Raw genomic sequence first — 1,153,433 nt, 5'->3', positions numbered from 1 at the left:
TTCAGTTCATGCTCCTAGGACTTTGGCATTGCCTTGGTTCTCACTTGTTTTCAAAACAGATTCCCAGAAACCCAGATATCTCTTCTCTCACCTGTATTCTCTTTTAAGTTCTCCTTTGCATAAATTAGCCAAAATCAGTTTCTGTTGCTGGCAACCAAAATCCATAGATTATCAGAGGGCAATGACAAAGTTATTGTACTGAATTGAGGTACACAGTGAGCATTACTAACCCTGATATAAAATAATTTTAGAAAGATTTACACGGATGCCAGAGACATAGTTTCACAAGGGTTCTAGATACATAGTAGTTTGAAAAACATGCTATTTATGACAGTAGGAAAACCAATCAAATACTAGGATTAAATCTCATAAAAGACATGAGGTCTCTTCACAAAAAAATATGACATTTTACTGAGAGAAAACACAAAAGATCTAAAAAACTGGAGAGATACATCATGTTCATGGATTTGAAGCCTCAAAATTTTAAGATTTTAATTCTCCCCAAATTTCTCTAAGGATTGAATGAAATACAAAAAAAAAAAAATCACAACTTTGTGTGATATGTGTGTGTTTGTATCCTTGTAACTTGACAAGTTGCTACTAAATGTGGAAGTGCAAAGAGCCAAGAATAGCTAAGACACTACTGAGGAAGAACAAGGCAAAAAGACTTGCTCTATGGGATATCAGGAGTTATTATAAAAATACAATTATTAAAACAACGTTGTATGGGCACAATGACAGACAAGAGAAAAACAAATGGAACGAAATGGAGAGTTCATTACCACATGTATGCACATATGGACAATTGATTTTTAACAAAGTTAGCACTTTATACAGTGGGGAAAGGACAGTCTCTTTCAATAAACAATTCTAGGACAATTTAGTATCCACATGTAATAAAATGAAACTTGTCATCTATCTCACATAATACATAAATATCAATTCCAGGTAAACTATTTAGCAAAATGTGAGAGGTAAAACAATAAAGCTTCTAGAATACAATACAAGAAAGTATCTTCATGATAGGGCAGGGAAAGATTTCTTAAACAGGGCATAATAAGCAATAACTATGGAGAAAAAGACAGGCCAACTGGACCACATAAGAATTAATTATTTTTGTTTCCAGCAGACAGCATTAAGAAAACAAAAAGGTAAACTACACACTGGGAGAAGATATTTACAACAAATATAACCAACATAGGATTTTTATACTGTGTCTGAGTGTGTGTGTGTGTGTGTGTGTGTGTGTGTGTGTATTAATCATACAAATCCATAGAGAGGAAAAAAAGATAACACAATAGAAAAATATGGCAAGAGATTTAAGCAAAACCTTCACAAATGGCCAAATAGAACTCAACCTAATTGGTCAGCTATGCAAATTAAAAGTACCCTAAGATACTACAACACGTCCATCAGAGTAACTAGAATTTTAAAACCTAAGAAATAACAAAGGTTGGTAAGGATGTGAATTAATGGGGAAATATCAAATGGGAGTGCATAGTTATACCACGTGGGAAACAGTTTAGCAATACCCACTAGACCTGAAGTTACACATTCCTAGCAATTCCACACTTAAGTATACACCCAAGAGTCATGAAGATAAAAACTAGAAACAATTCAAATGTCCATGAACAGTAGAATGGATTTTAAAAGTGTAAAAGAGCCACACAAAAAAGACAATACAGCAATGTAAATGAACAAAGTACAGCTACACACAACATGGCTAAAAATCACAAATACCATGTTGGGAGAAAGAAGCTAGGCATGAAAGGATGCATAGTGCGTGATTCCATTTCTCCAACAAATGGTGAACTAAACATGGTTAGGGATGTGCATTTCATAGTCAAAACTATAAAGAAAAGCAAGGAAATTAATAACATTAAATTAGTAACAAAGTTAGCATAAAAATTAACTTGGGAGGCTAGGGCACAGACGGTGATTAAGAGGGCAAAGATCTATTTCCTGTCCTGCATGTGGTTGCACAGGTGTTGGCTTTGCAATAGAAATAAAGTGTATAATTTTGCTTTAGAGGTTTTTCAGAATATATGTCATAGCAATAGAAATTCAAAATTAAAAAAAGAAAAAGAAATAAAAACAAATGTTACTCTCCAAATGATAATTTTTATAAAGCAAAAGCCCCACATATACTAATAAAAGAGCACTGGGAATTTTGTTTTGTTTTATTAGTTTATTATTTTTTTCCTGCCTGGATTCATGTATTTAGCAAGATTTTAATACATTGTTCCCTCTTCTACTAACTGGCTTTCCCTAACATATCAAATTATAAGATGTTATTACTCTATTGATATTTTATTGAAATTAATGGCAGGATAAAGTTTGTAATAGGAATAAAATTAGATAAGTTTTGAATATATCATTTACAAAATGTATTGATCATCCAAGTCATCAATTATTCGTAGACTGGACGGGTAGCATACCTCAGAGACCGAGAAGGAAATAAAATATGTAGGAGATACTAGTGGAACTGTTTCTTACATACTTTCTCTTACACTGAGGTAATATAATATTCAAAACCCTCAACACAGTTAACTCATTTTACACAAATATCATTGGTTTCTTTAGTTATTGAACTCTGTTATTTGGCTCTTGCTGTTTGAGAGGTTTAATTAAAAGTTTAAACCCATGTAGAGCATTTATCTTTTCTCTAGTTTTAAACAAAATTTCTAGCAACAAAGACCATTTTGAATAAATTCAACATTGATCAGTTTGAGATCAAATAAGAACAGCCTGAGAACTGAGAAGAAATTTATTATTAAAAATCTGCATGGGGTTTCCCTGGTGGTACAGTGGTTGGGAATCCGCTTGCTAATGCAGGGGGCACGGGTTCGAGCCCTGGTTGGGGAGGATCCCACATGCCGCGGAGCAGCTGGGCCCGTGGCGACGACTACTGAGCCCGTGTGCTGCAACTACTGAAGCCCGTGCTCCACAGCAAGATAGGCCACCGCAGTGGGAGGCCCGCGTACCGCAATGAAGAGTGGCCCCCGCTCGCTGCAACTGGAGAAAGGCCTGCACAGAGCAACAAAGACCCAACACAGTCAAAAATAAATAAATTTATAAAAAAAAAAAAAAAAAAAAAAAATCTGCATGTAGCTCTCCCCTAAATATTTTTGAGATGGTACAGCTTAACAAAATCATACATTTTTATTCTAATTTTGTGTTGCACAATGAATAGATGTACATGTGACATTTTAAAAAATAAGGAATAATGCATTATTCCAGCAGGGTTAAAGCACAGTAAATTATTACATTAAAAGTATACATACAGGAGCAAAACTACCCTTAGCAAACCAACACCTAAATATGTTTTATTTTATAATAAAGTATTTTATTCACAAAAAGGAATGTTTGGAACATATAAATTGTAAATGTAATATAATGAAAAAGTGGATTATCCAGATTGCTTCATACACACCATCCAAATTCTCTAAGAAGCTACAAAATTTTTATTTGGTTTATCTATTCCTGGCCTTAAAGAAAAGATAAATCATTAAAAGCCCTGCTCCCTGTCATGCTTTTCGCACTTACTGCTTGTGACTCTCTTTCTACCAGTGCCATCCAGAACTATACAGTTATCTTTCATGGACAATTTCATAAAATTCTTAAAGAAAAGTTAGATGCCGTCAATAGAATCGAAGCTGCCATAAGGAATACAACAACGATACTCTGGATGGTTTTAATTATTCTTACAGCTGCTGGAAGTCTGAAGAGGTAGACCAACGAACAAGTGTTTTCTTTATTAAATGAATTGAGTATTCCTTTTCAAACAGCCAGGAGTATCAAGGGGACAGAATGGAAAGGGAATCCTTGCATTTAATTCATTTGTTAAAAACTAACCAAAGTGGAAACAGAGAAATCCTTGAGGGATCCTTTTAGGAAAGCAATAATAAAAATTTAGTATTTAAAGTCTTAAAATTTTTTTTAAAGATTAACAAGTCAGTATAAATGCAGAGCAAACAGTTTTTTTAAACTTCATATTGACAGACATTAAGTATGTCTTAAAGATGCAATCTAGAAAAGCCTCCTATTTGGGGCCCTTCTGCGCTTTTTATACTTCTTTGACTTATGGGTATATTTCTTTCCACATGGCTTTGTTCCGTTAAATTCCCAATATTTCTTCTTCAGTTTTCTCAAACGCCCTTTTCTTTTCCTCTCCCCTTCCATCAAAGTCCATTATCATCTCCTGACTCTCCATCTCAAAGCAGAATTTTCCTTAGAGACAACATTAAAAGCCTTCATATATGCTTTATGCTTACCTGATCTCACGCAAAGTGAGATTTTTCTTCCTTGATTTTACTCATTCCAAGTTTTTCACTGACATAATTCATCTATCACTGCAATAGCTCTAGGGTTCATTTATCACATTCTTTTGTGAAGATCCTTATTTTATAAGGGAGGCTATGAAATCATCTTCCCTTGGGATAATTAAGACTAGAAGAGTTGTCTTCCTGTCAGAAATGGTTTAGGTAAAACTTGCCTGAAAATACGGAAAATGTATTAGACAGGTTAAGAAGCTTTTTGTAGTCTTATGGTGTATAATGAGATATTATGTGATTATCTGGGGCATTTTTTAACATGCTTTTCTGAACAAAAGGACACTCATTTAGTTATACAATAGAATCTTATGTGTTCTGATGGTTTGGGGTCAGAAATAAACTAGATATTCTAAAAATACAAAGTATCAACTAAAAATGCCTTCGGTTCTCTCCTTAATGGGAATAGATTTGTCAAACTTTGATATATCAGGGGACATTTCTGCTGTTATAGCCAATTTGAGCTAATTTTCTAGATAATAATAATAAATATACTCAAAGTGATATGCACTCTGCATTGCTGAAATCGTCTAAGAAGTCCTCTTGAGCCAACACAGGAAAAAAAATTATCTCAAATTTTGTCCATTTTTAATGTTTTAATGAGAAAACAATATCTCTATGAGAGATAATCCTGAAATAATGGGATGATTATGGATATTAAAAAGGTAAATGATACCTTAATTCACCAAATGGTTATTGAAAACTTTGTGTCTGATACAGTTCTAAGTGCCATGAGCTTGCATGACTATAACACTGGCCTTTCTATTGTGTACCTTAAGGTCTCTTAGAAAAGACCTTGTTTATACAAGTAACTACTATTCAAAGCAGTAAGTGTTAGGTGTCATAAGAAAGTAAAAATCAGTGTCCTACAAATATCAGGGAAAAAAGGGTCATTCATCTTAGGCTGGTTACATTTGATCAGGAATTTGAAGATGCCTTGTCAGGTTGCATTAATGAATTGGTAGCATTTCAATAAGTGATGAAGATAGAGGAAAGAAATTCCAGGCAGCAGAAATATAAAAGAGGTGGAGGTACAGGAAGAGAGAAGCCAAGGATGGAACATAGGAGTTCTGAATGGGCTTTGGCTAAAATGTTGGCCATGTACGGATGAGTTAATGTGTTGACAGGTGGTCTGAGCTCAAACTCTGGTTGATTTTGTATGCCAAGTTAAGAATTTTGGACTTTCTTCAATAGACAGATGAGAAGTATTAATAAAATAAGCATTATTTTCATTTAATCATAACTCCAACTTTTACGAGTTTGTTGAAAAAGCCCCATTTTATAATTAAGGACACTAAAACTTAGAGAGATTAAAGACTGTGTCCAAAATTGCAGAAATAGTAAGTGGTCTTTATTGCAAAACCCATACTCTTTTCTACGTCACAATGCAGAAGTTACTATAATAATATGAGCAGTATAGTGTTTGTGGAAGATCCAAGAGTGGGTAGAGTATGGGGCAAAACAGTGAAGGGAAAGACTGAAGTCAGAGACATCATGAAGTTGTTATAAAAATAGCCCAGGTGATTTTCTCAGGGTATATCCCCAGTAGTGGGATTGCTGGGTCGTATGGTAGTTCTATTTTTAGTTTTTTAAGGAACCTCCATACTGTTCTCCATAGTGGTTGTATCAATTTACATTCCCACCAACAGTGCAAGAGGGTTCCCTTTTCTCCACACCCTCTCCAGTAATTATTGTTTGTAGATTTTTTGATGATGACCATTCTGACCGGTGTGAGATGATACCTCATTGCAGAGTGGCATTGTCATATATACACTACCAGATGTAAAATAGATAGCTAGTGGGAAGCAGCCGCATAGCACAGGGAGATCAGTTCAGTCCTTTGTGTCCACATGGAGGAGCGGGATATATATATATATACATACATATATATATATATATATATACACATATATATATATATATATATATATATAGATAGATAGCTGATTCACTTTGTTATAAAGCAGAAACTAACACACCATTGTAAAGCAATTATACTCCAATAAATATGTTTAAAAAAAAATACTCCAGGTGAGATGAAATGGAAACCTGCAGTAATTGTAGTAGGAAAGTAATGGAAAAGAAATATTTCAAATGATACTGCAAAGAATCTACATACTTTCTTCACTGAATTGTAAAGGAATACCACAATAACTTCAAGTGACTATTTCTTTCTATGTTAAAGGTGAATTTTTTAAAAAATTCTTTAAAACATTAACCCAGTTAAGACCCCCCCAAAATTAAGAAATAGCAGATATTTAAATACTAAGAAATAGCTCATCAATTCCAAACATAATTCTCTAAATACCAAAAGTGTTATAAGATGTATTTATAATATTTAAACCATCTGCTTACTTTTTTTGTTTCTGTAATTTGGGTTAAAATAATCTGGTAAAACTAGACAAAAATAAGCATGGTGTTATATGGAATAAAATAATTCTTGAAATCGATATTTTCAATTCATTTACACCAGAAATGAGCTTATATGCAAGATGGTAATCTAATCAAGAAGCTAGAGGAATTAAAAATACATTCTTTTTTCAAATCAACTGAAAGCATCATTAATTCTAAGTATTTCCTTGATGCCTGTCACCGTGGTATCAAATCACAGAACTATTAAAAGAGAAACATTAAAAGGAACTGAAACTTTGACATCTTTTTATTCCATTGTAAGTCATATCAAAGCTTAGGAACTAAAAGAAATATTTCCAAGTTATTTATTCCGAGGTTAAAGAGGGACATTTAAAAACATGTGTCTTTGATATATTCCTGCACATTTTAATATTGAGACTAGAGCTAGTCTCCAGGAGTATGGATCAGGAGCTTAGGCATCTACTCAAAACTCTCTGCCTCTGGCATCAGTGAATGAAGTTCACTGCCAACCAACAAAGACAAAGGTTACAGACTTAAGTAAGATGAGAAGCAGTAAGAAGGACCAGGGCAGAGAGGGGAGATGTTAGAAAACATAATTTCTCCTCTAGGCAACACCTATAATTTTGTACCAACTTTTGAATAGTCCTTTGTGTGTTATTAAACAACATACCAGTTCTATTAAAATGGGGCATTATGGAAGTGTTTCTGCCAGTGAATTCATCTTAAAGAGTCTTAGAATAAGTAGAAGTCACTTCAGTGGCTTTCAAGCAGACCATTCAGAAGTAGCAAATATTCAGATCTATAAATCTATAGCCACATTTATATCTTAGTATCAATAACACAGGGATGTTTCAGGGTTCCAAGCATGGACAAAAAAACAGCTGTGGTGCTTGAACAACTGGACATCTACACCAAAAAAAAGTGAATATAAACCCAGCCCTGACACCTTTCACAAAAATCAGCTCAAAATGCATCATAGACCTAAAAGTAAAACACAAAACTATGAAATTCCTAGAAAATAACATAGGAGAAAATTTAGATGACCTTGGTTTTGGAGATGACTTTTTAGATACAAAAACAAAAACACTAATGATGAAAGAAAAATTGATAAACTTGACTTTATTAAAATTAAAAACATCTGCTCAGTGAAAGACACTGATGAGAGAATGAAAAGACAAGCCATAGAAAATATTTGCATAACATATATTGGATAAAAGACTTGTATCCAAAATATACAAAGAACTCTGAAAATTCAACAATAAGAAACAAACAACCCAATTAAAAAATGGTAAAAATTTTGAACAGATACCACATTAAAAAAGATGTGCAGATGGCAAATAAGCAAATGAAAATTTGCTCAACATATATCATAGGAAATTACAAATTAAAACAATGTGATACTACTATACATCTATTAGAATGGCAAAATTAGAAAACACTGACAACTACAAATGCTAGTGAGGATGTAGAGCAACAGGAACTCTCATTTACTGGTTGTGAGAAAAAATGGTAGAGCCATTCTGGAAGACAGTCTAACAGCATCTTACAAAGCTAATCATAGTCTTACCATATGATCCAGCAATTATGCTTTACCCACATGTGTTGAAAACATGTCCACACAAAAGCATGCACATGAATGTTTACAGAAACTTTGTTCATAATTTCCAAAAATCATGGAAGTAGCTATAATAATAGGTAAACAAACTCTGATTTGGAATAGTATTCAGCAATAAGAAAAAGTAAGCTATCACGCCACTGAAAGACATGGAGTAACCTTAAATACACAGTGCTAAGTGAAAGAACCCAATCTGCAAAGGCTGCATACTATATGATTCCAGCTATATGACATTCTGGAAAAGACAAAACTATAAAGACAGTAAAAATGTCAATAGCTTCCAGGGGTTCAGGGAAAGAAGTGAGGGAAGGGAGGAGAGATGAACAAGTGGAGCACAGGGATGTTTAGGGCAGTAAAACTATTCCACATGCACATTTAATATAGATACAGGACATCATACATTTTCCCAAATCCATAGAAAGTATAACACAATATGATCTATGGACTGTAGTTAATAATAATGCATCAATATCGGCTCATCAACTGTGACAAATGTACCACACTCATGCAAGATATTAATAATAGGGGAAACTGCGGGAAGGGTTGTGGGCATATGGGAACTCTGTATTTTCTATACATTTTTTCTGTAAACCTGTAACTGTTCTAAAAAATACAGTCTATTAATTTTTAAAAGATTAGGAAAAATATCTGTGAACCATTTAGTCTTTAGAAAAATAGGGCTTTGCATAATGGCATCAAGGAAAATGTGTCTTTATAATGTTAATTTTACCTGGTTCCACCAGATACTATCCCTGAACTAAAAGAAATGACTCCAAAGTCTAAAAAGAAAAGGATATGTTATATTAAGCACTAAAATATTTTAAGGATGTTTAATGATATCAAATGAATTCCTAAAAATGAAATTAATACACCAAAACGTGATACAGAGCTGTTGAGAAAAATAACATTAATTTTAAAATAGTCAATGAAAACTGTAAAATGTATCATCTGTAACCTATCAGAAAGGCAAAAAATAATAATCTGAATAAAAATGCATCTATCCAGCCTTGACAAAGACATAGTAAAATGGACATTATTTCCAAAACTGATAAAGATTAAATTGTTTCAAACTTTTTGGAAGGCAGAGAATCCATAAACATATTGACATTTTAAATGTTTATACCAATTGATCCAGTAATTTCATCTGGAAATTTATCCTAAGAAGATAAACAAAGATAAAAAGATTTATTTCCTAGGATACTCATTCAGTCTTGCATAATTGGAAAAATTGGAAGTAGCACACATGTTCATCAAAAAGAAAATTTTTAAATTCTGGTCACTCCCTACAATAGGTTACTATCAAAGTGGAGCTGCTATATGTCTCATTGACAAGGAAATATCTTGCTTAAAAATTGAGTTTGAAAAGCAATTTGTAAAATTATACTTCTAATACAATTTATATAAAATTATATACAGGCTGCCTGCATGTATACATTTATATGTGTTTCACTGTGCATGTGTGTGTGTGTGTGTGTACAAAGAGGGAGAGCTAAGAAGGAATCTTTGTTTTTATTTTTATACCTTAACTTCTTAAAAATGTGGATGTAGAAAAAAAATAATTAAAGCAATTAGGCAAGCAAGCAAACAAACAAAAACAAAACCAGAGAGCTTATTTAGGAAGACTTCCATGAGGGGAGACTTGGCTGCATGGATTAGCTTACAACACTGACTAATAGTTATCAACATAATAAACTTGTATCCATAATTCATTGTAACGGGATTTGGAATTACAAACAATCATGATCAATTTCTGGAAACAAGATTAAGTAACCCAGTCTTCCTTTTACTGCCCTTTGGTCATTTGTAAAGTCCTAGAAAGCCCTAACCACATGGTGGGTATACACTCCCCATTCTCCATTTCTTTCCACACTCTCATTTCTTTCCACCTGAGTGGTCTTTTTAGAATAAGAATTTTTATCATATTATAATGTGTCCTACCCTGCTCTCTGAATCACCTATTTTAAAATCCTTTAATGAAGTCCCATTGCTCTTAAGATAAAGATAAAACACTTTAGGACCCTGCTTGATGGCTCTTCCCTACCCGCTCCAGCCTCACAATGAGCTACATTCTATTCTACACTCCAGCCATCCCTGTCTTCCTTCAGCCCCTCAGACTTGCACGGCTCCCTTCTACCACAGGCACTTTGTCCTCTTCCCCTACTTAACTCTTCCCCTACTTAACTTGTCCCCTTCCCCTCCTTAACTCCTGCTTCTCCACATGTCAGTTCAAGCATGGCCCTCACCAAAGGCCTCCTTGACCCCCCTGACTAGGTGAAATCTCCCATTATGCTATCACATAATATCATGTACTTCTTCTGTTGCTTTTACCACAGCTGTAATGTATGATAAGTCTGATTAATGCCTCTCTCCCCTACTTCACAGCAAGCTCCAAGAGTACAGGGAACATATCTATTTTTGCTTACTATTGCATTGCCAGCCCACAGCTTGATACCCAGATGGAACTCAATAAATCATTCCCTGAATGAATAAATAAATGAATCAATCAATCAATATCAAAGCTAACAGAATTCTTAGAGGTTCATCCCTTATTAGTGAATCCAGTTTAGCACATCAGGCTGCAATGTTTACACTGTACATTAAGTTTACAACAAGGAATCGTATGAACAGACTATCACTGACCTTATAAAGAAGTATTTTTAGAATACTCCTAAAAAGAAAAAAATTTAAGAAATATTTTTAAATACCAGTAAAATATATTTTCTCTCAATATTCAACTTTTTTTGCGGGGGCGTGGAAGGGGCTCAGCATACTTGAAATTAGAAATAATGCTACAATCTATTCAACTAACTAAATTAGCATTACTGAAAATCTCTGAGATGGCTACAGAAAAAAATGATGGTGGTGTTTCTTTTTTACTGGCTATAAGTTTGATGATCTAAGGCGGATAATCTTTTAAATACCTTTCCAGCTATTGGGTGTATAAAATACAGCAAATGAAATGACAGAAACCATCCAAAGATATACAAGATTTCATACAATCTTTAAAGCTAATACCATAGGTTGCTATCTTAAATTATGATAGCAACCCAAGGGGGGAAAATGAACTGACAAAGTAGGAAAAAAATCTTTTCTTCAGAAAATCTTTTGGTTGCTTTATCAAGACAGCTTTCAGCTGAAATCCTCTGATATGGGCATTCATGTCCAGTCTTTGAGATTAAAGATAAAATCAGGGTTTCACAGACATCACCTAGAGTTTCTTGAACAGTTTCATCAGTGTCTGGTTTGTATCTTTCCTAAAGGCAAATCGGATTCTGCATGAGCCATACTCTGTAATTTAGCCAATGACTACTAAAACTCAGTGACACTAAAGTAACAGCAGGATGTCCAATCATAAAATTAATTTTTGGTGAGATTAAGTGGAGGACTACCTTTAGTGTATGAAAAAAACCCTATAAATATGGATAGAACAAGCTATGCTTTAGATCCCTTGACTGTTGGAATTAGCAGCAGAAAGATAAATATGGATTTTGGCAGCCAGAAGGGGAACAGGTTTTCTGAGTAGAAGAGCTGTTATGTAAACTAAAAGGTAAAGAGGTAAAGCTTAGAGACAGCAAACAATAAACCCTGTTAGACGCCTATTTACCCCAACAGTATTTTCAAAATCACTGGCTCCAGAGAAAGCAACATAAATCCAGAGTCATAGTTAGCTATGAAGGGCAAATGATGATATTTTGAGAAGGGATTAAAGCTTCATAATCATTAAGAAAACACACTTTCTAGAAATCTTACCTTCTGGCACATTTCAGTATCTGGGCTGGGCTGCTTCTAACTTGATTTTACACTTGACTGGACTTCAGTGAGTCACCAGCATAGACACTGCTCAGCTCCTTCTGTCCTTTTTTTGCAAAGTTACATGCAAGCTGGTCGTCCAGGTTTTCTACTCAAGTAGGAGCTGAATGTACACCAGTGTAAGGAAGACATAAAATGAAAATATTCCTTTCTGGTTAAGAGGGGAAAAGTGGAGCATTTACTGGCATAAGAGAACTCTATACTAGACTAGAAATGCATTGAAGAGGGAGAAGTATTTATTCCCTTAGCATAGTCTTCTGTCATTGATTGTAGAGAGATTATTTTTAAGCTCTGTGAAGATTACCTATACTTCTAATTAGGTCATGTTTAGCGTTCAAGAAAACAATTCCAGAAGAAAAGGTTTTTTGCCTTCTATGTAGGAGAGCTGAGCATAATGACTAGTTCAATATATGCTCATAGTTCAAAAGAAGATAACAGTACATTTAAGAAAAAATAACCATACCGACCTGCTGGCAGGATTTACACATTTTATGTGAAGGAGTTTGCAAACTGCAGAGCACATCTACATGTGAAGATGTGAAGTTTTTTGAGTTTTGCTGAACTTAGTAGATAACCACTTTTTTTTTTAGTAAAAAGGATAGAGACGATAACAGATGAGCACAGTTACTTTTATGGGCATTTCTTTTCTGAGTACTTGCAGGTTTTTTGTTTGTTTATTTTAATAAACAATATCATACCTACTGACTAGAATTTCCTTGGAATTTACACAAATCCTCAACACATTTTCTGGGTTAAAAATTACTCAGATATTTCAGAATAATGAAGAAAACACGTTAGATGAGAACAAGCGTCTCCTGACACTGCAGTTCTTTCTGTTTCTGCATCTTAGAAATAAAGATTGGGTTCTCTTTTCACCTACAGTGTATACACAGGGAAACATTCTCTTTTTTAAAAAGGCTCCTGGGCATTAGTGTTCTACTATTTCTCTCTTAATCCTGCTTTCTCATAGAGAGCTGATGGGGTTATTTTATGCACTCAAATATACCTTTACTACCATTGAAAAGATACAATGAGTTGAAAATGTACAGTTAAGAAATACCAGTCATTTGAATTGGATGCTATCAGATATTTGGGATTATAAAATGTTTTAAACCTTCAAGATGTAAATATGGCCAAAATGCATCCAAAGTCATACCCTTTTACTCAAAAATTATACATCAAGAAATTAATCTTATCAGAATAATTAGAAATGGGCTCAATATTTTGCATATGATATTATTTATTATAGCATAATTTAAAAACTGGAAAAAGTGTAAAATAATCTAAAGACACCGAAACAGCAGGTTGGCTGAATAATAGGTAACAATAGGACTCTATGTAGCTGCAAATCACAGAAAATCTGACTTGATAATGCAGACTTGATAATATGAGTTAATTTTCCTCACTTAATAAGTCTATGGTAAGTAGTGGTTCACACTGCTTTTGGTGCTCAACAATGCCACCAGGATTTTTCTATATTTCTGATCTAACCATCCTTAGAATGTTGCCTGCATTCTCATAGTTGAAAGACATCAGACATAGCTCAGATATCACCTTTCAAGGTAGAAAGAAGGGGATAGTGGTCAAAAATCTCAACATATCAATGTCCTTTTTATCAAAAAAGCAAAACCTTCCCAGAAACCCAGGAAGAGACTTCTCTTTAAATCCCATAGGCCTTACATAGGTTACATGCCTTCCCTAACAGGAAGACAAGTGAGAAAGCCAAGTATTTCTTTTCCGGCCTCAATTTCTGGAAGCAGAGAGAAGGAAGTGGAAATGAAAGCTGAGTTAGCCAACCAACAGTAGTGGCCACACAAATTACATCTTTGAAATAGTTACATGAGAGCAGGAACTTTATCTCTTGCCTTGTGTATCCCTGGGGTACAGTCCACTGCTTGGCACACAGTAATATTCAATGAGTGGTTGATGAATGAATGGACTGATAATTGAATGGAATACAGGCATTCATAAAAGTATATTTTCAAGGGATATTAAGAGAACTGGGGATTGCTCCCAACAAAATATGATATGAAGAGAGCAGAATACAAACCTATATACTCTGTGTTCCCAATCCTGAACACACACATACAAACAAGTGTGACTACAAATTCCATACTCTTAAGGTGGTTCTCTCTTGTTAGTATTACTCTGAGTTACAACTCTGCTGTGCCTTAGTAGCTACATTGTAAAACTGGTAACATCCCAAGTTCGTTATGATAATGAAATGAAATGAGTATAATCTAAGTTGTTGTTTATCCAAAAGAATCTGCTTTCTTCCCTTTCCTATTCTTTGATTCATTTCTTGACCAATATTAAAATTTTGTTTTAGCTTTGTTTTCCTGCCTGATTTTCTCAATTTCTGCTCCAGATAACTTAGGTGGTGCTTATAGCGACATTCTGCTGCTCCTCTATTTGAGGTCAATCTTGACAATGAAATGGTTAAAAAAAAGGAACAATTGGTGAACACTGGGGATAATCTTTGTATTTCTAGGGAGCCACGCATTTTCTTTTTCTGATCGAAATAGCATTATTCCCCACTTGATAATATTTTAGTAGTGTTAGATGATTCAGACTTTTAATAAGTACAATATGTCATGCAGTCCATTAGAATGAATATAATAAAGTTCCTACTCTCAAGGGCCTCATAGTCCAGTGAAAGACAAACAGAGGTACTAAGAATTATAAGTACATGAGGCAGATGCACTGATGATACTAAAGCTACAGTGAGGGTACGGGTACAAGCATGGAGGAAGGTCACAGGATCAGCTAGGGCAGGAGGGATGAAGGCAGCTTTGTGGAGGAGGTGATACCAGAGCACAGTCATATTACACAGACAGGTGGACTTTGAAGGGGAGGGAAGGGAGGTAAAGCATTCAGGAACAATAAAAAGAGAACATCTTTTAAAGGATTATTCATTTCTATGAAAAGAAGCCTGGGGCATTTTTTCCATCAGTCACTTTACTCACTTCCAGATCCAGTGAGTTTCTGCTTAATAAACATCCTTCACTGTGTCAGAAAGGAAAGGTCTTAAAATCAATAACAGGATGCCTTTCCAGGCACAGATTTGTATCTTCATTTATGCTTCTCAAAATCAGGCTGCATTTCAGAGACACTGCTTCAATTATTTTAAAAATGGGACACTATGACAAGACTCATGCTTGGTGCAGAGAAATAACTCCATATTATCTTTCATTACAGCACAACTATAATTAAAATCCGAGCTTTATCAGTGGTTTTATAAGTCCATCCATATGATAGGTTTTAGCAGCTCATAAAACATGGAGGGACGCTTCTCTATGCAATAATATAGAATGATGTATCAGTTGCAAATACTATTTATTTTATATAAAGTAAATGCAAAATCTTTCCCTTTACCAATGGATCTCACCCTTCCTTGAGCTTTCTTCTTCCTCCCCGCATGTGGCTGACTTCCACTATCAGCAGGCATAAACCTCACCTTCTCTGGAATCCTTTGCTAACTCTGGAACCCTGGGAGAGAAGTCTTTCCTGCCGGCTTCCTTATCTTCTTATGCTCTTCATCCCAGCACGTGTCTATTCATTGTCCCTGCCCTTTCCTACACTTCCGGTGCCCATGGACTATAGACCCTCAAGAAGGCTCAGTACAAGGTTGTAGTTAAAAGCAAGGGCTCCAGAGCAGGACGATTTGGGATCAAATCCCAGCTCCGTCACTCAGTAGCTCTATGATTGTATGTACTTAACCTGTTTATTCCTCAGTTTCCTCATTTGTAAAATGGGAAACATAACAGTATTTATTTCATAGGGTTGTTATGAAAATAAAATAATATCATATTTTAAAGCATTTATTCTAGGGCTTGACCCATAGTAAGTACTATACAAGTTTAGCTATTTTTTTTTAATTTTTATTTATTTATTTATTTATTTTTGGCTGTGTTGGGTCTTCGTTTCTGTGCCAGGGCTTCCTCTAGTTGTGGCAAGCGGGGGCCACTCTTCATCGCGGTGCGCGGGCCTCTCACTATCGCGGCCTCTCTTGTTGCGGAGCGCAGGCTCAGTGGCTGTGGCGCACGGGCTTAGCTGCTCCGCGGCATGTGGGATCTTCCCACACCACAGCTCGAACCCGTGTCCCCTGCATTGGCAGGCAGATTCTCAACCACTGCGCCACCAGGGAAGCCCCTAGCTATTTTTTTATTATTTAAATCATTAGTGTTTGCCCAGGACTAACATCATTCCTGGCCCCAAACTGATAATAAATATGTGTTGAATAAAGGAATGGAAAAACATTATGGACCAGACTTTTTCCTCCCGTCTCATTCTTCCTGCTCTTCCTGCCTCCTTCATTCCTTCTTCCCAGGCCCCAGTCTCTCTTCCTTCTCTCTTATTCTTTCTCCCTCTCTCACTCACATTTCAGATATCCAGTCAATAGTCCAAGATATTATAAAACCCTTGGATTAGAAACTATGAAATTTCACACACTTCATTTGCCGCACTGAAAGGTCAGGCTTGATTAAAAATATCTAAATCTATTTCCCCCGAAGTACTATTCTTTAGAAATAACACAAAATAGTTCAGACAGCTATACAGCAAGGTAAGTGAAGATTACAGTCTTCTCAGAAGAACTGGGGCAATCCTCAAAACCAGTCTTTCATGTATATATAATGCTCAATATGTGTTAGCCTAGAGTATCTATAACTTTCTAGACGATTACACAGGTTTTTACTATACACGGATGGGGAGGCCCAAATTCTAAGTGAAGACTAATGCAAAAAAGTATACAAAGGTGCTCCTGGAGGAGAAAGAACAGTCAACATGAAAAGGAGTGCTGGCGTGCATAAGAAGAATTTTGGGCACTTCCCTGGTGGTCCAGTGGTTAAGACTCTGCGCTTCCACTGCAGGGGGCACGGGTTCAATCCCTGGTCGAGGTACTAAGATCCTGCATGCCGCATGGCATGACCAAAAAATAAATAAGTAAATAAAAATACAAATTGACGCAAAAAAAATCCATGATGAACAAAAACATCAAAATTAAAAAAAGAAGAAGAATTTTGCCTATATTTTAGCAGAACTAGAGGCTGTAGAGAAAGGTCCAAATGCCTTCACTCCTGAGGTAAGATTGAAGCTCTCCTCTCATATTCCCTGGCATTCTCTAGCTCATCCACTAAAAGGAACAAAAATGAACAAACACTAAAAGGAACAAAGGCAGCACCAATCGGTAAATGGTTCACTGTGACCAGGGGAAGTTGGAAATAACTTTCGTTCTGGGTCTTCAAGAATATGTGTCAGGTTCTTAGATGAAAAAGTTGAAAAGGGTATTCTTGGGAGAGGAGGTAATACATGCAAAAGCATCAAGTAGCATAGAAGGCTGAGAAATCTGTAAGGCACTAGATATGTCTGGAGCACGCGGAATGAGTGAAAAACAGGGGGAAATAATCTTGGAGAAAAGACTTGACACTAACATTTGCAGGACCCAGAGTAAAAATATAAATGAAGCCTGCATACCATATGTCTAAATATTTAAAATGTGTAAGTCAAGATAACCCAATGTTAAATAGAATATGCTAGCCTCCTACATTTACAAATAGATAGTTCTAACAACATGAAGGCCAGAATGAAATCTAGAGTTCTTGTATTTCTTGAGGTTTCACATCAGAGCCTGGTGGTGTGTGGGAGACAGCCGCCATACTTTGGTCAGTCCCACCCCTCTCCCCACCCTTAGCTCCTTCCCTTAATGTGAGGGGATTCTCACACACATGAATTGGGACACTCCAGCCTGTGTGGTCAAGTTCCATCCATGCTCACTGGAACAATGGTCATCCCTCATGCCAACAGGAAAGCACATTGACAAAGAGCCTACTCTTGGAAGGGCAGGCATATTGAGGAGGCCCGGGGATACCCTGGAAGCAGGCTTAAGGTCAATTTCAAGGGAAATTATGGGGCCCTGAGTACCTCACTCATGGTCTGAAAGAAGGAGGTGCAGCTCCAGAGTGGGCACCAATCCTTGGGCCCACAGACAACATATGCTGTGGAGAACTGTCTGGAGAAAGACCAAAGTGGGTCCAGCCAAACACAGGGCTGACAAGAGTTGCTGTTGCTTGAGTCTCAAGACAGTCCTGCTGTAGAAGGAAGGAAGGAGAAAGGCCATAAAGGGTTTTATACTTTTTATCCTCAGCTCATTACCCTATAGGTAATATGGTGACATGGAAGGAAGTCACATGATCAGACAGGCCTTGATGGAAGCAGTGTAGACTTGCTAACTCAAGGATCCATAACCTTGCTTGTGCTACGTTATGTCTTCTTTTTTCCCTTCCCCCTTCCTCCTATGAAGCTTTTATTGAGCCCCAGGATCAGAAAACTTAAATCACTTCTTACTCTACCTTCCCAGAGAACTCTTCATAATTCTATTTGGAATATAGAGGCAAGTTAGCTGCATAGATATCTGCTTTCCTCCATAGACTGTGAAATGCTTTATAACTGAGATCTCCTATGTATAAAGTCAACTATTTGTAAGATGGGATTCTCTTTGTGAGCTGAATCTATTACTTGCCATATTATTAAGAAATGATAATATTATTGAAATAAAGTTCATGCCACTGCTCTAGAGCAATAACTAAGAATAAACCTAGTCATATCTATTTCTCCTTGGAATTAAAAAAATACAATGAAACGTATGTGGGAACAGTCTATATTTCACATCTGAGTTATATTAGGGTGTGAGAAGTCCCAAGTCATGGAAGGCCACCTATTTATTATCTATTGCTGTTTGAAAAATTACCCCACAACACAGTAACTTAAAATAACAACATTTGTTATCTTTTAGTTCTATGGGTTAGTAATGCAGGCACAGCTTAGGTGGATGCTTTAGCTCAAGATCTCTCATAAGGTTGCAACCGAACTGTCCACTGGAGCTGTGACCTCATTTGGAGGCTTGACTAGGAGAAAATATGCTTCTGAGATCACTCACATGGCAGGTTTCTTGATACCTATTGGACCTATAACCTCAGTTCATCATAGCTATAGCTTTGGACAGAGATTTCCATTTCCATCAGTTCCCTACCATGTGAGCACCTCCATAGGGCAGCTTACAACATAGCAGTTGGCTTCTCTCAGAGAGAATGAGTAAGAGCTCAAGAGTGAACACCTAAGATGAAAGTCATTGCCCTTTTATAACCTAACCCTAGAAGTGACACCCCATCACTTTTACTGCATTCTATTAATTAGAAGGGAGTCACTAAGTCCAGCCCACACTCTAGGAAAGGGTATTACACAAGAGCATGAATACCAGGAAGCAGGATCAATGGGGTACCATCTTAGAGGCCTCTTACCACAGACCACATGCAGATAACAATTATAATCAAACACCCTTCTTTATATATATAACACAGAACACAAAGACACACACAGGTGTCTGTGTATACAACAATGAATGAACAAGTATTAGGATAATAACGTTCATGTATCCTTGATTTTAAATGGTTTTGAATTAACTATTAGTGACTGCAGTGAACAACGTAATGATTATTTTTTTACTAATAAAGCAATCACAAAGAAATTCACATAAATATTTTGGGGTTGAATTAGTTTCCTACAGCTGCTGTTAATTTCCTCAGACTACAAATCATCACAAATTTGACAGCTTAAAACAACACAAATTTATTATCTTATGGTTCTAGAAGCAAGAAGTTCAAAATCAGTTTTTGTGGACTAAAATCAAGGTGTCAGCAAGGCTGGTTCTTTCTAGAAGCTTTAGGGGAGAATCTGTTTCCTTGCCTTTTCTAACTTCTAGGGGCTGCCTGCATTACTTAGCTCATGGCCCCATCTTCCATCTTCACCACCAGCAGCACAGTATTGTCCAATATCTTTTTTTAACTCTGAAACTCTTGCCTCTTATAAGGACCCTTGTGATTACATTGGACCCACCTGGACAATCCAAGATAATCTTCCCATTTCAAAATCCTTAACTTGATCGCATATGCAAACTTCATCCAAAGTAACATACTTTCAGGTCCCTAGGATTAGGACATGGACCATCTTTGAAGGGTTAGGATGTGGACATCTTTGGGAAGGATTAGGGCACAGATATCTTGGTGGGGGAGCACTCAATGATTGGTATAAATGACCAAAATAATACTCTTTGTGAATGTAAAAGTCACCTACTCTTTGGCCATGCAATTTAAATGAAAATAAAAAGATCAAATTACATCAAATTGTTTAGAACTGTCCCTAATCTTCTGAAATGAGCACACCTTGGGATTATACTCGATAAACTGTTGAGACCTACTGTTAGGTTTCACATGAGGACTAAACATTAACACTTTTTATGTTAGGTCTTTGACAGATCCTACGTAAATCATGTGATTAGTCCATAAAAACTAAAATAGAAGCTTCAAAGTGGAATAAAAGCAGGTGTGTGTGTGTGTGTGGTCTGTCTGCCTTCTGTATATATCTGTGTGCATGCTTACACATGCATTCATGCTAGGGATAAAAGAGTGTTGACACCACGTAATGGATAAATTGGTTAAGAATCAAAACACCATGTTCTTCATATTTTATTGTAAAATGTCCTCTGTGAGATAGCACACTGCAAAGGATATCAGCTATCTAATTTGATTAAAACACCATGTTAAGCTAGGTAATGGAATTATGTATTGTTGCCATGTAAAATTACATTAATTTTTATATTGCTAAAATTTTTATTGCATGACCATCACATACACTACGGAAATCTAGCATTTACACAGAACTTGACTTAAATTTTAAATTCCAAGTCTAAAATTTGTACTAGTTCATTTTGTAATTCCCTGATGTAGCTAGGCATGTCCTTTCAATTAAATAAAACCTGTTATAATACATCACATTTATCTTGTATATCAATGATAAATTTAACATTATCTGATAAAGGAACAAATTTCCTAGCATATATTGTTTTGTTTCCTAAAGTGTCATACTTGAATGTACTTGAATGTATCAATTGCTGTGAGCCTAAGGACCAGTCCTAGACAAACTGTAAAGTAAATAAAATTTCCCTTTTCCCTTTTATTGTTCTATCATGGAACACATCACATACACCATCCTCAACCTTCCTCATAGCACCCCCTTTCTTTTAATGTTCAACAACATCAAATTTAGCTACTCTGGCTTCTAGTCTTGGAGCTCACTTCTGTAACACAGTTAAACACACCTATCCACATAAGATAGAAGTAAACCAACTGCAAAATTTGGCCAATGCTGAGTGAGGGCTGTTAAAAATCAATATTTGGTCAAGATTAACAAAGACCAAAATGAATATTTTAACTCCATAGTGAATGTATGTGATACAGTAATAAATCTGAGGTTTTATTAAGCAATTTAGTTATTAATATAATTTTATTACTAAAATTTTTAATGGTAAAGTTTAAAAGTTCAACATTATAATCCAGGAAGGATAATTTCTTAGCATAGAGAGTTACCACATTGCTCCTGTGATCACCCAACTTCACATCTGTAATCCTAAACAGATTCTCACTTTGCAGTGACAAAAAAAAAAAGAAAAAAAGATATTTAGAGCATACCTCAATTTTCTCTATAACTGTGTTCTTTTCTTCATACATTTTTATATTCCCTATAATGTCTGGATTGAAGAGAATTAATCACAAATCTTCTATGTGATTTGGAAGGCTTCCCACCTTGTGAAATGTTGAAGTGCAAAGTTGATATTCTTTGTCATATTTGCTTAAAAGATGTAAAGACTTTCAAAGTGAAATCTTCACATGTTTAATTTTTTAAAAATTAGAATTATGAAATCACATATATTGAAATCTCTATATTCTGCCTTTTACTATTTTTAAAATTATATAAACATTTGTGGGTTCAAAAAGAATATAATGTCTTCCTAAGCTAATTAATTAATGCAATTACTCCTAATAGACCTATTATATTTCAATGTACTTCCAAATTTATTTGGAAATTTTTAATAAATATTTTTGTTAATAAAATTAGAAACCTTCACAATTTGCCTTATTGTAGCATTTTATGGTTACACTAATATACACTTATACTTCAAAGTATAAATCACATGAGACTTTTCACTCTAAGTTAACTCTAAAATGTATACCTGTTTTGAAAAATGAACGTTCAGCTACAAAAAAACCTCTTAGAATAAATAATGAATTCAGCAATGTTGCATGATACAAAATCAACACTCAAAAAGCAATTGCATTTCTACACACTAGCAATGAATAATCTGAAAGGGAAATTAAGAAAACAATTCAATTTACAATAGACCAAAAGGAATAAAATACTTAGCAATAAGTTTAACCAACAAGGCAAAAGACTTGTACACTGGAAACTACAAAACACTAAAAGAAATTAAAGAAGACACATCATGTGTGTATGATTGGAAGACTTAATATTATTAAGATGTCAATACTACCCAAAGTGATCTACAGATTAATGCAATCTCTATCAAAATCCCAATGTCATTTTTTGTAGAAATAGAAAATTCCATCTTAAATTCATATGGAATCTTAAGAAATTCTGAATAGTCAAAACAATTTTGAAAAAGAAAAAAGTTGTAAGTCTCACACGTCCCAATTTTAAAACTTATTACAAAGCTACAGTAATCAAAACAGAGTGGTAACGGCATAAAGAAAGATATATAGAATGATGGAATATAATAGAGAGCTCAGAAATAAACCCATATGGTCAAGTGCTTTTTAACAAATGTGCCAAGATTATACAATGGAGAGAGGACAGTCTTTTCAACAAATAGTATTGAGAAAACTAGATATCCATATGCGAAAGAATAAAGAATGAAGAAAACTGGATATCTATATTCATATGCAAAACAATTAATAAAGAATGCAAGAATGAGAATTAAGTTGAACACTTGTATTACATCATATGCAAAGATTAACACATAATTGATCAAAGACCTAAATATAAGAGCGAAAACTATAAAACTCTTAGAGGAAAACATAGAGGAAAAGCTTCATGACATGGAATTTGGCAGTGATTTCATGGATATGACACTAAAATCACAGGCAACAACAAAAACAAAAAAATAAATAAGCTGGACTTCATCAAACTTTAAAACTTCTGTGCATCGAGACACAATCAACAAAATAAAAAGGCAACCCACAGAATGGGAAATAATACTTACAGATCATATATCTAATAAGGAGTTAATATCCAGAATATATAAAGAACTCTTATAACTCAACAACAGAAAAACAAACAACCTGATTAAAAATGGGCAAAGGACCTGAAAAGACATTTCTCCAAAGAAGATATATAAATGGCCAACAAGCAGAAGAAAAAAATGCTCAACATCAATAGTCATTAGAGAAATGCAAATCAAAACTATAATAAGATACTACATCACACACATTAGGATGGCTACTATATTAAAAGAAAAAGAAAACAGAAAATAACAACCATTGGCAAGGATGTGGAGAAATTGGAACCCTGTGTATTGTTAGATTACAATGTAAAATGATGCAGTGGCTACAGAAAACAATATGGCAATTCATCAAAAATTTAAAAATAGAATTACCATATGATTCAGCAATTCCACTTCTGGGTGTACACCCAAAAGAATTCAAAGCAGTGAGTTTTTCAAAGAGATATTTTTACACCCATGTTCATAGCAGCATTATTCACAATAGCTAAAATGTAAAGCAACCCAAGTGTCCAGCCACAGAAGAATGGATAAATAAAATGTGGTATACACATATAATGTAATATAATTAAACCTAAAAAAGGAAGGAAATTCTAACACATGCTACATTATGGATGAACCTTGAGGACATTATGCTAAATGAAATAAGCCATTCAAAAAAAAACCTGCAAATACTGTCATTCTATTTACATGAGGTACCCAGAGTAGTCAAATTCTTTGAGACAAAAGTAGAATGGTGGTTGCCAGAGACAAGGGGAAGAGAAGATAAGGAGTTGTTTAATGAGTATGGAGTTTCAGTTTTGCAAGATGAAAAGCGTTCTGGAGATTGGTTGCTGCTATGATCTGAAATTCCTATGTTGAAACCTGATGCTCAATGTGATAATATTAGGAGGTAGGACTTTGGGAAGCATAATTAGGTCATAAGGGTGGAGCCCACATGAATGGATTAGTGCCCTTCTAAAACAGGACCAGGAGAGCCATCTTGCTCCTTTCACCATGTGAGGACAGAGCACAAAGGCACAAAGGCAGTCTATGAACCAGGAAGTGGGTCCTCATAAGACATTGAATCTGCCTGTGGTTTGATCTTGTACTTCCCAGCCTCCAGAACTGTAAGAAATAAATTTCTGTTGTTTATTAGCCACTCAGCCTATGATATTTTGTTATAGCAGCCCAAATGGACTAAGGTAGTTGTACAACAATGAGAGTGTACTTAACATTACTGAACTGTACACTTAATGGTTAAGACAGTAAATTTTATGTTATGTATATTTTACTGCAATTAAAAACTTAAAATAATAAACATATGTTCAGATTTTCATAATCAAAACAAATGGCATACTTTGTATTACTGTTAAACTGATTAGGTGTACCGTCATATGATGGTAATCCAAGTAATTCCACACAAGTTCAAGGTTGCCAGAAATGACACAGAAATGGCATTCAGCAAATTAATCTTCCTGAGCCTGATGCTAAAACCAAACAGCAGGTGTAGCCTAAATTTCAAGGCCTATGCCAAATCTCAGTACAAGCTGAAATGAAGACTCTTAAAAGAGTCTTTCCAACTGTGAAAGTTTCAGAAACTTTGGCAGACAGGTTGAGAACAAATTTTTGGTCCAGCAACCCTATTTGCCTTTCTTCAACCCACATAGATCTTACTATTTAGATTAGTGCTCATTCCATTAATCACAGAATCAGATCCCTAAGTTTGTACTGTCCCTAAAACTTAAATAAACCTCTTCCTTATTTTAAGTTGGTCCTAAGAAAGGACATTAAGGTTTATGGAAGGAAAGAGAGTTGGTCCTCTGAGTGGGTATATCATGTGGCCCTTTCCTATCTCGGCAGTGTTATAGGAGTTTTCTACGGTGATGTACGTGGTCTTCTGCAAAACAAGGCTTTAAATATATATTAAATAACACATTAATTGACTGTATCTTTTGAATCCTAAAAAATCACAAGTTGAGCTTCTGGGCTGGGATTTTAATTGTCATCATATTGTTTCAACTATTACTGAGTCAGATTACTCACAACATCGTAGTCAAATCTTAGTTAAATGGTTTGGGTGTGCTTGGAAAGGACTTTGCATTGCTCCAAACCATCTTGGTTTCCCTGCCAATATTCATGAGCATCCAAAGGTTAGAGGCTGATTCACTCATATAAAGTACCATTAAAAAAAGATGCTTACTAAGTATTTTTCATCAAGCTGCTGATGAAAACTTCTGCAGCTAAGAATAGTCAGGTGAGATAATCCCAAATGGTGGATACAACTTCCCCTCCAAGGTTAAATGAGGAAAAGTATAACATGGTGAGATTTGGTTTTCAGGCAGAGAATGGTCTCAATTCATCATAATTTCTTCCTTGAACATTGCAATATAAAGTTTATTATAAACTATAGCTCTGTACAGCTGAAAAACATCTATTTTTACTAAACACCAAAAATATCACCAAATGATATTCATGAGATAAACCTAAATATATCAAATTGTCAGAACAGATAAGGACAAAGAAGCACTTTTCTCCCAGCCTACAAAGCAAGAATACTGATCACTGCTAAGTCATAGTTGGGAAAAGTGCTGACCCTAAACTCCAATTCCTGCTGGAAATATTTATGCCACACAATGTGGGAAAGATGCAATATTGTGACAATGGAAGAGTTATACTCCTTCCATATTTAAGCATTAATTGTAGTGAGCACAGTTCTGTGGCTTTAAATGAGTATGGTATTTTTAGGAGCATTATAATAGCAAACTATAGCTTTGCTGGCTTGTCAAAAGGAGGATCAGATTTCAGTAAGACATGGTTGGGACAAAAACAAAGGTTACACTATTTTCCTAAAGTTATAAAGAAAGTTCAAAGAAGGATACAGATTTGGTCTTGCAATAATATATTCCTTATAAATTAGTGTCAAAAAATTTCTAAAACTATACTACGGTTATTCACACACCAGTGTGGCTAAAAGTATGTAATTAAACAAAAGAATTAGGAGATTAAAATTATGCCAATAATGTTAGTAAATGTACTATCTCTTCAAAACAGAGTAGCTACTGATGGTCACTGAAAAAGATACATGAAAAAAAGCCTATTTTAAAACTCAGTTTTAAAAAATCAGTCATAAAATTCAAATGAGCATTCTTAGAAAACTACCCTTCATGAACAATGGAGTTTCTGGATGGTAACTGGCAGAACATTAAAGTATCTTAAAGAATTATTAATGTAATGGTATTTCATATGCCAGTGTTATGTTTATAGCTCTCCAATTACTTTGAATTTGATAATCTATGTAACATGGTTTTGGTCAATGAGAATATAGAGTTCAAGAGAACGTATTTCCCGACCATTCAGTGTGTTTAGTTTATTGTCACTGCTTTATTTTCTCTTAAGTCATTAGAAAGTACCAAAAGTAATCTTTATTTTAAAATATGGAACATTCACTCTAAAACATAATTATAAGTAGCAAACACAAATGAATCAGAGGAAAAAGTAACATCTACTGATTGTCCAATAGCATGCCAAGGACTAGGAGTTTTCACGTGCATCGTCTAATTTAGTTGAGGATAAGTGCTACTATGCCCTTTAATGAAGGCAAAGAAACAGAGGGTCAGAAAGATCAAATAACGAGCCCAAGTTCACAATTAATAGAAGTGGGATGTGAGTACTCGTCTTCTTTGAGTTGCCCAATTCCATGATCCCAATGCAAAACTAATGTGTCTCAAAGAAAACTTAAACTCAGAAAGGAAAAGATAAATCCTGTCTTTGTTGAAGTACTCCAAGAGAAAGCCAAGGTTTGTGTAATATGTACTCCCATATTATGGTATTTAATGTCACAAAATAACCATGATGTAGTCATTATTATTCCTATTTTAAATTTAATTCCTCAAGATTAAATCCTGGCTTCAAACTCAAGTCTCTCTGACAACATAAAACCACACAGAGTTCAAATCAGGTAACTTGAGTACACACTTTTATGTATCTCATGCAAGGTATAGACAGATGAAGCATTCCCCCTAGGGGCTTTTGATTACAACTCCAAACCAAGCCAAAGTCTCAAAAACAAAAGAACCGGGTTTCCCTGGTGGCGCAGTGGTTGAGAATCTGCCTGCCAATGCAGGAGACACGGGTTCGAGCCCTGGTCTGGGAAGATCCCACATGTCGTGGAGCAACTGGGACCATGAGCCACAATTACTGAGCCTGCGCATCTGGAGCCTGTGCTCCGCAACAAGAGAGGCCGCGGTAGTGAGAGGCCCGCGCACAGCGATGAAGAGTGGCCCCCGCTCGCCGCAACTAGAGAAAGCCCTCGCACAGAAACGAAGACCCAACACAGTCATAAATAAAGGAAGGAAGGAAGGAAGGAAGGAAGGAAGGAAGGAAGGAAGGAAGGAAGGAAGGAAGGAAGGAAGGAAGGAAGGAAGGAAGGAAGGAAGGAAGGAAGGAAGGAAGGAAGGAAGGAAGGAAGGAAGGAAGGAAGGAAGGAAAGAAAGAAAGAAAGAAAGAAAGAAAGAAAGAAAGAAAGAAAGAAAGAAAGAAAGAAAGAAAGAAAGAAAAGAAAAGAAAGAAAGGAAAAGAAAGAAAGAGAGAGAGAAAAAAGAACCTTAATTTGAGTCAGTGAGGAAATAGATACTGCATAAATTGAGTGTTTACCAGAAAATACAGAAAATCTTACAGTGACAAATATTTTCTCATATTAACAAGGCATTTAGGTTCTAACATAGGCCTTGGTCCAGTGACTCAACCATGTTAGAGCTCAACTCTGTGGTTACCTAGGCTTTTCCTTCATTCATGGTCCCTCATGTTCTCAAGATGGCTGCTCAGGTTTCCGACATCAGAGCTGTGCTTATGGCAAAATGAAGAGAAAGGAGTAATGTCGCCCCTGGTTTTCCCTTTTATAGTGAGAAAGCAAAGCTTTCTTGGGCACATTCCTAGCAAACTTCTTCCTATGTCTAGTGGCCAGAACTGTGCAAGCTTTCCAGCCCTACCAGCAAGAAAGATGGAGAAACAGTGTTCAGCTTTCCAAACTCTATAGAAAAGACAGGAAGAAGTGTAGGCAGAGGGAAAGAGGAATTGTGTCATCCAACTACAGTGTCTGCCTCAAGAACTACAAGGGAGGTTTTTTAAATGCTTCAGATTAAAAGATACTTGCAATTTTGTTTATCCTCAAAATCAGCTCACAAAAAGCTAAAACAACCTCATCAACTTTTTCTTATCGATCTGCTCATAACATGAAACTTCTGAAGAAATATATAAAACCAACGAAAAGAATAATTTGATCACCACCTAAGAAAAAAATCAAGGTGATCTTTGCCAGAAACTATTAGGGAAATATCTGTGACAGAGTCCACTACTAGCATACTCACTACCTTTTCTCCACTTCTTCTTTACTAAGAGAATCACCTTCCTTAGCATCCAGGAATGACCTCACGACACATTTCAAACCCATGCAATGTAAATTGGTGGAAGGAGTTTTAAGAAAGTTCCTCAAAAGAAAACAACCGATTCAGCTGATGTGTCCCATTTTGCCCTTCATCTTCCTTTTACTTACAGATTGAAATGCAAACCTGGTGGCTGAAATCCAGCAGCCAATCTGCAAACTTGAACAGTATCATACTCTAAGAAGAGAGTTTGAGAAAGCTCAGAGGGGTCTGAATTCTGGGGACACAATAGGGCCTCCATAACATTCTAGACTGCCTCCTTCGAGACTCTCTCTCACAAATGAAAAAGAACCCCTTAATTTGTTTAAGCCAGAGTTTTTTAAGTTCTATTAGTCAGATTATGAACTGCCATTAATTGGAAACAAAATAAAGATAGCATAACAAATCTAAATGAATCAGTTTACATAAAAATGGAAACCACAAAAATGTTAAAAATCAATAGTCCCTTTTATAGATCACATGCCAATTAGTGAAACTATTTTTATTAATTTGTAAGTATCTTGACCATAAGTAGCACATACGCACATATTGAGCCCATTTCTCTAATATTTATATATACATTTAAAATACATATACATATATTTATGCACATTGATATATATGTACATAGAAAGTTTGTGTGTGTGTGTGTGTGTGTATGCACTCACACATATGCCTATAAATATAATATATATACACAGAACACAACATTCAGTTGGTAAATAGGAGTTTATGTTATGGCTCAAAATAAGTTAATTCAAGTCTTATATAAAGAGATAACTAGAGTGTCATCTGCATAATATTGGTAATAGTATTTTCTGGGAGGTTACATTTGAATAACTATTTCATTATTATTCTTAAATGTTTCTGTATTGCTTATCTATTTTTTTAATAATGAGCTTGTATCTTTTTCTTATAAAAAGAATGAAATCATTCTTTAGAAAAAAGAAGTTAGGATTTATTGTTGCTAATTTATTAAAATTAAAATACACTGGCAAATGTTTTTACTATGTGAGGAAATATTATAAGAATTTTGAACTGTTTTTTCAAGCACAATTCTTTGCAGTCATGGTATCTAACACATAGAATTAATTTATTTGTGGTTACAAAGCAGTTGTAGCATAATGAATTACAGTTAAATCTATACTTAAAACAGAAACTAAGTTTCTTTTTGCTTAGATGTATTTTTTTAATGCAATGAACTCATTTTACAGCTTGTTCCTGTAGGAAACTCACTGACAGAAAATTGAAAAATCTATTCTTGGGTTCAAACAATGACACTCAGAAATGTATTTTACTTTATTTTATAAGACAGTCATAAGAAAATATTTAAAATAACATATGTCAGGTAAATAACTAGAATATACATAGCTATATGCCTTTAGAGGTCAAAGCCTTTTATCTGTTTTCCTTATTGCCTAAAAGTTATTCCTTGGAAGTAAGTTTAAAAAGTCAACTATTGCAGTCCCTTAAATCAGACATGCAAGAAAATCGTGCCCAGTTGTCTGAGTTAATGTGTCCTCTTTAACATTTGTTACTTCCGTTCCTGAAAGGATTAATTAGATTCTCTATGTCATTCTCACCAGAAATAAAAGAGCAAAACTGAAGAACAAACATGAAAGATGAAGTACAAAGAGAGGTGACTTATCCTAAGTCACACAATGATAACTGATTTATTCATTAAGTATCCACTATGCATCAACTATATTCTAGCTGTCCAGGACACAAAGTTGATGAAGGGAATATTTGAAGGTATTTTGTTCTATGGCCATTAGAGCAGCCTTTCAACTCTATCATCTTAGGTCATTTATGTCTATTACCAAATTAAAGATCCAAAACAACCTCTAGAGGACACCTAGTACAAGCTTATCTTTTTTTATAGCTGATTTCACTGGGCAGCAAGAAAGCAGACCTATTCTTTATAAGGTAGTCATTTAAAATTACACCTGAAAAAAGAGCCACGTGTGTGAAGAGCAAGGTATAGTAAATATTAAGCACAAATGGAGGAAACAGCATGTGTGGTTCTTGGAACCACAGAAAGGCCAGAGTGACTGGAGTATATTGATGCGAAAGAAGAGAAGTATGAGTTGAGGTTAGAAAGTAAGCCAGGACCAGAACAGGCAGATTCCTGGGGTCTATGGTTAGGAGATTGGATTTAATTTTAAATCAACAAACAAATTAGAGAAGAGATTTGATAATAAAACCTTCAAGAATGACTTCATACATTTGGTACAGAGGAGAAGGAAAAGGAAAGAGCAAATTTCAGTACTATGAAGATAACCAAGACAGGACTATGTCACAGAAGCCAAAGATGGAGAGAGTTCTGGGGAGGGTGGGGGGAACTGATCAATACTGCCAAACATTACAGGCACAACATGGAGGTTATTCCATTTGTCCATTAGATGAGAACAGTTTCAATAAAATATTGAAAAGGCAGAAGCCAGATTGTGGGGGAGTGAAAACTAATTGATTAGTGAGAGAATTCAGGAAACTCAATTTTGTAAGTGAAGGGAATAAGAGAAAAGTCAGTGAAGACAGACCACTCATATGGAAGTAATAATGGTGAAAAAAAAAATTGTTGGAATGTGGAAATTCTGGTTTCAATGCAGGTAAAGGCAAAGAGCCAGTGGAACAAGGGAGAAACTAAGGATGTGAGCAAGATCAGAGAGAAGACAGAAGGGGATGGGATCTAAATCAGAGGTGAAAGAGTTGCCCTGGGCAAAGGGTCAAGGAAAGAAGAGATCAATGGCCATTTTTATTGGATTAGAAAAAGCTAGTACAATCCGTAAGTGAAGGTCCCTCAGCAGGATAAAGAGTATCAAATAAAGCAACAGTGAGTGTATGGCTTGGGGACTTGAGGAAAAAGTAAAATTGGGAGAACATACTCTGTTAAATGTCAAAGGCATCCTCAAAAGATGAAAAAAAGCAATCAAGTCATAGTAAGGGTCTCATTAAGGTTGGATAGCATTAATCACACAACAGAAGAAAAAGGCCCAAACGTAACTAGGAGTATCTTTACCTCTATCCAACTGTAATGGAGATAAATCTGTTACTGAGCATCTACTCTAGATGGTATTGAAAATAAATAAATAAATATAGTCTTTTTAGATAAGCCAACTCATCACATTTTCAGCTGGCCTGAAACAACCTTGAATTTCCCACTATCATTCTTTAATTTTGCATTATTTTATGTGATAAAAGAATACCTCACACTAGTTACAGACTAGATAATTTACTATTGATACCAACTCTACTGTTCACAGAACATTTTAGAATTGTGTACCTGACATTTCAATTGCCTTTCTCTGTTCAAATAAATCTGCATTATTTTATTACTAGGAGAAAGCGGGCTCAGTCATATTTAATTTCTGATAATAAGTCTCTGTAAAAGTCCTTCAAAATTCCTCTGTAAAATAATGGCCTGTATTGCCTCCCCATAGCAAATGTTTAGTGTTTGAAGTATAGAATTTCACCTACTTTCCCACTGCTTCAGTGAGATAGTGATGTCAGGCAAAAACCATGATATTCCTGTCTCCTAGTTTCCATCTTCTCTAGAATGCTGTTACTATGCTCAGACTGGAGAGAAGAGGAGAAAAAAAACAGACATCAAAAAGCAGCTCTTTTAGCCTGCATGTACCCTTCTTGCTTCAGCACTGCTCCCCTCTGGGGCTAGGGTCATGGTGGAGGGGAGGGGAAAGCACACATTTAAAAGGAACAGAGCCAGCTCAGACCCAACCCTCAGGACCTCTGCCCCAGCAACTTGGGATCTGACCCCACCCCCAAAAGAGCAGTGATGACCAATGAGCAGAGGGGAAGCCCTGCCTCACACCTGGCTCCAGTCCTAGCCCCTCCATCTCCAGTCCACTTCCTACTAAGGTGATAACTGCTAGCATACCCTGAGGAAAGAAGTGACTTGCTTCCATGTCAAATTGGGCCCTCCAACCAAAAGCACTGAGCACACATGGTCCATTCAGGAATGCTTGCACATAAGGACATCACTTCAATACTGCAATAGGTAATTGTTTCACCGAAATTCATAGAGATAGAGACATTAAGCAAACTGGGAAAGCAGAAGAACTGGTCTCAACTGAAAGAGCAAGGGAAAACCCCTGAAAAAATAATGAAACAGAGATAAACAATTTACCAGATAAAAAATTCAAAACATTAGTAAATAAGAATGCTAATTGAATTGGGAAAAGAATGGATGAACACAGTGAGTGAGAATTTTAACAAGGGACAAGAAAATATAAAAGAAACCCAATCAGAAATGAAGATTCAATAACTGACATAAAAAACACACTAGAAGGAATGAATAGCAGACCAAGTGATACCAAAGAACACATAAGTGATCTGGAAGATAGAATAATGAAAAATCACTCAATCAGAAGAGCAAAAAGAAGACTTTTTTTTTAATGAAAACAACTTAAGATATTTGGGGGATAACATCAAGCATACCAACATCTGCATGATAGGAGTTCCAGAAGGAGAGGAGAGGGATAAGGGGCTTGAAATTGTATTTGATAAAATTATGGCTGAAAACTTCCAAAACCTAAAGAAGGAAACAGATATTCATGTACAGGAAGCACAGAGTGTCCCAAACAAGATGAACCCAAACAGACCCACACCAAGATATATCATAATTAAAATAGCAAAAGTTAAAGATAAAGAGAGAATTCTAAAGGCAGCAAAAGAAAAACAAAGAGTCATGTATGAGAGAACCTCCATAAAGCTATCAGCTGATTTTTGTGCAGAAATTTTGCAAGCCAGAAGGGATGGAAAGATATATTCAAAGGGCTGAAAGGGAAAAATATGCAACCTAAGGTATTCTACCCAACAGAAACTTTGCAGGCCAGAAGAGGTGGAAAGATATATTCAAAGGGCTGAAAGGGAAAAATATGCAACCTAAGGTATTCTACCCAACAAGATTATCACTTAGATTCAAAGGAGAGATAAAGAACTTCTCAAACAAGCAAAAACCAGAAGAGTTCATCAATACTAAACCACACCTAAAAGAAATGTTAAAAGGTATTCTCTAAGTGGAAAAGAAGTAAGCATCTATAAGAAAGGTAAAATCCCACTAGAAAATGCAAATATATTGTAAGGGCTAAGGATCAAACACTTAAATAAGCTAGAACAAAGATTAAAAGACAAAAATTGTAAAAGCAACTCTAATCACAATAAACAGTTAAGGGATAAACATGTATATGTAAAATAGGATGTCAAAAACACAAAAGGTGGGGGAGGAGAGCAATAAATATAGAGCTTTTAGACTGTATTTGAACTTAAATGACTACCAGTTTAAAACAAGAAGATATAGTTATAGGTCAACATATATGAACTCCATGGTAATGACATATAAAAAATCTAGAATAGATACACAAAAACTAAAAAGAAAGGAACACAAGCATACGACTAAAGAAAATCATCAAAACACAAAGAAAGAAATATAAAAATAAAAAGAAGAAATGAACAGAGAATAACTACAAAAACAACTGGAAAACAATTAATAAAATGGAAATAAGTACCTACCTATCAATAATTACTTTAAATGCTAATAAGCTAAATGCTCTGATCAAAAGACACAGAGTTAAAAAAATAAGACCCATCTATTTGCTGCCTACAAGAAACTCACTTCAGAGCTAAAGATACACATAGATTGAAAGTGAGAGGATGGAAAAAGATATTTCATGCAAATGGGAACAACAATAAAGCAGGGGTAGCAATACTCATATCAGACAAAAAAAACAGACTTTAAAACAAAGGTTATAACAAAGACAAAGAAGGGCATTACATAATGATAAAGGAAACAGTACAAGAAGAGGACATTATACTCATTAACATATATGCACCCAATACAGGAGCACCTAAATATAGAAAGCAAATATTAACAGACATAAAGGGAGAAACTGACAATAACACAACAATAGTATGGGGCTTTAATGCATCACTGACATCAACGGACAGATCATTCAGACACAAAATCAATAAGGCAACAGTATCTTAAATGACACAATAGACCAGTAGGACTTAAAAGAGATCTAGAGGACATTCCATCCAAAAACAGCCGAATCCACATTATTTTCAGGTGCACATGGAACATTCTCCAGGACAGATCACATGCTAGGGCACAAAACAAGCCTCAACGAATTTAAGAGGACAGAAATCATGACAAGCATTTCTTTCAACCACAAAGGTATGAAACTACAAATCAATTACAGAAAGAATGGTGGGAGAAGCACAAACACATAGAGACTAAACATGCTACTTAAAAACCAATGGGTCAATAAAGAAGTCAAAGAGGAAATCAGAAAATACCTTAAGACAAATGAAAATGGAAACACTACACACCAAAATCTATGGGATGCAGCAAAAGCAGTTCTAAGAAGGAAGTTTAAAGTGATATAGACCTTCCTCAAGAAACAATAAAAATCTCAAAAAAAAAAACAACCTAAGCTACCAACTAAAAGAACTAGAAACAGAACAAAGCCCAAAGTCAGCAGAAAAACAGGAACAATAGAGATCAAAGAGGAAATAATACAGACAAAAAAAAAAATTCAGTGAAACCTAGAGCTGGTTCTTTGAAAAGGTATACAAAACCTTTAGCTAGGTTTATAATGAAGAAAAGATAGAGGACCCACTAAACAAAATAAATGAAAATAGAGAAACCTGATGCAAGAGAGATACAACAATTAATAAGAAAGAATACTAGAGACAGTTATATGTGAACAAATTGGACAATCTAGAAGAAATGGACAAATTTATAGAAACATACAACATGCCAAGACTGAATCAGGAAGAAACAGACAATTTGAACAGACCAATCACTAGAAGTAAAATTGAATTTGTAATTAAAAAAACTTCCAGCAAACAAAAGTGCAGGACCAGCCAGTTTCACATAGAAATTCTACCAAAAATATAAAGAAGAAAAAATACCTATCCTTCTCAAAATATTTCCAAAAAATTGAAGTGGACAGAACACTCCCAAATTCATTTTACAAGGCCACCATTACCCTGATACCAAAACCAGACGAAGACACCACAAAAAAAGAAAATTTCAGGCCAATATCTTGATAAATATAGTTGTAAAAATTCTCAATAAAATATTAGCAAACTGAACTCAACAGTATATGAGAAGGATAATACACCATGATCAAGTGGGATTTATTCCAGGGACACAAGGATGGTTGAATATTTGCAAATCAATCAGTGTGATACACCACATAAACAACAACAACAAAAAAGATAAAAATCACATGATCATACCAACAGATGCAGGAAAAGCAATGGACAAAATTCAATATCAATTTATGATAAAAACTCTCATCACAGTTGGCATGAAAGGGGAACACACTGTAAAATAATAAAGTCATTTATGACATACCCACAGCTAACATCATACTCAATGGTGAAAGCTGAAAGCCTTTCCTCTAAAATCAGGAACAAGACAAGGATGTCTGCTCCTCTCTCCACTTCTTTTTAATATATAATAGTATTGGAAGTCCTAGCCACAGTAATCAGACAAGAAAAAGAAAATAATGTATCCAATTTGGAAGGTAAAAATTAAAACAGTCACTATTCGTAGATGACGTGATACTCTATATAGAGAACCCTAAAGTCTCCACACAAAACTAGTAGAACTATTAAATGATTTCAACAGGGCAGCAGGATACAACATTAATATATAGAAATCTCTTGCATATCTATACACTAATAATGAAATATAAGAAAGCAAAATTAAAAAAAAAAAATCTTATTTAAAATTGTATCCAAAAAATATTTGGGAATAAACTTAACCAAGGAGGTGAAAGACCTATTCTCTGAAAGCTGTAAAACACTGATGAAAGGTATTGAAGACGATGAAAAGAAAGGGAAGATATCTCATGTTCTTGGATTGGAATAATTAACGTTTAAATGTTCATACTACCCAAAGCAGTCTATATATTTAATGCAATCCCTATCAAAACACCCATGACATTTTCCACAGAATAAGAACAATCCTAAAATTTATATGGAACCATAAAAAACCCCAAATTGCCAAAGCAATCGTGAGGAAAAACAAAGCTGGAGGTACCAAGCTCCCTGACTGCAGACTCTACTACAAAGCTACAGTAATAAAACAGAATGGTACTGGCACAAAAACATACACATAGATGAAAGGAACAGGCTAGAAAGCCCAGAAATAAACCCACACACTGATGGTCAATTAATCTATGACAAAGGAGGCAAGAATATACAATGGATAAAAGACAGAGAATGCAAAAGAATGAGATTAGAACATTTCCTCACACCATGTACAAAAATTAACTCAAAATTGTTTAAAGACCTAAATGTAACACCTGAAACCATAAAACTCTTAGAAGAGAACATGCGCAGAACACTCTTTGATATAAATCATAGGAATTTTTTTTAGATCTGTCTCCTAGGACAAAAGAAATAAAAGTAAAAATAAACAAATGGGACCTAATTAAACTTAAAAGATTTTGCACAGCAAAGGAAACCATAGACAAAATGAAAGGACAACCTACGGAAAATATTTGCAAGTGATCTATTTACTATTCAAATGTATAATAGTATAATATTTACTATCCAAAATATATAAACAGCTCATACAACTCAACAATAAAAAACAAATAAACTGATTAAAAATTTGACAGAGACCTAAATAGACATTTTTCCAAAGAAGACAAACAGATGGCTAACAGGCACATGAGAAAATGTTCACATTGCTAATTATTAGAAAAATGCAAATCAAAACCACAATAAGATATCACCTCACACCTGTCAAAATGGCTATCAAAAAAAGTCCACAAATAACAAATGTTGGTGAATATGTAGAGAAAAGAGAACCCTAGTGCACTGTTGGTGGGATTGTAAATTAGTGCAGCCACTGTGGAAAACAGTATGGAGGTCCCTCAAAAAATTAAAAATAGAACTACCATATGATCCAGCAATTCCACTGCTGGGTATACATCCAGAAAGAACAAAAACACTAATTCAAAAATATACATGTACCCCAATGTCCATAGCAGCACTATGTACAATAGCCAAGACATGGAAGCAACCCATCAGACAAATGGATAAATAAGATGTGGTATATATATACAATGGAATATTAGCCATAAAAAAGAATGAAATTCTGCCATTTGCAGCAATGTGGATGGACCTTGAGAATACTATGCTTAGTGAAATAAGTCAGAGAAAGACAAATACCATATGATATCATTTATATGTGTAATCTGAAAAATAAAGCATATGAATGTACATAGCAAAACAGAAACCGACTCACACATATAGATAACAAACTAGTGCTTACCAGAGGGGAGAGGGAAGAAGAAGGGGCAAAATAGGAGTAGGGGATCAGGAGATAGAAACTACTATACATAAAATAGATAAAAAACAAGGATATATTTTTATCCTTGTACAGCACAGGGAATTATAGCCATTGTTCTGTAATGACTTTATATAGAGTATAATATACAAAAATACCGAATCTCTATGCTGTACACCTGAAACTAAAATAATATTGTATATCAACTATATTTCAAAAAAAAGATTTAAAAAGCAGCTCTTTTAGCACCTTCAATTCTGCAAGCTCAATCCATCTCATGGGAATTCACTATACGGCTATTTTGTTTCAGTTCAATATGGATAAATTTCATGATTTTGTTTTGATCATGAGTTTCTTAAGATGCAGTTTGGTATGATAAATAAATGCTGCAGACTTACGGTGCTGAGTGCTTTCAAACAAGACTTTACAATTCACACTTTCAGTACTTTTCCTCTAATCACCATATCAGAAGCAAGAATCCTTTAGAACTCTCTAGAATTACTGAAGTTTTCATCCTTGTTTTTTTCAGTGTGTTCCACTTGTGTGCATCTTCTTACAGCTGTCACTGACTCACTGCCAAAGAAAGTGGGGCAGTATAGGCCAAAGGTTAGATATTTGGGCTTTCAAGTCAGAATCCTGTGGGTATAAGTCACGTTTGTGCAAGTTACTTTCCCTCTCTGAGCCTTATCTCCTCATCTATCAAATGAGAAGGAAATATTGCTTATGTTGCAGTTATGTTAAGGAGTAAATGAGTTAATACATGTAAAACATTTAACACAGGACACAGTACACACTAAATCTTAACTAATGGCAGCAGTTACTACTCTATTTAGGCATCCCCTCTTATTGCCATTTCCTGAATATTCTCTGTAAGCCTCAAAATACCTACACTGCTCCCTCCAGAAGCTGCAACATTATTATGGTATTGAATAAATGAACCTGTTTTTTACACTGCCAGGAGCAGCATAGCTCTCCCAAAATAATTTCATACAAAGGACCATGAATTTCCACAAACTGAAATATATGATGAAGCATAAGGTAATCCAACAAAGATTCCCTTAGTTATATCAAGCTCTCAAATTACAAAAAAAATCCTAAAGTTCTGAATGAAAATCCATTTTCTAGGTCAAAAATTGAATTTACAAAGGTAAAGTACACCTGGCACTTGAATATACAGTGAGAAAGATTTAACCAGAGAACAACAACAAAATAAAGGCTAATTCAGGGAGTTACATTGTTAACTTCTTAGATTTTAGTCATGCTGCTATCTGATTTTTCATTTTAGTATCTCTGAATTTAAGCCTGTCAACCTCAAATGCTTATTTTCTCTTTTAAGCACAGACCTTAGCTCAACAGAGTAATGAATATAAACAATAATCTATTAATGCAAATATTCCAAGACTCTACTTCCTCTTGGCATTAGAATCCTTAACAGAATATCAGTATTTAATTACTATTTAATTGAAATTGTCATATGACATTTAAATATATTAGAAAGAATAAAAATGCATAAATCCATGCTTTAGAAAAGAAAAAGAAAACTACATAGAGAAAGAGACCGCAATAGTGCCACCATTAACCGCTGTGTGAATTTAAGCAAAACTCTTGAGTCACAGAAGCCAGCTTACCCAGAAGCTACTAAAGCTTAAGCTTCAAGGATCCCTCCCAGGCCCTAGGAGGAACCCTAGCAATGGATTTACACTTAGATCTTCATAAAATTTGCAAAAGATATTTTACCTGCAATTGATTCTAATTGCTGTCTTTTCCTATGTTGATTTCTGTCACACTGAAGTGTCTGTGAGCACTTCAGGAATCTGGCTAAGGGGAATTTGAATTAGGAATGCATGCTGTCTGATATACTGAAATTTTAAGTAGCTTCCATAATATTACCCATTCCAGAGTACAAATGGCTTCTAAGAACACTTCTACTGTCCACCAGCACAACTTACTCAGCTTTGAAACACAAAGGCATAGACTGAAGATTATATCATGATATAATCGTGTCCTTTGCCACCCACTATTAAAAGTATGTGGTCAGGGGCTTCCCTGGTGGCGCAGTGGTTGAGAATCCGCCTGCCAATGCAGGGGACATGGGTTCGAGCCCTGGTCTGGGAAGATCCCACATGCCGCGGAGCAACTAGGCCCGTGAGCCACAACTACTGAGCCTGCGCATCTGGAGCCTGTGCTCCGCAACAAGAGAGGCCGCGACAGTGAGAGGCCCGCGCACCGCGATGAAGGGTGGCCCCCGCTCACCGCAACTAGAGAAAGCCCTCGCACAGAAACGAAGACCCAACACACCCAAAAATAAATAAATAAATAAATAAATTTATAAAAAAAAAAAAAAAGTATGTGGTCAGTGAAGGAGAAACAAGATTGTCAATGAATGGAGCCAGAAGCTAATCTGTGAGAAATTCTTTCACTTATCAAACATTTTAATGTAAAAATGAAAATGGAAAATTTATCAACACACAGTTAAAACGGAAGATATCTCTTGTCAAGATACTCAACAATGAGCATATGTAAGCATAAAAGCATATTTTGGCAGGTTTCGAGTTGAGCAAAATAGAATTTATCAGAATTACTCTGTTTGCTGATCATAATGTGAGTACATCTGTGTGTAAAGTCACATGGTTTATGCATCTCAATGATAAAAAAATATATTTCAATTTCAGTCATACAAGAGGAAAAGCTGAATTTTCTCTCATTTTTCCTATAGAAAATATTACAAAACCCTTTCAGTAGGTAGAAGGTAGAGGCATTCTATTAGTTTGCTAGGGCTGCTACAGTAAATATCACAGACTGGGTGGATTAAACAAAAGAAATTTATCTTCTTGTGGTTCTAGAGGCTGGAAGTCCAAAATCAAGGTGTCAGCAGGTTTGGTGTTTCCTTGGGCCTCCCTCCTTGCCTTGCAGATGGCAACCTTGTGACTGAGTCTTCACATGGTCCTTCCTCTGTGAGCACACATTCCTGGTGTCCCTTTGTGTGTTCTAATCTCCTCTTCTTCAAAGGATACCAATCAGATTTGATTAGGGTCCACCCTACAGGCCTCATTTTAACTCGAAGGCCCTATCTTCATTCTGAGATACTAGGGGTGAGGGTCTCAACACACGAATTTTGGGGGAACAGAATTCAGCCCATAACAGACACTAAGAGTATGCAGCCATAAAATGTAATAAAAAAGTAACTTTTGTAAACAATTAACAATTTTTAACATCTTTATTGGAGTATAATTACTTTACAATGGTGTGTTAGTTTCTGCTTTATAACAAAGTGAATCAGCTATACATATACATACATCCCCATATCTCCTCCCTCTTGCATCTCCGTCTCACCTTCCCTATCCCACCTCTCTAGGTGGTCACAAAGCACCAAGCTGATCTCCCTGTGCTATGCAGCTGATCCCCACTAGCTATCTATTTTACATTTGGTAGTGTAACCACCAATGTCCATGCCACTCTCTCACTTCGGATTTTGGGATGTTTTCAGCATTTGTCATCTTTTTTAAATGTGCAATTTGTTGCAATTTATTTTCTCATGTGAAAGATACATTCACTTTTGTACTGAATTTTTTATTCATGATTTGCTTTGTATTCCTTCAAGAGAGCTGCTTGCCCTCCATATTGCACTGGATTCGGTCGTTACAAAAAGGAGGATCCATTCCCATCTCATAGATTCAATATCTTTATAGGTTCAATTGATTAATCTCTAAAATAGAAATCATTTTGTTGATGTTGAAAAATGTGTAGTTTCCATTTCAATACCAGATATCTGCATTTTGCAAAGAAATGGTCATCTCTGAAATGTCATATATTGAAATTGTTTCCTAGAAGGCCATAAATAAAGTGTGTTTTTCCTAATATACAACTGTCCTTAAATCCAGACATTAAATTCCTTGCCGTGTTATTATATTTCATGTCTTGTTCCTACCTCTATATATAAAAGTCATAAGTAGAAAAAAGTTTAAATACCAATGAAGGAAATGTTGCCTAGTGACACCAGCAGTATCTACATGAGCCTGCCCTTGCCAAGAGGACAAAGAAGTATGACATTTTACATTGCTATATTATAGTCTATACATCATTCTTTAATGAGGTACTAATTGTGTAAACCTGTATAGAGTTTCTCCTGGATCACCAGCATGCCCTTGAGTATGATCTAAGTTTTGCCTTAGGTCTAAGGAGATAGAATCCAGAAGAGGAAATAGACTGAATGACTTCAAGAGCTGGCCTGTTTGACAGACAAGCAGGACAGCAGTGAGAGAGAAATTGGGAAGCTGATTCATAAAATCCTCATATCTTGCATTTCAAGAAATCTCCTAACTCACACTCATTCAAGATTCTATCATTTTATGTTTAATTTCATGTTTGAAGTCACATAAAAGTAATGAAGCTTGTCAAGCAATCTCACTTTAAACAAGTAAGAAGAATTTAGGTCAGATTTCAGGTGCTATATGCCTCTCTTATTTCATAATAATCACGGTTCACCTTCATATGGCAAGGTTTGAAGTAAAATATTTTGGGTTCCTTAGGACGAAGCTGCTTTGAAAAGCCTAAAGAAAGTACAGTTCAAAGTAAATAACCGCAATTCTATTTTTCAAAATTTAAATTTCATGAGCTTCTTAACTTAGGTCTGGATTTCTACCTTCTAGGATCTAATATTAATGATCATATTTACCAGCTTTGTTCCAACCAAAACAATAGCAGAAAAAGGATTTAAAACACTCATGCCTGGTCTTAGGTCAAAAAATAATTTGCAAAATGTGCTCCTACTAAGGGTAAAAGATCTGATTAGCCAGGTCGTTAAAATCAAGCAAGAGTAGAATAGGACATGGTCATAATTAGTGTCACTCTTCTAATTTTCTTGTTTTGTCCTCTGGAACTCTACTCAAATAGCCCCACATAGCAAGAAAAAAGTATTATCCATTCTTCTCTTAACCCAAGCTAAAAACCAAAAAGTTTCTTAATGGTGGTCAATGTTAACTTGGGGATGAATTAACCAATCATCCTTCTAGTTATGAGTATTTTTTTTAGCTAAAGAACATTTATTTGTTTTTCACTAAGACTTTGTCTTGAGGACATAACTAAACCGCATCACCACCCCCCACCCCAATGTGAAGAAGGGTTAGTACAGTGAATGTTATAAAGCAGATAGGAACAGTTTGAAGGATTGGAACCAACATTAACTGACAAAAACCAACTTCCATCTAAATCATCATAAAAATGTTTAAGTAAAAAAAAAGGAGGGGGCAGGGGGGAAAGGTGGTTTCAGATTGAACAAGATCCTCACATTTCATCTAATACATTCAATCCTGGCTGGAGTGCACCAAAATGGAAACAGGATTACTATAATACAAAACTTCCACTACAGCACACTGTACACAGCTGTGTTCCAAGCCCACCCCTGTCCCCCTAATGCTTCCAGACTCAACTCTTTCCTGGCCTGTTGGGCCTGTTGACAAAGGAGCACCTGGATCTTCTCTTTAATCTAGTCTTTGTTATAAGGCTGGTATGTCTGGGTATCAGCTCAGTAAACAAGGCAGCTGAGGTCTGCCAGGTCATCAATAAAATCAAACAACTGACTGATATCATATGTGATAGAGGGGCTGTTGGGATTCATTCTCTTCAGATGTTCTTCATACATTTTACAAACACCTTCCATGCATTCATTCACAGATTCATAGTCAGCATAATTTCTGCCTTCTGGCCTCTTGGTAGGCTGTACCAGCAAAATGGTGTGAGACATCGCACCAAACTCTCTGCAGCCACTCCTGACTCAGCCACTGCACCTAGTTATGAGTATTTTGAAGAGCTTGCCCAGTTTCCTCCAGAGAACAACCAATAGTACAGTTCTTCTCATTCCAAAGAGTATCTTTATACTCTGAGCCATTCTTCTAACAAGTCTTAGAGGGAACTAAACAAGAGTAGAAGAAATGGGTGGTTACACTAGAAGATTTGCATGATATTTTGGCAGCCCTGCTTTCTTTGAGATCAACTTATATTTTGCACTTCTTTGTAAAGTTATAGTCAATAGAAAAATATCATACGTCTCCTCTAGATTGAGATATTTCTGCTTTCTTCATTATATTCTGGATACCCTCTTCCTCTCCCCACACTGGGATAGCATCCAAGGATGAGGAGGTGAAAATACAGTGGATATCAGTTCTGAGGTTAAGACAGAAAATGGACAAATATTTGGTAGTCAGCATAGCATGCAAAGGATATACTGGATACCTTTCAAGACCAAAATATAGTCTGGATAGTTAACTTCAAAGTATAATTTTATGCACTGAAAGATATGGCTCTTCTCTTTACTTAACTCAAACATGATCTATAAAATATCAAATGTAAGAAAAGGATTTAGGAGAATAAATATCTATGGGAATGACAGATTTGACCAAAAAGAAAAAAAGTTGAAGTAAAATTTTTGAAAAAAATTCAAGTGATTCAAGTGCATCCCATCTGTGCTTCTTGTCACATTATTTTTATCCTCAAATTTACATATTGTATTTACAAATGTTTCTGTTCTCAGGTTAATTTTAAGAGCTCAAGTTGGGTATTTAAATGTTTGAATTAAGCATAACAACTAAATAAATATGAGAACACAAATCTTGGATGTTAAATGCATATAGAAGACTATCAAATTTGTCTTCTTAATCCTCAGCCAACACTTGAGTTCAGTTCCATCTAATAGTCTGCTAGAGATTCCACTGTATTGTCCAACCATCAACCCACAATTCTCTAAATACATTACTTTTTCTTCCTCAGCAAAGTACTGCTTTACATTGTTTCCTTACTTGAATCAATATTATCAAAATTCTTTCAATTATTTAAAACACAGATTTCAGCATCTTCATTTTCTCTTTCATCTCTTTCACCCCCAAATAAGTTCTAAAGACACTGCCTTCCAAAATCTCCTCTTTTGTTAACTTAGGCAAGGTTTTCATCATTCTCGTCTCAATTACTACAATAAACTCCTAATTCATTTTAATGTTCAAACACTACCTCTTTCTAGTTACCCTGACATAGACATCACATTAATTTTTTTTTAATTCACTATTTTCACCATGACATTCTATCACCCCGGATCAAATCCTTCAATAATTATTTACCACCTACTCTAACAATTTTAAGCTTTCTAGTCTGTTACCTACTTTCTCACACTGCCTACCAAATTCTCATACTTCAAGAGTTAATCTGGTCTCACCTCTTCTCTGATTTTTCTTTACCCTGTGTCATTAGAAACAGTATGGTAGAGTAGGAAACATGTACTCTGAGGTTTCAGGTGACTGTGAGATGAAATCCCAGCCCTGCCATCTATCCACTGGGAAGAACAAGTTAAATCCTTGAACCTTGGCTTCATTATATGCAATACATGAGATAATAAAGCCAAATTCCTATGGCCAATGAAAGATTAAATGAAACAGTGTATGTAAAGTACTAGCAAGGACAAATGATTTTACTTGGCAGATTATTAAATACTAATCCATATTTCTAAATATAATAGTAAAGTGTTATTAAAATTATGACCTTGACTCACCAAATGATGCCTAAACATTTATTAAACAAAAAAGAAATATCTGTAGCAAACTTTTATTACTGCCATACATTCTTGTTCTATGAGCCCTTTGAAAATTGATAATATATACCTGGTGTATATCCTTCTTTTAACTAGAATTCTTTATTAACAAAAAAATAAATAAATAATAATTCCCTCAAATGACATATCCACAAACAGCCAGACAAAATTTAATATATTTAATGGTTAAGAAATGAGTGTGAAGATTTTTGAATTTAGAAAGACCTGAATGGAAAATTTCTAAATATATGACCTACATCCTTGCAACTTCTAGTAGGTAACTAAGAAGAACTTGAACGTCAATTAACATTAGCCTGTAAGAGTTGAGCCAGTAAATTTAACACATAAGGAATAAAATGAGCTATTATATTATGATACATTAATATTTAACTGAATTAGCATCCTTAGAAAAACAGCAATTCCATGGAAATAAATTTCCCAAGTAACTGAAACTTTTAACTTCATTTTTCTTTATTGAAGTATAGTTGATTTACAATATTACATTAGTTTCAGGTATACAGCAGAGTGATTCAGTATTTTTACAGATTTATACTCCATTGAAAGTTACTACAAGACAATGGCTATAATCCCCTGTGCCATACAATATATCCTCGTTGCTTATCTGTTTTGTACATAGTTGTTTGTACCTCTTAATCCCCTACCCCTGTATTTCCCCTCGCCTCTTCCTTCTCCTCAATAGCAACCACTAGTTTGTTTTCTATATCTGTGAGAATTTCATTCCTTTTTATAGCTGAGTAATACTCCACTTTATATATATACAACTTCATTACCCATTCATCTATTGATGGACACGGGGTTGCTTCCATATCTTGGCTATTGTAAATAGTGCTGCTATGAACACCTGGGTGTTTGTATCTTTTCAAATTAGTGGTGGTTTTTTTTTCTGGATATACACCCAGCAGTGTAATTGCTGGCTCATATGGTAGTTCTATTTTTAGTTTTTGGAGGGATGAAACTTGCAACTTTAAAAGGTAAACTTTGGAAAAGAAATCCTCACCCCTACAGGTAGAAATTTCTAAATATATGACCTACATCCTTGCGACTTCTAGTAGGTAACTAAGAACTTGAACGTCAATTAACATTAGCCTGTAAGAGTTGAGCCAGTAAATTTAACACATAAGGAATAAAATGAGCTATTATAGAAACCTGCCTAAAGGACCAGATTTCTCCTAAATCAGTGCTTAAAGAGCAGTCTGGAAATCTAACTGCACCATTGTTAAATGTGAAAAATGTAATTATCTGATCAACAGTGTTACAACACCCACAGAAAGACTATCTAGATGGCTGCGGTAGGCAGAATAATGCCCTGTAAACTGTGCAGCCCCCAATCCTCAGAACCTGTGAGTATGTCACTTTACTTGGCAAAAGAGATCTTGCACATGTGATTAAGTTAAGGATTTTGAGATGGGGAGATAAGTATTACCCAGGTGTACCCTGAGTCATTATAAGTGAAAGAGAGTGGCAGGAGAACCAGAGACATAGATTTGAAATATTACTCTGATGGCTTTGAAGATGGAAGGGGTCCAGGAACTAAGCAATACAGGCAGGCTTCTAGAAGCTGGAAGAAGCAAGGAAACAGATTGTCCACTAGAGCCTCCTGAAGAAACACAGCCCTGCTGACACTTAAATTTTAGCCTGATGGACCCTTTCCAGACTTCTGACCTCCAGAACTGTAAAACGTATGTTGTTTTAAGCCACTATGTTTGTGGTAATTTGTTACAGCAGCAATAAATAACTAATATGGTGGACTTCATAGAGTACTGAAAACATACTGAAAAAGAACAAAATATCAGAAAGATTTTTTTATTCAGCATGACCAAAGGAGAAAGACTCTGAAGTGCACTAGTTATTGGAAAGGTATACTCTTTTTGGTCAGGAGACTTTAATGGGTTTTTAAGCAACTTGGATAAAAAAATTCCCAAAACAGTGCAATTCTCTTTGATCTGCTTCAGTGCTCCTCATGAAAACGTCTAGTGACCAAATTGGCATCTAGGATATAAAATAAGAAGAAAGTGCTCAGAGTAGTGAATTGTACTATAAAAATGGCATTGTCTCCACTATAAATGAGCCAAAAGTAGAAGCATCTCCTGATCCTTTTGAGTCCATTTAAAAAGATGCATCTCAACAAATTACCTGCCCTCCTGCTCACTGCCCATAGCTGAGGATTAGATTGATGACCATTCTTTCAGAGGTCTGGGTGTCCTGCCATGATTCTTTCATTAACACCTTTATCTCACTTTTTAATTTTGACACTTACTTGAATAGATATACTGTAAATTATTTGAAATATTTAAAAATATTCAATATTTAATAATTAGATAATTAAACAAATATTTAAATAATTCTGGGGAATTATTGCAGTAACTACAAATATTATAGTAAATATATTTTGAGGGCTTACTATGTGCCAGGCACTATACCATGAACTGTTAAAACCATAATCTCTTTAATCCTCAAAATAATTTCCGAAGCATTGCACAGTAAAGAAACGATACTTAGAATAGCTAAGTAACTTGTCCAAGGTCACACAATAAGGATACAGAAGTTGAATCCCCGTGTGTCTGACTGCAAAGCCCCAAGCTCTGAACTATAATCACTGTAATATAACAATGCTATTGGGGGCTACTTATGGCTTTTTACTCACAGCAAATTGTCCCCAAGAGCTAGATTTTTGAAATTCTTGAATGATGTCTCTACTGGTTCTTCCTAGCTTGCTATCAGAATCTAATTCAGATCTCCCACAGAAATTAGAAAGCAAAGCTTATTAAAAAGTATGACCAAATTATAGCTCATCGGCTATTACTCTAGGAGAGCACTTTATCTACAAGTTGTCTTTGGTGAAACCTTAGCCTTGAAAATTATTTTAAAATAAAATAATACTATCTATTCTAGTAAATTACTAACTCAAAAGAACTTGCCACACTGTTTTATAATCACTGGCAATATGTTTTCCTAGTTACAGTATATCCTACCTGGGATAAAGAACCAGGCATTACTTGGATTTGTATCCCTGTCTATGGCAGATCCTTGAGAAAAATCTCCTCCATGAAGCCTGAAAAACACACCAACAACATCCACTCGAAACAAGTCTCCCTTCTTGTGGGAAGCTGGAGGCATTAGCAGACTGTACATATTGTAACTGCTGTCCTAAACAAGCTGCCTTAAGGTCTGTGTGCCATTTTCTAAAACTAGAGACTGCATACTGCAATAAGGAAGGAGAACACCAAATACCCTCTAGTTACCTAGAAATTTTTTGCTCCATATTTCTATTTAAAAATAGAGATAAATTTTCTCTGAAGCGTCAAAACTGAGGTAAGAAAATTATGCTTGAACGTCATCCAAAGACCCATAACTTCTCCCCTGAGATGAAGGAGCCAGAAATCACCCCTTTGCAATAGTTATTTAAGAGAATAATGATAACTTGGAACCTAGACCCACTAGGACAAGTGAATAATTTCACCTTTAGGCAGAGGACCAGAAATAGTTCAACTAATATCTGAATATCGTTTAAAATTGAATTTGATCAGAAAATAAATGAATAGTAAAACCATTTTGTCTAGTCTATGTCTCTTGATGTCCTGAAATTTCTGTCTCATTGTAATTTAAAAAATCAAAGCAGAGTGTTTTCCAGAAAGGTCCGTTACCCCTGACTTGGGCAAATACTAGACCTATCTAGAGATGACAGGTATTAGCTTTCAATATATCTGTGATTTATTAAATGAGTGAGTGAATAAATGAATGATGGAAATGTAGGTTGATAAAGCATGTGAGGCTGGAGAAAAAAATCAATCTGAATAAGGCTTTACAAAGGCAGTGTTTAATTTATCTTTAAAATTCAATTTGTTTAAATGAATATAAACCACTAGACCCAAGAATAGGAAAAGCTGATTATAAATGTTAATTAAAAATATTTAATTTTCTGGGCATGATGAGCCACATGAAGAAATACTATTCACACTCAGATAATTCTCAGAGAACTGCCAAGCAAGAAAAAAAGTTAATTTTGTGGCAAATATAAGTATAAACAACTGCTGTCTGCCTGTCTAGCCGTGCTGATTTAAGTACAGTTTTGAACATATGTTATTAGATAAGTAATAACAGAAAGGCAAAGTAAGTATGCAGTTGTTAAGTATTTGTTTTCTAATCAAGAAGTTAGACTTATAACTAGCAATATAAGCTCACTGATACTAATTGGGTTCATCTAATAAAACTGATTTAAGTAACTGCTGTGTTCCAGGCACTGTCGAGACCCTGGAGTTATGAAGATGAGTAAAGTATATCCCACTTTGGTCAACTCAGAGTCTAGGAGATCAGACAGGTTCACAAAAACTCACCTAAACATGCTCTGAGGAATGAATGTTATGATAAAGATCCTTTCCAATGACTGTGCGAGGACCATTAAGGAACCATAAATTCTGCCTCTGCATTGGCGGAAACTAGGGAACGCTTCATAGAACTGGCCACCTAAGCATCTGGCTTTAAAGGATGGCAATGGAAAAAGGACATCCATGAAGAGATGGCAGCAGTGTGAATGGATGAAACTAAATGGCAGCACTACAGAAAGTGACCAGATTGATGTGGCTAGTACACAGGATTTGTAATGGGCAGTCATTGGAAGCGGGAAAGAATAAGCATGAACCAATAATGGTGGAATAGTTGAAATTTCTTCTGGGGAATAAAATGTGGGCTGTAACATTATGCATTCATTCATATATCTTTCTGACCAATTAGAACTTATAACAGATGTTTTAACGTTTTTCATTTTGGATTCTTACAATTAAGCAAGGGATCAGATTGACGTCAGCAGGCAAGGAGGAAGCTGTGCAAGGATCAGGGGGGTATTTTTAGAAGCTTTTACAGAAGATTAAGGCAGGGGGTAAGGAAATGGAAAGAAGAGAAAGGAATAAAAATAGGCCTTGCTGAACAACTGCCAGTGTATTACAGTGGTCCAGGCATGGCCTTTGCACTCAGACTTGCTTTGTTAGAATTCCAGCTCCCTAATTACTAGTTGTGTTACCTTGTGCAAATCATGCTTAACCTCTTCAAGCCTCAGTCTCCTTATCTGTAAAATGGTAAAAACAAATACAAAAAACAAATATGTCCTAAGGTTAATTCAGACAATGCACACAGAAAATGATCAAAAATGAGCAGTTATCATTATTATAATTTTTAAATGCATGCATTACCAGTTTGTTCACCTGACAACCACCTTGCATATACCCAAATGTGACCGTGTTTAATAAAAACTCAAATTATTTTATTATTATTATTCTCAAATATTGTAACATACTACATTCAAATAAACTTAACTAATCAAAAAAATTGAGTCAGGAATTCTGCAAAAATGGTGGCAACCATGGAAACATAATTTTGAATCCTCTGCCTCTCCATATAAAAACATAGAAAGGCACTACACTGCAAAACTAAGAGCTCATGGACAACATTTACCAAAGATAAGTGACAAGATGCTCTGCAAAGCCTCAAAGTAAACATGAGTGGTTTCAAATCACTAACAGCCACAAGCCCTGCTAGGTATCATCACTTCGTGAAAAGAAACAGAGGGAATCAACAGCGCCACTGAAGACCTGAGAACAAAGGAATCCCAAGGTAGCCACTGGGTAGTCGCTGAAAAGTGCCACTGAAAAGTTTTAAGAACCGCAACTGAATAGAAGGGGTTTTCCCCACTCCAATAGTGTCCCATGGTGAGGGCTGACGGAGCTGGACTAGTTTAATGCATATGACTTCTAAACAAGGACCTTCCAAGCTGCCTTCCTGAACAGAGCTCCACAGCAAGGAAGAACTACGGGGAATGGCATCAAAATACAGTAAAATAGAGACAAGAGGGAGGAGGAAATGAGAAAACTCAGAAAAGAGAGTTTAGGAACCAAACCAGGAAATCTCAGAAAGCAAGGTGCCATATTATTTAATGCTACTCAAAAAAAAAGAAGACTGTGGGAAAATCTACCAAACTACCCAGACTCTTTAAGAGATAAATTAATTGTAAGTGGAAAAAAAAAAAGGAGGGGAGGGAGGATGACAACTTTTGGGTATCACTTGGAGATATAGAGAGCTGAAAAACCTTCACTCCCAGCTTTAAACAAAAATGATATTATGGATGTCTTAGTTCATTTCGGCTGCAATAATGGAATACCATAGACTGGGTGGCTTATAGCCAACAGAAATCTATTTCTCGCAGGTGTGGAGGCTGGGAAGTCCAAGATCAAGGTTCTGACAGATTCAGTATCTGATAAGGATCTGCTTCCTGGTTCACAGACACCACTGTGTCCTCGCATGCTAGAAGGGGCAAGGGAGCTCCCTTGGGTCTCTTTTATAAGGGCACTAATCCCATTCATGAGATCTCCACCTTTATAACCTAATCACCTCCCAAAGGTTCCCAGCTCCTAATACCATCACATTGTGCATTAGGATTTAATACAAAAATTTTAAGGGCACGCAAATATTCAGTCTATAGCAATAAACAAACAGCAAGTTGACAACTTGAACTTAATTGAATTGCTAAGGTCACAGGGCAACCAAGGGGCCCAAAATATATAAGAAGAGTCAGGTGCCTGCAAGAAGAGACCAGAGGTGAACAGTGATTTAATTGGCCGAGATACATCTGGACACTGATAAGAAGAGATCAAGGGTCAGCAAACTTTTTCTTCATGGGGCCAGATAGTAAATATTTTCAGCTTTGGAGGCCACACAGACTGGATCACAAATACTCAGCTATGTAAAAAACAGACATAGCTAACAGGTAAATGAATGAGCATGGATGCATCCCAGTAGAAGCTTATTTAGAAAAAAATTCACAGCGACCATGGTTTGGCACCCCTGAGCTGGATGTGTGGTCAGTTGCTTGAGACTGAGTGTGCCCTGGCAAGAGAGTAAAGCCCTCAGGAACTGCAAATACAGAGAGAGTTTGCATCCTCTTCCTGGGCTTCTCCCCAGGTATTCAGAGAAAAGATCAGGAAAATCCTGAGAAAGTCTTTCTCATGAAATAAAGTAATAATTCCTAACAATCCAGGTAATATTTTAAAGAGTTATAAGGAGAAATTATAAGACTGTCAGGAACCTAATTAAAAGAAGTCAGAAAATGAAGGCTCTAAAGAACTACAATTAAATCGTTTAAAATAGAGTAAGGTTAGTGGTCTTCAGTCTCTAGGATGACTCAGAGACAAATATAAGCTGCTTTTTAGGACAGGATGGGGGAAAAAATGATAGGCAGTGAATTTCCAACAGAAAGGCAAGGTACTTATAGAACCCCTTCCTGAAGACGTTTTTAAAATTGTTTTCTTTTTCTTTTTTTTCATTTTATTGTTTTGTTAATTCAGACAACAGATATAGCATAAGTGGGTTTTCCTGAGAGCAGATGTTTTTTCATACCCTCTGGTTTTATAATATTTACTAAGTATGACATTTAATATATATGTCTTTCCAAAGAATGGAACAAATTTCTCAAGATTAGACTTTGGAGAGCACCTATCCAAGCAGATTCACAAAAGTTTAATAAAACATATGCATGATAGGGGTATTAAATGACTTCCTATCCCTCCCTACCTACCATTTGAAATAAATAAAATCCTTGGAAATTATGGAAAAAACATGCAACATCTGTTTCAGATGTTTCGGTGTTTAATGTAGCTACTATTGGGAGAAAGCCCAGAATTCTTATAATATGGGAAAAAATGTCACAATGGCTTGTTCATAATGATGTTTATGGTTTCCAATTTTAACTATGGATCCCCTTTTTTTCTTTATATAAATTATTCTGTGCTTAACAGCAATTACATAATCTGAGCATGGGCATTAATTAACTGTTCCTAAAATATGTGCCATTCATTATTATTTTTGTTACTTAGCAATATCTTTCTAAATGTCTACACTTAGTGTAATACACTGTGTTTCTTAGCGATAAAATAGAAATCTCAAACTTGACATTTATATCTTTAACTTAGAATTTTACCCCTCGTTAGTTTTTCTATCTACTTGTTAGTCATCTGGTTGGGTTATTAGCCATAACCCCTCTCTCCAAGAAAACAATAAAAGTACTAAAGTTAAGTCTATCAAACTTTGTTATTAGAAAGAAGGTCTTATAATTTAGGAATTAATGTGCTTGTAATACGAAATTTTTTTCTCCATTATCAATTGTTGGAGTGAATACCTTTGAGATACATGAATCAGTGTGATTTTCAATCTGGGTACATAGGAGGGAGGTGAGAAGACAGGACCAACCTCATGGCCAAGAAAGAATATTCTAATACTTTGGAGAATAGGTACAGTTTAAAGGAGCTCCCTCCAAATTTTTGTTTGGAGATGGGTCTGACTAGGTTTCATCCTAACTGCATCACCTATCAGGTATTTGACCCTGGGCAGGTAGCTTAATCACCTTGAGCCTCAATTCACGGGGGAGTAGAATGAGAACAACGATGTTCTCTTCATAGGGCTCTGAGGAGGAATAAATGAAACAACATAAAGGGCCTAGGATACTCCCTGGTACTTGGTTTGTATCCGGCAAATGTTCCTTTCCATCTCCTTAGCCCAAGGGCCGTAGCTGTCGTTGATGTTATTGTCATTGTTGTTGCTGCTGTTTCTGACTAGGAAAGAGACCGACCCTTCCACAACTCTATTTTACCAACAGGAAAGTTGACTGCTTCAGTTTCTAGGGTAAATGTGAACATTGATCTAAGTCAGTGGTTCTCAGCGAGAGCAATTTTGCCCCCCGCCCGAGGATATTTGGCAGTGTCTGGGGACATTTTTAATGGTCACAACTGGGAGAGTGGAACAGGTAGGGTACGCTAGTGGCATCTATTAGATAGAGGCCAGGAATTCTACTAAACAGCCTACACAAGAAGTACTGGACCCAAAATGTCAAAAGTACTAAAGTTGAGAAACCCTGACCTGAATTAGTAAAGTTGGCACATTTACACTGTTTCTTCAGTGAATACCCATTACACAGATCAGGGTACATGCTTTTCCACTCTTTAGCAATTTTTGAAGTCTGCTATCACAATACTCTGAACAAAATATTCCATTAGTAAAACAGCTATGCTGTTAATTATTTTGTGAATTGTCAAGACGTCAGTGAAACAAGAGCTTCTCTGCAGTTCATTAACTGACACAGCTGTGATTCCAGAGAATGTCTACAAGTCTTATCTGCTTAATAAAAACTGACCCAATTCCTCTGTTAATTTAACCTGTAAAAAGTTCTTGAGAATGGTCCACAAGAGACAATGAACTTCATCTCCCTTTAAAGGCAAAACAAGAATTCTAAAGATAAGAGACGGTAGAAAGTTACCAGGGAAAACAAGTAAGTAATAAATGTACTATGAGATTATTACTTACATGAGTCAACAGTCATGGAGAAATTATAAGCTTTTTTAATCCCACTGAGTCATAAACAGAAGGTGAGCTGCTTACAACATAAAAAGAAAAGCACTTTAATCAGCAGATCCATACACCTTCTACACATTCTGAAGTTTTATCCTAAAGAAAAGTTTGATTTCTTCCATAAGTATTTAATGAGACTTCTGAATAATCCTTGTGGCTTAATTTAATAGTTAAATTCATTCAGAGAGAGCTTACACACTTTCAGGTGCTGATGATAAAAATAATACATAAATGATATCATAATGTCATACTGAACTATACCCAATAAAGTAGTACTGAGTAGATAGTATCTATAGGCTTTTTCTAACACAACCCATCTTTAAACCAGCCAAATGGGTTCTAGTTTGATTTTATGCAATAAACGTTGTCCACCTTTCAGATCCAGGAAGACTCTATTAACCAGTATGGGTTGACCAGTCTTTTTTAAAGACCTATCTATGGCCTTAAGGAGACTCTCCTGGGTTTCCCACCAACTCCCCCAACCCTTCCCCTGGTCATCCACCGGTCTGGCCATTTACCTATACTTGTCTCAACACGTAGTAGAAGCTCCTAGAGTCTTACTTAACTGTCCTCACTCCCAGCCCATCATTCTCAGGGTTCTTTCCACTACATGACCCTGCTTTTCTACATAATTCGATAGACTTCCACATATACACACAATGCAAGTAGCCATTCTCTCTTCTTTGTCAATCAATTTTGCCTGTATGCTTACAAGCAAAAATTAGTACAAAAGAATGGGAAATTTGGAAGAGAATAACACTTACAAAAAAAGTTAAAGACTCTTAAATACTGTTCAGGAAATATCAGTTGAAAGCAATCCTGTCTGACATAATTGTGTGAGGCTGTCCCTCTGTAATTCAGGTTTGTCCACCAAAAATAAGTTTAGTAATTGCTTCTAACGTTAGCCCTGAAAAGCTTAAACACATAGTCACATTATTTTAAATACTCCAAAAAATCAACTCCAAAGTTAGCTTATGGAAATATCTAGTTCTACTAATTTAATCATAGAGAATATCTACCAGTAACATTTGTTATAATAATATTAAGAAACACTTCATTGTTACATACTTCCCATAGTTATGGACTGAATTGTATCCCCCAAAAATTCATATGATGAAGTCCTAACCAATACCTCAGAATGTAACTATATTTGGAGATAAGGTTTTTGAAGAGATAATTAAAGTAAAAAAAAATAAATAGGGTGTTTATCATATCAGACTGGTGTCCTTATTAGAAGAGGAGATTAGGACACAGACATACCAGGGGGAAGACCATATGAAGAAACTAGAAGAAGCCAGCCATCAACAAGCCAAGGAGAGAGGCCTTGGAAGAAACCAACGCTGCCAACACCTTGATCTCAGACTTCTAGCTTCCAGAATTGAAAATAAATTGAAAATAAATTTCTGTTGTTTAAGCCACCCAGTCTGGTACTTTGCTATGGCAGCCCCAGCAAACAAATACATTCAGGGAGCCTAAACATTATGATTTTTGAAAAATGTTTAAAATGGAAGAAAAAGTTCCCATGTAACATCATGGATTATTTCCATAATTAAATGTGATTTACCAATTTTGGCCTATCTGCATCTGACAGAACAAAAGGAAATGGAGCAAATACTGCAGTCAGCCAGTCCTCTGCTTCTCTGGACACTGTGTATCACATATTTATGCTTACATTAAGTCTGACCAATCAGTTAGTTTTGCATTTATAAATATATAGCTATATTTCAGTTTGGCTTGGAAACAAAAAGGTTTTATCAATGAAAGTGTAAGGAGGTTAGCATGTCTTTTTCACCACTTAATGCTCAGCACCTAGAACTATTCTGGACATTGTCATTGCTTAATCAATAGTTATTGAATGCTGAAATAGTCAATGAATAGAAAATACTAGTAGCTTCTGGTTCCTGAGAAGATGGCAAACTAGCACAGGCTGCTGCTTCTTCCCCTAAAATTCACCCTTAGGACAAAAGACAGAGAGAACCATAGATCTGAGGAACCAATGTAAAAACTATGAGAATTCAAAAAAGATGTTAAATTTTAAAAAACTAAAATAAAAAAATTAAAAAAAAAAAAAAAACCTGTGAGAAAACTGTTGTGGCAGAGCATGGCTAGGCACAGAATCAGAGGATAATTTTGGGAGGGACCCTGCTCTTGCCTCTCTTAACCATTGTCTTAAAAGAATCACTGTCTGTCCCACACTATTTGCCAGACAGAACAATATATCTATATCAAAGTTATCTGACCCAAAGCAATATAAGCAACCAATACAAAAGAGGAAATGAAAATATGTGTCTAGAACCAAGTAAAACAATGCTAAATAACATATACTAAAAAAGAAAAGAGAAATGAAAGACTATAAACTGAATAATGCATATAAACATGTATATGACACTTTAAAGTATCATTTAAATGAAGATTTATTTTAAGTACATTCATCAAGAAAGAAAAAGGGCTGGAAAAAATGAGCCAATCCTTGAACTTGGAAAGTGGGAAAAAAGGGCAACATAACAAACCCAGAGAAACAAGGAAGAAGAAAATAATAAAGACACTAACAGAAATCAATACATAGGGAACAAATCCACCCAAAAAATGAGGAAAAACAAAAAAGTAAAAGCTTTTAGGACATTAATAGATAAATAGACTCTGGCAATTAGTTTTGGGAGTGAGAAGGAGGGAGAGAAAGAGAGGAAGAGAGAGAGAGAGGGAGAAGAATGGGGGAGAGAAAGACAGGGACAGGGAGAAGATATAAATAGAAAAACAGAAGTGAGGAAGGAATAACTGTAGACAAGAAAGGATATTAAATTGGTAAAAGAATATTATGAGCTCCCATATGGTACCAAATTTGCAAATGCAGACAAAACATTTATTTCTGGAAAAATACAAAATGTGAAATTAATATGAAAGGAAATAAAAAACTTGAATAGATTAATAAGTATTAAAGAAATTAAAAAGGCAACTTCTCTTCCTCCACAAAATCCCCTGGTCTTGCTGATTTTTAGGTGCACTCTACCAAACTATCAAAGAACAGATAATTCTTATCTTTCAAGGAAAAGCAGAAAGAAAGAAAGGTGCCCATTTTATGAGGCTGGTGTAATTTTTATTCCAAAATTAGATAAAGATTGTGCAAAAAGAAAATTATAGGCCTATTCAATTACAAATAGTGCAAATGCCAAAAACAAATATTAGCCAAATGAAAAGGTATATTAAAATAAAATTCAATATGACTAAGTATGATTTAACCCAGCATTGGGAGAAAATTTTAGTACAAAAAAAAATGCAGCAATATAATTCACCATGTCATTATATAAACATATAATAAAGAAAGCATATAATTATTTCAAGAGATGGAGGAAAATGGATTGGATAAAACCTAAAATGTATTTATGATTAAAAAAGAAATCTACTCCTAGAAAACTAGGAATAGAAGAAAATAGACTAAAATTGATTATGGTTATGAACTAAATACTAAAGCAAATATTATACTTAAAAACTTCATTTAACGGAAAATTTTAGACACTTTTTTTCCAATCAAGATAGGCATTTATAAAAAATTGTATATTGCATTTTGGGGGCCTTACAGAATTGCAAGAGGTCCAAGAAACTGCAAGATTATATATGCTTTGGATAGTACTATAAATCCTGGTAAGTGTTCTAAAAAAAGACAGAGATATAAAAGTACAAAGATTGGAAGGGGAGCAATAAAACTGTCCTTTAGGTAATATGATGGTCTACAACAGAAAAAATGATAGAATTAGACAAACTATTAAAATGAACAAAAAGAGTTTTATCAAATACAAGATCAATTTCTAAAAATCACGAACATTTCTCTACACTAGAAATAACCAAATAACCAGCTATATATGAGAAATAAAATACCCTTCATAATAGAAATCACAGAAAAAGAAAATCTAAGAAGTAGGAATCAATTTAAGGAAGAATACATAAAACCACCATAATAAAAATAGTATGCTATGAACAAAACTAAACAAATGGAACAAAACACAGAGACTCAGAGACTGTCTGAAGCATAAAAGATAATATACAAGTAAGGTCATATCACAAATCAAACTGATGAGTAATGTGGTAACATAAGTGAACAGGGAGAGGATAAATTTCTTTGCAGTAATAAGGAAAGTAATTTTCTGTGTGGTAGGTACCAGAAAATGAATAAAACTGTATCCCTACCTTTAAATACCACATACAAAAGAGTACTCCAGATGGTTAAAAAAAACCTTAATATAAAAAGTAAAACTATGAAGTTAATAAAAGAAATAATCTTGTTTAATGTTTCCCTTGTTATTTTTGACATCCTGTGATAGTAGTAGAGGCCTAATTGTTACTTTGAACAGTAAAATAGGCCTAGGGAATTGGGCTGGGTGATATTATAATCATAAGTCAGAGGCAGATCAGGGCACATGAAACACAATGGAAATTAATTTGTACAAACAAGTTAAAAAGAAGCTCATTTTATCATACCTTTTAAAAATACAAATATAAAATTTGATGAAAATACCAAATGTTTTTATTTTGCATATAAACATAACCTATTTGAGTTTGAAATAAATTATAAACAGGGAATTTTCCTATGCTGATGCACAGCAAAGAACAAGTACATTCAGGCTTACATTACTATCAGTGCAGTTTCATTTAGGATAAGAAGTGATGATCTCTACTGAAAATAATTTGACTTTGACCATTAAATGTGTTAATGGGAAAAGAGTAGTGGCTGGCCTGGAAGTCAGGGGCCTGGGTTCGAGTTCCTTCTTTGGCTCTAGCCAGAAGTATGATTCTGCCAAAGTCACTTAACCTCTCTGGGTTTCAGTTTCCTCATCCATGAGTGAGGAAGTTAATCAAAATATTGATTAGTCTTATCAATATTTTCTTGGATTCTGGACCCTTCTGAGAATCTCATGAGTACTAGGTATCTCTCTCCTAAAAATGCTCAGATGTTTATGCACAGAAAATTGTGAATCAAACGTTCGAGGATTCACAGATCCGCAAGGGGTCCCTGCACCTCAGATTAAATACTTGTAAACTAGCAAATACCTACAGTTCCTTTTAACTCTAAAAGAAAAACAAGCAGAGATATATGTCAAGGAAGAATACTAGATTCCTGGCTTCTGTAACAGAATGCATGAAATGGCCACTGACTGAAAAAGACAACACTGAAACTGAAATAGGTATTGGTAGGAGTGGGAGAGGAGAGAGATTATGAATTTTGGACTTGTTAACTCGGACATAGTAAGTCAGGCATGTCACTCACATATTTGCATGGAAACGTTGAATAGAAGCTGGGTTACCAGTAGGTACGGCACTCAAAGGAAAAGTTTATGCTGTGGACATAAATTTGGGAGCCATTAGCATATACATGAGCATACATCAGCATATACATCATGGTGATGAGAGCTCCCAGTGACAAGGGAATGGTAAGAAAGGACACAGAACAAAACTTAAGTAACTCTTGTATTTAAATGCTAGGTAGAGAATGATGACCCTACAAATGAAACAAAAGGAAGAGCCAAAGAGATAACATACTGTTGTGTGGTTAACTTCAGAACCCTAAAGGTAGACCTTATAAATTAGTGAATAGAAAAACATCTCCTCTTTCCTCTGGGTCTGACACTGGCCCATGCTTTTGCACAAGGTTTGGATAGAGGGTCAGACATTAGATTTTATTCCCTCAGTCCCTTAGGCATAAGCTGAACGGCCAGATGCACAGAAGCCAAGAGAAGGTGTTCCAAGACAGAACAGTCAACAATGGCAAATGCTGATAAGAGGTGGAAGAAAAGATAGATAGCTACTGAATTGAATGGCATGGATGGAAAACTGGAGACCTTTAAAGGGGCTGTTTTAAAGGCATGTTGAGGACAAAAAGTCTGATTTGAGTGTACTGAGATGTAAGCACAAATTGAAAAAATGGAAATATTGGCATCAAAATACAGACCGTTCTCTCAAAAAGTTCAGCTGTGTAACGTGGTAATTGGCTAGATACAAGGAATAACTTCCAAAAAATTCAGCTATGTAATGGGGTAGTTGGATAAAAATAAGAAATAACTTTGGGGACATTTCATTATTGTTTTCATGGAAAGAACTCTAGCAAGTTTGAAAGCCAATAGGAAGGATACAGTTGAGAGAGAGAGGTTGAATGCCAGAAACTAAAGGTAATAATAATTAATACAATATTCCTAGTAATGGAAGGATGGAATGGAATGGCAGTGATAGGACCCAGAGCATAGAGTGGAAGAACTGTCCCAGGACAGAAGCGATAGTTCCTCTATCAGCAGGTAAGGGAGATAAGATGGTTTCAGTTGTGGATGGTTTGCATGATTGGCAGCAGAAACATGAATGAGCAGGAAGATGAATGAATGTAACGGCTTCCATTTTTCTCTATAAAGAAACAGGTAAGGACATTTGCTAAGAGTGATGGTCAAGAATAGGTGAGGTAATTGGAGGTTTAAAGAAAAGTTATAATAAAAATGTACTGTGACGATTAGAAGGGTTTACCAGAGAAGCATGGGAGATTTGCCAGGCAGTGCTGATGGTTTATTTAAAACTGGTGTTCATGGATTTTTAGTAGAAATGATCTTCTCTGTTGTGCGGTTTTCTCTGGAAGTTCTATGTTACTTGGTTATAGCAGGGAAAAGATGTTAGTTGGGTCAACTCAATGCTGCCAAAGGGATTAGGAAAAAACAAAAAAAGACGGAAGAACAAGAGTATTTAGGATATTTCCAGGAGAGTCACTGCAATTACAAACCTGTAACCTAAATAGATAATGAGGGCAGTGAACTAAAGAAGGCTAATGAATGGAGAGGAAAAGGTTATAATAGAGAATGATGACACAAGGTGGCAGGAGAGGATGTTATAATCTATGAGATTCTGAATTAATAGTTTTGAAGATGGAGCAACTATGCTTATACAGCATATGGTTTACCTTTGTTGTCCTGAGTTAGCGACCAGAAAAATACAAAATTTGTCCCAAACTTTTTGTCTCCCCTGGTGATCTTTCTATCTAGGAAGTTTATTGGTAATCCTCTTTCCGTGAAGGCATGTTTTGAACAGGGCAGAAGTACAAACTCTTACAGATATGGTTATGACTATAATGACCATCTTGATTAAAATGAACTAGACTCATTATTTTCCTCCTGCCCCTAAATCTGTCCTTCCTCTCATCTTCCATAGTCCTGTGAGTTCTTCTAGGTACCAAGTACTGAAGCATGAGAGTCACCTTTGACTCTACCGCGTACCTCCCTTGGACTCAATAAGCAGTCCACAGCCCAAATGATTATTTCTTCACAATGTGTTTCATATCCATCCCCTCTTCTCCATTCAAGTTATCATCAGCTCAGTTCAAGCTAGGCCCATCTCATGCCTGGACTCTTGCAGTCACCTCCCAAAGGCCTGTGTTGCTATAATTTACACCCTTCCTGCTTTCTTTGGCCTCAATACCTTTAATATTTGCCATTATCTTCAGGATAAAGATCTCATTTGTTTTGTATAAAAATACCACCTATATTGTTAGTCCCTGAAGTTAAGGATGATATTTATGATTTATACATTTTGATATTCCTCATTAAACAGTCCAGCTTCTAATAATTACTCAATAAACTTTTATGAATTTGACACACTCACTTGGCTCTGACAATACTGTGTATAACACCAGCTTTGTCAAAAACCTAACACAAAAAAAATTCCTTGGTTTAAGTCTTCCAAGGAATATTCTGCCCTCATGTACTCATTTTCTATCAGGATAGCTGTAGACAGATATATGCCTAGGTGACTAGTAATCCATGGCAGATTTCAGCCACTTCTCTAAGATGACCTTCGAGATTTTCCGAACACAGCTGGATTCCTGACCTCAGGCTTCTTTCAGACGGATGTTCCCTCCACATCATTGTACTGAGTCTACAAAGTGATCTGTAAGTTTTTTTCCATGACACTTGGACAGTTTAGGTCTTGATCAAAAAAGTGGGTAGAAGCTGAGAGTCTGAATATCTGTAGTCTTAAGAGTGTTAGAGGATAGGCCACCCTCATCAAAATTATGATGTACATGGAATTTGTTTTTCGCACACAAAGCTCTGCTTTTACTCCACGTTCCTCTCGGTATCCATCCCTCTATACCTTATTCAGGTATGAAATGTCTTTAATGTTCTTTCTTCCTTCTATCTTTATTAAGACATTTTCTTTAAGACAGTATCCTACCTGTATCTATAATCTAGCACATAGAAATAAATCATTTATTAGCTACCAATTTTTAATAATTGTAATTTATTTTAATTATAAAAATATAAGCTGAAAATAAAAGGTTTACAAAAATAAAAGTTATTTAAAAATCCTACAATCTAGAAATAACTAAGTTATTTTAAAGCCTTCCAGGCTTTTTAAATGCCTGAACATTGACTTGCATCTTTTTAAATATAATTATCAGCATTCTATGCATACAGATCTCTGTCCTATTTTTTAACTTAATATTCTAGCAAGTCCTTAATTTTTCTCAGTACCCACTTGTTTATAATTAGGGAAATTCTTAAACATTAATCTGGAAAACTGCTTAAAGAAGAATATGCTCAGGCACCCAGAGATTCTAAGTCAGTATGAAACAAATATTGAAGTTTGAGCAACATCCGAGGTTCTACTACTACAAGTTCCTTAGACTATCACAACTTTACTGATTTCTTTACCCACCCTGGAGGAAGCAACTAGTTGTACCAACTACTCATTTATCAGTATTCTTTCTTTTTTTTTTTTTTTAATAGATTTATTTATTTATTTGTTTTTATTTTTGGCTGTATTGGGTTTTCATTGCGGCGCGCGGGCTTCTCGTTGTGGTGGCTTCTCTCGTGGAGCACGGGCTCTAGGCGCGAGGGCCTCAGTAGTTGTGGCGCACGGGCTCAGTTGCTCCACAGCATGTGGGATCTTCCCGGCCCAGGGCTTGAACCCGTGTCCCCTGCATTGGCAGGCGGATTCTTAACCACTGAGCCACTAGGGAAGCCCCCTATCAGTATTCTTAACTAGCTCTGCTCTGCTCTTCAGAGCACCCACACTAAAATCCACAAGCCTGGATGAATCCCATTATCTACCCTCTCTACGTCTGCATCCACATCAGAGACCATCCCCGTCATGCAATTCGTTACCACTACAAATTTATAATTTTCTTTAATTATCTCTAAAATCACTAATGAGCTCCTAATTGGTAAATCTAATTGATGTTTTCAGTCTTAATCGATGGTCAACCCTGCAGCATTTATACTGTTCTGCTTAAAACTCACTTCTTTGTGCTTAAAACTTGTTTTGCCCATAAATTCCACAACCACTTCTCTCTTCTGACACTTCCAATGTCCCACTGGCCTTTCTCAATGTCATTCACGGGCTCCTCTTTATTTACCTATTCCTTCAACAGCTTCAGCACAGTCTTTCTCTCCGTGATCTCTTTCTGATCATTCATGTGATGTCCAGTACCTGCATTTTGAGACATATCCACCTGAAAATTACACAGATATCTCAAATTTAACAGATCTAAAACTGACCTTATCATCCTCTCCTTAGGGACGGGGGCAGGGCCTCACTCACCCAGTATTGCCTTCTCTCAGTTACAGCCATCACCAACTGGAGTCATCCTCTATATCTCTTTCTCCCTATTCCCTACATCCAATAGGTCAAAATGTTTGAACTAACACACAAGATCAGATGGTCACACTGGATGCCCATGAAACAGATCAGAGTATCAAGTGTCACCAACAATTTAAAGAAGAGAGGCACAGAGGAAACCAGGAGTGGTCTGGGACATCCCACATGACTCCCTAGTTCCTTCCTTCCCACACAGGACATTCACTCTCTGGCCCAGAATGATCAATGAGGGATTCAAGGGAAGTTTTATGGGGTTCCCCACACAGACAAAGACATATAAGTTATAAAACTTCTACATGTTATATATCCAGAGAAATGAATAGCTCACATGGTATCCTCCAGGGATCCATGCCTTATAGATTCTGTACTTATTTACTGTAAGTCATCCTTTAACCAGGGTCATCTGGAAAAGACGTTCACTAAATAAGATCTCTTCTTCCTATAAACAGCATTCATCTATTTACTTGGAGAGCCAGTTGACAAGGAGAATAGACCAAGTCACCTGCCTTCTTTTCTTTCTCCCAAGGTATCCTCCTGTGAAGGGAATAAATGAATCATCGGTCAGCTGCCAGATGCTTTAGTTCCTTCTTCCCAAAGTTCAATTGACTATACCACCTACATAGCACCAGAATATATCCCTTACTTCCTATCTCTACTGGAGCACATCAGCTTATCTCTGGCCTGAACCTTTCCCATAACTACCAACAAACCAAGTAACTTCAGTTTCCCCAAGTACACGTCTCACTCTGCTGCCATAGATGCTTCTTGAAAATGCACATTTAACCATATCCTTTTCTGGTTCAAAATCCTTTGGCCAATATAAAATGTACTTCATCAGCTTTCCCCCGCTTACATTTCCAGATTTTTTCCCCCAACACGTTCCCTGATATCCAGCCAGACCAACCTATTCCCTAACACTCCATGCCTAGCAAAGCCCCCAAGCTCTCACATGGATACCCACGTTCAGCCAATACTTTGCAATGTCATCTTTTCTTCAATGCCTTCCCTGAACCCCCACATTCAGTTCAGGCAATAATCACATCCTCTGTATTGCCACTGTTCTTTGTAAATAATAAGTAAAATAGTTCACTTTAGAAAACCTTGACTTTGAATAAGATGCTGTGCCGAGTTTTTTATTTGCATTATACACTTTAATCCTCAGAGCACTCTCTGAAATATGTACTGTTATTCTGATCATTTACAAAAGAGGAAGCCATGGCTTGGATACAGTACATGACTTACCCAGAGTCACACAGTTATTAATGAAAAAGGTTAGGATATGAATGTAGCCCTGGTTTACTCCAGAGCCCTCCTCCTTAAACTCAGTCATAATATGTCTCTCCTCACCCATTACACAGCTTCCCTAATTAAATCAACAAACATTTGCTAAATGACAATTTGGTGCCAGGCACAGTGTGAGGCTTCACTGAGTAAGGCATGGAAAGTAAATCTAATTTAAAAAGTCACCCTCTCTAACTAAAGAAATCACCAGTTTTAATTTTACTTAAAAAAACCACACTAGTATATACCACCCCTTATTACTTCAATCAAGAATTAGAAGCAATATTGTAACAAATTCAATAAAGACTTTGAAAATGGTCCACATCAAAAAAAAAGTCTAAAAGAATTAGAGTGTCAGACACAGTGTGAGATTTCATTCCATAAGGAAGGGAGAGTAGATCTAATGTGAAATTATACCCTTAACTTGATTGGCAAAAAAATCTGCATCAGGTTTAGCAGTGAATTTCTCTGGGGATTTAAAGTTACCTAGTAATTGCTGTCATTCATGGGCTTTTGTGGGATCATTTATTACATTGCACGGGCATTACTGTTGCCTGTACTTTTTTTACATCTGCCCTATATCTTGCACTTCAGTGACTTAAACTCACATCCCCTTGCCAGACAAAAGATATTCATCTGGCACACAGCTGGGGTAGAACCCTCAGCTTGTATCTTACCTGTGACAGAGAACGAGATAGCATCTTAACCAGCTTCTTCCTCATAGTTTACCTCAAAGCAATTTATATGTTGCTACTATTGGTTCAACTTATATATGATAATTCAACTGAGGCGCTAAAAACACCTGGCATGTATCATCTCATCCATGCTCAAATCATTCTTAAGATGAGAGATGGGGAAATAATCTCAAAGTATTTAAGTGATTTTCGTGAAAAATGACAGAGGTGACAGAAAGTGACAGAAGCAAAAGGTTAGCCAAGATCCTCTGATTTTCTCCAATCTTTGCCAGAATCCATATACACTTTAGCATTACTACAACTATCGATGTCTAACAATTTAGCAGATTTTCATTTATCCTAGACTCTAACATGCATATTTTGAAACTACATACTTCTAGTATATATATACAGGTACATACTTCCACTATATACATATATATATGTATATATATATATTCCTCAGGTAATTTTTTTATTATCCAGGCTGAGATCCTACTTCCTATATTGTTCCTCATCGATACCTTGCACTGAAATGATGTCATTAAAATTACTAGTCTCATTTCTACTATACACACATTAGTACATAAAAGAATTCCCATATACATATGATTCATATACAATGAATTCCCATATACAATGATGTCTTTGTAGAAATGAGATGTGTATGACTATGAATATATTTGCAGGCATTTTAATAAAAATTATTGTCGTTTTGGGATGTTCTTCTTGAAGTTAAATGAGGCACAGTGTGTGCAGAATACAGTGCATGGGCCTGCTGTTTACTAGCAGGAAGAGGCTAGATAGCTGAAAACCAAATTTCCTGATTCCACTGAGATGGGCTTCTGGATGTAACCCGTGTTACATGAATCAGTTGTCCTCCTACTGACTTTCATTCAGAATTCAGAGGAGGCAGGGAGCATGACGGTTTTGCAGGGGAAGTCATCTGTGGCTATGCTGGGCGATTCTTATTCTGAGTCTCCTGTTTGTGACAAAGGCAGCAGCCCCATCAGGGGCCAGTTCTCCAGAGTGCTTTAACGTCCTCCTTCCTAGGGTCGATTTCTTCATTCCTTCCTATGATTCTATGAGATATGTACATCCTTAATAAATCCCTTTCAGCTTAAACTAACTAGAGTTCATTTGGTTTTACGCAGCTAATGAATATAACTTAGACTAGAGAATGTGGCTCTTGCTGTGATAACAAACCTAAAGTAGGGCACTGGTTTAATGTAGCAGGGAAGCAGTCCAGTGGTTGGCCACAGGATAAGGATGTTAGAGATGAAAACACAGACAACAATTATTATGTGACAGTGACCATATGGTCAAATTATGATCTGCTGTACCTTAGAAGGTAGACATATGCCAACTAAAGCTATAGCATGAGATAAAATGTTAGGAAATTTCAAAATATTAGTGTGTAGTGTTGGTTTCCTGCCTCTTTCAGTACCATCTTATAAGAAAGACCCACCTAGCAAACCTTCCAGAAGATATAGAAGAGAGCACAGCTCTTCTAAAGGAGGCACTCTTTTCTCCCTTTCCCTGAAAGAGGAGTTGAAGGAGAGTCCTACAATTTGGAAATGTATAAAGTTGACAAATCCAGCTATTTCTATACCACAAACCTAGGCAGTTAAAAGTTGTAGCTGCATAATACCAAGTAACCTACCAAGGACTTAATGGGCTGTGTCAAAAGAGCACATAGTCTCTCCCTGGTCAAAGACCAAACAGTTTGAGCATCCAAAATAATACGTGCAATTGACTGAAATGCTGAAACATATAAAATATCCATGATTTCACAACTACACTTGAGAGAGACAGAGACATTGAGAAAAGCAGCAGCAGCAGAGAGGAGGAAGAAGGGGAGAAGAACAAAGATGATGACTGCCATAACAGGGAAGTAGGAAGGAAAGCACCAAAATACCAAACAATAGCAGCAACTTACTGAGTACCATTGGAAGTTACAAGGGAACCAACTCCTTACTGTCAAAATGGCAAGAAATAAGATTTATGCATTTGCCCTGTCTTTCCTCAATGAACTATATTTTAAGTAACTCATGAGAGAAAGATCTTCATTACAAAACTCCACACAACAAATGTGAAAGAAATGATAAAACTGGAAAATCATGATTTTCCAACCTGTAATGTAATATCTGCATCAGGCAATGGTCATCAATGATAAAACTATTAGGTAAATATTTGATGGGAACTTATAATGAAGAAATAGGACTGAGACCACTCACCTCTACCATTTAATTATTATAAAAATAGTCTTGCCCTCCAAAAAAGCAGCAGTAGAATCTAATCAAGGTTGACTTAATGTTCACTTACAGAAAATATAAGAACAAAGGAACAATTTAAATAATATCAGAAGAAAGAAAGCAGGCACAATCAGAACAACAGACCCTATTTCTGTAAACAAACTGATGCCACTACATGTAAAGAGATATAGACAAGGATAGAAAATTAGAATGAGAAATAGACAGAGGAGGAACTATCCTACATTAAGAGAGAAGGCACATAAAAATAAAACAAACAATCTTGAGTTAAAAAAGAAACAACTATAAAAATTTTTTGAGACAGCTTGGAAACAGGATTATAGATTATGGATCAGATATTATACAAAATATTATTTGCCTTGTTAGAGTTGATAATGGAGGATGGTTATATAAGAAAATAGCCATTTTTGTTTTAGATACTAAAATATGTAGGGGTGAAATAATATTTGGGGTTGGCTTTAAGATGCTTTAACAAAAAATTCAGAGATGAAGTGATATTTTGATTATTGTTGAATCTAGGAGATGAATATAGGGGAGGATTTTTTTTTAACAATTCTTTTTTTTTTCATTATGTTGAAAATTCTCATAATATAAAAAGTTGTGTTTAAAAGGCAACATTAACAACAAAATCTAACTACAAAATTGCAGCCTTAGCAGGAGGTACTCTTTCACACAAGGTTGCCTGCCCCACTGACAAAGCTGGCACCATCCACGTAGACCATCAATTTAAGAGAGGGGGAAGCGAGTGATTCACAGAGACCACAAAATAAAGAGTCTTCAGGCCTAAAAATGACACTACACAAGATTTTTGTTGCTCTTAATTCACTCATGAAACTGACCAGAAGTGCAGTACAATTTTGAAGAAATTCTTTTGCCAAAGAAACTGTAAGACTAGCCATCCGTAGCCTAGGCTATTTAACCCTAAAGCAACCCGCAAGGAAGGGAATTTTACTCAATGACAGAACCAAGTGCTGCCAGGTAGGCTTAACAAGGAATTTTTTCTGTTGCCAGTAAAGGGAGTCTCTGCTGTCTGCAAGGTGGGATTTGCTACAGACCTGTGGTGCTCTGTGTTTCCTATTTTCCCATTTTTGGAACAAAATCTTTCACTGAAGTCATCCTACTCCTATTTGACACTGTTTATTGAATGCACTGAGGGCAAATAACTTACCTATTAATATATTAACTCATAGGTGACCATTCCACAAGGAATCACATTCGGACCTCATACAATGTACTGTACACCTCCCTTAGGAGCCCTATTCTATGGTGTCTAGGAGTCATTCCTGGAAGGTCAGACCTCCCAAGTAATCTGTGAGCTATCGACATTATACTTAATAAGTGTTTTCCAGTCTAAATTATCTAGAATGGAGTCTGTCATCTGCAACTAAGACCTCTGAAAAATTCAGGGAGTTTTAAAACCATTGTCTTTCAAGCTTTTCCCAGATTTGTTACAAGATAAAGAATTTGAAATGACTTTTGTACTTTGCTAGAGCTGCCATAACAAAGTACCAGAAACTGGGTGGCTTAAACAACAAAAATGTATTACCTCACAGTTCTCACAGCTAGATGTCCAAGGTCAAGGTGTTGGAAGGTTTGGTTCTCCCTGAGTGATATGAGAAAAATCTGTTCCATGCTTCTCTCCTCATTTCTGTTGGTTTGCTGATAATCTTTAGCATTCCTTTTCTTGTAGATGCATCAGTGTGATCTCCACCTTCATGCTCACGTGGTGTTCTCTTGGTGTGCATGTGCATCTACATCTCTACGACCAAAATTTCTCCTTTTTATAAGGACACCAGTCATATCGGATTAGGCCCACTCTCATGACCTCATTCTAAATTAATTACCTCTGTAAAGACCCTGTTTCCATATAAGGTCACATTCTGAAGTACTGGGGGTTAGGGCATCAAAATATCTTTGGGGGGGCACAATTTCAGTTCATAAAATATTGTGTACAGTTTAACAAAAATTATAGCCATTAGTCTTTAGACCCTGGTGTTTATACTAAAACTGCGAAGTAAATCTGTTATCCCTTTTTTTAGTTTTACCAAATACTGGGTAAAACTGAGCTTCACAGTATGAATGCTAAGTACCAAATTATAATAATGATAAATATGGCTTGATAGTGTGGGCTATAAAACAGACAGCTTGAAATAACTAAGTTTACTTTACAATCCAAACATGCTAACACAGAAAGCGAAAGCTGAAATATTTTAATGGTTCTTGCATGCCTTAGAAACACATCAGTCCAGCAGAAGAGATGTAAATGATTATACAACGCTACAGAAATTTCAATGCTGGACTTCCTAGCATATTTATTCATGGTTCCATTTCCCATCAACATTAAGAATTGTTAACAAGTTCCATATTTCTTGCTACAGAGCAAATATATATCTTTTTACCACTGTCTGTGAAACATGCTAAATCAACCCATCACATGTCTGCTTAACTGAAATGAAAAGGAATACCTCATAACCACTTCAAATTCAAATTTAATCTCAGTTATAGAATACCTATCAAAGGTAACCAGCAGAAGTCTTCATTTTAATTTGACTTTAGGATTTCTTCATGGAGAATAGGCAACATCTATATAAGTAGTATAGCAAAATCTAGACTCCTGAATAGACTTCAAGAGATAAAATTTCTCAAAAAGGGAGTGAGGTACGTTGTAGAAACCAGAAAAATTTTCATTTTCAATACTGAGTTTATATCTAAATAGGCAATTTCAACAAAAGGTCAAGATTAATAATAGTGTCACATTTTTCTAAAACAAACTGGTCATTATTCAACCACAATTCAGAGGGCAAAAGTTTTTTAATTGCCAGCAGTGGTCATGGAGTCATACTGATGCTCTCCCTAAACACACTCATGTGCATTCACACACACACACACACACACACACACACACACACACACACACACACTCATGCTTAGATTCCTGTGGTCAGAAGTTAGAGATATAACTAACTAACTTTGGCCATTGGTCTTTGGCCATGAGTAGGACCATTACTCAAAGGCTCACAAGTGGTGCATTGCACATCTACAATACACAACCTATTGTATTGCTATACAACTAGACCCAGTAAATGAAATCTAGAGTTAAGCAATGTGCAAACCGCACATCTGTATGTCATGGTCCTGATCATGAAAGGCAGGAAATGTGTTCGTCATTGTTTACCACCACATCTTCAGCACCTAACAGGCTGCTTTGTATATAATACTGATTATGAATGCATGAATGAATATAAATAAACTAAATAAGACATATGACTCAGTAGCTTAAAATTAATCTAATCTGGATTTCTCTTAGTTTGGTAGTCTTTATATTTCTGAATATTTCTTTAAACATCATTAAATTATTTTCTATTTTGGTTTATCACAGGATATTGAGTATAGTTCCCTGTGCTATACATTAGGACGTTGTTGTTTATCCATGCTAAATGTAATAGTTTGCATCTACCAATCCCACCCCTATTGCTTTTATTTAAAAAAAATTTTTTTAACATCTTTATTGGAATATAATTGCTTTACACTGTTGTGTTAGTTTCTGCTGTATAACAAAGTGAATCAGCTATACATTAAATAAGATAGTACATGAAAAGGTTTCACCCTAAATAAATGTTTTGTTAACATCAATATATTCAACACATTCTCTTTAAGAAATGACAATCTGGGCTTCCCTGGTGGCGCAGTGGTTGGGAGTCTGCCTGCTAATGTAGGGGACACGGGTTCGAGCCCTGGTCTGGGAAGATCCCACATGCCGCGGAGCAACTGAGCCTGTGAGCCACAACTACTGAGCCTGCGCGTCTGGAGCCTGTGCTCCGCAACAAGAGAGGCCGTGATAGTGACAGGCCCGCGCACCGCGATGAAGAGTGGTCCCCGCTTGCCGCAACCAGAGAAAGCCCTCGCACAGAAACGAAGACCAAACACAGCCAAATAAATAAATAAATAATAAATTTTTTTAAGAAAAGAAATGACAATCTGACACACTAGAACAAGAACAATATCCTATTTTTATTCAGCACAGATTACTTGGAACATATTACTTATGGAATTCCATGGAGGTAATATGAAAAAAAAAGATCAACTTCTACCATTTTCTACATGAAAAATGAAGCACAGAAAAGGAAAGTTAAGCACAAAATAAAACAAATATGCATACTAATGAAGGTTAAGATGATAGTCCGAAGACTTCTATTGCCAACTCTTTCTTTTTTCTTCTAAAAGTCAGAAGCAACATTAGAAGATTCATCCCAAAAATCACCATATAGATTACACCAATAATTTGTAATCCCCATGCTTGCTTCCTCCTGCCACTCACTATAAAGTTGCCACGGTAGCAACTTTTCCTTGACAAAAACAGAAGTCACTTTAGAATTATATGAATGAGTCCTTACCCTCTACCTGCAAAGAGATGCAGCCTTTGCCAACCAGAAGAAAGAGGTCAAAATATTGGAGAATTATCTCTGAATGGCTGCCAGCATCTCCCTTAGCTCTCTATGCTTTCTTCAAATATCTGCACTTTTAGCAACTAAAAAACATACTCAAAATGTGTAGGGTAGTTTCAATAGGAGCTGATTGAGTTGAAAGCTAACATAGTTTTCCTAAAATTGTGGAGATAAGTATTTAATCCAAAACCTAGCCTGAAATTTTTTGGCCAAATGCCCAAACTCTAAGCAATGTTTGAGTCCCTGGCCCCGTGACAATGTGTTCTCTTGCATAAAACTGCTGAAAATCAAAGCTAAAAGCCTTCAACAGAAATATAAATATAGAATGTGATTAAGAGGTGCTCTGCCTCAATACACCCCATCGTTTGAAACAATAACTGCTGAATACCAGTATTCCTGTTAATTGTGTCAAAACTGACCAGTGACCAGCGCTAGACCTGGAAGAATTCATTTTTTTCCTAGACAATGAAGAACAAACTAGAATAAACTTATTTTAATAATATGTTACAATTAATTTTATACTTAGTAGGTCAAGTTTTTTTAAATTTCACTAATGATAATGGGACCTTTTCAGAGCAATTCTGAATAGGTATTGCTATCAATTTCCTCAAAAAAAAAAAAAAAGAAGAAATTTGGTACTATGAATTGATAATGTAGAGAAGTGGGAATATATAGATAGATATATGTTTTGAGGATATTAAGTTAGTAAGTGACACTAACTAACATATATTGAGCAATTAATTTTTACCTGTCTGATAGTCTTCTAAGTGTTTTATATGGATTACTTCATTTAATCCTCATAATAAACCTACGAGATGAGTATTATTGTTTCCCTCACTTTTCCTTCAGGAGGGAGATTAAATTATTTTTCCAAGCTCTCAAAGCTAGAGCCAGAATTTTTCAAGGAATCTGACTAAAAAGTAGAAAATCATTCATAGTGTTCAAGCTTTTTGCTTGTTGGGAGTGGGGACCAAGAGATTCTGGTATTGTCTCTTTCTAAGCACAGTATTCCTCTCCCTAGTCTCCTTGTATCAGAAATTAGACATGTCTAATTATACAAGATGAAAGGAAATGGCAATATACTGTGGATTCCATCTATGCTCAAGGGTTTTGTTATTATAACTGGTGCAAGAAATGGAACTAGCATAACTGAATGGTGAAATCACTTACCATTCTGGTGAGCTGGAAATCAACACTACGTATATATTTTTATTCTTTTGTTGTATTTAACTCATTTTCCCCCATGTAAGTAGGATTTAATAAGACAATGATTAAAATATGGTAGAAATTACATTCCACGTTTACATTCCAACTGCTGAACAAGCACTGAACTAAGTTTAACTGGTGAATGAAGCTATGTGCTGTTATTGCGAGCAAAGTTGATTTGTTTTTATGAACTACCTTGACACAAGGTTAATAAGTAAAACTGATATTGTAATATGGATCATGAAACAGCAATACCTCTTAAGTGTATTTCAAGATACCCTTTAAAAACTAGGAGTAGAGATAACAAAATAGTTCACTGGATCCTCACATTTGCAAACTCCCACCAGTACAGCCAGATACTTCCTGAACCTATGTTACACCACAGTAGGCCCTGACCATGTCTGGAGGCAGCAGTCACTACACATTCTAAGATGTTCTGAAAGGCAAGTGTTTGCAGGTAGGCTGCAGCTCAGAGCATCTGCCTGACATCTTTCATACATTAAAAAAAAAAAAAAAGGTCAGCTAATTTTTGATGCCTTGTACCTTCTACTCTACCAATCATTTAAGTATAAATAAATAAATAATTGTGTGTGTGTGTCTCTGTGTGTATTTTTACCATCCTAACAACTTCATTTATAACATTATTTGAAGCTGCCCCATGTTTTAGTTAACATTTCAGTTATTTTCATTCTTTATAGGTGCCTGTGCAACAGCTTCTCATGCCATTACTCTGCCTCTTAATACACCAAATAACCCCTCTATAACATAATTCAGTATTACATAAAGCTTACTGTGATCACCTTAAACGCAAGGTCTCTGTCATTCACATTAGCATGTCTTGTCGCAAGCTATAGCCTGGTAATTGCTCAATAGGTGCAATTTAAATTGAAGTGAAACTAAATCTCAATTCAATAACTACGTTGGTAGAACCTGCAACATCGCTGGTTCATTTGTTAATTTATACTTTCATTCAAAAAAGAAATATTTAATGAGTTCTTAATGTGACAGTAGCCACTGAACTGGGGGATGAAAAGACAAAAGTGAGACTTGGTGCCAACTCTCAAGGAGAAAGTAGGCCAGTGTGGAAGGTCAATATGAAAAGAGATAATTATATGATCCAGCAATCCCACTTCTGGATATATATCCAAAGGAAATAAAAACAGGATGTCTAAAAGATATCTGTACTCCCATGTTTATTGCAGCATTATCCACAATAGCCAAGATATGGAAACAGCCCAAGTGTCTGTCAGAGAATGAATGACTAAAGATGTGGTGTATATATACAATGGACTAATAGTCAGCCATAATAAAGAAGGAAGAAGATGGATGGACCATGGGGCAGTATGTTGGTGAAAAAAAAGCCAGACAGAGAAAGACAAACGCTGTATGATATCACTTATAAGTGGAATCTTAAAAAAAGCCAAACTCATAGAAACAGAGTAAAATGGTAGTTACCAGGGGGCTGAGGGGGGTGGAGGAAATGAGGAGATGTTGGTCAAAGGGTACAAACTTCCAGTTATCAGATGAATCAGTTCTGGGGATCTAACTCACCGCATTGTGATTATAGCCAAAAATACTGTACTATATACTTGAAAGTTGCTAAGAGAGTACATCTTAAATGTTCCCACCACAAAAAAAGAACTAGTAACTATGTGAGGAGATGGAAGTGTTAGCTAACACTATAGTGGTAATCAAATTGCAATATACACGTGTATCAAATCAACATGTTAACTTACAAAATGTTATATGTCAATTATATCTCAATAAAGCTAGGAAAAAAATAGGATACAAGAAGAAAGAAAAAAGAGAGAGATAGTTACATGCTTAGGAAATGCAATGAAGGCCTTATACGTAGCATACTAGGAAGAGACAGGGAAGTGTGGGAGCTAAATGCAGAAGGATTCTACAGCAAGGGGTCACTCAGTTACGACATGACTATGGTACCGGGAGTGCACTAAAAAACCAATGAGTTAAGAAATAAACTTGTAAACAGTATAAACTCAGTATAAAATACTCATATATTTTGCTTTTGAAAGTGCAAAATACAACTAACCTTACAGGATAATTAGGTTTCATGACACGCTCCCTCGCAGAAACGAATGATGAGAAGTATACAGATGCTAGGCACAGGACACCTTACATTCAAGTCAGCAGCTGGAGGTTCACCATTACCCTTAGAACTTATAGTTAACTTACCTATGGGAGTGACTTTGAAAACCTGTGAATAAAGTTATTCTCATCTTTAGGTAAGTCCTCGCAAAACCTTTTAGAATCATCTCCATTAGAGAAGCTGCCAGCTTGTCTTGCAGGATTGTGGCTGCTAAGTGCTGACAATACCCTGAAGTTAATTCAAAAGAGGCTTTAAAAACAATAACTGTAATGAAACATAGATTGAAGGGTTACCTAAAGCACTACTTTCCAATTACTTCAAATGTATAGATATACTTCCACAATACTTTAAGCCTTCAAAAACACCAAAAGCCAATAATCCCAATACCCAGGAGATATTTGATACTTTTTTGGACCTAATTATAGCAAGTATATAATTTAAAGGCATTAACCAATATTTAGGGCCAATAAACTATATGTAATTAACAAAATTGATTTCAACCAAAATACCTTCTTCATTTTGTCACCTTCTAAGAACATACATAAAACGTGTTATACTACACAAGGTAAAATGAATTTTCTGCAGAAGACTACCTTAACACTGTTGAAATTTGGTCAGTCTATCAAACCTGTAGATACTACTTGTTCCCCCAAAAGAGTGGTAAACTGAGTCAAATGGTTTATTTTCTTGAATTTTAAAAATATCCATGAATGTGGTAGCCTTAATCATTAAAAGTTAACCCTTTCATCAAGTAAAGACATAAAATGTATACAATTGACTCTTGAACAATGTGGGGGCTAGGGGGTGCCCACCCCTGCTCAGTAGAAAATCTGCTTATAACTTTATAGTTGGTCCTTGTATTGGAGGTTCTGCATCCTCAGATTCAACCAACCTCAATACATATTATTCGAAAAAAAATCTGCTTATAGATAGACCCTCGCAGTTGTTCAAGGGTCAACTGCATTTACTGTATTCTTAAGGAAATTTAAAATAGATTAAGAAAAATTGGGTTCATTCATATACAGCTCACACTACCCATTTTTGCTTAGAGAGCTAAGTTCTAGGTACTCGTAGACATTGAAATATATTTGCAAAATTGATTGCATGAAACAGGCATTACTTTTAAATATTTAAGAGTAAGGGCTTCGCAGTAAGGCAGAACTATTCTAGTTCCAGCTCAGCCGCATACCAGCTCTATGACCTAAGGATGTTAACTTAACTTCTCCAAATCATAGTTTCCTAACTGAAGTATTAGGGAACTAATGCCAAGCTGATGGAATGTTAAAAAAGTAAAAGTAATGGCTATAAAACATTTATCACAAAACTAGGTACATAGTAAATGTTCTTTTTATTACACATACTGTACTTTGAAAAAATCAACTCTTTTCTAAGCTTACAGGGAAAATATTCAACACCAATATTTATTTATAATACTGTCTGTGGCAAAGGACATGTATTATACTTTTATCTAAGATGTCAATAAAAAATTCAATGTCTTGTGGGAAATGTCACTAAATGTATAACTGCATTAAATGTATAAAGCCAAAGTAAAGATGGCATATAAATCATCTACATAGTATCACCATAACTTTCAAAAAGTATGTCTGTCAGCTTCATAGGATTAGAACAAAGACTGGAAGGAAATGAGTCAAGATTTTATTAGCAGTTACTGGTGGCAATTTTTTTAAATTTTACTTCTCTTTTATAAAATTCCTAAAACTGCACATATTACTTCCATTATCAAAAAAGGGCTGCATTTGAATAAGCTGACAATCATTTTCACATTTTAAACTAATTGACCCAATAACTTATAACAATAGGTAATAATTGTTGCTAATTTCATACATATTATTTCTCTTTTTCCAAAGAGATTTTTTTTCTTTTTAACTAAGGCACACAAACACACTCATTGTGAGTTCTTCTACTCTAAGCTACAAAAGAGAAAGAACTTGCCAAATAAGGCTTGTAGTGCCATTGTCTTTTTGCTTTATTATATGCTTGAGGATTGACCCACACAAAGCTGTAGAAAGGGTGGCAGAGAAAACTAAAGCCATAACACTATTTTAAAAGATCAAATTTAGAAACAGTACTATGCCAGACATAAAAGTTTAATGCCCTTAAACAGTAACCAATGCCATGGCATGGCTTCCAAACATTTTGCACTCCAAGGTTTTTGTCATTTTCTGTCTGCTTTATTACTGCAAATATTGTATTTGCATGAAATAAGAATCTTGGTGTTTTACAAAGTTATCTGTTCCGCGTCGATTCAAAAGTCGTTCAGCCATGTGGCTGCAGAAGAAATTTTTCCATGATAATTATAAAAATAACTAGTAAGTCTCCAAGAAGAAAAGAACCAACTTTTAAAAAAAAATAAGAAGGAACAAAGTTATTTTCCATAAAACAGTGTTCGGTGATAAAAGTAGAAGTATTTTTGGACTAGAAAATAATATATAATTTTAAAGGTATGCATCTAAATAGAATGACTTTTTAAAGACGTTTCTTAGAAAGCTTTTAATGCAACAGGCCTGCTAACACAGGATTGAATAGCTGTTGGAATATTTTCAACTCAACTAGCTTTCTTCAACCCAACACAGTGAAATAAATCAGAATATATTTGAAAGAGTGTATATAAAAATCCATTAAGACAGATTAGAATTCACAGTCCAGTTCAGTAATAGCATTAGGTCCTATATCTGGCACTCTCATACATCACAACAAAAAAGGCTGTACCAAATTTAAGGAATATCAAATGCACCTAGACAAATGTATACTTTCACACCACAACCAACACAGAATGCAAAACTCAAAGCACTATAAGAGAAGAGCAGTGAATCAGTACTACCTTTCTGTAAACACACTGTTTATGAGAAATAAAGGGTATATATGATGCTCATTTTAATTATGGGTAGTCTACATATCACATTCCAAGCAGATAGCTATTGTCTATGTAATACAATGCCAACACAAAATGCCTTTTTTCGTCTCTGAGATATTGCTAAAAAGAGCCACAATTACACTTAACAGACACCCCCCAAAAACCAGAAAACACAATAAATCACTGTTTTCCTTCAAGAAAGGACAATCCATCTTCAGTACTAGTAGAGTAATATGGAATTTAATAGTACTAGTATATGTTGCAGAGTCTAAAGTCTTGATAAAATTATGAGTTATGACTGATAATCGATCAAAGTGTCCATGTAGCCAAATGAAGCTGATATTAAATCTTTAATAGCCTGTATATAACCTTGAGTATTAGAACCCAATGATGTGGATACAAGTACTTAAGAAGATATGAATCTAGCTCAGTGTCTGTGAGAAAATATTGCCAAAGTTTCAACTCCTAATGGAGAGTATTAAAACACTTCTTGGCCCTGAATCAGAAAAGGGTTCTGTTGGAGTTGATCCAGAAGAACTAACTGGAGTGTGATTGGCAAACCTAGGGGACTCGAACTTGGCCTGAAAAATCCAAGTTCCAGGGAAGAATTTGGTTATTAAATTGGCAGTTTCAAACTTCTGAAAGTTTATTATGCTACCATTTAATTGCAAAATAATTTTCTAATTAACTTTACAACTAAATCAACTATACTTACTAAAAACAAAATTTAAATTTAATACTGACAAGAAAAAGTCTTTACTATAATTGTAACAGCTAACATTTTTTAAGCTTTTATTATAGGTCAAGCACTGGTCTAAGCACTTTACATGTATTCTCAAATTCTATAAAATTTGTACTATAATAATCTCCATTGCACAGGTGAGGAAACTAAAATAATTTAGTCAAGATCACGCATTTGGCAAATAGCAGTGTCTGGGATTACTGAACCATTTGCCACTCTCCTCCCATCTCTACAGAAACTCAGGGGTGAAGCTGGGTGCAGAGGTGGGGGAGTGAAGAGCTGAAATTGATGCTCTAGTGTATAAACCAATTCTACAATTTTCAGAGCGGCTTCAAACTACTAAGTTCACCTTTAAAAGGTGTTAAAATGACTGATACATGTTATACATTAAAAAAAATGTTTTGAAAGAACTGTGTCAAAGGAGAAATAAAAGATAATAAGGCCCACTCTGCATCTGAAACGGTGGACAAACAAGTTCATCTAATGATTTTGTTTTTATGAATAACACTGGTAGTCTTTTAAAAATAGAGACTGCTAAACAAGATAACTACACTCTGAATAGTTAACATTATTACCTTCCCTAAATAGGATGGAAATACAATGAATTTTCATTCACCAATGTTAAATGGAATCCCATACAAAATAATTTGTGAAAATGTGCTGCAAACTATACAAAACATTAAGTAGATGTATATATAACAGTGTTCGAGATAAATCTTATATCACAAATAAAAAATGGCAACCATATTTGGTTGGTCAACTAGAATACCACTTCAAAAGAACCATATTTAATCTGGAATTGTGTATTTTCCCCCACAGGATAATCAATGAAAAAGGCTTTGAGTTGTTTCCTTAGATTTCTGGGACTTTTATCAATGAATCTCAGAACTCATTTGTTATGTGAATACTCTGCAAGTCATTATTCATAATATATATATTTTATTTTCTTTCACTTCTTCTAGCTCCAGAAGTGAAATATCCTGAATTCTAAGCATCTCTCAAATCATCTTATGACTTAAATTGGCTGAGTTTCCAACTTCAATACACTATTTTATGAGCATTTTTCATAATTTAAAGACAACCTGTATTATTTCTTCATAATCAAAGTAACGGACATTTTCAAGTCCGCAAGTTTCTAGGGGAAAAAGAAAGACCAGAACTGCGAAACATTCCAAAATTCAAGAACCTTAACTGCAGAACACTTATGCTTACATCTTCTCTAACAAAAATCACTAACCACTAAAAATCACTAAAAAAAGTCAAAAGTTCATTTCCTCTCATCTTCTGAAATGCTTGGAAACATATCTATGTTGAAATGACATAAATGTTTAAGATGTGAAGTGTCAATAAACGTCCCTTCCTTTGGGTGGCTTTTCTGACTATTGATCTTTTTACTGTGTAACAAATAATACTTTCATATAATTAAGAATAAAAAATCTTATTAGATTTTTTATTGAAATATAATTGATTTATATTATTGTGTTAGTTTCAGGTGCACAGAAAAGTGATTCAGTTATATATATATTTTTCAGATTATTTTCCATTACAGGTTATTACAAGATGTTGAATATAGTTGCCTGTGCTGTACAGTAAATCATTTTTGCTTATCTATTTTATATATAGTAGTTTGTATTTGTTAATCCCAAACTCCTAATTTATTCCTCCCCCCCTTTCCCCTTTGGTAACTGTAACCTTTTTTTCTATGTCTGTGAGTCTGTTTCTGTTTTGTATATAGATTAATTTGTATTATTTTTTAGATTCCACATATAAGTGATATAATATTTTTCTTTCTCTAAGAAAATTAGATTTTTATCTACCACTTCAATGGACACTTTCTTTGCTTCTCTGTTGAAATGGTTTTCTTAGGAAAACCAGCACTATTAAAAAAGACAATCTAACACTAAGTGTGCTGTGTTTTGTCACCCTTACCTCCAAGGTTACTAGAATACACAAACAATGAGCAACTTCCAATCAATCTCATGCCTGTGCAAAGAGAGGTCCTTTCCACTTCCCCAGTCAAAATAAAGTGCAAAAAATTGCCTGGATCCCAAACAGTTAGTGAATTACTTAATAAATAAATACAATTAAAGCTGGACTTATACACAGGCTGTCAATGCTACTCTCCCTAACACTACAGGCAAGGTTTCAATTTTCTTGTGTCTTGAGAAAGAAAAAACATTTGCCAAATGATGTTCCTGCCCCCATCCCAGATGGCTTTCCATTTGTCCACATAGCTCTCTAGTTGCGGCCCTCCTCATTTTATAAACGTCACTGAGAACTGTCCCTGCCCCGGTTCCCCATCCCCCAAGCCCCAGTGCTAGTCGGTGGAGTTCTTGAACATGACCCACAGAACCCCCCCCCCACCGCCCCCGCCGAAGTGCGCTACAAAAAGCATTGCGCCAGATGCTTTCCAATCCTCTCCCTCGTTCTCTCAGTTCAGAAAATCACTGCATTTATTCCCCCTGGGAAAGTGGATTCAATCCATCATTCGCACTGAAGGCGCCCAGAAAGGGAACACAATCACACACGCGCGCGCGCGCGCACCCACAGGCGCGTATACACCACTTCCCTTCCTCATGTCCAACTCTGACAGCACTCAGACCACCAAAGCCCGTTCCCTCCACCCTTCTCTGTCCAAAACCCCTAACAGTTACAGAAGACAACTGGCGCGAGAGAAATCTGAGGTTTCTATGGGTCAATGGAAACCTCTTTCCCCCCGGGCCCTTGAGGGGCTTTGGAGGCACAATCGCCACTTCTCTTGTTGCCCCTTTCCGAAACCACCCATAATTGAATGAATGCTCCAGCGCCGACCCGCACCAACCGGAGGTAAACCCGGAGTGAGCCGCGGTACCTTGATGCCAACCCGCCCCCTGGAGGGACACGACTGGGACCCACATAAGTTGACCCCCGGGAGTCCCACGGAGACAGAGGGAAGGAAGGGGACCTACGCGCCCAGCCTTGTGCCCCTGTCTTTTCCCGGCCCTCGGTAGTAGAAAGGAGTCCAGAGGCTCCAAGAGCTGGGCGGGGCGAGAGGGCAAGATGAATAAAGTTAAGAAAGAGGACTGCTTGGCAATTGCGTGCTCCTGAGTTGCTGAAAAGAGGGGCCAAAAGGGAGATCGCAAGGCACGAAACCATAAATCGTGTCTGCCGCGATAGGGGAGGCACACAACGACACCGGATGCGCTGGAACCCGCCGCGGGTCGGCAAGGGGGCGGGGAGAACTGGGAAATTCGGAGAGCGCGAACTTACGGAAGAAGATGTACTCCGTGTAGCTGCTCCAGATCTTGTCTTCGCGGTACTGGTTGACGAAGGCGGCGGTGCCCGAGGAGTTACACGCCACCATGTGGAAGCCGGCCTCAGACAGGCGATCGAACGCCTGCTCCAAGTAGGTGAACTTGAGGTAGAAGCGGGACGTGTACTTCTCGGGCGGCCGGTCGGGGTCCCGGCTCTCGTTGAGCGTGTCTCCGAAGACCTCCTTGGCCAGCGCGATGCGTCCGCACACCATGATGCGCGCCACGCGCCGGAACTTGGCGTCCGCCTGGTTGTCACGCACCGTGGTGTAGGAGCCTCGGTAGCCGAGCGTGAGGAAGCCGGAGCGCTTGTCCGGTGCGCCGCCAGCCCCGTGCGCTCCGGGACCCGAGGGCGCTGCGGCCGCCGCCCCGCGCAGCAGCGCCTCGCTGCTGCCCTGCGAGACGTTGTCCTCCAGGTCGCTCTGGCAGCCCTCGTCGTTGAGCGAGTTCTGCTTGGTGACCTTGGGCGACAGCAGCTTGACCAGGTCGGTGAGCTGGAAGTACTCGGCCTCGCGCAGGAGGCGCTCCTTCTCGGGGAAGTGCTCCGGCAGCGCGAGCTGCTTGTCCCGCAGATAATCCAGCACGTACCTGAAGAGGAAGCCGTCCCGGTCGATGAAGAAGCGCGCCCGGCTGTCCCTGGGCAGCTCGCCCCGGCGTCGGGCGCCGCCCCGGGGGCTAGAGGGCGAGAACATACTGGCCAGAGTGCTGTCCGGGACGCTGAGCAGCGTCGAGTGCTTGGTCACATAGACCTGGCCCCCTACGTTCAGCTCCACCACCTCGGGGAAGGGCGAGGGCACGCAGGGCCCCGGGGCGGCGGCTGCCGACGCGCCGGGCGAGCTGGACGAGGAGACCATCTCGCTAATGGGCAGGATGGTGCCGCCGCCGCTGCCCGTGTCCTTCAAAGCCATGGTCCGCCCCGCCGCTGGGCAAGTGACCCTGGAGAGCCGCACTTTCTCCTTCCCGAAACCCGCGCCCTGCACCCCCGGTGACGTGCCGCTGATGCGCCCTCGGGCCGGGCGGCACGTTTCTCCGGCCGAGGAGGCCCGGTTCAGGGCTCGGGGCAGCGGCGGCGGCGGCGGCGCCCGGGCTCCATCGAGGGAGCGATGTGCAGGAGAGGAGCTCTGCGGGAGCCGCGGCGGCGGCGGCGTGAGGAGGAGCGGCTGCTCCTTTGGGGGCGACGGCGGGCAAGTGTGAGAGACTTGCGGGAGGCTCTTAAGCTGCCGCTCGGCTCTCGGCGGGGAGGGCGGGAGGAGGGGCCGGAGCAAAGAAAACTCGCCGCCCCAGCAGCTTGCGAGCGCGCCGCGAGCCTCGAGCGCGGACTGAGGCGCAAACTACTCCTCGCAGCCGGGGAGGCGGCGCTGACGTCAAGCCCGGGACTGGGACCCGAGCTACAGCTGTCATTTAAAGAGATAGGTGCCAGCCTCCGGCTGCGGGGCTCCGACGCTAGGGGGAAGGACCGAGGGCCGAGCCTGGAGGTGATGCTACGTGACAGCGAGCGGGGAGATGGGAAGAAGAGGGCAGGGAACCGAAATCAAACGGGAAAAAGGACAGCATCTCTCCTTCATCCATTTCATTGCCCCCTTCCGTCCGTCCGTCCCTCCCTTCCTCCCTTGCCCTTGTTCGCCCAGTAAAACTTTTTTTTTTTTTTTATCTTGCATTAAGGTGGGAAGTGGGGTAGGGGGTTGGGTTATAACAAAAATGCTAGGGTGCCAATCTGAAATTACTACAAATGTTGGCGTGAGGACTTTAAGTGCCAAAAAAACTACGTGGGGGGTGAATCTCTTGTAGTGGTTTTAGCATAGTTTTTGAAGTGAAGGGCGAAATGCCGGAACCTCAGTTGCATTCAGATGTCGTGATTGCATATTTAACTGCATGTGCTACCAATAGTTGAAGGATTTTTAAAACTGAAACCTGTTTTTCAGTTCACAAAACTAATAAAGGATTGTGGTAACCTGACGGTTCTCTCCTTTCATCCCTTCAGTATTTGATTCATAGCAGATGCTTAATAAATATTGTTGGAGGGAGGGACAAAGCCAGGGAGGGAACTTACTCTATTTGCTCCTAGTTTCCGATCCTGCTCTATCCTCTGATTAATCTCTTCACTTCCCTTTCAGCTTTCAGGGCAAGAGAAATGGCTTATGTTTTATTAGTAATCTAACCGTAAGAGTCAGGTCACAAATGGAAATTATATGAATTTAAGCTCACTTTAATTTCCATTTGTACACAGCACAGGTACAGGCTGTAAGATCCGCATTATTTGTGATAGTGAGGATAGAGATGCAAATAAGGAATCTCCCTTCCTGGGGCTATTCATCCTGGGACATCCTTTTGTGTTCAGAAACATAAAGAATCATTGATTTATAACGTACAAAGGTGAAAAGACTACACTGCTATACAAGTAGTTTGCTTCAAAAATTATAGTATTATAGATGAACCTTATCCATTAACAAATAAAATAATGTACAGATTTTCACATCTTTTTAAAAATTCTAAATGCCTACTTAGGATTCCTTCTCTTTGAATCTACCACACATACACATACACACACACACGCACACACACACACACACACACACACACAAGTACTGGATTTGAGATAACAGTTGTAACCTCTAATTTTTATAAATAATTAATAAATTGTTATTTGGAGTATTAAAAACTATATTTAATTCATTGATCCTTATAAGGCACATCCCCAGAAAATGTTATATCAGTTTTGAAGTTAGATTACCTGAGACTGAAAATGCACTAATGAAAGAATACAATATATTTACCAAAGTTCTAAGACTTAAAACCTGGTGTGCATTATGCATCTTCATGCAATCCTCATATTCAAGCCTATTGCCTCCCCCCAAATTTATAAACTGATTAAGAAGTAGAATTGATTTTAGCCTTCTTCACTTAAAAGCTACCATCAGAAAGCATCTGAAATGTAAAATAATAGTTTCTGAAAAATGAATTAATAGAAGATTTATAATCTCTATAGATTAATAAATAATAAAGCCTTGAACCACTACTAATGAAGCCCGTTTATCATGAGGTAAGTGTCCCTAATGATAAGTATGTTATAGACCATAGAATCATAATGAAGTGGATGTATAATGCATATGCATAAGTGTATATGAATATAAGGTCTCCAGTGTTATCAGGTTGAAATCCATTCTTTTTAATTACATAAAGTATGCTCATGAGACAAAATGGTCTAAAGCGTGTACTCTAAACGAATCATCTTAGAAATTCTTAGTGAATTTCTCTGTGTGATGTATTGCTTTTTAAAATAATTCTTTCAACAGTGATTGAATATTTTTCCTTAATCCCTTCCATCCCCATACTCCTCTTACTCTCACTTCCTCCCCCCACTATACCCTCCAACCAAACTCCAAACTAAAATTGCAGGTCCAGAATGTCTTTACCTGTTGTTCTCTTGGCTAGGAATGCCTTTCCTTTTCCACCAGTCCTCTAATCCTTTCTCCTTGCTTACTGTTTCCCTGATGTTTCAGCTTAAATAGTACTTCCTCTGGAAATCTTTCAGATTTTTACCAGTCCAGGTGTTTCCACAGCACCCTATGCTTACACAAGGGCAGGGTTTGTTGCACTAGTATGTCATTATTTCCCATCAGATTGTAAGTATGGCGTACAACCATATGCACTATTCTATCCCCAGCATCGTGCCTAGCCCTTAAAAGATAGTCAATTTCTATTTCTTGAATTTTTACTGCATAGAAATGTGTTCACATCACAAATGGATGACAAAGCATCAACTAACTGCTAGACACTGGGCTAAGCAATGATATTGCAGAGATGAATAAGACTCAGTCCTTCACAATTAAAATCAGGAAAAGCGAGAACAGAATCTGATTAAAACAAAATCAGATCTAAAGGAGAAGGGAAAGCAAGAAAGAGATAGACACTATTGGAGCAATCATTTTGGTGAACTGAGGAATTAACACCAAATACTATAATTAGAACCATCTTGTTCTAAGCCACAGACACCATTGATGTTCCCTAGGCCAATGTGATCACAAAGGTGGGTCCTTAAGCTCTTCTGTTGCTGTGCAAAGACAAGACGTCAAACTTCCCTGCCTACAAACTACACTAGGTCACTTCACATTCCCAGAAGTTTTAAATAATACAGTCAAAACTGTGTCTCTAAGGGTACAGCAAACTAACCAAAAAGGATAAAGTCCAAGTTGTGATAAATAATTTGTAATTTTAAATAACAAATTAAATATTTCTTCACTAGTCTGAGAGTTACTTAAAGGCAGGAACTATATCCTCTTTGACAGGGGAGGAAGAGCACAGAAGGTAACAGTGAGATTTAAAGTCAGGTAGAACTGGCTTAAAAAAATCTACCTTTGTCTCTTCCTGGCTTTGTGATTTGAGCAAGTGACTTAACTGCCCTAAACCTTAGTGTCCTCATGGGTATAGTGGAAATAATAAAGACCAGAGACTTCTTACTGCGATCATGCGTCCAGTAACATGGCCATTCCAGTTTGATGGAGTTCACTGTATTTACTGTCTGTTTCACACCGTTGTTCTGAGGACTGAGAGCAGAGCCACACCCTAACTAGAAAGATCTGGGATTCCAAAGCAGATAACTGGTTACAGTAGCTCTACCTACCTTTCTTCCAATCGTCTCACCCCTAGGGTAACATGCAGTAGCACGGCCCCTCCATCATGAACATTCCCACACTACCCCCAGCATGTCCTTCCCTGTCTGTAGCCATGGTTGTTCCTCTCTTGTTGCACTTTATCATCCTAGACATTGATATAATTCCATTGATTTAATTTACCTAGGTCCTGTTCTTTTCTTTCGTTTTTTAACTTTATTCCATCTTTTTACTGTGGTCTAATTATCCCTTTTAGCTTGTTCGTGTACAAGGCCAGCTGCACTTCTAATTTTCAGGAACCCACCTGGAATCTGTTTATCTTGTTCAAGGCAATTGAAAGTTTTACACCCACCCCACCCCCAAAAAAAATGTTCAAGTATTTGTAATTCTAAGCAAAAAGCCTGAGATTCTTTCCTGTAGAGAAAGAGCCTGGCAGTTTTTAGAGCAGTGATGCCTATAAAAATATGTGAACCACATTTCTAATTTTAAATGTTCTAATAACCACATTAAAAAAGTGAAAAATGAAATAGGTGAACTTATTTTAATAATATCATTTAGTTAGCCCAATGTATCCAAAATATTATTTCCATATGTAATCAATACAAAAATGTATGAATGACATAATTTATATTTTTTTCCATCCTGGGTCTTCAAACTATGGCATGTATTTTACACTTATAGCACATCTCATTTTGAACTGTCCATATTTCATCTGCACAATACCCACACATGGCTAGTGGTTACTCAAGTGTTGCATTCCAGACTCGTCTCATTACAGGTCCTGTAATAAAATCTTTAAAAAGACATGGTATCTTACCTAATCCTCAAAACAAGTAGGTATATTAGTCGCAAATGCTCTAGAGCTGTGGTGAAAATCTCTAAAAAAGAAGAAAGAAAATAATATATACTCTATCAGTGGAAGAATTTTGGTTTCCCTTTCACACCCATCACACTCCCATAAAGGTAAAATATGGGCAAGTTTTGCTACACACATCAATATTGTGAAAAGCAGGCCAACCCAAGGGCTGCCGGCTTCTTGCAAGGTAAGAGGTATAAGCATTGCTGCCAGAACAGGGTCAACATGGGTAGGTATAAGACAATATAAGATGAGAAGGACCATCTTCAAATTCAACAATTGCTGGGGGAACTTAGAAAGCAGAGCATAAAAACTAGCTCACCCCAAAAATCTCACCTATCAGTTTTGAGAATTTCAATGATGCTGTGAAACAAAAAAACTTTGCAAATGAAGTATTTAGGAAACTCAGAATATCAGTGTTGGATGCATTTGTTATATAGCATATTCCAGCAATTTAGGTACCTTACTGTAAATTCATATGAGTTCTTGGTCTATATTATAAATTATAGGAGCACCACTAAAGGTTAAGGTGACAGTTGGTAAAACTCTATTAAATTAATACCCAAAGAAATTAATGAAATTTTGTATAGATCATGATTCAGTATACCTAAGCACTTAATATAATGCCTGTTAAATAAAAAGTGCTCAGTAGATATTTATGAATAAAATAATTTGTCAGCCATTTTCATATTAACTTACATCATGTAAAGGTCATGTTTTTGGCTGTGGCTATGCAATTTAATATATAGTATGTGTGTGGGAATGTATGTGTTGGGAGTAGTTTAGCAACAGATGGCCTTGTATTTCATCTTGCCCAGTTGGCTGCCTCCTTGAAACACTGATTAGCTCCTCAAACCTTGGAGGGAAAAGGCAACATAGCCTTAGGACATTCTGGATAAAAATTTTAGGCTGGGCATTGGGGATAATATCCTGATCCAGGATGGAATCTGAGCCTCTTCAGATAACATAAACCAGGAGGCTAAAACTGGTTACGCATATATATTATATGCATAATATAAGTTTTATCAATTCTGTGCTGCAATTAAAAAAAAAGTTTCACTGATTAGAAGAAGACTGTGAAACATATGACAGGGTAATGTTAACTTCTGTTGTCAGATTTTCCCTTGGAAATGCCCCCAAATTACAAACTTTCCTTAAATTATTATTTTAACCAATGACTCGCTATTAACTGATAAGTTTGACTCCATTACTAAAAAAACTAATCATAACAGGAACTAAGTATTTCCTACACTTTTAAAGTTTTTGTCCTACCTCCTAGGTTTGTCAAGAGGATTATTTAAATAATGACTGTAAGGCACTTGATGCTCCTCAAAGAAAGTTACTATTGAAGCAAAATAGTGTTATTGTAAACTCTTTACCTCTCCTGTGATGCTTTTCTGCAGTGGGGACACAGGCTGAGTTGCATTTGTGAACTTAATCCTTCATTCTAAGGTTCCCAGTTAGTAAAATGCTTGATAACTATCTTAAATCTAAAAAGAAGCAATTAAAATTTTAAAATAAATGCCCCCAGGTAATCTACTATTAAAAATTATGAATGCAGTGTGGATGGGAATGCTGGTAGTTTGATATACTACAATATAGTATATATTTTCTAGAAAATTGCTTCTCTTCTCATTGGGATTTTTTAAAAGGATGACTGGAAGATATGTCAAATGATTAAAGTCCTTCGCAGGGGCTAAGTGCCTGAGCCTGGGACAGTATCTTCACCAAACTGATAGATGAGGCTGAACCACATGAAATAGCCAATTTTGTAAAAACTGTCAAAACTCGGCAATTTAATATGGTTCAATTTAATAGTTTTCAGGAACAAGGACAATGAATCTAGCACCATGTCACTCAATGCTTAAATATTTAGAAATGTGTAATTCATAACTTGAGTTTTAAACATGCATATTTAAGTGTGCTAGATCTTTATAATTTTTCAGAAAAAAAGTTCTGTCTACCACTTTACTCTTGGTTCCCTCAGCACTTAAATGTAGCTAGTACAAAAGACAGTTTGTTTATATTTGGCTTGAATGTATTCTGTATTATCCTTCATGTGTGTCTGTTTAGCATCTCTACCTAGATAACAAACTCTTTGCAAACAGGGTCTATTCTCCAGTTGTTTCATTTCCAATTCAGTGTTCTGCATACAGGATGATTAAAATGATGATGGTGAGTTATTCGTCTACAGCATGACTAATTAACAGTGAGACTACCCACAGAAATTTGTGGTACTGTTTTATTTTTCTGTGTACTGCTAAACAGGAAAATATTGATATTTGTATATCTCCAGACTCTACTTTAAGAAGTACATCAGTCAAATTAGACTTTAAAAATACAATTAAAGCACAATGCTTCAATTTAGGAGAACATTCTAATATAAGGTGTAAATTGAACTAATGAACACCTATTATAGTACACTACGTTATTCAGTAAAGAGCTTTCTAAAAATCTAGCTTTAAAGTACATTAAGTGTTATAACTTTTCATGCCAGTGAATGTTAGGGTGTATTGTGTTTCCCCTCTCTCATAACTGAAGAGGACCAGACGTCTGAACAAGAGCCAGATAGAATTGAATTTTAATCCCAGTTAATTGAATTTTAATCCCAGCCCTACCAATGACAGAGATTTACTAAGTGACCCAGAGCAAGTATCTTTCCTGTTCACTTTCCTAGATGGTCAGATGTACACATCCTGATATATTTGGGGAAACTTTCTGATGATCTATTGCTGCACAAAACCACCCCAAAACTTAGTGGCATAAACAATAATCACTTTATCCCTATCTTTGTGATTCTGGACTCAGCTGGGTGGTTCTTGCTCAGGCCTCTACAGGTTGCAGTCAGACAAGTGGCTGGGACTGGAATCACCCAGTGCCTGAGCTCTGAAGGCTCAACCATCCGAGGGCTGGAATAGGTGGGGCTTTTTGTTCTCTCTCTTTCTCTCTCTCTCTGTTTCTTTCTATGTGTTCTGTGCATATCGTCTCTCCATCATGGTGGCTCAGGGTTCCAAAGTTGCACAATCCAAGAAGAGGGCGCCAAGCAGAAGCTGTATCATGTTTTATAACCTAACCTAAGAAGTCACAAAGTCTCACTTCTGTCATATTTTATTAAGCAAGGCAGCCACAAAGGCCTTTCCAGTTTTAAGGGGAGAAAATATGGACTCTACTGCTTGAAGGGAGAGTGAAAACATTCTGGAAGAGCATGTGGGACCAAAAATATCATGGCCATTTCTGCAAAGCAAAATCTGCCACAAAGCTCTAAAAACCACGTATCATTATACCCTTTATGTTACTTATATAGAGAAAGCTCTGTAAATAGAGCCCTAGCATTTCACTGTAGCACACATTTTATAGACTTTGCATAACTAATTGTGATGTATGGGGACCCACAAACACGAAGAGGCATACACACACGCCCAAGCAGCCAACTCAGTAGTATGATTGTCTGAAATCTGAAGCCAATATTTAAAAGCATGAAAGGTCAGCCAGGCGTTTCCTTCACTTTTAATAAGAATCTCCATTTTTTTCATTTTGGTCATTTATTCTGCTCTAATAAATTCCTTCAGGCAATTTGCCTTTGCTCTAATTAATCCAGAACCACCACCCACCCCCCCGCCTCTTTCTTTTAACATCCTTTACAACATCTGCAAGTCTTCATGCTCCCTCAGTGGATCATCTCTTTTCATCTTTTAGATGCTGACCTAGTAAACACGAATACATCTGTGAACACTTAAAAATTTACTTCTTACCCAGTTTTTCAACAATTTTCTCTACTCTGATCATTATACAATGGATACAGCTCCACAGTCTAAATTTCAATCTCTGTGCTCCAAAGTTTACTCTGCTCCCTACAAAAGTACTGGCTCTTTGTCTGGCTACGCTCACTTTTCTCATTTTTTCTATCACCCATGTTACTCTCACTTTATTCCATACTAATCATGTTATTTATTTACTCAAAGATTAGAAAGGCAGTAAATATAATATGACTTGGTACATGGCCATCTATGAAACCAGAATTTAAAATTTTTCTGCCTAGTCTTGGGGAAATTAATAAAAGGAAAACATTATTTTTTGGTCCAAATATCCAAAAATAGATGGTATTTATGTTTGGGTTATACACATAGTTTGAACAAATTTTGAGGTAGCTTTAAAGTCTAAGTTCACATCAAATTAATTTTAATAAAATTCAATGAGTATTTGTTGAATATCAATTACATGCTCGGCTAAGTGCACTGTGGGTTATAAGAATGACTAGAACATGTACCCTTGTCATTAAAAACTTACAACATGGGACAGGAGAATTAGAAAAGACCCAGAATAACCAGAGACTGAGTTACACGGAGGAGTGAGATTAATGTTGCCACGGAAGAACACACAAAGTGATGTGAGGGTCAGCAGAAAGAGAGCACTTCTAGTCCAAGGATTAGAAAATGTTAAAAAGAGTAGGTAGAGGGTAGACTAGATTGGCTGTGCAAGATAGACATAATTTTCATAGGTTTGGATGACAGAAGATAGTATTTCAAGTCTAAATGATAGTATGAACAAAACCAGGACTAGTTAGTAACAATACTTGTCTCACTGATCTACCTATCTACTCACCTACTTGTTCAATTTTTTGTCTACAAATCCTTACCCTGACATGTTTCACCAGGTGGCTTGTAGAAAAATATGAATAGAAGAAATCAGGGTAGGGAAAATACAGCATACAATATTGAGACCAATAAGAAAATTAGAACATAATTACCTATTTCATAGTATCCTAGGTTAGTAAAGTTGACCCAAATTTGGCTCATATGGAATAAGAGCTTCCTAGAGGGAGCAAAAGTGATCAGTTATATGACTGAAAAAAAAAAGAAAAAACCCTTGGGAAAACATATTGATTTGTTAAACTTTCTATTTGTAAGGCAGCTTGAGTATATAATAATGGTCAATATCACAAATAACATACCTGAGATAAATGTAATAGCAGATTAACGTTAGTAGCAAATTTACTTATCCTCACTAAGAGCTAAGGATGAAACATTAATGTATAACTTAGTAAAAGCAATTCTATAGGGAATGTTGGTAATATTATTCCTGTTTTACAAAATAAGAGATAGAGATTCATGCATAGTAAGTTAGTCACCCAAGAACACACAGCTAATAGCTATTAGAGTTTGGATTTGGATTTGAATCCAGGTTTTGTGTTACTTCGGTGTTAAGATTAAAATCTGATTAGAAAAGGATATAAAGTTGGTCAAGAAAAGACTATAGGCAGAAATCATTCACAAAATGTGGCTATGATGAAAATAACTGAGATTATAGTATCAGGATTAAAATAAAGCTCTTTGGGGACAAGGAAAATAAGGATGCCTGTTGGCTACAAGAAAGCAGCTTGTGGGAAAAAGTGAGAATGTTAAAAAGAGAGGCTGCTTAGTGGAACAGAGCCTAAAGAAAGATGGAATCAAGAGAAGTGATGAAGGGTTTAGCCTTGGCAGAGAGGTAGAACTAGTCTTCCTTGAACAGAATGTGAATAAAAGGAATGATAATCACCCAAAGAACCCAAGAAATGATCCAAGCAATCTTCCAGCAGGTTTGGAAGCAAACTAGAGTTTGTTTAGATTTCTAGACTAAATTCCAAGTAAAATCTTATGTTGCCCTTTGACCCCTAAAGGAACCAGCATTCAGGAGCAAAATAAAAGGATATACTGTAGCCATTTTTCTTATTTCACTCCATTTCCTGCTTATCTGAAATCAGTCATGTCTGGAAATGTGTATACTAGTCTGGGGATAAGAATGAAAAGATTTCCTTATTAGCCATGGACTTGCCACCAATTTAAGATTTGCATGGCATTTGGAAAAATAAGTCCAGCTTCTAGATTATTCACTTTGGGCTACTTACTCATTCTTTTGGATCCTCAATATCACCATATAAAAATTGAAATTTTAATATTTGCTACTTGAATTTTATTAAGGATTAAATGTACCCAGGATTATGTCTAGGATACACTAAACAATCAATAAATGTGGGTTTGTCCCTTCCTGTACCTTCAGTGGCACATAGTAAGATCTGACAGCTGGATAAAGATTCTTAATAGAAGAGTAGTAAATGCTTCCTCATCTGGCATTCTTTTATTATTTCATTTCCAATTCTTTCAATAAATATTTATACAATGCCTTCTGTGTGACAAGTACCCAGATATCCTTGAAAACAATGCATAATCTCAGGTTTGGTCAGCATTCTTCTTGAGTCTATTCTCTGGTTCTAACTGTTTTTTAGATGATTTGTCATTTTTCTTACATTGGTACTTAAAATCCTGCATCTTAATACAGACCTTGATCCCCGTTAAACTAAGATACTGGTTTCTGCTTCCTGCCTCACATCTCTTACTTAGGTTTTACATCCTGTCTCAAGCTAATACTCTGTTCTGATGCCTGATAGATCTTGGTCAGGATTAATGAGGTAACATATCAAATATGCTTTAAATGCCTTAAAGAAAAGGAAATGAGTAAGAACAAAATGTAAATTATTTCTTTTATCAGTAAAAGGAAAAGTAATAAAATTCATAATTTATATTCTGAATTATTTCCTACTCAATACTTTCAACCTAGAATTTCTCATTTAATCTCCTTTCTCAAAGAGCATTTTAAGCACTGTGTCACGTGGGGTCTAAGCATAAAACTGATGGTACACATTCTTGTGTAACTTATAAGAGTTGGTGTGCATAAAGTTTAAGAAATGTAACAAAGGAAGCACTTGAACCGTTAAGAACAGAAGATCATTGCCATGTCTAAGTCTGAAGGGCAAGGGGAAGGAGCAGTTACTGGAACCTCAGAGACAGAGCTATCTGGAGAGGGCTATTTGACAGGGGCTATGACCTTTGGTAGAGAGGCATCAACCCAGAGCAATTCAGCACGAAGGAAGCAAGGGAAAAATAAACACTCCAATCTTACACTTTTTATTATTTTACTTTATTTGTTTGTTTGTTGCCAGTGATTATCACCTAGTTAAACCCAACCAAAAGCAAAAGAGCAAGGGAACCCACTGTTTATTCCATGTGGGTCAACATTCTGGAGCCACACAGCAGACTATAGAAGGATGAAAAGTGGACCTGGAAGGACAAAAGGGATCTATCCAGAGCAGACAAATAATCCAATGTGAAAGTGCTAGAATAGCAATGTAAACAAAATGCTAAGGGAACAACAAGCCAAGAAAGAGAACTCTGGCCAGATTTTGATGACAGGGAAGGCCAAGGTGGAAGACAAATGGAGGATTTGGGGCAAAAAAAAAAGTAATATTCCCAGATGAGGGGTTAGTAAGAAAAGAAATACTTGCTGTTTTTAAAAGAATGTGAGTCAACCCATAGAAATGCGAGGAAGTGAATGGAAATAATGGGGCCAAAGATAGGCTGGAATGCCAAATTAAGTAGTTTTGTGTTTATTGTGCAAATTATGGGGCTGTATCAGAGTATTTTATGGAAAAGAGTTATGTAATCATCCTGCTGGTAAAAAGAAGACAGGGGAAGAAACAGGAGGACTTTTCAAGACCATTTAAGAAATTTGAAATGATCCAGGCAAGCAAAGAGAAAGGCATGAACTAGTTCTGTGCAGAGAGATCTGAGTGTAAGAGACAGATTTGGAAGACCTTCATCAACAAAATCAATAGTCCTTAATGATTCACTGGAGGTAAGGCCTGAGTTAAAGAAGAGAATTGGTGATGATCAGGTAGATTGTGACACCATCTGTGCAAGTCTTCCTGTACCTGACAGCAACAATTCCTGTACACTTATTCCTGCATACTATGGGCCAGCAATGTTGTAAGCCCTGTTTTATAGTAAACCATTTAGTCCTCACAAGAATCCCATGAGATAGGTACTGTATTACCTCTACCATTATTTAGAATTAAGGTGAGGCACAGGAAGATTAGATAACTTGCCTACTTTCTCATATCTGGCAAATGGTGGAGGTGAGGTTAGTAACCAGGCTGTTTAGCTGCAGTGACAAGTAATCACTTCTTTATACTAACCCTAATTTCTGGCTCATTTGAAAAGTTGGTTTGTTTATTTGTTTTGTGTAATTTTGTATTTTGTTTATAAACAGAAAGAAGGATTTATGTAAAGTTACAGCAGCCTCTTTGACTACTTTCCTTGCAACTCGCTGAAGTTTTTTTCTGAACATTTTCATGGATCAAACTCACTACATCTATAACACTCTGTTTCACCCAGATGATTAGAATCCAAACAAATGTGTGTCCTTAAATAACTAACAGCCATTTAAATAATTGTTCCCTACATTTAGCTGTGGTACCTCATGCTGTCTTATTCCACCTTTCCTGCTAGACACCAATTCTATCCCAGCCCTGTCCAAAAGAAATACAATGCAAGCCACAAATGTGAGACGTGTATACTGTTAAAAGTTGTAGTAGCCACGTTAAACAAAGTAAAGAGGTACAGGTACAAAGCTCAGGAGCAGTCCAGAAGTTCATCCTTCTAACACCAACAGCAAAGGGGGTCTTCAAGACCACCACACCTCTGACACCAATTGCAATTTCAGGATCTATAAGACCACTCTCAGGTTTGGTAATTTGCTTGAAGGACTCATAGACCTCACTGAAAGCCTTTATACTCATGGTTAGGGTTTATTACAGGGAAAGGATAAGAGTTAAAATCAGCCAAGGAAAGAGTTGCAAGGGCAGAGTCCAGGAAAGTTCCACCCATGGAGCTTCCGGTTGTCTTCTCCCAGGAGAGTCATGGACAGTGCTAACTTTCCTAGCATCGATGTGGGCAACATGCATGGAGTATTGCCAACCAGGGACGCTCACCTAAGACATGGTATCCAGAGTCTTTATTGGAGCTCCATCACATAGACATACATGGTTGACTGCCCACATGGTTAACCTCAGTCTCCAGCTCCTCCCAAGTTTGAGCTGATACCATTTGACTCAAAGCCCCTTCATACATACAGACCATTATATGGTCTGCTGGTGCCCAAGACTTCTAGGTAAACAGACACCTTATCAAGAGGACATTCCAAGGGCTTAAAGGTTACCTCCCAGGCAACTGGAGCTGCTGGCAAACACCAGACTTTTTTTTAAGTAAGGTTAAATTCTCTACTACACAGATGAAATTAATTTTAATAGTATATTTTATTTAGCTCGGTTTATCGAAAACATTATTGTTTTAACACGTAATCAATATAAAATATTACTGAGCTATTTTACATTTTTTTCCATATTAAGTCTTTGAAATCTCATGTGTATTTTACATTTACAGCACGTCTCAATTTGGACGAACCACATTTCAAGGGCCTTAAAGCCACATGTGGTTAGTGCAGCTGAATCTAACAAAAGTATTATATATTCTGTGGGCATAATTATCTGTGTGTTCTAATATTTTTAACCTGTTGTTATAAATGTATTCATTATTACAGAAGTTTTCCTATCACACAAAGGTGATGCTTAAGATACACATTTTTTTCAAGTACAAAAACAAAAGCAATATCAACAAGTAACCTCCTTACCTTCCCATCTGAAATCTCAATTGTTATTCCTTCTGTAGGTAGCCGCTCCTCCGGTGTACTTTGATTATTTTTAGATTGGTTTTCAACTTGGTCATAAAGTGACACTGTTCATGGTTAATGATCTACCTCTTGTCACTTATAATTCAAATTTCTATTTGCAGTGTGCCTGATTTTTGCAAGCATTTAATGTCCCTTCTCTTTCAATAGCATCTTTGATAATCAGTGCAGTAAGGGCAAGAGTTTAGAGAATTCCAAACTATTACTTTTTGCGTGCAAACCCTCCCCGTCCTAAAAGGGATGTTTGATATAATTTATTTTTATCTTAGACTGAAAATATTTCAAGAAGTCTGCAAAAGCCTTAAAAATATCTAGAGCCTACCTAAGTTATCATCAAAACTAATAGGAAGCACTGTTAGCTATTAGAGAAATTATTTTTCAGCATTCTCTATTCCAGTTGCAGTTCAACACTTTAAAACTTATATTTAAACTACAGGGACAAAAAAAAAAAAAAACACTTTATAGAGTAATACGTGTTATTTAGTTTGGCTTCTTTTCCTTATTTATAAACATACTAAAAAGAGGATGTTAAACGGTAGTGCTAATGGTGGCTATTGAAATGCTAAACTGTAAAGTCAAAGTCAGCCCACAAGTGCCTTCGCTTTCCTTCTTGGACTCCTTCCTTTCTTCCTGTGTTGCGTGACCCCCTGCGGTGGCAGGGCACGTTGTGGGCTGGTAGTTAGTCCAGGTGTACCTTGAGGATTTTAAATTCATTCCTTCTTCATTAAAACTGTACAATATTATTAGTCTCATGTAGTTCCTTTGTTTTTTCCCTTCAAGAATCTTAGAATCTTACTATCTTCCACCCTCCATACTGGGCTCCTTTCCATCATAACTACCATTTTATGTGCAATTGTCTCTGTACATTTTCTGTTGTTTGCTGCTTTTATGCCCTTTTGTCTGTAATCTTGGCCCTTGTTTGTATTGACTATCTGTGAGATAGAAAGGTCTGATGTATTCAAGTGTTCTACAATGAGAGCACGCTTCCTACCTAAATATGGGAGGTAATTTTCATTTTGGGACGGGGGTCATCTGGATATTAGCACTTTTTGCCTAGAAAATTAGCACTTTGGGGGGTGCCACATTTCCTCTTGCACACATACTCACGTATGTATGTGTGTGTTTATCAATCGATATCCCAAGACTATTGTGACCTTTAAAATCCCTTTCCCATTTTCTTAACTGTTGACACATCTATTGCCTCTTTAGTTAAAACTCTTAATCCCTTTCTCCTCTTATAAGCTGAAAATGCTGTGTCCTCTTCTCTTTGGTCCCTTGCCCTTGTAACATTTATGAACAGATAATTAGTGCTACTTGATATAGTTGGAACTCTTGTTCTTTCCTACTAAGATGGTTCTCTTTTCTAAATGTTACCTTAATATCTCCTCTCCTTTCTTCCTTTAAAGCATTATATCATTTATTGAACTGGAAATATTACTTCAAAATAAGCTGTGTTTTACTGTAAATTAGTGACCTATCAAAAGCCCTTACCACCAACTGAATCAATACCCTGACCCCACGTATATGAAGCAGAGCTAGATGAATTTATAACTGATGCATCTTGTCTTAGTCAATCTGGGCTGCTATAGCAGAAAACCACAGACTGGGTGGCTTAAAAAACATTTATTTCTCACAGTTCTCGGGGCTGGGAAGTCCAAAATCAAGGTGCTGGTAGATTCTGTGTCTGGTGAGAACCCATTTCCCGGTTCAAAGACAGTCTTCTCTCTGTGTCCTCTGTGGTGGATGGAGCAAGAGAGCTCTCTGGGGTCTCCTATAATCCCAATCATGAGGGCTCCAATCTCATGACTTAATCTCCTCTCAAAGGCCCCACCTCCTAAGATGATCACATTGGGGATTAGCATCTCAACGTATGAATTTTAGGGCCACAAACATCCAGTCCACAAAACATCTCTAGGTACAAATATCTGTGGAAAACACACCTAATGTTATTGCACAATGTATTAAAAATATATTCATTCAAAGAAATGAAAAGTGAATAAACAAAAGGGATCAATTAGTAACTAGAAGATGTAGCCAAAATAAGAACTTTAAAACAAACAAAATAGGAATTCTGTGTTGATGACTACTGTGGTGACGTTGCTTTTATATCTCCCTGAGTCTATCCACAGGGATTTAAAAAAAAAAACAAACACCTGAGCTAGGTTGCCAGATAAAATATAAGACATTTAGTTAAACTTGAGTAACTTTTTAGTACAAGTGTGTCCAAAATATTACATGAGACATAATTATACTAAAAACTATACATTGTTAATCTAAAGGTCAAATTTAACTGGGTGTCCTGAATTTTTATTGGCTAAACCTGCAACTCTTTCTTGTTGCTAAATCTGGTGACAAACTCTACAGCTGTACCATATGTGTAGTATCAACATTTGTGACGGAGGACAGTAGTGAGGCAGCTCACAGATGTAAGAACAGGAAAAACCCTGAATCCCAGCCAGTGCTCCCCAGAAAGAGCAGCAAACTTCAGGAGAACAACTGAAATCAGGCAGGTTTCCACATTCTCCAAGTTTCAGAGGAGTGCACGGGGCCTGCAGTGAGGTTTAGAGAGCTAGAGTAGGCTGGTGGACCAGGGTAGGCGCCCTTCAGGATGAAAGGAGAGCCCACTTGGAATAGAATCCAAAATTAGCAAAACAGGGACAATTGATATTGGGTTGGCCAAAAAGTTCATTCGGGTTTTTCATAAGATGTTACGGAAAAACCCGAATGAACTTTTTGGCCAATGCAATACAATGAAAAGGAAGGTCCAGAGTGTTAGGAAGGGCCACAGACTAGTATATCCCTAGGCCTTATGTTTGAACAATTCACAAAGACAGTGGAAGAGGGAGCTGTAATGCCTGGAAGTTAGAAAATGTATACTGACCACTTTTCCCTTCTAAATGTCCATTATTTGGGGACAGGTTGAATAAATAATAGTACATTCACATAATTAATTACAATGTGGTTGTACAAAGGAAAAGAGAATATCTCCATGTACAACTATGGAAATATTTCCAGGGTATATTATTACCTGAAAAAAGTATACATAAACAATAAACTAGATTAAGAACTACATTTTTGTATTTGAATAAAATTTAGACATTATACTAGAAGGAAGTTATATAAGTTAAAGAATAAAAATCAGTGTGAGGGAATTTTTTTGCTTATTTCTTTACTTTATCTCACTGTAGTAATAGAATAGGAGGGCCAGTACATTCAAGGAGAACTCTTCAGCTGTGTAAGCTTTTGCATATAAAAACGAAGCTGCATGGTAATGATAAATTAAATAATAGTTTGAATCTAAGAATAATGTTACATCTGACAAGTTTCACAGAGAAGGGAAATGAAAAAGGAGCACAAGTTCAAATTTCAGCAGTATCTACAAAAATTTTCAGTTATTCTTCACAGACAAGGATACTATAAATAATGCCAAATTGTACTTTAAAAGACAATCAAGCATTAGAAACCAGATGGAATATATAATAACAAACTCTCCCTAGCATTTTTAAACTGATGATTTTAGTCTAAGAGAAGTAAATTTTAAATTAAAAAGCTGGCAACAGTAAAAAATGGCATAAAATAATATGCTGGTAATGTGAGTTTCAGAAGTGCTATTATATGCGACACTAATTCTCATACTAATGTGATAAAATTATTTAAAAAGCTCCTACATCTTATTTAGATATGTATTTTATATTCTTTAATTGAACCCAGTCATCTACCAAAGGCCAATGATTTTGTCATCATCAAATCATTTAAATTATTGTTACCGACATCAGTAACCAACAGTGCTTGATGTGATGTTAAGGCCCGGTGTATTTTCTCTCATAATTGCCACAACATGGTACTAGTATCCCCCCAGTTATATATGGATGGGAGAATAAGCCCAGAGAGGTTAAGTAATCTGCCCAAACTCAAATAGCTAGTGAAAGGAGAAGCTGGGGTCTGAATTAAAAAAAAAAAATTACTACTATGATAATTACTTTCATATTACTTTGAAAGCTGAAAAATATTTGTTGAATTATTAAATGATTTTGATAATTATTAACATAAATGTTGCCATTTTAAAAGCTAACAACATAACAAATGGTTTTATTTATACCTTACAACTTTGCTGCTGGTGGTCATGATGGTGGTTGGTTGGTTGGTTGGTTGGTTGGTGTTGTGCTTTGATAGAGGTGTTGCTGAGATTGTCTTTGACCCTCTAGAACTAAATTAATCTTCTCAGCTTATAACAAAATATCAACATATTATGTTCTGCATATTTAAAATTTATTATTATTTACTTGTTTTTCCTCTTTACCCTTTGTCCGAGTTAACCCCACCCCTGAAGCATCAGAGTTTGTATTTAATGAATGGTGTTTAGATCAATTTCTATATGTTTATTTATTTCTATGTATATTTGTAAAATAATAGTATTGTTTTTCATATATACTTTTAATAGTATATAAATGGTATGGTGGTGTAAATTGTGTTCTGTTTCTTAATTTTTCCATTCAACATTGTTTCTGACACGCAGTATATGTTGCTATATGCAAATCTAGGTTTTTACTTCTGATTAATATTCTATGATATGCATAACTACATGTCATTTACCCATTCATATATGATAAACATGTCGGTTGCCTCCAACTTCTTACTCATACATTACTACCATAAATAGCCTCATGAATGTCTCTTTGTGTACCCAAAGGCAAGTCTCTTGGGTATATATGTCCCAGAGTGAGTAGGTACTTACTCAGTTTTACTAAAATACTGCCAGTTTGCTCTCTAAAATGGACTTCACTAAATTACACTCTCAAAAATAGAGTACAAGATTCCCAAATCCTGCCATCTTTAACAGCCATGAGCTACCCAATTTTCTCATTTTTGCCAATTAAATGAGTATAAAATGACATCCACAGGTTTTTAATTTATATTTTTATTATGAATTAATGTAAGAATAATTTTCAGTATTCTGGAACATAAAAATGATAATAGATTAAGGAAATGTGAATAAAGTAAATGAAAATTTACTATAAATTTTAATAAATGATTATATCAGTGTGGATTCATTAGTTTTGACAAAGGAATCATACAAATATAAGATGTTAACGATAAGGGGGATTGTCTAGAGAGTATGTATAAAATCTCTGTACTATCATTGCAACTTTCTGGTAAATACAAAACTTTTCTAAAATTAAAAGTTGACTTTTTAATGTTGCAAATATTTTCTCCCAGTCTATCAGCTGTTAATTTTGTCTCCAGTGACTTCACGGAACAGAAATCTAAACATGATGGTTGCCTGAACATAAGTGATAGTATAGAGGTGAAGAGAAGCGGAGAGATTTGGGAACTATTTCAGACAATGGTGAATTAGATGTAGGAAGCAAAAGGAAACAAGACATTGGGAATGAATTCTGAACTCTTTTACTTCAGGAATTGAGTGCTTAATTTCTAAAAGCTTCATAGTCTTTATTGTGATTGTAAACAGTATCTTATTTTCTATTTCAATTTCTGCATGTTTATTGCTGTTGCAAAGAAATGCCAATGATTTTTGCATATTGATCTTGTTATCTTAATAGGTCTAATAGTTTGCTAATTATATGGGATTTTCTTTGCAAATAGTCAATTAATTACAAATACTGAACATTTGTCTTCCTCCTTTTAATTCACAAACATGTTTTTTTCCTTTGTATTTAATTGGACAGCACTTCCAGTACTATGTTAAGCAGTAGTATATCAGCGTTTTTGTCTAATTCCTAATATTAAAAGGAAGCCTCTGAAATTCCATCATTAAATATAACATTTGGTATTGGTTTGTGTTTGTTATTTTGTTCATTTGGCTTTATATTGCAATTGGGGATGGGTATCAGGAGAGGTGAGGAAAGATAGATTTTATCTGATTAAGGAGATTTCCTTTTATTCCTACTTTTTAAAGAAAAATTTTTTAAAAATCTGAAATGAATTATGAGCATTATCAGAAGTTTTTTCTATGTATATTGAGATGATCATATAATGTTTCCCCTCCATCCATTAGTGTGATAAATTATGTTTTTACATGTTCTGACGTTGACTGTCCTTGCATTCCTGAGATAAATCCTCTTTGATTCACGGTGTGTTTTTAAAAATGTGCTGCTTATTTTGTTGGCTAATTAATACTTAGAAAAGTATAGTGTATGTTCAAAAAAGAAATCGAATTACACATTCATTTTCTCAGTGTCTTCATCTAGTTTTGACATTCTGCTACATGTTTTTTCATTTGTCCTTCTGAACTTATTCTCTATTTTCTCCCTGCTCTGTATCATGAAACATGACTGAATGGTTTCCATCAATGGGATCCTCTGCCCTCTGGCTTCTGGTATCGTTGTCAACGACCTCCTTCTGGCAGGAGATTCAAGGGCAGGATATGAGTGAAGTATGGGTATTTACTCCCCCAGTGTCCTTTCTGTTAGATTGCAGTTTGATGCATCCTTCTACCAAAGGTCCCAGCTCCACTCTGGATTTTGTAAATAATTCTCTCAAATTACCCCTTTAGGTCAAAGAGTGATATTGGCTTCTTTCATTGTAAGCCTGAATGCAAAACTATTCTCCGTTGGTTTTCCTCAAGTCAGCCCAAACCATTATAAAGAGTCCCTTCATTAAAATCTCTTCCATTCCCCAGTGTGAGTGTGCCAACCACTTCCTGCTGGGACCCTGACTGATGCAGATATCAAAGTTACACTCACATCAAAATATGAGTTGTATGTCTTTTCTGCTACAAGAAATAAATTGTGTAAAATAGACATATTTTTTGGAAGTGTGGTAGAATTCATTTATAAAACCATCTTTTTCAGGGCAAGGATTTAGTGTAGTTATTAATCTATACAAATTTTCTGTTTCAGTGTCAATTTTGGAGTATTATATTGTTAAAAATATCTATTAACTTAAGATTTCAAATTATTAGCATTTAGCAGTTCATAATATTCTTGAATAACTTTTAGATATCTTTCACACTGCAACTATTTTTCCTTTTGTTTAATTACAAATTAAATTGGAATCCTTGTGCATTGCTTTTGGGAATATAAAATGATGCATCCACTGTGGAAAGTGGTTTGGTGATTCCTCAATAAGTTAAACATACAATTACCACATAACCCAGCAATTCCACTCCTGGATAGAACTGAAATTAGGTTTTCGAGCAAAAATGTGTGCCAGAATATTCATAACAGCACTATTCAAAAGGGCTGAACGGTCCAAACAGCTCAAATGTCCAAATGAATGGATAAACAAAATATGGTGTATCTATACAATAGAATATTTTTCCCGCACAAAAAGGAATGAAATACTGATACATGCTACAATATGGATGAACCTTGAAACACTATGCTAAGTGAAAGAAACCAGTCACAAGAGGCCACATATGCTTCAATAATATGAAATATCAAGAACAGGCAACTCCATAGGGACAGAAAAGAGATTAATGATTGCCACAAGCTAGGAGGAGAGGGGGATGAAGAGTATTTAAAAGAAAGAGTCTTCCTTTTGAGGTGATGTAATGTTCTGGAATTAGAGAGTGGTGATGGTTGCATAACCTTGAGAATGTACAAAATGTTACTTATAGTGAATGTTATGTTAGAGGTATTTTACCAAAATATATGAAAATAAGAATTGAATAAATAAAAATAAAAATATATGCATTTATCTGACTCTATCCCACCTACTCTTTAAACCCCTGACCTTTTCCTAAATGCTTACCAAATTATTACTGAGGGTCCCTGGGGTGGAGAAATGAGGGAAGGGTAAACTCTTAAGTGAACCCTATGGACTAATCCTCCTCAACAATTTCCTAGTGTTACTATTTTCTTCTCTTTCAGCACTTACTAGCTGTGATGATATCTCCTATAGTGACTAATGGCAAAAACAAAAACTTAATCACAGATATGCACTGAAGGTGCTTGACTCAAATGCTGATGTCACTGATGTCCACTCCTAGGCTCAGAGGTTGCCTTTTTTGGCTGCCTTTTTTGTAGTTTTTTATTAATTCATTTATAATATACCTCATTCCAAAAAAACAGCTTGAGTTAATCAATGCCTAAGTCAAGAGCACCAATGTCTGTGCCCATCATTGCCAAAACTTCCTACATAAATGTAGCTGATGCTTCACAGAGCAATTTCAGATGGATTTTAATAAAATAACTACTCTAATTTTTATTTGTTCTGTTATTGGAGACTGTTGTCCTGGGACTCAGACCTGAAGCCTTTAAATGTCTGAGTGTTAGAAATGTCTATCTGTCCCTCCTGTTGGGACTGGGAGGACTTTCATTCAAGAGCTACTATCATATTGTCTGTTGGTCATGGCAGGAATGATGCCAGATTGTGCCCCAGGATTTTGCTCCAAGCCTGTCCTGCATAGAGAACCTCTCCACCCCCCTACTCTCCTTGCAATACCTCAGAATACTGGTAAGTTACAAAGGGAAGTGTTGGTGTTCAGAAGAAACCTTCTCTCATGTATATGCATGGACAATCTAATTGAGATTTCTCCTGAATCAATGCTGGGGCTAAATCCTTCTGTGATAGAGCATTTGAAACAAAAAGGATTCTAGGGTCTATTAATCTTTGAGTTTGAATCTGGAGAAATAAAACTTTAAAGGTTTTATATAGGAAGGCGAAATGTGGCTTTTCCCAGGGTAAATGAAAGTTCTATGAAGATAAAAATGTGGAAAGAAAACTGATTTTAAAAAATGATAATTTTAAAATGAAACTAAATACACTTGCTCAGAGAAATTCTCTGAATTAAGTAATATCCAGCATGACGTTACAAACATCAGTGATAACACTAAACTGAGTTACTTTTAAACCTCTAATACTTTAAGAGAGATCCATTTGAATAAGGATTTTTTAAAAGCTCTTCCATCTACCTAAAAGAAGTCTATATATTATACATGGCTAGGTGCCTAAAAAAAGGATTTTCAATGAATGAATAAAGAGCTAATATTGGAGATGATTAACTTTACAAAAAATTCCTTCAGAATTGCAAAACATTCATTTGTTACTAATTTTCTATAATGAAGTTTTATTTGTTAAATCTTCAAAACATGAGTATTATATTTCTTATACCACCATGGTGTTTTTGAACAATATAAGAATATCATTCTGTCATGATGAACTAGATGATACATGAGGATAAAATGGAATTTGTTCAAGGTGATTAAACTTTTTTTGATAGAAGGAAGATTTATTTGGTGCTTAGAAATAATTTTATTAGAGAATTGAAGATTCAGAAAAAGGTGATAAAAAACTAGCTATAAAGAAATCTCTAATAGAGTTCCAATAAAACAAGTTAAGTTAGAAATTATTGACATTAAATAAAGGAATGTAAGCTCAATAATGGGAGGATGTGAAAAAATATCTAGCCAGAATTAGAGAGTTCTTCATATGAAGCAAAACAGTATGCTGCAGTCATAACTATAAGCTAGAATGAAAAGTGGAATAACTAGCATATATGTAATAAAGGATATCAATAGCTGATAAGCTGGAAAGAAAAATGAAAGAGTCTGGTAATAACTGACTACAAAAAGTTACTAGTTATAAAGAAAATGACAAACTAAAAATTGTAATAATCATAATATTAATTCCTTCAGCAATCCTATTTTGAAAACCTGCCTTGTGCTGACCCTCTCTGTTAAATTCTGGGAATGCACAACTGAAGAGATGATTTTGCAGACCTCTAAGAGCTGACATTATAAAGATAGAGAAGGATATGTATGAGAAAATATAATGTAATGCAATCTTTAAGTGCTTTTCTAGAGGCATGAATAAACTTTTAACTGCATAAAGGCAGGCAACTGTTGCTTCTCTCTGATAGAGTCGCCAAATACCTCTCTGAGAGGTGGTGGGTAAGCAGGATAGTCATGAGCTATTGACAGGGGAAGTGCTGGTGGGTCACAGGTGACGAGAGATGACTGTAGGTAAGAACATTGCAAACACAGGAGAGAAAGGGACTGAAACAAATGCCAAGTATTTTAAAGCCAGATTCTCACCACTGTTAGTCATGGTTAAGGCAGCTGGCAAAGAAAGGAAGTGCGTACAAACAACACAACTTTGCTTCTCTGATATTATCCCTATCATCTCCTATATTATGACATTCAAAGTTATACAAAGAATTTTTGCATATCTTGGCATAGACTGTAATACTTCCTTTTCCTCCTCTGCTCTGGCTTAATTACAGAGTTGATTTGGCCATTTTCTCTAATGCTTTACTAATTACCTCTTTCCAACTTCCACCACAGGGGTATGTGTGTATGTGTGTGTGTGTGTGTGCGTGTGTGTGTGTGTGTGTGTGTGTGTGTGTGTGTTCTGATCACTGAATTAACAAAGAGACCAAGTTTGAAGTAGGCAAAATTTGTCTTTTTGTAGGTCACATTGAAGGCCCTTTCACCCCTTAAGGTACTCTTTCTTGGTCCTGGCATCCCCAGGTATGAAATATTAGTAATAGTTTAGGTACAAAGCATTCCCCCTCCCAAGAAGTATTTGCATTCTAAAGGAGGTTAGAATAAAAATTCTCTATAATGATACGATTTTAGCATCTGTAGCAGGTGAGAGAGAAAAATACTTGAGGAGAGTGTGACTCTTCAACATATATTCCATACTGTGCCATGTTTCTTCCTTGCATAATGCAAACTTCAAATATAAATTCTCTCTAATTTATTTTAAAAACTTTAGTTATTTTATCACCATCTTAGAAAGGAATAATATCACATTATTTTATTAATGAAGAGTTTTATTCTTACAAAGCATTTTTACATGCCTGATTTTATTTAGACCCTAATAGAGCCATTGGTGTTGTTTTTGCTACTACCCTCAATTTTAGAGATATAGCAACTGAGCCTCAGTGAGGAATTAAGTGGCTTGCTCCAGGTTATACAGCTAATAAGATGAATCCTGGACTCAATTCAAGCATTCCTTCTTTCAGTTTACTTCTTTTTGTCACTATACTACTTTTTCTCACTATGTTACTCTGTTCCCTGCTCCCCTGCAAATTTCTCACCTAAGAGTTCAGGGCTCATCCACAGAGATGATAATTTTGTAGGTGTGAGCTCACAAATATGCATTCTTCATATCTTAGGTATTTCAGATGCAGGTAGGTCAAGTATCATAACTTGAGAAACACAGCTCTAGAAACTATTTTGGGTGATTACGCAAGTGAGAGTAGGACAGAAGGGTCAACACTCCAATTAATCAGTCAACCCAAGGTAGAGGCAGGTCTTAGATAAAACAGATCTTTAGCCCTTCAACTAGCTCTTTCACCTCTAGCACCTTCACTTGCTACCCTCCAGTCCAAGGAACCTTACAGGAAAAGCCTCTCTTGCTCTGTAGCACCCAACCCAGCTTGGCCCTGAAATGTTCTATGCTGCCTGCATTCGTATTTCCCCAGATTAGAAGGAACATTGCTATTTGAACTACCTAGTGTTTTATCACCCCAGTGGTTTGTATTAGAAGAGAAACAGGAAGGTTTTTACCCTATGCAATGAATTTCATATCATAGAATTTCAAAGTAAAAAAGAAGACTGTGGAATGAAAGCAATCAGGACGGCAAAGGAATTTTTAAGTCTTTCCAAAATTATTGCACAGAAATAGCCACATATTCTGAAAATACATAGGACTACTCTAGCATTGCTGAAGAGCTATTATTTTAGAGTCTTACTGTTTTATTCTGGTGGGGTTGGTTTGTTTTATAGAATCACATGCTGCCCAGAACTTCTACAAACTGTTTAAGATATACAGATTAGTACCCTTATTCAGAAGTTTTAACAAAGTGGATTAATGACCAGCCTTTGCGCCACAATAGTAAAGAGAGCCAGCTCTGCAGACAACCTGATTCAAATATCATACAATCACCCAGTAGCAGAGTGCCAAGCATACCTCAATGTCTCATCTGTAGCTTGACTTGGAGGAAAATGAAACTAAACGATGAATGTAAACTACTAAGTCTTCAATAAAGAGTAATTATTGTTGAAGGGCAGTACAGTTGACTCTCACTATTCATGATAATTTTGTTCTATACAGTTGCTGTGAACAATAAATTAACCAATACTGAACAGTTGTTCCCAAAAGAAATACAGGGTTAAATTCCCATGAACCTCTTGTCACACTTTTGTCAACTGATCAATAATACATAATCATGTTTTATGTGTGTGCTGTTTAAAGACACTTTATTTCATATATATGGTTCATTCATTAACATTGAACTCACAGAAAACAGCACTATAACTCATGCCTAAACGATGCTTATCTAAACACACATACTTTCTCTATAATGCTTATGAAAGCCTTTTTGCCTTTTGGAAAGCAAGACAGTACTTCAGCTCTTCTGCTTGAGTGCCATTTTAAACGGAAAAGTCCCCAACAAAAATTACCAAAATGCAAAAAATGTGGCACCAAGTAGACCATGAGAAGAATACTTGCTTACAGTATGAAAGCCCCAACGATGACGGAGTATTGCCTTGTTGGACATCAGCTGGGAATGTGCATGTCTAGTGACTCAAATATTTGGCTGCTCTGCACATGTCTGCAAATGACCACCAAAGTGCAGCAGGTATTGGTTTGGGAGTTAGAAATAAATTTTAGCAAGTAGTTGAATTCAAGAACATAGAATCCAGGAATATTGCAGATCAACTGTATAATGTTGTAGTGAAGGGCCTGTAGTCTGTCACCATCAGTCTGCCCTAACTGCTCATCATCTGCGTAGTTTGGGGCAAGTGTCAATTTCTTCACCTGTGAAATAAAAATAACCACAACTCCAACCTCTTGTATATGTGATGAGAATTAAATGAGAAACTGCATGTAAGGTGGCACATGACCAGTTATCAAAAATATAAATTACTAATGCAAGGAACCCTAAATAAGGCAGCAAGAATTAACTTTAACATAGGTGGAATTGTCTTACTAACACTTCTCAAAATGCTGGGGAAAAAAGATTTAACTGAATAATTTACTTTTTCCTCTTATTTCCTATGTATGAGCAGAACCAATTTTTGTGACAGATATAATGGTGTTATATTCTAATACAAAAATCATTTTGATGAAGTATTATAAATCAATAGTGGCGTTTTAAGGATCTTAACTAAAGTATGCAGATGCTAAGTTTTAAATGGAGCCTTGTGCTAGAATTTCAATGAATGTAAATGGAAAGAAAGTTGAACTGTAAGTACTAATTTTATTTGCCTAGATTAAGCCAGGAAAAAATGAGCTCATGTCTCTAAGGATCTGATCTCAATGCTGAAAGATAAATGCACAGAAACATAGTCACATGACCTAAAATTTCATCTCTTTTGATATGTTTTAAATAGTTTCTATTTTAAATAAACACTAGCTTTTGCTGGAGATCCTAATATTTCCAAACTTTACCATCCTTCTGTACAACATCTGTGATAACAAAAATTTAAAAATGAAAAACTGCCTTATTAGTTATTAAGCCAAGAATTCCTGCTCAAAAACAGTGGCCACTTAATTCACTGAAAGGAATTGACTTGAATTATGTCAAGTCAATATGTCAAGTCAATATGTCAATTATGTCAATTCAAGTTATGACATAACTTGAATTATGTCTCATTTTATTTCTATTAGGTGTATGCAATACTCAAAATTTCATCAGATAGTGCAAAACAGAATAATGAATGATGAAAACTGATGAAGTCATAAGGAGAGCAAATGAGTGGGAAGTGGTTTTTTCGTGTGGTACATTGTGATTATAGACTGCCAGGTAGAGGTGAAATGACAAACTTTTCAGGTTGACCATACTTCATTCAATTTAAAACGTTACCAAAATGATTTAGAAAAAAATATACTAAATAAGTATGGTTCTCAATCATTTTTGGACTGCTTCAAAAATCTAAAAAAATAAATAAATAAACTAAAACTAAGGAACTTTCTCCCCAGAAAAGTTCACGATACATATACACATTTAAAAAATACACATATGCATTTTTTATAATGTTAGTGTGCTTAAGGATGTACCCCAAGTTAATAATCTTCTCCAAAGTGATGGGAAAAAGTCACATTTAATTGCACATAAATTGATTTTCACGGATGAAGCTTTTGAAAATAATAAAAGATAATAATTTAAACCACTTTTAGGGAAGTCAAAATATATGTTTCTATTTCTATAGAATTTTGTAATTTCATTTTCCCCAGCACTCTCCCGTAGATATTAACTGAAAATGCTGCTTAGAAAAAACAAAGCAACTTTACCTGTTTTTAGCCTTTTTGTACTGATAAAACTTTGTGGATTTTCATTAAATTGGTATACACCCTTCAGGGTCTTGTCCAGTGGAAAATCTGTACATACCGTTGATTTCAATAAGGAAGGCAAAATCAGCAAATTATGAAGGAAAACAAATCTAAAAACAAGAACTAAGAATACATCATTCCATTCTGTGATGTTTGATGGGTACTGTTTGAAGAAATTATTCACTTCCTCCATAAGCCCATGGCCAGAAGCAAAATAATATCATCATTTGGCTCAACAAGTGCCCCATATTGCCATTACCTATATTCTTGCATATTTCACATTTCACTATGCTCCATAGACATATCATAAGGATTCATCTCAGTCATATTACAAAAACATTCAAAGACTGGAAGCAACTCATTTTTCAAAGATCCATTGGTCACATCACTTGGCTTTAACAGAAATATACAATTGTGGCTGATAATGCTATTTTACACACTATGATCCAGCGGTTCAACCTGACACCCTTTGGTACTTATCTTTGGCATCATCCAGAAGCTGCATCAGATGCCAAGCTTGGTCATGCAGAGAATGTAAATTTAAAGAGCCATTTTCATTTATAACAAACAGACCCAGCTGGGAACACAGCTGTTAAATGGGAAGTCAAAGCAAAATTTCCTGCTACCTGGAAGGGTCTAATTATAAAACCACCTAGACAAGTTTTCAAAAGCCATAGATGAAATAGCCCACCCTCAATGTGGGTTTAACTTAAAAAGAGCAAAAAAAAAAGAGAAATTATCTGAATCACATATTACAGAAGTAATCAGGAGTATTTTATAAAGTCCCAAAATCTATATATGTCTAAATTGAACCTGCCTTTGATTCTTAACATAGTTTCCCAGCTTCTCTATATTCAGACTTAAAATCTAAAGTTTGGAATAACCCAGACAGAAAGAAATGTGAATTATAGCTTTTTTAAATTCTATCTCTCCCGTGCCCTTCACTAAACAAACAAGAAAAGATCAGCAAGTTCAGTACATGAAAACAAAATCTAGAAATTTGAATATAATAGCTAAGGTTCTTAATAGTCAAGGGAGTTAAATGCATTTATATATAAAGTATCTGTCATTCCCTAACATTTTAGCAAGTTTTAGCAATCAAAAAATGTCATTGTCACTGTGGTATGTTGTTCACGGTTGTCCTTTTTGTAAATTGACCTTGGAAAATAAAGTGAGTTTTTTTTTCTTTTAACATCTTTATTGGAATATAATTGCTTTACAATGGTGTGTTAGTTTCTGCTTTATAACAAAGTGAATCAGCTATACATATACATATATCCTCAGAGTTTTTAAGCATGATCCAACATCTTCACTGCTCATTATCTATTCCTTGGGCATCAGAGACCTCCCAATACAGCAATCTGGGACCCCCAGACGGCAGAGAGGTACTAAGGGGGGAAGAACTGCAGAGAGTGTTATTCCCTCCACCCATTGTCTCCTTTAGTCTCATTAACTTTCTGAAACACACCCAGTATTCCTGAGATATATGTATAATACATGTTAAGTATCTGTCCAGTAGTTACTAGTTAATAGATGATAAATTCTAAAGGGTTCCACATGTTGGTTTCTGTGTACAGTATCAGTACTTCACAGTAAATAAGCAGATGTTTCCCAGATGCTACTTTTAAATTAAACTTTGGATTCATTTCATTTATGATTTATCCCATACTAGGTTATCCATGAAGATTCATCTACCCTGTAATGAAACCCCAGCAGCAATTATGAATAGACTTGAGAAGCCATAGTTTTTAAGAGCATAAATTGAATTTGAGTTTCTAATTTATATCACTTCTTTTTTGCTTGTCTAACACTTTGCTCCTTTGCATGGAAAAAAAGATTTCATGTTAACAATAAACTCTCATAAGATTTTTTTTTAATGGAAATGTGCTTTACGTAACAATATTGGATCTGGATTTTACCTAACAGATATCTGAGAAAATGAGACACATTTAAAAAATTATAGAAATCAAACTTTTACAACCTTGCCTCCAGTTGTACAGCATTTTGTCACATTATTCTTAATTCTTTACTTTTTCACACTTCTGCATTTATGTTTAGACTTGGCACCTTTCCAACTGAGGCCATCCTATGGTTAAATAACCCTTCCTGCTTTATAGTGGTGATGAATGTTCAAATACTTCCTCCAACAAAATAATGTTAATATGTTAGTAAATTATATATTTCCAAAAGACCCTAAAAATTTGAGCACAAATGTGGTGCCCTTCAAAGAAACTTCCTCATGGAAGTAAGGAAGGAATAAGAGAAGGAAAAGAGGGAGAAGGGAATAATGTTAGTAATGGTTAGAATTTTTGAAGTGTTTATTGTGTCAGGTATTACTCTAAGCCATAATATATTAATTTTCTCATGCAATCTTCACAACAATCTTAGGAAGTATTATTTTCCAGATTAGGACATTGGCAGACACTAAAATTGAATTTATTTATTAAATTTACCTACTAAATTTGATATTTAGGTGATGTTTCTGGAATTATCTGTCCTGGGGTCCTCTGTAGTAGAGTTTGATGTCAGCTCAGGAAGAAGAGACTCTATAACAGGGGTTCTTAACCTCAAAATTTTCTGGTGAGGGATCCGTGGTAGGACTCAGTGTATTAATGAACCCAGTAGTATGCTGTTCAAGGCAGTATGAGTGCATACATGGATTTTTTTCACTATTGTATTCATAGCTTTTATGAGATCCACAAAAAAAACCTCCAGAATAACACCACCAACAACAAAGTTTAAGAAGCAATGTTCTAAGGGGTGACATCAGTGAAAATGGTGGAGTGAAGATGTCTGAAACTTTCCCCCTCCATAAAAGCAATAAAATAACTGGAAAAGAATATCAGAATCAATTTTTCACAACTCTAGAAATTAACCAAAAGCTTGCAAAAGTCCAGCTGAATCTCAATAAGAACAATGAGATTTGTGGCATTTTCTCCTACCCTAGTCCTATTCCCTCCCATCACTCCCCAGCATTACAGCAACCTTAAAAATAACATCCAGCATTCCCAGTACCAGGCTGAGAAGAAAAGTGTTGGAACTATTTCAAGGCCTCATTCCCAAATAGGATTCATTATTTACCCCAATTAGTGGTTCTCTAGAAGACCCCCCTTGAAAGGCTTGCCTTTATTGACCTCAGTTGAACTTGCTCTGTGCTGAAAGCTTTTTCCCAGAGGCCATTTGTTGAATATTTTAACATCGCTATTGCTTGAGGCAACAGATAAGAGTTGGAGCAACCGATACGCTAAGCAAAAAGTTTACAAGGAAAAGTTGAGAAATGAGATGGCCATAGGGGCTTTTAAAAAGCTCCAACATATTCCTGTGAGTTTAGAATGCCACATTCAAGTGTAGAGCCTTATGCATACTTAGGAAAGATCTGAGAAGTCCCTACACTCTCACCTCTGATTGATATTGAGGCTCTGAAAGTAGGAAATAAAGGCTAAGGCAGAGTTGTAATCTAACTGACTTGAGTGTAGAAGGCAGATCCCAATACACACATAGAACCCTCAGAAAAATGGGAGATTTATTGATTCCAGACGTGTAAAGAAATCTCTGTCTAATCATTAGCTGACCCTAAACTAAATGACTAGAGACTTCAGTGACAACATACAACAAAGATACAGAATTTAAAACATTAGGTCAGAAAAGTCAATAAACAAATGACAACCAAAGCAGAAAGCAGCAACAACAAACCCTGGGAAGGGGGAGAATCTGATTTTCAGAGTTTCAAAATTATATTATTTGAAATCAGTTTTCAACATAAAATTAGAAAACATGCAAAGAAATAACATAGTATGACCTATACACTCTATGGCAAATTTCAGATCTCAGAATTACTAGAAAAAAATTTTAAATCAGCTGTTTTAAATATGTTCAAAAACCTAAAGTAGCCATGTCTAAAGGGAACTATTATAACTAAGGGGAAATATTATAATTACATCTCATTCTAACATTTAATGAATAGACTATTAATAAAGAGATAGAAATTATAAAAAGAAACCAAATAGAAATTCTAAAGTTGAAAAGTACAACTTAAATAAAAAATTTACTATAGAGGATAAACAGCAAATTCAATTAGATTAAAAAAAAGAAGCAGCAAACTTAAAGACAGGTCAATTGATATTATCCAATCTGAGGAACAGAAGTATAAAAAAGTAAAGAAAAATGAACAGATCTTAAGAGATTTGTGGGACACTATCAAGTTTACCAGCATACAAATAATGGGAGTTTCAGAAGGAGAGGAGAGAGAGAGAGAAAGGATCAGAAAGAATATCTGAAGATATAACGGCTAAAAACTTCTCAAATTAAGTTTAAAAATTCATCTACTGAAAGAAAATGAAGTTGGAGGACTGATGCTACCCAACTTCAAGACAGTATTAAGCTACAGTAACCAAGACTGCATGGTATTGACAAAAGAATAGACAAATATCAATGGGACAGAATAGAGACCCCAGTAATAGACCCACATATAGTCAACTGATCTTTGACAAGAGAGCAAAAGTAATACAATGGAGCAAAGATTGTCTTTCCAGCAAATTCTGGAACCAAATATCCACAGGCAAAAAAATGAATCTAGGTGCAGAAAGTATACCTCACAAAAATTAACTCAAAATAGATTATAGACTTAAATGAAACTGCAAAACTGTAAAACTCTTAGAAGATAACATAGGGTAGATAACCTATATGACCTTGCTATTGTGGTAACTTCTTAGATACAACACTGAATGCACAATTCATGAAAGAAATAATTAGTAAGCTGGACTTCATTAAAATTAAAAACTTCTGCTCTCTGAAAGACAGTGTCAAGAGAATATGAGAACAAGTCACAAACAGGGAAAAAATATTTGCAAAACACACATATGATATAGGACTGTTATCCAAAATAACAAAGAACTCTTAAAACTCAATAATAAGAAAACAAACAACCTGATTTTAAAATGGGTCAAAGATTTTAACAGACAATTCACCAAAGAACATATGCAGATGGCAAACAAGCATATGAAAAGATGTCCTACATGACACATCATCAAGAAAATGCAAATTAAAACAGCATGAGATACCACTGTACACCTATTAGAATGGCCAAAGTCTGAAAGACTGACAAGGATGTGGAGCAACAGAAACTCTCATTCATTGCTGGTGAGAATACAAAATGGTACAGCTACTTAGAAGACAGATTGGCAATTTCTTAAAAAACTAAGCATACTCTTACCATATGATGCAGCAATTGTGTGCCTTGGTATTTACCCAAAGGAGTTGAAGACTTATGTCCATACAAAAACCTGCACATGGATATTTGTCACAGCTTTATTCATAATTGCCAAAACTTGGAGGCAACCAAATGCCTTTCAGTAGGTGAATGGATAAATAAACTGTGTAACATCCAAACGATGAAATACTATTCAACACTACAAGAAATGTGCAATCAAGCCATGAAAAGACATGGAGTAAACTTAAATGTGCATTACTAAGTGAAAGAAGACAACTTGAAAAGGCTACATCCTATATATTTCCAACTGTATGACATTCAGGAAAAGGCAAAACTACGGAGGTAGTAAAAAGATCAGAGGTCAGGTTGGAAGGTGGAATGGGATGAAGAGTGGGAAAACAGAGGATTTTTTTTTTTAACATCTTTATTGGAGTATTATTTCTTTAAAATGTTGTGTTAGTTTCTGCTATATAACAAAGTGAATCAGTTATATATATTCATATATCCCCATATCCCCTCCTTCTTGCATCTCCCTCTCACCCTCCCTATCCCACCCTTCTAAATGATCACAAAGCACCGAGCTGATCTCCCTGTGCTCTGTGGCTGCTTCCCACTAGCTATCTATTTTACATTTGGTAGTGTATCTATATCAATGCTACTATCTCACTTAGTCCCAACTTACACTTCCCCCTCCCCGTGTCCTCAAGTCCATTCTCTACGTCTGCATCTTTACTCCTGTCCTGCCCCTAGGTTCATCAGAACCTTTTTTTTTTTTTTTAGATTCCATGTATGTGTGTTAGAATATGGTATCTGTTTTTCTCTTTCTGACTTGCTTCACTCTGTCTGACAGACTCTAGGTCCATCCACCTCACTACAAATAACTCAATTTCGTCTCTTTTTATGGCTGAGTAATATTCTATTGTATATATCTACCACGTCTTCTTTATCCATTCATCTGTCAATGGACACAAGTTGATTCCATGTACTGGCTATTGTAAATAGAGCGTCAATGAACATTGTGGTAAATGACTCTTTCTGAATTATGGTTTTCTCAGGGTATATGCCCAGTAGTGGGAATGCTGGGTCATATAGTAGTTCTATTTTTAGTTTTTTAAGGAAACTTCCATACTGTTTTCCATAGTGGATGTAAATAGGTGTTGAATTTTGTCAAAAGCTTTTTCTGCATCTATTGAGATGATCATATGGTTTTTATCCTTCAATTTGTTAATATGGTGTATCACAATGATTTATTTGCATATATGAAGAATCTTTTCATTCCTGGGATAAACCCCACTTGATCGTGGTGTATGATCCTTTTAATGTGTTTTTGGATTCTGTTTGCTAATATTGTGTTGAGATTTTTTGCATGTATGTTCATCAGTGATATTGGCCTGTAGTTTTCTTTGTGACATCATTGTCTGGTTTTGGTATCAGGGAGATGGTGACCTCATAGAATGAGTTTGGGAGTGTTCCTCCCTCTGCTATATTTTGGAAGATTTGAGAAGGATAGCTGTTAGCTCCTCTCTAAATATTTGCTAGAATTCGCCTATGAAGCCATCTGGTCCTGGGCTTTTGTTTTTCAGAAGATTTTTAATCACAGTCTCAATTTCAGTGCTTGTGATTGGTCTGTTTATATTTTCTATTTCCTCCTGGTTCAGTCTTGGAAGGTTGTGCTTTTCTAAGAATTTGTCCATTTCTTCCAGGTTGTCCATTTTACTAGCATATAGTTGATTGTAGTAGTCTCTCATGACCCTTTGTATTTCTGCAGTGTCAGTTGTTACTTCTCCTTTTTCATTGCTAATTCTGTTGATTTGAGTCTTCTCTCTTTTTTTCTTGATGAGTCTGGCTAGGTGTTTATCAATTTTGTTTATCTTCTCAAAGAACCAGCTTTTAGTTTTATTGATCTTTGCTATTGTTTCCTTCATTTCTTTTTCATTTATTTCTGATCTGGTCTTTATGATTTCTTTCCTTCTGCTAACTTTGGGGTTTTTTTGTTCTTCATTTGCTAATTGCTTTAGGTGTAAGTTTAGGTTGTTTATTTGAGATTTTTCTTGCTTTTTGAGGTAGGATTGTATTGCTATAAACTTCCCTCTTAGAATTGCTTTTGCTGCACCCAATAGGTTTTGGGTCATCGTATTTTCATTTTCATTTCTTTCTAGGTATTTTTTGATTTCCTCTTCGATTTCTTCAGTGATCTCTTGGTTATTTAGTAGCATATTGTTTAGCCTCCATGTGTTTGTATTTTTTACAGTTTTTTCTTGTAATTGATATCTAGTCTCATAGCGTTGTGGTCGGAAAAGATACTTGATACGATTTCAATTTTCTTAAATTTACCAAGGCTTGATTTGGTAATATCAAAGTGATCCAAGATATGATCTATCCTGGAGAAGGTTTCATGAGCATTAGAGAAGAAAGTGCATTCTGTTGTTTTGGGATGAAATGTCCTATAAATATCAATTAAATCCATCTTGTTTAATGTGTCATTTAAAGCTTGTGTTTCCTTATTTATTTTCATTTTGGATGATCTGTCCATTGGTGAAAGTGGGGTGTTAAAGTCCCCTACTATTATTGTGTTACTGCCAATTTCCCCTTTTATGGCTGTTAGCATTTGCCTTATGTGTTGAGGTGTTTCTATGTGGGGTGCAAAAATATCTACAATTGTTATATCTTCTTCTTGGATTGATCCCTTGACCATTATGTAGTGTCCTTCCTTGTCTCTTGTAATAGTCTTTATTTTAAAGTCTTTTCTCTGATATGAGACTTGCTACTTCAGCTTTCTTTTGATTTCCATTTGCATGGAATATTTTTTCCATCCCCCCTCACTTTCAGTCTTTACGTGTCCCTAGGTCTGAAGTGCATCTCTTGTAGACAGCATATATACAGGTCTTGTTATTGTATCCATTCACCAGTCTATGTCTTTTGGTTGGAGGATTTAATCCCTTTACATTTAAGGTAATTATTGATATGTATGGTCCTATTACCGTTTTCTTAACTGTTTTGAGTTTGTTTTTGTAGGTCTTTTCCTTCTCTTGTGTTTCCTGCCTAGAGAAGTTCCTTTAGCATTTGTTGTAAAGCTGGTTTGGTGGTGCTGAATTCTCTTAACTTTTGCTTGTTTGTAAAGGTTTTAATTTCTCCATCGAATCTGAATGTGATCCTTGCTGAGTAGAGCAATCTTGGTTGTAGGTTCTTCCCTTTCATCACTTTAAATATGTCCTGCCACTCCCTTCTGGCTTGTAGAGTTTCTGCTGAAAGATCAGCTGTTAACCTTATGGGGATTCCCTTGTATGTTATTTGTTGCTTTTCCCTTGCTGCTTTTAATATTTTTTCTTTGTATTTAATTTTTGATAGTTTGATTAATATGTGACTTGGCATGTTTCTCCTTGGATTTATCCTGTATGGGACTCTCTGCACTTCCTGGACTTGGTTTACTATTTCCTTTCCCATGGTAGGGAAGTATTCAACTATAACTCTTCAAGTATTTTCTCAGACCCTTTCTTTTCCTCTTCTTCTGGGACCCCTATAATTTGAATGTCAGTGTGTTTAATGTTGTCCCAGAAGTCTCTGATACCGTCCTACATTCTTTTCATTCTTTTTTCTTTATTCTTCTCTGCCGTAGTTATTTCAACTATTTTATCTTCCAGGTCACTTATCCATTCTTCTACCTCAGTATTCTGCTTTTGATTCCTTCTAGAGAATTTTAAATTTCATTTATTGTGTTGTTCATCACTGTTTGTTTGCTCTTTAGTTCTTCTAGGTCCTTGTTAAACGTTTCTTGTATTTTCTCCATTCTATTTCCAAGATTTTGGATCATGTTTACTATCATTACTCTGAATTCTTTTTCATGTAGACTGCCTATTTCCTCTTTGTTTGTTTCGTCTGGTGGATTTTTACCTTGCTCCTTCATCTGCTGTGTGTTTCTCTGTCTTCTCATTTTTTTTAACTTACTGTCTTTGGGGTCTCCTTTTTGCCGGCTGCAGGTTCGTAGTTCCCATTGTTTTTGGTGTCTGACCCCAGTGGGTAAGATGGGTTCAGTGGCTTGTGTAGGCTTCCTGGTGGAGAGGACTGGTGCCTGTGTTCTGGTGGGTGGGGCTGGATCTTGTCTTTCTGGTAGGCAGGACCACGTCTGGTGGTGTGTTTGGGGGTGTCTGTGACCTTATTATGGTTTTAGCCAGCCTGTCTGCTAATGAGTGGGGTTGTGTTCCTGTCTTGCTAGTTGTTTGGCATGGGGCATCCAGCACTGGAGCTTGCTGGCCGTTGGGTGGAGCTGGGTCTTAGCTTGAGATGGAGATCTCTGGGAGAGCTCTTGCCAATTGATATTACATGGGGCTGGGAGGTCTCTGGTGGTCCAATGTCCTGAACTCGGCTTTCCCACCTCAGAGGCTCAGGCCTGCCATCAGGCTGGAGCACCAAGACACTGTCAGCCACACGGCTCAGAAGAAAAGGGAGAAAAAATTATAATAAATTAAAAAAAAATAAAATTATTAAAATAAAGAAATTTTAAAAATTATTAAAATAAAAAAAATGTTTTAAAGGTAATAAAAAAAAAAGAAGAGAGCAACCAAGACAATAAACAAATCCACTAATGATAAGAAGCACTAAAAACTATGCTAAGATAAACATAAAAATCAGAAACAAGTCAGTCGCAGACAGCAAATCCCAAGTCTACAGTTGCTCCCAACGTCCACCGCCTCAATTTTGGGATGATCCGTTGTCTATTCAGGTATTCCACAGATGCAGGGTACATCAAGTTCATTGTGGGCATTTAATCCACTGCTCCTGAGGCTGCAAGGAGAAATTTGCCTTTCTCTTCTTTGTTCCCACAGCTCCTGTGGTTCAGCTTTGGTTTTGGCCCCACCTCTGCATGTAGGTCACCCTCAGGCATCTGTTCCTGCCCAGACAGGACGGGGTTAAAGCAGCAGCTGATTAGAGGGCTCTATTCACTCATGCCAGCGGGGAGGGAGGGTTATGGTAGTTATAATTGGAATGCAGGGCGAGCCAGCAGTGGCAGAGGCCAGCCTGAATTTGCAACAGCCTGAGGCGCGCCATGTGTTCTTCCAGGGAGGTTGTCCCTGGATCATGGGACCCTGGCAGTGGTGTGCTGCACAGGCTCTGGGTGGGGGTGGGGGGAGGGCGGGGTGGGCGTGTGGATTGTGACCTGTGCTTGCACACAGGATTCTTGGTGGCTGCAGCAGCAGCATTAGTGTTTCATGCCCATCTCTGTGTTCTGAGTTGATAGCTGTGGCTCGCGCCCATCTCTTGAGCTCGTTTAGGCAGTGCTCTGCCTTCTGTGGGCAGACAGGGAAGACATCCCCTCTCCTTGCACACCCTGAAACAGTGGTCTCTTGCCTCTTAGGTAGGTCCAGACTTTTTCCCAGACTCCCTCCCGGCTAGCTGTGGTGCACTAGCCCCCTTGAGGCTGTGTTCACACAGCCAACCCCAGTCCTCTCCCTGGGATTTGACTTCTGAAGCCTGAGCCTCAGCTCTCAGGCCCCACCAGCCCCAGAAGGTGAGCAGACAAGCCTCTCAGGCTGGTGAGTGCTGGTCAGCACAGATCTTCTGTGCGGGAATCTCTCTGCTTTGCCCTCTGCAACCCTGTTGCTGCGCTCTCCTCTGTGGCTCTGAAGCTTCCCCACTGCCACCCCCCGTTTCCACCAGTGAAGGGGCTTCCTAGTGTGTGGAAACTTTTCCTCCTTCACAGCTCCCTCCCAGAGGTGCAGGTCCTGTTCCTATTCTTTTGTCTCTGTTTTTTCTTTTTTCTTTTGCCCTACCCAGGTATGTAGGGATTTTCTTGCCTTTTGGGAAGTCTGAATTCTTCTGCCAGCATTCAGTAGGTGTTCTGTCAAAGTTGTTCCACATGTAGTCGTATTCTTGATGTATTTGTGGGGAGGAAGGTGATCTCCACATCTTACTCCTCCACCATCTTGAAGAGCCCCCCAGACAGAGGATTTTTAAGGCAGAGAAAATATTCTGTATGACCCCACAATGAAGGATGCATGTCAGACATTTGTCCCAACTCATAGAATATACAATACCAAGAATGAACTGTAATGTAAACTCTGGACTTTGGATGATAGTGATGTGTCAATGTAGGTCATCAGTTGTAACAAACATACTTCTCTGTGGGGGATATTGATAATGGGGGATGCTATGCTTGTGTGGGGACAGGAAGTATATGGGAAATCTCTATACTTCTTCTTAATTTAGATGAACTTAAAACCCCTCTAACAAATAAAGTCAATAAAAACAAATAGCAGCAGCAAAAAATACACTGGATTCAACCTCAGCATTAAATCAATCCAGAGATTTTATTAATTAATCAGGTTAAAAAATTTATCTATACATCCAAGATGCTCAACAAACCAAGCATGGTAAACTAAAAGAGATTCACATCCAGACACATCATAAACCAGCTTTTGAAACCAGACAATGAGAGAATCTTGAAAGCAGCAAGCAAAGTGACTTATCATATACAAGATATCCTAAATAAGCTGATTTCTTGCCCAAAACTATGGAGGCCAGAAGACAATAGCATGATATATTCAAAATCCTTGAAGGAAAAAACTGTCAATCAAAGCAACCTTTAAAAAAAGAATGAGAATTTAAGATATTTCCAGATTTTTAAATATTGAGATAATTTATTGTTATTTGACTTGCCTTACAAGAAATAATAAAAGCGGTCCTTCAAGCTGAAATGAAAGGATTTTAAGCAATAACTCACATCCAAATGAAGAAATAGAGAGTACTACTAAAGGTAACTACATAGGTAAGACATAGGTAAATTTATAAAACAGAATTAATATATTTTTTGTTTTTTTATCCTACATTATTTAAAATACAATTGCATAATGCAATCATTGTAAATCTCAGTTGATGGACACACAACATATGAAAATATAATTTGTGAAAATAGCAGCATAAAGGAGGCAGGAAAACAAAGTTATATATAAGAGAAGAGTTTTATATATCATTCATACTAGGCTGCTATTAATCAGGACTAGATTGTTATAAATAAAGTGCTTAATGGTAATTCCAAGCCCAACCACTAAGAAAATAATTCAAAAAAATATAGTGAAAGACATGACAAAGCAATTAAAATCATATAGTAGAACACCATAAAAGGGCAGGAATGGAATAAATGAGAAACAAAAGGATATAGGACATATAGAAAACAAATAGCAAGCATAAATCCTACCTAATCAGTAATTACATTAGATGTAAATAGATGAAACTATTCAATTAAAAGGCATAGATTGATAGGATAGAAAAAGAACATAGCATGATTCAACTCTATGCCGTATAAAACAGAAACACTTTAGATTCGAAGACACAAAAGTATTGAAAATGTAAGATAGAAAAAGTTATTCCATGCAAATGAGAACCAAAAGAGAGCTGGAGTACCTATACTAATATCAGACAAAATAGACTTTAAGGCAAAAGTTATTAGCAGAGATGAAGAACATTTTATAGTGATAAAATGCTCAATTTATGAATAATTTATACCAGTTATAAACATATATGCATCTAACAGCAGATCCTCAAAATACATGAAGCAAAGCTGAAAAAGAATTGAAAGTAGGAATAGATGATTCAAAAATAATAGTTGGAGACTTCAATACCCCACTGTCAGTAATGGATAGAACAGCTAGACAGAAGATCAGCAAAGAAACAGAATACTTGAACAACACTATAAACCAACTAGACCTAACAGACACATATAGAACACATCATCCAACAACTTCTTCTCAGGCACACAATAAACATGTTCATAGCAGCATTATTCATAGTGATCAAAATATAGAAATAACCTGAATGTCCATCAACTGATGTGTGAATAAACAAAATATGCTATATATTGGGTTAGCCAAAAAATTTGTTCAGGTTTTTCCATAATATCTTAGGGAAAAACCCAAACGAACTTTTTGGCCAACCCAATATAAACAATGGAATATTACTCAACCATATAAAGGAATGAAGTACTAATATGTATGACAACATGGATAAACCATGAAAGCCTTACGTTTAGGGAAAAGAGCCAGACATATTGGGTAATCCTGGTTCCTACCATGGCTTCTGCTATAGGGAGAACTCAGCACTGCTCCACATGTTTTGGCTCTTGCCATGTGAGAACCCTAGGAGAGTCTAGAAGTAGAGCCAGGAAATGGACAGAGTGGTCAGGGACACTACTGTGGTGTTCACAGCAAAATGATTAAAGGTTGGGTTGGGAGTCCAACCAGGTACAAATCCCTATTTTGATGCTGTTTAATAGCTTGAGACCTTGGGCAAGTTACTTAATTTGTCTCAAATTTTTCACCTGCAAAACATGGATGGGATCTATCTCATAGGATTTTTGTAAGGATTCTATAATAAAATGTCCAAATTTCTTAGCAAAAATCTTTGCTAATAATAAATGCTCAAGCATTGTTAGCAACTTTCATTATCACTCCAATGGAAAAGGGCAGTAAAAGCAAAATAGAGAAAACAGATGACTGTATCCCTTTTACTAATTATGGCTGATCCACCAATTTTTTTAAAACTGCTTTCAGTTTAATCAAAGTAAAAATAAACAGACTTGTGAAAATATAGATTTACTATTTCCACTAGGTAAGTTGATGCTGTTGTTTAAAAGGTTTGCAAATTGTTTTTCAAGTTTTTAAAGCTCATCTTGATCTCTGAATAGGATATTCCTCCATTCGCAAGGTGTTAGTTTCTGCAGGGAGCTCTCAGGTGGACTTCTAGCCATGTCTTAATCTTACCATCCTGGGGATTTATCAGTTAAGTCAGGCCCATGATGGAATTCTCTGTGTAGTTTTCTAGAATGCAAATTACATAAAAACTGCTTGAGTTTGCCAGCATTAGTACATAGCCGAAGTCACCAGACACATACATATACCTTAAGCTGTCAGTAGTTAATCCTGCAATCTGGAGGAAAAGTGAGTAGGATATTTTGAAATGAATGTAAGAGGTCAGTTCGTGAGCTTGCTATTTTGTTTGCTGGAGGGAACAAGGCTGACTCCTAGCTGCATACAAAGTTAACTATGGTGTGGGATAGGGGGTGGTGCTCCAAATATATGGAAGAGCCGGAGAGGACTGAGACTTTTCCTCAGTGGGATATATTTGCCTCCTCTGTACTCCTTGAAGAAGAATCAGTGCCTGAGCTAAGGAAGAAATTTTTATGATGACCTACTAAATGTATCAGATTGTAGGAAAAACAAGAATGCAGTTATAGGAACTACCTACAATCCTCAAAGAAATTTGGATCTAGGGCAGCAAAGTATCCACTGAGTCAGCCAGCAGTCATTAAGAAGTGCTGCTGATTTTCCTGCACTTTGTAATACAGTCAGTGCCATCAATTGCCTGGTGTGCTACTGAGTTCTAGATTCCATAATTCAGTGACTCTCAAAGTGAAGTCTTTGACCAGTAACATAACATCACCTGGGAGCTTTTTAGAAATGTAAATTTTCAACCCATACCTACTGATTTAGAAACTCTTTCATAACAAACCCTCTAGGTGAGTCTGATGGACCCTCAAGTTTGAGAACCACAGATATAACAATATAGCTTATGGAGGGACTGTGGAGAATGACCATGAAGACCTCCAGGTCAGGTTAACCCAAGAACCCCAGAAGCAAAATGTGTGACAGAGGCAGGATTTGTAGTGGAATTTCATGGGAAAGTTAGAAAAAACTATAGTTCAAACTAAGACACCAAAAGTTCATGTGTGACCTTCCTGAGAGTAATGTGTTTGACTTCTTGCTTAAAGAAGTCACTAGTTCTGTTTCTTACTGATGCAAGTTGATGTCTGAATTACAAAAAAACATAAATGATGGAAGAATTCTTGCATAGGCTCTGCCTTTCTAGAAACAATAGACAAGATTCTAGACAGAAAAAAAGATCTGGGAAGGAAGCCAGAAAGTCAAAGAAATTTAAGGTGGTGAAGGGGAATTAAAGCTGGAGTCAAGAGGCTGAAAGTAGGACAATGTGATAAAAAGAGAAAAAGAAGAAAATACATTCAGGACCACGTTAGCTAAATAGAAGTTATGACCTGCTCTCAGACAGTATAAATCCCGTCCTTCTGATTCCACATCTAATACAACAATAAAGAAGATTCATATACACAATCAGCTGTAATGCATCTTTTTAATAATCCTGAGAGGAGGACATGGGATGCTAAGAGTCATGCAAGCCAGCAAAAGATGCCGCATTCTGAGTGTGACCAGAGACATATGGAAAGACTACCAAAACTCAAATCTCCTGACATTACTCTGTTCCTTTTAGTTCATGTAGGATTGGATAATTCAGCCAAAATAAACATGAACTCCATCTCCACTGATGCTGAAGCCTTCATAGGAAAGAGAATAATACAAAAGTTTTTTCTTTTCTTCTCAATTGAATACTGTCAGTTTGGAAGAGAATTTGGCAGAATGTATGAATATAAAATTAAGAACAACTTGTTGAAGGACACTAGTTTATCATGATTGATATAAGAAAATTAGGTCAATGATGATATCATGAAGACTGAATGTAACATTTTCACTTAAGACTTCATAATTTGGCCCAGTGAATTCCAAACAAATGGATAAGAGGGAGGAAAAGTTCCAAATAAACTTCCAAACATACAAACAAAAAACCTCTGTAATGAAAAATAGATGTGATTACAGGATAAAAAGAACAATAGTGGTAGTGACTAAAAATCCTTAAAAGAACACAGGAAAGAGAGAAATATAGAGCTTCAGATGTCTTTAGTTGTAATGAATTTTAATAAAAACAAGCAGTTTTGGTCCCCCAAAAATAACCATGTCCTGGTGGTAAGACACATGATTGCCAGGGAAATGGAAAGATAGACCTATTTTAAAAAAGCATAGTGGGATTTAGAACTATGTGCCGAGGAGATACTTGTATAAAATTCACAAGGCTGAGGGCAAAGGGAGGTTGAGAGCAAGTGGATGAGTGTGAAAGAAAAGAGACACATTCTGGACTGTCTGGTCAGGGTCAGACAGGGTATGTTGGTTACTTGCCTAATATAGAGGGCAAAACTGGAGCAGAAGTTATTAGTGGTTGGGGACTTCAATTATCTGGATATCTGCTAGATGTTTCATTCATCTAAGGCCAAAACAGCTGATAAAATATTGCTAAAAATGTCATTCAGAAGAGATAGAATTATATCATGTAAGTGCAGAAAAGATTTTCATGAGAGTCGAGTTCAATTCCCTCCCCTCAAATTTAAATCCAGGAAAGCCAAGACCTGGAGAAGTGGCAGGGTTAATTATACATGAAACAGAAATAAAACACTAGTCCCATTTCATTCATTCACTCTTCAAATACTCACAGAGTGCCTTCTACATGCCAGACACTGTCCTAGGTACTTGATATATGTTAGTGAAGAAACAGACAAAAGCCTATGTATTCAGGGCTCTTATATTCCTGTATAATGGGACAACAGACAATAAATAACATAACAAGTAGGTAGACTGTCTAATAAAGCATTGTGTAATTTGGTAGCCACTAGTCACATGTGGCTATTTAAATTTAAATTAATTAAAAGATTAGCCTGTTCACAATTTATTTACTACAAATATTAACTGAATGCCTACCATAGTATGGGGCAGGCAGTGTTTGAGGTGCAAGAGGCACCTGAATAAAACAAACAGTGGAAAGACAGTGGAAAAGACAGAAGGCAATCAAATAAGCAAATTAAGATGTAATATGTTGGCTGATAGCAGTAAGTGTTATGAAGTAAAGTAAGGTAGGGGTAGGGCAGGGATAAAATGAATGGTGTTAGGCTATTTTAGGTAGGGTGGTGCTGTTGGTTGGGAAGAAACCCAAAGGCAGTATCTCAGCAAGCCCTATGGTTATCAGAGGGAAAATTATCCCATGCAAATTGAACAGCAATTACAAAGGTTCTAAAGAAGGTGTACGTGCGCCATGTTCATAGAACATTAAGGAAGCCCAGGTGATTGGAGCATAGGAAAAAAAGAGCAGAGAAGTAGGAGAAAGACTGGAGAGGGAGTTTCGGGGCCAGATCACATAGAGCCTTGTAAGTCAAAGTCTGGATTTCGGAATTTACTCTATGTGTAAAGGAATGCCCTTGGGGGAGATTCAAGGAGGGCAGTAACAAGATCAGATGTACATTGTAAAAGAATACTAAAGCTGCTGTATGGAAAATAGAACCTAAAAGGGCAGGCACGAAGGAGGGAGACCAGTCGTTCTGTGGATAACCACATCTGCCAAGTTTATTTGGCATGTAAGGTAACATATTCACAGTTTCTGGAGGTTAGCCCACCACAGAGTTCTTGGTTAACTACACATTTAAACAAAGTAAATAATGCAATACAGCTATTGAAAGATTATATTCACAGAAATGACTAATTCTGTTTTAAGACCACAGGACTCTCATAAAATCACATTCTCTTAGGATGCAGCTCTCATATCAGATCAGCAAAAGTTCTTCCACTCAATTCATCTTTTTTATTACTCCCACCTTTCAGGAATTTGGCATTAGTTTCCAGATGGGCCTAGTCAAGACACAGATTGATAGTCTCAGGGCTGTACACACCTCTGTATTGACTCTGCCACCCCCATCCCCTTGCTCTTTAGGGCTGCTAATCTCTGTCGCCCTGTCACTGTCAGGGATACAACATGAGAGATTAAAGGACTGTCATTGTTCCAAACTGCTTGGAAGTCTTAGCTCTGTAGATTAGCCATCAAACCCAATGTGTTTGGTCAGTTTCTTTCTCCCATGAGTCTCCTTCCATTCTACCAAAAAAAGAATGTCTGCAGGGGCTTCCCTGGTGGCGCAGTGGTTGAGAATCTGCCTGCCAATGCAGGGGACACGGGTTCGAGCCCTGGTCTGGGAAGATCCCACATGCCACGGAGCAGCTAGGCCCGTGAGCCACAACTACTGAGCCTGCGCGTCTGGAGCCTGTGCTCTGCAACAAGAGAGGCCGCGATGGTGAGAGGCCCGCGCACCGCGATGAAGAGTGGCCCCCACTTGCCACAACTAGAGAAAGCCCTCGCACAGAAACGAAGACCCAACACAGCCATAAATAAATAAAATTAAAAAAAAGAAAAAAGAAAATGCTCCCTATTTCACTTACAAAATTAATTAAAAAAAAAAAAAAAAAAAAAAAAGAATGTCTGCAATCCGTATTTCTTACCTGCACCAACCTACCTAAGCGTACCTGAATTTACAGTGGATACATATAGAGATGAGACCTTCATTCACTAGGATCAACGAAGAGGAAAGCTGTTTTGAGCCTGGGCCTGGCAGAGATTTCTGACAGGCATCCTGGGCCAAGTTAAGAGGAAAGAAATCCAACACCAAACATGGAGTCACAAAAGTTAGGGGCATATTTAGGGAATAGCAAGAATCCACTTAGGTTAGAACCTTATTCATATTTTCAGTGCTCCTGACATGAAATTAGACAAGTTCATATTTGAATCTTAGCTAATAGGCTGTGATTTTTGTCACTGTGACTTTTGTATCTTTATAAGGTTAACTGAAATACAAAGGTACTAAAATTATGCTTTATGCAGAAAGAAGCATAATATCATTATTGTTGGAAAACTTACCTGCTGTGCTTATAATGCTCTTGTTGACTACCCCTGGCAAGTCCATTATGATAAATTGATTAAGTTTGTGGACCCTTTGGTTCATAAATGAGAACCACTGCTGAATAAAGATATTCCATACGTTTTTCATAATGAAGCTCTTTTTTTTTTGCCTATGTGCTGGTAACCCACTCATTCAAGAGAAGCTCATGACTTGTACAAGGAAAGCATATTTTTCTCACTTTCTCTTACATCAGGTTTGAAGACAGTTCTTTCTCTCGGGTGACTTCTCTAAATTACAAAACAAATTAAAAGATGTCTAACTATAGGGACTTCCCTGGCGGTTCAGTGGTTAAGACTACAAGCTTCCTTCCAGTGCAGGGGGCGTGGGTTCCATCCCTGGTTGGGGAAATAAGATTGGGGACCTAAAATCCCACATGCCATGTGGCATGGCCAAAAAATTTAAAAAAAATTTTTTTAAAGATGTCTAACTATAATTATACCTAGTAGATCATATTTCACAAATGAGACATTTAAAAGAGGTTTTAAAAATGTGTCTGGGGTGTCTGGCTTGCTAACGTCGGTAATTAACACTGCTATTTGGAAATCTGTGATCTTTGACACAGATTTAAAAGCATCTCTATCAGAACTGGCAAACTGGAGGCCCATGGGCCTAACCATTGCTAACTTAATTAAACAAGGAGGTCATTAGACTGAGGTGTCCCCATGCCTTCACTAAGGAAAACCAATCACAATCAACGAGCCTTTAAGCAATAGCTAATCAAATCATTTTCTTGCTTACCTTCCGCACTTTCTCTCTTTAAGTTTTTCTCCTGGCTCCTGTCGGAGGAACCCTCCTATCCACTTGGGTTTGGTGCTACCCAGTTTAAATTGACTTCTGCTCAAATGAAGTAAAAAATTTTAATATGCCTCAGTTTATCTTTTAGCACCATATTGGCTGATATGTTCGGTTTTGCCAATAAATGTTTTAAAATGTTTATATTTCACAAAATTTTAGGCTATCTTCTATTGGATAACAGGAGGATTTTGCAACACTGAGCTGGAATTCCTGTGTTCCATCAACTGGATTAAACCAATGAGTAACTCTCAGTTTGTACCAGGCTCCATGCTTCCCTCCGCTATCTTCTGCCTGACCCTCTTCACTCCTTTATGTCTTGCTCCAGGCTTCTGTAAGCATTTGAGTTTGTTATCTAATTTCTTTGTCTGATACTTATTTTGGAATCTTATTGTTTAACATTTCTGTAACAAATCAGTCAAAATAAATGCCATATCCTTCATATTTTGCAAGGGAAGAAGTATCGAGTCAAGATCAATCCTTTGTAGACTTCTCAAAACCTTATAAGGATTTTCCACACCCTAGTCCATACATGGTGCTTAGCCGAAACTTCAAACTTCTCTCAAACTCCTCTCAAACTTCTCACACAGTGGTAAGGAAATGTAGGAGGGCAAGATCTCGAGGAGTGCATATTTATTTGCTGATTGTATTCAGCTGAATAGAGAGAACACCTGTCATGTTTCACTCAATTTCATAACACCCCTGGGGGGGAAAGAAAACCCCGTCCAATGAAAACCAATATTTTTTTTGCTTTGAATCAAAAAGATAAAGAAAAAAGAAAAACAAACAAGCAAAAATCCCCAATCTTCTCATTTTTCCCTTTTAAAAAAATTCCTTTCATTATCATAATGGCATGACTGGTGGTGGGAGTTAAGAAGATCTTAATAAGTAGATCTTAATTTGACTCTTGGCATTATAATTTACTTAAGGTTAACTGAACCTTCTTTATATTCAGTTTCAGCAGTAAAGCAGGGCTGTTAATAGCTAAGCCATAGCATTGCTAATGAAGTTCCCAGGAAATGTATGCAAAACTGAGCACATTGGAAGTGAATAATCGGCACCATGTTATTCTAATTTGAGCTAAATATCTTCATCTAACCTCTAACTTCTGTAGACAGAAACAGTTGCCAAGAACTGGATTTAGACACGTTGCAGTGTTAAAGGATGACTTCTGATTATTAACCCCAACCTTACGTGAACCTAACCATCTGCTTTCCCTACACCTGTGCCCATAGTGTGAGCACAGCTAGGAAAAAAAAAAAATCATGTAATGGGGCAGATTCCACTGTATGTTTGGATTGCTAAATTTAAATAGGTACTGATCACTGTCTAGTTACCACTACCAGTAATCCCATCGTTGTTTTCTCTCTCAGCTTGTTCTTCTGCGGAGATTAGTTCATTAACTTCTCACTTTTCAAATCCCTACCCTTGTTTTCCCCTTGTTTACAGCTGATGTTCGTGCCTTATGCTTCATTGACAAAAGACAATTAGTGTGCCAGAATTTGCTCATATTCTCATCAATAAATCCACAGGGCACACATCCTTTCCACCCTCCCTTTTGCTCCAGTATGGGAAGTGTCACTTCTCCCATCACAGGCTAATTTTGCCATTTGCTTCCTTGCTTTGTCCTGCTTTCTCAAGGACCTTACCTTTAGAAAATCTCTCTATATTCTCGTCATCACTCTCCCTCTCATCTAGATGTAACCTTTATGCACACAAATGCACACCCTTCATCTTAAGCAACTTCTCTCTTGACCCTGTATTCCCTTTAGCTACTGCCTCTATCTTCTGTTCTCATCTCATTCCAAATCACACTTCCATAATGAATTATTTACATGCTGTGTTCACTCCTTAATCCTAACCATTCTTCAGCCCATTCCCATCTGGTTTCTACCCCACTGCACTGAAATAGCCTTTCTCAACTCAGCCAAAGACCTCCATTTGGCTTACTCAAAAGTTAATTTTATGTCTGTTTCTAAAATTAAATATGCATACGAATCACCTGGGCATCTTTTAAAAACGCAGATTCAGATTCAGTACATCTGAAGTGGTACCCAAGATTCTGCCTTGCTAACAAGGTCCCAGGTGATATTAATGCTACTCATCTCTGGACCATCCTTGTGCAGCAAGTGCCTTCAGACTGTGTTTCCGTTTTTATAGTCATTTTTGGTTTTGTCTTTTTGTCTTCTTTTTCCCGTTTCCTCCTCCTCAAAAATTCTTCTTTCTTATGCTTTGCGTGTGGTATTCTTCTTATCTTTCAAATCTCAGGTAAAAATTGGCCTCCTCAAAAAGCCCTTACTAGACCACCCATCTAGAGGGGATGCTTGATATGTTTTCCTAAATATATCAAGAAATATATAGATAGGTAGGTAGATAGATTTATTTAACAATAAAAGCACTCATTCTGTTATATATTTTCTGTTTCTTTTCCTGTTTTTGTTGTTTTTGTTGTTGCTGACGTCCCCACTAGACTGTAAACTCCATAGAATGGGGATTGTGTCATCATTATTCACCACTCTAATCTAATGTAAAGCTAGACATATAGTAGGATTTTAGTAAACATTGACTTAATAAATACCTGCAAGGTATAGGTAATCCTGCAAGATTATGCTCTCTGAGTTCAAATTGAAGTTTGCAAAGCTTCAAAAGTGCTTTTGCTGATTTTGGTGTTTTTTTCCTACCCAAGTCCATTGCCATGCCATTCCTGCTCCTGTCTTCAAATATTTACCTCCCATTACCCTAGTCTCAGCTTCCATCTCGTGATGGTGTAAAGTCAAACCATAGTTAGGTCCTGACTCTTCTTAGAAAATCTCCCAATTAGTACTTTCCAGTGTCCTTGCTGGAGAAGAAACAAGCATTTCTTCCACTCATGGGAATTCAGTATATAATATTTTGAATAAGCCATCTTATCTTGGATTTATCATCTCCTTTCCTAAATAAATAGTAGTTTCCTAGAATTCAAGGACCATATCATAATAATGGTAACAATTTACTAAATACCAATTATATGCCAGTGCTTTACATAAATAATTTGCAGTCTTCAGAACAATTCTTTTGTAATTTTTATTGTGCCAATTTTATAAATTAGAAAATTATGGTCCAAAATGTTACTTTCCCAAGGTCTCCTTGGAGAAAGATGGGCGAGTGTGAGCACAAAATCAATGTTCCTTCCACCACGACTCCTTTTGTTATCACCCCATATCTCCTTTCTCCTACGTATTGATCTCTAGCACCTAGAAAAACTCTCTCACATTATAACTGTTAGCAAAAATCCTGGCCCATATCCTCTCTGGATCCTGAACCAGAAAGAGACTAAAATAACTCGAAATTCCCACAGCCCATCCCTTCTCCCCAGAGGTACCTATGCTAAACAGTGTGTGACATAGGAACCTACTGATGTTCTTACCTTGTCTTTTTGTAATCCTGCTATTTAGACAGTGAAAGGAAACTCATATCTCTCTTTTGCAAAAACATATACTGAAAGTGCTCACAAGTTTTCTCATTTTTATGGCAGTTTTTATAGAATATTTATTGCTTGATAAGAGTAAAATCTAAGAGGAATTCAGGAATAAATATACAATAATCATTTTCTCCCTTAGAATTTCATAACTTTTGCCTTTGGGAATAAAAAGGAATGCTCTGAAATATGGGGCATAGTGAGAAAAAGAGCATTCCTCCTCAGATAAGCAGGGAATGGATTTAGTCCCCAGCAGGGGGGATGGAGGTAGAAACAGGGCTCACTCTGCTTTTTCATCCCTCGTGAGTGTTGTAAGGCTTTATTTAGTGGGGCAGGTAAACCCTCACACTTCTCAGCAAACTCTGAGATTAAGCACATATTTGAGAAGTATATTCCACCCAGTCATAGAAAGGAGAACAGCCCTGTCTTAAAAGTCTACGATTAAGCATACCTTAAAAGAGACGTGGGAATTACCTGCTAAAATCATACTGGATTGAGAGATCAAAAATAAAAAAGAATAAGCTTGTGAAAACAACAAAGTGATAAATCAGTACCCAGGCGGGTCCCCAAGCCGGGGAGTGGAGGGGGTGTCTTAACAACTAGGACTAAAGAGACATCAATTCCTGTTAAATGGGCCTTCCTTCTCAGGGCAGCTAAAGGCAGAACAGGGGGGGCTCTCAGAAGGGACCACCAAACGGCTCCCTGTTTCTTTCACATGTCATATTTGCTTCACAGGAGTAATTTACTCTGACATAAAAACTCCACAATTGATACTCAAGGGACGTCAATGCGTATCTCTGGTTTTATGTTGTGTTTATTTTTCCCTCTTCCTAAAATCCCCCTGCCAATTTCTTTTTCCAAAATGACTCATAAAATGAAGCTGGGTTATTTGGCAGTGTTGACCACCAATCCCTGGGCCCACATGGTAAGCAGGAGCGTGTCTCACTGGAGACACTTACAGGATAAGGAGACAGGAGGGTTGTCTTGAGATTCTTTCATTAAATAACAGCAGAATACACACAAAAAGATAACAAGGAAAACGGAATATGCTCCATTACTTTTGTGTCCTCTGGGGCAGTTTCAAAGAGTTTTCTGTAAATGATCTAAATGTCTCAATGCTTGTTTCCAGTTCTGGTCTGTACCCCCTCCCCGCCCCCAAGCCTCTGGCTAAGTTTAATTCTTTTTATTTCCTCTTCCTTCTTCTGTTCAGTCTTCTTCCAGAATCAGTAACTATGGGGAAAAAAGTTTGTCAAAAAGCCAATACCAGCGTGTAGGAAAGTTACAAACTGAGTAATCCAGGAATGGGATAGTTTGTCCTTTGCCAAATTTCCACTATGTTACTAAAAAAGGAGCGATATCGGGAACCAATTCTGAACAAGTTGATGATTGTTTTAATTGGGGACTCTCTCTCTCAATGTATTCAGGACACTAAAGGGCTCAAAGTTCTATTGTTGAAGATGTTGAAGATTATTGAAAGACTCTGGGTTGGGAAGAAGGAGATAAGGAGAAAGATAGAGGAGGTGAGAAAGAAGTGTGGGCAACTGGGCAGGTCATTGCTGACTGATCTTGCTACATCTGGGGTCAGAGGGGCATAATGGAAGTCTTTCATTTTTTTTCAATTTTTATTTTATTTATTTGTTTTTTATACAGCAGTTTCTTATCAGTCATCTATTTTATACATATTAGTGTATATATGTCAATCCCAATCTCCCAATTCATCCCACCATCACCTCCCCACACCCTGCTTTCCCCCCTTGGTGCCCATACATTTGTTCTCTACACATAATGGAAATCTTGATCTCTGCTCAACTTTTTTCTGACCCTGACACCCTGATACCTGATAATGTAGGTGTCCCCATGACCTTCTCACCATCCCTGCCTGATGTACGATAGAGAATATGTCAGGGTCAGCTTTTCCAATCCACACAGGCATGCTGTTTCTGATGAGGATGTGACCAACCTTCATCTCCACTTAGAGAAACAAAGCACTCATCTGTAACTTGCCAAGATGTTTGCCAGCCACTTGAGGGATGAGTCAAGAAATCACGTTTTCCACATGAAGAGTGTTCAGTGAACTGACTCTGAGTTCTTTTGTAAAGATTACACTAGTTATGACAACGGCCAATGAGAGCATTCCATTTCCAACTGTGACTCTAAGTGTTAAACTTACATAGAAGCTCTATATTCTTTTCATCTAAAAAGATACAGGAAGCGCTTACCTCTAAATAGAATTCTGGTTCTGTCGGAAGCAGGAAAAATCACTTGCTTGAGCAGACTCTAAGTTCTAAACCGAAAAAAGTATTCCATGGACATCTATGGTTTGAACTACAAGTAGTTGGTTGATGGTGATTTAATATCAAGTTTTGGAGATTTGACTTACTTCTGCTTTGACAAATATGGAGATTCCCAGGTCGTAAAGAATCAGTCTTCGGACTGTGCTCAAAGAACTATTGAGTAAAGGCCTATAGTAAACCTCCTCTTGAATATTTCAGTAGACTTATTGCCCTGTACTACTCCTGTTTTTCATACATGCTATTTCCTGTGATAGCTCAAGTTCCCATTTTTTACCACTTATTATTAAAGTTCCAACCATTTAGAATAACTCCCTGGATTTGTAAGATGTTTAATTTATCTATTTTAAATAGTTTGTCACAGTTCTTTGAATGTCAAGACTAAAGAGTTTTAAGGCTTGATGGGGATCTAGAGAGAAGTATAACATTTCATACCTAATGTTAGTCATTGTTTTGAGATCTTATTTCCATTAATGTGCAAAGTATCGAAGAGACTAGAAAACATTAGCTTAGAAAAAACTGTAAAAACAATTTCTTCTTCCAGAGAGAAACACATGAAGCCCAAGCAGTTTGATTTTATAATGTCTCAGGTGGCAAGGCAGTAACTGCTTGCAAATGATTGCCAGAAAATTTGGGGGGTAAGCTTAACTTCCCTTACGAGTGACTTAAGAGATTTCATCCCTGAAAACCTTAGGTCCAGGATATTACATGTGTCAGCGAAGCGAGGGAAAATGCTCATGTGCCACTAGCAGGGCTCAGCCCTTTGCAGAGTTCTGCACCTGTAAGAAGGTCACATCACAGCTGGAGAGGCAGAATAAGCATTTTTTCACAGGAATGACTGATGTTTAAGAAGGAGTACTACATCACTGAAATTAGCAGACAGTCATCTTTGATATTTGATACTTTCTTTCAAGTAGAATAAAACAAACCACTGTACAAGCCCAGCAATGAAGAAGCAGAACATATGGTAGTGAGACTTCTGTTCACTAGTTGATTCCCTCTTCCCCAGCACCACCCACCCCCAAATCCAAACCACAGAACATAAAGCAAATAATATGGAGCAACCAGCATCATTAATTATAATGTAAATGTCAACTGAGGTCACCTTACCTTTTAGAGTTTAAATAAAATGAGATTGAATTCCTAACCCTGTATCCTAGCCTTTCAAACGTTTCTATGAGTTTGGTGAGATGCTTACATATTTATAGTTATCTCTAGCTAAAAATTCCAATATCAATGGAAATCTTGAACCAGTTCATGTCTCATCCCCTTGGAGCTACTCATTTCACTCTGCTCTGTGCCAGTCTAAAGGAGGAAATCACCTCTTTTCCTTGATTTGTCCTCCAAAACACACAGACATGTATTTAACATGGTTAGCAGACTTCAGTGGAAATCTGGAATAACAAAGTGGAATGTATTACACAGTGAGGCAACACATTTAAAATTTATCCATGCAACAAATATGTAATGGGCACCTACTCTGTGCCAGCTATTGTTCTATGGTCTGGGACTATAGCATTCAATGAAATCAAAATCTCTGCTCTCGTGGAATTTAAATCCTTGTGGGGAGAGATAGATTATAAACAAATACATGCATATGTAACATATACCAAACTGTATATAGGAAATTAAAGAAAAGTAAAGTACAGCGAGGAGGATGAGAGTGAGGAGGGGTAGAAGGTTATTTAGATCAGGAGTAAAGTAGACCTCTCTGGTCATATTTGAGCTGAGTCCTTAAGGAAGTAAGAGCAGAAGGGCCAGTACAAAGCTTCTGGGGAAGGAATAAATTTGGCTTGTCCAAGGAAACAAAGGAGGCCAGTGAGGCTAGCGGAGAGTGTCCAAGAAGGTGAAAGACATCAGACAGAGATAACTCATGCTAGGTTAGAGTCTGGGATTGGATAAACTATAAAACATTGTCTGCAGGCAGAGCCTTCTGAGACTACTGTAGAATATAGGAATTTGACATTTCCTGTTACTCAAAGTGCTGATAAATAGAATGCTTCCTCACTGGCAGCCTATTTTCTCTCTTCAACATTCTGTGTATCCCTCCCTTCTCCCCAGAGTTTCTCAATGATGGGGCCCCTTCAGGCTTTGGAGCTGGTGCTTCCAGGGCAGAAGGCTGGCCTGGCTTCATTCGGCCCACCAATCTTAGCCTCGACTCATCTGTGCAAATTGGCATTGGTCTTAAGAAAACTGTAAATGTTTTGGGGCACTCAGCCCAAGGGCAAAACTAAAGGGCATCTTTTAGCATTGTTACAGCTACCTAACTCTGCATGTCGGCATCTTTTGCAAGCAGTGTTTTGGTCTTGCCAGAGATGGTTGCATATATTTGCTTTAGAGATAATGGGTCTGTGCATCAGTATTACCATGATCTTGGGATGAAGCAATAAAAATAAGTGGCTTTTTCTGAACAGAGATTTGGTGCCAACCTCTCCCTCTGAGTGGCAAATAGTAATCATCTCACAAGTACTTTTTCAATGTGAAGGGTAACTGTAAATTATTTTCACCTTGTATTTTCAACTTTTTAAAGCTTTTTTTGGGGGGAGATATTCTCAAAATGGCTGCTATGAAAACTTTATTTTAAACTTGGAAAAGCATTTATTCAATGCACTCACTTAGTGGGCACTTATATGAAAGTACTGTTCTGGGACTTCCCTGGTGGCACAGTGGTTAAGAATCCGTCTGCCAATGCAGGGGACACGGGTTCGAGCCCTGGTCCGGGAAGATCCCACATGCTGCGGAGCAACTAAGCCCGCGCACCACAACTACTGAGCACACATGCCACAACTACTGAAGCCTATTCCCCTAGAGCCTGCGCCCCACAACAAGAAAAGCCACCACAATGAGAAGCCCGCGCACAGAAACAAAGACCCAATGCAGCCAAAAATAAATAAATTTTAAAAAATAAAAAAATTAAAAATTTTTAATAAGTACTGTTCTATATGCTAAGATTTAAAGTCACATGAGTTTTGTTTGTCTGCCATAAAAGACCATGTTATAAGCTAATGGGTCTCAAAGAAGCAACTAGAGGAGAGGCAGACTGATCCTCATCAAAGATGGTGGGGACAGAGAAACCAGGTGGACCTGCTGGGGTGAACAAACCATCAGGGAAGTTCCAAAGATCAGACAGTAGGAGAAGGTGCAGGTTTATACTTATAGTTGGTACAGTGGTTGGGAAAGGGGTAGATGGGATGATGAAGAAGACCACTGACAGAAATCCTACTGGGAAATCTGGCTACAAGGAAAAGAATGTAATCAGAGCCTAGAGTTAAGAGGTAGGACTCCTCCTAAAAAGACTGGAAGAACAAGTCCCAACTTTAGTTCCAGAGGAATCTGAGCTAGAGAACAGAGAATCAAGGTATGAATTCTGGCACTGTAAGAAAAGTCTGTTACATAAACAGAGGTATGGAAACATTATACACCTTGCTTTGTGTTGTGTTATGAAAAGAACTATGAAGAGGATCTAGTTTCTTTTATTGAGCTCTTTGCTTGATTTGAAAGATGGATTTTTAAAAAATATTTCTTATATAAAGTGAAAACATTATGGTAAAAATAGGCCCCAGGGCATTATGGGAATATTGATAAGGAAAGGATTATCTTTGTTTAGGGAAACTGAGAAAAGCTTCCTGGCAAATATTGAAGTCTTCTATCTTAAGTCACATGGTATCAGGAAAACAGGTATTATATGACTAGTCCCTCTGTCAAAATAAACAACTATAAGTAGAATTGTTAAGGACTTTTAAGTATGGTTTGGAGACAAAATAACTTCTTTATAGTCGAAAAAAGACAGACTATAGCATCAGATAAACACTGAGCATGTTACAACCTCTCTGTGACTTAGAGGTTTGAGTGTTTGTAAATCACACAGTATAGAGTTCCACGGCATTCAGTAAATGTCATTGCCCATCTTCCAAATCTTTAGGAAGTGGAAGTATTGGATTTTCATCCTGTTATGGTATATTGAGAATCTATTTATATATGTGTAGATGTAGCCAAAGGGAAAAAATGATCACAAATTTGAAACAATATTTTCTGGAGAGCTTAGTAATGTAATTTCTATTTAATTATAATAGCTACAATTCCAGGAATGGCAAAGAAGTCTCTTAATTTATTACTTAAAAAATACAAAAATATTTTAAGTAAAGACTTTGGGCTTTGCAGAAGAAAGGCACTTTACAAATCAATATATATATTAGTTTTGTTACTGTAATAGCTGAACATTAATGTCCAGTCCAAAATTTTATAGGAAAGCCAAATGCAAAAAACTAGTCAATTGGTTTCCATAAAATTATATTGTTTAGCACAATAATGGTTTCTGTTTTATGCAACATTTTCCGAAGAAATGTGGTAATATCTTAATGAGGAATAAGTAAGAAATATTGGAAACTCTTGTCCTTGTAAGCATTTTACAGATTAAATGGTTCCAATGGAAGAAATAAAGGTTCTATCCAGGCGAAACATAGACTTAGTTACGTGGACCTACTCCCTATGCATAGTGTGTTCCTCAGAAGTAAAACAAAGCCAAAATACAATGAACATACTGAGCCATGCATAAAGAAGGGAAGTATCTTATAGTGGCTGGAAAAGGAAGCTATTAAGAAAGACATTTTAATTATTCCAAAGATATTTGTTGAGCCTCTAATATATGCCAGGTGATTTGCTGTGTCACAAAGACACAACAGTGAGGCTGGCAGATTAGATTGTACATTCAATAAATGGCTGCAGCAATGGCTCCCATTCTACATACTCTTCTTAAAATGTGACTTTGCCATTCTTCCCATAAAGAATTGGGTATCTATGTTTCCTCCTTTTGGATCTGGGCAAGCTTATATTTTGGTGAAAGTGAGACTGTATAACTTCTGATGTCAGGTTATGAAAGATATTACAGTTTCTGCCTGAATCTTTTGGACAGCTTGTTCTCAGAATCAATAACCTTCTGAAGAGACCCAAGTGGAGAGGAATGGACATCCAGCACCAGTTTACCTGAAACATTCATAAGTCATCTTAAAATAGATTCTTAACTCTAGCTTGAGACAACCCATCCCAGCTGACATCACATGGAACAGAAATAAACTTTCCCCACCAAGACTGCCTATACTGTAGATTTGTGAGCAAAATACGTGATTAGGGTTGTATTAAGGTTCTATGTTTTGAGATGCTTTGTTACATAGCAATAGCTAACTGGAACAGTGAGAAATAAGTCACATTTGTATCTTTCTGAAGCTTATAGTGAATGATGAATAAAATAAAGCAAGCAATAATGGTATAATGGAAACTGTTTAAATAATGGCAAAACATTCATATATATGGGTATATTTGGGAGATGGATTGTAGTTTTCTACAATAATAACTTCCCTGAAGAAGTAACACCTAAGGTGACACCTGAAAGATGAGTGGGAAATGGAAGTTGCATGTTTTAGAGACGGAAAGAAAGCATGCCTTGATAATAGCCTGTGTGGAGATGGGAGTGGAGACCAGAGAAGAAAAAAATAGGGAAAAAAATATTCAAAAGCTAAATGAGATCAGGTTAAGAAGCTTGGACTTTATCTTGAAATAGTGATCCAAGGTAATATTTTAATTAGCTAAGGTTGTGGCCAGGTTTATATTTTAGAAAGATTAAGAAAAAAGGGAGGTAACTAGAGATATACAGACTAGTTAGGTAGTAACAGTGATTTAATTTTTCTCTATCGGCAGAGTTTTTCATCTTAGTTAATGGAAGCTCCATCCTTTCAAATGCTCAGACCAACAACCCAGACGCATCCTTCACTCATTTTATATCCTCCATCCTTGACTCATTTTATTTGCAAATCCTGTTCTATCTATCTTTAAAATATATCTAGAATATGACCATTTTTACACCTGCATTGCTACCATCCTGACGACAACCATCATCTCTCAGATGAAATATTGCAAAAGTTTTTTAGAAGGTGCTTCTGCTTTTACATTTGCCGCACCTACCGTAAGGACTGTTCTTAACACAGCAGTCACAGTAAATTTTCAAAAGCCAAAATCAGCTCACTCCTCTGCTCAAAATCCTACAGTTGTCCCCATTCTAGTCAGAGTAAAAGCCAAAGTCTAGGAGGCTGCATGTAATCCGGTTCCCTGTTTTATCTCTGACTTTCTCTTCACCTCTTCTCTCTCTCTGTTCAAGCCACACCAGGACACATAAACACTCCAGGGACATTCCAGCCTTGGGATTTTGTTTCAGCTATTGTTTCAGCCTAGAAGGCTTTTCTATAGGCATCTGTAGGGCTGATTTCCTCAGCTCCTTCAAGTCTTTGATCAAATCTCACCTATTTAAAACTGCAATTAACAGTCTCCTCATTTATCATCCCTTAAACTCTCTAACCCTGCTCTACTTTTATTCTTTTCTCAAAGCCTCTATCACCCTGTAACATACCACATTATTTATTTATTTATTTTTCATGTCTATTGTTCATTTTCTGTCTTTACTTCTACCGGCCCCCACTCTTGATAGAATGTAAAGAGGGATAATGAGAGCAAAAATCATTTGTGCACTGATGTAGAAAATTCCCTTGAAAAGTGCCTGGCACATAATAGGCATTCAAATAGTTGTTGAGTGAATGAATTGTGATAGAGATGGGGGAACTCTCCCCATTTTTTCCACCACATACAATTCTCCTTTATAATTTAATGTAACTTTTGACATGTCTTTTTCTCTACTGAAATTCTACTACTGGGTTGTTTACATTCTCCTTTTCTTCTCTTCACTGTGACTATCATTGGAATTTAATCAACTATCAAAGTCATCTTGACATCTTGGCCAGACCAAATTCCAGCTAGAGCATTTCAAATATTAATGCCATCCTAATGAAGAAAATAAGAGTGGCCTGCATAGGCATCAAAACCTTTAAATGTCTTATTCAGCATCGCTGTTTCAATCAATATGGAGAATAACCAATACATTAAAGGGCAGGATTCCAATTTAATATAGTTCAAGGAATGGGTAGGATAAAGAACACTTTGAATGGCATTAAATAGGAACAAGTTTGGGGTAGGGCAAAAAATGATAGCTAGTTAGCTAGCCAGATAACTAGACACATACATACATATATACATAGATACATAGATAGATACATAGACACATAGATAGATTTCTTTCCCTTGTTATACCACAGCTATATTTGGGTCTACTCATTTTATATCTAAATCCCACTATTCTCTTCTGATACCAGGCGGTAAGGAACAGCTCCCTCAGATCCCCTTCAGAATCACAGGATGTTTCATAGTCACCTTATATCTTAAATAAAAGTTTCTCTTTCATTTCTGTTGAGTGTCTATTATATGTGTGTTGCACATGTGCTAGGTCCTGAGAATGTAGGAAGAAACAAAACACATATGATTTTTTTTTGCTCATGAAACTTATAATCTAGGTCTTCTAATAAAATAGAAGCAGCAGTAGTGGACTAGAGTCCTGTTACTACATCTACCAGTTCCTACTGCTGTGCTGTGCAGAAAAAAAGACCTTGCTCTTCAACATCTTACCCTAGTCTTGGCCTCTTAGGGAAGTAAAAGTAAGTAGAGAAGACACAGATACTTTGATTTCTTTAATCTCAGAAAATTGTATTGATATTATTATTTCTAGGATATTCAGCATATTTTTCTTGAGCATTTATTCTGGACCCTATTCTAAGTGTTGGAATCAGAGGTGAACAAGATACACATAGTGACTGCCCACATGAATATTCCAATCTATTGGAAGTAGAAGATATTCCGTAAACCACAGATCAATGAAAGAAACTTCCACAAGAAATTGTATAAGTCCTGACAATTAAATATTTTCTCTACCTGCCTCCCATTTTTCATTGTCATTACAATCTACCAAAGATGGGGAATCAGGAGTTGGAAAAATTAACGGTGAGTTCTCCACTGAGGCATCTCTACTTTCCTGCTGTTCATGGTTTACTATTTGCATAAGTTGTTCTGGTTCTGAGTATCATCAACCATCCCACAGTTTTCAATACCTAATATATTAAGTCTGGCTTTTAATGCTCAGCCTCTATAAGTAAAAATCTTAGCATATGTAGATAGTATATACCAGAGAGAGAAAAGTCTATGTCCATATCACATGGGCAAGAAGTAAAAGAGTATGGGAAGGCATTTTAAGGCAAATAGCAGGGCAACAAGTTAAAGAAAAGGAATCATTTTAAAAACATAAACATTTTGGGCTTCCCTGGTGGCGCAGTGGTTAAGAATCCGCCTGCCCATGCAGGGGACACGGGTTTGAGCCCTGGTCTGGGAAGATCCCACATGCCGCGGAGCAACTAAGCCCGTGTGCCACAGCTATTGAGCCTGCACTCTAGAGCCCGCGAGCCACAACTGCTGAAGCCCACAAGCCTAGAGTCCGTGCTCCTCAACAAGAGAAGCCACCACAATGAGAAGCCCACGCACCACAATGAAGAGAAGCCCCCGCTCACTGCAACTAGAGAAAGCCCGCGCGCAGCAACGAAGACCCAACACAGCCAAAAATAAATAAATTAAACAAATAAATTTAAAAAACAAAAATAAAGTAAACCCAAAGGAGGAAAAAGTACTACATATTACGTGATGCATTTTTAAAAAAATTTTTTAATAAATAAATAAAAATTAAAAAAAAAACAAAAAAAAAACACATAAACATTCAAAGCTAAAACACACTGAGACCATATTCTGCTTAGAACTGTAACAGTGTTTCAGAATTGAATAATATATGGACACCTTTTAAAGAGCAATGAAATTCTTCTCCCCCTCCTACTTCCATAGATAGCTTCAGTTATTATATTAGGTTTTCTCAAAAATATTAAAATTGTCTTATATTCTTTATGCACGTAGGTATTTATTTAACTGTAAAATTAAAATTATAAGCTAAAGACAAACTAAACCATAATATCAATACAATTAAAACATTAGTATCAGACTACTTATGCTTCTGGTTAAGATAAAGTAACTGGGAAAGGATTTAGCCTCTTGTCTGAAACATCTCAAGTCTTTAGAAATCAGACAGTGAAGGAGAGTGATCTCTGAGCAATAGGAAACAAAACGCAATGAACTTTGAAATTGCCCAAACTTGCCACACAGAGAAAGTTTCCAGGCTGTGATAAAAGGCGGAGAAAGCCAAGCAGAGCCTGGCTGTCTTCCTGAATTGAGGAAACAGAGCTGAGGGTCTGGGTAGACCAAAGTGGGCAGGAGTTTGCAGGAAAGCATGCCAGAGAGCAAAGAGCTGGTAAAGAAAGAACTCTTGAGATATAGACAGTCTACTTCAAGTCTTCAGATAAATTGTGATCAGCACAATGTGTAAGGAAATTATCCAAGGCTGAAGAAAAGAACCACCCAAAGGATTAGAGGAAATAACCTCTGGAATACACATAGGAACAGGGATAGTGTCTGTTTCTATCAACCAGCGTGGAAAATGATATAATTCATGGTGTAAAAGAGAGCATACTCAGAAGTCTTTTGCTAAACTTGCTGTGGTCCAACACAAAAAAAAAGTTTAAAAGCAAGATCCAAAAGGATCAGTTTCCCAATACCTAACTTGTCTTAGAACAAACTAAAAAATATTCCTAGAATACAAATATATCCAGCATCCAAGAGGTAAAATTTGCTGTGCCTGTCATCCAATCAAAAATTATCAGTCATGCAAAGAAGAAGGAAAATAAGACCATAAAGGACAAAATTTATAAAAACAACCCAGAAATTATACAAAAGATAGGATTAGTAGATAAGGATATTAAAACAGTCATATAACTATATTCCATATGTTCAAGAAGCAAGAAGAAAGATTGAATACTTTTAGAAGAGACATCAAAAATATAAAGAAAGACTCAAATTGAGCTTCTAGAGATGAAAACTACAATATTTGAAATTAAAAACACACTTGATGGGATGAACAGATTATAAACTGCAGAAGAGACATTAGTGAACTTGAAGACAATAGTAGAAACCATCCACAATGAAACACAGAGAGTAAAAGACAGTTTAAAAAGAATAATCAGTGAACTGTAGGATAATATCAAAGCTTAATATACGAATAAATGTAATTGCCAAAGGGAGAAAAAATTTTTGAATAATAACCAAACATTTTCCAAATTTGATAAAGATTATAAATTCACAGATCCAAGAAGCTCAATGAACCCCAAGCAAGAGAAACATAAAGAAAATTATGCCAAGTCACAGTATAATAAAATTGCTTTAAAAATAAAGTGGAAATCTTGAAAGCAGCCCAAGGAAAATGACACACAAAAGAAAAATAAGGACAATAGATTTCTTGATGGAAACAATGAAGTTAAAAAGTCATGGGGTGACATCTTTAAGGTACAGAAAGAAAAAAAAGTCAGCATAGAATTTTTACCTACAGAAAATATCTGTCAAAAACAAACATGAAAGGAAAATGTCTTCAGACATACAAATCTGGAAGAATTCTTCAGCAGCTGACCTATACTAAAAAAATGTTAAAGGAGGAGGAAAATGATATCAGATAAAAACCTATGTCTAGGAAAAGGAATAAGGAACATAGGAAATGGTAATTATGTGGGTAGAAACTTATTTCCTACTTCTATTTTCTTTTCCGTTTCAATTTATTTAAATGATTATGTAATGACAATTTACCATGGGCTTTATGCTATACATAGAATAAAATTTATGACAATAATAATACAAAGGCCAGATAGAAATGAAACTATACATTTACTATATATGAAGTTGCATAATATCACATAATATTGGTTGTTGTATACTGAAGGTGTATACTATAAATTCTGAGGCTACCAGTAAACAAAGTTTAATTTAAGAAAAAAAACAGCTATATCTAATAAGGCCAGAAAATAGATTAAAGTAAAACAGAATGATAAACAAGAAGGCAGAAAAAGAAAAGAAAGAAAAGAACAAAATGGACAAATAGAAAAAAGAGAAAGAAAAATGGTGCATTTAAATTTTACCATATCAATAATCACAATAAATGTACAGGTGATCCTCATTATTTGTGGATTCTGTATTTGCAGATTTGTCTACTTACTAGCATTTGCTTGTAACCCAAAATCAATATTTGCTGCACCTTCCTGGTCATCAACGTACAAGTTCTCAGATGAAGTTAAACAAGGCAACACTCTGCCTTCTTGTTTCAGCTGTCATACTGTAAACAAATGTCCTTTTCTTGGTCTATTTAGTGCCACATTTTTGCATTTTGGGGCTTTTTGTTGGTGAATTCACTATTTTAATTGGCCCCCAAGCATAGTGCTCAGGCTCTGTGTAGTATCCCTAAGCACAAGAAGGCTGTGCCTTACAATGACAACGAGTGTGTTGGATAAGCTTCATTCAGGCATGAGCAATATTACTGTTGCCAGGAGTTCAATGTGAATGAATCAATATATATTAAATAAGGTGTCTTTAAAAAGAAACACACATAAAACGAGGTTGTATATTGATTGGCTGACAAACCAATTATAGCCAGAGACTCTAGGAGTCTACTTTGTATTTGCCCAAGGAACATGCCTAGGACACTACTTCAGTGACCATGATGACTTTGTATAACGTAACTATTGTGTACATCAAGAATCAACTGTAAAAGCTCTTAATAACCCAATTAATTGACAGAGATTGTCAGATTGAATAAAAAAGCAAGCTCCAACTAACTTGCCTACAAGAAACTTACTTTCTTTTATTTTTTTTACATCACTAATTATCAGAAATACAAATCAAAACTACAGTGAGGTATCATCTCACACCAGTCAGAACGGCCATCATCAAAAAATCTACAAACAATAAATGCTGGAGATGGTGTGGAGAAAAGGGAACCTTCCTACACTGTTGGTGGGAATGTAAATTGGTATAGCCACTATGGAGAACAGTATGGAGGTTCCTAAAAAAACTAAAAATAGAGGTACAATATTTTCCAGCAATCCCATCCCTGGGCATATATCTGGAGAAAACCATAATTAGAAAAGATACATGTATCCCAATGTTCATTGCAGCACTATTTACAATAGCCAATACATGGAAGCAACCTAAATGTCCATCGATGGAGGAATGGATAAAGAAGATGTTATATATATATACAATGAAATATTACTCAGACATAAAAAAGAATGAAATAATGCCATTTGCAGCAATGTGGATGGACCTAGAGATTGTCATACTGAGTGAAGTAAGTCAGATAGAGAAAGACAAATATCATATGATATCACTTATATGTGGAATCTAAAAAAATGGTACAAATGAACCTACTTACAAAACAGAAACAGAGTCACAGAAGACAAACTAGGGTTACCAAGGGGGAAGGGACGAGGGATAAATTGGGAGATTGAGATTGACATATATGCACTACTGTGTATAAAATAGATAACTAATGAAAACCTACTATACAGCACAGGGAACTCTACTCAAAGATCTGCGGTGACCTAAATGGGAAGGAAATCTAAAAAAGAGTGAATATATGTATATATATAACTGATTCACTTTGCTGTACAGCAGAAACTAACACAACATTGTAAATCAACTATACTCCAATGAAAAATTTAAAAAAGAAAAAATTTTTATTTTTCATTATTATTTATTTATTTATGGCTTTGTTGGGTCTTAGTTGCAGCATGTAGGATCTTTTGTTGTGGTGCGTGGGCTCTCTAGTTGCAGCGCATGGGCTCAGTAGTTGTGGCACGTGGGCTTAGTTGCCCCGTGGCATGTGGGAACTTTAGTTCCCCAACCAGGGATCAAACCTGTGTCCCCTGCATTGGAAGGCAGATTCTCAACACTGGACCACCAGGGAAGTCCCCAAAGAAACTTATTTTAAATGTAATGACACAAATAGATTAAAAAAAGAGATGGGAAAGTTATACCACGCTAACACTAATCAGAAGAAAGTCGATTAATATCAAAGATTTCAGAGCAAGAATACTACAAGGGATAAAGAGATTAATTCTATAATGATGATAAATGGATCAATTCTTCAAGAAGACATAATAATTCTAAACATTTATGCAACTAACATCCAAGCTTATAAATACATGAAGCAAAAACTGATATAACTGCAAAGAGAAATACACAAATCCACAATTATAGGTCAATATAGGTCAAATCCCTATAATAAATCCCTTATAAAACCACATAGTGATTCTACTTCTCTGATTGAGCTCTGAGGGATACATTTACCATATTAAAGGATTAAAAAAGAAAAAAAACATATCATCATTTCAGTACTGAGAAAAAAAGAATTTGACAAAATTGATCACCTATTTCTCACCAAAATAGGAATAGAATATGAAATTCCAAATTCCAAAATTTGGTAATTTTATTCTAAAATAAGAATAGAATAGTTCTCAATATGATAAAGGGCATCTACAAAAAAATCTACAGCTAGTACCATACTTAATGACTAAAAACTGAATGCTTTCCACCTATGATCAGGAGCAAAGTACACATGTCAGCTCTTACCACTTCTATTCAACTTTGCTCTGAACGTTCCAGCTAGGGAAGTAAAAATTTTAAAAAGAAATAACAGGCAACCAGCTTGGAAAGAAAGAATCAAACTTTCTTTATTCACAGATGATATTATCATCGTCTATGTAGAAAATACAATATAATTTACACAAACGCTGCTAGGATTAATATGTGAATTTTGACAGGATGACAATATATAAGGTTGATATAAGAAAGATTAATATACAATAAATTGTGTCTCTATATTCTAGCAGTGAACAACCAAAAGCTGGAATTTGAAAAATAGACTATTTACAATAGTAACAAAAATGTAAAATACTTAAGGATGAATTGAGTTTGACAAAATATGTGAAAGACTTATATACTAAAACCTATATGGCATTACTGAAAAAAAACAGAAAGCCAAAATAAATTGAGGTGTCATATTCATGGATTGAAAAACTCATTACTGTTAAGATGATAATGCTCCCCAAAATGATCTATATATTTAATGCAATCCAAATAAAACCCTAGTAAGCTTATTGTATAAACAGATGAACTACTTCTAAAATTTATATGGAAAAGGAGAGGACCTAGGATAACCCAAACAGCTTTGAAAAAGGAAGGAAAGTTGGAGGACTTATGCTACCTGACTTCAAGACCTATTATAAAGCCACAGTAAACGAGACAGTGTGGTATTGGAATAAAGATAAATAAATAGATCGATGCAATACAATTGAAAGCTCAGAAATAGACCTACACGTTCATGATTAATTAGCTTGCTAATTGATGTGAAGGCAATTCAATGAGAAAAGAGTTTTATCAACAAACGGTGCCGGAACAATTGGATAGCCAGAAATAGGATGACATTTTATCATAACTCACACCATATAATGTGAAACCTAAAACCAGAAAACTTCTTGAAAAAGACTTAGGAGAAAACCTTTGTGTCTTTTCTTACATACAAAATCAACAGCATGATCCATACAAAAAATTGATAAATTGGACTTTATCAAAATTAAGAACTTCTGTAATTTGAAAAACTGTTAAGAGAATGGAAACACAAAACACAGACTAAAAGAAAATATTTGTCAATCACATTTCTGATAAAAGACTTATACTCAGAATGCATTTTTTTAAACTGAAAATAAGGATGCAAAAAATCAGTAAAAACTGACAAAGATTTTAACAGACACTCCAACAAAGAAGGTATATAGATGACAATTAAGTACATGAAAAGATGCTCAACATCATTCACCATTAGGGAGACACAAAATAAAACCACAATAAATTATTATTACACTTATTAGAATGGCTAAAATGAAAGAGACTGGCCATATCAAAGACTGGCAAGATGTAGAGGAACTGGAACTCTCATATACTGATGGTGGGAAAGTGAAATTATACAATTTTGGAAAACAGTTTGGTATTTTTGTAAAATGTTAAACATACATCTACTATATGATCCATTTATTGCACCCAAGAAAAATGAATTTATATATCCATGCAAAGACTTATATGCAAGTATTCATAGAAGCTTCATTTTTGATAACCAAAAACTATAAACAATCCATATATTCATTGATCAGTAAATGAATAATCAAATCGTGGTGTATTCATTCAATTAAAAAGTACTTAGCAATAAAAAGATAACAACATGGATAATCTAAAATAATTATTCTGAGTGAAAAGGAAGCCAGACTAAAAGAGTGCATACTCTATATTCCATTTATTAAAAATCCTAGAAAATGTAAACTAATCTATAGACTGAAAGCAGAGTAGTGATTGTCTGTGAATGGGATGGTAAAGAGGAGGGGGGTTGTATTACAGAAGATCATGAGGAAACTTTTGGGGGTTATAGGTACATTCAAAATCAAGATGATATCTTGATTTTGGTGATGGTTCCATAGATGCATTCATAAGTCAAAACTTCTAAAATTGTTTAAGTGGTGTGTACATTTTACTCTATGTTAATTATACCTCGAGAAAAATGGTTTTTAAAATTAGTGTAATTTAATTGTTTATAATAATTGCATTTAAACTTACAGTTTACTATATTGAAGAAATTGTTCTATGTGCTTCATATATTTTAATGTAAGCCTCATGAAGTGGGACAATTACAATTCCCATTTTCTGGGTGATAAAACTGAGACACAGAGAGACCAACTAAGTTTCCCAAAGTCACACTTCCAGTAAGTAAAACAGCTGAGTTTTGATGCGAGGATGTCCGGTTCCATAGTCTGTGGACTTGTCCACTATGCTACATTGATCCTTAGGAAGGGTTGAGTTGCTGTGCTGAAATAAGGTCACCAGCCTAAAATGAATAAGGTCCTGGTTACCACTGCATTTTGCATTTGTTTTTTGACTTCAACAAGCCTGTGCTACCATGTTTCTTGTGTTGGCTAAAATCTTCCACCATTTTCTCTGCTGAACAATTTGTTTATCTAATGCAGGATGACATTTTTTTTCTTTTAATAAACTAAGCAAGACTATTCCTAAGTCAAATTAAGTTAGCAGCTTACTCTTTTTTTTTTTTAAATAAATTTATTTATTTATTTTTGGCTGTGTTGGGTCTTCGTTTCTGTGCGAGGGCTTTCTCTAGTTGTGGCAAGCGGGGGCCACTCTTCATCGCGATGTGCGGGCCTCTCACTATCGCGGCCTCTCTTGCTGTGGAGCACAAGCTCCAGACACGCAGGCTCAGTAATTGTGGCTCACGGGCCTAGTTGCTCCGCGGCATGTGGGATCTTCCCAGACCAGGGCTCGAACCCGTGTCCTCTGCATTAGCAGGCAGATTCTCAACCACTGCGCCACCAGGGAAGCCCTTATTTTATTTTTTATGGAATCAACTCAGTATTAAATTCACAGTTGTTCTTTTCTAATTGGTATATAATATATACAATGGAATACTACTCAGTTGCAGAAAAGAACTAAATAATGCCATCTGCAGCAACATGGATGCAACTAGAGGTTATCATACTAAGTGAAGTAAAATACCATATGATATCACTTATACGTGGAATCTAAAATATGACACAAATGAACTTATCTACAAAGCAGAAACAGACTCACAGACATAGAGAACAGGTTTGTGGCTGTCAAGGGAGAGGGGTGTGGGGGAGGGATGGACTGGGAGTTTGGGGTTAGTAGATGCAAACTATTACATATAGAATGGATGGACAACAAGATCCTATTGTATAGCACAGGGAACTATATTCAGGTTCCTGGGATAAACCCTAATGGAAAAGAATCTAGAAAAGAATAGATAGTTAGACTGATAGACAGGTAGATAGAGATATATATAACGGAATCACTTTGCTGTACAGCAGAAATTAACACAACAATGTAAATCAGCTATACTTTAATTTTAAAAAGTTAAAGAAAATAATAATAATTAGATTAGTAGTATATGGCACTCATGGCAATTATGAAAATATTGGCCATTACAAACACTGAAATGGCCAGTATTATTTGATTATAATGTAGTCATCCAGATGACCTGGAGTATGTATAGGCTAATATTTTGTTATTACCATCAAACTGAAAACAAGATAACTTGAGAGCCTCCAGAAGTATGTCTACCAACAACCAGAAATCTATGAAACCCAACTGGAGAAACATTGTTCTAGAAGTGGGAAGAGCTAAGCAAATTTTTTAGTCTCTCACCCTATAACCTGACAGTCAAGAACAGTTCTCCACAGTTCTCGTTAAATAATCACATTTAAGCTTTCTACCTTGTAACCATGAACCATTTAGTTTCAGCTGAGGTTCAGTTTTTTTCATTTATTAAATAGATATCATAGTTTCTTGCTCCATAGATGTTTCTCTTCAAAATAGAATATACATATAAAATGTTCTTTATATATATTTTTAAGGTTGTAGTATGATTGAAGAGAATTTCCTTCGTAAACTGACTTCATATTTTATAACACTTGCATTTGTGCTCTATGTATTGCCACTTCCACAGTTTACTAGCAGTGCCACCCTGGCTAAGTCACTGAACAGAGGCTGCCTTGGACTCCTTATAAAATGGGTATAATAGCAGACCTACCCCACAGATTGTTAGGAGGATTCAATGAGTTAAATCTTAGCTGTTGGAACAGTGCCTGGCCATGTAATTACTCAATAAGTATTAGCTTCTAAGAGGGTAGGATATTTTATAAGGATTACTCTATAAAAATGGAATGTTTCCCCCTGCTCTTTGACAAGCCATGTCTTATCTTTCCTCTTTAAAATTTTGCATAGTCATCTTTCCCATAATCAAATGCAATAAAGTTTTCTACTTTTTTAGCAACAGAAATTGGTTAAAATTTACAAAATTGAAGAAAGATATAGAATTTCTTTTTTCAAATCTAAACTTTTAAAAATAACTGATGGAATATTTTAAAAAATGCTTTTAGGATATGTAAAAAGAAATACTCATATCGTGTCATGCTGAGCAAACTATAGACTTCAATCACCTAAGCAATAATATAGAATAGGAAAATTTTTAAATTTTTCGAAGTTTGAATAAATTTATCATGACATTACTGTAGCTAAGAGGTCAGATCAAAAGTTTGGAGATATTCCTCAAATTTTTCCTTATATTTTAATCTCCTCAGGTTAAATTTACAGGTTTGAATTAAAAATTTTTTCTTTTGCTTTTTTCAGAACTTGGTAATGGGGGTAGTAGAAGGAGAAAGGGCCTTTCCCTTCTCCTCACTAGTAGTGTGAATCTTCAGTACCTTCTCTTGGTTGATAAAATTTTTCCCTACAGCTGTCAAATTAGAGGATATGAACCATCACGTTTCTGTAACATCAGGGCTATATTAAAAACAAGAATACTAAAGGTATGTTAGCTTATTTTACAGTAAGCACAATACATGAACACCCATACTCATTTAATCTTCACAACAATCTTATAATGAAAATATATACTAAAAATCAAATATTTTTCAAATGAAACAACCAAGGTTTGCTTCTAGGTTTATAGCCTAGACCAATATCAAGTCTTCAGATTGCATTTCCAGAACACCTTCCCAGGTTTTTACTTTGTTCTTAATTCCTTTTTTATAATCTCTGGCACTGTATTGACTTTTCAGCCCTGAAAGCACATAGGACCACTGTCTTTAGGGTACCACCTATATCACTTCTTAAATGTTTCCTTGGTCTATACCAATTGCTCAGAATCCACTTTCATATAAATATGGTTTAAGATCGCTCTCATGCCCCATCAATTAACCAGTACCTTACAAACCAAAAGAACCTAAAGTCAGCCCCAATATTGGAAAACTCGCTGCCATTTCCCTACCTACAATTGTTTTATGGTCTATACTGTGTCTTATTTATCTTTATTTTATTTCATTTTACAAATGTTAATATAATGCTTACTATGTGCCGAGTCATTTTCTAAATGTTTTACAAATATTATTTTTTCAATCCTTATAAGTTAAGTACCATTATTACCCTCATTTTGGAGGTGGGGGATGGAGAGGCACTTGCCTAAGGGCACCAGGCTAGTATATGGCAGAGCTTTACACAGTAACAATTATAAAAAACAGAGTCACAACAGCACCATAAGTCCAATTGGTGAAATTCTACAGTTTAGACTAAAATTTGAGCAGTCTCAGATGAAGACCTGTACATTAACAGTCTATCAGCTCTAACATCGAAATCAATAAATGACTGTGACTAATTCAGGGTCTAAAGTCGGCCTGGTAGATTAGAAGGCAGTGTAGAAATTCAATGAAAGAGGAGGAGCTAGATTCATAACATTACCCGAGGCACTCCTGGCCAGGCTGTACATATATATGTGTATATACACACACAAACATATGTGTAGATAGGTAGGTAGATACACATGTTTATATGTATATATAACATTATATAATATACATATATATTACATTATATATATATATATATTCAGTTAACTAAACTAAACATGGAAATTTCATTGCCATCACATAAGTAGCCATGGAGCATTTCCTTGAGAGAATAAATTTCTTTGCTATTAATTCTTTTGTAATCTTTGCTTAGAGTTAAAATAAATACTTCAGTTACTGTTAGGGAAAACTTTGATCTATGAGGTAGATCTAAATCACATTTACAGTCATTCTATTCTTGTCTAAAAACATACTACACTTAAATGACACCAACAAAACGACTAAATTTATTTTTCACTGATAAATTGTCCCTACTGTTTCAAATGAACAATTGCTGTGAAATTATTTCAGAGTATTTTTTAAAAAGAAAAATAATATTTAATAATTTGAGCGCTTAATTTGTGCCAGGCCCTTTTCTAAGAGCTTTACATGCTTACCTCACTGAATCGCCGTAATAACCCTATGAAATAGATAACATTATGATTCCCATTTTACACTTAAAGGAACTGAAACAGAGCAAATCTACATAATTGGCCCAAGGTGATATAGCTAGTAGATGAAGCAGGTTTAAACTCCAAAGGTCTGACTTCAGAACTTTTGCTCCTAACCACAATGATAGAAATGGTGGTCAGAATAATACGATTATAAATGAAGGCTTTAGATTCAGAAGCCTTGTCCGTATTCTTATTTTAATTTTTCAAAAGTCCCTAGAAAATTAGTGAATATCATCTGCAGTTAGGAAACCAAAGTGAGATGGTTCCCAAATTCTCTGAGAAAAGAAATATGACTATCTTGTAAAAACTCCACTAATAAACATAACACATTGCTACCTGAGACTGAATGCCAATAGAAGTCATTTTAAAAGACTTGCCTTGTGACTTGTAATCACTGCCCAGGCAAAAGATGAGGTCTTCTGCTGGATTTGTAGACCCTAACAGTTGGCTAAGTTTATGACCAACAATTCCACATTACTAATTTTATGTATTTTTAAAACTCTTAATGGAGGTACTAAGCATCTGATGATGTATCTATTTCCAGTTTGCAATTAGTTCTGAAATATCCTTTTTGCTTACCATAAATTTGATCTTTTAACTCTCTCATCACTGGCACACATTATACTAGATCCATGAAAATAGCAAATATAGTCAAAAATATTTATATAGCCTTATTATATGACAGACACAGTCCTAAGCATGTCACATATTTTAACTCATTTAATCCACACAACAACTTTATTAAATAAACACAGTTATTATCACCATTTCACACATAAAGAAACTGTGGCACTGAGACATTAAGCATCTTCAAGGTCACTTACTAGTGCAAATGATAGAGACTGGATCCAAACCAGATAGGCTGGCCAAAGAGACCATGTTCATAACCTATATGTTGCACTATCATGAGATAATCCAACTATTCTAAAAATGTCATTAGAGCCACAGACCTATCTCTTGGGCAATTTATCCCCAAATACTAACTCATTCACTAAACATTTATTGAGTACCAGTTTTCCTGACCTTCCAAATCTGGGAACACAATGATAAATAAGGCAGAGGAACTTTTAAGGAGAAGAGGAAGGCATATAAATGATTAATTAAAATAGGAGGGTTAAATGCCAGCAAAGAGTATATAGAAAAGGCTGCAGAAGCATAAATGTGACTATACTTAGTCCAGAAGCCCTCATGGCAGGGAGGGGAAAAGGGAGAAGAGATATTTGTGGAGGAGAAAATGGAGTAAACCGCCCCCCCCCGTAAAAAAAAAAAAAAACTAACCGTGAATTTTTAAAAAATGGAACCTATTACTTTTAGATTTACCTCAAGGAAAAAAAGGTGATTTAATAATGCTACAAGAATATGAATCATTTTATAGTCAGGATCCTTGCAGGACACATAAAAGTGATAACTGACACAGTTTAACGAAGGGACTATTTACAGAATTGTGTGGAGGGTTAAAGCCATCAGCTAGAGAAGGAGAAGCATTAGAAACTCCAATAACCAGAAGCTGTTGCCATCTCCAGTCCATAAGAGCAAAGCGGTGTTGCCATCCCTGAAGCTGACAAGAGCTGCAATGGTGGGAAAGGGTCTCACCCAGTAGGAGCTGTGGCTCTGGGTAGAGGAACACAGCCACTACCAAGCCACAGTCCAACAAATGGGTGGGGTAAATGCATACTGTGACCTCATTATCTCCCATCCACCAATCTCCAGCTGGTGTCTCCATTGGCTGAACAGAGGGCAAGGGAGTTTATGTGATGCAGTCCACACAAGTCAGAATCCTGCCACCCAGAGCAGGATGAGGAGGGGAGAAGGGTCGGGTGCTGACCTGGTAGGACAAATAAATGGAGAATAACCAACACCCATTTATTGCTCAAAAGACAGTACTTGGTACTTACTTCATCACCTCCGAGGAAAACGGATAGAAAGAGACACCTATATTGGGTGAAATGAAGACTTTTCTAGAAGAGCTACATAATTACTAAAATCAGCTATATCAACATGGACTTTGCAGAAATCTCGTGAGAAGATTTTTAAATACAAAATTTGTGTCACTTTTTCTGGGCTCAGTTCTCTCTCATAGTACTAACTACTTTAAAAAAATTTTAAATTGAGACTTAGTCCATCTACAGAACCCACGTTTCATGACTCCTCTTTTAGAGAAGACTTTGTTTTTGTTCATTTGACCAGCAAAGGTTATTAATTGTACCTCTAAACATCCTTATATCTATTCCCTTTTCCCTTTTCCCACTGCTACTGTTTAGTTCAAGTTCTTATCAACCAAGGCTACTATTGGCCCTGACAGCAGTGAACTCCAAGTTCCTGAAATGACAGGCTGCTCTCTGCCCAGAGTCCTGACTATTCTCCCTAAATACAACATAAAATAAACTCAGACAAAGGCATCAGGAATTTCACAGAGAAATCTCCATTATTGATTATGTTTTCCAATTTGCATGTAATCTGCAGTAATTTTAACTGTGCAAAATTAGCACTTAATTACCATTTATTCGTTTTGGTTTCTTTTAGGGAGCCCCATTAATTAAGGTGCGAATTTAGATGAATCTGGTTCTGCTGAATAAGCAAAATTACTTTGATCTTTATGTAAAACTTAGGCATTCTAAAAATTCCATTAATCAGCATTAATGTTCTCTCTGGTCATGTTTAGTTCTTGAGTGTTTAGTACTATTGTCCTTTACTAAACTTTCCTTTACATTGCTCTCAACAAAGATTTAAATTGTGCAATATTTCTTATTTGTTAATTTTTTTTCTTTGGTGAGCATGGAAAAATGGAACCAATTGTCAAAGCTGTCATTAAGGGTAAAAAAGAAGGTAAGAGGGACTTCCCTGGTGGTGCAGTGGTTAAGAATGCACCTGCCAATGCAGGGGACACGGGTTCGATCCCTGGTCCAGGAAGATCCCACATGCCACAGAGCAACTAAGCCCATGCGCCACAACTATGAGCCTGTGCTCTAGAGACCGCGAGCCACAACTACTGAAGCCCGTGCGCCTAGAGCCCGTGCTCCGCAACAAAGAGAAGCCACTGCAATGAGAAGCCCGTGCACCACAATGAAGAGTAGCCCCCTCTTGCCACAACTAGAGAAAGCCCGCACGCAGAAACGAAGACCCAATGCAGCCAAAAATAAATAAATAAATTTATTTAAAAAAAAAGAGGGTAAGAAGTGACGGAAAAGTAGCAAGTATAATCTCTTTCTTTTTCTCTTCCCATGATGCTGCAGAAAACAAAAAAAGGATTTGGAATGTATTAATGGATCAGGAAAGTGAAAACTAAAGAATGGGAAAAAGGGAGTGGTAACTGTAAAACTCAATTCTCATTACTTTAATATATGTATATATTTATATATATTTATATGTATGCTTGTAATACATATTTTATATAAATATAATATATACTTTTTTCAGGTTTATATTAGGACAGCTGATGCCCCATGAAACACATTCATCTGCTCTCTACACCACCTACAGAACTAAATTTAAGACCCTCATACACGTTATACTTAATCAAATGTCCGTCAATAAATATTTGAATACTTAATCTCTGCCCAGTCCTCTTCTGAGCGTTCTTAGGAGAACACAGACATTTAATATATGACTCTACAGCAAAAAAAATTGTTAATAAAACTAAAACTTTTTAAAAAAAACAGTGAACACTGCCAACCCTCTGTGATTAAAGGCAATATCATCATTGTGAGAATTAAGAAATATAAAACTCAGACTAGTTAGAATAGCCTTATGGAAGGGATAGATTTGGAGGAGGTGGAGGGTTTAGTTAAGTAGTCAGAAGATGAAAGAGGTGAGAGGGAAGAAGGCAACAGCTAAGGCTGTCTACAGAGTTTCATATCTTTTAGGCTTAAGGCTAGACAAAAAAAAAAGGCTAACACATTTATTGAGTACCATTTATTTCCTAATTGACACTCATAACAAAGTAATGAGATAACATAATATTATGGTATAAGGGTAAGATATTGATCATAATATGGTGCAATGACCATAAGTATCTTATTTAAACTTGCCAAACTTAACAAAATTTAATTTCCTCATCTATGAACAGGGAAAACCATCAACATTACCAATTTCATTTGTGAAGTTTCAGTAAGATAATAGTTATAAATTACTTTGAACAGAGTTCAATCTCTCAGAGCTAATAAAGGGTAGAGCTCACAGCCTGACTCTTAGACAGAAACCTAACCCTGTGCTGTGGGTGTGAAAGGGGCACAGAAAGATAGAGAAGATCCAGATCCACTTAGGCAATATTTCTCAAAGTGGTCCAATCCTACCTCCATTGTAATCATTTTGACAACTTTAAAAAAAAAGTTTCATTCCACTGTTTAAGATGACAAACCCCACCCATGGGTTTATCTTCTACTTTTCTCCCTTCTCTCTCTAAAATGAAAAGAAAGGAAAAAAGAAGCTTCTCTTTCCATACACAGTGAAGATAGAAATGAGGAAAGCTGACGATCAGTAAGAGATCTAGGCAGACTGATGGGAAAGCAAAGCGGGTGGAGCGATGTTGCTGCTTGCTGATACTCATGAAGCTGGGCAAAGTGACACAGGAAGAGCCTGCAGCAGGGAAGGTGGACTCTCCAGTTCAATGGAGGCTTGCAGTGAGTTGTAGTTTATTAGAAACAGGCTGTCTTTGAAAGTCCTTTAATGCAACAGTAGGCTTCCTCCACCCCTCTTCCCTATCCCAAAGCCCCCAAAACTTGGCAGTCGGGTGCTTTCACTCAAGGCAATACAATTCCATTCTTATCTAAAAAAATTGAGCAAATCAGTGTGACATAACATAGTGAGTTCGTATTAGCATTGCGGGGGAGCCCCTGAGGATGGTGGAAGGGCGAAGGGGAACTGAGATTTTGCCTTTTCTTTGCTTGTCAAACATTGTCATCCACACATAAAGGGCACCCACAGGAAGAGGAAAAGCATTACCCATTTACCCAGACCTCCATATTCAAGAGAGATGACTGATAGGAAGCCATTCTACCTCTACATTGAATAAGCCAATAAAGAGTGGGTCAGTACTCTGTGTTCTTGGATTAAATCCCACTTGCTACTTATTTTTGTACAGCCTGTGAGCTAAAAATTTAATAATTTTTATGGTTGAATAAAGTCAAAAGAAGATTAATATTCTGTGACTGTGTACATTGTATGAAATTCAAATTTCTGTGTCCATAAATAAAATTTTTTTGGAACCTAGCCATGCTCATTAATTTATTATTGATGACTGCTTTGGTACAACAATGGCAGAGTTCAGTAGCTGTGATAGAGAGCATAGGGCTTAGAAATCCTAAGATATTTGCTCTCTGGTCCTTTACAGAAGAAGTTTTTCAATCCCTACTCTAAAGTATTTATTTAAAAAATGTTCCTTTTCTTGATAGTTGGAGGGAATGGGTTGGAGGGTTGACATATTGTTATAGACTCTACACTTTCCTTCACTGCTTTTTTTTTTTACTTGCTTTCTTTTGGGCTTGTCTTAGCATCTTATATTTCACATTACTTGGTGCTTTCACCCTTGTTAAAAAGCTGAAAGTGGAACCACATAAGCAAGATCTATGTCCACCCTCTTATTGTTGGAGGGAACCAATGCAAAGGGCACATTCTGAAAAAGTCAGGCTGAATTTGGGTATGTGTGAGGGAGTGGGGAAGTCAGGCTAAATCTTTCACCCCCATCTTTAGGACCTAGAATTTCAAAGAGTTCTGTATAAACAGCCCCAGAGGACCAATGCTTAAGAACCGGTTGTTGTCCTTTTTTAAAATATTTTATTTATTTTTATTTATTTATTTTGGCTGCACCGTGTGGCATGTGGGTTCTTAGTTCCCTGACCAGGGATCAAATCCGTGCCCCCTGCATTGGGAGAGTGGAGTTTTAACCACTGGACCACCAGAGAATTCCCTCGGTTGTTGTCCTTTTCTAAGAATCTTCTTTTGCCCTCTTGAACCTATGCAATAGTATTTTATTTGTATCTTTTCTCTGGAAACGGGTTTAAATCAAACTTTCACCACTGCCTGATTTCATGTTCCTACACAATGGCCTTGTAATAGCTCTTTTCCTTAATACATGTGACTAGATGTTCTTTTATATGTGCAGGAAATCAGCTGTCAGGTCCTGAAGAGGAGACAGGAGCTGAACCTGAATAAAGAAGAGAACTATTAGAGAACCCCTCAGAGGCGACATGGGGTTATGCAAAGGACAACAGGTACGCCTTCATTTTCAGTTCCTGACATGTTATTGAGTTGCGCTGAAAGAAACACCACAAATCATTGACATTCTGAGAGCTAGGCAGAATTTTTGCAGCGTTATAATGCTTTCCTTTTATGTCCTAGATATACCTGAAATAATGTGAATTTCCCTTTGGGAATTTGTGTTCTTTCAGTGTTTTGACAGAAGCGCATGAAGAAGACAGAGGCACCTACAACATTAAAAGTGAAATCCAAAGAAACAGAATGAAGAACAAACTGAAGAACAAACACAGGGTTTGTCTGTGGATTACTTACTCCAGAATCCCCCAACCTGATAGCTCCTAGACTACTTAGAAATGAGGTAACCTTAGAGGGCTTTGGGGTTGGAAACAGAAGATTTAAGTGCGCAAGTCTAATTGAGGACCTAGTTATGCTTATGGCATAATTCTAAAGCTAAAGGAAAATTAATATTTGATTATGCAAATGTGTGCCCAATACCAATCACTGACTGCAATGCTGTTCTTTAAAAGGGCAGTAATCTTATTTGTATTCATACAAAGCACATACTGAAGAAACATGAAGAAAATTTACTTAGAATGGTTGCCATTTGTCTTCTGGACATTACTAGGAAGGCTGCCAGTCTATTTACCTTCAAAAAGACAAAGACAAAACTCTCAAAAGCAAACTGGTCCTCGTAATGCTTTGGGATTTATTACCTAAACTCCAGTAAAGAAGATAATATACATACTCTGCAATGAATTTGTGAAAAGATAATGTGTCAAATTGAAATTATTATAATTACAATCATGTGCCATTAGGAAGACAGCCACTATGTTTTACTCATGTACTGACTCTAGACAGAATTTAACATCAACATAACATTGTGCTATACGGCAATTATGGTAATAGTCATCTAATTCATTATTAGATGGATTCACAATTGTAATGAAGTAATTCCATGAATGCTTAATAAAACACATTAACCTCCATAGCACTATCAAATTCTGTACACTTTCTTCCAGAAAAGAATATTTTTATATTTATAAAATATAAAATTCTGGGCTTCCCTGGTGGCGCAGTGGTTGAGAGTCTGCCTGCCAATGCAGGGGACACGGGTTCGAGCCCTGGTCTGGGAAGATCCCACATGCTGCGGAGCGACTAGGCCCGTGAGCCACAATTGCTGAGCCTGCGTGTCTGGAGCCTGTGCTCCGCAACGGGAGAGGCCGCGATAGTGAGTGGCCCGCGCACCGCGATGAAGAGTGGCCCCCACTTGCCGCAGCTAGAGAAAGCCCTCGCACAGAAACGAAGACCCAACACAGCCATAAATGAATAAATAAATAAATAAAAATAAAATAAAATAAAGAATAAAGGCAAAATGAAATCTTTAAAAAAAATATATATATATAAAATTCTAACTTTTAGCAAGACGGAGATATTTAGACTTTGTGGCATAAAAAAATGTCCATTATTTTATAATATACTGTTAGAGTAGACATTACAAGAACAGAATTTGATACTCATTATATATAACAACTAAATTATACTGAGAGATGCTTTAAAACATATATATATATATATTAGCCTGCTCAAACTGCCATAAAAAAATACCAGAGACTAGGTGGCTTAAACAATAGAAATTTTTTTTTTCTCATAGCTGGAGGCTAAAAGTCCAAGATCAAAGTGCCAGCAATGTTGATTTCTGGTGAGGCCTCTCTTCTTTTCCTTCGTGTGTACATAGAGAGAGAGAGATCTCTGGTGCCTCTTCCTCTTCTTATAAGTTCACCAGTCCTATCAGATAGGACTCCACCTTTATGATCTCATTTAACTTGAATCACCTCCTTAACGGCCCTATCTCCAAATATAGTCACACTGAGGCTTAGGGCTTCAACATGTGAATTTTGAGGGGACACAATTCAGTCCATAACTATATAGACACAGGAAGTGCATTCCCCTTTTCACTCATTGTTTTAATTACTACAGAAAAATATATTACATTTTGAGCTTAGATCTCCTATTCATACCCTGTTAATAAGCCAGCAAAGAGCTAAAGGAAGTATGTTGATTCTTACCACAGGTGGTCTTTTTGGGGCACTGTGAAAATAATGGTAACCTAAAATGACATCTTTTAGTTGTGAGAAAATTCACCAATTTTTTTAATGGAAAACAAGTTAATCTGCTCATTTGAACATTTATTGTATTTTATGTACACTATTTCTGTGATACTCTTGTTTTAAAATATAGTATAATGAATGGAATTAAACATCCTGATTCTGATTTATTGAGACACCCAAGAACCTTTTTTAATCTTTGATATTCTTATTATTTTAAACTTAGAAAATCCCTCCTCCAAAGTTCAAGAGCAGTAAGTAGCAACACTTGAATCCAGATCTCTTAGAATAACTTATTTTTCCCTAATTCCTTGCTACACAGGGTGAGAATGCTGTATGACTTATGATTCCAAATAATGTTTGCTACCACTGTTATTGTTATTGTTTTTTTTATGACCTAAAGCCTGAAAGAAAGAAATGGTTTGGGTAATTCATGGTAGATTAATGTTTACCTACTTTCATATTTTGGAATTGGAAAAAGTACCTTTAGTTCATATGAAGAAAGACCAAGCATCTTCACAGCCCAAGTGTGGGGAGAAGGATAACAAATATTAGGGAAAGTAGAGAGGTGAAACAGTGTGAATTAGCACTCCCCTCCTTAGGATATGTCAAACAGCAGAATGCAATATGCTACTGTTTATTAAACAATAGAATAGTAGTAGTGACTAGTCATCAAGGGGCAACTATGTGACAGCCAGTGTAACAGTGGACTTTTGATAATCTTTATTTCATTTAATCTTTATAACTCTATGCATAGCTATCATAATTTTTTCTTATTTAACAGATGAGGAAGCTGAAGCTCAGAGAGGTTACTCAGCTAAGCCAAGGTTACATAGTAAGTGTCCAGGTCAAAATTCCTACCTAGGACTGCCTTCTGTATCCATGTATGTTCTATTTATGCTACAATTCCCACCCATATGTCCAAAAAAGTATAATCTCAGTTTACAGAATGCTTTGTATTTCTAAATAGTATAAAAATAGTAAGTTAAAGGGTATTTTCCCCTCCAAATGGTATGAATAGAAGGAAATCACATAAATGGATATGGTAATAAATACCATAAGCTATGAGTGCACTTGGCAAAATCTGACTGCCTATGTGTGATGTACGTGATCCTTTATCTTGAAATAGCCCATCCACATGCACCACCCTCATTCCTGCTTTTCTGCTTTCTTCATGTTTTCCAACCATCTTGGAATTCTTTAACCTACCCAATTCCATGAATTCTTTAAGGAACAACTAAAGTCTAACTCCTTCTAGGGAACTTTTGTCAGGTGTTTTAACCAAGTGATCCCACTGCTTTTATGGTCTTTACCCAGCTCTTAGCCCTTGATTATAAACTATAAGGTATTTTTCTCCACTTATATGTCCAAATTACAAGTGTTTTCAGTCCCTCTACAGCAAACTTTCAGCACATAACAAATGCTTAAAATCAGTTATTTGATTAATGAACTTTCAGATCAACTATGTCTTTTAAATTATGTGTGTAGTAATTGGTCCATTTATTAGAGTATGGAGTCAAAGGTACACATATATCCTGTCAAACCAATATGTTATTTTCCTAAAACTAAACTCTGTTCCAACTCGGGACACTATTCCCAAACGCTAAACAGCCATTTCAGAGTAGAGAATATAGATGCCTCATATACTCAAACAGAAATTTATTAACTTCTCTGTCCTGAGTTCAACATAAGGGACTGAATGAGGTCCCCGTCCCTGCTTGTAACAAATGTAGCAGTCTAGTAGAGAGGACACAATTGTATAGACATATAAGTTAAAATATTCAGTGAATTTGCTGTTTCATAGGGACTTAGAAAGAAATAGCTATGTCACCAGAGAAAAGCCAGCCAGATGGACATTTGGAAGCCCCACAGATAGCACCAACTTGGTAAAATAGACACAATAAACTTCTTATTTAACTGGCCCAGAAATTTGGTCTTGATAACTCATAAAAAAGCTTATAGAGTCTTGAGGACAAATTTCCACCAAGGAAGTCCTCTGCAGAGTGATGTTAGTGTGTTCATTTATAATTAAAAATGAGGTATTTAATATAACCAACAAGGACCTACTGTATAGAACAGGGAACTCTGCTCAATATTCTGTAATAACCTAAGTGGGAAAAGAATTTGAAAGAGAATAGATACATGTATATGTATAACTAAATCACTTTGCTGTACAACCAAAACAAACACAACATTGTTAATCAACTATACTCCTATATGAAATAAAAATTAAAAAACAAAAAAGTGAATAGATATCCTGTCCTATGACCCACTCATTCTTTCTCTGTAAGATACGGCGGCCAAACTGTAGCCAGGTTTTTGGTGAGCATTGAATCATAATAATTAGTTCTGTAATTACTATCACGTGACCTTGGAAAATTAACCACTTTTTGTCTTAATTTACACATCTCAAAAATAGTGATCGTGACGATACCTACCTCTAAGATTATAGTAGGAGCTGAATGAGTTAATACATGTAAAATGTCTACAATAGTTTCTTGCACAAGTAGAAGCACAATAATAAAATAATATTATTGAAATATTTAATGATGTGGTTTATAAAGCCTGATGTACACAATACACAGCAGAGTTATAGAAGCCAAGAGAATGGATTTATTCATTCATTTAATCATCCCTTGATATCTATTGAGCACCTAACATAAGTCATTCACTGTATTTGGTGTTCGTAATAGAATAGTCAACCAATCAAACTGATGTCTTCCCTTAACCAAACTTACATTCTAATAGTAAACATCAAATAATTACAATAAAATGTGATGGCCATTATTGTTGGAGGTGGGGACTTAAATTCCTATTCCCAATATATCCTTCCATGTGGAGGAAGGTCCTGAGCATAACTTTCTGGATTTTCTCTGTGTCCTCACTCATTTGTCTCCCAGGTAGGAGGAGTAAATTCCCTAAAAGGTGGATTTTGGTTAAGAAAATTGGACATGCATGGCTCCCTGTCCCTTTATCTTCCTCACTTGCTCACCTACCTGAAAAGAGCATGTGCTCTCTTCTGCAACATAGCCCATTTTTGCTCTTCAAGATCTTTAGAAATGTCAAAATAGCCCACCTTCATCTTAGGTTATATTCTGACTTTTTGTTATTGGAATGCTTTCAATAATCCATTTAAATTATTGCTCTTTTAGAAGTTAACTCTCCATCATTTATTAATAATAATAGCTACAATTATTGAGTACTTGTCTGTCAGGGAGCATGCAAAGAACTTTATATACATGATCTCATTCGATCCTTGTAAAATCCTAATTGGGATGGTGTTACTATGCCCATATTCAGATAAGAAAATTAAGGCAGAAGAGGCTTGTCCCCAGATCACATAGTTAGTAAGTGGCAGAGTCAGGGTAGAGACTAATTACATAATTTTAACTCCAGTGTCTACCTCCAGTAATTTTTTTATCTAATTCTCATTTGATTTAGAACTTAAGAGGGTAAGAGAGTTATTTGTTGGATATCTTGAACGCCATCTCCTAACAATTATAGTTTACCTTCTTAAAAGCTAATGTTATTTCTAAATTTTGCATTACTTGTTTTATCCCCTGACTAATTATGACAAGACCATGTGAACAAACTTCTATAGAATGTCAGCAAGGAAAAAGGCACTGCATTGCATCCAATCCCTTCCACTGGCAGACCAATCAAACTACAAGACCTTTTGATGCAGAGTAAAATGTGTGGTTTTTGGGTGGCGAACATGGTAATTTTTTTCCTTTTTGATTCACTAAAACCCAAGCAGAATTAGCTTTAATGAGGTATCATGTGATTTTGGAGATATATTTGCATATATATCAATGTACACTGTGATGCCTAAATTAATATGTTCCTTCCTGAGACTTTCTCATGAACAATTTTTGAACTGCAGAAATATATGTTTTGAATTAACTAAGTTAAATTCAACACAAATTTACTAAGCATTAGCAATATGCAAAGAATTTTGCCAGGAACAACAAAGAATACAAATTCTATCTTCAAGGATATCACAATGTCTGACATTGTCATTTCTTATTCTCATTTCTATTCACAGAAATAATTTTATTATTTTCTAAGTGAACTTCCTGTTCTTCTTTTTTCCTATTTGTTTTGTTGCCCAATATAAATGAGAGATGGGTTCCTTCATAAACCATATTTTTATTGCTTTGCATCATAGCAAAGAAAAAAAACAGGTGAATAAGAATTGTCTGTTTTGAACTAAAATTTTAAATAGCACCTAGACACTGTCATCATAAAAAATAATTGATTGTGGTGTCAATGCCAGCATTTATTTCCTTGGCACTTTATTTGACTGAAAACATTATAGTGAATGAGAGGCTTTACCCATTCTAAGTATCACGAATGGCTGACAAATATTCCCCTATATTCTGAAACCATTCTGAGACATGTACAGTTATCTGCTCCAAATTCACCACAGCTAAAAAACAATCGGCACAACACCTGCTCCCCAGGGGCAGAGAGTTTAGAAGGAAGGAGAGCCAACAGGAGGAATGAGAACCTGCTTAGGAAAAATGCTTCCTAGCAAAAAGCAGGATTTATGAAAGGCTGTCTCCCCTCTAATAACCACCTACCTTTTTACAGAGGCAACTTATTGTAAGTTTCTGGAATGCAGGCTAGAAGTTTGCCCTATACTTCCTGGTATGTCATATTATAATCAAGGTATATACACTATAGATGTTAAATGAAAATCACTTTATACATTGAAGGATTCTGTATGCCCTCACCTGGCCTCAGTCTTCCATGTTTCAATCTACACTGATAAGATGTTAATTTAAAGTGAAAATACAAGTCTTTTAAGGATGGTATGCAGAGAATGAGGAGGAGAAGAAGAATTGAGTCTTTTCAGCAGCACAGAGAATCTAGATTGGATAGAGAAAAATAAAGAATTGCTCTCTGTATCAGCTTGTCTTTCTGTAATTACAGCAATCACTTTTAAGAACTGTCTGGATATAAAAATGGTAAAACTAAAATCAATCTAATTATCCACAGTGAACCTTCCTTCCATCAATTTCCATTACAGAGGAAACAAAATTGGCCATTACTTACCACTTCAATATTAATGCTGGCTGCAGCCCCACTGAGAGGTACTTAGATGCACACCATTTTTTAGAAATCTGAAAGCGATCCCTTTGACTATTAGCATATGCACAGCAAGAGAGAAGAGACAGGGAGAAATTACTAATTCTTTTTTTCTTTCAACAAATAGGCACTGGGCTTAGCCCCAGGACTCTAAGCATATATAAGATGTTATTTCTTTATTCAAGGAATTCAGAGTCTGTTTGGGGAGTCAAACACATAAACAGATAATAATGAAACAATGAGGTAAGAGCAATGTTAGATTCAGACAATACTGAGAACCACTAACTAGCCAAGTCAGGATGTTTGTAAAAAAATAAGAAGAGGGATGTTAATCAGGGATGTGACTGAGCCGTTTCTTGGGAGAAGTTGGAAAGAGGAAGAGAGCACTTCCTCTAGAAGGAAAGGCCTCGAAAAAAACATGGAGGTAAGAAATACTAAGAGCTTAATATGGAACCACAAGCAACTTGCATTTCTAACATGATAAGCAAGGCAGAGACTGCCAGACAAAGAGGCAATGGGGCAATAAAAATATTTTGTGTTTCATTTTTTTTAACATCTTTATTGGAGTATAATTGCTCCACAATGGTGTGTTAGCCTCTGCTTTATAAGAAAGTGAATCAGCTATACATATACACACATCCCCATACCTCCTCCCTCTTGCATCTCTCTCCCACCCTCCCTATCCCACCCCTCTAGGTGATCACAAAGTACCGAGCTGATCTCCCTGTGCTATGCAGCTGCTTCCCACTAGCTATCTATTTTACATTTGGTAGTGTATATATGTCCATGCCACTCTCTCACTTCGTCCCAGCTTACCCTTCCCCCTCCCTGTGTTTCATTTTAAAGAACAGAAATTTGGCTAATAGGAGATGGGGGAGTCCAAATATTTATAAGCATTGGAGCTATGTTGTAAGATTTCTGTGCTGGATTGTTCCACTACACTTTAAGAACCATTCTCCACTTGTTTCAACTCTGTGCTCTGCCTTGGAGACTAACTGGTACAGATTACATCAAGGGGTTCTCATGCCTTCTGATATCTAGTTGGGTTTCCCAACAGAGTCCCCAGTCAAAGATTAGAGGGAGGGTGGGATTGAGGACACGGTATTTATCTGGTGTGATATGAACAAACTTTGGTCTGGGATGTCCCTTGAGTAATCAAAGATCTCTGCTTTTTTCAAATCAGCCAGCTCTACCCACTTAATTTTTCTGTGTTCTAGTAGCCACTCCCTCACCTCATCCCATGGGATGTAGAAGTGGTAAAAGCTTGGCCAGACTATTACACCATCCGTTGTAGTTGTCCTACACCCAAACCTGTGGACATAATCTCTTTGTGAATAAAGCTTCCTTGAATTAATCTTATTTTGAAGATGACCATTGTTTCCTGCTGGGACTTGAGCCGATACACTTTGCATTTAGATAAGCCAAACTGAAGTCTGTAAGGGAGATGGTTTAAAAAGAAGAGAGAAGAGAGAGCCCAGCAGAGATATGGTGAAGAACTTAATTTTATCTATGATATTTGTATCAGGGAAGCAGGAAAAAGTTTGGGAAATACTTGAAAGTAAAATCTGTTGAATGCATTGATTGACTGGTTGAGGAGAGGGGGAAAGAGAACGGGAAATAAAGTTTGTTTCCAATTTTCTAACTTTCAAGTTTTCAACTTCAGTGACTAGATGACAGTTGATGGTGCTACCGATGGAGACTACAGATGAAGGAGCAGGTTTATGGAGTAAGATAATAAGTTCACTTTTACATGTATTGGCTTTGAGGTGTCTGGGTCTGCTGGATATATGAAAATAAATGGTCAGGACTGAAAATGATACCTTTGAAAGTTGTCAGCATATCAGTAGGTGGTACTTAAACCATGAGATTGAGAACAGTGAACTGGACAAGAAACCCTAGAAAGGGCTGACATGTAAGGAAATGTTCTCAAATTTTAATATTTGTGAAGTTCTACTCAGAAAGCTGGTTAAAATGCATCATCCAGGGACCCTAGTTTAGTGACTGATTCAATAGATAGAGTGGTGGATTCAGAGATGGTGTATCCCAAACACATATCCCAAGTGATTCTGATTACATAGTCTGCAGACCACACTTCGAGAGAAATACTCATTTAAAGAATGGAGGGAGGAAGAAATGCTCACAAAAGAGAAAAAATGGAATATCAAGGCTATATAGAGAACTCCTAAATCTCAACAACAACAAACAACTCAATTCAAAAATGAGCAAGGGACTTAAACAGACATTTCTCCAAAGAAGATATATAAATGGTTAAGGAACATATAAAAAGTTGCTCAATATGACTAATCATTAGGGAAATGCAAATAAAAAACACAGTAAGACACCACTTCACACATATTAGAAAATATCATAAAACAGAAAATAAGTTTTGTGGAGGATGTGGAGAAATTGGAACACTTACACACTGTTGGTGGGAAAGTAAAGTGGTACAGTCACATGGAAAACAATACGGCAGTTCTTCAAAAACTTAAAAATAAAATTACCATATGATCCAGCAATTCCATTTCTGGGTGTATATACAAAAGAACAGAAAGCAAAGTCCTGAAGAGACATTTGTCCACCCATGTTCTGCAGCATTATCCCTAATAGCTAAAATGTGGAAGCAACCTAAATGTCCACTGACAGGTGAATGGATTAGAATGTGGTATATGCATACAATGGAATATTTTTTTAACTTATTATTATTTTATATTGAGTATAGTTGATTAACAATGTTTTGATAGTTTCAGGTGTACAGCAAAGTGATTCAGTTATACCTATACATGTATCTATTCTTCTTCAAATTCTTTTCCCATTTAGGTTGTTAACATACTATTGAGCAGAATTCCTGTGCTATACAGTAGATCCTTGTTGGTTATCCATTTTAAATATAGTAGTGTGTACATGTCAATCCCAAACTCCCTAACTATCTGTTCCCCCAACCCATCTGTACAATGGAATATTATTTGGCCTTAAAAAGGAAGGAAATTCTGACATATGCTACAACATAGATAAACCTTGAGGACGTTATGTTAAGTGAAATAAGTCAGTCACATAGAGACAAATACTGTATGATTTCATCTACATGAGGTACCTAGAGTAGTCAAAATCATACATACAGGAAGTAAATGGTGGTTGCCAAGGGCTGGGAGGAGGGAGAAACGGGGAGTTACTGTTTAACAGGTATAGCATTTCAGTCTTAAAAGATGAAAAGAGTTCTGGAGAGGAAAGGTAGTGATGGTTACACAACATTATATATGTACTTAATACCACTGAATTGTATGTACACTTAAAATGGTTAAGATGGTAAATACTATGTTAAATGTATTTTATCAAAATACAATGTAAAATATAAAATAAAAATAAATTCATTATTTTATTCCAGAGAGGGAAAAGAGAGAGAAAAGTCATCAAAATATGAAAAAAAGGAGAACTTCAAGATGGAGAGAGCAATCAACAATGTCAAATGAAGCAGACGACTATATGCTGCAAACAGCTTATTTCACCATAAATAGCAAGGAAATGTTGTCCCTAAATTTCAATACATTTTCTGTATATCTCTCAGTAAAATCTGGTGCCCTCCTTTGAGTAAGAATATAATGTTAAATATTGCTTATGTTCTCTAGAATTAGATTTATCCACCAAGAAACTGAATCTCTCTTCTTTATGAATGAGGCATTCATTAATTTTAGAAATATGCATAGAAGAAACAATTTTTAATACAAAATAAAGCATTCAAATACAAGACAGCCTAAAGGTCACAGAATTCTGGCTGTTTGCTTACTCCACCAGGTCACATTTCCCCCAAGAAGAATATGAAAGTAACAAACAATAACCATAACACCAAAACCTTAGGCCTGCTTGCCAGAAACATACCAAGCTGGCATTAGGCAGATGTAGGTTTCCATTGTCTCTGAATATCTGAGAAGAACAAGGTTTCTTGAGAAACTTGCTGAGCTCTCACTTATTCCATATTAAGCACTCCCTAAATCCTCAGATTGGACCTGCCATTTCTCAGAATCAATAGGAAGCATAGAAACACAATGTATCATTGGGAACATTTAGTTCTTTCAAAGGCACTTATCTTTCTTCATGTTCACAGATCCACTTCCTTTTGACCCTTCAGGTGATAATTATCTGTGCTCTCTACAGCTTCATTTTTCCATCCCTCAAATATTTGAAAGTGACCACTGTTTGAAAATACATCTTGCCATTTTCAGTTTAAGATCCCATGTACACAAACAAATAGCAAATATTAATTTTTAAAGGAGAATAATGGTGAGGATTATTCAAACAATTGGTTATATCACATTAATTTTATTTGGTTTATGCTTTCAGGAAAGTACAAATTTATTTCCCTAACTGTGCTTATCCTGGACTTAAGCTAATGCTTATGCTGATTTCCCTTCCTGAAAACAAATGACACTTTCCTAAATCCACGACTTTTTCTACTTCTTTATTGATCCTGAAGTTGGATTTCTCTCATTGTGTACTTTGGTCCATTTCACATTGCATATTTTCACAATATTTATCTGTCCATTCTGACCTTACTCACTTATTCTCCCCAAGTCCTAAGGCTTGGACTGTCTCATTTTAAAGCTGTTTCCTAAGTAGCTTGACCACTTTGATATGTTATTCTGCTACCATGTCAGTTTTGCTTCTTGGGGTAATTGCTGTGAATAACATACGTTGGTTGGATGCACTGCAAATTAAACTATATTTGTAATTTCAGAAGCAGTATGGATAGTGGTTAAGAGGACATATGACATTTAAGCTGGGTTGTGGTAATCACCTGAACTCACCAAGTCTTGGTTGTCTCATCTATAAACCAGGGACAACAGAGGACCTCCAGGTAGCTTCACAATTGTCTAAATCCAAATCTCTCTAGCCATCCTCCAAAACTATACAGATACATGAGCCACACAACTCCCTTTCTTTCCATATAACAAACTCAAAATTACCTGTAAATTTAATAAAATAACATACCTATTTATCAAGCCCCTGATGCAAGTCTTTGCAGAGAGGTCCAGAGGTCCAGAAAAACTGTGCTAGAGAACAAAAGATTGAGATAAAATCTCCCAGAAAGGGAAAGTCTTCCTTACATGCAAAACTACTGAAGAAGAGTTCTGGTCCTTCAGAACACTGACTACAGAAAGGGAATTTAAAAACATACACGAGGAGGCAGTCTTGGGAAGGTGATACTTCTGGGGAAACAAAGGTAAAAAGGAAGAGAGAGACACTTTTGTGTGGTTAAGTGTAAAAGAAGCAAGAGGAGAAGTTTTACAATCCCTCAAAACAGAAGTAAAGCAGAAATTTCAAGGTAAACAAACTTCTCCTAATTGAACAAAAAAGAAAAAGTCATCCACTAAAGAGACTGAAATCATTTACTCTGACATGAAGTGTCCTTGAACTATAATCACATAAACATCCCAAACCACCACACCTGTCCAAGAAATATAGAGAGGCAAGCAGTATTTATTATACAAAGCTACTAAAAAGAATAAACTAAAAAATGGGAATTAAATATTTCTGCTACCATCCCCGCCAAAAAAGCAAAGAAGTACAATAAAACTGTAACAGAACATTCTACACTGAATCAAATAGCATTAAAAAAGCAAGTGAAGATATGAAACTAAAACACCTTGAATCATAAACTCAAAGTTTAAAAATAAATATATATATAAAAGCATGAATAAATGAAATGAGAAATGATTCAACTCAAGGAAGATGTGGAAGAAAATGACAAAATGATATATTAAATGATGACAAAATTACAAAATTCCCAAAAGGAGAATAAACTCAAAGAAAATTTAATAGAAGTTATTTTAAAAAAGGAGGAAAGCAATCAAAAGGATGAAAGTGAAATAGTAAAATAAGTAAATAAAAAAAAGAAGAAAGAGAAAGAGAAAAAAAGCAGGAAGATATCAAAGAAAGTTCAACAGATATATAATTATTGACTCTAGCAAACAAAATGAAACAATTGAGCAAAACTAATGTTTAGAATATAATCCAAGAAATCTTTCCAGAAATAAAAGAAGAGCTCACTCTACATATTGAAAGGGCCTACCAAGTTGCTGGGAAAATTTGCCTAAAGCAATCAACTCAGTGAAGTATACTATTAAAATATTTGACAATAAAAGATGAAAAAATCCTCAATGCCTCTGGGCAATGTCATCAAAGAATTTACAAGGGATAAGGAATTAGACTGGCATCAAACTTTCAAAGCAACATTCAAAACATGGCAACAATGGAACAGCATTTTCAAGAAACTCAAGGATAAAAAGTGTAGACCAAGGATTTTATACCCAGCTAATCTCTCCTTCAAGTATCAAGGCTATTGAAAAACAATTTTAAACATTCAAGAGCTGGGAGATTTCTGTACGTCTGAGCTGTACCCATTCCTCTTGAGAAATATAGTAGGGACTGACCTTCATCCGTCCAGGAGATAATCGGAGAAACTTTAACAAAAGGACTGGTGGTGAAGAAATTATATATTATTAAATCAGATCTAAGATGAAAACAAAAGTTGGAGACAATATTGAAAGAATAATATATAAATATTACATGTTTTTGAAAAAGAAATATTGCAACTAAAAATTGGAAGAAAAGAAGAGGGAAACAGAAAAGTTGAATAAATTTATTGATTGTTGGATAGGCAATATATAGGTGTCACTAAAAACTGACGCTAAATATCAATAACCCAGACACTTAATGGTCATATTAAGAAAACTTGATAAAGGACATTAAAAAGTATGAAGTGTAAAACTCCTGGAACAAAAATATAAAACTTCATTAAAGAGAAAATAATGTTTAAGAAAAGAAAAGGAAACACATCATGTAGAGAAAGAAAAAAGGTAAACATGATATAGCAATGTATAATATAAAATGATGTGACAGTCAAGTTCAAAAATATCAGTCATATCAATAAATGAGAATGGACTTAACTTACCTAGTAAAGGAAAAACATCTCGATTTGTCTCACAAGGCAATAATTACATGTTGTGTGCAAGAGACATACCTAAAACAAAGTGATTCAGAGAGGCTGAAAATAAAGGAAAAATTAATGTTATACCAGTCGAATGGAAACAATAAGAAAACTGGAGTTTCAATATCTATATCAGGTAAACCAAATCAGAATCCAAGCCAAAAAACATTAAACCTGACAAGGAAACTTTTTAATGCTGAAAACCACAGTTCACTATGAATACCTAATGTTATAGATATCTGTCTATCACACAATATAGCAACCACTTTGTAAAGCAGAAACACAAGAGATTCAAAGAGACATTGGGAGAAAAACTTACACTAGGAGAATTTACACACTACTTTCAGTCAAAACAGACCAAGTGGGCCAAAAATAATGAAAGATATGGACAATAACAACATAATCAGTAAAGTAGATTTTATATGAAATCTACTAGTAGATTTCATATTTCATGTGACTATATATTGAAATTTACATTCTAATAATTAAGAGCATATCCTCATCTCAAGTGCATAAGGAACATTTACTAAGATCAATCTCATGTTAGATCACAAAGAACACATTTGTAAATTCCATAAAGTAGAATTGCTACTAACAGCACTTTCTGAACACAATACAATAAAACTAGAAATTAATGAATGAATGAGTGAATGGACATACGGAAAATTTTGTACACAGGGATGATTAATACAAAATGATAGCAAGAAAGCTTATGGACTGTGTAAAAACATTAACAAGGGACTTCCCTGGTGGTGCAGTGGTTAAGAATCTGTCTGCCAATGCAGGGGACACGGGTTGGAACCCTGGTCCGGGAAGATCCCACATGCCTCAGAACAATTAAACCCATACACCACAACTACTGAGTCTGCGCTCTAGAGCCCGCGAGCCACAACTACTGAGCCCATGTGCTACAACTACTGAAGCCCACACGCTTAGAGCCCGTGCTCCGCAACAAGAGAAGCCACTGCAATGAGAAGCCTGCGCACTGCAACGAAGAGTAGTCCCCGCTCACTGCAACTAGAGAAAGCCCATGCACAGCAACAAAGACCTAACACAGCCAAAAATAAAATTAATTTAAAAAATTAACAAGGAAAGTGGCTATCAGATTTCAATTGTTTGGCAAATGAGAGAAGTGGGATAAGGGCTGAGCCAGGTGATTTCTTAAAGTCTCTCCTCTGATGCTTTAATAAATAGGTGATTTAAATAAAATAAAGTAGGCAGCTAGAAGACTAGACTATTTCTTTACACAGAATATATTCTAATTGTTAAACTTCTTTAAAGAAAAAAAGGGTGGGGGAGCAAAATATCCAGAGCTGAATTGAGGACAGAGCAAGGAGTAATGAGGTATTATAAGATCTGACAACTTCGAAGAAAGAGCTGAGCCTTCTCTTGATAACCCTGCCTAAAAGACAAAGTACCTTAAGATAAAACAGTTAAGGATGATTGGCAAGCATTCTATTTAAAGAGGGATCATATCTTATGTTCTGCAAACACCATCACATTCAGAATGATGGCAACAGCGTCTTTATCATGAAACAGGAGAGATGGAGTAAATACAACAATAGCTGAGAGGTATCATGTGTGCTTCCTTTTGGGATTGTTAAATTATTCTACACTGAGGGGAAAAAGGATCCTAAATCCAGCAGAAGGACAGTGAAGGACGGATGATAATAGCCTCAGTATTCTCCCTTTCAACAGTGTTGGCTACATCTTTCTAGTTGCACAAGAGAATATTATTTCGTGGAGATATACTTTTCATATGCTTCTATAATAATTATTATAACTCTTCACATGTGTTTAATAACCTACTCACCCACAGCTCTTTGTGCTGACTTAAGGTTTTGCTTATATATCCCCAGGAAGTAGATTTTCCTTCCCTTTTTGTCATTAGCTATCAAAAGTTTACAAGCTACCAGGAAAATTTCATTAAGACTACAAAATATTTCATACATCTGCTTCACAGTTTCTGTAAACCTGTAGTAATTGTTGAGCATGGTTACCTTTGATTCCAAAAGAAAGAAGGGCAGAGCAGATAGAACTTAACATATCTCTGTCAAAGAAGCTAAGATCAGTCACTAATCCCCTCCTTCTACTTTACCTCTGTCCTGTCCCTCGTGGCCCTTTATACAGCTGTGCAGGTTGTTCACTGCACACAGGTGTCTTGACAAACAGGTAAGTGGAGGCTGAAATGTAAGTCACACTCCATTCACCAAGGCGTGTGCTCCAACATAGGGCTGTATTTCCTCAGCACATCCACCTTTTTCAAATTCTCAAAGATACCCTGTGAGCTCACAACCACTTTGCCTGTCTGTAACTCTCGAGGCATGGATGGAAATATTGACATAATGCTAGGCAGTGATCTCTCCTGCACGAGCATAAAGGTCCCAATAGAAAACTACTAGTGAGTATCAAACATCCCTTTCTCCTTCCTCCTGAGAAAACCTACTTTTATTCATGATGGCAATATGCCCAGTTGAAAACGTTCAACTCCTTAGACTCCCTTACAGCTAAGCAGTGTTCAAGCTACACAGTTGTGGCCATAAGATAGAAGTTGAGGCTTTCCAGGTAAGCTTTGCTCTTTCTGATATAAGTGCCAGCCCTTCCTGTTTCCTTTCCTTTTTCTTTTTGCTTGCAACGCAGATGGTGTGCTGAGGACACCTCACCCGTTTTGTGATTAGATGACAACATGAAGAAAAATATTCTTCCACGAAGAAGGGTGCACCACCAGGAAAATAAAACAACCCAGGAGATTAACAGCATCATGAAGACACTTCCCCAATACAAACTTCCCACCTCCAGGCTGCTTGTTGTGTGCAAAAAATAAACTTTTTTGTTAAGCCACTCTATACTGTCCCAAACAACAGAAAGAACTCTTAACTGATATGTCAATCTTGCCTCTACCTTGGAAGAGACGTGTGAAAAAGTTGTTGCTAGTTTTGGTTTCCAGAATAGTTATTGTATATTAAATTCATCCAGTTCAAAAGTCTCCTCATTAATTACCAAGGAGAACCTAACTTACTGTTTCTACATCATAGACAAGTAATTTAAGTATGTTTTAGTTAAACAGCACAGATATATTGTTAAAGACGAATTATGAAAAACCCCAAAGTTAGCAGAAGAAAAGAAATCATAAAGATCAGATCAGAAATAAATGAAAAAGAAATGAAGGAAACGATAGCAAAGATCAATAAAACTAAAAGCTGGTTCTTTGAGAAGATAAACAAAATTGATAAACCATTAGCCAGACTCATCAAGAAAAAAAGGGAGAAGACTCAAATCACCAGAATTAGAAATGAAAAAGGAGAAGTAACCACTGACACTGCAGAAATACAAAGGATCATAAGAGATTACTACAAGCAACTATATGCCAATGAAATGGACAACCTGGAAGAAATGGACAAATTCTTAGAAAAGCACAACCTTCCAAGACTGAACCAGGAAGAAATAGAAAATATGAACAGACTAATCACAAGCACTGAAATTGAAACTGTGATTAAAAATCTTCCAACAAACAAAAGCCCAGGACCAGACGGCTTCACAGGAGAATTCCATCAAACATTTAGAGAAGAGCTAACACCTATCATTCTCAAACTCTTCCAAAATACAGCAAGGGAGGAAACTCACTCTATGAGGCCACCATCACCCTGATACCAAAACCAGACAAAGATGTCACAAAGAAAGAAAACTACAGGCCAATATCACTGATGAACATAGATGCAAAAATCCTCAACAAAATACTAGCAAACAGAATCCAACAGCACATTAAAAGGATCATACACCATGATCAAGTGGGGTTTACCCCAGGAATGCAAGGATGCTTCAGTATACACAAATCAATCAATGTGATACACCATAATAACAAATTGAAGGAGAAAAACCATATGATAATCTCAATAGATGCAGAGAAAGCTTTTAACAAAGTTCAACACTCATTTATAATAAAAACCCTCCAGAAAGTAGGCATACAGGGAACTTACCTCAACATAATAAAGGCCATATATGACAACCCCACAGCCAACATCGTCCTCAATGGTGAAAAACTGAAACCATTTCCACTAAGATCAGGAACAAGACAAGGTTGTCCACTCTCACCACTATTATTAAACATAGTTGTGGAAGTTTTAGCCACAGCAATCAGAGAAGAAAAAGCAATAAAAGGAATCCAAATCGGAAAAGAAGAAGTAAAGCTGTCACTGTTTGCAGATGACATAATACTATATACAGAGAATCCTAAAGATGCTACCAGAAAACTACTAGAGCTAATCAATAAATTTGGTAAAGTAGCAGGATACAAAATTAATGCACAGAAATCTCTTGCATTCCTATACACTAAAGATGAAAAATCTGAAAGTAAAATTAAGAAAACACTCCCTTTTACCATTGCAACAAAAAGAATAAACTACCTAGGAATAAACCTACCTAAGGACACAAAAGACCTGTATGTAGAAAATTATAAGACACTGATGAAAGAAATTAAACATGATACAAACAGATGGAGAGATATGCCATGTTCTTGGATTGGAAGAATCAACATTATGAAAATGACTATACTACCCAAAGCAATGACTACAGATTCAATGCAATCTCTATCAAACTACCACTGGCATTTTTCACAGAACTAGAACAAAAAATTTCACAATTTGTATGCAAACACAAAAGACCCCGAATAGCCAAAGCAATCTTGAGAAAGAAAAATGGAGCTGGAGGAATCAGGCTCCCTGACTTCAGACTATACTACAAATTTACAGTAATGAAGACAGTATGGTACTGGAACAAAAACAGAAATATAGATCAATGGAGCAGGATAGAAAGCCCAGAGATAAACCCACGTACATATGGTCACCTTATCTTTGATAAAGGAGGCAAGAATATACAGAGAAAAAAAGACAGCCTCTTCAGTAAGTGGTGCTGGGAAAACTGGACAGCTACATGTAAAAGAATGAAATTAGAACACTCCCTAACACCATACACAAAAATAAACTCAAAATAGATTAAAGACCTAAATGTAAGTCCAGGCACTATCAAACTCCTGGAGGAAAACATAGGCAGAACACTCTATGACATAAATCACAGCAAGATCCTTTTTGACCCACCTCCTAGAGAAATGGAAATAAAAACAAAAATAAACAAATGGAACCTAATGAAACTTAAAAGCTTTTGCACAGCAAAGGAAACCATAAACAAGACAAAAAGACAACCCTCAGAATGGGAGAAAATATTTGCAAATGAAGCAACTGACAAAGGATTAATCTCCAAGATTTACAAGCAGCTCTTGCAGCTCAATATCAAAAAAGCATACAACCCAATCCAAAAACGGGCAGAAGACCTAAATAGACATTTCTCCAAAGAAGATATACAGATTGCCAACAAACACATGAAAGAATGTTCAATATCGTTAATCATTAGAGAAAGGCAAATCAAAACTACAATGAGATATCATCTTATACCGGTCAGAATGGCCATCATCAAAAAATCCACAAACAATAAACGCTGGAGAGGGTGTGGAGAAAAGGGAACCCTCTTGCACTGTTGGTGGGAATGTAAATTGATACAGCCACTATGGAGAACAGCATGGTGGTTCCTTAAAAAACTACAAATAGAACTACCATACGACCCAGCAATCCCACTACTGGGCATATACCCTGAGAAAACCATAATTCAGAAATAGTCATGTACCACAATGTTCATTGCAGCTCTATTTACAATAGCCAGGACATGGAAGCAACCTAAGTGTCCATCAACAGATGAATAGATAAAGAAGATGTGGCACATATATACAATGGAATATTACTCAGCCATAAAAAGAAACGAAATTGAGTTACTTGTAGTGAGGTGAATGGACCTAGAGTCTGTCATACAGAGTGAAGTAAGTCAGAAAGAGAAAAACAAATACTGTATGCTAACACATATATATGGGATCTAAAAAACAAAACAAAAAATGGTCATGAAGAACCTAGGGGCAAGATGGGAATAAAGATGCAGAGCTACTAGAGAATGGACTTGAGGATATGGGGAGGGGGAAGGGTAAGCTGTGACAAAGAGAGAGTGGCATGGACATATATACACTACCAAATATAAAATAGATAGCTAGTGGAAAACAGCCACATAGCACAGGGAGATCAGCTCAATGCTTTGTGACCACCTAGAGGGGTGGGATAGGGAGGGTGGGAATGAGACACAAGAGGGAAGAGATATGGGGATATATGTATATGTATAACTGATTCACTTTGTTATAAAGCAGAAACTAACACACCATTGTAAAGCAATTATACTCCAATAAAGATGTTAAAAGAAAAAAAAAAAGATGAATTATGACTTTTCCTAAAGTCTTGATAAGATTCCAAGGAAAGGGGAATAGCAGTTAACATTTAGCTGAGCTCTGCTGTTTTCTCTGTTTAATATGCTCAGCATATAGAATTTTTTAACAGATCTTGGCACATGGTCAGTAAATATTGAATAATGATTACAATGATGGCGATATATCAACTGTTTTAATTTCTAAAAGAACGGTTTATGCTATAGATAAAAATAGACTGGATAAATTATATATCCTGATGTTACAGTTCCTAAAAAGAACATCCCTCCATCCTAGAGGCCAAAGTGTCTTGCTATTTAAGAACTGTAAGGTTTTACTAAAAATTTACTCATAGTAAACTTTGATGAAAGTCTACATAATTATTTTCATGAAATAAGAATTTTTGTGAGTATCATTTAAAAGGAGAGTTCCAGAGAGTTGGTATAGATGCACAGTGTTTGTGCCCTGATAACTGGTACTACGTGTAAGATGAGAATTAATCATTTAGCAAACATCCTTTGTGCCTTATGTCCTCCTCAGAGTGTCAACTCCAGAGGGCACTGTTTTTCATCCTCTGTAAGCTTGGACCTTAGAATATTACAATTCACCCCCCTACTGAAATTTCTCTCTGTTGTTTTCCAGGCACCATGTCACTAGAGGTGAAAAAGTAGGTTACTGTGTCTCTCCTGGAAGTGTTCATGGTCTTGTGGTGGAAATATATCTATATTTATACCAAAATAAGGAGAATCTAGTAATTGAGGTGGGTAATCACCTTGCAATTGTAATATATGAATAAAAACTGCTAGAAATAAAAAGGGAAACAGGAAAACATAGTACTAGTAGGATATTTTAAGACATGTCTTTCAGTCTTTGATACAACAAGTAAGCAAAAATAATCCTGGAAATAATAGAAATCTGAATAACAGATCTTTCAAACAGCTCTATAGAGAGGAAAACTTGTATCACATAAATAAATACTTTTTTAAATTGCTTATAGAAAATTTCAGACACTGACTCTTTATTTGGCCACAAAGAAAATATCAAGTAATTCCCCAAAGAATGCAAACAACATTCTTTGATGACAGTGAAATTAATCTACAAATAAAAAAGATATAAACAACCAATGTGCAATCACTTAAAAATGTTAAGAAAAAATATTTAAATAATATTGGGGCCAAGAAGAATTAAAAATCTTGCTTTCAAATTATTTAGAAAATAATCATTAAAAAAATATTAAACATCAAAACACATAGGCTGTAGTTAATGCTATTTACAGAAAAATTTATAACTTTAGAAAGTTTCATTAATAATTAAGAAAAAATAAAGATAAATTACTTAAACATTTATGAGTTAGCATAAAATTGTAGAATTAAATAATTCTCTCTTTAGCTAGGTTATGAAATATTTTTACCCAGCTTTGACTACTGGGAATCAGTTAAAGCAAAAATTCTTACCCTGGGCCCATAAATACTTTCTTCTGTGTTCCTATGATATAAAAGGCTTTCTTTTTTTTAACTTGATGAGGAAACATATAAAACAAAAAGCTTAGAATAATTATTTAATAAAGAAATTTCTCTGTAAGACTAGATTTAACTGTATCTTTACGTGATATAACAAGAGAAAAACTCCATGTGTGTATGTGTGTGTAATTTCCCTCCATTCAATATAAAAAGACAACTCTTGTGTTTTCCATATGTTACTAACTAAGCTTGTGAAATTTTGAAGATGGCTACCATGTATCATCATTTTCCTTTTGGAAAAGAGTTAATCAACAACATTTTTAGAAACAAAGTGCTTCCTGTGCTCAAAAAAACCTGTATGTAATATGGAACTTATTTATTTCTCATTAAAAAAAAAGGAGAATAAACCCAAGGAAGTGCAAGGGTAGAATTCAAATGATAACAGTGAATTAATAAATTAGAAAACCAAAAAGCAAGGAAAATTATTTGTTATAGTGGTTTTTGGGGAGAGGGATAGAGATAAAACCCTAGGTATACTAACTAGAAAATTAATGTATAAAATATGAAAGGGCCATGTGTAATAAGTACAGATTAAAAGAAACTTGAATTGCTTATATGAGAATTCTGCATAATAACACCATAATGATAAATTTCATGTTAATGATACCACACAATGATAAAGTAGACTATTGACTAAATGTATTAAAAAATTGATCTAAGAATAAGGCTGACAGAATTTGCAAATAAAAATACAAGATGCAGAGTTAATTTGAATCTCAAAAAACAAATAATTTTTAATTAAAATTTTCCCATTCACTATTTAGGCCATACTTGCACTAAAGCATTATTCACTGTTTATTCAAAATTCAAATTTAACTGGGCATTTTGTGTTTTATCAGACAACCCTACTTAAGAAGACAAATGGCTACCTTTGAAAATAGTACTGAAGGAAGTCTTTCAAACCTTTCAAAAGACATATTTACTTAGTACGTAAATGGTTCTTAATCATAGATATGTTTCCTTTTCCAAAAAAAATCAATAAAGGCGACGTAACAAAGATAATACAATTTCACAAAAATAATACAAACAAAATTAACTATAAACCATTTAATTCTGTAAATAAAGATGCAAAAGTTTTAAATAAAACATTCATAAATAAGTTACAGCAATGTATTAATTAATGGAACACCTTGAACTGTCCTTCATTCCAGTAACAGAAATATGGTTCAAATGGAAAAAGGTGCAATTATAACAACCACTTCTATCTATCCTCAGTGTCACCCTCTAGTTTTCCCCTTCGATATTCTAACAAACTGCAGTCTTTCTGCATCCATTCTTACCCTTTCAAACTCATTTTCCAACCTGCTAACAGAGTAATACTGTATTTTGAAAGCACATATATTATCATTTCACACTCATTCTCAGAACACTTAAATAATCTATATATTATCTGCAGAATAAATCCCCAAACTCTTAACAAGGACATACAAAGCTCTCTCAAATCTACATCTGCATTATTTATTTTCTCTTTGTATATGCAAATATGTAAGATATATGTACGTTATAATGTATAACAATGAAAGTTTAAGAACCCATTATTTAAATCAAGAACTAGAACATCGAGAGAAGATGGCGGAAGAGTAAGACGCGGAGATCACCTTCCTTCCCACAGATACATTAGAAATACATCTACACGTGGAACTACTCCTACAGAACACCCACTGAACGCTGGCAGAAAACGTCAGACCTCCCAAAAGGCAAGAAACTCCCCACGTACCTGGGTAGGGCAAAAGAAAAAAGAAATAACAGAGACAAAAGAATAGGGACGGGACCTGCACCAATGGGAGGGAGCCGTGAAGGAGGAAAGGTTTCCACACACTAGGAGCCCCTTCGCGGGCGGAGACTGCAGGTGGCGGAGGGGGGAAGCTTTGGAGCCGCGGAGGAGAGCGCAGCCACAGGGGTGCGGAGGGCAAAGCGGAGAGACTCCCGCACAGAGGCTCGGCGCCGAGCAGCACTCACCAGTCCGAGGCTTGTCTGCTCACCCGCCGGGGCGGGCGGGGGCTGGGAGCTGAGGCTCGGGCTTCGGTCGGATCGCAGGGAGAGGACTGGGGTTGGCAGCGTGAACACAGCCTGAAGGGGTTAGCGCACCACGGCTAGCCGGGAGGGAGTCCGGGAAAAAGTCGGCAGCTGCCGAAGAGGCAAGAGACTTTTTCTTGCCTCTTTGTTTCCCGGCGCACAAGGAGAGGGGATTCAGAGCGCCGCCTAAACGAGCTCCAGAGACGGGCGCGAGCCGCGGCTATTAGTACGGACCGCAGAGACGGGCATGAGACGCTAAGGCTGCTTCTGCCACCACCAAGAAGCCTGTGTGCGAGCACAGGTCACTTTCCACACCGCCCCTCCCGGGAGCCTGTGCAGCCCGCCACTGCCAGGTTCCCGTGATCCCGGGACAACTTTCCCGGGAGAACGCACGGCGCGCCTCAGGCTGCTGCAACGTCACGCCGGCCTCTGCCGCCGCAGGCTCGCTCCGCCTCCTCCGTACCCCTCCCTTCCCCTGGCCTGAGTGAGCCAGAGCCCCCGAAGCAGCTGCTCCTTTAACCCCGTTCTGTCTGGGCGGGGAACAGACGCCCTCAGGCGACCTACACGCAGAGGTGGGTCCAAATCCAAAGCTGAACCCTGAAGCTGTGCGAACAATGAAGAGAAAGGGAAATCTCTCCCAGCAGCCTCAGAAGCAGCGGATTAAAACTCCACAAACAACTTGATGTGCCTGCATCTGTTGAATACCTGAATAGACAACGAATCATCCCAAATTCAGGAGGTGGACTTTGGGAGCAGGATATATTAATTTTTCCCCTTTTCCTTTTTTGGTGAGTGTATATGTATATGCTTCTGGGTGAGATTTTGTCTGTATAGCTTTGCTTTATAATAGCTTTATTTTACTTCACTATATTATATCCTCTTTCTTTCTTTCTTTCTATTTTTTCTCCCGTTTACTCTGAGCTGTGTGGATGAAAGGCTCTTGGTGCTCCAGCCAGGCATCAGGGCTGTGCCTCTGAGGTGGGAGAGCCAACTTCAGGACACTGGTCCACAAGAGACCTCCCAGTTCCATGTAATACCAAACGGCAAAAGTCTCTCAGAGATCTCCATCTCAACATCAAGACCCAGCTTCACTCAACGACCAGCAAGCTACAGTGCAGGACACCCTATGCCAAACAACTAGCAAGACAGGAACACAGCCCCATCCATTAGCAGAGAGGCTGCCTAAAATCATAATAAGGCCACAGACACCCCAAAACACACCACCAGACGTGGACGTGCCCACCAGAAAGACAAGATCCAGCCTCATCCACCAGAACACAGGCACTAGTTCTCTCCAGCTGGAAGCCTACACAACCCACTGAACCAACCTTAGCCACTGGGGACAGATACCAAAAACAACGGGAACTACGAACCTGCAGCCTGTGAAAAGGAGACCCCAAACACAGTAAGATAAGCAAAATGAGATGACAGAAAAACACACAGCAGATGAAGGAGCAGGGTCAAAACACACCAGACTTAACAAATGAAGAGGAAATAGGTAGTCTACCTGAAAAAGAATTCAGAATAATGATAGTAAGGATGATCCAAAATCTTGGAAATAGAATAGACAAAATGCAAGAAACATTTAACAAGGACGTAGAAGAACTAAAGAGGAACCAAACAATGATGAAAAACACAATAAATGAAATTAAAAATACTCTAGAAGGGATCAATAGCAGAATAACTGAGGCAGAAGAACGGATAAGTGACCTGGAAGATAAAATGGTGGAAATAACTACTGCAGAGCAGGATAAAGAAAAAAGAATGAAAAGAACTGAGGACAGTCTCAGAGACCTCTGGGACAACATTAAATGCACCAACATTCGAATTATAGGGGTCCCAGAAGAAGAGGAGAAAAAGAAAGGGACTGAGAAAATATTTGAAGAGATTATAGTTGAAAACTTCCGTAATATGGGAAAGGAAATAGTTAATCAAGTCCTGGAAGCACAGAGAGTCCCATACAGGATAAACCCAAGGAGAAACACGCCAAGACACGTATTAATCAAACTGTCAAAAATTAAATATAAAGAAAACATATTAAAAGCAGCAAGGGAAAAACAATAAATAACACATAAGGGAATCCCCATAAGGTTAACAGCTGACCTTTCAGCAGAAACTCTGCAAGCCAGAAGGGAGTGGCAGGATATACTTAAAGTGATGAAGGAGAAAAACCTACAACCAAGATTAATCTACCCAGCAAGGATCTCATTCAGATTTCATGGAGAAATTAAAACCTTTACAGACAAGCAAAAGCTGAGAGAGTTCAGCACCACCAAACCAGCTTTACAACAAATGCTAAAGGAACTTCTCTAGGCAAGAAACACAAGAGAAGGAAAACACCTACAATAACAAACCCAAAACATTTAAGAAAATGGGAATAGGAACATACATATCGATAATTACCTTGAATGTAAATGGATTAAATGCTCCCACCAAAAGACACAGACTGGCTGAATGGATACAAAAACAAGACCCATATATATGCTGTCTACAAGAGACCCACTTCAGACCTAGAGACACATACAGACTGAAAGTGAGGGGATGGAAAAAGATATTCCATGCAAATGGAAATCAAAAGAAAGCTGAAGTAGCAAGTCTCATATCAGACAAAATAGACTTTAAAATAAAGACTATTACAAGAGACAAAGAAGGACACTATATAATGATCAAGGGATCGATCCAAGAGGAAGGTATAACAATTGTAAATATTTATGCACCCAACATAGGAGCACCTCAATACATAAGGCAAATACTAACAGCCATAAAAGGGGAAATCGACAGCAGCACAAACATAGTAGGGGACTTTAACACCCCACTTTCACCAATGGACAGATCATCCAAAATGAAAATAAATAAGGAAACACAAGCTTTAAATGATACATTAAACAAGATGGACTTAATTGATATTTATAGGACATTTCCACCCAAAAACAGCAGAATACACATTTTTCTCAAGTGCTCATGTAACCTTCTCCAGGATAGATCATATCTTGGGTCACAAATCAAGCCTTGGTAAATTTAAGAAAATTGAAATCGTATCAAGTATCTTTTCCGACCACAACGCTATGAGACTAGATATCAATTACAGGAAAAGATCTGTAAAAAATACAAACACATGGAGGCTACACAATACACTACTTAATAACGAAGTGATCACTGAAGAAATCAAAGGGGAAATCAAAAAATACCTAGAAACAAATGACAATGGAGACACGACAACCCAAAACCTATGGGACTCAGCAAAAGCAGTGCTAAGAGGGAAGTTTATAGCAATACAAGCCTACCTCAAGAAACAGGAAACATCTTGAATAAACAACGTAACCTTGCACCTGAAGCAATTAGAGAAAGAAGAACAAAAAAAGCCCAAAGCTAGCAGAAGGAAAGAAATCATAAAGATCAGATCAGAAATAAATGAAAAAGAAATGAAGGAAACAATAGCAAAGATCAATGAAACTAAAAGCTGGTTCTTTGAGAAGATAAACAAAATTGATAAACCATTAGCCAGACTCATCAAGAGAAAAAGGGAGAAGACTCAAATCAATAGAATTAGAAATGAAAAAGAAGTAACCACTGACACTGCAGAAATACAAAAGATCATGAGAGATTACTACAAGCAACTCTATGCCAATAAAATGGACAACCTGGAAGAAATGGACAAATTCCTAGAAAAGCACAACCTTCCGAGACTGAACCAGGAAGAAATAGAAAATATGAACAGACCAATCACAAGCACTGAAATTGAAACTCTGATTAAAAACCTTCCAACAAACAAAAGCCCAGGACAAGAAGGCTTCACAGGAGAATTCTATCAAACATTTAGAGAAGAGCTAACACCTATCATTCTCAAACTCTTCCAAAATATTGCAGAGGGAGGAACACTCCCAAACTCATTCTACGAGGTCACCATCACCCTGATACCAAAACCAGACAAAGATGTCACAAAGAAAGAAAACTACAGGCCAATATCACTGATGAACATAGATGCAAAAATCCTCAACAAAATACTAGCAAACAGAATCCAACAGCACATTAAAAGGATCATACACCATGATCAAGTGGGGTTTATCCCAGGAATGCAAGGATTCTTCAATATATGCAAATCAATCAACATTATACACCATATTAACAAACTGAAGGAGAAAAACCATATGATCATCTCAATAGATGCAGAGAAAGCTTTCGACAAAATTCAACACCCATTTATGATAAAAGCCCTGCAGAAAGTAGGCATAGAGGGAACTTTTCTCAACATAATAAAGGCCATATATGACAAACCCACAGCCAACATTGTCCTCAATGGTGAAAAACTGAAACCATTTCCACTAAGATCAGGAACAAGACAAGGTTGCCCACTCTCACCACTATTATTCAACATAGTTTTGGAAGTGTTAGCCACAGCAATCAGAGAAGAAAAAGAAATAAAAGGAATCCAAATCGGAAAAGAAGAAGTAAAGCTGTCACTGTTTGCAGATGACATGATACTATACATAGAGAATCCTAAAACTGGCACCAGAAAACTACTAGAGCTAATCAATGAATTTGGTAAAGTAGCAGGATACAAAATTAATGCACAGAAATCTCTTGCATTTCTATACACTAATGACGAAAAATCTGAAAGTGAAATTAAGAAAACACTCCCATTTACCATTGCAACAAAAAGAATAAAATATCTAGGAATAAACCTACCTAAGGAGACAAAAGACCTGTATGCAGAAAATTATAAGACACTGATGAAAGAAATTAAAGATGATACAAATAGATGGAGAGATATACCATGTTCTTGGATTGGAAGAATCAACATTGTGAAAATGACCCTACTACCCAAAGCAATCTACAGATTCAATGCAATCCCTATCAAACTACCACAGGCATTTTTCACAGAACTAGAACAAAAAATTTCACAATTTGTATGGAAACACAAAAGACCCCGAATAGCCAAAGCAATCTTGAGAACGAAAAATGGAGCTGGAGGAATCAGGCTCCCTGACTTCAGACTATACTACAAATTTACAGTAATCAAGACAGTTTGGTACTGGCACAAAAACAGAAATATAGATCAATGGAACAGGATAGAAAGCCCAGAGATAAACCCACGCACATATGGTCACCTTATCTTTGATAAAGGAGGCAAGCATATACAGTGGAGAAAAGACAGCCTCTTCAATAAGTGGTGCTGGGAAAATTGGACAGATACATGTAAAAGTATGAAATTAGAACACTCCCTGACACCATGCACAAAAATAAACTCAAAATGGATTAAAGACCTAAGTGTAAGGCCAGACACCATCAACCTCTTAGAGGGAAACATAGGCAGAACACTCTATGACATAAATCACAGCAAGATTCTTTTTGACACAGCTCCTAGAGAAATGGAAATAAAAACACAAATAAACAAATGGGACCTAATGAAACTTAAAAGCTTTTGCACAGCAAAGGAAACCATAAACAAGACCAAAAGACAACCCTCCGAATGGGAGAAAATATTTGCAAATGAAGCAACTGACAAAGGATTAATCTCCAAGATTTACAAGCAACTCATGCAGCTCAATAACAAAAAAACAAACAGCCCAATCCAAAAATGGGCAGAAGACCTAAATAGACATTTCTCCAAAGAAGATATACAGATTGCCAACAAACACATAAAAGAATGCTCAACATCATTAATCATTAGAGAAAGGCAAATCAAAACTACAATGAGATATCATCTCACACCGGTCAGAATGGCCATCATCAAAAAATCTACAAACAATAAATGCTGGAGAGGGTGTGGAGGAAAGGGAACACTCTTGCACTGTTGGTGGGAATGTAAATTGATACAGCCACTATGGAGAACAGTATGGAGGTTCCTTAAAAAACTACAAATAGAACTACCATACGACCCAGCAATCCCACTACTGGGCATATACCCTGAGAAAACCATAGTTCAAAAGAAGTCATGTACCAAAATGTTCATTGCAGCTCTATTTACAATAGCCAGGACATGGAAGCAACCTAAGTGTCCATCATCGGATGAATGGATAAAGAGGATGTGGCACATATATACAATGGAATATTACTCAGCCATAAAAAGAAATGAAATGAAGGTATTTGTAATGAGGTGGATGGAGTTAGAGTCTGTCATACAGAGTGGAGTAAGTCAGAAAGGGAAAAACAAATACAGTATGCTAACACATATATATGGAATCTAAGGAAAAAAAAAAAAGGCCATGAAGAACCTAGTGGCAAGATGGGAATAAAGACACAGACCTACTAGAGAATGGACTTGAGGATATGGGGAGGGGGAGGGGTGAGGTGTGACAGGGTGAGAGAGTGTCATGGACATATATACACTACCAAATGTAAAATAGATAGCTAGTGGGAAGCAGCCGCATAGCACAGGGAGATCAGCTCGGTGCTTTGTGACCACCTAGAGGGGTGGGATGGGGAGGGTGGGAGGGAGGGAGATGCAAGAGGGAAGAGATATGGGAACATATGTATATGTATAATTGATTCACTTTATTATAAAGCAGAAACTAACACACTGTTGTAAAGCAATTATACTTCAATAAAGATGTTTAAAAAAAAAAAAAAAGAACTAGAACATCACCAATAATGTGTTCTTTCCTCAGCATATCCTTCTACCTACTCACCCCCAACCAAATAACCACAATTCTGAGTTTTGTGCTTATAATTCTTTTGTTCTGTCTTTTTTTAAAAATATTTATTTATTTATTTATTTATTTTATTTTTTGGCTGCTTTGGGTCTTCATTGTTGCGCGCGGGCTTTTTCTAGTTGCAGCAAGCGGGGGTTACTCTTCATTGCAGTGCACAGGCTTCTCATTGCGGTGGCTTCTCTTGCTGTGGAGCACAGGCACACAGGCTTCAGTAGTTGTAGCACACGGGCTCAGTAGTTGTGGCCCGCAGGGTCGTAGCGCACAGGCCTAGTTGCTCCGCGGCATGTGGGATCTTCCTGGACCAGGGCTCGAACCTGTGTCCCCTGTATTGGCAGGCGGATTCTTAACCACTGCACCACCAGGGAAGTCCTCTGTTTTTTTTTAATGAATGAATTTTTAAGTAATAAAGTAATTGTTTGGTTTTGTTTGTTCTTGAGATTCACAAAAGTGGCCTCTTACTGCATAGTTTTCCAGGACTAACATTTTCTTTCAACCTTGTTTTATTAATATTATTATCATTGCATGTATATGTGGAGATCTACTTTAAGCTGGGTTGGGGTTTTACCAGACTGGTATGATGGATGGAGAGAGACCAAGGAAGCCGAACATGTAAGCAAGGGTGTGATTATAATGATTGCCTATGGAATTTCAAGAAGATATTGATCACACAAGAGGGATGAGGAGCACGGAAAACATGACTTCATCAATGCTTTATAGGTCCTGGTGGGGATCAAAAGATTGTAGAGTCAAACAACTAGTGAAAGTAAGTTAGAAAGATAGAAAGTGATATTGAGAGAATATATTTCAAATATTAATGAATATGAAAAGATCAAGAGAGAAAAAAAAAGATGTGAACTTTTAACTAGATGCCAAAAAAGCCTATTGTTTTAAAATTATAGATAATTTTATAAAAGATTATAAAAGGTATATTTCAAACCGAGCACTATATTTAAGGGTGATATCATGTCAATTAAAGGTAGGATTAAAACAGTCTTTTGCCTTATCATCAATGTTATTTAGCATTGTTCTGGAGGGATTACTCCAAAAAATTGAATTTTAGCTCCTGACTGAAAATATTCCTCTTCACTCCAAATTTCTGGCACCATTTTCAGTGATATCAACATTCTGCTCAGATACAATGACCTTTCTCTTTACTTCAGCAGACCTTTGCATCACCAGAAACCAAACACCTCCAAAATCTCAATTTCTTAACTGTACCCTCTGAACAATTCCTTTGAGTTTTCCCACTCTCTTGCTCAAGTATACTCCCTGTGACTATAAAGAGATTGAACAAATTTAAAAACAACAACAATAATACTCTGGGTTACTGGACTTAAAATTATTTCATTATTCTCAATTGTAATTTTGTTATTTTCATCACTTGTTTTACCATCAATGAACCACTTTTGACCCACTGATCTGTTGTAATACAACGGAAACCAATGAAGCATACAAAGTTAATAAATGTAAACATTAATATGCAAATGCTATGAATATAATTACTCTGGGAATTACACTCTCAATTTAATGTAAGTTGAGACAGTGGCCAACATAGTCCTTAAGTATATGCACAAAACTTGAGAACATTAATTTTTATTAAGAATATAATAAGGTTACTATGAAAATTATAATCAGTCTTAGAGTTCAAATTTATAATATGTTTGAAAACAAATTAATTACATTTATTTTTCTTCTGCAAATGCTAACCTGACCATGGAACCACAAGAGGTCCAAAGAACCCTCATTGTGTAACACTCCTATAGGTTTATTGATACGGAAATATATTCCACATTACATCATTTCCTTTAAAAAAAGGTTATAAAATAGGATGTTTATGTAAGTATACTGATGTGCAATTATATAAATGTATAGATAAATAAAGTGAACATATTTATATAAACAATAAGAAAAGAGAGAGATAGCTAATTCTAGAAGAATGTTTACCAATTGATATGAGAATATTTCTGAGTGATGGGATTTGGCTTTTCATTCTTTTTTCCCCTGTATTATAAACTTTTAGACGTTATATTCTATCATTTATATCTGCAATAAATACTGGTTAAAAGGATAAATTAATAAATAAATAGCAGCCTTTGAATTTTTTAAAATTTTATTTATCAGCAAATGGGTAGTAATTCTAACCACTGCCAAATTTAAGTGATAGTAACTTCCAGTGATGAATTGGTGAGAAATTCAGTTCCTTATTCATACCTGATGGCCCCTGTGGTAGGTTGTCTCTGAATACGGCCAATATCAGTTCTGTTCCTCCTCATATTTGCATGTCACACCTACGTCAGATAGTTGAATCTAATTCCCTTCTTCTTGAATCAGGCCGGATCCTATTGTCTGACTAATAAAATTATGTGGGAGTGATAATCAGGAACTTCTGAGGTTAAGTTTCTTCCTGAACCTCAGAATGCTCATTCTTGAGACTTTCCCTCTTGGAACTCAGCTATTATGCCGTGAGAAGGCCAAACTACAAGATGAGTCTATGTGTAGGAGCTCTGGTCTTGAGCTGCCAGACAGCATCACCTGCCGGCTTTGTGAATGAGCCATCTGGACTATCTAGCTTAGTCAAGCCTGTAATGACTCCAGTCTTACCTGTGAGAGACCTAACTTAGAACCGCCCCACTGGGGCCCAGTCAACCCCACAGAACTGTGAGAGATAACATTTTATTTTAAGGCATTATGTTTTGGGGTGATTTTTTACACAATAGATAACTGGAAAACACTCCATATTTTTGTAAATTAAAAAAATAGTATCTTTTAATGATTCTGGAATATACTTTTTGCTCAAGTATTTTTCTCAGATTTGTCTGTTGAAATTCATCTTTTTGACTAGAACTTGATCCCTCCAACACCTGAACAAAATAGCACAGTAAACTTATTTTATCTTAGTATAAGTTAGTTTATAGGATTTTCTATAATGCTATTTTTCAAGGTTTAATTAAAGAGACAGTAGGAAAGAGGAGTGCAGGCTCTAGGGTCATTCTAGAAAGGTCCAGGCACGAAGATGCAGAAGGACACTGTGTTAACCTGTACTGGCAAGAAGGGGATGAGAAGGGATGTGACGTGTATGTGTGTTGGGAAAAGGAAGTGCCCAAATTATAAATGGGATGACCTTTTACCTCTCCACACAACTTGGAAATTTCTAATGTTTTCCATTATGTCTCAGCGTATACATAGGAAATTTTCTGCCTTCTCCCACCAGTCAAGGTTTCCAAAGGGTCCCTCATTCATTCATTCATTCATTCAACAAGTATTTATTAAACATCTGCTCTTTTCAATGCCCTAAACTCGTCAGTGAGGATACAGTGACAAACAAGACGGACAACTAAAATGCCTGGGATGTACAGAGGAGGCATTCCAAAATTCAGTTTTAAAGAACTTAACAGTAGGATGCTGATGCTATTTATGCAATGACTGAAGAAGTTTGGGTGAGGTACTAAGGCCTAGCCTGGACAATATACTTCAATAATATGATCAACATTCCTCAAAAATATTAAAAATAGAAATATTATTCAGCCATAAAAACAAGGAAATCTTGCCATTTGTGACAATCATGGATGGACCTTGAGGGCATTATGCCAAGCAAAATAAGTCCGAGAGAAAGACAAACACTGTATGATCTCACTTATATGTGGAATCTAAAAAACAAAATAAACTCAGAAAAAGAGATCAGATTTGTGGTTACCAATTATAAGATAAATAAGTACTGGGGATGGAATGTACAACATGGTAACTATAATTAACACTGCTATAGGATATATATGGAAGTTATTGGGAATAAATCCTAACAGTTCTCATCATAAGGAAAACAAAATTTTTTTTTCTTTTGTACCTATCTGAGTTGATGAATGTTAACTAACTTATTGTGGTCATCGTTTCATGATAACTAAGTCAAATCATTACACTGTACATAATACAGTGCTTTATGTCAATACGGTGCTTAAACTTATACAGTGCTGTCTGTCAATTATATCGCAATAAAACTGGGGAAAAATTGTGATCAATAGCCTGAACAATCCAGGCAGGTTGCTCCAAGCCTTGGTGCTGGAATTGACCCTCTGGGCAACGCTGTTTCTGGGTACTTGGCTGAAGCAACTTATAGGGAAACATTATCCCTCATCAGTTCTTCTCTGGCTCTACAGGCTCCAGCATTTTTATGACCACTATTCATGACTATGGGACCACCATCCTTGTTCTGACTCAAGAACCATCTCAGTCTCCCAGTCCAGCATCCTTTTGCATTGTCCTTGCATTGTTCCTCAACCTTCTCCAAGTTTCCTTGCCTCTAACCTCTTCTTCCTTAAACACTTATAAACCCAAACTTTATTCAGCTCCTTTTATTTTAAAATAAAGACCATTAAAAAGTTGCTATCAGAAACAATCTCTAGACCCTAGCAGCATAAAATTGTCCTTTTCATTGAGTTCTAATCTGAATTTTATCTCACAGAGTAAGAAAATATGTAATAAAAGTTGAGTAATTTAGTTGTAATACCCTGGTTAAAAAAATTATGTGTCAGGGTCTTTAGTTTTTGCAAAACACTAAGTTAAATAATTCTAGAAGAGGAAAACAACTACATAAAACTCAGAAGGAACACTGCTATAATAAAATATTTAAAACATTCATTCTTTTTGAAGTAAATACAATTACTTTCTCCCTTTGTACACAACCATGGCTAGTCCACAGAAGAGGCAATGGGAGAATTATAATTTAGACAATACAGTCAATAAAGCTAACCTTATTGTCACTGAAAACCTCCCAATCCATTTAAAGTAAGGAAATAAAACACTCAGAGCTTTTGGCTATAGCTGCAAAGATAAATGAAGTAATGGAGTTACATTAAGTGGCTTAGGAAGAGAACAAATCTAACCATGGGTGGGAAACTATAAAAATACATGAACTAATTTTTGTCCGCATACTTGCAGATAGGAAAACAAAGAGAAGTAGATCCAGGCACTTTTATATGGAAAAATTATTTGCATAAATCTTCATCACTGAAGAAAGTCCCAGTGACCATGGGACATTTTACCAAAATTTTTTTAATATATTTATATTTAAGTTTAATGTTCTTCCAAAGAATTACAAGAATCACAGACCAGTGCTAATCAAAGGAGATCTACATAGTACCAAAATAATTAAATTACAGTATTTCAAGAAATAGAACTTGGGTCCTTAAAACTGATTGGAAATAAAAGCAGTAGCTAAAATTCTGTTAGATTCTAATTTTTAAGTACCATAGAGGATTTCTTCTTCCACAGTGTTACTCAGGGAAAATAATTTTATCTGTACAGAAACCCACAGAAAGCTGCAAAACTCTAAAACAGCTAAGGTTCTATCCCCCGTGTGCTGGCTACAAAAAGAGAGCAAAGAAAGGGGAAAAAAACAGAGTCCAGTAAAAGACAAACTTGGATTGAGAAATTTGTTGGGCAAACTCAGAAGTATGTTATATTATTTCTGGCTCACTAGCATTACAAAAATACCCAGGTTATAGAATTTTATTCAGATTCTCTTTTTTTTCTCTCTACCATGTCTGTTCTAAAGAGTGAGTTCAACTTGCTTTTGCAAATACATTATATGATACAAGAATATATTTCCACACTTTTGAAGGCACATAATTATATTAAGAGGAGGTAAACATTTATAATTATTGAGCAATTGGTTTATTTTTTAAGGTTCTAATATCTCTCTTTTGCAAATATGTCTATTTCCAAAGTCTAACCAACAGTTTTACTTTTAAAAAAAATAGGCAATAAGACTTAAAAACATATACACTTTGACAAAGATCTCTAGATATTACAATAAAATGGGCAAAGATATAGGAAGCACAACTTTTTTTTTTTTTAACATCTTTATTGGAGTATAATTGCTTTACAATGGTGTGTTAGTTTCTGCTTTATAACAAAGTGAATCAGTTATACATATACATATGTTCCCATATCTCTTCCCTCTTGCACCTCCCACCCTCCCTATCCCACCCCTCTAGGTGGTCACAGAGCACCGAGCTGATCTTCCTGTGCTATGCAGCTGCTTCCCACTAGCTATCTATTTTATGTTTGGTAGTGTATATATGTCCATGCCACTCTCTCACTTTGTCACAGCTTACCCTTCCCCCTGCATATCCTTAAGTCCATTCTCTAGTAGGTCTGTGTCTTTATACCCGTCTTACCCCTAGGTTCTTCATGACCTTTTTTTTTTTTTTCTTAAATTCCATATATATGTGTTAGCATACGGTATTTGTTTTTCTCTTTCTGACTTACTTCACTCTGTATGACAGACTCTATGTCCATCCACCTCACTACAAATAACTCAATTTCGTTTCTTTTTATGGCTGAGTAATATTCCATTGTATATATGTGCCACATCTTTATCCATTCATCTGTTGATGGACACTTATGTTGCTTCCATGTCCTGGCTATTGTAAATAGAGCTGCAATGAACATTTTGGTACATGACTCTTTTTGCATTATGGTTTTCTCAGGGTATATGCCCAGTAGTGGGATTGCTGGGTCGTATGGTAGTTCTATTTTTAGTTTTTTAAGGAACCTCCATACTGTTCTCCATAGTTGCTGTATCAATTTACATTCCCACCAACATGGAAGCAAAACTTTTTAAAAAAATAACAAAATAACAATATCACGTTTTATGACAATAAGAAAAACTCATTACACTGGAATCTCAAACTTCAGGTGATTATATGACCAAATTATTACAAACCATTAATATTACACTGAATCCAGGCTTCTAATGTATAAGAAATATCATGTTTTTAAAAAGCAAACACCTAATATTAGCAATTAATGACTTGAATCAAGATAAATAACTACTCCTCATCTTTAAACATTAAGAAGCAGTCGCAGAAACCACGTAGTTTATCTGGTCCCTTCATTGAGAGCAGCAGGATGTTGGCATGCCTTTACTAATTCCATTCTCTGATTCCAGAATATTCCTCCATCCTTCACCCTGCTCCAGTCCCAATCGTGTCTACCTCTCCCATTTGCAGAATACACTCTTACTCTTCTTCAATGTTCAGCTGTGGCATCACCTCCTGAGCAAGCCTCACGTGTCCCCCAGCCCTTGGTCCCTGCAGCACTGAGGACTGGATAAAGTAACTTTATGTCGATATTATCTCATTTCATGCTACTTAGTTAACTGCCTTATGCTGTCTGGGTGCCTTCAGGTGTGAAGCAGCATCTTATTTGCCTTTCTCACTGAGTCCTATGCCTGACGTTTATTAAGCCTTTAAGAAATATTTGCTCTACTAAACTGAATGGAATTTAATTTCTTCCTAGTCAGCTTAACCAATCTCTGAAGCTCTATTAATTTGGGCTAAAAAAAAGAAAGTTGAGAAGAATTGAATAAATATTATAGAATGAACTATGTAGCCTTAAGCATAGCAATAATAGCAAATCTTTTAAAAACGGTTAATACTAGTGTCTGATTCTTGTATGAATGATCAGCCCTTCCACTCTAAGACATAAAACTCTTAGTTAGGTGCCCCCAAGGGAATCTCTCTGTCCCAGATCTGGTCCAGATATGCTTCTACTATTTTTACCTTCTTTTTTTTTTTTAAACCACCCACTAACCCTGTTCTGTTCCCAAATTGGTTCATGTCAGGCTAATTACTTCCTTTTTATAAGAGCTTTTATACAAATCTCAGAGAATTCTCAGTCTCTTCTATAATTGATCCAAGCTGACTTTAATGTAGAAACTTTCTCAACTCTATTCCTATAACCCTAACACAGATTTGTAAGTTGGCAAATTTTCCATAGATGTGATTCTTTTCCAAATCCACTTCTGTCAAATATTTTTGAGCAGCTGCCTGAGAATTCCCAGAGATAGTTTTTCTTTTTACTTCTGAAGGCCACTCTGTTATTTAGGAGAAGAAAATAACTTCTAAGCTAAATAAAACTCTTCTCCCAACATTGGAAAGAAGAAAAATTCTATAGTTATATGGCATTTTAGCATCCAAAAATGCCTTATGTTTATTAATGTTCCAGGTACATTTATGCACATTGCAATTTGCAGTACCTACATAGTGTACACAACTCATTTACAATGAATCATAAGTCTCTATTTAGATATAAAATTTATTCAATATTGGAGTTTATTTTAATACGAGAATTTGGAATAAATTGTAGATATCAGCTAAAATAGGAACCAACTCACATCATACTTGAGTCTTCTGCAAACTTTTTCAAAACACAAAGCCTTAAAAAATCTCTTTTTTTTTTTTTACAGAGACAGTAGTAGCAGCACTTAAAATAGCAATTACTTTCCACTTCCATCTCAACTATTCATGTGGACATTCACAAGATATTGCTCTCAATGCACTTTAAGCAACAGTTAAAAGAAAGTATGTTCATGTCACATTCTAAAAGGCAAAGAGAAATGGGAAAGTATATGCACTAGAATATCTCAAAACAAGCATTAGAAAGATAATCTATAGGCAACTAAAGGAAGAAAAAAATTAGAATTTTAGAGGTGAGAATTATATGTTTAAAAAACACATGATTAAAATAGGAAAGAAAGATCTTTATGAAGCTTTATTTTTATTGGGATAAAGCTCTTAGCCAGATATATGTTCTTCTTTTAAAAATGAACTCAAAATCTTGCATCAAATAAAAATAAATCTGTTAGATTGAATTTGCAAGCAAAACTATATTCAAGCACAGAGAATATTTGTCAGTAATAATATTGAGGAAATAACAACATTCATAATAATGGAAAAGCTAGGTTTCACACAATTTGATTTAAAGCTTTTCTGACTATAAAAATAATAGAAGCTTATTGTAGAAAACCTGAAAATTTAATGTCTCTAAATAAAAACACGTGTAATTCTATCTCTCAGAATTACATTTTCACATTTTTCTTTGCATATGCTTTACAATCTGAAATAATATTAGAAATTAAAAATTATGTGGGTTTTTACCATTTAATATTACTATTTAAGTATTATCTGTGTCTTTGATTTATTTGCAGAGAATTGAGACACAATTGAAAATGGCTTAAGCAAATAAAGGTAAATTTTAGCTTGTATGAATAAAAAGGTTACTGAAAAGGCCAGGAGTAAGCTTGCTTGGGCTTTTGTGCTCATATGAATTAATCGAAAATTCATCTTTATCCACCTCTTAGCAGTGGTTTTTCCTGTGTTGATTTTATTCCCAGTCAGTCCTTCCTACAAGATGGCAAAAGAATCCTGGAAGCTTTTCATTTAGAAACTCCCATGGAAAGTTTCTGCCTCTTCAACAATACTCCCACGGAGGGTTCTCAATGGAGTCCTTCACTCTACCTAGGGGGATATAGCATTATTACTCAGCCCTTAATTGCCTGGGAATTTTGGGAGTCATTGGCATGAAGCTGAATCCAAAGTTCTGAGGCTGGATGATATGACTGCCTAGGGAACAAGTACAGATCCAGAAGAGAAGAGTCCGCAAAATAAAACCTAGGTCACACAACTAGACTTGTAAGTAGATAAACATTTGGTAAAGAGCAATGGTGGTGGATTCTTTTTTGTATAAATTCCATAGTCTCGGTGAATAGTCAGAAAGGCCATGGACTAAAAGGTTCATGTATTCTAACATATACCAAGGTTAGTCCCAAGGTGACAGATTTTCAGAAGAAAGTATTTCAGTGAACATCACCAGAAAATCAATATCACAAAATCCAATTAAAATAGTACAATTAAAATTTACTAAATGGGTTTCAATGAAAGCCTACATTCAACTTTAAAGAAAAAATTCATTGCTCTGTACCTAACGACTGTAAATTCCTTCATGGTCAAACAGTTGAATAAGACAGCCCAGCCTGCTCAACTTCAAAGTCAAGTTCAACAATACCTGGGAAGCCATGACAAAAGACAAACTGTCACCCAAGATTAACATATATTTTTTCACTTGATGTAAAACTGCCACTTCTGAGGACATTCAATGTCTTTGAAAATTTTATCATCAAGACCAAACTGCACAAGACTAGAATTTTTTAAAGTAATTTATACTCTATAACAATTTGCAAAGAATTTGGCATAACAGAAAATAAAATATGAATAGCTTTACTACTATGTTAAGCTCATGTTATAATGAATAATTTGTAATATTTCCTTTGGAATTTTTAAATAATATAAAGTAAACTACATTAAAATTTTTATATGATATAAGTATATATAAATATCCTTATTAGCCTTTGAACGTAGCATGGTGCATAATCTATATTATTGCTGGAGGAATCCTAAATTGTACAAAAGAAACCATATTTCAATGTTTTGTTAGATTTCTCTGTTAAAATAAGAACTTATGGAATAAAGATGCAGACGTAGAAAATGGGCTTGAGTACACAGGGAGGGGGAAGGGTAAGCTGGGGGGAAGAGAGAGGGTAACATTGACATATATACACTACCAAATGTAAAATAAATAGCTAGTGGGAAGCAGCCGCATAGCACAGGGAGATCAGCTTGGTGCTTTGTGACCACTTAGAGGGGTGGGATAGAGAGGGTGGGAGGGAGACACAAGAGGGAGGAGATATGGGGATATATGTATATGTATAGCTGATTCACTTTGTTGTAAAGCAGAAACTAACACACCATTATAAAGCAATTATACTCCAATAAAGATGTTAAATAAAATTTAAAACAAGAAATTATTACATAAGTTTACAAATTAATTCTTGGTCTACAAGGTCATATAGTCCCAATTTGTAAGACAATCGAAACTTCACTGTGATAGAAAGCATGTTCTGAATAACTCAAAGCAAACTTTTTAATAATATTCTTTATCTGCAAAGAAGAAATTAGAAGATAACTTTCACATTTATTCTATATACTTCTGTTTTATAGAACTTTTTCAGATAATAATCTTTTTTTATAATTATTTAAAAGCAATTTGTAGTCTTAATGAAGTACTAGAAAAATATATCAACTATGTCAAATTGTAATATGCAAAAGGATCAACCTTTTTCCTGATTTTAAAAAAATACAGATTATTTGGGCCTCACCCTGAAAAAAAATCTAATAAAATAAGTCTGGAGTGGGGCATCTGGTTTCTACATTTTAAATAAGCAAAAACCCAGGTGATTCCGCACAGGTGCTCTGTAGACTACGATTCAGAAAAACACGGATAACGAGGAATAATTTCATAATGCTATAGAGGAAGAGAACGTTCTGAGCCTGTTAGCAAAAGCAAAATCTAGGAAGAGGAGATAGATCTGACAAATAAAAATTTAAGACTAAACTATGTCAGAAAACACCGATCAAAATTTAAAAGCAAATAATAAATTGTTAAAACTATGTTAAAATAAAAAATCACAGTTAACTCTGATATACTAAAATGTTTAAAAATCAATTAAAACAATACACATCCTAATAGAAAAGCCCTATAAGATTCTATATCTCAAGAATTTTATGTGTTAAATACCAAAAAAAAAAAGAATTAAGCAATTAACCCTGAAGAGTATAGCTGTTAAGAAGAAGAAGCAGAAGAAGCCAGGAGGATTAGATGGGGCCAAGAAGAGTTTAGGTTTGGGGTCACAAAGGGTGATAGCAAGCTGAAGTTTTGAGGAAGTAGAGTTAGAAGGCAGAGTAGTGGAAAGACTACACAAGTCAATACAAAGAACACAGCACTGCTGTCAAGCTCCTGACAGTTCATGAACCTCTGCTGCTGACATGATTAGTGCTGCCTTGGATCAAGTTCCATATGTATGATGGCCAGCTGTACTATGGTTTCCATTCTTGGAACCCTATTCCATCTCTGTCTCTCTAATTGCCCTAAATGTTTCCTTACTATAAATCCCTCATTATTAAGACAACTTGAGTGAGTCTATGTTTCCTGCGACTAAAAGATTATAACTAGAACATCTGCTGAATTCTATCTAATGCATCAATCTTGGTGAATATACTAATACACATTTGGCCTTGAAAGTCAGAAGAGTGTCCCTGATTTTTCCGTAGTAACGGGTAGCAGCAATGTCATGATACACTGTTATATTTCATATAACCAGCTAAATAATTACATTCTATATTTACAGGCAAGAATACATTACATAGATTGTAAACCTTTTATGGGGAGGAGCTGTGTGTTTTTCCTTTTAAGCCCCCAGCACATACGTAGTATTGTATAGTCGATAGGCTGTCTTCCTGGATTTATTGTGATCTCTCCATATTCTCTCTTGTCCTGTCTTCACTAGACTCAGAAACACACAAATTCTGAAACTGAGATATAAGATTTGTATAGTTACCTTTTCTCTTAAATAAACTACCATTATTTCAAATTAATACTCTCATTTTAAAAATATGTTTTTTAATGACGTAATTAAAAGTAACTTGGTTCTATTACATCTATCTATTACATTGGTGACACTCTACTTCATAAATAACTTTCCAAAAAATTTCCAGCATGCCCATGTTTTCTTAAACAAGTTTAAAAAATATATATATATATTTAAACATACATTTATATTTTATATGTACAAATTGCTATTGGTCATTCATATCACTTTATGTGGCTTTCATATCATGATGCTTTATAACCCTTCAGGGACTTCACTCAGTTCTTCAGTATATGACCTGGTAAAAGGATGAAACATAGCAGACCGATAGATAGATGATAGATAGATAGATAGATGATAGATAGATAGATAGATGATAGATAGATAGATAGATAGATGATAGATAGATAGGTAGACACACAGACTTTGTTTACTTGGTGTTCTAAACAGTTGAACTCATATCCACGAATTAAATCAGAAGCCACTTGAAAGTGTTATTTGAAGGAAGTGTTCAACTGACAAAAACACAGAAACTGACAGTCAACTGTACACAAGCTAGGACCCTCTCCTCATGAAAGCTGCTTTTAAGAACTATTTAAGGAAGTTTATAAAGTATTTTTCCCAAGTATTCCAAGTTAAATTCTTGGTGTAGTTTTATCTGCCTTAAAATCACTTGGTTGTTAAGATTTACTGATGAGATTTACAGGGTAAGGTTGATCCAGATAATCTTTTTTCTGATAATAAACATGATTTGGTCAAGTTCCACTATTAATTCACACAAACACAACCTTCTAGAAAGGAGAATAAAATCACATAAAAATAAAACTAGATTATAGAAAAAGATCAAACTGAATATTCTCTCCATTCTGGAATTTGAGCAGAATCTGTGCTGAAAATAATAGTTTGGGGGCATATTGAAGAGTTTAATATCAATTGATCTATTTCCTAAAATTCTATGTTAAGAGTCTCTCAGTCCATCTTAAGACAGATAGAATAAAAAACACTGAACACAAACAAGCTGTTTTAATGTTTGTAGGTATAAGGTCCAAATGTACATTGAGATTAGGCCTCATTACCATCTCTGCTTCATCTAGAACTAAAACTTTGATGAATACATGAACTATTGAAAGTATACTTCTTACCAGCACTATCTGGTATCAACAGTGTATAGAAGATACGAGAATCCTTTGGCAGGGGAGCACCATGGACACCAAACTGCAAATTCTGGGGGAGATGGCACTCTGTATCATCTCAACAAAACAGCACACATGACCAAGCCAAATCCTACATTTGTAATAGCCCCACTGAAATGCAGCTCAAAAATTAGGAAGCAGTTTCTCATATAAGTACTCTTCATAATTCAAAAACAGGGATTCCTTGTAAACAGGGTCATCAGGACACAGGAAATGCACTCTCTAAAAGGTGTGCTAATGCATGCAGACACTTTAGCTCTCATTCAGGCTTCAGAAGTTTCCATCAACATTCAGTTTGCTAACTCAGGGATATAGGTAGACATTCTGCATGAAAGAGAAACACCTAGACAGAATGTGGTAGTCAGAAAGTATCAATATAGCTTAAAAGTCAGAAAATATTATTGTTCACATAGCAGGGAAGTCCAGGAATTGACTGTTTTCAGAGAAGGGAAGATGGCTTAGGATATAATGGTATTTAAAATAGTGTTTGCAGATAGTAATTACTGCAAAGTGGAGGTTAGTAGATGAATTTTTAAAATATTTCCTATAAATTTTAAGAATTTTTGTCAAAGTTATTGAAACAAACTTTCTTTAAAATCACAACAATCGCAGAATTGATATTACTGTGAAATGTAATGTGGATTCAGTTCCGCTCAAAATAGGTTTATTGAGTCCTATTAAAGAAAACCCAGAACTGGACAGCAGTTAAAACAGTAAAAACATATTTTACTCAGGAACTACTGCAATAGAAGAAAAGAGACCTCAGTATAGAACCAGACTCATTTCCGAATACAACAAGAACAAGTAGGGATTGATAGTCAAGGATTGGGGTGGTGGTCAATGGATGGAAAATTACTGAGCGGAAACATCAGGGGTAAGGAAGGATTCTGGCTAAACCAACTTAACAGGATTCTTGCTGAAGGCAGGCCAGGCTGATCAGATATTACCTGGGATATAGTGGGGGATGAGGAATTTGATCAGCTATTGAAGGTGATCAGATATGGAGGGTAAAGGTTCTGGCTAAACTGACAGCAGGATTTTTGCTAAAACTTGGCAATGCAAAGAAAAACAAGGAAGCCCAAACGTTGGGACTAGTTGAGAAGATGACTCAGAGGATCCTGTCTAAAATTTGGTCAAGGAGAGAATCTGTCAACACATACCAGATACAATGTAATACAACAACTGCAGTAAGAGGTAAGAAGAAAAATAAGTTATGATTGCTGCACAAAAGAATCCAACACTGAAACAGGGGAGATATGTCACTTACTTAAATATGGTCATTAGCTCTGGACCAAAACTATCATTAAAATCATGTTGCCATAATGGTATAAATCACGAAGGTCCTAAAACCCCACCAATTTGGATGGCAAACTTGAGCATGACCCTCCAAGGATTTCTTCACCATTGTCTCTAGTGAGTCTCTACTAGAGGTGGTCCCTGCAGTTCATGAATCTACAGAGCCTCAGCATCAAATCTTTTACTGATGGCCTCCAGTAGTTCTGAGAGCACGTGATCTTCTTCAAGCCTCTATTATGGTCACTACCTAGCTTGGGAGGGGTGTGAAGAGTCTACACTTATATTCCCATAGCAGAGCTCAGCTTAACATTTCATGAGACTTCAAAGAAGCTTTAATACCAAGTGTAGATATTCTCAAGCCCGCAAGCCCAGTATTCACACAGCACTTCCAGGCTTGGCTGAAAGCTGACTCCACGTGGCAGAGACCAGTGTAATTCTACCCCAGGTACACCTGCATGTACTAACATCTTTTGTGAAATGTCAGATCATACCTTCCACATTTATCCTTCCCACCTGAAGGTCTGCCTTCCAAGTTCTTATTTCTTCTCCTACCTTATGCTTTTCCCCAGGAAAACTTACAGAGGACTTATTTGCTCTATTCAGGCAAAATACCACCCCTCCCATCATCAGTAGTGTGTCCTGATTCTCTCTCTACAACTGGATAATCGCTTGAAAAAACAATTCAATTGTCCATTTTCCCAATGCAGACTCATTCACCTTATGTAGATTATCAGCAGTTAATCCAGTTTGAGGTACCACAAACTCAATCTTTTTTTGGTATAATCTCTTTTTCTTTTCTTCAACACATTCTTTTTTTATTGAAGTATATTAATTTACAATATTGTATCAGATGTACAGCATAGTGATTCAGTATTTTTGCAGATTATACTCCATTATAGGTTATTACAAGATAATGGGTATAATTCCCCATGCTATACATGCTATCCTTGTTCTTATCTAGTTTATATATTGTAGTTTATATCCATTAATCCCATACCCCTAATTTGTCATCCCTGCTTCCCTCTCCCCTTTGGTAACCACAAGTTTGTTTGTTTTCTGTATCTGTGGGTCTATTTCTGTTTTGCATATACATTCATTTGAATTATTTTTGAGATTCCATATATAAGTTATATCATATAGTACTTGTCTCTCTGTCTGACTTGTTTCACTAAGAATAATATTCTCTAGGTCCATCTATGTTCCTGCAAATGGCAAATGGTGGTATTTCATTCTTTTTTATGGCTGAGTAATATTCCTTTATAGATATATATCTATATATATCACATCTTCTAAATCCAATCATCTGCTGAAAAGTTGCTAGAAAATAATACGATGACACTAATATACCCTACATCTAGATTTACCTGTTAACATTTTGCCACATTTTTTCTATCTATACACAATTTTTTTTCTTTAACCATTTGAGAGTTGATTGCAGGCAGTATATAACTCTTCATTTCTAAACATTCTGGCATATACCTGGTGAGAACAAGGGCATTCTTCAACATAATCACAATGCAGTTATCAGCAGTTATCACACATGGACATTTGACAGTCTGTGTTAAATGTTGCCAATTGTATCAATAGTGTTCTTCATAAAGTTTTAAAATTTTGATTTATGATCCCACATTGCATTTAATAGTCATGTTTCTTCAGTCTCTATTAATCTAAAACATGTCCTCATCCTTTTTGTGTGTTTGGGTGACTTTCTTGAAAAGATTCCAGGCAGTTATCTTGTCAGAACATTTTTTTCACACTCCCTTCCATAGACTGGGGTGGAATTCAGGCCCATGTATCCTTCTTGGCATCTGGACTTCTTATCCCTTTGTGAGCACCTTGTTATCACACGCCCACACAGATAAACGTCACCATACGAACAAGCAACACTTTATACGTGGAGTGCACTCCATACCCACACAGGGGAAAAATAGAAAGAAAATTCTCTTAGTTCCAAATTAAGCCCCCCACCTCAAAAAAAAAAAAACCTACCAAGGCAAAAAGGCAGAGCTTCAGTTCATCCAAACAAACAATTTGCATCACAGAAAGATAATTTTCAGTTTAAAAGGGCTTCATACAAGTGACTTGTTTCTTTAGTTTTTTTACAAGAATTATAGGTGGATACTGCCTGCCTGCACAGTTATATAAATAAATACTTATACTGATTACTAATCTTTTTTTCTTTATTAAGGATAATTTGTTTTAAAAGATTGTTGATGCCTCTAGCTCTTGAAAGGCAGAAAATGTTTATGACTTCATTTTTTCCCAGATATTACTCAAACTTTCCCCAAATCTGTGGTCAAATTTCAGCCAAGGTATCCCATTACCAAAATTTAAATAAGACAGGATATAATGAAAAAGCCAGAAGAAAAAGAGACTGAGAAAAATTGGGATGGAAAGATAGTACAGGGCTAGATATAAGGATCCAAGAATCAGAAGTCACACTCAAATGACAAATAGGGGGATTTATTAGTTCATAGAACAAGAAGCTCCAAGGAAGTGAAATTCTAGGGTTATTAATCTAGCAGCTCAAAGTTATCAGTAACGCCCAGGTTTTTGCCATCTTCCCACTTTGCCATAATCAGTTAGTCAGCTTACCTCATAGTAATATGGCTATGGTTCCTGATATCAAGTATTCCCATGCCAGTGAAGGGGGCGGAAGAAGTGACTATCTTTCTTCGTCTTTTTGCTTAAAGAACTCAGAAACTTTTCGCAGAAGGTTTCAGACATCTCGTTGTATCTCCCTGGCCATATTTGGGTAACATGCCTAAACCAGAATCCATCATCGGCAAAATTTATGGGACCTGATAACTGGCTTAGACCCATAAGGATTTACCAAAGCACACGGGGAAGTGTGGACATAAAACCAGAACAAAATTTAGGTTCTACCCACAGAGAAAAAGTTGGGAATAAGTGTTAGGTGAGCTACATCTTACATCCTCTAAAATGTGGTATTCTAGACCTCATATGTTTCTAACAATACGATTATAGGAATTTATCAATCCATTCCCCATTCTCCTCTCTGAAGACATGGGAATTCACAAAGGAAGTCAATGTCTTTCCAAAACAATCCAATCTTTGACTACCAACCAGGTAGAAAGAAACTTACCTTTTTGCTGTGAAGTTGAAGAGATAGAACATCAAAAAAGCAGAATGGGGCTTCCCTGGTGGCGCAGTGGTTGAGAGTCTGCCTGCCAGTGTAGAGGGCATGGGTTCGAGCCCTGGTCTGGGAGGATCCCACATGCCGCGGAGCAACTAGGCCCGTGAGCCACAATTACTGAGCCTGCGCGTCTGGAGCCTGTGCTCTGCAACAAGAGAGGCCGCGATGGTGAGAGGCCCGCGCACCGCGATGAAGAGTGGCCCCCACTTGCCGCAACTAGAGAAAGCCCTAGCACAGAAGCGAAGACCCAACACAGCCATAAATAAATAAATAATTTAAAAAAAAAAAAAGCAGAATGTTCAGAAACCAATCTTTTACTTAACACCTGGCAAGTTATACCAATTGTGCCAGCTTTAAAGCCCAGTAGCAGAGAGAGAAAATATGGCATACTTTTTAGATATCCATACTCTGGAGTCAGACTTCTATTATACAGGAGTGTATAAGCACTGGCTCCCCTAGGCTTGTGAGAACTGATGGTTCTGGTGGTGCTCTACAATGATATAATGATGGGTTACAGGGCATCCGTGTTCAGCTCAGTGGCACCACATTTGTAGCTTGGAATCAACCGTCATGAGCGTATTAATGCCACAGAAATCCCCAAATGCTACAGCTCCAGGCTTCCCTCTCCCTCCGGAGAGCTGATCGTTAAACATTCACCAGAGAACAATTTCTTATTCAGCTCCTTCATTTTCTTTAGCTGGATAACTTTGAGCAACCTATCCACATATTCCCTTACTTTCCTTATCTGTTGGTACTAAAAATACCTACCTCATAGATGAAATATGTTTTATAAAACACCTAGCCATCTGTTAGAGATATCATAAATACTCAATAAATATACATTACTTTTTTATTACTACAATTATAAAAGTGAGGTTGTTTGTTTTTTTTTTGGTGGTCATAGTGCAATGTGAATAAGCAACATATACAACAGACCCAGTCCCTTCAAACCCTGAACCTTCCAACAGTGCTTGTTCGATCCTACTAAAAATATAGAGGCAAATACACTCAGCAAGAGCATTAACAGTTAGTGCTTTTAGCTTGCATTTTCTGCTTTCCTTAGAATTCAGGCACCATAGAGACTACTTTTCTAGAAATCCAGGTTTGGTGCCATAGCCCAATTATGAAGCATTGATTTGGGGTGGGGAATTTGGTTTAGTTAAATGGGATTGCTTGAAGGCACTTGAAAGGAATATAGGAGACCTAGGTTCTTTTTTTTTTTTTTTTTTAACATCTTTATTGGAGTATAATTGCTTTACAGTGGTGTGTTAGTTTCTGCTGTATAACAAAGTGAATCAGCTATACGTATACATATATCCCCATATCCCCTCCCTCTTGCGACTCCCTCCCACCTTCCCTATCCCACCCCCCTAGGTGGGATCTCCCTGTGCTATGGAGCAGCTTCCCACTAGCTGTCTATTTTACATTTAGTAGGGAATATATATGTCCATGCCACTCTCTCACTTCGTTGAGGACACGGGGAGGGGGAAGGGTAAACTGAGACTTAGGCTTATGCATATTAGCATAAGACCTGGTACATGCAGGGCAGGTAATACACTCTGTGTGGTTTTCTCACTCATTTATTTATTACCTGAGAACATTTTAAATCAAAATGCAAAAGAAGAATGATTCCTAACATTTACTGAACTCCTCTATATCCTGGCAGTGTTACATGCATTCTTTAAGCATTATCTCAAGTATTCTTCACAGCAATATAAGTTGTTGCCATTTTATCTTCCAGTTGGTAATGATAAACATTATCTGCATTTATGATCCACAAGAGTGGAATGACTGGGTCAAAACATATGAACATTTTAAGGCTCTTGACAAATGCTGCTAAACTGATTTTTAGAGAAGTTTGTAATAATTTACACCACTACCACCGCACACCCACACAACTGTTAACATTCATTTTTATCTTTGCTAATTTTAGGGGTAGATGTAGGACAGTATTGCTATTTTAATTTGTTAAATGTAATTTATTTGGTTACCAATGAGTCTGAAGGCAAGGTCCTTGGCTATCTGCCCTGCACATGTCTTGTCTCATATGCCTCCATATGCCCCTACTTCTTCGGAGGAAGTTGCCAAGAAGCCTCCAAGAATTCGTGAGTGTTTCAGCACCATCTTACAGAAAGATCTTAATTGTGATGGGTGCCTTAAAATTGTTCAGGAAACTCATTTTATTTTTAGTTAAAAATTTATTTGCACAAAATTCTTCAATAACTCCTGATGACCTTCAAGAGTAAGCCCAGACTCCCTCTTACAGTACAGAAGTCACTACCTTTGCTGGCCACCACCTCACGTCCAGGGTCATCTCTCCCCATCCCTGCTTCACACTTTATGGTCCAACAACACCCAGCTGCCTGCAGGTCTCTACACGACAGTGCTTCTCATTCATTTCTCTTGGCTGACGATCTCCCCTCTCCCTTGGCTATGTTAGCTTTCCTGCTTTTCCCTTTCTTATTTTCCTCAGCCTCGTTCTATCTGACAAGACCCCATTTCTATTCAGCATTATTCAACAAATTTTTATTGTACTATTTTTCTGGGCCAAGATATCACCCTCTCTGTAAGTACTTCACTAGTGACTAGATTGAGTGACCTTCCTTCCTCTGTTTCCCTATAGAAGCCTGTGGTTACTTCTGAATTAATTATCCATCTGCTTGTGTCTCAAGGTTAAGACAATGAACTCCTTAAGGGCATAGACCAAGTCTTCATCTGGTATGCTCAGGAACTAACACAGTACCAGTGATAATAACATGGTATGGATGTTTAATAAATATGTTTAAATAAATAGGTGAATTAATGCCTGAGTAAATGAACAATTAACCTTAAGCAGGAAATATAACATTTCTCCCTGGGAAATGGAAGGGAAAGAAGAAATACTAAAAAAAAAAAAACAAAACAAAGAAGAAGAAATACTAAGTATGATGACTATCAGTGAAGTTTCGGAAGGAGCAAAAGAAAAAACTCTCAGAATTTAATGTGGGAAAGGATTTAACACAGGGTATTAGATCCCAGAGAAGCAAAGACTTGGGGGGTCGGGGTAGAGTCAAGCAATCAGGAGATCAATTAGGACAACAGCCAAACTGAAAATAACAGTCAAGACTTTATTCACTTGCTGTGACAGTGTAAGCAAGGGACAAAACAAGACATTGGCTCCCCAATGTTTCCATTTTTCCCCATGGAGTGGCACCAGCAGGGGTCAGGCATGGATGGCAGGAATCACATCACCACTGAGGATTCCAGAACAAAAAGCTCATCCTTCTTTATGGGTCCATGAGCTGGCAGGAGGGACTCAGGGAAGAGGTCAAAGTCAAGTAGAGAAGTGCCTTAAGCAAAGTTCCTAATAAGGAGCAGGAAGTGCCTTGAAGTGTGAAGACCCCAAAGCCCCTGATAAGGTGACCGCTGATATGTATATGAGTGTGGCTGGACCAGAGGAGCCTGGGTCCTTGGACTGTCACTCCCTACAGAGAGCTTCAAGGCCCTGGCTGTGCAACAAGTCTGCTGTGTGGAGTGCTTCCCCTCAGGAGGCCCGCTGGGCAAGACCTTGTAGTTGCCTGGGGATCAGCCTGAAAGGTCAGCTAGGATTCTGACCTGGAGCTGAACTCCTCTGAGGGAAGTCATTAGCAATCAAGAGTTCAGTTTATCTGGAAATTGTAGGAAAATGCCAATGCTAATCATTTGCCTGTAGCATCAAATTGGAAGATGGGTGAGAGAATATCCAGAAGGTGAAAAACCTCCTATTTGCCTTCTGCCAAAGCCCTTGTTTGCCCACCACTTAGGAGGAATAATGGTTTCTGCTTCTCTTCCACCTGCTACCCCTTGCATGAAAGACTTATTGGAATCTTACTTGGAATTTTGGTAAATATAATTGCCAGGTTTCTATGCCATGTGATACAAAGTAGCACACAAAAGGAAAGAATGATTCTGAGTTGTCAATAAACAAACAAACACAGTGCATAAGACAAAATGTTGGGATGGAGGAATATTATTGCTAGATAGACGCAATTGTTGTCAATTAGACAAGTATAGAAATAAAAATTGGAATGGGTGACCGCTAGAGGACATTGAGAATTCAGAGTGACTGGGAGGAATGGGAGAGTGAGATGACCAGGAAAAGTCCAAGTGATCACTTCTAAAATGTGACTAGGAAATTCATAAAATAATAGATAACAGAAACTTATAAAGTGAAACATTTAATCTTATCAGTAATCAAAGAAATGAAATAGACACACACAATGTTTGGCCATTTAAACTTACAAAAGCTTGTAAATGCTATCAGTGCTACTTTTATATAAGCTATTCAAGGTACCAAGTAAGTTATTCTTACTTCCACTATTATTGGAATCTGTTCTCAATTTTCTCAAAGATTATTTGTCAAAGTACATGCAGAACCTCAAAACTTATTTTCTTTAGCTCCCAGGTTCTATCTTTAGAAATTCACTCTCGAGAAAAAAAGTTTGAGTTGCTGGTCAGTAACAACCTAAATATCCAGCAATAAAGGAAAGTTAAAAATAAATTGCAATGTGTCTAAAAGGGGGAACGTTATGAAGCTACTAAAAATTAGGCATTGAAAATAAATTCCATGACGTGGACTAATTTCGTAATAGTAAGGGGCATTTTGTAAAATAATATGCATATTTTGTCTGTTATTTATATAGAAATGAGATTAGAAGGAAAAGCACCAAAATCTTAATGACAGCTTTTTCTGTGATATTGTAAGTGTCTTTTCCCCTCACACTGTTATTTTTTGTTTGCTTTCATGAGTTCTATAATGAACATGTTTTACTCTTATAAAAATTGAGGTGCTTTGAGAACCCATTTGATATTTTACTTTATAAACTTGAAATCAAACAAATCAATATTGTTATACGATTCTCCAGTTTTCCAGCAGCTCCCACCGGACCACGTAGGAAATTAGGAAACCAGGAGTTTATATTAATCTGAGGTTATATGCAGTTTAGCAAAACAAGTTGGGAGAAAGACAAAGGGCTTAGAGAGTTGAGAATGTGAGACACCATGATATCTGACCTTGGTAGAAACAAAAGTTAAATGTCTTGGGGGTGGGAAAAGAATACTGGGGGAAAAGGAAAGAAAGAATTGAGGAACTGAGAATACTAATGAAAGTTTTCTCTTGAGATGGATCAATTCTTGAAACCAGCAAAGTCCAGAGTGTGGCTATGGTAGTAGGATGGGAATGGAGAAGAAATAAAAGCTGCTGCAGTCATCAAGGATCTCAGGATGGAGTGCAGGATACGCCATCCACACGTATAAGCAGGACCCTTGAGAAAACAGCAGGACACAGTAAGGACCCCAAGTCCTCAGTGGATCCAAAGGCGTTCCCTGGAGGAGGGGGTGACAAGAAAGAGGGTACAGACATGGCCTGAGAAGCATGAGGAAGTGACGGGGGGGAAAGTTGAGAATTACAGCATTGCCTCCAAGTTTGAAGTTCTCAGAATGTTTCTTTTTTTTAATTAAAAAAAAGAAACTTAGATTTTTACCAGTTTTAATTATCATCAATCCTTACAAAAATGTGTTCAGATGTAACCAATTTTCCTGTGGTACCTTTATGATTACTTAGCTTCTGAAGGGGAAAAGTTTATAGTATCAGTTAATTTACTTCCCAGCTATCATTGCAGTGATTAATGACTGGCCACACGAAGGAGTGTGCTTTTAATTTTTTTTCTCATTAAAATTGTGCAAGGAATGTTGACAGTACCAATTGTACCTTAACAGGCATTTCAGGTTCAAGAATAGTTGAGAATCATTCTGTGGATGGTTGCTCCAGTGAATAGATTTCAAATTATGTGAAATTGGTTTCATGTTAAAAGTTGCAAGAGTTTGGCCTAAAAATACATTAATCTTATTAAATTGTTTAGTGGCTTGGAGTAGCGGCTTGAAGTTCCCTTTGGACAGAGCTAGATAAGGGTAAGGACGAATGAGAAGACTGCTCTCATCACCTACCCTATGTCCTGGGATAATGCAAAGGAATTCTCTAAGGCAGTGATCCCCAACCTTTTTGGCACCAGGGACCAGTTTCATGGAAGACAGTTTTCCCACGGACCCACAGACCGTGGGGCGGGGCGGGAGGGGGGGTGTTCAGGCGGTAATGAGAGCGATGGGGAGCGATGGGGAACGGCAGATGAAGCTTCACCCGCTTGCCCGCCGCTCACCTCCTGCTGTGCGGCCCAGTTCCCAACAGGCCGTGGACCAGGGGTTGAAACCTCTGCTCCAAGGTTATGGTAAACTATCCAACCTCAAGGTGGTAAAATGGGAACAGGGCTTCACTGAAGCCAAAGGAGCATAAAGTTAGCTGATTCTACTTCTAGCTAGAGTTCCCATCAACATATTCTCAGGTAGGAGCTCTCTATCCAAGACGTCTTCCTCACTAACATTTCTAGCCCCTCCGTGTTCCTCCGTGGGCTGTCTTATTGCAACCCAGGAGCCTGGACTTCTTACACAGTGGCTCAAGGCCTCAAAACCCAGGGAGCAGAAGTAGCCAGTCCTCTTAGAGGCTGGGCTCAGAACTGGCACAGTGTCATGTGCTGGCCAGATCAGTCAAAGCAGCCCAGATTCAAGGCAGGATGTAGACACTGTACAGAGAGGGAAGGAACTGTTGGCAGCAGCCATGTTTCCTGGGGGTGGACGTGGGGAGGGTGGAGGCTATGGCATAAGGGGTATAGAAAATAGTGGTTCTTAGCAGATTGAGGAAGAAAGTACAAAATTACTTGGAAAAACAGGTGATATGATATAAACAAGCATTAACTCTGTGGTGAGGATATAAAACTGATTAGACATGAAGAGTGTTATGAACTGAATTGTGCTCTCCACCCCCCCTTCCAATTTATATGATGAAGTCCTAAACTCCAGTACTTCAGAATATGACTGTATTTGTGTATAGGATCTTTAAAGAGGTAATTAAAGTAACAATGAGGTCATTTGGGTGGGCCTAATCCATTATGACTGGTGTTCTTGTAAGAGGAGGAGATTAGAACATAGAAGACACAGACCAAGGAAAGAACACGAGAGGACACAGGGAGAAGGCAGCCACCTGCAAAACAAGGAGAGAGGTCTCAGAAGAACCTTAACTTACTGACACCTTGACCTTGGACTTGTAGCCTTCAGAACTGTGAGAAAATAAATCTCTGTGGTTGAAGACACCCATTCTGTGGTACTTTGTGATGGCAACCCTAGTAATCAGTATCAGTAATACAATCAGTATCCTCAAGATACTTAACTCCACTGAAGGTGTAGACAGATAAATATGGGTAGACACATGATGCTATGGGAGCATATGAAATAGGCATTGTATTTTCTTGGTTTGTATTTTGTACTTGCATAATGTCTCATTGCTTTTTCTGATAGTAAAATGAGACATTCTACATAAAACCCTGAAACATAATAGATGCCCACTATATATTAATATTAGTTCTTAGATACTTCCTTCATGCCTATTGTATAGACACATAATGTTTTTTCTCCTTCTACCCATGGAAGGAAAAAATGTAGAACGCAAGAGTGGAAGAGTCTAAAAAAAAAAATTCCATTGATCCACACCTCTTGGCTTTATACCCAGAGTATGGTGACCTGGCCTGGGCATGTCTGGCTCATGTAAGAGAGAAGCCTTTCACAACCAAATGGCTGCTAGTTCTGAAGTTCTATGAAGCTGTGTGCATGATCCAGAATGATTCTGATGATAATCTTAAAATATTCTGGATTAGTTCATTCTGCTCAAGTTAAAAAGCACCTTCTCAAGATTAAACTATGAAAACAAAGATTAGTAAATAGAATTTCTCATTATTTTTAAATAATATGAAAATATAATGTTTAAGCAAATTCTAAAGGCTATTTAAGGAATCTATTTCATCAAAGTTTATAAATGATGGAAGGTTTATTGAAAAGAGTTTATGCCGAAGGGAATTTATCCTGGGAAATCTTTCTAGAAGTGTTATATCTAATAAGATCAAGTAAGTATTAATGCATATCGTTCATCGGGGAGAAGTTATTTATATTTCTGATTTCTTGTTTTAATTTAGCATTGTTTCTTAATAGTACTTATGACTCAGGGCAGATAAATAGGGTACAGGTTATAGGTATGCAAAATATCATACCAGGCTCAATGACTCCTTACAGAAGCACAAGCCCAGGGTCATGTCCAAAAAGATATAAAATAAATGCTTCTGTAGTCAGTGTTTACAAAAATTATGCTGGGAATAAAAACGTCCTTGCATATTTTATATATTTTTGGACTTGCTCCAGCAATCTCTCTGGGCAAATGAAGAATATAAACACAGAAATGCTAAACAGCATTTTGAGGCCTCCACAAACAATCACACTCTGAGAAAATCCAAGGAATTTGAAAGAATTCTATAGAAGTTCCTCTAATACACTTTTGATCTAAGAAAAACATTGCTTGTACTTGTACTGGCTTCTCTCACCTCGCCTATTCAATAAATTACCCCTCCAAGGGAAGTTCAGAATCGCTGTTTATCTACAAGGCCCACACTTTTTATTAAGTAAGGATGATTCCCCTAGTTACCACATTTTAAAAGGCAAGACAGGCTGAGGCGATGTGCACTCTTCACTGGTCAGTGGGAGGACTTTGGGCTGGTGTTGTTTCTCTCTCCTTCTGCCCCTGCCTGCATCCCACCTCTAGGAAATATTTAACGTGGTCCTCTTCACGTTCTGCATCTATTCTAGCATGGCCCCTCCCTCTCTACTACATTACACACCATCAAATACAGTCTCAGAAGGTTTGCTGGTGGGACAGATAAAATCCATGTTCTTAATTTATCCCCAGAGTTTGGGAATTACACTTTAGTTACCAAAATCCTCCCCTCAGATTACATTCAGTTTCAAGTGCCATTTTTTTGGTATTGCTTTGTGTGATGATACCTCCACAATGACAGTTTAGGTGCTAAGTGTTCTACACGTGAGAGCTACATTCAGTACAGTCATCTTCTTGGACAATGTAGAGAGTACATTTATTTAAACCCTCCATACTATGATAACCTAATTTATACTCCAAAGGTTTGGTAATACTGAGAGGAAATACTCACTAGTTTACTAATTCCTTGGAGTTCTTGATTGCAAACAGCAGAAATCGACTCTGGTTAATACAAAAAGAGAATGGGATTTATAAGAAAGACATAGGATTGATCATAGAACCAATTTTAGGGCAAGAGAACCAAGCTCGTGAAAAGAGCATAATTCAAAAGAGGCCAGGCAGAGAACATAGCTCAGGTCCGGTCAGAGAGGAAGTCTAGTCTAGCAGGTATAACCCCAGCTATATATTCCCTGCTTCTGTTTCCATGAGTATTTCTAAGTTTCCCTCTGTCCTTGTATCACTTTATCAGCTTTCCAAGTACTGAACCAGAGGATCTAATTGGCTGACCTTTGCTCACATGCTACTAGCTTCCAAGAATCAACTGCCTACTTTGTTTTCTGCTTTGAGAGATGGAGAACACTATCAATATAATAAGGATGTTCAGACGCTTGGGAGCCAAATAATGAAACCTCAGCAAAGACCCTCTTTCAAATTCATAAAATTGTGTTAATATTTGTAGTAACACAAAAAATGTTCAGCTGGCTTTGACATGATCCCCTCACCAGTTGCACTACTATGCTGAAATAAATGTTTTCCACTAAGTATGTGTATCAGTTAAGGTCATCATTCTTTACTTATAATTTCATTCATGATATATGGAATAGCAAATAGTATTTCTTATAATCTCATCCCAGAGGATCTATTACACCTGTGGTAACTTTCCATTTATTGAGTAACTACTATATTCCAGGCACTAGGCTAGGTCATTTATCTGCAGCATCCTATTTAGTTACCAAATAGGACTAAATAGGAGACTTTGCAAACTCTGTATCACTCACTTCATTTTTTACATGAAGAAAATGAGATTCAGAAAGGTACATAATGGTCTCAAAGTCACCAAGCTCTTTACAAGTAGAGCCAGGACTAGAATCTGATGCTGAAAGCTTGGCCTCTGTGCACTGGTGCCAAATCAAATCTTGGAGACAGTTTTGGGTAAAACAGAAAAGAATAGCTTTATTGCTTTGCCAGGCAAAGGGGAACACAGCAGGTTCCTGCCCTGAAAAATTATGGGTCCCAACCTGGGAGGATTTGATGAGGAGTTTTAGAGAAATAGTTCAAGGGTGGGGTTGCTGATAAAATTAAGGTGTGTGCAGGGCCTCCACTCCTCTAATCTGGTCTCAGGTAATCTTATTGATGAGTTTCTCTGCTTCCTTTAATGTAGCCTCAGGTGGTCTTTCTCAAGTATGAAGAATGCTGACATCTTAAAGAGCTTAAAGACATTGTTTACGTGTATCCCTTGAGGTGGAACCAGGATCCTGCCCCAAGGCTGCACTATTGTTTCCTGTCTGCCCCTCCCTTGTCTCTGCATCTCTTCCCTTCTCAGATTAGTAACTGTTAGAATCTGCCCTTTGGAACTCAGGGAAGGTCATGGGGCCTGGAGTCAAGAAACAGAGGGGCAGAAAGGCTTCCACGCCCAGGACCCCCACAGGGTCCTGCTCGGTTTCAAACATAGGATTTCCTTCCTTCCTTCCTTCCTTCCACTTTTTCTTTCTCCTACATCAAAGTCCTTGTTCATGATATTTTCACTGCTTTACAGTGTAAAAGCCTGTGAATTCCACCTTCATGAAAGAAGTCTTTTTTTTTTTTCCTGAAAATATATATTTGGTTACCATAATCATGGTTACCATTACTGTTCTGGGGCCTGGTAGGAACTGGGCCGCACGGCAGGAGGTGAGCAGCGGGTGAGAGAGCGAAGCTTCACCTGCCTCCGCTCCCCATCGCTGGCATTACCACCTGAACCGTCCCCTCCCCCCCACCCCCGTCTCTGGAAAAATTGTCTTCCACGAAACTGGTCCCTGGTGCCAGAAAGTTTGGGGACCACTGGTGGACTGCACCCCACAGACCTACAAGCCCTGTGCTTGACCAGTTCCAAGACTGAAGAAAGAGCCTAGAGTCAGCAATAGAGACATTAATGGTTTAATGAATCGGGGGAGCATTCATGTCTGAAGCAAGGTCGTGGAGCAACACCCCACCGTGTGAGGTGGACGGCAGGCAGGCCATGGTGGCAGTTGTTGCTCCTGGGGGAAGGGGAGAGGGCCAGTTACAGTGGGAACTGACATCAAGTTGGCTCATTGGTTACCAGGGAAACTAGCAGAGGGGCCCACCCCTCACAGCCCCTTTAATAGGAACAATTACTAGCTGGGCCCTGGGGCAAGTATGTAGGAAGGTCAGTCATGTGATTGGGGTGTAAGTGAAGCAGGCACTGGTCAAGTAGGGGATGTACAGAAAGCAAGAGAACAGCCATCTTGAGTGTCCTAACTATACACGTATAGTCTGGTTGGCTTTTTAAACTTTAAAAAAAAATCTATATTGTGATTTATAAGATAGATAGAAGATAGATAGATAGATAGATTCGGTCTTCATCCCCATTTTTAACACAGAGCTCCTGAAACCTTTGGAATTTATGAGTGCAATAAAAAAAAAGAAACCTTTGGAAGTGATAAGTGCAATTTGTTATGCTAATTAGGTGACTTTTGGACCTCACCTAAGCTGGTTGCCAGGAGAACCAACCATGTAATTAGAAGGGTGTAGCTTTCAGTCCTGCCCTCCCACTTCTGGGGAGGGGAGAGAGGCTGGAAGTTGAATCAATCTACAATAGTCAATGATTTAACCAACCATGCCTATGTAATAAAGACTCTATAAACACCCAAAAGGATGGGATTCGGAGAGCTTCTGAGTTGGTAAACACGTGGAGATTTGGAGAGAGTGGCACACTTGGAGAGAGCATGGAAGCTCCTTTTCACCATACTTTGCCCTACACATCTCATCCATGTGGATATTTATCTTCATCCTTTATCATATTCTTTCATAATACACCAGTAATCCAGTAAGTAAGATGTTTCTCTGAGTTCTGTGAGCCACTCTAGTAATTTAATTAAACCCTAGGAGGGGGTCATGGAACCTCTGATTTATAGCCACTCGGTTAGAAGTACAGGTAAGAACCTGGGCTTGGGGCTGGCATCTGAAGTAGGGGAAGGGGCAGTCTTGTAAGACTAAACCTTTAGCCTGTGGAATCTGATGCTATCTCTGGGTAGATGGTGTCAGAATTGAGTTGAATTCTCCAACTTCCTGCAGATGTCCAAGAATTACTTGTTGGTGGGGTGGGAAACTACCCCTCCCTCCATACATAGAAATTTGGGTCCCAGATCACTCATTTAAAATCATTCCAGACTTTCACTCAGAAATAAAAACTGATTTGAAAAGCTATAGATCCTTCATTATGTCACTGAAAAACAGAGCAGACCCCACCGTGCTCTAAGAAAAAGTGGAGCATGAGATTGTCAGTATGGTTTTATAGTTGGCTTTCCTTACTGGGAACCAGATCAGAGTAGAAAGGCATCTGTCATCAGACGTCACAAAGGCCACTGCCCTAGTTAAACTGTTGTGAACTGGAGCACTTGAGTCTCAGTAATTCAGGACTTCTATTTTCAGCACACGTCCCCATTCATTCTTGTAGAAATGAAGGCCAGCTCTTGACTCCAAATGTGCCATTTACCTTTCACATATAATCTGTAACTTTCATCCAACCAGTAAAAACAGAAAAGTGAAAAAAATGTTGCATTCTCAGATAAAAGAAGTTGAAAGTGTTTGAGTGAAAGGGAAAGGGAGAAAGTTTGCTAGTGTCTATTCAACCAAAAAAAAATACATTTCTAGTTGTGTACCCTAAATGTGCTTCCTTTCGCTTTATCATTTTTTCTGTAACGCATCCTACTGACCATAAACAGATATCACAATTAACAAAGGAAAATACCTCCATTCCATACAAATGCATATAATGCAAACACTACTTGCAATGAGGGAAAAGGCCTATATTTTGCAAGATTTTTCTATTCAAATGCCAACTAGATCTGAATCTGCGTAGCTTATTTCAACTAGAGTTCAGAAATGGACCCAGGAGTCATTCAGGTATCTCTTTAGTCCTGTTAGATACTCTGGATTCTTCTTCTATCTTATTATTGTATTATTTTTCCCTGGCAGGTAAAACTCTTTGCCTCTGTCCAGTATTGGCTAAGGTCAAGGGAAAAGGATGATCTGAGTAGAAGAGGTAGTAGACATGTTGACGGCCATGGGAAGATGCAATTAGGTTTTTGCTCAGTAACAGGAGGGTTATGTTGTGGTTATGGACACTGGAATCCAGCTCTCCTGATTCAAATTCTGGTTTTTGGCTGAATAACCTTGGGCAAGTGATTTAGCTGCTCTGTAACTAGTAGCCTCATTTGTAAAACAGAGGTGATGATGAGAGCACTTCATAGAGGTATTGTGAGGATTAAGTGAGTCAATAAAGTAAAGCATCTAGGTCAACCCCTAGTAAGTCTTCAGTAAATATCAAAATTATGCAAATTTCATGCATACATATTCTCATGTTATCATTCTTCCAAAATATTTTCATGTAGTTACCTAGCATTCAACCATAGAGATAAACAATAATTGATTTAACTTACTGCCTATTGTAATATATTTTTGGATTGTTTCAATTTTTCACAGTTACACCTTTGCCTATTTTTTCAGATTAACATTAAAGTCACTTTGTATTAAAGTATTTAAAGAAAAATACTCCTGGAATTTTAATTGGAATTATATTAAGTCTATACATTTATTTGGGGCACAATATTTTACAATGTCCAATTTTCTCATCCTGCGATATAGGATATTTGTCTACATATCTAGTCTTCTTTAAAAGTGCCTCTAATATTTTATAATTATTTTTATAGAGATCATCTATATTTATTTTTACATTAATTCTTAGGTATTTCATAATTCTGCCATTATGAACTATTAAATGAATTTATTCCTATTTCTTACTCTTATGAAATATTTAGTATTTTGTTTATGGGGATTTTTATACAGATGTTATAATTTTTCATAGTAAAAAAATCAAAACTTTTTTGGGTATAACTGTTTTTATGCCCAGAAAAATAATGTCAACCTACATCCTGAATTTAGAGCAATATTTGCCTATAATTTTTTTTTAATTAAAGAACTTTCTAAAAGGTAAAAATTTAAATCCATAATGTAAATGTACCTCTAAGAAATAGGACTATATACCATAGAGAAATCACTATAATAAACAGCATTCTTGCTTCATCTCTCTTAAGCAAAGGGTAAGAAGACCATCTTAGTCCAAATAGAAAGAGCAAGAACTTAAGGAAACTCCATGTTTGTTAACAGGTTAATTAATGAATTATAAAGTACAGAAGTCTAACATTTACCACAGTGCTGCCTTCTTTTCTACACATTCCTCTTTAGCATTCTTCTCATACTTCTGCAATTATCTTGTTTATTTATTGTTTACTTGTTTATTGTCTATTTTTTTTCCCACTCCCAAAGTAATTTCTATTAAGGCTGCAGCCATGGTTGTCTTATTTACTACAATTATCAACATCCACTGCACAGGAGGAAAGATTTTTCTTTCTTCCCTTCTAGGTTCTTTGGCTGGCCAAATAATTAAATTGACGTAAGATAGATTAACAGGAGAAAACAAATTTAATTTCATACATACAGGAGCCCCAGAGATATGAGACCTAAAGACAAGTTGAGCAACTGAGGCCTATATGCCATCTTGAGCTAAGGAATGGGATAGGGGTCTGGAGCTTCAAAGGGGAGGAGGGTAATTCACAGGACAATCACAAGAGCAGATGTTTGGTAATTAGATACTTTCCTTGCCATATGGATAGGTCTTTCAAATAAAAAGTTATCTCTGTTAATAACTCCATCACACATTCCCCCTTGTCACCGTCTCCTTTCTTCTCCACATCCAGCCCCTGCACCTGCATAACCAGTGTTTTCCTCTTGACCTATTATTCATAGCAGCACATAAATATCTTTCCATGTTTCTTACCTTAAAATAAAAATCCTTTGATTCAATATCACTCTTCAGTTATGGCCCATTTCTCTGGCTTTTAAAGGGGGAATGTGTGTGTGTGTGTGTGTATGTATATATATATATATATATATATATATATATATATATATATATATATATATATATACATACGCACATATGCATACACACACGTCTTTATAGATATATACATGTATCTATAAAGATGCATGTAGGTTGATAGATCTGGTGATGGGAAAACACACTGTTTTTCTAGATGTTTCTTTCTTTCAATAAAGTAAGAAAGGTCATCCACTAACAGTAGGAAAGGAGTATTGGAGATTTGAGCAGTGAAGAAATGGTGTGAAACTATCGTCTCAGAAAGTGCGAAAGTGAATTTATCAATAGTAGGGTAATGTAATAGGACTCAAAAGGTTGTACTGAGCAGCCATTTAAGATGTAGTCATATAATAAAATAGAAACAAGTGGCATTTCCTCCAGTCACATTCATCTATTCAGGGAGCAAATGGCAAGGGTACTGAGGATATACATATTCAAGGGAGAAATTATAGTAATGGACCATGGCATCTAAACCAAGTAAGAAGGCAGTTAGGGCTTGAAAAAGTGGTGAGTGAATGCATTGTTCAAATGGGACCAAGCAGTAGTTGTGAAAGTAAATGAATGGAAAGGCAGGAGATTCTTTGACTCTCAGGTGAATAAAACCCTAAATAACACCTCCCCCTGAAATTCTCCAAAGGTCCTGGACAGTGTGACTTAAACAACTTGTACACAGCTTGAACTGTCATAAAGATTTCTCAAAAGGCTCACTGTAGATTTCCTCTACCCAGTCAGCATATGATTTTATTTACCTACAATTTCTCAGAAATACATCCATTGAGAAAAGCAGGGTCCATCAGTGCAACAACTATATCCCTTTTTATTTTAAAGTATTTTAAATTGTTTTAATGCACCAACCAAAAAGCAAATCATCATTCAAACCAAACAGCCTATTAGAGCCCCATCCTTAAGTGCTGTTTTGTCTCTGCTTATTATTCTCTCAACAGTGATAAAACAGAAATCATATGACCAAATGTGAATGCCAATACATTTCCAGGATAATCTGAGCGACAAACAAATAGAATCCTGTAATGCCATCTCAAATAATCTTCAGAAAACTGTTAGGAGGGCAAAAAGTTCATAAAGTAAGGCGCAAGGGTAGGCAATGAGAAGCTGCTGTCCTTCCATGGCCAAGGCTGAAGTGACAATTTTGGAGGCTGAGAGACTACACCAGCCAATGATGACCAGTGCCAACACAGTTCCAAAGGTGCCCCTGGAGCAAAGGCAAAAGAGATGGTTATCTTACACCAGGAGAAAAAGAGGTTATTGAATCACAGCTGCCTCTGAAATGTCCTTGGTACAATATTTATAACCACTTTCTCAATTTGTAAAATGAGGGTGAGGAACCATAGGAACTCAAAGGCCTCAGCTATTTAGAAAATTTTTGAGTCAAGTTCACCATTAGAAGCTAAATATTTTATGGGTTGGTAAAAACTCAGATTATTGGAAACGGAAGAATTGACCTGCTGTCACTCTCATGAGTCAACATTCAAATCCCAACTTCTGAAATTCTTTTACATAAACTATGTTTAGAGGCTTCTTTCACAGCTACAGATTTCTTTTCCCTACTTTCTTCTTAAATTTACCCCCGGTTTGAGCAGAAAAATGACTGGACCCGCATTCCAGTGGAGTTCCTACTCCCCAGCGCTCCCAGGTCCACGTCCTGGGTTTTTGCCTGGGACAGCAAAGCCTGACACAGCTCAGGGAGGGCACAGATGAAGCAGTAAGGCACAGATGTGTGTGGCCTCCCACCTCATTGCTGAAGATCACTTTGGCAAATAAAGGTGTGGATTTTTATAATATCGAAATGGATTTGTTCAAACTGGTGTCTTCAAAAAGTTAACTGTGGAGACAGTTGGTTCTTTAGGAAGAAATGGGAATGAAGCGACTTAAAAAAATTGCAAAGTGAAATGGTCATTAGGTCAAGAGCTGCTAACCACCAACATATTGTTCTAGTTACTGTCAAACTATACTGCCTCCCTTGATCCTGGTTGAATCTGAAATTGAGAATTGTGTTTATTATTTGTGAGAATGACAGAAATACCTGCTTTTAATAATTGAACCAAAGCAAAACAGGTGAAAAAGTGTACAATAGAGCTTATAATGCCTTAGATTATAAACAAACCAAAAATATTTTAAAACACTCTAGTAAATATTACATTTGTTGGTTTACTTAATATCTATTAGAAATAAAATTTAGAGTGATTCAATTTACAGGTTTTGGTGAACAAAAATGTGAGATTATATATAATTCATTTGAATGTTATAGTAATATGCCCAAAAAGGCAATTTCAGTTTAATGGTCTTAGGGGTCAGATAGCTTATTCCCCATTAATATAATTTAAAGGATTTCTAATTCATCCTTTACATTTCAGAATGAAAATCTAATGAAAAATGTCCAGACCTCTGATGATTCTCAAAATTCAAGAGTTGTAGTTTTTATTTTCTTTCCCTAATAATCTGGAGTCATTTAAGATACCCCAAAGCTAAACTTTGATGGAAATAATGTCTAAAACCTAGAAGTTTTAAATGGTTGATCATTATAGTATTCTTTGGCAAAAGCATCTGACAAAATGGAAGTTGTAAAACTGAACTCTGTAGTAACTTGTCAAACATCTGTACCAAACAACTTAGTAAACAGAACAGCTTGCTAAGGAACAGGATATACAAAAAGTGGAATTTTTCCATGGACAAGACTCAATAAATACACCTCTAACTCACATTGTACTTATACATTCAGTTTCCATTTTCTGTTGTATTCCTCTCTTTTAAGTGTTAAGCACTCACTGATAAAGTAAGAGTTTGCTCTGTTATTCTCAAGACTATTGCTTTCAAAATGAAACCATATTAAAACAAAAAAAGCATTTCCATCTATGTCATTCTCAATAACGTTATGAAGAAAATATCTGAGATTATATCTAAACAAAAACATTGAAGTCTTTCTAAAATGTTTATCTGGCATTGGCAAATTCTGTATGTAATATCCTATCCAGTGTAGTGTTGATAACCTAAAACTTGGATTATCCAAGAAAAAAAATGTGAATTGTGTCTCCTTTGGATGTGGAAGAATGAGCACTGATGGCAAATGTTTATTTCTAATTGGATTTGGAGCATGGCAGGTGACAAAGGACTATGTAATTACTTATACTCTTCCCAACCAAAGTGGTAGTGATATGCACTGCCCTGGGAAAGTGCCCGACAGAAGCATATCTACTGAATCCTCATTAATATTTTTGAATTGCAAATACTATCTGCCCAGGAAGGAAAAAAGAAAAAAAAATTGACTGAGCATATATGCTATAAAGTTCTCTAGCAGTAATATCCTCATTAGGGTTCCTGGGAATTCTGCAGTGCAAGGAGTCCAGCTGAGAAAGAACACTTGCTTCCCTCCTAGAAGGCAGAGTGCTTGGGAGCTGAAGCAATTTGTCAGTGTGCACCAGGCACTTACTCTTCGTAATTCAAACAAGTGAATTTTCTGTTGTTGGTTATATTACCCATGACGATAGTTCATACTGAACAATGTGACAACTTACAAAGTGCCAATTTTAAAGATAACTTGGTTTAATTTATTTTTTAAAATCATCGAAACGGGAACAGCACCTGAGCCAAAACCGACCTACTCTCCTGAATCTGTATGTAGCTTTTAATAGCCAGTTTCCCCAATCCCACTACTAAAATGATCAGAAAGGGGCTAACTGTTGTACTGGTGTGGCAAACCCTAGCGACGATCGTGCATGTGGGGTCAATTAGCACACACAGACACTTACTGCAGTGAAAAGAAGATGGCACAGCTGGACAGGATGACCATGGGAAGCAGGCAGTAACCCAGAATACTCGCCACGCAGCCATAGGACACCCCTGAAGAGCTCATCAAGTTTAGTAAGGCGTGAATCCCTAAGCAGCCAATGGCACTCGTGCCATACACGTAACCAAACTGGACTTTTCCTGCCTGAAACAACGGGAAGAAAACGGTTTGAACATAGAACAAACATCAAGAAGAAATCAGACTGTCAACAAAACAGAGAGCATTTTCGAATCAATCAGCTCAATGCTGTTCATGTCTTTGTAGTATAAGTCTCGAGACTGGGAGTTCTGGAAAAAACACTGCCTGTAATATGGATTCAGGTCATGAAAACAAACACCACCACCCGCCCTCCTTGAGCTATACGTGAGATGGCACAAGCGTGCTTATATTTCCAGATTTATATTTTTTATCATAGATTGCCTACTGGGCAATAGGTACTAGGCATAGGTAAGGATATATTTTTCTCCCCATATTTGTTGAACAATTAAATGAATGAATAAGTTAATGAAAAAATTCCAATTTAGTCTTGGAGATTTGCAAAACATATTAGTAATATTAGCAAACATCTGTCAGATTTACTATGTTCGGTCCTATTCTAAAGATTTCACATATATTAATTTATTTAATCCACACAACATAATTAGTTGGCACCATTGTTGTACCCATTATACACATGAGGAAACTGAGGTGCAGGGAGGTTAAGGAACTTGCCCAAGGTAAAACGAGGGTAAGCGGTGGAGCTCAGCTTTGAATCCAGGCAGTCCAGCTCTAAAATGTAGGTCTTTAACACCTGCAGGAGCTCTAACAAGTCCTAAACAAGGGGACTTATTTAACCTTATTAAACTTATTAACTTTTATTAACTTATTAACAACTTATTTAAGCCAGTATACTTATCCGACCCTAGAATCCTTTGTTTTCATAATGCCTGTTACCAGCTTAACTGAACAGACTTTATGAAAAACTGATTTATATAAACCAACTGATAGCAAATCACAAAAGAGGTATTGTTAAAGGAAGTCAGTGGTGTTCAGGACAGACCACTGACCTTCTGAGGAGTCATCAAAATAGCCACCACCCACAGAGCACTAGAGACTTGTTCCTGAACCAGCACCGTTAAACTCATCCAGGGAAAGTCACAATCTACTACCGATTCAACAGAGGCTATTTCAATGTTTGCTACCCGAGGATGCCAAAGCTCCAGTAAAGAATGCATGCCCTTTTTATATCTACATTAAGCTGGTTAGAAATTCTAGAGAAAGACTGAGGAGGCTGACTCCGGTTTTCATGGGAATTATTTGAAAACAACAAAGGATCTGGTAAGTTGATTCAGAGAGAGAGCTTTTTAGCTGTCCTTTTTTTCTGCTCCATAGCTGTCCTTATGTCTTACAGAATAAAGAGATATTTATTTTGTAATTAGTTAATGGAGAATATGACCACTTTAATGTTTAAAATTGTCCAGCTATTTTGAAATTTTCTTCCTCTGCAGTTGGGGAAGTTGATCACTACTAAGTTCTTTCACAAAATGTCCCTGGGCGATGTTGCAGAATTCTCTGCTGCATTAGCCATAATAAGTCCTCCTGGCTATTTTGTGAAATAATGCCAATAATGCTAATGGACATGCTAAAAGAAACACATCAGTTATGTACTGCTCTATTGGGTGAGTTTGCTCCACTTGGAAAATAGTGACAATTTCAGATCACTTTCATGTATTAGAGAAACATTCTACTTAATATTTTAATTGGGTGGGATAATTCTGGGGTAGGAATAGTTGTAATGGTGAAACGCAACTTCCCTGTACCCCAAAGGACACATAGCAGGACCATGACCCTAACCAGTTTTGTGCATGGGGTAAATAGAGGGTGGATAAAACTAATTTGGTAGTAAAATTGTCCTTTTCCATATCAGTTACTGACCTCTCTCCTTATCTCTTACTCTTGTTAGTTTATCTAATTTGAGGTGCAATTCCATCTGGCAGGGCCAGTCCCATTTTTTTAAGTTGTTTCAAATTCTAACAAGGACTTGTAATTGAAATGAAAAATAAATGTTCAATTTCTTTTTAAATTCAAAAATTTTTAGGTCAGCCTTGTACCACCCTTATTACTACATCTTTACTTGAAATACTTCTTTTTCTTTTTTTTCTTTTAAAGAAATTCACGTTCTTTTATTTATTTATTTATGACTGTGTTGAGTCTTCGTTTCTGTGTGAGGGCTTTCTCTAGTTGTGGCAAGTGGGGACCACTCTTCATCGCGGTGCGCGGGCCTCTCACTATCGCGGCCTCTCTTGTTGCGGAGCACAGGCTCCAGACGCGCAGGCTCAGTAATTGTGGCTCACAGGCCCAGTTGCTCCGCGGCATGTGGGATCTTCCCAGACCAGGGCTTGAACCCGTGTCCCCTGCATTGGCAGGCAGATTCTCAACCACTGCGCCACCAGGGAAGCCCTGAAATACTTCTTATTCTTCTGATTATGCTTTTATATTGGCCGTGCATGTTCCTTTTCCAGATCACACTCTTAGCTCTACTAGAAAAATTAAATGGAGCCATAGCTTTAAAACGCTTGTGTTCATGGTTTGGGGGGTGAAAATAATTTTAAGAGGAAGAATAAGTAAAATTAAATTTGTGTTGAGCTTTTGAAGCAGTTCTTTTTAGTTTGCTTCCTTCAACATGAAGAAAGTCCACTAAAAGGTGTTGTGCCTTATATCATTATAAATCATAAAAGTGATCAGTATGTGACTATGGGTCTTACACCTCCAGAGATAATGAACAGATTTGAATATTGTTTCTGGATTTAGTTTTGCTTTCTCTAGTACAATGCATATACCAGCCCATAAAATCATCTTTTACATTTTAATCTTAGATATCCAGGGCAGGGTTAACAGTCTCAAATGGACTCTAAGTTAAATTTGGCTTTATTAATATCCAGTGGAGTTTTTTGGTCCTTATTGTTCTCCATGTATCAGAATCAATTCTGAAGTAACCACATCTAATGGTAAAGTTGAAGTGAAATTATTTGCCTAAAAAGTTTGAGAAAATATGCACTTTTACACATTCCCTAAAATTTCACAACTGAAACGAACCTTAAGAACCACTTATATAAACCTCTTTTTTGATCTTCAAAATGAAAAAAAATGAAGGCCAAGAAATAGGAAAAAAAAACAGGTTCAGGATCACACCTGGAGGCAAAGTTAGGGGCAGATCCAATTTTTCCACTTTCAGTTGAGTTCTTTGCCTGTATTGCTTTGCACTTAAAACAAAAGAGAGGATATTTAAATAATTCCAACTAACATTATGCACCCAAAAAAGATCTTAATGGGATTAATGCTTTCCTTTAAGAGGTGGTAATAGTAATATTTTCTACAGAAAAACAAACAGCTGTTATATTACAAATTACCTGAAAAAGAAAGATGAGTTAATATATTAAATTGATTGTTTCTGACAATTTGATTAATTGACATGGTCTTACTTAGCAGCTTAATCTAAGATTATCAAATTACTATGACAAAGACAGAAGGGATGTTAGAGACTAAATTAAAACTCTGGTTGATATAGTGTTAGATTTGTAGAGTATTTGCATTTGCTGTAGTTCAAAGGAAGAAATAAGACGCTATAACTAAGTACTATTGTATTGGATAAATATGATGTGATTATTGACCACACTACAATGCAGAAATTAGATTTCTATCAGAATTTCGATTAGTATTATGTAATTAATAATGAAAAGTGAAGACTCATTTAGTTGCAAATACATTTTACAGCTACTTTTGAGAAGTATAGCTGCATTAGGGAAGTAGATAGCTGTAAGAAGGGAAAGTGAAATGAATAGTTATTTTAAGGACTTTTCTTAGAATCTTTAATTTCCTATATTACCTCTCTTGCCAAGTTTAGCTCTTTGTGCCCTAATGAAACTGTACTTGTCAGACTGGCTTGACTATCTTGTTCATCTTCTGTTTTTAATGTATTGTCATTACCTCCTTAATACAAAATCATAGACCTTTCTCATTTCTTCTTTTTCTTCCCTTTTTTGGGTGCAGAAATCATTTTTCTAAACTATAAGCTAGAATATCTTCTAAACTTAACCTAGGTGGAAATATGTTTTTCTTTTTTGATGACTCTGAATATCATTACTCCCAGAGTTAAAGAATGAAAGAGGCCCATACACAAGACAAATGGAGATGTCAGGGGAAAAATTGCCTTCATAAAAAACAGAAAACTAAAATGATAGGGGAAATATACAGGTTGAATAAACAAATCACTGCTTATCGTTGCAAGTCAATTTATTCATAATAGCCTAACCAGAAACAAGGAGACTCATCTCGTACCTAACAGAATATTTGAAATAGTCTAGAGATAGATACACCCCAGCAATGAAAATGATGAGTAAATAGAGGGGATTTGTCCAGTGTCACAACAGAAGTCTCACAGAAAACAAGAAATAAAATTTCAGCCCTCTGTTTCCCAAATCCATGTGTTCCTCCAAATTTTTCAGATTGACAGTCTTCTCTAAACAACAAAAAAGACTTAATTACAAGAAAATCATTTATATGATTTCCTGCTTTGTTGAAAATCTGTCTTGGTGACCTGATTTTTGAAATTCTATTTAAATTTACATTTTTTATCTGTTGTAATACATGATGGCAGTTTCTCTTTGTCATTATGGTTCCATGAAATATGTCTCTCTCACCAAAAAAAAAAATGTAGTTATGAATTAAACAAACAATTTTCACTTCATAAAGTGATATACTTTCTTCCGTATTTACAAAGACCTCTTCAAAAATGACATTTGAAAGGACATGCATTAAAATCTGGTACTTGGCTGTGGTGTATGCAGAAGTAGAAATATAATGCTGTAAACATGAAACTTAGATAAACCAACGTTAGCTAAAAAAAAGAAAAAAAAAGAAAGATGTAGTGCTTGCTTCTGTCCGTTACCAGAAGTAGGGAAGCTCCCAGCACCCCACAGAACAGGATGGGCCCAGTGAGGTCTGTTTCATTCATAATGCTGCCATCTGCTGGCTTCAGTGGGTTTAACACTGTCAAAGTTTTTTGCCATATGTGATCAAAGTTAATTCCAAGTTCTAAAAAGAAGAAGGGGGAGGAGATAATATAAATATAGAAAAATAAACATGAGTAATATTCTTTAATTAAAGTTAATAAATATTATTAATTTATTTAGCACTTTAATCTGATTGTTATACCTTCATAGTTTAAAGTTCTATGTAATATATAGCAACCTTAAAACAAAAGACTTTTTTTTTCCCACACAGTGAGCTGAAAGATATATGTTAGAGAAATGATTCCATCAAGGAAAAACTTCCCTACCTTCTGCAGCAAATATAAGCTTAAAATGCAGCCAAAAATGAGGAAATGGACGTTATACAGTAAAAACAAAATATAACGGTAGCTAACAAACCAAAAGTCCCATCTTAATGCCCATTGAGATAGTTCTTTTTCCTACATTTTCTATTGCTAACACTTTTGAAACTTGTCCAACCAAACATGCATAATTTTCAGTTAGCAGTGTTATCTAATCTAAAGACACTTAGCCTAGGTCTGGGATTTTACTTATACTCTGCTTGATGAGAAGAGCAATACCATGCTAGCTGCCTGAAACTCCACAGAGGAGAAAAGGCAATGGCTCATTCAGCAAGTAAAAGCAATCATGGTGTGGATACATATTTTAATAAGGTCAGTGCTCTGTGTTGTTGAGTCTGTGTATTCAGAGATTAAATTCTTGAGACAATTAACCTTTCCCTTTTATGAGTGGTGATGGTAGAATAAAATATCCAAAAGCAGTGGGGCTCCATGTCCATGAGTCTAAACTCAATTAGAAATTTCTAATTATTTCTCCAATGCCTTGTTTTTCAAAGAATTCTGACTGCCCTTTTACAGACCCCGCTGCTAGATTCTGCTCCTCTTATATCTTTTTCATTAAAAAGAAAAAAAACCCAAAAAAACCCAGCTGTTTGACATCCACTGAATATAGAAATAAATGCCAACATCACATCAGTTACTTTTCTCACCACTCCTATAAAGATAAACTTTAAGATGCATCTGGAGTAGAAAAAAAGGACATTCACAAAGGAGAATATAACGTCACTACTTAGGAACCAATAATCAAGCTGATTACCCTCCTTCTCTCATTTTAAGTTTGAATACGGGTGAGGTGGAGGTTAGGAAAAACTGGAGCTAAACTACTATAAAGTACATACATTTGAGCTAAAAAGAGTGGAATTCTTTTCAACTGAATATTTTTACAGAATTTTGCTGTGAGCCTTACAAGATTTACATGTGTTGGTCTTACTGACATGCGTTGAGGCTGGTACTGTTATTTTATTCCTACTTTGTGCATCAGATGGCTGAGGTTTGGAGTGATGAACTTTTCCAAAGTCACAGAGCCAGTAATAGAAAACTAAATAAATAAAATAGTCCAATTAAAAAATGGACAGAAGAACTGAATAGAAATTTTTCCGAAGAAGACATACAAATGGCCAACAGGTACATGAAAATGTGCTTAACACCATTAATCATCAGGGAAATGCAAATCAAAACCACAATATCATCTCCCACCTGTTAGAATGGCTAACATCAAAAAGACAAGACATAAGTGTTGGCAAGGATGTGGAGAAAAGGGAACCTCTGTGCACTCTTGGTGGGAATGTTTATTTGTGCAGCCACTATGGAGAACAGTACGGGGGTTCCTCAAAATTTTTTTTAAAATAGAACTACTGTATGATCCAGCCATGCCACTTCTGGGAATATATCTGAAGGAAACAAAAACGGGATATCAAAGAGATATCTGCACCCCCATGTTGAAGGCAGCAACTGCCAAGACATGGAAACCACTGAAGTGTCCACTGATGGATGAATGTGTAAAAAAGTTGTGGTATATATATATATATATATATATATATATATATATATATACATTGGAATACTGTTCAGTCATAAAAAACAAGTAAATCCTGCCATTTGTGACAACACGAATGGCCTTTGAGAGCATTTTTCTAAGTAAAATAAGCCAGACAGAGAAAGTCAAATACTGCATGGTATCACTTGTATGTGGAGTCTAAAAAAATTTTGTTAAGTCAAACTCATAGAGTCAGAGTAGAAAAGTGGTTTCCAGGGGCTAGGGATAGGGTACAAAACAAGAGGGTACAAAAGAAAAAAAAGAAACCATGCTTTTAATCATATAGCTGTGGTCGAGTCAATGTGCATCTAATCTCATAAGGTTTGTATGTTTTTGAAGTGAGCCCAGTTCTCCCATGTGAAGGATTGTCTCCCTAAATCATTGGTACCTGCCGTTCAACTTCCCTTCTCAGGATTTAGTAACCCTCTTTGGTCAGAGACAAGGTATAATTCAACTTCTTTTATAGTTGTGTATACCACCTAAACACCTTGCAAAGCTGACATTCTACACACAGAATACCAGATGAACTTTCAATGATTGCCATGACATAGAGGGACCTTGCTCTAACAGGGGCCTAGACATTTTTAGAAGGTCAGCCAGACATTGCCCGAACTAGGATAGAAAGTGGATCTTTCACTCTTTTCACATCCAGATTGACGATTGCTAGCCAACACAAGCTTGAAAAGAAAGAATTTGGATTTAATTTGAATTAAATTAATAGTGAGCAAATCATTTACGTTTCAACTTCCCTTTTTATTTTCACAGTGTATTTATATATTTCTTAATGAACATACACTTTGGAGGATATGAGTAGTTCACCAACTTAAAATAGGTTAGAATGTCCAATGTGATTTTTAAAATAGAAGATTTTAAAAATTGAGAAATGCTATAGTTAAATTAATTTCAACTGAGGCTTATGTTGTTTTCAAACTTTATATTCAATTTATATATTTACGTTAACAATATGTTTTCAGTATTTACCACAATAAAGTGGTCTTTAATTCAAAATACCTTTCTCCTCAAAAAGCATAATCATTATTCCTGAAGAAACCCAGATGAAAATGCTTTATGGGACATTATTACTGATATCAGCCATTTATTTGATGGCATAATTAACTTTTGCACGTTTCAACATGGAGTCATGAAACAACGAATGAACATAAGACCTACTAAATATTTTCATAAGAAAAAATATTTTATGTGTTTTTAACCAAAATACATCTCCATAATATTTTGTTTTCAAATTTATTATAAGGTATGCAAATGAGATATCTATTTATCAATTGTAGATGCCCTAATATAACAACTTATTTCACAAGATAAAAAAAGATGAAACTGCTGTGAAATTTGAATGCAAAATTTATTGTTTTGGTGTCATCTAGTGGTAGTAAAGTATACAATATATATGTTATAAAAATGAATTAATATCTTTGTTTTCTATGCAAATTGTGGCATTGGCCTTTCAAATATAAACATCAGGCTATGCTACAAATGTAAATACCAAATATCACAGTAATTTTTCTAGTCTGACAGATTTGAATTGACTATTATTCTTCAAGATGCATTTGTTAACATTGATTATACATGATCAAATAACAAAGGTTATCATTCTTAAACGAAACAAGTCTTTTAGACAACAAAGTATTTAAGGAATAAACGAGTACACTTTCAAATAGCATGTTTTTGTGCAAGGGATGTTAATTATTATAACTTCATAATTTTATAGGTTGTTTTTGTGTATGCTCAATAAAAACTAGCAAATGTCTTTTATCATCTTATCCTAGAAATCCTGCCTATGGTCTTTTTATATCTTTTAGACAGATGAGGCTTGAGGCTTTCACAAAGTCACACAGCCTGAAGAACATATTGGATCAGAGTCTAGAAATTTCATAGACTCAAAATGCAAAATTATATCAGGTACTCTCTCTTCTAATATACTATATATTTGGTGGGGATAATCACAAAGAGAAAGCAAAACAATCTAGGAATTTCTCTGAGATGTAGTAGGAGGGGAAATTTAGTATATTTCCTATTTGAAATTTAAGAAGACATCATGGGAGAATGTATTTGAGTTTAGAATATCAGAATGGAGGCATCTGAGACAAGTAGAAAAGATTATTTTCAGTAAATGTTACAGGAAAAATTGATTAATCATTAAAGAAAAACAACAAAGTTAAATTCTACTTCATGTACTAACCTAAAACAATTTTCAATGAATCAAAAATTAAAGTGAAAAACAAAAAGATAATTTAAAAATTTAAGAATCTACCAGAGGATATAAACAGTATCTAGAGCTGGAGAAATATATTCTAAACAAAAGAGCAATTGGAAAGAAAAGTTACCAAGAAAAATATTGTGGAGTTAAAAACATAAACATGATTAATAAAATGACTATATGCCCTAATATCCCATAAGCAAATTAGATGGCAAACACAACCTAGGAAAAAAAAGCTTGAAATACATATTCCAGACAATAATTAATATCTTTACCATATAAATATCTCTATAAATAAAAAAGGAAAGGAAAAATCTTAACATTCCAATAGGAAATCTGGCAAAGAACTTGAAAAACAGAAAGAAGTAAAAACATGTGAAACAATAAACACGAAAAAAACATATAAAACTGTCAATAAACATATGAAAAAAATGTCTAACTTTTCTAGTAACCAAGAAATAAAAAGTATTATTTTTTGCCTTTTTGCCTATCAAATTAACAAAGACATTTCATATTCTACTATGGAGGTCTGTTGGCTCATTATTTTTCTAGCTGAGCCTGACAGTGTAAATGACTTTTGACCCAGTAATCCCAATGTTATAGTTCCATCCTAAGGACAGATTCTGTACAGGTCAAAGTTTTTACTATGATATTCACCAAAGCATTATTGATTATAAAGAATGACCTCTATGGTAGATTTAAATTATGGTACTTGTATATAGTAAGATATTATGAAGCCATTACATGTTATGTTTTCAAATAACATTTAATGATTTTAAAGAATGCATGTATAGAAATGCTTATGATATAAAGTAACTTTAAAAAATACAAAACTTGGGCTTCCCTGGTGGCGCAGTGGTTGAGAATCTGCCTGCCAGTGCAGGGGACACGGGTTCGAGCCCTGGTCTGGGAAGATCCCACATGCCGCGGAGCCACTAGGCCCGTGAGCCACAATTACTGAGCCTGCGCGTCTGGAGTCTGTGCTCCGCAACAAGAGAGGCCGCGACAGTGAGAGGCCCACGCACCGCGATGAAGAGTGGCCCCCACTTGCCGCAACTAGAGAAAGCCCTCGCACAGAAACGAAGACCCAACACAGCCATAAATAAATAAATTTAAAAAAAAATTATTAATGATAGTCATGTCTCAAGAGACAAAATTTTTGGTGATTTTTTAATATTTTTATTCATATGTTTCTATATTTTCCAAATTTCTATTTTGAATATAGATTACTTTTATAATTAGTCAATTGATAGGTTTTTTTTACGTAGAGATGTTGGTGGAGTCAAGGAAAATTCTTGATGATAATAGCTTATAACTTTCAGGTGTTAGATATCAGATGCAGAGGCAAATTAGAATGAATTGGTTAAGCATAATTGATCCAAAAACTTAACTGGCTTCTAAGAGCCAACAAATCGATTATATAAATCTCTGTGCTTTTCTAAATGGTTTAAATCGTTCCTCTTTTCTTAATTTTGAAGACAAAGAGAGAAGAATGTTTTAATATCAGGTGGCTGTCTGTGTTCATAAGAAGCAAACAATGATCTTTTGATGTAAAATATTGGGAATTTTAGCCTATCCCTTTTCACTGGACTACATACAAATGAGTTAGAGCAGTTAGCCTGTGAATATTTCTCCTTGGATTCCAAATTTAAATCTCCTTGAACTTTAGTTTTCTAGCATCATGTTGACATTCCCTAAGAACAAAAGCGGCAGATATAAATTGGCTGGATTAAAAAAAAAAAATCAGTGGATGGAAGATGCCTGAAATCTTTGGAGGCCACCTTTAACTGCAAGGATCCCCAGGTTTCCTTGCCACCAACAGTGCTATTTACTGGAATCATATTCCTTCCCACTTAGTCGTATCTAGCTGAGATATGCGGGCTCACGTGAGCCAGGAAGGGAAAAAAACCTGTCTTTTCTCCATGACAACAAAAAAAGAATATTGAGAAACTACCCCCTTTGCTCGCAGGCAAACATAGCAGAAAATAGTAAGATATGCTGGTGGTTACTTTGATATAATCACTCTGCCAAAAGATGTCTTCACTGTTGTCTAGATATGGTCAGGGAGTCCACATTCAAGAAACAGTGAAGAAACATTTAAAAATTGCAAGACTAGCACAGCTCGTATCTACTTCCAATTGTCCCCACACATACAGGAGACAAACTCCCAAAGGCTTAAGTGTGTTGGTCTGGCAGACTCTTGTTTATATGTGGAATAATCACATAAAACACTGTGTGCGGCAGGCTGACAGCGCACATTAAGAGCTGATTATTGCTATTGTTCTTTGAGCTGTACACACATTAATAGCACTTCCTTAACTTATCTTCTAGTAAAGGAGGCTCTTCATCAAAACTGTCAACGTAAGAAGATGGTGAATAATAATCCTGGTTGGATGCTGGCTGAAAGAATTGTCCCGCATAACTTGATGACACGAGCATCTCTGGTGGGACGAAGGCAGGCTGAGGTTGCTCACTGGCCTGTTGTCTAGAAAAAGGAAGATACTGATATTCACACATCTAAGAAAGGGATATTACGACAAATCAAGGAAGGAAACTACGATTTTCCTTTTATGATTTCTCCTAGTTTTTATGACTATTTACCCGCGAAAGAATTAACTTGCTTGACGTTTAAATTTAATCAAAAAAAGAAACAGTAACTAGTTGTGAGAAAACTCTCTAGAAGGATGATCCACATTGACTAACATGTATTGTTAATTTACAATGTGCTGGACACTCTCCTTCACATTTTCTCACGTAATTAAAACTCTGCAAAGTAAAAACTGTAGTTTTAATCCCATCTTACCGAAAAAAGAAATACAGGTTCATGGAGACTGAATGACTTGCCTGGTAACACACAATAACATTCAGGTGTTGGACTGTGAACTGAAACTGTCTGTCTGAGCAGCGCCCTGATCCCTACACAATGCTGCTTTTTCACTGATTTTCAGGGACAGTCACCAAACAGGACATTCCCTATAAATCTGTGGAGGCAGCAAGTAAAAAATCATAGTCATACAAAGTGAAGTCAGCCAGACAGAGAAAGACAAATATCATATGCTATTGCTTATATGTAGAATCTAAAAAAAAAAAAAAGATGCAAATGAACTTATTTACAAAAACAGAAATAGACCCACAGACATAGAAAACAAACATGGTTACTAAAGGGGAAAGAGGGGGAGGGATAAATTAGGAGTTTGGAATTAACATATACACACTACTATGTTTAAAATAGATAATCAACAAGAACCTACTGTATAGCACAGGGAACTATACTCAATATCTTGTAATAACCTATAATGGAAGAGAATGCAAAAGAAGAATATATATATATATATATATATATAACTGAATCACTTTGCTGTACACCTGAAACTAACACAACATTGTAAATCAACTATATTTCAATAAAAATTTTTAAAAATCAAAATTTTAATAGTAGTCAATTCATAGGAAAAAAATAAACACATAAACTGACCATTGTCCATCAAGGAGTAGACTTTTTAGCTCTGGCTATTCCCAGACAGTAATGTGCAATCTAGTTTTGTTGAAACACCATATTACAATATTTCTTTGACTGTGCTTTTATTTGGTTTTTATTTCACCATTTGTGTGAGAAAGTTGGAAAACAATCTTAGTAAATAACTTCTTGCAGGAAGAGAAAGGAAGGAAGAAAAAAGGGCTCATCTGTGAGGTTATTTGGTCATTTTAAATTGTTTTTACCGAAAGGAAAGGGAAGGGAAGGAAAGGAAAGGAAAGGGAAGGGAAGGGAAGGAAAGGGAAGGGAAGGGAAGGGAAAGGGAAAGGGAAGGGAAAGGGAAGGGAAGGGAAGGGAAGGGAAGGGAAGGGAAGGGAAGGGAAAGGAAAGGAAAGGAACATGAAAAGTGGTCCTTGATTTCCTTGATTACAGAGCATCTTAATTAGCTCTTTGAGCAGGTAAATACTGAAATTTTGTTGATTTCTAACTCAACACATTATTCCAAATTTCAACTGAATTAGACCAAAATAAACACTGGACTCTGGCTGCTAGGATTTAAATATTACCTTTGTTAACAGGCATCTCCTATTCCTGTAAAAAATCATTTCAAACAACTGTGAAGTGAGTGCAAAAGCCTCCTTTAGAACGATTGGCAACATTCTTGGTAATATTTCCCTTCTTTTGCTTTCCAACTCTATGTATTATATTTCTGCCTGTAATGCTAGTCCCATCGTAGGATGTATCCTGAACCAAGTAGAGTGCTTAGCAAACAGGACTCCTGGAGTCCGACTGCCTGGGTTCAAATCCCAATTTTATAATCTTAGGCAAATCATTTCACATTCTGTGCCTCAGTTTCCTCATCTGTAATATGAAGACAATAATAGAACTCATAAGGTTATGATGAATTAAATTAGCTGAAATAAATAAAGCACTTAGGTTAGCGTGGGGCACACAAAAAGTGATCAATAAGCATTAGCTAAGTATATGTCTGCTCTTCTCTTCCCGAGACTGACACTGAAGCATTCCAGACACCTTCCTCACACCCTGGAACAGCATCTTCTATATTTGCAAATAGTTGTCTCCCAGTCTGCCACTTCCTCAGAGAAAACAACATTAATAGGAAGCCAAGAGTTTGTATCCCTTCTGTGCTGATCATCTCTAGCTTTGTCCCATTTTGGTTTCCCTGGAACACCCAGACTGACTTCGACAACATCCCACCCACCCTGTGTTTTCCTACCAGGAGAATCTCCACTACACTCATGCCTGGCTTTCCGTCTCTAAGCCATGAAGCGATGGCCACACCTGGTCCATATACAAACCCTCTGAATGCTCACTAATTCTTCAATATTCCCCTTTTCACCACCTATACATGGGATTATACAGTTCCAACCAGCCTGAAGAGGCTTGTCTTTGCTTAGATGATATTGTGTTAAGATATGGCATGGCCTCCAGCTTGCAAAAAATATTTAACTGTTTCTGAGGCAACAGGACTTAACATTCACCTTCCAATGTAAATACAGAAGATCGCTGTTAGAAGACTCAATTATAATTTCTGTGGTTTCAGAATTATGTTTGTTGCACAGAGTCAGTTTTCTATTGCATCACATAATCAATAAGTACATATTTTATTAGAGGCTTTGTTTTTCCAAAACTATATGGACTTCCATTATGAGGGTCAACTGATGCTCCTTTCCTTTGTCAGTCTGATCCCTGGGGGAATGGGCTTGTATGACATACCCAGATCCTGGCTCAGCCAGCGGGTACACATAATGATGTGGCATTGACAGTGCCATTAACCATGCTTGAAACGCTGAAGGAAGATCAGGTCTAGAGATTCAGAAAAGCTGATGATTCAGTATCTATCTGTTAAAGTCCTACTGAAACATTCAAAGGGAGTTTTCCAGTTGTTGTCACCTTTCTGCAGAAACAGCTATTTCTTACTCTAAATAATTGGAATAGATTTCCCATTTCAAAAGTTGGGAAACTGCAGTGGGAAAATACAGCCTAGAAAACTGGCTGGAGTCATTGGAAATAATGCCTATCTGAATGACTGGATAGTTAAGTTGTATTTTTAATGAGAAAACTCCATCTTGTTCATCCTAAAATAAGAAAACTTGTTTAAAAATATAAATATCTTCATTCATAATAAGCACATTCAACGAGCTTTCAGATCACTATGCCATTCATTGAGCATAACAAGTGTTTTAAAATGAGCTCTCATACTGAGGAGGAGGGAATGGGACAGGGGACAGGGAGAGAGAAAGAGACTAATTGATTACAACTAGCTACTGGATTCCTATGTCTTTTGCCAGTATGATGAGCATCTTATTCTGATTTGCGTACATTTTAATTGAACTATTCACTGTATGAATAAAAGATCAAGTTTCTGGAGTTATTTGATGCACACTTGTAAATCACTGACCTGACTCCATGTTTTATGTACCTCATAAAAGTACCACAGCTAATATGCCCTTTTCTAATTCCTGAGACTTGCAGTGTGGGTTGAAATTTAAATGTTACCACATCCAAATCAGGACTTGGATTTAAATGCTAAGCATCTGAAGTAGGCCAGGCCATCAACCTGATGCAATATAATCATAACTTGCCCTCACTTGGTTATATTAATTTCCATCTCCTTGTCATCTCGATTTCTGGTCAACATTGATATGTGCAATCAAATGGAGAAAGAAAATTGGGTGGGCTGGGGTGGGGGGAGAAGGCTGTGGTTTGAGTCCCTGCTTAAGGAGACAGCTTTGTCTCTTATTGGACTTTTCAGTTTCGTTTAGTCTGAAAATGTGGATTGCAGATGCTGCCCAGGTGCTTATTCCATCTGGAGAAGAGAAGGGAGAAAAGAAACAGCAGGCCACTGCATCCTTTCAATAAAACAGGAGCACAGAGCTGAAAAATCCTATTAGATAGCTTTCATGTGGATTATATATTTTGAGTTACCATCCTGTAATACCTTCATGCTCAAACTACTCCCTGGGCCATCATACACTTTTCTGTTTTTTCTCGACCTTCCAAACTGTAAATCATAAATGAAATAAAATTAAGTTCTTTTTCTGTTGTTGGATTCAGCAATGATTGAGCCAATTCTAGACAGCTTTATCCTTTTCCCCCATTTTTCTTATAAATATTTTAAACACATTTAATTTGCCTGGTGATAATATCCAGATAGATAGGTAGATAGAGGTATGGATTGCTTTTCATTTTAAGAAGTTCTTATGGCAATTTGACTAATGCTAGACAACAAAGACTAGGGGCATGAATGAGATAAAATTCCAGATATTTAATTTCTACAGTTTTAAAAACATTAGTTACCAATGCCTTTCCCTATCGCTTTAGAGCAGTGGTTCAGCACGAGTAGTTAGGATGCAGCTTGTGAAAACGGCGCCTATCTGCCTGTAGACACAGGAGTCATCAGCCCATAAAAACAACGTCCAAATTGTCTTCGGTGTAGTTGGAACAGAAGAGTCCCCACTGCCTGTTGTATTTATTCTGTTTTTTCCTCCTTATTCTGGAGTTTTCAAGGTACTTATCTGTGTTCGAAAAATAAACTTCAAGAATTAATAAATTTGAAGTATTTCTTATGTGGTTATTTGCCCTAAACTTGTTGGAATGGCACAGTAACCACACATCCCAGTTTGCCTAAGATGATCCAGTTTATTCTTATTGTACCAACATTGTTATTAATAGCACACATTTTACTCTCAAAAATGTCTTGATTTTACAATAAATTATATGCCCCTTAGTCTAATCCAACAACCTTGGACTAGTAGCCTAACCCCATTTTTTACTAGCTGTGTGACCTTGGAAAAATTCCTTAATTTCTCTGTCCCTTCTCACAGTGCACTAATCTAAAAGAACATCTAAAGAAGCAACTGTGTAACCAAATGCACATTTAAGTGACTTGTCAACAGTGTCCATTGCTTCTGCAAACTATAGTTCTATGAAAAGATAACATATATATTATAATGGTTTTACTTTAACACACACTTTCCTGCACATTATCACAATTGTTCTTCAAACAATTCTCACGAAGTAGGTATTATTAACATCTTTATTTCTCAGTTTAACACACTCAGTTGGGGAAGTTGTCTTTCCCAATGTGACAAAAAACAAATGCCAGAGCCAGAACTTGAACCAAATTCTTCTCATTCTAACTGCCCTATTTGGGGCACTAGTAGAGGGTAAATACTAAATTCTTAATCATTTTTAAAATTTATTTTCAACTCAAGTTGAATTGTCAACTCAAATAACTAACATATTCTGAATTATGTTTATCTCGATTTCAGTTAGGAATTGCCACACTGTATTATAATAGCATATTTAATTGTCCCCCTCTCCAACATAAATTTTTTAATTTTGTGAGGGAAAAGATTATGGATTTCTTCTTTATTTTTGGGTTTATAGTGCCTTTCTTAATTTCTGACACACAAGCAGGCACTCAATAAATATTTATTAAGTTGAATACAATCGGTTTCTTGAGCAGTGTCCTGGAAAATATCACGTAAAACGAAAATGTTTTCTGTCTGTCCAGGGCCTGTATTCATGCTCCCTGTTAAGTGATGTTTTGAAAAGAGGAGACAAGTCTTTCACCTATAAACAGGCCTGAGGCGATCAGGGGCATTCATGGAAAACTGAATTCATTTCTCTGCCCTTTCCTAACATTTCTTCTTGGGCATTTTACGGAGATACAGCGGGGAGAGGTTTTGCTTCCCCCAAGGGAACCTCCCTACCTGAAACCCCCTGTCAAAATATTATGACTTCTTAAAATGAGAACATATTTTCTCAATGTCAAGTACTTACTTTCTAGATCCATAAAGATTTCCATAGGCATTAGAATCATTATAACTCTGCTCCTGATTATCAATGTTATAATTAGATTGGTAAAAGTCGGAGTCAAATTGTCCCAAGTTTGACATCCTGAAAAATAAGAGTGAAAAATGCAGAAGTTTAGGAGTCAATAAAAGTTCCTTTGAGGTATTTACGAGGATTAATAGATGCTGTGATTATGGCAGGATTCCTATTAGAGAACAAGGTAGTCTTTGAATGGAGGAAGGTTGTGGAAATGTATACTAGAAAGTAATTTACAAAACCTATATCTTCAATTAACTTTTCTGAAGTTTTCACTCACTAGGGCTGTGACTTTGACTAAATTGACTTTAACTGATCTGAAAAAACACATTCTTCACCTAATACTTTATTCTCAGCAGTTTAAGAGAAAAAGTTTAAAAGTTGGTATACATCTAGAAAGTTTTCCCTTAAACAATGTTAGTTCCCCACTTTAAGAATATATATAGAGAGAGCTAGATATACATATATATACGTATATATGTGTGTGTGTATGTATTTATATATATATTTATATTTATATATATGTGTATATATATATATATATATATATATATATATATATATATATATATATATATATATATATATATATATCTTGTTGCAAGGTCAGAAAGCAAACAGCTAATAATAATAATATTTGTTTGATTTTCTCATAGAGCTTTAAAGTGTGCTAACAGCCTCTCTTCTCCCCAAAACATAGACAAAACTCTAAAAACTAATCTCTTAGTTCTACTTTATAATTCCTAAAAGGTGTTTGAAACATTTTCCTTTTCTCTTGCCCTGCCTGCTGCACCTGGGCTTATGCTAAGTCAGAGGGAGAAATGCTCAATTCTGCTACAGGAACAGAGTCTGTCTTTCCATACACCATCTACATAGTTTTTATTCACTTCTGGGAATGGAGAGGAGTGCATGATCTTGGTATAGACCTAATGGCTTAGAATAGCAGAGGGAAAAAGAAAGACTTGACAGGAGGAAAAGGTGAGGGAAGAAAACAATAGCAAAGTGGGTAATAGTGTCTCTTTGGATGAAAATTAGAGAATGGAGTAAAGAATCTTTTCAACCTGACAGATATGGTTTTCAACTCAACACTTTAACCTTTATTTTTTCTTTGAAAAGCTTTCTATTTCAAAAGAATGAATTTAAAAATCACTAGCAGTAATCCATATAATTATAATAAATCTATGGGATACTACTTATAATAAATTTCAAATGAAACTGCATAAACAGCCTTAGCTCTAAGGGCCTCATTAATCAGAAATATTCAAGTAACAGTTGTCAAATATATCAAATTTTTTTCAGCTCAGTAAAAATACAGAAAGCTTTTCTAAAATTAGATTCATACATCTGATATAATAAATCAAGATTTTTCATTAGTAATGTGTATAAAAGTAACTATGAATTATATAAACTAAAATCAGGACTAGGAGAGTGTTAAATCTTTTAACAACTTATAATTTAAAGAATTTAAAATTTAAGAGCAGAACTTTCTCAGTCCATGAAAATATGTTATTATAAAGCATAGAGAGTAATTTTACTGGAAAATACAGTAAGTTTTCAGAACATGCAAAGCTTTATGTAATATGACTATAGGTATTAAAGTCCTTACATAACCCAGCTTCATTTTTTGTTTAAATGCCGAATTTTTTAGAAGGATCAGACACATACCTTTATATTATTTTAGTCGGAAGATCCTCCAACAAATGTAGCTTTATTTGAGAAATTTTTAACAAATCAGCTCATGAAAAGATGACCTGCTGGCTATATATATAAGCTTCTAAATTTGTACTCTGACACTCTGAACAGATGCTACAGCCAAAAAAAAAAAAAAAAGCCTGCCAAAAGCCAAACACAGTATCTTGTAATACTTGTTAAAGTGTATAAACACAGTGAATGGTGTAGAGACAATTTGGTAAAGTAAATGGTGGATTCAGTTTCCTTCTGTGACTAATGTACCCTTAAACAATGATTTAAAGTCATTTATTTGAGGCAAACAATAAAGAGGACTTAACACTCCTTCTGCTTTTTAGCCTATAAGAGTATATTCACCCTAGACAAGATTTCCTAATAATATGTAGTAAAAATCAATATATGGTACATGATCTTAGCATGACAATCTTAGCAACAATCTGAAAATGAGTGTTATCAATTTTATCCAAATCTGAACCATTCAAATTATATGAACAACGTTTAGGAATGATCTACCTCTGATATTTTTCCCTACTTCTTAATTCTCCATCACAGCCCCAAATGGATACACTAATGTGATCTAGGAGCACTCCTCATTTATAGGGCATGTTCTCTCTCATTTTTGAGCCAATCTTGACCACTGAAAGGCACGTATGATATTGTGATTTATAAGAAAAATATATATCTGGTCATTCAGTTGACCAAAATACATTTCTCATATATATATTTGGTCTTTGCTCATGGTTCCTCACTCATAGCTCCCAAAACCCTTGGAATTTTCTAAGTGTTGAGAGTGACAAAGGTGTCTCGGTATGTTAATGAAGTGATTTTGGGACGTCACCTAAGGATGGGGGCTGGCTGCCAATGGAGCCAATAATGTGATTAGAGGGTTGGAACTGTCATTCCTATCCTAACCTCTGAGGAGGGAAGAGGGTCTAGATGTTGAATCAGTTGCCAATGGCCAATGATTTAATCAATCATGATTATATAATGAAGCTTTCATAAAACCCCAAAAGGATGGTGTTTGGAGAGCTTCTGGATTGGTAAACATGTGGAGGTGCTGGGAAAGTGGCACCCTTGTGGAGAGGGCATGGAAACTCTGCACCCTTTCACCATACCTTGCCCTATGAATCTCTTCCATCTGGCTGTTTCTGAGTTATATCCTTTCAAAGTAAACTAATAGTCTAGTAAGTAAATTGTTTTCTCTGAGCTCTGTGAGCCACTCTTGCAAATAAATTGAATCCAAGGAGAAGATTGTGGTAACCTCTGACTTATAGCCCATGGGTCAGAAGTACAGTTAACAACTAACAACCTGGTCTAGCTACTGGTATCTGATGGGAGTGGGGGGACATTCTGTTGGGACTGAGCTCTTAACCTATGGAATCTGATGCTATCTCTAGGTAGATACTGTCAGATTGAGTTGAATTGTAGGACACCCACCTGGTGTCCCAAGAATTGCTTGGTGCTGCATGGGAACCACCCCCCTGCAACATGTTGGAATTGGTACCACAAATAATTTAGTATCAGATTAATTTCCATCCCAGGAAACCGCCTGAATTGGTTCCCTTTACATCTGAGGTTTACTTCCAGGAGGTTTCTCTCTAGTTCTGACCCAGGTACCCTGGCTAATACTCCCAACACCTATCTGGATCTGGTGGTTTTGTCCTTGATATCAACATCATGGCTGGAGGTCAAGTTCCTCTGCGATCTCCTTCTTGCTGACTTTCCTTTATAGAACGTGAGACTTCCCATGTATCCGGATCTCAGTAACTGAAATCCACTGTTCAAGGATAGATTATGTGGCATTTTGGAACTTTCAACCGGAGCCAATGGCAGAATGGTAAAGTAAATTTTTCCACATTATTTTAAAACATTTGGAATTTGAATTTCTTTAATCAGAGGTATCTTTTGCCAGGTCACCAGTCAGGTAATAATGAGTCATGCATTTTTTGAGGATCTATTGAATACCAGACTGTATTCTAGATGTTGTAATTACAGAAGTGGATGAACTAAATAGACCTGTTTCTGCATGTAGCCCCCTCCCTCTGATTGTCGGGGGTTGGGGGGGAATCGGCCTTTGACCAGGAGTCCCCCCCTCCCCACCACCATGCCGGTTGCCGGCATCCAAAATAAAGCAAACTTTCCTTTCCATCAACCAGGTCTCTTTATTGGCTTTTGAGCAGTGAACAGCAGGACTCCACTTTCAGTCACAGAAGGATGAATTGAAGGGGTCAGGACCAGAGCAGGTGCCGAAGTAAGGAAGAGAGCTCATTCCAGGGAAATGATGTGAAGTTGTCTGAACTGGGGAGGGTCCAGTGCAGGTGGAGAGGACTAAACAGGTACAAAAGATACGTGGAAAGAAGATTTTATAGGGTTTAATTTCTATTGGATAAGAGGGAGAAGAGAGGGATAATTATTGAAGATGATTTCTAGAATCCTGACAACTTCCCCATCCTAGTGTATCAACATTATGGAAAAAGGCCAAGTTGCTATACGGTAGCCAAATTTAGATCATCATGCTTTCTATTCCTCCTTTCAAAGTTTTTTATGTGAGAACATAAGTCCCTCCCTGTAACAGCAAGGACTCAGAGTGCATTCTTTTTTCTGACGTACAAAGTCATTGAAGAGTTTGCCAAAGATAATATTTTCGATCTTAGTGCATTTAGTTAAATTTTAAACTTACTTTGTGGTTTTGTACTTTTCAACTTAGTTTTTCTTCATGAAAAAGCAGCTTGATTAAATGAATTGCAGAAAAATGAGAAGCAAAAATGGCATATAAAAATGAAATTAATCTAAGCCTCAAGTGAACTGTAAGGCATGAAACATTGAAGACCAAATGACTTCATTCTCCTGACAAGTGCTTTAATGGACCATTAATACATGCCAGGATACTTTGAAGCTACTCTTATACGTGTAATGCTGTATCTGTATAAAACATACATTTAAATATTTATTTCCATTAATGAATTACCCAATTGTTATAATGTATGTTGAAGGACAGAGTTGAAATTGATATTATAAATAGTCAGCCTGATCAATTGATTAATTTAGCTCATCTACTTAAATAATTATTTCTGGGTTCTGAATGATCAAAAAGACTAGATAATATGAATAAGGATTCTCACCCAATGTAAAGGGCACCATGTTCTACTCACAGCCACTTTCCTTTCCTTTCCCTTTCTCCTTCCCGCCATCCTTTTCTCCCTTTTCTCTGTCCTCTCTCTAAACTCTCTTCTGGGGTGATCTCATCCATTCCCCTGGCTTTATAGACCATCTCTATAGAGAGAGTTCCTGAAGTCACATATGTAGCCCTCACATTTTTTCTCAGCTCCAAACTATTCATATCATATAGACAATTCAAACTTGACATAATCCAAACTGATTTTTTTGTTTTTTTTTAATCTCTACCTTCCCCAACCCAACTCTCTCTTCCCCATTTCAGGAGATGGCATTACGAACCACTCATTCAAATCAGAAATCATCTAATCCTTCAGTGAATTGTATTGATGCTATCTGTAAAATATATCTCCCACTAACTAATTCTCTCCATCTCAACAGCTGTCACCCTGCTGTGTGCTCCTGCGTTCTCCCACTTAGACTTCTGTTTGTAACTATTCAATAAAGTGAAATACTCCTTTTAAAGTAGCAGATCCAGTAGGTGGTCATACAAGTGTATGTAATAAAGACTGTAAAAAATCATACCATTAATGGACAGTGATTTGCCAAATCAGGAAAAAGTTTCTTTTGTGGCGGCTGACTGCAATTTGCAGTGGGAATAAGGAGAAGAATCCCCATCTGTAATTTCTTAATCTCTCTCTGGTGATCTGTCAAGTGTCAAAAGATTGTAAGTTGATCAACAGCTGTATCTGAAATAATTTGCCCTGTACCTGACAATTACGCATACATATTTTTGTTAAATTAAAGGATTAGGGGTTAGATGGTTGGATGAATAATCACTACTATTAATTTCGCCTACTCAAAAACCAGTATTTCAATTGTGTCAGTCTCTCTAAGAATCACATATGATTATGACATCCATGACTGTAATCTTTCGATATAAAAATAGAGGCTCCAAGAGGCTGACTTCTGCACAGTCACACATCTAATATGTGACAGAGCCTAATCTGGGAAATCAGTCCTCTCACTCGGCCCCATTTCCTTTCATAACTCAGACTGTTTCCCCAAAAAGACTATCAATGGCTGTCTGAAACACTAGTTTTAGGATGTACCTGTTTGGAAATACTAAAGGATATTTATTCACAGTCTCCAACAAATTATTTTCAGCTGAACAGAGCTACCAATGAACTAAGAGAAAAATATGTCATCATTTTCTAACTCTGCCGAAAGACAAATGGGTTGTTTGTTATCAGTGTTTATCAAGTAATTATTTTGGCAGTCTGTATTGCAATTTAATGTGCGTTATACTATAAATTACTACTCTTATTAAGGCAGAAAAAAATACATGTTGTGTTCCATTACTTTTTAAAATGCATTTTGCTCAGTGTTCTCTACATGCTTCTTTTGTTAATACCACATAAGATTTGTTCCTGATCATCTGCCCTTTAAAGACCATGCTGCTTCCATTTTATAAGCCTGAAACTGCAGCCCTGAATGTTACACAGGCACATGAAAGTGGACATAAAATTCTGTTTCGTTGCACGAATTTTAAAGAGTTCAATGTGTCCTATGACAAGAAAAGAAAATGACAGGGTTTTCTTTCATTAATGCAACATAATTATCCCTGACTTTTAATTTGGCTATTTCTTGTTAGCTTCCACTTTTGTCTTAGAAGAAAAAATTGGAATCTGGCAGAATTATTACTGAACAGGTACAAGTTTTCAGTTTGATAGCAACTAACTGTTAGCAAAATATAATTTACACCTGAAATTATGAAAATTGATATGAGTAGTAGTTAATTTGTACATTCTTAGTAGCCATATTATTATAATAATCATTTTAAAGTGCAATAAATTAAATTTACATACAATATAAATTTAGCATACTGATATAACTAATTTTATAGGAAAATTTTCCTAGGAATTACATAAATTCCTCCACAAGTTATCTAACCACACGGATCCTCAGCTCCCTCATTCATAAAGCAAGAATAAAAGTTTTTCCTACCTCGTAGCTACTATGTATTTTATCTTTATCTCATGAACTTAATTTTATTTTTCCCTGTGTTTCATAATATACCTAAATTATTAATTAATATATACATATATATATAATTTATGTATGTGTATATATGTACATGTATAAATAAATTTGTGTATAAAATATGAGGATTAAACAGGATTTTGAACAGGAACAATTAACACAGGCAGGGGCAAGTTGCAAATGCTCAATAAATGTTATCTGTTATGATTATGATGATTACACTTGTCAACAACAACGACAAAAACACACAAAAAGCTGCAAATAAGAGAAAGTTTACTTGAGGTTTTAAGTATTGCAATTCAGGAGGCATAGATTGGAGTAGCAACTCAAATGTGCTCCGAGGTAAATGGAAAATGGCGGGGGTTTATAAAGGCAACTTACAAGACTTTCCACAGAAGGTTATTTTTACAGAACTGTGATTGGTGTCGCAGGCATTCAGTCACTTGTTGGCAGCAGGTTGGTTGCTAAGCTGCCGTCTCTAGAGAGTAAAGAAAACAAGTCCCAGGTGGTCTCAGGATGGCCTAATCAAAAGTTTATGTTGCATCCAGATGTGGACATGTGTCAGTTCCACTTCCCTAGTGGTCTCCCAGCTCCATTTTGACATAAATGACTCCATTTTTTTTTGTTCATGGCCCATAACTTCTAGGTGGAAAAGAAGTTGGATCAATAGAAGGTGCCTAGGGCTTCCCTGGTGGCGCAGTGGTTGAGAATCTGCCTGCCAATGCAGGGGACATGGGTTCGAGCCCTGGCCTGGGAAGATCCCACATGCCGCTGAGCAACTAGGCCCGTGAGCCACAACTACTGAGCCTGCGCGTCTGGAGCCTGTGCTCCGCAACAAGAGAGGCCGCGGTAGTGAGAGGCCTGCGCACTGCGATGAGGAGTGGCCCCCACTTGCCGCAACTAGAGAAAGCCCTGGCACAGAAACGAAGACCCAACACAGCCAAAAATAAATAAATAAATTAAAAAAAAAAAAAAAAATAGAAGGTGCCTGTTACTCTTGTGTTCATTATTCACAGTCACTCAACACATAAATATTTTTAGTAAACTCTACTTTGATAGTATACAAATTTCTATGAAAAATCCATTTTACCCAGAAGATGGTGGTGGATGGGAAGAGTACTTACATTGTCATGTAGACAGGTTGTGATTACGATAGACATAAAACATTTCTTCAGCATGCATCTCTTATTTTTTAATAAAGAAATAAGATTTCTAATAACAGAAAGGCTAAGAATGAACTTTATTGCCAAGATACCCCTTATTATTTTGACTAAACTCCCTTAGGCACCAATCAGTAAAGACACAAGCATATACTGGCTATATTGCTTTCATCAGTGAAGGGCAAACTCTTTCCCAATGCTCTGCCATAATTATACCTTTGCAATTGTACCATTACTGAGATTTTTTCCAAGATATTCCAAGTTTAAACTGAATATTTATTATATTCACTGGGTGAAGGTAGTTACAGAATTTTAAAAAATTATCAGACATGGCCTATATCTAAATGTAACTGTCAATGCACAAATTCTATTTCATAAAACGATATTGTGACCTTCGTTTGGCATGAGGACCTCACGAACTACTTACAACTTAGAGTTTTAACTTAATAGGACGTTTACTCAAACATTGCCTTGATACAGAGGAGCCCTCTCAAGGAAAACTCTCTTCTTTGCAGTATTTATATTTTCATTCACAAACATGAGCTGGGGAAAGTAGCGTACAGAGTAACAAAATAATATTTTGAATACAATTTTATTTTCTTTTAAAAAAATCTGGAGTCTCTTGTTTAAAATGGCACTAGGCTACAAAATTACTTCACAATTCCCAGCAGAATACCTATGCGGGTTTAGAAAAAAGATCAGTATTCCACTATCTGAAAATACTTGGAATCACCTGTTGCCGGAATCTGGGCAAAATTTCTATGATAAAGCTGAGGACTCTGTAGTGGGAAAAATGTTTTTTGCCCACGCCGTGCGGCATGTGGGATCTTAGTTCCCAGACCAGGGATCGAACCCTGGCCACCTGCAGGGGGGCACAGAGTCCTGACCACTGGACCACCAGGGAATTCCCAAGAAAAATGATTTTAACCATTGAGGAACAAGTGCACAAGGGCAGCCCACCCATAGGAATGACTTAGGAAGATTCCTGAGACCCTTGGAGATCTAGATTTTACACCAATGCTGTGGCTAGACTGGCCCTTGGCATTCTTATGTTGCCAGATGCCCTCAGCAATAATCACAGGAAACTCTGAAAGAAACAAGGTTTATTACTTACAAGTTCTGGAAATTACATAGCACAACTGGGGCCACACAGAGAGGTAGCAGGGAGAGGAGAGAGAGAGAGAGAGAGAGAGAGAGAGAGAGAGAGAGAGAGAGAGAGGGAGGGAGGGAGGGAGGGAGGGAGGGAGAGAGAGAGAGAGGGAGGGAGGGAGAGGGAGGGAGAGTGAGGGAGGGAGGGAGGGAGGGAGAGAGAGAGAGAGAACGTGGGCCTGGGGTTCTACCTTTATTGGGGTCAAGGGTGGGGGACCAAGGAGTCATGAGCCCACTTTTTATTGGTGAATTTAAAACATTAGAGCAGGACTTTAAAGTGTAGGAGGAGAATAAAACCAAGTGGCCCAAGTGGTCAGCTATCAAAACCAACTAAGGTCTCTGAAACAAAGGAGGGGATCAGGCATGGCGTGGCTCTTGAACTAATCCTGTGCCTGGCAATGTGTTTATTTGAGACAGCCGTCTTTGACGTGGAGGCCTCCGCATTCAAAGCTTAAGTCAGGCACTTGCATTACAAAAAAAGAAAAGACCCAAATGTCAGGGCTTACACTACAGTTATAGACCCTCTCAATTAAACTGTAGGGATTTTAGGAATGTTAATGTTCCACAGCAACCACATGAGTGGCCCAAGTGAGAAAAGGGACTGTAGTGGGAAGAAATATTGATTGTGAGGTTGGTTATAAATTGATCCATAAAAAACTCAAAAAGGGAGGCAGCATATTCACTGAGCAGATACTTCTCTGTTCTTTCAGTGGAAGTTGGTACAATTTCTGGACAGTAAGAATTCTTACACAAACTTTGCAACTAGTACATGTTCTTTTTGTTGCAATATGTATATTTGTAGTTGCTTATAAAAAGTGCATATGTGTCTTAGTGTCGTCTCCTTAATCCTAAATCTTTCACACCAGGGAGGAGACATCATTCATGAGAGGTGAGAATTACTGGGCTTCAAATCTTAAACTTCAAACCTAAAAAGGTACATTTGACCAAGAATGTTGCAGAGAAATCTATATGCAAGGCAGAAGATAATTGGAAGATTAGTTAGTGAGGTGGAATCAGAGCCTGGGGACTTTATTTCAGCTCTCTATGCTTCCACGTCTGGCCAGCAGATAAAGTTCTTGGTTCAAGGAACTCACAGCTGTGGACCCTGTAAAGGCACTGTCAACCTTTGCTTCTTGAACCCTTTCTTCGTTTTTTGTTTCTTGTTTATCTTCATTCTGATGGACGCATGTTTTTCTTCAGCTATACTGAAACCATTTATTAAGTTATACCAACCATTCTGACCTGTACACCATTCCTTTTTCTTGAAGTGGTTTTGGTTATTCACGATCTCATCTCTTACAGACAGATTTTAGGCTTTAAGAGAGCAATGTTTTGGCTCTGATTTCCAAAACTCGGAAGGAAACAACAAAACCACTATTGTGATCATCAAAGTGAGCACAGAATTTACTGACTGGCAAAGCAAGAGAACACACACCTGTGAAAAATTCAATGAATAGTTTTCTGAGGGGAAACTGCAGGAAGCATTATGAGCTAGGGAAGTGGTGGGAGTTCATGGTGGTTATGTTAGATGAGGATTGGTGTTTACTTTCTGGATAAAGCACAGGGGTACGTAAGTCTCTACACGGTTAGTTAAATATAAGCCCCATGGTACATTGGTCAGGAAAGGGTCTTTCAGTTGTGCCCAGTGTTAAAGAGAAAACCACAGGGCCAAAAGGATATCACTTGTACTATAGCTGGTGAAAGTTCAATGTACATTATGGCCTAATAGCTTCAGTTGGTTAGAAGCATTTGTGGTGAAACACAGAATTTAGGCTAAATATATCATAGACAATTACTGCTATAAGTTGAAAATCTTTCTTTTATGTATCTCATTACAGCCATAATTTACCACTTGCCATAATTGTATCCAGGGCGTATATTCCATCCTGGGATGATACTTTAGAGCTTATTTACATTTGTATTTCATCATAGTATATAGCACAGTACCTGGATGCTCAATGAAAATTGTTGAATTAATGAAAACCAAATAAGGTAACTGAACATTTTTGTATCATTTTTTAGAATTTTGCCAAGATTAATGGATATGCATTATGAATAAAAATTGTGTAACAGGATTTCTTAACATTTTATCAGAGTAACCTACTCTAAAATGTCAAATAACATAGTGAAATCCCCATCAATTTTAACTTTTCCCTTTTCTCAGTCATTTCCAATTTGCAGTTTATTAAAACTGTTTCACTTATATGTTTACTTCTCTGTGCTTCCAATTAACTGATAAATTGATTCAATGATAAATGGAATATCCACTATTCTTGTTCACAGCATTTAACAAAGAACACTACTAATGAATACACTCCCAAATTCATTTGACAGAATTGATTTTCAGGACTGACCATTTAAAATATATTTCTCACATCATGTAATGGCCTTTATAACTTACATGAGCTTGTTTTAGTATATATATATATATATATATATATATATATATATATATATAATCATGTGATATATAGATCATGGAGTTAGAAACAGTAATAACTCATAGTACTTAGCAAAACTGATAAATTAATTGATAACAGCAAATATTAAAGACAAACATTTCTATTAAAAAATAGATGCATCACACTCCTTGGTATTTACCCAAAGGAGTTGAAAACTTATGTCTACACCAAAACCTGCACATTGATGTTTACAGCAGCTTTATTTGTAACTGCCAAAACTTGGAAGCAACCAAGATGTTCTTCAGGCTGTGAGAGAATAAATAACTGTGGTGTATCCACACAATGGAATATTATTCAGTGCTAAAAAGAAATAAGTAATCAAACTATGCAAAGACATATAGAAATATTACATGCTTATTACTAAGTGAAAGAAGCCAGACTGAAAATGCTATATCCTGTATGTTTCCAACTATACGATATTTTGGAAAAGGCAAAACTAAGGAGACAGTAAAAAAAACAGTGATTGCCAGGGGTTGGGAGGAGGAAGAATTAATTAATATGCAGCACACAGAGGATATGGGAAATCTCTGTACCTCACTCTCAATTTTGTTGTGACCCTAAAACTACTCTTAAAAAAATAAAATCTCAAAAATAGATACAATTCAAATGTCATTAATAATTGTTTGATTAACTTTTTGGTTGGAGAAATAAGAAATTGTAGGTTATAAATGATTTCTGGCATTTCTTTATTGCCAAAATAAGTATGTGCTTTAAATACAATAAAATCATCTGCCAAATCTTCCTTTTACTTTCCATTGCATCAGTGCTTCTGTATGGAAATCTGCTAAGCAAGGTTTTAGGCTGTGAATGTTAGGCTGTGGATATCACACTATGGTTCTCATAGAATAACAGTTATACCAACAGGCCTTTTTGGAAATGCTGCTTTCTAATTGTTATAGGCAGCATCTTACATGGCTCCCATTGGTTCCAGCATCTTGGTGTTCATGCCTTGTACTATACCTTCCCTTGAGTGTAGTCTGGACAAGTAACCTGGTTCTAATTGGTAAAATATGGCAAAGGTGATGTGGTGTTATGGCTGTAATTAAGTTATTCTATCTTGCTAGGAGACTCTAATCTATTGCCTTCTTGATTTACACACTTTGATGATGCAAGTTGGCATGTGGGAGAAGCCCAGGTGGCTTGGAACCGGGAGATCTCCAGTAAACAGAGAGGTAGGAAGTGAGGTCCTCAGTCCAGCAGACAGGATCTGACTGCTGCCAACAATCACTGAGTGATCTTGGTAAAGGATCCTTTCCCAGTTGTGACTTTCCATGAGACTCTAGTTCAGATGAAATCTTAGTTCAACAGCTTAATTGCAGCCTGGTGATAGGCTGTGAAGCAGAGAATCCAGTTAAGGCATCTTCACAAATACCATGCACATATTCTGCATCTCTCATTTTCTAAGAAGGTCAGATAATTTATCTGGCAAGGCAAACCCATACCCATTATAATGTCTCCTCTTAATGTCAGATACACTATTTCTCCCTAAATCATTTATTTTGATAAAGAAGGGAAATAAGAGACATTACATTCATCCAACGAAATGATACCAGAGGACCTACAGCTCATCTTTTTCTGGAAGAACAGAATCAAGTTTCTCCACTAAGACAGCCACTGAGTTTCGTTTCCGAGATTTCCCTAGCAATCATTTCTGCAAACTTGTAGGCTTGCATCCAGTAACACAAGCTGCCTTCTCCCCACTGTTTGACCTCAGTCAATTTAATTAGCTTCTTTGGATCTCAGTTTTCTCATCAATAGAATGGTTTTTGGACTGTATGATGTATAAAAACATCTCCTATAACTACTGAGATATTGCAGGTAAGTGTACCTTAAAAAATAAATAAATAAAAGGCTACACTCTTAATGTAGCCACAGCAGAAGCTTCTGATGGCAGACTATTACCTGTGATGCAAAGCTGTTTGATATACAGCCTGAATGTGCCAACAATTTCTGCTCACATATTTTATTGCTAACTTAAATCTACTGCAATCTGCAGAGATGCTTTTCAGTAGAGCCCCTAGGCTTTTTTTTTTTTTTTTGACAGTTGTTTACTTTTTTCATCTTCTTAGTGCAACTTTAAAAAAGTTTATTCTTCTTATTCTTTACTCTAGATGTGACAATTTCTTTCCTTGGGAGCAAGAAAGAAAGAAGTTCTACAACTGCCAAAGAGAAATAAGCACAAAATTTTGGAAACGATACTGTCCCTAAGGTAACTAACTCCCTTTCAAATAAATGAATATTTATGTGAAGAGTTTAATAAATCTAAAACTAACATTAAGAATCAAAGCAATTAGAAGAGGACAAATTAATCAGCAAGTAATGATTCACAATGAAAGAATAAAAGATGTCAGGGAAGCAAAAAATAAAGCAGGTAAGAACTAGATGCTAATGTGGTTATCTAAGACAAAGTCACAGAAAAATTAATTCCCTTCAGGAATAAATATCTATTTTCCTTGGCATTTGTACACTTAGAAAGGCACTTTGCTGGGTTGTTTACGAATCCTTTCATCCCTGTAATGAACATTTATTGTTCCCCAGTATCCATCTTCATTTTTCTCTCCTATCAGCACCTAGTTTTTCCTTTGAAGAAGACCCTGCTGACTTTGTGTGAAAGCCATGTGATTCTGACCAGAATGACAGTACACCTTCTGGTAGAAACATTGTAAGAGCTAATGTGTCTTTTATTGCTGTCTCTTATTTTGCTACTGTTGTACTTGTTGGGTTGGATACTTTTTCAGTTTAAACACTTCTAATTCTAATGCCTCCCCCCATTTTATGAAGATAAAAATTATACATCAACATCCATATTAAATTACTTATAAGTAATTTAATTTTTTATAGCAAAATCCATCGAAACTCTTAATGAAGTCCTCTTAAATGAAATACAGTTGCTCACCGATATAGTTTTGGAAGAAGACATAACTTTCACCCTCTTCCTAGTGAAGCTGTATGCTCCCAAACATACGACAGTCCAAAGAACATTGGGCTTTCCCTTGGGGTTATAGAAGTTAGTTGACTGAGAACCAAAGCTCTGGGCCATTCATGTGTGACTTACTTTGATGCAGGAGTACCCCATCATCTCAGCAGGTCAAAGACTTTAAACTGGGACATCAAACAGGTTTCTATACACCCCAAACAGTAAGAGTAAGAATGCCAAAGACAAGTCATTTTAGTTATTTCTAAATCCCTGAATCAATTTCTCATTGAGAAATTTGTGGACAATAAGCTTTGCTTTTAAGGATCTTTTTAAATCATAAAGACCTATATTCCATGAAGTTAGAAAGTAATCGGGTTGGTTTTTATCTGACAAGACCACCACAAAAGTTTCAACAGCGCAAAACGGAACAAAATGCTGCTTTTTCCCTTGTAGTCCTAGTGAATTTTTTAAACCAGTAGATAATACCTGTGATGAATGGAAATCAGAGACCAGTTGATACATTTCAAGTGTGAAACACGGACAATTATGCTAATCATAGGATTGTTCTGAGGATTAATTGAGGTAATATTTATAACATGCTTAGAAGAGTATGTGACAGATACTTAGCTCTTTATAAATGTATATAAATAAATCATATCTATTTCATGTTTGCATCCTCATGGCTTAATACTGTAATCTTGGATACTTAAGGAAATTCCTGAAAAATGTCAACACACACCATACAAGCTATTCTGTGACTGTAAGGCTTGTTTTTCTTATTTCACAAAAGGATACCCTAAGATATGGCAAGTGCTTTTCTCAACTATTTTATTTTCTACTCTCTGACCTCAAAAACTCACTCAATACCACTGTTTTTGTTTTATTACCTTTTTATACATGGTTCCAAAACTCTGGCCCTGAACTTTTTCCCAAGCTCCATTTACAACTACCTGTGAGATATTTAATATCTATGCTTCACATTTTGGTAAACAGCAATTACATTCTCCAATCTAGCAGAGTTAGAAAATTTGGATGCCTCCCTCTCTCTCTACATCAAATTAACTCAGTTAATTCTATCTCAAAATGTCTACCAATCACTCCTTCATCCCTATTTGCTCCAGTGACTCCTTCAGGCCCTTACTGTGTCTCACCTAGATTATAACATAGAAGACTCTCCTCTCTCTGCCTCTGTTTCTCTCTCATTACTTCATCCACTTTCCTCTTCAATTCATTTACACACCATTGTCATAGTAGGCTTCCTAAGGAAAACCTGTGTTATTTCCTTACAATCACTTCTGCACGGAATGATAGTGAAATGGTAAGTAGCAAAGACTCTATCCAAGGTCCTTCAGGAACCTGGCTGAAATTGTTCTTTCCATATATAACACCAACCAATTTTTCTCCTCCTTTCCCCAGATACTTGCTATTTTCTGATATAAAAATATTTATAAAGCCTTAATTTATGTGCACAATTTGAAAAAAAATATGAAACTCAAAAAAATAAATCACGGAAGACTTAAAAAACTAACTGAAACGTGAATTCCAAGCTGTATTTTCCACTGTAGACGTGTTGGGGCACCATTTTATCTGGTTAATAGCCACTCTGGAGATCCAGATCCTTTGTTAACATCATGTGAAGTTGCTCTAAGTTTGTGTGTGTACCTGTGATAACTATTGAACTGATATTAAATATTTATTAATGGTATTACTAATGTTAAAAATGCTCCAACATGTCAGTAACTTTGAAACAGAATTTAGAGGTGATAAAAATTGTTTATATATATAATTTTTAAATTTATTAAAAAAATTTATTATTCCCTTTCTTATGGGCTGAATTGATATTTAAAGTTCACATGTTGAAGTCTTAACCCCTAGTATGCCTCAGAATGTGACCATATTTAAAGATAAAGTCTTTAAAGAGGTAATTAACTTAAAAACAGGTCATTAGAGTGGGCCCAAATCCAATATGACTGGTGTCCTTATCAGAAGAGGAGATTAGGACACAGACAGGTATTGAGAGAAGACCATATGGAGACACAGGGATAAGATGGTCATCTATAAGCCAAGGAGGAAGGCCTCAGAAAAAACCAACACAGCTGACACCTTGATCTTGGACTTCTGCTTTCCAGAACCGTGAGAAAATAAATTTCTTTGTTTATGCCACCCCCTCTACTGTACTTTGTTCTTGCAGCCCTAGCAAATCAATAGACCCTTCAAATATGTTTAAAAACATAAATACAATAGTTGAAGATGACTGTACTATGCAAGAATGTAACTTCCCTATTATACATTCCCTTCTACGGGGAAATGAGCCTCCATTTATATGTTTTTAATTATGTGTGCTCTTCAGAAACCCTTGCCTCAAGTAAAATGCCGAGGCTCTAATCTTGGCCATTTTCCTCTTCTGAGCATTAACTCAATGTCATACCTTTTTACTCATTTACCCTCGCTCAGCAGAGTTTAATGGAGTGGTTAAGGGACGTAGACTCTGGAGCCAGTCCACCTGGGCTCACAGCCCACTTCATCACTAACTCTGTGACTTATAGGCAGTTACTTAAAAAGCCTGGGCCACATTTTTCTCAGATACATGGACAATAGAAACAATCATAAGAGTACCTGCATTAGAAGGCTCTGTAAGGATTGAGTTGATATATACAAAGTGTGTAGAATAGTATTGGGAACATAGTAAGTACAATTATGCTGGCAATGATCCCTCTGTTTGATTAGGCTCCAGTTATCTCTTTCAGAAAAACTTTTTATCCTTCAAGGCCCAGAAAAACAATACCTCAACTTTGAAACTTATAGTGACTCCACTTCCCCTTTCTTCCCAGGTTGAATACTAAATGATCTTGTGTTGTCAAAGGTATTGTAGAGGTTTGAGCTTTGGTTTTTAATCTGAATTCAAATATAGATTTTTTTCCATTTACCTATTATACAATTTCAGACAATTTGCTTAATTTGTCTGAGTTTGCATATCTAGTACATTACATGACAGGCATGCTCAGTATTTTTCTAATAAATACATATTTCATCTTGGGTCTGGGAGTATAATGTCAACCACATAAGATATTGCAGTATTCCCAAAGTGTGGGACTAATGGAGGTACCAAGATAATTTTAGGTTGAACATAGACATGGCATTAAGGACACTGAATCATACAGAGAAAATTCTTCTCCTTTCAGTTTTACTTCAATACTGTTGATTAGGTCAAGAAGAATTATCTCAGTTTGGTGCTATGTTTTAAAATTCTTTAATGCTTATTCATCCCCATTTTTAATCAAGAGAGATTCTGAGCCTTTATCAGGTAACATTTATTTAGAATTGAATCACATTTATTATTAATTACACTTATTTTTACTTTGAAATTTAGGACAGGTCACAGTGCTTTTTCCATTTATAGAAAATGATACAAATTTTTCTTTTAAAATAAACTCATTCAAGTATAAAAGGTAAGTTGATTTAAAGAAAAATATCATGTATATAATAGCGGTATGAGGACATGGTGAAAATCATTGAGTATAATATGCAAATTATTGAAATTTGGGCAACACTAACTTATATGAACTATTAGAAACGATTGTGTTCAATACATTTCAAGGTAGCTATTAAGTTCATTCTGTAAGATGACAGTAGCAATTAGTGATGTATCAAGTATTGTTTTAATTTACAGTAGTCCCAAGAAATAACTAGAAACAGTACAATGGTGAACTCAATACAGCCGCTGCTTTTCTTCTGCACCAAACCCTGCATATTGCAGAAATGTCCACGGGAGATAGTGGGAGACAGACACTAGATGTGGTATACAGGTCTCATTATCTCTTATCGTTATCTTCCACCTTAGAGCTCTGCCCGCCCCACAAGGTAAACACTGTTGAAGTGGTAACCCGAAGGTGATAGAGATTAAGAGCTTTCAGGATGTAATTTTTTTCCACCTTCACTTCTGGCCCAAACTTTCCTAGGATACATTATTGCAATAAATTTTACTGCCCGTTTCCATTCGGATGCACTTCAATACTAGCGATACCGCAGACAACATGGAGAATACACCTCAGCTTCTTTAGCGATATCGCAGACAACATGGAGAATACACCTCAACTTCTAGATTTTAAAAGTTACTCTCGTACTTTTCCATTTGGTAGGTTAACCCCCAAGGTTTCGCTAAGAGCACAAGTAACACTGCCCGCGAGAGCTTCCCTCACGTGACTTCCTTACAGCTCCGCGCGGAGGCACGCTGACGTCAAGACGTCATGCGACGTCCGGACGTCAGCGAGTCGCCGAGCGTCTTGGGCGTCCTGTCGCGGTCGCTGGTTGGGTGGTGCTTCCCAGCTCAAGTCTTCCTCCCTGCTTCCGAAGGCGTGTTTGAATCCTACCCCTAGCGGGGGCGTCTTGGAGGAAACGGAGGCGGGGGTGATGGCGCCGTCGCTTCTCGGGACCCTCTCCTGACGATTCTGTCGCGCGGGGAGATGTGGACGCCTGCGGGTCAGGGCTGCTGGCGCAGATGCGCGCTCGCGGCCTGGACCACCCGGGCGGTGCGTCGGGGGCTGCCCGCGCCTCGCCCCGCGCCGACCCGGGGAGCTGCAGCCGAGTCCAAGCCTCCGGACAGGAGCTACAGCTCCGCGGACCGCAAGGTGACCGCCGCTGAGTTTCTCGTCAGCCAAGTTTTAAAACTTGGGAGGGGGCTCCTGGCGAATTTGGGAATGTGTCGGCCTTCCTAGGACTACCTGTGAACGGAGGCTGCGCTTCTGTGAAGGGCGCGGGCTCCGCTCGGGTTTCTGACTCCGTTGCTCACCAGTGTGACCTTGGGCAAGTCACGCCCTAACTTTCCTCACTGGTGATAATCAGAACTCTTTTATTGTTTATGCGAGGTGCTGGTCTCAGCATGTATTTAATTTTAAAAGCCTACTGGGGAAGCTGCTCGTTCCATTTTCGTGCAACTTTTTAGCGGTGGGACTTGGGCAGGTTACCTGACCTTTCTGTGACTGTTTCTTCCGTTGTTAAATGAGATGCTCATAAAACTCCGAATGGCTGTTTGTGAGGCTTGCACGGTGTAAGGCACAGACCTTTTAGCCCAGTACCTACACTGTAAGGAGTGCTGGGTATGCCGTAGCTTCTGTTTGTTTTATTATTTCGTTTTGTCTCAGCCGGAGCAGGCTTGTGCAGTTCTGACTGTATTCCTGTGGTTGGAGGAGGTGGGACTTAAGCGACTCTAAAAACTATACTGTCTGATAACTGTGAAGAGATACAGTTTAGGCAGTAAAGTAACTGAACGCAAGTTATGAGTAACTGCGGATAAAAAAGAATATAATTATTAGGTTTTACCCTTTTCTAAAATGCCTGTGGAATGTAAAATGGATTTATGTTGCAATTCCCAGATCTTAAAAATGGTGCAGGACTGTATATCTTTCGAATTGAATGGTGGGGGGGGGGGGGGGTGGAAATCCACGGGGCAAACAAATCAGGTTTAGTTTTTTTGCAGAATTTCTTTCAGGTGTAGTTGCACTCTTATTGTGCGCCTTGTATTGGAGCACTTATAAAAAAAGGAAACTTAAGCTCATGAGAGTTGTGTATTTCATTGTAATTTCACTTTTTTTTTTGCTGGTAGAAGATAAAAATTTGATTGGAAAAATGAAATGTTTTGAGTACAAAAAGCTGACATATCTACTTAAATACCAGTTTTTAGCAATTTGCAGTGAGTCTCAGTAAAACAGTAAAGCTGTATGCAACTAAAAATCAGAAGTTAACTTTTCAAAATATTTTAAGAATTAAAGTGATAAATAAGAGGGTTTTTTTCCTGATGTGATCTTTTTTTTTTTTTCCTTCTCTCTCTCCAAAGAAGTTGTCAAATAACAAAATCATCTAAATTAAACTTTTGAAGGCTCTACTAGGAGCACAGATTTTTAAGTAGACTGTTGATTAAATATGTGATGGGGGCGAAAACTTTTCCTTTTATTCTTTAAGCTTCTCTGTAGCTTTTTTGTTTCAAGAGATTTTGTTAGACCAGGTGCTCCAAGGCAGTGGTAGCATTGGTCTGAGGCCTGTTAGGAACCGGGCCGCACAGCGGGAGGTGAGGGCCAGCGGGGGGAAGCTTCATCTGCTGCCCCGTATCGCTCCCCATCACTCGCATGGCCGCCTGAACCTCCGCCTGCCCCCCATCCATGGAACAATTGTCTTCCATGAAACTGGTCCCTGGTGCGAAAAAGGTTGGGGACCGCTGCTCTAAGGCTGTAGAGGAGTTCTACGTATCTTGTGTTCTCCATTCATGAAAATACATTCAGTTCCTCATTGGCCCTCGAGTGATGGAAATATTATGAGACTTATTTAGCTATATGGTCACCTTTGACAGTGAAACCAATGTTTTTGATGGTCCTGTTGTAATCCATTGCTTGTAATACGACTTTAGCCATACGTCTCTTTACTGTCAGAGGAATAATATAAACAATATAAATGCTATAAATGAAATTGTTCTAAGAAGACTAAAAGAACATTCTTTAATTTAGTATACTTGTTTCATATTTTGCACAATTTATACTCATAAATGTAATATGTCTCTCCCCTTTCTAGGAAAAAATTGATATGTCTAGATTCCCTGTTGAAAACACTAGAAATTTCAGTATCATTGCACATGTGGATCATGGCAAAAGTACTTTAGCCGACAGGCTCCTGGAACTAACAGGTATTTTCATTTTATATTCTATACCTAATTAATGGCAATGAATAATTGATAATTACTTTTACCATGCTTTTTAAAAGTTTGGTTTTAATTGTATATGCAGTATTGTCTCTTTTTAAAAGCTCATAGAAATATCAATAACATTTCTATTTATAGGGGCAATTGATAAAACAAAAAATAATAAACAAGTCCTTGATAAATTGCAAGTGGAACGAGAAAGAGGAATCACTGTTAAAGCACAGACAGCGTCTCTCTTCTATGATTACGAAGGAAAGCAGTACCTTTTAAATCTCATCGATACACCGGTAAGTTTAATATCAATTTTTTCTCTATTATTAATTAAGATCAGCCTTGTATTAATACTGCAAACAAATCCTGTTTTCAGTTTTGAACTGAACATTAAACACCTCACTTTGCTTTTTGTTTTCTCAGTGTTCTTATGTTAGTGTAAGTTGTTTCACAAGCACAGGCTAAAAAAGAAACCTGTTAACTTTTTATCCAGTGGCGTCAATAGATTTACCATAATGCCCCTCCCTAAGAAACATTTAAACTCTAACATTTAGAAGCATTAATATTTTTTGTTTCTCAGGGCCATGTTGATTTTAGTTACGAAGTATCCAGGTCACTCTCAGCTTGCCAGGGTGTTTTACTTGTGGTGGATGCAAATGAGGTAGGTACTTTAATTTTATATGACGTGATATGCTATTTGGTTGTTCCAGGGTTTTCCTTAAAATGCTTTGGGAAATAGAATTTTTGTGTTTGAAGAAAATAAGATTTATTACTTAAAGTTATGTTTTGGTCCTGTTAATTTGAAGTTTTATTACACTAAACTTGTCTGTGAAGTTGACTAGTTCATCCTTTTAAAAATGTTAAGCTGCTCAGAGGAATTGTTCAAGAGATTTTTGAAGTGTGTCATGCTATATATACATCCTACCAAAAAAACCTCAATTTTAAGCAGTTCTTAATCTGAGGTTTCAATTTTTTAGCAGAACTTGAGAATAAATCTTTATTTTTGAGGTCATTTTGGGTGTTTTTAAGGTAATAATTTGTAAAGTGTTAGGCTTAAAGAAACATTGTCAGTAACATTACCAAGTTCTCTGGTATAAACATAACCATAAAAACATATTGAGATGAGAATATAAGACCTATGATAAACTATTTAAAGTAAGCTTTTGATATATTTCAGTTTCTCACAGACTCTTCATTCAAAACCCAAAGATTTTTTTGTTGTTGTGTTAAATCTTCCCTGAGCCTGTCAGGGAGAGTCAGTCTCTACCTTACATGCGTATACTGGGCTGTACAAAATGTGTCACAAGAGTCCTTTGGGAGGCTTAGAGGCCCTTAAGGATCTGTGTTTTACTGCTTTGTCTCCAAAGCGTAACACAGTGCCCTCTAAAAACATTTCCTGAACTGAAAGAAATTTTCACAGGGAATGGTCCAGATGCATGGAAGTATGGATACCATAGTTTGCCTTGTACCTTTGCTTTTGATGAGGATGTGTGGAATGGTCTTGAATTACAACTTTTGCCATAAATGGTAGAATGATCATCTTAGTGTCTTGTGTCTTGGTATTTCCAGGGTATTCAAGCCCAAACTGTAGCAAACTTCTTTCTTGCTTTTGAAGCACAGCTATCGGTAATTCCAGTCATAAACAAGGTAATTTGTTAGCACAACAATGCTATTTATTATTTTACTTTGTAAACTATATAAAGGAAAAGAAAAGTCAAAATTCTGCATGTAACTTTTGGCTCCCCACAAACTTAACTACTAATGGCCTACTGTTGACCGAAGCCTTACCAGTAGCTTAAACAGTCTCTTAATACATACTTTGTATGTTATATGTATTGTATACTATATTCTACAATAAAGTAAGCTAGAGAAAATAAAATGCTAAGAAAATCATAAGGAGGAGAAAATATATTTACAGTACTCTATTTATCAATACCCTAAGTTTATATCATCTGTTTATAAGGTGAATCATCTCTCAGTACTTACATCAATATTGTCTTAGGTGATACAAAATACCGTAGATGTTATATGTATTACCGACACTAGACATCAAAAAATTAAAACATAATGTGAAAAAGAACTTCATATTTATTTGCAGGTGTAATGATTCACGCATTGATAATGATGAAGCAGAAATATGATTGCTTTATAGTATGATACTGTATGTGATTCCTTAATGGAAACCTAGCATATACACTAATGAATGAATCCTTATAAAGTTTTTATGGCATACAGTATTACAGTCACATTCATAACGGTATTGGAAACATTGCTACATTTAAAAAAATATGCTTATATATAATTATAGGCTGATATGCAGTTTCTCCAGTTATGAGAGGCATACTGTATGGTAATGTAATTCTTTGAAAGCAAAGTTATGAAACAGTAAGAAAACCAACACATTATTAATTTTATGTTAAATATCACTCATCTTATGCCTTTGCTAGGGATAGGCTATCCATTCAATACAAGTCTTGCACATGATGTTCTACAAGTGTATTTTTACATATTTATTGAAAAAAAATCTGCATACAAGTGGACCTGTGCGGTTGAAACTTTTGTTATTCAAGGGTCAGTTGTATATTGGTGGGATTTATTCTTTGAATTGCATATGATAAAATTGCAACTCAAACTCCTATACCCTGGCATGTAGTTGAGAAGATAGTCTCCCTGAATTACATGGAGTGATGGGGGGCTGTTTCTGTAGTAAAGGGCAGGGCAGGCACAATAGTGTGTTGGACTAAACTATATAAAGGAAAAGAAAAGGACCTTATGAACTAGGATGAAACAATGTAACACAGGACACTTAACAGTTAAGTGCTAAACTGAGCACTGTTGATAAAGCTTAACTTTTATATTTTAAAATTAATAAATTAAGAGTCTTAATTAAAAATCTGCATGGCATTCAGTTTTATTTTTTGATATTGAAGTTAGGTTTAAAAGAAGCAAGGTTGCTTATAGGTAAGACAGTTTGTTGTTATAAGTTACATCTAACTTATAAAATCGGTTTACATGGTGTTATTGAACTCTTCTGCCTTGAATAGCTAAAGTTTCATGCTTGCTCTGCTGTCTGCCTATTTTCAGTGGCCATGCTTGTTAAAATTATATTGCCTTTTTCTAGATTATTCTTATTTTAATACTTTTGAAAATAAAATCATAAAGGGGTCAGTTAGTTTAAAAGCAGGTATGCTTTTATCTATCTCCAAATACCACTAATATATAATACATTTTAATTTAATTATATTAAGACATAATGAATTTTTTTTTTAAGATAGATCTGAAGAATGCTGATCCTGAAAGGGTTGAAAAACAAATTGAAAAGGTGTTTGATATTCCAAGTGATGAATGCATTAAGGTAAAATACTTTTTTTCTTTTTTTTTAGAAGACTTGGTTTTACTTTCAAAAATCTCAGGTAATTGGCCTAAGTATATTATTATCTTACAGTTCTACAAAGTTCTTTTTACTGATATTTCATTTGATCTTTGCCAAAAATCCCTATTACATGGTTAGGACAGATAGAAATTACTCTTATGATACAGTTGAAAGGACTAAGAGTCAAAGATTTTATCACTTTCTTAAGGTTATAGATCTAGTTAGCTAATGTGCCGGGACTAAAATGTAGGCCTCCTGCAACTCTTTATAGTATTATTTCTTGTATGCCATTTTGCCTCTATGGAAATATTCTCTTTGAAGAGCAGGGCCAGACTAATTTCAAGGCATATGTACATATCATTCTTGGAAATAGATTTTATTTATATCAAAGTTGATACTGTTTTAAATTTGAATTTTTAAATTTACCTTTTAAATGGTGCTTTGGGTGTTAAATAGCCATCGCTGAACTGTGCTGTGCTACGTGCTTGTGTAGTGAGTCTGTCAGTGCAGTAATATAATGTTTAGCTTCCACTTTCAATCTTGTTTGAGTTTTGAAAAAGGAAGTTTCAGCTGATGAAGTGTTTTTTTTTTGTTTTTTTTTAAAAATTTTAACACATTGGATGATTATATAAACTTGGTAATAACTAGAAAAAGCAATAATTTTTTTTCTTGGATATATATGTAGAATTTAATGGTTTTTATTATGAAGAGGGACCTCATTGTAAGGCAGTTCTGAAATTATAGTATCATGACTTGGATTATGTTATATTGAAGTATAATTAACTGTTTAGATTTTAGTAAATTTTTACAAAATTCATTCATATACTTAATTTGGTGTGTGCCGGCTAGGGACAACAGCAGTGAACAGTACAGGCAAGACCTCTGTCTTGTGTTTATATTCTGCTTGGGGAGGCACTCACTGAGTAAGTAAAAAGAGAAGTAAGTATAGTAATTATTGAATGAGACAGATGTTATCAAGGAAATACATTCAACAGAGTGTATTGTTCCAGGTGGAATTACCATACTTAACAATGAAAAAAGTCTTTTTCTCAGAGAGGAGCAGTGATGCAGAGTAACTTAGGGAATTCTTCTCTGATGAACTGAGACTTGAAGAAATGAAGAGTTGGGAGAAATGCATTTCTGGAAGAGGAAGGAGCAAGTGTAAAGGCTTGGCATGTTTGGCAAGGTTTGGCATGTTTAAGGGACAGAAAGAAGCCCAGTTAGATGAAACGGCTTTGTAGGGTTAGGCGGGAATCAAGTCATTCTGGGACTCTTGCTGTGCTAAAGCGTTTAAAATTTTTAAGATAATGAAAGAATTTTAAAGCAAGAGAGGAAAATAAGCTGATCATTCAGGTTGTCTTATAGAGAATGGATTAAAAAAGGGTAAGAAGAGATACGGGGAAACCAGCTTGTAGTCGTAGCCCAGGTGCAAAATGGTGGTGGCTAAGTATGTGCTGCTGATGTTGAGGAAGTGGGCAAATTTGATGTGTATTTTGTGGATACAGTAGATTTTGCTGGTGTGTTATGTGTAGGGAAGTGAAATAAAGAATCATGGAGGGTTTGGATTTGAGCAACTGGTTGAATACTGATATTTGTTAATATGGAGAGGACTCGGGGAGGAACAGACACAGTGGGAAAATGAAAAGCTGTGTTTTGGACATAGTGGGTTTGAAATGTCTGTTAGACATCCAAGTAGAGATATTGAATAAATCTACAATTCTGGCATTTGTGGAGAGGGCTGAGTCGAAGATATTTAAGAGTCTTTAGCATGTATGTAGTATTGAGGCCATGGAAATGGATGCCGTTTCCTAGGGAGGAAGTGTAGGTAGAAAAAGAGGTCCTAGAAGCCAGACTACATTATTATCAATTTGTAGGGGGTTTAGAATAAGAATTTGAGAAGGATTAGAGAGTAGGATTCAGAAGAGGAGGATGCGAGGATTTTTTCAGAGAGGTGAGAATACACATTGTAACAAGAGAGAAGGCAAAGAGTTTGTGTATACAGGTGCAGATGGATTTGTCTGTTTGGGTAAAGGAGTTTTTGATGTTTTCTGTTTCCTTAAATGAAGTAAGAGGCAAATGTATCTGAGAGTGAATTGGCCATAGGGAAGATGTGTAGATTGAAAAGGAAGGTGGTGTGAATTAATGAGCGACAATGTGAATTTAGTAAGGGATGTGTCCTGGGACTACCAGGAAATGTTAACTGCACATTGAGATCTGTGGTCATGAACTTACAGAAACCAACCAGACCAGTTACTTGACTTTTCTCCAGCAATGTTAAGCTGCTCTGATTATAGGCATAGAAAAGGCACATAGTTGGATGCAGTCACAGTTGAGGTTTTACCAACTGCTTATGATAGAGAATAAAAAGTAGTTAAACAGAGTGATTACAAACAGTGGACCCTTGGAGTCTCAGCTGGGAAAAGAGGCAGGGGGCTGAATGGATACTGAAAAAAAAAAGTAGCCTATTCAGTGGATTAGAGGTTGTGATCTTAAAGGATTGTTGCAAAGAATGTACTAGAGTCTAAAGCAGTGGTTCTCATTAAGTGGTAGTTTTGCCCCTCAGGAAACATTTGGCAATGTCTGAAGTCCTTTTTTGTTGTCGCACTGGGGGATGGATGCTACTGGCATCTTGTGGGTAGATGAGAATCCATGGATACTGTTAAGCATCTTACAGTTCAGAGAACAGCCCCCCAAACAAACAATTATCCAGCCCAAAATGTCCTTAGTGTCGAGTTGAGAAACTCTGATCTAGAGGGACTTTAAAGGGTAAGAGGAAGTATTCACGGAATTGAGTTTGAAATAAAGATTTCAGAGATAGTTCAATTACTGGTAATGACAAAGGTGAGTCAGATGCACGTGTGTTTTGAGTCTTTTGGCCTGTATTTTCAGTGTGAGAACAATAGTAATAATATGCCCTACAGTTAACCTGTATGATATCCACATATATTGTTTATTCACACAGCAACCTTGAGGTTTAGGTAAAATATGAATAATCAGTTCATTTATCAGATGAAGAATTTGAAGCTTAAAGAAATGTGTGTTGTTTGAAGTCATTTATTACATGTGGAGTGATGATTATAACCCAGATTTTTTTGAACTCTTAGTCCACTGTTCTTTCAATACCATAATCAGAATGCTTTTGTAATTTAATACCAGAGAATCACCTAACTGTAATGGAAGGGCAGTTGTTGATACATTATATGCTTTGTGCTTCCTTTTACCAAATTCTTCAAGCAAATTGATAACTTTTAGAGTTCTTTTTCCCTTCTAATTATAAAGCTCAGTCACAAGAATAGAAAAGTGAAGCCTTAACTTTTTCAATGTTTGTTTCACATACATATTTTTAGATTTCTGCTAAACTTGGAACGAATGTTGAAAGTGTTCTTCAGGCAGTCATCAAAAGAATACCCCCGTATGTATTTTGCTCTTTTTATACTATTTGTTTAACAGTACAAGGTCCATCAATTTGATCTGCTATTTTAGCTTAGTAGCTATGGCAAATGTACTCTTTGCAGTTAGTGAGAATAAATTTTTAATTTATTTTTAGTAACATATAGAAGGCAAATACAGTATAGAAAAATAAAAGAAAAAAGGATGATAGGGATCTCTTAACAATTATTGCAATAGACTTGAATACATTGGTAATTATTGCTTTTTTCTTAATCCTGAACAAATATATTTCATCAGTTTCATAAGTAATTTAAAAACAGTCATTTAAAATGTATTTAAAACTTGAGGTCGAATTAAAACTAACATAGGCATTATACCTTATAGAAAGGTCCTTTTATTTTGGCTGTCAGTTAATCAACCTTTCTCAAGTACTAGAATAAATTAAGCATAATATTTGAGTTAAAAAGGCATTATATTAAGATTTTAATTTATTTATTATTTAATTTTAATTTATTAGTGTTTGTTCTTTACTTATTTTTAATAGTCCTAAAGTGCATCGCAAAAATCCCTTGAGAGCTTTGGTATTTGACTCCACCTTTGACCAGTATAGGGGTGTGATTGCCAATGTAGCATTATTTGATGGAGTGGTTTCCAAAGGAGATAAAATTGTATCTGCGCATACTCAAAAGACATATGAAGTTAACGAAGTAGGAGTTCTGAATCCTAATGAGCAGCCAACTCACAAACTGTAAGTAATCTGCATTAGTAATTAAAAGACACTTGTATGTGTTTCTGTCACAGCCTTTCTTAACTTGGTGTGCTTAGAATGATCCCAATTTGGTAACTTAGAAAAAAAACAAAACCTGATTATTGAATGCAACTACATCGTGAATCCTCTTTCACAAAGTATCTCATGTGTGAGGGACAGTAGGAATTTGATGTATTTTTTTATTCCTTTTGACTAGCCACAAGTAATTTTATATTCTGGTTGCAGACTGGGTCCAACATTGATGTACTTGATGAGACAGTGAAAGAGATAGTTCTCTCATCCATATCCATATCCATACTGGGTATCAATTTTTGACATTTAACTTTTTTGTAATTAGATTTTTCAACATAAAATAGTGAAGAAAATTCGATAATTGTTTTCTTTAGTGTGGAACTCATGGTAAAACTTTGATTAACAAGAATTTATGGAGTGTGAGGTTAGCAAGGTAGTGTACATTATAAAACTGAGTTCTGAGTTCACTTACAAAACAAATATTTATTGAGTGCCTATTCCATCAGTACCCCAGATACTAAGATAGATTACCTTGGGCACATAGTTTTCTAAGGTCTTTGTTTCATCATTTGTCAAATTCAAGATATGAACCAGGTGACTATATAGGTCACACTTGATAGTTTAATGTTTTATGTCTAAAACTGCACTATTTTGTCATTGTTTATGTAATTGAAAGTCATAAAGTCTATTCTAATTTTACTCACATATTTCTAAAATGTGTCTATATTCTTAAGTATAGTTGATTTACAGTATTAGTTTCAGGCGTACAGCATTATGATTAAGTATTTTTATAGATTATACATTAAGAGTTATTGCAAGATGATGGCTATAATTCCCTGTGCTATGCAAAGTCTGTCTATATTGTGTCGCATATATATTGACAATTACTGCATCTTTAGTAAAGATTTTTGTACCTCATCCTAAATGGAAATTTTCATTTAGGAAGTTTGCTTTAAAAAAAAAAAAAAGCTACAACTCTGAAATCTTGGATTTGCTCTTTTCCTGCAAGAGGCACATCAAACAGATAATCAGATTTGTAGAGAGTTCACGTTTTTTTGCGTGGTTAAAATTGTTCTTTTCTTTTTTAAAGGACATTTGTAATATAATTCACTAATAAATATTACAAGGAGCGTTTTATGTTTCTGCATTTATCAGTTTCACTGTTGTTTAATATGCAGAGGTGGGCAGAGTCATTAAGAAGGTCCCTAGGCTTATTGTATTGCAGAGGTCCTTGGTAATGGATTCTAAGGCATGGGATGTTCTTTTGCTGACGATTCTTAGAGTTGAGAATTGATATGTAGCACTTAGTTTCAGTTTGATGAGGTTTTGTTTGGAAAGTGTGATCATTTCCTAGAAGAGTAGAGCTAATTGTGAGTATGCACATGAAACATTAAAACAGTAAATATTTCCATATAATAATTTTATTTAGATATGCAGGACAGGTGGGCTATCTGATTGCTGGGATGAAAGATGTCACTGAAGCACAAATAGGAGATACATTATATTTACATAAACAACCAGTGGAACCCTTGCCTGGGTTTAAATCAGCGAAGCCAATGGTATTTGCAGGTGAGGAGCGCACATATTCAAAGGATAAGGCCCAGTTTACTCTAAATTGAAATAAAAATTATTAGAAATACTCATTTTAAATAGCAGCTAATTCCTGTTAAAATAAGTTACTGTTTTTTCTTAATTTTTTTTTTTTGTGGTTGTGCTATTTACATACCAGTTAATTGCATATGTATGGTGAAACTTTATGTGGGAGATAATTTCCTAAATTTTTTTTAGGACTTCTTAAAAATTAACCTTTTAAACAAGCCCCCTGATATATTGGAAGAGCACAGTAATATGAACTTCCTTCTTGTTTCACTAGAGAGTAGGTCATTATATTTGAAATACTTTTCTAATTAGGATGTTTTTATTACTAATTATCAGTGGACATTTACTGAGTGCCTTCCCCTTAGCTGGCCTTTCTTTAATACTGTATTATACTAATGTATATATGGCAGAGAAGAGTGTCACCTCATGTATGCATAACTTCAGAACCTCTTATTTCTGTATTATATTACATACATTTGAAAAAGGAAGACCTGGTTGAAGGTCATCTGGTTACTCTGTACTGGGTATCCAGTCCTTGTTTTCTCCCTTTTGTATCTCTCATTGAGAATTATAAATGTTGTTTAACTCTCCCTGCCCCTGTTAAGACAAAGTCAGTCATTTGGATTTTGAAGAACTTAAGAGGTGAGGACTTGGGTTTGAGGTGAAAGAGAATCTGATGAATCAGTAGTTCTTGTTTTCATTTCTACCTCTGCTTTTTATCTGCTAATGGAATTTCATTTGTGGTTGTGGATGTCTTGCACTTTTGTTTCTTAAAATAAACACAATGTATTTTCCTAATAGGCTTAATTCCCATGGTTCTTTTTTGTTTTCTCTGTATTTTTTGCAAAAGCAAAAACATCACTTTGAGTGTGAATGTAGTAGTAAATTCAAAGTTTATGAAACTCGCAAAATACTTTGAAGCCAATTTAACTTAATATTTATAGTTTTCTTAGCAAACCAGTATTTTGGTCAGTTAAATACAGAAAGTAATTTAAAAGCTAAGCGATTAATTTTAAACTTGGCAGCAGCGCATATTAGCTTTTCTAGGCAGCGTTTCACATGTGATAATTAGAAATCATTGTGTCCCCAGGAATGTATCCTATAGACCAATCTGAATATAATAACCTGAAGAGTGCTATAGAAAAACTGACTCTAAATGATTCCAGTGTGACAGTTCATCGGGATAGTAGCCTTGCCCTAGGTGCTGGCTGGAGGTAAGATTCAGTTATGTTGTAGTGTTCCATTTTTATTGAAAAGTAAAGTTTAAATGGTTTATTGCTCTTTAACATTTCTGAAGATAAGTTCATATTAGTGTAAAATGAACTAAACAATGTCTGCCTATTTCTCACTGTGGATTCATATTCTGTGGGTAAGTTTTAAAACTATTTTACCAATGGAAGATTTTATCTTATTTAATGAATTTATGTTAGCACTTAATTATGATGTGATAGATTGAATGACTCTTTTGATTCACTCCTCCCCCACAAAGTAGCAGTATATTCATCAAAGAAAATACAGCCCGTGGGACATAAACATTTAGGAGTTTGTCTTTTTCTCCCCCAGGTTAGGATTTCTTGGACTTTTGCATATGGAAGTTTTCAACCAGCGACTTGAGCAAGAATATAATGCTTCTGTTATTTTGACAACCCCTACTGTTCCATATAAAGCTGTTCTTTCATCAGCAAAATTGATAAAGGTACTGTTGTGAGTCAGCATACAAAGGAAAACTCAATAAATGTATGTGTGTGTGTATGTGTGTGCAGAATACAAGAGAAATATTTTAGTATACCAGTAGCTGAATAGCTATTAAAACTAAATATTTCTTGATTAATAGTAATAAAAGTTGAATTACCTTATGATGGAGAAGTTACTTGAGAACTAATTTATGCAGTATTTTTCTTAACCTGATAAAACCTCCACATTATCAATACTAGTCTGTTACTAAGGGTAAAAAGTAAGAGTTAGTTCTGAAAATACTGTTCTAAATTCAGCACAAAGATTAAGAGTATAATTTCGGTCATAAGTAATTCATCTTATGAAAAGTAAAGCATTCTCTCCTACGTGGTTGTAGGAAATTTTAGATTTCAAGTTAACAGTAGAGACAATAAATATTGTATTCAGTCTAAGTGGCAATCTATTCATTTTAAACAAATATTAACTTTGGCATCTGTAAATATTTTCCAACAAAATTAACTTGGGAAACTACTTACAGTGCCTTATAAGGGGCAGATTAAAATATATTCTTCCATCATATTTTTCTAAGTGGTGTATACAATGTGTTTAGTAAATGTCAATAACCAGAATATATTAATGATGGTTATTAATGTTCAGGATTACAGTTGGAGAGTTTTTAATCTAAAGTGTGTTGAGATAATATTCTAACCTTTAAGAATTCTTTTGTTTTTATTCTAACACATTCAATAACAATAAATTCTAATATATATTATAAATAACAAATTTAAAAACATTGTAACTATTAAGATTTCTTTTTAACTATTGGTGATTTTTCTTATTTTTAGGAATACAGAGAAAAGGAAATTACAATCATCAATCCTGCACAATTCCCTGATAAGTCAAAAGTAACAGAATATTTGGAGCCAATTGTTTTGGGCACCATTATCACACCAGATGAATATACTGGAAAAATAATGATGCTTTGCCAGGTATAAATGTAATACTGTTTGATACAAAAGTGAACTAGTCTTCTCAAACAGTGGTACCCAGCTTAGGTTTTGAACTGTTTCTCTCGGCAGTGCACATTGAATTTAACAAAAGAAATTTTCATAAAGATCTATATCTTTATATATTTTACCTCTTTACACATGTAGATATACATATATATAATTACAGTATTTTGATTTTTAAATAAGAAAATAGAGCCAGAATTTTTGATCATCTGTGTTAGTTTATTTTAGCCTAAAGGAAAGGAATTTGATGCCCTTTTAACTTGAGTAGCTAAAAGTATAATTTCCTTTCGCCATTTTGAGTATTTGAAATTGAGTATCATTTGAAAGATAATTATAATACTTTAGAGACTTTTGTTTGGAAGGTACTCCTCAGTTTGCTTTAGTTCTTGCCACATTGTAATAAATGATTTAATCCACAAATTTGATATAATCATAGTCCTTAAAAAGTACATACTTGAAATATTCTGACATATATTGAAAAGAACTCTCAAATGATGACTAGTGGACTTGAATTTTAATTGTCTTGTCACAAAAAAATTTAACTTTAGTCACTTAATTTCTCGGGGCCTAAATTTCTTTTATTTGTAAAATAAGAAATTAGAACTTTGACTTTATCTGTAGCTAATTTGATTTATTGTTAAATGAAATACTGTATAATTAAAAAAGACGAAGTAGCTTGATAAAGACAAAGGATTAAAAGCTTTGGTAGCAAGTATATTGTAATTGAGATACAAAGTGGTTCTTCCTGTATTATAAATATTGGTCAGATGTTTTTACTAGACCATTAAAAAAATATTCCTTCATTTTGCCCACTCTTTAAAGTTGGTAATTGACATCTTTCTATATTCATTAAATAAACCATTATTTGAATAGGTTATCATTCAATACATTTTTTATTCCCTTTTCAGGCTCGAAGAGCAGTTCAGAAGAATATGATGTATATTGATCAAAATAGAATAATGCTTAAATATCTCTTCCCTTTGAATGAAATTGTGGTGGATTTTTATGATTCTTTGAAATCTCTGTCTTCTGGATATGCTAGGTAAAAATTTAATGGGAAACTCTGATACCTGGACAAATTTTTTTGAAATATTGACCAGCAAGTGTTTACTGATACTCCACTTATTTAATCTCAGTGATCTTGAAGATGGTTGAGAATCACACTGTAAGGTTAGAAAAGCTTGGAGCAACCTTATAGGTGTTACAGAGTACTTGTAATTTGCTTAATGGAAGAATGAATTTCTTTGATTCATCAAACTATTACTCCTTTCTTAATGGCAACAATTTTAGTGCCCTGTTCATGAGAGTTATACCCCTGTATGTTGATTAAAAATTATAATAATTTGAAAAACCTACTATGACCTCAGTGACACTTTTAAAATGTATTTGTATGTTATGTAATCCTAGGAGCATGTGTGTACATTTGGAAAATAGAAGTACATATTTAGTCTGTAAAAAATGCTGCGTGTGCCCCTGTATTTGTGAACACTTCAATAACTTGGTCTTCTCAGGAATAAGTGGTCTGCATCATGAAAACCATTATCTTATCCCATAAAAGTACATGGAGGAACAGCCTGGTAAAACTGAAGGAAGAGTATAGCATTGTGGGAGTATTTTTTGTTAAGGCAAATAACTCTAGGTGCCCTTAGTGTCCTAAAATCCTACATTACTGGATAGCATATACTAGGATATAAAGGAAATGTAAAATATAATGGGGAAGTTGATGGAAAAGTGAATGTTCACATCTGTAAAACATGCATGAATGTGCATTCATACTTAAAATTAGCATTCAAAGAAAAATCCCAGTGTTTTGAAGAACGTGCTACAGTGACCTGGAAGTTTACTTTGTGAAATGAGCTTTTCAGTGAAGAGAGTCAGCATAACTCATGATACAAAGGAATCTTCTTTGTTTATTTGTATTGAGAATTTATTTTTTCTAATACGTCACCGAATTTTTTTCCTATGTCTTCTTTCAGACAAGAGCTTGAGCAAATAAGTAACAATGTAATTTAAAATAAACTGAACTGAGGCAGCAAGTTGTTAAACAATTACTATAATTAAAGAATGATTACTAAGTGTTTATAACACTTTTAACAAAAGTCTGTGAATTCTAGTTTGCATTTGGGTACCACTTTCTGAGTTAAGTGGTCTTAAAAATCTTTTAGCTTGTAAAATTAAATATATTTCACATTAAGTGAGAGAACATGGTTTATTTTGAACTATGTAAAAATAATTCCAGCTTCCAAAATTAAGGTAATTCTTACGTGCAGAAATGCATGTGGATAATTTTTCATATTCTAAAAAATTGAAATTCTAAGATTTTGGAGCATAGAAAATTATAAAGCTGTAAACAAGGTAGAAAGTCTAGGGACTAAGTCTTATGTCTTATCTCCTCTTATTCTGCATAGTACTTAACATAGTACCTTTATATAGTATATGATTAATGATGTTTGTTGAATAAAGAAAGGATTTTGGCAACACTTTAGACAGTAATCAGGTTTTAGAGAGTATTAGTGTCACTTAATGACCTTCCTGCTGAAAACCTTTCGAAGCCAAACATTTGCAACTCTAGGCACCGGTTTGTTTTAAAATTAAGGCAGGAGGAATACACATGTTCTCGTCCATAATTGTAAAGACATGAAAGCATAATTGAAATTTTCTTTCTCATAAGACATCAGTTTTGTAAGTTAAACCTGTTCTGATTAGCACTTTAAGCTTTGACCATATCGTTAATAGAAATAGTTGACACTTACTAAATGCTTATTGTGCTCAGCTAGGCTCTGTTCTTAACACTTTTTATGTACTAGGCTGTTCAAGTGCTTTACATGTATTAACTCATTTCATTCTCAAAAAAGCCCTGTGAAGGTTCACACTGAAGAGCCATATATGAAGTCCAGAAGTCTCATTTATTAATGGCTGCTTAGCACTGTCATAGCATTTATTTAACTGGTAATAGAAAACTAAAAAGAAACCCAACTCATGAGTCTGAGAATGACTCACTAGAATATACTGTTGTCTACAGCCAGCCAGCTGCTAGGAGGGAACATTGGGTAGGTGACATTTTCTTTCAGTGATCCATTTTCCTAGCCTGGCTTCACAGTTTTTTCCCCTTCCTTCAGTAGAGCATGTTCCCCTTGATTTTTGTACCTAATTTCATAAATGCAAAAAGATGAGGAAGTTTGTTCCTTATCGTGGTCATGTAGATCCATTCATCTGAAATTTATATGTAACATTTTGTTTGAAAGTTAGATCTTTTAGGAAGGATATGGCGGGAGGTATAAAAAAGATATTTGAAAAGAAAAAATACGTAATCTCTTGGGAAATATAATGTTTATCTATCACTTGGACATTTTTCCTTGTTAGTTTTGACTACGAAGATGCAGGCTACCAGACTGCAGAACTTGTAAAAATGGATATTCTACTGAATGGAAATATTGTAGAAGAGCTAGTAACTGTTGTACACAAGTAAGTTGAATAGAAACTAATCACAGAATGTGAAAGTACCCACTTTTTGACATGTTTTCATTTAATTATTGGTTGCTCATTTTTATTTGACAGCTACATTTTGAAAACTTAAAGGTAATTAAATTTCCATGTACTGGTTTTTCCTTCCATTCTTTTTCCATGCTTCTCTTTCCAAACTGTTAAAAGGAGAACAGAATTACAATAGCCAAAAATAGTAGTGTCATGGAAAGAAGTGTTTCCCTTACCACATGAGACAAAGTAAAAGAAAATGTTTTTTAAACTATGATAAATTTAGAATTGAGAACAAAAAGTTTTTTATTTTCATTAAAACTTTTATAATAATGAAAAATGAAATCCCCTGTATGTTCAAGAAATAGTGGATTTGTTAAAATAAATTATGGGGCACCCATATAATAATCTATTAAGCCATTAAAATTATATTGTAGAGTAATATTTGGTGATGTAAAAAATGTCTATTAAGTAAAAAAGGTAAAATATATCATAAACACTGTGATCCAAACTGTAAAAAACAATTAAATATAAATATGTATGCAGAAAAATAACTACAAGGATGGATATATGTTTAACAAACATTCTAGAATGTTTTACAGTGGTATTCTATGGATGAGGGAAGCCCATCAAGGAATGGTTTTTATTCTCTAATGTATGTTTTGCTAGATTTTCTGTAATAGATTGTTAGTTTTGCAATCAGAAAGGTCATATATGATTCAGAGATTAAGTGATGCTTATGTTAAACAAGTTCCATTTGTATCTCCTTAATAGCCTTTACATTGACTATGCATATTAACTAGAAAGCTACTTTAAATATTCTTATTTAGGATATGTGAATAACTGCATTTTTTCTATCTCAGAGACAAAGCATACTCTGCTGGCAAAGCCATATGTGAACGTCTGAAGGATTCTCTTCCTAGGCAGCTGTTTGAGATAGCAATTCAAGCTGCTCTTGGAAGCAAAATCATTGCAAGAGAAACGTGAGTTGAAATTCATTTTTGTTCCCTGGTTGGTTTTAGCAGTGATATACATAGAAAATGAAAGAATATTAAAAAACTTAACATTGTCCTAAAATTTATTCCTACTTACATTAAGAAACATTAATCTCTTAATTCTACTGAAGTGATGACTGTTACTTTGAATTACTTATACGACACTTTTGGGTGAAAATTATTTAGTTATTAGTATATATGCTGTGAGGAGTTTTATTTCCACTTATTTTATTCAGTGACCCCACTGAATTTCATGGTTACCGGATTTCTGTAAAGTTTTTATGGTTTTATCCCTTTAAGTAGATTATAAACTAATAGGAACTGGAATTAAAAAGGTTTTGGAGGTAGTTCTTCCAAAAGAGAAAACTAAATTATGATTTTTACTTGAAGCATTTAATATCACTTCCTCAGAGCTAGTCCGGTTGTAAATTGTAAAGGTGAGAGAGGAATGATGGTATCATGTTAGGCTTCAGGGGTGTGCAGTAGTCTTGGGATAAATTGTAAGCCTGTATTTGCAGTGAATTTCATTTCCTAACACCATTTTGCTTTAGTTATTTTGTGTTTCATAACTGCCCAGAGATTAGGCAGAGTGAAGTTTATTTATAATAAGGGAACATCCAGGAAAATGCAATTTGAAACAGTTAGCAAATAATCATTCAAACATAAATGTGCTGAGGTAGAGAATACCTTAAAGAAAAAGAAGACTTTTATATCTTCTTAGGGAATACAAGAAAGTGGAGCTATTTTCAAATTTTGATCCTCCAAATTTCTCAGATACATAATAGAAGTAGTTTATTGCTGCTTAAATGACTATATTAAAATTATTTCATTTTCCCTGAAATGGGTTTTATAAAATATATTGTTCTTTATATTCCTAGTCACTCTTGACCCACATTCGGTAGAGTTAGTAATGAGATAATAACCATTTTAGTTTTTTTGGTAGTGGTAGTAGTAGTAGTATTTTTAGCTTGAGCTGGAAATGACCTTTTATAATTGTTGTAATCAAGCTCACACCATGCTTAAATTTGACCTCAAGACTGCCCACAAGCCTTGACCTTTTTTTATTCTTAACAAAGTTTGTGTTGATATTCATGTTGAATTAATTTTCTACTTTATTCCAAATACATGAAAATAAATACAAGAGCATTTAAGCTATCTAATTATTTGCTTACAGCAATTTTATATAGGTGTGATCTGATCTTAATATCTTTACTAAAGGGGAGATTGATTTTGAAAATAAGTACTTTTAAATAGTATAAGTTATGTACTTACACAAAACTTTCTCGTTTACAGTGTGAAAGCCTATAGGAAAAATGTTTTGGCAAAATGCGTACGTATCTACATGTGTTCTATTTTGTAATAATATATCTATTTTATAAGTTTAGAATCAGAGGGGGTATAAATACATTGGTTTCTATTGTTGGTTTTTATAATACCCTTTATCTCATCTCCACGTTTTCTTTTTAAATAGGTAAATTTCAGTTTGACTTTAATAATAGCGTACTCATTTTGATCACATTTTCCCATCTTTTTAAAATTTTCCTTATGTGCAACTATCTAAGAACATTTTTATAACAGTTATGATCAAGATGTTTTATTGTTTTAATTTATAAGGACAGATTTTGAAGACAATGACTGTGTCTTACAATGGGAGTTGAAACAAATTGAAATCCATCTCTCCTGCATTACTTTGCCAAGTTTGCTGTTTCGTCCATTAAAATAAAAGATTAAGTTTTTATGAGAATTAAATGATAAATGCTTTTTCTAAATCCTTAGCATAGGGACTGACACATTTAAGCCTATGTGAGTCTCTGTATTAGACTACAGCTATATAATCTAAAATTTCAAGCCCTTGAATCAGTAAGGAGATGGGTAACTTTTCCTTGACATGCATAATGTTGTACTGGGTTTCCCTGAGGATCTTCATCTCCTTCCAAAAACAAATAAATAAAGCCTTTATCATTCTTTTGAGAAGACAGTAAAATTAGGATCTGCTTGGAGGTAACTTTGGAAGTTACCCTTAGGAAGACACTTTGCAGGTGTCTACTTCATGGATAATAATTGTAAAGTTTTTGTAATTGTATTGATGTCTCTAGGTAATTGTAGGATTATTTTTCTGTGGAGTGATTTGGACTTGTAGTTTTTAAAAATGTTTTTCAGTATGGTGGTGATATTACCCGAAAAATGAAACTTTTGAAGAGACAAACAGAAGGAAAGAAAAAACTAAGGAAAGTTGGCAACGTTGAAGTTCCAAAAGATGCTTTTATAAAAGTTCTGAAAACACAATCTGATAAATAATTGGTGGGAAAATATAAGGAATTTTCATAAATTAAAAATTGTGTATCTTTTAATTTTTCTTCGTAATTTATAATATGTTGAACACAACAGAATGAAAATTATAAAATTTGCTTGTTATTTTCCAGGTTTTCAGTTTTAAATAACCTCTTGGCTTTTCTTTGAAAGAGAGTCATGGGTGGATAAGAGCATAGATTCTGAAGCCATATTGCCTGGTTTCAAATTTCTGTTCCACCACTCACTAGGCAAAGTGACGTTGGCCAAATTACCCTCTCTTTGTCTACTTACTCTTTAGTAAAATCACGATTATACTATTACTTACCTCCATAGGCTGTGAAGATTAAATGAAATATGTTTAAAATATTCAGAAGACTGCATGACACCTAGTCAGTGCTCAGTGAATCTTAATTTTTCAAGCATATTCCTTACTCACACTAAAAGGCCCCATACTTAAGATTCTATCTAGTTTCAAGCCCAAGATAAAATATTTTCATAATCACCTTAAGTATCAACTTGTTAGATGGATATATTTAGATGAAATATATGTTATTAAATATTCAAATAACATAGTATCTAGACATGTGCTCTAGTTTTTCATAAAATTTTTACAAATGTTACTTTGAAACTAGACAGTTTACATAAGCATATAAATTAAAATAAGGATGGGGCCGTCTTATGCTGAGAATTAAAATGTACTTGTGCAAAGTGATAGATGTTTGATATTAGCAGCAGCTGTTATTAATGAGTTTAATAATTACTGCCTAGATTTCATAATTGAGGAGACTGAGTAAATAACTTACTTAAGGTCACATAGCCAGTAAACGGTTGTCTTACTTTCAAAGCATGTCTACTCAGTCAATAAACAAACCAGAGGGCAGATTGTATTACAGTAAGATAAAATAATTCAGCCATTGATTTTTGTCTTTTACTTTGAATGAATTGAATGAGGTTAATGTCTTCTAGGAATAAGACTATCAGTGATAAATTTTATACAGGGTTGTTATGAGATAATTATAAATTCAGATAGTGGGGATTTACCTAAAATTGTGTATGGAGGTTAAATAACCTGTGGCTTAGTCCTAGTTACATAAATTAATCAACTGTCTTCCCTATTTCTTCTAGCTCTGGTAGAACAGATGAATTATGAGATCTCATGACAAAAGTATCAATATTTTAGAAAACGGCAGTATTTTTGAAACTAGAAAAGCATTTTAATGTAATTTCTAAGATAAGATGTTCTACCATTATTGCCAGGGGAAAGTTACAAGTTGGTACCTGGCGCATAATATGTACGTTGTGTCTACTATTTAGTATTTGTGTCTTATTAGTATGCTTACAGTTTGGATACTTTTTTTTCCCCTTTAACCTCTGACTTTTTAGGAAAGTTTTACTTGTAGTAATAGTAGTACAGAGTATTTTCCAGATTTTTTTAGCATACTCTTAAGTTCTCTCCCCTGGCCACTCTCCTAAACATGACTGAGAGTTGTGTATCCCCCAGAGGACCTTACATTACTAAGAGTTTTGTGTACGTTAAAATAACAAACTATTAGTATTAGAATAGCCACCATTTATTGAGTTTAATATGTGACAGCCACCGTGCTGAGCTCTATAGACAATTCCCTCATTCAAACTACATGGCAGTGGAGGTACAGGCACCATTACCATCCCATTTCACGGGGGAAGAAGCTCAGACTTATGTATCAGTATTGTCCAACAACATCACAGCTCTTGACAGCTGGGATTCCAACAGTGGTTTCTTTCTCCAAACCCCAATTCTTAGCTACCATGCTTTATTGCCTCTTGTGGAAATATCTTCAATAGACTTAGTTTTTTGCTTAACAGCAGCTTAGCTCCTGAGTTAGGGAGTTAAAGTGGCAGGAAAGCAGTTTGCTGTGGACCTTGACTTCAAACTTAAAGGGCAGTGATGGAAAGGAGATTTTAGACTCTGTTTCAGCTAGCACATTTAAAGCACAGAAATAACAGCTGAACTGTGCACCAATCTTTAGCTTTTTCACTAAACTATATGACCTTCTAAGGTAGTTTGCACTAACCAATACTTTATTACCAGGCGTGGGACTGGGAGATAATACTGATTTCACTTACTGTTCAAAAACCATTTATAATACTTAAGGCTATTAGAAGTTCATTATCTAGAATTAAAGCAGCATATTTTATCCTAACAGTCCTATTTTTTATTTATTTTTAGATTTGCTATTTAAATGTTTTAAGGAACTGTAAATACGTTTCAGTCACATAGGCAATTAAGCAGGTATGTAAGTGATGCTTCTACTAGGTGGACTTATAAAAGGCAAAATATGCAGAGAAAAGGAAGCATATTTCACTCCCCAAGGAGCAGAACTAAGAATGAATTATAGGCAGAGACCTTGTCCTTTAATTTAAATCTAATTGCATAATGACAACAAATAAAAAGTAAACGCAAGCTCATAGCTACTGTTAATTTGTTAGAATCTTTCAGATGTATGTGTTCAATTTCACTGTTGGAAATAAAATTAGGTAACTTACATTTGTTTATTATAAGCTTTATTTGAGTTAAAGATAGAAAACAATATACTTTTATAAGTATACTTTTATACTTTGCAATTTAATAATGCAAGTTGTTATGGCAATCTAAAACAGTTTACAGTAATTTCTTTTATATTATACTTCATCATATGATCCTTTTAGACATTATATATATGTAAGGAATAAAGCTAATCATTTATGAAGTTGAACGATAATCAGAAAATTTTCTTCAAAAAAAATTTCCTTAAGTGTGTTGCTAGGTATAAAGCTTCTGATTGCCAAAATACTTAAATTAAGTGCATGAACCCAAGTCATTAAATAAAAATAAGAGCACATTTGTTTAAAAAAGTGCTACAGAAGGTGGTGCACAAAAAACATGCACTTATACATATTTTCCAAAAGGACGTAAACTGTACTTTTAGGCACTGCCGTCTCTTCAAATTTTCTGTACCAACAATATATAGCAGGACTTTTGATGTCCAGATGCTACTGCAGGAAGATGACTAAGGCAACCACGTGCAGAAAGCTTGTGCAAAGAGAATATAAAGATAGCATTCCGGAAGTAAAGGCTTGCAATGATAGTGGTTTGATACCTGAAAGGCTTGGAGTGTCTTCCTGTGATTAAAAAATTAAAATCTAATAATGCCACTGGAGTCATATAAATGGTACTTTATGTACAGAATTGTCGCCTTTAAAATGACTTAAAATTTGTAAACAGGCAGACATTTCATTTCTGTGCTATGTTATAGAGTGACTGTGGCTTCTGTAACAACTAGCTGATCAACTGTGAGAGCCAATTACGTCTAAACCCTAGTATAAAATGGACACATTGTAAATATGGAATGTTTAACATATAGATATTAGACTTCAAAAATGACAATATTCAAAAATTCCCCAAGTTTTATCATATTGCATAGCTGAAAATTATCTATGTATAAAAGTGTTCTGTTCATTCAAGCAGAATTTTGATCCAGTCTCCTTCAATTTGCTTCTTTCATACTGTACAGTGGGTCCACAAGTTTATTGTGCACATGCATTAAACCTTAAAGAAAAAAAGCACAGTTCTAGTTGTATTTCTGATTTTGAACTATATATCTCATTTAGAAAACAAAAGATTTAATATTAAAATACAAGTATACTGGCTCCCATCTAATACAAAATAGTTAAATTTATTGGAAAAATGCAAATAGAAATGTTTCAGAATGTTTAGTTTTAACTACCTAGCAAATATCAATTTAGTTATTTATGAAACCATGGATCTGGAATGGGTACAGGTTCTTTTTGAGTAACCAGAAGTAGGGGCAGTTCTTGTCTTTAGAACTTCCTTCAGTATGACAAAATAACAAATTTGAATGCTAATTACATCTAAAAGTCTGTTGAGTTTGACCCTCTGCCAGTTAATCTAACAGACTCCAACAAGGGGCTCAGAACTGTTGTTACATTAGTTCTCTAATATATTACCCTATCTATTCATCTGGCAAATTATTTTCTACTGTTTTGACATGTGTATTTACAATAGGGGTTGATTACAAGCCACACAGAGAGGTTTACTAAAACAATAAGATAACCTTAATATCAATTTCCAAGTAAATTTAAATTTCATCTTATAATTGGTATGCTTGTAAACTGTCCTTAATTTTATTAAAGCTTCTTGGGAAATATATTCCAGTTACTCATGTCTTAACACACATGTATCGTATTTCTTTGGGGAAATAAATTGTCGCAATTAATGAACTAAAGATTTTATATTTTGGAGGTTAAAGAAATCAGTTAAATTTACCAAGTTGTTAAGAACATGGAGGTTGGGAAAAGGGACTCATAATGTGGTTTTCTTAGGAAATGGGATTACTGGATCGAGGAGACAGGGTACTTGTTAGTAAGAAGGTGTTCTTTGTCAGAAAGGCTGCAAAAGCACTCTAAAATCCAAACTGTGAAGGCCCACTTTTAATTAAGAGGTAAGCAAAGGGACATGCAAAGAACACTAAAGTATACATGTAGTAGGAGAAAAACCAGGAGTGGAACAGTCTTAAAAGGAGGAGAGAGAAATATTCACTCATGAAATTGAAAGAGAATGCTAATTAACTCAACAGCTCACTTCAGTGTCTAATCAGCACCTCAAACTTGTTAACAACATCCAGACCCATCTTCCCCTTCTAAACCATTTCTTTAAAAATATTGGTATATCGTGTTACCCTTTGATGAGCTGCTAAAGCCAGACAACTAAAGTTCACTGTTGATTTTTTTCTCTTTCCTTGTTAAATTCAGCAGCAGGACTGGTGGGCACTACTTTCTGATTACCAACTCAGCACCCTACTTTCATCACTTCCCATTGTCCAATTTTTCTAAAAACAGAAGCTAGATTATACCGTTTCCCTACTTAAAATTCTCCAATTGCTCTGGTCACTTAGAATATAATTTAGATTTTATTCTGTTGTCTTTGTTTATCCTTCTGATCTCATGTCCTCCCCACTCTCCCCCTTTTGTGTTACACTCAACCCTGGCTTTGTTCCTATTACCTCAGAAAGGCTAAGCTTGGTTATATAGTACAGGGTCCTTATATTTGCTGTCTCATTCAGCCTGGAATGCTCTTCTCCCTGAGCAAAGCATGATTATCTCCTTTTGGCTTTTTGGGTCTCAGCCCAAATGTCACCTTATAATGAATTACTATTTCACTTTCTTTAGAGCAATTTTCACTCTTAGAAAATGTTTTTCCTACCATGTCTCCAACTAGACACTGAGGTCCAGGACCTTAAATTTACTGCTCTAAGTCCTGGGTCTATAAAGGTCATGATACATGGTGGAAGCTCAAGAAACATGTACTTTAAAAAAATCTGTGAAGATTCAGTGAGATGGTCTCTGGAAGCTTTTTTTTAACTTAAAATGAATCTAGAACATACATTGTTAAAAAGGAGGCAGGAGAAAAGGAGGGAGCAAAGACCAAGATTCTGTAGTTCAAGGTCCTGAAGACAGAAAAGTATCAAGGGCACTGGCAGAATGGCTAGACATGAAAGGAAAGGATGCTTAACGATTAGGATAAATTTAAAATCTTGGAGGTAGGACTGTGGAGGGACTGAAGTTAAGCCTTCCATGCAGCTGGAGGGACAGAAGGGTCAAAAGGTTAAAATAAGTAATGGGAAGAGTTTGAAAAAAGCAAAACAAGGAGCACAGCTAACCCAGGAAATGAAAGAATTATGTATAAAAAGTACCAAACTAAGCATAAAGGCACTTGATCGGTTCTGCCTCCACCTCAGGTATATGGCAGCCATTTATCCATCTGGCCTTATTTATAAAATGGAGTGACCTTAGCTCAAAAATTCAAAAAAGAAAGCAACGTACTCAACATAGTGCATAAAAGTCTTATAATGATGTTTGGTTTATATGTCTGAGATAATGTAATCTCTGATACTTGAATGTTTCTATAGTGACAGTTCCATAAAGTTATATAACCCTCCCTTCCATGCTTACCAGTGTGGACAAAAAGCCTGTGATAAAAATCCGTGAGTATGTGGACAAACCAACAAATACTTCATTCATTAGACTGTTTTATGCAGAATATCTCCGAGGCTGGATTTGAAGCACACTGATTTATTGGCATTTGTTCTTTGCTCAAAAAATGTTAATACATAAGAATATTTTTCTCAGGGCTAATAACCCCTCCCCCCCAATACCCTTTTGAAAGGCCACTGATATGCAAGCCCTCGTTTGCCTTTTCACTCTTAATTTTGTTTTTAAAGTATAAGCTAGCCCCATTTTATCGGTATACTTTGTTCTCTATTAAGAGGAACTTTTTCTGCTACTGTGCTAGCTCATCCTTACACCTGTGCTGTTGATTATGGTATTTTCTTCAAATCTAAATGTTACCATCTTCTACAGCTCTCAGTCCCATCAGCTCAATTCAAGTTTTCATCAACTACTATCTATAAAAATCTCTCCCTTAACATCCCTTGGACTTCACAGTGATTTACATAATTTAGCACTTAAACTGAAATGGTATCAATGTCATGTGTCATCCATCTACCTGCCCAACTACCTAGAATTTACCAAGTGTCTCCAGTGTACTAGGTAGGTACCCTTTGAGATGCTGAACTATTGCAGTGAACCAAAACTAAAGTCCCTACCTTCATGGAACTACATTTTATTTTCTCGAATCACTTAATGAGCCAGTTTTATGAAGAATGCCAACTACTTTCAGGCAGGGATACTTGTACTTCTTTCGGGTATAACAACACATGAGACAATGTACTTGAAGGCACTGTAACCCATGTTTCTTGGCTGATGACACTAACTGGAAAATATAGTTTACATTTACCAAAAATAAACATTAAAGGGTAATTTTTTTATACTGTAAAAGGTATCTGCTAATGAAAAATATTTACCAGATAATTATCTCTAAATAGAACCAATCTTATTTAAAACAATATTTAACTGAAAAGTTTAACAACCAGTATGTAAAAAGCAGCAAAATGGAGATTGGAGAGACCCAAGAGAGGGGACAACAAAGACACTGGTAATCTCAGCCATGTGGTTTAGAAGATGTACCTCTTCCAGAGTATCAGCTCTTTGAGGATCATTCTACTTGATATAATTCATCTATCATTCACTTAAAGCTTTGATCATGGAAAGAATACATCAGAGCTTAAAAACACGCAACTTAAAACATCAGGATAAACATTAAAAATCCAACTCCTTTGTAAAGTTTTTTTAAAACTAAACACTGGCTGTAACTTGTACATAACATAAAGCTAGTTCCAAACTAAAAGTAATTTTGGAAATTTTAGTACTTGCTTTCTGAATAATAAGAGTTTACAATGACTAAAGGTAAAAACTGACAATGTTCTACACAAGAATGTGATAAAAATAAATAATTGCTACTTATATCATAAACAGAAGTAAATTCTAATGAGTATTGATAAAAATGCATAGACTTTCTGATGTTGCTTGAAGAAGAAAAGTTAAATATAATAGATTTTATAGTTGGGTTCAATCTGAATTCATTCAACCTCTATCAAGCTATTGGAGCTATTGGAGTAGGGCCTAAAAAGGATAAAACAAAACAAAAAAAATGTTCACCATGATGATGATGTCTTGAAAATATATTATCTCAGGACATAAAACATAGGTTTTATTTTTTAAAAAAACAAAAAACTAGAATAAAACAAATTATTAAAATGTTTTCCTGTGATTTACTTATATCTTTCAAAAGATATATACTGAAATAAACTTCCATATGCTAATGATTTTTATTGTTTTAGATGCAGTTAACCTAGACTTCAAGAGCTAAATAATTAGAACCCTTTAAGATTCCTGTTGACACTTTTAAAGGGATGGCAGAAGAAAGAGTAGTGATGTGAATGGTATTTGAAGAATTACAGATTATAACTAAGGGATTCATTTCCTCCAGTATATCTTGCAGTGATATAATAATAAGGATTTGGCAAATACATAAAACTACATTTATAACATGTATAAATTTATGAACAGTCATTCTACCTAATATCAAAATACCTTACTGTAAAATGAGGTCTATATATAGCCCAGAACAATATCGCCAATCCATTTTTCTCCATATTGAAGGAGGCATCCTGACAGAGGCTGATGTCCTGAATCTCTTCAGAAATATATACAGCTCCATTGGAAAATAATTTCTAAGTGACTTTAACATCCCTACTAAGCCTGTTAATTCACCTATAAATGGGATTATAAGAGTACACATGTCATAGAATTGTGAGATTTAAGTAAATCAGTAAGTATAATATGCTTAGAATAGCACCGGGTCAAATAACTATTGGCTATTTATTAAATGTTTACTTCACTAAAATGTAAAAATTTTCTGATAAAAACCAAACTGACAAAAATCAGACAGGTATAGGGGTTTATCTGGGGATTACTGGTGCTAGAAAATGGCAATGTTAAATGAATCTCCTCAAAACTGTTATTAAAATATGTGGATAATGAAGATTCCTTCTATTTTTCAAGGAATCTAATATTTGTGACGAAACCTGGACTACATGGAAATATATGGGTAAAAACGCCATCTAAGGGCTCTATCTTATTCACAACCCATAACTGAGCTATTCTCTGCTTTTATCTGTCAAATTACTAACAAGCTAACAATTTTCAGTTTAATTTGGTATATTTGTGACTTGGTAAAAAACTGGTAATTTAACTGATAAAAATATAAATGACTGGAAGTAATCTAAGTGCTTAACACTAAGGAAACCTTTAACACCTTTTATTAGAGTAAAAAGATTTAAAACGTATTTTTTATTCATATAGTATCAGTAGTACACTTATCACATACTTTGTGAATTACTGAACTATATATATGACTAATTACATAATATTTTCATATCAGCTATATAAATACAGGTGCTTTGTAAAGAGTACCTACTTATACAGCTTGTTTATGTGTGTGTATTTATATGTGGAGTTGACTCAAGCAGGGAATGGCTTCTAAACTGAGTGTATTCAAGTGTCCTTGAAAATCTCTTAAACACCTATCACAGCAAGTATATATGGTTTTATATATGTGTATATATATATATATATATATATATATATACACATACATGTGTGTGTGTGTATATATATATACACGGTATGGTAAAGTTTAAAAATTACTGAACTAGACTGTAGGAAGAAGCAAAAGGAAGATAAATATGCCGAAGTCTGGGCAAACTCCTGCTTGCTTGCAGTTTATTCCACACTGTTTGACATTTAGCAGAATTTATTGTGAAGATTAAATGAGATAGTGGGCAACCCATCTTATCCCCTGATTTCATTCTAAACATAGCTGAGAGGTTAGGGTGGGACCGGTAAACACGAAAAAATTAGAAAGGACATATATACATTTCCTTTTGGGCTATTTAATCTTGTATATTCAATATGAAAGTAAAATGTTTAATTTTGGATTTCAAGAAACATCTTGTTTACTGAAAATATAGATTGAAGAGGTTTTCTTCAAGAAAAAATATTAGGAAATTACTTTGAAAGCTAGTATTATCTGAAGTGAGACATTTCTAATCCTCAGCACAGTGCCAGTTTTCATTAGGCCACAATGCAGGATGTAACTCCCCAATCATACTAAGTTTTAATTGTCATCTACAATGGAACATTCTCCCAGTCTGCTTTTGAAATTTCAGTGCTCACCTTTAAAGTATTTCACAGTTTTAACTCTTAATTCTAAAGTAGCATCTTCATCACATACAAAAATAGTTCGGGGATGTTGCTGGAAAGCTGAAACAGTCCACATGTGATTGACTCCTTCTTCTATTGCTTTGTAGAGAGCAAATGCCTTGTGTGCACCTGTTATGAGGATCATTACCTGAAAAATCGTGAACATTACTTGTCAATTCTTAAAACATGTTCCAAATGACTAAGAAGCTCTATTTTTTTTAAACAAAGAATTTAGCACCAATATTTTTCTGAGGGTTAAAATAAAAATAAACAGCTCCATATTTCTTCATAGTTCAAGGTATTTATTTCTGCTCTTTAAGGTAACAGGAAAGCACAAAGTGTATCTCTACTTCTGGCTGAACAAAGTAAAATAGTATCTTGTAATGGAGTATTATTGAATATACCATAATGCCTATGATAATTAACATATTAAATACTGATGTGCAAGAAAAGACCTGGGAGAATGAAGAAAAAGAAACAAAAGGGCTGTTTTGCAAAAGCAGAGTTACAGATCAACAAAGAATTTATATAACCAGGAATGATATACCAAATTGCTCTAGTCCAGATAAGCAATAGATATTACTTTGGAAAAGCAAAAGACTCTGAAATAACATATATTTTAAAAGTAATCTAGAGAAATGAGCCTAAAGATTGTTTCATTCAACAGGTGCTATCTAAAGCTGTTTTGGAACAAAACTAGATTTAAAGAAGGGTTCAGAATCTACTTAAATGCAGGAACTGTCCTTTAAACACACATAACTTGAGACCATCCTTAGGTACAGAAAATCCAAGCTCTTTGTCCCAAATCCCTGATAGCCTATGAGATAAGTCAAAGAACGTGTGCAAATGTGACTGTATAGGTGTCTGAATGAATCTAATCTTTAACATTTTTAGCAGTAAATCAATCTTGTTTTTACAAGTTAAGCAGTTTATGTAATGTAATAAATCTTTAAACATGATTTTTTTCCTCATTATAATTTAAAAAAATGAATGTTAAAGTGGTTGTAATTCTAAAATACCTGTAACAACATAAAAATTCTGTATTTCACATTTTATAATCAGACCTTCTAAAACAGGGAGGAAATTAAAGATTAATGAACCAGATATTACTGTATTTCTTTTATCAAGATCATTACTTTTCATTTTGAAGCTATATTTGATTAATATCAAAGCCCAAGAATGAAATAAGATATGTATGAATTCCTACTGTTTTTATTGATACTTCTTGTTCTTAAGTATAGAGATCTAGGCTCAGTGAAGAATTAATATGCCGTCACCTAAAATTAAAAGCATTTTTTAAAAATTAGCAATGCTTGATATAATAAGGTAAGCAGAGCACTGATTAATGGGTTTATTAGTTTTCCTTACTGGAAATTAATATTTTTTTCTTAAGACTGATACCTGTTACAGAGGAGTTTGAAAAAAACCAACAAAATATTCAAGTTCTTTGCTCCATCCTGTCTTCTAATTCAGAATCTTTGGAATTAGGACCCAAGAATCAGGGTCCCTTAAGTGATCAGTATGCAATCTGGCAGAAGTCCTTATACTAGCACTTGAAAAGGCTTTTTAAAACTATTTTAACACACACTACATTAAATGAGAATATGTAGTGATTGCTGCATGATGGATATTTTCTGAAGTTTAATTTATTTCAGGAGTTTTAAAATGTGATTTGGTGGTTTCAAAGTTAAACACTGAACTTAAGCACTTTTCGTGAATTATCTCATTTAACTACCCATATCAACAGCGTGAGATAAATACTATTCTTACTCATATTTTACAGATAAGGAATGAGGCACAGATATTATGTAACTTGCCCAAGGTCTTGGTAAGGCTACTATATAAACAAGAGGTCTGATTCCAGCATCCATATCCTTAACAACTACAATAAGACATATATATAACCTTTAATTGAGAATTAAGAAGAAATATCTGGAAGATCAGAAATTGAAGAAAATTCCTCTTGGAATATAATTTGATGTTGATAATACGTGATTATTTCTACTCTATCTGCTCCACTATTCTCAAGGAGAGTATTTCTTGTATTGTGAAAAAGCTTAAGAGTAGCCCTATCTGAAACCAAATCTTAAGGATAAGCAGAAAAGAAAAGGGGGCATTTCAGACAGTTATGGGGTGGTCAGTAAAAAGCTAGAAATTTGGTAAGGCTGAGCATAGGGAAATGAAATGGCTGAAAACTGAATTTTGATAATACAGAGCATTTTATGCCAAAGATCACCTTGTGATGAAGCAGCCAGGAATCAGAGACTCTTCATTACATGCATGAGTAATAACTATGTTTTTGAAAAAAAAAATTCAGGCTGTAATAGAGAACAGGAAAGGTAAAGAATGGAGATAGCCATGATTTAGGATGGGTTTGCAATAATCCTTAAAAAACTGATATAGACCAGAAGTAAGGCAGTTCCGATGGAGGGCTGGATCCTTATTTATCTCTAAGTTAAATGGTGGAATGTGGTGACTGATTAGATGTGAAGAAGCTGAGAATGACACACGTTTCAAGTTCAGATAATTTTCATGGAGGGTGTTGCTATTCACCAAGGGAGGGAGACAATTTTGATAGAAAGATGAATTTAAATTTTGAACAGTTTAAGTATAAGGAGTCAATTGGAAATATGAAATCTGCAACTTCAGAAAAAGAACTGGCTAAAGATATGTACTGGTAGTTATCACTGTATTGAGCGTAGTTGACCTTTTTAGAATAGTACTAAATCTGCCAAGAACAGGGTTGCAAAGTGTGACTGCTATTGATGTGTTAATTAAAAAATAACAAAAAACACGCACACAAAAAAGGTCACTGCCTAGAAGTATGCATAGTGAATATACAGTGCTAGGAGATGACACCCTAGGGAACAACAACATTCAAAAGGCAGATGGAGGAAGAAGAGCCAGGGAAGCATACTGAGAAAGAATGGTCAGAAAGAAAGAAGAATAATGGTAAAGGTTTATGACGGAAGAAATAGTCCATAGGAATAAATGATGAAAAGAGGCCCAGTAGGATAAGACCTGTAGAAAAGATGATGATCTTAACAATTAAGAAATCACTGGTGACTTCTGTGACATTCAGTAAGTCAACAAAATCAAAAGATTTTTAAGTTTTACTGGTTTTTCCTTATGTCATCACAAGAATAAACATTCAAATTACTGTAATTATATATAATAAGCAATTCTAAAGATGTTACAGTAATTAAAAACAATTTGTGTCTTTTCTTTTGAAATTACCTTTAAAATATAAAGCATTATCTTTAAATATATCTTAGTAAAAACAAATTTTAATCCTTTGAGGGTAAATTTGGCTTTCGTCAAACAGCCAAAAGTCAATAAAAATCAGATCTGGTGGTTCAGGTAGATAGCCAAGCTGTGGATAGAACCAACTTTGTCCAAAATGAATTATGGGCAAAAGTAATTCATTCAAACTATTCTCAACACTTACTGAATACCTATTATGTGACAGGCAGTGTACTGTGCTAGATATACATGACTCATAAACACTTGGAGATTATAAACTAATGAGGAAAGGTATTAAACAACGAAACATATAAAAACAATTACAAACTGCAAGAAGCGCTATAAACAAAAACTGTGGTAAAAGAATAAAAATAATTTTGATTATAAGGATTATGGTCAGAAAATGGAACTCTGAAAGCTGAAAACTGGTGCCATTTTAGCTAAGCAAGGGCTAGAGAAGTAGAACATTTCACAATTAATTAACATCAATGTAAGGCCTCAAAGCAAGGAAGGAGTGAAAATTGAGGGCAGTGACTTGTGTGGTTCATTACCTAGTGGACAATTCCCAAGTCTTAAGAAACCTATAATAACTTCTGGGTTGTCACTTCCAGGGTGTGTACAGAAGGTCCTCATTATCTGAGTTGCCAAAATGTGAAGATAATTATTGATGCACTGACCACTTAAAGATTTGTCTCCCATTCAAACCTACTTTCCATTCAACAGTGGCATCTGTCCCACACATGGATTTAAATTTTAAATATATTTGCAGTTATTGAAAATGACATTGAAGAACAGCTCACATCACAGTTAAAACCACTGGCAGATGAAAATCTGTACACATGAAGCCCATTAAAATTGAAGATAAAGAAAGTCATTAAGTATAATCATGTGTTACTTGTTTCAAAAGAATGCTATGAAAAATCTAGCAGCACTATTTACAATAGCCAAGACAATGGAAACAACCCAAGTGTCCATCGACAGAGGATTGGTTTAAGAAGATTTGGTACGTACACACACACACACACACACACACACACACACACACACACACACACACACACTGGAATATTACTCAGCCATAAAAAACACTGACATACCGCCATTTGCAGCAACATGGACGGACCTAAAGAATATCGTACTAAGTGAAGTAAGTCATACGGAAAAAAACAAATACTATATGCTATCACTTATATGTGGAGTCTAAAAAACAATACAAGTTAATCTATATAAAACAGAAAAAAACTCACATAGAAAAGAAACTAATGGCTACCAACGGGAAAGGGGGTAAGTTAAGGAGTATGGGACTAAAAGATACAAACTTCTATATGTAAAACAGATAAGTAACAAGGATTTACTATATAGCACAGGGAACTATTCAATATCTTGTAATAACCTATAATGAAAAATAATCTGAAAAAATATATATATAACTGAATCACTCTGCTGCACACTGGAAACTAACACAGTATTGTAAATCAACTATAATAAAGCACTAAAGTCCTTGGGAAAACTACTAAATAATAAAAGTAGTTTTGCCATAATTTTCTTTACAGTCATGCTGGGAATGAATACTGTGAGGTGAATAGCATCATATAATTTTGTTGGAAAAATCAAAAGAAAAAAAATCAATGTTTGAATAATTCTGTTAATTCTAAGAATTAGCATAAGAGTTGCACTGTAACTTTAATTTTGTTATATGTAAGAAATCTTTTTGCGTAACTTTCAGTTTCATATTTTAGAACTAAGATTGCTCTAATTTTTTTTCAATTTATTTACTTGAAATTTCAGTCTTTAAAGGGTCTTTTTTCATAAACCAATTATCTTTAGATGAAAAACTCCATTTTGAATGACAGTTCTATTTGTGCATTCAAGTCTAGATATATTTACATTAAGATCAGTTACTTATTCACCATACCTTGTCTGTACTCTTTCCTCTGAACCTGTCCAGTCCTGCTGCCAGAAGGGAATGGAGTTTTGGGTTTCCATATAATTTAACCACTTATAATCATGAGCTGACTATAATTTGGTCTGTTATTCTCAGGGCAGGAAATGACAGCCCAATTAAAAACTAAAAAATTTGAGTCTACTGTTCAGAACTCTTGCCTTCTTAAACATACCAAATTTAGAACAGATCCAGCCCTAAAGGGGTTCTTTTTCCACTGGAAACCAACTGAGCTCTCCTCCTACAGTCAAGAATCACATTACACTAAATTATCCTAAGCCTCCAAAAGCAGTTTAATGTTAATTACGACTGCATCTTTGTTGCAACAGTCCTGTCACAAGACTATATGATCAGTGTGATTTTAGAACCTCAAACTGTGAAACAAGAAGAGGCAAGTAAAGCAGTACCCCAAAAGAGATAGTGCCTAATTTTTAGTTTCCAGCTCCAAAGACTTAATTTACTTGAATTCTAAACATGGCAATGAGCCTGACAGAAATTACTGAAAGCTAGACAACAATTTATACTGCAAATAGGATTAACCCAAAATAGCACTTATTTGACACCACAATTTCTCCAAAGTCTATAGACATCAAAGGAAAAACATCAAAGAACATTTAATTCTTACTTCTCTAGCATCCATCACTGTCCCCACACCAACTGTTAGAGCCATAGTTGGCACTTTTGATAAATCTCCATCAAAATATTTAGCATTTGCCAAAATGGTGTCCATTGCTAGAGTCTTTACTCTTGTCCTTGATACTAAACTGGATCCTGGCTCATTGAAAGCAATATGACCATCTGGACCAATTCCTTTCAAAAGAAATACATATACACACACATATATACATAAGTAAATAAGGTTTCTCAAAGTTCAACATGATTTAAAGACCAAAGAAATAGTCATAAACACGCTTACCTTGTTTTATTTGATAGCTGAATTTCTAATGCTGCAGTAAAAGATTTGTTCCTGTATTTGATTCAACAAGTATTTCAATGTTTTCCATATGCTTAGCATTGAGCTAGCATGATTCTAACAGCAAAATTAAGTTATCACTTTATAATATTTTATAAAGCAATTTCACATGCATCCTCTCAACAACACATATATTTAACCATCTTGTGATACAGTCAGATTAACCATATCTATTTACCTCGTCTCCCCCTTTTTTTAAGCTCAAAAGGAAACTTTGAGGCTAAAGGATAATATATGATTTGTTCAAGGTAATAATTTAGTAAGTACTAAGACAAAACTCAAATCTAAATCTTCTGATTCCTAACCCAGTGGTCTTTATATTCACACTTTAACTTGCTTGGTTCTAGTCTAGATGGGGCAGTTAACTACTGGACCTCCCTGTAGTATACTTTCCTCACTTTTAAAAATGTTTAGATTGGACAAGATATTATCTAAGGCAGTAGTTTTCTTCAAACTTTTTTGACTGCAACCTACTGCAATACATTTGACACTGCAATCTAGTACACATATAAATACAATTAAAACAAGAATTGCATGAAATAATACCCTTACGAGGAGCCATTCAAGCTACTTTTAATTACATTTGGTTTCATTAACAAAACATAAAAAGGGAAATGGTGGATGTGACTGACCATATTGAGTTCATGACCTAATAATGTGTGACAGCCACAATTTGAAAACTCTGCTTTAAGGAGATCTACTGCCAGCTGAAATATTCTAGGACTGCCTCTAAAATATAGATAAGAATATGACATTTCTTATTTGAAGGAAATTGGAGGTAAATCTTTTCATAAAATCAAGAATCTTTCTATGGCATAAGTAAATCAAGTTTTATATACATGGACCCTACTTGCTAGTCAGATTTCTGGCAACTTCAATCAAAAAAATAAACCCACAAGTTCTCTGGGTCAAAATACCTGTTATACTTATAGTCTGCATATTTAATGATATATAGGTGTATCTTATTGGCTCTTAACACACAATTCTAACAACTTTTTCCCGGGCTACAACAAAGTAAAATATGACAAAGAGTAACCTGGTTTTGAATGAAGAAAGAACTGAAAACCTTAGGAAGCAAATATGAACTACCAAAGCACAATAGTCTAGGAATTTTTAACAATATAGGATTAATTTTTAATCTAGTACATAAAGCCAGACCTATATGTGGTTAATATGTATGGTTTGTTTCCACTATTAAGTATATATATGCTTGTCTATTTTAAATCATAGATATGCATCTCTCTCTAGATTTGTAAAACTGTTCTGCTTTTCCTCTTAAGTATACATCTGCCTAAATATTTTTATTTATATTTCTCTATAGAGGAAAGGATGGAACCAGGAAAATAAAGAGTTCCAGAAAAAACAGGAGGTCCTGTTAGTGGTCTCACCAGTGATTTGGGTCACACAAAAGTGTACAGCAAAGCTGAAATTATCAGGAATGGTTCATGATGGAGAAGGGTCAATACATTCCCTTACTATCAGTAACTATAAAAAATTGAGATTTTCCTGATATAAAATTATATTTTAAAAATGTTCAGAATGTTTTACAAAGCCTTATAAAAATTTTCTTAAAAATAATCATGAACTCTAAACACCATGGTTAATTCTTATTCAGTCTTTTTTTTTTTAATTTATTTTATTTTTGGCTGGGTTGGGTCTTCGTTGCTGTGCATGGGCTTTCTCTAGTTGCGGCGAGCAGGGGCTCTCTTCGTTGTGGTGTGCAGGCTTCTCATTGCGGTGGCTTCTCTTGTTGCAGAGCACAGGCTGTAGGTGTGCAGGCTTCAGTAGTTGTGGTGTGTGGGGTCAGTAGTTGTGGCATGCAGGCTCCAGAGCACAGGATCAGTAGTTGTGGCACACGGGCTTAGCTGCTCCACAGCATGTGGGATCTTCCCGGACCAGGGCTCAAACCTGTGTCCCCTGCATTGGCAGGTGGATTCTTAACCACTGCGCCCCAGGGAAGCCCGATATCAACACCTTTATGAAACATCCCTAAAACCTCTGAGTCTGGATTGTGTGTCTTTCCTGTGTCTGTAGTTCTGTGGGCTAGAAGGTAAACTTCATGAGAGTAGACTTTCTCTTCTTCATAACTGTATCCTTACTATTTAGAACACATGACACACAGGAGGCCCTCAATAAATAATGGTTGAATAAATGAATGGATGGTTGGTATTCTTCAGAACGTTCAGTATAGTTTTTGCCCCCTTCTACCCTGCTCTGCTCCCCTCACAACAGGGGCTAGACCAATCATAACACCCTATATCTCATATCGTTTAGGCAGAACTGTTGTGATCTAAGGACAAGTACTTAGGCCAAGCTGAAACAATCAGAATTTCTCTCTATAAATCTGAAACTTGACCAGGAACACAGAAAGAAAGAAGGCATCTAGAGGTGAGGCATCTGATGACAGCACTGCAGGAGAGGATCAGGTGAGTCCCTGCTTCAGTGATCTGAGGCTCCTGGTTCTTGTTCTTCTAAAGACTTGTTTTTTCCAACTCTGATATCAATTCTGTAAGTTACCCCAGAATCATTCCAATAAATTCACTTTTGGTCTCATTAGTAGACTACATTTACTTGCAAATCAAAGAATCTAATCGTGTAACCAAAGTAGAGGGTCAAAAATTTCCCCAGTGCCTTATTTTTACCTCTTAAACACAAATTATCTTAAGATAATTTTAAAGTTAATAATGCTTTTAGAGTCTATTTATAGATTTCCATGTTTGTGTACTTTATTGCTGGGTATGGATCAGGAATTGCATGATACACCTTATTCTTTCTCCCAACAATTTTGTCATCAGATGAAGAACTTCTGAGTATGTATTTCCTCCTTTCTCCTTTCTACAGAGGGAAGGGAACTCTTGCTCCATTTCCCAGGAGTGAGCAATGGTGGATTAATACTCTGGAGCTCTTCTCTGGTCTTACTATTTCCAATTCAGAGAGGAGGAGTAGGAAACCCCATTCTGGCCTCAAGCCCAACCTGCAATCTCTAATCCAACTTTACCTTTAATAAAGCTGACATTTTGATCCCATTTGGCTCAGTTCTTAGTGTTTTTATTAACCAAACCCTGGAACAAAAGAAGGGTAAGTGGTAAGACCCAGATACCAAGCCTCATCTTGAATATCCAATGATAACAACCTAGATCAACGAAGGCGAAGAATCAAATGAGATTCTTTCATGAGACAGATCCAATATTAGGGTATCCCAAACAGGGAAAAGTTCAAAGAAAATGTAATAAGCCAACCCTCCGTACCCTATACACAATTATGTGTCCCTTGGATAATAAATATAAACTGTCAGACCCTGGATTAGCCCACGACTACAATGAAGGTGTTAATGGAAGAGGAAAGGAAATCCTGTTAAATTTTTTTGCAAGGGGAGAACTACAGGAATTTTAAGACAAAAATTGGTTAAAAAACAAAATAAAGTTCTTTTTAGTAGTAAGAGTCAGTGATAAACATAAATAATTATGATTATGCTCCATTAGTTTCAAAGGTAGAACTAAGGTGGGTTATTGTGAGGAAATGCACTGAAAAACTTTAGCTACAAAGAAACAAGAAGTGGCTTAAAGCTATGGGGAAAGAAGAAAGTTTATTATAAATCTCTGTAAAGGGAGATTAAACCTTAAACATTACGTTAAGCTAAAATATTTTCTGGAAAGTAGGCAAAAGGACAAAATGGAGTTAAAGAGTTCTTATCAGTTTTTTTTCCCCCAAGTAAATTCTACTTCCTGGCATTGAGACCCCAAGGGATTTGTCACAAGAATCCTTATGTAAGGTCAATAAATTAACAGGAAAAAATAAGTCCTCAAATAAAGAAGTAAAAAAATACTATTTATGTTATCCATTCAGCCATTTTTAATACTAAAGTTTTAATAATTGCCATATCTTTTTGTATAATGGTAAATGAGTGAAAATATTTCTTGATATAACTAAGATAAACAGTTTAGGTATATTATTTTACAGTAATTCTACTTGATTTTGGTAGAGTTTAGAAAATCTAAAGAATGCATGGGTAGCGCGCACTCCTTAAACATTTTCAAATATCTACTGCCTTGGCCTTGATATTGGTAGGCGCAAACGGTAATTATCTCAGAATTGAGCAATACGGACAAAACTGGAATGCAAATGTTTTCCAGGAATAGTGAAGTAATATTAGCAAGTTTTATTTAAAAAATAGATACTTTCTATTTTGAAAAGCAAACTAGTCTAACCATCCTGTCTATTTAAGAAAGTAATTGATATTAGTTCTGCTAGGTAGAGATAACAATTTCCTCAAAGAGAAAAACTTCAGTCTTGCTGGATACCCTTAGAGGTAAATCAGTAAAAGAGCAGGACATTCAATGAACTAAGGAAAAATTACTTCAGAAACTACACCTCAGAGACAGAGTGGAGTAACACTTAATGGATTACCAACTACATACCAAGCACTGCACAAGGCATTTTATACATGTTATAATGTGGTTAATTCTCATCAATTCTGAAATGGTTAATATAATCCTGTTTTACAAATAACTTAATTATATTGAATTAGTATACTGAACTAATTTACTGAAATCAATACATTTCCTAAGATCTTACAGATAGTAAGTGGCCAAAACAGGATGCTAATTTTTGTCTGACGATAAAACCCAATTTTCTCCAAAGGCAACCAAACACCTCAACAATACCTGGCCACCTCAACCATAAATTAACCTCAGTACAGGTCTATTGAAGATCTAATTCATATAATTTTGAGCAGTCTTCTAATAAATTAATTATAAGATATACCTAGATCTAATGGATATATCTATCTCTATATATCTAATGTTAATTTAGAGCTTTAGTATGTTTAGTTGAATACTAAAGAATCTGGCAAAAAACAATCTGGTTTCAGTTTAGATGATGTACTATTCATATGCTTCACACTGATGGCAGAAAACCATATTGTCATTACAAAGGAAGAGATTCTTTCACCTCTTTTCAATGGTAGATCATGAACACACAATATACATACACATATGTATGTTTGTGTGTGCACGTATATATATAAATTTCAAGTGGAATTTAAACATTTACTTTAGAGTTCATTAAGACAATTATACAGCTTAATTCATATTAAGTAAAGGCTGATAAAAATCTTACATTCTTAACTCATTTCTTAGTGAAATGAAGCAATATGAATGATCAGTAGAGAAATGTTAAAATCCACCTGTTCCACATGCAAACTTTCAGAGATTTTAACGCTGTAATTTGATAAGAAAGCTAGGTTGGGGTTTTAAAGAAACAGTAAAAGAATAAGAGTATCATTTAGGAAAAGAAACATATCACTCGTTTTCTAAGATGTGGTAAACTATCAGTTCTAAAGAGGTAATTAGGCAGGGATTAGGACCTATTTCTCAAGCCATAATTTAAACAATTCCCACTTGCAACATTAAGATTATTTTTTGATGAAAATAAAGTAAAACAGAAATCAATAGCTGAATAAATGGGTATTACAGACAGGCAACAGATGTTCTTTACATTACACGAAGGTAAGTTTTGGGGTTTTTTTATAGCACCTAATCCAAATATTAATAAATGATTAATGACAAAATGTTTTACGTACCTCCAACAAAAAGATCAATTCCTCCAGCTTCTTTTATTTTCTTTTCAAATGCATCACATTCTGCTTGTAAATCTGTAGCATTCCCATCAAGGATATGAGCATTATTAGGATCTATATCAATATGCTTAAAAAAGTTATTCCACATATAAGAATGGTAGCTTTCAGGATGATTTCTGGGAAGTCCTAAATACAAAGTTAATGAATAAAAATGTAACTATTTCCAGAAATAAATCTAAAGTTTACTTTTCTGATTAAGCCATAAATGCTATTTAAAATATGTAACATTTCTATACCATATTCAATTTAAAAGCATTTTTATATGGAATATATATGCTTATTATGTGCCAGGCATTATTTTAATCACTGTACATGTACGTATTAACTCAATTAATGTGTACAACGTCTATGGAAATAACTATTATCAGTCTCATTTTATAGATGAACAGAAACAGAGAAAAGTTAAATTAACTTTCCCAGGGTCACAGAGCTCACAGAGGGGCTGGAGCACAGAAGTCTAGTTCATGTGCATGTAATCACTATATTCCCCTTCTCAAATACAAAATTTTAACCAATAAAACTGATTTATGTGTTAAATTCAACATAAATTAAATGGCCACACAACTGAAATCTTGATCTACGTTCTTCCTCTGTTATTCCTATTTACATGCAAGGTATACTAAATTACAACAGTTCTTTGACAATGGCTCAGGCTACCGTTAAAAATGTGTACCTATAAAATGTAAATTTTAACACAGAGTTTATATGTATCACTGATCTTTCTAGTTAAGCAAGGTCACAATCAATAAATTATAAAAGCTTCAAGGCTACAAATATAAATAGCCTTATATTTAAAAAATATTTTACTAATTACATACATATTAATTAATTTATCCCCACAACAACACTGGTTTTAACTTTGCCTTAAGAAAAAAAGAAAAAGAGAGAATGAGAAATGTGAATGAATTGGCTCAAAGTTGATGGAGCCAGGACTGGTAAGTGCCATAGCTGAAGACGAATGCAAATCTTCTGATTTCTAGTCTCATGGTCCTTCTACTATGTCATGCTGTCATTACAAAAATAGTTTTTTTTATATAAACTCCCAACCCCACTACAAGGTAATACATTATACTCTAGAAATATATTCATATTACATTCAAAACAAATTTAAATAATGTTAATATTCTCAATATATTAATTTTATTTAAAATATAACATATCCAAATAATATATTCAAATAATATAGCTTACCTACATACTCATCCATGTTAAAGGTCTTCACATATTTAAAAGAAAGGTCTCCATTCTTGTGATATTCTATTAGTTTTTTATAACATCCTAAAGGTGTACTCCCTAAAACAGATAAAGATTCCATTTTCTAACATAACTTGAAAATTTAATTTAAAAAAACGTTTATATTAACCTTATTCTCTTCTTACTTAATGGTATTTTATATTTCTAATTTATTAGGCAAACAATTATTAATTTAAATACACATTCAATTAACAAATATATGTTGAATTAGTCTTTCTACAAGGTAACCTAAATTTTAGTAAACTAGAATTTGCTGAATAAAGCTGGGAATCTGTCAGCAGAAATTATAGCTTGAAAAATTATTCTTGTGTCATTGGATATTTGGAATTAATGGTGTATATTCCAGGATTAGAAACTTCTAGAGAGCACATGTGAATTAGAAGAAAAATAAACGTCCCACCTTTAGAGAAAAAACTTTATTTAGAGAGGGATTTGTAGCATAAATGATACATAAATAGGTCAAGTATTGACCATTAAGTGAAATCAAAAGGGAAACCAGAGCTGAATTTAAACACTGCCTCTACTTTCAAAATAGAAAGTGGCAAGGATTGAGTGAGGAGGCTTATCCTTTAAGTTTTTAACTGGAGCTCCTGTTTCTCATTTTGTGTTATTTTCAGCATATATCAGCTAAAATGTATAAAGTAAAATGATTTCTAGGAAATGGGATCTTGGCTTTGGATACTTCATTTGAGTTCTTAATGTTATTGTTTTATAAATGTGATTCTTTTATGTTTTATAAAATTAAGATCTGCTTGATAGTGCTCCATGAAACGACACAATAAAGATAAATGAATTTAGCCACTTGAGGATGGCCTCCCTTTGTTTTTTAAATTTGCTGTATTTTTTCACTTTAACTACAAATTCGAAGACTAGATTGACTACATTCTTACAACAAGCAACCTGGCCCACACAATCCTGGTCAGAGTACTGGTTTCTAGTCCACCCACCATCACAAAACAAAATAAAACACCCAAACACAAAATTTCTACTCAAGAGGCAGGGAGAAGTATGGCAGAACTAAGCAGTCTCTGGCAAAAAAAACACACCAGAAAAACAAAAAAAACAACAAATACAAAAAAAATCTAGAGTAGTAAAAAGACTGACTCTCATTTAAGATGACAGAATAATAGAAGTGGCTAAATATCACACAGACAGGTTCACAGAAGACTAATAGGTTTTCTTGAAGTTAAGCACACATATTGTTTTAAATTGTCATTAATAATTTAAAATTTATGTGGTCAAACTTTACAATTCCTTCTCAAAGAACTATAGCCCACTAACATGAAACCTGGATAAAAGATGGATAAGTATGCTCTTCTTTCTCCTTTTCTAGAAGCATAACAAATTTTCTGTGTGTATCTTTCACTGTCAAGAGAATAGTTATAGGACTCCCTCCGTAACTGAAGGACATATGAATAAAAAAAGAAGTTGTCACAATAGTAATAAAAAACACATTCATTTTCTACTTTTTAATCAAAGTGGCTGAATAGAAAAAAAAACAATGGAAGATATGGTACAGGGTGAACTGGTAAAAGAAACTTCATTTTAATATATTTGCTTTGCAATACTCATTTACTAACATAACTAATTTAGCAAGTGCTTACTATGATTCACATATGACAAAGATTACAACTGTTTCTACCCTAAAAGAACTCACAGAATACGGATAGACAAGTACAAAGTAACTATAACACAAGGAAAAATATAAATAACCTATAAGAATTCCGGAGCAGTATAGTGAATCAAAGAAGAACACACTATAGTCTTGCTTGTTGGAGGAAGGATGAAAGATGGTATTTCAACTGAGTCTTTGAAGAAGAAGTGAAATTCCCATAATCAAAGAATGGGTTAAGCTGTAATTGAAAATAGAAAAAAGATGGGGGAGGAGGTTCAGAGATGACACTTGTATGCCTACCATGTGCTAGATGCTATGCTGGTGCTGCACAGATTAGCTAATGGAAATCTCACAAGTTTGGGAAATTGGCATTATCTTTCCCATTTTGAAGTTGGAAGAGTTGGGGTAAAAAAATTAAGGAATGTGCCAAATATCACACACACGGAAGTGAAGCCAGATATTCAAGAGATTCTGCCTGGTTCCAGAGCTCATCAAGTTCTTATTATACAGTATGCTAGCAACATGAGTGAAAGTAAAGCCAGCAAGTTCAGGCCTGTTCTTTGAACTACAAGCAGTGTAACCTGCCTACCCTGATTCAGTGTAGAGGAATAGTGGGAATAAGTCTGGGAGGCAGGTTGGGTGCACAGCATGCAGGCCCTTAAATGTCAAGCTTGTCAACATCACTTCAATAAATATATTACTGAACAGGGCTTCCCTGGTGGTGCAGTGGTTAAGAATCTGCCTGCCAATGCAGGGGACACGGGTTCGAGCCCCGGTCCGGGAAGATCCCACATGCCGCCGAACAACTAAGCCCGTGTGCCACAACTACTGACCCTGCACTCTAAAGCCCGTGAGCCACAACTATTGAAGCCCGCGCGCCTAGAGCCCATGCTCCGCAACAAGAGAAGCCACCGCAATGAGAAGCCCGCGCACCACAACCAAGAGTAGCCCCCGCTCGCCACGACTAGAGAAAGCCCACACGCAGCAGGAACGAAGACCCAACGCAGCCAAAACATAAATAAATAAAATAAATTTTAAAAAAAAGATATATACTGAACAGATATTCCCCAGAATTGTGTTTGGTGGGGCGTAATTACAACATAGCATGTTGTTTACAACATGTATGTTTAAATTTCAAAAGCACGGGGTGCGGGGAGGTAAGGATGGGGCATGATTAACACTGTCATTGGTCAATGAAGGAGAAAAGTAGAAAATGTTAACAAAGGTTTTCCAGAGATATACCCTTGGCAGATGTATTATTAGGCAGTAATACTATCCAAAATAAAGCAGAAGAATTGTATATCAAAATACACAAAAACATGTTTAGCACTGCTGGCGTTTATGGCTCTGAAGCCTTTCTGCTCCCATACTCAAATTACTGTTTATTTCTTCATAATTAAGACAAAGTGATTAAGGCAGCTAGTCTGAGCATGGCCCAGGTTTACAGAAGGCAAACTGATACAGAGGCCATGTTCAACCACTGGGGCTCACATATCAGAACTGTGGGAGCTGGGGGGGCCCATTTCTGGTGTGCACAATTTAAAAAAATTCCTCTTTGCCATTCTTACCAAGACCTACTGCCATGGACCGAAAAACAAAAAGCAAAACAACAAACAAACAAAAAATCAACTTGGTGAGCTAACAGTATCTTTCATGGAAATTATGCAAGTGAAAAACAATCATGATTGTAGCTTTTCTATAGTTGACATGTATGGGGGGAGGAGCAAGAGGAAAAAATACTGTTTAAATAAAACACACTTATGAGAACCTTAAATTTACATAGTGTTTACAGTATACAAGGGACTTGCTCTTATTTGAGGTTCAAAACAGCATTGTAAGCTATTAATTTCCTTATCTTCCTTAAAAGTAAGGAAAACAAGAATTATGGTGTAGAATAAATGCCCTTCAGTCACCAAGAAAGTAGCAGCTCTGATTCCAGGTCCAATACTCTTTCCTATGTAAGTCAACAACATCAAAGTACCATGAATCAGTGACACCACTTGGTTATTTTTTAAGAAAAACCTTAACCAAGAACTAAATCCAATAAAGTGTATAATTAATGCTTATGTTCATTCTGTCATGAAGACATACCTGTCTTCAATTTTTCACCTGTAATACTTCTAAAATAGAAAATAATCACAGAAATAGCAAAGGGCTAATAAGATAATATGAGGCATATGAGGTAAAATTAAGAGGCAGTAGTACATATTTTAGGTACCTCTTAATGATCAATGAGAAGGCTAATCTCCCAAGAAACTGCATGAATAGTGAAAGCAACATCCTTAAATACAAACAAAAGACTACTAGAAAAAGTTACAAAAAATATCATGACCATGACCTGAGCTATATTTCCTTTTCCATTCTGGCGTGGTAGGTGAGACAGAATTTTAACAAATAGTAATGAAACTTAGATACCAGATATGTCTGTATCTATGTATTTGACTTTATATCCTAATATGTTAAATTAGTGATATGTCAAGAAATAAACAGGAAACATATTTTACTAAGAAAAAGCCTTCAATCCCACAGCCTTGAGTACCTAATATGGAAAAAAAATGGTGCATTACCTGTTGGCAAACCCAGTGTAAAATATCTGTCCTGTCCAGGTCTGAACTGAATGATGCGATTACAGATGTATTTGGCTGCCCATTCGCTAGCCAAGTCATAGTTATCAAGAATTACAAGCCTCATTATGGTGATGCAGAGCTTCCAGGACAAGAAGTTCAAACCTGAGAAAATTCCATTGTAGAGCACTTTAAGTAATTTACAGTCAAACAGAAGTACAATACATTGATGACTTTAAAAAGGACAGTACTTAAGAAAGACATGCATGTATACAAATACAATCTGTACTTTTAAAATAGTAATAATGGCTGTTCTCTTTTGAACGAACTTTGGGTTCTGGGCAGTGGGCTAGGTCATTTAAGTACAAATATTAATTCTTACAACAACCTTCTGAAGTACATACAACATCCAGTTTTAGATGAGTAGAGGGACTGACACAATTCGACTGAGTTCACACAGTTACTAAGTGACAAAGCTGAAATTTTTATCAAGGCAAATTTACCATAAAGACATCACACTGCACTATCTCTACAGGTACACTATATAAAGCAACATAAAACAAATCTAAAGGCAAACAAAGCAGCACTCATTTACTGATTGCAAATTAATGGTAGTAATGATTACTCAGCACCTTTTGGGTTACTTACTAAAATCCAGAACTCTCCCTATGAATGATGTAATAACCAAACCTCCCTTCTGTATAAAAGTGATACCTGCACTTTAAAAAATTTCAATCAATACAGAAAGATACAAAGAAGTTAAAAAAAAAAAAAATCGACCCAAATCCTACCACTCCGAAATAATGCTCATTACTATTTGGTATACATCATTCCAGGTATCTATCTAATGCACACATATAAATAGGATGTATAGAAATAATTTCTAACAATGGGATCATACTAGACATGCTATTTTTAACAAAAAGCATAACGAATTTAATTCTTTCTGCATTAAACAGAAGCAAAAGAAAATAAAGTGAACTAAAGAAACTGCTGATCTCTGGGGGACAAAATTCTTCACAAAAAGCAATTTCAGTTCCTAAAAGAATATTCTCAGGTTAAGAAAAAATATTATACAAATATTAGGAGATCAGCATCATTTAAAAACTATATGATTCCATTTTACACAATGTGGATTGACCTACTACCATGAAAGATGTGAAAATTGCATTCTTACACTTCCTCCCACCCCGATTTCTGTAACATGTATTATTTTATACTGCCAAGATTTATAACATTTACAATGTGTTCTACAACCATAATTCCCATTTTTTAATTCTTAGTTTTATATTTAAATGGATTCGTTACCCACACCAATCCTTTCACAAATGGCTTCAGCAGTCCTGAATTCTGTACCCACAAACCGTACATACAGAAGTAAGTCAAAATCTTTCCATTAGTGGGAGTAGGAGGTCTTATTACAATGAAAACACTGAATCTAAATATGTCCTTAAGAACATGATGATTTAGGTTCTGGCATAACAAATACTTACGATCACCATGATCTAGAGTTATGGCACAATAACAAGAGATAAATATCATTTACAGACAATAATTTACACAGTAAGTCATAAATTCAGTCCAACAGGTGGACTTGGCCTCCATTTAAATTCATTAGTAATTTAATGGCACAAACAATTTCAAAGTTACACCAAAGAATCAGAAACATTTCCTGGCTGTTTTAACCATCAAGAGATATACTTATCTCTAATAAGAGTATTCAGCAAAATGACTACTGATAAAAAGAGAAAAAAAAAAACCCTGTAAGGTGAGGAGGAGGAATGGCATTAGAGCTTTCCAAGTGTCTTCTGTGTTTTGGGGCATGCTATTTCTTTTCTCAGTTCAACACACTTGTGAGGGAGGGCCTATTAAATGTCAAGCACTAAGCTCTGTAGACACAAAAATGACAAAGATAAGGATCCTACTATCAAAGGGCTTAGACTCACTTAATAGTCTCTGGGGCAGAACTTATCCTCATTTTTCAGATAAAGAAAACTGCAACTCACAAGTTTATTACTGAAGTTATAAAGCTATTAAGTGGTGGAGGGTCTATCTGACTGAAAGATACATGCTTCCCAAAAGTGCCTTATAAGGAAGAATCACTTAAGATGCCTGTTAAAAAGATTCCCCGGACCTTTCCCTGGACATGGTGTTTCAAAAGATATGAAATGGGGTCCACGGAATCTGCACTTTTACAAATATCACAGGTGATTCTTACAATCAGGATAAATTTGGAAAATAACATCATACAAGATGACTTCATTGCATAGAGGTTCAAGTAAGTCTCTCAGACCAAGTACAGGCACGTTTTGCTTTCTTAAACTCTTCCGCGAGTCCAGAGTTCAGTTCCAAAGGTCCCAAACACCTCACCCAGAGAAAAGTAGAATGTCACATGTGTTCAGATTTTTAAATGTGTCTTCTTCCAGTTTTTGCCAATCCTCACACATCTGAACTGCTGCTGTGGTCGACCATTCTCTGACATCTTGACCCGACAACACTCAAAAAATGACACAGCACCACCCCTGCCCTCATCTTCCTCTGGTGCTGATTCATTTTGGGTGTGCGTCCCTTGGACAAAGAGCTGCCAAACACAAACCTCAGAACTTTAAAGCTGGATGGGAACTTCTAAACGACTTGGGTTACACAACTATTTTAGAATCTGTACTAGAATCTGGAACCTTGGCTTCCAGAATCCCTGCTCTGCGCTTTTTCACTACAACACACTACACCTGACCTCAAAAGATTCCTGAAGCCCGACCAAGAAGGGGGCTCTCAGAGCAGGGGTCCAGGTCAGGGTCCCGACGAGGGGCGAGAAGCAGCAGAGAAGGCTGTGGTCCCTGCCCGGAAGGCGAGGGCTGCAAACTCACCTCACCTGCCGGGCCGCTGGGCCCGTCTCTCCGCAAACCCTAACGAATGCAAATGAGGATGACTACTACGAATTTGTAACAAGTGTCAGGAGAAGACCGCCAAAGAGCAGGGGCCAGGGAAGCCCCGTCCCGAAGAGGACGACCAGTCAAGTTGGAGGGGAACAAAGCTGGGGACACCACGGCCCCCGCCTCGAGGCTCCCGGGACCCCCATCCGCCCCGCGTCCCCGTCTCCGCATAGAGCCCACCGGTGGGTGCAACGACCAGCCGGGTCCCCGCCCGGCTCCCCTTCCTGGTCCTTCCCGTGGACTCACCCGCGGACCCACCGGCTCTTCCGACGCTGGAACAGCGGGAACAGCCAACAGCCAGTCAGCCCGGAGAAACACCAGCCGGCGAGAGAAGCGTGAAGCCTAAGGACCCGGATGTAAATCTAGGCGCTGATGGGAAGGCGGAGCGGCTTGCGGGTGCTGCGCATGCGCGCGGGTGCTGCGCATGCGCGCGCCTCTGGCTCGCTGGGGTGAGCTGCATAGAGGTCCTTGTGAGTTGCGCGAGACCGGAAGCCTTTACTTAACGTGAGTCTCAAGTTCTTGGGCCATCACCTCGACTGTGTTCGTTTTTCATCTCTCAGAGGTTGAATGGCGGTAGATTCTTTGGGTTTATGAGATTTAGCATGTAGGACTACAGTGCTCATACATAAGCATTACTTAGTTGCTGCTTATGATAGCAATATGAATTCATGTCTCTCTACCCCAAGCTATTGAATGTCTACTTTGCAAGCACAATGACAACTAAGCGCTTTTTATCAATAAGCTCATCAAAGTTAAATTTAACATGCTGCAGAAAGGCAAATCTTGGAGCGGCTCAGTAAGCATAAACTCTAGAAGGAAATTCTGACGAGGTACGAACTTGTGCTGAGATTCTAGGAAAGGGGTAGAGGAAGCAGAATCTGCTTTGAACTGAGTATCATAGATCTTTGTTCATGAGGTGGATGGAAGGAAGCAGGGCTGGGGAAGTTATTGTTAAGAAAGCAGCAGTCACTCAAAGGAAGGGTCGTGTGGCCTCACCAGGTCCCGTTAGAAACACTGTTTAGAGTTCTGTTAGGAACTCAGTCTGACTACCAGCATGGGGTGAAAGGCAGACTCAAGTTTCCTTGGACACTACAAAGTTAAGATAAATGTGTAATGCTATGATCCCAAATTCCTTATCTGAAGTTCTGCACCTGGGTTGTAAATCCATCCTGCTTCTCTGGATCAAATGAACCCCCCGGGCTCACATTTTTTAGGCAAGAGTAGAATGTTCCATTCTCAGATAAAACTTCAAACAGCAAAATTTCTCACAAACTGGTACTAGGGGACAGAGTTTTTTAGCACTATAGCTTTGAGTTAGTTTACAAAGACAGTTTTAAATACCACCCCAGTACTATAATTTATCATCTAACAAAAATCTAGTGTGCATCTACTGTAGTCAAAAAGACCTGCAAATAATAAAAAGAGCCTTGCAGGGAATATTATTGGAGCATAGAGGGGTATTTGTGAAATGTATTCTTTCTCAATGGTTTTACTTCTTCATGTGTTTCTGACACTAGAAAAATAAGTTCTGTCCCTGCTGTAAGTGCTGACAATGGTTAATTCTGCTTTGATTGCACTGTTTCATGTCCTGTCTTCCTTTTCTCCCAAGTTGGTATTTCTCACCTCTTGCAGCCCATATGCCATGCTTTGTATAAGATTAAAGCAAGAAATTACTGCCATCAAAAGCAAAATATTTAATACTAAACAGAAAAAAATTGTTTTTGACAAGGACAGGGACAAGTATGCTGAGTCACTCATTTTTCCATTCAATAAATATTTACTGATTATGTGTCAGACACCAGCATGAGGAAAACAGACACACAGTCTTTGCTGTTAGTGAACTAAGAGTCTTGTGGGGATACAGACATTACCCAGCAAATCCTAATAAGGGAAAGTAGTCTCAGTCATGAGACTCTAATTGAGATATTCCTTTATGTTTGGGGATGACCTGAGCATAGAAAGAACCTGTGTCTTGTCCTCCAGATAAAGCCCCAAGGAATGATAAGATTAACAGAAAGATCCTCTGAACCAAGGTTTTAGATGAAGAGTTTGGTAGGAAAATTTTAACAGGCTATCACCCAGGGAAGGTGACAGATTTACAGTGGCATAAGAGCAGTACAGTAGAGGTAGCTAGGTAGGTGACAGGAAAATATGCCTGATGACAGCCCTGGTCTACTACAGGTCACAAAGAGAAGCATCAAACAGCAGTCATACCCTATTATCCTGATAGCTGGCACGGAGCTGAAGGTAGCTGATACAGAGCCTGAAATAGTGCTTCAGTCAACATGTTTCATGCAGATGGAGGCCAATGGATGCGACGGTCCAGCCACCGCAGGGGATCTTCCAGGTCCCAACGGAGAGGGGTAAGGGACTGAATAGCACCGTGAGTATGGGGTCAGAAGGACCAAGACAACTGATGGTTGCTAGGTACTTTATTTAGAATTTACTGAATCTTATATAGACAGAAGAGGAACTCATTATTAGACAATAATCCCATGGAATAGCTTATCATCTCAGTTCAGTCACTACCACAGACGTCAACAAGTTTACAACAACTATCCTTGAACATTATCTTCCCTTAACCAGGCTCACACACAGCCCCCAGCCATAGGGAACAACCAGGACTCTCAGTTCCCTGAGGTCTCCTGGCTTGAGATAGCTTTGCTAATCTCTTTTACATTCCTCAGGCCTGGGAAAAAGAGTGTATTCCAAGGTAAGGGCTTTGCTTTTTGTGAGAGACATACTGTCTCCTCCAGGAGTTACCCCCGGCTAAGACTGCATGCTTCCCACAGATGGACAAAAGATGTTTCAGCAGACACCAATGGGGATATATACTGAAGACCAGAACGCAGAGGAAGAGATACCTATCCATTAAGTGGACGTCAGAGAGGAGAAAATGCCCCCATAACAGATGCCTTCACTGATGTAGATGCCAATAGCCTCCCCACCTTAGATGCCATCCTAAGTCAAAGGTGGGGAAGAGGGATAGAAATGACAGAATTTACATTTGAAATGACTAAGGAAACACTAAAACAATTAAATGAACCTGAAAGATAACTGTTTTAAGTTTCCTGCTGTCGTGAGAATGGGGCTTGAGGGAGAGATTTAAGTAAAAGTTACATTAAAGCTGTATATTATATAGAGATATTACAGAAAAATAAGAAATGGCACATTGGAATTTATGACCTATGCAATTTCTATATGCTACAAAAGCTTTTAGCAGGGTATACCATGATCAGATTTGTTACGTAAAACAAAAATTACCCTGTATGCCTGTAAAGAATAGACTGAAGTTGGGTCAGGAGTAGATCAGGGAAAGCTAGATTTTGCCAGAATGAATACAGAGGGGGATACTGTAAGCCCAGGAAATAGTTTGCACAAAGGTATGCAGGCAGGAAAGTAAAAGGCATATATATGGAATTCTGAATGACTATCAAGTGGCTAAGATAGGATGTATTTCAAAAACTAGAGAAAATGAAATCTGGAAGGCTATGCATAAAAGTTGGACTTTGTATTGTAAGCAGTGGGGAACCACTTAAGCTTTGTGAGTGTAGTAAAAAACTAGCAGATTGTGTTTTAGGAAGAAGGAAGTAGAATGGGTGGGGATTGTATGATAGCAGCAAAAATCCAGACACAAAAAGACTCTAGGCTCATTTTGTATTTTCCCTGCCCCAGCCATAGTACTAGGCATTTCACTAATCGCTGAGAGTTTTTGGTTTTGCTTTGTTTTATTTTGTTTTTTATCAAGAATGTTAGGTTTTACCAAACACTTCCTGCATCTATTGAAATGATGGTGTGGTTTTCCATTTTAATCTGTTGGTGAATTATGGTGATTGATTTTTGAATATTAAATATAGCTTGCATTGCTGAGATAAAGCTGACTTGGGCATGGTTTTTCTTGTCATGGTCATGGACTTTCAGTCAGAAGCAACTAAACATTCGCCTGGATAGTTTTTGGCAAATGACTCTTTCCCCAAGAGTGGCTTTAGTACTAGTCAAGAGTTCTGAATTAGACAAAATAAAACAAGCCTTTCAGTGGCTTCTTCCAAAGTTCTTCTGTCTTAAAGAGAGAGGTAAAATAATAATGGCTGTTTTGGGGAATGAGGGTTTGAAAGTGCTCCAGCCCAGTTTTTCTCCCTATAGTACTTGGAATGTAAACTTTTTTTTGTTTTTCCCAAGGCTACCATAGTTCTGGGAGCAGGGGATGGGATACGGGTAAGTTAGAACAAACAAAACTGACTGTTCTTATTGATAGTCCTCCAACTTTCATGAAAAAGCCTCCCAGGTTGCTGAAAGACTTTCAGTAGTCTTCACAGTTTTCAGAAATGTAGATTTTTATAGTTTGTCAGTTTTCTTTTTGTTTTTATGGGGGGATAAATTTTTGGATATCCTTACCCTGCCACTTTTGCTGGAGTCCTCAATTGATTACTTTTTTCTTTTTTATAAACTTATTTATTTATTTATTTATTTTTGGCTGCGTTGTGTCTTCATTGCTGCGTGCTGTGCGCGGGCTTTCTCTAGTTGCGGGGAGCAGGGGCCACTCTTCGTTGTGGTGCATGGGCTTCTCATTGCAGTGGCTTCTCTTGTTGCAGAGCACAGGCTCTAAGCACACGAGCTTCAGTAGTTGTGGCAGGTGGGCTCAGTAATTGTGCCTTGTGGGCTCTAGAGCACAGGCTCAATAGTTGTGGTGCACAGGCTTTGTTGATCCGTGGCATGTGGGACCTTCCTGGACCAGGGCTCGAACCTGTGTCCCCTGCATTGGCAGGCAGATTCCCAACCACTGTGCCACCAGGGAAGCCCTTGATTACTTTTTGAGTGAGCGTTGACAGTTTGTCTTTCAAGGATTTTTAAAATTTATGTTGCCAAAATTATCGGCATAACACTGTAACATTCCGTTGTTATCGGTGCAATCCTTAGTGATTTCACCGCTCTCATTTCTGATATTGGTAAATTGTATCTTCATTTTTTTTCTCCCTAATCACCGTGGTAAGATGTTTATTAATTTAATTGATCTCTTCAAAGAACCAAATTTTGGATTGATTGAGTTTTGCATTGCTTTCTGTTTTCCATTTCATTGATCTCTACTCTGATCTTTACTATTTCCCAAGGTCTGCTTACTTTGGGTTGAATTTTCACTTCTTTTTCTAGTTTCTTAAGTGGAAACTAAGATTATTGTTTTGCAACCTTTGTTATTTTCTCATATATACTTGTAGTGCTGTATATTTCCCCTCTTAGAACTGCTTTAGTGGCATCCCACAAATTTTTATATCTTGTCTTTTCATTTTCATTCAGCAGAAAATTCTTTCTAATTTAGTTTTTGATTTCTTTTTGACCCACAGGTTATTTAGAAGTGTATTCTTAGTTTCCAAATATTTGGGTATTTTCCAGATAGCTTTCTGTTTTTTATTTTACTTCATTTTTCTTCAAAGAACATCCTTTGTATGACTTAATTCTTTTAAAATATATTAAGAATTTTGTGGCCCAGAATATGGTATATTTTCAAGTTCATTAGAAAAAAAGATGTGAATTCTATTTTGGGGTGGATTACCCTGTTAGGTAAATTAGGTGAAGTTGGTTGATAGTGTTCAAATTTCCTATATCTTTACTGATTTTATGTTACTAATTTTATGAATTAATGAGAGAGTAGTGTTGAAATTACAGACATTTGCGTATTTTTTGTTGCCATTTTATCAGTGTTTGGTTCATGTCTTCTGATGCTCTGTTATCAGGTATGTAAACATTTAGGTTTATTATGTACTCTTGATGAATTAAATACTTTATCATTATGAAAGGATCTTCTTTATCTGGAGTAATATTCTTTGTTCTGTAATCTTCTTTGTCTGATATTAGTATCATCATTCCAACTTTTTTTGATTAGTGTTTGAATGGAATATATTTTCCATTCTTTTAACTTATTCACATCTTTATGTTTAAAGTTTAAGAAAAAACAGATTTACTGAGGTATGATTGGTATACAAAAACTGCACATATTTAAAGTGTACGAATTGATGAATTTGGGCATATGCATACACCTGTGAAATCATCATCATAATCTAGGAAATAAACATACCCATCACCTCCAAAAATGTTCATATGTCTCCCTCTTGCCTTTAGTTAACATGAGATCTACCCTCTTAACAAAAATTTTAAGAGTGCAGTACAGTATTGTTAATGTAATAGGCACTATGTTACACAGCAGATCTCTAGAACTTGTTCATCTTACATAACCGAAGCTTTATATACATTGAACAACAAATTCTATTTTCCCTTGCCCCTAGCTTCTGGCAACCAACAATCTATTCTCTGCTTCTATGAGTCTGGCTATTTTAGATACCTCATATACATAGAATCATGCATTATTTGTCCTTCTATGACTGGCTTAATCACAGCGTAATGTACTTCTAGTTCATCCATGTTGTCTCATATGGCAGAATTTCCTTCATTTTAAGGCTCAATGATATTTCATTGTATGTGTATATCACATTTTATTTTTTATCCATTCATCTGTTGATGAACATTCAGATTGTTTCCATAGTTTGAATATTGTGAATAGTGCTGCAGTGAACATGGGAGTGAAGGTATCTCTTGGAGATCCTCATTTCAGTTCTTTTGGATATATACCCAGAAGTGAAATTGCTGGATCATATGGTAGTTCTGTTTAATTTTTTGAGGACTCTGTTTTCCATAGCAGCTACCAGCAATGTCCAAGGGTTCCAATTTCTCTATATCCTCACCAATATTTGTTGTCTTCTTTGTCGGGGTCGAGGGGATAATAGCCATCCTAATTGGTGTGGCAGGATAGCCACTGTGGTTTTGATATGCATGTCCCTCATGATTAGTGATATTGAGCACTTTTTCATTTTGGTCATTTTTATGTCTTCTTTGGAGAAATATCTATTCAACTACTTTGCCAATTATTTGAGTCATTTGTCATTTTGCTATTGAGTTGTAGGAGTTCCTTATATATTTTGGATATTAACCCCTTACCAGATATGTGGTCTGCAAATATTTTCCCCCATTCTGTAGGTTGTCTTTTCATTCTGTTGATTGTCTCCTTTGCTGTGCAGAAGGTTTTTGGTTTGATGTAGTGTTGCTTATTTATTTTTGCTTTGCTACCTGTGCTTTTGGTGTTATCTTCAAGAAATCATGGCCAAACCAATGTCAAGAGTCTTTTCCCCCATGTTTTCTTCTAGGAGTTTTACAATTCAGGTCTTATGTTTAAGTCTTCAATCTTTTTTGAATTGATTTTTGTATCTATTTCATGATTTTGCATGTGGATATCCAGCTTTCTAAGCACCATTTGTTGAAAAGACAGTTCTTTCTCCATTGTGTACTCTTGGCTCCTTTGTCAAAGATCAGTTGACCACTTATACTTGGGTTTATTTTTGGGTTCTCTATTCTGTTCCATTGGCCTATATGTCTATTTTTATGCCAGTTCCATACTGTTTTAATTACTATAGTTTCACATTATATTTTGAAATTAGGAGGTGTGATGCCTCCAGCTTTGTTGTTCTTCCTCAAGATTGCTTTTGTTCTTTGGGGTCTTTCTGGCTTAATATCACTTATAGGTTTTTTTTTTTCTATTTTTGTAAAAAATACCATTGGGATTTTGATGGGGATAACATTGAATTTGTAGATTGCTTTGGGTAGTATGGACATTTTAACAATATTAAGTCTTCCAATCCATTAACGTGGAATGTCTTTCCATTTATTTATGTATTATTTAATTTCTTTCATCTGTTTTTTGTAGTTTTCAGTGTTTTCTAGTTTTCAGTCTTTCATCTGCTTGATTAAGTTTATTCCTAATTACTTTATTCTTTTTGGTACTATTGTGAATGGTATTGTTTTCTTAATTTCCCTGTATGGATAGTTCTTTGTTAGTGTAGAGAAATGAAACTGATTTTTACCTGTTGATTGTATACCCTGCAACTTTACTGAATTCATTTATTAGTCCTAACAGTTTGTTTGTGGAGTCTTTAGAGTTTTCTGCATATAGGATTAGGTCATCTACAAACAGAGATAATTTACTTCTTTCTTTACATTCTGGGTGCCCTTTATTTCTTTTTTTTGCCTAATTGCTCTCACTAGGACTTCTAATATTACATTTAAAAGTGGCAAGAGTAGGCATCCTTGCCTTCTTTCTGATCTTAGAAGAAAAGCTTTCAGCTTTTCACCATTTACTGTGATGTTAGCTTTGGGCTTACTATATATGCTCTTTGTCATATTGAGGTAAATAACTTCTATACCTTGTTTGTTGATAATTTTTATCACAAAGGTGTGTTGAATTTTGTTAAATGCTTTTTCTGTATCTATGATGATAATCATGTGATTTTTGTCCTGTATTCTGTTAATGTGGTATATTATGTTAATTGATTGGAATATGTTGCACCATTCTTTTTTTTTTTAACATCTTTATTGGAGTATTATTGCTTTACAATGGTGTGTTAGTTTCTGCTTTATAACAAAGTGAATCAGCTATACATATACATATATCCCCATATCTCCTCCCTCTTGCATCTCCTTCCCACCCTCCCTATCCCACCCCTCTAGGTGGTCACAAAGCACTGAGCTGTGTTGCACCATTCTTGAATCTCAGGGGTAAATCCCACTTTGTCATAATGTACGATTTCTTAATATGCTGTTGGATTCAGCTTCCTAGTATTTTGTTGAGGATTTTTGCATTTAGTTCATCAGGGGTATTGGCCTGTAGTTTTCTATTTTTCTCTTTTGATTATTTGTCTCTAGTATTTATTATTTCCCTTCTTCTAATAACTTTGGGTTTGGTTTATTTTTCTTTTTCTAGCTCTTTGAGGTGTAAAGTTAGGTTGAGCCCTTTTCTTATTTTCTAATGTGGGCATTTATCACTATCAACTTCCTTCTTAGAACTGCTTTTGTTCCATCCTTGTTTGATTTATTTGTTATTCAAGAGAGTGTTGTTTAATTTCAACATATTTGTGAATTTTCCTTCTTCTGTGATTTCTAGTTTCATTCCATTGTGGTCAGAAAAGATATTTGATGTGATTTCAGTCTTCTTAAATTTGTTAAGACATGTTTTGTGACCTAATAAAATACAGGGTATTTTCCATCTCAAACACTGTAGTTTTCATCTCTAAAAATTTGATGGGCGTTTTTTTTTATTGTCCATGTTTCTACTTAACATCTTCAATCTTTTCTTTAGCTTCTTGAACATATAGAATATAGTTAAGGTAACTTTTTAAGGTCCTTGTCTACTAAGTTTATTATTTGTGTTATTTCTAGATCTCTTTCAATTGATTGATTGGTATGTTTTATTCTAATTGTGGGAACAGGAACTATGTCTGTCTCTATGAGTGCCTCTGACACTGTTTCCTCTAATCTTTTCAGGTGGTTCTCTCAGCCTCAGATAGTTTCCTTAGCTGTGTTTGCTGATCAATACTCAACTGAATACTCCAGGGGAACACTCTTCAGATCTTTAGAGTTCTCTCTGTGTGCATCTTGCTTCTCTGTGGTACTCTGCCTTGCAAACTCTAGCTACCATGGCTTCCCTGGATTCTCATCTCTCAACACAGAGACACCATGGGTCTCTGCCTGCATTTCCTTTCCCTATGCTACAGTGTGGAGACTTTCTCTAGACATTAACCTGGGACAATTGTAGGACTCACTTTTTTTGTTTCTCATCACTCAGGGATACCTGTCCTTCATTGCCTGATGTTTTGTGTCTTGAGAGATGTTGTTTCATTCATATTTTGTCCAGCTTTTTAGTTGTTTAAGTCAGAAGGGTGAATCAGATCCCTCTGACTCCATCTCAGCTGGATTTAAAGAATGGTTGGATCCTCGAAACACAATTTAATGAATTCTTATTACCCAAATTGTGTCTAATTCTGAAAAGTAAGTTGCTGTGGCTAGTGAAAAAGCAATAAATTTTCTTCTGCCGGTTGTTACAACCTATTTGCTTCCTATAAAAGTGACTATTAAACTTTCAGAGACTTCATTGAAAAATCATTATCAAGAATTACATATTGCCATGTCAAGCATAAAACCTGATAGAAAAAAAATGTTACGTTCATGGAATCAAGTTCAAATTTCTCAGAAAATAAAAATAAAAAGATTTAATTTAGAAGTTTTCTACCAATTAAAATTTAATATCTTTCTTAATACTTTATAGTTCATTTTTTTGTCTGACTTATGTAATATGAAGAAATTAATAAAATTTTCCACTAGCCTGACATAGATGCCCTCAAAGCTCCTTTAGTTTACTTCAGTGTGCTGTACATATTTGATCTTTCTCTGTGTGTCCCATTACATGAAAATGTTTGTAACCCCTCACATGAAAAGTGAGTCTAAATCTTGAAAGGCGCTTTGCTATAAGTAGCAACTGTAGAGGTGGGGATGGGTATGAGTGAGCTCATGACTGTTGGTAGGGGGCACCCAGAAAGTTTGTGTGTGTGCATAAATGTGTGTTTTAGTTTTCCTTGTTGAGAGGTATAATAAAAGCAAAAGGAAGGTCAGATTTGATTTAGAAAGGAGATCATTTTATAGTCATCATTGCATTACTAGACATCTTGTAGCATACTGGTTGCAAAAATGGCTTCAATCCTCTATCTATCTCTCCTTAGATCCACACTCTATCTATTGTGACTGTGCTTGGCAGTGGCTTATTTTACATGACTGTTATAGCAGTTGCTAACTGATACACATCTGTTGTAATGCATTGGAGAAAGAATTCAGTAATATGCGGATCCTTCCACACTCAAACATGTTGGCAAAGCTCTCACAGATGTTGGATATATCTGCTGAGGTGGGCTTCTTGACTCCCAAGCAAAGATGTTGCCTTACCTTTTGAATCATGCAGGAGTGAATGTTTGTCAGATCAGGTACCTTGGCTCATGACTCTGGTCTCCATGGGCAAGGCAGGCAGTGAAAGCTGCCCTAAAATTTCATAAGCTTTCATTCATAATTTTAGCCAGATATTTGAATATACGATAAAATGAGGCAAAGCATTCCCAGGGCAAAGTGGAAAATGCTCATATCATCCATTTTTAAAAAGAAATATGATACATAGTCTGAGAAGGCAAATGGGGGATTTAGATTTTTAATGTAAGTGGGGTTTTGAGTCAGTCATTTTGTTGTAAAGAGAGACTGGGAAACTTGACTTGAAGCTACCTTTGCAGAGCAGGCTCTTTGTTTTAAATTAGATTTTAGGTTTATATAGGGTTGTTTGGGGTTTGATATACTTGGAGGAGGGGTTAAAGTCACCATGCATAAGACTAACCTTAACTAGAGGTCCCCCAACCTCCAAACACTGAGGTAGAATAAGAGAATACTCTTACAGTAAGAATAAAAGGGGTTGGGCAATTGAGTAAATGAGAAGTACACAGTGGTCCTCACACTTAGGAATGAGGGGACAACCTCCTGATAATTGTTAAGGGTGAAACAATAGTCTATGTGTAAAAGGTAGAATGCTAGAATGGATGATTACTGATTTAAATGTTTCATTGAAATCAAATTCTCTTAAGATCTGCCTACTATGATTTATATCTTATCATATCTGCTTTTATTATAGAAAGTTTCATTCTGGGCCATATTGTCATCTATCTGTAAGCCATCACAATTAAGTTTCTGCTCCTTTAAATTAAAACAAGAACTTTTGTTTTCAAAACCCACAAAAACTAAGTAAAATTTAAGAAATTTATGTCAGCTCTGAGATTTTCAGAAGATTTCTTTAGATAAGATTCATAAAAATGCAGATGGTAAGAATATATAATTAGATTTAGGGAATTTCAATTTTAATAACAGAGTAAAGCACTGTCTCTTGTCTATAATTTAATAAGGAAAATTTTCCTGGGATCATAAACTATGAAATTATAGCCTCAGAGGCTTGTCAATGACAACTAACACTAAGATTAAATAAGAGCTTTAGAGTTAAACATCACAGCATCATTTTATTGAAGATTATATCTTTGTAAATAGTAGCTATAAAACTAAATCAATGGATTATAAAATTTTTACCACTAGAAGTTAAGGAGAAAAGTTTATGGGCAAGCTGAATCAATAATTTAAGACTGTAGACTAAAGAAATTAGTGGCAATATTTTTTAGCTGGTAAAACTATTTGTACTGTATAATGAAATGCTAAATCTTCATACAGAAGTTTTCAAATGGAATGTAAACTTCTGTAATAATTAAAGTAAGTCCTAAATAATCTCCATGAGGATAGGGACCTTGTAGGTATTGTCCACAACTGTGGACTCAGCACCCAGCCTAGCACCTGGCCCATAGCGAGTGTGTGATGTTCACCGTGTTGTACTGAATATTTCAATTTAAAGTTGGAGCTGCTATGCTACACTTAGCCACAAGAGGGCATGATGGAACCTGGTATAGGACAGGCTGTGCTGATTTTCTTATAAACTGTGGTTTTTGTTTTTTCCAGTTGTTCTTTATGAATAGCAGGTCACTCTGGCTGACCTTCTATAGCATAGCAGTAACATATAGTAAGGACTATTAAAAAGCTGAAATTTACAGAAATTTATATTTACTCCTATATAAAACTTAACTACTTTCATTTATAATATTTAAGAGATTTACCAGAGAACTGAAAAAGAAAAACACAAAATAGAGTGATGTAAAATTTTAGGATTTTTTAAAAATAGCAACTCTTCCATGCAAACTGGAACTCTATCTCAGATCACTGCCATAGAAATCAGGCTTTTATTTGGATAGCATATTCTTTACATTGAATTTTTGCCCATTTTTGTGAGTAGTGAACTGAAGCAAATTAGTAAAGAAAATTAACCTTGATAAAGAAAATGTATTCTTCAGCATATAGAATAGTGATGAGAAGCAAGGGGTGGAATTGGAACAGTAGCCCCCAATATTTTATATGTTGGGGAGATAGAGGGAGGTTTATTGACCATCCTGGACTCTTGGTAGGTGGCTGTGCTGGTTCTATAAAGATCCAAGGCATAGACACTTCCTGACAGTTGTATATTACAATTGTATAGCCATTATAGATCACTCTTACCCCCCTGTTTTCCAGCTCTCTCCCCATGGGCTTGCATTGCCCTCATAAAAAAATAAAGAGCCTAATAGATAGCCAAAAAAAAAAAAAATCACTTGTCTATAACGAATTCCCTATATATTTATCTTACTTGGCAATGGTCACCATGCCAACATGGCTAAAACTGATAGGCATTCTTCATCTTCTTATTTGATCTCTGGGAAGCATTTAGTACCATTGGCCTCTCTTCCATCTTAAAATATTGCTCTCTCCTCTTTTCTTTTTACTTTCATGGACTTTCCTTTTCAGTCTGTCAAATGGGCCTCTCTTTCCAAGATTCCCTCTTTGACCCTCTCTGTAATCACACTGTGTCTGGACACTTTTGCTCTGTGACTTCAGTTATATTGTCCCAAACTTATATAACTCTAGCTTAGCTCTCAGTCTTGAGCTCTAGACCCCTATGAAACTGAGCTCTGGGCTTTCCAACTAGAAATTCAAATGTGTTCAAAGATATCGCATCACTCCCTACCCCAAACCTGTTTCTCTCGCATCGCTTCGTCCATGAATGACAGTACCATCCAGACAATGGTCTAAGCCAGGTGTCTAAGCAATCATTTAGAGTTCTCCTTCTTTCTCAGCTTCCACATCTAATTAGATCCTCTGGGAGACACTATTGGTTGTCTCTCCAACAGCCAATTCCAACCTTCTCTGCACTATTGTTAGAACCTACCTCCCACTATAGAGGCTGAAAGAGCCAGATTTTGTTCTCTCAACTTTCCTTGCATTGAAGGCATGGGCATTTGGCCCAATCTGATTAATGGGATTCCAGGAAAGATTTTCCTCTCTGATTAAAAAACAAAGAGATGCCTGTACAATGGAGGTCTCCCCTTCTTTCCTGTTATGGGCATTCCTGTTTGAGGATCCAATGCTCAAGGCTGCTACTTGAGACCATGAAAAAGAGAAAAACTATGTGGAGAAGTCAACCTGGAGTTCTGACGGGCATGTGGCAACTGTGCCTGACTACGTTCTTCTTATGTAAGAAAGTGACTCCCAATTACTTTCATACTTACACTTGAAATTTTCTGACTTAATGTTGTAAAGATATAGCTTGAAGGCCAGTTGATTTTAGCTCCTAAATATCTCTTGAGTCTGCCTCCTTCTTTCAGTCCCTTGGTTAACCCCTCTGTTGGGCCTTTTTTATTCTTGCTGGGATTGCTGCAACAACAGCCTGACTGATGTAACTTCTTCCACTCTTGTTTTTTCTTCTCCAGGACCACTTTCCCTCTGATATCAGAGGGACTTTAATTTCAAACTTCAAGTCAAATCACACCTCTTCCCTTGTTACGAAATTTTCAGTGGTTCCTCTTCAATAGTAGTTAAGTGATCAGACAGTTCCTAAGCTTCAGCTACTACTTCAGCTGCTAGATCGACTTCCCACATTTCCATAAATGTGGTTGGTAAGGAAACAGTGAGCTTAAGTGGATTGAGATGTTTATCACTCATGAGACATCAGGCAGCATGAGCTTCCCCTTTGCTCTCCCCTCATGTCATGGGGGTGATGCAGAGTGGATCCTGGTGGACCTTGCAAACATACTGGATGTAGGTCACAGCTGAGCTTAGGAGACCAGTTTTTTTTTTTAAGATTTATTTATTTATTTATTTAATTTATTTTTGGCCTCATCGGGTCTTAGTTGCAGCGCGTGGGCTCTTCGTTGTGGTGCGTGGGCTTCTCTGTAGTTGTGGCGTGTGGGCTTCTCTCTCTAGTTGTGGCGCGCGGGCTCCAGGGCACGTGGGCTCTGTAGTTGTGGCACGTGGGTTCCAGAGTGCATAGGCTCTGTAGTTTGCAGCACACAGGCTCTCTAGTTGAGGCGTGCGAGCTCAGTAGTTGTGGCACGCCAGCTTAGTTGCCCCGCAGCATGTGGGATCTTGATTCCCTGACCAGGAATCGAACCCATGTTCCCTACATTGTAAGGCAGATTCTTTACCACTAGACCACCAGGGAAGTCCCAGGAAACCAGTTTTATAAGGGGGTTGCAAGCTGCAAGCCAATCTGTCTATTCTTTGCTTCCAAAGGAGACATTACCTTAAGTATCTTCATCAGGAAACAAATCTGTCCTTAAACCTGGAGAGAGACACTCTTTTAGTCTCTGAGGATGTTTATTGTATAAACATCCTTGAAAAGATAACCTGAGACATGCAGAAATGCAATGGAGAATTGCTCCCAACAAATAGGAGCTAGGTTTGAGAATCAAACAGATCTGGAATTAAGTTCATATGTTAATTTATATTAAATTAGATGGCTTCCAGATTTATTTCTCCAGCCCCAGAGTCTCTTCCCTAAACTCTAGTCCTATATATCCAACTTCCTACTTGACAATTTCTAGTTGATTTGAACGTCTGATAAGAATATCAGTCATACAATATCCAAGTCTAAGCTCCTGGTATTTACCATCAAACCTCTTCCTCCCAAATATTAATTGCTATTTACCTTTCTGGTTGCTCCAGCTTCAAATCTTGCTGTCATTTTTGTCTCCTCTCTTTCCCTTACACCCCCATATTCAATCCATCTGCAAATCCTGTTGGCTCTACTTTCAAATATATTGAGAATCTGACAACTTGCCACTCTTCTACTGTTATCACACTTGTACAAAGCACTACCTCCTGCTGTCTGAATTATTGAAAACATCTTCTAACCAGTCTCCCTGCTTCCTCTCTTCAGATTGTTCTCAGCATAGTAGCCAAAGAGATCCTGTTAAAACATATGCTTCTCCGATCAAAACCCCATTTTCCTATCTGGAACAAACACCAAAGACCTGACTGTGAACTACAAGGTCCTGTGTGATCTGCCCCCTCCACCATTACATCCAGATCTCATCTTCTGCTCTTCCCTTCTCTCCCTCAGCTTCAGCCACATCAGCCCCCATCTCAGGACCTTTCTACTTGCTATTTGTTCTTCCTTACATGCCTTCCCCTTAGATATCTGCTCGTCCAACTCCATCACTATTTTTAAGCAATTACTCAAACGTTGCCTTCTCTCATGTATTCTCTGCCTCCTTGACAAATACATCTCTATGCCTAACAGGCATGTCAAACTTACCATGTTCAACAAGAGGGCCTTCCTGAACATCTTACTTAAAATTTCAGTCTCTACCATCTTCTGTTTCACTTCCATGTTTCATTTATTTCTATCTGCTAAACTGTGTGTGTGTGTGTGTGTGTGTGTGTGTGTGTATATAAAATATACTTAATTTTTATTTTCTTTGTTTTCTGTTTCCCTCCCTAGAGTATAATTTTCTTGATGGTAGGTATTTTTATCTGCTGTCTTCACTACTGTAATCTCAGCATCTGGATCACGCCTCTCACACAGTAGGTGCTCAATAATCATTTGTTTGGAAAAGTTAATTAACCTAAGCCTTATCTTTCTCATCAGTAAAAAGGGAAAAACAATAGCACTACCTTGTCGGATTATTGTGAGGGTTAAATGGTATAATGTGTATAAAAAATTTAACATGCATAGTGCCTGGCACACAGTAGGCAGTCTGATTCCCTAGGGCTGGAGGTACCTCGCCATCCCCCTTCCAGTTTGTATTAGCCATGAATCCTCATAGCATTCTGTGTCTTACATTGTACATTAATTGTTGAAGTTATTGTCTAATTGTTGTTTGTTTGCCTAGCTTGGTGTTTGACTCATAGTAGGAACTGAGGGGAAAAAAGTAATTTGGTAGGTTACAATCTGCTTTAAATACATTATCTAATGTGATCCTTAGAACTAACCTGTGTGGGGAATAGACTGGTAAAATCATAAGAAAAAACTGAGGTTTAGCGGGAGTCACAGCATTGCCAAATCTTATCTGGTGATGATTTTGTTGTTGTTGTTTAGATAAAATGAGTCTCACATTTTCTAAATGGTACTGAAATGAAAGCATTTTTGAAACAGAAGCAATCCATATACCCATGAACATTATGTGAGTTCTTCAATTCCCAATTGTGTTGGACCTTCCCAGGCTTAATTTAAACACATTTTTACCATTTTGATGAAATTGTGTTAGAAGTGAGATATCACCTTTATTCTCCTCATTCTCTGTGCTTCACTTATATACCTATTATTGGTAGATCAAACAAAAAATGCCTAATTTTGTTAAGTAGTTTGTTCTTAAAGAAGAGATCAACTCACAACACAAACAACGTTTGTCTTCTCAAAAATAAAATATAGCTCATTATTATGTGCTATTTGAGGATTTAAAAATATATCTTGCTTCTAAATTATGTCTGAATGACATTAATTAAAATAGCTGTATAATCAGTATTTAAATATTCATTAAGTCTTCGCTAATATCTTTTCTAGTAATTGTTTTGACAAAGTAATTTATAGAAAACATCACTATCTTATCAATTGAAAATTATCATCTTACAAATAAAGATAGTTTGGGAGTACCGATAGGTGATTGAAATAGGAAAGATATTTGACAAGGAGGGAGCAGTTTCTTGGCATCTGGGGAAAGCTGGAACGATTTTTCTCTGTGTATTAGTTTCCTGTTGCTGCTGTAAAAATTACCACGAACTTAATAGCTTCAAGGAGCACACATTTATTATCTTATCGTTCTGGGAGTCAGAAGTTTTCAGTGGGCCTCATTGGGCTAAAATTAACGTGTCAGCAGGACTGCCTTATTTCCTGGCTGTTCCAAGGGAGAATCCACTTTCTTGCCTTTTCCAGCTTCTAGAGGTTTCCTGGATTCCTTGGCTCGTGGCCCCCTTTAATCTCCAAAGCCAGCAAAGTCTTTCTCATGATGCCATCTTTCTGGCTCTCACTCTTCTGCTTTGCTTTTCCACATTTAAGGGACTGTCATGATTAATTACATTGAGCCCAGCTGGATAATCCAGGATAATTTCCTTACTTTAACTTCAGCTGATTAACAACCTTAATTCCATCTGCAACTTTAACTCTCTCTTGCCATGTAATGTAATGTTCACAGGTCCTGGAGACTAGGATATGGACATCTTTAGGGGCACATTATTTTGTCTACCATAGTGGGTAACTCAAAGATAGAGGCCTAAAATGGTATAAGATTGTACCATATAATTATGGTTGTTTGTTTAGATAAGGAGTTAAGGGATGAATACACACTACAATTTAATACTTGCTCACATCTCAGTTTGCTATTTATTTTAAGAAGTTATCATTTTAGAAAGTTCTGATCATGCTTTGTGATCCAGATTGAACCCATAACTGGCAATTACCTTCTTTAACAGTACTTATTTTTCTGCTGGCTTGCCACTTTTATTTTTTTTAGCAAATGATTTTGCAGTTATCAATAATATATGCCAATTGGATATGACTGTCTCATACTTGATATCCCTTTCTTGTCACCTTCTGGCAGGTAGTGAACAATGTTATTCGTTATACTAATTTTAGCTCATATAGATTTCTACCCACCACCAGGGGAAAGGGGTTGCATTAGAAATAGCAAGAGATGCAAAAACAAATAAACAGTAGTTTTCAAACACTTAAAGCATTTACAGAACTTTTTCTTCAAATTATATATTCTGTGGAAGTCTGTAGACCATTATTTGAAGCACATAAAAACCGAACTGTGTTGTTGGCAGAGAGAAAGCTCTAACCTCACTCCTCACTTTCTTGGCAAATCCATCTTGAAAAAGAGTAAATTCATGTGCCCTCAGGAAAGGTACTAGGAAGTTAAAGATGAAATAAATAAAAACTTTTACTTTGTATTTATTTTTTATTAAAAATGTTTTCCCCAGCTTTATGGAGATGTAATTGACATATAGCATTGTGTAGGCTTAGAGTGTACAATGTAATGATTAGATATGTGTATATATTGCAAAATGATGCCACAATAAGGTTTGTTAACACATCTGTCCCCACACACAGGTAAAATTTGGGGGTATGTGGGGAGGACTTTTAAAATCTACTCTCAGTAATTTTCAAATATACAGTAGAGGATGGTTAACTATAGTCACCATGCTGTACATTGCATCCCCAGAACTTGTTCATGTTATAACTGGAAGTTTGTACCCTTTGACCACCTTCACCTTTTCCCCCCATCTCCCACCCCCTGTCCCTGGCAACAAATAAAAATTTTAGTAGAAGGCAGAGTGTCCAGGGTAGACAAAGAGTGAGGTACAATGTGGTCTGGAAGTCCAGGAAACAGAAAAATCATAATAAGCTGCTGGAATCTGTGGTGCTGAAGTCATGACTTAAAGTTCAAATAAGATTTTGGACGAGCCAAGACAAAAAGGAAGCAGCACAGCAGAGAGTAAAGAGGTGAGTGAGGGCAAAGAAACCAAAGAAGACAGGCCATGTTTGTGGATAGCACATAGTTCATCTGGACACCAGCATTGGCTGAATTTAAGAGAAGACTGAGAATCTGAGTCAAGACATGGCATGGGGCAGGCTGGGGAAAAGCCTTAAATAGCAGAGTGAAAAAACTGAGTTTATTTGCTCATGGGAAACTTGCACTAAACACTGGAGTCAGGAATTAGAAGCAGGTTGGATTAAAAAAGTGAAGCTCATTTATAAAAAGCCATTGAGAGTATGACAGTCTCCTTTGAACTAAGCAAAAAATGCATGTTGGTGAGCCATGACGACTACTTTGACTTTCTGTCATGCCGTGTAGTGTGTCCTAGCTTGTGACAATGAATGTGCTCAGTCATATCTACTGATCCCAAAGATTTTCTTTCTTACAACCCACTCTGCTATTTTTTGTAATAGCACACTTGAAATTTTCCTATCCCTAGAAGGGCATTTAACTTGGTTTAAACATAGAGTTCAGTGAATATAAAGCCTATTTTTTGATATGTTGAGTCCTTGACAATGGTTTCATTGTGGTGAATTCCCACAGGAAGATCGATTTGGCAGATGTGAGCAGGACTTTATATGACTTTAGACCTCAAAGGAAATCACAGCTTATTTTCATACATTCTGTCAGTGTTTGTTATAAAAGTTCAGTAGATTCCACTGTCGTATCGTACAATGTATAGTTTTTCAGTAACAACTTTTTCTTTTAATTGAGTCTTAAGCTGAGTATTTGTACCACATTCTTTCAGTTGCTATTGCTATGTTATTTGTGTAGATTTCTGGTTCACACCACTGGGAAAAACATGCTTGGAAACTTTTATTCACTTTCTGGGGAAAACCCACCAGTGAGGGGCCCTTTTGGCCCCATCTCTGTAAATGGCACCATCATCCCCTCAGATTCTTAGGCAAGAAACCAGGGAGTCATCACCGATGTTTTCTTTTGCTGTCTCCCATTAATTAGATTTTTTTAGATGGTGAAAATTATCTGCCCTCTAGGCTCCCCACCATTTACAATGTGACTTTAGCTCCTCCCATCAAGAGATAGATCTACTTCTCTCTTTGAATTTGAGTAGGCCTTGTAAATCTTTGGAGAAACGCTTTGTAACTTAATTGATTAATAGATGTGCTATTTCCAAGCCTAGGTGTCAAGCAACCTTGCACATTTCTGCTATTCTCACCTATACCGCCTATACCTCTGTTCTGCCACCATGAGAACAGACCTGGGCTAGCCTGCTGAAGGACAAAAGACCATGCACCATGAATCAATTGATTCATCCCAGCTGAGGCCCCAGACATGTAGGAGAATCCAGCCAAGATCAGCAGAGCTATCTTACAGCTGATCCGCCGTGTGCTATGTGCTGTGAGCTCTCTTACAGCTCAGTTCACTGAGACACATGAGCAAGGTCCTTCCAAACTTTCCTGGCCCTAGCTAATCCATCAGTTTATGATTTAAGTAAATGCTTGTTATTTTAAGCCACTAAATTTTGTGTGGTTAATTATGCAACGAAAGCTAACTGATATATCCTCCTTCACTTAATTGTTCTCTGAGTATTATAGCTTTTACCAGCTTAATATAATTTCTCTGCATTTCATTTTCTCCTCCTTTACTGCCTTCTGTCTCAATTTTAATCCCACCTCATTTCTACTACTAAAATAGTCATGTTATTCTTCTACTTAAACCCCTTTAATGGTCATCATTTTCAATGGAATAAAGCACACACTGCTGAAGGGAGTCACCCTGATGGCTATGAGCCCAATTTATTATGTCAGACTCCCTGGCTCCCTCACTTTCTGGCTGTGTGACCTTCGGCAAGTTACTAAAGCACTCTGTGCTTCAGTTTCCTCATGCTTAAAATGGAATAAAAATGACTTTGCAAGTAGAGTCTAGAATAGAACCTGGCACATCATAATTATGCAAATTATATGTACTACAATTTTTACTCCTTAGTATGAAATATAAGACCTTCTGTGAACTGGCTCTTTTATTCTCTCTCTAAAGTTGTATGTCACTATGACTTCTTCACGACCCAAGTCAAAGCCCTTGGTTCTTCCAATATGTACCATGTTGTTTAAAGCCTCCATATTTTTATTCATGTTGCTTCAATGTTTTGAGTGCCTGATTCCTGCCTCTCTTTTCTCTGGCCTCTAGTCTTCTTCTCTGACTATATGAACTTCTTCTCTTTCAGTGCTTGCCTTAAGCAGTGCCATCTTAATGAAGTCTTTTCTAGACTCCACTGGTATAATTAGTTATGCCCTGACTCATGCCCCCATAGTATCCTGCCCATACTCTTTGCATGGTTTGTATTGGCTTATACAGTCCAGACTGTCGGTTCCTTTTAGGAAAAAACAGTGTGCTATTTGTTCTTGTTTCTCCATCATCTAGAACAATGCCTGAAACATAGTCTGAACTTCGGGAATGATGATTACAAACTTAGGACACTATAAAGACACAGAGGAAGTAATTGAGAAGAAATGAATCAGGCTCTAATTTTCTGTTTCCAAAATGCTAAAGCCACAGGTGCTCTTGGAGTGATTGCAGATAACTATAGGCAAGGAGGCCATTGGGGTGGGGCTGAATGTAGGCAAGAGTGTGTGGGTAGGGCACTTGTGGGTAATGCTGTATATCCTTGTGTATCTTGAAAAACTTGGAAGATGATAATATAACTAAAACACTAGGGAAAAGCTGAAGTCCAGGAGCATGGCATTACTAAAGACACGTAGAAACTGCTTACTTTGGTTAGAATAGACAGGTTCCTACCATTTTAGCTACTATGAATGAACGCAAGGACAGTTTAAAAGTTGGGATCTTTGACAGTAAGATAATCTTCAAGTTATGTATGCTGTGTTCTAACTTCATGCTTTTTATGTATTTTTTATTAATATTTTCTCTTCTTATAAACTTAATGTTCTTAATGTTCTTAAAAGGAATGATGGGGCTTCCCTGGTGGAGCAGTGGTTGAGAATCTGCCTGCCAATGCAGGGGACACGGGTTCGAGCCCTGGTCTGGGAAGATCCCACATGCCGCGGAGCAACTGGGCCCGTGAGTCACAACTACTGAGCCTGCGCGTCTGGAGCCTGTGCTCCGCAACAAGAGAGGCCGCGATAGTGAGAGGCCCGTGCACCGCAATGAAGAGTGGCCCCCGCTTGCCACAACTAGAGAAAGCCCTCGCACAGAAACGAAGACCCAACACAGCCATAAATAAATAAATAAATAAATTTTTAAAAAAAAAAGGAATGATGGAATGCTTATGATCATATATGCTAATGGACATAGTATCAGGAATGTTGGGATGGGAAATATTTCATGAAGTTGATTTTTCATGCATTTAGTGAGCCAAGTTTGTGATTTCCAATGATTAAAAATGCACTCAGTAGAATCACTGTTTGCAAACCAAACTTCATGTAATACTTCAATGGAGAAAGTTGGAACTCTATATCAGTTATACAGTAACTCCCCGTAGCTTCTCCCCCAACAACTGGAAACCATCATTCTACTTTCAGTCTCTATTATAAGAACTTCATATAAGTGGAGTCATATAGTATTTGTCTTTTTGTGATTGGCTTATTTGACTTGGCTTAATGTCCTCAGGGTTCATCCCTGTTGTAGCATATATCAGAATTTCCTTCCTTTATAAGGCTGAATCATAAATCATTGTATGTATATAACACATTTTGCTTATCCATTCATCCATCAATAGACACTTGGGTTACTTCTAAGATCAGCTCTTGTAAATAATGTTGCTATGAACGTGGGTTCATAAACATCTCTTTGAGACTCTGCTTTTAATTCTTTTGGTTAGATATCTAGAAGTGGAATTGCTGGATCATATGGTAATTCTATTTCTAACTTTTTGTGAAACTGCCATACTGTTTTCCACAACAGCTGTACCATTTTACATTCCCACCAACAGTGCAAAAGGATTCCAATTTCTCTACATCCTCACCAACACTGTTGGTTATTTATTTATTTGTTTGTTTATTTATTTATTTGTCATCCTAATGGATGTGAAGTGATGTCTCATTGTGATATATATGGGGTGAAATTCCACTGTAATTTTGATTTGCATTTACCTAATGTTTAGTGATGTGGAACATATTTACATGTGCTTATTAGTCATTTATATATCTTTGGAGAAATATCTACAGAAGTCCCTTGCCCAGTTTTGAATCATGTTTTTTTTTTTATTATTGAGTTTTAGGAGTTCTCTATCTATTCTGGATTTTAATCCCTTATCAGATATATGATTTTCAAATATTTTCTCTCACTCTGTGGGTTGCCTTTTTACTCTGTTCATAGTGTCTTTTGATCCACAAAATTTTAAATTTTTCATCAAGTTCAGTTTGTCTCTTTTTTCTTTGGTTGCCTGTGCCTTTGGTGTCATATCCAAGAAATCATTGCCAAACCCAGTGCTATGAATCTTTTGCCCTATGTTTTCTTCTAAGAGTTTTATAATTTGAGGTCTTATGTATAGGTACATTTTGAATTATTTTTTGTATATGGTGTTAGATAAAGGTCTAACTTCATTCTTTTGCATGTGGATATCTAGTTACCTCAGCACCATTTGTTGAAGAGACAGACTGTCCTTTCCCCATTGAATGGTCTTGGCTCTCCAGTTGAAAATCATTTGATTGTATAGGCAAGGGTTTATTTCTGGGATTTCTATCTTTTCCATTGGTTTACATGTCTGTCTTTATGCTGGTACCACACTCTTTTGATTATGGTAGCTTTTTCATAAGTTTTGAAATCAGGAAGTGTGAGTCCTCCAGCTTTATGTTTTACACATTTTTGTGACACCCTGATCCATGGGCACACTTAATGGATCCTTCAAACACTTGTGGATTTAATGATGGAACTGCAACTATCATCTAATGTGGGACATGCTGGGAAACTTGCTCTTATCTTGCCAAACCTAGAATAATTTCCACAGAACTATTTTCAACAAGAAAATATCAAACATTTTTTCATACTATAAATTATTCCAAATACTGCTTACTGGTGAAGAATGAATTGATTTATTCTCACAGCGTTTTGCCCTCTTTTATATTCATTAAAATTCAGGTGATTGGTATAACAGAAAGAAAATCTTTTTCAGTTTAGTCATGGATTCTGAGCATAAAGTTTTTCCAATGCTAGAAAATTGATCTGGCACCATTTCTTATCCATAGCAAAATAGCATGATCTCTTTATTACAGTTTTGACTTAACATTATGGTATGGATTAAAAGTCTAAGGGACTATGATAGAGGATGTTAAGGTTATATTTAGCAATGCCATGATATAAAGATATGAAGACAAAGTGATTAGAATCTAGGGAAGTAAATATCAGAAGTGATATGCATTATAAATCATCTTAGTAAAAGAAGCCTAGGGCTAGGCATTCTAGTTTTATTGAACCATAATTTCTGTTTGTTTTCAAATTTATGAGCATAATATTTATCTTTTCATTTTTTTTCTGATTAAAACTTAAGAGTTTCAGAACTTTAAGGCATCTGAAAATTCATTGTATTAGTTAAAGTAAGACTTGTGTGCTGTAATAAATAGAACTAACAGTAGTTTAGTGGCTCAAAGAAAATAAGTTTCCTTTTTCCCTCATGCTGTAGTCTGAGATGAGCATTCTAGGTTAGCCTACAGCTGTGCTCTGGGCAATCTTTTGGAGTACCAGCTTCCTTCTACTTTGTTTTTAATGATTCCCTCGGGCATTGTCTTTACCAGCTTGAGTGAAGCTGGTTTCAGGCACTTCCTTATTCTAGTTTGTGGAAGAGAACTTGAATACAGGAGCTCAGTGCGAGATTTTATAGGCCAGGTTGGGAAGGGGTAAATGTCACTTCTGCTGACGTTCCACTGGTGAGAGCTCAGTCACTAAGCCACACCTGGCTACAAGAGGAACTGGGAAATAAGGTCCTGGGTAGGCACTCATGCCAGCTATAGCTCTCTTACTATGTAGAAAATGAAAAATGAATTTTGAATAACAAGCAGTGTCCTTCTCAATCACCCAGACCAAAGCCCTCAGTTTCCTAGTGAGGGTAGGGAGACTGGAGAGCAATTAATCACTTACCACCTATGTGACCTTGGACATACAGCCTTTACCACTTATCAGCCATCTGACCTGGACTACCTAATCTTTACTGCTTACCACGGATGTGACCTTGAATACATAATTTCTACCACTTACCACCCATCTGACCTTGAATAATTAACCTCTGTCATTTATTTATTATAGACATTGGACATATAATCTCTACCATTTATGTGACTTGGTCTCATGACCTTTACCACATAATACCTTTATGACCATCTTGTAATTTCTACCACTTAACACCTATGTGACCATGGCCTATAACCTCGATAAGCATATTTTTCTCATCTTTACCTCATAGGATTGTGTTAGACAAGGTAATTAATATAAAGACATTAGAAAAATGATGAGCACATAGTGCTCAATTAATATATGCTGCTGTTGCTGCCATTACCACCATTGCCACTCATGTTACTACTATTTGTATTACCTAGCTAACAGAAAACTAATAAACATGATAATTAATGAATGTTTCAGGACCTCCAGCTTATTAATATAGAGTTTAGTTATTGCTAAGCATAGAAATGCTCCTGAATTAAAAAGTTATAGTCAATATAATGTCACCTTTACAAGCATTTAATATACATACTTTAATAGTATGTAGTAGTTATAGTCTCAGATTAAATGGGAGAGTAACACATTTGTATATTCTGGTTCTATTTGCCAGTTTTAAGATTCAGTGACTCGTTTATTGGATATTGGTCCTATAGGAGAAATTAGAACATAAAAAGATAATTTATTCTGAATATAATATTAGAGTTAAATAAGCTATCAATGTATTTTATTCATCCTTTTGTTATGCTAACATCCTAGGGAAGCTAAGTGACCCTGATGATTATTAGCTCAAAGCATAAACCATTTAGTTGGAAACAGAAGTCAAAGAACTAAAAACTCCAAGTAGCTGTTTGCCAGATTTTCCAAAATGAAATTCAGTTAATTTGTAAATAGGTCCTTAAATGCAAATGATTTATTCCTTCCTGCATGGAGCAAAATAACTTGGACAGTTGAAAAGTCCTTATGAACTAAAGAGAGTAAACAAATCACTATCAAAGTCAGAATGCATTTTCCTATGTTTTACAGACATCACAGCAAAAATTTTAAGCATTCAACTTCAATTGATGCCATAGCTTGCTTTGTCTTTTCTCTAGATCAGTTTATGTATATATTACCTAGAGTTCCCTTACAAAGTGTGTTGATACCTCAGTTACCCTAAATGAGAGTTCATACTTGTTGATTGCATGTACGGTGTGATTTTCAGAGAGACTATCTGTAAATGTGCAGTTTTTGATGTGTATTTTAAAGCCTAGCAATAATTCAAAGAAATTTTCATAGAATGCAGAAGATCCTTGATATTTGTACATTATGCGTGCGCGCACACGCATACACACACACACACCCCACAAATTTAATGAATTTATATTCTGTTGAAAATGAACCTGAGAATGAAATGAAGTGTTATTGCTGGTGATGGAAATAATGAGAAGATGCAAAGTGACTTATTAGAAAATAGAAGCTTGGACTAAATTAAGAGCAAGCAGTCAAATCTGTGGTGGCTTGGCTGATGTCATGAACAAGTCCACCATGTGTTTTATGTAGAAATGTGAAAATGAGAACCCTGAAATTATTTCAGTGAGTGCTCCAGGAAGAATTAGGTTTTATAGGTTTATTAGTGGAAACATTGAGAGCTGTTTCGCAAAATCGATAAGGGTATGAAAAGACACCAAATTTTTACATTTAGTTATGATATATTATGAAGTAAATTATGTGCATTATAATATTTAAGGATTTGGGGAGTCTTTATAGCCTCAGCTTATGTTCTCTGCAGTGGCAATATTTATTTAGCAAAGAATAATCATTTCACTCACCACTGATCTCTTACTCACTAAACAGATACTGTCAACCTGTAAGCCTAGACATTGGATTGTGTTCTGTCTGGATTTTGCTGAAGTAGCACTAACATGAAAATGTAGTTTAAGGCCAACTATTTTAAAAAACCTCTAGTTTATGTTTATAGTTACAGCTTTTAAATCAATTTTCAAATTAATTGATTTTCAGAATATACTGAAAGTGAAAAATGTGTCACTACAATTAGAATTAAACAACAGTGTGTATTTAATTGTGCACAGTTAGACAATAACTTTCTAATTTTCATGAGAGATTTCATGGAAATGCAGGTGAGAATCATCCAGTTTCTTTCATTTTATTTTAGTAAAGGTATGTTTACTTGAAACTAATATTCTACTATCAGTCAAAACATTTTCCTGAGTAGTCTCATTTTATTTCAGTTCTTCAGTTTGCAGATACTAACAAGTTTTACCCCTGGGGGTCGCTATTTATCTATATTTTGAAAAACCAGTTTCTTGATGAAGTGATGTAACTGGATAACTGTAGTGTGTGGTTTACAGTTTAAAGAAACATTGCTGCAGGAAAAGTCTAAATTTAGACGAAAGTTCCTAGGGACTAAAATACCATCCTTTGTAAATTAAGTGATTCCACAGAGCCAATGATTTTTCTAGAGATTTCATTGAGAGATAACTAAATAGTAATTATGTTCAAAATAGCTATGTATGTATTTCAGGAGACTTAAAAATTCTTTACCAATTTGAGGCAGTTACGGGGCTGGATGCTTTCCCAGTCCCCAGGGAATGATGGAGGAGACACGGGGCTGGGAAAAGGACAAAGGACTCAGGCAGGAGAGCTAGGTTCTACTCCGGCTCTATTTTTCACTGGCCAGGGATCTGATCCAGTCTCTTTTTTTTTTTTTTTTAACATCTTTATTGAAGTAAAATTGCCTTACAATGGTGTGTTAGCTTCTGCTTTATAACAAAGTGAATCAGTTATACGCACACAATATGTTCCCATTTCTCTTCCCTCTTGCATCTCCCTCCCTCCCACCCTCCCCATCCCATCCCTCTAGGTGGTCACAAAGCACCGAGCTGATCTCCCTGTGCTATGCGGCTGCTTCCCACTAGTTATCTATTTTACATTTGGTAGTGTATATATGTCCATGACACTCTCTTACCCTGTCACATCTCACCCCACCCCCTCCCCATATCCTCAAGTCCATTCTCTAGTAGGTCTGTGTCTTTATTCCCGTCTTGCCACTAGGTTCTTCATGGCCTTTTTTTTTTTTTTTCCCCTTAGATTCCGTATATATGTGTTAGCATACTGTATTTGTTTTTCTCTTTCTGACTTACTTCACTCTGTATGACAGACTCTAACTCCATCCACCTCATTACAAATACCTCCATTTCATTTCTTTTTATGGCTGAGTAATATTCCATTGTATATATGTGCCACATCTTCTTTATCCATTCATCTGTCGATGGACATTTAGATTGCTTCCATGTCCTGGCTATTGTAAATAGAGCTGCAATGAACATTTTGGTACATGACTCTTTTTGACCTATGGTTTTCTCAGGGTATATGCCCAGTAGTGGGATTGCTGGGTCGTATGGTAGTTCTATTTGTAGTTTTTTAAGGAACCTCCATACTGTTCTCCATAGTGGCTGTATCAATTTACATTCCCACCAACAGTGCAAGAGGGTTCCCTTTCCTCCACACCCTCTCCAGCATTTATTGTTTCTAGATTTTTTGATGATGGCCATTCTGACCGGTGTGAGATGATATCTCTTTGTAGTTTTGATTTGCATTTCTCTAATGATTAATGATGTTGAGCATTCTTTCATGTGTCTGTAGGCCATCTGTATATCTTCTTTGGAGAAATGTCTATTTAGGTCTTTGGCCCATTTTTGGATTCGGTTGTTCGTTTTTTTGTTATTGAGCTGCATGAGCTGCTTGTAAATCTTGGAGATTACTCCTTTGTCAGTTGCTTCATTTGCAAATATTTTCTCCCATTCTGAGGGTTGTCTTTTGGTCTTGTTTATGGTTTCCTTTGCTGTGCAAAAGCTTTTAAGTTTCATTAGGTCCCATTTGTTTATTTGTGTTCTTATTTCCATTTCTCTGGGAGCTGGGTCAAAAAGAATCTTGCTGTGATGTATGTCATAGAGTGTTCTGCCTATGTTTTCCTCTAAGAGTTTGATAGTGTCTGCCCTTACACTTAGGTCTTTAATCCATTTTGAGTTTATTTTTGTGCATGGTGTCAGGGAGTGTTCTAATTTCATACTTTTACATGTACCTGTCCAATTTTCCCAGCACCACTTATTGAAGAGGCTGTCTTTTCTCCACTGTATATGCTTGCCTCCTTTATCAAAAATAAGGTGCCCATATGTGTGTGGGTTTATCTCTGGGCTTTCTATCCTGTTCCATTGATCTATATTTCTGTTTTTGTGCCAGTACCAAACTGTCTTGATTACTGAAGCTTTGTAATATAGTCTGAAGTCAGGGAGCCTGATTCCCCCAGCTCCATTTTTCGTTCTCAAGATTGCTTTGGCTATTCGGGGTCTTTTGTGTTTCCATACAAATTGTGAAATTTTTTGTTCTAGTTCTGTGAAAAATGCCAGTGGTAGTTTGATAGGGATTGCATTGAATCTGTAGATTGCTTTGGGTAGTAGAGTCATTTTCACAATGTTGATTCTTCCAATCCAGGAACATGGTATATCTCTCCATCTATTTGTTTCATCTTTAATTTCTTTCATCAGTGTCTTATAATTTTCTGCATACAGGTCTTTTGTCTCCTTAGGTAGGTTTATTCCTAGATATTTTATTCTTTTTGTTGCAATGGTAAATGGGAGTGTTTTCTTAATTTCACTTTCAGATTTTTCGTCATTAGTGTATAGAAATGCAAGAGATTTCTGTGCATTAATTTTGTATCCTGCTACTTTACCAAATTCATTGATTAGCTCTAGGAGTTTTCTGGTAGCATCTTTAGGATTCTCTATGTATAGTATCATGTCATCTGCAAATAGTGACAGCTTTACTTCTTCTTTTCCGATTTGGATTCCTTTTATTTCTTTGTCTTCTCTGATTGCTGTGGCTAACACTTCCAAAACTATGTTGAATAATAGTGGTGAGAGTGGGCAACCTTGTCTTGTTCCTGATCTTAGTGGAAATGGTTTCAGTTTTTCACCATTGAGGACAATGTTGGCTGTGGGTTTGTCATATATGGCCTTTATTATGTTGAGGAAAGTTCCCTCTATGCCTACTTTCTGCAGGGCTTTTATCATAAATGGGTGTTGAATTTTGTCGAAAGCTTTCTCTGCATCTATTGAGATGATCATATGGTTTTTCTCCTTCGATTTGTTAATATGATGTATCACATTGATTGATTTGCGTATATTGAAGAATCCTTGCATTCCTGGGATAAACCCCACTTGATCATGGTGTATGATCCTTTTAATGTGCTGTTGGATTCTGTTTGCTAGTATTTTGTTGAGGATTTTTGCATCTATGTTCATCAGTGATATTGGCCTGTAGTTTTCTTTCTTTGTGACATCTTTGTCTGGTTTTGGTATCAGGGTGATGGTGGCCTCGTAGAATGAGTTTGGGAGTGTTCCTCCCTCTGCAATATTTTGGAAGAGTTTGAGAAGGATAGGTGTTAGCTCTTCTCTAAATGTTTGATAGAATTCACCTGTGAAGCCATCTGGTCCTGGGCTTTTGTTTGTTGGAAGGTTTTTAATCACAGTTTCAATTTCAGTGCTTGTGATTGGTCTGTTCATATTTTCTATTTCTTCCTGGTTCAGTCTCGGCAGTTTGTGCATTTCTAAGAATCTGTCCATTTCTTGCAGGTTGTCCATTTTATTGGCATAGAGTTGCTTGTAGTAATCTCTCATGATCTTTTGTATTTCTGCAGTGTCAGTGGTTACTTCTCCTTTTTCATTTCTAATTCTATTGATCTGAGTCTTCTCCCTTTTTCTCTTGATGAGTCTGGCTAATGGTTTATCAATTTTGTTTATCTTCTCAAAGAACCAGCTTTTAGTTTCATTGATTTTTGCTATTGTTTCCTTCATTTCTTTTTCATTTATTTCTGACCTGATCTTTATAATTTCCTTCCTTCTGCTGGCTTTGGGGTTTTTTTGTTCTTCTTTCTCTAATTGCTTTAGGTGCAAGGTTAGGTTGTTTATTCGAGATGTTTCCTGTTTCTTGAGGTAGGCTTGTATTGCTATAAACTTCCCTCTTAGCACTGCTTTTGCTGCGTCCCATAGGTTTTGGGTTGTCGTATCTCCATTGTCATTTGTTTCTAGGTATTTTTTGATTTCCCCTTTGATTTCTTCAGTGATCACTTCGTTATTAAGTAATGTATTGTGTAGCCTCCATGTGTTTGTATTTTTTACAGATCTTTTCCTGTAATTGATATCTAGTCTCATAGCGTTGTGGTCGGAAAAGATACTTGATACGATTTCAATTTTCTTAAATTTACCAAGGCTTGATTTGTGACCCAAGATATGATCTATCCTGGAGAATGTTCCATGAGCACTTGAGAAAAATGTGTATTCTGTTGTTTTTGGGTGGAATGTCCTATAAATATCAATTAAGTCCATCTTGTTTAATGTATCATTTAAAGCTTGTGTTTCCTTATTTATTTTCATTTTGGATGATCTGTCCATTGGTGAGAGTGGGGTGTTAAAGTCCCCTACTATGATTGTGTTGCTGTCGCTTTCCCCTTTTATGGCTGTTAATATTTGCCTTATGTATTGAGGTGCTCCTATGTTGGGTGCATAAATATTTACAATTGTTATACCTTCCTCTTGGATCGATCCCTTGATCATTATATAGTGTCCTTCTTTGTCTCTTGTAATAGTCTTTATTTTAAAGTCTATTTTGTCTGATATGAGAATTGCTACTCCAGCTTTCTTTTGATTTCCATTTGCATGGAATATCTTTTTCCATCCCCTCACTTTCAGTCTATATGTGTCTCTAGGTCTGAAGTGGGTCTCTTGTAGACAGCATATATATGGGTCTTGTTTTTGTATCCATTCAGCCAGCCTGTGTCTTTTGGTGGGAGCATTTAATCCATTTACATTCAAGGTAATTATCGATATGTATGTTCCTATTCCCATTTTCTTAAATGTTTTGGGTTTGTTATTGTAGGTGTTTTCCTTCTCTTGTGTTTCTTGCCTAGAGAAGTTCCTTTAGCATTTGTTGTAAAGCTGGTTTGGTGGTGCTGAACTCTCTCAGCTTTTGCTTGTCTGTAAAGGTTTTAATTTCTCCATCGAATCTGAATGAGATCCTTGCTGGGTAGTGTAATCTTGGTTGTAGGTTTTTCTCCTTCATCACTTTAAGTATATCCTGCCACTCCCTTCTGGCTTGCAGAGTTTCTGCTGAAAGATCAGATGTTAACCTTATGGGGATTCCCTTGTGTGTTATTTGTTTTTTTTCCTTTGCTGCCTTTAATATCTTTTCCTTATATTTAATTTTTGACAGTTTGATTAATATGTGTCTTGGTGTGTTTCTCCTTGGGTTTATCCTGTATGGGACTCTCTGTGCTTCCAGGACTTGATTAACTATTTCCTTTCCCATATTAGGGAAGTTTTCAACTATAATCTCTTCAAATATCTTCTCAGTCCCTTTCTTTTTCTCTTCTTCTTCTGGGACCCCTATAATTCGAATGTTGGTGCGTTTAATGTTGTCCCAGAGGTCTCTGAGACTGTCCTCAGTTCTTTTCATTCTTTTTTCTTTATCCTGCTCTGCAGTAGTTATTTCCACCATTTTATCTTCCAGGTCACTTATCCTTTCTTCTGCCTCAGTTATTCTGCTATTGATCCCATCTAGAGTATTTTTAATTTCATTTATTGTGGTTTTCATCATTGCTTGGTTCCTCTTTAGTTCTTCTACGTCCTTGTTAAATGTTTCTTGCATTTTGTCTATTCTGTTTCCAAGATTTTGGATCATCCTTACTATCATTATTCTGAATTCTTTTTCAGGTAGACTACCTATTTCCTCTTCATTTGTTAAGTCTGGTATGTTCTGACCCTGCTCCTTCATCTGCTGTGTGTTTTTCTGTCGTCTCATTTTGCTTATCTTACTGTGTTTGGGGTCTCCTTTTCACAGGCTGCAGGTTCGTAGTTCCTGTTGTTTTTGGTATCTGTCCCCAGTGGCTAAGGTTGGTTCAGTGGGTTGTGTAGGCTTCCTGGTGGAGGGAACTAGTGCCTGAGCTCTGGTGGATGAGGTTGGATCTTGTCTTTCTGGTGGGCACGTCCACGTCTGGTGGTGTATTTTGGGTTGTCTGTGGCCTTATTATGATTTTAGGCAGCCTCTCTGCTAATGGATGGGGCTGTGTTCCTGTCTTGCTAGTTGTTTGGCATAGGGTGTCCAGCACTGTAGCTTGCTGGTCGTTGAGTGAAGCTGGGTCTTGATGTTGAGATGGAGATCTCTGAGAGATTTTTGCCGTTTGGTATTACGTGGAGCTGGGAGGTCTCTTGTGGACCAGTGTCCTGAAGTTGGCTCTCCCACCTCAGAGGCACGGCCCTGATGCCTGGCTGGAGCACCAAGAGCCTTTTGTCCACACGGCTCAGAGTAAAAGGGAGAAAAAATAGAAAGAAAGAAAGAAAGAAAGAAAGAGGCTATAATATAGTGAAGTAAAATAAAGGTATTGTAAAGCAAAGCTATACAGACAAAATCGCACCCAGAAGCATATACATATACACTCACAAATAAAAGGAAAAGGGGAAAAATTAATATATCCTGCTCCCAAAGTCCACCTCCTGAATTTGGGATGATTCGTTGTCTATTCAGGTATTCAACAGATGCAGGCACATCAAGTTGTTTGTGGAGTTTTAATCCGCTGCTTCTAAGGCTGCTGGGAGAGATTTCCCCTTATCTTCCCTGTTCGCACAGCTCCTGGGGTTCAGCTTTGGATTTGGTCCTGCCTCTGCGTGTAGGTCGCCTGAGGGCGTCTATTCCCCGCCCAGACAGGACTGGGTTAAAGGCGCAGCTGCTTCGGGGGCTCTGGCTCACTCAGGCCGCGGGGAGGGAGGGGTACAGAGGAGGCGGGGCGAGCCTGCGGCGGCCGAGGCCAGCGTGACGTTGCACCAGCCTGAGGCGGGCAGTGCGTTCTCCTGGGGAACTTGTCCCCGGATCACGGGACCCCGGCAGTGGCGGGCTGCACAGGCTCCCGGGAGGGGCGATGTGGAGAGTGACCTGTGCTCACACACAGGCTTTTTGGAGGCGGCAGCAGCAGCCCCAGCGTCTCACGCCCGTCTCTGGGGTCCGTGCTGATCGCCGCGGCTTGCGCCTTTCTCTGGAGTTCGTTTAGGCAGCGCTCTGAATCCCCTCTCCTTGCGCTCAGCGAAACAAAGAGGCAAGAAAAAGTCTCTTGCCTCTTCGGCAGCTGCAGACCTTTTCCCGGACTCCCTCCCAGCCAGCTGTGGTGCGCTAACCCCTTCAGGCTGTGTTCACGCCGCCAGCCCCAGTCCTCTCCCTGCGATCCGACCGAAGCCCGAGCCTCAGCTCCCAGCCCCGCCCGCCCCAGCGGGCGAGCAGACAAGCCTCTCGGGCTGGAGAGTGCTGGTCGGCACCGCTCCTCCGTGCGGGAACCTCTCCGCTTTGCCCTCCGCACCCCTGTGGCTGCGCTCTCCTCCGTGGCTCCGAAGCTTCCCCCCTCTGCCACCCGCAGTCTCTGCCCGCGAAGGGGCTTCCTAGTGCGTGGAAATCTTTCCTCCTTCACAGCTCCCTCCCACTGGTGCAGGTCCCGTCCCTATTCTTTTGTCTCTGTTATTTCTTTTTTCTTTTGCCCTACCCAAGTACGGGGGGAGTTTCTTGCCTTTTTGGAGGTCGGACGTTTTCTGCCAGCGTTCAGTGGGTGTTCTGTAGGAGCAGTTCCACGTGTAGATGTATTTCTACTGTATCTGTGGGAAGGAAGGTGATCTCCGCGTCTTACTCTTCCGCCATCTTCCCGAGGCCCCTGATCCAGTCTCTTATGCCCAGCTTTTCCCTTTGTAAAATTAAGGTAGAGGCTCTCCATTATTTCAATACTCCCTTCTGGTCCTATCTTTCTAAGAGCCCTTATCACTATCTGTCAGATTTTAAAGTTTTCAGATGAAAGGGAATGAAACTATTTTTACTCTTTCATCTCCATGGTAGACAAATTTCAAGATAGCAAAACAAAAGTACTATTTTTTTTTTTTTTGTGGTACAGCAGAATGAAATGACTATCACTAGAAGATTTTCTTTTTCAGTGATGTGAAGGGGGAACTGATACCCTGGAAAGTTTATAGCTTTTTTGGTCAGGTTGAGTGCTCTTCATCAGTTTTGCTTAAAGAATTATTATTTTATCAATGCCTATTTTTTTTTCAATTATTCACTTGGTGCTGATTGATCCAAAAGAGTAAAAAGTCCTGGCCCAAGAGCTGCTGGATTCTTTTTCTTTCCCAACTTGCAGCCAAGAAAGCTTCACTCTCAATGAACTGCGTACCCTTCATTTTCAGGCTTGGTGCTCTTTCAGTCTCCAGGACTAGTTCTGTGCCAGGTGTCCCTTGATCCTGTGCCTCTGATCAATGATAACAAAAATACCTAGTGTTTGTAGGACACTCTAAAAAGAATTTTACACGTTAAATTTTTTTTCATAGCAACCCTGCGAAATAAAGCAAGTAGTATTACCTACCTAATTTTGGACTTCTGGAAATCAAGATCCAGAAGGAGTAAGTGATTTATCCAAGTGATTTGTGTTTAGTTTATAAGCTAACCATGAATTGAATCCAGATCTTCAGTCTCCAAATGTTTACTTTCTGAAGATCCAGATTCTCTTTTACACTAAGTTCAGTTCACAGAATTCTGTTCTGACATGTTTTCTCGTGTTTGAGGCTCTGGACTAGTAGATTGTCTTACAATGCCATCTATTATGGGCTGAATTGTGTCCCCACAAGATTCTTATGTTGAAACCTTAACCCCCAGTAACTTAGAATGTAACTGTATTTAGATAGAGCCTTTAAAGTGATGATTAATTTAAATGAGGCCATTAGTGTAGGCTCTAACCCAACTTGACTGGTGTCTTTCTAGGAAGAGAAGTTTGGACACACATAGAGACACGAGGGATGTTCATTTACAGAGGACAGACCGTGTGTGGACAAAGCGAGAAAGTTGACCATTTTCAAACCAAGGAGAGAGGCCTGGGAAGAAAACAAACCTACTGACACCTTGATCTTGGATGTCCAGCCTCTAGAACCATGAGAAAATTAAGTTCTGTTGTTTAAGCCACTCAGTCTTCTGTGGTGTTTTGCTATGGGAGCCTTAGCTGACTAAGACACCATCCATCTGAAAATAATGACCTAGTATCTAACATGCCAAGCACTGTGTTGCTCTCTGGGATACAGAGATAAACGATATAGGCCATGTCCTCAAGGCCCTCATAATCTAGTGTAGTGTGTGCTTACAGTGGTGATCTGTGGGGAGGGGGAAACAAACAGCTAATATTATAAGGTGTGCTGAGTTACGAGAGGGAATCCATAGAGAATCATGGAAGTACAGAGAAGGAGGCTTTGTCTCAGCCTGAGTTAAAGTGGGGTAGAAGTAGAGGTGGGGAGCCCAGAGAAGGTAACTTGAAGAGCAGTGAAAGTTAAACATCCCCTCACCCCACAAACTATTTCATAGGATCTAGTCATGGTCCTGAACTCCAGCTGGTTGAAGGCCAGTTATCTGCTAAGATATTCTTGATTTCAAATATGTACGTAGATTTTCAGGATTGTTAGCCTCTGGATTTTGTTTTCCCTTACTCTGTCAACAAACCTAACACAGCTCTGATACCTACTGTTTGCCTGAAGTACCTACACCTTCCTTTCTGTCAAAATCCCTTTGGAAGCCATGTTTTAGCACATCCAACTGGTTCTTGCCATAGCTTGTGAAAACTTGCAATTCTGTGTTCTACACATGTGATAATTTCTCCTGTCCAGCAGAAGTTAACCAGGCCATTGTAGACCTTGTTCTCAGATCTAACAGTATCTGTATAGAATAATCAAGCCAGACTATAGGCTTCCTACCAAATAACCCTTATCTATGGGAGCATCATGAGTTTTTGCAGCTCATCTTTATCTAACTGTCCGTAGAAAATTAGAGATAAACATGATGTCATTAGTTTGGCTACACTGCTGAATACAGAGAAAATATTGTCTACTGTGAAATAGGTTTACAATGTCCATAAGTAATGTAGGACTTGAGAGAAGATGGCATCATGGAACTTGTGGTTATCCATATGGAAAATTTTTGTATATCCATATGGAAAAAATTGGATTTAACTCCTTCTTTACACCATACACAAAAATTAATTCTAGGCATCTTTTAGATTTAAGTTTGGTAAAATAGCAAAACTTTTAGTATAAATAAAGCACACCTGGAAGAATTCTGAGTATCTTTGAGACTAAACTTCACAACATCGTCCTTTTTGTCTGCTTGTGTGACCGTGCATTGAGTAATGGTAACAAGGCATCCTGCACAGATATCTGAGCACATTAAGAGGAGTGAAGGTTCTCTTCAGAAAGAGGGAGGAAGCTGGAGCTTCAGACTTCAGCATGAGCTCTGCTGAGTTGAAGCTTCATCTGCAAAGGCTTGTTCCATCTTGTTCTTGGTCTGCAGCCATAGGCTTGGCTTAATTAGAACGGTTAGGGGACAATATTTTGAATGTGGCCACTCAAAATGTGGTGCTTGTAGCCTTTCTTTTGAAAAATTATTTCTTATTTTGAAGATAAGCTAGAGATTCTTTACACTGTTGTAGAACACACCAAACAGTGACTTATGTTTCACAGTCTTTTATAGGTGAGTTGTGAACTTCTACTGTTAACACTGATGGCTCTCACCTAGCACATTTTCCTCGCATGGAGCTTAGCATCATTGTGGTGGAAATGGGATAGGGGAGGGCTCTCTTATGTATCCAGAACTAAGGCTTATGCCTTAACTTGTGCCTGGTAAATTGTATCCACTATGAATATTTAAATCAGAAATGTAGGGTACCATCTATTTCTGGAGAGGCCCTCCAGTTAGGAGTTCATAGTTATGCTCTAAGGGAGGCTTTGAAAAAAATCCTTCAATACTGCCACTGTCATGATGAGGTTGGGTGAAGGTAGCAGGACTCTTGAAAATACTTCCGGCCACCTGATGTGCCTCTCCTGTTGCTTTCTGTTGTTTTACTTCCCCCCATGCTGCTAATTTGTCTTCCATTGCATGGTCTTTCCTGCTCATTCAAATAATCTTTCAAACTCAGTTTTGCTGGAAAATATTAAATGATACTTTATAAACCTAAATAAATGACAGCAGTCTGGATTCAAATATCTAATCCTTCAGTAAAATCTGTTAGCACCACTAATTGCCAGATTTAAGGATACTATATGTTGCTTTCTCTGGATATCAATGAAATAGTTTTTATCCACCCTCCATCCCTACTTCCTTCTTTCTGTCCTTCTTCAAAAAACAAATATTTTTTGAGAGTCAGTTATTTCTAAGTAACGAGAATACATAAGTGAACAAAATTAAGTCTCTCATTCAAATGGAATGACATGAATAATAAACATTAAAACATTAAAATATATCAAATAATTATATGTATTGTTAACGAGGTCATCGAGAGGATGTGACTGATGGTTAACCTGTGAGCTGGATCCAGGCAATTGGAGGCTTAACCCCTCCCCTGTCCTTGGAATGTATGCTCAGCTCACCCATACTAGGAGCTGCTTTAGGGATGCAACCCTGAGAGAGTAATGTGTTGTTGAGACCATCTGGACTGAATACATGACTGAACCCCATCAAGGCCTCTATATAAACGCTTAAGATGCTTGTGGGCATGTGCTGAGCTCTACTCATCTTGAGGTTGCCCAGGACAAGCCTGGTATGTAAATTCTCTTGCTTATCAAAACTGCCACCTGCCAATCTGGAGCGATCTGCCTTTTTCTGGGGTCTTTCTTTACCTTCCCTGTACAGGGGCCAGTTTCAAATTTCAGCATGGGAACTCCTGAGGTTGCAAACCAACAATTGGTGAGCCAGCCAGGGGACTGAAGAAATGAGTCTTGGGAAAGAGGCATCCATAGTGGAAATCGGGGGGTGGCCATTGACCTCTAAGTGGGGGAGGGCTGGCCTGTATGCTAGATGCTTGTGGACTGCAGAGCGAGTACTAGGATGCCCCGAAAACCCAGGCTGGTTTGATGCACCTCTTTGAGGAACTGAAAAGAAGGAGACAAATGGCTGTGCAGTGGGCTGGCCTCCACTGTGGGCAGGTCAGCTAGACACTGATGCTCAACTAGAGGCCGAAGCATAAGTTAGAAAGTTAAAAAAAAAGAGCTGAGGTTAGAGAAGGTTGTATGGTTGTCCACTGCTCTGCTAGCTTCAGGGCTGGCAGACAAGGTGGGAAAGCAGGATAATAAGTTGGAGACCTTAGTGAGATGTTTTGCAAAGCTAAGGAGGGCACAAGGTGCCACAGATTAAGGTCCAAGCACTTGTAACAAAGCCTGATTGAGACACTAAGAGGTGGAATCCCTGGGAAAGTGATGAGAGTGAAGAGGAGGATGTTATGGAGATTGACAGTGAAATGGAAGAAGCACCCCATGTTGTCTGACCCCTAATATAGAGGAGGGCATAAACACTGCAATAGCAACTCAGCCAGCAGGGCAGCCCCCAGTTCAGGAAATGTTCACGATGAAAGAGTATGCATCCACTGAGCTTACTGATATGGCGGCCAAGTTCCAACAAAAGGCCAGGGACCGTATCTAGGCATAGCTAGTATGGCTATGGGAATTGGGGGCCATGGCATTTCTCTAACCAGGAAGGAGGCAGAGAAAATGAGCAACACCACCACACATGATGCCCACCAGCAGCACCTGTGTGGTAGTCAGGAGGTTAAAGGGACTCACTTCCTTATAGATTGGATTATTTTATCCTGCAGGGAGGCTTGGCCCAATGAGGGCCTGGCAATCTATGGAGGAGGAACAGATTTTTAGGGAGGTAGGAATGAGACAGGCCATCTACACCCCTGTCTTTGAAGACCCTGATTGGGCCACATTCCTGCAGGAATGAAAGCCAAGATACTCCAGTTCTCCTCAGCACCTGGTATGGGACCTGATATTCATGCTGGCCTAGCCATAGGACAAGACGTTTATGATGTCGGACAGTCCATTGCTGATCTGGGGGAAACTGACAAATCCTGGGAACAGGTATGGATTGTGGGAAAGACCCAAAACAGAGAGGGGGCTTGAGAAGCCAAAAGCCTATCCCAGTTGGCTGTAAAGTGTCTGGTAAAAGTAACTGGGAGCAAATGTGGTTTGACCTCATTGCCGCAGGGCCCCCACCTGAAAAGACAGACCAGCCACCCAACACTGTGTTTTTGGCCTGTGGAATGCCTTAAAACCTGAACAACAGTTCAGACCCGCCCCAACTACCCCTAGTGCTCCACAGACCCCAGCAGAGGCATCAAGGGATGAGTGCTTCCCGTGCCCTGGGTATAGGATGCAGGCCAAGGTCGCCTCCAGGTGAGGGCCATTGGGAATGATTGGGGCCCCATGTTGAGCTCACTATTCACTGTCCCCCAGCAATAAACAAAGGGCTCTGGTTGATACTGGAGCCAAATGTACTCTAATCCGTATAACCCTCAGAATTTTCCTGGCCCCCTCAGTGCCATCGATGGTTATGGAGGACAAACGGTTATGGTCAGTAAGGTTCCTTCGATGTTGCAAGTTGGGTGTTTTCCCCCATGGGAATACAAGGTTTTTATCTCTCCAATGCCAGAGAGCATAGTGGGCACTGACATCCTACAAGATCAAACTCTGCCAACCTCTACTGGAGAATTCCACCTCCAGTTTAAAGTAATCAAACCAGTGCTGAGGGGGAACGCCAACTGGGAACTGGTAAGTCTACCACCCCAAGGAAGAGTGGTAACTGTCAAACAATATAAATCGCCTGGGGTTAGGGGGAATAAGGTAATAGGAGAAATTATCCAAGAACTGCCCTGAACAGGTATTGTACACCCTGCCCGTAGTGCTTCCAGCGGCCGGGTATGGCTGTTGAACAACAGTTTCAAAGATGAATAAACAATTGTAATAGAAGAATAAAGGAAGGTAAAGATAGGGTGACTGGTGGAGATGGGGGGGTTAGGTGGTGCTGTTTTATAGGTGGTTGTCAAGAAGGTGACATTTGATCAATACCAGAAGGTAACTAAGGAATGAGCCGTGTAGATACCAGGAAAAAGAGGATTCTGAGCAGAAATTAGCAAGTGCAGGTGTCCTGAGGTGAAGTTTGCTTGGTGTGTTAAAGCAACAACGGAGTCCAGTAAAACTGGAAGAGAGTGAGTGAGCCAGTAGTGGTGGTCATAAGGCCCAAGAGATGTCATGGATTATAGGTAATGGATTTGGGAATTTACTCCAAGTAAAATGTGAAACCAAAGGAAGGTTTCATTATATGCAGAAAAATTTTTAAGATAGATTTTTGCTAAACTTTCCGAAATTCCTAAAATTGATTAACACTTCTAGTTCCAATTCTGCTGGCTTTTATAGTCATAAGTGGAAAGAATTAAACTTTCATGTAGTAAACAAATATAGATAAACAATATTCTGGGGAGATACATGATTTCCCAGAAGTAAATGATCATAACATTCTAAATTGATAAATAATAGCACTATAACTCTATTCCGGCTGTTCTGAACTATGTGTGGAAGCATTTGGGCACTGTCAATTACTGCCAGGAGTTAGGATGAGACTTGAAAATTATTTAATATTTCCTCTCATAATAAGCATTATGTATTGACGCATTACCAAACACTGTCAAAATAAATGTGGTATTTTCCATAGTGAACTTGTAAGACCAATCTTTGCTCTGCCACATACTTTCTCTTTTACCTTGAGCAAATTCCCACAGCATCTTTGAGACTCAGTTTCTTTATTCCTAGCATGGGCATCATAGGATCTAATTTACAGATAATGTCTGTTAAGCACTTACCCCAGTTTTTACCACATAGTAAACATTTAAAAATAGTTGTAGCTACAACAACTATATTGTTTTTGGTCTCTCCCAGTATTGTTGCATATTGTAACTAAAATAGGTTACAATGTTTGCATTCTGTTCACTAAAGCATACTTATTAATGTTTATTGATATACTCTTAATTTTTTATAAATTCTGAGGATCCAAAAATAATATGTACAAGAATAAAACAAAGAAACCCCATAAACGCAAATAATTTAGACAGATAAGCAATACATTCTTTTATACAAATCAATTAACATGAAATTTTAATTTCAGAATAGCCAGCCTTTGCTTAGTATTATTAGGACTTATTTTTTTGTTGTTGTTCAAAGAATGTTTGACAATGCCTATTTTTTCTTGACTCACCTGGCATTTTGCTGATAATATATGTTCAAAACATGCTTGGCAAAGAATGTGTGTGTGTGTGTGTGTGTGTGTGTGTGTGTGTGTGTGAGAGAGAGAGAGAAAGAGAGAGAGGGGGAGAGATTTAAAAAGTAAACCACAATTGGGACTCTTGTACATTGCTGATAAGAATGTAAAGTGGTGCAGCCACTATGGAAAACAAAATGGCTGTTCCTCAAAAAGAATTATTATGTGATCCAGCAACTCCACTTCTATGTACATACCCAAAAGAATTGCAAGCAGGAACCAAAGCAGATACATGTCCACCAATGTTCATAGCAAACATTATTCACAATAACCAAAAAGTGAAAACAACCCAAATATCCATCATCAAATGATTAGATAAACAAAATGTGATATATACATACAATGGAATATGATTCAGCCTAGAAGGGAATGGAATTCTGATAAAGGAATGGAATGGACAAACCTGGAAAACATCATACAATTTGAAATAAGCTAGATTTTAAAAAATATTGTATTATTCCACTTAATATGAGTTGCATAGAATAGGCAAATTCACAGAGGCAGAAAGTCTAACAGAGGTTACCAGAGGCTGGCGGAAGGGGAAAATGGGGAGTTTCTGTGAAATGGGTACAAAGTACAAAGTTCTGTAAATGGATAGTGTGATGGTTATACAACATTGTGAATGTACTTAATCCCATTGAATTTTATGCCTGAAATGGTTAAAATGGTAAATTTTATGTTTGTGTATTTTACCTCAATTAAAGAAAACAATTGTCTGTTTAGAATTTTCAAAACCAAAATATCTTCAAAAATAAATTGGCTAAATATTGCCCAGATAAATACAATTATTTATTTAGTGATACATGTTGTTTTATACATTCAATTATTGAAAATTTATTACATATTATGGTTGTTTTCCCAGCTCATTTCCTAGAACATTACGTACTAGCCATGCAGTTTGGGGAGAGGAGTATGGGGTATTCATATTTTTACGCCCTCCAGAATTGTTTTAACCTATCATGGTAATTTGGTGCCTCTTGTCACAGAGATTGCTTCAGAGATAGGTAGTTGCCCAGGCAGAAGACAACATATTAAGGGTTACAATATTAATGTCTATGAAAGGAGCATAGCTGTAGACTAACTACCTCAACTACTGAAGGCTTCCGTTATCCAAGAAATGGAGATTTGACTGTGTCATGGACATTTTTTTAAAAAATTGAAGTGTAGGGGCTTCCCTGGTGGCGCAGTGGTTGAGAGTCTGCCTGCCAATGCAGGGGACACGGGTTCGAGCCCTGGTTTGGGAAGATCCCACGTGCCGCGGAGCAACTGGGCCCGTGAGCCACAATTACTGAGCCTGCGCATCTGGAGCCTGTGGTCCGCAACAAGAGAGGCCACGATAATGAGAGGCCCGTGCACCGCGATGAAGAGTGGACCCCACTTGCCACAACTAGAGAAAGCCCTCACACAGAAACGAAGACCCAACACAGCCAAAAATAAATAAATAAATTAATTAAAAAAAAAAAAAAAGAGTAGAGGAGACATGCAGGAGGAGTGAGTTTTAAAAAAAAAAAAAAATTGAAGTGTAGTTGTCTTACAATATTTTAGGTATACAGCAAAGTGATTCAGTTATACATACATACATATGTGTATATGTATGTATACATATATGTGTATTCTTTTTCAGATTCTTTTATAGGTTATTGCAAGATATAGTTTATCCTTTTTTTTAACATCTTTATTGGGATATAACTGCTTTACAATGTTGTGTTAGTTTCTGCTGTATAACAAAATGAATCAGCTATACGTATACATATATCCCCATATACCCTCCCTCTTGCGTCTCCCTCCCACCCTCCCTATCCCACCCCTCTAGGTGTTCACAAAGCACTGAGGTGATCTCCCTGTGCTATTCAGCTGCTTCCCACTAGCTATCTATTTATGTCAATGCTAATCTCTCACCTCGTCCCAGCTTACCCTTAGGTTATTGCAAGATATCATAGCTGTTGAATATAGTTCCGTACTGTACAATAGGTCCCTGTTGTTTATCTATTTTGTATATCCATTAATCCCAAATTCCTAATTTATCCCTCCCTCTCTCCCCTCTTTGGTAACTATAAATTCGTTTTCTATGTCTGTGAGCCTATCTTTGTTTTGTAAATAAGTTCACTTGTATCATTCTTTCCGTTTCCACATGTAAGTAATATCATACGAAATTTGTCTTTCTCTGTGTAACTTACTTCACTTAGTATGATAATCTCTAGGCCCATCCATGTTGCTGTAAATGGCATTATTTCATTCTTTTTATGGTTGAGTAATATTCCATTTTATATATATATAATCTTTTTTTCTCAAAATATATCACAACTTTAAAATAACTGCAATTCCATAAATTTCTCTGGCTATTAAATGTTACCATGTCTTAAAAATTCTTACAATTCTTACAGGAGTACTGTTTCAAAATCAAGTTATAATTTTCCAGATATAAATAAACAAGTTACACAAAAACTGCCATTTAATTTTATTGGTACACTTACTAAGTTGTCCAAGTTTGTCCAATAAAGGTCTTTTTATTAATGATTCATAAATTCATTTGAACTTTACATTTTCTCTTTTAATAGATAGATATGTACTCATCTGTTAGCATTTCTTTTTCTTTAAATTTTAAGTACTGTATTTATAGTTACTTTTGTAGGTTTTTCTTTTTTGTGTATTTGGTTTTTTATTGAAATATAGTTGATTTACAATGTTGTGTTAGTTTCAGGTGTACAGGAAAGTGATTCAGAGATATATATATATATTCTTTTTGAGATTCTTTACCCTTATAGGTTATTACAAAATACTGAGTATAGTTCCCTGTGCTATACAGCCTTGTTGATTATCTATTTTATATATAGTAGTGTTCATATGTTAATCCCAAATTCTGAATTTATCCCTAAGCCCCCTTTCCTATTTGGTAACCATAAGTTTGTTTTCTATGTCTGTGGGTCTATTTCCTTTTTGTATATAAGTTCATTTGTATCATTTTTTTTTTAAGATTCCACAGATAAATGATATATATATTTGTCTTTCTCTGGCTTACTTCACTTAGTATGATAATCTCTAGGTCCATCCATGTTGCTGCAAATGGGATTATTTCATTATTTTTTATGGCTGAGTAATATTCCAGTGTGTGTGTGTGTGTATACACCATATCTTCTTTATCTGCTCATCTGTCGATGGACATTTAGGTTGCTTCCATGTCTTGGCTGTTGTAAATTGTGCTGCAATGAACACTGGGGTGCATGTATCTTTTCAAATTATGGTTTTCTCAGATATATGCCCAGGAGTGGGATTGCAGGATCATATAGTAGCTCTATGCTTAGTTTTTTAAGGAACCTCCGTACTGTTCTCCATAGTGGCTGTACCAATTTACATTCCCACCAACAGTGTAGGAGGGTTTCTTTTTCTCCACACCCTCTCCAGCATTTATTTTTATAGACTTCTTGATGATGGCCATTCTGACTGGTGTGAGGTGATGCCTTATTATAGTCTTGATTTGCATTTCTCTACCACATCTTCTTTATCCATTCGTTTGATAGACATTTAGGTTGCTTCCATGTCTTGGCTATTGTAAATAGTGCTGCAGTGAACATTGGGGTGAATGTATGTTTTCAAATCAGTTTTCCTACGGATACTTTTATGGCCTAGCATCACAAAACACAACCAGTCTATACTAAAAACTATGTTCCAGGGACTTCCCTGGTGGTCCAATTGCTAGGATTCTGTGCTTCCACTGCAGGGCGTGCGGGTTCGATCCCTGGTCGGGGAACTAAGATCCCGCAAGCTGCATGGCCAAAAAAACCAAAACCAAACAAACAAACAAAAAACAAAAAAAAAACACCCCAAAACAAAACAAACAAAAAACTATGTTCCAAGTAAATTCACTGGCATGTTATGAAACATTAGAGGCTCACCTGTCTTCAGGAAAGGTGTCAGTACTTTGGTATTTTTTTAGAGTTTAAAGATAACTTGAGAGCTACTAGAAAAACCACTGGCAAACAGAGGGAGAAGCATGTGAAGCTATAATAAAATTACCTGTGTTTCCTTTCTCTTTGTTTAATATGCTAAATGCAGAACAGTGCTGGGTGTATCCCTAGGTTCATTTAACCTAAACTCTGTAATTTTGCCCAAGAACATTCAGAACAGACAGTGTCCACCTTCCCCCACAGCCCCTCTTACTTAAAGCAAGAGAATCTTCTAAAGCAAACAGAGACAAATTGTTCTCAGTCTGAAACTAAATCACCTTTGGTGGAGGTGGAAAAGGCCTTTGACTACAAAGAACACAATAGCCAGTTATTTTGGTACTGTTTCTCTGTTCAGTAAGTACAGGCTTGTGTCCTTTCTCCTCCCTTACTCCCTTTTTCCATTATCTGTTGAAAGAGGAACAGCAAAAATCAAGGAAGATAAAATAAAATAAAGTAAAATAAAATCATGGGGACAAATGATTGAATCAGATATAATCTTAAGGAGACAGAGTTTAAATTCTGGTTTTGATGTTTTAGTTATACAAGTGTACACAAGGTTCATTTTGGTTTAGCTTTTGTAAAGGTATATGCTTTTGTATTCAAGGAGAAGTATTAAACTAGAGTTTAGGAGGTGAAATTACTTTCTATAAATGCATGGAAAGGAGGTTTTCATGGAAGCATTACCAAGCAGGAATCTTAATTCAAGGCATTTGACCACTATCATTCTGTGTCTAATTGGGGGGAATAAATTACTGAAAATTGTTATACATTTTTCCAAATAGTGCTTTGGTAAGTCACAAAAAGACATTCAAAGGGACACAAATTGTTGAAGGTTTTTAAAAGAATAAATAGAAGTAACTGGAAACTAAACCCAGCAAAACTGTTGAGCAGATGTGGGAACTACCATTTAATAGGGATTTTGGAGAAATGTGGTTTCTCACTACTCTTCACTTGAACTTTGAGCAATTGTTTGTGCTTTTTAGCTTACATAATGTACATGACTTCAAATTTCCTGTAGACAAGGGAACATTTCTAAATGTTTAGAAACCTAACAGCATGTCTAGAGGAATTATTTCTCTAGGATTAGAAAGAAAAGGGAGAATGTGCTGGCGGTGATTAGAAGAGTTTCTGTTCCTTCAGAAGATGATCAAAGTTTGTAATGAAAACCTCCCTTGCAGCTGTCCAGCAAATGGGCTGGGTGTGTGGTAGGAGGGGCCAGTGTCAGAGACCTGAGGCTCCACTGAAGATCTCCCAATCTAAGCGACCCAAGGTGGCTCAAGGCTCTGGGTAAATGACTTACTCTGCCTTGTTTGTAATTTCTTTTCCACCATTTTTTTCATTTAACTGTATTTATTATGCAAAGAAAATGATAAGAGCAACAATTCTGAAAGAAATGCATTCACTCAAAAATCCATCTCTTAAACCATTTTTAATTACTATTTTTTGTTTTTTTCCTTGTTCCTTTACAATATTTATTGTTCATGTGCACCTATGTCATTTATAAGTAGTTGTAATCACTTCAAAGATACGGTTTTGAATTCACCCCAGTATTTCACCCCAGCATCTGTTTATGAGAATTATTCATGTTCCCATTAGTTTTAAAATAATCTCATTAATGGCCATGACTGCCTGTTTCTGTAGTATTTGACAATTAAGTTTTATCAGTCTTTTGTAGCCACAAATAATATTAAGAAAGGTACTATAAATCCCTTTTTAGAGAGTAAATGTTTTTGTAAAAATATATGTCAGAAGTCTGAGGTACAGGGTGAGATGTTAAAGCTTCAGGTAAGACCAAGACTTCTGAGAAAGGGCAGAAGTATGTGAAAGAGACATACAGGAGAAATTATTGAGCTTCCTTGTGAGACAATGGAAAGTTAGTGGGGAAAAGAGCCAATAATACTGATATGTTCACCATTGTTTAGCTTTTTTCCCCATTTATTATTTTATTTCTTATTTTAAAATTTTTCTATTTTTTCTCATTTTTATTTTCTTATTCTTTTATTTTTCTTATTTTTTTCTTTATAAAGATTTAAAGAGGAAACATATATGATAACAATTGTTCTTGATAAGTATTGCCAAATTATTTCTAAAATAGTTTCTCATTGACTTTTCCATTAACATAAAATAAGAGCAATCAATTCCTCCAAATATCATCAGCAACCTCCATATATTACACAGCATTTAAATGAACTCAAGAGAGTTTATCATGGTGAGTATAGGGTGAGGAAAAGGATTGCCTGAATTGCTTTGGAGATAAAGACAACCGAGTGGGTATATCTGACTATAATTATATTTGCTGGTTGTACTGTATCCTTCATTACCTAGCTATTGTGTTATTGGTTAAAAATCTCTCCTCTAGGAACCTCTTCCCGTCCATTCAAATGGTTGCAGTGAGAGTTGCCATATTATTGTTACACAATTTTATTTTCCATTGTCACCATTGGTAGGACCGGAGATGAGACTTTGACCCATTTGGGCTATTGAGTTCCTTTGCTGGGAATGTAGGTGAACACTGGAATCAATTTATCCTTGTTTCCAAGACTGTAATATGGGAGACCCATGGGTTATTGGTTGTTTGTTTTATCACATGGATTGTGAAGGAGGTGAAGCTTGTCTGCAGGAATATCATATAAGAGGAATATCTAGAGAGAGACGCAGACACCAAGTGGTGAAAGAAGCTGATGGCATTGGAGCTCATGTTCCAATTCTTTCATGATGTTTAAATCTTGAATTCTCTCCTCTTTTCTTATTTACTCTTGATACCTCTTGGATAGATGCACAGTACCGCTATGCACTTTTCTGCCTGTATGGTGATCTGCTGGGGAATCTTACCTTGGAATCTCATGCTTCTCTGAGATGAAGTTTGCTCTTGGTTAAGCCTCCATTAACTATCAGTTAATTCTATTAGCCTCTTGTTATTGGAAAAATAATTATCCTCTAAACTAATTCACAATAATTTGCAAATACAGGTTAATAGTTTAATGTACATTCCCAAACCTGGTAAATCAGAATTTTCCAGAAAGATATTACAATTTTCTATTTCTTTGTTATACCAGTTATTACAGAGAACTTAAGGAGAATCACTCAGCAAAATGTGAGGCATTGAAATAGTCTGGACTGGCCTCTCTCTATTTTCTGCCTTTCCTTTCTGCCTGCCTCTCTCTCTCTCTGGACCGACTACCTCTCTTTTCTGTGCTGCATATTTCTGCTTTTCCTCAGCTGCCTGTATGTGGTCCAGGCAGGTGTGTGTGGGGGGACCTATATACAAAGCTGATAAGTAGCTTCCATATTTGGTCAGAACTGAACAATGCAACTCCACTTGGACTTCATGATCACTCGGTAAAAAGTAAAGTCCCAGGAGCCCCTGCTAACACCAGTCTTCACTCTTCATCTACTTACAGCTTGCTATATCCTGACACAGTCACATGATAAGTATGTTTCACTTTTAGATCCACTGCTAACCAAGGTAAGTCTCTCAATATTCCCTGTTCCACTGGCTGAGGGAGACAAATCTGATTAGCAAAATTTATCATTTCCCCTGACCATGAGTCATGTATGAACTGATGGATTGGCTACCTTGGTGTCAGGTGCTCAGTCCTGGTCCTTTTCCAATGACAGGAAGTGTGGATTTACAGAGAGTGAACTCTGGTCACCTAGGCATAACAGAGGTACTTTTAGCAGAGGGACTGGGCAAACATGATATTAAATGATTCAATTTTTTAAGTGAAATCTCGATTGATCTTAACCACAAAATGAGATAAAAAGAGATATAATTTTTTTTAATTTAAAAGATGACTTAATACATTTCTTTCTCCCTTCCTTCCTTCCTTTTGTACAAATGTTCACACACACACACACATACACACATGCGCAGTCTAGATAGTTGCAGTTAATGATCCTAATTTTTCAGAATTAACCATGTAATAACCCACAATTGTTTACTCAGCTCTTTGGAGGCATGCTTAGTCTTAACTTTCTGTCTTTTTTTTTTTGTCTTCCCCTTCTCCATCAGGAAATAATATAGGATAACACAGTAGAAAGAGCACTTAGAGACCAGCAACTTAGATCCCCTGACAATCACCAACTAGCTAATTGTCTTTGAGAAGTCATCTAGGTTTATCTAACACACTCTCTCTCTCTCTCTCTCTCTATATATATATAGATATATATATTTATATATATATATATACACACTATATAGTATATATATATATTACAGATATATATATACACATATATGTATGCATATATTTATATTTATAAATATGTCATAATATAATAATGTTTATAAATATATTTACCATAGACAAAAGGAAAATGTGATGACTCTAATACTCAACACATGTATTTATAAAATTGTCAATTTCTCAAATATAAATTACTATGGGTTCAAACTTTTAAGCAGCAATACAAAAATGAATAAATTATCATTTATAAAATGTACAATGTCTAGAAAATTAGGGAGACTGGCCCCAAAGGAGAATAACATTTCTGTTTCCTGAGATGAAGGCGCTATTCCTTCCATAGGCCCTCATAGAGAGGGCACCATATAAATGTAACAAAACGTATTTCTAACTATCTCCTGAAAGTAATTACAGAAGTAGTCATTTCTGTCATGATTAAGGGAATGGGCTCTGAAAATTGCACTCAAGTTTTCATATCACCATTTTCAAGCTGAGTGACCTTGAGCAAATTACTCACTCTCTTTGTGGCTCTGCTTCCTCATTGTTAAAATAGGGAAAACAATCGTTGTTCACCCAAATGTGTTGTGAGGATTAAATTAAATCTCGTGCTCATGATTCTTAGAATATTGACTGGCACATAATCAACACTTAGTAAGCTATCGTTATTTCTGAAGTACAGTTTATTATTTTTAAAAAAATTAGTTTAAAATAGAATAATAGCCTAACACCAAATTGCATTTCTGTCACAATAAGGTTTTGAGCAAGCCAAATGTTTCAGAGTTCTGTGACAATCAGACCCAATCCAGGGAGATACTTTAAAGTAGACAAATAAATGGGCCACCTGTTCTGCAGACAATCATCTGTAAATAGTTTTGTTCAACTCAGTTTGTGATAGCTATTGATCAGCAGTGATTTTGTGGTTATACTCTTTGACAAGTACTTGGAGTGCAGTTTTTCTGAGTTAAGTGCAAAACTCATGTTTTGAAAGGGCTAAAAGACAAAGTTGAGAAGCTCGATAAAAGCACGTGTCTTAATAGAAACCCTCTATCTCTGCATGGAGATGGCCAGAGGCTACCTGTGGGAAATAACAACATTCTAGTTAAAATATAATCTGGGGTTTGACCCAGCATCTAGATGGATGTGCGATTGAGGCTCACTCATTTTTAATCAGAAAGCAGAGGTACAATGATTTCACCTTGGAATGTTTTGAAAGCAGGTATAAACAAATGCTCACCTCAGCCGTAAATAAAAACTCTATGAGTGAAATCCTCATAGAATATTTCACCTTGAGCAATATCCCTTTCTTGTATGTGCACCAAATATATGCCAAAGTAACTGAATGGATTTAACATACTGTATAGGTTTATTGATTAAGAGCCATTTAAGAGTTATAGAACATGTACTCAAAATAATCATTTTGTTTATAGAATGTTTCATGGTACAGTTTATGTTTAAAATTGCATAAACTGTATAGTCTACTGGCTATAGACTAGATTGGTGGAAGGCAATGGTGAAATCAGGAAGATAAATTAGGATGCTGTAGCAGGAAACCAGGTGAGACGTTTATGGCTCACAGTGAAGCAGTTCAAGGATTTGTGAAAGCCCCTGATAGGGAACCCACAAGTTTCATTCCCAATCCTGATGTTCATATCCCCAGTTTCAGCTGACTCCTTCAAGGAATCTGAGAAACCGTAGTTAAAAATGTCACCAAATGATCTTTTAAACCTTAGCAGTGCATGTGTGCCTTGACTGGGACAATGTACTTTTTAAAACAAACCCTACACAGCTTGCCAGGGATCTGAACTGGGATCAGAAACCAGAGCTGCGGGCTTCCCTGGTGGCGCAGTGGTTGAGAGTCTGCCTGCCAATGCAGGGGACACGGGTTTGAGCCCCGGTCTGGGAAGATTCCATATGCCGCGGAGCAACTAGGCCCGTGAGCCACAATTGCTGAGCCTGCGCATCTGGAGCCTGTGCTCCGCAACGAGAGAGGCCGCGATAATGAGAGGCCCGCGCACCGCGATGAAGAGTGGCCCCCACTTGCCGCAACTGGAGAAAGCCCTCGCACAGAAACGAAGACCCAACACACCCATAAATAATAAATAAATAAATTAAAAAAAAAAAAGTAGAGGAATTTAAACAAAAAAAACTCCTAAAGAAACTCAACATTAAAAAAAAAAAAAAATACAGGCTTATCATTTAAAAAAAAAAAAAAAAAAAAAAGAAACCAGAGCTGCCAGTAGTAGGAGTAAGGTGACAGTCCCTTTGCAGTTGACACTGATACCGATGGCCAAACTACCCTTCTTTTTGCTAATTTTTTTCTGTGAATTCTGGAGATTTAAAAGTTCACAAAACTGTCAAAGTGAACATACAATTACTCGGAACTCCAAGTCTCTTACTGGAAAATGATAGAGAAAAATTCCATCAGGATTCTTATTTTTGGCGGTCCAACTAGCCATGTTTCAGAGAAGAAACCATAATCTTTGAAGCTTACTTTCCAGGGAAACTACTACACTAAAATTAGAAGGCTTGTGAATCAGTATATTTACATTGCCCATCTGGCAATATTAGGAAGTATTACCGATACAGAGCACTCTTTAAAGGCAGATGAGGTTATATTGCCAAAATATTAATTTTAAATTCAGAACTTTATTAAGAACTTGGAAGGGTCTGAAATTTTATCCTATTTGCACGCTAACATGTTAGCCTGCTACAGTTTCATGGATACTGGTAGGAGACATGAAACTCTTGGGTCAGAGACAAAGGATTTTATGACTCTAGGTGTGGCAAACGGCATGAGCCTTAATTTGCATTGACCCCTTGCCCGACCTCCCACCAAGCCCCACAGGAGCCATGCAGACGTGGGCCCAGGTGGGTGCTGTGCAGGCAGTGCATTTGCACCACAGCTGAGGGACCTCAAGCTTAGTAAACCTCAATCTTTTGTAAAACGGATGCAAGCAAACCTGTCCAATCTTTGCTCTAAAGGGAGATGTTATCTTTATTATACTGGACAGTAAGCAAATCTGCCCTCTGCTTCAGAGGCAGTATATCTATCTTCCATGGCTCTTTGCTATCCAAACATCCTTCCAAAGATAGCCCAGTAAAAGATCTATCAGTAACTCTTCTCATAAGACATACAGAAATGTGAGAGACATCTGGAGAATTTTGTCCGAACAATGTTTATGAAAAAAGCCACACAAATAGCACCAAAACACAATTTTAACTATGATAAATTTATCTTCATTGTAAAAATTTTTGTTATAAAAATTTTATACCCATCAATGTCTGGTGTTACACTTATATCTCATTTGAGCATCTGGGTTGAGAAGCTATTTGGTATATGATGTAGTTAGCTTAAATTGGGCTCTTCCACCTTGATCAATCAAGAACAGACAAGTGTTCTTTTTGGGGTCTTCAAAGCAGTAGAAGAAGTTCAGCCAGCCTTCTTTGTGACAATTCCATTCTGTCCCTTCCATCTGCTTCTGTCCTCCTCTTCTTGGCTTTTCACTACATTGATATACAGCTAGATTAAAGGTCCGGTAGCCTGTGGCGAACAGTAAGGGGGCTACAAAGAGAGGGCACATGGTGTTTTTTAAATTCCCACTATGTATGCTATTGAGAAAATTTATGACCATATTGGAAATTATATGCAGAAAACCAAAACAGCATGTTCTAAAAAGTAGCAATTTTCCTGAATTATATCCTATATTCTTTTCTCTGAACTTGGAAGAGATACTTCAACTCTTTATAAGTTAATGATAAATACTGTTAGCAAAGGATATCTGTATCTGTAGGTTTCTTACTGTGAATCTCGGTATTGTAGCTAATAATCCGTATATTTCAGAATTAATCATGTGTTAAGTTTCAGCTCCACAGTGGCTTTTGGTGTTTACTTGGCTATTTGGAGATATGTTTAGTTTTGCTTTTCTTTCTCCCAACTATTTAGCACTGTATTAAATGAATTGTAATTATTCCTTCCTCTTATTTCACCTTCCTATCCATCGACCTGACCACTAAGCTCACGCCACACATTTTAGATTTTTTGGTATACAGTGACTCAAATTAAAATGAAATTTCTGTAAAGTAAATGGAACATAAATAGATAAAAAGTGAGTTACTGTATTTTTTTTTTTTAGAGATAAATAATTTTTTTTTTACATTTTTTTGAGGTGGACCATTTTTAAAGTCTTTATTGAATTTGTTACAATATTGCTTCTGTTTTATGTTTTTTTGGCCACGAGGCATGTGGGATCTTAGTTCCCCAACCAGGGATCGAACCCGCACCCCCTGCATTGGAAGGTGAAGCCTTAACCACTGGACCACCAAGTAAGTCTCATTACTGTATTTTTTTAAGGCTAAAAATATATGATATATGATAATGGAAGTCACTAAAAAGAAATTGCTGTCAAATTAGGATTGGGTGAGTCAAATGTAAATTATTAGAAAACAAAGGGATGAGAAACACTTAAAAAGATGTTGTACTTATACAACTTACAACCGACTCTAAGTTGTATTCTAGTTTTAAAGAAACCTATAACTGGAAACCACGGAGCTTTTATTTAGTATGTGGTTTATTCATAAAGAAGGCACCGAATTACCGTTAGCAGGCCTCTATATAAGGACTAGGTTTTGGTAATATATCAAAAGATTGGTGCAAGAGTATCTGTCTGTCTGTCTGTCAGTCTGTCTATCTATCCATCTATTTTTGAATCCTCCATTTTAACCAACATATTCAACTAAACGACACATCTTTCTGATAGAAGGTAGGAGGGCTTCCTTCTTCCCGGGTGGCAGTTGGTGGCATGGGCGCACTTCTGCCCCTTCAGAGGCTTTTGCATATGTATATTCTGATCCAGTTTGTGCTACTTTAAAAATATAATCTTAAAAAAAATTTTTTTTGGCCGTGCCATGTGTCATGCGGGATCCTAGTTCCCCAACTGTGGATCAAACCCACACCCCCTGCATTGGAAGCGCAGAGTCTTAATTACTGGACCACCAGTGAAGTCCTAAAATATAATCTTTTGAGGACAATTTATTTCTACCCAAATTACTCGGGAAAGAGAGAGAATTCTTATACAAAGCTGGTCAAACTATGTATGTAGCTTTGTTTTTGTTTTGTTCTTTGCTTTTTTCACTTAAAATTGAAGTGTGAACATTTACTCATATCATTTAGTCTTGGAAAATGTGATTTTTGGATTGCATGGCATTTCATCAAATACAGTCCCCTTTAAATTTACTTTAGTACCCAAATTTTGGACATTTAGGTTACCACAAATTTTAAATTTTAACAATTTAAATTATCAGATATCTGGTATGATTATCCCTTGTGCTTATGGTCCAATTATTCCTTTGGATAAATTACTAGAGGTTGAATTGCTGTATCAAAGGGTATGAAAACTTTTAAGGCTCTTGATATATGTAGCCAAAGTACTCTGTAAAGCTTATTCCAATTTAAATTTCTTCCAGCCAGTTTATTGCATCCTATTGAACAATAAATATTAACATCTTTATAATCTTTGTCAAATTGTTAGGCCAAAGTGGTGTTATTCTACTTTACTGTACATTTGGTTCTAAGGGGAACATTTCCTCACATGTTTACATTTGTCATTCTTCTCTTGCCTGAACGCTACATTCTTCAGGAAGATATGATTGTCGTTTATCATGTTTACTGCAAATATCTTCCCAACTTATGCTTTGTAATTTTATGGTGTTTGAAAACACAAAACACTCCAAAAAAGCTAGAAGTACAGACATTTCAATGTTACTATTTAAATGCCAGATTTTTTTTAAAATCAGGAAACATTTAAATTATTAAAGGGCTTGCTTGTAATTAACAGTAAGTAAATCAAGCAATCCCCAAATTACTTGATTAGAGTTTATGAGTTTTAAAGACCATCATAAAAAGGTGAAGAAAATGATGACTGATTATGGCTTTGCTGTAGCAAGATACTGCTTTTATAGTGTGAAATATGATTACCCTCTTGAAAATGAGAGTAGTAAATTTATTTTTCTTTGTCATTTAGCCATCCAAGAAAACCTCAAACATCCACACTGCAGTTATATTATTGATATTGGGTTGTTATGTCTTTTAGCTGTCTGTGTGATTTTCTGAAAGATAAGGTCTCTCTAGGGCAGGGCATACTACAAACATTTTTCAAAAAAAAAAGTAAAAGAAAACAAACAAAAAAAACCTGCTGCATTTCTAAAACAAGCATGATATATATTTGCCAATTAGATTTAAAAGTAAATCTCAGAAGAAATGTAATCACTTTCATTATATGAAAAAGAAGTGAGACATAAATAGATATATAGCATGTGTTACACAGAGTAAATCATACATATTACATTAGGCAATCAAGTCCATAGAGTAAAATGACTGTCAGATAAGCTTATATAACCCTGCATTTGTCTGGTGTTTCCCTTAGTGGTATCATTATGGTAGCTAATATGTATTGAGTGTATTCTATGTCAAGTGCTTTACAGGCATTATTTTATTAATGACACATTCACAAACTCTCTGAGGTAGATTCAATTTGTGTCTCCATTTTATCTATGAGGGAATAGAGACAAATTTACTTAGGTATTCTTTTATTTCTTTCAACAATGTTTTGTATGTATCAATGCACAAGTTTTGCACTTCTTTAGTGAAATTTACTTCTAAGTGTTTAATGCTTTTTGGTGCTATTGTAAATAGCATTATTTTCTTAATTTCATTTCAGGTTGTTTATTGCTAGTATATATGAATATTGTACAATTGATTTTAGTGTATTGGTCTTGTGTCCTGCAATCTTGCTGAACTCCTTTATTAGTTTTAATAGTTTTTTGGTTGATTCCTTAGGATTTTCTATGTATAAGAGAGTGTTAACTATGAAACAAGATGATTTTGTTCCTTCTTTTCAAATCTGGATGAATTTTATTTCTTTTTCTTGCCTAATTTACCTGAAATGAACCTTGGGTACAATGTTCAATAGAGTGTTGAGAGTGGACATACTTATCTTGTTCCGGATCTTATGTGGACTGTTGTCAGACTTTTGCCACTAAATGTGATGTTAGCGGTGCATTTCTCATAGATACACTTTATCAGGTTGAAGAAAGTCCCTTCTCTTCCTAGTTTTTTTAAAATTTATTTTTATTGAAGTATAGTTGATTTACAATGTTGTGTTAGTTTCAGGTGTACAGCAGCACAGGGGTTCAGTATATATATATTCTTTTCCCTTATAGGTTATTACAAAATATTAACTATAGTTCCCTGTGCTCCTTAATTCATTATTGTGCTCTTAACATTAGGGACTCATTTACTCTCACATCTGAATTTTAATCTATTATTGTAGACAAGGAGGTCTATGCCACCCTAATCCCAGTTCAAGGCAGGACTTGTTGCCCAGCTGTGGGCAGTGCAGTCAGCCAAGCACTTTCATATCTCAGTTCCTTTAGGGTTGGGTTCAGTTGCAGAAAGGAAACTTCACCAAGGTCATGCACTACCTAGGTATCTGCATTTGATGGCTGAGAAGGGCAGGTATACACAGGTCCTTTCTGGCCCAATGTGAGAAACCACAGCAGACAAACTTTGCCCCAGAGCTCTTCATTGTGTTCACTCTTCATTGTGTTCATTGTGTTCGCCATGATATATCTTTATCAGATATATCATGTTTTACTCTGTTTTCTGTCTGGTCCCTTTTTTTCCCCATTCTCTTCACAAGTGTTGATCCCTAATTACTATCTTGAACCTCCAAACTACATTCCAAAGTCTACTTGGAAAGAATTAATCTACTAACAGTTGGGATCAGGAATATCTAAGAAAGCAGGGGATAAGATGGGGTTTTGGGGCTTGATCACTCACAGCCTGACTGGTAATGAGGTCCTCATCACTGGTTATACGTGGAAGTATAATTGTTTAACTGGTAATGAATTGAGAAGGTGTGCCAATGGAAGATAATGTATGAGAAGTTTGAAATGTATAGAGAAAATAGTAGATATAAAGATAATGGGATTGGATGGGTATTGCTGAATTCCACTGGTGTTCCTCAGAAAGACAATAAAGATATGAGAGAAAATAAAAGGCAATAGAAAACTAGATGTGAATCCAAAGGGCATCTTCTTTTGCATACAAAGAAGTCCTCAACTCTTCTTGTTAAAAGTAAAAAGTTAAAATTTAAAAAGTAAGTCAAGTCTGTTATGGCAAGATTAGGACCCTGATTAGGAAAACCTGGGGCCCTGACAAAAACGGATGGAAAGATCTGGGTGAATTCTCTGCAAGGTTTTGTTTCTCCAGACTCATCCAAGATGGTGTAAGCATCCTCCTTTAGGACTCTGCCTGCTATAAGACAGAGCACAAGGCAACATCTACCTCCTCCCCCCACCCTCCCCACCATGATCTTTTATTATCTCTCCTCCTGGCCATTCCTTTCAGGACTGTAACTAGGGTTAAGGGATAGCATACCTCTAGCACATATACTCTGGGTCTGATAATGGAAGAAGGGACTATACCAAAAAGGAGCAGTTAAATTTAGGGGCATATATTGGCAGGAGTGGGGAGAGTCTGCATGGGAGAAGATTCTGAGGTTGTTTGATCAACATGGTCCTTAACATAAAATTGGATAAAGAAGAATTTATGGATCTGAGTGGGGATGGTGAGAACTTGCTGTTAGCATGGCACCTAGAAGTATGAAAAAATTGACGGCCTGTGCTGAGTGAAGTTGAAATGCCAGAATTGCCATGCAAATGTTGGGGAAGAGATTAAGGCTCTGAAGAGTAGGAATAGTGGAATGGATGTATCAATACTACATGTGGCCAAAAACCCCTTCAGATGATTATATTCCACAGGAAGGCTCAAAAGACACACCATTTACTAAGGCCATAAGGAATGTGCTGGTGAGTGCATTAGCTTCTCTTAAAAAGTTCACTGGTGACTCTCCCCTGTAGCCAGGACTTAACGTAGGGTAAGACATTAACAACTAGGCTCTTTCATGACCATGGTGATGAGAGGATTCTGAAACAATGGAAGGTAGATGGTGGTGCTTAACCATTAGAAGTCAGAGTCTCAATTATTGTAGTCACTGGAGTGGCAGCCTGGAGAACTTGACACGAAGAGTTGGGATGACAGTTACTTGAACACAGCATCACAAAGGGAAAAACATATGGGCATCCAGTAAGAGTACTGTTAAAATATATAAAAAAAAGAAAATGAGAATGGACAAGCAGGAGGCTGAGACAGTCACTGAACGAAAATTCTCATTTTCAGACCAGGAATCCACTGACTGAAGAAGTTATCAGACCTTCAGGGGGAAGTATGCTGCAACACAATTCAAATACCTGCTGTAATTATTCCTCCAGTTCTTCAGTATTACCTATGGCCATGAACTCACACAGTGACATACAAGGTAAAGGGGCATACCCAGGCATTTGAGAACTCCTTGATATAGCGTCTGAGTTGACCTTGATACTCTGTCACTATGGCCCCCTGTTAGAGTGGAGAAATATGGGACCAGGTAAAAAATGGAATGCTAATCAAGGTCTGGCTTATGAGGGGTCCAAACTCACCTCATGGTCACTCATCCATTCCTTGACCATATAATTGGAATTGACATACTTGGCAGTTGACACTATCATATATTGGACCTGTGGTATATGGGTTAATGGCCAAATGAAATGCCCCCTCCCCAGCCAAGATAGTAAATCAAAAACAGTAGTACATCACAGGAGATGGAGCATGGATGGAGGAGGTTAGAGATTTAGGATCTAAAAGATGAAGGGGTGGTGGTACTCCTGTTAATCCATCAGTTTAGCCACTGCAGAAACGACATGGATACTGTAGGGTGACTGTGCATTAGTGCAAGCTCAAGTGAATAGTAGCTCTGATCACAGCCACCCTGCCAGCAGTAGTGACTTTCTAGAGCAGATTTACTCTAACCTTTACCTGCATAGTTAGGCTCCGCGTATATGTTAACTCTCTTGTCCTCTGTCATAATGTAGTTGTTCCCCTCTAGGTCACACACTTTGCAGGGAAGCTCACAACTAGTGACTGAATAAGTGAGCTCTCTAAGGCCTGGGCATTTTGGCCTGACATAGAACCCTGTGGGAGCCAATACTCCCTCTCGAGCTCCCCACCAAGTTGGACAAGACTTTCTCAGGCCTGCGTTGTAGTTAAAATTCTTCTTGTATCCAGTCCTGCTTCCTGTCTGTCAGAGATCCATGGATTTTTGTAATGTATTTTTGATCAAATTGTTTATATGGAAAGGGGGTGCTGCAAAAACCTGTTTGTTTGTTTGTTTGTTTGTTTGTTTGCTTGGGGCCCTGCACACTGTAGAGTCAGCCATTGGGTAACACTAGGTGACCCAAGATGACCCAATCCAGTCAATGTCTTGGCTAGTCTTCTTAGTCTACATTTACAATTCTGCCAGAGAATTCTGGCATCTTATTTCTTCTCCCATATTTATGACCCACTACTGCCCACTTGGTGTTGCAGTAACATTCATTCTTAATTTCTAGAAATGAGAAGTCTTATTTAATAAAAAAAAGTTTTACAAATAAAGGGATGGTCCTGAATGTAACTAGTTTTGACGGTTGACATATTCCTTTTGTGTGTTCAGAAAGATGCCATTCACCTCTTTTCTGCTTCCTAAAGCACCTTAATGCTACTTTCTTGGCAGGCATTTAGAACACATGCACATAAACCATAGGTGAAAAATGGAATAGAGCCCTCTGTATTAATTTTCTAGGCAGCAATTTGTTGAGGTTGTATTGTTCTTATAAAACTATTGAACTACTGCTCAGGGTTGGCTCAGTTTTGATCGAAGTGATTGATTCCTTGGCAAGGTTTTCCCTTCTTCTACCCCATGCTGATAGCAGCTGGGTCAGAAACACACTCAGCATTGCTTTCGTGCTTGACAGTTATAGTTTTGACCATGTTAATTACCATCCTGTCGAATTGCACAATGGGGACACTCTATAGCACTGAGAGTGATTATAGCCTTGCCTTCTTCAGGAAGACTTTATTGGAAACAATGTGCAATTTGTAATGAAAGTTCTAGTCATCCTTGGTAGATGTATCTTTTTTCTAGTATAAAATTCTATTTTACTTTCATCTTAACTAAATATTTTACAAGTTAGGTATATCTAGGGGTGAGATCCTAAGGGTCTTATGTTCTGTGGTCTGTGACAGTTAGGAATGAAAAAATAACAACATTGTAAGGATGACTTATTCTTTTTTTTTTTTTTTCATGGCTTCTCTTGTTGCGGAGCACAAGCTCTAGGCACGCAGCTTCAGTAGTTGTAGCACACGGGCTCAGTAGTTGTGGCTCACGGGCTCCAGAGCACAGGCTCAGTAGTTGTGGTGCACAGGCTTATTTGCTCCACAGCATGTGGGATCTTCCCGTACCAGGGCTCGACCCCATGTCCCCTGCATTGGCAGGCAGATTCTTAACCCCTGTGCTACCAGGGAAGTCCCAAGGATGACTTATTCTTATAAAACTTTTAAATACATGAAATAAAATATATTTAAATGAAAAAATAATTTGCATCTTTATATTTAAAATATATTTTGTTCAAGACTACAAAAAACAAAAATATACAGCTCAGTGAATTATTCTAAAATGCAAAATGAACAACCAGGAAATCATGTCCACCACCAGTTACCAAACTCTGGATCGCCAGAGTTTATCTATGATGTGAGGTAGAGGTACATTTTGTTTTTTTCCCATATTTTATCCAATTGTTTCAGGGTCATTTATTGAAAAGTCTACCTTTCCCACATTGTTCTACAATGCTACCATTATTTTGAATTAAATGTCCATATGTTCATGGACCCCTTACTGGGCTCTTTTTAAATCACTCCAGTTGTCTGTTGGTATATCCTGGCATTAATATCACACTGTTTTAATTAAATGTTGCTTTAAAAATAAATCTTAACATCATGTGTTAAAGCAAATCTTTCCCCTTCTATCTTGAATAGTATCTTGACTATTCTAAGACCATTGCATTAAATTTAAATTTTAGAGTAATTTATAAAGTTACACTCACAAATGCCCACTCCATTGTAATTGTGTTGATTCTTTGGCAGTTTGAGGAGAATTGAAATCCTCATAATATCAAGTCTTCCCATGAGTAAACATGTTAATCTCTACATTTACCTAGGTCTTCTTTAATTTCTCTCAATAATGTTTTATTGTTTTGTATGTATAGGTCTTACATATCTGCTATTAGATTTGCTATCAATATATTTCATAATTTTGATGTTCTGTAAATAGTATGTTCATTAGCATTTTTATTTTCTAATAAGTTAATGTGGGAATTTATGGAAATACAATAGATTATTCCATGTTGAATTTATAATAATTAACTTTTCTAAAATAATGTATCAATTCTAAAAACGTATGTATAGATTGTTTTATATTTTCTTTATATACTGTCATATTATAGAATAGTATGGAATAGCGGTTAAGATGGTAAGTTATAGAAGTTGGCTGTCTGATTTCCAATTCCAGCTCTGCCACTTTTTGGGCAGGTCTTTGGTAAGCTATTTAAACTTTTCCGGTTTTGTTATTTTATCTTTAAAAATGCTATAATAATAGCATCTATCTCGTAAGGATTTTGTGAGGTTTAATTAGGTGCTGAGCCAGAGCTTCCTGAGGAAGTTAGCTAGCAATAACTAGGAAACCAGGAATGGAAACCAAGAATATATCTATATATAGTTAAATAAAAAATTTTTAGAGTAGTTTTAGATTTACAAAAAAATTGCAAAGATAATACATAAAGTTCCCATATACCTCTCATCCGGTTTCCTTTGTTATTCATATCTTACATTAATATTTATTTCTGTGCCAGGATTCTGTCCAATACCACATGATAGCATTTAGTTGTCATGTCTCTTTAGGCTTCACTAGACTGTGACAGTTTCTTAGACTCTTCTGGCTTTCAGTGACCTTGAGAGTTTTGGAAGTACTGGTCAGGTATTTTGTAGGATATCCCTCAGTTTGAGTTAGGCTTATCTTTTTCTCATGCTTAGACTGAGTTTATGCATTTTGGGGAGGAAGACCACAGAGGTAAAATGCCATTCTCATCACATCATATCTAGGGTACATGCTATCAGAATGTTTGCTGTGGTCAATGTTAACCTTGGCTAGATACTGTTTGTCAGGTTTCTCTGCTGCTAAGTTACTTTTTTCCCTCCTTCCATACTGTCTTCATTGAAAAGAAGTCACTAGTGCAGCCTACACTTCGGGAGTGGGGAGTTAAACTCCACCTCTTGAGGACACAGTATCTACCTAAATCATTTGAAATTCTTCTGCATGGGAGATTTGTCTCTTCTTCCCCATTTATATCAGTATGAACTCAGAAGTATTTATTTTATATGTTGGGTTATAATCCAATACTACTTTATTTCATTCAAATTGTTCCAGCTTTGGCCATTGGGAGCTCCTTTAATCAACTCTTGTGTCTCTTTGATAGATATATCACTATCAGTGTAGGTTTCCTTTTTCTTTTTAAATAAATTTATTTATTTATTTAAATATTTTTGGCTGCGTTGGGTCTTCGTTGCTGCATGCGGGCTTTCTCTAGTTGCGGCGAGTGGGGGCCACCCCTCGTTGCGGTGTGCAGGCTTCTCATTGCGGTGGCTTCTCTTGTTGTGGAGCACGGGCTCTAGGTGTGCGGGCTTCAGTAGTTGTGACACACGGGCTTAACTGCGCCACGGCATGTGGGATCTTCCTAGACCAGGGCTCGAACCGTGTCCCCTGCATTGGCAGGCAGGTTCTTAACCACTGTGCCACCAGGGAAGTCCCCTCTTTTTTCCTTTTGAGCCCTCATATAAAATGTGAAAAATTTAAAGTGCTTCTAGTGGAGAATATGAAAAACAATAAGCCCTGAAGAAATTCTAAAGGGGCGAGGCTCTATTTTCTTCAGAAAGGTAAAGTGAGGGAACACCTAATTGCCTTAAAGTATATGATGTGCTATATCTTACTTGTTAGAATTAGTACCACTAATCACAGTTCAAAGGGAAATGGACAAGAACTTAGGAATTTTTTTTTTTTTAATATGTAGTGTGAGACTTTAGAATTGCCAAGGCAATCTTTCTCTGACTGTTACACTAGAAAAGAAAAAAGGGAATTCCCTGGCAGTCCATTGTTTAGGGCTCCGCGCTTTCACTGCTGAGTGCCCGGGTTCAATCCCTGGTTCCTGGTTGGTGAACTAAGATCCCATAAGCCACACAGCAGCAAAAGAAAAAGAAACTATAAAGAAGAAGAGGTTTTAGGGTAACTGTAGGAGGAACTAATTTTTAGCACGTACTTATACTATATTCCCAGCACTTTTCATCTATTATATCATTTGCATAACAGCCATCTTCCTCAGATTTTCTCTGCTTAAATTCTGGGGAATAAGTTCAAAAGTCTGTTGTTCTCATGCTACACCAACATTCTGTGAATCATCAAAAGCCAACTGAAGAATTTCAGGAAGCAAGAAACATTAGTTATTTTTATAAAAAAGAAGTCAAGTTATATCCAAATTCCATAGGAATGACTTTCTTGCTACTTCGCTACTCCTCTTTGTAAATTTCTAATAATAAGCAGTGAGGTACAAAGAATAAGATATAGGACACAGCTTGTTCCAAGTATATCAATTGTGAAGTGTCCTTTTCTCTTTAGTTAACAAAAGTACACCTCTAACTTCTGTAGTCTAACCGGCCGTTGCTGATAAACACGATTCACCAGTGAAAAGTGGTTCTGTGGACCTTTGACTCATGTGATGCATGATGCTCAGAGACTCCAGCTGGGGCCAATCTATTCTCTCTGCTGTGCTTCTGACCTTAGATTATCACCTGTATTTGGTTCAAGTAATGAGATTCTCAGGTGGAATCATACAGTTATTTTCCCCCAGAATTTAAGAAATCTCAGGGACTAGTTATTACCAGTCAAGGCAGGGATCCTTGGTTTCCAGGTCTCCTTGCTCTCCTGACAACTTAATAATTCCAATTTCTTGCTTCTGACTTGGAGCCGAGAATAAACTGAGGTTCTGCAGCTCCTGAAATATTTTCAAAGCCCCCAGACACACAAGCTTTCCCTAGGAAGGGTTTTTTAACCCACATTGAGAGATGTAAGTACCCGCCTGCATTTTAATGAGCCTTTTTAACACAATTTTTATAATGTTGGTATATTCGTTTCCTAGGACAACATTAATAAATTACCACTTAATTTGGTGACTTAAAATAACAGAAATTTATCCTCTCAGTCTGGAGACTAGAAGTCTGAAATCATGGTGTTGGCGGTGCCATGCTCCCTGTGAAGGTTCCAGTGAAAAATCCTTTCTTGTTTCTTCCTAGTGTCTAGCGGCTCCCAGCAATCTCTGGCATTCCTTGGTTTATAGCTGCACTGCTCCAATCTTTGCCTCTGTCTTTACATGTTCTTCCGTGTGCCTCTATATGTATCTCTGGTTTTCTCCTCTTCTTATAAGGTCACCAGTCATTGGATTTAGGGACTGCCCTAATCCAGTGTGACCTCATTTTACCTTAACTGCAAAGATCTTATTACCAAATAAGGTTACATTCTGAGGTTCTGGGAAGACAGGAATTTCTGAGTACACTCTTCAACCTGTTATGCTTGGTTATTTCTTTTCTCAATGGAAAGCAAATTACGAGAACAATCAGGGGCAGGTTAAGGAGACTTATGAGACTGTACAGGGAAAACAATGAGAAATGCTGCTAGCAACCTGACAGCGAGGGAAAGGTTGAAACTCCAAAACACACTTAGGATGCTTCGTGCACACTACATCAGAGTCCGCAGATGTATGTACATAATTATCCCATCAAGAACATGTTTATGTGGCGCATTGTCCCATTACTAGTTTTTGGAGGTCACTTTATAAATATTAACTTAATTCTCCTTTTTCTATTTGAATTTTTTTAAATAAAAAGTTTAATTAATCTTCTTTTTTAAAAATATATCTTTATTGGAGTATAATTGCTTCACAATACTGCGCTAGCCTCTGTCGCTCAACAAAGTGAATCAGCCGTATACATACATACATACATCCCCATATCCCCTCCCTCTTGAGCCTCCGTCCCACCCTCCCTATCCCACCCCTCTAGGTCGTCGCAAAGCACTGAGCTGATCTCCCTGTGCTATGCTGCTGCTTCCCACTAGCTATTTTACATTTGGTAGTGTATATATGTCGATGCTACTCTCATTCTCCTTAATGAAACATTACTTTTCCATAAAGCAAAATACTCCTAACAAATTTTTGACTTTCTGTTAATCTCATTTTCTCATCTAAAATGTAACCTTCTTAAGAAAAAAAAAAGATGGATGTATTATTTCCAATATCAACTAGCATGATTTATCAATATTATCAAGCATTTATGGAGCATGTCCTAATTAATTAGAGGATTTGATATCATAATAGTTAAGAGGGCAAACTCTGCTAATAAACTGTCTGGATTTGAAGCATGGCTTTACACTTTACTAGCTGTGCTTTAGTTTCCTCATCTGTAAAATGGCAAATATAATAGTACCTATTTCATAAGGTTGTTATCAGGATTAAATGAGTATACAGATGTGTGTCAATGCCTGTATAGATATATATGTATATATATGTGTGTGTGTGTGTGTGTGTGTATTTTTATGATATATACATATTATATATTACATATTACACAAGTATTATATGCTTGCTACCCAAAGTTCTAAGTGTTTTATTGAATCATGTCATATAATCTTCACATGTAACCTTTGAGTTAAGTATCATTTTTCTCAGCCCTATTCTGTAAATGAGAGAAAATGCTATTATCTCCCAGAGGTAAGTAATTTGCTGAAACTCCCACAGTAGAATAGTTAGGATACTAATCTAGGCAGTCTAGTTTCAAAGTCCGTACCATTAATTATTATAAAATATTGCCTCAACTTTTATAGGTAATTATTTTTTATTTTAGAGGTAATTAATAAGGACTTGTGATTAAGTAAGTCTGTGCTCTGTTTCCTGCTGGTTTGACTTATTCATAAACCTCTCAAATTTATGTTGTTCCTTAGTGGCTATAGGTCACTCTGTTAGTTGTCTATTGCTGCCTAACAAATTACCCCAATCCTAGTGGCTTAAAAGAACAATAATTGTTTATTATCTCTCACCGTTTCTGTGGGTCAGGGATTTGGAACTGTTTGGCTGGGCAGGCTCTGGTTCAGACCCTTTTATAAGGTTGCAGTCAGATGTTGGCTGGGGTAGAGGTCATCTGAAGCCTGGACAGGACCTGGAGGATCCGTTTCCACAGTGGTTCCTTCCCATGGCTCCCGAGACTGTTAAAGGGAGGAGGGTTCAGTCCCTCTTCACGTGGGGCTCTCCACAGGGCCACTTGAGTGTCCTCACGGCATGGAGCTGGATTTGTCTAGAGTAAAAAATCTAGGAGACTAGTGAAAAAGTTCCAATGACTTCTATGGCCTTGGCTTGAAAGTCAAAAATCTTCTTTACTTTCGTTGCAAAGACTTCTGGTCTCAGAGATCAGCCCTGATCAAAATGCAGTAAACTGTATAAGGTATGAGGTTTATTAGGGGACCTTTTGGAGGCTGGATACCACAGTCACATGGGCACAGCTTGTCTCCTTCTCCAGCCTGTTTTGGTAAGTCTCCTCCCTTTCTCTGGGGAGATGGCTCTTCTGGATTCCACAGTAACCTACCCCTTGAACTTACCTCTGCTTAGGTTCACAAAAGTGGGAAGGTGACATACCCAAGGACAACCAGGTATCACGTCCAACAATTTTATTCCTGCATGGAAATACACAGATTCAAAAGATCGTCTGTCTAAATCATCCAGTGAATACATGGGAAGATTGTCTAGAAATTTCTGTTGCTTCCCTGGTTCCTGCTCTTTTCCCATCCTGGGTGTTCAGTTCTTTCAGAACTTTCTTCTTAGGTAAATCAGAGTTGGTGTTTTTCTTCACCATCAGAAAGTTCTAATTGACATAGCTACTTTCAATAAGTACCCCACTCCCAAGGATAAAGTACCTAGAGTGTGTTATGCGGGTAGAACAATCAGGAAGCCTTTTTGTTGTTGTGGTTTCTTGGTTTCCCAGGCAAGGGGATCTTGTTGCTCTGGGAGATGTGTGGTCCCTGAGATGAGCTTTGGCGACCTGAACTAGAAGCACCTTCTACCTCTTCTTTTGTCGGGTCCTGCCATCACAGACTCAGTACTGAAAGACTTCATCCCGTCCAAATCTGGGCTCACTGTTTATAGGAGTCCTGTTCATAGAGAATTTGTTAATTTAGTTAACATTTTAAACTCGTGATTTAGTCTTGTGTGTATAAAAATCAAAATATGTCTCAATTTTATATACTATTAATATTTCATTAAATATCCTGAAAAAGTCAAAGTCTTTGGTAAATGTATGACTGCTTCATTTGCTGAAAGATTCCTACATACTAATGTGTACAAGAATTTTCCTTTGTTAAAAAGAATTTCTTTAAGGAAATCCATTTCAAATGATCCAGCCTTCTTGATTTCATTATTATGAACAATGAACACCAACTTCTAAAATATACTTTCTCAGCTGGAAGTACATCTTATAGCTTCGTCTTCAAAGCTAATAGAAATAGACATTATGTTCCAACCTTTTTACACCCTGAAAACCAAGCTTAGGGGAAGAAGGAATACAATTATGTGTGCGAAGGTAAAAACAAGGATAATAGTTTCTGGCACATTGTTAACTAAAAGTGTGTGTGTGGGTGTTCAAGACACCATCAGCTGAGAAGCAAGTATAAGAATATTCACGTAAGGTGCTTCCTAAATATTTTCCCACCAAATTAATGTGTTGCGGTCTTTTCCTGAAATGATTAAACGGTATCTAAATGTGATATTCCATGTAAATGAATCACATGTAACATGATGAATCAGGGACTAACAAGACAAAAGCTATTTCATTTGTATTTCATTTGAAGATGGGATTTCAGTACATTCTAAGTAGAAAAGACACCCCGGCTGCCTCCTGTCATTTGCACATGTTCTGAGTTTTGCTGTGGGTATTGATAGTCACCTGAAACACCCTTGCAAACAGATACACACAGGAACGTCTGTAGGGAATACCAGCTTACTTTTGCACCCAGCCAGGTGCCTGCTGTTTCATGTGTGTAATGGCTGTATTCTGACTGCTGGTAGGGCTACTGCATGTGCAGGTTTGTGCAAATATCTGTGGCCATGCATACAGGTGCATACTTGTTGGCACGCTTTACTGTCTGTATGAGCCTTGTATGTGCCTTTGTGTATCTTCTTACATGTCTTTGTTAACTTATATCTATTTCATTCCATGCTCACTAGTTATTACATCCTCACACCCCTAGTATTTTGTTTCTTTCTTTCACCTCATCACCCCAATGCAGCGATCATGGAACACTTTTCAATCACGTAAACCCTTAGATTAAATGACTATTTGAGAATTGAGTCCCTTTCTTCTCCCTCCCTTCTTTCTGAATCATTCCTCTGTACTTTACAGAAATCTATTCACTATTGTTGGCAACATCCAAGACACATCTTCCCTATTTGGGAGAGGAGAGGAGCAAAGAGAAATAACTGGTAGTCTACAGAAGGGAAATATAAGTCAAAGAGATATATGGGTGGCATCTTTTCGCATAGTGATTTGAAAAGTTACATAGAAGCAATATGTTCCTTTAGTCACCCAGCATTTATTCATTTTCTTCTATTTTCAAGGTAGCATTCTGGGTAATATTTAACAATGATAATGGTATTCAACTCTTCAAAATTTTCTGAAAGTTGTGCTAAAAGAAAAGTATTTCAATAAGTGATTTATTTGTTCAGTAGAAAGGTACCTCTTCAAAATTAGTTCTAGTAGAAAGAGCACTGGGTTTGGCAACAATATCTGCACAGAAACCCCAGCCCTCCAAATTCTGGCTTCTCCACACTGTAGCCAGAATCTTTATTTTAGGATGCGAATCTGGTGCTATTATATCTCCTTGTCCTTTAATAGCTTCTTATTGTCCTCAGGATAAAAATGGAAGTCTTTAACGTGGCCTACAGATCCTGCAGTCTGGCTCAGCCTACTTCTCTGATCATTTCTGCCAGTACTATCCCCCGGTGCTGTTTGCTCCAGCCACTGCAGCTGTAGTTTATTTACTAGACAATGCTTATCTCTCAGGACCATTGCCCAAGCTAATTTTCCTCTCTGAAACACCTCTCTTTCTTTGCCTTTTAAACTTCCTCTCATCCCATTTAAAGCAGATGAAGTGGATTCATGAAACAGATTCATGAAACCATGTTGCTTTCCTTTGGATCACTTATCTCCATTCTTAATTGTATATTTATTTGTGTGATTAATGTTGGCTGCCCCCACTTGTCTATCTGTGTCCATGACCATTGGCTCCCCTGTTCCTATCACTGTTTCTGACACACACATTTTTTGAAAAGTTGAATGATTGGAGGAAATTATTTAACTGATCTGAAACAACGTTTCACCAAATATAGAATGAGGATAATAGCTGAGAATAGAATGGTAGATTAATGGAGAGAATGTGCATAAAAGGTTTTCAGAATGCTATTAAATAAAGGATAGGATAATAATTATAATTATAATAACTAAGAGGAGTTGCTATTCTAATTAATTTGATCAATAGAGAAGAAGTGGTGTTGTGGGTGTGAAGATAACTTTAAGAGGAATCACTGTCTTCTTGCAGAAAGAAAACAGTAAGAGGAACTTCTATATCTGTATTTCTCCATCTCTCTATCTCTATCTCTAAAGATAATTGAGAAGGAAATTTTAAAAATGAAACTTCCTTCCTCTGTCCTCACTTCTAGCTGCAATCTGCAGTTGTAACCACTTTAAAGAATTTTTTTTTAAATTTATTTATTTTTGGCTATATTGGGTCTTCGTTGCTGTGCGTGGGCTTTCTCTAGTTGCAGCGAACGGGGGCTACTCTTCATTGCCGTGTGCAGGCTTCTCATTGTGGTGGCTTCTTCTGTTGCGGAGCATGGGCTCTAGGGTGCGCGGGCTTCAGTAGTTGTGGCACGTGGGCTCAGCAGTTGTCGCTCACGGGCTCTAGAGCACAGGTTCAGTAGTTGTGGCTCACGGGCTCAGTTGCTCCGCGGCATGTGGGATCTTCCCGGACCAGGGCTCGAAGCTGTGTCCCCTGCATTGGCAGGCGGATTCTTAACCACTTTGCCACCAGGGAAGTCCCTAAAGAATTTTTGTTTTCAGCTCATCCGTGGTTATCACTGACTCCATAATTATATGTTATTTCTATTTCTTCATTTATCAACTTTAGACAGTATATATTGAGTTTAGATCATCACATTAGCTCCCACTTTTCACCTTTCTAGTGCCCAACTGTTATTATTTATATTATTTATGATTATTCTGGTATTAGATTTATGACTTGAAATAATATTCTTCCACAAATGTTTCTTCATTCATGTAATTTCTGAGTACTTATTGACCTCACTTTACACAAGATAAAGAAAATGGTGTACTTAACATTTTTCTTTAATTCTCTTTGCCCTTTCCATTTCCCAAATTCTGTCAGCCATACCATTGTTTGATTTTTGCCAACTTATATTCTGTTTCATTTTTTCAAGTTTTATGTTATTGTCTGTGTTTTCACTAATGGTTCATTTAAAAACTGAACACAAATCAACCTCATAAAACAGTAACATTATGTAAATGAGATGAGTATTATGCATAAACAATATTAAAAACAAATAAATATTATTTCAATCAAAGTACTGTAAGGGGACCCATTGTAAAGCAGATGTAATCCTACGTAACTGAAACTGCCAAACAAAAGAGAACATTCCAAGTTCTTAATGCTCAAAATCATGTTATATTTTAGTGTTCAGTATGTAGTCTATGAGTTTCTTATTCAGCTTTTTGTTCTCCAAAGAGTTCCTAATTGTATTTCTTATTACTTGCAACAAAACATCCCCATAAGTTTAGTCATATTGGTAAAAACATTCAAGATCTTAATAATACAGATGTTGAATGGAATCCATCTTCTTAAGGAAATTTTTAATAGAATTCTCTGACTTCCTGTTTTCATTTGAACGGATTACACGGAGATTACATTGCATAATTTCAGTGAATCCAAATGTGCTTCACTTTCTTGATTTTTTTTTACTTTTCTGTAATACAAACTCAAGTTTTTTATAAGATGCCTGCAAGCAGGTAATCATTCTTAATCCTGAAGTTCTGAAAATGCTTTTAATTTCTCTTTAAATTTGATTATTATTTTGACTGGATATGGAATTCCAACTTCAAACTAATTTCCCTCAGAAATTCTAAAGGCATTGTTCTATTGTCTCCTCGCCTTCTATATGGTTAATGAGAAGCTTCATACCATATTCTTTTTCCTTTGTAGGTAACCTAAACTTATTTTCTAAATATTTTAAATATATTCTTTTCATTTTTATGTTGAAATTGTACTAGGATTTGCAACCATATGGGTTCACTTTTCATTCATGTTTTTGCATAAAGTATACGCTTTCATTCTGGAGATTATACTTTTCTTCAGCTCAGGAAATACATAGTTTAAAATTTTTTTCTCTTCCTCCCATTTTATGTCCTCTTTTCTAGAGTTCTTCTCAAATATTTTCCTTCCTGTATTGATTCTCCCTGTCTCCTTACCTTACTAATTTACATCATTTTTGCCTTTTTGCTTTATAATTATTCATTAATTGATTAATATATCAATAAATACTTATTGAAGACATCCTAAGTGAATATTGAGCTCTAGGCTCTGTGAATACAATAGGAAACAGGCAAAATTCAATGCCCTTACATTATAGGGTCTTACACACCCTAGTTTAGGTATTCTGAGAGATCTCCTCTGCTCTGTCTTAGAGAACAGTAATTTTGTCTTCACCTATGTTTATCTTATTTTTTCCTTCTGCTGAAATTTTAAATGTCAGTTATCATATTTTCAATATATAAATTTTTTTCTTCTATTTTTTTCTTTATTATGGTCACCTCTAGTTTTATGGTTTCAGTGTCTACTTGAATAGACCCCAAATTGCTTATTATCTATCTGTCTATCTATCTACCTACCCATTTCTACTAGAAGGGCACAATCTCAGTGCCAGGGTGGTATGCATAGTGAGGATGGAGCTCTAGGAACTCAGAATTTGGTTACAGCTATAGGGTCTAGGAAAATGGAGAATGTGAACTTGTACTTCTTGCCTCATTTAACAGACTTTCCCTAAGTAGGAGGTAAACCCAGAATCTGTTTCTCCAACAAAGATGTGGAAAACCAAGATTTTTTTTTAAAGAACTCTGAAGTTATTGGCCAACTTGTGAATTCTGTCCAAAATTAAGTCAATGATTTCCCTGTCAATGGTACAGTACCCTTGGGCATAGTTATTGGCAGAATTTTCTTTGCCAGTGATGTGCCACACAAGGTGGAAGAGCCATTGGTACAAACTTCATTAAAAATGTGGGTTTCATGTCACAAACACTATAGTAGGCCCTCCTCAACTGCGGTTTTGCTTTTTGTGGTTTCAGTTACCCGTGGTCAACTGTGTTCCGAAAATATTAAATCGAAAATTCCAGAAATGACAACTTATAAGTTTTAAATTGTATGCCATTCTGGGTAGTGTAATGAAATCTCATGCCATCCTGCACTGCCCAACCTGGGATGTGAATTATCTCTTTTTCCCATGTATCCTGCCTGTTAGTGACAGTCACTTAGTAGCCATCTTGGTTATCAGATCAACTGTCATGGTATTGCAGTGCTTGTGTACAAGTAACCCTTATTTTGCTTAATAATGGCCCCAAAGCAGGAGAGTACTGATGTTGGCAATTCAGATATGCCAAAGAGAAGCTGTCGTACTCATACTGGCAATTTCGATGTGCCAAAGAGCAGCTGTAAGGTGCTTCCTTTAAGTGAAGAGGTAAAACCTCTTGACTTAATAAAGAAAGAAAAAACTCCTATGCTGAGGTTGCTAAGATCTACAGTAAGAACAAATCTTCTACCTGTGAAATTGTGAAGAAAGAAAAAGAAATTTGTAATAGTTTTCCTTTTTGCACCTTAAACCCTCAAACTACAGAAGTTATAGCCACAGTGCGTGTTTGAGAGAGAGAGGGAGATTCACATAACTTTTATTAAAGTGGAGTTGGTCCTTGAACAACACCAGGGTTAGGGATGCCAACCTCATTGCAGTCAAAAATCTGCATATAATTTTACAGTCAGCCTTCCATATTTGTGGTTCTGCATCCAAGGATTCCGCCAACCTCGGATTATGTAGTACTGTAGTGCATATTTAGTGGAAAATCGCCACATATAAGTGGACCCGTGCAGTTCGAACTGTTGTTCAAGGTTCAACTGCATATTGTTATAATTATTCTATTTTATTACTAGTTATTGTTAATCTCTTACTGTGCCTAATTTATAAATTAAACTTTATCATAGGTATGTATGTACAGGGAAAAACATAGTATATATAGGGTTTGGTATTGTTTGCCATTTCAGGCATCCACTGGGGGTCTTGGAATGTATCACCTGCAGATAAGAAGGGGCTACTGTACTTTGGAGATGTGCTGTCTATCACCCATCTCACTGAAGGTGGTAAAGGAGTCACCTCCCCTAAACCACAAGAGTCTTGTTGCTTGGCTCGCTGACGTATTCCAGGCAGTAGAGTGCCCAGCAGTCAACTGCCTGTCTGGGCACATGCCAGCTAATGTTGTGGAGTTGAATGTATGCATGTAGCTATGAGTTAGGAGATGAAGCTAGCTGGAACAGACACAGTGTCCTGGTTACCATGCCAACCAGCTAAGGTTTAAGGTAAGTAATTTACTCAGAAATTTTTTGGAAGTTTTATTTTATCCTCCAAATGATTTATTTTAATTTAGAGTGTGTTACTGTGTTTGCTCACGTTGGGATTTCTTTTTCCACGTAAGGAGGTCCCCAGATCATCTCTGGTGATACTTAGTTCTTTGCTCATGTTTATTGAATGTGATTAGATTGGTCAGCATAGGTAGCTAGAATGCAGGTTTCTTTTAATTTAATTTAAATAGGTTCAGAAATAGAATGGGGGAGACAATAGACCAAATGATGTAGAATATTTTAAATATATAGCCTTAATTAGGAAAATAGCTAAATATAAATGAAGGTGCTGTACTGTTTCTGAATAATGACACTGTTGTCACCATCATTATGATTGACCAATATTTCCTTCTCTGTAAACATTTGAGTTCACTATATGTTGATAAACTCTAATAGAGAGAAGGATATATTGGTTTAAATATTGGTTTAGATTAGATAGAATCCCTGTCATAAGAAGATTTACAGCCTAGTGGAACTAATTATCATTCAGTAACTTTGGAAAATGCATCAGTTTGTCAAACCTGGCATCAGTTTAGCACCAAGAGCAAATATTAAATAATGAAGATGGTTTATTACAAAATTCCTATGAGTAACTATTTTAATTTCATTTACAAAAATTTTCAAACATACTTAGGACAGAAAAGGAGCAAAATAAATGCAAACAGTTTTATGGCAATTCTTCCCCTTTTGCCACAAGAGATGTGCTCCACTTATAGCCCTTTAAGTGCTGGCTTTAAAATAATGTGTTGCCATATTTTATTTGCTCCTTCATATGCTCAGATATAAAATACCAACATCAAAGCAGTAAATACTACACAGAAGATATTGATGGAAACAGTAGCATAATACAAAAATATAACTCACTTTTCCTCTTTATATGGGAATATTGGAAAACAAATCAAGTAAAAAGGGGAGTTCTGTGAGAAGGGATATATTTTAAAAATGTGCCAATTAAATCTTCTCTTTTAGTTCTTCTTTTTAAAGGCTGTATTTTTTTGTTTGTATTTCTTCACTTATCTCTGTGGCATGACACTTGCAGAAAGTAATATTAAAACTCTAACTCACAAGATGAGTCCTATGGACGCTGGAACTAGTCCTCAGAGGTCACAAAGGGTGATTCTCCCATCTCTGTTCCTCATTTCATTTAATATGCAAATAGCTCCCATGGTTTTGCTCTCTCATAACTTCTCTTCAGTGCTTTCCAGAATTATTTTGAGGCACACATCATTATCAAAGAACAGTAAAAAAAGGTTTCAGTTGTTCATGACAGAAGATTAAACTACATATCTATCTTATACTGTAGCCTCTTATGTCTTTTTTTTCAATTGTTATTATACATTGATATTTTTATATTTTTCTCTTCCAACCTGATTTAAAGTAAGAGAATATACTTTGTGTAGTTTATCTTAAACATTTTCTTTCTATTCAGTAGTGATAGGTAAATATAATTGAGTTTGATAGGTTATCTATTTTGTTATTGCAGAATTCTGGGCTTTCCTTAAATTGTCAGAAGTTCAAATCATCTTTGCCTAGATGCATAGTCATTGCTTAGATTGCCCCAAGTGACTGGATATGGAGAAATTTCTATGAATCTTGGTACGACTCCTGGTATATATGATTAAAAATGTTTATTTTTCTTTATGTTTGTTTAGGGTTCTAAACTATTCACTGACTCAGTAATAAGCCACCAACACTGGCATGTCTTCTTACATGTACACTTCATGATAGCAAATGACTGTCAGGATTCTTATGCCAAGGACCCCACCGTCCTGTTCCAGAGAACAACTTACTTACTTGTGATGAGGCCTCTGGTACTGAAGGGACAGGGCCTCATTCTAGGAAGCTAGAACTATTCCTTTTCCAGGGTCCAGTCCAATGAAGTCTCTGAGATACCTTGACTCATGAAAGAAATCCAGAATGGACAGTGTGGGTTTCTCTATAGACATGTGTGCCAGATACTCCAGGGTGGAATGAGAGTATTTCTATGCCCTAGGAAGTGAATGTTTTACTGAAACTAGTTATAATTCATTGAAAACAACATGGTTCCACTATGGGTGCATTAAATACCCAGTATAAAGAGTCTGTCCATTTGTCTATCTCTCTCTCTTTCTGTTTGTTCTTGAGAGGGTGAATTGATATCTTTATGAAAGCAGTAACTTCTTTGACACTCTCCTTAGTACTAAAACAGTACTTCTTTCCTGAAACCTTGGGATATTTAAATGTTCAGCTCTATAGCTTGTCTAGCTGTACTTTGTTGCTGTCACCAGAATCAATATAGTTGCTTCATGTTTGACTAATAACTCCAAAGTCTACTTAGTGTTGTCCTATTGTGTGAATCTGTGTAACTGTGTTCTAATAACCATTATTTTAGGTCAGCCAACTGGATTCTACTGGAATTTTTATTGCTCTCATGACTGGCTATGGTATATTGGTATATCTGCTCACTGCAGGCCACGCTTAGTTCTATCCTTGTCAGAGTTTGCTATATGTAGCAATAAATCAGAGATTGTGTATATAAAACTCCTTGTAAGAAATTCATTAATTAAAGCCTATTGAGGAAAAAATGATGCTCAGGGGCAACAAGTGTTTCATAATACTACATTCCATCAGTTTTTCATGTATTAATATCTCTGAAATTGGTTTTCATGTTACAGTCAATGGCATCTTAGATTTGATAAAAAATGGTTTCATCTACCAGTCTTCTTATGTCCTCAAGCATTCTATATCAAAGATGCAAAGACTAAATTGGGCCAGAAAGTTTAGAAATGTTGCGACAATCCCAAGAATCATCATACTCTAAATCAGTAGGATATAAGTCAGACCCTGGGTTATAACAATGTCTATTTTTTAAGATCCAGCCAAGCAGGGATGATTGGAATGGAATTGCCAAAATTAAAACACACACACACACACAAAATCACAACTGGTACGGTATTGCGGTGCACTGACAGATGTTCAGAAAAGTTGGAAATAACTCTCATTCAAATAGGAAAATTTCAAAGTAGAGTGTTCTGAACAAAAAATAAATAAGTAATAAATAAATAAAGGGAGGCAATGACCAAAACAATCTAATTTTTTGACCAATATAAAAACTTAATAAGGGAGGAAATCTAGCCATCTTGTTAAGCTCACACACAAACCCATCTTATGTTGAAACTGCTCAATCACAATAAATTCGAATAAAAAAGGCCATTAAAAGAATGCTATTCAAGCCCTCTAGCTCTTTTCAGTGGGTGACCTTCCCGTCCACTGTTGGTTGCACAATTACTGAGAGCCAGTGAGCACAGATTCTTTGTGTTCTGCCAGCTTTTGAAGTGGATAAGCTAAATCTGCGGAACCCTCAGTACTCAGCATTCTGCAGAGTTGGCATCAACAATGGCCACAGCTGATGACATTACCCCGTAAATCGTGCTCTGCACATCATTCAAGATAGAACCATTTTTAAAAAGAGAGGCATATCTTTGACTTGACAGGCCTGATAAATCAAATCTAAGTTTCAAAGCCAGGGTTAGATTCAGTGAAACCATATGAAGCCAAGAGCTGGTTCAGAGAAGCTATCTAGTAAAATTAAACTTATTTTCAAATGTCATAGATATGCTTAAAAGTCCCATTTGGTTGGACTGTAATAATGTTTTAATTAATTTATGTACCTAAATTATAACAGGAATAACACAGAAAATTTAAACAGTTCATAATCTCTGAGAGTAGATGTCCTTATTTATTACTTGGGATCAAACTAGAACAATGATTCTGAACTTGAAGGTAAAAAATAGCTAGAAGTGTCTCTCTGATTTCTGTTGAACAACATCTGTGATTAATACGTGCAGGGGACTGTGGTGAGATGGAAATGCAGTGGCTGGATGTCCCTCACGGGGGCACTTGTTCCAGCTATCAGCGGACGGTGTCCAGCTGTGCGCCCCTTCAGCATCTGCCTCAGCTAGGAGTGCTGCCTCACTCAAGGCACGGGCTTCCTGAAGCAGTCCACATCAGTGGCTACTCATGGTGGGGTCTAAAGGCCTGGCCATCTTGGTTCACCAAGGAGTGGGCCATCTGTGCTCCAGAGCTCTGCATGGGGTTAGCTGAGGCCTTGTGGGGACTGCATTGCTCTTCAACTGCCCTCTCTGCTCCACCCTGCATCCTTCCCCTCCACATACGTCCACAGTCATCCTGCATGCCACATTCTCCCTCTGTGCCTGCTTCTAGAAAACCAGCCTGCAACAGAGGAGCATACAGAAATGATCTGCAAGCAGAATGTCAAGCCCCAGCTCTTCTCTGAATATGTCACAACAAATAGTTCAACCTGCAGAGGGCTTTGTTGGGGTAAAAGATGGCAACCCATGGTGTCTACCCCTCTTTGCTCCAGGGACCAACTTTCTCACTACCCTGCCAGAAAGAATTGTGTGTTATTTCCTTCTTTACCAGACACTTACCTATGAAATGATAACTGTTGGGAATTTTCCTTATTTTGTGTACTAATTTAAAAATCTGGGTGAAAAATAATTTACCTTTAGGGGAGACAACTCCAGAGGCGGGAAATGTACATGTAAGCTGTTGCAGAATGACTCCTGGGCTGGTTTACTGTTAACAGCTATTTCAGTACTCTCTACTCCACCTGCTTATTTCCACTGAATTAAGCAATCTTAAAATTACGCACGAGAAAAGTAAAGAGGCCTATTTATTTAAACAAAAATGGAAAAGTAACGATACTATTAATCCAACCCTGAACCTCCTGCTCTTGGCTTTAAGGGAGGTGATTCTCCCTTTGGGAAGCTTCTGTGTCAGGGCACAAGCGGGTGGCAGTGAATGGGATGTGACTTGGTTGCACAGGACCCCAGTTTGCTGTGCTTTATTCTCATTCTTATGAGGAAAGTTAAGAGGCTGAAGGTGGGTCTCAAGGCATTATCCAAATGTACACCGTAGCAACCTATTCTTTGATGGGGATTCTTTCAGCTAAAAGCATTTTCTCTTTCCCTCATGTTTCTAGTCCCCCAACACCTGTCTATGAGATACAAAACTTCTTGTAAATAGCTCCTCTCCTCCAAGGCTAATTATCAGAAATGGGAATCGAGCTTCATCTCTGATATCTTCAATTACTTTTAAGTCCTGATCAGAGGACTGAAAATCTAATTTATTCAACGCCTTCATTTTTTTAGTTATATAAAATAGTAAATAACTAGGAATATGATACATTCCTCTTGCCAGATATATTTGAAAAGGAAAATATATTTATTACTGAACCCTGAATGTATCAATATAATTTCTCTATTTTCCTTGAAGAAAAAATCAAACAAACCACAGAGAAATTGCTATACTTGCTCTACCATTTTCTCCTAAACCCAAAGAATATCTATATAGTCACAAAAGGGAATTTAACTAAGTAGCCAGTGAGGTACCTCTTCCTACCCCACATCATACATGGCTTCTCAACTACTCACCTGTACTTTCCAAAGAATGTGAGAAAGACACCACTGAGATAAACAACCATGAAATTCTAAGGAGAAAGGTGACATTGATTTTGTTGGAAGCAAACGACCCATACTTGAACCTTAGAGCAAGACTCCTAGAGAACAAAGTTCTCTTGGCCAGTTATTGTTTTCCTTAGTCTTTTTGATCTCTCTGTGTTCCAGTTTTGCCTGGGAATTAATGATTTTTGCATTCTTCTGCTCATTCTTAATCTTTGATGGTCAATCCACTTTTAGGGAGAGGGTGGCAGTTAACTGCTCTGCCTTCTTTGCTCCACTTTTCCACTGAAACAGTCCCTTTTCACTCCTACCTTGCTATGAGACAGAGGTATACTGTTATAGTATTTTGTGTAGTATTAGTAATTCTGTTTTATAGAATAAGAAAGAGTTTGGTTAGCTGTGTGATCATGGGAAAGACACCTTATCCCATTCAAAATTTTGGTCAGGCAAACTAAGTATTTGCAGAAGGAAGATTTTAATACTGGGAAGAAACTGCTTTAAAAATTATTGGAAAAGCTGGAGGAGTAAAGGTCAGGGAAAGCCATCACTCTAATGTTCTCTGATAGTTTTCTGTGAATCAGCGTGTTACTCTTGTTATCTGGCTCAGGAAATTCAGAAAACACATCCATGATGGGCACAGCTGTATTGAACACCAAGGCGGGTGACTCATGGGAGGACACCTGGGGGCTTTAGCAAAACTTCCCATCTGCAAAGCCCACACATCTGACCATATAGAAGGAGAATAATGGCCTGTGTCTTTCTAATAAGTGCCTCTCATTGGTGAAATCTAAATAGGAACCGCGATAAAAAGGTTTCTAGTACACGTAGCTCGCAGGATTCTTGGTTCCCTAAGCTTTTGTTTTCCTCTTAATAAATGCAGTGACTTGTGTATTCCTGCCCGGTGTTAGCTAAGAAAAATAAAGTAAACTTACCTCATGTTACTAATATGATGGCCAGATCACAGCCAGTGGGAGTAGCCTCAACTAACTTCACTTTGAATAAAAACGACAGTCGCTCATAATGAAATCTCCAAATACTATGGGTACAAGTGCCTTTGTTCAAAGACATGCTTGGATCAACAGCGGGGATGATTTCCGTGAAACTGCTCATGGTTTGACTCTTGCAATTTGAGAGGGAATAGTTTTTCTCGAGTTCCTCAAAATAATAGTTTTTGCAAGGTTTTTATGCTCTCTTTAGAATAAGTTAAATTTAGTGTCATTCGGTGTCTTTAACTCTCTTTTTTCTTAAATCTTCTATGATTTATAAGCTATTTCAAGAATACAAATATGATCTGGAGTTAGACGTTTCCAGATTCTGTATAATTGCTCCAGGCTCTATCTGCTTCTTCTTTCCTCTTCCTACTACTTTTCTCTTTTTCACTCTTAAGTCCTATCTAAGTGATCAGCAAGGCCTCCTGCTCTAGGATGCTCCTGACCACAAGTGGGTGATGTTTAAGCAGCCAAACCTCGGTATTTAGTGGCTTAATATTAAGTTGTCTTTTCTGCTTGACCATCCATGACACTGCTCACAGTTTTAGTAAATGGGCTTCGGGACGGTTCCCTGTGCATGACTTTGTTTGTTGGTTTGAGTTTTATTCTAGGGAGAGGGAGGCAGGCCAAAGGCTATCTGCCTCTTCCTTTAATCTACTCAGGCCTCCAGCCCAGTGACTCCTGACATACTTGCCTCTTTACTTCAAGGGTTACTAATCTGCTTGAACGTGTGATTTTTACCAGATATGTTCAACCACCAGCGTAACAATAAAAAAGGAAGAATATTATTGGTATGATGAAGTTTAGAGAAATTGCTAGATGGGCACAGTCAGAAGGACTACAAGGTTAGATAGTTAAGGATGCTGGTGAGACAGAGACTGAATTATGAATTCTCAAATTGGATTTGGAAGAAAGTACAGCTAACAGGATTTATAAATTTGGAGAAAATGGATGTATCAGTCAGATTCTAATAGAAAATAGAATATAATATTCTTAAAAGAGGTAAGAGTTTATATACTAATATTTGGGCAATTAATAAAGCATGGTAAAGCTCTCAAGGTCTATCAACAGAAGGGAGTTGTTACGTTCCCTAGGCCTAAAAGATTACAGAAGAAGGGAGTGGAGAGAGAGAGAGAGAGAGAGAGAGAAAGGATGAAACACACAAAGACAAAGTGCGGGAGGGAGAGGTAGAGAGAAAGGATGAGAGAGTTTAACTATTGGAGAAGGTGGCTGAAAATAGAATATGACCTTTGGTATGAAAAGAGACAGAATAAATTCCTCATCTCATTCTCCTGCCGCCCTCTGATTTCATGCCTAAGGCTCATTGACTGAATCCATCCAAAATCAGGGTTGCAAGGGATGCTGACTGGTTGTGACAGTATATCAGTGAGGCTCCTGGTACAGAGTCCAGGTGGCAGAAAAGCAGAATACAAATTTGTGTGGAGTACAAAAAATACCTGGTACAAGGAAGGAGTCAATTGATATGAGATTTTTTTTTTTTTTTTTAGTGTAAATAAGTGTGAAAGGTATGGTATTTTTTAAAATGGTGGCAGAGACAGTAGGTTTTAAACATTCAGTGGTGAAGCAGTTTTGGAGAGTGACAAGTTCTAGTGTACATTCAAGTGAGTGGGCTGATAAAGCAGAGAAGGAATGAAGGTCATTAGGCTTGGTTCTGAAGGTAGAGCGAACTATCCTAGTTTGCTTGGGATGAAGAGTGTTCCAAGGATGTTGGACTTTCACTGCTAAAACCAGGAGAGTCCTGGACAAAGTGGGACAGTTGCAGGCAAGTTGTGACAGTTGGTCAAACTTCTTGAAGGTTAAGTGGATATTGACAGGAATTCCATGCAGAGGGAAAATGTTAGCCAAGGTACAGAAACAGTAGTAGGGAATATTTGCAGGAACAATGATACGCATTTCGGCTGGAATCTAGAGTAGACTTAATAGGAAGGGTAAACAAAGTGAAAAGTAGTATCACTAGTTTATGCAAGAACAAGGAACTTGAACTCTATGCTATATAATCCGAATTTGAGTTTTCTAGTATTGATGTTGAATCTAGCTGACCAGTTTACAGGTGACACAGATCATACACAGGGATAGATCCTGTGTATACCTTCATATAGCAGTATACATTTTTTTTTCTCTCCTTGTGATTGTCTGTGATTTTTGTCATTCTTATCAATCATTCAAAGTATCTGAAGTCTTTAGATAAAATCTGTTAGTGCATGTTTTTATGTTTCTATGGTTATAATTATCTGAGAACCTCAAAATTTCAAATCTAGCCTTTTTTCAATCATCAGAGGATCCGGTAATCGGTAGGATTGAAAGAATTAAAATTCAATTTCTCCCCTAATAGTCAAGTTTTAAAATCCCAGGTAGGAAATTAGTGCCAGATAATGCCAGATGTTGTCTTAAATTTGGGAAAACACAAAAATGGAAAAAAATCTGTCATTTGAAGCAATCAAATCAAATTAAAAATGGAAACAGCCGCTATAGTTAAAATAACAATTTCTTTTCCTATTTTAAATATGATTTAAAATTATGAACTGCTATTTCACATGATCTAAAATGCTTCATTATGAATCACTTTTTAAAAAGCCTATATCATATTAATATTGATATTGAATAATAGTTTTGTTCGTGGGATCAGTCAGTTGGCTAAAGTGTTCTTTAAATACTTCCCAGTCACACCAGAAATCACTACTTTTGTAAAAGCAGCGTAGCAAGAAGAGATAATTTGGGGAAGTAGATGAGGGTGTTCTGGGATTATGACGGGATTTCCATATGACTTTAAAGCCCTCACAGATAGGCAAGCATAGCTCTGTTAAAGTGGCTGCTTATGCCTAGGAATCTAACCAAAGTTACAGTGCTGGAAGCAAGTCTGAGGCTATTTCTCAGGCTTATTTGCCTTTGAAACACAAAGAGAGTGTGTCATGTCAGATTAAGTAAAATATCGTCATCGTTTCCACAAAGTAGAATAGGAACATTACTATATGAAATTGATATAGTTTGGTTTGTTGGAAAGGTGTATGTTAAATAAATTCTCTCTATCTAGAATTTTTTCTAAAATGTAGTCTGGAGAAAAATGCTTGTTAATCATATAATACCTTGTACATCTTGAGCTCTTGATCAATGCATTTTAAAAATGCTAATTTTGAATGTCTATTTGCTGTCTTTATGCTTCACACTTTAACCAATTCCTCACTGTGGCAGAATTGCCTGAGAAGCATAATGCAATATTAATCAGTCCTAGATTTAAATAACACAGGGTCATTCCTGTTTTCGGAGGTGAATTTTTAAAAACTTTTTTGTATAAAATAAAATAACAGGTCATTAAGAAACCATCTATGTTTTAAAATACTGAAAAGTCTAAGAGTTCGAAAAAAATGGTGCTGAAGTGCCGATTACCTAATTTATCAATTATTTCTTATGTTAATATTTTCTTCAGGTGTTAATAGGCACATTAAACTTTACAGAACAGAAGAACTGGAGAATGTTTCTATACTTATTGTTGTATTTTCCTAGGTTACTGTGTCCACTCTGCAATAAAGAACTCTGAGCACTAAGTAAGAACCAATGAGTAGGAGTTACATGGAGTTCGCATCGTCCTGGTGGAACACGCGTAAAACCATTATGCCATGTATATTCTTGTTGAAGTATTTAAACCACTTCTGAGTTTCTATTTATCGGTTTATTTACTTATGATTTTTTTTGGTTGAATGAAAGATTCTTTAAATTCTACAGTGCTTTATAATTTTCAAAAGTTTCACGCACATGATTTCATATGATCCCATAATAACTTTGTTTTCCCCTTCCCCTATATTGCTCAAGAATGCATTGACAAGAGCACAGCCAGGCCAACCTGGACTAAGAGAGATTGTGACTGAGATTCTAGGCTGCAGGAGACAGCTGGCGAAGCTGCTCAGCCAGCAAGGAGAGTATATTCTCCAATGCCCTCCTCAAATGTGGCTAAGATGACTGTATATAAAAAAAAGAATAACCCAGAGGGTATCTGAGCCCTTTTGGCAAATAGATTTCATCCCCCTGTTCCACCCCATCTCTGCACTTGAAGGGATTATTCAAGGTCAACATTTGCTAAGCCATAGGAGAAAAGTTGGCTTTTGGCTGCCTACTTGGATTATATTGACATTTTCATAACTAAAGGAGATTTAGTTGGGGCATTGGCTGCCTACTTTGATTATATTAACATTTTCATAACTAAAAGAGATTAAAATTTTTTTTCTCCCATAGTAACAAAAATTTGCCCAGAAAAGACTTGCCTTTTTACCGATGATGATAGAGGTACTTCAATTGGCAACTCTCGTATAAGTTGTAAAGTTCCGTGTGACAAGGTCAAGGTAGAAATCAACTTGCTTCTTTTTTGGTGTGTATTGGAAAGTAAAAATCTTTTCCCTTCTTTTTCGGTTATAATTTCTTCAACACTAGCAGTTTCACATCGCATCTAATATTACACAAGACATATCTGTGATTAAAAGGTGTGAACTAATGTTTACTCAGAATTTTCCAACTCCTTGATCCTTTTTCTCTCTCACAAGATGTAGCAAATTCTTAAAGTTACAGCATTGAATGAGTTGGAGAGTTGAATCTCAATCCCTAAAATCAAGTCTTTCTACATTGTTTTAAACATTATACTACAGTTATCAGAAATATTCTTTGTTGATTTCTTTCACTAGGAAATTTAAAGGATTTGTCAAGGCTGGCTTCAGAGAAAGGAGTTTTTGTTGTTTTGCTCTAAAATAAATATTCTGAAGCTTATATATCCAGATGTATAGGGGAGTTAACTGCAAAATCTTAGTGGTGGAAGGAAAATAAACTTTAGCTTGGTAAAAGGAAAATTATTGAATATGATTTCCTTGAGTCATTTGAAATGGTGATATGTGGAGGAGGAAATAGGTTTATTCTTTTAGCTTCAAATGTTGTCAGAACTAAGGAAAGTTAGTGGATGTCTTAGAGAAGGAAATCCAATAGAATCAACCATGGGCTTAAGTAGACCCTAAATGATCATAAATTGCAGATATTATAGATTTTTATATTGAATGAAAGGTTGGACAATATGCATATTAAAGTATTCTCCAACTTTAACACTCTAAGATTTCATAAATTTCATAATTTGGGGAAGATATAAACTTAATCCAGAAAGGTGAACATTACTCAGATCTTTTTTGAAACTCTTTTTATTGGAGTAGACTTCAGAACCCATGTCTTTCCACCATGAGAAAAATATTATTTATAGTTGCAAAAATTTCTTTCTTGATTTTCATCCTTTTCTTCCTCTATGCACATCTTCAGACTTCTTTTCATCTTACTTCTTCCCTTTCCACCTGTGATGCACATGGGTTCGTAGTCCTCAGCAGGTCTTTGAGCCAACAATCTGGACAATCAGACAGTCTCTGTGCTGGTATTGGCTTTTTAAAAAAAGTCTTTGGGGAACAGAGGCTGTGATATAGACCTAGGCCCAAGATGTACATTCAAATAAATATGGGTCTTGCTAATGTATGTTTTGTAACAATAAGACTTAGCCTCATAAAGCCAGTCATGGGAGTTTCATACTTTTTAAATCCTAAGATTCTTATGATCTCTATTATCGTGGATAAATAAACAAAAAAATGACATTCCTAATAATTCTAAAGTTCATCTAGCCATAGGAAGCACTGTTATAACCAAAAAGCTTACTACAATTTAAAAAGTCTCTATCGTTGAATTGCTTCTTTATGTTCTTTTTTTTTTTTTTTTTAAATAATTAATTTATTTATGGCTGCATTGGGTCTTCGTTTCTGTGCGAGGGCTTTCTCTTGTTGCGGCAAGTGGGGGCCACTCTTCATCGCGGTGCGCGGGCCTCTCACTATCGCGGCCTCTCTTGTTGCGGAGCACAGGCTCCAGACGCGCAGGCTCAGTAGTTGTGGCTCACGGGCCTAGTCACTCCGCGGCATGTGGGATCGTCCCGGACCAGGGCTCGAACCCGTGTCCCCTGCATTGGCAGGCAGATTCTCAACCACTGCGCCACCAGGGAAGCCCCTTTATGTTCCTTTTGTTCACAGAAAGCTCTTAAAATGCCAGTGTGAACTCCAGAATGAATAATGCATCAGGCCACATACCCTTATAACTCACGAATACTTTCTTATATCAACTTTCTTTTACATAGCAGAGAGCAGTGCCATCATGAGTTTGGGCATAAGAAAACAATGCTATATGGAGCAAGAGTAGAGGAGAGCCTGGAGGGCAGGACTGCATACACACAGAGGGCCAAAGAGGTCTTTGGCAGCTTAGGGAATAGCATAAAGTCACTGCATTGCAGGTGGGAAGAAGAGTCCAATGGGGATGGATATGAGTTTCTCCCTTACAGAAGACAAACTCAGTTGGTCAAAAGTACTTAAAATTAGTGCTAAAAGGTCTTTTAGATCTTGTGTTATCTCTAACAAGTTGCTTAGCCTATATAAGCCTATATAAGCTTCCTTATCCTCATCTGTAAATTTGAAATAATTCTACTTAACAGTGGTTAGTATTAGATGAAATGACGTTAATGAAAGCATGTTAAATTCTTCTGAGTTATGCATGAATTAATAAATAATGTTCTTAGAGGAAAACATAGGAAGAACACTCTTTGACATAAATCACAGCAAGATCTTTTTTGATCTACCTCCTAGAGTAATGGAAATAAAAACCAAAATAAACAAATGGCACCTAATGTAACTTAAAAGCTTTTGCAAAGCAAAAGGAAATGACAAACAAGACGAAAAGACAACCCTTAGAATGGGGGAAAATATTTGCAAACGAATCAACGGACAAAGGATTAATCTCCAAAATATATAAACAGCTCATGCAGCTCAATATTAAAAAAACAAACAACCCAATCCAAAAATGGGCAGAAGACCTAAATAGACATTTCTCCAAAGAAGACATACAGATGGCCAAAAAACACATGAAAAGCTGCGCAACATGACTAATTATTAGAGAAATGCAAATCAAAACTACAATGAGGTATCACCTCACACCAGTTAGAATGGGCATCATCAGAAAATCTGCAAACAAATCCTGGAGAGGGTGTGGAGAAAAGGGAACCCTCTTGCACTGTTGGTGGGAATGTAAATTGATACAGCCACTATGGAGAACACTATGGAGGTTCCTTAAAAAACTAAAACTAGAATTACCATATGGCCCAGCAATCCCACTACTGGGCATATACCCAGTGAAAACCATAACTCAAAAAGATACATGCACCTCAGTGTTCACTGCAGCACTGTTTACAATAGCCAGATCATGGAAGCAACCTAAATGCCCATCGACAGACGAATGGATAAAGAAGATGTGGTACATATATACATGGAATATTACTCAGCTGTAAAAAGGAACGAAATTAGATCATTTATAGAGATGTGGATGGATCTAGAGACTGTCATAGAGTGAAGTAAGTCAGAAAGAGAAAAACAAATATCGTATATTAACGCATATATGTGGAACCTAGAAAAATGGTACAGATGAACTGGTTTGCAGGGCAGAAATAGAGACACAGATGTAGAGCACAAATGTATGGACACAAGGGGGGAAAGTGGCGGGGGAGTAGTGGCGGTGTGATGAATTGGGCGATTGGGATTGACATATATACACTAATATGTATAAAATGGATAACTAGTAAGAACCTGCTGTATAAAAAAGTAAATAAAAAAAGTAAATTTAAAAAGTAAATAAAATTCAAAAAAACAAAAAAAAATAATGTTAATAGTGATTATTATTATCTTAAAATTGTATCTGAGGTCTGAATGATATGTGAAACAATTAACTAAGAATTATAGTTAAGAATTAAACCTAATTACACTACTGAATATTTGAGGGAAATAGCAGTTTCTCCTAAGAAAAAGCTATAATCCTATCAACTACCTTTGGAAATCTTGGTTCTATGTGAGCAATTTTATTTTTTGTGACCTGGAATTTGGACAGAAGTTCTGGCTGGGAGGTTGAGACAGGGGAAAACAAAGGGTAAGCAATTTGTTGTTTTTAGCACAGCTGAGTATCAGACTGTCTCCACATCGCAATGTTTTCCTGATTCTCCAGGCTTGCCATCCCTACTCCCTATTTCTGTTTTATTTTATTATGTATTTTAAAATTTTACTTTATTTTAATTTAATTTAATTTAATTTTATTTCTATTGTAGTAAGAACACTTAACATGAGATCTACCTTCTTAACAGATCTTTAAGTATACAATACAGTATTGATAACTATAGGCATAATTTTGTGTAGCAGATCTCTAGAACTTACTCATCTTGCATAACTGAAACTTTATGCTTATTGATTAGCAACTCTCTATTTCCCTCTCCCTCCCAGCCCCAGTAACCACTATTCTATTCTCTGCTTCTACAATTTGACTATTTTAGATACTGAATATAAGTGGAATCATGCAGCATTTGTCCTTTTGTGACTGGCTTTTTCACCTAGCATAATGTCCTCAATGTTCATCCATGTTGTTGCATATTGCAGGAATTCCTTCTTTTTTAAGTCTGAATAATATTCCACTGTTATATATACCACATTTTAAAATACATTCATCTACTGATGGACCTTTAGGTTGTTTCCACATCTTGGCTATTGTGAATAGTTGCTGCAATGATATGGAAGTGCTAGCATCTCTTCAAGATCCTGATTTCAGTTCTTTTGGATAAATACCCAGAAGTAGAATTGCTAGATCATATGGTAGCTCTAGTTTTAATTTTTTGAAGAACCTCCATACTATTTTCTATAGTGGTTGCACCACTTTGTATTCTCACCAGTGGTGTCCAAGTGTTCTAATTTCTACACATCTTTGCTAACATTTGTAATATTTTATTTATTTATTTTATTTATAATAGCCATCCCAGCTCATGTGAGGTAATCTCATTGTGGGTTTAATTTGCATTTCCCTGATAATTAGTAACATTGAACATCTTTTTTATATGCCTGTTGGCCATTTGTATGCTTTGGTTAAATAAATGTTGGCTGACACTGGGGAACTGGTGACCTCAAAGATGATGTGGTAACTGGCGGTTGACTAGTATCTGGGGCCTTGTGGGTTGCTCCCAAGATACAATAGTTTTTCACCAGTGCTATCAGCTCTTAATATCACTTTCTAACCTGCCCCTACCCAGTCTCAGAAGTTTAAGAAATAAGATCCTTACTTAGGCATATGTGTTAGTCTTATTTAACATCAGTTCAACTTGAGCATATATTCAATTGATATGTATATGGGTGCAGTACATATACATTAGGTATCCTGTTTTAAATGCCTTAATTTCTAGAAAAACCATAGCATATGTCCAAAATAATAGTTTCTAATCCTACACTTGACTCTTCTATAACTTCTAAATGCACTTCTGAGTGTTGTAGAGCTACAAATACTAGTAGCACAAAAAGTGGCAATAGTATTCTTTTACTCATATATTTTATCTGTGTATCCATTTCTACTGACTGAAAAAGCTAAAAAGCAAAAAGTCAGGAACTCCCTGTTTCAGAAAGCTCTTTTGTTGTCTTATGTGTTGATGCTAATAATTTTAAATTACAAGGTGCATTTTTTCATCTTCAATTAGAGAGTTTTCCTCTTGTATTTCTGTAAAAATTATAAGAAATTCTTAAAAAACAGATTTATGTGTGGGTTGCAAATTGCTTAGTTGCTTAGAAGTGCATGCTATTTTCAATACATGAATAGTAGTTTTCATAAAAATCGTTAAGAATTAATCTCCTCTCCTCACTATGTGGTGCTTTGAAATATCTACCTAATTAGAGAAATTCTTATCCCCAAGTGGCAAACTGACCTGCCCCATTATCTACAGGATAATGTTCCCTATCATTGATGTTTTCATTTACAGTAGCATGGTTAAGAGCTGGGACTCTGAATCTATAATTCATGAGTTTGAATCCAACTCTGCCATTTATTAAGTCAGGGCTCAGATTTGATTAATACACGTCAGGATGGTTCTCTCTCTGTTCTGATTGTTAATGCCCAAGTTGCCATTATATATATATATACATATATATATATATATATATATATACATGTATATATATATATATATATATATATATATAAAATGAATTTTTATTGAAATATAGTTGCTTTACAATGTTGTGTTAGTTTGTACTGTACAGCAAAGTGAATCAACTATATGTATACATATATCCCTTCTTTTTTGGATTTCCTTCCCATTTAGGTGACCACAGAGCACTGAGTAGAGTTCCCTGTGCTATACAGTAGGTTCTCATTAGTTATCTATTTTATACATAGTATCAATAGTGTATATATGTCAATCTCAATCTCCCAATTCGTCATACCCCCCTTTCTCCCTTTGTATCCATACGTTTGTTCTCTACATCTGTGTCTTTATTTTTGCTTTACAGATAAGATCATCTATACCCTTTTTCTAGATTCCACATATATGCATTGATATACAATATTTGTTTTTCTCTTTCTGACTTACTTCACTCTATATGACAGTCTCTAGGTGCATCCACATCTCTACAAATGACCTAATTTCGTTCCTTTCTATGGCGGAGTAATATTCCACTGTATATATGTACCACATATTCTTTATCTATTCCTCTGTTGATGGACAGTTAGGTTGCTTCCATGTCCTGGCTATTGTAAATGGTGCTGCAATGAACATTGGGGTGCATGTGTTGTTTTGAATTATGGTTTTCTCTGGAAATATGCCCAGTAGTGGGATTGCTGGGTCATATATTAGTTCTATTTTTAGTTTTTTAAGGAACCTCCATACTGTTCTCCATAGTGGCTGTATCAATTTACATTCCCACCAACAATGCATGAGGGTTCCCTTTTCTCCACGCCCTCTCCAGCATTTATTGTTTGTAGATTTTTTGATGATAGCCATTCTGATGGCTGTGAGGTGATACATCATTGTGGTTTTGATTTTCATTTCTCTAATAATTAGTGATGTTGAGCATCTCTTTTCGTGTACATCTTGGCCATCTGTGAGTCTTCTTTGGAGAAATATCTATTTAGGTCTTCTGCCCATTTTTTGATTGGCTTCTTTGTTGTTTTGATATTCAGCTGCATGAGCTGTTTGTATATTTTGGAGATTAATCCTTTGTCAGCTGCTTCGTTTGCATATTTTCTCCCATTCTGAGGATTGTCTTTGTCTTGTTTATGGTTCCTTTGCTGCACAAAAGCCTTTGTTTAATTAGGTCCTATTTGTTTATTTTTGTTTTTAATTTCATTACTCTAGGAGGCTAGGAGGTGGGTCCAAAAAGATCTTGCTGCAATTTATGTCAAAGAATGTTCTGCCTGTGTTTTCCTCTAAGAGTTTTATAGTGTCTGGCCTTACATTTAGGTCTTTAATCCATTTTGAGTTTATTTTTGTATATGGTGTTAGGGAGTGTTCTAATTTCATTCTTTTACATATAGTTGTCCAGTTTTCCTGCACCACTTATTGAAGTGACTGTCTTTTCTCCATTGTATATTTTTGCCTCCTTTGTCATAGATCAATTGACTCTAGGTGTGTGTGTTTATCTCTGGGATTTCTATCCTGTTCCATTGATCTATATTTCTGTTTTTGTGCCAGTACCATACTGTTTTGATGGCTGTAGCTTTGTAGTAGAGTCTGAAGTCAGGGAGCCTGATTCATCCAGCTCTGCTTTTCTTTCTCAAGATTACTTTGGGTCTTTTATGTCTCCATAAAGATTTTAAGATTTTTTTGTTCTAGTTCTGTGAAAAATGCCATTGGTAATTTGATAGGGATTGCATTGAATCTGTAGATTGCTTTGGGTAGTTTAGTCATTTTCACAATATTGATTCTTCCAATCCAAGAACATGGTATATCTATCCATCTGTTTGTGTCATCTTTGATTTCTTTCATCAATATCTTATAGTTTTCTGAGTACCGGTCTTTTGCCTCCTTAGGTAGGTTTATTCCTAGGTATTTTATTGTTTTTGTGCAATGGTACATGGGATTATTTCCTTATTTTCTCTTTCTGGTCTTTCTTTGTTAGTGTATAGGAATGCAAGAGATTTCTGTGCATTAATTTTGTATCCAGCAACATTACCAAATTCATTGATTAGCTCTAGTAGTTTTCTGGTGACATCTTTAGGATTCTCTATGTACAGTATCATGTCATCTGCAAACAGTGACAGTTTTACTTCTTCTTTTCCAATTTGGAGTCCTTTTATTTCTTTTTTATTTTTCTGATTGCCATGGCTAGGACTTCCAAAACTATTTTGAATACTAGTGGCGAGAGTAGACACCCTTGTCTTGTTCCTGATCTTAGAGGAAATGCATTCAGTTTTTCACCATTGAGAATAAAGTTTGTTGTGCGTTTGTCATATATGGCCTTAATTATGTTGAGGTAGGTTCCTTCAGTGCCCACTTTCTGGAGAGTTTTTATCTTAAATGGGTGTTGAATTTTGTCAAAAGCTTTTTTGCAATCTGTTGAAATGATCATATGTTTTTTATTCTTCAATTTGTTAATATGATGTAGCACATTGATTAATTTGCATATATTGAAGAATCCTTGAACCTCTGGGATAAATCCCATGAGATCATGGTGTATGATCCTTTTAATGTATTGTAGGATTTGGTTTGCTAGTATTTTGTTGAGGATTTTTGCATCTATGTTCATCAGGGATATTGCCCTGTAACTTTCTTTTTTTGTGATATCTTTGTCTGGTTTTGGTATCAGGGTGATGGTGATCTTGTAGAATGAGTTTGAGAGTGTTCCTCCCTCTGCAATTCTTCGGAAGAGTTTGAGAAGGATAGGTGTTACCTCTTCTCTAAATGTTTGATAGAATTCACCTGTGAAACCATCTGGTCCTGGACTTTTGTTTGTTGGAAGATTTTTAATCACAGTTTCACTTTCATTACTTATGATAGGTCTTTTCATATTTTCTGTTTCTTCCTGGTTCAGTCTTGGAAGGTTGTACTTTTCTAAGAATTTGTCCATTTCTTCCAGGTTGTCCATTTTATTGGCATATAGTTGCTTGTAGTAATCTCTTATGATCCTTTGTATTTCTGCACTGTCACTTGTTACTTCTCCTTTTTCATTTCTAATTTTATTGATTTGAGTCTTCTCCCTTTTTTTTCTTGATGAGTCTGGCTAAAGGTTTATCAATTTTGTTTATCTTCTCAAAGAACCAGATTTTAGTTTTATTGATTTTTGCTATTGTTTTCTTTGTTTCTATTTCATTTACTTCTGATCTGATCTTTTTGATTTCTTTCCTTCTGCTAACTTTGGGTTTTGTTGTTGTTGTTGTTTTTGTTCTTTTTCTTCTTTCTCTAGTTACTTTAGGTGTAAAGTTAGGTTGTTTATTTGAGATTTTTCTTGTTTCTTGAGGTAGGATTTTATTGCTATAAACGTCCCTCTTAGAACTGCTTTTGCTGCATCCAGTAGGTTTTGGGTCATCGTGTTTTCATTGTCATTTGTTTCTAGGTATTTTTTGATTTTGTCTTTGATTTCTTCAGTGATCTCTTGGTTATTTAATAGCATATTGTTTAGCTTCCATGTGTTTGTGTTTTTTACAGTTTTTTTTCCCTGTAATTGATTTCTAATCTCATAGCATTTTGATTGGATATGTTTGATATGATTTCAATTTTCTTAAATTTACCAAGGCTTGATTTGCAACCCAAGATGTGATCTATCTTAGAGAATGTTCCATGTGCACTTGAGAAGAAAGTGTATTCTGCTGCTTTCAGATGCAATGTCCTATAAATATGAATTAAGTCTACCTGGTCTAATGTGTCATTTAAGGCTTGTGTTTCCTTATTAATTTTCTGTCTGGATGATGTATCCATTGGCGTACATGAAATGTTAAAGTCCCCCACAATTACTGTTACTGTGTTACTGTCGATTTCCCCTTTTATGGCTGTTAGCATTTGCCTTATGTATTGAGGTGCACCTATGTTGGGTGCATAAATATTTACAATTGTCATATCTTCTTCTTGGATTGATCCCTTGATCATTATGTAGTGTCCTTCTTTGTCTCTTGTAATAGTCTTTATTTTAAAGTCTATTTTGTCTGATATGAGTATTGCTATTCCAGGTTTCTTTTGGTTACCATTTGCATGGAATATCTTTTTCCATCCCTTCACATTCAGTCTGTATGTGTCCCTATGTCTGAAGTGAGTCTCTTGTAGATAGCATATATATGGGTCTACTTTTTGTATCCATTCAGCTAGTCTCTGTCTTTTGATTGGAGCATTTAATCCTTTTACATTCAAGGTAATTATCAATATGTATATTCCTATTACCATTTTCTTAATTGTTTTGGGTTTGTTATTGTAGATCTTTTTCTTCTCTTGTGTTTCCCACCTAGATAACTTCCTTTAGCATTTGTTGTAAAGCTGGTTTGGTGGTGCTGAATTCTCTTATCTTTTGCTTGTCTGTAAAACTTTTGATTTCTCCATTGAATCTGAATGAGATCCTTGCTGGGTAGAGTAATCTTGGTTGTAGGTTTTTCCCTTTCGTCACTTTAAATATGTCCTCCCACTCCCTTCTGGCCTGCAGAGCTTCTGCTGAAAAATCAGCTGTTAACCTTATGGGGATTCCCTTTTAGTTGATTTGTTGCTTTTCCCTTACTGCTTTTAATATTTTTTTTGTATTTAATTTTTGTTAGTTTGATTAATATGTGTCTCATTGTGTTCCTCCTTGGGTTTATCCTGTATGGGACTCTCTGTGCTTCCTGGACTTGGGTGACTATTTCCTTTCCCATGTTGGGAAGATTTTCATTATAATCTCTTCAAATATCTTCTCAGGTCCTTTCCCTTTTTCTTCTTCTTTTGGGGCCCCTGTAATTCGAATGTTGGTGCATTTAATGTTGTCCCAGAGGTCTCTGAGACTGTCCTCATTTCTTTTCATTCTTTTATCTTTATTCTGCTCTGTGGCAGTTATTTCCACCATTCTATCTTCCAGCTCACTTATCCATTCTTCTGCCTCAGTTATTCTGCTATTGATTCCTTCTAGTGTGTTTTTCATTTCAGTTATTGTGTTGTTCATCACTGATTGTTTGTTCTTTAGTTCTTCTAGGTTCTTGTTAAACATTTCTTGTATCTTCTCGATCCATGCCTCCATTCTATTTTTGAGATCTTGGATCATCTTTACTATCATTACTCTGAATTGTTTTTCAGGTAGAATGCCTATTTCTTCTTCCTTTATTTGATCTTGTGAGTTTTTACCTTGCTCCTTCGTCTGCAACATATTTTTCTGCTGTCTCATTTTGTGTAACTTACTGCATTTATGGTCTCCTTTCCACAGGCTGCAGGGTCATAGCTCCTCTTGCTTCTGTTATCTGCCCCCTGGTGGGTGAGGTTGGTCCAAGGGCTTGTGTAGGCCTCCTGGTGGGAGGGACTTGTACCTGTGCTCTAGTGGGTGGAGCTGAGTCTTTTCCCTGTGATGGGCAGGGCTGCATCAGGTGATGTGTTTTGGGGTGGCTGTGAGCTTAGTACTCCTTTATGCATCCTGTTTCCTGATAGGTGGTGCTGTGTTCCTGTCTTGCTGGTTGTTTGATGTGAGGTGTCCAGCACTGGAGCCTGCAAGCAGTTGGTTGGAGCTGGGTCTTGGTGTTGAGATGGATACCTCCAGGACAGTGCATGCTGATTAATATTCCCTGGGCCTGGGGATTCTCTGGCAGTTCAGTGTCCTGGACTTAGCACTCCCACTGCAGAGGCCCAGGCCTGATGTCTGGCTGGGGAACCAAGAGCCCGCAAGCCACACCATGCAGCCAGAGAAGAAAGGAATCAAACAAACAAACAAAACCCAAGAGAAACAGAAAAAAACAAACACACAGCAACAACAACACAGCACACACCCACACACACACACACACACACACACACACACACGAAGAAAGAAAACAGACACACCAAATCCATGACAAATGATAACAACAGATCCAAAGTAACAGAAACAAAGAAGCAGACAGAAAAGAAAAAACAAAAACAAAAAACAAACAATAAAAAAACAAAAGAGCAAACAAACAAAAGAATTCAAAAGTGAGAACAATCAATAAGGACTAAACTAACAAAAAAAATGAAAAAATAAAACAAAAACAGAAAGCAAACAAAAAGCAAAGAAAACATAAATACATAAAAGCAATCAAAAAAAAGAAAAAAGTAAAATAAAATAAAAAACGAAGAACAAAAACTAGGAAAAAAACCAAAACAACAAAAATGTAAAGTAAAATAGAAAAAATTTTTAAATATATTAAAAAAATAAAAATAAAAAATAATAACAACAACCATAACTGAAGAAAACAAAACAAACAAAAAGTAATAGTAATAAGAATATTTTCCTGGGGCCTCCTCTGTCAGTGTCCTTGCTCCCACAGTGAGGTAGAGTCAATCCCCGCATCCCCAGGAGGTCTTCTGATACCTCTAGGCAGGTCTCTGGACCTTCTGTGGGCACGGTGGGACCAGCTCAGACTCTGACCTGGCCCAACTGCCATGTGTACTTGCCCCCAGATTCCACTGGTGCTAAGGCTAGACTGGTCTCAGTTGTGGTAACACTCATTGTCTATTTAGGTATTCCACAGATGCAGGATTTACCAAACCAGTCGTGGGGATTTAATCCACGGCTTGTGCAGCTACAGGGAAAGATTTCCCTTCCTCTTCCTTAGTCACACTGCCCCTGGAGCTCAGCTTTGGTTTTGGCCCCACCTCTGTGTGGGCACTACCCTCAGGCATCTGTTCCCTGCCCAGGTGAGAGGGAGGGAAAGCAGTGGCTGATGGGGGCATACTTATTCCCTCAGGCCCGGGAGGGGTATGGCAGCCACAGTTGGGGTGTGTGCAAATTGCCTGCAGCTGCGGGGACTGGCAGGCAGTTGCAACAGACTGGGCTGTGCTCGCTCTGGTGGGAGTGCCGTTATATATTATGAATATTACCTCTGACCAGCTGTATGACCTTGGATAATTTACTTAATTCATCTGTGTCTCAATTTCCTCAACTGCAGGATAAAATTTATATCTATCTCATTGAACTGTCATGAGAATTAAACATATAAATATCTGTAAAGTGTTTAAAAAGTTCCTGTCACAGAGTAAGTGCTTAATATATGCTTTTATCATCTTTTATTTCCCTCTGGCTCCTTCTGATCTATGTCTCTATCTCTCACTTTCTCCGTCTTCTTCCTGAACTTATGCTCTTACAGAATGTAAATGTGAAGAAAAAAAGGGAGGGAGGAGAAAAAGTTAAGGTAGGGATACTAGCTCTGGGGTTATTTCAATTGTCTGTTCATGAGGAAACAAACATGAGACAGAAGAGCCTTATCAAAGGGAGTAGCTGTGGGAACAGAAAGCAAGAACTAATGATAATAGCTGACATTTATTGAGCATTTACAGTGTGCTGGGCACTGTGATTTCTTAAATTTATTCTGCCACATATTTTGTTCTAGGTATACCAATCAACAATTTGAGGACACTAGAGTTTACTGAGGTTAAATAATTTGACATCCAATCAGTGACAGACTTGAAATTTTAATCCAACTGTTTGAGAGTCCCAAGCATATGCCCTTAACCACTATATATTACTTCACTCAAGGCATTGGACCTGAAGGACTCAAGGGAGTGTAGTTGATATGGTTTGAGTCATTTGAAAAAGCCGTCAGAAGATAGTGTTTTAGGTTTTTGGCTTATTGTTTCAATAGCCAAAATGAAGGCTTTCATCTGAAGCAGCTTCCTTTTTGATCTCAAAAAGCTGTAGGAGTCTTATCAACAACAAAACACCTGTCAGTGATAAAGGAGGACTCATTAGCCTTATCTCTGTAGACCGGCTCAACCACTAGCTACCTGGAGTTGTCCCATACTATTTTATCTGGGCACAAGATGGTAAATGGCAAAACTGCCCTTTAAAAATAACTCTTTTCCCGTAACTCTTTCTCATCCTTGCTATTTCCTGGTCACTAGTATCTGAGGAAGTTAAATAAAGCTTGCCTGCTTTTCCTCTGAAGGAGAAGCGATGACAGATCCCTTTTATAAATAATCCCCTTCTTTGCACAAAAGAATTGTCACTTCTTAATATAATTTGTAGCAACTCTTACTATTTATTTCCCTGAATTCACACATTAGTTAAGTCAATCATGGGATCCACACACGAGGGGCAGATGATAAACTTGAATTTCAGTTGATCTAATTTTTCTTGATTACAAATATTGGAAAGGGAATGAGTTTGGGAAATAAGTACCTCTAAATAGATCTCTATTTTATATGCACCATGTAACATACTATACTCAAAGGTTTAAGATGAAAACCAAAAACATAGGTATACCTGCATCACAGACCTTATATTGATACATATGTAAGAATACAGATGTTCATGTATACAGTTTTGTTAAATTGTATTTTGGAGTTTTGGATAAATTCAAGAAATTATATAAAATGTCAAGGTCTTATAAGAGAATTTTCTTTTTGATTATCAACTCCTGTCATTGCAATGAATGTTTCTCTTTTCCTTATAGATTTGGTAAATTTGCCCCCTAAGCTAAATATAAAAGACTCACTTTTAAGAGTATCCATAGTTCAGTCATATCTGATAAATAATATTTTTATAACTTTTATTTCATAAATATGTATCAAGAGCCAACTATGTGCACTCTCCTAGTCATTGTAAAGAAAGCAATGAGAAAAACAGTCTCTTTGCCTACGGATGTTACATTTGAGTGAAGAAAGACAACAAAGAAGCAAACAAGTCATATGTCACAGTGATAAGGGCTATGACAAACAGTGGGGCTGGGCAAGGGTGATAGCTATCAGGGTGCTATTATATATCAGGGGTCTGTGGTCAAGAAAGTCTTCCCTGAGAAAGTTCTTCACCTACCTGTGTATGAACAAACCTTTTTGTCTAAGACATCACTCTTCTCAAAAGAAGACATTTCAGAAAGGAGGCAACAGAAAGGAAACCAACACCTAAGCATTAGTGGAACTTGAACACAAACCTAGATCATGTAGAGGTATGTATATATTCCTCACGTAGCGGTGTATACATATATGGATATACACACACACATATATGTATATATATATATCCTATTAGTTCTGTTTCCCTGGAGAACTAATATATTCATAATGGACTTGCTACAGTTTAAAAGAAAATATATCTGAGGTGGGAATGTGGCTTGTAAAACAATGCAACAAAGTAAGTAAACATAATCATGACAAAATGTTTTCAGGAACATTCAAATATAAGTTTTTATTTTCTTATTAAAATACAGAAGTATTTATATTTTTCCTGCCAATGCACTATAGTATAAGAGACAAGAGGATCTCATATGACTACATCAGGCAATTTTGAGAAGTTCACAATGCAGTAGAATAAATGTCCTTAACGCACATGGATCTGGGTATTAGCAAACAGAAACAAATAGCCAAAGTAATAGGTGAGAAAGTATGTGTATTAGATATGAACTAAAATTGTCCTGTAATCATTTTGCCAACAGTAACACAATAAATAACTAGTCTAGCAGGGTGATCAGCATGGTCTCTAGAGCACTTTGGGGCACAGAAAGATATAAATGAATCATTAGTACAATGAGGCCAGAAGATCAATTAGGACAAAGTAATTATATTGATATATTTATGCTTCAGTTTATTCTAAATTAATACCCCTGGTTGCTTTTACAAGTCCAAATGAGTTTCCTGTTGATAAATGTTGTAAATATCTTTTTTTCAGTAATAGCTTTATTGACTTATAATTCACATACCATAAAATTCACTTCTTTATACTGTGCCATTTATTGTTTTTTAGTATATTCACAGGGTTGTGAAACATTGCCATTCTCTAATTTTAGGACGTTTAAATCACCAACTAAAATCACACACCCAAATGAAAACTCATGCCCATTAGCAGTCACTCCCTATCCTAACTCACCCTATCCCTACTCTCCCAGCCTTATACAACCACTAATTAATCTATTCTCTGTCTCTACAGATTTGCCTGTGCTGGACATTTTATACAATATGTTTTTTTGATTGCTTCTTTCACTTAGCATAATGTTTTCAAGGTTCATCCGGGTTGAGCATATATCAATATACCATTATATATATATAGAGAGAGAGAGAGAGAGATTGAGAGAGAGACGTTTGTTATAGGGATTTGGCTCACTTGGTCATGGAGGCTAAGGAGTCCCGTAGTCTGCCTTCTGCAAGCTGGAGAACCAGGAAACCCAGTGGTATTATTCAGTCTGGGTCTGAAGGGCCGCTAGTGTAAGTCCTAGAGTCCAAAGGCCAGAGAACCAGGAGCTCTGATATCTGAGGGCAGGAGAAGATGAACGTCCCAGCTCAAGAAGATAAGAAGAGAGAGAATTTGCCCTTCATCTGTCTTTTTGTTCAATTCAGGCCCTCGACAGATTGGATAATTACCCACTTTGGTGAGGCTGGATTTTTTTTACTCAGTCTACTGATTCAAATGCTAATCTCTTCCAGAAACACTTTCCTGGATGTACCCAGAAATAATGTTTTACCGTTATCTGGACATCCTTTAGCCTAGTCAAGTTGACATGTAATAGTAACCATCACAATAGGTGATTGTTCCACAAAATGGACAAAATATCCCTAATGTAGGACTGAAACAGAGATATTGCTCCTGGGAGTGCCCTAGAGCCATATTATATGTACAGGTGGCTAGGTAGGTAAGCACGTGTATGTTCTCTACTTTATATCTCATAGTATGTTATTTTTTATGTAGAATTTTTTAACCTTCTTTGTGTTAACTAGGGGGCACGGGCACAGACTACAACTGACACAAGGTTAGGCTCAATGAAACTTACAGGTGCAGGGCTGGTAATGCATGTTTCTCTCTTGGGCAAAGTGGGGCTATGTGCTCCATAGGTTTTGCTCTAAAAGAAAACCTGTTTTCCCTGCTGCTTCTCATACTGGAGATTTAAATGAGGGCAGGATCATCCTAACTGGAACACTTTGAGTTAATAATCTGGGTTTCAGTTTTGCTGGCATGAAAATTTAGTGTTCTCTGGTGCCTCTCTGCATATCAGCATTAGGTTTAACTCGAGGCCTTATTGCTCACAACCTCCCAGGTCAGAGACGTGATTCCTAGGCTACCTGAGGAATTGCTGTAGGGATTATCCAGGGAACCAACTGGTTTTTGGGGGTTTGTTTTTCACCATTTTCCATACTACCTTGAAAGTTATCTAAATTCCTCTCCCCAAATTTGTCAACATTTTGTATAAACTTAATCTCCAAATTGTTTCCCAAATGTTTTATCCCAATGTAAAGTTACTAATGAAATGAGTATTGGGAAACATGAGTTATATAAATCTGGCCCTGCCTGAATTTCAGAGCTCGAGAGTCAAGTAAGTTCTATTAGATTCATTTCATCAATGAATGAAGATGAGGGAGCAAGACAAGATGATCTCTCATCTCTTACAAATCTGTTATTCTCTAACGGCGTGCAGTATGGATAAATTTACTAAAGGAAACAACTCAATTTCTATGTGTCTAAACAGATCACTTTACAACTTTTTCATTGAGAATGTCTCTTTTTATTCCAGATTTCTCTTTACCTTATTATTCCCGTCTCTTAGGAACTGTAAGGTAACAAAGCAAGAGATTGGTATAGCTTGCTTTGGAAGATAATGCATTAAATTTATCTTGCTGTATTTTAAATCACTAAATCCAGATGACTTTACCATAATTGCATCTCAAAAGTTCACAACACTGCTGTCATATAGACTTTCTCTCTTAATGGGTATAAAATTGGCTACAAGAAAATGAACATTATAACACTTTATATATACAAAGGCCAAATCAGATGTCATTTGTGTAGCTATCTCTAGTGAAATAATCATGTAGTGTAATTAGCACTGTATTGTGTTAATTCTGCCTGCTCTTAGGGAACACAGACTTCTTAACATTGCTAATAAACATCTAGAAATGAACTCATTTTTGATAACAATGGTAAAATGGCCATGTCTACTTTTTTCCATTAGTGTCTGTTTATGGGCTTGAGTGAATCATTGAGTAGCATAATAAGATATTTATTATTTATCAATAAACTTATAAGGTGAACTAGGCAATAGGAGTGTCTCTTAAATACAAATTAGTTTACACCACAGAAACAACTCTTTTCAGAATGAGTATGAAGTGCTGATAGTATTTCAATAAGAAAATTCTCAAGATATTTTTTTAGTCATAATACACTTTTGCAAGTACCCAAAATGAACTGTACTTATTTCAAAGCCTTTACCATTATTTTAACTTAAGGAAAATGCAAATCAATGTAAAACAGATTTCTGAATCTGAGTTTAACTGTGTGTGAAATTCTACTTAGAAATAGGTGGTGTTTGGCAGCTCCTTTGTAAAGCGGCCTCACAGTGGGACCTTTAGCACTGAAGTTTTCCTTTTTCCCGACAAGTGACAGTGAAAATGTCCTTATATTGGGTCTCTACTGGGAAATATCTGCAAAATGTCACAAAGGCACTACGTGAAAAAAATTGAATGAGTAAACTGTAATTCTAAATGGACAACTATAGATTTTTCTGGGCCAGTTTTCTCAACTTTGACACTATTGACATTTGCACCCTATAATTCTTCGTTGTAGGGGGCTGTCACAGGCATTGTAGAATGTTCAGCAGCATCTTTGCCCTCTACCCATTAGATGGCTGCCCTCTTCTAGTTGTGACAATCAAAAATGTCTCCAGACAAGATCAAATGTGTCCTGAGGAGGCAAAATCTCCCCTCCCTCCCCGACGCCATTTAATACCACTGTTTTAGGCAAAGCACTGATGTAACATGTCTTCTCTGATTTGGATGCTGCCGTACTGTCCTGTTAGGGGATCCATTGTGGTAGGAACTACTTGAGATGAGTTGTATGAGTTCTTTATGTATTTCGATATTAAGTGCTTTTCAGATCTATGATTTGCAGATATTTCCTCCCAGGGATGACCAACAGTCTTATGTGTATAGAAGAATGGTTAGGTTCGTTTGTATTTCTGTACCAGGGAGCTGGGACAGGTCCTTGATTGCTGTTTGGCATTCTGCAGGCTCTTCATCCAGGTTGTCTGAAGAGTATAGTATCATCTGGAGAAAGTTGGATTATAGTCCCGCAGTTGGCAGTTTCTGAAAGGACTACTAGGGAAAAGACCATTAGGTTTCTACTATCTATCTCTTCAAAGCTCTGTAGACATCACTAACACTCTCCTCAAAGTCCTTCCAGTTTCTTCGCATTTCCTGGGCACTCCCCTCTTCCCAAAGCCGCTTCTCTAGTTTTTTCATTTTTATCATGGAGGGGCTCCACTACAAGAAACCAAAATCTGTTTGGTTATTCATTGCTATATAATAAGTTACTCCAAAACTTAGTGGCTTAAAACAATAATGAATTTTTAATATCACACACAGTAGTAGTGGTCAGGAATTCAGGAACTGCTTAGTTGAAGGGTTCTAACTTGATACCTGTTGCGAGTTTGCAGTCAAGATATCAGCCAGGTCTGAAGTCGCCTGAAGCTTTGACTGGAACTTCAGGATCCATTTCCAAGACGGCTCTCTCACATAGTGCTTAGTAGGACTCTTTAGCCTCTTTCTAGCTGTGGGCAAGACGCTTTACATGGCTTCCCATAGGGCTGCTTGGGAATCCTCATGACATAGCCGCCGGCTTCCCATAGAGCAAATGATCCAAGAGGCAGTAAGGCAGAATGTAGAAAGTCTTTTATGACTTAATCTTGGAAGTCACACGTTATTTCTGCCATATTCTTTTGATCACAAAGTCAACCCTATTCAGTGTGTGAGGGAACTACACAAGGGTGAAATACCAGGAGGCAGGCATCACAGGGTACCATCTTGGTGGCTGGCTGCCACAATCTCTTGAGTTTGTTTCTGTTGTTGGTTTTCTCTTGACTCTCAGTCACATTTTCTGCCTCTCTGCATGTCAAGATTCACTAGCATGGTGGGCTTTGTGTTGAAGCTCCAAATGACACTATCTTTTTTTTACCTGAAGTTTTGCCTTTCCTCTATTGAGCAGGTAGAGTAAGGGGCTCATTACCTCAATCTGGTTTGAGACTGGGTTGGATCAGGGCTGGACTGCAGGTTTGCTGAGATTCTGTCTGTCTTTGATTTTCTTTCCTCTGATGTGTCCTGTCTAGGCTTCTTACCAAGAGCCTGGTGAGTCACTCTCTCCTTTCTGAAAGATAATACATGTATCATGGGGAAAATCTAGTTGCATGTTTAGGATTCGTGGCATTTCCAATTTATTATGCCAGTGCTTCATGACTTTCAAAAGCTTTTCTGATTTCTGTCTACCTCAGAAGCATACCTCTTTGTGCTCCAAGCCATCCTCAGCTCACAGCCAGAATAGGCGAATATCCCCCCAGGAATAGGGTTGCTGGCAACCTTATTACAAAAGAAAATGTCCAGTAACAGATTGCTGCCTCACAGCAGCTCTCCCCTTTTTGATATTCTGAAGTTTCAGTTCATCATTCCTCCTTCCTACAGCTCTCTGTAATGCTTTGGCATATATATTGAACAGCTTTTCCAGTGTGGGGATCCTGTAAGCTATGCAACATCACAAACAAGACACTTTATTATTGTACTGTCTGCATATGCTTTTAGGACATATTTATACAAATTTGATTGTCTTCTTACTAAATTTAGTCTTGAAAACTAAAGTTACTTGCTATGGCTCAAATGATGAAATCAGACTTGGAAATTAATGGCACATACTTGGCATAATTTCCAACAATTCCTAGCAGTTATGCTAATTAGAAGTTTCCTGAGGCCCTTGGTTTGACAACTGAGGTTAAGTAACTGTGTTAATTATAGAAACCAGAAACTTACAAATCTGAATGGGTCACTAAGGCCACACCTTAAGAATAGAGTACTTCTCATTAATTACACACATTGAAACATAAGGTGTCCATTCTAAGATGTGCAATTGCTATTCTTCTTTTGAGGGAATCACAGAATCAAAGACCTGGAACAGATTTCAGGGATTACCTACGAGAATTCTATTCACTTGCAGACACCCACTGGTCTGCCATCGCAAGCCCAGTTAGAACCTAATTGTTTTTGTCCCCCTTTTCATTCCTGCCCTCACACCTTCCTCCCCACCACTTGTCATTATCTTTTACTCTACCCCATTCTGTTAAACTAAAATTAGTCCCTTTTCCCCTTCCCTTCCTTTTCTTTCCTTCTACCATGTTTTGTGGGAACTCATATTTAACATCACCAAATTTCTTGCTTTTCCTGATACACTTCTTTCACCTCGTGAGGTTAACTGAACCCCAGCATTCTTCTCATGACAATTTATACTCACAGCATGCTTTCAGACTTTGTGTTATCTTTTTGTTTACATTAATGCTAGACCCCTCAGGTGCCCCACATTTGTTACTCTCTCTATGGAGGACCCTCGTCTAGATGCTAAAATCTAGAACAGGGGTCAGATAGCTGTCTACCTCTGAGGAGGGCACCTCAGGTAGACATCTGCCACAGTGCTGGGAATATTGTGTATAGTAGGCCCTCACATTTGTTGAATTAACTAGTGAGTGAGTCAATAAATTAATTAATTAAAAATGGGGCCCCTATTTACTGTTCATTTTTCTCACCTTCTTTCTCTCTACAACTTTTTTTATAATTTGTCTGTCCTTTCCACGGGAATGAATTTCTCAAAAGGTTAAAAATGACCTTTAGACTATCAGATTGCTAAATCCAAGGATCCCTTTTCATAGCGCGTCCTACAAATTTCTTTGGCCTTTCTCTTCACCTTCTTCTTTGGCAATCATCACACGCTTCAAAGGAAAAGAATGCTTCCATTCATTCCTACTTTTTTTTTTTCTTTGCTGTTAGAAAGAAGTGATTCCTAAAACTCTTATGATAGACTTTTAAGCTTTACTTTGGTAACTTAACATTGTGTAGCTTGCGGTAATTATAGTTTTATATTATTTCTTATTTTCCCTCTTAGATTGTGGAGTCTTTGTGGTTAATAATAATGACTAATATTTAGAGACCAGTAACAGACATTATTCTAAGTGCTATGTACATAATAACTTAGTCTTCATAACTCTATAATTAAGGTATATTGTTGTCATTATTTTCACTTTATGGAGGAGGAAACTGAGGCCAAGAGAGATTAAATAAGTGTTCAAGGTCGTGTCGCTAGTAAATGACAGAGCCAGGAGTAGAACACACACAGTTTGGCTCAATAGTCCATGTGCTTACTTCCCACTATGCATCAGCCTCTCGCAGCATGACCTGCATTTTATTACTCTTTGTATCCTCAGCTGCTAACTTGGTGCCTGAGATGTAATGGGTACGTAATACATTTTTTGAGGGGGGGCATTAGATTGAATTATTCATGTCAATCCCTTTACTTCACTTCTTTGAGAATCACATAGGCCTACACAGAAAAGTCAGGACTAAAAGTAAGATCTCTAGAGAGCTTCTTCAGAACTCTTTCTACTGCTTGTAGAGCATCAGAGAAGTAAAAGATATTAGTTTTATTATCAATAAACTTTACTTGATGTGAATCTACTGACAAATCCTTGATATGTTAGAGTTCAATACACATTTTTTTCAGTTTCAACTTTAATTCTAATCACATATGTCTCTCAGTTAAATTGGGAATTAAGGTTTGATTTCTGGTTGCAGATCTGTCACTAATCAGTTGAGTGACCCTGAATAAGTCTCTTTACCTTTCTAAGTCTAATAAGTTAAGTGTACAAATTAGGTTAAAATGATCTTCAAATTTCTTCCTGCTGAAATTCTTTTCATTTTTTTATTCTGTATTCATAGCAACCAAGTACTGATTCCTTGATGGAATCATTCATTTAGCAAACATATAATGCCTACTATGTGCCAGAGATTGTAGACCATCTCCAACAATAGGAAGACAGAGGAGAAAATTAACATATTCTTTTGTATTATCAGGCTGCATGTTTTTCTTGGAATATTCCTTGATATTCATTTGAAAAAAAAATAAAGCCCTATTTACTTTTCTGCAGCCTCGTGGGCTTTAGATATTTATGACTTTAATTATTTTTCCAAATAGGTTCATCCCTTTGTACAATTCAACTTGTTTTCTCTGATAAGAATCATTTCAGTAAGTGTTCTGTACACAATTGTCTTAATAGTGTATCTCATTTGGTGGGTAATCTAGGTAATTGTATAGCTTTATACTTGAAAATGAGCTTCAGGTATTATAGGGAAAAAAGCCCAGTTGTAAGGAATGGGCCCAAAGGCCATGTCTGCAGAGCTGGGGCATCCAGAGCGCCATGAGCTCTAGTAATTGACCTTACAGTGATGGCTCTGCTATCTGTTCTGTTTCCATAAATGGGGATGCTAGGTGACTTTGCCACATTTCAGAGCAACAACTTTATAATTTGCCTGCTTTTGAAATCTTCTGATTTCAACACGTCACATTCTTAATTTAGCCATTAATATTACTACTGGGTAGTAATATTAACTGCTACTTATTAAATATATAACTATATGCCAGATGGTATTCTGAGTACTTTATATTACCGCATTTAATTCTGACAGATCTGTAAGGTGGATTTTATTATCATTCTGATTTTACATATGAAGAGTGTTAAGCAGCTTGCCTAAGGTCATATAGCTTGTAGCGAGAAATAGAGCAGGAATTTATATCCCAGTCTGACTAACTTCAATCTATTAGGCTTTATTCTAACTACCGAGTACCATTTTAACTCTTAATTACATATTATTCCCTAATTCTCTCCATATAAATCTTGTTTTCTATCACTGACTAAAGCAGAGCCTCTATTTAAACCAGCTTTGTGAATCTACATTCCACTTATTTTTTTAAGATATGTATAATTTTATACATGAAATCTAAAAGTTTTAAAAGAAAGATATTAAAATATAGATGTCAAAAATCGATGTTATTTCATTCCAAATTTTAACTTGGATGTCTAAGTTCTCATATATGGGAAATGCTGCCATTTCACGAAATGGTTTTAGAACTAATTTTCCTGTGGGAACACTTTCTTAGTATTCATTTTCCTGTTTAGGCATAGAAAGAGAAAATGCTCTCATTTATGCACAGATAATTACAGTATTCACATAACCTTTAGAAGTCTTTATTATTATTTTCTTTCCCTTCAAAGTTTCTGTATTCACTGAATTTATATCAGCCTAAGCACAGGGAATTCTTCCAGCTTGCACTTAACTAATTTCTGAGAGAAAGCAGCATAATTTATACCTTATATTGCATAGTATTTATGAAACTGCATTTATTAAAGCTTTACAGACAAATGTGTTTGGGCTTGTTGGCATTTTTTCCTGGTTTGGATTGACTATTCAGTGCTGATTTATGGCAGTCGTCCCTCTGCACTAGTAACACTAGTAACAGGGAAAATCCTGTAAATACAACATTTGCTATAGAAATATGATTTCTCAGCCTCTCTTTGATATAACAAGTTTAGGGGTCTCTTACTTTCTTTTAACATAGTATCTATTAGAATAATTTGTAGCTTCTTATTTATCTTCTGTCTGTATAGTGTCAATAAACATGCAAAACAGAACAATTTTTCCTCATTACCTAGTCCAGGGCATTCAAAGGGAAACAATATGGAACAGGGCAAAGATATGGGCTATGGAGTCAAAATACCTGGGTTCAAATCCTACTTCTACTATTTTCACACTGTATGACCTTGGAGTATGTTAATTAACTTCCTAAACCTCAGTTTTCTCATCTTTAAAATGGGATTAATACAAATCAGCTAACATTAATTGAACACTTAACATATGTGAAACATTATTTTTAAAGCTTTTTATTTAGGAACACATTAAATCCTCACAGTAGCCCTGTGTGGAGGTGCAATTATCACCTCCATTTTACAGGTAAATAAACTAAGGCACAGAACAGTTAAGCAGCTTGCTCAAGCTCTTATGGGATTGTTGAGAGGATCAGGTAACCAACAGAGTGCTCAGCAAGTAGAAAACACTGAAGAAAGGTGTTTTCCAAGCAGCCAGGAAGAGCTCTTGGTCACATACTTGTGTACCTTTAATAACAGATAAAAGGAGTAGAGGCTGTTCTTTACTCTCTACAGAAGTACTTGATTGACTAGGTTAAAGTTTCTGGAAACTTGACAGAGACCAGTCACCTCATTTTATATATGAAAAAGTGGATACCTTGCCAGGTTACATGACTTGGCTAAGATTTGGGTAGTTCAAAGACTAGAACCCAGATTTTCTACCTTAACCCTGGGCTTTTTCTCTCCCATAAGCCCAATGTCATAGCTCCTCTCATTGCTATCAACTTGGTTTGGACAATTCATTTTTTGGTTAGAAATATCCAAGGTCAAGGAGATATGGCTTGTCTTGTCTTTCTACTTAGTGAAGACAAATTACATTGGTACCAGAGTTATGAACTTTTGGCAGGAAAAAAATAAAGTGATGTATATTTTTACTTTGTCACACATAATCACAATTTATATTTGGTTATGATAATGTAGGTAACTCCTTTATAGTTGCCTTTCTCTATTGGGAGAGTGTGGAAGATCTATTTCATTAATCATTTACATTATCTAATCAAATTATATAAATTAACTTTCTTATTTAGTACTTTCTCTCTTTAGGACACCATGTAGGAAACCTAAATGTCAGATAACGACTCTCAAGTAAACGGTCAGACAAAGCAGAAAACAATGAACATATCCAGGGTAAGCAATTTTTTCTAAAGATATGAGAAATATCTGGGATTCATTTTCAATGGTTGTGATTTGCTTTGTGGTTTTGAAATGAAGATAGCAATAGTACTTCAGAACTAAAACCAAACACAGACGAAAAATAGCCTAGAAATTTAGGCTTGTGAGGAGCATTCCTATATACCCAAGTTCAAAGTTACCAGTTAACCTTTAAATGTCACCAAACTGTTTCAGAAATGGTGAATGTCATGGCTAATGTGACAACTGGTCTTTATGTGTGTCATGTACATTCAAGAATTCTCCAGGTCCCAAGGGCAATTGAATTGATAGATTTATCTTAACCTTTCACATAAACTCGAGCTTACATTGAATTGGAACATTTTTTTCCCTTGATATTCCTTTCTATTCTTTGATTGAGAGTGATCTTTTCTGTCTACTGTTACTTTCTCGGGATGACTGGATGTAGATATTCACAGTATAAATCAGATTGTTGGAGGTGCTATAATGATAGTGATACTAAGTGAGATTAAGTGAATTCAATCAAAATTGATCCCTATTCCACCACAAAATATAAAAATCAAGTTTCTTGGAGTTTGAGGATTTTTATATTAGTTTTATCTGACTCTTTCCCCTGGTTTGTTTAATGTCTAACAATTTTATCTAATATAAAAACATGAATTTAGTTTTTTCTGGTTATCATAACTGAATAGATACCAAATATGTGGCAAATGGCATAATCTGGGGGGTTAAATGTTTGGAATCTTGCTCTGGAGCAAGACTGCCTGGGTTTGCATGCCAGCTTTGTCCCTTACCACAAGACGTTGGGCAAATTACTTGTCTTTTCTGCGCCACAGTTCCCTTATCCATAAAAGGATAGTGTATGTACACTGCAAAAAGTCATTATGAGGATTAGATGACTCCATCTGTGTTAAGTGCTTAGTATTAGTACCTGGCACAGACTAAGGGGAGGTTTGCTATTATTATTGCTTTAACTGGCATGAATTACCATGGAGGCTGAAAATGTTTTTGTTTCTTAACCATTTATATTTCTTCTATAATTTCTTGCTCATATCCCTTGCCCATTTTCATTGCCATGTTCTTTTTTTGTCTTATTGATTTTCAAAATGTGTACCATTTATTGACATACTACTTTGAATATCATTGAACGTCATAGGTATAGAAAATAATAAAGAAAAATTAACCAAGCACGTACAATGTCTGAGACACTGTGCTAGGTGATGTGCAGAATAGAAAAGTGGATTACATGATCCCTTTCCTCTAAGTGATTTTTAACATAGTAGGGGGAAAAGGAAACCTCCAAAATAATGCAATGTGTTATAATAGAGCTTTCCACATCTGTGCTTTTGGTACATTGATAAGGATGACATTAATTCAGATCGGAATCATCCCAGAAGGTTTTTGGAAGAGGTGGCATTTAAGATTGGATTGAATAGTGGGCAAAATTTTGAGATGCATAGGTGGCTGGACCAGGGCATTCTAGTGGGTTAAAATAATGAGGGAGAAGACAAGAATCGGGGAATAAAATACTCATTTAAAGAACTTACTTTTAGATTTTTTAATCTTTATATGACACTTGTTTTCAACAAAGCAAAGTAAACATCGTGATCACTGACCCCTTAGAGCTTTGAATCATAAGGAAAGATATGAATTGTACTTAACCTAAGACTAATTCAGGAACTCAAACTAGTGGTGTAAAGCTGCAGTTTACTTTAAAAGGCTAAACTAGATGCATAGGACTGACAACATTGACAAAATGACCATTTCTTTTTGTCAGTATTGAATAGAAAAGATAGATTATGGCAGTTCCAAGGCTGTAAAAATCTAGAGGGATGACAGCCAAGGTTTTGTTGTCAATTCACAAGGGCAGATTTGGAAGAAACCAGTCAGCAATCCTTGATGTATTTTAATAAGCAGGGTGGGGCTGTCCTGTGCATTCTAGGATGTCTAGCAGCATCCTTGGCCTCTATCCCCTAAATGCCAGTGGCACCTCTCCCAACCCCAGGGTTATGACAAATAAAAACGTCTCTAGAAATTGTTGAATGTCCCTTTGGGGGCAAAATCTCCCCTGGTTGAGAACCACTGGAATACAATATACAATTATTCCTTTATTTCAAATCTCTTTTAACTGATTACCATATTCTTGGGCAATATGTTCAATTTTTTATAGCTATAATACCGAAGACCTACCATTTATTGAACATATGCATAAAAGAGTTTTTTAAAATACATGTGTGTTCCATACAAAACGCATTCCAAATGTTAAAGCTTGAACACATACTTTGGAGTGTCAATACCTTGGTACAAACCAAGCTGAGCTCATTTTCTGAATTTATCCACATATTAGCAAATGCTTTACTTGCAGCAACTTAATATTCCTGTTGTGAAAAATCAAGCAGATTACTCTAACTTGGGAAACTTATGGAATCACCTTTTCACAAGCCTTATATTTTGAAATAATTTCAGAATTAAAGAAAAGTTGCAAAGATATGTACAAAGTATTTCACATACCTTCACCCAGATTTCTCAAATGTTAACACTTCACTACTTTGAGCTCTCTCTCTGTAAGTAGACAGATAGATAGATAGATAGATATTTATAAAGATATAGATATAATTTTTTAAGACCCATTTGAGGATAAGTTATACATATGATGCCCCTTTACAACTAAATACTTCCATGTTTATTTCCAAAAACATTCTCTTTTGTAACTACAATGCAATTGTCAAAACCAGTACTAATATCTAATCTTTAAGCCTTATTTAAATAATGCCAATACCTCCAATAATATCCCATCTAAGATCACACATTACATTTAGTTGTCATGTCTCTTTAGACTCTTTTAATATGGAACGGTTCTTCGGGGTTTTTTTGTTTTGGACTGAATGTTTGTTTCCCCCCAAAATTCGTATGTTGAAACCCTAACTCCCAGTGTGGCTGTATTTGGAGACTGGTCCTCTAAGGAAGTACTGTAATTAAAGTTAAATGAAGTCATAGGGTGGGGCCCTGTTACAACAGAATTAGCATCCTTCCAAGAAGAGACATCAGAGAGCTTGACTCTCTCTCTCTCTGTCTCTTTCTCGTTCTGTGCACGTACAAGGAAAGGCCTTGTAAAGACATAGGGAGATGGTGGCCATCTATAAGACAGGAAACCAGCCTCACTAGAAACCAACCCTGCCAGACCTTCATCATAGATTTCAGCCTCCAGAACTGTGAGAAAATAAATTTCCATTGTTTAAGCTACCCATTCTATTTTGATTTGTTTTGGCAACCTGAAGCTGACATACAATGACTGACATTTTTGAAGTATACAGACCATTTACAGTGCTTAACACTTAGGTTTAATATCCATAAAATCTATATCAGCTAAAGGGCTATTACAATGGTACAGGCAATACATGATTGTGGATTGGTCTAAGATGACAGAAATGGCATGGTGAGATGGTTTATATTCAGAGTTTATTTGATATTAAAGCCAACAGGCTTCCTAATGCATTGGCTATGAGGCATGAGGGAAAAAGAAGAGACCCAGTTTCAGCAAACATAGCAGAAATCATACCTCCAAATGGGTGCAAAATCAATGACAGCTTAAATACATTACCAATTTCTATTTTGAAATAATTTTCAGTTCTAGTGATATAATGTTTTTATATATTGCCAATATAAGTTTATTGAATGAAAGATGGTTGGTAGGGTGAATAAATAGCTTCATTCATAGCAAATTTTTATTTCAGGGTAAATTTAACTCTAGGAGTAATCCAAAAGCCATAGGGTAAATAAGTTAGATAACCACTTTAAGCAATAACATTTTCAGCCAAAAATGTAAGTAATGACTCTGGTTTCTTTGCATTATTCTTAACCTGATTCTGAAAGCAATTCCAAGGGAGAGTTTTCAAAAAAGCTTTTAAGCAATAATAGCATCATTAGCAAAAGTGGCTATATCTTAAAGATTATTCTTCTTTGAAAGAAACAAAACTCAATAATATCTATAGATAATGTAATAGCTATTTATATCTGCAGATATAAATATCTATGTTACATCATTTTTCATTATTTTCATGTCTCCTCTCCCCTGGGAGAAGGCTAAACTCTTTTCCTTCATTTTTTCATTTTCTAGATGTGGCTATCTCTAGGGTACCCTGGTGTGGTACTCAGAGAAATGTCTATACCTATACCTATATCTATATCATCAATCTCTCTCTATATATATATTTGTATCTATATTTATATATAATCTATATTTATATACATATGCCTAGATATATATGACAATTATAAAGAGGCCTTTCTTTTTCATCTGATAATTGCTATTGCATTGCTTATTAATTTCTGTTTGATTCATGAATCTGGAAAGAACTTAGAAGTCATCTACTCAAACTCTCTAATTTAGTACATGAGGAAACTGATTTTCTTCCCCCAAATACCTTTAACCAGCATTACATTTAGGATAAGAACCCAGGTTTTCTGTCTCCTGGTGGAGTGCTCTTTCTAATCTATTAGAATGAAGGTTACAATAGTATTCAGAGGAGGAAAGTTATTATTAGCATTGTAAGTTAGTTTGGGAGTTCGAGGTACACTAATTTCTGCTGTAGATATTTTGGAAAAAACCAAAATACAGGTCAGTATCTTAACTTCAGAGGATCCACAGAAGGGTCAGAGTTACAAGCCAATCCATTGCTCTAAAGCCTGCAAACTCAGAATCAACAAGTCACACTAGATAGTGTTAAGACAGGTGAATTGCAGTAAATTATGAGCTAACAATAGGGCTTTTCTCACTGAAAATGATTACCTCTGTAATTAGGGGACACTAGTGTTCTGTAAAATACCCATTGGATATTCTTAATCTGTAGATGGGTAGAGAGAATGTGGAGAAAAAAGCATTTCTTGAACATCTGTTGTTTGGCAGTCACTTCTCATGCATTAGTATTGAACAAAATTTTAAATTTATTGAAATTCTGGTTCCAAGAGAAATTTTAAATAAAAGTTCTGAGTTGAATATTTATTATTTTAAAGTCATTAATTCATACTTCTACATCAAATAATGGAGTAATGCTAAATGACTGGTAAATTACTGGAAATATAAGCTAAACATTGTTATATTGAAATTTCCCTATTAGAAATAAATTATGGTGAGTTAAAGTATTATGTCTTTTGTTTTTTTCATGAAAAAATTGATCAACACAGTTGATTATTATTCAACAAATATTTATTAAGTATTTGCTCTGAGCCGATTGGTGGCCCATGAACTGTTTAGAACAGGATCCATTTGTCTTAGTCAGCTTGGGCTGCTATAGATTGAGTATTTTAAACAACACACTTTTTTTTTTTTCTCAGTTTTTCAGTTCTGGAGGCTAGGAAGTCCAAAGCCAAGGTGCTGGTCTATTTGGTTCCTGGTGAGAGCTCACTTTCTGGCTTGCAGATGGCCATCTTCTTGCCATGTCCTCACATGGCTGAGAGAGGAGCAAGCTCTAGTTGATTCCTTCTCTTTTTATAGAGACTAATCCCATCAAGGGCCTCACCGTCATGAACTCATCTAAACCTAATTACCTTCTGTAAGCCCCACCTCCAGTTACTATCACATTGGGGATTAGGGCTTCAACAGATGAACTTGGGGGGGATATAAACATTCAGTCCATAACACATATCAATGTGTTTTCTTCCTTGATGGAGCTTACAGTCTTACAGAGAAAAGCATAAATAAAAACTTCTTGTGACCACTGTTATAAAAGTGGTAGAAAAAGTCCATAAGAGAGAAGAATGGGGAATCAACTTTATGTACAATTTTCAGGAAAGCCCACCCTAAGGAAATGTTTGAGATCTGATGGGTCCTGGAGAGCCAGCTTTGCAGAGGGAGCTGGGCAGAGTTGTTCAGAGAGAGGGACTGGAACTTCACTTGCTAAGGCACTGAGGAGGGAGAGATTGCAGTGTGTTTGGGGAATGAAACGAAAGATTTCTGTCTAGGGCACAGAGAGATGGGCTTGCAAGAAACTGGAGCCACAGCCCAGATTGTGTAGGATGTCTCAGACGGTGCCAAATGCAAATAGATACTACCAAGTTTGAATTTTCAAACTTCACTCTGTTTGCTTTGATAGACACTAGAAAACTTAACAAACAAGATCAGAATGTTGGATGAAAGGAAAAGAAAGAAATACAGTTTGCTAATTTAGCTCTTGTTTTATATAAAAATAGGCTGTTCTTGTTTTATTGGAGAAACATAGAAAATATTTTAATGATAGGCAAATATTTTTGGAACAATTGTTTGTCAAGAAGCCACCTAAAAGATCATATAACTCATTAATAGTAGACCCTACATGGAGCTTAAGCCCCCAACTTCTAATCTGCTTTCCTTTTTACTACATTGTTATCTTCAGAGTCAAGAGGGGAAAACAAAGAAAAACCTCTACTGAAAACTGGGCCCCTAAAGACATGGACCCTCTGAGCACAGTTTCCTATTCTCCTTTGTGAAAGAATTTCCATTCTAAAATGGAAACTGGAGGATATAAAATGAAAAATCCCACATATGTGCCCTCAGGAAAACAAAACTTAAAGACTGAGAGACTGATTTCCCATAAAAGCCTGATTTACAGAAAACTGGTAACATGTGAATTTTCTTAAATAATAGGGAGTTGGTCAGGGGTTGCCTCATATCAGCCTTGGGAGATTTTCCTAATGGTCTCCAAAAGCATGAGCGAGAAATGATCCAAGTTGGGTTGATCTCACAAAATAAGCGGAATTGAACTTTTTGTTTGTATGACTGGACTGCTTTTGTCTGCTTGGGGGACTCTTCAGGGCTGGTCTCCAGTTGTTTTTGATTTTTAACAGATTCTCACTGAATCCCTCTTTACATTCTCTGCCCAAAAATACGGCCCCCCTGAAAGTTGAATGGACTTGCCTGCAGCTTGCTACAGTTTGTGTGTCCCAAATTGCAGTTCTTCTGGTATTCCCAGATAAAGTCATCTTTTTGAAAATTTTGAGCTTGCCTCATTTTACCATTTTATTTAGGTCAACACTCTCTTATAGACCCTGTTCATGGTGTTCTCTCTGAACCCTGGCAAGCTACTCCAGACCAGCAGGAAGAAGCACTGGTTTTCTCACATACCTAAGTGCTGGTTTAAATCTCTGGTAAATGGCAAGCTGGGCTCTGCTCTGAGGCACCGTCTATTCTTCTGATTTTGGAAATGATCTAAGGGATTTGAAATATTCCATTTCATCACATGTAAAAAACCAAGTTTGTTACCGAACGCAGGTTCTTGTGCCCAACGCACAGTGAGGCCAAACAAATCAAAACATTAGAGTTTGGAGCAGAGAAAGGTTTATTGCAGGACCATGTAAGGAGAACGGGTGGCTCATGCCCCCAGAAACCCCCAAACTCCCCAAAGGGATTCAGCAAAGCATTTTTTAAAAATAAATTTATTTATTTATTTTTATTTATTTATGGCTGTGTTGGGTCTTCGTTTCTGTGCGAGGGCTTTCTCTAGTTGTGGCAAGCGGGGGCCACTCTTCATCGCGGTGCGCGGGCCTCTCACTGTCGCGGCCTCTCTTGTTGCGGAGCACAGGCTCCAGACGCGCAGGCTCAGTAATTGTGGCTCACAGGCCCAGTTGCTCCACGGCATGTGGGATCTTCCCAGACCAGGGCTCGAACCCGTGTCCCCTGCATTGGCAGGCAGATTCTCAACCACTGCGCCACCAGGGAAGCCCAGCAAAGCATTTTTAAAGGCAAGACTAGAGAGGGGGTCACAGGGTTTGTGATCAGCTGGTGTAGGATTCTCTGATTGATGTTGAGGTAATAGGGTGGTTAACATGAGGCTATGTGCTCATGATCATCAAGTAGTTAATTTCTTCCATTTGGTGGTGACTTTCAGCATCTGAAACACTCAGGAAATATGCATGAGATACTATTCTCTGGGTACTTCAGAAAGGAGCTACAGCAGAGGATATGGGGGACGGGTCTGTCCTGGGAAGGCCCCATGGGGTCCTGCTCGGTTACAAGTTGATAATTCTTTTTTAACTAGTGACCAATATGTTCTTTGAAGACGCACAGTTTCAGCTTAAAGTCAAAACAGAGAAACAGCTCAATAAGGTTAATTCTGGCAGGAAAGAAAATTTTATTTCATAATGAAAACACACTTGCAAAAATGTTATATTTTTCTATCTTCTTTGTTAAATACATTTGCCTAATTGAAGGAAAGGACTTTTTTCTTTTTCCTGAAAGTTTAAATGTCCATCATATCTAAATAGAAGATAGGACTGCTTCAAATGCAGTATTCTGTTTGTACACAAAACATTTCTTCTGAAAGGTTAATAAAGGCATGTTTTGGATCCATAAGCATGATGGATGTATATGCTTTCTAAAATGAAAACATTCTATGAAGAATTATGTATATCTTAAGTCAGTTCTAGTATAAATTGGAGTATGGGAAATTTGCAATGAATTTGAAAAATGCGAGCCTAACTGTTTTATCTTTTCCCTAACTTATCTGGCAAATTGAAGCAATATAAAAGAAATATACTTACATTTAAAAATAACTATCTGAATTGAATTGATATAATTTGAGATTTAAAATGTTTAAAGGGCTTGGCTCCAATAAGTTAATTCTTAATAATTTTTAATCACTTTCTTTTTTCTGCAAAATGGGAAAATAATTTGCATTTTAATATACATCATATTCCTTAAACACAAAATTCTTTAAACCAATAATGCTCAGAGGGACAGATGTTGTTTATTTCTTCTAAGGGCCCAGAAATGAGACAGCTTGAAGGCAGTGTTTAGATAGGCACCAGCTAGTCAGTTTTAGATATGCTTCCTTCCACAGTGTTCTTTCTGCTGTAAATGAAATGGTAAATGTATTCAGTCTGTGAGTATTTATTAAGCAACTACTGCATACCACACATGGTGCTTGATACTACATATATGACTATGACATAGCACTTCATGGAGTTTTTAATAAGTTCCATTTGGAATAAAAATACTTAACATTTCAAGTGAGTACAGTAATTATCCCTAATTTTTTAAAAATCAGGTTTCTTATTATGAATTATCCTGTTGTATACTATATTTCTTCTTTTTATAGCTTTATTGATGTAAAATTGAAACATAATAAGCTATACATAAAGTATACAAATTCTATACATATAAAGTATACAAATAAGTTTTGATAAATGTATATACTTTGAAACTACCACCACAATCAAGGTAATGAGCATATCTTCTGTCCCCAGAAGTCTCCTCTTGTCCCTTTGTGATCACTTCCTCTTGCTAATTCCTTCCCACCCCCCTACTCCCACCCATCCCCAGGCAACTACTGATATTTCTGTCACTATATTCTAGTTTATACTTCCCAGAATATTATACAGTTCTAGTATGAGTTTTTCTTTGCTGTGGTTTCTTTTATTGAACACAATATTTTGAGACTCATTCATTTTGTTTCATATATCAATAGTTCATTTGATTTTATTGCTGTGTAGTATTCCAGTGTATGGATATACTACAATTTGTTCATCCATTCACCTGTGGATGAACATTTGTGCTGTTTCCAGCTTTTGATGATGATTAGCAAGAAAGCTGCTATGAACACCAGTGTACAATATTTATGTTTATGTGCACAGATCTTTTTGTGAACATATGATCTGATTTTCTTGGAAGTAGCTGTTTGATATGGCAGCCGTACATACAAGTTTTTTAAAAATTGCCACACTTTTCTAGATTTGTTGACTATTTCCTGTTTCCACGAGCAGTATAGGAGATCTCTAGTTACTCTACATTCTCACCAACACTTGGCATAGCCACTCTTTTTAAATAGTGAACCTCTGGGGTTTGAGGGGTATCTCATTGAGGTTTTTAATTTGTATATCCTTAATGCCTAATGATGGGCATTTTCCATGTGTTTATTTCCATGTTGCCATCCATATATCTTCTTAAGTGTCTAATTCAAACCTTTTGCTTAATTTAAAAAATTTTGTTGTTTTCTTATTATTGGGTTTTGAAAATTCTTTATGTATTATGGATATAAATCCTTTATCAAATATGTGACTTGCAAATAATTTCTTCTAATCTTTGGTCTTTGTATTTATTCTTTTACTGTCTTTCAAAAACCAGAAATTATTAATTCTGATTATGACCAATTTATCAATTTTTCACTGTATGGAAAATCTTTGCCTAATCCAATGTCAAAAATATTTTCTCCTATGTTTTCTTCTGGAAGATTTATAGTTCTAGTTTTTATTGTTAGGCCTATGACCTATTTGAGTTAATGTTTATATATGGTGTAAGCTATAGATTGAAATAATTCTAATTCTTCTTCTTTTTTTAATATAGATATGTGCCATTTGTTGAGAGGACTGTCTTTTCTCCACAAAATTGCCTTTGCATCTCTTTCAAAAATAAATCCATTCTGGACCCTATATTCTTTGTCTATATTGACACCAATGCTATACTGATTTGATTACTGTAGATTTCTTTTAATACTTGATATCACCTAGTATAATCCTTCAAAATTTTTTAAGGATTTCTTTACTAAAATGTTATTTTCTTAGACCAGTTTTAGGTTCACAAAAAAACTGCAGGGAAGGTACAGAGTTTCCATATACCCTCCCGCCCCCAAACATGCACAGCTTCCCCCATTATCAACAGCCCCACCAGAGTGGTGCATTTGTTACAACTGATGAAGCTACATTGATACATCATAATTACCCAAAGTTATAGTTTTACATTAGGGTTCACTTCTGGTGTTGTACATTCTATGGGTTTGAATTAATGTATAATGACATGTGTCCATCATTATGGTATCATACAGAGTATTTTCACTGCCCTAAAAATCCTCTTTGCTCAACCTATTCATCTCTCCTCCAACCTAACCCCTGGCAGCCATTGATCATTTTACTGTCTCCATAGTTTTGCCTTTTCCAGAATGTCATAGTGTTGGAATCATACACTATGTATCCTTTTCAGATTGGCTTCTTTCACTTAGCAATATGCACTTAAGTTTCCTCCATGTCTTTTTATGGTTTAATAGCTCATTTCTTTTTAGTGCTGAATGATATTCCATATTTCTTTATCCATTAAGCTACTGAAGGACATCCTGGTTGTCTTCAAGTTTGCCAATTGCAAATAAAGCTGCTATAAACATCTGTATGGACGTAAGTTTTCAACTCCTTTCAGTAAATACCAAGGAGTGCTATGGCTAGATTATGTGTTTAGTTTTGTAAGAAACCCCCAAACTGTCTTCCAAAGTGGCTGTAGCATTTTGCATTCCCATCAGTAATGAATGAGTGTTCCTGTTGTGCCACATCCCTGTCAGCATTTGGTATTGCCAGTGTTCCAGATTTTGGCCATTCTAATAGGTGTGTAGTGGCATCTCATTGTTGTTTTAATTTGCATTTCCCAGATGACATATGATGTGGGGCATCTTTTTTATGATTATTTGTCATCTGTCTGTCTTTTATGGTGAATTGTCTGTTAAGGTCTTTGGCCCATGTTTAAATTGAGTTGCTTGTTTTCTTGATGTTGAGTTTTAAGAATTCTTTGTATATTTTGAATAACAGTCATGTGTCTTTTGCAAATATTTTCTCCAAGTATGTGACTTGTCTTCCCATTTTCTTGACGTGATCTTTTGCAGAGCAGAAGTTTTTAATTTTAATAAAATTTACCTTGTTAATGATTTATTTTATGAATTATACCTTTGGTGTTGTATCTAAAAAGTCATCACTATACTCAAGGTCATCTAGGTTTTCTCTTATGTTATCTTCTAGGAGTTTTATAGCTTCGTATTTTACATGTAGGTCTGTGATCCATTTTGAGTTAAATTTTGTGGAGGATTTAAGGTCTGTATTTAGATGATGATGACTCTTCATTTTTTTTCTTTCTTTCTTTTTTTTTTTTGCATGTATATGTCTAGTTGTTCCAGAACCATTTGTTGAAAAGATTATCTTTGCTCCATCGAATTGCCTTTGCTCCTTTGTCAAAGATCAGTTGACCATACTGATGTGGGTCAATTTCTGGGCTCTCTATTCTGTTTCATTGATCTATTTGTCTATTCTTTCACTGATACTACACACTACCTTAATTACTGCAGCTTTATAGTAAGTCTTGAAGTCAGTGAATGTCAGTCCTCCAAATTTGTTTTTAGGTTTTTCGCAGATACTCTTTTTCAGGGTGAGAATCACTCTTTTTATTCATAGTCTTCTAAGAGATTTTGTTTGTTTATTTTTGTCTGTTTTTAGGAAGGAATAGATATTGCATTTTGTCAAATGTTTTTCATGCATCTATCTAGATGATCATATGGTTTTCCTTTTTTATTCTGTTAATATGGTGAATTACACTGATTGATTTTCATTACTAAACCAGTCTTACATTCCTAGAATAAACCCTATTTGGTCATGATATAGTATACTTTTTATATTTTTTGGATTTAATTTGAAAATTTTTTCTAATAATTTTTGCATCAATTTTTATGAGAGTTATCGGACTATAGTTTTCTTTTCCTGCAACATCTTTGTCTAGTTTTAGTATTACAGTAATTCTGGCTTCATAGAATTATTTAGTGTTTTCTATTTTCTGAAAGAGATTTTACAGAATTGGAATTACTTCTTCCTTAGATATTTGGTAAAATGGTGAAGCCATGTGGACCCTGAATTTTCTTTGTGGGAAGGTTTATAATTATAAATTTAATTTTAAAAATAAATATAGGGCTTTCAGTATTTACCCATGCAGTGTCAACTCCCAGTGTTTTCATTCCTCTGTGTTGATCCAGATTTTTACCTTATAACATTGTCCTTCAGAACTCCTTTAATATTTCTTGTAATACAGGCTTGCTGATGATGAAATTATGAGCTTTAATGTCTGAGAAAGCCTTTATTTTACCTTTGTTTTAAAATAATATAGAATTTTAGTTGATAAGCTTTTATTCATTACTTTAAAGGTGTTGGGCAAGCAAAGGGAAAAAGTACTTATAAAGAGATTGGGACTACGTAGAGTTTTAAAAGAAAATTTTTTTTTAAATAAAATATTTTGAGTAAAAAAAAAATAAATAAATAAATTCTTTTAAAAATAAAAGATCTTATAAGATTGGTTCAAGATGGTGTAGTAGAAGGACGTGCACTCACTCCCTCTGGCGAGAACACCAGAATCACAACTAACTGCTGAACAATCATCGACAGGAAGACACTGGAACTCACCAAAAAAGATACCCCACATCCAAAAACAAAGGAGAAGCCACAGTGGGACAGTAGGAGAGGCGCAGTCACAATAAAATCAAATCCCGTAACTGCTGGGTGGGTGACTCACAAACTGGAGAACACTTATACCACAGAAGTCCACCCACTGGAGTGAAGGTTCTGAGCCCCACGTCGGGCTTCCCAACCTGGGGGTCCAGCAATGGGAGGAGGAATTCCGAGAGAATCAGACTTTGAAGGCTAGTGGGATTTGATTACAGGACTTCGACAGGACTGGGGGAAACAGAGACTCCACTCTTGGAGGGCACACACAAAGTAGTGTGCACATCGGGACCCAGAGGAAGGAGCAGTTACCCCATAGGAGACTGAACCAGACCTACCTGCTAGTGTTGGTGGGTCTCCTGCAGAGGCAGGTGGTGGCTGTGGCTCACTGTGGGGACAAGGACACTGGCAGCAGAAGTTCTGGGAAGTACTCCTTGGCATGAGCCCTCCCAGAGTCTGCTATTAGCCCCACCAAAGAGCCAGGTAGGCTCCAGTGTTGGGTCACCTCAGGCCAAACAACCAACAGGGAGGGAACCCAGCCCCACCCATCAGCAGACAAGCGGATTAAAGTTTTACTGAGCTCTGCCCACCAGAGCAACACCCAGCTCTACTCACCACCAGTCCCTCCCATCAGGAAGGTTACACAACCTCTTAGATAGCCTCATCCACCAGAGGGCAGACAGCGGAAGCAAGAAGAACTACAATCCTGCAACCTGTGGAACAAAAACCACATTCACAGAAAGATAGACAAGATGAAAAGGCAGAGGGCTATGTACCAGATGAAGGAACAAGATAAAACTCCAGGAAAACAACTAAATGAAGTGGAGATAGGAAATCTTCCAGAAAAAGAATTCAGAATAATGATAGTGAAGTTGATCCAGGACCTTGGAAAGAGAATGGAGGCAAAGATCGAGAAGATGCAAGAAATGTTTAACAAGGACCTAGAAGAATTAAAGAACAAACACCTAGAAGATTTAAAGAACAAACAAATAGAGATGAACAATACAATAACTGAAATGAATAATACACTAGAAGGAATCAATAGCAAAATAACTGAGGCAGAAGAACGGATAAGTGACCAGGAAGACAGAAAGGTGGAATTCACTGCTGTGGAGCAGAATAAAGAAAAAACAATGAAAAGAAAGGAAGACAGCCTAAGAGACCTCTGGGACAACATTAAACGCAATAACATTCGCATTACAGGGGTCCCAGAAGGAGAAGAGAGAGAGAAAGGACCCTAGAAAATATTTGAAGAGATTATAGTCAAAAACTTCCCTAACATGGAAAAGGAAATAGCCACCCAAGTCCAGGAAGTGCAGAGAGTCCCAGGCAGGAGAAACCCAAGGAGAAACACGCCGAGACACATAATAATCAAATTGACAAAAATTAAAGACAAAGAAAAATTATTGAAAGCAACAAGGGAAAAACGACAAATAACATACAAGGGAACTCCCCTAAGGTTAACAGCTGATTTCTCAGCAGAAACTCTACAAGCCAGAAGGAAGTGGCATGATATATTTAAAGTGATGAAAAGGAAGAACCTAAAACCAAGATTACTCTACCCAGCAAGGATCTCATTCACATTCGATGGAGAAATCAAAAGCTTTACAGACAAACAAAAGCTAAGAGAATTCAGCACCACCAAACCAGCTCTACAACAAATACTAAAGGAACTTCTCTAAATGGGAAACACAAGAGAAGAAAAGAACCTAAAAAACAAACCCATAACAATTCAGAAAATGGTCATAGGAACATACATATCGATAATTACCTTAAACGTGAATGGATTAAATGCTCCAACCAAAAGACACAGGCTTGCTGAATGGATACAAAAACAAGACCCATATATATGCTATCTACAAGAGACCCACTTCAGACCTAGGGACACATACAGACTGAAAGTGAGGGGATGGAAAAAGATATTCCATGCAAATGGAAATCAAAAGAAAGCTGGAGTAGCAATACTCATATCAGATAAAATAGACTTTAAAATAAAGAATGTTACAAGAGACAAGGAAGGACACTACAAAATGATGAACAGATCAATCCAAGAAAAGATATTACAATTTTAAATATATATGCACCCAACATAGGAGCACCTCAATACAAAAGACAACTGCTAACAGCTATAAAAGAGGAAAGCGACAGTAACACAATAACAGTGGGGGACTTTAACACCTCACTTACACCAATGGACAGATATCCAAACAGAAAATTAAGAAGGAAACACAAGCTTTAAATGACACAATAGACCAGATAGATTTAATTGATATTTATAGGACATTCCATCCAAAAACAGCAGATTACACTTTCTTCTCAAGTGCACACGGAACATTCTCCAGGACAGATCACATATTGGGTCACAAATAAAGCCTCAGTACGTTTAAGAAAATTGAAATCATATCAAGCATCTTTTCTGACCACAAGGCTATGAGATTAGAAATCAGTTACAGGAAAAAAAAGCATAAAAAACACAAACATATGGAAGCTAAACAAAACGATACTAAATAACCAAGCGATCACTGAAGAAATCAAAGAGGAAATCAAAAAATACCTAGAGACAAATGACAATGAAAACATGATGATCCAAAACCTATGGGATGCAGCAAAAGCAGTTCTAAGAGGGTAGTTTATAGCAATACAAGCCTACCTCAAGAAACAAGAAAGACCTCAAATAAACAATCTAACCTTACACCTAAAGGAACTAGAGAAAGAAGAACAAACAAAACCCAAAGTTAGTAGAAGGAAAGAAATCATAAAGATCAGAGCAGAAATAAATGAAATAGAAACAAAGAAAACAATAGCAAAGATCAATAAAACTAAAAGCTGGTTCTTGGAGAAGATAAACAAAATTGATAAACCATTAGCCAGACTTATCAAGAAAAAAAGGGAGAAGACTCAAGTCAATAGAATTAGAAATGAAAAAGGAGAAGTAACAACTGACACTGCAGAAATACAAAGGATCATGAGAGATTACTACAAGCAACTACATGCCAAAAAAATGGACAGCCCGGAAGAAATGGACAAATTCTTAGAAAGGTATAACCTTCCAAGACTGAACCAGAAAGAAATACAAAATATGAACAGACAAATCACAGGTAATGAAATTGAAACTGTGATAAAAATCTTCCAACAAACAAAAGTCCAGGACCAGATGGCTTCACAGGTGAATTCTATCAAACATTTAGAGAAGGGCTAACAACCATCCTCCTCAAACTCTTCCAAAAAATTGCAGAGGAAGGAACACTCCCAAACTCATTCTATGAGGCCACCATCACCCTGACACAAAAAACAGATAAAGATACTACAAACAAAGAAAGTTACAGATCAATATCACTGATGAATATAGATACAAAAATCCTCAACAAAATACTCGCAACCCGAATCCAACAACACATTAAAAGGATCATACACCACGATCAAGTGGGATTTATCCCAGGGATGCAAGCAGTCTTCAATATATGCAAATCAATCAATGTGATACACCATATTAACAAATTGAAGGATAAAACCACATGATCATCTCAATAGATGCAGAAAAAGCTTTTGACAAATTCAATACCCATTTATGATAAAAACTCTCCAGAAAGTGGGCATACAGGGAACCTACCTCAACATAATAAAGGCCATATATGACAAACCCACAGCAAACATCATTCTCAATGGTGAAAAACTGAAAGCATTTCCTCTAAGATCAGGAACAAGACAAGGATGTCCACTCTCGCCACTATTATTCAACATAGTTATGGAAGTCTTAGCCACGGCAATCTGAGCAGAAAAAGAAATAAAAGGACTCCAAATTGGAAAAGAAGAAGTAAAACTGTCACTGTTTGCAGATGACATGATACTATACATAGAGAATCCTAAAGATGCCACCAGAAAACTACTAGAGCTAATCAATGAATATGGTAAAGTTACAGGATACAAAATTAATGCACAGAAATCTCTTGAATTCCTATACACTAATGATGAAAAATCTGAAAGAGAAATTATGGAAACACTCCCATTTACCATTTCAACAAAAAGAATAAAATACCTAGGAAGAGACCTACTTAGGGAGACAAAACACCTGTATGCAGAAAACTCTAAGACACTGATGAAAGAAATTAAAGATGATACAAGCAGATGGAGAGGTATACCATGTTCTTAGATTGGAAGAATCAATATTGTGAAAATGACTATACTACCCAAAGCAATCTACAGATTCAGTGCAATCCCTATCAAATTACCAATGGCATTTTTTATAGAACTAGAACAAATATCTTAAAATTTGTATGGAGACACATAAGACCCCGAATAGCCAAAGCAGTCTTGAGGGAAAAAAACGGAGCTGGAGGAATCAGACTCCCTGACTTCAGACTATACTACAGTGCTACAGTAATCAAGACAATATGGTACTGGCACAGAAACAGAAATATAGATCAATGGAATAGGATAGAAAGCCCAGAGATAAACCCACGCACCTAGGGTCAACTAATCTATGACAAAGGAGACAAGGATATACAATGGAGAAAAGACAGTCTCTTCAATAAGTGGTGCTGGGAAAACTGGACAGCTACATGTAAAAGGATGAAATTAGAACACCCCCTTACACCATACACAAAAATAAACTCAAAATGGATTAGAGACCTAAATGTAAGACCGGACACTATAAAACTCTTAGAGGAAAACACAGGAAGAACACTCTTTGACATTAATCACAGCAAGATCTTTTTCGATACACCTTCTAGAGTAATGGAGATAAAAACAGAAATAAACAAATGGCACCTAATGAAACTTAAAAGCTTTTGCAAAGTAAAGGAAACTACAAACAAGACAAAAAGACAACTGTCAGAATGGGAGAAAATATTTGCAAACGAATCAATGGACAAAGGATTAACCTCCCAAATATATAAACAGCTCATTCAGCTCAATATTAAAAAGCAAACAACCAATCAAAAAATGGGCTAAAGACGTAAATAGACATTTCTCCAAAGAAGACATACAGATGGCCAAGAAGCACATGAAAAGCTGCTCAACATCCCTAATTATTAGAGAAATGGAAATCAAAACTACAATGAGGTATCACCTCACTCCTGTTAGAATGGGCATCATCAGAAAATCTACAAACAACAAATGCTGGAGAGGGTGTGGAGAAAAGGGAACCCTCTTGCACTGTTGGTGGGAATGTAAATTGATACAGCCACTATGGAGAACAGTATGGACGTTCCTTAAAAAGCTGAAAATAGAATTGCCATATGACCCAGCAATCCCACTACTGGGTATATACCCAGAGAGACAACCATATTTCAAAAAGATACATGCACCCCAATGTTCATTGCCGCACTATTTATAACAGCCAGATCATGGAAGCAACCTAAATGCCCATCAACAGATGAATGGATAAAGAAGATGTGGTACATATGTACAGTGGAATATTACTCAGCCATAAAAAGGAACGAAGTTGGGTGATTTGTAGAGACGTGGATGGATCTAGAGACTGTCATACAGAGTGAAGTAAGTCAGAAAGAGAAAAACAAATATTGTATATTAACGCATATATGTGGAACCTAGAAAAATGGTACAGATGAACCGGTTTGCAGGGCAGAAATTGAGACACAGATGTAGAGAACAAACGTATGGACACCAAGGGGGGAAAGTGGGGGGGGTGTGGGGTTGGTGGGATGAATTGGGAGATTGGGATTGACATGTATACAATAATATGTATAAAATGGATGACTAATAAGAACCTGCTGTATAAAAAAATAAATAAAATTCTAAAATTCAAAAAAATGAATAAAGTAATCCATATGTATATGTGAATTTTGAGGCAAAACTTAGCCAAACAACTGAAATTACCTGGAGCCACATGTAAAAATGTTGTCAGGGTAATTAGTTAATATAGATTTCTTTAATAAAGTCTGGTCAGTCTTCAGCAATACTTATTAAGCTACCCTGTCTATATGACTTTGGGGTATCGCTATAGACACAAAGGAGATGTACACCTTACCCCAAAAGCTTAACTTATATATGAAGGGAAAAAATAAAATGGAAACTATTTATTGAAAAGAAGATGTGGCACATATATACAATGGAATATTACTCAGCCATAAAAAGAAATGAAATGGAGGTATTTGTAATGAGGTGGATGGAGTTAGAGTCTGTCATACAGAGTGAAGTAAGTCAGAAAGAGAAAAACAAATACAGTATGCTAACACATATATACGGAATCTAAGGGGAAAAAAAAAAAAAAAAAAAAGGCCATGAAGAACCTAGTGGCAAGACGGGAATAAAGACACAGACCTACTAGAGAATGGACTTGAGGATATGGGGAGGGGGTGGGGTGAGATGTGACAGGGTAAGAGAGTGTCATGGACATATATACACTACCAAATGTAAAATAGATAACTAGTGGGAAGCAGCCGCATAGCACAGGGAGATCAGCTCGGTGCTTTGTGACCATCTAGAGGGATGGGATGGGGAGGGTGGGAGGGAGGGAGATGCAAGAGGGAAGAGAAATGGGAACATATTGTATATGTATAACTGATTCACTTTGTTATAAAGCAGAAGCTAACACACCATTGTAAGGCAATTATACTTCAATAAAGATGTTAAAAAAAAAAAAAAAATCATGGAGTATAGGAAGAAAAGCCCTTGATTTAAAATATATGGACTACTCAGTTTTTGTTAATTATTGCTTTCCATTTTTACAGAAATAAAGTTACCATGAATGTAGCTTCTCATTTCAATTTGCATCAGAATTTCACTGTGATTTAAAACAAATTTTTTAGTAAGAGATTCAAAATGGTATGTAAGTAATGCTCTAGGGTCTAGATAAACAAAGGGATTAAAGCCTTACATCTGCTTTTATTCTATCTATAAATATATTTTCTTTCTGAAGAGTCATTAATAAAATCAAATGAACTGTATAAAAAAAAAAAAAAAATAAAGTACAAGTTATAACAAAAAAAAAAAAAAGAAAAAAATAAATAATCATAAAAAATAAAAAATAAAAATAAAAGATCTTGAGTAAAAATAAATAAATAAAAAAGTAAAGGTGTTGCTCCTCTGTTTTCTAGCTTCCTTGGATTTCAACAAGAAATCTGTTGCTTATCTTATTTTCTTCCTTTTTTTCCCCCCTCTGTCTTCTTTTAAGATGTTATCTTTATCACCAGGTTCAAACAATTTGATTATAAAATGCCTTGTAGTTTTTCTCACATCTCTTGGGGTTTGTGAAACATCTTGGAATTATGGTTCTATAGTTTTCTTCAAGCTTGGAGAAGTTTTGGCATTAGTTTCTTCAAATAATATTTGTCCACCCCACCTCCTTTCTTTCAAGGACTCCTATAACACAGGTATTTGGCCACGTGAAGTGGTCCCACAGCTCTTTTAATTTTTAGTGAACTTATGCCTCTGGACTGTGAATTACCCAAGTGTTTCTCAGTCTTTTCCTCCCACCTCGGGTAGGACAAATGGCTACAGCTGTGGGTATTTCTCTTCCCTCAGGTCAGTTAAGCTCTAATGATATCCACCTGGTTAGGCTCTGTTGACTAGCTTCTCGCGAGGCTGGGCCTTGTTAAAAAGAGTGCTGGGGTGTGTTTCAAGATGGTTCCTTTTCTTCTCGCCCTGCAGGAAGAGCAAGCGGGTTTTTCGTCAGATATTTACTGCGAGAACGTGGTTGAGCTCTTGGAAAACTCAACAAAAAGTGAGTGAATGTTTTGCATTATTAAAAGTACTGGATATTTTTGTATTGTATGTATATTCTTGAGCTTTGTTCTGGGATAGTTAATTTACTTGGAAATAATTTGATCCCTATTGATTCTTGCTTTAGAACGTAGTTAGGTAGGATGTGTATCATTACTCTAGGGCCAATTTTGCCAAACTAGTAAGAGAACTTTTCTGAGTAGTCTACATGATGTCACTTGAATTCTGAGATTTTTCCATTCAGCTGGTGACTGCTGTAGATTATTCCTTCTAATCCCTTTTCTGGGCCCCAGGTAATTTCTTCACATGCATGAGCTCATGATTACCTGGCTGAAGTCTCTAGGGGAAACCTCCATAAATCTCTGGCGTTCTGTATGTGGTTCTCTAACCATCTAGTGGCCTTTCTGGTCTTCCAGCTTTACCTGCTCAACTCAGGGAGTCTGCAGAGCCCTCCGTGGTTTCCCTTTTCTTTGCTACATCATGTAAACTTTGTCCTTAATTACCTGATGTATAATATCTTAGAGTTGTGAAGTTAAAAATGTCTAGTAACTTGAAACTGTTGTTTTATATATTCCCTGTCCCACCCAGTGTTTTTTTTTTTTTTTTTCTTTCTTAGTCGTTTAAGTAAGAGGGTACATCTGATCCCTGTTACTCAATCTTGGTAAGAAGAAAAATACCCCTCTTTTGAATTTTGTTTTTAAGAGTTATTTTGATAGGGTGGTTATGATTTATGTGTATGCAGATTTCTGTAACTCAGTGGCATTAAACATATGGATTATGCAAATTTAAGGTAGGATAATTTAAGAATTCTCATTAACTCTCTCCATGTTTAAATTTTACATAATGCAAATTAACTGTCCCAAAAAGAACCGAGAAACTTTGGGAACTGTGTATTTTCAAAACTTGACAGGCCAAATGGATTGTAAGTTATGTTCATGCTGTTGACACATTTTGGCACCATCTTTTGTTTGACTTAGTTGAAGTATGTTGGGTTTGAATTTTGCAAAATATTCAGTAATGAGTCCCTTATAAAATGTTATCTTCTTGTTTATATAAGTTTATCTCTTGAAAGGGAGGCATTATTATCTTTATCACATAAGTGTAAAAGCTGAGGTTCACAGAGCTTTTGATGTTTGCTTAACTCTGTGTAGCTGAATCAGAGCAAGTGATAAGACTGAAGTATTGCAGAGTTCAGAGTAAATACTTTGTGCTATTCCACATTGATTCAATGGTTGCTTTAAATTCTTAGGTAAATTAGTGAATTAACAATGCAAATATAATGAGCTTAATGTATTTGCAAAAGAGTTGAGGCCATATTATTTATGCTACCTCCATCTTTTGTTACGTGAGGCTCTAAATTATGTGTATTGCTGTGTATTAACCTCATCTAAAGGGAAGGGACCTCCCACTTGATCCAAAGGGATCAGTCTCTTTCTCTCTCTCTTTAATCTTATTTGTTGCTCTTCTCAAAAGTAGGAGTGACCAATCTGACTAATGGTATTTGGAAAAGAGAGTCTGAGCCTGGGCTACTTCACTCTTCCTTGTTTCCTCCTCTCCCTTTTCCTCTCCACCTCTCACTCTTGCTCTGGTTTGCTTCTTCTTCCTACTTGCTGTGGGAAATCTGGGTTAGAACACTACTCAGAACCCTTCAGGTCTATCCAACTCTCACTTGTCCTTTTTCTTCTGCCTCTTAGTTTCTTGAGTTCTTTGCATTTGGTGTGTTGAGGGAAAGGCTAGGATCTCTGGTGACTGACTGGTAAGGCTTCAGTTGGAATTATTTAGGGAATTATTTTTGGCTTCAGTTCCTAGTCACACAGTGCATCCAGCTTTACCAGCAATAAATCTCATATTTTAAAGTTTAAGTCTTAAAGGTGAAAGAGATATGATAGATCATCAACCTCACAAACCCCACAGGTGTCTTCAAATCAAATACTTATTTCCTAAGGGTAAGAAGGAAACTTTTTAAAGTAACCAGGGTCACCCCCAATATAACAACTAAAGGGTAAACAGCTGGCATAGCAGAATACTGCCAGTACTTAATTCAAACACCACAGCTGGCATCCACTGATTGTCAGACCCATGGCAAATTGGCTGTTGAAAAATACTATTGCCCTTGCCTAATGCATTAAAAAGAAGGCAAACTTTAAAAAGAAAACATACTGTAAAACATAATAGGGCAGATAAAAACCATTTTTGTTTAGTAAAATTGATATATTACAACTTTTAAAAGTTTTTATGTGAAAACTACATTAAGTGAATCATTTTTCTCCATTGGGTCCTATAAAAATAATATGAGATTTAATCTAAAAGAGGGGAAAAAAGTTATTTACTCATAACCTGCCTTTTTGACAAAAGATTTGAAGTAGCTTACAGGAAATACATATAATAGAAATATAAAATGAAATATAAATTTGAATGGCTGCCAAAGTGGGATGAAACGCTAAATGTAGATTTATAGGCTTACTGTACTATATACTTGCTTAAAGTGGGCAATACATTTGTTTCGAGACTCACAGGAGCCAAAGTTTAAATAAATCCAACAGCAGAAGAAATATAAAAAAGCTCAGTATTTTTATTTCTCTGGGTGAATGATGCCTTTTTTTTTAGCTTAAATAAAATCAATAAATGAAATCATGATGGAAAAATGGCAGTTTTACTACATATAATTTAAAATATTTATTTTATCAAAGATAATAAAAATATCTGCCATTAAAGAAATCTAATGTGCTCAGAGAAAATATTTCTAGAAAATATGACAATTTGTGGGATTTTTTTGGATTTGCAAAAGTTGCTTAAGAATTCAGAAGGATTGTCCTTAGTAGGTTTGCAAGTCTTTCAAGTATTTCAAATGTCTGACAGAACAGACTTACAAACCTACTAAGTGACCCAATTATTTTTTGTCAGTTCCCATCACCATTCTGGAGCTTTGTCCTAGGATGCATTCTTTTGGTAAAGTTCTACTTTGTACAGAAATGTAGAAATCACAGATGGTTTGTTTGACTTCTCATTGCTCAGATATCCCTGTTACCCCACTTGCAGCCACAAATAGTTGATCAGCTGATTTAAGCCAATGAGCCTTTTCCATGAGGACTTTGAAACTGAACCCAGGTGATTCCAATCAGTCAGGCTTCACTCTCTTGGAAGGAGAAAATGTGCTGGAGGCTATTCGTGATGATAACTTTCTATCATGAATGCTATAGAGCAGATAAAAGTCATTTTCAGAGTGAGAGGAGAGAGGGAGGTGATTTTGTGGTTTTCCTGTAGCTTTTCAACTATTGGTTCCATGCCCTTCTATGGCCTCAGCAGAAATGCTGTCCTTTGCTTCCCTGAGAAACATTTATATCTTTATACTGTCTACTTCTCTGGTTACCTTAGCTGCCAAACAGTTTCCATGAAAACTTGGGTCCATAGGAACTGTACATCCTCACCTAAATCATGCCTGAGAGATTGCAACAACTTCCCAGATTCTGTGCCTTGACTTCTGGTTGCTCATCAAGAGTTTGCCTCTGAGACTGTCATCTGCGTCGGCACCTCACTCAGGTGTGCAAATCTCGTTTAGCCCAAATGCCTCTCCTTCTTCTGACATCTCCATGTTAACTTTTAGGTCCCCTGACTTCCATAATTACCCATACTCCCATCTGGCCACTACACAATGAAGTGAATTAATTTTGAGGTTTCTGGTAGACAGCTCTAGAAACTTCTTACGAATATTTTTGCATGACAATATGACTTAAAATTCTAAAATTCTTAAAATCCATTTTATTGCATCTGTATGCCATTTTGCTATATTTGAATTCAGAAAACACTAGACTATTCTAGTTCACTAATTTAAAATTATGAAAATGTGCATTACTTGAAAGTCCCTTTATGTAGTAAGAATTACAATTTATTCTTGTAGGGTTCCAGCATTTGCTGGGCTTATTAGAACCTGAAGTGAAAAATCAGAACATTTTGAAGAATGATGACTAATTTGTAATTCCTTAAAAAGATCATGCATAGAAATAATGCATTGCTTTTATAATATAAATTCGTATTTATATATAGTACAGTAAGGATTATAAGGAAAAATACTTCCATTCTGCATAGTACAGTAATGTGTTACCTTGTAGGAAGAGTTCTATATACATTGTTTTAGAGATTTAATGGTCAGGAGGAATTTTCTTATTCAGGCTTCCATCACTGTTGGAATAAAAATGCAGTTTGTCTTTAATCTTGAGTCCTTCAAGAGTACCTTGTTCAACAATTTGATTTTGATTACTATAGTTAAGATGACTAAGAATCTTTCAAATGTTACATATAATTGAAAAAACTTTGGTGTCTTAATTTCTTAGGCAAACAAAACAATGCAACATCATTGCTACTTGTTATAATTGATGCAAAACCTTGTGTTCAAAAGGGACCAATGAAAAATAAGTACATTTGTCATTGGCATGCATTTAAATTCTTTGCACTCAAGATAAATCTGAGACTACCCCTTCCCACTTACTGCTCCTTAGAAACGCTAGTGCAGGAAGCTGATGAGACCACTCCCCTACTCTGCGGGCATCTGTACTGTAGGACATTTAGGCACTTAGAAAAACCAAGCAATATCCTGTCATTTAAACCAACACTTTAGCCTTATTAAAAGCCAAAGGTATCTAGGCAAAATGATCTCACATTAAGAAAAAAACTTCTTGTGGTGCTGGAATGACGTTTGATTGCTTTCAGCTGTTTGTTCTCTAATCCAAAGCCGGAGAGCTGCTTACTCCCTCAGGGAAAACAACTCCACAGCAGCTATTTTACACCAAAACGATTAACTGAACTTAATTGGGCATAACATTTAATTAAAAAGAGCTTCCTTTGGGAGAAACAATTTTTTATATGTCTGCAACTGCACAGCATAAAATTGCTATGATTTTGTATATGTGTGTGTTTTAGAAACAACTTTATAAAAGACTCTAGAAACCAACATAACTTCTACATGGTGTTTGTCAATTTGTTGACTATTAGAAAAGTGGTGTCAATTTCTCCTTCTAGACTTTTATGTGAGACTTCCTCTTCTCCTGACCAATGATTTATCAGATTCCACAGGAATGGAATAAAGGTGAATTTTGTTTGAAAAGTCTTCCTCTTTGAAGTATCTCATATTAACTTCTCTAAGGAGACATGTATTTCAAGATACATTTTCTGTGGCGTAAGGGCAATTCCTTTCTTAAATCTGAAAAATGATAAAAAAATAAATTGAAGTTAGGTACCATTATAGATTGTGATACAATTTACTGTTTCTCTTTCCAAGTATTACCTTGTCCATTAAAATTGAAAATATAACATTCTATACCAGGGTTATGTTATGTATCTTTTTTGACATAGATCAACATGTTTACCTCTATGTTATACAGAAATTTCAACTTATGCATCATTTGCACAGTATTATACATTAGTTTAATAATACAGTTGAAATGCCTTTGAATTTTAAAAATGCCCTAAAGAAGCCATAAGTTCCGATGAAAAAATGAAACTTAAAAAAGATAAAATTAGTCTTTTTTAGTGTCAGTGAAGGGATAATGTGCATACATGAGGAGATATGAAAAATGTGCTTAGTTGTCATTATTTATTCGTTTTAAAACTCAGTTTGAGTATACTGGAGAAGAGAAGGTCTTATTCTGATTCCCTTGTGATAAATTTAATAGCTCATAAAATTTTGGAGATGCTATTTCAGGACACGTTGGCATAAATATTTGTAAGAGTCTTGCCTTAAAGTAAGAACTAAAACGTTTCTCAGAGGAAATGTATTTCTGTCACAGATAAGAGCATTCAAAAATAACCTGTTTTAAAGTAAATATAAAATATAGAATGTTTGGTGCTCTACTGCTTTGTATTCAAATATAAATCTGAGTTCCCTGAAATTATTGAGACCTGCCAACTTTAGCAGTCAAAAATCTCCCACTTGGGCATGTATTCCTTCAACCACAGTAAAGACTAAAGCATGAGCTCTGAAAGAAAGCACATATATAATAAAAGATTCACCCTACTTTATCTTTAAATATGTCTAGGTCTAGTGAGGTCAAATGACATGCCCATGATCAAATTCATAAAAGCCAGGAAATATTTGTAAACAGTTAAAAAAATAATTACTTTTCAGTTGGTCCCTCTGCTTCTTCTGATTTTGTATTGAACTGTTACTATGGTAATTATCTGTGGGGTGACTGCCTGGGTTCAAATTCCAACCTGACTACTTACAAATTATGTGACCTTGAGGAAATTAACCACTCTCTGTCTCAATTTTTTCACCCATAAAATGGGCATCTAACAGTATTTACTTCCTAGGATTGTTGTGAAGGTTAAATGATTTAAAATGTTTTTGAACAGTGCCTAGAATGAAAGCAGTACATTCAGCTGGGTAAGCCCTGTACATACATATAATAGTCCTCTACCTTCCCTATGATGGCAAACCTCCATTAAAGGCTTTATCTGTGCTTCTGTTCTTTGGATATTTGTGTAAAAAATAACTTTTATTTTTAATAGCCAGAATGTGTAATCAACCCAGATGTTCTTCAGTGAAAGAATGGACATATTCCATGGCACATACATACCGTGGAATATTACTCAACAATAAAAAGGAGCAAAGTGTTGATACACACAGCAACTTTGACTCTCTAGAGAATATTCTGAGTGAAATACACCAACCCCAAAGGTTAAATACTGTATTGTTCCATTTATATAACATTTTGAAATGAAAATGTTGCTACGAATTAGGGATCAGGGCTGAGTGATTGGGGGCCGGTGCGGTTATAAAAAATCAATGCAAGGGATTCTTGTAGTGATGAACTGTTTTGGTTCTTGACTGTGGTGGTGGACACATGAACATATAATTGTGATAGCAGTATCATACAGAACCAAACACCACCCCCCCATCCCACGCACATACACATAAATATGCACAAATGAGTACAGGTAAAACTAGAGAAGTCAGTAAGTTGTGTGGATTGTATCCTTTCAATATCTTCATATTTTGCAGAATGTTATTATAGTTTGGGGAAGTACCTGGGGAAAGTGAACACAGGATTTGTATATTACTTCTTACAACTAAATGTGAACTATATTACAACTGCATTTGAATATACAACTATCTCCATAAGAATTTCAATTACAAAATAGCAGGGGAGAAGGGAGCCTGTTTGGTATTTGAAAATATCAATAATCCATGTGTAGGAGATAGACAATGGGAAATTTAAAATGGACTACTCTTTTAAATATAACATGCATAAAATCATAGAATCCAAAAGACACCTGAGAGATCATCTCATTTAGTAACCAGTCCAGGGTAAAGGTTTTGTTACTCAGTGGCAAAAGGAGAAATATAAGGACAATGGTGATGGTGTGTGTGTGATGTTGGCATAGGTTTCCTAACTGTCGTAACTTGAAGAAACTGTTCTTTATTCTATTATACCCTTCCCACCTTTTGATGTTACAATTGTCTTTCTTGTACAGAATAATAGCTAGTGGGGTTTTTTTGTAATGTCTTTCCTTGACAAAATAAAAAGTTGATAAATTTAAGGGGAAAAAAAGCAACTGAGTGGGTATGAAGACAGCCCTCACCCCCCAAAAAAAGGGACAGGAAACACAAATGAAAGAAACACCAGAAAAACAAGAAATCAATGTGTACCATTGCTCACATGCACAGAATTTCTCTCTAGAAGGACTCATGTTTTGAGGCTGACTTGTGGTCTGGGAGGTTGTACTGCATGTATATTGATTCTTTGCAACAGGACCTTTCTGAGGTTCATTAAGAGTTATTCCATGATTTAGAAGTGTCCTGTATTCTTTGTACTCAAGTGTTTTCTTCCTTTGTAAATTTCCACAGTCTATTTAGGATTGGGCTCTAACTAAAAGATTAAACTGTGTTCACAAGTTGATAGGATTATCTTAATGATCGAGCCCTTTTGAATAAGGAGAACCTTCCGGGAAGTTTTCCACATTCGTTATTTTTACATCGTTTCTCACCATTACTGCTTTTTCAGATGATTGTTTAAACCTAAATTATTATGGACAACTTTAATATACGAGGCATGCTTATGAAATCATCTTGGAAGAAAGCTGACTGAAATATTCAACGCTGTTTTCCATACACTCATTCTTCACCCGAACTCTCTGATGAGTAAGAACTTTCCCTTTGGGTGAATGCCATTCACTGTGAATGTCTCTCTCTTTGTTTCCTGGTGCTTCTCCGTCTGATCCTTAACCCCAAACCAATCCACAGTAGCATGACCAGGACTCTTCCCTTGTTTCCTTTATCTTTTCAAACCAAGTAATGGGTCATTATAAAAATTGCCCTTTTGAGGGCTTTCCCTGGCAGTCCAGTGGTTAAGACTCCGTGCTTCCAATGCAGGGGTGTGGATTCGATGCCTGGTCAGGGAACTAAAATCCCACATGCCTCTTGGGGTGACCAAAAAGTTAAAAAAAAAAAAAAAATACAGCTGCCCTATTTGAGGTTGATTCTTTCATTCTGAGTGCATCTACAAAATCAGTACACTGCCTATCAGGCTACAGTTCCTCATCCAGTGCCTTCATATTTCCCAGGGTAGAGCCTGAGGACTCAAGGCTGCTAGGTGATCTCAAACAAGAAAATGCTGCAGAGAACTTAGACCCACACGTGCACATGCACACTGGTTTGTTTCTAACCTCCATTCACCCATGACAGCCTACATGTTGTACAGAGATAGTTCAAGTATTATAAAAATTGATAGAGCTCAGCTTTTCCTCTTGGTAGAGTGTCATGGATTTAGTACCAAGTATGCATTCTGATCACAGTAGAAGTAAGCTATACACTCAAAATATAGAAATTATCAGTGATAATGGATAGCCAGGAAGAAATATTTAGATGGTTGCTTATAGTATCAAAATTCCCAAATTGGATATCTTCATTGAAGAAAAATATGATTTCCAAATGAGTATATTGAGAGACTTTATACTCAGAATATCTGCTCGTCATGAAATTACCAATTGGTCAACCTTTATGCCAAAGTGACACTTGGTTTGTCCCCCTGTATAGTATAAACGTTCTCATGAGTTAATCCCAAGATGAATTCTTTGCCATTTTGCAGTTAAAGAAGTGGCCAGTTTCACACTTAAGTATACTTTAAATATTTTTGTAAAGATTCTGTATATTGTGTATTATTGTAGTCATTCAGTTGACACCTGATTTGGTAAAATAATTATCATGGTTATTCTTTTTATCTACCAGAGACCATATTTTTGATCCATGTAATGCTTGGCCTCTTTCTTACTTGTTCACATTTGTCCATGTCCTCTGCTAAAGATCACCAGTGATCATGTGTAGTCAAACAATTAGGGTTTATTGCTCTTGTAAGGAGAGATACCATGCCATGGGGTACTAGGTAGCACCTCAGTATCAGGGTGTTAGAGACAATTTATTGTAGAATTTGGCCTCATAGTAGGTGGTTTGGGGAAGAGTTTAAAGAAGCTAGATTTTGCTCTGAATTGGACGCTATCAGGAAGTTTAGGTAGTTCCATGATTCAGTATTTTAAGAGATCCTGTCTAGAAGGAGGGAATAACAGAGCGAGACTAAAGCTGCAATTCATAAGGAAGCAGCAGTTACTCATGAGCCAGGGTAGGGGGAGGTTGGGCTATTTTTGTGGTTTAGACAATGTTCACGTTCAGACATGTATAGGGATTGGTCTTTTTGTCTTGATCCATCACAACCACGGGTGGCCTTGTCTGATGTTGATGTTCTGTAAAATTATTTATGTTCATAGGGGAACACAAAGACCTAGCTGTGAATACCTGGTAACCTCCTAGCGACACCAAGGTCCAGCTAATAATATTAGGCCAGCACCTAATGTTGAAGATGGCTTTTCTTTTTCTTGAATTTACTTCCTGTATCTTCCTTCCATTTCTGAAAGATAAGGATGCCTAGTCTTAGGACTATGTTCCTCTCCTTTGCTCTGTTATCATCTTGGCCATGGCATGAGGAAGATTTCAATAGAAATAATGAAGCTATTTTGGACTCCCTGCTTAAATGGCAGAGTCCTCTGCTCAATGGTTCTCTAGTTAATAATTCTTTCTCATAGTGACGCAAGATTCATCACTTGCCAGGCCTTCTTTTGTCATCCTGCAGGATGGGAGGATTTGTATATGATTAAAATTCATTGAAGAGCTACAATATCAAATGCTATATCTCTGAATAATTACTTTGAGTGTGTATTGTCTTGAACTGCCATGACAGTTACTTCTAAGTTATGGTCAACTTAGCTAGGCTATGGTGCCCAGTTGTTTGGTCTAGCTAAACACTAGTCTAGATGTTGCTGTGAGGCTATCTTGTAGATGTGATTAACATATAATTAGAAACTTTTAAGTAAAGTAGAATGCCCTTGATAATGTGGGTGGGCCTCATCCAATCACTCGGAGGTCTTAAGAGCAAAAATAGTTTTCCCAGAGAAAAATTAATTCTACCTCAAGACTGTAATATAGAAATCCTACCTGAGATTCCAGCCTGCTGGCCTCCCCTACAAATTTCAGACTTGCAGCCTTCCTACAATTAAAACAAATCTCTTAATATACGTTTACACATATCCTATTGGTTCTGTTTCTCTGGAGAACCCTGACTAAAACAACTGCTATTTAGCATTTTATAATTGTAATTTTTATATATTTAAGTACATGATAGGGACATTGAGTGCAGGGAATTTTATATTCTTCATGCCCTATGAATACTTACTGAATGAATAAATGAAAATTTGGTGACACTTTCCCCATAACTTATAATGCTCTTTATTTCATTAGCTTTCACTGATGGTTAAAGGACCTGAGGGTCAGCTTAGTTTTTCTAAATCAACACAAAGTCATTTATATGTTAATTTAAAATTCAGACTTTATCTGTATTTTGAGTAAGACGATACAGGAGCTAGGTTAAAAATGACTGGGTTTGCTCTGAAAACTGAAATTGAAATATTTGAAAATGCAAGCAGGCTTCTCATTTTATGCCCTAATCTACTCCATTTATTAACACATGCTATTGAGAAGTAGACTAGTCCTAATTTATATGTATGACCAAGGCCAGAAACTTAGAGTGGTATTTAGATGTTGCACAGTAGATATTTTGAACTGGCCACTACCTTGGTTATCACTATATTGACTAGATATTTATTTCCATCGTCCCAACTTCAATTTTTTTGGCTATTTCATGCCTTCAATCTTTTTAAAAAATATTTATTATTTATATTATTTATTTATTTATGGCTACGTTGGGTCTTCGTTGCTGTGCATGAGCTTTCTCTAGTTGCGGCGAGCAGGGGCTACTCTTCGTTGTGGTGCACGGGCTTCTCATTGCGGTGGCTTCTCTAAAGGTTGGGGAGCACGGGCTCTAGGCACGCGGGCTTCAGTAGTTGTGGCTTGCGGGCTCTAGAGCGCAGGCTCAGTAGTTGTGGCCTGTGGGCTTAGTTGCTCCGTGGCATGTGGGATCTTCCCGGACCAGGGCTCAAAACCGTGTCCCCTGCATTGGCAGGCGGATTCTTAGCCACTGTACCACCAGGGCAGTCCCGTGCCTTTAATCTTAATATGAATCTTAAAAGTGATAGTTGTTTGAGGACAAATAATCTAAAATTTTAAGAAGTTCAGAATATGAGATGGCAGAAATTTGATTCTATGTTTAATTTTATCAGCATACATATAATTGAGACAGGACAAATCATGACACACACTTTCTTTACACCTTTTTTTTGAACTCGTACTTCCAACATCTACGGTAGAGCATTCACTGTATCTTTTGCCCTTGTATCTTAATGTCTTAGTAGAATTCCCTGATGTCAGAAGAACAACTATTTTATTCAGAATTTTAAAACAGAGTTAAATATAATCATTGAAAGCTGAGTTTTTAGGATCCTAGCCATCAAGGATAAATGGAATTCTTACAGCTTCTATAATAGTGACTCCTGAGTTTTCCAGATTATATCACTTCTGAACCCCCCCCCCCCCTGCTTTACTTCCTTCACCTACTCCTTCAGTTTTAGCAAGGTAAGAGCTGCACCTGTGTGTGGTCAAAATGGATTCTCTCCCTAGGACTAGATAGTATTTTGTCCAATCTATGCTCTCTGCCTAAGTCACCTTTCCTCTGGCTTCTTTTCCCTTACTTAATTACTTCAGAATAAGACATTGATTTTAAACACACACACACACACACACACACACACACACACACACACACACTCCTAGGCTGGCCTCAATGTTCTCGCTCTGTGGCTCTGTGGCACTTTGGACTTCTATTATCTTAGCTATTAGCATACTGCACAGCTGCTGTCCACACTCGTCTCCTCCCATTCTGTAAGCTCCATGTCACTGTGTTCAGTAAGTCACCAATGACTAGCAAAGAGCCTGATGCATTGTAGACACTAATAGTAAATTAGCAATCAGATTTGACAAGCATTTTTCATTCAGGGTGGTGAAAAAGAAGGCCAGAGTGTTTAGCAACCAAAAGTCAGTGAAGTGATATCTGCAGTTTTGCAAAGCTTCATGAGATATTTGACCAATTCTAATTCCTCCTATGTTTTTTCAAGCCTCACTTCTAGTTGTAATCTTAATTCAATGTATTACTTTTCTATGTTGAAAAATATAACTTAAACAATGAATCTATATAGTATATGCTTATTAAGAAAACTGAAAAAATAAAATGAACGTATGTCATTTTTATACTATGAATTGTGGCTTGAAGTTTATGTATATGTTTTCATTTGCAAAATATCATCTGCTGTAGTATTTGAGTGATGAAAATAAAATATTTAAAGATATAAACCAAATATAAAATTACATATATCAACAACAGATGTATATTTTGCAATCATGTATGAATGTTTGTGTATATATGTATTTATATGTGTATACAAAATGGTACATATTTCACAGGATCATTATGAGGATTGAATATAAAGAGCTTTGAATAGTGATTGGAACATAAAAAACATTATATAAATTTTGTCAATATTATGATTATTGATGATTTATAAATATTTTTGGATTGAGGAAGATTTTTTCTTTTCATTCCTAGAGAAAATGAGAGATAAAATAGTATTTTTTGGTCATCAAAGCTATTAGGGTGTAGTAACAACTTGGGTTTTGGGCATCTGTAGACCAAAAGTGGCAACTATGTCAGGTCAAGCTGAAAAGATCATGCATCAGTGTTGGCAGTCAAAAACCTATCACGCTTCCATCCTTTCTTTGTCTGGACAGAGGCAAGTGCTCTCTCTGGGGTCACACTCGAACAGGGGCTTTACCTCTAGTGGCAATCTTTTGTCCTTTAAGTTTCAGAATTGCTGCTGTGCATCCTCTGGAATTTAAAAGCTTTTTGAGATTTTCATCTAAAATAAGTTTTCTAGAAAACTCACTCCAGTTTCATTTCTCTTGATGTATTTCTTTGCTTTCCCTCTCAAGCAATTGGGACAAACTTTTGGAATTGCAAAAATATTATTACTTCCACGGGTGTTTCTACCCACACTCTACACCTTCATTTCTACATACTCGTCAGCATGCTTTTTCTACTATATTTCACTTAATGGGGTGTTTGCTCAAAAAACTAAAGACAATAAATTGTCACTGTAATGAAAATATAGTTTAAGTAGAATAAATGTATTTGAATTCTTGACATTTTTCTTTTATGAACTTAAAAGTATATTTTGCAAACTCTGAGCTTCTTCCCTCTTACTCTTTCTTCTTTGGAAAAAACAATTGTATTCAGAGTCTCTCCTTTCTATTTTTTATTATTTTTTCCTCTCAATTTTATATTTCTAAAACACAGCTGGACTTAACCCACTATTAATTATAAGTTGTACAATGATTTACAATTTGTTAAGATCTTTTGTGCTTTTCATCCTTACAAAGACCATATGAAGTCATCATGTCAGGGAATAATGCCCCCCCCCCCGTTTTTCTAAAATAGAGTAAAAATAGTAAAGCAACTTGACAATGTTAAACTTCCTAGTAAATATTACGCAGTAATTTGGTCTTACATCATCACTCTCCCAAATATATTTATTGCACCATTGTAACCTCCGATGCTGAAAAGGGCTTAATTTAGAGACACGATTTTGATCTAAAAGTAAAAATGTACAAAAAGGAATTAAAATCCTAAATTTTAATAATTACCCTTGTCCTAGGTTACTACTTGGTGTTAAAAAGAGGAAGCAAGGCAAGAAGACCCAGCTTCTCCCAACTTACCCTCATGAATTCTTGAAATTCATCAATATTAATGATAGTCAAAATAGGAAAAGAGGCCCATTTGTCTAGTGTAGTGAGAGGATGAAGGAAAAGGAAAAAGAGGAAACTTGAGGTTGCCTATTCGCCCAGTTTTCTCATTATGGAATCTTGGCAGGAAACTGTCCAGAAAGTATACTCCTTCAGGGTGAGTGTGGTTAGAGGTGACTGTGGTCCTTTTGCCCACTGACTTATTTCAATTTGCTCTTTCCTCTGCCCCCACCCCCTCTTCTCCTGCACAGAAGAATCAGTTGATCCTCACTGGTCCCTCAGAATTAGCGCTCTACGTAATGCCTTTTCTTATTTTCTTCCTGGATCTGCTCAGAGAAACAGAATTCTGTTACTAGATCAGCTGCTTTAGATTGCTTCAGAAAACAAATTTTAGAAAAAAAATGGGGCTTCACTGGTGGTGCAGTGGTTAAGAATCCGCCTGCCAATGCAGGGGACACGGGTTCGAGCCCTGGCCTGGGAAGATCCCACATGGCTGCGGAGCAACTAAGCCCGTGGGCCACAACTACTGAGCCTGAGCTCTAGAGCCCGCGAGCCACAACTACTGAGCCCACGTGCCACAACTACTGAAGCCTGCGTGCCTAGAGCCCATGCTCTGCAACAAGAGAAACCACAATGAGACAATGAGAAGCCCACCCACTGCCATGAAGAGTAGCCCCCGCTCGCCACAACTAGGGAAAGCCCATGCACAGCAGCGAAGACCCAATACAGCCAAAAATAAAAACAAATAAATAAATTAATTTAAAAAAAATGAACTGGGTCATTTTTGTGATCAGTTATCGATGACCAGCTCAAAATTTTCTCTGAGGCATTTATTCAAAGTGATATATTCAAAGCCAAATTATATTAGAATAATTCTGTTCTATTAATTTTAATTATATAAACAACACATTAATTGCATTGCCTTTGTTAATCATTAAAACATGCCAGATAAATCTAAGTCCCCTTCATCATGACTGCAATCTTGGCCCCCTTCATCCTTCAGAACTAACTACAGAACTAACAAATAACTTCTCATGTGTATCCTCCAGTGTCTTCCTTATATTTGAATTTCATAAATATACAAAACTGTAGAAAATGTTTTGTTTTTTTTTTGTTTGTTTGTTTTTTAATTTTTATTTATTTATTTATTTATTTATGGCTGCGTTGGGTCTTCGTTTCTGTGCGAGGGCTTTCTCCAGTTGTGGCAAGTGGGGGCCGCTCTTCATCGCGGTGCGCGGGCCTCTCATTATCGCGGCCTCTCTTGTTGCGGAGCACAGGCTCCAGACGCGCAGGCTCAGTAATTGTGGCTCACGGGCCCAGCCGCTCCGCAGCATGTGGGATCTTCCCAGACCAGGGCTCGAACCCGTGTCCCCTGCATTGGCAGGCAGATTCTCAACCACTGTGCCACCAGGGAAGCCCCAAATGTTTTGTTTTTGACATCAAATACGCTGTTCTGTAATTTGCTTGCCTTCCTTACACTTAACAATATAGCTTAAAGATTTCTTTATGCTAGAACATAAAGATCTACCTCATTCTTTTTATCTATTATACTATATTCCATAATACAGTATCCTCTTCCCTACTAATTGACATTCAGGTTATTTCCAGTTTTTACTGTTACAAATAAAACCACAATAAGCATCCTTGAGTATGACTTCTTAAGTTAATGCCAGTATTTTTCAAGAATGTACATGGATAATTAAAAATGGAAGATTATAGGGTACACATAGTCTCACTTATAACAGATCTTGCTAAATTTCCCCATAAACTTACTATCACAAATAATATTCAATTAACAATGCCCATTTTCCACAGTCTCAATCACATATGGTATAAAACTTCAAATTTTTGCCAGTTTGATAAGGGAAAATGGTTTCAGATTAACTTTTACTGCTTTTTCCAGGGTGGGAAAGTCATCATAAAAATCCTCTTTAAAATAATTTTATGTGATGCATTAAGTAAAACTCAAGTTGATATATTAATTTTTTTCTGTATTTCTATTTTATTATACCATACTATCAGATGTCCTTATTCAGGGACTATTTAAGACTCTGTCTTTAGGGCAAAACTCCCTTCTCTCACTGAAGTAAGACTGTTAATTGGTTTTTGAATCTGATTACTGATACAAATGGGATCAACAGTAAAAGCAGTAAGCAATTTATTTTATTTTCACAGTCCATTGCCAAGTAAAACAGCTGATAACTTCCCATGAAACTAAGAGATTGTCCATCCTCCTAAAAGGCAAGACAAAAAAAAAAAAGAAAAATTCCTAAGCAGACATAACTGACACCTTGTTAAAGAAGCCTTTCCTTAGAGTCAGTTCTTCAGGCTTGGGATTATGGGAAGAGTCTGAGCATATTCAGGCCCTCCCTGCACTTTATATTGTATATACCATCTGCTTTTACTCAAGATAAAAGCTAGAGGTGAGCTTTAGGGTCTCTCAATGCATGGGCTTGAACAATCAAATCAAGTTATTTTTAGAACTAGGGATACATTGCACAGTTTCACTGGCTGTGCTGTGATACTGATAAGGAGGCCCAGTGGCCCAGAGAGTCTGGCTTTTGAGCAGGAATAAAAAGAGAAGCCCCTATCTCAATAAAGAGTGTCAGGGAAAAATGTGCTGAACTCTTCATTCTCCACAGCAGTGCTAATGCAGAGGAGAAGTAGTGGGCTCTGAAGTGCATTCAATGGACAGACATTCTCGATGTGTGTTGTATTTATCCCAGGTAAAAGAAAGACATTTTATAAAAAGTGCTTTTCATTCCATGAATGAATGATGTTTAAAGATTAAATCATACTGAAATTGACACCTAAGTAATATATAAGCATTTTTAGGTCATATACCCTATCTGTATGGCTTTAGGTGAGAATTTAATCTCTTTAATTTTTTAACTGACTCATTTATAAAATGGAGTTACTAATATGTCACTGACAACTTCATAGGGCTTTGAGAGTCAGAAGAGAGCATTGTCATGTTGGGAAACCTCTAAACTACAGTTATGGATTCATTCATTTTTTAATCTATTCAACAAATAGTTATCGAGTATATAGTATGTTCCAGGAATGCACACACACGCACATACACTTTAATATATATGATCAGTTTGGATAAATGCTGGGAAGGAATGTGGGCTCTTAGCTATTATGTCGACCTGAAGCAAGAATTCTTGCTCTAGGGGATAAATGCAGGCTAACGGAAGACAATAATATTTAAAACAAGCATAAGAGGGTGAGTTCAAGTTATTCGAGCCAAGGGTCTGGGAGTTTAAGAGGGCAGAGGCAGAGCAGCGCTTCCTGTAGGAAAAAGAGCATGTAAAATGCCTTAGGCAAAAAATGATTAACTAGGAAACGCCTTGAGCTTTTCTTTAGTTATTTTTACAGTAAATTCCAACTCTTGTAAAATGTATATATAATATAATTTAGGATATTTGCTCTAAAAACTTTCATTTTAGAAAAAAATATTATTAAAATGGGCTAATTACTTGAATTACTATGTTCGGTGGCAGAAGGAAGCCTTTTAATATCCCTAATTCACATCCTATTGTACTTAGCACTTTTATGCATATATGTGCATTTGTTCTCTTTCTTTAAAATTAGAAACAAAATACCCTTTAGCACTTCCAGCCTATCTTCAGTAATGGCTGAATCTATAGCAGCCTTAATTGGTCCCTTTCCCAAATGAAAACTTACATGAGGTATAATTTTATAGGCATATTGAGTTAGTAATTCTATTTGTATTCCTTTAACTACTATGTTACATGAGCCATTTTGTTTTTAGATATACTCACTTAAAATATTTTTTTCTGAGTATAAAAATAATATAGATATTATAGAACACTAATATCAGGCAAAAAAGTATAACATAATAAGTAACAATCACATGATACTACCAACTAGATTTAGATATTACTAACATTTTGGAGCATACATACATTTACAGTCTTTTTGTTCTAAACATATATGTGTACTTAAACAAAATGGATATTATCTGGAATATGCATGAATGTATTCAGCTATTTCTAATATCTATAATATTTCTCCTGTTAATAAATATTTCTTAGAATTATTTTAATATCTGCAAAATGTTGAACAAAGTTTATCTAAACACAAAGCTCACTTAAAAATTTACCTAGCCCTAAATATTTAAGTAGTTTCAACTTCTTACTAATCTAAATCATGCTGTCATAAATCTTCATGTACATGAATGTTTGTTTATATATTCAATTCGTTACTGGCAATAAATATTTAAATAGTTTCAACTTCTTACTAATCTAAATCATGCTGTCATAAATCTTCATGTACATGAATGTTTGTTTATATATTCAATTTGTTACTGGCAATTAATTCCTAGAAATTTAATTGCTAGATTAAAAATAACACGCATTCTTGATACATATTGCCAAATTGCCCTCCAGAAATAATGTACAAATTTATATTTCTACCAGTAATGTTTTTGTGTGTTTTCACATATTCAACAACACATATTCAGCCAGTAGGTAGTTGGCTATTTTAAAATTCTCTGTCATTATGGTAGTCTTCAAAATATACCCTTAAATTTCAGTTTCTTGAATTAAAAGACTGAATTTTAATTAATTTTTGACCTATAAAATTTGTGCAAAATTAATGTATAAAACTTTGAGTTTGGAACTAAGTCTACACTAGAGAAACCATCACCACAATCTATGCCGTAAACATATCCACACCTGTAGAAGTTTCTTCCGACCTTATTATATTTATGTTTAAAGATGAGAAGCATTAACATAAGATTTACACTCTTAGCCAAGTGTTAAGTATACAGTACATTAACTATAGGCACTATGCTGTACAGTAAATTTCTAGGACTTCTTCATCTTGTATAAACAGAACTTTGTACTCCTTGTCTAATATCTCCCCATATATCCCCACCCCGGCCCTTGGAAACACCCATTCTACTCTCTGCTTCTATGAGTTTCATTACTTTAGATTCCTCATAAAAGTGATATCTGTCCTCCTGTGTCTGGCTTATTTCACTTAGCATAGTGTCCTCCAGGTTCATCCATGTTGAAACAAATGGCAGAATTTCCTTCTTTTTATATAAGAATATTCCATTATCTTCATCCATTCATCCATTGGACATTTAGATTGTTTCAACATCATTACTATTGTGAATAGTGCTGCAATGAACATGGAGGTCTTAATATCTTTTTGAGACTCTGATTTCATTTCTTTTGGATAAACACTTAGAAGTAGGATTGTGGGATATGGTGGTTAAATTTTTAGTTTTTTGAGGAACCTCCATACTGTTTTCCATAGTGGTGGCACCAGTTTACAGTCCCACCAACAGTGACCAAGTGTTCCAATTCTCCACATTCTTTCCAAAATTTGTTATTGTTATTTTAATAGCCATCCTAACAGATGTAGGGTAATAAATAGCTCATTGTTGTTCTGATTTGAATTTCCTGATGATTTTGTGATGTTGAACACCTTTTCATATATTTGACATCTGTATGTCATCTTTGGGGAAATGTCTATTCAGTTCCTTTGCTCATTTTTGAATTGGGTTATTTAATATTTGCTATTGAGTTGTAGGTGTTCCTTATGTACTTTGGATATTACCCCTTTATCAGATACACAGTTTATAAATATTTTCTCACATTCTATAGGTTGTCTTTTCATTTTGTTGTTTCCTTTGCTGTGCAGAAGTTTTTTATTTTGACATAATCTCACTTTTGTATTTTTGCTTTTGTTGTCTGTGTTTTGATGTCATATCCCAGATATTCATTGCCTATGTCAATGGCAAGAAGCTTTTTCTTCTAGGAATTTTAGGGCTTACATTTAAGGCCTAATTTCCAGTCTTACATTTAAGTCTTTAAATCATTTGAGTTGATTTTTTGGGTATGGTGTGAGATATCCACTTTTCCCGACACCATTTATTAAAGAGACTCTCCTTTCCCCATTGTGTATTCTTAGCACCACTGTGAAAAATTAGTTTGCTGAATATGCCTAGGTTTATTTCTGGGCTCTCTGTTAAGTTCCATTGCTCTATATGTTTGTTTTTACACCAGCACTATACTATTTTGATTACTGTAACTTTATGATACATTATAAAGTTAGGAAGTGTGATGCCTCAAGCTTTGTTCTTCTTTCTCAAGGTTTTTACTTGGGCCATTCAGGGTCTTCTGTGATTCCATATGAATTTTAGGATTGTTTTTTCTATTTCTGTAAAGAATACCATTGGAATTTTGATGGGAATAGCGTTGAATCTGAAGATCACTTTGGTTAATAGGGACATTTAAAAAATATTAATTCTTCCAATTGATGAACATTTATTTGTGAAGAAAGACTGATTTTCCCCCATATTTATTTTTGCTTGTATATGTTCTTTTGTGATCTGTTACTTTTCCACTTTTCTGTCTGCTATTCATAATGTTATTATTGACTTATGAGTCCTGTACAGATGGAAGCTTTTAACATTTTTGTGTGCTGTATTTGAAAATAGTATTCCTATTTATTGATTTGTGGTATTACAAATTGGGAAAGAAAGGAATATTTGATAAATGGTGATGATAAATTATTTTGGTAAGAGTACAGGGAAAAGAGGCTTAGAATGGGTGTTAAACCTTTACTCTGTACATTCATAAAAGTTCACTTCAGGTAGGTTGCAGAGGCAAATGTAAAAAAATATTAAATTAAGAAGAAATCATAGGATAATATCTCTGATTTAGAACTGGTGAAATCCTTTTTAAGCATAAAGGCAATAAAAGAAATTTGTAAAGGAAAAAGTTAAGATTTAGCTATAGTAAAATAAATAAATAAATAAAACCTACAGTATAGGTTTAATATCCTTTTTTTAAAAATATAAATTTATTTATTTATTTTTGGGGGTGCTGCATTGGGTCTTCATTGCTGTGCGTGCGCGGGCTTTGTCTAGTTGCGGCGAGCAGGGGCTACTCTTTGTTGTGGTGTGCGGGCTTCTCATTGCGGTGCTTCTCTTGTTGCAGAGCACAGGCTCTAGGCACGCGGGCTGCAGTAGTTGTGGCACGTGGGCTGTAGAGCGCAGGCTCAGTAGTTGTGGCGCACGGGTTTAGTTGCTCCGCGGCATGTGGGATCTTCCCGGACCAGGGCTCGAACCCGTGTCCCCTGCATTGGCAGGCAGATTCTTAGCCACTGTGCCACCAGGGAAGTCCCTAATATCCTTTTAAAAGAAGATTTCCAAGGGGAAATGATTGACTTTAAATGTAAAATCATCCTAATAATGGGTGAAACCAAACAACATAAAAATACTGTTTAACTCTTTTCTGGAGTCAATATTTTAACTCATATTCTAAAATGCAGAACCACTTTTATAGTAAGATATGATTCAAGTAAACTGGAATTTCATATATAAGAATGACAATCATTTTGAAGTAAAAGTGTTTGTATTTTGGTGGTGTTTTATTAAAGAACAATGTTGCCTTTCTAATTGGCATGCATTTAATTCCAGAGAGTCCTCCTTCTGTTTGGCCTCTCTTGAGCTGAAGCCCAGGTGGCAGTACCTACTATGGAGACCACACTAATGTCACCCATGTTGTCTGATGACTCATGACCAGAGCCCCAATCTCTCTCTTAGGTTCAGAGCTGATGTTCCTAACTGCATATTAGAGCACCACACCTGGATGTCAGGCTGTAAATTAATCTGTCTCAAACAGAAGTGATCATTCTCTCTCTCCAATCTCCTCCTCCTTAGTTATCTCCTCTGTCAGTTAATGATATCATTGATCACCTAGATGCCTGTTCTTGGTGTCATTCTGTACTCCCCCTTGTTTGCCGTTGCACAGATCTAATTACTTCTCAATAATCATTTGTGATTCCACTTTAGAAACCCCCCTAATTTTCTTCTTTTCTTTGTTTCTTAATGGTATTTGTCTAGTTTAGGCTCTTCTCATTGATCACCTCACTCTTGCAAGAGCTTGCTAATTTGTCTTTTCATCTCTTTTCTTTTCTTCATTCCAAAACCTAGTTAGATGCTAAAAAAAATCTGTAAAGAAACCCTCCTTGTATATTCTGGAAATTGCACAACTATGAAGACAACTTTAAGAAAATGTGCTCTTTATACATCTCTTTCAAACCTCCATATGCCGTCACACATTTTTTTTTTTTTTTAATCTTAGAAGTTGCATGTGTTTCCTAAGCAGAAGTAGTTCTGCCAAGTAACATATAGAGCTCTGTTAAAGCAATGACTGTGTGCTTGCCAATGATTGTGGGTGAAGGACAAGAAGAGGAAAACATGAGAGGAGAGTGAATAGTATTCACTCCTTTCCTCTACCTCCTGCTCAGTTTGCTCTCATCTCCTCCCTCTTCTTCTCTCAACTCTTAACTTTTTAGATCAAGGAGTATGATGGCCTCTACTCAGTACACTGGCAAGGGATACAGAAATAAATAAGCTGAAATTTAACCAAATATGGGTTAAACACTGAAATGAACCACTAAAACGAAGAAAATCTTTCACTTATAAATTATCTATCTTTAGATTTGCCAGTCAAATACTACGCAGATATAACTTCCCTTAAATAAGGGTTTTTTTTTTCCTCCCCAAAGTGAGGAACCCTTGTATTATTCAAGAAACTGAGATTACAGTGATTTTTGATGTTAATTGTTGAGTAATTATGACTTCATCATTGTAGTAAAATGTTGGGACAGATGTCTAATTAAAGCTGATGAAATTATTGAAGTTATCCACCGAAGGGAACAAAATGCTTAGCAATTCTTCTTTGACGTCAGCGTACACACCGTGATTCTGCAGTGAAATTATCAGCAGAACAAAGATGGGAGTATATACTTAAATATCGTAATTCTATCAAATAATATATTTTCTTAATTGTAAAGGCCTTTGATGTATAAATATATCAAATGCTTCATAAACTAAATAACCAGCTTGATAGTTTGTCATATAGATGTAATTAAAACGAAATGATCTCTAATTCTCATTCATTACACTGGAGATTTTTCTCTGTAAAATGGAAGGTAAAGCTCAGTTTGATAAAAAATTTCTTTGGGTAATAATAGAATTATTAACTATCCTGTATGAGTTTCTGTGGAATTTTTTATGAGAGCTAAAGTCTACACTTTCATAAGCACATATTTATTTGATTGGAAAAAAAGGAAAGTGAACATTTCCTTCAGAATAAAGCTTAGAAATAATAGAAAGTGATATTATTGAAGTATTTTTGCTTAGCAGGTTTCAGAAGTGTATTTCTTTGGGACAGCCACCCTGTGAACATTGAAGAACTTACGGCACTCTCTCAATAAAGCATTTAAAGGAAGGAGGTTATTCTTGCCTCTCCCTAATAAGTGACCTTTGGTATGGTCTTAGAAGAATGGGGCTAAGCTGTCCTTTACTTTTGTTCTTTGAGTCCCATGTGCTTCTCACGATTGTGACACAGTTTAATTTCCTCTAAGTCCTATAATAAAACAAAAATGTAAATAGAAACCAAAAACCATACAAAAAGAAAAAACAATCTTTCATATCCTTCTTAATACACACAGAATTATGAGGATTCATTTAGAAGCCTGATGGGAAATTCAATATAAGAAGGTATTTAAATAGAAAAAATTACAATGCTAAGAATAACTGTTTATTGAGAACCTGCCCTGTGCCTAGCACCATGCTAAATGCTTTACAGACAATATCTCAATTAATCCTCACCACAACTCTTTTTTAATGCATTATGAAAGAAGAGTGATTATCTGGCACCTATTGAAACAAATGAACCAAACATTCAAATGATTTCTTTAACTACACTTAAGGCAGTTATTGAATACCTCTATGTGTTGGGTGCCAAGGCTAGTAAAATAGTCTGCTATGGTCCTCTAGTTCATGAGGAAAAAGTTATCACAAAGAAAAAGTTGTCAGTTGAATTTAGGCAAATCTGTTTCAGCATAGGCAAGGAACAAAAGAAGATCTGGAAAAAAACTGAAATGCTTCTTTTCAGCTGCCACCCCGATTTTATCCACTCTGCCACTCCACACTGGTTCCCGGTACCACACCTAACTCACCCCTTCTCTCCTCCCAGTAGAACTCCTCTCAGATAACTCCATCCTCTAACTCCCCTCTTCACGGTATCTTCATCAAGCATGTCTGGTCTCTGTCCTATTCTATTAGAGCACTTTTATCTACCATCAACTGTGACAGTGAACTAACTGGATAAACTAATCCTTACTTTTGTGTTAATAAGAAACAATAGCTTATAAGATATTCCTCCTGGGTAACAGGTAATTTTCTCACTGAACTCCTCTTGCAATAAAGTGTCAAAGTATTTCTAGGAACTGAGCAAGGGTGATAGGAGAGCAATTTGGGGGCAGAGTAGAAAGGGCATTTCGTTTCCTTCAGTGTACACTCACTCGTAAATTTTTCACTTGATAAATTGTCTTTCCTTAATGCGACAAGTGTAGCATCTTTCATATGCAAGGCTAGTTTTAGGTGCTGGGGGTACAATGGTGAATGAGACGGCATAGCCCTCATCAGGCCCCACCTAGGGTTGTTACATATTTCTAGGATCGGTAAAGTGCTCAGAGGAGAATAACATATAGACTCTATGCTCAAGAAGTTTATGAGCTCAGAAGCCATAACTTAAATATTTTGATGATGCTTTTTCTTTACTTATAGAATTGGTCATATATAGGTTAAACACTGACCTCTACTTGCTCTTTCACAAAGCGTGCTAAAGGCTGTTGAATGAGATCACCCAAGTGTGCTTTAGGAAACTGTCTTCTCTGATCACTCTGTTAGGAGTATAAATACAAAGCAGGGTTCACAAACTCAAATATGTACACGGGCCCAATATGTTAAAAAATAAAATAAAATCAGTGTTGTCAATTGAGTGTAAGACAAGATGGCTTGACGGGGACTGTGTTCATTTGAAAACTGTGTATATTACTTAATGACATTCAAATACAAAGCTTAGAAACATAGTGCCAGCCAACTAAAGCACAGCCAGAGACCCCAGAACTTGATCTCCATGTCACTACATTTTTATCTCTGATTGGTAGGATTGACTGAGATATTCAAAAGATGAAAAACCTTAACAAATCAGTGAATTAAAGTTATATTTATGCTTCCATGGGCTAACTAAAATTAGCTTAAGAAATGTTATATTAGTCTCTTCAAAAATAGTTATTTCATGCCTACAATTATCTTTTTGGACTCTGTTCTAGGTGCTTGGGATACATTTGTGGCAAGCTAGATGAAAATATCTGTCCTTGTGGGGTTTACATTCTAGCAAGGTAAAGAAGTAAATAACAAATGATTTTAAAAAGCACTCTGGCAAAATGGAAAATGGGGACAGGTTAATGGTAAATAGAAGATACTTGTAGTGGTTGCAATTTTTCATAGGCGATCAAGGAGGACATATTTAAAAGGGGGATTTGAGCCATTTCTTCAGAGTCATGGTTGAGTTGCCATGTGAACGGTCAGTCAATACATTTCAAGCTGAGGGAAGAGCCACCTGGGAAGATAATTTGTGATTTTTGTGAGGCCTGTTCAAGTGACATTTAAGGGGGCCAGTGGTTGGGGTGAAGTGAATGAGGGGTACAGTAGAATGCTAAGGGACTTAGAAACCATTTTAAAGACTTGCTTTTCTCTGAATAAAATGGGAATTGTTACATGGTTTTTTTTTCCCCCCCCAGAGGAAATTACCTAAATTATGTTTTGAGGATTATTCCAGCTATACTGTTGAGGATAAACTCTATGAGAACAAAGGTAGAAACATGGAGACAAGTTTGGAGGCTATTTAATAATCCAGGCAAAAGATAATAGCTTATAAAATATTCCTTCTTAGTAACATGTAACGTTCTCACTGACCTCCTTTGGTGATAAAGTGTCAAGGTATTTCTGGAAACTGAAATGACTCAGATGGTGGTGGTAGCTGGGATTTATAATTGTTGAGAAACTTGACAAATCTACTCAGGTGGTAATGACAGCAATGGTGAGTTATCCCCTGATGACGTGTGAGTAAAAGCTATATTGTATTGTTAGGGAAGAGGGAGCAGGAATGTTCTGAAAGCAGGAATGAGGACTAAGGAAAATAAGAATATTACCTTCAGACCCACTTGTACAAAGCCTGTGTGTAGGGTATGGCAATGGTCACTCCATAAGAGAGCCCATAGGGAAGCACAATCCTCAGGAAAGAGCCAGATGTCAGCTTCAGAAAGAAAATAAAGGGAATATTAAGAGAAGAGGCTGAGAATGAATATAGAGGATTTTGGCTGGTGGTGAACCATATATCTCAGAAGGTACAATGGAAGTTTTAAGAATTGATTCGGGATAGGCGAAAGATACAGAAGGGGCGGGGTAAATATATAATTTATCTTCCAAGTAGGGCATTTCTTAAAGTGTATGGGACACCACTGACACCTATTCCAGGATAACAGACATACATCAGAAACACTGCAGGCCCACCTCACAGTAGAGGTGGTAACCCTGATTGCCTTAGGAAGATTAGAATGTGAGAGATGAAGGGTACTCTGGCATCTGGGGCTTCCTTAAATGACAGTCATAAACGGGTTAAAGGGCCTAATGAGATTTGCTGAATTCAAGGCAGATAATAGCAGCAGAGTTGGAGTGTAGAGAGGAAAGTCACACATTTGAGCTGAGATCTGAATTGTTACTGAACACAAGTTCATGCTCCCAAGGCACAGTGAGGCTAAACAATACCAAAATATCCCAGTTTGGAGCAGAGAAAGGTTTATTGCAGAGCCATGCAATGAGAACGGGAGGCTCATGCCCCACCCCAAACCCTGAACTCCCCAGAGGGTTTCAACAAAGCATTTTTAAAGGCAAAGTGACAGAGGGGGTGGATCACAGGGTATGTGATCAATTTGTGCACAATCCTTTTTTTTTTTTTTTTTGAATTTTTGAATTTTATTTTATTTTTTTATACAGCAGGTTCTTATTAGTCATCAATTTTATACACATCAGTGTATACATGTCACTCCCAATCTCCCAATTCATCCCACCACCACTACCCCCCACCGCTTTCCCACCCTTGGTGTCCATACATTTGTTCTCTACATCTGTGTCTCTATTTCTGCCCTGCAAACTGGTTCATCCGTACCATTTTTCTAGGTTCCACATATATGCGTTAATATACTATATTTGTTTTTCTCTTTCTGACTTACTTTACTCTGTATGACAGTCTCTAGATTCATCCACGTCTCTACAAATGACCCAATTTCGTTCCTTTTTATGGCTGAGTAATATTCCATTGTATATATGTACCACAACTTCTTTATCCATTCATCTGTTGATGGGCATTTGCTTCCATGACCTGGCTATTGTAAATAGAGCTGCAATGAACATTGGGGTGCATGTGTCTTTTTGAATTATGGTCTTCTCAGGTTATATGCCCAGTAGTAGGATTGCTGGGTCATATGGTAATTCTATTTTCAGTTTTTTAAGGAACCTCCATACTGTTCTCCATAGTGGCTGTAACAATTTACATTCCCACCAACAGTGCAAGAGGGTTCCCTTTTCTCCACACCCTCTGCAGCATTTGTTGTTTGCAGATTTTCTGATGACGCCCATTCTAACTGGTGTGAGGTGATACCTCATTGTAGTTTTGATTTGCATTTCTCTAATAATTAGTGATGTTGAGCAGCTTTTCATGTGCTTCATGGCCATCTGTATGTCTTCTTTGGAGAAATGTCTATTTAGGTCTTCTGCCCATTTTTGGATTGGGTTTTTTGTTTTTTTAATATTGAGCTGCAAGAGCTGTTTATATATTTTGGAGATTAATCCTTTGTCCGTTGATTCGTTTGTAAATATTTTCTCCCATTTTGAGAGTTGTCTTTTCATCTTGTTTATCATTTCCTTTGCTGTGCAAAAGCTTTGATTTCATTAGGTCCCATTTGTTTATTTTTGTTTCTATTTTCATTACTCTAGGAGGTGGATAGAAAAAGATCTTGCTGTGATTTATGTCAAAGAGTGTTCTTCCTATGTTTTCCTCTAAGAGTTTTATAGTGTCCTGTCTTACATTTAGGTCTCTAATCCATTTTGAGTTTATTTATGTGTATGGTGTTAGGGAGTATTCTAATTTCATTCTTTTACATGTAGCTGTCCAGTTTTCCCAGCACCACTATTGAAGAGATTGTCTTTTCTCCATTGTATATCCTTGCCTCCTTTGTCACAGATTAGTTGATCATAGGTGCGAGGGTTTATCTCTGGGCTTTCTATCTTGTTCCATTGATCTATGTTTCTGTTTTTGTGCCAGTACCATATTGTCTTGATTACTGTAGCTTTGTAGTATAGTCTGAAGTCAGGGAGTCTGATTCCTCCAGCTCCGTTTTTTTCCCTCCAGACTGCTTTGGCTATTCGGGGTCTTTTGTGTCTCCATACAAATTTTAAGATTTTTTTGTTTTAGTTCCGTAAAAAATGCCATTGGTAATTTGATAGGGATTGCATTGACTCTGTAGATTGCTTTGGGTAGTATAGTCATTTTCACAATGTTGATTCTTCCAATCCAAGAACATGGTATATCTCTCCATCTGCTTGTATCATCTTTAATTTCTTTCATCAGTGTCTTATGGTTTTCTACATACAGGTCTTTTGTCTCCCTAGGTAGGTTTATTCCTAGGTATTTTATTCTTGTTGTTGCAATGGTAAATGGGAGTGTTTCCTTAATTTCTCTTTCAGATTTTTCATCATTACTGTATAGGAATCCAAGAGATTTCTGTGCGTTAATTTTGTATCCTGCAACTTTACCAAATTCATTGATTAGCTCTAATAGTTTTCTGGTAGCATCTTTAGGATTCTCTATGTATAGCATCATGTCACCTGCAAACAGTGACAGTTTTACTTCTTCTTTTCCTATTTGTATTCCTTTTATTTCTTTTTCTTCTCTGATTGCCGTGGCTAGGACGTCCAAAACTATGTTGAATAATAGTGGTGAGAGTAAACATCCTTTTCTTGTTCCTGATCTTAGAGGAAATGTTTTCAGTTTTTCACCATTGAGAATGATGTTTGCTGTGGGTTTGTCGTATATGGCCTTTATTATGTTGAGGTAGGTTCCCTCTCTGCCCACTTTCTGGAGAGTTTTTATCATAAATGGGTGTTGAATTTTGTCAAAAGCTTTTTCTGCATCTATTGAGATGATCATATGGTTTTTCTTCTTCAGTTTGTTAATATGGTGTATCACATTGATTGATTTGCATATAGTGAAGAATCTGTGCATTCCTGGGATAAACCCCACTTGATCATGGTGTATGATCCTTTTAATGTGTTGTTGGATTCTGTTTGCTAGTATTTTGTTGAGGATTTTTACATCTGTATTCATCAGTGATAATGGTCTATAATTTTCTTTTCTTGTAGTATCTTTGTCTGGTTTTGAAATCAGGGTGATGGTGCCCTCATAGAATGAGTTTGGGAGTGTTCCTTCCTCTGCAGTTTTTTGGAAGAGTTTGAGAAGGATGGATGTTAGCTCTTCTCTAAATGTTTGACAGAATTCACCTGTGAAGCTATCTCGTCCTGGACTTTTGTTTGTTGAAAAATTTTTAATCACAGTTTCAATTTCATTACTTGTGATCGGTCTGTTCATATTTTGTATTTCTTCCTGGTTCAGCCTTCGAAGGTTATACCTTTCTAAGAATTTGTCCATTTCTTCCACGTTGTCCATTTTATTGGCATAGAGTTGCTTGTAGTAGTCTCTTAGGATGCTTTGTATTTCTGCAGTGTCTCTTGTAACTTCTCCTTTTTCATTTCTAATTTTAGTGATTTGAATCCTCCCCCTCTTTTTCTTAATGAGTCTGGCTAATGGTTTATCAATTTTGTTTATCTTCTCAAAGAACCAGCTTTTAGTTTTATTGATCTTTGCTATTGTTTTCTTTGTTTCTATTTCATTTATTTCTGCTCTGATCTTTGATTTCTTTCCTTCTGCTAACTTTGGGTTTTGTTTGTTCTTCTTTCTCTAGTTCCTTAAGGTGTAAAGTTAGATTGTTTATTTGAGATTTTTCTTGTTTTTTGAGGTAGGCTTGTATAACTATAAACTTCCTTCTTAGAACTGCTTTTGCTGCATCACGTATGTTTTGGATCGTCATGTTTTCATTGTCCTTAGTCTCTAGGTATTTTTTGATTTCTTCTTTGATTTCTTCAGTGATCTCTTGCTTATTTAGTAACATATTGTTTAACCTCCATGTGTTTGTCTTTTTTACGTTTTTTCCCCTGTAATTGATTTCTAATCTCATAGCATTGTGGTCAGAAAAGATGCTTGATATGATTTCAATTTTCTTAAATTTACTGAGGCTTGATTTGTGACCCAAGATGTGATCTATCCTGGAGAATGTTCCATGTGCACTGGAGAAGAAAGTGTAATCTGCAGTTTTTGGATGGAATGTCCTATAAATATCAATTAAATCTATCTGGTCTATTGTGTCATTTAAAGCTTGTGTTTCCTTATTTATTTTCATTTTGGATGATCTGTCCATTGGTGTAACCGAAGTGTTAAAGTCCCCCACTATTATTGTGTTACTGTCGCTTTCCTTCTCTTATAGCTGTTAGCAGTTGCCTTATGTATTGAGGTGCTCCTATGTTGGGTGCATATATATTTATAATTGTTATATCTTCTTCTGGGATTGATCCCTTGATCATTATGTAGTGTACTTCCTTGTCTCTTGTAACATTCTTTATTTTAAGTCTATTTTATCTGATATGAGTATTGCTACTCCAGCTTTCTTTTGATTTCCATTTGCATGGAATATCTTTTTCCATCCCCTCACTTTCAGTCTGTATGTGTCCCTAGATGTGAAGTGGGTCTCTTGTAGACAGCATATATGGGTCTTGTTTTTGTATCCATTCAGCAAGCCTGTGTCATTTTGTTGGAGCATTTAATCCATTCATGTTTAAGGTAATTATCGATATGTCTTTTCCTATGACCATTTTCTTAATTGTTTTGGGTTTGTTTTTGTAGGTCCTTTCCTTCTCTTGTGTTTCCCACTTAGAGAAGTTCCTTTAGCATTTGTTGTAGAGCTGCTTCGGTGGTGCTGAATTCTCTTAGCTTTTGCTTGTCTGTAAAGCTTTTGATTTCTCCACGGAGCCTGAATGAGATCCTTGCCGGGCAGAGTAATCTTGGTTGTAGGTTCTTCCCTTTCATCACTTTAAGTATATCGTGCCACTCCCTTCTGGCCTGTAGAGTTTCTGCTGAGAAATCAGCTGTTAACCTTAGGGGAGTTCCCTTGTATGTTATTTGTCGTTTTTCCCTTGCTGCTTTCAATAATTTTTCTTTGTCTTTAATTTTTCCCAATTTGATTACTATGTGTCTAGGCGTGTTTCTCCTTGGGTTTATTCTGTATGGGACTCTGCTCTTTCTGGACTTGGGTGGCTATTTCCTTTCCCTTGTTAGGGAAGTTTTCGACTATAATCTCTTCATATATTTTCTCGGGTCCTTTCTCTCTCTTTTCTCCTTCTGGGACCCCTATAATGCAAATGTTGTTGCGTTTAATGTTGTCCCAGAGGTCTCTTAGGCTGTCTTCATTTCTTTGCATTCTTTTTTCTTTATTCTGTTGCGCAGCAGTGAATTCCACCACCATTCTGTCTTCCAGGTCACTTATCTGTTCTTCTGCCTCAGTTATTCTGCTATTGATTTCTTCTAGTGTAGTTTTCATTTCAGTTATTGGATTGTTCATCTCTGTTTCTTTGTTCTTTAATTCTTCTTGGTGTTTGTTCTATAATTCTTCTAGGTCTTTTTAAACATTTCTTGCATCTTCTCAATCTTTGCCTCCATTCTTTTTCCGAGGTCCTGGATCATCTCCACTATCATTATTCTGAATTCTTTTTCTGGAAGGTTGCCTATCTCCACTTCATTTAGTTGTTTTTCTGGGGTTTTATCTTGTTCCTTCATCTGGTACATAGCCCTCTGCCTTTTCATCTTGTCTATCTTTCTGTGAATGTGGTTTTTGTTCCACAGGCTGCAGGATTGTTTACTTGTGCACAATTCTGATCGGTTGATGTTTATGTAATAGGGTGGTTAACTTTATCAGTACTTAGGCACCAGGAGGTCCAGGGTCTGTGTGCTCATGATCATCAAGTAGTAAATTTCTTCCATTTGGTGGTGGTTTTTAGCATCTGAAAATCTCAGGAAATATGCATGGGTCCTTCAGAGAGGAGCTACAGCAGAGGATATGAGGGAGGGGTCTGTTCCAGGAAGGCCCCATGAGCTCCTGCTCAGTTAGAATGACAAGCAGAAGCAAGCTTATTTCACAACTTGGGAGGCGCAAGAGGGAGGGTATATGGGGATATATGTATACATATAGATGATTCACTTTGTTATACAAAGGAAACTAACACAACATTGTAACACAATTATACTCCAATAAAGAAGTTAAAAAAAAAAACAAGCATAAAAAAAAAACAACAAGCATGGCATCAAGGCCAGTGTGCCCTAGAGTGTAATAAGCAAGGGAGGCTAGGTGAGTAAAGTAGGCAATGGCTGGATGAAGTGTCTTTTAGGCTAAGCCTCTATTTATTAATGTTATGAATTGTCATCTAAGCTAGTAATATTTTGAGAATAAAAGGTGTTTCTAATATTGAATATGCTGACAAGAATGTAAACCTGTCCTGTCTTGGGCACACTGGGTCATCTAACTTTTGAAGCAGGTAAATGACTCTAAATTGCTGTAGTGAGACAGTCTTATTTATATTATCCACCTGATGGCAGTATAGGACAAGGTAGGATATTTTCCTGCCTCTCTAACCTGATATTGACATTTTTAGGAAGCCTGTGTGTGTGTGTGTGTGTGTGTGTGTGTGTGTGTGTGTGTGTGTGTGTGAGAGAGAGAGAGAGAGAGAGTGTGTGTTTCCAAAACTCTCTGCAATTTGTTAATTGTATTCATGGAATATATCCATGCATTTTTATTTTGTGGGAACATTTATAGAGACTAAAAAAATAGAACATCCACCCTAATGTATAACAGCCTTTTATTCAAAATAGATATAAACATTTCTTAAAATGCTAGTCATACTTCCTTAAAAGGAAAGCCTTGTTGCTTTAGAACGAGCTTATGAACAAGGTGTATACATTTAAAAGTCAATTATGAACTATGAGCTGACTCTTCTTTGGGTTGTTGCTGAGTCAGCCTGACATAGCAAATTTAGGCTTGTTCGAGAGTCAAGATTTCTAAATCAACATGCCTTTAAGCTCCATCTTAGAAATTTAATGCCAGACTTTCCTTAAATGGTAGTGTCTAGACTCTGCTGCTGGTTGTGAGATGAGCCAGCTTGGGAATCAGAGCCACCAAGAGCCTCTTGATAGGAAGTGCAGACAGGTCAATTGTCATCACCAAGGAAGTCCAGGGACAGCCAGGCAGGCGGGTGGCTTTCTTGGCAGGTTAGTGAAGCATGGCAGGAGAGGCCTTTGGCAGCAAGTTATAGATAAAGCTCCAGGAAATTTATTTATGTCTGGGAACCTTGGTGGTAGAGAAGGGTCTTAATCACATGAACAGGGATTTAGTCCTTAGATAAGGAAAAAGAACAGCTATTTTTAATCACATCTCTCCAACTACTGTGCTCAAGGGTGAGAGTTATTGAAATACTGACCGATTCCTTCTAGTTGTCTCTGGGAGAGGCTCAGGATGACCTCTATAGAGCTGGATGTGGATTCTGAACAGATGGATGGAGGCTAGGACCAGACAAATACTGATAGACCATTACACTACAGAACTAATAACTTCTGCTTAAATAGCTGTGGGCTTTGCTCTGGCATATTAACCTCCAAAACCACTAGGACTACCTTTTTAGTGCAACAGTAATCAGGACTCATTCTCTTGTCAGTACCATGCATTGTAAGGACCCAAACACAAGATGGAATCTTTAGGAGTTCAACTAAGACACTTAACTGACACCAGGGAATTGACTAAGGGGCTCGGAAAATAGGATTTCTAAAGCCCTAGAGCTGAGTTGACCTAGAGTCACCAAACCGACTTTTTACTTTTTTAAACTTATCTCCATATAATTCAGCTAAGAGAAAAATAAAATGTTTTTTCTGTAATATATTCGGTATTATCACATACACAGAAATCTGTGAAAACCTGGCAAAATGTTGAACAAACATAAAAGCAACTTTAATGAAATTTAGCCTTATTACTGGATTCACCTTCAGCTTGCCTTTTCTTCCTGGCATTGGGCAGGTAGGCATGAAAATGCTCATAGCTGTGTTAAACGTTGTTATTAATAGCAAATCTTTCCTTAATTCTTAGCTAGAAACAACCCATTCCCTTTGCAGAAGCTCAGTAGTTAATTTTATCTTTCATTTACTGCCTAAGACTTTTGTCATTATGATGATTGTGATTATTATTAGCTATAAAAACAATCAGTGTGCTTATAAGTGCAAAAGATATTTTGGGGAGGAAGACAGGGTAAAAATAGCATGTCTCAGGAATTGTAGGATACAAAGTTCATTTTTTCTCTTGCAGACTCATATGTATTTTTGAAGTTTCCTCCATTTTCAGTTTCAGGTAAAAGAGTAATGCTGGTTGTACAAATTCATCGTTCGTGTGATTTAAAACAAATAGAAAGATATCAAGAGTTTTCCAGTGTTGGCTTAGGCTTGACCTGTGATGGGAGCCTGTTATAAATTACAGAAGTTTTAGAAAATGTTCATTCCGGTTACATAATATGCCCATTTATTAAAGTCATACAGGGCTTTCTTCTAGGAAGATCAAAATAGTGTTCAGAGAACTATCATAAAATGAATGCTACCTCCTTTCATGCCATAAAGAGTCTGATGACTAAATAGGGGAGAAGACGCAAGACACAGTGAGTGCTGAAAGGGAAGAGGAATGTAGAAAAGCACAGAATAAGAGAAGGAAGGAAAGAAGTATCTTGTAAAAGGCACTATAGAACATCTTTTAGTTTTCTTTGTATATTTGAAAAGCTGTACTTTTGTGTGATAGGGAAAGAGGTAATTGCATATTAGGTTATTGAATCATGACATTACAGTTAAAAGCTGTTCACTTTTTAAGCAGCAATTCTGACAGGGACAAAAATCACAAGATAGGTGCACAGCAATGACTTTTAATACTGAGAAAAGTAACAACGAAAAAAGTCAAGAAGGAGTGGTCAGTTCACCTTATTGCTTTACCTCAAGGCTAATGCATCTTTATGATAACAATGCTAATGATTGATCTGTCCCTCCAGAGAAAACTGAAAGCTACATTCTTATAAAATAAGCTGAATTGAATGAAGCAAAATTGGGAATTCTATGGCCGTTTTCATATTGGCTTCTTTTTGGGTAGGCTTTGAAATTCATAAATTACTAGCTGTTTTCTATGAACTGCTTTCTCTGGAATTTAAAATGTAGGTAACGTGGGTGTTTGTGAAATTTTTATTTGCTTAACAGCTGGCACCAGAATTAACTTGGGAGGACACATTTTTTGTTTAGAACAGTGGTTTCCTCTGGTTACCTGCAGGCCTTAAGCAGCCTACAGACATAATGACCTGAATGATAGATATCAAAATAAGCTAATATTTTGAATTTAGGAAATTGTACATCAATTTTGGATTCTAGATTTCTTATAAAGCCAGATCGGTGTGCTCACATATCAAACACTTTTTGTAGCTAACTATTACAGCTGTCCCCCTAGACTGGGCATGCCCTTTTCAGTTTGTTACTGTTGCAATCTGTTCCTGTTGGTTCCCAGTACTGAAGTCACATGTCAGTTGCCCTATTTCATTGGATTTGCGTTCCTTTTTACTGACATCCAGTTTGCTTTAGTCATTCATATTATCCTCTCTCCTTGGTAAGCATATGTATTTTTACCCTCTTCTGTTTTAGAAAAATACCTTTATAGAGGATAATATCTTAAGGACAGGAGCCAAAGCAAATATAGTTCAGTTGAGAGAGGAAACGAAGAGAATTTGATTTCTGTTTCTAAGAAAGAAGAGGGGAGGAAAAGGAAGAGGAGAAGAGAGATAATTCTAAAAGATTTTATAGCACCAAGAGTACAGTGGGGGCGTGGGGCGGCCTAGGAAACTTCCCTGGTGTTAGAAAGGCCAGGGGCCATTTCAATAGGAAGGTTATCTAATTGTCAATTTCTCATTTATATTAGTTTATATGGGATGGCTGGATAGCCCATTAACTGAGAACCTTCTGTTGAACCATAAAGCTAGAAGCCAAGGAAAGGGGGAGGCCTTTTGTCTTGTACAGGGTTTAGAATGGCATTCCAGAGAGATGTAAATTTCAGGAAGGTAGCAGATACCTTTTGACATGTTTTTACATTATGATTTCGCTTTGGATTATAAAGACCTTTGCATAAATGTGCAGTTTGAGAGCCCTGAGAAGAGGAAGTAGTAAAGAACTAGATTCACTAAAAAGTATCCATTAAAAAAATGAGTCATTTTATATTAACCTTACTTCTGTCTTCGTGGGTGGATTAGGGAAATGTGGCAGATACAATGTATCGGCATCAACCTTTGCAAAGATTCATGATATCAAATAGTAGGCTGGAAGTTATGTTTACATAGTTACTAATTATTCAGAAAACTGTTAAGAGTTCTTCTCAGCTTATGTTTGTTGATTAAACATTGAGTCAATGGTATGCGAAGGTGGATAGTTATAAAATTGTGTAAAAAGATTTCCCAAGCAACAAGAATCTGTTGAGTTGAAAATATTTATTAATTTATTTGAGATAAAAATAATTCTTGTTGGGCTTCCCTGGTGGCGCAGTGGTTGAGAGTCTGCCTGCCAGTGCGGGGGACACGGGTTCGAGCCCTGGTCTGGGAAGATCCCACATGCCGCGGAGCAACTGGGCCCGTGAGCCACAACTACTGAGCATGCGCGTCTGGAGCCTGTGCTCTGCCACACAACAGAGAGGCCGCGATAGCGAGAGGCCCGCGCACCGCGATGAAGAGTGGCCCCCGCTTGCCACAACTAGAGAAAGCCCTCGCACAGAAACGAAGACCCAACACAGCCATAAATCAATCAATCAATCAATCAATCAATCAATCTTGTCAAATTTTTAGATGACTTCAGGCTGAAAATGAAATTTATTGTATGAGAGCCTGATTCAAATGTCTCTGTAGGTTTAAATACAACTAAACATACGAGCTTCTCTAGTAAGATAAAATTCCATAATGTCCTGAACTTGCTAGTATGGCTTTATAGCAACATAGATGAAAAAAATGCTTACATATGTTGTAGGAAGATAGGCTCACCATGAGTTAATAGTTTTATATGATTGCCAGAATGGCTGTGTTAGTCTTAGAATCTATCAGAAGAAACATAGCATCTATAACAGGTATAAAAAATTGATTTCATCTCGCATGTCAACTCTGATTAGTGACAGGTTCTGCCTAGAATGCAGTGTTGAGGGGGAATCTGAGGCTGTATCTGAATTTGGCAGGAGAGCATTGCCATCATCTTGTGACACCTGTCATGACCACATCGTGGGGAGGTGGTACTTTCATGCACCTGCTGTCCTAGGTCCTAGGGAGATGGTGGGATAAGCCTCATTTTGCTCTGTAATGGTTATACAGCATTTGAGACCTTTATTTTTTGTGACAGTTTCCACTCTTAAAGCTGGTTTGAGTTTTCACGATGTATTTGTATTAAATCATCACATTGTACAACCTAAATGTATACAGTTTTTATTTGTCAGTTATACCTCAGTAGGAGAAAAAAAAATAGTTTGAGTCCTTGTCTTTCTTAGTGGGGGTGAGTGGAAGAGGGAAATGAGACCTTGGAATTGGAGATAGTGCCTTTCCTTTTAAAACATCCTTTTGTTTGTTTCTGGGTGTGTATCAGTTACATTTGGTACTTTTAAACTTTTTTTTTATCAGATTCCTGGCTACATACTGCCTCTCCCTTTTTGTCATGTTTGTCTTCTGTAGTCTTTTTCTTAGACCTCAAAACTTCTACTCTGGTAATTTTTCTCTTGTATCAAGAGGGAAAATTCTCTATCCTTGTCCCCAAAGCAGTGGATCTCAACCCAGGGTGTTTCTGACCTGCAGAGGATGTTATTTTTGGTTATTACAACAGAGGAGTTGCCACTGGTATCTAGGGACCAGAGGCCAGGGATAATGCTAAATATCCTGAAATGCAGAGGGGCCTCAACAAAAGAGAATTGTCTTGTCCCAAATAATTGTGCCAATGTTGATAAACCTTGCCCTAAAGTACTGATCCTGCTTTCTCAGTCAAAAACAGGCTGGCCAGAGTAAATCACCGTTCCTCTTCCTTGGGTTCTATCTAGTTCAAAAGCTAAGAGGAGCTGGCATAAATTGTTCTTATTATAATCTACTATCCTTTTAACATAACAGACCTTCAACTATTTAAACAGCTGTATTATGAAAGACGGTACAATACAGAAGACTGTGAACCAGACTGTCTTAGTTCAAATCCAAATTCCCCTCTCATTAGTTGTATACCTTAGTTTCCATTTTTATAAGACAATAATAACAAAGTGATATATAATAGTAATAACAACACTTAACACATAGGGTTGTTTTAAGAATTAGTGGATATACACAGATGTGTATAATGTGTATACATAACCAAGATGTCTATGTTAATCTTAGACTGCATCAAGAGAAGTGTAGCATCTTTAACAAAGATGAAAAGTAGATTTGCTTTAGGGCAGTAGGTGGTATGCAAGTAGTATTATTCTTCATCCTGAGGTTCTTTTTTTTTTTTTTTTCCCTAGATTAAAAAATTCCACTTATTTCAACTCTTTAACAAAGAACATAAGTTGTGGCCACCATCATGGGGTCAGTAATTTCAGGTTACCCTCTAGGTTGTCAGCGTCTTTTCAAGATAGATAAATCAAGATTCTGCATTGGGTTCTAAAGTTAATCTGTTAGAACCACTTACTTGTTAAACTTATCAAATAGAATTTTTTTTTTTAACAAGGAGAAAGACCTTAAAACTTTTCTCTTAAGTGAATGTGCAAGATTTCCTGTAATTGATTAAATTAATATGCAGTTAGTAAGGTCAAAGTCAATGGGTTAATATTTGCAAGGTTGGTGAGTAAAATCAACCTCCTGTGATTGAGAAGATTTACAACTTGAAAATTTTCTACAACAAATTTTTTTTTTTTACTACAGATATTAATATTCTCAAGGATAGGTCAATACTTTTTAGATGACATCACAGATTTTGCCCTTTTTATTTTTTAATTTTTTTTAACATTTTTTTTTATTCAAACAGAAAGTCACAAAAATTATAATCATCCTCATCAGTTCACTCAGTCCCATGTAATTAATTTTTTTGTTCAGCTTGATCTTTTGTTAGCACTTTTATGAATTCATCAGTGTTCCATTAGAGTTCTGAAAATGCTTATTCATTCAGTTCAGCAGTATGGTCAGTTACCAGAAACCTGTACTTGTCAGAGTCTTTTCCATGAATTCCTTGAAGATGAAACCCTTTTATAGGAACATTTTTGCAAAAGCATCAGAGTACACCCAGAACTGTCTGTAAATGACAAAAGACTTAAAAATGACCACAGTTAAAGATTTGATAAAAGTTCATAATACTGCAATTGACAAGGAAATATAGTTATTTCTGAGATATACATTTTAAAGTAATAACTAGAATTATAACTTATAACATTATACCAGAACATATAAGATTTTTAGGAATTTCATGTAATGTCTGAAACATTTCTATTAACATATTTCCATACAAATAACCCAAAGAAAGTTTAGTATTAGGTTTTTTTAAAATTTTTAATTTTACTTTATTTTTTTATACAGCAGGTTCTTATTAGTCATCAATTTTATACACATCAGTGTATACATGTCAATCCCAATCGCCCAATTCAGCACCACCATCCCCACACCCCAGCGGATTTCCCCCCTTGGTGTACATACGTTTGTTCTCTACATCTGTGTCTCAACTTCTGCCCTGCAGACCGGTTCATCTGTACCATTTTTCTAGGTTCCACATACATGCGTTAATATATGATATTTGTTTTTCTCCTTCTGACTTACTTCACTCTGTATGACAGTCTCTAGATCCATCCACATCTCAAAAAATGACTCAATTTCGTTCCTTTTTATGGCTGACTAATATTCCATTGTATATAACTACCACAACTTCTTTATCCATTCGTCTGTCGATGGGCATTAAGGTTGCTTCCATGACCTGACTATTGTAAATAGTGTTGCAATGAACATTGGGGTGCGTGTGTCTTCTTGAATTATGGTTTTCTCTGGGTATATGCCCAGTAGTGGGATTGCTGGATCATATGGTAATTCTATTTTTAGCTTTTTAAGGAACCTCCTTACTGTTCTCCATAGTGGCTGTATCAATTTACATTCCGATCAACAGTGCAAGAGGGTTCCCTTTTCTCCACACCCTCTCCAACATTTGTTGTTTGTAGATTTTCTGATGATGCGCATTCTAACTGGTGTGAGGTGATACCTCATTGTAGTTTTGATTTGCATTTCTCAAATAATTAGTGATGTTGAGCAGCTTTTCATGTGTTTCTTGGCCATCTGTATGTCTTCTTTGGAGAAATGTCTATTTAGGTCTTCTGCCCATTTTTGGATTGGGCTGTTTCTTTAACATTGAGCTGCATGAGCTGTTTATATATTTTGGAGATCAATCCTTTGTCCATTGATTCATTTGCAAATATTTTCTCCCATTCTGAGGGTTGTCTTTTCGTCTTCTTTATGGTTTCCTTTGCTGTGCAAAAGCTTTGAAGTTTCATTAGGTCCCGTTTGTTTATTTCTGCTTTTAGTTCCATTACTCTTGGAGGTGGATCAAAAAGATCTTGCTGTGATTTATGTCAAAGAGTGTTCTTCCTATGTTTTCCGCTAAGAGTTTTATAGTGTCTGGTCTTACATTGAGGTCTCGAATCCATTTTGAGTTTATTTTTGTGTATGGTGTTAGGGAGTGTTCTAATTTCATTCTTTTACATGTAGCTGTCCAGTTTGCCCAGCACCAGTTATTGAAGAGACTGTCTTTTCTCCATTGTATATCCTTGCCTCCTTTGTCACAGATTAGTTGACCATAGGTGCGTGGGTTTATCTCTGGGCTTTCTATCTTGTTCCATTGAGCTATGTTTCTGTTTTTGTGCCTGTACCATATTGTCTTGATTACTGTAGCTTTGTAGTATAGTCTGAAGTCAGGGAGTCTGATTCCTCCAGCTCTGTTTTTTTCCATCAAGACTGCTTTGGCTATTTGGTGTCTTTTGTGTCTACATACAAATTTTAAGATTTTTTGTTCTAGTTCCGTAAAAAATGCCATTGGTAATTTGATAGGGATTGCATTGAATCTGTAGATTGCTTTGGGTAGTATAGTCATTTTCACAATATTGATTCTTCCAATCCAAGAACATGGTATATCTCTCCATCTGTTGGTATCATCTTTAATTTCTTTCATCAGTGTCTTATAATTTTCTGCCTACAGGTCTTTTGTCTCCCTAGGTAGTTTTATTCCTAGGTATTTCATTCTTTTTGTTGCAATGGTAAATGGGACTGTTTCCTTAATTTCTCTTTCAGATTTTTCATCATTAGTGTATAGGAATGCAGGAGATTTCTGTGCATTAATTTTGTATCCTGCAACTTTACCAAATTCACTGATTAGCTCTAGTAGTTTTCTGGTGGCATTTTTAGGATTCCCTATGTATAGTGTCATGTCATCTGCAAACAGTGACAGTTTTACTTCTTCTTTTCCTATTTGTATTCCTTTTATTTCTTTTTCTTCTCTGATTGCCGTGGCTAGGACTTCCAAAACTATGTTGAATAATAATGGTGAGGGTGGACATCCTTGTCTTGTTCCTGATCTTAGAGGAAATGCTTTCAGTTTTTCACCATTGAAAATGATGTTTGCTGTGGGTTTGTCATATATGGCCTTTATTATGTTGAGGTAGGGTCCCTCTCTGCCCACTTTCTGGAGAGTTTTTATCATAAATGGGTGTAGAATTTTGTCAAAAGCTTTTTCTGCATCTATTGAGATGATCATATGGTTTTTCTTCTTAAATTTGTTAATATGGTGTATCACATTGATTGATTTGCGTGTATTGAAGAATCCATGCATCCCTGGGATAAATCTCACTTGATCATGGTGTATGATACTTTTAATGTGTTGTTGGATTCTGTTTGCTAGTATTTTGTTGAGGATTTTTGCATCTATATTCATCAGTGATATTGGCCTGTAATTTTCTTTTTTTGTAGTATCTTTGTCTGGTTTTGGTATCAGGGTGAAGGTGGCCTCATAGAATGAGATTGGGAGTGTTCCCTCCTCTGCAATTTTTTGGAAGAGTTTGAGAAGGTTGGGTGTTAGCTCTTATCTAAATGTTTGATAGAATTCACTAGTGAAGCCATCTGGTCCTGGACTTTTGTTTGTTGGAAGATTTTTAATCACAGTTTCAGTTTCATTACTTGTGATTGGTCTGTTCATATTTTCTATTTCTTCCTGGTTCAGCCTTCAAAGGTTATAACTTTCTAAGAATTTGTCCATTCCTTCCAGGTTGTCCATTTTATTGACATAGGGTTGTTTGTAGTATTCTCTTAGGATGCTTTGTATTTCTGCAGTGTCTCTTGTAATTTCTCCTTTTTCATTTCTAGTTTTATTGATTTGAGTCGTCTCCCTCTTTTTCTTGATGAGTCTGGCTAATGGCTTATCAATTTTGTTTATGTTCTCCAAGAACCAGCTTTTAGTTTTATTGATCTTTGCTATTGTTTTCTTTGTTTCTATTTCATTTATTTCTGCTCTGATCTTCATGATTTCTTTCCTTCTGCTGACTTTGGGTTTTGTTTGTTCTTCTTTCTCTGGTTCCTTAAGGTGTAAAGTTAGATTGTTTATTTGACATTTTTCTTGTTTCTTGAGGTAGGCTTGTATAAGTATAAACTTCCCTCTTAGAGCTGCTTTTGCTGCATTGCGTATTTGAATCGTCGTTTGTTTCATTGTCGTTTGTCTCTAGGTATTTTTTGATTTCCGCTTTGATTTCTTCAGTGATCTCTTGGTTATTTAGTAACGTATTGTTTAACCTCCATTTGTTTGTGTTTTTTACGTTTTTTTCCCTGTAATTGATTTCTAATCTCATAGCATTGTGGTCAGAAAAGATGCTTGATATGATTTCAATTTTCTTAAATTTACTGAGGCTTGATTTGTGACCCAAGATGTGATCTAACCTGGAGAATGTTCCATGAGCCCTTGAGAAGAAAGTGTAATCTGCTGTTTTTGGATGGAATGTCCTATAAATATCAATTAAATCTATCTGGTCTATTGTGTCATTTAAAGCTTCTGTTTCCTTATTTATTTTCATTTTGGATGATCTGTCCATTGGTGTAAGTGAGGTGTTAAAGTCCCCCACTATTATTGTATTACTGTCGCTTTCCTCTTTTATAGCTGTTAGCAGTTGCCTTATGTATTGAGGTGCTCCTATGTTGGGTGCATATATATTTATAATTGTTACATTTTCTTCTTGGATTGATCCCTTGATCATTATGTAGTGTCATTTCTTGTCTCTTGTAACATTCTTTATTTTAAAGTCTATTTTATCTGATATGAGTATTGCTACTCCAGCTTTCTTTTGATTTCCATTTGCATGGAATATCTTTTTCCATCCCCTCACTTTCAGTCTGTATGTGTCCCTAGGTCTGAAGTGGGTCTCTTGTGGACAGCATATATATGGGTCTTGTTTTTGTATCCATTCAGCAAGCCTGTTTCTTTTGGTGGAGCATTTAATCCATCATGTTTATGGTAATTATCGATATGTATTTTCCTATGACCATTTTCTTAATTGTTTTGGGTTTGTTTTTGTAGGTCCTTTTCTTCTTTTGCATTTCCCATGTAGAGAAGTTCCTTTAGCATTTGTTGTAGAGCTGGTTTGGTGGTGCTGAACTCTCTTAGCTTTTGCTTGTCTGTAAACCTTTTGATTTCTCCACCGAATCTGAATGAGATTCTTGCTGGGTAGAGTAATCTTGGTTGTAGGTTCTTCCCTTTCATCACTTTAAGTATATCATGCCACTCCCTTCTGACTGGTAGAGTTTCTGCTGAGAAGTCAGCTCTTAACCTATTGGGAGTTCCCTTGTATGTTTTTTGTTGTTTTTCCTTTGCTGCTTTCAATATTTCTTTGTCTTTAATTTTTGCCATCTTGATTACTATGTATCTCGGTGTGTTTCTCCTTGAGTTTATCCTGTATGGGACTCTGCTCTTCCTGGACTTGGGTGGCTATTTCCTTTCCCACGTTAGGGAAGTTTTCAGCTATAATCTCTTCAAATATTTTCTCAGGTCGTTTCTCTCTCTTCACCTTCTGGGACTCCTGTAATGCAAATGTTGTTGCGTTTAATGTTGTCCCAGAGGTCTCTTAGGCTGTCTTCATTTCTTTGCATTCTTTTTTCTTTATTCTGTTGCGCAGCAGTGAATTCCACCACCATTCTGTCTTCCAGGTCACTTATCCGTTCTTCTGCCTCAGTTATTCTGCTATTGATTCCTTCTAGTGTAGTTTTCATTTCAGTTATTGTATTGTTCATCTCTGTTTGTTTGTTCTTTAATTCTTCTAGGTCCTTGTTAAACATTTCTTGCATCTTCTCGATCTTTGCCTCTGTTCTTTTTCCGAGGTCCTGGATCATCTTCACTATCATTATTCTGAATTCTTTTTCTGGAAGGTTGCCTATCTCCACTTCATTTAGTTTTTTTTCTGGAGTTTTATCTTATTCCTTCATCTGGTACATAGCCCTCTGCCTTTTCATCTTGTTTGTCTTTCTGTGAATGTGGTTTTTGTTCCACAGGCTGCAGGATTGTAGTTCTTCTTGCTTCTGCTGTCTGCCCTCTGGTGGATGAGGCTGTCTAAGAGGCTTGTATAAGTTTCCTGATGGGATGGACTGGTGGTGGGTAGAGCTGGGTGTTGCTCTGGTTCGCAGAGCTCAGTAAAACTTTAATCTGCTTGTCTGCTGATGGGTGGGGCTGGGTTCCCTCCCTGTTGGTTGTTTGGCCTATGGCAACCCAATACTGGAGCCTACCTGGGCTCTTTGGTGGGGCTAATGACAGACTCTTGGAGGACTCACAACAAGGAGTACTTCCCAGAACTTCTGCTGCCAGTTTCCTTGTCCCCACGGTGAACCACAGCCACCCCCCGCCTCTGCAGGAGACCCTCCAACACTAGCAGGTAGATCTGGTTCAGTCTCCCCTGGGGTCACTGCTCCTTTCCCTGGGTCCCGATGTGCACACTGCTTTGTGTGTGCCCTCCAAGAGTGGAGTCTCTCTTTCCCCCAGTCCTGTTGAAGTCCTGCAATCAAGTCCCACTGGGCTTCAAAGTCTGATTCTCTAGGAATTCCTCCTCCTGTTGCTGGACCCCCAGGTTGGGAATCCTGACATGGGGCTCAGAACCTTCACTCCATTGGGTGGACTTCTGTGGTATAAGTGTTCTCCAGTCTGTGATTCACCCACCCAGCAGTTATGGGATTTGATTTTACTGTGATTGCACCCCTCATACCATCTCATTGTGGCTTCTCCTTTGTCTTTGGATGTGGGGTATCTTTTTTGGTGAGTTCCAGTGTCTTCCTGTTGATGATTGTCCAGCAGCTAGTTGTGATTCTGGTGTTCTCGCGAGAGGGAGTGAGAGCACGTCCTTCTACTCAGCCATCTTGGTTCCTCTAGTTCTTTGCCCTTTTTAAACGTTAGTGAAATTAGAAACTTAACTTTGCATTGACAATATCTGTAAGATGAATAGATTTAATGTAAGTATTGTGGTAAGTGATAGGGAATAAAGGTAGTGAATATTTACCTTTTAATCTAAATTAAAGTTAATGGTTAAATATGTGCTTTCAATATCACTTGCATCAACAGCTTCGTAATATTTTTCAGGTATCACCTCACACTGGTCAGAATGTCCATCATCAAAAAATCTACAAACAATAAATGCTAGAGAGGGTGTGGAGAAAAGGGAACCCTTTTGCCCTGTTGGTGGAATGTTAATTGATACATCCACTGTGGAGAACAGTATGGAGGTTCCTTTAAAAACTAAAAATAGAACTACCATATGACCCAGCAATCCCACTACTGGGCATCTACCCTGAGCAAACCATAATTAAAAAAGAGTCATGTACCACAATGTTCAATGCAGCTCTATTTACAATAGCCAGGACATGGAAGCAACCTAAGTGTGCATTGACAGATGAATGGATAAAGAAGATGTGACACATATATACAATGGAATATTATTCAGCCATAAAAAAGAAATAAAATTGAGTTATTTGCAGTGAGGTGGATAGACCTAGAGACTGTCGTACAGAGTGAAGTAAGTCAGAAAGAGAAAAACAAATACCATATGCTAACACATATATATGGAATCTAAAAAATTTTTTTTAAAAATGATTTTGAAGAACCTAGGGGCAGGACAGGAATAAAGATGCAGACAAAGAGAAAGGACTTTAGGACACATGGAGGGGGAAGAGTAACCTGGGACAAAGTGAGAGAGTGTCATGGACATATATACACTACGAAATGTAAAATAGATAGCTAGTGGGAAGCAGCTGCATATCGCAGGGAGATCAGCTCAGTGCTTTGTGTCCACCTAGAGGGGTGGGATAGGGAGGGTGGGAGGGAGACGCAAGAGGGAGGAGTTAATGGGATGTATGTATATGTATAGCTGATTCACTTTGTTATACAGAAGAAGCTAACACACCATTGTAAAGCAATCATACTCCAATAAAGATGCTAAAAAAAAAAAAAAGAATTGAGACTTGTGGCCTCTTGTTTAAATTTATATTTAGTCAGGATTAATTTAAAAATGTTAAAGTTTGTAATAATTTATTTTTGCATCCCACAAATGTAGGGCCAGACCAACATATTACACTATTGAATTAAAGCCAACATTTCTAAGTTTTTGACATAAATATGACTTTCAAGCCACCCTTCTTATCTTGTAGTTTGACATTTAGTTATAGAAAATGCTACCTTTAGTGATACTATTTGCATATATTTTTCATCATAACTGAATTTTCCTTTGTAGTAATTGAAGCATTGTGCAGAGTAAATAGTAAAGGTGTCCATACTGGAGCCAGACAGCCTGAATTCTATCCATCTTACCTTCAGCAAGTTACTTGATACCTCTTCACCTCTGTTTTCTGATACATATATGGTGTATATATATGGTATATGATGATAATAATAGTAACTTTTTAATAGGATATTTGTGATGATTCAATGCATTCATATATTTAAAAGCACTTAGAACACTGGCTAAGTCACTGGTAAGTCTTAATTGTCCACAATTTCAGAAAATTATATTTCCTGTAAACCCAGAACAAAAACTATGTAACTGTTTCATGCAAGACCAAAACCCTCCTTTTTTTTTTTTTTAATTTATTTTTTATCTATTTATTTTTGGCTGTGTTGGGTCTTCGTTTCTGTGCGAGGGCTTTCTCCAGTTGCGGCGAGTGGGGGCCACTCTTCATCGCGGTGCGCGGGCCTCTCACTATCGTGGCCTCTCTTGTTGCGGAGCACAGGCTCCAGATGCGCAGGCTCAGTAGTTGTGGCTCACGGGCCTAGTTGCTCCACGGCATGTGGGATCTTCCCAGACCAAGGCTCGAACCCATGTCCCCTGCATTAGCAGGCAGATTCTCAACCACTGCGCCACCAGGAAAGCCCAAAACCCTCCTTTTTTAAAATCAAGGGTCACCAGCATTTTTCAAAGGAGAAGGAAAAAGAAATTATGAAAAACTCTTTGTCTTCTTGACTTGAAATCTCAAAACACTAGACAAGAATGCATTTATGAGTTAGTGATTGGAAACCATTGATTATCAACTGTTATCAAATATTCGGGATTAGGGAGAATAATAGTATTGATTTGGTAAAGAGAATAACTTTTAAATCTCACTACATCATTCTCCTGACATTGAGATGCCTGAAATCTTTGTAATAAAATGTTTAAATTTAATTTGAACTCAGAACTTTGGCTGCACGGCCAAAAATTACTACTAATCTTTTAAGATCACCTGCATTATGGTGAAATTGAGGTCTCTCAGGGGGGCATGATCAGTAAATTTGTACTTTTTTGGCTTAGTATTTCTATGTAAGCTGAACACTAAAATAACTGTTTTCTTTTTCACTGTATAGCAAAATGATAAGACATTTCTAGGATCAGTAATAATAATGGGCATTATTAATTTACTAATAGAGATTTTACTTCTAAGCGCTGGGTAGTTTATATAGTTGTTGTTCCATAAGTAATTATTGAATTGATTTTTGACAAAGTCTTATGACTTTCAAGAACTTTCAAATGAAATGTGTATGTATTCCCATATGCATTTCATATCTATTTTACATGTAAGGAGATAACCTTAGTTACCTTAGTTATCCTGTGAGTGAGAAGACTTGGGTTGAGTTCCCTCAAAGCAGAGCCTGAGGAGACGGGATTTGATGCATCAGCTTTACTGAGGCTGTGCTCTCTAGGGAAGGTCTATAAGGAAGGAAGTTAAGCAAGATAGGGGAGTGGAAAATAACATGTTGCCTCATGTAAAGTGGAATCTTGGCTTGATCCACAGAGATGTTTCTGAAGCATAAAAGGCCCATACAAAGTTGTCTCCCCTTGAGGCAAGATGGCCACCCATTTGTAAATTGTATCACTCAGACATTGGCTATAAGTCACCTTGGGAGGGGCAGTGAGGCATAATCCCCATGCTGAGGCTGGTCTGGGGGCAATCTCTAGAGAAGTGAGCAGTTTTATTCGATTAGCATGCAACAATCACAGCAGCTAGGGTATGAGTGCACCACCTAGTAAAGCATCTACTCTAAAAATCAAATTATTCTTGAAGTATTTTCAAAGCAGCTAGCCTTCTGAAATATTCAAGCAACACATACTAAAATTGACCTAATTTTTTAAAAAGATATATTAGGAAATGTTTTTAATATGCTCATATTTTCTAGAGCAATTTATTTTAGAATGCTGTTGACATAGAAGGAAAAGAAATTATGGAAGAGAAGGTACTCATTGTGGAGGTACCCTCCTCAAGAAAATGCCAAACAATGGGGAGAATGAAATGATGACATTAAAACTTGGTAAAAGACCTAATGGAGTGAATTAGTATTGTTCCTTTAATGTTTATTTATTTAAAGTTCTTAAAGTGGTTTTAAAGCCAGTCATATTTGTGGAGTTTAAAGATTCCCAGAAACAGAATAAATCTGATGTGTAACAGGGCATATTTTGGGTTTACCAAAGCTGAACTCTGAAGATTTATAAACTAAATTATTTGGCAATCATTGCAGCTGAATCACAACTCTTTTTGCAAAATATTTCTTTTTCACATTGCCAGTTTCAATCATCTGTCTTGAGAATCTAAATGTACTACTACAATGATGGAAGAGAGAGTGAAAAGTTTTGTTGAAGTGGGAAGATTTTTTTCAGTTAGTGCTTGTGCTGTATATCTTCTGGATCTAGGTTTTAAGTGTAGAAATTAAAATGATGGTTGGGCTGCTACTACTTTTGAATACATTACAGAACAAACACTATCCTTGGGAATTGATGTTATTGGAGAGTCAGTTTTAGATAATAAATCATATTAATAAATACCTTATATACTTTAGTGTCTTCAAAATGCACACACATATGAAACGTATATATATATATACATGTATATATATTCCAATTTGATCTTTATAGCAGTCCGGGGGGATGGACATATTACTTTCATAAAGCTCTTAGAAATGAGGAATATCTTTGAGACTCAGTCATTGGTAATCAACGGTTTACACAGAAGTAAAGTCACATCATTGCTGATTTCTCAATGCAGGCTATGTTGGTCAAACCACACATTAGGTTTATATCCTGTGTTCTTTCCTCTTATATCCATCTATCTCTGCGCTACTTACTTCTATCTCCACACTGTTTTCAAATTATCTTCTTAAAACACAGTCTTACCTAAAGCCTTTGATGCTTCCCCATTACCCATGGAATGAAATCTAAACTCTTAGTAGAATAGTCATCACCCTCAGGATTGGGCTTTAATTTGCCTACTCATCTTTACACAATTTCTAATACATCCTGTACTAGTATAAAGTCAAAATCATCTTCGATGCTTTTATCAGATTAAAATATGCCTATTTCTATTAAGCTATGTTACCTCCTCTGACGTACTCACTACTATTCAAGCTCTTTTTTTCCTAGGATATCATTCATTTCTTTCTTATCCATGGCTAGTAGGACCTGATACTTACATAGGACTCAACACAGACCAGTACGTTATTTTGACGGAGAGAAAGCAGTTCCGCACTTAAAGAGAAGTCAGGAGACTTTCATGTTGAGTTACAAACAAGTTCAGTTGGTGGAATACAGTAATGGGGGAGACAAAGCAAAATGGAGCCACCCAGAAAGAATTATCTTAGTAAATCCTTATGTAGCACTTACTGTATGGTTGGCACTATCTACGTACTTCGCATGAGTTGACATCATTTAATCCTCAACTCTATTTCCCTATTGTTAAATTGAGGAACCTGAAGCAGAAAGAAAGTAAATGACTTACCTCAGGTCTGTGGAGTAGGTAAGCTGGAATATGAATCCAGGAAGTCTGGTTATATTGGTACAGTCAATATCCAAGATATGATGAGAGAAGCTTCTGTTCCAATTTCTAGTTCCAGTTCCTGTCAGACCCAGATGTACTTTGTTGCTTATCTTTGGATTTTTGTGAGGGTTTATGGTATATGATACAGCCTTTTTTAGTTGAGCTAATTTAATTATATTTCTATTTATTTCATCCAAAATAGCCTTAGTGAGACTTGCCAATTTCCATTTTAATAAAGTTCTAATGTAATCTCTAATTGAAATGCCTTTTCCACCATTTTTGTCTGTTGAAATTGTACTAATGCTTCATGATCTAGCTCAAGTGCTTCTGCTTATTTGTGGCTTTTCTGAATTCCCACCCCCAATTAGGATTGTTTTTCTTCCTCTTTTTCTTAGTGCACGTCTTATTCTGTTTAAGGACTTGAGACATTCTAATTTTGATATTTTAAGTTCTATACCTATTTTCCATAATATTAGTTTGAACCATATGAAACTGTCAAACCCTAAAGTAGTTTTAACTTACTAAAATGGCAATTTCATGTGATTCAATTTAATATGTTGGAAAGAAACTGATTGGCCGGTAGATATCTTAATGATCTTTGTATCCTGGATATCTGATAGATGGTAAGGTCTCAGTAAATTTTGATGGCATTAAACACTTCTTGGATATAATAAAATTTTAGTAATTTGACAGAATTTTCCCCAAATAGTCTCTGTGGATAATAAAACGTTTAAAAGTATAAATACATCGTTTCCCCCTGTTTTCTACTTCTGATATTATATGTGTCCATTTCCAAGAAAATCCTAAGAGTAGTTAGTGTTCTTGTGTGTGGATAACCACAAATGGAGACTAATTTCACTGCATAAAATAAAACAAATTTGCATTTACTAAAAGTAGATTCATAAGGATTTTTGAGTTGTTATTTTCTAGTAATATCCAGGTACATGGGTCAGAATATTACAAATAAACAACCTCCCAATCCTCAAAGTTTATGGAATAGTAAGGGACCACATGTAGATGCAGTTCTTTGGAAGGTCAAAAGAATGGATCTATATCAGGCAGTTATGGGGAATTTCACAAAGACGTGGCTGAGTAGGAATTAATCAGAACAGGGAAGAATATGGGGTGTTGCAGAATATGATAGGCAGTGTGAATACAGAGTTTATGAAAGGTTGGGAGAACTGGGTATAGAACCATGTTGGTAGAGTATATAAGATATGAGATGAGTTGGGGGAAGTGACAGAAGGAGTCATTTGAACATTTTAAGTAGGGTATTAACATTGCCAGATTTGAACTTTCTGAAGGTTAAAAAAAATCAGGAATTACAAGAGAATGTAGAAACTGCTGATTTAAATGAAGTGACCACTCTGGCTGCAAAGGACTGCAAAGGATGATGGAAAGAGCGCTATGGAGACCAGGTAGGAGATGACTGATGTGATCTGAGCAAGGATGACAAGGACCTTGAATAAGGATGTTGATGTTGAAATCAATAGGAAAGTGGATTCAAATAATACAGGAAGATAGAATTGATAGGAACTGGAGATCAATCAGGGGCTGGGAGTAATCGCATTTGTGTCTCCTGTCAATTTTATCTAAGTAGTTTATTTATTTAGAGTAGGGCCGGATTACTTTGAGCTTAACTTACTTGTGAATGAAGCTTCCAACAAAGTCCTCTGTGAACTGAATATTCAAAATATAGACATAGCCCAGAACAAATTGTTGCTTCTCCAGAGGCACTCTTTTGAATGAAGTTTCATATAAATTAAACATTCCATGATGATGAGCGCAACACACTTCAAATTAAAACATGCAATAATATTAATTAAACAGAAAGTTGTAAATTGATGTTGGCATACATCTTCACCTTCATTCATTTTTATGAAACTGCATTATTAATGTCCCTTCTAAAAATAAAAGATTAAATAGCATTTTTGTCATTAAAACATGTGTACCTAGCCTCCTGTTGTCAGATAACAAGCTAAGAATGATGAGAGAGGTTTGTTTTGTCAGACTCATGTATTTTTTTTTGGTATCAGCATTATGTGATAATAAGAGAAAGGTGTTTCATAATATATTCATATTTTTTGGCCTTTTATTTATTTGAAGCTGAACAGATTTAAAGAGTTTAAAAAATTAATTTATAGGTGTTGGAAAATACTTTTTTTTAAAAAATCAAAATGTTTATTGCAGTGTTGTATGAAATGTCATAAAATGTGTATTATAAATCATTGGGGAAAAGGGGGTACTTTTTTAAAGAATAAAGTCATAAAATCATAAATCTCATGCAAATGTAAACATACATTTGACAGTTCATTGATTAATGAGAGAATTAGTAAGTTCAAAGGAAAATTTAAAGAACAAACACATAGGCAATCAAAAATGTTGAATGTGTTTGCAAATAGATGCAAAACAGGTCCATATATATAGGGAAATAATTGCAATCCACTGGGAAAATTCATTTGTATTACTATCAGCTTTCTATATCTTCAGAGTTTTAAAATAGCTCAAAGATGATAAAAGGCACATTTCACCCATTTCAAAGTCTTTTACAATTTTACTTGACATAGGAAAAATCACAATAGAAATGAAAATCTGAGAAACATACAGAGAGACTGCTTCCCCATGGCACTTCCCAGAGCTCTCAACAAATCTCCTTTTTCCTTGCTTAGAGGTCTGTAGTACATCTTAAAGCCAAGTCCAGTTTTGAGTAGGAGAATAAACATTTATCACATTGTTCATTTTGTCAAAAACTACATATTGAGAATTTAGTCTGCCAATTGCTGAGTGACTGCTTATTGGTACTGTAACAGTATAGAAATAATATTGTGTCCATCTTCATGGAACTTACATTCTAGAAGGGAATACAGACAAGTAGGGAGGCAGTCATATTGCCATGATAGGAGCAAGGTGATAGATCAGGGAGGTCTCTTAGAGGAAATAAACTTAGGCGAACACCTGAAACATGAGTGGGCATTATGCTGGTTACTAAGATAAAGAGGCAAGAAGCATCCCAGAAAGAGGAGATGTGTGATGGATGGGCTGGGGTATAATGAACACCAAGATTTAGGGGGACTCACAGAGCTTCAACATCTCACAGCTCATTTATTTATTTAATAAATTTATTTATTTTATTTTATTTATTTTATTTTTGGCTGCATTGGGTCTTCGTTGCTGCACGCAGGCTTTTCTCTGGTTGTGACGATGGGAGGCTACTCTTTGTTGCGGTGCAGAGGCTTCTCATTGCGGTGGCTTCTCATTGCAGAGCACGGGCTTTAGGCATGCAGGCTTCAGTAGTTGTGGTACATGGGCTCAGATGTTGTGGCACACGGGCTCAGTAGTTGTGGCTCACGGGCTCTAGAGCGCAGGCTCAGTAGCTGTGGCGCACGGGCTTAGTTGCTCCGTGGCATGTGGGATCTTCTCAGACCAGGGCTTGAACCCGTGTCCCCTGCACTGGCCCGTGGATTCTTAACCACTGCACCACCAGGGAAGCCCTCACAGCTTATTTAATGCCTCCAAATCATGTTGCCGTTTGGCACATATGTGTTACAAATGTTAGAAGGAAAATTTCAAATGGCACGTGACATTTTTCTTTGTCTGACTTTTTTAAACTTCTAAATTACCATGATCTCTATAATTTATCTTGAAATGATGAAACAATGTAGGGTAAATGATCCAAACATTTAGAATTTAGGACTAGTTAAATTCATTTTAGTTTTTCCATACTAGCCTATCCTTATCATCAAATAATCTATCCTCTTCAGTTCTTCCACAAATCCCTTAATCCCTCTACCCCATGACCAATGACTCCTTTTGTAAGTAGAGAGAGCTTCCTTTTTTTCTTTTCTTTTCCTGTGCAGAGGCTATTTTTGCATCCCTCTGTGTTTTTACAAAAGTAGCAGTGTAGGAGAGTTCATTTCTTAACATAGTTTACAGTGCAGTAAGAAAATAACCAGTTCAGGTTAATGTTGTTGCAAAAGAAGTAAGTGTAGAAGCTACAATTTTGACCATAGAAATAATATGAAATAATGAAACTCCACTTTTCACAGTAGAAAGCTAAATACAACCAAGTTGACATACTGTATTTGGATGAAATCTCTAAGGCCATTTATTTTGTTTATTGCTTTGGGGTTTTCAAACTATTTTGATATGCTTGGCTCTACATTTATTTAGATGATAGGTTAGGAATCAGAGATTATGAAAGTCAAGTAGGTAGTAAATAAGTGGATCAGCATATAGGTTAAACTGTGTGGGAAAGTGCAGAAAAAAAAAAAAGCCCACTCTATTACAACAGAATGCAATAATTAATGGCTGAAATTATGCCCTTAATCCAAGGGAAGGGTAATTATTTTCAGTATCTTCTATTTAAAGAAAATATATATGCATTTTATATTTTTTTAAATTAAACATTGTCAATTTAAAAAATAGGTACATAGAGAATTAACCTTTAGTTGCCTTGGTGATTACCTTGGTGATGCCTCCTAATTCCAGTCATATGTGATATAATGACTCTTGCTATTAATAGTATAAAAAGGCAGAGAGCAAAGTTGTAGAGTGCTTGGGTTAGAGGGTGTAGGATCCTTAGGAGAAACTAAGTACACAGGACAATATTCAAGTTAAGAGAGCAAATAAGGAAACAAATAGGGAGAAACATATTTAGCAACAGTAATTAGGGGGTTTCACCCATCCCTCACGTGGATTTGGAAAGGGTTTGTTGCTGGGGTTTGAAGAAGATCCAAATAAGCAGCCAGCAATGATTGCAGGGACTTAGCTCTTCTGGCAGGTGGCCGCTACAACAGATTGCTTCATAAGTGTTCAGGAGGTTGCTTTGTGCCGAAAAGGTGGTGATGTCTTGAAGAGGATAAAAGTGCGTTGGAGTTCCATGGTGGTCTGGTCACCATGGGGAGTCTGTAGGACAAAGCACAAGGCACGGGTTTTGACGAAAGGTGGGTGATGGCACTGTAGGCAGTGAGTGCCACCGGTCTACACTTCAGATGTTTGATAAATGTTATGTCATATTTTCTGTTTATTAAATTTAAAATCTGTGTGAAAAATACTAATCTGACATTTTAGATATTCCCAGGAGAGCTAAGTAAAGGGAATGTGGCCCCATATCTCTCTGGCTGCTTTCACCCTGCTTTATTTTTCTTCATAGCCTTCATGTTCTGATAAGGTGAGGTAGGCAGAATACTGGCCCCCAAAGATACCTGTGTCCTAATCCTCAGAACCTGTGAACATGTTATCATACATGGCAAAAGGGACTTTGCAGATGTGATTAAGTTAGGGACCTTGAGGTGGCGAGATTATTTTGGATTATATGCGTAAACCCAGTCTAATCCCATGGGTCCTTAAAAGCAGAGAGAATGTTTCCTAGCTGAAGTCAGAGGGAGATAGGACTATGTAAAGATAATCAGAGGGGTACAATGTTGTTGCCTATGAAGATGGAGGAAGGGACCCATGTGAGAAGTTTCTAGAAACAAGAAAAACAATGAAGCTGATTCCAAGAGCTTCCAGAAAGGAATGCGGCTCTGCCAACACCTTGATCTTAGACCAGTGAGACCTGTGTTGAAATTTTAACATAAAGAATTGTAGGATAATAAACTCATGTTGTTTTAAGTTTGTGATAATTTGTTACAGCAGCAGTTGAAAACTAATACATATGGTATATATTTTTCTCATTGTCCTCCCACTCTCTATATATACACACTGGAATGTAAACCTCAAAAGGACATGAAATACCTATTTATTTAGCGCTCTCTCCCTAGGATATTTTGAAATGTAGCAGATGTGCAATAAATACTTATTGAATGAACTGATGATTGAATGTGAGAAAACTATTTAAATAGGATTTATGAAATTTTGTTCCAATAAATGTGTTAAAATAACAACGTTGAAAGATACATTCTTATAATTTTGAAGCACTGTTGTCTATATTTTATTTGAGCTTCAAAAACACTTCTATCATGTTTTACAAATGTGGAAATAGATTTTCACAAGTAATAAAAATATGGGAATTTTTCTTAATATTTATTTATCAAGACTAACAGCAAACTAACATTTTAAAACCCATTTAAATGTGTTGGAACCATATAAGTACCATATAATTTGATAAAGCTAAGAAACTGAGAAATTTTATGTAAGGAAGACAGCTGACATCCCCAGAGGTGCTTCACAAATTGGTAGTATTTTGGGGTCATTTCTGTAGTCCAAGGCTTTGGCTTTGACCTTGCCTTTACAAATCTAGACATGAGATACAGTTGTTGCATTTGGAAGCAGTCAGGTTCTCAAGGGACAACCCTCATTCATTCATTAAATAGTATTGGTGAGTGCTTGCTATGTACTAGGTATGGGTCTAGGTGCTAAGGACACAGCAAAGTACAACGTAGACAAAAATTCCAGCCCTCATGAAAACCCATTCTAGTAGGGGAGGTAGACAGTAAAATAATGTAAATATAAAGTATAGGTCTCCCCCACTTTTTGAAAGTTTGCTTTATACCACTTCGCTTTTGCAAAAAACCTACATTAGTATCTGTTTTCACTAATGGAAAGAAATCCAAAGAGAATTTTCACTTTTCCAAAAAGTGAAAAGCAAAGATAGCATTCAGCATTTGTTTTGCATTGAGCCCTTACAGAGGCAGCACACACCTTATGCAGAGAGAGAGGCACTGCCAAGTGCCTTCCTGGGAACTAGACTCAGCATCAAGCTGCCATAGCTTTGAACTGTGTCTGCGAGCATCTGTGCTTTATCTTGATTGATTTTGTGCATCTGTTAGCAAGACATGTCCTAAGGTAATTGCTTCTTCACTTTATGCCAGTTCAGCTTAGGAAAAGTTTCGTAGGAATGTTACATGGCGATTAGATCTGTGGAGGAAAGTATGACAGGGCAAGTTAAACAGGGAGAGAGTGTGTATAGTGTTTCTTTTATAAAGAGGATGTCTAGGGAAATCTTCAATGAGCAGATGAAATTAAACAAAGCAAGAGGGTGAGCTATGAAACTCTGGAGGAAAATTATTCCAGGCAGTGGGAACAGTAAATGCAAAGCTTTGGGGCAGGGTCAACCTGGTGTAGTTGAGGACTTGCAAGAACATTTCTTATTTATAGTACTTCAATTAATTTTAATGTATAAATTTGAACTTTATTGAAGACCTCTAAACCAGACAGCATAGCATGACCTGAAGAAGTACTTTCCAATTTAGTATATCAAAATGATTCAGTTCTTTAGTTATATCTGGGACTATCGTTTAATTGCTGAGTTTCCAACTGGCAGGTCAGACTTTTCCACGTTTGTTGGTATTCTGGGATGCTTGGACCAAAAGTAGTATTTAAGTGACCTATCAACAGAAAGCCCGTTCGTTATCATCTGTCTTAGGATTCCTTTATCATCAATATTGAAGTGACCTCTAAGAGTATGGCCTGAGTAGTCTAGATATACCCATAATCCTTTGAAGTCTGTTATGTGAGATCTGAAGGCAGTGAAATCATCAGTGTTCCAAGTCTTTGTTTTGAGAAAAGACGATGCAAGTCAAATGAGCATCCTGTGAATCAAGAGAACATGCCATCATTTTCTTATTTATATATCTGACTCAATTCTATCACAAAAAAACAATAATTTCATTTGGACATAAAATGTGAAATCAAGTAAGTAAAAGAAAAAATTCCAGGGTTGTACACAATAATCAGTTCACATGAGCTCTTCTTTCTCAATAAGGTTCTGGCTTTGAGATCTTGGCTTTGCTGATGTGTATGGAGTGGCCAAATACCAATACCAGGGAGGCTTCCCTGAGGTTAGGGAGAACATATTTTGAATTATTGAGTAATTAAATGAAATGAAAACTACATAACTTGTAATGGAGGCTATAACTATCTAGTGGCCACACATACCACTTTTGCCTGGAAGAATGGCTCACTAATGGTAAGGTTCCTTGGACATGGCATGGGATCAAGGTCAGTTAGCATATCAAGAGAAATATTTCATCCTGGACATCTGTACTTCTGTGCCCCAAGTGTGAATCCTATTCATTCATTCATTTGATGAATATTTGCTGAGCATCTACTTAATAACAGGCACTGTTTTCTGGGCTAAAGATATGGCAATGAAGAAAGTAGTTTGAAGTCCCTAACCTTCACAAAGCTTATACTCCAGTAGGTTTCGGTTGTTAAATAAATTCTTTCTTTTCAGGTTATCAGTTGAATTCTATAGCATCTCTCTGACTTGGGCAGTGCTGAATAGATAAATGTTTTTCTGCTTGGTCCCTCTTTTAGAGTTGTTATGAAGGTAATTTATTGTGTTTTGGCTTGGCTAAGTTTTTTACATTCCATTTGTTTATGTTATGGCTTTAGCTATGTTGATACACATGTGTCCATGCTTATGTGTTCCTACACTTTCTCAATAAATTACCCATTTATTGACTGCTTTTTTAGGGTATATTCTAAAATAATGTCAGCTCTCAAATACTACACTGAAAATACTCTTTTAACGCTGAAAATGGAATTTATAGGCATCGTAAAAAATTTATAGCGTGTATAAGATATAAAATAAAATCTACTTCCCCATTTCCCTATCTTCTCTCACCAGATTCTCTGATTAATTTCTCTCCTTAGAAATAGGACCTTTCTTTCTATATCCCTCCTCTGAACACGCACCTCTTTTTTCCCCAAAACAAAAATCCTACATTACATTTTTTTCTTTTTCCCAGTTTAATCATTATTTGACTTTTTTTGGAGTATAGGAATTTCCTCCCTTATTAAATATATGTTCATGTCTATATTCACATGTTAACACCTCTTTCTCCTCCATTATAAAGATGAAAGAAGGAAGACATAATTCTCAATCCAAAAACTTTATGGTTCTCCAGTAATTTTATGGGAAGATGATTTTTAAATATATAAAGCTTCTCTAGATCAGATTATTTTACCTCATTTTCCTTACCTCGAGTTTTATTTTTATTATATGTAATTTGTTAAAGTAGAATTTTAAAATTTCTAGTTACTTGTTATAATTAACTTTACATGGACTGTATAGAGTTATCAAATTGCTTCAGTAGATTTCAGAATTGCAAATAACTGTCCAATATCATGAGCTAAATGACGCTTATGTAGATTCTCAAATAAAGGTCGTAGAAATGTAAGCAGTAAGAACTATTTAGCCATGGCACAGATGTGATCATTACAGGAGTTGTGTCTTTAATTAAATTTGTTCTCTAGTGCCAGTTCAAAAACTTTGTTTTTCACACAAAAACCCAATTACACAGGCAAAAGATGTCATGCTTCCATGAGTTGGAAGTCAAGAAGAAAAACGTTACAAAATTAATGCAATCTTTTTATTCAAACATTGTTACTGTACTATAATAAAGAAACTTTCTGTTATTGCCAATATTGAAATGTACAGATGACCACAATAAATGGGAGAGGGAGTTAAAGATTCTTTATTCTAAACTTAGGTAACTTTAAGGTATAGAACACTAATGTTTTTTACTAGATGATTAAAATATCTCGAGAAAGTCAGAGTTTATTCTGCAACAATAAAATATGATTCAAACCAAATGGAAATGAAAATTTAAAACCAAGTTTTGAATATATTGACATTTTGTATTTTTCCATCTATTTAGATCTGCTTATGATATAAGGCATGCTATTTTACCATTTGGATTTGTATTTTAGGTAACAGAAATTCTCCTCACTCACATTTGAATCACTTACACTTTCAATTCAGATAGCCTAAGTCTTTTAGAGAAGATCAAATAAATTGAAAAGCAAGTAACATTTCTATGCTTTGATCCAGAATTAATACTATGAAAGGTAAAGTAGCAGAAAAATTATAACATTTATTTAATGTAATGTGAACAAAAAGGCTGAAGATATTGTCCCTAATGCAGTTATCAATGATGTCCGTCAAACTTATACAACACAGCTCTGTATACAGTTATGTCCCAAAACATATGAATGAAAATTTAAATTTTTAAATATTAAGCTCAAGTTATTCCTTGCACTGTTTACTAAAGAATGTGGAAATTCCAATTGCTTTTGCAGCAGTGAAATTTATTTTAAAAATATTACAATTCTATAATGTCAAAGTCTTGAGCCTTTTCATTTGCATGGTTTTCATGTGAGTAGATTTTCCAGAAAAGTAAAAGTAAAAATTAAAGAAAAATGAAGAATATGTCAGTGTTTTAAAAAAATTTCTTGACACACAAATCATTCAGTTATATTTGTAAATCCAGTTTCATTAGATTGATACTTTGCCTTTTTTATTCTTTTGAGGATTTTAGGATGGAACGATCTAGGTTCACATAACTTCTTGAGCCAATTTACTAATGTTTCTTTGTGCTCCAATTCATATTCTTGTGTGTGTATGTATTTATTATATATATATATATACACATATATATATATGTGTATATATGTATATATTTGACCAATTCCTCTAAAGATGGCTAAAAAAGTCCATATAGAAATTAAAGTGAGACGAATCTGTGAAAAGTACAAGTTGGTAAATCTAACTCTTGAATCTCAAGTGGTTCAAAAAGAACACCTGAAGGTGTCTCTATTTCCCGGAATGATATAATCACCTCACTCCACCACCTCAATTATTATCTGCTGCCCTGCAATGGACATAAAACTTACCTTTCTTTTAAAATATATTCTTCATATTTGAGGATGGAGAAGGGGAAAATTAAAATGAAAACAACTTACTCTAATCCCCTAATGTTGGTAATCATAGCCTAATTCTATCCCTATCATAAAAGGAAATAAGTGTACGAATAAAAGACTTGGTATTGCTACTGACTCCATCTCTTCAGTACCTTTTTGTGTGTTGAAAGTGAGATTTCTAAATTTGCGGTTGGGTTGTTTCTCACTGTGACTGTTACACTCGCCTTCCTGACCAGAGATGCACAGTCCAGAGGCAAGTGATCAAATGATTCAAAACCCTGGGTGTAAGTGCAACGGGAAGCTGGCATCCTCAGCTGGCTGTAATTCGCTAACCCCTGACTTTCCGTTCTCTGCTTAAACCACATCCATTTTCCCCTTGAATTTTGGGAATTTTCTGTGTTACTGGCACTGTTTCTTGTCCCAGCTTTGAAGTCCTTGAGAAGAACAAGGTCCTCAATTGGCTTGCAGAATATTAGGAAATATTATTAACCTTCAAATACTTAACTGATGTCATGGGAATGTTAATTGCAATCTCAAACTTACTTCCAAGGGATTAAATCCCTACCCAGTTTACACAACAGCCTCTCATTTAGCTCCCTCCAAACATCACATCAATCTCAATAGGCACAGAATTATCATAGAAGACCAGAGGCACCGGCCTGCAAATGCAGCCTGCCTTCTCTACCCTACAACCTTGCCTGTCATCTGGAGATGCATGCCCTCAGTAGGTCTCATTTAAATCTTCCTTTTTTTTCTTTTTGACTTATGCCAAATTATGACATCAGGGTCAGTCTATTAATGCTGGAAAACTTCACAGCTAGTTCGAGTTATTTCTAGACATGTATATCTTCCCCAATTTGTCTTTATCCCCTATATCAAATTAGAGAAAGGCACCAAGTACATGACCAAAAGAAACAGTTTATCCATGAAGGTCCCTATCTGTAGATATTGAAATACAGCATATGAGAGAACAAGGGCAAGTATTTATATATTAGAATAAAGAAAGAGGTTCAGGCTGTAGCTGTGTTTTAGGCATTAGAAGTCTGCTTAGCTCTGTTGCTTTGGTTGGTACTTACTGTATTGCACTTCAAGCTTGTTTGGTTGTCCCTTGTTTTAAATGTGCTTCAGTCTTTTATTGTTGCTACTGCCACTTTTAGAACTCACCAGGCATCCATGTATGTAATGGAAGAAGATACTTCGGCAAAAACTTCTACAAAATTCAGTCAAATCCACGTTCTTCTCGTTGCTTCTCTTTGGGGACATAGGTAGATAATATTTCCCAATCGCATTTAGTGTCATGTGTGACGATGTGACTGGCTTCTAGCTAAAAGTCTGAGTAGTAGAGATGTGTGCATTTCCAGATCAAGCCTTTGTGAAGGTAATGTGCCTTCACTCTCTTTCCCCTTCACTGGCTAAATGCAAATGATGAGAGGCCCCTAGGGGATTTCAGAACAAACCAGAAGGAGCCTGGATCCCTGAACCACTTATTGAAAAGAATCCCATGTTTGCCAGGAACACCTCTTTGGATTGTTAATGTGAGCAAAAATTAAACTTCCATCATGACCGAGTCACTGTATATTTTGGAGACTATTCATCACAGCAGTTAGCTTCCTCTAATAGAGGTCAACTTGGACAATTTTATTAATTGGGCATTCTCATTAATACTGAAATAAAAGAGTAAAACCACTAAAGTTGTGAATGTAATATGTATATTGTTGCAACCACAAAAAAAAAGCCGTAGATAGACGATTTCTGAATTGATTTAAATGCTAAAGAAATAAACTCCTAGTGCCAAGTAGAGTTACTAAGCAAGTATTTTTTTAATTTGGTAAAAGTCTCAGCTCTCTCCAGGCCCTGCTTTCTAATCTAATCCTGAATATTGCACTTAAAGACTATAACCATCCCTGGAGGTCTATTCTTGACTTGGCCCATCTGTCCCTGAAAGTCTGTTTTTGATTTCTGGGGCTTCTGGGAGTGAGGAAGGCACTTTTCTACTGACTGCGTATAGGACTTTGTAGGTTTCAGCCCATCTTGTATGATGCTTCCTTTACTGCTCTTTAACGTGTCTTTGCCTTTGGTCTCATAAATATCCTGTGCACAGTTAACTTTCCTCTGCTCTGAGTAATTTATTTTTGCTAATTGTATTCAATAACCAATTCTAAGGATGATTCCCATTTTGGCTGAGCTAGCATTTTTACTTGGAGCTCTCATTGAGTGATCTAGAACATGGCTTCTGTAGGCATCATGTTGTCTCCATGAAGTTTGTTCACTTTATTTTCATAGACTCTTCCAGACTGTGTCAGATAGCTTCTTACTGCTTTAAAGCTAGGACTCTCATTTCCTATCTGAGTGGTGGTGCCATTCTTAGATCTTCCTCAAAGTAGACACAGTCAACATAACTGAGCTCAGTTAATGAGAGATTTTTCAGTTACTTGTTCATCCACTTCTCTAATTTCTATCCAATATTGAATCATATTGCAAGTGTCAGAGAGGAACGGCCAGAAATAGACGCCTAGACTGAAATTTAGGCAACTTGGGTTCGATTCAGACCCACTAACTACCAATTAATAGTATTCTAAAATATTCCTGATATTTTATCTCTGCTAAAAATTAGGAATAAAAATACTTCTTACTGCAAGTTAAGAACGAACTTGGGTTGCTTCAAGGACTAAATAAAATCATGAACGTGGAAGCACTTAACAAATGTTATACAAATAAATTATATAAGTGTAGGTATAATGTTTCTAAAGTTCCTCAAATATATCATTAGAGTATATACTGTTTTGAACACATGATGATATGTAAGAAATTCAGAAAATGTAAAGTTCAGTCTCTCATCTTGTATGTTGTGGAGTCTTTTTCTCTTTGCATAATCAAATAATTGCTCTGGCTCTTCTTTTTCACATATATTCTAAATAAAGACATAAAATAGAGGACATTGAGTGGATGAGGAGCACTGTGATGAATCCTGGGGGCCCAGTGAATTTCAGCAGCAGAAAAGCAATCCCTGAGGTCTGCTGGCCTCATACACATCTGTTTGCCTGTTTCATAGCCTCTTGGTATACAGAATATTGTTTTGGAGGGATAATTTTGTGGTTGAGCATTAAGGCCTCCTGTCTCGGGATATGAGCTGAGACATTTTAGGAGATGACTACTACAACCAAGAGAATAGGCCGATGCTATTAACTCAGTCCAGCAGGAGCCATGACTAAATTGCATACCATGAAAGCTCTTTGTGAACTGAATTTTCCAAAGACCCTTCTTCTCTTTATTCTCCATTTCTTTTAGCTGCCTCTTTTTCTTTTATTTTTTCCCTGCCTTAGAAATACTGAGGGTTTTTGCCTATGATGCATTTGATTAAAAAATATATATAACACATGGGCTCTTTAGATGAGGCAAAAATGAGATATTCTATTTTCCACAAATAGCAATTGAATTATTAGACTATTCTGTGTTGTAATATATCACATAGGTTTAACACTGTACACCAATTATCTAACCTGGGCCCATAGCATAGTTCCTAACACATAGAAAGCATTTACTATGTAATTTTGAATAAATGAATGATGTAATATACAGTATTAGTTCAGAATTATTGCTTGCATTTTTTCTACACACATCCAAAAATGATAAAGGAAATTTTCAGATCTTTAAAAATTTTTTCAGGCCAAAGACCTATGCTTCAGATCATCTAGATACTTTTATAAAGATATTCGTTGAAAAATATGTCCATTTCCTGGAGGACAGAATAGGTTTTCTTATAGCAGCTTTACTGCACCTCCAGTAATTAATTGAAAATTGACCTGCTTATTTGAGGCAGATAAATATTTGCCTAAAACCTTAATCTTAAATAAAATGAAGGAGATTCATTAAGAAAATTAAAGGGTAGCTATTTTGGTGGTCTAACAGCCTTCTGTCTGCAGAATAGACTTTTAAAGAAAGTATTTGTCATTCAGAAGATGGTTCTTCTATGTGATTTTTTGGAAACAATTTCTAAGATTGTTTCATTTTCTGAATTTCATCATAGAGATGGTACCTTGGATTTCCTTTGTGGAAGATTAATACCGTATCTTAGCTCTAGACTATTAGAATGAAATATTTGAGTGACTTAACAACAGAGATTTATTTCTCACAGTTCTGGAGGCTGGGAAGTCCCAGATCAAGGTGCCAGCTGATTCAGTTCCTGATGAGGCCCCTTTACCTGGTTTGCAGACAGCTACCCTCTTGCTGTATCTTTGCATGGAGCAGGGGAAAAAGAGGGAGAGGGGAAAATAAGGTGTCTCTTTTTATAAGGGCACTAATCCCATCATGGGGCTCCACCCTCATGACCTCATTTAAGCCTAAGTATCTCCCATAGACCCTACCTCCTAATATTATACCATATACCATCACATTGGGTATTAGGGCTTTAACATGTGATTTGGGAGGACAAAAACATTCAGTCCATAGCATATCACCAGGGAACCTGTGCTATCACTTTACTGAAGGGGAAATGGCCACATCATGGTTAATAGTAAGTGCTCAGATACAACAAAGCAAGTTTCAGAAGAGCTTCTAAGAGTTGTTCCTTGAGAAACCTGACCAAGATCATCTAGTGTTTTACAATAAAGAATCAGGCGCAGTGGAAACACGTCTCAAATTTTACATTGTAAAGTCAGCATACAATGATATTAGTGTAATTATCAGTGATGGTCCTTGAATTAAGTAAATAAAGTGGAAAAATTAATAACGTTGATTCTTTTACCATACTTACTTTTATTACCTTCCATTTATGCCTAATGCTGCTGGTTTTCCATTTAAGGTATTAATTTAACAGTTCCTTTTGAAAGCTGAACTTATTTTAAGTCATTTGATTTAAAACATATTAAATACATTCTTAGCTATGACAAAACTCTAAAGTTGGTATATTAGAAAATAAAGTAGAGGAATACTGAGTTATCATAATTTTAAAGTGTTCCTTCTATAAACACCCCTACCAATTTATTTTGTGACGTTTTGCAACACTCAGCAATTCTTATGACAATAGCTCTTATTTATTCAAACTTCGTTTGTTGTACTTTGAGCTAATTTCATCTTTGTTTTCCATCATGGTTACCACTACTCCCTATTACACGTACTCAACCACGGTACCTACTATTGGAATTATGGAAAATTATATAAAACCAACTCTACAACCTGGATGGGTTGGTAAGACACATCTGCAAGAGAGGGTAATTACCATGAATTGCCCTTTACCCAGTTACAGAATACTAGGAAGATGATAATCTTAGTGTCCACATGCAATATGTACATTTGATTGTCTTTAGCTGTTGCCTAAAATTTATGAAGGGATAATCACCAAATGCATATAGTCTTCTAAATATGTTTCTTTTGGCCTGAAATACTAACCTTTAAAATAATTTATAAAAAGCATATCATTTTATGTAAGTTAAAGTCTTAAAAGAAATAGTAATTAGTTATAACAGTGGTTCATATTGGTCTTTCTAAGAGGGAAAGATGGTGGTCCAGATACAGAAAGTAAAAGAAAAGAGAGTGAATGTTGAAACAGGAAGTGGCAAGCTTGAAGGAGAAAAGCACACTTGGCTTTTTTTTAAATTTTCTATGTCGGTAGCATCCTTTTCTTCCAAATTGTCTCTTTCCCTGGAGGTATTTTCAAGTTTCTTAAAAGATGGTTTGAAGAAACTTATCTTAATTTAACTTAAAAAAAGAATGTCATATATATTTTGAGAAAGAGAGAAGGCTTTACCAGATCAAATATAGGATGTCAAGTTGTTTCAATATACAAGTTGATAATGAAAGGTTTTTGACATTGTATACTAGCAGAAAATAATCTTTAGCCATAGAGTTCCATAATAATACATTTGTTTTTATTGATGAACTAGATATCAATTCTTGATGGTATCCTACTGGCTTAAAAAAAAAAGAGATTTTATATCCCCGGGTAAATATTGTTGAATATTTTTTCTTATGCCTCATTTTCAAACAGATATATTTGTAAAATGTATAGGTGTTAAGAAAAATACCTTAGCCTAATGATGGTCTACTGCTATATAACCACTACCCTCAATAACAAATAGTTCTGCCTCATTGTGACCAAAAGCCACATTTAACTTGATACAAGCAGAAGAGGATTATTCCCCAGTTCCTCCTCATACAGACACTCCTCTGCTTGACTAGGTTGTGTTATTTTCTTTAAAGGAGAAGTTCATGCCAGTTTGTTAGTTCAAGTTCACAATAATTAACTGGGCAACATTGGCGTGGATACTGTGCCTGAGTGGGAGATCACATCATCTGATTGCTCACTTATACTTCATGTGAGCTAAAGTGGCCAAGTGGGTCAAAAAAACCAGTAAGGGTTTTTGTCTTTTGCTTCCTTCCCCTTTGTGTGTGAATAAGCAATTAGGTGGGACTGGGGACTGTAGTGTAGTGTTGAGTATGTAGTGATGAAGGTGTCATGATGGTAATGATGATAATGATCATTATTATAACTAATATTTGAGTGCTTACTATTTATCATCCATTATTTGAAGCATTTAACATTAATACGTTCATTACAACTCTAGTATGAAGTGGATATGATTATTATTCCCATTTCACAGATGAGAAAAATGAGGCACAGAGAAGTTAAGTGACTTGTTCCAAAAGTTGGCATTGCTGAGATTGAACCTAGCCGTCTTGCTTCTTTATTTTTTACTTCATTCCTCTGTTCATCTACTAGGAATGAGCCAAGATCTCAAGATTTGAATTTGGGAGAGGAGGAGATGTGAAAATGATGGAGAGAGTAGATCCCAAGACTAAAACATGTGTTTGGACTCAGCTTTTAACAGAGTGCTAAAATAAGGGTATCAGGTGGTATTAGATTCTCATCTTGCTGCTGTTCCTTGCGTATAATTCTTTGAGAAAGCTTGTGGGTAGAATTTAGGGGTGCAATAGTTTAATTGACAAGAGCAATAATTGGTCATTTCTTCCTTTAATGTCAACTAACTTCACCCAATACACATCATTATTTCTAACTTAAATAATATTAATTGCAGCTTTATAGCATGCAACTAGTTTAAATTGACCTTTTTATTGCTTCCATTTATTAAAAGCAACACAAGGAAAATTCACCTTCTTTTCCACAATCTTCAAGTATTTGAAACGTCAGTGTGGTGGAGTGACCAAAGCAGAGTGACTGCTTGATCCATACTTTCCCAGTTCTTTGACACTACAAAACAGTAAAGGGGACAGAAAAGTCATCGTGTTAAGGTCCGTGTCCCTTTCAGCCTAAGCCTAAGATGTGCTCGTTTCAGGGCAGATAATGAAGATGCTGTAAGGAAACTATTTTCATAGAGGAACTTTTCAGAAGATAATTCTACCTTAAAAGAATTAGATACGCTTGGTCATATCCCACATTTTTAGAGTTCAGCATTGAGTCTGCTCACATGATGATGTTTATTTATCAGTTGTGTTCCTTGACCAGCCACTAGGATCTTATTTATATAATCTGGGGAGCAGGGAGAAGAGTTGGGAAGGTAAGCGAGAAAAGGGAGAAATCAACCAGGAGATGTAGAAACTGATGGAGATGTTTTGCCTCAAGAGTTCTTAACATTTAGAGACTCAAATCAGTATTTCCTAGATATTCTTAAAGGAAACATGCATTTTTTTTCTTTCCTGTTGAACATGCCACCTGGGTTTGGAACGCTGACATTAGATAGAGTTTAACATTAGTTTGTTATTGGCAGTGTTCTAGAGTGTGTAGCTACAGAGCTGCTCGGCAGAAGTAGCACTGAAAGTACTTGGAAAAAAGGAGGCTCTACTTAAGTAGGTATGAAGTGTCTTCATGTAGCTTTGGAGACAGTTGATGCCTCAGAAACAGTACAAAAAAGGGCCAGGGTAGAAGAAATAATTCTTGGATGCCCTGTAGTTGCTAATTGACATGGTCATGATATCCAGGAAATACCCTGCAGGATGACTGGAGTGATTTTGGAAGGGAATGTTGTGTTTGAAACTGGAAATCCTGAAATAACAGGTGGGCAGTGAAGGAGCAGAGCCAGAAAATATTTTTTTTTCTAAATTTGACACTTTTTCAAACGCTGGTCTTTCTTGGCTACATAACAAAGGGTTGCACGTGCCTGGAAATCATTTCTAAACTCTCATTGAATTATCTGAGCCTCCCTTTGCTAGTTAGTAAATAAGAGAAATATTAATAACAGGTATTGCATATTTAATTAAGGAATCATTTATGAGCACACTATGTATACAGTACTGTGCTAAGTCGGTACCTCGGGCAACTGAAGGATCCAGTGCTTTTAAGGGGAAAATGGCAGGCAAACATGAAAGTTTTACATAATGTGCAGCAATTTATTGTTTAGGAATATATATCCTAAATGTTTTTCTAGAGAAGGAAAAAGTAAAAGTGGTTTGGGATGTGTTATAGAAGGTGGCATTAGGGACAGAGTGCTTGATAAAGAATTTAAAAGATAAGTACGATTTGGATCAGAAGAGAAAAAAACAATAGCCCAGGTGAATTTAAGCTTCACACACTTTACAGGCTAAGCTCCACAAAGACAATTTTTTTTTCTTCAGCATTATATGCTCAGAACCCAGGACAGAGCCTGGCACATAACAGGCATATTCAATAAATGTTCACTAAATGAATGAATGCTGAATTGTTAAAACACTTTAAAACTATTGTATTCCTTTTGTGATGACATTTGAGATGATCTAATTAAAGAGAAGTTTTCCTCCTTGGACTTAAACTTGGCAGTGAATGTGGCTAAGGTTGACCAATTTCTGTCTCATATCAATTAAACCTTTCATGGGTTTTTTACTCGAAATGCCGTCACTAATGAGCAGCTGCCCAGGGCAGTGATAATGATGATGATAATACACTGCCCTTACACCGTCTCCCTTATCCATGGGAACCTAAGTGCTTTACCAACAATAATTAACATAGCTCTTGTGGGAGATAGGAAAGTATAATTAACACCATTTACAGATGAAAATGGAAATAGATATTAAGCAACCATCTCAGAGAGATGTAGTAAGTCAGCCATTTATTATTTTCAAAATGTCAGCCTTCACATCTTATTAAGGCTTGAGAACAGTGAATGACCAATATCTGTTAACTGTTCAAACCATAAGTTTGTTTGTCTCTCTTTTAGAGATGTTAATAAAATGACAGAAATGAAGGTAAATTTTGAAACTCATCAATCAATGCACTCCTTGAGACCTAATTTGAATTCTTGTTCAAACTGATGGCTGCTAATAGGTTAAGGAAAGTATGCATCTCTTGAAAGTCTTCTACATAAGTTCCCTTGGCTGATATAAATTTAGGAGTGTAATAATTATTCAATTCTCAAGTCAAAATGATTTTTTTATCACATGTTTTGTTCCCTGTTCTCAAAACTCTTTGCTTTTTTCTCCTCATTTATAAAAATGGCCCCACCTCAGACACTAAGATCAGTATGGATTCTGTCAAGTGATCTGAAGAATAATTGAGTTACAGTGATTCACCATCAAGATAAGCTTATTTTGTGTTTGATTTGATCTTGTTTTCTCCTCATAGTGATGAAAACTCTCCATTGATGTGTGTGTGTGTGTGTGTGTGTGTGTGTGTCTTGCAGGAACACCAAGTATTTGTTTCCCTCTTTTGTTAATAGTATCCTTGCATCAGGATATTTCTGACACAAGTGACAGAAAACTACCCCCAAATGGATATAAGCAAAAACGTTTATTGGCTCTGTTAATTAATTCAGTGGTAGAACTGGCTTCAAGTTTGGTCTCCTTGAGCTCAAAAAGCACCAAGATCTAGTTTTTTCTCTCCTCTTGTTCAAGTCTCATTGGTGTATTGGCTTTACATGTGGTGTCAAGATGACAGCTACTCCCATTACAAATTTTCAGGTTCAAGTTCAGTGGAGGAGAGTATTGCCAACATCCTCAAAGCCTCAGAAGGATTTCCATTGTACCATACTGGCTCTGATTGGGTGACCTGTTCATCCCGAACAACCCTTCTGGTCCAAGGCATGCTATCCGGTGCATTAGGTTGGAAAAATTAGAGCCCACCCTTGATGAGGGGTTGGAGTAAATCGTCACTCAAACCATACCTCTGGTTGTAACATTGCAATACTTACCTTTCTCCTAACCTTTAAGGACTTGATCCTTCACCCAGTGCAACTCTATGATTTGTCATATAGCTGTCAATCACAGTACTCCACAGTAGTCGTGGCTCCACCCCTCCACCCACAGAGGGTTGATCATAGTGCTTATCCTTCCATCTAAAGTGATAGGTCCAATGAGTGACCAATGCCAGTTAAACCAATGTCTGTCCCTGAGCGTTAATCTCTTATAAGAGGCAGATACTCAGAGATAAGCTAAGGTGAGGGTTTGAGAAATGTATTCATAGAAGGTTGGCTTAGTATTAGGCACTGAGATTACCAGAACTTCCCTGGTTTCTGCAGCCTCTCCACTGATTCTGTGATTTATCCTAGTATCCCTACAAAATCTTTTCATTGTTGTTGTTGTTTGTTTAAATGAATTCTAGTTATATTTCTGTTACTAACAATAAAAAGTCTTTGGTAACACTCTTTTGCTCTTGAGACTTCAGTTTCTTCCTAGTTCCAGTAAGTGGGCCCTCATCTTGCTTTCCTGTGTCTGAGTACCTGCTTTGAAAAATTGCCTAGTTAAAAAGCCCTCTTGTATTTTTACCGTGACATATTTTCAGACTTAGAGAAAAAAATTTGTATAATAGTCCAGAGAATTTCTTTATACCCAGATCACCCAAATGTTAACATTTTACCATGCTTGCTTCATCTTTGGCTTTCTCTATGTATACATGATTTGTATAAATTCAGACTAAGCTGCATACTTGATGCCCCTTCACCCCTAAATCCTTAGTGTGTTCTTCCTAAAGAAACAGTGTATCATCTTGCTTAGTTGACGTAAATAAATCAGGAAATTACTGTAGACCAATAACAGTATCTAACCTGTAGTTTTTATTCAGATTTTATTGTCTCAGTTATGGTCTTTATAGCAAAAGAAAAAAAATAACCCAAAAAACAAACAATCCTGGATCATACTTCCAGTAGTCTTATTTCTTTAGTCTCCTTTAATCTCATACAATTCTTTAGTTTTTCTTTTTTTCCTAGCATTGGCATTTTTGAAGATACAGGCCAGTTATTTTGTACTATGACGAATGATGCTGATTTGTATCAATGCTGATGCAAATCTTGATCACTTGGTTAAGGTGGCATCTGCTAGTTTCTTCACAGTGAAGTTTACCAACTTTTTCTTTGTAATTAATATATATGTTGTGAGAGGTGCTTTGACTAACATTTTTTTGCTCCTCATACTTTTACTCATTTTCGCCTCCCTAGGTCTTTATAAATGATGTCCCTTCTCTACTTCACCGGTTTCCTCTGAGTGATCATCTACTTCCTCTCACCTTGCTGTCCCTGCCACCACTCACTCGTATGCACAACAAATGTCCTGTTTCTGGTGCCCCTTCTGTAATCGGAGTCTTGCTATGCACTAGTGCTGACTGCCCTTTGCCTGGCATAATCTTAGGCTTTTGCCATCATCTTAGGCATCTTGTCACTCATCTGCTGGATTTGCCATTTCGCATTTTATTGACACTAGCCTCTATTAATGCCTACTTACTTCTGGCTTTATCCTCTAAACAATTGACTCTTCCTAACCAATTTGATGACCTTCTATCTGTAGCTATAACCTCCCCCAATTTTTTTGTTTTGCTTTTATTTTTAGACCTTCCAAGTCTCCTAGCTATCCTAATCTAGCTAACCCTATCTTCTTCTGATAATAGAGAAATGCATGTTAGCCTCTGGCTGCTCAATAGCTGGTAATTAATAAACATGCAACATATTGTAGAGCGATTCTACTGCCTGGCAGTAAAGATGATACTATTTCCAGTAGGCAACCTTTGTATCGTACTGTTTTTAAATTTGAATTTTACCATAAACTTGTGAAATCTAATCTATATGGTTATATAAGTTACATGCACAGAGGTATGCGCGATATTCAATCTTGGAATCTTCATGAAGAAAATTGACCAGCTGAAGCAATGGGGGAAATCAAAGTTTATTTTGGATACATTTTCAATTTCTGTCTTAAATTCAAGACAAGGTCAGAATATTGGGATGGTGGAGAAGAAGGGTTCTGCTAACCCAAGAAGACAAGTGGAATGTAGAAATCAGAACGCTTTCTATCACTATCATAGCAAGGAAATTTAAAACAAGAATTCACTTGGGATTATTTCTGTAACAGTTTAGTAACATTTCTTAGGATTTGTGAATTCTTGATGTTATTTTTATCATCTTTTATTTCTTTATGACAAATAGCAATAAAACTCTTAGTTACAACTGTGACCCTCTGTAGAGGAACAAAAAAGGGAAAACTAAAGAAAAGGGCTCCTGTTCTAAAGAGTGATACCAATGACAGGAGGAAAGAACAGGTTATGTCCCTGATGCCTGAGAAAAGGCAGAAAAAGACATTGCAGAGAGTTGTTCTGGTCAGGGAAGCAGTCCTACGTTTACCCATAAATGGTCCGCAAGGGCTTCCAGACATTGAACACTTAGATGATTTAAAACCCAAAGGATTCTGACTTCTTTATTCATGTTTGTGCTTTAGCTACAACATTATCATAGATTCTAGATTCTGTGTACTTGCCTTTTGGAGAGTTTTATAGGCATTTTTCATATTCTCTCAGCATCAGTGAAAAAAGGTAAATGGTGTTTTTATTTCTATAGGGTTATTAATGCAAAAGTGAAGAGTTCTGGAGACTACTTTTCAGTCTGTATACTCCATGAGCACAAGTGCCTGTATTGTTTACTACAGTGATCCAGACATAGTGCTAGTTACATGGCATATGTAGCCAATAAATATATGGTTACTCACTAAGAGGCTTGGTGGCTGCAGATTATAGCAATTTGCCTTTGTTTTATTTCCCCCTCTAGTAAGGAGCACAACAAATCATAGTTTTAACTTTGTGAAAAGACATGCAAGAACTTAAAGAACTTGACATACTCATTTTTACAAATTGTTGAAAGAACTAGCTTAGGAAGGTTATAGACCGAGTCAAACATCTGTTTATTCTAAACTCTGGAATCCAACTACATATTGAAAAAAAAAAAGGATCACTGGAGCATATTAGGGTGGGCTGTAAATTAGTAGAATTTGGAGGCTGCTTTCTTGCCCTTATCCCCAGTGCTCCCTTTCTACAAGGGCAAAGAGGAAAACCATGCCAAATACCAGACCGAATGGGTGATATTCATGTCTGTTCTCTTTCCTACTTGTAATGGAGTTGCTCCCAAACTTCGCAGAGAGCAACCTTATCTAGATTTATACTTTTAGTTAAGTGCAAATTCTAACCTTAACTGTTAAGAAAGTTACCATATTATCAATATTAATAACATCCAGCCTGGAGAAAAATATGAAGAGTCTTCATGATTGACTCTTCCTTGGCTGACCAGGGTTCAGAGACAGACCCTAAGGGTTACATTAGCGCTCTCTATACTCACCTCCAGGATTTGATCTCAGTGACCCCATTTGGGAGACAGCAATCACAGATTTGTAAACCTATTGTTGCATTTTAACCCTTCTCAAATTCTAATTAAATTATGGTTTTAATGCAAAGTAATTATGTTTACTGACAGACCTATGATTAATGCAAGCCACAAAGCAATTAGCTGAAGAGACACAAAAATATGGCTAATATCATTGACATACTGGTCCTAGGCAGAATTAACATTATCTGTGAAATGTGGACCCTTCTGCACAGATCATTGATGTGGTTGTCATAGAAACTGCTTGTCTTGTCATTACTACAGTCTCCAGACATCTGTTCTAAGTTCAAACACTCATTGACATGTGCATTCATTTGGTCAGATAAGATGTCTTATCTCAGGCACCTTTATCATCCATGAGTATGTTGACTCCCTTTAAATAATGAAACACCAATTGTAGATTTGTAACCACAGGTGTATCAGCATCTAGAGCTTTGGTTGATAATCGCTAATAGCATCACTGAGACTTAATTGTGTCTACTGTTATATGGATTTTATAGTCAACTATGAATTATTTGCAATAATGGATTAAAGCTCTGGGATTCAAGAAATTTGAATAGTTTGGTTTTTTACCTAAATGGAAGAATTCTTGAAATTGAGTTTTTACAGATATGCTTGAATATAGCCCCAAAGTGTTTGATGTTGGAAAAATTCACCACACTTCAAACAAAGAATGAAATTATACTAGGAAGATCTAGTCACAGAGAACTAGTAAAGATATTTAATTTCCCCCTTATTTATTTGCTTAAATTTCCTAACTGTTTCAGCCATTGCTAGGAAAAGATAACATTAGCCTTCACCTTAACATATGGAGCAGAATAATTCTTAATTTTGCATGACTGTATTTAGCATTTTAGGAAATTTAGCATCCCTATCCTCCAAATGCTAAATAGTAGTAGTAACTCTGTGCCCTGGTCATAGTAGCAACCAAATATGAATCCACACATTTCCAAATGTCCCCTATGTAGAGCATGGGGTATAGTGGGAGAGGTAGTACCACTCATGATTGGAAACCACTGTAAAGGTCTTAGCAAAGATGTCTTTTCTAGTTCTGTCATTTTCTCAACAGATGATTCTTATATTGTTACATTTAAATTTATCTGCTGTGAGTCTCATATTAATTGAAGTCTGGAAGGTAACAATTGCTTTAAGCTGTCAAGAATACTACAAGAATGTCAGGAAAAGAACAAAAAGCAGAATTAAAAAGATTTGGTACCCTAAAAGGACACTGATAAGGAAAAAAATCACTAGATTACTAAACACTAAATAAAATTGCATAGAATAGAATAGTTAAGGATTTGCATTTCTCTCTGCTAAAGGTTGCAATCATATTGGATTGGGTTATTTGTTAGACATAAATATAAGATAAACTGATGGCAGGACTGAGAGTCTGTGTTGTATGAGAGGGATTCACAGCAATTGTAGAAAAGATAAGCTGATGGACCAGAAGGAAATATCTTATGATTTTATACCAAAGAAATTTGGATGAGTAGGTCTTTTGGAAATGATACCCGGTGATGGGGTGTCTCATATTTTTCCTGAAGTTGAAAATTCATGCAATAAAAGAAATAAACTCTTTGAGTATAATGAATAACAGAAAAGTCTTTTTCTTTTATCCACCAAAAACTCTGGCATATTTCATTGATTCATGATTTTCTGCTGTTGAATGTACAATAAAGAATTGCCACTAAACATAATTACTATAAAATATTTGTTGCAATTATTGTCTCGGTACACAATAAATAATAATTGATTAAAATAAACCCAGAGGAGGCTAGAAATATAATAGACCTTAGAGACAGTCTAACATCACTTTCTCTACATAGGAGAGGAAATTAATGTGGAAAGATATTATTTAAAACAGTCTCTTAGCTACTTATCTGCAGAAACTGGCTGAAATTTTGAGGTATATTTTGAATTGAAGTGACTTGGGAGTCACCAGACTTCTGTGTGCTTGAAATGTAACTATTTCTTAAGGTGTGCTCAGAAATGATGCTCAAGTGGGAAGCTTTGGAATTCAGAGGCCAGGGCTTGGTAGGTGTCAGTTTGGGAGACTATATCAAGTTTGGGACACTATATCAGGAACTTCTTCTTAGCCACTGAGCATCAGTTAATAATGGCAAGAGAGAGGACGATATGGAAGAAAGCTGACTAGGGTAGAAGAAAAAGTGCTGTGTTACTGTTGAAGATTATGATATTTCAGTAGCATCAGTCTGGATAACCATTGTTTTTTCATTGCTGTGTTCATTACTTGGGAGTAGCCATAGAAAGGATGCATTTTTTTGATTTAGGGCTAAATTTTGATGGAAATAAGCTGGTGCTAGAAGCCTAAGCTAGAAGGGATAGGATGTTATGATCAGAGTGAGATCTTTTAATTTAAGATTTCAGAAGCAGAAGAGTTGTTGGGTGATAACATAGTCCAGAATGTGGACACCAGAGTGGACAGGGGAAAGGAATGGGCATGAAATAGCTGGAATTATGGAAACCTGCGACAGTCCAGCCACCACAGGGGGTCTTCCAGGTCCCAACGGAGAGGGGTAAGGGACTGAATAGCACCGTGAGTATGGGGTCAGAAGGACCAAGACAACTGATGGTTGCTATGCACTTTATTTAGAATTTACTGAATCTTATATAGACAGAAGAGGAACTCGTTATTAGACAATAATCCCATGGAATTGCTCTTGTCAACAAGTTTACAACAACTGTCCTTGAACATTATCTTCCCTTAACCAGGCTCACACACAGCCCCCAGCCATAGGGAACAACCAGGACTCTCAGTTCCCTGAGGTCTCCTGGCTTGAGATAGCTTTGGTAATCTCTTTTACATTCCTCAGGCCTGGGAAAAAGAGTGCATTCCAAGGTAAGGGCTTTGCTTTTTGTGAGAGACATACTGTCTCCTCCAGGAGTTACCTCCGGCTAAGACTGCACGGTTCCCACAGAAACCAGAAAATAAAGGCTCAACATTCAGATAACTTGGTCACTTGGTCATTAGTTTACTGAGGATGGGGGTAAGTGTTGGAATAAAAAGGAAGATGGCAAGCCAGGAGCCAAGGTCACTGATGAGTCAGAGAGATTGATAGGAAGCTACAAAGATGCAGAGGAGGAATAGTGAGGATGAAGCAGTGATGGTCCAAAATGAGCACTGTGAAGTGAACGACTGCCCTGCAGTTCCCTTGCTTCTGGACTCTGAAGAAAGTAGGATATGGGCGACTGAGAGTTCAGCACTTAAAAGGGTTTTGTAAGGAAAGTAGTATTTTGTCTGCCAGCAATCTGCAGGAGAACTGAAGCCTCTAAGTATTTCAAGGAAGGGACTTACTACAGAGAATCAGAGGCGTACAAAAATGCGGAAGCTGCTCTGTTCATTCAGGAAGTTACTACAGAAATAAACTTGAGGAAACCACTGCTAATAGTGACAGCTGCCCTCCGACCGGAAGTGGGAGATGAAGAGAAGGACGCACCAACTCCACCCGGTACGTCTCAGATGCACAGTCAGCTGAATGCCAGCCTACTGGTGCTCTTCCTCTAGCTTCCAAGTCTTATACCAATGACTCTTGTTAGTGGACTCTAAACCAGAACCCTGCTGGCCACTGAGTCTGGAAATCATTTTCCCAACCTCTGTCCCTTATGGTACTTGATGACGTGCTGCTTAGCAGGTGGGAATAGTAGTACTGAGTCTGGACAGATAATATCAAGGAGAAGTATGTTCAGGTAAGGTGAATTAAGACAAGGAGGTAGAAAAGACATTAAGAATAGATTAAATATAGAGACTTATTGGTTACTGTGAGACAAGGCCTAAAAAGGTCAGAGGAAAAGTTTTGCAAGAGAGAACAACAGTGGGAAATTGTATCCAGACCAAGGAAGCACAGAGCAGTATGACTGTGAAACTTTATGGGACCAGAAGAAGACTAGAGAGAATCCTTTTTGGGATGTTAATTAAATATCACTGCGAAGTGAGGCATGGTAGGACTGATGTCAAGTTTCCTTGAAAAAGAAAAGTTTTCACTTTTTTTTTTTTTTCTAATGAAAAGGAAAACTCAGGTCTTTTGGATGAAACTGGCAACTTGGATTGTTTGTATATCTATAGAAATTCTAACCTGACAGGCCAACAATGAAAAGAGTGACTTTCTAGGATCCTAATTATGTGTTAGAAATGGTGGCAACTTCTGATAAATGGCAACCTACTTCTAATATAAATGGAAGTCAATTTTAAAGGTCTTTATTTTTTTTTAATTCAAAATTCTGCAAAACATTAACACAACATGTGAATACAAAAGAGAATATGATGTGGTGCATGAATTCGATTATATTATTGTTCCAGTTGCTTATGAGTCCTTTGAGGGGATTATGATTCCTCCTCCATTGACCTGGTTTTGGTGGGGCGGGGCGGGGGGGAAGAGTGAACACGTGCTATTTATGAACAAAAGTTTAAGATGCATCACATGTTTCCACAAACCGTTTTTCCTCTGTCACCAGCCAGCATGTTCTAGATAGGGGCTGCTCTCTAAGCCTGAGTCCCTGGATGAAGACACGGTTGCAACTGACCAGTAATAAACTGACACGAGAAGAAAATCTGCTTCCATTTTTGTAACTACAGAGATTTTGAGGTGGTCTGCAACTGCGCTGATGCTTCTTTGAATGGTATACATTCTGTTTTCCAAATATACAGTATACATTCTGTATATTCAGTAATATTTCCAAATAACTATGAAAAAAAATTTTTTTTATCTCAGAATGTAGTGGGACAAGTTTCACTGAAAACGTGGGGAAAATACTGGTTTAAGTTATTAATTTTGTTTTCTCTTAAATACATACTTTTTTTTTTTTTTTTTTTTTTTAAAGAAGATCTCTTATTTATTTATTTATTTATGGCTGTGTTGGGTCTTCGTTTCTGTGCGAGGGCTTTCTCTAGTTGCGGCAAGCAGGGGCCTCTCTTCATCGCGGTGCGCGGGCCTCTTCACTATCGCGGCCTCTCGTTGCAGAGCACAGGCTCCAGACGCGCAGGCTCAGTAATTGTGGCTCACGGGCCTAGTTGCTCCGCGGCATGTGGGATCTTCCCGGACCAGGGCTCGAACCCGTGTCCCCTGCATTGGCAGGCAGATTCTCAACCACTGCGCCACCAGGGAAGCCCCATACATATATTTTTAAGAAAAAAAGAATTTGGTCCCTTGAATGGTTAATCTTTAAGATGCAGAAAATGAAGTTATCTTGATTGAGATTGCTAAACAACTCTAGGATTTTAAGAAGATTCATGCTATTGTTACAACACAGTAACTTAACAGGCTTTAAAATGTTTTTCTGATTGTTTTGTAACTTTGTATTTGTTACATATATGATACTCAAGTGGGTATTTTGTGGATTTCTTTGTTGACTTTTGTGTGACAAAATAGTAGTTAGGGAAAATAGAAGGTCAAATTTCTCATTCTAGCCCCTCTCAGTTTGAATCTTGGATGAAGATTTTCATTGCCAGGCTCAGGTCTTGAGCTAACTCTGACTGGAAGAGGTAAATAAGTAACTAGAATGTACTGGTAAATGTTTAACAACAGGCTCTTGGGGAAAAGAAAAAAAAACCCAAAGCCCTGACTTGTAGCGTTTTCCAATTTCCAGTGCATCAATACACCAGACATAATCAGTTTCAAGCTACTGTCATAAAGTTGCTGACCATGAAGTTGGGAAGAGATGCACACACTTGCTCACCTGATTGTTCAAACCAGCTTCTATATACAACTGATGAACAGCTTGAGCTATGTGAAGTCTGGATATCATTGTGATATTATTGAGCTGTTTTCATAGAGTAAGCCCTGGTCACCCTTAAGTATTAAAGGTTAGAACATCTACTCATTTTTTCTACTACGTTTGCCAAATCAAGGTGAGAAAATTTCTGTCCTGTTTGTCTTTTATACTATGAGGTTTGGCTTGGAGGCCAGAATCCTGGGGTGAGTCACAGCAGCCTGGTTTTCTAGAAACCTGAGAACGCTTGGCTTTGAGAGCCCTTTCCTCTTTGGAGCTGAATTCTGTGATTTCTACCTTGTCTCTCTCTAAGTAGATCAGCTGCCCAAGACATTGATTCTTCTTCTCACCTTGTCTTCAAGAATTTGTTCTATCAATCCACATTCTATTCTACTGCTCTCTCCCTCCCAGATTTTAGTTTTTCAGTCACTGACACCTGTCCAGATCATCTTGCATTTGCCCATTTGAACATTTCATCAGCCTGCCCAGTTTTCCTATTTTAATGACACTGCGACTTTATTATCTCTAGTGATTGAGATCTCTGTGCTTCACCCTAAGCCTCTGAGTTATAACAACTGTTGTGAGTAAATGGAATACAGATGCTTTAGACAGTTTGGTGAATGTTTTTTAATGAATGTATTCAAAAGACCCAAGGCAATTAAAATCTCAAATTTATCAAGTTTTTATGAATTTCTGAGATGTAGTATTATTATAATGTAAAAACTATGTTGGTTGAAAGGTATTTCACATTCATTCTTGGTTTGGTAAATAATGGGAAAGCAAAAACAATGATATATATTTAAAAGAGATATACATAAACTTGATAAGATTACTTCACTCAGGTAAAACAATATGAATAAGTTCAAGATTATGTGATATGTTATTTTTTAACTCTTGTCCAGTTGATATTAAAACGTTCCTCCACTAAAATAAGATAGCAAGCGGGAGACAGACTTGCAGCCCTGCCTTTTAGACCAAAGCAAATGTTAAGAATTCAGAGTAGCAATGCATTAAACAGTGATACTTTCAACAAAAAAATAGTTAGCAGAATAGTGTTACTAAAAACTCGCAGCGTCTGTAACACACCATTAGAGAGTGTGACTTGAGTAATGAAAATGGAAAATGTGTTATTTGAACAGATGTTGCAGCCTACTTAGAGAGGTATATCCGTTCACCTATGTGTATATTTATCTTCAAATGGCCAGGCTGACCTTGGTTGAACACGGAGCAAATCCTTTTTAATAGAGACACACCCAAGTTCAAAATGGTTTCTGCTGTGTCCTCACTAGTGCTTGCATTCCATTAAAGTGAGCCTACTGGAAGAAGCAAACCAAAAACTCCAAGATGCATAAAGTTCTTGAAAGATTTTGAAATTTCATTTGAATATAATACAGTATGGAATCCGCACATCCAGCTGTTAAAGTCTTTAATGAAGAAAGATATGTTACATAAAATAAAACAATACATTCTTTGAAAAGAGAAATGACTCATTAATTTATCTTTTTATTCATGTACATGACATTTTTTTCTAGTTATTTTTTTATCTGTAGCTTTTGTATGCCAGATATTTTTCGTTTTGTGTTTTGTGGGGAAACTGTTATTCAGCACTTGAATTTATAAAACGCACCACAAACATTTCATCACATAAAAAAAAAAAATGGTTCATTTTAACCATTAGTCAAACTTGCCTATCCATCAAGGAGGCTAGGATTTAGGACATAAGTGATTGTTCCGTACTTCTATTTATTCTTTTGTTGATGCCACAGAAATACTAAGAAATTTAAGAGTGTTATATCCACTTATATTTTCCAAATAAAAAGCAATCAAATGAATATATGTGAAAACTCATATCAAATAGTTTTTAAAAAGGCTAAAGGGGATTGGTAGAGGGATCCCAATGTCATTGGTAGAGGGATCTAATGGCAAGGCTGCTCCATGTTACTTTTTAGATTAATAGTGACAAGATTGTAGTTCAAGTTCTTGTTTTGTTAATCTTATGCTTTTCTATAGTTAAAAGCATTTCTACTTCTATAAAATATAGTATATTAGTTTATCATTTGCTGCCTAGCAATCAGAATTCTAATTTTAAATATCATGGTACTTTTTACAAGTCAAAACTAAAGCAGCTTTCTGGTGTTCACTGATATTTTTATTCTTATTTTTCCTAAACCTATTGAATATACAAAATTTTCACAGCCCATGTTTCCAGGTATCTGCTGCATCTCTTTTACATAGCAGTTATTGTAGATATTTATGCTACCTTAAGAGTCATGCTTTAGTTATTTCTGATTACCACAGACTGTATGAATGAATGATGTGTAAACTTTGTATTTTTGGAAGGTATGAAGCAATTCTGATATATTGCCAACATTTGGCAAAAACTAAAATCATTCACAAAGCCATATTCAAATGGGTAAATATGTTCCCTAGCCCAGATTACATTCATCTTGGGCTTGTCAAAGTAAAATTGCTCTGGACAAAGAAGACTTTGTTTAAGATTATTGCAATAGAAGAGAGATACTGAAATCACCCTGAGATAAAAGGCGGGGCATTTTTTAAGCATTGGAGTGAGCTAATAGAAAAGGACTGGAGGACTTGAGGGTAGAGGTTAATCAATGGGATGTGTTCAGCCCAATGAATTATTCCTGATTTTGCAAACTATTTTTCTTTGATTAGGCCATCTTTGTTTGCTAATTAACACCTGTAGGAGTTTGGCTCTTACCCTCCCACAGAGATGGGGAGATAGGGGTACTAGCTCCTTTAATATTTCATCAGGCTCAAAACATGTTGTTTAAACCAAGTCTTATACACATTTGCTACTGATACTGGAAACTCTTACTCCTTTTACTGCGACCATGGCTCGCTATGAATCATGGGAAATTTATGAGACAGAACTTTGGCCAGGGTTTTTGTGGAGATTTTATTGGCACAAGACATTGTCAGCCTAAGGAACCAGGTTTTGTTCCAGCAGAAAGCCTGATTTAGAGATACCCATATTCATAAAGATCATAAAGCTGCAGTATTTTAATAACTTTCTGAGTTTCTCCTTCCCAGTGTTAGGGCAGCACACAGAACAACAATGTGGAAGGAGGTGTTTCAGATGCTGTCTTGTCTGTGTACTTTGTTTTATGCTTTGATATTTCAAGGTACACTACACCGCCACTAATACATTTAACACTGAGCGCTGACAAGTAGCCTACATTTTAGAGCTCAGAAGGGCTGGTTTCTCACAGCGATTCTGGGAAAATCAGTGGAATGCTCAAGCAATTAGCTAAGGCAACTGTAAGGACAAAGCAAACAAAAGCCATTATGCAAATTTTGAGTCTTTCACAGTTAGTTGGCTTTAAAGCTTTTTGCCCTGGGATGGGAGAGAATATGTTTTCTTCCTGGAACAGCAACTTTTAATAAATCAACTCTGTAAGATTATTAATATTCTTTGTTATTAATACTACGTGTACTGATCTTAGTAATTATCTTTAACACTAATTCAGGTATTCTGACTTTCCCATTAACTTTTCTGCAATTTGTGTCAATTTCCAAATTTGCACGTTTATATCTATTGCCCGTATCCCCATTCCACACTACCACCACTGAGTGCCCCCAAATGGCTCATGCTGTCACCTTCCCCTACCTGACACCAGCCATGTGCTTCCTCTATCCTTTAGCAATAACTTTCTGCTCATCTCCTTAACCCTGACGTAAAGGAAGACTGGCCTCTACAGTGTGTATCTTTCTCACTTAACTCACCTTTCCCTTGGACTTTACTAATCAGAAAGCAATCTTACATAATGTAAAGGAAACATGGAAGCTTGGAGAAAAGGCAAATATTAAAGGCAAAACACAACAGAACACACAGGAGTAAAGAGCAAGGAGCGTGTTGTTTCCAGTGCTGTTATTTCTGTGAATGATAAACACAGCACTTTCTAGCACTTGAGAGCTGTTTTCTCACCTGAGATGTGTAAAGAACAAAAGGGAAGAAATGAAGAAATACGGAAGTTAAAATACCTATAGCATCTGCACAGTATTTCCTCTGAAATAGAACCAAGTGGGAATATGAAAAATTTTGGAGCGTTAAAAGTGATTCAATATAATATTACCTTACCAGTGACTTAGTGATACACTTCATTTCTTACTCACATTGTTCTTCTTCAATATTTATTCAAGAAATATTTGTTAAGCACTTAATTTTTCCCAGACATTATAAAAGATTCCTGGATATACAATTATTTAGAAATAATTCCTGCCCTTAAGTAAATTAAAAGTAGAAAGAAAGATGGTGAGAGAGTAGGTAAATGTGATACAGAGAGATGAGTGCCTTAATAAAGCTAAGTAAGGGAGACATGAGAACAATTAATAGGGAAGGTGAACCAAGTTTTGGAGCAATCAGACAAAGACTATCTCGGGTAGATATTTCTAGTAACACGCTTCCGCGAGCATACGTGGGTTTCTCTGTAAAATATGTTACTTTTGAAGTTTCATTTCTAGTATTTGTGTATTTAATTTTGATTACTTTCCCTCAGTTGCTCTTTGAAGGGCTTGTACTCATTTATGCTACTACTAAATGTTTTATACCCTCACTAAATGTTGGGGCTCTGCATGGACCACCCCAAATGCCAAGTGAATTGCTTTCCTCCCCTTTGAAGTCCCAAACGTTTACTCCGGACATCCTCATTTGTCTTTGGCTGAAGATGGTATTTGAGGTGAAGGTTTCAGCCATTTTGGCAAGTTACTCAGTTTTCCTGGGGCTCTGCTGTGTATACAGAAGGTATACATATTATTAAACTGTTTTTCTCTTATTAATCTGTCTCATGTCAATTTAATTTTTAGACCAGCCAGAAGAACTTAGAAGGGTGAAGGAAAATTTCCTCCTCCTGGACAATATTAAGGAATTATATTATGCACACTCTACTGTGACAAGCTCCCCTCCTCAACCCTATTAATAATAGGTAGTGCACAATTCGGAGTACCTATAACCTTAGCTTAATCTTTCTAAAAACTGCAGATATTTCTCTCATATGGCTCTACAATAATTTATGTGGTCGGTCCCTTATTATACATATAACCTTCTTGGCATCTACAGAGAAGAATGTAGTATTTTAACTTTTTGACAAATATCACTGATTATATTAAATTCCTGATAGTGAACTATTTGTCTCCCTATTTTAAGTACTACTGGTTTTAATTTGCTTATATTTTATTTCAGATTTTAATATATTTTCATTTGCTTGCTTATTTATGTTTTCTTCATGAGGTGAGTCTGATTATTTTTTAAAGGTTACAATGGTGTTTTGTGTTGAGCCATTTTTAGAGGTTTTTTTGTTTGTTTGTTTATTAATGGAATGTTTTGATATCTTGATATGACAGAAGAGTTTCTATTTATGCCTATAATTTATTTTTCTTATATCTTCTCTTTTTATTGTGCCTTTAAAAAAAATTGCTCACTCTATCTTTGTTGTATTCGAGTTGGTATGTGTGTGCCTGTTTGTTCATTTTTCGAATGTGAAGCTTTTATAATTTACTTTCTTCAAGTGATTACTTCATAGCTATTTATCAGTAATCTTTAAACTATTTTGATCATATACCACTATTAGTAAAAAAAGAAAGAAAAAAAAAAAAGTCCCGAAAAGAGTCCCAATATGTGTAAAAATTTTTATGTACTTTTTATATGTAAAATTCTCAGTATTTCTATTAAACACATGAAAATAAGTTTCTCATTCTGGATACAAACAAATACAGATAGAAATGGCAGTATTTAATTTTGATACTCTGGGGAATCTCCTTATGTACTTCCTGTGGTATAGCGAACACTGAATCTTAACGTAGTCATTTTAGGCCTGATCTGTTGACTTCACAGTCTAGAATAAGGTAATGTGTGTGCTTTCATGTCCTTCCAGCTTACCCAACCTTAACTATCTGACTGCATTATTATTCCTAAAGCTTCCACATCCAGTTACCTTATTTCTAGCTCGTCTGATGGTACCATACACCTTGAATGAAATACATATACCTCTTTTACTGAACTGATCAGTTCCAAATGGTTTCCATTGAATTCTCATTCCTTGTTCAGAAAAACTAGGGTTATAAGTTTATACCAAAAGCTTTTCTAACTGATCTCTACTTAATGCTTCTTTTAACCCTTGCTTTTCTGTTCTCTCTATAAAACATAACTGATGGATGTCCACCATGTGTGAAACACTTATTTCTAGGTGGCCCTGATGTATGTTGCTCTGGCAAATTATATTTTCCAAAGATGGATGAAACAATACGTTTCATCCCAGATGCTCTTCTACAATCTGACCTTGCCAACCTGCCATCTCTGACCTCTCTGCTTGAATCTGGGTAAATAGTATGTTGCTCTTGACCAATCAAATGCAGTGGAAATGATGTTGTGTAACTTACAAAACTAGGTTAGAAAAGGCCATGCAACTTCAGCTTGTTGTCTTGAGACATTCTCTTTAGTGACAATCAGGGACCGTGGAGGAAGTGAGACCATTATGCAGGAGAGGCTACATGTAAATCCAGAATATCCATAAATCTTTTTTTTTTAACCTTTATATTTGGAAGTTCCTTCACCCTCCCCTATCTTTTTTTTTTCTTGCTGAATAATTAGCTCTCTGTTGGTATCCCTCTGTTGTTACAGAATATCTTTGTTGATATCTTTCAGCTATGCTTGAAGTTCTTACTTTTATAGATGTCATATTTTCTTCCATGACATGTTTTAGTTCAAGGAATAGTAGTCGTAATTTTCACTAGTTACATACAGACTTTTTTATGTGCTCCTCAACTGCCTTTGATTTGTGATTTTCTCTTTCTAGTATGGTGATTTTACATAGATATTTCTAAACTACTTGTATTTAAATCAAGGTTTTTCTGGGATCAGATCATTATTCTGTAAATAATGCTGTATGTGTCTGGAGAGTTAGGAGTAATTACAGGCAGTTAGAGCTTCCTTCTGTGGTCTATGGAAACTTTCTCGTTGACACTTGCCTTTTTTGACTTGATTTAGCTTCCTGTAAGTTGAAAGAGTGAAGTCTTGTAGGTTTTTTTTGTTTGCTTGTTTTGTTTTTTTAACAGTCTCTCCCCTGATACATCCTTCTTTTCAGATGACAAAAATTGGCAGGTGCAGAGCTTCTTGTAACTTAGAATTTTCCCTCTTTTCTAACATGAAGGTAGCCTGCTGGCAAACACGGGTATAACTGCCAATTTCCAAATTCAGTGCAGTCTTTCTGCCATGCCAGGGTATTAAACCTATTTTAGGGAGTATGATATTGTGGCTTATAAGAAATCTGTATTTGGTTTTAGTCACTGTTTCTGGCACCAATCTCCTAAAACTCCTGGAATGTCCTACGTGATGAGAGCAACAAAGTTGTCTTTTGTTATGTTAATGATATTACTTTTGGACCTCACTAAGGATGGAGGTTTGTTGCCTGGGGAACCAACCACATGATTAGAGGATTGGAACTTTTTCTTCTACTCCCTGACCTCCAGGGAGGGGAGAGGAACTTGAGGTTGACTCAGTCACCAGTGGTCAATGACTTAGTCAATCATGCCTGTAAAATGAAACCTCCACAAATCCCAGAAGGATAGGGTTCAGAGGGTTTCCGGTTTGGTGAACACATCGTGGGGCATGGAGAGTGGTGTGTCTGCAGAGAGCATGGAAGCTCTTTGCCATTTCCCCTACCTTGCCCTATGCATCTTTTCTATCTGGCTATTACCGAGTTATATCTTTTTATAATAAACCAGTGATCTAGTTAGTAAAATGTTTCTCTGAATTCTGTGAACCACTCTAGCAAATTAATCAAACCAAAGGAGGGTTTGTGGGAAGGTCTGATTTATAGCTAGAACTACAGGTAACAACCTGGACTTCTGAATGGTGTCTGAAGTCTGAGGAAGTGGTTGTTGGAACCTCCAAATTGTAACAAGTTGGTCAGAAGCAAAGGTAACAACCTTGGCTTTCAACTAAGGTCTGTAGTGGGCATTGGATGGGAGACTTGTAGGGCTGAACCCTTAAACTGTGTAATATGATGCTACTTTTGGGTAGATAGTGGTAGGATTGAGTTGAGTTGTAGGACACCTAACTGGTGTCCAGAGCATCGTTTGTTATTGGTGTTGGGGACCTCCCCCTCAACACACACACATTGGAATTGAGTCTGGGAATCCAAAACAGGAATACTTCCAGAGACAGACCCTGCTTTTTATTCATGAGGTCCTTTTTGTAACCTTGTAGGAAGGGAGAAAATGACCATCCACTTGACGTAGAATGACAGTTTTTCTGGAACATTCTGAGATATAAAGCTAGGTAATTATAGAGATGTCTCAAGCTTTTCCCATGGCCTGCCTGTGAAGAGATTTTGTTTCTACATCTAATATTTTATGTCCCTTTTAAAAAATATAATTTTATCATTAACCTGTTAATCATCTCTCATTAACTCCAAGTTCTAAGTAAAATAAATTTAGGTAGTGCTTTACTGGGTAGCTTCACTTACTTTAGAAAAATCTTTCCCCTGAAAACTAGGTCTAGAGGAATGTAAGAGTACTAGACTTTGCAAGTTTAAATTTTATGAACCTTATTGTCTTTGGCAGTTATTCTTTTTAACATATGATTTGTGATTTTACTTATTCACTGTTTCATTAAATTTTTTTTTCTTTGGTTAGAGCTTAGGCAGAAAATAAAAATTGCTGGAGTCTCATGACATTTCTTGTGTAGCCATCCCAGATTTTCATTTTAAAGACGTTCTCTTTGATCATTGATTATTGGGGGTAGAGGAAGAGAAGAATGAGGGTTGCGAGACTAGTCTGAAAGCCTTTAATAAGAGGAGGTATGGACTATTATGTTGGCATTGGCAATAAAGAGAATAAAAATAATTTGAGACATGTTGAAGAAGTACAACAGGAAGAATTTCATGATTATCTTCATGCTGGGATTAAGGGAGAAAACAGAATCAAGCATAAAAATCAGTTTGGTGTCGAGACACTGGGTTAGTTTTCTGCCATCTCCTGGATTATGGAACTCAGAAGAAAAGTATAAGAGATAATGAGTTTGTATTCAAAAGAGTAGTTTCAATGTCTGAACATCTGGGTGGTCACTTATTTTACCCCCAGGCAACATTCATCAATGTCTGGAGACATTTTCATTTTTCACAATTGATGGCTTAGTGCTAGTGGCATCTAATGAGTAGGGGACAGGAATGCTGCTGAAAATCCTGTAATGTACAGGATATCCCCTCAACAAAGGATTATATAGACCAAAGGTCAATAATGTTGAGGTTGAGAAACTGTGCTGTAAGTAGAAATGTCCAACAGGCAGGCAATTTGATATTCAGGTCTGGAGTTCAATGGAAAGACCAATTTTAGAGCCACAGTTTTGGAAGAGACCTCTAATTGACCACTGAATCCCTTTTTCTTCTTACTAGATACACAGACTTCATTCCTTAGTATTCTTTCTTTAGGTGAGCCTTTGTGACTTAGTCCTAACCAATGGAATTTGAGAGAGAAGGGAAGGAGGGAGAGAGAGAATGAGGGAAAAAGGGAGGGAGAGAGAACTCAAGATGAAAGCATGGAAGCCACAGTCTTTTATAACCTAATCTGGGAACTGGCCTACCATCACTCCACATATGCTATGTGGAAGACCAGCCCTAGTGCACTGTGCATGGGGACTAGTTAAGAATAACAGAATGTAGAGATCATTGTGGGTCACTTAAGATTTTAAGGATTGTCTACCACAGAGGTTTATCCTTTATAGCAGTATATCCTTTTGTCTTTCATTAAGAATCAGTAGCATTCCTTGCATGGGAGAGTTTGGTTTGGAAAAGAATGAAAGGGTAGTGAAAAACTGACACAAATTGTCATGAATAGTAAACACTTTAAGTATTTGCTGTAAACTGAACTGTGTCCCTCCAAAATCCATATGTTGAAGTTCCAGCCCCCCAGTGTGACTATATTTAGAGATATGGCCTTTATGGAAATAATTAAGGTTAAATGAAGTCATAAAAGTGGGGTCCGGATCCAGTAGGATTTGTGTCCTTATAGAAAGAGACAACAGAGGGGTTGTTCTCTGCCTGCCATGTGTAGACACAGCAAGAAGTTGGCCAGGCCATCTACAAGTCAAGTAGATAGCTCTGACCAGAACCTAACCATGCTGGCGTGCTGATTTCAGACTTCCAGCCTCAAGGGCTGTGAGAAAATAAGTTTCTGTTGTTTAAGCCCCCTAATCTGATATTTTGTTATGACAGCCCTAGCTGACTAATACGGTATCCATTGGAAGGTTCATCCAGTGCTATACCAGAGTAACAAAGAGATACGTCCTGAAAGGAGTCACTGTCATGCAGAAGAAAAGCCATGTCATAGGTGTTAAAGTAACCAGAATAGGCCCAAGGTGGAGTTGCTCATGCTAAGCCCATGACAACAAGCCAAAACTAAGTTTCCGTGCTTAGCTCTCTCAGAAGAGGAAGGCCTAGGTCAACTTACCAGTGCTTTCCTGTTCAGCACAAGCTACCTAACCCAGCTCCAAGACTTCCCTTTGCTCCATATAAAGTTACCCAGATTTAACCAGTCAGCAAATGCCCAGAATAATTTACTTGTTCCTGCTCACTTTGGTCTATAAAGCTCTCTCACCTTGTACATTTCTTGGGAGCTCCTCTCTATGTGCTTGATTAATGAATCACTGAATAAAAGCCTACTAGATCAGTAAATTGTGGAAAGTTTCTTTTAACATAGGAAAATTCATACTAGGAATGGTTCATGGACAGACTGTTGAGAACATTTAGACTTGAATCTAGAGTGAAGGGTAGAACCTAGGAATGGAGCTTGAGTCAAATCCACATTGCCTGAATGGAAGGTGCTGGAATTCAAGAAACAAGAGCCTCAAATAGCAAGCCGCCAGGAAAACTAGAGGAAAGAGCCTCATGGTTAAACATGGGCTTTGACTTCTAAAAGATACTGATTTGAATCTCATCTTCATCAGTAACTATAACAATGAGTGAGTCAATTTACCTGGTTTTAGTTTTCTCACCCCTAAAGTTAGTATATTAAAATACACTTCATAAGGTTATTTTAAGACATAAACTACTACTAATACCTAGTAGTGCCACTACAGAGAAGCACTCGATATGTATTTGATGAAGTGTCCAATAATTTATTTGAGTGTATGGCTTGAAGAAGTAAACTGAATATTATAGATTCCTCTAGATTCTTTAGTAGTACCTATTCCAGTAATGAATTATGTTGGCTAATCACAGTATATAATTTTTTATACCTTACTATTATTTTTAATGGAGAAGGCAAAAAATATGATATAAATATTGATAAATTAAATTTTTGAAATTTTAAGTATTGAGGGTTTTATTGTAGTCAAGTTTAATAAAGAAATGATCTTTTTTCAAGTCCAAATGTGTATAGCATGATAGAAAATAATAATATCTGGATCTCATAAATAATTTTACACAAATAGTCTCAAATTTTCATCACTCTTTTGATAGGCATTGAGTGTTATGTTCCCCATTTTATTCATAAAGAAACAGAAGCTTAAAATGATTGTCAAAGATTACAGTCAGTTACTGGCAGAGTAAGAATTCAAATGCAAGACTTCTGACCATATGAAAAATAAGGGCAAAATATCTGCTTTACAAGAATATTGTTAGCATTCAAATAGAGAATAAACCTACAGATTGGAAAAGCACCAAGCAGAGTGCCTACCACATATTAAGTAGTAAAATGAATCATCCATCCCACCTGCCTTTAGCCCCACATATCAAGTGCTTTCTATCTAATTCTAGGCACATTAGGATTCAGAATCTGCATTATAAAAGAAGTTAGCAAAAACCTGAATTAAATCTGTTTAAACAAAAGAGATTATAGGTTTTAGATATCAAATAACCTATTGCACGTAACACGATCATCAAACTAGACATTGCATGATAGATTCCCTACTCCAGTTCTTCTAAAAGATTTTTATTATTCACCTGAACAGAGAGTATACTCATTAAGTTTGAAGCTGACAGATATTAAAAGTAGAGGTTAGAAGGAAAATGATGTGTAAAAGAGTTTTGAACTTCAAAGTGACACAAATAATTTGTAGAAGAAATCAGGGCAAAGTGCATTGTTTGATCAGATATCCATACAACATATATTTATTGAATGATTACTATGTTAACTGTGGATTCAGCAGTGAAAAAGCAATACAAAACAAAACACAGACAATGTCCTTGCTCTTGTGGAGTTTACATTCTAGTCCTAAGAGAAAGACCATCAATAAATATGTATGTTATATCAGATGACTATGAATGCTTTGGAAAAAAAAGAGTAAGGGAGATATGGAGACCAGGGGATTTGTTTTATATAGGATGGTCAAGGAAAGCCTCGTTGCCAAGTAATGTTACTCAATCATTTGTTAATTGATTTCATAATATTTATTTGGAGTGCTGTCTGTGATAGGCACTAGACAGTCTCTCATGATTCAGAAAATAACTATGGTCATGTTTTCAAGAAATAATTCAGTTTGGCAATGATTCTTAACATTTCTGGCAACAAATTTGCCTTTGAAAATCTTTCAAATGCTATGAACACTCTTCCAAGAAAATACCTACATGTACATATACAGAGTATTGTCCATTTTAGGGATTCCTTGAAACTAAAACTCAAGGTTAAGGAGCCCTTATTTGGGGTTGAAATCATAACCCAGCTAAAAGCCAGCAACATGTTGCCACTTCTTAATTTCAAGTGAAACTTAAGTCTTGTATTTAGGATGGTCAAAATTATTGTATATAGTATTCTGTATTTAAGAGAAGAAAAGAACCATGAGAACAGTTGAATGTTTGAAAATAGAAAACATCTAGGAGGACTCTTTATATTGGAAGAAAGGAAGTTGGAAAAACACCCACTATTTTTGAAATGAACAAATGATTATTTTGTATTAACTTTACTTCCTATGTAATGTGTCATAATTTTTATGTAGTTATAGTATGAAATGATAAATGTAGATATTAAAAAACCCTATTTATAAAGGTAACTTTTTTACTTCTCCTCTCTCCTTCCCCCCTGTCTTGTTTCAATCCTTCATTTATATTCACTTTGTTGGCTTCAAGTTATCAACAAACCAACTCTAATGGTAGCATCCAGTGTGTTGTGGTCCTCCTAGAACCATAGTCCTTCAGATCTAGATGCGACATCACATGATCACTTTGTCTAATTTTATAGCTGAAGAAGTTGAGACAAAAGATAGTGACTTACCTGAGTTCACACTATATTATAAAATAATGGCTAATATTTAATAAAGTTAATATGAGCCAGGCACTGAGAAAGCTAGTCACTAGTGCTGTGTTCACTTTAAAATGTGGAAACTGAGCCAGAGAAGGGACACATTATTTGCCCAGGATCACAGGATTAGTAATAGCTGAGTTGGGATTTAAGGCTGGCTTCCTGCTTCCCAGCCCACCCACTGTTGCATGTCACTCAAGTCTTCTGGCTCTAAGTCCTCTGCGATTTACACAGCCCTATACTGCCTCCATCCTAGACTCACCAACCTGCTATTCTTTTATACTTCTGAATCTTTGTTCCCTACACACTGCAGTCGGGGACAGGTGGAAGATTGCTGTGAAAAGAACAGGCAGCAACATTCTTGTTTAGCCTCTTTATATATCTATTTTTCCTACAGATTGAGGTATTTTTCTCCATTATGCATATTTATTCATTCTGCCAAAAAATTCTTTTAAGTCTGTTAAAGCTGTAGTCAATTTTCTCGGTTTGATGTTCCAAAGGAACCTGCTGTGTCTTTTTCATTCTGTGCAAAAACCGGCATGGCAGGATCCACCAGCTGCTAAAGTCGTTGCGTAGCTTAAAAACTTTCTATGATATATTTTAATAGTTTCAGAATTTGAGCAGCGTTTAATTTCTCTCTGCATTATATTTTCCTTTAGAGAAAGAATACACTGGTATTTGTATATGTTGGAGGAATACTTTCAAAGAGAGAAATTATTCTTCAAATGTTTATGTCCACTGAATACTAAGTAATACTGCAACCTACTTGAAAAACAAAACCAAACCCCAAAACAAACCAAAAAATGAAAAAATCCTGCAAACCAAAAAGTACAGGAAGCCTCAGAAGAATATGGCAGTTATACTGAAATGTAAAGATGCTTTACTATATCTTCTCTGGAGAGAGTTCTGACAGTATTTACCAAAGACCCTAAAGTTATTCACATCTTTTGTCCCAGCAACTACACATCTTAAAATACATACAAAAATGTATGATGTAGCCATTTTTTTGTAAAAGGAAACAATCAGAACCTAAATGTTCAGCAGTAGGCATTCATTGACTGAGTTGACACAATCACACAATAAAATATTATAGAGCATTATAATGTTATTTACATGTATTTATTAATATGGGAAATCATTCATAGTTTGTGGTTAAGCCATAAAACAAAAAATGTGTGGATTAGTATGCATAACATCATCTGATATTTTCATAAGGAAGTGACTAGGAAAAATTACCTCCGAATAGTTTCATTTTGTATAAATGACTTATCTGATTACTATTCTTGCCAACTTTTTATGTCTTTGAACCTAATCTATTGACTTCTTGCCCACAATGTTTCCTGTGTAATGGGGGAGTAAAAAGGGAATTAGAGTATGATCTGTCCCAGCTTTCAAGATTCTTACCAATGTTAAACAAACCAAAAAATAAAACATGAGGACCGCTAGGAAGGCAAAAGACAGGATTGGAAGCCTAAACCATAGGTTTCATTTTTACAAAGAACTTCAGGAGAGAAGACGTTTGCCTACCTGGAATGAAAAGAAAGTAAGATTGTCTACTTTTGTAAACTTGAATTTATTAGGAATTGCCTTATGTATTGATTGGATTTGTACAGATTCTTGGAAGTTAAACCTAATTCATTTTTACTCTTCCAAAGCCTGGAGTGATTTTCTTCTTTTGACCTTCTCTAGTACTATTTGTCAGCTAACTCATTTGGTATCCAGCAAATACCATATTTTTATGTGCCTATATCAACCTTTATTCTCAACATCATGAGACATTCTTTCAAAGCAAAAATAGCCATATCTTCTGACTCCTCACAGTATTTATTACGGAATCCACAATGTAAATATACATTATCTCTTTAAGAAAAAATAAATACCCCCCCTTCCTTTAGTTCTATGCTAAAAGACCTCCCAATTAAAATAATTTCTATACACATACTATTAAATACCTCTAAGAGGATAAAACTCAACCTCCAGAAAGCCTGCTAGAGAGGATAGAATGTGATCTTTGGAATCAGACACATCTACATTTGAATTCTAGCTTGTGAATTTCTAACCGTGTGACCTTATGCATGAATTACAGTCAACACAGGGAAAACAGTAGCAGACCTAAAATGTTGTTAGGGGGATTTCATGAGATAATCTTGGTAAGCACCCTAAGTCCTTTCTTTTTTTTTCATTTTCTGTGTAAATTTTTTTTAACTGAGGTATATTTGATTTACAATATCATATTAGTTTCAGGTGTACAACAAAGTGATTTGAAATTTTTATAGATTATACTTCATTAATAATTATTATAAAATATTGGCTACATTCACTATGCTGTCCAATATATACTTGTAGTTTAAGAGGTACAAACTACTGTGTATAAAAAAATCACTTACCCCTATCTTGCCCCTCCTGCCTTCCCTTTCACCATTACTAACCTCTAGTTTTTTCTCTATATCTGAGTCAGTTCTTTTTTTTTTTTTTTAAACTTTTATTTTTTTTTTTAATTTTTATTTATTTATTTATTTTTAATTTATGGCTATGTTGGGTCTTCGTTTCTGTGCGAGGGCTTTCACTAGTTGTGGCAAGTGGGGGCCGCTCTTCATCGCTGTGCGTGGGCCTCTCACTATCGCGGCCTCTCTTGTTGCGGAGCACAGGCTCCAGACACGCAGGCTCAGTAATTGTGGCTCACGGCCCCAGCCGCTCCGCGGCATGTGGGATCCTCCCAGACCAGGGCTCGAACCCGTGTTCCCTGCATTAGCAGGCAGATTCTCAACCACTGCGCCACCAGGGAAGCCCTGAGTCAGTTCTTTTTTGTTATATTCAGTAGTTTTATTTTTCAGATTCCATATATAAGCAATAACATACAGTATTTGTCTTTCTCTGTCTGCCTTATTTCACTAAGCATAGCACCCTCCAGGTTATCATATTGCAAATGGCAAAATGTCTTTTTTTTATGGCTGAGTAGTACTCCATTGCATATATATACCACATCTTCTTTATCCATTCATCTATTGATGAACACTTAGGTCGCTTCCATATCTTGGCTTTTGTAAATAATGCTGTTATGAATATTGGGGTGTATGTATCTTTTTGAATTAGTGTTTTCATTTCCTTTGGATATATACCCAGGAGTGGAATTGCTGGATCATATGGTAGTTCTATTTTTAGTTTTTGGGGAACCTCCATACTGTTTTCCACAGTGGCTACACCAATTTACATTCCCACCAATAGTGTACAAGGGGTTCCTTTTCTCCACAATCTTGCCAACATTTGTTATTTGTGATTTTTTAAAATTATAGCCATTCAGACAGGTGTGAGGTGATATTTCATTATGGTTTTGATTTTCATTCTCTGATTAACAATGTTGAGCATCCTTTCATGTGCCTGTTGGCCATCTGTATGTCTTCTTTGGAAAAATGTCTATGCAGGTTTTATGCCCATTTTGAATTGGGTGGTTTGTTTTTTCTGATACTGAGTTGTGTGAGCTGTTTACACATTTTGGATATTACTCCCTATTGATCATAGCATTTGAAAATATGTTCTCCTTTACAGTAGGTTATTTTTTGTTTTGTTGATTGTTTTATTTGCTGTGCAAAAGCTTTAAATTTAGTTGGGTCTCAATTTAAAAATTTTTGCTTTTCTTTCCTTTGCCATAGGAGACAGATCCAAAAAAATATTGCTACAATTTATGTCAGAGTCTTCTGCCTATGTTTTCTTCTAGGAGTTTTTGGTTTCTGGTCTTACATTTAGGTCTTCAATCTGTTTTGAGTTTCTTTTTGTATATTGTATGCAAACATATTCTGACTTCATTCTTTTAAATTTAGCTGTCCAGTTTTCCTAGCACCACTTATTGAAGAGACTGTCTTTTCTCCATTGTATATTCTTGCCTCCTTTGTTGCAGATTAATTGACCACAGGTGCTTGAGTTTATATCCAGACTCTCTGTTCTGTTCCATTGATCTATGTCAGTTTTTGTTTCAGTACCATACTATTTTGATTACTTTAGGTTTGTAGTATAGCCTGAAATCAGGGATTGTGAGTCCTCCAGCTCTGTTCTTTTTTTTTTTTTTTCAAAATTGTTTTGGCTTTTCAGGATCTTCTGTGTTTCCATACAAATTTTAAAATTATTCTAGTTCTGTGAAAAATGCCATTGGTATTTTGATAGCGATTGCTTTGAATATGTAGATTGACTTGGGTAGTATGGTCATTGTAACAATATTAATTATTTCAATCCATGAACTTGGTATATCTTTACATTTGTTGTTCTTTGTTCAGTTTCTCTCATCAGTGTCCTATTGTTTTCCAAGCACAGGAAAACCTCCTGTTTTTTTACTCCTTAGGTAGGTTTATTCCTAGGTATTTTATTATTTTTGATTGTTTCATTAATTTCTCTTTCTGATAGTTTCTTTTTACTATATAGGAGTTCAATAGATTTCTGTATATTAATTTTGTATCCTGAAATTTTACCAAATTAATTGTTGAGCTCTAGTATTTTTTTGGTGGCATCTTTAGGATATTCTATGTATAGTCATGTCATCTGCAGTGACCGTTTTGCTTCTCTGTCTCCAGTCTGAATTCCTTTTATTTCTTTTTCTTTTCCAATTGCTGTGGCTAGGACTTCCAATACTATGTTGAATAAAAGTAGTGAGAGTGGGCATCCTTGTCTTGATCTTAGAGAAAATGCTTTCCGCTTTTCACTGTTGAGTATGATGATAGCTTTGGGCTTATCGTATATGGCCTTTTATTATGTTGAGGTATGTTCCCTCTATAACCACTTTCTGGAGAATTTTTATCATAAATGGATGTTGAAATTTGTCAAAAGCTTTTTCTGCATCTATTGAGATGATCATATTGTTTTCTTCAATTTGTTAATGTGGTATATCACATTGATTGATTTGTAGATATTGAAAAATCCTTACACCCCCAGGATAAACCCCACTTGATCATGGAGTATGATCCTTTAAATTTATTGTTGGATTCAGTTTGCTAATATTTTGTTGAGGATTTTTGTGTTTGTGTTCATCAGTGGTATTGGCCTGTAATTTTCTTTTTGTTATATCTCTCTGGTTTTGGTTTTGGTTTTGGTTTTGGTTTTGGCCAGGGTGATGCTGGCCTCAGAGAATGCGTTCAGAGGCATTCCTTCCTCTGGAATTTTCGGAATAGTTTCAGAAGGATAGGTGTTACCTCTTCTCTAAATGTTTGGTAGAATTCACCTGTGAAGCCATCTGGTCCTGGAATTTTGTTTGTTGGGAGTTTTTAAATTACTGATTCAATTTCATTGCTGGTATTTGTTCTGTTCATATTTTCTATTTCTTCCTGATTCAGTCTTGGGAGCTTGTACATTTCTAGGACTTTTTCCATTTCTTCTAGGTTGTCCATTTTATTGGCACATTGTTGTTCATAGGAATCTCATGATCTCTTGCATTTTTGTGGTGTTGGTTTTAACTTCTTCTTTTTCATTTCTGCTTTAATGGATTTGGGCCCTCTCTTTTTCTTGATGAGTCTGGCTAACAGTTTATCATTTTTTTTTTCTTTTCAAAGAACTAATTCTTAGTTTCATTGATGTTTTCTATTTTTTATTTTAAAGTCTCTATTTCATTTGTTTCTGCTCTGGTCTTTATGATTTCTTCTACTAACTTTTGGTTTTGTTTGTTCTTTTTCTGGTTCTTTTAGGTGTGGGGTTAGGTTGTTTGAGTTTTTTCTTGTTTCCTGAGGTAAGCTTATATCACTATAAACTTCCCTTTTAGAACTGCTTTTACTGCATCCCATAGATTTTGTATCGTCATGTTTCCATATTTATTTGTCTCCAGGTATTTTTTTTATTTCTTATGATTTCTTCAGTGATCCATTGGTTGTTTAGTAGCATATTGTTTAACCTCCATGTGTTTGTATTTCTTGCAGTTTTTTTTCTTGTATTTGATTTCTAGTTTCATAACATTGTGATCAGAAAAGAAGCTTGATATGATTTCAAATTTCTTAAAGTTACCAAGGCTTATTTTCTGGCCCAGCATGTGATCTATCCTGGAGAATGTTCCATGTGCACTTGAAAGAATGTATATTCTGCTTTTGAATGAAATATTCTATACATATCTATTAAGTCTTATCTAATGTGCCATTTAAGGTCAGTGTTTCCTGACTGATTTTCTGTCTGGATGATGTGTCCATTGATGTAAGTGGGGTGTTAAAGTCCCCTACTACTATTGTGCTACTGTCAGTTTTTCCGTTTATGTCCAGTAATACTTGCTTTATATATTTAGGTGCTCCTATGTCAGGTACATATATATTTACAATTATTATATCTTCTTCTTAGATGGATCCCTTGGTTATTATGTAGTGTCCTTCTTTGTCTTTTGTAACAGTCTTTATTTCAAGGTCTATTTTGTTTGATATAAGTATTGCTACTTGGGCTTTCTTTTGATTTCCATTTGCATGGAATACCTTTTTCTACCCCCTCACTTTCAGTTTGTGTGTGTCTTTAGATCTGAAGTGAGTCTCTTCTAGGCAGCCTATATAAGGGTCTTGTTTTTATATTCATTCAGCCACTCTCTTTTGATTGGAGCAGTTAGCTCATTTATATTAAAATAATTATTGATATGTATGTACTTATTGCCCTTTTGTTAATTGTTTTGGGTTGTTTTTGTAGGGTTTTTTTGTTGTTGTTGTTGTTCCTTCTTCTTTTGTTCTCATCTATTGTGATTTGATGACTGTCTTTAGTGTTATTTTTCAATTCCTTTCTCTTTTTTGTGTGTCTATTATAAATTTTTGATTTGTAGTTACCCACATGATTGTTTTAAGTGGCCGATCTCTTAATTTCAAATGCATTTTAACAACTCTGCATCTGTACTTTCCTCCCCTCAAGATTTCTGTTTCTTACATATTTTACATCTAATTGTTATGTGTATCCCTTAACTGCTTTTTGTGGATATAGATGATTTTACTACTTTTGTCATTTAACCTTCCTACTAGCTTTGTACATGGATGATTTTCTACCTTTGGTGTATTTATTTGCCATTACCAATGAGCTTTTTCCTTTCCCAATTTTCATGTTTCTAGTTTTGGCCTTTTCTTTTTTGCTTAGAGAAGTTCCTTTAACATTTCTTGTAAAGCTGGTTTGGTGGTGCTGAACTCTCATTGCTTTTGCTTATCTGTAATACTTTTATCTTTCCATTAGATCTGAATGAGAGCCTTGCCAGGTAAATTATTCTTGGTTGTAGGTTTTTCCTTTTCATCACTTTTAATATATTGTACCACTCCCTTGTAGCCTACAGTTTCTGATGAAAAGTCAGCTGATAGCCTTATGGAAGTTCCCTTCTGTGAAACTTGTTGCTTTTCCTTTACTGCTTTTAATATTCTGTATTTATTTATCTTTAATTTTTGTCATTTTTATTACAGTGTGTCTTGGTGTGGTCCTCTTTGGCTTTGTCCCCTTTGGGACACTCTGTGCTTCCTGGACTTGATGTCTGTTTCCTTTCCCAGGTTAGGGATGTTTTCAGCTATTATGTCTTCAAATATTTTCTCTACCTCTTTCTCTCTTCTCCTTCTGGAACCCCTATAGTGTGAATATGAGTGCACTTGATGTTGTGCCAGATGTCTTAAACTGTCCTCACTTCTTTTTATTCTTTTTTTTTTTAATCCAGCTTCAGTGATTTCCACTACTGTCTTCCAGCTCACTGATCCATTCCTTTGTATCATTTAGTCTACTGTTTTATCCTCCTAGTATATTTTTTATTCATGTTATTGTATTCTTCATCTGTTTGGTTGTTCCTTATGTTTTCCAGAGTTTTGTTTAAAACTTCCAACTTCTCACTCTGTTGATCCATTCTTCCAAGTTCTTTGATCATCTTTGCAATCATTACCTTGAACTCTTTCTTAGGTAGATTGCCTGTCTCCACTTCACTTAATACTTCTTCTGGGGTTTTTAATCTTGTTCCTTCACTTGAAACATTTTCCTCTCTCACCTCATTTTACCTAACTTGCTGTTTTTATTTCTATGTACCTGGTAGATTGGTTACATTTCGTGACCTTGGAGAAGTGATCTTTTGTAGGAGATGTCCTATGTGTCCCAGCAGCACACTCCCCTCTTGTCACCAGAGCCATTGCTCTAGGAGTGCCCCCTATGTGAGCTCTGTGGGTCCTTCTCTTGTGGTGGGCTGACTACTGTGGGCTGTCTGGTAGATGTAGCTTGTCCCAAGGCTAGAGCCAGCTCATTGGTGGGTGGGGCCAGAGCTGAGGGGTTTCTGGGGCTGGTGCCTGCCAACTGATTGGTGGAGCTGGGTGTCAGGGTCTTTAACTTCAGGGCCCCAGGTATCCCAGGTCTAGTGTATGTGCACTGGTATGTGGTGACATGCACTGGGCCCTCTGGTGGGCAAGGCAATGTCCAGGGGTGACTGTGGGTTCAAGGGGTCTTAAGGCAGCCTGTCTGCTGGTGGGTGGGGCTTGGTCCATGCCCAGTTGGTTGCTTGGCCTGAAGCATCTCAGTACTGGTGCCTACAGGCTGGTGGGCAGGGCAGGTGTGGGTCCTGAGGCTGATTAGCTAGAGAGAGTATTCCTAAATGGTGCTAGCCAGCACCAGTGTCCATGTGGTAGAATGAGCTCCCAAAAATGGCCACGACCAGGGTCTCTGTCCCCAGGTTTAAGTCCAGTTGCTTCCTGGCTCTCTGGGAGACTCTCCAAGATTAGCAGGTAGGACTGACCCAAGCTCCTTTCATATTATTGCTTTAGCCCTGTGTCTGGAGCATGTGAGTTTTTGTGTGTGCCTTTTAAGGGTGGAATTTCTATTTCCCACATCCCTCTGGGTCTCCCAAAAGTAAGTCCCACTAGCCTTCAAAGCCAAACATTCTGGGGGCTTGTCTTCTTGAGGCAGAACCCCTGGGCTGGGGAGCCCATGTGGAGCTCAGACCCCTCACTCCTTGGGGAGAACCTCTGCAGTTGTAATTATTCTCCCATTTGTGGGTTGCCCACCTGGGTGTATGGGTCTTTACTGTACCACGACTCTGCCCCTCCCACCTGTCTCATTGTGTTTCCTTCTTTATATCTTAAGTTGTAGAAGATATTTTCTGGTAGGTTTCTGGTCTTTTTCATTGATAGTTCTGTAAATAGTTGTAATTTTGGTGTACGCATGAGAGAAGGTGAGCTCAGGGTCTTTCTACTCCACCATCTTGGGAACTCTGTCCTTAATTCCTTTCTTTATGTAGCTTATGTAATGACAGATTTACATGGCCTCTATTGTAGTCCAAGTAGCATCATTTTTGGCGTGGGGTGGGGGGGCGGGTGGATAATGCAACAGCCTTCTAAATGACCTTGTTTTTCACTCTGAAAAAAATGATCTTTTGTAGGAAATGTCCTATGTGTCCCAGCAGCACACTCCCTGCATTTCATTCCTGTTTAGGGCTGAATTGTGTTCTCCAAAATTTTACATGTTGAAGTCTTAACCTCCATTACCTCAGAACGTGACTGTATTTAGAGGTAGGATTTTTAAAGTTTTAATTATGTTAAAATGAGGTAATTTGGGTGGGTTCTAATCCAACCTGACTGGTGTCCTCATAAGAAGAGGAAATTTAGACACGACAGGTACAGAGATAAAACAATGTGAAGACACAAAGAGAAGATGGCCATTTATAAGACAAGGAGAGAGGCCTCAGAAGAAACGAACTCTGCAGACATCTTGATCTTGGACTTTAAGCCTCCAGAACTGTGAAACAATAAAGTACTGTTTTTTTAAGCTACCCAGTCTGTGGTTCTTTGTTTTGGCAGCCCTAGCAAACTGATACAGTTCTCTATTCAAATAACAGTGAGACCCTTTAAAACTTTAAAATGTCTCCATCATATCATAGCTTACCTGTCCATACTCCCAACCCCCTAACGCACGGATCTCAAAGTCTTCTAATGGATTCCCATCTCAGTTACAGTAAAATCCTAAGGCCCACAATACCACAAATGAGAACACCATGAGACTCTGGGCTATTTCTTTTACGCCATTTTCTGTCTCTCTTCTAGTCATACAGTCTGACCCTGCTTTTTTGGCCTTCTTTCTCTTCCTCAAACACACCAGATTAATTCCCACCTTAAAAATCATTTTATTTGCTTTTACAACAGTCTGAAAGATCTTCTTCCAGGTATTTACATGTTCACTCTCATATCATTCTGGTTTCTTCAAATGTCGTCACCTAAGAGAGGCTATTGGTAACCACCCAACCTAAAATGGGCAACCTCCTATCATTTTCTATCTTTTTACCTGGCTTTATTTCTTTTTGTAGTACTTACTGCTGATAGATGTTCTTTATAGATATTCTCTTAAATTATTTGTGTATTTACACATTACCTCCTTCCACTAAAATATAAAACCCATGAGAATATGGGCTCTGTTTTACTTCCTCTTGTAATCTCTGTGCCTAGAAATTGCTTTGCAAAAGGTACATACCCAAGTGATATTTTTATAGTAGTAAATATAACTATTAAATGGTGTTCCTTTAGTTAATAACATGGAAGGAGTTGCTCTATTTCATTTAATGAGCATATAAAGGAAAAATACATGAATTAATGTGTCTTCTAGTGTGATAAAACATAACTTAAAACAGCAAACAATAAAAAAAAAACTACCCAAATCTAATCAATAGATTATGTTGGTTTTGTCACATCGACCTTGTCTTATAGATGGTATTAAACAAATCATTAGATGGTCAATTATAGTTATTGGGGCTGTAACAAAATTTTATAATTTATTTGGTTCAGCTCTCTTGTCTACAGTCTAATATGAGTATAAAACTTAATTCTGATCTTAGCCTGTCATTTAATAAACCAATGACCTGAGATAAATCTTTTAATACTACTGAACCTAACTGTTTCATCTGTAAACTTTGAATAATAATATCGGTCCTGCCTGTCACACAGGGTGACAGCAAGTTTTCATTTTAATAATGCATTTATTTTGTTATCTGAAAAGCACTCTGCAATGAGTGGCAGTGTGGTCTTAGTGACAGTCCAGTCACAACTGGGAACAAATCCTATTTTCTGTCCCTAGCATTTCCACACTGTGATGTAGTCCTCAAACTGGCCCCAGAATTTAATCCAAAGGACTAACATAATTGGAAATTCTTGTACCATTAGATCTAAGGATATTTTATCTGATATGATAAAATATTAATTTAGTGATTCTCATCAGATAATTAGCACAAGATGTATTATGCATTACCCTTCAAGAACTTATGAGAATAGTCCCTAGGACTTGCACATTTAATAGGAAGGCAGGCACTGAGAAAGTCTAGCTAAGGCAAGATCTACTGACATCTCCAGGGAACAGCAGATAGAGGATGCCCTGACTCTGTGGACAGCTGGGATGTGTGTCACAAAGTGGATCTCAGAGTGCAAGTACCTGGAGTTGGGACAAGAAAAGAGGATGACAAAAATTACTTTGACTTATTAAAAGTTTTCTTAGAGTAGACCTGTTCTCTACTGTCTATTGCCTCTTGAGAAATCATGATTTTACATGGAATATACATGATTATTAAAGACTAACAGTGGTGTTATTCAAAATAGAAAAATAGCAGTTTCCAAGATTATATTTTATTTGAGATCACTTATTTGTACCTTTTCCATCAGTTAGATGTATTTAAATGTAAAAATGTCTTTTTAAATTTTATTTATTTATTTATTTATGGCTGTGTTGGGTCTTAGTTCCTGTGCGAGGGCTTTCTCCAGTTGTGGCAAGTGGGGGCCACTCTTCATCGCGGTGCGTGGGCCTCTCACTATTGCGGCCTCTCTTGTTGCGGAGCACAGGCTCCAGACGCGCAGGCTCAGCAGTTGTGGCTCATGGGCCTAGTTGCTCCGTGGCATGTGGGATCTTCCGGGACCAGGGCTCGAACCCGTGTCCCCTGCATTGGCAGACGGACTCTCAACCACTGCGCCACCAGGGAAGCCCCAAAAATGTCTTTTTAATACCATTTAAAGTTGTGAAGCAAAATGCAAAATTCAGGCATATGTATAAAGTTTTAAACAGTCTTATTTAGTAATGACTATAATTCAGATAGATATTATAAATAAAAGACAAAGCCAAAACTAGCTTTTAGAACAATTATCAATATGGATATAGAGATGAAAGCATATAATATTTTTCTCTTTTGTGCATTTAAATCCATGTTCAATCTTTAGCTCACCGATACATGTATATGCACATTTGAATATGTGCTGTGGTATACCATTTATGAAGAATGCAAATAATACTTAAGAAAAGAAATGACCATTCATTAAACAATCATGGGCTTTGGTTTTAAGAAGGCTTAAATTATATAACAGAATTCGAGTGATGGAGAACAGATCAGTTGTTGCCAAGTATTAGGGTAGACTATTAAGGCATAATATGAGAATGTGGTATTTTGTTTGTGGTGACAAAACAGTTCTGTATCCTGATTTTTATGATGGTTACGTAAATCTACCTTTCATATAACTATATGCACAACACACACACACAAGGTTGAATGTAAAAACCTTTGAAATCCGAATAGAATCTGGACTTGAATTAATGGTATTATACCAATGTCAGTTTCCTAGTTTTGACAATGCACTATGGTTATGTAAGTAAGATTCAATCATTGCGGGAAGCTAGGTGCAGATAAAATAGTAATTCTCTATACTATTTTTTAAATTCTTTATGAGTCAAATTATTTCAAAATAAAAAGTATTAAATGAAGAATTAAATTAAAAGGCTTGAAATTAATTGCTGTTTTTGCCATGATTAGTTGTATGAATTTGGGCATGTTGTTATTCAACTTCTTGTCTAGGCCTCAGTTTCCTCATCTGTAAAATTGTGATACTGTTATGATTCCTAGCTTATAGTATTGTTATCATGATTAAATCATATAATGTATATGCATCCAATACTGTGTATAGCATAAAGTTGATGCTTAAACACTGAGTTTCCTACTTCTTTCTTGGCTATTGGATTTTAAGGTCTCAAGTGGAATCCGCAAAGAGGGAGCCAAAATGGGTGGCCGTATCTCAAAGCATCATCTGAACAAGGAGGTTGTTCTCTATCCTTTGAAAAGATCTCTGTGCTCTTAAATTGTTTAGCCCCTGCTTGGGTCCTTACAAACCAATAACCTCATGAATTTCTACATCACCAATAGAGAATTAAGTCTCAATGAGTTTTTTGGTCATATCTAACCAGTGGTTTCTGGGACCTAAACTTTATTGGCTCGGTTGCTTTTTCTTATTTACGTATTTAATAATATTCAATGTAAACGTTTCTTCAGTAAGCATTTGTTAACTAATGTACATTTATTACTTTTGTTTTTCAATTATACTGCTTTCAGTCCATAGGTGTTCAGCCTTTTGGCCTTTCCAAATATCTGAAGGTAAGATGGTCAAAATTAAAACTAAGAAATCCCCTACTCTGAAGTCACATCTCCCCAGTTAGATTGTACATTTCTTTAGGGTAGAGACTATATTTTCTTTTCCAGAGAAAAAAACAAAAATGACAAAACCTAACATAGGCTGAGCCCACTTGGATTCAATGGAGAGGGGAGAGAGGAAGGTGCCTGCGTTCTTCCCTTTTGGCTGTGCTTTGATAACTTTATCTGTGAGATTCTAGTTAAAAGGTCACGATTGTAGAAAGAAGTATATTCCCAGGAGGCCCAATGTATTAGGACCAAATGAGGAGATTAGGACTCTTCATTTTGAGAAGAAGAAAATGGAAAGAAAATATAATGAAAAAGGACAAAATGTAAGAAAGGCAGGATATGGTGCACGTGTACTTGGTGACCATATTTCTATGTCATAGAACAAAGGAACATCCTGTGAAGCTTAAAAGGGATAAATTTAGAATGCATAAAAGCATTTATCTATTCTCACAGGATGTATTGTACTAGGGCTAAGGTGTGTTTTACCATGAGAGGTAGTGAAGCATAAGAATAAATTGATTCACAAATGTTTAGGTAAATTATAATTTTTTGCCTGCTAAATCATAGACCTATATGAGTCTTACATATCTTTTTTAAAAAGCATTACATGCAATGTGATACATCATATTAACAAATTGAAGGAGAAAAACCATATGATCATCTCAACAGACACAGAGAAAGCTTTCGACAAAATTCAACACCCATTTATGATAAAAGCCCTGCAGAAAGTAGGCATAGAGGGAACTTTCCTCAACATAATAAAGGCCATATATGACAAACCCACAGCCAACATTGTCCTCAATGGTGAAAAACTGAAACCATTTCCACTAAGATCAGGAACAAGACAAGGTTGCCCACTCTCACCACTATTATTCAACATAGTTTTGGAAGTGTTAGCCACAGCAATCAGAGAAGACAAAGAAATAAAAGGAATCCAAATCGGAAAAGAAGAAGTAAAGCTGTCACTATTTGCAGATGACATGATACTATACATAGAGAATCCTAAAGATGCTACCAGAAAACTCCTAAAGCTAATCAATGAATTTGGTAAAGTAGCAGGATACAAAATTAATGCACAGAAATCTCTTGCATTTCTATACACTAATGACGAAAAATCTGAAAGTGAAATTAAGAAAACACTCCCGTTTACCATTGCAACAAAAAGAATAAAATATCTAGGAATAAACCTACCTAAGGAGACAAAAGACCTGTATGCAGAAAATTATAAGACACTGATGAAAGAAATTAAAGATGATACAAATAGATGGAGAGATATACCATGTTCCTGGATTGGAAGAATCAACATTGTGAAAATGACTCTACTACCCAAAGCAATCTACAGATTCAATGCAATCCCTATCAAACTACCACTGGCATTTTTCACAGAACTAGAACAAAAAATTTCACAATTTGTATGCAAACACAAAAGACCCCGAATAGCCAAAGCAATCTTGAGAACGAAAAATGGAGCTGGGGGAATCAGGCTCCCTGACTTCAGACTATATTACAAAGCTTCAGTAATCAAGACAGTTAGATACTGGCACAAAAACAGAAATATAAATCAATGGAACAGGATAGAAAGCCCAGAGATAAACCCACACACATATGGGCACCTTATTTTTGATAAAGGAGGCAAGCATATACAGTGGAGAAAAGGGAGCCTCTTCAATAAGTGGTGCTGGGAAAATTGGACAGGTACATGTAAAAGTATGAAATTAGAACACTCCTTGACACCATGCACAAAAATAAACTCAAAATGGATTAAAGACCTAAGTGTAAGGGCAGACACTATCAAACTCTTAGAGGAAAACATAGGCAGAACACTCTATGACATACATCACAGCAAGATTCTTTTTGACCCAGCTCCCAGAGAAATGGAAATAAGAACACAAATAAACAAATGGGACCTAATGAAACTTAAAAGCTTTTGCACAGCAAAGGAAACCATAAACAAGACCAAAAGACAACCCTCAGAATGGGAGAAAATATTTGCAAATGAAGCAACTGACAAAGGATTAATCTCCAAGATTTACAAGCAGCTCATGCAGCTCAATAACAAAAAAACGAACAACCCAATCCAAAAATGGGCCGAAGACCTAAATAGACATTTCTCCAAAGAAGATATACAGATGGCCTACAGACACATGAAAGAATGCTCAACATCATTAATCATTAGAGAAATGCAAATCAAAACTACAATGAGATGTCATCTCACACCGGTCAGAATGGCCATCATCAAAAAATCTAGAAACAATAAATGCTGGAGAGGGTGTGGAGGAAAGGGAACACTCTTGCACTGTTGGTGGGAATGTAAATTGATACAGCCACTATGGAGAACAGTATGGAGGTTCCTTAAAAAACTACAAATAGAACTACCATACGACCCAGCAATCCCACTACTGGGCATATACCCTGAGAAAACCATAGGTCAAAAAGAGTCATGTACCAAAATGTTCATTGCAGCTCTATTTACAATAGCCAGGACATGGAAGCAATCTAAATGTCCATCGACAGATGAATGGATAAAGAAGATGTGGCACATATATACAATGGAATATTACTCAGCCATAAAAAGAAATGAAATGGAGGTATTTGTAATGAGGTGGATGGAGTTAGAGTCTGTCATACAGAGTGAAGTAAGTCAGAAAGAGAAAAACAAATACAGTATGCTAACACATATATACGGAATCTAAGGGAAAAAAAAAAAAAAAAAGGCCATGAAGAACCTAGTGGCAAGACGGGAATAAAGACACAGACCTACTAGAGAATGGACTTGAGGATATGGGGAGGGGGTGGGGTGAGATGTGACAGGGTAAGAGAGTGTCATGGACATATATACACTACCAAATGTAAAATAGATAACTAGTGGGAAGCAGCCGCATAGCACAGGGAGATCAGCTCGGTGCTTTGTGACCACCTAGAGGGGTGGGATGGGGAGGGTGGGAGGGAGGGAGATGCAAGAGGGAAGAGAAATGGGAACATATTGTATATGTATAACTGATTCACTTTGTTATAAAGCAGAAGCTAACACACCATTGTAAGGCAATTATACTTCAATAAAGATGTTAAAAAAAAAAAAAAAAAGCATTACATGAAGCATATAATACAGGTGATTTAAATAACAAGAGTTACTTAATGTATGTGGGCAAATAAATTAAATGAGCTTACAGGCTCACTTGATGCATGTTTATTGTGTGGCCTGTCTTGAATGTCCCATATCATTCCAGGAGCCTAAAATTCAGACTCAAATCCTTGTGCTGAAAGAGTTTATATTCTAGTTGATAGAGTAAACAGTAAACAAAGTTAATAAGTAAATATTTAGCATATTAGATGATGGGAAGTTCTGTAGTAAAAAAAAAAAAACAAAGCAAGAAAAATGTATGGGTTGATGAGGACTTTCATTTAGAGTATCCAGGAAAAGTTGCCCTGAGGTGATATTTGCATAAAGATCCAAAGCAGGTAAAGGAATACTCTATGTAAACATCTGTGAGAGTAATTTTCCAGGCCCTTCAGAAACACTAAAAAGGCCAGTATGACTGAAGCAGGGTAATGGAGAGATGTGGAGGTCAGTAGTTTATGAAGAGAACGGAAAAGTAGGTGGATCATTTTGAGGGACAGTACCTCTCAAATTTTAATTTGCGTATAAATCACCTACATGTCACATTTAAATGATTCTGGTTTAGGAAGTCTAGAGAGTTTACATTGTGTACAAGCTCCCAGGTGATGCTGATACTATTGGTCTGTAGATTACACTTAGAATAGCAAAAAATTTGGGGCTTGTGTGCCATTGTAAGGATTTTGGATTTACGTTGAATGTTGTGTTTTGAACTGTGCCCCTCCACCAAAAAGAAGAAAAAAAAAAAAAAGATCAAGTGCTACCTCCCAGTACCTGTGAATATGACTTTATTGGGAAATAGGATCTTTGCAAATATAATCAATTTAAGCTACGGTCATAGTAGATTGGCTGGGGGGAAATTTGGACAGAGAGACACACAGCAGAGAAGGCCATGTGAAGATGGAGGCAGAGAATGGAGTGTTGCTGCTACAAGTCAAGGAACAATAAGATTGCTGGCAACCACCAGAAACTAGGAAGAAACAAGGGATAATTCTCCCCTAGAGCCTTCAGAGAGAGGATCGCCCTGCTGATGCCTTGATTTCAGACTTTTAGCCTCTCTGACTGTGAGAGAATAAGTTTCTGCCACCCAGCTGTGGCAATTTGTTACAGAAGCCCTAGGAAACAAATACACTAGGTGAGATAGAGAATTAAGCCATTGGAGGGTTTTAGGAAGAGTGTCTCAATTTGACATGCTTTAATAGAATCCCTCAGGCTGCAGAAATGAGAATAGTCTGAAACAGGTGGGGCATCACAGAAGCAGGGAGACCAGTTTGGAGGCTATAGTAGTAAATCAAACTGAACAGTGGAGGGATGACGGTGATTCGAAGCAGGGCCGTAGTGATGGTGGTGAGACATGGACATAATCCAAATCTATTTTGAAGCTAGTGTCAACAAGATTTGTTAATAGAGTGTGAATTATAAAAGAATCAGGGGAGTTAAAGATGAAACCAAGGTTTGGGGGCTTAAAGAGAAGGCAGGAGTGTGCTAAATGAGATGGGGAAGATGGTGGGAGGAAAAGTGGGGAGAATAATAGGAGAGATTAAGAGCTCTGTTTGGGGTATGTTAAGTGTGAGATGTCTATTATGCTTCCAACTAGAAATGGAAAGTCAACAACTTGGCAGGTGTCTGGAGCCCAGAACAGAGGTTTCAGCTGGAGGTACAACTGATACGAGTTATTAAGAGAAATCATCATGTTTGGGAAAGATGCACCTATGTTTTGAGATCAATATCAGGAAGGAGCGTTATGTACTTCTAAAACATGATCTTTAGTGCCACTTGTCATAAATTATACTGGGCCATATATCCATCCTCTGACAGTTATGACACTGGTTGTAAAATGTACCAAGAAGTATGGGTTCAGAGATGGATTTTTTTCTTTTTAGGGCTTGCTGTAGCCTGAATTGTGTCTACCCCAGAATTTTCATGTTCAAGCCCTAACCCTTAATGTGATATGTGTGATGGTATTTGGAGATGGGGCCTTTGGGAGATAATTAGGTTGAGATGAGGTCATGAGGGTAAGGTTCTCATGATAAGATTAGTGCCTTTATAAGAAGAGCACTTGTTCTCTCCATCTCTCTCTCTCTCTCTGTCTCTCTGTCTCTCTGTCTCTCTCTCTCTCTCTCTCCCCTATGTTAGAGAGGAGGGTTGGAGAAAGGAGAGGGGAGGGAGGAGAGTTCTCTCACCAACCCAAACATGATGTCACCCTGATGTTGGGCTTTAGCTTCCAGAACTGTGAGAAATACATTTCTGTTATTTAAGCCACCCAGACTGGTATTCTGTCATGGCAGCCCTAGCTGACTAAAACAGGGCTCTTCTTCTAAAACTTCAACTTTCTATATCTTTAAAGCTTCTAAGATAAACAGTCGGTCTGACAGCCATATTCATTCTTTTTGGCTATCTTTGAATTTGATGCCTCAGTGTAAAAAGCATGACCTCACTTGGATTTGTGAAACATTTAGGAGCATTATATTGTCCCAAGAATGGGGAACTTTCAGTATTTAGTACTTCTGATAAAAGTCAGTCACTCAAATGTGGACCGTTTGTTCCCCAGGCTCCTGAAGAAGCAGGAGTCATGTTGCATGCATGAAATAGCACCTCCTATTTACTTTGATCACATATATTTTCTGTTTTTATCTTAGATACTTTCACCTCAGAAAGTGTGTTTTACTATCAGGAATGATTTACCGATGCAGTGATATAATAATTCTTTTCATTACCATTTTAAGGATTTAAAATCCTGTCCATTTATAGGGACATATAAACTCTGAGAGGAAAAAGAAGCATGTTTATCCACCCGTTAAGGCTCCATATGAGCACAAGAGGGAGAAAACTCACCTATATTGAAATGGTTGATCCATCCCAATGACAAAACTATAGCTACAGTCCTGACTTTCTTGTCCATTGCCAAGAAAAAAAAATGACATAATCTGACTCTGTTTAATTAAGCTATGTTGAACAACAGAAATCCTACTTGTGCATTTTTCTAGGCATGGGGAAACGTTCCGGGTAGTGGGTTTCTAATTTGCCCTTCTGAGGACTGAGCTTTAGGTGGAAGATTACTAGGTATTTGTCATCTTAAGATTTTTTTTTTAATCAATTTAAAATCATGCTATTTCTAATTGTTCCTGTTGGTACTTTGGGGTATTGCTAAGGTATTATCACCATTGGACCTACCTGTGATCATCAAGGGAATAGGTAGCATTCTTGCATTGTAATATATACACTTAATAAATTGACTAGCATATATAGCTTTTATGATCTCACAAAACCGATATGAAAACTGGAATATGCATTTAAATTCAACATTTGCAGAGTGTCATCCATAATGTGTTTACTGAGTCACAGTGTTTACTGAGTGTTTAATGAGTGAGATTTACTCATTTTACACCAAGTTGTGTGTCGTAAACCTTCAACTGTGATTGGTTTGACACAGTGCATGTATGCTGTACTTATTTTTTAATTTCACTTATTATCATACTCAGCTGATGCCAGGTTAACTTATTGATAACACATCAGTTCTATTTCCTAAACCCCCTACAATCAATTCAATCATAATATCTATTTATTCATTTTAAAAGATTTTGCTAACATTGGCTCCCTCTGGAGCTGCACTTTGTTCAAATAAGATTCTATGTCTCATCCTATGCCAATTACCAAGATTCTCTACATTTAATCATTTCTGTATAGAGATTTAAATCAACATAGTTCCTATCTTCTAATTCAGTGCATCTCAAAAGTGTGGTCTACGTAGTGATCAATAGCATCGGTATCATCTTGATTTTATTTGTGATGTAAATTATCAGGTCTTATCATAGACCTTCTTTATCTGAGGTGAGGCCCAGGAATCTGTGTTTTCACAAGCCTTCCATGTGATCCTGATGCCTGATACAGTTTGAGATTCACTGTTGTAGTTAGTTAAAGAAATAGCATAGGCCTGAATTATTCAGTCTATGAAACTTATTTCCTGATTTTCTAAAGAGAATGCATTGAGAAGAAGGTCTATCTTTGGTCCCATTAAATAGATTCTGTTATTGAAGATAACAAATAACTTTCTTGTATGAAGTTATTATCAGTCTATTCCAAGGGGAATGTGTCCTCTGAAGGTAAACTTGAAAAAGTCTCAAACATACTAAGAAATGCTCCAACACATAAGGAACTAAATATGATAGTAATTAGGGAACTTTTCTCTGTCTTTTACTTAAAATAATACATATATTTGAAAACATATATGAAAAAACAGAAGGAAAACAAATGATTTAAACATTCAATTAGTTTTGATATTAAATAAGAGCTATGGCCAAAATGATAAAAATGATAAACTAAATTCGAAGCCTAATGGGACTTTTTCCTTTTCTCTTCTGCATCTGCATAATGGACATGACCCTTTGCAGCTCCATCAATAATGGAATTAATGAGCCCTTTCATTGAACTTCACCCTTTAGTCGTTTCATCTGATCACCAAGTCTCTTATAAAGGTTCTACAAAATTGGTAGGTATCACTGACTTTGATTCTTCCTGGTGTCTGTTGCTCTCCGATTGTATATATGACACTTAAAGAATTACACTCACTCCTTCAGAGGGGTCATTTAGTACTTTGAAGCCCATCGTTTAAAAGATTTTTTTTCCCACTGAAGAAAGATTGAGGCAGGAGAAGGATTGCAAGTTCATTTCGATTTTAAATGCGTTTAAGACCCTTACAAGTGAAGAAGAGCAGGGTCCCCCTTACAGTGAGCTGCGAAGCGGGGACTGCTGACCAGCACCACCTGCTCCTGCCCTATGCCTCCAACATTCACTCATGCTTTTACTGCCTGGCAAAAATCTCCTCAGGGCATGTCTGGCTTCAACTGCTCCTGCTTAGTTATGGCCTCCTATGCCATATGATCTCTCCATGGCCCCCCGGAATAATCAAAACCTTTTACGCTCACCTCACACTGTGAATAGCTGAGTATCATATGGTGGCAGTAATTGGGAAAAATGACTCAAGACACTTCCAAAATTTGCAGTTTTCATTGTCATTTTAGGGACCCCTGCTCTTTGTTTTGGAATACTTTTTAAAGCAACTATTCTCTCTGGCTAATGAGCTGTGTCAAGTTTTCTATTTTTAAGCTCTTTTTTTCTTTGTTTAGTAAAACAGTTTTGGGTTTTTTTCGTTCTTTTGCGAATTGTTTGATTGAAATATAGTTGATTTACAACATTGTTCTAATTTCTGCTATACAGCAATGTGACTCAGTTATACACATATATGCATTCTTTTTTAATATTCTTTCTCACTATGGTTTATCCCATGAGATTGGATATAGTTCCCTGTGCTATACAGTAGGACCTTGGTGTTTATCCATTCTAAATGTAATAATTTGCATCTACTGAAGCCAAACTCCCAGTCCAGCCCTCTTCCTCCCCCCTCCCCCTTGGCAACCACAAGTCTGTTCTCTCTGTCCATGAGTCTGTTTCTGTTTTGTAGATACGTTCATTTGTGCCATATTTTAGCTTCCACATATAAGTTGTATCATATGGTATTTGTCTTTTCTCTTTCTGACTTCCTTCACTTAGTATGATAATCTCTAGTTGCATCCATGTTGCTGCAAATGACATTATTTCGTTCTTTTTTATGGCTGAGTAGTATTCCATTGTATATATATGCCACATCTTCTTTATCCATTCATCTGTTGATGGACATTTAGGTTGTTTCCATGTCTTGGCTATTGTGAATAGTGCTGCTATGAACATAGGGGTGCATGTATCTTTTTGAATTATAGTTTTGTCTGGGTATATGCCCAGGCGTGGGATTGCTGGATCAAACGGTAGTTCTATTTTCAGTTCTCTGAGGAACCTCCATACTGTTTTCCATAGTGGCTGCACTAACTTACATGCCTACCAACAGTGTAGGAGGGTTCCCTTTTCTCCACACCCTCTCCAGCATTTGTTATTTGTAGACTTTTTAGACTTTTTACTCTTTATTTGTAGACCTGCCATTCTGACAAGTGTGAGGTGGTACCTTAGTGTAGTTTTGATTTGCATTTCTCTAATAATTAGTGATGTTGAGCATCTTTTCATGTGCCTCTTGGCCATCTGTATGTCTTCTTTGGAGAAATGTAGTCAGACAATTTTGGGAGAGAAAGGAGAAGAGTGGAGAAAAGATCAAACTGACTGAGAAATCCCTATACTGAATATGATTAAGGTTTTATTAGTTAAAAACATTCAATGTTTTCTAACTACAAAAGTGGCAATTTTAGGTTCTATCTAATATATCCAAAGAATAGGAGCTCAATTTAGAAATTAAGATTATAGGAAAAAACGAATTTGACATGTTTCTGGTGTTCTTCAAATTGTCTGACATCCATACCCAAAATATTCATTTTTAAACTTATTGTTATTCTATTTGTAAAAAGGAATATCATCAATATGGTGGCAGCTTTTTTCTGTCTCCATAAGGAATGATGAGAAGTGGGCTTAATCACTATTAAAAGAAATTCATTAGGCTGTAATTAATAACCCCAAATATGCTGATTATGAAGATGATTTATTACCAGAACTGCCTACAGAGGTTATTTTCGACTTGAAAAGTTTCTTGAAATTTTGAGAATGTTGTTTTAAAATCATAACATTTTTTGAGAGTTTTCAAATTTTTATTTTTAGTCTCTGGATTGTTCTATGTTATTTTTATGTCTCTTTTAGTTGCTATTTTAGATGGTTTAGAATTTCTCCATTTTCAATTGAATGCAAAAAACACTTTCAGCTCTCAATAATTAGCAACATTGAAATATAAAGACTAATGAGATATAGTACTCACTCTTATGGAACTATGAAAGGTATTTGGAGACATATGTGAGACATTCTACCAGACCCTTCCATCATTAAAGATTCAGTTCAAGTATCGCTACCCACATAAATATTTTTCTGATTCTGAGAGGGTGTTTTTGCCTTTACCATTGTGGTAGCAATATTGCATCTGAGCATTGAAAATTATCTACTTTTCTTTGCATCATTTACCCTTCCGTGTGAGCCTTTCAAAGTGGGATCTATCTGTGTCTGATTCTTTTTGTTGTTATTGTTGTTTTACCACACGTAATAGTGGACATCGCATTTGACTTCCCAGAAAAATATGTTAAAACATGTTGGTAATCTTGATATTAATGTACCCATAAATAAAGCCAAAGTTAGAGACATTGCACAGGTAGGCATTGCCTGTGATATTGCAGGTAGCATAATAAAAAATTTTCATACACTGATAACCTTCTAGAAGTAAAAGTCTTTTGGAGATGACTTACTTCAGTTTTCCTGGATTCTCCAGAGAGAGATATGGAGGTTTGGAGAGGTTAAATGTCTTTCCCTAGGATGCAGAATTAGTTGGTAGCGAGTTTTGTGTCCTTTGTGAACTTTGAGTCAATGGTAAGGTAATTATATACCATGCAAATGATTATGTAATATTGTTAGGCAATAAAATGTTATTCATTAATTGAAACTATATTAATAATTTTACTTAAAACCAGTACATGGTTTTACTTAGCACAATTGTTCCTTTCTTGAACATGCCTCTTTGGTACAAGTAGAATTGTATTTTTGCTTTGGCTCTAAACTCACAGCTGGTTTAGAAAATGGCTTCTTACAATAAAATGGGAAGGAGGAAGTGAATATGTGTGTGTGACTGTGTACTCTGTATAATCTCTTAGAAAATGCCAAGACATAATTTGTAAAATTACAAAATACTCAATGCTGTAGACTACATAGGAAATAGTATTATGTGTATCAGAGCCATGTGTCCAAGAGGGTGGACAAAGAGGTTTCTCATTGCAAAGCTACTGCCCAGCAGGATGGCTTTTGCAGAGATATGGATGACACAGTTTTTTTCTTCCTCTGTGAACAAAGAGCTTGTCACCTCCTCAGCACATTCATTCTCCCCTGCATGGGGTTGTGTGGCCATGCCGACTTTCAAACTTCAATGAGCAAAAATCTCTTTAGAAATACCTTTCATTATGATCATTTTTGAAAGAAGCTTGCAAGCTGAATTTAATAGTGAGTCACAGTAATTTTAAAGCTTACTATTTCTTTTATATAAGAGATATGCTTTGTCTTGGAAAAAGACTATATGCTTAAATTATATTGACTATATCTTTGTCTTTCTCCTCTTAATCAGTTATCATGTGTTCAATGCTCTTTTTCTATTAATATTTCCTACTGAGAGTTTTGAGAGTTCATTTTCTAAATCCAAAGTGAGTATTTTAAATACATTTATTCACTTAGAGTCGTTCAATTTTCTTTGAGGTCCAAAAAGGTACCAGATGTCATTTCCCTGGTATATGTGTGAGGCCTGGTAAATGTTTAATAAAGTTTGAGCTACTTTGAGTATTGCCATTAAAAGTTTTCAAGTGGTTAAGGTTTTCTTTTCTTCCTTTATTATTCCCCCCACCTCCTTATTTTTTTGGCAAGACTATTTCATAGATAGCATTGTGCACTTCATCAGAGGGCACATATGCCAGATTGTTCTCTTTTAGTGATGTTAACAGCTACAGATGATCAATGCCCTGATTCATTAATTTGCCAGGCACTTCAAAATCATGGTATTCTAATTATATCATTCTTTCTTCATTTATTAGTTGGATGACTTTTATAAACAGAAGCTTGTCCTCATCAAATTTTGATTAACTTAGGTACACTTTCTAGGGGGAAAGGCAGGATAAATGCTTTGTTTTTTTCCCTTTATTTTCCAGTTTTCACAATAATGATTCGGTTCCCTGGCATCTTTTAAATTTGACCACTGAGTTTTGTTTTAAATATCATCATGAACTGATGGAATTAAATATATTTAATATGTTTTAATTCATTACATTTATTATCTTATTGGTACTCAAATGGTTCTATCTGGCCCAATGGGAGCCTATTACAAGATACTAGTAGTCTTTGATGGCTTCCTTAATTTCTGGTATAACAGGATATACCAGACTAATTTTGTGCATATCTCAATCCAGATCAGGAATCTGCCATTTCTCCAAAAAAATGTGGTTTCTTTTAGTGAGACATTGTACTTAGTGATGAAGATCTGGACAGTAGTGGTGCTCATTGCTACTGAGTGGTCACTGTCTCTAGGCATTTTTAGTACACACATATACACACACACACAACTTCTGTGTGTGTGTTTGTCCATGTATACATATGTATGTATCTATATAAAATCATAAATTTATACTCATATTTCTAACTCAGATTTAGGACAGTAGGATTTTTTAATTTAACTTTATTCATCTTAAAACTGTATCTTCTTTCTCTTAAGAAAAAGAAAAAAACCCCTCTGTTTTCAATGTCACCAACATAATTTCTCATTTGCTTTATCCCATCCTACACCAGCAACAGTCTCAGAACACAATACCAGTATTACTCACAGAGTGATGGGAAAAAAAATCCTTGAATAGATAGACTCACACTTAGCCTCTAGATCTGTCAAATTCCTGGAGAATCCTGTGAAAGAGAGACATATTAAACAGTATTTAATAATATAACCAGTAAAATCCACAATGTGGGAAACCCCTTGGGACAAATGACCTGAATTTTCAACCGCAAAAACAAAAATATAAGGTAAAACAAGAGGAAAATAAGAGAAAAAAAAATTTCAACCACAGAAACGAAAATATAAGGTAAAATAAGAGGAAAAATAAAATATCTCTTCCCTTTAAATAGATTAAAAGGGAAGAGATATTTTAGCAGTTCTAAATTTTGGATCCCAGTTAAAACAAACTATTACAGAAGACAATTGTGAACTGTATATTTGATGATACTAAGGAATTATTTTTAGGGATTTTAGGTGTAATTATTTTTATGATTTTAGGTGTAATAATGGTATTGTGTTTGTTGTACATTTAGGTTATTACAGAATACTGAGGGAACTCAGTTTTCAGAAACTAGTATATTTTAGCTTCTGGATATGATAATGTAAAATTATTATTTGGGTTGCTTATTAGTGTATAAAATGACAAGGAAAAAGTTAATCAGAATTATGGAAATAAGAATAAAGATAAATTCCAAAATAGAGTGTTCATAGTTTCCCTCCCCTGCTCCACCTTTGGTCATGATTTCTCCTCCCACAGGAGAGAAAAAGATGGCGTGTTGTGAAATTCTTATGTCTTGTCCAAATTCTAGAAGCCATAATGAGACTTTGCAGTTGCAACTGTGCAGACCCACTCAAAAAAGGATGACAGAGCTATATTCAAAAAAGGATGACAGAGAAATTGAATGAAAACATAACACTTGATGGAAGGGGGAGATCATAGCACACAACGATGTAATTTAGTCCCCCAGTGACTTCCAAAGGGCCTTATCTGGTAGGTCAGATGATGTAGCACAAATTCTTAAGCAGATGTCATACTAGTGTATGAGAAGCTAGGAATATCATAGTTTCAAAGGGCTTTGTCAGAACATCATGAATCAGAGGCTAGTAGTTGGAAGTGGGGAAATGCCTGTAATTTGGTAAGTGAAAAAAAATTTTTCCCTGTTCCTCCAGATCATACACAGTTTCTTTCAGTGGTGATTACAGATGACTATTAAAAATAAGGCTGTTCATATTTTGAAATTTTACCTATTGCCAGACAAAGGGGGGAGAGGCAGGAAGTCAGAAACTGTTCAGTGTGTGAACTGAACTCCAGGATCCATGGCTGTAGGGAACCTGTTTGATTTTACACAGCATTGTATCCTCAACATCTGGTCTAGAATCTGGGTTATGGCAGACCTGCAGTAAATTCTGTTGCCTCCGTGATTATGTGCATGCTGATGAGGGTGGAGACAAAGTGAAGGAAACAAATAAGAAAAACACAAATAGATATAAGCATTAACCACGTGGCCAGTCCCCCTTTTTTTTAAATTAATGAGAGTCCTACAGCATAAATGCTCATTATTATCCTCAGAATGGTTTACTACCTCATGACCTTGATTTCAAAATTCTGTTTTTTAAAACTTTCCCCTCCATTGCAGAACAGCCAAAGACTGAGAGACTTCTTGAATCATATTTGCTCAGTTTATCAACTTTCACAGAGGTTCCTACTTGCAAATTTAGCCTAATCATTTCCTCATCCATTCATCCTGTCAAAACATTTTTTTTTTCTAATTTAGGACCTGACTTTGAAAATTTTCTAACTATATAGTAATATAAAGATATACAATTGATCAAAGATAGTTTTTTTTTCTCTTCTTAGATGGAAGTCAGGTGAGAAAATGAATTCGAATATTTAATATTTAAAATATTTAGTACTTGGGGCAATACAAGTATGGAAAGACTTTCTATATAAAGTAAATCTAGATATGTTGCGGGGGTGGCTTAATTACAGTAGAACATTTGGAACCTTAAATGAGGTTTCACCACTGGAAGTGAAGCCTTACAAGGAAGACAGAGACTGTAAATATGTAATTAGAAAGTATCTTATTTTTTGAGAAATAGGTTGTAAAATAAAAACTAACAAGACATGGTTTAGTAAAAACTAAAAAAAAATTCAAGAGGCTGAAGTTATACCTATTGTAGTTATAGCTGTTGAAGAGAGTGATGTAGCAGCTTCGTATTTAATATCAATACTATATTCATATATTAATTATTCATTCAACAAATATTTACTGGGTATACACTATGTGGCAGGTAGTTTTCCAGGTGCTGGAGAAAAACAAGGTCCTTGCTGTGATTTTAAGGTGATTATAATTTTGGAATGTAGTATATGTCATCTAATCCTGTTAATATATCTATCTATGTGTGGGATTTCATTTGGCAAGCTAATGTTTTTGATGTCCTGTTTATAAAATGGAATATTCAACATTGTCAAGATCAAGATGGCAGTTTTTCCTAAGCTCATCTGTGTTGCGGTCTTGGTTAATGTTGCTATGAGAGTCAGCAAAAGTTTTTTAAAAATTTTGAAAATAACAAAGAAGGGTGGCAATTATATCATATAGCAATATATCATAAAGCTGTGGAAATTAGTAGTATAGAATATTGGTACATGAGTGAACAAGTAGCTTAATAGAATAGAAAGTCCAGAAATAGGTATATTTGTATGTGTATATGTATATATGTATGTTTCATATTTTACTCATATTTAAAAATATTCATTGACCTCAACTAGGTAATATATATATAAATAAAAACCAACAAGAAATACCAAAGCCATGGGAAAATACAGTTCAATAAATGTCAAAAAGGCTATCATTATAACCTAAAAATATCATTATAATATAAAATTAGATTCTTACCTCATACCATATAAAACTAAAATCTAAATAAATTTAAAGCTTAAACATAAGGAAAAAACAACAGAAGATAATTAGGGAAATGAAGATTAAAACAATTATACCCTTAATTTTAGAAAAATTTAAACAGTTAATAAAAGCCATTGCTTGTGAACTTGTGGGAAAAGGCTACTCAGACACTAAAGAGGGAATATAAATTGAATCAGGCATTCTAGAAGGCAATTTGGCAGTATTATTTAAAACAAAAATTGTATTGACCTCAAGTAGGTTATTTCCCTTCTAAATATGTATCTTTGACAGAGCAGAGGAAAAAAGAAGCTATGTAGACATGTTTTTATTGTAACATTAATTGCAATACTAGAATACTGGATAGGACCTTAAAGTCCTTTTGTAGGAAATGACTAAATGATACCTACATTGCTACATTAGAGTTCTACAAAGCACCTGAAAGAACAGGACCTATGGTCATTAATGTGGCTATTTCTTTAATATATATTTTGAGTGAAAAGAAAGCAAATTTGTAAATAGTCATTACAGGATAATATAATTTAAGTAAATAATGAGCATGCGAAGCACATGATGTGGTTATTATGGTTTAATAAGCCAAGATATGAAAAAGGTCCAATGATAAGATAAAAAAGAATAATGACCTATGTAATTGTGGTCAAGGGAAAGTTTCCTTGGCTGTTAGAACTGGCGGAAGATGCATACATGCTGGCATGGCTGCTTATACCCCACTCTGCTGAATGCAGCAAATATCCATTTCTGTGCTCCTCCGTCAGTGGATTATCACTTCCAAGACTCTTCACTGAAAACCAAATTTCAAACTTTGGGGACAATTCTACTTCTCCAGGAGTGTTTCCATCAGAACGATCTTAGAGTGCATCAGAAAACTTTACTTGCTCATTTGTATTCTTGATTTTGGTATGTGTCTTTGGATATTTTTTGTTCCGGTTTATAGCAAATTGAAGTAAAAGAAATCTAAACCTAGAGTCATCTTTTCCAATTTTTGTATTTGTCTTCTTTTGGGGCTGACATAACAAAACACCATAGACTGTGTAGCTTATAAACAAGAACTTATTTCTCACAGTTCTGCAAGCTGGGAAGTCCAAGATGAAGACACAGGCAATTACGGTGTCCGGTGAGAGCTGGCTTCATGGTTTATAGACTTCCCTAGTCTTGCTGTGTCTTCACATGATAGAAGGGGAAAGAAAGCTCTCTTAGGTCTCTTTTAGAAGGGAACTAATCCTATTCATGAGAACCCCATTCTCATGACCTAATCACCTCCCAAAAGCCCCACCTCCAAATATTTTCACTTTGAGGATTAGGTTTTAACATATGAATTTTGAGGGAATACAACTTTCAGTCTATGGCAATATCTAGATCACTTTCGTGATCTGGCTTACCTCATTTTTTTTTTTTTGAATTTAATTTTATTTAAATTTTAACACAGCAGGTTCCTATTAGTCATCCATTTTATACCCATCAGTGTATACATGTCAATCCCAATCTCCCAATTCATCCCACCACCACCCCCACCCCCCACCCCCCGCGGCTTCCCCACCCCTGGTGTCCATATATTTGTTCTCTACATCTGTGTCTCAATTTATGTCCTGCAAACCGGTTCATCTGTACCATTTTTCTAGGTTCCACATATATGCGTTAATATACGATATTTGTTTTTCTCTTTCTGACTTACTTCACTCTGTATGACAGTCTCTAGATCTATCCACGTCTCTACAAATGACCCAATTTCGTTCCTTTTTATGGCTGAGTAATATTCCATTCTATATATGTACCACATCTTCTTTATCCATTCGTCTGTCGATGGGCATTTAGTTTGCTTCCATGACCTGGCTACTGTAAATAGTGCTGCAATGAACATTGGGGTGCACGTGTCTTTTTGAATTATGGTTTTCTATGAGTATATGCCCAGTAGTGGGATTGCTGGGTCATATGGTAATTCTATTTTTAGTTTTTTAAGGACCCTCCATACTGTTCTCCATAGTGGCTGTATCAATTTACATTCCCACCAGCAGTGCAAGAGGGTTCCCTTTTCTCCACACCCTCTCCAGCATTTGCTGTTTGTAGATTTTTTTGATGATGCCCATTCTAACTGGTGTGAGGTGATACCTCATTGTAGTTTTGATTTGCATTTCTCTAATAATTAGTGATGTTGAGCAGTTTTTCATGTGCTTCTTGGCCATCTGTATGTCTTCTTTGGAGAAACGTCTATTTAAGTCTTCTGCCCATTTTTGGATTGGGTTGTTTGTTTTTTTAATGTTGAGCTGCATGAGCTGCTTATATATTTTGGAGATTAATCCTTTGTCCGTTGATTCGTTTGCAAATACTTTCTCCCATTCTGAGGGTTGTCATTTCGTCTTCTTTATGGTTTCCTTTGCTTTGCAAAAGCTTTTAAGTTTCATTAGGTAACATTTGTTTACTTTTGCTTTTATTTCCATTATTCTAGGAGGTGGATCAAAAAAGATCTTGCTGTGATTTATGTCAAAGAGTGTTCTTCCTATGTTTTCCTCTAAGAGTTTTATAGTGTCTGGTCTTATATTGAGGTCTCTAATCCATTTTAAGTTTATTTCTGTGTATGGTCTTAGGGGGTGTTCTAATTTCATTCTTTTACATGTAGCTGTCCAGTTTTCCCAGCACCACTTATTGAAGAGACTGTCTTTTCTCCATTGTATATCCTTGCCTCCTTTGTCATAGATTAGTTGACCATAGGTGTGTGGGTTTATCTCTGGGCTTTCTATCTTGTTCCATTGATCTATGTTTCTGTTTTTGTGCCAGTACCATATTGTCTTGATTACTGTAGCTTTGTAGTATAGTCTGAAGTCGGGGAGTCTGGTTCCTCCAGCTGCGTTTTTTTCCCTCAAGACTGCTTTGGCTATTCGGGGTCTTTTGTGTCTCCATACAAATTTTAAGATTTTTTGTTCTAGTTCTGTAAAAAATGCCATTGGTAATTTGATAGGGATTTCATTGAATCTGTAGATTGCTTTGGGTAGTATAGTCATTTTCACAATGTTGATTCTTCCAATCCAAGAACATGGTATATCTCTCCATCTGTTGGTATCATCTTTAATTTCTTTCACCAGTGTCTTATAGTTTTCTGCATACAGGTCTTTTGTCTCCCTAGGTAGGTTGATTCCTAGGTATTTTATTCTTTTTTTTGCAATGGTAAATGGGAGTGTTTCCTTAATTTCTATTTCAGATTTTTCATCATTAATGTATAGGAATGCAAGAGATTTCTGTGTATTAATTTTGTATCCTGTAACTTTACCAGATTCATTGATTAGCTCTAGTAGTTTTCTGGTGGCATCTTTAGGAATCTCTATGTATAGTATCATGTCATCTGCAAACAGTGACAATTTTACTTCTTCTTTTCCAATTTGTATTCCTTTTATTTCTTTTTCTTCTCTGATTGCCATGGCTAGGACTTCCAAAACTATGTTGAATCATAGTGGTGAGAGTGGACATCCTTGTCTTATTTCTGATCTTAGAGGAAATGCTTTCAGTTTTTCAACATTGAGAATGATGTTTGTTGTGGGTTTGTCATATATGGCCTTTATTATGTTGAGGTAGGTTCCCTCTGTGCCCATTTTTCTGGAGAGTTTTTATCATAAATGGGTGTTGAATTTTGTCAAAAGTTTTTTCTGCATCTATTGAGATGATCATATGGTTTTTCTTCTTCAGTTTGTTAATATGGTGTATCACATTGATTGATTTGTGTATATTGAAGAATCCTTGCATCCTTGGGATAAATCCCACTTCATCATGGTGTATGATCCTTATAATGTGTTGTTGGATTCTGTTTGCTAGTATTTTGTTGAGGATTTTTGCATCTATATTCATCAGTGATATTGGTCTGTAATTTTCTTTTTTTGTAGTATCTTTCTCTGGTTTTGGTATCAGGGTGATGGTGGCCTCATGGAATGAGTTTGGGAGTCTTCATTCTTCTGCAGTTTTTGGAAGAGTTTGAGAAGGATGGGTGTTAGCTCTTCTCTAAATGTTTGATAGAATTCTCCTGTGAAGCCATCTGGTCCTGGACTTTTGTTTGTTGGAAGATTTTTAATCACAGTTTCAATTTCATTACTTGTGATTGGTCTGTTCATATTTTCTGTTTCTTCCTGGTTCAGTCTTGGGAGATTATACGTTTCTAAGAATTTGTCCATTTCTTCCAGTTTGTCCATTTTATTGGCATAGAGTTGCTTGTAGTAGTCTCTTAGGATGCTTTGTATTTCTGCAGTGTGTGTTGTACCTTCTCCTTTTTCATTTCTAATTTTATTGATTTGAATCCTCTCCCTCTCTTTCTTGATGAGTCTGGCTAATGGTTTATCAATTTTGTTTATCTTCTCAAAGAACCAGCATTTAGTTTTATTGATATTTGCTATTGTTTTCTTGTTTCTATTTCATTTATTTCTGCTCTGATTTTTATAATTTCTTTCCTTCTGGTATCTTTGGGTGTTGTTTGTTCTTCTTTCTCTAGTTCCTTTAGGTGTAAGGTTAGATTGTTTATTTGAGAGTTTTGTTTCTTGAGGTAGGCTTATATGCTATAAACTTCCCTCTTAGAACTGCTTTTGCTGCATCCTGTAGGTTTTGGACCATTGTGTTTTCATTGTCATTTGTCTCTAGGTATTTTTTGATTTCCTCTTTGATTTCTTCAATGATCTCTTGGTTATTTAGTAACGTACTCTTTAGCCTCCATGTGTTTGTGTTTTTTACGTTTTTTTTCCTGTAATTGATTTCTAATCTCATAGTGTTGTGGTCAGAAAAGATGCTTGATATGATTTCAATTTTCTTAAATTTACTGAGGCTTGATTTGTGACCCAAGATGTGATCTATGCTGGCGAATGTTCCGTGCGCACTTGAGAACAAAGTGTAATCTGCTGTTTTTGGATGGAACGTCCTATAAATATCAGTTAAATCTATCTGGTCTATTGTGTCGTTAAAAGCTTGTGTTTCCTTATTAATTTTCTGTTTGGATGATCTGTCCATTGGTGTAAGTGAGGTGTCAAAGTCCCCCACTATTACTGTGTCACTGTTGATTTCCTCTTTTTAGCTGTTAGCAGTTGCCTTATGTATTGAGGTGCTCCTATGTTGGGTGCATATATATTTATAATTGTTATATCTTCTTCTTGGATTGATCCCTTGATCATTATGTAGTGTCCTTCCTTGTCTCTTGTAAGATTCTTATTTTAAAGTCTATTTTATCTGATATGAGTATTGCTACTCCAGCTTTCTTTTGATTTCCATTTGCATGGAATATCTTTTTCCATCCCCTCACTTTCAGTCTGTATGTGTCCCTAGGTCTGAAGTGGGTCTCTTGTAGACAGCATATATATGGGTCTTGTTTTGTATCCATTCAGCAAGCCTGTGTCTTTTTGTTGGAGCATTTAATCCATTCACACTGAAGGTAATTATCGATATGTATGTTCCTGTTACCACTTTGTTAATCGTTTCGGGTTTGTTTTTTAGGTCCTTTTCTTCTCCTTTGTTTCCCACTTAGAGAAGTTCCTTTAGCATTTGTTGTAGAGCTGGTTTGGTGGTGTTGAATCCCTTAGCTTTTGTTTGTCTGTAGAGCTTTTGATTTCTTCATCGAATCTGAGTGAGATCCTTGCTGGGTAGAATAATCTTGGTTGTAGTTGCTTCCCTTTCATAACTTTAAGTATATCATGCCACTCCCTTCTGGCTGGTAGAGTTTCTGCTGAGAAATCAGCTGTTAACCTTAGGGGAGTTCCCTTGTATGTTATTTGTCGTTTATCCCTTGCTACCTTCAGTAATTTTTCTTTGTCTTTAATTTTTCCCAATTTGATTACTATGTATCTCGGCATGTTTCTCCTTGGGCTTATCCTGTATGGGACTCTCTGTGCTTCCTGGACTTGGGTGGCTATTTCCTTTCCCATGTTAGGGAAGTTTTCAACTATAATCTCTTCAAATATTTTCTCTGGTCCTTTCTCTCTGTCTCCTCCTTCTGGGACCCCTGTAATGCGAATGTTGTTGCGTTTAATGTTGTCCCAGAGGTCTCTTATTCTGTCTTCGTTTCTTTTCATTCTTTTTTCTTTATTCTCTTCTGCAGCAGTGAATTCCACCATTCTGTCTTCCAGGTTACTTATCCATTCTTCTGCCTCAGGCATTCTGGTATTGATTCCTTCTAGTGTAGTTTTCTTTTCAGTTATTGTATTGTTCATCTCTGTTTGTTTATTCTTTAATTCTTCTTGGTCTTTTTTAAACATTTCTTGCATCTTCTCGATTTTTGCCTCCATTCTTTTTCCGAGGTCCTGGATCATCTTCACTATCATTATTCTGGATTCTTTTTCTGGAAGGTTGCCTGTCTCCACTTCACTTAGTTGTTTTTCTGGGGTTTTATTTTGTTCCTTCATCTGGTACATAGCCCTCTGTCTTTTCATCTTGTCTATCTTTCTATGAATGTGTTTTTTTCCCCACAGGTTGCAGGATTGTAGTTCTTCTTGCTTCTGCTGTCTGCCCTCTGGTGGATGAGGCTATCTGAGAGGCTTGTGCAAGTTTCCTGATGGGAGGAACTGGTGATGGGTATAGCTGGGTGTTGCTCTGGTGTGCAGAGCTCAGTAAAACTTTAATCTGCTTGCCTGCTGATGGGTGGGGCTTGGTCCCCTCCCTGTTGCTTTTTTGACCTGAGGCAACCCAATACTGGAGCCTACCTGGGCTCTTTGGTGGGGCTAATGGCGGACTCTGGGAGGGCTCATGCCAAGGAGTACTTCCCAGCACTTCTGCTGCCAGTGTCCTTGTCTTCATGGTGAGACAGAGCCACCCCCCACCTCTGCAGGAAACCCCCCACAACTAGCAGGTAGGTCTTGCTCAGTCTCTATGGGGTCACTGCTCCTTTCCCTGGGTCCTGATGCACACACTACTTTGTGTGTGCCCTCCAAGAGTGGAGTCTCTGTTTCCCCCAGTCCTGTTGAAGTCCTGAAATCAAATCCCGCTAGCCTTCAAAGTCTGATTCTCTAGGAATTCCTCCTCCCATTGTCGAACCCCCAGGTTCGGAAGCCTGACGTGGGGTCAGAACCCTCACTCCAGTGGTGGACTTCTGTGGTATAAGTGTTCTCCAGTTTGTGGGTCACCCACCCAGCAGTTACGGGATTTGATTTTATTGTGATTGCACCCCTCCTACCATCTCATTGTGGCTTCTCCTTTGTCTTTGGATGTGGGGTATCTTTTTTGGTGAGTTCCAGTGTCTTCCTGTCAGTGATTGTTCAGCAGTTAGTTGTGATTCCAGTGTTCTCACAAGAGGGAGTGAGAGCACGTCCTTCTACTCCACCATCTTGAACCCATGTCTGGCTTACCTCATATTTATTTTAAAGTATTTTAAGAGGTATGGAAATATGACCCCAAAATCATAACAGTGGTTACATCTGGGAAGTGGGATGAGTGTGAAAGGGGGCTATAAATCAAAGTGGTAGTGGAAAAAATGGTCTTTACTTATATTTTGCTATATTGTTTTAACTTTTTGTTTTGAAATAATTATAAATTAATAATAAGTTGTGAAGATATTACAGAGATGTCCCATGTTCCCTGTCCCAGTTTTCCCCAAGAGATCTGTGATTTTTTACACTAAATCTAGCATAGTATCAAACCTAGGAATTTAATATCGCTACAGTGTGTGTGTCTAGTTGTGTCATTTTAGTACATGTTAAATTCATGTAACTACCACCATTTTTTGCTTTATTTTTAAAAATTAGACAACATGTATTTATGTTACTTGAACAATTAATTTTAAAAAGACGATGAAAATCACTGTGATCTCAAGTCGTTCATTCATTTATTCAACAAACAGTGACTACATTGCTTCAATTGTTTGGCTCTATCATAATTAATTTAACCAATTCTCTATTCTTAATCATTACCAATTTATTATCCTCTTTGCTTTGGTCCAGTCAGGTTTCTTGCTGTGCCTCTAATAAACTCCTTCCCCTTTCAGGGACTTTGCATCTGCTCTTCCCCCTGACTTTTTCCTTGGTTCTCTCGGTATTCACAACATTCAGATCTTCTCAGAAGTCACTTCTTGAGGAAAGCCCTTACTAAACACCCTGTGTATTCAACTCCATTTGAGCTGTGCACTCACTTAGCAAAGCCTTGTGCATTCTGTCTAACATATCTTGTCCACTTTTCTTGTCATTATCTCCTTATTATTTAATTTTTTCTTCAGTGCACTTAATTTCTCCATGAGTTATAGTATGTATTTTTTGTTTTTCATCATGTTTTTCCTTTTAGATTATATGTTCTGTAAGGGCAGGGACCTTGGTCTGTCTTATTCATCAAGTGTCTGGCACAGAGTAAGCACACAGAAATATTCAAGTAAATAAGTAGCTTTGTTTTGAGCCTGGTGTTACCTAAGACTTTATATGAAAGAGGAAGAAGCTTGTGTACAAGTAGAGCTTCATCAAAAGCAATAAATGAATTTTACAGGAGAAAAACTCTGGGTGGCAAGGAAGAATGGGAAACAATTGAATCAAGGTCATAAAGGGAATTCGTTTTTGAAGGATGAAAGAAGCAAGACAACAATACTGGTTTAATCTAAGGAAAGTAGGAGTCAGATGATTTGGTGAAAGGAGGGCAGAATGTGTTTAGTTAGGAGTTTGAGAAAAAGGAAGAAATGCTGGCAACAGCCCATGTATCTATTAATATATCATCAACTGTGATCCAGCTAAGACAGATAATTTAATTGGAAGTTTAGCCAATGCTTGATTAACCAGCTCTCTTGGTCAATTTCTTTTAAAATCCACTTGATTATCTTTCTGGTTACTAGAAGTCAGGTAATGAATGTGAATTATTGGAGTACAGACTGGAAAAGTTTTGCTGGAAGGGGTAGTCAGAAGATACCTGGAACCAGACCTGCTGTAGTAGTCATGAAATTTCCTTCCCACTAGTCATGAATGCTTTCACCCCACTCGTATTGGATTAAAGGCACTTTAAGACAGGTAGTACTGTCGAGGGCAGAAATATAAACTGTATCAGTTGATGAGCACTCATAGTTTGGTTATACGGTACAAATTCATTAGAACGACATCAATCTAAATACCTGGTTGAGGTGGATTTGCCATGAGGCTAATGAAGCTTAAGTTACAGGACTCCTCGTTTATACCAAATGTTTTCCAAGGACCTAGGAAGGACTCTAGGAAGAATCCTAGCAATGTATTTACATGGTAATTTGATATTATAAGGTATGTTGAAATAATGTATTTTAACCATAATGGGTTAAGATCTTTGTCTCCACTTTAACTTTTCCTCTGTCATACTTTTGTTGGTTGGCGTTACTGTGTTCATGAGCATTCTTGGTGCTAACTAAGGGAAATTGAGTTGGGATACATTTTGTTGGACTTAGTAGGATTTTTTTAGGTAGTTTGCAGTCGTCCTGTGTATTAATTTACTGCTAGGCGTTCTGACATAGTAAGGGCTTCCAAGAATACTCCACATGCTCAGTTTTATATCTTACCTACTGAAGTGACTGAAGGTGAAGGAACAAAGGTCCTATTGTGATATAAACATGTTTTATGGCACCTGGCGCCAGAAGAATGTGTATAGTGGGGAGATACAAATTTGAAATTTATGAAGTCAGAAGCTATTGTGTCAAAAATTTTTCCAGTCATTGGATGTGCAAAGTTATAAGCATGGGATTTGGTTCTTAGTGCTACCTAAGCAAAACAGATGTTTCATCCTGTCTGGAGTATATAAATAAGGATAACATGCAGAGTACACAATTAGAGATGAATTACACCTTTTCCTTTTTTGATCAGAATGAAAAGAAATAAAATTGATCAGAATTCTTGGTTTCATAGGGCAAAAACACATGGCAGTACTATGAACAAATAGTATGTTTATGTGTGACATAACCTGTTTTATGAGTCACAGATCACAATATTGGCTCACCTTTTGGAATACCTGACACATCTTCTGGTAATTCCAGGTGAAACAACACCAAAATTTTATTGACACGGAGAAACAGCCAGAAAAAAACCAAATGTTTCAGTGACAAGATTTCATGTATTAATAAGTCAAGGTAGTGTACGAGCAAGTTGATTACACACTTATGTAGCTCAATACACAATGGCAGCAATTTAAAATTGTTTCAAGATTGTCCTTATGTGTGCCTTAAATTCAGAATAATTTTGTATATACTTTAAGAATGATTGATTATACCAAAAATATCCTCATACATGCCAAAAACGTATACCTCTTTGTTTCCCCCCAAAAAAGATAAATGAAGAAATTCAAAATGTAAAAAAAAACTTTAACATGAAAACTAAAAACCAATGATGGTCAAAAATTATGAAAATAAGGAAAAGAATCACTCTTGCTAAGAAAATGCAGATTTTAAAATGACAAGAGAACTGATAAAGAGAATTATGAGACAAGAAAATATTTGCAAATCATATATCTGACAAGGGTTAATATCCAAAATATGTAAAGAATGCATACAATTCAATAGCAAACAAAAAATCCAATTAAAATGGGCAGATTGGGAATTCCCTGGTGGTCCAGTGGTTAGGACTCTGCACTTTCACTGTTGAGGGCCCAGGTTCAATCCCTGGTTGGGGAACTAAAATCCCACAAGCTGCATGGTGTGGCAAAAAACACACAAACAAGGCAGAGGAACTGAATATTTCCAAAGAAATATTTTTGGAAACTTTTGGAATTTTTCCAAAGAGGACATACAAATGACAAATACATACATGAAAATGTGCTCAGCATCACTAATCATCAGGGAAACATGAATCAAAACCACTTTGAGACATCACCTCATACCTGTTAGAATGACTATCATCAAAAAGACAAAAGACCATAGGTGTTGGCAAGGATGTGTAGAAAAGAGGACCCTCATGCACTTTTGCTGGAGATGTGAATTGGTTCAGCCACTATGGAAAACAGTGTGGAAGTTCCTCAAAAAAGTAAAAATTGAACTACGATATGATCCAGCAGCTGTATTTCTGGATAATGTAAGAGAATAAAATTACTGTCTCAAAGAGATAGTTGCACTCCCATGTTCATTGCAACATAGCTACAGTAGCCAAGATACAGAAACAGCCTATGTGTCTGTCAACAGATGAATAGATAAAGAAGATGTGATGTATGTGTACACACACACACACAGTGGAAAGCCATGAGAAAGAAGAATATCAAAGACATACTGTTGTTTGAGGCAGTATGGATGTACCTACCTGGGGGTATTATGCTAACTGAAATAAGCCAAACAGAGAAAGATAAATACTGTATGGTCTCACTTATATGTGGAATCTAAAAAAGCCAGACTCATAGAAGCAGAGACTAGACTGGTGATTACTAGTGGGTGGGGGAAAGAGGAGATGTTGGTCAAAGAGTACAAACTTCCAGCTATATGATGAATAAGTTCTGAAAAAAACTGTAAAAAACACAAATACATGGAGGCTAAACAGTGCACTACTAAATAACCAAGAGATCACTGAAGAAATCAAAGAAGAAATGAAAAAATATATAGAAACAAATGACAATGAAAACACTTTGACCCAAAACTTATGGGAGGCAGAAAAAGCAGTTCTAAGAGGGAAGTTTGTAGCAATTCAGTCTCACCTCAGGAAACAAGAAAAATCTCAAATACACAATCTAACCATAAACTTAAAACAACTAGAGAAAGAAGAACAAAGAAAACCCAAAGTCACTAGAAGGAAAGAAATAACAAAGATCAGAGCAGAAATAAATGAAATAGAGATGAAGAAAACAATAGCAAAGATCAATAAAACTAAAAACTGGCTCTTTGAGAAGATAAACAAAATTGATAGACCTTTAGCCAGACTCATCAAGAAAAAAAGGGAGAGGACACAAATCAACAAAATTAGAAATGAAAAAGGAGAAATCACAACTGACACAGCAGAAATACAAAGGATTATAAGAGACTACTACAAAAAACGATATGCCAATAAAATGGACAACCACGAAGAAATGGACAAATTCTTGGAAGGGTACAATTCTCCAAAACTGAACCAGGAAGAATTAGAAACTATAAACAGACCTATCACAAGTAATGAAATTGAAACTGTAATTAAAAAATCTTCCAACAAACAAAAGCCCAGGACCAGATGGCTTCACAGGCAAATTCTATCAAACATTTAGAGAAGAGCTAACACCGATCCTCCTCAAACTCTTCCAAAAAATTGCAGAGGGAGGAACACTCTCGAATTCATTCTACAAAGCCACCATCACTCTGATACCAAAGCCAGAAAAAGATATAACAAAAAAGAAAATTATAGACCAATATCACTGATGAACATAGATGCAAAAATCCTCAACAAAATACTGGCAAACAGAATCCAATAGCACATTAAAAGGATCATACACCATGATCAAGTGGGATTTATCCGGGGTGCAAGGATTCTTCAATATACACAAATCAATCATTGTGATACACCACATTAACAAATTAAGGAATAAAAACCATACAACCATCTCAATAGATGCAGAAAAAGCTTCTGACAAAATTCAACATCCATTTATGATAAAAACTCTCCAGAAAATGGGCATAGAGGGAACCTACCTCAACATAATAAAGGCCATATATGACAAACCCATAACCAGCATCATACTCAATGGTGAAAAACTGAAAGCATTTCCACCAAGATCAGGAACAAGACAAGGATGTCCACTCTTGCCACTCTTGTTCAACATAGTTTTGAAAGTCCTAGACACAGCAATCAGAGAAGAAAAAGAAATAAAAGGAATACAAATTGGAAAAGAAGAAGTAAATTGTCACTGTTTGCCAATGACATGATACTATACATAGAAAATCCTAAAGATGCCACCAGAAAACTACTAGAGCTAATCAATGAATTTCGTAAGGTTGCAGGGTACAAAATTAATGCACAGAAATCTCTGGCATTCCTATATACCAACAATGAAAAATCTGAAAGAGAAATTAAGGAAACACTCCCATTTACTATTGCAAGAAAAAGAATAAAATACCTAGGAATAAACCTGCCTAAGGAGGGGAAAGACTTGTACTCAGAAAACTATAAAACAGTGATGAAAGGAATCAAAGATGGCATAAACAGGTGGAGAAATACACCATGTTCTTGGATTGGAAGAATCAATATTGTGAAAATGACTATACTACCGAAAGCAATCTACAGATTCAGTGCGATCTCTATCAAACTACCAATGGCATTCTTCACAGAATTAGAACCAAAAATCTTACAATTCATATGGAAACACAAAAGACCCCGAATAGCCAAAGCAATCTTGAGAAAGAAAAATGGAGTTGGAGGAATCAGGCTCCCTGACTTCAAACTATACCACAAAGCTACAGTAATCAAGACAGTATGGTACTGGTAGAAAAACAGAAATTTAGATCAATGGTACAGGATAGAATGCCCAGAGATAAACCCACACACATATGAACACCTAATTTACGACTAAGGAGGCAAGAACATACAATGGAGACAAGAACATACAGTGGAGAAGAAACAGCCTCTTCAATAAGTGGTGCTGGGAAAACTGGAGAGCTACATGTAAAAGAATGAAATTAGGACCCTACCTAATACCATACACAAAAATAAACTCAAAATGGATTAAAGACTTAAATGTAAGACCAGACACTGTAAAACTTTTAGAGGAAAACATAGGAAAAACACACTTTGACATAAACCACAGCAAGATCATTTTTGACCCACTTCCTAGAGTAACAGAAATAAAAACAAAAATAAACAAATGGGACTTAATTAAACTTAAAAGCTTTTGCACAGCAAAGGAAACCATAAACAAGACAAAAAGACAACCCTTAGAATGGGAGAAAATATTTGCCAATGAAACAACAGACAAAGGATTAATCTCCGAAATATACAAACAGCTCATGGAGCTCAATATCAAAAAAACAAACAATCCAGTTAAAAAATGGGCAGAAGATATAAATAGACATTTCACCAAGGAAAACATACAGATGGCCAAGAGGCATATGAAAAGATGCTCAACATCACTAATTATTAGAGAAATGCAAATCAAAACTACAATGAGGTATCACCTCATGCTGGTCAGAATGGCCATTATCAAAAAAACTAGAAACAATAAATGCTGGATAGGGTGTCATGAAAAGGGAACCCTCCTGCACTGTTGGGCATGTAAATTGATACAACCACTATGGAGAACAGTATGGAGGTTCCTTAAAAAGCTAAAAATAGAACTACTGTATGACCCAGCAATCCCACTACTAGGCATATACCGAGAAAACCATAATTCAAAAAGAGACATGCACCACAATGTTTATTGCAGCACTATTTACAATAGCCAGGACATGGAACTAATCTAAATGTCCATCAACAGATGAATGGATAAAGAAGATGTGGCACATATATACAATGCAATATTACTCAGCCATATAAAGAAATGAAATTGAACTATTTGTAGTGAGGTGGATGCACCTAGAGTCTGTCATACAGAGTGAAGTAAGTCAGAAAGAGAAAAACAAATACCATATGCTAACACATATATATGGAATCTAAAAAAAAAAAAAAAAAAATGGTACTGATGAACCTAGTTGCAGGGCAGGAATAAAGAGGTAGACATAGAGAATGGACTTGATGACATGGGGTGGGAGGGCGAAGCTGAGGTGAAGTTGAGAGTAGCATCAACTTATATACACTACCGAATGTAAAATAGTTGGCTGGTGGGAAGCAGCAGCATAGCACAGGGAGATCGGCTTGGTGCTTTGCGATGACCTAGAGGGGCTGGATAGGGAGGATGGGAGGGAGACTCAAGAGGGAGGGGATATGGGGACATGTGTATGCATATGGCTGATTCGCTTTGTTGTGCAACAGAAACTAACACAGTATTGTGAAGCAACTATACTCCAATAAAGATCTATTAAAAAATATAGTAAAAAAAAAAAAGATGAATAAGTTCTGGAAACCTAATGCACAGCAAAGTGATTATAGTTAATAATGCTGTATTATATACTTGAAAGTTGCTAAGTGAGTAGATATTAAATGTTCTTACCATAAAAAAGAAATGGCAATTATGTAACCATGTATGATAACTATGTAATGCAGGTATTAGCTAACTCTATGGTGGTAATCATTTTGCAGTATATAAATGTATCAAATCAACACATTGTACACCTTAAACTTACACAGTGTTACATGTCAATTATATCTCAGTAAAGCTAGTGGAAAAAAGAGAAAATTATGAGAATGAAGATACATCCAAATGACGGGGGGTACCCAGAAAGGAGACAGCAGTAATGATAAAGAAAAACGTAATATGTATGGTCAAAACAGAACATGAACTTTGTTGATGTTGATAAGTACTGTGATCTTCAATAAGTATCATAATGAGGATAAATTTACTCAACACTCTTTAATTAATAATGGCTTGTTTATTCACAATCATGGTCTTAAAAATATGTATAGAGAATCAAAGAATATATAATGGCAAAAAAGTTTATTCTCAAACATATTATTTGGAAAAATATGGAAATATGTCAAACTCTTACCAGATACTTGGTAGTCTATTCCAACTCTAAAACTTGCTTATATTTTTGTTTATCAGCTGTTTATAAACAAGACAGACAATGTAAACATTAGATTGATCTTCAGACTAGATGAATACTTTTATAGCCCTTAAAAGTCATGAAGACAGTGGTCAGAGAAAACTGTATTTACTTGGATTTTGAAAATCAAATGAAAATTCACTAGACTAGTATCTTGAACATACAAGACAGAACATTCAGTTCTATTTTTTAAAAAATATTTATTTATTTAGGTTGAGCCGGGTCTTAGTTGCAGCACACAGGCTCTTTAGTTGGCGCCATGCAGGCTTCTTAGTTGGCATGTGGACTACTTAGTTGTGGTACGCATGCAGGATATAGTTCCCCAACCAGGGATTGAACCCAGGCCCCCTGCATTGGGAGCACGGAGTCTTACCCACTGGATCACCAGGGAAGTCCCCATTTACTTCTCTTCTGAAGTGCTAAAAGGAGTAGTTGTGTCTATTATGTTTTCAAGTAAATGAGAGTTACTCTTCATAAGGAAAGATGCAGAGGGGCTCAAGTAATGGAAATGATATGATAATGGTTGAAATTGATCAATATTTTGCAGAAGCATTTTTTAAAAATTCCAGAGTGAAACAAAATGTGATTTATTTATCCCAAAGGGTTTATAAGAAATTAAACAAAATAATTGGAAAGCATGGACAAAATGAACCAATAAATCTAACAGATAAAGCAGACACTAAACAGTATTATTTTAGTTTCTATGTTGGATGTGACAAACACTAATTAGTTGATAATTACTGTGCACTACTATTATAATGTGAAACCCTCTGAGCAATTTTGAACTTTCTTGCCAACTGAAAATTATCTATCAGTGATATTTTTCACCAAATAAATCTCTTTGGGATGATTGTAAAATGTCCTTTAGCAACATTTGTGGTCTGTCATATGACTGAAAGGTGATGATAAAGGGCTGCATGCCCTCTTTATGAACATTAACAAGTAGGCAGCATATGTATAACGTGCTCGTATTTCCTCATTCTCATCAAAGAGAAAAGCTGCATTTACAGTCCCTGAGGCTACTGCCAATTTTGAATATTTTATAATAGTAATAGGTTTTCTTTTTGCATTTGAAGTATTGTGCATACATGCCAACTCCTTTTAATATAATTATAATGAGATGATCTGCCTATTGTAAAATAGTGCAAGTCCTGGAACATTGCTACAACAACATTTTAAAGAACCTAAAATATATTTTCAAATCCATGGGAAGGAAGCCTGCATAAATAAAATGCAAACAATTTGATAAAAAATCTACCAAAGTTCAGTAGTTCATTTTAAATTACAAGTTAGACAGACATTTTTAAAACATTTTAGAAAAAAAATGAGAAATTATAGGCTTCTGATTTGGGTGTGTATGAAAGATATCTTCTTTTGTGTATTTACATTTATTCAGTAAAAAATTTCAAGGAAATCAAGTAAAAATAAGTCAAACCTAAAAAAATTATAAAATCAAGGGATGTCATTGTTAGAAATTATTTTGAGATCAAAAATAAATTGTAAAAACTTCTCATGATATCAGAGGTAGCAATCTGATAACAGGAGAGAGAAGTTTTGAAAAACTGTAATGATAGGCTCTTTTATTATTTGTTTATGCATTTAAACATAGGGAATGAATCACATACATTAGAAAAAAACATTAGAAAATGTGAATGTCTTTCTATTTTGATTGCATTATTCACTACATAAGAAAATTTAAAATGCTGAGAAATAGTGTACTTCATATATTAAAATGTTTATGATTTTTTCTCAAATGTGACTACAATCTAAAAATTCTTAAAAGTATCAGTTATAAGTTGTAAAACTAAAGTATTTTAAACTATTCATAATAAAAAACAAAATTCATTCAACCATGGTGTTCTCTCTAAAGCAAATTATAACAAAATTATTGACTTACAAAGAGATAATCTTAAAAGTGTCCAACATTTTAGGATAAAAAATATTATTGGTAGATAATTAATTCAATCAATAGATTATTTTCTGTTTTTTTGTGTGTGTGATACTTATGTTACTTGCTGATTTTTAAAAATTGTGATTTGCAATAATTTCTTTAGATAAATATTCCTATCCATACCTAATCTTGTGTTCAAAATTTTATATTTATCTTAAAAAGATCAATCTCTAAACTTTATAAGCTTCAGGCACTGTAATACCATCACCTGGTTGTAATTTCAATGCTAACAAGTAAAAAATGAAAATTGCTGCTCACAACTTGTGCTTGCTTTAATCATGAAGTAACATTTTACAGACGAAGCATGCAAACTAACTGTTGGCTATGGAACAGAAGTCAGTGCAGGATATAATCCCTGAGAGAGCAAAGATATATATGATTCTCGCCCTAGAAGCACTTTCTGGACAATGGCACAAGGAAGTGGAGCCCAGTGTATGGCAGTCTTACTCAGGAGGGGATGATTAAAGTTTGAGGCTGCAGAGGGGGGCTGTAATTTTCAGGACAGGGATCAGATAGGAGGCCAAATGTTCAAGCTATACATTCATAGGATGAGAACAGCAGAGAACTGGAAAACTGCAAACCAAGTGGAAATTCCATTGGTCATAAATTTAGGGGAGATGTAGGAATTCCAAAATAATTAGAGTGGAGAGACCACTAAACTCTCAGAGCATTCAGTTGAGACAGCAGAAAAACCATGCCTGAGGAGAAGAGTACTCTAGTCTTAGAATATGGGCTTCTTTTTTTTTTTTTTTTTAATTATTAGCACCTTTAATTATTATTTATTTATTTATTTATTTATTTATTTTGGCTGTGTTGGGTCTTCGTTTCTGTGCGAGGGCTTCCTCTAGTTGCAGCAAGCGGGGGCCACTCTTCATTGCGGTGCGTGGGCCTCTCACTATCGTGACCTCTCTTGTTGTGGAGCACAGGCTCCAGACGCGCAGGCTCAGTAGTTGTGGCTCATGGGCCTAGTTGCTTCGCGGCATGTGGGATCTTCCCAGACCAGGGCTCGAACACGTGCCCCCTGCGTTAGCAGGCAGATTCCCAACCACTGCGCCACCAGGGAAGCCCTATGGGCTTCTTTTTAGATTCACACTTTAAAAATCTTTTTAAAAAGCCTCAAAAGGACAAGTTAACCTGTATTAAATTAGCTTCCTGCCAAAATAAGATGCAACACCATTCACAATCATCATGTAGTATCCATAATGTTCAACATCCAATCAAAAATGAAGAAGCAGAAAAACATGAGCTTTAACAGGAAAACAGTCAATAGTACAGATTCAAAGAATACAGAAATTACTGAATTAGCGGATTAAATCTTTAAAACAGTAATTATAAGTATGTTTAAGGATTTGTGAAAAAGATAAAACTATTAAGGAAAAAGAAAGATGGAGAATATTAATAGAGAAATAGAAACTATAGGAAAGATCCAAATGAAATTCTAGAAATGAGAATTAAGATATCTGAAAATAATCAGTGCCTAGGATTTAAAAACTGGTGGTGCAGAAGAAAAGATTATAAACTTGTGGACAAGTAAGAAGAGACCATGCAAACTAAATCACAGAGATAAAAGGCTGAAAAACAACAAACTGTCAGAGACCTGTCGAAAAATATCAAACAATCAAATACATATGTAATTAGAGACCCAGAAGGAGAGGTGATAGATATTGTGTTAAGAAAATTCATTGAAAATATGACAGAAAATTTTCAAATTTGATGAAAAATAACCCCCCAGATCCAAGAAGCTCAGTGAACCTATAGGAGAATAAAAACAACAAAAATAATTAATAGGCATATCACACACAAACACCTGAAAATCAAAGAGAAAGAAAAAATCTTACAAGTAGCAGAGGAAAACTAAACACATAACATTGACAGGAACACAGGTAAGAATAAAAGCTGATTTCTTGTTAAGAATACTGTAATCCAGATGGCAATGGAAGTGCATCATTAAAGTGCAGAAAGGAAAAAAAAGGAAACTGCCAGCCTAGAATTCTATATTCAGCTAAACTATTCTTCAGAAATCACGGTGAAATAATGACATTTTAGGAAAACAAAAACTGAAGGAATGTGTCCGCAGCAGACTAACCATGTAAGAAGTAGTAAAGGAGGTTCTTCAAGCCAAAGAAAGATGACACTATATGAATATCGAGGTCTACACAAGGGAAAATACAGCATCAGAAATTATAAATATGTGGTAAAGTAAGGTATTTTTCTTGTTTTTAAAAACTTTTACAGAATGTTTTAAAGTAAATTAATAATATTGTATTGTGAAGTCCATAACATATGCAGACATAAAATGAATGCTTAAATTAGCACAAAATATAAAAGAGTGGTAAATAGAATTATGCCATTGTAAGGTTATTAAACTGTATGTAAAGTGGTATGTATTTATTCATGATAGACATCCTTGACATCTTTGAGCCTCACAAGGCTCCAAAGGCCTAGCCTTGAGGTCCCCTACTCTCTCACCCAGTAGAAAAGTCTCCCCGCCTGGTTGGTTTCCCTATCAGCTGGACCACTTGCATCCTACCAAGTCTTAACCTAATAAGTTTCATTTCTCTGCCAGCCCACAAAATTATTCAACCAAGCCAGTCACATTCTCCTGCAGGAGCCAAGTGTCATCCACACTCCTGTCACCACAAAGCCATGGCCCGCGCTGGTTCACTCTGCTCCTGAGTGCAGTCCCTTGCAGCCCTGCATGGCTTGCAGTGTTCACCTCCCCTGAGGCTATGCGTATATGTAACTAAAAATTTCTTGCCAGTCTTATATGTCCAGTATTTAGGTTTAATGTGTTTGGCCATCTTGTACTATTTAGGGCAGGGGATCCCTCATATGCTATGGTAAAAAATATTTGAATATTTGATTGATGCAAAGAAGACAGGGAAAGAAGAAAAAAAAGAATATATTGGGCAGATTAAAAGAAAACAGCAAGATAGTAGAACTAGATGCACTCAAATCAATTACAGTAAAGATAAATTGATTAAATCTTTGGTTTAAAGATATACAATGTTGGATTTGATTAAAAGCAAGAAAGAATTACATACTTCTTACAAGGGATATATTTTAATAAAATGTCACTGATAGGTTAAGAGTTAAAAGGAATAAAAAAAAGTAGACAAACATTAATCATAAGAAAACTAGAGTGGCCATGTAAATAATATCAAAATATACTTCAAAATAAATTATATTATCAGAGGTAAAGAGGGATATTATATACATTACGATGAATGAATCAATGCATCAAGAGACTTAACAATCTTAAAGATGTATGCATTTAATAATATGCCTTTAAAATAATGAAGCAGAAAATGACAGAATTTAAATGAGTAAATGACAAACCCAGAGCCATTTATGGAGATTTTAATATTCTTCTGTTAGTATTTGAAAGAAAAAAATATAGCCAAAATAAGAAAAAAAAAATAGTAAGTGTATAGAAGATCTGAAATAAAACAATCCACTTTAGAACTGCAGAATTCACTTTTTTTCAAGTGTACATGGAACATTTTCACCTTGATGGACCCTATGCTGGGTCATAAAACTGCCTAAAATTTCAGAAGACTGTAATATTAAAGAGTATGTTCTATGACCACAGTTGAATTAAATTAAAAATCAGTAACAAAAAGCTGTGGGAAATCTCAAATGTTTGGAAATAAAAAAATATATACTTCTAAATAACCAATGGATCAAACATGATATCACAAGTGAAAGTGAAAATATTTTGGACTAAATGATAATGGAAACCTGTCAAAATTTTGTTGGGATATAGATTAAAAAGAGCATATGAGGAAATTTATATCTCTAAATGTTGTATTATAAACCAACAAAGTTTTTAAGTCAATGGTCTAAGTTTCTACCTTAAGTTAGAGAAAGAAGAACAAATTAAAAAGTAATTTAGTAAAATGAAGAAAATAATAAAAAGTAGAGATCAATGAACTAGAAAACAAACAATAGAGAAGATCAATGAAATCTGAAGTAATTTTTTGAAAACATCTATAAAATTGTCACTCCTGACTAAAATGATCAAGAAAAAAGAATACCCAAAAGATAAACATCAGAAATTAAAAAGGCAGCAAAACTGGGACCCTAAATTTATAAAATACTTAATATAGATTATTATGAAAAATTTATGCCAATAAATGTGACAATTCAGATGAAATGAACAAGTGCAAAATTGACACAAGAATAAATAAAAATTAGAATAGCTTCATATTTGTAAAAGTAATCATATACATGATTAAAAACTTCCCCAAAAGAAACCTTCAGGCCCAGATGGATTCCCTGGTGAATTCTATTAAACATGTAAGAAAGAAAAGAAAAAAAAAAACAAACCTTAAACCCTACATCACATCATATACAAAAATTAATTCAAAATAAATCATACAACTAAGCATAAAAGCTCTAATTACAAAGCTTCTAAGGAAAAAATGGGAAAAATGCCTTCCTGACCTTGAGGTAGGCAAATATTTTTTAGGAATCAAAATCACAAATAATAAAAAAAATTATAAATTACATTTCATCAAACCGTCTCAACAAAAGTATCACTAAAACTAAATAAGCAATTAACTGAAATAAAATATTTGTAATGCCTATAAATGACAAAGGATTTGTTTTGAGAAAAATATAAACCACTCCTACAAACAACCTCATATAAAAAAAGGCCAAAGACTTAAAAAGACATTTCAGGAAGGAAGATGTATGTGGAGCAAATAAGCATAAGTGCTCACCAATAATAGTGATTTAGGAAATGCAAACTAAAGCCACATGACATACTATATATATTGGTGGTTAAAATAAAAAAGATTGAAAGCATTCAGTACTGATAAGAATGAAAAAGAACCAGGAATCATGCACTGCTGGTGGAAGTGCAAAATGGTACAGCCATTTTGATAAAAAGTTTGGCATTTTCTTATAAGTTAAACATATCTTTCTGCTATTACCCAGAAATTCCATACTAGGCATTTACCCAAGAAAACTCCAAACATATATTCACCAAAGGACATAACAGTAATGTTCATAGCAGTCTTATTGAAAGTAGCCCAGACCTGGATGCAACCTAAATGCTTTTCAATCAGAAAAACATATAAACTAAATGTGGTATATTTATACAATGAAATAGTACTTAAACACACAGTGGCATCAATACAACTTAAAAACAATAAGCAAGGTACCAAAAAAGTACAAATTGTGATTCCATTTATATGAAATTTTGTAACAGGTAAGTCTGGTGTAAATTAGAATAGTAGTAGTTCATACAGGTGGAGTGGAGGTTGACTGGAGAGGGAATTTCATGGGTTGATGGAAATACTTTTTTTCTTGGTATCTGTGTGGGGTACATGGATGCATGCTTGTAAATTGCATCAAGATATTACACTTAAGATCTGTGCATTTCGCTGTTGTAAGTTACATCTCATTAAAAAGTGTTGCTCGTTTTATAGGTCAGTAATTTTCTGATTTTCAAAAAATTTTAATCAATAATTCTGAAATTAAAATCTCCACAGTCTCTGAAGATAAAATGGTTTTTAGTGCAGTTAAATTTCCTTGGCATTGTCTTAAGTGCTTCATAGGAAAAGTTTATGATCTTGAGAGTATATGCGGTTTTTGCTCTATAGTGTTGTCTGATTTGTTGAAACATTCACAACACGTTTATTTAGTTGTCCGTTAGGGTAATGCAGTGTTCCACTTTGAGGAATGATTTTATACTGCTCTGGACCCAGCAATTATCACAGTTCTAAACAAACATGCTCTGTTGGCTTAATCCCCAATTCTAATACAGTGCTACACTAGAAATGACTATATGGTGTGTAAGCTTAATATTCATTCCATCACTTTGTGGCACTTGAGCTTCATGCATTTGGAGGCGCCTTTCTGATGTCAAATGTATTTTTAGTTTTCCCAAGCAGCCGTTGCTTGGAGGACTGGCAAAAGGAAGCTATTCTGACAATTTGGCTGAACTCATGGAAATTTCAGCCTTGTCCAGATGGTGAGTCTCAGCTGTTGTGTGAAACAGGTAAAGGCACCATTTTAAATGCTGTTGGCAGTTTTCCTGAGCCTTGACAACAGGTGTTCCAGATTTCCTTTTTCTAAAATGTCCTCCAAAATTGCAAATTATAAGGCATTATGTTTGTTTTGAAAACAAAGGAAACTTTTCCCACCAGAGTGATAAGCGATTGTGATTACTTTAATCATATTGTCAGAACTCTACCTCTAAATTCTATATGATTGAGGTAAGGTGCAATTTGATTTATTTTTTCACTAAGATATAGCTATGCAAGGAATATGGAAAGTACAATTCATTATTATGATAGAACTGTCAAAAATGATAGACCCTTGGCATGCAATACAATGGCAAGAGAGGGACATTTATGGACTGTATCCACAAAGTACTTTGGTCAGGCTCAGAGGGACTTTTGTGTATGTGTGTTGACATCACAGCAAAGCACTGAGCTATGTCAATTTTGCACAATTGATTTGTATTTGTCATTTTAATCACCCAAATTACTAGCCCTATTCCAGTTATCTGGGTCATTAAAGTGACGGAATTAGATTGACTACTCTTGATCTGATTGCTCACTAGGAAATTGATCTTCAAAGAGACAATCCAGGCTACTGTGACAACAGACCATGATAATGGGATGCTAAACAGCTGTGAATTGGGGGTTGTTCCCAAGAGGCTAGAGTTTTTGCTCAGGAAAGAGTCATGGGACTTTTGAAACGCCTCATGGAAATTAACAAACTAAGAATTTGCCACTTTTATGGAATCATTGCTTAATACAACAAACTAGCTAAATACTTGAATAAAAATGTGAACAATCTACTCTCAGACCTTTTATTTTTAATTTTCTTCTTTATTAGACTCACTATTTTGTGGAGTTCAAATAAAGTTTCAAGAAAATATTTCTTAGGCTACTAGCTGATTTTTACTTTCAAGCTCAAGGAAGCCAGGGGAAAAAAAGACAATAAAATATAATCCAACAGATGGAGTGACTTAAAAGGAAGCTCTTGGGAGAAGTATTTTCCAGGTTTGGAGGATGTACTTACTAATAATAAATCTTTATTTCTTGTTGATTTCTCTCAAACTGCCTTTTTTCCCATATTCTCATATACCTCTTCACTGCTGGCTTGCTGTGTACATCCTCTAAATTACCCTGGTATTTGTGCTGTTTCTCTTTCTGAAACAATCCATCTGCCATAATTGTCTGGAAATTTCATCTGCTAGCACAGTTGTTATTTGTCTCTCACCCTCTTCACCTTGGCTGTTCTTGCGTGTGGACATGGATGCTTTACTGCTGTGCTTCTATCTTTAGGGACAAATAGGCAGTATCCCTCTGGCGTTGAATCATGTGCATCTCCTGCCACCTGTTCACTACTTCAACACATAATTACTGAGCCTTCCTACAGTCTATGAGTTAGAGTCATATATAAAACTCTCTTCATTAAGTGACCATTATTATTTTTTCTTCTAACCAGGAAGCAGAAGACCTTTTCGTGGAGAACTTAGTTCCAGCTCAGACCAAGGCTTCATTTCAGACTGCAGCTCGCAGCCAGCTGTAGTTCATTTTAGTTATCCATGCTGGAAGACTACATGCTTCTTTTGGAGTTAAAAACGTTCTGACAAATGCCATTCCTTGTCTCTACCTGAGCACTGAAGCAGATATATATATATATATACAGTGGCATAAGGCAAATATATACCAAAATAGAACTTTTTTTTTAAACAGATGAAGTAGATATTGTGATATGTCTTATATCTGCAGCTCAATGGAATATAGCCAGATTTACCTACTCAGTGCAAGGGCAGAGGCAACCTCTGTAAAATGTGTCGGGAGGAGGACCCAGCAGAGTAGTTCTTCTTGTGGGGAGAGGAAGGGGCGTATGCCCAGCGTATCAGATTGAGTTGCTCCTTGTCCCTTGGTGACAGTTTGTTGAAGGGACTGGGAATGAGGACAGGCAGGTCAGAGGAACTTCCACTGAAGTAAACTTGAAGAGTAGGGAAGAAACGCTTCTTCCTCCAACAGAAATTGGACAACCACTTTCCCTCTCAACCTCAGTAGGGGAGGAGGAGCTTCCACTGAATTTATGTACATTTTCCTTCCTAGACACTAGTCTTTTCTTCTTCAGCTTCCATTTAGAGTTAGACATTAATTCCATAAATCCACTCTCCAGAAGTGGTATATAAGCCAAGACATAATCATCAAAGGAGCCAGGATTGTGAGCCAGGATTAGAGCTATCTGGGCAGATGAAGGAGAAAGTGCAAGGGGTCCATAAAGGGAGATCAGTGTGGTTAAAGTTAAGAGAGCAGAGTTGGGCAGGGGCCATCTCATCAGTCTTATAAGTTGAAGTAAGAATTGGTTTTTGTTCTACTTAGAATATGAAGCCATAGGAAGCTCATAAACAAATGCCAAATCTAAGGATAAATTTGCTATATTGCAGATGGATTAAAGAGAGGACAGTGGGCATAGAGGCTATCGTAGGAGTCTTGGTGAGCAGTGGATAGCTTGGACTAGGGTTGTATCAGTACAGAAGTGATGGATTAGGGATAGATTTTAAAAGTAGAACAGATTAGAAAGTGGATTAGAAACAGGATATGAGAGAAAAAAGAGGATTCAAAAATATACCCCAGGTTTTTGGTTAAAAAAACCGAGTAGATGGTGGAGTTATTTACTGAGATGAGAAAGACTTATGGGAGGATATGTGTTTTAGTGTTGTTGTTTCCTTCCTTCCTTCCTTCCTTCCTTCCTTCCTTCCTTCCTTCCTTCCTTCCTTCCTTCCTTCCTTCCTTCCTTCCTTCCTTTCTTTCTTTCTTTCTTTCTTTTTCTTTCTTTCTTTCTTTCTCTTTCCTCTCTCTCTCTCCCTCCCTCTCTCCCTCCCTCCTCCCTCCCTTCTTCCTGTTTTTCTCTCTGTCTTTCTGTCTTTCTTCCCTCCCTTCCTTCCTTCCTTTCTTTCTTCTTTCTCTTTTTCAGAGAACCTAGAATGAACTCTCACTCTCTTTCAGGTTCACTTCAAAATATTCAAGTGGAGATTGGCTTGGCAGTTTGATGTATAAGTCTGGAACTCCGGGAAGAGTTAGGGCAGGAGACATCAACTGGAGAGTCATCAGTATGCTGATATTTAAAGCCAAGTGATTGAACTAGATTTCAAAGGCAGAGGGTTTAGATATCCAGGAAAAGAGAACACAGGTCAGAAGTCTGGGTATTTCAGTATCTAGCTACTTGCCCTAGAGTGGTCTAAGATATTTGAAATCCTTTGTCCTGCTCTATTTTATTAGTTTAATATCTGCATCTTTTATGGTATTTGCTCAATTATCATGCAGAAAGAAACTCTTAATGGTAGAAAAGGGAAGCTTCTATTGACACATTTGAATCAAGGTATGTTAGAAACCTCATTCCTCACAATTGTTGAATTGCATTTAACTGTGTAGGTAATGTCCAAATCCTCCGGTATTTTTTTACATTTATTATTTTAGAAAGTATTCTGTTCAAAAATTGAAAGAAATTCAAGCAAAGTAAATAATTGTTAGTACCATCTGGGGGATGATTTTTCCAACCAGTTCCCTGGAGAGCTTAGCAATCATTCTTCCTGTTTATTGAATCAGCCAAATAATATAATCATAACCATATCCTAAGGGGATTTCTGCAACTTGAATCCACTATAATATCCTGGATAGGGAAATGAATATTCACCAGCTTTAGTAAGGATTAGCTATACCTCCTTCTGTTTTGGGTAAAACTTAAGCTTGAATTTAAATGATAATTTACCAGTTTTCATTCTCAGAAGATTCTAAAATGAAAAAACAACAACAACAACAAAAAAACTCTTATAATACAAGTTAGTTTGATAGAAAATCTGCCTTTCAAAAAAAGGATGTAGTTAGGTAGCTTTCTTTCTGTCTATATTGTTTTCCTTAAAAGTTCATTTAAGTTGTTATACTGATCAGAAATGTGATTTTCAGTTTAAGAAGGGACCTTTGGTTATTGTGGAAATAGTAGGAAACATTATTCCTGGATGCTGTTCTGTAAAGGCACATGTCACTGGCTTGGATGTCTAGGTTTCTGGTTGTGGGCATGAAATCAGAACTAACAAAATCTATGTCTTATGGCACATTCAACTTCTTTAAAATTCGGTATCTCCATCTGTGAAATGTAGATGGTCATTTTTTAAATGCCTTTGTTTGTGGCATTAACATTTTAACAACTTTTAACTTGTGAGGGATACTATTCCTAAATCTAATACAATAAGCAAACTGATCTAGTATATTCCTGGCTACTAGTGCCGGGTATGTGCCTGATAATCTATCAGATGCTTTCCACCTAATATTTCAATGAATAACTCTAAGAACCCTGTGCTTTAAGTATTATTATTCTCATTTTAAATTCGAGAAAACTGAAGCTTAAAGAATTTAAGTACCTTACCCAATACTGTACAGTAAATATTGGGTTGGCCAAAAAGTTTGTTTGGTTAATGAATACATTGTTCAATAAAGTTCTTGGTGAAAATGAAACTTTTATTTTTACTTAAAACCAAATGAACTTTTTGTCCAACCCCACAATTTCTAGATTTACATAACTCCAGCTCTGTACACTGTCTCTTACCAGATTTCTACTTGAGTCCCAAAGAACAAAGATTATTTTTGGTGGTGGTTGTTTTTTAAGGCCTATTTAAGGTTTTATTTTATTTTACTTTATATTTTATTTTGTTAAGAACACTTAATGGGAGATCTACGCTCTTAACAAATTTTTAAGTGCACAGTATACAGTATGGTTAACTATAGACACAATGCTGTACAACAGATCTATAGAATTTATTCATTTTGCATAACTGAATCTTTTTTAGACTTTAAGACCTATAGAGCTACATTTTCAGACACTTGGTAATATATTTAAAATTAAAAACTAATTTCTTCTCTCAAATGTCTCATTGGCTTCAGTTTTTCATTAAATGAAATAAAAACGTGGTCCAAAAATATACAAATATGGTGCTTTAAGTGATTAATGTTAGACTATTACACTCCATTTCTCCAATTTCAGGAAAGCAGAACTGTATGTGCATGAAACTAAGTTTTCATGAGATAAGACAAATAAGGTTTCCAAGGAGATTTTGATAAATTCCTATTTCTCAAGTTGAACTCTGAAGACAATCAACATGACCATTTTCCAGCAAAATTCTATCAGATCAATTCAGTTAGAATTAGTGGTGGAAGCAGGCTGAAATCTGAATTTTAAAGAGGCTACATCCTCCTCATCTAATTCCTGTCTCTAGGAAATTGCATGAATGTTAAATTTTGAGCCACTGGCCTAAATCTGATGCGGAAAACTCAGGTAGGAAAAAACAGTTCAAAGTCAGTGAATTAGGAGAAAATTTCAGATAAAAGATGCTTTTGTGGAATCCTTTGAATTTCCCATGAAGTATAGTATACACAGTTTTGAATGTACTAACCTGTAATGTTAATAGGTATGGAAAACTATATCACAATATACAGTGTTTGGTTCTAAAGTGTTTCTTGTTTAGAACAACTCAGTGCATTATCCTTTCTATTGTGTTCATCTCCATCTTAGATTTTCTTTTCCTCTGATTCTTGCCTGAATAATTTCTTCATTTTTTTCCCCTCTAAGATGTTTAAGAAAACCTCACCACCCACTTCCAGGTGACTTGAAAGATGTGATTCACTTTTCTTTGAACGGTGGGAGAAAAATGTTAAAGTCTTCTATTCTTGTGTCCTTTAGTTTATACCAATCTGCACAGATTCTGTTTTTAAAATATAACTTACTTTTTAGATTAATTTTAGATATACAGCAAAGTTGGGAATATACTAAAGAGTTCCCATATGCCCAATACCCAGTTTAGTTTATTATTAACACCTAACATTAACATGGTACATTTGTCACAATTATTAAAGCAATACTGATACTTCATTAGGACTAAAGTACGTACTTTATTCAATTATGGAGCCCACACTTAAGGACAGGAGAATTATACTCCACTTTCTTGAGTCAGAGTATTCTCATAAATTATTTAGAATTCTGCATGGGAGGTTTGTCTCTTCTCTCTCATTTATACATTTATTCAGACATTTATATTAAGTGGCCTCATTGATATTTTTATACTTCGAGTTATAATCAAATATCATTTTATATATTTTGTTGCTCAAATGTTCCAGCTTTGGCCACTGGGAACTCTTTCAGGTTTTTCCTTTGTCCCTTTGTCATCTTTAACATACCCCCATCATTGTGGGTGTGGTGTGGTGTGGTATGGTGTGTGTGTGTGTGTTTGTTTCTTTGAGCACTTCCTTACTTTCTGGCACTACGAGATGCTCCAGGCTTATTTTGTATAATTTCTGCTCTAGTCCTGAATTACCAATTTTATTGAGTTCTGATTTATTATTGATCATAGGCTCCTTTCATTTGATTGTATCCATTCCCTGTTGGCATTAGATTCTCAGTGATTGTAATGACAAACTGAAGAATAATACAACTCATGTGGTCCCATGCCAAGTAAATGTATTTTTGTGTTTTGAAATTTAAATGCATGTATATTTTGACCTTGTTGTATCTCAGAGACAACCATAAAGATAGTATTAGTTAATAGATTTAGCAAATTAGATAATAGACCCTAACTTCTTATTAGTTACAACAAAATTCTGGTCATTTTAAAGAAAATTTATTGGAAAGAATAAATCATAGGTAGGTGATATATAACCACAGAGATTTTTAAAGTTCATATGAAAAAGAATATTTACAGATGCTCTGTGCTGATTATGATGATTTATATCAACTTAAGTATAAGTATTTAAGTGTATATGCATACCTTTAAATAATACCAATTTAAGCTCTATTTATTTGTCCATTATAACAAAAAAGGAAGTAAATTTAATCTTTAATTGTTTATCTTGTATTTCACATTTTGTTAGCGTTTTTGGTTAATATACCTGAATAGTATTAATAGAAAAGTAAGAGTATATCTTGTACTGCATTTGTATGGTCAGCCTACAGTATTTGGGGATACTTAGTAATATACAACATTTGTATTGTGTTTTATAAATTACGTTTCACAGTCCTTATTCATTTGAGCCTCAATTTTAAAAATAATGTGAAATTAAAGAAAAATGTTTAAAAATTCTGTTTGAGATTTTCTGAACTTGGAAATTGGTATAGAAAAGATAAGGAAGATTTTGGCTCAGAAAGAGGGATTTTTCCATTGCAGAATGTCTATTTTTCTTCTGTAGGAACAGAAAAGCAAAATCCATACTAAAAATATTAGAACTAGGCAATAAGTCTATTTTGGTTTAAAATGTGTCATGAATCAAAGAAAATTTTGTACTAGCCAGAACAACCTCGCTAAAGGAATGTTCTGATTACATGAGATAGAACAATTATGTCAATAGTAATTATATACCTACTCCTCCCACTGATTTTTTTTCCACTGAGAAGTAATTGACATATAATATTCATGTTTCTAAAATGTAAAATTCAGTGCTTTTCAGTATGTTCACAAAGTAGTCTAATCACCTTCACTATCTAATTCCAGAACCTTTCATAACCCCCAAAGACACCCTTACCCATTAGCTGTTACTAAACATTTTACCCTCCCCATACCCCTGGCAACCACTAACCTACCCTCTGTCTCCATGCATTTACCTATTCTGGGCATTTAATATAAACCAAATCATACAGTATGTGGCCTTTTGCATCTGTTTCTTTCACTCAACATAATGTTTTTAAAGTTAATCTATCCTTTTTATGACTGAATAGTATTTCATTGTGTGGATATGCCACTCTTTTCTGTTCATCAGTTGATGGACATTTGTTCTTTCTCACTTTTTGGCTGTTATGAATAATGTTGATAAGAATATTCATGAACAAATTTTCTGTGAATGTTTGCTTTCAATTCACTTGAACATATAGCTAGGAGTAGAATTGCTGGTTAGTGTGATAACTCTATGTATAATACCTTGAGGAACTATCAAACTGCTTTTTAAAGCAGCTACACAGTGTTACAATTTGATCAGCAATATTTGAGGATTCCAATTTCTCCACATCCTCATCAACACTTAAACTTTTGTATTTATTTCCCATATATATTATTTTTCCATGTAATCATACTAGTGAATGTAAGGTGGTATCACCTTGTGGTTTTGAGTTGCATTCTCTAATGGCTAATGATGTTGAGCATCTTTTCATGTGCTTATTGACTAATTTGTATGTATTCTTTGGAGAAATGTCTATTGAACACTTTTCACTTTTTATTTGTGTTATTTTGTCTTTTTATTGTTGAGTTGCAATAGTTCTTTATATATTCTGGTTATTAGACCCCTCTAAAATATATGATTTGCAAATACTTTCCCATTCTACAGATGTCTTTTTCATTTCTTTTCTTCTTAGTTTTGAGGTAACATTGCTTTATAACATTGTATAAGTTTCATGTGTACAGCATTATATTTCAACTTCAGTACACTATAGTGTGCTCACCACCAAAAGATTAGTTTCCATCCATCACCATAAGTTTGACCCCCTTTACCCGTTTCACCATCCCTCCAACCTTCTGGTGACTACTACTCTGTTCTCTGTATCTATGTGTTTGTTTTTGTTTGGTTTAATTTGTTTATTTTGTTTGTTTTTTATAATCCGTATATGAGTGAAATTATACAGTATTTGTCTTTCTTTAACTTATTTCACTTAGCATAATACCCTCAAGGTCCATCCACGTGGTCACAATGACAAGGTTTCATCTATTTTTATAGCTGACTAGTATTCCAATTATAAATATACACTACATATTTATTCATCCATCCTTCAATGGACACTTTAGTTGTTTCCACATCTTGGCTATTGTAAATGATGCTGCAATGAACTTAGAGGTACATATATCTTTTCCAATTAGTGTTTTTGTAATCTTCAGATAAATACACAGGAGCAGAATAGCTGGAACATATGGCAGTTCTATTCTTAATTTTTTGAGGAATCTTCATACTGTTTTCTATAGTGGCTGTACCATTTTACATTTCTAACAACAGTGTATGAGGGTTTCCTTTTCTCCACCTCTTCACCAACTCCTGTTATTTCTTGCCGTTTTGATAATAGCTATTCTAACAGGTGTAAGGTTAGAATGTGGTTTTAATTTTCATTTCCCTGTTGATTAGTGATGTTGAGCATCTTTTCATGTGCCTGTTGGCCATTTGTATATCTTCTTTGGATAAATGTTTATTCAGCTCCTCTGCTCATTTTTTAATCAGATTGTTTGTTTTTGCTGTTGAGTTGTATGAGTTCTTTATATATTTTGAATATTAACTCCTTATCAGATCCATGATTTGCAAATTATCTTTTCCTATTTGGTAGGTTGTCTTTTCATTCTGTTGATGGTTTCCTTTACTGTGCAGAGCTTTTTAGTTTGATGTAGTTCCATTTGTTTATTTTTGCTTCTGTTTCCTTGTCTGAGGAGACATATACAGAAAGATATTGCTAAGACCAATATCAAAGAATGTGCTATGTTTTCTATTTGGAGTTTTATGGTTTCAGGGCTTGCATTTAAGTGTTTAATCCATTTTGAGTTGATTTTTATGTATTGGTGTAAGATAGTGGTCTAGTTTCATTCTTTTGCATGTGGCTGTCCAGTTTTTCCAATACTGTTTATTGAAGAGAGCGATTTTAGGATTTTGGCTTCTATTTTTGTGAAAAATGTCATTGGGATTTTGATAGGAATTGCATTGAATCTTTAGGTTGCTTTAGATAATATGGCTATTTTAACAATGTTAAGTCTTCCAGTACATGTACATGGAGAATCTTATCATTTCCTTGTGTCGTTGTCAATTTATTTCAACAATGTCTTACAGTTTTCAGTGTATAGGTCTTTTACTTCTTTGGTGAATTTCACTCCTAAGTATTTTATTATTCTTGTTGTGATATAAATGGGATTGTTTTCATAAATTCTTTTTCTTCTAGTTTGTTGTTAGTGTATAGAAATGCAACAATTTTTGTACATTGATTTCATACCCTGTAATTTACTGAATTTTTCTATAATTTTTAAGAGTTGTTTTGTAGAGTCTTTAGGGTTTTCTATATATACAATCATGTCATCTGAAAATTGTCACAGTTTTACTTTTTCTTTTCCAATTTGGATACCGTTTATTGCCTTTTCTTGCCTAATAGCTTTGGCTAAAACTTGCAATACCATGTTGAATAAAATTGGTGAGAGTGGCCATCAGTGTCTTGTCCTGATCTCAGGAAAAGCTTTCAGCTTTTCACTATTGAGTGTAATGTTAGATGTAGATTTGTCATACATAACCTTTATTATGTTGAGGTATGTTCCTTCTATACCCATTTTATTGATAATTTTTATCATAACTAGGTGTCAGATCTTTTCAAATGCTTTTTATGCATCTATTGAGATATGACTTTTAATCCTTCATTTTGTTAATGTGCTGTATCACATTGATTGATTTGTGGATGTTGAACCATCCTTGAATTCCTGGAATAAATCCCAATTGATCATGGTGTATGATCCTTTTAATGAATTGTTGTATTTGGTTTGCTAGTATTTCGTTGAGAATTTTAGCATCTATATTCATCAGAGATATTGGCTTGTAATTAATCATTTTTGGGCTGTCCTTGTCTGGTTTTGTTATCAGGGTAATGTCGGCCTTGTAAAATGAGTTAGGAAGTATTCCCTCCTCTTCAATTTTTGGAAGAGTTTGAGAAGAATAGGTATTAAATCTATTTTAAATGTTTGGTAGAATTTACCTGTAGAGCTATCTGGTCCTGAACTTTTTTGGCTGTCTTTTTTAATTACTGTTTTATCTCCTTATTAGTGATCAGTCTATTCAGATTTTTTATTTATTCATGATTCAGTCTTGGAAGGTTGTATGATTCTAAGAATTTGCCCATTTCTTCTAGGTTTTACAATTTGTTGGTATATAGCTGTTCATAATATTCTCTTATAGTCCATTGTATTTCAGTGGTATTTGTTATTTCTCGTGTTTTTTCTTTTTTCTTTTTTTCTGATTCCATTTATCAGCACCTTCTTTTTTTTTTTTTCTTAGTGAGTTTAGCTAAAGGTTTGTCAGTTTGGTTTATCTTTTCAAAGAACCAACTCTTAGTTTTATTGATCTTTTCTATTGTGTGTTTAGTCTCTATTCTGTTTATATTTGCTCTGATCTCTATTATTTCCTTCCTTCTTCTCACTTTGGGATTCATTTATTCTTTTTCTAATTCCATTAGATTTAAGTTTAGATTGTTTATCTGAGTTTTTTTTTTTAATTTCTTGAAGTAGGCCTGTATTGCTATAAACTTTCCCCTTTGTACTGCTTTTGCTGCATCTCATAGATTTGTTATGTCAAATTTTTTATTCTCATTTGTCTTTAGGTATTTTTTGATTTCTTCTTTATTTGTTGATACAATATTTGTTCAGTCTCCACATATTTGTGATTTTTTCCAGCTTTCTTCTTGTAGTTGATTTCTAATTTCATGCCATTTTGATCAGAAAAGATGCTTGATATGATTTCAGTCATCTTAGTTTTTTTGGCGGGGGGGCTGCGTCAGGTCTTCGTTGTGGCATGTGGGGTCTTTGCTGAGGTGTGTGGGATCTTTTTTCATTGCAGCGCAGGCTATTCATTGTGGCACGCAGGCTTCTCTCTAGTTTTGGTGTGCAGGTTTTCTCTCTCTAGTTGTGGAGCATGGGCTCTAGGGCGTGTGGGCTCTGTAGTTGTGGGGTGCAGGGTCCAGAGCACATGGGCTCTGTAATTTGTGGCACATGGGCTTTCTCACTGAAGCACATGAGCTCAGTAGTTGTGGCACATGGGCTTAGTTGCCCCACAGCGTGTGGGATCTTAGTTCCCTGACCAGGGATTGAACCCACGTCCCCTGCATTGGAAGGTGGATTCTTTACCCCTGGACCACCAGGGAAGTCCCTCAGTCATCTTAGATTTATTGAGACTTGTTTTGTGTCTCAACATACATTCTATCCTGTTCTATCCTGAGAATGTTCAGTGTGTGCTAGAGAAGAATTGTTTATTTTGCTGCATGGATGGACTGTTCTGTATAAATCTATCAAGTCCATCTCGTCAAATGTTTCATTTAAATCTGCTGTTTCCTTATTGACTGTCTGTCTGGGTGATTTATCCATTGACGTAAGTGGGTTTTTAAGTCCCCTACTATTATTGTGTTGCTGTCCATTTCTCCCTTTAGGTCTGTTGATCATTGCTTTATATATTTCAGTGCTCCTATGTTGGGTGTATGTATATTAATAGCTGTTATGATTTTTTGATGAATTGTCCCTTTTATCATCATATAATGTCCATCTCTGCCTCTTGTTACCCTTTTTGGCTTGAAGTCTGTTTTGTATGATATGATTATGGCTACACCTGCTTACCTGTAGCTGCCATTTGCTTGGAGTATCATCTTCTTGCCCTTCACTTTGAGCCTGTGTTTGTCTTTAGAGCTGAGGTGAGTTTCCAGGAAACAGCATAATGTTCAGTCTTGTTTTTTAATCCATCCAGTCACTCTGTGTATTTTGATTGGTGAATTCAACACATTTCTATTTAGGGTGATTATTGATAGACGAGGACTTAGTACTGCCATTTTGTCTTCTGTTTTCTGGTTATTCTATATCTCCATTGTTTTCCCCTTGTGTTTCTGTCTGCCATTTTAGTTTGGTGGTTTTCTATGATGTTTTTCTCACTTTCCTCCTTTGGATGTTTCACGTCTCTGCTCTAGATTTATGTTTTGTGGTTACCATGAGGTTTATGTAAAATGTCTCATAAATATATCAGTTCTTTTTCTGCTGATAGCGTCCTATCTTCATATGCCTATATTGGTTCCATTCTTTTTCTCTTCCCCCTTTATTTTTTGTTGTCTCAAATTATCCTTTTGTAAGTTGTGAGCTTGTTACAAAATTGAAGTAGCTATAGTAATTTTTTACTGCATTTTCCCCTATAACCATTATGACATCATAAAGTGTTTAAAAACCTAATGATAAGAGAGTTGAAATTTTCTGATTCTTTCTATATAAGAGCTCCTTTCATCATTTGTTAAGCAGGTCTAGTGTTGATGAACTCCCTCAGCTTTTGCTTCTCTGATAAAGCTTTTATTTCTCGTTCATATCTGAAGGATAACTTTACTGGATAGAATATTCTTTGCTGACAGTTTTTATCTTTCAATATTTTGAGTATGTCATTCCACTCTCTCTTGGCCTGGAGAATTTCTGCTGAGAAATCTGCTGATAGCCTAATGGTGACCTTCCATTGTAGGTCACCATCCTTATTCTCTGGCGGCCTTTAAAATTCTTTCTTTGTCATCAACTTTTGACAGTTTTGATATAATGTGTCTTAGAGAAGGTCTTTTTGTGTTGCAGTAGCTAGGTGTTCTCTTAGCTTCATGAACTTGTATATCCAGTCCTTTACCCAGGGTTTGGAAGTTCTCAGCCATTATTTCTTCTTCTTTTTTTTTTTTTTTTTTAAACATCTTTATTGAAGTATAATTGCCTTACAATGGTGTGTTAGCTTCTGCTTTATAACAAAGTGAATCAGTTATACATATACAATATGTTCCCATTTCTCTTCCCTCTTGCATCTCCCTCCCTCCCACCCTCCCCATCCCACCCCTCTAGGTGGTCACAAAGCACCGAGCTGATCTCCCTGTGCTATGCGGCTGCTTCCCACTAGTTATCTCTTTTACATTTGGTAGTGTATATATGTCCATGACACTCTCTTACCCTGTCACATCTCACCCCACCCCCTCCCCATATCCTCAAGTCCATTCTCTAGTAGGTCTGTGTCTTTATTCCCGTCTTGCCACTAGGTTCTTCATGGCCTTTTTTTTTCCCTTAGATTCCGTATATATGTGTTAGCATACTGTATTTGTTTTTCTCTTTCTGACTTACTTCACTCTGTATGACAGACTCTAACTCCATCCACCTCATTACAAATACCTCCATTTCATTTCTTTTTATGGCTGAGTAATATTCCATTGTATATATGTGCCACATCTTCTTTATCCATTCATCCGTCGATGGACATTTAGGTTGCTTCCATGACCTGGCTATTGTAAATAGAGCTGCAATGAACATTTTGGTACATGACTCTTTTTGACCTATGGTTTTCTCAGGGTATATGCCCAGTATTGGGATTGCTGGGTCGTATGGTAGTTCTATTTGTAGTTTTTTAAGGAACCTCCATACTGTTCTCCATAGTGGCTGTATCAATTTACATTCCCACCAACAGTGCAAGAGTGTTCCCTTTCCTCCACACCCTCTCCAGCATTTATTGTTTCTAGATTTTTTGATGATGGCCATTCTGACCGGTGTGAGATGATATCTCATTGTAGTTTTGATTTGCATTTCTCTAATGATTAATGATGTTGAGCATTCTTTCATGTGTCTGTAGGCCATCTGTATATCTTCTTTGGAGAAATGTCTATTTAGGTCTTCTGCCCATTTTTGGATTGGGTTGTTCGTTTTTTTGTTATTGAGCTGCATGAGCTGCTTGTAAATCTTGGAGATTAATCCTTTGTCAGTTGCTTCATTTGCAAATATTTTCTCCCATTCTGAGGGTTGTCTTTTGGTCTTGTTTATGGTTTCCTTTGCTGTGCAAAAGCTTTTAAGTTTCATTAGGTCCCATTTGTTTATTTGTGTTCTTATTTCCATTTCTCTGGGAGCTGGGTCAAAAAGAATCTTGCTGTGATGTATGTCATAGAGTGTTCTGTCTATGTTTTCCTCTAAGAGTTTGATAGTGTCTGCCCTTACACTTAGGTCTTTAATCCATTTTGAGTTTATTTTTGTGCATGGTGTCAGGGAGTGTTCTAATTTCGTACTTTTACATGTACCTGTCCAATTTTCCCAGCACCACTTATTGAAGAGGCTGTCTTTTCTCCACTGTATATGCTTGCCTCCTTTATCAAAGATAAGGTGACCATATGTGTGTGGGTTTATCTCTGGGCTTTCTATCCTGTTCCATTGATCTATATTTCTGTTTTTGTGCCAGTACCAAACTGTCTTGATTACTGAAGCTTTGTAATATAGTCTGAAGTCAGGGAGCCTGATTCCCCCAGCTCCATTTTTCGTTCTCAAGATTGCTTTGGCTATTCGGGGTCTTTTGTGTTTCCATACAAATTGTGAAATTTTTTGTTCTAGTTCTGTGAAAAATGCCAGTGGTAGTTTGATAGGGATTGCATTGAATCTGTAGATTGCTTTGGGTAGTAGAGTCATTTTCACAATGTTGATTCTTCCAATCCAGGAACATGGTATATCTCTCCATCTATTTGTATCATCTTTAATTTCTTTCATCAGTGTCTTATAATTTTCTGCATACAGGTCTTTTGTCTCCTTAGGTAGGTTTATTCCTAGATATTTTATTCTTTTTGTTGCAATGGTAAATGGGAGTGTTTTCTTAATTTCACTTTCAGATTTTTCGTCATTAGTGTATAGAAATGCAAGAGATTTCTGTGCATTAATTTTGTATCCTGCTACTTTACCAAATTCATTGATTAGCTCTAGGAGTTTTCTGGTAGCATCTTTAGGATTCTCTATGTATAGTATCATGTCATCTGCAAACAGTGACAGCTTTACTTCTTCTTTTCCAATTTGGATTCCTTTTATTTCTTTGTCTTCTCTGATTGCTGTGGCTAACACTTCCAAAACTATGTTGAATGATAGTGGTGAGAGTGGGCAACCTTGTCTTGTTCCAGATCTTAGTGGAAATGGTTTCAGTTTTTCACCATTGAGGACAATGTTGGCTGTGGGTTTGTCATATATGGCCGTTATTATGTTGAGGTAGGTTCCCTATACGCCCACTTTCTGGAGAGTTTTTATCATAAATGGGTGTTGAATTTTGTCGAAAGCTTTCTCTGCATCTATTGAGATGATCATATGGTTTTTCTCCTTCAATTTGTTAATATGGTGTATCACATTGATTGATTTGCATATATTGAAGAATCCTTGCATTCCTGGGATAAACCCCACTTGATCATGGTGTATGATCCTTTTAATGTGCTGTTGGATTCTGTTTGCTAGTATTTTGTTGAGGATTTTTGCATCTATGTTCATCAGTGATATTGGCCTGTAGTTTTCTTTCTTTGTGACATCTTTGTCTGGTTTTGGTATCAGGGTGATGGTGGCCTTGTAGAATGAGTTTGGGAGTGTTCCTCCCTCTGCAATATTTTGGAAGAGTTTGAGAAGGATAGGTGTTAGCTCTTCTCTAAATGTTTGATAGAATTCACCTGTGAAGCCATCTGGTCCTGGGCTTTTGTTTGTTGGAAGGTTTTTAATCACAGTTTCAATTTCAGTGCTTGTGATTGGTCTGTTCATATTTTCTATTTCTTCCTGGTTTAGTCTCGGCAGTTTGTGCATTTCTAAGAATCTGTCCATTTCTTCCAGGTTGTCCATTTTATTGGCATAGAGTTGCCTGTAGTAATCTCTCATGATCTTTTGTATTTCTGCAGTGTCAGTGGTTACTTCTCCTTTTTCATTTCTAATTCTATTGATCTGAGTCTTCTCCCTTTTTCTCTTGATGAGTCTGGCTAATGGTTTATCAATTTTGTTTATCTTCTCAAAGAACCAGCTTTTAGTTTCATTGATTTTTGCTATTGTTTCCTTCATTTCTTTTTCATTTATTTCTGACCTGATCTTTATAATTTCTTTCCTTCTGCTGGCTTTGGGGTTTTTTGGTTCTTCTTTCTCTAATTGCTTTAGGTGAAAGGTTAGGTTGTTTATTCGAGGTGTTTCCTGTTTCTTGAGGTAGGCTTGTATTGCTATAAACTTCCCTCTTAGCACTGCTTTTGCTGCATCCCATAGGTTTTGGGTCGTCGTATCTCCATTGTCATTTGTTTCTAGGTATTTTTTGATTTCCCCTTTGATTTCTTCAGTAATCACTTCGTTATTAAGTAATGTATTGTGTAGCCTCCATGTGTTTGTATTTTTTACAGATGTTTTCCTGTAATTGATATCTAGTCTCATAGCGTTGTGGTCGGAAAAGATACTTGATACGATTTCAATTTTCTTAAATTTACCAAGGCTTGATTTGTGACCCAAGATATGATCTATCCTGGAGAATGTTCCATGAGCACTTGAGAAAAATGTGTATTCTCTTGTTTTTGGGTGGAATGTCCTATAAATATCAATTAAGTCCATCTTGTTTAATGTATCATTTAAAGCTTGTGTTTCCTTATTTATTTTCATTTTGGATGATCTGTCCATTGGTGAAAGTGGGGTGTTAAAGTCCCCTACTATGATTGTGTTGCTGTCGATTTCCCCTTTTATGGCTGTTAGTATTTGCCTTATGTATTGAGGTGCTCCTATGTTGGGTGCATAAATATTTACAATTGTTATACCTTCCTCTTGGATCGATCCCTTGATCATTATATAGTGTCCTTCTTTGTCTCTTGTAATAGTCTTTATTTTAAAGTCTATTTTGTCTGATATGAGAATTGCTACTCCAGCTTTCTTTTGATTTCCATTTGCATGGAATATCTTTTTCCATCCCCTCACTTTCAATCTGTATGTGTCTCTAGGTCTGAAGTGGGTCTCTTGTAGACAGCATATATATGGGTCTTGTTTTTGTATCCATTCAGCCAGCCTGTTTCTTTTGGTGGGAGCATTTAATCCATTTACATTCAAGGTAATTATCGATATGTATGTTCCTATTCCCATTTTCTTAAATGTTTTGGGTTTGTTATTGTAGGTGTTTTCCTTCTCTTGTGTTTCTTGCCTAGAGAAGTTCCTTTAGCATTTGTTGTAAAGCTGGTTTGGTGGTGCTGAACTCTCTCAGCTTTTGCTTGTCTGTAAAGGTTTTAATTTCTCCATCGAATCTGAATGAGATCCTTGCTGGGTAGAGTAATCTTGGTTGTAGGTTCTTCTCCTTCATCACTTTAAGTATATCCTGCCACTCCCTACTGGCTTGCAGAGTTTCTGCTGAAAGATCAGATGTTAACCTTATGGGGATTCCCTTGTGTGTTATTTGTTGTTTTTCCCTTGCTGCCTTTAATATGTTTTCCTTATATTTAATTTTTGACAGTTTGATTAATATGTGTCTTGGCGTGTTTCTCCTTGGGTTTATCCTGTATGGGACTCTCTGTGCTTCCAGGACTTGATTAACTATTTCCTTTCCCATATTAGGGAAGTTTTCAACTATAATCTCTTCAAATATTTTCTCAGTCCCTTTCTTTTTCTCTTCTTCTTCTGGGACCCCTATAATTCGAATGTTGGTGTGTTTAATGTTGTCCCAGAGGTCTCTGAGACTGTCCTCAGTTCTTTTCATTCTTTTTTCTTTATCCTGCTCAGCAGTAGTTATTTCCACCATTTTATCTTCCAGGTCACTTATCCTTTCTTCTGCCTCAGTTATTCTGCTATTGATCCCATCTAGAGTATTTTTAATTTCATTTATTGTGTTTTTCATCGTTGCTTGGTTCCTCTTTAGTTCTTCTACGTCCTTGTTAAATGTTTCTTGCATTTTGTCTATTCTATTTCCAAGATTTTGGATCATCCTTACTATCATTATTCTGAATTCTTTTTCAGGTAGACTACCTATTTCCTCTTTATTTGTTAAGTCTGGCATGTTTTGACCCTGCTCCTTCATCTGCTGTGTGTTTTTCTGTCGTCTCATTTTGCTTATCTTACTGTGTTTGGGGTCTCCTTTTCACAGGCTGCAGGTTTGTAGTTCCCGTTGTTTTTGGTATCTGTCCCCAGTGGCTAAGGTTGGTTCAGTGGGTTGTGTAGGCTTCCTGGTGGAGGGAAGTAGTGCCTGAGCTCTGGTGGATGAGGCTGGATCTTGTCTTTCTGGTGGGCACGTCCACGTCTGGTGGTGTATTTTGGGGTGTCTGTGGCCTTATTATGATTTTAGGCAGCCTCTCTGCTAATGGATGGGGCTGTGTTCCTGTCTTGCTAGTTGTTTGGCATAGGGTGTCCAGCACTGTAGCTTGCTGGTCGTTGAGTGAAGCTGGTTCTTGATGTTGAGATGGAGATCTCTGAGAGATTTTTGCCGTTTGGTATTACGTGGAGCTGGGAGGTCTCTTGTGGACCAGTGTCCTGAAGTTGGCTCTCCCACCTCAGAGGCACAGCCCTGATGCCTGGCTGGAGCACCAAGAGCCTTTTGTCCACACGGCTCAGAGTAAAAGGGAGAAAAAATAGAAAGAAAGAAAGAAAGAAAGAGGCTATAATATAGTGAAGTAAAATAAAGCTATTGTAAAGCAAAGCTATACAGACAAAATCTCACCCAGAAGCATATACATATACACTCACAAATAAAAGGAAAAGGGGAAAAATTAATATATCCTGCTCCCAAAGTCCACCTCCTGAATTTGGGATGATTCGTTGTCTATTCAGGTATTCAACAGAAGCAGGCACATCAAGTTGTTTGTGGAGTTTTAATCCGCTGCTTCTGAGGCTGCTGGGAGAGATTTCCCCTTCACTTCCCTGTTCGCACAGCTCCTGGGGTTCAGCTTTGGATTTGGACCCGCCTTTGCATGTAGGTCGCCTGAGGGCGTCTATTCCCCGCCCAGCCAGGACGGGGTTAAAGGAGCAGCTGCTTCGGGGGCTCTGGCTCACCCAGGCCGTGGGGAGGGAGGGGTACAGAGGAGGCGGGGCGAGCCTGCAGCGGCCGAGGCCGGCGTGACGTTGCACCAGCCTGAGGCGCGCCGTGCGTTCTCCCGGGGAAGTTGTCCCCAGATCACGGGACCCTGGCAGTGGCGGGCTGCACCGGCTCCCAGGAGGGGCGGTGTGGAGAGAGACCTGTTCTCACACACAGGCTTTTTGGAGGCAGCAGCAGCAGCCCCAGCGTCTCACGCCCGTCTCTGAGGCCCGCGCTGATAGCCGCGGCTCGCGCCAGTCTCTGGAGTTCGTTTAGGCGGCGCTCTGAATCCCCTCTCCTTGCGCGCCGCAAAACAAAGAGGCAAGAAAGAGTCTCTTGCCTCTTCGGCAGCTGCAGACTTTTTCCCGGTCTCCCTCCCAGCCAGCTGTGGTGCGCTAACCCCTTCAGGCTGTGTTCACGCCGCCAACCCCAGTCCTCTCCCTGCAATCCAACTGAAGCCCAAGCCTCAGCTCCCAGCCCCGCCCGTCCCGGCGGGGGAGCAGATAAGCCTCTCGGGCTGGTGAGTGCTGGTCGGCACTGATCCTCCGTGCGGGAGTCTCTCCGCTTTGCCCTCCGCACCCCTGTGGCTGTGCTCTCCTCCTTGGCTCCGAAGCTCCCCCCCTCCGCCACCCGCAGTCTCTGCCCGCGAAGGGGCTTCCTAGTGCGTGCAAATCTTTCCTCCTTCACAGCTCCCTCCCACTGGTGCGGGTGCCGTCCCTATTCTTTTGTCTCTGTTATTTCTTTTTTCTTTTGCCCTACCCAAGTACGGGGGGAGTTTCTTGCCTTTTTGGAGGTCGGACATTTTCTGCCAGCGTTCAGTGGGTGTTCTGTAGGAGCAGTTCCACGTATAGATGTATTTCTAGTGTATCTGTGGGAAGGAAGGTGATCTCCGCGTCTTACTCTTCCGCCATCTTCTCTCCTCCCCCCCATTATTTCTTTACATAAACTCTCTGTTCCCTTGTCTCTCTCTTCTCCTTCTGGGATGCTCATTATCCTAATATCCTAATGTTGCCCTTCTTAAAAGAGTCAGATAATTCTTATAGAACATCTTCATTTTTTTTAGATCTCAATTCTCTCTTCTCTTCTATTTCTGAAGCATTTGTGTATTTCTATCTTTGAGCTCACTAATTCTCTTTTTCAAATGGTCTGCTCTATTTCCAGTGCCTTTTAATGCATTCTGCATCTCATTTATTGAGTTCTTCATCTCCAGAATTTCTGTTTGATGCTTTTTTAGGGTTTCAATCTCTTTGGTAAAGTATTCCTTCTGTTCATTAATTTTCTGAGTTATCTTGTAGCTTGTTGAGTTTCTTCATGACAGCTATTTGGTGTTCTCTATCAATTAGATAGCAATAGTCTTTGACTTTAAGTTTTGTCTTTGAAAAATTGTCTTTTTTTTTTTTTTGGTAACCGGTGTCACCATGGTTCTTCATGGTGCTTGATGTGTTGTTCCTCTAATGTGGCATTTGAAGTAGGATCACCTTTGTGCTTGATTCTAATGATTCAACAGATTAGAAATTGGAGGTCTTCCTTTTGTTTTTCAGTAGGTGGTGGTACAGCAGAAGTTTTGGGTCTCTCTTACTTGAGCTGCCTCTGGTTCTATACGAAAATTAGCACTTTCCACCCTCCACCACCTTTGTCAGAGGTGTTGCCTGGTGCCCTTGAATTTGTTGCTTGTTTCTCTAGGGTTTTTGTTGCCTTGCTGCTGCTGATGTCCCTGGTGTTGTCTCCTGGGACACTGGGATGGCAGTGCTTCTGCCACATCCCAGGTCTCCTGAGTTGCAGGCTCCACTGCCACAGAGGGAAGATGAGGTTTGGGGGAAGCTGCGGTTGTGGGTGCCTCTGCTGTGTCCAAGACTGTCAGGTTTGTGGGCACCACCACTGAGGGTAGGGGGTGGGGGCTCAGAGTCATGGGTATTTCTGCAACTGGAAGGATGGGTTGCAGGTCCCACTACTATTGCTGCCCGTTTCCTGTGCATGGGGGCTTCTGTGGCCCAGAGGCAAGAATCATGTGTGCTGCCTCCTCTGATGCCACATGCAGGTTTAGCCACCTTGGCTGTGGCTCTAGGGTCACAGGTACCACCTTCACTGTTCCCCCCGTTTCACCTCCTCTCTGCATTCCAATCCACCCACCTTTAGATGTGTGGAATTATTTAACATCCTGGTATGCTGAGTAGAGGTACCTTTGTTGAGTTATGGGTGTTTTACTGATTGTATGATAGATTGAAGGGGAGACAAAGGGAACATCTAATTTCTCCATGATGCTGACATCTTTTTTTACTTACAGTATCTTTTGAAGCACAATTTAAAAATTTTTGGTAAAGTCCAACTTATATATACTTTCTTTGGTTGCTTATGCTTAATTGTCATATCTGAGAAACATTGCCCAGGGCTTAAACATATTATGTAGTTTTCTTCTAAGAGTTTTATAATTTTAGCTCTTTCATGTAGGTTTTTGGTATTTTCCCAGAACCATTTGTTGAAAAGACTATCCTTTCCCCATTGAGTTGTTTTTGCATCCTTGTAAAATTAATTACTGATAACTGTATGGGTTTATTTTTGGACTCTCAATTCTATTCCATTGATTTATAGATCTATCCTTATGTACAACACAGTTGTGATTATTGTAGTTTTGTAGTATTTTGAAATAGAAAAATGTGATTTCACTAAGTTTGTTCTTTTTGAGCTTGTTTTAACTATTATGGGTTTCTTGAATTTCCTATGAATTATAAGATCATTTGTCAATATTTGCAATATAAAAGGCAGCTAGGATTTTAATAGAGATTGTATTTCATCTGTACATCAGTTTGGGAATAATTGCTTTATTAATATTAAATCTTCCAATCCATGAACAGCGGATGTCTTTTCATTTACTTAGGTCTTTAATGTATTTTAATGATATTTTTAGTGTACCAGTTTTGCATTTTTTTGGTTATATTTATTCTGAAATATTTTATTTTTGATGCTGCTTTTAAATAAACTTGTGTTGTTGTTTTTTTTAATCTCAGAGTGATTTTGTGTGTGTGTGCATGCAAGTTTATTTTATTTTATTATTATTATTATTATTATTACTTTGGCCATGCTGTGCAGCATGTGGGATCTTAGTTCCCTGACTAGGGATCGAACCCTTGCCCCCTGCATTGGGGGCGGAGTCTTAACCACTGGACCACCAGGGAAGTCCCTAGACTTGTGTTTTAAATTTTATTTTCAAATTGTTCATTGCTGTTGTATAATCTTGTATTATCTAATTTTTCAGAACTTTTATTTTAACCGTATTCATTTTATTATGGATTCTTTAGGATTTTCTGCATATGGAAGATCATGTCATCAGCAAATAGAGATAGTTTCTTGTCTCCAATCTGGATGTCTTTTGTTTTTCTTGTATAATTGCCCTTGGTAGAACCTTCAATACAATATTGATACAGTATTGAATAGAAGTAGTGAAAAGAGGTATCTTTGTATTGTTCCTGATCTTAGGGGAAAGACTTTTTTTATTGTTAGTTAAGATGTAATCTGTGAGGTTTTACTAATTACCCTTTATCAAATTGAGGAAGTTCCTTTCTATTCCTAGATTTTTAGTGTTTTTGTCATGAAAAGGTGTTAGATTTTGTCAAATGCTGTTTTGTTTTTTACTGAGATAATTGTTTTTTGTTCTTTATTCTCTTAATATGGTATATTGCTTTGACTGAATTTTTTATGTTCTAACAACCTTGGATTCCTGGGATAAGTTCCACTAGGTCATGGTATATATTCTTTTTATATGGTGCTAAAGTTAGTTGCTGTAATAGTTTCCTACTGCTGCTCTAACAAATTACCACAAACATGTCTTAAAACAAAACAAATTTACTGTATTTCATTTTTGAAAGCTTGAAGTACAAAATGGGTCTTACTAGGCTAAAATGCTGCATTCCCTCCAGAAGCTTTGGTGGGAGGAGAGATTTGTATCCTTGCCTTCCAGCTTTTAGAGGCTGCCTGCATTCCTTAGCCCATGGAACCTTCCTTCATCTTCAAAGCTAGCAGTGTAGCATCTTCAGATATCTCTCTGACTTTTTCTTCCTCTTCCACTTTTAAGGACCTTTGTGATCACATTGGACCCCCTTGGGTAATTCAGGATTATGTCCCTATTTTAACTTCAACTGATTAAAAACCATAATTCACTGCTAACTTAATTCCTCTTTGTCATATTTACAGATCCCAGGGTTTAGAATCTCTTAAGGGAGCCAATATTCTACCAACAACAGTTTGCTAGTATTTTGTTGAGAATTTTTGCATTTTTATTTGTAGTGGATATTGGTCTGAAGTTTTCATTTATTGTCATGTGTTTGTCTAGTTTTGGTAATAGCAGTTTTATAGAATGAGTTGGGTAGTGTTCACACCTTTTCAAATTTTTTTGAGGGGGAGTTATGAAGGATTGGTATTAATTCCTTAAATATTTGGTAGAATTCAACAGAGAAGCTATTTGATCTTGGACTTTTGTTTGTGGGTAGTTTTTTTATTGTTCAGTTTATCTACTTTTATAAAATTATTAAATTTTCTATTCTTCTTGAGTGAAGTTACAGTAGTTTGTGTATTTCCAAGAACATATGCATTTCATCTATGTTATCTAATTTGTTGGCATGCAGTCTTTCATAGTACTGCTTCTAAGCCTTTTTATTTCTGCAAGATTTTAGTGACATCCTGTTTTTATTTTTGCCTTCAGTAATTTGGGTCTTTGTTTTTTCTTGGTCAGACTAGCTAAAGGTTAGTAAATTTTGTTGCTCTTTTTGATAAACCAACTTTTGGTTTCATTGTTTATCTCTGTTGTATTTTCTATTTCATTTGTGTTCACTATAATATTCATTATATCTTTATATTTGCTTTCTTTGGGTTGAATTTTCTCTTCTTTCTTAAGGGGATAGGGTAGGATATTGCTGTAATATTTTCATACATCTTTAAATATAGGCATTTTTGGCTATTAATTCCCCCCTGAGCACTGCTTTAGCTGCATCCCATACATTTTGGTATGTGTTTTATTGTTTGTTTTCATTCATCTCAAAATATTCTATAATTTCCCTTATGATTTCTTACTTGACCCATTAGTTATTAAGGAAAGTATTCAATTTCTACATATTTGTGTATTTACCAAATTTCCCTCTTATTATTTCTAATTTGGCTGGAGAATATACTTTACATGATTTACATCCTTTTAAATTTATGGAGACTTATGTCCTAAAATGTGGCTTATCCTGGAGACTGTTCCGTGTGTAATTGAGACTAATTTGTATTTTGTTATTGTTGAGTGGAATGTTCTATAGATGTCTATTAGGTTTAGTTGGATTTCCTGTTAAGTCTTCTATTTCCTTGCTGGTCTTCTGTCTAGTTAATTTATCCTTATTGAAAACAGTATATTGTAGTCTCCAACTATTATTGTTGAATGATTTACTTCTCTCTTCAATTCTGTTTTTGCTTTATATATTTTGGAGCTCTATTCATAGGTGTGTATGTATATACGTATATACATATATGTTTATAATTGTTATATCCTCTTGGCAGATTGAACTTTTATCATTATGAAATATTCTTCCTTTTCTCTGATAACAATTTTGGTCTTAAGTCTATTTGTCTGATATCATTGTAGGCTCATCAGCTCTCTTTGGTTACTGTTTGCATGGTATGTGATTTTCTGTCCTTTTACTCTCAAATTATTTGTGTTGTGAATCTAAAGTATGTATCATAGACAATATATAGTTGAGTAAATTTTAAAATACATTGAGCTATCCTTTGCTTTTTTTTTTTTTTTTTGGCTGTGTTGGGTCTTCGTTTCTGTGTGAGGGCTTTCTCTAGTTGTGGCAAGCGGGAACCACTCTTCATCGTGGTGCACAGGCCTCTCACTGTCGCAGCCTCTCTTGTTGCGGAGCACAAGCTCCAGACACGCAGGCTCAGTAATTGTGGCTTACGGGGCTAGTTGCTCCGCGGCATGTGGGATCTTCCCAGACCAGGGCTCGAACCCGTGTCCCCTGCATTGGCAGGCAGATTCTCAACTGCTGCGCCACCAGGGAAGCGCTATCCTTTGCTTTTTAATTCTAGTGTTTAATCCATTTACATAAAGTAGGTTTTACATATGCCATTTAACTATAGGGTTTTTGTAAGGCTTTATTTTGTAAGAGCAGTTTTAGGTTTACAACAAAATTTAGAGGCAGGTGCAAAGATTTTCCGTATAAACCCCACCCCCCATATGCGTAGCCTCCCCTGTTATTAAGAACATTCACCAGAATGGTACATGGTCTACCAAGGATGAACCTACATTGACACATCATAATCACCCAAAGATCATAGTTTACCTAAGGGTTTGTTCATGGTGTTGTACATTCTATGGATTTGGAAAAAGTATAATGACATATATTCACTATAATAACATATAGAGAATTTTCACTGCCCTAAATATCCTCTGTGCTCTGCCAATTCATTTCTCTGCCTTCTCTCACCCTTTGCTGTCACTAATTTTTTTATTGTCTCCATAGTTTTGCCATTTCCAGAATATCACTTCATTGGAATCATACAGTATGTAGACTTTAGAGACTGGCTTCTTTCATTTAGTAATAACCATTTAAGATTCCTCCATGTCTTTTTATGGCTTAATAACTCTTTTATGTTTAGCACTAAATAATATTCCATTGTCTGCATGTACCACAGTTTATCCACTCACCTACTCAAGAACACCTTGGTTACTTCCAAATTTGGCAATTGTGAATATAGTATCTATAAACATGTGTGTGTAGGTTTTTGTGTGGATATAAGCTTTCAGCTTCTTTGGGTAAATATCAAGGAACACAATTCCTGGATCAAATGACAAGAATATATTTAGTTTTGTAAATAAAAGCTACAGTGTCTTCCTAAGTAGCTGTAACATTTTGCATTCCCACAAGCAAAGTATGAGAGCTCCTGTCCTTCCACATATTTACCAACATTTAGTGTTGTCAGTGTTCCAGATTTTGGCCATCTTAATAGGTGTGTAGTTGTGTCTCATTTTAATTTACATTTCCCTGATGACATATGATGTAGAGCATATTATTTAATGTCCTATTTGCCACCTGTATATCTTCTTCGGTGTGGTGTCTGTTAAGCCCCATTGTTTAATCTGGTTTTCTTATTATTGAGTTTTGATAGTTCTTTGTATATTTTGGATAACAGTCCTTTATCAGACGTGTCTTTTGCAAATATTTTCTCCTAGTCTGTGGATTATCTTCTAATATCTTGATATTATCTTTCACAGAAAAGTTTTTAATTTTAATAGGATCTAGCATTTCATTTAATTCTTTAATGGATCATATTTTTGGTGTTGTATCTAAAAGGGCATCACCATACCAAAGGTTATCTAGGGTTTTCCCTATGTTATCTTCTAGGAGTTTTATAGTTTTTCATTTTCTATGTAGGTCTGTGATCCATTTTAAGTTAATATTTGTGAAGAGTATAATGTCTGTGTCTAGATTCATTTTTTTTGCGTGTGAAAGTCCAGTTGTTCCAGCACCATTGTTGGAGAGACTATCTTTGCTCCATTGTATTGCCTTTGCTCATTTGTTAAAGATCAGTTGATTATATTTATGGGTGTGTATTTCTGGGCTCTCTGTTCTGTTCCATTGTTCTGTTTGTCTATTTGTTCACCAATACCATACTATCTTGATAACTGTAGCTTGTTTTTTTAAAGTTTGCTGTTCTTCTTTCTTTCTTTCTTTCTTTCTTTATATTTATGGCTGTGTTGGGTCTTCGCCTCTGTGCGAGGGCTTTCCCTAATTGCGGCAAGTGGGGCCCACTCTTCATCGCGGTGCGCGGGCCTCTCACTATCGCGGCCTCTCTTGTTGCGGAGCACAGGCTCCACATGTGCAGGCTCAGCAATTGTGGCTCACGGACCCAGTTGCTCCGCGGCATGTGGGATCCTCCCATACCAGGGCTCGAACCCGTGTCCCCTGCATTGGCAGGCAGACTCTCAACCACTGCGCCACCAGGGAAGCCCCGATAACTGTAGCTTTACAGTAAGTCTTCAAGTTGGGTAGTGTCGTTTCCCCACTTTGATCTTTTCCTTCAATATTGTGTTACCTATTCTGGTTCTTTTGCTTCTCCATGTAAACTGTAGACAATTTTGTCAATATTCAAAAATAACTATGCCGGGATTTTGATTCAGATTGCATTGAATCTATAGATCAAGTTGGGAACAACTGACATCTTGACAGTATTGAGTCTTTCTATCTGTGAACATGGACTATTTCTCCATTTATTTAGTTCTTCATTGATTTTGTTCATTAGAGTTTTGTAGTTTTCCTCATATAGGTCTTGTGTATATCTTGTTAGATTTATACGTATTTCATTTTTGAGGGATGCTAATGTAAATGATACTGTGTTTTTAATTTCAAATTCCACTTCTTCATTGTTAGTATATATAAAAATGACTGATGTTTGTATATTAAGCTTTTATCCTGCTTGCTATAACTGTTTATTAGTTCCAGGGTTTTTTTGTGTGTGTGTCAATTCTTTTGGATATTCTATATAGACCTTCATGTTATCTGCAAACAAAGATAGTTTTATGACTTCCTTTCTAATCTAGAGAATTTTATTTTCTTGCCTATTGCATTAGTAAGTACTTAACAACAAGATGTTAAGAAGGAGGGGTAGGAGGGGACATCCTTGCCTGGTACCTGATCTTAATGGGAAAGCTTCTGATTTCCCACCGTTTAGGATGAGGTTAGCTGTAGGTTTCTTGTATCAAGTTGAGGAAGTTCTCCTCTATTTCTGTTTCCTGAGAGGTTTTATTATGTCAAATGCTGTTTCTGCATTTATTGATATGGTCATTTCATTTTTATTTTTTAAGTCTTTTTTTTTCTTTTAACATCTTTATTAGAGTATAATTGCTTTAAAATGGTGTGTTAATTTCTGCTTTATAACAAAGTGAATCAGTTATACATATACATATGTCCCCATATCTCTTCCCTCTTGGATCTCCCTCCCTCCCACCCTCCCTATCTCACCCCTCTAGGTGGTCACAGAGCACCGAGCTGATCTCCATGTGCTATGCGGCTGCTTCCCACTAGCTACCTATTTTACGTTTGGTAGTGTATATACGTCCATGCCACTCTCTCACTTTGTCCCAGCTTACCCTTCCCCATCCCCGTATCCTCAAGTCCATTCTCTAGTAGGTCTGCATCTTTATTTCCATCTTGCCCCTAGGTTCTTCTGACCTTTTTTTTTTTTCCTTTCTTTTTTTAGATTCCATATATATGTGTTAGCATATGTGGTAGATTATATTAATTAATTTTAAGGTATTGAACCAGCCTTTTAAACCTGGGATAAACCCTACCTGGTTGGAATTGTTTACTTTTTAAGGATCTGTTGTATTTGCAGCCTGGCTGATTACCATCTTACATCCATGACCACAGTGTCTTTTTTAAGACTATAAAATGGAAGCCAAACCCACTGTTCCTTCGATTTTAATTTTTTCTTTAATTTCATACTTCTGTAATTCATTCATTGTTCAATGTATTGTCCTGTCTTCTTATTTGGTTTCTTTTTCCTTATACATAGAAACACCTGTTGGTCAGGCCTAGCTCTATGGTCTTTCTTGCTCCTATAGGTCACAGTCTGCAAAGAGACAGATGCCTATCCTTAGGCTGAGCATCAATGAAACAGCTCCATTACAAACTATATGGAATGTGAAGGGTTTCAAAAAATTATATCTACACTCAAAATTGACAAAATTATTTCAGTGTAAGCTTTTCAGGTAATGTAAGAGAAACTTCTGAGTTAAGGCATTATTATTTGATCATAAGAATACTGAAAAAGAAAGAAATTCATTTAAAGTGGATACATGTAGAATTTCTTACTTAGCTTGGAGAATTCATAGGTACACTTAAGGAATAGAATCCAAACATGAACAGTACACAAATTACCATTTGTTATATATATATATATATATATATATCTACACACACATATACTTTTCCCCCCAGGAAAATAGGTATTGTGACCTATCAATTATTGGTTGATTTAATCTTGCTTCTTTTTCTAATTCTAGAAAGAGATTTCCACTCTGAGTGTAGTGTTCGGTGAATTCATAATTGCAGAGTTGACCTCTTGGGTTCGTTTTCTTGAGCATGTGTCAGTGTAGGCTGGAATATTAAGTGCCTGCATTAATGCTCTTTATCTCTTCCTTAATGTGATTTAAATGCATTCTGTTTATATTGGAATAAAAACGTGTCACTCGCTATTGTGTATGTCATTCTGAAAATGCGGCCTGGGTGATATTCATTTTCATGTGAAAACAATTCCAGCTCTTCTGGGCACAGAGAGGCAGCTTGTCCTCTTGTAACCATGGAGACCTATCATGGGTTTAGGACTTTAACTTGTGTGTTCCATATCAGAAGAAAATAGCTCTGGGAAGATCACAGAAGTCACAATTTGGCCTGTAGGGAGAGAAGTGTTAGACAATGCACACTCAAGGAATTACAGATTCACATACTTTAGATTTAGTTCTGATATTTGGTGCTTTAGGTCAACTCTATTCAAAATTAATACAAAACAAAAGCAAGCAAATGGAAGAGTTATAGCATTTTTTCAAGCAAGTGCAGTTTAAAAGAGAGTTGATTTCTTTCTTAAGAAAAAGTCACTCTCTGCAAACTGATAAACTCTTCAAACCATTTTGATTTAAAAAATATTTTAAAATAAGGTCCTTTCCATGTGTTACAAATCACTATATGATTTCAGTCCTGCTACCATTTCTCCTCCCCCATGTCTTTTTACCTTACACCTGCTTTTGCCTCTCCTCGCAGGGCTTTTTGCCCAGCTGTATACATGGCTCATCTCCCCTCTACCCCCATCAATCTTTGTCTCAAATATATATATATGCTGTTTGTCTGACCTCCCAGTATCTACCATACTCCTTCTATAATGTAAGCTTTTAAGGGAAAATACCTTGTCTGTTTTACTCACTGCCTTATCTTCAGCACTTAGAACAATGCCTGTCATATGATAGGTGCTCATAAATATTTGTTGAATAAATGGATGAAAGAATTTAATATCTCCATTGAACTTTGATTGTAATTGCAATATTGTGCAATCAGGTTAAAGTAAAATTCATCAGTTTTCCAACGGTTTTCAAACAGGGTATAGTTAGGAAAACAAAAATGATGGTAAAAATGCGTTTGTAGTAGCATAACAACTTTGACTTGTATAGTTGTGCTAGAAAAGCCAGCCCTCCAAAATAATTAACTAGACAGGTAACAACTTTCCAATAAACAAACAAATAAACAAACTTGACATTAATTATGCCAGATCTTTTAAAGTTATTATGAAAATATGATACATTCCAGTGTTTTAAAATATCTGCAACAGAGAACATGATTTTTATGCTTGTGGATATCTCAACCTCATCCAATTCCTTTTCTATCTTTTTCAACCTTAGCTTCCTAAGTATTTAATATTTCTCTTACAGTCACAGCCTTCTTCTCTATTAAAGTGGCCATCAAATCCTTTTTGTCTCAGTTTGTGGCATAAATGACTAATTAACATAACCTGATACACATTAAAAACCCCAATTTTAGTTTCTGCCTGCATTAACTGGACTATATTTCCCACCTTTCTCTGTAGCTAAGGGTAGTCACATAGCCAAGTTCACACCTGAGGAGATGTCACCGAAAATTTGGGGTGCCTTCCATGAAGGTTGCTTAAAGGGAGCTGACTCAGAGAAGAGGACATCCTTTTTTGTACTTCTGCTTTCTTATCCAGGCCTACAATGAGGATGTTATGATGGAGATCCAGTCACCATTTTGGGGAACATGAAGATAGGAGCCATACAAGAATGATAGTATGGATGTATGGATACCTACTGTATAGCACAGGGAACTCTACTCAGTGCTCTGCAGTGATCTAAATGGGAAGGAAATCCAGAAAAGAGGGGATATATGTATATGTATAGCTGATTCACTTTGCTGTACAGTAGAAACTAACACAACAGTGTAAAGCAACTATATTTCAGTAAAAATTAACTTTAAAAAATCCAAAAAAAAAGAACGATAGTATGGAAAGTTAGGGTCCTCTGAAGGCTCCTTGAAGTTACTGTATTAGTTCTTGGGTGTTACAAATGTTCTTTTAAATGAGCGACAGATGAACTTCTATCATGGGTAAGCCACCCATATTTTAGATTGCCTGTTCCACTCTTTAATTCTAATCCTAACTGGTACCTGCCTCACAAATAATCCTCTTCATTCTATTGCCATCTTTCCACTGGACAATCGTAATAGTTTTCTAGTTTGTCTCCCTGCATTCAGTCCTTTCTATACATACTGATTTTTCTTAATTTTGATTCTAGTAGTGCTGTCAAAAGTCTTCAGTAGTTTACTTCTGCCAACATAATAACACCATGTGCCTTCACCTGACCCTTGATATTTTCCATATTGTTGGATTAACCTATCTTAAACACCTTAACTTTCTCCATTCCTTCCATTTGCCGTACATTGTAACCACGGTGATCTACACCTTTGTTCCACCTGATAGTCTACCACCTGACAACCGCTGCCATATCTATAGCCTTTCTGACCAACTCTTGCAATGCCCATTCTTCCCTCTGTTATATTTCTCACATTCTAGCTAATATTTTGGTTATTGGTGTACATTTCTTTTGAGAATAGTGGTTCCATTTTATTTAGTTTTGAATATGCCATAGACTTTTATACATGAGTGCTCGAAGTTATTATGAAATGAATGGATGGATGGATAAATAGCTGAATACTGGCCATGTTTCTTTTCTAGTTCCTCACTTCATTTCACATACTGATTCCAACACTGGCAAGTCTATTCGTATTGGGGCTACAGTAGAATCCTTAATTCTTTTCTCATTAATCACCTTGACTCTATTTCACTGTGATTCCTAAATAATTTTCTGAGACAAAGAGCAACTGAGTGTTTATGAAGTTTACTTTTCCTCTTCCCATGGAAAACCTCATTATGCTGAAAAGAATGTGTGCTAATACGTGCTGTCTCCTTGCTTCTGTGGCAAGAAGAAAGATGAAGTGGCAAGAAGAAAGGTAAAATTGAGACATGTACATGATTTTCCAAAGACCATTACGGATTTTTGGTACTTTTGATTTGTTACCTAGAAGAAAAGGTTTTTTAGTTCCTTTTCCTTGAATAAGAAATAGGACATTTTTCAGCTTATTGAATACTTTGTTTCCCCACTTGCATAGTTTTATCCATATGATTTACTTGTAACCACAATATTTATAGCAACTAGTATTTACATGACACATTACAGACAATCAAAGGTATCCAGGCTCATCTGGCCTTCACAATAATCTGGTGAGGTAAAGAAGGAGGAAATTTATATCCACATTTCTGAAAGAGAAAACTAGCTCTCTGAGAGGTTGTGATATATCTTAAGTCAAATACATACAAGTGACAAATGACTCAGGTGTTTTGATTTCTAGAGTCCTTTCCACTTTCTTATTCAGATCTGCAGTGAAGACATTCTTTTTTCTTTTTCTTTTTCAATTTCAAAATAATTGGTCATATAACCAATTTGTTTAAATTGATCAGACATACATATCAACTATATATGTTTACATATATAACAATACATAACAATAAGCAAATAAAGTGTCTTGCTTTTTTCTTTTTCTTTTTCTTTTCTAACCCTACCTTTTCTCACCCTTTCTGTCTCCTGCTATCTATCATCCTGGTTCCAGGCACCATGATCTCTCACATGGACCACACAAAAGCTACCCCGCATGTCTCCCTGTTTCTGGCCTTTGCCCCACTTCAGTCCATTCTCTAGGCAGCAGTGATCATTTTAAATGTCATTATAAAAGTAGATTATTTAAAGTAATTGTCTAGGCAGAGTGATCATTTTAAATAAGTCAGGTCATGCCACTTCTTTGGTTAAAGCTGCCCATGGTTTAGGGTTGCCAGAGAAAATACAGAACATCCAGTTCATTTGGAGTTTCAGATAAACAACACATTTAGAAATGAGTATGTCCCAAATATTGTATGTAGCATACTTGTAATAAAATTATTCAGATAATTTTTTTAGTATAAGTGTGTCCCAAATATTGCATAGAACATGCTTATACTAAAATAAATATTCATTGTTTATCTGAAATTGATATAAATGGGTGTCTGTCTTTTTATTTGCTAAAGCTGGCAATTCTAGATGGATTTCCATTCTCTGAGAGTATCGGCAGACTCCTTACTGTGGTCTATAAGCCCCTACATGGAAGCCCTCCCTAACCTCCCTGACTTTGTCTCTTATTACTCTTTCCTTCACTCTGCTTAGTTTTTCCTAATAGCTCAGACACTTCTGCTTTAGAGCCTTTGTTTTGACTGCTCTTTCTGCCTAGAAGCACCCATCTCACCCTATTTAATACTGTAAACCATCCTCACCAAAGCATTCCTGATCCCCCTTACTCTGTTCTACTTGCTTTTCCATAGTGCTCATCTCCTTCTAGTATCCATGTTTATTGGATTTATTGTTTATTGTCTACCTTTCCTCACTTGAAAGAGAGCTTTACAAATGCAGGGATCTATGTTCACCATTGTGTTCCAACCACCTAAAAGATGCCTGGCACATAGAAGGCATTAATAATAATTAATATTTGTTGAATGAATTACTAATAAAATATAGGGATACAAGGAGTGCTAATCAAAAGTTGATAACAATCTTGTTTGCAATAGGGAGATGACAGAATGTGGGTAATTATGGATCAAACATAAAAGCTAAAACATTGTGTTCCATTTATAGCCTATTCACAAACTTATTTGTGAGAAGGTATGTTCTTATGTAAGATAAATACAGACCAAAATTCTTTTCCATTAAATCTGCTATTGCCTAAGTGAATCATTCTTTTGTTACATGTTATTTTCTGTTGGCTTTTTAGAACTGGAGTGTTTCTGTACGGCTCTATTGATGTCAGTAAAATAACAAAAATGTTCAAATGAAGAAAAGAGAACAATGGACTTGTTTGACATTTCCACTGTAATCTCCTGTTTACAAGGGCCAACACTTTTTTTCTGAGCAAGCATAGCAGAACAATCTGTACCAAATGTTGCAGCTTTCAGAAAGCCCACTGTGTGTTCAAATATGTTTGTACCCAGTAAAATATTATCTCATTCATGTCCTAGATTTTTAGGTCTCAGTCCTAAAGATTAGACAGTTTCTTTCAAAAGCTTGCAAAGGGAATTAAAGTTTTCATAGTGGTGATGAGGCAGAGAGGGAAAAAAAAGAATAATATGTAACTGGTCTGTTTCTTATAGAATGGACAGGTTGTTACACTCTTAGACATACAAATAGATGATACATTTACTAAAGGTCAGCCCATTATTAGGGAAAATTGAGGTGTTCATAAATAACTGCTGTGCATCCCATATCAGTTCCTTCTTGCAATTATCAGATACAAAAATATAGGTCATAACTAATATATGCTTTATTTTTATAAGTATGCAAAATAAGTGGATGAAACAAGGCTGGTTGAGAAAATGGAAGAAAAGTGTTTAAGTGGAAGCATGAGTGTTTTTCCTCTCTGTTTTCTAAACTTGTTGTGACGTTTATTACTTTTGTAGTTAAAATAGTAATTAATATAAAATGAGAGCTTTGGGAGAATGCAACAGGGGCCATGGTACATGGCCATTGGAGCTCAAGACTTGTCTGGCATGAGGCAATAATAAACTTCCATAGGAAGAATCCTATACTTGCTGCTCTTCCTGAACAAAACAATGGCAGGCCAGCTTTAGAGATGATGGGGAAGAAAAATGACTTTCAAACCTGACCAACCTAATAAAATCCTTTTCTTTTTCAAAAGGGACACAAATCACATTTTCTAATTCTATAAAGTTCAAGTTATAGTGATTTTCATTTAAAACTTTTATTAAAAGACTTAAAATTATCCACAATGGCCGAATTTGGATTAATATAAAGAGAATGAATAAGAATCTTAAATGATATAAAAGCTTGGTCATGGTATGTAACTAAATATCTCTCTCTGGATGTATATATTTTTTCTCTTCCAAGAAAATTACCTGTTTGTTCTTCTATCCAGAACAAAATAAACCTCATAGTTTGGTATTGTCACGAAATTGGGGTAGCAGCTACCACAATTACTTAATAGTAATATTTTTGTTATGGATAAAGCACTTTTACTTGGGAAAATCATAACCCTCAGTTACTTCACTCAAAAAATGAAGGCCTTGAACTAGACTTCTAAGTTAATTTTTTTTTTCTTACAAGACTGCTTCTTTATAATATGGCATTTCTTTTATTGTGTTTACAGTGCAAAATCCAACCAGTAGCAGAGATTAGATTTTAAATGATTCAGACTTGAAAAAACTTTTTAAATAATAAATATAGTGAAGTTTCCAGAAAATAAATTACAAAACACTTGAGAGAGATGTTGTAAATGCATCTCACTTAAGAAAAAATAAAATATAATTTGCAAGTTAAAGGAAGACTACATTGTTTTGGGTAAATGAGAAAAGATATAGAAAAATGGAAACATATCATGTTGTTTTTAATAAAAGGGGCAATTACGTACTTAGCAACAACGACAGGGATTTCCTACCCTTACCTCTACACACACACACACACACACACACACACACACACACACACACAAAGAGTTAGGCAGGCATAAGAGAAGAGAAACATAAATAGACACAGACAAACTGGAGAGTACAAGCTTGACGTGCTTAAATTAGCTATCCCATAATTCCAAAATATAACGCCTTCCTTCTGTTCTCAAAATAATTTTATTCACGTAAAGTATTTTGAGCTCTATCTATTTTAGTAATAAGCTTTATCTGGAATGGCATTTTGGAATTGTGAGACTATGCTATTATAATAAAATGAAATTTCTTTAGTTTCAGTGTCACCACCTGTTGCCTTCTTGACCTTGGAAAACCACTTTATGATTATAAACCTCTGTTTTTAGTTGTGTTTATGTCTGAGTATGCTAAGATTTTTTTAAATTGAAGTATAGTTGATTTACAATATTGTGTTAGTTTCAGGTATACAGCATAGTGATTCTGTATGTTTGCAGATTATAATCCATTAGAGATTATTACAAGATAGTAGGTATAACTTCCTCTGCTATACAGTATATCCTTGTTACTTATCTATTTTATATATAGTAGTTAAAATCTGTTCATCCCATACCCCTAATTTGTCCCTCCCCACTTCCCTCCCCCCTTGGTAACCATAAGTTTATTTTCTGTATCTGAGTCTGTTTCTGTTTTGCATATCCATTCATTTGCATTATTTTTTAGATTCCACATATAAGTGCTATCATACAGTATTTGTCTTTCTCTGACTTATTTCACTAAGCATAATATTCTCTAGGTCCACCCACATTGCTGCAAACGGCAGTGTTTCTTTTTGACGGCTGAGTAATATTCTGTTGTCTATATATACCACATCATCTTAATCTAATCGTCTGTTCATGGTTGCTTCCATGTCTTGGCTATTGTAAATAGTGCTGCTACAAACATTAGGGTATGTGTCTCTTTTCGACTAAGTGTTTTCATTTAGATTTTGAAATAGGCCTTGTAGCATACCACACTGGTTTAACATCTACTTAGTGTATTAGCACAAGAGCCTTTTGCTGGTGCCAAATCTGCTCCTTAAATTAATGACTGGTTTGAAGCCTTTGCTGAGAAATCAATTGGGAAGCATTTATCCTATATTTAGGATATGTTTATAGTGGTGCCCTTAAGAAACCTGCAACCAGTTGGGAGGCAAAATGAATATGCACAAAATAAGGAGAAAACAATTAAGGGCTAAACTAGTAGCATTGCCTCAAATTGTGAGAAAAATTCACAGAAATAAGTGAGAGAAGAGGATTAGCTACAGTCATCAAAGAAGCCTTTATAGGTCATGGAAGATTTTAGATGTCTTGAAGAAGTTGAGATCTTGAAGAATGAGGAAGTTTTAATAAATGGAAGAAAATTAAAAGGGGTATTCAGGTGAGAATTGCAGCATTTTCAAATATTAGGATAGAAATAAGGATTGAGTGATGAGATAATGATCTGGGAATAAAAAGAAACCGATTTTTGCAGAAAGTAGATAAATGAAGGAAACTTCTGTTTTCTCAAGTTGCCTTTAGAAATCTCAGATGACTTTCAGCAGAAATCCACAGGAAGAAAGGCTGATAAATGTGTGAATTAAAATGTGATATTATCGATATTTATAATTTTGTTTTGTTATCTGTTTTGAGACCCAAACCACAGATGAGGTAGTAAAAGAAAGAGAGGTTCTGTTCAGCTCATAACTTGGCTAATAGTATTAGTTAGGGTTGGTGGGATAGGTTGTGGTCTCACAATAAATGTGAACAAACACTCCTACTACATGGCCTGTAGAAAGATCAGTTCTTATCACACTTATGCAGAACTTTTGGATGTGATTCTAAAAGCTTTTATTGAGCACTGGCAAATGTGTAAGCTTTATATGGATATTTATGTGGCCATTCTTTATATGCCTTTATAAATGTGGCTTGTATTGATAATGCCCTTCTATATGTGTTACCATAGATGTGAAATTCTTGACCTTAACATCATCTTTGAAAATGTTAAATTGAGAATTCTGTTTATGAATTGGCATATATTTATTACTGCAAGAGATTTGATCTTCAGCAGAGTGCAAAGTTCCTTCCAGTGCATATGTCTTTTTTTTTTCTAATTCCATTTTTTTAACACCTTTATTAGAGTATAATTGCTTTACAATGGTGTGTTAGTTTCTGCTTTATAACAAAGTGAATCAGCTATACATATACATATATCCCCATATCCCCTCCCTCTTGCATCTCCCTCCCACTCTCCCTCTCCCACCCCTCTAGGTGGTCACAAAGCACCAAGCTGATCTCCCTGTGCTATGCGGCTGCTTCCCACTAGCTATCTATTTTACATTTGGTAGTATATATATGTCCATGCCACTCTCTCACTTCGTCCCAGCTTACCCTTCCTCCTCCCCATGTCCTCAAGTCCATTCTCTATGTCTGCGCCTTTATTCCTGTCCTACCCCTAGGTTCTTCAGAACCTTTTTTTTTTCTTTAGATTCCACATATGTGTGTTAGCATACGGTATTTGTTTTTCTCTTTCTGACTTACTTCACTAGGTATGATAGTCTCTAGGTCCACCCACCTCACTACAAATAATTCAATTTTGTTTCTTTTTATGGCTGAGTAATATTCCATTGTATATATGCGCTACATTTTTATCCATTCATCTGTTGATGGACACTTAGGTTGCTTCCATGTCTTGGCTATTGTAAATAGTGCTGCAGTGAACATTGTGGTACATGAATCTTTTTGAATTATGGTTTTCTCAGGGTATATGCCCAGTAGTGGGATTGCTGGGTCAAGAAGATATACAGATTGCCAACAGACACATGAAAGGATGCTCAACATCACTAATCATTAGAGAAATGCAAATCAAAACTACAATGAGGTATCACCTCACACCAGTCAGAATGGCCATCGTCAAAAAACCTACAAACTATAAATTCTGGAGAGGGTGTGGAGAAAAGGAAACCCTCTTGCACTGTTGGTGGGAATGTAAATTGATACAGCCACTATGGAGAACAGTATGGAGGTTCCTTAAAAAACTAAAAATAATTCCATTTTGTTTTAAAGCACATTTTAAATGTAGTTTTCTCATTTAGTAGAAGTTGTCTAATTGAAAAAAAAAAATCCACATTCTTGGAAGAATACCTCGTTCAAGTCTTTGTACTTTATCAAAGCATGGAGTTTTTCCTCAGGCATAGTTTCTAAAACAAAGATAAAGAAGGTCCACATTAGTGGTTATAAAAATTTCATCTTAGAATTCTTGAAAATCACATGAAATCTTATCAAAGACCCAAATCTATAAAACAGATAAACTGTAATAGTTATTTTAGACTGAGTGGTTAATCTTTGCTTGGTGCTGGGCTAAGTGCTTTACACACATTTACATTTCTTGTCTAAAATAACTTTCAGAAACCACTGTGAGGTAAATGTTATCATCTGTGTTTTTCCTGTGAGGAAATTGCCTTAGATCCTACATCCAGTAAGTGATAAAGCCCGGATAGAGACTCAAATTCATTTGAGTTAAGAGCCTGTACTTTCAACTGCTGTCTGAGTTCCTCTCCAGTAACAGAAGGGCTCCTCTGGATTAGGCTGAAACTGAAAGTAAGGAGATGCATGCCTGCTGTGACCTTCTCTCACAAAGGCAATTTTGCCATCCTTGGGAGAACCCAAAGGATTACACAGAGCACAATCTGAAAATCATGAGTTTGGTTATTTTGTTTTAGGCGATGATATGACATTATCTCAGAAAACTACTATTTAATTCCAAATATTTGTGCTCTTTTCCTAAATATAATTTTGATATTAATAAGAAAATCCAAATCTAACCTTAATTTAGTAATAAAAGTTTTTCAAAATTACTCCAAAGATTATTACTTATTGAAATATGATTGTTTTTATTAAAATTGCTAGAGTACCGTTACGAATTGTTTTCTTAAAACTCAGAATATATGGCCCCATTCAAATAATACTAAGGGTTTAGTCAGGTCCCTTAAATAATTGATAAAAAGTCTATGATGTATGTGAAACATGTGATTTGGTCTGGAAACAACTCAGTATCGTAACCTTATTTGATAAAGATGTTTTGTTGGGAAATGGCTTCAAATAAAATTTGGGATGTCCAGAAACCATTTTCTTTCTGCCTTTACCCCTCACCATCTGCACATACAAATGCATTGCTGTGGCAGGGCCAGAGCGGTGGATGGGGAGGGTCTATCTTCTCTGCAATCACTTCCCTTTTTTCTTTTTGCCAGTGAGATCAGGATCTCTTCCTGCTGTAACAGAGTTTGGGTTATTACTATTACTGAGAGCAGGTGTCTGAATAGTCAGGAAAATGTAGAGATGTGTAAGGATCAGGACTCTTGGATGAAGTGAGAGATAGGAGTTTAAATAAACATTACTGAGAGTAAAGGTAGACATCAAGGGAGAGGGAGCTTTGTTGACTTTGTCCTCTTGGCAACACTGTCCAATAACAATATAAGGCAAGTAACCTATGGACATTTAAATTTGATAGTAGCCACAATCAGGAAAAGTAAAGAAACAGGTGACATTAATTTTAATAATATATTTGGTTAACCCAGTATATCCAAAACATTATCATTTCAACACATAATCAATTTTAAATTATCACACCTTCCTTTTTTACATTATTTTACAATTTTTTTCATAGTAAGTCTTCAAAATATGACGTTTATTTTACACTAATAGCACATCTCAATTTGGATACTAATTTTTCAATGGTTAGAGTGCAATTAGAATTAGGTTTAATGGAAAAATATTATTGTACGCCATTTCAGATCCTAAATGCAAATTCAAACAAATTAAATAAAAAATTTAGATACTGAATTGCAGTAGCTGCCGGGAGCACTAAGTAACCACACCGGGCAAGGGGCTCCAGCCGGGCTGTAGGCTTAGGTCTCCCAGGTTTACCTATGTCTTACACAAAACATTTACTGGAAAATCCTTGTTTTGAGAGGATGTTTCAGGGATTTTCAAGCCATAAGTACATAGACTTGTATGTTATTTTTGTTTATGTTTTGTCAAAATGGAGGAAGAGAAAGTAATAGGATTCAATAAATCTCCATTTGAACATAATCCATTGGCAAAGGATGCATATTAATACGTCATAGCTGGCTTGGCAGACCACTCTTTAATTATAAAGCATCTTCTATTAAGTTATAAGAACTTATGGACGATCATTTAGGACCTATTACAAAGCAGATGATTTCAATTATTTCCCAATAAAAAATAATTGAAATTGTTATCGTATCCTAGGAGTGTTCATTAAAGGTTAGGCCAATATGGAGCACAGTGGGGACTTGGATGGTCCACGAGCATCACGACTACATAAGACATAGGGCAGTCAGATTAGCATGACACATGAAGCAGATACGTGCACTTAAGTACAGCAAAAGTGAACTGCAAATACAAACTTCAGCTTCCTAGAAATTTGAGCCCAGGGCTTATTTTGCACTCCGGCTATTTTTGTGGCTTATGAAGTCAATGCAATGGATTGTAATGAGATAGATAAAATTCTGTCTGCAGTGCGAGCACCTGTACAATAAATGTCTAGTCCAGACAGATGAGGTGCAAAGCCAAGATGTGCCACGTCACCAGCTTCCATGGGGTCTGATGTATGTTGCCATGTGAACAGCACTCTGTCAGAACTTGGCTGAGGACAGTGAGTGTTTCCCGTGAAAAAGACACAAAGCTTAGGGATACATTTTGGAGCTAACCCCAAATAAAACTACTGAAGAGAACTTGCACTGCTAAATGTTTCGTTAATGGATGTCAATGTGGATTTGATGAATTTGAGGGTGTTTTACACTGCTGCAGTGTACACCTGCAGCAGACGGCCTGTGCTTCTCAGCTGCTCTTATGATTTAGCTACAAGTATTTTAAATCCCAGCTGTCAGCCCATAAGCACTGACCGTGAATGTTAAGATTCACAAGCAGCATTGCCAGTGGCCAGAACACACGTGCTGGGGTCATCCTGATTTGGGAACTATGACTCAGCTGACCTTTTCCTCTGGGTTACTTAAAGATGCCGGAGGAAACTGTAGAAAGAAGGTGACTTTATCCATTTTGTGATAACTGCCAGAACCACGTATAGATTTCTTCCTCGCAGACAAGAGCTTTTGTGAAATAGATCAATAGAACACTTTGGCACAACCGTTAAAGTAATAACTAATTTTAATCCTTTATGTTGGCATAGGGCTTTGTCGGTCACAAAATATTTCTACAACCATCGTTTCATTTTATTACTAAAATATCCATAAGAAGTAATTATGGCAAAAGTGTTATTATTTCTATTTAATGATTGAACAAAATTAAGGCTCAGAGAGGCATAAGGTAATGTTTGTGCATGTGTAATTTGATGAGGTCCGAAATGGCATCTTGAATAAAATAATAGGGGAAATCAAACTAGAAAAAGGCTATTTGGGTCCAGAGCATAGCATTCAAGAAATTTCTCTCATATGGATGTCTGGTGTTTATTTTCTTTAGCTTGAGGCTTCTGCCCTCCTCATATAGTGCTATGAAAAATAGCCTAAAGGAGATCTCTAGAGTGAGGAAGACAGTGCCTCTCCCCACACACAGAAAAGTGGATCATCCTATCTGAGGCAGAGTTGCCATCAACATCCACTCTCTTCTTGTTTCTTAACAATAGAATCCTTGATTTTAAGCTGGCACATGGCCATCCTGAAAAGAACAGTAATTCTCATCTTTCATCGCACTAAGTTTTGGCAAAAGAGATGTGAGCAACTGCTTGAAAGTGTCCTTAATAGGAATATATTCGTCAGTAAACAGAAGCCATTCTATTTCTTCCAGACATTGAATATATAGATAATTAGGAGTTTACCTAATAATTGGAAGAGCAGGGAAAGCAGAAATCAGGGAAATTACTAGGGATTTTCTTAGCTTGAATTAACACACTGGCTGGTTCTTAAGTTTGTTGGAGATATGCCCAAATTATGAAGACTCTCTGGAAAGCTCCCTCAGTCAGTTATCTCCATCAGCAGTAGCAAAGTGAGTTGTTCACAGAGCTCACTGGGAAGCAGCTGTAAGTCACACACCTGACAACATATCTGGCTATAATTTCCTCCAGAGATTATGATCTTTCATTTCTTCAGCCTCTGAATCTGAAGTGAGTGCCTCTCGTAAGAAAATCCTAACCTTGATGCCTGACTTCTCTTTTGTCTTGCAGAAAAACCTTAGAATGAGCTTGTGATGATACTGATTTGTTAATGGACAGACCAATACAGCCCACCTCTGTGTTCAACACAACATCCATAAATGGCATTTAACTCACACTTAATTCCAAATAAAGGCAATAACAACGCCACACTTTGCTTACCACTCCTCTTACATAAATGGGCCCGTGTAAAGTCCTGTATGTCATTTATCCACCTCAAGATTACATTCATTGCTTTTTTGGCTCACTCACTTTCCCTTTGGTGATACTATAACAAGTATTGAATTACAAGTTTACCTATTATTAATATACTTAATATTCAGTAGACAGGGAATGTGAAAAGAAAAAAATCCAATCAGTATGTGTGTGTGCGTGTTTGTGTATACACATACACATGTCACGCTCAGAAGTAAAATATGCGTGGTTACTATCTTCCTATATGTAGTTACACAGCTGTAGTTTACATTTAGAACTTCTTTCTTTGTTTCTTTTGCCATCAGGTATTACATCAGCTGATGATGGTTCTTTACCAGGCAGGATCTAAACCTTACGTGTTAAAATGTTTGTGGCATTTGTTATTCTGTATACATTGCATTGCCATAGCTTTTCATTACTTTTTACTACTGAACACAGGAGGGCTAAGTGGTGCTCTTGATATTATCTTGAGCTCAAGATATACCCCTCCATTACCCAACATGTGGTAGCATTTCTATTTCCTCTTGATAACCAGAAACAATCACCCCAGCCAGAACTGTAACTTCCTGTAGATTTAGTGGCACGAGGAGTCCAAAGTGGCCTAGTAGAAATTCCAGGTTTCAGTTCAAAGGAACTTTTTATTTTATCCCCTGGCTGGGAGAAAAATTCCTCTTTGAAGAACTTAAATCTCTAAAACCAGCATAGTTGTAGTGAGATGAAGCATTATTTTTCTAGTTGATCATTAAGGATACTAGCAGAGGAGCTAATCCCACTCCTACCTTTTGATTCCCGGAACCAAGATTCCTTACTAAGGGGGAAAGAGCACCATATATTTTTACTGATTTCAGAGCATATAGGTGTTATCAGCTGTCATTGAGTCCTTGGTCTTCATGAAGCAATTCCAGTTGCTTAATACATTATTACTTTAGCTTTTTTTTTTTTTTTTGGTCATTTTCATTCAAAGCTAATGCTAACTTATACATCAATGAAGCTAACTTGTTGATATCTTTAAAATTTCAGTGCTCCTTTGTGTTGTCAAAAAACCACAGGACATCCACTTTTTAAATTTCTAAATTAAAACTTCTTGTCAGTTTTACGTATGTCTGGTTATAAGTATGGTGAAGGGTAAGAGAAGGACTTTATTATTATCAATTAGATTTTTTTTTTTAAATTGCACATTCCTAAGTAGTGCATTTCCCTCTCATCCTGACAAGCTTTGGAAAAGGACATGGAGTATTACGTATGTGGAGTAGTGTGAGATACATATATATATATATCTCAACCCCTTTGAGAGAGGAAAAAGAGAAAGAAGAGGGTGAAAGCAAATGGGAATAATAATAAAATTCTCCTGATGTTCATTTACACATCAGTCACCACCCTCATTTTAAACCCTCATGGGCATAAACATTTACTGCTGTCTCATGCGATGTTATTATACATACCTGTATACCCATGATTTCAAATCATATCTGTGTCCAAATCTACAATCCTGACCTTTTCAGATCCAATGTTTTCCTCTGCTTCCTAGACATATATAGCCTTTGAATATTCATTTATAACCTACTTATAAATGAGGTTATTGTGAAGGGTAGGACTTAATACCCTAGTATGACTTACGAGTGCTTTGCACAGTGCCCAGCACATAGTAAGTATTCAATAAATGTTGGTTAAAATATTGCTACTAGTGCTTTCATATACTATTGTCAAAACATCTGGACATTATACGAGCACTTATTTAATGCACATACAAAGTTTGCCACTTTATCCTCTTAGATAGAAGTCATTTACCTACCTATGTAGTATTTGCAATTATGCAAATTGAAGTTAGCAATTCTTGGGTGAACATTAATGTTTGGGTCATACTGCCTCTAAGGATGATAAAGATATTACATGTCCCGTGCAATCATGTTTTTCTCACTTTTTTTCTAGGTAGTATAATAGCAAAACATATTTGAAATATGGGAGGTCAGAACTGAGAATCTTTGAATAGCATGCTCCAAGCAAAGATGTGTTAAATTGACATGACAATAGTTAACATTATTAGTTCGTACTCTGTGTCAGGCACTGTTCAAATCATTTTAACATGTTTGCTCATTTTACACTCAGATTACCCATATGAGGTAGGTAGTATTGTTATTCCCTTTTACAGATGAGGAATTGACAGCACAAAAAAGGTTATATTTAGTTTCAATTATATAACAGGTTACCTCAAGACTTAGTGCCTTATTACAGTAGCCATTTATGTAGTTCATGATTCTCTGGGTCAGCAAGTTGGTCTGGGCTCAACTGGGCAGTACTTTTGCCATGGCTGGGCCCCCTTGTGCTTTTGTGGTTAGTTACACACCAGATAAAATATGTAGGTTGAGGTCGAGGAGGTTGAGTAGATGTTGGCTGGGGTGACAGTGGTGACTGAATCATGTGTCTCATCATCCAGCAGGCTACTCTAGGCTTGTCACATGCTAGCTGGGTAGACAGAGTAAAAGAGAGCAAGGCCTAAATTTGGAAGTGGCACAATTCTAATTCCACCACATTCTGTTAATTAAAGCAAATCATATTTCTGGCCAAGAATCAAGGGATGAGGCAATATACCCCATACTTGATGAGAGGAGATACAAAGTTACATTGTAGTGGGATATGGATACTGAGAGGAGTGTTATGGCCATGTTTGCTATGTAGCATTCAAACTACAGAGACTGGTTTGCCTGGCGGGAAGAGAGACAGAGAGAAAGAAAATCTGTTTACTGGGGATTATTTAATCTAGCAAACCCCATAATCTGAGTGGCCACCCACGATATTCTCTCAAAGTTATAGTGAAACGAATATTAGCATTAGCCTTCTAAAGGCTTCTTTAACCTGAAATTCTGTATCTATCTTCAGGTGCCAAGAGCATTGCTGCAAAATATCTAAGGTTAGTTTGAAAATTTTTGAAAGCTTTTACTTGGTGTGATGTCCAAAGTGAGGGACAGAGATCAAAGAACTTTACTCTGAAAATACATTATCTGTAATGGTTTTGAACTAACGCTCTTCTTAAATTTATTTATCATATAGAAGATGGAGAAAGATTGCTTTGTGATTGTTACTCTAATCTAAAACATGGTTTCATCTTACTCTAAAATTAAAGTTTTTAAGCAACCATTTATTGAGCTCCTTCTATAAGTCAGGCACTTTGCTACAGGACTTGAGATACAAAACAAAAAGACATGCTCTTTTGTCCTGATGCAAGACACAAACAGATACATATAATACTATTTAAGTATATATTATGATAGAGGCACAGACAGTGTAACTTGAGAGAGAAGGTTAACCTATCTTAGACTTAGAATTGGGATTTTGGGAATTTGGGGGAAGATTTCTTTGTAGTAGTGAAGTTTTAAAAGATGAGTTGTAATAACCAAGCATTGTTGGGGGTTGGAAAGGTGGAATGCAGAAATATTATAGGAAAAACAACTGAAATAGATGATTGGATTTTAGTTTCAGTTATCCAGATGAGAAATACTGAGAGACTGATACAAAAAGCAATGATAGGAAGGATGGAAAAAAAGTAGAGGCATTAGAAAGGTGTGAGATAGACTTACAGGAATTAGTGACTGATTCCATATGAGGGCCAAGAAAGAAGGAGGAGTTGAGGATGTCTTCCAGATATTTCCTTTGGGTATATATAAGTATATGGGCATATATCTAGATTTCCTATGTATCTACTATGTACGTGTTATAGAGAAAGGGGACAGTGGAGGAGAACTTCCCACAGAAATCAGTACAGAGAATATTTATGTACAAGTTTGCTCATTGCAGCGTCAGGGTTTTTAATAGCAATACTGCAAAAATACAGATATCAATATATGTAGAAATAGAGATCTAGACTAAATAAAGATAGATTTCTAAAACTGGTTTGTAACCTGTAGATTTTTACAGGTGTTTTAGAGGCATTTTCATAAGTATTTGTAGGCTGTAGATTTGTAACCTACTTGACTTATATTATGTTGAAAGCATTTACTATACCATAACATATTTAAAACCCACACATTTTGTCATGGCCATATATCATTCTATCACATAATGCTTTCATACTTTAATGATTCCCCTAGTGTTTATTATAATTTAAAAACTTGTATTTAAATCTTTCACCACACCAGCATCTAAGTAAAGAATGACCTATTAATGGCATTTTCCCTTACCGTGGTGCTCTCTGCAGAGGAGGATGGCCATCCTCTCATGTGCTCTGGAGCACTTAAAGTACGTTTGAACTCATGAACAATAAGGACACTGGCCCCATTTTCTCTGAAGCTGATGGGGATGTTTCTCCCTTCTCAGTGTAAAGATTTGGATTTAGAGGAGAGAGGTTATGTGACATTTAGTTTCTCCCTTTCAAGTCAACCTCTTTTAGGAAATGGATTCCCTCATGGGCTCTTAGATGTTACATTACAAGGGTAACTGGGGCATTTAATTGAGAGTCCCAGAGACCTGTACTGATTGTCCTCATCCATGACTACAGTGTAACCTTTATCACATCACATTTAACAACACATATCTACTGTATACTTATTTCATTTAGCTAATACCTATCACATTTCTACAAATGTACTAAAAGAATGAAAATGACCTTTCACATCTTTCTTGTAAAAAAAGGAGAGAGAAGTAAATATTGCATTACACTGAAGAGCAAGGCAACAAAGTCTAGGATGGATGTGGCCTGGAAGTAAATTATGTATACAATTATATGTATTCACTTTATAGTCTAATATACACATACATGTATATACATAATATATATATATTTGCACACATATGCAAACAGGTCTATATATATAGAGAGAGAGTCAATGTTGACCCCCATTTTTTAAATTATTTGAATTGTTTCCTAGCACTTACAAGTAATGAGATTTCACGTAAAAATCTGGATTTTCTTGAAAACTGGAATATCTAGAAATTCTGTTCCTAATTCCAAACATTACAGCATTTCTGTATTCCTGCATGGCAACAGTTAGGTAGACTTGAGTGGCTAATGTGTTTCTAGCACTTGTTCATTTTTCCTCTCTAGATGTCTCATGAACTCCCCAGTTGGTTACAATAGGATAATTCACTAATTTTTTAAACTTACTTGTCTAGTTTCTATAAACACTTGATTTTGAAAATTCTACTTTACACAGTATACTATAAAAAGAGCATTTCTGGTCAGAGGATCTATTTCTTTGGCCATCATCTTCAGAGGTGGAACTACAGGAAACCAAAACAGTTGGCTAGTTCAATTACTTCAGTCAAAAACTTGTCAATTTAGAGAAAAGTCAGCAAAACTGATAGTCTAAACCTGAGCAAATGTTTGAATGGATAAACTATTTCTGTCAAAGCATTAGGCCTCATAACTCTATATGGATGCAGCCTATATATTTTTTTTAACATCTTTATTGGAGTATAATTGCTTTACAATGGTGTGTTAGTTTCTGCTTTATAACAAAGTGAATCAGTTATACATATACATATGTTCCCATATCTCTTCCCTCTTGCATCTCCCTCCCTCCTGCCCTCCCTATCCCACACCTCTAGGTGGTCACAAAGCACAGAGTGCAGCCTATATTTTTATAGATACAGTGGAGGTTTCACTTTTGTCAATTCGTGCACGTCACTGAGTGATTTATGCTTGAAGCATGCTATACACAGGAGATTTATCTCAATTTTATGTTGGGTGACATTCTTGGCCATCTATTCCATTTTCAATTTCTTAGGGAAAGTAATGTCTGAGCTCTTGTTCAGTTGCACCACAGGTTTTAAAATCATCTATAGCCCTCAGGAAATGTTAAAAAAAAAAAAAAAAAAAAGGACAACAATATAATAGTAACTATAAAATGCTATGCTGATAATATCAACACTGATCTCAAACCTGTTTTCCTTATGTGATAAATTCTTATGCTCCCACACTAGAAATCTATGATTTAATCATCTATGGCTCTAGAAAATGCTCCTGAATACTTATTCTGGTAGCTACATGTTTTTTAGGTTGGTCCTTCTGTTTCTAACAAAAGACCATCCATTACACAGAAGATGAGTTTGCATGATCATGGCTAACTACACTGCAATGCAAAATAAGATATGCTTACGCTTTTATCATGGTTGAGGCAGTTTACATTCACAAGGAAGGCACTGATCTGGGAATCAAAGGTACACTTTGGCCTTCCTGTGTCATTAGGTCAACGTTGACAATTCCTCACAACCTCCAGAGTAAAAGTGAAAAATTCCAGTCAATATTTTACATTTTCACAACTCTGAACTTCTTACATTATCAAACTTTTACCCTTAAGGCTTACAGTTTATAAAAGTGTTATTTTGTCTTTTTGTCTAAATCATAGTTTAAATCATATCTTTAATAGATAATAGTATATGTTCTAATGATTCATGGTGTTAAGTTTATCTCAAAGTATTACATTCTCATTTTACAATATTTAGCATGGAGTGTTCTCACTAACTGACATGGAAAAATATTTACTTTAATTTATATAGCTATTTTTTTCCCCTGCAACCTCATTAGTTGCTATAGGGGGTTTAAAAAAATAAGATACAATAAGCTCTTTTGTATCTTCTAATATAATACCAGAGACTGAATTTCTTCCCAAGATTTCTTGTTTCTTTTTTTTTTTTTTTGTATTGAAGTACTGTTGGTTTACAATACTATGTTAGTTTCAGGTATATAGCATAGTGATTCAGTATTTTTGCAGATTATACTCCTTTATATGTTATTACAAGATAATGGGTATAATTTCCTTTGCTATACAGTACATCCTTGTTAATTATCTATTTTATATATAGTAGTTCGTATCTGTTAATCCCATACCCCTAATATGTCCCTTCTCCCTTCCCTCTTCCCTTTGATAAACACAAGTTTGTTTTCTATGTCTGTGAGTCTGTTTCTGTTTTGCATAGACATTCATTTGCATTTTTTCTGTAAAATATAGGTCAGCATTTGTTAGGAATAGAGGCAAGAATGGCATCTCAAGTAGAAGGAGCAGTATGTACAAAGGCCCACGGGTAGGAATGAACATAGTAGATTCAGGGAATGGCAGATAGGTGAGCCGAAAAGCAGTAAGGTGTAGAGGCAGTTGAGTAGCAGGATTAGGGCTGGAAATTGACACAGGGAACATATTGCCAGACATTGTTAAACCAAAGACAAATCCAGGAGTTTCTGTGGCACGTAAGAAAGTAATCAGTAACACAAAGCACCTTTTGAAATCATCCAGTCAAAAGAAGTCCCCAAGGCATTCAATTTCTGCAAGATTCAAGTCCTTATCTACTGAGTGAGAAGCAGATAATTCCTTTAAGGAAGATTCACCATTTAAGCCAAAAGTAAATGCTTTCTTTAGGTGCTCTGTGGTCCTGGCAGGAGTTTGGTGTTGGGTCTTCTCTGCTCCTCACTCTATGTCATGCTGATAATGAACAAAGAGCTAATTCTTCTGGGGTTTCTTGGCCTTCGCTTCATTATAAGCCACAAGTACACACATTGCTAGAGATTGAATTTTAAAAATAGTTGTTAAGTTATCAAAATTTAAAAGCATGGTACTTTTTAAAATGAAGCAAGCACCAAACACGTTACAATTTTGTTCCATCTACCCGTCCCTGTCAGGAGTTTTTAACGGTTACCTCAGGAAAGGATCTTTGAATACCTCCCCTCGGCAGATGTTATCTCTTGGTTCTTCTATGTGACTAACTGACTTTCTTTTACAGTGTTCTTATTAGTGTTCCATAACCATTTTGCCAAAATCCTTTATGTTCCTTCGAGGGAACTATATTTTTCTCTGTAAAAGATGTTTAGGGTTTTTCAAAAACAAGGCCTTATTTTCTGCTCCAGAAAGTCTGAGCTGGTTGGAAATTTTCTTTCAGTGAAGTTATTTTTCTTGAATTCCATAAAAAAATATAATTTTGAAAAAAATGGACTTCACCTTTTTCTGTCTACTATATATTTTGATCTGTATATTCCTGGATCAAAATATATTCCTTTGAGATGAGCTAGAGACCCACTGATCTCTGAAAGGATTCTCTTGATTGTATTCACTAAGAAAATGAAGTGTTTCAAATTACTATGGACTGGCTCTGTCATATTTGCTCTTCTCTTTTCTAGAAACCCTCTGGAGTGCAATGGTGTTAATGGGAAGGCCCTAGACTTTAATTTCTATACTGTAAGGTATAATTTTTAATTGTTCTCTAGGAGAAATATTAACAAAATACCTTGAGAGTATTTATTTCTGCTGGAGTAGAAGATCACTTACACTGGGAGAGATCTGACAATTTAGGGGAGAACAGACAATTTAGGAAGACTTGATAGATGTGGAGATATATTGCATTTGAGCTATTATGGACGAACAGGATTTGAAAAGGATTTGAGAGAGAAGATATGTCAAGAATAGGACACAATAAAATATACAGTCATTGGCCTTTCAATTGGAAAGAGCGTAAAAATTTTCTTGCTAGATAAATTTCTTGCTAATTATTTTGTGAACGTTCAATCTCAAAGATTGAAACAGTTCTCCTAACAGTTGTCAGTCTATTTGGGACATCAAATAGCTATTTTGTCAGGACCAGAGTGTCATTAGTTGTGTGTCTGTAAATGAAAGTTCTGCATGTTAATGCTAACTGTGACATGAATAGTAAGATTGGCATTAGAGACTTTCTGAAATAAGAACAACATTCATGATTAACCTGAGGAGTATAAAAATTGGGAATTCATATAGTTACTTCGTGAGTCTATGTTGCATTGTAATTTCATTTTCATTAGTGATGACATTGTTATGGAATAATGAGAGACCTTGAAGTATAACAAGTTAGGTAAAAACAAATTGCTGTACCAGGTTTATAACTTCCAGTCATTTAGTGACTTACAGTTTTCCTATAACTCTTGAACTAAAATTTGGAGATAGAATTTTGTTTATTTACATGTCTTTACTACTGTTGGCATACCATTTATAAACATGTCAAAGGTGATTAAACTGATCATTTAGTTTTAGATCCAATCACCATGTTCTATACTTTCAGTTGGGAAGAGAGGAATTAATATTCATCGGATCCCTCCCAAAAGCCAAGAGGCTTACGTGTTTGTTTGTTTGTTTGTTTTTTAAGATTTATTGATTGATTGATTGATTGCTATGTTGGGTCTTCGTTTCTGTGCTAGGGCTTTCTCTAGTTGCGGCAAGCGGGGGCCACTCTTCATCGCGGTGTGCGGGCCTCTCACTGTCACGGCCTCTCTTGCTGTGGAGCACAGGCTCCAGACACGCAGGCTCAGTAGTTGTGGCTCACGGGCCTCGTTGCTCCGCGGCATGTGGGATCTTCCCAGACCAGGGCTCAAACCCGTGTCCCCTGCGTTAGCAGGCAGATTCTCAACCACTGCGCCACCAGGGAAGCCCCTGTTTGTTTTTAATTTATATTTTATTGAGGTAACATTGGTTTATAACATTATACAAGTTTCCTGTATAAAAACATTATATTTCTACTTCTGTATACACTACAGTGTTCTCACCACCAAAAATTTAGTTTCCATCCATCGCCATACAGTTGATTCCCCTTTACCCATTTCTCCCTCCCCTATGCTAACCCCTACTTTGTTCTCAGTGTCTACGTGTTTGTTTTTATTTGGTTTGATTTGCTCATTTATTTTGTTGTTTGCTTGTTTTTTGTATTGCACATATGAGTGAAATCATATGGTATTTGTTTTTACCTGTGTTCTCTCATCCGACCTTCCCAGTGGATCAGTGAGATTATTGCTATTATCCACATTTTACAAATGAGGAGAATGAATTAAGGGGAATAAAGTAGAGTGGATATGTATAAATTTGTTTGTTTCCTTAGTATTTTTGGTTTTGAGTGCTGCACTTCACCCCCTCTTGTACCATATGGTATTTTTAAATACTAGGCCCCTCTTTCTTCACCTGAAGAGAAGCAATCTTAAGATCTGTGCAACTTGAAAACAATGATTAATCTTCTTGTGGGCTCATGATTGTAGCAAGGCCAATTCTTTATCAAGGATTGATGTAACCACCGTGGAAGAAGGGGTTCTTCTCTTTCTGTGATCTTGAACCCTACAAAACACATGATCCTGGCACCTTTGGGCCTCTATCTTTGCTCCCATGGGAAGAGATCTAACCTAAGAATAAAGCCAATAGAGAGTATGGCAGAGCTGAGAGATGGGAACAAAGAGCCTGATTCAGGAGCTTTAATTTGAAGTTTAAAAAAAAATTTGGCCATAAAACTTATAGAGGGGAGTCAGATATACATATAAGTAAGTGCAATAATTACCATGCTAACAATCTTTCTTAGAGCACTTGTATTCTTATCACTAAAATTTGCTTCATTTCTCAATCAGTACAAGGTCTAATTCCTTGAACAATTTAGGACAAATCTGTGATAGTTATTGCTCCCACAAAAATTATTTCAGTTATTAAAAAAAAAAGAATCCTTGGAACATGTTGAGCAGAGGAATAATCAAATTTAGTTTAAAATTTAGAAATTAAGGAGGGAATTCTGTTGTATAGTTATGGGTAGTTTTAAGGGATAGAAAGCACATTATTAATTTTTACTCTATTCAGTGAGTTTGCAGTGTGTAAGTTGTGAATGAATTTCTCTGAATTTGTAAAATGGCTTTTACTTCCTGGAAATAGTTCACTCAGAGGCCAGATGATGCTTGATGACACTGAATCTCCCTTGTCTAAAGAAATATACTAAAAACTTTGTCTTTTTTTTTCCTGTTGTGAAGGGGAGAAAGTGTTCCCAGAAGGCTCTTCTGGGGCATAGGTGTATAGATGATACAGTTCTGAACTGTATCATATCAGTTCAGATATGATATCAGTTCATACTGATAGTAGCAAATTACTGAGTAGCTCCTAAGCACCAGGCCCTTGGTTGGGAATACATGTTGTTAATCTTCACAGCCAGTTTTCAAGGTTTAAACAGTGAGGGGACTGAGGCTCCAAGAATTTCTAAGTGACGGAAACATATATGAAAACACAGTGAGATTATGCACGTGAAAATACCTAATGCAAACGTTGCACTAGGTAGGTAGATAGTTTCAGTTCTACTTTTCCTCTTCCTTTCTCCCACTCTACCATGGTCTGAATGTTTGTGTTTCTCCCCCTCGCCAAATTCATATGTTGAAACCTAATGCCCAGTGTGATGGTATTTGGAGATGGAGCCTTTAGGAGGTGATTTGGTCATGCGGGGTAGCCCTCATGAATGGGATTAGTGCTCTTGTACAAGAGGCCCTAGAGGCAGCTTCTTTGCCCTTCTGACATGTGAGATTACAGTGAGAAGACAGCCATCAATGAAGAAGCTGAACCTTACCAGACCCCAAATATGCCAGCACCTTGATCTTGGACTTCCCAGCCTCCAGAACTGTGAAAAGTAAATTTCTGTTGTTTGTTATAGCAGTCTGACCAGACTAAGACATCCTCCTTCTCCCCTTCTCTATCCTTTCCTCTTTTCCTTGCTTGCCTTGTTGAATACTTTCCATTTAGGCTTCTCTTAGTTAATTACAATGACCCGATTTGGCAATTTGTGAAATTTTCAAGCCCTTTTCAATCCTACATTAAAACCTATGTCAAATATTTGGCGAATTTTATAGCTCCAGATCCAGTGAATGCTATGTATTGACCTTGTTTACTAAGTACAGGAAATTCCCAGGTATTGTAGCCACAGTGGATCGTGCATTCACGTCAGAATGAGCTAAATTCTAAAAATAGATTATGTTCTGTACATGAAGTTCTTCCCTAGTGCTTTTCAACCTCTGTTTCTCAGAAATAGTTGATGCAGCTCAGAGGCAGAAAAGAACAATGAGAGTAACTCCACAATTCACAGTGGGAGGAAATGATATTAAATTCCTAATGAGTTCTGACACGTATATTGTCACAAAGTGCTACAAGTCCTAGTAACATTTTTAGGAGTAACCTTGCTGAAAAGTTATATATTTCAAGCTTCTTATATGTGACCATGGTTTATATATTTATAGCTTCATGATTCAGCATCTGTCTTGGTAATCTATTTTATGTTTGCATACATAACAGTTTCTAATACTTTTGGGAAATCATCTTTTTAAATACCCTAAATTTTTCATTATATAACCTAGTTCTTCTTTAGTTATTTTTTCTCTTTTAACTAGGATAACATCCTTGGATTTAAAATCAAAAATTAAAAAATACAACTCTGAATTTGTCTTTGTTTCCACAAGGCATGTCTAGATTTTGCTTACTGTGTCAGTAGATGTTAATGTAAAGCAATGGTAATATGCCACTGAACTTGAGGTCTCAGATTGATTTGATGATATGGACAGATTTTATCAACTGGCTGATGGGGAGGCACTAAAAACTCAACTAATGGTTCTCATTTCTATACTTTTAGACTTCTACCATGGCACAGAATGTGTTGTACTATAACTACCCATTTGTGTGTCTGCCTTATCTGTCTACCTAGAGGAGGGCAGCCATGCCATATTCAGTCTGTGTTGCCCTCAGTGACTCTTATGATGCTGGACACATACTCTTTCAAACATCATGGTAGAAAAGAGTGAATGTGTGACCTGTTGGTGTGGGGAGGGAGACTAAGGATGTAGCTTGTAGAGCTCTGTTACTACCACAGTGTTCCTGTGAAGTCTTTTAGAAATTCATTTGGGCTTGGATACCTTGGATGCATAAGCTGCTTACTTGAATGAGAAAAAGGGGTTGCTTTATATTATGTGATATTGATATTGAAAAAAATTTACATGCCAGAACACACGCTGTGTTTACCCTGAAATATGTGATGATAGATACCTAATTAGAGTGTGTTTGAATTTAATTGAATTTAGCAACCCAGTTTCAGAAAGCCAAGAATACGGACAATTAAGGTGGAAACAAGGTAGAGTTTTTAATCTGCTGCCTTCCTCCCAGTATTCTGTATCCCTTTTTTGCTCTTGTTCCCTCATCTCCATGTCTTCATTACTGGTTCTTTTCATAAGAGAATGGTATCAGAAACCAAGATCTGTGCTCTTTGCTACTGGGATGGCCCTCTCAGCTGGCAGAGCAAGGAAATGCATGTGTGTGTACTAACCCATGTATACGAATATATCTGTAAATATTTCTACTTGCAACGATATGTAATATATTAAGCTAAACGTGAGTTCTTACTGATGTCTCTTAACTCTAATCCATTACTACTTGAATCACTCTAGCTTTTCCTCCTTGCTTATTGTAATGTGTTTTTAATATAACATGGGTGTAAAATTGTTTCTAACTGCTGATGATAAAGATAACATTTATTGATGACTTACCGAGTTGCAGACATTGTCCTTCGAACTTTATTTGAATTATCCCATTTACTTCTTATACTTGTAAGAATTACAATTCTTATAGATTGTAGGTAATGAGGGTGCCTTTTTTTAAGTTTCATTTGGAACAAAATATATACAAAGAGAAAGAAACTTAAAGATACTTAGTAACTTGGCCAACATGTGCAGTAGTGAGCGTGATAGCTTGTGTTCTGACTCCAGAGCTTGTCCCTAACTTCTGCAGACTGACTCCTGGTTCCCAGTCCTCCTTTGCTTCCCATGCTGAGCCTCACTAGAGTGAATACGGTGCTGGCACCTTCAGGAAGACAGCCACAGCGGAGGTATTTATGGACAAGTTACATTAGAGATGCCCAATAGTTTTATTATTTGAAGGCAGTATCAGTGCACATCTATTTTTCTAATGAAAACAATGACCAAGAGATTACAGAGGAGTTTAATATAGTAACTGCAGAGAAACTTCTGTTTATTATTTATTTTTACACAAACCTTCCCTCTGACGGCTGCTGTATTCTTTAAAAATGTTGAAATTGTGACTTTGGGGAGTATATGGATTAGGGATATATGAAAGTAATGTTTTATAGGTTTGCAGAAGGCGTTAAGAGTGCTTTTTCATACATCATGAGTGTTAATAAATGGTTACACCAAAATGTTCAGGACACTTAATGCCTAGGACTTGTATGAATGTGGTGATTTTGGTTTCTAGGAGCTGTGAATAAGTAAAAATTCTGAGGGAATTACTCTTGGTTATAAAAGTATATGGATCCCAAGCAGGAAATATATGCTGATAGACTGAACTGGGGAAACAATTGTTACTCTATAATCATTAGCAATACTCAATTTATATGGTTATATCCTTGAGTAGATATGCACTCCTGTGGGGTTAGGTGTAAACATCCTGACTTTTCTCAACTCAATTCTGAATACGTGAGTGTAACCATCTTTTTAGAGCTATTGCTATGCAATGCCAAACAAATGGTCAGTTCAGTTGTGGTTATTCTCTGCTTTGGCCGTTACCAGCTCTCCCTAAGAACTTCCCTAGTTACTCATGAGTGTTTAGCTTTTATCATCAACATTTGCATAACTTCTGAGCCATAGAAGCTCAATGTAAAAATAACAGGCAGTTATTGATCCCCTATTAAATTCAAAGCACTTTTAAGAGCACTTTTCATGTAACCTTTCATCTAATCTTTATGACAGTCATATGAAAAGGGAACTATTAATTACTCCCATTTTATCAATTAAGAATGTGAAAAATGTTAAGAAACTTACCCAGGTTCACACATTTGATATGTATCAGAGTTTAAGCCAAGGTGATTTGACTCTTAACTTGCACCTCTAACCACCACTCACTAGGGTGTAAATCCAGGTAACCTGCAATAACAAGCAATCCCAAATGTGCAGTGGCCAAACTAGATATACATTTATATTTCAGTCACGTTATGTGTCCCATCCAGCTTGGCAAAGGAGCTGTGATCAGTGGTCTCTCTGATGGTGGTCTTACTATCATGTATTGTATGATCTGGAGCACAAGGCCTCCTCAGTCACTGTGGCAGAAGAAGAGCCTGCTAGAGAGTTCTGTTTTAGTTCTTTTATACTTAGATCCCAAAGTGTCAGTCTGGTTGGCTGGAACTAGTCATTGCGCCTGTCTAACTGCAGTGGGGCTAGGAAATACGTGGGTATAGGCACCATTATTGGATGGAGTTATAGACTGAATTATGCCCCGCCTACCCAAGTTCATATGTTGAAGCCCTAACCCGTAATGGGGCTATATTGAATATAGGGCCTTTAGGGAGGTAATTAAGGTTAAATGTGATCATAAGGGTGGGGCACTAGTCCTGTAGGACCTGGTGGCCATCTAAAAGCGAGGAAGAGAGCTCAATCAGAAACCAAATTTGCCAGCACCTTGAGCATGAACTTGTAGCCTCCAAAACAGTGAGAAAATAAATGTCTGTTGTCTAAGCCACCAGTCTGTGGTCTGTGTTATTTTGTGATGGCAGCCTGAACTGACTAATAGAGATAGCAACACTGTCATTGTCACTCTTCAACCTGCTGCACCTGAACCACATTGAGAGGTTCCGGATGATGAGACGCAGTGTTGACGAGAGACAAGAAGCACTGAAGCAGTGGGTATGTGAGTGAAGAAACCACCTTGGAAGAGGTTTCTCCAGCCCATGCTACTCCAGAGGCTGCCCCGGGGATCAGAGAGGGACCCCAAAGCCATCCGCACATTCCTGACCCACCAACATAAACCATGGAGTCTTTTTGCAGAAGACCCTTCCATTGCAAGATAGAAAGATTATGAACCCCTGTGTCACTAACTGGAAGAGAGTGATCAAGAAACCTGCCCATCCAGAAACATCCACATTGGGTTTTGTTATGAACAATAAATACATATTTTATTAGGCTCCTGAAAAAAAGCATGATACATATTTCAAGGAGTTTTAAGCTGAAAAGATGTAAAAGCAATTCTTTAATTAGCAAAAAAGAGTTGATGGTCAGTAAATTTCAATAATTTCAAGGCTTTCTATTTACCTTCCATAAGACTAAGCCCCTCCAAAACTGTTTCTATTCAGTGCTTCTACTGCTTAGTTGGTTTTGATCAGCATTCCCTTACAGCATACATTTTCCACTGAAGGCTGTTTTGGTCAGGGTTGTGGAGAAAAACAGAACCACCAGTCGAGTTAACATGTAAAATTAACCATCATAAAGGAAATGTTTAAGAAGAAAAGAGTTAATGAATTTTGTAATTGTGTAATTGTCAGACTCTAGAAGAACTTACTTGAAGGCAAGCATGAGAGTTGTTTAAATGAGGAAGTATAAATATTTTAATATTGACCTCCCAATTGCATTTACAAATACTCCTGAATATTTTAACATACCTTAATCTGATTATAGAATATGGAAAGAAATTTATCTGGGTGAACATTTACAAATATTTTCTATGGTAATAAAATGCTACATGACATGTGCAGTATTCAGTCAGTCATTTACCCTTTTACAAACTACTATTTTCAAATCGAGCAATATTGTTTTTGTTCCAATTCATAAATGTTAAGCAATAAATCACAACAGATTTTTGCATTATAAATATCAATTTATCAATATAAATATTCTCAAGTGGTATTGTTTTGATTCCCTGAAAGCACAGAAATTTGATTTTATATTTGACTTTTAAAACTGACATACATGGTTAAATTTGGAGGTGCCCTATTTATATGTATTTTGTATGGTAAATGTTGATATGTATATTTCCTTTTTTCACCCCCTTATTTTCTCCTTCTAGGTTTAAATTCAGCATGGTTGAATAATTATGTTTAAATACTGTAAAACTTTTGTCCAAGTGAAGTTATTTTTATTTAAGCTCCCAAAAGTTCAAAAAATTATTCAGAAAGTTTTTATGCCACATAAGAGTCTGTGATGGTATGTATATTTGGCTGGTAGTGTATGGGGGTGATTTGCAAGACTTTCTGTTCCTCCTTATGCATTTTTTCTTTTTTATTTCCTCTAACTCCTTTCTTCTTCATGTTATTTGTGGGCATGTCCTAGCAGTATCACTGAAGCAAGAACCAGGACAAAGCAAATAATGTAACTAAAAATCACAGTTAATAAAGTATTTCAAATATATTATCCCAACAGTGTATAAGAAATTCTATTGATTCTCAACCCCTAAAAGTTGATATTGTTTGACTTTTTAATTATTGCCAATCAAGTGGGTATAGTTCTCATCATGAATTTCATTTATCTTTAAGTGCTAAGTTTGAGCATATCATTGTATCCTCTTAGCTATTTGGATCCTCTCTTTGGAGAAGTGACTGTTCAAGCCTATCATTAATTTACTATTGAGATGTTTGTCCTTTTCTTTTGATTTACAGCGTGCACACATGCACACATAATACCAATCCTTTGTGCATTATATTTTCTATAAAATTTCCATTTTTTAGTTTAGCTTCCTTCTTTCACTAAGATATCTTTTGATAAGCAAGTATTCTTGTTTATTATAAAATTTTTAAACCATATATAAAAGTAGAGAGAATAGTGTATTGAACCTGAAGTACCTATCACCCAATTTCAAACAACAATACATAACCAAATTTATTCCATTTATAATCCTACTCTCACAATTTACTCACTATGATATATTTTGAAATAAATCCCAGATGTCATATGATTTCAACTGTAAATATTACAGTGTGCATCTCAAAACTTAAGCAATCTTTAAAATTATCATGACCACAATGCCATTACTATACTTACAGAATTAATAATCATTAATATACTTAAATAATTGATATTCATATTTTACAGTTATCTCATTTTTTGACAGTTTGTTTGAAATGTGTTGGTATAATACAGTTCATACATTTTAACTGGTTGAAATTTCTATAACTATCATTTTTTATTAATTTTTATTGGAGCATAGTTGTTTTACAATGTTGTGTTAGTTTCTCGCTGTACAGCAAAGTGAATCAGTCATACGTATACATATATCCACGCTTTTTTAGATTTTCTTTCCATTCAGGTCACCATAGAGTGTTGAGTAGAGTTCCTTGTGCTATATAGTAGGTTCTCATTAGATATCTATTTTATACATAGTAGTGTACATATGTCAGTCCCAATCTCCCAGTTCATCCCACCTCCCCTTCCCCACTTCATAATCATAAGTTTGTTCTCTATATCTGTGACTCTGTTTCTGCTTTGCAAATAAGTTCATCTCTACCATTTTTCTAGATTCCACATATAAGCAATATTATATGATATTTGTTTTTCTCTTTCTGACTTCACTCTGTATGACAGTCTCTAGGTAAATGTCTTTTAATCTATAAGTTTCCCACAATTTTTTCCCTGTACTTACTTTTGTTGAAGACATGATATTTATTCTATAGTTTCCATAGTCCTAAATTTAAGGTTTTTACCATTGGTGTATCATTTAAAAAGCTCCTCTTTCTTTTGCATTTCTCCATATTGGTTATTGGATCTAAGATTTTTTTTTAACATCTTTATTGAAGTATAATTGCCTTACAATGGTGTGTTAGCTTCTGCTTTATAACAAAGTGAATCAGTTATACACATACAATATGTTCCCATATTTCTCCCCTCTTGCATCTCCCTCCCTACCACCCTCCCCATCCCACCCCTCTAGGTGGTCACAAAGCACCGAGCTGATCTCCCTGTGCTATGTGGCTGCTTCCCACTAGCTATCTATTTTACATTTGGTAGTGTATATATGTCCATGACACTCTCTTACCCTGTCACATCTCACCCCACCCCCTCCCCATATCCTCAAGTCCATTCTCTAGTAGGTCTGTGTCTTTATTCCCGTCTTGCCACTAGGTTCTTCATGGCTTTTTTTTTTTTTCCCTTAGATTCCGTATATATGTGTTAGCATACTGTATTTGTTTTTCTCTTTCTGACTTACTTCACTCTGTATGACAGACTCTAACTCCATCCACCTCATTACAAATACCTCCATTTCATTTCTTTTTATGGCTGAATAATATTCCATTGTATATATGTGCCACATCTTCTTTATCCATTCATCTGTCGATAGACATTTAGGTTGCTTCCATGTCCTGGCTATTGTAAATAGAGCTGCAATGAACATTTTGGTACATGACTCTTTTTGACCTATGGTTTTCTCAGGGTATATGCCCAGTAGTGGGATTGCTGGGTCGTATGGTAGTTCTATTTGTAGTTTTTTAAGGAACCTCCATACTGTTCTCCATAGTGGCTGTATCAATTTACATTCCCACCAACAGTGCAAGAGTGTTCCCTTTCCTCCACACCCTCTCCAGCATTTATTGTTTCTAGATTTTTTGATGATGGCCATTCTGATCGGTGTGAGATGATATCCCATTGTAGTTTTGATTTGCATTTCTCTAATGATTAATGATGTTGAGCATTCTTTCACGTGTCTGTTGGCAATCTGTATATCTTCTTTGGAGAAATGTCTATTTAGGTCTTCTGCCCATTTTTGGATTGGGTTGTTCGTTTTTTTGTTATTGAGCTGCATGAGCTGCTTGTAAATCTTGGAGATTAATCCTTTGTCAGTTGCTTCATTTGCAAATATTTTCTCCCATTCTGAGGGTTGTCTTTTGGTCTTGTTTATGGTTTCCTTTGCTGTGCAAAAGCTTTTAAGTTTCATTAGGTCCCATTTGTTTATTTGTGTTCTTATTTCCATTTCTCTGGGAGCTGGGTCAAAAAGAATCTTGCTGTGATGTATGTCATAGAGTGTTCTGCCTATGTTTTCCTCTAAGAGTTTGATAGTGTCTGCCCTTACACTTAGGTCTTTAACCATTTTGAGTTTATTTTTGTGCCTGGTGTCAGGGAGTGTTCTAATTTCATACTTTTACATGTATCTGTCCAATTTTCCCAGCACCACTTATTGAAGAGGCTGTCTTTTCTCCACTGTATATTCTTGCCTCCTTTATCAAAGATAAGGTGACCATATGTGTGTGGGTTTATCTCTGGGCTTTCTATCCTGTTCCATTGATCTATATTTCTGTTTTTGTGCCAATACCAAACTGTCTTGATTACTGTAGCTTTGTAATATAGTCTGAAGTCAGGGAGCCTGATTCCCCCAGCTCCATTTTTCGTTCTCAAGATTGCTTTGGCTATTCGGGGTCTTTTGTGTTTGCATACAAATTGTGAAATTTTTTGTTCTAGTTCTGTGAAAAATGCCAGTGGTAGTTTGATAGGGATTGCATTGAATCTGTAGATTGCTTTGGGTAGTAGAGTCATTTTCACAATGTTGATTCTTCCAATCCAGGAACATGGTATATCTCTCCATCTATTTGTATCATCTTTAATTTCTTTCATCAGTGTCTTATAATTTTCTGCATACAGGTCTTTTGCCTCCTTAGGTAGGTTTATTCCTAGATATTTTATTCTTTTTGTTGCAATGGTAAACGGAAGTGTTTTCTTAATTTCACTTTCAGATTTTTCGTCATTAGTGTATAGAAATGCAAGAGATTTCTGTGCATTTATTTTGTATCCTGCTACTTTACCAAATTCATTGATTAGCTCTAGGAGTTTTCTGGTAGCATCTTTAGGATTCTCTATGTATAGTATCATGTCATCTGCAAACAGTGACAGCTTTACTTCTTCTTTTCCGATTTGGATTCCTTTTATTTCTTTGTCTTCTCTGATTGCTGTGGCTAACACTTCCAAAACTATGTTGAATAATAGTGGTGAGAGTGGGCAACCTTGTCTTGTTCCTGATCTTAGTGGAAATGGTTTCAGTTTCTCACCATTGAGGACAATGTTGGCTGTGGGTTTGTCATATATGGCCTTTATTATGTTGAGGAAATTTCCCTCTATGCCTACTTTCTGCAGGGCTTTTATCATAAATGGGTGTTGAATTTTGTTGAAAGCTTTCTCTGCATCTATTGAGATGATCATATGGTTTTTCTCCTTCAATTTGTTAATATGGTGTATCACATTGATTGATTTGCGTATATTGAAGAATCCTTGCATTCCTGGGATAAACCCCACTTGATCATGGTGTATGATCCTTTTAATGTGCTGTTGGATTCTGTTTGCTAGTATTTTGTTGAGGATTTTTGCATCTATGTTCATCAGTGATATTGGCCTGTAGTTTTCTTTCTTTGTGACATTTTTGTCTGGTTTTGGTATCAGGGTGATGGTGGCCTCGTAGAATGAGTTTGGGAGTGTTCCTCCCTCTGCAATATTTTGGAAGAGTTTGAGAAGGATAGGTGTTAGCTCTTCTCTAAATGTTTGATAGAATTCACCTGTGAAGCCATCTGGTCCTGGGCTTTTGTTTGTTGGAAGGTTTTTAATCACAGTTTCAATTTCAGTGCTTGTGATTGGTCTGTTCATATTTTCTATTTCTTCCTGGTTCAGTCTCGGCAGTTTATGCATTTCTAAGAATCCGTCCATTTCTTCCAGGTTGTCCATTTTATTGGCATAGAGTTGCTTGTAGTAATCTCTCATGATCTTTTGTATTTCTGCAGTGTCAGTGGTTACTTCTCCTTTTTCATTTCTAATTCTGTTGATCTGAGTCTTCTCCCTTTTTCTCTTGATGAGTCTGGCTAATGGTTTATCAATTTTGTTTATCTTCTCAAAGAACCAGCTTTTAGTTTCATTGATTTTTGCTATTGTTTCCTTCATTTCTTTTTCATTTATTTCTGACCTGATCTTTATAATTTCTTTCCTTCTGCTGGCTTTGGGGTTTTTTTGTTCTTCTTTCTCTAATTGCTTTAGGTGCAAGTTTAGGTTGTTTATTCGAGATGTTTCCTGTTTCTTGAGGTAGGCTTGTATGGCTATAAACTTCCCTCTTAGCACTGATTTTGCTGCGTCCCATAGGTTTTGGGTTGTCGTATCTCCATTGTCATTTGTTTCTAGGTATTTTTTGATTTCCCCTTTGATTTCTTCAGTGATCACTTCGTTATTAAGTAGTGTACTGTGTAGCCTCCATGTGTTTGTATTTTTTACAGATCTTTTCCTGTAATTGATATCTAGTCTCATAGCGTTGTGGTCGGAAAAGATACTTGATACGATTTCAATTTTCTTAAATTTACCAAGGCTTGATTTGTGACCCAAGATATGATCTATCCTGGAGAATGTTCCATGAGCACTTGAGAAAAATCTGTATTCTGTTGTTTTTGGGTGGAATGTCCTATAAATATCAATTAAGTCCATCTTGTTTAATGTATCATTTAAAGCTTGTGTTTCCTTATTTATTTTCATTTTGGATGATCTGTCCATTGGTGAAAGTGGGGTGTTAAAGTCCCCTACTATGTTTGTGTTGCTGTTGATTTCCCCTTTTATGGCTGTTAGTATTTGCCTTATGTATTAAGGTGCTCCTATGTTGGGTGCATAAATATTTACAATTGTTATACCTTCCTCTTGGATCGATCCCTTGATCATTATATAGTGTCCTTCTTTGTCTCTTGTAATAGTCTTTATTTTAAAGTCTATTTTGTCTAATATGAGAATTGCTACTCCAGCTTTCTTTTGATTTCCATTTGCATGGAATATCTTTTTCCATCCCCTCACTTTCAGTCTGTATGTGTCTCTAGGTCTGAAGTGGGTCTCTTGTAGACAGCATATATATGGGTCTTGTTTTTGTATCCATTCAGCCAGCCTGTTTCTTTTGGTGGGAGCATTTAGTCCATTTACATTCAAGGTAATTATCGATATGTATGTTCCTATTCCCATTTTCTTAAATGTTTTGGGTTTGTTATTGTAGGTGTTTTCCTTGTCTTGTGTTTCTTGCCTAGAGAAGTTCCTTTAGCATTTGTTGTAAAGCTGGTTTGGTGGTGCTGAACTCTCTCAGCTTTTGCTTGTCTGTAAAGGTTTTAATTTCTCCATCACATCTGAATGAGATCCTTGCTGGGTAGAGTCATCTTGGTTGTAGGTTTTTCTCCTTCATCACTTTAAGTATATCCTGCCACTCCCTTCTGGCTTGCAGAGTTTCTGCTGAAAGATCAGATGTTAACCTTATGGGGATTCCCTTGTGTGTTATTTGTTGTTTTTCCCTTGCTGCCTTTAATATGTTTTCCATATATTTATTTTTTGACAGTTTGATTAATATGTGTCTTGGTGTGTTTCTCCTTGGGTTTATCCTGTATGGGACTCTCTGTGCTTCCAGGACTTGATTAACTATTTCCTTTCCCATATTAGGGAAGTTTTCAACTATAATCTCTTCAAATATTTTCTCAGTTCCTTTCTTTTTCTCTTCTTCTTCTGGGACCCCTATAATTCGAATGTTGGTGCGTTTAATGTTGTCCCAGAGGCCTCTGAGACTGTCCTCAGTTTTTTTCATTCTTTTTTCTTTATCCTGCTCAGCAGTAGTTATTTCCACCATTTTATCTTCCAGGTCACTTATCCTTTCTTCTGCCTCAGTTATTCTGCTATTGATCTCATCTAGAGTATTTTTAATTTCACTTATTGTGTTTTTCATCATTGCTTGGTTCCTCTTTAGTTCTTCTACATCCTTGTTAAATGTTTCTTGCATTTTGTCTATTCTATTTCCAAGATTTTGGATCATCCTTACTATCATTATTCTGAATTCTTTTTCAGGTAGACTACCTATTTCCTCTTCATTTGTTAAGTCTGGTGTGTTTTGACCCTGCTCCTTCATCTGCTGTGTGTTTTTCTGTCATCTCATTTTGCTTATCTTACTGTGTTTGGGGTCTCCTTTTCACAGGCTGCAGGTTTGTAGTTCCTGTTGTTTTTGGTATCTGTCCCCAGTGTCTAAGGTTGGTTCAGTGGGTTGTGTAGGCTTCCTGCTGGAGGGAACTAGTGCCTGAGCTCTGGTGGATGAGGCTGGATCTTGTCTTTCTGGTGGGCACGTCCATGTCTGGTGGTGTATTTTGGGGTGTCTGTGGCCTTATTATGATTTTAGGCAGCCTCTCTGCTAATGGATGGGGCTGTGTTCCTGTCTTGCTAGTTGTTTGGCATAGGGTGTCCAGCACTGTAGCTTGCTGGTCGTTGAGTGAAGCTGGGTCTTGATGTTGAGATGGAGATCTCTGAGAGATTTTCGCCGTTTGGTATTACGTGGAGCTGGGAGGTCTCTTGTGGACCAGTGTCCTGAAGTTGGCTCTCCCACCTCAGAGGCACGGCCCTGATGCCTGGCTGAGCACCAAGAGCCTTTCGTCCACACGGCTCAGAGTAAAAGGGAGAAAAAATAGAAAGAAAGAAAGAGGCTATAATATAGTGAAGTAAAATAAAGCTATTATAAAGCAGAGCTATACAGACAAAATCTCACCCAGAAGCATATACATATACACTCACAAAAAAAAGGAAAAGGGGAAAGATTAATATATCCTGCTCCCAAAGTCCACCTCCTGAATTTGGGATGATTCGTTGTCTATTCAGGTATTCAACAGATGCAGGCACATCAAGTTGTTTGTGGAGTTTTAATCTGCTGCTTCTGAGGCTGCTGGGAGAGATTTCCCCTTCTCTTCTCTGTTCGCACAGCTCCTGGGGTTCAGCTTTGGATTTGGACCCGCCTCTGCGTGTAGGTCGCCTGAGGGCGTCTATTCCCCGCTCAGACAGGACGGGGTTAAAAGAGCAGCTGCTTCGGGGGCTCTGGCTCACTCAGGCCGCGAGGAGGGAGGGGTACAGAGGAGGCGGGGCGAGCCTGCGGCGGCCGAGGCCGGCGTGACGTTGCACCAGCCTGAGGCGCACCGTGCGTTCTCCCGGGGAAGTTGTCCCCAGATCACGGGACCCTGGCAGTGGCGGGCTGCACAGGCTCCCAGGAGGGGCGGTGTGGAGAGTGACCTGTGCTCACACACAGGCTTTTTGGAGGCGGCAGCAGCAGCCCCAGCGTCTCATGCCCGTCTCTGGGGTCCGCGCTGATCGCCGCGGCTCACGCCAGTCTCTGGAGCTCGTTTAGGTGGCGCTCTGAATCCCCTCTCCTTGCGCGCCGTGAAACAAAGAGGCAAGAAAAAGTCTCTTGCCTCTTCGGCAGCTGCAGACTTTTTCCCGGACTCCCTCCCAGCCAGCTGTGGTGCGCTAACCCCTTCAGGCTGTGTTCACGCTGCCAACCCCAGTCCTCTCCCTGCGATCCGACTGAAGCTGAGCCTCAGCTCCCAGCCCCGCCCGCCCCGGCGGGTGAGCAGACAAGCCTCTCGGGTTGCTGAATGCTGCTCGGCGCCGAGCCTCTGTGCGGGAATCTCTCCGCTTTGCCCTCCGCACCCCTGTGGCTGTGCTCTCCTCCGTGGCTGCGAAGCTTCCCCCTCCGCCACCCGCAGTCTCCGCCCGCGAAGGGGCTCCTAGTGTGTGGACATCTTTCCTCCTTCACAGCTCCCTCCCACTGGTGCAGGTGCCGTCCCTATTCTTTTGTCTCTGTTATTTCTTTTTTCTTTTGCCCTACCCAAGTACGGGGGGAGTTTCTTGCCTTTTTGGAGGTCGGACGTTTTCTGCCAGCGTTCAGTGGGTGTTCTGTAGGAGCAGTTCCACGTGTAGATGTATTTCTACTGTATCTTTGGGAAGGAAGGTGATCTCCGCGTCTTACTCTTCCACCATCGTCTCTCCCCCCGCTGGATCTAAGATTTTGATCAAAATTTTCTTTTTTTTTTTTGGTAAGACGGTTTTGTAGGTGGTATTGTGTATTTCCTTCAAAGATGGGCATAAAAACTGATTGTCTTTTTTGTGATGTTATCAGCCATTGTTTACTGTCTATTTTTTATTTCATTATTATACTTGCTTAAGTAGGGGACACAGGGTGGTAAAATGTGGTTCCTCTTATTGTAACTTGGCCCAGAGTGGAAACTTTCTTTGTATTTTGTTTGTTTGTTTTACTCATAATATTTAGATATTTGTTCTTGACTTGTATTTTTTAAGTGACTTAGATTCAATTTCAGTTATTTCCCATATGAATTACTGATACTGTCACTTCCAGTAATTGTATAGTCCTTCCTTTCCCCAGTGGTATGCCTTGACACAAAGAGTATAACTAGCTGAAATAATTATGGAAAGTAGACATTTCTATGCCCTAGGACTTTAGGATTCCACTGCTAAATATATATCCATGAAAAACTCATGCACATATGTGCCAAGAGACATATAAAAGGGTTTTTATCTAAGCTCTTCATAATCCCCAAAATCCCAAATGCCAGTCTATAGTAAATTGGATACATGCATTATGGTAAATTGCCACCATGGGCATTGATACAACAGTGAAAATGAATGAACTTCGGGTATGTGCAATAGCATTGTCAAATCTTGGTACCATAATGTTGAATGTTTTAAATTTAAATCTTAGAAAACTACATGCAGCTTGATGTTCTTTAAAAAAAATTCAAACATAAACTAAACCACATATATACACACCTACACATGCACACACCTGCACATATAACCATTATTAAAACACAGAATAACAATTACTTCTGGTTGTAGACAGAATAGAACACCTGTAAACAGGATAAAAAAAGCACATAAGTTATATGGGTACATGTTAATTATTTTTGAAGACCTGGTTATTGGATTTGGTACTAAATTCACCAGTATTCCTTAGATTCTTAAAAAAAAATACATAAATACATATAGAAATAAATTGTATAAAAGGGGCCAGATTTGTATCAATAATTACAGTGTATTGTGAACCAAGTATTGTGAGTAATCTCATTCTGTGTTCCTGTGTTCCATTAAAAATTATTCCCTGGTAATATTATTACTCAAATAATAATTTATGTTTAGGTATGATAATTATATGAAACAAACACTACTTACAACAACGGTACTTTTGATGGTTTATGAAGAGGGAGCAACTGTATTCTAGTAGAAATAGTCCTGGACTTGGATTAGAGGACAGAGTTCCATTACTTATTAGTTACAAATAAAATGATAGATAGCATGCTTTGTTTCCTTTAATCTTAGTGTATATAACACTGATTACTATTAGACTAGAAGTAATTAGTAATTGTGATAATAGCACAAATGTATAAGCTTGCATGTGGATTAAATAAATCAAGATTAACAATTGTACTGCCTGTATAAGCTATTCGACAACAGATAAATGTATTACATTGACATAATTAAAAACCAAGATGAAATTCCTAACTACTCTCTAGTTGTATTTTTAAAACCCAGGTTCCTTCTGCCATTAAAAGCAAAGGTAGGATGAGCATATTCACTCTAAATAAATAAATGGAGAGTGTGAGGAGAATTGGGAATGAGGTATGGGAAAGAACACTGGGATGAAATTTTGGCAAGCAAACTAATATTACTGATGGAGCCCTCAGTCAAAAGGACCTGCCGATCAGAACACCAGCCTTGGACTATTATAAACAATGTTTACATTGTGTGAGAATTATTGTATATTCTGGAGTTTTTTTGTTATAGCAATTTGTTTATCAGCTAATATATCATCCAGTGCTTCTCCTACCTGCTTTCTACTGTATAAAGAACTGAAGATTTAATAGCAAATATAACAGAGGTTAAGAAGCCAAATTGTGTTGAAGCCTGGTCTACTGACTAGTAGCTGGCGAATCTTGGATAGTTTTCAGTTTCTCTGTTTCTGAATTTACTCATGTGTAATATGGAATTACTAATACCATCTACCTCAAGAATTGATATTCGGTTGGTATGCCTTGATAGCTGTAACAACACCATGAATTTTAATACTATGTAAAAATATTAAAAATTTAATAATACAAAATGTTCAGCATATATGATACAACCAATATATAGTAGCAGTTTTAACATTAATTTTGATAAAATTAGAGATACCTCCCAAGAAAGCAAATAAAAACAAGTTTTTTGGAGGGATGAGGTGGAGGTTAGGATTTTCTTGAGTTTTTGTTTGTTTTCAACTCTATGACCAAGGGTAAATCTACCCTATAAGGAGGAATGCAAGGTACATGTCTTTGAAGAAACAAGAACTCACAGCTCCCTTTTCTCATGTAGCCTAAAGCAGGTTATTAATTTCACATTTTTATTTAAGTGCTAAAACTTTTTTCCTACATAGTTTGAGAGGCAGATTTGTTTACTTAATGCAGCAAAGTGTTGAGAGTAAGAATGTATGACAGTTCATTCTAATTTGCTCATTGGTTGATGGGCATCTTCAGTCCCTTTACTTGATCTTAGCTTCTGCAGGAATGCTCACATTAGGGGAACATCCAGCTTCATATGGCCCCGCATGGGGTTTTGGTATCACTTTACTAGATAGATAAAACAACAGAATAGAGTTGACTCGCTGCTTGGGTGGACACATCTTATTGCCTAAATGGTTCATTTACACCGACCACTGATGCATTACTTCTTGCCCCTGAGCTCTCTCAAGCTGTGTTATCTCTGAAACACGCCCTTTTCTCCACAATCTCTCAAGATGTCTTTTTTTTCTAGCATTGCTTATAAAATCTCACTTTCTCCATGAAACCTCTTTGGCAGCTTTAGAGAAACAAAAAGGGTATATTACATCCCTACACAAATATGCATAATTGCATGACTATGCATTCCATTATTTAAGTAAAAGTATTGCTGAATATCCTTCATCTCTCTGAATACACGTATGATGTTTCTCTGTGTCAGGCTGTATTGTTTTACTTTCAGCATTGAGATAAACGAGAAAGAGTTAGCTTCTTTCTTAGTTCGTCACATTTTAACATTTGTCGCACTTTATAATGCTCCTTACTGAGAAATATGTCCAAGATTATATCAGAAGATGCCGTTGTTGGACCTTATGCCCAGATTTTGAGAAGATTCTTGTCATAGCCTTAAGCAGTTCCGGAAATAGCAGCACTGCTTTTTACTAGGCTCAGGTCTTAGTTTTCCTTTTATACTACTTTCTGGACATTCACAAATTCCCAGGATATCATCCTCAAGTTACAGAATGCTTGCCTCCTTATTCTATCGGGAGTCACATTGGCCCCTGTTGTCAGGTGTCCTTTTGATACAAGAGAATACTGTGAATAGTGCCTGAGTTAGTGCTATAGTTGAATACCATGCACATGTGGAAGAATTCTCATGAATAAGTGTCTTTTTATACAGAGAAACAAGCAAAGAGTTATAAGTAATATGGAATATTTAAAATTAAAACTTTCTAGTAAAGCAATGTTTATGCTTTCAGTTGTCTGTCAGTGTTTCCTTATCAAGAAACAATGTGCTATAGTGGAAAATATTTTAGGGTTTGAAATAAAAACAAATAAAATTTTGGTGTGTTGGCTCAGTCTTCCATTTACCCAGCCTTGAGCAAATAATATAACCTCTGGGAGTTAGCTTTTTATTCTTAAAATTGGAAGAATAAGCTCTGTTTACCATTAAGTTTGCTATGGAAATCAGATAATATTTAACTGGCCTTGTGAAGCACTCTTTTTACCAAGAAGGAGATAATAAGAAAATAATCTGAAATAATGTAAATTTTATTCAAAGATAATATTATTGCTAATTCCCTTCTATGTAGTCTGCTCTTTTTAAGGGTGATCTGTGCATGTTAATAATTATCATTATACTGATAATTCTTTACCTACAGATGACATTTGTCAAGAAATCAAAGATTTTATGTACCACAGAGAATGTTTATTATAACTAAGTAAACCAGCTGTGGACTTTCGATCAGTACATCAATATTTAGATTTTTTAGCTTTTATTTTGGCTGCATTATGCCAGTCAAGTCTCTTCATATAAGGAAGGAAAATGAACAACTAGTAAGACATTTGATGTGTCATTCTGATGAACTTTAGAATGCTTAATATCATCTTGTTTAATTTCATGTTTCATAAAAGCTTCTCAATTGCAGGATCAATTACTTTCAGTTTCCACATCAATCAGTCCAGATGGTTCTCATTATTTGCTAAGGATAGCTGCAAATTGAAATTTTTGAACCCATGGTGCATATTGTGTTAATCCTTGATATGGAAGGGTCCCTCTGCAGAATAATAAGTGGAGCTGAAAAAGGTATGTTTTATATTCACAAACCAAATCTTATTTAAAGATTGAAAGAGACTCTTCAGTGTTATACCCAGATGAACATTAAAACATACAGTCTTCAGAAAACTCAAGTCATTTCACTTATGTATTCATTGCTGAAATAAGAACATCATTTCGTTTCTGACTCTACATTGAATTTTGATTGGAAGGAAACAAAAATCCCTCAGGATTGTTTTGTATTGCAGAATAAGCTATAACTTGTTCTGTAAACAATGTTTGTTGTTAGACGAAAAATGTGAGTTATATTTCTTTGTATATGAGACAATTCCTTTATTGTCAATTTTTTCCTGAATTTAACTCATAGCTAGAATGTATTCCAATTTGGGTAGTTTGAAATATAAGGTAGCTGATACAGAATAATGATTTTACTTACTGATTTAATTAAGAAGGTAGTTTTTAATGACATCCATTTCCATTTGGTTGCATTTTCATCGTCTTCAGTCATTTTCTATAATGAAAGTAATTATAAAGATTAATTTTTATTCAAACTTCTTATATTTTATGTAAACAATATAAATTTGGATGAGGAATCCATTTATTCTTAAAGTTATTAATACATTTATTGGGGAAAAGGTACAATTCTCCTGAATGTTCAAACAATAAGAGAATTCAAAAGAGACAAAAATAATAATAATAATTAAAGGGTCAGTTCATTAAGAGGATATTACAATTGTAAATATATGGGCATCCTAACATTGGAGGACATAAATATTTAAAGCAAATAGTAAAATAAATTAAGGGAGATATAGACAACAATACAATGGTGCTAAAGGACTTCAGTACCCCACTTTCAACCGTGGATAGATTATCCAGACAGAAAATTAACAAACAGTAGACCTGAATAACAACATAGACCAATGAATCTAATAGACATACTCAGAACATTCCATCCAACAGCGCTGGATTTCTATGAATGCCCTCCAAGTCCATCCATGTTGCTGCAAATGGCAAAATGTCATTCTTTTTCATGGATGAGTAGAATTTCATTGTGTGTGTATGTATATGTGTGTATGCATATATATATATATTAATATATATATCTCACACCTTCCTTATCCATTCATCTGTTGATGGACACTCAGGTTGCTTCCATATTGTGACTATTGTAAGTAATGCTGCTATGAACATTGGGGTGCATGTATCTTTTCAAATCAGTGTTTTCATTTTTGGGGGGATAGATACCCAGGAGTGGAATTGCTGGGTTTTATGGTAGTTCTAGTTTTAGTTTTTTGAGGAACCTCCATACTGTTTTCCATAGTAGCTGCACCAATTTACATTCCCAGCAACAGTGTAGGAATATTCCCTTTTCTCCACATCCTTGCTAACATTTGTTATTTGTGTTCTTTTTGATGATAGCCATTCTGACAGATGTGAAGTGATATCTCATTATGATTTTAATTTGTATTTCTCTGATGATTAATGATGTTGAGCATCTTTTCACGTGCCTGTTGGCAATTTGTCTTCTTTGGGAAAATGTCTGTTCAGATCTTCGGCCCATTTTTTAATCGGGTTGGTTTTTTGTTGTTGTTGTTTTTTGTTTTTTTTTGATGTTGAGTTGTTTGAGCTATTTATATATTTTCAATATTAACCTCTTAGCAGTCATATCATTTGCGAGTATTTTCTCTCATTCATTATGTTTTCTTTTGGTTTTGTTGATGGTTTCCTTTGCTGTGCAAAAGGTTTTAAGTTTAATTAGGTCTCATTTGTTTATTTTTGTTTTGTTTCCTTTGCTTTAGGAGACATATCCCCAAACAATATTGCTACGATTTATGTCAAAGAGTGTTCCACATATGTTTCCTCAGGAGTTTTGTGGGTTTTGGTCTTACATTTAGGTCTTTATTACATTTTGAGTTTATTTTTGTATATAGTATTAGAAAATGTTCTAATTATATTCTTTTATATGTAGCTGTCCAGTTTTCCTAGCACCACTTATTGAAGAGACTGTCCTTTCTCCATTCTTGCCTCCTTTGTCATAGATTAAATAACTGTACGTGCATGGGTTTATTTCTGGGCTCTCTATTCTGTTCCACTGATCTATGTGTCTGTTTTTGTTCCAGTCCCATACTGTTTTGATTACTGTAGCTTTGCAGTATAATCTGAAGTCAGGGAGAATGATTCCTCCTGCTCTGTTCTTTTTCAAAATTGTTTTGGCTATCAAGGCTCTATTGTGTTTCCATAGGAAATTTAAAATTATTTGTTCTAGTTCTGTGGAAAACGTCCTTGTTATTTTTGTAGGGATTACATTGAATCTGTAGATTGCCTTGCGTAGTATGGTCATTTTAACAATATTAATTTTTCCAGTCCAAGAACATGGTGTATCTTTCCATCTGTTTGTATCATCTTAAATTTCTTTCATCAGTGCACTTATAGTTTTAAAAAAATTTTTTTTTTTTTAGATTTATTTATCTATTGATTGATTGATTGGGTCTTCGTTTCTGTGCTAGGGCTTTCTCCAGTTGTGGCAAGTGGGGGCCACTCTTCATCGCGGTGCGCGGGCCTCCCACCATCGCGGCCTCTCTTGTTGCGGAGCACAGGCTCCAGACGCGCAGGCTCAGCAGCCGTGGCTCACGGGCCTAGTCGCTCCGCGGCATGTGGGATCCTCCCAGACCAGGGCTCGAACCCGTGTCCCCTGCATTGGCAGGCAGATTCTCAACCACTGCGCCACCAGGGAAGCCCTATAGTTTTTTGAGTACACATCTTTTACCTCCATAGGTAGGTTTATCCCTAGGTATTTTATTATTTTTTGATATGATTGTGAATGGGATTGTTTCCTTAATTTTTCTTTCTGGTAGTTCATTGTGAATGTATAGAAATGCAACATATTTCTGTGTATTAATTTTGTATCCTGCAACCTTACCTAATTCACTGATGAGTGCTAATAATTTTTTGGTGGTGCCTTTAGGATTTTCTGTGTATGGTATCATGTCATCTACAGTTTAACTTCTTCCTTTCCAATTTGGATTCTTTTTGTTTCTTTTTCTTGTTTAATTGCTGTGCACAGGACTTCTATCCTATAATACTATGTTGAATAAAAGTGGCAAGAGTGGGCATTTTGGTCTTGTTCCTTATCTTAGAGGAGATGCTTTCAGCTTTTCACTGTTTCACCATACTCATGGTGTTAGCTGTGGGCTTGTCATATATGGCCTTAATTATGTTGAGGTATGTTTCCTCTATGCTAACTTCCTGGAGGGTTTTTAATCATAAATAAGTGTTAAATTTTGTCAAAATCGTTTTCTCCATCTATTGAGATGATCATATGGTTCTTATTCAATATGTTAACGTGGTGTACCACATTGATTGATTTGCAGATATTGAAAAATTCTTGCATCTCTGGGATAAATCCCACTTGATCATGGTGTATGATTCTTTTAATGTGTTGTTGGAGTTGGTTTGCTAATATTTTGTTTAGGATTCTTGCATCTATGTTCATCAGTTTTATTGGCCTGTAATTTTCTTTTTTGTGGAATCTTTGTCTGGTTTTGGTATCAGGGTGATGCTGGCCCCAAAGAATATGTTTGGAAGCATTCCTTCCTCTGCAATTTTTTGGAATAGTTTGAGAAAAATAGGTATTAATTCTTCTCTAAATTTTTGGTAGAATTCACCTGTGAAGCCATCTGGTCATGGACTTTTGTTTGTTGGGAGTTTTTAAATTAATGATTCAATTTCATTACTGGGAACTGGTCTTTTCATAATGATGCTGTCACTGTAGTAATTTTAGCTGGTATAATAGACACGTAGTCAGGACTTTGATAAGAGCTGAAGATCCAAAACTGAATGTGACCTTGATCTGAGGGAGACACAGGAAACAGAGAACACCCAAATAGAAAATAGTAATAGAAGATTATGAGGGAAATAAAGTGAGGTGATAGCTAGTAATCAGGGAAGCAATCTTCATTAATTAATTAAGGTTGTTAGGAACCTTTTTAGCTGAAATTTTGAAGAAAAAACAACCTACTATACAAAGGACCGGAGAAAGATTATTCTAAAAAGAGAGAACAATAGTCATACAATCCTAGGGGTAGAAAAAAGGATTGGTATATCCAAAGATTTACAAAGTGATTAAGAAAGTCTGGGGTATGATAAATATTATGGACTAAATTTTTCCCTCCAAAATTTAGATGTTTGAAATTCTAATCACCTGTGTGATTCTATTAGGAGGTGAGGCCTTTGAGAAGTACAATAATTAGGTCATGAGGGTGGAGCCCTCATGAATGAGATTAGTACCCCCAAGAAGAGACAGAAGAGAGGTTGCTTCCTCTCTGCTCTTTCTGCCACGTGAGGACATGATGAGAAGACGACACAATGAGATGATCATCTGCAAAAGAAGAAGCAGGTTCTCACCAGAACTCAATTATGCTGGAACTCCGATCTTGGAATTCCTAACGTCTGGAACAATGAAGATTAATTTCTGTTGTTTAAGCTACTCAGTCTAGAGTAATTTGTTACTGTCTAAGACAGTAAGAAAGGGATTGTATGAAGTGTGGTTGGAAAGAAGTAGACAGGAAAATATCAAACCTGGATCTATGTCATCATAAAAGAGTTGGCTTTTTTTTCCTATCAGCAACAGAAAGACAATCAAGGAATCAAAGCAGTGTGTGGGGAATGAAGAGTTAAGATCCTGTGTGCTTTTTTCAAAATATCACTCTGTCTACTGTGAAAGTAAATCACTGAGGGAGGAGTTGAAACGTAAGGGAGCAGAGAGGCAGATTTGGATGTATTGTCATATTTTAGGGGAGTGATAGGGTGGCTTTGACTAGAGTTAACAGCAGAGAAAGAGAAAAATGGAAATTTTGGGATATGAATAGTGATGGAAAGAGAGGAATACAGATTGATCTCAGCTTTGGGGCAGGAGTTTCACAGGCACACTGTGGTGCCATTTATTGAAATGAAAAACTATTCAGTGAATTTTGTTTCAATCTCAGACATACTAAGGTTGAAATTTCTATTACATATCCAGGAGATTTCAAGTAGGAGATTGGATATATAGCTAAAGTATTATATTTGCAATTATCTTTCTTCAGTTGATCTTAGATGAATATCAGATAAATGAGTTGAGGTACAGTGAAAAGATTCCATTAAACTTAGAGCTATCTGGGTTCATATTATGGTCTTTCCTCTTTCTTATCTATGTGACTAGAGTGAGTGATAAAAAGCTCTCTGAGATTCAGTTTTCTCATCTATGCAATGGTGGTAATAATAATAATACCTGCTTGATATGCATAATGTGAAAATTAAGTAAAATTACTCATACGAAGTAGCTCCAACACTGAAGGCTATAAGATTAAAAAGTTTTGGAGTGTAAATAAATATGCATTGTTCTCATTTAGTTTTCCCATTTTTGAATAAAGAAGGAGACATAGGAAGATATCCTATATCCACTTGCCTATTCTATAATATTTGCACAGGTGTCTCAATGTATAGTTACAACTGTTTTTTAATTCATCTTGAATGATACTCTTTGGCCAATGTTACCAGTTTTAAAAAGTGAATAATTCTGGTAATTCAAGCAAAACTTGTTCTTAAGCCATCAACTTACATATGTGACACCATTTCTTTTGGTATTAGTGAAAAATCTTGCAAAGTATTGTCTCTTTCTGTGAAAGCACTTCACTTTCTTTTCCTATTTTTAAATATAAGGAACCTAAGAATCAATAACTTGTTCACAAGTCCTAGAGCCAGGTAAAAATCTCACCCACAAATCTGAATTATAACACTGACTTACAGATTTAGGCATTTATAAATACCTTTTAACCTATTCCCTTTCTGCATGGATATAAATATATTATGTACCCTAGGAGGCAGAATTTTCATAGTTGTTTGCTGTAGTGCTTTTGTAAAAAAGAACAGAATATATTTTCACTGTCACAGAAAATCAGAGTTTCGTAGTTCTCTTGATCCTTGATGATTTTGCTTCTTTTTTTTTTTTTAAGGTACTACTGGAAAACAAAACAAAACAAAACACCTTAAAGACAAAAGAAAAATAATGAATGGATATTTTCTTCTTTCTTCTGAATCGGAGAGATTTGCTGTCCTTGTAAAAACACTAGAGCTTCTTTGATTTTGACTCCTTTTGTAATTCACAGTATCAGCTTAGTAGGCCATGAGACCTCATGCATTTTTGTCCAGAAAGCAGAAGACATTTTCTATTATATAAAACTAATGTCTGTGAAGGGTTGCCAGAACTTCACTTATCAGTGGTATTTTCAGTAAGTAAGACCACCTCTCTGTGATCCGAGGGATTTTAAGTTTATTTGGATTAAATCATGCCACAGGCTAGAATTCTCTAAGGTTTATTAAAGATGCATTATCAAAGATGAATAATTCTTTTCCATAATATCAGACAGCGTATCTTCTATAAAATAGTATTAGACTTTCTACTAAGTACGGGACATTTCTGATCACCCATATTTGAAAACAAACTTCAAGGAGACTATTCATTTTCTTTGTATAAAGTAATCTTTCAGGACTGTATATTGAAATCATTCTTCAGAAGACAAAATATTACTTGCATTAGATATTCCTTTCCCTTTCCCAGAAGTCCAGGGGGTTAAGTAGAAGTTTGTACAAGCAGTCATGCACCTTTCTCCAGAAAATGAGAGGAAACAACTTATAGTATTTTGATATTACTTAAAATTAAATGTTTTGGTCCTATAATTAAGATTGGGTATGTTAATTACTTTCCCCTCACTACCATCAGTTCTGAACTCCTGAGTTTCTCAGTAATCTGTGAAGATCCTGAAACATTTTTGCATTTTCAGAACTAAGGTTCTGAGTGATTTGGGAATTAATACCCTATAACCTGTCATGAGGCAGTCATCTGTCCAGTAGCATCTCCTGTGACTTTTCTCCATTTTCATAAAGAGGAAGGATGAGAAAATCTCCAGATTTGCCTGAGGATGGACTCAAGGCAATGATCAGTCATGATCAAAGTTACTGTCCTACCTACCTAGGTTTATAAAACCTTTTTGTGCACCTTATTGTCTATTCAAAGAAAGAGAAGAGTGAAAGATAGTCTTTCAGACAAATTGGAGCATTTGAAATGCCACGTCATTGCCTTTTGACGTCCTAAAATGCCTCACAAAATTATAAAGTTTTATGAATAATGCTCTATGCAATTGGTTGGAATGAGAGGTAGGTTATTCATTTACCTTGATGTAATTCAGATATATCCCATGGGCATGATTATATAGATACACTTATTTGAGTTTTTCTCGATTAGCCATTGTCTGTATCAGGTGTAATTCTACCTCAGCCCATGCTGTGTGCAACTGCCTGCGCTCATCTTCTAACTCCCTTTTATTTCTGCCCAGTGTCGCTTTAATGGCTTCATTTAACTTGCTCATCTGCACCCTGCTTTGCCTTTTGGCTCACTGACTGTTTTCTTCTTCTTGCCTTAGAAAACTGGCTTAATGACCAGTATTTTAGCCTCATTTAGCCTTAAGATTCTCTCACAAATATCCCTTGGGATCCCATATAAATGATAGTATTTCTGAGCACTGACTTCCTTCACTTCTCTTTTCTTATTCCTCCCCATTGCTATGACAATGGAAGGTGAATAGTTTAGGCATTTTCTTTGTGTTAGAAGAAATGACCTTAATTTTGTAATAGATCTACAAGTGTTTTCATTAATAGTGGCTGCTGAATGATCTAGAAAATGATGGTAAACCGTGTGTGTGTGTGTGTGTGTGTGTGTGTGTACTTTTTATAGCTATCTCATCATCTGTATAGAGAGATTTGTTAAATATCTGAGTAAACATCGTTTTTATAAAATGAAGTATGGGAGTGTTAAAATCAAGCGAACAAAATAGAACTATATATTCATGGCTTGGAATCTCTCCTACACAATTCCTTGAAGGATTGCTTAATTGCTCATTGTTTCTGCTTTCTCCGCCAAAAAGACTAATATTTGGATTTAAAATGAAAAGGAAAACCTTGGTAAGGGAAAGTGGAATTTCTTTAGGAAGTAACTATAGAGCATCCTACAGGGAGAGTGAATCAGATTAAAACAGTCACTGTAGGAATTTCCTTGTTAGAGAATATCCAGCCTGGCCTTGAGGGAAAATGTATCTCTTGCTGCTTTGTTTCTTGGCTTCTTGACTATGTCAATGTCCACCTTAGTAAAACTATTACCCATTCCAGGAACATGCCTCTCAAAGGTGCAGCCAGTCTACTGCAGTTGATCCTCCTGGTTCAGTTATATTCCATTTGGGTTCTTCCTCTGCTTCTATAACAATTCTCTGAAACAGAATATATATATTTATGCCCAGGTTCAAAAGTGGTCTTCATTGGGGGCAATTATAATCTTTCCTCTGTGTCTGCTCTCTGGCCTTTGCAGGACATAGTCATTGCCTGGTTTTCTTTTGGATCAGAGCCCTATCTCTGGCATTTTTGGCTCTTCTCTTAAATTTAGATTTCCATCCCTGCAATGCCTCTTAAATCAATTTTGAAATTCAAGATGGGTAGAGATCATGAAATTTTTAGTTCTCAAGACTTGTGCTCAGTTTAATTATTTCCTAGGAATCTGATTAGTTTATAAATGGAATTGTAAAGTTGTTGTTGGTTATTTCTGAAGAAATGTGAAGAACAAGAAATGTAACTGGTTAGACTATCACATCAAAGATCCCCAATAAACTAAGCCTCCTCATATCTACACCCTTGTATGGTCCTCTCCCACACTGACTTTCTAGAAACTTGATAAGTGATAGTGAATTAGGGCTAGCATTTAGTAAATGCTCATGATATCATGGAAGATATGAGGCATTAATTGGTATTTCATCCATTGCTGGATGTTGTGCACAGCATAACACACTCCCATCAGGACTACCTGTCATTTAAAGTAGAAATTCTCAAGTATAGGCTGAGGGGAAGGAGGGCAACCTCAATCCCAGGGAGGCAGATACCCCAGGTGGGGAATCACTTCACTTAACCTGTATTGGTTGAATAGACTATGATTAACAGTTAGGGAGTAAATATTTTATTTTTTATGGACTTTCCCTGGCAAGGCAAGGTGAGTGAGAATTAAAAATGATTCTCACTAGTTTGGTAGCATGTTAGTTAATATAATGCTAGCAATTGTGACAAACAAATTCCAGTGGGTATAATGTCTCAAAAAAAGAACTCATTCAAAGTCCACAATGGGTGTTCCTTATGACAGGTGTTTTTCCCCCAAGTGATGTTCCAGGAGCCCAGTCTCTTTTATCTTGTGCTTCTACCATGATCTTGTGGATCATTGTGTTCATTTGCATTAATCCAGGAAAAGAAAAAAAAAAAAAGGAAAAGCACAGAAAATTTTACATGGGGCGGTATTTTTATGGAGAAGACCTGGGAGTAATGCTCATGATTGCTAGTCACATTCTATTGGCTAGAGCACGAGCTCCTATCCTCCAATCCCCAAGGGCAAAAAAAGGCTGGGAAATACTGACTAGCAGTTTGTCCAGGAAAATGATGCAATAGGGTTGGTGAGCTGCTATAGCAGTTGCTGACATAGCATCAACATTGTGCCTCAACATCCAATGAAGGGAGGTGTTAAGTGAGGAAAAGTAAATTAGGACTAAATAGATACCGTTCTCCAAATTTATTGCACAGAATTCCCGGATTTTCAAAAATTATGTATTTCAGTTTATACTCAAATATATCTTGCTGTTCTTGCTTACCACCAACTTAATATTTGAAATTTTGCTGGTTCCCTAATCTGTCAAGACTCTCAGCTCTCAACTTGGTAACTCTGGCTATCACACAACCTGGGAACATATTTAATATATAATAATGGCAGTTAGTTAGAGGGGTGACAAATGATGCTGAATAGTAGAGGAGAATGGAGAGAAGATAGTGTAAATTCCAGAGAAAAAAGGTTTTTTTTGCTAGTCTTTTTAAAGTAATTGGTTCTTGATGTGGGACAAGAAGGAATCAACCCTTAAGATATTTGACTCTTTTCTTTGAAGGCTTTCCCTAAATAACCATTTCCTTTGTGCCAAATCTTATTCTCTACCTTTTTGCATTAGTTCTAGTCCTAGAATTTTTTTTTAATTGACCATGCACGATTCAGCCTTTATGAAATTATGTCGGAAATCTTTTAGCTTGTGTTGGAAAATGCAGAAAGTACTGGTAGAATGAGCAAAACTTTTTTATGGTTTATTCATGCCAGTAAACTGAGTCAGCAAGGGCATCCCAAACAAGCTGTGGCACGGGGAGAGAATGACGCAGAAACAACATTCACATGCAGCACACTTCAAATTGCAAGTTTGAAATCACCTGCGCTCCCTCCTGGAGCAGTGGGTTTTTCTCCATAGAAAGTTCTTATCTACTGCATAGGGAAGATTGGATTATATAAGGGTAAACAAACATTGCAGATTGTAGAATTCTGATTCTCAATGAAATCAAATTTCAGACCTCAGCATTATGGACTCTTAACTAGAGAAGACTGGGAACTGGGGAATTTCATAAAAAAGAAGCATATGAATATCTCCCAAGCTTCATGCTCTATGTTATATTTTCTGCATTAAAAACGTAGGATTTTTATAATTGTGCATAATTTAAATGGAAGACTACTTTTTGACACAAAACTTCTAGGAAAGTTTTTTGAAATTGATGCATTAGAGAAAATTGTGTATAAAGAAGTTAGAAATATCAGACCCCTAAGGTGCTTTAAGTTATCCTATTACTTTCTTTTATTGATGGAGAATGAAAGACCTACATATGTTGAATGACTCTTGCCCAAGTTTACAAATGGAGTCACATATATTGAGTTTGACAGGTCTCCTTTCTCTCATTACAATGTTCTTTAATATTAAATAAATATATAGAAGCAGAAAATTATTTTAAAACCAATGTTAATTTTTGCAACCTGAAACAAGTGACATTTCTTTCAATAGTCACAAAAATATATTAACAGAAAAGAGGTAGGGTTTAGCTTTGTTTCTGCTAATCAAATGAGAAAAAGAAAGCAATATATTGAAATAACTGAATATTGAGCTAGAATTATTCATCGTAGTTTTGCACAGAAACTTACGAAATAGAGCTTAATGAACTGGGAAAGTTAACTAAAAATTATCTGGGTGAAATAAAATAGCATTAGTACGTCAGTTATTAAAAAAAAGGTAAAGCCAAAACACACAAAAAAAGACAACGGAGAATTTTACCATCTCATTATTCATGGGAATACGCTCACTATGACATTACAAACATGAGGATATGGAAAGATGAACAATATCTTCTGAAAGCACCTAAAGCATTATTCTCCTGTGAATGTATAATGGCATGCATATGTGAGAAAAAAATTCTTTGGATTTTGGCAGTATTCTTACAGTAATTAGCTGCAGTGGGAATGTTTGTGGGTACATATTTATATAAACTAAAATGAGAATAAGACAAACTAGGTGAATGGCTATTATTTCCAAATTAGGGGAAAATAAAATAGGATGATGGAAAGAGGGATAAACTTTCAGATTTGTACACTTAAAAGTCTTGGTCAAGGTGCTACATTGACTAAAATAACCAATTGTATAAGGTAAACTGTTTGATGTTCATCAGGATATTATTATAGAATATTAATCACATAGAAGAAAAAGTTACAAAGTTTACTTCTTACAGTGTGAGCTTTATTTCCATAGAACAGTGAGAAAGAATATATAAGGCATAAAATGATTACGATTATAATGTACCTATTAAACCAATATCAGTGTGTTGGGCTGCTTTGCTTTTTCTTTCCAATTAACATCAAACTTGGGTGTCTAGATATAGATAGTTTAATGAGAATAAAGTTCCATATCTTCAAGTTCTATAAAACTCATATATAAAATTACCTGAGAACAGGCCATAGGTGTGCTCTCAAAACTGTTGTTTCACTTTACAGTAGAAAGGCCTAGCTTGTTCCCATTCTGTATCTAACTATGGTGCATTATGGGAATGTAAAATCTATGTGGGCATCAAACAGGTAGACAAATCAATATATCAGTTTTAGGTACGCTCTTTTAATCAATGCTTCTTTGTTTCATACATATCTATTTTAACGGTAAAGAGCTACATTAGAAAATGTGTTTAAAACTATATGAGGAAGACATCATCATACAGGAAGACGTGTAGAGAGCTCCGCCTTATGAGCATGTTTGTTTTTGCACTGGCTGATTTTCAAGCTAGTGCCGCTATAATAGATTTCAATAATCTTACCCAACTGAGAGGAAAAGAGAAATACCATCTCAGACAACCTGAGGTCAACATTTTGGTGGCCCATATGGGGATCCAAAAAAGACTTCCAATTACTCCAAGACTGGTGAGCAAACAGCTGTGTGGCTGACAGGGTCTTGGTGCTCCAGGCGGCTGTCAGGCCTGTGCCTCTGAGGTGGGAGAGCCGAATTCAGGAAACTGGTCCACCAGAGACCTCCTGGCTCCACATAATATCAAACGGCAAAAGATCTCCCAGAGATCTCCATTTCAACGCTAAGACCCAGCTCCACTCAATGACCAGCAAGCTACAGTGCTGGACACCCTATGCCAAACAACTAGCAAGATAGGAACACAACCCCACCCATTAGCAGAGAGGCTGCCTAAAATCATAACAAGTTCACAGACACGCCAAAACACACCACCAGACGTGGTCCTGCCCACCAGAAAGACAAGATCCATGCTCATCCACCAGAACACAGGCACCAGTCCCCTCCATCAGGAAACCTACACAACCCACTGAACCAACCTCACCCACTGGGGGCAGACACCAAAAACAATGGGAACTACGAACCTGCAGCCTGCAAAAAGGAGACACCAAACACAGTAAGTAAAGCAAAATGAGAAGACAGAGAAACACACAGCAGATGAAGGAGCAAGGCAAAAACCCACCAGACCAAACAAATGAGAGGAAATAGGCAGTCTACCTGAAAAAGAATTCAGAGTAAGGATACTAAAGATGATCCAAAATCTTGGGAATAGACTGGGGAAAATACAAGAAAGGTTTAACAAGGACCTAGAAGAACTAAGGAGCAAACAAACAATGATGAACAACACAATAAATGAAATTTAAAATTCTCTAGAGGGAATCAATAGCAGAATAACTGAGGCAGAAGAACGGATAAGTGACCTGGAAGATAAAATAGTGGAAATAACTACCACAGAGCAGAATAAAGAAAAAAGAATGAAAAGAATTGAGGACAGTCTCAGAGACCTCTGGGACAACATGAAATGCACCAACATTCGAATTATAGGGGTCCCAGAATAAGAAGAGAAAAAGAAAGGGACTGAGAAAATATTTGAAGATATTACAGTTGAAAACTTCCCTAATATGAGAATGGAAACAGTTAATCAAGTCAAGGAAGTGCAGAGAGTCCCACACAGGATAAATCCAAGGAGAAACACACCAAGACACATATTAATCAAACTATCAAAAATTAAATACAAACAAAAAATATTAAAAGCAGCAAGGGAAAAACAACAAATAACACACAAGGGAATCCCCATAAGGTTAACAGCTGATCTTTCAGCCAAAACTTTGCAAGCAGAAGGGAGTGGCAGGACATATTTAAAGTGATGAAAGGGAAGAACCAACAACCAAGATTACCCAGCAAGGATCTCATTCAGATTTGATGAAGAAATTAAAACCTTTACCAACAAGCAAAAGGTAAGAGAATTCAGCACCACCAACCCAACTTTACAACAAATGCTAAAGGAACTTCTCTAGGCAGGAAACACAAGAGAAGGAAAATACCTACAATAACAAACCCAAAACAATTAAGAAAATGGTAATAGGAACATACATATTGATAACTACCTTAAATGTAAATGGATTAAATGCTCCAACCAAAAGACACAGACTGGCTGAATGGATACAAAAACAAGACCCATATATATGCTGTCTACAAGAGACCCACTTCAGACCTAGGGACACATACAGACTGAAAGAGAGGGGATGGAAAAAGATATTCCATGCAAATGGAAATCAAAAGAAAGCTGAAATAGCAATTCTCATATGAGACAAAATAGACTTTAATTACAAGAAACAAAGAAGGGCACTACATAATGATCAAGGGATCAATCCAAGAAGAAGATATAACAATTGTGAATCTTTATGCACCCAACACAGGAGCACCTCAACACATAAGGCAAATACTAACAGCCATAAAAGGGGAAATCGACAGTAACACAATCATAGTAGGGGACTTTAACACCCCACTTTCACCAATGGACAGATCATCCAAAATGAAAATAAATAAGGAAACACAAGCTTTAAATGACACATTAAACAAGATGGACTTAATTGATATATATAGGACATTCCATCCAAAAACAAGAGAATACACTTTCTTCTCAAGTACTCATGGAATATTCTTCAGGACAGATCATATCTTGGGTCACAAATCAAGCCTTGGTAAATTTAAGAAAATTGAAATGGTATCAAGTATCTTTTCTGACCACAACGCTATGAGACTAGATATCAATTACAGGAAAAAATCTGTAAAAAATACAAACACATGGAGGCTAAACAATACACTACTAAATAACCAAGAGATCACTAAAGAAATCAAAAAGGAAATAAAAAAATACCTAGAAACAAAGGACAATGAAAACCCGATGACCGAAAACCTATGGGATGCAGCAAAAGCAGTTCTAAAAGGGAAGGTTATAGCAATACAAGCCTACCTCAAGAAACAAGAAAAATCTCAAATAAACAACCTAACCTTACACCTAAAGCAATTAGAGAAAGCAGAACAAAAAACCCCCAAAGTTAGCAGAAGGAAAGAAATTGTAAAGATCAGATCAGAAATAAATGGAAAAGAAATGAAGGAAACAATAGCAAAGATCAATAAAACTAAAAGCTGGTCCTTTGAGAAGATAGATAAAATTGATAAACCATTAGCCAGACTAATCAAGAAAAAAAAGGGAGAAGACTCAAATCAATAGAATTAGAAATGAAAAAGGAGAAGTAACAACTGACACTGCAGAAATACAAAGGATCATGAGAGATTACTACAAGCAACTATATGCTAATAAAATGGACAACCTGGAAGAAATGGACAAATTCTTAGAAAAGCACAACCTTCCGAGACTGAACCAGGAAGAAATAGAAAATATAAACAGACCAATCACAAGCACTGAAGTTGAGACTCTGATTAAAAATCTTCCAACAAACAAAAGCCCAGGACCAGATGGCTTCACAGATGAATTCTATTAAACATTTAGAGAAGAGCTAACACCTATCCTTCTGAAACTCTTCCAAAACACTGCAGAGGGAGGAACACTCACAAACTCATTCTACAAGGCCACCGTTATCCTGATACCAACACCAGACAAAGATATCACAGAAAAAGAAAATTACAGGCCAATATCACTGATGAACACAGACATAAAATCCTCAACAAAATACTAGCAAACCAAATCCAACAACACATTAAAAGGATCATAGACCATGATCAAGTGGGATTTATCCCAGGGATGCAGGGATTCTTCAATATATGCAAATCAATCAATGTGATACACCATATTAACAAATTGAAGAATAAAAACCATATGATCATCTCAATAGATGCAGAAAAAGCTTTTGACAACCCTCAGAATGGGAGAAAATATTTGCAAATGAAGCAACTGACAAAGGATTAATCTCCAAAATTACAAGCAGTTCATGCAGCTCAATATCAATAAAACAACCCAATCCAAAAATGGGCAGAAGACCTAAATAGACATTTCTCCAAAGAAGATATACAGATTCCCAAGAAACACGTGAAAGGATGCTCAACATCACTAATCATTAGAGAAATGCAAATAAAAACTACAATGAGGTATCATCTCACACCAGTCAGAATGGCCATCATCAAAAATCTACAAACAATAAATGCTGGAGAGGGTGTGGAGAAAAGGGAACCCTCTTGCACTGTTGGTGGGAATGTAAATTGATACAGCCACTATGGAGAACAGTATGGAGGTTCCTTAAAAAACTAAAAATAGAACTACCATATGACCCAGCAATCCCACTACTGGGCATATACCCTGAGAAAACCATAATTAAAAAAGAGTCATGTACCACAATGTTCATTGCAGCTGTATTTACAATAGCCAGGACATGGAAGCAACCTAAGTGTCCATCAACAGATGAATGGATAAAGAAGATGTGGCACATATATACAATGGAATATTACTCAGCCAAAAAAAGAAACAAAACTGAGTTATTTGTAGTGAGGAGGGTGGACCTAGAGTCTGTTATACAGAGTGAAGTAAGTCAGAAAGAGAAAAACAAATACTGTATGCTAACACACATATATGGAATCTAAAAAAATAAATAAATAAATGGTTCTGAAGAACCTAGGGGCAGGACAGGAATAAAGACGCAGAGGTAGAGAATGGACTTCAGGACACGGGGAGGGGGAAGGGTAAGCTGTGACAAAGTGAGAGAGTGGCATAGACATATATACACTACCAAATGTGAAACAGCTAGTGGGAAGCAGCTGCATAGCACAGGGAGATCAGCTCGGTGCTTTGTGACAACCTAGAGGGGTGGGATAGGGAAGGTGGGAGGGAGGGAGACACAAGAGGGAGGAGATATGGGGATATATGTATATATATAGCTGATTCACTTTGTTATACAGCAGAAACTAACACACCATTGTAAAGCAGTTATACTCCATTAAAGATGTTAAAAAAACCCCAAAACTATGTGAGGATGTTCTTAGGTATGTTATAGAGTGGGGCAGTGCAAGTGATGATAATTTTCATTGAATGACATGTTCTCTTCCATCTTCTGACTACTGTCAAGTAATTTAATCCTTCTGAGGGAAAGGCCCATTAGAGGAGAGCAGAAGGAGCATCAGAAAGAAAGTGGTGATTCATTAGTTCTTCTATAAAACAAACTCATAACAAGACTCTGTGCTTTAGCTAGCTGTGTATTTATCTAAGAATTGGAATTAATAAATGAGATAAGTGCCAAGGTGTCACATTTTAAGATCTACTCTTTAAGTGAAAAATGATATTGGATTTTTTTTGTTTTTGACAGACAGTAAGTCTGATTAGGTTAATTTACTAGACAATGAGAGTTGAGCTTGCCAATTAAGTTATGTATTATACATTTTCTGCAAATTGAATGACCTAAATTTGTAACTGCAAGGCTTTGATATTAACATACTTCAAGTGCATAAAGAGATTAAAATGTTTCATTTCATTTTATATGACACTGGTAGAGGTGCATTAAAATTAATTAATATTTTGGTATTTTTCTAATTCCTTTTTATTGACTTTATAATAAAGTGTTTCCAAGTTAAAGAGTAACATATATAAATAATACATGTTTGAAAAGTCTTGGTAAAATATTTTTCATATATGTATTAGTTTCCTGTTGTACAAGAAACTACCACAAAGTTAGTGGCTTAAAAACACACTCACTTATTACTTCACAGTTTCTGTGGGTTGGAAATTTGGGCATAGTCTAGCTGGGTTCTCTGCTAAGGATCTCAGAAAGCTGCAAGCAGGGAGTTTACAGGGGTTACAAACTCATCTGAGGCTTATTTAAAGTCCTTTTCCAAACTCATTAGTTGTTGGAAACATGAATTTCCTTGTAGTTGTGTGACTGAGATACTGATTTTCTTGTTAGCTGTAGATCAGAACCACTCTCAGCTCCTAAATGCCACCCTCTGGTCCTTGACATGTGGGGCTTGTCTCTCAAAATGTGGCAGCTCACTTCTTGAAGGCCAGCAGGAGAATTTTTTTCCATGCAGGACTCAGTCCCTCTTTAAAAGCGTCTCCTGATGAAATCATACTCACCAGGGATAATCTTCATTTTTATTAATTCAAAGTCAACTAATTTGGAATCTTATTTTCATCTGCAGAATGCCTTCACCTTTGCCATTTAATGTAATCTAATAATGGGAATGAAATCCATCCTATCCACATCTTACCCATGCTCAAGAGGAAGGGAATAAACAGGGTGTATACCCCAGGAGATGGGAATCTGGCGGTTATCTTAAAATTCTGTCTACCACGGTGTATTTCCCAGAAATTAAGAAAGAAAAAATAATCTCTAATGGTATATAACAAGTTATATTGCCAGTCAGATGTCTGTAGGCATTTTTCCTTTATCTAAATCCTCACTAACTGTATTGAGAAAATGAATAGATTTGGATAAATTTTTTGTGGTAGGGCTAGTTCTCCTCTTTGTGGTTGCTCAAAAGCATGAATTGTAAATGAATCAGTTTGCCTAGAGGGTAGATCTTTTGGACTGATGCTATTTATTCTGGGCATCAAAGAATAAATATTAATTGTTAAAGATGTTTCATTTGCAATTCATAATGTAGAAATATATTGAATTGGTTTATGACATCCCTTCCAACTTCTTTCTCGTGAGATTTCCTGAACTGCAGAGGCTGGAAAACTGAAAACCACAGTCCTTAGGTTTCTTGGCAGGTAAAGATTCCAGAGTGGCTTGGAAATATTTGCACTTTGGGAAGTAGAAAGTGAGGCTGAAGCTGGACATTTCCTGTTTCTGAGGATTCTGCTGGTAAGCAGTTTTGTGGAGACATTTATTTTATTATTTAATAATGTATTTGTTTATTGGGTAGGACAATTAACGGAGGTACCAGTGTCCAGCCTGTAGCATCACAGGCATCAAGAGGTCTGAGTGGAACCTCCACTTTGATCATATCCTTATAGCATGGTTTTGAAACTGATGGCAGCAGTAGCAGCTTCTCAGTCATGGAAGGGACTTTCTTTTTTTTTTTTTTTTATAAATTTATTTATTTATTTATTTATTTATTTATTTATTTATTTATTTATTTATTTATGGCTGTGTTGGGTCTTCGTTTCTGTGCGAGGGCTTTCTCTAGTTGTGGCAAGCGGGGGCCACTCTTCACCGCGATGCGCGGGCCTCTCACTGTCGCGGCCTCTCTTGTTGCGGAGCACAGGCTCCAGACGCGCAGGCTCAGTAGTTGTGGCTCACGGGCCCAGCCACTCCGCGGCATGTGGGATCCTCCCAGACCAGGGCTCGAACCCGTGTCCCCTGCATTGGCAGGCAGATTCTCAACCACTGCGCCACCAGGGAAGCCCGAAGGGACTTTCTAATTACAGCGTTGGTGTGTGGATGGAGAAGAAACCGCTCTAGGACTACCCTCTCCATTCAGTGGGTGGCTTCCTGATTACAGAAGAGGTAGCCCCTTTGGTGCTCATTCTCTGTTGTGGCTCTGGGAGTCTTTCCTAAAAGGACAATCTTGATTCTGTTTTTTCAGCATTCTCAGTGATTCTGTAAACCATCTTTCTTGGCTTTAGCCAGCTAGAATGTATTTTCTCTATTACTAAACATTGCCCAGTACAGGTAGCGCTTCCTTACTTTTCCTAATCCTCTCCATTTCCAGAGAGAGAGTCACACTGCTGTACAGAACAATCATTTTAGTTGCTTTCTTACACCTATCAGACCCTTTGAATGTGAATGGGACGATTCTACTCCTTACTGATGCTCTTCTTTCAATGTGAGTTGAAAATGACGCCTTACAGTGTGGACCTAATTATATTTGTACCCAAGGGTATTTGTTCTCAAAGCCAATTGGTGGAAAGGAAGAGGATACCTTGTTCCTAAAGTTCAATAGCTCATAAAAAATAATCAAAAGAAATCTCACAGATAGTCCATAAAGCTTGCATTATTGCCAGTTATAGGTTCACCAGGAGTTTTCAAATTTAATGACCATTTTTATAGTTAAAATACATAGGTTAAATTGTCCTTTTGCCCATGGGAGTTTTCCCTGCAGGCAAATTAAATTTCTTCTCTTCTTTTCCTAGCTGCTACTTTTCAAGTTTAGTTCCATAGAACTCCCAAGATTCCTTTAAAAAGAATGGATTATCATAGTGTTTAAGAAATAAAGTTGAATCGTGGTTTCTTTTTATTTTGACAGTGGTAACATCCTTTTCTGCAGCCAAAGTCTATACTAGAGAAAATGTACTCAGTGTAGCAGAAGACACATTTGGGTTTAATACAGCAAGGACTTCTTGGCAGAAAGGCTGTTTTGGCATGGTGCCTATCTTAATGTCATGTCGCGCACACAGCATGATTTAGTCCTCAGAAATATCCAGTGTTTGAATTTTGATAAAGTTCTGGATGATTGGTTGAATTTTTTACCTCTTACCTTAAAATGTATTTTGTTCAACCATATCTTGTATCTGCCAGCAATGCCCTTTGTGTTTCCCCTTATCACAGAACTCATTACTCTTGTAATCCTTGATGTAATATCTGTATTTGCCACTAAGTTCTATGAGGTTCGGACTTTTTCACATCAGTTTTATGTGCCACTGTTTCTCTAGCTCATCACACTAAATGAATGACTGAAGAGATGTGTAAAAAAGTCTCCTAAGTTTATTTAAACCTAGAGTGGTAGAACATAAATGCTGTGGAAATTTTAATACCTTATATGAAATTAAAGTGATTTAAATTCATCTTCTATTTTATTTATCAAATAATTAGTTAGCACTTATCATGTGTTAGGCACAATTGTATGTAAAATTCAGTATTTGCTTATTTTATCCTCAAATATCCCTTTTAGGAAAGTGCTATTATTAACCTCCAACACACTAGGAAATTGAAGCAAGTAAAAGTTTGTCAAAGTCACTCAGGAAGAAAGGGGCTGAGTCAGGATTCAGATCCAGTCAGCCTGGGCCCAGTTTCCTAACCACTACAGGGGCCAACTTCCGAACTTTGACTATCTTTGATTGTAATGCTTGGGAGATAAGTGGTGGGAATAAAAAACCCAACTGCGCCATTAATCTACATTTTATTAATTTATGGTAAATAATTAATGGTTTATGGCACATTTTCTGAAACTATTATAAACAAATATGCCAATGAGAATCTGCCTGAGAATCCAGCAACAATAATAACCAGTTATCACTTTCTGAAAATTCATTTGAGTTTTCAAAAAGAGGCAAGAACAAAAGAAGTTAAAAAATATTCAGGTGGAGAACTTATCTGTTGGTAGTTTTATCTTCACAGTCTGTTTCCTCTCCCTATTTGATTCTACTACTCCCTTCTTATTCAGATTCTCCCACTGATGAAAACTGAGGTGGGAGGACTCTTGGTGGGGACTGTACTGACAGTAATGTGAAGCAGTAATTATAGACTCTGGAGTTTTTTGAAATGGCTTGTACTAGGAAAGAATCCTAAAGTATTAACACTGACTTAAATATTCCCTCTTATAAAGCACTGGACCAGAAGTACATGTTTAGGCACATAACAGGTGCTTCTCATTATGTAAGAGTGTCTATCACTGTCTTTTAAATAGTGTGGCAAATCATTCAGCACTTTTAAAAAGCTGAGGAAAAGTTGCCTGATTTGCTAGAGCATGAATGCGATAGAAGTGATAAAGCCTGTTACACATATAAGATATGATTACTCTCAGATCATTGAACTCAGTATCTGAAAGCTTAGCATGGATATAAAACTGACTTTTTCATCTGCTTCTGAGAGTAGAACTCAATCCTATTGCCCACCCTCACCTTCATAGCAACTCAGAAAATACCAGTAATGTATCCTTCTATGCACAGAGATATGACTTTTCTACAAACCTCCTGAACACTCATGTCTATACTTGTCCTATTACAACATTAATCACAATATATTGTAATGTTCTCTTTACTTGTCCCTATTCTTCATTAGTCTGGAAGGTCCTTGAGAGCACAGACTATGTCATTTTCTCCCAAAAGAGCTAGAATGCCTCTTGATACAGAGTAACCATTTGATAACACTGGTTGACTAAGCAGAGGGTCATCCTGTTTATTTCCTGTCGGTTTCCTATTGCAGCTATAACAAATTGCCACTACTTAGTGATACAGAAAAATGCAAATTAATTATTTACAATTCCGTAGGTCAGAAGTCAAACATGGATCTTACTGGGCTAAAATTAAGAGGTCAATGGGGCTGTATTTTTAAAAAATTTTTATTTGAGTATAGTTGTTTCACAATGTTGTGTTAGTTTCAGGTGTACAGCATAGTAAAACAGTTATACATATACATATATCCACTCATTTTTAGATTCTTTTCCCATATAAGTCATTACAGAGTACTGAGTAGAGTTCCCTGTGCTATACAGTAGGTCCTTATTAGTTATCTATTTTGTGTATAGTAGTGTGTATATGTCAATCCCAATCTCCCAATTTATCCCTCGCTCCCCCCTTCCCCCCGATAACCATAAGTTTGTTTTCTACATCTGTGACTCTATTTCTGTTTTGTAAGTTCCTTTATACCATTTTTTTAAAGATTCTACATATAAGCGATATCATGATATTCGTCTTTATCTGACTTACTTCACTCAGTATGACAATCTCTGGGTCCATTCATGTCTTTGCAAATGGCACTATTCCTTTTTATGGCTGAGTAATATTCCATTGTATATTTGTACCACATCTTCTTTATCCATTCCTCTGTTGATGGACATTTAGGTTGCTTCCATGTCTTGGCTATTGTAAATAGCATTGCAATGAACATTGGGTTGCATGTGTCTTTTCAGATTATGGTTTTCTCCAGATATATGCACAGGAATTCCTTCTGGAGGATCTAGGGGGGAGTTCATTTCTTTGCTTTTCCTAGCTTCTAGGGACCACCCACATTCCTTGGTTCATGGCCCCTTCCTCTATCTCCAAAGTCAAGTGTGTAGCATCTTTGGCCAGTATTTTATAGTCATCTCCCTCTGGTTTCTTCTTCTGCTTTCTTGTTCCACTTTTAAGGACTCCTGTAATTACTTCGGGCCCACCTGCATATCCAGGATAATATCCCTATTTTAAGGTCAGCTGATTAATAACTTTAATTTCATCTGCAACCTTAATTTAACTGTGCCATGTAATATAACATATTCGTATATTCCAGAATTAGGATGTAGGCATCTCTGGAGAGCAGGGGCATTATTCTACCTACCACACTTCCTATATTCTATTCCAAAGTCAGCTACATAGCTGACTTGATAGTAAGAGCAGAATGGAAGGTATGGAATATGGCTCATGCAATGTCCATTCTAACCTCCAACCTTCTATATGTTTCTTTCTGTATTGTAGAAGCTGGACTGCTAGAACTCTATATCCCAAGCTCCTTTGCAGCTAGTTTTCCAGGTGTGATTTAGGTCTGAGAATCAGATGCACTGCAGGGAAACTTGAATTTCATAATGAGGGAAATAGGAAAGAAGAAGGGACAAGCAAGGCATCCATTTTTCTGGTGCATGATGTGGCAGAGGAATTCATAGGTCTGCATCCACTGCTTCCGTGATTTGGTAGCTTTCTACAGTCATGATGGCATTTACTGAACTATGGCAGAGGCAGTGTGGTGCTAAGTTTACCAGTTTTCTGATTTGGTAAGTATAGTTTTCCTGGGCAGGGGCAGAATGCCTCTGAGGGCTTGATGGTTTCCTGGCAAGCTCCTTAAGCACTTGCTGCCCATTTTTAAGCAATGTGCTGTATGGGGAGACTGTATTCCATCAATTCTAAATATATTTTCCCTGTCAGTATGTTTATCATTCTTAGTAGTACATGAGATAATGACGTGTCTTATAGTCAATCCTGTCAGTTATGTGAAATATTGTACATTTCTTTCTGGAGGAACCATCGAGCATGGTTTCTGCGACTCAATCCTGTCTGATACAGGTAGTCATTGTTTTAGTCTAAGGTCAGTAGTTTATAACAATGAAAATGAGTATCTAACCTTTAAAATTCAACTCTAAGATGCAGAAAAACATACAATTTGCTGGTTTCTCTTGTAATCTCTGTGTTTTGACCAGCAAGGACAAAAATGGACTTCCGTTCAGACAAACAATACAGCTGCAAATTAGTTGCCACATAAGAGGATATATTTAACAAGGATACTTATCATAATTTACTTTTAGGCATTAAAACATATCAACCTGGATTCCCTGAGGAGTAAATAATTCTGATTATTAGACTTTCACAAATTGATATTTTTAAAAGTTGCAATTTATTACATGCCAGAGATTTTGTTAGGTTATCCAAATCTCATTGCCTATTCTCTACTCTGTACTATTATATAGGAAACATCAAGACAATTTTAGGGAAGCAGGCATAATGTTGGAAAAATAATTTATTTTTTGCCTCAACTTTCAATATTAATGTATATATTCAACTTTTAAACAAAAGTATTCAGATTCAGAATATGATGACATAACCCACTATAAAACATTCAAACTTGTGCTAACAATAAAGATGCAATTGTAATTTTACTTGTGTGCTCTTAAAAGTCAAACATTAAAAGCAACTTGACATACCAGTTAGTTGATGTTTAACCCTTTACAATTCAGGCCTTAATTCCATTTTGATAGAAATGTTTCTAAAATGTCTTCTATGCCTCCTTCTTATTTTAAACTGTATCAAACTTTTCTTGTGATACATGCTTATGCTATGATTGTCAAGAACTGCGACCGGGTGCAGATCTAGGTGGGATAGGATGGATTACTGTTGGGGCATATACAACCATGTTGGCTCTGAAGCTCTTCTTGGAAAAGAATTCCAGTGCTAGCTTACTGTTGTTCTCATATCTATCTTTTCTGATGAAGGTTGAGTTTAAAATTCGCAGCTTCATGACTTCCTAAGCAGAGCTCAAAAGCTGCATTTCTGTAAAAAGAAATGCGTGTGCATGAAAGGTTGAAGCAGAAAATGATCATTGAGTAGGAAATTATTTTATTATAACCTCTTCTTATCAGTGTCCTTTGACTCATCTGCACAAGTTTCAACACTATTATTTCTGTATCACTAACACCAATCAGAGTGCACTCTGGGTTTTCTGTCTTGTTGCCTTATTTGTTTAGGCTGAATATTCATTATTTCAAAAATTTCTGACAACAAATTTCTGAACACCTCAGTGAAAGTGTACATATTCTTCATCTTTATTGGATAACTTCTGCTTATCTGATACCAGACTACAATTTTTGCTAAGTTTTACTTTAACGAGCAACACAGACACAAGTAAATTTATAATTGTGTCATTATCCTAAAAACAATATTGAATGTTTCCTAATGGATCTTTTGTGTGATAACATTTCACATTTAGAAGCTAAATACCACAGCTCATAGGTTGAATATATAAAATAACACTGAAAATTCAGGAATATAATGAAAAGTGTTTTTCTAAGCTTACGCCTGCTTCCTTAAAGTGTCCCAGTGTCCCATATGCAACAGAGAACTTTTTGTCCATTTTTATTGGCTTGTTTGTGGGCTTGTTATTGAATTGTAAGAGCATATTATTTTAAAAAGCTTTCTTTGCAATTAAAATGTAATTTGCTCTGCAAATACAGAATCAAAACAATCAAGTGTTATTCTGAACACACTTTTAATTCAGAATAAATTTTACATAGACTTGAGATCAGAGGTGATCTGGTAGTCACTCTGTTCACCAGGTCCATTAGACATTTTCGACCCTGAATCAATTTCATAGATTCTACCATATTCTGAATCAAACAAAACGTCACTGAAAATTTTGTAAAATTTATGCACTGGCCTCTTAAAGTCAAAAAAAATTATTCATAGGTTATTACAGCTTTTAAGCAGTCCACTTACACTAGAGTAAATGCTTTGAAAATCAGCACACGTACAAGGACTTATATGGACCTTGTTAAAACATCACTGTTTATGGGGAGCAGCTTACAGAGTTTTCTTATCCTGGGTATTGTATACTTGATTACATTTTCATCAGGTAAGATTTTCCAAGTTCATAAATTTATGGGAGAAAATCATAAATTTATGATGGGAGAAAATGGGGGATAATTATATATTTTAAGTTGGGATTTTACATACCTACAAACAAAATTAGTTGAAAATGACTGAACCAACAGTATAGATGAAATAATTTTTTATACAATTGAGTATAAATATATTTAGCAACTATTAGGACTATATGAGGGTTATTATGTGAGTTATTCAATCTTAATATTTAAGTAACTTGCATGAACAGTATAGTTGACAGGGTAATCTATCTCAGGTTCTAGGAATCCGCTTCACTATCAAATATATTTATTTGTAATATGCTGGATTGATGTGGGATGCTGCTTTCTAGTTTCAGAGCTTATATTTTTAAGACTGGCCTAGAAATGCGTCTTAAATTCAGAAATAATTTTCTAATCATGAATTTCCTTATGGGAAATTCCATTATATGCAACTTGACTTCTGTATGTATTTTGAGAAATGTAATAATTTGTGTTCCAATATATTTGAAACATAAGTTGCTGCTATTGTAAATAATTTTCAAGTCTTGTTATTGGAATATAAAGAAGTCAATTAGAAAAGTTAAATATGAAATTAAGAAGTATTGGCATTAAAAATGGGAATTAAATAGGGTGGAGATATGTGCCATACTTGCTGAAAAGAGGTAGAGGCAACTGAGAGAAAGTAAACCTGAGCCTTAGGCTTGAATTGTTGCCTCATGTTGCCAAGGGGAAACCAACATCTGCTTAAAATGAACTACTTGTTCTGTGCTGGGATTAAAAATTTCTATGGGTGCAGTTAAAGTCTCTAACCTTGTGGAAATTGAGAATTAATTAGATTTGCTGAGTAGTTTAAACAAAGGATGCTCAGCATTTTCTTATATTTCTTGCATTTGAGTCTTCTGTGGGCCAGAAGTTGGATCAAGGAGATAGTTATCCACAATCCTAAGTAATAAGATTGGTAATGCTTTAAAATAATTCATTGTGACTGCCACATAACAGGCATGCTTATCACAATATATCTGAGATGTTCCCAAATATCCAGTTTTAGATTCATTCATTAGGTCTAATTCCATTTATAAATTTAACATTTGAAAGAATGCTAATATTTCTAAAAAGATTGCTCAGCCTTATTAAGATTAAATTGTCTTTTGCTGACAAAGTTTTTACCACAAGAATGTCAGAAACAGCAAAATTTTGCTTAAGACCTACATATTCATTGGTTTAAGGTGACATGATAGACATATCAACATACTTTCAGGTTCAGGGTAGAGGTAAAATATTCAATTTCTTACCACTAATATTGTTTTTGAGTGAATCTGTACTCCCTGATATTTACTCCATTTTTGGAATTCAGACCTATCATCACTGATATAAAAAACATTTGGAGCTTCAAGATGGCAGAAGAGTAAGACACGGAGATCACCTTCCTTCCCACAAATACATCAGAAATACATCTACATGTGGAACAACTCCTACAGAACACCTACTGAACGCTGGCAGAAGACCTCAGACCTCCCAAAAGGCAAGAAACTCCCCACGTACCTGGGTAGGGCAAAAGAAAAAAGAAAAACCAGAGACAAAGAATAGGGACGGGACCTGCACCAGTGGGAGGGAGCTGTGAAGGAGGAAAGGTTTACACACACTAGGAAGCCCTTTCGTGGGCGGAGACTGCGGGTGGTGGAGGGGGCGAGCTTCGGAGCCACGGAGGAGAGCGCAGCAACAGGGGTGCGGAGGGCAAAGCGGAGAGATTCCCGCACAGAGGATCGGAGCCGACCAGCACTCAGCAGCCCAAGAGGCTTGTCTGCTCACCTGCCGGGGCGGGCGGGGGCTGGGAGCTGAGGCTTGGGCTTCGGTCGGATCGCAGGGAGAGGACTGGGGTTGGCAGCGTGAACACAGCCTGAAGGGGGCTAGTGCACCACAGCTAGCCGGGAGGGAGTCCGGGAAAAGGTCTGCAGCTGCCTAAGAGGCAAGAGACCATTGTTTCAGGGTGTGCAAGGAGAGGGGATTCAGAGCACCACCTAAACAAGCTCCAGAGACGGGCGCGAGCCGCGGCTATCAGCGCGGACCCCAGAGACGGGCAGGAGACGCTAGGGCTGCTGCGGCCGCCACCAAGAAGCCTGTGTGCAAGCACAGGTCACTCTCCACACCGCCCCTCCCGGGAGCCTGTGCAGCCCGCCACGGCCAGGGTCCCGTGATCCAGGGACAACTTCCCTGGGAGAACGCACTGCGCGCCTCAGGCTGGTGCAACGTCACAGTGGCCTCTGCCGCCCGCAGGCTCGCCCCGCCTCCGTACCCCGCCCTCCCCCCCGCCTGAGTGAGCCAGAGCCCCCGATTCAGCTGCTTCTTTAACCCCGTCCTGTCTGAGCCAAGAACAGACGCCCTCAGGCGACCTACATGCAGAGGCGGGTCCAAATACAAAGCTGAACCCCGGGAGATGTGTGAACAAAGAACAGAAAGGGAAATCTCTCCCAGCAGCCTCAGGAGCAGTGGATTAAATCTCCACAGTCAACTTGATGTGCCTGCATCTGTGGAATACCTGAATAGACAACGAATCATCCCAAATTGAGGAGGTGGACTTTGGGAGCAATGATATATATATATGTTTTCCCTTTTTCTCTTTTTGTGAGTGTGTATGTGTATGCTTCTGTATGTGAGTTTGTCTGTATAGCTTTGCTTTTACCATTTGTCCTAGGATTCTGTCTGTCCTGTTTTTTTTTTTTGTTTTGTTTTTTTTAGTATAGTTTTTAGCCCTTGTTATCATTGGTGGCTTTGTTTTTTGGTTTGGTTCCTCTCTTCTTTCTTTTTCTTTTTATTGCTTAAAAAATTTTTTTTAATAATTATTTTTTATTTTAATAACTTTATTTTATTTTACTTTATTTTATTTTATTTTATCTTCTTCTTTCTTTCTTTCTTTTTTTTCTCCCTTTTATTCTGAGCCGTGTGGATGACAGGCTCTTGGTGCTCCAGCCAGGCATCAGGGCTGTGCCTCTGAGGTGGGAGAGCCAAGTTCAGGACACTGGTCCACAAGAAACCTCCCAGCTCCATGTAATATCAAACGGCAGAAATCTCCCAGAGATCTCCATCTCAATGCCAAGACCCAGCTATACTCAACAACCAGCAAGCTACAGGGCTGGATACCCTATGCCAAACAACTAGCAAGACAGGAACACAACCCCATCCATTAGCAGAGAGGCTGCCTAAAATCATAATAAGGCAACAGAAACCCCAAAACACACCACCAGACGTGGATCTACCCACCAGAAAGACAAGATCCAGGATCATCCACCAGAACACAGGCACTAGTCCCCTCCACCAGGAAGCCTACACAACCCACTGAACCAAACTTAGCCACTGGGGGCAGACACCAAAAACAATGGGAACTAGGAACCTGCAGCCTGTGAAAAGGAGACCCCAAACAGTAAGTTAAGCAAAATGAGAAGACAGAGAAACACACAGCAGATGAAGGAGCAAGGCAAAAACCCACCAGACCTAACAAATGAAGAGGAAATAGGCAGTCTACCTGAAAAAGAATTCAGAATGATAGTAAAGATGATCCAATATCTTGGAAATAGAATGGAGAAAATACAAGAAACATTTAACAAGGACCTAGAAGAACTAAAGAGCAAACAAACAGTGATGAACAACACAATAAATGAAATTAAAAATTCTCTAGAAGGGATCAATAGCAGAATAACTGAGGCAGAAGAATGGATAAGTGACCTGGAAGATAAAATAGTGGAAATAACTACTGCAGAGCAGAATAAAGAAAAAAGAATGAAAAGAATTGAGGACGGTCTCAGAGACCTCTGGGACAACATTAAACGCACCACCATTCGAATTATAGGGGTCCCAGAAGAAGAAGAGAAAACGAAAGGGACTGAGAAAATATTTAAAGATATTATAGGTGAAAACTTCCCTAATATGGGAAAGGAAATAGTTAATCAAGTGCAGGAAGCGCAGAGAGTCCCATACAGGATAAATCCAAGGAGAAACATGCCAAGACACATATTAATCAAACTATCAAAAGTTAAATACAAAGAAAAAATATTAAAAGCAGCAGGGGAAAAACAACAAATAACACACAAAGGAATACCCATAAGGTTACCCATATACCCATAAGGTTGCAGCCGAAACTCTGCAAGCCAGAAGGGAGTGGCAGGACATATTTAAAGTGATGAAGGAGAATAACCTACAACCAAGATTACTCTACCCAGCAAGGATCTCATTCAGATTTCACGGAGAAATTAAAACCTTTACAGACAGGCAAAAGCTAAGAGAATTCAGCAACACCAAATCAACTTTACAACAAATATTAAAGGTACTTCTCTAGGCAGGACACAAGAGAAGGAAAAGACCTACAATAACAAACCCAAAACAACTAACAAAATGGTCATAGGAACCTACATATCGATAATTACCTTAAATTTAAATGGATTAAATGCTCCAACCAAAAGACATAGACTGGCTGAATGGATACAAAAACAAGACCTGTATATATGCTGTCTACAAGAGACCCACTTCAGACCTAGGGACACATACAGACTGAAAGAGAGGGGATGGAAAAAGATATTCCATGTAAATGGAAATCAAAAGAAAGCTGGAGTAGCAATTCTCATATCAGACAAAATAGACTTTAAAATAAAGACTATTACAAGAGACAAAGAAGGACACTACATAATGATCAAGGGATCAATCCAAGAAGAAGATATAACAATTGTAAATATTTATGCACGCAACATAGGAGCACCTCAATACATAAGGCAAATACTAACAGCCATAAAAGGGGAAATCGACAGTAACACAATCATAGTAGGGGACTTAAACACCCCACTTTCACCAATGGACAGATCATCCAAACTGAAAATAAGTAAGGAAACACAAGCTTTAAATGATATATTAAACAAGATGAACTTAATTGATATTTATAGGACATTCCATCCAAAAACAACAGAATACACATACTTCTCAAGTGCTCATGGAACATTCTTCAGCATAGATCATATCTTGGGTCACAAATCAAGCCTTGGTAAATTTAAGAAAATTGAAATTGTATCAAGTGTCTTTTCTGACCACAACGCTATGAGACTAGATATCAATTACAGGAAAAAATCTGTAAGAAATACAAACACATGGAGGCTAAACAATACCCTACTAAATAACCAAGAGATCACTGAAGAAATCAAAGAGGAAATCAAAAAATACCTAGAAACAAGTGACAATGAAAACCCAACAACACAAAACCTATGGGATGCAGCAAAAGCAGTTCTAAGAGGGAAGTTTATAGCAATACAATCCTATCTTAGTAAACAAGAAACATCTCAAATAAACAACCTAACCTTACACCTAAAGCAATTAGAGACAGAAGAACAAAAAACCCCAAAGTTAGCAGACAGAAAGAAATCATAAAGATCAGATCAGAAATAAATGAAAAAGAAATGAAGGAAATGATAGCAAAGATCAATAAAACTAAAAGCTGGTTCTTTGAGAAGATAAAGAAAATTGATAAACCATTAGCCAGACTCATCAAGAAGAAAAGGGAGAAGACTCAAATTAATACAATTAGAAATGAAAAAGGAGAAGTAACAACTGACACTGCAGAAATACAAAGGATCATGAGAGATTACTATAAGCAACTCTATGCCAATAAAATGGACGACCTGGAAGAAATGGACAAATTCTCAGAAATGCACAACCTTCTGAGACTGAACCAGGGAGAAATAGAAAATATGAACAGACCAATCACAAGCACTGAAATTGAAACTGTGATTAAAAATCTTCCAACAAATAAACGCTCAGGACCAGATGGCTTCACAGGCGAATGCTATCAAACATTTAAAGAAGAGCTAACACCGATCCTTCTCAAACTCTTCCAAAACATAGCAGAGGGAGGAACACTCCCAAACTCATTCTACGAGGTAACCATCACCCTGATACCAAAACCAGACAAAGATGTCACAAAGAAAGAAAACTACAGGCCAATATCACTGATGAACATAGATGCAAAAATCCTCAACAAAATACTAGCAAACAGAATCCAACAGCACATTAAAAGGATCATACACTATGATCAAGTGGTGTTTATCCCAGGAATGAAAGGATTCTTCAATATACGCAAATCAATTAACATGATACACTATATTAACAAATTGAAGGAGAAGAACCATATGATCATCTCAATAGATGCAGAGAAAGCTTTTGACAAAATTCAACACCCATTTATGATAAAAACCTCTCCAGAAAGTAGGCATAGAGGGAACTTTTCTCAACATAATAAAGGCCACATATGACAAACCCACAGTCAACATCGTCCTCAATGGTGAAAAACTGAAACCATTTCCACTAAGATCAGGAACAAGACAAGGTTGCCCACTCTCACCACTATTACTCAACATAGTTTTGGAAGTTTTAGCCACAGCAATCAGAGAAGAAAAAGAAATAAAAGGAATCCAAATTGGAAAAGAAGAAGTAAAGCTGTCACTGTTTGCAGATGACATGATACTATACATAGAGAATCCTAAAGATGCTACCATAAAACTACTAGAGCTCATCAATGAATTTGGTAAAGTAGCAGGATACAAAATTAATGCACAGAAATCTCTTGCATTCCTATACACCAATGATGAAAAATCTGAAAGTGAAATTAAGAAAACACTCCCATTTAGCATTGCAACAAAAAGAATAAAATATCTAGGAATAAACCTACCTAAGGAGACAAAAGACCTGGATGCAGAAAATTATAAGACACTGATGAAAGAAATTAAAGATGATACAAATAGATGGAGAGATATACCATGTTCTTGGATTGGAAGAATCAACATTCTGAAAATGACCATACTACCCAAAGCAATCTACAGATTCAATGCAATCCCTATCAAACTACCACTGGCATTTCTCACAGAACTAGAACAAAAAATTTCACAATTTGTATGGAAACACAAAAGACCCCGAATAGCCAAAGAAATCTTGAGAAAGAAAAACAGAGCTGGAGGAATCAGACTCCCTGACTTCAGACTATACTACAAAGCTACAGTAATCAAGACAGTATGGTATGGGCACAAAAACAGAAATATGGATCAGTGGAACAGGATAGAAAGCCCAGAGATAAACCCACGCACATATGGTCACCTTATCTTTGATAAAGGAGGCAAGAATATACAATGGAGAAAAGACAGCCTCTTCAATAAGAGGCTGGGAAAACTGGACAGCTACATGTAAGAGAATGAAATTAGAACACTCCCTAACACCATACACAAAAATAAACTCAAAATGGATTAAAGACCTAAATGTAAGGCCAGACAAGATAACACTCTTAGAGGAAAACATAGGCAGAACACTCTATGACATAAATCACAGCAAGATCCTTTTTGACCCACATCCTAGAGAAATGGAAATAAAAACAAAAATAAACAAATGGGACCTAATGAAACTTCAAAGCTTTTGCACAGCAAAGGAAACCATAAACAAGATGAAAAGACAGCCCTCAGAATGGGAGAAAATATTTGCAAAAGAAGCAACTGACAAAGGATTAATCTCCAAAATTTACAAGCAGCTCATGCAGCTCAATATTAAGAAAACAAAGAACCCAATCCAAAAATGGGCAGAAGACTTAAACAGACATTTCTCCAAAGAAGATATACAGATTGCCAACAAACACATGAAAGAATGCTCAACATCATTAATCATTAGAGAAATTCAAATCGAAACTACAATGAGATATCATCTCACACCAGTTAGAATGGCCATCATCAAAAAATCTACAAGCAATAAATGCTGGAGAGGGTGTGGAGAAAAGGGAACCCTGTTGCACTGTTGGTGGGAATGTGAATTGATAGAGCCACTATGGAGAACAGTATGGAGGTTCCTTAAAAAACTAAAAATAGAACTACCATACGACCCAGCAATCCCACTACTGGGCATATACCCTGAGAAAACCATAATTCAAAAAGAGTCATGTACCAAAATGTTCATTGCAGCTCTATTTACAATAGCAGGACGTGGAAGCAACCTAAGTGTCCATCGACAGATGAATGGATAAAGAAGATGTGGCACATATATACAATGGCATATTACTCAGCCATACAAAGAAACGAAATTGAGTTATTTGTAGTTGAGGTGGATGGGCCTAGAGTCTGTGATACAGAGTCAAGTAAGTCAGAAAGAGAAAAAGAAATACCGTATGCTAACACATATATATAGAATCTAAAAAAAAAAAAAAAAAAAAGGTCATGAAGGACCTAGGGGCAAGACGGGAATAAAGACACAGACCTACTAGAGAATGGACTTGAGGATACAGGGAGGGGGAAGGGTAAGCTGGGACAAAGTGAGAGAGTGGCATGGACATATATACACTACCAAACGTAGAATAGATAGCTAGTGGGAAGCAGCTGCATAGTACAGGGAGATCAGCTCGGTGCTTTGTGACCACCTAGAGGGGTGGGATAGGGAGGGTGCGAGGGAGGGAGATGCAAGAGGGAAGAGATATGGGGACATATGTATATGTATAACTGATTCACTTTGTTATAAAGCAGAAACTAACACACCATTGTAAAGCAATTATACTCCAATAAAGATGTTAAAAAAAACACATTATATTAGATGGTGGTATAATTAATGGTATAGAATCAGCAAGTTCATAACAAAATGGTCCCTTATTACCACAAAAATATTTTCAAATTCATGGCAATTGCATACTGAAAATCTTAACTGTAACAACCCTGACTTATATGACACTGCCTTTAGCAAAATCAACATTATGTTATGTTTATTTCTTTATCTGAGTAAACATTAGGCTTGTTTGTGCTGTTATGAATTCTCCTGTGTTTTTGTTTATTTTTTTTTTATATTATGCTACTTATTCCTTTCCTGTGTCCCTCACTGATTCCACAAGTCATATATTCTCCCCTTAAGTGCTGTATATTACGCTGAATTTCAAATGAGTCATTACATCTTGGCAAGTTATGTGTCTTTGCTCTGCCAGCTTCTACCAAGAAAACTAAAATCAATGATAATTATTTGGACTTATGTATGCTCAACTGTTAAGCATTTAGAAGTGAGAGTGTGAAAATCTTTAATATAATAGATTAGATCTATTTCTATGTTATTTCTCTAATTACAGTATACATGCATGATGAGTAGAGGTATGTTTCACTATTTTCAAAGCTTTGGTGAAGACTTAAAGTAGTTTCATTAAGTCCCTATTCATAACACAAAGACCCCCCCCCCCACTTCAAGTATTCAAGCCCCAACTTCAGCATCAAGGAATATATGTTTGTCTGGATCAATTAAAAAGGGGAGGTCGAAATGGGAATTTTGAATGGGACTAAACAACATTTTGGGGCACAGATAGGTGTCACTGCTGCATATAAAATAAATTGTATAATCTTTATATGAATGAGATATTGACTGCCGTAGATGCCCGGGTATGTATATGGTATTCCTTTGAATGAGGACAGGATTAGCTGTAGAGGCTAATTCTGCTCCCATTCAACTATTGATACTGTTCTTTTGGATGAAGGCTGCTTGGTCTCTGATGCTGATGCTGGTCTCTCCGGAGTCAGCACCACAAGTCAGGGCCCTAACAATCTATCAATATTATCTGGTCTTGCTCCACTGATAGTTTCCTCCTCTTTTCAACTGGTTAAATTTTGTTTTATTATAGGTTAAAAAGAACTTAGCTTATCGTACATTCTCATTAACTTGGGCTTTATAATTGACTTCATGTTTTAAGTTCATTTAGTTCTTAGCCTATTTGGAACTATAAATCACTTTCCTGTTCAAATAATTTAGCCCTTATAAAGTCCCTTCAAGCTTATGTTTCTTCATATGAGTGTCAAGAATTTACTCTGAAAAATAAAATTAAAATAGGTGTTTTTTGCCTTATTTATGTATTTATTCACTCAGTATCAATATTAACTGAGGGCTTGCCATATTCTAAGCATTGTTTTTGGTGCTGGAGACAAATAAATTAGACAGTGGAAGCCTCTGATCTTTTAAAATGTACATTCGTGGGGTGAGATGGAGAGCAAACAAACACCTATGCAATAAAAATATGAGAAAGTAATAACTGCAATACAGAGAAGTAGAATAGGGTATTATGGTGGCATGCCTTGATAACCAGGCATGGATATCCTCAGGAAGCAAACTGTGTGCTGAAATTTGAAGGAGATTTGTATCACTCATCAACACAAGGGCATTGACCATACCGTATTCTGAATGGGTGTAAAGATGTGGAAAATGAAGGATAGAAGACAGATGAGATGTACCCTAAAGCAGTATTTCAGCAATATTTCTCTAACTTTATTTTGTATTAATATTATTGATGGCACTTTTTTTTTTTTATAGTCCAGAGTTGAGATTTCATTCATTGAATTTGGAGTGGGCCTCAATAATACAAATTTTTATCAAATCCCCAAATGGCATTTGGACTACACTTTGAGAAACCACGTATTGAAACTACCCATTGAAACAGAATGTAAATATCATAATAAGGCCCTCTGGGAGGAGGAGGGCAGGCTTACCAAGCTGATTCAAAAATGGCTTCAGAGAGCAGGAAAAGGGAACTTGCTTAGGATTTTTATGGTGGTTAAATAGAGGGACTGGGGTAAGGGTCTTGACTTTCTACTGGCATCAAAGGGTGAAGTACCTGGGCTTTCTTCTTTAAATTTTATTTTATTTTTTTACTGAATTATAGTTGATTTACAGTGTTGGGCCAATCTCTGCTGTACAGCAAACTGACTCAGTTATACACATATAGACATTCTTTTTTTTTTTTTTTACAGTAAGTCCCCTGCACATGAACCTTCAAGTTGTGAACTTTCAAAGATGCTAACGTGTGTTTGCCTGTCCAGTCATGTAAGTTAGTTCACGTGTCTGGCGTACATTGTCATGTGTGTGAATCCTCTACAGGTGGTGTGCTTTCATGTACACTTTACTATACAGTACTGTATACAGTACAGTAGTACAGTATCTTTATTTCAAGCCCAGGATGTCTGGAAGCAAGCGTAAAAGCAGAGGTGATGTAGCTGGTACTACTGTACTTTTCAAGGTACTGTACTATAAAATTTAAAATGTTTTCTTTTTTTTTGTTTTTTTATGTATTATTTGTGTGAAAATTATTATAAACCTATTACAGTACAGTACTATATAGCCAATTATGTTAGTTGGGTTACACTAGGCTAACTTTTTTGGACTTACGAACGAGCTCTTGGAATGGAACTCCATCATATGTGGGGGACTTACTGTATATTCTTTTCCATTATGATTTATACAGGATATTGAATATAGTTCTCTGTGCTATACAGTAGGATCCTGTTGTTTATCCATCCTACATATAATAGTTTACATCTGTTAATCCCAAACTCCCAGTCCTCCCCTCCCCCAGACACCAGTCTGTTCTCTATGTCTGTGAGTTTGTTTCTGTTTTGTAGATAGGTTCATTTGTACAATATTTTAGATTCCACATATAAGTTATATCATATGGTATTTGTCTTTCTCTGTCTGACTTACTTCACTTAGTATGATAATCTCTAGTTACAACCATTTTGCTGCAAATGGCATTATTTCATTCTTTTTTATGGCTAAGTAGTATTCCATCATATATATGTATTGCATCTTAATCCATTCATCTGTCAATGGACATTTAGGTTGTTTCCATGCTTTGGCTATTGTGAATAGTGCTGCTGTGAACATAGGGGTGCATGTGTCTTTCTGAATTATGGTTTTGTCTGGGTATATGCCCAGGAGTGGGACTGCTTGATCATAAGGTAATTCTATTTTTAGTTTTCTGAGGAACCTCCACACTGTTTTCCATAGTGGCTGCACCAACTTACTTTCTTAACATCATGCTTAGATGTGAGGTTGAAGGGGAAGAGAGATGGGTGTGGCTTAAAAACTTAGCTGTTAAATATCAAAAATGGAGTAAGACTCTATTGCACTTCCAAGAATGAATAATTGCAGCACTATATAATCTACCTTGAGTCTGAAATGAATTCTGTTCCAAGACTTCTTACTCCTATCCAACCAACTTTCTTTTACTTTTGAGTTTTGTCTGATGTGGTAGATTATATTACTGTTCAGCAAATATTCTTGCCTTCTACTGACTTACATGGGAGGAGGACACTAATCCATTGATGTTGGACTTGACCATGTGATTTTCTTTTGATAATCAATGGAATATGGGAAAAACTGACATGTATTCATTCTGTACCTCGGCCTTAAGAAGAGGCATTGTGTATTTCCATCTTCTCTGGAACCTCTGCCTGAAAAACAAAATCTTGCCTTGAGCATCCTCTAATCTAAAAGATTAACATTTGAAGCTGGTGTGGACCCAGAGTTTGGTGCCAAGCCTAGCTGGACATGGCCTTAACCAGTCAAACTCCAGCAGACTCTTAAAACTGCAATTTGAAACAGAGCCTCTCCTAGAAGCTCAAATATTTGTGAGTATAATACTTGTTGTATGCCACTGAGTTTTGAGGTAGTTTATTATGAAATATTATTGTAAAAATAGCTGACTGATACATGTGATATATCTGTGTGTAGAGATTTATATAGATATATGGAGATTTATATAATCACTACTTTTGTCCATTTCTACTTATATGGTTCCATTGCCTGCCCACTGATCTTATTTTTTTCCTTTCTCTTCATACAACCACATCCTGCTTCTCATTTATGTTTATGATGTGGAACAAAGTACAGTCGGCCCTCTGCAACTGTGGCTTCCAACAACCATGGATGGAAGTTCAACCATCTGCAGTTGGTTGAATCAGCCATGTGAAACCCGAGCTGTTGAGGGCTGGCTGTACTAAATCATTTTATATAAGGGACTTGAGTTGATCTATGGGTTTTGGTACCTGCGGTGGGTCCTGGAACCAATCCTTTGCAGATACCTAGGGATGACTATATTCTGTTTTAAGATTGACATGGATTTTAAATTCATTTTGACCAAGTATCTTATTTACATATCCAGAACCTGAAGAATATATAGGCAAATAAAACATATGTGGACTAAAACAAAAGCCCTTAAGTTATGTGTCATGCTTATTCACCCTTTTCTTGTCTTTACCATTTTATTTCTGCCTACTCTTTGGCAATAATACATTTTGGAATTCCTGTGCTTTCTTGGAATGTTAACATCTGGCTTAACCACTTCCTCCCAATTCTCCTTTTCTTACAATCATCTTGTTCTTATAATAGCAGATTTTTTTCTTTTCACTCTAATGCTCACTTATTATCACTATAACAGTATAAATTATCAAGAATTTCCCAGGAAATAGGTAGAAACTAAATTTTACCGCCCTGATTTTTCATTTGAAGAAACTAACACAGCATTTATTCAATAGCAAGAGTAAACTTTGTAATACTCCTGGACTTATTTGCACATAATTTGTGTTCAATTACATTTGTTTAGTTAATGGATAAAAGGCTCAATCAATATTTCCACCAGGTTAAACCAAGTTGTATTTATTAAAAATATTGGAAATGTCAGTAAGGCTGAAGGATATTTCATAAATTAAAAGCACAACACAGATATTACTTCTATGTGGTAGATCATTCAGGATTGAGCTCAAAAGATCAAGCTGTTTTTAATATTCAGAGATTATTACTAGGCATGATAACAAAGCCTCTATCTTGAAGCTGCGTATGTATCATGAGAATAAGGTATTATTATGTTGTAATAATGAGTAAGGTAGCTACCTTTGACCCTTCAATAAGGGAAATTATTTTTCTAGTTATTTTAAGTATAAATTTTCAAATTAATAGACTATTAAAATAGCCATGTGAAGGTTAAGTCTTATTATCAGCATTTTGTAGAAAAGCATTTTATAGAAAAGCATTTTATAGTAAAGTCAGATTAGACAAGGTTATATATGTATTTTTAATAGATCTTTATTGGAGTATAATTGCTTCACAATACTGTATTAGTTTCTGTTGTACACCAGAGTGAATCAGCCATATGCATACATACATCCCCATATCCCCTCCCTCTTGAGCCTCCCTCCCATCCTCCCTATCCCACCCCTCTAGGTCATCGCAAAGCACCGAGCTGTGTGATTACAAATAACTCTAAAATCCAAGTGTCTTAACAAAATAAAAGTTTATTTTCTAGCTTATAAAAAACGCTGCAGATCCTGCTGATTCTGCAGGGCTATTGTCCTTGCTTTAGCAATCTGATGATTCAGGGTAAGGAAATTCTAAATCCTGTAGCTTCTCAAATATGTGGTCTCCTGAAGAACTGAACACTGGCTCTTAAATGCTCCCCCTCGGGAGTAGTATACAGCATGTCTGCCCATATTTCATTAGCTGAAGATAGACTCAAGTTCATTCCTATCCTCAAGGGTTCAAGAAGCACAATCCTCTGTTTTCTAGAATAGAACCACTTGAACATAGCAACACCTGCCATGCTCACCTGAAGTTAGCTAGCTAGTAAATAGAAGAACAAGGTTTTCAACCCAGGCCTATCTCTAAATGCTGTGCTCTTAATCACTGGGCTATTTTTTGTTCCTTACCATAAATTAGTTAGTAAACTTATGGGAACTCAGAACAAGAAAAATTCAAAAAAAGGAAGAAACTAAGAAAGTTTCATGGAGACTGGTTACTAAATGATTTGTAGAATAACCTGAGATTCTGGAGGCTTAGATGTGTCGTACATGCTACTTAAATCTCTGCCTTAGCTTTTGGTGTCACCTGATGAAAAAAAGAAAACCTGGGGAAATTTTAGGGAAAAGCATAATCTGTGAAATAATTACTGCTCTGGGTTAACTTTGACAAGGCTTGACTACCTAGGCAACAAGAGTATTTAGAGTGTGTGACAACATACTCATACTATGATGTTAAAAATTTGTTCTGCATCTCAGATGAGAGCCTCTGAATACTGGATTCAGATAAACAATCTATTTGGATGCTTGGCATCCTGTCAAATTGAAAAGGGAATCTCCAGAGATGTCTATCAACAGAAGTGGACTTCTCTGTTAGGATTAAAAAGTTAATTAATGATTGACCTGCTGAAAGGCAAGTTGAGATATTCAGCTCACCCTTGCTGCATAGTCACTTGAGAATTCTCATTTCACTTTGCTATAAAATGGATTCATTAGTATTCCAACTGCTTATTTTATTGTTGCTATAGCTATGGCTAGATTTACAGGTTTATTCTTACTAAGCAATGATGTTTAATGATATTTTTATTTTGAAAGTTAAAAAAAAAGTCTTATATTCCCATATATATATATATATATATATATATAGCCTTATATAAAGCCTTATATGCCAGAGTATAGCTGCTACACTGATAAAGGTCAAATGAAGCAGTGAGTCCAGGTTCTAACTAAATTTATTTTACTTTATTTTTTAAAATGAATGATCACCTACAAGTCCAAAATGATCTCAGTTTTATTATTTCCCTGGAATTAGTTTAAAATTTTTTTCTCTTTTGAGAGCTGAGTTGTTCAAAATATCAAGAATTTAAAAACCTATTGGAAAGCTATCCATAATTATAACTATTTAAATTTTATAGTCATATGAATAAGATTGGAACAAAAATAGTTGTCAAATTGACTTGATCGATAACAGGGCTGTAAGTAATCTTTAAAAGTCTACTGTTCTTATGATTTTATATGACAATGAATAAAATAACCAAGAAATGTTTAGAAGTAAATCTGAGGAATATATATTCTTGCACATTTTATCAGTCACAAGGATGAAAATATAATTGAGAAGCACCTTTTCTTTTAGTGTGTGGCAAATGTTGACACTTTAAGAAACAAACTATTACTAGACTGAAGAAAATATAGCATAGGAAAGGGCCATTTGAGAAGAAACTCATCTTCAGTGTCAGCAGATATATTACCTAGTAATTTACCAAAACTCACAAGAGGAAACATTAAACAATGCTTGAAGTCTTTTAGAAAAAGTCATATGCCTGCCAGGCTATGGTTTCTGGGATTAGTCACACAGATTAACTTTTCAATTAACACCTCTCTTTTAATATTAGATTTATTTTTCCATAAGAAAATATAGACACATTGGTTTCTTAAAATTCATGAAACTCCCAAATCAAGGCAAATACTTTGGCTTAATACTACCACATGCAAACAAAGAAAATATAAGAATGCAGTAGAATTTTGAAAATCCTGATTAGACTTGAAAGTTACTAACTAAAAGCTTAGATTTGCACAGTGATTTCATAGACATATGTCTATTATGCTTATGATAGTAGTTTTGCATTGTATTTTCTGGTCAGAACCTCTGATTGTACTAAAAATGAAAGCTCCTTAATTGAAGTAAGAAAAAATAGACTGACGAAAGAAGGAAAAAACACATTAATAAAGAAGTATTTGTATATGTGTACACACATACATAATTGATATTTTAAGTTTAAAAATGTATGCTGATGAGTCATTAAAGCTCATTCTGCTTTCTCCTTCATCTTTCAGTAGAACCTTTATTATAGAGTCTAAAAAATAAGATGTATGATAATGGTTTGTGAAGAAGCGTTTGACTTCTTTTTGAAATCTACTTGATTATAGATTCAAGTCATTGAATCTGTATTTGGTTCCCTTTATGGAAACCAGAAAAATGTCGCAGTTGAAAAACACTCACTGATTCTCAGAAAAATAACAATAGAGCTTTTAATATTTAGCAAAGATTTCACCTTACATGTGTTTATGCATTTACCTCATATTTTCTTTTATGAGCTTAGGAAATGGTCTATTATAGAAAAGTTATAGGACAATATACATTAATCATCTGATTTCTATAACATGAGTGGCAGAGTGTAAAGCAACATAGAAAAATATTGCATATACATAAGAAAAATTGTAGCCTTGATTCTGATACATTCTGCTTCTCTGATGTTGGTTAAGTGACACTCTGTTTTAAGCCTCAATTTATTGACGAAAAATAGATATACAATCTTTTCCGAGACTTTCAATTGTGTTGTAAAGAGCAAAGGACAAAATATATGAGAAAGTACTTTTAAAACTGAAAATCATGATACAGATTGGTATTGAACAGAATAGCTCCACTGGAATCACACAAATTTAAGTCTTCTTGTTACCACTTTATTCAGCTGAATTCTATGTTGACCAGCAATACTTACTTACCTTTGTAATTAATTCTTTGTTTTGAGCAGGGCTTCTCTCATCTCCTCACCTCTATTTTTAAGAACTTTACTTCTGTTCCTGAAGGCATCCTAGGGAAACAGATTAATATTATCAGACAGTGAGAAATTTACAGTAAATTGTTTCATGTTCTCTGTCTCCTTTAAATAAGATCTCCCCCCCTTTTTTGTTCTTTCTTTTTTTTTTCTTTTGTTTCATGATCCTTTCTTGTCTTTTAATATTAGAATTAGAGAAAATATATAAAGAAGATCACTTACCTACAACTACCACGGTGTTGTCTATCATCACCACCATTTCGACATTGTTTCTTCTACTTCTGCTGATACCACTCCCGGCTAGACAGGCAGTGATCTTAGCACTCTACATTTATTGACTCATGGCATCAACATGACAAACTCATATGAAGTTTCTTTTAGTAGCCCCAATTTTCAGTCAAGAAAACTATGGCCCATATAAATTAACTAATTCAAAGTGGCTACACACTCACCCACTGGGTGAAATTGGCATTTGGAGAACAAGTCAGGAGTAAGAAATGAAGGAACTCAAGACAGTCAGAGTCTGACATGTACTATGTGCATAATGGGCAAGTGTTCCAATGAAATAAACCTTCCTCAGTTGTCCTCCAGCAGAAACTATCAAGTGAGTGTCATAAAGCATGTAACACATGGGGTCCCGGAAGAATAATCATCAGGTGATCCTAACTGCAATAAGAGTAGTGGGGTGGAAATTGCTGTGCAAGGCATGTGAATTTTTCAATAAGTAGAAAAGATCTTCAGGTAAATTAGAAAGGTAGCATGATACTACTCTCAATCAATCACTGCTCAGACATATTTTGAAGTTCTTTCTTTGGTGATACATGAATTGGGTTTACTTCTCAGCTCCATCACCCAGTTCTCTAAATTTAGACACTGATTGACTTCTCTGGTTCTTCATTTCCTCATCTATAAAATGGGGATAATAATAGTATCTACCTATTTAGGGCTATTATGAGAACTGAATTTGACAATCTATATAGCATAAGTCATCAAGCCTGGCCCATAATAACTTTTACACATAAATGTTATAATTACAATATTTAGTGGCAATGACCAAAACTCTGTATATCTTCAGTTCATTTCAGAAAAAATATATATTTTTTCTAATCCAAAAGATTCATGGGCTTAAAAGCCAAAATCACTGTCAGTTTAGTTTTTTAAGATACTCAAGTGAAGACAAACCCAATTCTCTCCCAAAATACCAGTCCTGTAAAGTAAGAGAAAACCAGTTGAGAACAGGGGTCTTGTGGCTCCCCGTAAGATCAGCAAACCAGGGCTGAGATGGATTTTTACCACCTGAAGTCTCTCTTTAGATGAAATTCCACATTTAATTCTTTTTATGTGTGCTCAAGTGAACAGCAACAATTTATAAATGTCCTGTGGTGGTAATATGCCACAAATTCTCCTCTCTGCAATAAGATTCAGCCAATTAACTAGCTTTAGGTAAGAAACTATAGGACAGTCTACTCAGCAGGAGCAGTACCTACTACCGTTATAGTTAATAATGCATTCCTCTGTTACCCACCACAGCTTTTGAACTATTACTTTTTTACTGATCATTTGGATTCAGAAGTCTAATTTTTAAAATAAAAACCCGTGATATACATATGTGTGTATATATATATTTTCTGAAACAATGATTTCCCCCTGCTTAGAACACTCCAAGAGATTTTCCCTTGCAAAGTTCGAAATCCACTGATGTGTGTCTCAATCCTAAAAATGAACCTGTAAGAATTATTATTGTCTTACTTAACCTCCTCAGGCTAAAAGATGCCATGCTGTGGTAAGTCAGAGGCAAGAAACAAATAATACTTCAATAGGAAAATGAGCAAGGAATTCCAAAGAATAATAAGATTCCTCTGACACTTATCTGGAAATAGCCACAATTTTCATTACTATATATTAGAAAAGTCCAAAAGTAAATGGTCTTAAAGATTAATAAAATTGAGTTATAATATTCTGTGCAAAAAAAGTATAAATTTGAAACTGAAATTATCTTCTTTACCTTAAAAAGGTTTTCATGCCTTTGATCCTTTTTCAAACATTATATTAATAACTGAAAAATACCATCACTCTTTTTTTTTTTTTTGCACAGTGACAAGTGGTTGACTGAAATTTCAAAATTTTTTTTTAACATCTTTATTGGAGTATAATTGCTTTACAATGGTGTGTTAGTTTCTGCTTTATAACAAAGTGAATCAGTTATACATATACATATATCCCCGTATCTCTTCCCTCTTGCATCTCCCTCCCTCCCACCCTCCCTATCCCACTCCTCTAGGTGGTCACAAAGCACCGAGCTGATCTCCCTGTGCTATGCAGCTGCTTCCCACTAGCTATCTATTCTACGTTTGGTAGTGTATATATGTCCATGCCACTCTCTCACTTTGTCCCAGCTTACCCTTCCCCCTCCCCATATCTTCAAGTCCATTCTCTAGTAGGTCTGCGTCTTTATTCCCGTCTTGCCCCTAGGTTCTTCATGACCTTTTTTTTTTTTTTTTTTTTTTAGATTCCATATATATGTGTTAACATACGGTATTTGTTTTTCTCTTTCTGACTTACTTCACTCTGTATCACAGACTCTAGGTCCATCCACCTCACTACAAATAACTCAATTTCATTTCTTTTTATGGCTGAGTAATATTCCATTGTATATATGTGCCACATCTTCTTTATCCATTCATCTGTCGATGGACACTTAGGTTTCTTCCATGTCCTGGCTATTGTAAATACAGCTGCAATGAACATTGTGGTACATGACTCTTTTTGAATTATGGTTTTCTCAGGGTATATGCCCAGTAGTGGGATTGCTGGGTCGTATGGTAGTTCTATTTTCAGTTTTTTAAGGAACCTCCATACTGTGCTCCATAGTGGCTGTATCAATTTACATTCCCACCAACAGTGCAAGAGGGTTCCCTTTTCTCCACAACCTTCCAGCATTTATTGTTCGCAGATTGTTTGATGATGGCCACTCTAACTGGTGTGAGATGATATCTCATTGTAGTTTTGATTTGAATTTCTCTAATGATTAATGATGTTGAGCATTCTTTCATGTGTTTGTTGGCAATCTGTATATCTTCTTTGGAGAAATGTCTATTTAGGTCTTCTGCCCATTTTTGGATTGGGTTGTTTGTTTTTTTGATATTGAGGTGCATGAGCTGCTTGTAAATTTTGGAGATTAATCCTTTGTCAGTTGCTTTGTTTGCAAATATTTTCTCCCATTCTGAGGGTTGCCTTTTCATCTTGTTATGGTTTCCTTTACTGTGCAAAAGCTTTTAAGTTTAATTAGGTCCCGTTTGTTTATTTTTGTTTTAATTCTCATTAGTCTAGGAGGTAGGTCAAAAAAGATCTTGCTGCAATTTATGTCAAAGAGTGTTCTGCCTATGTTTTCCTGTAAGAGTTTTATAGTGTCTGGTCTGACATTTAGGTCTCTAATCCATTTTGAGTTTATTTTTGTGTATGGTGTTAGGGAGTGTTCTAATTTCCTTCTTTTCCATGTAACTGTCCAGTTTCCCCAGAACCACTTATTGAAGAGGCTGTCTTTGCTCCACTGTATATTCTGGCCTCTTTTGTCATAGATCAATTGACCATAGGTGCGTAAGTTTATCTCTGGGTTTTCTATCCTGTTCCATTGATCTACAGTTCTCTTTTTCTGCCAGTACCATACTGTCTTGATTACTGTAGCCCTGTAGTATAGTCTGAAGTCAGGGAGCTTGATTCCTCCCACTCTGCTTTTTTTTCTCAGGATTGCTTTGGCTATTTGAGGGCTTTTGTGTTTCCATACAAATTGTAAAATTTTTTGTTCTAGTTCTGTGCAAAAATGCCATTGGTAATTTGATAGAGATTGCACTGAATCTGTAGATTGCTTTGGGTAGTACTGTCATTTTCACAATATTCATTCTTCCAATCCAAGAACACAGTGTTGCTCTCCATTTGTTTGTGTCATCTTTGATTTCTTTCATCAGTATCTTATAGTTTTCTGTGTACAGGTCTTTTGCCTCCTTAGGTAGGTTTATTCCTAAGTATTTTATTGTTTTTGTTGCAGTGATAAATGGGATTGTTTCCTTAATTTCTCTTTCTCATCTTTCACTGTTATTGTATAGGAATTCAAGAGATTTATGTGTGTTAACTTTGTATCCTGCGACTTTACTAAATTCATTGATTAGCGCTAGTGTTTTCTGGTGGCATGTTTAGGATTTTCTCTGTATAGTATCATGTCATCTGCAAACAGTGACAGTTTTACTTCTTCTTTTCCAATTTGGATTCCCTTTATTTCTTTTTCTTCTCTGATTGCCGTGGCTAGGACTTCCAAAACTATGTTGAATAATATTAGTGTGAGTGGGAACACTTGTCTTTTTCCTGATTTTAGAGGAAATGCTTTCAGTTTTTCACCATTGAGAATAACGTTTGCTGTGGGTTTGTCATATATGGCCTTAATTATGTTGAGGTAGGTTCCCTCTATGCCCACTTTCTGGAGAGTTTTTATCATAAATGAGTGTTGAATTTTGTCAAGAGCTTTTTCTGCATCTATTGAGATGATCATATCGTTTTTATTCTTCAATTTGTTAATATGGTGTATCACATTGATTGATTTGTGTATATTGAAGAATCCTTGCATTGCTGGGATAAATCCCACTTGATCATAGTCTATGATCCTTTTAATGTGTTGTTGGATTTGGTTTGCTAGTATTTTGTTGAGGATTTTTGCGTCTGTGTTCATCAGTGATATTGGCCTGTAATTTTCTTTTTGTGTGATATCTTTGTCTGGTTTTGGTATCTGGATAATGGTGGCCTTGTAGAAAGAGTTTGTGAGTGTTCCTCCCTCTGCAGTTTTTTGGAAGAGTTTGAGAAGGATGGGTGTTAGCTCTTCTCTAAATGTTTGATAGAATTCACCTGTGAAGCCATTTGGTCCTGGATTTGTTTGTTGGAAGATTTTTAATAACAGTTTCAATTTCATTCCTTTCGATTGGTCTGGTCATATTTTCTTTTTCTTCCTGGTTCAGTCTTGGAAGGTTATACCTTTCTAAGAATTTGTCCATTTCTTCCAGGTTGTCCATTTTATTGGCATACATTTGCATGTGGTAGTCTCTTATGATCCTTTGTATTTCTGCTGTGTCAGTTGTAAGTCTCCTTTTTAATTTCTGATTTTATTGATTTGAGTCCTCTCCCTTTTCTTCTTGGTGAGTCTGGCTAAAGGTTTATTAATTTTGTTTATCTTCTCAAAGAACCAGCTTTTAGTTTTATTGATCTTTACTAATGTTTTCTTGGTTTCTGTTTCATTTATTTCTGCTCTGATCTTTATGATTTCTTTCCTTCTACTAACTTTGGGTTTTGTTTGTTCTTCTTTCTCTAGTTGCTTTAGGTGTAAGGTTAAGTTGTTTATTCGAGGTTTTTCTCGTTTCTTAAGGTAGGATTGTATTGCTATAAACATCCCTTTTAGAATTGCTTTTGCTGCATCCCATAGGTTTTGGATCATTGTGTTTTAAAATTTCTTTTGAGATATCTTCTTTGACCCAAGTGTTATTTAGAAGTGTTTTATTTAATCTCCACATATTTTTGGATTTTCCAGTTATCTTTCTGTTATTGATTTCTAGCTTCAGTCCAGTGTGTTCTAGACACTGCATCCTTTCTATTTTTAAAAATTTTGTTAAGGTGTGTTTTATGGCCCAGACTGTGATGTCTTGGTGAATAGTCCATATGAGCTTGAGAAGAATGTATATTCTGCTGTTGTTGGATGAAGTAGTCTATACGTATCAATTATATTCAGTTGATTGATGGTGTTGAGTGCAGCTATGCCCTTACTTATTTTCTGCCTGCAAGATTTGCCTCTTTCTGAGAAAGGGTTGTTGAAGTCTCCAACTGTGATAATGGATTCATCTGTTCTTTTTGCAAGTCTTTTTGTCTCACGTAGTTTGACATGATGTTGTTAGGCATTGGTTTTTATGTTATTGTTATTTTCTTAAGAGAAGCAATTGTTACAGAACCAAACGATAAATACCATAGAAAATTTTTGCATTAAACAAAATTTTAGTGAAGTGGGGGTGCTGAGAATTATGCATGTGATACACTTACAGTCATTGTACCTATTTGCAGGTGGTAAGTATGACTTAAAGAAAAAAAAAACACAACACCTTGAAATTTATAGAACATTTATGTCAGCTTGGGCTCTCATCTACATGTGAAAGAACTAAACTTTTAAAACAAGTCTAATAAAAAAGAACCATCACATAAGTTCTACAGAGGTAGTACAAAATAAAAGTAGGAAAAGAGTACAAACACACACACACAAACCAAATAGATTAATAGCACCAACATTAAAAAAAAAATGTTCCCACAGATCAGATGAAAACTAACCAAGTACCTCACCAAGAATAAAAATATAAAGGAGAGATAAAGTAAAATTGTTTCTAAAATGATAAAATAGATGAAGAAAAGCTTTCCAAAGAGAGGAAAAAATAATAGATGCCTATGGAAACAAAACTGACGTCTATAAAATGAAATATGAATTAAAATGAGCATATATGAGAATAGATGTGGCTGAAATTATAGTAATGGACTTTGTCTTGGTCTAGGTGCTCTAGAAAATAGAACCTAAGAGTGGAAAAATGTGCTAATACCTTATTGAGGTGTGTATTCCAGAGTAGCAAGAAGCCATGGGGGCAGAGAAGGAGAGAAAGTACATGATAGTGAATTACTGAGTTTCACAGAAAATATAGCTGGTTGTTTGTGTAGGACATTTACATTAAGGCTGTATGGGACTACTATGACTCAGAGCATTCAGTTAAGGGGAATGAGGGAGAGAAATTTATGTGCTGATTCTTTTTAGTCTTCCTTTTCTTATTGCCCAAATTAGGCTCATGGGTTTTACTTCTGGTTTGTGCATCATGACTCCACCAAGAAGTCTCTGGGCACGCCAGATCCCATGTCTTATGATGCAGCACTTTTTTTGAGTCTGGAAGGGCTGAGAGAAACCAGAGCCTCCATCAGGCCAGTTGGTTGGCTTGAATACTGGAATTCCCTCAGCTCCCATTATGGTGGGAGAAATGGAGACTGGCCATCCTCTCAGGGGATGATGAAATAAACAGAAGCAGTAATAGATGAATAAAGAAGCCAAAGCCTAAAAGGCAGGTACAGCCAGATAAATCTGGGAGACTCATCAATTGTGTCCAAAGAGTTAATCCCTCTCACTACTCATATCCAGTATTCTCTGATTTTTGATCTTATACAAATATATGAAAATAAGATACTATCACTTCATCCCTCACAGGAACAGTAAAAATCCAATGCTCCTTGATGGTGGTCAGTTGTAATGTCCCAAGAAGGCTTAAAAATGGTTAAAAAAAAAAAAAGGTAAGGTCCTCACTGCTGCAGCTCTCCCAAGCCTATAAATTATCATCTCTGCCTATATGAACCATCTGGATTCTCCAGAAAGAACCAAGTCTGTAGGTTGCTTGCCTGGAGGGCTAGTATGGGTCTTCATCTCCAGGGTGTCTGCAGCTTTAATTGCATTGCCCTTGTAAGGCTGCGGTTGTTGAAGTCTCCCCATTCGCAGTTATCGCTGAAGTTGGAAACATCAAGAGATACCCTAATGAATGCCCTGAATCCCATCTCCTTGTCCTCTGTGTATTAGCAATCCTAGCTCCTCATGATAATTGGGTCAGTCGTCCCAGGGAAAGCAATGACTCCTTCCTTTACCCTCTGGTTCTCTGGTGTTAGTTATATATTAGGGTTCAGTCAAACTCTTAAGGTATCCCTTAGCTAAATGATCCACTCCTCATATCCCACCACTATCATCGGGAATTAGAATCTCAAATCTATCTGATTCTAAGGATGCATGGAAGAGATGTTCAAATAGGAAATGTTTAGGAAAGGGACACTCTTCCTTCTTCCACTTCTTTGTAGACTTGTATATTCTGGTGATACAGTGCCATATTTTGATCATTGTTATAGTGACTGGGTGCATCATGCAGAAGAGCACTCCAAAATGGTAAGATGTCCTTGAGGTTGTTCCTTAGTTGGGCATTCAGCATTCCATTCAGCCATTCTATGAGGTCAGCTGTCAGAGTGATGGCACTTTTGGTAATGAGCCCATTGTTGCATCTCTTGGTCTGAAGCGATCTGTGTGGGATACCATATCAAAGCATCAGGACTTCTGTAAGCCCTTAGGTGATATTGTTCTTAGAGGTACTATAGGCAGAGAAGATAGACTCATATTTGGAATATGAATCATTTTGGTTTGTGAAGATCACTGTCTGCTTTAGGGTGAAATGGGCCTGGTGTAATCAACAAGTCTCCAAATGCCTGGAAAGATCAGCATCAGTCGTATCCTATGGCAAACTGGGCACTTAGCAGTGAGAGTAGCTAGATTAGCCATCATGTGAAACAGCCATGTTGTTGATCCCACATATATGCTTTATCCCTGCCCCCATGGCCATTCTCTTAATAGGTTAACTCTGTGAGAATATGAGTGGTTGAAGAGAGAAGGTGACGGAGTCATTATCTTCATCTGGTCCCTGTGAGCATCCTCAGAAGTGGATGCTGAGGGACAAAGACATGAGACACAACAGACATTCTTTGTGGCCTCTTCAACCTCATAATGCCATGCTTCCGGTTTTTAAATCTTCATTCCAGGTCTCTGGTCAACGAGCCAGTCTGTTTAATCACCAGAATTTGGTGTATATAACTCATTCATCTCTTTCTTTAGACAGAACCCATAGCTTTCTCTTTTGGAAGAATTTCCCTCCAACACTGTTTGCAGAGGGGAAGGGGCTACTCGGTGGGGCTCTAATATGGCAGCAGTTCACTTTTCACTAGTGCAAACATATCCATTAATGAGCATTAGTCCCACAACATTTCCTTGTCTGCCAATTAGTCATCAGAAACAGCCCCTCAGCCCACGGGTGTGAATTGAGCGAAAGGCTTTGTGGCATCAGCAATAGGTGCCATTGAGTGTGAACCATCTATTAGAGCACAATCTAGAACATAGGGCTTCACTTATATTGTAGAATGTGTTGCTTCTCTGCCTAACTGACTTTCGTAATTCATTGGATCTAATGATGGCTAGACCAAGATGGGCAAGTCATGTTGCCATATCATGTTCCACGGTGGGTTCTCAGTATTTACTAGGGTGTAACACCAGGCCAAGGGTGTTTTTGCAAACAGTACATAGTTCTACCACGCTCCAAAAACCTGCAGATGTGTACTACAACTATCATGTTAAGGCTTACAAAAAATTTCAGTCATGATTCTTAACCAACTTAGATACATAAAGTAGCATTTTATTTGCTAGGCCTTGTGTCAAAAGTTACAGGACAGCTTTCACTAGAGCATGGACCTGCTACAGAGCTCTCTCTTGCTTTGGATCCTACTTGAAACTGGCAGCCTTCTGTAGCGTCCAATAAACAGGTTAGATGAATGTTTCCAAGTGCAGTCTGTGTTCCTAAATTCACTAAGATCTTTGACTCTTTCACAGTGGTAGGAGGTATGGGGCAGAGAATGGGGTTGGAGAGCAACAACTTGTCTTTTGACTTGTTGGGGATGCCCCAGCATGACTAAGACCTCTGGACTCCCCAAAACTTCACCAACATCTTATGCATCTGAATCATTACAGAGTTCATTTCCTATACTCTGGCACTTTCATGTCTTACAAAGACATCTAGCCCCATAGAAAAAGAGGAGAATGATATAAACAGAGTGCTAAAATTACAAATGGCTCTTAAACGTGAAAAGATTTTAAGCCTCATAAGAAGTGAAATGCAAATTAAAATCATACTTCGATACTATGTTTATCTTTCAGATTATCAAAGAACAAAAAGTCTGTGTTAGAATGAGAAACAGACTCACATACATATTGCTGGACTGTAAATGAGAAAAATATCTATGACAGTCAATTTATCAATCTCTCTCAAAGTATCAAATGTTTATGCCATTTGTCCTAGCAATTTCCTTCCTTAGAATTATCCTACAGATAATTTTGCATTTGAGAAAAGTGACATACATAAAAAATGATTAAGTACTGCTTTGTTTATAATTAACAGATTGACAAATGATTTAACAGTGGGCTTGTTAAATAATGCCATTCAAAGGATAAAGACTTTTAGAAAGAATGATATGGATCTGTAGCTACTGATATGAAATGATACACAAAATATATTTTAAGTGAAAAAAGCAAGGTACTGAACAATGTATATGGCACACTACCATTTTTGTTTACCTCTGTTTATGAAGAATCTCTGAAACAACGCTCAAGAAACTCATTAATTTTAAAAGTGGCTTCCTCATGGGTGGGAAGTTGATTGTCTCTATGATGAGGATGTAAAAACAACTTATTTATTACTGTATACTTATTTATTCCTTTTGAATTTTTTTTACTGTATTCATACATTATTCATTTTTAAAAATCAAATAAATCCTACCTAATTCAATTTAAATTTTCATTCATATCTAATTCAAAGCTTCACCCCTTCCTCTAGTTCAGATCTGAGCAGCGGCTTGAGGACTTATATTAGGCAAGAGAGTGAGAGGAAGATCTATTTATTCATTTTCCCTTTACCTCCTCCCGCTTGCCGCTAGTTCCTCTAAAATTGAGGCAGGGGAATAAAGGATTAAATATAAAGAATTAAAAGTCTTATGAGTTTTTCAAGGAAATTTATATACTATTCCTGGAGTTTACATTTGTTAAAATAATGGGAAAGAAATTTGGCCATATCTGATGTATTTTGATGAAATCTGATAGAGAGAGTTCTTACTGGAGTTTGCACATCATTGCCCTGCTGTCATAGCCATTAAAACTCTGGCTGTCTCATTACTCAACATGGGCAATTAACTCACCTCCTTCAGGTTGCCTTCTGTACTCCACAGAGTAACACTAGGTGCTGTAACAAATAAATGCTGGAATATAAGTGGAATGTCTGGAATGAATGATCCTTTATCCAACTACCATCTCATCTCCACACCTCCACACTAACTGCACGGGTAGAGAAGAGGATATACCATAGTACTTCCATCAGGGAATGATGCAAAGCCTCCCCCAATCTGAGCTCCCAGATGCCAACCAAAAGCCAGTCTTGTAAGTAAGACTTTCAGAGGATAGCAGTCTCAGGTGAACTAAGTTAACTCTATTCTGCAAACACCAAAACGTTTTCATGTCCTTCACCCTGTCACATTCTCATATTCTGTTTTCCTGAAATCATAATCAATGGTCTATCAGTATAAGCACTCTTGTATATACACTAGATCCCCTTCCTGTTATCTACTTATGTGACACTGGGGGAACAAATCATGATTAAATCCAAATCCAAGTCTTTAGTTCTTTCAATTGTGTATGATAAGAAAAAAAAAATACACAAACCTCACACTAAGTTCATGACCAATGCACCTGTATTTGCTGCCCAGAAATTCTACTAAAATTCCTTAGTTTATTGGTTTTCAAACTGTGGTCACTGAACCCGTAGGATCAGCACCATCTGGGAACTTATTAGAAATGTAAGCTTTCAGATCTAACTACAAATCGACTGATTCAGAAACTCTGGAGGAGGACCCGTCTATCCATGCTTTAACAAGCTCTTTGGGTGATTCTGATGCATGTCAAAGTGTGAGAGACTGTTCTTGACTATTCATCCTCACAATCTTTTAGACATCTACTTCACATGTTCCCTTCTTCGACTCAAATCATTAGTAACACTGCTCCCATCTTTCTTCTCAGTCAATAGCCTTGCTTTTTTATTTCACTGAGAATACAGGAGTAATTAGAAAGAACTTCCCTAAGCTCCCTTTTGCCCACACTTCTAACTTGTGCCCATATATTATCTGCCTTTGCTCCTTTTTGCTATGACCTATTTGTGCCCTGGATTTTATCCTCCCTAAGTATCTGTCTCACTTTCTCTTCAACGTCATCAATTCTCTTTCCACTGAATCATTTCCATTAGCATTCAAATATGTTGTAATGTCTCCAACAATTAATAGCACCTTGACCTTGATCTCTAGCAACCTCTCTATTTCAGTGATCCAATTTACAGCAAAACAGCTAAAAAGAGAATATATACTTAATGTCTCTAATTCCTTTCCTCTCACTCTCTCTAACCTACTTTAATTAGGCTTTCTCTGTACCATTCTACAAGACAGCTCTTGTTAAGGACACCAGTGTTCTCCACCTTGCTAAATACAGTGAATATATCAATTTTTAGTCCTCATGTTATCACCAACATTTTACAAGTTGCTTCAGGCCTCTTTATATTCTCTTTCTGTTATCTAGAATATCTGCCATATTTCCGTATGAGTCACTCCCTTTCATCTTCATATCTCTGCTTAAATATAACATTATTAATATAGCTTAATGTTAATAGCAAATACTATGATAGACTATTATCTATCAAACATGATTTTACATACTTCAGGTACTAATATTATCCCAATTTTTAAGATGGAGAAACTGAGGCACAGAGAGGTATATTAATTTTTCTAAAGTCACACTGTCAGTAAGAGTGGCACCACACAACAAATTAAACCCAAACAGTATTATATGACCTTAAGCCCTAAACCATACTGGCTGTATGGGTTTCCCAGACTCCCTATACTAATTAACTAACATCACCCCTTACCCTGTCTCTCCTCCGCAACTTTGTGTTCCTGCATAGCCTTTATTATCATCCATGGCAGAGAATGTCAAGTGTCTCCTAAAAACTTGTTTTTGTTTCTTCGTAAGTGCACAACTCAACTACATTTCCTAATCTTGTTTGCAGTTAGTTGGCCATGGAATTGACTTCTGTCCAATGGCACATGGTCATAAATGATGTGAATCACTTATAAGCCTGGCATATGATAGCCTCCAGATGCTCAGAGATGGATTTACTGTGAACCTAATGAAGCTTAATACTTAGGGATCTCACTTGATCCACCTTCTTTGAAGACTTATGGAGGGCCTTAGAAATGTACCTACATGTTCTTGTGAAAGACATTTTAGGTTATTTTCAACCCTTTAAGAAACTGGTCTCTTTCTACTCTGACTCCATCTGTCACATTTCATCTTTTGTTATGCGAAGTTGGAGTGATAGCAGGTATTTTGGGTTCTGTAAAGGGGAAAGTTGAATTAATGTTAAATGTGGATGGGCTTTGGGAAGATGTATGCATGTTTTCCTTTTCTTCCCAACTATATTTAATTCATAGCCATCCAGAAGTATAAATGGCTTTCATAAGTTCTTTAATCACCAGCTATGCTGATTCACCCAGAATCATAATACAGAGATAAGAGGACAGAGTTCTTATCATGATATGACTGTGTCCCATGGCACTCAGCATCAGACTTATGTGGATGGAGAAAAAATCAGGTTTGAAATGCATGGTTTCAGAGGTAGTCTACGGAAAATTATTCCAGTTATGAGAGAAGTAAAATTAGGTGAACAATATTCACTTCTCATTGAAACCTAGTGGAATGAAAGTATTATCAAGATTATGAAAGCAAGTGACTCCTATGAAAAGAAAGAGCAGGAAAGTGAAAAAATTATATTAAACACCCCACACAAAGTGTTGAGTTAAACCACTAAGATTTTGAGGTTTGTTAGAGCATTTACTATTACTTATTACAATAAAATGTAATACCCAACACCTTATATATTTTCATTTTGCTCATATGAGCTCCATGGTGGTAGAGTCTTTGCTATTTGTTCACTACTTGATCCCCAGCAATTAAAATGGAAAATGGCATATAATAATCTTCCAGCACATAGTTTCTGAATATATAGATACATCATAGTGTAATTACAGAACACCAAAAATAGAGTATTACAGAACTTTCCAGGGAGGAAAAAAAATTAACAGACTTTTATTAATGAACAAGACTCTGACTCACTTCTCATCAGACATGCAGAATACTACAAGACAAAGGAGTAACACTATTTTATATTGCTGGATAACAGATTACCATGGATTTAGTGGCTTAGAGCAGCACACTATTTTATCTCAAAATTTCTGAGGGCCTGGAGGGTAGTGTGTTGGGTGCTATGCTGAAGGTTCACAAGACTGCAATCAAAGAGTTGGCCAGGGCTGTGGTCTCATCTGAGACCTGGGGTTTTCTTCTCACTGTTGCTGCCAGAAATTAGTTTCTTATAGTTGTAGGACTGAGACCCTCAGCTGATAGAAACCATCTTCTGTTTGCTGCCAGGTGGACCTCTCTAGGACACGGCAGTTTGCTTCTTCAAGGTCAGCATGAGTGTATCTCACTGCTTCAAATCTCTACCTTCAAAGAATGACTCAGACTTCTTTTAAAGGCCTTACCTGATAAGGTCGGGGTCACCCAGGATACTCTCACATTTGATTAATTCAAAGTCTACTGATCAGGGGCCTTAATTCCATCTTGGGGACCATCTTAGAATTTCGCCTATAAAAATTCTTTCAAAGGAATTTTCTTTCTAACCTAGAATTATACACTCAGACACAACATCAGACATCTTAGACATGTAAATATTTAGGAAGTTTTCTCTGTGTGGCAAAGAATTAACATAGTAGGCCTGATGTTGCTGTTTACAAGGGCACGTTTGTGGAGCTGGCCTTGGCTGATATTTGGGAACTTGGCTTTGGAGTGTTCCCTATGTTACTAATTAATAAGGTTGTTTTGTATGCCTGGGCACTGAATCCTGCTGTACCAAGATGACTAGATTATTTGTGCAAAAATGTGATTTGTGGTAAACGCCTCTTTTCCTTCTGGGAGTCTGTAAATTTTGTAATTATAGCTCTGGCAGAGAATGGTCAGCCCCCATTAGAAGTTCTATATTGTGAGCCTCAAGTTGGCTTCCCTGGGCAAGAAGACTTTACAAATGCTGCTGCACGCCACTGCAGCAACATGTGCTTTACAGCGCCAACACGCCCTAACACGAGAGGGGAAGCCTGTACCTCTGTTCCTGATATCCCCAGACGCTGCCTGATGGGGCTTTTTCTGAGACGGATCCTTCTTTGTATCCTTTCAGTGTAATTTACCATAGCCTCTGGGTCCTGTGGGTCTTTCTAATGAATCACCAAACATGAAGTTGTTGTGGGATCCCCAAATCACCTGCAACTTCCTTATTATAAAAGAAAGCCACCAGAAAAATTAAGGTCCAAATCAAGAAAGATGAAAGTGTATTCAGGAAACAGCTGTGAATCAGCCTGGAGAACAGCCAGTCTTGATTGAAGCCAAAGAGTGTAGAAAAATAACAAGTAAATATATGCTATAATTAAGAATGTAAAAACTATGAGTATATAAGAAAATCCAATACTATAACAAAATGAGGCAATTGGCAAACTCATAGAAAACAAAAATTGTACAAAAATAGTTGCCCAATATGAAGGGAAAATGTATCATGAATTTTAAATAATTGTTAAATAATGAAAATTATTATGTATTTTACCTAAAATGTAGGAACATTTTAGTTCATGTGGTTCCAGGGCTAATTACTTTGAACACAAAGAGAAAAAAATGCTTATTCTAACATATTACCAAGTCTAGTATTAGAGTGATATTTTATGCCATTAATAATGTAAAAATTCTTTAATCCCTTTTATTTTAATATATTTTGACTTAATGGGCCAAACATACAAACTTTGGTAGTTATTACAAAATAAAAAAATAAATATTAAACGTCACTGTGTAAAAATCAAATGTCAGTAGTAGAATTTAGGAGATGCAACATGGAGAAAGAATAGGACTATTAGTGCCACCATCTTTCATTGTAGAGGGTCAAATGTTACTGCGTGCAAACATTTATGGAAGAAGAAATAAAACTTTATATTATATTTAAAGTTTAATAGTAAATAATAGAAGTAAAATAATAATAGTACACATAACAAGTATTAGAAGGGGGTAGACGACAGTAAAATAGATCCTGACCTTTCATGTCAGAGAATGAATACTAGTGTCTAAAGTTGAAAATTCATAAATGTAGACTCACTCTCTCACCCTCTTTCTCTCTCTCTCTCTATATATATACAATTAAATTTTTATTGAAAATATATTTTAATTAGAAAAGTATCAGAAAACCAAAATGTTTCAAAAATTCTTTTTTAGTATTTAATGTGTCAACATGTACATTCATTGATTTGTATTGAGCCTTTAAAGGAGAAGAATATTAATGGAAGTTAGTTATCATGATGCCAATATGAAAGTAACAGTTTTATTAAAGTAGTGGGATAATACAAATTTTTTATTTCTAATTTTAAGTTTTTTGATACTATAACATTGTTTTTAACTTTAAAACATAATTTTATATTAAACCTTTCCAAAATTTATCAGACTGTTAATATTAGAAGGGCAGGGATTTTAGTTTTTCTGCTCTATTCTTAGAACACAGAACAATGATTGGCATATAATAGATGTTCCACAAACATTTGTTGAGTGAATGCAATCTGAATTCAACAAATAGTTTTTAATCATCTCCTACATGAAAGGCAATATTTTAGGTTCAGCGACTCCAACCCTAATCAATCACTCTCTTTTCTTTTTACAAATCTCATTTTGATTCCACTTTAATAATTTAATTTCATCCTTATTTCTCCATGACCTTTTGCTTCATATGGTTTGCATCCATGGAAACCTAAAATACTTTAATATTATATTTGGCCTTCCGGGGCAACAGCCATTTAAGATAAACACTGGAGAAAGATTAGGAATTGCATAATGAGACCCTTACATATGGAGGCAACAGCATTTATGAGGACTTGGTGTGTCAGAAGGATAGGAAGATTTTTGATACAGTTAAGAGTGTTTGAGAGGTAAATGTAGTCAGAGTGTTTCTAATCGTGGGGGAAAAAAAAAAAAAGAACAATGTAAGCCATTCAAGAACATCTGTGTTTCAAAACCATCTATACACCTGCAGCCAAGAATTGATATGAGGTAACACTGAAGAACTATTGCTAGGATACTGGGGATAGAAAGATTATATATATAATATTTTGTATATAAATATATGTGTAGTCAAATTAGATAGATGGTAAAATTATTAGAACTTGGTGACTGAATATTTATAGGGAGGGAGGTTTGAGGATGATTTGGGCAAAAGTCTTATAGAGAATTTCAAGCAGGGGGACAGATTTTAATTTTTTGGTGGTGATAGTGATGATATTTTCTTGTGATGCATGTGAATTGGTAAATTCAGTTCAATGTATTTAAGGTGCCTGAGTGAAATTCAAGTACAGATGTCTAACTACTTAATTGTAGGTTAGAAAGTGGGTGTTCATCTCAAGAGAAGACAGTGGACTGATGATAAAGTTTTGCAATCAATAGCATATAGAATTAATAAACTTGAAAATTAATAAACCAGTGCATTTAGTGCTACATTTTTATTTCGAATTTTTTTATATTGTTATCATACGTTTATACCACCTATGCTTTATATATAATATAAAATAATAATCAGATTTATTATTTTTCGAACACATGCTATTCACTAGGCACAATACTGGATACTTTACATTTATTGCTCATTTAGTCTTTTTTTTTTTTTTTTTTTTTAACATCTTTATTGAAGTATAATTGCCTTACAATGGTGTGTTAGCTTCTGCTTTATAACAAAGTGAATCAGTAATACATATACAATATGTTCCCATTTCTCTTCCCTCTTGCATCTCCCTCCCTCCCACCCTCCCCATCCCATCCCTCTAGGTGGTCACAAAACACCGAGCTGATCTCCCTGTGCTATGCGGCTGCTTCCCACTAGTTATCTATTTTACATTTGGTAGTGTATATATGTCCATGACACTCTCTTACCCTGTCACATCTCACCCCACCCCCTCCCCATATCCTCAAGTCCATTCTCTAGGAGGTCTGTGTCTTTATTCCCGTCTTGCCACTAGGTTCTTCATGGCCTTTTTTTTTTTTTTTTTTTTTTTCCCTTAGATTCCGTATATATGTGTTAGCATACTGTATTTGTTTTTCTCTTTCTGACTTACTTCACTCTGTATGACAGACTCTAACTCCATCCACCTCATTACAAATACCTCCATTTCATTTCTTTTTATGGCTGAGTAATATTCCATTGTATATATGTGCCACATCTTCTTTATCCATTCATCTGTCGATGGACATTTAGATTGCTTCCATGTCCTGGCTATTGTAAATAGAGCTGCAATGAACATTTTGGTACGTGACTCTTTTTGACCTATGGTTTTCTCAGGGTATATGCCCAGTAGTGGGATTGCTGGGTCGTATGGTAGTTCTATTTGTAGTTTTTTAAGGAACCTCCATACTGTTCTCCATAGTGGCTGTATCAATTTACATTCCCACCAACAGTGCAAGAGTGTTCCCTTTCCTCCACACCCTCTCCAGCATTTATTGTTTCTAGATTTTTTGATGATGGCCATTCTGACCGGTGTGAGATGATATCTCATTGTAGTTTTGATTTGCATTTCTCTAATGATTAATGATGTTGAGCATTCTTTCATGTGTCTGTAGGCCATCTGTATATCTTCTTTGGAGAAATGTCTATTTAGGTCTTCGGCCCATTTTTGGATTGGGTTGTTCGTTTTTTTGTTATTGAGCTGCATGAGCTGCTTGTAAATCTTGGAGATTAATCCTTTGTCAGTTGCTTCATTTGCAAATATTTTCTCCCATTCTGATGGTTGTCTTTTGGTCTTGTTTATGGTTTCCTTTGCTGTGCAAAAGCTTTTAAGTTTCATTAGGTCCCATTTGTTTATTTGTGTTCTTATTTCCATTTCTCTGGGAGCTGGGTCAAAAAGAATCTTGCTGTGATGTATGTCATAGAGTGTTCTGCCTATGTTTTCCTCTAAGAGTTTGATAGTGTCTGCCCTTACACTTAGGTCTTTAATCCATTTTGAGTTTATTTTTGTGCATGGTGTCAGGGAGTGTTCTATTTTCATACTTTTACATGTACCTGTCCAATTTTCCCAGCACCACTTATTGAAGAGGCTGTCTTTTCTCCACTGTATATGCTTGCCTCCTTTATCAAAAATAAGGTGACCATATGTGTGTGGGTTTATCTCTGGGCTTTCTATCCTGTTCCATTGATCTATATTTCTGTTTTTGTGCCAGTACCACACTGTCTTGATTACTGAAGCTTTGTAATATAGTCTGAAGTCAGGGAGCCTGATTCCCCCAGCTCCATTTTTCGTTCTCAAGATTGCTTTGGCTATTCGAGGTCTTTTGTGTTTCCATACAAATTGTGAAATTTTTTGTTCTAGTTCTGTGAAAAATGCCAGTGGTAGTTTGATAGGGATTGCATTGAATCTGTAGATTGCTTTGGGTAGTAGAGTCATTTTCACAATGTTGATTCTTCCAATCCAGGAACATGGTATATCTCTCCATCTATTTGTATCATCTTTAATTTCTTTCATCAGTGTCTTATAATTTTCTGCATAAAGGTCTTTTGTCTCCTTAGGTAGGTTTATTCCTAGATATTTTATTCCTTTTGTTGCAATGGTAAATGGGAGTGTTTTCTTAATTTCACTTTCAGATTTTTCGTCATTAGTGTATAGAAATGCAAGAGATTTCTGTGCATTAATTTTGTATCCTGCTACTTTACCAAATTCATTGATTAGCTCTAGGAGTTTTCTGGTAGCATCTTTAGGATTCTCTATGTATAGTATCATGTCATCTGCAAATAGTGACAGCTTTACTTCTTCTTTTCCGATTTGGATTCCTTTTATTTCTTTGTCTTCTCTGATTGCTGTGGCTAACACTTCCAAAACTATGTTGAATAATAGTGGTGAGAGTGGGCAACCTTGTCTTGTTCCTGATCTTAGTGGAAATGGTTTCAGTTTTTCACCATTGAGGACAATGTTGGCTGTGGGTTTCTCATATATGGCCTTTATTATGTTGAGGAAAGTTCCCTCTATGCCTACTTTCTGCAGGGCTTTTATCATAAATGGGTGTTGAATTTTGTCGAAAGCTTTCTCTGCATCTATTGAGATGATCATATGGTTTTTCTCCTTCAGTTTGTTAATATGATGTATCACATTGATTGATTTGCGTATATTGAAGAATCCTTGCATTCCTGGGATAAACCCCACTTGATCATGGTGTATGATCCTTTTAATGTGCTGTTGGATTCTGTTTGCTAGTATTTTGTTGAGGATTTTTGCATCTATGTTCATCAGTGATATTGGCCTGTAGTTTTCTTTCTTTGTGACATCTTTGTCTGGTTTTGGTATCAGGGTGATGGTGGCCTCGTAGAATGAGTTTGGGAGTGTTCCTCCCTCTGCAATATTTTGGAAGAGTTTGAGAAGGATAGGTGTTAGCTCTTCTCTAAATGTTTGATAGAATTCACCTGTGAAGCCATCTGGTCCTGGGCTTTTGTTTGTTGGAAGGTTTTTAATCACAGTTTCAATTTCAGTGCTTGTGATTGGTCTGTTCATATTTTCTATTTCTTCCTGGTTCAGTCTCGGCAGTTTGTGCATTTCTAAGAATCTGTCCATTTCTTGCAGGTTGTCCATTTTATTGGCATAGAGTTGCTTGTAGTAATCTCTCATGATCTTTTGTATTTCTGCAGTGTCAGTGGTTACTTCTCCTTTTTCATTTCTAATTCTATTGATCTGAGTCTTCTCCCTTTTTCTCTTGATGAGTCTGGCTAATGGTTTATCAATTTTGTTTATATTCTCAAAGAACCAGCTTTTAGTTTCATTGATTTTTGCTATTGTTTCCTTCATTTCTTTTTCATTTATTTCTGACCTGATCTTTATAATTTCTTTCCTTCTGCTGGCTTTGGGGTTTTTTTGTTCTTCTTTCTCTAATTGCTTTAGGTGCAAGGTTAGGTTGTTTATTCGAAATGTTTCCTGTTTCTTGAGGTAGGCTTGTATTGCTATAAACTTCCCTCTTAGCACTGGTTTTGCTGCGTCCCATAGGTTTTGGGTCGTCGTATCTCCATTGTCATTTGTTTCTAGGTATTTTTTGATTTCCCCTTTGATTTCTTCAGTGATCACTTCGTTATTAAGTAATGTATTGTGTAGCCTCCATGTGTTTGTATTTTTTACAGATCTTTTCCTGTAATTGATATCTAGTCTCATAGCGTTGTGGTCGGAAAAGATACTTGATACGATTTCAATTTTCTTAAATTTACCAAGGCTTGATTTGTGACCCAAGATATGATCTATCCTGGAGAATGTTCCATGAGCACTTGAGAAAAATGTGTATTCTGTTGTTTTTGGGTGGAATGTCCTATAAATATCAATTAAGTCCATCTTGTTTAATGTATCATTTAAAGCTTGTGTTTCCTTATTTATTTTCATTTTGGATGATCTGTCCATTGGTGAGAGTGGGGTGTTAAAGTCCCCTACTATGATTGTGTTACTGTCGATTTCCCCTTTTATGGCTGTTAGTATTTGCCTTATGTATTGAGGTGCTCCTATGTTGGGTGCATAAATATTTACAATTGTTATACCTTCCTCTTGTATCGATCCCTTGATCATTATATAGTGTCCTTCTTTGTCTCTTGTAATAGTCTTTATTTTAAAGTCTATTTTGTCTGATATGAGAATTGCTACTCCAGCTTTCTTTTGATTTCCATTTGCATGGAATATCTTTTTCCATCCCCTCACTTTCAGTCTATATGTGTCTCTAGGTCTGAAGTGGGTCTCTTGTAGACAGCATATATATGGGTCTTGTTTTTGTATCCATTCAGCCAGCCTGTGTCTTTTGGCGGGAGCATTTAATCCATTTACATTCAAGGTAATTATCGATATGTATGTTCCTATTCCCATTTTCTTAAATGTTTTGGGTTTGTTATTGTAGGTGTTTTCCTTCTCTTGTGTTTCTTGCCTAGAAAAGTTCCTTTAGCATTTGTTGTAAAGCTGGTTTGGTGGTGCTGAACTCTCTCAGCTTTTGCTTGTCTGTAAAGGTTTTAATTTCTCCATCGAATCTGAATGAGATCCTTGCTGGGTAGTGTAATCTTGGTTGTAGGTTTTTCTCCTTCATCACTTTAAGTATATCCTGCCACTCCCTTCTGGCTTGCAGAGTTTCTGCTGAAAGATCAGATGTTAACCTTATGGGGATTCCCTTGTGTGTTATTTGTTTTTTTTCCTTTGCTGCCTTTAATATGTTTTCCTTATATTTAATTTTTGACAGTTTGATTAATATGTGTTTTGGTGTGTTTCTCCTTGGGTTTATCCTGTATGGGACTCTCTGTGCTTCCAGGACTTGATTAACTATTTCCTTTCCCATATTAGGAAAGTTTTCAACTATAATCTCTTCAAATATCTTCTCAGTCCCTTTCTTTTTCTCTTCTTCTTCTGGGACCCCTATAATTCGAATGTTGGCACGTTTAATGTTGTCCCAGAGGTCTCTGAGACTGTCCTCAGTTCTTTTCATTCTTTTTTCTTTATCCTGCTCTGCAGTAGTTATTTCCACCATTTTATCTTCCAGGTCACTTATCCTTTCTTCTGCCTCAGTTATTCTGCTATTGATCCCATCTAGAGTATTTTTAATTTCATTTATTGTGGTTTTCATCATTGCTTGGTTCCTCTTTAGTTCTTCTACATCCTTGTTAAATGTTTCTTGCATTTTGTCTATTCTGTTTACAAGATTTTGGATCATCCTTACTATCATTATTCTGAATTCTTTTTCAGGTAGACTACCTATTTCCTCTTCATTTGTTAAGTCTGGTATGTTCTGACCCTGCTCCTTCATCTGCTGTGTGTTTTTCTGTCGTCTCATTTTGCTTATCTTACTGTGTTTGGGGTCTCCTTTTCACAGGCTGCAGGTTCGTAGTTCCTGTTGTTTTTGGTATCTGTCCCCAGTGGCTAAGGTTGGTTCAGTGGGTTGTGTAGGCTTCCTGGTGGAGGGGACTAGTGCCTGAGCTCTGGTGGATGAGGTTGGATCTTGTCTTTCTGGTGGGCACGTCCACGTCTGGTGGTGTATTTTGGGGTGTCTGTGGCCGTATTATGATTTTAGGCAGCCTCTCTGCTAATGGATGGGGCTGTGTTCCTGTCTTGCTAGTTGTTTGGCATAGGGTGTCCAGCACTGTAGCTTGCTGGTCGTTGAGTGAAGCTGGGTCTTGATGTTGAGATGGAGATCTCTGAGAGATTTTTGCCGTTTGGTATTACGTGGAGCTGGGAGGTCTCTTGTGGAACAGTGTCCTGAAGTTGACTCTCCCACCTCAGAGGCACGGCCCTGATGCCTGGCTGGAGCACCAAGAGCCTTTCGTCCACACGGCTCAGAGTAAAAGGGAGAAAAAATAGAAAGAAAGAAAGAAAGAAAGAGGCTATAATATAGTGAAGTAAAATAAAGCTATTGTAAAGCAAAGCTATACAGACAAAATCGCACCCAGAAGCATATACATATACACTCACAAATAAAAGGAAAAGGGGAAAAATTAATATATCCTGCTCCCAAAGTCCACCTCCTGAATTTGGGATGATTCGTTGTCTATTCAGGTATTCAACAGATGCAGGCACATCAAGTTGTTTGTGGAGTTTTAATCCGCTGCTTCTAAGGCTGCTGGGGGAGATTTCCCCTTATTTTCCCTGTTCGCACAGCTCCTGGGGTTCAGCTTTGGATTTGGACCCGCCTCTGCGTGTAGGTCGCCTGAGGGCGTCTATTCCCCGCACAGACAGGACGGGGTTAAAGGAGCAGCTGCTTCGGGGGCTCTGGCTCACTCAGGCCGCGGGGAGGGAGGTGTACAGAGGAGGCGGGGTGAGCCTGCGGCGGCCGAGGCCGGCGTGACGTTGCACCAGCCTGAGGTGGGCAGTGCGTTCTCCCGGGGAACTTGTTCCCGGATCACGGGACCCTGGCAGTGGCGGGCTGCACAGGCTCCCGGGAGGGGCGATGTGGAGAGTGACCTGTGCTCACACACAGGCTTTTTGGAGGCGGCAGCAGCAGCCCCAGCGTCTCACGCCCGCCTGTGGGGTCCGTGCTGATCGCCGCGGCTCGCGCCTTTTTCTGGAACTCCTTTAAGCAGCGCTCTGAATCCCCTCTCCTTGCGCTCAGCGAAACAAAGAGGCAAGAAAAAGTCTCTTGCCTCTTCGGCAGCTGCAGACCTTTTCCCGGTCTCCCTCCCAGCCAGCTGTGGTGCGCTAACCCCTTCAGGCTGTGTTCACGCCGCCAGCCCCAGTCCTCTCCCTGCGATCCAACCGAAGCCCGAACCTCAGCTCCCAGCCCCGCCCGCCGAGCAGACAAGACTCTCGGGCTGGTGAGTGCTGCTCCGCGCCCAGCCTCTGTGCGGGAGTCTCTCCGTTTTTTTCCTCTGCGCCCCTGTTGCTGTGGGGTCTGCGGTGATCGCCGCGGCTCGCGCCCTTCTCTGGAGTTCGTTTAGGCGGCGCTCTGAATCCCCTCTCCTTGCGCGCCGCGAAACAAAGAGGCAAGAAAAAGTCTCTTGCCTCTTCGGCAGCTGCAGACTTTTTCCCGGTCTCCCTCCCAGCCAGCTGTTGTGCGCTAATCCCTTCAGGCTGTGTTCACGCTGCCAGCCTCAGTCCTCTCCCTGCGATCCGACCGAAGCCGAGCCTCAGCTCCCAGCCCCGCCCGCCCTGGCGGGGGAGCAGACAAGCCTCTCGGGCTGGAGAGTGCTGCTCGGCGGGCGCCGATCCTCTGTGCGGGAGTCTCTCCGTTTTTCCCTCTGCGCCCCTGTTGCTGTGGGGTCCGCGCTGTTCGCCGCGGCTCGCGCCTGTCTCTGGAGTTTGTTTAGGCGGCACTCTGAATCCCCTCTCCTCGCGCACCAGGAAACAAAGAGGGAAGAAAAAGTCTCTTGCCTCTTCGGCAGCTGCAGACTTTTTCCCGGACTCCCTCCCGGCTAGCTGTGGTGCACTAACGCCTTCAGGCTGTGTTCACGCCGCCAACCCCAGTCCTCTCCCTGCGATCCGACCGAAGCCCGAGCCTCAGCTCCCAGCCCCGCCCGCCCCGGCGGGTGAGCAGACAAGCCTCTCGGGCTGGAGAGTGCTGCTCGGCGCCGAGCCTCCGTGCGGGAACCTCTCCGCTTTGCCCTCCGCACCCCTGTGGCTGCGCTCTCCTCCGCGGCTCCGAAGCTTCCCCCCTCTGCCACCCGCAGTCTCTGCCCGCGAAGGGGTTCCTAGTGCGTGGAAATCTTTCCTCCTTCACGGCTCCCTCCCACTAGTGCAGGTGCCGTCCCTATTCTTTTGTCTCTGTTATTTCTTTTTTCTTTTGCCCTACCCAAGTACGGGGGGAGTTTCTTGCCTTTTTGGAGGTCGGACGTTTTCTGCCAGCGTTCAGTGGGTGTTCTGTAGGAGCAGTTCCACGTGTAGATGTATTTCTACTGTATCTGTGGGAAGGAAGGTGATCTCCGCGTCTTACTCTTCCGCCATCTTCCCCGAAGACGCTCATTTAGTCTTTACAAAAACCTTGTGAGGGCTTGAAATCCCTATCTTGATGATGGTAGAACTTAAGGTTATAAAATATCTTTCTTGTGTTCAGTACTGAAAGAGCTGAATCTGGGACCACGTTTGCCTTATATTCATGTCCATATTTGCCCATCAGCAGTGCTGCCTCCAGTCTATTTCAGTTCAGTTCTGTATGTTTATGGAAGAAATTGCTTCACTAAAACTATTATTTCACAGCTTGCTACCCACTCTAATGTCTGCTGTAGATGATTAGAGTCATTTATGCAACTAAGAATTAACAATGTGGGAAAAACACTGTGGAAACTCTTGGGGGTTTTTAGTTGCTTTTCAAAACCTTCTTAGCATTACAGGTTTGTCTAAAAGTTACCTCTCTGTGCAAGTTTTACTTTGACATATTACCTTATTATATATACCAAAAGAGGTGTCTGAAAAGATGGAGCATAGAGCCACCCTTGAGATCTTATTTTTGAGTTACTGTTCTGCAAATCATTCATGCTAATACATAGGTTTGCAGAAATATGGTTGAGGTTTCTACAGTCCATACTTCCCTATGTTATGGTCTGCAAATCCTGTTTAAAATAGATAATGTGCACATACAGGCACACACACATTTGATATAAGCCAATAAAAAACATCTGGGATAACACAACATTCAATTACACAATATCCAGCCTTTCAAATAGTGGACCTTTATAAACCAGGACATGGAACAAGTTCATAATTGAAAGGGATTTTGCTGTTTGGATGATATCCTTCATTTTGACTGTGAATGCAAGTCTGTAACATCATACTTGTGACAGTGGTAATTATCACTGACAAAGTTTCTCTGTTGCTCCAAATCCAGCCAATTGCTTATTTCCTCAGCACCTTCCTTTCTCACTAATGACTGTGAATCAATAGCATCCCTTTCTGGAACTAGTCGTGAATAAGTGGTGAGGGAACTTTTAGGTTAACAGGAAGTCAGAGATTGTGCAACATTCTGTGGAACATTCAGAAAAGGCTTTGTTATAATATCCTTGGTCAATTATTAGAGATATGTTTGTCTTCCCATCATTAAAGAATTAGCCTCTAATTTGATTTTCCTAGATGCAATTTTTCAGGAAGTTGCTAGACCTTGGATAACTGCAGCAAGGACAAAAAAGTGCAGTTAGTGAGATGCAAAGAGTCTAAAAAGCACATCATATTGGGAACCTATCTTTAGTGACTGTATGTCTTTTGTTACAAATCATTTTTCAGTGAAAATAATAAATCTTTTCTTGGATAAGTGACAGATGGTTTAGATTGGCAAATTTGCTTTCAGTAAATCCATAAGAGGAAATAATCTGTCATGTTTCAGAAGGGTAACAAGAGGTCAAATACTAAGATTTGGATCTAATCCCTCAGCAGCTGGGCTATGAGTGAATATCCTTGATCTAATACTGTCTTTTAGAAAATTCTCTTTGAGAAGATGTGTTGTGCATCTTATTTCAAAAGAAGTCTCATTAATTTCCCATATGCTGTGCAAAATTGCTTTGGAGTACCAACCTTCTCTGTGTATTAAATATGTAGGCATGTGTATTGTGCATTTCTCTGTGTAAGCTGATGATGGAAACACAACCACAAGCCCAGGAACTTAAATGTTCTTCTTATTTACATGGTAACATTATGGAGCATATTTTCATTCCTTTTACTTAATTTTATTTCGCAAAATGAGAAGATTCCAGAAAAATAAATGAGAACTTCAATCTTGATATATACAAATGAGGTTTGCTATTTATTTTCTCCTATCAAAATTAACAGAAACTAAATAGTTAATGGACAAACTAAAACAAGTTCCTCTCTAAGGGCTCTTTGGGAACAGTCTTCTGACAGTCACTCTATGTTTCCATTTGGCTCTAACTTATAGAAAATCCTACTATTGCAACTTATACTACTTATAGGCTTACATTTCTCATGTAAGGAAATTCAAAGGAGGTTATCCAGAGCCATTAGTGTGACTTGACAATGCATTGCCAACTTGGTATCCTTTATCTTCCTGATTCACTAATTTGAACCTGTGATTTTGGCTTCCATGATCACAGGATTATTGATATACATTGAAGAGCATGTCTCAATTAAATTAAGAAAAAAGGAAAGTACCAAAGGAAGGTAGGTCCTCTATGGAGTGCTTCATGTGGCTGATCATAGCTGCAAGGGAGTCTTGCACAATATGCATTTTAGTTTTACTGTTTTGTTAACAGAGGAAGACAAAGGAAATTAATTTGAACAAATTAATTTGAGCTTTTGAGAAGTCCACCCAATGTGTTCCATAGTTTATTAAGTAAAATGCTATCCTTTTAATTAGAAGAGAATGAGTCACTTTCAGAACATAATTGAGCACTAGAGTAAAATGAAACTTGCTCCCTAGTAGATGTGGAAAAATTGTTTTTATCTTATTCCTCATTATGGTAGCAAACCATATATTTGCTTAGATTTGCCTGTTCTTTATTTTGAAGCCTTATGTCTGTTATAGAATCATAATAACTAAATTTTTAGTTTCTCAGAAAAAAAAATCACCACTTATTCATTTTTGTCTTTCTTCCAGAATAGAGCATTGCTCAGAGTATTAGTAACACTGATCAGTTAAATTAATTAATATTTTAACCACTCTTAAAATATCCAGAAATAATTACTCAAGGTGGTTTGGAAGAGAAATTTTATTTACTATAGCCATCAAATGATTAACATAACTTGGCTAATAATATTAGGAACTTTAGAAATATATGAGTAATATTTTATATTTACACTAAAATAATACATTTGAAATTAGATTTTTGGAGATAATTACTCTTGTCATTTCACCCCATCTTTTCTTGCTACTCAAAATAGACCTAATAGGCATTAGCTATTTCTGGCCTTCACAGACAACTTGAGATTAATTTCTGCACTTTCCACGTGACTGTTGTATGAACCTGCCCAATTTAATTCCAGCTCCAGGACATGGAGGGATAGGCTGTACTGATTAAAATATTAGGGATAATTTTTTTGCACTAAAATCCTAAAGGGGAGTCACTACAAAGGTATAAGGAAAGGATGAATGAGGATTGGATACTTTTAGATGCTCATATATCCCCTATATTATTTAGTATGATAGGCCTAGATATGCTCTTAGAAAATGCACATCCCTACATTTAAACTCGTGAGAAAGATCTTCCAGTCTTAGCACTGTAGAAACAACAACTACCAAACTATTGCTCCTGCCTTCTCACTTTTACTGTTGAATGGAATGGTAAGATGCTAGAATATTAAGACACAGATAAGGGATTTAGATTTAGGATCTGGCATGGATATACTTAGAGTAGACTTTTTGATTTAGCTTTTGCCTTAGGCTACTCATATTAAATTTGACTAGGCAAAAATGATCCGAAAGGGAAGATAATGGAAGACATTACTAGAGCTCACTGAGGGATCTGATTTTATTCTGTTTGGGGGAACATGTCCCCTTGGAGATGACCATGGCCATATGATCTGTGTTGGCCAATGAAATGTGAACCTGAAATGACATATATATTTTCCGAGTGGAAGAATTTAAGAGTCATGAACGATTATCTGTGCACACTTCCTCTGCCACAGAAATAGTGAAATCGCATGTTAATATGTAATGCCATGAAGTCAAAGCAACCTGGGATGATAAGTCAAAACTTAGAAGACAGCTGCTCTAGGGAGTCATCTAGACACACAGTAGACTGCATGATTGAGAAAGAAACTTTACTTAAAAGTTTCTGTACATGTCAATCTGAAACTAACACAACACTGTTAATCAACTATGCTCCAATATAAAATAAAAATTAAGGGCTTCCCTGGTGGCGCAGTGGTTGAGAATCTGCCTGCCAGTGCAGGGGACACGGGTTTGAGCCCTGGTCTGGGAGGATCCCACATGCTGCGGAGCCACTGGCCCCGTGAGCCACAATTACTGAGCCTGCGTGTCTGGAGCCTGTGCTCTGCAACAAGAGAGCCCGTGATAGTGAGAGGCCCGCGCACCGCGATGAAGAGTGGCCCCCACTTGCCGCAACTGGAGAAAGCCCTCGCACAGAAACGAAGACCCAACACAGCCAAAAATAAATAAATAAATAAATAAAAAGCCAGACCCTTAGCTCTTTAAAAAAAAAAAAAAAATTAAATAAAAGGTTTCTGATCTCTCAGTGATGTTGTTATGGCAATATAATTAAGCCTACCTTGGTTGAACCTCTAGATCCTCAAAAATTTGAGAAATAAGACAAGTGATTTTAAAATATCAACTTACTTTATTAGTAAACTCTTAGATGAGGGATAAAATCTAAGCTTAAGTATGGGGAAGGAAATGGAACTAGTAAGTAACCTCAAAAATAGGCAAACTCCTTCCTCCTTCCAAGCCACAGGTAAAGCTGAAATCCCTACCTGGAATACCTTCTCAAGAAAGGATTAAGGAATGGGGGGATGGTGAGATATATTGGACCTTGCTGGCAGATTCACTACCAAAAAGGAGAGGAGAGGAAACCAGTTGAACATGACCAGTTTACTGGTACCAGATTTTCTAATTAGGTAAAGTTATTTCACCTCCCCTGACATTAAGAGGATAAAGGGCAGAGAGGCCAGGAATGTACCAGCACCCCTACTTGTAAATAAACAGGATGGGGAAGGAGACTTTTTTGCTTGTTGCCCTGCAAGACTCCGTCTGCTCCCTACCTTCTGCTCCAGTTACACATTGCATTCTTGTATTTAATCTTGAAGGCATATGAACATGTTATTTCCTGTGAATTAAACAGTCATCTATTCTCTCTTATTCATCATTCAAATCTCAACTCAATAGCTATTTCCCCAGTTAAACCTTCTCTGCTTCCTTAACTGGATCAGTTTTCTTTATTAAAAGCTTTTTTATTGTATCGTTTATCTCTTATGTATTAACCACGTTTGTGATTTTATATTTGTTGTGTAATTAATTTTATTAATGCCTGTATCCCTAATAAGATTATAAATGGAATAATATTATGCCTGTTTTATCCATCATCTATTCTTTGTGTCTTGCATAGTGGAGCTGTTTTTCTCTCTCTCCCTCTTTCCTTCTCTTTCCCTCTCTCCTCTTCCTGCTCCTCCTCCTCCCCCTTCTATTTTCTCTCTCTCTCTCTATATATATATACACACACAGAAACACACACATCCACATTTCTACATATATGCCAAAGTACATAAAATATACAAATATACACATATATTGTGTATTCATTATATTGATACATTATTTACACATACAGAAGTGTGTAGAATGTATACAGAATGTACATAAGCTAAGTATTTTAAATATTTTTAAATATTTTAAATATTTTAAAGAGGTATATTCATAATTGTACAGGTGAGAAATATTTGGAAGGTAGATGAAGTATCTAAAAGCAATCTGTATAAAATAACTGGTAAACGAAATTGGATTTAAGGAAAACAAGGAATGCCAAATTATGGAGTGGAATGTGAAATTAAACTGTTTGAAAGTAAATTATAAGGGAATACTCGTCTGCCACTGCACTGATTTTGCCTGTGAGAGCACTGTGATGAACCAGAAGCAAAGTCTCATGGTGGTGACTCAGATTGGTTTCATTGTATATTAAGTCATTATCAATATTTGCCATCTACAGTCCACATTAAGGTGTAAGTTAAGTGGCTGCAACAAAGAACCACAGAATATAATGAATAAAAACATACATTTCCTTCCTACCTACTTCCAGGTGTAGGTGGGGCAGGTGGTGGGTTGGCTCTACTCCACAGAATCATCCAGGAATAGTAATTTCTTATATTTTTTTCATTCAGCCTCCCTTTTGTTTTCATTATGTGGTTAAGGCTGAGTTATTGTCATGATGTTCAGGCCCTGTGTATGGAGGTAAGAGTTGAAGTCCAAGAAAACAGATTTCATTTTAATGGAGTGACTCAGAATTACCCACTGTATGTGTCTGTTAACCATCACTAGTTCCAGAGAGGTTGAGGAACATTCTGTCTGGGTAGATACAGTTAAAATTCTTTCACTAAGGGAGAAATCTATATTTTTGTGGAACAATAAATCATCTGCCACACAGCTTACATATGAAACGTAATTCTGACTGCAAGAACCACAGTGTTATTTTAAATATCGATTCTATTCTTTTTAATTTTTTCATAAAGTTATTTGGTTGAAAGATTTTTTTAAGTTTTGCTTCTTTCTTAAGTAATTCATTTTTGTTTCAGAAATGTAAATAAATTTGCAATTTCACAATGTAGTTTAATGGAGAAGACAGGAATTTAGGAACAGAATTATGTTTATATAAACTTGTGTTAATCCTATTTCACTAAAGAAGGATATTTAAAAAAGAAAACAAGCAAACAATAACATTTTTCAAAAAGCTTTGTTAAATTTGAAGTGAATGTTTATTTCCTTAAGATACCTAATATCACAAGTTTTCAAATTCTGTTGCACAGCTATATGATTTTGAAGAGAAGCCTGAGGAATCACTGTGTGTGTGTGTGTGTGTGTGTGTTCAGTGTGTGTGTTCATGTTTGGGGCAAGGGAGTGTTGCTGTTCTGAACTGAGTTCTGAACTCCTTCCTGGGGTTTTAATTATTGCAAATAGAACTGCTAGGAACATAGGTAGATATATATTTATATGTTCATATACATATATATTTCATATATATTTATGTTGAGAATATATGTGGAAATAGAATCGCTGGATCATAATCATATGTTCAACTTTCATAGAAACTACAAATAAACAGCCAGAAAGTTTTCCTAAGTTTTTTCTACAAATTATCCACTGAAACTATCTGGGCCTAGAGATTTCTCTTTTTAGAAGCTTTTACATTTCAGATTCAATTTCTTTAATATTTATAGAACTATTCAGTTAATCTATTACATGTTGAGGGAGGGTTGACAGTTTGTATTTTTAAGGAATTGAGCCATTTTCCCTAACTCTTCTAACTTATGTGTGTAGAATTGTTGGTAGTATTCCCTTATTTTCCTTTTAATAGATACAGGAGTTATAGTTACGTGATTATTATTTCTCTTTGTTCTTGATAATTTTCTTTGCTCTGAAGTCTAGTTTTTCTGATATTAATATAGTCACTTCCATGCTTTTTATAATTCACTTTTGCATGGTATACCTTTTTATCTTTTTACTTCCAACATATTTTATTATATTTGAAGTGAAGTTCTTGTAAATAGAGTTGGGCATGGGGTACCTTTTGTACACCACATTCATTTGAATATAGTTCTTTCCAGTAAATGTGGCAGGATATAAAACCAATTCCACCAGTTTAGCCCATGTCATCATAGAGAGGCATCAATATGAAAGTGTAGCATGTGCTTCCTACAAGAAGTGGGAGTCGTTCAGAGGCATTTTCTAATTTAGTGTAAAAATGAAGCAGCCCTTAAGTATTTGACTGATGACACATCTTTAATTAAAATTTTAAATGTAAACAGAGGCATATACTGAGCTTCAAAAATTGTGGAATTTAGTAATTAGTGAATATCACCACAGTAAATGAGGTATGGTAAATGGAATAATGTTTTTCCTGGTTTCTTTGCGTGAGCGGAAACCTCATCACAACCTGCAACTTTCCTTACAACTCTTTGATATTTGCTCCTGTACATCTTTCCCATTTTAGCAAGCACTGAATAAAAAGAACACTCTGTTGTCAGACTCCCCTTCTCTAGTCCCACTCAGAGTCAAACACTGAATACCTTCGACTAGACTAGCATAGTCCCTGACCAAGATTGGAAAAAAGCAGGAGGGTTTTTTTCTATATTCATATTAATCTTTGTATAGTGCACATTTGGAGTAAAACTGTACCTTTCTTCCCGCTGAGATAAACTGTCCTATTGTCTGTTGTGTTTTCTCATATCATTTGTCTGGAGTTCTGTTAGACATTCAAGATCAAATTCAGTTAAGAAAGCAAATTTCATGATGGTAGGATATTTTAACGTTTTTTTCCACTGCTATACTCCAGCAGATATAGCAATGCTTCATTCATAGTAAACAACAATAAATATTAGTTGAGTGAATCAACCAGTGAATACCAATATTACTCCTCTGTGCCTTTACAGTTTTGAACTGAGATCTGATATTCTGTTTATTAAACTCAGGTCAGTGCTGACTTTTAGGGATCTAGATCCCATTTGTCTCCCCTGAATTCTGTCTGAAGTTTTGTTGCAGACGGAATAAACAGCAAAAAAATTTCTATCTAATATAAAATGTTGCTATGAGTTTGCGAACTCCATTGTCACATTTTAACCTCCAGAGTAGATACCTAGGGGCATCAACTAGCTAGAATTAAATACAAATTTACCTTGTTCCTTTGCTGTATATAAATTGCTAGATAATAAAGTAGTAGAAAGAGCCTTGGTTTTGTAATAACTCACATCAGGATTCCAATACCATCTCTGACATTGTAACTGTGTTGTGTCTATAGGCAAGTTTCCTCATTCGATTCAATAAAAAATAATTGTGTGCTCCAATTCATCAGGCAGTGTACTATAACCCAGGGTTATGAAAATACAGTCTTTATCCTTAGAGAGTTCAATATGTAGTAGGAGAAACAGCCACATAAACAGATAATAAAAAGAGTTTTAAAATGCAATAATAGTGATTTAACCGAGGATTATAAGAAGTCAAAAGAGGAGAATATTACCTAGCCTTAGGAACTTCTTCATTGAACTTATACCCCATGTGAAATTACCAGCAAAATATAGCCCAAATCTAAATGTTTCTTGCTACCTCCGAAGCTAGCAATCTGGTGTACTCTAAACCATCATCACATCTTCTTTGCATAAAAAGAAGGTGGTTCAAATTTGCTGTTATAGTATCACCACAACAGCCATAATAATCTTGAAGATATAAATTATGTCATTTTCCTGTTTAAAATTCTCCAATAGCTTTCCACCATACTTCTTTTTTTTTTAACATCTTTATTGGAGTATAATTGCTTTATAATGGTGTGTTGGTTTCTGCTGCATAACAAAGTGAATCAGCTATACATATACATATATCCCCATATCTCCTCCCTCTTGCATCTCCCTCCCACCCTCCCTAGCCCACCCCTCTAGGTGGTCACAAAGCACCAAGCTGATCTCCCTGTGCTATGCAGCTGCTTCCCACTAGCTATCTATTTTACATTTGTTAGTGTATATATGTCCATGCCACGCTCTCATTTCGTCCCAGCTTACCCTTCCCCCTCCCCGTGTCCTCAAGTCCATTCTCTATGTCTGCGTCTTTATTCCTGTCCTGCCCCTAGGTTCTTCAGAACCATTTTTTTTTAAATTTTAGATTCCATATAATGTTAGCATACGGTATTTGTTTTTCTCTTTCTGACATACTGCACTCTCTATGACAGTCTCTAGGTCCATCTACCTCACTACAAATAACTCAATTTTGTTTCTTTTTATGGCTGAGTAATATTCCATTGTATATATGTGCCACATCTTCTTTATCCATTCATCTGTTGATGGACACTTAGGTTGCTTCCATGTCCTGGCTATTGTAAATACAGATGCAGTGAACATTGTGGTACATGACTCTTTTTGAATTATGGTTTTCTCAGGGTATATGCCCAGTAGTGGGAATGCTGGGTCGTATGGTAGTTCTATTTTTAGTTTTTTAAGGAACCTCCATACTGTTCTCCATAGTGGCTCTATCAATTTACATTCCCACCAACAGTGCAAGAGGGTTCCCTTTTCTCCACACCCTCTCCAGCATTTATTGTTTGTAGATTTTTTGATGCTGGCCATTCTGACTGGTGTGAGGTGATACCTCATTGTAGTTTTGATTTGCATTTCTCTAATGATTAGTGATGTTGACCATCCTTTCATGTATTTGTTGGCAATCTGTATATCTTCTTTGAAGATATGTCTATTTAGGTCTTCTGCCCATTTTTGGATTGGGTTGTTTTTTTTTTTTTGATATTGAGCTGCACGAGCTGCTTGTATATTTTGGAGATTAATCCTTTGTCAGTTGCTTCATTTGCAAATATTTTCTCCCATTCTGAGGGTTGTCATCTTGTTTATGGTTTCCTTTGCTGTGCAAAAGCTTTTAAGTTTCATTAGGTCCCATTTGTTTAGTTTTGTTTTTATTTCCATTTCTCTAGGACGTGGGTCAAAAAGTATCTTGCTGTGATTTATGTGATGGAGTGTTCTGCCTGTGTTTTCCTCTAAGAGTTTTATAGTGTCTGGCCTTACATTTAGGTCTCTAATCCATTTTGAGTTTATTTTTGTGTATGGCGTTAGGGACTGTTCTAATTTCCTTCTTTTACATGTAGCTGTCCAGTTTTCCCAGCAACACCACACTTACAATAAAAGTACTATTCCTTATTTTGGCCTGCATGAACTTGGCAGAGCGTGCCTCCCTGCTCACCTAACCTGCTTCTTTGTCATGGGAATACCACTAGACACCACGTTCCATATTCCATTTCAGTGACTTGAGGGCTTACGAATATATTCTAGGTGATGGACTTTTAGCACAATATGAACTTGGAAGCCATGTGTTAAAGATGATACTATTTCTAGATACCTTAAAGACTTTATGTAGCAGTGATACTCCCACCATGGGCCTATTGATAAAACCGGTGTTAATTTATAGATATTTCAGATTTACCTGTGAAATCTGCTAACATTAGCTTAACTAACATCAGGACTCTACTTTGTATCTTCCCTGCCAATCTCTCTGCCTCACCTCCTACCACCATTACACCTGACCACTCCATTCTAGTCACATTGGCCTTCCTCCTGTACCTTAAGCATCCCCAATTTGTTACTATTTAAGGACTTTGCACTTACTTTCTTCTCTACTTGGAATTCTGTTTCTCAAGACATGTAAATGGCTTACTGATCACTACTTTAAATCTCTGGCCAGACTCACCTGTACAGGGTTCCCTGACCACTTCCACTTTTAAAATAGCCACTACTTCCATCATGCTTTATCCCTTTTCCTCGCTTTATTTTTCCCCACAGTGTAATATTAATATAATCTCTTCATATTATTTTATATATTTGGTATTTCTTCATTGTGTAATTCCAATTAGTGAAAGTATACTATATTTATTTGCTTTCTGTTTCTGTTTCTTACCAGAATGTGTGTAGTTCCATGAGGCCGGGGCACTTTCTTGTTTACTCTTTTATACCTAGAATAGTACTTACACATGGTAGGCAATTATTAAGTATCAGTTGAATGGGTATTGAATGAATATTGGTGCTTAGATATCTAAGATACAGTGATTCTTATGATTGGAAGATCCAGGGCATGGTTTTGGGAATAGATGCCTAAGTTGAGTTGGAGTTCATGGCCAAGAAATGAAGATAGTATAATAGGATGAGACTTTCTATATTCATTTATGCAAAAATGGTTTATTGAGCACCAGACTAATACAAGATAAATTATGGGCACAGTAGTATGTTAGGAGCTTACATTTTAGTGGAAAAGACAAAGGGTAAAATCAAATTTAAGATGTAACAGGTGGCTTTCTCATGTTGACAGTAAATTATCCTATGGAAAGGAGAGCTTTGCGCCCTGTGCCAATGTTTTCATTTTAAGTAGGGGCAGACTCCTGAGGAACAACCCAATATTGAAGATAGACAGAGGCTGGTAGAGGTGGCATTTATTAACCTGAAAGGTGGAAGAATTTTAGAAATCAGGTCTTGAATTCTGGGCCAGAATTCTTTCCAACTAGTCCACTCTGATGCTCAGAGCTGTTTTTTACTGTAGGAAGAGTCAGTAACCAGAGCTTTCTTTACATGGTGAAAAAACACTGTACCTCCACACCTCTCTAGGGAAAGAGCCATCATGTCTGTTCATTGAATGTCCTAAGGATCACAATCCCAAGATATCAAACATAGCCTACAGTGAAAATTTGTATTTCAGAAGGCACCTCTAGGCAGGAAAGAAACCTATTTGGGGCAACAAGTGAAATCAGAGTAAAAAACTCTGAAACAATTCTGAATGTGAGTTTATATTCTCCAAACCAGATGTGACTGCTGCCTGGTCTGCATGTGCCTGATCTCTCATTCTGCCTCTCTGCCATTATTTTATAGGCTTGCCTTTTAAACCCTGCTTACAGACTGCTATTTAAGTGCATGGACTATAACATAAACGTTTAAAAAATCTACATTTCCAAGCAAAGTAAATTGCACATAACAAATCAAAATTATTTATTGAAATGAATATTTATTAGAGTATTCACCCATATTCTTCAAAATTCCTTAATTCAGAATTTTCACCCCCTACCATATTTAATTAAAGAAAAAAAGTAAATCTCTCTTACTACTTTAGACATTTTTCTTCATAGATAATATATATATAAATATATATGTTTGTGTAAGATTCATATTTTTGTGATTCTGACTGCCAATCTCCATGCTAAATTAAGCAAAAAGTTGTCCTGCTGTGCATATCTGAGTTGCAGGTGCAGGAATTCAGCGCTTAAGTAAATGTAAGGAGATTGGTGAGACCAATGGATTATCGGAAATATATTCACTTTCCTGTTGGATTTCGAATATGATGTAATGGCACTCGATTAAGAATGCAGATTTAGAAAGTCCGAGTTCAGAAGGAATTTAAACTCTTTCAGGCAAAATAATGTTACAGGAGTCTAGTCCCATGAATAACAAATACCCATTTTTATTTCTATTTTTAAGTTGTTTACTCTGATAGCACCAGCTCTGAAATTACGGACGATGCTAGCTCTATTCCCCATCCCTAATTCCCATTATTTATGAATGTATTAAAGAGAATAGTGGAGCCACCTGGATTTGATGAGGATATAGTAAGAAACTTCAAAATGCTTATCACATTGTCAAATTTGGATCTCAGCCAGAGTTGACTGATATTTGGTTTGGAATATATTTTAAGTGAAGTAAACTCTTTCATGTGTAAAAAATCCAGAAATAGCAAAATTAAAACCACAAGCTCAGTAAAACAGTATTTAGGGTTTCTTGTGCATATAAGAATAGTTTGTGAACTGGGAGCTCTCAAACTAACAGTGGAATGACACACAGAGGTATATTGTTGTAAGACAGCTTACAGAGTGAACGTGCAGAGGCTGTTTATTCTTAAAAATGATTGGTTATAGCATTAGAGTTTTTCTAGTGATAGGGAATTGGTTAAAGGTAATAGTTACCTTATGCCAATTTTGAGGAACAGCTTAAGTTTCATTTATGATTTTCAGAGGCATTTACAAGAAGTGGCCCAAGTTAAGTCTCACTTATTTTGCAGAGTAAGCTAAACTGAGTTTTGCTTACGTGGCTTAAATGGTTTTGTCTGCTCAGGGAATTCTCAGGTTTAATCTCCGTTTTGTAATTTAACACAGGTAATCTTTTAAAAACATAGCAGCACCATTTCATAAACAACTTGAAATCAAGACCTTGAATCAACTTTTAGGTTTTCATTTTCCATTGTCTAGATTAAGAAGGTCATGTGGAGAGAGATTTGGACTTAATCTGTAAGAAATTTGGACAAATAAAGAATTTTAATTTTATTATAATATTTGAGAGATGGTAGTATACTATTTTACTTTTAGGTTGATACCAGTCTTATTGTAGAGAATACATTAGAAGAGGGATAAGACTAGAGGCATAGAAATTTGAAAGGAGAAGTTTATGGTAATATCTGTGAGAAATGTTAAGGACTTCAACTAGGGTAGTGGCATTAAAAAGGATATAAAGAAAAATGGCATGTTTAATAGAGTAAGTATGGTAGGTAGATAATAATTGTGATTGGATGTGGGGTGTAACCATGAGAACTACCTCATGGTAACTACCTCATGTGGTAAGGATTGAATGTTATACATTGTTAGTTAACTATTAATGGAGTACCTAGGGTATAGGAAGTTCTCAGAATGTTTAGAAATATTATTCAAACTGGTAATTTATATTAGTACCTATAATAGTGATGATGATGGTGATGATGATGATTAGAGGTCCGTTTTCATGAAGTGCATATTAAAGATAACATCAAGAATGTATGTATTAAAATATTTTTAATCAATATATCAACAAAGCCAAAGTGGGGGAGAACTTCAAGAAGGATGTTGCAGAAAATGTCAATAGCTATAAAGGATTTAAGTAAGAATATATGTTGAAAATTATCCATTGCAACTAATAGCAAGGTAATTATTAGGGACCATGGCAAGAAGAGTTGCTATGGAGAACTGGGAATAGAAGCCAGGAACAGTTACCTGAGACATATCTTAGGACCTAAAGTGTTACTCTTGTTTCACTGTTGACAATGGAGTCACTTGTGGCTACCAACTCACCATATCCTTCTTGGACAGCTGCCTAGCTGCCTAAGCACAGTCTTAGAATTTGTGATAATTTTCACAGGAGCCTAATATCTTGGGCTAATAATTTAGCTCACTTAATTGATTCCATGGTTGCTATTCCCTATTGGAACATAGAGATGGCACCAGAAGTCTGCACCTCTCAACCCTTTAATCAACGATCTGTATCTGACATACTCTTTGAGATCTCCTGGAGTGTGTGACTGGTTACTGCTTGGCACTTCCAGGCATGGGAGAGACCCACCAGGGACTCCCTCTGTATATTTTAGCACAAACAGAAATTTGCACAGCTTAGTTTGCACGATCAGCTTTACAAGCTTAAGAACTTTAGACATTTCCACCTAGAGTTAAAGGCTGCCCCTTGTGACTCTTTTAAATGGTGGGTAAGGATGTTGAACAACAGGTGTAAAACATTTCCAAAAAGCTTGGGCTGTACAAAGAAGGGCAGAGATAGTGTGGTAACTAGAAGTATATGTAAGAATAAGTCTCTTTTCAACACAAGTAAGACTTGAGCATGCTATTCATGTTTTTGACATATTAATTAGAAACTTGACAACATTTTCAGTATCAGGGAATTACAAGTTACACATTAACTTGAAATGACCTTGTCTTTTAGCTTTTCTCTTTGCTTTATTTGTAAAACAAAAGAAGTCTTACAAAATGGACTTTTGTGCTCCTTTTACTTCTTTATTTCTAAAATTCTGATTTGGTAGGACAGCTTTTATGCAGAACAGAGAATCCACATAATTTTGCCAATTTAAGAGATTAACAACAATAACATTTGTATGTTTGACAATGTAGATGAGATAAGACTGTTCCCTTAACACACAGAGACTGCATTAAATTAAGCTGTTTTTGGGTTTTTTTTTTCCCTTCTGATTTCTCTTGAGATAAAAATTAGGGCAAGAGTTATGGCTCTTTTTGCTTCTTAATTCATTTCATTTTTTTTTTTTTCCAATTTCATGGGAGATTATTGCTGACTAAATAATCACAGTGTTCTTAGGTTGATGGTACTTGGGGCAATGATTAGGAAATTTTTAAATATGATTTTTTAACATGTTATTAATTGGCTTCAAGTTTTTTGAAGGTTTCACATAGACACATTTGGAGACTAGTTTGGAGGTGCCTAGGAGAGAAATGTCAAAGTTAATAAGCTGAAAGTATTTCAAAATGCTGTCAGAGTATTAATAGAATTGTGAAAAGGCAACAATGTGTGTTTTTCTTGATAGGTTTTTTGCCCTATAAATTTATTTTACTTTGCTAAAACTAGTAAGGATAATGTCGACTGGAAAAAATGCACAACCTAAAAGTTGAGAATTATATTTGATTTGGTGGACAAAACTGAGGACTTAAGCCCGGGACACAGCCTCTCAGCTCTGAGGGAGTGCTCTGAAGAGGCGAGGGGGGAGCCAGGATATATAGGAGTTTTTGCAACAAGACCAGGTAGTCGGAACATCAAAAGATTACTGTTAATTAAAGAAAACCAGATATCTCAAGTTAAGGAATTTAGCGCTTTTCTAAGTTTGGCAAGATGCAAGAGTCTGGGCTCATTGAAATCATTCCTTCGATATGCACCTCAGCTATCTGGGGCCACTGTCCTCTGCTTTTTTATCCTGAGTCTCCGCAGGGTACATGGTTCGGGGTGGCTGCCTTGGCTGAGGGCTTGGCAGTGGGCAGCCCATTTGTCTTTATCCTGAGTTCCCTTAGGGCTCAGGGTCCAGGGCAGTTGTAGTGGCAAGATGTCTGCAACATCCTTTGTTTACTGATATGGCAGGCAACATTTTTTCACTGACACTAAGATTTTGTTGTTGTTGTTATACTTCCTAAATTGGCATTGCAATTTTGTTTTGCGTGTTATATTGATTTGAGTATACTGATTTCGATCTGCATTGTTATGAGGCAGTTCAGTTTACACACACACACACATGCACACATTTGCTATATGTTTCTGATTTATTTAGTGAAGGATATAGAACTTAACAAGAGTAGTTGTAGCCTTTTACTTGATGTATGCTCCACATAGGACATAATTGCAGATGGTTCCTGTTCACATATAAGCCATTTCTAAATAGATAAAGCCAAATTCTTGCTACATTGCAGGCCTTCTATAATCATGCTTACATTATATTCCAGCAGCAGCTAAGACTACCTCTAAATATACTTCCACTTAAAAAATATTTTGTAATTAGTTTGTGCTGATTCTTACATACTCTGCATCAGCTGAGATACATCCTTATTCAGGGAAAGTTAGATGATTAAGTGTCCAAAGTGTCCTTGAATGATATTTCAGTCTTCTTATGCCAGTTTCTCAGCAAGCCTATTTCCCCACGTGATCATGTGTAATACATGCACATCTACTTACTTACATGTGCACACACTATTTAACTTAATGATCTGTCTGTTTCTCCTGGCCAAGAAAAGATGAAAAGAGCAGAGATTTATTATTACATTAAAATACAGAGATAAAACACTACTAGTATACATAATACACTGCAGAGGCCAACCTTAGAATAAATTGATTTTCATTATTTATATTAATGTCTGAGACATTTTATTTTCCTCTTTGTAGAAAAGATTCAGATCTTTGACACTAATATTACATTTCATAAGGTTACATTTTGCTAGTGATGAATTGGAGTCAGCATTAAAATCTTTTTATTCATTTAAAGTACTCTGTGTTTTATATTTCAATTGAGTTAATATATAGTGTTCCTTTTTCAACTTCCATAAGGATTTTCCAGACATTTAGCATACAGTGCCTATGCAGACTAAAGAACTGATTAACACTGCAGATTTCTCAAGAAGTGTACAAAATACAGTTTCTCTTTTAAAATAAAAGTGCTTAATTAAAGTTTCAAGTTGGAATGAAGTGTCACTTTTTTTATATATCCAATTTTATGTCACTAGCTCTTCTAAACCATAATTGGAAATTAACACTGCTTTCCATTATTGCTGTGTTCTTAAAATGAACACTAATGTGAATTGATTTTTTTCTGTAGTAAAGTTCTGTTTTAACCAATAGGTTGCAAACTCAATGTTAGGCATCAGTAACACTAAAAAAAAAAATAACGTATTAAATTAATTATAGTACTTTAATCACTTCTGTTACAAACTTAGGAATTGTACATTACGATGTTCATTGTAAGATAATTAAAATCATTTTAGTTACCTGCAAACTGACAAATTAAAATGTAAAGAATGGAGGCAAATAAAAAAGTGCCATCCCTTTTCTCCTAAAGCTAACTCAAGCCTGTAGATGCTTCCAGGAATGTGTGGTGTCACCTTGGGGTGACTCTGAAGTTGCATATTCAAGGGCTTAGTTACATAACAAAGAATGAAGAAGACTGCCCAAAACAAAGCGAGGTATGACTAGAACAAAAACAACACTGTGGCTCTAAAAGGTCTTAAAAATCCATAAACCGATGAAGCTAAATGAGCCTATTTGCTGTAAACTTAGGTACAGGATATCCTTAAGAAAATTTTTGTGGAACAATATAAAGAAACGTATCTGGATTTTCTATATAGTTTTGTTCTGCTTGGCTCACCAGTTTAAATTCTTGCCTAATAAACAATTAAAAAACAAGCATTATATCTCTGATATTTACTTTCTAAAATGCCTCAAGGGAGGATATATATATATGAAAGATATCTAATAAACATTGTATAGTGTCCTAATGCAAAATGAACTAAATTAAAAGGGGGTACAACAATGTGAAAAACAAATCAATATACTTTATTAGCCTTTTCATTAAGCATTTCAGTATTCCTTGTATTATGCCTCTGCATTTTAATTCAACCAACATTCTTCTATATCTGTTATACTTCAGATACTTCATGATTCACAATCAAGTAAGACCTGTCCTCACCCCAGGTCAGTGATTGGTAGGAAAGGAAATTTAATCATATATCATAATGAATTGTTATAAATTCTGTCACATTATTATATTGTCAGTGTTAGATGGAAATAAAAATAAATAGGTATACTCACAGGTGGTAAAAATATTAGTTTAAAAGTTATGAGGAAAACTGACATTGCACTTATATTCAGAGGCAACATGGAATATAATAATAGGTAAAGACTGGCTCCGATTCTGTAAAGCTGTAAAATTGGACAAAATTTTCAAGCTCACAGACTAGTGAGGAGAACATAAAACAGTCATAATACAATGCAATAATGCTATATCCAATCCCATACAAGTAAACAAAGGTCTCAAGAGGTGAAGGGAGAAGTAAGGTCAACATTTTGCTAGTTATCTCTTCATGGCAGGTCTGTCAGAGCCTTAAATGCAGGATGTAAAAATAAGTTAAGTGCATTACATTTAGTTTCATATATTTTCTGCCATCAATATTTCCAAAAGGAGGCCATCATCTTCCCAGGAATGAAAGTTCAAAATTTGGAGCCTTCTTTGAGTCTGCCTACTCCTTTACTATCTATATAAATGGTGTTGCAAACCTTAATTCTATTCATTCAGTTTCTTAAATCTACTATTTTTTAATGTATACAACCACAACTATAGTTCATGTTCTCTTGAATGATTATTTATAGAGTATACACCTCAATTTACTCACAAACCTTATTCCAGTCCTTTTTTCAATAAGTTGTGTATTTCCCTCCAGTTCTTTTACTATTCACTTACATTAATAGAGAAAATAAAACAATATTTTTATGTTTTATTTAGTTTGCTTTCCATTTCAGAACCCGTGGGCCTGCCTTTTTGTCTTTTTAACTGTTGCATAATAACTCTTAGCGTTCATTTATTGACTATTAATTGTTTTTTTAACTTGTTCCATAATACAATGAGACAGCTAACATCTTTGTATATGCCTTCTTGTGCAAATTATCACACTTCCCTGGGGTCAGTATTGAAGCCTGGTATTGCTTTAAAAAAAAAAAAAATTAGTAAGTACTGTGAAGCTGCCCTTCAGACTAACCATTCCAGTTTTAAAGTGTTAGACACTCACCAATACTTGATAATACCAAATTTTTGATTTTTCCAATTTGATGTATAAATATCAGTCCCAGTTAGGGTGAACACAAAATGTGTTATCCTAACTAGGAATCTTTAAAAGGAGAAAGGAGGTGCTATTAACAATTTTCCTGGGATAATAGGCATAAACAAGGATGGTTAGGACCAAACTAGTACATATTGTCACCATAGTTAGAACTAAATTTCTAAAACCCAAATCTTATAATTTTAATGACTACTTAATTCTTTATATAATTGTATGTATAAAGTCCAAATCTTTCATCCAAAATATATAACCTTTCATGATCTGAATCTACCTACCTTTTTCTCCGAATCTCTTACTTCATCCTTCTATTCGTTACAAATGACCTAGTCACTGTCATTCCCAGGTTCTTCTGGCTCACTTAGGCTCCTGCTATGTGTCTTGTCTTCCCTGTCTGCTTTCCTGTCATGTCCACGTGTCAACGCCCTACATTTCCTTAAAGGTCCAGCTTAATTCTACATCCTTCAAGGAGCTTTCCAAGAAATTCCTCTTCAGAATTACTTTATTTCTTATTCTATTGTTCTTTATCTCCTACTACTCTTCCATTTTATATCCTCCTCTTCTGCTCTGGGGATAATGTACATAGTGATTAAGATAATAGACTCTGGACTGGAATCCTAGGTCTGTAATTTGCATCTTGGGCAAGTTACTTAATGACTCTGCCACAGATTCCTCATGGGTAAAACAGGGATAATGATTCCTGTCTCCTAGGACTTTCAAAAGGGTTAAATAAGTAATACCTGTAAAGTGCTTAGAAGTAGTGCCTGTGAATAAGTACTGTACACTTGTAAATAATAAGATTTCTCTTAATTATTGGTTTTCCCCAGAAGTAGGCTTTGGACTTTCTAAATTTCTCTCTTGATTGGAGAAACTAAGGTGAATCTATAACTACTATTGTTACTTCTGAATTATCTCATGGGGCTGCAGAATGTGGAATTAAAGTTTAATTGGGGAGTAGGCTTGGCCCAGGTTGATATCTGCTACCAGATAGCTGTGATCTTAATCTTTTTGTTTCTTTTCCTCCTCTCTAAAATGCAAATAATAAAAACGCCTACTTACAAAGTAGGTTTCAGTTATAATTAAAATATGACGAGTGTCTAGCATAGTACCTGGCAATACTGGGTAAATAAATATTAACTATAGATAATGTACTTTGAACACAATGACTCTAGGGCCCTAGGTGAAAGATCTCTTTCCTCGCTCTAGTCAACCAAGCAACAAACCGATAAAATGTTATAATTATCGGTGTAACTAGACTGTAAACGTATCTAAAGTATTCACTGAAATCATTTGTAATATTGTGAAGCAAAATGTAGTGATTTAATAGAAGTTCTTCACATGTGTTTTCTCCAAAATTCAGTAATGAGGGGTTTCCCTCTCATTCGTTTGAATATTACCAAATAACACATTCAAAGGAAAACCTAATTCTGAGCAATACCCCAGCCTTCTGGGGTATTGCTCTTGAAATAATTTTCAGATTTCCACAATATCACAAGAGATTTAAATAAATTATGCCCATTTTGATGTCATGTATTTGTGCTGTGTTTATCATTTCTTGGACTTCATATACATAAAAAAGAATGGAACTATGCTTTGACCCAGAATAGTATTTCATCATAATTAAAACAACATCAAGTTGCATATTACATTATCATTAAGTGATCATAAACACTTGTTTCTTCATAATAAGGAATAACTTTTATTTGACAATTATTTTAATATCGTTCAAATTCAAGTATTTTTTATGTTTTAAAATGCAACAACATGTCTTTACAATTACCTTCCACTATGGAGAGTAAAGTTGGGTTTTGGTGAATGGCAATTTTTTTTTTTAATCTTTATTTTATATTGGAGTATAGTTGAGTAACAATGTTGTGTTAGTTTCAGGTGTACAGCAAAGTGATTCACTTATACATATATGTATCTATTTTTTTCAAATTCTTTTCCCATTTAGTTTAGTACAGAGTATTGAGCAGAGTTCCCTGTGCTATACAGTAGGTCTTTGTTGGTTATCTATTTTAAATATAGCAGTGTGTACATGTCAATCCCAAACCCCTAATCCTATTAATATTTCAAAATTTAAAAGGAATTATTTAAAGGAAAATATGTTACAAAATATTTTAATATAGGATTAGTGACTAAATTTAGGAACATCCATGTCTATGGAAAATTTCTATCTGTTTTTAAACTTACTATATATTTTATTTATATATGTGTATATATATCTATATATATAGATATAGATATATCTTGGTTCTTTTTCACATAACATTGTGGTTGTGAGATTTATTTCAGTTACCAGAGTAGCAGAATATTTTTCACTGTAATTGCTAAGATATTGATAGACACCTGAATTGTTTTCAGTGTGAGGCTGAGACATATGGATGCTATAAACATTCTCGTCCATATTTTATGCACATGTGTATTCATTCTCTGGAAAGGGGATTTACATAGATTATGGATATGGTGAGCTATCACCATACCAAATAGTTTTCTAAAATGACTGTAACCATTTACTCACCTATGAGAAGTTTATGAGGATTCAAGGTACTCTACAACATCAAAAATTTAGTATAAATATTTTCAGTTCAGACATTTTGGGGGAATATGTGGAATGACATTGAGATTTCAATTTAGTTTTCCTCACAGGTAATGACCTGAAAGCTTCATGTGGCTTTTTGAAATTTGAATATCCTTTTCCTATAACTTGTCTGTCTTTTTCTTCTTGATTTGCTTAAATTATTTATATATCCTGGATATTAATCTTCTGTTGGTTATATGTATTTCAAATGTCTTCTTTCAATATGCAGCTTTCCTTCTCACTCTCTCTTTTTTTAAAAAATTTATTTATTATTTATTTATTATTTATTTTTGGCTGTGTTGGGTCTTCGTTTCTGTGCGAGGGCTTTCTCTAGTCGCGGCAAGCTGGGGCCACTCTTCATCGCGATGCACGGGCCTCTCACTATCGCGGCCTCTCTTGTTGCGGAGCACAGGCTCCAGACGCGCAGGCTCAGTAGTTGTGGCTCACGGGCCCAGTTGCTCCGCGGCATGTGGGATCTTCCCAGACCAGGGCTCGAACCCGTGTCCCCTGCATTGGCAGGCAGATTCTCAACCACTGCGCCACCAGGGAAGCCCCCTTCTCACTCTCTTGATGGTATCTTTTGATGAACAGTTCCAAAATTTAATGTAGTCCATTTTAGCTATCTTTTCCTGTAAGATTAGTGATTCTTGTGTTCAGTTTTAGAAACTGTTGTGTACACCAGTTTATGAAAGTATTCTCTTGTGCTATCTTATAGATATCTTATGGTTTTATCTTGCATATTAAGATCCACATTTCATTGTGCATGGTGTGAGGTAAGAATTAAGATTAATTATTTTAAAATACGGATATTCAGTAGGTGCAAGATCATTTCCTACTTCTCTGCAGTGTCACCTCAGTCATAAATCAAGTGTTCATCTTTGTGTGCATCAAATTCTGGAGTATTCTGTTCTATCAATCATTTTGTCTATCCTTGAGCCACTATAACATATTCTTTAATAGTGTACCTTTAAAAAAGAATTTACATTTTACCTGTAGGAAACTAAACTTTGTTCTTCGTCTTCAAGACTGTCTTCATTATTGTTTACCACTTGTATTTCCTTAAGACTTTAAATAAGTTTGTCAAAGGAAAGCTACTGAGATATTGATTGGTACTAGATTGAATCTATAGATTAATTGGGTAGGAACTGATGTCTTTACAATATGGAATGTTTAAATCTATGACCATTGTGCTGTCCTGCCCTGCAGATTACACACTCAAGATTACAACATATATCAGTATGATTCAATTTACATAAAATTCAAAAACAGGCAAAACTAACATATAGTGTTAGATATCAGAATAGTGGTTACTTCTTTGAAAGGGGATTGACTGGAAAGAGATACAAGAAAACTTTCTGGGTGGTAAGAAAATTGATGAAATGAGAGGGAAATATATCTTAAGGTTTATATCAGTATGTATGTTTGTATACCTTTCTGAACGATGTTCTTAGGACTTATCAGTTTTACTATACATAAATTTACCTCAGTAAAATTTAAAAGTTTAACAAAAATGGCATGGCAATTAAAAAAAATAATTCAGGTTCAGGAGAAATTTGAATACTAAAAAATGTATGCACATTTATTATTTTAGCTTATTTATCAAAGGTCATGGTTTTATGCATTTCATGGATCTTTTCAAAGAAAGCAATAAACAACTTCTGTTTTCATGGATTTTCCCTGTTGTTTTCCTGTTTTAATTTCATTGAGTTCTGCTTTAATTTTTATGTTTCTTCTTCTGCTTCGTCAGACCTACATTGTGTCGTCTTTCTTCAGTTTCCTAAATTAGAGGCTTAGATTATTGATTTTAGATCTTTCTTCTTTTGTAGCACATGCATACCTCATTTTATTAAGCTTCACTTTATTACACTTCACAGATATTTCATTTTTTTACAGATTGAAGATTTGTGTCAACTCTGCATTGTCAGATGATATTTAGCATTTTTTAGCAATAAAGTATTAAGGTATGTACAATTGTTTTTTAGACATAATGCATTGTGCCCTTAATAGACAACAGTATAGTGTAAACATAACATTTATATGCACTGGGAAACCAAAAAATTCGTGTGACTTGCTTTACTGCAATATTCACTTTTTAACAGTGGCCTGGAACTGAACCTACAGTATCTCAGAGGTATGTCTGTAATGTCTTCCTGGAGAATTCATCTGTATGTCATTATGTAATGATTCTCTTTATCCTTGAAAATTTTCATTATCTTGAAATTAGCATGGTCTAAAATTAATGTAGCTGTCCCATCTCTCTTTTGATTAGTGTTAGACTGGTATATCTTTCTCTTTCCTTCTATTTGTAATCTATCCGAATTTTTATATTTAATGTGAGTTTCTTGTAGGCAACATATATTTGGGTCCTTTTTAAAATCCACTCTGACAATCTGTCTTAGATCAATCACATTTAATGTGATTACTGATACAGTTGGATTAATTTCTACCAAGTTTGTAATGATTTTCTATTTATTGTGGTTGTTCTTTGTTTTCTTCCCCTCCTCCTCACTTCCCACCAATCTTTTTCTTCATCTGGTTTTAACTGAACATCACATATGATTCTATTTTAACTCTTCTCTTAGAATATCAATTATACCTTTGTAAGAAAATGTAATGGTTTCTCTAGTTTTTAAATATACATTTTTAACACTATATCACTTCACATACCATTAGGAATTTTATCACAAAGTATTCCCAATTCCTCTCTCCTATCCTTTATTCCCTTTTTTGTCATTCATTTCACTAATACAAATTTTACAGTAAGTCAATACAATGTTGATTTTATTTAACCTTTATTCCGTTTCTAGTGCTCTTCCTTTCTTTATATAGATCTGAGTTTCTGACCTGTACCATTTTCCTTCTTCTCTAAGACCTTCTTTTAATGTTTCTTTTAGGACAGGCTTACTGATGATAAATTCCCTCAGTTTTTATTTGCCTGAGAAAGTCTTCATTTCTCCTTTACATTTGAAAAATTACATTTAAAAAATTTATTTATTTCAATTTAATTTTTATTTTATATTGGAGTATAGTTGATTTACAATGTTGTGTTAGTTTCAGGTGTATAGCAAAGTGATTCAGTTACACATATACATATATCCATTCTTTTTCAGATTCTTTTCCATACAGGTTATTACAGAATATTGAGTAGAGTTCCCTGTGTTATATAGTAAGTCCTTATTGATTTTCTATTTTATATATAGTAGTGTGTATATGTTAATCCCAAATGCTTAATTTAATCCCTCACCCTACCTCCCCACTTTGGTAACCATAAGTTTATTTTCAAAATCTGTGAATCTATTTCTGTTTGGTACCTAAGTTCATTTGTATCATTTTTTTTAGATTCCACATGTAAGTAATATCGTATGATACTTGTCTTTCTCTGACTTACTTCATTTAATATGATAATCTCTAGATCCATCCATGTTGCTGCTTTTTATAAAAACAAAAATAAACAAATGGGACCTAATTAAACTTACAAGCTTTTGCACAGCAAAGGCAACCATAAACAAAATAAAAAGACAATACACAGAATGGGAGAAAATATTTACAAACGAAGCAACCGACAAGGGTAAAGCTCAGGGAAGGGTAAGTATTCTATAATTTTCTAATTAAATCTCAGTCTTTTAATGAGACTGTGCTCTGGGTTGTGACTTTCACAAGTGTTTCTTAGTTTTCCCCACCCCACATTTTAGGTGAGACAGGAAGTCTAGAGGAGTCTAGAGTAGGATAAATGTCCTTCTCCTAGGTGGGATGAGGCTCTGCTAGGTTATTTGTTTGTGTAGGCTCTGGGTGTACTTCACAATAGTTAATTTGGCCTCTCTCTTCAGATCCATGAGGAATGTTTGTTGGCACTTAACTGTGAGAACTTGGTAGGATTCCTGAAGTTAATGTCCATGAAAATTTTGGTGATCCTGTACCCTCAAGACTGTGGAAATCAGGAGTTTTTAACTCTCAGGCTAGCCCATGCTCAGCTTCAATCGATTTGTCAAAATTATCATTTTGTGTTATTAACAGTTTATGGCTCCAAAATCTTCTGCTCCAGGTAAGCAGTTCTTGAAGTTAACTCTCTGGATTTATCTAAATCTCCAGATTTTGGAGTGTGTGTGTCCTGCAGACTTGTTTTTCTGATGAGTTCAAGACAAGTCATTGCTTTTCAATTTATTAAGCTGTTTTCTTGTTTCAAGAATGTGAATGACAACTTCCAATCTCTTTATATGTTAGAATTAAAATAAGAAGTTGATTGGTAGAGTTTAATATTAAAACATTTATATTGTTAAGAATTTTAGTCCCTTAAAATCCTTTATGTGCTCCTAATTTGCTTGTTTACATGTAGGAATTTTGCACATAATAAACACACTAAATTTTGATTAAATAGAATATATCTATTAATTCAATATGTAATTGAGCTAGCTTTCTACTTTAAATTTTATTTTAAAAGTATTTTTGAAGTGTAGAAATTTATTTGTGAATTATTCATTATTAATTACATTATTTCATCTCTGGAAATTTTAATACTATATGTCAGGTTTTTTTATACATAATTAAAAAAATCTGGGATAGGTAATCACAGAAGCATTAATTTAGCATATTTAACACATATTCATAATACAGAACATATTCATTTCTCATACACTGGTGAGGAGAGAGAAATAAAATTTTGTTAATTAATAACCAGGATGTGATAGAGTTAGTTCAAAAATTAAAAAGCTTATATATTTTCTCTAAGATATGCATTATTTGAATTCCAAATAATTGTGTAGAATAGCTTAAAACATTATTGTCTCATAAATATTGTCAAGTGCTAACTATCATTAAAGAACTTTGCAAAATAGTTGCACACTATCTCATATAAACAGTAAGAAATTGGTCCCATTATTATTCTCTCCATTTAAAATGCATTAAAGGAGGGACAAGATCAAGATGGCAGAGCAGTAGGATGTAGAGCTCACCTCCTCCCACAAATACATCAAAAGTACATCTACATGTAGAACAATTCTCACAGAATACCTACTGAACACTGGCAGAAGACCTCAGACTTCTGAGAGGGCAAGAAGAACAAAAAGAGACAGAAAGGAATTGGGATGGGACCTGCACCCCTGGGAGGAAGCTGTGAAAGAGGAAAGGTTTCCACACCTTGGGAAGTCCCCTCACTGGCAGGGAGATCAGCTGGGATGGAGGGGGAATTTCGGAACCTCTGAGGAGAGCACAGCAACCGGTTTGCAGGAGGCAAAACAGAGAGACCTGCACAGATGGACAGAACCGCTGCCCTGCACTCCCCAGCCTGAGACACTTGCCTGCTGATGTGGACAAGGGCTGCATGCTGAAGCTCAGGCTTCAGAGGTCAAACCCGGAGAGGGATCTGGGGTTGGCTGTGCGGAGACAGCCTGAAGTGGCTGGAGTGTGGTGCATTTGCAACGGAGGGTGTATGTGGAATAAGCCTGGGCCCGCCAGAGAGGCAAGGTGCTACTGTTGTGGTGGGGGGGCATGTGAGGGGAGGTGTGCAACAGCCATAGATGCTTCTTTCCCCATGTGCATACTCTCAGGCAATAGGACACGACCTACGTGAGCTTTAGGGGTGGGCGCAAGCTGCTGCCGCCATCACAGGCTCCAAAGGCAGATGCAGGACACCTCCACCACCGCTGAGAGACCCACGAGCAGGAGCCAATCACTGACCATGTGGTCACAGGACCTGGGAGCATGCATGGGCTGCCACATCTGCACACCCACTATCAAGAGGATAACAGCCAGCACATTTGAGGAAAGAGGTGGAAGGCATCCAAGCTAAAAGCAGCCCTTGTGCCAAAAATATTAAACCCACGCAAGCTACTCAGGGACACACCTGCATATAAACACCCTTCCAAGACTGCAGTAGATAGTTGTTTCTCCTAAACTCACAGAGTAAGAGAAATATAAGTAAAATGAAGCAGCAGAGGAACCACTCCCAGTTCAAAGATCAAGAGAATTCCCCTGAAGGAACAAACAATGAAACAGACCTCTTCAGTCTAATAGACATTGAGTTCAGAGGTGGTAAAGAAAATACTGAAGGAATTAAGAAGGACTATTGATAGAAGTACAGATTACTGTAAAAATAACTAGAAACTATAAGGAGAAACCAAGAAAAGTTAGAAAATTCTTTTGCCAAGATGGAAGCTAAACAATGAATAGCAGAATGAATAATGTAGAAGAATAAATAAGTGATCTGGAAGATAGAATAATGGAAATCACCCAATCAGAACAGCAGACAGAAAGCCAAATGGAAAAAAAAAGAAGCAATACATGAGACCTTTGAGATAATACAGAGCATGACAATCTATGCATTAAAAGGGATGCCAGAAGGAAAAGAAGGAGAAAAGGGGATTGGAAATGTATTTGAAGAAATTATGACTGAAAAATTCCCAAGCCTAAAGGAGACAGATATCCAGATACAGGAGGAACAGAGGGTCCCAAACAAGATGAACCCAAACAGCCCTACACCAAGACATATAATCAAAATGGCAAAAGTTAAAGAGAGGATTCTAAAGGCAGCAAGAGAAAAACAAAGAATTAATTACAAGGGAACCCCCATAAGGCTATCAGTTAGTTTCTGTACAGAAACATTGCAGGCCAGAAGGGAATGGCAAGATATATCCAAAGTCTTGAAAGGGAAAAATCTGCAACCTAGAATACTCAACCCAGCAAGATCATCATTTAGAATAGAAGAAGAGATAAAGAATTTCTCAGATAAGCAAAACTGAGAAGAATACAGCAATACTAAACCTATCCTAAAAGAAATGTTGAAAGGACTTCTCTAAATAGAAAAGAAGCATGAAGATATAGGAAAGAGGAAATCACAATTGGAAAGTAAATCACTTAAATAAGCCAGTATATAGGTCAAAGAGAAAAAAAATCTATTTGTGAAAGTGATGATAAACACAAGGAACAGCAAAAGAATAAACATGAAGATATAAAAGAGGACATCAAAATCATAAAACGTGGGGGAGGAGAGTAAGAAAAGGTAGATTCTTTTTTGTGTGTGTGTGTTTGAGCCTATATGACTATCAGCCTAAAGCAAGCAGATACATTTAACATAGGGTTAACATACTTGAAAAACCAGGTAACCACAAATGAAAAACATACAATAGATTCATAAAAACCAAAAAAGAAGAGAACACCAGCATAAAATAAAAGGAAATAATCAAACCACAAAAATAAAAACAAAAAGAAACAAAGAAGAAACATAGAATAAACTGGAAAACAAGGTTTAAAATGGCAAAAAAATACATATTTATCAGTAATTACCTTGGGAATTTCCTGGTAGTCCAGTGGTTAAGATTCCACTCTTTCACTGCCATGGCCCAGGTTCAATCCCTGGTCAGGGAACTAAGATCCTGCAAGCCATGAGGCATGGCCAAAAAAAAAAAAAAACTACCTTAAATGTCAATGGACTAAATGCTCCAATCAAAAGACACAGAGTGACAGACTGGATTAAAAAAAATAGCCTACAATATGCTGCCTACAAGAGACCCACTTTAGTGCAAAGGACACACGTATCTTGAAAGTGAGGGGATAGAAAGATATTTCATGTAAGTGGAAATGACAAGAAAGCAGGGGTCACAATACTCCTATCAGACAAAATAGACTTTAAAACAAAGGCCATAAAAAAAGATAAAGAAGGACACTATATAATGATAAAAGGATCAATATAAGAAGAGGATTTTACATTTGTCAACATATATGTACCTAATACAGGCACACCCAAATACATAAAATACTAACAGACATAAAGGTAGAAATTGACAGGAATATAATAATAGTAGGGAACTTTAACACTCCATTGACATCAATGGACAGATCTTCTAAACAGAAAATCAACAAGACAACAGAGATTCTAAATGATACAATAGAACAGTTAGAACTAATTGATATTTTTAGGATATTACATCCAAAAAAACCAGAATAAATATCCTTTTCAAGTGCACATGGAATATTCTCTAGGATTAGCTACATACTAGGGCACAAAACAAATATCAACAAATTTAAGAGTATGGAAATTACTTCAAGCACCTTCTCTGACCACAGCAGCATGAAAGTAGAAATCAACCACTGAAAAAGAAATGAGAAAAATCTGATTACATGGAGACTAAACAACATGCTACTAAGAAACCAATGGATCAACAAGGAAATCAAAAAGGAAATTAAAAAATACCTTAAGACAAATGACAATGAAAACACAACCATACAAAATCTATAGGATGCAGCAATAGCAGTTTGTGGAGGGAAGTTCATCATGATACAGTACTTCCTCAAAAAACAACAAAAATCATAAATAAACAACCTCAACTACCACCTAAAAGAATTAGAAAAAAAGTAACAAAACCTAAAGTCAGAAGAAGGAAATAAAAAAGATCAGAGAGGAAATAAATGAAATAGAGATTAGAAAAAAAATCAATAAAACCAAGAGACGGTTCTTTTAAAGGGTAAAGGAAATTGACAACCTCTGGCTACGCTCACCAAGAAGAAAAGAGAGAGAACCCGAATAAACAAAATAAGAAATGAAAAAGAAGGTATATCAACTAAAACAGCAGAAATACAAAAAACCATAAGAGAATACTATGAACAATTATATGCCAACAAATTGGACAACCTAGAAGAAATGAACAACTTTCCAGAAACATATAGACCACCAAAACTGAATCAAGAAGAAATAGATAATTTGAGCAGGCAATCACTAGAAGTGAAATTGAATCTGAAACAAAGAAAACAAACAATCAAAAAAAAAACCTCCCTACAAACAAAAGTCCAGAACCAGATGGCTTCACAGGCAAATTCTACCAAAGAAAAAAGAAATTATACCAATCCTTCTCAAACTCTTCCAAAAGACTGAAGAGGAGGCAACACTCCCAAAGACATTCTATGAAGCCACCACCATCCTGATATAAAAACCAGAAAAAGATACCACCAAAAAAGAAAATTACAGGCCAATATCTTTGATGAATATAGATGCAAAAATTCTCAACAAAATATTAGCAAACCGAATCCAACAACACATAAAAATGATCATACACCATGACCAAGTGGGATTCATCCCAAGCTCACAAGAATGGTTCAACATATGCAAATCAATCAATGTGATACAGCACATCAACAAAAGAAAAGGCAAAAACCACATGATCATCTCAGTAGATGCAGAAAAAGCATCTGACAAAATTCAACATCCATTTGTGATAAAAACTCTTACCAAAGTGGGTATAGAGGGAACATATCTCAACATAATAAAAGCTGTTTTTGACAAACCCACAGCCAATATAATACTCAATAGTGAAAAGCTGAAAGCCTTCCTGTAAAATCTGGAACAAGACAAAGATGCCCACTCTCATCACTTCTATACAACATAGTATTGGAAGTCCTAGCCACAGCATTCAGATGAAAAGAAATAAAAGCTATCCAATTGGAAGGGAAGAGGTAAAATTGTCTTATATGCAGATGACATGATACTGTATAGAAAACCCTAAAGATCCCACACAAAGACTAGTAGAACTAATAAATGAATTCAGCAAGATAACAGGATACAAGATTAACATACAGAAATCAGTTGCATTTCTTTACACTAACAATGATATATCAGCAATAAAATGTAAAAAGCAATACCTCTTAAAATTGCACCAAAAAAATAAAATACTTAGGAATAAACTTGACCAACAAGGTAAAAGACTTACATGATGAGAACCATAAAACATTAATAAAGGAAACTGAAGATGATTCAAAGAAATGGAACAATATCCCATGCTCTTGGATTGGAAGAATTAATATTGTTAAAATTGGCCATACTACCCAAATCAATCTACATATTTAATGCAATCCCTATCAAATTACCCCATGACATTTTTCACAGAACTAGGACAAATAATCCAAAAATTTATACGGAACCATAAAAGACCCAGAATTGCCAAAGCAATCCTGAGGAAAAAGAACGAAGCAGGAGGCGCAAGCCTCCCAGACTTCAGACAATACTACAAAGCTACAGTAATCAAAACAGGGTGGTATAGGCACAAAACAGACATATGGATCAATGGAATAGAATAGAGAGTCCAGGAGTAAACTCTCACACCTACAGTCAATTAATCTTTGACAAAGGAAGCAAGAATAAAAAATAGGAAAAGGACAGTCTCTTCAGCAAGTGGTGCTGGGAAAGTTGGACAGCTGCATGTAAATCAACGAAGGTAGAAGACATCCTCAAACCATGCACAAAAATAAACTCAGAATGGCTTAAAGACTTAAACATAAGACATGACACCATAAAACTCCTAAAAGAGATCATAAGCAAAACATTCTCTGACATAAATCATACCAATGTTTTCTTCGGTCACTCTCCCAAGGCAACAGAAATAAAAACAAAAATAAACAAATGGGACCTAATCAAACTTTACAAGTTTTTGCACAGCAAAGGAAACCATAAATAAAATGAAAAGGCAACCTATGTAATGGAAAAAAACACACTTGCAAATGATGCAACTGACAAGGGCTTAATTTCTAAAATATACAGACAGCTCATACAACTCAACAACAAAAAAACAAACGACCCAATCAAAAAATGGGCAGAAGACCTAAATAGACATTTCTCCAAAGAAGACATACAGGTGGCCAATAGGCACATGAAAAGATACTCAAATTGCTAATTATTAGAGAAATGCAAATCAAAACTACAGTGAGGTACCACCTCACACCTGTCAGAATAGCCATCATTAAAATGTCTATGAATAACAAATGCTGGAGAGGGTGTGGAGAAGAGGGGACCCTCCTACACTGTTCATGGGAATGTAAGTTGCTGCAGCCACTATGGAAAACAGTATAGAGGTTCTTCAGAAAATGAAAAATAGAACTACCATATATCCCAGCAATCCCACTCCTGGACATATACCCAGACAAAACTGTAACTCAAAAAGAGATAATACATGCACCCCTATGTTCATAGTGGCACTATTCACAATAGCCAAGACATGGAAACAACCTAAATGTCCATTAACAGATAAATGGATAAAGAAGATTTCATACATATATTGAATGGAAAACTACTGAGCCATAAAATAGAAGGAAATAATGCCATTTGCAGGAACATGGATATTAATAGTATTTTCCATTTTTAAAAATCAGTCATAAACCTGTTTTTTTCCCCCCGAGTTCTTTAAATTAAATACCTGCAAAGTACTTATCAGGACAGAAATAAATTTTACTTTTAGGATCAACAATGCTTTTGAGACAAAGTGTTTTGGTTTTTTTTCCCAAAGGAATTTAATAATATTTGGAGTTTTTGAATGAGTGTTGTTTTAGGACGTAGGAATTATTTTTGCAAAAGTTTTTAGGTTTGTAAAAAATATTAAAGAAACAAAATCTCTTAAAATTCTTATACAATGAACAGTTCAAAAATTGTTTAGATCCATAAACCAATGTTATATTCAGATGAATTTATTCCATCTGTGTTCTAGCATGCTGATTTTTTATCTGATTAGTAGCATATTAATCAGATGAATATATCTACAGATCTGAAAATGGTATAACACTGAATATATCTATAAGAAAGAAAGCCTTAAAAAAAAAGTGCTTTGCTGAAACTGTTCAGAGTTTGGGGCTTTTGGAGGCATGAGCCACCCTGTCTCCTTATATGGCCCTGCAATAAGCCTTCCTCTGCAGAAAAAAAAAAAAAAAAAAAAAAGAAATCTTTTAGGATTGAATATTCTATGTGGCTACTTTTTTACATTCAAAAGGTGAGGAAAAATAAACCTCTGGGGTAAAATTTTCCTTTAGAGTCTTAGCTATAATTCAGGGTGAAATTGCCACCTGTCCAGAGTTCAAAACCTAGGGGGAGAATTTCTACCTGGAGAATATTTCCATTCCTTTCAAGTTGCTAGTAGTACTGTTGACATTCACATGCATTAGTAAGAGGAAGTATGCACCAGAGGGAGATGGGTGGAGTGGAAAATAAATGACTCTATTTCTCCTCTAACGTTAATACTTTTAAATCTGTTTTCTCCTTGCAATCACCTCTCCTGAGTTCTGTCCCATTTTATTTCCAAATACTTTTTCACGGAAATTAATATGTGCATAAAAATATAAGAAGAAAATAAAGTATGTTGAATGCAATATAAAAAGACAGTTAAGCAGCGGGCCATCAGTTAAGCAATTATGTTCAATAAAGGTATATTAGAGCTTAGACAATCCAATTTTAAAACAATACAGAATAGTGCTTCCATTATATAGAATACATTCAATATTATGTTTCTTTCCAAATAAATTTAAAATGAAAAGGGAACTAGTTACAAATAATACATTTTTACAGGCTACATTTAACTAACATTAAGACAAAGCTAAATTAAGCAAAAATATAAATTATGATGGTTAATTTCATGTATCAACTTGGTTAGGCCATGGTGGCTAGTTATTTGGTCAAATACTCATCTTGATGTTGCTGTGAAGGTACTGTGTAGATGTGATTTACGTTTAAATTTAGTTGACTTTAAGTAAAGGAGATTACCCTCCAAAATGTAGGTGGGGCTTATCCAATCAGTTGAAAGGTCTTAAGAGCAAGACCTAAGGTTTCCTGAAGAAAAAGGAATTCTCCCTCAAGTCTGTAATAAAAGTCCTGCCTGAGTTTACAGCCTGCTGGCCTGCCCTACAGATTTAGGACTTGCCAGCCCCTATAATTGTGTGAGGCAATTAATTAAAATCTCTCTCTCTCTTTCTTGAAAAAACCCTGAGTTAATATATTAATCCCAACAACACAGAGATAGAATCAGAAACTATGGGGATAAGGCCTATGAAGGATGTTTTCAGTATACTGTTTGGTTGATTTTTTAGCCAGCAAACCCAGCATTTATTGGTGGACTAGGGTTTGGGAAACACTGATCTAGTTAATTCCACCTAAAGTTCACTTTTAAAACCAAAATTGGTAATAAATATTAGTATTTTATTGTAATTTTATCACATATTTATAAATTATGACTAACATACTTAGTTTGAAAATTATAAATCTGTATTTTATCCATGGAAAGCAGTTTAGCTTGTTCATTTTTAATTCCTGTGTTAAAATCAACTCCATGACATTATTCATAATAGCAAAAAAGTAGAAACAACCTGAATGACCATTAACTGATGAATGGATGAACAAATTATGGTTTAGCCATACAGTGGAATACTATTTAGCAATAAAAAGGAATGAGCTACTGATATATGCTACAATATAGATGTACCTGAAAACATTAAGCTAAATGAAAGAAGCCAGTCATAAAGGATCACATATTGAATAAATGTCACTTATATGAAATGTCCAGTATAGTAAATCCATAGAGACAGAAAATTGATGAATAGTTGTCAGGGGATGGGGTGAAGAGGAAATGGGGAATGATTGTTAATGATTATGGGGTTTCTTTCTGGGGGAGATTACAGTCTTAATTAGATACTGATAACATTGGCACGATTTTGTAAATGTACTAAAAATGACTGAATTGTACATTTTAAAAGGCTAGATTTTATATTATATGAATTATATATTAGTGAAGCTGTTATTCAAAAAGTAATAGAAAAATTAGAAGTATGGAAATTCCTGATTTCAAATTATATTACAAAGGTACAGGGATAAAAAGTATGGTACTGGCACAAAGATAAACAGACCAATGGAGAAAGATATAGAGTCGGAAAATAAACCCTATCATATATGGTCAGATGATCTTTGACAAGGATGACGAGACCACACGATGGGGAAAGGACAGTCTCTTTAACAGTGTTTTGAAAACTGGATGCCCACAGCAAAAGAATAAAGTTGGAACCTTTACAGTATATACAGAAATTAACTCAGGATGATTAAAGACCTAAATGTAAGACTTAAAACTGTAAAACTACTAAAAGTAAATATAGGGAGAAAGCTTGATGACATTGGATTTGACAATTATATCTTAGATATGTCACCAAAAACACAAGCAGCAAATAAAGAAAACAAATTGGACTATATTAAAATTACAAATTTCTGTATTTCAAAGGAAACAATCAACAAAGTGCAAAAATGCAACATACAGCATGGGAGGAAATATTTGAAAATCATATATCTGATACGGGGTTAATATCCAGAATTCATAATGAACTCCTACAACTAAACAACAACAAAAACAACAACAACAAAACAACCTGATTAATAAATGGACACAGGGCTTGAACAGACATTTCTCCAAAGAAGGTGTGTAGAAATCAAAACTCTTGTGCATTCTTGGTGGGAATACACAATGATGCAGCCTCTATTTAAACAATATGGAGGTTTTTCAGAAACATTAAAAACAGAATTACCAGATGATCCAGAAATCCCACTTCTGGATATATATCCAAAAGAATTGAAAGTAGGAGCTCAAAGAGATATTTGCACACCCATGTTTGTCCCAGCATTATTCACAATAGCCAAAAGGAGGAAGCAATCTAAATGTCCATTGTTGGATGAAAGGACAAAAAACTGTTGTGTATACAAACGATGAAATATTATCAGGCCTTTAAAAAGAAGGAAATTCTGTCATATGCTACAACATGGATGAACGTTGAGGACATTTTGCTAAGTGTAAAAAGCCAGTTACAAAAAAATATTGTATGATTCCACTTATATGAGGTATCTGAAGTAGTCAAGCTCATAGAAACAGAAACTAGAATGGTGGTTTCCAGGGGCTGAAAGGAAAAGAAAATGGGGAGTTGCTGTTCAGTTGGTATAGAGTTTGTTTTTGCATGATGAAAATGTTCTAGGGATCTGTTGTATCACAATGTGAATATAGTTAACACTGCCGAACTATAAAAAAATAAGATAGGCTAAAACAAAACCATTACAAAACATGAAAAATAGAGAAAAGAAAATCAAAAAGTAAAGTCATCTGCAATTGTACCACCCCAATGTTAACATTGATTCAACTCTGACATAAAACATAGGGTTTCAGAACAAGAGGGATTACCCTAACTTTACATCTAGGGAAACTGAGGTTCAGAGAAGGGAAGTAATTTACCTAACATCACACAGAGAGTTGGTGGCAGAGTCAGGACTAGAGTACATATACTTTGAGTTTCAGATAGACCCAATAATAGTTTACAATATGTTATCTTTTGTAATTATGTAAAAAACATAAGAAGTTTGAAAATTCAGAAAAGTATAAGGAGCAATAAGAAATCAAAAACATGAGAGAGTGTCATGGACATATATACACTACCAAATGTAAAATAGATAGCTAGTGGGAAGCAGCCACATAGCACAGGGAGATCAGCACGGTGCTTTGTGACCGCCTGGGGGGGTGGGATGGGGAGGGTGGGAGGGAGGGAGATATGGGAACATGTGTATATCTGTAGCTGATTCACTTTGTTATAAAGCAGAAAGTAACACACCATTGTGAAGCAATTATACTTCAATAAAGATGTTTAAAAAAAAAAAAAAGAAATCAAAAACAAAACTGAGATTTGACAAATGTGCCTGAACTAAGTGGGTCCAACCGAGTTTTAAATGTTGACTTATGGCAATGGATTCCAGGGCTTGTGAAACCACACGTTTATACAATCTTGGTGGCCCACTAAGAGGAATGAAATGACCATGTGAACACAATGAAAAGGCCAATCCCATGTCATTGGAAGGGATCTGTGCTTAATCTTCATTATCTCAACTAGAAATCTGCCTCTGCACATTTTAGTAGCCCAGGTCTATATTATTACTTTAGAGAATGGTACCCAAATTACTTGGATATCCAGTCTTTATAAAAATTTATATATTGAAGGTAAACTATTAATGAAATAAGAATTATTTTTATATGAATATATATAAAACATTAAAATAAGTCATTTATATGAATTAAGAAGGTCCAATCAAAGAAGACAGCATACACTAGGCAAAATGCAAAGGCAAAATCAAGCTGTATCTGCATAATGGAGAACACACTACAGACATACACACACACACACACACACAGTTTCTTAATATCCAAATGAAATCAGTAAAGCATGTTATGTATTTAGGTTGATATTTTTAGGTACTATATTTTGTTCAGTAATTTTATTACTGAACAATGGGTAAATAACCTATCCCCTATACGCTTTGGTTTCTTCATTTGTAAAGTTAACATAATGCCAACTTCATGGGTAGTCACCACAGATATGTGCCTTATAAGTTTTTAAAAGGAGATACTTATATATACATATAAAGCTGTTGGCACAGACTCTGGCACACAGTAACTACTTAAAAATATTTAGCCATGTGTGTTGAATAACTGTTAATGATATGCTATATTTTTAACAAGGATTTAAATGTGATAATTTTGATATCCACATCCAAGTTATTACTAAAATGAAACCAGACCCATTCTAATCATTCAAGAATATGATCAAATTTATTTTAGCTGGTATAATCTTGATATCCTTATTTTCTTTTATTAAACTCAAATCTAAAAGATGTTCAAAAGCTTAATTCAATATGGCCTCCTTTAGAGGACGGAAAAAAAGCACCTCATTTAGTTAAGGAAAATATTGGCTTTTTAAAATCTGTAATTTGTATATGGAGCTACTTATGATAGTTTTAGTGCTCACTGAAAGTTTACTATTTACTGCTAATCTACTGCTCATATAACAATGAATGATATAATGAAATCATTCAGGATTGAATCCTTGAGTCAGCCCAGAAGGAGACTGTTGACAAAAATGCTAAGTGAAATCATCTCTTACTTCTTATTTAAAATAGCATAACTTGTTTAGAGGAAAATGTCTAAAACCTATACCATTATTATTTTTTTGAAATAACTTCCTGGTCCATAATAGATAGTTGCTAAGAGTCTAGCTATTTGAATTTCACCTCCGTCTCCCTGAGTATATTAATGACAAATTATTAGCATAATTTGACAAGTTAACTGATGACTTTTATTGTCTGCACCTTATTGGGCATTCTTTCAGCATTTTGGTGAATATTTAGTGCCATTTCTTGGACTTTAGAAAAATACACTTTCTCTGATTTGACTTCTCTATTCAGTCTCTTTTATGATCATATGATTATCTCTTAAAACAGGTACTCTCCTGGGAAGAATGCTCAGTTCTTAGAATAGTTCTAAGATGTAGTTAGTTATAATGATAGTACTATCATATATTCTACACTCTATAGATCCATAGTGAGACAGAGACAGAAAGGGAGAGAGTGATTTTACTATGTACCTAGCATTTTGCAGGTCTTTAAAAGCATTAATATGTTTAACCCTTACAAGAACTCTGTAAGAATCATAACAGTATGACTATTCATCAGTGAAGAAAGTGAAGTTTATTCAAGTTGCCCGTGGTCATACACATGCATGGTAGTAAGTCATGTAGCAAGAGTTTGAGTACAATTCTTTTTGACTCTAGGTCATGAGAATTTAACCAAGATACCCTATCACCTCAGAATACATCACCTAGTTTTCTCCTATATTCAAAATCTTTGTTTACCACATAATCTAGAAATCTATAAACATATTTCAAATGACTGTTGGTTACTATTGATATCTAATTAGTTATCAAGACTTAAAAATAAAAATATAAACATTAATCCAGACACTGTTAAAAGAACTCTATTTATATTAACTTATTTAATTCTCAAAAAAATCCAATGTAGTAGGTAATATTTTCATTGACATCATATCATAAATCATCTTATCCAGACCCATGGTTATAAATACTATCTATATACTCATGACTTTCATATTTCTAGATCTCAACTTTCCCCATATTTCCAGACACAACTGTATTGCTACCTACATGATATCTCTAATTGTGGCTTAATTTTCACTTCTAGGTCCCTATTTCAGTAAATTTTGCTATAATTCACCCACATTCTGAAGCCACACACTTAGGTCTATCCTAAATTTCTGTCTTTATATCACTTTCCCAATTCAATCCCCCTTCTAGTCCATTCCACTTGTTTTCCTCCCTACCACTATCAACATTTTCCTAGATGCATCTCACATCTTTCTTCCTCTCTATTGTTCTGCTCTTGCCTTTTTCAATTCACTCTCTACCCAACAGGCAGGATAAATTGTTTAAAACATAAAGAGAGAATTTTACTTTGCTGCTCATGTGTCAATTGTTTTAAATTACACTTAGAGGAAAACCCAAACTCAATCTGACTTCCAACTCTGAAGTTACTTGACCTTTGCTTAGAACTACAACCTGTACTATTCTCTTTCTAGATCACACTTCATTCACTATGACTTTATTTTCTGTTCCTGAAACATGCTAAACTTCATTCAAATACAGCAGTCTCTGAGTATCTGTGAGAGACTGGTTCCAGGACCCCTGAGAATACCAAAAGCCTTGGATGCTCATGTCCTTTTATAAAATGATGTTGTATTTGCATATAACCTACACACATCCTTCCGTATACTCTAAATAATCTCTTGCTTACTTAAAGTACCTAATACAATATAAATGCTACCTACGTAGTTTTAAATATACAGTAAGTCCTCTACATACGAATGAGTTCTGTTCCAAGAGCACGTTTCTAAGTCCAATTTGTTCGTAAGTCCAACTAAGTTAGCCTAGGTACCCAACTAACACAATTGGCTATATAGTACTCTACTGTAATAGGTTTATAATACTTTTTCACACAAATAATACATAAAAACAAACAAACACAAAAATAAAGAAAACACTTTTAATCTTACAGTATAGTACCTTGAAAAGTACAGCAGCACAGTACAACAGCTGGCATACAGGGGCACGTTAGCATCTTTGAAAGTTCGCAACTTGAAGTTCATACGTAGGGGACTTACTGTAATGTAAATCTATGTAAATAGTTGCCAGCATATAGCGAATTCAAGTTTTGCTTTTTGAAACCTTCTGAAATCTTTTTTCTGAGCATTTTGATCCTCTTGTTGGATGAATCCACGAATGTGGAGCCCACAAATAGGGAGGACCAACAGAATTGAGCTTATTTTTTCCTATGACTATAATATTTTCCCTGGTGTTTCTTGCTTGGTTGGCTCCTTCCTCGTCTTTTAGATTTCAACTAAAATGTCATTCTGTGGAGAAACCGTCCCTGACAATATAATTGAAATGATCTTTCTACATTACTAACATTATTTTTCGAGCACCTGCTTAAAATTCTGCACTATCTCTCCATTGATTTCAGAATAATTCCTACATTAGCACGGCAGACACTTTATGAAGTAATCAGTGCTGAAATTTTCTTTTCTCATCTCCTGTAATTCTCTCCAACACTCTCATTTATTCCAGCCATTCTCAAATATTTCCTGAAATTTTTTTGGTGTTTCAACCCTCAGTGCTTGCATATAGACAACTAAGAGAGAGCTTTTTTTTTTTGGTATTTTTTGTTTGTTTTGTTTTATAGACTTGCTTGCCTACAGTACATTGCTATAAACTCCTTAAAGAAAGAAGCCTGCTATGAAATGGATATGCATATAAAGTTTCAGTTATTTAAGATGATTACGTTCTAGAAGTCTTCTGTACAACATTGTGCCTATAGTTAATAATACTTTATTTTACACTTAAAATTTTATTCAGAGGATAGAGCTCATGATGTGTTCTTATTGCAGTAAAAAGAAAGGAGTTTATGTTTATTCTGTTTGGTAAAATGCGTGGTACAATATATGAGATCAGCAATATTTTAAAACAAATTAATAAGATTCCATAATCTCAATATAGCTAAACACCAACCCCAATTGTAGGGTCACTTGAGAGGTAGCTTGGCTATATTCCTCCTACCCTATCTTCTATATTTATTACCAAGCTTTACTCACTTATTTCTTGTTGCCCATGAATTACAACTACATGAAAATATACAAAAGGGCAGGTTGCCAAAATTTGTCATTACTCAAAGAATAGAATGATGATGTTAGGATGGGGAGAAATTATTTTAGATGCTTTCAAACACTGCTGAAGAATAATCTGGACCAATGTTGAGCCTTTTTTGAGACAGCTGTCATGCAGATATCTCCGTCCACTCTGTAAGTTGTATTTTTGCTCATTTGATCATTTCTTTTGATAAAATTTTCTTAAGTTCTTAGAAACACAGAGCCTACCATGACTGAATCATAAAGAAATAGAAAGTCTGAACAAACCAATAACAAGTAAGGAGATTGAAGCAGTAATCAAAAACCTCCCAATAAAAAAAGCCCAGAACCAAGGTTGGATCCATAATGCTTTCTGATTTCAAACTATATCACAAAGCTACAGTAATTAAAACAGTATGGTACTGGCATAAAAACAAACATAAAGACCAATGGAACCGAATAGAGAGCCCAGAAATATATATGTATGTATTTGTATATATATATACCTTATACCTGATAGGAAAATTTAGAAGATAAAAATTCCTTAAACAATAACTCAATTTTTTGCCCTACTTAAATTTAAATAACCTTGGGAGATCATCTAACTTTTTTCTTAGACCAAGAATAAAACTTGTAGTCTTGCCTAATATACTTACTGTTATTAAAAACAACAACAACAAAAAGCCCTCTTATCAGTCAATAATAAAAAAAGCAAAGAAGAAAAAACAATAAAAATGGGTTATCTACCTCAACAGAAATTTCACAATCAGAAACATATAAATTGCAAATAAGCACATGAAAATGTGTTCAAAAGTATTACTCCTAAGGGAATGTAAATTAAATCTATAGTAAGATACCACTTGGTACCCTTTAGAATCACTAAGTTTTAAAGGAGTTACAGCTTTGGATAGAGTATTCAGAATTGTCTTGCCTTTGTAGTGGGAAATAATTAGCCATAAACTAAATGCTGCCCTAGTTTTACCTAACAAATCTTAAAATCAAGACCTAAAAGGTCAAACTGTATTCAAGTTTCTTAAATGTGTCTCAGAACAAAGTTCATAAATGGGAGTACAAAATATCCAGGACCTCAAAATTTTGAATGTATAATGGCTGGCATTCAATTAAATTACCAAGCATGCAAAGAAACAATAAAATAAGACCTATAAAGAAGAAAAATCAATCAATCCAAACTGACCCATTACTGACACATATGAAATATACAGGTATGCATTCCACAAATTCAGATGTTAAAGGAACAATTGACATTGTATTATTTTGCTAGGGCCACCATACCAAAATGCCACAAACTGTGTGGCTTAGTGAACAGAAACTTATTTTTTCATGGTTCTGGAGACCAAAAGTCCAAGATCAAGGTGTCAGCAGGGTTGGTTTCTGGGGAGACCTCTCTTCCTGACTTATAGAAGGCTGCCTTCTCACAGTGTCTTCACATGGCCTTTCCTCTATTCACATGCATTTCTGGTGTCTCTTCCTTTTCTTAAAAGGACACAAGTCAGATTGTGTCCTAAGGGCTCATTTTAACTTAATTAACTCTTTAAAGTCCCTGTCTCCAAATATAGTCACTTTCTAAGTACTAGGGTTTTTTTTCTTTTAATTTAATTTTAGTTATTTTTTTATACAGCAGGTTCTTATTAGTTATCTATTTAATACATATTATAATACATATTAGTGTATATATATCAATCCCAATCTTTAAGGCTTAAACATATGATTTGGAAGCACAGTAAACAATATAGTTTAGTCCATAACAAATGGTGTTATATAAAAACATGTTCCATTAAAAAAATGTTACATAAAGACATGTAACGAACATGTTGCACACACATATTTTTCTGCAGGTATGTATGCATGTGTGTATATATATTATATATATAAATATATATACATATGCAGACTGAACTTCTCAAATTGAAAATTACTATGTCTGAGATGAAAAATTCAATGGGCACATGGACAGATTAAAGGCAGATTTTACATTCACCAAGCTGAATAAATTTTATGGAAAAAGTAGTATGTTGAAAGATATAAGCAGAAATAAGTTACAAGCACAAGTCAATTCTTCTTGTTTCTCTTTGTTGATTTTGAAGGAAAAAAAACAAATATTAAATAAAAAGTTCATTACATACAAGGCATTAAAGGCCAGCCTTTGGTTTTCTGGAATACAGTATTCTATGACAGCCTTGTGAATTCATCTCTCAAAGGCTAGGAAGAACTTTTTGGAGGACACTTGCTGATCTGACTAACTCAGCTTTATGCAGAAAATCCCAAGTACTGTTTTGGACAAGCAACATCCTGGACTGGGCCCAACTAAGGCTGAATTCCAGTTCTAGCACTAACTTGTGAAAATGTAATCAAGATACTTAGTATCTTTGAGACCTAAATTTTTATTGCTAATAAGGGTAATCATACCTAGCTTATAAACTTGTGATGTGGATTAATAAAGTGACATATTTTATAAGTCCAGTCCAGTGCCTGGTTTAATTAAATTACTTTCTCTTAAAAACTGGGGTAAAATGCCCAGGGGAAAAAAAAGTTCTTAACCAGGTAACATAAAGATTAAGAGACACACACGGCAATTTCCAAGTAATGAAAATGGAGAATGCAATTTGGAATAATACTTATACTGCTATAAAATATCAAACACACAAAATAAGCTTGAAATTTGATGAAAAAATATAATTTGTGTTACAAGTATAGTCAAATTTGGGTAGTTTTTTGGTATCTTCAAAGATCTTTATGAGTAAAACATACTTATGATAAGAAGAAACAAGAAATAAAGTGTAATTTAAGAATTAAGATAATATAAGAATTAAGATCATGGACAATTACTGTAATGGAAAATATCTCCAAAAATAGAGAAACAACCAGACACACATATACATACAATTATAAACACAAGTGAGCTGCTAAAGTTGATAAAGGAGAGCAGATCTCCATCTGATGGAAGAGTTATTAGGTTATCTTAAGCTCTAAAAGAAAGAGGGGATCTCCACTTAATTTGTAGAGTTAAATAAACAACTAATTTGAATATCCACATATTAAAGTCAAAAGCTTGACCCCAGAAACTGAGGGGTTGAGAGAGTTCAACGTCTCGGCAGGTCTTAACTTGGGCTGGACAGAGAGGCAGTGTTAAGTTGAAAGGGTCAGGAATCGAAGCCAAAAATAAGATGTTGGCAGGCCTAGAAGTGTGGGAACTTAATTGTTTGTGGAAGGCTAGACTTGGGTTGCATTAGCAGAGATAACCTAACTCCTCTGAGCGAAATTTAGAAATAAAGGATCTAACAAATATGATCTGTAGGCCTGGGAAGAGTGTGGTGTTTCCATTAGTGTTAGAACAAATGAAAATGATGAAAAAGGCAAAACCAATTGCTCGACCAGGATTTTTGCCCAGGGTGAATATACTACTGAAGGTTTCACTTCTGTGTTCTATCTTTGATCACGGTAAATCATAATAATAAACTTTACCTATAGTGGAAAATTTAAGGTATCTGTAAAACATGATGCTATTTAAAACCTTTCATTTGGTTACAATCCAATAGTCAGCGTCAGCCTTCAAACTGAATAAAAATACTCCTGTTTGGGGAACAGAAGGGAGAACAATGACTCTTAAGCATATGAAGCAAGAGACAGAGTTGCAGAGAAAATGGAGAGATAAACTGAGACACACTCACGTAGAGCATTATGGGCTGTGGTGCCCTGAGGGTGAGGTGGAAGGAAGGGAGGATTGAGGTGAAGATGCAAAGGATCTGAGAGGACATTAGATGTGTCATGTCTAACAACAAAGACAACATGTGTAAATATGTAGATAGATGTGACTCTGATAAAGGAAAGACAACTGTGATGCCATGCTCAGCCTTCTGTTCATGAGAAAGAATAACTAAAGAGGCGCTCACAGAAGCGTGACTGTAATTGCGATATACATTGATGTCATGATTTCCAGCAGAACTGGTGTTTTTTAAGACAGAAAATGGATGGGATGGCAATGTTTGGGTGGTAAAAGATGAAGGTCTATATACAGTTCATCTCCTGGCACAGTTCTGTGTATGGTGTGAGGGGAATAGTTTCATTTTGAGATGTTTCTAGTCAGTCTAGCCAGTTGAAGCGAAGTATCCAGGGAGATTAAGGCTGATCACAAATTCAGAGTTCCAAGGATACAAGAGGCAGGGCTTAGTAGGGAGAGGAGTAATGGAAGTGGGTACGGATGAGGTGCTTAGAACTGATGGAAATTGTCTTAGGGATTGGGTATTCTCACAAGAAATACAAGAAGATATGGAAGCCTCTGGAAAACTGTTCCTTGTTGCTCCATCTTCTTGGAATACTTCCTTCAACACTGCATTATTTTCTTATATTTGGGAGTTTTGATTTGCTTCTTAGTTCCTTCCATCTGAATGTAAAATTAGCAAAACTTCCCTCTATTTTGAGGAATGTACTTTAGCAAGTAAACCTACTTGGATTTCTGTAGTCATCTCCAAATAACTCTCTCTTATTCATTCTTTGTGAGTGGCTGTGCTGGAAGAATGTGGTTAAAAGAATAATGTTCTCCGATCTGAAGTAAAGAATACATTTTCCTTCATGTACTGAAAAAATAAGTGCCATCAACCAGAGTTTACAGTTATGGCTTTATGAGCTAACTATTTACTGCCACTACATTCTCTTGCTTATGGGAGGTTACTTGGTAAATTTAAGTGTTGTGGTATTTACTGCAATTTACTGTATTTTAAAAATGTCTTTTTAAAAAATCCCTAGTTATCTTCTAGTACAGTGTAAATGTACAAAGGAAATTCAGTAAGTACTGTTGAATCTGTCCATGTGATATAGGAATTTCCCAACTACCCCTGGTCTCTCTTCTTTCTTTCCTGTCCTTATATATGCACAGACATTCATTTTACTAAGGGTAATAATCCTTAATATCACCAAAGACATGGCAGATTGCTCGTTCTATGTGGACACATCCTATATGCATTTAACCCTGGAAGTATGCTTTGTGTAAAAACATGGCTCCCAGACTTCAAGCTGAATGCTTCTTTGAAACTAGAAACTGACATATGAAATGATGGGCTTGGGAATTCTCTTTAGTTTTTATTTCTGCTGTTGCCACTTTCAACTTGGATAGGAGAAAAGTTGAAAATAGATCTCATCTAAGTCAATGCCCATCTTTCTCATTATTTTACTCCACTGTCAGCTCTTTCTTCCCTTCAGGAGATTATTCTCCCAAATTATTCTTCCGTGCTATAGTTAAAAGACCAGTGTTTCTATAGTAAGGAGTTACACAGGAATTTCATAAATGCCCAAAAAGTCTTAAAAATTTTATCTTTTGCTCTTTTGAATGAATTAACTATTCTAAAAATATGTGTATAACCATTTACTGAGAACTTTATATGTGATAAGCATTGTGTTAAGTGCTTACATAATTTTTTTCTAAGCTGTGATTGACAGAAATGCAACTAAGATTAGTTTTAAAAAACTGGAAATTTATGGGCTCAAAAAATTAAATTGGGCCTGAAGATCCAGGCTTTCTTAAAGGCAAAGGTAAAGGGGAACCTCATCAATGACTGGGATCTGGGATTTAGCAGTTATCAGAAGTCTGTTTCGGTCTCTCACCTCTATTCCTTTATTCATGTCAAATTCTCTTTCCATGGAATGTGTTTTCTCATATGTCAGGAAACATAGTCAATGACAACTTCTGGCTTTTACTGCTTACATCTTCAGCTCCTAGGGCAGAATTCTTTCTTCTTTTTCGTTCAAAAATGCCCAAGAAAAAACTGTGATTAACCTAGTCTGGTTTATATGCACAACTGTAAGACAAATCAGTGGTGTATAGAGTCTGTGTGATGTATTACAAAGTTGAAGATTCTTGTTTAATCATGAATTTGAATGGAGAGTAGGGAGATATTTAACAGAAAAATGTTGGGTTCACTACACATAGCTATCCAAAAAGTAGTTTATATACATTTTTACTTATTTACTACCTTCTCTCTCTGTAAGTTTTATCACTCTTTACAGATTAGAAAACTGAGGATCACAAAACATTAGATGAGATGTCCAGGGACATACTGCTGATAGGTAACTGAGATTTAATTCAAGTGGCTGCCTTTAAAGTTCATGCTCAGAATTGCTGTAATATATATAATATATGTATGTATGTATAAAAATTAATATTTGATGTTTCAATAAAAATCCAGCAATAGACTATTAGTCTTGGTCCCCTAAAAAACTGAGACAAGGATTAAAGTGTTCATACTTCATTTGGAAGGTGCAAAACAGAACAGCAAGTAAAAAGAGAGTGGAGGAAAGGAAAGTTAAGAGGCAATGTAAAAAATTGTGTTACTTCCTAGGCTAATGCTTCCCAATAAGCTGCAATGACAACAGCAGATCACAGAAAGGAGCATTTGCTTGGCATACAGAACTTTTCGGAAAAGACAACCAGGAGCAACTGTCTTTTGGAGTAGTCCATGGAAAAGAGGAAAGAAGGAGGATTCTCTGCCAAACTCCTCCTTTTCTTCTATTTCCCTTTGGTTAAACTTTACTCCATAGAAAATTAAATTCTCCTCACATCCAATTTGCATCATATGGCCACTTAAGTGACTGTCTAGGATTTCATATACCACAACCTTTGTTATGGCATGTCATCCAAGTTTGAAAATCACAAGAAGACATAGAAACAAAACACAGAGTATAGCTGGTTGGCTATACTCTGCTGTCCTAGAACAAGTGATTATGCCATGGATGTGGCTGCATAGTCTAGGAATGATGTATTCAGAAGGAATGAGGCAGTTAAGAAAACTAAAAAGGTGCATAAGATTTATTGAATATAGTCTATTTCTTGTACCACTCAAATCACTCATGCCCTCCCATTAAATACAGATTCCATTTAAAAATATTGAGCCTCCATGTTTTTTAATAAGAATAAAGATGTTCTCACTCCTCTCTCACAGGGGAAGTATACCATTCTTCAAGTTAGAGACCAGTTATAATCTCTGGGAAGATTCTACTAAGAGAGTTAGTGAAACAAGATAGACTCTCTGCTGCTCTATCTGGTCTTGAAACCGTAATTAATATTCATCCTCTTCCTTCTTCTCTACCCATTCTAAATTCTCCTCATCTTCTGCTAATATTTTTGATGATCTGGCTTGCATAACCCAGATCTTCATTCCTAAGTTTTAGAAGTCTTGCTTGTGCTGACCTCCTTGTATTGTGGTTGTTGTTGCTGCTTCTTGGTGGTCCTTAGTAAACATAGAAATACAAAGAGAAGCACCAATGAGTCAGCTCAGTTCTAGACATATTTATCCTTGGCTTCATTGAGTAGGAAAAATTCTACTTCCTTTTGTAATCAGGATCTAATATTCAAACTAGTGGTATATGTCCTTTCTTCATATGTTGTTCTATAACATGGGTTGCTAAAAAGTGACCAGATAGTAGTCACAACTTCAAGCTTGGTAAAACTTTTATTATGTCTTCTGGAGGAAGTCTTATCTTCCTAGGAACCAGGAACCTTTATCAAGAGCTCAGAGTTGCAGCAAAGGGAAGCACAATTTTCCTAAGAGGGTAAATAGTGCACTGGTGTGTGGCATGGTATAACCATGAGAGAGGTCATTCCTAATCATAATTATTGGTTCCCAGTCAATGTATGCTAGCAATAGAAAACACAGTATTGTGAATCCATAATTGGTTCAATGATTATACTGCAATCTGAAGGCCAGTGCCCTGACTCAACATTTTTTCCCACTTTTGGTACCTTGACTGTGTCTTCAACAGATCATTCCATTATTCAAACAGGTCAACTGTTTCTGGGTCATGAGACCACTGTCACATATTTTTGCTGTAATATGAATCCTTTGGATTGAGGGAATGTATGTGGCATCTTATGGATGGATAAGGCCTTTTTAGTAAGGCCTAGGATGGTGATAACTATAAAGACACTGGAAATAAGAAAGGAAAACTTTTATCTGGAGATTTTATAAAGTTCTATAAGGATAAATTGTATCAATAGTCCTCTTTTGTTCTCTCCTTACCACCCCGCTCCTTTGGGATTTAGAGATTATCATCCTGCAGTCAGGTGGTAGTTTGTTCATCCAAGGAATGTAGCCTTATTAAATGTTCAGTACTGATGTCACTGTTGGCAGATTGGGGTGAGGGAAATGGAGTAATGTAGTAAGTAGTAGGCCAGCAGTCTAGACCACCCTTAAGATATGATTTGCTTGTATATTCCAAACTTACACAAGCCCACTCCTCAGTAGATAATTTCCACCACATAATGGTTTGGTGTTGTAACTTCCATAATGGTTTGCTGTTGCAACTATCTTTTCACTCAGAGTATTGATATGCCTCAGGTCACACAGTCTCTTGGTGTCCCATGGCCAGAAGCTGAGGCTCAGTCAGAAAACAATAGCAAAACAGGAGTTCTTTTATGAACAGGAGAATATTTTTTCTGGCCAGAGACTGCATAGCCCTCTCTGGAACTCTAGGACTCTTATTAGCATTTCCCAATATTCTTATCATTGGTACCTCCGGCACCCTTGCAAGTGCTAGATCATATGACACATAAGTCAGGGAACTTTACACTGACAGTTTGACATAGTTTACTTTCTCTGAGCCTTAGTCAGATTTTCCAGCCTTCTTGGTTGTCTAATACATGTTTGGAGCCATAGTCCAAGTTATAATATATAGTGCTTTCAAAGTCTGAAGTGGTTCCAAAGATACTTTGCCTCCCTCTTAGTGGTAGACAGTACAAATGAAACATTTTGTCTATATCAAAGTGGATATGCCAGCATACCCCAGATACTTGGATCCCTAAAAACTTTGCTAAGAATACCATGATCTATTAGCCATTGTCATAGATTCCTAAGGATCTAGCTTTTCTGATTGTCATTTTGACTTTGTGATCCTTTTGGTGATTATGTCTACCCTTCTACTGCGGGTTAACTACTGTCACCCAGGATTCCATGATTCTCATTGATACAAGAAAGAAGAAGTAAAGCTGTCACTGTTTGCAGATGACATGATACTATACATAGTGAATCCTAAAGATGCTACCAGAAAACTACTAGAGCTAATCAATGAATTTGGTAAAGTAGCAGGATACAAAATTAATGCACAGAAATCTCTTGCATTCCTATACACTAATGATGAACTATCTGAAAGTGAAATTAAGAAAACACTCCCATTTACCATTGGAACAAAAAGAATAAAATACCTAGGAATAAACCTACCTAAGGAGACAAAAGACCTGTATGCAGAAAACTATAAGACACTGATGAAAGAAATTAAAGATCATACAAATAGATGGGGAGATATACCACGTTCTTGGATTGGAAGAATCAACATTGTGAAAATGACTATACTACCCGAAGCAATCTACTATCAAACTACCAATGGAATTTTTCAAAGAACTAGAACAAAACATTTCACAATTTGTATGGAAACACAAAAGACCCCGAATAGCCAAAGCAACCTTGAGAAAGAAAAATGGAGCTGGAGGAATCAGGCTACCTGACTTCAGACAATACTACAAAGCTACAGTAATCAAGACAGTATGGTACTGGCACAAAAACAGAAATATAGATCAATGGAACAGGATAGAAAGCCCAGAGATAAACCCACGCACATATGGTCACCTTATTTTTGATAAAGGAGGCAAGAATATACAATGGAGAAATGACAGCCTCTTCAATAAGTGGTGCTGGGAAAACTGGACAGCTACATGTAAAAGAATGAAATTAGAACACTCCCTAACACCATACAGAAAAATAAACTCAAAATGGATTAAAGACCTAAATGTAAGTCCAGACACTAGAAAACTCTTAGAGGTAAACATAGGCAGAACACTCTATGACAGAAATCACAGCAAGATCCTTTTTGACCCACCTCCTAGAGAAATGGAAATAAAAACAAAAATAAACAAATGGGACCTAATGAAACTTAAAAGCTTTTGCACAGCAAAGGAAACCATAAACAAGATGAAAAGACAACCCTCAGAATGGGAGAAAATATTTGCAAATGCAGCAACTGACAAAGGATTAGTCTCCAAAATTTACAAGCAGCTCATGCAGCTCAATATCAAAAAAACAAACAACTCAATCCAAAAACGGGCAGAAGACCTAAATAGACATTTCTCCAAAGAAGATATACAGATTGCCCACTCTCTGGCTTTTAAAGGGTGCTTTGAGTGGGCAACTGACTTTTCTGAGTTTATTATTTTTCTTTTCCTAAATCTCTAGTTTTGTCAGAAGCAGATAGATTATTCCATAATCCTAAATCTCCATGTCAATTTAAATATCACTCTCGCTTGCTAATTTATTTATGAATGCCTTGCCTTCCTCCTTCTATTCATCCCACTTTTCCACAGGCAAAAAATTAAGTGCAGTATTACTACACAACAGGAGTTATCAGAATCCTTCCTACTGACCTCTTTCTTTCAGACAAATGGACAATCTAAATACAAAATTCCATCTCGAGGGTATGCTTTATAGAACTAAACCAATCCCAATTACTGTAACTCACATCTTCTAGAAGACATAGCTGAAGACAAGAGTTAATGTGCTGAAACTTTATATGAAGCTACTGGAAATTTTATGTCCATGATGGCTACTGCTTCATTATGACCCAGGTAAAGGCCCAACAGAACATTTAGCTGGTCTGTTTATTCAGTGTGTAAGACTTTTTAGCAGAGGCTACATGGAGCAGCCATTCTTTGCAGAAGTCCATGTGGTGAGGAAGGAAGAAAATGAAATCCTCCACCCCCATCTCTTGTTTTCTATTAGATAGAGTTCATCGCATGGAAAACTTAACTTCCTATTCTTGCAGGTTGTATCATCTGGCACCTTTTATTGCTACTCACGGTGCTAGATCCCAAGCCATAAGATATGTTGTTTCCTCCACCACCTAGAAGTAGTGGAAGGCTGGAAACTCCCAGCAACATGCTAGTTATACATTTTCAGGATGAGTGACTGAATTAGCTCCCTCTGGTGTTTGCTGGGCAGGTTTGTAGGTGAACAGAACTTTAGGACAGAGGAAAACTACTGGGAAAAATTGAGGATTCGTATAAGCTTTCTATCTGAAATAACCATCCTCTCCCTAAAATCCTATTATTCAACTACAATTATTTTTGGAAAGCATTTAACATTACATATTTCTGTGTCCTTCATTGGACAGTGAGTTCCTGAGGGGAAGAACTCAATTGTTTATTTATCTTTATATTTCTAGGGATTAGCACAATGCCTGGTACAAAATTCATTCTCAATAATAGTTTTTATAAGCAGTACAGGACATATCATAAAGATACCAACATTTAGTATGGTTTCTAAAACAACTCATTTTTAATCTTGCTTACTCAAGAAGAGAATTTTCTTCAAGAACATTAAAATTATATCTTCTTAAATTAAACGGTAGGTTATTAATTCCATGGCTCCCTGATTCACCCTTGATTCATACTGAGACCCAGGGAGGTCTCATAACACTTGCCCTAGCAACCCAGATCCAAGTTCAGATAAAGCCAGAATTCTTAACAGGACATTTGTGTAGTAACAAGAAAAGAGAACGTGATTTGGATAGAGAATAAATTGAAATTAGCTTAATCTCATAATTATGCCCTGCAGTATCTAGAAAGACAGGGAGGAATGGTTCACTGATATAAAAATTACTATTGGATTAATCATGAACATTCATGGAGACCAGAATACAATTTTTAAAAGTTATTTTTTAAAACTTTACCCACTGAATCTCTAATCAGACCATCAAAGTCTGAATCTTTTGAACATCTGATTTTCCCTTCCATTCACTTTCTCCTAGGATATCACTCTCCTCCTCCATTGACTACACCTGTCTGCATGGGGTCAGAAATTCCAGTTAATTGTTGCATGGGATATCTTTGACAGGGCAGGAAGGGAAATAAAAGATTTTTCCAGTGTGGATGTCAAGGAGGGGAACTGGAAGGGGATTCTGCATTCCTCAAATACAAAATTCTGGAGTTCCTTTAACTGCTTCTACCAAGCACACACAAATGCATCAGGGCAGTGAGATTTCCTCAGACATCTGGGACATCACCTATGGAGACAATCCCTTAAGCTTCTGAAGTACCCACCAGGCGGCTCCCCTTCATAAGAGACATAAATTTTAGATTCTGATAAGCCTAATCTAACTTCTTCTCTTTCTTTGTACAGCCCTGAAGTGGTAGCTGCTTCTTGAAATCACTATCTCTGTATTACTTCATTGTTCCTGTTAAACTTTTCAGTTCATCAGTAACTGTATAACAATTTGTCATATTAAAATCTTTTTTTTTTGTTGTTGGCCAAGCTGCACGGCTTGTGGGATCTTAGTTTCCTGACCAGGGATTGAACCTGGGCCACAGCAGTGAAAGCGCCAAGTCCTAACCACTGGACGGCCAGGGAATTCCCATATTAAATTCTGTTTAAATAACCTGTATGGTTTCTTTACCCTTGGGCAAATGACACAAGAACATTTAAAAAGGGTACCTGGAAAATGTGGAAATATGGTAAGGAAAGATTTCCCTGAAGTGATCTTTTAGTGAGATTAAAAGAAGTACCTCCAACCCAAACCAATCATCTGATCTTTAGATCCACTATAACACTGCCTATTGAAATCTCCATTTTAAAGTTCTATTGGTGTCTCAAACTGATCAGATTAGAATAAAATTAATTTTCCTTATGCTTTTTCCATTAAACTCACTCCTGCAGCTTTCTCTATGCCAATAAATAGCATCATCATCAACTTAGTCATTCCAATGAAATATCTGGAGATTATTATCGACTCCTTCTTTGAGCTATGAATCATGAAGTATGTGATTTCTATCCTTAAGTAGCCCCAAAATTTGTTCACTTTTTTCCATCACCAATTACTACTTCCATCACATTCCTTGCCTGGATTGCTAGGGGAGCTTTCTAATTGTAATTCCTGGCTATAGGTGTTATCGCATTAAATCATTCTCCACTTTGCATTTGCCACACATTTAAAAGTAGAAATTTAATCACATCATGCATCCTTGCTTAAATCCTTTAAGTACCAAATCCATGCTTGTCCCTTTGAGTGTCAGGGTCAGAAACACCCATATATGAAGTTTTAAAAAGACAACAAAACTGGAATAGAACTGTCCTTGTGAAAGTTTGTACAGGCTGCCTGGTTTGAATCTTAGCTGTACCACTTACCATATGTGTGACCCTGGGCAACTTACAACTTACTTATTGTGTGTGTGCGTGTGTGTGTGAGAGTTTATTCATCTATAAAATGAGAATAAGATGAATATTTACCTCACACGATTGCTAGAAAATTAAATTAGTTAATATATGTATAGCATTTAGAACACCGCCTGACAAGTGGCAATGGCTTGATGTTACCATTAAACAATGTGTAGCTGTATGTAGCCTTATATAAATGTTTACACATATAAACATATGGAAATATACAATAAATACAACGAATTCTCAATATTCATCTTAGTCAATCTGTCAGGGGAATTTGATACAGTTGGTTATTCTCTGCTTCTTAAAACAGTTTCTTCACTTGGCTTCCAAGCCACCATCTTCACTTGCTTTTCATTCTATTTTTCAGGCTTCTGCTTTTGAGTTATTGTTGCTGGCTTCTCCTCATCTCTTTGACTTCAAAATTTGGAAATGCTCTAGAGCTCAATCCTTGGTTAGCTTCTGTTTTCTATGCCTATTAATCTATGTGATCTAATCTAGTCTTTAATGCTTACAAATATGTTTGACTCAAATTTATACCAATATTTTGAACAAGTCTCTGAATTTCTTATATGCTTGAATAGACTTTTATAGATAACTACTCACTTCTTCACTTGTAGTAGAAAACAAATCTTACTGTGTCCAAAAGTGAGTTCCCCATACTTTACCATTCCAAACCTGCTACCTCTGCAGTCTGGTTTGGCGACAGGTTGTAAAACTCATGAGAACTGAAGATTACTGATGAAATTTTATTATGTGCATTTTTAAATAGGTAAGATATACTTTAATATGTTTCAGAATTTTATTGAGATATTGCCTTAGTCTGTTCAGAGTGCTATAACAAAAATACCATAGATTGGGTGGCTTATAAACAACATATGTTTATTTCTCACAATTCTGGGGGCTGGGGAGTCTAAGATCAAGGCACCAGCAGATTTGGGGTCTGCCGGTTGAGAACCTGATTCCGGGTTCATAACTGACCATCTTCTCGATATACCCTCATAAGACTAAAGAGGAGAGAGAGCGCTCTGGAGTCTCATTTATAAGAGCACTAATCCCATTCATGAGTGCTCTGCCCTTATGACCTAATCACCTCCCAAAGGCCCCACCTCCAAATACCATTAGACTGGGGATTAGGTTTCAGCATAGTAGTTTTTTGGGGGGCATAATCATTCAGTTTGTAGCAAATATTATGTCTAATTTATTCTGCAAAATATTTTATATAGATATAAAAAAACAGTTCCTAATTTGTGTTTGTATTGCTGTATATGCTAACAGTTATAGAAAATACTGAAAAACAAATGCCAAAACACACTTGGCATTATTTTGTAACTGGAATTTTTATTAAAAATAAATTATGCTTAGTCAAGAAGTTTTAGCTACATCATGGACACAGGAGACAGCAAGCAGAAATGTTTTTTAATTTAATTAAAAAAAATTAGGGCTTCCCTGGTGGCGCAGTGGTTGAGAGTCTGCCTGCCGATGCACGGGACATGGGTTCGAGCCCTGGTCTGGGAGGATCCCGCATGCTGCGGAGCGGCTGGGCCCGTGGGCCACAACTGCTAAGCCTGTGCGTCTGGAGCTTGTGCTCCGCAACGGGAGAGGCCACGAGGGTGAGAGGCCCGCGCACCGTGATGAAGAGCGTCCCCCGCTCGCCGCAACTAGAGAGAGCCCTCGCATAGAAACGAAGACCCAACACAGCCAAAAATAAATAAATAAATTAAAAAAAAAATTACCATGTTTTCTAATACTAAATTTAACTCAAATAATTTTTAAATGTTATTATTTTGCTATAAATTAATCTTTCCTTGGGTGTTGCCAAGAGGAGAATACCTGGTAAGCACTGAAATATACAACTGATGTTCAGTTTGCAAAGATACAGTTGAGAATTTAGACCTAAACCCATGGAGGGAAGGAACGTGCATGGACTGGGTTCTAAAGAGACCAGAAAAAGTAAACTTTGCAAATGGTCAAAAATCCCCTTAAAATTTCCTTTTGAAGAAAACATTTGAAGATAGACATAGTGGTCCTCGTTAAAGCTAACACAGTCAATTTTACCTTTACTATTGGTATGGATAGCTGTTTTTCTTTTTTAATAATTTTATTTTATTTTTGGCTGCATTGGGTCTTTGTTACTGCGTGTGGGCTTTCTCTTCGTTACTGCGTGGGGGCTATTCTTTGTTGCAGTGTGCGGGCTTCTCATTGCAGTGGCTTCTCTTGTTGCGAAGCATGGGGCTCTAGGCGTGTGGGCTTCAGTAGTTGTAGCACGCGGGCTCAGTAGGTGTGGCACACGGGATTAGTTGCTTTGTGGCATGTGGGATCTTCCTGGACCAGAGCTCGAACCCGTGTCCCCTGCACTGGCAGGCAGATTCTTAACCACTGCACCACCAGGGAAGCTTGGATAGCTGTTTCTTTGGTTAAGCACCAGATGAAATAGTCCAAGGTTTTGGTTTAACAGTAAGCAATCAACATAATGAGATGCTCACATTATAATAGATATGAATTGAAGTCATGCCTCCTTTATCACACTTACTCTTAGGCATATGTTCCTTCCTGTCTCTCTCTCTCTCTCTCCCTACTCCCCCCACCACTGATTAATTTTTTGCACAGCACACATAACTGAATTTCCTAAGTGAAACATGATTATAAGTATACCGTAATGCAAATTAGACCATCCTAAATGTCACACATGAAAACACTTTACCAAAGAAATTTATACAGAATTATCATTACTCTCTTACAGAATGCATTTCCCTCTGTTAAAATTATTTCCACATTCTAGGTTTTATTTTACTTCCATCATCACTGTATTTACTGCCAAAATCAATACTTTGACTAATATAAGGCATAAGAGTATTAAAAAATTTAGAGCTAAACAACAAGATGCTCTCCTATAATACTCTAACTTAAAAATAAATATCCATAGTTGTTTATATTTCACTGGGCCTAAAGACATGTATTTATTTTCTACTAACTATAAAAAGGAATGTGTTTCCAAAAAAATGTCAAGGCAGTAGATGTAGGATTAGGAAAGGTGGCTTAAAATAATTAGACCAACCATTAGAGAACCCAGTTGTTTCCTCTTCTAACAGGGCCAATTTCCAATTTAACAAAATATTATTTTCAGACTCCTTCAGAAAACTCTTCTCTCAACATTGATGAGAAAACCTATGGTCCCAAATTGTCAGCAATCTTTTGAATCAAGGGGCCTTTTAGATTGAAACTAAATAGGCCTACAATATACCAGTCTGTAGTCCTGTGGAACATTTCCCAAAAGCATGAATCAAAGCACATATACTAAAGATGTTCTCCAATTTGCATGCATGCATCCGCACTGAGATACTGATTAGGCTGATGGGAACTAGATATTATATACATGAATGCATTTCCTTTTAAGTTGAATTTTGAAGGTATAAAACACAAGATAATTATCTAAAAGTTTCATGGTATTAAAATTATTTCCAACTCCTGTTCTTCCCTCTTCTTTTCTATTGACTTTAAGACATAAAATGTCATTGCAATCAGTCTTTACTCATTCATTTTCAGTTTAGGCTAACCTGAGCTTCTAGATGAGTAAGTTTTACAGTAATCTATGGAGATAGAAATCAATATTTATGAAATTATTTTTACATGCAGGAGAGTTAAGGAGTCAGTGTGAGGGAGAAAAAAAAAGATTGAGTTGCTCTGAAATATCATCTTTTGGTGAAGTCATTTAGACTAAGGAGTTTGAAGAAAGGGGTTCCAGTACAGATTCTGCCATTAAATGTACATGTAAAGGAAGCTGCCTAATTCTCTGCATGTGTTTCTTCAAGTAAAGAATGTGGATAAATATTTTCTCCTGAAAGACTTTTTAGGACTGTTATAGAAATGAATGTTTATAAAATTGTGAGCAATTATTGTTTATAACATACTAGGTTCTGAAATGTTAAAAGTAATTGCAGAAGGGAATTCTTATTGAGTCAAGTTGTAAGAATTGTGGCTGTAGTTAAGGGTTACTTAGGCAAAATTGTCTTCCCTAGACAACAGGAGTTGCTAATGTCAGGTGAAGTAAAGAAAGAAGGAAATATTTTGGATGTCCTTTAAACACAGAATGGCAAGTGCAACATTTTATTTGGAAAAAATAGACTGATAACTTGTCATGGGTATCCCATGCTTTGTGAGCTGATAAATATATAATTTTATTTTTTCATGTGAGAGAAATCCAGGGATATTTGAAGCATATTATAAAAAATAACAGGCAACATCTTTTTAAGCCCTTTTGTTAACAACTGCCATTTTTCTCCACTACTAACAAATGGGATCCCCTGTCTTCCTTTCTTAGACTCTCGCTTTTCTAGTTTTTAGGAGCAATCTTGACCTTAAACAAGAATTTTTTAAACAGTTGTATAGGGTTGTGTTTAACAGCATGCGTTTGGGAACAACAATGTGTATATGTTATATTGCCATTTTACTAATGTCTGTTTTAGTTAATTTTGCTGTACTAACATATGGTCCCCAAATCTCAGTGACTTATATTTACAAATTTTAATTTCTTAGCTGAAGGTAGACTATGGCTCAGCTAAAGGCTGTATTTCTGCTGCAGGATCCTGCAAGAAGGAGTGGCCCATATGTAGTCCATGCTCTTTTCATGGCTGCGTGTTAAAGTTCATGCTGCATCTTAAGCTTCCACTGGACATGTTGTACATCTATCTGCTCACAATCCACTACTCAAGACGTCACGTGGGCAAGTCAAAACTCAGTGAGGCAGGCATGGGTTCTTTTCCCCCAGGAGGCAAGGCAAGTCACATGGCAATGGGAAGGGTTAGATAATCTTACAGGGAAGGGAGGGAGAGAAAAATTGTAGACAAAAATATAGGAATTTTCCTGCCATCTATCACATGTTAAACTGACATATTTTTCTGGAACCTCCAGGTGTTATTTTATAACACCCTCTGCCAAACATTTGAAACTTTCTGAATGGAAATTCTGAGTTCAAGTAACTGAATGTATTTTTCACCTTTATCCTGGTAGATATCTTTCTGTCTTTTCCAATCTGCCCCAGAAAACATAATTCCCATGTTGTACATAATATAAGTGCATTGTCATGCATATTACGGATGATGTTTCCTCTCTCTATTCCTATTTCCTCCAGTCATGTCTACATATCTGACTACTCAATGCTATTAAAATACTTATTTTCTGAGGAGGATGATAGGAAACTAATTCTTTATCTGAATATTGATAACTTAAGGTAAATACAGTTATATTTTTGAAATTCATATGTCTAATCTAGATTTCAGATGCATATAACTTTGCTTGAGGCCTTACTCAGGAACGAGGTATATGCATGTGTAGGTAGTGTAGTGGGTTGAATTATAGCCCCCCTCAAAGAGATGTCTATGTCCTAACTTCCAGAACCTATGAATATGACCCTATTGGCAAAAAGGGACCTGAAGATATAATTAAATTAAGGATCTTGAGGTGAGATCATTCTGGTTTATCTGGTGGGCCCTAAATCCAATGACAAATGTCCTTATAAGAGACAGAAAAAGAAGATAAATAACACAGAGGAAGAGGACATGTGAAGACAAAAGCAGAGATTGAAGTCACATAGCCACAAGCTAAGGAATGCCTGTAGCCACTAGAAGCTGGTAGAATTGAAGAATTCCCCACTAGAGCCATCCTAGAGAGTTCAGCCCTACTGACACTCTGATTTCATCTGTCTGCCCCAAGAACTGCAGGAGAATACATTTCTGTTGTTGTAAGTCACCTGGTTTGTGACAATTTATTACAGGAGCCACAGGAAACTATTTAGTTTCTATATTTTAGTAACTATATTTATAGGCACCATATACTGATTTTTAAGGTGGAGACTAATTTCTAAATCCTCTGAATGCAGGGTGTAGTAACACATGCCAGCAAGTTTAAAAAATATAAATGTAGTTAAGTAGACCTGCTGCTTTTTATACTTTGAATAGTACTGTAAGTTTCATCTTTCCTATGGATTAAATTATACCTCATATTTCATATTATAATGCCAGAAATATTATCAATAATTTACAATATGGGCATTAATCCTGTCTTCAGCACCACTGAGGAATGTGTTCTGCTAATTTAGAAATTGGTTTGCCATTGCTAATAAAATTAAACTGATTCAACATCTACTTTTCTACTTTTTCTATTATTCAGCTAAGAAAGAGAATACTTTCTCAATATGCAATGGGTTTCTTAGTCTAGCTGGGAAAATTTACTGGTAAAAAGGTCATAAAATTTCTTTATGGGCCACATGTTACCAATAAAATGAAATCATCTAGCATATGGCTTTTGGAGAAGAAACACACAAGCAAACAAAAATCCTAAATGTCACAGTAACCTAATTTTAGCACAACATCTTTCCAAAATGTACAGATAAAGATAATCAAAATAAAGTTCACATGATAAATGTAATTAAAAAATACATATATCTAATTATAGACAATACAAGATCAAATAGTTTTGCAAGATTTCTTTGCATTAGATTTTAAAATTACAAATATAAATAAAATACATATAAAATCTCTTCACTATACTCACAAGAAATTTCAAAGTATTTATTAATGGTACACTGGGAAACTGTGTTGGGGGATGGGGAAGAATGTAAACTGTAGTGCTATTTTTGGCATGGATAAATGTGTTTTTTTCCAGAATACCATGCTATATTTCTGATTTGATACATATTTGAATCAAGTTAATATTTTGTTTTTCATTTTGCCAATTCAATCTATATGATATTCTTTCTGTGCATATAGTTTTTCTTTCCAATTTTGTATACATGTGTTTATAAAACAGATGTAAGCAGATATGACACAAATGGAAAAGCCCAAGAAGATAATTTTATACCTGTAATTACTCTTACTAGAAAGGAACTCTGAAAATGTGGTAAAGGAAATAACCCTGGAGTGAATATATATATTTCTTTGGAAGAGTTAATTCTTCTCCTAAGAGAACCAAGATAAAAAAGACTATGTTCCTATTCCAAAATAACAGAAAATTTCCAACATGTCAGTATCATTGTAGGCTTGAAGACATTGGCCCACAATAAAGATATACAGTAGCATTACTCCAGAAAAGTAATTTTAACTGAAAGAAATAATGACCAGAGTGTGGATGAACTAGCAGTTTACAGCCTTCAGGTCAGAAGAATTTTGCATATATTATTTTATTAGTGCCTATATTTTGTTTAGAAGAACTATCAATTGGATGAGGTGTTTCTGATTATTTTAAGTATTTTTCTTTCTTCTGCATGGATCATTTATGTATGTTCTCTATTAACTTTTACAATCTATAAGTAACTAAGGGTTTTGATTACTCTGTTTCATGTGACTGATAATCTCTGGAGGAATGGTTATAAATCAGTCAAAACTGTAACCCTAACATAGAAACACTGTAGAAGGATAGTCTTCCTGAAAATGAATAAAATGGGAAGTATTCCACAGAGAAGTATGTTTGTTGGCTTGTTCAGTCAAGATTGACAAGTTGGTTAGTTTTAATTTATCCTATGAAATAGTTTCTTTCCTCTGATTTGCTTGCATTTCTTTTTCATTTCCAACATTCATAGCTTCCTTGGAGAATTAACAAGGAATTAAAAGTTTCTCAGTACCCAACAAGAAAAGGCTGTGTTAATAGGAAAGCAGTTGATCAAAAAGGCAGATGTGAGGCTCGACACAGTAATGGAGTCATTACTAGTGAAGGTATCATCAAAACTAATATAAGTAGCATACTAAGGGAGAAACAAGATTAGCATCATAAGAGAGTCAGGGATAGAAATTCAGGAAGAGCTGATCTGGATTATTTACCAGATTTAACAGTACAATTAAGAATTCAATCCTACTTCTTTGGCATAGTCCACTTTTTCCTATTGTTTAATAGAATATTTAGAATTTTTAAAAGACTTTATTTTTTAGAGAAGTTTTAAGTTTACAACAAAATTAAGAGGAAGGTACAAAGGTTTCCTGTATACCCCCTGATCCCATACATACATAACCTCCCCCATTATTAACATCAGTCACGAGAGTGGCACATTTTTTATGAAGGATGAACCTACATTGGCACATCGTTATCAGCAAAAGTCTGTAGTTTACATTACGATTCACTTTTTGTGTTGTACATTCTATCGGTCTGGACAAATGTAAAATGACATATCAATATAATATCATATGGAGTATTTTCACTGCCTTAAAAATCCTTGGCGCTCTGTCTATTCATCTCTCCTCCATCTCTCCTCTCTTCCTGTCCCTGACAACCACTGAACTTGTCTCCATAGCTCTGCCTTTTCAGAATGTTACTTACTTGGAGTCATGTAGTATGTAACCTTTTCAGATTGGCTTCTTTCATTAGTAATATGCATTTAAAGTTCCCTTATTTCTTTTCATCATTTGATAGCTCATTTCTTTTCACCACTGAATAATATTTTATTTTCTGGATTACAGTAGTTTTCTTATCCTTTAACCTAATGGATATCTTGGTCTCTTCCAAGTTTTGGCAATTATGGATAAAGATGTGTATGGATACATATCTGGGTACAGGTTTATGTGTAGACATAAATTTTCAAATCCTATGGGTATTCACCAAGGAGCACAATTGTTAGGCTGTATGGGAGGAGTATATAAGAAACCACCAAACTGTCTTCCAAAGTGACTGGACCATTTTGCATTCTACCAATGATACCTAAGAGTTCCTATTGCTCCACATCCTTTGCCAGCATTCGGTGTTCTCAGTGTTCTGAATTTTGGCTGTTCTAATAGTTGTATAGTGGTATCTCATTATTGTTTTAATTTGCATTTCACTGATGATTTATGATGCAAATAATCATTTTACATGTTTGTCATCTGTATATCTATCTCTTTTGGTGAGATGTCTGTTAAGCTTTTGGTCCATTTTTTAATCAGGGTGTTTGTTTTCTTACTGTTGCATTTAATAATTCACTGTATATTTTGGATAACAGTCCTTTATGATGTATTTAACAAGTATTTTCTCCCAGTATGTGCCTTATCTTGTCACTCTCTTGACACTGTCTTCCACAGAGCAGAAATTTTAAATTTTAATGTAGTCCAGCTAATCGATTACCTCTTTAATAGATTGTGTCTTTGGTGTGTATCTAGATAGGCATCACCATACCCAGGTTCATCTAGACTTTCTCCTTTACTATTGTCTAGGAGTTTTATAGTTTTGTGTTTTATATTTAGGTCTGTGGTCAATTTTGAGTTAAATTTTTGTGAAGCGTGTAAATTCTATGTCTAGATTCATTTTTTTTTTGAATGCAGATGTCCAGTTGTTTCAGCACCATTTATTGAAGAGAATATCTTTGCTCCATTGTGTTGCCTTTACTCCTTTGTCAAAGATCAGTTGACTACATTTATGAGGTCTATTTCTGGGCTCTCTATTCTGGTTCATTGATCTCTTTGTCTACTTTTTGCCAATACCACACTATCTTGATTACTATATATTTATAGACAGTCTTGAAGTAAGGTAGCTTCAGTCCTCCAACTTTTATCCTCTCCTTCAATATTGTGTTGTGTATTCTGGGTTTTTTTCCTCTCCATATGAACTTTAGAATATGTTTGCCAATATCCATAAAATAGCTTTTTGGCATTTTGATTGGGATTGCACTGAATCTATAGATCAACTGGGAAAGAACTGACATCTTGACAATATTGTCTTCCTATCCACGAGTATAAAATATCTTTCAGTTTATTTAGTTCTTTGACTTTGTTCATCATTGTTTTGTAATTTTTCTTATATAGATCTTCTACATATTTTGTTAGACTCATATCTGAGTATTTCATTTTTGGGGTGCTAATATAAATGATACTGTGATTTAAAGTTCAAATCCCACTTGTTCAATGTTGGTTATAGGAAAGCAAACAAATTTGGCATATTAACATTTTATCTTATAAACTTACTATAATAGCTAATTAGATCCAGGAGCTTATATTTTGATTCTTTCAAATTTTCTGCACAGATGATCATGTCATCTGTTAACAAAAACAGCTTGTCTTCCTTCCCAATCTGTATGCTTTATTTCCTTTTCTAGCAATGTGTGTCCTCTCTTTTTTTCATAGTTAGCTTAACAGTTCTATCAGTTTTGCCTCATATAGTTTGATGCTCTGTTGTTAGGCACATACATGTTAAGGATTGTTATGTCTTCTTGAAATGGACAAGTTTCTAGAAACACAGAGCTGCCAAGACTAAGTCTAGAAGAAACAGATAATTTAAACAGACCAACCACTAGAAGTTAAATAGAACCTATAATAATAATAAAAAAACTCCCTGCAAACAAAAGTCCAGGACTAGACAGCTTCACTGGGGAATTCTACCACACAGAAGAACTTTATACAAAGTACAAAGAACTTTATATCTATCCCTCTCAAACTATTCCAAAAGATTGAAGAAGAGGAATCACTCCCAAAATCCTTCTATTAGGATACCATCTCCCTGATATCAAAACCAGACAAAGACACTATAAAAAAAATTACAGGCCAATATCTTTGATTAATAGAGATGCAAAAATCCTCAACAAAATGGTAGCAAACTAAATCCAACAACACATAAAAAGGATAAAACACCATGATCAAGTTGGATTCACTCCAGGGTCACAAGTATGGTTCCATATACGCAAATCAATCTATGTGATATACCACATTAACAAAAGGAAAAACAAAAACCACATAATCATCTCAATAGACAGAAAAAGCATTTGACAAAATTCAACATCCATTTATGATGAAAAGTTTCACCAAAGTGGGTATAGAGGAAACATATCTCAACATAATGAAGGCCATTTATGATAAACCCACAGCCAACATAATACTCAATGATGAAAAGCTGAGAAGCTTCTCCCTAAATTCAGGAACAAGACAAGGATGCTCACTCTCACCACTGCTATTCAACATAGTACTGGAAGTTCTAGCCACAACAATCAGTCAAGAAAGAAAAGTTATCCAAATTGGAAGGGAAGAGACAAAACTGTCACTATCTGCAGATGACATGATATTCTATATAGAGAACACTAAAGTCTCCACACAAAAAACTATTAGAACTAATAAATGAATTCAGCAAGGTAGCAGGATACAAGATTAATATACAGAAATCTGCATTTCTTTACACTAATAATGAAATACCAAAAAGAGAAGGTTAAAAAAAAAACCCATTTAAAATTGCATCAAAAAATAAAATACATAAGAAAAATTTTGACTAAGGAGATGAAAGACCTACACGCTTAAAACCATAAAACACTGGTAAGGGAAACTGAAAATGATTCAAAGAGATGGAAAGATATCCTGTGCTCTTAGATTGGAAGAATTAAAATTGTTAAAATGGCCATACTACCCAAAGCAATCTACAGATTTAATGCAATCCCTATCAAAATACCTGTGACGTTTTTCACAGAACTAGAGCAAATAATCCTAAAATTTATATGGGACCACAAAAGACCCAGAATTGCTAAAGCAATCCTGAGAAAAAAGAACAAAGCTGGAGGTATAAATCCTCCCAGATTTCAGACTATACTACAAAGCTTCAGTAATCAAAACAGTATGGTACTGGCACAAAACAGGCATATAGATCAACTGAACAGAATACCGGGCCAGGAAATAAACCCATGCACCTACAGTCAACCATGACAAAGGAGGCAAAAATATACAATGAAGAAAAGACAGTCTCTTCAACAAGTGGTGTTGGGAAAGTTGGACAGCTACATGTAAACTGAAGAAATTAGAACATTCTCTCATGCCATATACAAAAATAAACTTGAAATGATTGATTGATTTAAATATCTTTATTGGAGTATAATTGCTTTACATTGCTGTGTTAGTTTCTGCTGTAAAACAAAGTGAATCAGCTATATGTATACATATATCCCCATATCCCCTCCCTCTTGAGCCTCCCTCCCACCCTCCCTATCCCACTCCTCTAGGTTGTCACAAAGCATCGAGCTGATCTCCCTAAACTAGAAATGACTTAATTCCTAAATGTAAGACATGATACCAGAAAACTCTTAGAAGAAAACATAGGCAGAACACACTTTGACATCAATATGCTGTACACCTGAAACTAACCCAATATTGTAAATCAACTATACTTAAAAAAAAAATTATGTCTTCTTGCAGAACTGACCACTTACCATTATGTAATGTCCTTCTTTATCCCTCATAACCTTCCTTGCTTTGAAGTCTACTATGTCTAAAATTAATACAGCTCCTGCTTTCTTTTTTTAGTGCTAGTATGATATATTTTTATACATTTACTTTTAACTTATATATTTCTTTATATTTTAAGTGGGCTTCTTTTTTTATAAACATCTTTATTGGAGTATAATTGCTTTACAATGGTGTGTTAGTTTCTGCTTTATAACAAAGTGAATCAGCTATACATATACATATATTCCCACATCTCCTCCCTCTTACGTCTCCCTCCCACCCTCCCTATTCCACCCCTCTAGGTGGTCACAAAGCACTGAGCTGATCTCCCTGTGCTATGTGGCTGCTTCCCAGTAGCTATCTATTTGACATTTGGCAGTGTATATATGTCAATGCCACTCTCTCACTTCGTCCCAGCTTACCCTTCCCCCTCCCTGTGTCCTCGATAGATAATATATAGTTAGGTGATGTTTTCTGGCCCACTCTGATAATGGTCTGCCTTTTAATTGGTGCTTTAGACCACTGGCATTCAAAGTAATTATTTATATAGTTGGGTTAATATCCACCATATTTGTTGCTGTTTTCTATTTTTTGCCCTTGTACTTTCGGTCCTGTGGGGTTTGTTTTTTTGTTTTTTTTTTGTCTTCCACTCTTTTTCAGCCTTTTGTGGTTTTAATTGAACATTTTATATGATTTCATTTTCTCTCCTTTCTTATATCAGTTATACTTTTTATTCCTTTTTAAGTGAATTCACTAGAGTTTGCAATATACATTAACAACTAACTGAAGTCCACTTTCAAATAACATTATACTACTTCCCAGGTAATGGTACCTTATAATAACCAAATTATCCTAATTCCTTTCCCCCATCCCTTGTCTTATTGATGTAATCCATTTTACTTATATATAAGCATATATAAGCCATAAGCATGCATATATATATATACACACACACATATATATAGCATATATGTATATATATGCAATGTATCTGTATACATTCTTGCTATTTTTATTTTGAACAAACTGTTATCTTTTAGGTTAATTATAAGAAAAATAAAAGTTTTAATTTTACCTTCACTTATTTATTCTTTGATGTTCTAGCTTTCTTTATATAGATCTGAGTTTCTGACCTATATTTTATTTCTTTTATCTAAAGAACTTCTTTTAACACTTTTTGCAGGGCAGGTCTGCTGACAACAAATTCCCTCAATTTTTGTTTGTTGGAGGAAGCTCAGATTTCTCTTTTACTTTTGAAGGATAATTTTGCAGGGTGCAGAATTCTAGGTTGGTGTTTTGTTTTGTTTTTTTCTCTCAACACTAAATATTTCACTCCACTTTCTTCTTGTTTTTATGGTTTCTGAGGATAAGTTGGATATAATTTGTATCTTTGTCTATAGGTAAGTCATTTTTATGCTCTAGCTTCTTTCAGGATTTTTCTTTATTTTTGATTTTTCCCTTTTTTATGCCAAGATATTGTTTCTTTGACATTTAGCCTGTTTGGTGTTCTCTGAGCCTCCGAGATCTGTGGTTTGGTGTCTGACATTAATTTGGGGAAATTCTCATTCATTATTATTTCAAATACACCTTTTGTTCCTTTTTCTCTTGTCCTCTGGTATTCCTACTATGTGCATGCCACATGTTTTGTAGTTGTCCCACATTCTTTGCATATTTTGTTCCTTTTTTTTTTTTTCAGTTTTTTATTCTCTTTGCTTTTTGGTTTTTGAGGATTGTATTGATATTTCCTCTAGCTCAGAGATTCTTTCCCCAGCTATATCCAACTATTAATAAGCTTTCAAAGGCATTATCATTTATTTTATAGTGTTTTTCATCTCTAGTATTTCTTTTTGGTTCTTAGGATTTCCATCTCTTTGCCTCCACTGACCATCTGTTCTTGCATGCTGTTTTATCCATTAGAGTCCTCAGCATATTAATCATAGCTGTTTTAAATTCCCGGTGTGATCATTCTAACATCCCTGTCATGTCTGATTCCGATGCTTGCCCTGTCTCTTCACACTGTATTTTCTGACCTTTGGTATGCCTTGTAATTTTTTCTTGATAGCTGGACATAATGTACTGGGTAAAAGGAATTGCTGTAAAAAGTCCTTTAGTAATGTGATGGTGAGAAGTGAGGGGGTGGGTAGTGTTCTATAGTCCTATGATTTGGTCTCATTCTTTTAGTAAGTCTGTGCCTGTGGGCTGTGAACTTCACAAGTATTTCTGGTTTCCCCCCCCCCTTCCCTTAGGTGGGACAGGATGGTTAGAGTGGGTTAGAATTGGATATTTCCCTTTTCCCATTTGAAAAGCTAGAATTGGCTGGAATTGGGTATTTTCCTTCCTCAAATCAGTGAGGTCTCATCATACTCTAGCTGATGAGGCTCTAACTAGTTTCTTTGGAGGGCAGGCTTTGTTAAGAAGAACACAGAGCTCAGATGTATTTTAAAGTGGTTCCTTTTCTCTTCCCCATGCCAGAAGCCCAAGGGGATTTTTCTCTGGTTTGGCTTCTGAAGTTAATCTCACAGTATTGTGGAGGCTCCCCTATTATTGGGTCCTCTGGCGTTTTTAACTCTCAGAGTTGTCTGTACTTATAGCATTTTCCACTCAATCTTTTTGAGACTTTTGGAAGGAACATCTGAGCAGTGGGGATTCAAACCCATACCTCTACTCTGTAGACATGTAAACATATAGTAGCCCAACTACTCCTCTGTATCAAGAGTATAAGCCTATAACCAAAATCTGCCCCACTTTCCCTTTTATCCTTTAAATTGTGGTAAAATAAATATAACATTTGCCATCTTAATATTTAAGTATCCAGCTCCATGGCATTAGGTACATTCATATTGTTGTGTTGCCCTTATAACCAACCATCAACAAAACTTTTTTCATCTTGCAAAACTGAAATTCTGTACCTAATAAACAATTTCCATTCTCCTCTTCTCCACCCCTTAGCAATCACCATTGTACTTTCTGTCTCTATGGATTTGATCACCTCATGTAAGTTGAGTCATACAGTATTTGTCTTTTGTGACTGACTTATTTCACTGCATAATGTCCTTAAGTTTCTCTATGTTATAGTATATGTAAGAATTTTCTTCCTTTGTAAGGTTGAATAATATTTTATTGTATGTATATACACATTTTATTTATCCATCCATCCACCAATTGAATACTTGGGTTGCTTCCACAGTTTGGCTATTGTGAATATGCTGCTATGAACATGTGTGTACAAATACCTGTTCAGGCTTCTGCTTTTAATTTGGGGGGACATATATCCCAAAACAGAATTCTTGGATCATATGTTAATTCCATTTTTATCTTTTTTGAGAAACTGCTATACTGTTTTCCATACATTTGTGAAAGTATCCCTTGGTGATGAATTACTATACTTCAAACTCTAAAGTAATCATTAAAATAACAAAACAGAGTTATAGCTAATAAACCAGCAAAAGGGAGATAGTAAAAGTATCAAAAGTACAAAAATGACGGGAAAAAAAAGAAACAAAGAAAGATGGGAAAGATAGGAAACAAATACAAAAAATGATAACTAATTGAACCAATAATTACATTAAATATGGGTAGTCTAAATGCAACAAGTAAAAGGTAGAGATATTCAGATTGCATAAAAAAGTATGACTCAACTATAAAGTGCCTATAAGAAACAAACTTCAAATACAGAGAACAAAAATAGTTTAAAGTAAAAGGATGGACAACTATACATAATGCTACTACTATTCAAAAGAATATGGCAGTGGCTATGTTAACACTCAAAAAAGTAGATTTCAAAGCAAAAGACAATACCAGGGATAAAGAAAGCCATTTAATAATGAAAAAAGGTCAACTTTCAATAGGACAAAATAATCCTAAATGTTTATGAAACTAAAAAGCAAAACACTTGAAGCAAAAACTGATAGAACTTCACAGAGAAATACATTAATTCACAATATGATCAGTGATTTCAATTCCTGTTCCCTTATAAATGATAGAGTGATAGGCAGAAAATGAGTAAGGATACAGAAGATCTAAAAATTTACCTTTGATAATAGTGTCAAAATATGTATGCTCAGGAAAAAATTTGACAAAGAATGTGCAAGGCATACACACTGAAAACTAGAAATCAAACAAGAGAGAAATTAAAGATGTTTAATAAATTGAGAGATGTACCATATTCATGGCTTGAAAGACTCAAATTTCTAAAATATGACTTTTCCCCAATAGATCTATAGGTTCAACACAATTTCAATTAAAATTCCAGCAACCGTCTGTTGCAGAAATTTACAAGACGATTCTAAAATTCATATGGGAAAGAATGCAGAATAGCTAAGCAATTTTTAAAAGAAGAGCAAACTTGGACTCATACCCAGAATATAATGAATTCTCATTACTCAAGTAAACATGCTACCCAATTAAAGATGGGCAAAATATTTGAAGTGGCAGCTAACCTAAGAAAATATAAGGGTGACAAATAAGCATATTAAAAATGTTCAATATCATAAGTAATTAGGGAAATGCAATTAAAACCACAATGAGATACCACTACACACATATTAGAATGACTAACCATACTAAGTGCTAGTATAGATGTGAAGGAACTGGAACTTTCATACATTTATGGTGCGAATGTAAAATAGTACAATGAAATTATGAAATAGTTTGGTAGTTTCTTAAAAAGTTGAATATACACCTTCTATATGATCTTGCCATTCTACTCCTAGTTATTTACCCAAAGTAAGTGAAAGCATCTGGGCATACAAAGACATGCATTACATGAACATCCATGCAACTTTCTTTGAAATACCTAAAAATTAGAAACAACTCAAAGGATCAACTGGTGAAAGAATTCATAAATTAAGGTATATTGATACAACTGCATACTACTCAGTGATAAAACATGGACTAGTGATATGCAGAAACATGAATGAAACTCAAGATGGTTATGTCAAGTATAAGCCAGATTTAAATATAGCACATACTATAAGATTGTATTTATATAAAAATCTAGGAAATTCAAACTAATCCATAGTGATAGAAAGTACATCAGTGTATGTCAGGGGACCCAGACAGGTGAAAGCACAGCAGGAAGGGGAAAGTAGTTGATTATAAAGGTACCTGAAAAAACTATTAGGGGTGATAGATATGTTCTCTATGTTGACTGCAGGGATGATTTCACTGATATGTACATAAAACACCCTTATCAAAGTAGACATTTTTAATACATGCTGTTCATTGTATGTAAATTATACTCCAAGAAAGAAAAAGAAAAAAGGAAAAAGAGAAAAGAACAATGGAATGATTGATTAGTAACTCTTGAGTCCCGGGAAATATATTTACTGCTATATTATAAATGTGCAGCCATTACATTAAAGGAAGTTTATAATGTTAAATTTAGCTAGTCTTGTATGATCATATGTTCCATTCTATGAGAAAATATCTCTCTTTTCTATTTTGATTGTTTCTAATTTACCTAATGTTTACTTCATGTGTAGGGAATCTTCTGACCCCTTTTTCTCATCAAGTCCCAAGCACTATCTTATTTATTTAGATTTCAAAGGTTTAACTGCATTTTAATCCTACACATTGAGCTAGAAGTACAAAAAGCTTGCAAGAAAATATTTTGTTAAACCATTGTCTTTAGTAGATGTTAAAGTGATTAAAAAACATGTTTGGTAAAAGATTTTAAGAGAGGTCATCATGACCAGAGCATTACTGTATTCTCAATGATTATTCAGCATTTACCAGTACAATTAGCCATCAACTAGGAGAAAGCAGATTATTTCAGCTTGCTTCCTGACATTGGAATCATCTGACATTTGACATCTTGCCATTTAATTGTTAAGAAAATTTTCAGCTGGAAAGTTCCTTTAGCATTTTACTGAACATCTGGGACCTAAAGTTAAATCTAATAACTTATTTTCTGAGTGTGCTGCTTTCTGTTCAAACTGATCCTATCTCTCCCAGAGAAGTGTTTCAATTTATTCTACTTTTTTCTTTCAAATATATACCAAGTAAACATAATTTTATTTTTCAACATGTGTGGGAGTAATGTCAGGAAAATTCTTGGGAATAATGGACTTGTAATTGACTCTGAAGGCGAGAGCGTTAGTCTATGAAAAATAAGAACATTAAAATTGACATTCTTTAGACTCAAAATTTTATTATAATAACTTTTATTTATGTATTTATATTTTATTTTTTTAACATTTTTATTGGAGTATAATTGCTTTAAATTGTTGTTAGTTGCTGCTGTATAACAAGGTAAATCAGCTATACGTATACATATATCCCCATATCCCCTCCTTCTTGTGTCTCCCTCCCACCCTCCCTTCTCCCACCCCCCTAGGTGGTCACAAAGCACTGAGCTGATCTCCCGGTGCTATGCGGCTGCTTCCCACTAGCTATCTATTTGACATTTGGTAGATATGTATTTGGTATTTGACATTTGTATATATGTCAATGCCAAACTCCCACTTCGACCCAGCTTACACTTCCCCCTCCCTGTGTCCTCAACTCCATTCTCTATGTCTGTCTTTATTCCTGTCCTGTCCCTAGGTTCTTCAGAACCATTTTTTTTTCTTCTTTAGATTCCATATATATATGTTAGCATATGGTATATCTTTTTCTCTTTCTGACTTACTTCACTTTGTATGACAGACTCTCGGTCCATCCACCTCACTACAAATAACTCAATTTCGTTTCTTTTAGTGGCTGAGTAATATTCCATTGTATATATGTGCCACATCTTCTTTATCCATTCATCTGTCAGTGGACACATAGGTTGCTTCCATGTCCAGGCTACTGTAAATAGTGCTGCAATGAACATTCTGGTACATGACTCTTTTTGAATTATGGTTTTCTCAGGGTATATGCCCAGTAGTGGGATTGCTGGGTCATATGGTAGTTCTATTTTTAGCTTTTTAAGGAACCTCCATACTGTCCTCCATAGTGGCTGTATCAATTTACATTCCCATCAACAGTGCAAGAGTGTTCCCTTTTCTCCACACCCTCTCCAGCATTTACTGTTTGTAGATTTTTTGATGATGGCCATTCTGACTGGTGTGAGGAGATACCTCATTGTAGTTTTGATTTGCATTTCTCTAGTGCTTAGAGATGTTGAGCATCCTTTCATGTATTTGTTGGCAATCTGTATATCTTCTTTGGAGAAATGTCTGTTTAGGTCTTCTGCACATTTTTGGATTGGGTTGTTTGTGTTTTTGATAGTGAGCTGCATGAACTGCTTGTTATTTTGGAGAAGAATCCTTTGTCAGTTGATTCGTTTGCAAATATTTTCTCCTATTCTGAGGGTTGTCTTTCCGTCTTCTTTATGGTTTCCTTTGCTGTGCGAAAGCTATTTAACCTTCATTAGGTCCCATTTGTTTATTTTTGTTTTTATTTCCATTTCTCTAGGAGGTGGGTCAAAAAGGATCTTGCTGTGATTTCTGTCACAGAGTGTCCTGCCTATATTTCCCTCTAAGTGCTTTATAGTATCTGGCCTTACATTTAGTTCTTTAATCCATTTGAGCTTATTTTTGTGTGTGGTGTTAAGGAATGTTCTAATTTCATTCTTTTACATGTAGCTGTCCAGTTTTCCCAGCACCACTTATTGAAGAGGCTGTCTTTTCTCCATTGCATATTCTTGCCTCCTTTATCAAAGATAAGGTGACCATATGTGCGTGGGTTTATCTCTGGGCTTTCTATCCTGTTCCATTGATCTATATTTCTGTTTTTGTGCCAGTACCATACTGTCTTGATCACTGTAGCTTTGTAGTATAGTCTGAAGTCAGAAAGGCTGATTCCTCTAGCTCCGTGTTTGTTTCTCAAGATTGCTTTGGCTATTCAGGGTCTTTTGTGTTTCCATACAAATTGTGAAATTTTTTGTTCTAGTTCTGTGAAAAATGCCATTGGTAGTTTGATAGGGATTGCATTGAACCTGTAGAGTGCTTTGGCTGTACTGTCATTTTCACAATGACTTTTCCAATCCAAGAACATGGTATATCTCTCCATCTGTTTGTATCCTCTTAATTTCTTTCAGCAGTGTCTTACAGTTTTCTGCATAAGTCTTTTGTCTACTCAGGTAGGTTTATCCTAGATATTTTATTCTTTTTGTTGCAGTGGTAAATGAGGGTGTTTCCTTAATTTCTCTTTCAGATTGTTCATCATTAGTGTATAGGAATGCAAGATATTTCTGTGCATTAACTTTGTATCCTGCTACTTTATCAAAATCATTGATTATCTCCAGTAGTTTTCTGGTAGCATCTTTAGGATTCGCTATGCAGAGTATCGTGTCATCTGCAAACAGTGACAGTTTTATTTCTTCTTTTCTTATTTGGATTCCTTTTATTCCTTTTTCTTCTCTGATTGCTGTGGTTAAAACTTCCAAAACTATGTATGTACCATTTTCTTAATTGTTTTGGGTTTGTTATTGTAGGTCTTTTCCTTCTCTTGTGTTTCCTGCCTAGAGAAGTTCCTTTAGCATTTGTTGTAAAGCTGGTTTGATGTTGCTGAGTCTCTTAACTTTTGCTTGTCTGTAAAGGTTTTACTTTCTCCGTCAAATCTGAATGAGATCCTTGCTGGGTAGAGTAATCTTGGTTGTAGGTTTTTCCTTTTCATCACTTTAAATATGTCCTGCCACTCCCTTCTGGCTTGCAGAATTTCTGCTGAAAGATCAGCTGTTAACCTTATGGGGATTCCCTTGAATGTTATTTGTTGTTTTTCCCTTGCTGCTTGTAATATTTTTTATTTGTATTTAATATTTGATTGTTTAATATGTGTCTTGGCATGTTTCTCCTTGGATTTATCCTGTATGGGACTCTCTGCGCTTCCTGGACTTGACTATTTCCTTTCTCATATTAGGGAAGTTTTCAACTATAATCTCTTCAAGTATTTTCTCAGTCCCTTTCTTTTTCTCTTCTTTTTCTGGGACCCCTATAATTTGAATGTTGGTGCATTTCATGTTGTCCCAGAGGTCTCTGAGACTGTCCTCGATTCTTTTCATTCTTTTTCCTTTATTCTGCTCTGTGGTAGTTATTTCCACTATTTCATCTTCCAGGTCAATTACCTGTTCTCTTGCCTCAGTTATTCTGCTATTGATTCCTTCTAGAGAATTTTTAATTTCATTTATTGTGTTGTTCATCATTGTTTGTTTGCTCTTTAGTTCTTCTAGTTCCTTGTTAAACGTTTCTTGTATTTTCTCCTTTCTATTTCCAAGATTTTGGATCATCTTTACTATCGTTACTCTGAATTCTTTTTCAAGTATACTGACTATTTCCTCTTCATTTGTTTGGTCTGGTGGGCTTTTACCTTACTCATTCATCTGTTGTGTATTTCTCTGTCATCCATCTCATTTTGCTTAACTTACTGCATTTAGGGTCTCCTTTTCACAGGCTGCATGTTCATAATTCCCGTTGTTTTTGGTGTCTGCCCCCAGTGGGTACGGTTGGTTCAGTGGGTTGTGTGGGCTTTCTGGTGGCAGGTCTGGTGCCTGTTTTCCGGTGAATGAGGCTGGATCTTGCCTTTCTGGTGGGCAGGACCGCATCTGGTGGTGTGTTTTGGGGTGTCTGTGAACTTAGTATGATTTTAGGTAGCCTCTCTGCTAATGGGTGAGTTGTGTTCCTCTCTTGCTAGTTGTTTGGCATGGGGTGTCCATCATGAAGCTTGCTGGTCATTGAGTGGAGCTAGGTCTTAACACGGAGATGGAGATTTCTGGGAGAGCTCTCACCAATTGATATTACATGGGGCTGGGAGGTCTCTGGTGGTCCAATGTCCTGAACTCGGCTCTCCCATCTCAGAGGCTCAGGCCTGACACCCGGCCAGAGCACCAAGACCCTTTCAGTCACATGGCAGTGAATGTGGCAGTCTCCATTATGAAGTCAGATTATGAGGGTCTGCAATAGTTGTTCAGCTAGAACAGGCTGACTTGGGAGCAATTTGTCTACGAGGCTGTCTTCAGCATCTGGTGGCTAAAAGAGTAGGTCTCGCATGTGCTGCCAGAATCTTAAACGTTTATATAGAGGTCTTCACTGGGTTCAGTCACAGATTTGGTACAGATGGTCTCAAAAACACCTTACTGTCTCAAGGTTCTGTGATTGAAACAGCTCCTAAGCCTGAGGGTCTACCAGCTGCAGAAGATGAGGCTGCCCTGGGCGGCCTGCAAGCTGATTCTTGCCATGAACCCTGCTGTTGCCGTTGTGGAATCTGGCTTCCCCTGCTGCTCTGCAGTGAGTTTTCAGTGAAGCTTTCTCTCTGTGCTGATGAGATTCATGCTACCTGAGTTGCCCAAAGCCAGAGTGCTTAAATGTTGGGGCTGCATTACAAACCCAGCAAATCTGGCCCCAAGGTCTGTGTTACGTCACCAAACGAGGGTGGGGAGGCCACGCACCGAAATGCCTCACCCTCACGAGCCACCTCCTCAAACTTGCACCGCCACAGGAAGAGTCGCCCGTGCCGGCGCTCCTGCGCAACCACACAAACCCCTCTCAGCCTTAGAGGCTCATGTTTTCAGTCTAAAATAACTTTTATTGTCACTAAATGGAGTGGGTGTTTGAGGAGTTTAAATATTATTGTGGACATGCAATTCTTTAACAGGAAAAGATCCTAAGGTTAAGTCTACACATCTGATGAAAATCATCCATTTTTTAATATTAATGATAGCTACCATTAAAAGCCTACTATGTTCAAGTCAACTAGCCTAAACTCTTTATGGATCTCATATTACTTAATCCTTGCAAAAATCTTGCTTAGAAACTCATTTTATAATAAGAATAGGGTGGAAACTAACAGAACTTCTTCCTCAAGATTTTTCATAGGCTCACAAAGTATTAAGTAGTTGTGAAATTAGTGATTTTCATATAAAATATTTCAATAATAATTTTAAGTTATAGGTGAGGTGAACAATTGAGGTAAGTTTTCCAAAGAAAATATGTGTAGATATTTAATTATTACTGTGGTTAAGAATTCAAACAGGGCATAGTAAAGACAGCTTTTCTTTGTTGCTGTCTGGAACCTCAGTTGGAGGACATGAATGCTGGGGGCACGAATCATATGAAAGCTCATTAAGTCACAGGTATGGCAGTTGATACTGGCAGTTAGCTGAGACCTTAGTTGGAGCTCTTAGCCAGAACATCTACGTATAGTCCCTCCAGGTGGGCTGGCTCTTTCCTCTTAGCATGGAATCTAGGTTCCAGAGAGAGACAGAGCTAGAGATGAGAGAGACAGAGACAGAGACAGAGAGAGAAAGAAGGGGACAGAGAGAGACAGAGAAACCAAGATACTAAACTGTATCCTTTATGACTTAGCCTCAAGTTCCCATAGCATCACTTCTGTAAGTCTCTTCCTTGGCCTCTATGGCAGAGACTGCTAGTTCCTCTCTAAGTTCATGTTCTCCTATTTTTTCCTGGGCATTCTAACCTCCCTCCAGTAAGATGTGTACCCTGTGACTGAAGTATAGCTAATGGACTATGAGTAAAAGATATGTACACCTTTTGAAGACTTAGCCATTAAAAGACTTATGACCACTATAACTTGTACAACCTGGAATATATTAAACCTTCAGGGTGACTTTGAAATTACATGAGAATGATGGCTGACTCTCCAACAGCCTTGGACCCTCAATAACTGCATTGAGGAGGACAACCCCACTATGAAGCTCAACCAGTATTGTTATGAGAAGAAGAAACGAACTTCTGTTCTGTCTGATCCACTGTACATTTTTTGATCTATTTTCTACGGAAGTTACTCTATCAAACATAGCCTGAAGAGTAACTGGTAATGAGTTGGGGCTAACTGAATTTTAGTGTGAATAAATACCTTTCATGCAACTGTCAACATTATACATAACAATTACAGTCCATGGACCTTCCTACTATAGTTACACATATAACAAAAGTGACACCTTTTGACAGTATTGCTTAAAATTGTTCTGAAAGTTCTAACAAATGCTATTAAAAAAATAAAATATATAGTTATTGAAGAGAAAAAAGGACAAAACATAAGTGTATAATAGGATTACTTAGAAAAATCAGTGGAAGGAACAAATAAAACTAAGAGTACAGTGAGACTGCTTTTAAAAATAATTATCAAAATTTGATAGTTATTCTACAAATATCGAAACATAGAACATATAAATTAAACATATTTTATTCACACTAAAAATAAAAAAAATATTTAAGAATAAACTTTAATAATACTAGATCTTTAAAATTTTGGAAAAATAGTATCCAGAGCATATTTTAGTATATATCAAAACAGTATAAAGCACATGTTAAAAGATAATTTTCAAAATCTTAAACTCCTCCTGAAACTTGTTTATTGTCTTGGTCACTTTGGTGTTCTCATTTTGACTGTTTCATCCCAAAGCCTGAGGGATTTGAAAGTATCATGCATGTTTTGTGCAGTAAAACAGTGATATGCCCCACAGGGAAACTTTTTCTCAGGCTTGGCTGTCATGTTGTTTTTCTTGGAGTATCCAGGAGTAAAAGGTCAAAGAACCACACCAGGATAAGAACTCCAGTTCCTCTTTGAAGACTCACTGGGCCCTTCACAGCAGATGTAGCCTACAAGCCAGCCATGTGGCTGACAGGGTCTTGGTGCTCCGGCCTGGTGTACCAGAGGAGGGATAGCCGAGTTCAACACATTGGACCACCAGAGACCTCCCAGCCCCAAGTAATATCAGTCGGCGAGAGCTCTCCCACAGATCTCCATCTCAATGCTAAGACCCAGCTCCACCCAATGGCAAGCAAGCTGCAGTGCTGGACAGCCAATGCCAACAAACTAGCAAGACAGGAACACAACCACACCCATTAGCAGAGAGGCTGCCTATAATCATACTAAGTTCACAGACACCCTGAAACACACCACCAGATGCGGTTCTGCCCACCAGAGAGAGACAGAGAGAGAGACAAGATCCAGCCACACCCACCAGAGCATAGGCACCAGAGCCCTCCACTAGGAAGCCTACAAAACCCACTGAACCAACCTCACCCACTGGGGGCAGACACCAAAATCAACAGGAACCCACAGCCTGCGAAAAGGAGACCACAAACACAGTAAGTTAAACAAAATGAGAAGACAGAGAAATATGAAGCAGATGAAGGAGCAAGGTAAAAACCCACCAAACCAAAAAATGAAGAAGAAATAGGCGGTCTACCTGAAAAAGAATTCAGAGTAATGATAGTAAAGGGGATCCTAAATCTTGGAAATAGAATGGAGAAAATACAAGAAACGTTTAACAAGGACCTACAAGAACTAAAGAGCAAACAATAAATAATGAACAACACAATAAATGAAATTAAAAATTCTCTAGAAGGAATCAATAGCAGAATAACTGAGGCAGAAAAATGGATAATTGACCTGGAAGATAAAACAGTGGAAATAACTACTGTAGAGCAGAATAAAGAAAAAAGAATGAAAAGAATTGAGGACAGTTTCAGAGACCTCTGGGACAACATTTAATGCAACAACATTCGAATTATAGGGGTCCCAAAAGAAGAAGACTAAAAGAAAGGGACTGAGAAAATATTTGAGGAGATTATAGTTGAAAACTTCCCTAACATGGGGAAGGAAATAGTCAATCAAGTCCAGGAAGTGCAGAGAGTCCCATGCAGGATAAATCCAAGGAGAAACACACCAAGACACATATTAATCAAACTATCAAAAATTAAATACAAATAAAAAATATTAAAAGCAGGAAGGGGGGCTTCCCTGGTGGCACAGTGGTTGAGAATCTGCCTGCCAATGCAGGGGACACAGGTTCGAGCCCTGGTCTGGGAAGATCCCACATGCCACGGAGCAACTGGGCCCGTGAGCCACAATTACTGAGCCTGCGCGTCTGGAGCCTGTGCTCCGCAACAAGAGAAGCCGCGATAGTGAGAGGCCCGCGCACTGCGATGAAGAGTGGCCCCCACTTGCCGCAACTAGAGAAAGCTCTCGCACAGAAACCAAGTCCCAACACAGCCATAAATAATAAATAAATTAAAAAAAAAAAAAGCTGCAAGGGAAAAGCAACAAAAACATTCAAGGGAATCCCCATAAAGTTAACAGCTGATCTTTCAGCAGAAACTCTGCAAGCCAAAAGGGAGTGACAGGACATATTTAAAGTGATGAAAGGGAAAAACCTACAACCAAGATTACTCTACCCAGCAAGGATCTCATTCAGATTTGATGGAGAAATTACAACTTTTACAGACAAGCAAAAGTTAAGAGAATTCAGCACCACCAAACCAGCTTTACAACAAATGTTAAAGGAACTTCTCTAGGCAGGAAACACAAGAGAAGGAAATGACCTACAATTGCAAACCCAAACAATTAAGAAAATGGTAATAAGAATATACATATCGAAAATTACCTTAAATGTAAATGGATTGAATGTTCCAACCAAAACACAGACTGGCTGAATGGATACAAAAAAAATAGCTGTATATACGCTGTCTACAAGAAACCCTCTTCAGACATAGGGACACATACAGACTGAAAGTGAGGGGATGGAAAAAGTTCTTCCATGCAAATGGAAATCAAAAGAAAGCTGGAGTAGCAATTCTCATATCAGACAAAATAGACGTTAAAATAAAGACTATTAGAAGAGACATAGAAGGACACAACAGAATGATCAAGGGATCAATCCAAGAAAAAGATATAACAATTGTAAATACTTATGCACCCAACACAGGAGCACCTCAATACATAAGGCAAATGCTAACAGCCATAAAACGGAAATCAACAGTAACACAATCATAGTAGGGGACTTTAACACTTTCACCAAAGGACAGATCATCCAAAATGAAAATAAATAAGGAAACACAAGCTTCAAATGATACATTAAACAAGACGGACTTAATTGATATTTATAGGACATTCCATCCAAAAACAGCAGAATACACTTTCTTCTTAAGTGCTTATGGAACATTCTCTAGGATAGGTCGTATCTTGGGTAACAAATCAAGCCTTGGTAAATTTAAGAAAATTGAAATTGTGTCAAGTATCTTTTCCAACCACAATGCTATGAGACTAGATATCAATTACAGGAAAAAAACTGTAAAAAATACAAACACATGGAGGCTAAACAATACGCTACTAAATAACGAAGAGATCACTGAAGAAATCAAAGAGGAAATAAAAAAAAACCTAGAAACAAATGACAAAGAAAACACGATGACCCAAAACCTATGGGATGCATCAAAAGCAGTTCTAAGAAGGAAGATTATAGCAATACAATCTTACCTTAAGAAACAAAAAACATCTCAAATAAACAACTTAACCTTACATCTAAAGCAATTAGAGAAAGAAGAATGAAAAAAAAAAAAAGTTAGAGGAAGGAAAGAAATCATAATGATCAGATCAGAATAAATGAAAAAGAAATGACGTAAACAACAGCAAAGATCAATAAAAGTAAAAGCTGGTTCTTTGAGAAGATAAACAAAATTGATAAACCATTAGCCAGACTCATCATGAAAAAAGGGGAGAGGACTCAAATCAACAGAATTAGAAATGAAAAAGAAGTAACAAATGACACTGCATAAATACAATGGATCATGAGAGATTACTACAAACAACTTTATGCCAATAAAATGGACAACCTGGAAGAAATGGACAAATTCTTAGAAAAGCACAACCTTCCAAGACTGAACCAGGAAGAAATAGAAAATATAAACAGACCAATCACAAGCACCGAAATTGAAACTGTAATTAAAAATCTTCCAACAAACAAAAGCCCAGGACCAGATGGATTCACAGGTGAATACTATCAAACATTTGGAGAATATCTAACACCTATCCTTCTCAAACTCTTCCAAAATATAGCACAGGGAGGAACACTCCCAAACTCATTCTACAGGGCCACCATCACCCTGATACCAAAACGAGACAAAGATATTACAGAAAAGGAAAACTACAGGCCAATATTACTGGTGAACATCTATGCAAAAATCTTCACCAAAATACTAGCAAACAGAATACAGTAGCACATTAAAAGGATCATCCATCCGGATCAAGTGGGCTTTATCCCAGGAATGCAAGGATTCTTCAATATATGCAAAACAATCAACGTGATACACCATATTAACAAACTGAAGGATAAAAACCATATGATAATCTCAATAGATGCAGAAAAAGCTTTTCACAAAATTCAACACGGATTTATGATAAAAACTCTCCAGAAAGTAGGCACAGAGGGAACCTACCTCAACATAATAAAGTCCATATAGACAAAGCCACAGCCAACATCAGTCTCGGTGAAAAACTGAAACCACTTCCTCTAAAATCTGAAAAAAGACAAGGTCGCCCACTCTCAGCACTATTATTCAACATAGTTGTGGAAATTTTAGCCACAGCAATCAGAGAAGGAAAAGAAATAAAAGGAATCCAAACTGGAAAAGAAGAAGTAAAACTGTCACTGTTTTCAGGTGACATGATGCTATACATAGAGAATCCTAAAGAGGCTACAGAAAACTACTGGAGCTAATCAAAGAATATGGTAGAGTAGCAGGATACAAAATTAATGCACAGAAATCTCTTGCATTCCTATACACTAATGATGAAAAATCTGAAAGAGAAATCAAGGAAACACTCCAATTTACCATTGCAACAAAACGAATAAAAAACTTGGAATAAACTTACCTAAGGAGACAAAAGACCTGTATGCAGAAAACTATAAGACACTGGTGAAAGAAATTAAAGATGATACAAACAGATGGAGAGATATACCATGCTCTTGGACTGGAGAAATCAACATTGTGAAAATGATTATACCACTCAAAGCAATCTACAGATTCAATGCAATCCCCATCAAACTACCAATGGAATTTTTCACAGAACTAGAACAAAAAATTTCACAATTTGTATGGAAACATTAAAGACCCCGAATACCCAAAGTAGGCTTGAGAAAGAAACACAGAGCTGAAAGAATCAGGCTCCCTGACTTCAGACTATACTACAAAGCTACGGTAAATGAAGGTAGTGTGGTAGTGGCACAAAAACAGAAATATAGATCAATGGAACAAGATAGAAAGCGCAGAGATAAACCCATGCACATATGGTCACCTTATTTTTTATAAAGGAGGCAAGAATATGCAATGGAGAAAAGACAGCCTCTTCAATAAGTGGTGCTGGGAAAACTGGACAGCTATATGTAAAAAGAATGAAATCAGAACACTCCCTATCACCATACACAAAAATAAACTCAAATGGATTAAAGACCTAAATGTAAGTCCAGACACTAGAAAACTCTTAGAGGTAAACATAGGCAGAACACTCTATGACAGAAATCACAGCAAGATCCTTTTTGACCCACCTCCTAGAGAAATGGAAATAAAAACAAAAATAAACAAATGGGACCTAATGAAACTTAAAACCTTCTGCACAGCAAAGGAAACCATAAACAAGATGAAAAGACAACCCTCAGAAGGGGAGAAAATATTTTCAAACAAAGCAACTGACAAAGGATTAATCTCCAAAATATACAAGCAGCTCATGCAGCTGAATATCAAAAAAACAAACAACCCAATCCAAAAATGGGCAGAAGACCGAAATAGACATTTCTCCAAAGAAGATATACAGATTGCCAACAAACACATGAAAGGATGCTCAACATCACTAACCATTAGAGAAATGCAAATCAAAACTACAATGAGGTATCACGTCACACCAGTCAGAATGGCCATCATCAAAAATCTACAAACAATAAATGCTGGAGAGGGTGTGGAGAAAAGGGAACCCTCTTGCACTGTTGGTGGGAATGTAAATTGATACAGCCACTATGGAGAACAGTATGGAGGTTCCTTAAAAAACTAAAAATAGAACTACCATATGACCCAGCAATCCCACTACTGGGCATATACCTTGGGAAAACTATAGTTCAAAATGAGTCATGTACCACAATGTTCACTGCAGCTCTATTTACAATAGCCAGGACATGAAAGCAACCTAAGTGTCCATCGACAGAAGAATGGATAATGAAGATGTGGCACATATATACAATGGAATATTACTCAGCCATAAAAAGGAAAGAAATTGAGTTATTTGTGGTGAGGTGGATGGACCTAGAGTCTGTCATACAGAGTAAAGTAAGTCAGAAAGAGAAAAACAAATACCGTATGCTAACACATATATATGGAATCTAAAAAAAAAAAAAAGGTCATGAAGAACCTAGTGGCAAGACGGGAAAAAAGACTCAGACATAGAGAATGGACTTGAGGACACGGGGAGGGGGAAGGGTAAGCTGGAACGAAGTGAGAGAGTGGCACTGACATATATACACTACCATATGTCAAATAGCTAGCCAGTAGGAAGCAGCCGCATAGTATAGGGAGATCAGCTCGGTGCTTTGTGACCACCTAGAGGGGTGGGAGAGGGAGGGTGGGAGGGAGACGCAAGAGGGAGGGGATATGGGGATATATGTATACCTATAGCTGACTCACCTTGTTATACAGCAGCAACTAACACAACAATTTAAAGCAATTATACTCCAATAAAGATGTTAAAAAAAAAAACTTAAGAGCAGAAGAAATTGTAATAAAGTCAGAGATGCATTGTATTCCTATATGAGAGGACTAATGAGTATAATAATGCTTGTTTTCCATTAATTAATTTATAAAATAAATGCAACTGGTGTCACGTCAGTCTATAATTTTGGGTATCAAGCAGATTTAAAAAACAAAATGGAATAAAATAGAAGTAAGATATGGAACATATGATCTTACAATTTAGTACAGGAAAATATGAATGCAAAGTATTTATTTCTATAAGTTATGGAAAGAAAGCAATGAAGAAATTTATAAAGATAAAACTAGTTATTATTCTGCAATAAAACTCCTTAAAACCCAAGCAGCAGCAATTATATAGAGATATACGCAATAACAGAAGTTCTGGCATATGACATGGAAAGAATGATGTGTAAAGGGAGGTGTTGCTAAAAATAAAGCTGAGAGTTACTTTCTACAGAGACGTTAGGGAAAATATATCCATTTTATACTCAAAAGCAGTCAAGGTTTAGCTTTGTAAAGATGTTTAGGAATCTGTAGGTCTGTCCTGTGAGAGTTTTGTAGCAATAAGGAATGTCATGGCTGTTAAGAAAACAGGAAGAAGTGCAATGTCAATTCATTTAATTTAACTGATATTAAAATCTTAATTTATCAAAAAATCTCTGTTAAAGTAGATTTAATTTTTCCAAAATGTTAAACATGACTAAATTTGTAAACCTATATTCAAAAGCCTAAACTTTACATTTAAAGAATCCTCACTTTCCTCAGGATGGTAAACTGCAGCCCTGTTAGGTGAAGGAGTAAGTCAAGGTCCTATTACCAGGTGGAACAAGGGGAGAGGGAAAAAAATTCTGCTAAACGAGCTGTAGCTCTATCCATGCTAAGAGGTAAAAGAAAAACTGCTCTTTGATTCCTGGAAAGATATGTTATTAACCCAATTAAGTTTATTTCTTTAAGCTGTATCTTAGCTGGACCAAAATTGTGTCATTTTTCTTTCCAGTGGTTAGTTGGTATAGTTCAGGGAACTAATGAAAACTTTGATCCTAAAAGCAAGGCAAATCAGAAATACAGAATACTTTAGGGACCATGTCTTTATTTTGGTGAAGGTTTAGGGGTAGGTACATAGCCCCACGTGCAATCCAAAGAGCTTGCAAACAGAGCAGCTATAAATGATGTCTCAGGCAAGAGAAAAAAATATTCCTCGTATTACACATAGAGGCTTAAAAAAAGGTTCCTTCTATAGTAACTAACGGATATAAAAACTGCACAGGTAAACTCTACTGAACCGTTCTAATTACCATTTAATGACAACTCTTAAAATTGAATTTGTCAAAGGTAAGTAATACTGTCAGTGTGATAGCTGGAGAGAAACTTTGAGTCTGGATCAATTTCCTTTATTTGCTAGAATAAAAATACTTTCATTAACTGAGAATACATCTAAAGATTCAGTCTGAAGTACTGTCAATAATCATACTTTCCCTGGCACCTTGATTTCTTCTATACTATATAGTGTTTACTTTTATTAATTTTCCTTATCTGTGTCATTTCTTACTGATGCATTCATAGTTGTTTCTCAAATGAAATAAAAGTTGGTGTAATAAAAATAATTTCTAAGAATTTAAAAAACCTGGCTTTAGATATAGTTCGGCGGCTTAGTAGCTCTTGGATTCTGCACCTAACTTGAACTCTCTTAGCTTCACTTTCTCAGTTTACAAAATAAGAACTGTCAATCTAGCTCTCAGTATTATTGTAAGGTTATTATAAGTGTTAGGAAATTGCTTTGTTAATTATAACTTGCCACGTGATTGCAAGTAAGTAGTAATATCACGTTTAATAGTGATTCTGTCCATATGAACTTGTGCCTGGCAGCATCTCTCAGTGGTCTCCACACTGGTTGTGTTCCTCCATCCACTGGTCCCTGGAGAGTCATGACTGATACAACCTATTATTGTTGTAGGCTCTGTTTCTTCTTCCATCAGCTTTGAGACACTTGGCTCCAAATGGCAACTGCCTACTGCAATGGGCTGCCAAAAGACACAGTTTCCTAGCAGTCGATGTCTACATCTGTCTGAAATTCTTCCACAGCGAATCTTAAGAATGTTTCATCAATCTTCCCTGCCAACTGATTCTACTTTAGTCCAGCATACAGGAAGTGAATGGATATCTTGCTGGTATTGAACGTGCACACATGTCCTGCCCGGAGGATCTGTGCTACAGCCTGTGGAGTTGCAATATGGTTGAGCTGAGTTCATTCTAAGAAGCCATTCTAGCCGATCCTGCAAGTTCATAATGCCAAGCTTGGAATGTGGCATGTGCTAATTTATGAACTTCTTATGGTCTCATGATGCCTAATAAAGTGCTGATCTCACTGTGAATATTTAATTAAAAATTTGGTTTCACTGATAATTTATATAACAAAATGGTAAAATTCAGGTTACAAAAGATTTTATCTTGAACTTGGAAATCATAAAAGTAACTGTCGTTTATTGAGCACTTACTATGTCAGATATTTTAAAGCATACTGTATGTCACAACTTCTTTTTATTCCCTTAGTTTATTATTACATAGGTTTTCTGATAAGGAAACTTAGGCACATGGGGTTCAAGGAAATGTGCCCCAAATAGCCAGCAAAGAATATACCACGGATTTGAACTGAAAGGACCCATCTCTGAACCTGGGCTATTAATCATTCCATCATTATGCCTTCTAACCATTTTGGTATGCTTGTCAACGGAGAGATGTCTAAACATTGGGATGAATACTTGAGAAGTAAAATAGTCATATGAACCTCAGATAAGGGAGAATTAATGTCCCAGAGCTGTTTCTTGGACTATGAGTCTTATATTTGTGTGTAGGTATTTGGGTGTATAATTTGGGGCATTAAAATGTGTAATGCCACTCATTTCCTGAGGAAAGCTATCTTGTTTAAGGAAGGGGATTAAATGAAAGTACATAAAAATAGCATAATAATATAATCACTTTAATACAATAAAGAGTATCATTTGGGGGAGTGTGACCACATGTTTAAGTCAATTGGGAGAAGGCACTCCCTTAATTCAGTAAGAGCAGCAAGGGCAGCTATGAGATTAAACAGTTTAACATTAGCTGACCTAAGAGACTGGGTATGAGGAGTGAACGTGACCTAGGTTAGTAACAACCTGAATCTCTATATAACATCAGGAAGAATTACTGGAGTCTGGGTCGCTGGTGACCATGCGAGCCTCAGAGTAACAATAACAACAGTAATGTAGCACTTCCCAGAGGCAGAAATCATGGTGACATCAGCAGTCATGTTATAAGGTTTTCTGTGATGCAACAGAGCAGTCATCAGCACCAATAAAGAAGAAATGTAAAACTTATTTAGGATAATGTATGAACAACTTAGGACTGTATAAAAGAGGAGGACGGATAAATTGTGCTGGGTTTCTGATACCCCACAGTTGGAGTTCTGGACAGTAAAATGTATTTTCTACTTCCTTTTTCTTAATCTTATATTAACTATATACATCTATCAAAATCCTCTTCCAGGTTGAGAAACCAACTTTTATATAAATGGAAAAGGGCAAATCTACATGCTACTTTTTTGTTTTTGTATTGAACTGGATTAATTTATCTAGCACCATGAAGCTACATTATAATCACACTTAGTTGCCCTGATATTTAAGAATAATCCACTTGAAAAGACTTAAGAGTGCAATCTTTCATACAAGAAATAATTTGAGGGCAAAATTCCTGTTAAATAAATATTACTGACAACTAAACATGAGCTTTAAAATATTTCTATTTCTTAATAATCTCAAAAATAATTCAAGACAAAAAGTATTCTCTTTTGGATAGTAAACTATTGCTGATTTTGTTGAAACTTAAAATTTAAGTGTTACATTATAAATATCTTTTTTCTAGGTTGCTTGCAAGATGATAAGTTAAAATGTGGTATCCCAATTCCCCTATTTTTCTCAAATAATCACCAAAGACATAAGTAATACAAAAGACATAAGCATGTGACAGGCAACACAATTGCCTACATTATTCTTTGAAAAGGCCTATTTCTTTTTTTTTTTTTCTTCTGTAAATGTTTGTATGCTTGGTCTTTTTCAAGTAGAAGGCGCAGAGTATGATAACCTCTTTGTTCAGAGGAAAAAAATGGGTGAGGATAACAAGAATTAGTAAGTCTGTCTTGACTTCCTGAATTCATATGGTAAGTAAAAATAATTTTTCTCAATTTTACTGACTTTCAAAGTTGAGCAGGACTATGCCATTTAAATAAGAAAGGTAAAAGTTTTGGAGCTATTATCAAAACTTATAAACACTGTACTGAATCAGTTGCTGTGACTGCATAGCACTGTAGGTGGTTCAAGGAGTTTTACGTTAAACCTTGGAAACAGTATGATCAACATTAATCAGATGTACCCTTATATAAATACAAAAACTATGGGGTTTTAGAGAAAGGAAACACTAGTTTTGGATGGGTAGGATCTAAGAAGTTTATCTAGAGGAGATAACCTTTGAGCAAAAATTTGAAGGTAACTTTGGGTTTCCTTAGTAGCTATGGATTTATCCTAGCTACCATATAAAGATTAATGAAAGTCAGTCTATGAAAATATATAGAACATCTGAAGCTAGATTGGAATACAAAGGCTTTAAAAACAGAAAACTATGGTAAAACTCTTCTGTGCCATAGTTAGTTTCTCCTTCTTAAAATAGAGACAAAAATAATACCATCCTGACTTGCATTGCTGGTGCTATAGGGAGGTTACTTAGTACTATAATGTTGTTGGCAACACACAATTTGTAAGACATACAAATGATAATTTATAGATTGCCAATAAAATTAAGATTAACTTCATTTGTATAATACATTATGTTTGATACAACAAAAACAATTATGAGGCTATTAAGTAAAACAAAGCCACTAGAGTCAGAAAGATGAATATAAAATCGGGGTGCCTTTGGACTTTACGGATTATACTGTAATAGGCAGAATTATGGTTCCCCAAAACGTTTTAATCCCCAGAATCTAGGAATATGTTATTTTACATGACAATGGGGAGTTGGAGTTGCAGATGAAATTAAAGTTGCTAATCGGCTGACCTTCATGACCTTTTCCTGGATTATATGGGCATGTTCAGTGTGATCACAAGGGCCCTTAAATGCAGATGAGGGAGACAGAAGAGTCTGTGTTAGAGGGATGTGATGTGAAAGACTCAACTAGCCATTGCTGGCTTTGAAGATGGAAGAGTGGTGTGAGCCAAGAAAAGCAGGTGGCTTGAAGCTGGAAAAGAAACAAACAAAAACAAGCCAGAGTCTTGCCTAGAACATCCAGAAAGGAACATAGCCTTGCTGACTCATTGACTTCAGCCCAGTAGGACCTATTTCAGACTTCTGACATTCAGAACTGTAACATAATAAAGTTGTGTTGTTTTAAGCCACTAATTTGTGGTAAAATGTCACAGTAGACATGAAAACTAAGAGAAATACCATGTCTGCTTTTGCACCATTGCATTCCCAGCATCTAGCACACTATCAGTCCTCAACAATTATTAAATGAAAGAAGAGGTGAGTACATTTATTTGTTTAACTCTAAAAGTATAACCTTTTCTCTTTAAGACTCAGTTAACTGATTCATCTATCAAATGGAATTGACCCACATGAATTTGAAATGTCTCCCTTCAGTATAGTTTTACAATCCCTTCTATTTGATTAGATATCACATTGAGTATTAAAGACAAGAATTTGGGGAAAAAAAGAGAGAGAGAAAAAAAAAAGGTAATGTGGCCTGGTTTGGTCTTTGGAAGTCATACCACAATATTTGTTGTTATTTTGATGAATCATTATATGGGTACACTTAGGTATGCATATGCACTCAAGAATATTGCGACCTACATGAAAATATCATTTGGTTTTATTCTATAGTTCACACTGTGTGTGCCAAAGAGCTGCCCCATCACTGTCCCTCTGAAGCTCCAAAGAGATTCATAAATGATACATGGCTACCATACCATCTCTAAGACCATTTCCCACAAAATTCCACAGGTTCTAATACTGCTATTAAAGAAATTCCATCCACACTCACAGAACACACCAAGCTCTAGCAGATATGGCAGGTCCCAGCAATCTGCTTCTTATAATAACCAAGCAGCTGTCTTGATGAATCAACTTGATTCATGACCACATAATGTGCTTTGATGTTCAAGAAACTTTACTCTGGACAGTTCAGGAGTAAACTGCCCAGAGTAAAAAAAAAGTATTTTTTTTTTTTTAACACTGAAAGTATTTTTATGAGGTGTGATTTCTGCATGCCTGTCATCTGGGTTCACAGACACATGCTCACCACAAAGACACACACAGCCCTGGAATTCCCAGAAGACCAGCTGATCACAGGTCAGGGTTTATCACTTAGGGGTCCCTGGTAAGGTACTGAGGGGCAGTCACCAGGTAGAGTCTCTGGCATTGGGAGATGATGGGGAATCCTTCTGTGAAAAGCGATTACGCTTTTCCTTAACAAAGAGAAGCAAAGGTCAGACTCCTTCTGGGAAGCTGTGTAAAGGAGAAGTATTTTTGTTGCATGATGAACAAAATGGTAAAACAGTCTACAACTTATAAGCTATATGGTAGTTTTGGCCACATATGGGTCAGTTAAGATATCAGTGGGTACTGTTACTTTTCTCCAGCTATCCAGATGGATTCTTTAAGGCAAAATCCATAAATCAGCATGAGTAAAATTCCCCTTAACTGAAGCAAAAATATCTGATGGCTTTTCCCAATACCAACAATTAGCTCCAGATCTAAGGGAGATAGCTAAGAGTCTTAATCTTAATCTCTTAATTGGGTATTTTCTTTTGGGAATGATTTTACTGCATCCTTTCTTGGAACAATAACCCACTCCCTTCTTGTTTGCATGGAGCTCCTGTTTTCATTTATTACCCATTTTCATCCATACCCTTCCTCCTCTGGTGGGATTCTCTGGGTTGGCTATATTGCTTATTAATAGGGTATACAGTAACATCAGTATGGCCAGACCTTTCTGTTGACTCCATTCTAGTGAAGATCCCATGGGATTGGACAAGTACTTGCAATAAAGTTAAGCAGCCTCTATTTGTCACATGCCCACATGGGTGTCTAGAGTCCTCAACTTCTTTTATCCTACTTCCCAAGGAGGTAATCATCAATGTATTACACTAAGTTACTCTTTTTCTTTTAATTAATTAATTGTTTTGCTACATTGGGTCTTTGTTGCTGCGCGCGGGCTCTCCTCTAGTTGCAGCGAGTGGGGGCTACTCTTCATTGCGGTGCACGGGCTTCACATTGCCTCATTGCAGTGGTTTCTCTGTTGCGGAACACAGGCTCTAGGCATGCGGGCTTCAGTAGTTGTGGCATGCAGGCTCAGTAGTTGTGGCTCGCGGGCTCTAGAGCGCAGGCTCAGTAGTTGTGATGCAGGGGCTTAGTTGCTCCGCGGCATGTGGGATCTTCCAGGACCGGGGATTGAACCCGTGTCCCCTGCATTGGCAGGCAGATTCTTAACCACTGTGCCACCCGGGGAGTCCCCTGCACTAAGTTACTCTTAAAGGTTATTCAGTTGGAACCCTGCAGTACCAGATTATGATAGTATGGTGGTAAGGTCAAACATACTCATGAAAAAACCATAAATGTGTGTTGAATATTTTTCCATGAAAATGCAAATTGTGCCTTAGTGGACTATGAGATAGAAAAGAAAAAGGACACAGCTGCCAAATGTATTATAGTATACTAAACACCCTTAGTGTGTTGTAATTCTTGAAGAGTTTTACTATACAAGGTATGATGAAGCAACCAAGGGAACTACCTTATTTAATCCTTGATATCTACTGTTATGGACTGAACTGTGTTCCTTACAACTGGGAGTTGAAGCCCTAACTCCCATTATGATTATATTTGGTGGTAGGGCCTATACGGAAGTAATAAAGGTTAAGTGAGGTCAAAGCAGTGGGGCTTTAATCCAACAGGGCTGGTGTCCTTATAAGAAAAGGAAGAGACACCGTGATTCCCTCTCGTTCCATGTGCAGACAGAAGATTATGCTCTATAATGCAGGTGGGCCTCAACCAACCAGTTGAAGGACCTGATAGAACAAAGACTAAACTCCTCTGACCAAGAAGGAATTTGCCAGAATTCTGAAACTCTTCCTACTAGCAGGGTCTCTAGCCTGCTGGTCTACCCAGCAGATTTTTAAGCTTACCAAGCTTCCACAATTCCATGAACCAACTTCCTTAAAATATATCTTTTCTCTCTCTCTCTCTCTCTCTCTCTCTCGCTATAACATCCTGTTGGTTTTGTTTCTCTGCAGGACCCTGACTGCTACACTCTACACAAATACCACCCTATTTGGCAGTGTTTAAAATTAGTGCTATGCCCTTCCGATCATTTATTCTTAGACTCCATGCTAGCAAGGATTTATCAGACATCTGCTAGTTTCTCTGCAGAATGGCTCAGCTCTTTAACAGAATACACTTTGGTTTTCAGGGTCTCCTAGTCATGGTCCCAGGCACTTATATTTGGGGTGATTAAAGGTTGTAGGTAAGTTACTTTGCAAGTGATTATATTCTCTCTCCATGTAGCTACTGCATGGTCCTAGTCCCCTCCTATAGAAATCTAGTTTTCAGCATGGATACTATAAGAACCATGAAATAATAGCAGTGTTTGCTAACTTTTTTTTTTGCTTGGCATTATCTGACTATCTTCTTGGCCAATTCCTCTGTGTCTAACATCATTTACTCCTGATTCCATTGGTAAGACTTGTCCACTGTAATATTTTTGAGACTTTTACCACTTTATACCAAAGATGCATAGAGAGCCACTTATAACATCAAATCTACATCATGTTTCCAAACTCATCATTTTTCTTGTCAAGTAGTACCTTAGCCATTATAATTCATGGGCCTATAGCTACTACCAATGTTTTTTACCACAAAGGTTTAAATGTCAAATCAGATTATGGTGACAGATCTCTTCCAACTTCAAACTTTAATAATGGTTCAAAGGGTAGAGGTAAGCACCAGGCACAGATTAAACAATCCTTTCCGGGAAGAGCCCAAAACCATCAGAGGCAGTTTCCACGATTCTCTTTTCTCCTGCCTAAGACATGATTTGGTTTCAGATTAAAGGAAATTTTTGAGCAGCACATGTGAAAATACTGTTCACAAACAAAGCCATTTCTGTTTTGTAACTGCTCTATTTTATACTCCATTAATTACATAGATAGGAAAATGCTATGTGACGCCTCCCATTCTCCAGCCAGTCATGCCCCATAAATGTATACATTCCTATTTTAAAGGCGATAAGCAATCTAGAAAGACTAAGTACATCCTGCTAAAATAATATTTCAGAGTTAGGGATTCCTTGGTATCTTTCTTTTAGCAAACATCATTAACTTGTTTACAGGAAGGTCTGGTCATCAGCACCTTTACCAGGTAGTCTGCTGGAGCAATTCATTCTTCTGGGTATCTTTGTGTGGAAGAAGTAATAGCCCTGCTATTAACCTTTTCCTTCCCAACAGGGCACATTCTTATTGACCTACATAGCAGAAGAAGGAGATAGACAAGAATGTTCACCAACAAAAACAATTACCTTATTTTCTTCAAGACTCGCCCATAGTGATTTAGAAAACAGTATTATGAAGCTTCCATAAAAATAAAACAGTGTAACTTAATTTTGGAATTCAAATTTCTAGAAATAGTTCAGTTCCTCCCTACGGAGGATGTTTTAAGGAAAACTATTGATAGGTATGATTTAGAAAACTAATAGAAAGTTACATTATTTAATCAAGTTAATAACTATTCTTTTGTATATGGAAATCAGAATTATATGTGAAATTTTTTGCAAATTTGGAAAAAAATAAAAATGTAAGATGTTTAAAAATGTTTTTTAGTAATTTGGAATGTGTTAATTTGTGAAGATAGTTATTCTGAAAAATTTAAAAAGCATGTATAATGATGAAAAATTAATTTCATCATTATGAAATAATGAATTTCATTCATCACTCAATTCCTTTGCATGGTGATATAACTCCCTGAGAGCCAGATGCCACAAATTGATCTCATACTTTTTTAGAAGCGTAGGAAAACTGAGTGTGTCAAGTTAACACCTAAAAACTACATTGTTTTATGATGCTTTTAAAAATAATAAAGAACTGATGACTCAATATATTATATTCTTATATTTTCTTATTAAATAATATTTAAGATGCTTAAGAGGTATTAAAATAATTTCTCATACTAATATCCAAAATGAAATTAAGAGTTTATTTCAAATACTTTCTATTTATTTAGCCTTTTTTGCTTCTTGATAAAACTGTAGACTTTTCTTTATATGTAAATGTATAATGTTTTAACATTTTATGTGTTTTATATATGTGTATTTTCATTGTGAACAAGCCTTCTTATTTGTTTTCATTTTATTTTAAATCATGTAACTTGTATGTAGAAAATCTATTGATACTTTGAAATACTTTTTAATTTACATATCCTAAAAACACTAATAACAAAAAAGTTGAATTCTAATAAATTTCTAGTTGATTTTCTTTATTATGTGTATGTGTTTGTGAGGCAATATCTTGTGTAAAATGATTATTTTGTCTTGTTTTCTATAATGGTTTGACCGCTGCTTTACATCTTATTTCAAGGACTTGACACTTTAATATGCGATTTAAGATTTTGTAACTGGCATTTTATATCATTTAATTCTGGTTTTTATTATACTGTAAATCCTAATCTATTATTTTACCTCCCTAAAATATGTAAAAAATATTATCTTCATTTATTAGTCTTATATTTTAATTTTTAAGTAAAATAAAATACATTTAAATAAAATACATTTTATTATAAATGCTTCTTGTTTTCTTGCTTAATACTGTTTCCAAAGAATGCAAATCATTCACATATATTGAATATTTTAACATTACTTTATTCTCTTATTGTTTTGTTATTTCAGTATAATATTAAATCAAGACATATAAATATTCATAGAAATAATGGAAAGTTCCAACAAAAGTAGCAATGTTTTAATACTTTAAGTGCCTTGTTAAATAGCTGATGCCAGATCTATTGAAATTCATTTTATTTAATTCTCAAATATAGTCCTTTAATACATTCATTGCCCTAGACGACTTATTCTAGAGACTCCATTCCAACTCATAACAAACATTATAATATTTCTGTTGTAAATTTTGAAAATGTTTTTTATAATATTGTCTTTGAAATTATTTGACCATGATGATCTAATTTAATTTAACCTTATATGACTTTTCAGCTATGGGAATGCTTACAAAGGGAAAAATTTAATCCACATATTTCCTTACACATAATGAAATTTTATTGTATAAAAATCTAATGATGTTATTTGATAAGAAAATTATCACCTATCAGTTTTCATTTTGCTGTTTTCTTTAACATATAAATATATTATTAAGAAACAAGTTCTGGAGACTGAATTCAAATCCCAGGTATGTCATATCCTTGCTCTCTGACTTTGGGAAACATTACTCCAACTGTGTGTGTCTCAGTTTCCTCATTACTAAAGTAAGAATAGTAACAATGACTATATCATAGGCTTCTTATGAATATTAAGATTTATAAATTTTCTAGAACAGGCACATAAAATGTGCTTAGGCACATAAAAATATTATTTAATTATTATACTAAATATAAGTAAATAAATTTAAAACAATAATCAATTTGAGACTATCTCAACAGTTTTAAGGGGACTCTGAAAAAATCAATGCCTTGCTCACTATATCTATGATGCCTAAAATAACACACTCTTGCTATCACATACATGAGCTTTTATCATGAAGGATGTTTCATTTTCTCTTAGTACTTAAGAATCTGAACTAAAATATTTTGAAAATTAATCAGTATGTAAAGTTATTGAACTATTTTTCTATATACTGTTCTATTATAATACTGTTAATACTAATGAGTATTCTGTAGATATATTGTTTTATAATAATGCTATTAATACTAATATTAATACTATTATAATACAAATAAAATAGTTAAAAATCAAATAGTTTTTGAACCATTTTTCTGTAGATATATTGCTTTACTATAATACTATAATTTATCATAATAAATATTATAATACTATAATATTAATATAACACTATAATACTATTTTTCTGAGATATGTTATTTTATTATAATACTATTAATATAATACTAGATATATTGTTTCATTATAATAATATCACTCCTACTATATTTTCTAATAAGATATAATTGACATATATTAGTTTCAGGTACACAATGTAATAATTCAATATATGCATGTGTTGCAAAATAATCACCACAATACATCTAGTTAATATCTATCGTCACACACAGTTACAATTTTTTCTCTCCTAATGAGAACTCTTAAGATCTACCCTCTTAGCAACTTTCAAATATATAACACAGTATTATTAACTATAGCCACCATGCTGAACATTACATCCCCATGACTTATTTATATTATACTGGAAGTTTATACCATTTGACCCTCTTCACTCATTTTGCCCATTCCCCATCTCCAGCCTCTAGCAACCACCAAACTGCTGTCTGTATCTATGAGATTTTTTTTTTAAGATTCCACATATAAGTGAGATCATATGGTATTTGTCTTTCTCTCACTTATTTCATTTAGAATAATGCCCTCAAGATCCACCCATGGTGTCAAAAATGGCAGGATTTCTTTCTTTTTTATGTCTGAATAATATTCCTATGTGTGTGTGTGTGTATACCACACATCCTTATCAATTTAACCGCTGGTGGACATGTAGATGGTCTTGATGTCTTGGCTACTGTAAATAATGCTGCAATGAACATGGGAGTACAGATATCTTTTCAGGTTAGTGATTTCATTTCTTTTAGATAAATACCCAGAAAGAGAACTGATGGATCACATGATAGTTCTATTTTTAATTTTTTGAGGAACTTCTATATTGTTTTCCATAGTGGCTGTAACAATTTACATTCCCACTAATAGTGCACGAGGGTTCCCTTTCCTTCACATTCTCACTAACACTTATTATTTCATGTCTTTTGATAACAGCCATTCTAACAGGTATGAGGTGATATCTCATTGTGGTTTTGATTTACATTTCCCTGATGATTAGTAATGTTGAGCATCTTTTCATGTGCCTGTTGGTCATCCGTATGGTTTCTTTGGAAACATGTCTAGTCAGATCCTCTGCTCATTTTAAAATCAGGTTGTTTGATTTTTGATGTTGTTATTGTTGAGTTGCATGAGTTGTTTATAGATTTTGGATATTAACTACCTTATCTATGATTTGCAAATATTTTCTCCCATTCAGTAAGTTGTCTTTTCATTTTGATGATGGTGTTCTTTGCTGTGCAGAAGCTTATTAGGTTGATGTTGTCTCACTTGTTTATTTTTGCTTCTCTTGGCTTTGCTTTTGGTGTCAAATCCAAAAAATCATCACCAAGACTGATGTCAAGGAGCTTGTAAACACCTATGTTTTCTTCTAGGACTTTTGTGGTTTCAGATCTTACATTCAGTTTGATTCTTTTGCATGTAGCTCTCTAGTTTTCACAACACCATTTATTGAAGAGGCTGTCTTTCCCCATTGTATATTCTTGTCTCCATTATCATAGCATAGATTTATTGCTCATATAAATGTGGGTTTATTTCTGGGCTCTCTACTCTGTTCCATTGATCTATATGTCTGTTTTTGTGCCAGTTATGTTGCTTTGATTACTGTAGCTATGTAGTATAGTTTGAAATCAGGGAGCACAATACCTCCAGCTTTCTTCTTCTTTCTGAAGATTGTTTTGGCTGTTCAGGGTGTTTTGTGTTTCCGTAACAACTTTAGAATTATTTGTTCTATTTCTGTGAAAAATGCCATTGGTATTTTGATAAGGTTACACTGAATCTGTAGACTGCCTTTGGTAGTACGGCATTTTAACAATATTAATTCTTCCCATCCATCAGCACAGTGTATCTTTCCATTTGTTTGTTTCATCTTTACTTTCTTTCATCAATGTCTTATAGTTTTCAGAGTACAGGTCTTTCACCTTCTTGGTTAGATTTATTCCTAGATATTTTATTATTTTTGATGAACTGTAAATGTTTTTTTCCCCTTAATTCCTCTTTCTGATACTTTGTTGTTAGTGTATAGATAGGCAACAGATTTTTCTATTTTGATTTTGTATCCTGCAATTTTATTGAATTCACTTCTTAGTTCCAATAGTTTTTTTGGTGGAGCCTGCAGGTGTTCTATATACTATATCATAGCATCTGCAAATAGAGATTGTTTTACTTCTTTCCAATTTGGATGGCTTTTATTTTTTATTCTTGCCTAACTGATTTGACTAGGACTTCCAGTACTATGTTGAATAAAAGTGGTAAGATTGGGCATCCTTGTCTTGTTCTTGATCTTAGTGTAAAATCTTTCAGATTTTCACTGTTGAGTAAGATGTTAGCTGCAGACTTGTCATTTATGGCCTTTATCATGTTGAGGAATGTTTCATCTATAGCCATATTTTTGAGAGATTTTATCACAAATGGATGTTGAATTTTTTCAAAAGATTTTTCTGCATCTATTGAGATGATCATATGATTTTTATTCTTCCTTTTGTTAATGTGGAGTATCACACTGATTGATTTGCAGATTGAGTTGCAGATGTACTTTTCCTTAACCTTTGAAGTATAATTTTACTAAATTCTAGGTTGGTGGGGTTTTTTCTTTAAATAATTTAATATTTCACTCCACTCTTTTTGTTTGCATGGTTTCTGTGAGAAGTCTGCTTTGCTTTTGTTTATATCTTTGTTCCTTTGTAGGTAAGTTCTTTTTTTTCTTTTAAGAGTTTCTTTTTGTTCTAGTTTCCTGCAGTTTGAATATGATGCAGTTTTTTTGTTTTGTTTTGTTTCCTGGTATTTATACTGCTTGGTGTTCTCTAAGCCTCCTGAATCTGTGGTTTGGTGTCTATCATTAATTTCTGAAAATTCTTGGCCATTTTACTTCAAATGTTTCTTCTACTCTGTTCTCTTTATTTACCTTCTGGCAATCAAATTACACGTATGTTACAATTTTTAAAATTGCCCCGCAGTTGTTGGATTTTCTGTGTGTGCTTTATTCTTTTTCTCTTTGTATTTTAGTATTGTAGTATTGTAGTTTAGAAATTTCTATTCACCTGTCTTTAAGCCTACTGATTCTTTCCTCAGTCATTACTAGTCTGCTGATAAACTCATCAAAGCCATTTTTTATTTGTCTTACAGTGTTTCATATTTCTAGAATTTTCTTTCTTAGAGTTTCCATCACTTTTTATATTACCCTTCTGTTCTTACATGTTGCTCTCTTTTCCTTTCATCTCTTAACCTATTAATCATTATTTTAAATTCCCTCTCTAAAAATTCCAAAATGTGTTTCATATGTAAGTTTGGTTCAGATGTTTGAATTGTCCCTTCAGACTGTGTTTTTTCTTGCCTTTTAGCATGTCTTGTAGTTTTTCATTGAAAGCCAGACATGATGGGTAACTGGAACTGAATTACCTAGACATTTAGTGTGAGGTTTTATGTTACTCTGGCTAAGAGTTGGGCTGTGTTTAATGTTTGCTATAACTGTAAGTGCTAGAGGCTTCACATTTCTTTAATGTCTTTATTTTTGTCTCTCTTGTTGTTCCGAGTTCATTAACAACTGTTCCTCAGAGAGGTTGTTTTGCAGTCCTATCAGTTCTAATCCACTGGCATGATTCTGGACATGCAGGTGTCAGTGAAGAGTAGTGTTCTATAATTTTAAAATTAAATATACTTTTTAGTGGGGCTGTGTCCTTTGGCTATAACCATCACAAGGAGTTACACATCCCTGCCATGTTCTGCCTTCCCCATAACGTTCCACCCTATAATAAGACAGAAATGCTAGAGAAGAGTATTTCACAATGTTTAATTGCTCTGTCCACAGCCAGAGCCACGAGAGGATCTTTCTTGGCTCTTTACCATAAGAACTTGGTGGCATAAAACGCATGAAGGATTCAGGGGAGTGAGCAGGGGATTAATACTGTAGCACTCAGGAGTTTCCCATTCTCCACTGGTCAATACTACACTTATAACAACTGGTCGAAGCTATTATTTTAAATGTTCCCACCAGTTTATAGTTCCAGTGGCTTCTGTTCCAGATAACCAGACTCTTGGCAGTGACTCTCTGGTCTGTTTTTCCATTTTGGGAGACAGTGGTCTGTCCTATGACTTCAATTTTGTGAAAGGTTCAAGAAAAGTCATTGATATTTGGTTTGGTTTGCCTTTTCTTGTCATAAGTAAGAAATTTATGACATTCAGATTTTCTCAATACTGAAATCTTTGTATTATTTTTTGATTTTGAAGAATTTTAAACAAATATATATGCATATAACATGTAAATTTTATAGCATGAAAATAAAAGTAATGTCCTTATAGCTACTGGGAAATTTAAGAAAGATGGTGATACCAATATTGTTGAAGCTTTGGGTATGCTCCTCCATCAACTTCATATCTGCTCCCTTCAGGGGTAACCACTATCCTAAACTTGAATACTGTATCATTCCCTTGCTTGTATTTATAGTTTTACTATGTATGTATATATCCCTAGCAATATGTTATCAGTGGTACTTGTCAGGATAATATATACTTAAATCTGTAGATAAACTACTTTTCTAAAAAATTTTTATATTTTATGATCTTGAGTGCTACTATTGAACTTTTATATATAAAACCAGTGTTAAAAACACACTGTAGTGAATATGAAAGTTACATTTATTAAGCTTTGAAAATGTCAAAAATTGTGTTTAATAGGTGCTATGGGTATATTAGATTTCACAGCATGGACTGTAGAAAAACAAATTATGCTTTAGTTTAACAAAATAAAAAACTAATTGTAATGATTATTTCTGTCTTCTATTATACTATTAAATTATTCCCAACTTAATAATTATTTGTTTATATCCTGATATATTACTAATTAGAGGATTACATGTTGCTTCCTTTTCTACTAATTCATTTCATTTCATAACTAAAAGTTTTCTTTTTACTATTTTGATAGTTTTGATCTTCAATTTTGAACAAACTCCCTATGACAAGTTACTTTTATTTTACTCTCATACTCCTTCTAAACCTGTTCTAATCTTTAGTAGTATCACCAAGGCTTATTCCTTTCCATTTTACACAATTAATTGTATCTCCTCTTTTGGATCATTACATTTAATTCTCTGGCCTTCACTTATTCCACTGTCCATTTATCTTAACCACTGCATGCTTAATTCAAGCTCCCCAAATCTCTCTCCTCATTCTTTATAATAGGCTGCTATCTGGTCTCCCTGTTTACACTCTTAACCCCGAAAATCCATTGCTTCTGCAGAGCCAAAGTGATTTGTTTCAAAACAAATTTTTTAAAAAGACTCATCTATTATTTAAACTTTCTGACACTTTCCCAGCACATTTAAAACACATAACATTACATTACCCGGCTGTTACTTACTCCTCTGACTGCATCTCTTTCTGATACTCCTTTACCACTATAATCTAGTCCCATTAGCAGTACATTTCTGGTCCTTGATGAAGCCAATATAATTCGTACTTTAAAGCCTTTAACCTAGCTTCTTAATTTTCCGGGAAGAGTCTTCCTTTTAAATCTTACAATGCTAACACCCTCATGTTGTTTGATCTTACCTTAAATGCCACCTCCCGGAGAGCTCTTCTCTAACCACCCCATCTAGAAGGGCCACCTAACCATTATTTGCATTGCAATCACACTCACTTAAATTTTCTAGAAAGCACATGTGACTATTTGATTTTTTCTTGATTATTTCCTGAAGTTATATATCTGTTTATTACTTATGCCTCACTAGAGTATAAACTACAAAAATATAGGGACTTTTATATCTTGTTTGTGTTCTATCCCCAGAAGTTTTAACAGTTGCTCAATAAATATGTATTGACTCAATATTGAATGACTTAATTTTTCAGTGACATTTGTCTGGTTAGTTTCTGCAAAGCAGATGCTAAGACTAAAATTTGAGCGAAAGAGATTTTGGGGAGATGATCTCAGGCAGAACTATTAGGAAAGTAGAGAATTCAGAGAGAAAAAAGAAGTCAATTTAAAATGTGGTATTGGGCAAAATAATAGTTCCCTAAAGAGGTCTGAGTTCTAATCCCTGAATCTGTGAATACGTCAGCTCATATTCACAGGAAAAAGGAACTCTGCAGGTGTGATTAAGTTAAGGATCTTGAAATGGGAAGATTATCCTGGTTCATCTGGGTAGGTATAATATACCACAAGGTGGCAGGAGTATTAGAGTCAAAGAGATATTTGAAGATACTACTTTACTGACTTTGAAGACTGAAGAAGGAAACACCTGTCAAAGAATGCAAGTGGCCTCTAGAAGCTGGCAAAAGTGAGGAAATGGACTCTCTGCTACAGCCTCAAGAAGGAATGCAGCCCTGCTGACACCTTGAATTTAGCCCATGAGAACTACTTTGGACTTTAGACCACCAGCCTGTGCCATAATAAATCTGTGTTGTTTTAAGCCACTAAGCTTGGGAATAATTTGTTTAAGCATCAGTAAGAAACTAAAACAGGTGCATTAAAGAACGTATTACGATTATTAGCAAATGGAGCTCAATCACGCTGGGGACCGGAAATTGTGTAAAGCTTCTTCCAGAATTGCCTCACTCAAGAAGGATGGTGCACTCATTCAACAATTCTTGCTAGTCTTTGGTCGTTCTCCTGGCAATGGCTGTCTGTAGCACCATCAACCTACTCTGAACACGGAGAGAGACTGTCATACTGAGTGAAGTAAGTCAGACAGAGAAAGACAAATATCATATGATATCACTTATATGTGATCTAAAAAACTGGTACAAATGAACTTATTTACAAAACAGAAATAGAGTCACAAAACTTCTGGTTACCAAGGGGGGAGGGGTGGGGAGGGATAAATTGGGGGACTGGGATTCACATATACACATTACTATATATAAAATAGATAACTAATAAGAACGTACTACATAGCACAGGGAACTCAATTAAATACTCTCTCTAATGACCTATATGGGAAAAGAATCTAAAAAAGAGTGGATATATGTATAACTGATACATCTTGCTGTACAGCAGAGACTAACATAATACTGTAAATCAAACCAAACTCCAATAAAAATTTTTCCTTAACATCTTTATTGGAATATAGTTGCTTTACATTGTTGTGTTAGTTTCTGCTGTATAACAAAGTGAATCAGCTAAGCGTATACATATATCCCCATATCCCCTCACTCTTGCATCTCCCTCCCACCCTCCCTGTCCCACCCCTCTAGGTGGCCACAAAGCACCGAGATGATCTCCCTGTGCTAAGTGGCTGCTTCTCACTAGCTATCTATTTGACATTTGGTAGTGTATATATGTCAATACCACTCTCTCACTTCGTCCCAGCTTACCCTTCCCCCTCCCTGCGTCCTTAAGTCCATTCTCTATGTCTGGGTCTTTATTCCTGTCCTGCCCCTAGGTTCTTCGAACCATTTTTTTTTTTAGATTCCATATATATGTGTTAGCATACGGTATTTGTTTTTCTCTTTCTGACTAACTTCATTCTGTATGACAGACTCTAGTTCCATCCACCTCACTACAAATAACTCAATTTCGTTTCCTTTTATGGCTGAGTAATATTCCATTGTATATATGTGCCACATCTACTTTATCCATTCATCTGTCAATGGACACTTAGGTTGCTTCCATGTCCTGGCTATTGTAAATAGAGCTGCAATGAACATTGTGGTACATGACTCTTTTTGAATTATGGTTTTCGCAGGGTATATGCCCAGTAGTGGGATTGCTGGGTCATATGATAGTTCTACTTTTAGTTTTTTAAGGAACCTCCACACTGTTCTCCATAGTGGCTGTATCAATTTACATTCCCATCAACAGTGCAAGAGGGTTCCCTTTTCTTCACAACCTCTCCAGCATTTACTGTTTGTAGATTTTTTGATGATGGCCATTCTGACTGGTGTGAGGTGACACTGTAGCTTTGATGTGCATTTCTCTAATGACTAGAGATGTTGAACATCTTTTCATGTGTTTGTTGGCAATGTGTATAACTTCTCTGGAGAAATGTCTATTTAGGTCTTCTGCCCATTTTTGGAATGGGTTGTTTGTTTTTTTGATATTGAGCTGCATGAGCTGCTTGTATATTTTGGAGATTAATCCTTTGTCAGCTGCTTTGTTTGCAAATATTTTCTCCCATTTTGAGGGCTGTCTTTTCGTCTTGTTTATGGTTTCCTTTGTTGTGCAAAAGCATTTAAGTTTCATTAGGTTCCAACTGTTTATTTTTGTTTTTATTTCCATTTCTCTAGGAGGTGTGTCAAAAAGGATCTTGCTGTGATTTATGTCATAGAGTGTTCTGCCTATGTTTTCCTCTAAGAGTTTTACAGTGTCTGGCCTTACATTTAGGTCTTTAATCCATTTGGAGTTTATGTTTGTGTATGGTGTTAGGGAGTGTTCTAATTTCATTCTTTTACATGTAGCTGTCCAGTTTTCCCAGCACCACTTATTGTAGAGGCTGTCTTTTCTCCATTGCATATTCTCGCCTCTTTTATCAAAGGTAAGTGACCATATGTGCATGAGTTTATCTCTGGGCTTTCTATACTCTTCCATTGATCTATATTTCTGTTTTTGTACCAGTACCATACTGTCTTGATTACTGTAACTTTCTGGTATAGTCTGAAGTCAGGGAGCCTGATTCCTCCAGCTCCGTTTTTGTTTCTCAAGATTGCTTTGGCTGTTCAGGGTCTTTTGTGTTTCCATAAAAATTGTGAAATTTTTTGTTCTAGTTCTGTGAAAAATGCCAGTGGTAGTTTGATAGGGATTGCATTGAATCTGTAGATTGCTTTGGGTAGTATAGTCATTTTCACAATATTGATTCTTCCAATCCAAGAACATGGTATATCTCTCATCTGTTTGTATCATCTTTAATTTCTTTCATCAGTATCTTATAGTTTTCTGCATACAGGTCTTTTGTCTCCTTAGGCAGGTTTATTCCTAGGTATTTTATTCTTTTTGTTGTAATGGTAAATGGCAGTGTTTCCTTAATTTCTCTTTCAGATTTTTCACCATTTGTGTATAGGAATGCAAGGGGTTTCTGTGCCTTAATTTTGTAATCTGCTACTTTACCAAATTAATTGATTAGCTTTAGTAGTTTTCTGGTAGCATCTTTAGGATTCTGTATGTATAGTATCATGGCATCTGCAAACAGTGAGTTTTACTTCTTCTTTTCCAATTTAGATTCCTTTTATTTCTTTTTCTTCTCTGATTGCTGTGGCTAACACTTCCAAAACTATGTTGAATAATAGTGGTGAGAGTGGGCAACTTTGTCTTGTTCCTGATCGTAGTGGAAATGCTTTCAGTTTTTCACCATTGAGAACAATGTTGGCTGTGGGTTTGTCATATATGGCCTTTATTATGCTGAGGTAAGTTCCCTCTATGCCTACTTTCTGGAGAGTTTTTATCATAAATGGGTGTTGAACTTTGTCAAAAGCTTCTTCTGCATCTATTGAGATTATATGGCTTTTATCCTTCAATTTGTTAATATGGTGTATCACATTGTTTGATTTGCATATATTGAAGAATCCTTCCATTCCTGGGATAAACCCCACTTCATCATGGTATATGCTCCTTTTAATGTGCTGTTGGATTCTGTTTGCTAGTATTTTGTTGAGGATTTTTGCATCCATGTTCATCAGTGATATTGGCCTGTAGTTTTCTTTCTTTGTGACATCTTTGTATGGTTTTGGTATCAGGGTGATGGTGGCCTCGTAGAATGAGTTTGAGAGTGTTCCTGCCTCTGCTATATTTTGGAAGAGTTTGAGAAGGACAGGTGTTAGCTCTTCTCTAAATGTTTGATAGAACTCAACTGTGAATCCATCTGGTCCTGGGCTTTTGTTTGTTGGAAGATTTTTAATCACAGTTTCAATTTCAGTTCTTGTGATTGGTCTGTTTATATTTTCTACTTCTTCCTGGTTCATTCTCAGAAGGTTGTCCTTTTCTAAGAATTTGTCCATTTCTTCCAGGTTGTCCATTTTATTGGTATATAGTTGCTTGTAGTAATCTCTCATGGTCCGTTGTATTTCTGCAGTGTCAGTTGTTACTTCTCCTTTTTCATTTCTAATTCTGTTGATTTGAGTCTTCTCCCTTTTTTTCTTGATGAGTCTGGTTAATGGTTTATCAATTTTGTTTATCTTCTCAAAGAACCAGCTTTTAGTTTTAGTGATCTTTGCTATACTTTCCTTCATTTCTTTTTCATTTATTTCTGACCTGATCTTTATAATTTCCTTCCTTCTGCTGGCTTTGGGGTTTTTTTGTTCTTCTTTCTCTAATTGCTTTAGGTATAAGGTTAAGTTGTTTGAGATTTTTCTTGTTTCTTGAGGTAGGACTGTATTGCTATAAACTTCCCTCTAGAACTGCTTTTGCTGCATCCCATAGGTTTTGGGTTGCCATGTTTTCATTGTCATTGTGTCTAGGTGTTTTTTGATTTCCTCTTTGATTTCTTCAGTGATCTCTTGGTTATTTAGTAACATATTGTTTAGTCTCCACACCCCACTTTCACCAATGGACTGATCAACCAAAATAAAAATAAATAAGGAAACACAGGCTTTAAATGACACATTAACCAAGATGGACTTAATTTATAGGACATTCCATCCAAAAACAACAGAATACACTTTCTTCTCAAGTGTCATGGAACATACTCCAGGATAGATCATATCTTAGGTCACAAATCAAGACTTGGTAAATTTAAGAAAATTGAAATCATATCAAGTATCTTTTCTGATCACAACACTATGAGACTAGATATCAATTACCAATAAAATTTTTAAAAATGAAAATAAAATTATTTGAGTACACCACACATAGTAAAAAAAAAAAAAAAAAAAGAAAAGAAAGAAAGAAAGCAAGCAAGCAAGCAAGCAAGCACATTCCTGAGAATAGAGAAAACCCTTGGGCCCAATCTAAGGTAGGAAAGAAGCCCCACTGTCATGCATAGAAAGGGTGACTGGAAAGAGACAGTGGAGAACCAAAAGCATTTGCTGAAATAATCTTGACCCCTTCATACACCTCTCTGCCGTATTTAGTGTTAATATTTATTACAATAACTTAAATGTAATTCATAGTTTTTGCCAAGAACTATGCTAGGTTAAGGCTGCACAATGTCTTAATCTTACTCCTCACGAAATTTCCTATTAGTAGGTAACAGAAACAATTTCTCGAGTCTATAAAGAAGGTTAAAATGGAAATATATATAAGGTGACTTTGTAGCACACCAGAGGATAATTGGATCCAGATAGTGTGAGAAAAAGGTTATGACTAGAGGGTATCAAGGTGCTTAAAGTTAATATAGGAGCAAAGTATATAAGGAAATGTACTGTAAGCATATGTACAAACATATGCCTCAAGAAAGATTTGAATGTTGTTTTACCTACAGAAAACAATTTTTTTGGTGAGGTGAGGGTTAGGACATAAGTGGATTCAGGTGCCAAATGACTTTCAAAATATCCATTAGAATTTTGGTTTTGGATGTTGCTACGTAATTCCCTGTTCTCCATACATATTTGATGTGAACATTTGGCAACGGGGTAATTGACAAGAAACATATATTTCAACTCCTTCACTTGGTGTTTCATCATTTCCAAAGCTACCACCCTGATGCAGGCAGCCATTGTACTTTCCCAGTGTATTTTATTGCCTTTTAGCTGACTCTTACTTTCTTGATTATGTCACGTGACTGTCTATTCTCAAATGAGTAGGCAAAGTGATCTTTTAAAAATTTAAGTCGGGTCATACCCATCCCCTGTTCAGAATGATTTGAGTGATTCCCATTTCATTCTGAGCAAAAGTCAAACTCTGCAATAACCTACAAGGTCATTTAGACTTCCTTTACTTCTCTTACCTTATCTCCTCCAATTCCCACTCATTTTCATTATACTACAGCTACACTTTTTCCCTTTCAGGACTTTTGTATTTTCTGTTCCTCTTACCTGGAATGCTCTACCCCAAAACATACATGGGACCTCCTCATTTAAATTTTCATTTTAAAATTATCTACTTAATAAGCACTTCCCTGACCATCTTATATAAAATTTCATAACTTCTCAACACTTTCTTTCACTCTTGTTTTATTTTTTCTCCTTAAAAACTTATCATTGTCTAAGGTATCCTAAATTTTATCTATTAATTATATTTATTTTCATCTCTTCCACTCCATAAAGTCAGAGATTTTTTTCTATTTGTTTTTTTCCTGACTCTGTGGTATCTCAAAAGATGTCTAGGATGTAATAAATCTCCAATAAATATTTTTAAATTAATAAAGTGTCTTTAATATGGAAGATATATAGTAAGAGGTACTCTTTTTAAAACAAAGATCAATATGAAGTAATTAAGGACAATGGAAATTTAATGATTCTGCAAGTAGGTAACGGTGATTAAAATAGTGGTTTTTAACTTAGTCTGTGTTGGAATTCCTCTTCCCCTCATATATAACAATAAATAATTGAAAATACTACTACTAATATGGCTAACCTATCACTTGTAATGTTCCAATCACTATTCTAATAACTTTACATGCAGTAACTTATTTTAACCTCAAATCAATACAATGAGGTAACTATTATTATTATCCCCATTTTACGAATAGGGAACTCAGGTACAGAGATGTTTAGTAATTTGCAAAGCTAGTAAATGACAGTCAGAATTCAAATGCAGGTAATCTGGCTCCAGAGTTTACATTTAAACCACATCACTACTCCGTCCTTATATGTAAATTTGGCTAATACTCCTAGTTCCATAATCTTTAAATGTTCAAAGCTTTCCAATGATATCCTCAAACACTTACAGGTTTCTATTCTAGATTCTGCTTTTCCTGGCATCTCAACTTAATGCAGGTTGCCTTTCTGCCTCTCTCTCTTTCTCTTCTTTTTCTCTCTCTCTCTCTTGTTTCTTTGTTGTAACTTGATTTTCTGAAACAGTTATCTTCAATGGGTTTACACACACACACACACACACAGTCTCGTTCAAAATGAAATTCAACAATATTGAAAAGCCATAAAGCATGCATGTGGAACATATATGTATATGTGAATCAATCATTAACATACATGGGGCGCACTTAGTCTATGCCAAACATTGTACTAAATGCTTTACAAGTATCACTTGTTGTATACTATCAATAACCCTATGAAGATAGCTCCACTAGTATCATTCTCTTTTACTTAGGAGAAAACAGACACAGAGAGTTAAGCAACTTGGTCGGGATAAAATAACTAGTAATTCAGAGGTGAGTTCACACCCTGGTGGTTTAGCTCCAGTCACTCTCTCTTAATGATTATAATATCCTGGGCAGGTAAAACTTGTCAGAAATAAAATTAATTAAAAATATAAGGAGAAATAAATATATGTATTACCTATTTTCATATATATGAATATATATTATACATGTACATATTATATACATTTATATATACACATAATATATGAGATATATTACAGATGTTATATCTCTGGAGAACCATACTAAAACAGATTTTTATCTCAAGTGTGGTTCCAGAGGAACAGGATTTTATGGCTGAGTGTTCTGGTTTTTGTGTTTCTGGAACTGACTCTGTAATCTGATTAGATTTGAAAATACTAATGACTCTATTTCCAGTAGCAGAGAGAGCACTGACAGTCCATTGTGTAATCTGTCAATAGAGATTTGCAAAGTATCTCAATTGGATACGTCCAATCAACCACTTATAAGGAGCAAGGAACTGGGTAACTATGTATGTGATACTTTTGACCATTTTTGGAAAACTAACAAATATAATAAGATTGGCTGTTTGTTCCCACTGTCACTGGACAAAATGGAGAAATAAAAAGATGAGCTCAGAGGTATGAATTCCCAGCTCAAGCACCAAAAAAATAACCTGAGGTTTCTGTGAGTGCATTGAAAGAGACCCAGATCTCCTTGAATTCAGGGGAGGCCAGGTCCCCTTGAGGACTGCAAAAAATATATACTATTAATCTTTCTCTCCGTCTTCTCCAAAGGGACCTACAGTCTTTTGCTAGGTTAACTTTGTATGCCAGGACTGGAAATACACATTTCAGGGACTACCTGACACTGGATCTGAACTGACACTAATTCTAGCAGACCTAAAATATCACTACGGTCCAACAGTCAGAGTAGGGGCTTATGGAGGTCAACTGATCAATGGAGTTTTAGCTCAGGTCCATCTCACAGTGGGCCCGGTGGTTCCCTGAACCTATCCTGTGGTTATTTCCCCTTTTCCAGAATACATAATTGGAATAAATATACTTAGCAGCTTGCAAAATTCCTTAATTAGTTCCTTGACCTTTGGAGTGAGGGCTATCATGGTGGAAGAGGCCAATTTGAATCCAATTAAACTGCCTCTACCTAGGAAAACAATAAATCGAAAGCAATACTGCATTTCTGGAAGGATTTCAGAGATTAGCGACACCATCAAAGACTTGAAAGTTTAAGAGATAGTTAGTCTCACCACCCTTCCACAGATAAGAAGGAATTCCTATCTCTGCCTGATGTTTTTCCATACTCTCCCATTTCACCTGCCTAATGGACATTGATCCTCTCCTGCCTTCAGATCCAGACGGTATCTATACCATTGGCTTTCCTGGGTCTCCAGTTTTCAGGCTGTAGGTACTTGGGACTTCTCAGTCTCCATATCCACATGGACCAATTCCTTATAATCTCTCTGTTTCTGTCTCTGTCTCTGTCTTTCTCTCGCCTCTATCTTGAACCCAGGCTAATACACCGGCAATTTTAATAAAAGAGAGGAAAATACAAACACAGAAAATTAAGAAAGAAGTGTAAGTAGCTATTAATACAGAGTAAATTAGCAGATTAGAAAAGGTTAGTTTATTAAAATGGTTCTTCTCTCATCTCTACCTCCTCCCTCACTCTCATTTTACCTAGATTTGTTCCAGGAAGGAATTATGATTGCTTAAGTTAGATAAAAGTTTCCAACCTGGAAATGTGAGCCCAGCATTGCCAGCTTTTCCGTAATTTAATAGGAAACAAAAATCTAGACATTTATGTAAACTTTCCCAATTTTTAAATGTCAGCTCGGCAATTTTAAAACACTGTAATACGCGTACACAAATGTCTGTTGATCAGTCTCAACTCACACTTCAGGCTCTTGTTCTCTGATGAAAGGTAAGGATAACCACATATTTTTAGATAGCATTTCCTAAACACTGAGGTTTATATCTGAAATTCTGTAATCCCTGAGCATTAGTGAAATCACATTTCCTGGCAAGATGTGGCATGCAAACAGTCAATGCTTTGTTTAAGGGAACAAAAATGTTCTTTAAAAACAAACTGACAAACAAATATATATATGTTAATATAAATGTTTCAGACATTACATGAAAAAAAAAAACAAAAACAAACTGAATTAGAGGTAGGCATGATAAGGACTTTTGAAATTTGAAAAACCTGATAAGCACATATTTCTAAATGCAAGTATATTAATTTCCCATGTAGGGAGGAGCTGAGAAAATATTGGTAAGCGATTCAAAGCTCTTTTACTTTTAGAAATACCCACAAAGAAGTATGTCCTTCACTCATGCAGCAAATATTTATTCATTACCTATGCTTTATGCTAAGAATTGAATGTATAGTGCCATGTTATATAAACATGATTCCATAACTTCATGGAATATTTGGTCATTTCTAAAGTCTAATAGTGAATGGTGGGGGGAGTGGAGAGAGTGAGAAAGGGTGATGGGGGGGTGAAGAGAAGGATGGGAGGAGGAAGAGCAGGAGAAAATGAACTAAAAATGCCCATAAACTATGAACACTTATTAAATATAATCCTTGGTCCATTAATTAATAGGTTTACTGCCATATTGTTAAATGCAAATTATTTAAATATTAGATGAAATTTACCCAAAATGAAATTTGGGGTGGGAGGGGAAATGTTAGTGGTAAGCCATTCTATCTGACCATAATTAAATATCTGTGCCAGTTGTATATCAAAGCCACTTTAGTTTGTGGAAATAAAGCCAAATAAACTGTATCACCTACGTATTTGTAGTTTCTTTGTCAGATTTCTATACAATTTTATGTAATTCATGGTTTATGATAAAGGGCTTGCATAGTTACAATTTTTTCCTGCTACACTTTGTTTAGTTCAAGGTTGGATTTAATCCTCACTTAATAACTGTTTGGCACAATAAAATGATACAGAATTAAAGAATGTTAACACTAGAGGGAATTTAAGAGATTATCTTTTCATTTGTCAACAATTCATAGGTACAGATGTTGAGACCTAAAGAAGCAGCGCTTTGTCAAGAGTTTATAGGAACACGTAGAGGTGGCCTACATAGAAAGTGTTTGATGATACAGAAATGTCTGTTTATGAGACAAGTTTAAAATTCATACGTATTTTTTAAATGATACATATGCTGTGCAATAAACTTAGTTCATAGGTAAAGAGCATTCTTTCTAATCTTGATTGGAGCAATTTCCTGCAATTTTTGATTGGCAATATTTGTGACTTTTGGTGCCATGAGCTTTTCTGTGCCTGGCTGACTGTTATAGTTTCCTCAGTAGTCAGTCTCACTAATCAAAGAAAAATGAGTCTAAAAGCCATGTGTGATCGTAGCTACAGGCAAAGCTATAAAGTTCAACCATCAGTTGCAGGGGTCAGTATATAGGAATGAGTAGAGTTTTGAAGTCAACTTCTGGATTACAGTTATTGCTGGTGAACATGACAGTACTAGAACTAAATGGCTCAACACAAAACAAAGACTAGCAATTAAAATATTTCAGTAAACAGCTCTCATCATCATTCTTCTGGTCTTTTTCCTAATGGACTTCATAAACACTGCTTCTAATATATGCAAGTCATGATACTAAAAAAGTCTTCAGCCATATATTTTGGAATTTAGTCTTTGTGCATTGTATGCTTTCTACAATCTCTAAACTGAATGATTTGATCTTTAATTTAAAGCCATTTTTGACCTATATGATTTATTAGAGATGCCATTTGATTACTTTATGTTGATGGAGGATTCCTATTTTCTTAGTAATACACCATGGGTCACAGTACATAAACAACAGTAAATAAAAACATTATCAGGATCTCTTACTCAAGAAATTGATTTTCCATAGGATCCTATTTAAAGTCTTATTCTGGGAATAAGCCAGCAGTGTTTTATAAAGCAAACACTGTCATGCTTAAGAAATCAATCTTACAGAGAAAGAGAAAGACACAAAAGAAACATTATTTGATGCAAAGCTGAGTTTTACTATTGTGTTTCAGGTCAGTGGTTTTATACAGTACATGAGCAAATTCATCACCCCTTGTTGTTCAGTTCAAACATGGAGAGACATGGCATTGATATATACAAAGGAAAAGGACTTGAAAATGTTCTGTAATGCTAGTTTGTTCAAAGCTTATGGAGAAATCACTCTAAATGTTTTATTTGTATGTGAGATTTATCAATATGACCAAATTTTCTAAAAAAAGAAAAGTTTTCATAAATTCTTTTGATCTTTTCCAATTGTCACTTTAAAAGAGCATACAATTCTATGATCTGCTTGTTCCCCTGTCTCTTTAATCTTTCAATTTCTACTTACAAGAAAATCCTTTATAAGAACTCAAGGCTATAGGATAGCAAAGAGGAAAGAAAATTGATTTTTTTGAGATTACAGATATTAAATACTGGTATTCTGAAGCCAAAGATAACTAACTGATAAACACCAGTAGGAAATGAATATACATTACCAAAAAGAGAATGTTTATTAGGATACAAATTGAAAGAATATTTCTCTAAGGAAATCAAAGAAACTTTCTTTAGGCAGGCTTGGAAGTAAAAATCTTCAAAAATATCTGTTTTTAAAGAATCTAATTTTCTCTGCTTATAAAGACAGAACAAATACATTTACTATTCTGAAATGTGAAGAAGTCATATAGGTAAAACTACTTAGAACTCTTCAAGCACTAGGCAAATTTTAAGATTATAATGACTATAATTATAATCATATAATAAAATATTAATGATTAACTTCCATAATTGAATAGCATTTAAAAATTCTAATTATTTTCACCTTTATTATCTCAAAATTTCACCCAAAGTAATTCTGTATTGTAGGAAGTAGAGTAATACTTATTTTAACTTAATAAAGGAGGAGATTTCGAGGCCAGTTTGAGATTATTCCTACCCCAGACCAACAATCATTGCTATTGTGGAACATGACCAAACATTTAGTTCTCATTACAAAGCACCAATTCAGCTTACAAAAAGTACTATCATGCATTTGCAATTTGACAAATGGCCAGACATCTCTGCATTACCTTTCCAAAGAGAAAAACAAGGGAAAAGAAACATATTTTTTTGAATAGTAGAGTACAATATATTTGCTCTGAGTATTTCTATTATTTAGTAACAGTGGTAGTCATTAAGACTGTTCTCAATAATCCAGCTGTCTCTTTCTAGTGACAAGGCTGTATTAAACTGCCTAACAACTTGTAATTATATATGGCCATGTGACTTATTTCTTAAGACATATAAGCAGAAATGGCAAGTTTAACATTCAGGATGAAGCATTAAGCAACAGTGCATGCTTCTTTTCTTTTCTTTTTTCTTTTTTTTTTTCTTTTAATTTCTTCTCCTTGGCATGGTGACTGGCAATGTTAGAGATGGTGGCTGTTCTTTCAATACAGACTGACAGAGTGATATGATAAGCAAAGCACCTTTCTACCCTACATACATGCGGAACATGCAGTAAAATTAACTTTTTGTTGTTGTTTGTTTGCAATTATAGTGAGTTTATATAGATTTGTATAAACACCAAAACAGTCAGTATTCAGTACACTTCCATCACCTCCAAAATTTTCCTCTTGCTATTGATTTTGTAGTCAAACACTCTCCCCCACCCTAATCCCTGGAAACCATCAATATTTTCTCTGGTCCTATAGTTTTATCTTTTCTAGGAAGTCATATAAAATGTAACCATATAGTGCATAACATTTTGAGACTGGCTTATTCATTCAGCATAATGTCTTTCAGAGTAACCCTTGTGTTACATGTAATTGACAGCTCATTTCTTTTCATTGTGGAGTAAAGATTCCATTGTATGAATGTACCAGTTTCTTTAATCATTCACTTAATGAAGGACATTTTGATGGTCGCCAGTTTTTTGGTAGTTACGAATGAAAAAGGTATAAACCTTGTTTATAGGCCTTGATTTGAATATGAATTCTCATTTCACTCCTCTATGTACGAGTGGGATTTCTGAGTCATATGGTAAATGCATATGTAATTTTATAAGAAATTCTCAAACTTTTCTAGAGCAGATGTATAATTTTGTGCAAAGTATACGGGTCACAGTGGCTCTGTATCTACAACACTTGATACTGTCAGATTTTATGAATTTAGCTATTCTAATAGATGTATACTGGTATCTCATTATAGTTTTAATTTGTATTTCTCTAATGATTAATGAGATTGAACATCTTTCCATGTACTTATTTTCCACCTGCACATCTTTTTTGGTCAAGTATCTCCTCATGCCCTCTGCTCATTTTTAAATTGAGTTGTTTACTTACTTATCACTGAGTTTTGAAAAATTTTTATATATTCTGGGTATAAGTTCTTTATTAGATATGTGGCTGCAAATATTTCCTCCCTGCCTGTTACTTATCTTTTCATTCTCTTTATAGTGTTTTTCATTGAGCAAAGGTTTTTAATTCTGAAATCTAATTTATCAATCTTTTTCTTTTAAAGACTTATCTTTTGTTGCCACATTAAGAATTCTTTGCCTAACCCAAAGTTATAAAACTTTATCCTACGTTTTCCTCTAAAATTTCATTGTTTTATGTTTTAAATTTATGTCTCTTGTTATTATTTTTTAATGAAGTATAATTTACCAAAAACCTATGTTAGTTCCAGGTGCACAACAAAATAATTCAATATTTCTATACAAAATTGATCACCATCATAAGTCTAGTTACCATATGTCATACAAAGCTATTGCAATATTAGCGAGCATATACCCCATTCTGTACATTTTATCCCTATGACTCATTTATTTTGTAACTTGAAGTTTGTACTGCTTAAACTCCCTCACCAATTTCATTCATTCCCTCACATCCCTCCCCTCTAGCAACCAACTGTCTTTTCTCTATATCTATGAGTCTGTTTCTGATTTATGTTTGTTCAAGAGTTATTTTTTAATTAATTTTGCGTATAAGTGAAGTCATATCATATTTGTGTTTCTCTGACTTATTTCACTTCTTATAATATACTCCAGGTTCATACTTGTTGTCAAGAATGGCAAGGTTCAATTCTCTTTTATGGTTGAGTAACTATATATTCATATATAATATCACATCTTCTTTATCCATTCATCTATTGATGGGCACTTAGGTTGTTTCCATGTTTTGGCTATTGTAAATAATGCTGCAATGAACATGGGGTGCACTTATCTTTTCAAATTAGTGCTTCTGTTTTCTTCAGAAAAATAGACAAGGAGTGAAATTTCTGAATAGTATGACAATTATATTTCTATTTTAATTTTGAGGACATTCCATACTGTTTTCCATAGTGACTGGACCAATTTTCATTCTCACTAATTCTGTATAACGGTTCTCTTTTCTCTACATTTACAACAACATTTGCTATTTGTCTTTTTGATGACAGCCATTATGACAGGTATGAGGTGGTATCTCATGGTTTTGATTTGCATTTTCCTGATGATTAGTGACAGTGAGCATCTTTTCATGTGTCTGTCGGCCATCTGTATGTCTTCTTTGGAAAAAAGTCTGTTCAGGCCCTCTGCCCATTTTTTAATCAGGTTGTTTGTTTTTCTTGATGTTCAGTTACACATGTTCCTTGTATACTTTGGATAGTAACTCCTTATCGGATATGTAGTTTGCAAATATCTTCTCCCATTCACTAGGCTACCTTTTTGTTCTGTTGATGGTTTCCTTTCCTGTGCAAAAGCTTTTTCGTTTGATGTAGTCTCATTGTTTATTTTTGTTTTTGTCCGTTGAATGAGGAAACATATCCAAAAATATTGCTAAGACCAATGTCAAATAATGTAGTATCTATGTTTTCTTCTAGCAGTGTTATGGTTTCACGTCTTACATTTAAGTCTTTAATCCATTTTGAGGTTAGTTTTGTATATGGTGTGAGAAAGTCATATAGTTTCATTATTTTGCATGTAGCTGTCCAGTTTTTCCAACACCACTTATTGAAAAGGCTATCTTTTCCCTATTGTATATTCCTGCCACCTGTGTCTAGGTTAATTAAACATATACACATGGGCATTATACTGGGATCTCTATTCCACTGACCTATGTGTACATTTTTTTGCCAGTACCATACTGTTTCAATTACTGTAGCTTTTCAGTATAGTTTTTTTAACTTTAGCAGATTTCATTTTTATTTTTTTGATTTTTTGGAGTATAGTTCATTTAATGTTATTAGTTTCAGGTGTACAGCAAAGTAAATCAGTTGTACATATACATATATCCCTCTTTTATAGATTCTTTACCCATATAGGCAATTACAGAGTATTGAGTAGAGTTCCCTGAGCTATAGAGTAGTTCCTTATTAGTTATCTATTTTATACTATATAGTAGTGTGTATATGTCAATCACAATCATCCAATTTATACCTCCCCCCTTTACCCCGTGGTAACCATAAATTTGCTTTCTACATGTTAACTATTTCTGTTTTGTAGATAAGTTCATTTGTTCCCCTTTTTTAGATTCTACACAAAAGTGATATCATATGGTATTTGTTTTTCTCTGACAAACTTCACTCAGTATGACAATCTCTAGGCCCATCCATGTTCCTGCAAATGGCATTATTTTTTCTTACTGCAGAGTAGTATTCCACTGTATATAAATGTACCACATCTTCTTTAACCATTCCTCTGTTGATGGACAGTTAGGTTGCTTCCATGTCCTGGCTATTGTAAATAGTGCTGAAATGAACATTGGGGTGCATGTATCTTTTCGAATTATGCTTTTCTCTGGAAATATGCTCAGGAGTGGAATTGCTAGATCATATGGTAGCTCTATTTTTAGTTTTCTAAGGAACCTCCATAATGTTCTTCATAGTGGCTGTACCAATTTACATTATCACCAACAGTGTAGGAGCGTTCCCTTTTCTCCACACCCTCTCCAGCATTTATTGTTTGTAGATTTTTTGATGATGGCCATTCTGACTGGTGTGAAGTGATACCTCATTGTAGTTTTGATTTGCATTTCTCTAATAATTAGTGATGTGGAGCATCTTTCATGTGTTTTTTAGCCATCTATATGTCTTCTTGCAGAAATGTCTACTTAGATATCTGCCCATTTTTTGCTTGGGTTGTTTGTTTTTTTTTTAATATTGAGCTGCATGAGCTGTTTGTATATTTTGGAGATTAATCCCTTGTCAGTTGCTTCATTTGCCAATATTTTCTCCTATTCTGAGGGTTGCCTTTTCATTTTGCTTAGGGTTTCCTTTGCTGTGCAAAAGCTTTTAAGTTTCATTAGGCCCCATTTGGTTATTTCTGTTTTTATTTTCATTACTCTAAGAGGAGGACTGAAAAAGATATTGCTGTGATTTATGTCATGGAGTGTTCTGCCTATGTTTTCCTCTAAGAGTTTTATAGTATTCAGCCTTACATTTAGGTCTTTAATCCATTTTGAGTTTATTTTTGTATATGGTGTTAGGGAGTGTTCTAATTTCATTCATTTGCATGTAGCTGTTCAGTTTCTCCAGAACCACTTATTGAAGAGACTGACTTTTCTCCACTGTATAGCCTTGTCTCCTTTGTCATACATTAGGCGACCATAGGTGCCCGGGTTTATCTCTGGGCTTTCTATCCTGTTCCACTGATTGATATTTCTGTTTTAGTGCCAGTACCATACTGTTTTGATTACTGTAGCTTTGTAGTATAGTCTGAAGTCAGGGAGCCTGATTTCTCCAGTTCAGTTTTTCTTTCTCAAGATTGTGTTGGCTATTTGTGGTCTTTTGTATTTCCATACAAATTATAAATTATTTTGTTCTCATTCTAAGAAAAATGCCATTGGTAATTTGATAGGGATTGCATTTAATCTGTAGATTGCTTTGGGTAGTATAGTCATTTTCACAATACTGATTATTCCAACCCAAGAACATGGTATATTTCTCCATCTGTTTGTGTCATCTTTTATTTCTTTCATCAGTATCTTATAGTTTTCTGAGTACAGGTCTCTTGCCTCCTTAGGTTGGTTTATTCCCAGGTTTGTTTTATTTTTTTTTGATGCAATGATAAAAGGGATTGTTTCCTTGATTTCTCTTTCTGATCTTTTGTTGTTAGTGTATAAGAATACAAGAGATTTCTGTGCAGTAATTTTGTATCCTGCAACTTTACCAAATTCATTGATGAGCTCTAGTAGTTTTCTGGTGGCATCTTTAGGATTTTCTATGTATAGGATCATGTCATCTGCAAACAGTGACAGTTTTGCTTCTTCTTTTCCAATTTGGATTCCTTTTATTTCGTTTTCTTCTCTGATTGCCATGGCTAGGACTTCCAAATTATGTTGAATAATAGTAGCAATACTGGACATCTTTGTCTTGTTCCTGATATTAGAGGAAATGCTTTCAGTTTTTCACCACTGAGAAAGATGTTTGCTGCGGGTCTGTCATATATGGCCTTTATTATGTTCAGGTAGGTTCCCTCTATGCTCAGTTTCTGGAGAGTTTTTATCATTAATGGGTGTTGAATTTTGTCAAAAGCTTTTTCTGCATTTATTGAGGTGATGATATGGTTTTTATTCTTCAAATTGTTGATGTGGTGTATCACACTGATTTGCGGATATTGAAAAATCCTTGCATCCATGGAATAAATCCCACTTGATCATGGTGTATGATCCTTTTAATGTGTTGCTGGATTCTGTTTGCTAGTATTTTGTTGAGGATTTCTGCATGTAGGTTCATCAGTGATAGTGGCCTGTAATTTCCTTTTTTTTTTTTTTTTTTTTTTGGTAATATTTTGTCTGGTTTTGGTGTCAGGGTGTTGGGGGTCTTGCAGAATGAGCTTGGGAGTGTTCCTTCCTCTGCAATTTTTTGAAAGAGTTTCAGAAGGGTAGGTGTTAACTCTTCTCTAAATGTTTGATCGAATTCACCTGTGAAACCACCTGGTGATGGACTTTTGTTGGAAGATTTTTAAATCAGTTTCAGAATTGAATCAGTTTCAATTTCAGTACTTGTTATTGGTCTGTTTGTATTTTCTATTTCTTCCTGGTTCAGTCTTGAAAGGTTGTACCTTTCTAAGAATTTTTCCATTTCTTCCACATTGTCCATTTTATTGGTGTACAGTTGCTTGTAGTATAGTCTATGATCCTTTGTATTTCTGTGGTGTCTGCTATAACTTTTCATTTCCAATTTTATTGATTTGAGTCCTCTCCCTTTTTTTCCTGATGAGTCTGGCTAAAGTTTATCAATTGTGTTTATCTTTTCAAAGAATCAGCTTTTAGTTTCACTGATCTTTGCTATGGTTTTCTTTGTCTCTGTTTCACTTATTTCTGCTCTGATCTTTATGATTTCTTTCCTTCTACTAACTTTGGGTTTTGTTTGTTCTTTTTTCTCTAGTTGCTTTAGGTGTAAGGTTAGGATGTTTGAGTTTTTTCTTGTTTCTTGAGGTAAGATTGTATTGCTATAAACTTCCCTCTTAGAACTGCTTTTGTTGCATCCCATAGGTTTTGGATCATTGTGTTTTCACTGTCATTTATCTCTAGGTATTTTTTAATTTCCTCAGTGATCCACTGGTTATTTAGTAAATATTGTTTAGCCTCCATGTGTTTGTGCTTTTCACAGTTTTTCCCTGTAATTGATTTCTAATCTCACAATGTTCTGGTTGGAAAAGGTGCTCGATGTGATTTCAGTTTTCTTATATTTACCAAGGCTTGATTTGTGATCCAAAGTGCAAGGTATCCTGGAGAATGTTCTGTGTGCACTTGAGAAGAAAGTGTATTCTGCTGCTTTTGGATGGAATGTCCTATAAATATCAATTAAGTCTATCTGGTCTAATGTGTCATTTAAGGCTTGTGTTTCCTTATTAATTTTCTGTCTGGATGATCTGTCCATTGGTGTCAGTGGAGTGTTAAAGTATCCCACTAGTATTGTGTTACTGTCAATTTCCCCTTTTATGGCTATTAACATTTGCCTTATATATTGATAGACAGGCTTCTCTGTGATGTCTTTTTGACTAGACCTCATCCTTGGGCCTTATCTTCAGCCGCATAGGCCAGTTTTGACAAGAATCCTACTAAGTCAGTTTAGCAAGAATCTCCATACTCTTGATGTCTCCTCATAGTAATATTCCAGCCACTGGCCCTTCCTCATTCTGCTCACTGACTATAAATCACCTGCTGTCTTTGCTGTATTTGGAGTTGAGCCCCATCTCTCTCCCTTACTGTGAAAGTCTTGACACCTAATACAATAGTCCTGAATAAAGTCTTCTTTATGATTTTTAAAGTGTCAGAATGATTTTTTCTTTAACATTTGTGGCTTCTGTCTAATAAAATCATAAAACTCTACAGAAAATTTTATGACTTTTGCATTAAGTGTACTCCAAAAATGGTCTAATGAAGAAAAAAATATAATGTAACTCTTTTCATGCTCTAATCTCTAGCATTTTGCAAAATGATAGGGTAAGACCTCCATAGAAGGATAATTAGATTTGATAGAATTATACATTTTAACCTGAGTTATGAAAACAAGCATAGTATGTACGAACTTGCAGTTACTCACATAAACTGTTCTAATATCCTTAATGATCACTTACAAGCATAACAGTCCACTGTCTACATAATATATGTAGGAAAAAAACTCTCTTTTACTGATCATAAAGTCTTAAGCTTGGCTTTAATATTTTATCATGATTCTTTCTCCTAGAATAAGCACTTCTCACTTTTTCTTTGTTATTGGGCTCTGCATGCAGAATATTCATTATAGGCACTATGTACTGTTGAACCAAATAGTCATGGTCCCTGCACTCTTGAAGCAATTTAAAAGAGGCTTTAAACTTAATTTCTATAACACTGGGAAAGAGCTACTGGTATGGTAGAAATAAAATCATGGTACTCTGGAATCCAGATTAAGAAAGTGTATTAAACAGGAAGGAGTGGTCAACAGTTTCAAATACTGCTGATTAGTCATTGATGAGATCAGTTTTGGTAGCATGGTAGGTAAGAAAGCCTAATTGGATAGGCTTATGAGAAATGAAAAAGAAAAACTGGAAAAGTGAAAACAGACAATTTGAGGAATTTTGCTTGGGAGATGACCACGGAAATGCGGCAGTAGTTGGTGGGCAAAAATGGAAAATGGAGTCAGAGAAAATTTATTCATCTGTGGTGTGTTCATTTTAGGAGGGGGAAAATACCAGCATGTTTTAAAATGATGAAACGAATAAAGTGTGAAAGATAATCGTGTAGGATAAATAAGGGAGAATTTTTGGAGCAATGATCTTGAGTAGATAAGACAATACAGGGTATACTGCATAAATGAAGGGCTGATAACATATAAGTGCATGTATATGTCATCTAACTTAACTGGAGGAAAAGCAGAGGAACTAGATTAACATTTTGAGAAATGCATGAATAGAGGGGAATCTGAGGATGTTCTCAGCCAGTGACCAAGAACTAAATTAGAAATGCATTTGGAGATTGTGAGATTAGGTATAAAAGCTAGATTAGAGGACAAAGGCACTCCAAGGGCTAAAATAGGCTTGCTTTCTCTCCTTCCATCACTCCTCCCAAATTCTCCAAGTAAGACAATGTAAAACAACAGCAAATAGAAAGTTTGAGTTAGTTTCTCTACCATTCCCTCTCTTAACTGCCCCTAGTCACAATGAAGAAGTAATAAAATAAAGACGTAGAGAATGGACTTGAGGACATGGGGAGGGGGAAGGGTAAGCTGGGATGAAGTGAGAGAATGGCATGGACATATATACACTACCAAATGTAAAATAGCTAGCTAGTGGGAAGCAGCTGCATAGCACAGGGAGATCAGCTCGGTGCTCTGTGACCACCTAGAGGGGTGGGATAGGGAGGGTGGGAGAGAGACGCAAGAGGAAGGGGATATGGGGATATATGTATACGTATAGCTGATTCACTTTGTTATACAGCAACAACTAACACAACAATGTAAAGCAATTATACTCCAATAAAGATGTTAAAAAAAAAAAAAAAGAAAGCAAATTTGCCACATTTAGGATTTTTGCTAGATTAATACCATCTGAATACAGAGAAGTAGGTTACTCCTCCTCAGGGGAGTGGAAAAAAGGAGGTGCGGCAAAGAGGCCAGGGTGACAATCCCTACAAATAGAAAAGAGAGAAGTGCAGAAGAAGAACTGTGAGGAAAGGCCAGACAAGCAGATCTATGGTAAATGGCTAGTGAAATCTCCTGCCCCCAAAAAACAAATTTGGTTTCAGAAGAGTTATCTAAGTCATTTATGTTTACTGTCATGTTTTAGATACAAGCCTATCTTGTTTATTAACACTACTCCTAGATTATGAAGTCATAGCATCAGCTAAAAGGAGTAGATATCTTTTAAAATGTGAAAGATGAGCATCTGTGACACTTTAGTGTCTTCATTTTTTGAGTTTTTTCTGACTCAACTTTGACTTTCCAGTGAAATAACCAGGGACACAGTGTTAGAAGTAGTGTATGACTTGATTTTAGCGACTTGAGTCCTGGTGCTACTGTGTGACTGGTCTAAATAATTTCTAAATGCTCTATGGGTTCTAAATTAGTACAACACAATGGTGATTTTTTCATAATTTGAGTCTTGATACACATTTTCTCCACAATATTTATTTAGTTTCCTACTATAAATTATTAACATGCATCTTTACATTCTCTGAAAGATTTCAAGTACCTTGATGAATAGACAATGTCTTCTTTAAAGTTTTTTCACATTTCTTGTGCCTAGTACATTTAATAATTTCTAGTAGAACCAAAACAAAAGCATTTTAAAATACAAGGATGGTGGTTTAGGACAAGAATTCTAGTTGATATTGTGTTTTGAATATAGACAGTCTCCCCTTTCTTTCTGAGAAAATATTTGTAGTGTAAGTAGTGTCATCCAAAATACATTACAGTCATTTGCTGGGATATTGTAACAACCAAACATATGAATTTACAAAGCCCACATAAATGGAGTCCTCTTTATGGGGTAGTGCACAATTTGCACATCCAAACATGGAACATCAGGTTTCTGACATGTATTCCCTATGCCATAGAGAAGAGGGAATACTGGTATACATGACATACAACCTGCACTTCCAAAAGGAGTATAGAGGGAAAAAACAGTATCTTTTCTAATACATATGAAATAGTCAGTGCAGTTTAATTTTTTACGTTTTTTTCAACATCAGTTACCCTATTTTTAGTCATTTCATATTAAAAAATTAAAATATCCTCTACTGTAATCATGTAAAAAAAATTCTAAAGATGCCTCAAATATTTTTAAAAGGCTGCTACTGTGGTTATTTGATTCATATCATAAATAGCTATGCATCTCTAAGTACAAAAAAAAAAAATCTTGGGACTTAAATGAAGCACATACTTAAAAAAAGATCTTTCCAGCCGCTGTGCCTAAATAGAGTAGTGAGTGAGCCCCAACTGAGATACCCAGCAATAATCACTGCATATACACCAGTCCCTAGTGAGCTGTATATTAATGTTTGGCAATTGATGGCAGAATTCATAATTTCATGGCAGCTCTGGGAAAAAAAAAAGGTTTATTAAGAAAGTAAGTAACCCTGAGAAAACCATAATTCAAAAAGAGTCATGTACCAAAATGTTCATTGCAGCTCTATTTACAATAGCCAGGACATGGAAGCAACCTAAGTGTCCATCATTGGATGCATGGATAAAGAAGATGTGGCACATATATACAATGGAATATTACTCAGCCATAAAAAGAAATGAAATTGAGTTATTTGTAGTGAGGTGGATGGAGCTAGAGTCTGTCATACAGAGTGAAGTAAATCAGAAAGAGAAAAACAAATACCGTATGCTAACACATATATATGGAATCTAAGAAAAAAAAAAAAAAAGGTCATGAAGAACCTAGTGGCAAGACAGGAATAAAGACACAGACCTATTAGAGAATGGACCTGAGGATATGGGGAGGGGGAAGGGTAAGCTGTGACAAAGTGAGAGAGTGGCATGGACATATATACACTGCTAAACGTAAAATAGATAGCTAGTGGGAAGCAACCGCGTAGCACAGGGAGATCAGCTCGGGCCTTTGTGACCACCTAGATGGGTGGGATAGGGAGGGTGGGAGGGAGGGAGATGCAAGAGGGAAGAGATATGGGAACATATGTATATGTATAACTGATTCACTTTGTTATAAAGCAGAAACTAACACACCACTGTAAAGCAATTATACTCCAATAAAGATGTTAAAAAAAATTTAAAAAAAAGAAAGTAAGTAAAATATTTCTGAATACTGGATTGCTTTTTAAAAATTTTCCTGTTCTGCTTTTGGAAAGTAAGAAAGCATATATCATGATACTAAAAGAAACTGCATCAACATTTGGCATCATTTTATTTAAGTTCTATTTAACATAGCCTAAAGTAAATAATCTACCTATATTTATACTCAAAATTTATTATTTCTGGGAGAAGAACTATATTGGTAGGAGTAAGAGTCCCTTTCTTCAGGTCCTTTTCTTCTATCTACCTCCTAGTTTTACCTCCACTCTCTCCCTGCACAACTCCCCACTGCCTTCATGATGGCAAAATTCCTGGAGGCTTTTTTCTTTTTTTTCATGAAAAACAATCAAATAAAGAAAGCAAATTAATTTTAAATTAAGGGATTTTTTAAAAAATGTATTAATGTGAGCTTCAGTATATAGAAATGCCTTCTCTTTTACCAGAGTTGGAGGGAAATATTTTTTTCCCTCAGACAGACATCAGTTTGGCAGAATGTTAACTTTTATAGATAAAGTTGATTTACATTCATAAACACACTATTGAGATAGCAGATGATTTTGAAAATGAACACAAAAAAATTGATGGTACTGTATCTGAAAGCTTGTATCTTCATTATCCATTCTCCATGCAAAGTAGTCTTCTATGCCTACTCTAGCTCCTTCTCTGGTAGTCAGTCAGGTACATTTTCAGATCAAGATGAACATGCCTAGTTCTCCATAGACTGAGCCATCATTCCCATTCTTTTCTATTGCCCCCCATGGGAAGCAGAATAATGCCCTTCCCTCAAAGATGTTCACACCCTAACACTTGCAACCTATAAATACGTTACCTTACATGGCAAAAGGGACTTTGAAGAAGTAATTAAATTTACTGACCTTGAGATGGGGAGAATATCCTGAATTATTCATGTGGACCCAATTTAATCACAGTTGTTAAAAATTTTCCAGGCTATGGTCAGAAAGAGATGTGAGATTAAAGAAAGATCAGAGAAATACAACACTGTTGACTTTCAAGATGGAGGAAGGGCCCATGAGCCAAAGAATGTGAAACTCTAGAAAACACAAGGAAATGGAGTATTACCTAGCGTCTTCAGAAAGGAATACAGCCCTCATACTCTTTGATTTTAGCCTAGTAAGACCCCTCTCAGACTTCTGACCTACAGAACTGTAAGTAATAAACTGTGTTGTTTAAGTTTATTTAAGTCATAAGTTTCTGATAACATATCTCCTAAAGGGAAAGAATTTCTAAGAGTAAGTGTTGCCTCTTTTTCCTGGCATAAAAAAAAATCCTGTCTTTTAAAAACACCACATTTGAATATTCTATACTCTGCTGACAAATTAAGAAGTTCTTATTTACATTTCAAAATATGTTTTTCCTCAGGATACCTTTAAATAAAGATTTCCTCTGAATAATTTCAAATATGTTATCTAGAATACAATGTACTTATGTGGACTTTTTTTGTATCTCACTGGTTATATAGATGAAAATACACCAGTAATTTTGTTTATATGAAATTCTGTTTACACTTGGATATAACTCTCAATACATCCTCAGTTATGTATTGCAATCGTAACTAAAAAATATCTCACTACCTTCTGATTCATCTTAGAAAGACCCAAAAGATTATGTCTCACCAATGAATCTCTTTTACAAAATACAGTATCAAATACAGGAATAGTCAATAAATAAGTTTTGCACTAGTCATATTTTGTTTCCTTTGATCAAATTTATACTATATTATTACTCAAGTATGCTTATTCTCTCTATGTATATACATAGGTTTATATAGGATAGTTTTAAAGCTGTGCAACATAAAAGTTTGTATATATAAGGACAGATCTATTAGTCCATTAATATCTGGATTAATGTCTATTATTATTGATATTTATACTATAATCATTATTCTGAGCATGAAAAGAACCACTACTTAATAAAGTCATATTTCAGAATATAAAACCCTGATTAATTATATCTGTATATCTCTTTCCAGTCTCTGTTTCAATTATTTCCGCTCATTTATTATTTCCTTCCTCCTAAAATTTTGAGCTTCATTTGTTCTTTTTCTAGTTCCATTAGGTGTAAATTTGACTGTTTTGGGGGAGATATTTCTTGTTTCTTGAGGTTGGCCTGTGCTGCTATGAACCTCTCTCTTTGAACCACTTTTGCTGCAACCCATAATTTTGTTATGTTATATTTCTGTTTTCATTTATTTCTAGATATTTTTTGATTTCTCCTCTGATTTCTTTGATGACCCACTGGTTTTCAGATGTTTTTTAATCTCTGTGTTTCCGTGGTTTTTCCTATTTATTCTTGTGATTGATGTCTTGTGATTGATGACCATACAATAGTGGTCTCAGATGATGCTTGATATAATTTCAGTCTTCTTGATTTACTGAGACTTGTTTTATGACCTAACAAGTGATCTATCCTAAAATATGTTCCATGTGAACTGAAGAATGTGTATTCTGTTGCTTTTGGATGGCATGTTCTCTATATATCTACTAAGTTCATCTGATCTAATGTGTCACTTAAGTCTGATGTTTCCTTATTGATTCTCTGTAGAGATGATCTACCCATTGATGTAAGTGGGTGTTAAAGCCCCCTACTATTATTACATTACTGACAATTTCTCCCTTTCGGTCCTTTAATATTTGCTTCACATATCTTGGTGCTCCTTTGCTGAGTGCATACACATTTACAAATGTTATCTCTTCTTGCTGGATTAACTATTTTATCATTATATAATGACTTTTTTAGTCTTTGTTTTAAAATATACTTTGTCTGATATCAATATAGCCCCTCCAGCTTTCGTTTCATTTCCATTTGCATGGATTATTATATTTTTCATCCCTTCATTTTCAGTCTCTGTGTGTCCTTTCTTCCGAAGTGAGTCTGTTATAGGCAGCAATATAGATAGGTCTTGTTTTTTACCCATTCAGCCACTCTATGTCTTTTGATTGGCAAACTTAGTCCATTCACACTTAAAGTAGTTATTGATAGGTATGAACTTATTGCCAGTTTGCTAATTGCTTCCTGGCTGTTTTCGTAGTTGCTCTCTGCTCCTTTGTTCTCTTTCATTCTTCCCTTGTGTTTTGGTGGTTTTCTTTAGGATTATTTTAGATTCCTTCATCATCTTCTTTTGTATATTTAACACAAGTTTTTTTCTTTCCTTGTGGTTACCATGAGGTGCACATATAACATTTTATGTATGTAGTAATCTGTTTTAGTTTCATAGAATTTTAAAATTTGAACACATTCCAAACCTTTATCTTTTTACTCCCCCCAACCACCACAATTTTACTTTTGATGACACATTTTCTTTTTATTTTATCCATTTCTTTATTGTAATTTTAGTTATTTTTTCTATATTTTTTCTTTTAACCTTCATGCTTGCTTTGTAAGTGACTGATCCACTAATTTTATTATATCTTTACCATTTCCAGTGATATTTACACTTTTGTATGTTTTCTTATCATTAATTAGTGCCATTTCTTTTCAGCTTAATAAAGTCCCCTTAATATTTCTTGTAGGGTAGGTTTAGGGGTGATGAACTCTATTAGCTTTTGCTCATCTGGGAAACTCTTAATCTCTTCCTCAATTCTAAATTTTAATCTTCCTGGGCTGAGAATTCCTGGTTGGAATTTTTTTTTTCCCCCTTTGGCACTATAAATATGTCATACCACTCCCTTCTGGCTGTAAAGATTCTGCTGAAAAATCTAATAGCCTTATGGCGTTTCCCTTGAATGTAATACATTATTTTTCTGATGTTGCTTTTAGGATTCTCTTTATCCTTAATTTTTACCATTTTAATTAGAATGTGTCTTGGTGTATGTCTCTTTGGTTTCATCTTATTTGGAACTCTCTGGATTTCCTACAGCTGGATATCTGTTTCCTTCCCCAGATTAGGGAAGTTTTCAGCCACCATTTATTCTTTGTTTGTTTGCTTGCCACTGGTAATTTTATTTATTTATTTATTTTATATAGCAGGTTCTTATTAGTTAGCCACCATTTCTTTAAATAATTTTTCTGGACTGTTCTCTCTTCTCTTTCTGGGACGCCTATAATGTGAATGTTATTCCACTTGATGTTGTCCCAAAGATACCTTAAAGTATCTTCACTTTTTACAATTCTTTTTTTTCACTTTGCTACTCTGTTTGGGTGAGTTCCATTGTTTTGTCTTCTAGCTTGCTGATTTGCTTTTATACCTTATCCACTCTGCTGTTGAAATCATCCAGTGTATTTTTTAGTTCAGTATAATTTCTGTTTGGCACTTTAAAAATATTTTCTTTCTCTTTTTTGAAGCTTTCACTGTGTTTATCCATTCTTCTCCTGAGTCTGATGAGCCTTTTTATGACCATTACTAAGAACTCTTTATCAGGTAAACTGCTTATCTCCTTTATTTACTTCTTCTTGTGAGTATTGTCTTGGTCTTTCAATTGGAACATATCTCTGTCTCCTCATTTTGCCTAATTCTCTGTTTGTATCAAAGTATTAGGTAAATCAGTTATCTCTCTCAGTCTTGAAGGAGTGGCCTGTGGAGATCAGAAGCACAATTCTGCCTGGCTAACCAGAGCCAGGTACTCAAAGGATGTCCCCTATGTGGGCTGTGTGCATCTTGCTGTTGTGGCAGGGCTGCAGCTGCTGTGGAGTGTTGGTGGACAGGGTTATTGCTTGGCTTACTGGGAGGTTTGACCAAGGTGTAGAGGTAGGCAGGGCTCTCAGTGGGGTGCACTCATTGGTGCTAATAAGTTAAATGGAAAATTCCAAAATGGTGCCCACCAGCACTGGCATTAGCAAATAGCCTGAAATCACGAAAATAGCTCCTGCCAGTGTCTCACTTCCCAGGGAGTGTCCCAACTAGTTTCTGCCTCTCTGGAAGATGCTTCAATATTAATAAGTGGGTCTTCTCCACCTATGGTCCATGAGCTTTTCAAAATGGTGTTTTCGCCCTGGTTTTGGGGTAGAGTGAATCTGTGAGTGAGCCCTTTAAGAGAGGATTTTCTGTTCCCTGCAGTCCTATAGTTTTCCTGGGTATATTCCCTCTTGTTTTTCAAAGGTAGGTGTTTGTGGAGCTTGTCTTTCCTGTTAAGAATCTAGGGGGTGGAGGTGCCTGATATAGAGACTGAATCCCTCACTCCTTAGGGAAAAGATCTATACCTGTGTGATCTCTCTTGACTCTAGATCACTGTGGCTGAGGTGTGGATTTTTCCTTGAAGAGACCATATCTCTGTCTCTCCTACCCACCTCAACGATGCCTTTTTACCTTCTGGTGTGGAGGCTGTTCTTCCAACTTTCAGGTCCCTTTTGAGGGAATTATTTCATATGTAGTTGTAGGTCTGTTGTGTCCCTGGGAAGAGGTGAGTCCAGAATCTTCCTATACCATCATCTTTAACTTGATCAAAGTTATACAATGTTTTCTGCCTTAAAAATCAATACGTAGAGTACCCTAAAATATCAATTACTGTTTCCCCACTGCTTCTCAGGAGGCTTAATGGCTATCGTTGGTGATTTATGTGTTTTCAGTGAATGCCAAATAATTTGAATATTGTCTAAGCTAAACATAATTAAGAATTTTTCAGCTAGGGCTTGAACAAAATTACACACACTAAAGCAAAATATGAATATGTGTGTCTGTGTATATATATACATATATATATTTTTTAACTTTGGTGTGTCTATATCAAACCTCCCCTCCCTTGGTCTGGATAATAAAAAAAAAAATTGACTATAGCTAAAAATCAAAATACAAATAAATTAATAATAAACATATGTTAATGTGGCACTGCATTTGGAACTAAAGTTAACCAAAACCAAGTTAACACGTGTCTATCTAGCTACCTCACTATTTTACCGATAAGCCACTGAATCAGCATAAAACTTAAAGCAATCTTGAGCTAACAAACTTCAATGTTCCCTCCATTTTTTCTTGGCCTTTCTCAAGAACAGCAATTCCCACTAATTCCCATTAAGCAGCACTTATTCTAATCATGCCAGTCTCCTCCTGGTCATCTACTTACCTACTGACACTTCCCTGCTGTTGAAGCTTTTGCTGGTTTTACTACATGACAAAAAACTGCAGGAAGATGAAAAGCAGTGATGAAGTGTACTTTCTCTCCAACTTACTGAGCTTCTTCAGAAATGCTCAAGCATAATAGTGATATCTATAGGTTCTTTTATTCATAAAATAGGGAAGGAATGGTTTTAATCTTTATAACATATGTATGCATACACATATTTCCAAGTTAGATATAGTTACATGAAAATGTATTGACTTAACTATTTTTCTTCTATGAAAACAAGAATCATATTTTATTCATTTTGAGTTCTGTTGTTTAGAAGAGTGCTTTGCACAGTATGAAAAGCTATAATTCTGGCAGATAAATGTGAAGTATATGTACCCACTTAGCAAAAGACTATTGTTTCAATAATCTTACTCACATTTATACAGAAGTTTTTTGAGATAAGAGCTAAATGTTCTGTGTCTCAATTTCTTTTACTTTATAAATGCATGCAACTATAATATTTTTACAGATTTTTTTTCTAGTGAAAATCTTTGGATCTTTACATTTATCATACTGCTACTACTCAGTGTCTGGTCTCTTCTTTAATGTGTTCCAGATGAAACTCTTCACTTATGAAGCCAAAAATTATTATGTACACTGAGTAAATCTGTATGAATATCACAATGAGGCTAGAACATTTTGATTTTGTAGCAAAGTAGTATTTTGTTTATTAATAAAAACTATATAGAGATTCAAATGATAGTTTTCTTCACTAATTGTCCCGAAATATCTTTGCACAGTATTTTATTTGATAGTCCAACTGCCTGATGAAATTCTGCTAGATTGTGGTTGATGGAAACCTTATCCTGCATCCTAAATAATCCCAAAGTAATAATTTGTAAGTAAAAGAGAACTTCAAGATGCTCTGACAATGAATCTAGTCAAGTCTATATGACTTTGGTTTTAAATCTCTCAACATTCCATATGCTGAAGAATTGTTCACAGAGATTTGTGAGCAAAATTCTTATTTGACTATTCAGCAGATATACTGCCATAGCTGGGAAAACAGCCACTCTTCAGAATGCTGACCCTGATTTTTACGTCTTTGAATGTTCATAAATTGTTTGATTGTAATGGTTCATAAAATTCTAAAAATGACTGAATATTAAACCCACAGTGTAAAGGGATCACTTAATATTTTTATGGCTCATTTTATCTGTGTAATAGTTTCCAGAATACATCAATAAAATTGATCAGAATGTCCCAAAATATTAGTGACAAAGAAGTATTTTGTGCTGATCTTTTCCCTTCTGTTTTAAGTTGCTTCATATTTTGTCTGCCCTTCAATAAGTCCTGTAAGTAATTCTCCAGCTGATTACTCTTATTCCTTGAGTACTTACTTTATTATATAATTCCCTATTATAAATGACACATATCTCCATTTGGGAATAATTTTCTTTGGCAACTAATGGACCATTACGTCTGGCACATGTTACTAGCAAAGCAGAATATTAGGCACTGGTATTCCTTTGTTTTCATTCTATTTCTTAGCATTTCACAGCCCTTGGTCCATGGAGACCGACTCCATGCTCCCTTTTCTCTTCTTTCATCCAGCAAGAGCCAGGAAAAGGAGAGTGTGATTTGGCAGATTAACAGCACCTACTTTGACTTCCTCACGGTTGGTCATTGAGCAGATTACACACAGCAAGTGTTTTTCAAGGGTAGGATTCTTCATGGTACATTCATTTTAAGCATCAAATGTGCAATACTATTTCTCTCCTTGCTGCCTTCTCAGATCTCTGTGACCCCTGTTGATGAATTATCGAAAACCTTGAAAGCAATCACTGGAATACTTCCTCTTCAATCATCAAAATTTATTTTTCATTAGAGTTAAGTGTTCAGAAAGCAACTCAATTAAGCTAGATCCACTAAAAATAGGGGTTTTTTTTAAAGCAAGAAAATATTCTTTGTTCTTATTCCATGGTTCTTTTATTATTGTGTTTTTCAGTGACTTGCTCCAAGACATTTTATGCATTATATTCCTTCGTAGTGGCATGAACTTCTTGCAACATGATTTACTAGGAAGGCACACTTTTATGGATACCTTTAATATATGAAAGAACCATATTCCTAGGTAAAATATCATTTTAGGTTTTCTTCTAGTGGAATAGACATAAGAAGTTATGCTGTCTGAATGACTGTCACTGATATTTTACTAGGTAACTCTTTTTCCTTTAAATGATTATTTAATGACTGAATGTGATCTAGGTCTTGTGTATATGACAACAAAACAGGCATTTGCTACAAAAAGGTCATTCTATATCATGTGGAGATAAATGTATAAATAAGTCATTTTCAGATTATATGAGACTATATTAAAATATGTTCAAAGCATCATAGGATCACAGGAGAAAGAAAGACTAAGAATATAAGACATGGAATTTAGGGGCCAGACTGCTCAGAGCAAAGAATTTTGAGCTGGGTATTGAAAACTAGTAGTTGGAAATATGTAGCTGACTCTGACTGGAAATTCTAGAGCAAAGAAATAAAGTCAATAATTATTGGTGCAAAGGTGGTTACAAAGTTAACAGAAGTAGAACAGTGGCAAAGTTTGGGTGTTTTAGGTGTAAATAGGAGAGTTTATTTTGACATCTTGTGGAATATCAATTGTTAAAATTCTGGATGAAAAAACAGGGACAAAGAAGACTAAGGTGTGATAAAAGAGATGAGGGAATATTTAGTAGAAAAGTGTCAAAGCCTGCTGAATGTTAGAAGGGTGGGAAGCATATTAAGATATAGGATGTGCTCAGCTGTGTCAATGAATGTGGGAAATTAAAATAAAGTCTGAAAAAATACTAGTAAGTATAGCCTTAATAATAAACATTTTCAGTAAAGTAGAAATTAGATTTCTGTGAAATATCTAGGCTTTCAAGTCTTGAGTTGTATAGATGACTTCTTTTGATTTTCCTTCAGTATCACTAAAACAATAACTATTGTCCATGGTTCTTCATGGTAGATATGTAAATGGACACATTTGTATGCAGTCTATGGCTTCATGCCATAGACGCCATTGGCCTCCACATACACATACACACATGACGTGGATTAAGCAGAGATACCTTACAGAATAAAAATCTCTATCCCTGTATTGGTTTACATTATTATTTTCTTCATTTCAGAGAATATCTACTATTCATGTCTGCTCCTATAACAGCAGCCCAGCTTTTTAAAATTTCGTATTATTCCTTTACATAATCATATATTAGATTTGACTATTGATCCTTTACATTTATGATTATACATTAATGTTAAAATAAAATTGAGTTAAACTTATTTTACCTCTATATTTGAACTGTATTTCTAATAGGACACATTTCTAGAACTGTAACGATTAGATAAAAGTGTATATGTATTTTAAATGTATTGACAGTTATAAGAGTTCCACAATTCATACTTCCACCAGTAATTATAAGGAATTCAATTTCCCCAGCTCACCAACCTGCTTATTTTCATTACGGTTAAAATTTTACTAATGGGGTGCATGTTCCATCGTCATTTTAACTGCACATCTATTTGATTCATACTGGGATTTATTCTTATTGAACATTTTATTTTTCTTCTTTTATTAAGTGCCTGTTTCTATTTTGTATTGATTTATAAGAGTTACTTAAGTATTATGGATATGATTTATTTAGATCATAATTTATACAATTTTCCAAATTATTGTTTGTAATTTAAATTTTACTTATCTTGTTTAGTTATTTTAATAGCATTTACATTTTTCTGTAAGACACATACCAGTTTTTTGTTTTCTATTTGTTGTGTCCTTTTCACTAATACCATACATATTCCAACCACATATTTAATCTTTTAGTACTTTTTTAAAGCTTATTTTTTATATTTATATTTTAAATCCATCACACATTTTAAAATCCATCAGGCATTTAGTACTATATAAAATGGGGCAGGAATATATATTTTAATATTAATTTATGATATAGCTACATTATAAGAAGATGCCTCATTTATCATATTTCTACATGGACTTTGTGTTGTTTTTAGACTTTTTGTTGATTTATTAATCTGCTTGTATATCCTTAGGGTAGAATAATTGTATTTTGGTTATCGCTGATATGGAATACATTTTAATATTTGAAAAAACACCTCATAATTTTCAGTAACCACATAATTTGAGGTTTTTCTCACATAGGTATTCCACCATGTTAATTCTGGAAAAGTAAATAAGAATATCTTTGTTACTGAGATCACAGTAAATTACAGATTTATACTTTTAATGTGTTTACTCCGTGACTTACAGTGGCATTGTTCTGCCATTTTTAAAATTTTTCTGTTCCTTAATGACTTTTATAGTTTTTATCTTAGGCAACTTATTATTTTCTTACTAGATATTTCATATACTGTTAATGTTACACAATAGATTTTATTTTTATTGCATTTTAGACAAGTTGCTGTTGACAGGAAAGCTATCTCAGCTACAGTACTATGGCATATATAATAGAAAGGAAAGTTTTTCTATTGCTTTTTGCCCTTGTTATGCATCTGTCTCTGTTAGCTCCAATCTCTCAGCTGTGCCCAAGATTAGGACACATCCTCATTGAAGAGGTAAATCTGTGACTTGAAATTCTCACTCTTCTTTTTTTTTAAAAAAAAAAGTCTTTATTGGAGTACAATTGCTTTACAATGTTGTGTTAGTTTCTGCTACATAACAAAGTGAGACCAGACTGTAAAGTCAGATTTATGTACGATTTATGACTCAGTAAATGGGGATTGTTATTTTTTTAGTTCAAGTGATACAAAAAAGTAGCGAGTATCGATATTTATGTGTGTATATGGAAGGATGTATCTATGTGTGTTTCTATGCGTGTATATAAGTGCAATATAGGATATATAAAAATAAAGAAATCCTCCCATAGTTCACATATTCTCATAGATAATTTTCAGGGATTCTATAAGTATTTCTTCATAAGGATTCAGAATAAGCACTCAAAAATATTTATCGGATGAAAATATCGATACTAATGAGAAAAAATGTTTAATCTTTGTAAGTTCCACATCACATATAATCAACAAATACTTATTGGTTGACTGAAGAAGACTTTCTGTGATTTACATGAAGTGAGTGTGAAGAGCTGGCTAAATATATGCACTAAAGAATGATGCTTATAAAGATTACTGAACTTTTGTTTATTAATATTCTTTGTCTCTCTCCATATATATAGAGATTTCTCTATATATCTATATAGATATTTAGACATATTATCATGTGATATCTAATGTGGTTTTTCTTTAAGGCAGTGTCAAAAAGATGATAGAAGACGATTGTGGAATTTAAGTACTTATTACTCCAAGCATTTGACTATTGTGAGAAACTCCAAAGTTTCTAACCATACAGTTCTGCTGAGGCACCAGTTCAGCTTTTAAATGCCAAGAGTTGGTGTGGCAGCAGTTGCCACTTAACTAGTAAGTGAACATACAGTAACAAAGTTTTCTTAATCAAGACTTATTTTGTATAAAGGATTTGTCCTTGGTGACTTCAGAAATTAACATAATCAGGTAACTACTCGCATTACTGTCCTCTATGAAAATCAGGACACAGGTACACACACACAGAGCAAAATTTGTTCAGTTGTTACTGAGGTCCTCAGTGAAGATGATAATTTGTCTTGAATAGTGAAATGAACTTTTCACTTATTCTCAGTGCTATCTTCATTGATGTTGTCAGTAAGAGTGTAGATATATTTACTCATACTGTGATAATGACTATATGCCTAATTTTAATTGCTAATTCTACTTGTCGTGTATTTGGCATTATTTCCTGTAGCATATCATGCTGTGAAATACATTTGCACTTAGTTAATTCCTTCTATTCACATTAACACTGAAGAAAAAAACAACAGCACATAACTTTTTATAAGAACAGTAAGAGCCAGATGCTAAAGAAACTTGCTTTCACTTACATAGCTCTTTTAAGTTAAGTGATTTTCTACTAGTAAGTCAAATACCCGATACACTGCCTCAGAGAAACAGAATTCAATTATGTTTTACTTGATATAATTGTTTCCCTCTCATGGACTTTTGCCCATGCCTAATTTCTTGCTATAAATGTAAAATACTCTAATATATTTATCAAATAATTAAAAATGCTAGAGATGTACCAATGTTCATAGGAATTACAAAATATCAAGCAATGTATGAAATATCAAAATTAAATCACATAATCTTTAGATTCATAAAATCCAACAGGGACATTATGGTCTTTCAGTAATTACTTATTTCTAACTACAAATATAAAGCTTCAAGTCTTAGAGAAAGAAATATTTACAGGAAATTTTTTTTCTCTCCCTGTGTCACTCCAGCAGAATAGACAAATCCAACACATAATTCACCATATGTTAAACTCCCCTTACCTTATTTTTATTGCCTCACTTATGGCAAGGCTAGTCAAATATGCAACTAAATGTGGAAGTCTCCTTTTTAAAATGAGGAAGAGACCACTTGAAATGTTATAAGCTTAATTAGAGTAAATCATTTTTAAAGCCGTATTTCTTCTGTAAGTATCTGTGGCATAACAACATAAGACTGACTTGATATCTAGACTTTCATTCATTTTGAAAAGCCCATCCTAGATAAAAATACATCTTTTATATAAGTAAATGGGTTTTCTCTTTAGAAAAATGCATCAGATAGAAATAATTTCAATTTTTATAATTAGAATGCTCATGTAAGACAATTATTTTCTTATCTGCTATGATTTCACACTTTCCTAGGAAGTCATCCAAAAAAAAGCCAAAATGATGTTATTATGAACAATTTGTTATTGTTGACTAGGGAATGAAAATGTTCTTTAAAAATAACATATTTTCATGGAATAATAAATTTTTAGCATTTTTAGTAACAAATCTTTAAATATTATGAATGAATATGTCAAATCTCTCAAGGGATATTGATAATAACAGGACTGTGGTTAGGGCAAGATAAGTCAGGTGCTCACTTCAGGTGTAGAATTTAGGGTGTAGCAAAAACTCAGTTTTCAAGATGAATGTTTTCATGCAGCAATTTTGAAAATCCAACTTAATGCAAAAAATCAATGAGGAGCAAAATATAAAACTTTTAAATAAAGAAAAGATCTGACCCTGCGTTTGCATAACTCAATTGCACTCTATTCCCTGCCCTGCTAATAAAAATACACATTTGCTGAATTTTAAAAAAATGCCTGCTCGGGCTTCCCTGGTGGTGCAGTGGTTGAGAATCCGCCTGCCAATGCAGGGGACACGGGTTCGAGCCCTGGTCTGGGAAGATCCCACATGCTGTGGAGCAACTGGGCCCGTGAGCCACAACTACTGAGCCTGCGCGTCTGGAGACTGTGCTCCGCAACAAGAGAGGCCGCGACAGTGAGAGGCTCGCGCACCGCGATGAAGAGTGGCCCCCGCTCGCCGCAACTAGAGAAAAGCCCTCGCACAGAAACGAAGACCCAACACAGCCAGAAATAAATAAATTAAAAAAAAAAAAAAAAAAAGTCTGCTCAATCAGAATTGGAAAATTTGATTCCCAACATTAAATTACAAAGCCATGTGATTAAAAATCATGATACTTTGTGGTAACAAATAGAAAAAGAGAGAAGGATGGCTGATAATTTCATACGTATCAACTCTGAGATTAGAGAAAATGGTTGTTCCAAAGAGAAATTAATCTTAAAAAGATTAAGTGTAATAAAATCCATTGATTACTATCTTTTGCTTTCTTTTCATTGATTATTCAAATAAAATAACAGTTTACAGGCATAATTTATTTATATTTTAAAATATATAGCTTATTCATACCATCTAATTTTTATATTGGACATAATTCATTATTCACTAATTTTTATGCGGCTAACTACTGTTTTGTGCTTCCCACGAAGAATCATAAATTTTCACTGTGAGAACCACCTGGAAATTTCAGCCATGTACTAGTTAATAAGTAACCAAGAAATCTAGTCAGATCATCTAGAGTAGCAGCCAATGTTAACTCTAAAACTGGGGCAGGAATTGGTGGAATTACTTACTAATACCAAATAAAGAATATTTTGAAGATCTTCATTTCCAATAAAACACTGACTCTGTCTTGATCTTTAAATCCAATTATCAACTACTTTTGTGCCATTGCACAAAATTTTGTCCTTTTGACAAAATTCTACTGTTTGTTTAAATCTTGAGTTACTTAAGTAAAATTGTATTCAGAATTGTTTAAAAGCAGAAAATTGCTGATTTAGGAAATAAGAGCACTCAGGTTAGGAATATGCTAAATATGGCAATCTTATTTTCTAAAGAATTACTAAAATAGAATCTGTAATGAAAATCAGAGATAGTAGAAATAACTTACTGAAAGCAGATGGTTGCTATAGTGACAAGATACATCCACACTGGTGTTGATTGAAAGGAACATATCTCAGAACTAACAGAGGCCACAGAGGATGGATATCTTTGGGAATCTTTCTTTTCTCCAACTTTTCTGTCCTAGTAAAAGATGGAGAGATTGAAGGTCAGGGAGGGCATGAAGATATTACAAATGAGAAAATTCTTCTCTAGTCCAGCAAATATTAGCAGAAGGCGACTCCAAAATTGTGTAGTCCAAGTGATGGGGCAAATACTTAATAAAAATTTAAAAGTTGAGCTGAGATTTTATCTCGAGTACATCCTTAACTGATTCATCATGGATGCCTGAATTGGTAGTGCAGTGAGCTACACTTTTATGCTCCACTCAGCATAAAAGAATGCAGTAGTTAACAGACAAGTCACTGGTTGTGGAGACAGGAGTTGCAAGTATTCCTGTTTGCTTCTGGAATGTGAGCCAGGGAGGGCACACAAGAATCATGTTTTTCAGCAAAACAGAAGTAATGGTGTATACGAGAGCCTAAACCCCCAACCAACTTAGTAATACCTATAATCAGTGCCCCTAGCCCAGAGCTATTCATACCCAAAATACCAGCACACAAAACCACAAACAAAAAAAGAAAGAAATTTCTGAGTTTATAAAAAGTGAGATAGAACTTTTTAAAAAATTAGCTCACTTGCACTACTTCTTGGGTTTTAGCTATAAAATCAATTGCTGTTATTTTGAGTGTATGATTGTGGAAATATTTTTGAAAATTTTCTCTTTGCATTCTCTATTAAGAACACATTTAGTAAGTTAAATTAGTTTTTAATCATTTAATTTGATTGGGAAGTTTGTGTCTGGGTCCGCTAAATCTGCTCATCAAAAGAGAGAAAGAACAGACCTAACATAAGAAAATTGAGTAAACTACATTCTACTGAAAACAAAAGTAATTTCCAGAGAAATTCTGGGACTCTGAGGGGATGGAACATGATATACGGCTTTGTTTATTGGGATATTCTGTAGTAAGCATATTTGTATTGAATTTGCAATAGAGAACAATTTTACTTGGAAAAATGATATAATAATGGTTTCCAACCATTGTCACATCTTTTCTTCAATAAAAATAATGCAGACTTATAATATACAAAGAAGATAAATGCAGAGCTATCTTGGGTGAATCAGGAATGGAGGAATGGGTACCTCAAATGCTCAGATTATTTTGCCACCACTGCCCCCACCACCACCACCTCACAACAGCCTCTGAACTGGCTTTGTAGTTTCCCTCATGATAAGAATTATTGGAAACCAATTTAAACATGAGTTTTGTCCAACTCTTTCTCCATATGAATGTCAGAGTAGTTTTTAATAACTGGAGATATTAATATCCAACAATAGCTTCCTTTTAACTCAAAACAAATGAATGATAATTAGAAATAAAACAGAAATAGGCTACTGTGTGGAGAACACGTGGACGTGGAAATAACTCAGAGCAGAGAGACTTATTAGAAGACTAAACATTAATCCAGGAAAGAAGTGGTTGTGTTCTAAATCATGGTAGTGGAAATTTTGGATGAGATGCGAAAGAAGAGTGGATAGGTTCAAAAAAATATTTGGATGGTAGGATTCAAAGGATTAGAGGGTTGGAGTGCTTTACTTGCTGTGGGAAAGATAAGAAGGAGGGACAAGACAAGGAAGAAGACTGGAATTTTGGCTGGACAGTGGAGTGAGAGTGATACTATTTACAATACAATAAATTCAGGTAGAGTGATTTCAGTTTGACACATGCTGAGTTTTTGAGGTTCCTGAGAACCTTTAAGTGGAGATGCTGATTTCATAGATTTATAGGTCCATATATCAAGGAAAGAGCCAGAAGGATACAGATATACAGATACACAGAATGTGTGTGCGTATATATATATATATATATATACACACACACATACACATATATATGCACACATACTTACACACACACACACTGACAGTTCAGGCAATGAAAATTGATGAGACCAAGCACCGTGAAGAATGAAACTGGAAGGCAAAGAAAGGCAGAGGAAAGAATATGAAAATAATAGAAGGGGATCTACAAAAGAGCATTGAGCACAGAGCATGGGAAGAGAGTTGCCTACCCAGAAGAATAAAACAGTGATCACAAAATACGTTCCTCCAGAACTATTCTTACTCAGGTGAATATCCTTTTGAAACTTCTGTTTCACTGCTTAGCATCAAAAATCCAGATGCATAGCAATATTATTTACTTTATGAACATCAAAATCAAATATTAATAATTGGATAATGAAGTTTAATTACTGGAAAGCTAGAGTTATAACTCCATTTCTAGATATTCTAGATTCAGAAATGATTTAGCTCTATTTTGACTGGTGAGTGGGACTGGAAATTCTATTACATATTGGTTTTTGTTTATAAGTTTTAAGTCAAAATCCAATAATATGACTGCTATAACAGAATAGAATCATATAATTGTGTTTAATCTATAAATATAATTTAAAATGAGAAAAAAAACTAATCTCAAAAAATATTCTGCCTTTCAAAACACAATTTTTCTTGGACGAAAATCTGGGAGTAAATGAATCAAAATTTGAATTGCATACATCAAAGCAATTCTAAATAGTCAAAGTTATACTTAGAGGAAAAGTGATGACTGTTCACATAGCTTTAAAGGACAACAAGAAAGTAAAACATATCAAACACAAGATTATAGAAACATAATTTTTGCAAGGGGAAGGAATAAAAAGAGAAATGTGAAAAACTAATAAATTTTAAGTAATTTCGTTAAAAATTATTTTTAGTAAAATGGATCCTACGTGTCTCAGGCATAGGGGCTTCCTACTGTACACCAAAATAGTGCTTTCCAACCATCTGTCTTATATTCTTAAATCCTATTCAAATGATCTCTTTACAATTATTATGAAAATTTAGTATTATCAAAATTATCTTACAGGTTAGAAAACTGAGGTTAATGGACATGAAAATTACACAGGAAGTAAATACTGCAGCAACAATTTACACTCTGGTGTGTTAAATATAAAACTTGTGATCTTTCCATTCTATAATGGAAAATATGTTGTTTTCAATTTCTTTTATCAGCATTTTATAGTTTTTGGAGTACAGGTCTTTTGCCTCCTTAGGTAGGTTTATTCCTAAGTATTTTATTCTTTTTGATGCAAAGTTAAATGGAATTGTTTCCTTAATTTCTCTGATACTTTGTTGTTATATTATTTACTTTTTAAAGTTGTTATGGCATTGTTTCTAGGTTTACATATACTGAACTAGTCTAGCATAGTTGGGATAATACAATAATTACATTAATACAAATAGTTTCTCCCAATTTGCATGTAAGTGCTCAGAATACATAGCTCAACAGAAGCTGAGGGCTGAGGTCTAGGGGAGGAACCCACAACATGGCAGGGAAGGAGCTGGGCAGATAACATGTTCTGACTTTGCTGTATTCCTATCCTCTGTACCATGCCAAACAAACCCTGTTGCTAAACACAACTAGATGTGGGTAAGGGAGTTCTAATTATTTATTACATGGAAGTTGGCATTACCAGGGCACAAAGTAGATTGAAGAAAGGTGGAAAATGGATTGGAAAGGGTAAATGAAAAATATTCAACATAACTGCTAATTGCAGGGATGTGATACTCTGAATATTTTATGCACTAATGACGTCATTTCACATAAGCCACCAAAGATTACCTCTTATATTATTTGAAAATAAGGTAGCTTTAGAAGCTTCTTTTATTCATTACGCTTTAATTTACATAATATAATTAGTTTACTGATCATACTCTTATTGGTACTCTGGTTTGCCATAACAATCCTTCATTTTCAAACACTTCTTGCATGTTTCTTTTAAATTTTGGCTGCATAATTTCCACTTAACCTCTGCACCTGTGTTGCTCTTTCAATTTCCATAACCAACTAACTATTTTCTCTTTTGAGTAATGTTCTATAATCCTGACTGGTTTTACTGACTTTTATTTATAAATTGTAATCTGTCCTGTATGTTTTCCTTTTGTCACAGAAAAATTGTGAATCCAGAACAAAACAAATATTTCAAGAGATAATTCTTCCACAAGTCACTTTTTTTAGATAATTAGAATGAGATATGTTGATAGAAAGTGTTCTCCAAAAGACAAACCACTTAAATGAGATATTCCTCACCTAGTAGTCAGTTGTACTTCTTTAGTGTCCTCAGGGATACAGCTAATGTCAGATTAATACACCTATTTTCTGTATGTAGAAATTTTAATATATATCTGCATATTATATTTTCTCAACATATATGTTAACTTGTCTCAATATTTTGCAGATGAGTAAATTGAAACTCAGAAATCCTATGTATACTGCCCAAATAATCAGCAAAACATGACAAAATAGCAATTCCAGCCAGATTTACTGTCTCAATAGTTTGCACATACTTCACTGTATACATACATATTTAAGATTTGTGTACAGAGACTCTTAGCATCTCACTTTTAGAGATTAAAATATTAGTAAGTCTTCCATTTTGTTATGATACGCAAGTCCTGAGTTTCTAAATATTTGTAAAAAGGAGCAACTGCTCTTGGAGAGAAAAACAGCAGGCACATATTTAACTTATCAGTCCTTTACAAGAAAATAATTGGACATCAGAGAGAAATATAACAGGTCACCACCTCAAAAAAGGACAGCATTTACAGGAGACCATGGCATGATAAGAACAATCATATTATCAGTTTGCAACTGTTGTCATCCATCATATTGGGAATACCAATAAGGATGAGATTTGGAAAAAGAATATGTGTGGGTTGCTAAAGCTTTTCTCAGGAAGTATTTTTTCTCATTAAAAGCAGTTTAACAAATAACATCACAGGTAGGGCAAATGCAAAATGACAGGCCTAGCAACAGAGGGCAGACATCATTTCTGTAATCAAATGGAAATCTCATGAGCATTATGAAACTAACCAGAGCAGCTGCCTTTGAATTTTGCCAAAAAGACATATGCTCTTAGAACAGCCCCTTCCACTGCTGGTGGCTGAAACACAGTAGGGTACTACTGCAATGCTATTCCACTTATATTTTATTATTTTACTCATAGCCACATTTTACTCAGAATATTGAAACTTTCATGGAAATTAAATGCCATGTGTTCACATTAGACTTTCACTGGCAGCTCCATTCTATGTGAAACATTCTAGTCTAAGAAGAATTCGACCCCAGTCTTGCTGAAAACATTCCCTCCTTAGTTATCTAAATGTCAACTCCTTCAAATTTAGCACTAATATTTTAAAATACGAAGGTCTGAGTTTTACATACATAAAAGAAAATTATTCAAACTGAAACCAAGCATGACCCTGCGGGGCCCTTTTGGGGACAGACAACCTCCCCCCACCTTAGATCCCCCAGCTCTTGTTTGTAGAAAGTTTTAGCCTCCTCTGCCTTCCATGAATTACAAAGAGCAAATTTAATCAGAGAAGTGAGAAAATGCAAAAATAAAGGAAAGCAGTCAAGCAAGACAAAATAATAATAGTTTAGCCATAAAACAAAGTCAAGGACCTTTAGTTCCTTCTCAAGGGCCATAGGTAATATCTTGAGCCATATCCTTGAGTTGTTTTGCTGATACTAAAACCCCTACCAGGTGGAGGAAGTTAACTGCATGCTGACCACCAGCACAAAGACCCCAGGCCAGGTGGAACCAGAAGGTTGGTGTCTGAGATCCCTGAAACATCACCTTGTTAGTTACCTCACCATCAACCAATCAGAGAATTGTGCATGAGCTGATCACACCGTCTTTAAAAATCCCTTCCCTGAAAGCCATAAGGGAGTTCAGGTCTTTGGAGCACAAACTGCCGATTCTCCTTGCTTGGTGCCCTCAATCAACACTGTACTTTCCTTTACAACCCGGTGTCAGTAGACTGGCTTTTTTGCATGTCTGGTGAGTGGGCCAAAGTTTGGTTTGGTAACAAAGCCTGTAGTCACTAGCTCTAAGAAGTTTTTTTTACAAGGAACATTGTAAAACTATGTCAGAAACACTGAGTAGGAAGTTGTATTTATGAAGGACAAATATTAAATCCTATGTTTCGCATGTGCAATGTGCATTGGCTGTCATTCCTTCACGTTAGGACTAATTGCTTCCTAATCCTTAGGGGAAAAACCCTAAATCATATTGTTCTAATCAGCAGCCCAGAAAGATTTAAACAGAGGAAAATAGTAGCCCAACTTCCTAAACTGTGTTTGTAAAATGCATTCACAGGTTCTGTGGGGTTTTTAAAATTGTTGTTATTTTTAGATGCTGTGAATTTGAAAGAATGAACATAATCATAAAATGTACAGGATTCTAAACCCATAATTCGGGATATTTAGAGTAAGTCTCAGTTTCTTGGTTATAACAAGAGCATGTAAGCCAAAATAATTTTAAAAATTAAACAAAAATATTGGCTTATTTGACCCTGAAGTTTATTCAGACTATCAAACATGTTGCCCTGAAATTAGTAGCCTTAAGAATGAGAAATACAGTATAATGATTAAGATCATGGGTTTGGAACCAGAGTGCTAGGCTCAAAGTGTCTGCAATATAATAACTCAGTGACCTTTGGCAAGTTATTTAAATTCTCGGTATCCCTATTCATCTGTAAATCATACAAAATATTTGTATGCATATCATGGGGTTATTGTGAAGATTAAATGAGTTAATGATTTTAAGTACTTGGAAATTATCTAGTATATATTAAATGCCCCATTTTTAAAAAAACTTAATTTCCAGCTACATGAGTATGTATCTTTTTATGTGTGGAGATTCCTCAAAAAAATAAAACTAGGACTATCATATGATCCAGCAATCCCACTTCTGGGTATATATCCAAAGGAAATGAGACAGGTTATAAAGAGATATCTGCACACCCATGTTCACTGCATCAACATTCACAATAGTTAAGATGTGGAAACAATCTAAGTGCCCATCAATGGATGAATGAATAAAGAAGATATGGTGTGTATATATATACAATGGAATACTATTTAGCTGTAAAAAGAACATCCTGAAATTTGCACAACAGGGATGCACCTTGAGGGCATTATGTTAAGTGAAATAAATCAGACAGAGAAAGAAAATACTGTATGGTATCACTTATACATGAAATCAAAAAAAGCTGGACCTGTAGAAACAGAGAGTAGACTGATGGTTGCCAGGCACTGGAGAATGGGTAAAATAGAAAGATGTTATTCAAAGGGTACAAACTTCAATTATAAGTCCTGGGTATCTAACGTACAGCATGGTGATTATACAAAATAACAGTGTATTATATATTTGAAAGTTGCTAAAAGAGTAGATCCAAAATGTTCTCACCACAAAAAGAAATGGTAATTATGAGAAATAACTGAGATGTTAACTAATGCTATGATGGTAATCATTTTGTAATATATATGTGTATCAAATCAACATGATGTACACCTTAAACTTATACAATGTTTTATACATGTATAATGCATGTCAATTATATTTCAATAAAGTTCGAAATACAAATTCTTGGCAAGTGTTATTTTCTCCATCCCTTATATGCTTTTCTACTAAAAATATGATTAGGTTCTCAACTACTGAGACTTACTGGGACAGATAATAAAACATACAATATGAGCCATGCATAAGATGCACTGAATTGAGAGCAGGTGAAGTGGGTTCAATTCCTACCTCTACCACTCATAAGCCCTTGTCCTTTGGGCTCACATTATCATTTGTAGAACTAAAAAAGTAGATGTTGGTAAGAAGGTGGTATGTTTAGTATAGATGTGAAAGTATAAATGTGACTAGTACTGATGAAATTCATAATAAAGTACCTCTTCTAAAATATAAAGATATTTTAAAAACATAACGAAGATATATACATGAGAATTCATTATCTTATATTTGTGTTATGGTGACATTTGTACAGTTTATTCCTATTTTTTCCACATAATATTATGAACTGGTTTAATTATTTAACCATTTAAAACTAAGAAAAAAGAAAATCACTAAAAACATTAAAATAGATGACAGCCATTTGAACTCATTACATAAACCAAAGCTATAAGTTAGGAAGATCTGTTCTTGACACATAGCAGGTACTTACAAGTAAAATGTGGAAATTTAAATGTGGATAGACTCCTAGAGGGAAGAATTATAGGTCATGAAATATATCTTCACTGATTGAGGGCTTAAGGCATGCATTAAAAAAAGAAACCAATTCTCCAAGTAGTTTGTATTTATATCTCATTACAGCCACTATGATTGGCTGACTTTCAATAAAATAAGTCACAAAGGAAAAAAATATGCTGGGAATCAGATTGGCAGAGGAGTAGAACATGGAGCTTACCTTCTCCCACAAATACATCAAAAATACATCTACGTGTAAAACAATTCTCACAGAACATCTAACGAATGCTGGCAGAAGACATTAGATTTCTAAAAGGACAAGAAAATCTCCACATAACTGGGTAGGACAAAAGAAAAAAGAAAAAAAGAGAAAGGAATCAGGACAGGACCTGCACCCTTGGGAGGGAACTGTGAAAGAGGAAAAATTTCCACACACTGGGCAGTCCCCTCACCGCTGGAGAGATCAGCCAGGAGAGGGTGGCAGGGGGGAGCTTTGAAGCCTCAGAGAAGAGCACTGCAACCAATTTGCAGAGGGGAAAGCAGAGAGATACCTGCACAGATGGTTGGTGCCACAGCCCTGCGCTCCCCAGCCTGAGACGCTCCTGTGTTTGTGCAGGCGGGCGCTGGGTGCTGAGGCTCGGGCTTTGGAGGTCAGACCTGGGGAAAGGACTAGGGTTGGCTATGTGGAGACAGCCTGAAGGAGCTGAGGTGTGGTGCACCCCAACCAAGGGAGTATGGGAAGAAGCCTAGGCCTGCCAGAGAAGCAAGGTGCCATTGTTGGGGTGCACAGGAGGAGAGGGGCAGAACCACCATAGGAGCTTCTTTCTCTGCACGTATGTACTCTCAAGTGGCAGGGTACTGCCTACAAGAGCTCCAGGGGCAGGTGCGAGCCACTGCTGCCATCTCAGACTCCAGAGGCAAGTGAAGACCTCTGCCACTGCCAAGGGTCCCACGAGACAGTGCCAGTCTCTGCCCCCGCCTTCCTGGGAGCCTGCAAGAGCAACGCACCTGCACACCCCCTACTCAAGGGGATAATGGTCAGCACATGCTAAGGGAAGAGATAGCAAGCATCCAAAAGCAGCCCTTGCACCAAAAAAATATTAAACCCACATAAGCTACGCTGGGACACTCCGGCACATAAATAGCCCTCCAAGACTACAGTAGATAACTGTTTCTCCTAAACTCATAAAGTAAAAGAAATATAAGTAAAATGAAGAAGCAGAGGAACCACTCCCAGTTAAAAGTCCAAGAGAATTCCCCTGAAGGAACAAACAATGTAACAGATCTCTTTAGTCTAATAGAAACCAAGTTCAAAAAAGGAGGTAAAGAAAATACCGAAGGAATTAAGGCTATAGACAGAAATGCAGATTACTGTAAAAAGGAACTAGAAACTATAAGCAGGAGCCAAAAAAAATTAGAAAATTCATTTGCCTAGAAGAAAGCTGAGATAAAGGCAATGAATAGCAGAATTAATCATGCAGAAGAAATAATAGGTGATCTGGAAGATGGAATACTGGAAATTACACAATCAGAACAGCAGACAAAAAGACAAATGAAAAAAAAATGAAAGCAATACAAGAGACCTATGGGATAATATAAAGCATGCCAATCTATGCATAATACGGATTCCAGAAGGAGAAGAAAGAGGAAAGGGGATTGAAAATGTATTTGAAGAAATTACGGCTGAAAACTTCCCAAACCTAAAGAAGGAAACATATATCCAGATACAAGAAGAGCAGAGGGTCCCAAACAAGATGAACTCAGACCTACACCAAGACATATAATAAAAATGGCAAAAGTTGATGATAAAGAGAAGATTCTAAAGGCAGCAAGTGAAAAACAAAAAATTAATTACAAAGGAACCCTCATAAGGCTACCAGCTGATTTCTCTACCAAAATATTGCAGGCCAGAAGGGAATGGCAAAATATATTTAAAGTCTCGTAAGGGGAAAATCTGCAAACCTACAATATACTACTCAGCAAGATTGTCATTTAGAATAGGAGGAGAGATAAAGAATTTCTCAGACTAGCAAAAACTAAAAGAATATAGCAATACAAAGCCTATTCTAAAAGAAATATTGCGAGGTCTTCCTAAATAGAAAAGAAGCAAGAAGATATAGGAAAGAAGTCACAATTGGAAAATAAATCACTTAAATAAGCCAATATACACATTAAAAAAAAGAAAAAAAAACTTACTTGTGAAAGCGATGAAAAACCCAAGGAACAGCAAAAGGATAAACATGAAGATGTAAAAAAGGACATCAAAATCAAAATCAGGAAAGGAAAGTATGAAAAAAAAATATATATATATATATATTTTTTCAGAATCTGTTTGAGCCTATATGACTGTCAGTCTAAAGCAAGCAGATATTGGAAGGGGTTAACATACTTGTAAAACAGGGTAACCACAAATCAAAAACAGACAACAGATTCACAAAAACAAAAAAAAAGAGAGAACACAAGCATAAAATAAAAGGAAATCATCAAACCACACACACAAAAAAGGAACAAAGAAGAAACATAGAATCAACTGGAACACAAGGTTTAAAAAGGCAATCAATACAGATGTATCAATAATTACCTTAAATGTCAACAGACTGAATTGTCCAATAGAAAGACATAGACTGGTGGACTGGATTAAAAAAAAAAAAGAGCCTACAATATGCTGCCTACAAGAGACCCACCTAGGGTAAAGGACATATATAGATTAAAACTGATGGGATGGAAAAAGATATTTCATGAAAATGGAAATGATAAGAAAGTGGGAATCGCAATACTCATATCAGACAAAATAGACTTTAAAACAAAAGCCATAAAGAAAGATAAAGGAAACTAAAATGATAAAAGGATCAATACAAGAGGAGGATTTTACACCTGTACATATATGCATCTAATACAGGAGCACCCAGATACATTTAAAAAAAATACTAATGGACCTAAAGGGAGAAATTGATGGGACTACAATAAGAGTAGGAGACTTTAACACCCTACTCACATCAATGGACAGATCTTCTAGATAGAAAATCAGTCAGGCAACAGAGATCCTAAATGATACAATAGAACAGTTAGACTTAATTGATATTTTCAGGACATTACATCCAAAAAAACACCAGAATACACATTCTTTTTAAATGCACATAGAACATTCTCTAGGGCACAAAACTAACCTCAACAAATATAATAGTATAGAAATGATTTCAAGTGTCTTCTCTGACCTCAACAGCATGAAACTAGAAATCAACCACAGGAAAAAAAATGATTACATGGAAACTAACAACATGCTACTAAAAAGCCAATAGGTCAATGAGGAAATCAAAAAGGAAATTAAAAAATACCTTGAGACAAAGGACAAAAAAAACACAACCATACAAAATCTATGGGATGCAGCAAAAGCAGTTCTTAGAGGGAAGTTCATAGTGGTACAGGCCTTCCTCAAAAAACAAGAAAAATCTCAAACAACCTAACCTGTCACCTAAAATAATTAGAAAAAGAAGAACAAACAAAGCCTACAGTCAGCAGAAGGAAGGAAATAATAAAGATCAGAGAGGAAATCAATAAGAGATTTAAAAATAATAGAAAAAAATAATAAAACCAGGAGCTGGTTCTTTGAAAGGCTAAACAAAATTGAAAAGCCTCTAGCCAGGCTCACCAAGAAGAGAGAGGAACCACATAAACAAAATAACCAATGCAAAAGGAGAGTTAATAAACAATAATGCAGAAATTTAAAAAAAGAGAATATTATGAACAATTATATGACAACAAATTGGACAACCTAGAAGAAAGGGAAAAGTTTCTAAAAACATACAGCCCACCAAAACTGAATCAAGAACATATAGATAATTTGAATAGACTGATCACTAGAAGTAAATTAGACTCTGTAATAAAAACAACAACAACAACAATTCCCTACAAACAAAAGTCCAGGACCAGATGGCTTAAGGGTGAATTCTACCAGACATAAAAAGAACTTGTACCGATCCTTCTAAAAGTCTTCTAAAAGACTGAAGAGGAAGAACACTCCCAAAGACATTCTATGAAGCCACCATCACCCTGATACCAAAACCAGACAAAAACACTACCAAAAAGGAAAATTACAGACCAATATCTTTGATGCATATAGATGCAAAAATTCCCAATAAAATACTAGCAAACCAAATCCAACAACACATAAAAAAGATCATATACCATGACCAAGTGGGATTCATCCCAAGTTAACAAGGATGGTTCAACATATGCATATCAATCAATGTAACATCTATGATCATCTCAATAGATGCAGAAAAAGTATTTGACAAAATTCAACATCCATTCATGATAAAAACTCTTACCAAGGTGGGTACAGAGGGAACATATCTCAACATAATAAAAGCCATTCATAACAAACCCACAGCCATATAATACTCAATGGTGAAAAGCTGAAAGCCTTCCCACTAAAATCTGGAACAAGACAAGGATGCCCACTCTCACCACTTCTATTCAATACAGTATTGGAAGTCCTAGCCACAGCAATTAGACAAGAAAAAGAAATAAAAGGTATCCAAATTGGAAGGGAAGAGGTATAATTGATACTATATGCAGATAACATGATACTATATAAAGAAAACCCTAAGGACTTCACACAAAAACTACTAGAACTGATAATAAATTAAACAAAGTAGCAGGATACAAGATTAATATTCAGAAATTGGTTGCATTTCTTTATACTAACAATGAAATATCAGAAAGTAAAAGTCAAAAAAGCAATACCTTTTAAAATCACACCAAAAAAAAAAAACAACTTAGGAATAAGGCTAACCAAAGACGTGACAAATTTATATGCTGAGAACTATAAAACATTAATAAAGAAAATTAAAGAGGAGTCAAAGAAATGGAAAGATATTCCATGCTCTTGGATTGGAAGAATTAATATTGTTAAAATGGCCATACTGCCCAAAGCACTATATAGTTTTAATGTGATCCCTATCAAATTATGCATAACATTTTTCACAGAACTAGAAAAAATAACCCAAAAATATATATGGAACCATAAAAGACCCAGAATTGCCAAAGCAATCCTGAGGAAAAAGAACAAAGCAGGAGGCAAAACTCTCTCGGACTTCAGACAATACTACAAAGCTACAGTAATGAAAACAGCAGTGTGATATTGGTACAAAAACAGCCATATGGATCAATGGAACAGAGTAGAGAGCCCAGAAATAAACCCACACACCTACCATCAATTAATCTTCGACAAAGGAGGCAAGAATATAAAATGGGAAAAAGACAGTCTCTTCAGGGAGTGGTGCAGGGAAAGTTGGACGGCTGCATGTAAATCGATGAAGTTAGAACATACCCTCATACCATACACAAAAATAAACTCAAAATGGCTTCAAGACAAACATAAGACATGACACCATAAAACTCCTAGAAGAGATCACAGGCAAAATATTCTCTGACATAGATTGTACCAATGTTTTCTTAGGTCACTCTCCCAAGGCAATAGAAATAAAAACAAAAATAAACAAACGGCACCTAATCAAACTTATGAGCTTTTGCACAGCAAAGGAAACCATAAACAAAACAAAAAGACAACCCAAAGAAGGGGAGAAAATATTTGCAATCAATGTGACCAACACGAACTTAATCTCCAAAATATACAAACAGCTCACCCAACTCAACAACAAAAAAATAAACAACCCAACCAAAAAATGGGCAGAAGACCTAAATAGACATTTGTCCAAAGAAGACATACAGATGGCCAGTAGGCACATGAAAAGACGATCAACATCACTAATTATTAGAGAAATCCTCAAATGAAAACTACAATGAGGTACCACCTCCCACTGGTCAGAATGGCCATCATTAAAAAGTCTACAAATAACAAATGCTGGAGAGGGTGTGGAGAAAAGGGAACCCTCCTACACTGTTGGTGGAGCCACTATGGAAAAACTATATGAGCCAGCAGTCCAACTCCTGGGCATATATCCAGACAAAACTGTAATTCAGAAAGATGCATACATGCACCCCAATGTTCACTGCAGTGCTGTTTACAATAGCCAAGACATGGAAGAAACCTAAATGTCCATCAACAGATGAATGGATAAAGAAGATATGGTGCATATATAGAATGGAATACTATTCAGCCATAAAAAAGAATGAAATAATGCCATTTGAAGCAACATGGATGAGACTAGAAATTACATACTAAGTGAAGTCAGAAAGAGAAAGACAAATACCATATGATATCACTTATATGTGGAATGTAAAATATGGCACAAATGAACTTATCTATGAAACAGAAACAGACTCGCAGACATAGAGAACAGACTTGCGGTTGCTAAGTAGGAGTGGGGGAGGGAAAGGGATGGAGTGGTAGTTTGGAGTTAGTAGATGCACACTTACATTTAGAATGGATAAACAAGGTCCTACTGTATAACACAGGGAACTATATCCAATCCCCAGGATAAACCATAATGGAAAAGAATATATATATGTGTAAAACTGAGTCACTTTGTTATACAGTAGAAATTAGCACGTTGTAGATTAACCATACTTCAATTAAAAAAAAAAGAAAAAGAATATGGTACTGCACACCTTTGTTAATGTTATCCTGCAATGATTAACTTATTTTGAAAGTCACATCTCATCCTATTTTGTTTTTACTCTCTCTCTTAATATCTCTCCACCCTTTGTGTGTATACAATAAATAAACCACACAATCTCAAAATGTATCAATACTAGGGAAAAAACTCTAAATTTCTAATTAGAAAGGCGTTTATTATGTTCATCCTAAATGTAATACAATTTCACCCCTATCCAATTTTTGCTTAATTGTATCACTAAGTGTTTATTTTAAAACTTTCTACTAGTCTACTCTCTAATTTTAACCAGTTCTGAAACATATACTGACCCAGCCCTTTAAATGTCATACATAAACATTACATTTCAGAAGAATTGTTGCCTAATACAAGGTAAAACTTTGTCCTTCCTTGTTTTAAATCTAAATAACATATGCTTTTTGCTTTAGTGAATTTTAATGATACTTACTGATTATGAACTATGTGCCACAGAACAAACACTAGTGAATAAGTTGTAGATAATATTACCTGAAACATCACAAAGTTATTTATCCTGAATTTATGGATTAAAAGCAGATATGGAAATACTACCTCTGTTGGGATTTATCCTAGTTATTTATTGCTACATAATAAATTACTCCAAAAAATTAGTGGCTTAAAATAACAAATAATTATTATCTCATAGTTGTTCTGGGTTAGTAATCTGGGCACAGGTTTTGTCTCAGGGTCTCTCACGAGGCTGCTTATCTGAAGTTTCACCTACAAGCAGAATTGTTGGCAGAACTTAGGTCCTCACGGGTACTGGCCAGCAACATCAGTTCCTTGCCATGTGCACCTCTCCATAGAGCATCTCACATGTCAACTGATTTCTATCAGAGTAAGAAAGTGAGAGAAGGGAGAGCAAGACAGAAGTCAAAGTACTTTGAAATCTAATTCCAGAAATAACATCCCATCACTTGTTGTGTTCATTAGAAATGAATAAATAAATAAAGTGCATCACTAAAATCAGCCGACACACAAGGGGGAGAGGATTTATAAGAACTTGAAAAACATGGGATGGGGATTATTTGGGACCATCTTAGAGGTTGTCTACTACAGAATTGTGGCAGAAAAAAGACTAGTACTGAGTAAAGTTTTGAGTTTCATTTCATGACCAGTTTTAGATTAAAAGGCTGTAAAATTTTGTCAATATATTAGATTAACGTTAAACATTTTGGAAAATTAGGATTCTAGCCAGTTTTATATTTTGCCACAATTTCAAATACATGAAATGATGCCTTCTTAATGCTTTTCCTCTTGATTAGAAACATAATCACTTGGGCTCCAGTGATTTCCCACAACTGCATGTTTCATGTAATTATTTTATAATTACATAAAAGTAGTGAAATCTAATAGAAATAGAGCCAGAACTACAGATTATGAGTAATACAGAAATTAGTATTTTATAGCTACTTTATAGATTCCCATCTGTTTGGTCTCTTCAGTATCGTTAATTTGTTGACTTTGCTTATTATTTAAATTTAAAGTAAAAATTTATGCTATAATAAGTAAGTTCTACTAAATTGTCAAGTTATAGCTGTCTTCCTGAGCTCAGGCAGTATTCTAGATAGCTTTTACTGATATTAGGATATTTAATATCTGTTTATACATAGAAGACAAAATTGAATTTATTACTATATAAACATAGCCAAAATCTTGCTGCATTTGGGAAAAACATAAATTCTTATGGCCCTGCCAAAGGAAAAGCCCCTCATGTCATCCTGGTCCAAATTATTACTCTTTTTATGAAACTATACTTGGTCCCAGAACTTTAAAATACGTAATACCTGAGTATTTCTAAAACATAATATTCTTTTAATTTTTAGGTCAAAAGTTTTGCCTTGTTTGTGTTATAAAAAAGTTAATGAATTTTCCCCAAACTACAAGCAACCTGCATTTTCAAGGGTTTCTACTTTTCTGAAGCTTTCTAAAACATAATAGACCTAATTTGTTAAACTATATTTTTCTATATTCGAGTCTTTGGATTTGGATAATGTTTTTTGTCCTGAGCACCTGGATGAGGAGTAGAGAAATTTACTGAGATGACGAAGTCTATACACAGAACAGGCTGGGGCTACGGGTTGGAAAAGATCAGAGAATGACTTAGAATGTGTTGAGTATGAGAAGTTTATTGGAGAGTAAACTGGAGATACTGAATAGGATATTGAATATGAGCCTGAATTTAAGGAAAATAAATACAGGCAATTATTACCACACGAATAAATGTACAGCCATTAGACCTGACAGAGTAATTTTTAGTATCACTACATGTGTACGTGTCAGCAAAGGGCTCACTGCCCAACACACATAGAAATCAATACTATGGCACTGGCTTTTAAGAAAAGAAAAAGCCTTATTGCAAAGTTGATTGGTGAGACAGGAGGTAGGGCTCAAATCCGTCTCCATGGTGGCAAGTGAGGTGGATATTTAAGGGTTAGGGTTTTGGCGTGGTAAAGAAAGGAGGAGAGCAGTTGGATACAAAGTTCAAGGAAGTGTTAAGTTCTTATACGCAGGTACAAGCAGGTTTCATGCCTCTTCATGGGTCACATGTGCAAATTTTGGGAGTTGGTATTAAACATGTGGGGGAACTTGGGGCCGTGACATCAAAAGGTCATCTATAGACAAGCAAGTCTACTGTGCAGACTTGGTTCAGACACACTGGTTCCATCCCCAGTTTCAGTCAGTTTTGCTGTATTACAAACAGAGGGGTTTTTAACCAGCTGTTCCCTTATTTGCTGTTCTGTAAGACAAGCTCAAGGATTTCTGTAAGTCACCAGTTTCTGTTAACACTATGGGGCGTGATTTCAGAATGGGATTTTTAACTCTGTGGGCATGGTTTCACATAGATTAAGAAACAAGTAAACCAACTAAGAGATAAGGTTAGTATTGTTAGAGGACTGACAGTGGCATCTTTGAAGCCAAGCTAAGGATGTGCTTCAAGAATGGGCAATTGTATCAATAGCTACAACCAGGTAAGTAAGATGAAAACTGAAACTTGACCTTGAATATAGTGATATGTCACTGTTGACACTGACAAAGTATATTTCATCATTCTAATGGGGTCAAAATTCTTACTGGAATGGGATCAAGGCAAAATGAGAGAAGACAAAATAGGGACGATAGTATAGATAAATGTATTTAGGATTTTAGTGTAAAGGGATCAGAAAAAAGAAAAGAGTGTAAGTTATAGCGAGATATTTGGTTAAGAGGATTTATAGAAAATGTCCCCTTATGTTCAGCAAGATGAAGGACACTTGTTACTGTGACAGATTTTTTTAGTTCTGTGGTAGTGATTAATGTGTAAATATAACAGATTCTTCTGAAATAATAAGAGTGGAATAAAGATAGCAAGCTTAGAAACTGTTGAGGTATATTTGTGTGAGTAAATCCATGAACTATATAGGGAAGTAGACAATAGCAAAAATATAAAAAACCAAGACTGGTTCTTTAAAATGTTTAGTATGATTTATAAATTTTTGGCAGCATTAATAAAGGTAAAAAGAAAGAAAATAAGAGTGAGCAAAATTCACAATAAATAATGTAAAATAGCTTCTGACATATCAGAGATTTATAAAATGATAAAAGAATATTATAAGAAATTTAATCATTGTAAATTTGCAAATATATTTGAAAGGAAAGCATTTATGTAAAAATATAAAATACAAAAATTTACAGGAAAATAGAAATCATGAATAAGCTACTGACTTTTTAGTAACTAATAAAATAATTAAAATGTCACCACACCACCCTAAAATTCCTTAGTCCTACATGTTCCCTTTTTTTTCCCTGGTGAATTTCACCTAATACTCAAGGATTATATAAACCCATTGTAATACACACTGTATTTTTTAAGCTTGTGTAGCATTCATTTCAGAACCATAAGAAAAGTATGAGAATAGAAATCAAAGTTCTTTTCACTTATGAACATATATTCAAACATTTTAGATAAAATTTTCAATTAAGTGAATCCCATGGGTATATTAAAAATGCTTTGTAAATTTAAGCAGAAGACATGGGCTAAGAGAACAAGCCAGCATGGGAAGAAGAACAGGAAGAATTCCGAGAAGCAAGAAGAGCAAACGAAAACTCTGAGCTTGCGAACATCTTGGAACATTCAAGAAATCTAAAGAAGGGAAACACAGTGACATCTGTCAGACACTTTGAACTAACAAGCTTCAGGTAGTTGGCAGTTTTAACGTCTGATTGTGCTCCATGTCTTCGATATGTCTATATTTTTGCAAAGCTGAGTTTTGTGTGATGCTATGATAAAAAAGAAGTATCCAGAGAAAAATCAGTGTGGAAAAGGAAGTGAGAGTGGTGGTGTCCAACGCAAATACAAGATTTAAAAAGATGCACAAAATCCAACAGCCACGCACATTCCATTGGAGAAAATGTAAAAATGGACATGTAGTTCTGGGTGGTGAAGACACAGAGATGAATGGAAAATCAGAAGACTGGAAAGATCATGCCTTCTCTCAACATCTCAGGTTGAGCACTTTTAAATTCTTGCCATAGAATGAAAAGATAACATTTAATAGATGCACAAAGGTCCAAACACAGATAGCCAAAGCTAATTGAGTATTTGTACTCCTTCCATGTCACTGAGTATCTACAAAAAAAGTTTATGAATTGGGAGAGGGAACTATTTTGTCTAGTTTCCTAAGAAACAGATAAAAAAAATTGGAACTAGTAACAGAATGTATAATAAGATTCAGATATTAATTCCTGCTGACTTTAAAATCACCAGAATACTTCATGATCATAAAAAATAATAAAACAATATTGAGCATTAGGTGGGGAGAACACTGATCAAAAGGCTTATCACTACTATCACTGTATTTTTAAATTCAGCAGATAAGTTAAAAACAATGTTTTAGAACACATTTAAAATAATTATCCTTTTTTTTTTACTTTTTATTATACTACATGCTCAAAAATATGCACACAAACAATAAATGGAAAGGAAAACAAAGGTTGTGTCATCTTGGAAGATACTTCTTTTGATAAAGGAATCAGATCTGACATCAAACTAGACAGAGTAAAAACTGAGTGTTTTAAACCAAATGTAACAGCACTTTTCCTAAATTTCTCTATTCTCTTCAGAATACTCTTCCATTCTTCTGCACAAGATGCCACATACTTTCCAGCACGAGCAGAAAGAAAGATATGGGATACAATGCACAACACTCAAAGAGAGAATTTTCTAGTTCAAAATCCTAGTTCAAAAATGATACCTATGAAGTCAAGTACAAAACATTAAAATGTTTCTATCTCTCACTGGTACTTATCTTACAGAATTTCTTTGTCCAATATGGTAGCCACTAACAACACTGGACTTCTACGAATTACAGTAAATTAATTAAGTACAAATATGATTAAAAACTTAGTTTTTTAGCCATACTAAACCACATCTCAACCGTTCAATAGCCATATGAGATTAATGAATCTTGTATTGAAGAGTGAAGATATAGAATATTACCAATGTTGCAGAAAGTTCTACTGGACAGGTCTACTATAGAATGAATGGAATATGGGAGAGCATCAATCCCATACTAAATGTAAACTATAAGATCATAGCAATCCTTTTTCTAGATAATTTAATGTTCTGCAGTGTGCTTTGAAAATAGACAAATAGACAAGTAGATAATTTTAAAAATCCATGTATTAGAAATTGATATATTATTGATGAAGCTCCATAATTAAGTGGTGAAATGATGGACATTTTAGTAGATGTTATTAAGAAAAGGTGCACAATATATGGAGAAGAATAAAACTAAAATTAGAACTACCATATGATTCAGCAATCCAACTTTTGAGTATATATTCAAAGGAAATGAAAATAAGATCTTGAAGAGATCTTAAAAATTGAGGGACAAAGGTTCAAACAACTGATACTGAAATGGAAAAAAGACATTAACAAATAATTTACAAAAATACATATGAAATTTGTCCTCAAATATACGGAAAAATACTCAAGCTCACTCAATGGTAAGTCATACATATCTGGGATGACGCTGCTGAACCAAATTTGGGAAAAGCTTGTATTTGAAAGCAGAATGCTCCCATCTGTCAGTTTAATGTCTCCATGGCTTATAACGGAATGTGTGAAATATAATGTGTTGTAAACTGGTAGTTTGAACTGGGAGGGGATTTTAAAAGTATGCTGAAGAGAGATGCTCTCTCTCACATACACACATTTTTTTTTTTCTTTAGGAAAACTTACTCCTGGCAACTGGTTTGACTAATTCCCTGATACCTGCTTCCACACAATAATATCCACAGTTCATTAAAAGTAAAAAGCATGAAAACACATTCTGTTTGTGAGGTCTGGGGAAACAGGTACTTTCATATGTCATAAATATTAAAGCTGATGCCTATTGTGTTAGGTTGGGCTCTCAGGAAACAGATACCATGATGGAATGTGACATGCAGGGATCAAGACCTGTGAAAAAAGGAGGGAGACAGCAAATTTGGATGGAGGAAGAAGTGTAACTATGATGCAAGACCAATAAAATCTAGTCAGTCTACAGGAAGACTTGGAACATATATAACACCTAAGAATTGTCTTTTGGAAGCTGAAAAGGACAGGTCTTTATACTCCTGTTCTGACTGGTTATTCAGTGTCGGTGGCCCCTGGTTCTCTGCAGCTGAGTCAGATCCTAATGGTATTAACAGTTAGAGTCTATGTGCTGACAGCTGGGGTCACAAGTACTTCTTGAGCAGGTAATCTGAGAGATTCTGTTTCCATCACAGTACTTATAATGAGGATAGGAATGAAATGGGAATCATGAACAGAAAAGGAAAATAATATAAGAGGTATCTAATGATGGTAATGTGCCCTGTCCTGAGGAGTATTCTTAAGTCAATCTTACACATCTGGCATTATTTATTGATACATGCCACAGGGTTAAGTCTCAAGTCAGCCTAATTTGCTCTTTGGGAATTCACATCATTTCCCTAAGTCACTGTGGTCTTAACTGATATGTAAAACAGCAAGGATAATAATTTTATCATAAAGAATTTCTGAGGCACATGGTACTTCTGTTCCCTTTGAGGCTTGAAACTTTGTTTTAAACATCTTTATGCAATAAAATATTATATACTGTACATAAACAGTCAATGGATATACTTTTTTTTTTTGGTTAAATATAGTAAACATGTTAGAAGTCTGATTATTCTAGTAAAAGCTGACAATACCAAAGCTCAGTCAAAAAAACGTTCAGATATCAAAGCTTAGTCAAAAAGAATTTACATAGTGAACGAGAACTGAAAGCTCAATAGAAAGTGTTATCAGGCAGATTAGATGCCAAGTTCTGAGAAGTCAAGAAAAGTAGAAAGACTGATGATCTAAGAAAGAAGGCTCAGAAAGACAGAGGAAATAAGTATCATTAGATACCTTCTATATGCTAGGCACTGAACTGGGTATTTAAAATATTTTTTCCCACTTATATGCACTTATAACTTTGTGAATTAAGAATGATTACTCCATTGACAGGAATACAATAATAGTAGGAGACTGTAACACCCCACTCACATAGATGGACAGATTTTCTAGACAGAAAATCAATAAGGCAACAGAGATCCTAAATGATACAGTAGAACAGTTATACTTAATTGATACTACATCCAAAAAAAAAACAAAAAAGAAACCCAGAACACACATTTTTTTCAAGCACACATGGAACATTCTCTAGGACTGACCACATACTAGGGCACAAAACAAGCCACAACAAATTTAAGAGTACAGAAATTATTTCAGGTATCTTTTATGACCACAACAGCATGAAAGTAGAAATCAACCACAGAAAAAGAAATGAGAAAAAAATGATTATGTGGAGACTAAACAACATGCTACTGTTGTTTAGCAATGGGTCAACAGTGAAATCAAAGAGGAAATTAAATAATACCTTGAGAAAAAAGACAATGAAAACACAACCATATAAAATATATGGGACGCAGCAAAAGCAGTTCTTAGAGGGAAGTTCATGGTGATACAGGCATGGCTCATGGTGATACAGGCCTTCCTCAAAAAACAAGAAAAATCTCAAAGAAACAACCCAACCTACCAACTAAAAGAATCAGAAAAAGAAGAACAACAAAACCTATAGTCAGCATAAGGAAGGAAATAATAAAGATCTTAGAGGAGATAAATTTTAAAAGATTAAAAAACAGTAGAAAAACTTAATAAAACCAATAGCTGGTTCTTGAAAGGGTAAACAAAATTAACAAACCTCTGGCTGGGTTCACCAAGGAGAGGAACCAAATAAACAAAATAAGACATGCAAAAGAAGAAATAATAACCAATATCTCAGAAATTTTTAAAAAGTAGAGAATACTATGAACAAATATATGACAACAAATTGGACAACCTAGAAGGGACAAGTTTCTAGAAACATACAGCCCACCAAAACTGAATTAAGAACATATAGATAATTTCAACAGACTGGTCACTAGAAGCAAATTAGACTCAGAAATAAAAACAACAACAACAACAAACTCCTTACAAACAAAAGTCCAGGGCCAGATGGCTTCACAGGTGAATTCTACCAAACATAAGAAGAACTTATACTGATCCTTCTCAAACTCTTCCAAAAGACTGAAGAAGAAGAAGAAGAACACTCTCAAAGACATTCTATGAAACCACCATCACCCTGATACCAAAACCAGACAAAGACACTACCAAAAAGGAAAATTACAGGCCAAAAGCTTTGATGCATATAAATGCAAAAGAAGAGTCAGAAACCACATGATCATCTCAATAGATCCAGAAAAAAATTTTTGATAAAATTCAACATCCATTCATGATAAAAACTCTTACCAAAGTGGGTATAGAGGGAACACATCTCAACATAATGAAAGCTACTTATGACAAACCCAAAGTCAATATAATACTCAATACTGAAAGCCTTCCTGCTAAAATCTGGAAATAAGACAAGGATGCCCACTCTCACCACTTCTATTCAACACAGTATTGGAAGTCCTAACCACAGCAATCAGACAAGAAAAAGAAATAAAAGGTATCAAATTGGATGGAAAGAGGTAAATTTTTCATTACATGCAGATGACACATATATATATGTGTATTATATATAGAATACCCTAAAGATTCCACACAAAAACTACTAGAATAGACAAATTCAGAAAGGTAGCAGGAAACAAGATTAACATACAGAAATCAGTTGCATTTCTTTACACTAACTATGAAATATAAAAAAGAGAATGTAAAAATTAAAAAATCCCTTTTAAAATTGCACCCAAAAAAGTAAAATACTTAGAAATAAACCTAACCAAGTAGGTGAAAGATTTACATGAGAACTATAAAACTATAATAAAGAAAATTAAAGAGGATTCAAAGAAATGGAAAGATATCCCATGCTCTCAGATCGGAAGAATTAGTATTGTTAAAAAGGCCATACTACCCAGAGCAATCTACATATTTAATGTGATCCCTATCAAATTACCCATGACATTTTTCACAGAACTAGAAAAAATAATCCAAAAATTTATATGGAACGATAAAAGACCCAGAATTGCCAAAGCAATCCTGAGGAAAAAGAACAAAGCAGGAGGCATAACCTTCCCAGACTTCAGACAATACTACAAAGCTACAGTAATCAAAACAGCATGGTATTGGCACAAAAAACAGACAAATGGATCAATGGAACAGAACAGAGAGCCCGGAAATAAACCCACATACCTATGGTCAGTTAATCTCTGACAAAGGAGGCAAGAATGCACAATGGAGAAAAGACAGTCTCTTCAGGGAGTAGTGCTGGGAAAGTTTGACAGCTGCATGTAAATCGATGAAGTTAGAACATATCCTCACACCATACACAAAAATAAACTCAAAATGGCTTAAAGACTTAAATATAAGACATGACACCATAAAACTTAGAACATAGGCAAAACATTCTCTGACATAAATTGCACCAATGTTTTCTTAGGTCAGTCTCCCAAGAAAATAAAAATAAAAGCAAAAATAAACAAATGGGACGTAATCAAACTTACAAGCTTTTGTACAGCAAAGGAAACCACAAACCAAACAAAAAGTCAACCTACAGACTGAGATATTATATTTGCAAATGATGATACTTGATAAGGGCTTAATTTCCAAAATACTCAAACTGCTCATACAACCAATAACAAAAAAATAAACAACCCAATCGAAAAATGGGCAGAAGACCTAAATAGACATTTCTCCAAAGAAGACATACAGATGACAAACAGGCAGATGAAAAGATGCTCAACATCTCTAATTATTAGAGAAATGCAAATGAAAACTACCATGGGGTACCGCCTCCCACTGGTCAGAATAGCCATCATTAAAAAGTGTACAAACAACAAATACTGGAGAGGGTGTGGAGAAAAGGGAACCCTCCTACACTGTTGGTGGGAATGTAAGTTGGTGCAGCCACTATGGAAAACAGTATGGAGGTTCCTCAAAAAATTAAGAATAGACTTGCCATCTGATGCAGCAATCCCTTTCCTGGGTATATATCTGGACAAAACTATAATTCAAAAAGATACATCCACTCCTATGTTCATAGCAGCACTATTCATAATAGCCAAGACATGGAAATAACCTAAATGTCCATCAACAGATGAATGGATAAAGGAGATGTGGTACATGTATACAGTGAAATACTACTCAGCCATAAAAAAGAATGAAATCATGCCATTTGCAGCAACATGGATGGTCAGAGATTATCAAACTAAGTGAAGTAAGTCAGAAAATGAAAGACAATTACCATATGCTATCACTTATACATGGAATCAAAAATATGACACAGATGAACTTATCTATGAAACAGAAACAAACCCACAGACATAAAGAAGAGACAGGTGGTTGCCAAGGGTAAGGGGGTGGGGGAGGGAGGGATTGGGAGTTTGGGGTTGGCAGATGCACACTATTATATACAGAATGGATGAACAAGGTCCTACTACTGTACAGCACAGAAAACTATATTCAATCTCCTGTGATAAACCGCAACGGGAAAGAATATAAAAAAAGACATATATATATATATATAAAACTGAATCATTTTGCTGTACAGCAGAAATTAACACATAGTAAATCAGTGATACTTCAATTAAAAAAATTAGTACTGCAAACTTATAGAAAAGGTAACTGAGGTAGAGAGGAGTAAATTAAGTTGTCCAAGACCAAAGAGCTAGTAAGTGGTAAATTCTATATTCAACACCAGTCACTCTGAGCCCTAAGCCATTATTCTTTTCAGTTAATAATTTCACAGTTGAACACTACTGTTAAGCCAAAATCTGTCTGTATTTTGTGTTCAGTGTACCAAACAACCGATAAATAAAACCCTTTATTCCTGGTTGTGGAGCCTAGTTATTTTCCTCAAAAACTGGCAGGGCACCTAATTGATATTCTATTGGCTGGATCATTTTCAGGTAGGCAGTGGTTATTTATTTTACCCTCCTAGGTATGTATGACTTGGGATATGAGGTAAAAGATAAGGGTTATAGGAAACTGTGCTGGGTGTTAAAGTGGTTCAGAAATGATGTTAAAACAGCCCCATGTAGAGTCAAGGAAAATGGGAATGACTACATTGGAGGGCAAAACAGAAAGTAAAGGCAGAGGGTAAAGCCAGAACATCAAACCAAATGCTCTGGATTTAAAGGCAGAAACTAAATGTTAGCTTTTAGGATGGAAACCAGACAAAAACTTAAGTAAACAACTATGAGCTACCACTACACTCTTATTGGAATGGCCAAAATACAGAACACTGACAACTACAAATTCTGACACTGATATGGAACAACAGGAACTCTCACTCATTGCTTATGGGAATGCAAAATGGTACAGAAACTTTCAAAGTTTGGTGATTTCTTACAAAACTAAACATGTTCTGATTCAGTAATCATGCTCCTTGGTATTTACCCAAAAGAGTTGAAAACTTGTATCTATACAAAAACCCGCATACGGAGGTTTATAGCAGTCTTATTCATAATTGCCAAAACTTGAAAGCAATCAAGTTGTATTTCAGTAGGTGAATGGATAAATAATTGTTTTGCATCCAGATAATGGAATCTTATTCAGTGCTAAAAAGAAATGAGCTCTCAAGCCCTTAAAATACATGAAGGAAACTTAAATGCATATTACTAAATGGAAGATCAACTGAAGAGGTTACCTACTTTATGATTCCAACTCTATGACATTCTGGAAAAGACAAACCTTGGAAACAGTAAAAAGGTCAGTTGTTGCCAGGAATTAGGGGTGAGGGAAAGATAAATAAGCAGAGCACAGAGCATTTTTAGGCCAGTAAAAATACTCTGTACGGTACCATGATGTTGGATACATGTCATTATACATTTATCCAAACCCATAGAATGCACAAAACCAAGAGTGAGTCATAATGTAAACTATGCGTTTTGCAGGGTAATGATGTGTCAATGTAAGGCCATATATTGAAACATATACCACTCTGGTGGGTGATATTGATAATGGGGGAGGCTATCCATTTATGGAGGCAGGGGGTATATCAGGAAATCACAGTACCTTCCACTTGATTTTGCTGTGAACCTAGTAATGATTTTAAAAAGCCTATTTGAAAAAAAAAATAAACAAAAACAACTATTACGTGAATTTGGATAGGTGATTTTTTGTGGTGTCTGTGTAGCTACAGGGACATTTTCTGGGATACTCCAGGATTTGCCTTGTGGGATGAGAGCTAGTAAGGGCTCCAAACCAACTTGTTCAATTCTCTGCTATGAAGTCCCTTATAAGTTATCTAGAGCAACATTCTTAATGTGGGAGTAAGGAAACAGGCTCAGAGAGGTTAAGTAACTTATAGCAAGTGACATAACTATTGTATGTCAGTCTTCATCTATAAAACGTCAATGTCTTATTTGAGAAGTGTCAATGTCAGTAATGACTGCTTTTTTGATAGAAAATTAGTTGCGTATTATAAATGTATGCTAAATAAGCAAATTTCACCCTACACAGCTTGGTGAAGGAATTTCACTAAGAAAATTAATCAAAGGCCACTGTAATAATGTGTTATAAGTCCAAAATCAAGATGTGTTACCTATAAATTCAGTATTCTTTCAATTTTTGTGTATTTGCTTGCCATAATAGAATAATATTTCTTCAATAAAAGATCTGAGGTCAAATGTATTTGTAAAATGAAATGTTTTATATAGCATTCTTGGAGATTCACAATATACATCAGTGCAGTAAAGGAAATATTTGGTCGTTGCAAAATAATATTACATATCTACAGTTAGCTCTCAATCACTTAGCTAATGAAAAGAAATATTTTGTAAAACTTTGTCACTAAATAATACTTTGTTATATAAACAATTTCCCAACTCCAGAGCAGTTAAGAAGCAGAAGATCATGAGTTATTAACTATGCTCAGGCTCTGGGACCAAACTTTGGGGTCAAATCCTGGCCCTGGCACTCACTAGTCACGTGACTCTGGAAAAATTTCTTAGTCCTTCTAGGCTTTAGTATCTATTAGATAGAAATAATAATTTGATATACCTCATAGACTTTTCAGAATTAAATCAGCTAATATTTATAAAAGACTTTGAATAGTGCCTGGCACAGAGCTATCACACAATGCATGTTAGCTGCTGGAGTTATCACCCACTAGCAAGCAGGGAAAACATCTAGAAAATGGGAGGGCTTCCTTTGCAACCTGGATCTTTATCCACCTCCTTTTTTTAATATATTTTCCCCAATATTATATTCTTTTTTCCTGTTCCTTTCTTTCACCTAGTCTATCGTGAGAAGCAGTGTGTGGGCAAAGATAAGTTTAGGACATGTGATATTAGAATCAGAGATTGAGGGAAGAAGAAAATAAAGAATGAGAAGAAAGAGAAAAGTAAACATGAATGCTCAGACAAAAAAAGAAAGACATGGATTTGAATGAATAATTTCATGGAGTTACAGCCTTACAGGTTCAGAATTCCTAGTTCTGAAATATCCAACATCTACTGTACAAGATGGGCTACTTGTAGGATTCATAAAACGGTAATGAAATAGATTTAAAAAAATATATTGAACTGATTTTCACTTGCTTATGAGTGATACTTGAATTGTCAATTTCAGCATCCTAACATAGTCAGTACCAAGCAACGTTACAGTTCCTACTTCACTTGCTTTTTGTTCGTTGCTATGAAATAAATTTGAGCTTTATAAAATACCATTTGCTATAAAAATGATTCTTGTTTCGCATAAGTAAAACTGTACTATGGGAGGTACTTATTTATTGAGTTTCTTCTTAATTGATTTTCTATTATTTTGCAAAAACTGTATTCCAGAATGTTGAAAAATATGGTCCTTCTCTGAGTATAGAAGTTCAACTATTTTTTCTAGTGAAATTCAGAACCAGTAAGGGGATGTGACAAAAATATGTTCAAGCAATATTATGACATAATGACATGTGATTAATTGAAAGTATTGATTCATTTGAAGGCAAAACATATTAGGAACAACTGAAAAGTAGATCTCAGAAGATAATTAACAATGGGCTTCCTGGAAGAATTATCACCTTTGGAAAAAATCATTATTAGAGTAAACAGTACTACAGAAAATTTTTCACAGTATGGAAATAAATGTGATTACAGTCTAAAAATTAGGTTGAGACGCAATGTTAAATAAGTCAAAGATGGTAATGAAGACAGTATTCACAGACACAGAAAATGACTCGGACACCAGGTAATGGAAGTAACAATTATACTTAATAGCAGACAGCAGTGTAGGTGTTAGCTGCTACTCGAACAGAGAAGTGATGCATTGTTCAAAGCTATTTTTCTTAATTGTAAAACATATGAGAAAAAAGAAAAGATGCAATTTATTCTAGAAACGCTGTCATAAAAAATCTAATATTCAGATCAAAAGACAATTCAAGCATGGTTTACTGGCAAACCTATAAACAACTATATATGTTTGACATTTTCTTCCAAATGTCTGCATTTTAAAGACACTACTGTTACTGTGATGATGTTTTTAATATAAATGCAACATACATTAGTGGACATTATATATTAGGAAAAAGTTACTTGGAAAGTAACTAAAATATGATGAGATAACTGTAAAATAATACAGTGGATTTCAAAGACTTAGTATGGAAAATGTAAAACATCTTATTCGTAGTACTTTTTTTTTTTTTTTTAATGAGCCAAGCTTTGTTTGGGGGCTTTTGTTTGTTTTAATGTTTATTATTTATTTATTTTTGGCTGCATCGGGTCTTAGTTGCGGCACGCGGGATCTTCATTGTGGCATGTGGGATCTTTCATTGCAGCACGTGGGCTCTTCATTGCAGCACACAGGCTTCTCTCTAATTGTGGCATGTGGGCTTCTCTAGTTGTGGCATGTGGGTTTTTCTCTCTCTAGTTGTGGCACATGGGCTCCAGAGTGCGTGGGCTCTGTAGTTGTGGCACGCAGGCTCTCTAGTTGAGACGCGTGGGCTCAGTAGTTGTCACACGCGGGCTTAGTTGCCCCGTGGCAGGTGGGATCTTAGTTCCCCGACCAGGAATCAAACCTGCGTACGCTGCATTGGAAGGCTGATTCTTTACCACTGGACCACCAGGAAAGTCCCTGTGGTATTTTTTTGATTACAAGTTGAATTGAAAAACATCTTTAACATATTGGGTTAAATAAAATATATTACAAAATTTAATATTACCTGTTCCTTTTTATTTTTAACATGTGATTAACAAAAAAAATGTGAAATTAAAGAGCTAGGTCTAATTATCTTTTAACTGGTCAGAGCTGATAGAGATGGTAGTTTGAAAACCATCATACAGTTTCTTGGGAGACGATTTCGTGTACTCTTAAAAAGAATGAAAAGTTGATTTCTTTTCATGACACGGAATTCAGGCCTTGACCATGACAATCAAGAAACTAACAAAGGCATCCAGATGATACTTTAGAGATCCTTACGTTAATTACGTTTTTACATTCTATGCCTGTATTATTTATGTATATTATAGTAACTTTGAACTGAATCAATTAGATACCACTTTCCAGCTCTCTGAGACCTTTAAACTCTCTAAGCCTATGTATTTATCAGTTAATCACCAAAAAAAAGACTGCTGGTCTTTTATGATTGCTGGTTGAAGGTTTTAAGAATTTAAGTAATAATCAATTTGTATTACATTCAGTTCATGTTAAGAATTATTATTATTATTAGATACTATTATTGTTATTGGTAGAAACTTTAGATTTTTTTCTGAGCTTATGAATACCTGGAATAGCTGGCAGACTCTATTCATGCCTTTCCTTTTTTTTTTTTTTTCCCCTACCTATGTTATAAAGGGCACAGCAGGGAAATCACCAGCTAGAGCATGAAGGTAAAGCTATTTTGCATTCATCTTCCCTTCAGGAGGAAATACTGAAATGCCAGTTGCTGTGCTGCCTGATACACTGTGAAATCATTTACTGCCCAATGGGATTCAGAGACCTGGTGATGCGTTGCTTTTTCTGAATATAACTTCCCCGAGACAGTTGCTGCAACATAGCCATCTGTTTGGGTATCATTGCTGAGACATATTTTAGAAGCCTATCTTCCTTTTTCCCTATTTCTCAACATGGGCATTTTTATATCCATAAACCAATGACTTAAAGTGTTTTGCTCAGAGCAACTAGTCAAGAGAGCAATGCATTTAGAGTCAGGAGACCTAGTTTCTATTCCAGACTCAGCCACTAACGAAATCTATGACTTTGAGTTATTTAATTTCTCCTGTCCTTAATTTCTTCATGTATACAACAAAGAGTCTGAACTGACTTTTTTAAATACCTCTTTCAAATACAGTTGCCTAAACTTTTCTTGTCAGGTTTGAAATGAAAATACTGTGTTATTTTATGATTTTTCTGCTATCTCCCTGACGTTGCCTATTTTGCGTCATTGGCATTTATTGATCCATTCAACAAGTATTTGAGGGCCTGCTTTTGATAGTGTTCTAAGTGTTAGGAAAACAATAGTAAACAAAAATATATCCTTGTGAACTCTGTAGTCTGGTGAAAGAAAAACACATTAATCCAATATTTATACCTACATCTCCACACAAACACACATGATATAATTGTAACAAGTGCCATGGAGGCATAAAATTCAGAGATATGAGAGTAAAACAGAAGTATGTAGCTTTGGGGGGAAGAGAGGATATGTGTGTGTATAAACAAATGTTATTTATTTTCCTTTTAGAACATTATATATTCTCATTAATGTACTATTTATTCATTCATAAAAATTTTGAGTCTAATTCTTGTTATAGCCGAAGTGTTACATACTTCAATTTATAGTAATAAATAAAACCTTTATGGTGCTTACAGTGTAGTTAAAAAGACATAGCAAATAATCAAGAGAGTTTTGCTTCCACTTAAGACGTGGAAAGCAAGAGAATGTGACTTCTATCCTAACAACCAAAAAAGGCATACCATTTACAAAAGCATAACTTTCCTGGAAAGTACAGAATACTTGTCTGTAGACCACCAAGGGACTTAATTTCAAGTGACAAACCTCTCCCGGTAGAAAAGGGACAAATGAACTGTTTCATTTTTCTCAAAGCAGAGAAGATATAGGTGCTTCAATAGAAGGATGAGACGTTGGCTGAAATGATGAATCACTGTGACCGAGCGGGGCTATCCTATCAGTTTAGCATAACTGGGAGCCACAGACATGTGGAGAGCTCTTCCCACAGGCTTCCTCCAGATGCTTAGGAGAAAGATTAGGCAGGGCTGAAGACAAGAGTGAATTCCCTCAGTGGCACAGGCAAGCATGAGATGATTTTCAGCCACAATGCCTGCCCTGGAACTTCTTCCCATAGGAAGCAAGTCTTTAGCCACTGAAGTGGAGGTGACGGCGAAAAACACCCTCTCAACCCTATGGTCTTTTTGGGAGTGGTAGAAGCGAAATCTGTCTAAGGATAGGAAATTCTCTTCACTGATGCCATAAAGCAGGCAAGTATATACAACTTCTAGAGGAAGGATAAAAGTCCTTTGTGCCTAGGAAAGGTCCATGAAAAACCCCTGGACTTAGCACTGATATAAACAGAAGTTTGCTACTATTTAGGGAGGGACAGGGAATTCTCTTTTTCGCCTTCTCTTCTTTCTAAAACCTACCACAGATAGAAATCAATTTCTAGTCATATAGAGTAGTGCCAGAAACCCTGAGAAGGTGCTATCTATTCCCCCAGCCTAGACACATAGACCCTTACTAAGACTGAGGTTGCACCAGGAGAAATGCAGTGTACTGCTGCAGGACAGAGCATGGAAAGAGAAACTACCTCTGTGCACAGCTGTGCAGAGGCAACTGAAAGCAGAAAGTGGAACAGGAACACAGAGAAACCTTCCAGCCACCTCAGGGCTAATGCTAAGCACAAGGTAACAATAATGTGTTGCTGGAAGAATCTGAACAAACAGAATGTGAACAGAAGGGATGGGGCCACTTCTAACCTTGGGTGATAAAAACTGACCCTGAATAGTTTTCCGTTCTCCTTCTCCTTGTACTGTCTTGAGATTAATATGTACAGTGACTCTGAAAGACACATGGTAAAGATAGCATAGGCATCTTCCCTCATGACAGAAAAAGCCTGGTGTTTTGTCATGTCTCGGAAGAGAAGAACTAACAGATTGGGGACACCAAATGAACTTTATATGAGCTTAAAATAAAATCCTGTTATGATTGTGCCACTACACATTTTTGTCTGTTATCTAGCAATAGTGCTTTCTTAATTATAAAAATGGTACTTTGAAGTAAAACAATTTCACAGTATAAACATAAACTATACGGCATTGGCTTAGCAATCAGATACAGTATCTGAGAAATTGATATCAGAGCTCAGAAACATGTCAACACCTTGGACAGTGGCAGTACAACATTTAAAGCTGTTGCCCTTGATGTAGTAGACTGACCACATGCCTACTAAGTTGTAGTTCTAGGAAATGTGAAAATTAAAATGATAGTATGCACTGGCTTTTATTTTATGCTTCCAGAATATATTTTATGAAAGAGATAAGTTCAAGAAATAATTATACAGTTTACAAAATGAAATGAAAGCAAACAAAGAGTCCTAACATTTGGAGACTCTCAAAAGTTGGGAAAATTCTGGCTGCTTCTGGACTTCTAATAATCAGATTTGAGCAACAGATTTGAGCAACAGACTATCAGGAAAACAAAATCACACAGGCTTGTGCAAAGATAAGATTAACAGTTTTTCTAAATAGATAAGCCTATTATTTCAGATAACCTCGAGGTGTTCAAAAGTGTTCAGCATTTAAGAGAGAGAGAGAGAGAGGAAAGAATTTAGGATTAGAATTAGGAAATTATTTTGGATGTGGTTAGGTAGTTCCTGGTACATAAAATGGGCAGGAAGCAGATAGATCTGAAGCTCAATGTCTTTGAGGAATTCTCTTGTCAATAGATCAAAGCCAATTTTTAAAATGCATTGCTTATTTTAATTTTAAATCAACCCTCCACCTCTAAACTTGAGCCAGTAAGAAATGGCCTCTAAAAACTGGGCAGCCTCCAAAGAAGGATATACCCTAGCAGCCACTTCATATATGTCTATGGATAATAATGGAAAAGGAACAGGAACAATCCCACAGGGTGGCATTAGAAAGCCTTGGAGAATAGTGTACTGGTGAGTTACTCACAAAACAGAATTAGGATCCTGTTATGCCAGGGTGGAGAGATTTTCCACATTGGGCCCAGCAGTAATTTATTATTGCTATAATCCAGACTGCTGTGTATTTCTAAATATTTCCTTTTTTTTTTCTTTTTTTTTTTGCAGTGGAAGTTTTCACTGCAATTATCCTGTTTTCACTACACCATTGTATTTTGGGTGTGTGTTGAGGAGGGTGGGCACAGATAAGTTCTCTTTATTATGCATATATTATTCTATCATAAAGCACAACCTTCAGTTGTAAAGAAAATGACTGTAAATCACCCAGAAACCCTGTACTTCCATTTGGATAATGTATGCTAGGGTTGCATCAAATGAGAAGGTGGTGTGGGAAGGAAGATAAAACAGATATTCCATGACCAGAAAACCCAACTATAACAACCACTGACTAGTTGCTATGGTTGTATTGTATTTTTTAACGTACTTCTTTTTCTTTTTTCTTAACATCTTTATTGAAGTATAATTGCTTTACAATGGTTAGTTTCTGCTGTATAACAAAGTGAATCAGCTATCCATATACATATATCCCCATATCTCCTCCCTCTTGCATATCCCTCCCACCCTCCCTATCCCACCCCTCAAGGTGGTCACAGAGCACTGAGCTGATCTCCCTGTGCTATGCAGCTGCTTCCCACTAGCTATCTGTTTTACATTTGGTAGTGTATATATGTCCATGCCACTCTCTCACTTCGTCCCAGCTTACCCTTCCCCCTCCCCGTGTCCTCAAGTCCATTCTCTACGTCTGCATCTTTATTCCTGTCCTGCCCCTAGGTTCTTCAGAACCATTTTTTTCCCTTAGATTCCACATATATGTGTTAGCATACGGTATTTGTTTTTCTCTTTCTGACTTACTTCACTCTGTATGACAGACTCTAGGTGCATCCACCTCACTACAAATAACTCAATTTTGTTTCTTCTTTTGGCTGAGTAATATTCCATTGTATATATATGCCACATCTTCTTTATCTATTCATCTGTCGATGGACACTTAGGTGGCTTCCATGTCCTGGCTATTGTAAATAGAGCTGCAATGAACAGCTTTTTTGGGGGGAGGCAGGCTATAAGATGTATTTCTCATTATAGATCATACTCAAAAAGGCTTGAAAGCCACGGATCCAGACAATTCTCAGTCAGATACCAGGATACTTGTTCTTCTGATTCCCATTTGACAGATAGGGAAAACTAGGCTTTCAAGGAGTGGGTGAGATGGGGCTCCTGGGTCCCCTGGGTGGGGAGCCCTTGCTCTGAGCCCCTCCGAGGGGTCTGCAGGACTGGCTGTAAAGGCAGGAACCCCGGCTTGCAGCTCTGGTGCTTGGTCCTCCTGCTCAGCAAAGCAGGGCTGGCCTGTGTCCCACATCTCAGCCATCTGCGGACCAGAGGGCGTGGATGTCTGGAGCTTGGAGGAGGCGCTGGGTTCGAATTCCAGCTCTACTGTCTCCTGCCTGGGAGACCGTGGCCCTCAGGGACAGAGGATAGTGCCTTGAAAGGAGACGGCCCTCCTGCCCGCCCACAGCCCCCACGGAAAGCCAGGGCGTGGGCCAAGGCCATGCTCTCCCCCACCTGGACACAGGTCTCCTGCCTATCCAGCGGAGGGCGGATGCCCGGGACTTGGCCTCAATGGCCCGTATCACTCTGGGCAAGCCCTGGTTCCGACCAGCCATCCAGACCCCTGAGCCTGGGGCCGCCGCTCACCTGGCCGACCCTGGCGCTGAGCAGGTGGGGACCACAGGAGCGCCTGATGGGCGGGAAGAGGCAGGGCCACCACCTCTCAGGCCTCAGCTTTCTCCCCCGGCCATCCTGTTATTTCTTCCTTTGGCTACGTCCAGACTACAGCCCCTTCTCCGCCCCCAACACCTCTGCCTCCTCGTCCAGCCCCATCCTGGACTCCTGAATCACAGCCTCTATGCTGGTCTCCCCACGTCTGCCACTGTCCTGGCCATTGTGGTACATGACTCTTTTTGAATTATGGTTTTCTCAGGGTATGTGCCCAGTAGTGGGACTGCTGGGTTGTATGGTAGTTAGTTTTGATTTGCATTTCTCTAATGATTAGTGATGTTGAGCATCCTTTCATGTGTTTGTTGGCAATCTGAATATCTTCTTTGGAGAAATGTCTATTTAGGTCTTCTGCCCATTTTTGCCCTGGGTTTTTTTTTTTTTTTTTGATATTGAGCTGCATGAGCTGCTTATAAATTTTGGCGATTAATCCTTTGTCAGCTGCTTCATTTGCAAATATTTTCTCCTATTCTGAGGGTTGTCTTTTCATCTTGTTTATGTTTCCTTTGCTGTGCAAAAGCTTTTAAGTTTCATTAGGTCCCATTTATTTTTGTTTTTATTTCCATTTCTCTAGAAGGTAGGTCAAAAAGGATCTTGCTGTGATTTATGTCATACAGTGTTCTGCCTATGTTTTCCTCAAAGAGTTTTCTAGTGTCTGGCCTTACATTTAGGTCTTTAATCCATTTTGAGTTTATTTTTGTGTATGGTTCTAATTTTATTCTTTTACGTGTAGCTGTCCAGTTTTCCCAGCACCACTTATTGAAGAGGCTGTCTCTTCTCCATTGTATATTCTTGCCTCCTTTATCAAAGATAAGGTGACCATATGTGCGTGGGTTTATCTCTGGGCTTTCTATACTGTTCCATTGATTTTTAAAATGTAAAGTCTGCTTGCTTTTTTCCTATTAAGGGACTTTGCATTGATATTCACAAATGGAATTAATGTGTATTTTTCTGTCTTCTGCAATCTTTATTAGGATTAGGCATCAAATATACTTGTTTAAGAAATAGAATCTGGATGATTTTAGTCTTCTAGGCTATAGAAAGAAGTCAGGTAACCAGGAATCATCTATTCTTTGAGGTTTAATAAATTCCCCTGAAAAACATCTAGCCTAGTGCTTTTTAATGTGGTTCTTTGTGATAACATTCTATAATTCTCCTGTGGAAATTTTTTTTTTATTATCTCTGTATCTCTACTAGTGTCCACTTAATAAATACTAATTAAATTTCTTAGAAAATATTTATTATAATCTAACTTTACATAGCATTTATAAGCTTTTATGCAAATTTATCACATTGTTTTTCAAATTTTTCCTTATCTCTCAATCATTTTCTCATTTATTTCTCCCTCTCATTTCCCTCTTATTTTGTATATTTGTATTTTCTGTCTCTTCTTAATTGTCAATGTTTGATTTTTTTATTTTGTCAAAGAACTAATTTTTGATTTATTCAATAGTTCTACTACTTTTCTCTTTTAGTTAATTTCTACTTTTGTTTGTATGTATCCCACCTTTTTTTTGTTTGTTCTCTATGTTTACACTGGGATGTGTATGTGTTCCAACAGCTTTGTTATGAGATTCTGTTCATTTATAAAATATTTAAGACTACGGGCATCACTTGGAGATATTGTGTATTTGGTTCTAAAACACCACAATGAAGCGAATATTGCAATAAAGCAGGTCAAATGAATTTTTTGGTTTCCCAGTGCAAATAAAAGTTATGTATATACTATAGTCTGTTAAGTGTGTAATAAACAGCATTATGTCTAAAAAACAATGTACAAACCTTTAAAAAAATACTTTAGGCTAAAAAATGCTAACCATCCTCTGAGCCTGCAGTAGGTCATAATCTTTTTGGCGGTGGAGGATACTGCCTCAGCGTTGATGGCTACTGACTGGTCAGGGTGGCAGTTGCTGAAGTCTGGGGAGGCTGTGGCAGTGTCTTAAAATCAGACAACAATGAAGTCTGCCACATCAGTTGACTCCCTTTCACAAACGAGTTCCCTGTGGCATGCAATGCTGTTTGAGAGCATCTTACAGGACTTCTTTCAAAATCGGAGTCAATCCTCTCAAACCATGCTGCTTTATCAACTATCTTTATGTAATATTCTGAACACTCTGTTATCATTTCACCAATCTTCACAGCAACTTCACCAGGAGCAGATTCCGTCTCAAGAAATCACTTTCTTTGCTCATCCAGAAGAAGAAATTCAACTCCTCATCCATTAAAGTTTTCTCATGAGGCTGCAACAATTCAGTCACATCTTCAGGCTCCACTTCTAATTCTAGTTCTCCTGATATTCCCACCAGATACTTCCTCTGCTAAAGTCTTAAGCCCTTCAAAGTCACCCATGATGGTAGGAATAAACCTCTTCCAAACCCCTGTTAATGTTGACATTTTGACCACTTCCCATGAATTGTGAATATTTTTAATGGCACCTAAACTGGTAAATCCTTTACAGAAGGTTTTGAATTGACTTTGCCCAGATCCATCAGATGAATCACTATCTATGGAAGCTATAGCTTTAAAAAATGTGTCTCTTAAGTAATAAAACTTGACCCCTTGATCCATGGGCTGCAGAATAAATGTGGTGTTAGCAGGCATGAAAACATTAATCTCACTGTACATCTCCATCAGAGCTCTTGAGTGATCAGGTGCATTGTTAATGAGCAGTAATATTTTGAAAGAAATCTTTTTCTGAGAAGTAGATCTCAACAGTAGGCTTAAAATATTCAACAAGCCATGTTGTAAGCAGGTATGCTGCCATCTAGGGCTTTGTTCTTCCATTTACAGTGCACAGGCAGAGTAGATTGAGCATAATTTTTAAGGCCCTGAGGATTTTCCAAATGGTAAATGAGCACTGGATTCAACTTAAAGGCATCAGTTGCCTTAGCCCCTAACAAGAGATTCAACCTGTCCTTTGAAGCTTTGAAGTCAGGCATTGACTTCTCCTCTCTAACTCTGAAAGTCCTAGATTGCATCTTCTTTTAATATAAGGCTGTTTTGCCTACATTGAAAATCTACTGTTTAGTGGGGCCCTCTCCATTAATTATCTCAGCTAGATCTTCTGGATAACTTGCTGCAGCTTCTACATCAGCACTTGCTGCTTCACCTTGCACTTTTATGTTATGGAGACGGCTTCTTACCTAAACCTCATGAACCAGCATCTGCCAGCTTCAAACCTTCCTTCTGCAGCTTCCTTACCTTTCTCAGCCTTCACAGAATTGAAGTGAGTTAGGGCCTTACTCTGGATTAGGCTTTGACTTAAGGGAATATTGTACTTTGTTTGATCTTCTATCCAGACCACTAAACTTTCTCCATTATCAGCAATAGAGCTGTTTCCCTTTCTTATCTGTACGTCCATTGGCGTATCACTAAATTTCCTTTAAGCACTTTTCCTTTGCATTCACAACTTGACTTTCTGGCACAAGAGGCCTCACTTTCAGCCTCTCTTGGCTTTAGACATACCTTCCTCACTAAATTTAATCATTTCTAGCTTTTGATTTAAAGTGAGAGACATGTGACTCTTTCTTTCACTTGAACACTTGGAGGCCTTTGTAGGGTTATTAATTAGCCTAAGTCAATACTGTTGTATTTTAGGGAATAGAGAGGCCTTAGGAAAAGGAGAGAGACAGGGCACTGGCCAGCTGGTGAAGCAGTCACACATTTATTAAGTTCCCTGTTTTATATGGGTGCAGTTTGTGGCACCCCAAAACAATTACAATAGTAACATCAAAGATCAACAAATATAATACTATGAAAAGTTTGAAATACTGTGAGAATTACTAAAATGTGACACAGAGACGTGAAGTGAGCAAATGCTGCTGGAAAAACAGCACCGACAGACTTGATTGAGGTACAGTTACCACAAACCTTCAATTTGTAAAAATGAAATATCTGTGAAGTGCAATAAAACGAAGCACAATAAAACAAGGTATGTCTGTACATACTAGAATTTTCCTGTGCTTCTAATATTTGGATTATTAGCAAATTTTTTACATGATTTCTTTGACTACTTACTATTAGAAAGAATATGCTATTTTTCTTGTCTCTTTCAGTTCACCCAAATTTTCCATTGTATTTTTGTCAAATATATAATATTTACATGCTATTCTGAAATGTTGTCCCTACTTTTATAAGTATTTAGTTAATAATTCAGTGCTGAAACTCAGCTGCACTGCCAGAATTTAATAGGATGACTCTTGTCCTTACTCAATTCTTTAGAAAAGATTTTTAGAAATAGTATTCCATGAGTTTTGTCTATTTACTTACTTGTTTACTACAGCTCAACTATATATGTATTAGATTCTTTTAATTTTTAAAATTTTAGTAAAATATACAAAACATAAAATTTGCTATTTTAACTATTTTTAAGTGTACATTTCAGTGGCCTTAAATACATTCACATTGTTTTTAAAAAATCACTACACTCCAACTCCAGACTTTTTTCATCTTCCTAAACTAAATTCCATACCCATTAAACAATAACTCCCCCAGCCCTGGAATCTACCATTCTAATTTCCGACTCTATGAATCTGAGTTCTCTAGGTAACTCATGTAAGTGGAATCATACAGAATTTGTTGTTTCGTGACTGGCTTATTTTTCATAATGTCTAAAAAGACCATATGTGTCTAGCATAAAACGGAATTTCCTTCATTTTTGATGGTAGACAATATTCTACAATGTGTATATGCTTCATCTTAGTTATTAATTTGTCAATGTGCACTTGGATTGCTTCCTTATTTAGGCTATTGTGAATAATGCTGTTGTGAACATGGGTATACAAATATCTGTTAGAGTCCCTATTTTTAGTTACTTTCGTTATATACCCAGAAGGGGAATTGCTGTATTATGCAGTAATTCTATGTGTTTTTGAAGAACCACCATACTGATTTCCAGAGCAGCTGCTCCAGTTTACATTCCCACCAGCAATGTAGAAGGGTTCCAATTCCTCCATGGCACCACCAACGCTTGTTATTTTCTGTTTGTTTCTTTGTTTTCATAATAGCCATCTTAATGGTCGTGAGATGGTGTGTCATTCTGGTTTCAGTTTGCATTTCCCTAATAATTAGACATGTTGAACATCTTTCATGTGCTTAGTAATCATTTACATAACTTAACTTGGAGGAATGTCTGTTGAAGACCTTTGCCAATTTTGTAAATGGGTTCTTGGGATTTTGTTTTGATGTTGTATAGTTTTAGGAGTCCCTTTTATATTCTGGATATTAATTCCTTTTCAGATACATGGCTTGCAAACATTTTCTCCCAATTCATGGGTTATTCACTCTGTTGATAGCACCCTCTGATGCACAAAAGTTTTTAATTTTGATGAAGTCAAATTTATCTATTTTTTTAAATTATTGTTGTCTATGCTTTTGGTGTCATATCCAAGAAATTACTGCCAAACCCAATGTCATGAAGCTTCCCCCTTATGTTTTCTCCTAATAGTTTTATAGTTTAGCTTTTACATTTAGGTTTTGATCCATTTTGAGTTATTTTTTGTATATGGTTTAAGGTAAAAATCCACCTTCATTCTTTTGCAGGTGGATATCCAGTTTTCTCAACACAATTTGTTTAAAAGAGTGTCCTTTCCCTGTTGAATAGTATGGGCACCCTTGCCAAAAATCATTTGGTCCTATATGCAAAGGTTTACTTCTGGGTTCTTCATTCTACTCCATCGGTCCATATGTCTGCATTTATGCCATATTACACTGTTTTAATTATTGTAGTTTAGTATTAAATTTTGAAATCAGGAAGCATGGGACTTCCTAATTTGTTTTTCTTTTGCAAGATTATTATGCTCTTTGGAGTCCACTGAGATTCCATGTAAATTTTAAGATGAAGTTTTCTACATCTGCAAAAAACATCATTAGGATTTTGATAGGGATTTCATTAAATCTCTAAATCACTTTGGGTAGTACTGACATAATATTAAGCCTTCCAAGCCATGAACCTGTGATATCTTTCCATTTATTCATTTCTTCTTTAATTTCTTTCACCAAAATTTTGTTTGTTACAGTATACAAAGGCTTTCACCTCCTTGGTTAATTTTATTCTGAAATATTTTATTTTTTTATGCTCTTACAAGTAAAATTGCTTTTTTATTTTCCTTTTGTGATTGTCCTTTGACAGTGTATAAAATTGCAAATGATTCTTGCAACTTTGCTGAATTAATTTATTAGACCTAGCAGGGTTTTTTTGTGTGTATGGAATCTTTAGCATTTTCTAAATATAAAATGTCTGTGAACAGAGATAATTTTACTTCTTTGTTTCCAATTTGGATGCATATATATATATATATATATATATATATATATATATATATATATATTTTTTTTTTTAACTTCACTGCTCTGGTTAGGACTTCCAGTTATATGTTTACTACAAGTGGTCATAGCAGGAATCCTTGTCTTACCCCTGATCTTTGAAGAAAAGCTCCCAATCTTTCACCATAAAGTATGATATTAATTTGGGTTTTTCACACATGACTTTTATTATGTTGAGGTAGTTTTCTTCTTTTCCTAGTTTGCTGAACATTTTTATCCCGAAAAGGTGCTGAATCTCAGCAAATGCTTTTTCCACATAAGTCGAGCTGATTTTATGGGGTTTTTTTCTTTGTTCTGTTAATGTGGTATATGACGTGACTGATTTTCATATGTTGAACCATTCTTACATTCCAGGAATAAATACTACTTGGTTATGCTAAATTCTCTTTGCTGGTATTTTGTCGAGAATTTGTATTTCAACATTCATCAGAGGTATTGGCCTATAATTTTCCTTTCTTGTAATATCTTTGTCTGGCTTTGGTATCAGAGTAATGCTGGCCTCATAGAATGGCTTTCGAAGTGTTACATCTTCTTCAGTTTTTTGGAAGACTTTGAAAAGGGCTGGTGTTAAGTCTTAAAGTGTATGGTAGCATTCACCAGTGAAGGCAACAAGTACTGGGCATTTCTTTGTTAGGAAATTTTTGATGACTGATTCAATCTTCTTATTTGTTACAGGTCTATTCAAATTTTCAATTTCTTTATGGGTCAGTCTTACTAGGTCATTTCTTGGAATTTGTCTTTTTCATCCAGGTTATACCATCCGTTGGCATACAACTGTTCACAGCACTCTCTTATAGTCCTTTTTATTTCTACAAAATCAGTAGTAGTTTCCCCTCTTTCATTTTGGAATTTTGTTATTTGCATCTTCTTATAGTTTGTCAATTTTGTTGATCTTTTTGTAGAATCAAATCTTGGTTTCATTGATTTTCTTTGCTGTTTTTCTATCCTCTTTTTTTTATTGATCTCTGTTTTATATTTTATTATTTCTTTCCCTTTGCTAAGTTTTAGTTTGTTCTTTTCGTAGTTATTTTAGATATAAATTTATGTTGTTGATCTGATAGTTTTTTAATGGAAGCATTTATAGCTATAAGTATCCCTCCCTGTTTTCATTGCATCCCATAAGGTTTTGTATGTTTTATTTTTCTTTTCATATATCTCAGGATATTTTCTTAATTTCTCTTGTTATTTCTTCTTTGATCCATTGGTTGTTTAAATCTATGTATTTTTTTTTTTAATTTTATTTATTTATTTATGTTTTGGCTGTGTTGGGTCTCCGTTTCTGTGCGAGGGCTTTCTCCAGTTGCGGCGAGCGGGGGCCACTCTTCATCGCGGTGCGCGGGCCTCTCACTGTCGCGGCCTCTCCTGTTGCGGAGCACAGGCTCCAGACACGCAGGCTCAGTAGTTGTGGCTCATGGGGCTTAGTTGCTCCGTGGCATGTGGGATCTTCCCAGACCAGGGCTCGAACCCGTGTCCCCTGCATTGGCAGGCAGACTCTCAACCACTGCGCCACCAGGGAAGCCCAATCTATGTATTTTTAATTTCCACTTATTTGTGCTTTTTCCAGTTTTCCACACATTTCAGTTTATTTCTAGTTGCATTCCACTGATGTCAGAAAAGATACTTTGATTTCAATCTTTTGTAAGTTATTAAGATTTATTTAGTGACACAACATTTGGTCTATCCTGGACACTGTGTATTGTTCTGTTGTTGCATGGAGTGTTCTATAAAGGTCTGTTATGTCCAATTATTCCATAATGTTGTTCAAGTCTTCTATTTCCTTACTGATCTTTTGTCCAGTTGTTCTATCTACTATTAAAACTAGGGTACTGAAGTCTACTGCTATTACTGTAGAACTGTACACTTCTCCCTTCAATTCTCACAATGTTTTCTTCACATATTTAGGAGTTCTGATATTTGCTGCATATATATTTTTAATTTTTGTATCTCCTTGATGGACTGACCCTTTTATATAACTGATCCTTTTATATACAAGGTCCCTTTATCGCTCTTGAAACAATTTTTTATTTAAAGTTTATTTTTTTCTGATAATAATATAGTCACCCCTAATCTCATTTGGTTACTATTTGCATGAAATATCTTTCTCCATCCTTTCACCTTCAACCTATGCATGGCTTAGAAATAAAGTGAGTCTCTTCATTTCACAGAGGGGGATCAAGATGTAAGAGGACATGGAACTCACCTCCTTCCACAAATACACAAAATACATCTACACGTGGAACAAATCTCGTGGAAAATGAATTGGAAACTGGCAGAATAATTCCTATAAACCCAAAGCTGTAGGAAAGATCTCCATGTAGCTGGGTAAGATGGGGAAAAAGAGGCATTTGATCAGCACCTGAACCCCTGGGAGAAATCTGAAAGGAAGAGAAGGTCCACATGAGTGGACCTTCACCTGGCGAGCAAGCAGGATAAGCAACGTTCTGCCATCCTGGTCCTAGGGTCCTGCATGGAACAGACCAGCCCACTTACCTGCAGGGATAACTGCTAGGACAAACAGAAGGGCTGGAGAAGCCTAGACGCTACTTGTGAGAAGTGTGCACACGCTGACTTGCCAACAATCAGGGCAGAGAGAGCCTTGCAATGGTGACTGCCTCCTCACCACACTTCTCAATCCAAATGGAGCTAACACCATGGCCCTGCTCACTACACAACATAGCCTGGTGCAAAGTCTGGGCCAACCAAGCACTGAGAAAAAACTCAGTCTAGCTGTGCAGGGACAGGCTGTGGGGACCTGGAGTGTGATCCTGGTGTAGTCGTGGTGAACACTGTCAGAGTGTGCACGGGGGGGCGCCACAGGAGTGCAATGCTGTGAAGTGCTGAATATTGTGCAGACAGACCCTAGGAGAGGACTCTGGGAGAGGACTCGATCTAGCTCATAGAGACAGCCCAGGAGGCCTGGGGTGTGATCTACGCAGGGCAACAGCAGCCATTGTCAGTACACTCAGGAGTACACGGCGACTCCTCTCCCAGTGAGTGTACCCCAGATCCACCACTACACATTCCACATTAGCACTAGATCTGGGGCAGACAGGTCCTGGGAGAAGACTGCCAGAGAAGCAGCCCAAATTTCTGGTGGCAGTGCAGCTACTTCAATTCCTGTAGCCACAATGCTCCTACCCCCAGGCCCAGCCTCCTCCACAATGCAGCCTTGCACTAGATCTGGGACTAACAAAACAGAGAAAGAGATGTGACCTTGGGCTTCTTCTGGGTGGAACCGCAGATGCCTACACAGGCAGTGCATAGGTCATCTGTGACTGCACAGGCCTCACTTGCGTCTGCAATCACCTCCTTGGGGCCACGGTATGCACTCGAGGGCAAGGGAGCCTGATTGAACCTGACCCTCAGGGGTTTTATTCCAACAACTGGGGAGCAGACTGCACCCCTAACAGGGTAGCAGCAGTCATGGAGCAGAGAAGAAAGCTCACCTCACACCTGGCACAAGATTCAGATAGTCCAATAACAACAACCACACGTCCTATCAAGGAGATAATGGCCAGAACACCCTGAGGAAAGACCTGGCTTGTATCCTACAAAAACCACCCCTCATGCCAAAACCACTGGACACACACAGTCTACGCAGGGATGCTCCCACATAAAACATCCCTTCAAGACCACAATAGATAACTGTTTCTCCTATATATATAATAACAGAAAAGGGTAAGTAAAATGAAAAAGCAGAGGAAGTATTCCCAATTAAAAGAACAAAAGAAATCCCCTGAAAGAACAAACAATGAAAGAGCTCACCAGTCTACTAGACCCTGAGTTAGGAAAGGTGGTAGTAAACATGTTAATTGAATTAAGAAAACTCATCAATAAAACCACAAATCATTGTAACAAGGACTTTGAAGCTATAAAGATGAACCAATCAAAAATAGACAATTCAATTGCCAAGACAAAAACCAATCTAGAAGCAATGAATCGCTGACTAAATGACACAGAAGAATAAATAAGTGATCTGGAAGACAGAATAGTGGAAATCACTCAATCATAACAGCAGACAGAGAGATACATTTTTAAAAAATAAAGTAACATATGAGATCTATGCAATAATACAAAACATGCCAACCTATGCATAATAGGGGTTCCAGAAGGAGAAGAGAAAGAGAAGGGGATCAAAAATGTATTTGAAGAAATTATGGCTGAAAACTTCCCAAACCTAAAGAAGGAAACAGATATCCAGGTACAAGAAGCACAAATCAAACAAGATGAACCCAAGACATACCACCAAGGCATATCATAATCAAAATGGCAAAAGTTAAAGAGAATTTTAAAGGCAGCAAAAGAAACAGTCAGCTACAAGGAAACCCCCATAAGGCTATCAGCTGATTTATCTGCAGAAACTTTGAAGGCCAGAAGGGAGTAGTATGATGTATTCAAAGTCCTGAAAGGGAAAAACCTGCAACCTAGTATACTCTACCCATCAAGATTATCATTTAGAATAGGAAAGATAAAGCATTTCTCAGGGAAGCAAAAAGTAAAAGAATTCAGCAATACTAAACCTGCCCCCAAAACAATATTGAAGAGTCTTCTCTAAGTAGAAAAGACATAAAAATCTATGAGAAAGGGAAAATCGTAATAGGAAAGGCAAATATGTAAAAAATTGAAGATCACATAAATAAGACCATATAAAGATTTTTTAAAAATCAAAAAATTATAAAAATGATTATAACTACAATAAACAGTAAGAGGGTAACCATGAAGATGTAAAACAGGACATCAAGATCACAAAATGCAGAGGAGGGGAGTATAAAAATGTAGATGTTTTAGAATGTGTTGAATTTGAATGACTACCAGTTTAAAGCAAGTAGATATAGTTACGGGTTAACATACTTTAAAACCAGGGTAATGACAAGTCAAAAACCTAAAACAGATTCACAAAAACCAAAAAGAAACTCAAGCATACTACAAAAGAAAATCATCAAATTACAAGAGGAAAAACAAAAAGAAGAAATGAACAAAGAAGAACTAAAATAACAACTGCAAAACAAGGAATAAAATAGCAGTAAATATATACCTATACTTACTTACTTTAAATGTCAATGGACTAAATGCTCTGATCAAAAGACATAGAGCAGTAGACTGGATTAAAAAAAAGATTAAAAAAAGAGAAAACAAGACCTTTCAATATGCCACTTACAACAGACACTAGTCAGGGTGAAAGACACACACAAACCAAAAGTGAGGAGATGGAAAAAGATATTTCATGCAAACGAAAATGAAAGCAGGGGTAGCAATACTCATATCAGACAAAATTGACTTTAAAACAAAGACCATAAGGAAACACAAAGAAGGGTGTTATATAATGATAAAGGAATCAATATAAGAAAAGGATATTACACTCGGTAACATAATATACGCCCAGTATAGGAGCACATAAGTATATAAAACAAATACTAACAGACATAGATGGAAAAATTGACAATAATACAATAATAGTAGGAGACTTTAACACCCCACTGACATAAATGGACAATACTGCTTCATTATCACTTGGTTTGCATGTTGCTACATACATCATCCTTCTTTTCTTTCCTTTGTAAGTGATTAGTCATTTTATCTGGAAGATTAGAGATTTCTGTTATCTTTATTTTTAATCTATTTGTTACATACCTTTATCTCAAGATTCATCATTCTGAGTCAATTTAACAAGATTTAAGTGAACCCTTTCAAAATGTAGATTCAGGCCATCTTTGAATTCCAGAGACTTTTCTTTGATTATAATGCTGAACATTAGTTTAGTTTTATTCTTGTATTTTTTTGTTCAGACATTCCCATGATACTTATGATGTGTCTTTGTTCCCTATATTCCAGAACTATGGCTGTCTCTCATGTTTTTCTCTCTTATTTTATTTCATTATAGTTCTCTTCTTTGTTTTTACTCCTTTCTTCAAGTTCCCTTACTATACTTTCAAATTATTCTCCCTTGAGAATTTTTAAATTCAGTCTTTGTTTCTGTCTTTTCCTTTGATTTCTTTCCTCAGTTCAGTCAATCTAATTTCAAGTTTTGTGTATGTGTGTGTATTTTATAGCTTTATTAAGAAATAATCCACATACCACAAAATTCACAAATGTAAAGTGTGTAATTCAGTGGTTTTTAAGATATTCACAGAATTCTGCAACTGTCACCATAATATAAATTCAGACCATTTTTACCATTTCACCCCCCCAAAAAATGCCCATTAGCAGTTACTTCCCATCCATCTCTCCAGCCCTAGAAAACCATTAGTCTACTTCATGTTTCTAAAAATTTGCCTATTCTGGACATTTCATATAAATGGAAACAAAAGATATGTTGTCTTTTGCAATTGGCTTCTTTCGCTTAGTGCATTGTTTTCAAGGTTAATACATGTTTCCTGTTTTTTAACTTATTTATAAACCATTTATACTCTGAATTGTTGACTATGATTCAGTGTTCTTTCATTTTTGTCATTGCTTATTTAATGTTATTTAATTTATATTAGAGTTGTTTTATAATTTTCTTCTGCTTCATAACTATTTTTGGTGTGTATCTTCATCTGCTCAAAGGTTTTGAGTCACCTTCCTTCTCCTTATAGTAGATCTGAAGTGGATGCTATGTGACTTTTTCTGTATACTTTTAAAGTACCTTTTATTGTTCTTAAACATTAATTATAGTTAATTATATGTAGATGAGGCTGAGTGGTTTGGTTTGCTAAGACTCTTAGTTCAAGCTTACCATATTTGGATAGCACAGTGAAGCTTCTTTACTAATTGCTGTCTTTTTCCTGTATTTTTGTTGGGGGTAGGGGAAATGGAAAATCTCTTCTGATGCTGTGATATTCTTTTGTTTCTGAAGGTTCCATATTTTTCACTGCTTTCCCTGTCCCCCCTTTATCTCTTTACTACCAAGCTTCCAATAATCCCTCCTCTTCATGTAGCCTCTATCATCCCCCAAAGTGATGCTTTTCTACTTTTTTTATCTCTGACCGCACATATGTTCCAGTCTTTCCTTTTGGTTCCCTAATAGTCATTGTTCTGATCCACAGGCACTGACCACGTTCCAATATTTCTGTCACTCAGTGTCAGACTTTCTCCTTCAAGGATAATGCTATCTGTGTCTCCTACTATAAAGATTCTGTTGCTCAATCTATTTCACAGATAATCTTCCTGTTTCTCTACTTAGAAAAAGGTTACAGAGTAGGCTACATTGATTTTGGATGTTCCCCCCATATGTAGATAGGAGTTTTTAGCAGACTGTGTCTCCTAATTATGTTCTAGGCATGGGTTATAGTTGGCTTTATTTATGTGGAGGTTATGTGGAAAAACTTTATATTTAGGAGCCAATCATTAGGCTAGCCAATATTTTATTTAAAATAGGATATTTCCCCTCATTTGTTTTGCAAATCTATTAGATTCATTGTGGAAAATATACTAAATGATCTTACAAACCACAGTTTTATCTAGTTCGTGTCATTGCCCTAGTATTTGATTGATTTTACTTTCTTAAGCAAAAGACACTGTAAATTTGGGTTAAGTTTTTGAGGTAGAGATTACTAGTGCTCATCATTGTATCTATTCTTCCTTTCCTTGTACAAAAGAGACAGCAGTTCAATATTTCTTTTAATTAGGAAGTACTCACTCATCATTAACATGTGAGAGGGAGAAATGTGTCATTTCTAGGCTAAGACAGAAAATAAGTCATTAGAGAGTTCTATTCTCTCGCTCCTCCCCTGCCAAGACAATAATGGATAAGGCTTTACCTCGAAAGAGTGGAGCCATAAGATGGAAATTATTTGAACTTCCGTTGAGCTTCCATGTGGAAGACATATTTTGCTAGGAAACACCCAAAACTGCACAGAAATTATTATAGAATGAGCAAAGAATACACTTCTGTCTAGCCACTGAGATTTAGCAGAAAAATCGGTACTACAGCATAGGTCTAGCCTATTCTGATATATATAGTTTAGAGGGTGAAACAATCTCCTCAGAGCAAGAATACGTATATAGGCTTCTATGTTTCACAGAAAAACAAAAACAAACTTTAACAGCATAACTCAAAAAATCATTAAACTGGTAAAGTTCTTTAGTGAAAAAATTAAAGGAAAGTCCACATACATAATGCAATTAGCAAACTGAAAGCTTCTTTTATCCTTCTGGAAGTCACATTTTTTATACAGAAAGTTTCAAATAAAATAATATACTATTTAAATTAGAAATCTACTGTTTAATTAGTATCTTAAAAGAATGAACAGCCGGCAACATTTGTGAGCAATATTTTACAAGGCCTTTGCAAATCTCCAAATTTGTGAAAATCACTAATATATTTAAACGCCCTCATAAAATATTATATTTTAACAAACATTTAAATTAAGCTTCAAACTGCAAGGTAGGAAATATTAATTTGATTTTAATTGAATTGATTTGATATTGAATTAATTTGTTTTTTCTTGTAAAATAAACAATATTCTATAATTTAATGTATGATTATTATAGTAAGTATGAGCTGAATTGGCAAACCTATAACTTGGTAAATAATTGTGATTGTTGCTGTATCCTATGTGTTTATGTGTTCACTAAAAACAGCATGAATGTATATTTAGAAAGATTTTCTTCCATTTTTGAATGGTTTAATTCAAAGTGAAATTTGTTCTGCCTATGGCTCATCTCTCTGTGTTAGAATTCTGCCTTAGTAGGGAATACTTTCTCAGTTATGTATTCAACTGATGCCTCCTTTCCTACTAACTTCACATTATGCAATTTAAAATGGTTCTCAAAATTCTTGAATCAGTCTTTGCTCATAAATTTGGTTTCTTCAAATGCTGTGCTGGTACCTTCAGCACCTGTGGTTACATGGAAACTTTTTTTTTTTTTTTTACAGGCTTCTGGCTTCTTCCTCAGTTATATATCCATCCAGAATCACATGTTTCCTGTGCACGTCTTCATACCACACAATAATTATCTTTTTAACTCTCATAAATTATTCTCTTTTAAGCTATGAACAACCATGCACAGGCTAGAACATTTTGTGAAAGACATTCTTTGTATTTCTGTATAGAGCATGTAGAGCTTTCTGAGTCACAAACAGGATTTATAAAAACCATCTATGTTCTAGTTAAGAAGCTTTGCTTTCAGTTCCATTTTCATATCTTGCGAGGAGAGCTATCTTGCTTTTCTAGGTAATCCTCAGAAATACGTATTATTATTTATTAGTTTTTACTTTTATCTAGCCAGGGTACTAGATATGGAATGAATAACTGAATAAGCAACGCTGTGATGAAACATAGACGTGTGCAGATTTACTCATTAGTTAAGTGAAACAAGCCTATAATAGAGTCTCAGGTGTTCTACGAAAATTTACAAATATATAAATATCACATTACAAATATACATGGGCACTTAAACACACATACATCCTAGAATTCCTTAGTCTCTGCTCAATACTAAAACAGTTGTTTATAATGTCCTTGAATACCAAGAATGTAGTGTATTTGGATTTAACATATTCTTTTAATACAAGTTGGGTAGATTTCAAACTATTCTCATCCCTCTAGCAGAGAGGGGTAAGCAAGTAGGCACTTGTTTCTGTTCCCTAACTCTGAGTCACACCAACAAAAGCTGGACTATTTTACCTATTTTACATATTTGTTTTATATAAAGAAGAGGATACACAATAATTACTTAAATATGGAACCCATTTGATTGAAACAGCAAAGGTACTATTAGTTTTTAATTCATTTTGGTTCTATATTATTAAATATTAATTTAAAAAGTAGACCTTCCTACCCCAAAATTTGATCACCAATGAGACAGTCATAGAACCCACAATTAGTTGAAGAATAGCCTTTTAGAATATTTTTCAAGATTGTTTTATGCCCCAAATCAGGACTACCAATATCTTTAAGTTTCTTAAAATGGAAATTAAATATGTCAAAGCTTCTAACCATGTATTTTATTCTAAGCTCTCTTTATTTTGAAGACTAATATAGAGTAGGTTTGAAACTGTTCTTTCGCTAAACATTTTCAAACAGATTTAATTAGGCTATTTTTTTTGTCTGGTATCAGCAAATACGCTCCAAGGAATCAACTCAAACCTTCCTGGTGAGGCTTCTAAATTTTTCCTCTTGTGCAGGGTAGTCAATGAGCTGAGCAACCAAGCATCTATTGTACAATATCTCTTCAAAATTTAATATGCTAACAATCCCATTACCCATGTACTATAATAAGAACATCTGTCAAAGTGCGTGAGTATATGAACTAATGGATTCCTGAGTATTTCTGTCATTCAGTTGAAGACTTGTCCTGAGATTTGGGGGTCAATTATTGGCAATATATTATTCAGTCAGATATAAGTTACAAATTTGTTTCTTGGCAAAGTCATTCTCTAGTCTAGACAATGGTCCTCAAATATAAACTTGTATTAGAATTATGTCAGAACCTTTATAAATATTTAGATGTTTCCCTGATTTACTGTGGTTTTTATTCAGCAGTTTGGGAGCTGTTTCACAATATTTGACAAGCTCTCTCAAATGATTAGTCTGAATATAAACATTTGAGAACCTTTGCTCTGAACAAAATGTTAACTATATGAGCTCCATATCAGGAGTCAGAAGAAGGAGAATCAGCATAACTAGTCACTTCAAGTTTTGTTACCATGCGTGTATCTTAGATCCTCTTTTATCTTTTTTTCCCCATGGGCCAGAGTCTGGCAGTTTGATCAATAAGCAGTTTCTGGTCACTAGCTTCCTCCTACCCTCAGTTAAGAAGTTTGAGTGGGGTCCAAAATATTCACATATTACAAATTCCTCAGGTGACTCCTTATGATTCAAGTCTTCCAATGTTGAGGACAGGGTAATTTTTATTTATTCATTAAGTGAGTATTTTGACTTATCATTCTTAATATTTCCCTTGATTTCTCAAGGCATATAATTTTAAAAATCGTGTTAAGGGTAACATAAATTAAAAGGGTACATCCTTTCTCAGATTTACAAGGGCTCCTTATCCCAGTGAAGAAAGTAAGAGGGAAGGGAAATAGACACACTTTCATGCACCATCTGCTTCACATATTTAATCCTCCACATAATCTAGTCTTTATTAACCATGGTTTGCATTTGAGGAGACAGATCTCCCAAGAGTATGAGTAACTTGATCACGTTCATAAAGTCAATAAATGGCAGAAGTGGGATACTAATTGAGATCTTACTGATGCCAAGTCCCAAGAACTATTTATTACACTATGCTGCCCTCCCCAAATATGGTGATAATAGTGAAAAAATGAAAACTTCTTATGTAATGCTAGACTGGATTCATCATTTGACTATTCTCTTGGTAAAACTCATGCTGTAAATATCTGGAACTTTTTAAAATACCAACATTAAAATCGGCAGCTATTTTATTTTTAAACTATATCCTCATTTTTGGATTCCATGTCCTAAAAAATTTATTATTTTATTATTATATTATGTTCCTAATTTCTTAGTATATTGAAATAAGAATTTTAATATTTTAGCAAAATGCAGGGTTAGCAGTAATTCAGGAAATTCTTGAGAGATGAATTTCAAGGGAAAGAATGAAATAAATCTGTAAAGGATTTTTCTAGAACATTCAGAAGAAAACCTACTAGCTTTTATCATAAGTATATAAGCTCACTCTCATGCTCATCCTTCCTCTATCAGATAGGCATATTCAATGTAACATAATACAAATATATCAAATTATAAAATACTTACGCTATAGTTTGATATAAAACTTGGATTGCCTTGATAAAGCACATCTTGACATTGTGTTTAATACTAAAGTTCATCTAGAACCTAGTGCTACACTTGGGTACATCATTTAAGGTATCTCTAAAGGCACATTTTAGAGGGTTCTTCTTTAAGGAAATGTTTCTGTATCAGAAATGTTCACACTGTGTGTAAGTCTGCTCAACCCAATACTTTCCATTTGTTTGCAATCCACATTAGACTAATGTAACCTACGCAGTCTTATGGCAGCAATTAGACCTTGAAGTCCATAAATCATTTGCTTCATTTTTCCTAAGAGGAAGAGCTTTCATTCTCATTTCTTTTCCTTTCTCACTTTCTATTCTATTCTCCTTATCTCATTTGCTTTTCATATTTCTGTCCTTTTTCCCAGAGAACTATGCTTAAGCAGAACAGTATGCTACATTGGCAACATATAGGAATCTCTATCAGCAAACACAAAATGTACACTAGCTCTTGTCAGCTCTAATCACAATGACACTGTCAAGTGCAGTGCAGTTACAATAATTTAGCTTAGAGCACTTCAATTATAAATCCTGACAGTGGTATGAATATTGGTTTATAGAAGAAGTCTCTAAGTAGATACTCTTTGTCATATAAGGGAGAAATCTTTAAAAATTAAAGCTAACGATAACTTTAATGAAAGAAACTCCCTGGATACACTCTTTAACCATATAAATTCAATTTAGATTAAATGTGAAAGTTTAGAATTTTTTTATTTTAGGTTAAAGTACTCTAGACTTTTTGTGATTATTGCTACATTTATGCCTGGTTTGGTTTCCAAACTAACTGCATCATGACTAATTATTGTAATAATTTTTATAATGCATTTTATCACTATAATCAAATACTAGGCTCAATAAACAGGCAAAAAATAGAATCACATAGTATGCTGAAAAATTAATGGCTATTATTTTGCAATTAATAGATTGTTTTAAATATATTTTGTATTAATGTTTAGCTTTTTTAATATACAATTTAAAGTAACATTCTTTTAGATTAACTATTGAATATAAATAAGATTCATTCTAACAAAATATAATGTATAAAAATATAATTTAAATTTTTGTTAAAATTGGGGACAGATATTTACTTTTAGAAAAATAAGAGGTCCTAGGTTCTATTACAGATTACGGTACTCTCCTCTCTAGTAGAGATTTTGGGAAAGCCATCATATATTATTTTCTTCTAAATTCTACAGCAATAAAATGAGGTATATTAAACCTTCTTAAGCAAAGTTCTATAATTTAAATTATAAGCAGTCTGGAAAAAAAAAACAGTTTTACAATGCAAATAAATCAGCCTGAATAGCTAATTTTGTTCAGCTATCTTTTACTATTTCATTTTAACCTTTCGTTTACATAGGCAAGCACTGTTTCTGTTTCTTTTTCATCTAAAGAATGTCCATTATTGGCGTAGATTTGGAACAAATCAATTGTGTAAGAAAAAGTGGAACAGAAGGAAAGACACATAAGAGCCAAAATTTGCTATGCCTATTTTTTTCCCTCTAGCACCCGGAATATAAGCATTGGCTTTTCCATGGGATAAAAGGGGCAAAATACTTAAGACCATAATAAATACATTGTAACTTCTGGCTATTGCCTCTTATATTACAGATGTCTAATATACCATGTTCTCTCTGCTTTTGCTTAGAATACCCAGTAGGGCTGTGCTCCTTTCTGGAGGCTCTAGGGAGGAATCTGACCCCAGGCTCATTCAACTGGCAGGATTCATTTTCTTTCACTTGTAGTAGGAACCCATTTCCTTGCTGGCTGTCAGCAAAGGGCTGGTCTTTGCTCCTAGAGGCCACCCACCTTCCTTCTCAAGTTTCCATAGATCCCCACTTCCTCCAACAATGGCAGGTGGACTCTCTCTCATGCTTCATATATCTCCCCTTCAGGTGTACCCTTCTGATGGATTCCCCAAATAAAAGGGAAAGTATTGCCTTATTTTTTTCTTACCAATATTTAGTATTTTCAGTGTACAGTACTTCCATCTATTTTGCTACATTTATTTTTTTTTATTTTATATTTAAGATAACCATTTTCCCACAACAACTATAAATTTGACATGCTCTGCTGTTTTAAGCCACTATGTTTGTGGTGATTTTTTACAGATGCCACAGGAGATTAATACATCATATATACAAAATTCTAGAGGAAGCAAAACTAATCTATAGTCACAGCAGATATCATCTGAATCAGGGATAAGGGAAGGGTTGCCTGCAAAGTGACATACAGGGACTTTTTGGGGAGATGGAAAATGTTATGTATCTTGACTGTGGTTATGGTTACATCAGTATGTATATTTGTCATAACTCATGAAACTACACAATTAAAATACTGTTAATTATACTTTAATAAATTAGAAATATGATTCATCAATTCATTGATCATTTAATCTTATAGGCAAATCATCACACTGCCTCTAGGCAATGTGGGCAGGACAAAATGCACAGAGGTGAAAGTAAGGTTTATCCTTTCACTATGGTCAAGTCCTATAAAGATATCATGGTCTCACTCTACTTATGCCTGAATGTACGATACATCTCAAAGAGGTGCATAATCTGGGAAGCAGTGAGATAGCAACCCTTGGTCTCAGAGGTGTCCTTTGTTGGCTCCATAGTGGTTTGCTACCTTTATTTTGCCTTACCATTGCTGAAATTTGATTATAAATCACCCCAGCTTCTGAACAAATGAAAAGTCACAAACAATAATGAAACAATTTTCTTTGTTTTGAGTAACAGAAGATGGTCAGTCAGAGCAAGTCAGTGGAGCAATAATCACTGCCAGCCTGTATTATTTTGTTTTAATAATGTTTCTGAGCATAGCTGAGGAATCAACTTACTACTCTAAAAATTTTGCAAGGGAGAGTGAACAACTGATTCTATCAATAATTTGAGGAACATTTATTAACTCCTGAGTGGGTGAAATGTCAGGATATTTGCTTATCTCTAAATCAGGAGGACACTGAGTTACTGTGATTAACTTTAACATGTGGGAGGGAATTCTTACACTGGATTGTGGAGGACATAAAAATAGCACAAAGACATAGATAAAATTGTTCATGAAGCACTGTCAGAATGAAGAGGAGATCAGAGCAGGCAATGAGGAAATACTAATTAGCAAACAAGCCTCTTGCTTTACTTTAAGCATCTCTCCCCACTACCTCTCCCTTCACCTATCTTGATTCTGTTACTTTTGTGACTCTAAACATTACATTTCGGCATGACTGGAAAAAATATCCACCCATTTATATAATTTTATAAGTTAAAGCAACTATGTCATTGACCAGAATTATGAGAGATAGGAAAGTCCCATAGTTTACCTTACAGAATTTGAAAACTGCTTCATGGTGTAACTTCTGCTAATGATAACATGAAGACCTTTGTCCTAAACTTTTAGTATCTAGAGTTCAGACTTGGGCATGTGGACATATTCATAGGCATTTTAATCTCTTGACCCTAATATGTGTTTTCGTTTTATTTTATAACGTACATATGCAATGTTGGGAGAAAAAAGGCAAAGGATCAGATTTAGAGTGTAACCAGAAAATCTGACCAATTGGCTGCCAGCTTTATTTTGGAGGAATGCACTTTCCAGAGTAAATGATATATAATAAAAGAATATAAATGACTATATGTTAGCTTAGTGAAGACACTGAGGCAGGTGGATTCCAGCAGAGAGAAGAGCATATTCAGATGTCATGTGAAATAACATAGAATAAAGATGCAGACCTACTAGAGAATGGACTTGAGGATATGGGGAGGGGGAAGGGTAAGCTGGGACAAAGTGAGAGAGTGGCATGGACATATATACACTACCAAACGTAAAATAGATAGCTAGTGGGAAGCAGCCGCATAGCACAGGGAGATCAGCTCGGTGCTTTGTGACCACCTAGAGGGGTGGGATAGGGAGGGTGGGAGGGAGGGAGATGTAAGAGGGAAGAGATATGGGGACATATGTGTATGTATCACTAATTCACTTTGTTATACAGCAGAAACTAACACACCATTGTAAAGCAATTATATTCCAATAAAGATGTTTAAAATCAATAAATAAATAAATAAATAATGAATAAGTAAAAAGAAAAATATAGTACTTTTAAAGAACAAAAAAAAATTCAATATTACTGAAGAATAGAGCTTTGGATGAAGAGTTTTTGAAAGATGTAGCTGGAGAGATATAAGAACAAGAAAATAAACCAGAGAAAAGGATTGTGATTTGACTTATACTAAGAGCAATGAAGGACTCATGGGTTTTCATCAAGGCATTGGAATGTTCAGATCTTCCTGTACTGGAGAAACTGAGGAACTTTCAATCTTGGGACCTAGGGTAGACTTCTTCACATCTACTATTACTGAGTACAGGAAGTAGCAGAAGTAGATTGAGAGAGATCAAAGCTCCCATGACTGTCAGAGGTTATATGTGAAGTTTGAGGCTAAATCCCTGAAGGGGTAGGCTGAAGTCTATAAGGCTAGAGAGTTAGACTGTGGAAACTTAATATTATGAACTCTGAAAATTCAATATCCTTTTTCCTTATAATGAAAGCTTCTTTTTTTTCTTTCAGAAAAACTTACCTCTCATGCCTACAGAGATGAACCTAAAACCCAGACTGGCCAATCAGAGTATTCATAATGATTAGCTCAGAGGTAGACATATAAATTAAGCAAAAGCAGTTATTTGGGGCAATTAAGATGCATACTGAGGGAGGAGATTAGCTCTCATTATTTTTTAATTGTCAGCTAAAAGAGCATTGTAAGTCTAGAAGTTTTATTAGCAACTTCTGCCATAATATGGAGAGAAATTAATTGATTTTGTTTAAGTTACTTTGAGATTTAGTGCTGTCACCACTGCAAATATCCTAACTGATATGTGTATTAATAAAACCTAGCTGATATGTGTATTAATAGAAAAACAAGTTTACTTGGCATCAGAATGTAATAACATTTTAATGAATTATAAAACTATCTATAATTTCATTAAATATATGTATATATGGTATAACTCAGGATAACATAATTTGCAATAGAAAAAATAATAATCAGAGCATATTAACTATAAGCAAAGTAATTAAAATCATATACTGAGTATGCATTATGTGCTGAAATGTAGAAATGAGATGAACTAATACATTTTAACAATTTAATGTCACATCCTAATGGTATATACAAATATTTAAAGCACATGCAAAATCCATGAAATTTATTGTTGTGTGTTTATTTAAGAACCTTCACTCGCATCTTTGTATTGAAGTCCTGTTTTAGCATTAGGTCAAAAATATTTTGTCCTGAAGCAGAACAACCTTTCAAAAGTGTTATTTGCATTCCATACAAGATTACTGCAGGGGCCTCAGGATGTTTTTGAGTCTTCTGTGAAGACTGCTTTGAAGGCCAAAGTGCATATCACTGTATTCTAGGCGACATATCTTGTTCTCACTCACAAATTAAACATTATATGCCAACTCCGTAATGATGCATTCTGTGAATACACCTGAATAGTTCACTAATTGTTTGGTCAGAAGAAGCACATTGGGAAATGTATGTTATGGTATCAACATTATCTATTTTTTTCTATTTCCCAAGAGAGTAAAATAAGAATATTATCTTCAGAGTCGCCGCCACTGCCATCATGGGCTCCAGAGGAGGACATGGGCTGCCGCTACAAGACCGGTGAGCAGGCGCCAAGTGCTGCCCCTGCTGTCCCAGGAGTGTGCGGACAGCAAGCAGCTGCCCATATGAGATCGGTGAGCAGGATCCAAGCCCTGCCCCCACCATACTGGAAGCACACAAGGGCCACTGCACCTGCACACCCCCATATCAAGGGAATAACAGCCAGCACACGCTGAGGAGACAGCAAGCATCCAAACTAAAAGCAGCCCCTCAATTCCAGAAAAGATGGTGAAGTAGAAGGATTTGAGTTCACCTCCCCTCACGAAAACATGAAAATCACAACTAACTGCTGAACAACCATCAACAAAAAAGACTGGAACCTACCAAAAAAGATATTTTACATTTAAAAGACAAAGAAGAAGCCACAAGACTGTAGGAGGGGCGCTTTCACGACATAATCAAATTCCATCCCCACCATGTGGGCAACCCACAAACTGGAAAATAATTATATCACAGAGGTTCTCCCACAGGAGTGAGAGTCCTGAGCCCCATGTCAGGTTCCCCAGCCTGAGGATCTGGCATCGGGAGGAGGAACCAACAGAGTATTTGGCTTTGAAGGCCAGCGGGGCTTGAGTGCAGGAGCTCCATAGAACTAGGGGAAACAGAAACTCCACTCTTGAAGGGCACACACGAGGTTACACATACAGTGGGACCTAGCACACTAACTCTATATTGTGAAAATGACTATACTACCCAAGGCAATCTACAGATTCAATGCAATCCCAATCAAATTGCCAATGGCATTTTTCACAGAACTAGAACAAAAAATTTTTTAATTTGTATGGAAACACAAATAGCCAAAGCAAACCTCAGAAAGAAAAACAGAGCTGCAGGTATCAGGCTTCCTGACTTCGGACTATACTACAAAGCTACAGTAATAAAAACATTATGGTACTGGCACAATAACAGAAATATCGATACGTGGAACAGGATAGAAAGCCCAGAAATAAACACAAGCACCTATGTTCAATTGATCTATGATAAAGAAGGCAAGAATATACAATGGAGAAGACAAATTCTTCAATAAGTGGTGTTGGGAAAACTGGACAGCTACATGTAAAAGAATGAAATTAGAACATTCTCTAGCACCATACACAAAAATAAACTCAAAATGGATTAAAGATCTAAATGTAAGGCTGGACACTATAAAACTCTTTGAGGAAAACATAGGAAGAACATTCTTTGACATCAATCACAGCAAGATCTTTTTTGATCCACCTCCTAGAGTAATGAAAATAAAAACAAAAATAAACAAATGGGACCTAACTAAACTTAAAAGCTTTTGCACAGCAAAGGGAACCATAAATAAAACAAAAAGACAACCCACAGAATGGGAGAAAATATTTTCAAATGAAGCAACTGACAAGGGATTAATCTCCAAAATATACAAGCTGCTCATGTAGCTCAATATCAAAAAACAAATAACCCAATCAAAAACTGGGCAGAAGATCTATATAGACATTTCTCCAAAGAAGATATACAGATGGCCAAAAAGCACATAAAAAGATGCTCAATATCATTAATTATCAGAGAAATGCAAATTAAAGCTACAATGAGGTATCATCTCACACAGGTCAGAATGGCCATCATCAAAAAGTCTACAAACAATACATGCTGGAGAGGGTGTGGAGAAAAGGGAACCCTCCTACACTGTTGTGGGAATGTAAATTCGTACAACCACTATGGAGAACGGTATGGAGGTTCCTTAAAAAACTAAAAGTAGAGCTACCATATGATTCAGCAATCCCACTCCTGGGCATATATCCAGAGAAAACCATAATTCAAAAAGACACATGCACCCCAATGTTCACTGCAGCACTATTTACAATAGCCAAGAAAAGCAAGCAACCTAAATGCCAATCGACAGAGGAATGGATAAAAGAAGATGTGGTACATATATACAATGGAATATTCCTCAGCCATAAAAAAGAACTAATGCCATTTGCAGCTATATGACTGTACCTAGAGATTATCATACTAAGTGAAGTGAGTCAGACAGAGAAAGACAAATATCATATGATATCACTTATATGTGAAATCTAATTTTTAAAAATGATACAAATTAACTTATTTACAAAACAGAAACAGATATTGAAAACAAACTTATGGTTACCAAAGGGGAAATGTGGGGCGGGGGGGCGGGAATAAATCAGGAGCTTGGGATTAACATACACACACTACTATATATAGATAACCAACAAGGACCTACTGTATAGCACAGGGACCTCTACTCAATATTCTGTGATAACCTATATGAGAAAAGAATCTGAAAAAGAATGAATATATGTATATGTATAACTGAATCACTTTGATGTACACCTGAAACTAACAGAACATTGTAAATCAACTACAATCCAATAAAATTTTTAAAAATAATAAAAAATAAAATCTATTTCTTTTTGAAAGTCATAAAAAGAGAATATCATCTTCAGTTCAATGAATTACACCTAACATGATATTCTAACAGCAAAATTCATTAAAAGTAATAAACACTGTCTGAATGTTCATGGATCTATTGAATCAATGACAGTGGGAGTCTATAAAAATATTTACTAATTTTACTCAAGTCTGTATGGCACCAATGATGGTTATACACGTAGAAAACACAAAAGCAATATTAAGTATATTTTTTAATTTTAAATAATCTAGTTATATTTATAAGAAATTACTAATAGAACTATTGCAAAAAAAATAACATTGAACTTCATTTGTTTTGTTTTGATTTTAATGATCCATGAAATATTAATTTCAGTGGTTATGAGTGTTACCACCCTCCTATGATTCAAAGTTCAATCAATCACAAATCAAATCGGGACATCCAAAATGTGCTCGGTGTTTTGTTTGTTTAGAACTTCGGTGTTGTTGGGACCCAGACCACATCAACCATCATAAACTGCTGACCACCATGCTTCAGGTCATATTCATACATACCTTGGTCCTGGCTGTGGACCCTGCAGTGCCCTGTAAACTGGCTCTCATCCTTCAGCGTGGTCTGGGAGCCCCTGGAGAACACAGAGTTAGACCCAAGGATGAGAGTGCCTTTGTAGAAGTCCAGGAACCCTGTAGCGTACTTCCAGCATACTGTTGGAGGGAAAAAAAAAAAAAAAAATGAGTTTGGATGCACTAAAGAGGGTAAAAGGGACAGTCTGACTTTACCTGCATAACCCCTCCCTCAAGGCAGCACAGCTTAGTGCCAAAAGAGACCATCTTGGCCCATGATTTCTCACATGGAGAAAGTGAAAGCATATGAGTGAGTACTCAGATTCCCCAGCCAAGTGAGATGCTGCCCAAGAGGCCCATTTCTTCTTCACCCCATCCAGAGAACTGAGTCATGGGCAGCACTACTTGGGGTAGGGAAGACGCTGCGAGAGTGGCAGAGAGGAGTCTCAGAGGGCCTTAGAGGGATGTGGATCCGGATCCTGTTTACTGCATCTTGGACTCCATCAAGAAGCCTGCCCAACAGTCACTGGGGAAGCCTCACCCGTGGATCTTCCCAACTGGCCCATGGGCACCCCCAGTGCTCTGTGCAACTCACCACACACACCCTAAACTGTGTGGCCAGCTCCCTGTGCACACTCCTGATGGAGGCAAACAAGCTTTGGCTGATGGCTAGTGAAACAAGCTTTGGCTGATGGCACTGCAGAAAATCAGCCTCAATCTGCAGGCCAGGAAACAACCACTAATTTGAGCTCTAGCGTCACCACTGGGAAAGCAAAAGGGAGGCTGTCAGCAACCTGCCTGGTGTGTTGCAGGATGGAGAGAAGGCACATAAGCTTAAGAATTCTGCCACAAGGGGAAGCAAGAAGTGTGAGGCAGGTGTATCCTCAGAAGGACTGAGAAAGCCTCAGAATCCCTAGCAGGCAGTGGGATTTCTTTCCTAAAATCGGTCAGTAAAGACTAGAAGTGACTATTACTTCTAATGGAAGGACAGCCACTGCAAGATGTACAAGAAACATAAAAAATCATGGAAACATGACACCAACAAGGGATTGCAATAATCTGCTAGTAACGGATCCCAAAAACATCCCTGATAAAGAATTCAAAACAGCTGGGTTTTTCCCTTGTAACGAGAGCTTCCAAGATCCACTCTCTTAGCAACTTTAAATATACAATACAATATTAACTGAAGTCACCATGCTGTACTGTTATATCCCCATTAGTTATTTATTTTACAACTAGAAGTTTGTTCTGGTTCTTTCCTGTCCTTGCCCAGCCACTCGGCTGCACAAGGTCAGAAGGGCCGAGCCAGCTGCTGACCCACCACGCTGTCCCGCTTCCAGGGAGGCCAGGAAGGCAAGGACAGGGCTTTCCACTTCCCAGTGGCAGGGGTCCCGGCGTACTTCAACCGGCGAGCGCAGGTGCGCGCCCTTGCAGAGCGCAGCGTGGGGGCCAGTAGTGGGACCCCTGCCCTCCCTCTGCGTACCCCTCCACCAGCGCCCCGCAACCCGCCCCAAGGAGGCGGCGCAGGCGCACAGGCGCCCCCCGCCCCGCGAGCAACAAGCCCGAACGCCAGCCCAGGTGAAGCCGAAGCCTGAGCCAGACGCCAGGCAGCAGCGAGCCCAGCCTCCTACAAGGGGACGGAAGGGGCCGGAGCCCGAAGAGAAAGCACAAGTGCCACTACGCAGGCTGCGAGAAAGTTTTGGGGCTGAGAACTCACACAGGCACACGGCCCTTCGCTGGTGGCTGGCAGCGCGGCTTGCCGACGTTCGAAGTCCGCGCCTCCGGCGAGCTGGCGCAGCACCGCCTCACTGCGCACGCGCGAGAAGTTGCGAGGCCCACCTGTGGGAAGCTCATCGGGCGCAGCCGAGGACCACCTGAGGAATCCTGCGCGCCGCTGCGCCGCTTTCAGCTCCGGCAGGACGCGCACCCTCTCTCTCCCTTTGCGACTACAGCCGCTCCGACTCCAGCAGCACCACCGTCAGCGCCCCCAGCTCGCCCAGAGCAACCCCCGCCTGGGCTGCCAGGCCGCTGGGGCCGATTTTCTGTGGCAGCACAGCCCCCGTCAGCGAGCCCCGCGCTCCCCGCCCCTCATCCCGTGGGCCCGAGGCCTGAGGACCCTCCCCGCCTTGTTATCGCCGTGGGGAGGGGCTCTCCCTTCCTCTCAGGATTCCGTGTCTTTTCCTTCTGTAATGAGAAAGAAGAAGGAGAACTTTATGAAGTCAACAACAATGAAAACAAGTTTCTTCACTTCAGGGGTCAAAGTAAACTTGTAAAACAACAGCGACAACCGCAAAAAGCACCATGCGCAAAGAGCACAGTACACATACCCACGAAGGTGAGAGTCGGCGGTGTTGAACCCCGCTTTCTCAGGGGTGGACGTGTTCCAGGGGTCAGTAAGGAGACTCTCCGCCCGCCCCCGCTTCCTGCTGCCTTACTGGGAACATAGAATGGCGCTCCGGAGTTTCCTTTTGTTTCGAGAACACACTGGGGACACAGCCCCAGGCCACTGCTGGTGGAGTTGAACGTCTACCCCAAGGGTCAGTGGATGGTCAGTTCGAAGCAGATATTTGTGCTCTCAGGGCAGATCCCTAAGCTGGGGGTCCCCGCGTCTCCCTCTTGCCCACCTGCCCAGCCTCTAGCCACCACTCTAATGCCTGGCCTGGCTCAGAATGCAGACTGTTCTGAGGGACAGGCCGCCTCCGAGGAATGCCTTAAACCACGGTAGGCAAAAGGAACACTCCCTCTGCCCTCCGTGGCACGCTGCCTGTCTTCCTCTCCTGGACCGTCTCTCGGGGGCCCCTCGGAGCACTGGAAACAGAGATGCAAACTCGGGTTGGGTAGACGATTGTAGGAGCCCATGTCCAACGTGTTAAGTCCAGGCCACCCACCTGACCCTCAGCCTACTTGAGGTTAAGTGTCAGCACAGGGACACCTGCTAGTCTGAGTCCCTGTAGAAGGCAGATAGGGACCTTACACTATTATAACACATGGATGTTGCCCTCATGGTCACCACCCACCCCTACATCAACATCAAGTTGGAACTTGTGTCCCTAAGCCATGAGCACAGCCCTGCTTCTGCCCCTCCAGCTGTGTTCTGGGTTACCCTCCTACCCCCCCCCCCTTTTTGGTAGAAATTTGCTTATCACCTGAGATACGTGGAGGCATCTTGGGATGTCACAAAAGAAGGTGAGGAGTACTTACCTAGGGATCAATTTGCACAATGCTGAAGAAAGCGTCAGTTTTCAACAAAATGATGCCCAACAAATGTGATTCAGAAACAGGGGTGATAAGCAAAGTTGTAGATTGTGCCTGGGTCTCAGTCTCCTGTACTAAATGAGGGGGGAAAGCAACAGGTTTCAATACTTATGTTTAGCCAGGGGGAAAATGATGTTGATGCATTCCCACTGTGAAGTGGGATCCAGGAAGCTGCAGGGAAAATGATCAAAGCAGAAAGGGGCAACATCTCAAACATGGGGAGTTGGCTTGATCATTTGTTGACCAAAGTTACTTCCTGGAGAGGATAGAAACAAAGGGACCTGGAGGAGGGACTTCCCTTTATGATTGTCCACATTGTCTTCATTACTATTCCGTTTCCTTCAGGTCCCAAGGAGGCAGCAACTGGATGGTGCACAATTCCCACCCATGGGTTGGAAAGGTGAGCAGAACGCAGAGTTTGGGAAGCTGTGAGTTCTTGCCAAGCATGGGCTGTGTGGTAAGGTCATTTAAATCCTTGAAAAGGTGCCTAAGAAGCTGAAAGAGGTTGTCTGAAGCCAGGAAAGTTGAGAGTGAAGTTCTATCTGTTGGGAGCACAGGCCCAACCTGTCAAGATGTCTCTTGTCCTCAGTAGACACCTAGATTTTTTTCTAGTCCCAGAAAGTGCTTAGGAGATGCTCACTGTCAATCTGAAGGTCCCAGAAAGTGCTTAGGAGATGCTCACTGTCAATCTGAAGGAGATGGAGATTATGGAGTAAACCAGTTTGAAAAACTACTTTCTTCATAGGCACTAGCCACCTTTCCTTCTGGGGGCAGATGGTGGGGAGAAGCTTAAGGTCTCACCAGGGGTGTCTAATGTCAGAAGAAAAGGAGGCTATGCAGTGACCATGGAAGGCCCAGAAAGCTCAGGCAAGGACATCTCTTCCCACACTGAGCTCCACAAATAAAACATTAATGAAATAAAGGGGGCTAAGAAGAACAGGCAGAGGCATGGTCTGCCAGATTTTCACCCTCTCACCCATATGCACACATACATGCACATATACACCAAGCAGGTGATGAGGTGATCTAGGGTTGGCTGCCCCACCCCAGGAGTCTGTCGGATGGGCAGCCTGACTGCAGATTGTCATTTTGGTCTAGCACTGTCGCAGGGTGCAGAGTAGCAGAGGCCAGTGAGGTATGTGTGGTGGAGGGTGGAGGCCACTGAGGACGCTGGCACCAGGATCTGGACTTTCAGACTTTAGACCTGGATGTTATTTCCAGAAAGCTGTTTTAACTGCATGAGCCTCTTCATATATAGTGCATGGGTTCTTGTTCTTCGTCATGAGAGGATTCCATCACAAACGCATCTGAAGGGGATATATCCAACTCCAAAAACATTATACTTTCAGCCCTGTGGCTGGGGTGGGACCCCATTGCCATGGTAACTGAGTGTGCCAGCTGATAGGCATCTTGTAGTCCACTGAAGACATGGGCTGCTGCTTCTTTTGACTGTAATTAAATCCAGCTGGCACAAGTGGCTGCACCTTCTACCGCTCCTCCTCACAGTCCAGAAAAATCTGTTTTATGATCTCGTCCTTCTCAGGGGAGATGAAGTTCTTGATGATTAGGTACTTGAACTTGAGTTCCCAGGTCTCCTCATTCTGTGCCTTCTCCAGGTCCTGCTGCATGCAGATATACCCATCATACTGGTCCTGGATCTCTGCCTTCACTGCCTGCTGCTTGGCCTGGAGCTTCTTGAGTTTCTTGGGTTTGACTTCTGCCCCAGAACTACATGGTCTCTTCATCTCAGATCATCACCTCCTGCTGTATTTCCTGCTCCTGGCATTTCTGCTTGGCAGTCTCCTCACTCTTCAGTTTCAATATCTTCTGCTGCTGTTTGGTGTGATCCATGATGTTCCTGCCCCAATGGAGAAGCTTGCTCTCCATGGCCTTGTACTTGGCTGCAAGCAGCTCTGTGGCCTGCTGCTCCTGCTGTAAGTCTTCCAGCGTCTTCTCCTTCATCTCCAGCAGCTTCTGCTTCTCCTCACTCACCAGACTGCAGTCATCCTCTACTACTTCTGCACCTACAGGTAATTATCCATGTTTTTATCCAAGGCTAGCTCCAGGAGGCTGGGTAGGTGCTGGTTGTTGTTATTGGTATCCTCCTCTTTGGCCTCCCAGACCTTGATTACTGGTCCTTCATGGTACCCCACCAGGGCTGACGTGCTGCTTTTTATGCTGCTGCTTTTTATGCTATAGCTCTTTATGCTGCTGCTCTTCCTCCAGAGCCACTTTTCCAGAATCTTCTCCAGATGAGATTTCAGGTGGGTGATCTCCTGGAATTCTTACGGCAGTGTGTCCTTGGGGTCCTCGTGCACTCAGAGCTTGTTCTTGATCTTCTTGGCTCGGTGGGCAATGCATGGTTTGGAAAGGCTCTCGTCATAGCCAGTAAGAAGCTGGCCCCCGTGTGGCTGCCATGACCATCTGGTCATTGACCCCTAGCTTAACTTAGATTGCCTAGAAAATAGAACCTGAGACAAAAATATAATGTGCTAATACTTTATTAAGGGAAAGGTTATAGCTTCAGGGAAGTATCAATAGAAGCAAAGGACAAAAGGGAGTGAGGAAAGAAAGGAGAACAAAGAGAAGTACAATGCTAAACAGACTGCAGTTTATTAAGAATTACATTGTATTTATAGGTCTCATGTGGTATGTTCAGAGAGGTCATATGAACTACTGTTTCAGATGATTTCTTGCTTTAAAAAAAACTATTTTAATGATTTGAGATATTGCCTTAATTATATCCTTAATTTTTATGTATATTTTCATTAGCCTCTATTTTTTATTGTGTTCTATGGATCTGTCTGCCTATTTGTGTGGTACTTGCCCACTTTTAATTCCTAGTTTAATTGGATATATTTGGGCTAGTCCATCTAAATATTTTGCTCTTCTTTTGAAGAACTCCCTAAGGTAGTCCCTTGCTCATTTTTTCCCAGATGAATGTTAGCATGGATTGTCTAATTCCATTTTCTTAAAGTTTGTATTTTTTTAGGATCACGTTCATTTTGGAAAATAAATAAGAAGGACCTGAATCTTTATGACATTCTATTTGTCTGAAAGACTGTCATGAAAGTGCTATATGACAATTCTCCTCTATTCTCGTTTGTTTAAATGAAAATCATGTAGTCTCAGGATTCTTGTTTAATGATTTCAGACTGGGCTTGCCTTGTGTGGCACTACATTTCTCATGGAAATCAACTATGGGTTGTTTGGGGCAACTCTCCTCATTCTCCTTAGATAACAGTATTACCAGGTGCTATGGTCTAAATGTTTCTGTCCCTCCGAAATTGAGATGTTGTAATCCTAACCCCCAGGTGATGGTATTAGGAGGTGATTAGGCCATGAGTGTGGATCCCTCATGAATGAGATTAGTGCCCTTACAAAAGAGGCCCAGAAAGCCCCCTTACCCCTTCCACCATGTGAGGGTGTAGCAAGTAGATGGCTATCTAAGAATTAAGATGGGAACTTTCACCGGACATTCAATCTGCTAGTGGCTTGATCTTGAATTTCCCACCCTGCAGAACAGTGAGATACAAGTTTCTGTTATTTATAAGCCACTTAGCCTATGGTATTCCGTTGTAGGAACCCAAACAGACCAATACACCATGATATTCTGTTCATGGGCAGTGGCATGAAGTAAAGTAAAGCAAGTGGAAACATGTTAGATCACTTAATTTCTAGGATTGGAACTAGCATACTGTCACTTCCAGATATACGACATTAGCCAAAGCAAGTCATAGTCAAGCTGGAAGTCAGAGGATAAGGAAGTACACTATGACCACTTTGAGGCCATTGTGTGAATGCAGGAATAATTGAATATTGGATCAAAGCATTCAATACACCACAGTCTGCCTCCTTGGTTTCAATTATTCATGTCATTCCTGCATGTAAAACACACTCATCTCCATTCCATAACTACCATATGTCTCATCTAATCATGGCATCAAGTTAGAAATCTAAGATATTGTGAGTCTCATTGGGTGGAATGCAATTTCTCTTGGTCCATAGACCTATGAACTAAAAAAAATTATCGTATTACACATACCCTGTATAAAGTGGTGTACAGGGAAAGAATACACACACAATACACACTCTCATTTTACAAAGGAACAGTCAGAGACTTATAACAGTCATTACTCTATGTTAATTTTGAAACACTAGGCAAGTGTTACCAGGTACCCAGACTCTTGGGTAGTGGATATTATTTGCTTAGGCATTCAATTCTAAATCCTGGGATGATTTCCCAGATCCATATTTTTAAGGCTCTTGTCTTGACATCATGGAAAATTTCCTTTTCTATCATCTTACATGGCCACTTCTAAAGAATGCATCAGGGGGTGTGTGTGTGTGTGTGTGTGTGTGTGTGTGTGTGTGTGTCTTGGTGGCTCCCATCATCCCCTAATTCCTGACAGTTGAAATTTTGGGGCCCAGGCCAAGCATTTTTTGTTTTGGGGTCTAGATTGAAAGTGCTTTGCTTATAAAATTCTCTCTGAAACTTTGTAGGGTTTTATGTTTCTGAGCATACCCAGTTCTGTGCCAAAAGCCACATACACAATTTTTTTAAATGAGTCTTTTTGTTGGACTTAGTTATTAGTACTCCGATAATATTCTTCTTCTTTGGGACTTAATGTTTTTTAGGAGGCCTTTTGCCCCTCTAAAAGAAGAGAAAGCTCATTCTTCTTAAACTGGTGTCTAACCAGAATATGTTCCTATCACAGTGTTCCTAGAGGGGAAGAGAAAGATGTGGTCAAAGTAAGTCACTAGGCCAATCACAATGTGGAATGGAACATTCATGATGAGGCCATGGCATGGATAGGAATTCAATGAAAGCTAAAGAATTGGTGCCAGTAATTGCATAAATCATAAAATCCCCCCCAGAGGCAGTAACTTTCCCATTTGTTCAATTATTCAGAGTCCTTTTTGAGTTCATTAAAATTTTACTTTTAAAAACATTATACATTTCTTTTTGGTTTTATCCCTAGACATTTTAACTTCTCGTTGCTATTTTAACTGGAGTTTCCTTTTGCTCTCTTCTACCCATTGTTTGTATAAATAAAAGTTGTTGGGTTTTAATATTAATATAACTTATCCTGCCTTTTATACTGCCTTAAGGAGTTTCTCCTAGTAATTTTCAGTTTGTTGTCTTGGGGTTTCCAATCACATCTTTTCTACAGCGGATGTTCTCTGGCAGTCGTTAATACATGAGACAAAGATCCTAACCTTTATGTCAACTCCTACTGGTTCAATTACATGTTTCTTCCCCAGATGTCCTTGAACTCAATATTCCAGTGTTACCTCTTCCATGCTCTTGGCCACGTAGTCAGATAATTTTCCAATATTTATGAATCCAAGTGTGATGGTTAATTTTATGTGTCAACCTGACTGGGCCATGGCATGCCCAGATATTTAGTTAAACATTATTTTTGGTGTGTCTGGATGAAATTAACATTCGAATCATTTGACCGAGTAAAGCAAATTGCCATCCTCAGTGTGGGTAGGCCTCATCCAATCCACTGAAGGCCTGACTAGAACCAAAAGGTGGAGTAAAGAATAATTCTCTCTTTCTGCCTGTCTTTGAGCTGGGACATTGGTCTTTGAACTCAGATGAGAATGTACAGCTTTGGTTCTCATGGTACTCAGGCCTTTGAACTCTAACTGGAGCTATACTATGGGCTCTCCTGGATCTTCAGCTTGCATCTGCAGATCTTTAGACTTTTCAGTCTCTATAACCATGTGAGTTAAATCCTTATAACAAATACCTTCATATGTATGTCTGTATCACTAATATATATGTATATGTCATCTATATATGTATATATAATATATATAAGATTGTACAATGATAGGTTAATTGTGCAATCTGAAAAAGACAGGGGAGGAAAGTTATGAGTTATGCACTAAACTTAAAACCACATCTTCTCTAATATTAGTTCAGGTCCAATTTTTTTTTTTTTTTTCCAATTTTTTAAGTGTCCAACAATGGAAAGATATAGTAACATACAATAGTTATAGACATTTAAAATTAGAAAATCCTGTGAAACACTTCAAATTATATAAATATTCAGAAAAAGTAATCATAGATTAACACCCATAAACACTTTGAGCATAACTTTTAAGGAAATAAAAGGTATCGGAAAGATAATATCCTTTATTATGTATCCTAAGATAATGTTTAAAGATAGGAATCACAATTGTAGAAAGCATAAAAAGGAGGTTATTAAAAGCTACCATTCTGATGTGTACTCAGTGTTTGCTGGTCATTGGTGTTTCTGGTGCAACAATATCAGGCACTGTGTCCTAGATAATTATGCATTAAAATCTTTCACAGATGCCAAATATTAATAAGTATTCAAAATGTATTTTTGTCTCAACTATATATAATGCTATGGAGATGTCTGCCAAGGATTTGTCTAGATTGTATGTTCCTTACTAATATTAAGAGGCAAGAGTTTAAAAAATGAATTTAAAAACTTCCTCCCTGGAATCCAATAGAAAAGGATCGGGGCTCAAACCTTAAACTTTAGTGACAGGGTTGAAGGATGGTCAAATGAACAAAGAAAGCATTGTCACTGTTTATAGAAACCATGAAACATACCAGAAAATAATGATTTCAACACAGTTATTACTGCTTGTTGAGTGTTTTTGAGATTGAAGCCCTTCCATTGTGTTCACAAAAATTCTAATTTTCGGAATTTTGTCCTGAACAAAATCCATTGAGAATGGCTGTTCTAGAAATTTGAGCCAGTTAAGTTTTAAATGGTGAACATTTTATGATTAGGGGTAATAACATTTAATTTTCAATTAGAATGTTACCTTTTAGATGGAGATATAGCAGGCCCATTCACTGTCACTCAAACCCTCTGGCAAACCCTCAAATTATGCAGCAAAGATGCCAGCTGTAAAAATTCTCACTGACTACTTTGGAGAGATTTCCTTCACATTATTTAAGAAGTATGAAAGTAAAAATTGTACATCAGGGCAGATGCTTAGTTAGTTCTTATGTAGCATTGTTTTCCTAGGATTAGTCATAAAACTAATTTTTGTTTTGTTTCAGTTTTCAAATTAAATCAGAACAAAAATAAGAATTAAGTTAAAAAATTTAAAAATCTGTGTATTATAGAATATATTTAAATTATTTATAGAAATTAAATCCTTTTAAAATTTATTAAAGTAAGACCACTGTAGATTATTTTTTTAATTTAAGAGAGAAAAAATAGCTTAGATAAAGCTTTACATTTTCGTGTTTCGTTAATTTTCTGGGTAAAGATTTATACCAGTCAAGAACATAAGCCTGTAAGTGCAGGAATAAAAGTAATAAGATGAGTTTAATAAGAGTGTTGTCTCAAGTCAAATTTAAAAAAGCAATAGTTTTTCTTAATTTTCTTTTAACATTTACCTATTTGAAATTTTGCATTCATTTATTAATGGCATATATTTATTAAAAACTTTAATTAATGTAATGTTTCCCTCCTAATACAAGATCCTTAAGTAGGAAATGGGAATGGCTAATCTTAGCCAAAAGTACCATTTGTGTATATTGGTGGCATCCATTGATACTTTTTGAATTATATAAAAATGTTATGTTTTTTAATATAATTTTCAAGGCTGATGTAAGAAATTTAGTTTTTCCCATAACTAACTCAAATCATTTGGTCTTACTTTGACTATATTTCGTAAAATAGTATGTGAGACTTACAGATAAGTCTGTTGTAAGTTATTTTTATTTAGAATTCTCTTCCAGATAATGTATATTTAATTTGATGCTGACTTTATTTTATTTTGCTATATAGCTTAATTCAAGAAATGTTAACTTAAGTATTAAAAGTAACATTGGGAATTATGGAACTTTTGTAGATATTTTACCTTAATTACATAGGCGTAATCAGCAGAAGTCTGAAAAAGATTTTGCCAATCTGTAAATATCAATGAATTAGAGCTGGCATTGATTTATAAATGATAGTTGGCATTATATTTGCTTGTTGTTAGATTTTATTTGTGTTCCAAGCCACAAGCTACGTGTCAACCCATCATATATGATGTGTAATAAACAGAGCAAATGAACAAGCCCATCTGGCATAATGTCATAGAATCTTAAAATATATGTGAAAGGTTGGTATGTAGACCATAAATATTATTGTAGGAATGGTCAAGCTATACTTCTTTTTTTTTTTAACACCGTGTTTTTTTAAAGAAAGGTGTAGTATCTCATACTATGGGAATTTTCTACTTAACTTGAGCTATCTACCTGATATAATTATGCTGACTGGGAGTTTACATATTTTTAGCTATGATGTGATACTTTGAACATCTTCTGACATGGCACACATGCAGGACATCATTACTCCCTTTATTGTAGGGTAATCTCAGAAGGGTGAAAATTCTGGATAAGTATTTTAGAGTAACAATGTGGGCTTCCAGATAGGTTTAAAAGTACCCAATGCTAATGATTAGAACCAGGAAAAAATTGTATTACAAAACCTATCCTTAAAGGAAGATTGTGTGCTTTCTCCAAATGGCTGGAGTTCAGGGCTATTTGGATTAATATGCATTATACATACTCTGTAGATTAAGCTAAACCCCCTGGGAAATGGATGGCCAATGAACCACTTTATCTGTATGCTGCAGGTACCTTGAGTAGTTTGCTACCTGCAGCATAATTATAATTCTATTTTGATGTAGGCAGTGGTACAGTAGTTAAAATCATTTTTGTTTCTTCCCAGAATTTCCCGCAGAGAAATGCAAGGTAATGCAGTCTATTTTAAAACAATATTGTTTCCCTGGATTTAAGCCATAAGATGTAACCATAATTCAGAACCAGCAAATATATTCTTCAATAGAAAAGGGAAGAATTATTGTCCATGTTGAGGAACAGGTACAGAATTAAATGTAGATATTGTGAGAGTCCCTCGATATTTCATTAATGAGATTGCTTTGGTGACTTTTTAAATCAAAATCATTCATTCAAAGATGTTTGAATTCTTTTTTTTTTTTTTTTAATTTAGCAGTGTGGTTTTTTTTTTTTTTCTAATATCTATTTATTTATTTATTTATGGCTGTGTTGGGTCTTCGCCTCTGTGCGAGGGCTTTCTCCAGTTGCGGCAGGCGGGGGCCACTCCTCATCGCGGTGCGCGGGCCTCTCACTATTGCAGCCTCTCTTGTTGCGGAGCACAGGCTCCAGACACGCAGGCTCAGTAGTTGTGGCTCACGGGCCTAGTTGCTCCGCGGCATGTGGGATCTTCCCAGACCAGGGCTCGAACCCGTGTCCCCTGCATTGGCAGGCAGATTCTCAACCACTGCGCCACCAGGGAAGCCCCTGAATTCTTAAAATATGTTTTGATTTTTTCCATACACAAATGAAATGTAGGGTTGAAGCAATTAGGAAGTAGATGGAAAAATATATCTTGGCATCAATGATTTAGACATTTGGGGGAAATACATGTGCACATGAATTTATATGAATATATGTATATATACATATGTAAATATTTTACATGCACTTAAATTTGATTTGAGTAATTTGGGTAATTTCATTTTGTTTTTAAAAGTATACTTAGGAAATTTGCTATATGTATATATCAGAATAGACTTACAAAGGTGTCTATACCAAAATCCCTAGAATTTATGGATATGTTACATTTATATGGCAGAAGGAATTTTACAATTGTCATTAAGGTTATGGACCTTAATATAGGGAGATTATTTTGGATTATCTCACTAAGTCCAGTCTAATCACGTGAGTCCCTAAAGGCAGATAACGTTCTAAACTGGAGTCAGATGTAGCAAGATGAATATGAGAGATATTGAAAGCATAAGAGCAGATTGATCCAGTCTTATTGGAGGCCACATGGAAAGCGTGAGAAAGACCACAGATAGCATTTAGGAGCAATGACAAATCTCTGACTGACAGCCAGGGAGGAAACGGGGACCTCAGTCCTACAATCACAGGGAAATGGAATCTGTCAACAACTTGAATGACTTTGGAAGCAGACTATTCTCCAGAAGGCAGCCCTGTCAACACCTTGATTCAGCCTTATGAAACCCCACCCCCCCCAACTTCTGACCTATAAAATCTGTGAGATAATAAATTTGTGTTGTTTTAGTCCACTAAATTTGTGGTAATTTGTTACTGCAACAATAGAACACTAATACACATGTTTTAACCTGACAGACAGAGATGTAATTTAGTCTGTTTTATTTAGCTAATTTTCATGTTAGTTCCTCAGCACTGTGGAAGTATAGTTCATGTGATAATTACCTTTAGGAGCATGGCCCAAATGGAAGACCATCCATAGTCATTACTGTTTCTACCCCTCTGTTAGTTCCCCCATCACAACTCCTATACTGGACCAATATAGGTGGCTGTATCTCTATACCTCTTTGCCTAATCATCTTGATCTCATTCTGGAAAATCTGTATATTTTTTTCAGGATGAGTTGAAGACTAACCCTCCCACCCTCTCCCCCCACCCCCAACAACAACAACAACAAAGAAACAAAAATAAAGAAATGCATGCATTATTGGGGGAAAAAAGTCTTTAAAATTTTACCTGAAGGAGAGTCCAATTACAGACTGTTTGGATGACCCTGTTAATAGTTTCCAGGCTTAGTTCTTTTAATCTTTTTAACTTTGCGAGTGTGTGTGTGTTAGTTAAAGCCCAACCTTGATTTGGGACATATGATTTCCACATATGATAGGCTTTCTAGGCCTCAGAATTGGTTTCTCATTACTCTCTTCAAATACAGTCATTTGATATACATCTGTTAGGATGGTACTGTTGCCATGCAAGGCTTATTGTGTCATCTTGCCCTAGAAGAAGAAAATTATTCCCCATATTCCACCCAAAGATGTAACCCCTCAACTAAAATTTGTAATATATGACAGCCACAGAGGTGTGCCTTGCGATTGCTGGTAAAGAGAAAACCAGCAGGGATTGAAACCAAGGTCCCCAGCTGTGATTGCCTTAAGGGTCTACCTCAACTTGCCAGCTTAGGCCTTGTGCATCCCAGAAAGTCGTTGTCAATGAGTGAGTACCACAGTAGTACAAGGACTCACCATTTCTCGTCAGTTAATAAATCCACTGTGGAGTTGCAATGTGTTTTGAGGCTCTTGTACTCAATTCTCCTTTCCTCCCCCTCTCCTTTCAGGGATATTGGAAATTATTTGCTTTCCTTGTAATCATTTTTCTCTTTAATTTGGCTTAATCTATATGATACTACTGATACTACTGATCATTTGTAAGATGCTATAGTGTGAATGTTTCTGTACCCCCAAAATTCATATACTGAAATTGAATCCATAAATTGATGGCATTAGGAGGTGGGAGATGATTAGGGCGTGAGGGTAGAGCCCTCAGGAATGTGATTAGTGCCCTTATAAAAGAGGCTCAGGAGCTCCCTGGCCTCTTCCACCCTGTGAGGGCACAGCGAGAAGGCTTTGTCTGTGAACCAGGAAGTGAGCTCTCACCATACACAGAATGGGCTGATGCTTTGATCTTGGACTTCCTAGCTTCCAGAACTGTGAGAAATAAATTTCTGTTGTTTATAAGCCACCCAGTCTGTGGTATAAACTGACTATGACAGAGGCATATTTCAGGTTTTCTTTTTTGGGGGAAAAACACTAAGTTGAAAATATATGTTTGATGATTAGGATTAATCTGTGCAAATATATTTTTTCTTCAGGATTCATATATTCATTTAACCCATGTTTATTGAGCACCTGTTATAGGTTATATACTATTCTAGGTGGTGGGATATAGCAGTGGACAATACAGACAGAAACTTTGCCTTCACTGAGTTTATATTCTACTGAGTGAAAACAAAAAATAAATTTTCAAAAAAGTAAAATATATTCTATTTTAGATGCTTTTAGGTAATATGGAGAAAAATAAAGATAGAGATTTGGTGCAGAGAGTTTCCTTATTCTCCATAGAATTATAGGGAGTTAGAATTTAGAGGCTTAGGAATGCCGTGGGAGCCACGCAGTTATATTTTGGGATGGATATAAACAGAGATAAAAGGCATACTGAGATTAATAATGATGATTACAAATTAAATGGTGACCATGATATTACTAGTGTTATGAGGGAGAAAGGAGTGAAAGTCTAGACAGGAGCACACAGATTTAGTAATCCAGTACGAGTCTAAGCTTTCTGTGTATTCTAACCTGAAAGACTCCGAAAATCACTTTTGTTTGTGCATGATATTACAATGATGCAAAACTTTTTAAAACCAATATTTAAATTTGATGTATACTGAAAAACATGAGTTTTCTTGTATTTCTTATTTAGCTATTATCCCTAGGTCTCTTCAATTGAATTACGTTGTTCCAAACTCCCACATTCAGAAAACTCTAATTCTGAGATATTTTGGCAATATCAAAAAAACAAACAACCCAATCAAAAAATGGGTGGAAGACTTAAATAGACATTTCTCCAAAGAAGACATACAGATGGCCAAGAGGCACATGAAAAGATGCTCAACATCACTAATTATTAGAGAAATGCAAGTCAAAATTACAATGAGGTACCACCTCACACAGGTCAGAATGGCCATCATCAAAAAAATCTACAAACGATAAATGCTGGAGAGGGTGTGGAGGAAAGGGAACCCTCTTACACTGTTGATGGGAATGTAAATTGATACAGCCATTATGGAGAACAGTATGGAGGCTCCTTAAAAAACTAAAAATAGAACTACCATATGACCCAGCAATCCCACTCCTGGGCATATACCCGGAGAAAATAATAATTCCAAAAAATACATGCACCCTGATGTTCATTGCAACACTAATTTTTGCTGTTTTTGATTGTATCACCATGTGCTCAACTGGTAACATCCAAATGCTTGGCAGTTTTATTTCAAAGGTGCTTCAGAGTTTAAAATTTTTGAAGATATTATAAGTCTCATTAAACATTCATATTTAATTAAAAGGAAAATATCCTGTGGTACTATCAATACAAATAAATGAATTCAGATGACAGATTAGCATATAAATTCTATGAATTAATAAGTTAACAAACACATAGGAAATTCACATCTTACACCTCTGTCTGGAACATTTATTTTGGCACCAAATGTAAGATATGTTTGGCTTTCATCAATATTAAAATATTAAAAACTGCATCTTTATATTGCCTCTATATAAAATTATTGCTTCAATTTGCATGTGGACCTAATCATGCTAATGGATCACGTGACCTAAAAAAATGCCATTTTCCCTTTTAAGGCATAACTTTTTCACTTTCCAGTGATTAATTACAGAGTCCATGTGCATGTATTTGCAATGGGTTTGATTCATCTTAGACTGCATTCCTCTTTCTGTCTAAGAAATACCCTAATTCTCATTTCATTTCTAAAGAGAGATAGACTGATGAGTCCTAGTCAAATTAACAGTCAAGGTAATCACTTATTGTCTGCTCAGTCTGTTTTTATGTCATATGATTCATCTGTTGGATGGAACCTCTTACCTAAAGGAAGCAAACGTCTATCATTAAATTATTATTTGTTTTAGAAGTTAATATTGCTATATATTCAATATCAGCAACAGACTGAATTTCTAGTAAAAATAATGAGTCATTTTTCCCCAGCACCAAATATAATGTATAGATTGTTTATAAATATTCTATTAGTTTACTATAAAACGATATAGCTTGTGTCAGCTCAAGTAGTATGCATTAAAATCTGAATGAATATTTGAAAAATGTGGCTTAATGGGTATCTAAACAGTATAATTCTTATATCCAAAACGATTGTGAATATTACTAGTAATTTCCTCAATACAGAGTGATCTTTAGTTTTATTTTACCTGTAACTAGATCTAATATTTAGAATTTGAAATAATTAAATCATACAAGTAAAATCTAATGGGAAGTTGCATGTTGAAATTACAGATACTTAAATTATGAGATATCATTTGAGTATCACTAGTACTCTTACATATTTTTGATGAGCATACGTATGTACTGTGAAGAAAAAACAAATACATAAAAGGAAATCTCTCAAGCTAGCATAATTAAAAATACATTGGAAGTGTTACAATTAATAAAATTAGAAATAAGTTAGTTATTGTTTAAATTCGATAGAAAAATTAGGACTATAAAAAAGAACCTTTACAAATTATTATTTTTGATTATTGAAATATATCTGACATATAACATTATGCAAATTTAAGGTGTACAACATGTTGATTTGATATATTTATATGTTGCAGTATGATTTCTATTGTAGTGTTAGCTAGCATCTCTGTCACATTACATAACTTTCATTTCATTTTTGTTGTGGGAATAATTAAGATCTAGTTTCTTAGTAAGTTTGAAGTTTATAATACAGTACAGTTGACCCTTGAACAACACAGGTTTAAATTGCAGGGGTCCACTTATATGTGAATATTTTTCTATAGTAAATGCTGCAGTACTGCCTGGTAGTGATTGGTTGAATCTGAGGATGTGGAGGAACCGTGGATAAAGAGGACTAACTATAAGTTATATGCAGATTAAACCCCACATTGTTCAAGGGTCAACTATATTTTTACCTATAGTTGCTGTACTGTGCATTAGATCTCAAGGAGTATTTATCTACTAATTGCAAGTTTTTCCCCTAAACACCATTTCTTCTATTCTCCCACTCTTCATCCCCTGGCAACTACAATTTTACTGTTTTTAGGAGATTTTTTTTTAGATTACACATGCCAGTAATACCATATAGTATTTGTCTTTCTCTGTCTGACTTCTCTCACTTAGCATAATGTCCTCAAGGTCCATCACTATTGTGGCAAATGGCAGGATTTCCTTCTTTCTCTTGGCTGAATAATATTCCATTGTATATAAATGCCATATTTTCTTCCTCTACTTCTTTTTTTTTTTTTGGCTGCACTGTGCAGCTTGTGGGATCTTAGTTCCCCGACCAGAGATTGAACCTGGGCCCACCACAGTGAAAGCACTGAGTCCTAACCACTGGACCACCAGTGAATTCCCAATGCCATGTCTTGTTTATCCATCCATTCATTAATGGGTACTTAGGTTGTTTCTATAGCTTTGTTATTGTGAATAATTCTGCAATAACTATGGAAATGCATATATCTCTTCGATAACCTGTTTTCATTTCCTTTGGATATATATCCAGAAGTGGGGTTGCTGGATTGTTTGGTAGTTGTATTTTTAATTTTTTTGAGGAAACTCCATATTGTTTTCCATAGTGGCTGAACCAATTTACATTTCCACCAACAGTGCACAAGGGTTTTCTTTTCTCTACATGCTCACCAATACTTGTTGTTTTGTGTCATTTTTTAATACCCATTCTAACATTCCTTTTCTTTTCTTTTTTTTTGTGAAGCTTTGGGTCATGTTTCACCTGATTGAAATGAGACAATGTAATGTCCTTTAGTTCTTATAAGAACACGCTTAACATTCATTAAGAAAAAAAAAAAATGGTAATTCATTCTCTCCAGTGCTGATAATTAGAAACAAATGTTTCAGAGGCAAATTAGCCCTTTATATCTAGCAATCAGGCCAACAATATTATAATAATTATTACAACAAAATTGAAAACTTTATTATGTAGGGTTTAAGACACATACCATCTTTGAAATGGAAAATACCTTTCGTATATTCCCCAAATCACTCTCTATGATTACTGAATCTCTTGAGATTTTTCTTATATTTGATTTCAGCAGATCACTAAGGACTTTCTGTTTATATCTTTCATTTAATGAATTCTAATTTCACCATTTCTTCCTACATTAAAATGAATCATCCAATTAACATATATTGCAATGCCAGTTAGAATTAAATAGTCTGTAAAATCATCCTTGCATATATCAGGCAAGTTTGCCACAGTTTGTGTCTTTTGTGATTATGCTTATATACCTGCATTAGCATAGTGTATGTGTAGCCCACTAGAGAATGTTTTAATTTATTGAACCATGTTACCATTAACAGAAAGTGTCAGGATAATAAAGTAGCTGCTTCTACATTTTTGTAGGGACCTTAAAAACAAGGTCCTTCATCTCACAATATAATTCATCTTACTCATCTTTTCGATAACATACACATTACCAATAAAGTTGATTTCTCTGAATATAGTATTATAGTATCGGTGTTCTTGCTTATTATGCTCAAGACACATATTAGTGGTTGGATCAGAGACACACGACACATGAAATAGTTCAGAAACTGCACTGCTACACATAACTGTCTTTAAATTTGATGTGTTGGCCTATAGAGGTATTAATAACAAAAAGTAATATATTTAAAGTCCCTGATTATTGTGGTATCTACACAATACCAAAAATTCAATTTAAAAATTCATTTTGTAGGGACAAAGAAAAGATTTGTTCTCTTCCTTTGTATTTAGAAATCAGGTAACATAGCTTTCAGAAAACTTGCAATAAAAATAGAAATAACAGTAAAAAAGAAATAATGGTGTTATCATAATATTGACTGTTCACGAAGTACATATTTTATTTCTTTTAATCCCATTAAGTGAAGGATTACTAATTCCATTTTAGAGAGGAGAACATTGTGGTTCATAAAGGACTAAAACTTGGAAAGGGACACAAAGCTAGTAATAACACCTGAGATTCAAGCCTTGGTTTGTGTGTATTAAATTATGCCATGCTACTTTGAAAATATTATTTACCTTGTCTTTAAGTAAATTTTATATAAATTATTTTATTATTTATCACTTTATAGTTAGAAAAGTTTTAAACCTTTAACAAATTGAGTTTGGACTCTCTGTTCCATGAGGAGTGTATAAGAGGATTAATGAATAAAGAACCTACCAGCCTTGTAAGGAATGATAGGAAGCAAAGGACAGATAGTCACAAATTTTGAGTATCTAAGTACTTTAAAGCCAGTTATTTGAGGTATATTAAATAGGAGTCAACTAGATATCTGATTTGCACAAATAAAACAAATCAAAAAACAAAAACTGTTTAATACAAAAAAACAAATTTTTTTTTAAATGTATGGTTTAATTTATTTATTTTTTTTGGCTGTGTTGGGTCTTCGTTTCTGTGCGAGGGCTTTCTCTAGGTGTGGCAAGCGGGGGACACTCTTCTTCGCGGTGCATGGGCCTCACACTATCGCGGCCTCTCTTGTTGCGGAGAACAGGCTCCAGACATGCAGACTTGGTAGTTGTGGCTCTAGGGCTTAGTTGCTCCACGGCATGTGGGATCTTCCCAGACCAGGGCTCAAACCCGTGTCCCCTGCATTAGCAGGCAGATTCTCAACCACTGCACCACCAGGGAAGCCCCATAAAAACAATTTTAAACAATTTTTAAAATCTATTAATAAGTGTGAGGCCTTCTGCTAATGAACATGATGGCTTAACTACGACCAGATTTGACCTCCTGCAATACAACTGGCAAACAAACAAACAAAAAAATGTGTAATATAACTCTTTTCAGACATTGGACAACAGGCAATGCAGGACTGTGATCCCTGAGAGAAGAGAGACAATGGGATAAGACCTGTAATCATCCTGGCTTTCATCTTTACAGCATTTTCCAGGGCACAGTGCAAACAGGGGAATCTCAAGCTGAACAAGAAAGCTTTACTGAGGGGACCTTCAAGATGGCAGGGGAGTAAGACGTGGAGATCACCTCCCTCCCCACAAATACGTCAAAAATACATATACATGTGGAACAACTCCTATGGAACAACTCCTACAGAACCCCTAATGAACGCGTGCAGAAGACCTCAGGCTTCCCATAAGGCAAGAAAATCCCCATGTACCTGGGTAGAGCAAAAGAACAAAGAAAAAACAGAGAAAAAAGAATAGGGACAGGACCTGCACCTCTGGGAGGGAGCTGTGAAGGAGGAAGAGTTTCCACACACTAGGAAGCCCCTTCACTGGTGGAAATGGGGGGTGGGCGGGGGGGGAAGCTTTGGAGCCACAAAGGAGAGCACAGCAACAGGTGTGCACAGAGCAAAGTGGAGAGATTCCCGCATAGAGGATCAGTACCAACCAGCACTCACCAGCCTGAGAGGCTTGTCTGCTCACCCACCGGGGTAGGTGGGTACTGGGAGCTAAGGCTCGGGCTTCGGAGGTCAGATCCCAGGTAGAAGACTAGGGTTGGCTGTGTGAACACAGCCTGAAGGGGGCTAGTGCGCCACAGCTAGCTGGGAGGGAGTCCAGGAAGAACTCTGGACCTGCCTAAGAGGCAACAGACAATTGTTTTGGGGTGCATGAGGAGAGGGGATTCCTTCTCTGTCTGCCCACAGAAGGCAGAGCACCGCCTAAACGAGCTCCAGAGACGGGCACGAGAGCAGCTATCAGCTCGGACACCAGAGACGGGCATGAAATGCTAATGCTGCTGCTGCAGCCACCAAGAATCCTGTGTGCAGAATAGTGACCTGTCACTATCCACATGATTCACATCTGCCCCAGGGAACTTGTGCAGCCCACCACTGCCAGGGTCCTGTGATCTGGGGACAACTTCCCTGGGAGAACACACAGCGCACCTCAGGCTGTTGCAACATCACGCTGGCCTCTACCGACGCAAGCTCACCCCACATTCTGTACCCCTCACTCCACCCAACCAGAGTGAGTCAGAGCCCCCTAATCAGCCTCTGCTTTAACCCCATCCTGTCTGGGCAGGAACAGAAGCCTGAGGGCAACCTACATGCAGAGGTGGGGCCAAAACCAAAGCTGAACCCCAGGAGCTGTGCGAACAAAGAAGAGAAAGGGAAATTTCTCCTTGCAGCCTCAGGAGGAGCAGATTAAATCCCCACAGTCAACTTGAGGTACCCTACATCTGTGGAATACCTGAATAAACAATGAATCAACCCAAAATTGAGGTGGTGGACTTTGGTAGCAACTGTAGACTTGGGGTTTGCTGTCTGCAACTGACTTGTTTCTGATTTTTATGTTTATTTTCGTATAGTTTTTAGCACTTTATCATTGGTGGATTTGTTTATTGGTGTGGTTGCTCTCTCTTTTTTTAATTACTTTTTTATTCTAATAATTAAAAAAAATTTTTTATTTTAATTCTTTTATTATTTAAAAACAAATTTTTTTTTCTTTTTTCCTTTCTCCCTTTTCTTCTGAGCCATGTGGCTGACAGGGACTTAATGCTCCACCCTGGTGTCAGGCCTGAGCCTCTGAGGTGGGAGAGCTGAGTTCAGGATATTGGACCACCAGAGACCTCCCAGCTCCACGTAATACCAAGTGGCAAGAGCTCTCGCACATATCTCCATCTCAGTGCTAAGACCCAGCTCCACCCAATGGCCAGCAAGCTCCAGTGCTGGACGCCCCATGCCAAACAACTAGCAAGACAGGAACACAACACCACCAATTAGCAAACGCCTGCCTAAAATCATACTAAGTTCACAAACACCCTAAAACCCACCACCAGGCACAGCCCTGCCCACCAGAATGACAAGATCCAGCCACACCCACCAGAACACAGGCACCAGTCCCCTACACCAGGAAGCCCTCACAAGCCACTGAACCAACCTTACCCACTGGGGGCAGACACCAAAAACAACGGGAACTATGAACCTGCAGCCGACAAAAAGTAGACACCAAACACAGTACGTTAAGCAAAATGGGAAGACAGAAATATGGAGCAGATGAAGGAGCAAGGTAAAAACCCACCAGACCAAACAAATGAAGAGGAAATAGGCAGTCTACCTGAAAAAGAATGCAGAATGATAGTAAAGATGATCCAAAATCTTGGAAATAGAATGGAGAAAATACAAGAAACGTTTAACAGGGACCTAGAAGAACTAAAGAGCAAACAAACAATGATGAACAACACAATAAATGAAATTAAAAATACTCTAGATGGAATCCATAACAGAATAACTGAGACAGAAGGACAGGTAAGTGACCTGGAAGATAAAATAGTGGAAATAACTACCACAGAGCAGAATAAAGAAAAAAGAATGAAAAGAATTGAGGACAGTCTCAGAGACCTCTAGGACAACATTAAATGCACCAACATTTGAACTATAGTGATCCCAGAAGAAGAAGAGAAAGAGAAAGGATCTGAGAAAAAACTTGAAGAGATTATAGTTAAATACTTCCCTATATAGGAAAGGAAATAGTCAATCAAGTGCAGGAAGCGCAGAGAGTCCCATACAGGATAAATCCAAGGAGAAACATGCCAAAACACATATCAATCAAACTATCAAAAATTAAACACAAAGAAAAAATATCAAAACCAGCAACAGAAAAGCAACAAGTAACATACAAGGGAATCCCCATAAGTTAACAGCTGATCTTTCAGCAGAAACTCTGCAAGCCAGAAGGGAGTGGCAGGACATATTTAAAGTGATGAAAGGGAAAAACATACAACCAACATTACTCTACCCAGCAAGGATCTCATTCAAATTTGACGGAGAAATTAAAAACCTGAACAGACAAGCAAAAATTGAGAGAATTCAGTACCACCAAACCAGCTTTACAACAAATGCTAAAGGAACTTCTCTAGGCAGGAAACACAAGAGAAGGAAAAGACCTACACAAACAAACCCAAAACAATTAAGAAAATGGTAATAGGAATATACATATTGATAATTACCTTAAATGTAAATGGATTAAACACTCCAACCAAAAGACATAAACTGGCTGAATGGATATAAAACAAGACCTGTATATATGCTGTCTACAAGAGACCCACTTCAGACCTAAGGACACATACAGACTGAAAGTGAGGGGATGGAAAAAAATATTCCATGCAAATGGAAATCAAAAGAAAGCTGGAGAAGCAATTCTCATATCAGACAAAATAGACTTTTAAAAAAAGACTATTAAAAGAGACAAAGAAGGATGCTACATAAGGATCAAGGGATCAATCCAAGAAGAAGATATAACAGTGGTAACTATTTATGCACCCAACATAGGAGCTCCTCAATACATAAGGCAAATACTAACAGCCATAAAAAGGGAAAATTGACAATAACACAAACATAGTAGGGGAGTTTAACACTCCACTTTCACCAATGGACAGATCATCCAAAATGAAAATAAATAAGGAGACACAAGCTTTAAATGATACATTAAACAAGATGGACTTAATTGATATTTATAGGACATTCCATCCAAAAACAGCAGATTACACTTTCTTCTCAAGTGCTCATGGAACATTCTCCAGGATAGATCATATCTTGGGTCATAAATCAAGCCTTGGTAAATTTAAGAAAATTGAAAACTTATCAAGTATCTTTTCCGAGCTCAGCGCTATGAGACTAGATATAAATTACAGGAAAAAATCTGTAAAAAATACAAACATATGTAGGCTAAACAATACACTACTAAATAATCAAGAGATCATGGGATAAATCAAAGAGGAAATCAAAAAATACATAGAAACAAATGACAATGAAAACAGGACGACTCAAAACCTATGGGATGCAGCATAAGCAGTTCTAACAGGGATGTTTATAGCAATAAAATCCTACCTCAAGAAACAAGAAACATCTCAATTAAACAACCTAACCTTACACCTAAAGCAATTAGAGAAAGAAGAACAAAAAAAACCAAAAGTTAACAGAAGGAAAGAAATCATAAAGATCAGATCAGAAATAAATGAAAAAGAAATGAAGGAAACGATAGCAAAGATCTATAAAACTAAAAGCTGGTTCTTTGAGAAGATAAACAAAATTGATAAACCATTAGCCAGACTCATCAGGAAAAAAAGGGAGAAGGCTCAAATCAATAGAATTAGAAATGAAAAAGGAGAAGTAACAACTGACACTGCAGAAATAAAAAGGATCATGAGAGGTTACTACAAGCAACTATATGCCAATGAAATGGACAACCTGGAAGAAATGCACAAATTCTTAGAAAAGCACAACCTTCCAAGACTGAACCAGGAAGAAATAGAAAATGTAAACAGACCAATCACAAGCACTGAAGTTGAGACTGTGATTAAAAATCTTCTGACAAACAAAAGCCCAGGACCAGATGGCTTCACAGACTAATCCTATCAAATATTTACAGAAGAGCTAACACCTGTCCTTCTCAAACTCTTCCAAAATATAGCAGAGGGAGGAACACTCCCAAACTCACTCTGCAAGGCCACCATCACCCTGATACCAAAACCAGACATGTCACAAAGAAAGCAAACTACAGGCCAATATCACTGATGAACATAGATGCAAAAATCCTCAACAAAATACTAGCAAACAGAATCCAACAGCACATTAAAAGGATCATACACTGTGATCAAGTGTAGTTTATCCCAGGAATGCAAGGATTCTTCAGTACATGCAAATCAATCAATGTGATACACCATATTAACAAATTGAAGGAGAAAAACCATATGATCATCTCAATAGATGCAGAAAAAGCTTTTAACAAAATTCAACACCCATTTATGATAAAAATTCTCCAGAAAGTAGGCATAGAGGGAACTTACCTCAACATACTGAAGGCCATATATGACAAACCCACAGCCAACATCGTTCTCAATGGTGAAAAACTGAAACCATTTCTTCTAAGATCAGGAACAAGACAAGGTTGCCCACTCTCACCACTGTTATTCAACATAGTTTTGGAAGTTTTAACCTGCAGCAATCAGAGAAGAAAAAGAAATAAAAGTAATCCAAATCGGAAAAGAAGAAGTAAAGCTGTCACTGTTTGCAGATGACATAATACTATACATAGAGAATCCTAAAAATGCTACCAGAAAACTACTAGAGCTAATCAATGAATTTGGTAAAGTAGCAGGATACAAAATTAATGCACAGAAATCTTTTGCATTCCTATACACTAATGATGAAAAATCTGAAAGTGAAATTAAGGAAACACTCCCATTTACCACTGCAACAAAAAGAATAAAATACCTAGGAATAAACCTACCTAAGGAGACAAAAGATGTGTATGCAGAAAACTGTAAGACACTGATGAAAGAAATTAAAGATGATACAAACAGATGGAGAGATATACCATGTTGTTCTTGGATTGGAAGAATCAACATTGTGAAAATGACTATACTACCCAAGGCAATCTACAGATTCAGTGCATTCCCTATCAAACTACCAATAGCATTTTCACAGAACTAGAACAAAAAATTTCACAGTTTGTATGGAAACACAAAAGACCCCGAATAGCCAAAGCAATCTTGAGAAAGAAAAACGGAGCTGGAGGAATCAGGCTTCCTGACTTCAGACTATACTACAAAACTACAGTAATCAGGACAGTATGGTACTGACACAAAAATAGAAATATAGATCAATGGAGCAGGATAGAAAGCCCAGAGATAAACCTATGCACATATGGTCACCTTATCTGTGATAAAGGAGGCAATAATATACAATTTAGAAAAGACAGCCTCTTCAATAAGTGTTGCTGGGAAAACTGGACAGCTCTACATGTAAAAGAATGAAATTAGAACACTTCCTAACACCATACACAAAAATAAACTCAAAATGGATTGAAGACCTATATGTAAGGCCAGAGACTATAAAACTCTTAGAGGAAAACGTAGGCAGAACACTCTTTGACATAAATCACAGTAAGATCCTTTTTGACCCACCTCCTAGAGAAATGGAAATAAAAACAAAAATAAATGGGACCTAATGAAACTTAAAAGCTTTTGCACAGCAAAGGAAACCATAAACAAGGTGAAAAGACAACCCTCAGAATGAGAGAAAATATTTGCAAATGAAGCAACTGATAAAGAATTAATTTGCAAAATACACAAGCAGCTCATGCAGCTCAATATGAAAAAAACAAACAACCCAGTCGAAAAATGGGCAGAAGAGCTAAATCGACATTTCTCCAAAGATGATATACATGCTAACACACATATGAAAGGATGCTCAACATCATTAATCATTAGAGAAATGCAAATCAATACCACAACAAGGTATCAAAAGAGTGAGCTAGTGGCATGGACAAATATACACTACCGAATGTAAAATAGATAGCTAGTGGGAAACAGCTGCATAGCACAGGGATATCAGCTCGGTGTTATGTGACATCCTAGAGGGGTGGGATAGGGAGGTTGAGAGGGAGACGCAAGTGGGAGGGGATATGGGAATATATGTACACATATATCTGATTCACTTTGTTATACAGCAGAAACTAACACAACATTGTAAAGCAGTTATACTCCAATAAAAATGTTTAAAAGAAAAGAAAGAAAGAAAGCTTTACTGAGTTGAGGAATTAGCAGTAATAGTGAGGGAAGCTGAAGTGCTTGGAAATTTGAGCATAGTGTTCTGGACATAAGGGATCTGTGTAGAAAAAGAACTTCAGAGATTTACACTTGTGTACCGTTGAGTGTTTGCTAACTACCAGATGACACATGAGAAGTATGACACTCCTACATAGAGACAAAGAAAAATCAGAGAATTATATCTGAAAATTCTCAGAGCTCCTCACAAGGTGAGAGGATGTTCCATCCCTGACCAGACAGAATGGAACATCCTCAGAGATCACTCAGATCATTCCTAGAGAGCCCAGAAGAGTCATGAGTTAGTAGTGGGAGTGAACTATGTCTGAAGTAAAGGTTCTTTTAAAACCACCCCAGCAAATTTTAAAAACGAAGCTCTAAATGATTAAAGTACTCAGTATATAACTCAATTCTCTGTCAAAACAAATCATTGTGTTCTTTAAAGGAAGACATAAATATAGGCAGTAAAAATATAGCATTTGCAATGTTAATATCCAATCAAAAATTCCTTTACAGGTCAAGAAGAAGAAAATGTGACTCAAAACCAGGAAAGCAATAAGTAGAGAAATAGATCTATAAATGACAGATATAGTAGAACTAGCAGGAAAAGGTAGTTAGAGAAAAGAACTATTATAACTATGTGCAAATATTTAAGGAATTCCATACTTCTTTGCCATGTACCCTCCTCAAAGAATCGATCTTTCTGACTTCTCCCACATTAGTTTATTTAAAGCAATTTTTGAAACCTATATAAATGCAGTAAAATTGCATATACTTACTTGCAATTGATTATTTTACCTATTTTTTTAACTTAAAAAATTAATTTTTTTGGCTGTGCGGCATGTAGTATCATTTCTTTAATTTTTACAAAATTAAAAAAATTTTTGCTTGCGTGGTATGTAGGATCTTAGTTCCCCGACCAGGGATCGAACCCGTGCCCCCTGAATTGGAAGTGTGGAATCTTAACCACTGGACTGCCAGGGAAGTCCCTATTTTACCTAATGTTACCTCAGTGCCATTCATTATTTTTATTGCTTGTAGCAGTAAGTTGTTTCTCACCCATTGACATGTTGTATTACTGAACATTCTACTCTATATATTTTGTAATACTAATATATTAATACATATATGTAATAATTGTTTATAATAATTATTAATTGCCAAGTGAAATGTTTTCAGTTTTTGGCTACTGTAAATTATGTTGATATGAAGAGTCTTTTGGTACACAACTTGCACATTACTTTTGGTTAGTAGTAGAATGACTAGAGGTGGAATGGATGGGATACTGGATATTCATATATTTACATTTGGTAAACCCTGCCAAATAGTTTTCCAAAAGGATTCTAACAATTAGAAATCACAACTACAATGCTTGGAATTTGCAGTTGTGTACATCCCACTGTCATTTCATATTACCAGTGTTATTTCCCTTTGTATCCATTCCTAATGAGTAAGATTCTTGTAGTTGTAGCTGGAGGATTATCTCATTGTCCCTTTAATTTTTATTTTCCTCTGACTAAAGAGACTGAGCATCTTTTGGTATTCTTATAGAACATTTGTATTTTCTCTTTTGTAAAGTAGCTGCTGAAATATTTTGCTCAATTTTTCTTGGAAAGTCAGGAGAGTTTATCCTTTCTTTCATTGATTTATAGGAAAACACTATGTGTTTTGGATATGAGTTATTTTTAAGGTATATGTATTGCTATATCTTCTCACATTCTGTGAATATTTTCACTATTTAAAGGGATCTTTTAATGCACAAAAGTTTTTGGTTTTAATGGTGTTCAATTAATCAGCTTTTACATTATATGATTATTGATTTTTATATCTGGTTTAAGAAATCTTTGCCTACTCAAGTTCATGAAGACATTTTCCTTGTGTTATCTCTTAAGAGTTTAATGATTTTACTTGTATATTTAGGTCTATAACATACCTGGGATTCATATTTGTGTATGACATGAGGCGGTGTCAAGGTATACTTTTTATCTGTAATTTGGCACTTCACTAAATCCAGAACTTTTTGTTGAAAAGAACATTTTCTCACTGCATTTCAGTGGTACCTTTGTTATAAATCTATCGCACATATATGTGTAGGTCTCTTTCTGCACTCTACAGTCTGTTGCATTTGTCTATCTATCTATCTATACTCTATTTGTCCCCTCTCTATTTGTTCCCATTGCCCTAATTATTGATGTTTTGTAATAAATTCTCCAACTTTCCTGTTCATATTGCCTCATTTCTTGGCTTTTTGCATTTCTGTGTGAACTTTATAATCAATTTCTTTATCAACTTTATAGTCAATTTCGATAGTACTTTTATCTGGAATTGCACTGAATCTAAAGAGTAGATTATAGAAAATGAACAGTTTAACCTTGAGTTCATCAGTGTGGTTTATGTCTGATTTAAATAGGTTGCATAAATTTCTCTCAGTAATGTTAAATAGTTTAGGGTATATGTCATCACAAATTTTGATGCATTTAGTAGTTATTTAATGCTTATTGATCTTATTGTGATGTTTTTACCTGAGTTTTCTAATTTTTTGTTGCTATTATATAGAAATAAAACTGAGACTGGACAGTTTTATTTTTGAAAATAAACTGTAATTTGAGACAAAATCTAAGAGTAACCAATAAATACAAGGATTCTGCCATAGTTCCCTTTCAATCAGTAGAAAAACTGACATTACTGAATGCACTTAGTGGGAGAATAAGAGAAAACATTGCATGATTATCTGATTCCATGAGTTGTGTTTGTTCTGCATACAACTTCTGGATCCATGGTAAATCATCCCACACAAATTAGATCATTTGTCAAATGCTCACACTGGTAAAGCTGTATATTTGGAGATGAGTTCTTATTACTATCACGCTAGTGATGTACATGTCTCAGTGAGGTGATATGAGATAAATAGTTGACGTTTTTAAGTGTTACTTAAAAAACAGATGTTCAGTATTTATAGACATTTCAATAAGAGGTTAGTTATAGAATTATTCATTTTATATTATATTCATTATTATATTTTTTAACTTTAAGTCACTTTCTATTATTAAGATCTTAACAGCATGTGTATCCATGACTACTACTTTCATGATTTTCATGATGGTTAAAAGAAAATACTAAAATAAAGCTGAGTCATTCTCAACTGCTGAGATAGATAATGTAATACTTCATTTCACTGGAGTATTAAATAAAAGGCAAGTTCCCACACCTTATTATACTACCCGACAATGGGCACTTGTAATTATTTAGCACTATTATTTGAGTTTCTTCTTTGACTTCTGATTTGATTTCAAGAATAGCATATTTTCCCCAGACATAAGAAATCTTTCTAGTCTAATTTTATCTTCCGATTCTATAGAGAAAAATAATATGCTCCCCACCAGAATTGCAAAGAGAAATTACTCTTTTCATGCACCATCTTTCTCCCTTTCTTCTCTTTTGCTTACTTTTTTGTTTCTTTTTTGTTAATTGAATAAATTTGACACAATTATATGTTGTGTAAGATTAAGTTATATAGCATATTACTTTGATACATATATGTGTTGTAATATGATTGCCAATGCAGCGATATTTATTGCATTTCATATTTTTCTATAGATGTATTAGACCTGATAATTCAGAGTTGAGGGAGCTCTTTAAAAGTTTATATCAAGCAGTCCTTGGGGAAATATTTTCAATCCAAGGTAAAACCTCAATTTTACCTGCAAATCCTAATCTTAAGGAAATAGTTATAGAAAATAAGTACATGTATTTATTAAAGCAGAAAGATTTTATTAAAGCTTAGCATATCCCCACTTAGCAACCCTAATATAGCAAATAAACTCTGAGGACCTAAAATTTTTCTCAAGCCTGAAGCTAAAATCAACTAATTGTAAAGAGCTCTCTCCATGGCTTTTATAATATTTTCATCTATTGAATATTCTATCAAAACATCTTTTTAACTTAGTAGAAACTTCTGTTGAAGATCTGTGGCTGTACAGATAAAGTGTTATATCTTGGAAAATATTATAGTTGACAAATTGGATGACATAGCTTGAAAGCTCCTTTAAAGATAGGCATTAAAGAAATATGATCTGTTTATACATTTCTATGTTTTAACTGATATTGTTTGAATATTTGCAAATTTGATTGGCAAGGATGGATGACATATGCCTAGTTTATACCTTCTCCCCCTCTGGCTTGGATCCAAGAGCCACCTGGTTGGAATGGCTTGTCAAAGAATTTGTTTTCTGTACAAATTCTTCATGTAATGAAATTAGATTATTATTTTTAAAATTCTAATTTTCCACGTGACATATCATCTTTAGAGAAAGCAGTTTGTATTCCAAGTTGTTGCTACTAGCAACAGATATTTAAGTCAGTAATCTAAACATATTAGATTGTGGAAAATAATCAGTGCTCTTTGGGGAAAATAAAGCAAAGGAAATTGATCTTCCTATAAAAATGAAAAATTTTGAGCTTCTACATTTTAGGGAGCTACACATGGCCTTGAGTAAATTATTTAACCTACCTGGATTTCAGTGTCTGCATTTATAAAATAAAAATAAAATTAATACCAGTCCCATAGCTTATTTTGAGGAATAAATTAGAAAATATTTGTAAAATGTTTACCACTCTTCCCAGCATCTATTATATGCTATATAAATTTTAGCTATTATTGCTACTAACATAGAATTCTACTCAGTTTAATTATTCAAAAAATTAAACTTGCTCTTCTCTAATGAGCCTACATTACTTAAATCTTTTGTTACTTTGATTTGAAGATAAGAGCAATTATGTTAAACTGTTAGTTGAATTGACATCTTGAGTAATTAAGACACTAAATTTTAAGATAGAGATTAATAGAAATTTATATTTCTATAATACTCAATATGTATTATGATTAATAAATAATATTAGTTAAATTAATAAACTGGCAAGTAAAGCATGAGGCTTGAAAGTGAAAATAATAGCTGTTATATGTGTTCAAAATGAATTGTTCTGAAAATAAGCTTGGATGGAAATAAAGTAGTAAAAAGACAGACTTACACCTACAATCTATCAACATTTATTTTAGAAAATAGTGCAAACGTTTATCTCAGTAGCTGCTAGCAAGCAATAAAATATAGAAAAACAACACCAGATTAGAGTCAGGAACTCAGATTTTATTCTTCATCCTTTCCCCTACCCCAAACTTTTCCATTAACTATCCAGCTTTGTCATATTCTGAAAGTGCTTTGTTTTTCTAGGATTAGTCTCCTCACCTGAAGAAACAAAATGAAAATATTAGTTCTAAAGGTTTCTAGGGTAACTTTCAGTCTAAAATATCTATGGTAAACTTTCTGATGAGTAATACTTAGGTCTAGGCATAGATACCAGGAGTTTGGTAAAAATTAAAGATAGATACCAGAACCAGAGAAAGACTTGCAGGAGAATTGTAATTAAGTAAGAATTGGGGATAGGTACCTTAATTGACAGTTTTAATGTAAATTATTGAGAAAAAGAAATAATTCTTATGATTTCCAAAATATTTGGAAATTACAGGAAACAGCATCTCCGAAGCTGACTACAATTTTATATTTAACTATCTTCAGCCTATGGGAAATATATAAACTGAAAAAATTAGAATAGCTAATTGACTTGGGCAATGCAATTAAATAATCTGTACCTCAATTTCTTTTGTTTTTTAAAACACTTTTTGTACCTCATTTATTCATTAGTAAAATGAGAGTAAAAATATATATCATTGAGTGAACATGAAATATGGTGATATAGACGATGCCAATTGGTAACATATAAGAATTCAACAGATGCTAGTTATTATTCTCTCTCTCTAGACTGTGAACTTTTTGGTTTTTTTCAGGGGGAAGGAGTGGGGGTTGGTTTCATTCACCATTGTCATAGGGTTTTAACCTGTCCCATAATAGGCACTCAATAAATGTTGCAAACTCACAGACTTTGCTCTCTGCATTGGTAGATTTTAACTCTGGTTGTGCAGCCTTGATTTTCCATGATTCTATTTTTGTCTGTATGGAATTGTGATTGATACTGTCAGCCAAGACTATTGAGAATAAGGTGAAGAAGTTTTATTAACTTTTAAACAGGCTCTCAGCCTTTCTGGAGAGCCACTGGTGGTGAGTCATCATGCTATTTCTGTATGGTTATCAACTCTGAGTTCAGAATAGAATCTCTGGTTGTGACATGCCTCATTTTTATAACTTTTTATATAATGCTAAAATGATAATTAAATTTATATTGTATCCCATAAAAGAATACTCCTGAAGAAAAGAGCAAAAGAAGCTTAGAAAAAATGTTACTTCTGGAAAAGAACTACATAGCTTCATAAGATAAATGCAGTCTTCAACAACATGTTGTCACAGAAAGCTATAAATTAGGAGTTAGCAGACTCAGATTCTGGTCCTGATTAATTTAGTAACTATTTTTCTTGGACAAATTGTTATCCTGTTAGAAGCTCAGCTTCATTAAGAGGAAGATTTTTGAAGCCGACAGTTTCCAAAATCCCTCACAGCACTGTGAGTATAAACACTGAAAAGAATTTTCATTGCATTCTCTTCTTGATATTCATGACAACCTGTTTGGTTCAGAAAAAATTTCAGGCTTACAGTACAAACATACATTCTAAGGTCATACCTTCTAATTTTTTAATTTTTATTTATCACCAGAGAAAAAAATTCAATTTGTGTATTGAGAGATTCTGTTTCAGGGCTTTTAAACTTTCAACCATCATAATAAATAGACTCTTTTAGAAATATATTAGGTAAACATAATTTATTCATTTGTTTTGTGGGTAGTGCTGGTGGTATCATGTAACAGTCATATAAACACAGACTAAATTCCCTTTTTGTAGGAATTTAGGAGTTATTCCTGTATCTTTTTGTGTGACAAACTTAACCTCTGGATTAAGAGCCTCTAAAAAAATGCGACTTTTATTTCAGGATTTAAACCAGTGTCAACATTTGTTTTGATCACCAAAACATAAGCTTACATAATATAAAAATATTAAAAAGCCAAATTTAAAGTGTCTGGTGCCATCCAGCTGTACTCGATGATGGTAAGAAAATCATAATTAGAACCATTTCAGAGTAATGCTAGATGAAGCATCTCTGAATGCTAGCTGGTTCACCTGGCTCATACCCAAACTGTATACATCAAAATAATTTCATTTCCCAATTTACCTGAGGCACTGTGTTTTACTGTGTAAGACATTTTCACAAGTATAAATTGAACTTATGATAGTAACATTTAAATTAGTACACATGTAAACTTCCTATTGTAACAAGTTGTCTTCTCTTTAAAAATGACTTCTTCACACAATGGATGGTTTTACAGTGAGCATTGCACATGCTTAGCACATGTTACCTGTACTTTGAAAGCAAATTTTACAGGCTGAGTGTAATGAAGGATTCATGGAAAGACCATTATTGACAAGGGAAAACAAATTATTAATCTGAAACATCTCCTAAGGGATCCATGAGTGTATTCACTAGGTCTACAAAACAACAAAATTAAATCAGAAATGGTATTCCCTCACATTCTTATCTGAACCCAGCTGATCACATGTCACATATAGCTATTGACATATACCTAGTTCCTGGCTGAATATTTTTTCCTCTGCTATTCAAGGAAGCATTTTGGTTGCAAGTTTCTATGTTACTGTAGAAAAAAACCCTCACATTTACTCTAATTAAATTTATCTATATAATTATTTCTGTTAGTGTATTTTTAATTGGGAGATATATGCATAGAATAGTGTGTAAAATCTAAATGAGCAGACTAATGTCTAATATAAGAACATAATCATATACTACCATCCAGTCCACAAATTAGAAACTTCCCAATAACCCTGATGTTGTTTTTTATTGTTTGTTTTGTTTTTTTTTGTTTTTGTTTTTGTGATCACATCTGCCTACCACTCCTAAAAGTAATCATTGTGTTGACACTTGGGTTACATTTTTTTTTTACTTTGTTTTAGATTTACTGTCTCTGTGTATATCCCCTAACAATATCTAGTTTTCTGTCTCTGAAGTTTATACAAATGGAATTACACTGTACACATTTATGTTTGTCTTTTTCTTAGCTTTGTGTTACATTTACTAGAGCCATCTATGCTGTTATGTGACTGCTGTTCATTCAGTTTCATTGTTTTAACAATGATGATGATGATACTACTCTCATATTAACTGTAGATATTATTATTAAATATAATAATATCGAGTTGAGTTTATTTGAGATGGAGCTCAGATATGAATCTCTGTAATCTGGCTCCAAGTACAGTACTCTTGTTTTGTTATACATTATCTCACTAGACTATTTCATAGTATAAAGTAGCATGTTTTCCATTCTGTTATTGGTGGAGGCAAGTTGTTTCCTGCTTTTCCTGTAACAAATAATGCTGTTTTGTATACCCTTTTTTTTTTATTAATTAATTTATTTTTATATTTATTTTTGGCTGTGTTGGGTCTTCGTTTCTGCGCCAGGGCTTTCTCTAGTTGCGGCAAGCGGGGGCCACTCTTCATCACGGTGCGCGGACCTCTCACTATCGCGGCCTCTCTTGTTGCAGAGCACAGGCTCCAGACGCGCAGGCTCAGTACTTGTGGCTCGCGGGCCTAGTTGCTCCGTGACATGTGGGATCTTCCCAGACCAGAGCTCGAACCCGTATCCCCTGCATTGGCAGGCAGATTCTCAACCATTGCACCACCAGGGAAGCCCCTGTTTTGTATACTCTTGTACAAATATCCTAGTGCAGATGTATGAGAACTTACCTAAGGTGTAAATTTATGACTGAAATTGATGGGTTGTAGTGTATGTGACAATGCAAATTTATGAGATGACTTCAAACATTTTCCAAAGTGACAATAACAGTTTTTATACTCACAACAGCATATAAGTGTTTCCCTTGATCTACACTCTATTCAGATTAGAATTTTAAATCTGTTCCCGTTTGATGTTTGTGAATAGATTTACGTTGTGATTTTAATTTGAATTTTTACTAACTCGTCGACATCTTTTCATTTGTTGGTTGTCTAATTGGATTTCCTCTTTTGTTAAGTGGCGATTTAAGGCTTCTGCCTATTTTTAAACAGATTCTCTCCTTTTTCCAATTAAATGTAGGAGTTTTCAATATATTTTAATTGTCAGTTAATTTGTTGGTTAAAGATGTTGCAAATCTTTATTCATACAGTGTTTTTACACTCTTTGTAAAAGAATGACTTATAATGCTATTGAATGCATTAGTCCTTTCTTTTATAATTAGTAACTAATTGTGTTTAGTTTTAAGAAATTATTTCTTACCCTTAAGTTATGAAAATATTTTTTATTATCTTCTAAAATATTCATAATTATTCTCTTCACTTGTAGAGCTCTGATGCACAAGAAATTGATTTTTATGTATGGTGTACAGTAGGGACACTGTGCACTGTTTAATTATTTTCATATATGAATACCCAGTATTTGAAGGAGCTTTTTATTGAAAAGTCCCCTTTTTGTCAATGATTTCTAGTACCACCTCTGTCATATATCAAGTGACCATCTGTGCATGGAACTGTTTCTATTTATATGTTATTGTCTTTATCAGCACCTTATTCTTCTCCAAGGGTTCCTTGGTTATTCTCAGCCATTTTAACCTCCAAATGAATTTCTAACTCAGCTTTTCTAGTTTTTCCAATTTATATTTTAAAATAAATATTTCACAGCATAGGTGCCATAACTATTATTAGTAGCTAAACCATGATACATAATTATGGAAAAGGCAAGCCTCAATATATATCTTAGGCCATTCAGACTGTTAGAACAGCATAGAGTGGGTGACTTATGAACAACAGAAATTTATTTTTCAAAGGTCTGGAGGCTAGGAAGTCCAAGATCAGTGTTTCAGCAGATTTGGTGTCTGATTAGAGCTTGCTTCCTTGTTCATAGATGACTATCTTTTCACTGTATTTACATGGCAGAAGGGACAGAGTAGCTGGCCTCTGTTTTATAAGGGCACTAATCCCATTCATGAGAGCTCCACCCTCATTACCTAGTAACTTCCCAAAGGCTCCACCAGCAAATGTTATTGTGCTAGACATTGGGATTTCAACATACAAATTTTGGGGGGGGTACAAACATCCAATCTATAGTATTCTACACCTGGTCTCCCAAATTCATGTCCTTCTTGCATGCAATATACATTTATTCCATCTCAGTAGAAAAGTCTTAACTCATTCCATAATCAACTTTAAAGTCTTAGTCCAAAGTCTCTTCTAAATATCATCTAAATCAGATATGGGTAAGATTTAAGGTGCAATTTATCCTGAAGCAAATTGCTTTCCAGCTGTGGACTGGTGAACCCATATAAATTATGTGCTTCCAAAATACAATGGTGTGACAGGCCTAAGATAGACATTCCCATTCCAAATGAGAGAAATGAGAAAGAAAAAAGGAGTGACATTTCCCTTTAAGTTCAAAACCTAATGGGGCCAACAATGCTCATTAAACCTTAGGGCTCAAGAATAATCCTCTTTGTCTTGATGCTCTAACCTCCAGGCTCACTGGGGTGGAAGAATCATCTTCTAGACACACTAAAGTGGCAGTCCTGATCATGTAGCTTGCTGGACAGCCCTGAGCCCCCGCTTTGGGTGGCCCTGCCTTCAAAGTGCCTCTGTTTCTAGGCCTTGCCCCCATGATGTTTCTCTGAAGTGATCCCATCTGGAAGCAGTTCTGTGCCTGGGTTGCACACCTGTGACTCCAGGCAGCTCTATTCTTGAAACGAAGGTCGAGCTCCACAGGGCTCATGGATCTCCTTGATGGAGAAATGATGCCACACTGAAGCTACCAAAGTTTGCTGCTTACACCCTCCAGAGGGGTGGCCACTGTGACCCATCTCACAAGAACCTCACCTGGAGTGGCCAAGGAACATGGAACCAGAGTGCAGGGAGCCTGTGATGGGAGGCAGTGCCAGGCCATGCTCACTGAGGTCCCACAGGCACTGGCAGCCCCTCCTTTGAAATTGCTCTGTTTCCTGGGTGCTTGCTTGCACTCTGAGCCTATGATGGGAGTGGCAACTTAGGTGATCTTTGAATTGTCTTCAGGGCCATTCTTCCACATTTTAGAGAATAACTCCTGGCTGTTGAAATAGCTGATCCATACTAATCTCATTATCAAAGGATCCTTGGCCACGCCGTGTTCTCATTTTTTTGCAATATTGATAAGCTGAGAATTTTCCAGCTCTTTAAATTCTGCTTCTCTTTTGGTTAACAATTCCATCTTTAAGTCATTGCTCTTTTCTTGAGTGTTACTGGAAGGAGTCAGGAGAAGCCAAGCCATACTGTCAACACTGCTTAGAAACAGCTACAGATAAATATTCAGTTTCATTGCTCACAAGTTCTATCATCCAGAAAGGGCAAACACAATTCAGCCAAGTTCTTTGCCTTTTTATAACTAGTATCACCTTTCCTCTAGTTTCCAATAACATTTTCCTCATTTTCATCTGAGACCTCATCAGAATGGTCTTTGCCATCCATATTCCTACCAACACTGTTGAAAATGTCTTAGATATTCTCTAGGAAAGTTGAGGCTTTTTCTTTAGCTATGTCTTTTCTTTCTGAGCTCTCATTAGAATCATTCTTAAAGGTCCGTTCATCAGCCATAAAAAGGAATGAAATTGGGTCATTTGTAGAGACGTGGGTGGACCTAGAGACTGTCATACAGCGAGAAGTAAGTCAGAAAGAGAAAAACAAATACTGTATATTAGTGCATATATCTGGAATACAGAGAAATGGTACAGCTGAACTGGTTTGCAAGGCAGAAATAGAGACACAGATGTAGAGAACAAATGTATGGACACCAAGGGGGGAAAGTGGGGGGGTGGTGGTGGTGGTGGGATGAATTGGGAGATTGGGATTGACATATATACACTAATATGTATAAAATGGATAACTAATAAGAACCTGCTGTATAATAAATAAATTAATTAAATAAAATTCAAAAAAAAAAAAAGGTCGATTCATGGCTATGACAATTTCTGTCTTAGTTGATTCAGGCTACTATAATAGAATACCACAAACTGGGTGGCTTTTAAACAACAGAAATTTATTTCTCACAGTTCTGGAGGCTGGGAAGACTAAAATTAAGTTGCTAGCAGATTCAGTGTCTGGTTCCTAGGTCATAAACAGCCATCTTTTTGCTGTGTCCTTACATGGCAGAAAAGTCAGGGATCTCTCTGGACTCTCTTTTATAAAGGCATGATCCCATTCATTAAGACTCCACCCTCATTACTTAATCACTTCTTTTTTTTTCTTTTTAAATTTATTTTTTGGCTGCATTGGTTCTTTGTTGCTGCACGCAGGCTTTCTCTAGTTGTGGTGGGAGGGGTCTACTCTTCGTTGCCGTCCGCGGGCTTCTCATTGTGGTGGCTTCTCTTGCTGCAGAAAATGGACTCTAGGTGCACGGGCTTCAGTAGTTGCAGCATGCAGGCTCAGTAGTTGCAGCGCACAGGCCCTATAAAGACCCGACTTCCAAGCAGAGTCACGTTTGGTATTGGGATTTCAACATACGAATTTTGAGGGGGCAGAAATATTCAGTCCATAGAAACATCAAAATCAAGGAGTGCCTTATTAGTTAGAGCTGTAATTCTTTAGACAGTTATTTAGTTCCAGTGTATTCCAGGGCTGCAGTCTTTGCTTTCCTTCTTACTGAACCAACTTGTAAATACAGTCTTATACATGAGAATGACAAATGAAAATGGAAAAGTGATGGAGTAGTAGTTTATGCAAAAAATAATTAAATACAATTTTATGTGACCATTGACTAACACCAAACTCACTGGACACACTGTATTATTTTAAAGTATTAGAAGTGACCACAAAGGCCTTAAAGGCCTCAACTTGACTAAACAGGAAGAAGCCTCTCTTCCTTTTCTTAGAGCACTTACTTTAGAAAACCTTTAAGTACAAATTTTTGTCTGCCTTTTTGAGATGTAAATGTTCTCTCAGTCTCTTGCCAGTTTTATAACCCAGGAATATCTTTCTGAAGCACCTGGATTATCTTTTCCAATATAATCATCAGGGAAGATAGTGCCCCTCTCTTTCTGTCTCTGAAGGAGAGTAGGAACCAAACTAAGTGCCAGTTGGCAAGTATAGATGGCCTAATCACATTGACCAATCTCCCTCCCTCAACCCAGCACCCTCTAGTACTTTTCCACTAACTCAGGCAAGCACTTAAGAGCCCATGAGCCTTTTGTTTCTGTGGGATAGAGTTCAATCTCTCTTCCCTATTATGATAGTCTCGAATTCAGTCTTCCTTGCCTGTTTAACTTGTCTGGTTCAATTTTTCTTTGACCAGAGGGTATTTAATTAATAAGCGTCTAATTTTGTAAGAACCAAGACATTATAAACAATTTTGGAAATATATATTTATTTGCTTTAATTTATAGAAGCAAATTTCTAGGGAAAATAACTTTGAAGTAGTTGAATATATATAGTTAAAATTTAAAGAAATTTAATAATGAATTTCTCTTGCTGTGACTTACCATGTTGTAATGAAATTTGTAAGACGCTACAGATAATATTAGCTCAGCTCTGAAAATAAGTTCTCTCCAGCACTGGAAGTCTTCTGCTAGCATATATAGATCTAGTCTACAATATCATGGAGTTGAAAATGTTCAATTTCATCAAGGTCTCAATATGTTGTTTTTGTTTGTAAGGAAGCTGAAACTGGCTGTTATTAACTAAGGAGAAAATCAGGGACATCTGCTAATCTAAGGATCTTAGCTCAGAAAAGAACTTAGGCAGAACTAATGCATTTTTCAATTAAATTATTTTCTTATTCATAAGCACCTTCTACAAATGTAGGGAACACGGTACAGATATCTTTGAAACTGTCAAGTTATGAGCATGAAATAATTGCTCTCTTTTTGCTAGTCTTACTTTTTAGCATATTTTGTTTGTCTTCATAAAGTTACACTCACTGGTGTGCTATAAATGTTTAACAATTGGCTCTCGGGGGAGGAAAAAGCCCTAATTTGTAGTGTTTGCCAATATTCATGGTGTAAACATCCAAGCTTCCAAAGATATATCACTAAATAAGGGGTTGGGAAGAGATTCGCAAAACCAACTCTTCCAAACTGCTATGAGCAAATTTCAGCATACCTCTGGTTACAGATATAATTTAACGTTAATGAATTATCTACTTGCCAATCAATTCATTCTGGTTATTTCTCCTTGGAGACACTAGACTGAATTGAGCTTTCTTGCCCCCTTGTGGTAGAATGAGCCCCTGTGATTATTTCTGGTCAATGAGTGATAGCAGAAGTCTTACATATCACATTTGGTCCAGATTATGTAATTGCTTTTGCAAGACCCTCCAGAACTCTCTTTTCCCTCTACCAAGGTCATGAGCATCTTCCAGATAGTGATTTGTCATCACCTTCAGTCCTAGAGTAAAGATGAAAATCACAAAAGCAAAACTGATCTATGATAGACATTTGATATGAATGAGAATTAAATCTTCTGTTATATTGAACCACAGAGTTGCGAGGATTGTTTTGTTATTGCAGCATAATCTAACCTATCCTGCCTGATAAATCCTATTACCAGTGTTTATAAAATGTCTTTCCATTCATAGACTTTAAAGTACTAAATGAGCTTATGTCAGACATTGCAGTTTGTTAAAAAATACATTTCCAGATACCCATTGGACACAGTCAACCTGCTCTGTTTACCTCAGCCATTCTGTTTCCAGTAGGTATTTTCATCTTGGCTTTTTGCCAAAAATATCAATTTGAACTAAAATTTACTGTTTCAAATATTCAGAGTCAGTTAATGTTTTTATTTACTTAAACATCATTTATGCAAATAACTCATTTATAATTAATGGATACCACTGAATAGGAAAGAATTATGAAAGATGTATCATTTTCCTAGAAGCACATTTATTTGTGTATAAAGAGAGCGAGAATGAAAGAAACTGGTCTGCATACAATCCTGTGAAAGTCAAAGCCAATACTAAAGACCAGTTTTAGATGCGGTGGCCTCAGAACAGTTTTCACATGCTGTTTAATGATAGTAAATACATCTTAGAATAATTGTATACATTTTAGGTATAGGTAGATATCAATATTAAACACACAATTGGATGAATGTCTTATTTTTATAAAACTCTCAGTAATATCAAAGTTAAAATTCTCTTGATCTTAAGAAAACCTCACATTCATTATTGTCTTTACTTCTTGTGAGACGTATGCCCTTATGCTTCTATAGCTATATGGTTAAGGAAAAAGGTTCAAATATATGGCTAAATTAAAAAACATAACTAGATTACAGATAAGAAGATACAGTAAGATACTGTTTTTTACATATACACCAATAATGAGTGTAAAAAGTTTTAATTTAATAGTTGATACAGAAATTTCTATTAGTCAGGAACATTGAGAAGGATGTCTAGATGAAACTAACACTGGCAGAAGAGAGAAACCTAAAGGATCTGGAATTAGCAAAGAGGATAAAAGAGCCAACCTTTTCACAAAGTAAACTCTACATTGGATAGGAGAGGAAGCGTATAAAGTCAGACAGCTATTTGGGAACTTATGGGCCTGGGACAGTCAGACTATGGGAGAGGAGGTCACCTGGGGAGGGGCAAGTGAGAGAACCACAGGTGTGACATAACCAAAATAAAAATTAAAACACATAAATAGTTTTTATTACATGTCCGACACTGTTCTTTATCTTTAATAAAAACAAGTGCATAGTATTGAAATTAAATCAATTTGCATTGCTAAGATATAAAATGACTTTAGCTACATATTCTACAAGTCCTCTGTCCGCAACATGCATAAATTCTTTGAGAGAGTCTACTGAATTCAAAATATTTTAGTGAATGACTTTTTGTATGGAAAGGCCTGACTTTCAAATCTGGATTGATAGATTGCAGAACAGAAATTAAATTTCAGAATAAATACACTATGTGGTATTTGGAAACAGGACCCAGAGGCAAAGGTGACCATGTGAATTATAACAACACTTCAGACATATTCACAGACATCAATGGGTCAAAGGCTGGCTTACCTAGATCTCAAGGCTCTCATAAAAAACCCATCTCAATTTAACATTTAATTATAATAGTAATAGTTCTAGGTGGTAAGAATGAGAATGGTTTGTGTTTTTTTATTTTTATTTTTTGATTATCAGATTACAAATATGGATAGCTTGTGTAATTTTTAAATTATTTATAATCTTTGCAAATTAATGAAAATGATTATAGAATCACAGTAGCAATAATAGGAAATAAAGCATAGCTTTGTGCTACTAAAATTTTTACATAAACCATTCCCTAGTTTGGAGATATTTTTTCCCCTTGTAGTTTAAAATGACACACATACTGATAAGTCTTCCATGACTATAGAAATATATTTTGTTCTAAAATAAGTTTGCCTTATTTTGACAAGCAGTTTTTAAAATTGTTCAGGTTTAGGGGAGATACTTGTGTGCTCAAATTATAGCCCACTGGAAACCCGTAGGTGATAATCATCCATTAGTGGAGAAGCAAGGTAAATACAGAGTTTGTTTAGAAAAGCATTCTAATTTTATGGGAAAGTGTGGCAAAGTGGAGTCAACAAATTTGTGTGGAGTTTCTGACTGTGTCTTTGTTAATCTTTAAGTCTGATGCATTACACCTTCTCATTATAAAAATATTATTGCATATATTTTCTTATAACATATGTTATAAAAATGGGATTTTAATTCTCTAGAGAAAATATATATGGCAAAAAACTTATTATACCTTAGTTAATTTCATTTTTATTTTAATAATTTCATATGAATTGTATAAGATTTAGGAGAGTACGTTTTAATACATTTAAAAAAAAAATGTACCCAGCTTCTGATGGATTGATGGTGCCAAAAATTCACTTTTCCTCTCATCTGACCTAATGAGAATTCACGAATGGACTGAGATAAAGTGTGTGTGTGTGTGTGTGTGTGTGTGTGTGTGTATGAGTGTGTGTTATTGGTAATTTTAGCTTGGAAAATGCAAGTAAGCATCTATCTTTTGCCTTGATTTGAACTTACCTGGTTATAGCCAAAACATTTTGCGAATGGTTATCCTTCTTCACAGTGAGGGGAAAGGGCTTTATTAGGAGATCTTACCACAAAAACAAATAAAATAAGAGGGGATAAACACTGTGCTTTGGGAATGTGTCTAAGAAAAAAAAGAAAAAATCAGAATTAGACTACCATTGCCCAATTTCAGTGCAATAACCAGATGCATGGCTCAGTGAATACAGACTTGCACTGATATCACATACTTATGTGGGTTATGCCTCACTTAATATGTTTGAGGAGAAATAGACATTTTTAATCAAATACTATTTAATTCAGAACTCCCTCCAGAGCAGTGGACAAGGAAATGAATGCCTGCTAAGGAAATGAACAGTAAGGTGAATGAGAATTCCCTCTGAATACTCCCCATCATATTTTCAGAACACTGGGGTTAATAACCAAACCTAAGGTCAACCTGGACCTGTGCCCACTTGTGGGAAATAAATAACTACTTACCAAAAGTCATAGCCCAACTCTGGGACTCCTCTCCCTATATCTACCACAACTTCTTATTTATCTTTCAGAACCCCTGTAGGACTATTCAACTGTTGTCTCCAAAAAGCTGAAGTGAATCATATACCACAATTTTACCATGCATTTTTTTTCTCATCTCACGTAAAAGCAGCCATGTTATTCAATAACTCACTTGTGTTGATTATATAACTCAAATAATAGCATAATATCCTAAATAATATGACACAAGTAATAAAATGATTCTCAAACTTGAGGACTGTGAATTTCCCCATCATTAAACTTATAGAAATAAAGTATAAAATATCTCCTCTCCTCCTTGAAAATTGAAGTTCAAAAAAAAAAATCAATGTTTATAATTTTTTTTCAATTTCTTTATCTGATCGGGTCCAATGATATCATCTTATTCAGAAGACATTTATTTATTTGTTTTCTTATGTACATATGCATGTATGTATGTATTATAGAAGCAGTTGCACCTTCAGCCCACTCCTGTGAATTACCTCCAACATTAAATGATCTCTCACCAAGGCTTCTTTTGTTCCCTCCTTTACCCTAGAGTCAAATGGCTATATAGCTTCAGAACCAAAAAAACTTCACTGGACCCATCAACAAGTGCAGTAAAGAATATTTTCTTTTCCCTTCCACATTTGTCTAAGCTGGTCTTTGAGATTTTTACCATTCCCCTAAGGATTTTTTTTTCTTCTGCCAACATAATTAGCTTGTTTGCTTAATTCCATTTCCCCTTTTCACTGTTGTTCCCTTTTTGAGTTCAACAAAACTTTTTCTTTAAAAATATTTACCCTTTAATCTTAAAACAAATTTGATTCTTAGAAACACATTCAGACTCTATACTTTCTTTTTTTGAAATATGGTTGATTTATAATGTGTTAATTTCTGCTCTACAGCAAAGTGATTCAGTTATCTACATTCTTTTTCATATTCTTTTCCATTGTGGTTTATCATAGAATATTGAATGTAGTTACCTGGGCTACACAGTAGGACCTTGCTGTTTATCCATCCTATATATAATAGTTAGCATCTGCTAACCTCAGATTCCCACTCCATCCCTCCCCACCTTCACCCTCCCCTTTGGCAACCACAAGTCTGTTCTCTATGTCTGTGACAGACATATATTTTCAATAACCTCCTGTGCCTTTGCATTTCTAATAAAACTCTAGAGATTTACTTCTTTAACTCATGAAATGGTATATATCTTTTACAGGCAGTTTCTTCTCCCACTGTCTCTATGTATTCATTGATAAAAATTTTCACACCCTATGACTGAAACCCCAGAGACACTGGGAAATATGTCTTATAAATCTGTGGACTCAAGGCAAGTTTTACTACCACTGCTCCATCCTTAGTCTTAGATGCAGTTGCTGACAGGGAAAAGAAACACAGTTTGGAACAGGTGTTCAGGCATTGACTATCAATGACTAATACAGTCATTAGGCTCAATTTTCCTTTCTCACTTTTTTTCCAATTTTGAATTCAAGAAAAAATATTCTTAAAAAGATTTCCACTCGGTAGCATCTTCCTTATCTCATACAAATTAAGAGAAATTAATTATTCCTCAAAATACTTTGTAGCTATCTGCTGAAAAAAATTATACAATAAATATCCAAGATTGTCACAATCACCATGGCATAAAGAGCACTCCCTAACATTGCACTGTGTACATCCAACACTAAGGTTCTTAAGCACATGGACTTCATCTGATTTCATGGTTCAAATACCAGGCTTTAGTCCTGAATGAGATTAATTCTAAGGAGAAAAAAACACCAAATTTATTATACTTCTAAGAAAATGCCCAATAATCCCCAAATCACTCACTGTAAGCATCAGCTAATACTCACAGAGTCACAGTGACTTTCCATATGGGATTTGAAAATCCCTGGAAAAAGTAAATTGCTCACCTGCTAAAGGATCATGAGAGAACATTTCCTTCACTTCACCATACTCCTACTCATTCATTTGAAGTAATATATTAGCTTATCTTGACACTCAAGAGATATCCCTTTTCTAACCAAGCAAACTCTGCAGCCATATTCCAGAGGACACCAGCCAATGTTGCTCTTAATGTTTATACTGCCAATATGGGACACAAAGCCACATAGCTGGTACATGATAGATCTATCACCATTGCCTTATTCAAAGCCTTGGGCTTCCTGATTGGTATTTTGTCTCTAAGATGCTAGAGATCCTGAAGATATCTTGGGTAATGGTCCTGAAGATATCTCAGGTAATGGTTCATATTTTGGAAGTTAAGGACTACCTGCTCAAAAGCCCTTCATTCCAGATTCTAATCAATTGAGAGCATTTTGAAAAGGTGCCAAATGATACCACAGAAAATGACACAGTAGAAAGCTCTAATGGTTTGTCCTCTCACTGACGCAACCATTTATCTGGAAAGATCAATTGGAATCAACTACTTTGGAACCATGGAACCTGGCTGGACAGTTGTAACAATCCGAGTAGTGCTTTATGAAGGGAGAGACTGCTGTTCTTTGATAAGAGAGTGGTGTGCATGAACCAGCAGCTACCATAACCCACTCCTCAGCCTGCTGTGCCAATAGGAGCCCACATTCCTGGAGCAGGTGGCCAGTACCAGGGTGGACATTAAGGACCTTGTCCTCCAAGAATTTGGGATTATACATTTTGGTTGGTCTGGAAAATAACAAGCGTTGTGGATGCAGAGGAAAGGAACCCTCATGCATTGCTGATGAAAGTGGTGCAGCCTCTGTGGAAACAGTTTGGCCATTTCTCAGAAACCTAAACATAGATTTACATTATGCAACAGTCCCCTTCCTAGTTAATTATATACCCCTAATAATTAAAAACAAGGACTCAAACAGCTACTAGTACACCAATGTTCATAAGGGCATTTTTCAAAATAACCAAAAGGTGGAGACAACCCAAATGTCCAACAATACATGATAGATTGAAAAAAAGTGGTATATTTATACAGTGGGATAAATTTCAGCCATATAAAGGAATGAAGTTCTGGTACATGTTATAACATGGATGAACCCTGAAAATATGCAAAGTGAAATAAGCCAGACACAAAAGAACAAATATGATTCTACTTACATTGGGTGTCTATTAGAATGGGCAAATTCATAGAGATAGAAAATAGAAGAGAGGTTACCAGAGGCTAGAGGTGTGGGTAAATCGTGAGTTATTGCTTAGTGGATATAGAATTTCTTTCTGGGATGATGAAAAAATTCTGAAAACAAATAGTGTTGGTTACACAACATTGTAAATGTACTTAATGCTGTAGAATTGTATACCTAAAAATGGTTAACATAGAAAAAAAATATGTATATTTTACTGCAAAAAAAGGTATATAGTGGAAAGTGTCTCTCCACCCCTGAACACTCCATACCACAATCAGGTAACCACTCATCATTTTCTTCTACATCCTTACAAAGTTTATTCCCACTTTTATTTAAACAATAATTTAATTATTCTCATATTATAATATTAGAAAAGTAATAAATGGTGCCAATTTCAGCAGCAAAAAAAAGGAGAAAAGAAAAAAATACCATTATACATCCAGCTATACCAATTAAGCTATGTTAAACCCAGCTGTGTCTGTGTTGAATCAAGACAGAAACCACACAGTGAGTAAAACAGGGAACACTTGATATAAGGAAACTCTATTTGTTACCTTACAGCTGAGGGAGAGAAAAAGGAGAAATTTAAAAGAGAACCTCCCTACTCCTGAAGGCTGGGATCCTGATTTTATTAGAGAAAGTGTAGTTCCACCTACTGGGAATCGAAATATTCACTGATTTGCCTAGGCCAGAACTAGTCTGAAGTCACTGGGCAAGAAGTAAGCAACCCTCCAAAGAGCAGGAGAGGTACCGTTCATCAATAACTAATTGTGCAGTTAGCAAGAAGGGGTAGTGGTTTGGAGGGAACCCTCTGGACTGCAGGCAAGCAGTTCAGGGACATGCAGAAGGAATCAAGAGTGCCAGTGTGGGTAGAAGGTCTTTGGGACACTGATTTCTGTGTCAAAAGGACCACATGAAGGTAATCACTAGACACATTGGGCTGCAATGTCACTAAGTGAGCATGCTCACTGGCCACAGGCTTGGGCAGAACTCCACCTGATGTCTTCATCCCCCACACCACTGACTTAATAAGCAACAACTGGAAACCTAAGGTGAGGTATTTCTTTTGCAGTGTCCCTCTAGTGCCCTCTATTGAGAAAACTTGATATATATTGTGCTCATTATAAAGGAGAGATGGTTAAAAGGAACTCTACATGATGGGAAAGCATATATATATATATATATATATATATATATATATACACACACACACATATAAATAATATATATTACATATTATATACATAGGCACACATATCTTACACATACATACATGCATGCATGTATAATGTATGTGTGTGTATTTTGAGCTGAGAGGCAATAAATTGATAACTGACACAGATAACATGACAAAGCTTCCTACACCCACCCAAATTCAACTTAAACACTGGGATTGAGTAGTGTGGTTTCAAAAATAGGGAATTGAGTAGTGTGGTTTCAAAAATAGGGAAATAAGATGGGATTGAGTAGTGTGGTTTCAAAAATAGGGAAATAAGATGATGATTTCTTTTTGGCAGCAGATTCAAATGAGTGTTGAGTTAACTGGGTTAACTGGGATTGAGTAGTGTGGTTTCAAAAATAGGGAAATAAGATGATGATTTCTTTTTGGCAGCAGATTCAAATGAGTGTTGAGTTAACTGGGTTAACTATGTCATTGCAATGATGCTAAGCAAGGAAAACAAGTCCTAATAGGTGTTAGGCTCTCACCAAAATTCTGCTTCGTTAGTCTCTCCTCCTTTCAAGGGAAAGAGTAGGGAACACCCTTGAAAAACAGACCAGGATTGATCTATTTCCTTCTGCTCCATGAAAATGTTGAAACAGAGGAATGTTTTCCCCCACTGACTTCAACAATCTTTGAAGATCACATGAATAATGAGATTCACGTGACAAACTTTTTCCATCCTCAACTTGAGTATAATTTGACAAACTCAGGGCTGTTTCATAAGGCTTAGAATAATTCACATTACAAGGAATAGCATTTATCATATGAAAAATAATCTTGAGTAGTATACCATACAAAAGCACCAGTTAACCCTTTTTTACGCTGTTATAGGAAATCAGATTCTTAATTATGATTCTATGCGAAATAGAGGCTACACTTTGTGATTTTTAATTGTTCCATAGGTTATAATGAGGATCTCATTCATCAGGAGCCTTCTCTGTGTACATGACATGGAGCTAGAAACAGCAATTTATGAAGTAGGCAAAGAAATTACGAGATTGGAAGATAGTGTGTACTAGTTGCCTAAATTTTTAGAGATAAAAATGATATGAACAATTTGCTCTTTTTAAAGCTTTCTTGAAGTATAATTTATATACAATAAGCATAAAATTCAATATCTTTAGTAAATTTATAAAGCTGTGTAACCAGACATCATCTAGTTTTAGAATATTTCCATCACCTTGAAATGTTCCTTTGTGTCTATTTTCAGTCAGTCTCCACTCCCATCCGTAGCTCCAGGCAACTACTGATCTCCTTCTGTCTCTGTAGGTTTGCCTGTCTAGGAAATTCCATGTAAATGTAATGTCTTTTGTGTCTGGTTTCTTTCATTCAGCATAAGGTTTTTGAGATTTATCCATGTTAGACCACATATCTATAGTTTGTTCCTTTTTTGCTAAATCATATGCCTTTGCATAGACATGTAACATTTTATTTATCCATTCACAGTTGATAGCCACTTGAATTATTTTCTGATTTTTTGCTATTCTGAGTTATCCTGCTATGAACATTCACATGTTCAGGCTTTGTGTGGACAGTACACATACATTCATTGCTACTGGATAGAAATCTAGGAGTGGAATTGCAGACTCATATAGTGAGTTTCCATATAATCTTATTTTTTTCTTTTTTCTTTTTTTGAATTTTATTTTATTTATATTTTATACAGCAGGTCCTTATTAGTCATCAGTTTTATACACATCAGTGTATACATTTCAGTCCCAATCTCCCAATTCATCACAACACCACCACCACCACCACCACCCGCCACTTTCCCCCACCGTTGGTGTCCATATGTTTGTTCTCTACATCTGTCTCTCAATTTCTGCCCTGCAACCCGGTTCATCTGTACCATTTTTCTAGGTTCCACATACATGCGTTAATATACGATATTTGTTTTTCTCTTTCTGACTTACTTCACTCTGTATGACAGACTCTAGGTCCATCCACGTCTCTACAAATGACCCAATTTCGTTCCTTTTTATGGCTGAGTAATATTCCATTGTATATATGCACCACTTCTTCTTTGTCCATTCGTCTGTCGATGGGCATTTAGGTTGCTTCCATGACCTGGCTATTGTAAATAGTGCTGCAATGAACATTGGGGTGCATGTGTCTTTTTGAATTATGGTTTTCTCTGGGTATATGCCCAGTAGTGGGATTGCTGGATCACACGGTAATTCGATTTTTAGTTTTTTAAGGAACCTCCACACTGTTCTCCATAGTGGCTGTGTCAATTTACATTCCCACCAACAGTGCAAGAGGGTTCCCTTTTCTCCACACCCTCTCCAGCATTTGTTGTTTGTAGATTTTCTGATGATGCCCATTCTAACTGGTGTGAGGTGATACCTCATTGTAGTTTTGATTTGCATTTCTCTAATACTTAGTGATGTTGAGCAGCTTTTCATGTGCTTCTTGGCCATCTGTATGTCTTCTTTGGAGAAATGTCTATTTAGGTCCTCTGCCCATTTTTTGACTGGGTTGTTTGTTTTTTTAATTTTGAGCTGCATGAGCTGCTTGTATATTTTGGAGATTAATCCTTTGTCAGTTGCTTCGTTTGCAAATATTTTCTCCCATTCTGAGGGTTGTCTTTTCGTCTTGTTTCTAGTCTCCTTTGCTTTGTAAAAGTTTTTAAGTTTCATTAGGTAACATTTGTTTATTTTTGTTTTTATTTCCATTACTCTAGGAGGTGAATCAAAAAAGATTTGCTGTGATTTATGTCAAAGAGTGTTCTTCCTATGTTTTCCTCTAAGAGTTTTATAGTGTCCAGTCTTACATTTAGGTCTCTAAACCTTTTTGAGTTTATTTTTGTGTATGGTGTTAGGGAGTGTTCTAATTTCATTGTTTTACATGTAGCTGTCCAGTTTTCCCAGCACCACTTAATTGAAGAGATTGTCTTTTCTCCATTGTATATCCTTGCCTCCTTTCTCATAGATTAGTTGACCATAGGTGTGTGGGTTTATCTCTGGGATTTCTATCCTGTTCCATTTATCTATATTTCTGTTTTTGTGCCAGTACCATACTGTCTTGATTACTATAGCTTTGTAGTATAGTCTGAAGTCAGGGAGTCTGATTCCTCCAGCTCCATTTTTCTTTCTCAAGATTGCTTTAGCTATTTGGGGTCTTTTGTGTCTCCATAGAAATTTTAAGATTTTTTGTTCTAGTTCTGTAAAAAATGCCATTGGTAATTTGATAGGGATTGCATTGAATCTGTAGATTGCTTTGGGTAGTATGGTCATTTTCACAATATTGATTCTTCCAATCCAAGAACCTGGTATATCTCTCCATCTGTTTATATCATCTTTAATTTCTTTCATCAGTGTCTTATAGTTTTCTGCATACAGGTCTTTTGTCTCCCTAGGTAGGTTTATTCCTAGGTATTTTATTCTTTTTGTTGCCGTGGTAAACGGGAATGTTTCCTTAATTTCACTTTCAGATATTTCATCATTAGTGTATAGGAATGCAAAAGATTTCTGTGCATTAATTTTGTATCCTGCAACTTTACCAGATTCATTGATTAGCTCTAGTAGTTTTCTGGTGGCATCTTTAAGATTCTTTATGTATAGGATCATGTCATTTGCAAACAGTGACAGTTTTACTTCTTCTTTCCAATTTGTATTCATTTTATTTCTTTTTCTTCTCTGATTGCCGTGGCGAGGACTTCCAAAACTATGTTGAATAATAGTGGTGAGAGTGGACATCCTTGTCTTCTTCCTGATCTTAGAGGAAATACTTTCAGTTTTTCACCATTGAGAATGATGTTTGCTTTGGGTTTGTCCTATATGGCCTTTATTATGTTGAGGTAGGTTCCCTCTGTGCCCACTTTCTGGAGAGTTTTAGCATAAATGGGTGTTGAATTTTGTCAAAAGCTTTTTCTGTATCTATTGAGATGATCATATGGTTTTTATTCTTCAATTTGTTAATATGGTTTATCACATTGATTGATTTACGTATATTGAAGAATACTTGCATCCCTGGGATAAATGCCACTTGATCATGTTGTTTGATCCTTTTAATGTGTTCTTGGATTCTGTTTGCTACTATTGAGGATTTTGCATCTATGTTCATCAGTGTTATTGGCCTGTAGTTTTCTTTCTTTGTGACATCTTTGTCTGGTTTTGGTATCAGGGTGATGGTGGCCTTTTAGAATGAGTTGTTGTTTAAGGTAATTATCAGTATGTATGTTCTTATTACCATTTTCCTAATTGTAATGGGTTTGTTTTTGTAGGTCCTTTTCTTCTCTTATGTTTTCCACTTAGAGAAGTTCCTTTAGCATTTGTTGTAATGCTGGTTTGGTGGTGCTGAATTCTCTTAGCTTTTGCTTGTCTGTAAAGCTTTTGAGTTCTCCTTTGAATCTGAATGAGATCCTTGCCATGTAGAGTAATCTTGGTTGTAGGTTCTTCCCTTTCATCACTTTAAATATGTCATGCCACTCCCTTCTAGCTTGTAGAGTTTCTGTTGAAAAATCAGCTGTTAACCTTATGGGAGTTCCCTTGTATATTATTTGTCGTTTTTCCCTTGTTGCTTTCAATAATTTTTCTTTGTCTTTAATTTTTGTCAATTTGATAAATATGTGTTTTGGCGTTTTTCTCCTTGGGTTTATCCTGCATGGGAGTCTCTGTGCTTCCTGGGCTTGGGTGGCTATTTCCTTTCCCATGTTAGGGAAGTTTTCAACTATAAGCTCTTCAAATATTTTCTCGGGTCCTTTCTCTCTCTCTTCTCCTTCTGGGACCCCTGTAATGCAAATGTTGCTGCGTTTAATGTTGTCCCATAGATCTCTTAGCCTGTCTTCATTTCTTTTCATTCATTTTTCTTTATTCTGTTCCACGGCAGTGAATTCCACCATTCTGTCTTCCAGGTCACTTATCCGTTCTTCTGCCTCAGTTATTCTGCTTTTGATTCCTTCTAGTGTATTTTTTCATTTCAGTTATTGTATTGTTCATCTCTGTTTGAGTTTTCTTTAATTCTTCTAGGTGTTTGTTCTTTAATTCTTCTAGGTCTTTGTTTCTTGCATCTTCTTGATCTTTGCCTCCATTCTTTTTCTGAGGTCCTGGATCATCTTCACTATCATTGTTCTGAATTCTTTTTTTGGAAGGGTGCCTATCTCCACTTCATTTAGTTGTTTTTCTGGGGTTTTATCTTGTTCCTTCATCTGGTACATAGCCCTCTGCCTGTTCATCTTGTCTATCTTTCTGTGAATGTGGCTTTTGTTCCACAGGCTGCAGGACTGTAGTTCTTCTTGCTTCTGCTGTCTGCCCTCTGGTGGATGAGGCTGTCTAAGAGGCTTGTGCAAGTTTCCTGATGGGAGGGACTGGTGGTGGGTAGAGCTGGCTGTTACGCTGGTGGGCAGAGCTCAGTACAACTTTAATCTGCTTGTCTGCTGATGGGTGGGGCTGAGTTCCCTCCCTGTTGGTTTTTTACCCTGAGGCGACCCAACACTGGAGGCTACCCGTCTCTTTGGTGGGGCTAATGGCAGACTCTGGGGGGGGGGGCTCGTGCCAAGGAGTACTTCCCAGAAGCTCTGCTGCCAATGTCCTTGTCCTCACGGTGAGCCACAGCCACCCCCTGCCTCTGCAGGAGACCCTCCAACACTAGCAGGCAGGTCTGGTTCAGTCTCCTATGGGGTCACTCCTCCTTCGCCTGGGTCCTGATGCGCACACTACTTTGTGTGTGCCCTCCAAGAGTGGAGTCTCTGTTTCCCCCAGTCCTGTTGAAGTCCAATCAAATCCCGCTGGCCTTCATAGTCTGATTCTCTAGGAATTCCTCCTCCTGTTGCCGGACCCCCAGGTTGGGATGCCTGACATGGGGCTCAGAACCCTCACTCCAGTGGGTGGACTTCTGTGGTATAAGTGTTCTCCAGTTTGTGAGTCACCCACCCAACCATTATGGCACTTGATTTTATTGTGATTGCGCCCCTCCTACCATCTTATTTTGGCTTCTCCTTTGTCTTTGGATGTGGGGTATCTTTTTTGGTGAGTTCCAGTGTCTTCCTTTCGATGATTGTTCAGCAGTTAGTTGTGATGTTGGTGCTCTCGCAAGAGGGAGTGAGAGCACGTCCTTCTACTCTGCCATCTTGAACCGGCCATCTAATCTTTTAAAGAACTGCCAAACAGTTTTTAAATTGGCTAAAACGTTTATTGGGTTGGCCAAAAATTTAGTTCAGGTTTTTCCGTACTATCTTATGGAAAAACCGAAACAAACTTTTTGGCCAACCCAAAACATTCCCACCAATAGTTGTTAAGGATTCTAATTTTTATATAAACTCCCAAACCCACTATTGCTAGTGTTTTTAAATATAGACATTCTAGTTGTTATGTTGCAGTATCTCAGTTCGTGTATGTGTTGGGGGAAGGTTGAAATTAGCTTTATCGAGATATAATTCACATACAATAAAATTTATACTTATAATATATTTTAATATGCTAACAGAGTTGTGAAACCATCACCACTACCAAATTTTGGAAAGTTTTTATCACCCTCCAAAAAACCCTGTACCCATTAGAAGTCACTCTCTTCTCCCTTTCCACCCAGACACACCAGGAAACTACCAATCTACTTCCTGTGTCTATGGAGTGCCTATTCTGAACTTTAAGTGTAAATGGAATCATATAACATATGTCTCTGTGATAGGCTTCTACCACTTAGCAAAATGTTTCCAAGAGTTATCCATATCATAACATTTATTCATTTTTATTGCTGAATAACATTCGATCGTATATCAAATTTTGTTTATTTGTTCATAGATGATGGGCATCTTGGGTGTTTCTAACTTTGGCTAGTATGAAAAATGCTGCCATGAAAATTAATATGTTAAGTTTTCACGTGGACATATGCCTTCATTTCTCTTGCGTATATACCTAGGAGTGAAATTGCTGAGTTATGTGGTACTCAGTGTTTAACATTCTTGGAACTGCCAAACTGTTTCCCAGAGTGGATGCACCATTATACAATCCCACCAACAATTTAGGAGTTTCTAAATTATCTGTATTTTCACCAGCACTTGTTGTTGTCTGTCTTTTTGATTTTAGCAATTCTAGAGTGTGTAAAAGTGGTGTTTCATTTTGGTTTTCATTTGCATTTCCCTGATAGTTAATAATGTTGAGCATTTTTACAAGTAATTTTTGGACACTTCTTTTTTGGGAAACTATCCTTTCAAATCATTTTTCCATTTTTAATTGGCTGTCTTTTTATTATAGAGTTGTAAAGAGTTCTCTATATTTTCTGCATACAATTGCTTTTCAGATAAATGATTTATAAAAGTTTTCTCTTATTATGTGTGTTGTTTTTCACTTTATTGACAGTGTCCTTTGAAGCATGAAAACTTTTAATGTTAATGATGTCCAATTTATCTATTTCTGTTGGTTGCTTGTGCTTTTGGTGTTATATCTAGGAATGCTTTGCCTAACTCAATGCCATAAAGATTTACTCCTATGATTTCTTCTAATAGTTTTATTGTTTTAGTTCTTACATGTATGTCTCTGATCCATTTTGAGTTAATTTGTGTTTATTGTGTGAGGGAGGGGTCCAAATTGATATTTTGTATGTGTTTTTTTGTTGCAGTTATCAGTTATCCCATTATTGCAGCACCATTTGTTCAAAATACTATATTATTACCACACTGAATTGTCTTAACAATCTTTGTTAAAACTCAATTGACCATAAATATGAGAATTTATTACTGGACTTTCAGTTCTGCTCCATTGATGAATAGCCAGCAAAACACAGTTTTAATTGCTATAGCTTTATAGTATAGTTTGAAATCAGGAAGTACTTTTGTACCAGTCTTTTTCCATTATAGCATTTTTTTTTTGGTGTGTGATAAACAGATATTTTGTATCATTATAATGATAATTCCCTTGTTGTTTAGCTATTTTGTTATTTTTTTAATGGTTGCCCTGGGAATTAATATATTAACTTAAAACAGTATAGTTTGATGAGAGCAACTTAATTTTGATAGTATAAAAAGAAGGTGCTCTAGCATAGTTTTGTTATCCCTCCTCCTTTTTGCTATCATTGTCATGTAAATTATATCTTTATAAATTATAAACCCATCAATACATTTTAAAAATTATTGCATTATGCTGTTGACTTTGAAATCAAATAGGAGACGAAATTAATTATAAACAAACATACATTTATACTTTCTTTGTATTTGTCTATGTAGTTACCTTTATGGGTACTGTTACTTTCTTCATGTGGATTCACATTTCTGACTGGGGTCTTTCATTTCAGCCTGGACAATTTCTGTAGAATTTCTTGTAGAGCAGCCAAAGGCAAGAACACCACTGTTCTTCCTGGAAATTTGAGAGTTTTTCATGAATAAATTCTTCTAAATTTGTTGTTTGTCTCTGGTTGATTTCCAGAGCTCTGAAATGTCTGTTCTTGGCAATTTTGTCCAGTATTTTAGTTGTTTTGGGGAAGGTAAGACACATAAATCTATTCACTCCACTGTAGCCACCATATGTTAATCTTAACTGGAGTTATAATTATAATATAAATTAAAGAAAATGAATAGAAGTTATGCATTATGTCTCTGGCTTGTAACATTATTCCTAAACTGCTTTATTGTTGTTAGGTTTCTAGATGACAAATGATACAATGAATAGGAATTTTGTAAAGGTTTTTTTTGTATTTTATTCATAATGTAGTTTAACTAAAGATAGTATAAAGAGTATTTCATACCCGAATGTAAAATATTGGCCCATGTCACCATGAGGAATAAATGATTTTCTTCTGAAAAAAAAAAAAAATATATATATATATATATGTGTGTATGTGTGTGTGTGTGTGTGTGTGTGTATTTATATGAAATTCACACTTTAATTTATACAAAATAAAAGAACAGAAATACAAGTTCAAATTCAGACATTTCTCAGTATAATATTCATTAACATATTATGCAAAATCCAAGTAATAATATTCATAAATTAGTTATGCCAATTATGTGGTATATAAAAAGGCTCATTTTGATCATTCTTTAAGGTTATCTTAAATATCACCTTCTAGCATAAATTTCTTCCTGAACCCAGGCTGTGTTAGGTGCTAATCTTCTGTGGTACCACAATTCCCTGAACTTATTTCTACCTTTATTACAGTGCAGAGTTTTTAGTCTTCAGTTCTAGGCTGTAAATTCTTTGCAGGACTGTGCCTTATGAAACTGATTTTCCTAGTGCCTGGCAAAGTACTTGGCACATATTAAACAATAAAATTTAGATAAATCACTGAATTGCCTAGGCTCAGCTTTTTTCTAGATTGCGTTTTATTGAATATCAGAGTGACAAAATATTCCAAGGAGAGACACAAAAGGGCTACATGGTATAATATGTTTGGGATAATCTTAATACACATGAATAGAAAAAGTGCTTAGAAAACTTGAAGTAACAAACTTTATCTAAATCTTAACACAATGTCTCACAAAGATTCCAGAGCCCATTTTATTCTTAAATATGCAGTAAATTTTGAGTAACTATGTATGGTTAGATGGGAAATGATTCCCTAGAAAATCACTGGTATCAGAGTCTGTCGGTATTTGCTAAGGTTTTATTTACTCGTTCTTTAAATATGAAAAAGTCTGCATTCTTTCTGAGATGCTGTGTTCTCTCATCTGTAAAATGAAGTTACTAATAACTCATTAAGTTCTTGTGTGAATTAAATGAAGGAATGCTGAAAATATGTTGAAAAACCAGTTCTTTTAAAAACATCTATTTCCCATAATGCAGGTACTGTTTTGCACCCTTTCTACATTAGCACAATAAAAGAACATTTTCAGTACATTGCTGCATTCTAACAAATATAAATTTCTTAAAATCCAAATGATTCAGAAATACTTTGAGGGAAGGGCTGTACAGAGTAAGAAATTTTAATTATTAAAAATAGCTTGTCTATAATCTCATATTTTAAAACTTAATGTGTCTAAAGCATGCCAGTCAGTGTTGTCTGAAGAAATTCACAAGTAGACACAGCTAATCCTTATTTTTATATTTAAAATCGATTTTTAGAGACAGTCTTATGATAGGTGACTTACCTAATTGCTAGACTCCTGGTTTTTAGTGTTACAACTAAAGGCACCCATTTTCATAAATTTTGAATCTAATTATTAACCTTCTCTCTGCTATTAATTTTAAAATAATCAAACAATATGTACCCTTAGAGTCAGTATGTGGACAACTATTTAAAATTATACAGCAGTGATTTTGTTAAGATTGATAGATTTCCTGACACGTTTCCTAATACATCCCTTTTCCTGGGTGGTCTATTAAGCATGGTAGATATGACATAATAAAATGATTTGAAGTTAGGATTCAATCAGCATCTTGCAATGTTTTGTAAGATAAGATTGTGTATTATCCTTCCTTGAGAAGAGCACATCTTATAACATCACCCCATGACAGAGGTAAAATTGCCTTCCATCATGTGTGAAATCTTCCGGCTTGCTGGAGGGGCAAACTGCCAACCTTATAACACAAGGTTTGAAATTACACTGGAAATCACAGTGTCTCTTTTCTTGACAGAAACAGCAGGGAACAATTGTCAGTTCAGACAGAGATAGAGACCCCCTACCTGTAATGCTTTAGATTGATTTTCAGAAAAAAAATTCTTCCGTTTTTTAAAAACAATAATTGACTCTTGCACTCATTGTCCAGTGTCTTTGCTTCAGCCTTATTTTTTCTTCTTTATATCTATCTCCCTTCTCTTTAACTGGGAATTCGTTCATTTCAGTTATGTTGGGATATTAATTATGAAGTGCTATTAGTTAGCAGGCCCTCCTAAAACATGATGATGACTTCCTGCTATTAGCATTAACACAGAACTGTTTCTAACAGCTAGCTCTGTGTTCTCCAAGAGTATGTGTTCTCCAAACTGACAGCTCTTTTCTTGTCCTCTAAGGGAAAACACATTTTATTCTGTGATATCTAAAAACTAAAATTATTCCATTATCCAAAAACAGCTATGTCAAGTTCAACTAATTACATTTTTCCTTCAAGAAGAAATGTATTGAAACCTGGATGGATTTTAAAGTAATTAACAGTTGGCTAAAAAAAAAGAAAAAAGAGTAAAGTATTTATGAAAAAACAAAGCAGGCTTTCTCTACTAGATTTGTCACACAGAGGTTAGTAACATTTTAATAAGGATTGAAATGAAGAATATTAATATTGAGTTACTCTTAAAAGAATGGAAAGGCATACAATAGTATGACAAAGTGTATGGCACTTTGCTTTCAAATGTGAGTGCAGTGCTATAACTTCTGCCTCTTAAACACAGACAGAATTCTGAAAAGTTCTGGCTAAAACCTCAGAAATGGACTATTTTGAAACTACTCTTTGGTTTTCTTGCATCCTAAGCCATGTTGACCCACAATGGAAAAACTGGCAAAATATATGGTCTATCAAGGTAAAGCATACAAGATACAAAGCAAATCATAGGAAATTTAGGAGTTTTGTACCCATCTTTTTCAGTTGGATACAAACACAAAAAAAATGTACATCAAGCTATGACTTGATTTTTCTTTTAGTTAATATATTATATTATATTAATTATAATTAGTATAATTATAGAATAATTATAATTATAGAATTATTTACATTAATCTCTGAGAATTGCACTTCAAAAACAATACATACATTTTATTCCTGTTCTGCACCAATATTCTGTGTCAACTTTGTATAAAGAATAAATATCACAGTTTCAATTATTCTGATAATGGTGAAATTATAAAAGTTGATTTTTCAGGAAGAATATACTGAAATAATGGCAGGTAAAAACTATCTGGTTTCTGTTTCAAAGAATTGTTTGTTAGGAGGGCAGAACAGCCTGTACCACATCTCTCTTCAATGCCAGATGCCCATGTGATTTTCCACTAACATTTCTAATATAAATATAGCTAAAGTGACTTATCTTCTAATATGCATAAATATAGGTCATAACATCAGATTGAATGCCATATGTTATTTTTTAAATAAAGTAAATATGTAAATTCTGTAAACTCGGTGCTTGACATTATAAAAATGTAATTTTTCTACTCTTGTAGAACCTTGGAATTAATGACTATAACTCCTACACATGAAGGTTAAATGCTTATTAAAGGATTTGTTAGGCATCTCCTGATGGCATTTATGATACTTTAAATCTAATTCAAATAAAACTTGGTGAAGTTTCATATAATGTGTTAGTCTGATCTTCTTTTAAACTTTGTGGATTCTGTCCTGGTTGATTTTTAGTACCTATTATTTTCATTATTTTTAATTCTGTCCTTGAATGTTATTTTGAATGTTATTTTCACTGACAGGCAGGGAGTTAGAAAAAAACTAATCATAAAGGAAAATAAAGGATTATTTTCTCATATCTTGTAGTTGAGAGTAAAGCTAAATTATGTAGCAAAATAGGTTTTTTTCAGACAAAATATAGTTGGGTGAAGTATTTCTCCTGATATGAATTAATTTTTGTAGATATCAAGAACATTCACAAATATGAATGGCGAAGAGATCATGATGAGGATAACTTAAAGTTAAAACTATTTTTTAGAAATAGTAAGAATTAATAATAATTTGAAGCAAATATTTTTATCAGACTGGATATATTTTTATAATTACCATAATGTAAAGACATATAAAATCATGGATAGAAAATAAAAGAAATACTGTTTACTATATATAATTCTAAGGATATTATAATTTATTGAAGACTAGAAAGATTTGGAATATATATGATCAGGAAACATATATGATATAAATGAAAAAGAAGGAAAAAAACCCCAGATATTTCATAAGGAAAAATGTAACTGAGTGGTGTTTGTATTGATAAAGAATGATAATTTTACCAAATTTATAAAAGAAACAAAATCTTCAGCTTTCAGAGGTTTATGAATCTTGGACACTGTTAAGTATATTAAACTTTATTCAGTAAAGGAAACAAACATGATTTGGACAGGTATTTGTAGCATCTGTAATGAAGAGAGTTAGCAAAGGTTACTTACTTTCTGAATATAATAACCCTTTCTCTATTTAACTACTTATTTTTTACTTAGGGCTTGATTCCGTTTCTTGTAGGTGATGCATACATTTTTGAACTTTTATTTCTCTCAATAATAATATTTTCTCAAATAACAATAATCATAATATTTCTCTTTGCTTTCTGGAAATCTTGAAGAAAAAAAAGATCACTCAATCTAGCCTATCCTCAAGGATCAGATTTATAAACACTCAGTGCTATAGAAAATAGATTTTTATAAGCCCTTTGAAAGAGATGGGCATATAGATGCATGTATCAGGCCATATGTGATGGCCTGATCACAATAGGTTGAAGATAATGATATTGAACTCTTTACAAGTGCTGCGATTCCGTTTATAGTATGTTACTAGTTGTTTAATACACGATTAGGCATGTTAGATTAACCAGGTTGAGCAGTAGTTGAACCAAGCTCATATGTCCTCTTCCCTCAAAAGATAAGATAAACATCCATACTGTTTTCTTCTTATTTATACAATTTTACTTACATTTTTGTTTTATTCCCATACAATTAATTTTGATTTGAGATGAGATCTATGGTGATTTTTCTCTCTAAAACACATTCTCCCAAATAAATAACACTATTTATTGAGTTATTCTGACATTCCACTAATTTTGTAAATTCCCTGTAAGCATGAATGTCATTTTCACACATACTAGATACTACTGAAAATGCTTAAATCTGTCCTACTTATTTAACTATTATTGCTTCAATAATAAGAAATTTATTCTAACCTGAAAATATATTATTTCAACAGAGATCTAGAGGCAAATCTCACTCAGTATAGAAGCCAATACCCTAAGTGAACCATTAGTCAAGGTACTCCAACTTGGGTATAAAATAATAAAGCTGTAATATACCATGACTGGGTTGTGTTTATATTAGTAAAGCATATAACCAGTAAACAAACAAGCAGACAAATAAGTGTTTAAGAACACATGGATAGTATATCTCCATAAATGTAGAAAAACTTCAACTACCAATTCATTGAGGAAAATATAAAATGATAATTATTTGCAGGTTATAAATGTATGCACTTAGAACACTCAATCTGAAATAAATTTTAGGATTAATAAATGGCTTATGCATTTTTCTGAATATAAAATAAATATTCAACATTTAATTTCTATTCATGAGAAACTAAGGGCCGCAAAATAAAATTTTATAAGAAATTTTAAAATTATAAGAAAGTTACTATGTATAGGAATAGGATAAGGACACCCAGAATAAATCTAACATAAATGTGCAATAAATATATAAAGAATATTGTTAAACTTTACTGAAAAACTTTTTAAAAGCCCTAAGCGAAGAGAGATTAAAAAGTTCATTGATAGCTAGTCAATATAATAAAAGCATCAGTTCTCTATTAATAGTGTTAAAGAATCAGTATAATTCACATCTAGTTTTCAATGACAGTATCTGTGGAACTTTACAAGATAATTTAAAAATATATGCATATATAGAAGAGCAAAATGCCAAAAATATCCAACACAGTTGTAATACACAGGGAAGAAGGAGAAGGACAGCTTGCCTTACTGAGGTCCCAGAATTAGTACATTAATTAAAACTATATACCAAGTGTGAGCATCGTTGTCTTGATCTTAGAAGAAAAGTTTTCAGCTTTTCACCATTGAGAATATTAGTCGTGGCCTTGTCATGTATGGCCTTTATTATGTTTAGGTATGTTCCCTCTATACCCAGGTTGTTGAAAGTTTTTATCATGAGTATATATGGAATTTTGTCAAATGCTTTTTCTGTATCTATTGAGATGACACATGGTTTTTATCCTTCATTCTGTTAATGTTGTGTATCATTTTTATTGATTTAGATATGTTGTACCATCCTTGCATCCCAGGGATAAATCCTGCATGGTCATGGTGTGTGATCAATCAATGTGAATTTAGGTTGCTAGTATTTTTTGAGAATGTTTGCATATATCATCATCAGTGGTATTGGCCTGTAATTTTCTTTGCTTTTGGTGTCCTTATCTGACTTTGATGTGAAAGTAATGCTGGTCTCATAAAATTAGTTTGGAAGTATTCCCTCTTCTTCAATTATCTGGAAGATTTTGAGAAGGAATGGCATTAATTCTTCTTTAAACATTTATTAGAATTCACCCTTAACGTCATCTGATCCCAGGCTTTTCTTTGATGGGAGGTTTTTGATTACTGATTCAATCTCATTACTCATTATTGTTCACTCAGATTTTCTATTTATACTTGAGTTAGTCTTGGTAATTTGTATGTTTCTGGAATTTATCCATCTCTTCTAAGTTATCCAATTTGTTTTTATGTAAATGTTCACAGTAGTGTTTTATAATCCTTTGTATTTTTGTGGCATCAGTTGTAATGTCTCCTATTTTATTTTTGATTTTATTTATTTGAAGCTTCTCTCTAGTTAGTTTAGCTAAGGGTTTGTCAATTTTGTCTCAAAAGACCATAATTTTTTTGTGTGTATTGTGTTAAAGAATATTCTAATTTCATTTTTTTTTACATGTAGCTGTCCACTTTTCCCAGCACCATTTATTGAAGAGACTGTCTTTTCTCCATTGTATAGTTTTGCCACCTTTGTTGTAGATTAATTGATGGTAGGTGAGTGGGTTTTTTATTTCTGGGCTTTCTATCCTGTTCCATTGATCTGTATTTCTGTTTTTGTGCCAGTACCATACTGTTTTGATGGTTGTAGTTTTGTAGTATAGTCTGAAGTCAGGGGGCCTGATTCCTTCAGCTCCGTTTTTCTTTCTCAAAGATTGCTTTAGCTATTTGGGGTTTGTTTTAGTTCTGTGAAAAATGCCATTGGTAATTAGTGATTGCATTGAATCTGTAGATTGCCTTGGATAGTACAGTCATTTTGACAGTGTTGATTCTTCCAGTTGAAGAACGTGGTATATCTTTCCCTCTGTGTCATCTTTGATTTCTTTCATCAGTGTCTTATAGTTTTCAGAGTATAGGTCTTTTGCCTCCTTAGGTAGGTTTATGCCTAGTATTTTATTATTTTTGATGTGATAGTAAATGGGATTGTTTCCTTAATTTCTCTTTCTGATCTTTCATTGTTAGTGTATAAGACTACAAGAAATTTCTGTGTACTAATTTTGTATCCTGCAACTTTACCAAATTCATTGATGAGCTTTAGTAGTTTTCTGGTAGAAAATCCTAAATCTTTAGGATTTTCTATGTATAGTATCATGTCATCTGCAAACAGTGACGATTTTACTTCTTTTCCAACATGGATTCCTTTTATTTCTTTTTCTTCTCTGATTGTCATGCCTAGGTCTTCCTAAACTATGTTGAATAAAAGTAGTGAGAGTGGACATCCTTGTCTTGCTCCTAATCTTACTGGAAATGCTTTCAGCTTTTCACCGTTGAGTATGATGTTAGCTATAGGTTTGTTATATATGGCCTTTATTATGTTGAGGTATGTTCCCTGTATGCCCACTTTCTGGAGAATTTTTATCATAAATGGGTGTTGAATTTTGTCAAAAGCTTTTTCTTCATCTGTTGAGATCTGCATCATATGGTTTTTAGTCTTCAATTTGTTGATGTGGTGTATCACACTGATTGATTTGTGGATATTGAAAAATTCTTGCCTCCCTGGGATAAATCCCACTTGATCATGGTGTATGATTCATTTAATGTACTGTTGGATTCAGTTTGCTAGTATTTTGTTGAGGATTTTTCCTTCTATGTTCATCTGTGATATTGGCCTGTAATTTTCTTTTTTTGTGGTATCTTTGTCTGGTTTTGGTATCTGGGTGATGTTGGCCTTTTAGAATGAGTTTGGGAGTGTTCCTTCCTTTGAAATTTTTTGGAAGAGTTTCAGGAGGATAGGTGTTAACTCTTAGAACATTCTTTAACACCATACACAAAAATAAACTCAAAATGTATTAAAGACCTAGAGGTAAGACCAGATAATATAAAGCATAGGCAGAACACTCTTCGACATAAATTGCAGCAATATCTTTGTCGATGCATCTCCTAGACTAATGGAAGTAAAAACAAAAATAAACAAATGGAGCCTAATTAAACTCAAAAGCTTTTGAACAACAAAGGAAACCATAAACAAAATGAAAAGACAACCCACAGAATGGGAGAAAATATTTGCCAATGATGTGACTGACAAGAGATTAATCTCCAAAATTTACAAACAGCTCATGAGCTCAATATCAAAAAAAAACAAAAAGAACTAAACCCAATAAAAAAAATGGGCAGAAGACCTAAATAGACATTTCTCCAAAGAAGACATACACATGGCCAAGAGACACATGAAAAAATGCTCAACATTGCTAATTATTAGAGAAATGCAAATTAAAACTACAATGAGATATCACCTTACACCAGTCAGAATGGCCATCATCAAAATGTCTACAAACAATAAATGCTGGAGAGGATGTGGAGAAAAGGGAACCCTCCTACACTGTTGGTGGGAATGTAAATTGGTACAGCCACTATGGAGAACAGTATGGAGGTTCTTTAAAAAACTAAAAGTAGAACTACCATATGATTCAGCAGTCCCACTTCTGGGTATTTATCAACAGAGTTAAAGTAAAAATCTCAAAGAGATAACTGCATTTGCATGTTCATAGTAGCATTATTCACAATAGCCAAGATTTAAGAACAGCCTAACTATCCACTGACAGATGAATGGATAAAAAATATGTGGTATACACATACAATAGAATATTATGTAGCCTTTAAAAAGAATGAAGTCTTGCCATTTGTGACAACATGGATGGACTTGGACATAATTCTAAGTGAAATAAGCCAAACACAGAAAGACAAATACTATGTATTTTCACTTATATGTGCAATTTAAAATAGTCCAACTCATAGAAGTAGAGAATGGTAGTTACCAAGGACTGGGGGAAGGTGAAAATGGGCAGATGATGGTCAAGAGTATAAAGTTTCAGGTATGTAAGATAATAAGTTCTGGAAGTCTGCTATACAGCATAGTGCCTATGGCTAAAAATACTGTATTATATACTTAAAATTTACTAAGAGAGTAGGTCTTATGTTAAGTATTCTTAACTAATCATAATAGTAATAATAATAATAACAGAGATGGGAGGAAACTTTGAGAGGTGATGGATGTGTTTATGGCTTGATAGTGTTGATAGTTTCAAGGTATATACTTACCCGCAAACTCATCCAGTTGTATACACTAAATATGTACAGCTTTTTGCTTGTCAACCATACCTCAATAAGTAGTTTTAAAACAAAAACTGTGTGACATGAGTGCAGGGATTGACAGACTGTTGGAATGGAAAAGAGCACCCAAGAACCAATTTACTCACATAAAAAATATTTAATCAACACAGTGTGAAGTTCAGTGTAAATATGCACTATTCAATAAGTAGTACCAGCATAATTGTTTAGAAATAAGGAAAAAAATACTGAATCCTTTCTTCACTGTAAGCATGAGTATCAATTTAGGTAAGGAAAAACCCCCTTATGTAAAAAAAATAAAAAATGAAAACAAAACTTTATTACCTTGTGCTAAGGAATGTTTTATTACTTTATTACCTTCTTTTCATCAAAATATACCATATGCTATTAAAAAATCAAGTAATAAACTGGGAGAGATAGTTGCAGCAGTAATTGACAACAGATTGTTTGCAGAATATATAAGGGACTCTTAAAATGAATAAGAACATGGAAAGAATCAAACAGAAAAATGAACCAAAGTCTTGAGCAGGCATTTCACATAAAAGGGAACACAAATAATAGTTAAACAAGGAAGAAGTTCAATCTTGTACACAGTTAGGGATATGAACAAATTTTTTAAAAAGACAACAAATAGTAAAACCATAATGAGATACTATTTCACAGTCCCAGAATGGCAAATTTAAAGTCTAAGGTTGTCTATCATCCTTACCTACATGGAGCAAGAAGGTTTCTTAACATAGTCTTGGTGGATCTGTAAAGTGGTAAAACAATTTTGGAAAACATTTTAAAGTTAGACACATGATCGCACACATACTAAACTCTAAGACAAGCTAATTCATTTATAGTTATTTCATCTACATCAGCTTTTCCACGTTTACAACAGTGCATGCATATAATGCTCATCTTATCAATTTAAGTAATTACAAATGTTCATCTGTAGGAAACTGGACAAATGCATTGTCCTTCATAAAATATAAAACTATATAGCAAATAACTATGGCTACACACATCAATTTGGATAAATCTTAGAAACAGTATTCAGTGAAAAAACATGTCTCTGAAGCATTCTTAGAGTATGATACTATACTTTAACACTTTTTAAACTAGCATTTTGTTTTGGAGACATCTTGTTAGTCATGTTTTAAAGAAAAATAAGAAATAAGAAATAAATTATAAAATAGTTATTACTTCTATAGTTGGGATAAAGTAAGAGTCTGGTAGCTTGGAGCATGGAGGGAGCCTCAGTTTTGACAGTAATACTCTGTCTTGAGTGGGTGCTGGGCTCATGGCTTCTTATTTTATTATTCTGTTGATAGTATTTATAACTATTAAATATTATATTGCATGGCAAAATTTTATTATATTGAAACATTATATATGTAATATCTTACAAGATAATTCATCCCTTAAGTTTCTTATTTTATTTTTTCTCATTTTTTGTCTTTTTATTCTTACAAATGTTACTTTAGAAACTTGTTATTTAGGTAAACATTTAATATAAAAGTTTTATAAATATTTATAAAGCAAACTTTCTTATTAAAGGTTTATATGGAAAGAATTAATAATATATGCAATCAGTTTTAATGTTTACAAATATAGTGAACATTCCCATTCATTTAAATTTTTAAATAATTCAGTAATAGTTTGTAATGTTTCATATAATAATTTATACATCTATAAGGATAAGCATTTAATAATTTTGTTTGTATTGCCATTTACAAGTTATCAAATTAACTTGTTTTCTAATATACTTACTAATTTCAAAGTAGCATATACAAAATCTATTGAAAATGTTGGTATCCAGCTAAAATTCTGAAATTTCTTAAGTCTATCTATCAGTTTATTTTCTTGATTAAAAATAACTAAAGTAGTCATAACATTTTAAAATCACATTTAAAACTTACTGTATGTCACTTTCTCTGTTAATATACATGGGTTGCGCAGTTTTATCAGAACAATTTTATGATATGATTGTGATTATTATTCCATTTTTCAGATGAGGAACTTGAGGCTTAAAAGTGGTTTAAGAATACACACAAAGTAAGTGGGAGCTAGAATTTGAACACAGGTGGTCTCATTTAAAAACTCAATGGTAAATCAAAATTCATCTCTTATATGATGAGTAAAAGTATTGCCTCCTTTTCAAAGTGTTTTAACTCATTTTTCTACTCTTTATTTAGAACTTTCTGAAGGAAGTGTATGCATAGGGATATACATTTACATATCCAGTTTTTATTAGATACCTACCATTAAATTTGATATTTATTAGATTTAATATTCTCTTTATTGTGTATAAAAATCCTTTTATTTCTACTTATTAAATTTTTTTCTAAGGAATTAATTATGAATTGTGTCACATATGTTTGAAATTTTTAAATTTGTTGTAATACATTCTATTAATAAAATTTCTATGAAAACTTTTCCATCATAGTGACTTTAAGTTTTAATATATTTAAGAATCCCATGTCATATTATATTATGTAAGTTTTTAGTTCTATTCATAGGTGAAATTTGTCTATATATTTATCCCTTCATACAGTTTTCCTAGTTGTATGTCATGATTAGTTTGGCTATTTCATTTAACTGAATTGGGTTCCATTATATATTTTTGTGTATTCTAAATAATAGTCTATACAACTTGTAAATAGTTATTTGGTAATATTTGAAATAATTCAAATCCAAAATATTTTTTCCCTAGGGTCTTAACACAGATATAGAAATTTATCTCAAAATGATATTTTTCAATGTTTTTGTCCTTTAATACTGAGGAAAATATTGAAGAGAAGTAAGGAGGAAAACCTGGTATACTTCCTTTGCCATATTTCCTTGATATTTTCAGAATTCTTTTTTTTTTATTAAATAACTATTTGAGTGTGTATATATCTATCTTTTAATGAAATGTGCATGAAATAGGATAGTTATCCTTCCGAATTTACAAAATTTTCCCCCAGATTTTTACCCTTGATTATTGCCGCATTCATTTGGGATACTTTCTGCTTTGTGAATATCTATTATATTTAAATTGAGTCTCCAGGATCTGGCCATAATATCATTTTAATTTTGTTTTTTTAATAGCATTTCTCCACTTTATTCTTTTGTGTTTTCAGGATGTTTTTTAAGTGAGTCTGTGAATTTCTCATTGGAATTTCTACAGTGTCAGTTCCACTCATTACTCACAATGTGGTTTTTACCCTGACAATCATGATTTTCATTTTAATGCAGTCTTCCCTACAACCTATTGACATCACTGAACAGCTTTGTTCTTAATGGAAAGAATAAATGTCTTCTTGTACTACACGGAAATAATTAGACAAGTATTTTCTGATGTATTCTTTTGTTTTTATACTACATACATTTTAGATAAAAATGAGATGTTAGAATATTATACCTTAAACTTTCATTTTTCTTCATATACTTGAAGCTGAGGGTTCTTCCCCCTTTATTATTGTTTGTTAGTGGCAGTTTATTACTGGTTGTCTGTTCCTTAAAAGTTCATTTTGACAATATAGAAAAGGTTAATCTTGATAACATGGAAAAAGCTTTTGGCTCCATGAAAAGCCACAACTTTGACATATATATAAAGTTAAACTCGAAATAAGAAAAAGTGCACAGAGGGACATGAATTCAAAGATTAAGTGCTGATGGTTGTGGGTGATGAGTCTTTTTCTGCTACCTGATGGACTCTATGAAGGACCCACACTACATACACCTCACTTGACAGCACAATTGCTTTTCAAATTATGGTGATCATGCTGAGGAAGCATCCCTAAGAGCAGGATGATGATTGTCATGTATAGAAATACTAAAGTGAGGGTTTTTTATGAGGTAGGATTGGTGTGGGAATGGAAATTCTGATTTTTGTGCAGTTCCTCTGCTTGCTCTGTAACTTGGTCCTTGACCATGATATTTAACATTTCCTTGCTTGTTATTCAGCTCTCAAATGACAATTAATTCCTAACTAATCAGTTTATCATGAGTTTGAAATACGAAGTCATTCAAAGGATGTAGGAAATAATCAACTCTATTATTTTCATGCTCTGGAGAGTCTTTGATGGTTGTGGGTGATGGGTCTTGAAAATATTAACTGTACAGTGGACAAAACTATGAACTTAAATATTAACTGTATAATGGAGAGACCTGGCAAACATGACCTTACCCAGGTAATGAAGGTTAACATCACCAGTGATATCATGTGAATATGAATTACCTGGATATGATATGACTAGAAGGGTACTTCATCTCTGTTGTATTCTTTCCAAAAATCCATTACCATTATCTACTGATGTTAAAATAACAACAAAATCCCAGGTGGGCAACATTCTACTGGATACCTGGCCCATATTCCTTAAGACTGCCAAGTTTACGAAAAACAAGGAAACGATTAGAAACTCAGTAGAAGGTTAGAAGATGTGATGATTAATTACAAAGTAGTGCACTGGATTTTTCTTCGAAATAAGAAAAAGTGCACAGAGAGACATGAATTCAAAGATTCAGGGCTGATGGTTGTGGGTGATGAGTCTTTTTCTGCTACCTGATAGAATAGAAATAAGACATCAGTAGAAAAGCTACTAAAATCAGAAAAAACTTGGGAATGCAGTTAAAAGTAATACTCCAATGTCAGTTGCCTAGTTTTGACTATGGTAATGTAAGATGTTAAGGATGTGGGAAACTTGGTGAGGAATATATGGAAACTCTCCGTACTATGATTAGAACTCTTCTGTAAACCTAAATTTATTCTAAAACAAAATGTTAATTAAAATTTTTGAACAATAGCCCATTCTAAACTGCTAATGACAACACCAGATATAGATACTCCATAGAAATTTTCTTCTCTATTGAAGTAGCATATCATGTAGCAATTCAACACAATTGTTTGAGGTAAAAGTAGAAGCCTGAAAATCTCTGAAATGGGCTAATTTCACCTTTGCTATGGGACGATAGATAGGCTGGATGTAGAATGTTGGTTGGTAGTTTTTTATTTTCAGCACTGTGCCTGATCATTTTCAAAATAAATTCATTTTTTACCCCTTGTTGTTCTCATTCCTATTTCTTTTTTAAAAATTTAAGTGATACGTTCTTTATTTATTTTTATTGAAATACAGTTGATTTACAATATGATGTTAGTTTGAGGTGTATAGCGCAGCAGTTTACACACAACACACATATGTATTTTTTTTTAAACATCTTCATTGGAGTATAATTCCTTTACAATGGTGTGTTAGTTTCTACTTTATAACAAAGTGAAACAGCTATACATATACATATATCCCCATATCCCCTCCCTCTTACGTCTCCCTCCCAACCTCCCTATCCCACCCCTCTAGGTGGTCACAAAGCACCGAGCTGATCTCCCTGTACCATGTGGCTGCTTCCCACTAGCTATCTATTTTACAATTGGTAGTGTATATAGGTACATGCCATTCTCTCACTTTGGCCCAGCTTACCCTTCCCCCTCCCCGTGTCCTCAAATCCATTCTCTACATCTGCGTCTTTATTCCTGTCCTGCCCCTAGGTTGTTCAGAACCAATTTTTTTTTAGATTCCATATATATGTGTTAGCATACAGTATTTCTTTTTCTCTTTCTGACTTACTTCACTCTGTATGACAGACTCTAGGTCCATCCACCTCACTAAAAATAACTCAATTTCGTTTCTTTTTATGGCTGAGTAATATTCCATTGTATATATGTGCCACATCTTCTTTATCCATTCATCTGTCGATGGACACTGAGGTTGCTTCCATGTCCTGGCTATTGTAAATAGAACTGCAATGAACTTTGTGCTACATGACTCTTTTTGAATTATGGTTTTCTCAGGGTATATACCCAGTAGTGAGATTGCTGGGTCATATGGTAGTTCTATTTTTAGTTATTTAAGAAACCTCCATACTGTTCTCCGTAGTGGCTGTATCAATTTACATTCCCACCAACAGTGCAAGAGGGTTCCCTTTTCTCCACACCCTATCCAGCATGTGTCATTTGTAGATTTTTTAATGATAGCCATTATGACTGGTGTCAGGTGATACCTCATTGTAGTTTTGATTTGCGTTTCTCTGATTAGTGATGTTGAGCATCCTTTCATGTGTTTGTTGGCAATCTGTATATCTTCTTTGGAGAAATGTCTATTTAAGTCTTCTGCCCATTTTTGGATTCGGTTGTTTATTTCTTTGTCATTGAGCTGCATGAGCTGCTTGTATATTTTGGAGATTAATCCTTTGTCAGTTGCTTTGTTTGAAAATATTTTCTCTCATTCTGAGGCTTGTCTTTTTGTCTTGTTTATGGTTTCCTTTGCTGTGCAAAAGCTTTTAAGTTTCATTAGATCCCACTTGTTTATTTTTGTTTTTATTTCCATTTCTCTAGGAGGTGGGTCAAAAAGGATCTTGCTGTGATGTATGTCATAGAGTGTTCTGCCTATGTTTTCCTCTAAGAGTTTTATGGTGTCTGGCCTTACATTTAGGTCTTTAATCCATTTAGAGTTTATTTTTGTGTATGGTGTTAGGGAATGTTCTAATTTCATTCTTTTTCATGTAGCTGTCCAGTTTTCCCAGCACCACTTATTGAAGAGACTGTCTTTTCTACATTGTATATTCTTGCCTCCTTTATCAAAGATAAGGTGACCATATGTGCATGGGTTTATCTCTGGGATTTCTATCCTGTTCCAATGATCTATATTTTTGTTTTTGTTCCAGTATCATACTGTCTTGATTACAGTAACTTTGTAGTATAGTGTGAAGTCAGGGAGACTGATTCCTCCAGCTCCATTTTTCTTTCTGAAGATTGCTTTGACTATTCGGGGTCTATTGTGTTTCCATACAAATTGTGAAATTTTTTGTTCTAGTTCTGTGAAAAATGCCATTGGTAGTTTGATAGGGATTGCACTGAATCTGTAGATTTCTTTGGGTAGTATAGGCATTTTCACATTGTTGATTCTTCCATCCGAGAACGTGGTATATCTCTCCATCTGTTTGTATCATCTTTTATTTCTTTCATCAGTGTCTTATAGTTTTCTGCACACAGGTCTTTTATTACCTTAGGTAGGTTTATTCCTAGGTATTTTATTCTTTTTGTTGCATGATAAATGGGAGTGTTTCCTTAATTTCTCTTTCAGATTTTTCATCATTAGTGTATAGGAATGCAAGAGATATCTGTGCATTAATTTTGTATGCTGCAACTTTACCAAATTCATTGATTAGCTCTAGTAGGTTTCTGTTAGCATCTTTAGGATTCTCTATGTATAGGATCATGTCATCTGCAAACAGTGACAGCTTTACTTCTTTTCCAATTTGGATTCATTTTATTTCTTTTTCTTCTCTGATTGCTGTGGCTAAAACTTCCAAAACTATGTTGAATAATGGTGGTGAGAGTGGACAACCTTGTCTTGTTCCTGATCTTAGAAGAAATGGTTTCAGTTTTTCACCATTGAGAACGATGTTGGCTGTGGGTTTGTCACATGTGGCCTTTATTTTGTTGCGGTAAGTTTCCTCTATGCCCACTTTCTGGAGTGTTTTTAGCATAAATGGGTGGTGAATTATGTCGAAAGCTTTTTCTGCATCTATTAATGTGATCATATGGTTTTTCTCCTTCAATTTGTTAATATGGTGTATCACATTGATTGATTTGCGTATATTGAAGAATCCTTGCATTCCTGGGATAAACCCCACTTGATCATGGTGTATGATCCTTTTAATGTGCTGTTGGATTTTGTTTGCTAGTATTTTGTTGAGGATTTTTGCATCTATGTTCATCACTGATATTGGCCTGTAGTTTTCTTTCTTTGTGACATCTTTGTCTGGTATTGGTATCAGGGTGATGGTGGCCTCGTAGAATGAACTGGGGAGTACTCCTCCCTCTGCTGTATTTTGGAAGAGTTTGAGAAGGATAGGTGTTAGCTCTTCTCTAAACGTTTGATAGAATTCGCCTGTGAAGCCATCTGGTCCTGGGCTTTAGTTTGTTGGAAGATTTTTAATCACAGTCTCAATTTCAGTGCTTGTGATTGGTCTTGATTATAATTTTTATTTCTTCCTGGTTCAGTCTTGGAAGGTTGTGCTTTTCTAAGAATTTGTCCATTTCTTTCAGGTAGTCCATTTTTTTGACATATAACTGCTTGTAGTACTCGCTCATGATCCTTTGTATTTCTGCAGTGTCAGTTATTCTCCTTTTCTCATTTCTAATTCTTTTCATTTGAGTCTTCTCCCTTTTTTTCTTGATGAGTCTGGTAATGGTTTATCAATTTTGTTTATCTTCTCAAAGAACCAGCTTTTAGTTTTATTGATCTTTGCTACTGTTCTTCTTTTCTTTTTCATTTATTTCTGATCTGATCTTTATGATTTCTTTCCTTCTGCTAACTTTGGGTTTACTTTTGTTCTTCTTTCTCTAATTTCTTTAGGTGTAAGGTTAGGCTGTTTATTTGAGATGTTTCTTGTTTCTTGATGTAGGATTGTATTGCTATAAACTTCCCTCTTAGAACTGCTTTTGCTGCATCCCATAGGTTTTTGGTCACTGTGTTTTAATTGTCATTTCTTTCTATGTATTTTTTGATTCCTCTTTGATTTCTTCAGTGATCTCTTGGTTATTTAGTAGTGTATTTTTTAGCCTCCATGTGTTTGTATTTTTTACAGATTTTTTCCTGTAATTGATATCTACTCTCATAGCATTGTGGTTGGAAAATTGATATCTAGTCTCATAGCATTGCGGTTGGAAAATCAAGGCTTGATTTGTGACCCAAGATATGATCTATCCTGAAGAATGTTCCATGAGCACTTGAGAAGAAAATGTACTCTATTGTTTTTGGATGGAATGTCCTATAAATATCAATTAAGTCCATCTTGTTTAATGTATCATTTAAAGCTTGTGTTTCCTTATTTATTTTCATTTTGGATGATCTGTCCATTGGTGAAAGTGGGGTGTTAAAGTCCTCTACTATGATTTTGTTACTGTCCATTTCCCGTTTTATGGTTGTTAGCATTTGCCTTATGTATTGAGGTACCCCTATGTTGGGTGCATAAATATTTCCAATTGTTATATCTTCTTTTTGGTTTTATCCCTTGATCATTATGTAGTGTCCTTCTCTGTCTCTTGTAATAGTCTTTATTTTAAAGTCTATTTTGTCTGATATGAGAATTGCTACTCCAGCTTTCTTTTGTTTTCTATTTACATGGAATATATTTTTCCATCCCCTCACTTTCAGTCTGTATGTGTCCCTAGGTCTGAAGTGCGTCTCTTGTAGAAAGCATATATATGGGTCTTGTTTTTGTATCCATTCAGCCGGTCTATGTCTTTTGGTTGGAGCGTTTAATCCATTTACATTTAAGGCAGTTATCAATATGTATGTTCCTATTACCATTTTCTAAGTTGTTTTGGGTTTGTTATTGTAGGTCTTTTCCTTGTCTTGTGTTTCCTGCCTAGAGAAGTTCCTTTAGCATTTGTTGTAAAGCTGCTTTGGTGGTGCTGAATTCTTTTACCTTTTGCTTGGCTGTAAAGGTTTTGATTTCTCCATTGAATCTGAATGAGATCCTTGCTGGGTAGAGTAATCTTGGTTGTAGGTTTTTCCCTTTCATCGCTTTAAATATGTCCTGCCACTCCCTTCTGGCTTGCAGAGTTTCTGCTGAAAGATCAGCTGTTAACCTTATGGGGATTTCCTTGTATGTTATTTGTTGCTTTTCCCTTGCTGCTTTTCATATTTTTTCTGTGTATTTAATTTTTGAAAGTTTGATTATTTTGTGTCTTGGCATGTTTCTCCTTGGATTTTTCCTGTATGGGACTCTCTGTGCTTCCTGGACTTGACTATTTCCTTTCCTATATTAGGGAAATTTTCAATTATAATCTCTTCAAATATTTTCTCAGTCCCTTTCTTTTTCTCTTCTTCTTCTGGGACCCCTATAATCCAAGTGTTGGTGCATTTAATGTTGTCCCAGAATTCTCTGAGACTGTCCTCAATTCTTTTCATTCTTTTTTCTTTATTCTGCTCTGCTGTAGTTATTTACACTATTTTATCTTCCAGGTCACTTATCCGTTCTTCTGCCTCAGTTATTCTGCTATTGATTCCTTCTAGAGAATTTTTAATTTCATTTATTGTTCATCACTGCTTGTGTGCTCTTTAGTTCTTTTAGGTCCTTGTTAAATGTTTCTTGTATATTCTCCATTCAATTTTCAAGATTTTGGATCATCTTTACTATCACTACTCTGAATCCTTTTTCAGGTAGATTGCCTATTTCCTCTTAATTTGTTTGGTCTGGTGGGTTTTTACCTTGCTCCTTCATTTGCTGTGTGTTTCTCTGTCTTCTCATTTTGCTTAATTTACTGCATTTGGGGTCTCCTTTTCGCAGGCTGCAGGTTCATAGTCCCCGTTTTTTTTGGTGTCTGCCCCCAGTGGCTAAGGTTGGTTCAGTGGGTTGTGTAGGCCTCCTGGTGGGGGGTACTGGTGCTGTGTTCTGTTGGATGATGGTGGATCTTGTCTTTCTGGTGGGCAGGACTGCGTCCGTTGGTGTGTTTTGGGGGTAACTGTGACCTTATTATGATTTTAGGCAGCCTCTCTGCTAATGGGTGGGGTTGTGTTCCTGTCTTCCTAGTTGTTTGGCATAGGGTGTCCAGCACTGTAGCTTGCTGGTCATTGAGTGAAGCTGGGTCTTAGCATTGAGATGGAGATCTCTGGGAGAGCGTTCGCTGTTTGATATTACATGGAGCTGGGAGGTCTCTGGTGGACCAATGTCTTGAACCTGGCTCTCCGACCTCAGAGGCACAGGCCTGACACCCAGCCAGAGCACCAAGACCCTGTCAGCCACATGGCTCAGAAGAAAAGGGAGAAAGAAAGAAACAAACAAAGAAAAAAATAAAATAAAGTTATTCAAATAAAAAATTTTTTAAATTATTAAAAATTTAAAAAATTTAAAAGTAATAAAAAAAAGAAAGAAAGAAAGAAATAAGAAAGCAGCCAATCCAAAAAACAAATCCACCAATGATAAGATGCACTAAAAACTATACAAAAAAAACCCAGACAGACAGAACCCTAGGACAAATGGCAAAAGCTTGGCTATATAGACATAATCACACAAAGTCCACTGCCTCAATTTTGGGATGATTCATTGTCTATTCAGTTATTCCACAGATATAGGGTACATCAGGTTGATTGTGGAGATTTAATCTGCTGCTCCTGAGGCTGCTGGTAGAGATTTCCCTTTCTCTTCTTTGTTTGCACAGCCCCTGGTATTCAGCTTTGATTTGGCCCCGCCTCTGCATGTGGGTCACCTGAGGGCATCTGTTCTTCACTCAGACAGGACAGGGTTAATGGATCAGCTGATTAGGGGACTCTGGCTCACTCAGCCCGGGGGGAGGGAGGGGTACGGATGCGGGGTGAGCCTGCGGCGGCAGAGGCCAGCGTGACGTTGCACCAGCCTGAGGCGCGCCGTGTGTTCTCCCAGGGAAGTTGTCCCTGGATCACAGGACCCTGGCAGTGGCGGGCTGCACAGGCTCCCTGGAGGGGAGGTGTGGAGAGTGACCTGTGCTTGCACACAGGCTTCTTGGTGGCTGCAACAGCAGCCTTAGTGTTTCATGCCCGTTTCTGGTGTCCGAGCTGAGAGCCACCGCTCGCACCAGTCTCTGGAGCTCGTTTAGGCGGTACTCTGAATCCCCTCTACTCGTGCACTCTGAAACAATCTTCTGAATCCCCTCTACTCGTGCACTCTGAAACAATCTTCCCTTTCCTCTTAGGCAGGTCCAGACTTTTTCCCGGACTCCCTCCCGGCTAGCTGTGGTGCACTAGCCCCCTTCAGGCTGTGTTCACACAGCCAACCCCAGTCCTCTCCCTGGGATCCGACCTCCGAAGTCCGAGCCTCAGCTCCCAGCCCCCGCCCGCCCCGGCGGGTGAGCAGACAAGCCTCTCGGGCTGGTGAGGGCTGGTTGGCACTGATCCTCTGTGGGGGAATCTCTCTGCTTTGCCCTCTGCACCCCTGTTGCTGCGCTTTCCTCCGTGGCTCCGAAGCTTCTCCCCCCCACCCCCGTCTCCGTCAGTGAAGGGGCTTCCTAGTGTGTGGAAACTTTTCCTCCTTCACAGCTCCCTTCCAGAGTTGCAGGTCCCATCCCTATTCTTTTGTCCCTGTTTTTTCTTTTGCCCTACCCAGGTATGTGGGGAGTTTCTTGCCTTTTGGGAAGTCTCAGGTCTTCTGCCAGTGTTCAGTAGGTGTTCTGTAGGAGTTGTTCCACATGTAGATGTATTTCTGATGTATTTGTGGGGAAGAAGGTGATCTCCACGTCTTACTCCTCCACCATCTTGAAGGTCTCTCCCCACATATGTATTCTTAAAAGAGCACTTTTAAGGCACATTTCTTTAAGTTTTGGAGTCAGGTTTGCCTCTCCTTTTTCGTTGTGAGAGGACTTGGCCAAAATCATTACAAAGATAGGAATAAGCTGCATAACAGCTACAAAGAAACAGAACAAAATCCACACACAAACTACTAATAAGATTTATTTAAAATAATATTGAATCAACTCCTAAACAGATTTCATTCTTCTATGCCGGCAAGTGCCAAATAGAAAATGTAATGGAAAATTAGATGCCTTTCTCAGAAGCAATAAAATAAATATTGTGCCTAATTTTTATCTAATGAGAAGTTCCTAAGTCCTTGGTGAACAAAATTTGCAAAACTATTTGAGGACATAAAATGCCTGAACACAGGAAGAGATATACTCTTTTCAGGCCTAATATCTAAATATATTAATTGTGAATATGCTAAGTCTCTCCAAATCAATCCATGCATTCAATGCTATTCTAATTAGAATTATGATTGGAAAAAATAAATGTCCATGTATAGCTAAAGGAACTTTGAGAGAGATCAAGAAGAAGAGACAGACTTACCCTATATCTGCAAAGATGTCATAACAATGAAAATAATTTAAGAAATAAGTTACTAACACATTACAATAAATTTTCCAATGAAAAATAGCAGAGAAACCAGACATAAATCCACAAATATAGTGGAAATTAATGTAGAGATGACGTTATATAATAGTTAGAAAAAGACAGAATATCTCATAGATATGGTTGAGACAAGTTCTGTCTTCATGGAAAAGAACTATAGCCAGAATCCTGCTTCATACCACTTACTAAAAACAAACTAACCCCTAAAGGAAGACTAAATCTGTAAAATCGTAAAGTCAATAGAAAAAATTGTACCTACAGTATTTTGTGGCCTTATAGAAAGGACTTAAATTTGACCAAGTTTACAACACATGATATCAGAATATATCTTTTTCTACATTAACATATATGATCTACAAAAGAAACTATAGGCAACATAAACAGAAAAAACTGAAAGAATGCTAATATCAAGACTCTGAAGATATTAGTATGTACAGTATATAAAGAACTGCTGCAAATCAACATCAAAAAAGAAGAAGCACCCAAAAGAAAAATGAATAGTAATCAAATCTCAAAAATAAACACCTGAATTGCTAACAAATGCTTGACTAATTAGTTAAACTGACTAGAAGTAAGTAAAGTGCAAATTTGAAATAATGGCATGACACCGATGTACACCTATCATTTTGGCATAGGATAAAAGTGTTATAGAATCAAAATTGATCAGGACATTAGGAGACATCAAATTCCTGTATTTTTAATGAAAACATTATGAAGATAAACTGGTATTAGTTACTGAAATTATGTGCATAAATTAAGGGCCATGATGTTCCACTCTTTTGTATGTATCTCACAATATTTCAAGCACAGATTCATATAAAACATGAACAAGTTAAGTTCATTATAATATTGTTTATGGTAAAAGGGAATTAGAGGAGGCTTATGTGTCCATCACTAGAAGAAAAAAGCAAGTTAAATGTTGAGGATGCAGTTAGATGAAATAACCTAAAAATACCAAGTAACAGAGAGATTATGCAATTTTCCCAGCATATATGACTATTAAGAAGTAGAATCATTACAAACTCTGTCGTATTTCAGAGATTGTACTTTTAATCACAGCTCTCAAAGAAACTAGCTTTGTGTGAAAAATGTAAACAAGATGTTGAAAACTACAGAGAAGTACCATTTATATAAACTAAAAACAAATGTACACTCAAACCAGTGCTATATAATCTCAAGGATAAATACAAATGTAAGAATATTAAATACATAAGGAGTGGTGGGGATGGATGGGAATGGGATTGGGACACAAAGAGTAAAAGTACTCAAATAAAATAATACAAGCAGAAGTGCTCAAGATGCTGGCCATTATCATTATTAAGTAATTAGAATAGTTTATTTTTCAGAATCAGACGTATTTATAAATAATCTATTGTTAGGATAATATTTTTTTCCGATTTTGAGAAATCCTCAGTTATTTAAAAGTAAAATTCAGCATGTATTCAAACTTTTAATAAAAATAGTTAACAATTACATAAGCCATAGGTCACACTATGAGTCAGGCACAGTTTTATGATAGATAATAGATAGCTAGACAATAGATAGCTAGCTAGACATATTGAATACAGAAATATAGATAGATATATGTATAGCTATGTAATCCGTGATATACATACATGTATATATACACGTATCCTCATTCTTTACTCAGAACATCAGTGCTATTAAATACCTTCATTTTTGTGATAAGAAAATTAAGACCACGGAAACTGAAATGGCTTGTACAAGTTCAACCAGTGTGGTAGACGGAATAATGCCCCAAAGATGTTCACATTCTGATCCTTGGAATCTGTGAGTATTTACCTTATAGGGCAAAGGGGTGAATATCTTATGGCAAAAGATGTGATTAAGTTAATGATCCTGAGATGGACTGATTATCCCGGATTATCTGGGTGGATCCAATATAATCACAAGCATTCTCATAAGACAGGAAGCAGGAGAGTCAGACAGAGAAAGATGCTCTGTGAAGGAGGAAGATGTGATTACAGAAGAGGAGAAATTAGAGGAAAAGAGAGAATTGGCGATGTTACACTTTAAAGATGAAGGAAGGGACCACAAGCCTAAGAATACAGACATCCTCTATAAGCTGGAAAAGGTAAAGAAACAGATTCTCCCCTACAGCCGCCAAAAAGAAAGCAGCTCTGCCGTCACCTTAATTTTAACCCTGTAAGTCCCACTTTCTACTTCAAATCTCCAGAAATTTAAGAAAATAAATTTATTTTAAACAACTAATTTTATAGTAATTTGTTGCAGCAATTGGAAACTAATAGAACCAGCTAGTATCAGAGCCACATTTCAGTCTTATCTAATATTCTCCAATTGTACTTTCTATCTCAACTTAATAACTTGGAATATTCTTAGGTGACACATTATGGAATTATTATGAATATGTTTTTCAAATTAAGTCCTTCAAAATCTCCTCATGACTCAACTAAATTTGACCTTTGTAACAGACAGTGAAATTTCCTAACCCATGAAGCTGTATCACATTATGGCACAGAAATTCAAATATCCCTGTTTTATATGCACCCAGGCAGCATGCACTTGCTTTCCAAATTGCAACTTTTCTACTGATATTTGAATATGTGCTAAGGCATGATGATGAACCCATAATCGATCCCTACTTGAAAAGGTGTGAAATAATACCTAAATTACCTCAGTGACATTTCAGAATCATACGCTTACTGAAAGAAATGCAAAGAAACAAGTAATGACTTAATTCAGAAGAATAGCTCCCACTTATTAGCACAATGTCTGACATATAGTAGAGATTAAAACAATACTTGTTGAATAAAAATATATATGACATTTCAAATAATCTCACAGTGAAATTAATTTAGAAAAATTATTTCATAAATCTGCTTCATTTCTATTGTCACATAAATCTTTTATTTTGGTTCACATAGAAGAGAAGAACATACTGTTATAATTACAGCTATTATTATGAATTCGAATGATGTTATTTTTTTATCTATCATTTGGAGCTAAAAAAGAGCAATGTAGCTTCACTTGAGTTAGTGCTAAGACATTTACAATAGATGAGAATTAAATTAAATGGTATAATATACCAATTGTCATTAAATAAGCCTAGAGCCGCTTTAAAAAATTACTGTCACTTGATTTAGGAATTATAACTATCTCTGCTGTTTTATATTCATCAAAAAGACTAAATTTGGAATTAGAAGAAATGCAATGTACTGCTTTAAGCCACTTTTGTGTTTACAAGTTGATAGAACTTTTCTTTAAACACAGTTTACAAGAAGGAAAATTTGAACTGAAAGAAAATGGGACACAACTATGTCTCTGTGTTTGAGTATCATGAATACTTTGGTTATGAGAGACTATCTGGAAAATGCTTCTTTCCTACACACTATTCAATTGTTGTCCTATGTCATGAATAAATACATAGCTTTTTCTGTTTGTACATAAATGATCAAGGTCATACACAATCATATAAATAGGTAGAGATTTAATGAGAGGACAGTTCAAGGTCTGAGATAACTAAGGAGGCTTCAAAGCATTTCCTAAAGTAAATACAGTCTTGAGAAATCCTTAGGGCCTGAATTGACAGTGAATTACTCTCTTCTCTTCTTTTATTCCTCTCAGGAGTTCCTCTCAGGCTCCCAAACACAGGCCTTTAAAAATTAAATTTTCCAGATTAAGATTCCTAGACTTTATAGGTATTGTAAATGCATAGTTCAAAACCCCGTGAACACAGGGCTGTTGTTTTAAATCCTCACATGATAATCTTTTTGTTTGTTTATTTGTGTTTCACTGCCTAGAATTTTGTAAAAACATTATAGCTGTCATCTCTCTTTGCCTGTGAGCTGACTGAAGATGTAGCACTTCAAGGAGTCTCCACATTAAATAGGGGATCTCAGTCTCAATTCCTTTTACCGCATCTTTGCATGAGCCAAATGACTTGTCTCTGCTGAGTGGTTTCTGTGTAACCTTCAGATCTTTTTAGCCCAGTATTTTGAGCCATCAGCAGGGTAACTGAAATTTAAGTTCACCACTCTGCTTTTAAATTACTTCCAATTTTGGGCATCTGCAGATTTTCTTTCTTTTCAGTTCAACAATAGACTGAAAGGGCAGTTATTGTATTTATCCAGTATTTTTGTTTGTTTATCTGGTCCGCAATTGTGCTAGCATTAAAAAAAATGTTAGTGTAACCTCATTTTTAGGCAGAATTTGTGATTAATCATTTGAGTATAGTGCTGTCATAATTTAGTTTGGTAAAAGTAGTAATTTCTGATTTTGTTAAAGATATTGAAAATATTTATTCATTAAGACTACCTTTTGAATAATCCACCGAGAACAAATCAAGTTAGTTTTCTTTTTGTTCCGTAAAATGATTGATTCAGATAGCTTTATAAAAAATTTATATCAATCTGTTATAAATAATTGTTTTTACCGTTTCCAGTTGCTCAGGGTTTGTTTCCAGCCCTCTTTATCTAATTCCCCAAGCACATAATCCCATGGAATTTGACATTCTGAATTAATCTGTGGTAGATGTCTGCTTTTCCCTGTCCAACAAACCTTCTGTTGTCTTTTGGAAATACAAGCCAATTATTCTCTGAGGAACTTCTCATCTGTTATCGGATAGAGATTTCAATCAACAGGTCATGATTCCCCCGTGAACTGGGGTGGTCACCACAGTTATTTTTCCAGTGCAAAGTTTTGGTTGAAGAGAAAACTCTTTTCCTCTTTTCACATGTAGTCCTGGAGGTACTGAGGACATCATCACAAATGCATAATGCCTGCCTAAAATTAAAACTGCAAAGTTTAAGTCAGAACTGAAAAGGTAGATTTGGAATATTATGTGACTCTGTGCATTAAGCCAGGATTAAAAGGAGATCTTTTATTGAATATTTAACTTAAGCCAAAAAATTCAATATTTTAAAGTTAGTTGAATGTCTTTTTTTCACTTTTTTTTGTTTTGTTTTGTTTTTTTGTTGTTTTTTTAAACTTTTAAAAATTGAAATAGTTAATTTACAATGTTGTGTTAGTTTCAGGTGTGCAGCAAGGTGAATCAGAATGTCTTCAAAAATAGAGGTCATGCCTGAAATATTCTAGATCCATCCTTCTTCCATGGGCCATATCCATAATTTCAATTAAGATACAGATATTTATGACTACTAAATTTATATCTGCATCCCAAATTTCTACTCTTAGCTCCAACCATGAATAGCAAATTTATAAGATTTACTTGAATATTTTAATGTACCTCAAATCCAAACATTTCTATGATAAAAATCATTTCCTTCCATCTTTCCCTTTGTTACACCCCTCCCAATAACTGTTAACTGAAAAAAAAAATGCACAGTCTAAAAGTTGTGAGTTATGTTTTATCCCAGGACCTTACTGAGGACTAAAGCCCAGGAGACAGCCTCTTAGATATCTCTGAGGAGCTGTTCCAAAGAGGTAAGGGAGGAGCCAGGATATATAGGCGTTTTTTGCTGAAAAACAAAACAAAACAAAACAAAATATATAGTCAGACATCACAAGATTACTGCTAATCAGAAAAACAGACATCTCAATAATTTTAGCAGTTTTCTGTGTATGGGAAAAAGCAGGAATCTGAGCTCATTGAAGTGATTCCTTTGATGTGCATCTTAACTATCTAGGGCCACTATCCTGTTTTTCTCCATCCTGAATCTCCCTCATGGCACACTGTCAGGGATAGCTGCAGTGGCTGATGGTTTGATGGTGGGCAACATTCGTTATTTACTGGAATGGAAGGCAATATTTTTTTGTCTTCATAACTTTGTTCCTATTTTCCAATGGTCCCTAGCCTATTGAATGGTATTTATATGTATCCGTAAGTGCAAACCCAGGAATCATAGTTGGCATGTCCTTCACTTTGAAATCTCATATCAAATAGAACACCAATTTTTCTTAGTTTTACCTTCTTTTTTTTTTTTAATGACCTGGAAATACAATATAATGTTAAGTGAAAAAGCACTTTTGAATAGATTTTAGGTTAGATAAATTACATATTTACATATATGTACAGGAAAGAATAGTGGAATAGTATACCAAAACAATAATGGTTTTCTCTGGGTGATGAAATTTTCACTTTTACATTCATATATATATATATATATATATATATATATATATATATATATATATATATATATATATATATACACACACACACACACATATTTTATTAATAGTGATATGTCAATGTTGGCTTTTCTTTATTGACATATATTTGATTTACAATGTTGTGTTAGTTTCAGGTGTAGGGCAAAGTGATTCAGTTATATATACATATATACATTTTCTTCAGATTCTTTTTCCTTATAGGTTATTACAAAATATTGAGTATAGTTCCCAGTAGGTCCTCGTTGGTTATCTATTTTATATATAGTAGTGTGTATATGTTAATCCCAGACCCATAATTTATCCCCCTCTTTTCCCTTTGGTAACCATAAGTTTGTTTTCTATGTCTGTGGGTCTCTTTCTCTATCGTATATAAGTTCATTTGTATCATTTTTGTTAGATTCCACATATAAGCTATATCATATAATATTTGTCTTTCTCTGTCTGGTTTGCTTCACTTCATACAAGAATCTCTAGGTCCATCCATGTTGCTGCAAATGGCATTATTTCATTCTCTTTTATGGCTGAGTAATATTCCATTGTATAAATACACCACATCTTCTTTATCCATTCATCTGTTGGTGGACAGATAGATTGCTTCCTTGTCTTGGCTATACCGAGAGACAAATGAAAATGAAAACATGGTGATCGAAACCCTATGGGATGCAACAAAACTAGTTCTAACAGGAGAGTTTATAGTGATATAAGCTTACCTCAGGAAACAAGAAAAAAATGTCAAATAAACAACCTAACCATACACCTAAAGCAACTAGAGAAAGAAAAACAAACAAAACCCAAAGTTAGTAGAAGGAAAGAAATCATAAAGATCAGAGCAGAAATAAATGAAATAGATACTAAGAAAACAATAAAAAGATCAATGAAGCTAAAAGCTGGTTCTTAGAAAAGATAAACAAAATTGATAAACTTTTGGCTAGACTCATCAAGAAAAAAAGAGAGAAGGCTCAAATCAATAAATTTAGAAATGAAAAAGGAGAAGTTACAACTAATACTACAGAAATACAGAGATTACTGCAAGCAACAATATGTCAATAAAATGGACAACCTAGAAGAAATGGAAAAATTCTTAGAAATGTACAATCTCCCAAGATTGAACCAGAAAGAAATAGAAAATGTGAACAGACCAATTACAAGTACTGAAGTTGAATCTGTGATTTAAAAACTCCCAACATAAGCCTCTCAGATAGCCTCATCCACCAGAGGGCAGACAGCAGAAGCAAGAAGAACTACAATACTGCATCCTGTGGAGCAAAAACCACATTCACAGAAAGATAGACAAGATGAAAAGGCAGAAGGCTATGTACCAGATGAAGGAACAAGATAAAACTCCAGAAAAAAAACTAAATGAAGTGGAGATAAGCAACCTTCCAGAAAAAGAATTCAGAATAATGATAGTGAAGATGATCCAGGACCTTGGAAAAAGAATGGAGGCAAAGATCGAGAAGATGCAATAAATGTTTAACAAAGATCAAGAAGAATTAAAGAACAAACAAACAGAGATGAACAACACAATAACTGAAATGAAAACTACTCTAGAAGGAATCAATAGCAGAATAACTGAGGCAGAAGAACGGATAAGTGACCTGGAAGACAGAATGGTGGAATTCACTGCTGCGGAACAGAATAAAGAAAAAAGAATGCAAAGAAATGAAGACAGCCTAAGAGACCTCTGGGACAACATTAAACGCAACAACATTCGCATTATAGGGGTCCCAGAAGTAGAAGAGAGAGAGAAAGGACGCGAGAAAATATTTGAAGAGACTATAGTCGAAAACTTCCCTAACATGGAAAGGAAATAGCCACCCAAGTCCAGGAAGCGCAGAGAGTCCCATACAGGATAAACCCAAGGAGAAACATGCTGAGACACATATTAATCAAATTAGCAAAAATTAAAGACAAATAAAAATTATTAAAAACAGCAAGGGAAGAACTACAAATAACATACAAGGGAACTCCCATAAGGTTAACAGCTGATTTCTCAGCAGAAACACTACAAGCCAGAAGGGAGTGGCATGATATACTTAAAGTGATGAAAGGGAAGAACCTACAACCAAGATTACTTTACACAGCAAGGATCTCATTCAGATTAGATGGAGAAATCAAAAGCTTTACAGACAAGCAAAAGCTAAGAGAATTCAGCACCACCAAACCAGCTCTACAACAAATGCTAAAGGAACTTCTCTAAGTGGGAAGCATAAGAGAAGAAAAGACCCTACAGAAACAAACCCAAAACAATTAAGAAAATGGTCATAGGAACATACATATCGATAATTATCCTAAACGTGAATGGATTAAGTGCTCCAACCAAAAGACACAGGCTTGCTGAATGGATACAAAAACAAGACCCATATATATGCTGTCTACAAGAGACCCACTTCAGACCTAGAGACACATTCAGACTGAAAGTGAGGGGATGGGAAAATATATTCCATGCAAATGGAAATCAAAAGAAAGCTGGAGTAGCAATACTCATATCAGATAAAATAGACTTTAAAAAAAAGAATATAACAAGAGACAAGGAAGAACACTACATAATGATCAGGGGATCAATCCAAGAAGAAGATATAACAATTATAAATATATATGCACCCAACATAGGAGCACCTCAATACATAAGGCAACTGCTAACAGCTATAAAAGAGGACATCGACAGTAACACAATAATAGTGGGGGACTTTAACACCTCACTTACGCCAATGGACAGATCATCCAAAATGAAAATAAATAAGGAAACAGAAGCTTTAAATGACACAATAGACCAGATAGATTTAATTGATATTTATAGGACATTCCAACCAAAAACAGCAGATTACACTTTCTTCTCAAGTGTGCACGGAACATTCTCCAGGATAGATCACATCTTGGGTCACAAATCAAGCCTCAGTAAATTTAAGAAAATTGAAATCATATCAAGCATCTATTCTGACCACAATGCTATGAGATTAGAAATCAATTACAGGGAAAAAAACATTAAAAACACAAACACATGGAGGCTAAACAACATGTTACTAAATAACCAAGAGATCACTGAAAAAATCAAAAAGGAAATCAAAAAATACCTAGAGACAAATGACCATGAAAACACGATGATCCAAAACCTGTGGGATGCAGCAAAAGCAGTTCTAAGAGGGAAGTTTATAGCTATACAAGCCTACCTCAACAAACAAGAAAAATCTCAAATAAACAATCTAACCTTACACCTAAAGGAACTAGAGAAATAAGAACAAAAAAAACCCAAAGATAGCAGAAGGAAAGAAATCATAAAAATCAGAGCAGAAATAAATGAAATAGAAACAAAGAAAACAATAGCAAAGATCAATAAAACTAAAAGCTGGTTCTTTGAGAAGATAAAAAAAATTGATAAACCATTAGCCAGACTCATGAAGAAAAAGAGGGAGAGGACTCAAATGAATAAAATTAGAAATGAGAAAGGAGAAGTTGCAGCAGACACCGCAGAAATACAAAGCATCCTAAGAGACTAGTAGAAGCAACTGTATGCCAATAAAATGGACAACCTGGAAGAAATGGACAAATTCTTAGAAAGGTATAACCTTCCAAGACTGAACCAGGAAGAAATAGAAAATGTGAACAGAGCAATCACAAGTAATGTAATTGAAACTGTGATTAAAAATCTTCCAACAAACAAAAGTCCAGGACCAGATGGCTTCACAGGTGAATTCTATCAAACATTCAGAGAAGAGGTAACACCCATCCTTCTCAAACTCTTCCAAAAAGTTGCAGAGGAAGGAACACTCCCAAACTCATTCTGTGAGGCCACCATCACCCTGATACCAAAACCAGACAAAGATACTACAAAATAAGAAAATTAGAGACCAATATCACTGATGAATATAGATGCAAAAATCCGCAACAAAATACTAGCAAACAAAATCCAACAACACATTAAAAGGATCATACACCATGACCAAGTGGGATTTATCCCAGGAATGCAAGGATTATTCAATATATGCAAATCAATCAATGTGATACACCATATTAACAAATTGAGGAATAAAAACCATATGATCATGTCAATAGATGCAGAAAAAGCTTTCAACAGAATTCAACACCCATTTCTGATAAAAACTCTCCAGAAAGTGGGCATAGAGGGAACCTACCTCAACATAATAAAGGCTATATACGACAAACCCACAGCAAACATCATTCTCAATGGTGAAAAACTGAAAGCATTTCCTCTAAGATCAGGAACAAGACAAGGATGTCCACTCTCACCACTATTATTCAACATAGTTCTGGAAGTCCTAGCCACAACAATCAGAGAAGAAAAAGAAATGAAAGGAAAACAAATTGGAAAAGAAGAAGTAAAACTGTCACTGTTTGCAGATGACATGATACTATACATAGAGAATCCTAAAGATGCCACCAGAAAACTACTAGAGCTAATCAATGAATTTGGTAAAGTTGCAGCATACAAAATTAATGCACAGAAATCTCTTGCATTCCTATACACTAATGATGAAAAATCTGAAAGAGAAATTAAGGAAACATTCCTATTTACCATTGCAACAAAAAGAATAAAATACCTAGGAATAAACCTACCTAGGCAGACAAAAGACCTGTATGCAGAAAACTATAAGACACTGGTGAAAGAAATTAAAGATGATACCAACAGATGGCGAGATATACCATGTTCTTGGATTGGAAGAATCAATATTGTGAAAATGACTATACTACCCAAAGCAATGTACGGATTCAATGCAATCCCTATCAAATTACCAATGGCATTTTTTACAGAACTAGAACAAAAAATCTTAAAATTTGTATGGAGACACAAAATACCACGAATAGCCAAAGCAGTCTTGAGGGAAAAAAACGGAGCTGGAGGAATCAGACTCCTTGACTTCACACTATACTATAAAGCTACAGTAATCCAGACAATATGGTACTGGCACAAAAACAGAAACATAGATCAATGGAACAAGATAGAAAGCCCAGAGATAAACACATGCACCTATGGTCAACTAATCTATGGCAAAGGAGGCAAGGATATACAATGGAGAAAAGACAGTCTCTTCAATAAGTGGTGCTGGACAGCTACATGTAAAAGAATGAAATTAGAACACTCCCTAACACCATACACAAAAATAAACTCAAAATGGATTAGAGACCTAAATGTAAGACCGGACACTGTAAAACTCTTAGGGGAAAACATAGGAAGAACACTCTTTTACATAAATCACAGCAAGCTCTTTTTGATCCACCTCCTAGAGTAATGGAAATAAAAACAAAAATAAACAAATGGGACCTAATGAAACTTCAAAGCTTCTGCACAGCAATGGAAACCATAAACAAGACAAAAAGATAACCCTCAGAATGGGAGAAAATATTTGCCAACGAATCAATGGACAAAGGATTAATCTCCAAAATATATAAACAGCTCATGCAGCTGAATATCAAAAAAACAAACAACCCAATCCAATAATGGGCAGAAGACCTAAATAGACATTTCTCCAAAGAAGACATACAGTTGGCCAAGAAGCACATGAGAAGCTGCTCAACATCACTAATTATTAGAGAAATGCAAATCAAAACTACAATGAGGTATCACCTCACACCAGTTAGAATGGGCATCATCAGAAAATCTACAGACAGCAAATGCTGGAGAGGGTGTGGAGAAAAGGGAACCCTCTTGCACTGTTGGTGGGAATGTAAATTGATACAGCCACTATGGAGAACAGTATGGAGGTTTGTTAAAAATCTAAAAATAGAATTACCATATGACCCAGCAATCCCACTACTGGGCATATACCCAGAGGAAACCATAATTGAAAAAGACACATGCACCCCAATGTTCATTGCAGCACTATTTACAATAGCCAGGTCATGGAAGCAACCTAAATGCCCATCGACAGACGAATGGACAAAGAAGAAGTGGTGCATATATACAATGGAATATTACTCAGCCATAAAAAGGAACGAAATTGGATCATTTGTTGAGACGTGGATGGATCTAGAGACTGTCATACAGAGTGAAGTAAGTCAGAAAGAGAAAAACAAATATAGTATATTAACGCATATATGTGGAACCTAGAAAAATGGTACAGATGAACTGGTCTGCAGGGCAGAAATTGAAACACAGATGTAGAGAACAAACGTATGGACACCAAGAGGGGAAAGCAGCGGGTGGGGGGTGGGGGAGGAGTGTGATGAATTGGGAGATTGGGATTGACATTTATACACTGATGTTTATAAAATGGATGACTAATAACCTGCTGTATAAAAAATAAATAAAAATAAATAAAAACTCCCAAGAAACAAAAGTCCAGGACCAAATGGCTTCACAGGTGAATTCTGTCAAACATTGAGAGAAGAGTTAACACCTATCCTTTTGAAACTATTCCAAAATATTGCTGAGGAAGGAAAACTTCCGAACTCATTCTACGAGGCCACCGTCATCCTGATACCAAAACCAGGCAAAGATACCACAAAAGAAGAAAATTATAGGCCAATATCACTGATGAACATAGATGCAAAAATCTTCAACAAAATACTAGGAAACCAAATCCGAGAATGCATTGAAAGGATCATACACCATGATCAAGTGGGATTTATCCCAGGGATGCAAGGATTTTTCAATATCCACAAATCAATCAGTGTGATACAGGATATTAACAAATTGAAGAGTGAAAACCATATGATCATCTCAGTAGATGCAGAAAAAGTTTTTGATAAAATTCAACATCCATTTATGATAAAACTAATTTCACCTTCTTAATTGTTATTGTATCAGTCTGTTTTTCTCCATCCCCAGGGCAGCACACCAATTTATCATAATATATTTTTCCAAAAAGTTAAAAACATGACTCTTATGAACGTATAAAGTGAACACATATCAAATTTTTTGATTCAATGCATTATTTATTGGCTGAAGTAAATAGGGGGTAAATCTGGTTCAAAGAACGTGTTTAGGAATAAGGGAGGTGCAAGATATGTAGAATCCAACAGAGGAGACGTTTTTGACGCAGATTTGCTTCAGTTAGAAATAAAATTGATATATATTCAACAAGGCTATATAACTGTAACTTTGGAGTTGTGTTCTCTACCAAAGAGTAATTTATAACTTAGAATGTAATTCTTTTGACTCTGAGATCTTAATAGTCAATATAAAGTCAACCTAAGTACATTCCCTTAGATAATTAAATAATCTTTGTGTGAGTCCATCATTTTGCTTAACTATCAATTTTTAATTTTTTTCTAAGTATTCTTCCCATTTCGATCATGAATAATTGCCATGGATTATTCTCTAGCATAAAGAGCTGTTCTCATTATGTTCTGACCCATTTCTTTTTCACAGTGCAGCCAGAGTAATTTTTAAAATTACAAAAATTATCAATTTATTCTGCTCCACTCTCAATAACCGCATTTGAAACCATTCAATGCTTTCCTTAATGTGGCCTACAAGATGCTGTAGTTTTAGAGACTTCCCTGCCTTTCTAATTTTAATTTAAAACACTCTCCCCTTCTCCCTTGTTGTATACTTCAGCTTCTTGGAACTTGGACCTTCAATTTAATCTTTTACTAGTCCATATTCCTTCCAAGAACATAGGACCTTTCTGTTCTAGGGGTGACCCTTCTGCCCTGACCTTTCCTTCACCCACCTAACTTCTGTTTAGTCGTTGCAATGTAGCTCAACAGTAACTCCCTCAGAGTATCTTCCTGATACCCCAGTGTAAATCAGATTCTTTACTATGTGTTCTCACTGTGCTTTTATTCTTTCCTTCAGAATTATTGTCTCAATTTTTAATCATGCATTTATTAGCAGGCATATTTAATCAATGTGAATAGAAGCAGGGACATTATATATTTAAAATCTCATATGTAACACCATGCCTGGTGCATAGTATAGAGTCAGTGTTTATTCTGATTAATAGTTAAATGAATTCAATATAGTCTTTAATTTTTTGAGCACTGTATTCTTACAGTGAATAATAGATATAAAAAATCCAAAATCTTGTTTGCCAGTATTTTCTATTATGTTAAATGACACTGAAAATTATACCAAAGGCAGTATAAATTATGTCAGGTGCTTAGTATTTCAGACAATTTATAATTTAAATGTCAAATTAATAAATGTATAATTATTTTATTTTAATATAACAAAGTTCAGTTATTAGATTTCCTTTTTAAAAATTTTTGATTCTCCTGTGTATTCTTTTAGGACAAACACCATACGTATTTTTTTCCAGAAAGTTATACATGTTAACTTGTAACATTGCCTTAGGCTTATTATAAACTTATTTAAATGCCAACTTTTCGGTGCATTTTCCCACTGAATCTCATATATGTGATGCCACATACACCCATGTCTTATGTTCTGGTACAATAGATCAGCGTTCTGTGTTTTAAATGAAAATGCACACCTATTTATCAATATTCATGAGTCAGTATAAAGCAACCCAAATAATATTGAAAACATAAAGATATAAAAACCACCTGAAATTTCATCCATAGATTAATCATTGTTAACATCTTTATCATTTTCCTTACAGATATCTTTTGACACATGCCTGTAATTTACACAAATGGGATAAAATTATTCATGCAATTCAATGACTTTTAACAAAGTACCTTTTTATTTATTATAAAGTCAAATATGTAATAGTTCAAATTAAATAGTGATACATAGCTTTTAGAAAAAAATCGAAAACAAAACAGATCTCTTGCCTCATTTCTTCCTATTTTCCAGTTGTCATCCACAGAGGTATCTGCATTCAACTATTTTAGTTGTCTTCTATTCTCCCCACTTTTCCTCTGTAGAATATATATCACATGTTTAGTTAAATTATAATTTATTTAAATTATTAGTAATGTTTTAGACATCCTTACTTGGTGTTCAAAGATGCCCATGAATTGAATTCAATAACTCTGTGAACTTGAATGAGGACAATATTTCTATCTTCATTTCTATTAATTTCCATCTGAAATTCAACATTTCTTAAAATATGAATGTAGACAAAAACCAAGTAGTCTTAGCAGTATTTGTTACTTTATCACCAATAGCAATATACTTTAAAAATCACGTTCTAGTTGTCATAGAGATTTCAAAATAGCAACTATGTTCATCACTACTTATTAGCTCTATAATAAATCTTATTTGTTGAATGAATAGGGAAGCACATATATAACTGCAGTATATTTTTAATAATTCATGAATAGTATTTAAACATTATCTGTTTAAAGGTTTCCTTTGCAACATTATCTGTTTTGTTTTCTGTCTTTGAAAACATTAATCTAAGAAAGAGTCCATAGGTTCTAGCAGACTGTCACAAACGTCCATGGCACACAAATGTTAAAAACACCTTACCACATTATTACCATATAAATTTTTTCACAGCTGAATCAATTAATAGAATATAGTTATGTATATTTCTTTTGCTACTTTCTCCAAAATTAATAATTCCCCTAAAATGCTAAGCTCCAAGCCTCACCAGGGATTGGAATGTGTCAAATTGCTTCCTCTTGCAAGATCTCTGTTCTCACTGAACAGGAACTTTCACCACTCTTTTAAATACAATAACACAACCAAAAATGTGTTGTCATCACTCATCCAGTCTGTTGTGTCTTTCTACTCTTGTTTTTTGTTTGTTTTTTAATTTGTTCTGTTTTTGTTTTGTTTTGTTTTCTTTAAGGATACACGCACACAGAGGCATACACAGTCACACATGATTCAGTTACCTTTATTTTAGTTGTATTATGGGAGGGAGAGGAGATTAATGCTTTCGGTCAGTCTCCTCTGTTTAATTATAATTCATTAGTACTCAACGGCATGTTGCAGGAATTTTCCATTTTTCCATGTAAATAAATGAGCTACATTATTATTTTAAGGTTGCATTTTATAATGCATGGACCATCATTACCTTATCCAATCTCTATGATGCACATTTATGTGGCTTCTAAGTAATGCCGTTGTAAAAATGGTGTGATGAATAAATACTCTTGTGCATATAGTATCTTTCTGCAGTCTGATTATCTCATTGGATAAATTACTAAAAAAATGAATTTCTAGTGCAGAGTGGACACATTTTCTATCTAGACTCACATTAACTCTTCCACATACTTGCTCCATGTCCATGAGCAAATTTCTTAACTATTCTGAGTATGTTTTCATATGTGCATAAAGGAACTACTACAATAGCATTATCTTATTGGGTTGTTGGTGTTGTTTGAAATAATATGCATTCGTTTATCTCACACATTTATTAAATCTGGTTACTATTACTGATAAAGTAATTGGTGATATAATAATAATAGTAATAATAATAATCTTTTCAAATGGTGTTTCAGAAAGGTAGTGTACTAATATAATTTAATAGTGCAAGTATTTGCTTTCCCATATCCATTCTGGCATTGATATTTACCTATGCTTCTTCATATTTGCTGCATTTTAATTCTTTCTTAGTAAGTTGCTTTTTTATCTGCTCTATCCATTCTATTTTTATATTCAGTTGCCTATTAATATGTGAATACTTTAATATTTTTCAGTTTTATTTGAGGTAAATATTATTTTTTATGTTCTTTAATTTGTCTTCTAAAATTTTAAATGACTTCTTTTGTCATATGATTTTAAGCTGTTAAATATTTACAGGTATTTTAATTTTCCTTTAAGGTTTTAAGGTCAATTTATAATAGCCTTCCTCAGTTCAAGGTTAAAAATATCTTCACTACTATTTTGTTTTACATTTTTTTATGGTTTTAAATTCTTTTTGGAATCATTATTTGAATTGGTATTTCTTCTATTATAAAGCATAATGAATGAAAGTTTTTTTTTACTTGTTATTCCAGATGACATGGGAAGTTATCCTAACACCAATTAGTGAATAATTCATTCTTTATTCCACTGAATAGAAATTATATTTTAATCATATAGTAAATGCTTCTAACTCTGGCTTTATAACTGTGCTCTCTGTTCTGGTACATTGATTGAAATGTGAGGAAGAGAACTTGACTTGCCTATTCAATATCCTTCACTGCCTTTAACATTGTTAACATTATCTCAGTTATGGCCACAAGGAAAGATCATTGTGAGGAAAGGTCAGGAGATGAATCATAATAGCCCTCTGTCAGTAACTATAATTGCATTGTTTCCCTAGTGATTAGACAAGAAGTAAGCATGTAACCCACTTCTGGTAAATGGTATGTTGAGAGAAGACTTTTGTTTTTCCTGAAAAGAGAAACCATTACAGGAAGAAAGTTTTCTTTCCACCCATACTTTCCTTTCTTCATGTTTTATTGTGTGAGGACTTGATATTTGTTGCTATGGCAAGCATATTGTAATGATGAGGAAAAGGACAGAATAATTGTGACACAGATCTGGGGCTACTGAAAAAAATTCTAAAACTGCTTACTTCAGGGCATTTCAGATAAATAATAAAGATCATTATCATTTAAACCACCATTCATCAAGCATTCTGTAACCGGCTGCCAAACTAATACAGTTCTTTTGTTCCAATATGATATCACACTGTTTTAATTATTCAGAACTCAATATGATTCAACATCAGATATGAATAATTTTCTACTTCTTATATTTTCTTATACTTCCTAAATTTTTTTGTTGTTCTCACTGCACATGAGTATTTTTTAAGAAGGCTTCTAGACTATTTCATGTCATAAAAAGATTTGAAATAGTGTACTAGGGACTTGAATAGAATTACAGGGAATATATTAATTTACAAAGCAAGGATATTTTTAGAACACATATTTTCAAATATGCTCTTATGTGAATAAGTAAAGTTTTATAACCTTCTTCATATAAACTAGGTTGAATATATTGAAGTATTTCTTTTGATTTTCATTTAAGTTCTAACTAGTCTCTTGACCTATTTCTCATATACCTATTGCTTAGTTTTCTTATGTTTCACAAGCATACGAGAATAACATCTACACATAATAATAATTTTGACCATTCTTGTGTGATAGTATTTCATCTTATTGTGTTAATAAGTACTCCTATATTAATATTAAATAATAGTGGTGAGTCTAGGTTTTATTCCTGACTTTAGCAGGAATGGTTTGACTATCACCATTAGGCTAAAAATTGGCTTCTGTAGTGAGATACATTTTTTAATCATTTCAAAGATATATCTAGATAATCTTATTATGGGTTCTTTAAACATGTTTATATGTTTTATTTGGATGAGAATATGGGTTGTCATATTGATCTATAAATATGTTAACTTAGCCCGGGGAGGTGAAGATGACATAGTAGGAAGACACTGAGCTTACCTTAGCACACCAAAATTACAGCTATTTACAGAGCATCTATCTTTGAAATGACCTGAAGATGAGCAGAAAAAATTTCCCACAACTAATGATATAAAGAAGAAACCACAAGATGAGTAGGAGGGGGCAGAGACACAGTATAGTCAGTACCCACACCACTGGGTGGGTGACCTACAAATGAGAGGATAATCACAACTGCAGAGCTTCACCTCAAGGAACAAAGAGTCTGAGCCCCACATCAGGCTCCCCAGCCTAGGGGTCCTGCACTGGGAAGACAAGACCCCAGAATGTTTGGCTTTGAAGGCCAGTGAATCTTGCTTAAGAGAGAGCCGGAGGGCTAAAGGAAACAGAGTCTCCACTCTTAAAGGGAATACACAAAATCACATGCTCTGAGTTCCATTGTAGAGGTGGTAATTTAAAAGGAAGCTGGGTAAGACCCACTTGCTGATCTCGGAGAGCTTCCAGAGAGGCAGGAGGCAACCAAGACTCATTGTGGGGACGCAGATACAGCAGCCATTTTTGGAAGCTCCTTCTACCAAAAGGACACTGGTGCTGACAGAAACCATTTTGGAGTCCTTCCTCTAGACTCTTAACACTGAGAACCTACCTGCTTACCAGCAGACTAGCACCAGTCCCAGGAATCCCTGCGCTGCCAGGCTAACCAAGCCGGGACCTGGCCCTGCCCACCAGTAAGTTAGCAACCACTGCAAGAGGCAGGGCCTGGCAGGCAACTTAGCTGAGAACCAGACCCACCTACCAGTGTGCCCACTGTAGTCAGCCCCACCACAAGAGAGGGGCCCACACAGCCCACATTGGGTATCTCTAGAGTATATGTCTCTGGTGATCAGAGGGGAGTGTGCTGTTGGTTCCCATAGGATATATTCCTACAAAAGGCCAATTCTCCAAGATTGGGAAACATAACTGACATAACTACATAGAAATAAACACAGAGAATTAGGCAAAATGAGGAGACAGAGGAATATGTTCCAAATGAATATGAAGACCAAACCTCAAAGAAAGAACTAAGTGAAGTAGAGATAAGCCATCTAACTGATAGAGTTCAAGTAATGATCAAAAAGGTCCTCAACAAACTCAGAAGAATAGATGGGCACAGTGAAAATTTTAACAAAGTGTTAGAAAATATAAAGAAGAACCATACACTAATAGGAACCAGTGGTAGATTAGATGGTACATAGGAATAGATCAGTGACCAGGAAGACATAGTAGTGGAAATCACCCAATATGAACAGAAAAAAGAAGAAAGAATTTTTTTAAATGAGGACAGTTTAAGAGACTTCTGGGACAACATCAAGTATACTAACATTCATATTACAGGGGTCCCAGAGGAGAAGAGAGAGAAAAAATGGCAGAGAACGTATTTGAAGAAATAATAACTGAAAACTTCTCTAACCTGGGGAAGTAGACATCCAGGACCAGGAAGCACAGAGCCCCAAACAAGATAAACCCAAAGAGAACCACACCAAGACACATAATTAGAATGTCAAAAATTAAAGAGAGCATCTTAAAAGAAACAAGAGAAAAGCAACTAGTTACATGCAAGGGAACTCCCATAGGACTATCAGCTGACTTTTCAGTAGACATTTTGAAGGACAGAAGGGAGTGGCATGTTATATTCGAAGTGCTGAAAGGGAAAAACCTACAACACAAAAGTACAGCAAGGCTATCTTTTAGACGTGGAAAGATAAAGAGTTTTACAGACAAGAAAAAGCTAAAAGAATTCAGCACCATGAAATCAGCTTTATATGTTAAAGGGGTTTCTCTAAATGGAAAAAATAAAAAGACCACAATTAGAAATCTGAACATTACAAAAGGAAAAATCTCACTGGTAAAGGCAAATGTACAATAAACATAGTAGATCAACCACTTATAAAGCTAGTAGAAAGATTAAAGACAAAAGTAGTAAAATCGTCTACACTAAGGAGTTAAGGCTACACAAAAGAAAAGATATAAAATATTATTTCAATAAAACTGTACAAATGGGGGGTTAAAAATGAGGAGTATTAGAATGCATTTAAGCATAAGAGATCATCAACTAAACATAATTTTGTGTGTGTGTGTGTGTGTGTGTGTGTGTGTGTGTGTATGTATACAATGGAATATTACTCAGCCATAAAAAGACCAAAATCTTGGTATTTGGGAACACATGGATGGGTCTAGAGGGTATTATGCTAAGTGAAATAATTCAGACAGAGAAAGACCAATATGGCATAATCTCACAACCAAAATAAACAAACAAAAGGAAAATAGACTCATAGATGCAGAGAACAAATAGGTAATTGCCAAAAGGAGGAGGGTAGTGTGGTGGGTGAACAGGTGTAGTAGATTAAGAGGTCCAAGTCTCCAGTTATACAATAAATAAGTCACAGGGGTATAATATACAGCATGAGGAATATGGTCAATAATATTGTAATAACATTGTATGGGGCCAAATGGTCAGTAGACTTATTGTTGTACTCATTTCATAATGTATGAAAATGTCAAATCTTTATGTATTACACCTGAAAGTTACATAATATTGTATGTCAGCTATATTTCAATTTAAAAAGTTAACATATTAACAGATTTTTCTAATAATGAACGATTCTTGCATTTCTGAAATTATTATACTCTTTTATTATTTATTTTATTGCTAGTTATATTTACTATTTATTAATTTTTATTTATACTATTTATTCTATATAATCTACCTGTTAAGTATTGTACAATTTAGTATATTTTATGATAGTTGCTATAATAAATATTATTGTATTTATATTAATTACTGTTTAATACCTAATATTATTCCTTTCATCCATTCAATAAATAAAATATCAATACTTTATTCTTTTTATTCTGATTTTCAGTGCCATTTATTGATATTGCATACTGCTTGAAACCATTTAAGATGAAATTTCTGTAACACTGACATAATCAGAAAATGTAAGAACCAAGTCAGTGAATGCTTTTTTTAAATAGAATTAAATTTTAGAGCAATTTTAGATTTATAGAAAATTGAGCAGAAAATAGAGAGGTCCATGTATCTTCTCTTCCTTCTATCCTCAGTTTTCCCTAAAATTAATATGCATTGATGTGGTACATTTGTTACAATTGATGACACAATACTGATGAATTACTGTTAACTGGAGTTCATAGTTTACATTAGGGTTTACTCTTTTTGTACAGTTCTATGGGTTTTGATAAACAATGTATATTTTTGTTTATCTACCATTGCAGTATCATACAGCATACTTTCACTGCCCTAAAAATCTCCTGTGCTCTACCTAATCATCCCCTACCCCCACCCTGAGACCCCTGGCAACCACTAATTTTCTATTGCTTTGTAGTTTTGTTCTTTTTTTTCTTTTTTCTTTTTCTTTTTAAAACTATCCTTGCTTTTTAAGATTGAGTGATGTAGTTTTGAAGCAAACATTTGAGTGAGATAAATTAATGTGATTCAAAGTACACTAAGAACTGAAATGTGTATGTCTGTGTGAACATGTAGGAGTATTGAGTAAAGTAATATGGCCAACACAGTTGAGCCAGGGTTCTTTTATGTTTTGTATCTGCCAACAGCACTGGAGCCTATGCTAGATATGGATGAGAAATAAATTACCTCAGTCATTACTATCTCAAGAATATCATGTCTCTGTTTCTCTCAAAATTTGCCAGCTGCTAGCAAAATATGTATCTTTCAATGCCTTAGGCCGAACTTGTAGGAATATTTACAGTTAGTAGAGATATTTTATATGCATTTGCCACCACTAACTCTCCTTATTTAGATATAGAACAAGTACTTATCGAGAAGAAACCATGGGCAAGTCATTGTCCTAGACTGTGAAGATGAAAGGGGTAGAAAGTGAAATGAATATAAATAAATAAAATGTTTTATCTAAAATCTTCTTAAGAATTTTGTTACGAGTCTTTATGAGCATTCTGAATGTACCTTATTTTTCTTGGTAATAAAAATAAGATCTCCATATTTTACTCTTCCCAAGGGCGGCTTTGTTTAGGAGAATTTGTTAAGATATGTAAGAGAGGTGACCCCAACTCTCCAATTAAATGAGAGTTTATTACATATATATATGTAATATTTATTCTCTGATATCTGTATCATGCATATTGAAATTTTCACTCTAAAATTGAGTTTGCATTGTAGTGAAAAATAAATCAGGACTTTTTTGAAACCTGCTTCCATAATAAGCTATGTAAATGAATGATCATGAAGATTGAGGCATAAATGATAAACTTGAAAAAGTTTTTTGGATGTTGATCGGCTAATTTCCCATACTTCATTTGCTGGGAAGATGAGAGGAGATGGCTAAAGTTCTAAATATTGACTAAATCACATATTAAAATAGAAAGTTGATGACTCACTAACTTTCAGAACCTCATAATATTGCCAAAAAAAGTGAGCTATCAAAACATCAATATTTTGTCCATATTCATCTAGCCATCATTAAATGCTATAAATTGAGTTTTAACAGGTTTCTATTTTCTCAATTTTTATAACTCAAAATGCTTTATTCACAGTGAGTTGCCTCAGATATCAAGAAATTCTTGAAATATTGTTAGGTTAAGTATATTTTAACAATCTATATTTAGTGGGCAGGGCATTCCCGGGTCATTCAAAAACTATATGATATCAATATTTGTGTTTGGAAAATATGATAAAATTTTTATTTTTTAATTTTTTCCCTAGGTTTTAAAAAAATTTTTATTGGAATATAGTTGATTTACAATGTTGTGTTAGTTTCAGGTGTACAGCAAGGTGAATCAGTTATACATGTACACGTATCCACCATTTTTTTAGATTCTTTTCCATAAAAGCCATTACAGAGTATTGAGTAGAGTTCCCTGTGCTTTACAGTAGGTCCTTATTAGTTATCTATTTTATTTTATATATAGTAGTGTGTATATGTCAATCCCAATCTCCCAATTTATTCCTCCCCCCCCTTACCCCCTGGTAACCATACGTTTGTTTTCTACATCTGTAACTCTAGTTCTGTTTTGGAGATAAGCTTATTTGTACCCTTTTTTTAGATTCCACATATAAGTAATATCATATGATATTTGTCTTTCTCTGTCTGACTTAACTTCACTCAGTATGATAATCTTTAGGTCCATCCATGTTGCTGCTGATGACATTATTTCATTCTTTTTTATGGCTGAGTAATATTCCAAATTGTATATATGTACCACATCTTCTTTATTCATTCCCCTGTTGATGGACATTTAGGTAACTTCCATGTCCTGGCTATTGTAAATAGTGCTGCAAAGAACATTGGGGTGCACGTATCTTTTCTAATTATGGTTTTCTCTGGATATATGCTCAGGAGTGGGATTGCTGGATCATGTGGCAGCTCTATTTTTAGATTTTTAAGGAATGTCCATAATGTTCTCCATAGTGGCTGTACCAATTTACATTCCCATGGACAGTGTAGCAGGGTTCCCTTTTCTCCACACCTTCTCCAGCATATATCGTTTGTAGATTTTTTGATGATGGCCATTCTGACTAGTGTGAGGTGATACCTCATTATAGTTTTGATTTGCATTTCTCTAATAATTAGTGACGTTAAGCATCTTTTCATGTGCCTTTTAGCCATCTGTATGTATTCTTTGGAGAAATGTCTATTTAGATCTTCTGCCCATTTTTCAGTTGGGTGGGGTTTTTTTTTTATATTAAGTTGCATATGAGCTGTTTGTATATTTTGCAGATTAGTCCTTTGTCAGCTGCTTCACTTGCAAATATTTTCTCCCATTCTGTGGATTGTCTTTTTGTTTTTTTATGGTTTCCTTTGCTGTGCAAAAGATTTTAAGTTTAGTTAAATCCCATTTGTTTATTTTTGTTTTAATTTTCATTACTCTAGGAGGTGGATCAAAAAAGATCTTGCTGCAATTTATGTCAAAGAGTGTTCTGCCTATGTTTTCCTCTAGAGTTTTATAGTATCCAGCGTTAGGTCTTGAGGTCTTTAATCAATTTTGAGTTTATTTTTGGGTATGGTGTTAGGGAGTGTTCTAATTTTATTCTTTTACATGTAGCTGTCCAGTTTTCCCAGCAGCACTTATTGAAGAGACTATCTTTTCTCCGTTGTATATTTTTGCTTCCTTTGTCATAGATTAGGTGACCATAGGTGCATGGGTTTATCTCTGGGCTTTCTATCCTGTTCCACTGATCTATATTTCTGTTTTTGTGCCAGTACCATACTGTCTTGATTACTGTAGCTTTGTAGTATAGTCTGAAGTCAGGGGCCTGATTCCTCCAACTCCATTCTTCTTTCTCAAGATTGCTTTAGCTATTTGGGATCTTCTGTGTTTCCATACAAATTGTCAATTTTTTTGTTCTAGTTCTGTGAAAAATGCCATTGTTTATTTGATAGGGGTTGCATTGAATCTGTAGATTGCTTTGGGTAGTATAGTCATTTTCACAATATTGATTTCTTCCAATCCAAGAGCATGGTATAGCTCTCTATCTGTTTGTGTCATCTTTAATTTCTTCCATCAGTATGTTATAGTTTTCTGAGTACAGATCTTCCTTTGCCTCCTAAGGTAGATTTATTCCTAGGTATTTTATTCTTTTTGATATGATGGTAAATGGGATTGCTTCCTTAATTTCTCTTTGTGATCTTTTGTTGTTAGTTTATAGGAATGCAAGATATTTCTTTGTACTAATTTTGTATCTTGTAACTTTAGTAAATTCATTGATGAGCTCTAGTAGTTTTCTGGTAGCATCTTTAGGATTTTCTATGTATAGTTTCATGTCATCTGCAAACAGTGATAGTTGTATGTCTTCTTTTCCAATTTAGATTCCTTTTATTTTTTATTCTTCTCTGATTGCCATGGCTAGAACTTCCAAAACTATGTTGAATAAGAGTGGCGAGAGGCGACATCCTTGTCTTGTTCCTGATCTTAGAGGAAATGCTTTCAGTTTTTCACCATTGAGAATGATGTTTGCTGTGGGTTTGTCATATATGGCATTTAATAATTTTTAAAGTTCATGTTCAGAATATTTTAACTTTTTTGGACTATAGATATTTTTTCTCTAGAAATAAAGTGTGTCTGCTTTCTATGATTGAAAATATAATATATATTCCCATTATTTCTGATTCTTAAAATCTCCAGAAACTGTACGTTTTCAAGTTAAACTGTCATTTTCAAAATAATTTAAAAATGCATTGAAGGTACCCCTTTTTTTCATCTAGAAAATTTAATGGAAAGAGATACTGTCTTTAAAATACTTCCTACATTATTTAGCATTGAATTATTTATGTGAGATTATTGTTTATGCATTTGGTTCATGTTTGAATATATGTTTCTCCTCAAGAATGTTTGTAAGCTCTCTGAGAGATTAGAGCACATCTCTTATTTTTTTCTTTTAATTGCACCTAGCCTGGTGTTAAACATGGAATAGATATCAAATCAATAGTTGGTAATTATTTATGGAATTTCCTCTTTTGAAAATGAAAAAAAACTCTCAGAGTAGTTTTACTGTGATAGTTTTACTTATAACATCGTGTATTTCTAGATAATTTTAAGAATGTCTTTTATAATTAACATTCTATTTGCATGAAAATATTTAAAGAATACAAGAAATTCAAAACTAAGTTAACATTATTTCTCCTTATGTGTGGATCATAATTCAACCTATGAATCCAAGTTGTTGTCATTCAGATAGAGATCAGGGCTGTTTTATGTCCTGACCAATGGCAGTGTAGTTAAATATATAGTAGTGCTAATAGTGTGATTACCATGTACAGACACTGGCCTAAGCATGTTACCTGGATTATCTTAATTTAGCCATTCTAAAAGCTCTTTAAGATAAACTTTTTCCTCATTTACAGATGAGAAAATTGAGGATTATAAAATTTAAGTAATTTACCAACTTTTCTTTGAGATCAAAACTCATGCTCTTAAATTAATTGAAAGCATTATTTTAACTAAGTTATCCCATTCTCCATCAGAACTTCCTGTTTTCGTAGCTCACTATTTCCCTTATCTTATAATAAGAATCCTTTGGCAATACCAGTCTATTGGCCCTTTCCCCTTTTAATTTCCTCCCACTTCATGTCACCACCACTTTTCCTGCTCCTTGAATATAATAATCACTCTGTTGTCTCTGCCTTCAGCCCCTTAGGCCCCCACTCTCTTTGTAGTCTTGGGAAAAGGCAACCCTCTGTTAAATTTAACTCTTCCCTACTCTAAACCTAGCCTTGGAGAGCTGAGTGTGACAAGAGAAAAGTACAACCCTGTTGTCAGGGCTCACTTTAAATTCAACTAGTTAAAGCATGCCCAGTGTGATGCCAGGAAATCTTATTTCAGTTTTCTGATCTATTGACTCTCACACACTTCTAGAAGTAAGTTTCACATTTTTTTCTCTCATGAAACCTCCAAACTCCACCTCCATTGTCATTCTCAACTGATGATTTTCTTCCCCTTTGACTGAAAAATTAGGAGCTGGTGAAAGAGAACTTTAGCACAATGCCACCAGTGAATTACCCCTGTACATGAAGCCTTGCACAGATACTCTGCATTCCCTTCTGTTACCATGGATGATTGTCTGAGCTCCTACCTAACACAAACATCTCCACTTGTGCCCATTATTCTGTCCTTTACTTCCTCCTCAAGGACATATGCCTACCAATACTCTTGTCTCTTTCGTATACCACCAAGTTTTTTCTTGCCTACTGGAATTTTCCCAATAGCACCCAATCCTGCTTTAATTTTTCAAATTTTTAAAAAACTCTTACATATCCTAATTTTCTCTGTGATTTGTTATCACATTTCTATTTCCTTTACCTAAAAATCCTCAAAAGAATCACCTGTGCTCCATGTCCCCAATTCCTCTCCATGCTTTATCGAAGCTATTTCTAATAAACTGTTTTCCACCACTACTCTACTGAAATTGCTTTGTAAAAACATCAGTGGCCTCCACATTGCCAAACACTATCTTTATTGCAGTTGACAGATTATTGGATATAGCTGATCACCTGCTCCTCTCTGTTAGCAATTTTTTTGTCCATTTGCCTTTCAGGTCATCTACCTTACTCCCCTCCCTCTGCTTCCATGTCTCCTTTGCTTTTGTTTCTTCTTTTCTGTGAACTTGTAACATGGGAGAGTTCTAAGGCTCAGTAATTAGACCTTATCTCTTAACCATCTACATGCACTCTCTTGGTGATCTCATGAAATTGTATTGCTTTAACTGTCATAACTGAGCTGATGTCCCTATAATTTATATCATTCTTGAACTCCAGACTGACATATTCAACTACTCTCTTGGCATCTTCACTGAGGTGTCTAATAGATGTTACAATCTCAACATATCCAAAAGAAACTCCTTTTCATCTCTCCCAAACTGTGCCTTTTTCATCCCATCTTTCTCATTTCAGTTGTAGACTACTCCCTAATTTTAGTTTCTAGGGACAAAATTTAGATTCGCTCATGAATCCTCCATTTTTCTCACATCCTAAATTCAATCCATCAGCAGCCCATTTGCTCTACTTTCAAAATGAATTCAAAATTCTACCACTTCCCACCACTTCCATGTCTGCTTCTTGATCCAATTCATCCAAATATAGAAAAGCCAATTTTTAGCATCATATTTTCTCATCTAGATTTTTATTGCAATTGACTTCTAATTCTTCTCCCTAGTTCAGCCCTTGCATTTTTATATGAAACACAGTAAATAAAAAGATCTTTTACAAATTTATTTTATGTTATTACTCTTTAAAATTTCTACCCTCTAGCGCTTTTCAGTATCAAACAGTACAAGGATGTAAGTTTATATGTAGCCTGCCCTTCACAATACCAGTTACCTTTCTGACTTTATACCCTCCACTTTCTGGACTACTCTGTTGCCAGCACTGGTCTATTTGTTATACTTCAGGGCATTTGTACCTTGTGTTTTCTTTACCTTCAATGCCTTCCCCTCAAAAACCTAGTATATTTTATCCCATCCCTCCCTTGGTTTACTTTTCTCCATAGCACTTTCAGTACATACTACACATTATTCCTGTTTGTTTACTATGCAACTCTTCTATTAGGAATCAACTTTCATTAGAGATGAGGCTTTGATTTGCCCACCGCATTCCCAAAGTGTAATGCATAGTGATATTAGGTATTCAAAAAAGATTTGCCCTGTGAATATACAAATCAAATAATGAAAGTGATAGAAAACGAATCTAAATCTAGAAATAATGTACTATTACCCTCAATTTCCCCTTAATTAAAGTTAATGAGTCTGAATGGTTTCAGAGTATGCCACGCCAAATATGCCACTCAGACATAAGGATTATTTTAAGATGAAGGCAATTGAAAAGAAGCAGACACAAGAAAAACACTTTACACTGCACACCCTACTAGGAAAGGCAAAACCATTCTAATTACCTGAGACAACCCTAGACTCATATCAGACTGGAGACAGCACCAGAGGAACCTATATAACAAACCTTACTAACTAGTACTTAATCTTCCATTAGGTTTCCTCATAGATTTACTTCCCCACAATTTGCCTCCCCTAGAAGCTCAAAGTCCTTTTCTTTTATCTTGACACTCCTTTACAAATTTATTGTTCTTTTGTTAAGATACTCTATGCAACCAAGTTCTAAGAACTCCTTTGAGTTACTCAGCACTAAGTATTCCTTTGTGAATGTATGAATTAATAAACTTCTGGGTTTTTTGTTTGTTTGTTTGTTACTCTGCCTTGTCAGTCTGATTTGCAGGACCCCAGGGAAATAACCTAAGATGAGTAGAGGAAAAGAGATTTTTTGTCCTTCCCTACAAGTCCTAAGTATTTTCAAATGAGTACATATAAAAACTATTATAAAGTAGTATTAAAAAATCTCAAAGTTAGTTTGGCTTTCTGATAGTGTAAATAAGTTAATAATCTCCACCTTTTTATATCAATATCTAACATGATTCAAAACTAAAGAATGAGTTGGCCTTTAGAATAACTCTGGAGATGTGATTACATTGCACCTTTCAGTGTATCCAATTCAATAAACATTTATCATTTTCTAAGTGTAAATTACTATATTAAGTTGCTGATGAGTAATAACACAAACACTATATACATAACTTAAACAATGTCTTATACACCAAATCAAAGAATTGCAAAATTATAGGTGTTATTTGAAGCTAGAAAATTACTGAAAAGAAAAAAATTAAAGAGAAGCTCTCTTCTTCAGGTTAACTAAAGGAAAATATCAGGTGGGCGCAGCCTGAATAGTAATTTTCTCTCTCATTTATTAAATGCCTACTATATGCAACACAGTGCTAGGCATTATATATATATATCCTAGAAAAAGATTTGTAATAAATCCATTCATATAGAAATATAGAAAAGCCAATATTTAGCAGAAGTAGAGAATATTTTTTTACATATTCATGATATTTTATTTCAATATCAAGTAGAAAATGATTTCCTGTTGTTCAATTATTACTGAATGCTAAGAAGAACAAACATTAGTTAAAGTACATAGTTTATTTATATATTCTTTTGCTAAGCATTTGTGTTTATGGTGCTTTGGAAAGCTTCCAATATGGAATGGAGACATGAAATATACTATCTGTCATATAATAAAAGGTATCTTAATTATTCAACATGGTATTCTAAGTGCCAAGTAGCTTATGGCAAATAGGTGCTTAGTAAATATTTAAGCAAATGAAGGAATTATTCTTTATATATAAATATTTTTAACACAGTTATTTACTAACTCTTGATAGAACTGTACTCTTTAATGCTAAGATATTGACATTTAAACAAGTGGATGTTTCTGGAAGTATGCATAAAGAGATGTCAAAAATGATGCATATACCTAACATAACCCACCAGGTCATTCAAACCTGGAATATAATTAAAAATATTTAAAAACCTGTATTATACTGGTGGAGAGCAATCAGAGCGAAAGCTTTCTATATCACTGGCATCCCCTATTGTGTCAGGTATTAACCCTGGAGCTCTGCAACATCTGGATATTGTGGGTGAGGGGATACTGAGGATGGACAGAGTAGCTTGGAAAATGAAGGAAAGGATGTGGCAAAGTAGCAGACAATAAAATAATTTGCTATTTCAACAAAAGATATGTCAATACTAGAGTATTCAGGTAAAATATCAGTCTAGAGATAGATCTTGATCAATATGGAGGCCAAGTTTCCTAAGCAAATTAATATTCAATAGTTTAAAAGGGAAAATTAATCTCAGGCATTTAGAAATTTTTACTTTCAAATCACTCCATTTACATCCATGTCAAACATTAAACACCTGCTCAGATGGTAGACTTTCTGATCTTAAAAAAATAAGTACAACAAAAATGTGCTCTGAGTACTAAAGCTTTATGAATTAATGGTCTGCAAACAGTCTCTAGAGCTAAAATTCTAATTTTACTGCTCTGTTGCATTCTGAAAAACTTTGTTTTATCCAAAATTGTGCACTAGGACTAAGATGAATAACTTTAATGTAAATTAAACTATTTTTGGAATTGTGGCAATTTACCCTTTGTGAAGTTAGCATCCAACTGCTTGCCTTTGTTTTCTAATACATAAGATTGCCAGCTGTTTTGTGTTTTCTGACAACGGCTTTTACATCTGTTCTTAAAGTTTGCAGTTGAATTATTTGTTTAATTATTTTTAAAGTTAAAGGGTACATTCTAAAAACCAATGAAAGTATTTTTATTTACTTGAACAAGCAGCTTAACTCCTTTTCTTCCTTTCCCTTTTCTTCCTTCTTTTATTCGTTTCTACAAGTAGCCTAGAGTAGTGCTCTAGTAATACTTAACTACCATGGACTTTTTCTATGTAGGTGGCAAAGTTTTGCTTAACCTGAAATTTAAATAGAAGCTTTATAAAAAACAAATATGACTGAACATAAATTAGATGAATTATCTGCTGTTTTTCATTTGTAAAGGGAAAGGGTAGGTGAGACTATGTGCTAACAAGTAGTACCAGAGTATGATACTTTTCTTTAAAATTAACTCAGGAAAGAAAATCTGCCTACTCTAAGTGAGGAACACAGTATGTAGAACAAAATGTTTAGTGTTTAATGATCTGTTACATTCATACTAAAATTAATTACATTTAAATTTGTATTGTACAATGGTCACACTTTTCCAACAATGATCATTTCAAAATACTCAAATTATTATATGATTATAAATAAAATAAATCACAGTGGCTCTAGGAAGAAATATATGTTGCTATGGACATTGAGAGGTTTATTTCCAGGAAATACATCTCTGAAATCACATCTCAAAATATAGCCTGGCCATGTTTTAACATTTTTATTTATCAAAACCTGCTCACTTATTACCACTTTGTATTGGATACAACTCTAGTGTTTATAAATCCTGATATATATATGTATATATCTGTGTTTGTATACACAGATATACACACATTATATATCTTTATCTATCTTTCTATATAATGTCTATAATCAAATTTTATAATGTTCACCCAATTTATTTCTTTTGCCGTTACACAGAAAACTTTCCTTTTGTGTGGGAGAACTCAGTCATATTTTCAAATTACTTTCTTAACACCTGCATGATGATCTGCTGTCTCTTAAATATAGTTAAAATATTTACTTTATACTAGAGTTATTTGTGATACTTGTCTTTTTCATAATATTTAAAATTCCACAATTCCTTCCTTCATTCTTTTTAGTGCTTTCTCCTGCAGCACTTACTTTAGAGTTGGGGTCAGAGAGATTGTAGGTAAAATCCCCAAAATGTTACTAGTTGAATGGCCATGTAGATACGCTCTACTTCCTATGGGTCTAAATTTCTGCATTTGTAAAATTTGTAAAATAGAGTTGAGCTCCTCTTGTCAGGTCATGGAATAACTGGAATGTGTCTGACAAAATGCAGACATTCAACAAATGCTTCTCCTATATACTTCACAGATGAACGTTTTAATCTATAGTCTTATTTACAAATTAAAATATAATAAAGTAAGTTCTAGGTAAGAGACCATGGCATTAAGCATAATAAGAACAGGATGGATATGTGTCTAAGGAAAGTCCATCTTTAGGGGCCACAGCACTAAGTACACCGTACTTTACAGTAAGTGATTTTGAGAACCTGCTGTGAAATATTGACATGTTAAATTTCCCAAATTGGTTATTTGTAAGAATAATATTTTTAGATATACTATATCTATAATATAAACTTGAACTGTGAAACAGAATATATGTATTATACTTCGGTTAAAAAATGTCATGATATTCAAGCCCAATAAATTTTCAGAGGCATTTTAATATCCTTTTGGGGTTTCTGTGCAGTTTTACATTCGCATTATTCTAACCCTACTGTCCTTTCCTCCTAGTCTTCTCTCCTTAGTATACTTGGTTGCAGAAACTCTTGAATAAGACAGACAAAATCTCTATCCTCATGGAACTTACAGCATAGCAAATTTAAAAAGACAAAAATCACTGAAACAAATAAATAAATACTAAGATTATTCTATATAATGTATCAGTTAAGACTATCGTTACTAATACTGTATTATATAATTGAAACTTGTTTAGAGAGTAGATCTTAAGTGTTCTCACTACACACACGCACACATACACACACATGCACAAAATGGCAACTATGTGAGATGTTGGATATGTTTCATCACATTGTACACCGTGAATATGTACAATTTTTATTCTTCAATTATACCTCAATAGAGCTGGAAAAACTAATACATTTTAAAAAATAAGAAACAAAATAAATCTTTAAATAGGGTAATCTGAGGCACTCTGAGGAAGTGATATTTAAGCTGGAAATCTGACCGTGAATAACTTAGGAATAATGAACCCCATGGCAGAAGTGCAGAGCTAATAGCAAGTGTGTAAGTTGGTAGAAAGCTGAGAAATCATACTTTGGTCTATATTTTGTTAATGTTTTTAAAAGTCACGTAAAATAAACCTGAAACCATCCATTTTAATACCTTACCTTGCAACTTCAGGTAAATTTGTAGTTAAGCTAGCCAGACTCTTGTATCAGTAGTCGAATATTTTAGATTCGGGAAAATGAAAATATCTAAAACTTACTAAAAATCTTTATAAATATGAAAGCCAGTGATAAGTGTGCAACACTGAAATAGATAACGTGTCTATAATATGTTTTTATTTTTATATGCATTTTTATGCAAGCATGGTAAGTGCATCCCTCAAGAACATTCATCTGAATTTTTCAGCTCTTTGAATAAATAGATCTGTGCTCCACCAGGGTGCTCTGTACAGCTTTACATGAACAGACATATCCAGGACCTCAGTTTTAAAAATAGATAGTTGCAGAGCTGTAACGTTCCAAATCAGTGACACATTTATAGAAGTTTAAATACATGCTCAGAGATGAATAAAGAGCTTCATTCTGAGTTGACCTGGTAACTAAAGTTGACACATTCATTGTCTATATTAAGGCATAATATAAGGAAATGCAGATTTGCACTCTTCTTATTACAGTTTAAGAAAAATTAAGTTACATTTTACATTTAAATTTGAATCAAATAATGAAAGAATCCTGATGCATCAATGGAAAACACTAGAGGTTTCCTGAAACACATTTTTTAAAAGTATTGGTATGTGTTAACTCACTTTCAAAATACTTTGTCTTTCTCTCCAGAAGCCACATAATTCAATCTATGGTGTTTATCACCCTCAACTGTAGGGCCAATAATATACTGGGAACTAAATTCCAATTAATTTAGCTATCACAAAACATTTAGGAATAAATCAACTATGACTTAATTTGGTCATTATTTATGTGAGTGTTTTAGGTTACTAAAATAATATAATTGTGAGGTATTTCATTCTCACATGCAGTATGAGTATGCAATAAGCCAGCAGAGTTTTGATTTTTGTACTTACAATATAAAATCACAGCACTTAAGACTGAACTCTACAGCCCTCTAGAATGCGACCTACTGTCCTTGAAATGTTAATAGAGTTGAAATTATAACATTTCCTTCAAGATGAGCTTTTTATATTCCTATCTGAATATCTGGGGTTGTGTCTCTGTTATCCTTTCAGAATGCTGTGAAAATGACCTAAAGAGGCAGATGTCTTTAAGGGGACTTCAGACCTTTTCAAGAGTTATGTCTGCAACGTTTGAGTGGATGCGATGTGATATGACATCCTGTTTCTGATTATTCACAAATCCTTTCTCATCACAAAGCAGAGTGTGCTAAGCAGTCTTTAAAAAATCATCTCAGCAAAGTCTAAAAAAATACATAACATGCTGAATAGGTGTTTACTATTAGTGCTTTCAGGGAGTAGATTCTTTGCTATAAATGCTCCATCTGGCATATCGAAATGTTATACAGAACATTGCATAAATGTTTCTGTTCTAAAAATAGCCAGCTTATACTTATAACTACATTTATAAAAACCCATTTAAAAGCAACTAATTTCTTGCAGAAATCTTCACATACATAATTTTCATATGTCAGCTAATTTAAGCCCAAAGAGTTACCATCTGTTAACTTATTAGTCTGTCCTCCTCACCAGGTACTATTGGATGAATTCTTTTTACTCCATTCCACAACAACAACACTATTCTAATTAGAATAAGTTAGAAACATTTTTTAATTTTTATGTTAAATACAGATTTTAAAATACTTCGACAAAAGTGGAAAACTGAATGATTAACAGGTGTTGCAGGTTTCTAAGAAACTGACTTCAATTTTGACAGCTCTAAGAATACAGTGCTTGTTGCCTCACCTCTTTAAGGTCTAAGAAGTGGTCCTTGCCTACTGGACACTAATTTTTAGATAGTTTTAGTTTTGAGGATGATATTGTTCGAAAGTTACTTGTAAGGCTTGCAATATGATGGAGAAGATATTAACCTCACATTTCAAAGACCTTCATTTTCTCTTTCTTCTAGCACTTATGAGTTCTTCTACCATGGGTATATTATTTTCAGTTGAACACTTGAGAATTACCACATTGAAGAAACTGTTAAAAATTTGCACATAAATTAAAAATTAGGCAAAAGAATGACCACACATCTTTTCAAGGGTCAAAGTGAAGTGTTTAACAGTCCCATCCAAGAATTATTTGATTTTTTAGGGAAAAATGCCTTTGATTAATTTAATAGTTACCATTAATTTTGAATCAGACTCTCCAAGATAACGTGATATCTTCCAGATATTTGTCTGGTGGAGATAAACATTATTTCTGTGCAGTACATCAGATAACAGTAACCCAAAGGTTACTATTTCATTGCCTTATAATCCTATTAACCAGTTTTGTATCTCAATTACTAACCTCTTTCTAGAATTTTTTTTCAGTGCTGACACATACTCACAGTATACCATATACTATATGTTCAGTGCTCACAGCATACTATCAAAATCTGTTTTGAACTAAATTTACCATCATGCAGTTTCTCTCATTAATTAGCTAAATGTGGCACATATTCATCCTATATTTGTATGAGTCATTTATAATGTTTTGGAAAATGTACTTTGATAAAAACTATCAATACATCTTTTTTTTTTAAATTTTATTTATTTATTTATTTATGACTGTGTTGGGTCTTCGTTTCTGTGCGAGGGCTTTCTGTAGTTGTGGCAAGCAGGGGCCACTCTTCATCGCGGTGCGCGGGCCTCTCACTATCGCGGCCTCTCTTGTTGCGGAGCACAGGCTCCAGATGCGCAGGCTCAGTAATTGTGGCTCACGGGCCTAGTTGCTCCGCGGCATGTGGGATCTTCCCAGACCAGGGCTCGAACCCGTGTCCCCTGCATTGGCAGGCAGACTCTCAACCACTGCGCCACCAGGGAAGCCCTATCAATACATCTTTAAACTGCTATTGAAAGAAAGAGTTTACTCTCTTACCACCATTCTTAGATCTAGTATTTTGTTTTGTTTTCTTATAACTTCCAAATTGTGAGGAAGTTACTATTGCTTTGTAGTCATAAGAGATTTTACCTAAAATTCACTTTTAACATGGAATCCTGTACATTAGTGGATTATTCACATTGGAGGGGAATACTTATTTTCTGCTCCTGAGATCCATGAGGAGAGATTTTCTCTAGAACATTGCAGCTCTCTCTCTTCTCCTCTATAATCATGCCCATGAAGAAGTAGAGTGATAAGTTTGGGGAAAAGTAATGAGGTATGCTTGGTTCTACCCACATTTCCCTTGGGAGCCAGCTGCCCACAGGTTGCACATATGTTCTCATTCTTTCAGGGGCGTGCTGTCCCTCACCACATGGAAAGCCCACATGAGTTTTCCTTCTGTAGCTGAGTCGTTAACAGCAATAAAAGGAATATTCTGGTTATCATCTAATACCCTTTAATTCATTCCTTACTTGTTCAGAATTCTGACAGGGGAATTGTTAATCATATTGGGTGACCCCTTCAGAGTCTCAAGCGGTTTCTAATAATCTAGTCATAAAATATTACTTCCCAAGAAAAAAATAACAAGGTACCTGTTACTGCATTCTCATTCAATTATATTGTTGTAAGTCTTGGAATTAATTGCCTTAGTATTTCTTCAGGAAACTAAATCAAATTAAATACAGTATATATTAAAATTATGTTGTTATATCTATAAGAAATAATTAATTTAAAGATTTTTTTGAAAATGAAATGAGATTTAAAATTCTATAAATATTAAAGACTTTTTGTGAAACTATCCTCTACTTGAATTTTGACCCAATATTTACCAATATTTACCAGTCACTGATTTGAAGTCCATCAAAACAATTTCATAGGGAAATTCAAAATCAGCATGTTTCTGTTTAGACCAGAGTGCAATTTTTAGCTAAACAAAAAAGTCTTTTTTCTATTTCTTTAGAGCTTGCAAAAGGTATTTCTACAAATACAGAGATGAGGTTATATTTAGGGTAGCCAAGACTATAGAGTTATTGGCAGGTTGAAGGTTTTCCTCCAGTATGTCAAATTTTGCAAAGTGTTATCATTAGCCTTTTAAAAATCTGGTTAAAGTCCCAAATATTCCTTAATACAAGATACATTTATCAGTGATGTTATGTATACATTCCATCCATTCTAGAGTAACAGATATCCAGTACATTATAGAAATAGCATGTTACAGTATAATAAGAGCAAATATTACTGAGGGTTTACCGTGTGGCAGATCCTGGACTAGCACTCAGAGTGCTTTTAATTCTCAGAATAAGTCTATGTATCAAACACTGTTATTATCCCCATTTTAAAGATGTGTATCCCAGAAAATAGGGAACTTAAGTAACTTATCCAAAGTTAAACAGATTTAAGGGGCAACATAGGTTTTAACCCATATATGTCTTAAGTCCAAGATGTTTACTCTCAAGTATGACACTTGGACTCTATGTCGTGGAGTCTGCACAGGCCCCACGAGCTGAGGTGTCAACCCAGCCATTTTGCACTAGGAAATCGGGTCTGAAGTACCAGGGGTGAGGCCTCTGCATGCGGAACCCTAGGAGCAAGTGAAATTAGAAAAAGCACAAAGGAAAAAAAGGAGTTGCCAGGCTGACACCTGCTAAGGAAGAGGACGTGTCACCAATACCTGCCGTTGGAATTTCTCCCCGGGCAGAGAGCTGTGTGGATGACAGGCTCTTGGTGCTCCAGCCAGGCATCAGGGCTGTGCCTCTGAGGAGGGAGAGCCAAGTTCAGGACACTGGTCCACAAGAGACCTCCCAGCTCCATGTAATATCAAATGGCGAAAATCTCCCAGAGATCTCCATCTCAACGCCAAGACCCAGCTCCACTCAACAACCAGCAAACTACAGTGCTGGACACCCTATGCCGAACAACTAGCAAGACAGGAACACAAACCCATCCATTAGCAGAGAGGCTCCTAAAATCATAAAAAGGCCACAGACACCCCAAAACACACCAACAGACGTGGATCTGCCCACCAGAAAGACAAGATCCAACCTCATCCACCAGAACACAGGCACTAGTCCCCTCCATCAGGAAGCCTACACAACCCATTGAACCAACTTTAGCCACTGGGGACAGACACCAAAAACAACGGGAACTAGGAACCTGCAGCCTGTGAAAAGGAGACCCCAAACACAGTAAGTTAAGCAAAATGAGAAGACAGAGAAACACACAGCAGATGAAGGAGCAAGGCAAAACCCCACCAGACCTAACAGCTGACGAGAAAATAGGCAGTCTACCTGAAAAAGAATTCAGAATAATGATAGTAAAGGTGATCCAAAATCTTGGAAATAGAATGGAGAAAATACAAGAAACGTTTAACAAGGACCTAGAAGAACTAAAGGGCAAACAAACAGTGATGAACAACACCATAAATGAAATTAAAAATTCTCTAGAAGGGATCAATAGCAGAATAACTGAGGCAGAAGAACGGATAAGTGACCTGGAAGATAAAATAGTGGAAATAACTACTGCAGAGCAGAATAAAGAAAAAAGAATGAAAAGAATTGAGGACAGTCTCAGAGACCTCTGGGACAACATTAAACGCACCAACGTTCGAATTATAGGGGTCCCAGAAGAAGAAGAGAAAAAGAAAGGGACTGAGAAAATATTTGAAGACATTATAGGTGAAAACATCCCTAATATGGGAAAGGAAATAGTTAATCAAGTCCAGGAAGCACAGAGAGTCCCATACAGGATAAATCCAAGGAGAAACATGCCAAGGCACATATTAATCAAAGTATCAAAAATTAAATACAAGGAAAAAATATTAAAAGCAGCAAGGGAAAAGCAACAAATAACATACAAGGGAATCCCCATGAAGTTAACAGCTGATCTTTCAGCAGAAACTCTGCAAGCCAGAAGGGAGTGGCAGGACATACTAAAAGTGATGAAAGGGAAAAACCTACAACCAAGATTATTCTACACAGCAAGGATCTCATTCAGATTCAACAGAGAAATTGCAACCTACACAGACAAGCAAAAGGCAAGAGAATTCAGCACCACCGAACCAGCTTTACAACAAATGCTAAAGGAACTTCTCTAGGCAGGAAACACAAGAGAAGGAAAAGACCTACTATAAAAAACCCCAAACAATTGAGAAAATGGTAAAAGGCACATACATATTGATAATTACCTTAAATGTAGATGGATTAAATGCTCCATCCAAAAGACATAGACTGGCTGAATGGATACAAAACCAGACCTGTATATATGCTGTCTAAAAGAGACCCACTTCAGACCTAGGGACACATACAGACTGAAAGTGAGGAAATGGAAAAAGATATCCCATGCAAATGGAAATCAAAAGAAAGCTGGAGTAGCAATACTCATATCAGACAAAATGAACTTTAAAATAAAGACTGTTACAAGAGACAAAGAAGGACACTACATAATGATCAAGGGATCAATCCGAGAAGAAGATATAACAATTGTAAATATTTATGCACCCAACATAGGAGCACCTCAACACATAAAGCAAATACTAACAGCCATAAAAGGAGAAATCGACAGTAACACAATCATAGTAGGGGACTTTAACACCCCACTTTCACCAATGGACAGATCATCCAAAATGAAAATAAATAAGGAAACACAAGCTTTAAATGATACATTAAACAAGATGGACTTAATTGATATTTATAGGGCATTCCATCCAAAAACAATAGAATACACTTTCTCCTCAAGTGCCCATGGAACATTCTTCAGGATAGATCATATCTTGGGTCACAAATCAAGCCTTCGTAAATTTAAGAAAATTCAAATCGTATCAAGTACCATTTCCAACCACAATGCTATGAGATTAGATATCAATTACAGGAAAAAAATCTGTAAAAAATACAAACACATGGAGGCTAAAATATACACTACTAAATAACCAAGAGACCACTGAAGAAATCAAAGAGGAAATCAAAAAACACAGAAAGAAATGACAGTGAAAACACGGTGACCAAAAACCTATGGGATGCAACAAAAGCAGTTCTAAGAGGGAAGTTTATAGCAATACAATCCTACCTCAAGAAACAAGAAACATCTCAAATAAACAGCCTAACGTTACACCTAAAGAAATTAGAGAAAGAAGAACAAAAAAACCCCAAAGTTAGGAGAAGGAAAGAAATCGTAAAGATCAGATCAGAAATAAATGAAAAAGAAATGAAGAACAGTGGCAAAGATCAATAAAACTAAAAGTTGGTTCTTTCAGAAGAAAAACAAAATTGATAAACCATTAGCCAGACTCATCAGGAAGAAAAGAGAGAAGACTCCAATAAATAGAATTAGAAATGAAAAAGGAGAAGTAATAACTAACACTGCAGAAATACAAAGGATCATGAGAGATTACTACAAGCAACTATATGCCATAAAATGGACAACCTGGAAGAAATGGACAAATTCTTAGAAATGCACAACGCTCTGAGACTGAACCAGGAAGAAACAGAAAATATGAACAGACCAATCACAAGCACTGAAATTGAAACTGTGATTAAAAATCTTCAAACAAAAGCCCAGGACCAGATGGCTTCACAGGAGAATTCCATCAAACATTTAGAGAAGAGCTAACACCTATCCTTCTGAAACTCTTCCAAAATATAGCAGAGGGAGGAACACTCCCAAACTCATTGTATGAGGCCACCATCACTCTGATACCAAAACCAGACAAAGATGTCACAAAGAAAGAAAACTACAGGCCAATATCACTGATGAACATAGATGCAAAAATCCTCAACAAAATACTAGCAAACAGAATCCAACAGCACATTAAAAGGATCATGCACCATGATCAAGTGGGGTTTATCCCAGGAATGCAAGGATTCTTCAATATATGCAAATCAATCAATGTGATACAACATAGTAACAAATTGAAGGAGAGAAACCATATGATCATCTCAATAGATGCAGAAAAAGCTTTCGACAAAACTCAGCACCCATTTATGATAAAAACCCTCCAGAAAGCAGGCATAGAGGGAACTTTCCTCAACATAATGAAGGCCATATATCACAAACCCACAGCCAACATCGTTCTCAATGGTGAAAAACTGAAACCATTTCCACTAAGATCAGGAACAAGACAAGATTGCCCACTCTCACCACTATTATTCAACATAGTTTTGGAAGTTTTAGCTGCAGCAATCAGAGAAGAAAAAGAAAGAAAAGGAATCCAAATCCAAAAAGAAGTAAAGCTGTCACTGTTTGCAGATGACATGATACTATACATAGAGAATGCTAAAGATGCTATCAGAAAACTACTAGAGCTAATCAATGAATTTGGTAAAGTAGCAGGATACAAAATTAATGCACAGAAATCTCTTGCCTTCCTATACACTAATGATGAAAAATCTGAAAGTGAAATTAAGAAAACACTCCCATGTACCATTGCAACAAAAAGAATAAAATATCTAGGAATAAACCTACCTAAGGAGGCAAAAGACCTGTATGCAGAAAATTATAAGACACTGATGAAAGAAATTAAAGATGATACAAATAGATGGAGAAATATACCATGTTCTTGGATTGGAAGAATCAACACTGTGAAAATGACTCTACTACCCAAATCAATCTACAGATTCATTGCAATCCCTATCAAACTACCACTGGCATTTTTCACAGAACTAGAACAAAAAATTTCACAATTTGTATGCAAATTCAAAAGACCCTGAATAGCCAAAGCAATCTTGAGAAAGAAAATGGAGCTGGAGGAATCCCGCTCCCTGACTTCAGACTATACGACAAAGCTACAGTAATCAAGACAGTATGGTACTGGAACAAAAACAGAAATATAGATCAATGGAACAGGATAGAAAGCCCAGAGATAAACCTACGCACATATAGTCACCTTATCTTTGATAAAGGAGGCAAGAATAAACAGTGGAGAAAAGACAGCCTCTTCAGTAAGTGGTGCTGGGAAAACTGGACAGCTACATGTAAAAGAAGGAAATTAGAACACTCCCTAACACCATACACAATAATAAACTCAAAATGGATTACAGACCTAAGTGTAAGTCCAGGCATGATAAAACTCTTAGAGGAAAACATAGGCAGAACACTCTAGGACATAAATCACAGCAAGATCCTTTTTGACCCACCTTCTAGAGAAATGGAAATAAAAACAAAAATAAACAAGTGAGACCTAATGAAACTTAAAAGCTTTTGCACAGCAAAGGAAACCATAAACAAGATGAAAAGACAACCCTCAGAATGGGAGAAAATATTTGCAAATGAAGCAACTGACAAAGGATTAATCTCCAAAATTTACAAGCAGCTCATGCAGCTCAATATCCGAAAAACAAATAACCCAATCCATAAGTGGGCAGAAGACCTAAATAGACATTTCTCCAAGGACGATATACAGATTGCCAACAGACACATAAAAGAATGCTCAACGTCATTAATCATTAGAGAAATGCAAATCAAAACTACAATGAGATATCATCTCACACTGGTCAGAATGGCCATCATCAAAAATCTACAAACAATAAATGCTGGAGAGGGTGTAGGGAAAAAGGAACCCTCTTGCACTATTGGTGGGAATGTAAAATGATACAGCCACTATGGAGAACAGTATATGGAGGTTCCTTAAAAAACTAAAAATGTTTTTAAAATTTATTTTTGGCTGCATTGAATCTTTGCTGCTGCGTGTGGGCTTTGTCCAGTTGCGGAGAGCGGGGTCACTATTCGCTATGGTGTTTGGGCCCCGCAACGCAGTGGCCCCTCCTGCTGCAGAGCATGGGCTCCAGGCGCATGGGCCTCAGCAGTTGTGGCATGCAGGCTCAGTAGTTGTGGCTTGTGGGCTCTAGAGCGCAGGCTCAGTAGCTGTGGTGCACAGGTCCCAGTTGCTCCATGGCATGTGGGATCCTCCTGGAGCAGGGATTGAATCCGTGACCCCTGCATTGGCAGGCAGATTCCCAACCACTGCGTCACCAGGGAAGTCCCTAAAAACTAAAAATAGAACTACCATATGACCCAGCTATCCCACTACTGGGCATATACCCTGAGAAAACCATAATTCAAAACGAGACATGTACCACAATGTTCATTGCAGCACTATTTACAATAGCCAGGACATGGAAGCAACCTCAGTGTCCATCGACAGATGAATGGATAAAGAAGATGTGGCACATATATACAATGGAATATTACTCAGCCATAAAAAGAAATGAAATTGAGTTATTTGTAGTGAGGTGGATGGACCTAGAGTCTGTTACAGAGTGAAGTAAGTCAGAAAGAGAAAAACAAATACCGTATGCTAACACATATATATGGAATCTAAAAAAAAAAAAAAAAGGTTCTGATGCACCTAGTGGTAGGACAGAAATAAAGATGCAGACGTAGAGAATGGATTGAGAACATGGGGAGGGGGGAAGGTTAGGCTGGGACGAAGTGAGAGGTAGCGTTGAGATATATACACTATGAAATGTAAAATAAATATCTAGTGGGAAGCGCTGTATCTCATGGGGAGATCAGCTTGGTGATTTGCGAAGACCTAGAGGGGTAAGATAGGGAGGGTGGGAGGGAGGTGCAAGAGGGAGGGGATATGGGGATATATGTATACATATAGCTGATTCACTTTGTTTTACAGCAGAAACTAACACAACATTGTAAAGCAATTATAATCCAATAAAGATGTTTAAAAAAAATGTTTTAAGAACTCATGGGAAACAGTAAGTTCTCCTGTGGCAATTGTTTTCCTATATGGAAAACAAGTAAAAATAGATTCTTACTCATACTCTTATGAGTATTAGTTCCTTATGAATAAAAACAAAATGTATTAAAAATTTTAACCATTAATAAAAATAAAGAAGCATATCTAGTTATTTATTTATTAACAAAGCCCCAAGGCAGAGAAAATAAAGGAAAAAAGCATACATATGCATAAAAAAGTATGTATAATTTCTTATACATAATATTCTGTACAAAGAAAAAGGCAGAAAAAGATCCCCAAGGAATTAAGTTAGAAAGAATAACAGCAGATAAGGAGAAATATGTGTGATGTACACAATTGAAAAAAGTGTTTAGATATTTAAAGCCTAAAAACAAATAAGCAAAAATCCACATAAGCCAGTAGAAAAACTTGAAAAAACATCTGAAAAAGAATTTATGGAGCAGACTCCTGAAACATAAATCTACATGTAAAAAGATGAAAAATGTTTAATCTGACTCATGATCAAGGAATTGAAGAGTATAACAATAGTGAGCGATTAGATTGGCAAACGAATAAAGTCTGATAACATTAATGGTGGGGAGAAATGTAAATTGGTTCTGCCACATTGGAAATCAGTTTAATAATACCCGATAGAGCTGAAAAAACTGATAACCTACAGTTTAAGTTTTGTTCTTTTAAGTATTTACCTTTAAAATAATGCTTCAAACATTTTTTTTTTTCAAAAAAAGACCTTTACAAATATTAAAGGTACATTTTCTTACTGGATGGCAGTTTAAATGAATGAACAAGGTCTATATACAGTACTCACTGCTCCTAAAAATCATAGCCCTTAATTTAATCAACAGTTTTACAGTAATGGAAATAATAAATTGATTTAAGAATACACTTACAACTGTGTTAGGTATTATCATTACTTAATTATGAGGTAAAATTGTAAAAATGTGGATGAGAAGTTTCAAAGCTAATTAATCATAGTGGATGCCTATAATGAGAAAGAGAGGTAAATGGAAATGGGCAGGCATAAATAAATGGACATCACTTATATATATATATATATATAGATATAGATATAGATATAGATATATATTTACTTTGGGGAATATTGTTATTATATTTTAATATTAAACACATGCATATTCTGTGACCCAGCATTCCAATACTTAATTATGCTCTTAAAAAATTCATATGCTTCAGACAATGTGTACAAAATGTTTATAGCATTTCTGTTTATAATATTAAAAACTTAGAAATTATACAAATGCTTACCTGAGAGAGGTTGAACATACATATTTTGGTGTACTCTCTCAAAGGAATATTATACATGAGCAAAAGTGAATAAACCACAGCCACACACAGCAACATAGATGATTTTTTAAACTGTAATGGTGAGAGGGGGAAAAATAGGTCTATGAGACTCTGTTAGTGTAGTGCCTTTTCTATAAAGCTCAAATATAGACATATAGCAACAATACTATGCTTAGAAATACATTTACATAAAATGAAAATATTTTATGAAAGTCAAGACAATGATGAAGATAGAATTCAGACTAGCGGTGACCTCTGGTGGGTGAAAGGCAAGAGGAAGATGGTGAAGACAAGTACCTGAGGGGATACAGTTAATGACAGGGTTCTAGTTCTTGAGTTGGATTGATGGTGTCACATGTGTTTATTACAGTATTGGGCTTTATGACTTGCATAAATATTACATGTATTTTTAATTTATCAACTATTATATTAATAGGAATGAAAATATAAATCTCTGAAGAAATGAGTATGGAAAAGATTAACATAAAAAATGTTTCACAGCATGGGAATGTTTCTTAGACATCTTTTATTCTAAATAATTTAAAAAACAATAAAAATAATACACTTGAAATTTATTCAAATAAACTATATTTTGGAGGTCAAAAGAACATTAATATGACAACTAACATTAAAAATGTGCATAGTTATTAATATGGAATTTTAATTAGACTTATTCTGTATATTTCAGAGGTGCTAACTAATAATATTGAAAGAGGAAAGACTATAGGAGGGCTGAGGGTAGGCATTTTTGCCTCACAAGAAGGAGACTAGACTTTTAAACAATTAGGGATGCCCAATAAAATAAGAGCCTTCTTAAAAAACATAGATATGATAATGTGCCATAAAACATTTTAAAGTAATTTTTTTTTTCTTTTTATAATTTATTTATTTATTTTTGTATGTGTTGGGTCTTCGTTTCTGTGCGAGGGCTTTCTCTAGTTGCGGCGAGCGGGGGCCACTCTTCATCGCGGTGCGCGGGCCTCTCACTATCGCGGCCTCTCTTGTTGCGGAGCACAGGCTCCAGACGCGCAGGCTCAGTAGTTGTGGCGCACAGGCCTAGTTGCTCCGCGGCATGTGGGATCTTCCCAGACCAGGGCTTGAACCCGTGTCCCCTGCATTGGCAGGCGGATTCTCAACCACTGCACCACCAGGGAAGCCCTAAAGTAATTTTTATATGAAGTAGTTAGAAATAAATTTCTCTCTAGCTCCAGTATGTCTCTTTTGTGCATACATATTGCTAGAATCTTCTTATTTTCTATAGCTTAGTGATAAAAATCTTGCACTCTGAAACTAGAGTTTAAATATAAGCTTTGATCTTTACTAATTTAACATTTCTACACTCATCCTTTCATCTTTAAAATAATTCCACCTACTCTAAAGATTGGTTTTGAGCAGTAAGACAATCCATGTAATGGGCTTTTGCACAGGGATTAGCATATAGTTGTTGCTCAATAAATTTTGAATTCAATCATTATTATTATTTTATATTAATTATCAAATATGTTCTTGCTAGCATTGGTGACACCATGATCACTTAAAAGATTCTACCCTCACTGTCAGACTTACCCTTATCTACTAGGAGAAACACATAAATTAATAAACAATTATAGGACATGATAAGTGCTATACTAGAGGAACTATAGGATGTATAGTAACATGCAGGATGTAGACAAAAATCTCGACCTGAGAAAGCTTCATGTCCAAACTGACACCTGAAAAATGAGAAATTCATGAGAACATGATTGGAGGACTGTTTAAAACAGAGCATACAGTAAATACAAAGGCAGTGTGATGAAAGAACACATAATATTCAGTAAGCTGAAGAAATTTAGTGTTTTAGGACCACAGAATGTAATGGAGGAAGTAACCAGAGGTGAAACAGCAAAGGAAATCAGAGGCTATATCAAGAAGGACCTTGAAAGCCTTTTAAAGTATTTTGAATTAATCACAAGATCCCTGGAAAGACATCCAAACTATTTTATTAGACCGTTGAACATAATTAAATTTATATTATAAAGATGACTGGGATTTCTTCTTGAGATTGGACTTGAGAGAGCACATCTTCAGGCCGGAAGACTAGTTAAGCGCTCTTACATTAACCCTTGTGATAGGTGATGATGACCTACATGGAAGAGTGGTAGAAGTGAGGAAGACAAGTGGCAGTATTTCAGAGATAAAAGGAAGCTATAGTAAATGACACTGGTGATTGACCTTGATGAGAAGCAGAACATGAAGATAAAGATAGTGCCTAAAGTCTTGACTGCTAAAATGTTTAAGTTCAGGGCCATCACTTCTTAAAAGAAAATAGTTTTATTAGTATATTTATTATTTTACAATAATAAAATAAAAATAAACCAGACATTATCCCGTATATATAACACTATCAAGGCATTTAACATAAAATATTTTGCACTCTGAATTTTAGTCACTCTAATTAGTAAATCAAAATTGCTGTTAAAATAATCTGTGATAAAAATTTGTCTTATATGTCTTGTTTCTATCAAAATTAAACTATGAAAGTTTAAATGCTAGCTTGTCCCGATATCCAGTTTTATATAAAATGGTTCTTAGATTTGACAGACTTTCATGTGTTATTCTAGACCTTAAGTAAGGTTTTTGTTTTTTCCCCAGCTTTTCATTTTGTCAAGCTTACAGAAAAGTTGAAAGAGTAATACAGTAAAATCCGTATGATCCTCACCTTCACACAGGATCAACTGTTAATATATTGTCACATTTGCTTTCTCTTTTTCTCTATGTGTGTGTATGTGTGTGTGTGTGTGTGTAAATGCATGTTCTTGTAAGTGCTTTTGTACATATGCTTTTGCTGAATCATTTGAAGGTCACTTCCAACCTATCAGAAAAATTATTCAAAACTTGTGAAAAGGCAAAAGAGGTTACCAGGAATTTTTTCAGATCATCACTGGGCATGGTTTTGTGTTTTCTTGGCGATTTTATGACCATATAGGAGGAGAAATTAACTTGTACTTTTTTTTTCATTGAAATGCATACAAATAGATGGAAAAACATATGCATAGACTGAAAATAAGGATAATAGTTAATAAACAGGGAGATTAAATTCTGACGTAGGCAATCTCTAAGCTGGCCCCAAATACTTCCTTTCCTTGCCTCCTGCTATTCATACCCTTTTAGATATAGAATACACTAAAAATGATAGGATGTTATTTCCCAGATTAGATCACAAACTCTGGCTTCTGTCTTGGGTGCCGTCTCCCACTCTTTCACTCACTCGATCTGATGAAAGCTTTGGATTGAGTTTTGAGCTGCTTTAGGAGAGGCCTGTGTAGCAAGTAACAAAGACCTCTGTACAGTGAGAAACTGAATCTGCTCACAGTAATGAAGGTGAGCTTGGAAGCAGTCCCTCCATCTCCCACCACAGCCTCGGCTCACAGCTTACTGTAACCTTGAGTTACATACATGAAGCAAGCAGCTCCTAGTTTCTTGACCCATGAAAACTGTAAGATAATAAAGAAGGCTATTTAACGATATCATTTTTGTTTCATTTAGTCCATAGCGTCCATTTTTAAAAATGATTTCTCTTCTTCTGTGTATCTTTAAACCACATTTATGTTTATTTGCTATTTTACATAGTGTCCCTAACTATGACATGGAAAATTAAATAATACAAAAGGGAAGAAATACAAATAATATTAAATATTATACGTACTATTGCAACAAAGTGAAATAAGAATATATAGGTTAAAGCCATATACTTAGTCCTATGAGTATCCAAATCCAAAGGATATATAATGTATAAAGTCTTAAGATCTAAGTGTTTATTTTGTTAAATTACCCATATAATTAGAGTTTTTATTAAAAATTATGCTAACGTTCGAAATTATAAAAGTAGTACAAATGCATGGTCATAAAATGATTCTGAAATATTAAATTACATTAATTTTTTAAAATTTAAAATAAAAATATCTGAAAATTATCCAGAGATAACTACTTTTTACACCATATAATACAATTTAACTTTAAATTTTGCTGGGAAAATAATAAAATTAAATACTAGAAAAAATGCCGACTATAAGCAAAACCAAATTTACTCATAATAAGAAATGAGATCCTATGAAAATCTCTCCTTCCTTCCTTTTTTCCTTTCTCTCTCTCTCTCCCTTCCTCTTTCTTTCTTTTTTTTCCTTATTTAGCTGAACATGAATTAGCATACCCTGACTTAGGAATCATTTTTATGAATGACTATGCATGGCACATATACTCAGAAAGAGAAAGTACAAGATTGAGATTCTTTTTAACAATCCTGTATTCTGATTTCTATTGCAAATTATGGATGGAAAATGAGTTGTCTACTTTAAAATATTATCTACTTAGTTATTTTTCATTCATATACTGCTTTTTCAAAACTCCTCTTTCTTTTTCCTGTTTCCAAAGGTAATGAAACCTCTGAACTTTATTTAGATTAAGTAAAAATGAATAGAATTTGTAAGGTAATGCATATGGCCAAGGGATTATTTATTGATATATCACTAAACATTTTAGAGCTCAGTGTGGCCCTGGTCCGAGGCATCCTGCTGCCTGCAACAGCAGAGGTAGCCAGGTACTGTAGGGTGGTATCTATCACCTAGCAACTAATCGAAGCAACAGTGTGCTAAGGAGTGAACCAAGCTATCTAACCAAGATTAAGTGGGAAAAGAAAGAGCCTTGAGTGTTATTTTTCCTTTAAAGCTGTCTAAAATACACAGCATCTTACTAAAACACGGAGTAATCTGTTTGTACAGACTTTAGGTCTAACACTGGCCAAAAATTCAGAAAAATCAATTAGTAAAGATAAAGATAGTCAGAGTTATACTCCCAATTCCATTCAGTAAAAAATGTCTACATATGGATTTTCCAAAAATTGTATTTATTTAATTGCTTATTTATCTAGTTGCCTATTTATTTACATACATATTTAAATAGGCTCCACTTTGAATACATGCTTTTTAAAAACTATGCAAAACATGCATATTGCAAGGCAAGTTTCTTTGTATGACATATCTTGTGTTCTACTTCTCATTCGCTTGGCATCACCTATGGTCATTTTTGATCAGAGGCTGATCATTTTCTTCAGGCTTCAACGAACCTGATGCAGGAGCCTAGAGAGTGACCCTCAAAATTGCTCAATATCTTGAGGCCTCAAGATAAAGCTGGCTTTCTTTTATCATAGGTATGCATGCCTAACCATTGATAACCCACTAACTCATGGTCATCATGCCCCACAGGCCATGTTCCACCAATGTGGGGGTGGGCACAGGAGCCAAAGGCTAAATGTTCCCCCAAGGCAACTCACTGTTGAGCAATTCTGAATCACTCGCTAGGCTCCTCTACAGGCCCAGGGAGGAACAGAGCACCAGATGCCCTCCCTAGTGACCTCAGTAATGCTCTACCTCCTCCAGTTGCTTTTGCAACATCAGGTTTGAGGTAGTACAGAGAACTCAAGCTACAATTGTTGGCATTGGAAGTAGCCCTGGAAACAGATCCCAAGAATAGGACTCTAGAAATAAAATACTTAATGGGCAGATAGAAACTAGGGCCCCATTTCTGGTACTAAGTGAAGTGGTGATAATACCTGCATATAGTAGCATCACAGTTACTAAAACTCACACAGGTATTCATATGAAATTGGTACACGTGGAGGATAAAGCTGAGAAGACTTTGGACTCTAAGGCAACAAAGGCACTTGGATGCTATTTAAAGATGTGTGAAATTAGCTGGTTTTGGTTAACAACTTTATGGGGTATTTTTTGACTCTGCCACATAGCTTGTGGGATCTTAGTTCCCCGACCAGGGATGGAACCCAGGCCCCTGGCAGTGGAAGTGTGGAGTCCTAACCACTGGACCTTCAGGGAATTCCCCCTGGTTAACTACTTTAGAAGTCTTGGAAAAATGAAATGAGGGGCTCAGGTCAATTAAGTATTAGCTGAAATCACTCAGAAGACCTCCAGGGTAACTTTGAAGATACCCTCATGTCTTGCAGCTATAGTACAATTTGTGCTGAAAATTAGTCCTACAATTTTATTCTAAATGTGGCAGGGCTACAAAGGAGACTTATTCTGCAACATCAATAGGTTCCCTATGCAAAAGTCTAAGTCTTGATAGGAAAAAAGTGAAAATCTGAGCTCTGGGATGGGGAAATCTTGAAAGCACAGTTTCCTTTGAGCAATATTGACAAAAAGAAGAGCTCTCATCCTTGTGATATGATGAAAACCTCAACTTGTGTGGGGACCCAGCAAAGATATCACCTGAGGCAGAAGCTTTGCAAGATGATGCTGGCCCTCCTCTGAATATTTCCTGCTTTCTCTCCTTAGGGCTTTGAGACAGTTAACAAGAGAAGAACTCAGCCTGTGTTCCAAGAGAAAATAGTATTTACTCTGAAATAATTGCAAGACCAAATATATATGTACATATTTGAGCAGGAACTGAAGGAACACATATAATGGTGGATCATAAAGTTTCTGAACTAGAGTTGGAGTACAGAATATAAAGCTGGGTGGATAATTTATTGTAATGGAAGAACTCTACCACGTATTAGAGATTAACTTCCTGCCAAGCATATCTGCAACTTCTCTTGATACACTGCTAGAAGGGATTATTGATACAGGATACAAAATTTGCCCTGAGTTAATGAGGTGAGAATGATGGAACTGCCTTGGCAGAGTATTGAGGAAGGATTTATGAATTTTGTATGTGGTACCAGAGATCTCTCCACCAGAATATGAACCCTGGGAGACCTTCTAAGTGAGATTGTAAAGAGAATGGAGGATGTCCTGGTGAGTGGGTCTACGAGACATTGTTGAAAACCTTGTCTTGGGCTGTCCACCAGAGGTTGGGATCAAGAGTAGGAAAAGCACTGTTAAACTGGGCTCCATATCTTCATTGGAAAATGCAGGATTTGGGAATGGCTGAGGCTTGCTGGCAATTAAACATCAGAGGTGATATAGACCTTATTCTTCTAATGTTCATAAGTAGTAAATATAATACAATGAACAGGGAAAGGATACCCCATTTATAAATAGCAACTATATCTATGAAATGAGAAGGATGGGAGGTAGCTATATCTGTAAATTTTTATTTATGTTTTAAAAGATCTGGTGTAAAATTTTTGAATTGGTATTATGTGTTTAATCTCAGTGACAGATGCCCATGTTCAATCTATGCAATTTACTGTACTTTATGTATGTTTGGAATGTCCTTATTAGATTATTTTTATAAAACTTTTGCAACAGTTAGTCTAGGCTAGAATATTTTTCAGTAAGATTCAACCTAAATATCCTAGAGACTCCTATGTGTCAAAGAGGGGCTGTGTTCGAATAGTTCCTTATGTATCCAGTTTCACTGAAGCTCTATTTTGACACATGCTTCCATAATCACAGAGGAAAGGGAAAGAGAATACAGTGTATCATGAGCTGGCTTTATAAATTTCTAGCCAAAAGTGAGCCTTTGTGACCTCTGCTTACATTTAATTGGCCAAAGAATGTCACATGACTGTCTTTTATTTCAATAGGGTGAAAATGTACAATCCTATCACCAGAGGAAAGAGTGACTATCAAAATGTTGTATATAGTCATACAATTGATTTTTTTTTTTTTTTTACTTTCAGAATTAGGCCAAAGTAAAAAACCAAACAAATAAAACAAAACAGGAAACTTGAAAGAAAGTATTTTGATTTGTAAATACCAGGCATCATTGAGCAAAATTCAGCAAGAGTTTGGAGGACGGATATAGGGCTAATTAATTATAGAGCAATATGATATAAGTAAGGTGCTGAGAGTAGAAGTTTGTGTGAGGACTAGCTAAAGGGCAAAGTCTCAGATACTACAGGTCTTCAGTCTCTTATCTATGTTTTCAACATTGAAAGAGCCCTAAAAACCACTTGGCCTGAATATTTATACATTTTATTGCAGAAATATACCAATGTACTGATTTAAAGGATGCTTTTTATTATCCACCAAATTCTGAATTCTAAAACATATTTTTCCTCCAAAAGTTTTGGATAAGGTAGAGTAAACCTGTACTATCCTGGGTCAAAATCATGTTTAGGGTGGAGCTGGAAGAATTATATGAGAATACAGTAACAGTTGTTTCTTTCCTACAGTGTTGGTTCAAGAATAGTTTGTCTCTCACTGAAGGCCCACATTTGGCATGACACAGGGTCACAGGTATCTGAGAGCAGCTTCATATATTCCTGTAGTTGATGGTATAGAACAGATTAAGGGTGGAATGTTTCCTGATGGCAAAGATATAATGAGAGGAGTATTAATGTGAGATAAAACGCAAAGGCTAATGTAGACTCAAGAAACAGTCTAATGAGCACAGTCCCCTCTGCCTTCCATGGTGAAGATGATGAAAATGAAGAAGACGATGAAGTTTTTCTTGATACTTAGAAGACAGTTTGAAAAAGGGATTGGAAAGGGCAAGCCCTTGAAATGAGGGGGAAAAAACCACACGTGAGTAGGGAAGTTGCATTTTGAAATTGATACTTTACCTAAAATAAAATAAATGAAAATAACTAATGTAGTAATTTTAGCTTTAGTTTCTTTTCCTCCCCGTCAAAGAGATGCTCTTTCTCCAACTCTGAGCAAAAGTGGTGGGTTATATATAAAAAACATAAGAGAATTTTACAAATCTATGCATATCTGAATTATATATGATAATACCAATACCCTTCTTTCAAATTTTCCAATAAATATTGCATTTAATTATAATTCCTTTGATTATTTAAATAGATCTGGTAGAATTTATAAATAACTGGGCAATCAGTAGGTTTCAGAGCAAGCTCAATGTTTAAAAAAATTCAATGTAATACTAAAATCATCAAAGTTTCTGCATTTTATTTTACTTTTTTAATATTTTTTGGCTGCATTGGGTTTTCATTGCTGTTTGCGGGCTTTCCCTAGTTGCAGGGAGTGTGGGCTACTCTTCATTGCGGTGCGCAGGCTTCTCATTGTGGTGGCTTCACTTGTTGCGGAGCACAGGCTCTAGGTGCGCGGGCTTCAGTAGTTGCGGCACGTGGGCTCAGTAGTTGCAGTGTGTGGGCTCTAGGGTGCATGGGCTTCAGCAGTTGTGACTCGCAGGTTCTAGAGTGCAGGCTCAGTAGTTGTGGCACATTGGCTTAGTTGCTCCGCACCATGTGGGATCTTCCTGGACCAGGAATTGAACCCATGTCCCCTACATTGGCAGGCGGATTCTTAACCACTGCGCCACTGGGGAAGTCCCTCTCATTTTATTGATACATGTATAAGCCTACAACATCTTGCATCTCTTACTTCACCTGACATATCTTTCATAATTCAGTTTTCAATTAGGCATTGATTCCATAAAATAACAGAAAAGACCCAGAAATATTTAGCCTCTGCAGAATATCCATGAACTGTTTTTATTGTGAATGGACTGATGATAGAGAGTGTGTAATCCAGACTTAAGTTGACTGGCTTCCTAGTGATCAAGGCTGATAGATCTGTGTTTATGTTCAGATTTGTGGGGTGTCAGCTCTTTTCCATGTAAGGGTTTAAGTGTTTTTTTAAAGGCTTGTCTCCCACTGGTTCTCATATTCCTATCATTTCGTTGCAGTGGCAGAAAAGCTGTGGGAAGTCTCCAGCATGACAAAGCTCAACAGGCTGTGAAGGCAAAAAAACCCAAAACCAAAAAACAATTTTTTGAAATGGGAACCAACAGAGGAAAAGAGACTCTGTCTGGAATAACTTGATGATATTTAAGGCCCACTGTACAAATTTTCCAAAGGAGACATTTTCTTAGCAGCAGATGTTTGTTAGTAAACCCTCTAACACAGCAGTCCCAACCTTTTTGGCACCAGGGACTGGTTTTGTGGAAGACAGTTTTTCCACGGACGGAGTGGGGGATGGTTCAGGCGGTAATGTGAGCAATAGGGAGCGGCAGATGAAGCTTCCCTCGCTCTCCCGCCGCTCACCTCCTGCTGTGCGGCCCACTTCCTAACAGGCCATGGACCGCTACCCATCCGCGGCCCCGAGGTTGGGGACCCCTGCTCTAACATGTTAGTTCAGTTAACAAAAATGTGTTTTTGCCTGATCTAGAGCTAGACTCTGAAGCAGTATTCTTCGTGTGTTTATTTAAGTAAAGTGAACTGGGTAAGTTTGTTATTGTTAATGTAACCAATTACCATACATGTAATGGCTTAAGAAACAACGCATTTATTATGTTGCAGTTGTGGAGGTCTGAAGTCCAAAATTAGTCTCTTTGGACTAAAGTCAAGGTGTCAGCATGACTGGTTCTGGCTGGAGGCTTTAAGTGAGAATCTGTTTACCAGTCCTTTTCAACTTCTAGAGGTTGTTCTAGAAGCCTCTGGAGGCCAATTTCTAGATGCTCCTAGAAGCCACATTCCTCAGCTTGTAAACCCTTGTGTCACTCTAATCCTAGCTCCAACATGACGTCTGCTACTACCACTCTAAATTCCTGTTTCTCTTATATAAGGGCCCTTATGATAATACCAAGCCCATACAGATAACACAGGATAATCTCTCTGTCTCAAGATCTTTAAATTAATCATATCACAGGTTCCAAGGATTAGGACTTGGATATCTTTGAGGAGCTATTATTCAGCCTACCACACAGAACAATGTTGAGTTGCCATATCAGCATACTTTTTTTTAAAGCTCTTAATGCAACCACATTTTTACCTTCTGCTCAGATAGATTTGAGTTTAAATGCAAGTTTCCCCACTTATTAGCCATGTGACTAAGGGAAATATAACTTATGCATCTGAATTTCTGAGTCATCTAACAATCGGTTATGATTATAGAGTCGTGGATTAAATTGAAATTTTTAAAAGATAATGTCCTTAGTATTTTGTATGTGTTCAGTTATGTTCTCTGATATTATTATTGTTATAGAAAACATGGCAGAAACATAGTGATGTCCCTAAGAAGTGAACTTTCACAGGTTCAGAAGGTAGCTTTCCAAAAGATTTTAGCAAGGAATATTTTATATTTTATATGCCAGTGGTCTTTGTATTTAACAGACAATTGCAGGAGCCACTGTGGGATTACAATTTTGGGGAAATGGTTTCTTAGTAAAGCAGCCCTTCCTTCTGAGTTCCTAATTAGGAACAATTAATAAGAACAATTAACTAGAAACTAATTTAGAGATTGTACATTTTTATATGGACATTCAAGAGTCCATGATTTTTTTTAGTGAAGGAATTAACAGTGGGGCAACAGAAGAGGAAATATGTGATTCCTAGACAAATCCTTGAACTCCTTTTCTAATTGTATCTGATCATGAATGGCTTTGGGGTTTTCTACTCACTATTTTTAATGTTGAAAAAGGAAGCATAGAAAATACATTATCACGTCAAAATTTCAGTTGTAATTGTTAAGTAATTTGATATATGATTATAAAATTTATGTGGTAGAACAAAGGCAAGAAGCTGCCAGAAAAGAAATGTAATGTGATGGTTTTTCCTTAGCAGCTATCAAGGCTTATTCTAAAGTTACTATAATTTAAATTTTAATAGTTGCATGGAAACAGAAACAATTAACCCATGGCATAGAATAGAGAGCCAGAAACAGATTCATTTATATATGAAAAATTTTTTTAAACAGAAGTAGCATTGCAGACCACTGGAAAAAGAAGGGAATAGTTCTGAGATAGCTGGGTTATCTGGGATACTTAAAATCGGATTCTTACCACAGCACTTGCAGAGCAATCAATTTAAAATTAACTAAAGATTTAACTGTGAAATGAAAAATGTAAAAACATTTAGACAAATTAGAGAGTTATAGTTTTATGATCTACGGATACGAAAGGATTTCTTAAACAACACCCAAGAAGTAATCACCATCAAAGGAAAGACTGATAAATGTCGTTTATCAATGAAGAATTTGAACTTGTAAAATGGTATTATAAAATATTTGACATACAAGCTGCAAATTAAGAAAATTATTTACAATGCATATAATCAAATTGTATTGATCTAAAAATATATAGATTCCCAAGTATATATAAAACTATCAAACCAATAAAAAATGAACAAAAGACACGAACAGACTTTTCTCAAAAATAAAACATTAATGACTAATAACATGAAAAGATGTCCAACCTCATTAATAATCAGAAATATGCAGTTAAGACCACAATTAGTAACTACTTTACTATTCTTATTTGAAATAAAAAAAATGCATCTAGTACAAAGTGTTGATAAGAGTATGGAACCTAAAGAACTCAGATAAGTTCTGGTGGAAATATTAATTTGTACAATCATTTTGAAATACAATTTAAAATGATATAGTGAAGTTGAACATATGAATATATTATGACTCAACAGTTTTATTCTCAGTTGTATATATTGCTACAACTCTTGAAAAATGTGCACTAGAGGAAATGCACGTAATAACTCATAGTGTAACAGTAAAAAACCATGAAACAGACTAACAGTAAAAAACCATGAAACAGACTAAGTGCCCTTTATAACAGACAAATAAATTATGGTAAGTCACAAAGTGGAATACTGTGAACTCTGAGAATTAATAAACTACTGCCACATAAGGCAACATAGGTAAATCTAAGAAATGTATAAACGAACAAAAAAACAAAAATAAGGGTGGATAAAGATGATTGTTTCTACAAAGATCAAAACCAAGCAAAACTAAGCATCATATTGTTAGGCATTCATAAAAATGTGCTAAGCTATTTTTAAAATACAGGAAAAATAAAAATTAAGGTTATTAAGACAGTGTTGTCAGATGTCAAAAGAGTATTGTCAGAGAGCAGCAGGGAGTTTTCTTTAATGAAATGAGCAATTTGGGCAGAAGTTACACAAGTATGGAAACTTGTGTTGCATAGCCACTACCTGCACCAAGCTGTTTAAATTCAGTTTTTCGGCTATACTAGCCACATTTAAATGTTTAATAGCTACATGTGTCTAGTGGTCATTATATTGGATAGAGCTGATTATAGAACACTATAACTTTCTGTCACTGCAGAAAGTTATATTAGACAGCACTGTTTGCTATAAGCTTCACGTCCATTAAATATACTTTTCTGTATCAAGTACTGCATAAAGATTTTAAATGTACTATCTTTTAACCTAGTAATCTATTTATTTCAATGTACCTTAAAAAAATACTATGAAATACAGATAAACATTTTAGGCATAAACATGATAATTGTAGCGTTATTTAATTCTGAAAAAAAATAAAGACCTCAATATCTAACCAAAGAAAAAATTGAAGGTAACTATGACACCTCAAAAAATCACAATTTGTAATAAATAAAAAGCTATTTTACTGACTTGAGAAAGCTTCTGAAATAAATGCTAGGTTAAAAGGAAGGATACAAAATAAAATATTTTGTGTATTCTCAACTATTAAAAATTGAATATAAACAAGATGGGAGAAAAAACAACAAAAATTGTACAAATAATAACATGAAAACAAACATCATAGACCCTGTTCCAATTGCTTTACAAAAATTAAACCTGATATTCCTCATAAGAACCCAATTTCATAGTTACCATTTATTTCCTTTTTCAGACAAAGAATATGAGAAACAGATAAGTTATATGGCTTGCCTAAGGTCACACAGCTAACAAGTGTCAGAGTTGGGATGCAAATCCAGGCATTCTGGCTATCAACTTCAAAAGGTTAAAAGTGATACCAAGATTTAGTCTGACTTTATTTATTTTACTTTCCACTTTTGCTTTTAGGGGTGTGTGTGTGTGTCTGTGTGTGTGTGTAATTTATGTGATCTACACAAGTAACTTAGAAGAAATATAGTAAGATTACAGAACAGTCATAGTATAGCAACTAAAGTGGAGGCAATGGCCATGATAGAGGGAGGATGAAACACTGAGAATCCTGATGTGGAACTCAAGGCAATAAGGCATAACTTCAGGCATAGCTAGTAAAAGCAGTCTAGCAGGGAATTAGTGATGACAGAGTGGTCTTGATCTATCAGGTAAACAATCTGAGCTGATAGAAAGACCAAGGCCAATTTTAAAGATACAGACATCATTAAGTTATAAATCAGTGGCTGCGATGACAAGTTTCATATATGATACATATGGAACTTTTGTTATATCTTTCAACCAACAACTGTACATAATTGAATAATTACAACAACATCGAAAATGACAGTAAGAGTTCTTTTACGTGAAATAAGAATTTTGGGGTAAAGTAGCCATGATTTGTCACCAGAGATTATTTCTCTTACTCCTCCAACAATTACTATTGTTCAACTGAAATATTAAAATAATTCTGTTTTTTGTTAAAGAAGAAAAGTTTTTTATGTTAAAGAACTGGGAAATTTTAATTTAAAAACCTAAGCAAAATAATTTAAGAATCACCTATAATGTTTAATTCACATAAAACATTTACTATATTTTTCTATTTATCTTTTTTTCTTGTGAGTGCATATATACTTTTAAATGCTTCTTTTTATCTTCTAGTTCAAGAATCTGTATTTAATCCTTCTTACATATTCACAGTCATTCTAGATTCTTTTCTCTCTTTGAATTTTTATTGAAACATAATATATTGCTGAAAAGTGCAAAAATCATACATGTCAGCATAATTAAATTTCACAAATGGAGCATGCTATGTGCTCACAACCCCACAACCCTGAGCAAAAAACAAAAAAATGAAAAAACCCAGCATATAAGAAATATACATTTTTGTGTGTCTGGCTAGTTTTGTTTAAAATGCCGTTCGTTAAAATCAGTCATACTCTTGCATATAACATTGGTTCATTCATTCTAATTCCATTATAGTATTATATTGTGTGAAAATGCCATCATTTATCTGTTCTAGCTTTGATGGCTATTTATCCATTTTTTTACTATTACAAGGAGCACTGTTATGAAAATTCATGGACATTAATTTGGAGATCAGATGTATGCATTTTGTTGAATATAGTCCTTGGAGTGTAATTCCAAGTTCATAGGCTATGCATATGTTCAGCTTCAATAGACACTGACAGATACAGGTATCCAAAGGAGTAATAATGGTTTAAATTCCCACCAGTAGTGAATGATAGTTTCAATTGCTCTGCATTTTGCTAACAGTTGGTATCGCCTTGTGTTTTAATTTGCATTTCGCTGTACCCAAAAAAGTTGAGCACTTTTTAATGTATTTACTGTTCATTTTGGATATCCTTGTTTAAAGAGATGCCTGATTAAGACATTTGCTTTTGCTTTTTCAATTAGATTTTTCAGTCTCTTTGATACTGATTGGTAGCTATTTTATAAAAATGCTGGATATGTGTCCTTCATCAGATGTATTAGTACATATATCTTCTACTTTGTAGCTTGCTTTTTCACTGTCTTTGTGGGGTTTTTTTCATAAATGTAAGTTCTTACTATAAATGTAGTCTAATTTGTAATTTTTAAAAGAAATCTTGTGTTGTTCATGGTAATAGTTTGTCCTTATAAGTTTCTTCTAAGGTTTTCCTGTTACTCTATTCAAATTTAGATTTGAAATTCATCTGGAGGAAATTTTTCCCTGTAATACAAGTCCTGTTTACCACAGACACTCTCAGCTTTAATTTATTTGAAAATGTCTTTGTTTCACTTTCACTATAAAAGTATATCTTTACTGGTTATAAACTTCTAGGTTGGCAGTTATATTCTTTCAGCAATTTAATAATGCAGTCCATGTTTTCTGGCTTTCATAGTTTCTGGGGAAAAGTCATCCCTTACTCTTCTTATTTCTGCTCCCAGAATATATTCTTTTTTCTCTCGCTACTTTTAAGATTTCTTCTTTGCCCTTTTTCTTCAATAGTTGCACCAGGATATACCTAGATGTGATTTTCTTTGTATTTATTCTGCATGGGGTTTGCTGAGCTTACTGAATTTGTGATTTGGTGTCTTTTTGTGCTTTGAAAGGTCTCAAACATTATAACTTCAAACATTGGTATTACCCTAATGTCTCCTTTTCTTTCTGGACTCTGGTTACACTCCACTTACATTTTCAGTGTGCCCTAATTTCTTCTCATGCACTTATTTTTCTTTCCTGTTTATTTCTGTGGCTCAATTTAGGTATATTAATGGGACTTCGAGGTTACAGAATCTGTATTTTGTAGTGACTGATCTGTGTAGTGGGCACAAAGATGCACCTATCAGCCTTCAAGCAGTAACTTGTTGCCCCACATGCCAGTAGAAAGCCTGCTATCAGTATCTTCAGGCTTGATTCAGCTGCAAAGAGCTGCCCTGCCTAAGAGAACACTCTTCCTGGGGCAGCATATGATCAGTGATTGATGGAGGAAGAATAACGACCCAGAAATTTTGGCCCAAAGTAGGACAACTCTGATGGGCCATACGTGCTCCAGACTTCCCTATTGTTTTGAGCAATATTTTTCTGAGCCTGCATGGCGAACAGCTTTTTCACAATTCCCAATCCTGCTTTTCTGCCTCCATTTTACATGTGTGGATCCCTAACAAATACTGTATACAAATGACCATCTCAGCATCTCCTTCTTGAGAAATCAGACTATGACCACCAGTGATACTGGGGGTGTTCAGAGAAAGCCGGTTATGATGATGTTTTGGAGGTGGATTACTTGCTGTCAACCTGGTGGTGAGGATTACATCCATGGCTGTAGATGGAGCACAGGAAGCCCCTAGAACAAAAAAGCAGTTCAATTGTTAAAAACCACTGGTGGTAAATCAGGATGGCATACTCGATAGTAAAGAATGTACTAGTTGGTGTGACTTATTGATTGTTTGAAAATATAGGGCGAGTAATAATTATACAATGATTTTGGATTGATATTACTAAGTTTTAATACTCTAGAAAAAATAATAAAAAGCTACAGGCAACTCACAGACTACTGAAAGCCAAGTGTAAAGGCCAGAGGACCTTCCTAGCAATTTAAAAGAGGCTCTTACCTCTTACAATGGGAGGGGAGAGCTGAGGACTAGTCCCAGGACTTAATAGAGTGGTAGAATACGATAGAAGGTTAAACATGCAGATGAAGTAGTTTCTCTCTTTGGGTGAAAGCTCAGTTTTGGGAAAAAAATGGGACGCTGACAGTTGGGATGGGACATCTGTTAAACTTTGTAACTCTCTCAGATCACTTTTAACCCTTTGGCCCTGCTGCAGTAGCCCACTTCTTCCTATTAGGAGCTATCACTCCCAATTTTCTTGAAGACAGTGCAGAGTCCTCTCACCTGCATAGTAACATGTGCACTTCTCAGGATATGTCCATCACTCCCCTCCCAGACACTAGCCTGTAAACAGGTTATTTAATTCACAGCATAACTCAGCCAATATCATGCTGAACTTGATAAGAAGGGAAAAGAGATCACACCGCAAAAGAGCTGAAGACTTGGCCAGAATATAGTCTAAGGAACTGGGAAAGTATATGTGTGAAGAGATTCCAAATATTCTTGAATAAAGGACAGAACCTAAGTTTGGCTAGGGAAGAGTTTGATTTGGGAGCACTCAGCTGAGATACATTTTAACACTATGGTAAGGACCTCAGAAGGAGTTCCAAACTAGCTACCAAAGTGGCTCCTAAAACCTGAAAAGAGAAACGACACTGTTGAGCAAAACTGAAATGCCAGCACTGCTGAGGCAGACAGTGGAGGAAGAGGTCAAAGGTGCATGGAAGTAGGCGTGCTGGAATATGTACACAATATAAGGCCAAAAGACCCAATAGATTATGTTCCACAGTAAGACTTAGAGATTACATTATTTACCATGGCCATAAAGAATGGGCTGGTGAGAGAAGTATCAACATTTACTAAAACAGTCAGTGATGAAATGCTGTTTTGAGTTCAGAGCTGAAGGAAAGAGAAGCTGTTACATGACTAAGCTTACTGCAAGTAAGAGTAACAGTAGAGATGATAGGACCCTGAAAAACAGAGAACAACAGATAACAGGTGGTGGCACTCAACTGCCAAGAACAAAGTGGACACAATATTCATGAGTCACAGGATCAGAATGACATCCAAGGAAAACTGACCCACAGTGATTGTTAATACACAGTGGTATCACACAGGACAGCCAATAAGGGTACTACTTAGCTTCTACCATCAGAGAAAATCAAGGATAAATGACTAGGAGACTAAGGGCAATTGTCCCCAGTTAAAAAGTCATATCCTTTGCCCAGTTTCCAGATCTGAGTAGTTTTTCAGACTAGAAATCCATATGCTAGAGAAGAGAAGAGACTGGGATTTCCAGCAAGCATACTGGACAACTTTTTACATGACTGTAGGCAGTGATCAAAATTCATAGATCTCTATACCTGAAAAGGGTTCATTTTATTGTATATGAATTATATCACAATGAAACTTAAAAACAGAAAAATTAATTCAAAGCATGCCCTACTCCACTACCATTCTTTTTAAAATCCTCCAGTGGCTACACATTACTTTTAATCTTTTCAGCTGCATTCTCTGGACTGTTTTACTCTTTTAGCTAATCGTATACAATTCTTCCCCTTGTGGTTAGATGTCACCCTGGCTCTTCAAATCGCCTGGCCTTCACAGTAGGGTTTGTGTGCCTGCTAATTAATCCCCACACATCTATAACATATCAACATAAGCATCGCATACTTTAAAGAAGCCTTTTCTAAATTCCAAAATCTAGGTAAAGCACATACATGTAAGTGCTTTCATACAAAGCACTTACTTTAGTATATACTTAACTATTCATAAGTGCAATTATACGATTGATGCTTTTCTCCCCACAGTAATCCATAAAATTATTAGAGCAGAGGTCCATTTTCTTTTCTACATCATTTTACCTCAAGGACTTAGCACAATGTCTGGCACATACCATGTGTGGAATAAATATATTTCAAATTATAGGATAAATAGATATTTTTATCACATGATTTTCTATCTTTATTACTAAAAAGTATTGGGGATTATTTATTTCTTTATGTGTATTACTATGTGTATTTTAATGGTAAGTATCAAATTTACTGGGTACTCCTATATCTTGTCTTAAATAGTCAGTAAAAATGACTTTTAAACTAAATTCCTTTATAATAATCACGAATGCTCTTTTGTACTTATTCCACAGGAATCATAGAGTCAAATGAAATGTTAATTGACATCCAATTTGAGTCTTAAAGCACTACCAAATATAAACTCTAAATAATTACCATTTAAAATATTCATTAAATTTTAGATGGAGAATAATTGCCATTTTAAAACCTTTATGGAGTTAGCTATGACCAACCTAGGTAGTTTTGAGAAAGAATTAGATGGTTTAAATAAATACAAAACACTAGTAAATAACATTTTCTGCAAACATTCACCATTGTTTATGTTTTTAGACCTTCCGCTTGGTTTAGTAGATTTCTCGTCTTATGTGTTTCTCAGAGCATAAAATCGAGATGGTTCAAACAGCCATCTGCTACATTCTATGAAATTTTTTATGTCCCTTGTTATCTCTACGCCTGCACATCTGGTTGTGTTTCGGTTGAAACAAATAAAATATTCAAATTCTTTTCATATGAACCTTAAATAATACTTACCAAGTAAACACGACAATTGATAAAAGGCAAAATGGAAATAAACATCACAGTGAATTAATGATTGGTTACTAAAATTTGAGTGTAGTAATCCAGATTTAACTTACTATGTTACTTGTGAATATTTAATTGCTAAAAAATAAGACTAGAGATGTGTGTGATATAAAATTTATGTTCAAAGTGGTGAAATAAAACAAACTTCCTTTCAGAGTTTTAAATGTGGTTAAATCCACTTCTTTTATGGTGATGATCATATAAATCAAGTTGTATATGTGATATATATCTCTCTATGTATATATATGTATGCCTCGAGATGACAAAAAGACAATATATAAGTGATAATTTATGTCATTATCCCCTGTGTACACTCTCACTAACAGCTTGATAGATGAATAAATTCTAGATGTAGACTGAGAAGGAATAAATCTTTAACTTAGAAGTTGAATACAAAAACTCCATTGAACAGATGACTATTTCCCTAAAGAAATAAGCAGGCATGTCCAACACATGGCAAGACCACTGATTCAATGTTTATTTAGAAATAAAATTAAAACATATGGCAATGTATTTCCCAAGCTCATGTGGATCTCTGGATTAATAGTTAACATGTCAAGTCTTTTTTTTTTCTCATCAGTATTATTTAATACATTTAAAATTATTGCCCTGAACTGATAGATCCAATTGTTTGTGTTAGAGTGATGAGCTCAAATTAGTCGAGATAATTACCTTTTTATGGCAAGATGTCAGAATAATTAAGTTTCCATAGCCACATTACCACCAAGCTATGTTATACAATATTCAAATATATTTAAGAAGGCCAAAGTTTGATTCTGGCAAACCTCCACCTACATTGTTTATCTTAGAGAGCTAGATTTTAATTTCATGATTAAAGGAGACTTTGCTTTCTGTCTCACCTCTGTATTCCAAGTGCTTTGTATAGTGGCTAACATAATCAAGTTTCAATAATTACTTGTGAAATTAATCAGTAAAAATGAGTGAGTAATGAGTGACATAACCAGAAGTGTGACTGAATGAGAGACAATCACTGATTGAAGAAACACAAAAGCTGCATTGGAAAATAATATGTGGTGAGGAAGGATTATGAAACCTTTTAAAAAATCTGCAACTTAAAATCCCTCAGGCAGAGCAAGGGGTTTAAAATAAGAGATGTCAAGGAAAAAAATATCCCTCAGGAATCATCCTAAATCAAGGGGAATATGCTGGATTGTTTACTGAACCTAGGATAGAAGTTCTAGCTATATCTAAACTTGATAATTAAAGGGAAAAAACTGAAATGGGAAAATTTGGAGATATTTATGTTACAGTGTCTTGAATTAATGTATCACTCCCTATGCTGTGGAGATAAATAACCCCCAGGAATAGTTGGCAAAAGAATGATCAGTCAGACTCCTACAAAATTAGACTAAAAAGTCACATTTGATTTTGTCATTATTAATTAATCAGCAGTGACATGTTATTTTCCAAGATGAGAGCACAAATATTTTCCAATGTAAGTAGCCTGCATGGAAAAAAAGAGTGAGTTATAAACAACAGGACTAGACATATGCATACATAGCTCACAGGCAGAGTTTGGTATGGAGAGATACGTTTAGAAATGTGTCTTTTTATTCAACCAGTATTTCACGAATTTAAGCATTTTCAACCTGTGTTCACTTCTCACATGAAGAGGAGTTTGGCTGAATATGTATGGCTTAGGGTGGCTCACAAGGTTGCAACAGAGCTATTGTCTGGGGCTACAGTGTCTGAAGACTTGACTGGGACTGAAGAATTCATTCTAATCTCACTCACTTGAATGTTGGCAAGAGGTTTCAGTTACTCATCATGTGAACCTTTCCATAGGGCCGATAGGAACATGGCAGCTAGATCCCTCAGAGCTAGTGATCTAAGAGAGAAACAGAGAATGCATGTAACAGAAACAGTTGCCCCTGTACCTTTTATAACCTTATCTTGAAAGTGACATAACATCATTTATGCAAAATCCTGTTGGTCACGCAGACCCACCCTGATGCAGTGTGGGAAGGGATCACACAAAGTTTGAAATACAAGATGTGGGAATCACCGGGACTATCTTGGAGCTGGCTACCTCACTGCTTAAGTGTTTGCACCCTCTGTCCATACTTATGTTAAAAGACAGATGTAACTTAAAACGCTGTGTGTCTTACCTTATGATTCTGTAAGACCAATAAGACTCATTTCATGATGAGGGGTTTTGGATGTATAGTCATTAGGTGTCCCATGGTCAGCCATGCTATCTCTATCAGGAACAATTAGCATGTCAGGGGTTGTCTTTCAAAAGCATTGAACTTTCTGAAGCAGATGTAATGGACTTCCTTCAGAATTCCAATATTCTGGGTTATGATTCTCCCGTGGATCTTGTCTCACAGTCCATATAATATCTTTTCTCACCATTGATAGTACCAAAACCAAAGGGTCTTCCAGATTCCATGGTCCAAGGGGCAGTGTTGCTTACATTACAGCCTGGATCTGCTGCAGAGCTAATTCCTGCTCTAGGCTTCACACACAGCTGTTAGCCCTTTGTAACACCACGATATAGGCCAGAACATTTTTCCTAAACGTGTAATATACTGTCTCCAGAATTCACAGAGGCCCACCAGGAATTGAGCTTCCTTCTTTGTGGTAGGAGACATAAAATGCAATAATTTGTCTTTTAATTTGGATTTGCCCCAGCATTCCCTTGACAACTTGTCCCCTAAATATTTTATACCTGTGACCTCTTCCATCACTGTAGTTTTTGGGGAGAGGTAGACAACTTGTCTCTTTAGTTCATAGATTTCCAGATTGAAAGAAATATATCTGGGAGCTACACTTAAAGAACAAAACCTGAGGAGCTATATTTGCCCTTAAACCTGAGGAGATTTTAAACTTTGATCTGATTCTGTAATGGGATAGCATGTCTGTGGTCTATGAGAGTAGATAAATTAATCTTGCATGTGGGGAAGAGCATGAATCTCTTTGAGGGTATGAGAGCAGACTGTAGTGGTCAGGTTTCAACATGGCCCTCAATCATCCCTGCCTCTTGGTTTTAAACCCTGTGTGTGACCCCTCCTCACATTAAATAGGGCTGACCTTTGTAATCACTAGGATATTGTATAAATGATGGAGTGTGACTTCTGAGATTAGGTCATAAAAGACACTGTTGTTTTCATCTTGCTCTCTTAAATCTAAGACCTCCTGCCAAGAGCCAGAGTTCACCTGAGTCCTTATGCCAATAGTTACACAAGTGATATCTTGGTAGCACACCCTACAGCCCCAGTCAAGCCTTCAGATGACACTAGCTCTGATGACATCCCAATTGCAACCTTTTGTGAGATCCTGAGCAAGAACTATATTGCTAAACCACTCCTGAATTTCTGATTCGCAGAAACTTGAAATTAATAAATGTTTGTTGTTTAAAGCTGCTGAGTTTTTTAAACACCAGTAATTAACTAATAGAACTAAACCTCCCCTGGGAAGAAAAGCTGTGGACTTTGCATTCAAATGGACCATCTGTAATGTTTGGTAGCACATCTAATTTGGAGATCTAGAATTCAACAAGACTTTCTATAATACACATCCATAAATATTGATCAGAGACTCTCCAATAGGTTTATAAGTTATCTGAGCTACTGCCATCACAGATGTTAATTAAATGAGAACCGGAGCTGGAATCTTTTTTTTTTTTTTCCTTTGAGAGGTTCTCCCCACCCCCACCCCCCATGAAATAAAGATAGGCAATAAAGTTGCTTTTCACACAACAGAATTTCTAGGGACTAATCACACAAAAAAAAAACCAAGTTGGATTTCAAAGTTTCCCTTTTTTTTTTTTTCAAGGGAGAGAAAAAAGAAAGCCAATTAGTGTAACAGATTGATGGGAATGGTATGGTAAGCTTTAGGCAAACAATTTTAACCATATTAATAATGAACACCTGTATATATACAGCCCTACTAGCAATGACATGTATGCTACTGAAATACTCTGAATTCTCAAAAGGAAGTAATTTGGAGATAGATAATTATGCAGATTCTCCCATACTGCAAGGAATACTGCTACAAGCTGTAATTGAGAGTCACTCAGTCTTATAATTTTTATACAGGTAGATATCTGAAGGTGAGCTCAAAATCTGCAAAATTCCTTTAAAGGTTAATTCTGCCCAAAGTACCTTAGATTTTTCTTTTCCTTCCTTACGGAATGACACAGATCTTACCAAAAATGATTTTGTTTGTTTATTTGAAGATAAAAATAATAAGTGATACAACTAAAATTCAATTTAAAGCATCTTGGGAAAGACTAGAGATTTTTAAATAAGCATTTTATCACTGGGGTCAGAATACAGTGGAGCCTTATCTGTTGTTTGCTTATATATGTACAACTAAAGGTAAACTTTTCTCTTCTCTCCCTCATTTTCTGCTGAAACAATAAAGCCTGAGTAAAGAGCACATATTGCCTGTATTCTACATATTCCAGAGTGATGAGATAGCCCACCTACGGGGGCAAGCCCTTCTGTTACTAGCTCACGTTGAGGATTTAAGAAGCCTGTAATTAAAAAGAGAAGAATGTCTTTGGAAAGGGTTGGTTGTTGATTGGACTGTGATCTGCTGCTTATCTCAAGCATAGGGGAGTGAAGAGGGGCACTTTCTCCTCGAGTTAAGTCAGTACAAAAATGGAATTCATGACAACCACTTAGTGAGCTTGTTATGTGTCCTGTAACATATTTTGAGTTTGCACCATGTCTGAGAAATATAAAGTCTAAGAGCTGCAGTTTTGGTGGAAAGGTGAAGAGGAATGGCTCTTCTGGGAGCTAAGTGTGCTGCTTTCCATTGATGAAATGTGCCTTTCACTTGTATACTCTGTGCGTCACATGAGCCACACTGGGGCCTTTTGAAATTAAATGCAACCACAAGTATGCCTTGCATAAGGGGACCTCTGCAATAAGTTGCTGGTCTTAGTTCATTATACGTATTTGCATATGGGGGTGGGAGTGGGGGAGGGGTAAATGGGCAGCCAGAGAAGAGGCATTGACCTGTCAAGAAAGCTCCCTTGATAAGCAGAGTCACTTAAGGAGGCTCCCTTTGAGGAAACCATAAAAACTCCCAACTGAAAAAAAGCAGATAGATCAACATTGAGACTCTGCCATGCCTAGAGGAAATCTGAGCCAGATTATTTTGTGCTAATTAATTAAGAGTTTTCTTTCATTTACCTCTTTTCTGTATCCTCAATTCCAATCCTGGATGTATAAGATGCTGTTTTGGAAGGGGGAAGGAGTAGGAGATAACTAAGAATAAGTGAGAAGTCAACCACAGTCCCCTTCCTCAAAGGAATTTCAGACTGTCAGAAGGGACAAACTTAATGTTAAATGAAGTTGAGTGTTGACATGATTAAACTGGTCTGGACATTTCCATTTTACTACCTAAAAGTAAAAAAAAAAAAAAAAATTATAATTACTTTTATAACCAAATGTCAGAAATTAAATAGTACACTGAGTAGATCTGAAGATATTTGAGGTAGAGTGGGAAAAATAAAGTTATTTTCTGATTCAACCTTATTGAATACTAATTACACAGAAAAAAATATAGACAGTATCAGGTACATAGTAAGTGTTCAAAAAGCATGGCTCTTTGTGTATATAGAATTTCAACATATAAAAATAAAATCTACTTTCATGTTATTGCCAAGGATGACATAGATATTGGCATCAGAATGACCACGGCAAAATGTCGACGTTTTACACACTAAACTGCATCTTTCTCATTTAAATGTATTTTTGTTCAGAAGGAAAATTGATTTTTTATTTTGGTTTGAACTTTTTTTCATAAAGTGATCATTAAATTTTTCATGGGTGGAAAAGATATAACTCATTGTAAAAGTTGTTCTGATATTCTGTTTATTTACAGTAAATACAATTTAACAGAATGTAGTATATACTAAATGTTTGTAGATATTGACAGTCTGGCTCCTGGCCAGTATCCTCTGTGTGATTGTTCAGGCCTGACCACAAGCAACTATGTGGCATTGCCTAGCAGGCGTCATGAGGGAAAGTGACCATCCACACACTAAACTGGACACATAGCCAGGACATTATAGTCTCTGGAGGGAGTTTCAGTCAAAGACTCGAGCTTGCCAAGACCAGCCAAGCTCGTAAGTATATTTGCATTTCTAGCCCAGGCACCTTCATTCTGAGGTCTTTTTCTTAGGGGGCCTTGGCAAGACACTTTTCTCCACTCCGACTCTGCTTTTCTAATACTAGTCCTTCCCCCTCTCCATCCTCTGGCTCCTCAGGTCCATAAGGAGACTTCTCAGGCATCTTTGTTCAGTCCCCCTCAGCAGTGAGAAGATTACTCCAGTCTCTGCTGCAAGTCACCTGACCCTCTCCCATTACCATTTTGTGGGTGGAAATGAAGCACTCGGGAGCTGGTGCTTTTCTTTTCTGCCTCCTGCATATACTGTCACAGTATACACAATGGAATATTATCCAGCCATAAAAAGAAAGAAATGAATAAAGTCTTGATTGCTACTTTCAGTTTAGCTCATTGTCCTAACTGACCACTTCCCTACCTGGCAAGCTCAACAGATGAAGCTTTCATTAGATTCTCAAAGGGGACTGGTGCCCCCAAAATGATAAAGTATCTTGCTCGGTGAGTCTCAGACAATCTGGAAGCTTAGCTTTGTGACTAAGAATAAGAATGGATTTGAAGAAGTCTCTCAACCAAAATGCAATATGTTTTTCGAATACTTGTTGAAAGAGTCAAGGAAGCCACTGACACAATGAAGCAGGTAAACAAGCTATGTTTCATGTGGTAGTAAATATGTACAAAGCTCAACACTCCGCACATTACATTTTTTATCTCATTTAATCAATAAAACAGACCTAAGAGTAAGTACTATTATTATCCTAATTTTATTAAAAACAAACAGATAAACTAAAGCAAGGAGTGACTAAGAAATGTTAACAGTATTATACAACAAGTATGATGTTTGACTCCAAAGTCTGCTTTCTTAACCACACTATTACCTTCTATGGTGAAAATAAAACTATCTTCATTCTTAGATTCTTAGGAAATTTTCCATAAGACCTAACTCATCCAGAATGTATCATTTGTCTTATAATTTACTTTAGTAGACAAGGCATAATAAAAACTTACTTAGGTCCAAGTATTCTTTACAGTTTTTGCTTCCTTAATTATCACCAATTCAGCTGTCTTCAGTACCATAAACTTTAACCCACTTTTCCACTACACTTAATCATACGGTTGCACATCCATGTACATTTTTGTTAGGGCTGCCATATTCTCTAGGAAAATGGGTCACTTTTCTTGGTCGTTAAATCTGACAGTTTGTTTGTTTTTCTAATAGCAAATAATATTGTATCCCCTACAAGATAACAGTTACCCACAAAATCACAGAGTTCATGTTTCCATTCCCACATCCTGCTATAGCCACATGGTAATCTTGAAAATCACCAACAATTGGTGTACACCATGAATCATCACTTTTTGAAAGTGGCACATTTTGTGCTATGTTCCATTGTATTCCCTCTTTCCAATCATTTTTAAAATTGTAAAAATATTAGGTATATGACTCTAAATATAAACCACCAATAGCTACAGAAAGAAGAGGTATCTTGGCTTAATATATAAAACTGGGCTTTGGAATCAGACAGACAATGGTGCTAATCCTAACTCCAGCCCTGAAAAGCTGTATTATTTTGGAGAAATATTTACTTCTCTGCGTCTCAGTTTCTTCACTGTGAAAGGAGGATTACTCTCACTTTGCAGTTATTTTGAAAAAATCTCCATAATGTATCAAAAATGCTTGGATCACCGCTTGGCAGCCAATAATATGAAGGTCAAACCATTTTGACAGCTAGGCTTCTGTTAAGAGCTTTACACTTTTTATCTGATTTGATTTAATCCTCACAAGAACATTATGATGTACACTTGTTACAAGAGGTGCCGTCTCCATTTCTTCATTTTCTGAAGAAAGGCATATACATACTCCATTTCTGATGTTTTGGTTGAGAGCTGTGCTATGTCCCTGACAAAATTCATATAGTGAAACCCTAACTCCCAGTATAACTATATTTAGACATGGGGCTTTTGGGAGGTAATTAAAATCAGATGAGATTATGAGGGTAGAGTCCTCATGATGGCATTAGTGGCTTTATAAGAAGAGAGAAAGATTGTTCTCTCTCTGTCTCTTCCATTGAAGACACAGAGAGAAGGTGGCTGTCTGCCAACCAAAAAGAGGCCTTTACCAGGTACCCATCCGAGGGCACCTTGATCTTGGATTTCCAGATGTTGATCTTAGCTTCCAGAACTGTGAGAGGTAAATGTCTGTTGTTTAAGCTACCCAGTCTATGGTATTTTGGTATAGCAGCCCAAGTAGATTAACACAAGCTGAGATGTAATATCTATATATCCTTATTATTTAAAATAATAATCGTTATCTGATTGCACATGTTTATTCCAGCAATTGAATGCCACTTATCAAATTGTATATATTTTTAAGAGCTCCATTAAATAACCATTTCCTTTTTCTCTCATGCCATCTAAAATATAATCCCTTTATTCTTTCTTCTTTTCTCAAAAGAGACATTGCGTTCTTGAGGACAGGGACTATTTCTTTTCAACTTTTAATCCTGTGTAACCTATAGCAGAAACTTACTAAATACCTAGTGGAACTAAGGCAATAATGTGATGGAAGGAGATTAAGTTTCATTCTATGTACTTTGTACTATTTGATTATGTTGATAAGGAGAGGGATGTGTTATTTATTAATTTTATTTTAAAAAATCTCATAACAAATTTGTGAAGTTTGAGCTCATTCATATATATATATATATATATATATATATATATATATAATAGGTATATATAGAGAGCCATATATATATATACATATATATACATATTTATGATGAAATGACACATATTTGTGCTACTGGATTGTGGCTTATGATACACTTTACCTTGTCAACCTCATTTGGATCTTATCAATTCTTCTGTCTTTAAATATTGATACTTAAAATTGGTGGCTGGCTGTTTGGTCAAAATTATCTTTTTTTTTTTTTTTTTTTTCTGTGACTGGTTGCAAATGAACTACACAGCCTAAAAGAAAATAATGCTAGCTTAACATCTCTTTCCATGATGATTCTCTTCACTACTCTTCAATGTGGTAAGGAATACTAAAAAGCTTTTCTGTCATAACATTTCCCAGTACTTCTCTCTCTCTTCACCTATGTGAAATTTAATCAGGTATTCTGCTTTAATAAAGCATTCTATTACATTAAATAACTTGGGGTGATGGGATAGAGACACCATAAATGTTTCCATAATACCCACAAACACATCAAGCTTTGAAGTTCACTCTTCTCTGAACATGAAATTCACTTTTTCATGTTCTTTCAGAATGTTCTGATCCTTCATTCATCCCTTGCTGACTCTTTTCCCAATAAACACTACTCATTTTGCAAGATCTCATGATGTTTCAACGTCTCTAATGAAGATTTTCTATTTCTCTAAACATTTTTTTTGCCTTTTTTTATTCTTCCATTCACAGTCTTTGGTCCTTAACCTTATTTTAACACATAAATAAATTGTATAATTATAACTAGATATATTTTAATAACTGTCCCAAGTTATAACTTACCCAAGTACACATGTTGGATTAGACACATGCTCTTATCCTCTACTGGCTCTTTGAGTGTCAGAGAATTCTGCTGTAGTTTACTTGTTTTCCAGAAGTTTGGTTGGAAAGACTGACTGAACGGAGGAGTTTAACTAGACTGGCATTACTATTACATTTGCTTTTTGTTCATTCTATAGAATGAGTTGACCTGACTTATTTACAAGCCTGGTACTCATGTAAATGGTGCACAGGTGTTAGCTCAACTTCTACCAGGCTTCTTGATTTTGGCCCCAGACTGCTTGGTCATCTCCCTTCCCTAGGGACTCTATCTCCAGCCTCCCCAGTTCACTTCCTCTTGAGATATTTTCTCTCCTCTCTTTCAGCCCAGATGATGCATGTTTATTTCTCAGGGAACAGGGAGCAGTATTATACATTCTCTTCTCTATGCATTCTTGTCATAGCCTTGATTCACTCAGACATTACTGTCCTGAAAAGTCAATACTGGAAATAAAATACAAACAAATTAAAACTGAATATTGGCCTTGTTCTTTTTAGGATCCCCTATCAAAATGTTAATATTCTTCAAGGAATAATGGATAACTATGAATAATTGGAAAAGAGCCAACTAGATGAAAAATGAGAAAGAAAAGTTCAGTGATTAATGTTACAAAGTATTAATTGCAATACAATCTTTTATGTATCTATCATCATGTCTGTACTGTGAACTCTTCCAGGTCAGAAACTGTATCTTATTCACGTAGCACAATGTCTGGCAGGTTCAGAGAAGACACAACAATACCTGCATTCAATGAATAAAGTTAAACTACATTTCTCTAATTTTATGCTTAACTATATATTCATTCTTCAATTTGAACTTTAAAACATTTTTCTTTAACTTTTTAGAAATAAAGCAGAGCTGAAAGGTGTATGAAATAGCTTACCTTGTAGACTAATGATTCAAGGACAAAGGACATCTTCATCAAATTCTATAACAAATGAAGCTCAATAGAAAAGCCATTGCGTGCTCTCCTCTCCTGCATTTGCAAGCAGCCAAAAGCTTTAATTAGTGGAACATTTGGCAGTTATTCTTCTCCATGACACTTTTCTTTGTGTGATGTCTGATTGTCTTATCCTCTCCTTAGCTGACAGTGACATGGTCATTGTGTTCACAGACACAGAGCTCCCATGTGGGACTTTCTCTGCCCATAATTTACTCATCATTTGTCTTCCTTCATATTCTTTCCCTCTGTCTCCGTCTCTCTCCCTGTCTGTCTCATCTCTCCGCCTCTATGAATACACACAAACACACACACGCACACATGTCCTATTAGCTCTATTTCTATAGTGAACTCTAATACAGGGATAAAATTATTATTATGATGTAGAAAAACAATTATGTTTTAACAATGTTATGTATTTTGATTGGCCTCTCAGCTAATTTTGTCAAAATCTACACCTATACATTGTTATAAAGTATAATAATAAAGCCCAAATGATTCACATGTATTATGTATAATCCAAGATGATATTATCCGATTTTATATATGAGAGGATGAGGCACAAAGAAGTAAATAACTTCTCCAAGATGACCTGGGTGGTGATCACTGAGCCACTGAGTCCAATATTATTTGAATCTGATGTCCATTGCCTTTCTTTTAGGTTAGATGGTTTTTCTTTAATGCAACTTCTAAATAATTGGACATTTTTGGTAATGCAAAGGCCATTAAGTGGCAACTATGTATATTTTTTAACATCTTTGTTAGAAAGTTCTTCCATATTTTGACTGAGATCTTACCATGGGTTATGCCTTCTGTAGCTACATTTTCATGTCAGCCCTTCAAGCAACTGAAGCTAGCTGTTTGACCCAAAATATTCTCTCTCTTTCTCTCTCTCTTTTAATGTTTTGTCATAGGAAACAAGAGAGAAGAAAAAAAATTCCTTCTCTCTTATGATTGCTTTTACTGATGTTCTCTGGTTAGCTGTCCATTGGTCTGTGGCTTCTTGTTTCTAGGGCCAGAGAGAAAGCAGTGCAACAACTTTGTACAGACTAGGGAAAGCTATGGATACTTAGAGGTTTCTGCTGCTTAACTTGTAGAAAATGAAGAACACTACATTAGATCATTGCCCCTCAAAAAAAAAAAAAAAAAAACAACAGTGCAGGGGAAAAATATTGTACTTAGGCGTTTATGTTTCATTAAAAAAGGGGAATCTAATGACTAGAGGATGATTAGGGAAATTTAGCATGTATGACTACATTTACAATAATTAAATAAAATAAATAATAAAGTTATAAAACATACTTATTATTTTCTACTCAAGCTAAATGTTCACCTTAATTTCTTACATAAAAAGAACATAAATATTTTACATGATTTTTCTGTTTTTCTTATAATCAATTTTATTGAGATAAATACACATATAATAAATTACATATATTTTGCTGGAAAGTTTGACAAATGTATATACTGGTATCAAGACTACCTCAATCAATATTAAAAACAGAAAGTTGAGCAATCAGAGAAGAAAAAGAAATAAAAGTAATCCAAATCGGAAAAGAAGAAGTAACGCTGTCACTGTTTGCAGATGACATGATACTATACATAGAGAATCCTAAAAATGCTATTGGAGAACTACTAGAGCTAATCAATGAATTTGGTAAAGTAGCAGGATACAAAATTTATGCACAGAAATCTCTTGAATTCCTATACACTAATGATGAAAAATCTGAAAGAGAAATTAAGGAAACACTCCCATTTACCATTGCAAAGAAAAGAATAAAATACCTAGGAATAAACCTACCTAAGGAGACAAAAGACCTGTATGCAGAAAACTATGACACTGGTGAAAGAAATTAAAGATGATACAAACAGATGGAGAGATACACCATGTTCTTGGATTGGAAGAATCAACATTATGAAAATGACTATACTACCCAAAGCAATCTACAACTCAATGAAGTCCCTATCAAACTACCAATGGCATTTTTCACAGAACCAGAACAAAAAATTTCACAATTTGTATGGAAACACAAAAGACCCCAAATAGCCAAAGCAATCTTGGGAAAGAAAAATGGAGCTGGAGGAATCTGGCTCCCTGACTTCAGACTATACTACAAAGCTACAGTAATCAAGACAGTATGGTACTGACACAAAAACAGAAATATAGATCATTGGAACAGGATACAAAGCCCAGAGACAAACCCACTCACATATGGTCACCTTATCTTTGATAAAGGAGGCAAGATTATACAATGGAGGAAAGACAGACTCTTCAATAAGTGGTGCTGGGAAAACTGGACAGCTACATGGAAAAGAATGAAATCAGAACACTCCCTAACACCATACACAAAAATAAACTCAAAATGGATTAAAGACCTAAATGTAAGTCCAGACACTATAAAACTCTTAGAGGAAAACATAGGTAGAATACTCTATTACATAAATCACAGCAAGATCCTTTTTGACCCACCTCCTACAGAAATGGAAATAAAAACAAAAATAAACAAATGGGACTTAATTAACCTTAAAAGCTTTTGCACAGCAAAGGAAACCATAAACAAGACGAAAAGACAACCCTCAGAATGGGAAAAAAATATTTGCAAATGAAGCAACTGACAAAGGATTAATCTCCAAAATATACAAGCAGCTCATGCAGCTCAATAACAAAAAACAAACAACCCCTTCCAAAAATGGGCAGAAGACGTAAATAGACATTTCTCCAAAGAAGATATACAGATTGCCAGCAAACACATGAAAGGATGCTCAACATCACTAATCATTAGAGAAATGCAAATCAAAACCACAATGAGGTATCACCTCACACCGGTCAGAATGGCCATCATTTAAAAATCTATAAACAGTAAATGCTGGAGAGGGTGTGGAGAAAAGGGTACCCTCTTGCACTGTTGGTGGGAATGTAAATTGATCCAGCCACTATGAGAACAGTATGGAGGTTCCTTAAAAAACTAAAAATAGAACTACCATACCACCTAGCAATCCCCCTACTGGGCATATACCCTGAGAAAACCATAATTCAAAAGAGTCATGTACCACAATGTTCATTGCAGCTCTATTTACAATAGCCAGGATATGGAAGCAACTTAAATGTCCATCAACAGATGAACGGATAAAGAAGATATGGCACATATATACAATGGAATATTACTCAGCCATAAAAAGAAACGAAATTAAGTTATTTGTAGTGAGGTGGATGGACCTAGAGACTGTTATACAGATTGAAGTAAGTCAGAAAGAGAAAAACAAATACCATATGCTAACACATATATATGGAATCTAAAAAAAAAAAAAAAGGTTCTGAAGAACCTAGGGACAGGACAGGAATAAAGGTGCCGATGTAGAGAATGAACTTGAGGACACAGGGAGGGGAAAGGGTAAGCTGGGACAAAGTGAGAGAGTGGCATGGACATATATACACTACCAAATGTAAAATAGATGCTAGTGGGAAGCAGCCGCATAGCACAGGGAGATCAGCTCGGTGCTTTGTGTCCACCCAGAGGGGTGGGATAGGGAGGGTGGGAGGGAGACGCAAGAGGGAAGAGATATGGGGATATATGTATATGTATAGCTGATTCACTTTGTTATAAAGCAGAAACTAACACACCATTGTAAAGCAATTATACTCCAATAACGATGTTAATTTAAAAAACAAAAACAAAACCAGAAAGTTGCCTCATGCCTCACTGCAGACAATCTTACTCAGCCCTCTGGCCTTGGTAACTAGTAATGTGATTTCTATCACTATAGATTAGTTTTGGCAGTTGTAAATTCATATAAATGGAATCATACAGTTTGTACTCTTTTGTATCTTTTTTCAATCAGCATAATGAAAGTGAGATTTATTCTTTTTGTTGTACACATGAGTATATTGTTACTCAGTGTTTCTTTGCTCAGTGAAGGAATTTACCACTGAGTTGATTTTTGCTTATGGTGTGAAGCTGGGGTTGAGGTTCTTTAATTTTTATGGATATCTGATTCTTTCATTATTATTTGTTTGAAAGAGTATCCTTTCTCCTCTGAATTTCCCTAAAATGCATTGCTTACTTTTTAAATGTTTAACCAACATTTTATTCCTGGGGTGAAACTCAGTAGGTCATGATATTATCAATTTTATGTATTGCTGGATTTTATTTAACAAAATTTTGTTGAGGATTTTGCATATATGTTCTTGAAGTATGTAGGTCTTCATTTTATTTTTGTCGTGTGTATCAAACTTTAGTGTCAGACTTATGCTGACTTCACAATGAGTTGGAGAGTGTTCCCTCTTCTGTTTTGTAAAAGAGTTTCAATAAAAGTTTACTTGCATTTTCCCTAAATTTTCTTTTAGTATTCATCAATGAAAATATCTGTGCCATGTGTTTTCCTCATGGAGAAGATTTTTTAATTTTTCCTTTAAATAAAAACTCCATTTCTTTTACAGATACATGGCTATTTATTTTAGAAATGTGTTCTTGAATCATGCTTGCTAATTGTGTTTTTTAAAGAAAAGTGTCCGTTTCAATTAAATTATTGAACATATTTTTATAACTTTATTATAACCTCTTAATTTTCATAGCATCTATAGTGTATCATTCCTATTCCATTCCTGATATTGGTAATAAGGGTTTTTTCCCTCCTTTTTCTTGATTATAATCTGTAGGGATGCATCAACTTTATTTTTTTTTTTTTTCAGAAAAAAAAAACTTTGGCTTATAACATTTTTATAACTGTTTTTTATTTCATTGATTTCTTCACCTCTCATTATATATAATATTTGTAGAAAGCACATTAAGTCCATCAATCTGGCTGAAAGTATTGATCAGATGTTCTATAGCCTTACTGGATTTTGTCTGCCTGTTTTATTACTTACTCTGAAATAGATGTTAAAATCTCAGACCATGAGTTTTCTTTTTCTTTTTCCTATTCTCAATTTTGAAGCTCTTGTCAAATTATGCCTTCCTGATGGGTGGATGTATTTTTCATTATTTCTATTTCTCAAAGTCTACTTTTTATCACTTTGCTATAGTAACATAAACATCCATGTGTCTTTTGTTTACATTTTATATCTTTTCATTTTTTAATTTTATCCTATTTTTGCATTTGCATTTTAAAGTACGAATGACAAAGACTCCCTTCTTGACTAAACTTTAGCCAGGATGCTCTGAGCCCTCTTCTTGACCAGGCCTCAGCTTTGGCAGCTGTCCTGCCCTTAACCTGCACAGTCCAGTTTTAATAAAGAATCCAGCTAAATCACTTTAGCAAGAATCTGCTCACCCTGGCTATTTGATTAAATTCTCATCCTCCACTGATGTCTAAGTCTTTGCCTTCCTTTAGCTATAATCCTGTTAAGCCAGTTTATCAAGAATCTTTCTACCCTTGATATAACTTCTTAGTAATTTTCCTTCCACTGACCCCCTTGCTCTGCTCACTGGCTGTAAATCTTCAACTATCTTTGCTGTATTCAGAGATGAACTCAGGTCTATACTGAAGTCTTTCTCCTGTACTGCAACAGATCAAGTAAAATCTGTTTTGCCATTTCTATCAAATGCCTGGTATATATATTTTTCTTTTTCGCATCTCTTGTACAAAGCTTATAGTAGGTACTTGCTTTTATGTGTAGTCTCATACTCTTGGCCTTTTTATTGGAGAATTTAGTCCATTTGTAATGTAAGTTCTGTAATTGTATCTTACCTTTGATTTTTCATTTGACTGTTTGGCTTTTGTTACTGTTTCTACCTTCTTGACTTCTTTTTGGTTATTTTTTTCCTTCAATATTACAGTGAATTCCCTATATTAACCTTTTATCTCTATCCTATCTATCTATCTATCTTCTATCTATCTATCTATCTATCATCTCTCTGTCTATCCTTTTTCTTGAATACTCCAGGTATTACATGATGCATTTTTAACTTATTAGAATCCACTTAGAATTAATAGTGTACTATTTTATCCCACATCTCACTTCAATTAAGAAATTACGCTTCTTATTTACCACTTTATACTAATATCTTCACATTTTTAGCACTAACATGACTATAATTCCATTTCCCCTCATACTTTTCTTGCTATTATAGTCATATAATAATGCTCATTTTATAATGCTATTATTTTTAATTAAAATTTAATTATCTTTTAAAGAAATGATGTGAGGAAAAACACCCAAGTTTGATTTAAAGTAAGCACTTTATTAAGCACTTTTAAAGAGAACTATAGAAGCACATTTGTTTCTGTGCAAACCAAAGTTCAAAAGTATTTCTTATGCATTTGCTTTAAGATCCAGTTCTTGACTTTATAAACCACAACTGAGACACTTGGCACTTCTGTGTTATTGTGTGTTTTAAATTTATTTTTATTTTATTTTGGTTAAGAGGACAGTAGAAAAATATTCTCTTACACTCTTGTTCATTTGGTTATATTTGTATAAAGTTCTGATTGCCAGTTGCTCAGCTAACAAGTGACAAAGGCAGAATTCTTTAAAGTATTAAAGTTACTTAAACCTAAGGATAAATCTTGAATACATTATTGAATTCTTTAATATCCTTATGGCTAGCAGATTGACAGCTGCACCTGTGATATTTTTTTTTTAATTTTATTTTACATTGCAGATTTATTTGGCAATGTATAGTAAATGTTGTGAACTTGTATCAAATTTATGAATAAAGAATTATTTTTTAAAAAACCTTTTTTTAAAAAAATTACTCACTTCACATACCACATCTGGTGCCTTTCTTTTCTTTCTTAGATCTGGTATTTCACTTTATATCATTTCTTCAGAGTATCTTGTAATGAAGTTCTGCTGGTTACCAATTATCTCACTTATCTAATAATGTGATAATGTCTTTATTTAAAAATCACTTTTACAGTATATTTTTACTGGGTATAGAATTCTGGGTGGCTTTTTTTTCAGCACTTTAAAAATGTCTTATTTTGGTATTTTGGCCTCCACCATTTCTGATTAAAAGCTTATATATTGTCTCTTTTTACTCTGATTGCTTCCAATAGTTTCTCTGTTATTGGTTTTAAGCAGTGTGAAAAAGATGTACCTATATGTAGAATTATTTTTATTTATTTTTCTTTGCAGTTTGTTGAGGTTCTTGGATCATTAAATATTCTTATGCAGGTGAGGAATTCTTACTGTCTGTAAGTGAGACTTCAGACTTTATTTTGCAAAATCATTTTGTTAAGGTCAAAATTTCCTATTCTTGTTTACTAACACTAATTATCTACAACATAACTAGTTATCACAGTGAATATTAACAATATTTAAAAAGCAATAATTTGAATCATCTAGATTTGAAGTTAGTTTTAATCACATGTTGTTTAAACAGAAGATGAATAATTCCCAGGATTGGATTAGGACTTGCTCCCCCTGTGTGTTCCTAGAGCCTCTTGTACTTAAACTGATCACAACACTTATGTGGTAATATATTCTTTATAGTTTCCTCTCTGCCAAATTCCACAGCAAAATAGTTACAATGAGGAATCATTACTGTCCTGATGGTATTTTCATTATATGGAATGGAAGGGGACATAAGGCATTCAGTAATATGTTGTTGATTGAATAAATAAATGAATGAATAAGATGTCATAGCCCTCTTACTCATAATTCTATAACCTAAGACTATGCCACTGCCGAGGTGGGGGAAAAATTATAACCAAACATACAAACCCTGTCTCAAGGAGACCTTTATATGTTACCTTTCTGTCAAGGGCATTATACCTTCCCATTGTTTCTTGCCAATTTTGCAGAGTATTTTGTTTTTCTTTTCATATTTAGCCCTGTGCATAAGAGATAATCTAGCATGAGACTGTTATTTCTATTAAACTAAAAAATAGGTAGCCTTTTTTGATTGTTCTCAGGATCCATTCTCTAAGACTCTGGGAAGGAGTAGGTAACACTCAACAGGTGGCTTGTGGTCAGGTGTGTCTCTAAGCCCCCGAGTTACTAGTCCTCTATGCCTTTTTAAAAAAATTCATGAAAATCCTATTCTCATTTGAAGTGGTTTGGGACTGCATCTTCAAGACATGTACCCTAGCTGCATCCCCAGCCACATTGCTGCCCTAAAGCCTTCTTCCATCCCCACTCAATAAAGCAATAAAGAAATTCTAGAGCTGCCTCTGGCAGAAAGTGAATCACTGCCTTGTCTGACCAAATTCCTAAGATATTATTAGAACTCCTTTCTCAGCCCACATCATTTTCTGATCCCCTGCGGAGGGAGACTGGAAAATTTCAGTATGAAATATGATTGATGCCTAACGTCCAATTTTCATTTAACTTTTTAAAATGAAATTACACTAAATTAACGTACAATAAGGTAATATTAAATAAGTGACTTTTGTCTAAAGGGATATGCAATTAATGATCCATTTTGTTGTGATGCATTTTGGGGTTTTTTATACGTTTCTTAAATGTAATTAAGATTCTTCTCTAATTCTTAAAAGTAGAGAAAACATTCTTCATATTAGAGGATTCAAGATTTTAAATATTTATGGAAAATACTGCAATGCTGAAAAATTATATTAAAAGGATGAGTTAACTTGAAGACAGATTCTGAAATTAAAGTATATGCTTTTAGATTATACATAGAAAATAATTTTAAGACAAGAAACTTGTTACGAATGAAGGCATATAAAAATGTGTAATAATTCCTTAAATGAATTATAGAGTTATAGCTCCCCAAACAGGAAAACTGATATTAAGATTTGAAACAAGTGACTAGATCCTAAAAATTAACTTAATTTTGTTTCCTAAAATTTAGGACAGATTAAATCTTAGAAATAAATCTGCAGCATTATGGGCCAGAAGGATCAAGTCAAACTTTATTTGGGCAAATATCACTCATGTTAGCTATAATCAAATTGTAGAAGCTTCAAAAATTCACGTTAAATATACTGCTGAAAGCTCAGTTACATGAAGCTAAGGCTTCAAGAAGGATATGCCTAAATAATTTTCCTTGCACATTTTCTTCTGTTTTTAAAATATAGCTTACTAAGCAAAGGATTTTCTATTTATCCTAATATCCTAAAGTACATTCTACCCAGTTCATTTTTAAATGCCCAAGACAAAATACAATTTGGGGGAAATAAGTAAAAAAAATAATAATAATAAATTAAGACACGTTTTAAGGCTATTGCCCTGCTATATAAAATGATTTGGAATAGGTCAATTTAATAAATAGATTTACTTTGCAAATATTATGTTTTCCAGTGCACAAGTCATAACTCAGAATGAAAACTCTGTATATTGGGGAAAATAATAATCAGCCTTCATCTCACAAAAGAAAATCACTGTTACTAATGATTTAAATCTTTTTTACTATGTGGTTATAATATATCCCTGAGAATATCATAAAATAATTTGCAGCTTTTCTTTTACTTAATATTACAAATAAGCTTTATACAACCTATAAATTATTTCTAAATATTATTTTAACAATATTTAATGTTTTAATGCACATATTTTGTGACTACATATAATTATACACACACACACACACACACACACTATCATTTTGCAATAGCCACCATTTATGTGTGAGAGGAGAGAACATTCCCTTGTTTAGGAAAAAAACAAAATAGAAATACACAAAGAAAGAAAACTTCACTTTGCACTGTGATGAGTGGGGGCATCCTTTTATGCAGAGAATGCAGATGCTATAAATTTGAGAGATTCTGAGAAAGGTTCTTCTTACACACTATCTAGTCTAGAGCTAATCAGATCTGGAAACAAGCAGTATGGTGTACTATTCAAGGTTGCATATTGGGGCCTTTAATCCCTTGTCTCCCAATACATATTCTTTTTTTTGTTGTTAACTTTTTATGTGGAATCTAAAAACAAATGATACAAATTAACTTACTTACAAAACAGAAACAGACTCACAGACTTAGAGAACAAACTATGGTTACCAGGGGGGAAGGGCGGGGGGAAGGGATAGTTAGGGAGCTTGGGATTGACATGTACACACTGCAAATACATATTCTATTAGGCACATAATGTCCTCATTTTTCTCCCTTCACTTATTGCTTGGATTTAACGCAGTGCTTTCTGTGTTCCTGGGAAATATTTCTGTATGGAATCGCTGGTCAATTATACTTATCCTTCATGTTTTATATCCTATACTATAGGCTTTATTGATGCAGTTAATTCTATCAGAATTTTAATATGTAGCTAATAAAAATGGTGATGATGAAAGACACTTTAAATTTATATAACTCTCTTAACTCTCCAAGGTACATTTACATGTAATTTTCATTTTCTTCAATGAATGCCAAGTCTCATTCATCTTTGTAACTGGTCTAGTGCCCTAGCAAGTTGACTGCCATATTTGTAGACTTAAGTAAATGTGTGAGAAAACATTATTCATAGAAATCCTGTAAGGTAGGGAGGACAAATGTCATTATGCTGGTTAGACAAAAGAGGAAAATGAAGACAGAGATATTTAATTGATTTATTCAAGGCCACACTATTTGTTAACAGCAAAGTTCATACAAAAAAATACTAAGGTTCTATTTTGTAGCCTAGAAATGCTTACAATATAATAGAATATGCCCTTCTTGTTGATAGAATTTTGTGCAAAAATGTAAGTATAGGTAAAGTATGTGTTGTTATTCAGCATTTTCTCCTTTTTTTCCCCCCAAGGAAATGTAATATAATACCAAACAGGTTCATTTATGGCAGTAAAGTGAATGTATGAATTAAAATGTATCTGGGATTTTTATTTAATCAGGAATGGCAAGATAACAGAGAAAACTGCCTTGAAAGAATAGCTTATTACTTACAGTTCCCCACAAAAGAGGGCACATCACAGCATGTAGAATTACCTGTGGAAGCACATGGGTTGATCAGAAGGGAGAAGGGAAAAGCCAGGCCCCGATCCTTTATTGTGATTTTCTCTGCAAAGAATGGGCAAGGCAGGGTAGATATTCCAAGTAAGCTTAGGATGTAATACATTGAATAATTTCCATTGCCTCTGGTATTAGGGGCAGACTCCTTGTCTGATACCTGGCCCTGGGGTGATTTGGTGGAATTTGGGGGTATCAGGAATATTGTCATATGTGAGGTAGTTGAAAAAGGAGGTGGTTGGCCATTTTGGACTCTGGATTGGTTGGTTTGCATATCAAAGGCATGCTTTTAGACAAGGTGCTATCTCTAGGAATTAGCTAGCTCTGGGAGGAACAGGGCTTCCCCTGGGTCTACAAGGCTCTAAGATGCCAAAGCATTATAATAAATGGAAAAAAAATTTTTAATGAGGATTTTGTGCATGCAAAATACATTTTCTAAATCTCAGATTACTTAGAAAATTGAGTATCCTCTATCTCTTACATATAACGCTCTAGATCTGTCTTGATGAGTAAGAAAAATGGCACAAACTAAATGGTATTTGTTTCCAAGGACTGCCATAATAAGGTACCACAAACTGATTGGCTCAAAAGAACAGAAATGTATTGTCTCACAGTTCTGGAGGCTACAGGTCCAAAAATCAAGGTGTTGGCAGGGCAATGCTCCCTCTGAAAACTGTAGGGGAGTATCCTTCCTTGTCTTTTCTTAGCCTCTTGTGGTTTGCCAACAATCCTTGGCTCCTTGGCTTGCATACTTCAGTCTCTGCTTTCATTGTCACCTAGTGTTCTCTGCTCATGTGTCTCTCTCCCTGTGTCTCTTCTCTTCTTTTTATAAGGACTACAATTCTGTTGGATTAAGGGCCCACCCTGCTCCAATATGACTTTATTTTAACTAATTACATCTGTAGTAATATTGTTTCAAAATAAAATCACATTCTAAGTTTCTGAGGGGTTAGGACTTCAACATATCTCTCTTTTTTTTTCAACATATCTCTTTGATGGATATAATTCAGCCCATAATTGTCACTATTCATCTATTTTTCTACAGAAAAATAATTTAAATTGCAAAAAATTATTCATATTTTTGTACTGTACAGTTGACGCTTTCTCAAAATAACACCAATCTGTGATTTATGAGAGAACATAAACTAAGGTTACATCAACAATAAGAATATAATTAAGGTGTGCACTTAAACTTTAAATAAATTGTCTCCCTACCCAATGCTATTATTTACTTCTTTTATTTTAATGTAAAGCTCAGTCTTCTAAAATTTCAAAAATCATACACTTTTCACTTCCTACTCTGGTACGAGAAAGGAAGGTAATATAACTATAATAACTAATGTCAAACTTACTTTGAAAACCATCATTTAACAACATGGAAACATTGTTGCTTTTTGTAAAATAAGATTTAATGCACGTGGCATACTCAGTAAATGGCCATAAAATGTATCTAAACTTCTAATGTAATGACAACATCCTTCAAGGTACTAAAACAGATAAGAAACTAATATATAAGAAGGAGTCTCACCATTCAGAAAGAGACAATAAATGAATGCTTCTGCCCTTTTACACGAGTTTAGTAATGAAATCTCATATCTTTTCCCTGTCCAATGATATATAAATGGAATTTTATTCTACAGCAGAAATGAAGTTAAGTGATTTGCCCAATATTCCATAGCATGAGCATGATTCTGTCAAAGTTTCTAATTCCCTTATCAGGGCTGACTCTGATAATTCTTTCAATATTCCACTTCTTCTGCCAAACTTCTCATAATTCAACTATGATATATTTCTTTTAAGGTAAATATAGAAATTAATATAGATAAGAACACTTCAGATAGATTAACTTTATGGTTTACTTACAAATGCCATTCTGTCTCTTCTCAAGTACTCTGAATAGCACAATTTCCAGCACCAAGATTATTATATACGAGTGAAGAGAGAGTACTGGTCTGAACTAGAGAACTTGGAATCGAGTTCTGACTTTTCCTCAACTAAGTACCGGTGTAACATCATACAAGTGATGTAACTGTGGACTTTGATTTTTTAAATGCCAACTAGAGGCATTAGATTAATAATCTCTGGAATTCCATTAAGTGCCTATATTCTGTGATTGTGTGTTTTTTGTTTATCTGAATTATAGTCTCTGATGTAAGGTAACATGGAAGAATAATCATCCAAACATAATTTTTTTAAACATCTTTATTGGAGTGTAGTTGCTTTACCATGTTGTGTTAGCTTCTGCTGTATAACAGAGCGAATCAGCTATATGTATACATATATCCCCATATCCCCTTCCTCTTGCTCCTCCCTCCCACCCTCTCTATCCCACCCCTCTAGGTGGTCACGAAGCACCTAGCTGATTTCCCTGTGCTATGCAGCTGCTTCCCACTAGCTATCTGTTTTACATTTGGTAGTGTATATATGTCAATGCTACTCTTTCACTTCGTCCCAGCTTACACTTCCCCCTCCCCATGTCCTCAAGTCCATTCTCTACCTCTGGCTTTTTAAACTACTATTTATAACCGCTGTTGTTTATGTCTTTGGTGAAGTGGAGGAATAAGAAGAAAGAGTCAAGAAAGTCCCCTGGCAGAGTCCTTATGTTTATGAGGTATGAACTTCTTTTATTTGAGTTTCAAAGGACATCACTGCTACAAAGATATATATCTTAGAAGTCTGGAAATTTCTGATTCTTAATGAGTGAATTTTGAAAATTAGCACATTAAAGTAATATTTTATTACATTAAAATAAGTGTGTATTGTAATTAACATGGTTTGAAACTAAGCTCTGGAGTTAGACTAGCTGAGATGGATCCCCAAATCCACCACTTTTTTGCAATACAACCTTCAGCTAAATTAGAAATGCTTCTAAAATTCATTACATATTTAATCTTTTTTAACAGTTAGTCTTCTCCAGGTATAATTTACATACAATAAAATTCACCCTTTTTAGATATATATTTCTATGAGTTTTGACAAGTACCTGAATTCTGTATCCTCCATTATAATCAAGATATACGATAATTCCTTCACCCCATATATTATCTTCGTGAAAGAGTCCATTCACTTAAAATTCAAAAAATTGCAAGCTAGCTTTATAGTGACAAAAAGCAATTCACTGGCATCATGGAAATGGGGTGTGGTGGTTGGGGGGGGGTGTTGATTTGCATAAAGGACTAAAAAAAAACTTTTGGGGTGATGTATATATTTATTATCTTGCTTATGGTGTTGGATTCACAGGTATATGCATATGTCAAAAATTATCAATATGTGTAGTTTAGAGGTCCTAGTCCTTAGAAGGGAAGGACTACTACTAGGGGAAATAGCTAGTTACTTAAACTTTGAACCCTAGCTACCAGTTGGTCACTATAGGCTTCTAATACCAAAAGCCAAAAAGCAAGGAAAGGAGTCCCTTCCTCAGAAGGGGTAATTTACCCTGATCATTAGGAGACTGTAAGACCCCTCATATAAAATGGTGACAGATAAGCCTAAATTTGGCAAACAGGTGATCCATCAGAACTTCTTGGCACTCTTGACCAATTTTGACATTAAATAGACAAGTACTGCAACCATGGGGTGAAAAAAGCATGGAAACCAGGGATGTGACAGACTTCTGATCTATAGAACTGTAAGATAATAAATTTATGTTCTTTTAAGTCAGTAAGCTTGTGGTAATTTGTTACTGCAGCAATAGGAAACTGATACACCCTATATATCGCTTTGACTCTGTAGAGATATTATAGAATGATAGAGCTGTTTCTGATTTATTTAAATCAGCTTTTGAAATGTCTATCATAGTTATGTTACCTAGGAGATAATTAAGAAATGTTCATTTTTCATCCATATTTTAATAAAAGAGAAACAGTGACAGTCTGTATTCTGTCATTCCCAACACTCCATACTCCTCATTTGTAAAATTCCCAGTATCTGGGATAAGGATTACTGTGAGTTAAAAAAAAAAACCTATTATTTTTTTAATTACAACTTTGCTTATGACACACCATAAAGTAATTATGTTTACTTCTTCACTAAACTTCCTCTAGATCTGAAAGATTATGATTATTGCTAAATTTTCCTAGCAGCTTTGGTGTACATCCACTATTATGGCATAGCAACTACACTTCTAGATATTTATTTAAGATACACAAATGTATATGATCATTAAAAGATTACAAGAATATTTATAGCAACCTTTTTTATAATAGTCTAAAACTGAAAATAAACCAAATGTTCATGCAATGGAGACTGGATAAAAAAAAAAATTGTATCATGTCCTATGATGGATTTGGGCAGTGGAACAAATGAATTACTCTTGCAGCAAAACTGGTGAAACTCAAAATCAACTATACTTCAATTAAAAAGAAGAGATTTAAGTAAAAAGTGAGAAAAAATAATATGTTAAGTAAAAGAAGCCACCCTCTTACATGCATACATGTACACAAAACATACATTGTTATTTTATTTTATTTATATAAAGTAAAAGAGCAAGAAAAAATCTATGATAATATAAATTAAAAAGTGATTTCCTGAACGAGGACTGAAAAGGAGTGTGAGGGTACTTTCCGATGTGATAGAAATGTTCCATATCTTGTTTGGATAATGATTATACCATTACACTTGTACATAAAATGGTTGGATCTCATGGAATTGGGCAGTTAAGACAATGAATTTTAACGTGTATAACATTTTCCCAATAAAATGATAAGCCTTGGGAACAATGACTAATAGGGAGCAAATGGGAGATTCTAGGGGAGTAGTAGTATTCTTTCTCCTGATTGTTAAAGGTTAAACTATGTGTTACTTTATGAAAATCTTTTTATTTGTTTACTTATGCTTTTTGCTCTTTTCTGTGGATGTGTTATACTTCTACATATATATATATATATATATATATATATATATAAGTTTACTAAAAAATAGTATTTAGGCAGCAGATAATTATAGATAAAATGTTCTCAAATAAAATGCAGACTATTATCATTGTGCTACCAAAAAGAAATTTAGAATAGTTATAAAGAAACCTGCCGTCAAGGGTCTGACATTTCAGATTTTTACGGCAACTATAATAGCTTAAGAAATAGTAAAAAGACACATAAATTTAGATTTAGATTTCTCGTGCATAATATGGAAAGAGTGAAGAAAAGGACTGATACAAATAATTTACGGGATTGAGTGGGGTCAAATGAGATTATATATATAAATATATAGGAGAACTGTAAAGCACAATGTAAATGTTAGATATTAACATCTTCCTTATCAATTGCACTTTGAAAGACTATTCTTTAACAATAAATTTCACCAAATTTTTCAACAACACCAGTCGAGATTGTTAATAAGAATAGCTCCAGCCATGATGGTCTGTTTGTCAGTGATCCGAGAAAAAAAAGCTTTGGGGCCTCTGGATACAGAATGAGACAAGTATTTAATTTAGGCTGACATTGGTCTTTGGGCTTTCCAGGAGCAATAAAATTTGACAGCCGAGTCATATGTGTCAGCTGAAATCAGACCTACCCAGAGTCTGTGAGCATAGCCTTCTGTCAAATCATGCTCTTCTCTTCACTGTCAAATTTTCTTCCTATGTATATAACGATTCATCGTCATCATCATTATCATCATCATTGTCATTGCCCTTGTTATCACTGCTTTCATTCATGAGATACCTAACTTTACATATGCTTTTCATGGATTATCTAATTTCATTTCTACAATTCTAGAGTGACTATATGCCAGTTTTCTTAAAGTTTCCATTGTTCAGCACATCTACATAGGTCAGACTATTTCAACCTCAATACCACTGACATTTTGGTGTGGATAATTCTTTGTTGTTGGGGCAGAGACTCTTCTGTGTCTGTAGAATGTTTAACAGCATCCCTGGCCTTGACCAACTAAATGCTATTAGCACCTCTACCCAAGTTGTGACAATCAGGAATGCCCACAGACATTGCCAGATATCCTCAGGGAAGAGGGAATGTAAATTCTTATCCCCCTACCCTGCCCCTGGTTTGGAACTACTGCTGTACATTAAAGTAGCCACAACCTAACGCCAATTAGGTTTCATGAAACATAAATTTTACTTTTAGTCAAAAAATCCGGGCTTAAATTCCAACTTTGTCATTATAGTAGCTTTCTGACCTAACACAAATTATTCAATTAAGTGCTTACTTTTTTGACTATGAAGTGAGAGTAATAATATATTTTCGTGTGAATGAGTGTCATTTTTCAGTCTTAATACAAAACTGTTCACATGTTCCCATCGTACTTAAAGTAATCCTTTACCTTACTTTACCTGTTACTTTGTAATAAATCAGAATGTCTATTCCCTTTGTAAAACATTTCTCAATAACAACTTGTTTATTTTTGTTTGTTCATTTGTTTTCATTAACATCAAATATACTAGAATGTTAAATGCATGAAGGGGAGCCCTGTCTGTCTAGGTAAACATGTTGTGTGCCGTACCTTACACATGAAAGGTGGTTACGTGGAAAGTGCTCAGTATATATTTAGTGTGTAATGACTTCCTGTGATAATTTATGGGAAGGTAACAGACTACTTCTTACTACATTGCTGGTGCTCACTAAATGACACTTCCTTCTTCCCTTGCATTTTAAAGAAGAATGTGTCTCAAGATTATTTCCTTGGTGGAGAAACCACCGTGTAACAATCTGGAATAGGGTATGTTGCAGGCAAAATAAAGACTCCCTGAAGATATCCATGTCCTAATCCTTGGAACATGTGAATATGTTCCCTTAAATGGCAAAATGGACTCTGCAGATGTGATTACATTGAGGTGGGAAGAGTACCCTAGTTCATAAATCCAATCTAATCACAGGGCCCCTTAAAAAAAGTAGAAGAGAGAGGCAGCAAAGTGCAAACCCAGACATACGGCAACACAGGAAGAATTCAGCCCAAAATTTCTGGCTTTGAAAATGTAGTAAGAGGACCACAAGCAAAGGAGAGTGGGTGGCCTTGAGAAGCTGGGGAAGGCAAGAGAACATTTTCTCTCCTAGTGAACCCAGAAGGAACACAGCCATGTCAACAGCATGATTTTATCGCAGTGAGACCCGTTTTGGACTTCTGGCCTCAATAATTGTAAGAATGTAAATTTGTGTTGCTTTAAACTGTCCGTATTGTTATAGTAGCAATAGAAAACTGATAAAACAAGGTACCCTGCATATGTTTTTTAACTTCTGTTTTCTCCTCATCTCTCGAACAGAAAATAGGACAGGTTTTTCACATTGCTTGTTCTTTACCCTTTCACTTCTATGTGATACTAGCTTCCTGATTTGAGGAAGGTAGCAGTTTCCTGGAATGAGAAAAACAGTTAGTGTAAGGAAAGTACAAATTGGTTTGTAATCCAATTGTGTAATGTAATCATTCCATCCATTTAGTCAATAAATATAATTCAGCAACTGCTAAGTGCTGTCATTCACTACATACAGAGAATATAAAATAGTTAAGACAGAGTCCCTTTCCTTTATAAATTCAGACTCAGTGGAGAGAGGAAAGGGGGAAGGAAACGGACACTTTAAGAGATATTTTTAAACACTGTCAGAAACAATAACAGAAGTGTTCCTGAAGCCCCACAGGGACATATAACTCGTCCCCAGGACATTCTTTTGGAGAAAATAGATACACACTGGCTCTCCCTTGTAGTACATCCTTTTTAAGCTCATTGAAATGCTGAGTGAAATCTATTCATAGAGAATTAAATTAATTCACACAATACAAGGAAAAGAAACATCTCTTTTCAAGAGGCATTAAATCTACTCTCCTTAATAGAGAAACCGAGATTAAAAGAGGTGAAAAATGATGAGAATGACCTTTTTAGTTCTAATCACACAAATAAATCAGTGCACTGGTGATGAATTCATTAATTTTGATTAAACACGGAACTATGAAGTCATTTGAATTAATTCAGTAATCACCATGAAGAAGAGATGCTTTAGAGCTTGATGTTGAGTAGCCCCTTTAATTTGCCCTTTGACCCAGTCTTAGGGAAATATGTACCAAGATCTTCAAGTGAGCTGACTTTGTATACAGGAGGATCAAGTCACGGAGTTAAACACCTAAGGCCCTTGGTTCTGAGAGGAGATGAGTTGTTGGTGAGAAGCCCTAGCCACGATTATAAACCTATTCCCTTTTTAGAGAAATAAAAATGCTTTGGGATTAAAATTTGCAGGAATATACAGCTAGCAGTAATAGAGGAAACTAGTAGATATTTTTCATAGAATTTTATCAAGATAAATGAAAACAATTGTACTCAGAATTGATATGGTTTTCCCAGTCACCATGTTGGAAGGCACATGGCTTAATGCACTAGAAGTGTCAGAGTATCAGAGGATCCTCACAAGTTCTTACAACAAATCAGAATAGGAAAAGATCTAAGCCACGTGTGCAAAGTGTACATTTTCATCTCACTTTTAACTTCCTTCAGGTTGCATTGATAAATTATCATAACAGAAAATGGAAAAATAATTTTCACACTGAACAGTTGAAAGTTTTCTATAGAGTAATAGTTCAAAAAAGCAGAGAGAAGTTATTTTTTTTATTTTTATTTTTTATAGATTTATTGATTGATTGATTGCTATGTTGGGTCTTCATTTCTGTGCTAGGGCTTTCTCTAGTTGCGGCGAGCGGGGGCCACTCTTCATCGCAGTGCGCTGGCCTCTCACTATCGTGGCCTCTCTTGTTGCGGAGCACAGGCTCCAGACGTGCAGGCTCAGTAATTGTGACTCACGGGCCTAGTTGCTCCGCGGCATGTGGGATCTTCCCAGACCAGGGCTCGAACCTGTGTCCCCTGCATTGGCAGGCAGATTCTCAACCACTGCGGCACCAGGGAAGCCCAATAATTTTTATAATAAGCCACAGAACTTTTCATTGACTGTGTCATGAAAAACATTATTCAATAATAAAAGTACTTAATTGAATTAATCATTCCATGTGTTACCTGGTTCATAAGTAGGTTGAAATGAAGTTGAACAGGATATCTGCACACAATTAAAAACAACTGACCCCTTTGAAAATTGTTGTTTTCAGGGTAGGATAAAAAGCACAGTAAATCAGTGGTGATAGGGAGTAAAGCTTATTTTTCTCTCTTATTCTGGAAACCAGAATTTTGACTATTTTTCCAGGCAGAAATCACTCTGAGCAGGACACTGTTGGTAAGAATAAAAAGAGGGACTCTTTAATTCAGGATTTTAAATAAAGTCAAATAGATTTTTAAAGACAATCCCAACTCTAAAATTAAACATTCACATACACAGAGGACTGTTCCTGTATCCTATATCCTGTTGCTGTATTCTGCAAGAATCGTGACTGCATCAGATACAAAGCTATCTACTGGGATTCTGCTATGCCTTCCCAGTTCCTCAAACTAATGCACTCCACTAACCGGGGAGCCAAGCAACTAAGTAATCTCCTCTGTGGTGTAATCCGGGCTCCTTCTGTGTTTTCTACACCACTCATTCCATTCTGTTCTGGGCTAAAATTGTAGGGGTATGTTTTAGCACTCTTATTGCTTGGAATTCATACACTACAAATCCTCAGTCTTTGCCTACAGTTTATATCAACTGATTCTATGAAAGGCTTTGCTCCTCATTAATGCTTTTGTAGAATGCTTATTTCTTGCTTTATTCAGTAACCCATGCATATATTTTTTCTGTTTGCTTGGCCTTTTGACACACTCTTTAGGTTCAGCACTTTTTTCTTCCTAGTGTTTGCCAGTAAGATTTCCCCTTGCTCAGCAATGGGGTGAGTTTTATTATTTTTTTCTCTCTTTGAGAAGCATTCACTTCACTATTGGACTCCATCTTGACAATCAGACCCCCACTGTGAATTATTTTATTACTTCCTTTGTAACAGTTACTTTCCCCCTAGGAGCAATCCTTAGAATTTCACAATCCAGCAACATCTAATCCAGTATCTTTCCTTATACAGGGGTGAATACTCGTTTTCTTCAGTGGTAAATATTTTAAAATGTTATTGTTACATAGTCACCTATATATATCTTAGCTTTCCAACTTTAAAAAAAACCTTTCTAATGTCAAGGAAAATAAATGCTGGGAGGTATAGCTACTGAGCCCTAAATAACCCAACATAAGCAGTTCTATTATTTTAAAAAATCATATTTTTCATTTTCCTCCATAAATTCACATTGGTTTTATTGGATTATCATAGGTTATCTTTAGTTTTTTGAAGTCAATATACATATTAACATAGATAATGACCCTGTTAAAGAAAACAATGTTCTGACACATTAAAACATTAAGGAAGACTTTATTCAAAGATTTGCAACAGGTGTCAAGACTATCACAGCAAGGGAGAGAGATGGGACTCAACTCCAAGTACAAGAACAATGGGGATTTCCAGTTGAGGAGCAGGTTGTGGGCCCCATGGGGGCACCAAGGGTAAACTGATGTAACCCATTTCTTGCTGGAGGCAGGCCAGGGTGACCAGCTATCACTTGGGGGAGGGTGGGAGATGAGGAATGTGATCAGATATTTACTGTGATCAGAAATTAAATGTGGGAGGATCCTCTCTAAACCTAGTTTAGCAGGATTTTGCTAAAACTGGATTCTGCAAGGACAAGGACCGACAAAGAAGATCAAATTTGAAACCTAGTTGAGAAGAGGGCTCAGAGGAGCTTGACTAAAATTTGGTCAACTGACTAAAAATTGACTAAAGTCTTTGTCAGCTTCCAAAAAAAATTTACTTTACTCAGTGAACGGTTTTATTATTTTCTTCCTCTCATGCTGTTCAAAAATCACTGGCTTTCTTGCTATTTTTGAACGTACCAGGCATGCCATCTACTCAGATCCTTTGTGCTTGCTCTTCCTTTTTCTAGAATTCTCTTTCCCCACATATTTACACACTTTCTTCCCTTACTTCTATTGCACCTTTATTAAAATATCACCTTTCTTAGATTAACCTAACCTACAAGAGTTTCACCTACCCTCTACACTTCTCTTCCCTTTCTTCTGCTTTATTTTTCTCCTTAACACTTATCAACTAAAATTATACATGTGTAGTATAATACATGTAATACACACTTTATTGTGTGTGTGTGTTTATCTCTCTTATTTTTTTACCCATTTGTGTGAAAGCGTCTTAAGGGTGGAGGTTTGGGGCTGTTGTGTTCACTTGTTTAGTCCTAGCACTTAGATCTGTCCTTAGCATAGTCTGATAGAGAAAGTGTTCCACAAATATTTGATAATGAGTGAACATATACAGCTTGAGTGTTTTATTTCCTTCAGGGTAGTTATTTAACAGCTTAAGCCCTAATTCCTATTATTATTCTTTCTCATAGAACATGCTTTAGAATTGCATTCATAGACCATGCTCTATACTTTTAATATGTAATGGTGGGTAGGGGGATCTTCAACTCTGAAAGTACATATACTTTTATAGAAATATAAAATCTAGAGTACCCATATCAAATAATTAATGTATGTATTTACTCCAATTTATATCATTTTCAAGGAAAACTCAGCATGATCATAAAGCATTGGGTTGCTTTAAAGTGAATCACTGAGAACTGGATTTACATGATCCATTCCATCTAAAGCTACAAAGTTTGTGATCACTGATTTAGAGTCATACTTCATTGCATTTTAAGTGACTAATACAATGATCACCTGAAAGATGGACTCACATGTACCACTATTGATTCCTAAAGAACACAATAAAGGAACCAATACTCATAAACAGTGTGGAAAATAAGAATTTAAAAGGAAGTGTCAGTCTTTCAGCAAAAATTCAGCATATACTAGAAGTTTTGTGAATTCTCTTTTGGCTTCTAGAAACACACAGAATAAAAATGTTTTCATAGAACTGTGAGAGTCATCTTGTGGGCTCTCTGGAGACCTCAAATAAATTGGTCATTATCTATTCATTAACTAGCAGAGATGGTCTGAGCAGCATGAAGATGAGGTATCAGGGGCTAATCTGTCCATAATCCTCCTCCAATATCCCCCACCCCCATGTTTCAAGGACCTCTAAATGTGGACAGGACAAAGTACTTTTTATTATCTTGCCTAAGGGATTTATAAACTCACTTGTTTTCTGCCATATTCTAGTCAATGAAACCTTCATCATCTTGACATTCCATAGACTGTCATACTAGTCTACTTCATTGATAAATTTATTCAGGTTGGACCTAAGGGAAAGAAAGTAGAAAAGGCATATAATCCATAGTAAGACGTACTTGTCAGAAAGTGGGAGATGAGTGCTATGAAAGTTCTCCAAGCTTTGAAAGACGTTCCAAACTTCCAGTGAGATCTCTAGGAATCTAGTGATGTAAAGCTTTTCAGAATACCTCCTACAGGGTGAAAACATTTGGCAGGCAACACATGCCACATTTGACTGTGGTGCTCTGATCCATTTACTGAATTGTTAGATTTCCATCTCTGAGTGGGGCTCTGAGCTGGAGAAGGCTTTATTATGGGTCCAGGCTATAGTTCAAGTGACTCTGCAATTTGGAATTTGTAATCCAACAAATAAAATGACAACAAGATTGCTTTTGGCAAATACGAAAGTTACATGGAGCCTCTGGCAATTTCAGTTAGAATTTTGGCGAAATTTCATACATTCCTCCTTAGGTAATTGTTCTCTTTTTAGAAATAGCTCATAGATTGTAGCTTGGTCCTGATTACCGTCAAGTGACCATACAACGTAAGCTGTTGGATGGACACAAGAGCAATGCATCATTAATTCTGCTGCATTACTTACCCTCAGTCAATATATAGCTACAGATTAATTAATGGGGAGTTACATATGAATAGTTAACCAAACAACAAAAACAAAACAGACCTGATTTATAGTTGGTTTTGTGTAATATGCTGGCGCCAAGCAGAGGTGGACTGCAGGACTGCTGGAGGATGAAAGGCCAATCAAGAGTATCTCTGAAAGATAATGTAGAGAAATTCTCCTAGCGAATGGAATTCCAAGAGTTTACTTGGTTGCCTAGTTTGCTGATATGGCTTCTTTCTCTGTCCATGAAAATACTCTGTAAAGAAAACTGAAAACCTGAAGCATTGCCCATTACCTGTTACCAGTGTAGGGATAACAACCACTACTCTTCATGTGCTGCTCTCTCCTACTGCTGAGTTCAACCTGACTTATCTTTCAAACGTTATGTTAGGTGGGAAAAATGGGGTTGAAGTAAGCAATGACTGTAGAACAGAAAGAGTATTTGTGTTAGATACCATGTTTCTTTATGTGTGACAACCCACTAAATTTTAAAGAAAGTGCTACTTCACCCAAATAAAGTGGTAAAAAATTATATACAGTTATGCTTCACTGATGTTTTCTTATTGACTACTATATATTATAATTATAGTTGTTTTGACTCAATGCCCAAATTAAACACTTTTTACAAAAATAAATATACTAATTTTTAAGACTATTTTAGGGACAAAAAGATGGGATAGTCAACCTCAAGTGGTGTTTATATACATGAACATTAAAAAAAAATCATGTCCTCATAAGTTATTTTTCCACCTAAACCTCTCAAGGGACCATTACATCTTCCTTTAACTAATGAATTCCCACATCCAAAGTAGCATGTCATATTTTTACATGTTGGAATGGACGTATATAGGGCAACGTTTGTATTTATTTTTCTTTTGTGATTGTGTCCTCATGCCTTCTCTGTTAAATGCTAACATGCATTTAGTTCTTTCAACATGAGACCATCATAACTGCTTTGACATTTTGAAAGACTAAATAAGACTTCTATTAGAAGTAGCATCCACATGGTCTGTCATTTCTAGAAATTTGGTTATTAGGTATTATATTCCTCCTACATATAAATGGAAGTTTAGAAATGAAGAGAGACTTTTTGGCTCCAATTTTTTCTTGTCAATTAACAGTAGCAACAACAAAAATGCAAACTTAGAAAAAAATAAAACATTTATTTGAGTCTCAGAATGGATACTTGCAACTGTATTCATTTGAATAGATCAATCTGCTGTGAAAGTTTGTACCAGACATACCTATAATCACCACACAGAAGAAATCTCTTCTTTAGTGACTTCCCCCTCTACACTGAAAAACACACTCATGTACCCCACCTTAACACATCTAACTTTGTATGTATATATACACATATAGAACTAGATCTGGATAAATAGTTAATAAGTAGTTTATAATATATTTAAAAACCTATAGAATCTGATTCTTGCTATTTCTTGGAGTTTGGCCTCTAATCACAACATTCCACTGGAATCTTCAACTTCTCAACTTCTTTCTGCATTTTTGATTTTTTAAAAAATAGTTTATTATGGAATATTTTAAACATAATGAAAAGTAGAGAGAATAATATAACAAACACCTAAGTCCTGATCACCCAGTTTCTACAATCATTAGTGCGTACCATATTTCATCAATGCCCTGGACCACATCTTCTGGAGTGAGCTAACAAATAAGAGAAGATTTGAGGTGCAAAGGAAATGAAGATAAGGGACTGGAAGGATTAGGTACAAGTCAAAGTGAGTAAAGAATAAAGCTATAACTGGTGACCTTGATCATCCGAAGACTAGGATTTGAAAGTATCTTCTTGGAATATGGAAGAAAGGAGACTGGAACCTTGAGGATTGTGGGAAAGGCTTATAGTAAGTGCTAAAGGGAATAAAGTTAGCTATGGAAAAGAAACTGATAAGAGGATTTTGAGGAACATTAAAAGTGTAACTAAATAGCAAAAATTTTAAGTGAGATTAGTCAACAAGCTATTCTGATCTTTTCCAAAAATCTTGAACTCTAAGAGGAGAATTTTGGACACTGAATGCAGCAATACGCCTGACATTAAGGTGTTTGGGGTACTTGCAAATGAATGATTATTCTAACAATATTAAGTGACTGAAAGTAGTCACTCAGTTGACTAGGGTACATATCAATTGCTTGGCAATCTCCATCTAAAACTGCATCTATCCAGAATGTTTGCCACTTGACTGCCATGGGACATTTCATCTGTGCCTTATGTTTTGTAACTAATCTTGACCAGGAACTCAAGTTTAATGTTACATCAGATGCAACAGCAAAAAGCCAACTTCCTCCCAATTTTATTCTGACCTTTTATTAACCAAGTATTTAAACGAAGTCTTGTTTATATAAACAAGTTCCCTGATGCAACCTCATGCTTTTAGGCTGTGAAACCAATTTTCTTCTTATCATTTTCACTCACGCAGAGCCTTAACTGTAATACCAGATCTTTGCCTCAAGTTTTGCTACATCAAACTGTATTATCCAGTCACCATGCAGCATGTCTTTACCTACTTAAATCTGTAGTTTTCTAATCTTGGAATCTTTGTCTCTATGCATTGCCTATATCTCAGGAACACACTTCTTTCTATATACTTGCTTTCCGACTGTGTGACAATCTCAGTAAAATGCATTTTTCCTCAGATACTCAGAATACTTAACAACAGGCATGTCACAGACATCACAGACACCAATCAATCAGAACATAGAAAGGTCAAAATGCTGGAGCAAGGTCTGGGAGTCCCCTGCCATGTTAGGTATTAACACTCTTGTAACTTAATGCTCTGCTGTTAGTGGAGTTCTGAGGGAAATTCAGGGCAGCTAGAAGTGGGGATATTCAGGAGGCAAGGGGGAGCAGGTTTTTTGCCAACTGGCATAGAATTATTCCGATATTTTACCAACTGGTATTGCTGTACCAGTGGTTGGAATGATGTCAATACTGTAATACTTGATGAAACAGACTTCTCTTTAGTTACTTGTGCGTGGCTTACTATTCTTTCTCTGTATCTAAGTTTTTAACCTGGCCTTTCTTCTATAGGAAATCATTGTTTAGTGTATGCTATAGACTGAATGTTTGTATTCCTCCCAAATTCATATGTTGAAATGTGATGGTATGAGAAGATGGGACCTTTGGAAGGTGATTAGGTCATGAGGATGGAACCCTCATGAATAGGATTAGTACCCTTATGAAAGAGACCCAAGGGAGCTCCCTCACTACTTCTGCCAGGTGAGGACACAGTGATGGCCATCTGTGAACTAGGAAGCTTGCTCTCACCAGACTACAAATACACTGGCACCTTGATCTTGGTCTTCCCAGCCTCTAGAACTGTGATAAATAAATTCCTATTGTTTATAAGCCCCCTGGTCTGTGGTATTCTCTTATAGTAGCCCAAACTAAGACAGTGCAGTAATTCTAACAATGTTTTTATATTGCAGAGTGGCAAAAGATACCCCGCACTTTTAAAACCATGAGGAGTGTGTGTGTCTTATATATATAACATATTTTGTGCTACATCAGTTAACACCGTATATATACAATGTAGTTGAGTTTGGGGAAGAAGGTATGGTTAGGAGAGTGATAGAACACTTTGTAGCCTGTAGTGACTGGATCAATTTATAGAATTAGTAGAAGTTGAGAAGACCTTGAAGAAAGAAAGAGATTAAATAAGATATAGTCAATTCTATGAATAGAAAACCAAGAATTTTGACATGGGGGGTGAAAATATTCATGCCTTATTAGTAGACAACAAGTAGGAGAGTTTGGGTGAAATCAAAATATCATTTTATAGAATAGCAAGTAATAGATTTGGAAATTATAATTAGAGCCAAATTGTGTATGGCTTTAAACAGCAAATTAAGAAATTAATCTTCATTTGTAATTTTATTTTCAAACTCTGTAATTTAAAATGTGTCCTGAAAGTTGTGAAGTGTTTTTGTAAACAGCGGGTTAGGGCAATTAATTTGGAAATACTTTGAAGAATCATTTGAGGCTGGCAGAATGTCATTAAAGTAATCCAGCAATATTAATGGTAGGAGATAAATCCAACAAAGGGGAATGTCTTCTTTGTGATCTCAGACCAGAAGAACACAAAGCCATAGATGGCTCCTAACTCCACTTACAGTTGGCTCTAATTGTTATGATAGTATTGAGGAAAGGACACATAAGGTATTTCACTTTCATCCCCGTGGACTTCACATTTTATCTTTGTAGACTTTAATAACTTATGCTCTAGAAATAATACAAAACATTGGCAAATGTAACATAGAAACTACCTTTTCTATTCTTAAGCCGATTATGACATGCAGCCATAAATAATGCTTATTCTATCATAAACAGTCACGTCTATGAATCAATGATTATTACTATGGTAATAACGGTAAAAATTTAAAAAAATAATTAATATTTTAAGCACTTATATTTTACTATGCACTGTCCTAAGAATTTTGTTATACATAGTAACACATTGATTCTTACTGTACTATGATTAAGATAATGAGATCTTTTACCAGTAAGAAAACTGAGGCACAGAGAATTTTAGTTAATTGTCCAGTGTTGCATAAGCTATAAGAGTTAAGCAGAATGTGACTAAAATAATACTGATTCAAATCATCTATGTATTAGAAAAGGATTCAAATTGCCTTGAAATTACAAGTACAGCCATTTGTTTATTGGACCACCACAGATCAGAAGAAAAGGAAGAAAAAAAATATAATTAAATAAAATTAAAAAGTAATAGAATAAAAGATAATAAAATAATAAAATTTTAAAAAATAAATAAAAAATTAAAAAAAAATAAGAGAGCAACCAAACCAATAAGTAAATCCACCAATGCTAACAAGCACTAAAAACTAAACTAAGGTAATCATAAAAATCAGAAAATAATCAGTAGCAGACAGCAAACCCCAAGTCTACAGTTGCTCCCCAAATCCACCACCTCAATTTTGGGAGCATTCCTTGTCTATTCAAGTACTCCACAGATGCAGGGTTCATCAAGTTGACCATGGGGATTTAATCTGCTGCTCCTGAGGCTGCACAGAGAAATTTCCCTTTCTCTTCTTCATTTGCACAGTTTCTATGGTTCAGCTTTGGTTTTGGCCTCGCTTCTGCCAGTAGGTCACCCTTAGGCGTCTGTTTCCTGCCCATACAGGAGGGGGTTAAAGCAGAAGCTGATTAGGGCTCTCTTGCTCACTCAGGCCAGGGAGTGGGAGGGCTACGGTAGTCATAATTGAATTGCAGGGCAAGCCTATGGCTGCAGAGGCCAGCATGACATTACAACAGCATGAGGCATGCTGTGTGTTCTCCTGAGGAAGTTGTACGTGGATCTCGGGACCCTGGCAGTAGTATCTTTCCTGACCACAACGTTATGAGACTAGATATCAATTAAAGGAAAAAAATCTGTAAAAAATAAAAACACAAGGCAGCTAAACAATACACTACTAAATAACCAGGAGATCACTGAAGAAACCAAAGAGGAAATCAAAAAATACCTAGAAACAAATGACAATGAAAACACAATGATGCAAAATGTATGGGATGCAGCAAAAGCAGTTCTAAGAGGGAACATTATAGCAATACAATCCTACCTAAAGAAACAAGAAACATCTCAAATAAACATCCTAACCTTACACCGAAAGCAATTAGAGAAAGAAGAACCAAAAAACCCCAAAGTTAACAGAAGGAAAGAAATCATAACAATCAGATCAGAAGTAAATGAAAAAGAAATGAAGGCAACAATAACAAAGAGAAATAAAACTAAAAGCTGATTCTTTGAGAAGATAAACAAAATTGATAAACCATCAGCCAGACTCATCAAGAAAAAAAGGGAGAAGACTCAAATCAATAGAATTAGAAATGAAAAAGGAGAAATAACAACTGACACTGCAGAAATACAAAGGATCATGAGAGATTACTACAAGCAACTGTATGCCAATAAAATGGACAACATGGAAGAAATGGACAAATTCTTCAAAAAGCACAACCTTCTGAGACTGAACCAGGATGAAATAGAAAATATAAACAGACAAATCACAAGCACTGAAATTGAGACTGTGATTGAAAACTTTCCAACAAACAAAAGCCCAGGACCAGATGGCTTCACAGGCGAATTCTATCAAACATTTAGAGAAGAGCTAACACCTATCATCTTTCTCAAACTCTTCCAAAATATAGCAGAGAGAGGACCACTCCCAAACTCATTCTACGAGGCCACAATCACCCTGATACCAAAACCAGACAAAGATATCACAGAAAAAGAAAACCACAGACCAATATCACTGATGAACATAGATGCAAAAATCCTCAACAAAATACTAGCAAACAGAATCCAACAGCACATTAAAAGGATCATACACTATGATCAAGTGGGGTTTATCCCAGGAATGCAAGGACTCTTCAATATTGGCAAGTCAATCAATGTGATAAACCATATTAATAAATTGAAGGAGAAAAACCATATGATCATCTCAGATGCAGAAAAAGCTTTTGACAAAATTCAACACCAATTTATGATAAAAACCCTCCAGGAAGTAGTCATAGAGGGAACTTACCTCAACATAATAAAGACCATATATGACAAACCCACAGCCAACATCGTTCTAAATGGTGAAAAACTGAAACCATTTCTTCTAAGATCAGGAACAAGACAAGGTTGTCCACTCTCACCACTATTATTCAACATAGTTTTGGAAGTTTTAGCCACAGCAATTAGAGAAGAAAAAGAAATAAAAGGAATCCAAATCAGAAAAGAAGTAGTAAAGCTGTCAACATTTGCAGATGACATGATACTATACATAGAGAATCCTAAAGATACTACCAGAAAACTACTAGAGCTAATCAATGAATTTGGTAAAGTAGCAGGATACAAAATTAATGCACAGAAATCTCTTGCCTTCCTATACACTAATGATGAAAAATCTGAAAGAGAAATTAAGGAAACACTCCCATTTATCATGCAACAAAAAGAATAAAATGCCTAGGAATAAACCTACATAAGGAGACAAAAGACCTGTATGCAGAAAATTATAAGACACTGATGAAAGAAATTAAAGACAATACAAACAGATGGAGAGATATACCATGTTCTTGGATTGGAAGAATCAACATTGTGAAAATGACTCTACTAACCAAAGCAATCTAGAGATTCAATGCAATCCCTATCAAACTACCAATGGCATTTTTCACTGAACTGGACCAAAAAATTTCACAATTTGTATGGAAACACAAAAGACTCCAAATGCCTAAGTAATGTTGAGAAAGAAAAATGGAGCAGGAGGATCAGGCACCCTGACTTCAGACTATACTACAAAGCTACGGTAATCAAGACAGTATGGTACTGGCACAAAAACAGAAATATAGATAAATGGAACAGGATAGAAAGCCCAGAGATAAACCTATGCACATATGGTCACCTTATCTTTGATAAAGGAGGCAGGAATATACAATGGAGAAAAGACAGCCTCTTCAATAATTGGTGCTGGGAAAACTGGACAGCTACATGTAAAAGGATGAAATTTGAAGACGCCCTAACACCGCACACAAAAATAAACTCAAAATGGATTAAAGACCTAAATGTAAGGCTGGATACTACAAAACTCCTAGAAGAAAACATAGGCAGAACACTGTATGACATAAATCACAGCAATATCTTTTTTGATCCACCTCTTAGAGTAATGAAAATAAAAACAAAAATAAACAAATGAGATCTAATGAAAATTAAATGATTTTGCACAGGAAAGGAAATCATCCACAAGATGAAATACTATCCTTAGAATGGGGGAAAATATTTGCAAATGAAGCAACTGACAAAGGATTAAATATACAAGCAGCTCATGCAGCTCAATGTCACGAAAACGAACAACCTAAATCAAAATGAGCTGAAGACCTAAGCAGACATTTCTTCAAAGAAGATATACAGATAGCCAACAAACACATGAAAGGATGCTCAGCATCATTAATCATTAGAGAAATGTAAATCGAAACCACAATGAGGTATCACCTCACACCAGTCAGAATGGCCATCATCAAAAAATCTACAAAGAATAAATGCTGGAGAGGGTGTGGAGAAAAGGGAACCCTCTTGCACTGTTGGTGGAAATGTAAATTGATACAGCCACTATAGAGAACAGCATGGAGGTTCATTAAAAAACTAAAAAATAGAACTACCATATGACCCAGCAATACCAGTACTGGGCATATACCCAGAGAAAACCATAATTCAAAAAGACACATGCACCCAAATGTTCATTGCAGCACTATTTACAATAGCCAGGACATGGAAGCAACCTAAGTGTCCATTGACAGATAAATCGTTAAAGAAGACATGGCACATATATATAATGGAGTATTACTGAGCCAGAAAAAGAAACCAAATTGAGTTATTTGTAGTGAGGTGGATGAACCTAGAGTCTGTCATACAGAGTGAAGTAAGTCAGAAAGAGGAAAAACAAATACCATATGCTAACACATATATATGGAACTAAAAAAAAAAAAAAAATTGGTTCTGATGAACTTAGTGGCAGGACAGGGATAAAGACGTAGACACAGAGAATGGACTTGAGGGCACAGGAGGAGGAAGGGTAAGCTGGGATGAAGTGAAAGAGTAGCATTGACATATATACACTACCAAATGTAAAATAGATAGCTAGTGGGAAGCAGCTGCATAGCACAGGGAGATCAGCTCGGTGCTTTGTGACCACCTAGAGGGGTGGGATAGGGAGAGTGGGAGGGAGGCACAAAAGGGAAGGTATATGGGGATATATGTATATGTATAGCTGATTCACTTTGTTATACAGCATAAAGTAACACAACATTGTAAAGCAACTATACTCCAATAAATACGTTAAAAAAAAATGACCATACTACCTAAGGCAATCTACAGATTCAATCCAATCTCTATCAGAATATCAATGGCATTTATCACAGAACTAGTAAGAATGTTATTGAAAGTAAATAAAATATTACCATAGACCAGTTAACACTTGATTAAATTATTTATTTCTTCTTAAATTCTTAAAGCTTCATAGCTGGGTGTTAGCCCAGACTGTTTTTTGCCTACTTTGTTACTGATGGTTTAAGCATTCTTGCATACATTAAAAAATCAAAACAAAAGAAAACTCTCCCAGAGTTTATGGCCCTCTAAGTTATGTTGTAAAATTTTTCAGAGTTTCAAGATAAAACTGAGTAAGAATATTATCTGGATTTCTAAAGTATTTTCTTGGTACCAAGCATTGTAATATTTAAGTGTAGCTACAATTTTTCCCAGCTATAATAAGAGTTATAATAGTTAATCATAATATTAAAGATCTTATATTAATCAATTAATAATATTTAATAAATTATTATAAATTATTAATATTAAATTTTATATATTATTTATATACAAATATTTTAATAAATATTTTATAAAGATTTATATGCAAATAATTATATATTAATATTAAATACATATTGATTTATATATTATTTATATTACATAATTTATAAATAATTAATATTAAAGATTTATATATTAGTATTAAATCTAATGTTAAACATTTTGTAATATGTAATATTAAACATTGTAATAGTAAAACAATAATATTAAGTATTTTAATATTAAAACAAAATGTGCTTTATACTTTTTGTATTACATTCATCACATGCTTTTCTTCCTGAAACTTTTATAAGGCTTCTATAAAAGAAAAAAATTGCCCAAGTGGTTTCTTCAGAATAATACCATCTTGCACTTATGGGAACATTCTGACATTTTTTCATTTCAATGCATAAGTGATTCTCCTTGCCAAAATAATTCTGAATGACCTTGGACCTTGAAGCTGAGGGCTTAAATAAACATCTATTTTAATGTCTCATGATCTTAATAATTTCATATGTCCTATCCATTTATTTGTGAAAAATAAATAAACCACAATGTGAAATTTATGAACATGAATTCTTATAGCAAAATTTATCTTGTTTCATATATACAACTCTTCAATAAAATGGCATTTGAATCAATCGTCTTTTAAAAGACATTTTTAAAAAGAAATAATATGCATGTTTTTCATTGGTTAAATGACACATCCTTACTTACTCTAGCACCCATTTTCTCTTATATTTGTCATTTTCCTCCCAACACATGCAGAGGGTCATATGAGAGAGGGAAATATAAGTGATAAAAGTGCAAGTGCTAATGTTGACAGGCTTTAGTTATATTGCTTCTAAATAGGGCATTAATAGCAGTGATCTTATGATTTAGAAGTCGGACATAAGTTGGAAAGTTGGAAACCATCACACTATATTAATGTGCAGAGGAAAGTATACATACAACCAATAAAGCAACAGGATCAGAGAAAAACACATTGCCTAATACTAGATTTCATAAGAAAATGACAAAAACTTCTTGATGGTACAAAATTAGAGGTCAAAAGGGCTGGCTTGAGTAGCCCAGATTATCAAGAGGTAAATGTTGACTTGATACTAAATGAAAAATCCTGTGAGACAGAGTTGTGGCAACTCTGGAATCACTTCTGATGCCCTGATAATACACATGTGGAACAGAACAGGCACTATCACCGTGGCTCAAACAGTCTAGTCCTAATCCTCTTACACAATTTTATTTGGGTAGCAAAATAAATGTATCTGATACAATAACAATAACTAGTGACAGTGTGCTAGTCAGTTTTTGCTGCCTACCACACCAATCACAAATCCCAGTGGCATATAGTATTAAGTACTGTATTTCTTGCTCACATATCTTATACTATAGAAATAATAGAAAGGATTGGTAAGTGGAATCTGAAAGTCACTTTTTATATTCTTAAGCCAATTATGACATGCAGCTGTAAATAAGCATATTCTATCATATGTGATCATTATTATGGATTAATGATTATTACTCTGGTAATAATGGTTTTAATACTGTTTATTTTCAACATCTTCCTGAAACAGTTTCTTCCATTTACATCTGAAGTCTCATACCTTCCTGTATTTCTTACTACTATTGATTATTTTCAGTTGCCTTTGCAGGGTCATCAGCTTCTACCTAGCCATTTAATATTGGTGGTTATCAAGGCTTGGTTTTACCCTGTGTTCCTTTCCGACATTATTGATTTACTCTATGTAATCTCACCCATGATTATGGATTCAATTATATACAATAATGGCTTCCAACTATGTATCTTCAACCAGAATCTCTAGACAAATCCAGATATCCAAAAACTTTAAATCTGCAATCTTACTATTTTCTTTCTCTCTGTACCATCTGTTCTTCCTCTTCTTCTCCTCCCTCCTCCTCTACCTCCTCTTTCTTTTCCTTCTTCCTCTTTTTATGGTTTTCTTTGGACAATTTGGCTATTTATTTACAATTTTGTTTTTTCTCTACTATTGTCTCATTAACTATATGTCTTTTAAAAAATTATTTTAGGGTTTATAATATGTATCCTTTACTTACTGCAGTCTAACTTCAAGGTTATACATGCAGTGTAAGAATCTTACAACATTATAGTTGCATATGTTCCTTCACATTCTTTGTGCAATTGTTACATATTTTATTTCTACATGTTATAAATTTTAATATATATATTTTTTACTTTAAATAGTAAATTACCTTTTAATAAAAATTTTAATGAGGAAAATTATCTCGTATATATTCCTATATTTAGGAGTTTTGTAGCTCTTCATTTATTTATGTAGACTTAAATTTTTATCTTGCATCATTTTCTTTCTGCCACAATTGTCTCTAATAATTCTTATATGGTAGATCTGTTGGATGTGAATTCTCTCAGTTGGTCATGTTGCAAATATCTTCTTTTTGTTTTCATTTTAGAAAGATATTTTTACTGGGTATAAAATTCTAGGTAGATAATTTTTCTTTCAGCTCATTAAATATATGATTCCATTGTCTTTTGGATTACAGGGTTTCAATGAGACATGTGTTCTTATTTATATATTTCTTCTCTATGTACGATATGTTTCTTTCCCCTATCTCTACCTACTTTCAAGATTTTTTTCTCTCTTAGTTTTGTTCAACAATTTGATTATGATCTGCCTTGATCTGATTATCTTTGTGGTTTTTTTTCTGTTTGGAGTTCTTTGAGCTTCTTAAATCTGGGTAGTTACATTTTTTTTCCCTCAAATTTGCTATTGCCATGGATATTAGGACAGAATATTTTCTACAGTTTACTGATAATATGTCCTTCTTTTCTAATCATTTTTCCTTCTGCACTTTATTTTGGACAGTTTAAAATTCTATGCCTTTAATTTTACTGATCCTTTCTTCTGCTGTTCCTAATCTATTAATTTTTTTTTTTTTTTTTTTTTATTTAGTTTTGGCTGTGTTGGGTCTTCGTTTCTGTGCGAGGGCTTTCTCCAGTTGCGGCAAGTGGGGTCCACTCTTCATCGCGGTGCGCGGGCCTCTCACTGTCGCGGCCTTTCTTGTTGCGGAGCACAGGCTCCAGACGCGCAGGCTCAGTAATTGTGACTCACGGGCCTAGTTGCTCCGCGGCATGTGGGATCTTCCCAGACCAGGGCTCGAACCCGTGTCCCCTGCATTGGCAGGCAGATTCTCAACCACTGCGCCACCAGGGAAGCCCCCTAATCTATTAATTTTACCTTGTGTATTTTTTTTTTTCATTTCAGGTAGCATATTTTATGTTTCAAGAAGATCCATTTTGTCTTTTGTTTCATGCCTAATGTTTCTATCCTTATTATGGTCATATTTTTTTCTATATTTTGTACATACTTCTAAGGTTTATATAGCTTTCAAAAGAACATCTCTGCATTTAGAAATTTCTTTCACTAATTGATTTTTCTCCCAGTTATGGGTCAAGATTTTCTGCTGCTGTGCAAACTTGGTAAATTTTTATTAGTTCTTGTACATTGTAAAGTTTACAATTATTAGTACCAGAGTCTTAATATTCTTTTAATAGTATTAAAATTTGTTATGTCCTGTAGTTATTTTAGATCAGTTTAATACTGTTAAGGCTTGTTTTTAAGCTTTGTTATGCCATGTCTAGAGCAACCTTCACTTTGAGACTAATTTAACTCTCCTCTCAAAGCATAATGCTTTTAAGGACTCTGCCGAGTGTCTTATGTAATAAGGCCTCTCTAGTCTGGCTGATGGGAACTGTAAGTCTTCCCACATGTGCATTTACTCATGTGAGTTACAGAAATTATTTGCCTACTATGTTTTTTAGTTGTTAATGGCCTAAAGGCAATTGCTCTGAGAGTTAAAACAGAGTCTGAAGGCAGAAAAATAATTCTAATTCTAAACATATTATTTACAAAATAGAAGATGAGGGAACACTAAATAACTCATTTATATTACTACCAATATCCTGACACAAAAAAGAGACTAAGGCATTGTAAGAAAACATTATCCTCTATGAATACAGATGACAAGATCCTTAGCAACATTAGCAAACTGAATACAGCATATATAAAAAAGGTAACTTATGATCACTGAATGGGTTTTATCCCAGAAATGCAAGATGCTGAATTAATATTGAGAAACAAATCAATATAATTTGCTGCATTACAGACTATAAAAAATGAATAATTACAACAGAAGCAAAAGAACATTTTACAGAAACCAATACCCATTCATGATAAAAAAACAAACAAAAAACAAAAGACAAAAAAAAAAAAACCTCAGCAAACTTGGAAGAGAAATAAACTTCTTCATCCTGATAAAGAACATATACAAAATACTTGCAGCTAAAATGATACTTAATGGTGAAAAATGGAGTGCTTTTTCTCTAATATTGGGGACAAAACAAGTATTTGCTCTCATCACTTCCATTTAATATTGTATATTAAGATCCTAGCCAGTGCTTTAAAGCAAGAAAAGGAAATAAAATCCATACACGTTAGAAAGGAGTATAAAGTTGTTTTTGTTTACAGACTACAGAATAGTTTATGTATAAAAATGCCACGGGCTTCACAAAAATGGTACATGAGTTAATAAGGGGGTTTAATAAGTTGACAGGATACAAAATCAATATGTAAAGGCCAATTGTATGTACCTATGCTAGCAATGCAAATTTTAAAATTGAGATTAAAAACAAATGCCCTTTGTAAAAGGATTCAACAACACAAAACACAAAACCCTTAAAGATAATTTTATGAAAGTATTTGCAAGACCTCTGCACTAAAAACTTCCAGATTGCTGAAATATATAAGAACAGCATAACTAGAGAAACACCTATGTGTAATGATCAGGACATTCAGCATTATAAAGCTGTCAATTCCCTTCAGATACATAGTTTAAGCACATTTCCAATTAAATTTCTGAAAGAATTTTTATAGAAGCAAAGAAGCTGTTTCTAAAAAGATATTTTACTGCATCTCTGCTTTTCAACCTAGATTTTATTTATTTTTTAACATCTTTATTGGAGTATAATTGCTTTACAATGGTGTGTTAGCTTCTGCTGTATAACAAAGTGAGTCAGCTATACATATCTAGATATCCCCGTATCTCCTCCCTCTTGCGTCTCCCTCCCACCCCTCTAGGTGGTCACAAAGCACCAAGCTGATCTTCCTGTGCTATGCGGCTGCTTCCCACTAGCTATCTATTTTACATTTGGTAGTGCATATATGTCCACGCCACTCTCTCACTTCGTCCCAGCTTACCCTTCACCCCCGCCCCGTGTCCTCAAGTCCATTCTCTACGTCAACCTGGATTTTAAATTAATCTATTTCAATCAAGATGCTTTTAAAAACCTATGTTGCAATAGTAAGAGAGCCTAATTTTCTGATAGAGAACAGAGTAAAAGTAGTCTAATATCCATTATCCAGAGGATAGCTATGTTAAAAATGTGCTTGGGACTTCCGTGGTGGTCCAGTGGTTAAGCCTCTGCACTTCCACTGCAGGTGACGTGAGTTTGATCCCTGGTCAGGGAACTAAGATCCTACACGCAGCGGGGACAAAAAAATGTGCTTGACTACAAACACAATATACAAGGAAAAAAAAAAAAAAAACTGTAGACATATATTTTTCCCAGAAGTTCATAAACATAAAAAGTTCTAGCAGATAGTGCCAGCAGGGGTAAAACCGAGATTCAATCAAGGAGTTCATACGTGCCCCTAAAAACTAATTGCTAAAAGCTAAATAAACATATTGCTATGGCAAGTGGCAGAGTCCTTAATACAAAACCCCACCTAAATATTTCAATATTTTTGTGGTAGTTTCAGTTATGCTTTTGCTGTGCAAAGTATTTTATTTGTGGGAAAATGTGCAGAGGATCAGAAGAAAATATAGAGTAAAACATGATACCCCAAGCTTTGTGGCACATGCTTACTCACAAGCACACTCACAAACATGTGTACTCCAGATGATTTTCATGAAAAGTTATTTTCATGTTATAGGATTTGAAGTTTAGAGACATTAAATGTATTTCCCAGACTTAGAAACAATGATTTGATGGCTCAACAATGATTAGAACTTGTTTTATTTTAAACGTTGTAAGTGAATATATGTACATATGATTTATATATATATATGTACATATGATTTAAATTTCACAGATTACTCAATAAAAATACCCATCATTTTGTTACATTTAAACTAACTAATTTACGTAATACAAATGCTACCTTCATAGGAAATTGAGTGTATATCTTTAAAAATAAGGAAATCTCCTTCAGCAAAAATTTAAAAAATATAGTCATGTGAGATTTATTCTAATAATCTAAAGATGATTTGACAATAAAGTTCTCATAATTGTGCTTACTCAAATTAGTTTTTTTGTTGGTTTTTCAGATAGCAATATTATAGCATGTTCATATGCTAAGAGTAATGAGAGGGAAGGATGACAGAAGGTGGGATATGATCCATTGATAGAGGAGTTGGCCTTAGAGAGAACCATGGATTGTCCATCTGGAGTAGTAGGAGGGAAAGGAGAACATATAGGTATACAGACAATGATTTTGTAGATGTGCTTCTGAGAATGCATGAAATTTGTCTTCATATATTTTTCTCATAAATTAAAGTAAGAAGAACATAGAACACACACATACAGTGCAGAAAATAGTTAACACAGAAAACTGGAGACTGCTGTTTTGAGAAAGATTTGTTTACAAAGTGGACTATTTTCTAAAGGTGTCTGTAAACTTATAATCATGGGAGCATACCCACCATTCTCATAACTTGTTAAGACTGGCTCACACTGTATAAACTGCACACACAAAAAAATGTGGCTTTATGCTGAGCACCTACTTTCCTACTGGATGTCGTAAAATGTGGTAAGTGCTACACAGAGGGTGCCTATATGAATAACATCCAACAAAACCTCTGAGCACTGAGTCTATAATGAGTTTCCCTTTTAGACAATATTTTATATGTGTTGTCACACTGGTTACTGAAGGAACTGAGCACATTCTGTGTGAATCCACTGAGAGAGGACTCTTGAAAGCTTGCACATGTTACCTCTGGATTTTGTCCTATGTGCCCTTTCCCTTTGCTGATTTTGCTTTCTACCTTTCATTGTCATATGCCATAGTTATAAATAGGACTATATGGAGAATCTTGTGAGTTTTCCTAGCAAATAATCAAACCTAGGGGTGGCCTTGGGGACCCCTTACCAAAACATACACACACATGCACATACATCCCCACACATCCTATATATGGCTAAACTATTAAACAACTTGGATCAATAATTTAATCAATTTTTGGTGAGAGGTCCCACTTTCTATCACTGTTGGGATTATTGTTTAATGAAGTGTGTACATATCTATGAATATAGGATAAATATTTTAAATGTGACAAAATATGCATAATAAATGCAAAATTTATTTAACTTTTAAAAATTCCTAATAAATTAAATAGAAAGAGGATATGCAATTGACAATTTAAAATTAGTAAGATCCTGAGGTTGGACTTGTGTAGTCTGGGGTTCTAATGTACTATCTTTTGAATTAGAATTAGAACTTATTCAAAATAAAGTTTTGGAAATATTGGGTGGGGAATATAAAATAATAGCATTTTAAGGATATAAAAGTTAGAATCAAAACCAGAAAAAGAAAAGACATATTTTTAAAAATAGAACTTTATTAAAAAAAAAAAAGAACTTTAATTAATGAAAACTATAAGCCTTACAGAAAAAAGAAAAAAAAATTATTGATATTTTAAACAGCAGTATAGAGATAAAGAATTATATAAATTATATGTGTATATATATATATATATATATATATATATATATATATACTGTGAATTATATTTAAAGACATTTTGCAGAATTCAGGGGATACAGTCAGAGAGGTAGAAAATATAAAATAAAAGATGAATGACATAGAATGTAATAAGGTCTAATATATATGAAATCAGAGTCCCAAAATAATAAAATAGACTGTGAAAGAGGCAATATTTGATGCAAATGTTTCCAGAAATGATGATAGACTTTAATAAACACTAAGCAGTATCAATAAAATGAAATCCATTGTAAGCCACATAATAATAAAACTACAGAATGGGGCTTCCCTGGTGGCGCAGTGGTTGAGAATCTGCCTGCCAATACAGGGGACACGGGTTCGAGCCCTGGTCTGGGAAGATCCCACATGCCATGGAGCAACTGGGCCTGTGAGCCACAACTACTGAGCTTGTGCGTCTGGAGCCTGTGCTCCGCAACAAGAGAGGCCGCGATAGTGAGAAGCCCACGCACCGCGATGAAGAGTGGCCCCCTCTCGCCGCAACTAGAGGAAGCCCTCGCACAGAAACAAAGACCCAACACAGGCAAATAAATAAATAAATACATAAATACATAAATAAATAATTAAAAGGGGTATATTTATAAAAACAAAAAACAGAAAACTACAGAATGTTAAAATCAAAGATATCTTAAAGCATCCAGAGTGTATAGACAGTTTACCCATAAATAATAACAAATGAATAGAAAAATTATCAGTAGCAACAGTGAAAGCTAGAAGACAGTAGAATAATATCAACAAAGTTTAAGAGAGAATGGAATTTTCACAGTAAACCTTATCCCTAGTTTAATCCTAATTCAAGAATGAGAGTGAAATATAACATTTTATACTAAAAGAAATTAACAAAATTTACTATTAATGGACTTCACTAAAATAACCATTTTTTTAGACTTTTAAGAGCAGGTGACACCTAAACTTAATCGTTTTTTATTTTTAAAAATTTTAATTGATTTTTTTGAATGAAAGATTCTTTAAATTCTATAGTGTTTTACAATTTTCAAAAGTTTCACACATATTTCTTATAATCTCATAATAACACTTTTTTTTCCCATCCCTATATTTTTCCTCCCCCTCTTCCCTCTCTCCACTGGTAACCAGTAGTTTGTTCTCTGTATCTGTGTCGGCTTCTTTTTTGTTGTATTCACTAGTTTGTTGTATGTTTTTAGATTCCACATATAAGTGATATCATACAGTATTTGTATTTCTCTGACTTATTTCACTTAACATAATGCCCTCCAAATCTATCCATGTTGCTGAAAATGGCAAAATTTATTCTTTTTTAATGACTGAGTAGTATTTCATTACACATCTTCTTTATCCATTCATCTCTTGATAGATGGAAGCAATTTAGTTTGCTTCCATACCTTGGCACTTATAAATAATGCTACTATGAACACTGGGGTGCATGTATCTTTTCAAACTAGTGTTTTTGTTTTTAAAAATAACTTTGAAAGGCTGTACATCAAGAAAATGGAAAATCATCCGTGAAAAAATATGAAATGCAAAAAATAATCAGAAGAAAAATAACATGAGTAATTACAAGAAAATGCTTACTGTATACAAATACTAATGATAATGTCTAAAATTGGGAAGAGAAAAAGCAGAGCTAACAAAGATGTTGGACAGTCCTAACCATGAGAAAGAATAGAGATGAAAGGCGTTATTGTGCTTTAAGATACTTAAGAAATGTATATTTATAGTTTTATAGTTTTTCCTAAAGTACGTTTTTCACAGTTTTAAGAGCAATCAATAAATGATAGTAATACAATAAACTGGTATGTAACTGTCATTCAGTAAGATGAAAAGTTTTTTCCATGCCTCTAACGTTTGTTGAGCTTGACAAATTCACAGTGTTCATCAGTATCATTTGTATCATTATTTGAAGTGAGTTTCTTGTACCTTGTACACTACATATAGTTGAATTTTTTTTTTTTTTTTTGGTCATGCCACATGGCTTGCAGGATCTTAGTTCCCCTGGATTTTTTTTTTTTTAATTCATGCTGTCAATCTTTTATTTGGTGTACTTAGATCATTTACATTTAATATAATTATTAATATGTTAGATCTTGAGTTAGGCATTTTATTCTTTAGAGTTGTTTGTTTATTCTTCATTGCTTTGTTTTGTTTTTTGTTTGTGTTCCTGTGTGTTATTTGTCCTTTTTTAAACAATTTAATTTTGATTTATCTATATTGTTTCTGAGTATATCTCTTTGTAAATGTTTTAGTAGTTGCTTTAGACATTACATTATACATATAAAATTTATCACAATCCAGTAATGCTCACCAGTTTGAAGGAAGTGTAGAAAACTTATGTCCCTTTAGGTTTCTTTACATTTTCCCATTTTTTAATAATTGTCATATATTTCTTCTATGTATTCAAGAGCCACATCCGATATTATTATAATTTTTACTTACATTTTCAAACATAATTTAGAAAACTCATGAGTCTAATGTACTTACTTGGATTTCAACTTTTTACATTGTGGTTTCATCCTTTTTTGATGCTCCAAGATTTCTTCTTTTATCATTTTCTTTTCATCTCAAGAACTTCCTTTAGGCTTTTATTTGTGGTCGACTGATGACAAATTCTCTTGTCCCAGACCTGAAAATGAAATTATTTGCATCTTTATTAATTAACTCATAGGCTTATTGTAGTTTTGAGGATCTATTTTATTCTAAAACCAATAAACAATTATCATTTTATCTCTTTCCAGATTGAGCAAGTACCACAGAGACTGAGAAAAACATTGACACCTTAAATTGTCCCCAATCTCTTCTGAGTAGCCAACCCTCTATTTAAATCTCTTTGGAGAGAAGAGTATTTTTTGGAGCAGGTAAGAAGTCAATGTCTTTGAATTTCTAGGAGAATTTTATTAAGTAGACAATTACGATATCTGTCTTTAGTAGATCTGGATGATATATGGAAGGAGATCCTCCTTTGTAACTTCCTTTATTGTTTTTACTTGAAGTTTTCCATTACCAGGATTGTTCTCATGAATAATCAGAGGCCTTTGAATTGCTAGATTATTACAACCCCCATAATATATTAATATATAATATGTTAATACTTATATTAATATAGTAATACTTCTGTGATTTCAAATATTATTTCAAAACACAGTCTCAAGAGTTTCATCACTGAAATACCTGTTGTCACCAATTCAGTATGTCCCAATTTGACTGAACTTCCACTTTTATTTCTCAATCTTCTATCACCAGATTCTTAGCAATTTACAGTTAAGTTATGTTCTGGCTTTTTTTTTTTTTTTAATGATTTATCTACTAACTGGTTTTTGGTCATATTCTTCTTAAAGTTTTTGATTTTTCTGGTATTTTATTATACAGGGAGGCTGAAGTGACCTACAGATTAGGTGTAAATCACTTAATCTTTGAAATAAATACCTGGGAATAAGTGAAAGAAATGAAACTTGACTGAGGATAGACCACTGTTCTCCACACTTGTTCATAATAGACATCTTGCCTGGATCCCAGAAAATGAGTTGATGGGTTTGAAGCTCTCCCAGATTTCCTCAATCTCTTTTTAACTTTAACTCTTCTTACAAAATACCACTTGTTTTTATGATACTGAGATTTTCTTTATTATTCTAGACCATCTCTTTTAAAACCTGACAAGTGAAGTATTGTTTAGTTAGTTTTTGTTATAACTCATCATACCTTTTCTTTAATTTAGATTAGCTTTGTTCAGAAATAGATGATTCATACTTTTTATGGCCACACTTTAAAGCTCTAGGCAAGAATCACAAAAACACTGCCAAAAGTTATCAGTTAAACATGAGTGCTTGGACACAATACCCTTTTTATCTAAGATATTTATTTATTTTGTCTTATTTAACATGTTTAATTTATTTAACATATATATATATACAGTAATATTTCTCATTTGGCCAGTTCCTAGTTCCATGATCTTGCCCTGTGGTTTACTATTATCAGGTACAAGTATTGTTTAATAAGTTCCATAATGACTCTTGGAAGAGTCTAAAGGGAAAAATAAATTTTTTCCTTGGAATTTTCAAGTAGCCTTTTTTACAATATCTCATGTTTTAAAAGTTAATCAAATACCAAAAACATAATAGTAAAAAAAGATAAAACTATTAAAATAGATTTTAACAATGAGCTATATAGTCACAAAAGGGAAAGCTTCAAAATTACTCAACATTAACAAATCAATTAGGAGTGTTTTCCCTGTCAGGCAGTGACTGGAAATTTCAAAACTCTTAGAGAGATTTTATTTTACATAGAATAAATTTAAATAATAATGTTTTATCAGAATTTGCTTCTTAGTTCTCTAGTCACAATATCTCTGGCCTTAAGAAAGTTCCAAGCTCGGAGAGAATTAAACATAAGATGTATTAGAAGATACACATACAAAAAACTCTGTGGATAGGGCATGCAGTGTTCCTTTCTCTTAAGATGGCTTGTCTCCCTCTTTTGCACAAAGATAATTGACACTGAAGACACACTACTGCAATTTTCCCCTTAACTTAGATTTTTTTTAAAAAGTCTCTTTTATTTGCTAGTAGATACATAACAAATTAGCAAGCATGAAAATATTTTTCTAACACAATTCAAGATAAAAAACTCAAGATCATACTATATATTTATTTTACTTCCCTTTTAAAATACTCTGATGGCTTTGGTCTGTCATGTTCTCCAACTGACATATTTCAATTCTGTTTTTTTCAACGGATACATTTTAATTCCATTTGCTAACAGATCAAGTAAACAAATATCAAAGGTCCAAAGATTCTCACTCATCTTGGTTTATGGAACTTTCAACACTCACTAAACACATATTCCTTCTCCAGCACACTGGCCAAACAAAATTTGGCTATTAATTTACTGATAGCTAGAACATAAAGGGAAACAATATTAGACATTTCACATTAGAGAAAGAGAATCTCTGGGGAAACAAAATTTTAACAGGATTTGGTTGTGAATGAATTTTCTCATTGTCATTAGGTATATTTTATTATCTTGTTTATTGGTAATACCTTTGGAAATAATTTTATATCAATTCTAAGGGTGATTTCCTTACTTCCATTCCTTGTACTAATCAAAGAAAGTCAAGGTCTCACATTAGATATGATTGCCATAAAATGATTCTCTGAGGATCTGTGCTAATGTTTCAGCGATGCACCTTAATAGAAGAATATGCCTTATAATAAGAAAGCAGGGGAGGACTCTTCACCAACTTTACACAGACTTCTCTAAATATAACTCCTTTCTAAGCTTTTGATAGGTCCTGGAGTGAAGGCAACTTGAGTTTATATTTTATGACAAGTATTATAAGTGTTTTTTTTTTAATTCCTTTGGTAAGCTATGATAGAATTATATGCTCTGTAAAGAAGAGAAGTGTGTAGTAGATTTGACATTTTTATACAAAATCTAAAAAATTGTGGAGAGGTAGAAAAACAGGAGTTAAAAACCTCATACACAACTATGCAACATATGAAGGTGTTTCATGGGTTCAGACTTTAGCAAGTAATCAGTAGCAGTTTTAGTTTCTTTCAAATTACAATTAAAATGTTTATAAGTACTGAGAAGAAACGTGGATAAAACTGCTATAGGATTGGCAGCTAAGACAGATATCAAGTAAGCATGACAAAAGGAAAGCAGAATTATAATTTTAACACCCATTGCAGTAGTATTTAAGGAAAAAAATGCTATATGGAAAAAGAATCATTTTATATTAATAAATGTAACAATCTTAAGTGAAAATATAGTGGTCATGGACTTTTATGCCCTGAAAAGCAGGGTAGTCATCATTGGCACACTACTATCCATCTTTGTCAGATCAAGTACATAAAAAAATTAGTTAAGCCTTGCTTTGAAAGATTCAGATAAAATTTTGAATGAAGAAAAGCAGATGAGGTATATACATTATTTTCAAATAGTTAAAGGGTGATATATGAGGTTTGAATTATCTTTGCATGGTTAGAGTACAGACAGAGATAAAGCTAGAGCTCCTCAATTGTTGAAAGGCCTTATTAGAGGCTTTAATTTGTGTACAGATATTTAGCAGGCAAATTGACATTTGAAGAACATTCACACTGAACTATATAGGGTGGGCAAGAGAGGACAGCGGCTGAAAGGAAAATCAGGATTCTATTACAATGGTGCTTTAATGAATAGTGAGTGCTGTTATAGGGTTAGAGAAGATCTGAAAAATATTGTAGAGGAATCAGTGGTAGATTGCCATGGACTAAATGAGACTAGTTGGCAAAATCTCATAAATCAATGGGAAATTTACATGTGATTTTGGTTTATAATGAGGAGTCTATGTTATTATAATCAGCTCCCACCAACATCAATTCTTATTCACCTGCAGATCTCTTTTCTCCCAGATGCTGAAACATCTATGTCTGATTGCTTTTTCCTATTAAAAATTATGCAAAGATAAGAAGTTGTTCTGGCCAATGAATTCTTCATGGCCCAGTTCATTTAGTTGCTAGAAAACCACATTATACAAGATGAAAATCATTTCATAAATCATAAATTGCCACAGGTGTTTTTCACCAATTATCCTGAAGATATAGCCTAACAAGGATGCAGGTCCCTAGAAAAGAATTCATTAGTATATCAGAGGGAGCTAAAAGTAATTGTAAAACACATGATTGTATGGTAACTCTGTATTTAACTGTTTGAGAAACTGCCAGACTATTTTCCAACGTGGTTGCACTATTTTACATCCCACCAGCAGTGTATGAGTCTTCTGATTGATGCACTGACATTCTTGCTAATACAATTTATCATCTGACTTTTTGATTATAGTCATTCTAGTGGGTGTGAGGTGGTATCTTACTGTAGGTTTTGATTCGCATTTTTTTGATGACTAATGATGATAAATATCTTTTCATGCACTTAGTGATCATTTGTATATCTTTTTTGGAGAAATGTCTATTCGTATCCTTTGTCCATTTTAAAATTTGGTTATTTTTCCTTCTATCATTAAGTTATTTTTATAATCTAGACACAGGTTCTTTATTAGACGTATGATTTGAAAATATTTTCCTACATTCCGTGAATCGTCTTTTCATTTTCTTGATTGTGGCTTTTGAAGCATTCTACTCCCAAGTATATATCCAAAATAAAACATCTGCCCACACAAAACTTGTACACAAATGTCTATAGCAGCATTATTCCTAACAGCCCAAAGTTGGGAACAACCCAAAATCCATCAGCTGATGAATGGATAAACAAAATGTGGTATGTCCATACAATGGAATATTATGAATAAAGTACTAATAGATGTTACAACATGACTGAACCATGAAAACAAAAGACTACATAGTATATGTTGCCATTTATATGAAATGTCCAGAATAGGAAAATTTATAGAGACAGATTAGAATAGTGGTTGCTTGGAGATGGGTGATGGGGGATAGGAGATAACTAAAGAGTATGGGGTTTCTTTTTGAGTCTAAGAAATCATTCTAAAATTGACTGTGGTAATGATTGTGCCTATCTGTGAATATGCTAAAAAACCATTGAATTGCACAGTTTAAATGGGTAAATTATATGTTATGTAAATTATATTTCAATAATACTGTTATTTAAAAAAATACATGATCAGATTGAGGGACTAGACTAGACTAGACTGAGGAGCTCTGACAATTATATTCAAGATTCTGATTCTCAGAGTAGGCAGCCAGGAGCACAGCCCACTTACAGCAAGAATTGTTAACCTTCTAGCCATAAAGAAAATATTTGAAAAACTATTGAATGTTTAGAGATCTCCAGAAAAATTATACTTAAGCACATTTTAAAACAATAATTTCCTTTATTACATTGGAAACTGATTTTTTTTTAACACAGGCACAGAAAAATATGGCCTTCACACTTGTCTGTTTTTTCTTGTAAAAGTAAGTTTCCACTGATTGATAAAAAAGACAATATTATACAAAAACACAAAAGCAAGTTTGGATTCAGCTAGAAAGTGATTTCAATTACATGAATCTTTGGTTTTGCTTTCATAATAATTAATAATGATTCATGATAATAATAAGAAGAATTAAAATAGAATCTCATACTATACATTTTTATTTAGAATAAATAAACAAATATCTTCAGGACATTGACAAAAATTATTTTTTCACATGAGCAATTTTCAAATAGAAGAAGTAAATTGACATATAAATGTTTTGCTTATTTGGCTCACGGAAACCTGAAGATCATCAGCAGACTTTCTATATTTAACAACTTTTTAAGAGAGAGTAAGCTCTGGCTTCTGGCCAAGGCATACATTTCTTAAATTCCAGAACCAGTGCTTCTTAAATGGGGCTTATCTGCTAGAATCTGCTAAGACCCATTTGAGAAGTAGCAGGTTCTCTCTCTCAATGAATCTTCCCTCAGCCCCAAGAATAGCTTATCATTCTTTATTTCTCCTCAAATATTTTATAGATGCATTGCACATATAAATAATAATCAGTAATTATTCTGGTCTCTCCTTATATATTCTCTTATCATGTATAGGAAAAAAGCCATCTCCAATGCGTGATAGAGAAATTAAGAAAATGAACTTAACTCCACAATCTTTCCACAAGCACCATGTCCCCTGAAACTACAAGTACATCTCGAATAAAAAAGGATTTTAAAAAAATTGTGTGGGTAGAAATATCTTACAGAATAAATTAAATGAAATAGTTTACATAAGAAGTAAAATATCTGTCAAGAGAAGAAAAAAGGGGGTGATGTCATCATCATGGCAGCATGAGATACTCCCTTTTATTCTCCCCTTTAATCTACAACAAGTGAAACATCCACAATTCAACAAAATGTTCCTCTGCCTAACACACCAGGATGCCAGAGAGATCCACACATCAGTACATCCGAAGGTGGGTAGATTGGAACACATAGAGAAGGTGGAACTCCGGGAATAGCAGAGGCTATGCCTCTGATCGTGGCCCACCATCTGTGATGGTTGAGCCTGCAGGCCCAGAGAATCCAGCACCTGCAATAGCGGTTAGAGGTGACACACAGGACTCCACTTTCCTGTCTGCAGTGGCAGCCATCATGGGCACAAGGACCTGGGCAGCAGCAATGCTCCATAGAGCAGATCACATGGAAGAAAGACTTAATGAGCTCAAAGATAGAAGTCTACAAATAATTAGGTAGAAGAGCAGAGAGAACTAAGATTTTTTTTTAAATGAAGAAATTCTACGAGGACTCTTCAGCTCCATTAGAAAAGGCAACATAAGGATAATGGGTAACCCAGAAGGAGAAGAGAGGGAGAAGGGGGCAGAGAGTTTAGTTGCAGGAATAATAGCTGAAAATGCCCCAAACCTGGGGAAGGAACTGTATATATAAGTCCACAAAGCTAATAGAACACCTAGTTACATCAGTGCAAAATAACCTTCTCCAAGACACATTATATTAAAACAGGCAAAAGTCAATGATAAAAAAGAATTTTAAAGGCAGCCACAGAATAAAACACAGTAACCAACAAAAGAACCCCCATTAGGCTATCAGCAAATTTCTCAGCAGAAACCCTATAGGTCAGGAAGCAGTGGAATGACATACTCAAAATATTGAAAGATAAAAACTATCAGCCAAGAATATACAGCAAAATTATCCTTCAGATATGAGAGGGAAATAAAGGCTTTCCCAGACATACAGAAGCTGAGGGAATTCATCACCAATAGACCTGCCTTACAAGACATGTTAAAATGAAATGGCAAAACCATGCAAAACTTTGAGTAAGGTGATCAGTACATAGACAGAATAAGAATATTGCAACTCTATAGAAGAATAGATTGTTAAACACTTTATTATAGCATAAAAATTAAAGGGAAAAAAGCATCCAAAAAATAACTATAGCTATTTCAATTTGATAACAAACTCAAAATATAGAAAGGGATAATGTGGGACAACAAAAACATAAAAGGGGAAGAGGAAAAAGATAGAACTTGTATAGGCAAATGAAGCTATGATGCTATCAGGAGAAAAAGACTATTTTATTTATGAGACATTTACTAGAAACCCCATGATAACCACAAACAAAAATCTAGATCAGGGACACAAAACATAAAAAAAGGAAGCTGAGAAAACATCATAGAAAACCATCAAACTAAAATGGCAGACAGAAACACAAAGAAAAAGAAATAATGGAGATATAGAACAATCAGAAAACAAAAGATAAAATGGCTACATTAAATCCTCATTTATCAAGAATCACCCTAAATGTAAATGGATTGAATTCAATCAATCAAAAGACAGAGAGTGGCTGGCTATATTACAAAACAAGACTCAATTACATGCTGCCTCCAGGGGACTCATCTCAGCTCTAAAGATAAATATAGACTCAAAATGAAGGGATGAAAGATGATACTGCAAGCAAATGGCAGACAAAACAAAGCAGGCAAAGTATGTGTAGCCATACTCATATCAGACAAAATAGACTTCAAGCCAAAAAAGGTAAAAAAGACAAAGATAGACACTTTATACAATAAAGGGGACTATCCATCAAGAAGACATGAGTAATTAATATAAATGTACATAATATAGAAGCATTAAATATATATAAAAGTAATTATTAACAGACTTAAAGGTAGAAATTGATAGCAACACAATAATGGTAGGGGACTTTAACACCCCACTTACGCCAGATCATCCAGACAGAAAGTCAACAAGAAAACACTGGCCTTAAATGAAACATTAGATTAGATGAACTTGAGACATATACAGAATATTTCATCCAAAAACGGCAGAAGAAACATTCTTCTTTAGTGCACATGGAACATTCTCAAGGATAGAACGTATGTTGGGACACAAAACAAGTCTCCATAAATTTAAGATTGAAATCATTCCTAGCATCTTTTCCGATTGCAGTGGTATGAAACTAGAAATCAACTACAAGAAGAAAGCTGAAAAAAATCACAAATATGTAAATCTAAACAACATGCTACTGAACAACTATTGCCAACAACAACAACAACAACAACAACAACAAATCAAAGAAGAAATAAAAAATACCTGAAGACAAATGAAAGTGAAAATACAACATACTGAAATCTATGGGATGCAGCAAACCACCACTAAGATGGAAGTTTATAGCAATACAGCCCTATCTCAAGAAACAAGAAAAATCTCAAATAAACAATCTAAACTTACACCTAAAGGAACTAGAAAAAGAAGAGCAAGTGAAGCCCTAAATTAGGAGAGAAAACGAAATAATAAAGATCACAGTGAAAATAAATGAAGCAGAGACTAAAAAGACTAGAAGATCAATGAAACTAAGAATCGGTTCTTTGAAAAGATAAACAAAATTGACAAAACTTTAGCTAAACACACTAAGGAAAAAAGAGAGAAGGCTCAAATAAAGAAAATCAGAAATGAAAGAGAAGTTACAATGGATACCACAGAAATAACAAAGGAACAAAAGAGAGAAGGCTCAAATAAAGAAAATCAGATATGAAAGAGAAGTTACAATGGATACCACAGAAATAACAAAGGCATATAAGAGATTATCTAACAAATTAGATAATCTAGAAGAAATGGATAAATTCTAGAATCAAACAATCTTCCAAGGCAAAATCATGAAGTAGAAAATCTTAATAAACTGATCACTAGTAAGAAGATAGAAGCAGTAATCAAAAACCTCCCAAAAAACAAAAATCCAGGACCAGATGGCTTAACTGGTGAATTCTACCAAATATTCAAAGAGATTTAATATATACATCTCAAACTCTTGTAAGAAATTGAAGAGGAGGAAATACTTCCTAACACGAAGCCAACATTATTCTGACACCAAAACCAGACAAGGACAACACACACAAAAAATTACAAGCCAATATCTTTGATAAACATACATCAAAAATTCTCAACAAAATATTAGAAAGCTGAATACAGCAATACCTTAAAAGGATCATACACCATGACCAAGTGGAATTTATTCCAGGATGCAAGCATGGTTCAACATTTGCAAATCAGTCAGTATGATACACAGCATTAATAAAATGAAGAACAAAAATCATATGATTATCTCAGTAGATGCAGAAAAAACATTTGACAAGGTTCAACACCCATTTATGATGAAAACTCTCAATAAAACGGGTATAGAAGGAGTGTACCTTAACATAATAAAGGTCACATAAGACAAATCCACAGCTAACATTATATTTAATGGTGAAGAACCAAATGCTATTCCTCTAAGATCAGAAACATGACAAGGATGCCCATTCTTGTGACTTTATTCAACATATTATTGGAAGTCCTAGCCAGAGAAATTAGGTGAGTCAAAGAAACAAAAGGTATCCACATTAGAAAGGAAAAAACAAAACTGTCAATATGTGCAGATGACATAATATTATATGTAGAAAATGCTAAAGACTCCACCAAAAAACCTCTTAGAAATAATAAACCAATACAGTAAAGTTTACAGGGCACAAAATCAATATACAAAAATCTATTTCATTTCTATACAATAACAATGAACTGGCAGAAAAAGAAATTAGGAAAAGAATCCATGTACAATTGCAACAAAAGAATAAAATACAAAGGAATAAATTTAACTAAGGAAGTGAAAGACCTGTACACTGAAAACTATAAGACGTTATTGAAAGAAATTGAAGAAGACAAAAAGAAATGGAAAGCTATTTTGTGCTCATGGATTGGAAGAATGAATATTATCAAAATATCCATATTCATTCACAGATTCAATGCAATCCTTATCACAATACCAGTGACCTTTTTCACATGAACAGAACAAAAAATTCTGAAATTGATATGGAACCACAAAAGACCCCAAATAGCGAAAGCAATCCTGAGAAAAAAGAATAAAGCTAGAGGTATCACAGTCTCTGATTTCAAATTTTACTACAAAGTTCTAGTAATTAAAACAGTATGGTATTGGCAGAAAAGCAGACACACATATAAATGGAACAGAATTGAAAGCCCATAAATAAACTCACATATATATGAACAACTAAATTACAACAAAGGACCTGAGAACATATAATGGAGAAAGGGAAATTTTCAATGAATAGTGTTGGGAAAACTGGACAGCCACATGCAAAAGAATGAAACTAGACCATTATTTTTTATCATACACAAAAATCAATTCAAAATGGATTACAGACTTGAATGGAAGATCTGAAACCACGAAACTCTTAGAATAAATCACAGGCAGTATACTCTTTGGCATCAGTCTTAGAAATATCTTTTTGGACATGTCTCCTCAGGCAAGAGAAATAAAAGCAAAAATAAACAAATGGGACTATATCCAACTAAAATGCTTCTTTACAGCAAAGGAAACCATTGACAAAACAAAAAGACAAACTACAAAATAGGAGACGATATTTGTCAGTAATATATTTGGTAAGGCGTTAGCATTCAAAATATATAAAGAACACATACAACTCAAGAGCAAACAAACAAATAATTTGATTAAAAAATGGGCAGAGGATACGAATAGACATTTTTCCAAAGAAGACATAAAGATGGCCAACAAACATATAAGATATTCACAGATTCAATGCAATCCCTATCAAACTGCCAATGGCATTTTTCACAGAATTAGAATAAAAGATTTTGCAATTTGTATGGAAACACAAAAGACACCGGATAGTCAAAGCAATCTTGAGAAAGAAAAATGGAGCTGGAGGAATAAGGCTCCATGATTTCAGACTATACTACAAAGCTACAGTAATCAAGACAATATGGTACTGACACAAAAACAGAAATATAGATCAATGGTACAGGATAGGAAGCCCAGAGATAAACCCAGACACATATGGTCACCTTATTTTTGATAAAGGAGGCAAGACTATACAATGGAGAAAAAACAGCCTCTTCAATAAGTGGTGCTGGGAAAACTGGACAGCTACATGTAAAAGAATGAAATTAGAACACTCCCTAACACCGTATACAAAAATAAACTCAAAATGGATTAAAGACCTACATGTAAGACCAGACACTATAAAAGTCTTAGAGGGAAAGATAGGAAGAATACCCTTTGACATAAATCACAGCAAGATATTTTTTGACCCACCTCCTAGAGTAATGAAAACAAAAACAAAATAAACAAATGGGACCTCTTTAAACTTATAAGCTTCTGCACAGCAAAGGAAACCATAAACAATACGAAAAGACAACCCTCAGAATGGGAGAAAGTATTTGCAAATGAAGCAACTGAAAAGGGGTTGATCTCCAAAATATACAAACAGCTCATGCAACTCAATATCAAAACAATAAACAACCCAATCAAAAAATGGGTGGAAGACCTAAATAGACATTTCTCCAAATAAGACATACAGATGGCCAACAAACACATGAAAAGATGTTCAACATGACTAATTATTAGAGAAATGCAAATCAAAACTACAATGAGGT

At 35.9% G+C, this 1,153,433-nt stretch overlaps 5 protein-coding genes, 3 long non-coding RNA genes and 1 pseudogene across 25 annotated transcripts in view; 4 read left to right on the top strand and 5 right to left on the bottom strand.

Moving 5' to 3' along the window:
- Positions 1-84,667, bottom strand: part of KCTD8 (potassium channel tetramerization domain containing 8) — a 251,002-nt gene extending 166,335 nt beyond the window's left edge. The window contains exon 1 of the mRNA XM_082464289.1: positions 83,454-84,667. Within this exon, the coding sequence (XP_082320415.1) occupies positions 83,454-84,402 (949 nt within the window). The 5' untranslated portion in view covers positions 84,403-84,667. The remainder of the gene's footprint in view (positions 1-83,453) is intronic.
- LOC309661996 (enhancer of rudimentary homolog pseudogene) lies at positions 42,862-45,799 on the bottom strand (annotated as a pseudogene). The gene has a single exon. The product of its transcript is annotated as an enhancer of rudimentary homolog pseudogene (transcript).
- A 143,830-nt stretch (positions 84,668-228,497) lies between the features above and the next one.
- On the bottom strand, positions 228,498-254,434 carry YIPF7 (Yip1 domain family member 7). 2 transcript variants are annotated; one of them, XM_082464300.1, is made up of 7 exons: positions 254,343-254,434; positions 250,620-252,971; positions 248,907-249,023; positions 242,949-243,107; positions 236,430-236,577; positions 231,465-231,646; positions 228,498-228,910 (listed from the first exon to the last, which is right to left on the bottom strand). In XM_082464300.1, exons 3-7 carry the CDS (start codon positions 249,020-249,022, stop codon positions 228,748-228,750), a joined length of 768 nt encoding a protein of 255 aa, XP_082320426.1. In that variant the 5' UTR covers position 249,023; positions 250,620-252,971; positions 254,343-254,434; the 3' UTR covers positions 228,498-228,747. The 2 variants fall into 2 exon arrangements, with proteins under 2 accessions (XP_082320426.1, XP_082320427.1); XM_082464301.1 differs by lacking the exon at positions 254,343-254,434 and having other exon boundaries at positions 236,430-236,572; positions 242,947-243,107; positions 250,620-250,726.
- Positions 254,435-267,767: 13,333 nt separating this feature from the next.
- Positions 267,768-307,644, top strand: GUF1 (GTP binding elongation factor GUF1). Of its 7 annotated transcripts, XR_014264397.1 has the most exons (18): positions 267,768-268,116; positions 270,050-270,161; positions 270,315-270,463; positions 270,748-270,828; positions 271,737-271,814; positions 273,439-273,522; positions 276,888-276,952; positions 277,475-277,678; positions 279,141-279,280; positions 280,401-280,524; positions 280,874-281,006; positions 281,830-281,973; positions 282,906-283,039; positions 285,361-285,462; positions 286,335-286,454; positions 305,940-306,099; positions 306,893-307,044; positions 307,460-307,644. XR_014264397.1 is itself a non-coding variant. In XM_082464218.1 (17 exons), exons 1-17 carry the CDS (start codon positions 267,952-267,954, stop codon positions 288,762-288,764), a joined length of 2,010 nt encoding a protein of 669 aa, XP_082320344.1. In that variant the 5' UTR covers positions 267,771-267,951; the 3' UTR covers positions 288,765-288,817. The 7 variants fall into 7 exon arrangements, 5 of the variants coding, with proteins under 5 accessions (XP_082320346.1, XP_082320347.1, XP_082320344.1 ...); XR_014264398.1 differs by lacking the exon at positions 305,940-306,099 and having other exon boundaries at positions 267,769-268,116; XM_082464218.1 differs by lacking the exons at positions 305,940-306,099; positions 306,893-307,044; positions 307,460-307,644 and adding exons at positions 287,760-287,796; positions 288,627-288,817 and having other exon boundaries at positions 267,771-268,116.
- Positions 289,951-315,854, bottom strand: GNPDA2 (glucosamine-6-phosphate deaminase 2). The gene is given in 7 exon segments (XM_082464323.1): positions 289,951-292,266; positions 292,268-292,326; positions 298,434-298,608; positions 304,271-304,455; positions 310,200-310,382; positions 311,448-311,549; positions 315,693-315,854. Coding segments are annotated over 7 exon segments (861 nt in total). The 5' UTR covers positions 315,817-315,854; the 3' UTR covers positions 289,951-292,233.
- Positions 315,855-318,871: 3,017 nt separating this feature from the next.
- Positions 318,872-834,440, top strand: LOC309661997 (uncharacterized protein). Of its 10 annotated transcripts, none has more exons than XM_082464320.1 (5): positions 318,872-319,126; positions 320,853-320,969; positions 451,055-451,127; positions 808,438-808,482; positions 825,910-834,440. In XM_082464320.1, the coding sequence occupies exons 2-5, from the start codon at positions 320,931-320,933 to the stop codon at positions 826,128-826,130; spliced, it is 378 nt and encodes a 125-aa protein (XP_082320446.1). In that variant the 5' UTR covers positions 318,872-319,126; positions 320,853-320,930; the 3' UTR covers positions 826,131-834,440. The 10 variants fall into 10 exon arrangements, 2 of the variants coding, with proteins under 2 accessions (XP_082320446.1, XP_082320445.1); XM_082464319.1 differs by having other exon boundaries at positions 320,804-320,969; XR_014264401.1 differs by lacking the exons at positions 808,438-808,482; positions 825,910-834,440 and adding an exon at positions 706,823-728,104 and having other exon boundaries at positions 320,804-320,969.
- On the bottom strand, positions 607,802-624,423 carry LOC309661440. The gene is made up of 2 exons (XR_014264046.1): positions 617,702-624,423; positions 607,802-610,640 (listed from the first exon to the last, which is right to left on the bottom strand). It is a non-coding gene; the product is annotated as an uncharacterized lncRNA (long non-coding RNA).
- On the top strand, positions 624,512-806,239 carry LOC309662015. The gene is made up of 2 exons (XR_014264426.1): positions 624,512-625,598; positions 805,628-806,239. It is a non-coding gene; the product is annotated as an uncharacterized lncRNA (long non-coding RNA).
- Positions 834,441-1,129,859: 295,419 nt separating the features above from the next.
- On the top strand, positions 1,129,860-1,150,317 carry LOC309662013. The gene is made up of 2 exons (XR_014264424.1): positions 1,129,860-1,134,160; positions 1,134,467-1,150,317. It is a non-coding gene; the product is annotated as an uncharacterized lncRNA (long non-coding RNA).
- Positions 1,150,318-1,153,433: the final 3,116 nt, after the last annotated feature.

The sequence above is a fragment of the Balaenoptera physalus genome, assembly GCF_965194825.1.
Source record: "Balaenoptera physalus genome assembly, chromosome: 5".
NCBI classification, from domain to species: Eukaryota; Metazoa; Chordata; class Mammalia; order Artiodactyla; family Balaenopteridae; genus Balaenoptera; species Balaenoptera physalus.
This window is presented reverse-complemented; position numbering and strand designations above follow the sequence as displayed.

What these genes read in the sequence shown, in the direction of transcription:
- LOC309661997 (XM_082464320.1), top strand. Translation starts at nt 320,931, where the DNA reads ATGGATGCGACGGTCCAGCCACCGCAGGGGATCTTCCAG. An exon ending in CTTGGAAAACTCAACAAAAA is followed by an intron (nt 451,128 to 808,437) that starts GTGAGTGAATGT and finishes TCCACCCCTTAG; the next exon opens with CAATCACCATTGTACTTTCT. An exon ending in TATGGATTTGATCACCTCAT is followed by an intron (nt 808,483 to 825,909) that starts GTAAGTTGAGTC and finishes TTATTGTTGTAG; the next exon opens with GCTCTGTTTCTTCTTCCATC.
- GUF1 (XM_082464218.1), top strand. Translation starts at nt 267,952, where the DNA reads ATGTGGACGCCTGCGGGTCAGGGCTGCTGGCGCAGATGCGCGCTCGCG. An exon ending in GAAGCCAATGGTATTTGCAG is followed by an intron (nt 279,281 to 280,400) that starts GTGAGGAGCGCA and finishes TTGTGTCCCCAG; the next exon opens with GAATGTATCCTATAGACCAA. An exon ending in GCCCTAGGTGCTGGCTGGAG is followed by an intron (nt 280,525 to 280,873) that starts GTAAGATTCAGT and finishes TTTCTCCCCCAG; the next exon opens with GTTAGGATTTCTTGGACTTT.
- YIPF7 (XM_082464300.1), bottom strand. Translation starts at nt 249,022, where the DNA reads ATGTCAAACTTGGGACAATTTGACTCCGACTTTTACCAATCTAATTAT. An exon ending in AATCTTTATGGATCTAGAAA is followed by an intron (nt 243,108 to 248,906) that starts GTAAGTACTTGA and finishes TCCTTTTTCTAG; the next exon opens with ACAACAGGCCAGTGAGCAAC. An exon ending in GCCATCTTCTTTTCACTGCA is followed by an intron (nt 228,911 to 231,464) that starts GTAAGTGTCTGT and finishes CCTTTGCTCCAG; the next exon opens with GGGCACCTTTGGAACTGTGT.